Here is a 1153433-nt window from a genome sequence, read left to right as displayed (position 1 = left end):
ATTTTCTCCAAACATTCTTCTGCGAAATTCCGCTAGTATGTACTGCAGCCTCATGAAGACAGAGGGCGCAGCACATAATCTCAAAATGTATATACTATTACTGAGCCCTCCCTCTCTTTGAATCAGTTGATATCCTGTTCCATTTGTCAGAAGGAATGTTACCGGCGAGCAAAGCAAGAACCAGGGAGGAAGCTGCTAGCCACGCCGAGGTGGAGAACCTGTTGGACGCGTCACGACATTACGTAGTAACGCCCACACTCACACGGAAATGGGAGACACTTGTCCATTCACAAAGCATCGCACTTGGACGTGGACTGCATGCAAATGACTAACACGTGAATTTAGTATTTCTGGAAAGAATATCGCTGATACAATCTGGATTCAGACAAAAGCGTCGCTCTTTCTGTAAAGACACGGTCTATAGGCGCCAATTATCTGTGTTAGTGCCATAAGATCTCGTGAACAGGGTAATACAGATTAAAACATTCAGGTTGAGTGTATTGCCATAGTTAGAAAAAAATATTCTTTAAATTTCTGTCAGGACACAAAATTAGCTCCATTCTTGGAGAAAATGTTGTGCATATTTATTGGCAATTATAACATGTCTCTGTTAATATACCGTGCCGGGAGGTGGCATTTTTTCTGTTTTATAATAGCAAATACTGCTTGCTTATACAGAATCGCTTCTAGGCACCCTAGAAATTTAAGACTTGGCAGCAGACATCCTGATACTCCCAAGATCACTACAAAGACAAACACTCAAACTCACCTAGGGAGCCGAGCCAATCATAATCACTGGAGAATGTCGACCGGGTCAGGAATGGAATGAATGAAGCCCCCATCTAGCGGCGAAGATAGGAATTGTGCCGGCTGCCAAAGTATGTCGCACTCCTCTGGGGCAATGATTAATGAATGAGAGGTGCAATGAAATGCTGTTGGAGAGTGTTGCTGGAATGGAATATGACAGGGAAAACCGGAGTATCCGGAGAAGAACCTGTCCTGCCTCCACTTTGTCCAACACAAATCTCACATGGAGTAATCGGAATTTGAACCACAGTATCCAGCGGTGAGAGGCCGGCGCGCTGCCGCCTGAGCCATGGAGGCTGCTTCACTGGAGAATGTCTAATGACAGAAAAATAGGAAAACAAATTAATGTGTTCACAGGAATGATGGGAACCTAACTTCATTAATCTTAATTCTGAATCAGAAATTGATGTTAATGTAGGACCTTCTCTCAGTATAAATTACCTACTGGAAAGTGACATTTTCTAGAATTCAAAATGTTCCCTGCGCAACAGTGTTAATCCGATTCCCTCCAAGTTTTGAACATATGTGCGATCCATATCATCCATTTTTGTACCACCGAGCGAGTTGGCCGTGCGGTTAGGGGAGCGCAGCTGTGAGCTTGCATTCGGGAGATAGCGTGTTCGAACCCCACTGTCGGCAGCCCTGAAGATGGTTTTCCGTAGTTTCCCATTTTTAAACCAGAAAAATGCTAGGGCTGTACCCTAATTAAGGCCACGGACACCGCCTTCTCACTCCTAGCCCTTTTATAGCCCATAGTCATCATAAGACCTATCTGTGTCGGTGCGAAGTAAAGCCAATTGTAAAATATATATATATATACATTATGTAATATGCATTTTAATAATAGTTTATAATTTTCAGAAATATTTTGTGTTAAAAATGAAGGGAGTAAATGTTTGTGGTGCAATACCAAACATTGACAAAATATTAGAAATATAAGGATATCACTGAATCCAAAAATAATACTATGATGTATTCCTTTTATTTTTATACGTAACATATAACTAAGTGTGCACCTAGGGCATTTTGAATTTTGTTTTAATGCCATAATTTCCGAAATATTTGTTCTTTAAAAGCAAAAATGAAAGATTTCTATTGCAACCGTATGAAAAATCTCCTAAAATTTCGTGCCGATAGAACTAAAATTATAGAAAATTCAAACTTCAGTAAAGTCTCCCCTTAATCCTGCTGAACAGACCAAGCATTCATCGTGATTTTGAACCTACCATTCTTCCCCTAAATTCGTACTTGCTATTTCTTCGTTTTTGAAATACCCTTGTGAGTATGGTTGAGTACAATATGATAATTAAAGGAATCAAGAATTGGTGCATTGGTAATGAAACGGTGTATGTCGTAGTAAGTTCGTGTCTTAACCGCATGTTGAGGTCACCACGTGCTAATTTTCCCGTTAATAAAGTTTTGCATCGTCATTTAAGGCATAAATGGGTCACACAATGAATGTATCATTCCACACGCCATCTATGAAGGCGTGGGACCGCTAGCTCTATTCTGATTCAGACAGTTAGAAGGTACTCGTGCCCAAATGACCGACTGAGCTACACTGGGGAAGGAATCGAGAACTACTATGACGAGAATATCTGACGTCAAAATGGTGGAGAAAGGATGGTTTACACATTCCATAACGGCTTCCCGCAATTACCTGAAGAGCTAAGCGGTGAAGAAATGCTGCTAAGAGACCCATTACAATGATGTTAAAGAAATTGCTGCTACACTGTGCGTCAGTCAGTCAGTCAGTCGGTCGGTCTCTTTTAACGGGGATAAGAATGAACTTACGTTTAGATATAGAGACTACTAAACAGAGTGAAAGTCTGGCCCCACGGTGTAGGGGGCAACGCGTCCGCCTGTCACCCGACGGCCCGAACAAATAGGAATTTTAAAAAAATAGAGTGAAGCGCAGATTATTCGCTGAGGCACAAATCTCAAAAGGTTTTCAAATTCAGCGTTAAAATAAGTTTTTAGGCTCGGTTGTGAAATACGGAGGAAACTTTACTCGTACTAATGACACATTTATTAATTTATATATTTTATTTATTTATCAGTTCATTACATACATACATGCATTATCATTATAGACTGTTATGCCTTTCAGCGTTCAGTTCATTAACATAATTAAATTTCTCGGAGAACTTGCTTGGTCGAAAGTTACGCATGGACAGTGTTATCAACAACCGCATAGCTCATACGTGCAGCTTGCCGTGGTCATAGTTACCATAAACGATTGTTAAATAAAACTCCAGAGTTTAAAAAAATAAGGCTATTTATGGGATATTATATGTTTCGTTTACCTATGTGTGTATTTTAAACACCGTTAGGCCAAAGAAGAATAAGAAGAAGAAAATAAACTTTCTTCAGCTTATCCCAGTTATATCTTGTGTCGCTGGAGCTACCTAGGCTCATTTTGGTTTTGGGCGGTGATTTAAGACATGATGCCCTTCCTGACACCCCGTGATTCTTGAGCTGGAAATCTCGACTTAGTGTCGACCTGGATTCGAAACTCAGTGTTCCGGGTGGGAAGCCAGCAGCTGAGACACTGAGCTAATCACGCCCCCCAATAATCATTTTTTCTTTCTTAATCTGTTTACCCTCCAGGGTTAGTTTTCCCTCGGACTCAGCGAGGGATCCCATCTCTACCGCCTCAAGGACAGTGCCTTGGAGCGTGAGACTTTTGGTCGGGGATAAAACTGGGGAGGAGGACCAGTACCTCACCCAGGCGGCCTTACCTGCTATGCTGAACAGGGGCCTTGAAGGGGGATGGGAAGATTGGAAGAGATAGACAAGGAAGAGGCCGTGGCCTTAGAAACCATCCTGACATTTTCGTGGAAGAGAAGTAGGAAACCACTTCGATGACGGTTGAGGTGTGAATCGAAACCCCCTCTTACTCCCTAGGCTGAGGAAACCCCGTTCCAGCCCTCGTACCGCATTTCAAATTTCGTAGCAGAGCCGGGAATCGAACCCGGGCCTCGGAGTGTGGCAGCTAATCACACTAACCACTACACCACGGAGGTGGACCCCAATAATAGTAATTATTATTACGTTGTAAACAGTTATCTAATTTTAATAAAAAAAACAATTACCTCCGAGCTTGATCCCTTGGCATTTATGTAATTATCATCATCATAATTTCCGGCTCCATGGCTAAATGGTTAGCGTGATGAACTTTGGTCACAGGGCTCCCGGGTTCGATTCCCAGCAAGGTCGGGAATTTTAACCATCATTGGTTAATTTCGCTGGCACGGAGGCTGGCTGGGTGTATGTGTCGTCTTCATCATCATTTCATCCTCATCACGAGGCGCAGGTCGCCTACGGGAGTCAGATCAAAAGACCTGCACCTGGCGTCCGAACATGTCATCGGACACACCCAGCACTAAAAGCCATTTTCATCATCATAATAAAAGGAAGCAATGTCTGTACCGCCTGCACATTAAGAGGCTACTAAGAGGGGAGTACTCGCTTTCTTGCCTTGTAAGCCCAAACACATATCCATGATTCTATGTTTTTCCGTGTAGTGGATAAAATGTATGAGCGTGAATCTCTTTTGGTCGGCGCTAGGTATGGATTTCGTTGAGTTTTACGGTCAGATACCAACCCCTATGTATGGGGATGTATGCATTATTGCGTGATTCTGCGGTGGTTGGTATTCTGTAATATGAGACGCAGTCTCCAAGCCATTGAGAATCTCTCCGGCTCGACCGGAATTCGAATCTCGGACAGTCGAAACAGAAGGCCACTACGCTGACCACTCATCCAAGGAACGGAATAAGAGTTGACCAACGAATCTGACAAGGCATAAACGAAAGAAGGCTACCTAAATAAATGAAGAAATGGCTACTCAACTAGATCTGTATGGTCGTCAGTTGTGTCTCTGGGGATTCGAACGTCACATACGCTGTGACGTAAGATCGATAAAATAAATCTTCTCGTCTTGTGCAGCGTGGAGGTTAAGGCTGTACAATCACCTGACCTCAGGTACAGGACAAGTGGATGATGTCATACACAGACCAGATATGATTCAACCTTCAGACCTTACACCATTCGATTCCAGTAGAGTGAAGCATCTTCTAGTCATCCACAGATATTCAAAAGTTTCCATTATGACGATGTTAATCATGCACCACTAATTAAGTTTAAGGTTTTCGGAGACGCTAGTTTCGGTAATTATTTAAACTTCTAGTGATTGTCACTAGATATATGAAGACATAAATGGATATAATTTATTAAAATTGATAGAATATGAATGCTAGTCTATTAAAATCGTATATAATTGCATCTGGTACAAAAGCCACAAATGTAAGTCAGGAATAAATAAATAAATAAAATAAATAATATATAATAGGTACCACTACATCTGTCTGTTAGGTCATTAGCCCAGAGGCTGGTTGGACCCTCAAATAGCACCACCAAAGGTTATGCGGTCATAAGGAAACCCCAAAAACCAATGGCAGCGCCAAAATGAGGCGTACTAGGCAAGATGAGGAGTGAGGTAGTTTGCCATTTCTTTGGTTAATTCATTACTTAATAATTTCTGCTCCCTCTAGCTACTTTTTCCACATAATTTCATGCTTATTGAAACATTTGTCATAGCGTGGGACAGGATTTTGTAGATGATCATCGTAAAGTCTATCTCCTGCAAGGTAAAACGTTTCTGAATCATTGTTTTCACTTCATCACCATACTGAGAGCGCTTGCCACCGAGGAACTTCTTCAGATGCAGAAAGATGTGGTAGTTGCTTGGTGCCGTTCAAATGCAAGCACTCATCTAGTCTCCTGGCTGGCAGCAATTCAACCACCCTGACCTTGTACCTAGTTTTATATAACCCTTCTACAAGTGCGTAAAACTCAACACCGTCTCCATCTACATCAGGTTGAGTTTATCGAGAGTCTACTCTACCATCAGGGTGGGAGGAGAACAAGGGTTGACCAAGGAAGGTCACATATGAGAGACAAAAGTGAGGAGCCTGAAAAATATTTCGCTTTACTATTTGCTTTACGTTACACCGACACACACAAGTCTAATAGCGACAATAGGATAGGAAAGGCTAGGAGTGGGAAGGAAGCGGCCGAGGCCTTAATTAAGGTACAGCCCCAACACTTATCTGGTGTAAAAATTGGAAACCATGGAAAACCATATTCAGGGTTGCCGACAGTGGGGCTCAAACCTAGTATCTACCGAATGCAAGCTCACAGCTGCGCGCCTCTAACCACACAGTCAACTCGCTCGGCCCTGTCAAATATAAGAGGAAGCTAAAAGCACTGAGGTGGCCAACCCACTCTCTTAAGTTGAGAGTTTCCAGAAGTCACCCCTTTTATGGCCTTTTACAACAGATAGAAGGGGCCGATTGCAGAAATGGTATTTAGACGATGTCTACGGTTAAACAATGCCTAAGAATGGCTGCCGCATTGTAGAGACGTTATTTATCACTTAGACACTGTCTAAAACCGACGTTCAACCGGTCATGTTTAAACACTGCCGAAAGCACTGTTTAACCTCAAATGAGAGAAGTGAATCACAATCAGAGGTTATGTACCATGATATATGTAATTTGTATTATCATGTTGAGACGATTCCGGGAAGAAAGCTTAGTCCGACGGCCTCTCTCTGGGTCGCCCGCTGCTAAATCGCAGCAATTCTTTTGAGATGCACGGGGAGATAATCATAAAATGAAGTTTCGCTTTACGAGAGACTTGCTTCTTGAGACTGACAAAGTGACACTCCGGTAACTGTCAACTTGAATACACTTCATAGCAGCCGATACGGTATATTTTATTATGTACATGGGGTAATTTCCATGGAATTATAGGTCACTTCGACTACATACATATCAGAATTACGTGTTCCGATCGTCTGAGGATTGTCACATACATCAACCGGGAGAGATTCACTTATATTTACTGCCAAGTAAACACACATAATAGTGAAAACTAAAACGTAGGTTGTATGGGATTTTTATTTATATAATCATATAAGTTTTCGGCAACTATCAGATAGGAAAAAGGCAAGTGGTGGTGATTATTGTTTAAATATGACTGGGGAAGAAGAGCCGTGGCCATAATAACAGCCGTAATATTTGCCTGGTGTAAAAATAGGGAAACTACGGAAAGCAATCTTCACGGCTGTCGATGATGCGTTTCGAACCTGATCTCCAGAATGCAAGCTTCAACACACTCGGTTACACATTACTATTGCTTCATCTTCCCTTCGTCGAAGCTACCGTAGTTATGAGCAGTTTACACTCACTGTAACAACGCTATAATGAAAGCTCCACTCCCCGTACGGTGGCGTGTCGCTTTAGTGTCGATAATATTATGAGATTTAATTTCCACCGAAAACGAAACTATTTTCTGTGGGCAAGTCATCTCAGCCATATTTGAGTAATGTGTAGGAAGACAAACAGCTGACTGGCGTTCGGCGCTCGCACCGACGAATTTCATTGGTTGCGACAAGCAAAGAGTTTCATGACAGATACTTCTGTCTCCATTTTCAAACCAAAATTGAGACTTTAAGGGATGTCTAGTTAAACATCGACTGAATATTGTTTATGCAATGGAAGATCGTGAACGATTTAGACGGTGTTTAGGTAGACGATGTCTAAGGCTTGAAACTAGTGATCGTTTCTGCAATCAGCCCAAGATGTTTTGGATGGATGTTCTCTGCTGCCAACTAGAGGGAGAGAGCAAGGGGATTTGAACAAGAAAGGTTTCGTAGGAAGAGCCTGACCCAAGTGAAGGATCCAATGCCAGACTGAGTTGGAATTTTGTGATTGTCACACGTCTCATAAGTTGTAAACTTTTGCGGGATATGAGATAAATATACACACAAAATGTTGTTGCATGAAAGATAAAAATGATAGTACGCAACAATGATGCACTTATACAACTTTTTAGTACCGGTATGGAAGAAAACAAAAGAGAACGGCTAGAGTAGGGGAATTCCCCTTTCTCCTCTTAGTTTACTTATTCAATCTCCCAGATGAGCGCGATTACTGTGACACCCAAGGTGTTGCAATCTCCTGCAAATGAGAAAAAGGTTTTAAATGGTTTCTACTCACGTCTCCAGGCAAATCCTTATAAGCCTTTCATGGTACAGTCTGGAGATAAACAGATATTTTTGTCTAATGCATGAATTTTCACGAAATTTTGTGGGAATGTCACCTAAATAAGAGTAAGGATAATACGAAACATTTATTTCATACACAATTAATAGTATTCCAGAAAAGAATGTTCTGAAAATATTTTTGAAGTGTTTAACTCCATTTTTTATGAAATGTGATTGAGATATTAGTGAACATTTGGAATTAGGTAGATAATACTTCTTTTAAAAAAAACGTATATTGATTTTTATGTATATAATGTATATAAGGAGATATATTGTTCTAAAGTTTGTACCGGGCGTGTTGGCCGTGCGGTTAGAGGCACGCGGTTGTGAGCTTGCATCCGGGAGATAGTGGGTTCGAATCCCACTGTCGGCAGCCCTGAAGATGGTTTTCCGTTTTCACACCAGGTAAAGGCTGGGACTGTACCTTAATTAAGGCAACGGCCGCTTCCTTCCAATTCTTAGGTTTTTCCTATCCCATCGTCGCCATAAGGCCTATCTGTGTCGGTGAGACGTAAAGCCAGTAGCAAACACCTAAAGTCTGTGTAATTTTGGTGTTCCAACCCCGGAAGAAAGGTACCCCCTATACAGATGAAAGAAAGGAGTTACACCGGTAGAAAATGCGAGAATACTGGGCAAGGTCAAAGCCAACAGTTGAATAAGCGTGGTCCAAAGTAGGACATTTCGAACCAATAATAATAATAATAATAATAATAATAATAATAATAATAATAATAATAATAATAATAATAATAATACTGGGCAAGGTCAAAGCCAACAGTTGAATAAGCGTGGTCCAAAGTAGGACATTTCGAACCAATAATAATAATAATAATAATAATAATAATAATAATAATAATAATAATACTGGGCAAGGTCAAAGCCAACAGTTGAATAAGCGTGGTCCAAAGTAGGACATTTCGAACCAATAATAATAATAATAATAATATAACGTCTGAGGAGACTCCGTACGTGTAGGCGTTAACACTTGTTGAATTTCACTGCCAATAGAGGGAGTTATTGTTGTTAAAGAACAAGCAGTTTTCTCATTATGCATCAAGAGTGATGAACAAATATTGACTTGTCTCATACCCTAGGCGGTGCAGTCCTGATGACGTACTGACCTTGTCATAATTACCTCACTGCTGACCAGAGTGGGTTACGTAAGAAATCATTCAAGCTGTGGAGAGGAGAATCAGCAGTTTGTAATGTGACCTTGCCAGAGATATTCACGTGAGACTGTAAACACATGATTGATGGATATTTTCAGCACAGTGTTGGCGCGAAGTTCATTATCCGAGAAGCTGAGAAATCTCTCCAAGGTTATATACCTTGTCTTCGCCGTGATAAATGATGGAGGGGCATCGGTTAGGCTGGAACAACGCTCAAGAATGAAACGCGAGGAATAACATTTCTTCAGGATTCCAGGGCAGCGCTTAAAATAATACTATTCCTGCACACCGAGTCCGACTCGTTGGCTGAATGGTCAGCGTACTGGCCTTCGGTTCAGGGGGTCCCGGGTTCGATTCCCGGCCGAATTGGGGATTTTAATCGCTTCTGATTAATTCTTCTGGCTTGGGAACTGGGTATTCGTGTCCGTCCCAACACTCTCCTCTTCATATTCATACAACATACCACACTACCAACCACCATAGAAACACGCAATAATGATTACTCCCTCCATATAGGATTGCGTCACTAGGGCATCCGGACGTAAAACAGGGCCAAATCCACACTTGCGACACACGCACCCGCGACCCCACAGATGTGGGAAAAGCGGTGAGAAAATAAATAAGTTTCCTGCACACCGAGTTAACGCTGGTAGTTAAATAAATTCAATTGAACAGGATATTTCAAGATGGGCTCAACTGATAAATTCTTCAACTTTCACGGTTTTGTTTTGGCTTTTGTTTTGTTTTTTGGCTTTTGTTTTGGTTTAAGGTTTTTACTCTTAATAAGGGTATGGAAAAGCAACCCTAAGATTCTGCTCGCATCACAATGTAAATGGCATATCAAATTCTGGGCGTTTCAAGAAGGGCCCCATTTCAGACGGAGGGCCGTTTACTACATGATTTTGTAACTGAGCTGCTCATGAACTCAACGAACAAGCAGTTTCATTGAAATGAAATGGCGTATGGCTTTTAGTGCTGGGAGTGTCCGAGGACATGTTCGGCTCGCCAGATGCAAGTCTTTTTATTTGACTCCCGTAGGCGCCCTGCGCGTCTTGATGCGGATGAAATGATGATGAGGACAACTCATACACCCATCCCCCCGTGCCAGAGAAATTAACCAATTATGGTTAAAATTCCCGACCCTGCCGGGAATCGAACCCGGGACCCCTGTGACCAAAGGCAAGTACGCTTTAGCCATGGAGGCGGACAACAGTGATTCGTTAATCTCAAAAACTGATTGGCTGATGCAATTTTTTTGCAAAATTCGCTTCATTTGTAAGTACACTGTGCTGTTTGTAACTAGTAGTGTTGTCAAAGTCGACATTGCTAATAAAGATAGAGAAAAAATCGTTCGAAGAAAAGAAGAAACGGTGCACTGTGAAAGAAATATGAGAGGAAACTTTGAAGGACAGAGATCAATGTAAACCATAAAACTACTACGACGTTGAATGACTGAGCATGGAGTTCAGATGCTGAAATAGAATATTCAGCCTCTGTTTATGCAAATCATGTGCCTGTAAAATCTCTCAGACTTCGGGAAGTTCGAAAACACATAGTACTTAAAGGTTGAAAATAAGGAGTTTTACAACTTAAATCTGACAAAACCAACAATAGTAGGTCTGAATATGAATATGAATCGGAGACTTCTTTTTCAACTTAGAAATTCAGTAGAAATTTGCTAAAAGTATACATTTTGCGTTAAGTTTGAAAAATTACAGGATATCCAAATTTTAGATAGTTCAATAGAAGCCCCAATACAGTTTCAATCGGCTGTAAAACATTGCTAATTTTAATAAAGTGATTTATTTGTAATATATATACTCTATCTTGTGCAAGTTCCAAATTTTTTAATTCTCCTATTTGAGGCGAGTGGGGGAGAGGTATTTTCTCATCACCATTATCTAAAATACAATTTTACTCACAATAGCTACGCGCCAAAAGAACGTCATTATACATAACTGTAAAAATTATTCACTACACGAAAAGAAATTGGACCTTACCAGTAAAACACTCAGAGTATACTGCTTCAATGAAATTTCATTAACTGTCAATTAAAATTAAAATTAAATATATTTATAGATAAACTCAATGACTTCAAGACATTGTGGATTACCACAAGGACAAAATTTAAGTACATAAAAAATTAACAAAATTAAATTTGAACATAAATCAAACATAATCTGATGAATAACTCTAACAAATCAACGACTAATGACTGTTAGTAATATTCGAAATTGACAATAATTCCTAGAATACAAGATTGACCTGTGTTGGAAATAATTAATAAGAAAAGTAATAATAATAATTATATTATGGCTTAACATACCACTAAGTACTTTTACGGCTTTCGGAGATGCCGAGGTGCCGGAATTTAGTCCCACGGGAGTCCTTTTACGCGCTAGTAAATCCACCGACACGAGGCTGCCGTATCTGAGCACCTTCAAATACCATCGGACTGAGTCAAGATAGAATCTGCCAAGTTGGGGTCAGAAGGCCAGTGCCTCAACCGAATGAGCCACTCAGCCCGGTGAAAAACTTCATCTATGCGTGATTATAAGCTCATAGGGTTTTTGGTAAAATTGTTGTCTTGAAACGACTAAAATTTACAATCGCAGCCTTCTAGAGACGTAGCTAAATAATCTGCATGCAACCATGTTCCCGGAATAAGGATGTAACCAACAAATGTTTGAAAATGAGGTTTCAATTGAAGTTGGACGTATCATCACTCCTCTATGCTGTGGTGTCATATCTTTCTTACATTTGAACTTCAAGGTGGTTTACAGCCTGCAGAACTTTGTCCGTGGTGTAAGGATCGAAATTCAGTCAAGTGCTTGTGATCTAGTGATTAGAAATTGTATACCACCACCTCCCCTGCCCTGACAGCCAACATTCTGATGATGAAAATATTTTCGGCCAACGGGACTCGAACCGTCTAACCACGGTGTCAGACCGTTTAGACTCCAGCGCCTTAACAATCACGGCTACCAGGCGGGCTAAATTATTTTCTACCTGTATCACTTCCAATTCATATATTATTTTTAAAACCTTAAATTATAACAATAAAATATTATTTTAATACATGAAAAATTGGTTCAAGTAGTGAACACCACGAATTAAGCCCCAAAAATAATTTTCCCCTCTCCTGAAACATGACTGATTTGTTGGCTACATCCTTATTCCGGAGAGTTCTTGAAACAAAACTACCGAGCTCGATAGCTGCAGTCGCGTAAGTGCGGCCAGTATCCAGTATTCGGGAGATAGTGGCTCGAACCCCACTGTCGGCAGCCCTGAAGATGGTTTTCCGTGGATTCCCATTTTCACTCCAGGTAAATGTTGGGGCTGTACCTTAATTGAGGCCACGGGCGCTTCCTTCCCACTGCTAGTCGCAATACGACCTATCTGTGTCGGTGCGACGTAAAGCAACTTGCTTGAAATAAAACTTGTACGTTTAAAAATCATGTAATTTTTGGCAAGTATTCGAATATATATTTAAAAAATAATGCATACAGCCCATGATTAAACGGGAGCTATTATTTAGTCGTGTGATTCAAAGCGTCCGCCTAAGTGGTGTAGTGATTAGTGTGATTAGCTGTCAACTCCGGAGGCCCGGCTTCGATTCCCGGCTCTCCCACGAAATTTGAAATGTGTTACGAGGGCTGAAACGGGGTCCATTCAGCCTCGGGCGGTCAACTGAGTAGACGTGGTTTCGATTTCCACCTCAGCCATCCTGGAAGTGGTTTTCCGTGGTTTCCCACTTCTCCTCCGGACAAATGCCGGGATGGTACCTAACTTCCACTTCCTTCCCTCTTCCTTGTCAATCCCTTCCAATCTCCCCCCCCCCCCCTGCAAGGCCCCTGTTCAGCATAGCAGGTGAGGACACCTGGGCGAGGTACTGGTCATCCTCCCCAGGTGTATCCCCCGACCCAGAGTCTGAACCTCCAGGACACTGCCCTTGAGGCGGTAGAGGTGGGATCCCTCGCCGAGTCTGAGCGAAAAACCGACCCTGGAGGGTAAACAGATAAAGAAGATTTGCTATTTGCTTTACGTCGCACCGACGCAGATGGGTCTTATGGCGACGGTGGGATAGGAAAGGCCTAGGAGTGGGAAGGAAGCGACTGTGGCATTAATTAAGGTACAGCCCCAGCATTAGCCTGGTGTGAAAATGGGTAACCACGGAAAACCATCTTCAGAGCTGCCGACAGTGGGGTTCGAACCCACTATATCCCGATTACTGGATACTGGCCGCACTTAAGCGGCTATCGCTATCGAGCTCGGTAGATAAAGGAAAGGAGAAGAAGAAGAAGAAGAAGAAGAAGAAGACGTGATTCAAAGCACTTACGATTCGTAAAATAATTACCAGGCGAGTTGGCCGTGCGGTTAGTGGCGCGCGGCTGTGAGCTTGCATCCGGGGGATAGAGGGTTCGAATCCCACTGTCGACTGCCCTGAAGATGGTTTTCCGTGGTTTCCCATTTTCACTCCATGTAAATGCTGGGTCTGTACCTTAATTAAAGCCACGGTCGCTTCCTTTCAACTCCTAGGCCTTTCCTATCCCATCGTCTCCAAAAGACCTATCTGCGTCGGTGCGACGTAAAGCCACTAGAAAAAAAATATCTTTAGCCACTTCATTATTCCTCTGTATTGTAATAAAAATCCACAGGCAAGCAACACAATGCTGAAAACATCCTACGGCTATGAGAAACGAATTTTAGGTATATACAATAGAATAAAATATGAGAATATATTCATTATTTATTCCTAAAAATTACATTGCTTTTCTTAATCATCGTTATCCGGTCTATTAGATTATCAGTTTGCCTTTTTCTACCACTAAGAGCGCTAATGTGAGTCAATGCAGAGTTTCACTTAAGCACTATCCGCCTCCATTGTGTAACGGTTAGTGTTATTAGCCGTCGTCCTCGGGGGCCCGGGTTCGATTCCCGGTACTGCCAGAAATTTGAAAATGTCAGGAGGGCCGGTATGTGGTTAAAATGGTACATGCAGCTCCCCTCCAATGGGAGTGTGCCTGAAAAGACCTGCACCTCATGATGAGGACACAAGTTTAGTCCGACTCGTTGGCTGAATGGTCAGCGTACTAGCCTTCGGTTCAGAGGGTCCCGAGTTCGATTCCCGGCCGGGTCGGGGACTTTAATCTTCATTGGATAATTCCAATGTCCCCAACATCCCTGCATCTCACACACCACACATAACACTATCCTCCACCACAATAACATGCAGATGCCGCCCACCCTCATCGGAGGGTCTGCATTATAAGGGCTACACTCGGCTAGAAACAGCCATTTATACCTAGATTTGTTGACGGCTTTTTCAAAAAATATAGAACCTCCTGAGGGTATTGAACCAAGGAACACATTACAGAAATAATTATGTAAACAAGTTAATTTGGCTAGGATTTGAATAAAGAAAAAGGGGTAGAAAAACAAGCCATTTAAGGTTGTTTTTCTGGAACTGCATTTAGGCCGGAAGTGATTTTCGATTTTTTTTTTTCAAATTTGATAGCGGTATCCAAGACTCACAATATGAAACACTCCCTGGCTCTTTAGCCCTTCAAATTTTGGCACAGTTGAGGAGATCGCTTAATTTTACGTTTATTCGTAATAAATGGGAACCCCTACTCTATCTGGTAAGAAGTGTTTTCAACGTTAAAATACCTCTTTAGTCACTTCATTACTTCTCTCCACAGCCTGTTTCCAGTCATTTGACCGGGTCAGGAATGGAATGAATGAAACTCCCATCTAGCGGCGAGGATAGGAATTGTGCCGGCTGCCGAAGCCTGTGATTAATGGAATGATATTGGAGAGTGTTGTTGGAATTAAAGATGACAGGGAAAACCGGAGTACCAGCAGAAAAACCTGTCTCGCCCCCGCTTTGTCCCGCACAAATCTCACATGGAGTGACCTGGATTTGAACCACGGAACCCAGCGGTGAGAGGCCTGTGCGCTCCCACTTGAGCCACGGAAAGAAGAAATTCTTAAGTCGGGCCCTTCTCGATGTCTCCTCTTCAACTGTGTTGACTGAGTTACCTCACTGGAAAGTAGATATAATTTATAAAGTCTACCGGGGACAAATATGGAATTACGACTATGTACTCCTTGTTGGGAGGTGGGAACATTATTTAACTCAATACAAAGAACAAAGTCACGTTTGGCGCTTGAAAATATGGAGAAGACTTTTGATAACGTTCAGATTATGAAGGTCACTGGAATCAATTACAGAGAAGTATAATACAGCAAACTCTTGATTATCCGTTCTAATCACCGGACAAATTCGCACGGATAACTGTAAACACGGATAATACGTTTTTGTGCATTTTAATGCACAACGAAACTTTTAATAATATAAAACATACAATACTGTGTGAAAATGCAATAATGTCAAACAATTAACACATTCAATAATCACTTCTATCAATGAAGTAGGCCAATATAAAAATTACAACGTCCATTGTTGGTAAAACACGTCAGGTAATAATAATTTCGTGTGGCTATTTCTAGCCGAGTGCAGCCCTTGTAAGGCAGACCTTCCGATGACGGTGGGCGACATCTGCCATGTGTAGGTAACTGCGTGTTATTGTGGTGGAGGATAGTGTTATGTGTGGGGTGTGAGTTGCAGGGATGTTGGGAACAGCACAAACACCCAGCCGCTGGAATTAACCAATGAAGGTTAAAATCCCCGACCCGGCCGGGAATCGAACCCGGGACCCTCTGAACCGAAGGCCAGTACGGTGACCACTCAGCCAACGAGTCGGACAACACTTCAGGTACAAAAGGTATATAAAACACCAGTGAATTTATTGAAATGTCGTATGGTTTTTCGTGCCGGGATATCCCAGGACAGGTTCGGCTCGCCAAGGAGCAGATCTTTCTATTTGACACCTGTAGGCGACTTGCGCGTCATGATGAGGATGAAATGATGATGAAGACAGTACATACACCCAGCCCCCGTGCCGTAGGAATTAAGGTTAAAATCTCCGACCCGGCCGGGAATCGAACCCGGGACCCTCGGAACCGAAGGCCAGTACTCTGACCGTTCAGCCAACGACTCGGACAGTGAATTTATTAAGCAGTTACGTATATTAAATGCTCTATTGTAAATCATATTATATAGTTTTATATGGTTCCGCGGTCGTAAAACACAACCAACAAAAATAAATAATAAATACAAATAAACCAAACCAAACCCCATGGTACTACAGCCCTTGAAGGGCCTTGGCCTACCAAGCGACCTCTGCTCAGCCCAAAGGCTTGCAGATTACGAGGTGCCGTGTGGTCAGCACGACGAATCCTCTCGGCCGCTATTCTTCGCTTTCTACTCCGGGGCAGCTATCTCACCGTCAAATAGCTCCTCAATTCAAATAACGTAGGCTGAGTGGACTTTGAACCAGCCCTCAAGTCCAGGTAAAAATCCCTGACCTGGGTGGGAATCGAACCCGGGGCCCCGGGTAAGAGGCAGGCACGCCACCCCTACACCACGGGACTGGCCTAAATAAAAATATAAAATAAAATTAATACAAGCAAAAAATCTACGCACAGCTTTTCATTATATACTTCAAATTACCCTCCTCTTTACACTATTGAACCTTCCCCAACCCGCCGAAACTCCTGGCCAGGATGAAGGCGTGACATTAAAGGTGGTCCGCCCCTCCCCTTCATGAGGGGAATGAAGACAAAAAAAATATCGTTTAACAAAAAACATAATCAGTAATTGTCTTTTGCTTTCGAGATTTATTTAAGTTCGTTCGTATATAAGTACGAATGTTCTGAAGTGCAAGAGCATCACTGTAGTTACAATCTCCCTGTTCAACATAAGTTTTAAAGTTAAAAGCACTCTTTTTTGCTTTCACAGAACACCAACCAAGTACTGCTATGTAGTACATTGTTTCGTGTTTAGTTCTCGACAAAACAAGTAGCCAGCACACTTGCAATCAATCAATCAATCAATCAATCAATCAATCAATCAATCAATCAATCAATCAATCAATCAATCAATCAATCGATGATCTGCATTTAGGGCTATCGCCGAGGTGATAGATTCCCTATCCATTGTTTATCTAGCTTTCTCTTAAAGTGGAAAGATCTTCATTGGGGTAATCACATAAATGGGATAGTAAATAAAGGGTACAGATCTCTGCACATGGTTAATAGGCTGGTTGTACTAAGGATGTAAAAGAGAGGGCATGTAAGTCTCTGGTAAGACCCTAACTAGAGTGTGATTCCAGTTTATGGGACCCTCACCAGGATTACTTGATTCACTAACTGAAAAAATATTCCAAAGAAAGGCAGCTCAATTTGGTCTGGATGATATGCGACAAAAGAGTAGCGTTACAAAAATGTTGCTAAGTTTGGGCTGGGAAGACTTGAGAAAAAGGAGACGAGCTGCTCGACTAAGTGGTACGTTCCTAGCTGTCAGTGGAGAGCTGGCGTGGAATAGCATTAGTAGACGAATAAGTTTGAATGGTGTCTTTAAAAGTAGGAAAGATCACAATATGAAGATAAAGTTGGAATTCAAGAGGACATACTGGGGCAAATATTCATTTATAGGAAGGGGAGTAAGGGATTGGAATAACTTACCAAGGGAGATGTTCAATAAATTTCCAGTTTCTTTGAAATCATTTAAGAAAAGGCTAGCAAAACAACAGATAGGGAATCTGCCACCTGGGCGACTGCCCTAAATGTAGATCAGTAGTGATTTATTTTATTTATTTATTTATTTATTTATTTATTTATTTATTTATTTATTTATTTATTTATTTATTTATTTATTTATTTATTTATTGAAAGTGCACTCGAATTTCAAGCGCGCAGTTCACACGCATTCAAAATGCCGTGACAAAAATAAAGGAAATAAATTAAAAATAATTATACAATAAACGTCGGGGGTGCACAGATAACCCGCAAACCGGATAATCCGCTCGCATATAATTAGGAGTTTGGTGTACATATAATAAGATATCATCTAAAAGTATCAAACAGTAATGGAAGGAATTAGGGGATTTCCAAGAGAAGCAACTACCTCAGACATTTAAGTCGTGGGTGGCGATCATAGCTCCTAGCTGAGTCTGGCATTGGTTCCACTAACACATGCTGTGGACCAGGCAGTATCTTGTCCTTGAACGAGGGAGCAACACTAGGACTTTATTAAGACACTTGTGAGGCAGCTACTTTGTATGACCTGCTGGGGAGCGGGTTCAGCAGTAACACGTGCATTCGACAGGAGCCATTGTAAATGTTTATTTACTACTGAAGGACCCCTTCAAGAAGGAATGACGACCATTTAAGGAAGAAACACAGAGAAGCTAAGAGCACTGCTACCCAATAATAACCCGGGGAGATACACATATCTTTGAGGATGCCGTGCGTAGTGCACGAGCAGCAGCTCTGGGACAGCGTGGGAGATGTTTGACCTCAAATAGTCCCCGCGCCCACCACATAGCTGCTCAATGATTGGGACGAGATGACCAAATGGTACTCATGGGGACAGGATGACAGTGTTCAACCTGTTCGTACTGTATGGAATGACACGACCAGGATGAAATCATCCGGTTGTTAGGTGTTAGTGATGGGATATTCGATTCATTTTAGTGAATCTTCTTCTTCTTCTTTATCTTTTTATCCTCCTGGATAGGTTTTCCCTCGGACTCAGCGAGGGATCCCACCTCTACCACCTCAAGGGCAATGTCCTGGAGCTTCAGACTCTAGGTCGGGGGATACAACTGGAGAGGATGACCAGTACCTCGCCCAGGCGGCTTTACCTGCTATGCTGAACAGGGCCTTGTGGGATTCCCGGCTCTGCCACGAAATTTGAAAAGTGGTAAGAGAGGTGGAACGGGGTCCACTCAGCCTCGGGAGGTCAACTGAGTAGAGGTGGGTTCGATTCCGACCTCAGCCATCCTGGTAGTGGTTTTCCGTGGTTTCCCACTTCTCCTCCAGGCAAATTTCGGGATGGTACCTAACTTAAGGCCACGGCCGCTTCCTTCCCTCTTCCTTGTCTATCGCGTCCAATCTTCCCATCCCCCCGCAAGGCCGCTGCTCAGCATAGCAGGTGAGGCCACCTGGGCGAGGTACTGGTCATCCTCCCCAGTTGTATCCCCAGACCCAGAATCTGAAGCTCAAGGACACTGCCCTTGAGGCGATAGAGGTGGGATCCCTCGCTGAGCAAGAAGGAAAAACCGAATGTGGAGGGTAAACAGATAAAGAAGAAGAAGAAATATTTTATTTAAAGATATCTGATGAAATATACTATACAAAGTTTAACCTTAATTAAGTGTCTATCAAATGGAAATCCTCTGTATTTTTATCTGAAATGCTGTGACTAAGCGTTGCCGTGAATTCCGCTAGATTGGCTCTTGGTGATGAAAGAGTCTATGAATTGTATGGAGGTTCAGATTGGGTAACTGTAAAGCGAATTAGCATCTGGCGGTCGCACAGGATCATACCACCTCATCCAGGGCGCACTACCTCAAGCGTGGGGATCTTATTACATTAACTATTGAGCTTATGGATGCCATGACGAATCCGGTATCAGAATACGTATCTGTAACTTCAAACAATCAACAGGTCTATCGCCACAATTTTATCATTATAGTTTTATCACTTTAATTTTATCGCACTTATGTCCACTTGTTTTTACACTAATTCATCAGAATAGCGCACTGAAATATCTTCAATAATACATTTGACATAGACCGCACAATCAACAGGACGTAACTGATTTTGATGAAGACGGCATTCGCCATATTGTGAGTTGTGACCGACATATTCAGGGTTGTGGCCGCCATATTGGGAGTTGTGGCTGCCATATTGCGAGTTGTGGACGCCATATTGCGAGTTGTGGACGCCATACTGCGAGTTGTGGACGCCATACTGCGAGTTGTGGACGCCATACTGCGAGTTGTGGCCGCCATACTGTGAGTTGTGGACGCCATATTGGGAGTTGTGGCCACCATATTGTGAAATGTGGCCGCCATGTTGAGAGTTGTGGACGCCATACTGCGAGTTGTGGCCGCCATATTGCGAGTTGTGGACGCCATATTGGGAGTTGTGGCCGCTATATTGCGAGTTGTGGACGCCATACTGCGAGTTGTGGCCGCCATACTGTGAGTTGTGGACGCCATATTGGGAGTTGTGGCCACCATATTGTGAAATGTGGCCGCCATGTTGAGAGTTGTGGCCACCATATTGCGAGTTGTGGCCCAAAGAGTTGAAATGAAGAAATAAAACTGTGTTTTTCCGTGCTGAAGGTTTTGTTTTATGTATAGATTATAAATAGCTATGTATTTGACTTTTTGTATCTTTGTACGTTTATTAACATGGCATATAATTTTGTAGTTTTTCACTAAATACAGCGGAACCTCGATATCTCGAATCACCTCGGGAGCTAAATATTATTTCGGGTTATCTAAATTTCAAGATATAGAGAATGCCGTTTTTGAGCATCTATAGCACATAATTGAATCATACGTATCTACGGGCTTATACTGAATACATTGTGTTTACTAGTATTTAAAATTATACAAACTCTATTTTACGGCATAACTTGAATTATAATACTGATTATAGTAACATTTAGAAGAAGAGAGTATACAGTACATACAGTAAGGAAAAAAGGAAAAAAACCTCCGTTAACACCTGTGGAAGAATCCTTTAGTCTCTTCTGTTTGTTATTGTTAACCTTTCTCCCTTCACGTTGAAACTTCTGTCAATACTGCTCAGCCGAGGTTCGTAAATGAAGCTTCTCATCCGCGACTTTGGGAGTTGTTTTCGTACGTGACCGGTAATGAATTCACACCCGAGAAACAGCGAGGTTCACCGATTTTCCGATCACTAGAAGTTTTAGTTTTCAGGCTCTCGTCATATTAGCTCCCAGCATCACTGTAAACCTTTCTTTACTTGTTAACTGTTCCTCACAAAATACAAATGCCTTATTGCAGAGTTAATGTTGCACAAAATTCGAATTAAAGAGTATTTTTTACTTCAAGAGAGGAAATGTTTGCTTCGAGAAATCAAGAACTTCGTGTAACTGAATTTCGGGTAATAGAGAAATAAATAAGTTACACGTGAAATACACGGGAAATTAAAGTTACTTCGAGATACTGAAAATTCGAGTAATAGAGGTTCGAGATATCGAGGCTCGACTGAATTCAAAATAAATAAAGCTAAACAGAACTGATGCGGCTATCAGGAATAGCGAAGAGAGAAGGAATGGGTGGAATACGACTGGGGTGTAAGAAAAAAAGGAATACGGGTAGATTGTCTAGCATTCGCAGGCGATATTGTGATATTGTCGGAATGATTAGAAGAGGCGGTTGAGCAAACCACACAACTACAGAGACATGTGGTTAAAGCAGGTCTACAGATCTAGTATGACAAACATCAAGGCAGCTTCTAGATGGATTACAATAGAAGGAGGGAAAATTCGAAAGCTGGAGAGATATAAATGCCTAGGAGAATGGATAGAAGCTGAGCTGACAGAAATGGGAGCTCGAATAAAGAAACTAACTATGAACGTCTACACTAAGAAGAATATTTCGATTAATGCAAAATTCGGACATTGCCAGACAGTGGAGACTTATACGCAGCAGAAACTCTTAACGTACAGTAGTAAGAACAGGAGTACTTAAGAGATTAGAGATGCTGGAACGAAAGAATCTCAGGAAGATATTGGGACCGCGCAGAACAGAGGGCGGTCAGTTTATAAGACGAGTGAACCAACAACTCTACACCAAGATAGAGAAAATCTCGGTCGTTATACGGAAAAGAAGGAGCGTGTTCTTGGGACATGTCCTGAGAAAGGACCAAGCGAGGTTAACACTGCAGTTTTTATTCTTTTATTTATTCATTCTGAAACCAATACATGTTTGCCAAAAGACACAGAATAGCTCATAAGTTCTTTGAAAAAGTAAGCTCGGTAGATGCAGAGTGGGTCTCGGCCAACAAGTGGCCACGGCTGGACCGTGGTCAAACAACTCTGCACTCTGACCGGCCAACCGAGCAGAGGAGGGGTGGTCACGGCTCTACCGTGGTTCTACGCCTCTGCGTTCGGGAGACGGGAAAAGGCTGGACCTCACGGCTGGCCTCAACCGTCGGCTGTCCTGAGAATGGTTTTCCGTGGTTTTCCATTCTCCTGCACTAAGGCGAATGCCGGGACAGTTCCTAGTAAAGGCCACGGCTGCCAACTCCCTCACCTTCTCCGAGCATCTCCTTCAGCGTAACAAATCTCCCGGCCTGAGAGACGGCGTCACCGTCTAAGAGGCCCGCCTCTCCCTTCAGGGGAGGAATGATAACATTTAAACAAAAGCAATTGAATTGGTCCGCCCCTGTGGTGTAGTGGTTAGTGTGATTAGCTGCCACCCACGGAGGCTCGGGTTCGATTCCCGGCTCTGCCACGAAATTTGGAAAGTGGTACGAGGGCTGGAACGGAGTCCACTCATCCTCGGGAGGTCAACTGAGTAGAGGTGGGTCCAATTCCCACCTCAGCCAGCCTGGAAGTGGTTTTCCGTGGTTTCCGTCTTCTCCTCCAGGCAAATGCCGGGATGGTACCTAACTCAAAGGCCACGGCCGCTTCCTTCCCTATTCCTTGTCTATCCCTTCCAATCTTCCCATCCCCCCACGAGGCCTCAGTTCAGCATAGCAGGTGAGGCTGCCTGGGTGAGGTACTGACCATCCTCCCCAGTTGTATCCACCGACCCAGAGTCTGAAGCTCCAGGACACTGCCCTTGACGCGGTAGAGGTGGGATCTCTCACTGAGTCCGAGGATAAAACCGAGCCTGGAGAGTAAACAGATAAAGTAGAAGAAGCAGCAGCAGCAGCAGCAGAAGAAGAAGTAACTGAATTGCTGGTTTCGTAAAGGAAATATCAATGTACTCAAGAATATGAATATTTTGTATGCTGTCAGGAGGAAATTAAATACTATGTTTTCCATACAAATGGCTCCGCATTATTGCCACTGTCCGACTCGTTGGCTGAATGGTCAGCGTACTGGCCTTCGGTTCAGAGGGTCCCGGGTTCGATTCCCGGTCGGGTCGAGGAGTTTAACCTTCATTGGTTAATTCCAATGGCTCGGGGCTGGGTGTTTGTGCTGTCCCCAACATTCCTGCAACTCACACACCACACATAACACTATCCTCCACCACAATAACACGCAGTTACCTACACATGGCAGATGCCGCCCACCCTCATCGGAGGGCCTGCCTTACAAAGGCTACACTCGGCTAGAAATAGCCACACGAAATAATAATAATAATAATAATAATAATAATAATAATATAAATAATATAAATAATTATAATAATAATAACAATTATAACAATAATAACAATTATTATTATTATTATTATTATTATTATTATTATTATTATTATTATTATTATTATTATTATTATTATTATTATTATTATTATTATTATTGCCACTGAGCATTTTATAAACGTGGTAACAATTTTGTCTTGAATATTTCTGCCCAGTCTGTACGATTGCCGCCATTCGACAAAATTTCTGGGGATAGTCCCACCAAGCAGTTCTCTCCCTCGTATGTTCCTGACGCTGTAGACTCTCTGGAAGTAGAGTACTGTTAGCACATATGTATCGTGTTTTTCTATATCTACGTCATCTGGCTGGGAGAGAAAGTCTTCAAACCTTATCGTATGTATGTATGTTCAGTCCGTCAGCGATTCCGCTGGTGGGATCTTCAACAGCTCTGTCATCAGCTGTCATAGATGGCCTAGGCATCACTGAAGAGGCGTCCTAGGGAAATGAGGAGTGAGGTAGTTTCCCGTTGCTTTCCTCACCGAGCCAGAGTTGCTTTTACATATCAGTTTGCCAAGCCCACTGAAATGCATACACCAACCGAGCCTATGAGCAACATTTTCACACCATTCATAGCAGGGACAGGCTGCATAAGGATTGGCATTACTAGCATCGCTCATACCTCAGTCACCTTCATATTGTCAAAGTCAAGGATAAGACAGAGACAGATCTATGAAAGTAACACAACTGCTCTAGCCTATACCAGAAGACATAGTGCACTCTAAACACTAGGTCCTGCCAGCAAAGGCACAAACCTGATCGTAGGGTTAATGATTTCTGCTTTGTTTTGTCTCCGATTGATGGCAATTACATCAACACGGGGCTTACTTCCACCTGCTGCTACATAGTGGACTTGTTCATGAACCTCAAGCCTTTTTCCTTTGAGACTGAAGTACGCTGGATTCAAGAGGTACAAACGGATCCAGAAGAAATGGGAATATATAGAAAATGGAAATGGCGTATGGCTTTTAGTGCCGGGAGTGTCCTAGGACATATTCGGCTCGCCAGATGCAGGTCTTTTGATTTGACACCCGTAGGTGACCTGCGCGTCGTGATGAGGATGAAATGGTGATGAAGACAACACATACACCCAGCCCCAGTGCCAGCGAAATTAATCAATTAAGGTTAAAATCCCCGACCCTGCCGGGAATCGAACCCGGGACCTCTGTGACCAAAGGCCAGCAAGCTAGCCATTTAGCCATGGAGCCGGATGAGAATATATGAACTACAGGTATGCAAGAGAATGATTTTTAAATTAAGAATTCAGCCTTGCGTAGTTTTTCAGGACAGAACTAGGCCCAGAACAAAATGATCATGGCTGAAAGAGCAAATAAAGTCGCTGAGTACAGTATCAGAATGAAAGAATATCGGACAAGAAGAAAGACCGGTATATGCGAAGCTGATACGAATTAACTTGGTCCTCAAATGGCCAAAACGAAAAGAATAATAATAATTGATAGACAAACCTTAGTCCGACTCGTTGGCTGAATTGTCAGCGTACTGGCCTTCGGTTCAGAGGGTCCGGGGTCGATTCCCGGTCGGGCCGTGGATTTTAACCGCTTCTGATTAATTCTTCTGGCTCGAGGACTGGGTGTATGTGTCCGTACCAACACTCTCATCATATTCAGACAACATACCACACTACCAACCACCACGGAAACACACAATAGTGAAATAGTGATTACATCCCTCCATATAGGGTTGCGTCAGGAAGGGCATCCTGTCGTAAAACAGGCCCAAATCCACGTGTGCGACGCTGTTCGCATCCGCGACCCCACAGGTGTGGGGAAAAGCGTTAGAAAAAGAAGAATAAAGAAAAGAAGATAGACAAAGCTTATACAGTGCCTTAGAGGAGTTTGGGATTGACAAGAACACAGTACAGTGTTCATCATCATCATCATCATCTGTTTACCCTCCAGGTTCGGTTTTTCCCTCGGACTTAGCGAGGGATCCCACCTCTACCGCCTCAAGGGCAGTGTCCTGGAGCTTCAGACTCTTTTTTTTTTTGCTAGGGGCTTTACGTCGCACCGACACAGATAGGTCTTATGACGACTATGGGACAGGAAAGGCCTAGGAGTTGGAAGGAATCGGCCGTGGCCTTAATTAAGGTACAGCCCCAGCATTTGCCTGGTGTGAAAATGGGAAACCACGGAAAACCATATTCAGGGCTGCCGATAGTGGGATTCGAACCTACTACCTCCCGGATGCAAGCTCACAGCCGCACGCCTCTACGCGCACGGCCAACTCGCCCGGTCTTCAGACTCTTGGTCGGGGGATACAACTGGGGAGTATGACCAGTACCTCGCCCAGGCGGCCTCACCTGCTATGCTGAACAGGGGCCTTGTGGAGGGATGGGAAGATTGGAAGGGATAGGCAAGGAAGAGGGAAGGAAGCTGCCGTGGCCTTAAGTTAGGTATCATCCCGGCATTCGGCTGGAGGAGAAGTGGGAAACCACGGAAAAACCACTTCGAGGATGGCTGAGGTGGGAATCGAACCCACCTCTACTCAGTTGACCTCCCGAGGCTGAGTGGACCCCGTTCCAGCCCTCGTACCACTTTTCAAATTTCGTGGCCGAGCCGGGAATCGAACCCGGGCCTCCGGGGGTGGCAGCTAATCACGCTAACCACTACACCACAGAGGCGGACCAGTACAGTGTTACCGACTGGAATTCTTTTCACATTGTAACAAGTCGACACTGAACGAGTCAATGTGCCATGTATTGGGATGAAGACGTTCAGCAGTGAAGGCCACAGGCCAGCTCTAATGTAATTATTGTCGCTAGGACGACGAAGGCAGTGTGCATTCAGCGTGCTGCTTCGCAAGGCCAATGTGGCGTCATCAATACTCAAAGAGATGGGGCACCGTGCTTCCTGCTATTGAAGGAAACAACTTGTTTACACTCGTACTGAGAGTGTAGCGAATAACCTTTTGATATTGCATTTACTTCAGTATAAGAGTACAAACATGTTACAGTCAGAACGCGAAATCCATAAAAACTCAAACTTGCTAGGAAATTCTAGCTCTGATAAAGCTCCGTGCAAAATTCTCGTTTGGACTATTATAATTTCGTTATATGTAGAAGGTACTGCAAATAATTATAGGGGGATTACTTTGTTTCACACACATGGCTAAATGGATAGCGTGCTGGCCTTTGGCCACAGGGGTCCCGGGTTCGATTCCCCGCAGGGTCGGGAATTTTAACCATAATTGGTTAATTTCGCTGACACGGGGGCTGGGTGTATGTGTCGTCTTCATCATCATGTCATCTTCATCACGACGCGCAGGTCGCCTACGGGAGTCAAATCAAAAGATCTGCATCTGGCGAGCCGAACTTGTCCTCGGACACTCCCGGCACTAAAAGCCGTACGCCATTTCAGTAAAAGAATCGTAAAATGGGCGGAGGATTGCTGTATACTCTCGGTGTACCTGTCAGGATGCAGAAAAGGAACAGGAACCATAATTAATGTATTTATAATTAAGACAATAATGTATAAATAGAGAAAATATGATAGCTTATATCGCTCATGGGGTGCAATAGAGTCACAAGTCATAAATCAAGTTCTGAGATAAATGAAAACAAAGTCTCCCTTAGTAGTGAAATACAGAAATACGATAAACTTATGGAATAAAGAGCAACCGATACTAAATGGATCGATAGGAGTTCACTTAATAAATCTGTTACTTAAAAATTGCTTCCTCATTCAACATGTTTAGAGTTGGGTCACTCGTTCTGAATTTTATAGATTAAGTTGGACTATCTTGTTTTTTTTTGTTTTTTTGTTTTTTGCTAGGGGCTTTACGTCGCACCGACACAGATAGGTCTTATAGCGACGATGGGATAGGAAAGGCCTAGGAGTTGGAAGGAAGCGGCCGTGGCCTCAATTAAGGTACAGCCCCAGCATTTTCCTGGTGTGAAAATGGGAAACCACGGAAAACCATCTTCAGGGCTGCCGACAGTGGGATTCGAACCTACTGTCTCCCGGTTGCAAGCTCACAGCCGCGCGCCAACTCGCCCGGTATCTTGGGAATTTAAGGCTTATGATAATGAAAGAAATTTACAGACAATGCAGGTGTGTGCAATAACTCAGATTTCGTATTTTTTGAGTTGTGCCGCTATTGCATCCCATGAACGATATATTACAGCTATAGCCTTACAGAAAGCTTTTGATTCGGTCAGCGAAGCTGGCAAGAATAGGGCCGTCAAATAAAATTATTGATGCTATAGAAGAACTGTATATAGAGGTGAAATGTATGGTTAAAGTAAATGAAGGCTTAACTAACGGTAGGAGAGATACATTCAAACATCGCACTAAAGCTGGGCTGTACAGGGCGACCCGAAAGTCCGTTAATATTTGACGAGGCAATACTTCACCGAATACTGGAGGTAGAGAGGTAATAATTGACACACATGATTGGCATGATTGGCATGACATGGGGCTTTATTGCCTCGTCAAATGTTAACGGACTTTTGGCTCACCCTGTAAGTTATCACCAATTGTGTTCATACTTTTCACTAACGACGTTTGGATAATGAAGGGTAGGAGAATAGGACAAGCCCATGTCTGAGCAATAAAGAAATTCCTGACGACATCCTTCTGCTCTCGCTAACGTCAGTCGGTATGCAAAACAGTATTACGAATACGGCTGAATATTATTGGAAATTTTATTTGAAAATCAACATTAAGAAAACTAAAGTAATGGTTTGTGAAAAAAAACAAGACAGGTGGGTGCTTAGAAGGTTTAGAAGTACACGTAGTAAACAACACATAATACTAGGAAATTAATAAATAAGAGGAGATGGCAACTCTATCTACCACGAAAGGATTATGGCAAATGTTGAATACAGTCTGCACACACTATCTCACCAGAGATGGATCTGGACACATGGGATATAATATGTTTTAATATTATATTGTAATATTTTTTTATTATGAATATCTTAATCATATTATGGGCCCATGACCTAGAAGTTAGTTCACTGAAAGCAATATTAATCATCATAATCATAATTTAACATGTATAAGCAAATATTACAATACATGAATAATATCTTCAGTTTCTGGTTATCGTTGATTGGCGGAGAAGAGTTTCTATTCTACGCTATTCGAGGTTCCAGCCAGTTATATTCGATCTCAGCTGAGACATTTCGTTATGCCCCATTGGCAGATGCAGTGGCAGGCCACCCCTCTCCCATATAAGCTGAGGGCAATACAAGGAACTACGAAGGTAGGGAAGATTTCCGTTCGGGCTTCTCGGAGGGAAGCAGTGGTATTATGTCGTCTTCGGATCGGCTACGCTATAGTAATGCACTCTTACTTACTGAGGGGAGAAGCCCTCCACCCCCTCCCCCTCTGGTGTGTACGTGCGGCGGTTATCTTACCGCGGTACACATCCTTACTCTGGCCGATCTGCTCTGTAGTCTAAAACCTTTGGTCTAAAACTTCCAAGTACCATCTCCCTTATCTCACAAGATGAAGAGCAGTCAGCAGACCTCGTCATCCGTTTTATGAGGGATGGTGGCCTGTTTTATTGTGTATAAAGGTGAGATTTTAATCTGCTTTTAATTATTTTATTTTATTATTAACTACGTTTTATTCTATTGACTCTGTTTTAGTTTATCTGAGTATTTGAATGCGTTATTTTAACTTCTAATTTGAATGATATATAATTATGATTGCACTTCAAGGCAGCATTTTATTTTACCGTAATCAACATTTTCTATCATTTTATCAGAAAATAAGGCATTGCGAATTAGATCCGCCGATTATTTTTAATTCATAATCATTTCATCATCGTTTGTTTTAAATGACCCAGATGTTAGGCCCCTTCAAACAACAAGCATTACCATCTATTGTTTTTTCCAATTTTGTAGTGCCTGAATGGAAAATCCGATCGAAAATTGCTAGGATTCAGATACAGGAGATAACGAGTTGAATGTCGAATGGATAGTACTTCTCTGCTCACCTCCGTATTGCGAAGTTTAGAGCTGTCACCTGGTGTGCTCGATGATCTGGGTTCAATTTTCGGTACGCCAGAGATTTAGCAGGAGGGCTGGTATCTCACATGAGCTCACTTCCATCGGGGATGGGCTTAAGAAGAGACGCACCAAGTCGAGGAAACAAGTTTACTTCCGTTAGTACTTCTCCAGGACTACTTCGGATTTAACCTCGTCCTATCTGATATTTTCTGTGTGGCATTTTGTTTTCTCGGCATTTTGCTCCATCGATATGACTTCATCCTGGAGAAAGGTGAACTCCATACTGAATTTACCTCGCTTGTCTTCAGCTGTGAACCTATTGCTGAGATATTCACCTAGAAGACAATTTGCGAAAATCAACATTGTTTTGGAATGTCCACTGCCTTTCGAAATAATGGCATCTGCAAGTTCTGAGTTAGTAAGAGAAGATGTACGATGTAGCACATTAAGTTCCTCGGGCTGCCCCTAAACCTCGGGGATGTGTTCTATTTGTACGAGGAGTAGGGAATTGAGACGAACACAAACACCCAGACGCGGAGTCAGAGGAATTCACAAGACGCGGGAGGGGATCGAAGCTAGGACCCTCTCAACCGAAGGCTTTTACCCCGACCATTCTAAGGACCCGAACTAAAGAAAATAATGAGCAAATATACCTGACTCCTTAACGAGGCGGACAGATTACACGTGACAAATAGTGTCCTGTATCTTGGTAACAGTGACCTTGGATCCAATTACCATGCCATGGTAACAATTTCGTCGCATGGCAGCACTCACTTGTTTTAACGGTCCATCGGGCATGAACGTTGGAACATGATCCAACCTTTGGCTGCTTTCTCGACATAAATCAATCAACTTTTATGTGCAAGAATAAAAAGTAAAAAAGAAATTGGATTTCAAATTCCAGGTGTGTGTGTGTGTCCACTGCTCATTTTGAAAATAGTCCATGAAGCGATCTCTGCTGTCTTGAATTTTAAACATTTTTTTAGTAATCTGAGTGACGAGATGAGTTCCACTTCCCCTGTCTTGAAAGTTCCGCTCCGCTGGGCACATCGGGAGTTACGTACAGCAAATTGCAGCTTCCTCAAGGGCGACCTCGTACAGTTCTACACCTGCTGGTTTTTTTCATACACGAACCTTATCTTCTTGGCGATATTTCCATAACCTCTCATCCCAGCACTTGTTGGGCATCTCTGTCCATCCCTTAGGGGAGATTTATAGAAGTCACTTCTCACATTTGCTTCGTTTGTCCATCCCCTAAGGTACCCCCTTCAGCCACTGGCTCAAAAACATTTTATAAACGACATTTGTAATTTCGAAGTAATTTGATTGTCTAGAATCATTCCTAATGCTATCAAAAACAATCTAAATGACGAGTCGACACTTGTAGTTCTTTCTTTCTTTCTTTTCTTTCTTTCTTTTGTATTTAGGAGATAGTGGGTTCGAACCCCACTGTCGGCAGCTCTGAAGATGGGTTTTCGTCGTTTGTCATTTGTAACTTAATTAAAGCCACGGACAGTTCCTTTCCACTCCTAGCGCTTTCCCCTCCCATTGTCGCCATAAGACCTATCTGTATCGGTGCGACGTAGAGAACTTGTAAAAAAAAAAAAAAGAACTGTCAAAAGTGTGTGTATTATTGAGACTTTTTTTTTACAATTTTTCTAAGGGGGCTCAATTTTGCTTTTTACAAGTGAGCCCGTATCATATTCGGTATTTCAGTTTGTCGATAGAAATCACAATGGCGCTAAATCTGTAGACAAAACAGTCTGCAACACAAGATCGCAGGTGTTTCTTCTTAGGCCACACAATGGTCGCTCATATTTCACAGGCAGAATGTTCATAAGTGTATAATAGTTTGTTTTTTCCCGAGCCGGCACAACTTTACAATAGACAAGATGGACAAGAAACAACACCAAGGGGGTAATAATTTAACGGTATTATCTACTTAGAGCTACAAAGTAGAACTTCTTCATTACATCCTATAAATTTTGCTTTTTCAACCGGAAGAAATTTGAGCCGGTAAAAAGTATTTGCTTGTTCGACTTTGAGATAGCACCTTGTAGGCTCCGTACGTGTGCGATGCGATATAACCACTCACTTAAGGCAATGCTTTCCAAACTGGATGAGCCCTGAAGGTTTATGGAGTATCGCGAACTGTCTGAGAGATATTTATTTATTTATTTATTTATTTATTTATTTATTTATTTATTTATTTATTTATTTATTTATTTGAAAATACACAGATTTTACACTCAGTTAAGAACCTCCTTAACATTCATCATCAATCTGTATATTTGAAGTTAAAATTTAACAAAATAACAAAATTAAAAATCAACAAAAGCAAAATGAATATTAACATTATGTATGATATCACTTGCAGTTTAAAAGAAATGAAAAATGCACAATAAAGACACACGGTAATACAAGGTAAAAAAAAAACTTAAACACAAATGAGTACACTGGGAAATATGATGAATACCAGAAAGAATTATCAAACAATTACGAATTGCTAAGGCAGGCCTTTAGTTTCGTATTGAATTCGTTATCCGATTCGGTAAATATATATCAACTTTTTTTGTTACAGTGTTATAAAGCGTTGTAATTTGTACGAAAGGTGAATTTGACTGATGCACTTTTTTTTTTTTTTAACCTTTGAACATGAAATAATTGGTGCTTATGTGATCTTATGTGCGGGACATGGAATGAAATGCGGTTTAACAGGTCCAAAGAATAAATACATGTCTATCTCCCCCCCCCCCCTTTTAGTGTTCCACTGGGAACATTGTTTAAAGAGACATCTACACTGGCGGAAAATGAAATCCCAACTCCAGAAAAAGACATCAGTTTAGAGGAATGCAATATATAATTATTTTCAGCAGTTAACCCGTGATGGACGAAGAAAAAAGTGGCTGGCCCCAAATACATATTAGAAGAAAGAAACTGGTGCGTAGAAGTTAGCTTTTATTCGGGAAATTGTGGTTTGGAATCATATCGGCTGCCCTGAGGATGGTTTTCTGCGGTTTCCCCAGTTTCAAACCAGGCACGTGCTCCGCATGTACCTTAATTAATAATAATAATGTTATTTGCTTTACGTCCCACGAACTACTTTTATGGTCTTCGGAGACGCCGAGGTGCCGGAATTTAGTCCCGCAGGAGTTCTTTTACGTGCCAGTAAACCTACCGACACGAGGCTGTCGTATTTGAGCACCTTCAAATACCACCGGACTGAGCCAGGATCGAACCTGCCAAGTTGGGGTTAGAAGGCCATCGCCTTAACCGTCTGAGCCACTCAGCCCGGCTGTACCTTAATTAAGGCTACAGTCCCCTCCTTCCTAATCCTAGCCGTATCCTATACCATCGTCGCCATAAGAATTGTTTGTGTCGGTGCGATGTAAAACCAAGTAGCAAAACGAGAGAAAGAGAAGATTCAATGTACAATTATCTGACATTACTGTGACATAAACTCGAACATTACTTCGCAGGTCTGAACACTTATGACTGGATAAAGATTCAATTGTTTTATTGGAATTTAGTGGGCTTTCCTTGGTAGAAGAAGAATTGGCAGAGTTTAAAAATTATACAAACTTGATGTTAAACATCAGAGAGATAGTCTGAACAAATTTATGATGATGATGATGATGATGATGATGATGATGATGATGATGACGGTGACGGTGACGAACGTTGTTTTAAAGGTACCTTACCTCAAGGCCATTCGCCTTAAAACAAAATCTTGATTTCACTTCAAGAAGAATTTACACATCTTGTGGTTTCGTTGCAGTTTTCGACCAAATATTCACACTAAGTAGGATTTCCTGCGATGACCAATTTCAAAACTCTGAAATATGACAGTTTAAAGATTCAGAATGAAGAAATGCGAGTGAATATATCCCAGATTTGTCCAAGCAGTCCGACTCTGTGGTGCAGGTTTTAGTCTGCTTAAGTGCCAACTCCGCAGGCCCGGGTTCAATTCCCGGCTCTCCCACGAAATTTTAAAAGTGGTACGAGTGCTGGAATGATGGGGTTCAATTCCCTCCTCAGCCATCCTCGATGTGGTTTTCCACTTCTCCTCGAGGCAAATTCCCGGATGGTACCTAACTTAAAGCCACGGCCGCTTCCTTCCCTCTTCCTTGTCTATCCATTCCAATCTTCCCATCCTCCTACAAGGCCCCTGATCAGTATAGCAGATGAGGCAGCCAGGGCGAGGTACTGGTCCTCCGTTCCAGTTGTATCCCCGACCCAAAGTTTCACGCTCCAGGACACTGCCCTTGAGACGGTAGAGGTAGTGCCCCTCACTGAGTCCGAGGGAAAAACCAACCTGGAGAGTAAACAGATTAAGAAAGAAAGAAAGAAAGAAAGAAAAAAGAACTAAATTAAACATTACAATTACGCGTAATCACTATTTACACCCAATCTCTAACTTGTAGTACTTTTTAATTGTATATATTTTTGTCCTAGACGTTAATAGAAGTTACATTTTTAAAGAGCTGTTGCCTTGAGAGGTACCTTATCTTGTATTTTTTTTCTTTCTTTTTTTTTTTTTTTTGCTAGTTGCTTTACGTCGTACCGACACAGATAGGTCTTTTGGCGACGATGGGACAGGGAAGGACTAGGAGTGGGAAGGAAGCGGCCGTGGCCTTAATTAAGGTACAGCCCCAGCATTTGCCTGGTGTGAAAATGGGAAACCACGGAAAATCATTTTCAGGGCTGCCGACAGTGGGGTTCGAACCTATTATCTCCCGATTACTGGATACTGGCCGCAATTAGGCGACTGCAGCTATCGAGCTCGGTTATCTTGTAATTAGCGTACAAGATGTGGAAAATAATATGTCAAGAGAGGGGCAAAATATATTTTTCTTGGTTTATTAGTATAGGCTGGACCCTTCAATTACGTCCTTTTTTCCTCGTAACGGGGAAGCCCCGAGGAGTTCTGGCCGAGCGCCACCTGTATGTCGCTGAACTCTCTGCGAGTTCGTCTTCCTTCTGTTTGTTTACAAGTTACATTAGCACGGGCCTCGGATAATTGGCAAACTAACTTAACATTCTCGGGGCAAAATTTACGGTTCTTCAAGAAAATTATCCTCCTAACTGTTTCAGTTATGTATTTATGGTCACACGTACGCAAAGAAAATAAAAAGGTATATTAAAAGTCGCTTGCTCGTCAAACATGTTGACGATCACTTAAAAATCTAACCGACGGCACACTGAGCAGCAGAAAAGTGTGCTCAGAAGGGATATAGATAGTGTTGAATTTCACTCAGCAGATGATGAAGATGAAGATTTTATAAACGACATTTGTAATTTCGAAGTAATTTGATTGTCTAGAATCATTCCTAACGCTCTCAAAAACAATCTAAATGACGAGTCGACACTTGTAGTTCTTTCTTTCTTTCTTTCTTTCTTTCTTTCTTTCTTTCTTTCTTTCTTTCTTTCTTTTGTATTTAGGAGATAGTGGGTTCGAACCCCACTGTCGGCAGCTCTGAAGATGGTATTCCGCTGTTTCTCCATTTCCTCACCAGGCAAGTGCTGGGACTGTATCTTAATTAGGGCCACAGCCTCTTCCTTCCCAGTCCTAGCCCTTTCCTATCCCATCGTCGCCGTAAGATCTACCCGTGTCAGTGCGATGAAATGAAAACTGAAACAGAAAAAAATTAGAAGAAATTAGATTTATTTTATCAGAAAAGATTAGGACAGTTTGGCCCTGTCTTCTGTCTAAGCAGAAAATTTAATATCGCTACAGTTAACAAATTGAAAGGAAGAAGAATCATGTTACAAATATTAATACGACAGTAACTGCCATCGTACCCGAGTTAATTCGTTAGTAAATAGTTTATTCTTTACCCCACATAGAAACCAGCTACACCAATCTTTAGCTGGTTTTATTCTACGTTTAATTATGTGGAGTAGAAATTTTTATCGTACCTAGTTAAAATTTTAACTCAGGTTGACTAAAAATGTGCCGGTATTTTTTTCCATTTCCAACGGAGCGGTCACTTTTAAATTCATAACATTAAAAGTATGGATACCGAGCTCGATCGCTGCAGTCGCTTAAGTGCGGCCAGTATCCAGTATTCGGGAGATAGTAGGTTCGAACCCCACTGTCGGCAGCCCTGAAAATGGTTTTCCGTGGTTTCCCATTTTCACACCAGGAAAATGCAGGGGCTGTGCCTTGATTAAGGCCACGGCCGCTTCCTTCCCACTCCTAGCCCTTTCCTGTCCCATCGTCGCAGTAAGACCTATCTGTGTCGGTGCGACGTAAAACAACTAGCAAAAAAAAAAAAAAAGTATTGATCTGATTGTTACCAAACTTTAATACGTCTTAAAGTAACTTATTGTTGATCTGAATATAAGATTTTTATTTCACCTGTTGTAAATTTTGGGAAACAACATTTTCTCATTACTGGGTGATTATGTGAGACTTGATTGCCTGATGATTCTGTTTAAAGATCTCACACCACATTACTTCTATTAGGTAAAGTCTAGGGGCTCTTTTACCCCTGAAACAGGAGAATGAGGGAACTGGGGGAGGAAAATGGGAAAGGTCATGTTATTGTTGACGGAATAATGAAAACCAGCAGCCTGTTTCCAGTCATTCGACCGGTTCAGGAATGGAATTAATGAAGCCCCCATCTAGCGGCGAGAATAGGAACTGCCGAAGCCTGTCGCACTCTTTCGGGGCAATGATTAATGACTTACAGATAAAATGAATGGAGAGTGTTGCTGGAATGATAGATGACAGGGAAAGTTGGAGTACCCGGAGAAAAACCTGTCCCGCCTCCACTTTGTCCAGCACAAATCGACGGGGATTTCAATCATGGAACCCAGCGGTGAAAGGCCGTTACACTGCCGCCTGAGCCACGGAGGCTTCTTTAATAATAATAATAATAATAATAATAATAATAATAATAATAATAATAATAATAATAATAATTTCGTGTGGCTATTTTTGGCCGAGTGCAGCCCTTGTAAGGCAGACCCTCCGATGTGGGTGGGCGGCATCTGCCGTGTGTAGGATACTGCGTGTTTCTGTGGTGGACGATAGTGTTATGTGTGGTATGTGAGTTGCAGGGATGTTGGGGACAGCACAAACACCCAACCCCCGGGCCATTGGAATTAACCAATGAAGGTTAAAATCCCCGACCCGACCGGGAATCGAGCCCTGGACCCTCTGAACCGAAGGTCAGTACGCTGACCATTCAGCCAACGAGTCGGAAATAATAATAATAATAATAATAATAATAATAATAATAATAATAATAATAATAATAATATGTACAATCTTCAGACGGTGTCTTCCAAGTTCCTCACAGCGATATTAAGGACCCAGTCACCGAGACTAACTGTACTCGCTGATGGGGAGCAATGAACTCCCAACGGAGCGCGGCCCATCTCACCCAGAGCTCAGACTTCCTTATTACCTCGCGGTCTCGGCGGCTGGAATCACTTTCGTCCAGCTTCGATACACAGTCGTACAGCTACCCTGAGGCAGTGTATGCATGAGAAAAGTGAATTCTACTTTCAACCTGTATCAGTTCACTTTTACCAAAACCAGGTCCTGATTTTATAAGGCTTTATCCGACAACATGGCTGAATGGTCAACCTTCGGTGTTGGAGAGTCCGTGTTCACTTTCCCGCTTTCAATCTTACTGTTAAACCATTAATTCCCTAGGCTCAGGCACTGTCCCTAATATCCCTGCAACTAATGCAATACACACAACACAGGAACACGCACTTCCTTATACACGGCAGACGCTGCCCACACTTCTTGGAAGGTCTGACTTACAAGGGCTAGCAATAGCCACACGGAATTATTATTAGTACGGGTTAGGTGTTCAAGAGTACCGTATAAACTACCTTCTGATTATCGCCTCGCCTCTATCCTTCCGGTTCTTTCTAAGGCTTTGGAACGACTTGTGTACGAACAAGTATTGCAATATGTAAATTACCATTCTCTCCTCGACCAGTAGCGGTGATTGGGGGTTGGGGAGGGGGGGGGGGCGAGGGGACAGTAGCCCTCTCCCCATACATACACTTTGTGGAGAAAACATTAAATTGTTATTCCATTTTATCCGGATGAAACTAGGAATTATTAGAACAAGCAATTTGTACAAGCCCTGTCTTATCAGCTATTTTCTTTAATTATTAACCAAATTATTAGCGGATATACGCAAAAAATATCGTTCGTCGTGACTAACCGATTTGTATACCACCACAGCAAGTAGTTGGACACCTTGCATGTGCTGTGGGAAAGGGTTGCAGGAGTATATTCAAATACAGTAGAGACAATACGCGACACTCAGCGAGATATCGAGGGGCAGCTATTAGAGCTCTCTCTAGCGGGTAGACCTGAGAACTACTGATTCTGTCATAAGAGCACGTGTATTTGTGTGTGAAGTTTTTGGTGTTATTTATGCGTTTTCGGTGAGTTGACATAATTAAATAGTAGCGTGTGTCGTTCCTTGATATCTCCTCTCAACATGAGGGGAAAGGTATGAGCTGTGTTTGGCTGCAGTAACTATGGAGTAGAGAAGAATGCGCGGTCTTTCTTTCGCTACCCTCGTGACAAGAAAATGTAAGTAATATTGTGTTTGCATATATTCTTCCAGTGACAAAGAGATTTTTATAGTACTTCATAATCTTCTGACCTGCTCGACCCATATTTTAACTGGCTTAAAATATAATACGCATATTTTATTCTATAGTGTAGCAGTTAACCTTCAATACCGATGTGTTGTAGATGTGATCTGTGGGTTTTGAAATGTCACAGAAGTGATTTGGATAAGGTGTACAAGAAAGAAGGGACGTTACGCTTATATAAGAATTATAAGATCTGTTCAGATCATTTCCAGGCCAGCGACTTTAGAAATCCTTGACTATACAGCCAACGGTATGTTACATTTTTACTCTAATTGTACGTAAATATTCCTCAAAGCATCACTATCGACAACATTTTCATACTTTTCTTTCTTTTATCCCTCTTCTCAGATTAATGCCGGGATTTATAGATTTTTGTTAGTAGGCTTCATGTTAAGAGGAAAATTGTCCAGCTTTTAAATGTTAATTCATTGCATCATGTGTGTAAGGAATGTGCCGATATTTTTATTGACAAGTGTCTTAATGTGATGATACAATGTTTTTTAAATGAGAAAAAAGACAAATCTAACCGTAAAAGTTCAGGCAGGAATGCTAAAGCAAAAAAAAAGTAATGCATAAATGAAAGATCAAGCCATTTCACAGCAGTCTATTTCACATCTTGTTTATACAGTATGTCTAATTTCAGTCTTTAAATAATAACATTTTAAATAATTCTTCATTCATGTACCGCATGCAGAGTTGCTTTAGCAACTTCGAAGTTAATATCTCAATAATACTTTCTTTCTAGACATAATTTATTTATCCATTTTCGTATATGCATTTCCATTGATATTTGAATTTAGCGCGACTTTTCAGGTCAAGTCACTAGGAGCGCCACCGTCGAATTTTCTCCCATTTTAATAAGGCTAAATCCGCAAGTGTCGCGTATTGTCTCTACTGTATTTGGTATATTTTTGCCAAGGTCATAGAGGCTGCGGTATGATTCACCAGCTTGCCGTGCGTATTCGTCGGTCTGACAGTCTCTTTTAGTGTCTGTTAGTTTCTTAGTGTGTACACAAATACTAAATGATTTTTAATTATATAATCACGCCGGACTTATATTTAATTGTAATACATGTGTAATAATGTTCCTTTGGTGAATTTTGTATTGTATAGTACGGACTCAAAGTCTCAAAAAACTATCATTAGGCTACCGCCAGTGGCGTATGCTGGGATCAAGACGTGGGCTACCACTAGATTTACGTTACTCCTTTTCGATGGTTGGTTTAGTGAACGTCAAGCCTTACGCGTTTTGAGCTGCAGCCAATAGCGAACGGAGAAGCCTGCTGTGTTGTCAAGGCTGCTTCACAAGCTACTGCCCTGGTCTCTGCTACTGTCAATACTCAACACCTGATCAGTGGAGATGGTAGCCTGAGGTGTAGCAAATTAAAGTCCGGCTTTGTGGCTAAATGGATAGAATGTTTGCCTTTGGTTCCATGGCCCCGGTTCAATTTTCAGAATCAACTCACTCATACTGTTAATTCCCATGGCGTGGGGACTGGGTGTTTATGACGTCTTCGCCATTCATATGATCCTCATTAGGTCACCACCAAACCTAAACAGGTGTCATGCACTATTATTATTATTATTATTATTATTATTATTATTATTATTAAATACAAATTTTGAATTTTATAGCATTTACCGGCGGTCGTACCGGTAGTTCAGTGGTTTATTAGGTTTTTCGGGAGATCAGTGGTGGTGTCCGATCCATGATCACGGGTTCGATTCCAACCAACAAAAGAGAACACTAAACCTGAAAGGCTGCATTTCATTTTAGCAAATCTACCTATAACAAGAAAGCTGCCGGGCTGAGTGGCTCAGATGGTTGAGGCGCTGGCTTTCTGACCCCAACTTGGCAGGTTCGATCCTGGCTCAGTCCGGTGGTACTTGAAGGTGCTCAAATACGTCAGCCTCGTGTCGGTAGATTTACTGGCACGTAAAATGAACTCCTGCGGGACTAAATTCCGGCACCTCGGCGTCTCCGAAAACCGTAAAAGAGTAGTTGGTGGAACGTAAAGCAAATCACATTATTATTATTACAAGAAAGCTATATTACTCCTATAAGAGCAACTCTACAGTATCATCCTACAAGGATGTAGAAGTAACCATCCAAACCTCACGGCACTGCAGCCCTTAAAGGGCCTTGGCTTACCAAGCGACCCCAGCTCAGCGCGAAGGCCTGCAGATTACGAGGTGTCATATGGTCAGCACGTCGAATTCTCTCGGCCGTTTTTCTTGGCTCTCTAGACCGGAATGTAGAAGTAAACGGGAGTGAAATACCAGCACTCTGTTATCTATGAACACGAGGTGAGGAAGTATATACGATGAGGAACGCATGGCTGTTAGCAGCGGCGATCTGACGGAGCGAAGCCTGGCACACCTATCCCCGCTCACACCGGACCAATCGGACATACATCAGCAAGCCGCGCGAGTTCGGTCGAGGGGAGAGGGGCGAGACTCTGGGCTGCAAGATCTGTCTCCGAAGCCTTCCTCTCAGAAATACGTGCGACGTCTTTTCCCATTGCTTTGAAGTTTTGTAAATGGAACAATATGTCAAATGCTTACATTATAATATGCTTTAAATTTCCATCGTTCTCATTTGAAGTTTGGGTTTCACTGATAGCCTTGGTAGCCCTCAGTATACGCCAGTGATTACTGCAGTTAAGTTGTTATACTGTCAACATTCACCTCTCTGTCGAAATTCGCTTAGAGATCATTAAAAAATTACCATTTTGTAGTTTTTTGTTAGTTTTGATGTATAACTCTTCTAATTCCCGACCGCCCTTACAGTCCTCGACCCGTTATAGTCAGGCGTTCGGAAGGGGAACAGTACTGCAGCTGTTCCCCCTTAAAGTGACAGAAGACATCAGACTCGCTTTGGTCCAACGTCAAGTGACTGTTCTAACGCTGTTGAATTTCGGTGGTGCTTTTGACACAGTAGACTTACAACAATTAGTTAGGAAACTGGAATCTTACTGGTTCAACTCTTTAACGCTCAAGTTCTTTACATCTTATCTGAATGATCGCTGGCTGTGGTAACAACTATTGATATCATTTCAGAATGGAGACCTAGGAAAGTAGGCACCCCGCAGGGTTCTGTTTTGGGACCACTACTTTTTTCACTGTGCATCGATGACGTCTCGTCTACACTAAAATCATGCAAATACCACTTACATGCAGATGACCTTCCGATATATAACCGTTGTAGGATAAGCGAATCATCAGATGCAGTGCAATTATAGGTTCTAGATAACATTTCATGTTTTTTATGTGGTTCCAAACTTTTTACCGATCCTGTACGTGTGATCAACATTGCTCATTCACCATCTCTGATCATTCCTTACAGTACAACAGTGAGAAACCTCGGCGTGACTATGACTGAAACCCTAATTGGTCGGAACATACCAAAATATATGGCAGAAAGTTTTGCTTCGCTTCATCCATTCAACAGAAACAAACACGTCTTGCCATGAGACACGCGACACAGACTAGTGCAGGCTTGAATTCTTCCTATGGTCGACTACTTTTTTTTCTAGGGGCTTTACGTCGCACCGACACAGATAGGTCTTACGGCGACGATGGGATAGGAAAGGCCTAGGAGTTGGAAGGAAGCGGCCGTGGCCTTAATTAAGGTACACCCCCAGCATTTGCTTGGTGTGAAAATGGGAAACCACGGAAAACCATTTTCAGGGCTGCCGATAATGGGATTCGAACCTACTATCTCCCGGATGCAAGCTCACAGCCGCGCGCCTCTACGGTCGACTACTGTGGCGTATTCCTCGTTGACGCAACTAAGGAACAAACGATGAAATTGCAGCGAGGTTTCAACTGTTGCAGTGTTGCAAAGTCTGGAAATAAAATATCGGTAGATTTTGCGTAAAAATTTCTGGAGTTCTAATGAAAAGTTCGGTAGTTTCTCGAGCACTTAAATGTTATAATATAATTAAATTAAAGAATTCAATAGTCATGTGAAGTTATTATGAGAAACATATACAATTTCACTCCCCCGTACCCTCTGGCCACTCTATGCTTCTTCTTCTTCTTCTTCTTCTTCTTCTTCTTCTTCTTCTTCTTCTTCTTCTTCTTCTTCTTCTACTTCTCCCCACTTTTCCTCTAGATGCCGTTATTCATCAGGTTTAAAAATTGTATACCAATTTTGAAGTTGTAGCAGGATGCAGATTTTGTATTCTATATGCGGATCGGGGACTTCCCCTGGAATGACGCAGTCAAGCGTGAGGTTTGAGTTCAGTGGATATGGAGGAAATTAATGAAAAAGGTGATCATTTCAAAAATGAACTGAGGTTTGCACAAACCATTGCAACGTGTATGTACCAAAGTTTGCGCAAACAGGACGTTGCACAAATTCTTTGTTGCGCAATTTGTTTGATCGTGTATAGGGGCCTTAAGAGGGGAGAGACTACGTAATTCGAGCCTAAAACGAAAGAGGGGAAGTACCTAATAAGTGATGTTATCGATGAAACGTTAAGCAGTCAGACGAGGAAAGAATTTTTCAGCACAAATAAATTAAGTACCATTAATCATTATTATTCATTTCTCTTAAATTTGGATTAGAAGAAATTTCGGGAGATTTTTTGTTCTTTCGGATTTTCTGCTAAGTTGGAAACAACCGCGAGATATCCTGAAATTTCGGCAGTTCTAGCAATACTGAACTGTTGCCTCCGATTCATTTTTATCCCGAGCTATGATGTGCATATAACTCCTTACCATCAAGAACTTCACTGGCTAAAACCTGAAAAAAGACGTAAATATCATATCATCATCATCATCATCATCTGTTTACCCTCCAGGTTCGGTTTTTCCCTCGGACTTAGCGAGGGATCCCACCTCTACCGCCTCAAGGGCAGTGTCCTGGAGCTTCAGACTCTTGGTCGGGGGATACAACTGGGGAGTATGACCAGTACATCGCCCAGGCGGCCTCACCTGCTATGCTGAACAGGGGCCTTGTGGAGGGATGGGAAGATTGGAAGGGAAGAGGGAAGGAAGCGGCCGTGGCCTTAACTTAGGTACCATCCCGGCATTCGCCTGGAGGAGAAGTGGGAAACCACGGAAAACCACTTCCAGGATGGCTGAGGTGGGAATCGAACCCACCTCTACTCAGTTGACCTCCCGAGGCTGAGTGGACCCCATTCCAGCCCTCGTACCACTTTTCAAATTTCGTGGCAGAGCCGGGAATCGAACCCGGGCCTCCGGGGGTGGCAGCTAATCACGCTAACCACTACACCACAGAGGCGGACAAATATCATATACTTGTTTTTAATATATAAACTCCTACATAGCAACTCGCCTCAGTACATTTCCTCTAAATTTCACTTTTCTGCCAGTAGTGTTGCCAGGATGGGGGGTGATAGATCATAATGAGTGTGTGGTGTGCGCATGCGTGAGTGTCTTTATTAGGGCACTGATACAAGTGAATTATGTTGATATTCAGATTGCAGTACATTATAACATCTCACATTAAAATACAGAACGAGAAGAATACGATCAAGGTCAACAGTTTTACAGCGAATGGTAGGTTCAGATTACAATCTAAAATCCAACTTTCGAGGCTTCTTAGAAAATATATTTAAGATTCATGCACTTTTCTCCAGCATTACATTTAAAATGAGGTGCCCTTTCTCAAATCTGCAGCCCTTAAGTTCCACGTTTCAATATCGTAGACGAAGACTGAAAATTCTACACTTTAGGCTTATCTTCAGCTTTACTGAAACGGAAAGATCCTTAGAAATATGAAATATTTGAGTCATTATGTACTTGGACATGTCTCATCTCCACTTACGAGTAGTTTTGGGTACTTATAACAGCACCAAGATGCAACATACCTGAAACAGCTTCCTTTTTCCGAAGACGTTGGGTACATTCAGTTTTCTGACGCTGTTAACTATAATACAATAGTGGCAAGATATAGGCTTTTAGGCTTTTGCCATATCGAGGAAATAAGGTTAAATTCTTTACGTTTCGCAGAGAACTGTGACTGGTGACGAATGAACGTACCATTTCCACTTCTATTATAACGTCTAAATTCAAAGCTCATTGTTTAAGAAGCCTTTCTCGTGGGCAGTCGAAATTTCCTTCTGATGACGCAGAGCCAATTCTCCGCAAAACGTAAAGAATTTCACCTTTTTTCTTGACACGGCATAAGCCCAAAAGCCTATATCATGACTATAAGTACGGACCATGAAAGCATCAATGGCAAAGTAGTGGCAATATTGATAGAACGCATTATTTAATGAACTAACGAGTACAATTGTATTACATTCCTTCAATGAAGTCAGTCGTAAAGTATGTTACCTTTTGCCAAATATCGGGAAGCCGTTGAGGATCGTCGTCAAGGTGTTCTTTATTCATGACAGTTGCGGAGTACATATGCCTCGTCAGGAAATCGGCGGCTTCGTACGGGTTCCTTCAACTTCGGAAACAGGTCGAAGTCACATGGACTCATGTCTGGTAAATACGGAGGATGTTTCATGACCTCCCAATGTCACCGTTACAATAAGAGAGTTGTCATGCAACACGATAGGGCGATCGTCTAGCAATAAAGGTGGACGTTTGCTTCACCAAGCCGGACGCAAATGTCGCTCCAGAAATAGGCAATATTCGTCATTGTTGATGGTTTGTCCCTTAGGCACAGCATGCATAGGAATAACACCCCCGCAGTCGTACGCCACAAACAGCATAAGCATCACCCGACTGGGTTCCTGTCCAAATTTCTGTGGACGTGGCGAACCTGGGTGACGCCATTCATTCGCTTTTGCTTTATTCAGGTTCGTACTCACGTCTCATCAATGGCGACAATACGCTGCAGGAATCAGTCTCCTTCCTTGCGGTACCTGTCCAGGTGGACGCCAGCCAGTGCATACCGGCGCGATTTCCGTACGTCGCTGAGTTGACGTGGAACTCAACTGGGCGCAATTTTCCTCATGTTAAGACATTTCTTCAGTATGTGCCACACCGCTTGATGATTGAGACCAACCTCTACGGATAATTCCCGGAAACGAGACCACTCAAGATGTCAATCTGATCTTGAGGAATGGACGGCCGACGTGTGCGGTGAAAACCCGCAGTCGCCTTCCGATGCGCAAGAAATGCCTTGACCAATCGTGCAACCGTTCTATAAGGTAATGCATTCTCGTCACAGGCTTCACGTAATCCTTGATAACATGCTGATGCATTTTTGCCACAGGGACCTCAATTTTAATCCACGAATGCTGATCACGTTTTGAAAACAGGCTTTAGGACGGCGAATTGTATACTCTTCACTTCAACGCCACACAGCAATAACACTCCTAACTGGATGCCCGTCAAATGCACACTGCACATCGACAACAGCTCATCCCAATCTCCTACGAGTGTCTGGACTACTTTGCGACTACTTTACTTATAACCCTCGTAAATTTTTATCTTTTGCATGTTGATCTTTAAACCCAAATTGATACTCTCATTTCTGACGTGGTTCAGAAGCTTCGTCATTTCTGCTTCATTCACAGCATCAGCCCGATGCACTGGGTGGATAACAAGGCATTAAATATTTTCAACTCATTTTAGACGAATACTTATTTCTAGTACCGACTGACAATTGCCTCTGGCGATGCCGATTAATAATCATACGATAATACGGTGCCAATCACTAACCACGTACGCACTACAATACACACACAGTACTCGCACGATGCCGTGTTCCTCTGTGGGATTCCATGTTGCCCACAGTTCACACCATCTAACCTGTACGTAGAACATTACCGTGTACACATCATTATAAGAAACACGTTGTCAGAGATTGTTCGGCGTCCGTCCGTCGGGTAAATCACTCAACAAATTGCAGCCCATCATTTGCATGCACACGGAGTCTCGCCAAGTTCGCTCAAGGTCTCGTCCGCCAGCTGGGATCCGACCAGGAAACAAGATACACACAACCAGCGTGGCGATGTCAACAATGGGGAATTGCAATAATGTGCAGAATGTGGTTTGACGACACAAGTCTTCCGCGCACATTTATCTGCTGTGAGAAGTTCACAGAATAAAGTGAAGTCCAATTAGTATCATTCTGCAGAGTTGACATTGACACCACATCGCAAGAAAGTTTAGAGACAATCTGTTCAAGAATTAAACGTCAGTAAATAGAATCGATGGATATGGACAAGTGTAATCGCAGTGTCCACCGTCCCTTCTGTTAATTCGTGTAAAATAAGAGGAATAGACTGAGTGCCTCAGACGGCTAAGGCGCTGGCTTTCTGACCCTAAGTCGGCGGGCTCAGTCCGGTGGTACTTGAAGGTGATCAAATATTTCCGTGTATCGGTAGCCTACATTTACCGGCACGTAGTATAACTCATGTGGAATAAAATTCCGGCACTTCGAAGTCTCCGAAAACTGAAAAAGTGGTTCACCATACTACTACTACTACTATAAATGTTTTCATTCCCCACCCTGAAGGGGTGGGGCGGCCCACCTAGAGTGTAAAGCGCTCTCTCTGGCCAAGAGATGCGGGCGGGTTGGGGAGATGTGGTGGAAGAAGGGGGTGAATAAAGGATGTGAAGAAGTAGGAGATTGGAGAGGAATTGTGCTTATGCCTAAGAATTGTACAATCGCTTTATTTAATTCAGAAGTACATGTGAGACAATAGATGAATTACGGAACGGTGTGAGAGAAAAGGTGGAGTGCAAGTGGGAGAGATGAAGTTCAGAACGAAGTGCCGGGTAAAGGTGGAAGGTAAGGAGATGGAGGGTAGCTGTCATATGATTGAGAGAAGCGATGAGAAGAAGGAGGAGTTCAAACGTTGGGAGAGATGGGGGATGAAACAGTTAGAGGAAGGGGAGGACAAACTGGTGGATATAGGTAAACAGGAGGAGGGGCTGGCTGGAGGCGACGAGACGTACGATCAGAGGGTTGGCGACCGGAATGAGAGGGTTCCACTCGATAATGGTGGCCGTGGACAGTGGCACCGGTGGCGATGAGCTGGTTCATCATAATCATCAGTCATGACATGTCGTAATCTCCTAAAGTTTAAAAGATAAGTATGTAATAGTTGTAGACTATGTTGGGCTTATGCCGTGTCAAGAAAACAAGGTAAAATTCTTTACGTTTCGCAGAGAACTTTGCTCCATGTCTTCAGAAGAAAATCTCGACTGTTCCTGAGAAAGACTTCTACAATAATGAGGGTTTGAATTTAAGAATGCTTTACCGTTGCAGCTGTAGTAGTACGCTCTTTCGTCACCAGGTGGCTCGCTGAATGCTGACACAGCGCTCCCAGCGGGAGCTGACGACAACATTAAGCTCCAATTAAGATGTTCTATCACACCGTGTGTGTGAAGAGTAACAGAGTGGATATAGACGAATCAGGGACGAATGTAGTAGAGAAATAAATAGAAACTAATAAAGTAAAAAAGCAACGAAAGACACCAGGATAGAATAGAACAGAACTGAAGAATGGAAAGAAAAGTATGTAATAGTTATTTCCACGTGCTACGGTCTTGGGTAACTCTCTACCAATAAACTCCAGTAGCTCGCCGTAAATCATTGTTCCATCGGTCCGGTGGTCTTCCTCTTTGCCTGTTAGGGGTCTATATTCTCTGGGGTTCCATTCAGAAACAAGTTTTTCCCATCGACAGTCCTTTCTGCTAGCCACATGTTCAGCCCAATGCCATTTCAGCATTGCCACCTTTTGAAAGATGCCGGTGACCCTCTTAACTGAGCGTATGGCATCGGTTCTCTTTCTATCTCTTCGCCAGAAAGACAACATTGAACTTTCCATGCCTCTTTAAGCTACTCCAAGTTTAAAAGTAGAAGTGGGACGTAAAACCAAGAACATGATTATTATTATTATTATTATTATTATTATTATTATTATTATTATTATTATTTAACAAGTAATATATGTTACCTCACTGCCGATGGCTTCTGTTCCCTAGATGATTGGATCAATCCCAGCTGAATTCAGTGACCTTTAAGGGTATTTAAATTTTTAATCTCCGTATCAGTGTCTTCGGGCAAGTTAAGAACTCTTGAGGGTCATAATTCGGACGCCTCGTCCTCACTTAAAATCTATGGCAGGTGAGTGTAAGTTAAACCTTCTTCTTCTTCTTCTTCTTCTTCTTCTTCTACTACTACTACTACTACTACTACTACCACTTTTCCCCCTTACTGTGGTCGCGTCGCGGATGCGATCTGTGTCCCACATGTGGACCCTGTTGTACGGCCGCTAGCCCTATTTATAATAATATCTATTGCGTGTTTCTGTGCTGGTTAGTGCCGTTGTTGTTGTTGTTGTTGTTAATTTTAAAGACAAACGTGTTTTACGAAGTCGAATCGTGCAATACCGTCAGTACTCAGCTGACAGATAAAATCCTCAACGAACTTTTCTTTGTTTTCTTTCTTCTTCTTGCTTGAACCTGAACGGCCTTCTTTTGACTCCGAAGATTTATACCTGTTACTATTTGTATTTCTTTTTACATATTAACAACATGGAAAATGTTGAAACGGGCAGCACTGAACTCTTTATGAAATGCTCACGATTTCAATAGTCACGTAAATCTGAAGGTCCCGCGGTGTCATCAAGCTTCCAAAGGACTCGCTGGGCGCCTCAGCTGTGCAGTGGCCTTGCGGGTACACCTTGACCCACGTCCTTGTCTCGGATGAATGGATGCACTTGGCAAGACTTCAGTGTCGTCTTCATCGCTCAATCAAAATTGGGACAGTTGTCAGCACTGCGCGCTCAGAATACCATAGTGCTCGTATGTATTGCCAGATCCACTGCAACTTCATACTACTACTACTCACATTTGTCAGAAGGAGTTCGCAAGTCGTATTCCTCCAATGAGGACTGGCGACCACGAGACTCTCTGGTGAGCCTACAACTTACTTCTCTCTCCCATCTTTCTTATCATACCTACTTCGTTAAATCTTGTTCTTTTCGGCACTGACGGTGGAATATTGGGGGACGTTTAGAACCAGTGGCGTGCGTTACCCCAGCTGCAAACATGTTCTTTTTTTTTTTTTTTTTTTTTTTTTTTTTACGTGTAAGCAATCGTACTGCCTGCCGTGATTTCTTGATGGATACAGTTGCATCCATCTCTTGGCACAGGCCAGAGTAAAGTGTAGCTTCCACCGAAGTCCCAGTCAACATCCATGGCTGTGACAATATGGAAGTTGCTGGGGTATGGGTAGTGCTGAGTAATGACATTCAGAGCATGACTAGTGCATCTGAGTGTTATGAAAGGTGCTGCTCATAGGGTCAGTCTTGCTGCAATAGTACTTTCTGACCCAGTGAGGAAAGCAATGGCAAACTACCTCACTCCTCATCTTGCCTAGTACGCCTCATTTTGGTGCTGCCATTGGTTTTTTGGGGTTTCCTTATAACTGCATAACTTTTGGTGGTGCTATTTGAGGATCCAACCAGCCTCTGGGCTGATGAACTAACAGACAAGCAATCGTAGCCCCACTTCACTCTCTAAAGTCAACATTACTGTTTTATAATGCAGCATTTTTCGTGTAAAAGTCCACCTGAGAAAGGTCTTTTAAGACTTTTTGAACCACACACCCGCACATATTTCCAAATTGATATTCACAGGAGGAGATTTTAAACAATATACTTACAGTTTCACCCGGTGACGCTTCGTGATAGTACAGTCATAATTTTCACAAAAATACTCTGGTACTAAATATTTGTTTTTAACTTAAAAATCCTAACCTAAAGTGAATCAGCAAAATTTAACTGGTATTTTACCGTCGCCGGATTTCTATAGTTTTGCTCGCTTACTGTGTATACATCCATCAACGACAAACGAGGGAAAATATTCGTCACGACGTATAACACGCGTTATATTCATGAAGAATGGCGCAGACCTCACGACAATTTTACCTATAATCCAAGGGGAACACTTCAAAACTTCACTATATACCACTATCCAAAATTATTTTACTTCGCGCTTAGCTGTGTTCATGCTGGGCAACTTAAATATTTTTCTGCGGCTATCGGAACACATACTCTACAGGTGCCGTCAATGAATTGCTAAGAAAATGTGTACATACCGAAATCCAAAAGTAAAATATATTCTTCTATATTACAACTGATTTCATAAACTGGCTCTATTTTTATTAGCAAGACGATGTGCAAGTGGCTATACTGTTAACATGTTGATATTTTTCTTGTAGTCTCTAGTGTGTGGCACTGAACACTTGGAGTGTCAAGTATTCAAACTAACATCCCTTTTACCTAAGCTAGCTGGCATGCCGCCGTAAATTGCTGTCGGAGAAGGGCCCACAACCCCGCCCCGCTCCCAGGACAAGGAAGCTTCAAGTGCATGCCTAAACCAAACTACTTAAATTTCGCTTGGGTAGCTCCCTTTTATGCCTTTGCTGGCAGGATCTAGTGTTTACAGTGCACTACGTCTTCTGGTATAGGCTAGAGCAATTTTGATACTTTCTTAAATCTGTCTCTGTCTTATCCTTGGCTTTGACAATATGAAAGTGACTGAGGTATGAGCGATGCTAGTAATGCCAATCCTTATGCAGCCAGTCCCTGCTATGAATGGTGTGAAATTGTTGCTCATAGGGTCGGTTCGTGTATGCATTTCAGTGGGCTTGGCAGACTGATATGTAATAGCAACTCTGGCTCGGTGAGGAAAGCAACGGGAAACTACCTCACTCCTCATTTCCCTAGTACGCCTCTTCAGTAATGCCTAGGCCATCTATGACAGCTGATGGCAGAGCTGTTGAGGATCCCACCAGTGGAATCGCTGTCGGACTGACATACATAGCTCCCTTTTGCACCGGCAAGGAAATCCAGCTCGATGGAGAAGCTGAACTGCAGCAGTGTGAGCGGATTGTCGACACAGCTGTACTTGGCTTGGCTTAGATGTTCGCAGGGTAGGTGGAGTTCAGTGCACGCCACTGTTTGGAAATTTTCTAGAGAGCCAAGAGTAACGGCCGAGAGGATTCGTCGTGCTGACTACACGACACTTCGTAATCTACAGGCCTTCGGGCTGAGCAGCGGCCGCTTGGTAGGCCATGGTCCTTCCGGCCTGTTGTGCCATGGGTTTTGGTTTCGTTTTTGAACCTTTGCTAGTCTTTAAGGTTAGCGTCTCTCTCCTTCCCAGAACCTCTGGGCTTCTCTAAAGACTGTAATCCTGGACTGAGGAGTGCGTTCATTCAACCTTAGAACTTCAACTGAGAAGCAGCCTGCTACGAGAGGAAGCGGACACGGTCAAGGAAGACAAGCTCTAGGTTGAGGTTCTCGTTATATGGATGACGTGTGATAGTGATTGTCTTAACAGGAAGTATTATTAACACTCATCAGAGGGTTCAGGCGCTACCCTTTTGACCCCAATTTGGAAGTTCCGATCCTGGCTTAGTCCGGTGTTATTTGAAGTTGCTCAAATACGTCAGCCTCGTGTCGGTAGATTTAATGGCAAGTACAAGAACTCCTGCGGGACTAAATTCAGGCACCTCGGCGTCTCCGAAAGCCGCCGAAGTAGTTAGTGGTACGTTAAAACCATAACATTATTATTTACAATTGGCTTTACATCGCACCGATACAGAAAGGCCTTACGGCGATGATGGGACAGAAAAAAGCTAGGAGTCGGAAGAAGGTGGCCTTGGCCTTAATTAAGGTACAGCCCCAGAACTTGCCTGGTGTGAAAATGGGAAACAACGGGAAGCTATCTTCAGGGCTACCGACAGTGGAGTTCAGACCCACTATCTCCCGAATGCAAACTCACAGATGCGCGCCCCTAACCGTTCGGCCAACTCGCTCGGTAACATTATTATTATTATTATTATTATTATTATTATTATTATTATTATTATTATTATTATTATTAGAAAGGAAGAGTTCCAATCCTTCAAAGCTGGAGATATGCGAGAAAGAAAGGGAAATGCCACGGACACCCTATGCCTGGCAAACCCATTACCAGCGGGATCGGAAGAGAACTACAGCAGCCCAAGAGAGGTCGGTTGGGAAAGATAAAAGCGAGGAGACTATCACAAGTAAGTAGAAGCAATGTCAGACTCGGCTAGAGTCCTCGTGATTGCCAATCCATGCTTCCAAGTTGACAAGTCCTGGGGGAAATGAGCAGTGTATTTTCAAAATATTCCTTTTTTTTTTTTTTTTTTCAGTTCGAGTACATGCATCGAAGTAGTTGATTACTATCGAATGCCATTTGGAATCCAGACCGCATCAAAATGCTTTCGGTGATTCTGGACATTAACCCACACAAACACAGAGAGAAACCTAACGGGGACTTCATTTTAACATGGATATGTTTTTGGGTTGGAGGTCTATCTGGAATTAGTGTGTACAGAAAACAAACACCGCGGTAACCATGGCAACCAATGGTCGTCATTTATTTATACTAATACTTCCTCAGTCACCATCTTTCTCGCGCTATTGCCGTGTTCCACATCACTGCTTTTCATATACAGAGTAGTCCGAAACAACGTGAAGCGAACATATGAGCGCTACAGGGATGGTCCTACTGATACATAAATTGAAAAATATAATTCTATATCTCATTTTACTAGCTGTTGAAGTTAGCCAATCAGATCGGCTTTGTGCGGCACTGCTGCTAAATCTGCACGCGACTCAAGACCGGCTTGAGAGCCATATCGGCATCACTTCAGCTGCTGTCACCACAGCGAACTTGCTGTCAGCTCTCGTGGCCAAGTTCTTTGCTCGATCGGTGTTCACAAGCCGGCATTAGGCTACGTGCAGATTTACCAACACCGCCTCGCAAAACGCATGTGAATTCGTCCGCTAAGCGATCTGATTGGCTAAATTCATGAGCTGATAAAATAACAACTGCGTGAGATACTGAATTATTTCTTGCAAATTATTTATCAGTATGACCAACCCTCTAAAGCTCATATACCCAGCTCACGTTGTTTCCGGACAGCCTGTACAGTAGATAAAAAGGCCGCCGTGTTTTAGACGAGTTCCCTCTGCCTTTGACTGGCGTTTCGTCTAGGTCACACCAAAGCCCCTTACACAAGGTAAGTTCACCGAAGGCAGGATAACTTTTAAACAAGTTTCCTCTGTCTTTGACTGGTGTTTCGTCTAGGTCACAGCGATGCCCCTTACACATGGTAACGTCACCGAAGGCAGGATAACTTTTAAACAAGTTTCCTCTGTCTTTGACTGGCGTTTCGTCTAGGTCACACCAAAGCCCCTTACACATGGTCACGTCACCGAAGGCAAACAGTCTTTGTGATCTACGTGTATTAGGTCAGTAACATAATATTATATACATTGCTATAATAATGGATGCTCATCTCTTCGCAAAAAAATACTTAATTGAACCTCTACAGTCCTGTGATCTAGTACAGACACTCGCTCGACACGGAAAGCATAGAATGGTCTATATGGACTCGCTCCCTCATCTTCGAAGCAGAAAAACACTGTGTCCTCACACCCATTACCTCTATCTATTGTCCTTGTATTCACGTGGAATCTTAGTATGACTCATTCCAAAGTTCTGTGTGTAGACCATCATATTCACAACAGAGTGTGCTTCTCCTCAACATTCCTAGAGGGATGGAAGTAAATGCATGTCAAAAAAATCCTTATAAATTCGTCAACGTTCCATATCATTACCACTTTGTCAGTTCATTTACAAACTTTAACTTCAAATCCTTCTTCATATGTTTCCGTAATGTCTTTTTTTTTTTGCTAGTTGCTTTACGTCGCACCGACACAGATAGGTCTTATGGCGACTATGGGACAGGGAAGGGCTAGGAGTGGAAAGGAAGCGGCAGTGGCCTTAATTAAGGTACAGCCTGGTGTGAAAATGGGAAACCACGGAAAACCATTTTCAGGGCTGCCGACAGTGGGGTTCGAACCTACTATCTCCCGAATACTGGATACTGGCCGCACTGAAGCGACTGCAGCTATCGAGCTCGGTTCCGTAATGTCGAGTGTATGGCATGTGAGTTTCATGTGCCCGAGATGAAACGTAAGGGGTCGCAAGATGACCGTATAGAAATTTGAAGATTATGTACGCATATTATGTACAATTATATAGATCGAGCTTGTTGCTCTGCACGACCATGTTCATTCGCCCTCGTGGCTTCTCAAGCCCCCACAAACACAATGACACAAACAATTCAAGCTATTGCCATCTGTGGCACAAAACTTCTTACACAAATGTTCACGAGTTCTTTCTAGATATTTAACCTGACACTAACAAAGGAAGATTTTACGCAACTTAGCGACTGGAATATAATATGACCGGGAAGACAGCAGCCATAACTACTGTATCTCTACCATTCCTGTGATCGCCTACGGATGGACTTCTTGTCCTATTGATGGTCGTCGTGAGCGGCGCTCATCTTTCGAGCAGCCACGTATAAAGAGCTTTTCTTTTCCACATCGTAATATTGGTTTTGGTAGTGAAGGTTTCTGAAACCGTACAGTGAAATCATGCGGAATATTTCTCATTAATTTTCCCTTTGTGGAGTCATTCCGCGTGTTCATTACGATCCGTTCTCCATGGTGTAAGAGGAGTCCACCCGTCGGCCATGACTTACACAGTATACCACCACTTAGAGCAATATAAAATAATTCATTGACATGTCTGTCTGTAATCCATAGGGTGTAATGGGACTTTGTTTTCACCCTGTAATGCTTCCATTTTCTATACTACAAACGACCAAAGCACAGGCCAACGATGTAGAGCGTTTGATTCCCAGACACCGCGGTTCTACAAAATCAACAAGAGCTCCTTAAGAACATAACATCACTGAGATATCTTAACTCAATATTTATAAATGTTTTTGGCATACGTTATTAAAGTGTGGTAACAATAGCTCTAGTCATTCGTGTCTACATAACCATCTCCCAAAGTTCAGGTTTGTTCCTAAAAGGTTTTTTTTAAAGCGCTCTGTTTTCGTTCGCGACCCCCAAACATGTCTTTAATTCAGTGTAAAAAAATATATTTCCATTTTATTATGATGTAATGTGATATCATGGGGCTCCTGGAGATACCTGGTGCAGATAATTCTAGTTGACGTCCATAGGCGACCTCCGATTCTGGATTTGTGATGATGAAAAGAATAAGCTAGGGAGATGGTAAAACCTGGTGTCGGCACATAGCCTACTCCTGTCGAATAACACCAAGGGGTCTGCTGAAGGCTTAACGTCCCCATCCGACGGACGAATCACCATCAACAGTATCATTTGCCCTCACTTCATTTGCACACTGTGAAGAGGTTTGGAATTAAACCCTAGTGATTACAAATTGTATACCACCATTTCTCCTACCCTGCCAGCCAACATTCTGATGGCGACTTTTTTCCATCAACGGGACTCGAACCAGTTTACTATAGTGTCAAACCATAAAGACACGGCCACCGGACGGGCTTCCACTTGCCCAACATAATTGAAGCTGAATTGTGAAATTTATCTCGTGAGAACAGACCGGCTGGTTCTGCAGATATTCAGCTTCAAACTCGGGTTTACATTCTTTCTGCGCTGACAGTAAGTGCTGAAGAAACAAATGAACCTCGCCATATCTAACTTACCCTGTCACTACCCAGTTTCGTCACTGAGACATTAAGAAGCTCGTTGTTATGTCACCGAGACCTCGTTTGTAAGACACGTCTTGTTATATCCTTGCACAACAGTTAACGTTGTTGTGTTTCAAGGTGAGCGTTTGTTGAACACGTTCAGAATTATATGAAACAGATCGAGTAGGCTGCGTGGAGCTGTAGACTTGCATTCGGAAAATTCTGGGTTCGAACTTCTCTTATCAACCACAGCCATCACAATGATCTGCCACTGTTTCCATTTTTCTTTCTAGATATTTAACCTGACACTAACAAAGGAAGATTTTACGCAACTTAGCGACTGAAATATAATATGACCGGGAAGACAGCAGCCTTAGGTAGGCCTTCATAACTACTGTATCTCTACCACATCATTGCAGTCAGCAGCATTCTTCCCAAGAGTCTGTGGAAAGATGTGGGGTGACATTACATGCCCGTCGTTACTCACCATCCCAATGAGGGTACTTTATTTATTTATTTATTTATTTATTTATTTATTTATTTATTTATTTGTCTGCCTCTCTGGTGTAGTGGTTAGTGTGATTACCTGCCACTCCCGGAGGCCCGGATTCGATTCCCGGCCCTGCCACGAAATTTGAAAAGTGGAACGAGGACTGGAACGGGGTCTACTCGGCCTCGTGAGGTCAACTGATGAGAAGGGGGTTCGATTGCCTCCTCAGCCATCCTCGAAGTGGATTTCCGTGGTTTCCCACTTCTCCTCCAGGCAAATGCCGGGATGATACATAACTTAATGCCACGGCTGCTTCCTTCCCTCTTCCTTGCGTATCCTTTCCAATTTTCCCATCTGCCACAAGGCCCCTGTTCAGCATAGCAGGTGAGGTCGCCTGGGCGAGGTACTGATCCTCCTCCCCAGTTGTACCCCCGACCAAAGGTCTCACTTATAGGACACTGCACTTAAGGCGGTAGAGGTGGGATCCCTCGCTAAGTCCGGGGAGAAAACCCACCTGGACGGCAAATAAAATAAAATAAATAAATGTATGTATTTATTAATTTACAAAGTACAGGATACAGCTACCCTGAGCACTTTGCCCTTGTATTGCCAACAGACAAATTAACAAATATAAACTTTCATTATGAAACATAACAAACATATCAAGATCAGGCCCATATCAAAACCCGTGAGGACACCAAAGTTCATAAACAACTCGTATTAGGTCAAGATGGCAGGAAACCACTTCAAATGAATTTATTTTACGAGCTTATTTACACTCCTCTGGAATGTACTTTTATTAGATGCTATGTTCGTTAGGCCGCATATGTGGCCCTCTCTTACATTTTACACTCTTGTTAAGGGAAGTTGGGAGACGGATGAGAAAGGATCGTTGGAGTAGTGTTGGGAATAACACGGGGAACATGATAAGGATATGCACATAACCACCTTTCCTTTTCTCATCTTCATCTTCTGATTCTAGAAGAAATATGTATCATTGGAAAAATCATAGCAGTCAGACTCCTCCAGGTGTTTCAACTTGTACAGTAATAGCTTTGCATGGAGCAGTTATTGTTTTCATGTGGGCGCCAATATGAACTTTTCCTTCCTCGTAACACAGACTTATATCGAATGTGTCCTCGTATATCTCTGCCATTGGCCCTCCTCGGCACCTGCTACATGCAACAGATCTCAACTGGAGGCATTTACTACTCTCAACTTCGTGTACAAATGACTTGGCAACTTTCAAAGCCAAGGCATCTCAATACCTGTTTCTATGTGTATCTATTTCGTTTGCAAAAATTCAGTTCATTCCCTCATCATTGTCGATTACGATTGTTGCTTTAAGAAGCCTAATATCTAGGTCATTCGCCCTGTTAGTATCGAGTAGAAGCATCGACATTGCTACTTCTTATGAGGAGAAGGAAGCAACAGTAAATATGAACAATTTTGAAAATTATTTTAATTATTACCTACTTTGTTTTTTCACCTCTGTACTTCCTCAATTAATAATTTATCAGAAACGTATCACAGATCATATGTCAGGTATTATTATTTCACTTGTATAAGTCAGTATACATTTATTTTTCTGAATTTCAGTAATAAATTGCTTCAGTATCGAACACATTTGATTCTGCATCCATCCTGTACTAACACAGAGAAACAAATGCAGTTGTACGGCCCTCGGTTCCGGAACGAAAGAAAACAACGCTAGACCAAATATGAACAACGCTGGTACAAAAGAAAACAACGAACAACAATCATCACGAACACGGATGATAACGAAATGATACTGTAGTTTATAACACAACACATGGCTATAAAAACTTGTCACACAACACAATGAACAAATGTGTCCAATAAATACAAATGCACAAGAATAAATGTCACAAAAAATATTACTGGGCTAAAAGTCGCAAATCGTATTAAAAAGTTATAAGTTTATCTTACTCAGGAGATTACACTTAATGTCCACACGTTAATACATTGTTCCACGACAAATGTTAGTGGATTGTGACTGTATAAAAACGTGATCACTTGCTTGGCCTATCAGATGACACACATGGTCATAAATGTCACAAGTGGAATAAATCACCTTCGATATCAAAGTACTGAGAAACACCAAAAACACGCGCTGATAATAATCTAATGATAAAGCTAACTCGAAATACTTTAAAGATCCACCATCCTTTAAGGCGATATTCTGTCCGTAGCATTGTGCCTTCATAGGAGTGGATGGTGTGTCCAGAATCTTTCTCAGATGCTCCGAAATGTATCACGATAGAATCCAAAATCATTCTCGCTAACTTCACATAAATGCTCCAAATATTTGACGACTTAATGGTCAACATTAACTGCATCATAAACGATATAAATCCAATATGGACCAACACATAACGTGGGAACTTTCGTCGCCTATCATCATAAGTACTGCACAAATTCAAAGATTCTCAAGCATTTCATTCATTTAATAAAGTGTTGTTATTATTATTTTTACAATTGCATTACGTCGCACAGACACATCAAGGTCTTATGGCGACGAAGGGGTGGGGAACGGCTGTGGCCCCAAGCATGTGCCTTGTGTCAAGATGGGAAATCACGGAAAACCATCTTCAGGGCTGCCGACAGTGGGGTTCGCTTATTATTCGTCCTGATCTTCTTCTTCTTCCTCTTGGTATCGTTTCGGCCATCTATGAACCACTTTATTTTAGCTGTCCTTTACCTTTGCCTTGTGTTTGGACTTTCACTTTCGTCCAGTATTCCCGCATTCGAATCCTATGCTGTTCCTTCCTCGCTTCAGTCCATGTTTTGCCAATTTTTAGTTTCGGCTTTTCTTGGAAACCACGATGCTCCTGGAGTTTCTTCTTGCACGGAATACGTTTCTGGATATCCTCTTGTGTTATCCCCACTTCTTGCAAGTCTTTCTCTGCCTCGGTGAACTGAACCAGGCCTCCTTGTGTCTTTTGTTTCTTTTGTTGTTTTTGTTGTTGAGAAAGTAATTAAAGATCCTATTGCTTAGCCTTATAGCATTCATACAAGCGATGTGGCTATAGAAGACAATTCTCTTCCTGCGAATGGTGTCTGTGTGATATTTTCTACATGTGTGTAAAATTCATTATTATGTCGTCTTCTAAATTCACCATCCGAGATATCAGACTCTGTCGTGGACTGGAACCTAGGTGTTGTGGGCTCTGTTATATGTACTGATGTACTCCGGTCATTACCGTCATTACCTTACAAGAGGTGTTCGTAATGCCCACCACCTACCATACTGCACGCTTATGCTCGTCGTAAATTGCAGTTACGAGCACCCTCGAATATGCCCTGTGTTGTACGTAATGTCTGAAAGGACCCTACAATTCTGCCAAGAAATGTTGCTTCATCCTCCACAGCAATCACGTACACCAAAAGTTTGGGTAACTCCGCACAAAGAAGTTCGACGGGTTCAGATCAGGTGATATTGGAGGCCAAAAAATTACACATCTACTGACTCACGCTTATATAAACATGTTCCATCCCTATGTGTGAGGAAACTAACCCTTAAATTATGCCATGTATTTTAGAAACACCGTGCACACGGAGAATGTAATAGACTAACTAATCGAACTATGAATACGAAGCTTAGAAAACACATCGATGGAATCTAGTAGAGATTGAGAGTGAAATTTCTAACCTTTACCACTTGACACTTTCATCTACATCGTACGAACAGATATTAAATTATTTGCATAGATAAACAGTTAAGTGTCGATTTAACCTAGTGTGATTTTCCATCCTGAAAACGGCTGGATTGTGGTCCCCGGATTGATAACTGTTAAGACTGGGTAGCCGGCGTGGTTGAAATTCATCTACAACTAAGGAAATCTTGCGCTGAAGTGTAACAGAAATCTCCGTTCATATCCACAGTATAGTTGACTTATCTCTAGATGCCACAATTCTCAAAGTTAACTGAAACTTCTACAATTGCATTTGGGTGATGCAAATGCTGGGGCCGTACCTGAATTAAGGCGACAGTCACTTCCTTCCCACTCCTAGCCATTTCCTGTCTCGTCGTCGCCGTAAGACCTACCTGTGTCGGTGCGACGTAAAGCCAATTGTAGTAAAGTTGTCAAATATTGGCAAAGATTGTTCAGCATTGCTGACGGTTTCGCAAGATTTGAAAAGATTTAGTAAGGTTTGATAAAAGTTTGTTTTAAGTTGGAGGAAAGGCGAACAGGCGAAAGGCGAACGTAAAGCAAGTTGTTATATATAAATAATAAATAAATAAATAAATAAATAAATAAATAAATAAATAAATAAATAAAAAACACACCTTTCCCTTTGCGAAAATCAAATGATCATAAATGTCTCCCGGTCATGGCCTGCTATCAACAGCTGTTAATTTCAGATGGCAGCCAGCCATAAGACATAGCCTGCACGGTTACTAGGTAACATTGTCCGGCCATCCATCCATACCTTACATCACTGCCTGCACGGTTACTAGGTAACATTGTCCGGCCATCCATCCATACCTTACATCACTGCCTGCACGGTTACTATGGTTACACTTCCATCACACACTTTGTCGCATCTCACGTTACACACATTTTCGCATGACCCACAGACATAAGACATAACTTACTTATGTCCAAAACAACTTGTACAACAGAACGACCACGAGATCCCTTGTTAATCAGCACTCGTCGTTATTCACAATACGAACTTTATACTTGATGCTGTCTTTCTCAATAGCAAACTTGAATTGCTTGAAATGAGGGTGAGTTAGGAGATTTGTCGGTTTTATACTATCCCATAGGGAACGTGAGAAATAGTGGTTCAGATCACACTCTAGAAATGTATTTATTATACTAGTTACTTTTTACACACGCCAGTGAATATTTGAAATGTGGTTATCATCCTCTAATAATAGTGACACTGAATGTCAGTATTAAGTATTCCACGAATTTTACTTATATCAACTTCAATTATTATTCTAAACACCCCGACACAAGTATCTCGTTACTCTCAGAGAGTAATTGCTAGTTGTTATATCAGCCCAAACACTGCTCTACTTTTAACCAGGCTTGTATTTATCTAGCGAAATATTGTCCTTGTGATCAGCTGTTAAAATGTACTGTTTATAAGTGGCTTGATACTCGTGCCAAGGTTGCGGCCTTGCATTGAAAAAATGCCATAAAATCTCACGTGACAAGTCGTCACACCTGATGTCGGAAATGGATATCTCAAGTCGGGCGCAAATCGCAGATGGCACACTCTGATACTTCAAAGACCTTCTTGTCCCCAGTATTCACTACTCCGTGCTTCTGTGGTGGTTGGTAGTGTGATATAATGTTCTGTGTGTGAATGAAGAGAACTGTATTAAGATGGGCACAAGAAGAAAGATTAATTATTGTTGTTGTATGGGTAATCAGTCCATAGACTTGTTTGACGCAGCCCTCCATGCCACCCTGTCCTGTGGTAACATTTTCATTTCTACGTAACCACTGCGTCCTATATCTACTCTAATATTCTTGTCATATTCATATCGTAGTCTACCCCCACCGTTTTTACCCCCCTACACTTCCCTCAAAAACCAACTGAGCAAGTCCGGGTGTCTGAAGATGTGTCCTATCATTTTATCTCCACCTGTGATGAAATTTCGACAAACTGTTCTCCTCTCACCAACTCGATTCGTATCTCTTCATTCGTGATTCAGTCTACCCAACTCACCTTCAGCATTCTTCTATAACACCACATTTCAACACCTTCTATTCTCTTTCTTTCTGAGCTAGTTATTGTCCAGGTTTCAGTCCAGTACAACGCCACGCTCCAAACGAAAGTCTTCAAAAATGTCTTTTTAATTCCTATATATCAATGTTCGAAATGAGAAAATTTATATACTTCGGAAAGACCTTCCTTGCTTGTGATAGTCTGCATTTTATGTCCTCCCTACTTCTGCCATTTGCCGGGCTGAGGCGCTGGCCTTCTGAACCCAACTTGAAAAGTTCGATCCTGGCTCAGTCCGGTGATATTTGAAGGTGCTCAAATACATCAGCCTTTGCGGGACTAAACTCCGGCACCTCGGCGTCTCCGAGAAGTAGTTAGTGGGACGTAAAGGCAATGACATTATGATTTCTGCCAACGTTGGTTATTCTGCTACCTAAGTAACAATATTCCTGTAATACTTCATTTCCTTACCTAATATTTCGTGGATCACCCGACTTCGTTGGAGTGCACTCCATTACTTTCATTTTGGATGCATTTATTTTAATCTTGCACTCTTTCTCCACAGCATTCAGAGATCTTCTGCAGACTCAGTGATCCACAGATTGGCTTTACGTCGCATCGACACAGATAGGTCTTATGGGGACAATGGGAGAGCAAAGGGCTAGGAATGGGAAGGAAGCCGCCGTGGCCTTAATTAAGGTACAGCCCCAGCATTTGCCTGATGTGAACATGGGAAACTACGGAAAACCATCTTCAGGGCTGCCGACAGTGGGGTTCGAACACACTATCTGCCGAATACTGAATACTGGCCGCACTTAAGCGACAATCCACAGATTGAACTGTTTCATTTATTGAAAGACATATTTATGACTATTTGATTTTCTTTCAAACAGGAAACCATTTTGTCCTTTCTGATTAGTGCTAAAAGAGGATGGTTGCTCATCTGCATTTCCCTTTAAAATAATAAACACCACTCTCACCGCGGTACGGGCCGTGTAGCTCTAAGCCTCCTTACTAGTTCTATGACTTTTGGAGAGGCTGAGTGTCGCGATTCTCCCCCATAAGAGTTGTTTTACGTATCTCTGATCTGTCGACAGAAGGTAAGACAAACTTCAAATGCCACTGAAGTAAGCCGGCATCGAACCGGCGAACTTGGACTCACTCGGATCTGTATACAGGAGCTGATTACATACAGCAGCATTCACTGCTCCAATGACTCGACAGCATTGCACACAGAGTTCCACAAGTTGCAGCACGATCGACCTTACTGCGTGCTGCAGTGTCATGGCCCCCAGTTCGAGCCCTGAGGGGAGGTCATAACTCCCATTATCATGATGTTTGGAGCACGAGGGATGAGCTGGAGCTCAATGTCCCGACCTTGAGGAGCGCCCATTGACTCAATAACAAGTCTGCTCGATCCTTGACACCTCGTAAACAGGACCTCGCTCTAAGAGCTTGTGAAACTAAAGACAATCTGTCTTTGTCCGCTGTCTTTCACACTGCTCCACATAAGAGTTGAGTCACCAACATCTCTCTGAATACATTAAAATGTTGCTGCTTCATGTTAGTCGCTTGAATATTTTTGTCAACAGCCTCGTTTAGTTATAGGGAAACTCTTCGGAATGGGGAATAGAGTTACTGAATGTAGAGTCTAATGTATGTTGTACATCATCGATTTTTTCCTTCAATTCATTACTTCACACACACACACACACACACACACACACACACACACACACACACACACACACACACACACACACACAAAAGAAAAAACAGTCAAATCTTGTCAAAGATTGTTCAACATTGCTGAAGGTTTGATAAGATTTGAAAAGATTTGGCAACGTATGGGAGTATTTTGTTTTAAGATGGAGGAAACCCAAACAACATTGTGGTTCTTGGACTAGGAGTGGAATATATTAGTAAAAAGAAGAGAAACGCCCAATAAACCATAATTTAGGAGGGGGTAAATATTAATGTGGTTATCTTCAACATCAAAGTATTTACTGCCATAACATAATTTTCAGAGATTATGTTGTACTGAATATTCCTTCTTTCTTTGATTCTTTCTTTCTTTGTTTCTTAATTAGTTTACCCTCCAGGGTTGGTTTTTCCTTCGGACTCCGCGAGGGATCCTACCTCTACCGCCTCAAGGGCAGGAAAACCACTTCAAGGATGGCTGAGGTGGAAATCGAATACACCTCTACTCAGTTAACCTCCCGAGGCTGAGTGGACCCCGTTCCAGCCCTCGTACCACTTTTTAAATTTGGTGGCAAGCCGGGAATCGAATCCAGGCCTCCGGGGTCGCAGCTAATCACACTAACAACTACACCACAGAGGCGGTATATATTAACTGAATGCAAATTATAGCAATGCAACGGAAATTCATATCGTATTACATGAAAACATATTAGCAATTGATCATCGATCGTACAATGCTGATAGTGTTTACTTGTAGGTTACCGTACGGTATTAAACACAGAAAGCTGTCCACCTCCTTGAGAAATTCTCTTGCAATCTCCTCGTACACTGCCCTTTTATTCATTTTATTGCGGTTCTCTACGGAGTCCGCTGAATATTGAAGACGAAGCCATTTTTGTTGTTTTGATTCCGGTACCGACATTCCCAGCATGCTCAGCGGCTTACCGCGTACCGTTAATACTCCATTGGTCAATTCTGTCAAAGACTTGGCAATTCTTTGATCGATTTGAATATGTTCTAATTCACTTTCAAGTCTTTTGAAACCGGGCGAGTTGGTCGTGCGCGTTGAGGCGCGCGGCTGTGAGCTTGCATCCGGGAGATAGTAGGTTCGAATCCCACTATCGGCAGCCCTGAAGATGGTTTTCCGTGGTTTCCCATTTTCACACCAGGCAAATGCTGGGGCTGTACCTTAATTAAGGCCACGGCCGCTTCCTTCCAACTCCTAGGCCTTTCCTGTCCCATCGTCGCCATAAGACGTATCTGTGTCGGAGCGACGTAAAGCCCCTAGCAAAAAAAAAAAGTCTTTTGAAGACTTCTCAAGTGCTGCAAGCGATTTGACAAGGAGTCTTGTGAAGTATTGAAAATTTTTGTGAGGTCTTCCGAAGTCTTGGATTTGATAAACGTTTGATCGTGTACAAGAGGACTTAAATCCAGTCCATAGACTGGTTTGATGAAGCTCACCATGGTAGCCTATCCGATGCAAATTTTGTCGTTTCTGCATCATATATATTATTTCAGCAATATAGATCCCTTTTGCGGCGCTCACAAGTAACCGATCGTGACAAATGAGCATTCAAAAGAAAGAGAATAGACATTAGCAGTGACGAATTGCACTCCCATGCCATAAATATCGATCATTTCTTTAAAAAGTGAGTTTTAAAAACTGTACGAAGTGTGCGATTTGCAAATACTGTTGCTGTACGCGCCAACATTGCTGTCCACTTCACATTTAGGCCGGTTGGTCGCCTGTTTTATGTCATTATAGCATGCTGTAATTATCAGTTAAGAAAAGAATAACAGCCAAACCAAAAATCCTCCGGAACATTCGTCAGTATAATAATGCACTTGCATTTGCTTCCGTTCAAGTAGATACCATAAAAAAATCAATCAATCAATCAATCAATCAATCAATCAATCAATCAATCAATCAATCAATCAATACTGATCTGCATTTAGGGCAGTCGCCCAGGTGGCAGATTCCCTAGCTGTTGCTTTCCTAGCCTTTTCCGAAATGATTTCAAAGAAATTGGAAGTTTATTGAACATCTCCCTTGGTAAGTTATTCCAATCCCTAACTCCCCTTCCTATAAATGAATATTTGCCCCAGTTTGTCCTCTTGAATTCCAACTTTATCTTCATATTGTGATCTTTCCTACTTTTATAGACGCCATTCAAACCTATTCGTCTACTAATGTCATTCCACGCCATCTCTCCGCTGACAGCTCGGGACATACCACTTAGTCGAGCAGCTCTTCTTCTTTCTCTCAATTCTTTCCAACCCAAACATTGCAACATTTTTGTAACGCTACTCTTTTGTCGGAAATCACCCAGAACAAATCGAGCTGCTTTTCTTTGGATTTTTTCCAGTTCTTGAATCAGGTAATCCTGGTGAGGGTCCCATACACTGGAACCATACTCTAGTTGGGGTCTTACCAGAGACTTATATGCACTCTCCTTTACATCCTTACTACAACCCCTAAACACCCTCATAACCATGTGCAGAGATCTGTACCCTTTATTTACAATCCCATTTATGTGATTACATTTATGTGATTACATTAAGTGGTAAGTAAGACCGTCTAATATTGTACTGATCTGTGTATTCCTTAGTTCACCAGGGGGCAACTCCACCACATACTTTATGAACATGCGAGATTTCTCGCACGGGTCTGCTAGTAACTACTGGAATATGCTTGTCATGCCTACTCTTGTTTCCCCGCTATAACTTTAAAGTTTCTTCAGCTTATTCCAGCTATTTCTGGGGGTATTGGCGCCATCCAGCTTCATTTAGTTTTTGGGCGGGAGGTTTAAAGCCGGATGCCCTTCCTCAACAGAGGAGTTAATGAGATGAAATTAATAACGTCGTATGTGATAGTAGGAAAGAATAGGCTGAAACTCGGTACCAGCACATAGCCTACTCCTGCGAATAGCACCAAGGGGTCTGCTCAAGGTTTTACGTCTCCATCGGACAAACGAATCACCGTCAACAGCGTCATATGCCCTCACTCCGTATGAGCACAGCGGAATGTTTTGGAACTGAATCCAGGTTCTTGGGACACAATCTAATTATTACAAATAAATTGTTTACCACCACCTTTCGTACCATTCCGGCCAACATTCTAATGGTGAGAATTTTTCGACGAACGGGACTCGAACAAGCTGACCACGGTGTCGCACCATATAGACTTGACATCTTAAAGATGATGGCGACCAAGTGTGCTACAAAAAGGCTAATAAATTCGGTTCCGTTCGGTAAAACTGTTGAAATGACAACGTAAAGGGTGTTAATATTGCAGAAGTTCGTTTCAGGAGCTAAGTAAAAGGAACCACCAGCAAATGTTGAATTTTTTTTTTCTGATATTGTGTAGTGTCGACATATCTGAAAGCAGTAGATCTAATGTGAGGATGAACATTATAGCTTTCGAAATAAAGAAACGACAGCTAAGATGGTTTAATTGATGCAGCTATTAGGTTTGAACATCACGGAGCCATCCTCAGGAGGCAGTGAAATGAAATTGCGTATGGCTTTTAGTGCCGGGAGTGTCAGAGAACATGTTCGGCTCGCCAGGTGCAGGTGTTTTTATTTGACACCCGTAGGCGACCTGCGCGTCGTGATGAGGATGAAATGATGATGACGACGACACATACACCCAGCCCCTGTGCCAGCGAAATTAACCAATTATGGTTAAAATTCCCGACCCTACCGGGAATCGAACCCGGGACCGCTGTGACCAAAGGCCAGCACGCTAACCTCCTCAGGAGGTGAGTCATTGCGATAGCTTGAGATACGCCTTCTTCGTGAACTTCTAATCACGAGTCAACGCCCGAAACGGAACATTTCATTACTCGTCATGACAGCAGCAATAGCGAGAGATCAAATCTTCCTGAGAGGTGATACATGAGTGGCAGACACAGGATCCTAGTTGAGATCGTGAACGAGCGATTCGGCTTCGTGCTACGAGTCGGGCAGCTGTGAGCTTACAATCAGGAGATGTGGAATCGAGCCTCACAGTTGGCTACTCTGAAGATGGTTTTCAGTGGTTTCTCAGTAAAATGCAGCGCTGTACCATAAAAGCCATAGCCGTAACGCTTCCATTCCTAACCTAGCAGTGATATGCGCATTAACGCGCCGTCTCACTGAATCCTGGTTGCACTGTTTAATGCGAAGGCGGGTTGATGCGTGTATCGCTAACGGAAGACATTTGAACATTTCATTAAAAAAAGAGTTCCATGTGTTATGCTGTTCCTGTGTGTTTTCCATGATTAATATACTATGTAGAGTTGCAGAGAATCAGTTCTAACATGGAAATAAAGCTTTTCCAGATCCATGCTCATATAATACATGTGAGGAAGGTGCCCTCAAAGTTTGGTAGAGCCTTATCGTTACACCTCTATATTGTCTGACATTGCACATTATTCTTTCTTTCTTTCTTTCTTTCTTTCTTTCTTTCTTTCTTAATCCGTTTACCCTCCAGGTTCGGTTTTCCCCTCGGATTCAGTTGAGGGATCCCACCTCTATCGCCTCAAGGGCAGTGTCCTGGAGCGTAAAACTTTTGGGTTTGCGGGATACAACTGGGTAGGAGGACGAGTACCTCGCCCAGGCGGCCTTCTGAGGCATAATTGGCCCCGGTCCAGTCCTCGTACCATTTCCAAACTTCGTGGCAGAGCCGGGAATTGAACCCGGGCCTCCGCGGTGGCAGCTCATCACACTAACCACTACACCACAGAGGCGGATGCGAATTTATTAATAAGAAATAAACACTCGTATCTCTTTCGTTTCCTGAAATTACATAACAAACAAAAAAGTACTACGAAAATATAAACAGTAGTTCCGCAATCCCTTCGTCCCCATTCTACTGTTTAAAAGTGTACCAGAACTTGTGCCTAACTTTCAAAACGAGATACTGTCTGTGTCGATTGTCTGCCAGACTCACATCTACACGATGCGGAAAAACTGATATATTATACTTGTTTTAGATATTCATTTGCCAGAAGGTAACCGTAATTTCATTTCACAGTTTGTAAATATTAAAGTATTCAAAGATTTTAGATCTCTACAGTCGTGAAATTACCAGCGTTACGCCCCAATGTAGAGGTGGGCTCATCAGTTGGATTGCCACACCTTTCAAAGACGCTGCCGGTTAGTGCGCTGTTTGGACACCAGTAACATTGCGCGAGATACGTAACTCCATTTGTGTAAGTGCTTCGAAAGGCCTAATAATATTGAACATCTTCATATAGACAACACATCATGCCGTTAACCACCAAAGAAATACGCAATAGTGATTACATCCATTGACATCGAGGTGGCGTCAGAAGGAAATCCGTCCTAGACATATCTTCTTTCTTTCAAAGGCTAAGAGTGAAATTCACAAGAACTTCCCAACATAATTTTATAGATTTGAATAAATTTAAAAAGGAAAATTAGTGTGAACGTTGTAAGTTATATTATTCAATTTACTGGATCCCTAGTGAAATATCCTGTTTTAATTATTGTTTTAAGTAGTCTATATAGCCTATTAAATCTTTATTAGTAATGTAATATTAGTTATATTATCCTTCGTAGGTTTTTTAATGGGGCTTGTGTGTCACTGGAAGTAACTTCAAAACTATTAGAGATAATGCTTTTACGTCCAAGTAACAATTGTCGTGAACATTGTCGAGACTCATGACCTGTTATGTTCACAATACATGAATGATTTTTTGTTATCAAGGGTACACTTCCCCGGACTAATCTGTCTTCAAGGTTGTATCGTGCTGTCAAGAAACTAACACACTAATCATATTCATCAACCTGAAAAGAACCACGGTTACTGTTATATGTCTCAATATGTTTCTTCCTCTGGTCGAAATCCACCAAATCATTCTCCTCTTATCAAACTAATTCAGTATGTCCTCAGATGTACCCATGTTTAAAGTAGTTCTGCACAAATCACAATTATACCAACTACTGGCCGTTCCTTATCTCACCGAATTAATTCATATTCTACTCAGATTTAGTTAGGTTATTAGGTAGTTCTGCACAAATCACAATTATACGAACTAATGGCTGTAAAAACGGTACAGCGTTTGTTTTGATCTGCATTCCGGGACCCAACGAGTGGGGCAATGTAACCCCAGCGCGACCGGCTGAAAAGTTAGAACACTAATATTCCTAGTGACAAGCTGACGTCACATAACGGAGCTCTCCAGCTGGAATGTGGACGCCCATATTACGGAAATACTGGGTGGCAGCCCACGGGGACCAGCAAGCAGCAGATTGTAGAATCTGCTCAACAAATCATGTAGAAAAAAAGACTCTATTAATGTAACGTGTTTAAACCTACACCAGCCGTGGTCTCCGTTTAGGACTAAAGTTTCCTGTCTTGGTTGAAAAGATTAATGCAACCTCCTTTTGTAAATTGAAATACGGTTTAAATCCATGGTTGTGATCCAGACCTCGCTTTAGAAATCGCATGGGATTCGATTTGCGCGTTTGTCAGCAACCGGGCGGAGAAGGACGCTGGTCTTGTGAGCCCAACTTGGCACTTTCGATCCTGGCTCAATCAATCAATCAATCAATCAATCAATCAATCAATCAATCAATCAATCAATCAATCAATCAATCAATCAATCAATCAATCAATCAATCAATCAATCAATCAATCAATCGTCACTGATATGCATTTAAAGCTGGCGAATTCCCGATCTGTTGTTTACCTAGTTTTTCTTAAATAGTTGCAAAGAATTTGGAAATTTATTGAACATTTCCTTGGTAAAGTATCCCAATCCCTAACTCATCTTCCTATAAACGAATATTTGCCGCAATTTGTCCTCTTGAATTCCAACTTTATCTTGATGTTGTGATCTTTCCTACTTTTTAAAACACCACTCAAACTTATTCCCGGTCTAGAAACCCAAGAATAACGGCCGAGAGGATTCGTCGTGCTGACCACATGACACCTCATCATATGCAGGCCTTCGGGCTGAGAAGCGGTCGCTTCGTAGGCCATGGCCCTTCGAGGCTGTTGCGCCATGTTTTTTTTCTTTTTTACTCAAACTCATTCGTTTACTTATGTCATTCCATGCCATCTGTCCAGGGACAGCTTGGATTATATCACTTACAGTTAGAGATGCTCGATAAATCACAGCCTGTTACTTTGTCACCGATATATCAGATACGCTGTCACGGAAGTATCTGTGTCAAAATATCGTTGAAGTTGTGTACTTACACGACCTCTCCTCTTATATCCTTACTGCATCTCTTACATTTATTTTTACAATTTGCTTTACGTTGCACCGACACACGGCGACAATGCGATAGGAAAGGCCTAGGAGTGGGAAGGAAGCGACCGTGGCGTTAATTAAGGTACACACCCAGCATTTCGTGGCGTGAAAATGGGAAACCACGGAAAACCATCTTCAGGGCTGCCGACAGTGGGATTCGAACCCACTACCTCCCGGATGCAAGCTCACCCTAACCGCACGGACAGCTCGCCCGGTACTGCAACACTTAGAATGCCCTATTAACCATATGAAGAAATCTGTCAATTGTAAACACTCCTCGTGCTTTTTTTTATAAAATTGTTTAAAATTAATCGAATGGCATTGTTCACGTAAAACCATGCTAATAAAATGCACTCTGAAAATACGTGGATTTCTGGGTACTACTGATTAAATATGGTGACACTCCGGGGACAAAAAATCGAAATTCGGGGACGTGTGGCGTGGTGCATGTCTTTCGAGTTGACGCCGTACAGGCAACCTGCACACCTGTGAGAATGGAACCCTACATAAAAGATTTTTGTTTTAATGTTTATTTGGCATTCGGGAAGTAGCCATGCAGTCGCCAGAACATCATGTATAAAATATATATAATTACTAGAGTCTGCATTTCCGTGCACTATCAAAATTTAGTTCAACGTTGTTATATTTTCACTTCTTTTTGAAACACTGTACTACAACTAATTTCTCCACATTTTCTTCATTTAAGTTCATTCGTTTATCTGACAGAACATCCCTGAACACAGAAAATCGTTCTACGTCACAAGGAGTGACAGGTTCATCCTTAAATAAAGTCATTTAGGAAGATGTACATCCGAGGTTATCTCTTTTCAAAAATTAACTTAGAAATTCCTTTCTTAATTCCATTTAGACAGGTCTCTTTGTGACATGACACGAACACTTCACAGAAGTCCAACACTAACTTACAATTTAAAGCGTGTACGCGTACTGCTTTCCAACTCCCTTCTTTTCTCAATTATTTTGGCCTCAGACGTGTGAACAGTGAGAGTTCTGAGTTCGGGGTAGGAAATTCCAGGAAAACAAAACATGATTCAGTGCAAAACCAAGGTTTGTAAGTCGCGATCGCAGTAACGCGACGTCACAATAGTGTGATTCAAGTTTTGATTTCTTCGTCTAATATAGTGAACCCATGACCTTTTGAACCGAAGGGTTTAGTAGACAAAAAAAAAATAATGCAAAATGTAGGTTCAGTTTCTACTTGGACACTTTATTCCTAAGGATTAGAGCGGTCGACGTGGGGTCTTCCTGCTGATGTCAATGTTTAGTCAAGGAACAGATAAGGAAGTGCTTGGCTAACTGGATTATACGACCTCTATGCATCTAACTTTGGTTGTCAAGTAGTAACCAGAAATACATTTTTTTCTCTCAATAATACACAAATAACGTGGACGTAAAGCAAAGTAAAGGTACCTCCGTACAGGCCATGAAGGCCCTTGTAGGGGTGGAAGGTAAAGGCTTCCACTATCCGTAACCTCGGCACTTGGTGGGGTAGAGTGGTTAGTTCTACGCCCGGCCGCCTTTGCACCCAGGAATTAACCTGGTACTCATTTTTGGTGTAGGCTGAGCGAACCTCAGGGCCATACGCACCTCCGGAAGTGGAAATCTCGTTTCTTAAAATTTTCGACTTCCAGACGGGGATTAGAACCCACGTCCTTCCGGGCGAACCGAGCACGCCTTTACCGCCTCGGCCAGGCAGCCCTAATAAGGTGGACGTACAGTCCAAAATTCTGCAAATTCATGTTCAAAAAATGCACCATCATGCAATTTAACATAATATATGCGTCAGAGGAGCCTCCGTTCTTAGACAGCAGCGCGTCGGCCTCTCACCGCTGGACACCGTGGTTGAAATCCCGTTCGCTCCATATGAGACTTGTGCTGGACAAAGCGGAGGCGGGCAGGTTTTTCTCCGGGTACTCCGGTTTTCTCTGTCATCTTTCATTCCAGCAACATTCTCCAATATCATTCCATAGTATTTATCAGTCATTAATAAATCACATTGGGAGTGGCGACCCCATTGTAATAACAGCCTATATATGTTTCATTCCTTACATCCCTGACCCGCCAATGACTGGAAAACAGGTTGTAGATTTTCACTTTCATATGCGTCAGAATCAGAAGAAAAGTCGCATAATGCAATATAAATGTCCAATTATTCGCTATTAAATCCAAAATTTTCGAAATATATACTATGCATGAATTTTCTTCCAAAATGGGCAAAACATGCAAATATGCACGGGGAAAGTACGGTTGTTTGGAATTGATTATTCATAAAACAAATATTTGCAAAGTTTCAGAAGTGTAACCAGCTTATTTAGGAACTGCATGGAATTCCGGACTCTAAAAAAACGCAACAGATCTCAGTACAAAGGAAGCACAAGTCATTTTATTTGCCTCACAGCTCACGAAAAAAAAAAAACCTTCGGCGATAAATGTCTCATTTAGATTTTTAGATCAGTCATATGAAAAAAGTGGGAAAGCGCTAGGTAAATGTTATCAGATCTTCTTGGTAAGCATATTACAGTACCGGTCAAAAGTTTAGGACCACATTAAAAAATCATGAAGTTCCATCTACAACCTAAAATTTTGCTACTAGACCTCTGTATTTTTTTTTCCTGAGCTCTTGCATCTAATATGATATACGTCGCCTGATTTCAGTGATTTACGCCAAGTAGTGTATAAGTTATACATTTTTAACTGTTGGAAGGTCACGTCACAAAGTCAACATTTTTGGAAATATTATGTACTATATACTCTAATCGGCTTCAAGTATCAGCAACAAGATTCGTTTATAGACTTAGCAATAGTTGGGGGTCATTTTAGTATAAAAAAAATTCCGAAAAAATGCGGCACCGACTTTTATGCTTTTATTTTTTGTTTCAAATCAGCTCTAAAATTGTCAGTTTTTCCTTGTTCTTGTCATAGATCTCAGTGTGAGCTATCGTCATCAGAAATGTGTTCTTGGTTGCCATCCACAAAGTGCAAATGGAACTATCAGGCCGGATAAGTTTAATGCCGATAGCTCGTCCTGAGACCTTGAGCTATACATGACAAAGGCAAAGAAAAATCAACCATTTTGGCCCTTGTTCGAAAAAAATTAAACACGCAAGAAGAAAAGGTGCCGCATATTTTTGGAAGTTTTATATTTATAACTAAAATGGCCCCCACCTACCTCTAAGTCTACAAAAACATCTTGGCGGTGATACTTGCAACCAATTAGAGTGTACAGTACATTATATGACCAAAATTTTTGATCGTTTGTTGTGACCGTCCAAGAGTTAAAAATTCATAACTTCCGCATTATTTGGACTAACTCAATGAAATCAGGCGACATATATCCTATTATATGTGAGAGCTCAGAAAGAAAATTACAGATATCTCGTGGCACAATTTTAGGTTCTACATGACATTTCGTGATTTCTTTACGTGGTCCTAAACTTCTGACCGGTATTGTACACAGGTAGGAAAAGGGACATGAATAACGGCCAGTTTCTCTTAAAATACAATTTATGCATATCGATATTTTCTGCAACCGAGAATGATGTTATTAAGATCGCCAATTTCCTCTGGGTCCTTGTCGCACATGGGAGAATCCACTACTCTGATCCGATGAAGACGATTTGGGTAGTAGCCATAACCGAGACGAGTGTGTATTATGGATGTAAGGTTACTAAGACGTAATTTATCAAACCAGGGTCGTGTTGGTATGTGAGGCTGCTCACCAAGAAGTGTATTGTGGTCCTTTAATCTCCTGCGTTTTGTTCCAGTTATTCGACCAATCATTGTGAAGTTTACTACGCAGTTGTGGTATAAAGTCCGTATATGGAGCCGCCATAGCGTTCTAGGTTCCATCTGAGATGCTCTGCTTTGCTAGTTGATCAGCTATCTCGTTATGCTCTTAGGTCCTTTCAGCCAAAGCAACTGTATATTGATGCGGATGATTTTTGCGCTGTATTCCATTTGCAAAATGTCATAATGATAGTAAAATATTTGGCGTAAGACGTTTAGTGCCGGGAGTGTCCGAGAACAAGTTCGGCTCGCCAGATGCAGGCCTTTTGAATTGACACCCGTAGGCGACCTGCGCGTCGTGATGATAATGAAATGATGATGAAGTTGACGATACATAAACCCAGCCCCCTTGCCAGCAAAAGTAACCAATTATGGCTAAAATTCCCTACACTCCCGGGAATCGAACCCGGGATCTCTGTGACCAAAGGCCAGCACGCTAACCATTTAGCCATGGAGCCGGACAGGAACGTATTGATTACTTTTTACGGTCCACTAAGTGTATTGTGGTTGCTGTCAAACATTTTCTTTTACAATTGGCTTTACGTCACGCCGACACAGATAGGTCTTATGGCGACGATGGGATAGGAAAGGGCTAGGAGTGGAAAGGAAGCGGCCGTGGCCTTAATTAAGGTACAGTCCCAGCATTTGCCTGATTAGAAACTGGGAAACCACGGAAAACCATCTTCAGGAGTGCCGACCGTGGGGTTCGAACCCACTATCTCTCGATTACTGGATACTGGCCGCACTTAAGTGACTGCAGCTATCGAGCTCGGTGTGTTGTAAAACACTTTGGGCATATGTAAGAATTAATATTCCTTGTGTATGCTATGAAGGGGCTGCCTGGCCGAGGCGGTAAAGCCGTGCTCGGTTCGCCCGGAAGGACGTGGGTTCGAATCCCCGTCAGGAAGTCGTAAAATTTAAGAAACGAGATTTCCACTTCCGGATGTACATATGGCCCTGGGGTTCACTCAGCCTACACCAAAAATGAGTACCAGGTTAATTCCTGTGGGCAAAGGTGGCCGGGCGTAGAGCTAACCACTCCACCTCATCACGTGCCGAGGTTAACAATGGTGGAAGCCTTTACCTCCCACTCCTCCAAGGGCCTTCATAGCCTCTACGGAGGTGACTTTGCTTTGCTTTGTGTATGCTATGAGAGTGCAAAGATGATTGCAGCACGAACAGCGAGTATTTCTGCTGTAAATATGGACGTCTCCTTGGGAAGCGAAAGCTTTTCAGAAGTTATCAGAACAGGGCAATGCTAAGTACAGTATGTCCAACACTGTCCATAGTTTTTGATCTGTCCGTGTATGAAGAAAATTGGGCCAGATCGATTAAATGAATGCGGTTATGCTATTGTTCCTTTTACTGGAGTGGCGTAGGTAGACTGGGTGAATTGTAGTGATGAAGGCAGCACAAACACCCAGCCCCCGAGCGAAAGGATTAGCCAATGAAAGTTAAAATCCCCGAACCGGCAGGGAATCGAACAAAGGACTCCTAGGACCACAGGCTATGGAGCCGGTGAGGGACGTTTGATGACCTGTAAACAACAGGCATACGAAATGTATATTAGCTATATTATACCTTTATTCAGAGAGAGCAAGTAAAGCTTCCTGACTTGTCAGTCAATGGACTACAGAAACAACTTCGGTTCCAGGAAACTGGACGGCTTGACCTTGACCGCAAACTTGGACCGGGAGGTACTAGCGCGTTCATGATCGGCAGAGGTTTTACTCTTGAAAACATCCGGGAGTTTTTTGATGTGCATTGAATTTAGATGATGATGCAAGATTTATTTATTTATTTATTTATTTATTTATTTATTTATTTATTTATTTATCTATTTATTTATTTATTTCGTTTACCGTCGAGGGTTGATTTTTCCCTTGCACTCAGCGAGGGATCCCATCTCTACCGCCTCAAGGGCAGCGTCCTGGAAAGTGACTTATGGTCGAGGGATACAACTGGGGATGAGGACCAGTACCTCACTCAGGCGTCCTCACCTGCTATGCTGAACAGTGGCCTTGTGGGGGAGATGGGAAGATTGGAAGGGATAGGCAAGGAAGAGGGAAGGAAGCGGCCGTGGCCTTAAGTTAGGTACCATCGCGGCATTAGCCTAGAGGAGAAGTGGGAAACCAAGGAAAACCACTTCGAGGATAGCTCAGGTGGAAATCGACCCCCAACCCTCCCTCTCTCTACTCAGTTGACCGCCCGAGGCTGAGTGGACCCCATTCCAGTCCTCGTACCACTTTTCAAATTTCGTGGCAGAGCTGGGAATCGAACCCGGGCCTCCGGGAGTGGCAGCTTATCACACTAACCACTACACCACACAGGCATCCGCCTCCATAACGTTAGCGCTATTAGCTGGCATCCTCGGAAGCCTAGGTTCGATTCCCTTTACTACTAGAGATTTAAGAAAGGTAGGAGGGCTGGTGTATAGTTAAAATGGTATATGAAACTCATCTGCATTGGGAGTGTAGCTGAAAACAACTGGAACACCTCGATATCAGGACACGAGTTTACTTTTACCACAGAGGCGGACATTTATTTATTTATTTATTTATTTATTTATTTATTTATTTATTTATTTATTTATTTATTTATTTATTTATTTATTTATTTATTTATTTATTTATTTATTCATTCTTCCCGATGAGGCCTGCTAAGGACCACGTACCAATTTCAGTTCAATATTTCATTCCTTTTTGTTTTCTCTTCCGCTCTTTCCAATATTCTTTCATTCTTTCACTGTGCTAATTGTTCTGTCCTCAAATCACTTCGCACCAGGTTTCTTGTTTAATCTTCCTCGGAATCCTAGCATACTTACTATCCTCTTTCTAAAAATCTCTCTGTCCATAGTTCCAGCTAGTTTTTTCCTTTCTGTCCCAAAGGTACTTGAAAATCCTTTTGTTAATCTGAAATCATCCATTCTGTAAATATGTCCAAAAAATTACAATCTCCTTGTTCTTATGGTTTTGGTATGTTTTCTATGTTCCTGTATGTTTCAAAATTAGATCTTAATGTTCATACTTCTGTTGTTTTCACAGGGTCTAAGATTTTTCTCATGATTCTCCTTTCTAGTACCTCAAGTTCATCTAATCTATAGTTTAGTACCAGTCACTTGCATATAGGCATTCCGGGCTCACCACTGTACTGTAGTGCCTTATTTTAAGATTTTTAGATAGACACTTTTTGTTATAAACGTTATTTGTGATACCAAATGCTTTTCCATCTTGTATACCCTTCTACTGAAGATTTGTCTGAACCATTTTCTTGAATTATTTCTCCCAGATATTTGAATTCCGTTACTCTTTCCACTGGACCAATATCTGTTGCCAACAATTTTGGAGCAATTTTGATGTTTGTAATAAATTTTGTTTTTTCCTACGGAGATTCTCAAACCTGTCTTGTTGGCCATTTTTCCTAGAGATTGATTTGTATTGTTGCATTTGTTAGGTTTTCTGACAATATAGCAAAATCGTCTGCAAATGCCAGGCAATTTACTTCAATGCCTTTGTTCTTTCTCTCCAAAGTTACCGGCAAAATGTCAAGTTCTTTAAGCTTTAGATTCCAAATTCTTACAATTTTCTGAAGAATACAGTTGAATAGAAGGGGTGACAAACCGTCATCTTGCCATACCGCTGTATTTATCTTAATAGGCTTTGATATCTCACCCACATCTTTGAAATTGTATCAGTAAGTGTTTCACGTATTAGGTTTGCCAATTTAGTTTTCACTCCAAATTCAGGAATTGATTTATCTATGGTTTCTCTATCAACCGAGTCATGGGCCTATTTAAAATATACAAAAGTCACAACAATGTCCTTTTAATTCAATATCTTATGGCGGAATTATGGATTTTAAGTTAAATATTCGCTCTGAACAAAATCTACCTTTTCGAAATCCAGCTTGATACTCACCCAGTCGATGTCAAATGATGGTTTTACTCTATTCAGCAATATTTTTGAGAATACGTTGTATGCAATTTGCAGAGGAGAGTTGCCTCTATAGTTACCAACCTTTTGTTTGTCCCCTTTTTTATGCTTTGGGTGTATTGGAGCCATTTTCCATTCTTCTGGAATCCTCTATGTTCTGCAAAGACCTTCAAAGATTAACTGCAGCTCTTCAATGATTTTTGATTGAGACCGATTCAAAAGTTCAGCTGTTATAGAGTCTTCTCCACTAGCTTTATTATTATCCAGATTGTTAGTTACTTCTTTAATTTCTTCAGCAGTGGATGGTATATCTTGTTCCAGATTTTCAGTTGTTTGAGAGAATTCCAACTTATAGTCAGGTTAAAAGTTGATCAAAGTGCTTCGCAAGTATATCAAAATTCTCAGCATTGCTTAGGCCAAGTCTACCATTTTCATCTTTGAAGCATATGTTAGACGCTTGATACCCCTTTAACTGACTCTTACAAGTCTGGTAGAAGTTTCGAGAGTTATTTTTAACAAAGCTGCCTTATTTATTTATTTATTTATTTAATTATTTATTTATTTATTTATTTATTTATTTATTTATTTATTTATTTATTTATTTATTTATTTATTTTTCTGGGAAACCAAAATGGCGAGATGCCGAGTTACAGAGTTCGCAGTGAAAAATGTATTAACAATGGAGTATCACAATGCAATCTTAAAAAATAAATGAAAGAACAACGGAAAAAATCAACTGACAAAAGTAGCGGAAGAAAATTATAAACTAACAACAGAACTGTAGGGAAATAGCAATTAACAATAAAAATAATGGTACATATATGAAAAGAACGAGGAAAATAATAATTTCGTATGGCTATTTCTAGCCGAGTGCAGCCCTTGTAAGGCAGACCCTCCGATGAGGGTGGGCGGCATCTGCTATGTGTAGGTAACTGCGTGTTATTGTGGTGGAGGACAGTGTTATGTGTGGTGTGTGAGTTGCAGGGACGTTGGGGACAGCACAAACACCCAGCCCCCGGGCCATTGGAATTAACCAATGAAAGTTAAAATCCCCGACCCGGCCGGGAATCGAACCGGGACCCTCTGAACCGAAGGCCAGTACGCTGACCATTCAGCCAACGAGTCGGACACGAGGAAAATTAAAGGTTGAAAATAAAAGGGGGAGATCGAGCGAGTTGGCCGTGCGGTTTGGGTCACGTAGCTATCAGCTTGTATTCAGGAGACAGTGGGTTCGAACCCCATCGTCGGCAGCCCTGAAGATGGCTTTCCGTGGTAAGAAATATTTTATTGAATCAAAACATATATATGGTCCCTGCAACAAGAGTGTTTATCAAATGGCTATTGGCACCACTGCCCCTCGGCTGTCGGTTAACATTACATTTCCTGAAATAAATTCTTAAAAAGTATTAGGTACATTTATCTGAAGAACCCACACGAGCTAGAGCAATCAAATTCAGTACACCCCCTTTAACTACTTAAAGGCTACAGGGAACAATTAAAAAAAGATATTTCAACTCCCCTAAAGCGTACCATTTACAGAAGGCTGTGGAATCGACTAACTTATTTTCACCGATCTCAGAGATCAAGCACATTATAATAAGTGTCCTGTCTTAGGAGCCGGTTTGCTGTCAGGCGCAGTTTTTATTTGGACAAGGAAGAAGAGCCCACCAGGCACGTCTTATGTCTCGGTTCGCCACACCTGCGAACACAGTTATGAGCAAATTACCCTCTCTGCTTTCTGGGCACCGAGCCCATTAACGCAGACTCAAGAATTTACACGAAAAATGATTAATGTTTTAAAACCTGAATCCCTTTGAAGCAGTAGAAACTCTTCGTCCGTTCGTAAATGCGTTTTGATGAAGATTTTTTTTTTTTTTTTTTTTACAAGTTGCTTTAAGCCGCACCCACACAGACAGGTCTTATGGCAACGATGGAGGAGGAAAGAGCTAGGAGAGGGAAGGAAGCGACCGTGGCCTTAATTAAGGCACAGCCCCAGCATTCGCCTGACGTGAAAATAGGGAACCACGGAAAACCATATTCAGGGTTGCGGACAGTAGGATTCGAACCACTATCTTCCGGGAACTGGTTACTGGCCGCACATAAGCGACTACAGCTATCGAGCTCGGTGTCGAAGAATTTACATTTTCCGTACATAGTATAGAAGTCCTGGCGCAAGATCACAGGATAAGTTTTGCCAATGGGGTTCGGTCTATACTTTTCTCACTTTTTAAGATACATAAATGCATGAGTTACAGTTTAAAAGGAGAACGTCCAAATGTTCAAACAGTTTGAGCGGAATTAAAAACGAGCCGTGGGGTCTCGGAATGCAAACAGCTCTTCTTTTAAAATAAATCCTTCTTATGTATACCATTTCCATTGGTTAATTACATCCAAAGTTAAATAACTCTGTTACTTCTCGACTGTGTTACATTAACGTGCTCCAGGCCCATGTTCTGGATCATCTTGGTTGTCTTCATCTTCTCTGTCCCTCTTCTGGCTTCTTTCTAACTTCCTAGCTTCCTCTGAACTAGCTCCAAAATATTATACCTGACTCACATACGTAGATTGTCTAGCACACCATGCACCAATCATGTTCACATGCGATTCTATACCCAGTTTTCTTAACACTTTAATCCTACCATTGTTCCCCTCAGTGAATGCCAATGCAGCATCACAGACACCTATTAACAACGTCCTTTTCCATACAAACACAGTTTTTGACACCCTACTTCAAATCAGATTATGAAATGACGCGTTTGGATTTTTTTTTAACTTACAAGTTGCTTTACGTCGCACCGACAGAGATAGGTCTTATGGCGACGATGGGATAGGAAAGGGCTGAGAGTGGGAAGGAATCGGCCGTGACCTTAATTAAGGTACAGCCCCAGACCCAGCACATCCTCACCACGGAAAACTATCATCAGAGTTGCCGACGGTGGGGTTCGAACCCACTATCTTCCGAATACTCGATACTGGCCGCATTTAAGCGACTGCAACTATCGAGCTCGAATTGGATTTTGGTTGCTTCCATGCAAGCACTTTCGAAGTATATCTTGTTACTGCAAAGCAAACAAATGAATGCTGCACAGCATCTACCAGGCTGGTCAACACACAAAACACACCTAGAATCTACAAACCTCTGAACTAGCCTAGAAAACTAAAAATATTCCAGTTCTGGGGCAGACGGAACAGACCTAGAACGGAGGTGTAGTTCGCTTATATCCCCCCTGTGGGTGGAAGCGCGGGTTGGCGAGCACGGGGCCCTTAGCTGAGTCCTGGCACTGCTTTCACTTACTTGTGCCAGGCTCCTCACTTTCATCTATCCTACCCGACCACTTCTTTTTTGCTAGTTGCTTTACGTCGCACCGTGACAGATAGGTCTTATGGCGTAGATTGGATAGGAAAGGGCTAGGGCTGGGAAGGAAGCGGCCGTGGCCTTAATTAAGGTACAGCCTCGGCATTTGCCTGGCGTGAAAATGGGAAACCACGGAAAACCATCTTCAGGGGCTGCCGACAGTGGGGTTCGAACACACTTTCTCCCGGATGCAAGTTCACAGCTGCGCGCTCCTAACCGCACGGCCAACTCGCCCGGTCCGACCACCCTTGGTCAACACTTGTTCTTTTCCCTCCCCGACAATATTAGGTTGCGAGGCGTAGGGAGTCTCATTTTCCTGCCCTTCGTGGCCCGTGTCTTCCTTTTGCCGATACGTTCATGTTTTGAAGTGTCAGACCCCTTCAATGTTTTTCCTCTCTGATTAGTGTTAATAGTGGTTGGTTGCCTAGTTGTACTTACTCTTAAAGTAAATAATGTTAATAGTAATGTTATTTGCTTTACGTCCCATTAAATACTTCTACGATTTTCGGAGACGCCGACGTGCCGGAATTTAGGCCCGCACGAGTTCTTTTTACGTGCCAGTAAATCTACCGACACGAGGCTGACGTATTTGAGCACCTTCAAATACCACCGGACTGAGCCAGGATCGAACCTGCCAAGTTGGCGTCAGAAGGCCAGCGCCTCAACCGTCTGAGCCACTCAGCCCGGCGTCTTAAAGAAAAAACAATAATCACCACCACCAGCATCTCTTCTATGTCACGCGTTATTTAAAATGTCCATTAAAAGGCGTTCGGGGTACTATTTCAGCAAAATAAAAGACACATGAAAATTTTAAAAAATGGACTGCCAGCTAACAGAATCATTAAAGATGTAAAAATAGTATATTCAACCCAAACAACCTCCCCTTAAAGTACCGTTGTTATTCCAACTATCGACTTCCAACTAAGCATATCCCATATCGATTAATATCGTACGCAGAATAATCCTCAAGCTTTAGCAATCCAAAATGGCAACTACAGTCAATAGAAATGGTCGCAGTGTTGAATTTTATTTGCCGCCAAAGTGAAGGAAGGTGTATTAAAAATTCTATGCTCAGTTGAGGAACTGGAGAAAAATTGAGTTAATTTCCTCCATTTTAATTTTACTTGATTTGAGGTTAAAATCTCCAAGCCAAAGAGCTGCTCCGGGCATGCTGTCTGTTGAACTAGTCGGGAACACTCATGGTCAATAAAACTTAGACATTTAATTATGGTCGAAAAAAAGTTGTATGTCGCTTGCCTATTATGGTAATTAAGATGCTCGTACCAACATTATGGAAGTCACTTGCACTGTTCCTTAATTAAAGCCATGGTCGCTCCATTCCAACTCCTAGCACTTTCCCACTCCCATCGTCGCCATAAGACCTATCTGAAAACAGATTGAAAGGGGGAAAAACCAACTAAATACTCTCCCAGTTACAGTATATGAAGAACCTTGTTAATTTTTATTTTTCCAGTGAAAATATTTATTTATATTAGCCCCTAAGTACTTGCAGTGATCTCCGTGGGGGTACATTCACTCCATCAACAAGTGAGAGGACTTTTCCTCTGGGTAAAACTTACAACATTACTTTTCACCCCGTTTACAAATATACCATTGTCTGCTGTCCATCTCACATCATTTGGCCCGATGACCTAGATGCTACGTCCCCTTAAATAACAAGCATCATGTCACAACATCGTCGAGGTATTGTTGCAATCTCTTACAATCCTGTAACTTACTTGCTACTCTGTACAACACAACAATTGCTAAAATCCTTACTTTTGACTTCACTTTTTAATCATATCATATGTACATAATAACATAAATATGAAGGTCCAATGTTACTGCCTTGCGGGACCCCCCCCCCCTCCATCCTCTTAATTGTTACAGGACATTATTTTATCGTATTCTATATTTTGGTCAATCATTATCGATACACAACTCGGAATCTGCAGCCACATTCGGAAGTGTACACCAGTCTGGTCTTCCAAGTTGCTCGCATAGCAATGAGTCAGAGAAGAAATAATGTGGAGTGGGCGAGACCTTGTTCCGGGTCTGGAGTGGAAACAGTGACCTGGTAGGAACTACAGCCTGTATCTCGTATCTCTGAAGATGGTTTTCTGTGGTTTCCTATTTTCACGTCAGGCAAATGCTGGGGCTATAACTTAATTAACCCCACCGTCGCTTCCTTCCCATTCCTAGCCTTTTCCTATCCCATCGTTGCCATAAAGCATATTTGTGTCGGTGCGAAGTCAAAGCGAATATATAACTAAACAGTACCAGATCATTCAACGAATAAAAGTCGATTAATAAGAATAGTGTTCAGTTTTACTCCAGAGGTAGGTAAATCTTTCCATACAGGAAACATATCATCCACATACAGTATGTGTACTAAAACTACTAAGTGACGTATGTAATGCAACCTTAGAAATGCCGTCATTTAAGAACGTTGTCAATTTTTTTTTTCTGGTAGCCACGTTTGTGGAGAATATTCCAGTGTTTGGCTCGGTTTACTCTAAGAAATGTCTTCTCGTAATCTACAAAAGATGATGTGGGTTGCTAAATGGTTCTCATGTTGCTTTTCAGTAAGTACAAAATAACACATTTTCCATTGCAAACACTCTAATTTCGCCTATAGGACAGCACCTGTTATACTTTTAAGTCAACAACTCTAAAATTGATTGTAAAAATTAGCTTACAAAATAAGAACAGAAACTTTTAAAAAGACGCTGAGGTGTCCTCATTTTGTTTCACAAGTGTTTTCTATAACACTTTCATGGCCAAGCCCACATTTTGTATCTCTTCCAGACTTCTTTCTTTCTTAATCCGTTTTCCCTCCAGGGTTGGCTTTTCCCTGAGACTCGGCGAGGGATCCCACCTCCACCGCTTCAAGGACTGTGTCCTGGAATGTGAGATTTTGGGTTGGGGATACAGTTGGGGAGGAGGACTAGTACCTCGCCCAGGCGGCCTCACCTGCTATGCTGAACAGGGGCGTTGTGAGTGATGGGAAGATTGGAAGGGATAGACAAGGAAGAGGGAAGGAACCGGCCGTGGTCTTAAATTAGGTAACATTCCAGCATTTGCCTGCATGAGAGGTGGGAAACCACGCACACCACTTTGAGGATGGCTAAGGTGGGAATCGAACCCCCCTCTACTCAGTTGACCTTTCGAGGCTGAGTGAAGCTCGTTTCAGCCCTTGTACAAATTTCGTGGCAGAGCTGGAAATCGAATCCGGGCCTCCGGAGGTGGCAGCTAATCACACTATTCACTACACCACGGAGGTGGACACCGCTACATCTCACTTTCAAACAATATCTCGATCATTCGTTACAAAGCCTTGGTCTAAACTTGAAAAGTTATATTCAAAATGTTAAGATTTAGTCCTAGAAAAATGAAAATCCACAGCCTGTTTCCACTCATTCGACCGGGTCAGGAATGGAATGAATGAAGCCTCCATCTAGCGGCGAGGATAGGAATTGTGCCGGCTGCTGAAAACTGTCGCACTCCTCTGGGGCAATGATTAAAGATTGACAGATAATATGAAATGATATTGGAGAGTGTTGTTGGAATTAAAGTTGGCAGGAAAAACCGGGAGAAAAACCTGTCCCGCCTCCGCTTTGTCCAGCACAAATCTTATATGGAGTGACCGGAATTTGAACCATGAAACCAAGCGGTGAAATGGGCCGGGGCGTTACTGCCTGAGCCACGGAGGCTCTAAGATTGGAGAGCTACCCGAAATTAATTTACATACCTCCAAACACATCACGAGTATCTTCTAAATCATCTATTCCACAATCAGTCACCTACATCGCCTTCCACATGGCCTGTTTCGCCTTCTCTTAGCCTTTTCGCGCCGTCTTTACTCCTACTACAATCATGGATTTATTTTACTTCTCTCCACCGCCTGCTAGTTTCGTAAATGAAAATGGTGAAAATTGCTATCTAGGGAATGAATTTGCCACTATGCAGTTCAACGACCATGCAGCTACAACCAGGCCCGTAAAAATGACGGGCAGTGATCTTTAAATTAAAGTACAGGTAGACGTCGTTATACGCGATAGTTACGTTCCGCGGAATTGCCGCGGATACCGAATTCGCGTAAATCGAGAGTAATTTTATATGTAAAATATAGGGTTAGGTTTCCGTTTACTCACGTATTAAGTTTAAAATGGCAGAGATTTTTAGTATTGTTACAAAAAATAACCATTATCATGTTTATGAAACGCATTTTAATGCAAACTTTATACACTTAAAAGTTTAACACTGAAAAACACAATAATAAACTATACTCTGCATACAAGTTCTTAGTTTTAGTTCGAATAGCAGCTTCAGAGAGAGGCATGTGTTGTTGGTTGTGATGCTGAATCCAAACCATTCTTCCCATCGCTTCCGAGCGAGATCTGGTCACACTTAAGTTAGTAGATGATTGAGCAGTTTTTGGAATTAATTCCGCATTGTCACGAATTGTTCTCACAGTGGACTCACTAAGTCCCGAAGCATGCTAAATGTCAACAATACGCTTACCTTTCTCACAGCGATCAAAAACTTCTTTGTTTTTAAGGAGTACGACTTTGGTACACGATTCTTTCCTTCGACGGACACACTTGGTTTCCTTTTACGCGGCATATTAAGTACGAAACTTGTCAAGTGCAACTTCACAGCTCTACTGACCGGAACTGACGATTCACGTCTCGACAAACACGACAGAAGATGCGCGTAGATATGCGCTTGCCCCGTTCAACCCTGGCGCGCGATGTAGTGTACGTTACAGAGTTCAGCACGCATGTCTGTACCCGCCTTAAGGAACTACAGCTTCCCCATACTGTTGACAGATGACAGCACTAGACTTAAAACCAAAATCGCGTATATGCGAAATCGCGGATAACGAATCCGCGTATAACGGGGTTTACCTGTATAATGAAAATACGATTTCGAAAGGACGGAGCCCGCGAAATCTACGGGACGGTCACTAGTTTGTTAACGTGCCGGGAGCAGACGTCGTTTAGTATGGAAGCCGCTATTATGAGAAGAGAGATTCAAGGGCTAATTAACATTGTCACTGTAGGAGAGAGACGTAGAGTAAAGAATGAGGAGGATTTCAGATAAAAGATTGAAGAGTCAGAGATGTCTTGTGGGTGAGGCCCACGCTGGATATGTAGGTAGGTAGGCAGGGAGGAGGAATGACCGCAAACAGCACTGTAATCACTGTACTGTAGAGCGTTCCCTGAAGAACCGAGCAAGCACCCACCTCTTAGTAATAGAGTACTACCTGCTACCTCTGTAACCCCTTTCTTCCTTTTCTCGGCCTTTCCCTAATTACTTGGGGTTGGTACTAAGGTCGATTACACCTATACTCGCGAGTGATTGAAATAAACAATTTAGTCAGATAAACACCAAATGTGTTTACATTATTTACATGACATTGTATGACATCCGTCTTCAAAAACCCCCTGATCCCCACCGGGTTTGTACCTACGTTCTCGAGGCCCGGCGGTCGACATTTTATCACTAAACCAAACCACATCTTGGCGCAACAGTCCCGAAAGGCCTCGGCCTACTAAGCGACCGCTGCTCGCCCCGAAGGCTTGCAGATTACGAGGTATTGTGTGGTCAGCACAACGAATGTTCTGAGACAATATGCTTGGCTTTCTAGATCGGGGCCGCTATGTCACCGTCAGAGAGCTCTTCAATTTTAATCACATACGTTGAGTGGACTTCGAACGAGCCTTCAGGTAAAAGTACCTGACCTAGAGGTAATAGAAGCCGGGGTCTTCGGGTAAGAGGTAGGCACGCTACCCTATACCGCAGAGCAAGCGCACTATTTAGCACTGATCTACATTAAATAAGAGAGACTGTCCATGTCATCACCCTCTCCGGAACGCGTGGGTTCCGCTATTTATTTATTTATTTATTTATTTATTTATTTATTTATTTATTTATTTATTTATTTATTTCATCATCAATATCTAAAGGCTTTGCCTTTTCACTGCCAACATTGATCTCTTCTCTCTGCGATTATTTTCATCTCTCCATAACCTTGACATTCCATCATCTCAACTACCTCTTCAATGATCTTCCGTTGCTCCCCTCTGTCTTTCTTTCCCATCACCTTGCCTTCGAACAAGTTCTTTATGAAGCCGGAGAATGTGACCAAAAACTTACGCTTTCCTCCTTTTAATGTTGTTATTAAATGTCCCTGGGTGTTTATTTCTCTAACCACTGCTTCATTAGTTTTCTTCTCAATCCAGCCAGTTCTTGTCATCTTCCTCCATAGCCACATTTCCACTGCCTCTAGTCGTTTCACGGTCCTCCTTCAAGTGAGTCCATCCTTCATAGCCATATAGCAGCACACTCCAAATAAATGTTCATTATCTAAGGATTTACTAATTAAGAGCTGCTTCTTCTCCTATAAGGCTTTCTTACGCAGGGAAATTCTTCTTTTTGTTTCCACAGTACATATGTTGTCATCGGTAACAATTGATCCTAAGTAGCAGAACTTGTGCACCTGTTTTATTAAAATATTTCCAATTCTGAGGTGTGCCTCTGACTTTATTTATTTATTTATTTATTTATTTATTTATTTATTTATTTATTTATTTATTTATTTATTTATTTATTTATTTATCTTTCTTCTTTCTTAATCTGTTTGCCGTCCAGGATTGTTTATTTCCTCGGAGTCAGAGAGGGATCCCACTTGTACCGCCTCAAGGGCAGTGTCCTGGAGAGTGAGACATTGGGTAGAGGATGACACTGGGGAGGAGGACCAATATTTCCGTCCCTCACAAGGACCCTGTCTTCAGCATAGCAGGTGAGGCTACCTGGGCGAGGCACTGGTCCTCCTTCCCACTTGTATCACCCGACCCAAAGTATCACGCTCTAGCGCACTTTACTTGAGGCGGTAGAGGTGGGATCCCTCGCTGAGTCCGAGGGAAAAAACAATCCTGGAGGGTAAACGGATTAAGAAAGAAAGAAAGAAAGAAAGAAAGAAAGAAAAAAGGAAGAATACCCAAATAATTGTAAGAAAGATAATTTAATGCATATATCGAACAAATAGATTCTAATAATAATAATAATAATAATAATAATAATAATAATAATAATAATAATAATAATAATGATAATCGTATCGCCTCAGCTACCGTGTGCAGACATTTCAATTTGACGCCATCTGGCTGTCTGCTCGTCAATTTCGACGTTCTGGTTTACTCTAGGCCCACTAGATGGCAGACGATCTTTAACATGCCGACATCGTACGACATGGAGTGTCGAATGGACTTTTCTCCGCCCTTCAAAAATCTGACTACCTCTGCCAGGTTTGAACCCGCTATCTTGGGATCCGGCTTTTCAAGCGATCCGAAAGTAAGGGACGGCGCTATTCTATACGCTAAATATCCTAAATGGTAAACATGGCAAACATTAAACTAGCTAAAAAAAAAACAAGTATGTATTTGCATAGACATGAGTTATGCAAATGAGATGTCCTTAGAGAATATAACGTTATGGACTTCACGTGCCAGTAAATCTACCGACTTGGTGCTGTCGTATTTAAGAACCTCCAATATTCCACCGATATGATGCGGGATCAAGAGCTCTACATTCTGAACCATGCGGGCCGGCCGGCTCTTATCCAACAGACCTCATTCAGGATATAGTTACCCCCAAGGCTGTACAAAAGATATTAGTGCAGAGCCATCACTTTAAGGTCATATTTCCCATTCTAAGACGTTGTACCGATATTACAGTACGTGCCTATGACCTCGCATCGTTCCGGTTCGTATCCTCCTCGCCAAGGAATTAGTTCAGCCACATCGTTTATTACAGTTCCTTCCGTCCCTTCGCGCGCGTGTGCGTGACGTTTCCTGGCCCGTGGATCGGAATTCTCCGTAAACCGAGGGGTGTCAAGATTCTCTAAAAGTCACGATGTCATTAAAAGTAGTAACATGAAATTTAAGCCAAGACACGTACTGGTGGTAGTGGTGTCTGCCCTCCGGAGAGGCCCACTGTCGAACTGCTCGTCTGAGTGTTTAAATAATAATAATAATAATAATAATAATAATAATAATAATAATAATAATAATAATAATAATAATAATAATAATAATAATAATAATATTAATCTGCCTCTGTGGTGTAGTGGTTAGGGTGATTAGCTGCCACCCTCGGAGGCCCGCGTTCGATTTCCGGCACTGTCACGAAATTTGAAATGTGGCACGAGGGCTGGAACGAGGTCCACTCAGCCTCGGAAGGTCAACTGAGCAGAGTTGGGTTCGATTCCCACCTCAGTCATGATTTTCCGTGGTTTCCCACTTCTCCTCCAGGTAAATGCCGGAATGGTACCTAACTTAAGGCCACGGCCGCTTCCTTCCCTCTTCCTTGTCCATCCCTTCCAATCTTCACCCCCCCCCCCCTCCGACAAGGTCCCTGTTCAGTATAGTAGGTGAAGAAACCTGGGTGAGGTACTGGTCCTGCTTCCCAGTTGTAACCCCCACCCCCACCAAGTGTCAGGCTCCAGGACACTGCCCTTGAGGTGGAAGAGCTGGGATCCCTCGCTTGGTCCGAGGAAAAATCAAACCTGGAGGGTAAACGGATTAGGAAAGAAAGAAATAATAATTACGGCTTGGATTTTTTGGGACTAACAGGTCAGAATGTTAACTTACTGAAGTGAGTAACAAGTATAGTCCACCCTCACAACGACTGTGCAATGAGTGTTGCATAAGCATTAGGGGTGCGGTCTACCATAACCCCTAGAATTTATGTTACTCTCGCTACATAACCGAAGAACGGGCTGGAGCACACTTACTAATAACCAAATTAGTCCCCCTAAAAATCCGGGGTCTGGTAATACAGTCATATATTTAAGATGTCTAGAATGTCTTTAATTTTCTCGCAATTCATGAACCCTACCATTCATTGGTGAATGCTCTCATCTTTCTTTATCTAAGAAAAGGCTAGGTAAAGGACTGATAGGGAATGTGTCAACTGGCCGACAATTCTAATTGTAGACCAATGATGATTGATTGATTGATTGATTGATTGATTGATTGATTGATTGATTGATTGATTGATTGATTGATTGATTGATTGATTGATTGATTGATTGATTGATTGATTGATTGATTGATTGATTGATTGATTAATATGGGTCCTTTCGCAGTTACCTGGGGTCGGCAATTTGTATCTATTTATTCTAATTTTACGGCCGATGCCCCTCCTGACGCAACGCTATGTAGAGGGATGTCTTCACTATTGTGTGGTGTGCTTCTGTAGTGTGCTGTGTTGTATGGAAAGGAAGATGTGTACTGTATTAAGACGAACACAAACATCCAGTCTCCGAGCTAACCAGTCGTAAGATCATATAAATTATTTCAGTAGTATGGATCCCTTTTTCGGCGCTCACAAGAAACCGATCGTGACAAATGAGCATTCAAAACAAAGAGAATAGACATTATCAGTAACGAACTGCACTCTCATTTCATAAGTACCGATAATCTCTTTAAAAATGAGTTTAAAAATTTTCGAAGTGTGCGATTTGCAAATACTGTTGTTGTAGGAAAATCGCGCCATCATTGCTGTTCACTTCACATGTTGGCCGCTGGGACGCCTGTTTTATGTCATTATATATAATATGCTGTAATTGTCAGTTAAGAAAATAATGATAATAAAACCAAAAATTACTTCCGGAAAATTCGTCAGTATAATAATGCACCACTACATAATTTATGAACATGCGAGATTTCTCGCACGGGTCCCCTAGTAGTTAAAATTCCTGACCCGGCTGAGAATTGAACCTGGGTCCTCATAACCAAAGGCCACTAAGTTCAGCATTCAGCCAAGGAGCGGGAAGTGCGATATATTTACTATAGACAATGGTTGTTGTTGTTGTCATCGCGATGATCAACAACAATAAGACACCTGTTCCGTCCCAAACCAGTTCCCAGCCAATTAAATCGCACTGCTGTGTTGTCATCAGGAACCTGTCCTCGCAGTGACCTCACGGCCGTGATGACGTGTACGTGTGACGTCATATGATGACCATGTCCTTGTGGCCGCTCTCTCAAGGTCCACCGCGAGTGCATGCATCTCCTGTTGGATGCAGTGTGACCGCCGAACTCTGCTTGATCCTCTCAGCGCTCTGGCCTTAGCTTCAGGTTGTATTCCTGGCCAGGTCTGGGATTTTATCTGCGTACTGTTAATTCCTCTGGCTTGGGGACTAAGCGTTTGTTTTTCTCTACGCATCACACTACCAACCACCACAAAGAGACGCAACAGCGAATACATTCCTCCACATAGGATTGGTGTCAGAAAGGGCACAACACCGAGCGAATGGCGCGCAACTATGAGCATGCATTCGGGAGATAGTGGGTTCGAACCCCACTGGCGGCAGCACTGAAGATGGCTTTCCGTGGTTTCCCATTTTCCCCGCACGTAAATGCTGGGCCTGTACCGTAATCAAGGCCACGGCATCTTAATCCCTATTCCTAGCCCTTTCCTACCCCTTCGTCCAAGACCTTCGATGTCTGAATGCGACGCTAAACCATTAGAAATAATAATAATAATAATAATAATAATAATAATAATAATAATAATAATAATAATAATAGAGGTTTTACGTTTCATTGGTTATTTTTATAGCGGGACGACTAGTTCAGATGGCAGAGCTCCAGCCGTCTGAGCTCAAGTAGGTGGGTTCGACGCCTGAACAGTCCAATTGTATTTGAGCGTGTTTTAAATACTTGAACCTGGCTACTTGGACTTTACCATCCCAGCTTGGAGGAAGTGCAACTGCGATACGAAAACTATTATTATTATTATGATTTAATCCGTGTCCACCTCTGTAGTGTAGCGGTTAGTGTGATTAGCTGCCACCCTCGGAAGGCCACGAAATTTGAAAAGTTTTACGAGTGCTGCAACAGGGCCCCCTCAGACTCGGGATGTCAACTGAGTAGAGGTGGGTTCGATTCCCTCCTCACCCATCCTGGAAGTGGTTTTCCGTGGTTTCGCAATTCTTGTCCAGACAAATGCCGGGATGGTACTTAACGTAAGGCCCGGCCGCTTCCTTCCCTCTTCCTTGTCTATCCAGTCCAATCTTCCCATCCCCCACAAGGCCCATGTTCGGCATAGAAGGTGAGGTCGCCTGGGCGATGCACTGGTCCTCCTCCCCAGTTTTATCCCCGAACCCAAAGTCTCACGCTCCAGGACACTGTCCTTCAGGCGGATAGATGGAATCGCTCGCTGAGTCCGAGGGTAAAACCAACCCTGGAGGGTAAACAGATTAAGAAAGAAAGAAAGAAAGAAAGAAAGAAAGAAAGAAAGAAAGAAAGAAAGGAAAGAAAGGAAGAATTATTTAACCCGTTTACCCTCCAGGGTTGGTTTTCCCCCGAACTCAGCGATGGATCCCATCTCTACCGCCTCAATGACAGTGTCCTGGAGCGTGAGACATTTGGTCGAGGATAAAACTGGGAAGCAGGACCAGTACCTCACCCAGGTGGCCTTAACTGCTAAGCTGAATAGGGGCCTTGTTGGGGATGGGAAGAATGAAAGGGATAGTCGAGGAAGAGGGAAGGAAGCGGTCGTGGCTTTACGTTAGGTACCATTCTGGCATTTCCCTGGGGAAGAAGTGGAAAACCACGGATAATCACTTCGAGGATGGCTGAGGTGAGAATCGAACCCTCTCTTCTCAGCTGACCTTCCGAGTCTGAGTGGACCGCGTTCCAGTCTTCGTACCACTTTTGAAATTTCTGGCAGAGCCGGGAATCGAACCCGAGTCTCCGGGGGTGGCAGCTAATCGCACTAATCACTACACCACTGAGGCGGACTCGATACGAAAAAATAATTGTAATTAATGTCATAACTGTAAAAGTTAAAAAATGTATTTTTTTTTCCTGTTGATTTAACGTCGCGAGAATTCGTATCGGTTTCTAACATCATTGAGATGGAAGATGATTTAATATAGTTCTAGTCGCAGCATTTCCTGGAGTGAGAACAGTACGCCAAGTTTAGGGATTCTGACAATGAGTTTCGAACCCACAAACTTTCAGAAGCATTCTTACTGCTACATGGAATTATTGTAATTTATCACTTACTACAATATGTACATTGTTCATTATGGCATTGAATATAGCATAGCTCCCAGTAACTTTTACACAAGTTGTATCGAAATAAAAAAAGATGGACTTGCTTCACAATGACTGCGAACTCCTGATATTCTCTCGCAAATGCCAAATGCCAGAAGCTATGAGAAGTGTAATTCATTGTGAATACTTGGACAACGAACCCCCTAGTACCGTACTTTTTACTCGTTGTTGACAATACTATCTTACGTAGTTGTGGTGTCCCTTCAAATTGGTGAAAATCAGAGCCTTCTGTGTCTGTTGGTTAGGAAATGGAGAGATTTCTTAAGAACCATGTATTTTTAAACCATAACTCGGTAAACATTAGGGACTTGTTTACCGAGCGAGTGGTTGCGCGGTTTGGGTCATGTAGCAATCAGTTTACATTCGGGAGATACTGGGTTCGAACCCCACTGTCGGCAGCCTTGATTTCCCGTTTTCACACCAGGTCTTTACCTCAATCAAGGCCACGGATGCTCCCTTCCTAGCCGGGCTGAGTGGCTCAGACGGTTGAGACGTTGGCCTTCTGACCCCAACTTGGCAGGTTCGAACCTTGCTCAGTCCGGTGGTATTTGAAGGTGCTCAAATATATCAGCTTCGTGTCAGCAGATTTACTGGCACTTAACAGAACTCCTGCGGGACAAAATCCCGTCACTTCGGCGTCTCCGAAAACCATCAAAAATGTTGTTAGTGCGACGTAAAAACCATTTTTTTATTATTATTATTATTATTATTATTATTATTATTATTATTATTATTATTATTATTATTATTATTATTATTATTATTATTATTATTATTATCCTTTTCTACTCTTTGCCCTTTTCTATCCCATCGAACCCATAAGACCTATCTGTGTCTGTGCCACGTAAAGTAAACTGTAAAAAAAGAAATTAAAAGACTTGTTTGTAGTATACTCATGGCACACCAACATGATCACAAAATTTTAAATTATTTTGTTGGACGAAAGTTCAAAGTACTCTATTTTTCATATTCCGTTCGTTCGTTCGTTCGTTCGTAATCTGTTTACCCTTCAGGTTCGGTATTTCCCTCAGACTCAGCGAGGGATCCCACCTCTACCGCCCCAAGGGCAGTGTCCTGGAGTTTCAAACTCTAGGTCGGTGATACAACTGGGGAGGATGACCAGTACCTCGCCCAGGATGCCTCACCTGCTGTGCTGAACCGGGGCCTTGCGGGGGATGGGAATATTGGAAGGGATAGACAAGGAAGAGGGAAGGAAGCGATCGTGGCCTTAAGTTAGGTACCATCCCGGCATTTGCCTGAAGTAGAAGTGGGAAACCACGGAAAACCACTTCCAGGATGGCTGAGTTTGGAATCGAACCCCCCTCTACTCAGTTGACCTCCCGAGGCTGAGTGGACCCCGTTCCAGCCCTCGTACCACTTTTCGAATTTCGTGGCAGAGCCGAGAATCGAACCCGGGCCTCCGGAGGTGGCAGCTAATCATACTAACCACTACACCACAGAGGCGGACTTTCATATTCCGACACCCCTTAAATATTGAATCGTCTGAGGAACCTCGAAGTTCCCGTGTTTAACACCTGAACGTCAGAGCGAGCCTGCCCTGAAGGCTGGAGAACTCGTGTCATTAAAATTCCCAAACTCTTGATGTTCGGGCAGCTGGGTGATGTCAGTTCATCTTCAGTCGTGACGGGGAGGCGTCGTTAATGGTGCCGGCTAAATCACGACCTCACGAGGATTGTTCAAGGTCGCACGCCACAAAGCCTGCTGATCGGAGCATCCATCGGCGAAATTAGTTGTGATCTTACGCTGGTACACGAGGCAGGTGACTGCAATGACAAAGGGACTCTGAAATTAGCAACTGACTTTATCATAATCAAAAGGCTTTGTCCAGCTCTACAGCCGAGTGCTCAGCGTACTGGCTTTCTATCCTTGGGTTAGATTCCCAGCCGGATCGTGGGATTCTTATCGGTTAATTCTCTTGTAGTCCGCCTCTGTAGTGTAGTGATTAGTGTGATTAGCTGCCACCCCTGGAGACCAGGATTCGATTCGCGGCTCTGTCACAAAATTTGAAGAGGTACGAGAACTGGAACGGGGTCCACTAAGCCTCGGGATGTCAACTGAGTAGATGGTCTCGATTTTCATCTCAGCCATTCTCGAAATGGTTTCCCGTGGTTTCTCACTTCTCCAGGAAAATGCCGGGTTGGCACTTACGAGTAGCTTAAGGCCACGGGCGCTTCCTTCCCTCTTCCCTTCCAATCTTTCCATCTCCCACAAAGCCCCTGTTCAGCGTAGTAGGTGAGGCCGCCTGGGTGAGGTTGAATCCCCCGACCCAAAGTCTCACGCTCCAGGACATTGCACTTGAGGCGGTAGAATTGGGATCCGTCGCCGAGTCTGAGGGAAAAACCAACCCTGCATGGTAAAGAAATTAAGAAAGAAAGACAAAAATTGGTCTTGCCTTCGTCTTTTTACCACAAATATTGCTTTCAGAGACGCCCAGTAGAAATTTATTTATCCTAACGATTTGGCTTAAAAGTCAATTTTCCATTTTCCCCGAAACATTGATCAATTTTCTTCTTTCCGTAATCATCTTCAAAATTTCCTAAGGTCATCGGCCAATTGATTTCTTTGCTCTCCATCTAACTTTTAACATTCTTCTCTTCATCTACATTTTTTCAAAGGCTTCAATCCGTTTAACACCTTGTTTCACTTTCGTACACAAAAACACTCCAATTGAAGGAATAGACAAATGTACTTCTCAAACTTACAGCCGAGCTGAATGGCTCAGAAGGTTAAGGCGCTGGCTTTCTGACCCCAAGTTGGCAGGTTCGAACCTCGCTCAGTCCGGCGGTATTTGAATGTGCGCAAATACGTCAACCTCGTGTCGGTAGATTTCCTGGCACGTTAAAGAACACCTGTGGAACAACATTCCGGCACCTCAGCGTCTCGAAAAACCGTAAACGTAATTATTCGGACGTAAAACGTTATTATCATTATTATTATTATTATTATTATTATTATTACTTCCATTTAGGTTACTGCTAGTCTGTGAGCTCTACACCTCTTTTCATTGGGTTACAGCAATCTTCTGGTGATGTTCAAACCCAATTTCTTTATCTGTGAGAGAAATGTACAATATTCACTAGTGAGACCATTACTGGAGTTTGCCTGCCCTACATCGGGCACTGCCGCCGATTGGCTCCTGAATAAAGTGCAATCCGTTCAAAACCGAACACTTCGCCTTATTACAGGTGCCGATTAGTTCACACGTAATGCCGACATCCACCACGAGTGCCATATTACCACTCTGCGGGAAAGAAGGCGTAACATGGCTGCCAAACTATATGGGAAGTTACCCCAAGCAGGTGACCACCCTAGGGGTATATGATACCCGAATTCTGAAATACAAGAGGCCAAGGGTCATCTTGAACTAGGCAGCCCCTAGCGCTAGGCAACACACTGGCCAGCCATGATTAAAATCAAATACTAACCCGCGACCAAAACCATTCGGTCAGGGGACTGACTAACTGAGACAGGGCATTCAAGAGCGGTAATGGTCGACGAGCCGTAACCTTTAGAGCCAGAGGTTCGGGGAAAAAAAATGTGGGTGTGTATGTGTATGTTGAGGAACTCAACTCAAAGGTTGGTTGGATCGTTAAAAGTTCCATCAACAACTGTAAATGATGACTTAGGCGACATTGAGTAGGTAGTTTCCTGTTGCTTTCCTCACCGAGATAGTTGCTATTTCATACCAGTGTGCCAAGCCTAACTGAAATGCACACTCCAGCTTACTCCATGGGTGACATTATCACACCATTCCTGGCTGTATATGACATTACCTCAGTCACTTTCATATCGTCAAAGCCAAGGATGAGACTGAGACAGATAAATGAAAATAACAAACTTGATCTAGTCCATGCCAGTAGGCATAGCGCACTGTAAACACCAGCAAAGTTTGTTGTTGTTATCTTTTGTTGATGGCAAGTAAATGAGAGTCCCAGGGCGAAAAATGTGCCCTTTTACTCATTTGTTGCCTAGAATACCAGATGAGTCGGGGAAATCTATTTGGTTGAGAGGTGGTAATTGCCCTCCCGTCAGGAAAAACCCGCATCGCTTAATTTTGTTTTAAAATTTAAGGATGAGAAATTCATATTTTGACAATAATTCTTCGGAAAATAATGATTTTTACTGCTCAAATTATGTATTTACTGTAGGAAATATTTTTCGCACTGAACGGCGAGTTTTGAAATAACCTTTCTTCTTTCTTCTCAGGACAGTGTGGATGGGCTGCACATCCCTTCATCGTCATGCAGTGGTTCCTCCTCCTGGGTGCTATGGCGGGACGTCGGCACGCCCTACTGCGAGACGCGGCGCCGTCGAGGACGCCTCTGTTCCGCGTTACTGGCGCTGGCTGTCCTCCTGGTGGTGCTCACAGTTCTGGCCATCGCGTCCCTGGCCGTCTACATGGGAGGTAAGCACAACACACCTTCCTTCAATGTACGGAATGTACGAGGGTGATTCAATAATCTATCACTGTCTAATTGGATGCAACTCCGACATACACATAGAGATGAAGCCCAGTTTTACAGTAAGTTTTATTCGTCGGTCGACTGGTGGGAATGCCTGCTTGCCGTTGACTCATCACTGCCCTCCTCCGTGATACAGCAACAAGTTCGGCAATTCCTTCAGTTTCTGAGTTGTGCTCCGTGCCCAGAACGTTTGTCGATTTGTCGCTCCAGTTGTTCTCAAGTTGTGAAGTGTTAGCTCGGGTTATAGACCTAATTTTCATAATGCCTCTACATGTGCAAACAATACAAGAAAAGGTATTTATGTAAGACAGTTATGTGAAAACAAGAGTCTTGCAGGGAAGCCGCTGGACGATTTATAACACAATTTCCAAATTTACGCCCCCACGTAGAGATACCGTGCGGAAACTCGTAAACAAATTTGAGAGGAACGGGTTCTTCACTCGATATGAAGGAAAGATTAAATAAATGTGTGCTTAATGAGGAGAAAGTAAAATAAATCACAGAAAAGTTCGAACATACGCCTACAAAATCCGTACGATGACTCACCATGGCGATCTACGAAACATATCATGAGAGAAATGGCTTCAATTTCGGAAGACGAACTAATACGTGTGAGTCGGAGTTTCCTGGCACAATGCATGGATGTAACATAGGTGGAGGACATTTCCAACATTTCCTCTCATAAGGTACATGCTTATTTTTAGAAATGTGTTGTTATATCATGTCATTTACGGACAAACTGAGGGAAGTGCTGTGCTTATTCTATGCCGCGGAGCGACGAGTGATGAATTAACGGCAGCTCGGCAGGCAGGCAGGCAGGCAGGCCCACCGGCCGACCGATGAGAGAAACCCACTGTATCTCTTCAAAGGGAGACTGCTAAATTAATGTATAAATGAGAAAAAGTAAAAGTGAATTTTCTTATGGAACTGAAATGGTGTTAGTACATTATTACTCAAACTACTGTGCACTGGCCACTACTGTGCAATGCACCCCACCCCCTCCCACTCTGTGAAAAAATAAATAAATTTTTATTCCATTTTAGCAACCTAAAACTAGGAATTATAAAAAGAAAAGCAGTCTTATGTCTATTAGATAATTCTTTCCTTTAAATATTAAAACAATAATTAGCGGAAACACGCACAAAATGTAATTCGACGCCGTTAGCCGATTCGTACAGCGCCATAGCAAGTAGTGGGGACTCGCGCAGGAGTACGTGGAAGCGCTATTTATTTCTGTTGGCACAAAAACTTAGTTGCGGACTAAATGAGTTTTGTGTGCCGACAAGTCCATGTGCCGCAGCGTGAGTGAGAGGGGAGGAACGTTCGCTTTGCTGGTTGCTACGGAAGTGTTCACATCGGCTCCTGATAATTAAATGCCCTTGTCCGTAATTCTTCTGCTATCAGGAGACCAGCTAGCGACTACATGAGTGTGACAAGGCTTCACATCACTTCCAATAGCTCAGCAGTTGTCAACCCCTCCACTCCCTTCCTTTCCTACTTCCTCCTCCAAACGCGGGACTTCGCACAAGTTTGTGCCACAAGATAGTAATCGCACTTCTAACATGTAATGTGAGGCAGTCTAGCCTAAGCAAGCACCGCGTGCAAACGTGCTGGGTCGAGTGTGCTGGTAGAGCGGGAATGGAGTATGAGTGGTGAGTACAAGATGGAAGACGAGAGTGAAGAGGAACATGATTGGAGTGGAACAATATCGGGTAGTTATCGGAAGGTGGCAGGGGAGAAGGAAGAAGGAAATAACTAAAAGAGAAGGAGGTAAAGTGGAAATAAGATTGAAGGGTGAGCTGATATTGGTAGTAGCGGTGATTATAGTACTGCTAGTTATAGGGGCGTGGAAGTAAACCCCGGCCTGACCACCAGTGGCAACATGAGCTGGGAAGATGTGGAGGTCATAAGAAGGTTGGTAAAGGAGGTTGTGGAAGAAGTATACTAGTTCTTTTTATTTATATTACTAGTTTGGCTTCTAATGTAAAAAAAAACTCTTGTTGCCCATTTGAACAGATTAAAAATATGATTCAGGAAAAAATGAAAGAGTTCGAAAATATGAGGCAATCCAGTGAAAAACAGACGAAATAATGACCAAAGTGGGAAACAACGAGAGAGAAATTGTGTCACTCAAAGATAAAATAAGAAATATGGAAGAAGAGGTGGTGAAGCTGAAGGCATAAATAGAAGATAGTAGCCAGGAACGCAGGAAGAAATGCTTATTTACATATAGAGTACCGAAAGAAAAAGGAGAGGACAAAGTGATGACAATTTACAAAGTTGTGGAAGTCATCCGAAACAGAATGAAAATTAACTTCAGTGAATATGATATATACGATGTGGAAAGGATAGGTAAAGCATGGGGTAACAGGCCGATAAAAGTGAAATTGCTATCCACCCTGATGGGGAAATAGTGATAAGAAACGCGGGTAAACTACAGAGAACAAAAATTTGGATTATGAGAGACATGGAAAGAGAAGGGATTAAGAATATAAAAACCCTTAAGAAATATTTAGTGAGGGCCAGACTTCAAGGATTAAGAGCTCATATTAGGGATCAGGAATTAGTGGTAACCAATGTAGTGTGAGGAAGGGGAGCAGGGATATATTTTTGATGAAGTCATGGACAATAAAGTATGATTTACCCGCTTGCCGAGCGCATTCGTGATTCTGTCTCACACTCGCACTCAGTCAATGTGTCTGTAGATTTTTTTCAATTTTGTTGTCTTCCCCCATAATGTCTTCCAAGCTCCCGGTACTTTGTGTTGTTTATATACTTTGTGCCTCCCTGCCGTTCTAATTCTCAATAGCCGCTGTGGACTAAATCACAAGTGACCAACGACTTTAATAATAATAATAATAATAATGTTATTTGTTTTACGTCCCACTAACTACTTTTCCGGTCTTCGGAGACGCCGAGGTGCCGGAATTTAGTCCCGCAGGAGTTCTGTTTACGTGCCAGTAAATCTACCGACACGAGGCTGTCGTATTTGAGCACCTTCAAATACCACCGGACTGAGCCAGGATCGAACCTGCCAAGTTGGGGTTAGAAGGCCAGCGCCTTAACCGTCTGAGCCACTCAGCCCGGCACCAACGACTTTGAAACGTCACCACAGCATCTCAGTTCTCAAGAGTCACCGTGGACGGATTGTATGTTTATTGTCAGGTCTTGAGACTTGAGATTGGCGCATGTGTGGTGACATCTCGTCAGACGACCACGAGGTTCAGCTGTACTACTTCTTCCCCCTCTTTTTCTCCATCTGGTGGGGTCTACATTGCCCAGCTGAATGCTCTATGTTGAGGGATGTTTCTGTGGTGGCTGATTGTTGTTCTTTGTAAATGAAGAGGTGTGCTTTAAAACAAACATTTCTTTATCGTATGACTTTTACATGCAGAACTACAGTATTGATTAAAACATGATAAAAATTACTGTTTTACAAGAAACAATAACATGTCTATATTCGTAAGTCCAAACATCCAGCGACTGTATCACAGAGGGAGAACAAGGTCTATTGGATCGTCTTCGTAGACCCGCAGGCTGCACTCAAATGTGATATGTTGTATAGACTGGGAGGGAGTACCACAGTTACACTGGTGGGGGTGGGAGTGGGGTGGGGAGGAAATTTGCTCCATCTGAACAAGGACTCTGCGCAGATTCCGGTATTGGTGCGGATCCTATTTAGAGCGGACAATATTCTCCTTGGGAGATGAAATCCCGCAAAAGGGCTGCTTTTGCTGAGCAGGGGTCAAAGCAGATGGCCGCTTTTCGTGGTCCACTCCCCTTTCCATTCATTGGTTCTCAAGTTAGTTCTTGGGTATAAACAACAGGTGGATGGTTGGACTTCAGCTTGACCTTTTGAAGGTCTAGGATGACGCCGTAAAGAGGAAGGTCCGAATTACCCATGATCTTGTCATATCTCCGACAAGAGCGTCTTTCCTCCGCAGGTCCAACTGAGACAATTATCTTGACACTGCCCCAGGTTACTGAAGATCTTTACCTGCTCTCTTCCATTCCTGCTCCATGGCTGAATGTTTAGCGTGCTGGTCTTTGGAAGCAGGGGTCCCGAGTTCGATTCTTGGCAGGGTCGGGAATTTTAACCATCATTGGCTAACTTCGCTGGCACGGGGCTTCGTATTGTGTCTTCATCATCATTTCATCCTCATCATGACGCGCAGGTCGCCTACCAGCGTGAAATCAAAAGACCTGCACCTGGCAAGCCGAACAGGTCCTCGGACACTCCCGCCACTAAAAGCCATACGCCATTTCATTTCATTCCCTCTCTTCCAGGGGCCTTCTTGACCTTTACGGAGATCACATTTTAGTTTGTACCAGTCATTCTAAAACAGCCCGAGGTAAATATATTTTTGTCCGAGAGCCGACATCTCTCTCAGAAATGCGAGACTGCATTAGCAAGCCTCCGTTTCATTATAGTACAGTAAATTACTTAATCCTACCATTCTACAAAGTTATTAGAGCTTCTGAAGTGAATTCCGGACTAGCTCCAGAAACTTTTTGAGCAGGTTCGTTTTCTATACGATCGTTGAAATTACAACCGCAGCTGCTCCATAGCATAATACGGTGAGAAATATAAACGTGTATGTAAATAACAATCCTTCAGATATTAAATGCACGAAATAATAACCTCCAATTGTGCTACAGAAAGCGTGTTTACAACCAAGGGCTTCACTGTAATTAGTATTGATGAAATGATATAATTGTACTCGCCTGTAGCTGGAGCTCGGTTGATCCAATGGTAAGAAATATAATTGTACTTGAACAGCTGCAGACATGCAGAGCTTCGATCAGTTCGACCTCTACTCAACCTCTGAAGTGGATGAATTTTGAAGTTGTCATTCAACAAGTAAAATGCCACCCACCTCTTGCCATTCGTAAATGTGCATTGAGAAGCATTCGTCATTATGGAGACTGCTTATACACTGCCTTGGTTGGCGAGACCTATTGTCTACAGTCCACTATGTCTTCTGGTATGGGCTAGAGCAATTTTGCTACTTTCATTGATGTGTCTCTGTCTTATCCTTGATTGTGCTAAACTGCATTTTATCTCCTCCGTACTTCTGCCACCATTAGTTATTCTACCACCCAAGTAAGAATATTCATCCACTTTCTTTAAGACATCATTTCCTAATCTAATATTTTCTGCATCACCTGATTTCGTTCGGTTACACTCCATTACTTTTGCTGTGGACTTATTTATTTTCATCTTGCACTCCTTACCCAAGACTCTGTCCATACAAATTAGTAATTTCTCCAGATTTTCTGCAGTCCCAGATAAAATTACAGTAACATCTGCAAATTTCAGAGTTTTGATTTCCTCTCCTTAGATTGTGATTTCCTTTCCAAATTCATGTTTGATTTTCTTTACCGCCTGTTCTACATAAACATTCAAAAAGGAGGGGGGGATGGATAATCTGCAGCCTTTCCTCATTCCTTTCTGGATTGCTCCTTCCGTTTCAAAGCCCTCGATTCTGATGGCTGCAGACTGATTTGTATACAGATTGTAGATAATTCTTTTTTATTGGTATCTGTTCCCGTTCACTTTCAGTACCACAAATAGTTTGGTCCTATCAACATTATCGAATATCTTTTCGAGATTTACAAACGCATGTACGTTGGCTTGTCGTTCTATAATAATAATAATAATAATAATAATAATAATAATAATAATAATAATAATAATAATACTAATAATAATAATAATAATAATAATAATAATAATAATAATAATAATAATAATACGGCATCTCTAACACAACGAAAAAACTCACCAGTCTTCACACAAAGGTAATATCAAGACAGATACAGTTTTTCTACAGCCTAAGTACAGCCCAGATATGACATCTTCAGATTACCCCCCTGAAGGACGCACTCTGGTCGCTATTTTGTTGACGACGAAGAGCTACAATTACTGCTCGCGTTGATCGTATCAAATAATATCACGAGGTCCCGATACAGCATTTCTCTCACAGGTGGAGAAAGTACATATAAACTAATGGTGACAATGTAGAATTTTGATGGAATACGCACGAAAGATGCAAGGATATTTCGGGTACATTTCATAAGATATTACAGCTCTTGAGAAGGAAAATAGGAGGCAATACTTCCGTACCACTCCTAGCATTATCCAAAGTGACTAAAGAGATTCCCTCCTAACCAATCGTTCAAGTCTCTAGAACATTGTATTGAAGGTACACTTAAATTTATCAGGCATGTTCCACTATTATTATGAATGAGTATCTTAGCTCTAATTCAATATTGTATCAATAAGATCATAACGTGAAATAATTTAAAGAAAATCACAGCTTATATAGTCGCCACACAAATCCTGCAAGCGATCTTCTATGCGATGACGTCCTTCAGGGATGTGCTTCATGCTAAGCCAGTGTCATGATACTATACTTTACGCAGATGTAATTCTTGATCTTGTTCACCTTGAACTTGGAGTCTAATAATGTCTCCTTTTTTTCTCTCTTCCAGCTTTGCGGATAGACACCAGTAAATGTGAGTATGGAATTATATTTACCTTGGTGTTTGAGAAAAATACTCTAACAACACTAGTTGTTTAAAACACAGAGATTAACCGAATAGTTAACTAACTACCAAACAAGCATGAAATACAGCTTGAATACCAAACAAGCATGCAATACAGCCTGAATACCAAACAAGCATAAAATACAGCTTGTGCAGTAATCAAGTAATCAGATTAACCCATTAACAAATTACCTAACAGCCAGTAAAAAAAGTACGCACGTGTCTTTGTGTTAATCATATCACTAACTAATTGGTACATCATAAGTTAACAAACTAATTAGGAGACTAGTCAATCATTTAGCTAAATGACTAACGGCATCAATATAAATACATTTATAATTTTGTCTTTATTCATCAACATTTTAATGTATACTTCGTTTGCATACCAGATCCATGGCTAAATGGTAACCATACTAACCGTTGGCCCAAGGGGTCACGGGTTAGATTCCCGGCCGGATCGGGGATTTTAACTTTCAGTTTTTAATTCCGATGGCTGCGTGTATGTGCCTTCTTCATAATTAGACTTAATCATAGGTAGGGCTCCAGCCTTAGAGAAGCGCAGGTCGCCTATTAAGGCGTCACCTCGAAATAAGTGCACCAGGTGTTGTTATTATTATTATTTTGCTATTTGCTTTACGTCGCACCGACCCAGATATGTCTTATGGCGACGATGGGATAGGAAAGGCCTAGGAGTTGGAAGGAAGTGGCCGTGGCCTTAATTAAGTTACAGTCCCAGCATTTGCCTGGTGTGAAAACGGGAAACCACGGAAAACCATCTTCAGAGCTGCCGACAGTGGGATTAGAACCCACTATCTCCCGGATGCAAGCTTACTGTTGTGGGTCCCTAACCGCACGGCCAACTCGCCCGGTCAATGAAGGTTAACATCACCGACTCGGCCATGGAGCCGGACCTTTTCTTAGTTAGTATTAGCTGAACGGAAAATCTGTACACAATGAAAGTGGTGTAAAACTCGTATGATTCCCGATCTTTTGTGTTTGGTGAACTTTTTTCGTGCGAGGAATGATAACGGACATATTCCCGATGAAAAAAAATGAAATGGCGTATGGCTTTTAGTGCCGGGAGTGTCCGAAGACAAGTTCGGCTCGCCAGGTGCAGGTCTTTCTATTCGACACCCGTAGGTGTCCTGCGCGTCGTGATGAGGATGAAATGATGATGAAGACAGCACATACACCCAGCCCCCGTGCCATTGGAATTAACCAATTAAGGTTAAAATCCCCGATCCGGCCGGGAATGGAACCCGGGACCCTCTGAACCGAAGGCCAGTACGCTGACCGTTCAGCCAACGAGTATTCCCGATTATTAATGTATATTTTTCACAAACTTCTAATTATCTCCGCAAATGCTGTGTCTACCTAAAAAATAGTATGCAACTGTGGATACACAACATTTTTATTTGCAGCCTTTTATATCCAATGCTCTTTAAGTGAACCAGCTATAATAATGGAAATATACTAACGAATTTAGATTGCTAAACGGCGAGAACCGCTAATATGGAAAAACTGTTCAGTCGTCATAGTAATGAACTAACTGGTGATGGTGGTGGTTGTTGTCGTGATTGTTTTTATAAGCTGCAAAACCATGGACACCAGGTGGTGGTCATAACTTCGTTAAGAGGAAGTACAACTGGGCATCCGTCCTCTATATAACACTGACCATTAACAATGGAAGGGATCGAACATTTCGAGAAATGAAGGTATTGACCAAAGAAAGACCGATGATGATGATGATACTTGCTGTTTTAAGGGGCCTAGCATCGAAGGTCATCGGCCCCCAAAGAAAGACCAGGGCCACGAAGGGCGTGAAAATGGAAAACTCCCTAGGCCTCCATACGTAATACCATCGGGGTCGAAAAAGGACAAGAGTTGACCAAGGGAGGTCGGATAGGATAGGTGAAAGTAAAGAGCCTCGCACGAGTAAGAGGAAGCAATGCAGGACTCAGTTAAGGGCCCCGTGGTCATCAAACCACGCTCCCAAGTTCAGAGCCCTGGGACCCCTTTTAGTCATCTCTTACGACTATGAGATACCGTGGGTATTATTCTACCGCCCTAGGGGACCATTAGGCGAGCATCTGACAGTAAAACGCAGGTATGGCACCTTTCACGATGGGAAAAAATAAAATACAGAAGAATGGTGTTTTCATAATGCTAAGTTAATTCCTCATTAACAATTACGTAGGTGGTGGAGGGTAGCATGGCTTCCTCTTACTCACAGCGCTGGGTTTGATTCCCGGCCAGGCCAAAAAATTTAATTCTGGACTGAGGGCTGGGATAGCGTTCTTTCAGTCACCTTACGAGCTGTGTTATACGAGAGGTAACGTACCCAGTCACGAAAGCTGACCAATATGCCTGAGGGTGTCGTTACGCTGACCATGTGGTACTCCAGTCGTTGCAGGCCATCTGCCTAGGCAGCAGTATTTATCAATTAATATGAGCGTTTTAAAATGATTACGGAATTTTTGTCTTCAGTACTACCTGCTGACCGTGCCTAAAGGAACAAAGAACTTCTGACCAAGTTTGTTCATGTTTAGTTTATCCTTAACCACATGGCTCTTCACGTTTACTCCCAGTATGACGTATTATTTGATGTTTGATCACTTTCGTTCAAGGCTCGGACGAGGGGGACTTACGTAACCTCACGCAGCTAACTTCCGCTGTGAACTGAAGATGAGTCTTATTCACATGTGATCCCTCAATATCACACAGCGGAGCCCTTTGTTCGTGTGCTATCGACCAGGACTGGGGAGCAGATCGGTTTGAACCCATCGTCAGCCAATATTTCTCTACCTTGACACTTCCTCGGCGTCGGAGCTCTTGAAGAGCCTGAATCTTGTGTATCACCGGAGTTTATATCTATCACCGGACTCCTCCAGTTACCTAATCCCAGCTTCCGCAGATCCTCCACCTCATCCTGGGACGACCCATGGAGCGGCTGCCCTCACGTCTTGAGTGGAGTACTTTCTTCGGAATACGATTTTCGTTCAACCTTTGCGCATATGTCCTACCCATTGCAGTCTTCATCTCTTGTCTTGCCAAACTCTGGGCAAGTCACATTAGCTTAGTAACTCTCAATTTTCTGATTAATGAATAGCACTAGCTCACAGATATATTTTTGTAGTGGTTTACCACCGCATACATTGCAGGTTTTCGCGACATAAGGATGGGAAAGGACTAGGATTGGGAAGCTACTGACTGTGGCCTTAATTAAGGTTTGCCTGGTGTGAAAATGGAGCCGGCCTGAGTGGCTCAGACGATTGGCCTTCTGACAACAATTTGGCAGGTTCAATCCTGGCTCAGTCCGGTGGTATTTGAAGGTGCTCAGGTATGTCAGCCTCGTGTCGGTAGATTTACTGGAACGTAAAATAACCCTTGCGGGACTAAATTCCGGCACCTCGGCGTCTCCGAAAACTGTAAAGTAGTTAATGGGACGTAAGGCCAATAAAATTATTATTATTATTATTATGAAAATGGAAATCCACGGAAAATCATCTTCAGGATTACCGAGCGAGTTGGCCGTGCGTTTAGAGGCGCGCAGCTGTCAGCTTGCATTCGAGAGATAGTGGGTTCGAACCCCACTGTCGGCAGCCCTGAAGATGGTTTTCCGTGTTTTCCGATTATCAGACCAGGTAAATGGTGGAGCTGTGAATTAATTAAGGCCACGGCCGCTCCCTTCGCACTCCTAGCCCTTTTCTATCCCATCGTCGCCCTAAGACCTGCCTATGTCCATGCGACGTAAGGAAACTTGTAAGAAACGAAAATCTTCAGGACTACCGACGGTGGGATTCGAATGCAAGCCCACAGCTACGCGACTCTAACCGCATGGTCAACTCGCTCGGTGAAGACATAAAGTGTATGAGATTATTGGAGAAAGGAAAGGTAAATTAGCATTTTACCTGACTGTTGATATTGTCATTATAGCCACGGGACCTCCAATTCTTCGTCGAATCCGAAACACAAGAGCGTGACTTTTCAAATTAAAATACCACATATACTGGCCTGGGTTTAAACCGCGACCACCTTGATGAGAAATAAAGCAAACCAAACCCCATGGCGCAAGGGCCCCGAAGGGCGTTGGCCTACCAAGACACCGATGCTCAGCCTGAAGTCCTGCAGAATACAAGGTGTCGTGTGGTCAGTACGACGAATCCTGTCGGCCGTTATTCTTGCCCTTCTAGACCGCGGCCTCTATCTCACCATCAGTAGCTCCTCAACTGTATCCGCGTTGGCTGAGTGGACCTCGAACCAGCCCTAAGATGCAGGTAAAATTCCCTGACCTGGCCGGAAATAAAACCTGCGATCTCTGCGTAACAGGCACTAAGCCTTGATGAGAAGCCAGTGGTGATATTACTTGCCGAAGGAGGAACACGTGTCACTATGAACAACGCTTCTCTCTTGGGAATACCGTTCTTCAAAATAATAATAATAATAATAATAATAATAATAATAATAATAATAATAATAATAATAATAATAATAATAATAATAATAATAATAATAATAATAATAATAATAATAATAAGGCTGATGTTTCATTGCCTATTGTTACTGGTGAACGAGTGATTATTGTACTGGTTTAATCCAGGTCGAGTTCGGTGGATTATTGAAGACAAAATCCCGAGCACGCCATATCATACTTGTCCGCATGAAATAGAACGCAAATGAATTCATGAGCTGTTCATTTTGCTTAATTCTGTCAACACTCCAATCAGTCTACGTACAGCTTCAATTTCGCTGTTAGCAGCGCTTGCTGTGGTTAACTACAGTGGCGAGAGCGGAATGTGGCAATTAACATACAAGTCGCCCGGTTGCGTCAACTCAGTAGCTTTGTAGTACTGGAGATACTGTTTTGTTTTGTTTTTGTTTTTTTGCTATTTGCTGTACGTCACACCGACACAGATGTCTTATGGCGACGATGGGATAGGAAAGGCCTACGTATGGGAAGAAAGCGGCCGTGGCCTCAATTAACGTACAGCCCCAGCATTTGCCTGGTGTGAAAATGGGAAACCACGGAAAACCATCTTCAGGGCTGCCGACAGTGGGGTTCGAACCCACTATCTCCCGATTACTGGATACTGGCCGCACTTAAGCGACTGCAGCTATCTAGCTCGGTGGAGATACTGTTTTAGGAGGAAGTGCAACTAGGCAACCATCCTCCTTTAATATTAATCAGAGGGTAAAAAGTGAAAGACATCCGACACTTCGAAAAATGAAGGTATCGGCCGAAGAAAGACAAGAGCTATGACAGGCGTGAAAATGAGACAAACCTAATATCGTCGGGGTCGGAAAAGGACAAGAGTTGACCAAGGGAGGTCGGATATGATAGATGTAAGTAAGGAACCTACCACAAGTAAGTAGAAGAAATGTTAGGACTCAGCTACTGGCCCCATGATCACCAGCCGACGCTCCCAAGTTAAGAGCAGCTGGGGCCCCATTTAGTAGCCTCTTACGATAGGCACGTGATACCGTAGATATTATTCTACCGCCCCTACCCCCTGGGATAGAACTGATGAAGAAATAATTTCTCCGGTTACATTGAATGAGTTCTGCCTTTCGACAATTGCATTGAACTTACCCTCGAGATTAGTCAGTTTCCAACAGCGCTCCACAACAAGAAAGTCATAAGTTCGCTTAGCTGAAGAGTGTGACAAAGTTAAGCGTCAAATCATTGCCAGGACCAAGGAGTCCAATAGTCCCGTAGAGAGAGATAACACAACAGTGAAGTGTGAATACATTGTCAGTTAGACACACAATAAGGAAGTTTATTTATTTATTTATTTATTTATTTATTTATTTATTTATTTATTTATTTATTTATTTATTTATTTATTTATTTATTTATTTATTTATTTACTTTGTTGGAAAATTATGATATTAAATATTGTGTAAATAGAACTTCTGTCTTTTTATATCGTGATGTTTAACTCCTAACCTATACTCTTCTTCTTCTTCTTCTTCTTCTTCTTCTTCTTCTTCTTCTTCTTTATCTGGTTACCCTCCAGGGTCGGTTTTTCCCTCGGACTCAGCGGGGGACCTCACTTCTAGCGCCTGAAGGGCAGTGTCCTGAAGCTTCAGACTCTGGGTCGGGGGATACAACTGGGGAGGATGACCAGTACCTCGCCCAGGCGGCCTCACCTGTTATGCTGAACAGGGGCCTCGCGGGGAGATGGGAAGATTGGAAGGGATAGACAAGGGAGAGGGAAGGAAGCGGCCGTGGCCTTAAGTTAGGTACCATCCCGGCATTTGCCTGGAGGAGAAGTGGGAAACCACAGAAAACCACTTCCAGGATGGCTGAGGTGGGAATGGAACCCACCTCTACTCAGTTGACCTCCCGAGGCTGAGTGGACCCCGTTCCAGCCCTCGTACCACTTTGCAAATTTCGTGGCAGAGCCGGGAATCGTACCCGGACCTCCGGGGGTGACAGCTAATCACACTAACCACTACACCACAGAGGTGGACAACCTATACTCTACTCCCTGAATTTCTGTAAAGCTCATGGCGTAAGGACGGATTTACCTCTATTTTATCCCTGCACTATATCAATCATTAAACTCCGGATTTTTTGGACAGTAATAGCTTAGAATGCAAGCTTACTGATGAGAGTAGCAAGTAGGCTATACACAACTGCGTAACGATTATGCGTTGCGATTTGCATAAATAACTTAGTAGGGGTACGGCCCATCAGAATCCTCATAACCAAACTAGTTTGCGTTCTAACCTACTACTGCATAAACGTCCGCGGTCTAATCACCGTGTACTGCCCGAATGATGATAATTGTTTGTCCTACCGCAGCGGACCTGGTGTTCGAGGGTGAGATGCGGGTCTTGTCGGAGGAGCACTTTTCTCCAGCGCTGTGGGACAACTCCAGCACCACCTTCAGAGACCGGGCGCTGCGCTACCAGGATATGGTGAGTACTCATACATGTGATCCAGCTCTGGTCTTCTCCTGCCTGCACTTCTCTAACGCTGTATTGCTCTCACTGTCTTTAGCTGGAGGCAGTCTTCCACATCAGCCAGCTCAGGCCTGCGTTGCGCTATTGTTCTGTAGAACGATTCGAAAACAATGGTAGCAGCCTTCTCGTCTTCTTCAGGCTGCACCTGGACCGCAGGAAGATACCTCGGTGAGTGTTCCTCTACTTCATTATAGATGTAGTCCTAAGTCAATAATAATAATAATAATAATAATAATAATAATAATAATGTCTTCACGTGGAAAAACAAAGTCGGCAGTACTTCTACTGTGGTCCTTCCGAAAGATGTGGTATGAGATAATACAGGTGTGTTGTTGCAATGGTAACACCAACGATATTGTCACTGTGAACGACGTCACGTGGACAAACCACGAACTACTCGACGAACAACACGGAAAGCCATGTAGTTCGGAACGAACTGGTAGATGGAAACACTAACGGACAATAGGAGTAGTGGTGGTTGCAGATTGTTAGACAAGTACTGGTTACGGTTTATATGTACGCTAGACTAGAGTAAACAAGTAATAACTTATACGATTAAAACTTTTAATTGAATTTATTTTATCATCATCATCATCATCATCATCTGTTTACCCTCCAGGTTCAGTTTTTCCCTCGGACTCAGCGAGGGATCCCACCTCTACCGCCTGAAGGGTAGTGTCCTGGAGCTTCAGACTCTTGGTCGGAGGATACAACTGGGGAGAATGACCAGTACCTCGCCCAGGCGGCCTCACTTGCTATGCTGAACAGGGGCCTTGTGGAGGGATGGGAATATTGAAATGGATAGGCAAGGAAGAGGGAAGGAAGCGGCCGTGGCCTTAAGTTAGGTACTATCCCGGCATTCGCCTGGAGGAGAAGTGGGAAACCACGGAAAACCACTTCCAGGATGGCTGAGGTGGGAATCGAACCCACCTCTACTCAGTTGACCTCCCGAGGCTGTGTGGACTCCGTTCCAGCCCTCGTACCACTTTTCAAATTTCGTGGCAGAGCCGGGAATCGAACCCGGGCCTCCGGGGGTGGCAGCTAATCACGCTAACCACTACACCACAGAGGCGGACGAATTTATTTTATATTAGTAATTATTTCACTAAAATGTGGGTATACTTCAGTTAAAATTATTTAAGCCAACAGATGGTCATCAGTCAACAGGAACTTTATTTTGCCTTGGGATAGTTCAGTTGTTAACCTTTTCACTCCCAAGTTTCTTTCAGCCTTATGCATGCTCCATACCAGATTTTTCTGGACGTTTCGACAGTGGTTGTAATAGGCCATGAATACTTTGTATTTACACAGCTACTGAAAAGTCATGGAACGACAATATTAGCAATAGTTTTCTCCCAAAACTTGAAAGAACTTGGCGTGATAAGTGTCGACAGCTTGTTTCACTGAAACTTATCTCCACTATATCAATAAAAGATCAAACTCATCATCATTGCCTAAAATTTCTCAAATATAATCTTTCGTTATGCTTTCTTTACACTCCCGTGCACCCATCTCAGAAGACAGCACACACGGCACATAATTATCATCAAAAAACGGTGAGGCGATTTATGAATCGTCCGTCGTCTGAACAAAGCATGTCAACAGCGTTGGACTGAACTCGGAAGTGAACAAGAGCGCATTGCTTTAAATCGGAATTAACTCGTGTTTGGGACAGCAGGAGAAATGTTGACATCTCGGGCATGGGATGGAAAAGGTTAAAACAAAAAACTGCTCATACAAATAAGGAAAATTTTAGCTAAATATCATATACATTATTTCTGTTTGAAATATATCTTAATCTACGCGAAAACTAACTCAGTGTGTGTGAATGAGGTATCAATCGAAATATTTTTTCACTGCGGTTTGAAGAATTTAGATACTGTCGTGCTCTGATAAACATTTTGGTTTAAAATATTCCCTTTGGGATCATAAATATATCTCTCAATAAATGAAACTCAAACTCTGTTGTATTCGACGTGAATGGGCTGTTAATCAAGAAATTCGTTCCTTTTCCTTGCGCTGGCGTTCTCTCAACGCTGGCAATCGTTCTGCGGCCTTTCATTTCAACACACACTATTTATGCAGTTGAATTTAGTATCACTGAAAGACGAATTACATGTTTACATCCAAGGCTAGAGCCACCCGTATTAAACAATCCACAATGAATATAAGACCTCTTCAGTTAAAGAGCCTTCTATAACCGTTGATCCACCCACAACACCTAGCTGTTCCCTTTTTCAGTCACCTACAGTCGAGGATCTAATTCCGTTTCTCACCATTTAATTCCTAAATATCCACCCCTACAACAGACCCTTAGTTGCCACTCACTTACGAGTGACAGCAAATCAAACATTCAATCTTCACTTTCTAACTACCTATTCCGGCCTAAATTCGCACTTCAACTTTACACCATTAGAAACCCTTGTCTGAACACATTCTCAGTGTCCTCACCTCACCTCACCTCAAGCACCTACTTCATAGAGTCGTATCCTCTCAAGTATTTGTACTCACCGGATGGACTTACATCCTGTTAAACGTAGGCTTGTGAGTGTACCAGGGATATTATGTCACTCTTCACATATCTGCCACCCTGTCTTCAGAAGAGACCACCTTGGCGAAGGAACCGATGGAAACATTTTTAATCAGTAGGCCTACTATCTTCACCTTTAGACCTTCAGACATGATTGAAATATAAAACTCTAATTTATGTTAATACCCCAAGTACTGTCAAACTGCAGAACTTATGTAAATATCAATGCACATGTCAAACAAACAAACAAACAAGCAAAACAAAACAAAACAAAAACTTGTGTAAATAATACTGAAATAAAATACAATTGCAAACCCCATAGCTAAGATGCCAAACCCCCTCCCATCTCCTCCTTCTTCAAATCCTTTACCACCCACCTTCCTCCATCACAACCCCCTCAACCCGCCCGCATCTCTTGGTCAGAGAGAGAGAGAGAGCGTAACTCTCTAGGTGGCCCGCCCCACCCCTTCAGGGTTGGAAATGAACGTCTTTGTCAGTCAGCCTTCTATGTGTGTCTGTCATGGCCATCCGTCAATACTTCACATCACAGCCTGCACGGTTGCTAGGCAACATCACGTCACACGTTTTGTATTGCTAATTTCGTGACGCAAATTTTCAGATGTCCTCCAGCTATAAGGCACACATATGTAAAAAAAAATTGACTAGAAGGAAAGGAGGAAAGAGACCTTCCCGGAAATATGTTCCCTTTTGTTCTACGTCACTTTTCGGGCGTGATATTTACCGAAATGGGCGCGATTTGAGAACTTGCTACGCCCCTTTATGTTCGGCAGTGGATCGGAAAAAACATTTTCCTTTAATCTCCGCTGGACGACCTCGAACAAAAAAAAAAACCCGGTGACGGTTTCGGATTCTGCACACCGAAATACATGGAAGTTTACATCAATTTTTCTCAAATATTCCCGAGAATTTGTAAATTTCGCTACTTCACCTAAAAAAAAAAAAGTGGCTGTGGTTTTCGAGTGGCGACTTTGGTGGCTAATAATGACCAAATTTCTCACCAGATTCCAATGTACTTCGTGTTGCCTCAAAGTCATTTCCTTCATGTAAAATATCTGAACCATCTATACGTCCAACAAGCAAAATTAATCTGAAATCGAGTCAGACGGAAACACTGTGTCATGCCGATTTAAACCTTTTCCAATAAATAAATAAATAAATAAATAAATAAATAAATAAATAAATAAATAAATAAATAAATAAATAAATAAATACAACATACATACATACACAGGGTGAAGCGAAATTCGCGCACTCGGGCGTCGCAGCGCGACTCCTCACATGCCAGCAATAAAAAAATCTCTCTCACAGAAGTTCGTCTTGCGAGTATATCCGGCAGAAAAAGAACGTTGAAGAGTGACAATCTGGCAACACTGTAACCACATGTAGGGTAACTACCTCTGTCAGCACATATTAGTCGTGCTGTACAGTTGATGCAGTGAGTGGTGTTTTGGGTTAGCATGCAGGAGGTCGAGGGGTCGATCCTGGGTTGAGGCATGTTTTTTATTTCGTAAATGTAGTCCAGGTGGTATGGTATTTGGCATCTTAATCGTCAACAGCGATTGCAGCGGGTCCTCTAGATACCATTTGCACTTACAAACTACGATCGTAGAAATGGACGAACATTCGTTTTCATTGGTCGGCTTTGAAAGACGCCCTTTCCACGTCGTGGGCATGAATTTATTCGCACCACTTCATCTACTAGATGCGTTACAAGGTGTTCAGCGTTACTAAATTTTGTAAATGTAGGATACATGTGACCTAAGGAACGGTGTCTTACTGTATTACAGTATGTAATATCCGATGGAAATTAGCAAATATAAAAGCGCCTCAACCCAGGATCGAACCCTCGAACTCCTGCATGCTAACCCAAAACACCATCCACTGCACCAACTGCACAGCACGACTAATATGTGCTGACAGACGTAGTTACCCTACATGTGGTTACAGTGTTGCCAGATTGCCACCCTTCAACGTTCTTTTTCTGCCTGATATACTCGCAAGACGAACTTCTGTGAGAGACATTTTTTTATTGCTGGTATGTGAGGAGTCGCGCTGCGACGCCCGAGTGCGCGAATTTCGCTTCACCCTGTATACATACATACCTAAATAAATAAATAAATAAATAAATAAAAGTTTTAGACGGGTTTGCTAGTAATCTTAATTTCATGTGCGTAGGAGCTGAAGCATTTAAAAAATACATTTACATCAATTTAACAATGACACGGAAGTTTCTTTTTTTCACAATCTGATTTACGTCACACCGACACAGATAGGTCTTATGGCGACGATGGGATAGGAAAGGGCTAGAAGTGAGAAGGAAGCGGCCGTGGCCTTAATTAAGATACAGTCCCAGCATTTGCCTGGTGTGAAAATGGCAAACCACGGAAAACCATCTTCAGGGCTGTCGACTGTGGGGTTCGAAACCACTATCTCCCGAATACTGGATACTGGCCGCACTTAAGCGACTTTAGAATAATTTACTGAGGGAAATGATCAATAAATTTCCAAGTTCCTTGACGTCATTTACGAAAAGACCAGATAAACAACTGATAGGAAATCTTCCACTTGGGCGACAGCGCTAAATGCAGACCAATGATGATTTATTTATTTATTTATTTATTTATTTATTTATTTATTTATTTATTTATTTATTTATTTATTGGGGAAAATGGAAGACTTCTAAGCCTGGAAGTTGAATATATTCGGGGTCACAGGGAACAAGAGATTGGTTAAGGAAGTAGTAAGCTGAAGTAATGTCAGACTCAGTTGGTTCCCCGTGGTCACTGCAGTATCTCACAAGGTGTGAGAAGTAGAAAACGCTCATAGGAAAGGTTATATAGCTCGTAAGATGAATTGACGTCGCATGAAATGGAAAGATAGTTTCAATAATAGTATTAAAACTGTGGCCTGATTATTCAGTTTTGGTCACATGGATACTACAGTAATATGTAACAAATTTCTCCTATAGAAATTATTCTTCTACCGCTTTTCCAACATCTATTGGGTCGCGGGTGGGAACTGTGTCGCACATGTAGATTTGGCCATATTTTACGGTCGGATGCCCTTCCTGACACCAACCTTGTATGGAGGGATGTAATAACTATTGCGTATTTCTGTGGTGATTTGTAGTGTAGTGTGTTGTCTGAATATGAAGATGAAAGTGTTGGGACAAACACAAACACCCAGTCCCCGAGCCAGAAGAATTAATCACACGGGATTAAAATCCCCGACCCGGACGGGAATCGAACCCTGGAACCTCTGAACCGAAGGTCTCGATGCTGACCATTCAGCCAGTGAGTCGGACAAATTTATCCTACAGAAATAAGTTATATTGCGTTAAGTTTGAAATTGCCGATTTCTAGGAGCTCTGCGTTCTATTTTTGAAAAAATGAAATAGCGTATGGCTTTTAGTGCCGGGAGTGACCGAGGACAAGTTCGGCTCGCTAGATGCAAGTCTTTTGATTTGACACCCGTAGGTGACCTGCGCGTCGTGATGCGGATGAAATTATGTTGAAGACGACACGTACACCCAACCCCCGTGCCAGCGAAATTAACCAATTATGGTTAAAATTCCCGACCCTGCCGGGAATCGAACCCGGGACCCCTCTGACCAAAGGCTAGCACGCTAACCATTTAGCCATGGGAGCCGGACGTTGTATCATTGACAATGCGATTTAAGTTCTGAAACTTGATCCTTCCGTAGCCTTTAGGCTAAAATCATCATCTTTTTCTTTTCCTTCTTCTTGGTCATTTTTTAATACCTAGGGCCGGCACTTTTTATGGTTTTATTCCAGTGTGACGGCCGGATGCTCCTCGTGGGGCTGGGGATGTTATCATTATTGCGTGGTTTGTAGTGTGCCGTATTGTATGTAGATGTGTATTAAGGCGAATGCCGCGACATTTCCTTGTACAGGCCAGTGCCGCAACCCTCTCACCATCTCCCTGGCCTGATATGAGGCCCGCCATCCCCTTCAGGGAAAGAATGAAAACACTTGCACAGCAGTCCGGCTCCATGGCTAAATGGTTAGCGTGCTGGCCTTTGGCCACAGGGGTCCCGGGTTCGATTCCCGGCAGGGTCGGGAATTTTAACCATCATTGGTTAATTTCGCTGGCAAGGGGGCTGGGTGTATGTGTTGTCTTCATCATCATTTCATCCTCATCACGACGCGCAGGTTGCCTACGGGCGTCAATTCAAAAGACCTGCACCTGGCGAGCCGAACATGTCCTCGGACACTCCCGGCACTAAAAGCCATACGCCATTTCATTTTTACTTGCGCAGCAGTAGTCGGAAAGTCACAGGAAAGCAGACTAGCTCTACATTGATTGCCAAAACACGAACCCACGCGATATGCCTATCGAGAGTGCAGTCGAGTGATCAGTGTGACCGGAAGCTAAGAGCGAACGACTTTATGTTGTAAGAGCTCCGGCTGCTCTGGATGTCGGTAACACAAACATGTAAATTGCTCTCACTAGGACAAGGTTGAGCTGTACAAACAGACCTCCTATACAAACGAAGGCGAGGCGTTCAAACAAATGGAGCGTCTCTGGAATACAAAGACTCTTTAGCCCCGAGGTCACGACAGCCCATTGTCCAGGCAGGTTACGGGCCAAGGTGTCTCCTCGAGTTGCAGCCACAGTAATGAGAGGCGACATATTACTCGGTTCTTGTTCGAGGACATCGTCATACAGAGGATGTGAATCACGCCAGGTATTCAAAGACTAAGCGAACGCCTCTTAACATGTGGCATTGTATGGAAGTGAACCATGGACGATAACTAGTTCAGAAAGAATAGAAGCTTTTGAAATGTGGTGTTACAGAAGAATGCTGAAGGTGAGATGGATACATCGAATCACAGATGAAGAGATACTAAATCGAATTGGTGAGAGGAAATCGATTTGGCTAAATTTGACGAGAAGAAGAGATAGAATGATAGGACACACCTTAAGACACCCAGGACTTGTTCAGTTGGTTTTTGAAGGATGTGTAGGTGGTAAGAACGGTAGGGGTAGACCAAGGTATGAATATGACAAGCAGATTAAAGCAGATGTAGGATGTAGTAGTTACGCAGAAATGAAAAGGTTAGCACAGGATAGGGTGGCATGGAGAGATGCATCAAACCAGTCTATCGACTGATGACCCAAACAACACATTCCTACACCCTTCAAACATAACAAGTCACTATACAAATATTCGTCATGCGAGATCTTCGTAAATAATCGAACTAGTTCTCCTAAGAAAAATCCAAGAAATGTGTGACAGAAGCAAGAAACATTTGCGTTAATTCGCTCAAAAAATTAACATATGGTATGTGTGAGGTTCATCTGCAACCTTATATACACACACCATGTGACATCGTCCTACACCAAACTCGGCTCGCTCCGTCTACAAGACAGACGTAACCTTCACTGTCTCTCCTAAACCAAAATTTAAATGTAAATTCTACTCCTTATCTTAAAGAACGTTTCTGTAATTCCTGTAATCTCTCATTACACAACGCAAAAACCCACAAGAGCACAGAACATGCATATCCTTACCATACCCAGTGACAAGTCCTCGGCATATGGCAATTCCTTCACAGTTACTGCAATTCGTGAATGGAGCAACCTGCCTCAAGACGTCGGAGGAATATCAGTGTCCTAGAAATGTAAAAGAGCATGCGCAAAATATCTGATGGAAAGACACAAATGGCAAGACTAATCACTTTCCTACTTCCACGTCATCTTTTCTTTTAAGTTATCTTCCTCCCGTCTACTTTATTCTTCCCCTGTACCTTTCTAACCGAGCTCGATAGCTGCAGTCGCTTAAGTGCGGCCAGTATTCAGTAATCGGGAGACAGTGGGTTCGAGCCCCACTGTCGGCAGCCCTGAAGATGCTCTTCCGTGGTTTCCCATTTTTACATCAGGCAAATGCCGGGGCTGTATCTTAATTAAGGCCACGGTTGCTTCCTTCCAATTCCTAGGCCTTTCCTATCCCATCGTCGTGGGAACTTACAGGACAAGAGTTATACTTAACAGATAATTCTATTTTTGTTTTTAAAACTTTATTGTTTATGTATATCATAAAATCTGTACTTGTTTTTGTATTATTGTGCTATTTCCCCTTGACTTTTGTAATGTTAATGTACGAGTAGTTACTGTTAGCTATAGTTCAATAGTTCTACATAGTTCAAGTTTTGGATAGGTTACTTTTCTATTTACTAATATGTAATTAGTTATGAACCTGATTTTGAAACTGGTTAAGTGTAAGACAGGGACAGCTGTCTCTAACTTTGCCAGGATAAATAAACTATATATCTATTGTGTAAGTTCCTCGAAGGTGCACTTTTCTCAAATAATTGAACCTATAGATGTAACGTTCCTTATGAGTAGACCACGGAATTTTAGGCAAACTAGTTTGGCCCGTTCATCCGTTATTTAGCGAAAGTAATATAAATTCTAGGAGATTCTGATGGGCCTACCCCTAATGTTTATGCAACTCTCATTGCACAACCGTTGTACAGTATAGGCTATGCTTGCTCCCCACTTCAGCAAGTTAGCATTCTAATCTACAACTACCTAAAAATTCGGGCTTCTAGTTATGAGTATCCACGGTTTTTTTAATCTAGTTGGGAGGCTAATGATAATTTTACAACAATTACAAATAAGCCTGATAAAGTATTAAATGCGAGGAACATGCAATACTATGTGTTCATTCTACTTTTAGGCGACTACAAATGTCGCACAACATGGATATCAACATCATTCACATCAGTCTGTCATGTGTGGCGAGTCAACCTCGCAAACCTTGCTGGCGGAAGGGTGGTCTATCCATCAGGCGTATTTAGAACTTTCTTATTCTCTGCTTCACAAAGACTATCATTGAATTACTTTTTACTATATTATATTATACACCAGTGCAATGTTTCAATTTAAAAGAGTATCATTCCGTGCTGACGATCACACGTCCGCCATTCTCCACTACATCTTAAGATCACAACATTCTGCAGGGCAAATCGAAGCCGAGACAGATCTTTGCTGGGACCCCGGTTTCTCCTGTAATTTTTCATTATAGGAACATGTTAATTCATTTTTCATCAGCTTATAGATGTCTGTCTCCTTGGCGGAATTACCAGCTTCTCGGTCTTCGGATCGGAGGATCCTGAATTCGATTCTCGTCCGGGTGGCGTATTTTAGCCGCTTCTGGTTAATTCCTCTATAGTACTAGCAATCTCCGAAACACACAATAGTGAATACATCCCTGGACACTGGACAATGGGTTGTCGCCGGGAAGGACAAGTCCATTTATGCCTTAAGCACCACAGCTTTACCACCCGAACCGCTTATTAATATATATATACAGTAAATGGTTTTCAAAATATTTTAAAACAAACTTCGTATTCACTTGAACCTTCCTTCAATGGGTGAGAGTGGTAAATACATCCACGGTACACCCAGCCTGTCGTAATAGGTGACTAAAAGGGGGACTTAAGAGCGTGGGTTATTGACCACGGTTCCCCTAGCTGAGCCTGGCATTTGTTACACTATCTTGTTTCAGGCTCCTCGCTTTCATCTTTCCTACCGACCTCTCTTGGTCAGTTTTTATTCTCTTCCAACCCCCGAAAGTATTAGGCTTGCGAGGTCTAGGGATTCTTTCATTCAAACGCCCTTCATAGCCCTCCTTTTGCCGATACCTCATTTTTCTAAGTGTCCAGCTTTACTTCCTCTTGAAATAATAATTACGACCACCGCTCAATTGATCCAACCATTTTTTATTCATAAAATTGCTAGTAACATCCTGCACAAACATGGGCGGGGGTTGAACCGGAGGTACGTCACGTGGGCATTAGAAACAAGTGACCGGGCGAGTTGACCGTGCGGTTATGGGCGCGCAGCTGTCAGCTTACCTTCGGGAGATAGTGGGTTCGAACCCCACTTGTCAAATGTATTTCCAAAGTTCAATTTAAACTAGGGCTGCCAGATTATAAAGCTTAAAATAAGGGAAATTGCCAGATTTTGAAGTAACTTAATTCCCGGTCTAGACAGCCAGGAAGAACGGCCGAGAGGATCCGTCGTGCTGACATGACACCTCAAAATCTGTAGGCCATCGGACTGAGCAGCGGTCGCTTGGTAGGCCATGGCCATTCGGGGCTGTTGCGCCTTGGGGTTTAGGGGGGGGGGGAGTAATTTAAATAGGTGGAGTTGAATTCTGTAACTTGTTGCTCATTGAAAATTCGACCAATAATATTTAATAAATCAAAGAAAGTTTTTGTGTTACTATGGTCAGTACACTTGATTATATTGAGGAATGTTTTAGTTCGATTCTTGGTGCGTCTTGTTAGGTATTCATCACCAATGCTCTGGTCTAAAAATAGAGATGTACGATAATGAATTCACGAATGTGGGTAATGGTTGTGCTTGTTGAATGAGATAGGATCTGGGATTGTCGATGTACAGGGTGGGCAAAATAAAACTGACCCAGAAAATATTTATAAGACTGACGCGGAAGTGACCCTTGGTAATGCTATTTCTTTACTTCACACCGACACAGATAGATTTTATGGTGACGATGGGATATGAAAGGCCTTGGAGTGGGAAGGAAGCGGCCGTGGCCTTAATTAAGGGGTACAACCCCAGCATTTTCCCGGTGTGAAAATTGGAAACCACGGAAAACCATCTTCAGACTGCCGACAGTGGAATTCGAACCCATTATCTCCCGGATACAAAATCACAGCTGTGCGCCCCTAACCGCACGGCCAACTCGCCCGGTCTTTTTTAATGAACAGGAAAACTGACCATCACAGGAGATGCTGGAAACCGTGATTTCGATGCACCAATCGGTTGCTGTCATATATCTGCGCGTGCGCATCTTCCGAGTACGTCGCTGTGTTATAAGCTCATTACTTACGTGTGAATGAGAGGAACAAAATGGTGTTCACGATGAAACAACGCGTGTTCGTTGTCGAGTGTTATGCGAAGCAAGATTCGTGGAAAACTTGTGCGGAACTGTTTGTGCGTAAAAGTTTAAGAGTGCAAGTATTTTGGCAAAACCTCCAGCAAAGTGTGCAATGCAAAATTTAGTGACAAAATGGCGTGAAATGGGCTCTGTAGCGAATAAAAATCGTAACTGTCCTAAAAGAGTTCGAACATCAGAAAACTTTGCTCGAGAGAAGGAAAACCTGGACGAAATCTATGCAAGTGGGAATTAAGAGATAGTCGTGTGGAGACATTATCAAAAAGGACCTGCAGCTATATCCTTACAAATGTATTGTTGTGCATGCGTTAAAGCGTTCAGACGAACCTTCGCGTGTTGAGTTCTGTCGCTGGTTTCTGAGTGAAGTGGAGTCAGGACTTTTGGATACTGAGGTTTTCATTTCTTCGGATGAGGCAATTTCCAGCAAGTTCTGTGATGATGGGGTAGTAAACACGAATTACATGCATACATACATACATTATCATTATAGACAGTTATGCCTTTCAGCGTTCAGTCTGCAAGCCTCTAAGAATTTACTAAACGTCGCCACAATCCTCGATCTGCAACTAGTGTTGTGGCCTCATTTAGTTCTATACCTCTTATCTGTAAATCGTTAGAAACCGAGTTTAACCATCGTCGTCTTGGTCTGCCTCTACTTCTCTTACCCTCCATAGCAGAGTCCATTATTCTCTAGGTAACCTATCCTCCTCCATTCGCCTCACATGACCCCACCACCGAAGCCGGTTTATGCGAACAGCTTCATCCATCGAGTTCATTCCTAAATTAGCCTTTATCTCCTCATTCCGAGTACCCTCCTGCCATTGTTCCCACCTGTTTGTACCAGCAATCATTCTTGCTACTTTCATGTCTGTTACTTCTAACTTATGAATAAGATATCCTGAGTCCACCCACCTTTCGCTCCCGTAAAGCAAAGTTGGTCTGAAAACAGACCGATGTAAAGATAGTTTCGTCTGGGAGCTGACTTCCTTCTTACAGAATACTGTTGATCGCAACTGCGAGCTCACTGCATTAGCTTTACTACACCTTGATTCAATCTCACTTGCTATATTACCATCCTGGGAGAACACACAACCTAAATACTTGAAATTATCGACCTGTTCTAGCTTTGTATCACCAATCTGACTTACAATTCTGTTGAATTTCTTACCTACTGACATCAATTTAGTCTTCGAGAGACTAATTTTCATACCATACTCATTGCACCTATTTTCAAGTTCCAAGATGTTAGACTGCAGGCTTTCGGCACAATCTGCCATTAAGACTAAGTCGTCAGCACAGGCCAAACTGCTTACTACATTTCCACCTAACTGAATCCCTCCCTGCCATTTTATACCTTTCAGCAGATGATCCATGTAAACTACGAACACCAAAGGTGAAAGATTACATTGTCTAACCCCTGTAAGTACCTTGAACCAAGAACTCATTCTACCATCAATTCTCACTGAAGCCCAATTGTCAACATAAATGCCTTTGATTGATTTTAATGATCTACCTTTAATTCCATAGTCCCCCAGTATAGTGAACATCTTTTCCCTCGCATACCATCCAACTTTTAGAAACCAAAAATAGGAAGATTTTTTAAATTCTTGGATTTCATCACATATAATCCACCACGGTCTAGGTGAAAAAAGGTCAGGATAAAAGGCATCCATATCCTACAGTTGCAATGCGAATTGACCATTAAATTTAAAATCTTAAACTAAGAAAACATAAAAATGGTTACAAGAAAATGTACCTAATCATTCTCATTTATGACACTTACATACGAATAATATTTGTCACACCGACACACACAACAAAATGCATAATACCGTATTTTCTCGCGTAATTAACGCTTTTTTTTGACGAAAAATACAGGCGAAAACTTCGAATGCGTAAATTATTCAAGGAATTCAGATATTTACAAATTATTAACAATTCATTTACATTTTAAAGATAGGCTACATAAAATATGGTCATCGAAGGAAGGACCCTGCTACATTACCCCAAACCGTTCGTATCCAATCTTGTACGAGTGATGTGACCATCCACCCTTTTTCTTGAATACGAACGTGGATCACTCTCGGAAATTTTGCTTTGGGCATTGTTTTTCGTTTTAGAACAATGTAAGTTGTAAGATTTCTGCCATCAGCTGTTACAGCAAGCATTGCAGTACATCGTTGTTTTTTTGCTTACAGTAGCGTGTACGATAACACTATATGTTCCTTTCTTATCGATTGTTCGACTTTGTCGCATATGGAAACTGACTGGCGTCTGACCCACGGTTCCTATACGGGAGATCAAATATTCCTTCACTTTACGCTTCTCAATCACAAAGCGATGAAAATGATTAAAATCATTCGTTATTTTTGGCACAATGTTGTTCTTCGTCAAAGAGAAAGTCCATATCTCTTCATAAAATTAATCAAGCCTCGGCTAACCTTCATATCAGAGACACTGATTCCATGTGCAGCGGCTATTTCTCATTGTTTAAAATACAGTACAGCATTACGTGAGAAACGGCTTATCCAACGTTGCGTAACAAAATCATATAATTAAACAGATCCTCCTCTACATGCGGAAACTTGCCGCTTTTTGGTCCGCGAAATGCTTTGCGAGAGTTGTTGGCCGCTTGAAGTGCACTTCTGTTACCGCGGTAACGCACGTTTCATTTGGACACTGAAGACTTGCTGCCCGCTGCCCTATTCCCGTATGTTTCGGCGTAACTGATCACCGCGAGTTAGGATGATCCCGTATTACTCGAATACTGTGGACTGACAAACAAGTTTGAGATCACAGAATGTCCCGTACCCGAAACACTCGTAAAACTAGTGCAGTGGGATTTCCTAACGACTAATAACAGCACGTTGCCCTGTATTCGGAATGCCCGCTTTCGCAATAGGAAGCCTGCTACTTGAGTAGTTGACATATTTATTTCGAAAAGCATCCGGAGCTGCGTGATGGATGTCCGAAGTTGTGGGTGCGTGAAATAAGTGACCATTTCCTTTTCTCTACTTTGGACCCAAAAATATTGGGATGCGTAAATTGTGAAAGGGCGTTAATTACGTGAGAAAATACGGTAGTTTCCTTTATCAGACGGTAACATGAACGGAAATTTATAGGTATCTCTGAACACTTGGAGATAACGTTTGTTATATTTTTTCGCCATTACGAGAAAAGGAAATACCAGAAACTGTCACCGACACAACACCCTTAAAAACATTCAACTCATTAAAATTATGCACTTAAATACGCTAAACTACCACATACAAAACAATTCAGTATGTCCCATACAGTATTAACATACAACTTTGGCAGGGGGGGAAGGCATAGAGATGCAAGAAAAAACACGTGGCCTACAACTCCGACGAAACTACGCACAGAAACGAAGTTTACAGCGCGCGAACAACACAATAACGAACTCTTTCTTTCGTCTTTCGCCTCTCTTGCTTGCAGGACGATTGCCGCCCCGAATCCCCAGCTGTATTAAGTCCACACGCTGCTGTGGTGAGCGGGAAACACCCACGAAATAAAGCATCAAATAAATACGCTTAAAAATGAGGTTTCGTAAATTAAACAAGCACATAAGAATTTATATTTTATCCTAGGGGAAGAGTATTGGCCGTACTAGAGGTTATATTGGTGAAACATAGGAAGATGTGAAAATAAATCGGAAAATCGGAAGACGAGTTAAAAACCGGAAAGTTTTCGGGTAAATCGGAAGGGTTGGCAGGTATGCCCTCGGTACCCTGTCATATGCTTCTCGAGATCTACGAAACATAAACACAACTGCCTATTCCTCTCGTAGCATTTTTCAATTACCTGGCGCATACTGAAAATCTGATCCTGACAGCCTCTCTGTGGTCTGAAACCACACTGGTTTTCATCTAACTTCCTCTCAACGACTAATCGCACCCTCCCTTCCAAAATGCCAGTGAATACTTTGCCTGGTATACTAATCAATGAGATATCTCGATAGTTGTTGCAATCCTTCCTGTTCCCTTGCTTATAGATAGGTGCAATTACTCCTTTTGTCCAATCTGAAGGTACCTTACCAACACTCCATGCTAATTTTACTACTCTATGAAGCCATTTTATCCCTGCCTTCCCACTATACTTCACCATTTCAGGTCTAATTTCATCTATTCCTGCTGCCTTATGACAATGGAGTTTATTTACCATCCTCTCCACTTCCTCAAGCATAATTTCACCAACATCATTTTCCTCCTCCTCATGAGCTTGGCTGTTTGCAACACCACCAGGATGATTTCCTTTTACATTGAGAAGATGTTCAAAATATTCCCTCCACCTCTCCAGACTTTCCAGGTTATTACCAAAATCTTCCCATGACTTCTTTTTGGATTCAACAACTATTTGTTTCGCTCTGTTTCTTTCATACAGTAAACCTAAAAGTACCGGGCGAGTTGGCCGTGCGGTTAGGGTCGCGCAGCTTTGAGCTTGCATTCGGGAGATAGTGGGTTCGAACCCCACTGTCGGCAGCCCTCAAGATGATTCTTCGTGGTTTCCTATTTTCACACCAGGCAAATGCTGGGGCTGTACCTTAGTTAAGGCCACGGCCGCTTCCTTTCCACTTCTAGGACTTTCCTATCCCATCGTCGCCAATAGACCTATCTGTGTCGGTGCGACGTAAAACAAATAGAAAAAACAAAACAAAAACTTAAAATCTTTAAAGTGCTTATTAAATTATATTGACACAAGTCTTAACTAGGATCAATCCCGCGTCAGTCCTATTGTAAATATTTTCCCGGTCAGTTTTATTTTGCACTCCCGATATTTAGTGCAATAAAAATATAGAAATGCACGATCATTTTAATCATTTCCGAACTCAATAACATGTGTTCGTTTACAACTTGCATATTTTGAATGATTTATGTCTGAAGCATTAATTATGGCATCTAAGGTTTTCCGTGTGCCATTTTTTCTCATTTGAATGTACATTATAGCGTAATTTGCACGTTAGATCATCCACGGTCTCGGCCTTATCCTCACCACGATGGTCCCTCATGTTATTAAATTTTAAGCGTTTCCTACCTCAAATTGTTCAGTGGAGCATCGTCTATGTCCTGTTAAATTTTTGCACGCTCTTACTGAAACACTCTGTATAGTCACATCCTTCCCTTATCAGAGGCATTCAAGTACAAGTGTTTCGTGATTTATGGAAGGGAAACATTTTTTATTCAAATGTGATCGATGTTGCCCGCTTGCTTCGGGTAAAGTCGATCACTGATTAAATTAAACGAAATGTCGACTTTAAAGTGGTGGTGGTGGTGATTATTGTTTTAAGAGGGTCCGAGCTTGATAGCTGCAGTCATGTAAGTGCGGCTAGTATCTAGTATACGCGAGATAGTGTGTTCGAACCCCACTGTTGGCAGCTCTGAATATGGTTTTCCGTTATTTCCCATTTTCACACCAGGAAAATGCTGGGGCTGTACATTAATTAAGGCCACGGCCGCTTCCTTTCCACTCCTAGTCCTTTCCTAGTATATCGTCGCCATAAGACGCATCTGTGTCGGTGCGACGTAAAGAAACTTGTAAAAATTAAAACAAGTTTTAAGAGGAAGTACAACTAGGCAACCTTAATATAACGCTAATCAGAGAGAAAAAATGGAAGGGATCTAACACTTCGAAAAATGAAGGTATTAGTCAAAGAAAGACAAGGGCCACTAAGTACGTGTAAATGCAAGACCCCCTAGGCCTCGATTCCTAATACCGTCGGGGTCGGAAAAGAACAAGAGTCGACCAAGGGAGGTCGAATACGATAGATGAAAGTGAGGAGCCTAGTACAAGTAAGTGGAAGCAATGGTACGACTCAGCTAACGACCACGTGGTCGTCAACCCACGCTCCTAAGTTGAGAGCCCCTGGTGTCCCTTTTAGTCACCTCTTGCAACAGGCAGTGGATACCGTGGGTGTTATTGTACCACAGGGGTATTGACTTTAGAGTGCTGGGAAAGTAAAGCCAACCACCTTCAAACTTTAAAAAAAGTATTTAATGTTAATTGTACGTTTTATTACTATTATATATTTATGATGGTGAAAATGAAATGTCGTATGGCTTTTAGTGCCGGGATATCCCAGGACGGGTTCGGCTCGCCAGATGCAGGTCTTTCTATTTGACTCCCGTAGGCGACCTGCGCGTCGTGATAAGGATGAAATGATGATGAAGACAACACATACACCCAGCCCCCGTGCCATTGGAATTAACCAATTAAGGTTAAAATCCCCGACCCGGCCGGGAATCGAACCCGGGACCCTCTGAACCCAAAGCCAGTACGCTGACCGTTCAGCAACGAGTCGGACTTTATGATGGTGTGAAGGCGCGATACGGGTTCAGCCCACAACAGCAATTCAAGTTGCTGGTTTGATTTAAACATGTTTAAGATGAAACGATTTTTACTTCCCACTAACTACATTTATGGTTTTTGGAGACAAGAGGTGCTGTAATTTTATCTCGCAGGAGTTCGTTTACGTGCCGGTTAATCTATCGACATGGGGCTGACGTATTTGAACACCTTCAAATACCACCGGACTGAGGAAGGATCGAACCTGCCAACTTCGGCTCAGAAAATCACCGCCTTAACCGTCTTTAAAATGCTTCTCTCTCCTCTCTGCCGGCTCAAATAGTCCTTTACGATCTCTCTCTCTCTCTCTCTCTCTCTCTCTCTCTCTCTCTCTCTCTCTCTCTCTCTCTCTCTGAGTCCAACCCTTCGTAAGGGTGTAGTGGCATCACACGACAAGCCTTTTGGTGATCTGCCTCCAGGAGTCCCTGTTTTGAGCATAGTGACTTGCTTGCTGTAAGCTCATCCTGGTCAAGCTCTTGATCTGGTCCATCCATCGTAACGCTGCACGTCCTTCAGGTCTTCGGCCGTCGACTTTTCCCTCTATGATAAGTATTTCCATTGCCTCCTGTCTTCTGGCAATATGACCAAAATATTCGAATTGTTTTTGCTTGATAAGGGTCGACAGTCTTGTTCCGATGCCGATATCTGCAACATCTTTTAATGGAAATCACCATTTCGCACAGCGTATGATGCCTTGGGATAAATTATTTTCTTGTTCTGAGTCAGGAGCAGTTTGCTGGGCATAAACCAAACGGCTGCCCGGTATAGATTCTGTCACTGTCTGTTGTATACGACACGGCATATTGCTGTGACTCTTTCCGAATGCTCATCCTGCCCTCTTGAACAGTTTTCACTGCAAGATTTAGAGGAATCATTCTTTTTCCAAGGAGGTCCCACATTATTTTTGTTATTAAGACTGCATGATCGTCTTTAACCTACAAAAGTACACATTTACTAATACCTAATAACAAATTACGGTTTTCCCTTCCCAATAGTTAGAATTATGATAAAATGTACTTACGTTTTATTTGAGTCTTCTCTTGCTTCAGTCGGCAACATTCGCCTCTCAATCAAGTTTAAGTTTCACTCAATATCCTTTGTTCACTGCTACTATTTTTTATTTATTCATCCTGCGTCAGCATTCATATAATAATAAGAAGAAGAAATTGCGCACAAATGTGCATTACATTTTAGAGTAATCCAATAAGGAAACTGTTCTTTTGCTGCATACACTAAAATGGTATCGTTCATATCGTTTGTTACATAACACGCACACGCACTGCACAGATGGGTCATGAAAACCAGGTCGTACGCACAGTTTGTGATGGAAACCATGTATGGCCAGTCTATTCAGAGCACTCCTCAGTTCGTTGTTCGGCCCAGTCCAGCTTCGATTAATCATTGCGTCCGTCCCGTAGAATTCTGTTGTATGTCCGGCGCTCCCGTCTCGCTCCACCGGCCAGCTGCACGCGCGCCTGTGTATCATTCTGCTAGCTTCGACGCGCAGCCCTCAGTGCGCGTGCCTGACCATCGAGTGTACTATAAATAGGAGCTCCCTGCCTGCTCACTTGCCCACTTCCCCCGGTGTCCAGCTCCAGAATACACCCTACGTCGAGCACGGAGGCTACTCCTCTTGAAAATGTGCTTCGACCAGGTGGACTGAATTTCTGGCAGTACGAGGTTTCACCTCTGGTCACCGCTCCCTTTCCTGTTTCCGCTGCCTATGTTCCGTAATTCTTTTACAAGCCATTTTCATTCCCTAATTTACGCAAGCTCCCTTAGTTTCGCTAGGTGGAATTTCTTCAATCAATTGAACTTGCTTTTTAGGAATTCAGGCACTTCAACAAACAAGGACTCTCAAAGACATTCATGTTAGTGTGCCAGATAGTTCTCGACTATCAACGTGTCAATTCACAAAGACTATCTTTTCAAGATAGAAGTGTATATAAAGACTGTAAACCTGTACATATTGTATAAAGACAGACTTTTCTCAAGATTCAATATTCCTTTTTGCTTCAAAATAAATTTCAGTTATTTGTGTAAAAATCATAAAGTGAAGCAATAAAAGTTGTGTTTTGTAAACTTCAACCTTGGTTACAACACAACTCTATGGCGACGAGGTAAAACAGCAACTCTACAATTCTTCGACCCCAGTTGCCAACTCTATGGCGACGAGGTAAAAAAGCAACAAACTACACGTCATCAGCCCCAATCGCCAACTCTATAGCAACGAGGTAAACACGACACTACAATTCAACGGGCCCAGTTGTCAACTCTACGGCGACGTGCTAAACAACAACGACACTCCAACCAGTTCTGACACACAGCTTACCTTACTCATTCTGGCACGCATCTCGCAATGGCTACTGCGGAACAACTCGCTACGGTCTTCCAAGCATTACAGCAGCAACAACAACAGTTTATGCAACAACAACAGGCAGCATTAATTCAGGCTATTCAAGCTATTTCTGTCTCTACACAGCCATCAGCTATTCCTCCGTTCTCTGCTTTTGATCCGGCTAAGGAAGAATGGTCAGTTTATTTAGCCCGTTTACAACAGCATTTCATCTGCCATTCTGTCACAGATGATCAACGCCGCCGCGCACTATTTCTTAGTTCGGTTGGCAATGCTACGTGTGAATTACTACGTAAATTAAGTCCGGAAGAACACTTATCTGAGGTACCCTTCACACAGCTCTTGGCCCGTCTCACGGAACACTATGCCAAAGCTCCTCACATAGTGGCTGCTCGCTATAAATTTTTTCAGAGCAGAAAGCAACCCCATCAGACACATACTGAATGGATAACTGAATTGCGTGGTCTAGCTAAACCCTGCCAGTTCATCTGCTCCAAGGACGGTTGTGGTTCATCCTACACTGATTCTCTCATTCGGGACATGATAATTTTACATACTCCTGAAGACAAAATACGTTTTGACGCTGTCAAGCAGAGTAACCCTTCTTTAGAAGACGTCCAGCGTATTGCTACGGTTTATGAGCTTACTACCAAGACTGCCGCAGCCATAGCTTCTCCACACGAAGTTGCACAAGTCTCGCCTCAGGCCCGCAAGTCCTCTGCTACAGTGAACCGTACGGATAAGGCGCTCTCCACCAAGCATTCTCGCCAGGTTCCCTCTCGTAATGCTACACGGAAGCCCAATTCTAAAAGCACCTCGAAACTCCTGCCTTCCTGCCGAGGTTGTTTCAAGCATCATGAACGTCGTGACTGTCGTTTCTTCAAAGCTACTTGTGAACGATGTAATAAAGTTGGACACATTAAGACTGTCTGTCAAAGTTCGCTCCGCCCTGCTAAGACTACTGCAGCACGCCGGAAGCATATACAGCCCCGCCAAGACATGGAAGTTGATCAGATCAACCTTATTCTTCCCACAAAGGATTCTCACAAAATCATCATTCCTCTCTCATTCTCTGATCGATCTGTCGATTTTCAATTAGACACTGGATCACCTGTCTCTATTATTAACCTGACTACCTACCACGACTTAGGTTCACCTTCATGCTCTCCAGCTGACATCCAGCTCGTGACATTTAACAAGAAGAAAATTGACATCAAAGGTCAAATCAAGCTTCAGGCTAGTTATAAAGGAATTCAGAAGGCCATTCCTCTTCTCGTAGTTAACAACTACACTGCATCAAACATTATGGGCATGGATCTATTTAACTTATTTGGTTTCCAGATACATGACAACATTAACGTCGTATCTACATTGCATCCTACTTCTGACGTTACCGCTCTCCTAGCGCAGTTTCCTGAAGTCTTCGACTCTCAGCTCGGAACAGCAAAAGACTATACAGCTCACATACAGCTGAAATCCGGAGCTAAGCCTCGCTTCTTCAAAGCACGTCCAGTACCCCTAGCACTTCAAGACCAGGTCACGAAAGAATTAGAAAGATGGATACAAACTGGAATTGTTGTACCAGTTACTTCTAGTCAATGGGCTACTCCACTCGTGGTAATCAAGAAACCTGATGGTAATGTTCGACTTTGTGGCGATTTTCGATCTACAGTCAACGCACAACTCGACACAGATATCTTTCCTATTCCACGTCCAGAAGACTTATTCCGTCGTCTCTCTGGTGGACAATTCTTCTCTCGAGTTGATCTTAAAGAAGCATATCTCCAGCTACTTTTAGACGAAGAATCTAAGAAATTTCTCACACTCAACACTCCTCTCGGACTGCTCCAGCTCCAGCGGCTCCCATTCGGTGTTTCATCCTCAGCGGCTATTTTTCAGCGCTATTTGGCTCAACTCACCGCCTCCATTCCCGGTTGTGCTAACTACCTGGATGATATTCTTGTTACTGGAAAAGATCATCAGGAACATCTAACCAATCTCCGCCTCCTTCTCCAGAAATTGAAAGACAATGGCCTACGAGCGAATCTAGCTAAATGTACCTTCTTTCAGCCTCAAGTTCACTACCTAGGACATATACTTGATAAGAATGGAATTCGTCCTAGTACACAGAATGTCTCAGCGATAGTAAACATGCCAGCACCTCAGAACCTCAAGCAGCTTCAGTCCTTCATAGGCAAAGCGAACTATTATAATAAGTTCATTCCACGCTTCGCTACAGTGGCAGCTCCATTAAACGCTCTACGTAAAAAAGGTGTTAAGTTTCAGTGGACTCCGCAATGCCAACAGGCATGGAAAACAATCAACAACGCCTTAATTCAAGCTATACAACTCACTCATTTTCAGCCTGATAAGATCATCACGCTAGCTACTGACGCTTCAGACTACGGTGTCGGTGCCGTTCTCTCCCAGAAGGATCGTCATGGACAAGAACGCCCCATCGCCTTCGCTTCGAAAACACTTAATGACCATCAACGTCGATACTCACAGATAGAGAAAGAAGCTTTAGCCATCATCTTTGGTATTCGCCGTTTCAATGAATATCTCTATGGCAACCATTTCCTGATCATTACCGATCATAAGCCTCTCGTACACTTATTCCATCCTGGTAATAAGATCCCAGAGAATTCCCTCAGAAAGCTTCAAAGATGGTCCATGTTCCTTTCTGATTATTCCTATCAGATTGTATATCGAGCCACATCCCAGCATTGTAATGCTGATGCCCTCTCCCGCTTACCCGTTGGTCCTGATACTGCCTTCGATTCTCAAGAATCTGAATGTCTTCAGTTGGACATAGAACTTGAAGATACTGTATCCAGTTTTCCTATTGATGCTACCTGCATAGCTAAAGCTACGGATAAGGACAGTACACTTGCTACTGTACGTACTTACATCCGCAACGGTTGGCCTCTTCAGAGCACACTTCCTGCCCACCTGGCACCTTATCATCGTATGCAGCATCGTCTCACGACTCGTGCCGGAGTTGTATTACTAGAAGCAGGCACCATCTTCCGAGTGGTTATCCCACTTAGCCTACAGAAACAAGTTCTCGGATTATTACACCAAAGCCATTGGGGTATCTCCAGAACAAAGCAACTCGCCCGTCAACACTGCTACTGGCCCGGTATTGATGCCGCCATCGAAAAGCTAATACGTCATTGTGAGCAATGTCAAACGAATCAGAACGCCCCGTCTTCTGATCTTGCTTCATGGCCTCCTGCTACTACTCCATGGGAACGAGTTCACATCGATTTCGCAGGTCCTTTCCTCAATTCCATGTGGTTAATAGTCATCGATTCACTGTCAAACTTTCCATATGTCGTGGATATGCATTCGACTACTACAACCGAAGCTACCATTCGTGCTCTCCAGAAAATCTTTACTACAGAAGGTTTACCGCAAGTACTCATTTCGGACAACGGACCTCAATTTACAGCTACTGCTTTTCAGAACTTTTGTACACATAATGGCATTCGTCATATCCTAGCACCACCTTTTCACCCTCAATCTAATGGTGAAGCTGAACGCTTCGTACAAACATTTAAAAGAAGTATGAAGAAAGCTGTCTCTTCAGGCTCAACTAAAGACCAAGCCTTGCTCCAACTCTTAAACAACTACAGAACTCTACCCGGCGCTGATAATATCACTCCTGCACAGAAGCTCCATGGACGACCTCACAGAACTTTACTTTCTCTGTTACAGCCTCTCCCGGCCCAGCATAAGACATCACCAACGAAGTTCTCCCTCAACGACAAGGTCTACACCAGGACATTCAAATCCAACCCACTCTGGATACCTGGAGTCATCTGCAGATCTTTGGGTCATCGTCTATATGAGATACAGACTACGGAGAAACGTATCTGCCGCCATCAAGATCAGATACGTCTGCGCTACCGCCCCTGTCCAGCTATTGATGCTATTGCTAAACCAACTAAATCTATTGCTGAACGCGCTTTAGATCATTTAATAACAATGGGTTCCTTTCAGGACGAGACAGCCACTCCGCCCAGTTCCAGCTCCGGACAATACAACAGAGACATCAGCAGCTCCGCCCCAGCATCGCAGTCGCCGCCAGCGCCGCCGCCGTTTCACGCCGTACCGGCGTATTTAGGAGGGGAGGGTGTTGTATGTCCGGCGCTCCCGTCTCGCTCCACCGGCCAGCTGCACGCGCGCCTGTGTATCATTCTGCTAGCTTCGACGCGCAGCCCTCAGTGCGCGTGCCTGACCATCGAGTGTACTATAAATAGGAGCTCCCTGCCTGCTCACTTGCCCACTTCCCCCGGTGTCCAGCTCCAGAATACACCCTACGTCGAGCACGGAGGCTACTCCTCTTGAAAATGTGCTTCGACCAGGTGGACTGAATTTCTGGCAGTACGAGGTTTCACCTCTGGTCACCGCTCCCTTTCCTGTTTCCGCTGCCTATGTTCCGTAATTCTTTTACAAGCCATTTTCATTCCCTAATTTACGCAAGCTCCCTTAGTTTCGCTAGGTGGAATTTCTTCAATCAATTGAACTTGCTTTTTAGGAATTCAGGCACTTCAACAAACAAGGACTCTCAAAGACATTCATGTTAGTGTGCCAGATAGTTCTCGACTATCAACGTGTCAATTCACAAAGACTATCTTTTCAAGATAGAAGTGTATATAAAGACTGTAAACCTGTACATATTGTATAAAGACAGACTTTTCTCAAGATTCAATATTCCTTTTTGCTTCAAAATGAATTTCAGTTATTTGTGTAAAAATCATAAAGTGAAGCAATAAAAGTTGTGTTTTGTAAACTTCAACCTTGGTTACAACAAATTCCAAGTCAATTTCCGCTCGTTTTCTTAGTCTAATATGAAGTAGTTCTTGTTCTTGTCGTGTGGAGGGTAATTGTAGTCTCATTCTTATATCTTCCATAAGGAAGGTTTCTCTGGCTAGCTCATAAGCAAGTCTTGACTGTGACATTTTGGAAATAACTAAATTCTTTTCAAGAATCTAGCCTTGACATTCTCAATAACTCTAAGGTCAGATAGAGTTAGATGTTCCCAAATTAGCTCCAAACCGTATGTCAGGGCAGGTAGAACCTTTGCATAGAACAGCGTCATGGCTGTATTTAGAGACAGTTTAGTGGGTTCCTTCAAATCATACATCTTTCTTATGGCTGCCAGTGACCTTTCTCTTATATGAATTCTAAAAGAAGTAGAAGAGGGCTGGAGCGTAATTCCCAAGTATTTGAATGAATTCACAACTTCCAGGGCTGTTTCACTGCTTGTTGTCTTGTCATTTGCTGCTATTCTCCCTCCTTTCCGGAAAACCATTTGGACTGTTTTATTTCTGTTGATTATGAGACTGTTCGTGTCGGCACACTCATCGAGTTTATCCATTACAGCTTGTAAGTCATCTCTGTTGTTCGATCCTATTGCTATGTCATCTGCATACTGGTACATCACAACCGATGTTTGTGGATTATATTTGAGATATCTGCTAAGGCTATGTTAAATAGTATCGGACTAAGGGGGTCCCCTTGAAGTACCCCGTTGCTTTGTATAATGGCTGCTGAGGACGCTTTGCCGTCTAGTATCGTGACCCTGTTGTAAGCAAGTATGTTGTTTATGGCTATGGTTAGTGGGTTGTCTGCTCCAATCATCGTCATACTCGTGGAACGACAGCGTGAACGTACAGCGGTTGCTTTTGCCCTGGGCTTCACGTGTACATAACCCGAAATGCCAGACTTGTTTCTGATCTCGAGTGCTTGAAGCTGCGTATTCGGTACAGCACCTGGCGTCTTTGAAAGTGTACCACAGGCAATGGTACGCCGTTGCAGAGCGTGAAGTGAAGCAGGACGACGCACGTTTGAAGAATTTTGTAAAAGATGACAATTAAATTTAAATTAATACTTTTATTCTCGGCTACCCCAAAATGTATTTCAGCTATTGATTTCCGACCTATAGTTATTTAATTTTAAAATATCAGTGTTTGTCTCTATCGTCCCTAGAGTGGTGTTGAATTGTGATTCAACGAGTAGGCTATAATAACAAAATCAAGAATTAGCACCGGAAAAAATCCTAACTTGGATTTTTCAGTTCAACAGTAGTCACTCCTGCGGCTTCTGTGTTTTTGCAAAGCGAGAATTGAAATGGTCTAATCCGATGTTGAAAAGATCTAATTGATCAACGTTGGGTACAACAGCTAATACAGTATGTCATATTATCGCTGTAAGATTGTTGACTTGAGGGTCAGAACCTACGCACTTCACGAACACGAAGAAGACTAGCAGAGCTGTAGTCGGCTGTGAGACTAGACATATTGGTATTCTGTGCTGTAGAGTGGCTAGTATGTCTGCTACAGCTCTCTGGGTGGTGCCAAAGCGAAATAGCGACGACACGTGCCTGCCTCTTACCCGGAGGCCCCGGGTTCGATTCCCGGCCAGGTCAGGGATTTTTACCTGGACCTGAGGGCTGGTTCGAGGTCCACTCAGCCTACGTGATTAGAATTGAGGAGCTATCTGACGGTGAGATAGCGACCCCGGTCTAGAAAACCAAGAATAACGGCCGAGAGGATTCGTCGTGCTAACCACACGACACCTCGTAATCTGCAGGCCTTCGGGCTGAGCGGCGGTCGCTTGGTAGGCCAAGGCCCTTCAAGGGCTGTAGTGCCATGGGACTTAAAGCGCCCTGAGTATAGTTTTGTCCGCTTTAGTGCGTTTGTTTAGATTAGATCGAATAAATTAAAAGCATCAATTACGCTGGCTGTGTGTGCGGCATACAACTGCACAAACGATGCATCATATTTCGAATACCGGTATATCTTGTTTTTTTGTGAAGAACACAGTTTTGGTTATTAGCAGGGTTATGCTGTCTGTGTTTGTAAAAGAATTAAGCAATTGTACAGTACACCTACTTTTCTTGTAGGTTTCCTTTGAAAAATAAGGAACTGACGAAAACAGTAGTCACTTCATCACCTCTGCCAACGATACGGGGTATAACATGAGAATTTTCAGTCCATCACTACCACCGATCGAATTGGCTACGCGGTTCGAGGGCTGTAGCTGTTCACTTGCATTCGCAAGGCCGTGCGGTCAAACCACAGCCGTCTCGATCCTCTTATAGGAGGATCGAGACGGCGGTGGGTCAAACGAATGTTGAAAGCCCCGATAGATGATTATTCGTGGTTTTCCATTTTCCCATCTGGGGGCAATGTTGAGACTGCTGTACCTTTGGGAAGGCCACGGCCACTTCCTTAAGAGTCGAAGTCCTGTCCTATCCGATCATAGTCATAATACGTGTCGGTGCTACATAAAGCAAATAAATCTTCGTTCAAAAACATGGAATCAAATTATTCAGGTAAATATGAGATTTAACATCACTAACACAAGGAGGTATAATATGTCCTATTGTTAAATAATTAATTTAAATGGTGTAGGTATCCTACAACTTGTTGTTCTGATGATGATGATGATTACGGTATTATTATTATTATTATTATTATTATTATTATTATTATTATTATTATTATTATTATTATTATTATTATTATTATTATTATTATTATTCCTGCGTTAGGTCCTACTAGGGACCACGTTCCAATTTCAATTCCTCATCCTTTGTTGTTGTTCCTTCCTTTTCCTCCAGTATTCCTTCATTGTTTCACTGTTTCTTTTTTCTTTCTTCAGACCACTTTGAGCTAGTTTTCGTTGCCTCCCTCTCTTGAAATCCTTCCATCTTTAAAACTTTCTTCCTGAAAATTTATCTTTCCATTACTGCTTCTTCTCTAATGTTGTTTCTTTCCAACTCTTTTCTGATCTTTTGAATCCATGTGGTTGTTGACTTTTTCTTCCAAAGATACCTTAAGATCTTTTTGGTTAGTCTACTATCGTCCATTCTGTAAATATGTCCAAAAAATAGCAGTCTCCTCTTCCGTACTGTCTTATATGTTCTGATAAATTTCGTTATTGCTTCTTAATTTCCAAGATTGTGTAGTTTATAAAGGGAGTAATATTTTTCTTATAATTCTTCTTTCTAGTGGGTACTTCCAATCTTTCAAGTTTATAATTGAGTACCAAGCATTCACTGGCATATAAGCATTCTGGTTTCACAACTGTGTTGTAGTGCTTTATTTTAAGATTTTTAGATAACAATTTTTTGTTGTATGTATTTTATGTTATTCCATATGCTCTTTCCATTTTGTGTATCATTGCCTCTATAGCAGATTTTTCCAAACCATTTTCTTGGATTGCTTCCCCCAAATATTTGAATTGCTTTACCCTTTCGATTGAACCAATATCTGTTCCTAGAAAATTTTGAGCGGTATTATTATTATAATTCAATGAATATAAACAATTTCCACTATGGTACCTGTGTTTTAATGGTAATTTTATTATTATTTATTTTATAATGGGCTATTTCAGTGCATTGTTTTATTACATCAATTCCAGGGGTAAAACTTACGTACCCGGTGTGCAAAAGTGAGGTTAGAGATCCAACATGGCACAACTCGGACGACGTCATGTAACACTCGGCAAGCTTGCCAACTTATGCATTCTTAGTGACAAGACCATTGGGCTGGAGAGATTAGGTCCGGGGAGTGACAGGACCATAGGGCTGAATGGGTTAGGTCTGGGGAGTGACAAAACCATTGGTCTGGATTGGTTAGGTCCGGCTAGTGACTAGACCATTGGGCTGGTGGCAAGCAAAGGGGGTCTGGGTGCATAAGCCCCCCCCCCCCCCCCCCCCCCAAGTTAGAGCCGCGATGCGACCCTTAGTCTTCCATTATCCTACATTTCACTACCATTGGCCAGGATAGATTGGGATACGGTAGGTTAGTGACAAAACAATTGGTCTGGATATGTTAGACAAAAATTACCGTAGGCCTACATGGAGTGACAGAGAAACTGATGGTTCTCTTACTTTTATCGAATATGCCAGCCCTGTACTTGCACACGATGCAAGCTGTATCGAAGATAATACGAAGCTTGGCCAGCAAATAGGAACACAGTACGAACATTGGCTGGCCAATAGGAACACAGCACATGGTTGCATTCAGCTGATTTACACAGTCTCAGTTTTAATTCTTTTATATAAGAAAGAATACTCCTAGGGGCAGGATGGTGGGTTTCTGGCAAGTTCTGGTAAGCATAAAGGAAGGATCTCTCCTTTCTGCTACTTAAGGTATTGTTGCATATCATTTTCATATGATTTTTATCATCCCTAAGTCTGCACACCGGATACAGAAGCAGCACCATTGCAAGATTTCTGTTATATTATATTCATTCTCTTTACTGTAAGTACCGGTACTGTATTGCTATATCCATCTCCTCATCTCCAATTCTTAGATGAACAGTTGGAGAATTTCTACTCATCACTAAGCCAACTGTACTGGTATAAATAATTTCAGGACAACAAATCTGCATTATTAAATCTGAGATATCTATCAGTACCGGTATCACATTCCATACAATTCCAAAAGCCCAGCAAAATGAACATCGTAGCTGATTCAAGCTCTGATCACATGTTGACCTAGTTTTTCATACCTTAATATTAAACTTTGACAACAGGGAACTTTGTGAAGTTGGACTTGAACTTTGCAAGAATAATTGTACTGCATTTGTACTACAGGCTTCATGATTAGTACCAGGTCCACCAGGAGAAAGGTGAAAATGTTGCTTTGCACTGTGTTGTTGTTGTTGATGTTGTTATTGGGGTTGGCATGAAGAAAGAAATGTACCATCGCAATCCTATTATCACATGAAACAGCAGCATCTACTCCAGTTGACAAGAAGGTGATGGTGATGAGAGGATTGAGAAACCCAAATTATATAACTGTCAATCTCACACAGATCAAGAAACAATGCAGTGATGGGCAACTATACAGCATTGGCCACTATCCTGAAGGCAAACAAGGAATGTGTTCTGTGTAGTGACTGTAAAGTGAAGGGTTGTCCTAAGCTGCATTTTTTAAACTTGTGACTGGTAACTAGCCCAGTAGGTTGGGGAATGTTTCCAGAAATATCACACACTGTAGTGAAATATAGACTGTAGAGACCTTAGGTATAAGATTAAGGGAAACATGTTTTCAAAGATTTTAAACCATTTTTAAGAAGATTATTGATTAGTTTAAAATAAGTTTCATGTGTAATGTTGTTTTTCTTTAGTAAGTTGTGAAAAGTGGTTAGAGTGCAAAGGGTTAAAATACCTCTCTAATAATAATGAAATCTGTTTGTTACCAGGACCCTCCTCAATGTTGAGGAAACAGCCAAAGAGATTCTGGTGGAGGAAGTGACATCACTGCGGCCAGTCTCCTTCCGAAACGTGCTGGTAGACAGCGCTAGCATCTTTATTAAGAGTAAGGAACACTCAGCTGAAGATTATCTATTGTGTTGTTGGTGTTGAAGGCATTGTACTCTTCCATCATGAACATCAAAATGATATTTCATTATTAAAGTTCTGTGCCAAGTATCAGCTCAGGACTGGTATCTTTAGAATGTATGAATTTGTGAAGGGCATCTTTCCAGCCAAGTTTTTTTTTTTTTTTTTTTTACAGATTTGCTTCCCTTATTCTTTTTTTGACTCCGACAGTATTAGAGCATTCGTGGCCTAAGGAGTCTTTCATTTTTCATGCCCTTTGTGGCCCTTGTCTTTTTTGAAGAGTCCAACTTCTTCTCTTTCTTCCCTCTGATTAATGTTATTAGAAGATGATTGTCCAGTTGTACTTCCTAGTAAAACAATAATCACCACTACCACACACTCCCAGTGACTGGAAACTTGGACAGTTGCATTTTGGATCGGTGAAAAATCATCTCATATATCTTGGGTGTACTAATAAAAATTATAAGGAATATCTCATCTCGTCTCCCTCATGATGGATATATTATTTTAGCATCTGTCTCATGGCATGCTAGAGTGAAAACTGTAACATTCACTGAAGTCTTATTTACAGTGTTTGTTGTCTTCAGCAAACATGAGGCATCCCATTGCTTATCTGAGCCTTTATATTTTTTCTCAGCTCACTAAGATATCAGACATGCCTCATTTATGTGTTTTAATGTTATGGGTTTTATGTTCTACCAACTACCATACTTTTACATTTCTTGTTGATTCTGAGATGCTGGAAATTTTGTCTTGCAAGAGTTCTTTTATATAAGAGTAAATTTACCAACATGAGCCTAGCATATTTGAGTGCTTTCAAATACCAGTCATGTAAATGTCTCAAGAAGACAATTCTAGGATTACCAGGAAAATGTAGTATCAAATGTACTTCTCAGAATTAAAGAAATGTCTCCATGGGCAAATGGAGAATCCAAACAAAAGTAAAACGTCGTTGCACCTAGAAGAACTGCTGTGTGATAATATTTTGGCTTAGAATTCTGACCAGAAAGGTCCTGACATGTAAGGTTCAGTATTGGATGAACTGTATCAACTACTGTAATTTTCATTCTAGGTGATACATGTGTTGCGGGTCAGTTTTTCTCCCCTTAACATTGTCACACTGGTATTTCAAGGTGCAACGATGATAAGCAGTATAAGCTGATCTAGGATTCCGTAAACTACTTTTATAGGCACAGAAACATTCCGTTTTGGTTTACATGATGCCATATCTATATTGGGTCTGAGCAAAACGAAATGGAGAAAGACAGGCAGCAAGATTCTCACAGGTGGCTACAAATTATATTGATGTGGACTAGAAAAGAAGGTCAAGAATGGTGTGGGATTTTTACTGACAAAATATATGGTTGTCATGCAAGAAGTTTCCTACAAGAACGACAGGATCATAAAATTATTTATACAATTAGAATCAACAAATTATGTGATTGTACAAGTGTACGCCCCACAGACTGGATGGATGCAGTGCTGATAATAAAGAAAAATTTCTTCAACACTTAGGTGATGTAATCAACGAAGAAAACGTTATCATTACTGGAGATTTAAATGCACAAGTTGGAAGTGAGTGAGGATATCATTGGGCCACATTGGTTTGGAAACAGAAATGCAGAAGGTGAACAACTGATTGATCTTTGTAGAAGAAATGGCATGATCATCAAGGATACCTTCTTCAAAAAACAGGAGAGCCACAAAATAACAAGGTATAGCTGAGATGGCAGTCATAAATCTCTGATCGATTGTCATCACAGGCAAAGGTGGAGGGAAATGGTTCACTGATGTCAAGGTCATTCCCAGCAAAAGTATGGACAGCTACCATAGATTGCTGACCATGGACTTGGACCATATGACAAATGAAATACAGAAGACAACAAAGAAAAAACAAAAAATAAAGACATGGAAATTAAAAAAGGCTCAGTTCCAGGAAGAATTTTTTTCTTTTTTTTTGCTAGGGGCTTTACGTCGCACCGACACAGATAGGTCTTATGATGACGATGGGATAGGAAAGGCCTAGGAGTTGGAAGGAAGCGGCCGTGGCCTTAATTAAGGTACAGCCCCAGCATTTGCCTGGTGTGAAAATGGGAAACCACGGAAAACCATCTTCAGGGCTGCCGACAGTGGGATTCGAACCTACTATCTCCCGGATGCAAGCTCACAGCCGCGCGCCTCTACGCGCACGGCCAACTCGCCCGGTCCAGGAAGAATATCAGAATAGAATACAACAAAATGTACCATGGGGAGAAACAATAACAGAAGTGAGGAAAAGTGGAAAATTTCCAAAGATACATTTGTAGGAGAAGCTAAAGAACTCCTGGGTTAACAGGATCGACCAAGAAAGAAAAAGACACCTTGGTGGAATGATAAAGTCAAAACAACCATTAAAGCAAGAAACCAAGCAAAAAAGATGCTAGATAATGAAAAACAAAAAACTATTCAAGATAAATAAGCGAAGTAGTTAATAGCCTACAAGAACTTTATAGAACAAAGAAACTCATAGTTAACAATGTAGTAAGAGAAGAGAAGGAAAAACATGGAATGAGTTTGTGGATAAATCGGAATTAGACAGCAGAGGAAATAGGAAATGATTGTACAGGGTAGTCAAGAACAGAAGGTGTGAAATAGAGGATATAAAGGCAATAGAGGGGGACAACGGAACCTTAGTGCGAGAAGAAGATCAAATCAGAAATGAATTTAGGACCTTTTTTATAATCTCTTAAATGGAATAGCAATCACTACATCAGACAGTGAGGAACCCTGTAGTAGTAACGAGGAAAGTAGAAGCATAGAACCCCCAATTATATGGCTGGAGATAGAAAAGTCCATGAAAAGTATGAGGAAAGGAAAAGCAGTTTGGAGTGGATGAGTTAAGTACAGATATGTTGTAAGCAGCAGGAACTCCAGCAGTCCAGTGGTTATATAGACTCCTTAACACAGTATGGCAAGAAAACTCTATCCCACAAGATTGGAAGAAGGGTATAATCCTACCTCTTTTCAAGAAGGGGAGTGGACGGAAATGCATCAACTACTGTGGAATTACTCTGCTCTCTCATGGTCTAAAACTTCTGGAAAAAATCACAGAGAGTAGATTAAGAGAAATTTTTGAACCTTTATTGAAAGAGGAATAATACAGTTTTTAGGACTGGAAGAACAACTACAGACCTTATCTTTGCTGTCAGGATGTTACTGTCAGGATGTTAGTGGAAAAGCACTGGGAAAAAGGGAAACCACAAAGGCTTATGATACTGTACCAAGGGAGCATATCTGGAAATACCTAAAAGAGCTGAGAGTTTGTGACAGTCTTATTCCAAAACTGAAGATGTTGCGTGATAAAACCAGAAGTTGTGTGCAAGTGGATTGCAGGCTGTCCAAATGGTTTGAAACAAAGGGAGGAGTACAGCAAGGCAGTGCTTTGTCACCCCTCTTATTTATCACTGTGATGGATGCCGTAATAAAGGTTCTAAAAATGAAGGAACAGCAGGACTTGCAAGCTTTCATCTTTGCAGATAACGTGGTGATCTGTGGTGAAACCGAGAATGATGTGGAGAAAAAGCTGCAGAAATGGAGTCAAGAGTTCAAGAGGTATGATTTAAATATCAACAAGGCTAAGACAGTGGTGATGAAGTTACAGAAGGGAGATGGCAAACCACAAATCAGAATAAATGACACCAAACTGAACAGTGTTCCAACGTTTAAATACTTGGGTAGTATAGTATCAAAAGACAGCCTTGCAAAGTATGAGGTGGACAGTCGAATTAGCAAGGCAACTCAGTTTTACCACCAAGTAAGACAACTACTATGGGATAAACAAGTACCATTAGAAGCAAAGATGACATTATATAAATCGTATTATACATCTATCCTCACATATAGCGTGGAAACTAACATGTTTATGAGACAAGGCAACTCAAAACTCCAAGCTGCAGAAATGAAGTTCCTATGCACCATGATATAGAAGACCAGGAAGGACAAGTTCAGAAATGAAAAAGTCTGAGAAGAGGTGAGAATAGGAGACTCCCTACTACAGATGATTCAGAAAGCAAGACTGAAGTGGTTTGGCCACGTAAGAAGGATCAGTGCAAGCAGGACTGCAAGAAGAGAATGTGAAAGAGAAGTAAAAGGAAAGAGACCAGTGGGCAGACCCAGAGGAAAATGGACAGATCTGGTGAAGAAAGATGCCGAGGAGAGATGACAAGATTGGGAGAAGATTATGAGGGAACAGTGGTTCATGGAAAGACAAAGATAGAGGGGGGTCGTACACCACACCCGGGCAACTGGAGATGGTCAACGATGGTGATGATTATAATGCCATTGTAACATTCAATAATGGTAACATAGCAAGATGTTAAAGTTCAAAAGGATGGATCAATGGTATGGTTACAGATACCAATGGATAAAGAATGTGTTGGGGCTCCTTATAAGGCAATTAGGAAGCATGGCAGTGTTAGCAAGACAGAAGAAATATATTCTTCTTCTTCTTCTTCTTCTTCTTCTTCTTCTTCTTCCATATTCAGAATTTTGGAATTACCTTAAATTGTTTACTAAGCATTGTTTTAAGAACAGTATATCTCTGCTGGTTTTGGAAATTTGAATCTTCAAGTTCAAATAGGTATTAGCTTTTTTTATAAGCCTGGTTGGCTTGTCCATTACACAAAGTAAATTTCAAATTTATAGAGCCCATACTGTACTGACAGTGAATTCTTATATTAATTGAAACTTTAAAAGGAGTCCATTTTTAAATACACATTAATATATTGTCATAGGAGAACACAATTACATTCCTAAGAGTACATGTTTCATCCTTATCAATCAATCACTACTGATCTGCTTTTGGGGCAGTCGCCCAGGTGGCAGATTCCCTATCTGTTGTTTTCCTCACCTTTTCTTAAATGATTGCAAAGAAATTGGAAATTTATTGAACATCTCCATTGGTCAATTATTCCAGTCCATAACTCTCCTTCCTATAAATTAATATTTGCCCCAATTTGTCCTCTTGAATTTCAACTTTACCTTCATATTGTGATCTTTCCTACTTTTAAAGACACCACTGAAACTTACTCATCTACTAACGTCATTCCATGCCATCTCTCCACTGACAGCCTGGAACACACCACTTAGTTGAGCAGCTCATCTTCTTTCTCCCAAGTCTTCCCAGCCCAAACTTTGCAACACTTTTGTAACGCTACTCTTTTGTCGGAAATCATCCAGAACATGAATGATAGATCAGAATATAGGTCATCTTCAGCTATATGAAGACTAGGTACACTTTCGAAAAATATTTTAAGATATACTTTAAAATGAATTAAATAAAAACATGTCAATACTAAGTTTAAAGCAGTGTAATTGTACTCCATGTGTTTGACTGGTGCAAGCAACTTTTTGATGCCCCATTTTATCAAGATATTGATGTAGAATATCAATAGAAATGAATTACGAATTTGTCATTAGATTTTATTGTGAATTTATAATAAAACTTTGGGAAGAATGACTTTTAAAGCAGCATAATTGTACTCCACATGTTTGACTGAGCAGCATTTTGATATCCCATTTATCAAGACATTGATGTAGCATACCAATAGAAATGAATTACGAATTTGTCATTAGATTTTAAGACTGTGAACTTACGATAGAACTTTGGGAAGAGTGACTTTTAACAACAGTGAATGTGCTATTTTAATTGTTAGTGATGTGATATAGCAGTTGAGGGTGATCCATGGATCAAAACTAGTCTTGCATGTATATATACATATTTATTTAATATAAATAAATATATTCAATACTATATACAGTATTGATTAGGTAGGAATGTCCAGTTTTATAACTGTAAATTTATATTCCTTCAAAATAAGTCTCTGTAACTCACTCGACATCTTGTGTACCTTTCAGGATTTCTTGATGATGATAGCTTCCAACCCACTGTACATCTGAAGGACCAAGAGGAAAGTGAAGAAACAAATCGGACAGTGGAGTTTCGGAAAGGAGTGTTGCTGAAGGCGCCGTCCAGCACAACAGAGACCAGTCCATTGCCCGAGGTTACAGAGTTGGAGGAGAAGAACATCCCTATGGTAGAAGGGACATACACAGTCACTAAATTGGAGGAGAGCAAGGTGAAGAATCGGACTCCTAGTAGCACGACCGCCGAGCCCCATCTAGTCGCACACAAGACTGAACACAACGTGCTCACCAAGAGGATAGGGGAGCTGTACAGTGAACCACAAACAGCGGTGGGTGAAACAAGTGAGCCAGTCGTACTGAGAACTAGCACGTACAATGACAGGTATGAACATCACGGCACAGCCAATAGAAGTGCCTACTTGGGGAGCATGGGGTTTCCCCACGGGGACTGGAAGCCTGTAGTAGCGTCACCCACAGAGGAACAGACGTGGAGACCTCATGACATGTTCGACAAGGTGACAGCCAGGAGGAGGATAACAGATAACGTAACGTTCTCTACCCTGCCACCATTTGTATCGGAGGAACCGTGGCGTCCCATTATATCAGGGACTGGAGTGGCTGAGGTGGTGCCCCTACCAGATGACAATGAATTCATTTCCAGGTAAGATGTAAATCTCATTCTCAATTTGAAATAATAGCAGTATGATATAGATGTTGATTCCCATAGTGAACCTGAAATATTTGTCCCAAATGAGTAAATAATGTCCAATAACAGACCAACTATATTGGTATATAATAGCAGTAATTGTTAAATTTTTCTGGATAAGAAGGAAAGGTTCTGAATATCATTTTATGATGAAGGGACTGGCCTGCCTGCTGTGTGAGAGGCCCTGGGTATTATACATGGCTTTGTGATGAGTTTAAACCTAATTTGAGGGTCTGGGACAGGGTTCATTCAACCTCGTAAAAATAACTGAAAAGATACAAAGAAAATATCTCAGCAGTTATGCTCACGTAGGGATCCTTGGGACCCTCTCTCCAGTGCAGTGTGTAATATATTCTTTTAAATTAAAATATGAAGTTTCCACCTATTCAGTACTGCACATTGTAATCATATACAGTGTTCTCCCCAAAAATTTTCATAAGCCGGGTGGCAAGAATGAGTTACCAGGTAGAGAATAGTACATAAAAAATGAATATTATAAAACTTCAATTTATTCCCTGCAGGACACTGACAGTACTGTATCAGTACTGAAATGTTTGAGTGTCATGAATAAAACATGACAAGAGTTTTTTGAACTTCTGTAATTCTACTCATCATCATCATCATCATCACCATGTCCCATTATCCACCTGTAGCCAGGTAGGGGTGAATATGGTTCCTCTCCACTTTCTTCGGTCTTTCCATCACTCCTCCTCCAACAACGTGTCGCAGTCCAGGTTTCTTTCTCTAATACTGCGTTAGGTTGTGTCCTTCCATTTCAATCGTGGTCTTCTGCGGCCTCTCCTTCCTTACATTTGCATTCCCATCACCTTTTATGGCATTCTTTCATCACTCATTTGCTTCATGTGCCCAAACCATCTTAGTCGGCTCTTCTCTATTCAATCATTCATTTTTTCCACTACAATTTCTTCCCGGATTTTCTCATTCCTTATTTTGTCTCTTCTAGTCTTCTGTATCATACTCCTGAAGAACTTCATTTCGGCTGCCTGTATTCAACTCTTATCCTTCTTTGTCATTGTCCAAATTTCTGCTCCGTAAGTTGTTATGGGTACATAATACATCTTGTACATAGTTTCCTTTGCTTCCATTGGCACATCTTTGTCCCATAACATGTTTCTTTCACTATGATAGGAACAGTTTCCAGCTTGAATTCACTTACTAATTTCAGCATCCAGTCGAGCGTTCTCCATTAATTCAATCCCCAGGTATTTGAATGTCTCCACTACTTCCAGGGGCTTGTCTGCAAGTCTAATCTGATCTTTCCCTTCTTTCTCCCCTCTAGTTATAACAAGAGTTTTACTCTTTTCTACACTTATTTTCAATCCACATTCTTCAATCTTCCCATTCACCACATCCAGCTGTTCTTGAACCTTCATGTCATCTTCTCCCCAAATCACAACATCATCTGCAAATAACAACATGTTAATTTCTCTTCCTCCATATGCTGCTTTTGCTGTTTTCATGAAGTCATCCATTACTATTGTAAACAGGAATGGTGATAGAACACTTCCCTGTCTCAGCCCACCAGTGATTTTGAACCAGCTCTGTAATTCTACTGCTCAATCATAATCATGTAACACTGGAGTTCACCACTTGTTGCTGTGGAGCGCCTTATGGGTTTCTGACATGCGGAATAGAGCGCTCGCATTCAGTTTCACACTAATCGAGACACCGCTTGCGTACGACACTAAGTGATAATACCAATTTAATGGTCTGTTATTGGACAAAAAATTTTTCCAGCTAACTCATTCTTGGTTGCTTGCGTTTCACCCCTATGTGCTAAGTTGGGCTCATCAGTTGGTACTTAGCACACCCACCAAGACACATGGCTAGTGCATACCGTGAAGGCCACTGCATAGGCTACTTGAAGCCACCAGCAGTGCCAATGCTCTATGAGAGACTTTGTCTCTGGTATTATAAATTTACTCATTCAGAATAAATATTTCATACCGAACTCGATAGCTGCAGTTGCTTAAGTGCAACCAGTATCCAGTATTCGGGAGATAGTAGGTTTGAATCCCACTGTCGGCAGCTCCAAAAATAGTTTTCCATGGTTTCCCATATTCACACCAGGCAAATGCTGTGGCTGTACCTTAATTAAGGCCACGGCCGCTTCCTTCCCACTCCTAGTCCTTCCTGTCCCATCATCGCCATAAGACCTATCTGTGTCGGTGCGACGTAAAGCAACCAGCAAAAAAAAAAAATTCATATTCCCTGTCGGAGTCAACATCTATATCACTAGGTGATAGTCAAGCTAAACATTTAAAGTCTGATGAAACAGGTATAATTATACTGACAATAATTAAGACTTATCATTTAAGAAATAGTTTTACAATATTTACATTTTAATTTGGAACACCCAGTGACTCAAGTATGTTTTAATAGTATGCAAGTAGCACATACCTAGGTTATGTTAGCTGGGCAGTGCGGCCATTAAAATGATCCTAGGGAGAACACTGATGTATATTATTTAATAAACACTATATTTAAAAGTGTACATGTTTCGGCTCAAACCTGGTGTCTCAGGTATGACCCTGAAACAAAACAGCAAAGCATAGAATGGCGTTCTCTGGATCCCCTTGTTGGAAAAAGGTCGGACTCAAAATCGCTTTGAAAGGAAAGAGATTTGACGATATTCCTGACATCCAACGAAACGTGATGAGGCATTTGAACACCATCTCAAAGGAAGCCTTCTTGCAAAGTTTCCAGGACATGTATCGCCGCTCTCAGCAGTGCATAGTTATGGGAGGAGACTATTTCAAAGGACAGTAAGGTCACTGTCATGCATTGCTCATCTATGTTGATAGTACAGCACTAGTCACCGAACTTTATTGTCACAGGTTGTATACAACATGTATTATAGACAGTACAGATAAAATATGATGAAATTACATTAAAATTTACAAAAATTCTTAGCTCTATCCACCAAAATCTTTTTGTTTCAAAAATATGATCTTGATGTAATACTGACGTTATCTTGTATGTAGTCAATATGGGATTGAAAAGATGTCTAAAAATTATTTTTCATAGTGGTAGAAGATATCTGGGACGAGATCCTCATAATTTGTATATAAATAGGCCTTCCAGGCCAATGGTAACCATCTAAGGGCTGCCAACATTCAATCGATCAGTCACTACTGATCTGCATTTAGGGCAGTCACCCATGTGGCAGATTTCCTATCTGTTGTTTTCCTAGGCTTCTCTTAAATGATTTCAAAGAAACTGGAAATTTATTGAACATCCCCCTTGGTAAGTTATTCCAATCCCTAACTCCCCTTCCTATAAATGAATATTTGCCCCAATTTTTCCTCTTGAATTCCAACTTTATCTTCATATTATAATCTTTCCTACTTTTAAAGACGCCACTCAAACTTATTTGTCTACTGATGTCGTTCCACGCAATCTCTCCACTGACAGCTCAGAATATACCACTTATATCAAGAATATTACAGGAATACATATTGAACCAGCTATTGAATACATTCCACAATTTATGTGGTTAGATTTTTCCATAGTACTACAGAGTTCTAAGGTATATGTTTCGCCCTTTGTTTACTGGGCATCATCAGCCTAACTCAACCATATAAATCTTGGAATGTATTGAATAGGTGGTTCAATAAATATTCCTGTAATATTCTTGTTATAAAGACACTTTCAATATGGATCAATTATGAGAATAATAACTTGTAACATACTACTTAGTCGAGCAGCTTGTCTCCTTTCTCCTAAGTCTTCCCAGCCCAAACTTTGCAACATATTTGTAACACTACTCTTTTGATGGAAATCACCCAGAACAAATCGAGCTGTTTTCCTTTAGATTTTTTCCAGTTCTCGAATCAAGTAATGCTGGCGAGGGTCCCATACACTAGAACCATACTCTAGTTGGGGTCTTACCAGAGATTGTCTGGCTCCATGGCTAAATGGTTAGCGTGCTGGCGTTTGGTCACAGGGGTCCCGGGTTCGATTCCCGGCAGGGTCGGGAATTTTAACCATCAGTGGTTAATTTTACTGGCACGGGAGCTGGGTGTATGTGTCGTCTTTATCATCATTTCATCCTCATCATGACGCGCAGGTCGCCTACGGGAGTCAAATCAAAAGATCTGCACCTGGTGTGCCGAAAATGTCCTCGGACACTCCCGGCACTAAAAGCCGTACGCAATTTCATTTTACCAGAGACTTATATGCCTTCTCCTTTACATCCTTAATACAACTCCTAAACACCCTCATAACCATGTGCAGAGATCTGTACCCTTTATTTACAATCATATTTATGTGATTACCCCAATTAGATCTTTCTTTATATTAATGCCTAGGAACCTAGTGGGGTTAAAACCCTTTATCTGCTGAATACAAGCTGTTAGCTTCGTGTCATAAACTATGCTGCCATTTGCTGAGTATATGTGTTCCTTTTCACATTCCTCTCTCTCTGTCTCTCTCTCTCTCTCTCTCTCTCTCTCTCTATATATATATATATATATAGGTCTTGTTTTGATGCTTGTTTGTTCCTTTCCAATACTGTTATATTGAAGTTCCATTATAGGAATTTAATTTTTTATTACAGAAGCCTAGGAGGGCATAAGTAGCAATTGGGAAGACATATTTCCCCCTAGTGCTTCAGTACTGCATTGCACTTATCACAGGTGGCTTGCAGTAATGTCACAACTGTGTACTAACCAGTCAGTTTCTTGGAGAAGTCTGGTTTCCAACTGATGAATGGGGCAAAACATTTGTACTCTTATGACTGAAAATGAATGGAAATCCACAGCCTGTCTCCAGTCATTCAACCAGGTCAGGAATGGAATGACTGAAGCCCCCATCTGGCAGCGAGGATAGGAATTTTGCCGGCTGCCAAAGCCTGTCGTACTCCTCTGGGGCAATGATTAATGACTGACAGATTAAATTAAATGATATTGGAGAATGTTGCTGGAATGAAAGATGACAGTGAAAACCGGAGAATACGTAGGAAAACCTGTCCCACCGCCGCTTTGTGCAGCACAAATCTCACATGGAGTGACCGGGATTTGAACCACGGAACCCAGCGTTGAGAGGCCGGCACGCTGCCACCTAAGCCACGGAGGCTCCACACTCTTATGCCTGACCTACCAAATTTATTCAAAGGTGGTGATTGTCGACAGACAGAAATACAATCAACCCAGTGTGAGGGAGATAGCTGGTTTAGAGGTCATACAGAAATTTGTCTGCTTGGGCTTCACAATTTGTAATAAATGAAAACCTACAACCTGTTTTCCAGTCAGTAAATGGGTCAGGGATAGAATGAATGAAGTGCCCATCTTGCAGCGAGGATAAGAATTGTGCCGGCAACCGAGGCCTGTTGCACTCCTCTGGGGCAATGATTAATGACTGACAGATGAAATGAAATTATATTGGAGAGTGTTGCTGTCCTGCCTCCACTTTGTCCAGCACAAATCTCACACTGAGTGACTGGGATTTGAACCACGGAACCCAGTGGTGAGAGGCCGTCTGAGCCACGGATGCTCTTCACAATGTGTAATATAGGGGGATTATCCAATGAAATCAAGAGAAGAATGACCATGGCAGGGTAACCACCACAAAGCTGAGCATGATATGGAAAGACTGTACAGTTACAAAGAATACAGAATTGCACGTGGCTCATATTCTCCATTGCCACCTATGCCGCTGAGTCCTGGACATACAGGCAAGAAGATAAGAGGAAAATAAAGAGCTTTAAGGTGTGGGTTTACTGACTCATTCTCTGAATTTCTTGGATTGAACACCATACTAATACATCCGTGCTGAAAGAACAAAAGGGCATTCAGACTAGACTTCTCAAGTGGTTCAGCCAGGCTTACCTCTGATATTTCGAACACATCCTCACCATTAGATGGAGGCTTCATTTATTCCATCCCTGACCTGGTTAAATGACTAGAAACAGGCTGTGGATTTTCTTTTTTTTTAATTATTATTATTATTATTAGTTTTCTTCAGAAGAAGAGGCAAGCTTGTGTTGGAGGGGAAAGGTTAAAGGAAAAGACCCTGGGGAAGACATCGTATCAGATTGGTGGATGAGGTGCAGCCCCTGGTGGGGAAATCTATCCACAAAACTATCTTTAAAGCATCAGGCTGCTAGACTTGGGAAAAGCAAATCAGAACTGCAAAAACATGAACATTGCTATGTTCAGTGATTCAGGAAATTGTTTGCTAATGTAGTGTGGTTTGAGAAGGAACTCAAAGGCAAAAGATCAAAAGATCGGCCAAGGAAGAGATGGATCGATCAGATTAAATATGATCTGGCTGGAGGAGGTCTGGATTTGCAGCAGGCAGTAGTGGCGACTAAGGGGGGCGAGGGGGGCAGTTGCCCCCCCCCCCACTTTGTGGAGAAAACATTACATTTTTATTCCATTTTAGCCGGCTGAAACTAGGATTTATTGGAATTATTTTTTAAAAATGTACGAGCCCCGTTATCTTATCAGCTAGCTCTTTAGTATATTTTCTTTAATTATTGGCAGAAATACATACAAAATGTCGTTCATCGCAGCTTACTGATTTGCATAGCACCTCATTAAGTAGTGGAGACGTTGCATGTGCTATGATAAAGGGTAACAGAGGTATGTCTTTTTGCCGAGATCGAGGACACTGAGGTATGATTCACCGACTGTCGCGCGCATTCATCCATCTGGCAGAGTCTTTATTGTCTGTTAGTTTCTTTGTGTGTAGTCAAATACTAAATGATTTTTAATTGTACAATCATGCCGTACTTCTATTTAATTGTAATACCTATGTATATTGTTCCTCTGGTGAAAGTTTTATTCTGCAGTCTAGTTTTGAAACAACATCTCAAAAACTGTTATTACCGCACTTGAATTGGTAAAACCTTTACCTCTCTATGGAAATTCACCCAGAGAGCATAAAAAAAGTACCACTTTGTAGCTTTTCTTCCAGTTTACATGCTTAAACCCCCCCCCCCCCGCCTGCTATATCCCACTAACCCGGGTACTTTCTGTTGTCCGTAATTTTGTTTCGCCCCCGCACTTTTAACTCCCAGTCACCGCTACTGGCGGCAGGTTATGGAAGAAAACATATACATAGGCAGGAATAAGTGGAAATTGCTCATTCACCGCATCTGGCAAACTGGAGATGGTTCATGATGATGATGATGAATGTAGCCATTGTTGCTTCCATTCCATGCTCTAACGTTTGCTCTCTGGTTGGAAGTGGTGAACCCGTGTTTCATCTCCAGTGATGACCCGTTTCAGAAATGTTTCACCTTTGTTAGTAAGACGATCCAGTAGGTGGTGACAGATTCTCACATGATTCTGTTTCTGCTCTTCATTGAGTTGTTTTGGAAGCCATCTCGAACTGACTTTGTGAAAAGTTAGGCCTGTTATGCATGATTTCATATGCAGAACCATGGCTAATGTGCATATGGTTTGCCACATCGTCAACAGTCACTTATCTATTATTCAGCATCATATCATGCACTTGTTCAATATTGGCATCAGTTAAGGCTGCAGATGAATGCCTGGATCTTTCCTCATCCTTCATGCTCGTGCGACCCCTTTTGAACTGTTCAGTCCACTGGTAAACTACTTCACTCTGACAAAACTTTGTTGCCGTACTGTGCTGAAAATATTCTATGAATTTCCACTCCTGGTACACCCTCAAACCACAAAAAACAGTTTACCGAACGCTGTTCTTCCTTGGTGCAAACAGAGAGTGGCGCGACCATCTTTACGTCGCAACAGTGCAATCACTTAAAATCATGGATCAGTATTGGCAAGATGGAGCAACAGAAAGAGGAAACAAAGGAAAACAAGAAAACGCAAAAGGACAAAAACAATCTCCACATCTTCACACTTCTGTCTTCACATAGATGGGCTTACTGAATGATTTGGTCATGTGGTTAGGGGTACACAGCTGTGAGCTTGCATTCAGGAGATAGTGAGTTCAAACCCCACTGTCTGCAGTCCTAAAAATGGATTTCCATAGTTTCCCATTTTCACACCAGGCAAATGCTGGGGCTGACCTTAAATAAGGCCATGGCTGCTTCCTTCTCATTTCTAGCCCTTTCCTATCCATAGAGCCCTGCGCGGATATAAAAAAATGTATCCACATCCGCACTTCCTTCATCTGGCGCGGATATTTGAAATATTTAACTGCAATATATTACGCCCAAGGTATTGAAATGGATAGATCTGTTAACTCAGTACTATAGGTCTTATACCTGACACCAGAAACCCTACAGTCACAAGTTTGTGAGAGATTTTCTCTTGCTATAACTACCGACGTATTGGCCTTTGTTCCTTCCTTCCATTAATTGCAGGCAGGCTTACCACTTTATGGTCTCAAGGCTCTTTTATATCACCATTCTCCCATACCACTGTGAAAGGTCACCTAACCACAAGCAAAAATAAGACTATACCTGCATGAAAATCAATAAGCTTAATTATTTATAAATTATGAGCAAAATTATCCGCACTGCCATACAGTTTGCATCCGCCAAGAGACTAACTTCATGGATATCCGCATCCGTGCAGGGCTCTAACTATCCCATCGTCGTCATAAGGCCTATCTGTGCATGCGACATAAAACAGCTTGTAAAAAAACATAGCTGGGCTGTCTCTTCATCAGTCTCAGTTTTTATCAGTCCCCAGTGAGCTTCTTTATACTTCCCAGCTTCCTCAGGAGGCCAGGTATAAACACTCAATTATTTTAGTGATTGGTCTTGGCAAATGCCAATTGTTCATTACATTAATATTCTATTCTAAACTGGATTGTTTTTGAGGAATTATAACATTATCAGGAATACAGTGCAACTTCCTCTCTCTCTCTCTCTCTCTCTCTGTAAAATGTTATATTTTTAAGGAATGGTCACAGAATATGTGAGGAAATTGTCAGCATTCACTTTTCCAGGCAACACTCCACGAACGCACCACTCTTCAACCGTGAGGATGACGTTGCAGTTTCTGTGGGGAAGGAAGCCTTCAAACCACAGTATCACGAGCGTGTTCCAGCACTGGAAGGACTGGAAGACAAACTCTCTACGATATCACTGCACATCCTTGGCACAGGAACAGCTGTGGACAGCCCAGATATCAGCATCCTGCGCACCAGCTCCAGTGGGGGAATCATCATCAAGAAACACAACCATACCGAGACAACTCCTGTGTACTACACCACGACTCCAACCGTGACGAAGCCAGTAAGCAGCAAACGAAAGGCCACAACACCAAACCCACAAACCACCAATGTCGTACCACAGCTGCCGCTTTTACAGCACTTCCCTCAGTTAGATTCTATATTTACATCACACACTCTAAAGAAAGGAGACATTTCAGAAAAGCATCCTATCAATGGATCAAAGGAATATGGGACACATTCAAACAATATCAAGCAAAATGAAGCAGTGCAGTTGCAGAAATATATTATTGAAAATAATGATAAAGTGGATCAGATTAAGACTGAAAGTATTTCCAGTAATGTAGAAAAGCAAAGCATATCTAAAATTGACACATCGTCTGAGAGAAAACACTCAGTTAATGTGGAAGAAACTGAGATGAATGACAGAGCCACAGTAAGTAGTCAGCCAGCTGCATTAGACAAAGTTACTCTGATATTTAAAGAAAACACTTCATTCACCACACCTCTTACAAAGGCTAAATCTGACCCACCTCCGACACCATTTCCACTGATTACTCTCCTTCCAGTCAAGTCCTATCTGGGAGGCCCTTTGAGACCACGCCCAAAGATACCTCTAGCCAACAACATGAGCAACCAGAGCAGCATCAAACTAGACAACTCTCTGTTAACAGAACAGCCAGTAGCAGCCGAGATATTGGAAGTAGCTGAACAAAATTCTAGTAGCAACAACAGTGAAAGTCAACTCTTGGAGTCTAATGGTGATCATCACCTTGAACCAAACAACTCTTCGTTAAAGAACAAAAATGAGGATACTAGCTCTAGTGTTCTTTCCTCTAACAGTGCCAATAATAACACCAAAAACAGCAGTGATCCAAACAATTCACCCCTGAAAAATGATTATTCCACCAACAGTAGTAATAATTACCAGAATGTACCAAGCAATTTATCCACCACCAGTTACTTCATTCCAAACAACTCTTCAATTAACAACAGCAATCTTCAACTCAAAAACCATAGCTTCTCCCCTGAGAATGATCAGAATCATCATATAATAAGCAATATGTCTTCTCCCAGTGAGGTTCAAGATCATTCAAGATCTGGCAACTCATCTATTATATCAGTACAAGGAACTAATACTGAAGAGTCGGTACAACTTTCACACTCAACAACAATAAGTTCATTGGATTTTCCTGAAAACACTACTTCAAGTTCACTAGAAGATGGAGAACAACTAACATCACCATCTTCACAGACAGAAAACTCGACCACTAACGTAACGTCCTCTGAGCTGAATGATGCTGTATGGCATGCAGTCACAATAGTGAGAAATACTCCAAAAGGCAGCACGTCCAGTTTGTCCATCGAGAATGTTACCAGCACAACAGAAAGTTCAATCGTGTTGAACACAGAAGTGGTCACCTCAACCACAGTGGAAGTTTCGTACAGCAAGAACTTGACTAGCATGTTAGAGGTAATGCCTCCTCCAGAAACAAACACTTCCGAGATTAATATCACCATGAAACCCAGCCATAACATTAAGACTGAAGAAGACAGGAATGCTACTGTCATTGAAGGCACTGAGGATGATCTACCCAGGATACATTTTCAACCTGCTATACCTGTACCACTTTTGACAAAGGTCAAGATAACTCAAAGAAACCAGACAAGTGTGTGGAATCCTGTTGTAAGTCACAGACAACCCAAAATGGGGGCTTCATGGTTACAAGACAATGTAAGGACAGCAGATGCAAAGCTCATCCTTGAGGAGATATTTGAGAATTTGACAACAGGAGCTCCATCAAACCTCTTGGTGTCACCAACAACAGAGATGAATGGACTTATTGCCATAGACACTTCAGTTCAGAGCAGCACAGATGGTGACATGGAAATAAACAGGAACTTCACAACAAGAGCTCCATCAAACCTCTTAACATCAACAATGGAAACTAATAGGCTCATTTCCCACGACACTTCATTGCAGAGCAGCATGGATGGTGCTATGGAAATAAATATGAACTTCACAATATCAAAAGTATCCACAACATACAACATCTCCAAAAAGATAAATGAGTACATTCTGCCTCCTACTTCTGGCACATCCTATTCAAGAGATGCCTCAACAACATTTGTAGACCTTATGACGACAACCGAGTCAGAAGGGGAAAGCTTTCCTGTAGCCACAGATCCTGAAGACATCACCACAACATTATCACCTACTACCTATAAATCTGAGTTCACAGGTAATATGGAGAAATCCTTGACAGGTGGTGATAACGGAACAATGGTTAGAGTGCTCAATGCCATCAGTAAGTTTGCAACAGTACATACGAACTCTCACTCTGCCAGTACAAAACACAGCAAGGATAGCCATCGTAAAGGAAATTCCACGAGTAATGATGACAGTACTAGCAACGAGATAAGAAATACATCTGTTCGAGCAGAAGACAAGGCTCCTGTCAGCATCGCCATGTTCCCACTACTCACCAAGATCTACAATAAGATCCCAGGACACAAGGAGACCAACAAGACGAAGAATGAGGTAACATCTCAAGCGGGGCTGAACACTACAAGTTCAAAAGGTAAGTTGATATCTCATCCACTTCTCCATGACAGTTTCCTCTCACGCAGGGATGTGGAAACTGCCTTTCAAATGTAAACTGATATCATCATTGTCCCTGTGAAAACTGCTCTGTGAAGATTTTGTCAGAGATTGCAGATATATGATTAAGAACAAGAATTCTTTGGTATAACTCGCATGATATTGAACTTTAAATGAGAAAACTTCCCATTCAAAATTCTAAGCTGAAATGTTACAGATAGCGGTTTTCACATGCGCAACTTTATACCGTTTTAATAACATACACTGTTAGGGCCGCAGATTGATTTCTGGTGACATACGGTGTTTACAGTTGTATCTTTTGGTCTGGGCTAGAACAAATTGATTACTTTCATTGATCTGTCAGTCTCGTCTGTGGCTTGACATTCTGAAAGTGACAGGTATAAGAGATGCTAGAAACACCATGTGTACATTTTAGTGGGCTTGGTAGACTCTTATATAACAGCTCTTGGCTGAATGAGGAAAGCTTCTTTTTTTCTCTCTCTCTCTTTTTTAATGTTGTACCAAGTTGGATAGGTCTTAGGACAATGATGGGGTGTGTATAAGGTAGGGCTAGAAATGAGAAGGAAATAATCATGGCCTTAATTAAGATACAGCCTGAGCATTTACCTGTGTGGAAATGGGAAATCATGGAAAACCATCTTCAGGGTTGCCAATGGTGAGGTTCAAACTCATCATCTCCCGAATTAAAGTTCGTGAGACCTGAACCACTCAGCCAACTGACTTGGCAGTGAGGAAAGCAACAGGACACTACCTCCCAGCACATTTCCCTAACACACCTTCAGTGATGCCTAGATTGTCTGACAGCTGACAATATACTCAGCATATATTGTACATTCTTGAAGAAAATGCTTCATGAACACAAGTCATTGAGAAAAGTAGTGAAGTCAGTGAAAGGAGATGTAAATGAATCATTCATATTATTTACACAAAAAATCAACATAGGTAATGAGAGAAGAATGTCTCTTCCTCTGAATGAGTGTGTTCTAGCCTAAAAAAGTTGCTTATCATGGGAGTTGGAAATTCCACACCCAGCATATCTCCATGAGGGCTCGTGATGAAATCTATCTCTCTCTCCACAACCAGTGAACAGCACACGAAGTTATTACAGCTAAGGCTTTTTTCTTCTTGATCTGCCACTTCTGCAGTAACCCCTTGCTTTGCGTAGTCACCAAAAATATAGGTTCCCTATACATCACTTCCACCACTGTCATCTATCGCCGGGCTGAGTGGCTCAGACGGTTGAAGCACTGGCCTTCTGACCCCAACTTGGCAGGTTCGATCCTGGCTCAGTCTGGTGGTATTTGAAGGTGTTCAAATACGTCAGCCTGGTGTTGGTAGATTTATTGGCACATAAAAGAACTCTTGCAGGACTAAATTCCAGCACTTTGGTGTCTCTGAAAACTGTAAACATAGTTAGTGGGACGTAAATCCAATAATTATTATTATTGTCATCTCTGCGCCCATAAGAGAATGAGACAGCCTGGCCATTCTTCTGAGACTGAGTAGCCTCTAGCCTGCAAAACAAAAAATACCTGTGAAATATTTGCTTTCAGTACTTCCCCTTTATAATTGGCATGAATTTTAGATATAGTTCACAAAGCATTCATGAGATGGCAGGAAAGGACGTGATATCTTTTATAGCAACTTCCTTGAAACTCAACAGAGCACATTTCATGTTCTATCCCTGATTGATACGAATCAAAAGCAACATACATTGATCAGTTTTTTAAAGTTCTAATTATGAAACAGAGATTGCAGGAAAGAACAAAACTTGTCCATTCATAAGGTGAAACGAAATCCCGGAAAACAGCAGCGATGCATATGTAATAGGCATTCTAACTTCCGCCTGCACTGGCCGTTCGTGGTACATCGAACCGGCTGAAGTAATACAGTCCATCAGATGTGGTTAATGAGGAGAGGGCCTAGCTGTTTTCATGTTTGTCCTTGTCTCTTCTTTCTATTGCTTCATCCTCCCATGCTAACCAGTCACTGTGTTTATCATATAACCTTTTCCTTTTGGTGTTACTATCTCTCTATATATGACTTGCTTTGTCACATGTTTGTTTCATTCCAACCCTTACTTTACAAAACATTGCATGATGAATTTCCCCCCTGGAGTTCCAATATGAAGTGAAAATTCTTTATTTTCTTCTGTACTTTTTGTCTTTATTACTTTTATTCCTCAAGATAATAGATGTGTTAATCAATCGCTACTGACCTGCATTTGGGGCTGTGACCACGGTGACAGATCCCCTATCAGTTGTTTACCTAGTCTTTTCTTAAATGATTTCAAAGTTGGAAGAATTGTAGTTTTTATTATTATCTAAACATGAGATGTGCTTCTTTCCTTCAGGCTCATTTGTGTTATCTGCAAAACTTTGTAATTATCTTGTTTTAAGGACTTTATACCAACCCCTATAAAATCCATTCACTCAGGGAACTGCTGACTCCAAAGATATAATCAAAAAAATTAAAATTTCACCTTCATATAGAAGGAACATAAAGCAAACATCGACACAAAAACTGAAATACTTGAGGAAACTAATTATTTCTTCAGTAACATAATTCACTGTTGTCCCAGAATGTTCCGGGAACTACTCGTTGCGGTGCGGGAACGGGGAATGTATCTCGGCAATGTCACGCTGTAATCAGCTGGTCAACTGTAATGACGGCGCTGACGAACGAGACTGTTCTTGTGCGGACTACCTGCGAGCTCAGTTCCTAACCCGCAAACTCTGTGATGGTGTGGTGGACTGCTGGGATTACTCCGACGAGAACAACTGCGGTGAGTTTTTATTCAGTAGTGCTAAGCTTAGGACTGGTGGTGGCTGCCTCTATACCTGACACTGTGGATGATTGAGTACAATTTCTAAGAACAAATAAAAAGGAATGATAGTAGTAATAACTGTGTGGCTTCAGCTACTGCGAACAGGCATATTCATTTGATATCATTTAGGCTGCCTGTGTGTTGATTTCAATGCTCTCTTTACTCTACCAGATGACAGAGAAATGTGAACCCTGTTGGACAGCCTATGGCTGTGTTTTAATTCATGTGTGTGCTGACTCCACGGTCTAGGAGTAGCGAGCCTGTCTCTTTCACGGAGGTTCTGACTTTGATTCTCAACCAGGTCAAGGAATTTTATCTAGATCTGAAGGCTTGTTTGGGGTCCTCTCAACCTGCGTGAGAACAACTAAGGAACTATCTGACACTGAAGAGGAAGAAGAAGAAGAAGAAGACAGGGAAACTGTTATTATCCTCAACAAGGTACTGGCATCAACAAGGGCATCCGGCCCTAAAACAGGGTCCAACCTACATTTGTGAATCAGTTCACACCCGCGACCCTATAAGGTGTGGAAAAAATTGTAGAAGATGAAGATTATTATTATTATTATTATTATTATTAAGGTAGTCAAATGCCTCATCTAATTAGTGATGTGCATGAATAGATTAAAGAGATTTCAACTGTCCCTATCTACTACCTAGCGAAACCACTGCCAAAGGAATGGACTTAGGAGAACAAGCAGGGAAAGGAGACCCTGTCGAACTTGACTCAGCAGCTCCATTCTAGAAAGCCAAGAATAACAGCTGAGAAGATGCATTGTGTGACCACATGTCTCCTCATAATCTGCAGACCATCAGGCTGAGCAGTGCTTCGAAGCCATGGTGTTTCTATTGTTTGTTTATGGAACATTAAATGTGTCATCAGAGATCTTTTGCATGCCGACATCATACGACATGGGGTGCTGAATGGACTTTTTTTTTTCCGCCCTTGGAGTATCCTACTACCTCTGTTGGGTTCCAGATGCTGACACTCTCCCACTGATCTACGTTAAGGAACAATAATGTGTAGGACATCGACTCCGTAGCTCAAGAAGGACTAAGAAGAATGAATCAAGGAATATTTGAAAGCAGGAGGACTGCCAGGAACGAGTGAGGGAAGTGAAGTAGACACATCTGTGTTCCTCAGTAGCCATACTTATCTAAAAATCTGTGCGACCCTTAGGGAGAAAAATTAAATACGAGGGTTGGGGCAAAGGTCATGCAACTATTTTTTTCCTGCAGATATGTGAGCGAATCACAAACTGCTATTTGTCGCGTGGAAGCTATGGGGGTATAGTGTGTATTCACAAGAACAGATGGCTCTGTGACTGCTGGTAGTAGCACAGAGAGCACTGTGAATTCAGTTGTGTGACGAGCGTTGTTCAAGATGGAAGTAACGAGCAGTGCACATACATCAAAATAGCCATTCTCCAGGGGAGAAATGCAAGAGAATGTCACTGTCAACTATCAAAGGGTAGAGAAAGGTCCACCTATTCAATACTTAGCTTAATATAGTGTCGTATATAATTAGTACTAGTTTCGACCCTATATGCAACTCCCAGATCGACTCAAGAACATTTGGTTACTATAAGGACATTGACATAGTTCAACAGCAACCACAACAGTTTTAATGTGTCATTTTAGTTTCAATTTTAAATGTTTAGTCCGACTTCATCAATGTTTTAGACTAAGATTTTAAATTAAGATATACCAAATTCTATTCTTTATTATTGGTTGTATGTAAACATATGTTTTCAATTAGATGAAAATGAAATGTCGTATGGCTTTTAGTGCCGGGATATCTCAGGACGGGTTCGGCTTGCCAGGTGCAGGTCTTTCTATTTGACGCTCGTTGGCAGCCTGCGCGTCGTGATGAGGATGAAATGATGATGGAGACAACACATACACCCATCCCCCGTGCCATTGGAATTAACCAATTAAGGTTAAAATCCCCAACCCGGCCGGGAATCGAACCCAGGACCCTCTGAACCGAAGGCCAGTACGCTGACCGTTCAGCCAATGAGTCGAACTTTTCAATTAGATCATGGCTGAAGATGATCCAATGTATGTAGGGTCGAAACTAATACCAGTTATGTAGAACACTATATTAAGCTAATGGTATTGAATAGGTGGACCTTTCTCTACCATTTGATGTCAATACAGACAACAATAAAATTCATTACTTATGAGAAAATGTCACAGTGAATTGGTGGAAGCCCTTGGAAGTAATGTAACTCTCCTACCCACCACACTACTGTACGATGTGGGAAGGCATTATTCGCCAATGTACTGTGACATTCTCTGGCATTTCTCCCTTGGAGATTGGCTTTTTTGATGTACGCACGCTGCTCAACATGGGTTAGGTACTTTCATCTCGCATGATGCTCGCCACATAACTAATTTCACAACGCTCTCTGTGCTGCTACCAGCAATAACAGAGCCATCTCTTGTTGTAAATACACACTATGCCTGCATAACTTCCACGTGACAAATAACAGTTTGTGATCCGCTCACATATGTGCAAGAAAAAAAATAGTTGCAATAACTTTTGCCCTAACCCTTGTACATCACCAAGTGACATGTGTATAACACGTGATATAAGCAGTTTGAGCTTTAGCCATGTCAAGAAAACAAGGTGAATTCTTTACGTTTCACAGAGAACTTTGCTCCGTATCTTCAAGAAAAGTCTTCCTTGTAAACAGTCAAGATTTTCTTCTGAAGATACAGAGCAAAGTTCTCTGCAAAACATGAAGAATTCACCTTGTTTTTTTAACACAACAAAAGCGCAAAAGCTTATGTCATGTCTACAATTACGGGCCGTGAAAGCATCAATCTAAACGGTAGTTAATATTTCATTGAATACACATATTCCTTTGCACAACATCATTTCACAGATCACACATATTTGAAAAGTCTGCCAAATCAAAGAAGAGTTCAGTAACATCATTAAGTTTTCAAAGGAAAAAAAATGTATTAAAAATCAGTAGAAAAGTAATACAGTATCATACTCTTCATGGTGAGTTTGTATGTTACGTCCTTGTTCTAGTAAGTACAGGATTCACCCCCTCTCCCCTTGCCCCACCCCTTCCTTTTCTTTTGAATCTCACAACCATTAGTATGAAGCACACAACAATAGCCCACGCACCACATGCCGCAACGAGAGGTAAGTCTCATATAACCTATGCCATTCGACTAACACGCTCTCTCCTTCAATTCGTTAATTTTATCTAATTTTATCCATCATTTATTCAGGTTAACTTCATGGACACAGCAATGAATTGCGAATTTATACCAGCCACAAATTAAGAATTGTCAGTTTTAATCATATCTTCATGTGCCGTCCTGACAATGTCCAACAGCATTTCAACATGATTTTAACAAGCACTACAGGAACATTTCATTTTATTTACATTGGTTGATGTGGAAACAGCATCTAGCAGTTCTGCATCAGCTGGTGGCTATTTACAGTGGCGTCCAGTGGCTTGCATACTGCTAACACCACTCAAGTAGATTTGGTGATTGATGATCTGACTACAGAATCAACATTTACCTGTTCCCGTTTTGCAATTGAAATTATAATGATTAACAGTGATGGACCTAACAATTTTATGAACATTAATGAAAGAAAGAGTCTGGATGATGAGTATACTCCAGAAACTAAGAATTTAGAGCCTAATTTAATTTTTCAAATTTTACCCACAGTTCATCCCAGATTTTAATGTCAATTGTAATTTTGTACATTTGTTTTTATGTCAATTGTGTGTTTGTACATTTGTTTAGTTATTAGATGTATTACATTCACGCTGAAGATGGCCAGCCAAGGCCAAAACTAGTCCCTAGTTTAGTAATGTAATTCAAAAATATTGCATATTATAGTATTGAAAAAGTGGACCAATACGACATTAATTTAATAATTATTATTGTGAAGTACGGGGTTATTCAAAAAGAAGGAACAGATTTCAAACATTTATTTCTTCCAAACTACAAAAGGTAGAACCACAATTCCAACATTCCTGGACAGACAAAGGTTTAAAATTTGAACAATCCATGTAGAAGCACCGCTGTTGCAAATTGCAATCCCGGCAGCATTGGCGTTGGTGCTTGTTGTACCCGGCCACATTTCACGCGGCGCGCTGGTGCTTGTCAGTTGGAGTGTAAGCAAATGGCGACACAACAGGAAAAAGCATTTTGTGTGCTCCAATTTGCAAAACCAGAATTCATTATTGGAGTTCAACGTGCTTTTCGCCGTTAGTTTAATAAACAACTGCCTCGGCATAAGCAGATTTACCAGTGGCATCGAAAGTTCGTAGAAGATGGCTGCATCTGCAAAGGGAAAAGCACGGGACGTCCACACACATCGAATTAAAATGTCGAGCGTATTCGTGCAGTTTACGAAAAGAGCCCAAAGAAATCCACAACACGAGGAAGCAAGGAATTTAACATTCCTCAACCAACAGTATGGTGAGTTCTAAAACACCCTCTGCACCTGAAGGGGTACAAACTGCCGTTATTGCAGAAATTGCATCCAAATGACTACAACTTTTGCATTAGCAAGTTAAACGATATGGAAGAAGACAGTTTATCTGAACGATTAATTTTTTCAGTGAATGCAATTTTCATCTTTCCAGTAAAGATAATCGTTATAACATTAGAATTTGGGCAAGTGAAAATCCTACGGCAGTTATAGAACATGAAAGAGATTCACCGAAGGTGAACGTCTTCTGTGCCATATCTGTAAAGAATGTGTATGAACTTTCTTCTTCATGGAGAAAACTGTGACAGGACTAACCTATCTAGACATGCTTCAAAACTGATTATTTCCTCAAATGGAAGATGATTCCAATGACTTCATCTTCATGCAAGATGGTGCCCCGCCTCATTTCTCTCAGCACATTCAACATTACCTAAATGACACCATTCCAGGATGCTGGATTAGGAGAAGAGGAGCAGAAGATAACCTTCATTGCCTGTGGCCTCCCAGGTCTCCAGATCTCACTTCTTGTGACTTTTATCTGTGGGGTTATGTAAAAGACCATGTGTTTATCCCCCCAATGCCTGACACTCTTGAACGTTTGCGATATCAAATTGTTGAAGCTGTGAGTTTGATAACTAGAGACCACCTGATTCGTGTGTGGCAAGAAATGAGCCACTATTTTGATATTTGTCGTGTAACACATGGTGCTCATATTGAAACCTTACAAAAGTGAAAATTGAACTCTTTCTCTTTTCAGGAACGTTGGAATTGTGTTTCTATATTTTGTAGTTTGGAAGTAATAAATGTTTGAAATCTAATCCTTCTTTTTTAATAACCCTGTACTTATGTATGGACAAGTTATCTTCCTTAATTATGAAAATCTTACATGTTCTTCCCTCAGGGATTTTTTCTTCTGAAAAATACGGCCACCTGTCTTTCTTGCAGAAGTAATTTTTCTTGAAACTGTCCAACATTCAAGCCATTCATTACCAGAATCGGCTTCCTTTTCACCAAGCATTTCTTCTTTCCTGTTTTCACAATCCTCTTCACTATGTGTATTTTCCATGCTAATTTTCTGTTTTATAGGATCACGAGTAGATTTGACTATTTCCGCTTCCTCAGCCTCCCCTTTTGTTTGTTTCTTTGTACTTAGAAGCATAAAGCAACTATTATTGTACTCCTTTTGAATGGTGATTGCAGTGATTTCATTTAAATTAATTTGAACCTCTTGTGGAACAACTGCTAAGACATGCCTGCTGCAGAACAGATGTAGAACTGATATATTGATACTGGAAGGAATTAGAAGTGAATGAAATGTCCTGTTTCTGGTTGTGTATTAACCTGCAAAGCCTATGAAACAGCAAAGAGGCAGGATACCAAATTCTGAATAATCAAAACTGAAAACTCAATTCATGAACACTGTGCAATCTGCCAGAATATTTATGATACAGTTTTTTATTTTGTATGTTTACATTATTTTTTAAATTTTACTTTACAACTGTTAGGTTTTTTAGTCTGCCAAAACTAATTTTGAGTAATAGGATACTTTTATAGAATACCTGAAAAAGAAACAACTTTATTAAAATAGAATGACATGTTTCGTACTTGAAAGAAGATCATCAGGTTGTGTCAAATCACACCCAAATATTTAGAAATATATAAACATTTATGTTTATTTCTGTTTAAATAGAGAACTCAAATCTGGAACCTATCTTAACTAAGTCCTTTTTTCTCTCCATTCAGACATAGAATTCAATTCATGAACACTGTACAATGTGCCAGAATATTTATAATACCTTTATTTACATGTTAACTTTCTTCAAAGTACTGTAATGTGGCAAGTGAAACTTAACGGTACTGCACTTACCAAAACGTTATACAGCATCATGTGGACAAGACAGTATATCTATCTACTTGAGTGTTGAATGATATTTCAGGGATGACGTCAACTGTTTAAATGGTGAGCCATCTTAATGTTATTTAAATAAAAATAAATAAATAAATAAATAAAAACAAATACATTCAACATGTATAAAATGATATACTCCACCGGTACATTACCGGTGAAAGTGCTGCACATATTTGTTTCAAAATTTGAAACATCTCAACTCATATGTAAAACCTGGCTTTTGCCCTTTGTAAAAAAAATAACTATTTGCTGTCAATAAATTGCATTTTTAAACACTTATCAGAAAAATTACTGTATACCATTGCATACCACCAAAAAAAAAAAAAAAAAAAAAAAAAAAAAAAAAAAAAAAAAAAAAAAAAGCGAGAGATCACTGGTGTTTCCCATGCTAAAACCAATCTCGTGTCTTTCTGTTCCAGAGTGGTGCTCTCCAGGTCAGTTTGTATGCCCCAACTCCCAGGTGTGTGTGGACCAACAGAGGCTGTGCGATGGTGCTCGGGACTGTCCGTATGGTGACGATGAGAAACAGTGCGTGACTGTGTCAGAAACCGAGGCTGGTGCAGGAGACTTCCCGTACCATTCACATGGTGAGCCAAATTAGATAAACTTACAGAGATAAATAAAGATTGATCATTGTTGCATCATTAAAAAACAGTCAATAGATCATATTTTATCAGTAATATACTGGGTGAATCACATCAAACTTGCACCTCAAATATTTCTGTGCTGTGGATGTGCTGTTTTCACATAAATAAAGTATAACCAGTTGCTCATAATTGTAGCCTGTGCAGAATTTAACCCGTACTGAGGCGCGCTTAATTCTGTAACGCTAGTGGTCGCATGTTGGTCGTTTTGTCGCCCTGGGTTCTTGTGTCGAAATTGCTGGCTATATCGTGTATGTGGTTAATAGATCCTTTTAATTCAAAAATGATTTAAAAAATAGAAGTACAAACTGTTTCAAACAATGTCACGACTTTCTCCAAGGATGTTTATCACCCCCTCCTCCTGTGTGGGTAATAAACTGAAACATGTTGGTGATAAAACAACTGTGTGGTAAATTTGTCCAGATTTTCATATTTTCCTTTCCAGCTGTGCAATGAACATTGCAGTCGATATCACGTAATCACATGCAAAAACCGGGGATTATCTATTGTGAACTTTTGTAATAGTGAGAAGTGACAGTACATATGACAAACATTGTTTATACAATGCACAATTTGTGTACTGTATTTTTATTAATTATGATGATTAATAAAGTGTTTATTATTAAAATGAAAATTCCATCAATATATGTTGGATCACTCCCAACATTAGTTTCCTCATAAGAAAATTCACTCTCGGTGTCCATATCATGATCACATTCCTGCAAAATATCTTCTTCTCCTGCCTCATACAAAATATCTTCTTCTCCTGCCTCATAGCCATTAATTTCATCTTTATCAATAATCTCTTGTTAAGGGTTCATAAAATCAAGGAAGTCTGCGAACTATAAAGAATGAATAACTCGGAATTGCTGAATGAAAACACTTCATCACTACAAAAATCTCACCTTCCTTGCAAGACCCGCCACACTGTAAACGACTGACCCTTTGTTTGTCAACACTTCACTCAGGAACAAAGCAACAAATATAAATATTATCAACAATAATTTATATTTTAACAAAGGAACTGAAACTACAACGGGAAACAACACTGTAGGAGACTTTAACCGATGTTATAAGCGGATGAAAGAAAATCAGCGGTAAAGGGACCTACACACAATCAACTGAGGGTTAATAATTATTAGAATGTGTATTATTTTAGAAAGTTACATTTTTCAGTTGAAACAGTGCCTATTGACAATAACAAAATAAAACTACAGTAAATTAGAATGTAAATTTTATTTTTTATTATTTTTTTTAGGATTATTGTACAAGTAGTTTACGAGCTATCATAGTTTGAAAATAGTAAATACAGACTGTTTTGTTCTTTGACTGTACACGAGACATTAATATGGATATAAATTTCTGAGAACGTATCTGTGAAGACCTGAGAGGGAAACCACTACTCATAACTGGTGATATTAATTCCAAATATAGTTTCTGGGGTAGTCCTCTTGAGGATACTCGGGGAAGACTATTTTATGATTTCTGCAGTTCTCATAATTTGACTATCTTAAACAACGGTTGTAAACCAACTTATATACACTGTAATTCTCAGAGCTTTTTCTGCACTTCTTTCATTTATTTATGATTGGAAAGTCAGTGATATACCAGTGTTGTCTGATCATGTTTTAATAATGGTATCTCTAAAACTTACAGCAGAAATACCTACAATACAAGCTAACAATTACATAACTCATACAGTATCTATAAGACAAAGAATTTTAAATGGAATCATTTTCATCTGTTTTCTGAAAGAAATTTGCAGACAGTAATGAGAGACTCTGTAGAACAGCGGACGAATTAGATCAAGCTGTTAACAAATTAAATAATGATATAATTAATCTAGTTGAAACTAATTAACCTAAACTCTCTCAGTAACCTTGTAAAAACTTGATCTTATGAGGAAACATGTTCTTGCCTGTTATAGAAGATATAAATGAAGTCGTTGTACCTCTGCTAAGTCAGAGGTAAGAAGAAATATATTTGATGGCTAAAGGCGAATACAAAAAGAAATTGATGTCAAAAAGGAAACAAGAAAGCTGGAAAGAATTTTGTTCAATTCCAACCAAAGATAACCCCTGGGGACTCATTTATAAGATAACTAGGAGACCAGATAATTTTAATAATAATCTTACTACAATTGAGATGAAAATGGATTCACCACTTAATTTCAAGAGACTGCTGAAGTTTTAATGAACGGATTCTTTGTTGATGAAGTTGATGACCCAGATTTTCAAGAAGCGATTAGGATATTTTCTCAACTTCTGCCCGATACTGTAGATGACTTACCGTTCTCAAACCAGGAGGTTGAACGAATCATCTTTTACAAGATGATAAGGAAGCTCCTGGATGGGATGGCATATCTGCTAATATAATTAAGAACATTTACTTATGCTTTCCACACATGTTTATTGTTCTATTTAACAAATGCCTTGCTCTACATTTCTTTCCTACTTCCTGGAAACTTGCAATAGTTAAAATAATTCCCAAAGATATTTCCTTAGTATTATGTACAGTTAAATCATTCAGACCTATTTGCTTCCTTCCTATACTGGGGAAAATTCTCAAGAAACTGATAATTGACTAATAAGTTAAAAGTAAAGAATGGTTCAACCTTTCAATACTATTAAAATAAGAAATGTAAGTTTACATTCCTATTTAATTAAAATTGGTACCGGTTTTGACCAGTATTTTTGGTCATCATCAGCCGATCACATATGAGTGTAAAACAATGCACAGATAAATAAATTTCGAAGTATAAAGAATTCTGTAGGTTGCTGTTAGTGAACCACTAAAATCTTTAGGGAGTACTGTGTGTTGAAATATAGTCAACCACGAATAAGATGCACAGGTTAAAAATATGAAGTTTAGATGATACTGCCAGATGCAGTTTTTGAAGCACTATAACACAATGTTATGAAAAAAGTCTAAAATCAAATATGTATTTGGCACTGTATAATTTTAAGGATCAGCACTGTGTGTCAATCATGAAATTTTTAATCTATTGACGGGCAGTACTAGTCCCTAAAATTATACAGTGCCTCATAAACTGCAATTGAACTCTTCAAGAATTTGCTCCGTACTACATTTGGATATGTATTTAATTCTGGACTTCTTCCCATACAGTGCTTTCTAATGCTTATGTCTTACTAATGTTCTTGATCCATAACTTCTTCATGATTGACACACAGTGCTGATCCTTAAAATTATACAGTGCCTTATAAGCTGCAACTGATAAATTTGTTTAAATTCTCTTCCTCTGATACCAGCGATATTAAATTTGTGAAACAGTCATTGTTACATCTTCCTGTTGATTTTTTCTGTCTTCTCCTTACCGAGTGAGTTAGCTATGCTGTTAGGGATGTGCAGCTGTGAGCTTGCATTCAGGAGATAGTGGGTTTGAATCCCACTGTCGGCAGCCCTGAACATTGTTTTCTGTGGTTTCCTGTTTTCACACCTGGCAAATGTTGGAGCTGTACCTTAATTAAGGCCATGGCCGCTTCCTTTCCACTCTAACCCCTATCCTATCTGTGTCAGTGCGACGTAAAGCAACTTGCAGATTTTTTTTTTAACTGTCTCCTCCTTGATATCTTTGTATTTTCTTAAATCAATAGATCAAGCCAGTCTTTGGGAACAGAATTACACACTGTCTGTACTTAATTATTCCTGATTTTTCAATCACATTTTCAGAATAGAGAAGAAGGGCTTCTTCACCAAAGTACGACCGTCCCCTTACAATTACACACAAAACAACACAGCATTATAATAATGACACTAGGGTTTCACTGAAAGACTTTCAGATATGAGGTCTTGTTGAGTACATATAGAACATGCCAAACAGGTAATAACTAGAGCAAAAATTGCTAACCTAACACCTGTAGGACCCAAACCTACAGTCTTCAGATTTTGCAACCAATGCTCTACTAATTGAGCTAAGTGGCGTTACCATTTTTGCTCTGTTGACTAGAATCCAAGCTACAGGACTGCCTTCAAACCAATCAATTGTCTAGTGAAAAGGTTTACCTATTCAACACTTTTTTGTATCATACATTTAATTATGTATAATTTTTATGGACTACATGTTTCGTCTTGTACAGAGACATCTTCAGTTCCTTCAGTTCAGTATCATGAGTGCCACACAAGAGGAGACATACGTCATCTTTCAAGAGAAAACAGCAGGGAAACTCTATACACTGGAACAATTCGGCAAATACCAACTCTGTCCTTACAAACAGCGCAAATTGTCATCTGAGAAGAGTTTCCCTTCAACATTTTACTTAATTTTAAGGTAACATATTGACATCCTGGAGCCTCCATGGCTCAGACGGCAGCGCGTCGGCCTCTCACCGCTGGATATCGTGGTTCAAATCCCGGTCACTCCATGTGAGATTTGTGCTGGACAAAGTGGAGACGGGACAGGTTTTTCTCCGGGTACTCCAGTTTTCCCTGTCATCTTTCATTCCAGCAACACTCTCCATTCTCATTTCATAGCATCTATCAGTCATTAATATATAAATCACTTTGGGAGTGGCGACCCCATCGTAACAACAGCCTATATCTGATTCATTCATTACATCCCTGACCTGGAGCAAGGACTGGAAAACAGGTTGTAGGTTTTTCATTTTCATTTTCATTACATCCTAATAATTTCTTGGATTTTAAATCACCATTGTATTTTAACTTCATCTGACTTTAGATTATATCTTTAACCTTTTAACTGGGTATTATTGATGTGCTTGGTGTAACCTGCCCTGTGTATTTTTTGAGCAGATTGTTGTTACATGGCAGGATAGGTAGAAAAGTTAGTAATATCATTAATGTCATTCATCTGTGATACAAAAGGTAAAATAAAGGAGTTTTAATTAATTTAATTAATTTTAATATTACAGAAATGTTTAACCATTTTTATATTAGCTGCAAGGTCATTTACCTGGTTGGAATTTGAGAGTTTAGCCCATATTTTACAGCCAAAAGTTGAAACAAATAAAAGCAAGGGGTATTTATAAATATCATATCAAGCGTATGACATTCTGAACCATTTTTCATTAACTGCAAGGTCATTTGCCTGGTTGAAATTTGAGTGTTTTTTTAATATGTTAGCACCTAAAATTAAAACAAATAAAAGAAAGGAATATTTATGAATTACACATCATGCTAGTGACATTGTGAAAGATTTTAAGTTAACTTCACGGTTAGTTATGTAATTTACCTCACTAGAACTGCAGTGATTTGTCTCAGAGATAATTTTTGAAAAGTAAGAGGTTGCGATACTTTCCCGTTTTGAGAAGTACAGTACATACTGTTTCCTGGCTTATGAACTATCCCCTGCAGCATTAGAAGTCCAATTAGAGTTTTTATCGCAGGTGGATTTGTATCCACCCAATCTCTCGCTCGTGACCATGGTTTGAAGTTCGGATGGGCTTCTAAAACTGTTTAGCAAAAACTGTTCGGCAATAAGTTGAAACATATCATCACCTATTAACTGTTCATAATATTCCAAGAGATTGGATTCATCGTTGAAGTCCACATTTACACCACTAGCACCAGAAAATACGAATTTCTGGCATGAAATACCACGCGGCGGGAAAGGTGAAACATATCTAACACTTTGCCTTCATCCGTTTCATCATATTGTTCACCTTGTTCTTCATTCTCATTCTCTGAACCACTTTCACTATCAGACTCACCTTCATCTGTATCAAACCACTCATCTTTGGATTTCTGAGAATATAAATCGTCACATTCATTCTCAAAGTGTTGAACATTCTAGTCTCCTTCGAGCGTTTCAAACTTATGCTTTGAACTAGATGCTGCCATATTTGGCCTACTGCGGACAAGTAGCACTGCACAGTTGTAAAATAGAAAGAAATAAGCTTCAAAAAGCGTGATATGTGCCATTTGCTCCCATCGTTTGGGACAAACATCAATTAAAACGACAATACATGACACAGCAAAGTAGCTTGTTATACCCAGAAGATATTCGCGGTAAAAGACGAGTATGTATATATTCGTCATGCTCATTACCCTGTAATATTCAGCATACGAATATATACGTCATGCCCAGTTAAGAGGTTAAAGATGGTTTAGTTTCTAAATGTGTGTTTCATATAGATTATAAGTTTTGTGCTCTGAAACTACTGACTAGAGATTTTAACATTAAAAATATATATCTGCAAAAATAATTTTTAATTTTTGTAATTTTATTCTAAGGAGCAGAAGATGTCTAGGAGACAAAACATGTATTCCATAAAAATATTTAATGTATGATACAAAAAAAGTGTTGAATATGTGGACCTTTTCACTCGACAATTCAATATTTTGTCAATATGGATATTGGAATAAGATGAAATTCATCAGTTGTAGGAGCACAACCATTCTCACATTGGATTATAATGTGGTCATGAAAGCTAAATACTGTACTTGTATTCAACTGCAGGGTAGTTTTTAAGTAACTGAGGCTACTCAATAAATTTTTAGCTCTTCCTCATTCCTTTATATATTGATCAAAGAGTACAATTTTTATCATACATCACAAATAATTGCCATAACACAATACAAATTGCTGATGGTAATGTTTCAGGTTTCCTTATGGTGAGGAAGCAAGGTCGGTGGGGAAAGTTGTGTGTCAACAACTTTGAGACAGTTATAGCACGGTCGCACGCCACGTGGGAGATTAGCGACTTGGGACGAGCTGTGTGCAAGGCGATGACTTTCAGGTATTGTATGCATCACCTGATGAGATGTGGTTCGTAGATTTGGTTGTTCCCTTTCCATTGCATACACTCTGGACTGAGTAACTGAGCCAAAAAGCACTGGCCTTCTGAGCTCAAGTTGGCAGCTTCAATCCTGGCTCAGTCCAGTGATATTTGAAGGTGCTGAAACATGTCGGCCTCATGTCAGTATATTTACTGGCACTTAAAAGAATTCCAGCAGGACTTTTTTTCACTAGTGGCTTTACGTCGCACCGACACAGATAGGTCTTATGGGGATGATGGGATAGGAAAGGCCTACGAGTTGGGAGGAAGCAGCCATGGCCTTAATTAAGGTACAGCCCCAGCATTTGTTTAGTGTGGAAAATGGAGAACAACGGAAAACCATCTTCAGGGCTGCCGACAGTGGGATTCAAACCCACTATCTCCCGGATGCAAGTTCACGGTATGTGGCCCTAACCGCATGGCCAACTTGCCCGGTAATTCCAGCAGGACAAAATTCTGGCGCCTTTGTATCTACAAAAACCTTAAAAAGTAGTTGGTGGTATACAAAACCATTATCTATAATTTTCTCCTTTGTTTTGGCCATCTATGGACCACGTTTGACAATATTTGTGGTATTTTTAGCCTTCTTTGCCTTCACTCTTTATTATTATTATTATTATTATTATTATTATTATTATTATATATAGGCTAATAATAATAATAATAATAATAATAATAATAATAATAATAATAATAATAATAATGAACTAACAAAATATTACGGAATATTCTTTATTCAAAGAAACTGTCCACACTTATAGGTGCTAGATATACCTTCCAAATGGGCGTACCTTGGTTTAAAAGTCATCATAATGGAAACTGCACCAAAGAGATCAGGCACAGAATTACAATGGCAAAGAGGGATTGTCACAACTCTTCCATCTCAAAAGGCCCTTTCGATCTCACTGAAGACACAGCTAGCTTGAACACTTATCTTTTTCATTTTTGTCCATATTTGACAAGAAGAAAATAGATGCATCCTAAATGTGGTTTTGGAGAAGATTGTTACAAATTTCATGGACAGAATAAAACTATGTGTCTGTTTTATAGGAACTGCAAGTTGAGAAGAGTCTGTGCAGCATATGTCTGCAATGCAAACTAGAGTTCTTTAGTTACACTGCCCATATAGAAGGAAAAAATATGGAAATATGGAAAAACCACATCCCTGGAAGAGCTTCATTATGATGGAAAGATGTGATCAAAGGTCTACAAAGCCTTGCAGTCAGTTCTGCATAAAGGAAAGCTTGGGAAAGAACAGCATGGAGTTCTTTCACCAAGATTGTTGTGTAGTATCACGAGCCACAGAAATGATAAGAAAGAGACATCATATTCAGTCTAAATCCATGGAAGTTTCCTTGCATCCTCTAGATTTCTGCTTTTGTTACCTAATGACTTTCATTGGCTCTACAGTAACAACATACTATGAATTTAGATCTATAGAATGTACTGGCCATTACATACGGCCACTATTTCAAATTCATTTATCTAAATATGGGTCCTTCTGATGATGATACACTTGCAAGCTGAAATGTAGTGGGACCCTACTGTGTTAAGTCCTGGTGAAGTGTTGAGGTATCGAATAGCACGGCAACATTCCAGTTCGAAATTGAAGATAGTCTTCACTAATTTCACAATCTGTATCTCAGGACACTTTAGATCCAAAACGAAAAACAACATATCTGACAAATAACAATATGTATTAAATGAAAAACTTGGTACAGTGAAAACTCGCTAGTGTGTTCCTCATTAACATGTTTTCCTGCTTAGCACATCATAAATTCGAAGTTCCGATTCTCATCGTATTAAATATATATAAAAATAACTCGCTTATCGCATCACAAATTTTTGCTATTACCGATTAGTACAATCACATTTTTCCTAGTCCTGAAAAGGTTGTCATCCCTCGTGAAAGAAACATGATTTCCAACTCAGGTAATAGCCATTGCCACAGTTGCATGATTATGGGGAAAAGCCTTGAATTCCTGAACTTCACAGGATAAGTTGCACCTCCAGAGAGCAAGTCGTTAGCCTCAGAAATGTTCAGTTTTGCTTGCTGGTTAGCAGCAAGATTGCTGAAAAACAGTGAGCCTGTTTATGCGTGTATTTTGCATTCCATTCAGTAGTTAGAAATTTGTTTTATGTTGGGTGGTACAGTGAAATTTAGCAAATATTTGTTGCATGATACGGTAGCCTATATCTGGATTAGGAACATAATTGTTTGAAACTGACTAGCGTAGTGCATATTTGTCTTGTTATAGCTTAGTTATGGATATGGAAAAAGTTGTGAAATTCCTTACTAATGTACACAAAATTAAAATCCAAATTAAAATTGTTTTTCATTTTCAGAAAGTGGACTGGCGTCCGCATCTTTATGCACACACAGGTTGCGAATGTTGCACTTGCACCTTCGAGTTTTGTCTCGATCACTCAAGATGATCAAAGTTTTGTCGACTTCAAAATGACAATGTAATAGATAAATAATAATACTTATAAATAATAATTCAAAATGACAGCCAAAGTCATTCCATCCGGTCGCACATGTTCAAGCGTAACCTCCAATTCATTGTGTAAGAGTGTGACTAGAAAATAATGCTTAATAACCCACAGCTCCAAAATAAAAGGCTTTTACCAACATTTGTTTTAGAAAAAGTATGATGTGCAATGATACTTCCGATATTTTTATCATCCCTGGTGCGCGTTTTCATATGTGCTGTCTGGTGTTTATTACACCTTTCAGTGCACTTGTTATTTTATAAGCTCCAGCAGAAAAGGTTTTCATATTTGTTCTCTCATGTTTCTTCACACCTTTTAATACTTTCCTCTCATCTTTAGAAATTGCAGATATAATTTTCACTGCACCCGCGGATACACAACGTGAAATGCCATGTCAGAAAAAATTGTATATAGTGTTTTCATATCCCTGTTGGATAGTTTTTATTTGTCCCTGCAGAAACATCTTAACAAGGTTTTATTGTATACAGTTGCAGTAATGGCCACAATAACCTTCTTCAGCTCTTACTTTGTTCTGATCCTCACCTATGGACAAGAAACCTGTACCCTATTATACAAAGACATTTGCAAAATCCAAGCAGCAGGGATGAAAATCATTAGAACTATAAATCAAAGAACCAGGAAAGATACGGTCAGAAATGAAGTGAATAGGAAGGATGCTGGCACAAAAATATCTATTACAGGTTACATAGGAAAGTGCAGACTTCAGTGGTATGGGCATATGATAAGAACAGACACTTCTAGAACAGCAAGGCAATAAATACTTCAATAAAAAGTGAAAGGAAAGAGGCTGGTGGGTTGGCCAAGGAGATAATGAATGGAGACTGTGAGATCAGGGGTCAAGAAATGGGGAGTGAATTGGGATGATAAGGATGAACAGAAACTATATGACAAGACCAAATGGAGAGTGCTTGTGAACCTCACTCAGGAAACTGGAGTTAGTGGATGATGATGATGACACAAAGCTGTGGGGACAAGGTTAGATGGTGGCCAACCTGTATGACCACATCAGACTAAACACGTGGCTGTGTAACTCACTAGATCTAAATCCCCTAAACTACTATGTGTGAGGGATAAATAAAATTCAGGAAACTCAATCGTCAAAAATTACCAGTGTGCCACTCCAGTGCAGCATGGGCTCATCAGTTGGATACCGCACCTTCTCAAGACACTGGCCGGCTAGCGCGCCAGTTGCGACACTACTGCAAGCTATACATGTGATAAGCACTGCTGACGTACTAGAGGAGAATTGCATCTCCACTTGCTATATGCCCTCCAGGGCTAGCATGAGCATCATGCCACACTGGAGCGAAACGCTGGTAATTTTTGATGATTGAGTTTCCTGAATTTTATTTAGCTATCTCAATCGGAAGCCATATTTTTTGGTCATGTATGAGGGATTGTTGAATGGGAGACTAATCAACATTCCTGCATGACTGATTACTTACTGGTGGGTAATGTCCAACATCAGTAAGGACCACAAAACAGTCACTGTGGCTAAATCTGGTAAATCCGTAAATTAAGCATTTGATGGACCATATCGTACCATATACATTTAGCTTTCAATACCTATTATGAGCAAATGCTACACTCTTTGGCTAATCTAATGTTCTTCAACTCATTTTCAGTGACTTTGAACGTGTAGACAGGACAACTGATCCACCTGATGATGGAAGATCTGCTAGCGGTTCCTACTATGAGCTCACATACACAGCGAGTAACACCAATGACACATCACCCAGGTTGGTAAGATTACACGTTTTCAAGTACATTGTTCCACTGTATCTCCAGCTATATACAGTAAAATGTCATTGTAACGAACGCCAGTTTAATGAAATGTTCAGAATAGCAAAATTATTTTTAGACCCATTCCCTTTTCCCTATTTAACGTGTGTTAAAATATTTAATTGTAACTAATTTCAAACTTTCAGTATAACAAATTAAAATGTAGCTTTTTTCTTCAAAATATAATTGAAATTCATCCTCTTTTAATCGTCGGGTATTTCGCACAGCTATTACCAGACGGCACACTCTATACAACATACAGGCAAAACTACCCGATTACAAATCAGGGGAAAGTAAGCAAATGCATCACAATTCTGATGAGCAGGTTGCCTACCCAACGGCACGTGAAGATTATCTTATTCAGTTTTGGTGTACCGGTACTGAATGTCATAAAAGTAAAGCCTCATTAATTCAAAGTCATTGGACACAAAAATTGGACTTCAAATTAACCATCAACTTGTAATTCAGAAATGCCAAACCTTGCCGCATCTCAAAATATTCCAAGACCTGTTACTGCATACAATTAACCTTGATTCACAGTTTAAACCTTTCAAATGTAATGGAAAAAGCTATTTCCAAAAGGTATCCAACAAGGTGCATTTACAGTATTCAGATAATGCACTCGGATAACTCACTGACAAACATAACCTCACGCAACAAAAGAAAACTAAAGCATGATTCAAAGACGAGGAGAAATCTATGCTGGGTCTCATGTGCAAGTGCTTTATTCATTGGATTACTGTATTGTATGCATTTTATATGCCCTGTACTTGCACGGAAAGTGCCTAACACCCTTAAAATATCGTGGCTTATCAAAGTTTCCTATGAAGAGAGGATAAAGTCTTTCGCTTCCGTGTGCATTGCAGAACAGTATAATGACCCCAACCCTTGTATGATTTCTCGGCTGGCACTTCTCTCCTTTAAAATCATAAGTGCATTTGGACTTGGCATTAAAAGAAACAATGCAGCTTCATCGGCGTTGACAATATCGTTCGGTGTGTACAGATTGATCATGCGAGCCACGTTTTATCGCCAACTGTCGGCATCGCCAGTGTTCACGTATTCTGCTTTTCCACACACTGCCTGCTACGTGATATTGTGGCGTTTCTTAAAATGCTCAATACAAAAGAATTACGATTTCACTCAAACCTAGCAAATATGAAGCACACTGTAGACACACCAAAGTGAGTGAAAGTGCAGAAAGCCACCCTGTACGTTCCGGAAGATGCGTTCTATCATGACGTGGATAAATGTTGAATTTAAGTTACTCTGTAAAATACTATTTTCTTTTGAATGTAACGGCAGTTTTGAATTAAAAGTCTGAATTTCATTAATGGACCGACATTGTTCTTTGAGTTACGAATTATCCGTATTTTGAACTAAACAGTTGAAATAACATGCAAAACCATACCTCGTGTTTCTGAGAATGATATCTTCTTCGAATTAGGTGAGATTTTCAAACAACCAATTTTGAATTATCGAGATTCTACTGTATGTAGGATTAATTTCTTATACATAAAAAGGAAATTAAAGCCAATTTTCTATTAATAAAAATACCGGTATTTTCAAATATTGGGGTGCGCGGATTGGACTACACTATTCGCGTTTACAAGATACGGTTCAGCTAGCCATTTTCCATACATGTACGTGATTGATCGAGCTGGATATTGATTTTAAAGTAATCAATACATAAGAAGTAACACTATTGGCTGAGTAGGAACGCCACATTTACAATGAACCAATGAACGTTACGGTTTTACATCTCTACCTTCAGTACTGCATTTTGTTTATTCACGTCTCCTGATGCGTTCATTGTTTAACTTCCGTTTGTGAAGCAATGTGTGTATTAGTGTGCCAGTTAACTCTTTCGCCAATATGGATCAAAAGAAGGGGAAGCAATTTTCTTTAAAAGAAAAATGTGAAATACTTCAGGAAGTGGAGAAAAGAGGAAAAAAAGGAGAAATAAAAGAAGTACAGAATCAGCCCTTCAACACTATCTACTTTTCTAAAACAGAAAAGTAAGATAGATCATAATATTGATGCTGATGCCCTTGGCCCACAGTGAAAGAAGATGAGGATAGCAGACTATGAGGAGGTGGACAAAGCCATTTATACGTGGTTTGTCGAAATGCGGACCAGAAACGTTCCTGTCAATGGCCCACTGTTATGCGAGCGTGCACGATCCTTTGCATGTTTGCTTGGATTTCTGGAATTTATGGGGAGTACTGGTTGTCTTCATAAGTTCCGGGAAAGATACGGCATTTCCCACAAGGTTGTAAATGGTGAAGCAAACAGTGTCGCCAGCGGATATTTATAATGCAGATGAGACTGTATTATTCTACAAGTTAATGCCAAACAAAACCCTTGAATTCAAGGGAAATAAGTGTTTTGGGAGCAAAAGCTCAAAAGAACAGAAAACGGCTCTCTTGTGCACCAAATCCACAGCGACGGATAAACTGAAGCCTCTCATAATTGGGAAGTTTGGGAAGCCAAGCTGCTTCAACGGAGTACAAGATCTGCCCTATGAATATAGGCGCAACAATAAGGCATGGATGACATCAATGATCTTCGAAGAGTGGTTGTTGTGCCTGGAACGTCGGATGAAGGCTGAAAAGAGGAGAATTCTTCTCATCTTAGCCAATTGCTTCTCTCACAATTGTGTACCTCGCCATTTGGAGTATGTGAAAGTTTTATTTTTGCCTCCAAATACTACCTCAGTTTTGCAGCCAATGGATCAGGGGATAATTCACGTGGTGAAGTGGCATTACCGAGCTCGTGTGATCCAGTGTATGCTATGTAACATTGCCTCAGAGAGAGACATTAATGTCAACTTATTGGAAGCAATGCAGATGTTCAGTGCTTCATGAAGATCACTGAAAGAAGAGGTAATCAGGAAAAGCTGGAGTGGGTTATGGAGAAGACAACATCGCAGAAAGTGAAGAGTTGGGTGCAGAAACAGAGGAAAACTGGAAGCATTTGTGTGATAAGTTGGATGTACCAATAAGTGTAAATCTTACCGATTATGTCAACGTGGACTGTGATGTGTTAGTGGAAAAGGAAATCACTGAAGAAGAGATTGTGGCAGATATTATAAGTGATAGGAATCCCTGTGATGATGAGGTGGAGGAGTAAGATGTGCCTCAAAGTGTTCAACAGAGTTGACTCTTGTGCAGGCAACAAACGTGTCACATAGTCTTCAGGATTTTCTTCTGTCACGAAGTGATGTGCCAGAATCTGTGTTAAATTCAAGTGCAGTGGTTGCTGACTACCTTGAATATTCATTTGTGTCTGGGAGTGTTCAGAAGAAAATCACAGACTTTTTCAAAAAATAAAGTCGAGGAGATAATGTACTGGTAGAGGGTAAAATTTGAAATGCTGAAAACTTCTTGCAAGTACCTGTACTTTATATCATTACTGCATGTAAATATATGTATCCTAATCTTCCTCTCATTTAATAAATACAGTATTAAGGTTTTTTTGTGTATAAATTCATGTTGAAATAATGTAGATTCTTCAACAGGTTTAACAATAGGCAAGTTTTTAAGAGTAGACTTATTTCAGTATAACAAAATTTCACTATAACAAATTAATTTCTGAGATCCCCCAAATTTTGTTATACTGGTATTTTACTGTATAGTAAAACTTCATTCACACACTTTTCTAAGGATCTTGCATTGTAGGTGGAAATTGCCTCATAGCATCATATCTCTGGTACAGTATAATGTACATCTATAAGTAGTTAATATGATTTAAAAAGTTATCTAATATCATATACAGTGAAACCTCATTAGAACATTCTTCAATAACACGTTTTCCCACTTAGCACGTCATAAATTTGAAGTCCCAATTCTCACCGTATTAAATCTTTATAAAAATACCTACTTATCGTGTCACAAATTTTTGCTATTACCCCTTATTACAATCACATTTTTCCTAGCATTGAAAATGTTATTTGTCATCCCTTGTGAAACAAACATGATTTCCAGCTTGGGCAAGATCTGTCGCCACAGTTGTGTGATTACGAAAAAAGTGAGCCTATTTGTGCTTGTATTTAGCATTCCATTCAGAAGTTAGAAATTTATTTTGTGTTGAGTGGTACAGTAAAGTTTTTTGTCGCGTGATACAGTAGCCTATATCTGGATTAGGAACATAATCATGTGAAATTGATTAGCACGGTACATATTTGTCTTGTGATAGCCTAGTTATGGATATGGAAAAAAGTCGTAAAATACCTTACTAATGAAAACAAAATTAAAATCTTTCAGAAAGTGGACTGACATCCACATCTTTAAGTGTGCAGAGGTCGTGAATGTTAAACCAAGACCAATTGGACTCGTACCTTCGAGTTTCAACTCGATCATTCAACCTTGTCGAAGTTTTTCAAAATGGCGGTCAAAGTCTTTCCTCCTGATTCCTTCCGGTCGCACACGGTTGAGTGTAACCAGGAAATAATGTTTAATAACCCACTGCTCTGAATTGAAAGGCTTCTACTAATATCTGTTTTAGAAAGAGTGTGATCTGCAATAATACTTGGATATTTTTATTGGCACTGCTGAACATGTTTTTGTGTGTACCGTCTGGTGTTTTGCACAACTTTCAGTGCACTTGTTATTTTATAATCCCCAGAAGAAAAGATTTTCATGTTTGTTCTCTCATGTTTTTCACACCTTTTAATACTTTCCTCTTATCTTGAGAAATGATACATATAGTTTTCACTGTACCCATGGATTCACAACGTAAAATGCCCTCATTTCGGAAACAGTCATATCTAGTGTTTCCGTATACCTGTTAGATAGTTTTTATTCGTATATTCAGTAGTACGTTTTCTCACTTAACACATTCATTTTTCTTGTCCCCTGCAGAAACACCTCAACAAGGTTTTACTGTATTTAAATATTTGCCAGCATTGGTAAAGCTTCTGTGAGCCATCTCTTGCAACCTCCTGCAGTGCGGTTTCTGTCTCATTTGCTATTTTGAAATGATGTCGTACAAAATGCTTTCCTATCCCTAGAAAGAGATAAAAGTTGCAGAAAAAACAAATGGAAGAAAACTGTGCATCTTCAATTTTGTCTAACCTAGCAACTTAAACCTGCTTTACCACATCATCCTTGAGTGGAAACTTGATGATGTAGTCACAGGCAATACAAAAGTAGTTTCTCACTGATGAAAAGAAAAGGGATTTATCTATATCCTGGAGATCATTCACTATGTTCAAAGTATGAATGCCAATAACTAACTCATCATCACTTCTTTGATTTTGAATCAACTTGTACTCAACTTCAAGGAATGAGGAGCTTTTGACAATTTTGGGTTTAACAAACTTGGTGAAGAACTGCTTTAGGAAATCCATTAGAAGTTCTAATAAAAAGTGAACTTGCGGGGAACAAGTCTGAAGGGCAACACTGAATTTGTCAAATACAGGAATAGTCACAAGAAGGAAAATGCAAAAGGCCTTGTTCAAGTTTGAGGACTGGAACAGAAACAATTTTTCCTCACGTATTGTAGCAGAAGTCTTACTTTCTAGGAGGGGTTTGTCACATTTGGAAGAATATGCTATTCTTTTAAGGGCATGTGTAGATGTGTAGTAGCAGAATCAAGAATAATCTTCTTCTGATACTCTTTGGATCCACTTTGTTCTACTCTAAGTATTCTGAAAGATGTCAAGCTTGTGGAAATGTTTTGGGTACATAATATTACTTTCTCTTTGAAGAAAGAAAGAAGCGGATCCCAGTGGTCCAGTAGTCTATCCAAACATCTGCCTAAATATAACCACCTAGTACATACATGCTTCAGAATTTCCTTTGCCTCTTTAATGTGCAAGTTCTGAAATTTCTGAAGGTGTTCTTTTTTATTTTTGACACTCTTCTCTAAGAAATAAAATATATCAACAAGGATCTCATCCACTTTAAGTCGTAAACTTTCAGCAACTTTTTCAGCTGTTAGATTAATCAGGTGGCAAATGCAACCTATGATGGCAATACCTGGTCGAACTTCCTTTAGAACTGCTGAAACCCCATTTTTGTGAAAGCCACACAGTTTTCAATTGGTATGTTATGAGAATTCAGCTGTGATAACATCAGGTTATCTATGTTTTACCCTGCTGAGTCCCCGTCTAAACGGTGGTATGGATTGCATTCTATTCCCACAGAATATCATAGAATGTAACAACAATAGTGTACATCTTGGCATTCGTGTCATTGCTTCCATCCATTGCCAAAGAAAATGGTCTGTTCTGAAGGCACTTAAGAACTTCAGATGATGCATTTTTTTGCCATTGTATTTACAATGCATGTCGTTTTCATGCGACCACAGCTATATTTCTTTGCAACTTCTGATGTGGGAAACATCATCTTAAATAAAGAACCAGCATGATCAGCCGCACTTAAGGGCACATTATGTTCCACCAAAAAGGAAGTAAACAGACACTTGGCCCTAATTACGTCACTGTCAACGTTTCCAGACTTGGCAGAAAAGGTACTGATTTTCTTGTTATCTTCCTTTGATTTAACATAACTTACATGTTTACCGTACTTCACATGATTAATTAAATTGTTTCTTCCACCATGTGCAGTATTAATATCACACCCACATACCATGCAAAAGAAAATTTTTTCTCCCTTTCTTGCATGGAAAATCAAGAGAATATGGTTATTTAAATGTCTGGAAGTACTGCTTCTTGTTGGATTTATTCATGAATCCTACAATAGGAATATAGCATATGAAAATGTCAGTGAACAAATGTCTCAATATCTACTGAAACATCAAAAGGAACCTGGATCGCTGAACATCACATAAAATTATAACAAACACTCAAGACAGTCAAGCCCTTCATTAAAACATGTCAAAGCACACAAAGTCTTAAACCATTAAATAAACACGACGCCAACCTCGTGAACAAAGAATATGCACTTGGTAAAAAACACACACACATGTGGAACGAATGTAGTTAGTCCAAGGAATACAGGAAACTGCGAAGCACAAAATTATAACACAAAAACTCTAACACTTTATTAAAATATGTCATAACCTTAAAAGGCCAAAACATTCGAGGAACGCCGACTTCGTGAACAAAGAACAACACTCACGTGGTCAAAAAATATGGGTTAAATCACAACAAGTGAACGGAGCGGAAAAAAGAATTTGCGGAGCAGAGCCTGTCGACACCTAAGATTCACATGGAAGAACTATTATCCCAGCTTTAAATTCAATTCAAATGATGACACGAACATCACACGGTTAAAAGTACCAATCATATCAAAGAATTAGTTATCGACTATCGTGGACTTGCCTGCGACCCATGCAAACAATCAATTGTACAGAAGTGGAGTGTTTATCAAATGTTCACGTTTCAAATTTTTGCCTGCAAAGTCGTAAAATGACACCATCCATCTGCAAAACCGTAAAATGCTGCAATTTCCACAAATTTTACGGATAAACTGTTAAAGTTGGCAGGTATGCAATAGCTTTTCTTTATGTAGTAGTAGGCCTGTCAAAAAAAAAAAAGGACAGATATGCTGCAAACCAGGATCCCGATACTGGGTGAGTCCTTACCATAGTTGCAGCCACAAGAGAGAACCTAGAAGAGGACTGTCCTTGCAATCATTTCAATTAAATGCTGCAAGACGTGAATGTCCTTGAAATTGAATTAGGTATCAAAGACAGTGGTCAACAAGACTTCCAAAGCTTCCTGAAAAATTTGTGTTGGAAGGTTTTGTGTGAAGAACTACTTGTAACTGAATAGGGTCTCTTGAGACACACCTTCTTTGCCATTTCTAACAAGATGCTAGCAGAACTGGAGAGAAGCTTTGACAAATCTTAAAATGGTTACATCCTGATAGAAAAAAATGTCTAAATATTGTTAAACTGCAACATTTGGTGCAACACTACAACTGTGACTGGATGGTGTTCAAGAAAAAGTCAGATTGATTCCTAAAGTCATAAATCTACTCCTATTTGTGAAGTTTCTTGATGAATATAAGATTGCATTTCATGAGCTTCATGAACTTGCAAAAATAGCCATAGTGAGTACCAGACGTAACCACACCTTCTCATGCATGCATCAAAATATATAACATTCATCTCAGCAACTTGGTTGTTAGTGAAGATACGAAGACACTAATTGCCAAATTCTGAGAATTGGCACATAGCACTACATTATCATATCTACTCCTTCTTTTACATTGTGCTGACACAAACAGATCTTATGGCAACGATGTGACAGGGCAGGGCTAGGAACAGGAATGAAACGTCTGTGGCATTATTGAAGGTACAGCCTCATCATTTGCCTGGTATGAACATAGAAAACCATCTTCAGGGCTCCTGAATTCAAGCTCACAGCTAGGTGATCCAAATTCAGTGGGTAACATGATACCATACCATGCTAACGAACTATTATAAATATATATACAGACTTACGTTAATTTCTATGTATGAATGTATATAGGGTGGTCGGAAATGATGTAAACCCGGTATAAGAGTGCTAGAGGGTTGGTCGTGCTGATAAATAATTTGAAAGAAATAATTCAATATCTTGCACCGTTGTCATTTTATCAGCGGCTGAAGTTAGCGAATCAGATCGCTTGGCAGGCAAATTCAGATGGAACTTTGCTCAGTACTGCTGCTAAATCTGCACGTGACGTAAGACCTGCTTGAGAGCCAAACACACCGTTGCTTTCAGCCGGTGTCACCGTAGTGCACTTGCTTTAGCACGATGCTGTCAGCTCGGAGATCTGTCTTCAAACACCTCTCCTGGCGAAGTTCAGTACTTCGACTGGTGTTCTGATGCTGGTCATAATACACGCACAGGTTCATTAACACTGCCTCAAAAAGCCCATGTGAATTTGTGCATGAAGCAATCTGATTGACTAACTTCAGCAGCTGATAAAATTACAATGGTGCGAGATTTCAAATTATTTCTTTCATACCATTTATCAACACGACCAACCCTCTAACGCTGATATGGTTCGCATTGTTTCCCACCGCTATGTGTATGTATGTATATATGGGTTGTATTGTACGGTATGTTAATTTAAATTAGAAACATAAAATAGTAATATTGAAGTAAATTTTGTTTTACAAATATGACTAATAACACCCTCCATTGTGTACATAGCACCCCATCTGCACCCTCAAATATGAAGTTCTGGCACCACCGCTGTTCCTTCATTGTCTGAATTTCATTGAAGAGTTTAGAAATGCGGCTTACCTTCCCTAATTTTAATTTTACTGGTATCTTTCTTTTTCTAATGAGTGTCAGAATGTACAGCAGTACAATTCAAGTGCGTCTTACTTTTGGCACACAAAGGCTTGTACCAGTGTATGATTGAAAATATTTTAAACAACAAATCAGAAGTAATTGAGAGTGATAATGGAGACAGATTGACTTACGTGGCTCAGACCTGGACAACAAGTAGGGAGGAAAGTAGAATTCAAGCCAGCAAAATGAAATACTTAAGAAATATGATAGGAAAGATAAGGAAAGACAGAGTGAGAAATGAGGATGTTAGAAAGAAAGTCTGAATAGGAAACCTAAATGAGTGAATCAATAGGAATAAACTAAGATGGTATGGACATGTAAAGAGGATGGAGGATAAAAGAATGCCAAAACAGAAGATGGAGATGAAGTTCAAGGCAAAGACAGCAAGGGAAAGACCTAGAACAAGGTGGATCAATTCAATAAAGAGGAATACAAGAAGAAGAACCTGGACTGGGACAAAGTAATGGAAGGAGAGAGGAAGGTGGAGAAATGTGATACATGCCCCGACTTGGCAGGAGCTGGATAAGGGAAAAGGATTATGATGGTGATGAATGGAGATAGTACAAGTAATAATGATTATTTAGGATAACACAAGAGCTCGGTGTTCCTCTGAGACAGTAAAATCACAGTGGATTTCATTATTCACAATAGAACTGTGAGATAGCGTGAAGTGAATGAAATGGATAGCAGTGCAAACAATCAAATTATTAATTCCATTACAGGAAAATGATATTTTGGTAATTTTTCAAAATAAGTTTCAGGACAATTCTTCAGTATTTTGATACTGTACTGGCTGTCTGTTTTCAGTCTTTGCATGGGAAACCAAACACATGCACCTAGAGAATTAAATTTGATTTCTCAGTAAACACAGTTTCAACCTTTAAATACCAGGCAAATTCGGGCTCATTTTGTACATGTGATAGTTAATTTTCAAAGAAGCAAAGTAGCTAAATCGTTTCCATTTGCAGGTCCGGCTTGGCATTTCAGCCCACCACCTGCCCTCGTCGTGAAGTGATCCACGTGAGCTGTCGTGACCTGGAGTGCGGTGTCCGACCTCAGGCTGTAAACCAATGGGCCAGGTACTCATACAAGTTCCTTCACTTGTTTCTTACTCTAATTCACTTTGGCGAGACTGCAACAAACTTATGTAGTGCAGGTCACGTTCTTCCAGGATCGTGGGCGGAGGCAACGCAGGACCCGGCTCGTGGCCATGGCAGGCTGCTCTTTACAAGGAGGGGGAGTTCCAGTGTGGAGCCACTCTCGTCTCCCAGTCCTGGCTTGTGTCTGCTGGCCACTGCTTCTACCAGTGAGTAATATTGATACAGGGTCATCTTTCAGATTGGAGAGTGGTGTTTGTTTTCTGTTTATGAGTCCTGAAGCATCAGTTTACAGTTTTAGAAATCACAAGATTTGTTAACTTCTGGAGGATTATATACAGCTTTAGATATAGAAACAGATGTTCTCTATTTACTTCAGTATTCTATCCTTGCAGACTGAGCATTGTTATTTGATGTACAGTATGTATATACGAGGGTTATTTTTTAAGTAAGGTCAAATTGGCTGTAGGCATGTAAATTTGGCACGCCTACTACTGGCATGCTTTCTGCATTTGCAGTCATGCCGTCACGTTGTGCTATTTATACTGTGAGGTTAAAATGTTTAAGAGAATTAAACGGCCCACTGACTGTGAAATACAGTCTGTAATTCGGTTATTGACAGCAATCATTACAAATTTCATTGTGATCCATATTGACAGTTACCAGTTACAAAATACTTTGATAATTAAGGTCAACCTAATCTATACTTGTAGAACATCCTATTTTGAAAACAATGTGCTTCCTTGGATGCGATGGGCATATTAAAATTCAAAAAAGAACATAGGCCTTAGTTGACTGAATTCTTCAAATAGAAGTGAAAGTCTCAAAATTGAGATGCTGAGAAATGTAGACATTGATAATGATGTGGTAAACATGTTGTTGACTTGATAAAACAGATTCTTGACTTGGATGGTGTATGTTCTTGGAAAACGAACTGGATACCTTCCTTTCTTCTGATGTTCTGTCAATATGGCCCAAATTGTTCAAATGGATGAGTTTTGAAAGCAGATTAACGTCTGAAAGATGTAAAAGATCCTACAGTCTCTCACTTTAGCCTTTTTTTTTTTTTGAAGTTACATGAAGCCATTCTCTAGGAATAATGCCAGAGTTACAAATGGTATTATATAAATCTACAAATATCTTTATTTTACCCTGATCAATGAATTTTAATATTTCAGATGGTAGTGAATCTGGACCTGGAGCTTTGTTGTCTTTTGTTACTAGTCTTACCGATAATTTTATCTGTCAATGCAGTGCACTGGATGACTACTGGGTGGCAAGACTGGGAGCTCTTCGCAGGGGCACCAACTTCCCATCGCCGTACGAACAGCTACGACCTATCCGCAAGATCATCCTACATCCTGGTTACATTGACACAGGTTTCATAAATGACATCTCACTATTACGAATGCACGAGCCCATCGCATTCAGCGACTATGTTCGACCCATCTGCTTGCCCAGAGCAGCTGCAGAGCTGCGCGACAGCAGGCTTTGTACTGTCGTGGGATGGGGACAGCTGTTTGAAGTGGGACGCATCTTCCGTGAGTATTATAGCCAGTTCTGTACTTCGCACACAAAATCATGTGGTAACGACTCAAGCAAACAATTAGTACAGAAATATAAAGCCATACTTCTTACTGTCAGATCTTTGAGCTGTATAGCTTTGTTTCATACACTTCTAACCTAAATCTGCACTTCAGAATTTTAGTAAAGTCATACTACTTCTCCCTCACAATTTCTCAATATTAATCCTGATGTGCCATTCATTCCTTTGTGTAGTGTGTTGCCTTTGGAGGAACTTATATTTATCATGTCCCTATGGACAGTAGTCAGTCAGATGGTTACAGGTCTGCCCCATTCTCTTTTCCCTGTAGCCATGAATAAGCAATTCTTCATATCCGGCTCCATGGCTAAATGGTTGGCAAGTTGGCTTTTGGTCCAAGAGGTCTAGGGTTCAATTCCTGGTGGGGTCAGCGATTTTAACTTTCATTCGTTAATTCCTCTGACTTGGAGCTCGGTGTTTGTGCCGTCTTCAACATTAGAATTCATCTTTGGTTGGGTCGCATCATCACAAATGCTCAGGTCGCCTACAGGATGTCAACTTGAAAGAACTGTACCAGATCTCTCTGGAGGCCAGAGGAAGGTAGCCTGACTGTACTTCCTCTTAAAACAATAATCACCACCACCACCTCTCCGAAGGCCACACACCGTTATTGGCATTTCTTCATGATGTAAATATTACGTCTGCACATCACATGTCCATACCATCTCAATCATATTTCTGATAGTTTACTTTTAGACTACCCCTGATATATCATTTTTCCTCGTGTATTAGATCCATTTTTCCCACTTTTATAGCCATAAATAACAACAACAACAACAACAACAATAATAATAATAATAATAATAATAATAATAATAATAATAATAAAAAGCAACTTGGGAGGAGGAGTCATTGCGACTCTGGCAAATGGGAGTGAAATGCGCCATTGCCAACGTCTGCAACATTAGTATATTGGGTTCAGCAAGAGAATCCAACTAGCCCCTTTCACTCCAACTCCAGCGCATAACCTACAAGAGGTGCCCCTGTTAAATCGAGCAACCTAGTGGAAGGTTGGGTAACCAATCCCAGCGGGAAACTGGGTCAACGAGCCAATCAGTGTTAGGGGCTCCAAGGCTCATAACCTTGGTAGTAAAGAGAAGCTAGAAAACATCTTGAGACAACCTCTAGGGCTAACAACCTTAGTTGCAAGATGGATGGATGCATATGCGTCTAAAACAAATTCAAGTCAAGTAACCATAATGGCAAAACATTTCAAGAAAGCTACCCCAGGGGGTAAGTCTTCGGATAAATCCCTCGTTGTCAAACCCGCGGCGCACAAGTCTCATTCATATTCTGGGGGAGACATGACATCATGCAAGAGTCGAGTCGGAGCATCTCGGTGTATCCCAACCAGTCAGAAACTCAGAACCAAATTGAAAACCTTTCTAGCAACATTCAACATAAATTCCCTTACTCAAATTGGCAAACTGAAAACTCTCACCTAAGTCATACATGAAAATCAGATATCCGTAATTGCCGTACAAAAAATGCGTTACACAGACGAAGAGACTTTTGAATCTGGAGGTTACCATTTCTTCAAGAGCAGAGCACAAGAAAGAGTCCTCAATGGATCTGTGATGCATGAAACCGCGTTTGCTGTGAGAACTAGAATCCTTAAATTGGTTCCAAATTTCGAACCAGTAAATGACAGATCCATATTAATAATCAAATAAGAACAGATCTGATACAGAGGAAGTGGATAACTTCTGGGACTTACTGGATGGAAAGCTCTCCAAAATTCCCAAACACCATGTGAAACTTCTTATGGGAGATTTCAATGCCCAACTTGGCTGAGAACAAAAGTACAAGAAAATCATTGGAAACTATCCTGCCCACAAAGGAACCAATCAAAACGGCAAGAGATTGGTCTCCATTTGGAAAACCATAACTTGCAGATCATGTCAACCCATTTTCACCATCTTCCCAGTAAGCAGACAACTTGGCGTTCTCCTATCCCAACCATTGGAGAGTTCCAAATAGATCACGTTGCAATCTCTAGAAAAAACAGTCCTGAGACTATGAATGTTAAGATTAAAGAGGGCGTAAACGTGGCCTCAGACCAATACATGTCTATAATTAAATTTAAACCGGTCCCTGCAAACTCGGACAAGACCTCCAAAAATATAATTCGCTTTGACAATGATAAACTCCGATAAAAAGTCACGAAGTTCCAGGAAAAGGCTTGACTGATCGACTGTGATTTCAACACCAAAAACTTCATATTGAGGCTGCAAAAGAAGTTGCTGAAATCAAAAGAAGCAAGAAACATGCCTGGTAGAATAATACCGGTGTTTCAGTTCTCAAGGAAAGGCTCGACGCATGAAAACAATATTATTCAACAAAATCGCAAACTGATTGGGAAACCTACAAAGCCCAATGGACCCAGACAGCTAAAGTGATCCAAGCTGAGAAACGTAAATATAAAAAGTTCTTTACTGAGAAGATCGACCAAGACTTTAAGAGAAATGAAACCAAAGAGTACTATAGAACATTCAAAAGGAAACTTACAGGCTATAAACCTCTGTCGCTATGCTGCTTTCAGCAAAAGGACGGTACGTTGGTGACCTCAAACGAAGAAAACTGTACCATCCTCGCTGACTACTATAAGAACCTACTAAATTGCTATCAACCCAAAAATCCCATCAAGACCAATGAACCCATACTTAGATGCCCAGAATCGAGACCACCCAACAAAGACGAAATCAAGCGTCACACTGCCTGACTCAAAAAGAACAAAGTGCCTGGAGAAGACTCTGTCATTGCAGAACTTTGGAAATATTCCCCTGAAGAAGCAGGTGAAATCTTGCAGAAACAAATAGAACAAATTTGGAAAGAAGAAATCCTACCCGAAGACTGGAAAACGGCATTGATCCATCCATCACACACGCACGCACGCGCGCGCGCGCACACACACACACATCATGAAACATGTCAACAACTACAGAGGAAATTCGTACTTTTGTTGTCTCCAAGTTATTAATGCATAGTAGGATTATTTTAGGTACACTGACGAGTAAAACAATCATTATGATTGGATTGTTTTTATCACATTTTAAATCTACTCCAAAACTCACTGGCCTAACTTAAGGGATATTAAATTATCACAGCGTTAATGATTTCACCTACAATATTAATAGAAACACCTGAGAATATTTCTTAACTAAAGTAAACTCGTGTCCTCATCCCGAGGTGGTGCAGCTCTTTTCAGGCATGCCCCCAATGGAGGCGAGTTGCATTTACCATTCTACAGCATACCAACCTTCCTTCCATTCTTAAAACTCTGGTAGTACTAGAAATTGAAATTTGACACCTGAGAAAGGCAGCTGCAGATGCAGACATTCTTAACTGCAAAACACAGACGTACCACACGAGTATGATGCACGTTTGCATTGTGCAGGTTGGACGGACGAAACTATTCACTTAGTTAATGCAAGCTTTAATACGGTAATACAGAAATAGAGTATTCTTTGTGCACCTTGTCTTTATGTGTGAACCTATTGGTCCCTAGCAGCATGTGCAAGATTTTACTAATATTCATGTCTCTAGTTTATAACACTAGACCATTCCACGAGGAGTGAATAAATCCATATCAAAGGTAAGTAGAATATGCACCTTAGAATGTGTAGCTGACAACTCAATGGGAGAGAATAGATGCACCCCTCTTAAAGTAGGGCACAGCTTAGGAAAGAACTACGGGTACTGTATAGGTACTTTTCAGAGAGTTGAGAATGTTACAAATTTTACTCAAAATGACTAAATATGGAAACATTTTCTCAGATAAGAGAACTCTTCAGGATTATTGATTCTATCCAGTGGCGACTCCTGACTTCTGGTTTAGGGAATGTGACCAGGAAAAATAAACTGGAAACGTCAATGCAAACAGACTGTCATTCCAAACACATTTTTCAACAGAAAATGACAAACAAGGCCAACAGAAAAGTTGATTTATGATCTCACATCCACTAATCCAATGGTCTGTTTAATAAATATTTCTGTTGAAATGACGAACACACAACTTAAGTTGTGTAGTTACATTCAGAGTTGGATGCGGTTGACCTTCATTTATAATTCTGCTTTTCCCATAAAAGAAATTATACTAAATGGTTCTCTTAATAATCATTCGATTACACAATGGTTAGAATTCAATTCAGATTACGCGGTAGAAACGCGTGACCCTGGCACTCCTGCTGAACTACTCTCTGATTGGTGTGATGTCATTTCAAAATCACATCATTCCTGCATTTTCTTTGTTTGAAATTTACACTACAAGCACACAAAACTGAACCATTTATATTATTACAACACACATTTGTCATATATCATCGTTTATAGCACAAGAAAAGAACCGCTCACAGCAAGAACTCCAGTATTTCACAAAATAGCAAATAAATCCCGGCCACACACGATAACTTATACAGGATTCCACCTTGCACTGCCCTCTTGACGGATGTGGCTGTTTGTTTCGCATTCCAACCCCACGAAAGAGATCTTTTTTTTTTTTTTGCAATTGCATGTATGGGAAATTCGCCACTGATTCTACCCCAAGAGATATTTTTTGGTCTTGAAACGAGTTGAAATCCTTTCTGAGAAATCCAATACTTGGTTCTTTTAAATGAGGCAATTTAACATTACATTAAAAGATGGGTAACATCCGCAAGATAACTTGATGCGAGGTGGTAACTTATGTAACCTACTTTTATTATGAACCTCACTGTCAGCAGCCCTGAAAATGGTTTTCCGTGGTTTCCCATTTTCACACCAGGCAAATGCTGGGGCTGTACCTTAATTAAGGCCACGGCCGCTTCCTTCCTACTCCTAGCCCTTTCCTGTCCCATCGTCGCCGTAAGATCTATCTGTGTCGGTGCGACGTAAAACAACTAGCAAAAAAAACAACTTTTATTATGAACATTTGAAACAAGCTACTACTGACAATGACCTTCTTATTATGTTGACATTTCAACAACTATGCAGTAGCTAGGCGTTGGTTCTTACTTGCATATCAGTACCAAAGAATATGTTCTTCCAGCAGAAGTGAATTTAATAATGTTTCCATACACCATATGGGGTGTCAATGCCCTTTTTAGGAGATGACAATCTTAAGAGATCCGTGTACACTTGAATTTTGGTCTGAAATATTCTTGAATAGACCAATAGATCTTCTGTCAAATGTGTCTTATGCATAAACATCCTTGCACACCTATCACTAGAGCAGGAATTCAATTCTTTGCCATGGATATACAAGGAAAGTATCTCAGCAGACAGTCTTTAGAAGAGTATGGTTAAATGAAATACTTCTTTTGCTCAATAGTATCTTTCTATACAAATAACTTCACAAAATGTTCAGACCAGTTTTGCTATTTATGTTTGTAATTCATACCATTTGATATTTCAGCCGACACTCTGCAAGAAGTTCAGCTACCAGTCATCTCGACGAACGAATGTCGCAAGCGGACACTGTTCCTACCTCTGTACCGTGTCACAGACAACATGTTCTGTGCTGGCTTCGATCGTGGAGGGCGTGATGCTTGTCTGGGAGATTCAGGGGGGCCTCTGATGTGTCAGGTGAGTCCACAATATAGGAATTCAGGTTGCAGCAACAGTGTACAACTGAAACCATAAGGGTCGAGAATGCTGTGAGAAAAGTTTTAATGAAGAGAATGGTCATACTGCCTTGTCACATCAGCACAAGCCAAGGAGTTATTTCAGGAGTACAATTATATGAAGATGGACCAAATATAAGGTGGCTCAATGATCTAGAGGTAGTGATCCTACCTCTTACCCAGAGACCTCGGTTTCAATTCCTGACCAAGTCAGGGATTTTTACCTGGATATGAGGGCTGGTTTTGAGGTCCATTCAGTGTATGCAAGAACAACTGAGGAGTGATGGTGAGATAGTGGTCTCAATGCAGAAACCAAGAATAATGACAGAGGATTTATCATGCTGACACCGTAATCTGCAGGCCTTCAAGCTGAGCACTTGGTAGGCAAAGACCCGTCTGGGCTGTAGCGCCAGGGGGTATATTAGTTTGTTTTCTTGGATCAAATATGAAAAAGACTTATGAAACTGATGTAGTATGCTTTTAACTCTTGTTAAAACCATAACAGTGCAAAGTTGGTTGTTTCTACAGTCCATTCTTTTATTGTTATTAGTCCAGGGTTAGGATTTTAGGGGTGCACCTTTTCCTTGTAGGGGAAACTTAGAGCTCCCTGAAAGAAACCAATGTGTGGTATGTTGCCACAAATTGAGAATGCAGATATTTTCCTTCCATCACCTTTTTTCCCTTTTCATGACCTTTACCTTTTATCAAAGTACTCTGCCCATAATCACCTTTTCTCCCCCCTCTTGAAATTATTTCTGTCCACAGCACATGTTATAAATTAATTTACTTCCTTATACCCAAACAACATATCTTTAACCCATCGTTAGACGAATACAATCTCCGAGATTGAGGACGGACTTCTCTCATTGCCACGCATGGTTGGTTAATGTCATCTGTCTCTCCCCTCCGATCTGCCTACTGCAGGGTGCATGCGACACGCTAATTGAGTGAGATCTCTCATCAGCGTACAGTGTAGGGTGTACATTGTCATTTAAAATAAATCTAAGAGAATGATTGCGCCCATTCCTGTTTGTGTGTAAAGTGTGCATCAAAGTAGGAGGGGATATATTGAATATCTACTGTAATCAAACCATTGGGCATATTGTTTCCTTTGTTCATGATGATGATGATGCTTGTAGTTTAAAGGGGCCTAACATCGAGGTCATCGGCCCCTAATGGTACGAAATGAGACGAAATGTTATGACAAATTAAAAGTCCAAAATCCTCCACTGATCAGAATTCAAAGCATGAGGACGAAGAATGAATAAATGGATGGATATGAATTTAAAACGATCACTGGAACTGACCCATAGTGCCTCACATGCACAGAAGCTGGCACAAACAATAGTATTACTGACCAAGGGACTGCTTCTATAGCACGATGCTGAATCGATTATGCTTGTAGTCGAAACGGGTCCAAAATCTAGGTCATCGGCCCTTCATAATGGTACTTATCGCTAGGAAAGAAGAACCATGCTATTTGTCATTTGGCGGTACTAATCAAAAGTAGCGTAGACTCGCGGTATTCCACACATTATGGTACTATTCACAGGTAGTGTAATGCGCACATGTAACACAGACCTATGGTGTTTCGCACATTGCGGCGCTATTTACAGGCAACACAAACCTGTGGCGTTCCTCACATAAGTGGACTAACCAGAGGGACCCAAACTATCCTGTGGTATTCCTCACATAGTGGGAACTAAGCATAGGCAAGGCAGAACCATGGTGTCCCTCATTCCATGGTGTTGCTCATATAGGGGTACGAATCACAGGTACTGTAAGACCCACATCCTGATTCACACACTGTCGCTACTGATCACAAACCTATTGCATACCTAACATAGTAGCACTATGCGCAAGTAAATGCGACCCATGGTGTTCCCTGCGTGATGGTACTAATTACAAGTAGTCTCATGGTTCTAATTTGATCATCCCTTGTCGCCCCTTTTAGTCGCCTCTTATGACAGGCAGGGGATACTGATACCAATATAAATGGTCCGTTATTGGACATTATAAATTTTCCAGCTAACTAATTCCTGGTTGCCAGCGTTTCGCCCTCGTGTGCTAGGTTGGGCTCATCAGTTGGTACCTAGCACACCCACCAAGACGCTGGCTAGTGCATACCGTGGAGGTCACTGCATAGAATACTTGAAGCCACCGGCAATGCCAATGCACTATGAGAGACTTTGTCTCGTTAACAAAAATTGATGCCTGCCTGGCCATCAGATGATATAGATATTGATTCCCATAGGGAACCTGAAATATTTGTCCCGAATGAGTAAATTTATAATACCAATATAAATGGTATTCCCATAGGGAACCTGAATCAACATAGCAAATACGGTTCATAAATTTGAATCGCGTGCCTGGAAGTAAAAAGTAACCTAATTTTCTCTAAAAGGAAAATGTTCTCTGTCAATCCGTTACACCATCGTTCTTAACCTTTTCCGGTCCAACGTCGAGCTCACCTCAACATCATGTTTCGTTCTATTTAAGAAATTATTTATTGAAGTTCTTTGACCTGATTGAGGTCGATCGATATCCCTGGAGTTTCTAGAGCAAATTTTTGTGCACAAAAGAAACCATTCTGTTATCTCCACGGATATAATAAGAGATATATGTAGCCGGGTGTCGCCATGGTTACCCGCGGCCTGTCAGCTGGGTTTACAGTGAGTAGTGCTGCACACGTGTTGTACTAGGCATGTTTATCTGTGATAGCGAATTGTCTCAGTTGAATTTGCGATATAAAATCGGCAAATACGAATGAAAAACAAATACGTATGCACGTTTATTTAGACAGCAGTGACAATGATTATTTATTTGAATTAGACGAACAGTTTAGAGAACTGTCAAGTGAAGATGAAGGTGTAGTGAACTCCAGCATTGAAAGTGGAACTTTAGCGACTGGACCTGTGAGTAAAAAGTGCGGAATGATCCCGGACCATCATATGCTGTTTCCGAAGATTGAGAAGAGAAAGTTCCAGTGACTATTACAAAAGCAAGAAGACAGGCTAACGGGCTGGGATGGAGGAGGGAATACGGCACACGGCAATGATGACGCTTTTCAGGTCAGGGTTGATAATTTCAGTAAAAGTGATGCTGAACATACTTCCGCACATACAAATGGGAATGCAAACGGCAATAGTGTTTACCGGAATGTAACATTTCATGATAGTGAGCCACCTATACTAGGTTATTCATCAGGTCAGAAAACTAGAAGACCGCAGGTTCTGCCTAGCTGCATCACTCCACTTCAGTTTATTACATTGTATGTTGTTTTTTACTCCTGCACTGACAGCGAAAATTATTATGGAAACTAATTCCTATGCAATAGAATGTACTGTAATAATAATAATAATAACAATAATAATAATAATAATAATAATATAATTATAATTACTAATAAAAATTCTGAGTTTAATCTGACTTGGTATAAATGTGCAAAATTAATTTGGATCAGACTGTTGGAACATGTGACACAAAATTGGACTGCAAAGGGTTAACATAACACGAAGAGCATCCATGATTTTTTGTCAGCATAGTTCTGATACGCTCTGTATGTGTTCCTCTTCACATCCCCTCTTTATATGGATTGCACAAATGAAAACAGATAGAGCTGGTAACACAGCCAAAAGGTTGGCAGCACTGCATGGTTTTGTGTTTGTAGTAACAGCTTAGACAGCTTAGAGTGGGGTCAGTGTGGTATCCACTAAATAGAGGGAATTTTTTTTTTTTGCTTTACATCGCACCGACACAGATAGGTCTTATGGCGACAATGGGACAGGGAAGGACTAGGAGTGGGAAGGAAGCGGCCGTGGCCTTAATTAAGGTACAGCCCCAGCATTTGCCTGGTGTGAAAATGGGAAACCACAGAAAACCATTTTCAGGGCTGCCGACAGTGGGGTTCGAACCTACTATCTCCCGAATACTGGATACTGGCCGCACTTAAGCAACTGCAGCTATCGAGCTCGGTGAGGGAAAAATTAAAGCAACATTCGTGTTTAACGGTTATGTCCAAACAAATACAGAGTGATACAATTCAATTCTTGTGCAAAGATTGTATGTTGACCAGGAAAACTGTCAAAAGTGTGTTTGTACTCCACAGTAACACATATCAACACCTTACCGATACATCATTTGACAGCACTGTTTTTGCTGGTATCTTATGGATCATCCACTGTACAGCTGCGCAACCTCCTCTAAGTAACACTAATAAGAGAGGAAACACTGAAGGGTTCCAGCACTTTGAAAAATTAAGGTATCAGCCAAAGCAAGACAAGAGCCATGGACATGAAAATGAAAGACTCCCTAGGCCTCCACACCTGATACCATCGGGGTCAGAAAAGGACAAAAGTTGACCAAGTGAGGTCGGATAGGATAGTTGAAAGTGAAGAGCCTGACAAGTAAGTGGAAGCAATGCCAGGACTCAGCAAAGGGTCCTGTTATCGCCAACCCATGCTCCCAAATCAAGAGCTCCTGGGGCCCCTTAGTCACTTCTTTCACCTTGCAACAGTCATGTCTTTGGTCTGCTGAAGAAAGCTCTGAAAAGAATGCAATTCACCACCAGTCAAGCAGTTTGTGATGCTGTGGATGAGTGGTTTAACCAGCAACCTTCTTTGTAGAGGGTATAGAGAAACTTGTTCAGTGTTGGGACAAGTGCCTGAACGGAGGCGACGACTATTTGTAGAATATCTCAAAACTATCATCGGTATGCTTTTGTTTTGGTTGTAGTGTACTCCTTGTATAAATTTAGAAATTTACTATTTCAATTGGACAAGCCTTTTGTATAAGCTTGTGAAAGAACCAATGACCTAGATCTTGGTCCCTTTATACATCAATTATCATTATGAACATCATCCTACCTTCTTCTGTGGATAAGTAGGAAGTGTGTCAGCTTCTGGATCTCTCAGCAGCAAGTTCAGACGCAGCAGAGGTAGTCAGGTATTTGAAGGGTGGAAAGAACTGATACTCCATGTCGCATGATGTCGGGATATAAAACATCTCTGGCAACACATTTTGTGTTTACCCAACAAATTTCATTAAAACTCAGCCACAGATGCCCAAGGGAGGTTTTGTCTACTCTGCCATCTAGAAGGCCTAGAGTAAAGCAGAACATTGAAACTGACATGCAGGCAGTGAAATGGTTTCAAATTAAAATGCCTGCACATGGTAGCTGAGACATTTAAAACAAAAATTTAACATCCTTGTGCCCGACTAAGAAGCGCTGTTGAACTCTTTTAGCTGATGCTTTTGCTTTCTTCTTCTACCAAAATCTCTTCATCCTCTCACTAAGTTTTTTTCTGTGTTCTTCTGTCCAGGTGTTAGTGGTTCTGGTGTTGGTTTTGTCTGGAAATTGGTGTTTATTGATTAATGTTCGGAATTTACATCTATCCTGTATACAGTTGAAACTGGTTAAGACGTCCCTCTCTAGCGTGTTTCCCTGGTTATTACACCATTAATCCGAAGTCACATGACGTGTTCCATTAAATACACGCTAAAGAAACCAGGAGAGCACATTTACGCCACTCTTTAGTACGTCATAAAAGCCACCATAAGAAGTTTAAATTTGTGTTCCCTACCACGTTGCGCACATGACAGACCAGTAACAACTGGCCTGGGTAAGGATTTGGTAGAGAACTTAATTTCACAGCCCCAGAGCACGGTTGCATGTTGGCCTACAGCTGCAGGGAGCGTCCCAAACCAGTCTTTGCGTCTGACATGTTAGTGCTTAATTTTACGTTCGTGAGGCCTCTTTCAGATGGCATGGGTTCAACCCGCGTCTACGCTTATCCGCCAGTCTACCTAGGCCCAAATTAAGAATTGATTGTTCAAATAGAATCTTTCAGATGAGACGGGGAGTAACAGCGCGCGGGAGAAAACATTTGAGGGGGCAGTCCGAAGTGAGTTGCGGTCCCACGCCCACAGTTACTCGTTATTGGACATTAGTTTCTATGCATGTCATCATACACAGCGGATCGACCGTGCTCGCGACATCAGTACTGCGTCCGGCTCCATCGCTGAATGGTTAGCGTGCTGGCCTTTGGTCACAGGGGTCCCAGGTTCGATTCCCGGCAAGGTCGGGAATTTTAACCATAATTGGTTAACTTCGCTGGCACGGGGGCTGGGTGTATGTGTAGTCTTTATCATCATTTCATCCTCATCACGATGCACAGGTCGCCTATGGGCGTCATATCAAAAGACCTGCATCTGGCGAGCCAAACTTGTTCTCAGACACTCCTGGCACTAAAAGCCATACGCCATTTCATTTTATCAGTACTGCGGCCTGTATCAGAACCCGATAGTGTACCTATAGGAAAGTAGAAATGGATTTAGACGATAAACAAAAATAGGCCCGCTCTCACCCATTTGACATATTTATTTCTCATTTCCAATTTCAAAGTTATTCATGTGCTTTCTTCTTTTCCCATGTGATTTACAGCGGATGTTATGGAACCTGAAATAGACATTGAGAACTTAATAACATTAATCTCGGAAATACCAGTGGTCTCGTGTTTGGGAAAGCGTGATATCATTTAGACCCGTTATTGAGAAAGTATCTTCAAAATTGTACCCATCTCCTTCTCTAATGAAATGTGAAGGACACAACATGCTTAAACTATTTTTTATATTTTCTTAAGTGTAGAAGGTAAATGAATATTTTGGTCCATATTTATTACCCACACTGAAAAGTCTGTTCATAAGGATCTACTCGAAAGCGCAGGGAGTTTTGAACCACTTGGCCCACTGTGTGTGCGTAAAAGTCAGTGGGCATACACACAGGCGCCATCTGAAAGAGGCCTGAGTGACTTGTGTAACAACGTACGTAAATTAGGCCTACTGTACTCACGTATATAGCTGACATGTTGGTGCTTAATTTTACGTTCGTACGTGAATTGTTTAACAATGTACTTACGTAACAATGTACTTACGCATAGTGGTTTGCAGGACATTCAGTTATGGAGAAGAAGAAAGCTACACAGTTTATAAATAATGAAAATTTTAAGTTCATTGAGAAAGTGGATACTAAACCTCACACGAAACATGTGGAAATTGCTCAGATGTTGGACTTTCCTGTGACAACTTTAAACATAATTGTAAGCGGCGTGTATAGTTTGCGTTTCTAAGAACGTTTTTCCTTAATGTTTTACTATGTTGGTGTACTTAAAATGTTTTATTTCATTAATTATAAATATAAAGACTTGTTTCTTGGTTTTCATCGTAATTATTTTTATGTTCATACCTAACCTTAAATTTCATTTTTTTAGCACCTTCCCTCTTTATTACGTTATTATTTTCTTTTCTGTCCCCACAAAAACATCGTAACGAGTTTTGGCTGTAATTTCCTTGAGGTCTATTTCAATCTAACCCTGTTGTTGAAAATTCTTTTAGTCATTCCTACCACCCATTAATGCTTCGGGTTTGATTAATATATTATTATTATTAAATTTGTTTAAAATTATTACTTGAATATCAATGAACAAAGTCGTTCTAATCATAATTTTCTTTAACTAGGAGCCTGATGGACGTTGGATGTTATACGGTGTAACCAGCAATGGATACGGGTGTGCACGTGCCAACCGTCCAGGAGTATACACTAAGGTGGCCAACTACATTTCATGGATGGAGACAGCCATGAACCAACCCGAGACTTCATCGTCAGTGCAGGCAAACAAGACGGCATGCAAGGGACATCGCTGTCCTCTTGGAGAGTGTCTTCCGCACAGCAGAGTGTGCAATGGCTTCATGGAGTGCAGCGACGGGAGCGATGAGCGGGGCTGCTGGGAGCCAACGCCTCAGCCACAGCACTAACATTTGGCCAGTACCAATAAATTACTCTTGCAACAGAGAAAATACCTATTCATATTGAACATCACGATGTTGCTCAAGGCATTACATAGACAATAGGGGCTCGGGTAGTGAAATTTGGATGAAAACTGAGGAGTAGTCTTAACCTAAAAGTTTCAAGCTCTCTCTGATTTCCATGTTTCCTTGCGATGAGAGCTTACATGACAGGGGGAAGACTAAATATGTTGCAGTGCTGCAGCTGCACTGTGTAGCATTAATTCTGCAGCTTTTCTTATGTTCATCCTTTCAGTGCTCCCACAGTTTAGTAAGAATGAAATTGGTTTTGTGGCATGCTTTAATTTTGTGGCTATCATTCTTAACCAGAGCTCCCACAGGCTCTTTTGAGATAACTTTTCAATCAGAAACTTCAAAGCCGGTGATGAGAAACCAGTTCCTAATTAGTTTCGAGAGGTGAGGGCTATCTGCAAAGTGGTACCCTTTTTCTGAGATTCAGGGTTCAAAAACCATGTTTTTGTTTCATCAATTTCATAGGGTTTCCACAAACCTTGATTTGCTGCAGCCATGTCACAGACATGCGCTATTACTCTATGCCATATTTCTGAAGGATGTGAAATGAAATTGTCTAGTATGTCCCTTGTCATCTTTTTATCAAAATATAAGAAGAAGGGGCCTATAATTTCTTCCTTCAGGGGATCATATTCAAAAGTACTTTTGATGTGCATTTCGTTAAACTGGAAGACTCGTGGTCTTTATGTGAAACAGCAGCAATCTTCATCATATGCAGAATATCTTCTAGGATTCCACTTCTGCTTTGTATGTCAATTTTTGTCTCGTATAAACATAAATTTTCTTCCTCTAGATATCTTTAAGTAAAAGTCGCTGATATATATCTTCATCAGTTCAATTAATGTGCTTTTGCTAGATTTGAATTTCATTAAAAATTCCTTTCAGACCATTCATCAGTTTTGTGTGATGTTCTGAATAAAATGTTTCAACCTCTTACATTTAATCAACCCCTTACACAAATTACGTATATGATATGATAAGAATCGTAAGGCCTCAGCTATCATGTGCAGACAATTTAATTAGATGCATCTGGCTGCTTGTTCACCAAATCTCTTGTGGCCATCAATGGCTTGGTTTTAATGCATTGTGTCAAATAAACACCAAATGTGTTGCAAGAGATCTTTTACATGCCGTCATCGTACGATGTGGAGTGTCAAACGGACTTTCTTCCGCCCTTCAAAAATCTGACTACCGCAGCCGGGTTTGACCCACTATCTTGGGATCTGGAGGCTGACAGCCTACCACTGATTCATAGAGCAAGTGCTGTTTGATATAAAACTGTTGCATTGTCAACTCTAACTAGATCGTTTCTGTGCCCCTTGATATATTTTTCAAGATAACTGTGCAGATGTTTCTTTAATTGTTGCTATCGTTCCTGATTTATACTACGTGTTAACATTTCCGACTTTGCAGTGTTTGACTGTAGTGTAGATGAAAGATGTCTTAGTTGTGTGCATTGCTTAGAATCTCCTGTAGTTTCCCTTAGTATATCATATGAGGTATTCCCTGAGAACTATCACTCATGTATACGTGCATCAATCAATCAATCAATCAATCAATCAATCAATCAATCAATATTGATCTGCATTTAGGGCAATCACCAAGGTGGCAAATTCTCTATCTGCTGCTTACCTAAACTGTTCTAAAATAATTGGAAAGAATTTGGAAATTTATTGAACATCTCCCTTGGTCAATTATTCCAATTCCTAACTCCTCTTCCTGTAAACAATTATTCCCCTCCAATTTGTCCTCTTGAATTTCAACTTTATCTTCATATTGTGATCTTTCCTACTTTTAAGACCACCACTCAAACTTAGTCCACTAATGCTCTTCCACACCATCTCTTCACTGACAGCTCAGAGCATACCACTTATTTGAGCACCTCGTCTCATTTCCCCCAAGTCTTCCCAGCCCAAACTTTGCAACATTTTCGTAACATTACTGTTTTGTTGGAAATCACCCAGAACAAATAGAGTTCAGTTTCTTTGGATTCTTTCCAGTTCTTGAATCAAGTAATCTTGGTGAGCATCCCATACACTGGAACCATACTGTAGTTACTTACATGCCCTCTCCTTTATATCCTTACTACAACTTCTATATATCCTCATTACCATAGAGATCTGTACCCTTTATTTAAAATCCTGTTTACGTGTTAGCCCAATGAACACCTTTCCTCATATTAACGCCTAGGTACTTACAGTGATTCCCATAAAGAACTTTCACCCCATCAATGCAGTAATTAAAACAGAGGACCTTTTCCTATTAGTGAAACTCATAATCTGACTTTTAACCCAGTTCATCATCACACCGTTGCCCGTTGTCGATTTCGCAACATTGTTGAGGTCTTTTTTGAGTTGCTCACAATGATATAAATGCCTTGCCACCTCTCCATTTATCTTCTGTGAGCCTAATAAAAGTTTATTTTACAATTTATTCGCACCCTGTAGACTACATGGATACACATACAGATTATTCATTTCACGTGTTAATAATGCCTGGATTCTCAGCACAGCTACGGAATTTTTCTCGACGTCCTGTCATTCTACCAAAACTGTATGAAGGTAATTCGATACAAATGAGGAACAGTTCTAAAGCGATGAGGAAGACTTATAATGCTTCAAGTTACAAACAAGTACCAAGTCCCTTCCATCAAAAATACCCCTACATCATCGCCCACACCTCCACCAAATTTCAGACTGGAGACTGTCCAGGTCGGCATGTATCGTAGTTCACCTGCCATTCACCACACTCAAACCCTGTCGTTTGACTACCACATGGTTAGAGTGATTTATTACTCCAAATCACGCGTCTCCAGTCATTCAGAACAATGGTGATGCTCTTTACACTACTAAATGCAGCGCTTAATGTTCGTTGGCAACTGTGTGGTTTATGGGCAAATACCTGAGCCTTCAACCACATTCCTTGTATCTCCCAGTGCACAGTCATGATACCAGCTGCACAATTACCATATTTTGCCGAATCCAAGGTGACCCTGAATGAAAAAAATTAAATCAGGCTTAAAAAGTGTTTTGTAAAATCGTACGAATGCCTTTCTTAACATATTATTAGACTATATATGTCCTCACACCAATGCCGAACATTGGCTTTAGTTATGCCACATTTTGTTTGCGGCTGCACAATTTTTCTTTATTTCCGCGAGTTTAATAAGCATTAACTTAAAATAGGCATCGTAATATCAACAAGAACCCGTTGAAAATTTATCGGCAATACCTGTTCCACTCATCTTTACAATACGATCATCCAATCACAAAAATATTCCTGCTGTCTATAAAACTTAAATTTACTAAGCGTCAGGTACAGTAGACACGTTATAACTTTGCCACTGAGCAGCCGTGGCCTTTCTACGAGTTCGAAGGCTCACAGTTTTGAGGCCATTCTGTGGATTTGAGAAACTTTTTTGTAGAGGCTAATAGATTTTCATTCTCTCTTCACTATTTCCCGAGATCCAGTGACGTTACACAGAGGCACTGTTCAACCGGTCACCGCGGCTAGCGATGTATGATACAGTCATTTATTGTTAACGAATGTTGTGTGCGTGTGTGAAAAGAAACTGCGTGGTTACTGCGGAAGTTGCCGGTGGTGTTCATTACTATCAGGCCGCGAATGCAAGACGGTCCTTGAATTTTCACATGAGATTCTGTGTAAAAAACAGTCGTCTTGTATTCGGAGAAATACAGTAATGGCCCTATAGAATACATGATATCATTCCATTTCACCATACCACTTTCTTCAATGCTCGATGGTCCCTGCCGGTCAACACATGTGGCCTACCTGGCATGACTGGTTGCTTACTAATGTGGTAATCAATAATCATCCCACTCCCTTCCTCCACCCATTCTGCAGGTATCTTGTTGCACTGAACTTCAAGCACTCAGCTGCCTTTTACAGCAACAGTCGCAGTAAAATCTAGGCTCAGCAGTTGACACATTAAAGAACTTTATTGGAAAATCATTCTTCCTCTTGCTTTTAGGTGAACGACTTCTCAGTTTTCCATCCATGAATGTTCAGCAGAAGATTCATATGCCAAAGACAAGACACCTGTTCTCCCCAGTGATTTGTTACTTCGTTGTTGTTATTATTGTTGATCAGACTGAACAGTATTTATGCTGCTCATACACTATCTTCTCCAGAATTTAGTGTATTCAGCAAGAGGACGGTTTTGGTTACAATGAAGATATTAGTCATCTTCAGTCTAGCCAGAATCTTCCACAGTTATCTTCCAAAGATATAACACTCACATTTATTTGCTCACTTTACGAGGGATACAAGGGTGATATTTCTGTATATATGTACATATTGTAATTTATAACAGGTGATAAAATAAATGGTGACATTTTGTATATCTTTTAATAAATATTTAACTTTTTGGAGTGTATATGTTTTTTATCCTTCTAAGGTAATCTCCTACATCCGAGTAAAACCTGAATACTTAAAACCATCAAGGAAAACTGTAATATGAATAATTCCTTCAGCAATGATTTAACAAGAAAGAATTTAGTACAGTGTTTTTACTTTCCATTACTTATATTAACCCTCTCAGTGCCATGCTCTCATACTGAGAATGTGCCAAGAACGCCAGGCTGATTAGTAGCATTTTGCAAGTCCCTATTTAAAGCACCACATAATTTTAAATTTTGAATATTTTGACTTTAAGCTTGAAGGAAATATTGAGGATAGTATGTACTTACTAAAGACAATGATTAAAATACCGTTAAGTTTAAATTGAAAAAAAAGTATCGGAACACTTTCTAAACAAAAAATCAAATTTCAAAAATAGCAATCAAAATAATTCAAAATTAAATTACAGGTAAAATGTGATAATTCCTCTGCAATGCAGCCATGCAAGTGAGTAAACACAGAAAATTTGAAAAGTATCTGTTTGGTAGTTCAGTAGGTAATTACCGTTACGTAAATGCCAATCGTCACACGACCAGAGAAACACATGAAATTCAGAACTCCAATGTGCTTAAATAAACGAACAAATGAGCTGTGTAGGGATAAAATTATAAACTATGTTCTTTACTCTATGTAAACAAAACAAAAGAGATTGCCATCTGCTGTTCATAATTGTGAACCGCGTCTTTTAAAATAAGATACGATTTGAACTCGTGTCCGGTATTACCGAATGCTCGTTTGTGAGATTTAAGAAAGTAAATGTTTGCTTAAATTGTACGTATCCAACTTCTCGCTTTAGTGAAAGAGATGCTTCACACCAAATAATTAATTACTTTGCCAAGAAACAGGTATGTTCTAATTCTAGTTGTTATTGCAATTCACAACGTTTCCTTACAATTTTGTTAATATCTACCAGACGGCACTTATTATGGGAAACACAACTGCGCGTTTTAAAGCCCTTACATTTGTGATAAGTAAGTAATCTCTTTTCTGTATTCCCTCTTAAATTTTGTTCATTTTACATTTTTATTTGAATTCTTACTTGTGTTAATAAATTTATGTTTTTGATCCCATTCTTTTATTTGGGGGTGCGGGTCATAACCTTTTTATTTCCTATCTTTGATGAGGCAGGAGTCCAGCTCCTGGCTGTTTTAGCCTGTTCCGACCAGTCCACAAGGTAAGTATTTGTGTTAGTAGGTGTGTGTGTGCGTGTGTAGTGAGGGGCACATGTTACAAACTCATATGGCACTCAACAGCAACCGAGTGGTAAGTTCCGGTGTTACATGATTATGAAGGACCAGTAGAATACTAGAAGTTCAAAATACTCTGTTATGTTTTGTTTGTGATAATAACACTAAAATAGTTCAATTTTGCAGCTAATGTTTACCTGCCTAATATGATCGTTAATGCCCTATGAAATATTATCACATTCATTTCTTATGTATTATTCCCAACCCGAATATTCACTCCTGCTGCCCGGCTGACGAAAATTTCTCAGAGAACACTGAGATAGATTGACTGATGTCCTCTAATTCTTCATAAAGGTAATTCAGTATTGATTTTTTAAGATCTGTCACCAAAATCAGTCCTCTAAATAAAAGTAGTATTCTAACACAACCAGCTCCATTGGAGGTAGTCATGTTGTTGCGCTTATTTTGACACAGCAGTTGTCTCATCAGACATTTTTAACCTCTAAAACTATATTTTAGCAGTGTTTTATGAGAAACACTTCTCACTTCATGTGTTCAGCTGAGTCCAGCTTACAGTTGTCCTAAGGATCCTGTGTCTGTCCATTCAGCCCTATTCCAGGCAGCTTCTATCAGTTCAGCTATCATGCCAGTATCTCCTTTGATGCCATCAACCAATCAAATCACCATTGATCTGCCTTTAGTGCTGTCATGCAGGAAGCAGATTTCCTATCAGTTGTTTACCTGTATTTTTCTTAAATGAATCATTCCTCTTTTGCCACTCACTACTTCAAGTATCACATCATTTTCCAGTGTGCCATTTCATTGTTCTAGGAATAATTTGGTAGAGTCGATCTGCACACGATTACCAGTAATGAAATTAAATACAACGCATTAAGTTATAAAATGTCAAAGAAATGTGGTATCGCGCAAAGATGAAACGGTCACGATCATGATGGCAGTGCATATGTCAAAATAGAGTTTGAATTGTTAACGCTAACACCATTTAAAAACATTTACAAATGAACAGACACTTCTAGAAAGCAGACGCAATCAATCGAGAAGCAAGCCAAGCCATATAACATTGAGAATTATATAGAAGTAAAGAAAGAAGGACTTAGATACATTTATACCAGAAAACTACGTATAAATGCAACTTTATTAATAAAATATTCGCATCAAATACGTAAGATACAGCAAGAGTTGAATAAGCCAAACGCTAAGAGGAGGGCAAAGACTAAGCCTTGGCTCAGAGAAGAGAAATTTGATCTAACGCAACAGTTATAAAGATCCATTCATTTAGCAACTGTGGTGAATATAAGAAATTAAGGCTATAGTAGTCATTATGGAGGTCTGCCTAGTTTAAGAAGAAAAGCCTATATTAAACTTGACTATTAATGACATACTAACGTTAGAAGGCTTTGATTACGATATAATGTTTCGGCTGATCTCATCTGTATATTTGATTCTTCTAATTCCGCAAGACAAGCCCGCCATGACTCTCTAACGAGAAGACTGGCTAACTGTCCGGGGTCAATCCAACTAAGATGACGATAACAGAGAGCGACATTCCCAGCAACGTCTCGATGGCTATCGGTAAACCATGGAGACTAACCACAGTTGCTGATGGCGAACCAGAAACAACATAATCCAGATGGCTAAAGGAAAAAGATAAGTTTCGCAGAGAATTCAATAAAATTGCTAGATAATATGTATTGTAGATTGCTTGCATTTGATGAATAGGTGATAGGGCGATTGTGTCTTCGAAATGAATCAACTTACATTAGTTTCTTGCGAGTGACCTAACAATTTGTCGATAATATGATGGAAATAGGCATTCTTCATAAGAAATTAGACCATCTTTGGTTAGGGAAAGTGACTTAAATATGTGACCGTGTTATTTCAATGATATCAAAGAATCATATCGGAATATGCCATGATGTATGCGACGTGTATAAGAATAGAATACTGTAGGATTTTAGATGAAAGGTAGGAGATTACTTTAATGTGTGCAGGTTATATGTTGTCATGAATAATTGAAACGAGATTAGATATGGATATGAAGGCAAATGAAACACATGTTGATGTTGTATATGAAGTTTGTAATCCAATCATCATCATCATCATCATCCTAAACTATCTCCAGTTTCCCGGGTGTGGTATATGAGCCTCCTCCATCTCATCCTGTTCTTGTACCATTCTTCCTCCACCAACTTGTCCCAATCATGACCTCTCAGCAGTACATCGCTCTTAACTAAATCTATCCATTTCCTTCGTGGCCTTCCCACGGGTCGTCTTCCTTCTACCTTCCTGTCAAATTCCTTCCTTGCAGTTCTGTTTACTGGCATCCTCTTCATGTTACCAAACCACTTCAGTCTTGATATCTGAATCTTATTGAGGAGAGAATCATCTATTCCTACTTCTCTAATTTTCTCATTCCTAATCTTGTCTTTCCTGGTTTTCTGGATCATAGTGCGTAGGAATTTCATTTCAGCTGCCTGAAGTTTGGAATTATCTCTATTGGTCAGTGTTGTAGTTTCGAGACTGTATGTAAGAATTGGTGTATAATAGGACTTGTACAATGTCATTTTTGTTTTCATGGGTATTTGCTCATCCCACAGCAGGTGTCTTACCTGGTGGTAAAATTGTGTTGCCTTATTGATTCGATTGTTCACCTCATGTTTTGCTAAGTTGTCATTTGATATAACGCTACCAAAGTATTTGAAAACTGGAACGCTGTCCAGTTGGGCTTCATTTAACATGACTATTGGTTCTGCTCCTTCCCCATACACTTTCATCACCACCGTCTTGGTCTTCTTGATGTTTAAACCATATTTCTTAAACTCCTCATTCCAGCTTTGTATTCTCTCTCCCAATTCCTCTTCTGAGTCACTCCAGAGCGCAACATCATCTGCAAATGTGAAGGCTTTGATATCTCCATGTTCTTTCCTTTTAATAAATTTCATTACTACATCCATTACAATAATAAATAGAAGTGGTGACAATGAGCTGCCCTGCTGCACTCCTCTCTTTGTTTCAAACCAGTCCGACAAACCACATCCTACTTGAATACAGCTTCTGTTCCCACTATACAACATTTTCACTTTGTCTATGAGGCTGTCTCGCACTTGAAGTTCTTTCATGCATTGCCAAATTCTTTCCCTTGGTACACTATCGTATGCTTTCTCAATGTCCAAAAATATTAGAAATAAAGGCTTGTTCTTCTCCCAGTATTTTTCCATTAGCATCCTAATTGCAAATATAAGGTCTGTAGTTGACCTTCCTGGTCTGAAACCATACTGCTCTTCTTCCAAAATTGGTTCAACAATATCTCTGATTCTGGTCTCTATTATTTTTTCCAATATTTTCAGGACATGAGACAGTAGTGTGATACCACGGTAATTAGTACATTTTCGTCGGCTTCCTTTCTTGAACAGAGGTACAATGATGCCCATCTTCCAGTCCTCAGGAATAGTATTTTCCTCCCATATCTTGTTGAGCAGTCTGTAGAGCCATTGGATTCCTGGAATTCCCGCTGCTTTCAGCATATCTGCACTTAGTTCATCTATGCCCACTGCCTTTCCTTTCTTCATGCTCTTGAGCGCATTTTCAACCTCAAGCCATGTAATTGGTGATTCAGTTGTGGTTCTTCGACTTGGCTCTCCCCTATCCGTTGTTATGTTTTCTGTATCTCCATTCAGCAGCTTTTCGAAATAGATCTTGAGTTTGTTTAATTTCTCCCTCTTCTTGTGCCAGAGTTCCATCATCACATTCTATTGCTTTTATGGTCTCTTGATCCCTTCGCTTGTTTTTCACTACTCTGTATAGCAATTTCATATTTCCTCTACTGTCCTCTTCCAGTTTGTCTGCAAACTCATTCCATTTCTTCTCTTTTTCTTCCCTTACAATGTTCTTTACAGCAAGTTTCTTGTTCCTGTATACTCCTTGAAGTCTTTGTATTTCTTGTTCATTTCGTTCTTGTCCCTGTTTTTGTTTTTCCTTGTCCAGTGCCTTCTTTATTTGGTTTCTTTCTTTCACCGCTGTTTTCACTCTATCATTCCACCATGGTGTCTCCTTTTTTCTTTTGATAGAACTTGTAACTCCACATAGGATTTTGGCTTCTCCCACAAAGGTGTCTTTGAAGGCCTTCCATTCTTCATTAACGCTGGTTACTTCACACTTCGGCAAACTCTGTTGAATCCTTAGTTTGTATTCTTCCTTTATTTGGACTTCTTGCAACTTCCAAGTTTTAACCCTTGGTTTTTTCGTAATAAGTTTCTGCGTTTCATTTGCCTTATGTTTGAAGTCTACTACCAACAATCTGTGGTCACTGTCCATGCTTTCACTAGGGATGACCTTTACATCTGTGATGTACCTGCCACCATCTTTATTTGTGATTACATAGTCAATCAATGTTCTATACTGGCCATCCCAACTGTACCTTGTTATTCTGTGACTGTCTCTTTTTTTGACGAATGTATTTTTGATTATAAGATCATTTCTTCTGCACAGATCTAATAGTTGTTCTCCTTCTGGATTCCTTTGTCCAATTCCATGTGGACCAATGATGTTCTCGTACCCAAGTCTGTCTACCCCAACTTGCGCATTTAGATCTCCAATAATAACATTTTCCTCATTAACTGTATCTTCCAGGTCTTGCCGAAATTTCTCTTTGTCTTCCTCACTGCAGCCTATCTGTGGGGCATACACTTGTATGATGGTGTACTTAGTGTTCTCCAGTTTCATGAACATTTTAATGATTCTATCACTTTTGCAGATAACTTCAGCTGTAGCATCAGTCCTTTCGTTAACTAAGAATCCAACACCATTTTTTGCTACTTGTAATCCGATGATATATTTAATTAAGAATGAAGTTATTTACACGTTGATATAAGTTATATGAGATGAGTATTTGATATAATTGGAAGAGATATGTTGTAAAATGGGAAGATAGAGATATGAAACGACATTATATGAGAATGATAATGAAAGAACTGAAAGAATATGTTTCTACGATGATATAATGAATGTAAATGAAATATTTGAAAAGAAAGTAAAATAGCAGTAACAATGTTTCTTTGATTGAGAATCCATATCATACAATAATGACAACATGACGTGATATTTATATAATAGCATGGCAGGAATAGATCATCGAAATGAGTCCTAATGAGGAGAATTATTCATTTAAATTATTATTTCAACGTAGTATTCCTACAATAAAGTCACATATTCTGAAATATTAATTATGTCAGGTTTTGATAGTTCTGAGTAGATAATGCTACTTCTTACCAGTAATGTCAATTGAATAAAAGTCACTTGATATCGTTAACCATGATATTCCCTAATATTTAGTTGAGTCGCATAAAGTCATATGTTAAATTTTCAATGTAGTCAAGAATTTGTTTGGTTACTTATGATGTATATTTTATTTAAGTTGGAGACTACGTTGACACATGATGCAATGACAATTAATATTATCTTAAATGAATATTAGCCTATGTTTGCTACGCAGATATGAAACCAATCTTTTTCCTTAAGCTAATTTTTATGAAACGGCGTATATAAATGAAGGAAAGTAACTGACCTAAGAAATAAGAGAAACAATTAGAAGGATCAAGAATATTATAGCCATATGATTAATTGCTTAACTTAACCAAATGTTTAACCACGATAATTTGCAATTATTCCATTGTATTCTTTTATTTAAGAAACGTAATGCGAGAAAGGAACATTAGTTCATTTCAATAAGAAAGTAATGTAACAAGCAACGAATATAACAATGATTGATGAATGAATTTTGGATCTTCAATCCATTTATTTCACATTATTCTATTATCCATCACATTTTGTCAATAAATCATAGTAATCAAAATATATTGAGGCGTTATTCATAGCTTGCTGAAATACTATACAACTTAGAACTAAGATATAGCTTAATCTACTATTTCCGATTTTGAAGTGATACATTAGGTGGAGACGTCAATCAATAGTTATGAAAAATCGACGAGATATTTCATTACGTACCGGCGTCTTCTTGCATTCACGTAAAAATATAACTACGATTATTACCCTGGGATAAGAGCTGGCTGGAGTTTTCTTATGCGCTTGGTGCACCAGGAAGGTACTTCTCGTTATGTACCTCGCTATCCCAAGTTCCCGGGATATTTTTGGCTTGACCCAGTCAATTTTCTTATTACTAATTCTGACTCTCCATGGTATCCTCAGCAGACCTCGTCAACAGCAAACCTCAAAATGCATCGATTACTTTCCTGCCAGCTTTCTTCACGGTCCATGTTTCTCAGTCGTTAGCAGCTTCTTCTTTTTTTTTTTCCTACTTGTTTTACGTCGCACCGACACAGATAGGTCTTACGGCGACGATGGGACAGGAAAGGGCTAGGAGTAGGAAGGAAGCGGCCGTGGCCTTAATTAAGGTACAGCCCCAACATTTGCCTGGTGTGAAAATGGGAAACCACGGAAAACCATTTTCAGGGCTGCCGACAGTGGGGTTCGAACCTACTATCTCCCAAATACTGGATACTGGCCGCACTTAAGCGACTGCAGCTATCAAGCTCGGTAGCAGCTATATAGAGAGGGAAAAATTATATTGACCAGTCTACGTTCGTTTCTTTCACACAAATACCAACAATCATTAGAAACACTGTGACTCAAGGAAATACAGATACATAAACACGGAAAGCTAAAGAAAGCAATACAGAGTCATATTGGAAATTTTCATCACTGCATTTATGGGAACTCAAAGCAATGATTAAGGAAGAAAAAGATCATGGTTAAGGGAGTCAATGACCACATCAGTGCAATTCTTTTAATGACACAACTGGTTTATTTTCAAAAGTTGGGTTAGGCAAGTGGACAGTGCAGTTCATACAATGATGATAATAATTACAACAAAAATAATAATGATAATAATAATATACAGACCGTATGTGCATAAAGAAACTTATACACATCAACACCTGAGCAGAACGTACAAGACAGAGGTTTAATACTTCACGTATAAGAAAATAACTGTATATGTTATTATAGAAATGCATTGTACTCAATCCAATATTGCTACAGATGAAGCTCCCCTTCAATACAAAAATAGGAATTCTTAAAATGAAATGCAGTGTCTGAATGAAAGTTATCAACATACTTTTAGCTTCATTTCTGTCATGTTAGCAATACTGCAGGTCTTGTGCGCTATGACACCTCTCCAGAGTAAATCAACATTTGGACATTCTGAACGGTATCTAATTCATAATAGGAACAACCACTTCATCTGGCTTTCACTGTAGAAACATATATATATATAAGAAACCTTCTATTATTTTCCATCTTCTTAGTTATCATTTACAATAGAGGAAAAAGCTAGGGAAAACACTTATACAAAATGGTTATTATCGTCATCAATATAATACATCTATATACTTGAAGGTGTCGACACAAAGAAAACAGTCAAAGTTTAATGCTGGTTGCTGTGAGAAATACAAAAAGAATTAAACAGCTTTTTGCGCAATGCAGAATTAAGCAACTTAATTCTGGTAAATGCAAAATACAGCAGACCTCTGGCACCACAAGTCCATTCACAACCAAGAGCAATTCCTCTATCTTTGGTAACAATAATGAATACAGAATGTACAAAATTAGAATATACACCAATTTAAATCATTGGATTGACCCAATAAAAGGCTAAGCAAATGATCTTCAAGACTTTTCTTCCAATTTCAGAGCATGAGATACTTTAAAGATTACACAGATTTTTTTCAAAGATGTGAGTAGAATTTTTCAAGTATGGTATTAAAAATGCTTACATTGTTAAAAATCTACTTAAGGCGACACTCCAGAGATAAAAATCGTCATTTTGGTCATTTTGATGAAATTTTTTTTAATGACTGAAATTGAAAGGATTGAATTTATTTTTTCTTGCCACAATGTTATTTCACTGAATTCAAACAATTTATCACTGTAATAATGCTTTGTTTGCCATTTCTAATTTTATATTTAAATCCCATTTTTCTCCCATAATATTCTGCCAAATGTAACAAAATTTGTATGGTATTAAAACGCAAAAGATACACAAACTTTAGTACGATATATCTCCTTATATACATTATGTACACAAAAATAAATATGTAGTGCTTTTAAAAGAAGTTTTATCTACCTAATTACGAATTTACATTAACATGTTAATTAAATTTCATTAAAAAAAAATGGAATTCAAATTTTCATTTATTTTGGAAAAATAAAAGATACGAAAGAAATGTTTGTGATATCTCTACTTTTATGTAAGTGACATTCCCACAAAGTTTCGTGAAAATCCATGCATTAGGTAAAAATATATTTTTATCTTTGGAGTGTCACGTTAAGTTGATTCCAGCCAAATGCTGGGTTGGGTGTTGATATCCCAACTAATCCCACGGTAAAGTTTAGGAATGTGGCACCTGGTGAAAAAAAAAAAAAAAAAAAAAAAAAGCAATTTTATTTTTATAAATTCCAGAAGTTATTTTTATAAAACAATGAACAAACTCATGGCACAACAGCCCACTAAGCCAGAAGCCCGCAGATACTGGTCAGAGTGCGCTATTCTCAGCCGTATTGCTTGATTTTTGCGACCGGGTAGTTATTTTTAATAATAATGTTATTTGTTTTACGTCCCACTAACTACTCTTTTACGGTTTTCGGAGACACCCAGGTGCCGGAATTTAGTCCCGCAGGAGTTCTTTTACATGCCAGTAAATCTACCGACACGAGGCTGACGTATTTGAGCACCTACAAATACCACCGGACTGAGCCAGGATCGAACCTGCCAAGTTGGGGTCAGAAGGCCAGTGCCTTAACCGTCTGAGCCACTCAGCCCGGCGGTAGGTAGTTATTTTTATGAGTAATTTAATTTAAAACACAGATATCATAGAAATGCAATCCTTTCAAAACATCTGGGTTTCAGGAGAAGTAGGTAGAGTCAATACATGATAATATGGAAGATAATTTAGATTAAAGATGCTTTTTGCAATAAATTTTGGACACACAATCTTAACTAAACCGGGAATAATGAGGCAAATAAAGAATTAATACTGTGACTTTCCTTTTCATGTTGGGACCCAGTTCACATCATACAGCGATTTCCTAAGGCAACCCCAATAAATACCAACATAACTATGCTGATTTTGTCCAACAGCTCTGTATGGCAGTACCACACAACATTCCTATAAATGGTGTTGAGGAATCTTCAGGTGTAAGTCTCGATAGTCATTTGCCTAGGCTTGTAAGTCCAGGAGTGTAATCACTTTCCAAGAGAGAAGCACTGTTTGCTCAATTTTCAATTGGACGATGTAATGCAGACTTTTTACACACACACCGCCAAGAAAATTTCTAGTAAAGAACACATCTCAGACTGAATGGCTACAATTCGGAAACTGATGAATTCTTGAAACTAAACAGTGCTCTCTGAGTCGGCAGTAAAAGAAATAGAACATTGAAGACAGATTCAGTGAAATTTGGTAATTACACAATGAATGCTGCATGTTAAATTCTCTTCTTTTCACAATCCACAGTTGAAGACAAATTTCTACTGGTACAACCAAATAGATTTCAGCTGACAAAAAGAGGGTGATATTTTCAGTACTAAAATACAAGAGGTTCAATGACCTTTAGAAGCTTCCCTCACAGCAAAGTGGAGTGAGGTCTACTGCAGTCAACATATCATACACCATGAGCAATGTTCCATTGTTTGAGAACTAAAATGCAATACACTGTTCATGCTTACAACAGCATTAACAGAGCAGTTTGTCCAACACAGAATAATGTAGAGCTTTGGTAAAATGAGCAACTGCTCATAAGAGAAAGAGCCTTGCTTTATAAAAATGATATACAAATCACAGCAGGGCCAAAATGAAGCATTCTGAACACCTGAAATTAAATTACTACTATCATACCAATTCTATTGTTTGTAGGGATCAAAACACATTCATAACAGCTTAAAGGACATCCAAAAAAATTCTACACATAATTCATTTCTTAATATTCATCATTTATTTAAATATATTATTATCTTTCTTTATTTCGAGGGAAGAGACAGGGAAGGGAAAGTTCGTAAGCACAGCAGAAAAGTTTTCAGGACAGCACGCATCAGAATAACACAAGAGAAAACAGGAATGAAATCAATTTCTTTTTAAAACCCAAACAAGGAAATTTAACTTGCAATCTACTGGTGAGGAGAATTAATTGTGATATCTGAAGCTGTTACAGTGGGGCTGGAGTCAAACCTTATCCGACTCGTACTTATAGGTGAAGGCTTCAGATGACTTATTACTCTTGGTCTCCACATCCCCAGTATGGGAGAAATTAGTAGCTTACTCTTTTCCTCAAATGTGGAATAACAGGAGCTCTCATTGATCCAAATAATTCTGACATTATCTTTTTATGCACAATGGCAAATGTTTCATTTAAGGAACTATATTAATTTTTTACTTATATACAATACTCATAACTTATGTATTAATGAACTTAAACATTTTCGGTTTCTGTCAGATCAGTATTGACTACTGATGACTTTACAACCTGTGAAAAGAACGGGGCTAATACGGGTTCACCCATCAATACAGTAGATTTACACTATTAGTATATGGTGATTACTAACTTTCACATTTCATACATTTTGTACGTGTTACCTATCTTATATTCTCTCTTGAGGAAAAATATTAAAATCTTGTTATTCTTAAAGTATTAAATAAGAAGAAAGGTTCCATGTGCCAAGCAAAATACAAGCACTTCTTATTTGCTTTTGGATAAATCTGAATGCATTTTCAATACTTCTAGAATAACACATTCAGTACAGTTCAAGAAATGGAATGTTATGCTCAACAAACTGCACTCTTGTTTCACAGTGTGACAAAATTGTAGTATATTTCCTCAAGAGGGAATATAAGATAGGTTTTAGACAGTGACATGAAACAGATTTGTTGTAAATTTTAATTTTTCTCTCTGGATATTTTATGGTGAGGTCTCATGCATTGTCATTTGAAGCATCTCCTTGGAGATTGACTTTTTTTTCTTTCTATTATCGCTGAAGAAGAGAAATGATCACTTTCTCAAAACATGTACGAGTAGGAAATGTGAACGAAATTAGTAATCACCATATTAATTGTGTAAATCTATTGTATTGACAGGCGCCTCATTAGCTCCCATGTTCGATGCTTGGATGAAAAATTGAACTAATCATTAAAATATATATATATGAAAGAAGGTTTCTTTGCATTATTTACATTTATATTTGCCCAAGTGATTTTAGCACAGGCTGGCACCAGTCAATATTCAGGGAGGGCACAAGGACACTTCTCGACAACATGGACAGCAGTATGAAATGCTGTCCTGCTCACCTCTGCTGTGCTGTGAAAGGACAGAGGACTGGGTTCAGGACCTGAAAGAGTCTTTGAACTACCAAGAGAAGAGAAGTCAGTTTTGAAAAGAATTAATGAAATTTAAGAGAAATAATACTGAAGAATATCCCCAGAGATACATGCATGCCTGCCAGTAGGGAATAAAAACCCAGAGAATGGTCAACGTACAGCCCACAAGTTTAACATAACTCAACAATGGAAATATATCGAATAAAAAAATGTCAAGATTTTGGCAAGTCAGAATGAGGAGAAAAGTTAATAAGGTTATTTTTTTCAAAGCAAAGTTGCTTATAACTGAAATTATTTTCTTGTTAACAATGAACAATAACATACCTTGCTTACCATAAAATTGGTAGTAAAATTGTTAGCATACTTATTATTACATCAGCACTGAAAAATTATTTACCCTTTCTAATATCAATGTTTAAAATTAGAGTTTGTTTCCATAATATGATTCTTTATTTGTTTCTTTTTTGTTGTTGCTGTTGTTATTAAATAAAATTTCACTGCATTTGAAAAATTTCACAGTCAACATTTATCTACTTTATTGCTTGTCCCATCATTAAGTGTACGCTTTCAGATACAACATTTCATCCAATTCCAAAGATAAAGAATTAGTGTGAAGAAAGAAAATGCTCAAGTATCTTGAGAAGAAAAGAGAAATAATAATAATAATAATAATAATAATAATAATAATATTAATTCCACCAATTATTATTATTATTATTATTATTATTATTATTATTATTACTATTATTATTATTATTATTATTATTATTACAAGAAGAAGAAGAAGAAGAAGACAGCTCGTGACCTTCAATTCATAGGGCTCTAGGTTCAATTCCTTGCTGGACAGGGGATTTTAGCTACATCTGGTGGTTCCTCTAGCTCGAGGCTGAATGTGCGAGTTTGTCTCAACACTACAGAACTAACCACAAAACTGGACTTACTCCACATCAGTTCACTTCAAATGGCTCTGCATTCTACACAGTGAGCAGAAAGCAAGAAAGTACCAAACACAATCAGTACTGTATAGCCCACCTACCCGATGGCATAATTATTAAGACATCGAGTCTGCATGGTCTGACACCGTGGTTAGCCGGTTTGAGTCCTATTGGTGGAAAAAAGAATGTCACCATCAGAATGTTGGCTGGCAAGGTAAGAGAGGTGCTGGTATACAATTTCTAACCACTACATTGCATGCCAAGAAACAAAAGCTCTCATCAATGTGTATATGCAGAGAGAGCAATACGACTCTCTTGATGGCGATTCGTCTCTTGGATGGGGACATTATGGCATGAGCAGAACCCTTGGTGTTATTCGAAAGGAGCAGGCTATCAGCCGATACTGGGTTTAACACACACCGTATCTCATCATCACCCCCCCACATGCAGATGTGCACATCAACCACACGTGTCAACTAGCAAGAGGAGCAGAACGTGCCCTGGGCACTTCCAGCAATAAAAGCCATACAATAAACAAATAACTAAATAAGTAAGTAAACACAATTTTGATTGTTAGCAAGAAACCAATCATGGACCCAGGCATGGTATTGGTGGCCCACGAGAGATTGCTAAACTCACTGCTTGCTTCTCTCTCGCTGTGAGGCGATATGGATGCTATAAAAGTTATTTCCCAACCCTTACTTAATGGACTGAGATAAAGCCAAGTGTATGGAAATTTATTTTCTTTAATTTCAACAAACTCCATTAAAAACAGATAAGCAGTTTCTTCATTTGTTCAATTTAAAGAGAACTATCATAACCTCTCAAAATCATGACAAAAGACTGAATGTACAGACATTCAAACCAAATCAAAACCCATGGTGCAATTATTCACAAATGCTACAGACTACCAAGCGACTCCTGCTCAGCCCAGAAGGCCTGCGAATTACGAGGTGTCGTGTGGTCAACACGACGAATCCTCTCGCCCATTATTCTTAGCTTTCTAGACCAGGGCTGCTATCTTGCCATTGCTCTTCAATTGTAATCACATAGGCTGAGTGCACCTTGAACCATCCCTCAGATCCAGACAAAAATCCTTGACCTGGTCAGGAATTGAACATGGGCCTCCACGTAAGAGACAGGCACGCTAACCCTACACGGTGGGGCTGGCTTATACAGACACTACATTCTTATCACATTAGAAAGATAAGGCGAGGTGAAAGTAACACATCATTCTTCAACATATCCACATGTAAACAACACAAGCACCTCCTCTACATTCCATCCTCATCCATTTTTATGAGATAAAATCCAAATTATATCTTCCCAACCAGCAATGCTAAATGTGTTGACAGTGCTGAACAGAATTAAAGGGTTAAATTTCAATGCTGTATCGTGACTAATCTTTCTCATCAAGGCAACACTTTCCATCTTTCATAACAGCAAGTAAAGATGCAGTCAATACGAAGCTTATTCTAGGTCATAAGGTTCCACGAATCTCAAATAATAATGTCATTGTTTTTACGTCCCACTAACTACTCTTGATGGTTTTCGGAGACTCCGAGGTACCGGAATTTTGTCCCACAGGAGTTCTTTTACGTACCAGTAAATCTACCAACACGAGGCTAACATATCTGAACACCTACAAATACCACCGGACTGAGCCAGGATCGAACCGGACAAGTTGGGGTCAAAAGTCCTGCGCCTCAACTGTCCAAGCCACTCAGCCTGGCCCACAAATCTCAACTATGTGCCAAGTAATCTTGCCGTAACAAAAAGATCTGGGTTTGCATCTCAGTACAGTATTTAACCCTCCTCTCTTCATTGCCATCTCTGTTATAATCCTACCACAGTTATATCTAATGACCTAATAACTGGAGAAGAATTCATAAAATTCAGAAATTTTGCATGACTAAACAGATTTGGCCAAGGTAGGATGTACAATCCAAGCAGAAAGCATGTTACACTTGAATGTCAGAAATACAAAACAACTGACAGGATTCATGACTGGTAGATAGATGTTGAGCTGTGGTTAGTTCCTCCCATTTATTTCTAGTCATTTTCTGATCCAATACTACAATCCTTTCCAAAGTCTTGACAATATTGTAAGTTCCACCCCCACCCCATACACTCTTTCTTAGAAGGGATTCTTGATTTTTTTAAAGAGTGACCATTAAGTTATGCCCCTAAAATTTATACAAAAGTCAACAGATGGCAGGCATGCCACAAGACAAGAGTCGAGAAATAGGGAAGAAAATCAAGAAGACGACATGATTATTTATTACATATAAACACAAATCTGATCCTCTTTATGTTCTCGACTTTCATCCAAGCCCAGCCCCAGGTGAAGGGAATGTGAAGGGAGCCTCACTTGCACACAAGGTAAACGTCCGTTCGGATCGGACGCCATGCTTTCGACGGGGCTCGGGCTCTTGAACCTCAGGCATCGGTCTCGCCACCTTTCAGTCGCAATCGAGCAAAGTCCTCGAAAATTATGTCATCGTCCTGGTCCGGACCCAAGATTCCATCCCTGAAAACAGAACCAGTGAAATATTTCAAATTGGTTAATTCAGTTCATTTGTGGGTTTGTGAAATGCTAGGCTTTAGTAGAACAAAATATTGGAAAAATAATGGGAATGCAAATACGACAGGTGTGAAAAATTACAAAATGCATGCTAATGAGCAAAAGGAAATTAAGTATCAACTGCACATTCTGACTTGCAGATGAAAAACAGCATGAAGAATTAATGTGTGAACAAATATTAAGCTTGCAAGGAAAAAAGTTGAATAGTAAAAACATTATCCTATTTTGGAAGTATTATCACACAAGACAACAGGTGTAGCATGGAGATGAAGGGGAGGATAGCCCTGGCCAAACAATCTTTCATCAATAAAAGACATTTGCTGACAAGGAAGTACATGAACTTTCAAGTCAGGAAGTGTTTCACAAAATCTCTTATCTGGGTAGTGTTGGACATTAAGTAAACAAGACAGGAAACAGCTCGAAGCTTTCAAATTATGGATCTTGAGATGAGGGCCGAGGATCAGCTGGACATGCAGGAGATATGATGAAAGTCATCATGATCATGATCATCATCATCACCAGTTAACCGTCCCCACTTCCCCAGGTGCAGTGTATAAGCGCTCGAATAAACTAAAAGCTCCTGAATATTTTTGGGCAATTTGTTTAATCTGATTCTACACACATTAAGCTATGTTACCACATAGTCTCCGTTTTCGTTCAAACACCTATCTTATCATCAGATAAAGTTTCGTAAACCCTCATCACAGAAGTCTGCTACCTGTGATAAAAGCCATGTCTGAACTGTTGTTTTCACTTCCTCACTGGTGTGAAAATGCTTGCCAATGGGGAAATGAAATGAAGTAAGAGATGGTAATAACTAGGCATAAGGTCAGGGCTATACAGCAGGGCTGTGTGGTAGAGGTGATCATATTGCTGCCAGCCAAATAATTCAATATGAGCCTGCCTTTGAGGTTTTGCATTGTCATGAAATGACAACATTTAGGCACATAGAAGGCCACGGCATTTATTCTGGATTGTACAGTGAAGTTTCATCAAGGTTCCACAATACGCAGCTGCAAGGTTTGTTGTCCTTGGCAGGATGAACTCCACTAGCTGAAGAACACGTCTGTCCCAAAACACGATTGCCATAATCTTGCGAGTTAATAAAGTTTGCTTTACTTTCATTTTCGTCAGAAAAGATGTGCATTTCCACATTTTCCCAGACCTTCCTTGAGTAACGCTACCCACTCATAGTGTTGGAGCCGTACACTTCACAGATCTGGCCATGAATCTCTGCCAGTGGCACATTCCTTGGTCAAGAACCAGGTGTATCTTACACCGCGGCCCACTCGATAGTCTTAATGAGTTCCAATGTAAATTACAGAGCAACAAGACAGTATCAACGTGGCAACTAGCATGTGTCTGTGCTCAAGGGATGCTAGGAGTCAATGTACAGACGCAAAAGAAGAAGCATATCGTATTTTAAAAGATATGACAAACCGGTCCTTAATTAAATAATAGCCTTTGTAATAACCAATAGTAAAAGAACCAACAAGTTCATCAGTACAAATATTCTCTGAATATTATTTCTGACTGTGCAAATAAAACTAATTTACCCTCTGAGCTACACTTTCACAGCATTCATAAGAGAGACTGGGTCCATATTACTAGCACTGGCTCATACATGGCCGACTTTACAGAAGGCCACGTTGAGCGAAAATTGGCAACCCCGCAGTGAATGGCTAGTCTGCTCTGTGTATCCCACTGAGTTACATGGGAGATGTGTCTCACGCTCGTGTTCTCATCAAAATACTGTAACTAAATTAAATGATACTGTTGCTTATCTGTGTATAGTGGTTGGTTACAATGCCAAAGACTTGTGTTATGCCAAATTGTAAGTCTAATTATCGTTCATTGATAAAAACTGAAGGATTTGTGACAGTGTTTGGGTTTCCTAAAAATCCACAATTGAAAGCTGTATGGGAATGTGCCATTCCTCAAGCCAATTGGGTACCTACCAAATATTAGTTCGTATGTATTAAACACTTTCTTCCTGAAGACATAAGCTATGTTGAAAAATCCAAGGATGGTGATGGGAACAATCAGGAATTGACACGGAAGAAGCCTGTATTGTTACCTCGTATGGTTCCAAAGGTATTTCCAAACTTACCATCGTACTTCAGTAAGTGTTCCTCCAAGATAAGGAAATCCCCATTGTTAATATTAAGTGGCCTCCTGCCCATATTGTTAAGCATAATAGTCTTCAAATGCCTTTCAAAAATCCCGAAGATAAAAGGTTGGCTTTTCTAAAGGTATTCCTCAGGTGGTTGTCCACATGGAAAAAGAATGACGAAAAGGACCCCTCGAAAAAGAATAGTTTAACCAATGAAACTCACAATGCATTATACGTAACAACCTACATATTATGTGAGATTATTATTTATGCTCTACATACTGTGAACCCCTCTTATGTGCTAACTGGCAAATTTCAGAGTGACCAATCAGAATCCAGATTTGGCCAATACCGCCAATTAACAGGGGGAAACTATAATATATCAGTTACTCAGGTAATGGAGGCCGAATTGAAAATAAGGTTAAAAAGGGTACTTGGCCTTCATTCGGCTAGGTATGGGACAGTTACTTTTTCAAAAGAAATGATAATGCCCTCTTATGATACAAATTCAAGAAAAGTACAAGCAGCCTTTCATCAATTACTGTTGACGATACCTATTACAGTATTTTAGAAGACAAGTATACCGAAAACATACTTTTTGATGAGTCAGGTTTTATTTATGCCTGTGGTTACATTTCGTTCAAGCAATGATCAAAAATAAAATGTGAAGAATGTTTAGCTTTGCTGAGAAATAAATTGCAAATAAATGACAGCTATTTCAATCAAATAAATAGGGGTGGACTTTCAGTTCCTGCAGATTTTATTATATCAGTGTGTAAACATGTTGTTGGAATTACGCAGGCACTAATTTCTGATAAGTTTGAGGAACAATTTTTAAATAAATGTAACAATCAACGCCAAGTAATTCAGCATCTTAGTCTACTTGGCATTTTATCAGATACTGAATTGTCAGAAATTGCCGAGAAAACTTGTGCCTATGGATGTAATGTTATGACAATAGTTACAAGTATTGTCTTAGCAATGAGTAACATTTTGCTAAGTAATTACAGGAAGCTGAGGACTGAACGGGTAACTTCTCATACTAATCACAAAAACTTGCTGTTCTTTGTTAGAGTAGGCCTACCTGTGGTTTTATGTTTCTGTAAAAATGCCCGATAAAAATTGAGTGGAAATTGGTTTTGTTACTCCATGTGCTCGCTCCTCACTATCCTTTCACTTTAATGCTGATAATAAATACTTTATTTCCTTATCTCAATTCCTTTCATAGCGAAGCAAACGCATGCCAAGAGCTGGTGGTGGCCATCCCAGGCTACAGAACTGCGGGGTTGCAAGTTCGAATACCGCGGCATTGTGTAAAGTCATACCACAGTTATTTCACATCATCAAACGAATGTCCAGCTCCATGGCTAAATGGTTAGCATGCTGGCCTTCGGTCCAGGGATCCCGGTTCGATTCCCGGCTGGGTCAGAGATTTTAACTTTCATTGGTCAATTCCAATGGTTTGGGGGCTGGGCATGTGTGCTGTCTTCATCATTAGAATTCATCATAGGCAAGGCCCCACTCTCGCAGACACGCAGGCCGCCTATACGTTGTCAACTCAAAAGACCTGCACCAGGTCTCTGTACAGGCCATACACCTTTCATCATCATCATCATCATCATCATCATCATCATCATCATCATACCAATGATGAGACAGATAGAACAATGAAGAGAAACAAATTACTTCTAGCCCATTCCAGGAGAGACACTGCACTGTAAACACTATCTCAAACACACTGTACTGTAAACACTATACCTCGCACACAGTTCACTGTAAACACTATATCTCAAACACACTGTACTGTAAACACTATACCTCGCACACAGTTCACTGTAAACACTATATCTCACCAGAAATAGACCTGGGCTCCTCCCAAATATATTGTCATAAGATGCTAATAAGTCACTGAAAGCTTCAGATGTTCTCAGCTTCAAATCCACTCTTAAGAAACAGTTCAACATGAATCATTTTAAAGGCACCTAAACATTCACATCCTTCAAATAAATATGGATAAAAAGGGGGGGGGGGGGTGATTAAGAGGGGGATACTGAAAAATTCATCATTGATATTATTATAAATAACTGATTTAATAATAAGATGTTATTGGTTTTAAATCCAAGGTGCCAGAAGTTTGCACCACAGGAGTTCAAATACATGCCAGTAAATCAACTGACATAAGGCTGGCATATATGAATATTGAGCTGGGTTCAAACCTGCCAACTTCAGCTCAGAAGGCCAGTGCTCTACCATCTGGGCTATTCAGCCTGGCATAATCGATTAAACTAATACAAGAAATGTCAAGATGATTATGAAGATGACTTGAGTGTTTAAAATAGCTTCAACTGCTATTACTAGAAGAAAAGATTTACAATAATTGTTTTTTAAATTAAATTCACAATAAATCTATTTCGAGAACACCCCTCATCACAAGTGCAGAATAAGTTACATCATATTCAAAGATACATCAAGTAGCATAATTGGGAATACTTACGCATCTAGCTGGATGAGGTTAGTGTCCACTGCAACTTCTTCTCCACCTTCGCTGGCTGCGTGCGAGGGCGAAGGGCGGGCCGTGGACGGCAGGGGTTCCTCTTCGGGTTTGGGGTGCATTAGGATGAAAGGCAGCTCGGCCACCAGGTCTCTGAGGAAGAATCATATTAGATAAACAAAGCTCATCTATAAATATTCATGCTTGGACTGTTAAGAATCAATCAATCAATCAATCAATCAATCAATGATCTGCATTTAGGACTGTCGCCCGGGTAGCAGATTCCCTGCCAATTTTTTACCTAGCTTTTTCTGAAACATTTTCAAAGAACTTGGAAATTTATCAAACATTTCCTTGATATTTTATTCCAATCCCCTACTCCTCATCCTATAAATGAATATTTGCTGTAATTTGTCCTCTTGAATTCCAACTTTATATTCACACTATGATCTTTCCTACTTTCAAGCTTATTTGTCTACCTACATCATTCCATGCCAACTCTCCACTGACAGCTCGAAACATACCACATAAACGAGCATCTCTTCTCCTTACTCCCACGTTTTCCCAGCCCAGACTTTGCAACGTTTTTGTAACACTACTCCTTTGTCGGAAATCACCCAGAACAAATCTTGTTCCTTTCCTAGGGATTTTTTCCAGTTTTCGTATTAAGTAGTCCTGGTGAGGGTCCCATACACTGGAGCCATACTCTAACTGCGGTCTTACCAGAGACTTATACACCCTCTCCTTTACATCCTTACTGCAACTCCTAAATACTCTCATAAGCATGTAAAGAGATCTGCAACCTTTCTTAATCTCATTAAAGATTTCGCCAATGGACATAATTTCTTATATTAACACCTCGGTACTTACGGTGTTCCCCATGAGGTACTTTCACCCCATCAACACAATAATTAAAACTGAGAGGACTTTTCATCCCATTTACATTCATACCATTATCCGATGTCCATCTCACAACATTGTTTATGCCCCCTGCAGTCAATCACAATCCTGCAACTCGTTTACTATTCTCTACAGTATAACATCATCCGCAAACAGCCTTATCTGTGATTCCAGATCTTAACTCACATCATTTATATAGTTCAACTATAGTTAAATACATGATTTAGTGTTGATCTGCATACTTCCAAACGAGAATCCTCAACAACACTATTGTGTCGACCAATCTGTTTTTAGTTATTAGTAAGCTCACCAATGACAAGTTTGTTGTCTACCTTTTAATAAGGTTTTGCAGTATGTTCAGTTTATTCATATTATTTACTCTGTTGATCACTGACTACAATAACATGCTTCTTAAAATAGCACTTTGAAAGCAAGACTATCACTGAATACATTACATACATTGAACACATATTAACCTAAATTACTACGTTGTTTATAATATTCATTAACAGAGCACAAGCAGCCCGCCTGGTAGCTGTGTTCGTTAAGGCATCAAGTCTATATTGTCTGATACCATGGTTAGCCAGTTTGAGTCCCATTGGTCGAAAAACTTTCCCCTGCAATTGATGAATATCATGTTTGTTCCATACTGACTATAACTAATAAAATAGTTATTTCTTTAAATGGAATATTTTATATTTCAACCATTCAATACTTATGGTAGTATATGTTAATAATAATGTTATTTGTTTTACATCCCACTAACTTCTTTTACGGTTTTTGGAGACGACGAGGTGCCAGAAGTTAGTCCCGTGGGAGTTCTTTTACGTGCCAGTAAATCTACCGACACGAGGCTGACGTACGTATTTGAGCAACTTCAAATACCACCAGACTGAGACAGGATCGAACCTGCCAAGTTGGAGTCAGAAGGCCAGCGCCCCAACCGTCTGAGCCACTCAGCTGGCGGTAGTATATGTTTGAGTCAGTGAGACCTTCTATCACATTCACACATAAAAAAAACTTTTCTCTTTTCTTTCTAGACTTCCGCAATACAAAACACAACGAAAGATTATTCCGTATTCGACACTGCATACAAACTCGTCCTATGCCAAATACTTACAATATACTAGAAATGCTTCTTCAATTTTAAACTACACATTAGTCAACTAGAGTTTTAAAATAAGACTGCAACAAGGAAACTGCACTTTTATTCATACAGAGTGTGTATTAAAAACTACAAGAAGAGGATGATAAACTTCACACCACAGAGAACAACATTCTAATGGAAAGTGCATTTAACATTTAGACACATAACGAGTGGAATCTTAGATCGCCATGCTGTTTTTATTGTATATTATTTTTCATCTTCACATTATTCATCTATATATCTTTGTTTCAATATTTTAGAATATATTTTTGTCCATTTTATATATGAACCAGCTGAAGATGGCTCAAAAGAGCAGAAAACATGTAAAACTGTGAAATAATGTAAATGTCTTTCCATTATTTAATGTCCGACTCGTTGGCTGAATGGTCAGCGTACTGGCCTTTGGTTCAGAGGGTCCCGGGTTCGATTCCCGGCCGGGTCGGGGATTTTAACCTTAATTGGTTAATTCCAATGGCCCGGGGGCTGGGTGTTTGTACTGTCCCCAACATTCCTGCAACTCACACACCACACATAACACTGTCCTCCACCACAATAACACGCAGTTACCTACACATGGCAGATGCTGCCCACCCTCATCGGAGGGTCTGCCTTACAAGGGCTGCACTCGGGTAGAAATAGCCACACAAAATTATTATTATTATTTAATAATGTAAAGTTGTTTTAAAATTGTATTGAATAGGTGGAACATTATGAGAATTCTCTTAGGAGTATTTTATAAATCAATACAGAACTATCATGAAGTTTATTATGTGTAATACTTAATGACTCTACAATTGGAGAACAATTTATGCCAACTGTCCCATAAAAAGAGCACTTACCCTCCTAAAGCTCCAAGACACAGCTTCACCTTCACCTTGTATTGAACTATTATCCCCAAGTTCTCTCTCTGGGAAGGATCCGCAACTCTGAAACATAGAGCCAGAGATTAGAGAGCTCGATGGTACTACCACTCAAGAGAGGACCTTTAGGTTCTACAAGTTGTTTACAATAGTGGTGGAGAGTGGAGATAATGTGGCCCGAAATTAAGGAGTAATTTACTTTCTACATTATTCCAACATGAAAGATACAGGTGTTTGCCTGGAAACTTGTTCCGGCCACTCCACTGTTATCTGCATCAGTCTCCACAGGAGCTGGCACAATTATGATCAAGTGGACTCTTACTTCTAAATTTGCACATTATTCAGTGTATTTCTAGTCTCAAAATCCTTAGTTTAGACATGTCAAGAAAGACAGGAACATGGACAGAACACAAAATTGCATAAACAGAATGATGAGTCAGTCGAGTACCATAAAGAGGAGAACACAAAAGGACTTGGCCAATCCACACATCTTCATACTCTGCAATCTTCAGATTGGTCCTCTCCTCATCAATCTCCTTCTCAGCCCTGAGAATCCTATTTCTGCTTATCCCCATGAATTTTAACTCCAGAGAAATATGAAGGGGTAAGAGAAAAAAAGAAAAATGTGCTACCTCTTAGACTAGGGTGACCAGATTACAAGCATGAAACTATGGGACACTTCGACTGCTACTGATTAGAATTTCTTATCACAAGCCACAGACCTCACAAAGAGTATCATTTATTTATAGAAAACAAGTAACGATTATTATTATTATTATTATTATTATTATTATTATTATTATTATTATTATTATTAAAAATGAAAGCAGTCCAATTCCAGTAAATGAAGTGTTGCAAAAAATAAAACTTTTCCCTTTGCAAAAGACTAATGTCTATCAACAATGAAACTCAAACATTGATAATGAACGATTTACCTGTATCATTTCACAAAGCATCTTTGGCGACCAAGGCCTATAACGACAAAAGTGACGTCACTTCCATACATATTCATGTCAAAATGATGTTTACTATGCAGGATTATGAGCTGCCATTTTTACATATGCCTGCTTTGCTCGTTTGTTACATTTAGTGCCAACCAAAAAAAAAAAAAAAAAACACACACACAATGAGAAATATACGAAGGTAATCCCAAAAATAAGGTCTCTTATATTTTTATAAATACATAGACCTGTCTATTTCTACAATGGTTTACATCATTTTACAGCTTGAATATTTACCTATTTTTCTACATAATCACCATTTTGGTCAATGCATTATTGTAGACGCTGTGACAGTTTTTGTATGCCCATATCATACCAGCTCGCCACCATGCTGCTCAGGAAGTTGTGAGCGGCACTTCAGGAAACCTCAGCAACCAAAGTGCAGAGATCATCCAAGGTGATTCGCCGATCTTCACGCACTATTTGCTCAACCTTCGTGACTCCTCGACAGAAATTGACGTTCTCCTGCTCCTTTGTTCATTCCTCGTGAATTTCAGTCTGACCAGCTGCAAACTCTCTACACCACTTGCGAACATTTTTCACATAAATGCACAACTCACCATACACTTGCATCAATTGGCGATGGATTTCAATAGGTTCAGTACCTTTTGCGCTCAAAAACAGAATAACTGCGTGCACTTCGCACCTGTCGGTAACATCCAACGGGAGCTCCATTCTCAACGGCTGCCAAGCCAAGACCGAGTGCTTCAATGCGGCGTGTTTACGTTTATATGTGAGCATGGGAAACACTCTTCACAATATTGTGACCAACAGCCACACGAACAGAGTTCTGTATTTATAAAAATGTAGGAGACCTTATTTCTGGGATTACCCTCGTACATCACAGCTTTATGATAAAGTTTAAAACACAGTATTTTAAAATATACGAAACAGTTCACAAAAAATGGGACAATATGAGTCCCATACATTTTTTGCTGGGATAACAGGGCACTTTAGAGAAATAAGGGACAATCCCATAAAATAAGTATGTTTGGTCACCCTAATCTGGACAGCCTGCTCTCCAATTTTGACAATCTGATTGTGCTGCTATCTAGCAGGAAAATGAGAATTCTACTGGATGGTTCCTATACACCTACGTTGTCAGGCGACACCGTATGTGTCACGAGAGATTCTGAACATACCAACGGCGACATGTAGTGCAAAGATTTTTTATTACTCTTTAAACAAACTAGTACCTCTGCCATGATTGAACCTGAAAACTTGGGATCATGGTTCAAACACACTACCACTCATCCACTGAGGCAATTATTTTCACATCCTACAAGAGCTACAAAACAGAATCTGCCACAAAAATATCTGTTGCAAAAGATTAGAACTAGTGTGTAACGAAGTTGCTTCAATAGATTTCAGAGAGTTGAAAGATCCAACATCTTTTATAGGGCAACATCATGTCATTTTATTGCTTCAGAGCATGAACCTTGCAAGGGCATGATTAGGGTAGTGGCTTGACTGCTGGCTTCCCATCTGGATGGTCAAGATTCAATTCCCAGTTGATCACAAATTTACCTAACAAAGTGATTTGTTTAATAGTGTATATTTTTACCCCTTGTCTAATAATGTGGGTTTTTTTTTTTTTACAGGTATATTTTGGTGTGATATTTATTTGAACTTCTGTGTTTCCCAGACTGAAGAGCTGTTAAGTTACTTTTAACTGAGTCAATATTAGAAAGTATGGCTTCCTTCTTAACAAAAATAAAAGAAAAATATTCACCTGAAAATCATAAAGTATCAGGAAGGGCATTTGGCTTTAACCCCCGGAAAAATGCAAATTGAGCCAGGAATAAGCAGAAGAAAGTTTACACGATTCAACCTTGCATGTCTATAATTTTTCAAGAAATACATTTCTTTCATGGTTGTGTATGTAGTGGAACAAGTTTTTCAGCAAACACCCCAACTGACTCGTAGGAGTTCAATGAATCACTAAATTCAGAGCAGAACATACACATTTTCCTAACACAGTTCATACAACAATAGAATATTCATCAATTTCCACCACTGGGGATTTAAAATAATTCAGATTTTATAAACATACTTTACCCTGAAGAAAAGCAAATCCAAACCACTTGATGCAAGTCTCATGCAAGACTACAAAGAAAGCTCTATGGAACAAGATTTTCAACAGAGATCAACAAATTCCACAAACCTGAATAATACTTGTCTATGAAATACAGTATATAAAGAAAATTAATGTAATCTCACGTGCACAGCTTGTAAAAACCAATTTCTACCCAATGAGGAAAGTTAGGAAAGATTCCCAAGCAATTTGAAATTTTATATTGCATGTCCAGAACAACCGATGTTCTAGAAACTTGTTTGAGGGTCAGAAGCTGTTCTTTAAAACCCCTCATGATACACAGAAAGATATGAACCTGAAATGGAACAGATAACAGGATAAACACAATGAGAGATCAGCATCAGAAGTGGGAAAGTGAAGATAAACATGAAACCACAAAAGGACAATCTCCACATACTCTTGTGTAAACATACATTGACTCTCGCCAATGTCAGTTCCTCTCAGTTCTCCTCCTCCTGGTCGGGGCATTTATCGCACTTCTCCATCTTCCTCTCTCCTTCCAACATTTTGTGTCAGTGCAGGTTTCTTCTTCTTGCACTCCTCTTTATCGAATCGATCCACCTTGCCCTAGGCCTTACTCTCCTTCCCTCGAACTTCATCTCCATCATCTGTTTTGATATTCTTTCCTCCTCCATCCTCTTTACATGTCCAAATCATCTTAGTTTATTCTTATCAATTCTCTCATTTATATTTTCCATTCCGACATCCTTTCTCACTTCTTTGTTTCTCAATCTGCCTTTCCTATCATACTACTTAGTGACTATGCAGTGCCTCTCTTATTTTTGATCAGTCACAACCAGTGAGAACGGGACCATTAAATTTGAGAAGGTCAGGTCGTTTGAGAGGGCAACTATTTAATAAGTAAGTTTGAAGTTTTCTTCTCACTTATTTTTTTACCTATTAACCCAAGTTTCTTATACAACCTCACTTTTTCCATGAGAGATTTGAACTTCATTGGCGGTGACCACTATGTGTCACATACATTTTACCGAGCATTTGTTTTCTTTTCAAACATAATTTCTCAATTTTTCACTGCCCTCTTGACTATTTGTGATGGTGACTCAATGAAGACAGACTGTCATTTTAAATTTTAGCACAGCGAATTCGTTCTTGTTTTTAACTGTAACACACTGCACATTTAGACTAAGAGGTCCACAACCTCGCCATTATCACTTATTTTTTTATTTCAGTCATGTCTCTGTTGTTTTTCATTCTTTTCTTCATTATGTTTTAAAATATTTTTTTAGCATCAATTATGTAAAAAAAATTACCTTTTCACTGAAGATGGCTCAAACGAGTTGAAACATGTATGACTATTATTACTCCATCTAATGATTGAGATGTGTATGTACTGAATAGGACGACATAATAAATTTTCTTTGTAAAGTTAAAACCATCAATATGGAATGATTCTAATGTATTGTAATGTATTTCTGTGCGACAATGGAATTGTTGAATAACAGTTTATTTTCTTCGGTATTCAGTATTAATTATGCAATAGAACCGGTTTTGCGGTAATGTCGACGAGAGATTGAAAGCGTTTGTAGAGATTGTTTTCGATGGTGATTTTGGCAATACTGACATTTTGAAAAATTAATTCGAGTTTGAGGATAATGATAGCAACAGTGAAAGTTGCTGAAGTGAGCAGAATATTGAAGAAAGTGAGAGTGAAAGTGCCATGCCAGGTTCATCTAAACATGCACAGCCAGTGACACAAAAGAACCACACTGACTGGAAATGAGATAATCCTGACATATATCCATTTTGTGGATATCTGGTGTTTCAGAAATACCTACGAAAAGTTTATAGTCCACCCACCGTCCGAAATTATTATGTTTTTAGAGTACACGGATTCTTTCTTTTCAAAATTATTTCAAATGAGACATTTGTACCACAGCCAGCATTCACTCAAGGAATAAAGAATGGGTAAGTCAAAACCATCAATGGCATGAATGCAAAATTTGAGTGAATTATCTGCATTCGTTTTTATTGTATGCATGTTTATGCGAGACAGGTACGCTCAAACTATGGGCAGGCAAATTAAATCTTATTTCAGAATTAACAATGCAATGAATGGGTTAAGACAGCCCTCAATAAAAGGTGAACCCTGGCCTCCTGACGAAGCTAGGAAGCAGAAACAAGCTCATCAGGGGTCGAGAAGAACCGGGACTGGGGAGGGAAGAGAGCATCTCTGTGAAGACAAGAGTGGAGTTTGACCCTGACCTTGTCTTCTCCACCTGTTGCTCCCTCTTCTGATACCATCATCATGTTTATCCTCCTCTCATGCTCCTAGCTTTCACAGATGACCTATTTGTACCTTTCCATTATTTATAAACATGCTGATGTATCTGAAAATTATCTATCTTGAAAGCAATAAGTGTCCAATAACCAAAGCTGAACGCATTTGATACTTTAAAAAACAAACATTTATAACATCATACTGTAAGCATGCAGTTGGCAGGTACAGGTATTAAGAGACTAAGGGCGCAACAGATTTAGGGAACCAGGCTGAATTTGTACAGAACTAAATGTAATATTCTGATGGGAAATTGTGCAAAAACTGCACCACATACTGAATCATCTTCTATAACCTTGGGCAAGGACTGGTTGTTGCAAACTTCAGAAACAGTAATTATTTGACTAAAATAAAATAATGGGCAATATAACCAAAATTGGTATGCAGAGTATACACCGGTTTACTACAATTTTTAAAAGCAAATCAAAATATCAGCACATCTAAAGCTCAATACATCAGTAAATGACATCTATATTCTTACTTTATACACTATAAAGAAAAAACAAAAAGCTCCAAAACATGATAGAATCAAGCAAAACAAAGCACCAGAGTACATAACACAAGCAACATAAGAATACAGGAAATATGGCATCAGTGAAATCCAGATTATTAAAAAATGAAGTATCACAAAGAAAATGAAATCAAACCATAGGGAAAAAGAAAGTGAATATTCCAAGCAATTCCTTCATCATGATTCAACAGAAGGAAGAAGAGAAAATGTACTGCAAAATATTCCTACATGCATAGGGAAGGCCGAGGGTCTGTATTAGGTGACCAATGAGAAAAACAGAGAATGAATACAAGAAAAACTCACCAGGATTGTTACAACATTCTCTGATTGTCAACTAAATTTCCGCTAACAAAAGTCAGTATTGAGTATGAAAGCCTAGATAGGCTTCAATGGTTTTTTTCTTTTTCTTTTCACAATTTGCTTTACGTCGCACCGACAGAGATAGGTCTTATGGTGACAATGTCACAGGAAAGGGCGAGGAGTGGAAAGGAAGTAACCATGGCCTTAATTAAGGTACAGCCCTAGCATTTGCCATGTGTGAAAACTGGAAGCCACGGAAAATCATCTTCAGGGTTGCTGACAGTAGGATTCAAACCCACTATCTCCTGAATGAAAGCTCACAGCCACGCAATCCTAACTGCACGACCAACTCACTTGGTAGAAGTAGTTTACTGACCATGAGATTTGTACACAACATGTCTTAAATGCAGGTTTACCGGCTGAAGTGGCCGTGCACTGTGATATGGGAGATAGTGGGTTCTAAACTCATTGTCAGCAGCCCTGAAGATGGTTTTCCATGGTTTCCCGTTTTCACACAAGGCAAATGCTGGGGCTGTACGTTAATTAAGGCCATGGACACTTCCTTTCCACTTCTACCCCTTTTCTACGCCATTGTTGCCGTAAGACCACTCTGCGTCGGTGTGACATAAAGCAAATGGTCTGATGTGGTCAGGGATGAGGCGAGATGAAATTACACGGCATGTTTTTATGACTGATGTCCTTCCTGATGCCAACCTCAGCTGAGGAGCTGATGAAGACAAAATGAATGATTGTGAATAAACTTTGGCAAGGAGATGAAAGGAATTGGTGCGGCCTATGAACAGGAACCATCCCAGCATTTACCACGAAGTGAAAACCATTCTCAGGACAGTCGACCACAGGGTTTGAACCCACCTGTCTCCCAAATTCAGAGTTTGGCTCCATAGCTGTAGCGCGTTAAGCCCTTAACTAAGCATTAATTTTCCAAGTGTTTTGTATTTTTTGATTTTTTTACTTCAGATAATTTTTTGTCACTGAGAAAATGTTCAAATATTGTTGATGATTCGGGATTATCTTCAAAGTTAGCATGAATTCCACTAATATAGAAAATTAAAAGTTTTAGTTTAACAGTTCCACCTTTCCAAAACAAAATTTTGCAATGCGGTTTACATTAAAAATGAAATATTTATTTGGTACTAGTTTCGACCTAAGGTTAAGGTCATCATCAGCCAATAACACAAATTGCACAACATATCAAAAGGTCCATAAACAATGTAAATATGCCGTAAAAATATTGTGGTTTGATGCTAAAAGTTAAAAGTCGAAGACGAAAAATCGTCACAATGGTGATAAAAGTTTTAAATTATGCATAAAATGCATTAAAGTAAGGCACTTATTATTTTTAGAATAATGTTAATTTAACAAATCATAAATCGACTTTCATGGTACCTTTCTAAAGCAATTGCCCCTATTTCCACACCCCTCAGCCCCGCCATAAAAACAGCCCCTCCTCACTTCGCCCTCCCTTCCCCGTTCTCTCCTATCTGCCCCACCCCGTTTTTCCCCTCCCTTCCTGATCTTCCCTACTCGTGCTTCCTTCTTATCAGTTATTCAATATGTCCAATACACCACAGCGCAAGGTGAGTCAAATATTATATTTTCATTATATTTTAAAAATATTTTTGTTATTTTTCGCTATTCGACTGGCCCCTTTTTCAACAGCTCTTGTACTAATTTGGCTTTTATTATTATTATTATTATTATTATTATTATTATTATTTACTGGTCCACTTGTTTCCGCATTGAACTGCGAATTTTCACCACCTACTTCATAAAAATAATTTGACCTTCATGCGCAACTTTCGCCTTCAGTTTTTAAGGACATCAAACTAGAAGCTCTTTGAACGGCACCAATGTAACATGTTTCTACATTATTCACTGCATGTGCATAACTTAATTTCTAAATGCCACTGCTGCCATATAATGACTTACAGCTATCAGAACTTTGTAACGAATGATAAGCAAGTTTTAAGAATCTTCAGCATCCAGATTAATCAACTTTAATCATCCTTCAACAGCAGTTAAGTGCTATATTTTAATGCATTTAATGCATAGTTTAAAACTTTTATCACCATTGTGACTATTTTTCAACTTTTAACTTTAGCATCAAACCACAATATTTTTACGGCACATGTACACTGTTTATGGACCTTTTGATATGTTGTGCAATTTGTGTTATTGGCTGATGATGACCTTGACCTTAGGTCGAAACTAGTACCAAATGAATGTTTCATTTGTAATGTAAACAGCATTGCAAAAATTTTGTAGTGGAACTGTTAAACTAAAACTTTTAATTGTCTATGTAATAGCAGTTCAATCAACATAAAATTTATGTCTCTTAATTCCACTAATGCCAGTAAAATTTAATCTGTTGCACGGCCCTCTGTCGTCGTGGAATTCATCACTCAGTTCGGAAGAATAATTGTCACTTTCATCTTAATTTTCATTGGAAAGCAAGAGCATTCGCTCAATATCACTGTTTGCTCAATTGCTTTGTTTACACTTGGGGGTTTTACTGTGGAAGCCATATTGCTACGACTGCTGACCACACGGAAAACGTGTGCACGTTCACATGAATTCTACACGGAATACGATATTTAATGGAAATAAAATTTAGAACTTTGTTGCAAAATAAGGCCAATAGACGTCAGAAGTATCTATGAACTTCTGACGCTTACAAACGGTTCACGCAGCTTGTGAATAATTACCATGACGCTTTTAAGCAGTTGACGCAGGGAAGGGGTTAACATGCATGGCTACTCTGCTCAGTCAACTATGTCTGTGTATCCAACAGGGAACTCTAAAACCTGTCATTCCATGCAAAGACCATGTGCTTGATATCATTCTAGACAAATCATAATGCACCAATCTACAGAATCAAGAGGATGCAGGTTTGAATCCCAACGTCAACCACCTAATCAACTCATCCTTGTTCAGAAATAGGTCACATTATTTGTGGACATACCCTGGAATACGAAAGTAAGATGAAGAGCTAGTGCACCACCACCCCAAACCAAGACAACACATGCAACATAAAAACATTCTGTACATGCAAGCATCAGATGAGCACAACTGCCAATGTAATAACACAAGATAATGCTGTTCTGTCTTACTTCGTTTTCAGGTTCAAGGAAGTCCATAAGTTTGTCCACACTGCACTATCTACACAGTCATTTCTTTCTGAAGTCTTCAATTGTAGGTTCATGGATTTGCAAAGGCCGTACGTTTTGTCAAATAAATGACTATACATCCCCCAACACAGTATTATATACATTGGCAGTGAGAAAAGCTAGCATACGCTGACAAACATGCTCATGACAGTACAATGAGGTTGGTTATACAGGAACCCAGTTGTGTAATATTACCAAAATATGTCATGTCAGAATATAGAGATGAAAAAGTTATAAATGATGACAAATGTTCAGCAATAACGATACAAAGTTCAAGTCTGAAAATAACCAAGTTGAATGTTCAATCTACAGTTTAAAGGAGGAGATGTTCCACCTGATCAACAGAAGAATTTAAAATTCAATTATATTAAAACACTAAATCCAGTTTCAATCCTTACATTGGGTCATCCTCAGCTAGATACATAAATAATTTTTAAGTACTAAAACAGCACTCTTCAAAATGATATGTCAAAAGATTGTATCAGTTGTTGCTGTTTTTATAATGTCCACTTGGTAGTTAAAAATTATTTGAACTTGTTGCGCACCAGATCATTCATGAAGAAACATTATCTGGTGCACATCAAGTGCACACTACGTGTGGAGGGCCTGTCCTTTTTCCCTGGCCTTCCATAGATATTGTAAGGTTTATGGTAAATAAATAATAAATGAAAAAATCCTTTTTAACTACCAAGTGGACATTTTAAGGACAGCAACAACTGTGATACATTATGAAGAGTGCTATTTTAGCTTTTAAAAATTATTCATGTATCTAGCCGAGGCTGACCCAACCTAAGAGTCTAAACATGTTCTAGTATTTTAATATAATTAAACTTTAAATTCTTGTATTAATTAGGTGGAACATCCCCTCCTTTGAATTGTAGACTGAATTAATGAATCATCAATACGGACAACATGAAGTTTATATCGTATGAGACAAGTTAAATGCAACGTATAACCAACGTCATAGACTCTGAAGCACATCCACGCAGCAGGCATCAGCCACACCGAGGAGCCACGGACGAGCAAGGTGTTCTCGGGAAAGCACAGCAAATGGCACTCTCCTTCTCTGTGGTGTATCACGGACAATGCCACAATTGTAATGGAAGCCCATCCAGGGAACAGGAAAATAACTGAAAACCCCTCCAGCGTTCAAAAACGATTGTTTATTTTTAGAAAGAGTTAAATTTGCCATCTTGAAAATTTCAAGGATCTAATAATGAAGAGATTTTGACAGAATGAATGCAATCTGCAGAACAAGATTACAAATACAGTCAACTCTCGATAATTTGTGTTATGTCTTTGTTTTTGTTTATTTAACGAAGGTACAGTTGTCGTTCTCACAGCCGAAAGTTAACTTGTTAATGAAAATATTTAGGTTCTCAATCAGTTTTAAGCGATTCTACACTAAGAACTGGTAAAAATAAATAAAAAATTTGTATAATATTAAAGCAGATCATCATCATACAAGATTTCACAGCCGGTAGTGGTGAACACGACACTGAAGATGAGTGAATACAAGGATGGGACCTCAGAAATTACTAAAGTTGCACACAATTGCAAGAAGAATTTTGCCCTATAAGGAAAACGGTGATGACCTTTCATTTTCAGACTATCTTTCTTCTTTAAAGAAATTTACAATTAAAAATGAGTGAAAATGAACAATCCTCCAAGAAACAAACAAACAAACATGACAGACCTTTTGTGAACTTACATGACCAGTCTTTTGAAAATCTATTTCTTAAACTTTACTGCTGCACTGCGTAATGTAAATGGAACAAACTTTTTTATCTTTACATTTTTCACTTGAGTGTTAGTGTATTTGTTTACTATACTTAGCAGAGTATATTTCAGTGGATTTTAAATTTTTAAACACACATCCACATAATTTGCAACTTTCTATAATTCACAGAAATTCATGCATTAAATATCACAAAGTATTGGGAATTGATGGACCAAGAAATGTAGCAAACAACTAACCACAGAAATTATAGAATGTACTCTCTATAATGGACAACAGATCTTTTAAGACCTAGGGGAAAAAGGAAGCCATAAAATTATGCGAAGATGAGAGAAAGAACTTGCCAAAGAGGAATTGTGTCCAGGAAGCAGTTTGTCAGAGTTTAACTCAGCCAGAGGTTTAGAAAATAATTCAAGTGAGGAAGGAGGAAATAGACATGTACCTGTATACTGACTGGGATAAAATACACCAGGATTTAGACCATTTTATCTAAACTTGAGAAATATTTTAGTGAATAATACTGGGGGACTATGGAATTAAAGGCAGATTATTAAAAGCATTCAAAGGCATTTATGTTGACAATTGGGCTTCAGTGAGAATTGATGGTAGAATGAGTTATTGGTTCAGGGTACTTACAGGGGTTAGACAAGGCTGCAATCTTTCACCTTTGCTGTTCGTAGTTTACATGGATCATCTGCTGAAAGGTATAAAATGGCAGGGAGAGATTCAGTTAGGTGGAAATGTAGTAAGCAGACTGGCCTATGCTGACGACTTGGTCTTAATGGCAGATTGTGCCGAAAGCCTGGAACTTGAAAATAGGTGCAATGAGTATGGTATGAAAATTAACCTCTCGAAGACTAAATTGATGCCAGTAGGTAAGAAATTCAACAGAATTGAATGTCAGATTGGTGATACAAAGCTAGAACAGGTCGATAATTTCAAGTATTTAGGTTGTGTGTTCTCCCAGGATGGTAATATAGTAAGTGAGATTGAATCAAGGTGTCGTAAAGCTAATGCAGTGAGCTCGCAGTTGCGATCAGCAGTATTCTGTAAGAAGGAAGTGAGCTCCCAGACGAAACTATCTTTACATCGGTCTGTTTTCAGACCAACTTTGCTTTATGGGAGCGAAAGCTGGGTGGACTCAGGAAATGTTATTCATAAGTTAGAAGTAACAGACATGAAAGTAGCAAGAATGATTGCTGGTACAAACAGGTGGGAACAGTGGCAGGAGGGTACTCGGAATGAAGAGATAAAGGCTAATTTAGGAATGAACTCGATGGATGAAGCTGTACGCATAAACCGGCTTCTGTGGTGGGGTCATGTGAGGCGAATGGAGGAGGATAGGTTACCTAGGAGAATAATGGACTCTGCTATGGAGGGTAAGAGAAGTAGAGGTAGACCAAGACGACGATGGTTAGACTCGGTTTCTAACGATTTAAAGATAAGAGGTGTAGAACTAAATGAGGCCACAACACTAGTTGCAAATCGAGGATTGTGGCGATGTTTAGTAAATTCACAGAGGCTTGCAGACTGAACGCTGAAAGGCATAACAGTTTATAATGATAATGTATGTATGTATGTATGTATGTATGTATGTATGTATGTATGTATGTATGTATGTATGTATGTATGTATGTATAACTAAAGACTTAATAGGCGAGTGCAATGCATGAACTGACTAGTGTAGCCTTGTGAAATGTTCAGGAAGTGAATGATCAACACAAAAAGGCAGCATATAACTATCTTCATTCCAAAATATTAGTATGGATTATTGAAGAGTTTGCTACACTGAATTAAAAACTATACGGGTTTTTATAAACATGTAGATAAGAACACCAGTCTCTTAGAAATATTTGTTTCCTGTATTTTGACATCTTGTTAGAAAGTACATCATCAAATAGCATTTTCGATCATTTGTAAGATTTAACCCTACAACTGTGGTCGGTTCTCCTGGAAAATAGTGCAGTATTTTATTAAGTGTGAACATCTCTCACAGAGACTGTCGCTAAATTCAAACTCAGTTATGTGGTCAGTCATCAAATGGCACAGATTTCAAATTGTGGAGCTGCAGAGTGTTTCATCTTTCATTCTGAAAGTCTTTCAGGAACAAATGATTCGGGAAGAAGTACTTTCATCACTTCTGAGCACCGAGAAGCAACTTCATTGACAACTCTGAAAATTAATTTTTGAAGATTTAACAGATAGTAGATGACCAAATGTGACTGATTATTGTGTCAAAATGGATAAAAAGGCAAATTGTGTTGACTGTTATGAGAATCTTCACCACAATACAGGAAAAGATAAGAAATAGAGCTAAAAAAATAAGATGAAGACCATGTACTAAATTTGTACCCAAAAATACTGTGTCAAGCTATATATGTTTCCTTTTTATTATTTCTTCGAGATGTAACAAGAAATACTGAAAACTGTTGCATGATTAAGTAGGACAATGGTTCCAACAATCATGTTTTAAAATAATTTATATATTGAAAATATCACTATGTGTGTAGAATGTATTAGTACTGTATTTTCCTTAAACCAAATAATTTTATTTTAATTTTTATATGATTACAAAATTTTTGTTATTTATTTTGCTATATCTATATAGAAGAGACTTTCAGATTTCTATTGATGTATAGTATGAGTATGTTAGGATTAAGTTCTGCATGGACAATATTTTCTGTTATACAGCGTGTTGTGGAAAAATTGTCCGATTGATGACATTTGGCCTCGTATAGGTCTTTCTAGTTGATGCCCATGGGCCTAGGTGTGCGTTAGTGATTGATGATGAAGTAGGGAGAGGATGAAACCTGGTGTCAGCAGACAGCCTACTCATATCGATGAACATGAGAGGGTGTGCTTAAGGCTTTATGTCGCCATCTGACGGATGAATCAACATCCAATAGTATCATATGCCCTCAGTCCACATGGACAATGTGAAGAGGTCTGGAACTGAACCCAGGCTTTTGGCATGTGATATAGTGATTAGAAATTGTGTAACAGTACCTCTCCTACCCTCGCACAGTGGGATATTTGGCCGATTTGATGAATCTTACTGTATAAAGGGCACTAGGAAAGTTTTGCAATACACAAAAGCGGTTGGCTGGACACCCCTGTCATGGTGAGTGATGAAAAATGGGGTGAAAACCGGTCTAGAAGACAGCAAGGTGCGACCTTCACACCAGTTGTTACCAAGCAGTGGGATTGAAAGCAAATGAATATGGCGCAATTATCCGCTACAATTTTGCTCGTGGATTAACTGTTGACCAGTGCCTGGAGGAAATGACTCCTGTGCTGGGGAAAGACTGTCCACATCGGACAACAATTTTCCGCTGGTACAAAGAGTTCCAGAGGGGAAATTTTGGGGTTGAAGACGATCCTCATTCTGGGGGGCCGTCTGAATCAGTCACTGAGGAAAACATTGAAGCTCTGAGGAAAATGTTGCAGCAAGAGAGGTGGTTGATATATCAGCAGGTAGAAGAGATCCTCCTCATCCCTGCACCAGCTATTCATTCAGTTCTACACGACCATCTCCATGTTACAAAGGTTTGTTCCCTTTGGGTGCCCCATTCACTTTCAGAGGAATAAAGGGCACGTCGAGTGAAATGGTGCCGAAAAATGCTACAACAGTTTGAAAATGGGACTTCGAGTAACGTCAATAGCATCGTTACAGGTGACAAAACTTGGCTTTATTATAACAATGTCCTAACAAAATCCCAGAACAAGGTGAGGCTGTTTGAAAATGTTCAGAAACCTATAAATATTCTTGTAAATGTTTACTGTTTTTTGTTGCAGTAACACTAATAGCTTTTCTGTATCTTGTAAAGGTACATAAATGAAATGTAACAAAAATGTAAATGATGTGAACCTTACTCAAATTATGTTCCTTCCACAATTACAATTATTTATGTTGAATGTAAGAGAATGAGTTGTTAGGAAATAATGTTTTAGAACAGGATGGCAGGAGAAGCATGCTTGGTCAAAACACTGGACATCACCCAAAAGGCATTACCCTGGAACCGAGTCCATGCTTAGCATTCTCCTTTCATTAAATCCCTCGGCATCAAGGTACTTTCCTGAAGTTCCCTGGAAGTTGGTGCCATAACGTACGAGCAAGAGGTAAGGAAGCAGCCCTGAGTGACCTGTCCAACTTACAGAGTGCTGGAGGCTAGGTTCGTGTCCTCGTGTTTTAACTGGCCGTCAAGTGCCAGGCCCCACTTGTCCTTGTTATTGGCTAGCAGGGGAGTCATCACGAACACTTTGCTCAATGTGAAGCCAGGTCCGATGGGACATCCCTCTCTGGGTAACAACACACAGAAACACACAGTCAAACACACGCAGCATAAGGAGCCGCAAGGCTGTCGCACAGGGCCTCCAACTAGTACAGTGCTTCAGACAACAACATGTCCTGTATTTCAATCAGTATCAAGCTGGAAAATGGAAAAAATCCAGAAAGGCAAACCATTTTTGAGGCAAAATCAAAACAGAAACACACATCAGATAAAAACTTCACCAGTGCAAGCAGAAGAAGAGGTCAGTATGTTTCCGTGATGTGCTACTCTACCATGTGTGCGTCCGTCATGACATTACCTCAGTAAATTATTTTTCCTTTGTATTTTAATTTTTTCCACCTTGACAATGTTGTTTATAATTTGTCTTGGACAGCTTCTTGTACTTCAGTCATAGTGATATGGTAGTGATTACTCTCCTTGTCTAACACAGTCTCAAAAACTGAGTTATATGCACAGAGATAGGGCATTGAAAAGGAAAACATGGGAAATAAACATGATAGGCAAGTGCAGGAAGAGGCGGCAAGAGAGAGCGAGTGAGGGGACAAGGGCAAACATGAAACAAGAAAGGACAAGGACAACTTCCACATTAATGAACGTAGGTTTCAGTGGCCCATTGTATTAAAATGAAGAAATAAATGTGCTAACTGGATTAAAGCCACTAATATACACTGAACTCTCGATTAACCAGGATAATGTAGGGTTAAGGCTTCCCGGGTAAGTAAAATCGCGGTTAACTCACTAAAAGTTAAAAATAGAACATATGTACTGAAAGTACAGTTAAAATGATAATAAATGAGGTAATAAATGATACTACTGTACTGTTTTTTTATTAACTTATCCAATATGTTGCAGTAAAAGTAGCACTTAGTATAATTAATTAACGGAAAAATAAACAGCACTTTCTGTTGAAACTAATAAGGCAAAGAAAAATATTCAGACTACCTAACTTCAAGGTCGCACCACCCCTGCTACTATTACGACTCGGCAATATTATTCCAACCCTTTGTAATTCTGTATTACTGTAACTCCTAATAATAATAATAATAATAATAATAATAATAATAATATACGTCCCACTAACTACTTTTTTGGGTCTTCGGAGACGCCGAGGTGCCGGAATTTATTCCCGCAGGAGTTCTTTTACGTGCCAGTAAATCTACCGACACAAGGCTGACATATTTGAGCACCTTCAAATACCATTGGACTGAGCCAGGATCGAACCTGCCAAGTTGGGGTCAGTAGGCCAGCACCTCAACCGTCTGAACCACTCAACCCGGTGCACTGTAACTCCTAACACTCGTGCTCTTTTAGTGTTTCTGATATCGCAGTTAAGCCACAACGCGGTTGATCCGATTACCGTAAATCGAGAGCTGAGTGTATATTTAATAAAGTCGAGCTTTCTGCCAAATAGCATTGATCTTCATCGGGGCATCCGACAGTGAGCAGAGACATTCTTTGAAGGAACGTGAAAGTCACAACCGTAGCATCCACGGCCTCCCCACTTACCAGACTCAGGGTTTGTTGCGCTGTGCTGTGGTGCTATATACTCCAGAAATACATGCGCAACACCACCATGACGCAGCGGGACGCACTCAAGAAACTGTCAACAGAGGGCGGTGAATCAGTAACTTCCCTCCCAACCACCACAGCACAGCGCGATGATCCTTGAATCCAGTTAGTGGGGAAGCCGTGGATAGTACGGTCGTGACTTCCACGTTCCTTTGAAGAATTTCCCTGCTCACTGTCAGAGGCATACCTTCACGTGCCCTGATGAAGCCCAATGCAATTTGGCAGAAAGCTCGGCTTCATTAAATATATACAAGTGGCTTTAATCCAGTTAGCACATTCATTTCTTTATTTTAATACAACCTCCACATCTTTATACACTGCCTTCTTCAAATACATAGATGGGCTCAACAATCCCGATGAGCTTGTTCCTGCTTCCCAGCTTCATCAATGGGGGCGGGCATCAACAATCATTGAGGGGCCATCTTAATAGACATTCGGTCTAGACGTGGGAAGTATAGGATAGAAAGAAAGCTGGATAAAAACAGGAAAAGGGAAGAGTCATAAGGTAAACATTGATACAGGTGGTAAAAGACTAACCCAGAAGTAACACAAGTAATGGTTGAGAAGAAACAAAAGTTCAGTAGAAGAACCGGGACTGATAAGGAGAAAACTCATCTATTTGAAGAAGGCAGTGTACGAAGATGTGCACATTGTTTTTGGTCCTTTTGTGTTTTCACGTTTACCCTTTTCTCCTCTTTCTACTGCCCCTTCTTCCCGCGCTGACCCGTCCTCATGTGTATCACGTTGTGTCTTCCGTATGTTCCTATCTCTTTATACAGGGTGGTCAGAAACAATATGAACCGAGCATATGAGCGTTAGAGCGTTGGTCATACTGGTAAATATGAGAGCAAGTCAATAAGTATCTGCAATTTTGCTCTAATTGTCTTCAGGTTTGCTTTACGGCACTGTGTGCTCACCAGCCACTAGATGGTACCGTTGTCTATGTCTCTGGTAGGTTTCAGCATTATCAGATTAGTACAGCGTGCACTGTTGCGATGTCAAGAAGGCCGCGCCACTCTCTGTTTGCACCAAGGAAGAACAGAGTTCTGTAATCTGTTTTTTGTGGTCTGAGGGTGTAACAGGAGCGGAAATAATTGGATCAGTCCCTCGTCTGCTATTCAGGATCATATCATGCACTTGTTCAATATTGGCAGCAGTTACAGCTCCAGATGGATGCCAGGATCTTTCCTCATCCTTCACGCTCATGCGACGCCTTTGGAACTGTTCAATCCACTGGGAAACACTTTGTGTGGTAAAACATTGTCCCCGTATTGTGCAGAAAGTCTTCTATGAATTTCCGCTCCTGGTACACCCTCATACCACAAAAAACGGATTACGGAACGCTCTTCTTCCTTGGTGCATCCAGAGAGTGGCGCATCCATCTTTATGTCCCAACAGTGCAAGCTGTACTGATCTGATAATGCTGAAGCCTACCACAGACGTAGACAACGGTGCCATCTAGCAACTGCTGAGCACACAATGCCATAGAGCCAACCTAAAGACAATTAGAGCAAAATTGCAGGTACTTATTGACTTGCCTATGTAATTTGAAAAAATAACGTCAATATCTCATGCTGTTGTCATTTCATCAGCTGCTGAAGTTAGCCAATCAGATCACTTAGCGGGCAAAATTCAAATAGGCTTTACAAGGCAGTGTTGCTAAATTTCCACGTGGCTTGGTCGGGTTTGAGAGCCTTGTTGAGAAATGAGCATCAAACACTAACACACCGTGAGTTTCAGCCAATGCCACCATAGCGTGCTTGCTATGGGCTGAGACTTGTTCAAGTCCCTCCCCTGGAGAAGTTTATTTCTTCCATTGGTGCTCTCAAGGCAGTCATACACTATGTGCAAATTTTGCAACACCGCCTCTCAAAGTCTATCTGAAGTTGCCCATGAAACGATCTGATTGGCTAACTTCAGCAGGTGATAAAATGACAACGGCGCGAGATATCTAATTACCGGTATTATTTTCCCAATTATTTATCAGTATGACCAACACTCCAACACTCATCTATCCCATTCATGTTGTTTCCAACTATCCTGTATATGACTTGATTTAACACTTGGCAGTGCCTCTTCATGACTTAGTTTTTAAAACTGGATATTGTGTATTTAGCAACATAAATTACTTGGACAAGAGGAGAGCATAAGACACTTTCTAGCTTTAAAGTCATCCTAGACACAGAGCAGATCTAGAATCAAATCAGATATCCTCATGCACTATGACATGTACAAGATGTTTGTTGGTTAAAAGGATTAACCCCCTTCCCTGCAGCAAATGAAATTCAGCCGAAGCACTGCACTAGTACGTTCTCCGCCCGGGTGCCACAGCCGTGCCGGCAACACCGTCGACTCACATGGTGGACGACGCCAGGTTCGTGTCCTCGTGTTTAAGCTGACCGTCGAGAGCGAGACCTCGCTTGTCCTTGTTGTTGGCCAGCAGCGGCCGCACGGAGTACACTTTGGACAGAGTGAAGCCGGGCGCCACGGGACATCCTGCTCTGCAAGGAACACATTTACTCTCCTGGCCATGGAAAACTGTTCACTTTAACTGCAGGAAACATTTTCAGCAACTAGTTGTAGCTTCCCATAGCCAGAAAGAACAAATAAAAATCTCTCCCACCATCAGCCAACTTGGATAAAACCTGTAAAAAAACTTCACAATAACAAGGTACAATAGAATCACTGATGAACGCTGGACATCACTGAAGATCACACCAGGCATTAAAAGACTGCAATATGAGTCAAATTTTAGATTTTCAAGAGAGATCAAACAGAAATTGTATTATAATGTTAAAAAAATATTAACAAATAAATACCAATGTTAAAAATAGACAGACAACATATGAGGAATTGTAAAATTAAAGGGCAACTTAACACAGAGCGATGTGCATCCACAGACTGACCTAGGCCAGGGATGGCGAACCTATGACACGCGAACACGACATCTGCGACACGTCAGGTAACATATTAACATATCTGAATGTTTTTAACATGTAATAAATAGGTCATAAATCTAGCAACATAGAATATTTTAATATTACGCTTTAATACAGAAATATGTTTCAATTAATTATATGGCCATATTTCTTACAATGTGTTAGATTAAAGGAAAAAATACACCTTATTATTAAAATTGACCTGTTTTTAAAAATGTGATTTTCAGTGATGTAAGCAAAATAAAATCATGTAACATTCAGTCTAATGGATTTGTATGCAATGCGAACTAGTACCTAAATGTGAAGTCAGGTGATGGGTTTCATGAAGATTTTAAACGAAAATAATCAATGGCACACTAGACAGTAAAAGTAATAACCAAGATCTTAATTGACACACTGGTTGGTAAAGGTTTGCCATCCCTGATGCCACACCTTAACAATATGATGATTATGATGATGATGATGATGATGATTCTTTGAGTCTTCCTGGGAAAAGGGGTGGGCAGACATGAGATGAGGTTCACATGTGACATGTGACCAAAACCCCAGTTTGTACATTAGTGTGTGCTTCAAGAAGTACCACACACTGTTTGACTATAAGTGATAAGTACTGATAAAGTCTGGGTAAGAAACATTTTCAGCTTCGTAAATGAAATTATTTTCTCCTGTTAAATAATGACAGGGGTGTGAGAAGTCATTTTTGACAAAATAAATCAGAATGGAATTTGAACTGGAGTGGAAATGCCATAATATTAATGAAGAAGAACTTAGCGACATTGATCAGTAGTTGGGATGTGCATCTTCCAGTTCATAGTCACTTCTCGAAGTGCTCTAGTAAAACAGAAATAAAGGAAATATTATGATGAATGTTTGTATTATAGATTTGTGCTTTCAAGTTGTCGACAACCTATAACAGTTAACCTCACTGTTTAGATATTTAGATGTTCCCTTGAACGGATTTACATATAGAGATGGGCCAATGGTAACTGTGCAATCGTGTGATGTGAGAGGTCTCCACTAGGGCTGATCGGTAAAACATACGTTAAGATTTCAGTGAGCCAATATCCATCAGAACTAGCAGCCGGCTGCTGTCTTGCCACGCATAGCTTCTCCGCACGTCCCGTTCCTTACTATCCCCACCCCCACATATGACTCCCTAAAGTTGTGTTATACCACAAGGACAGCAAGATCGTCGGACGTACAGTAGAGTCTCGATTATCCGACTTAAACGCTACCTGGAGTACGTCGGATCACCGAAAATGTCGGATAATACGGAATAACTTTGAAAACGAACTAAGACAAACAGGAAGGCTGTACTGTATTACGTAGTATGTCTTACGGGACTCTATTTATTGACTTGCTAATTCATTTGTACAGTAGATGTAATACTCTTTTCTTACTACGCCTGTAGCCAGGTGCAGACGTCTCGGCTTGGGCTGCAAGAGTTTTGATGTCAGCATCTTGAAATTCAGCCCAGTCTCATCACAATTAAAAATCTGATCACCGGTTAATTCTTCAGCAAGGATTATTTATTGAAATTGTGTTTTAAATTTCACAACCACATCGGATTTAGCTGACAGTTTTTCTTCACAGATATTAAGCTGCCCAATGCCGTACTGTTTTTCCCACCAATCAAGTCACCCAGCACTGGCAGTAAAATTAGGGTCCCTTTATTAAACTCCTTCTGGATATACACCGCCATTTCTTGCAGAATGGGGCTAGATATTGGCAGGCCCTTTTCCTGGTTTTTAGTGAACCAAAGAAATGGTGCTTCACTTACTTTTTCGTACTCACATTTTTCATTGTTTTTCTCTGCTCTGGTAGAGCACCACTTTTCAATTTATTCCCTCGTATGTTTCCAGTCTCCCACTGTAACACGTCCAACGCCATAATCTGCAGCCATTTTTTGGAGAGTTTCCCCTTTATCCAGTTTCCCCTTTATCCAGTCTCTTTAACCCACTCTACTTGTCTTCCACAGAAACAATCACTTTCTTACGTTTACTCGCCATACTCCAGAGGATATGAAAACTATGACATCTGCACCGAACCAATACTAAATTGAACAATCCTACCGCATGACTGCCACAGTCGCACCCTCCACACCCCGCGTCCCAGAATTGCATCCACCTAAAGTTCAAATTAAGCCTACCAGTGTCGGATAACACGGAGTGTCGGATAAGCGAAGGTCGGTTCAGCGAGACTCTACTGTAATTTGGAATATTTGAATACCGTAATAAAGAATGAATGAACAAAAAAAATGATTGCAACAAAACACACAAATTAATACCAAATCAAATGTCGTGATCACCATTACATTCAAACTGGTCAAGAAATGACCTTATCCCAACATTGTTTGACATTAGTTTATGTTTTATGGCATGACAGAGAAAATCTAGCACGAACTGTGAAAAACCAAACGAGAAAAATTGTGCACAACTTATTCAAAACTCCAAACATAATGAGTTTTAAAAAGTTTATACATAAACTTTAAAATAAGTTTGCCAGTTTTAATGTTATACAAACAGCCCCCTTATTTTCAACTTTACTTACAAAGTGCTTAGACACTCCTGTTGCTTCTGAATTCTTGCTAGAACTGATTGCAATGGTATAGTGAGGCCCTCTTCGGCTTCTTTTTCCATGAACTTAGTCACTTTATAAATTATCTCCCTTGCTTGTGCACGCAGCTTCTCGTTTTTTTAACTTTTGAGTTCACAGGAGGCATTTTTTAAAACTAATATTGCAGTCACTAAATCTATACTAAATGACTTTACATCTCACACCGGCTCAATGGCTAAATGGTTAGCGTGCTGGCCTTTGGTCACAGGGGTCCCAGGTTTGATTCCCGGCAGGGTCGGGAATTTTAACCATAATTGGTTAATTTCGCTGACACTGGGGCTGGGTGAACTGTATGTGTCGTCTTCATCCTCATCCCAACGCCCAGGTCGCCTACGAGCGTCAAATCAAAAGAGCTGTATCTGCCGAGCCGAACTTGTTCTCGGACATTCCCGGCACTAAAAGCCATATGCCGTTTCATACTATCGCCTATTGTAACATAAGAGAGAAACGTCATAGTCTTCCAGGTTGGCTATAAATAGCTGTATTTAATATTGTTACATAAATACTGAATACATCCTACCTATTTTCCTTTCGGCTACAAATGAACCTTTATTAATATTATCAGTAAATCAGGATGAACAAATTTCACTTCCACATCTCCACCCTGGAGCTCCCATGGATAAGGGTGTCTGAAGAATTAGTCTAGCAACATTAAATATTACTATACAATACATCTCTTTCTATATTTTCTTATCCAGATTAATGGAAAAGGAAGACTGGTGAAAGAAAATTTTCCGGAGAGTTGGGCCAAAAACAATCCTACATCCCTTTCTCATCATCATCATCCATTCTCTATTCCAGCAGGCCGGATGTGGGAATAAGCAAACCTCCTCCTGAGGCTCGTACTGTTACTATTGAAACCAATTCCTCTTTTTCCTCTTCTGCTTACTTGCTATGCCTAACACAGTCTAAGGTTTATTTTGTCAGCCTTTAGTAGTACCCTGCTTAATTTACAAGACAGCAGATGGGGTAAAAATGGAAATGGCGCATGGCTTTCAGTGCCAGGGGTGTCCGAGGACATGTTTAGCTCGCCAGGTACAGGTCTTTTGATTTGACGGCCACAGGCGACCAGCGCATCATGAGGATGAAATTTCGTTAAAAAGAGGGAAGACACCAGACTTACCACCAACAATACAATGCCTCATCCTGCAACTGCACCAAGCTACAATTATCAGGCATGGTGAAGTCATTTGTTTGTCAACAAGCGCCGGCTCGTTCTCGGATAGTGTTCTACTGTGAGATGAAAACAATAACAGAAGCCAGCACAGTAATCTATCAAGAGACGTACTGAAGTAGAAAAGACTGTAGCGGAGGGACTTGGCTATTCCACATATGTGCAGAAACAGTCTCTTTCTTTGATCAGTTGTCACCCTTGCACATTTACCGTAGCCCATCTCTAACTGCTACACTTCACATGTCCCTTGAAACAATACATCCAGACTATTCTGGTAAGTTAAATGATTAGAAGCCAGAGAAATTAAACAAAGAAGAAAATTATCGAACAAATTGCAGGATCAACACAGCCTACCCAGCCAGGCAGCTGTGCAGTCAAGGTCACTGATGGTAACTAATGCTCTGACTAGTATAAACTAATAAATACCAGAAACTAAATAACTTACAAATTATACAATACTCAATTACAAGAATACTCACTCGCTCTCTACTTCCGCTACTGTACACTTGTACTGGGCTGTTGAGAAGAGGCAGATGTCAGCAAACTGTCGCACTGTAAAACAACAACCAGAATAATAACTTCCGAATACAAACACTGAGCACACTCTAGTATGGGAAAATCAGCATCAAACATTGTACACCTCGTCCAATGATCTGGTCTTTCGTAATAAAATAATTGTCTTATAGTTTAATAAAAATTGGTCCAATATATGTATTACCAGTAAACTTGCATTGTTCTGCTTTGCAACGAGGGAGACAAGCAGAGTTTAGAGCAACTTATAGTGAAAGTTATGAACAATTCTGAAAGCAGAGAAGTGCACCCTTTATTGACACAATGCAGATAAACCTTGGTACATTAACTAACCAAGAAATCTCTCCTTTACTTCTGTCATGCTCGTACTCAGGCCCTCAGAAATTTTCTGCCAATCACTTCTTGTGTCAGGAGTAAATTTAAATTATTAGTCTGGCAACAAGGAAAGAGAGAAACAAAGATGTTAGAAAGGAAGTCAGAATAGAAAACCTAAATGAGAGAACTGATAGGAATAAACTAAGAGAATTTGGACATGTAAAGAGGTTAAGAGGAAAAATGAACACCAAACCAGATGATGGAGATGAAGTTCAAGGGAAAGAGAGCAATGGGGAGAACTAGGACAAGGTGGATCTATTCACTAAAGAGGAATGCAAACAGAAGACTGAAATGGGACAAAATGCATGAGGAGAAATTATGATGATGGTGGTGATGAACCATCTAGCAACAGGCCTGTCTTGCCAGGGTTACCTGCTACAGGATCGGGTAGAACGTACTGCCAGCGACTGAACACTGAGTGTTGGGTGTTGGTAAATAACCTGCCTCTCGATAGGGGCCAGTGTCTATGGGCGGAGGAGCCTCTTTAGTTAGATGCTGATCTTCCAGTGGAAGAAATGCCACTGTAATCCAACAGGCAATGTCTCTGTTCAAACCAAATAAAATAATAAGTGAGTTATTTCACTTTTTCAATACAAATTAAATAGTGTTTATTAATTAAACATTTAATGGGACTAGTTTTGACCTATTTAAAGGTCATCTTAAGCCATATCGCGTGTAGAAAAAAGTATTTGAAACAGTTGTTTTAAAGATGAAGAATTGTTTATAGAATTTCTTGAAAATACATTTGTTGTAAGAAATTAGTTCACTTAGCTGTAGGAATATACAAGAAGAAGTAGTCTTAAATATTCTTTATTGTATTCAAAACGTAGATACAATTCAAAATTCACAGTCTTGATGAGATGTGGAAATGGGCATATATGCATAATGTTGTTGTGGTACAGGAGAAGAAATCATGATATTCGCAGTGATAAGAAGAATATCATGACTTCTACTCCTCTACCACAACAACACTATGCATATATGCCCCCATTTCCACGTCTCATCAAGACTGAATTTTGAATTGTATCTACGTTCTTGAATACTACGAAGAATATTTTAAGACTTCTTCTTCTTCTTGTATATTCCTACAGCTAAGTGAACTAATTTCTTACAACAAATGTGTTTCCAGGAAATTCTATAAACAATTTTTCAGTGTCAAACTTATAGGTTTTAAGACCATCTTTAAAACAACTGTGTTTCAAATACTTTGTTCTACACATGATATGGCTGAAGATGACCATTAAATAGGTCGGAACTAGTCCCATTAAATGTTTAATTAATAAATACAATTTAATTTGCATTGAAAAGGTGGAATAACTCACTTATTATTTTATTTGGTTTAATCAAAATTCAATACGGACCCATAAAATGAAATTCATTTCTCTAAACGTCTCTGTTCTCCACGTTAGAGGAAGCCTCACTGAAATCTGGCAAGTGGGTACAAAGTGCCTTTAGGTGTGGTGAGCAGAATGTAACAACAGCCTATATGAAGCACCAAAATGGATCAGAACAAAGATCTATGGCGTACCACAGAAGCAACATGCTTCACGTGTGTTTCCAGGGAGGTGCAAGAAGTGGATGGAGGTCAATGATCCACAGCCTGACCCAGAAGCTCCCTGGATGAAGATAGGTCAAATTCTACTATACATCCTTTTCTGTATTTTCTTATCCTGCTTCATGGAAAAGTAGAGTTGGTGAATTGTCAGTTTTTGTGATAGCTGGGTCAAAAACTATCCATTTCCATATCCATTTCTCATCAATGCCCACACCAACAATTCTATATGTCCAGCAGGCCAGATATGGGAATGAGCAAACCACCTCTCAAGGCTCGTTCCCTCTCCTTTCCCTCTTCTGCTGATTTGCTATGCTCAACACAGTTGAAGGTTTATTTCATCAGGGTGAACTCCCTTAGCCTTTACTAGTTCCCTATTTCATCTACAAGGCAGCAGATGGGTTATGGAATGCCTCATCCACCAATTGCACCATTCTGAAGGTCTGTTAACAACCAGATCAGTTGGACCAAGGTCGCCATTGGTCGTGGCATGACAGGCAGAGCTAAACCTCCCATTTACTGGGCCCAGGCTGGCACAATCCCATATCCCTTTCTATACATATTTCCTTATCTAGCATAAGGGATGAGTAAGAATGCTAATGAGTCCACTTTTTCTAAGAAACAAACAAAACCTCATGGTGTCACAATACTGATTGCCTGCAGATTACAAGGCGATATGTGGTCAGCACAACAAATGTTCTCAGCCGTTATTCTTGGTTTGCTAAGCTGGGGCCATTATCTTACCCTCAGAGGGCCCCTTATTGTTTTCACATAGGCTGAGTGGACCTCGTACCAGCCCCGAGATGCAGGTAAAAATCCCTGATGTAGTTGGGAATTGAACCGGAGACCTCCAGGAAAGAGGCATGCTCACTATACCTAGACCCCACACTCCTTTCTTCACATCCAGCTAAGGAAAAGGAAGTTTGATAAAACTCTGCTTTTCCCGTAATTTGTCATTTTCAGAAATCTAGGTAGACGGAATGCACTGACCATGCATCAGGTTGTGATCTGCACACCTTCGTCCAGTGGTCACTGTGTAGGTAGGTCAAGGCCCGTTAGGGCTGTAACACCATAGAATTTTGTATGGTTTGGTCTGATTTGGCTTGGCATGACAGGTGAGCAAAACACTTTGGTTTAATGTACGTAATGAAAAATGTTCTCATAATTTCTCAAAGTGTGTTACATACCTGACACTTTGATCTTCTTGACTGTCCTATTTGAATTATTAGCTATGTGAACATTGACTGCTATGTTCTCTCCATGGTGGTATAACTGAAACATAAAAACACATATTTACATTTTATACATAAATTACAAAGTTTCAATATTGTTGACACAAGTGGGTCAGAAATAAAAACAGAAAATTTAATGTATTCAAAAACCTATGAAAGAATCTACCTAATAATTGTTGAGTCTCGAAATACCATTATGTGACAATGTTGAAGGTAAAAATACTGACTCTCAGCACATGGGTCACTTAGAACCAAAATCTGTTGACATAGTTCATGCAGTACAGAACCTTAGATGACAGAACCTCTCTGGTCAGAGTTCTAAGCTGAAATATTATCACATAGTGGTTTTTCTAGGCACAATGATGAAATAACAAATACAATGAGTTACTAGGCTAACATGCTAATAGACTGGCAAACTCTCCAAGATGAATGGATTACGGGGAAAGGTTGATGGAAGAAAAAGTGAAAAGGCATGTACAAGGCAGATTTTCCTGAAAACCAATATCAGCACTATGCTTCAGTCACAATAGCGATGCACTGAAACACAGACAGATATGCCACATTTTTTAATAAAAAGTACCAACTATTAAAAAATTCCTAATGAAAGAGGACCATGATAATTTCAGTTTGTGTTCCCCTTTGTCTCCACATTTTCAACTTTAGCAGTAGAGTGCCTGAGAGGTTTCAGACTACAAATTCTCCTAATCTAACTTTATGATGATGTCACACATAAAAATATTAATTCAGACGAAGAGTTTTTACTTTATAAAACTGCAAAACTATTGCTATGAAGAAAGCCATTTGTTCCACTGCAATCAGATGTAAACCAAGGGCGCTATAAGTAACAAATGATTTTAACAAATCAAAAACCAAGAGAAACTGCAATGCCTGGCTACTGCTACGTAAATATCAAATGCAGGCTGTGTGTACCATCATTTCTCAAAGTGGAAGTCCTTACGGACACAGTAGTTGCATGCAATTCACAAGAAGAAATTAAGAAAATTGTGACGTATAATTTCAAGGTCTGCTTGAACCGAACTTGTCTATAAAAATACTGCATTGGATTGTACTGACTGCTCACAAACTCAATAAACAATAAATTGATGTCAGACTACCTAAAAATGAAATGATTAATCAATTTTTCAAGTTTGAAATATTTGTTTCTGTTTTATGAGCTGGAGCAAGGTGTTGGAAACCGTACAGAGCTGAAGGAAAATTACATTCATACCAATTAGTAGCAGTCAGCAACACTGCAATCCTGCTAATGGTGTGTTTTATATAAGCTTCTAACTTTTACAAAACAAATAATAAACTTTAGACATGTCTTCCAGAAGCCTATTTGCATTTACAGAAATCAATGTTAAACAAAATCACTAATAAAAATGTCCAAGATTTTATATTTCTGAAATTTTATCGAATCTTGCTTTTTTCCACTGCCTCATTTCTTCAATTCTGCTTTCAAATAAGTTACTGTCATCGCACCTGAGTGTATTATTCTCTTATCTTTCACAATATTAGCAGAAGAAAAAATTAAAGACAAATCTGAATTGCAAAACACATACCATCTATTAAGATTACACAGCCTAGCAGGCAAGTCTGATGTAACACATCCTATTATGCAAAAACCTGTAGAGTTTGAGGCAGTCAGATCATGATGATACATTGTGTATTTATACAGCAAAGATAATATGATAGCATGATGTACAAAAAAAAAAACACAAACACAGGTCGGAGCATGCAAAGAACTAAAAGAGTGATAGAGAATGTAACAGCCATGCAGAGAAGAAGAATAAAAGAGAAAGAACTGCCTGCCGGCCTGGTATAATACTGGAAAATGGCTTAACTCAGCATTTAAGATCAGGAACAGCAATGTGGCACACTAACCTATATATTATTTGATTTGTATACAGTGGCATAGCAATATTAAGGGTACAAAACAGGATATGTCACATTTCTCTGTTAATATCAATCATTACTGATCTGCATTTAGGGCAGTTGCCTAGGTGGAAGATTCCCTATCTGTTGTTTTCCTAGCCTTTTCTTAAATGACTGCAAAGAAAATGGAAATTCATTAACAAATATTTACCTCAATTTGTTCTCTTGAATTTAAACTTAATCTTTATGCCTTTCAGGGTTCAGTCTGTAAGCCTCTGTGAATTTAATAAACATCGCCACAATCCCCTATTTACAACTAGTGCTGCGGCTTCATCTTTAAATCGTAAGAAACCGAGTCTAACCATCGTTGTCTTCGTCTTCCTCTATTTCTCTTACCATCCATAACAGAGTCCATTGTTCTCCTAGGTAACCTATCCTCCTCCCTTTGCCTCACATGACCCCAATACCGAAGCCGGTTTATGCGTACAGCTTCATTTATAGAGTTAATTCCTAACTTAGCTTTACCTCCTCATTTCGAGTGCCTACCTGTTTGTACCAGCAATCATTCTCGCTACTTTCATGTCTGTTACTTCTAACTTACGAATAATATCTCCTGAGTCCACCCAGCTTTCGCTCCTGTAAAGCAAAGTTGGTCTTAAAACAGACCGATGTAAAGATAGTTTCGTCCGGGAACTGACTTCCTTCTTACAGAATACTGTTGATCACAACTGTGAGCTCACTGTATCAGCTTTACTACACCTTCATTCAATCTCACTTACTACATTACCATCCTGGGAGAACACACAACCTAAATACTTGAAATTATCTACCTGTTCCAGCTTTATATCACCAATCTACCATTCAGTTTTCTTCGGTTTCTATCTACTTACATCAATTTGGTAAGTCTAATTTTCTTATCATACTCATTGACCTATTTTCAAGTCCCAAGATATTAGACTGCAGGCTTTTGGCACAATCTGCCATTAAGACCAAGCCGTCAGCATAGGCCAGACTGCTTACTACATTTCCACGTAACTGAATCCCCCACTGCCACTTTATATCTTTCAAACAGATGATCCATGTAAACTACGAACAATAAAGGTGAAAGATTACAGCCTTGTCTGACCCCTGTAAGTACCCTGAACCAAGGCTCATTCTACCATCAATTCTTACTGCAGCCCAATTGTCAACATAAATGCCTTTGATTGATTTTAATAACCTACCCTTAATCCCATAGTCCCCCCCCAGTATGGTGAACATCTTTTCCCTCAGTACCCTGTTATGTGCTTTCTCTAGATCTATGAAACAAACACAACTCTCTTGCTGACCCCTGACTGTATGTGATTCAGTACCCTGTCAATGACAGATAGTACAGTTAATCATAATGCAAAGTCAGCACAGTTATTTTCAAAGTTTGGGTCAGGCATAATTCAATATTGTCACTACATTTCCAATCCCTCATTTTCTTCTGATCATTTTTTTATAAAGACTATGTGAAAAGACTGATAATGACACAGAGAGAGGGTGAAATCATGAGTCGGAATGTAGCCCATTCCAGTCAAATAGGACCAAGGGGTCTGCTCAAGGCTTAACATCCCTAGCCGATACACAACACTCCATACGACCAATGCAGATGGGTTTCGAATTAAATCCAGTCTTTTGGCACACAATCTAGTGATTAGAAATAGTATACCACCACCTCTTCTATCCTGCCAGCCAACATTCTGATTGCAAATTACTTTTTCCCCCAACAGGACTCGAACCACCTAACCATGGTATCAGACCATATAGACTTGATACCTTAACAATTTACGCCACAAGCAGTCTACTTGGGTAATGAAAGGAAGACATAGTTGAATGCACGGGAGTGAAATTGAATTCTTGAGGAACAGAACAGGAGCTACAAGAAGAGAAAGAGTGACAAAGCAGAAGTGTGAGAAGTACCAAAAGAGGAACCCTTACAAGAGAGAATATAAGATGGTATGATCATATCAAATGAATGTTTCCAAACAGAAAGTCTGCACATTAAAAAAATGCTCCATTTCCCAATAAATTCCAATATTTTCAAGCCAGTTTTCTGCATTTTCAGGACTGGTCTTACCTCCTTGTCAAGCGAGGCCTCCAGGTGCAGCTTGTTGGGGCTCATCATGAACTCCTTGCTCACTTCGACAGATGGCTGTTCTCCCTGCTTGCTGGGGGCATACATTATCTTACGAATCGCAAGTCGGACAGAGTTCCTGGAAGCGAAACATAATAAAATTTAACATGGTTTCTAAAATTACCCCAACACAGTTATAAACTCTAGTTTCTTTACTTATACATAACTACATTCATCTTCAATACTCTAATTTCTCTGAAGAAAATGTTCATAGCATAACACAAAATTTATTCATGTATAGAAATATGAACAGGAAACCATTCAAAGATAAACACGATTTTGGAAAAAAATAATTACTTGTACAGTGTTCTCTCTAGGGTCTTCCTAACAGGCGCACAACTCACCCGTTTTCAATGAACGCCCGGCTCTCATATCCTAGATACGGGCTACTTACATAATATTTCAAATTGCTTTGCATCGCACTGACACAGATAAGTCTTATGACGACAATAGAATAGGAAAGGGCTAGGAGTGCGAAGGAAGTGGCTGTGGCCTTAACTAAGGTACATCCCCAGCATTTACCTGGTGTGAAAATGGGAAATCATGGAAAACCATCTGAAGGGCTGCTGACAGTGAGGTTCGAACCTACTATCTCCCAAATGCAAGCTCACAGCTGTGCGCTATGAACCACATGGCCAACTTGCTTGATTTATGTAATATTAATACATATTTGAGTCAATGTGTGTTCCAAATTAAAATGTAAAACCTGTAAAACTGTTTACTTAAATGAAAAATCTTCATTATTGTCTGCCTAAATGCACGAGTTACATCGAAGTTGAAATGTTCAGCTTATCCCATAGTGTCGTGCGCGAACAGTGCCTGGATTAGCATGGAATCTCATGTGAGCACTCGATTCTGCAGGATGTAACAAACCTGTCTGGCTCTCCACAGCAACCGAGTGATTATGAACGAGCAGTAGAACACAAAGTGCAAATTAAATTCTAAAATTCCAATAATTTGATTTTTCCAGCAATCCAGCACCCTTCAGGACCCGCTCGATTATTGAGACTGTAGTGTGGTACTTAAACTATTACATAAGATGACCAAAACAAAGTGGCGGGTGAAAGCCATTACAGCCAGTGATTGGCAGCCACATTACATTAGAAGAGCGCTGAAGCTGTGGCCACGTAGGCTGAGTAGGTGATGCAGACAACAGCTGTTACAGTTCTATTGTTCCTCTCCTCCACCTGGGATAGGGGAGAATCAGCTCGTGGCACCCACAAGTGTTCCTTCATACAAGACAGTTAAGAGAAGTGAGGCACTCTAGTACAACAGGGTGGATGAAAAGTCACCTCACAATTCCATCTCTAATTAACAGGCAACAATAGGGGAGAGTGTAACACTTTAACTTCCTTGCTATGGTAAAACACACATCTGTAGGGACATACAAAATTATTTTACATAAACATGAAATATTGATCTCCTTAATTTAACAGCAGCACAACGACAAAAATAACAGCTGTCGAGAAATCTACAAGATGACATAGTCGTCTCGATAATCAAATACTCTGAAGCATAATTTAACTTGCCCTGATGAAGGCCAATGCAATTTGGCTGAAAGCTCGGCTTCATTAAATAAATATAGTGGCTTTAATCCAGTATTCATTTATTTATTTACGTTAATACTATGAGTCACGAAAACCTACGTTCATTACTCTGTCTCGATTCTTCGGCATCATTTATATGGAGTTCATGTCATTTAACATGGTTAATTATAACCTATATTCACTTTTAAGATTAATCTGATTTATCATCTTTCATCAACATTTTTACTGTGTATTATTCTGTGTCATTTGGCAAACCTAGAATGTCCTGGATCAGATTTATTAAATAAATAAATTACAACATTACAATTACTTTGACCACAGTAGATTTACTTCCTATTCCTGACAAGCAACAGAAACTTCTATTTTTTAACATTCTAAATCAGAGGACAATACGACATTCCACAAAACAATCAATGGTCTTTTCTTTGTGCACATGCTGACCTTGTCTCATGACAGAATATAATAAAACAAACATAGTTAAATTTGCACTCCCACAAAATACGTTCTGAGAAAACAAATGTTATCTTTATGTTGTCATCTACAAGTAATTGGAAACATCTTCGTTATGAAAACACCCATTTAGTAATTTAATTCAGGAATGAACATTCTAGTAATTGTTGGGACTACATCATGGTTTCTAACCTTTCCAAGATTCACCATTTTAAATAACATTTTATCCAGTGATAAATTGCGTGAACTTAATTTTCAATAGGACACTTTCAAGATTTGAAATATAAACATTGTATCGTCATTCGCATTTTTTAAATTTTACTCATTTCATTTCATAATGCTATTCAACACTGATAGCCAAAGAAGGTCCAACAAAGACCAAAACATGTATTACAGGGTACTAGATGATAGTGGAAAGTATTGAAAAGTGGATTTTACAAATATAATTTCTAATTACGGAAACTTTTTATTATATTTTAATTGTAAGTCAATACGGAAAGCAATATGAAATGTATTATGAATAAGGAAAATTTACACCGTGATGGTCGCCAGCCAATCTTCTGTGAGGAGACTGCACAAGAACAATAACTAATCAAATACAGTAAAACCTGCAGAACCTTTATGAACCGGAAAACTGTCTATAACAAAAAATTACATTTATGTAAGTTTACCTGTATTAAGCAGAACCTGTCTGATGTGCAAACTGAAGGAAATTTTGCATCGGAAAAAAATATGTAAATTTCCTTCCTAACCCTTTTGAGTACATGTGATTCCAAATAGATTTAAGACGGCGAAAATACTAATTGTTACAACAGACTCTCAAACAGTGTCATTACGGTAATGTCAGTATAGAAGATTACATGGCCATGATCTATAAGTTGAGATAGAGGCGGCATTAGAAAACATTGAAGAGTTCATCACCCATCACCTCCAAGAAAAGGAACAGAAATTCATGGCAAAGAAGATTAGAAAGAAAGCGATGAAGAAGAGGTTTATATAATGTGAAGTCCTACAGACATGCCCTATCAGCCGTAAAGAATATTCAGCATATTTCACCAGCGAAAAAGGACACTTGAATTGTTGGACATTATTCATTGTTCCGGTAGTTTGAGAATCTTGCTACCAGGGATAGTTGTAAATGACGGTAATGTACAGTATTACTATGGGTGTTATTTCTATAAAACATGTCATGTGTATAAATAAGTGTATGTACTGTATTACTCTGCACTGTGAGGAAGTTCTGAGCAAGAACGGATTTGTGTTAGAGCTGATGAACTAGTGTACGTAAGCGTGTGATTAGGATCATTATTGTACCTACTATTGCACAAAATCATATAAATATACTTCTGAATTACCTAACAGAGGTATGCACTTATGATTTTTATGATATTTTTTAACCACCTTTATGAACCAGAACCCTATATACAGCGGATAAAATTCCATTCCCTTAGGTTTCCGCTGAGAACACGATTACGTATAAGGAAAATTTACACCATGATGGTCGCCAGCCAACCTTCTGCGAGGAGACTGCACAAGACCAACAACAACACAAATTGCAGGTGAATTTGCTTCCACTTGCTCTAATCAGTCAGCTTTAACTTGGCTGTCATCAATCAGTTTATAGCTTGAGGTAAGTTCGATTAGCCTCATGTACTTCACAGCTAGAATTATCCTCTTGTTCTCCTCCTCCTCATTTATCCCGCTTAATTACACAGTCTGCTGTTGTACACTTTCTTTTCTACTTGACATGGTCTTGTGCATCTTCAGGAGAAACTTTCGCCACATGCATGTTTTCCCGCAGAGTGTCAGGCCAGCGCTTCTTTGGTTGCCCTCATGGTCTGTGGCCCTCAGGACTTAAGTTTAATGCCCTTATCACAACTGAAGAATCACTTCTGTGTAGCACGTGGCCATACCATCGCAAATGATTCTCTTGCATTTTCTCAGGAATTGGGGCCACACCAAATGCCATCTGAACATCCTCATTTCTGATATGATCCGGTCTAGTGAGTCCCATTGGTGGTGGTGGTGGTGATTATTGTTTTAAGAGGAAGTACAACTGGGCAACCATCCTCTATACAACACTAATCAGAGAGAAAAAATGGAAGGGATCCGAAACTTCGAAAAATGAAGTCATCAGCCAAAGAAAGACATGGGCCACAAAGGGCATGAAAATGAAAGACTCTCTAGCCCTCGCAAACCTAATAGCGTCGGGGTTGGAAAAGAACAAGAGTTGACCAAGTGAGATCAGATAGGATAGATGAAAGTGAGGAGCCTGGCACAAGTAACGGGAATCAATGCCAGGACTCAGCTAAGGGCTCCGTGGTCACCAACCCACTCTCCAAAGTTCAGAGCCCCTGAGGCAGGGTCCCATTAGCCAGCGAAGCATCTTCATCTTCATGACACACAGCTGTTGTTCGCTTCTCCTTGCGACTGGCCAACACTCTGTTTCATACAGTATCACTGGTCTAATGATGGTTCTATAGATTTTGGATTTCAGATGCAATGATACCCTCCGATCAAAAAGGACTCCTGGGACTTAACACCACTTCATCCAGGTGGTGTTGATTATGCTTCGAACATCTGGATGAGTGATCCCAGATAATTAAACTGAGATGTTTGGAGAATCTCAATGCCACCGATGTTAACTGACCCATCACTTTGTACCCCACACTCTAGGTACTCAGTCATTCTGATGTTAAGTCGCAGGCCATATCCGCCCAAGGAGTTTTTCCAACCCTCGACTAGTTGTTGCAAATCTTGGCGGGATTCACAAGCGACCATAACATCATCAGCATAGAGTAGAATCCACGGGTGTGCTGGAATTATCTGATAACCTGTATTATAGTAGTGTGAGTATTAACTCAATAAACTATTTGTGTGTGTCTAAGATTGAGACAGCACTTTGAATATAAAAATAAGATTTTCCATGAATAGCAAAGGAAAAAGGCACATTAAGAATGACCTAACAATGCATCCTGCAATTTCTGACCGACTATCCATTCTCCACAACACTTACCGTTTATGGGGCTTGTCATCTTGTGTCTCCCCCACAAAGGCCTTGAGCTCGTAGTCTACTCCACAAGGTTTACCCGTATCCCCAGGGGCAGGTTGCAAAGTCACAGAAGCTGGACAGTGTGGTGGGAGTTCGAAATAGAATGGGTAAGCATTTGGGCCCAATTTCTTGATCAGACGCTCCTAGACACAGAGAAAAATACCATTAAATTATGAATATGTTGCTTCAACATGGAATCCATTTTATAAATTTTCTTTCTGACTTTTGCTTACTTGCTTAATCACACTCAAGCTCATTTGTCTACTAACGTCATCCACACCATCTCTATACTGACAGCCCAGAACATAATGCTTAGTCGAGCAGCTCTCCTTACTCTCAAATCTTCCCAGTCCAAATATTGTAACTTATTCGTAACACTCTGCAATAGCTAACTCACGAATTTTGTGGGTATTTAGTAGTAAGGATGTAAACGAGAGGGTGTGTAAGTCTCTGGTAAGACCCCAATTAGAGTATGGTTCTAGTGCATGGGACCTTAACCAGAATTACTTGTCCGGCTCCATGGCTAAATGGTTAGCATGCTGGCCTTTGGTCACAGGGGTCCCAGGTTCGATCCCGGCAGAGTCAGGAAATTTAACCATAATTGGTTAATTCCGCTGGCACTGTGGGTGGGTGTATGTGTCATTCATCATAATTTCATCCTCATCACAACGCATAGGTTGCCTACGGGTGTCAAATCAAAGACCTTCACCTGGCGAGCCGAATTTATACTCGGACACTCCCGGCACTAAAAGCCAAACAGCATTTCATTTCACCAAGACTACTCCATATGAGAACTGGAAAAGATCCAAACGGAATAGAAAAAAAAGATCACAGGCTAGAGAGCCTAAGCAGCTGTAACTTTTCATGCACGTACCCTCTAACTTGACAAGTACAGGTGCAAGTGGTGAAGAAAAATTCCTTCAGGATTTCCAACAAGGGGAGTTTTCCAAAAATATCTGAATTTGAAATGCAAGGTCATATACGAGTACTAGGAAATGAAACAGTACCTCTTTTTGAAATACTGTTTATCAGAAATAACTGGCCCCAAGCCCTGGGTTCAATTCATGGCCAGATCAGGAATTTTTACCTGGATCTGATGGTGAGAACAGTTGAAGAGCTAAGTGACTGTAAAATAGCAACATTGGTGTAGAAAGCCAAGAATAACAGTCTAGAAAACCCCTCACGCTGATCTGCAGACCTTCAGACTGAACAGTGGTCGCTTGATAGGCCACGGCCCATTTTTGGAAGCGGGTGGGATGTGTGTATACGAAAATATTTCATCAAAGTTCTGTTTCAGCATTACAATTGCGTAAGTTAATATATTTTGCACTGAGCAAGTGGCTGTGAGGTTTGGGTCACGAAGCTATCAACTTGCATTTGGGAGATGGTGGGTTTGAAACTCACCTGTCAGCAGCCCTGAAGATTGTTTTCTATAGTTTCCCATTTTCACATCATAAAACAATTTGTAAAAAAGAAAAAACATAGAAGAAGATATTCTGTGAAGATTCTTTAAACAAAAACCACCTTTTTGATATCACAAACAACAAAAATTACTGTATCCCTTTTTCTATCGTCATCCAGCAAATACCCATGAGACACATTAAATGGCCAGAAATAAAGCCACTGATTTCTCAGCGGGTATTTTTCGAGCATTATAACTGTTCATAACTAAGACATATTATTCATGTTGAAGTTTCTTATCACTGATGTCTCCATTGGACACTTTTTCTTCTATGCAGTTACTGAGTGAAGTGAACAAGAAGTTAATAGTCTCGAAGTTATGTAACTCTTCTCTATTCATCGCACAGACTCTCTCAATTAAGCTCATTCATGTGTACAACTTTAATATGTTCATTGCTAACTTAGCCTTCTATCTGTTACAATTATTCCCCCACGATCCTTACCCGGTATTAGCACAGCAGTCTCTCTCAGTGCTTTCAAGCCTTATCTCAAGCAAATATGATATCCTCAATCCACTCAGAAGTCTAATGACCAAGCCCTGTACGGATGATTTTCCTGGCAAACTTCACTGTTCATATGGGACAGCACTGATCACAATAGTGAACTAGCAATGGAAATTAAAATAAACTAAAAAGAAAGTGGGTAAATTCAGGTCACGATGCAATAACGATACGACAAAACTTTACGTAAATACATGTCATACACAGGGTGTATCAGAAGTAGAAGCACATCAGTAAACATGGTGCCACAACCAAACTGTTCGTGAGATAATGGACATATGTTGGCGCTCTGCCACTGACATGATTGTTTGTTCACACGGACATGTTACATTCATTTGTAAATGTTTGGTGGCTTCTTTCCATCAGTGTCTCCTACCAGAAAGCCTCACGGAGGCACCAGTGTTGACGTGATTGTAATGACGATCGCTTACCGTTGAACAAGGACATGTCACATGGTACAATTCAATACTGCAATGTACACTCATATCTATTCCAGGAGGTGCTCAAAATGTCAAAATATTGTACCCTGCAATTACATGATTCGAGAACCTGAAAAACCTCCAAAGGAAAGCAGCATGATTTGTTATGGATGATTTGTGAGAAAAAAAGTAGCGCTAGTAAATGTTGCAATCTTTGGGAATAAGGAGACAAGCTGCTTGACTAGGAGGAATGTATTATCACATGTTACGAATCTCATTATAGGTCTGCAGTAAATGTCTAGTATACATTTTTAAAAAAATTTATATTAATAGAATTGAATATAACTTTTTAATTTACATATAAAAGGAATGTTCCGAGCTATCAGTGGAAAGATGGCTTAGAATGACATTAGAAGACGAATAAGGAAAGATCACAGTATGAAAATAAAGTTGGAATTCAAGAGGACAAATTGAAGCAAGTATTTGTTTATACGAAGGGGAATTAGGGGTTGGAATACTTTACCATGGGAAATGTTCAATAAATTTCCAAATTCTTCGAAATTATTTACGAAAAGACTAGATAAACAACTGACAGGAAATATCCCAACTGGACAGTCAGTAACTGAGAGTCTAGTTTCCAGGACTCCACTGCATTATATGTTTCTGTGGTGGCTGGTAGGGTGACAAGTTGTTTGTAAAGAGCAACATAAACACGCAGTCCCTGAGTCAGAAAGCATGAACCAGACATGGATAATTTCCCCTGCATGGGTAGCAATCAAAACCATGATCCTCTCTACTGAAGACTGCTCTGGTGATCATTCATCCAAGGAGCAGCCTGACAAATACATGGAAATTGCATGGTGCAAGATCTAGACTGTATGCCAGATGCTTGTCATATCTCCCAACAAAACCATTTAAGCAAAGCTAGGGTTGTACGCACCTTATGTAGTGTCGCATGGACATAAATGAGAACAATGCCTTTGCTTAACTTTCTTCACCTCCTGTTCTTCACAGCCTTGTGTAATAAGAGTTCCCCTTAATGGTTGTACCCCCCTTCTGTAACACCACTCTTTCACAATTGAAGACAACAATGACCTTCCTTGCTGATAGTGCCACTTTGAATTTCTTCTGCACCAGTGAGGTGTGTATGTCCATTCCATAGATGCCCTCTTAATTTCCTATGTGAAGCAATACACACGTCTCATCGTCCATAATGATGCAGTCTGGAAATTCATTACAGAATAATGATAAAGGAAGTCCAGAGAAGTCTAGCTGCTTCGTGTTTGTGTCAACGACCATGAAAGTCAATGCAAGCATAATTTCTGACAATCCAGCTGGTGTCGTATGACAGCATGCACACTGTCTATTGAAATATCCATCTCCTGAGAAATGTCTCTGATACACACTCTATTACTGCTGCGAGCCACTGTGTTGATTTGCAGGACATTGTCTTCTGTGGTTGAAGTAGATGACCTTTATGTCTGACCAGGTCTATGCAGCCTTGTTTGAACTGTTGGCACCATTTTACAATGGCAGAACTTAATACTGCATTTGGTCCATGCACCACCACAATTTCATGGTGAATCTCAGTGCAACTGTGATGTTGCGCCGACAAAAGGCACACCATTCGACGTACTTCAACTTTGGAGTACACTTCCAGTTGACACGTCATTTCACTTGCGTCCTATGATGAGTAGTAATCACAGAAGTATAGCAGTCAGGTGTAGCATGTACTCTCTTCACCCAATGTTCCAATCTTGTTGGGGAATCCTCTCCAGTTCAGGCGACATGGGTAAGTTATATTTTGAATGCCCCTCATACTTTTGTCAATTGAAAGTGTCTTATTCTTAAGAAAGTAGTAATCTCTTCTATCAAGGTGGTGTTATGGAAACCTAATCAATAGTCAAGTGAATTTCTTTACAATCTGCTTTATGTCACTCTGGCACAGATAGGTCTTACGGCGATGAAATGAAATGGCATACGGCTTTTAGCGCCGGGATGTGTCCGAGGACTTCAGCTCGCCAGGTGCAGATCTTTTGACTTGACACCCATAGGCGACCTGCACGTCGTGATGAAGATGAAATTATTATGAAGACGACACATACACCCAATCCCCGTACCAGGGGAATTAACCAATTATGGTTAAAATTCCCGACCCTTCAGCTCGCCAGGTGCAGGTCTTTCGATTTCACTCCCATAGGTGACCTGTGTGTCATGATTAGGATGAAATGATGATGAAGACGACACATACACCCAGTCCCCGTACCAGGAGAATTAACCAATTATGGTTAAAATTCCCGCTCTTGCCGGGAATCGAACCGGGACCCCTGTGACCTAAGGCCAGCACACTAACCATTTAGCCATGGAGCCGGACTCTTATGGCGATGATGGGATAGGAAAGAATTAGGAGCAGGATGAACGTGACCATGGTCTTAATCAAGGTCCAGCCCCAGCATTTGCCTGGTATGAAAATGGGAAACAACAGAAAATCATCTGCAGGGCTGCCAACAGTGGGGTTCAAACCCACTATCTCCCGAATACAAGATGACAGTTATGTGCCCCAAACCACGCAGCCACTTGCTCGGTCAGTCAATCGATTGAAATATGACAACCTCCTGACGAGATGTGAAACGAGCATGACCAAAAAGAAACATGACAACTGTAGACATGATATGGGATTCTGGGCTTATGCCGTGTCAAGAAAAAGTTTTGCAGAGAACCTCGCTCCGCATATTCAGAACTTCATAATTTTATAATACTCAAATAAATAATTATTTGTTACCCCGTTGAAATATTAATGAATATACTACATTTCTTTTCAAACAACGATGCAATATTTTAAAAATGTACTTTTTGAACTTTCTGAAGATACAGAGCAAAGTTCTCTGCGAAACGTAAAGAGTTTCTCCTTGTTTTCTTGACTCGGCATAAACCCCAAGCCAATACTAAGCCTACAAATACGGGTTGTGAAAGCATCAACGTTAACATGACAACTGTAGTTAAGATTTGAGGTACCTGCAGTCTGGTGAGAGGCCGCTTGTTGCTCTCCTGGGGGAAGATCTGTTCAGCCGCTAGGTACAGGTCCTTGCGGAACGTAAGTCCCAGGACGTCCAAGTCCTCACGGCCGTACCTGAATGCTGCCAGGACATGGCCAAACACCTTCCGGTCCTTCACATAGTCGGGGTCGATCAGCACCACACCATCTACAACATGGTTAACTGCACACATCAGTAAGAAAATGATAGGCATACCTCTACACACTTTGAAATTATTTCATACATTACAGACACTTTTGACAAAATTTTGAGACAATTTTCTTGAAAACTAATGAACACACATTCTGTAAGTTGTTTAATATCTCATTATTTTATAATTGTCAAATGAATAATTATTTGTTCCACCATTGAAATATTAATGAATAAACCAAATTTCTTTTCAAACAACCATCCAATACTAAAAAATGTAAAGTGAGATGTCTTCTTAAAAATATCCTCAAGAATATTTTAAATTTTCACATAATATCAAAATATCAGTGGTAAACTACATCTCTGGCATGAAGCTTCTTAGGTCTTTTTTAAAAAAAAAAAAAAAAAAAAAAAAAAAACCAAGACAGTTGGCTTGGTGATGAGTAGAAACTCTCCAACTGTACATCTAAGAACTGGAAATGAGGAGATGGATATTGTAGACAACTTCTAGTACTTAGGTAGTGTTCTGTCCTCAAACACTACCATACATCAAGAGATTAGCAACAGAATACAGAAAGCTTCCACATTCTATCTCACTGTACGTCAAATACTTTGCGATGAAACATTTCCGTTAATTTCCAAGATCAGCTTGTACGAAATATATCTGGTTCCTATATTGACGTATGGTGTGGAGGCAGCAACATTTACTGGATTCATTTTCAGGCAACAGAAATTAAGTTGTTCTGTTCTTGTCTACCAAAAACAAAAAAAATCAATAAAATAAGGAATGTGAATATCCAACAATAGCTTGGATTGGAAAAAAAAGTTTGCAAAGAGACTGCAATGGCATGGTCATATGAAAAGAGTGGATTCTCAAAGGACTCCTCGAGCATACTTTGACCACAGTGTTCCTGGAAAGAGACCAAGAGGAAGACCTTGTGATGTTTCGGAGGAGGAGATTTTCAAGGACTTTGAAATCAGAGATGTAAAATGGCGTCGCAACATCATCTGTGGATGGACAGGACAACAGGAGGCTCATACACAACTGCACCCGGCTTGTTGGAGCGAAGAATCTATGACGATCATTGGTGGTAAGGATAAAATAATTTATAATGTTTCCAAGGCTGGGTGGCTCAGATCGTGGAATGAGGCCAAGGTGGAGGGTTTGATTTCTGTTCAATCTCGTGGTATCTGCGGGAGCTCAAACAGGCCAGCCTTGTGTTTACTGGCATGTAAGGTAACTACTGTGGGAAGAAATTACTGACACCGAAGTGCTTCCCTTAAATATTGCCAAGATTAGCCAGGATCTAACGGATTATCCTGTTCGTGCAGTAGTGCTTGCACCTTTTCTGTGACATATTTTTATAGTGTGTCATGTCAACAAAGCGAAAATGAGCCGGGATAACGACTGCAAAAAAAATAGCAGCAGTCAGAAGAGTTAACAATGGCGAAATTTTGCGTACTGTGTGTTTGTGTTTCCAATGTTTCAGCTTGAGTCAAAATAAAAAATAAGTTTGAAGAGTGTGTTTCAAATATACCTAAAAAGAAAACAATGAAAGCCTGTGAAAATGAGAATGTAGGCCTAAATGAGCCTGTGCTTTTATTAAAATAATTACTTAACATTGTATTTGTAGTGTATTGATTTACTTTCAGCTAAAGCATCAAAAATCTTTTCTTAGTCTGTAAAAAGATAATTTTAATTGTTGTCCGAAATGTTGGTTACCCGAAAATATCTTCCCACGCCCCACACCACTTTTGCTCTTGTTAACAGAGATTCTACTGTACAAGCAAAATGAAAAAACAATGGTGTCAAGTTTCCTTTCAAATTGATAACGGGCCGGGCTGAGTGGCTCAGACAGTTGAGGCTTGGCCTTCTGACTCCTAATAGGCAGGTTCAATCCTGGTTCAGTCCGGTGGTATTATGAAGGTGCTCAAATATGTCAGCCTAGTATCGGTGGATTTACTGGCAGGTAAAAGAACTCCTGTGGGACTAAATTCCGGCACCTCAGCGTCTCCGAAAACTGTAAAAGTAGTTAGTGGGACGTAAAGCCAATAAGATTATTATTATTATTATTATTAATTGAAAACGATTAGTTCATGTGAATGTAACGAATGTAACGAGCCTTTTCCGAAATGATTTCAAAGAAATTTCCAAAGCAACAGATAGGGAATCTGCCACCTGGGCGACTGCCCTAAATGCAGATCAGTATTGATTGATTGATTGATAGAATTTGGAGTCGTCAAGTGTAGGATTCAATGCAATGAAAGGGGGAAACTGGCTCAGGACCTATCAAACTACCATGAATTAAATTGTAATCATTTCTCTAGAATATGATGAGATGAGACCTCTTTAATATATGTCTCTCAGTCATGGCTGTCCATCAATATTTCACATCATAGCCTGCACAGTTGCTAGGTAACCATAAGACATATTTATTTTTTTCTATCTCTAAAAGTGAACATGGAAGTTTTTACTCTCACCAGTCCATGTTAATACTTACCTATTGGGTCAACATGAGTGATGTGGTCGACAAAATCTCGCTTTCCCAGGTACACTGTGATCTGCAACAGAGACAGACAACATCCATATTAATCACCGACAAGAAGAAATGAACAGTGAAATACAACAATCTGAAAGAAAGAATTATGATCCCTGATGAGATTACCTGTAGGAGACATACAACACTTAACAATATTGGACATTTTCTGACTCACTGGTAGCTGTGGAACAATGACAAAATATGCCACAAAAACCTTCAAACAATTCAAACTAAGTGAAGGTACTGGGAGGGAATACCACTACCAATTATCCAACACTTCCACATCATCATCATCATCATCATCATACACAAATATCAATGATCCTCTGATTCAAGTGAAAATTACTGTTCTTGTAAAATACTTTCCAATTTTACTTGAGACCGATTCTAATTCCTTCTTTTTAATAAATATTTTCAACTTTTAATAAATCTGAATTACCGAGCGAGTTGGTCGTGTGGTTAGGGTCGCGCAGCTGTGAGCTTACATTCAGGAGATAGTGGGTTCAAATCCCACTATCAGCAGCCCTGAAGATCGTTTTCCGTAACTTCCCATTTTAAAAAAAAAAATTCATAAATATTTGTAATTGTTAATCAAATTTTATATTTTATATTTTCATTTTGTTTTTAAATACGTCAACCTCCTGCACTTTATCAACAGCTCTTTTATAATGTAATTGTATGTTTATTGTCAATGGATGCCATACGCTCAACAATACAGTTCCTAATTGCATTGTTTACATATCTTACTTCTCAGCCTTAATCACTTCCTCTTCCATCGTCGCCAAAGGACCTGACGGAGACGAAGCTAAATTTTAAAAATTGTAAAATAAAAAAAAAATAAAAAAAGTGTATCTGTCACTAAGAGTTAAGAGACTTGTTCCGTTTCTCTACGGGGCCGGGTAGGCCTATACGGTGAGATGAATCATCGTAGCGAGGTTTTACGACCAGATGTCCTTCCGGACGTCAAACTCATCGGAGCAGTTAATGAAATGAAATTAATGACATGATATATGATAATAGAAAGGGAGAGGGTGTAACCCGGTGCTGGCACAGAACCTACTCCTGTCGATTAGCACCAAGGGGTATGCTCAAGGCTTAACGTCCCTATCCGACGCACGGTGGGGTTTTTGGCCTATTTAGGTGGCCAAAATTATTTTTTGTTGTTTAACTGAAATTAGATGTTCCCTTCTGTATAATTATTTGAGTTTTAAGTAACTGAGGTCATGTGCAGGTCGGGAAAAAAAAAGGTTTTCACATTTTGATGGACTAACTTATTCATGTTCTATTGCCCCGTTTCTACCATCAAGGTAATTTGCCACAGACTAGTCAGCTGCTCCCAGGCGTGCTCATATGGACATGGTGAGGTCAACTAATAGCTACAAATAATACAAGACGAAGCATATCGTCAGTTTAGAGGAAAACATGTTTATTAAAAAATAAACAAGAAAAATAGCAAACAGCAAAAGTTATCAAAAGTGATAAGAAAATTTACATGACTCAAATCTTTCTCTCAACTTATAGAGTTCATCTTGAGAATCAAAATATATTACATATAAACAAGCGTATACCGACACACATACTTACCATTTCTCGAATTTTAGCACTTTAACACTGGCTTGCGTGCTCGCACCACGCTTCTGGCAGGATTGTTAATTCTTTCGACTGTAGATGAGTATACCCCTTTCCTGCACACTTGACATTGCAGTGAGCGTCCCTAACCAAAGACGTGTTTCAATGCGCATTGGGGAGAAAACAACTTATCTAAATGTACACAAACATCTATGCTGAGTGGGAAACATCCTACTAATATATACATCTCAATCATGAGTGAACTCATGAGCACAACAAAAACACCGTGGATCGAAACCACACCAATAAAATCACATAAATAGCAAATATGCACAATCAAAAAACAAAAACGTGTTGATATATTTTTCAGGCCTTACCAAGGAAAAGCATGCTGCATTTATGCAACTCTCACTCACTCACAATCTCTATGAAAAATATAAGGAAATAAATTTACACTTTGAGCTATCACTTCCTATTCAACGTAAGTTCCTCAAATAGATTACATGACACAAAACCAATCATCCTGTTGAAACTGCGAAATGTACTGTGAGTGTATTTGGTCCCTGCAAGTTACCGAGACTCAATAAAATGAAATATTCTCCGTCCTTCCAAATATGAATGATTAATTAAATGAGCACTTCAATAAGGGCTCAATATATATTATTCATGCCATGGTAAAATCATTTTCATTTAGGCCACGTCCGCTTCCTTCCCTCTTCTATGCCTTTCCCATCCCATCGTCGCCATATCTGTGTCGGTGCGACGTAAAAAAAATTGTAAACAATACTCTATTATTCTTAAAGTATACGAATCACAACACAATGGTATAAACTGCTAGAAATGTACAATTGTCCTTGTTTTGTCCCTCTGAGCGTAATGCCTGCGACATCTGAAGGGTTATGACGACAACCAAGGTTTTCATAAGGAGATACATCCCACTCCTCCTCTTTGAGAATTCATTAGGCTAGGATCTGCAATGATGGACTCATTTGGCGCAAGTGGAAGTGGCATTCCCAATGTCTCTTTCAAAAACGGTTTTGTCCTCTTTCTATTTTTTATACTTTTTACACGTTGCTTTACGTCGCAACGACACATACAGATCGTATGACGACGATGGGACAGGAAAGGGCTAGGAGTGGGAAGGAAGTGGCCGTGGCCTTAATTAAGGTACAGCCCCAGCATTCGCCTCGTGTGAAAATGGGAAACCACGGAAAACTATCTTCAGGGCTGCCGACAGTGGGATTCGAATCCACTATCTCCTGAATACTGGACACTGGCTGCACTTAAGCGACTGCAGCTACCGAGCTCGGTGTTCTCTTTCTAGATAATGGTCTCGTTCCTATCAAAAAAAAAAAAAAAAAAAAAAAAAAGGGAGAATAGGAACATAGAAGAAGTCGATTAAGCACATCCAGGTTACATGATTCTCCGGAGAGCTTCCTTGCATATCGTTGGCGATACAAGCGAATTATTTCGTGTTTCAGCGGCCTCTTAAGAGAGCTGATCTATTGAAAGTAGAGCATTGTTTATCATTGTAGGACAATGAATGAGGATTTTGTGAATTGTAGGTGTCGTCAGATGCCGTGAATATAACTGGACATACAGCTCTGCAGTAGCCATTGCATATTGAATAAATTTATCTATATGAATTTTATGTGTAGCAACTTGATTATTACTTGCAGGATCACTCTGAATCGGTATATGAGATCGAAATTTATTCCTGTTATTTTAATAATAATAATAATAATAATAATAATAATAATAATAATAATAATAATGTTATTTGTTTTACGTCCCACTAACTACTTTTTAAGGTCTTCGGAGACGCCGAGGTGCCGGAATTTAGTCCCGCAGGAGTTCTTTTACGTGCCAGTAAATCTACCGACACGGGGCTGTCGTATTTGAGCACCTTCAAATACCACCGGACTGAGGCAGGATCAAACCTGCCAAGTTGGGGTTAGAAGGCCAGCGCCTTAACCATCTGAGCCACTCAGCCCGGCTCCTGGTATTTTAGCAGGTACTTCAGGGTGCATGAAAAACCATCGACTAGTATTGTCATCATTAGTATTACCAAATCCAGGCTTTGGTACGTCAACTATCAGTCTCAATTTGTTTCTGAAGTCTTCTTGAATTTTTAATTTCCTTGTGTTACAATGACCTTATCACTTTCCAGTTTAAACTGGCATTTCTGAATCGGCGGTTTGTATGACAGACGCAAAAACTTTCAAATAAAAGTATCCTGGCGTGCAGAAGAGAACTCAAACTCTAAGGTTGAGTGATACATTATTTAAGTCTTTAGATGTTGCACCGCATATGTAACATTTCTTTTTTGAAGCTATCTGAGTGGCAGCATTACACACCTTAGCATTAACCATGGTGAATATTATTTCATATTTGACGAAAATATCCCTACCCGCTCACATGACTTTCGTTTCATGTAAAGAACCTATTAAGGGGGTCTATTTCTTCATTTGTAGCGTCTTTGAATATTTTAATAAATCTTATCCTCATTGGTCGACAACAGTGAGGTGAAGGAGGAGTTGGGATTTCCAATATCAGTTTTGTGTTATAAATTAGCTGTAATGTTACAAAAGAAATTTGAAAAATGTTTGCATCTAAATCAAATCACTTTGAAATTTATGTTTATATTGGGCCTGCTGTGATCAATCACACCCCAACTTACATATCAGCACCAAAGCGTTCCTATCTTCCCCACTTAATGGCAGTACAGCTTCTTCCAGATATTTCAGCAATCGTAAAATGGTGCGATGTGTAAACTGATTTCAGCGCAAGTTTCACTTACTTTGTACGATTCTATTCCTGGACAGCATACTCTTTTAGCCTTTTGCAGCAGACTGTAGCAAGAATAGAAGGATTTCTTAGAAATTCTCATTATTTCGTACTGTCTTCTAAAAAATCCTGCCTCAAAAATAAATAAATAAATAAATAAATAAATAAATAAATAAATAAATAAATAAATAAATAAATAAATAAATAAATAAATAAATAAATAAATAAATAAATAAATAAAATAAAATAAATGGAGACAGCTTGCAATGGCGTTAACTGAACTTTTCCTTCTTTCTGTACTTTATGGAAAATTTGTATTCACTGGCCCGTTTTGGGGAAGACGGAATTTCCTTCAATAATTTGGACGCATCTCTTTTTTCTCTACTTCCTAATTTAATCTAAGCAGTATAAAACAGTACTGGCAATTCCATTTCTGTATACTTCCGTAACTGTTCTGTTTTTCTCCGTTTACTTCTGTCACTTAATTCTTCAAATGTTCACGTTGGTCGTCTCGGTCTAGTCACTACATTAGGAAATGAGAGTGTCCATTCGAGCCAAACACTGTGTTTTTTCATAAATCGGTTATCCTTATTGTGTGCTGTGGTCCAGCTTCTTTTCATTTCAACCTGAAACGCGAAACTATTTTTTTATTTCCTTCATTTGTTCAGAGTAGTTTTCACTATATAAGATATAATTTTCCACCAATATCAATTTCCCGTTCAAATCCGGTAAATTTGGTGATGCATAATGTTAAATAAGTACCTTCGAGTCATTAACTTAACGCCCGATGACTCTAAAACAAATCATTTCATGAGACTATATCAATTAAACTCACGGGATAGCACAGCTAATTGTTATGGAGTAGTACAGTAGAAACATCCTACTTTCTGTGAAACTGGAAATAAATGTCGGGAAACCTCGGGAAATATAACCATCAACCTGAAGTTCTTAAACATCTCTTTAAATATTTACGTGAAAACTGTGCATTTTCAAAACAGTGTATTTAATTATAATATTGTAAAGTTTACCTAATTTTTATAAAATTTATTCACACTTACCCCTTTCATCACCCTTCATAATTATTTCGTTCACACTATAGCCAGAAGCAGAAATATTCAATACGAAATGCGGACTCCAGAAGAGCGCTGCAATGAGCTACTGTACGTGCATTTTAACAGATACACTATCTTTGACTGCATGGCCTGTTGACTCATTCTACTGAATCATCACAAACGAATAGGCATGTAATTCCCCGACATTCTAGATTTGCTACGTTGCGTATTTCTTCCATATACAGTAAGATTCGTCAAATCGACTTTTGGCCGCTTAAATACCCCACTGTGTGACGGACCAATAACCGTTAACAACGTCATATGTCCACACTCCACATGATGATGATGATGATGATGATGATGATGATGCTTGTTGTTTAATGGGGCCTAACATCGAGGTCATCGGCCCCTAATAGTACGAATTGAAATGTCAACAAAAAATTCAAAATCATCCACTGACCAAAATAAAAAATGTAATGAATGAATGGATGAACATGAACCCCCCCCCAAAAAAAAAACAGTGGATCTGACTCAAAAAAGATCATAAATAAGAGTATTACTGACCAAGGGACCACTTATAAAGCACAATCCTGAATCGAGGGTGCTTGATATCTAAAGGGGTCCAAAATCCAGGTCTAAGGCCCCTCAGAATGGTACTTATCGCTAGTAAAGTAGAACCATGGCATTTGTCATGTTGGGGTACTAATCAAAAGTAGCGTAGACTCACGGTGTTCCACACAAGATGGTACTACTCACAAGTATTCTACGTCGCACAGGTAACACAGACCTATGGTGTTTCTCACATAATGGCGCCACTCATAGGCAACGCATACCGATGGTGTTCCTCACCTACGTGTTCTAATCACGGACGCCGGTATTCCCGTGGTGTTCCTCATATAGTGGGTACTAATCACAGGCAACGCAGCCCCACAGTGCCGTTCATATAGTGGTACTAATCACAGGCAACTCCCAGACCCGTGGTGTTTCTCACAATGATGCTAATCACGGGTACTGGAAACCCACAGTGAACCACTCTCTGCTACTACTAACCACAAACCTCTGGTGTACCTAATATAGTGGTACTACCCGCAAGTAAAGGCGACCCTTGGTGTTCCACGCGAGATGGTATAATCAAAGGTAGTTTCATGGTTCTAATACTATCTTCCCTGGTCGCCCCTTTTAGTCGCTTCTCACGACAGGCAGGGGGTACCGTGGGTGTATTTTTCGTTTGCATCCCCCACCCACAAGGGGTAAACAGAGAGAAAGAGGAAAAGAAGGGATCAGTCATTTCGAAAAATGAAGTAACGGACGAAGAAAGGCAAGGGCCACGAAGGGCGTGAAAATGAAAGACTCCCTAGGCCTCGAATGCTCTAATACCGTCGGGGGTTGGAAAAGAACAAGAGTTAACCAAGGGAGGTCGGACAGGATAGACGAAAGTGAACAGCCTGGCACAAGTAAGTGCAAATAATGCCAGGACTCAGCTAAGGGCCCCGTGGTCGCCAACCCACACTCCCAAGTTGAGAGCCCCTTGCGCCCGTTTTAGTCGCCTCTTGCGACAGGCAGGAGATACCATGGGTGTATTCTTCATCTGCGTCCCCCGCCCACAGGGGGTATGCTAAGAAAACGAAGACGAAGAAGAAGAAGAAGAAGAAGAAGAAGAGGAGAATTCCCCAAGGCAGTATTATAGGACCTTTATGTTTTCTTATATATACTGAGTGGCCAAAAGTCATGGGAAGACACTGAATGTGATGTTTTAATAACAAGTTGCTCTTCCCCGAGCCTCAAAACGGCACCAATACGGCAAGGCATCGACTCTACAAGTTGTTGGAATCGTTCTGGAGGGATCTGGACCCACGCATCTTGCACTGCTACCCACAATTGGTCTTGTGCAGTTGGTGCGGTGTTCATGGAGCGTACACCAGCATCGACAGCATCCCATAAATGCTAGATGGGATTAAGATCGGGGGATCTGGAGGGCCAGTCCATGGTCGTAATTTCACTGGAGTGCTCCTCCAAGCACCTGCGTGCCACCATAGAGGGGTGACAGGGTGCATTATGCTACTGAAACACGGCATCTCCATCAGGTACTAGAGGGCCAGATATAGATTTCGTATGGAACAAATGATCTACATTATTTAACACAAATATGTACGTAATAAATCAAAAATGAATATCAAGACTCTCCAGCCAGGAAAGCGCTGGAGTTGATGCTTTCATGAACTCCTCCCAAACACCTGTGAATCTACGCTGTGGACACTACCGAATGATGTGGTTCATCGTCTGTTCTTGAGCTCCGCAGTCACAAGCAGGTGAATCTAGCCATCCCAATTTGTGCAGCATTGCTTTGCACCTACCATGACCAGTTCGTACGCGGTTTAGTTGGCACCACGTAGCTCTTGGCAGATCAGTTCCTGGAACATGCTGGGAAGGAACATCTAATTGGATTTGACGAGATGATGAGAAATCTCTCCACCCTTCCTTCCAGACTTTGTTGATGTTGAAAGGCCCTGGTTGCTTAATAATGTTATCCCAAATAGACCTCCTGAATTTCAGACGCATGGTTGGTGGATTACTCAGCACTGAGTGTATCGGAAGGTGTTTACAGTCAGGACAGATGTAAGTTTTCCAAGTTTGGGCAGCAGCTTGTTGTCTTCTCAGTTGTGGAGGAGGCATACTTGCCAGTACGTGTAACCATGGCGCAAGGGTTGATCTTAATGTGCCCGTTACGATCCTTAAGATCTCACTGATCTGAGTATCCACTCTGTGGACATGAGCACTTCTATACCATACCGGTGCACGGTATTCGGAAACAGAGTACACCAGTGCAAGGCTTGCCGTACGAAGAGTACTTGCATCAGCACCCCATGTTGTGCCGGCTAGTTTTCGAATGATGTTATTCCTGGTCGTAAGTTTTCCTGCAGTATTCTCGAGGTGATAGTCAGAGAGCGGTCCAGAGTTACTCCCAGGTATTTGGGGTTAGGATTGTTGCTCACCCTTTTTCCTCAGAATGTAATGTTCAGTTCTTGTTTGGAGATTCTATTGTTAAGGTGAATAGCTGTGATCTCCGTTTTTGACGGGTTTGGGCACAGCCTCCATTGTTTGAAATAGTTTTCTAGTTTTTGTAGATCCTGTGTCAGAATTTCTTCTCGTTCTTCAAGATGGTTAGTTTGAATTGCTATGGCAGAGTCATCAGCATAGCAGAACTTACGGGACATTGTTTCTGGTACATTAGTTGCATATAGGTTGAAGAACAATGGGGCTAAGACAGATCCTTGAGGGAGGCCATTCTTGATGGTGTACGACTTGCTCATTTTGTCACCTGAACACACTCTGAAACAACAATTCCTTAACGTGGAAGATAACAGGGCAGTGAGTCTTCTACACGGTAGTGCTTTTTTTATCTTCAACATTAATCCATCAATCTACACTGTATCACACGCAGTAGTTAAGTCGATGAAAGCCATGGATGTTTTCAATCCTCTTTGGAAACCTGATTCTCTAAAGGATGTTAAAGCTAAGACTTGCTTACAACAGCTTCGTTTTTCCCTGAATCCAGCCTGTTCTGGAGGTATTCTGCTGTCTAATGTGCAGTATATTCTGTTGTAAATTAGGCGTTACAGAATTTTATAACAAACGCTGAGGAGTGAAATTGGACGGTAGCTTGCTGAGTCGTCTGCTGGTTTCCCAGGTTTAAGGATTGCGATGATTTTTGCAATTTTGAACTCTGGTGATGTTTGCCCTTTGGCAAGGATATCTGAGAAGAAATTCCTGAGTCACTTCCTGCCATTACATCCTAGGTGAGTTATAAATTCCGGGAATATACCATCCAGACCAGCTGCTTCTCCAGATTTCAAAGATCGAATTGCTTGATTGAGTTCAGCACTCGTAAAAGGAGAGGAATAAAATGAGTTATCATCCAGCTGATCATTGACTGCTTTAAGACTCTCTTGCACAATTTTGTATTGGCAGGCATATATCGGAACATTTTCTGACCTCTTTTTAATGTGTTGTGCGATGGAAGATGGATTAAGTTCAGTTCTGGAAATCGGCAGTGGTGTTGCTGCTCCAAGTCTTCTAAGAAGTGACCAACCTTTGTGACTGGAGTGAGTAAAATCAAGACCCTGTGTTGTGTTATGCCAGTGCTCCTTTCTTTGGGTGTTCAAGGATTGTAGAACCTGCATGCTCAAAGCAGGATCTCCGTTTTCTTCGTATGCTTTAGTAAGCTCTTCAGTCTCCTCATTCCAGCAAGGAATGCAGTTCCTTCTATACCCATGAGGTATGTTACGTTTTGCTGCTCCAATAATTGTTCCAACAAAGAGTTTATAATTCTCTAGTTTAGGTGGAATCCAGCGAAGATGAGAATCAACCTCATGAGAATACTTCATCCATTGCGCTTTCTTGAAGTTCAATCTGGGTTTCTGTTTTGTTGTAATTAATGGGACTTGTAAACCGATGGTTAAAACAATTGGACGATGCTGGCTGCGTGAAAAACCTGATAGTAAATATCTTGTGTGAGGTAAAGGAATATGGTTAGCATCCATTGTTATTAGGCAGAGATCAGGATTGGCGTCTTTACGCCATCTAGCAGAATGGAAAGGTTTTTTGTCTTTTGCATCGTAGGACAGATGAAGTTGGTTCTGGTCCATCCAATCTGATAGCTGTTCTCCGTTTTCATCATTTTTATCATGACTGTTGAAATCACCAAGGTAAACACCTGGATGACTTATGTTTGGAAGAGGGGGATCTGGCCAGCGTTCCTGTGGTGGTTTGTACACTGCAGATATTGTTGTTCCCATTACGTTGACAGAGATTATTTCAGAATTACTTTGTCGGTAGCAAGAAGTAACACTGTAGTCGGATATGTCCTGGCGAATGTACATGATAGAACCACAAATCTCTGAACCAAGCATGCCTACAATTTTATAACCGGGTATTCTTGCTCTAGAGTCTACCTGTTCGTCTTTTAGATGGGTTTCTTGTAGGGCGATGACATCAATGTTATGTTCTTTAGATAATTTACTCAGGTATTCGCATTTATCTTTGGATATGCCTCCAATGTTCAGTTGTAGAACACGGGCACAAGGTCCAATGCATTTTGAATTCTGTGTAAATTGGTTCTTAAAGGAGCCGTTGGGATAAGTTTGTAGATCATAAAAACCGGGAGAGATACGAGATCTAGTTCGGTTACCGTTTTTGTAGACTTTCTTCCGTCCTGCTCTTGCAGTCCGTTGCCCAGGGTACACCACCTTGGAGGTTGTCTACACGTCGTACCAAAAAACTGCCCTTCTTAAGATGGCTGACAAAATGGGCAGGCTCTGTGACCTAGGCAACCGCGTGAAAAGAGAGTAGAGTGCACATCTTCTTTGTGGTCTCCGTGGTAGTGACGGCAGACGAGTCAAAACAACACCTCCTAGATAATAAGGCCTAACAACAGCGTAGTGACGTCACGCTACGGAGGCGATGGCAATGCAGAGAAACGCGGAACATAGTTAAACACAGACATGAATTTAATATTTTTTGCCAATGGAATAATTTATTTACTAACAAATAGCGTTTCAAATTTGAAGGATATTGAATTATACTGTCGTTATTACCGTATTTTACTGACTCTGCCATTAAAGATAAACAGCAGACAGTTGTAAAACACGACAGCATTTTGCAATGTTAACTCACTTAGGCCGAATTGCTAACATCACAACAGAATGTTACAAACATATTTCAATTTAAATAGGCATTACGTGATCTTAAAAGAAAACTAGCACGTATAATATTAGCATAGGCCTAACATCTAAGCTGATGTAGCATCACTGGCAGTATTTGCACATGAGCCTACAATGTTTCCTCTCTTGAAGTTCATGTATGGTTTAATGAGAATTTCACCTGCTATCGATGTTACTAATTTGTAATTCTCTTCGAAACCTTTATGTATTCCAGAAAGTATGTAAGTTTCTAACCGAATATTGGACTACCATTCGGACTGGAGCCTACTCTTTTAAAAGTATTGACATATTGTGGCAACATTAAATTGCTACGGTCTCATAAATTTGTAAAAATCGCACGGCGCAACAGCCCTGAAGGGCTTGGCCTTGGCCCTGCTCAGCCCGAAGGCCTGCAGATTACGAGGTGTCTTGGGTTCCACAGGACGAATCCTTTCAGCCGTTATTCTTGGCTTTCTAGACCTGGGCCGCTATCTCACCGTCAGATAGCTCGCAAATGTAAACACGCAGGCTGAGCGGACCTCAAATCAGCCCTCAGATCTAGATAAAAATCCCTGACTTGGCCTGGAATAGAATCGGGGCCTCCGGGTAAGAGGCAGGCATTATATCCCTTCACCACGGGGTCGGCCATAAATTTGTAAACATGAGGAGATATCAGACAGAAGGTTGAACAAATAACAAGAAAATCATGCACGTACTCCTTTATGAACTAAGAAATGTTTTAACTGCGACTATTAAATTAACTGTGGGGACATCATCCTCGGTGTTCAATTCACCAACTAGGACTGGAATTAACTTATTTATTGAATCTTTCTACACATTGTTACACTCATTCCTTGTAATGCAGCTATGATGTTTTGTAACTAAAGAATATACCGCATTTGTATTAGTAATTTTGTCCACATATACATTAGAAATATTTTTACTTTAATAAAACCCGTTTAGAACAAAGGCCATGTCTTATAAGATGATAACATATGCCATGCAGTATGGTTGCCTTGATGTATCGACGTACAGAAAAATTACGTTCTCTTCATCACAGTACATCAACCATCAGGTAACGTGTTTATTGTACTTTTCAGCTGTGTTGAAATTCTGTGTATAGATATGTACTATCTTCAATGGCTCTGTTTATTGCTCCTTTCTATTCTACATTTTTGCCTGGTTCTTTTAACTACTCCTCTTCCAAGACCATGATTGTCAGAGACAGCAGTGGCTTATATCTTTTCCAACTGCCCATCATATTTATAGTCACATTCTGGCAGGATCAGTACCAGTTACGTCCCATAAAATATCACCGACTTTGAAATGTCTGTGGCATACCTGTAAAATAATGTATCACCGTGAGCGAAATTCGTGCATTTACAGAGTGAATCGGCCTACACCAGCAGCTCCTGTAGGTGGTATGTTTTAATGCGTATAATAATAATAATAATAATAATAATAATAATAATAATAATAATAATATAATATAATATAATATATATATATATTATTTATTTCTGTTGTAAATATTTGTACATATATGTACCTGTAGTTTCATAATCAAGAGGGTGACTCCTTGCTTAGGCCGAGTCAGCCCATTATGTTACCGGCACAAGCCGAGCCTTCCTAAATTGATACAAATAATAATAATAATAATAATAATAATAATAATAATAATAATAATAATAATAATAATAATAATAATAATAATAATAATAATAATACCGTTGGAATAATGTATCCCATGATTGTGATCTAACATAACCTTATATCATTGAAGAGTAAATATGCCTACATATCACCAGCTGTTGCGTGTAGTTAAATACGTCATAGGCCTATACTCATTATGATTGTGTAAGAATGTAATAATAATAGTTACTCACCATTGAGTTATTAGTAAATCTGTAGTCTTGTCTTGGAATTGCACGTAAACATATCTGCCGCATAACCTCGTCTTTCGTAAACTTAATGCATGCACTTCGTTATCACTGCCGGAATTCTCCTTAAAGTTGAGTACGCAACACATCAGTACCATTACGTACAACGGTATTAACAATTGGCACCATTAAACGAATTAAAACTCTTCTAATTTCAGCGTTACATGGCCAAACTCATTGCTGTGTTATTACTGAAAAGGTTCAAGCTTGCCTCCCGATTTTGACGTCACAGTATATTCCCAGAACAGTTGTGAGGCCTTATATATCTAGGAGGTGTTGGTCAAAATGGGTGCCAGTTAGGGCAAAATGTTTAAAATAGATATAACCAGTTTCCATGTAAGTAGTGATATCTGTGGAACGATTGTAGCAGTGAACAAGATGGCAGATATTTAGGGCACAAAACTGAGAATAAATATGACCCTAAAACACTATTAAATGAACGTGGACTCACTAGATAACACTAACATAAACACAGCACCCAAAATAAAATCACAAATACCCACTGAAAACCACAAACGAAGCGCAATTCTTCTTTACAGATGGATATAAGACTCACTACCACTACACATCTTATTCAATGGTGGCGCTCACATAGTAATATGCCAGGAAGGGATGCAGATAGCCTGAAAGTATGTCCTCATAACGTGCAACTATCAGCGCTCCCTACTGCTGGACAATGGGGCCTAATTTTGACAATGAAAACGCCACCCAGACCAGAACTAAGCCACCTCCCGACTGGAGACAGCCGTGTTGACACGCAGGATCCATAGCTTCATGCGGTATACGCTACATACTCACGCGCCCATCAGCTCGATATAACTGGAACCGGGATTCATCGAACCATACTACACGCCGCCTCTGTTCCATGGTCCATTGCCGATGTTTGCGGGCCCATGCACGTCGCTGTGCTCTCTGTCGTAGTGTCAGCATCAGCAAAAGGACACTAGTTGACTGTCAGCTGGTGAAGCCTAAGCGGTGCAGTTGCCTTGGGTTCCTGACTCCCAACATTCAACTGGGCGGTGATCTGACTTACAGTAACCCGTCGAGCGCCTAGTATGGTTCTGCGGAGGCGACCTGATGTCCAATCGTTAAACACCTGTAGTCTTCCCAAGCGGCGGTTTACGCCGGCGGTAACATTCTATCTGCAATATTGAAGATCGACCCTCGACACTGTTGACCTCGGAAACCCGAATTCGCGTGTAATCTCCGCAATGCTACGACCCTTGCGCCGTGCACCGATGATCATCACACGTTCGAAGTCGGTTAAAACTCGCGACGTGTTGCCATCTTCACGACACTGGTGTCTGTGACAGAATGCTCAGCTACGCCGCAGCTAGCCGTAACGCTCAGGGGTCATACATGGCACATTTTCTGAGGTGGGGACACCCCTTCCCGTGACTTTTGGTCACTCAGTGTAAGTAAAGAAATGTCCTCCTCCGTAGCGTAACGGTTAGTACTACTAGCTGCCAAGGTAGACCGGGTTCGATTCCCGATCCTGCCAAAGATTTAAGAATGGCAGGAGGGCTGGTATATGGTTGAAATGGTACATGTAGCTCACCTCCATTGGAAGTGTGCCTGAAAAGAGCTGCACCACCTCGGGATGAGGGTACGAGTTTACTTTAGTAAAGAATTGGAATCAATATAAGACTTGATACTATGTAGGCTTTTGGGCTTATGCCGTGTCAAGAAAATAAGGTGACATTCTTTACATTTCGCAGAGAACTGTGCTCTGCGTCATCAGAAGAAAATCTCGACTGTCCACGAGAAACGGAAAGTTATTCCAATCCATAATTCCTCTTCCTATAAACGAATATTTGCCCCCATCTGACCTCTTGAATTCCAGCTTTATCTTCATACTGTGATCTTTCCTACTGAAAGACACCATTCGAACTTATTCGTCTACTGATATCATTTCACGGCATCTCTCCACTGACAGCTCGGAACATACCACATAGTCGAGCAGTTCGTCTCCTTTCTCCCAAGTCTTCTCAGCCCAAACTTTGCAAGATTTTTGTAACGCTGCTCTTTTGTCGGAAAACGCCCAGAACAAATCGAGCTGCTTTTCTTTGGATTTTCCCAGTTCTTGAATCAAGTAATCCTGGTGAGGGTCCCTTACACTGGAACCATATACTACTGTAGTTTGGGTCTTACCAGAGACTTACGTGCCCTCTCCTTTACATTTTTACTACAACCACTAAATACCCTCATAACCATCTGCAGAGATATGTACCCTTTATTTACAATCATATTTATGTGATTACTCAATGAAGTTCTTTCCTTATATTAACACCTAGCTACATACAATGATCCCAGAAGTGAACATTCCCGCCATCAACGCAGTAATTAAAACTGAGAGGACTTTTCTTATGTGTGAAAATCACAACTTGACTTTTAAAACCCTGCGTATCGTCAAAACATTGCCTTCTGTCCATCTCAACATTATCGAGGTCATTTTGCAGTTGCTCAAAATCGTGTAACTTATTTATTACTTACTATGTACAGAATAACATCATCTGCAAAAAGCCTTATGTCTGATTCCACTTCTTTACACATATCATTGATATATATATATATACACACACACACACAATAAAACATACAGGTCCAGTAATACTGCCCTGAGGAATTCGTCTCTTAATTATTGCAGGGTCAGATAGAGCTTCGCCTACTCCAATTCTCTGAGTTCTATTTTCTAGAAATATAGCCACCCATTCAGTCACTCTTTCGTCTAGTCCAGCTGCACTCAATTTTGCCAGTAGTCTCCCATGATCTACCCTATCAAATGCCTTAGATAGGTCAATCGCGATCACAGTCTATTTGACCTCCTGAATCCAGGATGTCTGCTATATCTTGCTGGAATCCTACAAGTTGAGCTTCAATGGAGTAACGTTTCCTAAAACCGAACTGCCCTCTATCGAACTAGTTATTAATTTCGCAAACATTTGTAATCAAAACCAAAAAGAATTCTTTCCAAAAATTTACATGCAATGCATGTCAAACTGACTGGCCTGTAATTTTCAGCTTTTGTCTATCACCCTTTTCTTTATACACAGGGGCTACTACAACAATTCTCCATTCATCTGGTATAGCTCCTCCATGCAAACTATAATCAAATAAGTACTTCAGATATGGTACTATAACCCAACCCATTGTCTTTAGTATATCCCCCGCAACCTTATCAATCCCAGCTGCTTTTGTAGTTTTCAACTTTTGTATCTTACTGTAAATGCCATTGTTATCATAGGTAAATTTTAATACTTCTTAGTATTAGTCAGCTCCTCTATCTGGACATTATCCTTGTAACCGACAATCTTTACATACTGCTTACTGAATACTTCTGCCTTTTGTAGATCCTCGCATACACACTCCCCCCGTTCGTTAATGATTCCTGCAATGCCCTTCTTGGAACCTGTTTCTGCCTTAAAGTATTTATACATACCCTTCCAATTTTCACTAAAATTTGTATGACCGCCAATTATGCTTGTCATCATGTTATCCTTAGCTGACTTCTTTGCTAGATTCAATTTCCTAGTAAGTTCCTTCAATTTCTCCTTACTTCCACAGCCGTTTCTAACTATTTCTTCCCATCCTGCACGTCCTTCTTAGTCTCTTTACTTCTCTGTTATAATATAGTGGATCTTTACCATTCCTTACCACCTTTAAAGGTACAAACCTGTTTTCACATTCCTCGATCTGTTTACATTTTCCGTTTTCCACCTATCATATTTACTTTTTTTAAACCGCCTCATGCCATATGGTACTGCATAACAGTTCCTACTTTTAAGACCTTCCTTTCCATCACTTTTATTTTTAACTACGACAAAACAGCTTCGTTATCACTAATACCATCTATTACTTCGGTTTCTCTATAGAGCTACAGTAATCTGGTTTTACTCGCACCACATCCAGAATATTCTTCCCTCTAGTTGGTTCCATCACTTTCGTAATCAACTGCCCTTCCCATATTGACTTACTTGCCATTTGTTGGTCATGCTTCCTGTCGTTCGCATTACCTTCTCATTTGACAGTTGGTAAATTGAGATCACCCGCTATAATCACGTTCCTATCAATATCGTTTCCCACATAGCGGATTATCTCATCAAATAATTCTGAATCTGCGTCAACGCTACTCTTTCCCGATCTGTTCACTCCAAAGACGTCAAGTTGCCTGTTATATTTTAGAGATGAGTCTTACATCTAGAAAATAGTGAAGTGCGACACAAATATTTCTGTTATTTGTTTAAAAATGGAGGTAACAATATGTTTCACTTTAAGTGTTAAAAATAGTCAGATGTTTGATTCATTTTCAAAAAAATAACCTGAAATTATTTCTATATGCTCAATAAATTTATTTTTATAATGAAAATGTATGAAGAACTTAAAAAAAGCAATCAATCCGTATATCTCACCAAAATTTAAATTTCCATTTATGTTTTTCAGTAAATTTGTTAACTATGTTCATACAGAAACCTTTAAAGATGGCACAGATTGTATAGGTTAAATTCAATTATTTATTTTGCAAATGCTTGTTTTTTATAATATTTCTAATTTAGAGTATTGTAGGCTATTTCAAAACCCGTATATGCTGTTTAAATTTGTCAAGTTCACTTTTATTTCGGAGGGGGTTCGAACAAGGCCAACTAGATATACAGGCCATAAGGCTCCCCCTCCACTTCCGGCGCTACGTCACACGAAGAGCCATCCGCTTCATTTTTCGCCAGTGACTTGTAGGCTGATATGAATCTCGCAGCAGTAAGGCTATCAATGGTGTTGAATGACTTAAACGTGTGTGAACATTGTGAATTATGCCCACGTCGTGTTGTGTACCTGGTTGTAGAAGCAACTATAGTTCAGAAGAGCCCAGTATTTCAGTGTTTAAATTTCCTACTGATTTGGTTCGGAAACAAAAGTGGATCTTAGGCATCCATCGAACAGAATTTGTCCCTTCAGCAAGCTCACTTGTGTGCATAAAACACTTCGACGAATGTTTCGTAATTAGGGAGGATTCTGTTAAAAGACCTTATGGGTCTATTTTAACAGTAACATTTTGATCACACAGTTTAAATTATTTAGTGTACTTATAAGAGATAAATTTGAATCGAGGTTTTTGCATGGTGATTTTCAAAGAAACATTCTGATTTTGCTTGTCAACAAAGTTCTGGAAAAAGAAAACGTCATGTTTGAAACATGCAGTGATTGTAGAAGTAGTTTTAAAGATTACGTTGACAAATGTATATACATCTTTTGTAATATATTATTGAATAACTATAGAAAAGTTATCGCAGACAAACTCGTTGCTTTATGTATGTATGTATGTATGTATGTATGTATGTATGTATGTATGTTTAGTCATCAGCCCGAAGGCTGGTTGGATCTTCAACAGTTCCGCCATGAGATGTCATAGATGGCCTAGGCATCACTGAAGAGGCGTACTAGGGAAATGACGAGTGAGGTAGATTCCCGTTGCTTTCCTCACCGAGCCAGAAGTTGCTATTACATATCAGTCTGCCAAGCCCACTGAAATGGATGCACCAACCGACCCTGTGAGCAACAGTTTTACACCATTCATAGCAGGGACTGGCTGCGTAAGGAATGGCATTACTATCATCGCTCATACCTCAGTCACTAGGTCCCGCCAGCAAAGACATAACTCGTTGCTAAGAAGAAGAAATCCTCAAGTAAGGATAGCCATAAATCGGCGAAGAAAAGGAAAATTGATAAACTGAAACCTTAGAATTGTTAAATAAGTTTTAAGTTGAAGCCTAATTTCTAAGAAAGGTTCCAGACTATTGTTGTGAATTGCTATCATGTATTTGCATAGTAACATTAAAACTATTTTTATACGTATTATGGGTTTTAATCTTTTGCATGAAACCGTGTTCCGTTACAAATGACAGATGTCAGCTTAATTTTACGTAAATAAATGTACATAAACTGTTCCGCTAGTTTTCCACCGCATAAAACTGATGTAGTGCACAAGCCTAAATAAAACCACAATTAAAGGCGTGTTCAGTTATATCGTTAAGGTTCAATAAATTAATAATATCATGGAAACAGTGAGAGCGGGCCGTATACTACCATGCTGAACGCCAGCCACTGGCGTGACGTCACGGTCCGAGCCTTGTGGCCTGTCTATCTAGTGCGGCCTTGGTTCGAACCACCTCACCACCCCCGATGGTACGGCCTTCGGAGTCCTCTTTTTCAAAATTTTGTGCGTAGCAACAGCTACTGAAATCTCACGACATTCATTAAGTTCCAACCATTGGATGTGTGTGTGTGTGTGTGTGTGTGTGTGAGTGAGAGAGAGAGAGAGAGAGAGAGATTATTTTACATTTGACTTTACGTCGCACTGACACATATAGGTCTTATGGCGACGATGGGATAGGAAGGGGCTAGGACTGGGAAGGAAGTGGCCATGGCCTTAATTAAGGTACAGCCCCAGCATTTGCCAGGTGTGAAAATGGGAAACCATCTTCAGAGCTGCCGACAGTGGGATTCGAACCCACTGCCTCCCGAATGCAAGCTCACAGCAGCGCGACCCTAACCGCACGGCCAACTCGCCCGGTGACACACACACACACACACACACACACACACACACACACACACAGAGAGAGAGAGAGAGAGAGAGAGAGAGAGAGAGAGAGAGAGAGAGAGAGAGAGAGAGAGAGAGAGACAGAGAGGTATGTGCCAGGCTTAACTGTTAACTCGAAACTCACCTTGCCATTCGGGGAACTCTTCTTGAACACCCTGCAACATAGAAGAGAAAAATGTATTAGCAACTACTCCTTATTCAACACGCACCACACTCGCTCCGTCATTGGCGGTGAGTAGGGGCAATCAGTCAATCAAATAAAACTGAACAACACAGGCTATACCACTCAGTACACTAATTTTCAATACTTCCCGAATAAATCTGAAATTCCACGCACATCCGTATTCTGTTCTTGCTTCGTGCAAGAACTTCGGATATCGTGGTTAACAATGTCGCATACTAAGGGTCTGTTAAGTCTGTCACCTGTATGGCCTGTAACAGTGACTCTGGAAAGGGCTGAAAAGGAAGCGACACAATACGTCCACTGGGCTGTACTCTACTTAGGATGACAGAGAGAGACGTCACTCCATTCGACTCAGAGCTATGTTGGCGGAAAGTTGCCCATACATAGTTCATCATCATCCAGCCAGACGCGCAAGTTACCCATAGGTGTCAACTAGAAAGACCTGCAGGCCCCATCCTGACCAACACGCAGGTCGCCTGTAAGACCTGCACCAGGCCTCTTCGGAGGCCACACACCATTAAAGCTTTGAAGTCACTCTGGGACTCAGTAAAGCCCGTATGTGCTGCTTGGCTGCCTGAGAATGTACGAATCTGTTTGCTTAAGAAAAGCTCTCACGTTCTCATAGGTGCATTGCGAGATTGCATGTATACAGTGGTATATTCTCCGAGGAGAGGCGTGTTCTTTTTGGTCAAACTCCATATACCTCGAACCTGCTCCAACGTGTGCTCTTGATCCGCCTATGAACCCTCAGAATACACAGGCTCTTTCTCCCACTAATTTATTTCTGTTTAACGGATTGCTTTCAGTGCCGGCAGTGTCCGAGGACATGTTCGGCTCATCTGGTGCACCTCTTTGTGTTTGACTCCCTTAGGCGACATGCGCGTGTCTCTCTCTCTCTCTCTCTCTCTCTCTCTATCTATCTATCTCTCTCTCTCTGTGAGAGAGGAGATGATGATGGAGGGAGAGGGTGAAAGCCGGTGTCAGCACATAGCCTACTTCTGTCGAGTAACATCAAGGGCTCTGCTCAAAGCTGTACGTCTCCATCCAACAGACGAATCGCCATCAACAGCGCCATAAGCCCCCACTGCGTTAAGGACGTTAGGGAATGAATCCAGGCTTTTGACACGGAATCTAGTCTTTAGAAATCGTATATCACAACCTCTCCTACCATGCTAGCCAATATTCCGATGATGATTTTTTCCAGCAACAGGATTAGAACCGGCCAACCACGGTTTCGGAACGAAGACTTTTTTTTCTTTTTCTTTTTCTTTTTTTTTTTTTTTTTTTTTTTTTTGCTATTTGCATTACGTCACACCGACACAGATAGGTCTTATGGCGACGGTGGGATATGAAATGGCTAGGAGTGGGAAGGAAGTAGTCGCGGCCTTAAGGTAGCCTACATTCGCCTGGTGTGAAAATGGAAAACGACGCAAAATCACCTTCATGGCTGTCGACAGCGGGGTTCGAACCCACTATCTCCCGAATGTTGAAAACTGGCCGCATTTAAGCGACTGCAGCTATGGAGCTCAGTAACATATACAGTAGACTTGACGCCTTACCGATCACGGTCACGCGGGCTTTTCTTCTAGTAACTTGGGTTAATGATAATCATAAAACTGCTGTCTCTTCCACTTCACATGACATAAATCCGCATTCTCTGTAAAGTAAGGTGCAATCACTAGTCCGCTGTTTCCTGACATTTTACACCATAAATCACTTTTGGTAGTAACTTGAGCACAAGAGGTTTGATAACTGTAGTTTAAAAGGTGCTCGGCTGATAATTACTTAATTACAGACTTCGCACGGAAAACAAGTATCCTTGCAGACGACAGCGCGCTAAGAGAAGGAGACAAGAAAAGATTAAAGCATCACAAGGATTACCACCACAAGTGACTCTCAACTCAAGACGCCAGTGTAAAGCTGAGCTGCTGCTACTGTTCACGTCGTGGTCATCCATACTTGAAAACCAAACCACAGAGAGAGGATTGCCATTTCCACATCCACTGGCTTAAAGATTTCTATGTACGGTTTCAATGACACCTGCCAGATGAATACAAACAAACTCAGTGTCTTAGCTGCAAGCTCCCACCCTCTGACTGAGCTTCAAATACGGTTGATCCTGTGTTCAGATTTTCAGCTCACAAATAATGTAGCGTCCGGAAGGGCATCCGACCTTAAAACCCCGGTCAAAACCAAAATGAGCCTCGGTGGCTCCATCGACCCAAAAATAACTGGAATAAACTGAAAAGTCCATAAGGCAGTAGCAGATGATGCAATTTACGAGTGCATTTCGATGTGCTTTTATTTTTAAAAACAGTTGTCGATCATGGTGCGTGAATCTGTAACATTCCCCCAAAATATCGACCTTCTCATCGACTCCTTGCACCGCCACCGCAAACATCGCCGGCCATCGTTCAGCTGCTCGCTACGTCATCGCAACGTCACCACCACGTCACCTCAAAAGAACCAGTATTTAAATTCTTCTAGTGCCTTCCACGCTCACACTTATAAAATCAGGACACTCAAAAACACATGTTATTCACCCTGTTAAATCACGATTTCTATTCACTCTTTGTGTGATTTCTGTACCTACTACGGATACCTGTAAATCCCAGTCGCTTCCCTAATCCATGGTATTTATTATTTTTTTTCACATCGTTAAGCCCAACTGAGGAGCACGCTTGAACTTATATAGCTGATGATTTTGCCTTCTCTTTCCAAAATCTCTTCATCATCTCACTGAAATTCTTCTTACGTTCTTCTGTCCAGGTTTTATTAGTTCTAGCTTTTGGCTCCACGAAACGATGGTTATTAATCAGTGTTCTGAAAGCAGATAGGTTCTTCACAATTTCCTGGTTGATGCTGATTTCCTGAAGATCTGATTCTATTTCATTTAGCCAGTTGTTCTTGACTTTCAGTGTGAGGGCAAGATTTAAAATTCTTTTGGTCAGTGTGAACATAGAATGTGAACATAGAATTTCAACCTCCTTTTCCTGATAGTGTCTGAGATTTTTGCAGTATGGTAATAAATTTTATAAGATTTCCTTTTCATCCATACTCCCTCTGAGCAGACTGGGCCGAAAATTGTCCGTAACATTTTTTTCTTCCTCTTCCATATCTTTTATGAGCGATTATTATTGATCTATTCGGAACGAATACATTTGGCGCAGATTTAGCAACACCGCCTCGCAAAGCCAATTTGAATTCATCCGCGAAGTGATCTAATTGGCTAATTTCAGCAGCTGATAAAGTGATTACGGCGCGAGATATCGATTTTTCAAATTATTTACCAGTATGACCAACCCTCTAACGCTCACATACCCGGTTCAGGTTGTTTCCGACCACCCTGTACAGAAGGCAGCTCATAATACCTTGGATGGACCATGAGACCAACATCGTAGTCCTGCAGCGGATCGACCACGATAAAGAGATGATGAAAATCTTGAAGAAACGGAAACGAGAATATTTCGGACATGTCATGTACAGTGAGGGGGAATATCAAATATCAGCATGCACGAAAAGATATTCACGGAAGGAGGTCGTGGACACAAAAGTCTGATGTCCTAGCTAAAACACCTGGGTGAATGGTTCCGAAGATCTACGAATAAAACTACAATACTCCTGATGATCGCCAACATCCGGACCGGATAAGGTACGCGAAAAGGAAGAAGAAGGAAGAATTACAATTTTTAGGGTAATTTGTAGCGAATGTTTCCAAACTTATTTTTTTAGGTATCTATATACGGCGCGCAAAATAAAACTGGCGCGGAAAATATTTAATAAGGACACGCGGAAGTGACCCTTGTTAATGACCATCACAAAAGATGCTGGAAGTGACCACCGTTGGCGTCAATACAGAGCTGTGCCCCACACGTAAAAATCACAGGGAGACAGATCAGGCGATCGAGGGGGCCAGTTGATTGCACTGCTTCTGCTGATTGTCCTCTCCTCACCGAACACCTCATGCCACTAACTTTTGGACTGCAGACTTTGCTGCAGCTTTTGCCGAACACTTCCAGTCTTAAACTCTTGCGCAAACAGTTCCGCACAGGTTTTTCACAAATCGTGTTTCACATAACACTCAACGCTGTTTTATCGTGAGCACCGTTTTTTTTTTTTTTTTTTTTTTTTTACACTCAACTGGCCACTAAACACGTCTGCTTCTCTCACTCACTCACACGTAATGACACAGCGACGTACTCGGGAGATGCGCACGCACAGACATGTGACAGCAACCGATTGATGCATCGACACTGTTTTCAGCACTTCCTGTGATGAGCAGTTCTCCTGTTCATTAACAAGGGCCAATTCCGCGTCAGTCTTATGAATATTTTCCAGGTCAATTTTTACTTTGCCCACCCGGTATAACATACAATATTAGTACAGCGTTTAACAGGTAGGCGTGACAGGTCAGTAACACTGTCTGTAGGTTCTCATCAAGGCGAGTGCAGCTCCGGTCTCAATAAATTCCAGAGATCAGCCAAATACGCAATACTAACGCAAAATTGGAATATGGCGCAATTTTAGAATAATTATCAAAACAATACTGATATACTCGAACAACTGTTACTTAAGCAATGTTTATTTAGGACTTTAATGAAATATTATAATTCATTTTTCAATTCACTTAGGTGTAGTACATCGGTAAATCCGCAGCATGGTACAGCTAATTTTGCAATAGACCGTGAAAGCACTGCCAATAAGACTGCAAATAAATAAATAAATAAATAAATAAATAATACTTGAAATTATTAATAAGTATTGTACAAGTACTCACGTGAAGGAACTTGTCTTCCAAACACACTAAACAGAGAAGTAATTACGCTTCTCGATGCTACCATCACTGCATCCAGTGCACAATTTACAACCTTTACCATCAGGGTACATGATGTTTACAGGACGTGACGAACCGATAACACCGTCTCCTCATTCTCGGGTAAAGCCGCAGTAAAGTTACATTTATGCGAAATTAGCGGTATTGTGGACTTAGTCGACCCTCTGCTACGTACCAGGATAGAAACAGAGAACCAAACAAGTGGCTGCGCGGTTCGGGAATATAGTGGTTTCGAACCCCAGTGTTGGCAGTCCTGAACATGCCGGGGATTTATCTTAAATAACGCCAAGGTAGCTTCCTTCCCACTGCTAGCTCTTTCCTAGACCTTATCTGTGTCGGTGCGACGTAAAGCATTGTTTTAAAGTCACATCCGAGTGTTTTGAACTGCAATAAAACTCTAGGTCCTGCAGCTAATAATCAAATTTGCATTACTAAAGCATAGAACAAACTGACGTTCGTCATATCGGACACATCGAATACATTTACAAACGAACAAGCGACAAACATGTAATAGACAATATCAGGAAAACCTAGAGCCATTTGTCAGTATCCCTGAGTCTCTTCGAACAGGAAGGGTTACGAGTCCAGGGTCTTAGCCGTAATTACTGGACGGCGCCGGCTAAAGAAGAGGACAGAGAAGATTTATCAGAGGACAGGGTCCGTGTTATTAGGTCATAAAACACCTACGGCGTCACCATGTACGGTTGACCATCATTCTTTACGGCCCACCCACCACTTCTGTAACACGTCAACATTTCACACTGGAGAGAGAGGATGCTCACGAAAATGTATGCTTACATCAAGATCGGTAATGTTTAACGTGGCTTACATCTTACACAGGCAGCACTCTTAACATTCTTGTAAATCGGCAGGTGGGCTGCACATGTTTCGTTATGTGCTACCATAGCGGACGCTATACCAGTGTGAATAATAATAATAATAATAATAATAATAATAATAATAATAATAATAATAATAATAATACCGGGCGAGTTGGCCGTGCGGTTACGAGTGCGGGGCCGTAAGTTTGCATCCGGGAGATAGTGGGTTCGAACCCCACTGTCGGCAGCCCTGAAGATGGTTTTCTGTGGTTTCCCATTTTCACACCAGGCAAATGCTGGGGATGTATCTTAATTAAGGCCATGGTCGCTTCCTTCCCACTCCTAGGCTTTTCCTATGCCATCGTCGCCATAAGACCTATCTGTGTCGGTGCGACGTAAAGCAAATTGATAATAATAATAATAATAATAATAATAATAATAATAATAATAATAATAACAACAACACGAGTGGTTACGTCCCAATCAATTTCATAGTTCACTAAACACGCACAGTATGCAACGATTTGAAAGATTTCATCTAATACAGACACACAAGGCATCACAAATGTCTTTGTAATTCCAAAATCTAAATTTGCACTGATTAAAAGATATTACTAAACGCCTGTTTGGCAACTGCTATTCGCCTTTTGATCTCTTTGCGACAGTTCCTATCCTCGCCATTAGATGGGGACTTCATTCATTCCATCCCTGACCCCGTTGAAATTGGAAACAGGCTGTGGATTTTCATTTTGATTTCATAATGCTTATCACTTACTTGAAATAAATTATATTGCATGTGTTTATCTTGCGTATCAGCCGGCCACTTAAATAAGCTGTGTCCTCGACATTGCAATGACAGCCATGCTGCATGAAGTGCATACATCCGATCTGTTTGAGTTTACCACACAGAGCTACAAGCAAAGAGCGGTAGGTGAGCAAACTAATACAGTGGCAACACGGCCTACTTGATGAGTCTCTCTAGCTAGAGCGCAGCGAGGGATCCAGTTGGCCGTGGTGGCAAAGAAGCTGGAAGAACGGGATGATTTCGTGTCCGATAGCTGTGTATTTAGTTCCATTCACCGCCTCTAGATGGACATCAGGTCATTCTGTATACTCGTCTGTGAAGAGAAAAATGTGTAGCTTTTGATTCAATGTTAATTTTTAAAAATACTAATGGACCCCTGCTGCTCTGCAGCATTCGTTATGAATAGGTCAGATAACTCATCTTGATATGCCTGTAGTAGTCAATGTTTTGCCTGCATTTTCAATAGTTTTATGAACATTTACTACCGGTGTATAATAACTAATTAATTCGTAATTTACTTTATGACATGTATTTTCATACAATAATAATAATAATAATAATAATAATAATAATAATAATAATAATAATAATAATAATAATACAATATTCTCTGTGCTTCGACCATTCGGCCTATCTGGATCTTACAATTTTCAAACGATCTTGCCCGAGATAGTACAACGTACAATTGGCCGTGGCTCAATACTGGTGCAGGTAAGTAGTAGACACCCACTTTTTCAAGAGTTTGTTCCTGCGCTTTATTAATGGTCATACAGAAGGCTAGTCGACTCGATACCTTCCTATCTGTACGTACGCATACTATTTTCTCTTAGCAGCATGGAAGTTATTAGGAACGTTCTAGCATCTGTTGAGTATATTCAGTAGTTGGGGAAGGTCAGAGAATCAAAGAGTATCTAGTGGAGAATAGTATTCTTCCATCATCAGAGGAAGTGTATACTCTCTGTCTTGAAAGGTAGTAATCAAACATGGCTGCATGCAATCACATTACTAAGGATTATCACGTATGTCAGGACACTAATGGAAGTGTTACTCGCCAACAGCCCGCTAAGTACAGAATGTATTACGGGCTAGTGATGTAATAAAATTGAATGAACTTGAAGACATATCAATATCGATGATTTACCGGCAGATAATTTCGGAGAGAATTAAAAAAAGAATGAAGCAAATCGATGCAGTAGAACGGCTGGACGGACTGCACAAAACTGCTTTAGTAAACTTTTTAATATGTAGATGATTTTTTAATTGCATTTTCATTGGTTTTTACGTTTTCCTGTTGGTACTGCACCAGTGGTCATGTGGACATCACACTACTGTAGAAATCACTCACAGTACAAAGATTATTTACTGACGAGATCAATAAATCATTAGCGCGGTGGAAGCTCAATTACATCACGCTGTAACAAATTACATTTCCTTTTCGAAGTGAAATCACAAACGCTTGTTAACTTATTTTTCGCGGACACAGTAACATGTGACCACCAGACGCTGCTCTATGCCGACGACGTCTAATAAAAATGTTATTTGGTTTACGTCCCACTAACCACTATTACGGTTTTCGGAGACGCCGAGGTGTCGGAATTTGGACCCGCAGGAGTTAGTTTACGAGCCAGTAAATCTACCGACACGAGGCTGACGCATTTGAGGACCTTCAAATACCACCGGAGTGAGCCAGGATCGAACTGCCACGTTGGGGTCAGAACGCCAGCGCCTCAATTGTCTGGGCTACTCAGCCCGGCATGACGACGTCTTCTTGGCAAACCGTACGAGAGAACCTCGGAGGCTTAAACGCGATAGTGGGATGATCGGCCCAATTCGGACTTCGCCTGAATATAATATATTTCTCCTCCGGATCTCAGATCTAAAAGCGTTCTCCTAACAAAATAATGAAGAGTCCAGAACTGCCGATACATGATGATATCGGTGATGCAAATAATAATCGCCTGCGTTCAAGAAAACCACCAACAATATATGCCATGAACTTGAGGAACAGTATCTACAAAACTTCCGTTGAATGGCGGAAGAGACTCGAAGACAAAAACTTCCTCCTATGAGGAAGAGGCCACCACCTGGTTTCAACCTCCCTCGTAGACTATGGTCCACACTGAACAGGATTCGAACCAACCACGGGAACTGTGCAGCCTTCCACTAAAAGTGGAACAGAATTTCAATGACAGAGTACTGCGGTGTTACGCAACAGACGATCCAGCACATCATTGCTGATTGTAACACAAGACAGTACGAGGCTGGGCTTTTTTTCAACATTCGATGGGCTACAAGAACAATATAGGGCCTACATTGATATAACAAATGATTTTATCACTAAAAGTTTAGTAGTTTCATACTTATTTTTCTGCATAATCGCCAAAACGATTTAGGCATTTGTCGTACGTGACACAAGCTTTCCGATGTTTTCTGCAAAGAAGTCTGCCGCCCGTGAGGCAATGTGCGTCTGAACAGCCTCCTGAAGCTCACCGTCTGTACGCCGCTAATGGAGGTTTACGATCAGAGAACTTTTTACAGCAATCCCAGACATTTCGAGGTCTTCTCTGTATACAACAGTGACTCAACACTTAGGATTTTTAAATGCTATTTGTTTGGGGCGTCGACCTAGAAAGATCGTTTGCCCCTACAAAATGCACCATATGTGAGAAACCTGCGTGTATTTTGTAAATGGCGGAAGTGTAAAGTGTTGAATGTGAGGGAAGGAACGTTAAGGACGACAAAAACACTCAGTCCTCAGGCCAGGTATATTAAGCATTTACAATTAAAAACCCTGGCCCGGCCGGGAATCGAACCCGGGGCCGCCGGGTGACAGGTTGCCCCCTACACCGCGGGGCCGGACAACACTAAGGATACTGGAAACTTTGTTCACATTGGGTCCCAACAATGTTGACTGACGATCACAAAACTCAGCGAATGGCGTCAGCCGTAATGTTTTCTCACGCGTTATTTAGTAGGGGGGAAGATTTTATGAAGTCTATCGTTACTGGTGATGAAACTTGGGTTCCGTATGACACTCCAGAAACAAAAAAACAAAACAAAAACAAAAATCCACAGTCTAGGCAGTGGATACATCCTTCTACAAACAAGCCAAAAAATGTTTAAACTGACACCGAAGAACAGGAAAACAATGGCCGCCGTTTTGTGGGACCATAAAGGTGTCTTGTTGGTAGACTTTATGGAGCAGGAGGCTGTCGAGATGCGCATTACCTCACTGGCGGCAAACTTCTTTGCAGAGGTCATCGGAAAGCTGGCATCATAATACGACAAATGCCTACATCGGTTTGACGATTATGTGAAAAAATAAGTATGAAACTGCTAAACGTTTAGTGATAAAATCGTTTTGTTATGCCAATATGTCTTTTTCTTCTAGCCCATCGGATGTTGAAAAAACCGGCCTTCGTATAATGGCAGAGCTTTGCTCTCGCGACCCCAGAAATTATAGAGTACATGCAAAATTTAGATATACGTATATAGAAGTGTAGATCTTACCTAAGTTAGACACTGTATCTCTAGCCATACGCTAAATAAATAAATTCACCTCAATATCAAGAAGACGGAATATATGGAATGTGGATGCCAAACCGACTGAACCATCAGCTTCGGTGGGCAAGATCTGAAGAGAGTGGAACACTTCAAGTACCTCGGCTCCCTGCAGTGACAGCGACAGTGTTCCGGATGAAGTGGCGCCAAGTACCTGGGATCCTGTATGATCGGCGGATGCTCCTGCGTCTGAAGTCGAGGATCTACAGAACTGGAGTGCGTTCAGTCACGATCTATGGATCAGAATGTTAGCCAGCGAACGGCAAAATACGAGCAGGTTCTACACGTGATGGAAATGCGAATGGTCTGGTGGTGTCTTGCACTAACGGTATTTGACCATGCTATGAACAATGATGTTTGACGAAGGATGGGAGTTGCACCAATATGGGGCGAAACTGCCGGAAGCCAGGTTTAGATGGTAAGGACACTTAGTACGCAGCAATAAAGATTAAGTGGCAAGGACTCATGAGCCTTGACCCTAGTGGACGGAGACTGCGTGGTAGTCCCAAAAAGCTATGGACGGATCGTATTTGGGAAGGCATGGAGTATGTGGGCGTCACTCATGAGCATACCTTGGAGAGGACCAAATGGAGATAGACGTGCTCACAAGCGGACCCCGCCACAGTGCGGCAATAACGCTAGGAAGAAGAAGAAGAAGCAGCTTCCACTAAATCTTAACTAACGTACTATGCATGGCTCAGTGGAAGGAAAATATCCTTCCACATGTGAACACTTCCCTTTTTTCCCTTCTCTATGCCTGTTCTCGTCTTGAATTGGCGGGTAATATAAGCGGCTTTTATACAACATATATAACAGCAAAGGGACCGCTTCGGACTGAGTTGACTCCGACTATATTGTAGACTACTTTTGCCCTGCCAGACGCCTGCTATTTTATTGTTACTACTACTACTACTACTACTACTACTACTACTACTACTACTACCACCACCAAACCCAAACTCCATGCCACAATTCCCGAAGGGTCTTGGCCTTCCAAGTGAGCACTGCTCAGCCGGAAGTTCTGCAGATGAGGTGACGTGTGGTCGGCTCATCTTGCCAGTTATTCTTGGCTTTCTAGACAGAGGCCGCTATCTCACGGTCACATAGCTCCCCAACTGTAACAATGTAGGTTGAGTGGACCTCGGAACCATCTCTCAGATCCAGGTAAAAATACCCCAACCTGGCTGGGGATCGAAGCCGGGGCCTCCAGGTAAGAGGCAGGGACGCTACCCCTACACCACGGGGCTCGGTGATGATGGTGATGATGATGATTGTTGTTTAAAGGGGCCTAACATCGAGGTCATCGGCCCCTAATGGTACGTAATGAGACGAAATGGAATGACAAATTAAAAGTCTGAAATCCTCCACTGATCAAAATTCAAAGCGTGAGAACGAAGAATGAATGGATGGACATGAATTTAAAACAATCAGTGGATGCGACCCGCAATGCTTTGCATTCACACAAACTGACGTAAAAGAATAGGATTACTGACCAAGGGACTGCTGCTAGGTATGTGCTAGTTACATAACATTAATACATATTTGAGCCATTGGGTATCCCAAATTAAAATGTAGATAGCGTAAAACTGTTTATTTAAATTACAAATCATTATTGTCAGCACAATCGCATCAATTACATCGGAGTTTACACGTTTGACTTGACTACTGCGTATTGTTGTTCGCGTGCGGTGTATGGATTAGCGTACAATAGCATCCGAGCACTTTGTTTCTTTTGACATCACAAACTCGAATGGCACTCCGCAGCAACCGAGTCGTAAGTTCCGGTGTTACATAATTACGAACAAGCAGTAGAACACTAGAAGTTCATAATATTCTTACGTCTCGTTCGTGATAATATCACTAAAATAGTACATTTTTGCAGTTAATGTTTACATGTCTGGTATTACTGTTAATGCCCCGACGGGAATAAAGTGAAATTTCATCCTAATTTTTACGACGGACCCCCCTCCTCCAGGCTACTTATTCCTGCCACCCGGCTGAGGAAATTTCTGGTGAGAATACTGTGTTGTATGCACTCACACCTACTGTATTTCACAGACAAAGTGTTAGAAATCCCTACTTTAAAGGAATTGTAAAGCTAACTTTAGCAATTAAAACATATTCTACATGAAATGAAATTTGCTAATTATTTTACTATAGTCTGAAAATTAAAGGAGCTGACAATTAAAAAAATAATTACCTAAATATGTACAAAAATGTTATATTCCTCATATATAATGTTACTAAGAATATGTAAAAAAAGTCAAATGAAACACAGGTATAACCATATCAGAACCACAGTTCGCCGACATTTTTCATTTTCAATTGTCTACAAGCAAAGGAATGTAATATGTAATTACATAAGAGTACGGGCCCTACCTATTACCCTTGAAACATGTCAGAAAGCAGCACTCAAGAATGTTTAAAATTGAAGTGTTAACATTACACAGGGTTCCGGGTCGTGACAGTTTCCATTAGGAATGGTGGCTGTACGAACGAATCAATTCAATTCAGTACGCATGTAACCGTAAACAGATCAAATTACAGAGCTATCGTTGAATAAACTTGGAGGTGTGTAGTCTGCTTACAGAAACTTGCGGTCTGGATGGTGAAAGATCAAACGACTTAAAGTGCATGTCTTAATGCACCGTTTTCCGCGAAGTTCGAGTAGATAATCATACCTTCTGAGTGCATTCCTGCGTTCGCCTGATTTTTTCACTTCTTTTCCGCACCAGCACGGAGTACACGCTTTGAAGTTGTCTGCAAGAGAAGTGCGACCGTCAGGTAGGAGCAAACAGGCATCCCGCTAAGTACGGCTGTCGAAAGAGTTGCATACGCAGTTTAAGTCCCGGGGTTGGGCGACACGTGCAGTATTCGATATCTCAAAATACGGGTGTTATACAATGCAGGTATTATTTCCATTTATAGTGCTTTATCAACAGCAGCGAGGGGATCACGTTGGGTGGAAAGCATTACCCACACCGCTCGTTAACAGCTGTTAACGCGACTCTCACATCGCACGCTACACAAGATTAATAATATCGTCTACACAATTCCCTGCCCCGTAAAAACTCTGTTCGTGATTATTTTACTTGTTTTGATCCGTTAAAACACAAATTATTTTAGTATTTAGTGAAAACATATCTGAAATGCCACAGACACAAAAATATAAGCAGTTTTTTTTTTGAGAACCTTTGACGTTCGAATTTCGCCCTCCAGAAAATTCGCGCAGATTGCAGACGAAGGCGCAGTACTAGCATATCTCTTCAGGCCGACTAGGAGGTCCCCGGTCTGACTCACTCATTTCTGGGGAATACCGAAGAGAGTTTCCAGATGGCTGGTAGTCGAAATAAATAAAATAATAAAAAATAAAATAATTAAATAAAAAATAAAATAAATAAATAAAAAATAAATAAAAATAAATACATAAGTAATAAATAAAAAATAAATAAATACATAAATAAATAACAAATAAATAAATAAACTGAAGAGTGTTCACCAAAACAAGTCTTCATTCTTCGACGCACAAGACTCTGCCACAACTATGTGAACACCTTGTAGTTAAAAGAGAATTACAGTGAAGTGGATGTTTAGAGATACCGGGCCAGACGAAAGGAATGGCAAAAGAAAACAATAATTTCAACCACACTTCATCTCACGGGGATTTTATAACTCGCTCACTACATCTTCAAACCTCAACTTGATAAATAATTCTCCCCATTGCAGTCTCAAGTGGGAATATTTCAATGTAAGTGAGCTTACAGGGTCACACAAAATGACGCAGTGTATCTTAACAGACTGGGACACTTCAGACAGACAGGTACTTTCAACAGAGCAAAAACACATAAGGCCTACGACAGTTGTTCTAATAAGGGAACAGATCGATTCGAATGGAACTTGGTAGCATAATAAGTAAAGACATCCGATTATCGCTCCACGCCTGTCGTTACATAGGTTGTACACAGCATCACAAGGTGAATGATTCTGAACAAAGATCTGACAGTTTCCTTCTATATGCTAATAAAATATTACATTAATCACACGCACGTTAATGTTAAAATGACCAAGATTACGTACTGCAGTACATCATATTTTAGCTTCTATTAGAAACGATACAGTAGTATTAAAGATAGTGATGGGAAAAGTATAAGAACAAAGAAACCACTTTTCCCTTCACGAAAATCAAATGATCATAAATAATCTCTTTCGATCATGGCCATCCATCAACGGCTGCTAATTTCAGAAACAGCCTGTACGGTTGCTAGGTAACATTATTTCACCATCCATCCATACTTTGCATCACAGTCTGCACGGTTGCTAGGTAACATTCTCTGACCATCCATCCATACTTTAAATCACAGCCTGCACGGTTGCCAGGCAACATTATCTGACCATCCTCCATACTTTACATCACAGTCTGCACGGTTGCTAGGTAACATTATCTGACCATCCATCCATACTTTACACCACAGCCTGCACGGTTGCCAGGCAACATTATCTGACCATCCTCCATACTTTACATCACATCATGCACGGCTGCTAGGTTACATCTTCGTCGCACTAACTTCCGTAATGCAAATTTTCAGATGACCCCCAGCCATAAGACATATTTGTCAGAAAGTAGCTGCGCTGAATTACAATTACCTGAGAAACATTTGATTCATTTGCAATTACAAATTATTTTTCAAAGATGTAATCAGTAAAATTACAATTATTTTACAGAACACCATTCTCAAGTAAATCACTAAAATTTTCTTTTCGAATGGGGCTGTAATTTTTTTTTAATACTCCGTTCTCATCTCTTAGGAATGTACATATTTGCATCTACTAAAAAGACGTCTCTATAGCGACAACTGACGGGAGACCTGATATTAATTTTTACGAACATCCCCAGTAGTGATGGATATTGTAGGATAAGTTTGATGTCTTTGCAGAGGTAAGAAAGTACCTCATCCGGCATCGGTGAAGCTACTGGTTCTGACGTAGTAGATATGAAAAAGTTGTCTTCATTATCACTTATTTCCGTTTTGTGCCTCCATGCGATGTATATGGGTTACTAGAATGTAACGATTAGGATTTTATTTCAAGAAGTAAATTATTATTTTTGTTATTTAATAAGTTTGCCCTCCACGGTTGATTTTCTCCCGGACTCAGCGAGGGATCTCACCTCTACCGCCTCCTCGAGGGCAGTGTCCTGGAGCGCGAGACATCTGGTCGGGGATACAACTTGGGAGGAGAACTAGTACCTCCCCTGCTAAACTGAACAGGAGCCTTGTGCGGGAAGGGAAGATTGGAAAGGGTAGACAAGGAAGAGGAAAGGAAGCGGCCGTGGCCTTAAGTTAGGTACCATCCCGTCATTTTCCTGGAGGAGAAGTGGGAAACCTGGGAAAAACCACTTCGAGGATGGCTGAAGTGAATCTAACCCGTCCTCTACCCAGCTGACCTCCCGAAGTTGAGTGGACCCCGTTCTAGCTCTCGTACCACTTTTCAAATTTCGTGGCAGACCCGGGAATCGAACCCTGGCGTCCGCGGCTGGCAGTTAATCACACTAACCACTACACCACAGAGGCGGACCAAGAACTGAATTACAAGTAAATATACTAAAAACGTAATCGTTAAGTAATTCGATTTCTCCATTGGGGTAATCACATACAAGGGATTGTAAGTTACAGAGCTCTTCATATGGTTATGAGGATTCTTAAGGGTTGTAGTAAGGATGTAAAGGAGAGGCGTATAAGTCTCTGGGAGGACAACAATAACTGTGTTTCCAGTGTATGGGATCCACACTAGGATTACTTGATAGGTGAACTGGAAAAATCCAAAGAAAAGCAACGCTATTTGTTCTGGGTGATTTCCGACAAAAGAGTAGTGTAACAAAAATGTTGCAAACTTTGGGCTGGGAAGACTTGGGAGTAAGGAGACGAGCTGCTTGAATAAGCAGTATGCTCCGACCTGTCAGTGGAGAGACTGTGTGAAATGACACTGGTCATCGATTGATATTAGAGCAAATAAGTTTTGACTGCTCTATTCTGATGAATTTATATCTGAACAACTGCACGAAGGCGCGATAAAATAAAAGTGATAACAGGAAAGGTATAATAATGTGGCAATACACAGCTGTTGATTGGCTGAAGTTCCTGTTATTCTTATACTGTACTGCTATTGGAGTCATCAGCTAAACAGTCCTTGTTATTGATCACAAAAGTCCACTCCATCTAAACTGAAAACTCGTGTAGTGTTTTAAACCATTCAGGACGATCAGAGGTGTAACTACTCATGAAGAACGCATATGCAATCACCACGGTTCACAAATATAATTGCCCTAAATGACCTCCACTAGTGTGTGCGTCAGCTGCAGAGCTCTCTCGTTTACTGCCAATCGACGCGCGGGAAGGACGCAATCGATTTGACGATTAACTCTATAGGGGAAGACATCCGCCGATGGATTGAACGGATAAAATGTTTATTCAATAAGAGCTGTGATGGAGCAGCAAATATGATCTGACGACTGTGAAAAAGCGCGGAGAAATATTTTTTTAAATACCAGCCGTGTTTTTCAAAGGCAATGTAGAAAATTTTTGCCAGGTTCAAAGAATTGGATTTAAATAGTCGCTTCCTGTTGGCACTTCACAGAACATTGTTCATGAATGGTTGAGTTCCGAAAAAGTGTCATATGTGTGTGCCAAGGCAGCACGTTTAAAAAGCTGCAACATTTTGTTGAATAGAATGTCTTTGATGCCTTTATGGCCTCTCACTCTTACACGGGTGAACACCTAAGGGCTTTCAACAACAAATATTCCATACCACCAATAAATGTTAGTCTGTATTTTAATGTTCCTTGTTAATTTCGTGAAGCGTGATGAGACGGTGTCTACAATTGCCTAAGGAAGCTATTCAAAGTCAGCAAGTCAACGCTATCAGAAAGCGGAATCTGAGCAGGAACTTACCTTGAATACCTATTCTCGTGAGCTCCTGGGGGTACAGCAGATGCTATGAGAGGAAATAAACTATATCAGAGGTTCTCTATCTCGCGGAGGTTTTTTGTGAAATCGACCGTATTACTTACACTGTATTGAAGATATAATAATGGCATTTTAGTTGTAACATGCAAGGCAAAGAAAGCAAAATGCAGGCCACGAGGTCCTTGGAGGGGTGGAGGATAAAGGCTTCCACAGTCCGTAACCCCGCACTTGGTAGGGTAGAGAGGTCAGCTCTACGCCCGGCCGCTTTTGCCAGTAGGAATTAACCTGATCCTCATTTATGATGTAGATTGAGTGAACCTGAGGGTCATGTACACCCCCGGAAGTGGAAATCTCGTTTCTTAACTTTTTTCGACTTCCTGGCCACGAATCGAATCTACATGATTGCGGATGAGCCAAACACGGCTTTACTCTATCGGCCAGTCGGCCCCTTTGATTATAATATACTGGATAGTAAATAATATGCTTAAACCAACATAAAACATGAATACATGCAATAATAATTAAATAGTTATTTAGAATTGCCAAAGCAAGATTTCACTAATTAAAATTAATGCGATAGTTCAAAACTATTTCCTTCGAACTAGTTTTCAAATATCTTGTTCAGTTTTTGTAACAAACACAATAAGACGATCTTCAAGCTTGGTGATAGTGTTGTTTCATTAGGTACCCGGCTGGGTAGTTCAGGTGGTAGAACGCTGGCTTTCTGAGTTAAAATGGCAGGTTCGATCCCGGCTCAGTGCGGTATTTGAAGGTGCTCCGAGAACCGTAAAAGTAGTTAGTGGGACGCGAACCAATAACATTATTACTGTTTCATTAGGTAGACGGCAGTCAACAACAAGCTAGGGCTGGTTTTCACATGTTATAAATCCGTACCTTAATAAGTACCATATTTCCTACAGTTTTCCGAAACCGTTCACGCATGAGAAGTCAACAGGGATGTTCCTCTAATATGCTCTTTTTAGATTTTAAAATCTCAATCCAATGTTGTTCAAGTAATGCTTTGAGAAATGAACAGACTGAACAGCGGCAAACGTGAATATTTCGATAATGCTGAGGCGTGTGGATTAGGCATGCATGAATTAATTCAACTGAAAGACATTTGATTTTCCCAAAGAAAAATAACTTTTCTTTGAGTTTCTTGGCTCAGTTATTTAAGAAAAATCCTACACTATGTTTTATATCGTTGCCTTTCATGAACAGAAATATTTTTGAATGATCGAAATAGGCATCGCAGTTTTTTTTCAAACATTAGCACTGTGTGTCGAAATCATAAAGTCGTAAGTGATTATTAATTTGTTCGCACCTCATCTTTGCTTCCTTTCGCGTCATTTTACTTTTGCGAGTTTACTATTGACTGATACAATTTTTATTATTTAGGCTTTACTGTAGTATACCTATTTATAGACACATTTTAAACGGCCCTTGCAATTACTAATCAAAATTTTTATGTAAGCTTTGTCTTTTTGGCAGCCTCCGAATGGAGGAAGCAGAAATAAATGCATTTCTAAATAAAAATACGTTTTACGGCGTCAATAAGACACGCAGCTTTTATTATTATCAACACATTGTTTACTGGATCACGGGTGGCAAAAGTGACGACGAAAAACGGTACAAAACACCAAAGAAAAAGGCTCAGTACATGACGGTATATCTATCTGATCGGGAGAAAACTAGTTTTTTTATGCTGATAAAGAATTCAGTATTATCCATGGAGGGAACAACAGTTTGCGATATGCATCAACTGTTTATGAAGTATATTTTTCTCAGAAACAGATTTAGTAACTTGCTAAAATGTAAATTTTCACTTATTTCAACATGACTTGTAAAGAACTCTACACGTGTTCTTATTCTGATGTAAAGTTTCAGAATTAGCGCAAATCAAAATGCATGTAAATACACAACATTTTTTTTGTTTTCCTAATAAATAGTCATTACTTTCTCAGTCTCATCCTTGGCTTTGACAATATGAAAGTGACCGAGGTATGAGCGATGCCAGTAATACCATTCCTTATGCAGCCAGTCCCTGTTATGAAAGGTGTGAAAATATCGCTCATAGGGTCGGTTGCTGCATGCATTTCAGTGGACTTGGCAGACTGATGTGCAATAGCAATTTCTGGTTCAGTGAGGAAAGCAACGGGAAACTATCTCACTCATCATTTCCCTAGTATGCCTCTTCAGTCACACCTAGGCTATCTATGACAGCTGTTGGTGGAGCTGTAGAGGATCTTTTTTTTTTTTTTTTTTGGTACTTGCTTTACGTCGCACCGACACAGATAGGTCTTATGGCGACGATGGGATGGGAAAGGCCTAGGAGTTGGAAGGAAGCGGCCGTGGCCTTAATTAAGGTACAGCCCCAGCATTTGCCTGGTGTGAAAATGGGAAACCACGGAAAACCATTTTCAGGGCTGCCGATAGTGGGATTCGAACCTACTATCTCCCGGATGCAAGCTCACAGCCGCGCGCCTCTACACGCACGGCCAACTCGCCCGTCTGTAGAGGATCAAACCAGCCTTCGGGCTGAATACCCAACATACATACATACACTATCAATATATTTAAAAATGGATATCTTCTAGAATAATAGGAAATGTTGATCTCCATCAATGTTCTGATCATTTTGTTTTATTTTTTGTTGCTATTTGCTTTACGTCCCATCTACACAGATAGGTCTTATGGCGACGATGGGACAGGTAAGGCCTAGGAATGGGAAGGAAGCGGCCGTGGCCTTAATTAAGGTACAGCCCCGGTATTTGCCTGGTGTGAAAATGAGGAAACCACGAAAAACCATCTTCAGGGTTGCCGACAGTCGGGGTTCGAATCCACTATCTCCCGGATGCGAGCTCACAGCTGCGCACCCCTAAGCACATGACTAACTCGCCTGGTAATGTTCTGATCACGTGGTTTTGCAAAATATCTTATTTTTTATTTTAAAAGCTGACAACCCTGAAACTGAAGTGGGTATGGCTTTTAGTGCCAGGACATGTGTCCGAGGACATGTTCGGCTCGCCAGGTGTAGGTCTTTTTATTTTACGCCCGTAGAAGACCTGCGCGTTGTGATGAGGATGAAATTATGATGAAGACGGCACATACACCCAGCCCCGTGCCAGCGGAATTAACCAATAATGGTTAAAATTCACGACCCTACCGGGAATCGAACCCTGTGACCAAAGACCAGCACGTTAACCATTTAGTCATGGAGCCGAACCCTGACTCAGTTTCATGCGCACGTGAACTTAGACTTTTCCCTCTACGACATGTACGGCTATCCTGTGGATAGTACCAACCAAAGTTAGTTGAATTCACTGATCTAATTCGTCAATTATCTCCTTCGCAGAGGTGAAGCTCGTGGAAACACAGTTGAGAGAGAGAGCGAGAGGGGGGGGGGGGGCGTGCTGCACACAGAGATGCTCGGGGACACATTTTAATGTGAGGTAGGATCCAGAGAGGATCGATCGCTCATTACACACACACAAAGAGAAGGGGACGACAATTTCTGATCTCCCCAGGGAGCTTGGCTCGCTTATCCTCCAGTAATACACTACTGTACTCGCCCGGAGAATACTACGGTACTTTTCGGCGCCGCTGTAATTTTTCTTAGAGTTCACCAACCGAGGAGAATAAATAGACAGGACGCGCCCACATTTCCTGACGCTCCTTTTCCTAATCGGTCGTCAAGACGCGCAAAACATGACTGAAAGAAATACAAATCATCTCATCACATGAACAGATTTCTTTGTGTTCATCCACGCAAATAGTAAATGTACAAATGTTTCGTTAAGGAACCAGCGAACAGATAAACTACCTTAAATATGAACAGTTACATATCGTGCAAACTAACAAGGGAACACCAGTAAGCAAACTTTCCCGTTAGAATACAACTTTGCAAATATACTATAGTATTTCCTTCTTCCTATGTTATTGACGTTGGCACTTGATGTGAATCTGACCCATTTTTCAGCCGGATGCCCTTCCTGATGCAAACTCTATATGGAGGGATGTAATCACTATTGTGTGTTTCTGTGGTGGTTGGTAGTGTAGTGAGTTGTCTGAATATGAACAGGAGTGTGTTGGACAAACACTAACACCCAGTCCCCGAGCCGAAATCAGACGCGATTAAAATCCCCGACCCAACCGGGAATCGAACCCAGGATCCTCTGAATCGAAGGCTTCAACGCTTACCATTCAGCCAAGGAGTCTGACAGAAATGGAAATTGTCTAATCAAATAAAATTATTACAAAATTTTGGAAAACACTGAAACAAGTACGTCGAAAGGGACTAAAATGATCATGGAATAGGAGAAAATACATGCAAATTTCGAAAGATGGGAAAACTGTTTATCATTGCGTTCCTTAATGGCATGTCTCTCCCTTATTAGAGTGTGTTTGCAGCCTCTGTATTTTCTGCCAACAGAAATCGAATGACCAAGCCCATCTCCCTTGATTCCTCTTGCCATATGCCTTGTCTCTGGAGCTAGATTCTATCGCGCTGGCCAGTATAGCTGTGTATTAAACGAGGTGGGAATACATACTAGTAGATACACGAACTGATGCGAGGTAGACGGCTTTTTATTTTTTTATTGAAGGTGGGGCATTCCGTCTGTATGTAGCATACTGCCAACAATATACACAGAAACACATAGATTACATAAATTAACACATTTAAAATTCTGTTCTGAAGACAACACAGGTCATGTTATACAGAAAATGGAACAGGGTAAGAAGAAACACATTGTGCGCTGAGATGAATTGAAAAATGAAAACCTACAACCTGTTTTCCAGTCATTGACCGGGTCAGGGATGTAATGAATGAATCATATATAGGCTATTAGTACGATGGGGTCGCCACTCCCAAAGTGATTTAGTAATGACTGATAGATGCTATGACATGAGAATGGAGAGTGTTGCTGGAATGAAAGGTGACAGGGAAAACCGGAGTACCCGGAGAAAAACCTGTCCCGCCTCCGTTTTGTCCAGCACAAATCTCACATGGAGTGACCGGGATTTGAACCACGGTATCCAGCGGTGAGAGGCCGATGCGCTGCCTTCACAGCCACGGAGGCTTGTTCTGAGATGCATTATTTAACAAAATATTACGTGAAGATAATGTCACTGCTACGACGTACTTGAAAAAAAAACCCACCCCCTTATGTTAATACAGGAGTCAATACGAGAGAGAGAGATGGCACTGTTAATCACTTTGAGAGTTAAACATTCAGCTGAGCCTCTTGCATAAACATTTTTATATCCTTATATATTCCGAAGCCTTTTCGCAGCCAGGAGGAGACTGTGATCTTACAGTGATTAGCAGCGGGTGTCTGAGACAGATGAGCGTTTGGAGGAAAAGTCGCTGCTGTCTATTGTAGCGTTGACCGACAAAGACATGGTGGTTCGATGTGGCCAGAGATAGACCATCACACGCACAATAAGGTGTATCGATAATAATGTGTAGACTAGATGGCTGTTTGAGCTCCCGTGATTGAATCGCAGGCGTATGATGGAGCGTCGATTCCAGTTCCATTGGAAGAACCACGACTGTATGGATGGGTGATCCTGTATTGTAGAGTAGTAGTAGCCTCGATCGTTCTTGCAAAGTATCCAATCGGATATCCAAGTGTTATACGCGCGGAATTTAATGTTAGGTAACAGATCGGAGAGTTGTAGAAACGTATTGTGGAAATAACTTGTCCGTGCTGGTTCTTTACCAAGCCCATCCACATGGTCGTTACATGTAATACTACGACCTTTGTTTTGGAGAAGTCAAATAACACAATAGTTAATTAATCTAAATACACTGTTCATAAAGTATGTTCTAGATAAAGCTTGCAGGAGAAATATCCTGTATTTGCTGGGCTGCTAAATTTAAACCAATAAAAACTTCCTGTGATTTATTTAACTTGATAACATAAATAGCAGATTGTTATTTAAATTCCCAATGCCAAGCGGCCCAATGAATTTATTTCTCTCTCACGTGAATTTTATTCGTTCTCGATAAATCACAACACGAGTTACTTTTATCCATGCGGAATGATTGCATTTTTATACTCATATAAATTTTCTCTTTCGCATGTGAACCAGGGCGGTTAAAATAAATCGAATCTGGTTAACTAAGTGTCCCCATTTGATAACATTACCCGCCATTGTAGGAGAAACGTTGAGCCATTACTGCCCAGCATGGGCGCCCGCAGGATCTTTTCCAGTTGGGGGGGGGGGGGCATATTAACAATTTTCTTGAATATAAAAACCAATATAACTTCAGCAACATTCAACTGTTTACAGAAATTTCCGGTTATAACAGATGCTAGATGACTGTCAGTAAGTCCTGTATATAAAATAATCTCGTATCCTATTAAACAATTGAACATAAACCTTTTTAGAATTTCAGTGGATGGCAAGCGCCCACCACCCCCGCCCCCACCTACGGAGTGTTCACGGCGGCTCCTGATAATTGAAACTCTATTGCGGGTTAAGATCACGAGTGAAGAGCACAGCAGTATTCACCCCCTACACAGCGTGAGTGAGAGGGCAAGAACGCGCACTTCGCTAGTTGCTACGGAAGGGTTCAAGTCGGCTCTTGGTAATTGTAACTGTATTGTGAGTTAAGATATCACATGAGCAGTACCTAACTAGTTACCCCCTCCACTGCCTTCTCCCCCCCCCCCCACCCATTCAAGCTCATGGCCTCGCGCAGATTTGTGCCATCAGCAAGTATTCAACCTCTACCCATTACTCTGTGTGTCTGTGGTGGTTGGTAGTGTGATGTGTTGTATGTAGATTAGTAGATTAAGATGAACACTAAGACCCAGTCCCCGGCTAGAGGAGTTAACCATAAGCAGTTAAAATTCCCGGAATCGAACCGGCATCCTATGAACTTCAGGTTACTACGCTGATCGTTCAGACAAGGATCCAGAAATACTTGACTTTGCAAGAAATTAACATCAAGGAACAAGACATCCACAACAGAACCATATTCACAAACAAGGCACGAACGTTCGAGGAGGTTCCATAAACCGGAAACAGCCACTAAGAAGAAACAAATTGGACGGATGAAAAGAAAGAAGCTGCAAACAAGATAATAAAGGAATACCTGTGCCAAAGAAAAGTGGATTCATAAAAAGTCATTTACGTGGTACGTAGTTCGCCAAAATCGATCCAGAAAATATAAAAAGAATTGGTCATCTTTTGTACCTGTTCTACTGCATGTAGTTTGTTGTTTTCTGCTTAAAACGCAGTACCAGCTGATAAGGTATTATCAAGGGATCGCTTGAAGAGCGGTTTGCCGGGGTTTTATTACAATTAATCCTCGTACATAAGAGGTCATTTCGACAGTATTCTTGCAATTGTTATCGATCTACTGAAATATATTTTACACAACACAAAACTGAAATGTCCTTTCGATTATTATCTTAATATGCTTAACAGGAACACCCGTCTCTACAAAGTTCGAGTTAGCGATTGGACTTCGAATTTGGTACCTGAACGTTGAAAAGTACTTACAGCATGCTAGAGAGCCAAGCCATCTTCCAGAACCTACCCACCAACCTACCTCACAAGAGAAGCGTATCAAAAAGACACAGTTCGTACATTGTGTTATCCTCCGGGTCCATTCCGACAGCTCACGTGCGCACTAAACTCCGCGAACCGCGGGCCCATTTTACAGGGGCGCTCTGCTTCCGACAGCACCCGAGAGAGGGCACCATTACAATGAGGGCTTATCAGGGGCACACACCTCACAAATCCTGCTATGTCTCGTACGTCAGTCCACCTTATGTAACACACATACACAGGTTATGTAACTACCTGCAAGGTGACTGCATTATGTACATAACACACATAGCGCCCCAGAACGATCGACACTTTTCAATAGACCCGGGGTCAGAAGGTCACGTCAATTGTTCACACGGTAACACAGCACACACTTTCAGGGCGAGAAAGTATTTGTGACCTCTTAGTGACGTTTCTATTATTTATTATTTTATGGTGACAATCAGGCTACAGTGAGAACTGATGACAGAAATTATTCTTGATAAGATATGTCATGTGGACTGCTGCGGAAATGTCGTGGAACAGAGGTGTAAAGTGGAGCCGGGGTAAATTAGCGGAGACGGAAAAACTATAGCGTAAGTTAAAGCACTAAATTTTCAATGTTATTTCTGGGGTTTTTTTTGTTTTTGTTTTTTCGCTATTTACTTTACGTCGCACCGACCCAGGTAGGTCTTATGACGACGATGGGACAGGTGAGGCCTAGGAATTGGAAGGAAGCGGCCGTGGCCTTAATTAAGGTACAGCCCCAGCATTTGCCTGGTGTGAAAATGGGAAACAACGGAAAAGCATCTTCAGGGCTGCCGACAGTGGGATTCGAACCCATTATCTCCCGTATGCGAGTTCATAGCTGCGCGCCCCTAACCACACGGCCAACTCGCTCGGTATTTTATTTCTTTCCCTTTTTAATTTTAAAATTTGAGATTTGGAACAAACAACAACGAATGAGCTCGTCAACCCTGCTAACAACAGCGAACTGTAAGACCAAAAATCAGGTAAAAACTAGAGAACATTATCGACACGATGAGGATGAGCAATATACTCTAAACAGGTACATTGTTTGCTCCACTCATTTACATACTGGAAAACTGAGCTCTAAAAGGTTACTGTAGTCCAGCCTGTAAGAGGCACAAGTTTCTTACATTATGCCTTACAAACTTCAAATACTGTGTTTACAGTCATTTGCGCTCAACAGTTTGTTACAACTCGTCTATAAACAATTACCAAATAAACAGGGGCAATGAGTGCTCATTCTAAATGGCCTTAATGTAAAAATAAAAGGTTTAACACCATCGGCCATTAACAAAAGGCTAGGAGGCGAAAATCTTGCACTCCTTTTAGGAAAAACTCTTTAAAACCTAAAAGGCCTCATGGCCCGAAGTTGCAGAGGCTAAGCCTATACTACAGAGGGGTGACTAAACGAGAAATATTAAATGCCGAAAGTGTGTTAATACTTTAGAGTTTTAGACAATTTTAGTCACCTCATACAGAGGGTGATCACTCTTTGTTCCCTTAATTTACATGTTTCCCAGCAGGGATTTGAACAGTCCTCAGACTTGCCGAAAATCTACATTTAAACTATGACTTTGGAACTTCATATTCAGAAAAGAAGTTTGAAACCTTCCTCTCAAGCTATCTGCCTGGAGCTATCACATGTTAAGAAATATCTGCCATTACCTGAAGTTGTTGAGCCTTCCGAACGCCGGTCTGCAGCACCTCCTTCCGTATAACACGCCGCACTCACTAGACCGGAGCGATGAAGATGGCAATGGCAATACGGCCCTAAAGCGCCCAGCTTTTATAGCATTTCCGAGAGTAAGTTTCCAGCACTCTTTACCCCAATCTGAATTGGCTAGAGAGAATATTCCAAAAATTCCTGACTGGTTAATAGCTAAGAAAGAGGAAAACAGTAGGAGTATTGACAACTTTGATACATGGAAAAAAATCTATAAAAACTTAAAGTTTGCCACCTTCAAAAAATTAAAATTCCCTTAAGGATTAATTGTCCTTAATCTCACCAGAGGGAACACCTAGGCCGATGGTAGAGACATCTAATGGTTAAAGGTCCAAGTATCTTGTATTACATTAGTTCAAGATTCATAGCACAGATGACCTTCTAGAAGATGCGCAGTTCAACGGGACGGAGGTGAACCTCAGTACACGGACAACGGACAGAAGGGATTAAAATGAGGTGTAATGCCAGTTCGATCTCTCCCTGGAGAGAGCCTTAATACATCCCGGAGCAGAAGTGGTGGTGGTGATTATTGTTTTAAAAGGAAGTACAACTAGGCAACCATCCTCTATACAACACTAGTCAAAGAGAAAGGATGGAACGGTTCCGACACTTCATTAAATGAAGATATCGGACAAAGAAAGACAAGGGCCACAAAGGGCATGAAAATGAAAGACTCCCTAGGCCTCGAATGATCTAATACCGTCGGGGTCGGAAAAGAAAAAGAATTCATCAAGGGAGGTCGGATAGGATAGACGAACGTGAAGAGCTTGGCACAAGTAAATGGAAGCAATGCCAGGACTCAGCTAAGGGCCAACCCACGCTCCCAAGTTCGGAGCCCCTGGAGCCACGCTTTGTAGCAGAATATACGACGAGTTCGAAACCTTACCTCGTGTGCTAGGGTTATGTTGAAAGGGGGAGTTGATGAAAATCAATCCGCACAATACACTTCGCACATTGATTGTTGAAAGCCTCCGTAAAGAACAACACTTGGAGGTCTATGAAGAAGTTGGATGTCTTTCCAGAAATGGATCTGCGAGACGAGCTGGTATTGTTGCAAATTATCAGGCAAAGGATACGGGTATGGTGACTGATCTCATAATATTCGAGGAAAATGTACAGCAGCGTCGATTAATTTGCGAGGAGCAGCAGGCCATATATGAACCATACAGTGAGGACCTCTGATTAAAAAATTGAAACGCATTGGACTTACGACTGAGGCGAGAGGGACAATTCCTTTTTTTTTTCTAGTTGCTTTACGTCGTACAGACACAGATAGGTGTTATGGCGACGATGGAATAGGAAAGGCCTAGGAGTTGGAAGGAAGCGGCCGTGGCCTTAATTAAGGTACAGCCCCAGCATTTGGATGGTGTGAAAATGGGAAACCACGGAAAACCATCTTCAGGACTGCCAACAGTGGGATTCGAACCCACTATCTCCCGGATGCAAGGACAATTCCTAAGGAGACGCTGGAAGTCCAGAGGATTTTAAAAAATTCCGGGCATCATCATCATCATCATCAGACCATAGCGGACTCTCTGCTGAAACAGTCGTTGGCGATTATTAGATACCATTTATAGTCCCTGACCTTAAGGAAGAGAAAGGCCGCCTCACTTTCCTGTACGTGAAAATGAATCAAGATGTAGAAAAAGGCCAATGCAGTGAGCTCGGAGTTGCGATCTACGATATTCTGTTAGAAGGAAAACGATTCCCGGACGAAACTATTTTTACTCTGACCTGGCTTAAGACCGACTTCGCTGTACGGGAGTGAAAACTAAATGGGCACATGATTATCTTATTCATAACTTGGAAGTAACACACACGAATACTGATTGCTGATACAAATAAGTGGGAATAATACTCGAAATGAGGAGATAAATATTAAGTTAGGAGTAAAGTTGACGGGGTCGAATGGAGGAAGTTACCTAGGAGAATAATGAATTCGGTCATGGAGGGCAAGAGATGCACAGGGAGACCAACGATGAACAGACGAGTTTTTTTTTTTTGCTAGGGGCTTTACGTCGCACCGACACAGATAGGTCTTATGGCGACGATGGGATAGGAAAGGCCTAGGAGTTGGAAGGAAGCGGCCGTGGCCTTAATTAAGGTACAGCCCCAGCATTTGCCTGGTGTGAAAATGGGAAACCACGGAAAACCATTTTCACGGCTGCCGATAGTGGGATTCGAACCTACTATCTCCCGGATGCAAGCTCACAGCCACGCGCCTCTACACGCACGGCCAACTCACCCGGTGACGAGGTTTTTAATAATGTAAAGATGAGAAGTGTAGAATTAAAAAAGCCACTGTTAGTTGCAAATACAGGATTGTGGAGGCGCATGGTTATTTCACAGAGTCTTGAAGACTGAACGCTAGAAGGTCATAACAGTGTAAATACAACAAAATTACGATAAGTTTACTGAAGTTAAAAAGAAACGTTCCCCTTTATGGAAAGCTAATAATCATGAATAATTATGTCTTTCAATAAATGAAGTTCAATGTTATATAAAGGAGAATTGCAACTGTACGTCGAAGGAAGTTGTAGCAGTATCTTTGGCGATGAAGACCTACAGTAACGACTAATGTGACGTCACTCCGGTCACACATTCTGTCACGTTACGTTACACAAATGTTTGGAGGATCCACGCCATAAGACATAATGTCAAAACATTATTCCTTTCGTTCGGTTCGTTATTAATCTCCGAACATGTGCGGCACGAGGCGCCACATGCTGTTGTTACGCAATCTCGCTTACAAATTCAACTCAAGATCCACAGCCTTCTGTGTAATCACAACAAGAAACTACAGCAGTTCGCAAACTTAGTGTGTTGTAGGCGTTAAAACGAGGGCCCCTGCAAGAGCAATCACGCCACGCAGTCAGACGTACGGGAGTCCATTAGAGAACTGAATTAGCTGCCATGATGCTTCATGTTCTGCGCGCATCACTGAGTAAATAGTACACCATGACGTTCATAACCTCGCAGGGTAAATAGTGTACGGAGAAAGAAAGCCCATCAACAACGCAGTTTCATCTTTAGCTCCAGAGTCTTCCTATCCCAGTTACCAACAGACGTAACTTCAATAATACATACTTCAATGTTTACGCATTCATAGTTCAAAGATGTAACATTCTTGCGTTACATTTTTTTTTCAGTTTTCTTTACGTTGCACCGATACAGATAAGTCTTATGACGACGATGGCATAGGCTGCCGACACTGGGGGTTCGAAATCACTACCTTCCGAATGCAAGCTCACAGCCGCGCGATCCTAACACCATGGCCATTTGCTCGGACATTACAAATTTCAATGTTAATGAGCCTATAATAGCATTTATTGGAATATATGGAACAAGCGAAAACACCTTAATTACCGTTATAGACAAGATGCATACGACCGTTTCTTTTCGACCATAATAAAATATCTCTAAGTTTTGAGTTTAAACTCACACACACACTCACTCACTCACTCACTCACTCACTATTCCATTGCGGGTACATATAAGTTTGTCTGATTTGAAGATAGAAAGTACAAAGACCTAAAAAATGTAGTTACGTCTGCCTGATCCTAAGCAGTCGATTTTTATTATCAATAAATGATACAATACGAGGGGTTCTCAACCTTTTAACATAAAAAGAAACCACCTTTTCCTCTGCGAAAATCAAATGATCATAAATATGTCTCCCAGTCATGGCTATCCATCAACGGCTGCTAATTTCAGATGGCAACCAGCCATAAGGCATAGCCCGCATGGTTGCTAGGGTTAAACTTCCGCCACGCTAACTTCCGTAACGCAAATTTTCAGATGGCGTGATGATATCTAGCAAACGTGTAGGCTGTGATGTGGACTGAGTGACATATTATCAAAGAAGGGCGTTGGAGTACAGATGCTCGATGTGATCTTACAGGCTGTGATGTGAAGTACTGATAAATATATATGTTATTTGCTTTACGTCCCACTAACTACTTTTACGGTCTTCGGAGATGCCGAGGTGCCGGAATTTAGTCCCGCAGGAGTTCTTTTACGTGCCGGTAAATCTACCAACACGAGGCCGTCGTATTTGAGCACCTTCAAATACCACCGGACTGAGCCAGGATCGAACCTGCCAAGTTGGGGTTAGAAGGCCAGCGCCTTAACCATCTGAGCCACTCAGCCCGGCGTGAGGTACTGAAGTATGGCCATGCCAGAGACATAGAGAAGGCTCTTTTATCGAAGAGGCGTCATCTCATCATACTCTACAGAGTGGTGGTTAGAAGGCCAGCGCCTTAACCATCTGAGCCACTCAGCCCGGCGTGAGGTACTGAAGTATGGCCATGACAGAGACATAGAGAAGGCTCTTTTATCGAAGAGGCGTCATCTCATCATACTCTACAGAGTGGTAGTTTCACAGGCCGCGAATCAGTTTTCCCCTTTCGATGCACTGAATCCTACACTTGTCGACTTAATTAATCGTTATTTCATTTTCGCACAGGGAAATATGACACTATTTTTTGCGAGCACTAGCCACCCACATACTACGTATTCGAGCACCATGACATCCAAAAGCGATAACAAATATATTTTGACATAAATATATCTTAATGGCTGTGGGTCATATGAAAAATTATCGGCACAAAATGTGTAATGGAAGTGTAACCCAGCTGTGATGTAAGGACGGACGGCCAAGCTATGTTACCTAGCAACCGCACAGGCTGTGTCTTACGGCTGGGGGTCATCTGAGATTAGCGATACAAAAATGTCTGGCGCCATGTTACCTAGCAACCGTTGATTGCCATGACCGAGAGACATAAAGTATAATCATTCGTTTTCAAACATTTACCAGAAAAACCCTGCCCAGGCCGATGATGCCATGTCAGGCCATTCGAAGTGGGCACACCCCACGCTTGGCCCGTAGTGATCCCTGACTCTCAGGCTGAGATGAGCCGTGCCGTAGCCAGCGAGCCCCGAAGGAGACAGGTAGCGAATGAGGGGGGAAAGGGACGGAGGGCAGTGAAGTGTACAGAGGCACATTGTATAAAACATAGAAACCTTTCAAGAATTAGAAAAATCAGCCTTAGGAAAACCTTCCTTTTTGTGCATTTAGTACAACTGATATTTCTTTGTTTATGCCAACATAGTTACGTTCGAGCACAATGAATGCGTAACCTTGCTTCCAACGCAATATCTGACAAACATGAGCAATTTTACTCAAATTCACGTCCATGATTGAGAATGTGTGTTCACAAAGTTAGGCTATGCAAAGTCAAACATAGTACCGTAATTAATTTGCATGCCAATACGTGGATCCGAGGAAACTCTTCAAGTTCCAAATTCTTATAGAACGAAAAGAGGCCACCTAAAATATTGTAATACCTATATTTAAAAATGGTGTTACATTGTCACTTCTCTTCGAAATTTGACATTAAATGTACATTAAAGGGACGTCATAAAAATGTTTCAGACGATATTTCTTAATCACTGTCGAAGTGTTTTTTTAACGGTTTAAGGGCTTCGCAGTAACTATCAGAAAATTTAATAATGTTATTGGTTTTGCGTCCCACTAACTACTTTTTTCGGTTTTCGGAGACGCCGAGGTACTAGAATTTTGTCCCGCCGGGGTTCTTTTACGTGCCAGTAAATCTACCGATATGAGGCCGACGTATTTGAGCACCTGAAATACCACCGGACTGAGCCAGGATTTAATCTGCCAAGTTGGGGTCAGAAGGCCAGCGCTTTACCGTCTGAACTACTTGACCCTACTACAATCGGAAAAGGCACATGGTTTTAAATATGTAAATTCTTCAAAATATTCCACTGTAATTGTTTATCGAACGTTCCATCTTTAAAGAACACACTGCACGAATCAATACAGTTTTGCCTTGAAAACATTAAATCACTCAAACGGTTTGTAATGTTGGCTGTAAAAGGCAAGGGCAGCAACCAAGCACGTGCTTTCTTTACATCATTACACCCGCAGAGATAGAGAGTTGTTGGAGGTAGGGGAGAGGGGGATATTAGCCCCGGGAGAACACAAACCAGCGTCAGGGCTTCCTAGCCCTCGAACGCTGAGTTGGAATGAATGACATGTGGTATGGTATGATCACAATCTTTCTGAATGTCTTAGACCATTAGAAAACCATTATCAAGCCATGGGAGATAGCTCGCAACAATGGAGGAACACATCAACTTAAAAATCGAAACTATTTAAACAATTTCAGGTACTCCTAAAATCTCATAATACACTGACGTCAATTACGTTGGTTTTACTTTTTTTTTTTTTTTACAACTGGCTTTACGTCGCACCGATACATATAGATCTTACAGCGACAATGGTGTAGGAAAGGGCTAGGAGTTGGATGGAAGCTGCCGTGGCCTTAATTATGGTACAGCCCTGGTATTTCCCTAGTGTGAAAATGGGGAAACTACGAAAAAAAAACATATTCAGGGATGCCAGCAGTGGGATTCGAACAAATTATCTCCCGACTGCAAGCTTACAACTCTGCGCCCCCGACCGCACGACCAACTCACTCGGCACATTGGTTTTAACTTCAAATTTTGCTTGAACAGAAAGAAGAGATTCTGTAAATAAAAATAAAATAAAATAAAAAACAGTACTTATTCTATGTTCAGTTGTTCTTCGCTGAACCAACTACTCCTTTCACGACATTCATGTGAAATAGCTAGAGGACATGTTTATCCTCTAAGGTTCTATATTTAGGCCTATTATTCGTCCCAATTATTTTCTTATTTTATATTCAACCTTTCTTGATCGCAACAATTTCCTTCACCTCTACACTTGTTCGATAACCTAGAATATCTCTTACCTATAAGACAGTTCGGTTAAAGGATCAAGTAATATTCCTGCTCCACAGAACGGAAAAACCTTCACTTTGTATCTGTCATAGGATACCTATGGCATCACTAATATTTCTACGTAAGTACCGTGTACAAAATGCAAAGTTGTTTTTTCCATTATTCGAAATAATTTGGACTGAAAAAGTTCAAGGAGATCCTTATGTTGCTCGAAATATTAAATTATGTACAGGGAGAAGTCCCTTGTAGCTACACGTAAACAGTCCTGCCCATGTGAGCCAGTTAATCGCGAACGTGTTTTGTTCTTGAGGTATTTCATACGTAATAATAATAATAATAATAATAATAATAATAATAATATCATCGTGTGGCTGACGAAGAATACCTATAATAAAAAGTGTCTCTCTCGTAATACTAAGATGAAGCACTACCAGACAGTCATCCGCCCTGAAGCCTTCTATGCTTCAGAATGTTTAACACTCAACAGAAAGGGACTTATGGAAAAACTTGAAATCCGGGAAAGAAAGATAATGAGGAAGATACTGGGGTCAGTCAAGGAAGGTGACAGTTATAGAAGACGGTCTAACCAAGAGCTCTACAAGTACTGTGAAAGAATAACGAATGTAGCAAGGAAGAGACGCCTAGCATTCTATGGGCACATCTATAAGATGCATCCAACCAGGTTGACCAACCGGATTCTCAGCCACTGGCAAAATAGGAAGACCAAGTCACCATGGTTGATGGAAGTGGATAAAGATCTACACGAACTGGGAATAACAGAAGGAAACTTAAAAGGATCGGAAAACACTCAGGAAGATACTTAAACATAAGGAGTTCCAGGACAGACTACCAACGAAGAAGGCTGGCGCCCTTTGACAAAGGAGAGGAAGGAGCAAGACAGTCTGAGGATGCGCAACTACTGGGCAAACATCAAAGCCAATTCCAGAATGTAATGGTTCAATGTCGTGGCCTTTAGCTGGCCTATACGAAACAAGAAGAAGAATATCGTGTGGCCTCCGGCGAGGCCTAGTGCAGGTTTTTTCGAGTTGACACTGTACAGGCGATGTGTACGTCTGTGAGGATGGGTCCCTACCAAAGACGAATTCTAATTATGAAGACGGCATACATACGCAGCTCTCGAGCCGTTGGAATTAACCAATGAAGGTTAAAATCCCCGACCCTGGCGGGGAATCGAACCCAGGACCCCCGGACCAAACGCCAGCACAGTGACCGTCTAGCCGAGGAGCTGGACATTTCATAAGTGAATAAAAAAAGCGTTTTCGCACAGGTAGGTCATTCCAAAAAACAGCCAAACATTTGAGAGAAACACACCGTAGTATTTACAACCTTGTTCGTGTCTTTTATTCCGCAAATGCTATGAGTTTTCTCCTTTCCGAACAGCGCTAAGGAGTATTGGAGATGTATCCATGCAAGTTCCACACGAGCAACCATACTATTCTCTTGAGTAAATCTGATTTTTTAATTAAAACCACACTGAATTCAAACTGGGTATATACCATGTTAAACTGTTCTAAGGACATCAGGAGCATTCGTGCTATTTTACTTGCATGACAAGAGCACCACGATGATCGCAAACATTGGTATGAGAACTTCTCTCCCACATGTCGGTTCTACTTGCTGAGGATCGCTCAGACTGCAGGGGAATTATTTTGGATGAAAGAGACGCCCGTACTTTCATGATACTGATATCCTTTTCCGGCAGGTCTCAATAAAAAATTAACTACTGTACACAAAATATTTTTAAAACAACGTTCTATGACATTACCGAAGTAAGAATTGCATCTCGTTCTTATGGTATTTAATCTGAAGTAATTTATTCTTATCTACAAAGGAATGCGACGGACTGCAGTTCGACGGTAAACTAAGGAGCAAGTTGGAAACTTAATCTCAGTACAACAATAAAAACACAATTCTTAGATTTGCTGGAGATACTGCCATCTCATCTGAGCTTGCAGAAAACAGGGGAAGTTACTGACCAATCTAGACACAGTCTTGGAGAAGAAGATTAAAATAAATAAATCTGAAACAAAACTAACGAAATGAAGACGAATGGAGACACGTGATAAAGGAAATATTAGATTAGAAAATGAATTATTAAAGGCGGTAGATTAAATATAGTTACTGACAGTAGAATAACAAGTGACGGAGGAAGTAAGGATGGTATAAAATGTAGACACGACAAAGTAAGGGACTCTTCATAAATAAAATTAAAAAATAGTTCACCTCAGATATACGTGTAAGTTATTTGAAAGGAACAAACACGTTTCAAACAATCATATTTATAAAGATAGGAACATTAAATATTACAACAAACTGAAAATACTGTGGGGGATAATCAGGGGTCTTTAAAAATACAATCGCTACTCAGACTGGTACCGTTCTTCTATAGATTACATATCAAACCGCTCATTTCTCTTGTCAAAAATGGCAATGCTCCTATGAGACTGCAAATTAACATAAACAAAACCAAAATAATTATTGTTGATAAGAGCCGAGAAATCAGCCAGCACAGACATCTTCAAGGAATTGGAGAAGGTCTCAGAAATTCGATACCTTTCTTCAGGTAGCTGTGCTCCTGAGATTAAGAAAAATAACAGGTATGGCCAAAAATGTAGTGACTAATTTATCCCATTTATGGAAGGATCGCTTTATCTCGTTACCACGGAAAATAAGAGTAGTATCCAGTCTGGAATTTACAGTTTTCCTATATGGAGCTGAAATGTGCACTCTTCGTGCTACAGACATAAAGAAAATCGGTTCTTTTGACATGTGGTGCTGGCAAAGAATGTAACTAGGCCTACTGGGTAGCATTTCGCACGAATGATTCCATTATAAACCTGCTCAACCTCAGAATCAGATCATCATCAATATGTACCCAAAGGGTTTTAAAATTCTTTGGACACACTATGCGACGTGGGAATGACAGCGTAGAAAAGTTGATCATTTCTAGAAATGTTCCCGGTAGGAGAGATTGTTGACGAGTTCCCAGTCGACGGTCGAACATTATCGAGAATATAACAGGGTTGAACATCTTTGGTGCAGCACGTCTGGCCGAGGACCTCAAGAGATGGAGGCAACTGACCAATAGTCTCCTCGGACATCACGATCCTCAGAACTGAGTGAACGATATGAGAGAGAGAGAGATTTCCATTGGTCACGATTTGTACTCACAATCGTAATCGAACACACAGCCCTGACCCATATTGAACTCCTGCTCTCCAATATGGCCTCTCCCAGCGCAACGTCGTTCACACAGCAGTTCACTACACAGTGTGCAGCACTTCCCGTAATCAAGACCGCCGTAACACACTGGCCGATGACTCTGCTCTTTTTACAGGTCACTGGAAGATGTTGATAGTTTCCACTTCCAGATCAATCCGGATGCATTCTACAGTGTTAACCAGCATCCAGCTTCTTACCTTATCGCAAGCCTCAACAATTTGCCAGAGCTATTATTTTACTCCCCGACGACCACATCCACATTGTCACCTCTCGCCGGCATTGTAGCCTTCTGCCAGCCCCTCTGCACTCTTGGCCTTCACTGTCACAATAATCCGAAACAAGTAGAATCTCCACATCTCCGCACACGCATACACTGCTTATCAGTCCCCGTTCTCCTACATCAGTTATTTCTTCTGAGCCCTCTACGAGCCTGGTTCTACTTCCCAGTTTCATAGCCCGGCGTCAAGACTCATTGTAGGGCCACAATGTCAAATCATGAGCCTTGATGACGAAAGTGTAGGATAAGAAGTAAGGAGAATAACCACAAGAAGAGGGAAGAGACACAAGACAAAGACAAATACAGGTGGTTTGAGTTGTTAGCCACGTGTTTGGGTGGTGGGGAACGATGTGAACCGTGTACATGAGCGTTACATAGTTGGTCCTACTGAAAAATAATTCGATTTTTCGCATCGCTGTAATTTTATCAGCTGGTAAAGTTAGCGAATCAGATTGCTTCCCGGGCGAATTCAAATGGGCTTTGCGCAGCAGTGTTGCCAAATCTGCAGGTGGGTTGAGAATCATGCCGAGAAATCAGCATCAAACACAAACACACCGTGGGTTTCAGTCGGTGCCACTGTACCTGGTGAGGCGCGATCCTGTCAGCTTGGAGGTCCGTATTCAAAACCCTCCCATGGCAAAGTTTTTTCTTACATTGGTGCTCTCAAGCCGGTCATATGCCACGAGCAGATTTAGCAACATCGCCAGGCAAAGCGCATTTGAATTCGCCCGAGAAGCAATATGATTCGCTAACTTCAGCAGCTGATAAAATGCCAAAGGCGCGAGATATCGATTTTCTTTTCAAATTATCAGTATGACCAACTCTCTAACGCTCATATACGCGGTTTGTGTTGTTTCCGACCACCCAGTACATTCTTCGCAAGAAGTTATGTCACTGCCTTAGAGTCCAGGCATCTACAGAGAGCAAGTGGCGAGAGAGGTCTGCGTCGACCACGCTCACCTGTTAGAATGCTCTCCATTATAAAGCGAAGCGAAGGAAAAGGGCACTCACTCGGCAACGCTAATTGGAGTACGCTCACACGATCTCGAGGCTTGCGAGCTATTCATCAGCCGGCCCATAACCTCCTTTACCACTGATTTTGGGGCGGGTCAAATTCCTCTGTCTTGCCCAGTAAATCACTGTCGTAATCAGTATTTATTAGCGAACTGCTATCCTACCAAGAGTGGAAACATCACCCCACTCTTAACATGAGCCTGCGGATGAGTAATTCCCTAATCAGTTACTACAGTTTCTTTATACAACAGCAATGGAACAACACTGCACTTTGACCTTTTTTTTTTTCTTTTTAAGATTTAGAAAGGTCTTATAGCGACGATGGAAAAGGACATTGCTAGGGAATGAAGCGACCATGGCATTAAGGTAAAGCCCCCAGCATTTGCCTGGCATGAAAATGGAAAACCACGGTAAACCATCTTCACGGCTGCCGACAGTGGGAGCTCGAACCCCCGCCCCATCTCCCTAACCGCGCAGCGAACTCGCTCGATAATAAGATGGTTACTTCTTGTTCTCACTATTTTCGTCCTGATCCCTTTTAACAGGTCCTGTGATTATTAGAAGGCATTCTTCACAGGGTACATCACAATTCAATACTCCAACTCGTAGGGATGATAAAAGAATGCTTTTGATATGAATATGTCTTACGGATGGGCGTCATCCGAAAATTTGTGTGACGTTTCCGAAAAAAATGTGTGTGACGGAAGTAATGTCACATTAGTTGTTACCGTAGGCCTTGGTCACCAAAGGTGCTGCGGTTATGGATTTGTATAAATAGTGTGTGTTGAATTAGAAAGTGTACCGTCAGTGACATCACATTAGTCATTAACGTAGGCCTTAGTCACAAAGATTCTGCGGTTGTGGATTTCTATGAATAGTGTGTGTTGAAATAGAAAGTGTACCATCCGTGACGTCACAGTGGACTTTACCGTAGGCCTTGGTCGCTAAAGACGCTGCGGCTGTGGATTTCTATAAATAGTGTGTGTTGAAATAGAAAGTGTACCATCAGTGACGTCACAGTGGACTTTACCGTAGGCCTTGGTCGCTAAAGACGCTGCGGCTGTGGATTTCTATAAATAGTGTGTGTTGAAATAGAAAGTGTAACGTGAGCGACATCACATTGGGCTTTTCCGTAGGCCTTGGTCGCTAAAGACGCTGCGGCTACAAGTTAATTTGACGTAGAGTTGCAGTCCTCCTTGATATACCACTGAGTTTAATTTATTAAAATATATATTCATAATCACTAGCTTTCCGTAAAGGGTAACATTTCTTGTTGGTAAAAAAGAAAAAGAAAAAAAAAGATCTGAAACTAATCTGACTGCTAAAATCAGAAAATGCATTGTAAGAGTAAAAATGAATTATGACCCTCATCCTTCAAAGCCATCAATGTTGCACATTCTGTTGAACATACCATAACTTCAGAGTGCAATGTCTGGGTTGTGTTTTCGTTCGTTTAGAGCAGAGTGTGTGACACTCCAACTGAATCTGAGGAAGAGGTCGTCGCTTGGGTGATTCCAGCTGGTAGTCTACAACACATGCCTGCGGTCTGTGAAACAGGACGATGTAGTTTTGAACAGTTTTTGTGAAAGGTTACAACACAATTGGCACGTAGGAATATTTATTCTCAACCTCAAAATGTACTTCGACTAATTATTTCCGAACTATGGTTATTTAATAAAAAAATATATGGTTTTCTCTCTTCTACCATCCCTAGAAGTTCCAGTATTGAATGTTCATGTTTTCGTTTAAGTCGTCATTGTATAGACTGGTTCGATGCCGCTCTCCATACCACCCTATCCTGTGTTAACCTTTTCATTTCTACGTAACTAGTACATCCAACATCTACTTTAAATCTTTTTGTCATATTCATACCCTAGTCTTCCCCTACCGTTCTTACCGCCTACACTACACTAAAAACATTTAAACAAGTCCTTGGTGTTTTAAGATATGTCCTGTCATTCTATCTCTTCTTCTCGTCAAATTTAGACAAATCCATCTCCTCTCACCAATCCGATTCAGTATCTTCATTCGTAATTCGATCTATCCATCTCACCTTCAGAATTCTTCCGTAACACCATATTTCAAAAGCTTCTATTCTTTCTGAGCTAGTTATCGTCTATGTTTCACTTTCAAAGAATGCCACTTTCCACAAAAGTGTTCAGAAACATCTAATTCCTATGTCAATGTTTTAAGTGAGCAAATTGATTTCCTTAAGTAGGGTCTTTCTTGGTTGTACTAGTCTGCATTTCTATGTCCTTACCTCTGCCACTGTTAGTTATTTTACGATCCAATTACAATATTCATCTACTTCCTTTAATACTTCATATCCTAATCTAATATTTCCTGCATCACCTGACTTCGTTCACCTGCACTCCATTACTTTTGTTTTGGACTTACTTATTTTCATCTTGAACTCCTCCCAAGACTCTGTCCATTCCATTCAGAAATTTCTCGAGATCATCTTCTGCAGACTCAGGCAAAATAATATCATCGGCAAATCTCAGGGTTTTGATTTCCTCTCCTTGGATTGTTTCAACGCATAACTCCATTGCCTAAAACTATTTCAGTGCCACAAACACTAGCGATATACCAGATGCAAAGAACGACAAAATACTCTGCTTCTGGTAGCAGATCAAAAGTCACAGGTATTAGGGCTAGTTCTATCATTCTTACATGTAATGTAGTCTACCTAGGTGGCCATCGCCCGTTAAGGCGTCAAATCTGACACCATGGTTAGCTGGTTCGAGTCCCATTGGTCGAAAAAATATTGGCCGGCAACGTAGGAGAGGTGGTGTATAAGACTTGCGTGGATTCAATTCCCAAACTTCTTGCAATGTTCATATTGAGTGAGAACATATAATGCTGTTGATGGTGATTCGTCCGTCGGATTGAGACGTTAAGCCTTAAGCAGACCCCTTGGTGCTATTCGTCAAGACTAGGTTATGTGCCGGCATCGGATTTTACCCTCTCCCTTCCCAGCAGCATATGCCATGTCAGTCACTTCATCTCATTTAATTCATCTGATGAGGCTGACGTAACGAAGGGCATCCGGTCGTAAAACCTCCCTACGAGGATCCATTTCACTTCATACCCGACCCCGTAAGTACACGGACAAGGATTGGACACACATTGTAGTCTAGCAATAACTTGGCCATAAATAAGGTAAGTTGAAGTAGCCAGTAAGTAGTGAAGTGAGGTAGCAGCTCGAATATCCTTTGCTTTTATACTTTCACGTAATAATTTTCCAAGCTCCGTGGAGTAGGAATAATTCGCGTAGGTTCGCTGGTACGAAATTGTAATAATAGGGGGAAGGTACCCTAAAGTAAAACTAAAAATAAAAGCAAACCCACCTCGACACAGCAGGAGTGGCCCCACTATCCGTTTTTTTTTCTTTTCCGAGTGGCTTTATGTCGCACCGACACAAATAGGTCTTATGGCGACGATGGGAGTCCGGCCGCCTTTGCCCGCAGTAATTAACCCCGAACTCAAATTCCTGTGTAAGCTGAGTGAACCTCATGGCCATGTACAGCTATAGAAGTGAAGAAAAAAAATGGCGTATGGCTTTTAGTGCCGGGAGTGTCCGAGGACATGTTCGGCTCGCCAGATGCAGGTCTATCGATTTGACACCTGTAGGCGACCTGCGAGTCGTGATGAGGATGAAATGATGATGAAGATAACATATACACCCAGCCCCCGTGCCAGTGAAATTAACCAATTAAGGTTACAATTCCCGACCCTGTCGGGATTCGAACCCGGGTCCCCTGTGACCAAAGATCAGCACGCTAACCAGTTAGCCATGGAGCCGGACTGTAGAAGTGGAAATCTCGCTTCTTAAATTGTTCGACTTCCTGACTGGGAATCGAACCCAAATCCTTCCGGGTGAACAGAGCTATCAGAAATTAAGCGACCAAACACCTTGTTAGGAGGGAACTCAATTAATAGAACTGTGTGTACGGAGTGTCTACGTCCTGTGAGACGAATGGGTGAGTGTAAGTTACTTACGGACTCCTACGCAAGGGAAGTAGGAGACGATGATCAGAGTTTAAGGTGAGAAGTACATTAGGAGAAAAATAACGTTAGTTTTCACGTGCCACAAAATACTTTTACGGTTTTCAGAGAATAAGAGGTGCCAGAATTTTGTCCCGCAGGCGTTCTTTCACGTGCCAGAGAATGTACTAGCACGAGGCTGGCGTATCTGAGCATCTTCAAGTACCAACGGAGTGAACCACAATCAAACCCGCCAACTAAAGTTCAGAAGGCAGCGCCCCTCTACCGTCGGAGCTACTCAGCCCAGTGTAATAAGCAGAAAAAAAAAACAAAAAAAAAAACAAAAAAAAAAAACAAGGAATTAATTTCGAATAGAGGATAATGAAAACATGAGTTCGTTCATAAAATTTTACACATTAAACGCTCAAAAATATAGCATTATAAAATGAAAATAATTTATTTAACTTTATTATAGCGGGAAATGAATCATTTCAGTGTTAATGAGTGATATGAACAAGTGAAAGTTCAGTCTTGGGTCTCGTGCTTCCAGATCTTTTACCTTGAAATCACGGAGCACATAGGAGGTATTCGGACACTGAGCCTTACCGCGAGTGAGGCAGCATCCCGTTCTGGACAGAGGGAGTGGTTCAGTCCGGGTCGATGCCAGCTGGCGTCTCCATGGCGACGGCGAGGCGCACCCAGACAGAACAGCTGGTGAGCTACGGCCAACACGAGGGTTGCTTACAGAGCTACACGCAATCCAAACAAGGGAAAGAAATAACACTTCAAAGTGCACTGACCGGCAAAATAAGACACAAGCGAAGATTTAAGATTCCACAGCGATCTATCACGTCTCTATCGCAACCATGGGCAATACGTTCCTTTGCGGGATCTGTTTACATTTTCCGTACTTCATTGCCCCAGATATCCAGTTGTGACTTGCGCAGGTACAGCAGAGAGGTGACCTCGTGCTGGTGGTTTCACGAGTAGGCCCTACTCATAGTTTACGAATATGTCCAAATCGAATGTACCATATAAGTTCCATTCATTTATCCATGATTTATGACACGCACGGAAAATTTGTAATATTTGAAGCCATCTCTTTTCAATGTCGACTCAGTTAATTTATAACAGCAATTAAAAAACACACACGGGAAACTCATTTAGAAGGGAGAATTCCATATCACTTTACCTCACTGCGTTCATCAGAAGACTTCCGAATGCCACGCATGTGTTATTGAGAATCGTTTCAAAGAATCCCAAAGTAGGTGTTCAGATATATTAACCCTGGAATAACACCCTGTCAGTTTCATGACACAAGCCACACTCTCGAGTCGCGGTAACACTCAAAATGCATATTTTAATCAACTATTTAAACATTTATGTTGAAACGTTATTTCTCTTTTCATTGCAATATTTCTTTATTTTAATTATGAGTTTAACATTGCTTTTCAGTAATTACAATGCTATTAAAATGGATTACATAATTATCTTACACACTGTACACATGAGGTAAGGTAAGGGTTATTCTGCCAGAAGGCAGGTCCGAACCTCCGCAGAGGTGTTCCTGGGCCGGAGTTTACGTGCGGTAGGGTGGCCAGTTCCTTTCCGCTCCTCCATTCCCTTACCCCACCAACAGCGCGTGGCAACCCATCCAACTCCTGACCATGCCCAATGTTGCTTAACTTCGGAGATCTCACAGGATCCGGTGTTTCAACACGGCTACGGCCGTTGGCACTGTACACATGAAAACAGGTATTTTTTCTTAACAACTTGCTTCACGTCGCACCGACACAGATAGGTCTTATGGCGACGTGGGATAGGCTATCGCTCTTCGGGACTGTTGCGCCATGGGGTTTGGTTTGGTTTGATTTGTACACATGAATAACATCGAAAAATAACATAGCATTGTTTATTGGCTCTTGGATAGTGGTATACCAAATTTACTTCCCTATCTTGTTTGGAAAGAACTCGGAGATGACTTTCGACCAATTTTACCGAATATTATTTTCACGATCATGATCTGTGGATACTCCTTCAAACTCGTCCACGACAGCATCGTCTTCAACTGTTCCACCTTCACCGTCGCTATCAACTCGTAAGCTCACTGCACTACACTTTGATTTCATGTCCTACTTTCTCATTGATTATTTTGGAAATTTCGTCTGCCGAAAGATCTCGGCTTGAAAACACGCCCTTCCATTCTTTCTTTCTGACTAGTATTATTCAGAGGGTGGTTGCCTAGTTGTACTTCCTCTTAAACACCCCCCGCCCCCCGTGGATGGCGCAAGTAGAATAACACCCATGGTATCCTCTGTCTGTCGTAAGAGGGGATTAAAAGGGGGTCCAGGAGTTCTCAACGTGGGAGCGTGGGTTGGCGACCACGGAGCCCTTAGCTGCGTCCTGGCATTGCTTCCAATTACTTGTGCCAGGCTCCTCACTTTCCTCTATCCTATCCGACCTCCCTTGGTGAACTCTTGTTCTTTTCGACCCTGACGGTATTAGGTTACGAGGCTTAGGGAGTCTTTCCATTTCCACGCCGTTCGTAGCCCCTGTCCTTCTTCAGCCGATACCTTCATTAATCGAGTGTCGAATCCTTTCCATTTCTCTCTCTCTCATTAGTGTTAATAGAGGGTGGTTGCCTAGTTGTACTTTTCTTAAAACAATAATCACCATCACCACCACCACCACCACCTACCTCTTAAAACAATCACCACCATCACCACCTATGCGCTGCGGCATGGCCAGTTGCGGTTGCTAGCCTGTGCTCCGTGTTGAGGTAGAACCCGCTGTCCACCACCCTCGAAATGTTTTTCCGTGGTTTTCGCATTGCAACTCCAGACAAATACCGGGATGATAACTTTCTCGAGGCCACGCTCCTTCTCATTCCTATCCCATACAATTACACCTATCACCTCACACAGCGGTGCATGTACAGTAGCTCAGCCCCATGTGACGTACCGGGAAAATCAGCTGCAGAAATGGCGAGCCGCACACTTCCTCGGACACTACCGGCAAGCTGTGCCGGGTACGCTAAAAGAAAAATCTCCAAAGCAGCTTATATTTTCTTCTTCCTAACATCGCCCAAGACTCTGAATTTGTGCGTCCCACGACAACCTCGGCGCTATAAAGCGATACTGTTTAGCATACACATGGCCAATCACTGTTTCTGGGAAGGTGTTTATGTAAAAATATGCGGACACGTCCTCGACTCGACAAACAATTGTCCGTGCGAAAAAATAGAATAAAGGAGAGTGAAGCAGCATGTCTCTGAATTCCGGCAGCGCAAACATCACGTCACTGAACGCGTATTTGAACACGGTGCTTCTTAATTACGAAACAGAGAGACGCGCAGAGCCCAGGATCGGAAGTGAATTATGTAAACACTAACCTTTGCTTTACGTGCTTGCACTGAATGAGGGGTGTGTCCTGTCGTGAAATGAAATGGCGTATGGCTTTTAGTGCCGGGAGATCCCAGGACGGGCTCGGCTCGTCCGGTGCAGGTCTTTTGATTTGACACCCGTAGGCGACCTGCGCGTCGTGATGAGGGTGAAATGATGATGAAGACAGCACATACACCCAGCCCCCGTGCCAGGGGAATTAACCAATGGTAGTTAAAAATTCCCGACCCTGCCGGGAATCGAACCCGGGACCCCTGTGACCAAAGGCCGGAACACTCACAATTTAGCCATGAAGCCGGACTGTCCTGCCGTATTTCAGTGGATCGTCTTATTGAGTTAACCTCTCCCGCGACCTCCCTGGCACAATGGCTGTCCTCCTGTTGCCAATATAGCGGGTTCGATCCCGACCAGACAATGTTATGAAGTGGACAGCAAACGGCACATGGGATGAAAAGCGAAGTTGTAAATTTCACCAAGAGGAAAGGCTCCCTCAGTTTTATTTACTGCGAGGATGCGGTGATAGTACCTAGGTGTTAATATAAGGAATGCTCTTTGAGGGTAAACATATTAACGAGGTTGTTAAGAAAGGTTACACATCTCTGCACGTGGTTATGAGGGTATTTAGGGGTTTTAGTAAGGATGTAAAAGAGAGGGTGCATAAGTTTCTAGTAAGGCCCTGATTAGAGTATGGTTCCAATGTATGGGACGCACACCAGGAGTACTTAATACGAAAACTGGCAGAGATTCAAAGAAAAACAGCACTATTTGTTCTATGTGATTTCCGACAAAATAGTAGTGTTACAAAAATGTTGGAAAGTTTGGGATGGGGGAAGACTTGGGAGTAAGGAGACGAGATTCTGGGCTAAGTGGTATGTTGCGAGCTGTCAGTGGAGTGATGACGTGAAATGGCATTAGTAGACGAATAAGCTTGAGCGGTGCTTTCAAAAGTACGAAAACATTTTTTTTAAATGCTATTTGTTCGGGGCGTCGACCTATAGAGATATTTTGCCCCTACTTGCACCATGTGATATGAACCTGCGTGTAATTGGAATGGAGGAAGTGTAGAGTGTCGAATGTGAGGACGGGAACGTTAAGGACGACACAAACACCCAGTCCCCAGGCCAGGGATATTAATCATTTACAATTTAAAACCCCTAACCCGGCCGGGAATCGAACCCTGGGCCACCGGGTGACAGGCAGACGCGTTGCCCCCTACACCCCGGGGCCGGACAGGAAACATCATACTATGAAGATAAAGTTGGAATTCAGGAGGAAAATTGGGGTAAAAATTTAATTTATGGGACGAGAAGTAAGAGAATGGAATACTCCGGTTTTCCCCGTCATATTTCATTCCAGCAACACTTTCCCACATCATTTTATTTCATCTGGCATTCATTAATCATTGCCCCAGAGGAGTGTGACAGGCTTCGGCAGCCGGCACAATTGTTCCTATTCTCGCCGCTAGATGGGGGCGTCATTCATTCCATTCCTGACGCGGTCAAATGACTGGAAACGGGCTGTGGATTTTCATCTCAACTCTTTCTCTCTTCTGGAAATAATGTACTCAGCTCAGAACTGCATTCAGAAAGACACGATTATAAAGAAAGATAAACAAGTTTCTTTGTTTGATCTGTGGAAGAAAGCCTAGTGTTGTACTGTAGTACTGTATGGAGTAAGTTATTGTGATGGAAATATGTTACAGGAATATCCAGTGTCGTGAAATAGTGAAATATAGTGCTGTCATAATTTCAAAATGATATGTGTATCATACTGTACGTAGTTATGAAGCCCAATAAATAATAATAATAATAATAATAATAATAATAATAATAATAATAATAATGGTGTGTGGCACCCAGTCCCCGTGCCAGGGGAATTAAGCAATTATGGCTGAAATATCCGACCCTGCTGGGAATTGAACCCGGGACCCCTGTAAATAAAGGCCAGCACGCTAACCATTTAGCCACGGAGCCGCACATAAAGCGAAGTTTCTTTCTAGATTATTCAATAATACAAAACAGTCCCCGGTAAAAATAAGATAGGTTGAGTTTAGTTCTGACTGGTCTATGTATGTGTATGTTCAGTCCTCAGCCCGAAGGCTTGCTGGATCCTCAACAGCTCCACCATCAGCTGTCATAGATGGCATAGGCATCACTGAAGAGGCATACTAGGGAAATGAGGAGTGAGGTAGTTTCCTGTTGCTTTACTCACGGAGCCAGAAGTTGCTACTACATATCAGTCTGCCAAGCCCACTGAAATGCATGCACCAACTGACCCTATGAGCAACATTTTCACACCATTCGTAGCAGGGACTGGCTGCATAAGGATTGGCATCACTAACATTGTTCACACCTCAGTCACTTTCATATTGTCAAAGCCAAGGATAAGACAGAGAGGTCAATGAGAGTAACAAAATCGCTCTAGCCCATACCAGAAGACATAGTGCACTGTAAATACTAGGGACTGGTCTACAGTATATCACAATATAGGACAAGCCAGTTTAATTCACGATCCAAAGCAGATATTTTTTTTAAATCAAACAAAAATCAACCAAGAAGGTGACGACATGTTGAGTCAGATCGTAACGGCAGACGATACATGGGTTTCCCAAATCACGCCCGAATCGAAGCAAAAGAGCATGGGATGGAGACACACACATTCACCTGCAAAGGTGAAGGCCAAACAGGCTCTGTCGCAGCGCAAGATCAAAAACTCTTGGTTATCGGAGCAGGCGACAAGTTTCTATGAAGAGGGTATTCAAAACTTAGTTGTAAGGTTTGATAAGTGTTTACACGAATTTGGCAGCTAAGTTGAGAAATAGAATAAAGTATGTAGAATCTGCAAATAAATGTGGTGTCAGAAAATCGTCTTTCGTTGTGTAGTTATTTTCAAACGGCCCTTACTTAAAAAAAAAACACGCCTCGTTTATTATCTGCTTGGTCAGTCTTTCCGGGTTCATTCTGTAGATATGTCCAAAGAAAATGTCTCTCCGCATCTGGATATTTTCCATCTTGAGATACAATTTTTGGTTTCCTTTCTTCCTGTACGATTCGTCTTTTTTTCTTTTGGGCCCCAGTATCTTCCTCAGAATTTTTTTTTTCACTTGTGTCAAACGTCTCGATCAGAAATCTGGAATTCTATACACCATCCATTTCTCTATGGGGAGTTTTTTGTTTTGTTTTGTTTTTTCTTTCTTTACGTCGCACCGACACAGATAGGTCTTATGGCGACGATGGGGCAGGGAAGGGCTAGGAGTTGGAAGGAAGCGGCCGTGGCCTTGAGGTACAGCCCCAGCATTTGCCTGGTGTGAAAATGGGAAACCACGGAAAACCATTTTCAGGGCTGCCGACAGTGGGGTTCGAACCTACGGGGAGCATTTCTCAGTAACGTCCTTATTCTATTCAATACAAAGAAACATCTGTCACTTTCCACAGCATTCACTGGTATAATTATTTCAAACAAAGACACGCATTCGAAGAAAAGTGCACATCATCTTAGTCTCCAAAAAGAACTGTAGCAAATCTACAGCTCCACCTGCAACCCTCACCTGCAACTCGGCATTTCCTGACCATTTACTGAGGGACCGTAATTAGAACTCGTTTTCGGGAAAAGTTGTACTGTAATGATCAAAATTACTCACAGGTTGCAAAGGTACAGTAGGCCTACCGTTAGGCGGACCATACAATATGCAATTTGCAAAGACAATTAAATTAGGCCCGCAGGGGTTCTTAACGTGGGAGCATAGGTTGGCGACAACCGGGACCATAGCTCTGTCCTGGCACTGTTTCTGCTTACTTTGCCAAGATCCTCACTTTCATCTATCCTATCCGACCTCCCTTGGTCAACTTTTGTTTTGTTTTTGCTACCCGAGGGTATTAAGAACATTCAAGGCGTACGGACTCATTTTCACGCCCTTCATGGCCGTTGTCTTTCTTTGGCCGTACCTTACTTTTCAAGTGTCTGACCCCCTTCAATTTTTCCCCTCTCATAACAGTTAATAGAGGATGGTTGCCAAGATTTACTTCACCTTAAAACAATAATCACCACTACCACAATCAATTAGCTGTGTAGCTTTGCTACCTTTCTCGGGCACAGCTGGTTCGTGACCGGGGCTCTGTAATTAAAGCAAGCTTCTTCTCCAATAAACACAGCCAACGGCAATAATGTATCTGCTCTACAGTTGAACCGGAGCTGATACCTATAAGATTTTACGCTCTTTCTTGAGAAGAGGTTTCGCAGATTGGATGCACTAGTCATCCTTTTTGCTATTTGTTTAATGTCGCACCAAAACATCGAAGGTTTTCGGCGAAGCAAGGATGGGAAAGGGCTAAAAATGGGATGACCGAGCTCGATAGCTGCAGTCGCTTAAGTGTGGCCAGTATCCAGTATTCGGGAGATAGTAGGTTCGAACCCCACTATCGGCAGTCCTGAAGATGGTTTTCCGTGGTTTCCCATTTTCACACCAGGCAAATGCTGGGGCTGTACCTTAATTAAGGCCACGGCCGCTTCTTTCCCACTCCTAGGCCTTTCCTATCCCATCGTCGCTATAAGACCTATCTGTGTCAGTGCGACGTAAAGCAACTAGCAAAAAAAAAATTAAAAAATGGGAAGGTAGCGACCGAGGCTTTAATGAAAGTGAAAGCAAAGCAAAGCCATGTCCGTGCAAGCCACAAAGGCCCGTGGAGGGGTGGAAGGTAAACGCTTCCACTATCTGTAACCTCGACACTTGGTGGGGTAGAATGGATACGCTCAGCCACCTTCGAGCGCAAGAATTAACCTGGTACTCATTTCTAGTGTAGGCTGAGTGAACCTCGGGGCCATGAGCACCGCCGGAAGTAAAAATCTCGTTCCTTAAATTTTTCGACTTCCTGACGGTGAATCGAACGCATGTCCTTCCGGGTAAACCGAACACGCCTTTACCGCCTCGGCCAGGCAACCCCTTTATTTAAGGTACAGCCCCAGCACTTGCTTGGCGTGACAACCGAACCACGTAAAACCACCTTCAGGGCTGCCGACGTTGGGATTTGAAACGGAATGCAAGCTCACAGCTACGCGACAATAACCGCACGGCCAACTCGCTCACTACTAGCAATCCTCCTCATGAGATTAAGAGATGTATGATGTATTCAATCAAAATTAACGTATGTATGTATACTGGGAGGGCACGTGACCCCGTGACCTTACGGGCCGGCCGCCACTAGATGACCTCCCGTTCCCATGGTTACGGTTTCAAAACGAGAAGTTAGTCGGATACCTGAAGAGCGAAAAAACCTATTTGGTATTCCACATCGTACGATGTCGGCATGAAAAGGTATCGGGCTCCACACTTGGGTGTCCACTCGACAATATTAACTTTAAAAAAAAGAGAAACCACTTTTCCCTTTGCGAAAATCAAATTATCATAAATATGCTTCTCGGTCATGGCCACCCATTAACGGCTGCTAATTTCCGATCGCAACCTGCCGTAAGACATAGCCTGCACGGTTGCTAGGTAACACTTGTGTCACACTAATTTCCGTAACACAAATTATCAGATGACCCCCAAGCTAAAAGACACCTTTATACCAAAACTGAAAAAATGTCGCCCAATACAGTTCTGTTTCCACTGCCATCTGGTAGAGTAAAACTGAACGTCGAAAGTGGAACGCAGGTCACTTAAATGGCATGAAATTCAAATGCCTGCGCACGTTGGCGGAGGCACACGGTTCCTGGCCGGGAGTGTGTGTTCCGCTTTAGATGCTCCTTCAGAGTGGAATGAAATATTTCAACCGTCATCGCTATTACGGTTATTAATTCAGAATGCCCGGCTCCTTGGGTGAATGGTCAACGTGGTCACCTTCGGTACAGAGGGTCCCGGGTTCGATTCCCGACCGGGTCGGAGATTTTAACCGTAAATGGTTAATTCGCCAGGCTTGGGGACTGCGTATTTCTATTGTCCCCAACATCCCTACAACTCACACACCACATACAACACTATCCAGCACAAGGCAGATGCTACCCGCCCTCGTCGGAGGATCTGCCTTAAAAGGACTGCACCAGGCTAGGAATAACCGAACGAAAGTATTGGTAACATAGATTCAGCAGTCAACGAGATCAATAGACTGTCAGAAGTTGCTGAAAAGGTAGGACTCCAGATTTCTATTCTGAAGACAAAATATATGACAAACATCTGTGATGGACCTGAATGGATGGTCACTAATCTTGGAAAAATCTGTCGAGTCAAGAATTTCAGATATCTAGGTGAAGTCATCCAGCAGAATGGATTAGAAAAGGAAGCAATCAATGTCAGGATGAGGAAGTTAGATCAGACATACCAAATGACAAAGAATATCTATAATAAAAAGTCTGAGTATAGGGGCCAAGTTCCGACACTATAACACAGTTGTAAAACCTGAGGGATAATATGCGTCTGAAACTTTGACCTTAAGTAGCAAAGGTCAAGCTGACCGGCTGGAAAAAAGAGAGCGCAGGATACTAAAAAAAAAAAAAAAATCCTAGGTAATAGATGGGTTGATGAACCATGGCGAATGAGACCAAATGAGGATTTGTACAGCAAGACAGAACCACTCACAGCGTCAATTAAGAAGAGACGGCTATTATTTTACGGTCATCTCTTGAGGATGACTGATGATTGACTAACAAAAAGAATATGGAATTTTATTCAATCTAAGACAACAAGGCCGAGATGGTTCCAGGAATGCGAAAAAAATCTGAGGAAGATTGGTATTTCAGACCAAGAAATTCCTGACAAGAACGCATTCAGAAGGTTGGTGAAAAACTATCAAGGTTTCCAAATGGCATCAACTTCCAGAAGACGGAAAGGACCTTTGTCTTAAGAGCATAAACAGGCACTCGTCGCTGGGCTCAGAAGATACTGGCAGGAAGTCAAAACCGGAACAAGAACAAGACCTAGACACTAAAATGAAGTTGGTTGTTACCACGCAGTCCATAGAGGCTCAACTCGATGTATTAAAAAAAAACAGTATCCCGCAAAATAAACAGTAATGAAACTACAAACATGTTCTGAACATCAAGATACGTCATTAAAATATGCAAAATGACGACAGCGACACGTATCTAAATGTGTCGATACAGCAAGTGTTCGGAATGTGCACCGTCACGTCTCACGCATTGTTAATTACTGCACTACCTGGCGAGCTGACCGTGCGGTTAGAGGCGCGCAGCTCTGAGCTTGCATGCGGGAGATAGTGGGTTCGAACCCCACTGTCCGCAGCCCTGAAGATGGTTTTCCGTGGTTTCCCGTTTTCACACCAGGCAAATGCTGGGGCAGCACTTTAATTAAGGCCACGGCCGATTCCTCCCCATTCCTAGCCCTTTCCTATCCCATCGTCGCCATAAGACATATCTGTGTCGGTACGACGTAAAGCAAGTTGCTTAACTGCTAATAATCAATGATGGGAAAAGTACAAAAGAAAAGTAATTGGGCTCAATTACAGTCACCTGAGAAAAATTACAATTACTTAAAAAAACGCGAGCCTTTAGAGAATCATCGACATTTTTTTCACATGGAGATGGAATTTCACGAAAGATTGCAAAGAAAAATACATTATTCCATTTTGTGTTTTTTTTAGCATAGATACATTAAGTGGCTATCATCACTAAGCGAGACTAATCAGACTTTGCATGTCACTTTTGCATTTCCACCACTTCCAGAATAACTTATTCAAATCAGGGAATTTTCACGTTCTTCGTGGCCCTTGTTTTTCTATGGCCAATACCTTCATTTTTCGAAATGTCGGGCCCCTTCCTTTTTTTCCCCTCTGTTTAGTGTTGAGGATGGTTTACCAGCTGTACTTCCTCTGAAAATTACCATCACCACCACCACCACCACCACCACCACCGGACGTGGACAAAAGATGGACACTGCTTGAGTTACAAGCCGAAACAGGAATCCTTTTCCATGACAACAACAGACCGCATGCAACTTCAGCGCTGGAGGTGGGAAGTATTGGAACAGCCGCCGTATTGACCTGACATGTCTCCGTGCGATTTCGACCCCTTCACCACCACCTATTTATTCCGGCTACATTCTCCACCACGTAACTCCCTTTAGGGGGGGGGCGGTAGAATAACATCCACTGTGTCCCCTGCCTGTCGTAAAATGCGACTGAAAAGGGACCCCAGGGGCTGTTAACTTGGGAGCGTATGTTAGCGAGCACAGGGGCCTTAGCTCATTTCAGATATTGTTTTCACTTGTGCCAGGCTACTCACTTTTATCTATCCTATACATTCTACTTTGGTCAACTCTTGTTCTCTTCCGACCCCGACGATCTTAGGTGCGAGACCCAGGGGCGTCTTTCATTTCCACGTCCTCCGTGGCGCTGGTCTTTCAATAGCCAATAACAAATCTCGTGGCCTGAAGGACGACGTCGCCGTCCAATAGACCCCTTCAGGGGATGGATTAAAATTTTAATAAGTAGTAGTAGTAGTAGTAGTAGTAGTAGTAGTAGTAGTAGACAATCTAGGGGGCTACTCTGAAGGTTTACTGTAAAGATTACTGTACTGGCTGAGAAAAAAACGCTAGCAAATTGATTTAATGGTTGACAGATTCTTGGGTTCATGTCCTACACCTGGTAAACCTACTCGGCATCATATACTCCATAGCACCTTACACTCCATACTCCCATCTACATAGTTCCATTTGTCTGGTAGTTCCCGCATTCATGCGGGAAAAAATAGTTGCCATGAGTGATGCCCCAGCCCTCGAATAAAGTCAATAAATGGTGGTGATGATGATGATGATGATGCTTGTTGTTTAAAGGACCTAACATCTCGGCCCCTAATCGTACGACATGTAGGCTACTGACAATTCAGAAGTCCAAAACTCATCCACTGACCAGAATTCAAAACGTGATGATGACGATGGATGAATATGAATTTAAAAATAATCAGCGGATCTTAAAACAACAGCATTACTGACCAAGGGACTGCTTCCAGAGCACAATCCTGAATCGAGGATGCTTGTTGTCTAAAGGGGTCCAAAATCCACGTCAGTAAAGTAGAACCACGGTATTTCTCATTTGCTAGTTGCTTTACGTCGCACCGACACAGATACGTCTTATGGCGACGGTGGGACAGGAAATGGTTAGGAGTGAGAAGGACGCGGCCGTGGCCTTAATTAAGGTACAGCCCCAGCATTTGCCTGATGTGAAAATGGGAAACCACGGAAAACCACTTTCAGGGCTGCCGACAGTGGGGTTCGAACCTATCTCCCGAATACTGGACACTGGCCGCACTTAAGCGACTGCAGCTATCGAGCTCGGTGGTATTTCTCATGGAGCGGTACTAATCATGAGTAACGTAGACTTAGGTCCTACAGTGTTTTACACACTGTGGTACTAGTCACAGGTAACGCAGACCTATGGTGTTTCTCACATGGTGGCGCCACTCATAGGCAACGCAAACCCAAGGTGTTCCTCACATAGGTGTACTAATCACAGGAACCCGAACTATCCCGTTAGTGTTCCTCACATAGTGGCTACTAATCACAGCCAACCCAGACCCACGGTGTCGCTCATACAGTGCTACTAATCACAGGTAACGCCCAGACCTGTGATGTTTCTCACAATGGTACCAATTACGGGCAACGTAAGCCAGTGGTATTCCGCATATAGTGGCACTAATTACAGGTACTGTAAAACCCATAGCGATTCACCCTCGGTTGCTACTAATCACAAATCTACTGTATACCTAACCTAGCCGTACTACCCGCAAGTAAAGGCGACCCATGGTGTTCCTCGCGTGATGGTACTAATTACAAGTAGTCTCGTGGTTCTAATTCATTAATCCCTTGGTCGCCCCTTTTAGTCGACGCTTACGACAGGCAGGGGATACGGTGGGTGTATTCTTCGTCTGCGTCCTCCACCCACAGGGGGTTCAATTAAAGGGAGAGACAAGACAACATTCAGTACACTGGAGATCTGGAATGTATGGATATGACAACCACAAAGGTCAAGAAGGCTTGTGATGCTCACTGAGTGGAATTGTAACCTCTCCTAAAGTGTCATAAGCTTCATAAATCCATCCTTTTCTAAACCCACTTCATCAAATTGGTACAGTCGCGAGCCAGCTGAGCAGTGAAGCTTAATAACGATGAACAGTGAGATTTGACATTTAGAGCAAGGTAGAGTTCGTGAGAGGTGAACACGGTGGCAACCTCAACATGTTAACTCTCCCGTAACGCTAACTCGTGGACATTCCACTAAATCTCTACATAGGAGTAACTCTAGTAAGTTGAATCCCAACAGGCCGACTACCAACTGAAATTGAAATGTGTTTATTTAAGTTAAATTAAAGTAGAACCAGACATAGTCCACTCTGTAGATCAGTAGATGGCTAAATAGTTAGCGTGCTCGCAATTGGCCACAGGGGTCCCGGGTTCGATTCCCGTCAGGGTCGGGAATTTTAACCATAATTGGTTAATTCCACTGGCACGGGGGATGGGTGTATGTGTCGTCTTCATCATCATTTCATCCTCATGACGACGCGCAGGTCGCCTATGGATGTCAAGCCAAAAGACCTGCATCTGGCGTCTAAAAGCCACACGCCATTTCCTATTTTCAGTGGTAGAGCGCCGGATCCCCAGTACTGTAGGTTCAAACCCGGCAAAAGTAGTCGGATTTCTTGAAGGGCGGAGAAAAGTCCTTGTGACACATTTGGTTTCACCCGTCTGAAACTCAGCCAAAGATCGCCTAACAATACCCAGTTCACTCCGCCATCTTATAAATGAAAATGGAATGTCGAAACTGAAACACAGGCAGCCAAAATACCGCGAACAGTAGCTGAGACTGTAGGTACGCTTAGTATTCAACCCGAAGGCTGCTTTGGTCCTCAACAGCTTCGCCATCAGCTGTCAGAGATAGCACTGGCGTCACTGGAGAGGCCTACAAGGGAAATGAATGAAATCATTTCCCGTTGCTTTCTTCACCGAGGCAGAAACGTGCACCAACCGGCATTACGAGGGACATTTTAACACCATTCGTAACAGAGACTGGCTGCATAAGAAATGGTATTACTAGCATCGTTCATACCTCGGTCACTTTCATATCGTCAAAGCCAAGGATGAGACTGAGATAAGTCAATGAAAGTAATAAAATGTATTCTAGCCATACCAGAAGACATAGGTCTTGCCAGCAAAGGCACAGCTAAAGCCATATTAATATGCAAGCTGCTTAAGCCGCACCGACACAGATAGGTCTTATGGCGACGATGGGATAGGATAGGGCTTACGAGTGCGGTTGTAGCCTTGAGGTACAGCCTCAGCATTTGCCTGATGTGAAATGGGAAACTACAGAAAACCATCTTCAGGGCTGCCGACAGTTGGGTTCGAACCCACTATCTCCCAAATGCAAGCTCACAGACGTGCGCCCCCAACCGCACGGCCAACTCGTCCGGTTTCAGAGATGAAGAAAGGGGCACAAGACATATGGAGGCCACACCCTCGATTGAACGTGTCGATTATTATTATTATTATTATTATTATTATTATTATTATTATTATTATTATTAACAACTTATTATTATAATAATAACAACAACAACCAGAAATCCTTTTAGCTTTTCCTAACTGCCACTCAATTTTTAGTAATTTCAATCAGTAAAAGATAATCTAAATGATAACTTAAAATAGCCAGGTAAAATTCGCGTGTATAGCTGAATTTGTAGTAAGATAGCGGTATATGGAGCAAAGAGAATAGAATAGGAGACATGCCGATCTGAGGTGCATAGGAAGTTCATTGTTTTGTTACAGGTTGTGTGCGTCGAGACTGTACATCGATGAATTCACAGAAAAAATGATGTGCTGTTGTAATTGATCCGACAGTTCGATTTGATAACAATACTGCGCAGCATCGAGGTAATCTAGAGAAGAAAAGTATATGTGAGCCCACAGATCCCTACAGGTTGGGGATATCGCAGATGTATTCTTTCGCTCTCACCACCCACAGAGAAGGGAGCCAAATGTTAGAAACAAGCTGTAAACTCCTGCATAAAGAAGTATCCAATCAATACCGCTAACTGGAAGGTTACACAGCATCCAACCGCCTGGCATGGCGTGTTCATGAAGGCCCTCAATACTTCGAACAGCTAAGATGGAGACTTAAAAAAAAATACACCCCTAGGAATGAGCGGGCAGTCCTAAGGAGAAACAACTCTTAGTACCTTGACCATATGTGCCACCAATGTGGAGGAGTTCTATGATAGAAGTCAAGGTGGAAAATAAGGGGAAAAAATGGGGGGGGGGGGAGAAGGATCATAATGTTAACTACTACAAATTCTGTTGTTATAAAAAGAATGATATACAATGGAAAGTTATTCCGTGTGTAGACTCCTTAAGTGAATATTATCCTATTGGCTACCTACCGGAAACACACCCTCTCCAAGCAGTAGGACAGGAATGGTGTACTTGGAGCGAGGACAAGGGAGGAGGGCTTCAAGTAAGTTATATTTTTGCTGGGTTTCAGATAGAGTTGTCAGAGAGAAACATGAACAAGAGGCTGCATGTGTGAAATTGCCACCACTACGTTGTTTTATTGCTCAAGGACTGGCAGGCATTCTATTATTTCTATATTATGAGTATTATTGCTGATGTTTTTATGAGAATATGCACATTAAAAGCATTAATTCCAATAACACATGTGTGGTGCATGTTCTTCATTATTTTATAATGAAAGAATTCCCCCCCCCCCCCCCACGGTCAAATTTCTTGGGAAGGAACCTTTGAGATAAAATCGTCCATGTAGGGGGACCCACCCCCACCCCCACCCCCCGCGATTTCACACGCTGATAGGACTGTACAGCCATCTCACAGTCCACACTCTAGACTAATGCTACCCGAGGAGGAACAATCACTATCAGGTGAGATAGCCCATGATTGACAGTGCTCGATCTCGATAGCAGAGAACGTAAATAATTTCTCGATAGCAGAGAACGTAAATAATTTCTCGATAGCAGAGAACGTCAATCATTTCAACTTATAATTTCATATTTTAAAGAAAACTAGGATTTACCCGGAGGCTCCACCCCGAATGTACTATGTTGCTCATTAATCTCCCCACGGACGTATTTCGAAAGTGCCGAGGTGAGTGGATCAGACGGTTGAAGAGCTGGCCTTCTGATCCCAATTTGGCATGCTTAAAATTATTGGATAATTGGAGGCAAAGGCGAAAAGGCTACAATCAAAATGAAGAGACTATCCAGCAGGTGAATAAGTTTAAAATATCTTGGAAATATTACAGCGCAAGAAATCCGTTCTCTAACAGATATAAAAGCCCGAACTGACATAGCTACGGAAAGTTTCAACAAGAAGAAAACCCTGTTTTGTGGTGGTATTTGAAGGTGCTCAAATACGTCAGCCTCGTGTCGGTAGATTTACTGGAACGTAAAAGCACTCGTGTGGGACTAAATTCCGGCACCTCGGCGTCACCGAAAACCGTAAAAGTAGTTAGTGGAACGTAAGGCCAATAACATTATTACTTGCAAAGTTTCGAGCTAATGAAATAATGCACATGAAGTTTTGTGGTACTAAAAGGCATGATCAAAAAGTTTCCGTTTGAGGGCGTTTCTGCAGCGGACATGCAAAGTAGTGCGACTCCGATGCGGGGGTCCGGCTCCATGGCTACATGGTTAGCGTGCTGACTTTTGATCACAAGGGTCCCGGGTTCGATTTCCGGCAGGGTCGGGAATTTTAACCATCATTGGTTAATTTCGCTGGCACGGGAGCTGGGTGTATGTGTCGTCTTCACCTGTAAGCAATCATTTGATATTCATGGAAATGAGGTTACTTCTCCAGAGAATAAATCTGTAGATTAGATCATAGATATTCCTTGCTATTTTAACCAAAAAGTGAAATCCGCAACCTGTAAGCAATCACTTGATACTCATTCGTGGAAGTGGCGTTAATTTTCCACAGAATAAATCTGTAGATTACATCATAGATATTCCTTGCTATTTTAACCAAAGAGTAAAATCCGCTACCTGTAAGCAATCACTTGATACTCATTCGTGGAAGTGGCGTTAATTTTCCACAGAATAAATCTGTAGATTACATCATAGATATTCCTTGCTATTTTAACCAAAGAGTAAAATCCGCCACCTATAAGTTATCGTTTGATACTCATTTATGAAATTGAGGTTAATTAGCCACAGAATATATCGCTAGATTGTATCATAGATATTCCTTGTTATATTAACCAAAGCGTACAATCAGCCACCTGTAAACTATCATTCGATACTCATTCATGGAATTGAGGTTAATTATATACAGAGAATAAATAGCTAGATTGTATCAGAAATATTCCTTGCTATTTTAAGTCCCATGCTAGTCCTTTATCCGGTCTATCCATTAAGAGTTTTGGTATCAAAAATTGCGTTAACATATGAAACCTTCTACCCCTATATCACATATTATGACCAGTTTTATGAAATATTTGACAATATAACTACCTCTACGACCCCTCTGAGTGCCTCATGATCCTCGGTAAAAATTTTGGTACTGATCAGTGGAGGCGTGTAGATCGGTATAACGAACAAACAAACATTTTAGAGATCTAGATAGCAGGCTTGAAGTTTTACATGACTCTTAACCCTAACTGGTAGGTCACGATACTGTAGTGGAAAGTGACCTTCCGAAATGGAAGTCTTCCTTATATTGGCTGGCATTCGAATCACAGCCACCGTGGTCCGAAGCTAACAATATAGCCACTTGGCTATCACGTCTTGTAACTTTACCGAGTAGCCTTATTCTGTAATAAATTACACTGAGCCTCTATCTTTTTCTTTAGAAGTAGCAGATGGCTCGCGATGATCCCACAAGAGACTCTTCTTTAATAGAACGTTACAACAGAAAAATAAAGAAAAAAGAGAGATTCGCTATTATCCTTGAGCTTGTTTCACGCACAGTACTCCCGTTAAGTAATAACTACAGCTTTCCTGTCAGCCGAAACAGGGTAAAGTTCTAAATTAATTTGGTCGAGATACAGTTAGACAAGAAAAATGTAATCCAAACTAAAGACGGTAAAGACTTGCACAAGAAAAAGAAAGACACAAACGAGTGCGACACATGAAATACAAAAGTTCTTAGAAGGAACGTATCAAGAGCTCGTACGGAGAAAATTCATTTTAACAGGCACGTAGAAGGATACACAGTAGTAGGGCACTGATACCTGTTTTCCGCAAAGCGCGAAAGTGTTTACCTTTAAGCACAATTGCGAAATGACTGACGAAATTATACAGAAACAGACTTTGATCCAAGGAACCAGACCCTGTAAAGAAACGGGACAGGGGGTGGATATACACGCTTTGATCCAGAACATTTCTGAGCAATGGCTATTCAAGGAAACAGATTGACGAAGTGCTACATCCTAAGCCAAAAGTCAGATTGTCACGTGCTTCTCGTCCTTTGAGTCTGGCCTTGTTGCCATACGTACAATCTGTCACGGATAGGATTGGCAATATTCTCAGAAAGCACAATATCAAGACCATTTTTCAGCCTAATATCATCATAGGCAATTGTTTGCAATCCGTCAAAGATCCTATTGGTTTAAACTGCGCTGGAATATATATGAATCCTTGCTCCTGTGGATCGGGTTATGTTGGCGAAACATGTCGGAAGGTAGCAACAAGGGTTAAAGAACATCGCAGGCACTTACGTCTTTGCCAGCCAGAGAAGTCTGCTGTGGCAGAACATGCCATACATAATGACCATCAAATAATTTTTGATGCAACTTCTGTCATTTGTAAAGAGAAACATTTTAATCCTAGAATCATTCGTGAGGCGATATAAATTGCTAAACGCCCGAATAATTTCAACAAAGGTGACGGCTATATACTGAGTAGATCATGGCTACCCTCCATAGTTAACTTGTCAACATCTTTCTCTGTGATTCTGGAGGCCCGGGAATCAACTACATTTCTAACAGGGTCTCTCTATCTTGAGTCTTGTTACTATGGACTGACAGTTGCCATTTTGCTTTGTTGTTGCTCTGAAGACGATCCTGGTCGCAGGATCGAAACGCGTCAGCTGGTATTTAATATTACACGACCTAATATCCCCAAATAATTATAAGAATCATGAAGATTATTTAGTGTATAATGAAGTCTCTCGTCTGATAAAGCAAATTCCCATCCCACGAGAATTTTCAACATCAGAATACCTTGCACCATACACAGTATTTAGGGATCTGAATGTTAGTTCATGTAGAACATGATGGTTTTGTGTGTGTGTGGGGGGGGGGGGTTACTTCTAGCCAGGTGCAGCCCTTGTAAGGCAGACCCTCCGACGAGGGTTGGGGGCATCTGCCATGCGTAGGTAACTGCGTGTTACTGTGGTGGAGGATAGTGTTATGTGTAGCGTATGAGTTGCAGGGATGTTGGGGACAGCACAAGTACCAGTCCCCGAGCCAAGGGAATTAACCACTTACGGTTAAAATCTCCGACCCGGCCGGGAATTGAACCCGGCATCCCTGTGACCAAAGGCCAGCACGCTAATCATTTAAGCATGGATATATATTGATGTGATTGCCATTATTCTTACCTGAAATCAGAATATAGGCAGGCATTTTGAGAAAGCTGCACTGAAGGCTTTATAGAACCCAGTCAATAATATTTATACTGAGAGGTAATTTTCAACGTAATATAATGTCTGACAGGAGAACAGCTCTGACTCGCAGTAATATGGAACTCGTGGTATCTCTCTATTTTTTACAAAAATATGTCTTATGACCGTGGGTCATCCGAAAACGTGACAAAATGTGTGACGGAAGTGTAACCATAGCAACCGTGCAGCTGGTTCCCTTCTGAAATTAGCAGCCGTTCATGGATGGCCATGACCGAGAGACATATTTATGATCATTTGATTTTCGCAAAGGGACAGATGAGTAAATTATGTACGTAGGCTGGGCCCTGCCTGTTAAAGAGGCAGGATATAATATTTTCAAACATACATACTTTGATATATGTAATATATTTTTTCAGCAGAAGAATAACTCTCGCGTACCTTGTACATAGGCCTGTAAAAAATCAAATATGATGTTTTACTGCAAAAATGCAATCAACTGTCTTCTAGTTTAACTTTTATTGCACCGAGCTAGAAAGCTGCAGTCGCTTAAGTGCGGCCAGTATCCAGTAATCGGGAGATAACCGGGCGAGTTGGCCGTGCGGTTAGGAGCGCGCAGCTGTGAGCTCGCATCCGGGAGATAGTGGGTTCGAATCCCACTGTCGGCAGCCTTGAAGATGGTTTTCCGTGGTTTCCCATTTTCACACCAGGCAAATGCTGGGGCTGTACCTTAATCAAGGCCACGACCGCTTCCTTCCCATTCATAGGCCTTTCCCGTCCCATCGTCGCCATAAGACCTATCTGTGTCGGTGCGACGTAAAGCAAAATAACAAAAAACTCGGGAGATAGTGGGTTCGAGCCCCATTGTCGGCAGCCCTGAAGATGTTTTTCCGTGGTTTCCCATTTTCACACCAGGCAAATGCTGGGGCTGTACCTTAATTAAGGCCACGGCCGCTTCCTTCCAATTCCTAGGCCTTTCCTATCCCATCGTCGTCATAAGACATATGTGCCGGTGCGACGTAAAGCAAAAAAAACAACAAAAACAATCGTTCTTCTGTCACACGGTTCGTCGTCGTCCGTAACATCGGGGAATTCTTCAAGACTCATACTGTTTACACTACCTCCAACCACACGTGCATGCAGCAACAATGGAGCGTATGCTGTCGTAAATGGAAGGGGACGAATGACATGACATCGTCTGAACGCATCACGCGTATGTCCACCGCACCATTGTTCGAGATAAAGGCTCACAACCTCCTCCTGCATGTAGAGTTATGTAATATTAGTACTGTACTTGCCAAGCATGGTGACTCCGCGAGCACCATCATATTTTTGTTTCTTTTTTGTTTATAATTTGTTTTACGTCGCACCGACACAGAGAGGTCTTATGGCGATGAAGCACCATCTTCAAGGCGAACCGAGCAGCAAATATAAACATTACACACTTGCCTGTAAATTCTATCTCATCAAAGATACCTCACACTGTTACAGTATTCTGATTTCATTTCATCGCTGCTGCCCGTCATGACAGATACTTTAGAGTCTATCCCATCGGGAATTACAAGTTGAAGATCAATAGAGAGGCATGCGAAAGTTGTTTAAAGTTAAATGCTGCTTGCTCACAACACGAGAGTACACGGAACACTACTACCGCTCTAATATTCTCGTTGATTTCTTGAGCACTCTTCCATGTTATGTGTCCAGGGCGAGCGTCTTGTTTCGTTTGCTCTCTCGTCGGGAAAGGAATAATATAGTTCTCCTGTTCTCGACACTGTTCTTTTTGGCTCGAAGCTTCTTACTCATTATCCCAAGTTTCCGACCGAGGTGGTAGATACTAGAAAGGAAGGGAATGATCTTGATACTAGACGGCGTCACAGGAAACTGTCTGAACAATGTAACTGAAACCATTTTAACCTGGATATGCTTTTGGGCTGGAGGGGAATGGTGGACGTCTATCTAGTAGTAGAGTCATCAATTTAGCGCGGAAAGAAACCCGTTACCGTGCTAAACAGGCAATGAGTGTTCGTCAAGTGTCTATACAAAGTCTTCGTTATCTTCCTCACGTTATTACCGTGGGCAAGAACACTGCCTTCTATATATACACTGACTGACAGAGCAAATGCAACACCAAGAAGGAGTGGTTCGAAAGGGATGAAAGTTGGGAAAAAAACAGAGAAGGCACGGACGAATAATTGATGTTTATTTCAAACCGATATGCAGGTTACACAATGCGCACGGCATCGACTCAGTAGGATGTAGGACCACCGCGAGCGGCGATGCACGCAGAAACACGTCGAGGTACAGAGTCAATAAGAGTGCGGATGGTGTCCTGAGGAATGGTTCTCCATTCTCTGTCAACCATTTGCCACAGTTGGTCGTCCGTACGAGGCTGGGGCAGAGTTTGCAAACGGCGTCCAATGAGATCCCACACGTGTTCGATTGGTGAGAGATCCGGAGAGTACGCTGGCCACGGAAGCATCTGTACACCTCGTAGAGCCTGTTGGGAGATGCGAGCAGTGTGTGGGCGGGCATTATCCTGCTGAAACAGAGCATTGGGCAGCCCCTGAAGGTACGGGAGTGCCACCGGCCGCAGCACATGCTGCACGTAGCGGTGGGCATTTAACGTGCCTTGAATACGCACTAGAGGTGACGTGGAATCATACGCAATAGCGCCCCAAACCATGATGCCGCGTTGTCTAGCGGTAGGGCGCTCCACAGTTACTGCCGGATTTGACCTTTCTCCACGCCGACGCCACACTCGTCTGCGGTGACTATCACTGACAGAACAGAAGCGTGACTCATCGGAGAACACGACGTTCCGCCATTCCCTCATCCAAGTCGCTCTAGCCCGGCACCATGCCAGGCGTGCACGTCTATGCTGTGGAGTCAATGGTAGTCTTCTGAGCGGACGCCGGCAGTGCAGGCCTCCTTCAACCAATCGACGGGAAATTGTTCTGGTCGATATTGGAACAGCCAGGGTGTCTTGCACATGCTGAAGAATGGCGGTTGACGTGGCGTGCGGGGCTGCCACCGCTTGGCGGCGGATGCGCCGATCCTCGCGTGCTGACGTCACTCGGGCTGCGCCTGGACCCCTCGCACGTGCCACATGTCCCTGCGCCAACCATCTTCGCCACAGGCGCTGCACCGTGGACACATCCCTATGGGTATCGGCTGCGATTTGACGAAGCGACCAACCTGCCCTTCTCAGCCCGATCACCATACCCCTCGTAAAGTCGTCTGTCTGCTGGAAATGCCTCCGTTGACGGCGGCCTGGCATTCTTAGCTATACACGTGTCCTGTGGCACACGACAACACGTTCTACAATGACTGTTGGCTGAGAAATCACGGTACGAAGTGGGCCATTCGCCAACGCCGTGTCCTATTTATCGTTCGCTACGTGCGCAGCACAGCGGCGCATTTCACATCATGAGCATACCTCAGTGACGTCAGTCTACCCTGCAACTGGCATAAAGTTCTGACCACTCCTTCTTGGTGTTGCATTTGCTCTGTCAGTCAGTGTACAAATGGCGCCGTATTTTAAAGGATTTTCTACTGTCTTTGACTGGCGTTTCGTCTAGACAAAAGCAAAGCCCCTTAAACACGGAAACATTACCGAAGGCAGCAGAATTTTTCTCATAATATGTATCTTGCGAATAATTGTGGCCATAAAACTGCGTGCTAAATCAGCGACCATTTTGTTGGACGTAGATCCTGATAGATGTAACCTAGCATGAAAATGTTGAGTGGTGGATCAGCTGCCATATTTTTGAACGTATATCATGATGCTACATATTTCTCTCAATTTACCGAAACTCCTATCTCTTATCTGTGAGTGGAGTGAAAGGGTGCATTATCTATACTCCCTGAATGTAGTATGAGGCTACTTAGAGGGGAACGACCATAGAATCTGTACTCGCCCTCTCGTCTTCTAAACCCAAAACATATCCATGAATTTATTCTTTTCCGTGTAGCGGAGAAATTTGCATATATATTTAATTATTGTTACGAATAAAACACTGTTTTACTGGACAAATTTAATCTAGGATGGCCCAATCAGCACACAGACACACACGCTCTCTCTCTCTCTCTCTCTCTCTCTCTCTCTTTTACTTTACAATGAACTATAGCACTTCACTTTTCAATGGTTATTTACGAAGTGTCTTGTCCACACAGCTGGCTGTTATGTACCTGGAACGGGCGATCCTTCCGTATTCGTGATTGACAGGTCTCACCTCTCATTTTGCTTCGCAAGCACCACTTAACCCATTAGCCCCATGCAGACAGGATCGAACACACGTCTATTGACCATCACAAACGCACGACTGCTGTACACTTGGCTCGATTCCAGACAAGTCTGATAACTCGCACAAACAACTCATGTTACTGCTCCACACACCGAACTACTTATCGCGTATCACTCGACTAGAAAATAACACAGAACTAATACTTATAACTGAACATTCCAACAATACTCCTTGTTTGCAGCGAGCCTACTTGTATATATCTGGTGTTGAAGTTGTAGTATCTTCGAGGTGCGTCCAAAATAGGAACGTTCTAGTTTCGCCTTTTGGAGATATTAAACAAAAAACACAGTAGGAGAGGCCGACACATCCCCTCAGCCCGGCCAGAAGCTCCTTAGCCTGACAGATGTACGAACGCTGCTTCCTTATTATTATTATTATTATTATTATTATTATTATTATTATTATTATTATTATGGTATCATGCCTTTGCTGGCGAGATGTAGTGTTTACAGTGCACTATGTCTGCTGGTATGGGCTATATCAAATTTGTTACTTTCATTGACCTGTCTCAGTCTCATCCTTGGCTTTGACAATATGAAACTGACTGAGGTATGAGTGATGCTAGTAATACCATTGCTTATACAGCCAGTCCCTGTTATGAATGGTGTGAAGATATCGCTCATAGGGTCGGTTGGTGCATGCATTTCAGTGGGCTTGGCAGACTGATATGTAATAGCAGCGGCTGGCTCGGTGAGGAAAGCAACGGGAAACTACCTTACCCCTCATTTCCCTAGTACGCCTCTTCAGTGACGCCTAGGCTATTTATGACAGCTGTTGGCGGAGCTGCAGAGGATCAAACCAGCCTTCGGGCGGAATACCCAACATACATACATTATGGTATCATCGACGATGGAGTACATTACTTTCTGGTGTAACCAACTAGTTCTTGACGATTAGCCTTTAAGAAGGACCTCCCCTCAAAGTAAAAATGCTTAGAAAACAATATTTACTATGAGGACGTCAAACATTCAAAGAAGAGTGGATTCTAGTTCAATTTTCAGAAAAGTTCTTGTTGTATAATGTGTCCCTCTGCAGAGTATATGAACGGGAAGGCCTAAAATCATTATTGAAGACAGGAGACATGGATTAATATACAAAAAATTGGCAGCTGCTACACTGTATCAAGCACAATCCATATCGGTTTCGGATGGCTGGTATGCGAACTGCCACTGAAAACCAATAAATAGTTTAGTTTACCTGTTCTACACCAGAACACGGAACGTTTCAAATACCTTCAGAATATTTTCTGCAAGCTAAATGCAGTATTGAAATACTTGTATCAATACCGTGCATTTATTCAAATACGTGGATGAATGCAACTTCTTGTGACGTTACGAGAACGTATGCAGCAACATAGAAGTTCGACAGGTTTACATTCTGATACCGGAATGAAGTCAATAGATATTCCAAGCCAATGAAAATTACAGCGGTTCTAGTGTCTAAATCAGAAGCCAACCTTCATTTAGAACAAGTTCCATGTTCTATTTCAGATAACGTGATAAAATTTATCATTAGAGAACGAAGTCTGGACATTAAGATATTCCTTGGAGGCGGCTACTGGTTGAAGGAACGCTGGCTGTACGATGAGGTCAGTTGCTTGTTTCAATGACGTACTTTCTGGTTCGTAGGGGATTGTTTGTTATGTAGAGAAATAATGGAAGAAGTGTATAAAGTATGAAGGAGACACACTCACTTAGGGTCAAAACCTGGGTAATGATCCCAGAGCAAAAAAATAGAATGAAAGAATTTCATACAATTATAAAATTAGAAAAGAAAAAGTGAATCGCACAGGGTGGGAGAACAAAATGTTTCTGTATATTAAACAATATGAGGTAAAAGAAAATGAGAGAAAATAAAGTAAACAGTAATTTAACTAATGAAGGGTAGGATACGTGTTGTCCTAGATTTTATATATATATAATACACCGGGCGAATTAACCGTGCGGTTAGGGCCACACAGCTGTGAGCTTGCATCCGGAAGACAGTGGGTTCGAATCCTACTGTCGGCAGCCCTGAAGATAGTTTTCTGTGCTTTCCCATTTTCACACCAGGCAAATGCTGGGGCTGTACCTTAATTAAGGCCACGGCCGCTTCCCTCCAACTCCTAGGCCTTTCCTATCCCATCGTAGCCATAAGACCTATCTGTGTCGTTGCGACGTAAAGCCACTAGGAAAAGGAAAAGAAAGATTATATATAACACTGTTTAACATCTAGGACACAAAGAGAAACGGTGGAAATTTGGAGAATGGGTGGAAAAATTTATTAGGCTTAGTTATAATATAATAGAAAAACTAATTGTAGTAAGGAAAATCAAATATATGCATCATAAAACAATTTCGATTACAATCGATGATTTCTCTCTCTTTGTACCTACATGCAAGGTGAAATAAGCTATAGTTTGATGACATTTAAGTCTGATAATATATTGAATGCGAGAAACATATAATGCCATTCGCTCATTCTTTTAACATAAATATGTCTTATGGCTATGGGTCATTCGAAAATTTGTGTAATGTGACGCGACAAAATTTGTGACGGAAGTGTAACCATAGCAACCGTGAGGCAGTGATGTAAGGTATGGGTGGATGGTCAGACAGTGTTGTTACCTAGCAACCGTACAGACTATATCTTATAGCTGGTGGTCATATAAAATTAGCAGCCGTTGAATAATGGCCTTGACCGGGAGACGTATGTATGATCCTTTGATTTTCGCCCAGGGAAAAGTGGTTTCTTTTACTATTAAGACGTGGTCCGAACACCTCTAGGCAGGTTACTTGAACAACTGTACATTTCCAGTTTCCAACTGCGTACATGTGTTGCAAAATTCAATCAAACTTCTGATGGTGGTCCAGGGAACCTTAACAACAGTATTATGCCATATAACTATGGGCCTAACACTAATACACAATGAATCATTAGCCTGTAAAGGATAAATTATAAATGAGGTACGTGAACGGGTATAATGAAGAGTAAATCGATATTACATCATGTATATCGTTTTAATTTTAACATCGATTTACAAAAATCTGTTATGAACTGCAACTGTATACGTCAAAATGTAAGACACTTCAAGGAAAGGCTCCAATATCTAATGAATATTGTGCAATATCAAGGGAATTTTTAAAGTTAACAGTCCGAGAGAAAGTTTATTTATAAGATGCTTTAAGTCGCACCGACAGAGATACGAGTAGGTCTTACGGGGGCGATAGGAAAGAAAAGGGCAAGGAGTGGGAAGGAAGCGACCGTGGCCTAAATTAAGGTATAGCCCCAGCATTTGCGTGGTGTAAAAATGGGGAAACTACGGAAAACCATTCCAAGGTTGCCGACAATGGGGTTAGAACCCACTATCTCCTGAATGCAAGCTCACAGCTGTTCGCCCCTAACCGCACGGTCAACTCGCTCGGTCCGACACAAACATTAAGGTCCCATAAGCCCTCCAGCAAAAAACACGGATAACATTAAGCGAATTATGGTCCACCCTGTAGTTTTCAGGGGAAACAGTCATTGCGACGAGAGTTTGAGTGTAGACAATTCGATTATCAACCTTCATGTCTGTTACACTCAACCTATCGTGAGGAATAGGAAGGCTATGTTATCTTTTGATTCAGTAAACACTGCTCAAGTATTAGTCTAGCAAACATTCAGGCAATGACCAGATCAATATGTATGTGGTTTATTTATTCACCATTTAACACTGAATATCTGCTTCGATTAATCGGAGACTCAAAGCTACTTTCTGTTTCCTATAACACATACCAATGTTTTAGCATTATACGGCATGGTTAAAACGTTACGAGTGGATCCTATGCATTGTGTTTTTTTTTTTAAACATGAATACGTTTTCGGGCTAGCGGTCCATCTGGAATTAGCTCCATAAATTTCGCGGCTCCATTGTAACCATAGCAACTAGAGTTCGTCTATGTCTATTAGGATGGTAGCGTCATCATCTCACTGAGCGCTTACTTCATTTAAGTAAGAGCTTGAGAAAATCTCTTATCGAGCGAAGCCCGTTCTACTCCTCAGTCCAGAATTCAAAATCCTTGAAATGGCTGGAAAATGAAGCCAAGGTCTTGGAGTAAGAGACAGGCATGCAATCTCTACACCACAGCGCTAATAATAATAATAATAATAATAATAATAATAATAATAATAATAATAATAATAATAATAATAATAATAATAATAATAATAATAATAATAATAATAATAATAATATTTACGAGGTCTAGAATGTCTTTCACTTTCTCACAATTCATGAGACTTACAACCTTTTTGTGCATCCATTTGTGGATGGAGTCTGTACCCCTGCTTGTCGTAAGAGGCTACTAAGAGGGCAACAACCGAAGAATCTGTACTCTCTCTCTCTCTCTCTCTCTCTCTCTCTCTCTCTCTCTCTCTCTCTCTCTCTCTCTCTCGTTTTCTAAACCTAAAAACGTATGCTTTTCAGAGCAGCAGAGAAAATATACGAGAACTTTTTGTCATGCACATGTCTTATGGCTTGGGGGTGTGAGCCTTCCGAAAATGTGAGTAACGCGACAAAATGTGCACCGTCAGTGACGTCGCATTAGTCGTTACCGTACGCCTTGGTCGCCAAAGATCCTGCGGCTGTGGATTTGTATAAATGGTGTATGTTGAAATAGAAAGTATACCTTCATTGACGTCGCATTAGTCGTTACCGTAGGCCTTGGTCGCCAAAGATCCTGCGGCTGTGGATTTGTATAAAGAGTGTGTGTTGAAATAGAAAGTATACCTTCATTGACGTCGCATTAGTCGTTACCGTAGGCCTTGGTCGCCAAAAATGCTACGGCTGTGGATTTGTATAAATGGTAGAAAGTGTACCGTCAGTGACGTCGCATTAGTCGTTACCGTACGCCTTGGTCACCAAAGACCCTGCGGCTGTTGATTTGTAAAACTAGTGTGTGTTCAATCAGTTGAAATACACAGTTTTAAAAAATAGGGGAACATGTTTTGTAACGTCTGGTATGTGAACGTTAATTTGGTAGATGGGGTTCCAATGGTCGTACAGCATACCGTGAGACCTTAGCTACTCAGGGTATGTCAAATCGAAGTTATAGTCCATCTGTAGATGTAGCCATGCATTAAACTGCCAGGTGACCCCTGGAAACAAAGTGAATAGCGGTGCGCCCGTGTTTGTTATCTACGGCCGACTACTGCGCGCTAGCCACGAGGTAGGGAAAAGAGTATCCATCTTCGTTTATAGCTGAGACGGGCAAAGCGTACCCAGCGGCATTCAAAGAGTTCGGCAAACGTTTGATCTCGCTGGCCACTCACTTGCCTAGCAGGGGGTGATTTATGACGGCAGTGGGCTTTAAAACGGAAGTTCGCATTCCCCTTCAGAAATCCTCACAACTCTGTTGCCAATGCACCTCTTGTTAAATAGACGTCAGTCTCTTTTTTCAGCTCAGACAATTCACACTTGCTTTGTTCACTGTTTGAAAGTTTTGGATTATTTCTTTGGTTCGTTAATTAATATTTATGAAGTGTGTTGCTTTTCATTTCACTTCACTTCATGCAGTGGAGACCATGGGAATCACACCTGGAAATTAAACAACGGGGGAGAATGACCAGTACCTCGCCCAGGCGGCCTCACCTGCTATGCTGAACAGGGGCCTTGGTGGGGGATTGGAAGATTGGAAGGGATAGGCAGGGAAGAGGGAAGGAAGCGGCCGTGGCCCTAAGTTAGGTGCCATCCCGGCATTTGCCTGGAGGAGAAGGGGGAAAACACGGAAAACCACTTCCAGGATGGCTAAGGTGGGAATCGAACCCACCTCTACTCAGTTGACCTCCCGAGGTTGAGTGGACCCCGTTCCAGCCCTCGTACCACTTTTCAAATTTCGTGGCAGAGCTGGGAATCGAATGCGGACCTCCGGGTGTGGCAGCTAATCACACTAACCACTACACTACAGTCGCGGATAATTATTATTATTATTATTATTATTATTATTATTATTATTATTATTATCCCAGTCCCTAGTTCGTGATTTTACTTTTCCTTTGCTGGCGAGTTGGCCGTGTGGTTAGGGGCGCGCCGCTGTGAGCTTGCATCGGGGAGATAATGGGTTCAAGTCCCACTGTCGGCAGCTCTGAAGATGGTTCTCCGTGGTTTCCCATTTTCACACCAGGAAAATGCTGGGGAAGTACCTTAATTAAGGCTACGGGCACTTCCCACTCCTAGGCCTTTCCTAGCCCATCGTCGCCATAACACCTATCTGTGATGGTGCGACATAAAACAAATTGTAAATAATTGTTGTACTTTTCCTTTCTTTACTGAAAGCGAGACACTGATATTAGCCTGTTAACCATGAAACAAATTATTCTGCGATATCGGTGTGTGCTGTGGTTCATGATCAAGTTTTTATATTTATATTTTGACTTTAGAATAAATTAAATGTTAACATGTTTAAATAATCGACGCAAAATATGACAACCTTGCTTTTGACAGAGCTCACTTGCCTTTTAAACGACACGCGCATCTTGTGTCCAGAGGAAAGAAACCGACTGCCAACCCTCATTATCACTAGGGCGGGCAGAATGACAACCCTCATTATTACCAGGGTGGGCCAAGTTTTGAGATCAGAGGATACCGCGTGGGTATGCTTTGAGCGTCAGCACTATACCCTAGCATCATCTGGAAAGTCGTTGCATCATCCTCCCCGTGGGGAGTGGGCCACCAGTCCAACAAAGGAATTCTTTGGCCTTGCAATTTGGTTGGATTTATTTCACGAGACCCAGGAGTCAAGAATAAGGTGGTTTGGCTACATCATGAGGAGAGGAAGTGATTATGTTGGAAGATATGCCTGCTCCTGGGAACAGAAGAAGAGGTAGGCCTCGTAGGAGATGGAAGGACTCTGTCATCTGCGATGCCAAAGAACTGGAAACAGAAGAGGACCTAGTATTCAGTAGAAATGAATGGAGGAGACGGATCCGCATTAGCGACACCGCGTGTCAGTGGGATTAATCCTGCTGAAGAAGAGATATTGGTTTTTAAAAAGGCTGTCGAAGTCGGGTAATATTATATCCCACTCACACAATTCGTCGGTTTTCCAATACAAGTCAGTGAATGCTGTGGACGTGATTACTGTTTAAGCTAAACTTGCTTCAAGTGTTGGATTTTCCGGAACAGTATGTTCCGGACTGAAAACATATACCGGGTTTTACTTCACGCAACGGCACGTCAAAAGAAATACTATGCTCTTGTATATGTTGTATGAATTACTCTTCTTCGTCTTCATATTATTATTATTATTATTATTATTATTATTATTATTATTATTATTATTATACCGGCCTTTCCACACTTCTGGAGTCGCAGGTGCAAACTGTGGATTTGACCCTGTTTTACGACCGGATACCCTTCCTGACGCCAACCCTATATGGAGGGACGTAATCACTATTGCGTGTATCTGTGGTGATTGGTAGTGTGGTGAGTTGTCTGAATATGAAGAGTGTGGTGCTGGGACAACCACAAATAGCCAGTCCCCGAGCCAGAAGTATTAATCAAACGCGATTCAAATCCCCACCCGACCGGAAATCGAACCTGGGACCCTCTGAATCGTAGGCCTCAACGCTGACCATTCAGCCAACGAGTCTGACTAGTGTATGAATTACAATGTGTCGACATTTCCTCAGCTGAGAACCATTGTTTTACAGTCGAAGATATAGATTAAGTAAATTAATTTTAGTGATATTTAGGAATGTGACGTTTTACTAATCAGTATATGTGTATTATTTATATCATTCTATAACTGTGTTACATAATATGGTTTGGCTAACATCAGGCTTCAAAGCCTGAGCCCCGCCATAGAAGAAAGGCAATAAACTCCAAAGAGAAGATAAGTGAGGACCAATTTTTAGAACATTTGTTAAGAACAGTAGATGTCTCAGCTTCCTCGAATGTAGCTGAATTCGTTCTCCGTCTCCCATGTTTCGGTTGAGTGTGATCTCTCGCTCATCAATTCATTTTCGAGCGACGATGCACAAAGAAGTCGGCGGACGCAGAGTAGTGTTCGGCCGTACCGGTGGTCACGGTTGGACCATGGTTCTACGCCTCTGCATTTGGGAGACGCACACCAGCCCCACCGTCGGCTGTCCTCAGAATGGTTTCCGTAGTTTTCCATTCTCCTGCACTAAGGCGAATGCCGGAACAGTTCCTGGTACAGCCCACGACAGCCAACCGTTCTCCGAATATCTCCCTCGCCGAAACTATTAATCTCCCTGGCCTCGGAGACGGCGTCACCTTCCAGTAGGCCCGCCATCCCCTTCAGGGACGGTATGAAAATTATTGTAGTAGCACACAAGATACAAGATAGACACTGGCACAGTTAAAGCAAGTGTAACACTTGAAACTCATTTTTTGACCCCTTCGTAAGTCCTATTTTACAGCAAGATTCTAGACGGGGAAAAAAAAGTCGAGTTGCCGGTTTTTCCCTATGCCGTGTCTGGGCGAGTGGATGACGCAATAGCCGCCTGACCCGCACAGTTCGTCCAGTGATGTTGTAATCTCAGCTAGTCGGCGATAAGCTTCCGTACAGCGTGATTACTTCTTATACAGCAGTAAATGATAGCTTTAATGCGTTTTACGGCTTCTGAATTAAGTGTTGAACAGATGTTATGTAATTCAAAGTTCATTGCCATTTCAGTTTCCGCAGTAGAAGTAGAGTCCGATCCCCCTTCACTCTATAGTCAACAGAACGAGAGTTTATTATTATTATTATTATTATTATTATTATTATTATTATTATTATTATTATTATTATTATTTGCATGGCTCGATTTGACTACTTTATATAGTAACCGAATTTTAAGAGGGAGTACAACGCGGAAACTATCTTCCCTTATCACTAATCAGAGGAAAACGGGTAGAGGGATGAATCATCGAAGAACGGAAGTACTGGCAAAATAAAGAAAAGAGCCGCGAAAGGCGCAGAAATAAGACACCTGTGGCCTCGAAAACCTAATGATGTCGGCAGGGAACGAAATTTGACAAAAGAAGAGTAGGACTGAAAAGGTGTGAACTGAGAAGTCTAGCGTAAGTGGAAGCAATACCATCTACGGTATCCCCTGACTGTTGTAAGAGGCAACTAATACGGGACCCATCGGCGCTTAACATGGGAGCGTGAGTTGGCGAACACGGGGCCCTCAGCTCAGTCTTGGCATAGCTTCTAGTTGCTTATTCCAGGATCTTCAGTTGTATCTATCCTACCTCCCCTGGTCATCTCTTATTCTTTTCTGACCGCGACGGTATTAGGTGTATGAATCTTAAGGAGTCTTGCATTTCCCCTCCCTCCGTGGCCCTCGTCTTTCTTTGGCCGATACCTTCATTTTCGATGTGTCCGGCATCTTTCATTTTCTCTCTCATGAGTGTTAATAGAGGATGGTTGTCCAGACAGTTTACTTCCTCTTAAAACAATTATTACCACCACCATACTCAGCTCTCGGTGGGTGCGATCCCACGCTCTCTCTTGAACAGCCCCCTTCCAGTCGCCTCTTATGACAGCAAGGTCGTATTTATGTTATAAACAATGGTGGATACAAGAGTGCGTAACATTTTCTCATTGGCTGAATCGGAAACTCCAATGACGTAGATTGCATCAGTGACACTCCTAGCATTACTGCATTCACAGGTGCATCGGAGGCGTAACAGCCGAGTGGCAATGCCACCAGCTTCTCACTAAGACGGCCGCAGTTCGAATCCTCACCAAACCACGTGGGATTTTTGAAACGAAATCACACGTCACCTTAGTTCGAATTTCAGGTAAATTTTGAAATACCGTCGCTATGATCACACGATATCAACAGTCACGGGAAACTACAAACTTCCTCGCTTGTTTGTCTGTTTATGGTGTCTTTCAATTTCATGACTTTCATGGCCCTTTCTTTTTTTTTCATTTGCTAATAACTTCACTTTATCATGAATATCTTTTTGAGCTGGGGTCTATTTGCGATTAGCGTCATCAATTTCCCTACACCATTGTAACCATGGCAACCACCGTTCATAGGTCAGTAGAGTCGCCCTTCTCACTGTGCGCTTACTTCCTGTAACTAAGAGAAAAGATCGTGTCAAGTGAACCCCGTTCTACGCCTCAGTTCAGAATTACAATCATTGAACTGGCCGCAAAACGAACCCAGGTCCTTGGAATACGAGACAGGGACGATACTTCTGCTCCACAGGGTCGGCTAATAATAATAATAATACGGTCTAGAACAGGGATGGCGAACCTATGCCACGCGTGTCATTAGGTGACACGCGAACACGATTTCGGTGGCACACCGCCTGCACATATTAAATATTTATGTACGTTTTGTGCTATAGACTATACATATCTTGTGCATCGTATAGCCACAGTGTTCTAGGTTTAAGAAATAAATTCCGAAAATCTAAATTCTAGTTCCATTCAAACGTGTATTATGGCAACACTACAACACTGATAGATCCGGAAGTTGCCGACGAGCCATTCACTCACCCACGTCAGTGAATTAGTGAAGTTTGGCTTGCGTGTGGTTGCCAGCATCGCGTAATTATTCTTAAGGAGTAACTGTTTATTGTTGTGAACTTTGTAAGACAAATAGTTGCCAAGAAATTGTCCCAATTTCGAGATTTGGAGAAGCTGTCGCATTTAATTTCAAAACTTCATATTGCAGAAATGAGTTTTTCTTTTCTTTTCTTTTTTGAGCGGTTAGATATTGATAGTTTAGAAATGAAGTTGACTAAATTTTAAGAAAGCATATATGGGTGAAAACGTTCGTACAACTTGATGAAGTATTAGTGAAAATCGAGTGTGCTGTTGATGGTGAATACTCTCTCCATAAACCGGAGAACTTAATACTTGAACAGTGGAACAGCCTCCCACAAAAGTTTTCGGCCATGAAGAAACTTGTTACAGCGCTACTTACTTTGTTTGGGTCATCATACGCCTACAAGCAGCTATTTTCTACAAAAAACGTTGTGAAGACAAGTTATGAACCTAACATAAATGACATAGCTAGTAAGTATTTTTGAGGTATTGGCAAAATACGACCATGAAACATGCAATCACATGTATTTGGTATTTTACAATATAACATATTGTGAAACATAATTTGGAATTAGGGATGGAAGACGGTAGTGGCGGTGCTGAGTGGGGGCGGGGATTGTATCCATTACAAACTAAAATAAGTGGCACAGTAGACAGTTGAGAATAATAATCCAGACCTAAAATGGCACACTAGTTGGAAAGGTTCGCCATCCCTGGTCTAGAATGTCCTCCATAATCTCACAATTCACGAGCCCTACCAGTCTTTTATGGATACACTCATTTTTCTTTACATCCAATGTGCTTTACGTCGCACCGACACGGATAGGTCTTATGGCGGTGATGGGATAGAAAAGGGCTGGTAGTGCCGTGGCCTTAATTCAGGTACAGCCCCAGCATTTGCCTAGTTTGAAAATGGAAACCACGGAAAAGGATCTTCAGGGGTGCCGAACCCACTATCTCCCGGATGCAAGCTCACAGCTGCGCGCCCCTAACACCACGACCAACTCGCCCGGTAGGCCTTAAATAAGGTACAGGCTCAGCATTTGCCTGGTGTGAAACTGAGAAACCACGGAAAACCATCAGGGCTGCCGTCGGTAGGGGTTCGAACCTGCTATCTCCCGAATGCAAGCTGACAGCTACTAAGAGGGAAACAATCAAACAATATGTATTCGCTCTCTCGATTTCTAAGACCAAAAACGAATCAGTGATTCTATGCTTTTGCGCGTAGCGGAGGAAATTTATAGCCTGCGAATTATCTGTTAGTGTTGGATCTCTGTAGCAAAATTGATCATTGTTTTACGGGGATGTAAAATGTAGTGGTGGCCGTTCCAAATGAGGCAGCGAGGACTCATGCCAGGTGTTCACAATTCTGCAGCACCGAAGACGCACAATTGTTTTCTCTTACTAATATATTAGTATTCCCACTGCCAAACCACCGAAGGTGGCGAACTAGCGAATATTCAATTCTGCAGTACGGTCCAGAGTTTACTATTTATGTAAGTCTCGCATCTGAAGCTTGTTTTGTATAGCTAACATATAAAAACAACCATAAAAATGCGATAAATATATTTTACAGGAGAAATTACAACTTGTTTTAGTTCACCTGATTTGCAGTCAATTTGCACATGCATAAGTTTGCAGAGGGACGATATGCCTCACCAGTCCAAGTATTTAGATTCAGAACTAATCTCTGTTACCCATACTTGAGCCTTCTCAGTCTGATGGGGACCAGCCGCCAATCCTATCCTAGGAGAAAGTTTACATTTCCTTTCGTGAACATCTGAAGAAACAGAGTAAGAGATTAAGATCATTAAACAGATTAATAGAGAACACAAGTTGTTCTATATTTATCACCGTCCTCTTTAGGGACGGCTCTACTATACGGTGCCGCTGTGCACACAGTAAACGTTTGCCCATGCATCGGCCATGGACTATGTCCCCTCTGATGTTGATCGACTGCAAACAAAACTCACGTGGGAGGAGGCCCGTAGCATGAGCTGCAATTTTAGCTTATATCAGCCTTCACTGCCGCAAGAAAACTGGAAAACCTTGGCTGAATGAGTCGGTCGACTAATGTCCCAGGTTATTTCGAGTCTGCTGTTTTCTTCGAGACTAACCCAGTAACGCCACGTTTAATAGTAATATATTATACTTCTTTTGTTCCTTTAAACACAAACTCTTAGCCCTGGTATAGGCTCTGATTATTATTATTATTATTATTATTATTATTATTATTATTCCCGGCTGCATGGCCAAGTAGTTAGCGTGCTGGCCTTTGGTCCAGAGGGTCCCAGGTTCGATTCCCGGCCGGGCCAGAGATTTTAACCTTCGTTGGTTAATTCCGATGGCTCGGGGGCTGGATGTGTGTGTGTGTGTGTGTGTGTGTGTGTGTGTGTGTGCCGTCTTCAGCATTTGAATTCATCACAGGTAGCGCTCTATCCTCACAGACGCGCAGGTCGCCTATACGGCGTCAGCTCGAAAGATCTGCACCAGGCCTCTTCGGAGGCCATTATTATTATTATTATTATTATTATTATTATTATTATTTTACAGTTGGCTTGAGGTCTTATGGCGACGATGGGATAGGAAAGGCCACGACCGCTTCCTCACTAGCTCTGCCTCTCTCTGTCGGTGCAACGTAAAAACGAATGGCGAAATAATAATAATAATAATAATAATAATAATAATAATAATAATAAATAGTAGTTAGAATGTGTAATATTTTTAACAAAATTGTTGCATGTGGTCAGAGAATGTATTTTACTATGGCTTTTTGAGGCTCCCTACATCATATGGAAACTAGTTTTCATGCTAAAATAATGAATTATATCATTATTCTGCAATAAGTGTAAATAAGGAATGGGTATAACATTTTGTTTAAAATATTATTTTAGAAAATTGCGTTGCTGTGTCTAATAAAATTAATATTTATACTAACTATGCTGGTGGAAACAATAAACGTACTAAATTCGTTGTATTATTTACAGTGTTGGTTTTTGACGTAAATATAGTATGTCTTATCGCTGGGGGTCATCCGAAAATTTGTGTAACATGACGCAAGTGACGGAAGTGTAACCATAGCAACCGTGCAGGCAGTGATGTCAGGTGCAGGCTTTGTCTTATGGCTGGTTGCCGCCATCTGAAATTGGCAGTCGTTGATGGATGGCCATGACCGAGAGACATATTTATGATCATTTGATTTTCACCACAAAAAAAAAGTTTCTTACATCTACCATCGTTAGTTAATTTACCACCCAATAGCATATATATCTACTTCCTTTAAAACTTAATTTCCTAATCTAATATTTCCTGCATCAGCTGACTTCGTTCGAGTGCAGATTGTCTGGTTATTCCTCTAGCTCGGGGACTGGGGTTTGAGTTCGTCCTACAACGCATCTTCATTTAGATACAACACGCCACACTGCAACTCACCACAGAAACACGCAACTGTGAATACACTGCTCCACACAAGGTTGCCATCAGGAGCGGCATCCCATCGTAAAACTGAGCTGAATCTACAGGAAGTTACGACCCCAGAAAATTGGGAAAAGACCAGGAAGAAGAAGATCATCAGTTCCAAAAGCTGCTTTCTAGTTCCAATAACACATCGCATACACAGAATTTAGGAATAAACTGCATTTTATCAAATGCGTAAATTCTTGCGTAAAATTAATTTCATTTCAAAGCCCGTTTTGTCGATAGTATACTTTTTAAAGATACAGTAAAGTATCCGCTTTTACGATACCAAAATATTATGTTTTTTACGGTGACATTAACAAGTGTCGGGATATGTTTCGTCCTTTATGGAAATCGTCAGCCGAAAATACTTGTAAGACGAGTAAAACAGACAAGGTCACAAATACACATTAAACTACGATTCGAGTTACCGAATACGGCAACTTAAATTACATTATAACATTCGAAGAATGTTCTTAAAATGCTGTTGCTTTTTTGTTCTGTTGAAATGAAGATAAAATTGTTGAACACACGTAATAGTTCCATTAAAAAATCGATGATTGAGCTCTTCTTATGTTGGCGTGATGATGTGTTGTTGATAACTCTTAGTTAAGAGGTTATGAGGCAGGCGGAATTTTGACCGTAAGCGCACACAAGAGGAAAGATTGTCCTACACTCGAATTTTATCATGTATTCGGTAACCCGAATAATATTTTAATGTTTATTTTTGTGACTTTGTCTATTTTACTCGTCTTACAAGTACTGTATTTTCTGCTGATGATGTCCAAAATTAAGGACGAAACATGCCCCGACACTTGTTAATGTCACCTTAATAAAACACATTTTTTAATATTGTAAAGGTGGGAACTTCGACTGTAATTTTTATAAAGTGCGTAAATTTTGTCATTTCTACCGATATCAACACAAGTGTTGAAATAATTGCGCAGAACTACACTCAGAATGGAAGACATTCCCTGATTCGAACTGCTTAAATTCGACTTGAGATTCTTCCCATGGAATGAAGGACGAGCAAAACAAAAGCACTGACAAGTGGTCGGTCACACGAAGAGAGCGAAGACCGTGAGAAAATCACTACAGTCAATAGTAATTGAACCAAAGCCATGTTGGTTATTGTTCCGCCCCCTCCACTGTGAGTAAAGACCGCCAAACAACCTGCACTAATCTTGCGGTTGAAGTCCATTTGTACTCTCACGACAGAAATACAAGCCCTGAGTAAATAATAATGTTAGTAAAATGCTTCTCAATCAGTTCTTCACCCTCAAGCACTGGATGTCTTCAGAACAAAGACTAATCTCTCTCTCTCTCTCTCTCTCTCTCTCTCTCTCTCCGTAAATCCTTAACATCAAAATTCAACGTATAGGTAGGTATACGTAATGTTTGTATGAATTAATTCTTGATATCCGTAGAGATAATCATATAACACCATATGTTATTCAACTTAATGGCTTAAATTGAGGGAAAGACGAATACTGGCAATACAATTATCAACAACAAATAATGTTATAAAAACATACATTTCCCCGTGTACTTATCTGTATTCCACATTCTCTCGCATGGATAACGTTCATGGTCGGTACAAGAGATTCACATGGGTCACAATGCAGACTCGTGTGTTTGTGAATAGAGACTTTCAGTTTTCACCCATCATGTCTATTGTATATTTCATGGATCTTGCTTTTTTATTAAATAAACGGGGTATTTGTAGGGGGAGACTATGGCGGGGTGCGATGCGGGTTTTCCTTGGGGGTCCCTTGGGTTAGCGGTTTCTCCCTGCGCACGGATCATCCCTTATTCCTTTTATTTCCGGTATGTACGACACATAGTCTACATTTAAAATCTGTAATATTCTCAGTTTCACTAGGCCAAAGAGCCACAAGCACGGCTGTCGGCCCGCCTACTACGGATTGTAGAAGGAATGAAATAACTCTTCGTTTCGTTTTGTTTTACACAAAGCAGATGCCCATACGTCGAAATACAATAAATCATTTTCTTCTTGTGCGGTATGCATACGTACAACTACTATAACTTATGGCATCTCAAGTCACTCAATGCCTTAATGTCTGGCTATACCAGGTGTATGCGTAAGTTTTAGGCGGTTTTTGTGGTAAAGAAAACTCGTAATTTTCAAGGGATATTCATTTTTTGTTTATTCAAAATATTGGCCATCGGCTTCTACACACTTCGCCCATCTTTCATATAAGTTATGAATACAATACCAGAAAAATTGCTTGTCTTTTGCGGCAAACAATGCGTCGAGCTATTTTTCAACTTCCTCAAAATTGCTGAAGTGCTGCTCTGCCAGGTGATCGTCACATCGCACCAGGTTGGAGGAGTACGGCGGGTGCGGAAGGATGTCCCATCCAAGCGATTTCAAGGCGTCTTTCACTGGTTTTGTTGTGTGAGACGGCGCATTGTCGTGTAACAAATTCATTTTGCCACTCCTTCTGGCCCATTTCGGTCGTCTTTCGATCAATGCGTGATTTAAATTAATCATTTGTTGGCGATAGCGTTGTCATCCAATAACGCCTGCAATTGCTCGTCTTCGCACTTTTGCGGAATACCAGAGCATGCACTGTCTTTCACACTGAAAACACTATGTTTAAATTGTCAAAACCATGTGTTACATGTTCTAATCGATGGAGCGTGTTCACCGAATGTTTCTACCAGCAAACGACAACTTTCCACAGCCTTTTTCTTTTGATTAAATAAGAAAAGCAATGCGTGCCGCAAATGTTCTTTTTCCAGGCACAGACATCCACATGATCACTCATAAACTGAGTACTGTTCTTTGGCGCCATCTCTTAGTGGAACCGGAAAAGACTTATGCATTCACCTGGTAATCAATCTCGCAGTTTCCAGAAACGTATTTTCAGCTCTGTACTTGATACGCAGATTCCGGAAGATTTTTTCTCGTGTGTTGAAACAGTGGCTTGTCTGTACGTTAGTGTTATATCTTGCACTAATGATTTTATTTGAGTTTTCGTTTGCCTAAACTGTACTTGCATTACATCAATGTTCTTGTTCATTAAAGATTAGATTAGATTTAGCTTTTCTAGCAAGATTACGGCCATTTGGGTCTGTCTTTCCATCTAACCAGATGAGAAAATGCACATATAATAATCAGAAAAAAAGTTTAACTAATAACTTAATGGAATACCAATACAGATAATGATAGTAATGAAGTGATGAAAGATGAGCACGAAGCAGTAAACGTGTACAAAAAAATGTATGCATGCCACAGCACAGAATCCTTTCTACATAGTAGCTACAAATAAATTACTACTTAGAATCGCTACTGCTAACAATTTAGCAAATTCAGCCGTTAGTGAAGAGATATTGCTCGCAATGTTTCCTGAAAAGGGAGGGCTTCTCTGATAGAGATAGGTAGCTTATTCTACACCTGTGTTTTAGAAGTCAAAAAAGAGTTCGTGTATTGTGTTGTACAATGGGATGGTCTTGATAAGAGAGTCTGTGTCTGAGTGCTTTCCTAAATTGTGGTCGGATGACAATCAGTTAGATTGATAATTAATGTAAGGTGGAGAGGGTATAGAGAGAATTCGGTGAAGAAGGCATAGGGCATGAAGGTTACGGCGTTGTTCTAATCGTAACCAGCCAAGATCGTCGTAGGTCGGGGTGACATAGCCGTAGTACCTAAGGTTTTTCAGTAAGAGAGGCAGTCAGATATTGTAAACTACACGACAAAAGTCAAAATGAAGTAACAGAAACACTTACAGACAAGGCGCTGTTCCAACATCCGACAAAAAATTTCCGGAATCTGCGCATCAAGTTGTTGTTGTTGTTATTCGAGTCATCACTCCATAGACTGGTTTGATGCAGCTCTCCATGCCACCCTATCATGTACTAACCTTTTAATTTCTACGTAACTAATGCATCCTACATCTGCTCTAATCTGTTTGTCATATTCGTATCTTGGTCTACCGTTCCTACCACCTACACTTCTCTCAGAAAGTAACTGTACAAGTCCTGGGTGTCTTAAGATGTGCCCTATCATTCTATCTCTTCTTCTGGTCAAATTTAGCCGAATCGATCTCCTCTCACCAATTCCACTCAGTATCTCTTCATTCGTGAATTCTATCTACCCATCTCACCTTCGGTATTCTTCTGTAACACCACATTTCAAAAGCTTCTATTCTCTTTCTTTCTGAGCTAGTTATCATCCATGTTTCACTTACACTAACGAAAGTCTTCAAAATCACCTTTCCAATTCCTATATCAATGTTCGAGGTGAAGAAATTTCTTTTCTAAAGAAGGGCCTTCCTTGCTTGTGGTAGACTGCATTTTATGTTCTCCTTACTTCTACCGTTATCAGTTATTTTACTACGCAAGTAACAAGTCATCCATTTCCTAATATTCGGTCCATTTATCTTCCTCAGAATATGTTATTTCATATTAGATTGTACGGTTTTGTTTGTTATACTCTATTGTATTCTGCTGTATAATGTCAGAACGTAGGGCTCCATAGCCCTGTGTATGTAATCCTGAATCAATCAATCAATCAATCAATCAATCAATCAATCAATCAATCAATCAATCAATCAAATCTCCTCTACTAAATCAATTTAATAATGCCAATATGACATCCAACGTGGTTGGAGACTATGTTCTAACTTATAAGTTAACTAGTCTTTTAAAACACAGGGACTAAGTCTCGATCCTACCATTCCATAAAACTTCATGTACTCACAACAATATAAATAATGCGCATTTAATGATACAACAGCCGCGAATAACTAGTATCTTGCCTTCGAATTTTCGAAAATTTCAATCCTTAATATTCCCAGTTTTTACGCTGAACATATATCTCCAAGGAGCGCAGAACGAATGCGTATTTTTCGTACTGAACGTAAAACGAGAGAATCACTTAACTCCGTGGTATGAACAAGTCGGCTAAAATAACGCCTGGTGCTGTGTACGGCAGAATTAGTCCTACGGTTGACAAACAGTCAAAGAAATCGATGTAGCCTCTTCATTCTTAGGCCATCTGTCCACAACTGCAACAATAGATTCACTATAGCTACCGCATAGACGTACACAGACACCATGAGACTAAATGTTCGACTCAAATCAGTGACTGTGGAACACTTTGAATGTATATTGCTGCTTCATAAATCGCCTCGCAATCGCACGAAAATTGACACTTCCGTATACCATACACACTTTTAGGAAAGAGGAAAAAAAAGCAAAGACAAATGACATGAAGCGATACAGAAATCTTCCTTTACGTTTGCCACACGTTTACTATTGTTCCCAATATAGCTCGCAAAATGGCTGCTAAATTATGTGAAAAATAAGAAAACCGCTTAATTCAATTTTTGTCCGCTCTCGACCGTAGAATGCGCTAGTGCCACTGTCCCATTTTGGCAGACTTGCAGGGGATAGGCTATTAGAGGACTGTAGGTCACGATTCGCATTTTGCGCTGCGCTATGCCGTGCCGCCTCCTAATTCGCCGACGTTGGCAAGCCTTAGGTTATTTATTTTGTGACGTCGAAGCCGCGCCATGCTAGATATCGTAAACATTTGGAAGCTTTACGCCACGAAATAACTGCAAAACAAATTAATAATGTTAAATGAAAATTAAATACTACATACCTGTTACTTTCGTATCTATCTGGTATTTGGCAAACTTTTATGCACTGTTAAACAATATGCACACAAATGGTATACTAACGAACATATTAACTTACAGACAGGGCTGTGTTGAAAATGAATGGCATTAGCTTATTTGAAGACAATGCTTTCTGTTTGTTTTTAAATATCCTACGTTCTACAGCTTGAATTAGTAGTTGTATAATTCGCCAGTCTTTCCACTTAATGCAGGCTGGCCACAGTAAATTGCTTCCTAACCTTAATGTAGCCAAGTGAAAATAAATTCAATTAAGTCTCTCTCTCTCCTGGTTACAGAGCTACCCTAAGAGGATACTCTCCCTTTAAATATTTAAAAAATATATACGTAGCACGGTATATATTACATACAAATAGAGACGAAAGGCTCGAAACTCGCAGCCCACGAACATTTTTGTCTAATTATTTTGTTTGCTCTCTATAATGTTTATTTTTGTTCCACAATTATTACGTTTCAAATTCACTTTCTTTTTTATGGTATATTTCAGGACTATTTATTTTCTTACAAATAAATGTACAGTTTGATATGCACAATGCACAAAACTAAGTAAAATACACAAGCCAATTGACAAACACTACATAAATCTGTGTGTTCATTGTGCCCATGTTCAATACATTATAACTTCTCTGGTCATGAATAACAAAGATTTCGGTAATGACCTGGTAAGGGATGGAAAAAGGAAATGAATGAGAGTTCTGGGTAAATCAGGTGAACTCGCAATAGATCACACGGAATCACTGAACATTCTGAAAATCTTCTCAACGTAAAAAAAAGGGGTTCTTTTTCTGGTGACGCCGCGAACAATCTAGCTCATAAGGAAGAGGACAATGATGCAAGTACGCTTTAGGAAGTGGAAAGGGTGGTAAACTTAACTCCACCGGGAGAGTTGGCCGTGCGGTTAGGGGCGCGCAGCTGTGAGCTTGCATCCGGGAGATAGTGGGTTCGAGCCCCACTGTCGGCAGCCCTCAAGATGGTTTTCCGTAGTTTCCCATTTTCACACTAGGCAAATGCTGAGGCTGTACCTTACTTAAGGCCACGGCCGATTCCTTCCCATTCCTACGCCTTTACTATCCAATCGTCGTCATAAGACATATCTGTGTCGGTTGCGACGTAAATCAAATTGTAAAAACAAAACAAAAAGTTAACTCCATTGTCATAAAGTAGCAGGAATAAATGAAATTAGATCTGAAATCGTGAAATATAGTGGGAAGGCAGGAATGAAATGGCTTGATAGGGTAATATAATAATATTAGCATGGTATGTTATTAAGATACCTTCCGATTGGACAGAAGCAGTAATTTCTCCTATAATAGGTGATTTTACCGATAAGCAAGGGAACGGAAAAGATTGCAACAACTATCTAGATATCACATTGATCGCTATACCAGGCACGATTTTCACTGGCGCAGGGTGCGATCAGTGTTTCAGAGTAAGTTACAAACCGAGCTCGAAAGCTGCATTCGCTTAAGTGCGGCCATCGTCCAGTATTCGGGAGATAATGGGTTCAAACCCCACTGTCGGCAGCTCTGAAGATGGTTTTCCGTCCTTTCCCATTTTCACACCAGGCAAATAGTGGGGCTGTACCTTAAGGCCACTGCCGTTTTCTTCCCGTTCCTAGCACTTTCCAGTCCCATCGTCGCTATAAGACCTATCTGTGTCGGCGCGACGTAAGGTAATTTAAAGTAAAGTAAAAAAGAATAAGTTACATGAAAACTAGTGTGCCTGCAGATCACGAAGGGGCTGTCAATATCAGACTTTCGCTATGCTGCAGAGAACTGAAAAATGCTACGCGAGGATAGAAAGTTGTGTGCATGTTTCGTAAATCTAGAAAAGGCATATGACAGAGTACCGAGGTAAACGGTGTTCGCCCTACTGGGAGATTATAGGATTAAGGGTAGATTATTAAGGCAAGTGGGCTGCGGTAAGAAATGATAATAGAATTTCTTGGTTCAAGGTATTTACAGGGGTTAGACAAGGCTGTAATCTTTTACCTTTGCTGTTCATATCGTAGTTTCCATGGGTCATCTACTGAGAGGTATAAAGTGGCAGGGAGGGATTTGGTTAGGTGAAAATGTAGTAAGCAATTTAGCCCATGCCGACGATTTGGTCTTAATGGCAAATTGTGCTAAAAGCCAGCTGTTAAAGCATTATCACACAGTTCTTGAAGTTGTTTGGCTCGCTGCTGTCCCGCCCACATTGTAGCGACTCCAACAGTATTGTCGCCTTTCACCAACCCCCTCTACAACCTCTGCCTTCTTTGTAATAATAATAATAATAATAATAATAATAATAATAATAATAATGATGTTTTTGCGGCTTTTGTGTTGGTACTCGCCTGCCGCATTTCATTTTGTTACAGTTGGCAATGTGCTGCTGCTTTTTGTTTTATACAGACAGACACTGAATATGGCGACCGGCAGCAGTACACGTGTTTTGGTGTACCTCTGAATTTGTTGTACATATGTGTCAATATGCAGTGTTTATTAATGTGTAATAAATGTTTGTATCACCTTCTGACTGATGTGTTTGTGTCTGCTCGTTTGGGGCAGTCTGGTCCTCTATCTGATTTGTTTCAAAATTGTATTTTTTGCGCCTATGGAACTGAACTTTGTTATGTAACGGCCGATATGTTGTTTCGTCGTTCGCAACTAATAATAATAATAATAATAATAATAATAATAATAATAATAATAATAATAATAATAATAATAATAATAATAATAATTGTCCCTTAAATTACTATTGCTCTCAGGAGACGCTGCAGAGTCCCCGTAGATTGCGGCGATAGAGTACATTCATGGCATCTCCTGCCTGTCGTACGAGAAGACTGAAAGAAGATCTCAGAGGGCTATCAAGTTGAGAGGATTGGCGAGCACGGGACTCTTGGCTGAGTCCGGAGTTGCTTCCATTACCAAGCTGCTCACTTTCCCCTTTCCAATCAAACCACCCTTGGTCAACTCACATTGCCTTTCGACGCCGAAGATATTAGGCTTGCAACGCCTTGAGGAGTTTTTAATTTTCACACCGTTCGTGTCTCTTACCTTTGTTTTGACGGCACCTTCGTTCTTCGAAGTGTCGAACCACTGCTATTTTTCCACTGATTAGTGTTAATAGAGGAGACTGCTCAGTTGTACTCCGTCATAAAACAATAATCCCCACCACCAAACGCTGGAGAAGATTTTTGTTCCAAAAATCAGTTCATTTAGGTGACAATCTACTGACTGAGCTCTCCCAAACTCGAGAACCTAATAATACAAATCAACAGTACAGGAGATTGATCCACTAACCTAGAAAACAATAGCATCTTACTATCTGTGAGAGTTTGAACCAGCGATTTGGGATCCGGAGGAAGACATACAACTAATTCCGCACACAAAACAATAGTCACTTCCAGTTCCACTAGGAGACGAGTATTTGAATATTTTTGCTACTGGTTTACATCGAAGTTTTCCGGCTACGCAACGATGGGTAACGGCTAGGATTGAAAAGTTAGCAACCACGGCCTTAAATAAAGAACAGACCAAGCATATGCTTTGTGTGAAAATAGGAAACCACGGAAAACAATCAATGTTGCAGCGGGTTTCGAACCCACCATCGTCCGAATGCAAAATCACGGCTAGGTAAGCCGAACGACGCAGCCAATTCGCTCAGTAGTAGAGCATGGAGCTGCCTACTTGTTCGCCTACTTGGAAAACAATTCAGTAATATATATCGAAAGAACATATTTCAGAGCACTGTGTTAGTAAGGAGAGAAAACAACTTACAAAATGAAATATGATGATCGAAAGTAGGTTTTAGCCAAGTTAGAATTTTAGAAACCTGATAGTGTTACAAAGATTACGAAATACCAACTCATAATGCCACGTTATGCAGGCGAGTGCGTCATTCTTATCACCAAAACCACATATTAATTATAATGATTGCGATAGTGATAATGACGCAAAAGAAAGTGATAGTGAGGAAAACCACGCGGTTACTGCTGAAGAAATATCTAACACGAGTATTACAAAAGAAAATGCCCCAATAATAATAATAATAATAATAATAATAATAATAATAATAATAATAATAATAATAATAATAATAATAATAATAATATGAAGAAGCAGAAAAAGAACAAATGAAAATCCAGAGCCTATTTCGAGTCATTCGACCGAGTCAGGAATGGAATGGAATGAAGCCCCATCTAGTCGCGAGGATAGGAATCGTGCCGGCTGCCGAAGTCTGTCGCACTCCTCTGGGGCAATGATTAATGACTGACAGATGAAATGAAATGATAGTGGAACGTGTTGCTGTAATCAAAGATGACAGGAAAAACGGGAGTACCCGGAGAAAAACCTGTCCCGCCTCCGCTTTGTCCACCACAAATCTCACATGGAGTGACCGAGATATGAACCACGGAAACAAGTCGTGAGAGGCCAGCGCGCTGCCACCTGAGCCACGGAGGCTAAGAAGAATGTTATGTCAATGAATATTGAATTTTCACGACCGCATTGTAATCGAAACAGACTTTCAACGTATTAGGTCGTGTTACGTACATGTAGTACGTGTTGAAGAGATGTTAAGAACAGAACAAAAATGGCCAGCCGGACACCAGTGGGATCCGAACCCACAACCTCCCGATTTCGCGTCGGTTGCTCTACCAATTGAGCTAAGGTGGCCTAGGCCATCTTTGTTCTGTTTGAAAGGATCAGCAGTGCCAGACCTGTAGCTCGATTCCTGATTCCCGAGGGATCCTTCGCCTACCAAGCGACCGCTGCTCAGCTCAAGTTCAGAAGAGCAGGTGACGACGCACGGTCGGCGCGACGAATCCTCTCGGCCGCTATTTTTTGTTTTCTAGCCCGGGGTAGCCATCTCACCGTTAGGTAGCTTCTCAACAGTAACCACATAGGCTGAGTGGATCTCGACACAGTCCTCACGTACAAGTAAAAATCCCTGACCAGGCCGGGAATCGCACCCGAGCACTTCGGAGAAGAGACAAGTACGCTACTACCACGGGGATGGCAATAATATTATTATTAATAATAATAATAATAATAATAATAATAATAATAATAATAATAATAATAATAATAACAAGGGCTCAGCTACCGGTTGAAGACAATTTGATTTGACGTTACAACATTCAAAGGCTACAAGTTCTGAAGCAACATTCCTCGAAAACAGCCAATTCAATATATCGTCGTTGCGCTTAGAAAAACCGCTACGTAATAATATTTCAGCTTCGAACTCTAACCAGAAAGGTTCTGTCATCTAAAGTTCAGTATTGCATCAACAATTTTCGTTGTGATGCATGTGCTGCGGGTCAGTATTTCTCCCCTCAACATAGTCACTTTTGAGGCGCAACTACTGTACAATGTACAAGTTACGGATTCACTTCAAAAAGCTGATAACCTGCTGTTTACAGAGCATTAGGTAGTTAGTTAAGGAGAGTTACAAGTGTCAAAATTATAAATACTGACCCAACATATTTAGATTTTCATCCTCCGAATTAATGTAGGAGTTTCCTAATTAAATTTGTGCATTATTTCTTACGAAACTCGATTTACAATCGTGGTTTGTTTCCAGTTAATTGAGCTAAAACATTCCGTTTCTGACAAGCTTGTACTGAAAACTCTGTATACAGCCTACGTCCAAAACCAAACAGAAGCTGTGGTATACATTCATTTGCAGAGAAAGCTTCATTATGTGCGTTAGCAGTTTTGCCTAAACAATGCTTTCCAACAGGAACAGCCGCTCATAAACAAGAATGAAAGCACGTGCAGTTCCTAGCAGGTGTACTTTTCTCAGAAGCAATTGAACCTAGAGATATAATGTTAGTTGTGTATATTCACAGGGTTTGTATCTACATGTGAGGCGAATTATACTTAGATGATTACGTAAAATGAAATATTAATTGTAAGGAACATACAATGTCATGCGCTTATTCTTATTTTGAGTGACAAAAAAAAAGACAGGAAGATTTTTTCCTTTGTGAAAATCAAATGAACATAAAATGTCTCCCGGACATAGCCATGCTTTCAACGGCTGCTAATTTCAGATGACAACCAGCCAAGACATAGCCTGCACCGTTGCTAGGTAACAGTACCTTACACCACTACCTGCTCGGTTGCTATGGTTACAAATCCGTCACACATTTTGTCGCGTTACGTTACACAAATTTCCGGATGACACCCAGCCATAAGACATTTATTTCAACAAGAGCACTACTGAATTTGCCTAATTTAACATTACTATGCTGGCAACAGAATCCTGTATAGTTCCACTTTAAAAAATGTAGCGGTGTGCCAGATAATAATTCCACAAAAAACGAGAGCATACTGCTTAATTTTGCAGGAAGAACAGGATTTCTGGTCAGGCGACTACCGAATTATCAACACGAAATCAAACGGAGGAAATGCAGGAGTTGGTTTAATAATGAATAATAGGGCAGCGGGTAAGCTACTACGACCAGCATAGTGAAAGAATTATTGTCAAGATAGACACCAAACCAATGCCCACCACAATAGTGCAGGTCTATATGCCTACTAGTTCAGCGGATGATGAGGAAATCGAAAGAATATATTAAGAGATAGAAGATTTAATACAATATGTAAAAGGTGACGAGAATCTAATTGTGATAGGAGACTGGAATGCAGTGGTAGGCCATGGAGGAGAAGGTAATACAGTAGGAGAATTTGGATTGGGACAAAGGAACGAAAGAGGAAGTCGGCTGGTTGAATTCTGCACTGATCATAATTTAGTCCTTGCCAATACTTGGTTCAAACACCACAAACGACGGCTGTATACGTGGACGAGACCTGGACACACTGGAAGGTATCAAATAGACTTCATTATGATTAGGCAGAGATTCAGAAATCAGGTTTTGGATTGCAAAACTTTCCCAGGAGCAGACGTGGACTCAGACCACAACTTGTTGGTCATGAAATGCCATCCGAAGTTGAAGAAATTGAAGAAAAGAAAGAATGCAAAAAGATGGGATCTAGACAAGTTGAAAGGAAAGAGTGTGAGGGATTGTTTCAAGGAACATGTGGCACAAGGGCTAAATGAAAAGGCTGAAGGAAACACAATAGAGGAAGAGTGGATAGTCATGAAAAATGAAGTCAGTAGGGCTGCTGAAGAGATGTTAGGAAGGAAGAAAAGATAAACTAAGAATCAGTGGATAACTCAGGAGATACTAGAGATACTACAGGCGATTAAAGAATCAAGTGGATAGAAAGTGCAAGGTAGGTAAGGAAGAATGGCTGAAGGAGAAGTGCAAGCATGTCGAAGGTTGTATGGTCCTGGGAAAGGTAGATGCTGCATACAGGAAAATCAAGGAAACCTTTGGAGAAAGGAAATATAGGTGTATGAATATTAAGAGCTCAGATGGAAAGCCACTTCTAGGGAAAGAAGACAAAGCAGAAAGATGGCAAGAACATATCTAACAGTTGTATCAAGGTAAAGATGTAGATAATTTGGTTCTGGAACAAGAAGAGGCTGTTGATGCTGATGAAATGGAAGACCCAATTTTGAGGTCAGAGTTTGACAGAGCTGTGAGAAACCTAAATAGGAACAAGGCACCTGGAATTGATGATATTCCTTCTGAATTACTGACTGCCTTAGGAGAAAGCAGCATGGCAAGGTTATTCCATTTAGTGTGTATGATGTATGAGACAGAAGAAGTCCCATCCGATTTTCGGCAGAATGTTGTTATACCTATTCCCAAGAAAGCCGGTGCTGACAGGTGTGAAAAATACCGCACCATTAGTTTAGTATCTCATGCATGCAAAATTTTAACACGTATTATTTACAGAAGAATGGAAAAACAAGTTGAAGCTGAGTTGGGAGAAGATCAATTCGGCTTCAGAAGAAATGTAGGAACACGTGAAACAATCCTGTCTTTACGTCTGATCTTAGAGGATCGAATAAAGAAGGACAAGCCCACGTACATGGCATTCGTAGATCAAGAAAAGGCATTCGATACTGTTGACTGGACCAAGCTATTTACGATTCTGAAGGTGACTGGGATCAGATACCGAGAACGAAGAATTATCTACAATCTGTATAAAAATCAGTCTGCAGTGATAAGAATCGACGACTTTGAAAAAGAAGCAGCAATCCAGAAATGAGCGAGGCAATGCTGCAGTTTGTCCCCCCTCCTTTTCAATGTTTACATAGAACAAGCAATAAAGGAAATCAAAGAGGAATTTGGAAAAGGAATCACAATCCAAGGAGAGGAAATCGAAACCTTGAGATTTGCCGATGATATTGTTATTTTATCTGAGACTGCAGAAGATCTCGAGAAGCTGCTGAATGGTATGGACAAAGTCTTGGGTAAGGAGTACAAGATGAAAATAAATCCTAAACAAAAGTAATGGAGTGCAGTCGAACGAAGACAGGTGATGCAGGAAATATTAAATTGGGAAATGAAGTCTTAAAGGAAGTAGATGTATATTGTTACTTGGGTAGTAAAATAACTAACGATAGCAGACATGAGGAGGACATAAAATGCAGACTAGCACAAACAAGGAAGAGCTTTCTTAAGAAAAGAAATTTGCTCACTTCAAACATTGATATAGGAATTAGAAAGATATTGTTGAAGACTTTCATGTGGAGCGTGGCATTGTATGGAAGTGAAACATGGACGATAACTAGCTCAGAAAGAAAGAGAATAGAAGCTTTTGAAACGCGGTGTTACAGAAGAATGCTGAAGGTGAGATGGATATATCTAATCACGAATGAAGAGATACTGAATTGAATTGGTGAGAGGAGATCGTTGTAGCTAAATTTGACGAGAAGAAGAGATAGAATGATAGGACACATCTTAAGACACCCAGGACTTGTGCAGTTGGTTTTTGAAGGAAGTGTAGGTGGTAAGAATAGTAGGGGTAGATCAAGGTTTGAATATGACAAGCAGATTAGAGCAGATTTAGGATGCAGTAGTTACGTAGACATGAAAAGGTTAGCACAGGATAGGGTGGCATGGAGACTGCATCAAACCAGTCTATGGACTGATGACTCAAAGAACAACAACAACTGCTTAATGAGCCCCTTTAGGAATATGACGGTAGAATATCAATACTTTAAACGGATTTGGAGATATTTGAGGTAAACCATCTTACCGACTCACTCTGTATTTCCCGGAATATCGCTGAATACCAGTAGTGGCAGCACGGAGCTCTTGCATGATTAATGTCAAAGTGTAACATACGAGATAAGAGCGCTGCGCTCTACACTGGTTTAAACCTCAGGCCATGAAAAGTCGCTCTGGCCGATAACGTGAACGGTGTATTAGACATGCATAATTTAATCGACGAATGCTGGTATCTACCAATATACAACGGCCAATTCATGTACAAAGTACTCAGACCTATCACAGGGCTGAACGAAAAACATCACTCTGTACATTACGGTTTCTTAACCTGGTATTCGCCAGCACCATAACTCTCGTATTGTTCGACGATAAATGCATGTGACGTAACTGTATCTTAAATACATACATTAAAGCACTGTTGTTAATCCAACTAACCGTATCCCATATCCATTAATATAGTACGCGGAACAATCCTATATCCTTGAGAGCAGCAATCATAGCAATCCACAATGAGTTTTGAAAATGACACAGAGTTTGAATCACTAACATCGCCGAAAATTGGGCAAAAGTCAACCAAGATGTATGAAAACTTCTATGCTCAGTTCATGGATTGGAGAAAAAATGAGTTCATCTCCTGTGTTTTAATATGGCTCGGTTTGAGGTTAAAATCTCCAAGCCACAGAGTGGCTCCGTGCAGGTCGTCTGTTGAACTAGTCTAACACTCAAGGTCAATATACAGAGTGACCTAAAAGACCGTCAACATTTGACGAGGCAATATACTTCACGGCATATTGGAGGTAGAGAGGTAAAAATTGTCACACATGATTGGCACGACATGGGGTTTTATTGACACCAACAAGGAGTGCACAAACAGGGCAACAGGTGGCGATGGACAGCAACACGTCAGTGGTGACGCACGAGACCCGTGCAAGGTATAAAAGGAGCTGTCGTGAAAGGGGGCGTGAGATGCGCCTGCAGTCGAGCCATGTTGACATTACGGTCGTAAAAATTCAATATTCATCAAAAATGTTATCCTTCGAACTCTGTCACTGAAATAATAATAATAATAATAATAATAATAATAATAATAATAATAATAATAATAATAATAATAATAATAATAATAATAATAATAATCGTGTGGACTCGGCTATCGTGTGCAGCACTAAGTTGACGCCATCTGGCTGTATGCTCGTCAATTCCGATGTTTCGTTTCACTCTAGGCCCACTAGATGGCAGAGTAAATCGAATCACTCTTGGACGTCTCACACCGAGTTTTAATGAATTTTGTCGCTTAAACTTTGAATGTGTCACCAGAGATCTTTTACCTGCCAACATCGTATGACTTGTGTTAAATGGACTTTATTGCGCCCTTCAAAAGTACGATCACGATTTACTGATTCACATATGTAGCATTGTTTAAATGTAACCACAAGTGACTTCTTCCTGGACATCGCTAAAATTATGAGCAACATAGGTAATAATAACACAAAGAATCCTGAATATACAAGTATGTTGATATTGACACTTAAAATATTTACCAACAGTAGCCTGCTAATGTTGTTGTTTTTTCTTCTTTTTTTTTTTTTACATCGCACTGACACAGGTATGTCTTATGGCGACGATGGGACAGGAAGGGCCTAGGAGTGGGAAGGAAGCGGCCGTGGCCTTGATTAAGGTACAGCCCCGGCATTTGCCTGGTGTAAAAATGAGAAACCATGGAAAACCATCCTCAGGGCTTCCGACAGTGGGGCTCGAACCCACTATCTCCCGAATACTGGATACTGGCCGCACTTAAGCGACTGCAGCTATCGAGCTGGGTCCTACTAATGTATAGCAGGTTATCCATATTCTGTCGAAATAAACATTAATGTAAGTTTGGTACAACTGTAGATCAAATTATTACAAACTGTATTATGTGAAATACAAACAAGGTAGATTAATATGTTTACACAGCTTACCGATGACTATCAAAACAATCAAATCAGGTGGTAGATTCCCTGTCAACTGTTTGCCTAGACATTTCTTAATTTATTTCGCAGAAGTTGGAAATTAAATACTACCTCAGCTACAAGCATAACGTTTTCAACTTCTCCAAGAACGGAACGAAATGCGACAAGAGTTAGCCAACGAAGGTTATCCTTGTTCGATAACGTTCTACGATGGACAAGCATTAGAATCATCGAACATATTTTGAGAGGTGTAAGGGGGAGAAATACATTTGTCAAGTTAGTTGCTAATGTCAGAACAACTTGGCAGAAGACGCATAATAATAATAATAATAATAATAATAATAATAATAATAATAATAATAATAATAATAATAATAATAATAATGTTATTTGTTTTTACGTCCCACTAACTTCTTTTACGGTCTTCGGAGACGCCGAGGTGCCGGAATTTAGTCCCGCGGGAGTTCTTTTACGTGCCAGTAAATCTACCGACACGAGGCTGTCGTATTTGAGCACCTTCAAATACCACAGGACTGAGCCATGATCGAACCTGCCAAGTTGGGGTTAGAAGGCCAGCGCCTTAACCGTCTGAGCCACTCAGCCCGGCAAAGACGAAAAAGAAACGGGTCGAATTTGCTATTTGCTTGAACTCCCATGCAATGCTAATTCAGCTGCATCGAGGTAAAGGGATAACCTACACAGTTACCTGGCATCAGTTCTACAGATACGCATAATGTATGGCCACACTGTCCCTAGACCAGACAATGAAGCGACTACAAGATGACAGTCACTTCAATGGCTCGATCGATATCTCTTATGATTATCCGCGAACATTCTACTCCCCCCCCCGCCACACACACACACACACACACACACACACACACACACACACACACACACACACACACACACACACACACACACACACACACACACACACCGTGCTTTAAAACGTTGGTCCGTATAACTAACATCCTGCTTACAGCATCAGTTATGCGTGAAAAGCTCTTCCAAAGTCTGTTTAAATCAACTAGGGCGATGGATTTTCGTCACCTCTACACGAGAAAATGGTATCACTAGGGCATGGACTTTAATGACCAAATCGACGCCAAAAAAGACCTATATATTGACACAAAGAAACATTTCCCTTTACGAAAAGCTTATGATAACAAATATGTCTCTCAATAAATGAAACTCAATGTTATATTAAAGAGAACTGCAACTCTACGTCAAAGGAACTTATAGCCGCAGAATCTGCGGCTACCAAGGCCTACGGTAACAACTAATGTGACGTCACTGACGATACATTTTCTATTTCAACACACACTATTTATACAAGTCCACAGCCGCAGCATTTTTGGCGACCAAGGCCTTCGATAACGACTAATGTGACGTCACTTCCGCCACACATTTTGTCGCGTTACTTTACAGAAATTTTCGGGTAAAGCACATTCATGTCAAAATGCTTTCGAAATTACTAAAAATTAGTACAAAAAGAGCCACGAAAACACTTCATACCTTGTATCTCTTATACAGGGGCCCCTCATTGCCCGCTACACTAATCTGCTGACACATTTATTTCTTACTCGCCTTTTTTCATCAATCAGCAGTGGCTTCTACATTATTTTTTCGCGATAAGTAAATGCCAGCACTCCGTCGTTTACACTCGTAAACGAAAATATTACACACGAACAGTAAATTCGTTACAAAGCAGTAAGTATAAATAATAAGAAAATGCACTCGATAATGTTCATTTGAGATTGTGAAGGTAATTGGTATCAGATACCGAGAACGAAGGATTATCTACAATCTGTATAAAATTTAGTCTGCAGCGATAAGAATCCAGGGCTATAAAAGACAACCAGCAATCCAGAAAGGAGGGAGGCAAAGCTGCAGTTTGTCACTCTCCTTTTCAATGTTTATATAGAACATGCGGTAAAGCAAATCAAAGAGGAATTTGGAAAGTGAATCACAATCCAAGGAGAGGATATCAAAATTCTGAGAATTGCGATATACTGTTATTTCGTCTAAATCTGCTCTCAAGATCTGGAGAAACTGCTAAAAGCTTTGCACACAGTCTTGGAGAAGGAGTAGGCTACAAGATTACAACAAATAAATAAAAACAAAAGTAATGATGAGCAGTCTAATGAAGTCTGGTGATGCAGGGAATATTAGGGCATATCTCAGATAAACTTCTTGAGGATGAATATAGAATATTTAACATGATGGAGATAAAGTTTCTTCTTCGTTACAATTTCCCTTTAAGAAGACATCGTGTTGTATGGTATGTGACTTTATGTTCGTGATAAAGATAAGTTCGTGATAAGTCTTTGAATAAATATCATATCTCCGCTAGAGCGCGATGAAAACCAATGCAAGGAGCGAGTCACCTTTCGAGAACTCAGGGAACTAGTAGTAAAGTTGAAAATGCTCTCTGCAATAGGGAAGTTCATGATACTTACTCAAAAAAATATCACGAATATAGCTCCCTTTACCCTATCTACAACTACCTCATTAGATCTGCGGTAGAATATCCGACTCAGCATCCCAAGTTCACGGGTTCGATTGAGACAATGCATTTTTGAAGAACGGTCGAAAATCTTAATACGTCCATGCTGTTTTTGGTATAGTGTTGGTGGCGCACTCAGTGTCATCCGACAAAATTAAATTAACTAAATAGAGCTAGTTGAATTCCACTCTCGTTGCTAGATAGCAGCACGATCGGAACGTCGAAACTGGTATTGCAGGCAGGCCGCCTAGACGATACTTCAGTAGGTCTGCAACTGCGTATGATGATTATTATCATCACTTTACTGCAGATGAATATTGCGAATCTGAAACTTCCCATCTTCAACACGAAAGAAACCAGGCTTATGTGATACCGAGCGTATGAAGCGATCGAGGAGAGTGGGGGACCTGCATGAGGCAGGGATATGCTCGATCTGCCGTGAAAATGGATTCTCCAGCCGCCATCCGAGCCTATCATCTGCAGTTCAAGCAATAACTGAAGGTGATGCCGTTACCGTACTCTGCGAGGCACCACCTCAAAAAGAAAACACCTCTCCGATAACTCAATAAACGGTTCCATCACGGAGCGGAACGTCACAGTACCTTAGCTGCCTCGATATGGGAAACAGATTTCTGCAATGCGAACTTCTCCACTCTATGAGGTCTGTATCTTGTGTAAGCGTGAGATCGTGTTTTAATCCCGATCAAGACAGAGGGAATTTGTTAAAGTGGCATCCGTCGAAAACTGACAGTGAGATACAATTCTAGGTAATCGGCGTTTCTGAAAAAAAAAAAAATGTATAGGCCTAGATATTCAGATAGCTCTGGCAATACTGATCAACAACATGTGGAGTGTAAAACAGTTCACCGGACCAAAACACTTTTGGCCAATAGACATCACGAATATTTTAGAAGACAAACTAAGAGCGATTCTGATTTAGGACTACAGCAGATTATGGCAATCATAGTTAAGGAATATCTATGACATCCTAATGTAACTATTCCACTCTCTTTTCATGTAGGCCCAATAAAATTTGTGAAATTATTAGATACGGACCATTTACGGCAGCAATCTCAATCAATCATACAACTCTTACACTACTTGGCTTAGTACAGACGCATGGCGCTTTCAGCTGATCGGATGTGGGGATGAACTGTACAAATATATCGATAGTGCTACTGCAATTTTAAAGTTACATAAAACACGTTATTCAGAAAATTAGGTTTTGATAACACAAACAGAATTTTACGTTCTACAGATCTACTTTCCTAACATGTTTAGTATACGAGTATATCAAAATATTAGGGTTTAATATTTCTGTAACGTTTTGTAACGGAAGTTCAAATACCATGCTCACTGCTCCCAGCTGGTCTTTATTCTATGAACTGCTCTCCTATCCTTGCCATCCAGCATTCAGATTCAGGTTTCTCCTGCTGCTACCTCCTCGCATCAAGTTTTGATGTAACAACGCCTTTCCTGCACAGTGACTGGCAACTGCATTAAATAAGTATACAAATCAGATGTGAAAATATCTGTCCACGTATAGCCAGTGATCTCGTGATTCGATCATTGAAGTCTTGTGCAATTACGCGATATGCGAACTGAAAAAATGCTCCAATAAAAACGAATATTTCTGAGCGGTCATGAGCAGGCCAGAGACTTGAGTTGAATCTATTGTCAAATGTAAAGTACAGTAAGTTATAATAACACAATTTTTTTTTTTTTTACTATTTGCTTTACGTCGCACCGACACAAATAGGTCTTATGGCGACGATGGGATACGAAAGGCCAAGGAATGGGAAGGAAGCGGCCGTGGCCTTAATTAAGATACAGCCCCAGTATTTGCCTGGTATGAAAATGGGAAACCATGCAAAACCATATTCAGGGCTGCCGACATTGGGGGTTCTATCCCACTGACTCCCGGATGCAAGCTCACAGCTGCGTGCCCTAACCGCACGGCCAACTCGCCCGGTAACAAGATTTATTAAACTAATCAATAGAAGTACCTTATCTACTTACTATCTACTTTGGAATTAAAATTTAAAATGATCCCAACTACAGTATTAGGGCCTATTTAAGCTTCCCTGTTAGTGGAAATACAGGTGAGTATCTTTTTTCAAATGAGCTGAGAGCGAGAGTTCGTGGGAGTCTTTTAGTGAGCCATGGCTCTCTATGTCTTGCCCACAGCGGGAGCTCGGCACCCCACCAATGTCCAGTGTTCCAATAGTGAAGCGTGTGTTTCCTCACTGAACCGTGAGTGCGCCACTCAACAATGAATCGAGACACACACACACAGAAGCAAACACTAATCAATAGATCCAAGGCATCGCTGGGGCTGACGCTCATTGCACGCATATCTTCAGTGAGCCGGTAAAGTAAATTAGTGACCTCGCCCGAGGTGGTGCAACTCTTTTTCGGCACACCCACTAATAGAAATGAGCTGCATGTGCCGTTTAAATCTCTGGTAGTACCGGAAATCGAACCCAGGCCCCTAGAACGGCAACTAATAGCATTAAGCGTTACACTAGGGAGATGGGCATTCAAGCCACTGCTATTTATCGTACGTAATGTAGCATACGCAGAAGAAGAAAAACGGATCTTTGCGATTACTCCACTTGCATTATACTTTTACACTTTTTCTTAAGGATAATCAATAACAGTATTACAATAGTGAATACATATACAGGATTTTGTGTGTTTATAGTATCCCAATTCTTTTTGTTTTCTTTCGCTGCACAGCAACATCAGTGTGGCGGGGTACACATTTCGAAATGAAAGAAAGAAAGAAAGAAAGAAAGAAAGAAAGAAAGAAAGAAAGAAAGAAAGAAAGAAAGAAAGAAAGAAGCATGCGACAATGTACCACGCGACCACAGTAATATCTTAGTCACTACTTGCTCATTATTACCACTGTCCGTAAATAGCGTATCCAGGAAAACAAATACCGAGCGAGCTGGCTGGCTGCGTAATATGCTTCGCGTAGTTGTAAGTTTCCATTCGGGAGATGATGGGTTTAAACCACACTACCGGCAGCCCTGAAGATGACTTGCCGAGGTTTCCCATTTTCGCATAGTCACTAGAAATATATTTGAATTCGTGAGACACTAATAAAACATTCAAACATGGGTATGATTTTAGGATGAAGGTCTATGTGGAATAAGAGTCATCAATTTGGTGTGGACAGAAAACCGAAGTCTACGTCTTCTTCCTCACGTTATTATCGTGAGCCTTAAAGTGGATACTAAGTTGAATGATACTATGCGCTGCATAACTGGTACTGTAAAGTCCACACCTCACCATGTGGTGTCTTAGTCAAATCCCACCACTCCACCTGAGGAGAAAGGAAGCTCTGCTGAGAGAAGCAAAGAAGATCTGGTCATCTCCCTCATTACCAGTTCACCAGGATTTCTTTTTCCCATCGCCGAAACGACTTCGATCTAGGAGACCAGCAAGTGTACTGGCCAGCGGACTCTTGAGGGATAATTTTAATCTAAACCAGAGTTGGCGAGATGAGTGGTCAAATTCAACATCTGGAACAAATGCTCATGACCTAACTCGAACTCGGGAAATGAAGGGATTCGACCTCCCATGAACTCTATGGTGTCGCCTCAACAGACTGAGAACTGGGCATGGACGCTGCAATTTCTTACGCCATAAGTGGGGTTGGATGGATTCTCCAATGTGTGAATGCAGTAAAGAGGAACAGACCATGGGCCATGTCATCCTGCGCTGCCCTCTTCATGCCTACTCCGGAAGACCCAGCGACCCGTTTCGTCTTTCAGAAAGTGCTGTAGAGTGGCCGAAAAACCAAGACCTGGACTCATGAATTTGTTGTTATAATCACCATCCGATTAAATAAATAAAATCGTGAGCCAGAACACTGCCTTCTAAATACTGTAGGTACAAACGGCGTCGTGTTTTAAACGATCTTCCTCTGTTTTTTACTGGCTTCTCATCTAGGTCACAGCAAAGCCGGCAGCAACATTTTTCTCATAATACGCATCTTGCAAATGTTCATGGCCATACAATTGTGTGCTAAATCAGCGACCATTTTGTTGGACGTAGATCTTTATAGGTGGGGCTATCTTGTGGTATGGCATGGGAATGTTGTGTGCTGGATCAGCTGCCATATTGTTGGACGTAGATCTGGATAGGTGGGGCTATCTTGTGGTATGGCATGGGAATGTTGTGTGCTGGATCAGCTGCCATATTGTTGGACGCAGATCTTGATAGGTGGGGTACGTTATGATATGACATGGGAATTATGTGTGCCGGATCAGCTGCCATATTGTTGGACGTAGATCTTGATAGGTGGGGCTACGTTATGATATGACATGGGAATGTTGTGCGCTGGATCAACTGCCATTTTGTTGGACGTACAGTGGATGGTGATGCTACATATTTCTTTCGATTTGTCGGAACTGTGGGTGGAATGAAAGGATACATTATCTGTACCCCTGAATGTCGTAAGAGGCTACTAAAGGGAGAACAATAAAATAATTTGTACTCGCTCTCTCGTCGTCTACGCCCAAAAGCATATCCATTATTCAAGGCTTTTCCAAGTAGCGAAGAAATTTACCTATCTATATATTAAAAAACTAAACAGCTTTGTCCGATCCGTCCGACCGTTCTACTGAACCGATCTGCTTCATTCTTGTTTTTATTCTCTCTGGAATTGCCTGCCGGTGACTCATCAGACATTGACAGGTTGCACTATCTCGCGCAAGATCGTTCAAAAATGTTAAAATCCAGCTACGCCCGAATGGTCGACGCGCACTGAATATTGTACGGAAAGAAGTGTAATATAATGACTGTTGTTTAAAGGGGCCTAACAGCTAGGTCATCAGCCCGTAATGGTAGGTGGTGTAATGAAATGCAGATTCAAAATTCAAAATGTATCCACTGACTAGAATCTATGATGACGACGATGATGATGATGATGATGCTTATTGTTTAAAGGGGCCTAACATCGAGGTAATTGGCCCTTAATGGTACGAAATGTTATGACAAATTAAAAGTCCAAAATCCTCCACTGACCAGAATTCAAATCGTGAGGACGAAGAATGAAAGGATGGATGGATATGAATTTAAAAAGATCAGTGGAACCGACCCACAATGCCTCACATGCACAGAAGCGGGCACAAAACAATAGTATTACTGACCAAGGGACTTCTTCTATAGCACGATGCTGAATCGATTATGCTTGTAGTCGAAACAGGTCCAAAATCCTGAACATCGGCTCCTCATAATGGTACTTATCGCTAGGAAAGTAACAATGCTATTTGTCATTTGGCAGTACTAATCAAAAGTAGCGTAGACTCGCACATTATGGTACTACTCACAGGTAATGAAATTCGCACATGTAACACAGACCTATGGTGTTTCGCACACTGCGGCGCTATTTACAGGCAACGCAAACCTATGGCGTTCCACACATCAGTGGACTAACCACAGGGACCCGCACAATCCCGTGGTGTTCCTCACATAGTGGGTACTACGCATAGGCAAGGCAGAACCATGGTGTTGCGCATATAGGGGTACGAATCACAGGTACTGTAGAAGCCGGCAACGAACTCTATTGCTACTAATTACAAACCTATTTGGTATCTAACATAGTGGTACTACGCGCAAGTAAAGGCGACCCATGGTGTTCCCCGAGTGGTGGTACTAATTACAAGTAGTCTCATGGTTCTAATTTGATCATCCCTTCGTCGCCCCTTTTAGTCGCCTCTTACGACAGGCAGGGGATACCGCGGGTGTATTCCACATGGGCGTCCCCCACCCGCAGTGGGTAGTGTGTTTGCTCCGCGAGAGGTATTTTATTTCCCTCAAGTCCGCCGGCAAGCTGGTTATATGGAACGCGCCAGGTGGGAGTATCACCTCTCCCCCTGCTACGCCAGCGTAGTAGGTTTGTGGGACTACAATCTAAAACGAATGGTGATGAGAAAATGACCGTGAAACAAAAACAATCAGTGGATCCATTCACAATGTCTTAATCATTAGGATGATGCTTATTATGTAAAGGGTCCAAAATCCATGTCACCGGCCCTTCATAATGGTACTAATCACTGGTAAAGCAGAAGCATAGTCCTCCTCCTACAGTGGTACTAGTCACAGGTAACGTAGACTCATGGTGTTTCTAGCATGGTGGTACTAATCACAGGTAATGTAGACCCATGGTGTTTCTAGCATGGTGGTACTAATCACAGGTAATGTAGACCCATGGTGTTTCTAGCATGGTGGTACTAGTCACAGGTAACGTAGACTCATGGTGTTTCTAGCATGGTGGTACTAATCACAGGTAATGTAGACCCATGGTACGTCACACACAATGCGACCACTCGCAGTTAACACAAACCCATGGTGTTTCGAAGATACGGGCACAACTCGCAAGCAACGCAGACCCATGGTGGCCCTCACATAGTGGGACTAATCACGGGCGCCGGTATTCCCGTGGTGTTCCTCACTTGGTGGAACTAATCATAGGCCACGTAAGTGTTATAAACTACATTACGAAGGAATCAGTTATTATGTGCCGGTAATAAATGTTAATAAAATTATTAAAAAGTGCTGGCAAAACTACGTGACTACGACAGGCATATCAGGACGAGTTATCTAACTTATGTCCGGCTCCATGGCTAAATGGTTAGCGTGCTGGCCTTTGGCCACAGGGGTCCCGGGTTCGATTCCCGGCAGGGTCGGGAATTTTAACCTTAAGTGGTTAATTTCGCTGGCACGGGGGCTGGGTGTATGTGTCGTCTTCATCATCATTCCATCCTCATCACGACGCGCAGGTCGCCTACGGGAGTCAATTCAAAAGACCTGCACCTGGCGAGCCGAACTTGTCCTCGGACACTCCCGGCACTAAAAAGCCGTACGCCTTTTCCATTTCATCTAACTTATTATAACTAATGCTGCGGAGAAGCACAGATCCACTAGTATATTTTAAAAAAAAGGGTAGAAGTATGTGGGAAGCATTTATGATTTAAGAAACCAAGCATCGCAAGATACTGTTTACAGCACGTCATGTTTTGTAAGTGCTCGTAAGACACACATGCACACGGGAAGACGCACACAATGCATGGCTCTTAGTTTGTATCGCTTTGAAGTTTTTTTTTATTCTCATGTGGCGGAGAACTCATAATATACAGCAACACAATACAAAACAGCTTCAATGCAAAGCCCACACAAACATCATGAGGAAGACGCTACATGCGATAGCGATATTAATACGTTACTCAGCGTCATAAAATGTTTGTTGTGAGAAGACAAGTGATATCAGCAGGTATCAGTAGTAGATAACGACGGCAGTAACAGTATTTTCAGGAACGGTACAAATACATGACGTAGCAAAATAATTCAATTAATTAACGAAATACATCCAGCTGCGTGGCCATGGCTATACAGCCAAGCTCTGCATTGGCGAGGCGAACGAGTTCGAACCCCATCGCCAGTTCCTTTTCATAGGCCACAGCCGATTTCTTCCATGTCCTTACCGTATTTTATTCCAAGTCTGTCATTCCATCTTCATTAGCTCCTCAACCGAGCTTGGCGTCAGGAAGGGTACTCGGCTGTAAAACATGCCATATACATTCATTTCACATCTTCCCCGACTCCGTTTCAAGAAACGGGACTAAGGGGTAGACACACAATTAACTAGCCCAGTAATTAATGCACAGTACAGACAGCACTGCCGCCGCGCTCTATGAGAAGTGAACCTGCCTCTAACAGGAAGGTCGCACGATCGAATCCTGGCTATATCAGGGATTTATTTTACCTGGATCTGAGGGCTGATTTGAGGTCCACTTTGTGATAACAGCCAACGGCCGTAGCCGTGTTGAAACACCGGATCCCGTGAGATCTCCGAAGTTAAGCAACATTGGGCGTGGTCAGGAGTTGGATGGGTTGCCACGCGCTGTTGGTGGGGGGTAAGGGAATGGAGGAGCGGAAAGGAACTGGCCACCCTACCGCACGTAAACTCCGGTTCAGGAACACCTCTGCGGAGGTTCGGACCTGCCTTCGGGCAGAATAACCCTTACCTTACCTTGTGATGACAACTGAGGAGTTATCTGAAGGTGAGGTGACGGCCCTGCTCTAGAAAGCGAAGAATAACGGTCGAAAAGATTCGTCGTCCTGATATGCGTCACCTTGCAATCTACAGACTTCCCGGCTGAGCAGCGGTCGTTTGGTAGGCCAAGGCTCAGAGCTGTAGTGTGATGAGTATTTTGACATAAATATGTATTAATGGCTGGGGATCATGTGACATTAGCCATACAAGACGTGTGACGCGACGTTACCTAGCAACCGTGCTGGCTGTGATTTATTTAGCGTATGGCTGCATCACTAAAAATTAGCATTTACAATTATCTCATAATAAAATTACAGACTCATATCCAGGCCAAGAATGTAGTCTATTAAGCTCTTCACCATAACCAGAAACTGTGCTGGATGGCCAGGGCTACATGGTGAACAGTCTGCTCTTCAGCGCCACAGTCACAACTTGGACAAGTTATTTTCTTCCACTCGTGCAGGAAATAGTCACATCTGCCAGTGTTGGTTCTTATTCGACCAGATCTTGCGTGGCAATTCAGAGTCAGGTGGCTTGGATAATATGCACGGCATCTTAAGTAGTTCTGTCCTGGATGAGATATGAAGTATTGATACAGGATACAGAAGGAGGTCCTTTTTGATAATGCTTCGACACGACGAGGTCTTAACCCCCACTTCTTTTCGGCTAGTAATTGTTTTTATTCGCTACAGAGTCCATTTCACGCCTTTTTACCACTAAGTTTTGCATTGCAGACTTTGCTAGAGTTTTTTTTTTTTTCAAATTGTTTTATGTCGCACCGACACAGATTGGTCTTACGGTGACGATGGGATAGGAAAGGGTTAGGAGTGGGAAGCAATCGGCCGTGACCTTACTTAAGGTACAGCCCCAGAATTTGCCTGGTGTGAAAATGGAAACCACGGAAAACCATCTTCAGGGCTGCCGACAGTGGGGTTCGAACTCACTATTTCCCGAGTACTAAATACTGTCCGCACCTAAACGACTGCAGCTATCGACCTCGGTGCTGAAGGTTTTGCCAAACCACTTCCAGTCTTAAACTATTGCGCAAACAGTTCCGCTCAGGTTTTCCACGAATCGCGCTTCGCAAAACACTCGACAATGAACATGCGCTGTTTTATCGTGAACACTATTTTGTGTTGCATTCAACTGGTCACTAAAACACGTCTGCTCCTCTCATTGTCACACGTAATGACACAGAGACGTACTCGGGAGATGCGCAGACATGTGACAGCAACTGAGTGGTGCATCGAAATCACGGTTTTCAGCATTTCCTGTGATGAGCAGTTCTCCTGCTCAATAACAAGGGTCAATTCCGCGTCAGTCTTATAAATATTTTCCGGGTCAGTTTTATTTTGCCCTCCCCGTAGAAGGCAGGGGTTTTCAATTATTTCTCCCTGGGATCCGGATTGATGGTAATATTGTAATCGTCCAAATACTTGGTTGAGTAAGACCAGTGGAGTGTTCACATACAAACATTTTAGATAAACGAATTTTAAATTCTATGATCATCTGCATGTTTGAAATATTTTTTTACACAGCTTGAAAATTGTCTTCCTATTTGTTGAACTACCATAATTCAACAAACCGCATTTTGCACAAGAAAGTTGCTTCCTGAGTTGTCTGATGTTATGTTATGAGTTTCGTTTCGTTTCCACTTCCGCTTTCTCTCATTACTGGTCATAACTGGAATGTTTACTGTTGAAATGCAGCTTTAAATTAAAGACAACTGTGATTGCATAGTTAACATGTCCATTTTGGGTCTGTACGTTCAGGCGAAACTAAGAATAATTGCAGTTCTCATAGAGGTTTGTAGTTACGATTTTCAGATCCACTTTACGTTGACTGCTGACTACTCACGACAAAAAAATTATTTGAAATAACTGACGACTTACACAAATGTACAAACCACGTCACGTTATTTTTGAATTAGTGTACGGAGCAAGCAACAGCTAACTACTAACAAATACACTGAGGGAAGGGACGCGGCTGCAAAGTAAAGAAAAACTGAAATCTTTGGAGCAAAGGGTAAACCTGTCCACTTTCACACAGTTGAACCTCGATATCTCGTATCACTTAAGGAGAGAAATTTTATTTCGAGTTATCGAAATTTCGAGATATGGGGAATTCCCCTTTTTGAGCAAGTATAGCACAAAATCGAGTTATTTATCTACTGTTATTTCACCATATAAAAACAAACTCGAAGTACTTTATCCTTTTAAATACAGTACAACACTTATTATAGTAACTCGCTGAAAACAGAATACAGTCGACTCTCGATAATTTGAAACTCAAGGGACCAGAGAAAAGGTTCAATCTGCCGAGAGTTCAAAATAATAGGAGTTCAAGTAACCAAGAGGGAGGGAGGGAAAAATTCAAATAAACAAGAGTTTCACTTATACTTACTCATTTCTTTCACAACATTTGTACAATTATGAAATGGTCATACAGAAATGTTCATTTTGAAAAAAAGTCCGTCATTTTCTTTTGAGTGAGCGACTTCCATCTATCATGGTCCAATGAATTTTCGATAGTGGTGAAGAAATCCTCACTTGTGTCCGTTCTGAGGGCGTAGGAGCGTAGGGTAAGTAAGAGCTGTCCTTGCCTCGCTCAATGTGACTCGAATTGGCGGTTGTTCTTTTTCGTTTTCTTCCTCGTCCTCATCCAGAGAGGCTAAATCCAACAGTTCATCATCGGTTAGGGCACCGTGGACACCGATGTCATCGTCAACTTGAACGTAATCCTCAAACGTTAACTCTCCACAGTTAGGTAGAAGTCCCCATCCTGGGTCAAAGTTGGTCAATTTTGGCGGCTCTGATGACTGTTCTACGTTTTCGGTTTGCTTAAACCCGCACTTTTTGAAGCAGTTATAAATGGCGATAGGGTTGACATTTTTCCAGACCTTATCAATCATGATTATAGCGGTCAAAACTGTTATGTTCGCCTTCTCACCTTTTTCGATGCTATCCAGCACAAGAGAAACAATTTCTGTGCGGTAGAGAGTTTTTAAATTTTGAATAATGCCTTGGTCTAATGGTTGCAATCTTGATGTCGTGTTGGGTGGAAAGAAAATCAATTTTACGTGGTCTAATGGTGGTGGGTTATTATGCACGGTGCAGTGGTCCAAAAACAGCAAGATTTTGCGTTTTTTCCTTTTTCATGTCACTGTTAACCGAGGTCAGCCATTCATTAAACAACTCTGTCGTCATCCGTGCTTTTTTGTTTGACCGATAAGCTGTGGGCAACGATTTTATTCCTTTGAAGCAGCGTGGTATGGCAGATTTCCCTACAATGAGTGGTTTCAACTTTTGAGATCCGTCCATGTTACATGCTAGAAGGACAGTTATTCTTTCCTTGCTCAGTTTCCCTCCATGACACTTCTCGTTTTTGAACGTCAGGGTGCGATCAAGAAGACATTTATAAAAAAAGCCCGGTTTCGTCTGTGTTGAATATGTTCCTTGGGTCATAGCCATTCAAAAGTTCATTTAGTTCGTTAATCCATTCGGAACAAATGGAACTATCCACGCTGGCGCTCTCTCCGCAGATCTTTTTAAATGTGATGGCGTGTCGGTTTTTGAAATTTGAAAGCCACCCCTCACTTGCTGCAAATCCTTTAATCCCGAGAGACTGCGCAAAAGACTTGGCTTTTTCCTTCAACTTGTAACCGCCCAGGCGAACGTTTTGTCCTCTACACTGACGAATCCACTTAAGCAAGCACTCTTCAACACGGGGAAATTCACCCTGACGTGACCTTTTTCTACTCGCACTTAAGGCACTTTCGGTGACGCGATTTTTATTTTTCAAAATCATCGACAATGTTGATGGTAAAATACCGAACTGTTTGGCGACATGTTTTTTTAATTGTCCATCCTCCACAGCTTGAATCACACGCTTTTTTTCACTTATGGAAAGACACTTGTTCTTTCTTGAACTCATTGTGATGGTTAAAAATCACACAAATCAAACGTTAACATACTGCACCACACTTTAACGTTTGAAAGAAGACTCACGACTGCAAACTCACTCATACATCTCATTATTGATGTAAACAAACGACAGGTCTGTGCACGATGACAATGCATACTGTAATCACCGACTTCAAATTATGGAGAGTAGGGAAGCCCGACTTCAAATTATAGAATGTCGGCGAGCAAGATGCCATTCCTACAACTTCAAATTACCGAGGGGACCAAATAACATTGGTTTTTTTCAATTTATCGAGTATTTTTCAAGGGACAAGGAGAAAACTTCAAATTATCGAGAGATTCAAATTAACGAGTGTCAAATTATCGAGAGTCGACTGTACATAAAAACTCCGTTAATACCTACTTCCGGTCTAGAAAGCCAAGAATAACGGCCGAGAGGATTCGTCGTGCTGACCACACGACACCTCGTAATCTGCAGGCCTTCGGACTGAGCAGCGGTCATTTGGTAGGCCAAGGCCCTTCAAGGACTGTAGTGCCAAGGGGTTTGGGTTTTTTTTTTGAGTCAGTTTACCGCTTCTGATGCACCAGACTTGTCGACTCCAAATTCCGTACAGATATATCTCGAAAACTACTCATTACATGCGAATACATTAATCGCTATCAATTTGAGTTTCATTTCTTGAAAGACATATTTATGATCAGTTGATTTTTTCGAAAGGGAAATTTGACACCACTTTTTTAATAGACAGTCCTAAAAAAAACACTCTTCCCTTTGTGAGAATCAAATGATCATAAATATGTCTCTGTGTCATGGCCATCCATTAACGTCAACTGCTCTTAGTACGAGATTCCACTGTACACCAGAGGATGGTTGCCTAGTTGTACTTCCTCTTAAAACAATAATCACCACCACCACCACTGTACACCAGAATGTCTACCAACATGAAGCAGAAGACACTCATAAAACAGTATCGATCTAAACCAGGTCCCAAGTTGCGAACTTGGGGTTCACCACCAGACTAACAATCGTAAAGTTTCTGCGAGCTGTTTATCAAGATACGATAGGTAAATTCGGCTGATGCACTCGGGAGGAATGAACTCCGAAGGTCATGAGGAGGTACAAACCTGCCTCAAAGGTCTTTCATTAATGCCGAAAAAGACCAGGTTTTGCGTTCCACACACACTATTTGAGACTTATTAAGGAATTTTCGGCGATTTTCTCTAATGCTATAAAATAAGATTTAAGTATATATCTATCAATTATCTCAAGTGAGTAGGGAGAGTGATAGCCAAGAGGTATCGTCAGTTTCTTGCTAGGCGATCGCGGTTCAAATCCAGGCGGTGCAAGTGGGATTCTTGAAATGAAAACTCTTCCGTGCCTATAATCACAATATGAGCAGTCAGATAAAACTCCAAGACTGAAGCATTATTTTTTTTCACCAGGTCTGAAGTGGGTTCAAAGGTCACAATATGTTCGATGAAGAGGTAGCTTAACGTCCAGCATTCATGTACACTTCGAGCGATGCCACTGGGGCGGTCAGTCAGCCCTTGACCTTATGCTCCAATGGCTATGGGTTCGGTTCCAGCAGTGGTCAGTGGCATTTCACGGAGTTTAAATGTAGCACACACAAAAAGTCTTGCGGGACAAAATTCTGACAAACCGTCGTCTATAAAAATTATTAATAATAACAACTATCCACTTCATACTACCTTAACCAGTACACACAATACCCCGCGATATTTTGAACGGCAACTCAGGATTCCATAAAACAAATCAAAAAACAAAAATATTTTATGGCACATACAGTCCAACGATAACTCTGGTCTGCCAGAACTACTGCTGCCGAAGCAGATGGCCTGCTGATTATGGAGTGTCAGATATTGGATCCGCTCTCTCAGACATAATTTCAGATCAGCTGTCTGCCCTTGAAATAGTGCAGGAATCGAAGTCAGTGCCTCTAAGTAAGGGACGGTCTATGCAGTGTATCTTACAGGGAATATATAAGAGGGTACCCTTGAGTTCATTAATTCCGACAGGGAGAGTAATCCTTTGCTAACGAATACGAAAGCCAGCCCTGAGACAGAGTTATGCGCAAGGAGCCATAAAAACATCCTCTCGCATGAACACACAACTAAATTAAATTGTGAAACGAGGTTTAAAAACTGGCGGAGAAAGTTGGTAGCCATGGTAGAATATGCTTCCCGCGGCTGGTGTGCCCAGGTCGCTCCTGTGACAGGCTGGAATGACGTTTCTCATTTCGTCAGACGGTACTCCTGACGTAAAGAAAATAAGTAATACTTTCCATCTCGATTAGACCAACCTCTGTAATTCATCTCAACGATGAGAGAGGGCGATAATCATAAATATATTAAATGAATATAACGACACCCCAAGAATGATTTTTTTCTGAAACAGATTTTGAACTAAATGTTAAAAACATCGTATGTCAAGCTGCTCAATGATATAGACCTACCACCCTCCAGCGACTAGCTGCGTATATCTGCGTAGGCAGAATTTAGTGAGAAATATTTGTTGGTCATTGATAATGATTAAACATTATCGACTTAGTTGTATGTGATAATGCTTATTGAATAAGAAGAATGATGAAAGATGATATCGTCAAATTACCTGTTGCAGTCACCAATATATATATACATGCATATATAATAACGAGTTTCGTCTGTACATTGCTCAGAATTGTAAAAGAATAGTATTTCTGTATCGGTCATGTCCACAGTAACAAGAAAATGCACATTTTAACACTTTCCGTCATATCTGTCCGTATGTATGTATGTATGTATGTATGTACATCACGAGAAAATGGCTGAAGAGAGTTCAATGAAAATCGGTATGTAAAGTCCAGAGATGAAGCATTACAATCTAGGCTATAAATAATTTTGTTCACGCTGAGTGAAATGGTAGTTTAGACGAAGGCCTAAAATGTAATTCTACCGGGCGAGTTGGCGGTGCAGTTAGGGGCGCGCGGCTATGAGCTTGCATCCGAGAGATAGTGGGTTCGAATCCCACTGTCGGCAGCCCTAAAACTGGTTTCTCGTGGTTTCCCGTGTTCACATCAGGCAAATGCTGGGGCTGTACCTTAATTAAGGCCACGACTCTTCCAACTCCTAGCCCTTTCCTATCCCATCGTCACCATAAGATGTATCTGTGTTGGTGCGACGTAAACCAGCTTCCAAAAAAAAAGGTAGTTCTCAAATATCTATGTTATGAGTGGTTCTATCGATAAATATTACATAAGCAAAGTTATGTAGAATTGAATTTCTGATCGTTTATGTCCTATACTTTTTTTCCGTACCGACTATGATAACAGAAAAAAATGAAATGGCGTATGGCTTTTAGTGCCGGGAGTGTCCGAGGACATGTTCGGCTCGCCAGGTGCAGGTCTTTCGATTTGACACCCGTAGGTGACCTGCGCGTCGTGATGAGGATGAAATGATGATGAAGACGACACATACACCCAGCCCCAGTGCCAGTGAAATTAACCAATGATGGTTAAAATTCCCGACCCTGCCGGGAATCGAACCCGGGACCTCTGTGACCAAAGGCCAGCGCACTAACCATTTAGCCATGGAGCCGGACTATGATAACAGAGATATTCATGAAATTCGATTTTTGATGCTAAGTCCATATCAACGCCGAACCATGAGAAAATGGGTGAATGGAATTTAATGAAACTGGGTATGTTAAGTCAACGAATAAGGTACTGCAGTCTAGTCTATAAATAATTGTATTTCCGCTGGACGAAATTATAGTTTAGGGGAAGGCGCCTAAAATACTCACTTTTAAATATCTATGTTATTCGTCGTTTCGAAAATTAACAGAAGTTCCAGAGAATTCAAATTGAAATCATTGATGTCGGATACAGTTTTACGTATCGACTATGATAATATAATTCATGAATTTATAATTTTGTTGATTACTCCATATCAATGGGAGCCTCCGTGGCTCAGGCGTCAGCGCGCCGGCCTATCAACGCTGGGTTCTGTGGTTCAAATCCCGGTCACTCAATGTGAGATTTGAGCTGGACAAAGCGGAGGCGGGACAGGTTTTTCTCCGAGTACTTCGGTTTTCCCTGTCATATTTCATTCCAGCAACACTCTCCAATTGCCTTTCATTTCATCTTTCGGTCACTTATCATTGCCCCAGAGGAGTGCGACAGGCTTCGGCAGCCGGCACAATTCCTACCCTCGCCGCCAGATGGGGCTTCATTCATTCCATTCCTGACGCGGTCGAATGACTGGAAACAGGCTGCGGATTTTCCATCCATATCAACGCCGAGCATTGCTAACATGGAAATATGGTTTTAATCGTGTTGACTGGCGGTGGTTTTTGCTATGACTGTCTTGAAGTGTAAAATCACGTAGTCATTGGTCCATATCGACAAGGAAAATTGAGAAGATGATTATTATAAAAACTGTAAAGGAACTATCATTTGAAGAATGAGACAAGAGCGAATTATGAAAGAGGGAAGGACTCCTGTTACATTCGAAAGGCTAATATCACAGCGTCGGAAGACGAAATGTGAAGGTCTACAATATCTAAAGCTCATAAAACAGACCAACAATAAGATTACACTGACCATTGTTGTGATGTGATTTGACTCTTCTGCTGCCACTCATCTCCGATAAATGGAATTAGGCCTACTGCCTACAGGGACAGGGACAGGAAGGGCCTAGGAATGGGAAGGAAGCGGCCGTAGCATTAAGGTACAACCCCATCCTTTGTCTGGTGTGAAATTGGGAAACTCCGGAAAACTATCTACAGGGCTGCCGATAGTGGGGCTAGAACCCACCATCTCCCGAATGCAAGCTCACAGCTATGCACCCCTAACCGCACGGCCAAATCATAAAAAAATCATAGCTACTATCTTAAAAGCAGTCCTGATGATTCTATTATTATTATTATTATTATTATTATTATTATTATTATTATTATTATTATTATTATTATTATTATTAAAATCACACAGTCTTATCAGCACACAAGTGCTCAGTTCATAATCGGTTTTCGGACACTAAGGTCCATCATCAGTGATTTTAAAAAAATATTTAAAACATACTAATCCACATGGGTGTGTCGCCAAGATAAAATGGAGCCCAGATGAAATAAACTGTAAAAATAAAAAAGAAACGAATGACAGATTATGTGAAAAATTTTCTTTCCTTATTTTTACAGTCGCAACAGATTCCACGTCAACAGCGGACATCTGCCCTTAATGTTCAATACTCATGCTTCTATGAAAATATTCTCCTCGCTTCCCAGCTTGCCGTTTTATTTGAGACTGGATATGTTATCTCGTGAAAGTTTTATTATTCCACTCACCTTGTGGCCTGCCTTTTACTGCTAGCGTCGTCCATGTCAGGGCTGGCTGGGGGTTGCAGGGGTCCTTGGGGAGCCCGGGGATCTCCCGGGGGAGTGGGATCCCCCTCCAGACCGGCCTGAAACAAAAATAACATTTAAAATCGAGACAGGGAAATTCAGTCTTGGGTACGGTAGGCAAGACTATTGTCATCACACAACGCCAAGAATACTACAGTCTTTAAGTAGAAGCATAACTGTGCAAACAGGCAATTTTATAGAATATGCACACTTGATGAACACACACAAAAATGCAGTGTTATGTCAATTCAATCCACTAAAGAACAGGTGCAATACGTTCCAAAACAAACAACAATTACACTGACTGTAATACTTTAAAAAAATAATGTTATTCAATTTCACTTTGTGATGTTAGATAGATTGGTAGGGAGGTAGGTCTTTATTGGCGTAGTTAAGGTCATTAGGCCTTCTCTTTCGCTAAACGAATGATTACAAATTACAAAAATGCTATCGCAACTAATACTAAATAAAGTTACTCTTAACACATTCAAACTTTGTAGTAACTGAAATAAAATTCCGCCCCAGTGAGACATAGGCCCTATATAGTTACACGATAGTAACATTACGAGCTAGTAAAATAAGAATTGACGAGGCGAGTTGGCCGTGCGGTTAGGAGCGCGCAACTGTGAGCTCGCATCCGGAAGATAGTGCGTTCGAACCCCACTGTCGGCAGCCCTGAAGATGGTTTTCCGTGGTTTCCCATTTTATAATAATAATAATAATAATAATAATAATAATAATAATAATAATAATAATATATGCTTTACGTCCCACTAACTGCTCTTTTAAGGTTTCGGAGACGCCGAGGTGCCGGAATTTAGTCCCGCAGTTCTTTTACGTGCCAGTAAATCTACCGACACGATGCTGACGTATTTGAGCACCTTCAAATACCACCGAACTGAGCCAGGATCGAACCTACCAAGTTGGGGTCAGAAGGCCAGCGCCTCAACCGTCTGAGCCACTCAACCCGGCGGTTTCCCATTTTCACACCAGGCAAATCCTGGGGCTGTACCTTAATTAAGGCCACGGCCGCTTCCTTCCCATTCCTAGGCCCTTCCTGTCCCATCGTCGCCATAAGACCTATCTGTGTCGGTGCGACGTAAAGCCACTAGCAACCTATATAACTTTGCACAAGCTATATAATTATTTTTTTTCCGTCAACGACGGGTACTGCAGCCAGTATTGCAATAACACCAACAATGAGAGACTAGAACTGCACAGTTCCGTCGCATCCTGCTGTACCTCTTAAAGCTCTTTTAAATGACACTGTGGTTGGCATTCCTCTGAAGTCGTCTGGTAAACGGTTTAATTCTCGTGCGGCAGGCGGAAAAAATGAGTTGTTATATGTGTCAGTTCGATGGCGTGGAACGACCAGCAGACTTGACGTTTGAGCCTGTGTATCTCTGTCATGAACATTCGAAAAGTTAATGGAAACGCAAAGAAAAGGAAGATGTAGTAAGAACTCTATTGTTCCGATGAACATGGAGTAGCGACCACTCTAATTCTAGGCAAAATGACAAATGGTCATATTTTCATTCAAATGAACATAAATATTACGTATTTAAAAAAAACATGCCTAAGCGATGTTACCTAGCAACCGCGCAGGCAGTGATGCCAAATATAGATAGATGGCCATGACATACAGATCCATGGCCTGTGCAGCTCTCAAGGTACTGTTGCTAGGTTACATGACAGTATTTCGTTACACAAATTTTCGGATGAACCTACATCTAAGACATCTATGTCAACATTAGAATAGGTTTGTGTCGGACTCATGGCTGCAAGATTCAACTAGAATACGAACCGCGTGACAGGTGCTGCCGAAATAATAATAATAATAATAATAATAATAATAATAATAATAATAATAAAAAGAAATCAACCACCGCCTGCATTCAAGAAGTCAAGAAAGACCTGGAAAGGAACAACATACGAGAAGAAGAATTATTGGAAAGAAAGATTGTTTAGGAAGGAAGTCTTACAAATGGAAGGATTCCAAGGGAGGAAGGAAAATAAAACAGGCACGAAGTGGCCTGAAGACAGGAAAGAGAAGCACAGTGAAACAATGAAAGAATACTGGAAGAAAATGAAAGAACAACTAAAGAGGAAGAATTGAAATTGTAACGTGGTCCTTAGAAGGCTGGAACGCAATAATAATAATAATAATAATAATAATAATAATAATAATAATAATAATAATAATAATAATAATTGTTACGGAGATATCCGTGGTAGGTAGAGGTGAAAGAAGGTGCGGGTGTGAATGGGTTTCAAGCTACGAAATTAACGTGCACTGTAAAATTAATTTAAAATTTAACTAGGTTATATTTTCTTTTCAAAAACAAGAGATAACAATCATAACAGGTACAGAGTAGCAAAAATGTAGGTACAATATTACTGGATTCGGGCTCAGTGCCCTTACTTCATAACTCTTGGGCAATCAGCCCCGCCTTACTCCAAAAAATAGTTTTAGCCAAGGGGCAGAAAACCCCATTCATGCCCAGGAGCACTGGCTCCAAACATTACACATAAAGCCTGCACGAGGCATACAGAAACAAATTTCAAAGAGCGATCCGCTCTCAAAATTGTAAGCCTATCACAAGGCCACACCAAACTCTACCTTCAAGCTGTCCTTCTAAGGACGTATTCACAGGGGTAAAATACCCAACCTACGGAGGTCTATTACATGAAAAGAAGGTTGATTACATGACCTCTAAAATAACAATTTGAGAGGAGGCGATCTTGCACTCCTAATACACTTTGTTTTTAAAACCTAATCTGGCTCTGGGCCGCTAACGCAAGGGCTAATCCCATACTACAGAGGTGACTTAGAGAAGAACACTTTACATTACATAAACGAAGAATAGTTTGAGAAAATAAGTTCACCTCAAAACAAATGTGAGTGGGAGTTCGAGAGGGTTAGCACTCTCTATCCCAATATGTAGCTTTACAAGAAAAAGATGAAAAGAGTAATTACATTTTAGGAAAAGGTTACATGATGGAAATGCTTCGAACCCGCCGCGAGTGTTAAACTGCCGACCTAGCAAGAAAAGAAGTTATTAATAGGCCATTACCTGGTGTTGAACGGCTGAAGAAGAAAGAGGCGCTTCCCGCCTCCTGCTATGTACTTAATACACTGAAAGATGGAACAGAAGTGGCCCGGAGACCCTAAAATCAGCAGTTTATATACTCTCGCGGAAGTTTCTAGGCGTTAGGGGAATGAAAACACCCGCCCACAATGTTTTTATTGGATAGGATCCCACAATCGATTCAAGTTGGGGGAAGATACATCTGATTGGATAGAAATTAATTTAAGAAATTCGGGATTGGCTACATGCAAAACAAGGGGAAAGAGAGGGGTATACAGCCAACTTAAACAATAACAGAAAGAAATTTAGCAAAGAACAAACATTTGAAATAAAAATTTCTTCAACAAAATAGTTCTTTGACTCCGCACTAGGTTGCACTATTGTTGATCTTCAGTAGTGTCCTCTAGAAGAGAAAGTTCACACTTCTTACTTCAAGCGAAACAAAAACACATCAAAAGTGACACAGTTCAAAAACTCAAAATTTTCCACGTGGTGACATCTTCTGAGAAAGTAGAGAATTAATAGAATAGATAAAGTTCAACCTTCCTCCAGAAGAGAAGTTTCAACTGGCGCAACTTTTAAATAAACGGTGTAGAGGTGTACCGCCCGGTACAGACCTCCCCCCCCCAAAAGTTCCTCCAGGGGTGACACATGAAATCAGTTTGAAACAAAGTCCAAGTAATGATGTTGATACGAAGATAGATAGCAGAAGCATTTACAAGATTTCTTAATTCAGTTTCAAAATGTTGTTGTTGCAGGTGAATGAAAGTCTTTATGTTTGTAGAATTTGAATTTCTGAAGATAAACTTTTAATACTTAAAGGTGAAGAAAAATTTTGCAATGTCCACCAAATATTGTTGTTGAATTCCCCAGTGTAGTTATTGCTTATGGTGACTGTCCATGTAGTTGATGTAGATTGAGTCGGATGGCCAGACCGGCCGTTGCGGCTTGCGTCCAACGGAGGCCGCTCGGACCCCTCAAGTACCCTGAGATACCGCTCGCCCGCACTATGAGGGGAGCAGAGGTGTTGAAGTACGCCGCGCCCGCGGTGAACAGATACAGGCTGCGGGCATGTAGCAGGTCGTGCGCCGCACATCAGCCTTGGCCGGGAGGAGAGCTCCGGCTCACCGTGCACATGTCGTCCTCGCTGGAGAGGAGGGGGCCCATCCCCCTCCCCAGTCGCTGCACGGCGCTGCGCGGCTGCGGGGGCGCTGAAACATTAAAGCTAGGCGGCAGAATTGTGTTGGACTATCATCTTCTTTGAGGGTACAGGCTTGTGGAGAGATTGAGGGGCCAGCGGCGTGTAGATATCCATGGCATTTACTATTATGAAGCCACAGTGTAAGGTGGAGCAGGAGACGGGAGCGTGGTAATGGCCGTGGCAAGAACAGGATGGCAGTTTAACGGGTCGGGGCAGGTTTTACACAAGGCTTACATCTAAAACCACAATATTACAGAAGGGGCAGAATGCCTTAAAAGTGAAACTCAAAAAAAATATAACCTTCATATCCTTTCAAAATAATATGAAGCAAGTTAACACAAAATTACACCGGTTTCACCTGGGACAGGTGAACCCTAAATATCCTCTCGGTGGCTGGATTACTTAGCAATAAGGTAACCGGCGTAAGAAAATCGAGAATGATACAAGGCCCATGAAATCTGGGGGCAAGTTTGCCCGCGGGAACAAAATTTTTGACCATAACCTGGTCACCTACCTTCAAAGTGGTGGGTCTCCGTCCACGATCATACCTTTCCCTAACCTTTTCATGAGACACTTTAAGATTGGCTTTAGCCTTCTTCCAAAGATCTTTAATGTTATCCGGATCTATTGTCTCGGGGAGAATGTCATTCAAAGACCAGAGGTTAGAGAGCGGCGAGTTGGGAACAAACTTGAACATCAAAGAAGTTGGAGTAAACTTGTGAGATTCATGAACCGCCGAATTCAAAGCAAAAGCTATCCAATGCAGGGACGTGTCCCACCTGGAAGGATCTTCATGATGATAGGCAATGAGTGCGGACCTGAGATTACGGTTAACCCGTTCAGCCAGAGATGGTTGAGGGTAATAAGCAGAAGTAGTTACATGAGAGATGGACAAGTCAAAACAGAATTTACGAAATAAATTTGATGTGAACGCCTTAGCATTATCAGATACAATATATTGGCACGGACCAAAAGAAGCAAAAATAGAATTTAGGCAAGTAATGGTGGACTGAGCGGTAGCCAGCTTAGTCGGAAATAACCAAGAAAATCTAGTAAAGCCATCTACGCACACAAAGATGAACTTGTTAGCATTACCCTTTGACTGGGGGAAGGGTCCTACATAGTCGATATACAGGCGTTCCATGGGGCGCGACGCTTGATGCGAAGACAAAAGGCCTACCTTGGTGGACATGGTGGGTTTACTAAGCAAACAAGATTTACAAGCTTTAACTAGTTCACGGATTTCACCGTCCATACCTTTCCAAATGAACATTTCACGAATTTTTTCACGGGTTTTAAAGATTCCAAGATGCCCTCCTAATGGGGTCTCATGATAATACTTGAAGATCATAGGCACAAGAACCGCTGGCACGACAACCTTCATCATCTTATCATGCCTCGATGGGCAACATAAAACACCATTCCTCAGAACATAAGGGACGACATGTTCCCCAGAAGAAAGGGTTTCCATTATCGGACCCAGCGTCGGATCTTCACGTTGGTATTTCTCGATATCCCTAAAGAGCATGGGAGCATCTGTTAGGATGGCATTAACCTCAGATAGTATGGACTCGGAAGGTGATGAACTGTCGACCAGTTCATGGGTCTCGACCTCGTTTGAAAACATACGGCTGAGTCCATCAGCCACAACATTTTCGGTACCTCTGATATGCCTGACATCGAATTGGAAGGCGGAAATACGGATGGCCCAACGGGCTATACGACCAGTACGACGCGGCCTACCTAAGACCCAGCTTAAGGCTTGATTATCTGTCTCCAAGTCGAATTTGACATGTTCCAGATAGAGACGGAACTTTTCTAAGGCAAATAAAACTGCCAAACCTTCAAGCTCATATATGGAATACTTGGCTTCTTGAGCCGACAATGTCCTAGACGCATAGGCGATGGGTCGCCTCCCTAGTTCAGTCTCTTGAAGAAGGACTGCAGCTACAGCTGACGACGACGCATCCGTTTGGACGATGAATTTCTTCGAGAAATCAGGCATAGCAAGTACAGGGGCATTACAGAGAGCTAATTTAAGATCTTCGAAAGCGGCTTGTTGAGAAGGTCCCCACTCGAATTTGATGCCTTTCCTACGAAGAAGGTTTAAGGGCGCCGCTCTATTAGCGAAGTTAGGAATAAACTTCCTGAAGAAATTCACCATACCAATGAATCTAGCAATACCTTTGATGTCCTTAGGAGGTTTAAAATCACGGATGGCCTGTGTTCTAGAATGATCGACAGCTACCCCATCGGGTGACACAATATGCCCTAGGAATGACATAGAGGGCTTAGCAAAGGCAACCTTGGACAACTTGACAGTTAACCCAGCCTTACGAAGGCGATTCAGAACTTCTCGCAGATGATCTAGATGTTCTTCAAAAGTCTCGGAAAATACGACGACATCATCCAAGTAGTGATATAAGTACTCAAATTTGATGTCGGAAAAGACCCTATCTAGTAGCCTAGTGAGCACAGCTGCCCCCGTGGGGAGCCCGAAAGGCACGCGGTTGTATTCGTATAAGTTCCAGTCCGTGGCAAACGCTGTAAGATGTTTAGACTCTTCGGCAAGGGGAATTTGATTATAGGCCTGATTCAAGTCCAAGATGGTGAAGAACGTGGCCTTACGAAACCATGAAAAGCAAGAATGAAGGTCGGGAAGGGGCACAGATTGCAACACCACCTTCCGATTGAGAGCCCTGTAATCAATGACAGGCCTGAAGCCTCCTTGGGGTTTCGGGACTAGAAAAATAGGCGAAGAATACGCTGACTTAGAGGGCCTAATAATACCATCCTTCAACATCTGATCGATGATTTCTTTCAGAGCCTTCATTTTAGGTGGAGATAGCCTATACGGTGGAAAACGGACAGGAATCGAATCCGTGACCTCAATTTTGTATTCAATAAGGTCAGTAACACCAAGAGTATCAGAGAACACCTCGGGAAACGACTGACACAGTTTCCGAATACTATCAGCCTGCTCCTCAGGTAGATGTCTAAGGTCTAACAACATCTCATCCTGGGTAGGCGAAATAGATGAACATGATACAGAATTACACTTTAACAAGGGAATTCTACAATTGGACGCAAATTTGAATGTGCACGACCTACTCTGGAGATCGAGCACAAGACCAGTGTGAGAAATGAAGTCCGCTCCCAATATGATGGGGCAAGACAAACGCTTGGCCACAAACAATTTGATCTTCCATGTAAATTTAAAAACCCGAATTTTGACATGTAAGGAACCTAGAATTTCTAATGGAGATGAATTAGCCGAAACATATTTAACAGGAGATGAGTCATAGTCAGGGAGTTTACAAACAGATTTCAATTTAGAATACCAATCAGCCGAAATAATGGAACAAACACTGCCTGAATCTAAGAGAGCTGTTATAGGCTCGTTATTTAACTCAATCTTAAGAAAAGGAACAGGTGCGGGGGTATCCGCCGCAATCCTAAGACACTCTTTAGGGCATTCAAAAGATGAATTTGAAGGCTGGTCGTTCTCTGCATTTACAACCTGTTTACTAGGGGCTAAGTCTCGGGAAGATGGATTAGTCGGCTCAGCCGACGCCACTAGTCACTTTTTATTATTGGCATAGCTGGAATTTGCACCAGAAGTTGAGCAGGAGGGGGTGCTATTTGAGTTTGGGCAATTCTTGGCGATATGTGAGAAGGCCCCACACTTAAAACAGCCTTGTGATGACCCTGCTCCATTCCTTGTCCCACTTGACTTGATCAGAGGACACTTATTCCGCAGATGGTCAGGCGACCCGCACGCATAACATTTACGGGGATTGACTGGTCGGCGAAGTGGAGGCCGAGTGTTACTAAAGGAAGGCGGGGGTTCTTTCGCGACACGCAAAGAATCGGCGTATCTAACTCCTTCCGCTGAGACGGCCAATGCTTCAAGTTCAGAGAAGGTTTGCGGGCACGCCGCGAAACACAAATGTGACCTATAGGATGGTGAAATTCCTTTTACAATAGCCTGTACAATCTGATCTTCAGGAAAATAAAGAGCAAACACCCTAGTATAAAACTTAATGTCTTGTATGAAATCAGCCATATTTTCATCCAATCTCTGTACTCGATAATAGTACTCCTGAATCAGAGATGACCTCGCGCGAGCAGGAATAAAATTTGCAAGCAAGTGTGCGTGAAAATCTTCAATAGATGACTGTTCAGCTATGGCTCTTACTATTTTGTCTGAGAGAATACCTATTGCATAGGGATAGATGATTTGCAAAATCTGACATGGAGAAAGAGAAAAAACAAGGGAATGATCCTGAAATTCAACTAAAAACCTTAAGAAAGAAATAAGTTCACTGGTAGTGTTAACCGAAAACTTCGAGATACCTCTGAGCAACATTGCCAATGGATGAGGCAAGCTGCTAAACCCGGGCGACATAGTAGGTAAAGGTTTCAATGGCAAGGAAGTTAATTCAGCACGTACATTGTTCAACGATGTGCGGCGTTCAGACTCGTTGTCCAATGGGGCAGAGATAGTTTGAGCAGCAACGGTTATCCTATTGCCTTCTCCCTTAGCAGGTTCTTCCTCACTACTTACATTCACAATGGTGGGCTGATCAGATTTGGGAGGAACTTCCCCAGTTAACAATTGAGTGACTTTACTAGACAATTCAGAGATAGTTTCAAGGAGCGTATTAGCTTGCTTCCTCTGAACGTCATTCACCTTCAGAGACAACAGATCATTAACTCTATTTGAAAAGTGATATAATCTGCCTTGCACACGCTTAATTTGGTTAGGAGACGGATCATTTTCATCAAAAAAACTAACTACGGAAGCTAGCCCAGTAATATTCTCCGTGATCGTGGAAAGAGAGTCGTCAATTTCTTTCTCTCCCAAATTGGGGATGGAAATGGGCAAATCAAGGGACTCTCTAAGCTTGTTAGTGTCTATTGCAACCGTGCCTCCAGATTGAACGTTTCTGATAGTTAACTCGTATATCAACTCCTCTTTGCGCAAATAGTTAAGGAGGAGAACATCGCGAGGGCCGGACATGATGACAGAACAATTAAAAAAAAAACTCAAAAAATTCCAGCAACTGAGAAAATTGTTAGAGTTCGAATCAAAGCAATGTTTAGCCGTCAAAAGGGGCTAAATTGAGACCCATTCAACCACGCTCTGCTACCACTTGTTACGGAGATATCCGTGGTAGGTAGAGGTGAAAGAAGGTGCGGGTGTGAATGGGTTTCAAGCTACGAAATTAACGTGCACTGTAAAATTAATTTAAAATTTAACTAGGTTATATTTTCTTTTCAAAAACAAGAGATAACAATCATAACAGGTACAGAGTAGCAAAAATGTAGGTACAATATTACTGGATTCGGGCTCAGTGCCCTTACTTCATAACTCTTGGGCAATCAGCCCCGCCTTACTCCAAAAAATAGTTTTAGCCAAGGGGCAGAAAACCCCATTCATGCCCAGGAGCACTGGCTCCAAACATTACACATAAAGCCTGCACGAGGCATACAGAAACAAATTTCAAAGAGCGATCCGCTCTCAAAATTGTAAGCCTATCACAAGGCCACACCAAACTCTACCTTCAAGCTGTCCTTCTAAGGACGTATTCACAGGGGTAAAATACCCAACCTACGGAGGTCTATTACATGAAAAGAAGGTTGATTACATGACCTCTAAAATAACAATTTGAGAGGAGGCGATCTTGCACTCCTAATACACTTTGTTTTTAAAACCTAATCTGGCTCTGGGCCGCTAACGCAAGGGCTAATCCCATACTACAGAGGTGACTTAGAGAAGAACACTTTACATTACATAAACGAAGAATAGTTTGAGAAAATAAGTTCACCTCAAAACAAATGTGAGTGGGAGTTCGAGAGGGTTAGCACTCTCTATCCCAATATGTAGCTTTACAAGAAAAAGATGAAAAGAGTAATTACATTTTAGGAAAAGGTTACATGATGGAAATGCTTCGAACCCGCCGCGAGTGTTAAACTGCCGACCTAGCAAGAAAAGAAGTTATTAATAGGCCATTACCTGGTGTTGAACGGCTGAAGAAGAAAGAGGCGCTTCCCGCCTCCTGCTATGTACTTAATACACTGAAAGATGGAACAGAAGTGGCCCGGAGACCCTAAAATCAGCAGTTTATATACTCTCGCGGAAGTTTCTAGGCGTTAGGGGAATGAAAACACCCGCCCACAATGTTTTTATTGGATAGGATCCCACAATCGATTCAAGTTGGGGGAAGATACATCTGATTGGATAGAAATTAATTTAAGAAATTCGGGATTGGCTACATGCAAAACAAGGGGAAAGAGAGGGGTATACAGCCAACTTAAACAATAACAGAAAGAAATTTAGCAAAGAACAAACATTTGAAATAAAAATTTCTTCAACAAAATAGTTCTTTGACTCCGCACTAGGTTGCACTATTGTTGATCTTCAGTAGTGTCCTCTAGAAGAGAAAGTTCACACTTCTTACTTCAAGCGAAACAAAAACACATCAAAAGTGACACAGTTCAAAAACTCAAAATTTTCCACGTGGTGACATCTTCTGAGAAAGTAGAGAATTAATAGAATAGATAAAGTTCAACCTTCCTCCAGAAGAGGAGTTTCAACTGGCGCAACTTTTAAATAAACGGTGTAGAGGTGTACCGCCCGGTACAATAATAATAATAATAATAATAATAATAATAATAATAATAATAATAATAATAATAATAATAATAATTGTACCGGGCGGTACACCTCCACGCCGCTAATTCAAACCTTGCGCCAGTTGAAACTCCCCTACTGGAATAAGTCTGAACTTTGTCTTATGTGTTAATTTTCATGTTACCCTGAAGATGTCACTACTTAGAAATTTTGAAGTTTCTGAACTGTGTTGTTTTCGACGTATTTTTGTTTTGCTTGTAGTAAGAAGTGTGAACATTCTCTTCTAGAGGACACTACTGAAGTACTACAACGGTGCACCCTAGTGCGAAGTGAAAGAACTTTTTTTTTTTTTTGGAGAAAATTTAATTTCAAAAGTTTGTTCTTTGCTAAATTTCTTTCAGTCATTGTTTAAGTTGGCAATATTAACCCTTTCTTTCCCCTTGTTTTGAATTTAGCCAATCCCGAATTTCTTTAATTAATTTTCCACCAATAATGTGTTTCTTCTTCATCTTGTGTAGGGGTTCTCTTTATCCACCAATAAAATGATTGTGGGCGGGTGTTTTCCTTCCTGAAACGCCTCGAACTTTCTGCGAGAGTATATAAACTGCTGATTTTAGGGTCTCTGCGCCACTTCAGTAACATCTTTCAGTGTGTAAAGTACATAGCAGGGGGCGGGAAGCGCCTCTTCCTTCGGGCAGCAGTTCAACAACAAGGTAATGGCCGATTAATAACTTCTTTTCTTGCTAGCTCAGCAGTTTAACTCTCGGGGCGGGTCCGAAGCTTTTCCACCATGTAACTTTCCCTAAAATGTAAAGAATCTTTGTATTTATTCTATCTTTTAAGCTTCATATTGGGATAGAGAGTGCTTAACCCTCTCGATCTCCCTCTCATATTGCATTGAGGTGAACTTATTTTCACAACCGTTTCTTCCTTAACGTAATGTAAATTGTTTCCTTCTAAAAGTCACCTCTTTAGTATGGGATTAGCCCTTGCATTAACGGCCTAGTGCCAAGTAGGTTTTAAACAAAGTGTATTAGGAGCGCAAGTTCGCCTCCTCTCAAATTGGTATTTTAGAGGCCATATAATTAAATTTTCTCACTTAATAGGTCTCAGTAGGTTGGGTATCGTTACCCCTGTGTTTATGTCCTTAGAGGACAACTTGAAGGTGGAGTTTGGTGTGGCCTTTGATAGGCTTAACCTTTGAGAGCAGATCGCTCTTTTGAAGTTTGTTTCTGCGCGCCTCGAGGAGGCTTTAGGATGTAATTGGGAGCAAGTGCTCCTGGGCATGATTGGGGTCTTCTGCCCCTTTGTTGAATTCTGTATATCGTAAAGTTGGGCTAATTGCTCAAGAATTGTGTGTCTGGCTCTCGGAGCCCCAAATCCTGTAATTGTACATTCTCGATTAGTGGTTTTGCTACTCTGTACCTGCCATTATTGTTATTTCTTGTTTTTTGCTAAGAAAATATAACCTTGTTAAATTTTAAATTCACTTTAATTTCGTAGCCTGAGACCTGTTCACCCCCCGCACCTTCTTTCACCTCGAACTACCACGGAAAACTCCGTAACAAGTGGTAGCAGAGCGTGGTTGAAAGGGTCTCAATTTAGCCCCTTTTGACGGCTAAACATTGTTTTGATTCGAAGTCTAACAATTTTCTCTGTTGCTGGAAATTTTGATTTTTTTCTTTTTCAAAATTGTTCTGTCATCATGCCCGGCCCTCGCGATGTTCTCCATCTCAACTATTTGAGCAAGGAGGAGTTGATCTATGAATTAACTATTAGAAATGTGCAATCTGGAGGCACGGTTGCAGTAGACACAAACAAGCTTAGAGAGTCCCTTGATTTGCCCATTTCCATCCCCACTTTGGGAGAGAAAGAAATTGACGACTCTCTTTCCACGATCACCGAGAATACTACTGGGCTAGCATCTGTAGTTAGTTTTTTTGACGAAAATGATCCTTCTCCGAATCAAATTAAGCATGTGCAAGCCAGGCTATTTCATTTTTCAAATAGAGTTAACGATCTGTTGTCTCTGAAGTTGAATGACGTTCAGAGGAAGGAAGCTAGTACGTTGCTTGAAAGTATTTCTGAATTATCCAGTAAGGTTACCCAATTGTTAACTGGGGAAGTTCCTCCCAAAATCGATCAACCCACCACGGTGAATGTAGGTAGCGAGGAAGAGCCTCCTAAGGGAGAAGTCAATAGGATAACCGTTGGTGCTCAAACGATCTCTGCCCCATTGGACAACGAGTCTGAACGCCGTGCATCGTTGAATAATGTACGTTCTGAATTAACTTCTTTGCCACTGAAACCTTTACCTACTATGTCACCTGGGTTCAGCAGCTTGCCTCATCCATTGGCAATGTTGCTCAGAGGTATCTCGAAGTTTTCGGTTAACACTACCAGTGAACTTATTTCTTTCTTAAGGTTTTTAGTTGAATTTCAGGATCATTCCCTTGTTTTTTCTCTTTCTCCATGTCAGATTTTGCAAATCATCTATCCCTATGCAATAGGTATTCTCTCAGACAAAATAGTAAGAGCCATAGCTGAACAGTCATCTATTGAAGATTTTCACGCACACTTGCTTGCAAATTTTATTCCTGCTCGCGCGAGGTCATCTCTGATTCAGGAGTACTATTATCGAGTACAGAGATTGGATGAAAATATGGCTGATTTCATACAAGATATTAAGTTTTATACTAGGGTGTTTGCTCTTTATTTTCCTGAAGATCAGATTGTACAGGCTATTGTAAAAGGAATTTCACCATCCTATAGGTCACATTTGTGTTTCGCGGCGTGCCCGCAAACCTTCTCTGAACTTGAAGCATTGGCCGTCTCAGTGGAAGGAGTTAGATACGCCGATTCCTTGCGTGTCGCGAAAGAACCCCCGCCTTCTTTTAGTAATACTCGGCCTCCACCTCGCCGATCAGTCACACCTCGTAAATGTTACGCTTGCGGGTCGCCTGACCATCTTCGGAACAAGTGTCCATTGATCAAATCTAGTAGGGCAAATAATGGAGCTGGCTCATCACAAGGCTGTTTTAAATGTGAGGCTTTCCCACATATCGCCAAGAATTGCCCAAATTCAAATAGCACCCCCTCCTGCTCAACTTCTGGTGCAACTTCCACCAATGTCACTAATAATAAGTGACTAGCGGCTTCGGCTGAGTCGACTAATTCTGCTTCCCAAGGCTCAGCCCCTGGCAAACAGGTCGTAAATTCAGGGAACGTTCAGTCTTCAAATTCATCTTTTGAATGCCCCAAAGAGTGTCTTAGGATTGCGGCAGATACCCCCGCACCTGTTCCTTTTCTTAAAATTGAGTTAAATAATGAGCCTATAACAGCTCTATTAGATTCAGGCAGTGTTTGTTCAATTATTTCGGATCAATGGTATTCAAAATTGAAATCGGTTTGTAAACTACCTGACTATGGTTCATCTCCTGTTCAATATGTTTCGGCTAATTCATCTCCATTAGAAATTCTCGGTTCTGTAAATGTCAAAATTCGTATTTTTAAATTTACATGGAAAATCAAATTGTTTGTGGCTAAGCACTTGTCTTGCCCCATCATATTGGGAGCCGACTTTATTTCTCACACGGGTCTTGTGCTCGATCTTCAGAGTAAGTCGTGCACATTCAAATTTGCTTCCAATTGCAAAATCCCCTTGTTAAAATGTAATTCTGCGTCATGTTCATCTATTTCGCCTACCCAGGATGAGATGTTGTTAGACCTTAGACATCTACCTGAGGAGCAGGCTGATAGTATTCGTAAGTTGTGTCAGTCGTTTCCAGAGGTGTTCTCTGATACTCTTGGTGTTACTGACCTTATCGAATACAAAATTGAGGTCACGGATTCGATTCCTGTCCGTTTTCCACCTTATAGGCTATCTCCACCTAAAATGAAGGCTCTGAAAGAAATCATCGATCAGATGTTGAAGGATGGTATTATTAGGCCCTCTAAGTCGGCGTATTCTTCGCCTATTTTTCTAGTCCCGAAACCCCAAGGGGGCTTCAGGCCTGTCATTGATTATAGGGCTCTCAATCGGAAGGTGGTGTTACAATCTGTGCCCCTTCCCGACCTTCACTCTTGTTTTTCATGGTTCCCTAAGGCCAAGTTCTTCACCATCTTGGATTTGAATCAGGCCTACAATCAAATTCCCCTAGCGGAAGAGTCTAAACATCTTACAGCGTTTGCCACGGATTGGAATTTGTATGAATACAACCGCGTGCCTTTCGTGCTCCCCACGGGAGCAGCTGTATTCACTAGGCTGCTAGATAGGGTCTTCTCCGACATCAAATTTGAGTACTTGTATCACTACTTGGATGATGTCGTATTTTCGGAGACTTTTGAAGAACATCTAGATCATCTGCGAGAAGTTCTTAATCGCCTTCGCAAGGCTGGGTTAACTGTTAAGTTGTCCAAGGTTGCCTTTGCGAAGCCCTCTATGTCATTCCTAGGGCATATTGTGTCACCTGATGGTGTTGCCGTCGATCATTCTAGAACACAGGCCATCCGTGATTTTAAACTTCCCAAGGACATTAAAGGTATCGCCAGGTTCATTGGTATGGTGAATTTCTTCAGGAAGTTTATTCCTAACTTCGCTAATAGAGCGGCGCCCTTAAACCTTCTTCGTAGGAAAGGCATCAAATTCGAGTGGGGACCTTCTCAACAAGCCGCTTTTGAAGATCTTAAATTAGCTCTCTGTAATGCCCCTGTCCTTGCTATGCCTGATTTCTCAAAGAAATTCATCGTCCAAACTGACGCGTCGTCGTCAGCAGTAGCTGCAGTCCTTCTTCAAGAGACTGAACTAGGGAGGCGACCCGTCGCCTATGCATCTAGGACTCTATCGGCTCAAGAAGCCAAGTATTCCATCTATGAGCTCGAAGGTTTGGCAGTCTTATTTGCCTTAGAAAAGTTCCGTCTCTATCTGGAACATGTCAAATTCGACCTGGAGACAGATAATCAAGGCTTAAGCTGGGTCTTATGTAGGCCGCGTCGTACTGGTCGTATAGCCCGTTGGGCCATCCGTATTTCTGCCTTCCAATTCGATGTCAGGCATATCCGAGGTACCGAAAATGTTGTTGCTGATGGACTCAGCCGTATGTTTTCCAACGAGGTCGGGACCCATGATCCGGTCGATAGTTCTTCACCTCCCGAGTCCATGCTATCTGATGTTAATGCCATATTAACAGATGCTCCCATGCTCTTTAGGGATATCGAGAAATACCAACGTGAAGATCCGACGCTGGCTCCGATAATGGAAACCCTTTCTTCTGGGGAACATGTCGTCCCTTATGTTCTGAGGAATGGTGTTTTATGTTGCCCATCAAGGCATGATAAGATGATGAAGGTTGTCGTTCCAGCTGTTCTTGTACCTATGATCTTCAAGTACTATCATGAGACCCCATTGGGGGGCATCTTGGAATCTTTAAAACTCGTGAAAAGATTCGTGAAAGGTTCATCTGGAAGGGTATGGACGGTGAAATCCGTGAACTAGTAAAAGCTTGTAAATCTTGTTTGCTTAGTAAACCAACCATGTCCACCAAGGTAGGCCTTCTGTCTTCGCATCAAGCGTCGCGCCCCATGGAACGCCTGTATATTGATTATGTAGGACCCTTCCCCCAGTCAAAGGGAAATGCCAACAAGTTCATCTCTGTATGCGTAGATGGTTTTACAAGATTTTCCTGGTGATTTCCGACTAAGCTGGCTACCGCTCAGTCCACCATTACTTGCCTAAATTCTATTTTTGCTTCTTTTGGTCCGTGCCAATATATTGTGTCTGATAATGCTAAGGCGTTTACATCAAATCTTTTTCGTAAATTCTGTTTTGACTTGTCCATCTCTCATGTGACGACTTCTGCTTATTACCCTCAACCATCTCTGGCTGAACGGGTTAATCGTAATCTCAGGTCCGCGCTTATTGCCTATCATCATGAAGATCATTCTAGGTGGGACACGTCCTTGCATTGGTTAGCTTTTGCTTTGAATTCGGCGGTCCATGAATCTCACAAGTTTACTCCAGCTTCTTTGATGTTCAAGTTCGTTCCCAACACGCCGCTCTCTAACCTCTGGTCTCTGAGTGACATTCTACCCGAGACAATAGATCCGGATAATATCAAAGATCTTTGGAAGAAAGCTAAAGCCAATCTTAAGGTGTCTCATGAAACGGTTAGGGAAAGATATGATCGTTGACGGAGACCCACCAATTTGAAGGTAGGTGACCAGGTGATGGTCAAGAACTTTGTTCCCGCGGGCAAGCTTGCCCCCAGATTTCATGGGCCGTGTGTCATTCTCGATTTCCTTACGCCGGTTACGTTGTTATTAAGTAATCCAGCCACCGAGAGGATATTTAGGGTTCACCTGTCACAGGTGAAACCGGTGTAATTTCTGTGTTAACTTGCTTCATATTATTTTGAAAGAAATAGGAAGGTTATATTTTTTTTTCTCTGAGAGGTTTCACTTTTAGGCCTTCTGCCCTTGCAATCTGTTTCCTTTAAGCGTAATTATTTTTTGTAAACCTCCCCCGATCAGTTGAACTGCCATCCTGTCCTTGCCACGGCCATTACCTCGCTCCCGTCTCCTGCTCCCCACACACAGTGGCTTATAAAATGCCATGGATATCTGCACGCCACTGGCCCCTCAACCTCTCCACAAAGCCTGTGCCCTCAAAAAAAATGATGATGGTCCAACAAAATTCTGCCGCCTAGCTTTAATGTTTCAGTGCCCCCGCAGCCGCGCGGCGCCGTGCCGCGACTGGGATAGAGGAAGGGCCCCCTCTACTCCAGCGAGGACGACAGGTGCACGGCGAGCCGGAGCCCTCCTCTCGGCCAAGGCTGATGTGCGGCGCACAACCTGTAACTGGCCCGCGACCTGCATGTTCACCGCGGGCGCGGCGTGCTTCAACACCACTGCTCCTCTCATAGTGCGGGCGAGCGGTATCTCAGGGTACTTGAGGGATCCGAGCGGCCGCCTTCGGACACAAGCTGCAACGGCCGGTCTGGCCATCCAACTTAATCAACATCGAAATATTTAATCAACTACATGGACATTTACTATCAGCAATTACTACACTTGGGAATTCAACAGCAATATCTGGTAGACTTAGAAGATTTTTTTTCCTCAACTTCAAAAACTAAAATTTTCCTTCTGAATTCAACTTCTACAAACATAAAGACATTACTTCAACAGTTACTACAAGAATTTTGAAACTGGATCAGAATAAATTTAGAAATTTTTTATAAATACTTCTGCCATTAATCTCCATATCAACATCATAACTTGGACCTTGTTTTTAACGAATCTCATGTGTCACCCCTGGATGGGACTTTTGGGGGGGGAGGTCTGTACCGGGCGGTACACCTCCACGCCGCTAATTCAAACCTTGCGCCAGTTGAAACTCCCCTACTGGAATAAGTCTGAACTTTGTCTTACGTGTTAATTTTCAAGTTACCCTGCAGATGTCACTACTTGGAAATTTTGAAGTTTCTGAACTGTGTTGTTTTCGACGTATTTTTGTTTTGCTTGTAGTAAGAAGTGTGAACATTCTCTTCTAGAGGACACTACTGAAGAACTACAACGGTGCACCCTAGTGCGAAGTGAAAGAACTGTTTTTTTTTTTTTTTTTTTTGGAGAAAATTTAATTTCAAAAGTTTGTTCTTTGCTAAATTTCTTTCAGTCATTGTTTAAGTTGGCAATATTAACCCTTTCTTTCCCCTTGTTTTGAATTTAGCCAATCCCGAATTTCTTTAATTAATTTTCCACCAATAATGTGTTTCTTCTTCATCTTGTGTAGGGGTTTTCTTTATCCACCAATAAAATGATTGTGGGCGGGTGTTTTCCTTCCTGAAACGCCTCGAACTTTCTGCGAGAGTATATAAACTGCTGATTTTAGGGTCTCCATGCCACTTCTGTACCATCTTTCAGTGTGTAAAGTACATAACAGGGGGCGGGAAGCGCCTCTTCCTTCGGGCAGCAGTTCAACAAGAAGGTAATGGCCGATTAATAACTTCTTTTCTTGCTAGCTCAGCAGTTTAACTCTCGGGGCGGGTCCGAAGCTTTTCCACCATGTAACTTTCCCTAAAATGTAAAGAATCTTTGTATTTATTCTATCTTTTAAGCTTCATATTGGGATAGAGAGTGCTTAACCCTCTCGATCTCCCTCTCATATTGCATTGAGGTGAACTTATTTTCACAACCGTTTCTTCCTTAACGTAATGTAAATTGTTTCCTTCTAAAAGTCACCTCTTTAGTATGGGATTAGCCCTTGCATTGACGGCCTAGTGCCAAGTAGGTTTTAAACAAAGTGTATTAGGAGCGCAAGTTCGCCTCCTCTCAAATTGGTATTTTAGAGGCCATGTAATTAAATTTTCTCACTTAATAGGCCTCAGTAGGTTGGGTATCGTTACCCCTGTGTTTATGTCCTTAGAGGACAACTTGAAGGTGGAGTTTGGTGTGGCCTTTGATAGGCTTAACCTTTGAGAGCAGATCGCTCTTTTGAAGTTTGTTTCTGCGCGCCTCGAGGAGGCTTTAGGATGTAATTGGGAGCAAGTGCTCCTGTGCATGATTGGGGTCTTCTGCCCCTTTGTTGAATTCTGTATATCGTAAAGTTGGGCTAATTGCTCAAGAATTGTGTGTCTGGCTCTCGGAGCCCCAAATCCTGTAATTGTACATTCTCGATTAGTGGTTTTGCTACTCTGTACCTGCCATTATTGTTATTTCTTGTTTTTTGCTAAGAAAATATAACCTTGTTAAATTTTAAATTCACTTTAATTTCGTAGCCTGAGACCTGTTCACCTCCCCGCACCTTCTTTCACCTCTAACTACCACGGAAAACTCCGTAACAATAATAATAATAATAATAATAATAATAATAATAATAATAATAATAATGGCGCATGGCCTTCTGAGAGGCCTGAGGTCTTTCGAATTGACACCGTATAGGTGACCTGCGTGTCTGTGAGGAGAGGACCCTACTTATGATGATTTTTTTACAAATTGCTTTACGTCGCACCGACAAAAATAGATCTTATGGCGACGATGGGACAGGAAAGGGCCAAGAGTGGAAAGGAAGCTGCCGTGGCTTTAATTAAGGTACAGCCCCAGCATTTGCCTGGTGTGAAAATGTGAAACCACGGAAAACCATCCTCAGGGTTGCCGACAGTGGGTTTCGAACCCACTATCTCCCGAATACTGGATACTGGCCGCACTGAAGCGACTGCAGCTATCGAGCTCGGTATGATGAATTCTAACGTTGAGGACCGCTTTTCCAGCCAGTCCCCAAGCCAGAAGGGCGGGAGTCGAACACGAGACCGGTTGGATCAAAAGCGAGCACGCAAATCATTTAGACATGAAGCCGGACTCCGTCGAAATAAAGTATCCAGTCATTATGAGCTTGAAATTATATTGCTGATATTTTATTTCTAACATCTATGAGTTATTAATCATTTTCCACCACTGTGCTCGGCTGGGGCGAAGGAACTCACCTGACGACCCTCGACCGCCTTCACTTTGAGACATTCCCGTTAAGTTTTATTGAACTTTTTGGAATTCCAACAAGACGCTATATCCTCTCGAATGAAATTTTTGAAGTCGCGAATTTTCACACTTCTTCGCACCACAATTTGCTCAAATGAGGAGTGTCTGCTCAAAAGGTACTATTTCCACTTCAAAAAAATGAATTAGTATTTCATGCACATGCATTACAGTAGTTGAATATTAACTATCGATTGTCATGAATAATCCAGATCAGAAAGATGTAAGCCCTCGAAAGTTGTCGCAAACCCGATCATGAGTACGGTCCATGCGTCTTATTTTACGGTGGGCTGAGTGGCTCAGACGGTAGTGCGCCGGCAGTCTGATCCCAACTTGGCAGGTTCGATTCTGGTTCAGACCGGTGGTATTGGACGGAGTTCAAATAAGTCAGCCTGGCCTGTAAAACAATTATTGCGGGATTAAATTCCGCCACCTCGGCGTCTCTAAAAACTGTAAAAGTAGCTAGTCGGACGTAAAGCAAGATTATTATTATTATTATTATTATTATTATTATTATTATTATTATTATTATTATTTTCTTGCGCTTTTCCTACAATTTTCGTAAGGTGAAAATAGCACCTTCGGAACAGAAACTCCTCAAATGTTACCATTTAACTTTTCTTCCCATATACTTGTAGAACTCACTGTGACGAATAAACGACATCTTATACGACGTGCTACCACACTGAATTCGACAACTACACTACGAACTGTTAACCGCCCAGCATGGTGATTTCAGTGCCTCAAGATGGCGGCTGTATCGCGCCATCGCCGAGATAACACAGTTGTTACCAGGTACACTGGTGCTTCCCCTTTACAACACTATCATAACGCGTGTTGTCTAGAATCTATTTCGAATTTAACACTTTCATAATTTTGTAACGCGCACCAGCTCAAGTCTGCCTGGCCGAGGCGGTAAAGGCGTCCTCGGTTCACCCGGAAGGACGTCGGTTCGATTCCCCGTCAGGAAGTCGAAAAAATCAAGACACGAGATTTTCACTTCCGGAGATGCACATGGCCCTGAGGTTCACTGAGCCTACACAAAAAATGAGAACCAGGTTAATTCCTAGGAGCAAAGGCAGTCGGACGTACAGCTAACCACTCTACCTCCTCAAGTGCGGAAAACTTTACCTTCCACCCCTCCAAGGCGAACGCAGAAGACTGCTTTTGCTTTGCACCTGCTCAAGTACGGTTCAGAACTACAGACGTACTCTACGTTAACAAATTACAAGGCGGTTTCGATGCGAACTGACTGACACTCCGCCGCTAGCAGTGATTATTGGTTAAAGAGGAAATGCGAAGAGACAGTCATCCCATCTTAGCTGTATTCAAGCCTTTTGATAGAGTAGATCATGGGAGACTTCTGACAAAAGTGAAGGCATTAGACTAGGCTGGACAGAAGAATGACCGAGTGGGTGTCTACATTTCCAGAAAATCTAATTCAGAGAATTAGCGTAAGCAAGCATTATCTGATCCTGCAGGAGTGTAGGTAAAATTTCGAGAATCGAACCTGGATCTTATGAACTCAAGGCCACTACGTGACTACTCAGCCACGAAGACGGCCACGTTCCGGGATTGATTTTATAGTGATTAATAGGAGGTGCGAATAGAAATGATTGACTCAACGGTACGCTTTGAATCTGTAGCATCTCAAACGAATGACGTGAATAATGTGAAAAAGGATATTTATAACCCAACCATCCCTTTCTTCCTTGAGTCATACACACTTCGAAACGTTACTGTAACTGGACTTTTCTTTGACGCGAGGGAAACAATTCTCAAATCATTCGTGACATGGCGACAAAAATATCAACTGCCGAGAAATCTACGAGATAGTCGTCTCAATAATCAAATACTCGGTCTGGATTCTTCCAAATCATTTATATGAACTTCATGTCATTCAATCTGTTTAATTACAACATATATTATTTTTAGTATTAATCTGATCCATCATCTTTCATTTAAAAAATTACTCTGTATTATTAAAGCCTCCGTGGGTCCGGCGGCAGCGCGCCGGCCTGTCACCGGTGGGTTCTATGGTTCAAATCGCGGTCACTCCATGTAAGATTTGTGTTGGACAAAGCGGAGGCAGGACAGGTTTTTCTCCGGTTATTCTGGTTTTCCCTGTCATATTTCATTCCAGCAACACACTCCAATATCATTTCATCTGTCATTCGTTAATCTTTGCCCCAGGGAGTACGACAGGCTTCGGCAGGGGATACAATTCCTATCCTCGCCGCTAGATGGGGGCTCCATTCATTCCATTCCTGACCCGGTTAAATGATTGGAAACGCTGTGGATTTTTTCACTCTGTATTATTCTGTATCATTTTGGCAAACCTACAATGCCCTGGGTCAGATTAAATAAATAAATAAATAAATAAATAAATAAATAAATAAATAAATAAATAAATAAATAAATAAATTCGGAAAGGATTTTTAAGTAGGAATAGATTAGAATGCTAAAGGCTTAAAGCAAATCGGAAGTATCTTCTGGCCCGCTATACAGTTACCTAGGCGAGTTGCATACATTTAGGGACTCTGATAGTTCATGTCCCTAATATGTATGCAAATCTCACTGCAGAACCATTGTGCGGGCTTGATGATACTTGCGACTTGCTCGAATAAGTTTGCATTCTAATCTAAAACTACCTACAAATCCTTTCCCTAGTTACATTTGAACATGTCTATCCCTCTTCTTCAATCATTCAATGTCATTTTTTAATAATAATAATAATAATAATAATAATAATAATAATAATAACAATGGCTTTACGTCCCACTAACTACTTTTACGGTTTCCGGAGACGCCGAGATGCCGGAATTTAGTCCCACAGGAGTTCTTTAACGAGCTCGTAAATGCACCGATATGATGCCGACGTATTTGATCACCTTCAAATACCACTGGACTGAGCCAGGATCGAACCTGCCAACTTGGGGTCAGAAGGCCAGCGCCTCAACCGTCTGAGCCACTCCGCCCGGCTAATGCCAGTTTTCTATCGCTGTTCCCACACCTGTGGGTTTTCGGGTGCGAACTGTGTCGCACATGCGGATTTGGCCCTGTTTTACGGCCGAATGCCCTTCCTGACGCCAACCGTATATGGAGGGATGTAATCACTATTGCGTGTTTCTGAGGTGGTTGGTAGTTTAGTGTGTTGTCTGAATATGAAGAAGAAAGTGTTGGGACAAACACAAACACCCAGTCCCCGGACCAGAAGTAATCACAGGCGATTAAAATCCCCGAATCGAACCCGGGACCCTCTGACCTAAGGCCTCAGCGCTGACCATTCAGCCAATGAGTCTGACTTTTGCATTACAGTAACCTAGGAAAAAAATGCCTATTTACCGAATTTGAAACGGTGCTCAAACGAACACAAAGATGCATTACGTTGAATACTTTACGAACCCAATCGTACTTGATACTTACTTCCAACAGATGTACATCCACACTCCACTCGAAGTCGCTGGTCATGTGATCAACAGAAGACTACACTGAAACGCTCTCTAACAATTCTTGAAGTTTGCAGTGCTATTTCCGTGTGTCACAAGGAACTAGATTACAGCAAACAAGGAAATAAAATATCCTGTGCTTGCAATCTGAGCCCAAATCGGCGGCTAATGCCAAGAATAGATCGCTCAGCGCACACACGTTAAACGGCACTGGTACCTTTGTAAGAGCTTCAGAGGATGTAAAGAGATAACCGCTCTCTAAGTGTGGAAAAGTAGTGAATGTATGTTCAGCACCCGGCATAGCTGAGCATGAAAATCATTTTCTCAGTGGAAGTGATAAACGCACACCTGCAAGAACAGTAACATCTACTAATATATCATGTCAACAGGTGGGTCGATTAGGAATTCTTATCGTCCTATGACAACCACATTGGCATTTAGGATGCCTTCTGGTTAATTTCGACGTTCCGTGTTACTCACAGAGTTTCCCAAACTTTTTGTCTCTGAGGTCACCCGAGCAAAGTGCATACATGTCCAAGGACATAATACTGCATTCAGTAAACAAGAAACCGGATTTAATAATATTACCATGTTTGATAGTAGTATAATTGGACAGTTCGGCCGCCACCTCCACCTCAGGCTCCCAGAGGCCACCTCCACCTCCACCTCAGCCAGAGGCCTCCCAGATGCCACCTCCACCTCCACCTCAGCCAGAGGCCTCCCAGATGCCTCCTCCACCTCCCGCGGGAAATTTGAATTTGTAAACAAAGCCACGTGCTTTTTGACAGCTGTCATCGACAACAACGCATCGCTAACCTCAGTACTGCCATCTTGACGGGCCTAAACCTCAGTAGTGCCAACTTAACCTAACTAGCGCAAGATAAACAAAGCCACGTGCTTTTTGACAGCCACGTGCTTTTTGACAGATTTGTAAACAAAGCCACGTGCTTTTGACAGCTGTCATCGACAACAACGCATCGCTAACCTCAGTACTGCCATCTTGACGGGCCTAAACCGCAGTAGTACCAACTTAACCTAACTAGCGCGAGATAAACAAAGCCACGTGCTTTTTGACAGCCAAGTGCTTTTTTGACAGCTGTCATCCGCCATCTTTAAACTACAGAGCACCGTGCTGCCCTCTTTCGTCACCTGTCATCGGCAGTGCTGCCATCTTGACGGTCCTAAACCTTAGTGCTACCAACTTAACCTCACTAGCTCGAGATAAACAAATCCACGTGCTTTTTGACAGCCACGTGCTTTTTTGATAGCTGTCATCCGCCATCTTTGAGCACAGTGCTGCCCTCTTTAGCTACTTACCTTTGAAATGTGGTGGCGGATAATTTGAAAAATGCTTTTCGACAAGCAGCCATCTTTAATCCAGAGAGAACAGTGCTGCCCTCTATGTGGTGGCGGCAAATTGAAAAATTCCACGTGCTCTTGTTTGAAAACAAACTCACGTGCTTTTTTGACAGCTGTCATCTGCCATCTTTAATCTATAGAGCACAGTGCTGCCCTCTTTAGTTTGAAATGTGGTGGTGGTAAATTCCACGTGCTCTTGTTTGGAAACAAAGCCATGTGCAGCTGTCATCCGCCATCTTTAATCAACAGAGCACTGTGCTACTATCATGCGGGCAATTTCATCACCTGTCATCCGCCATCTTTAATCCACAGAACACCGTGCTGCCCTCTTTATGGCTACTACCTTAAGCACGTAGTAGCGGGCAATTTGAAAAGTTCTGTTAGCTATCATCCGCCATCTTTAATCAAGAGAGCACCGTGCTGCCATCTTTAGCTAGATACCTTTGAAATGTGGTGGCGGCAAATTGAAAAATTCCACGTGCTCTTGTTTGGAAACAAACTCACGTGCTTTTTCGACAGCTACCATCCGCCATCTTTAATCAACAGAGCATAGTGCTGCCCTCTTTAGTTTGAAATGTGATGGCGGCAAATTCCACGTGCTCTTGTTTGGTAAACATAGCTATGTGCTTTTTTCACAGCTGTCATCCGCCATCTTTGAGCACCGTGCTGCCCTCTTTAGATGTAAATTCGTCACCTGTCATCCGCAGTGCTGCCATCTTTAGCTAGATACCTTTGAAAAGTGGTGGCGGATAATTTAAAAAGAAAAATTCTACAGCAGCCCTCTCTCGACGCTAATTGCACAAGATGGCGGCTATACATGACTCCTTAAGGGTGCTTACGCAAGATAGCTGCTATACACAGGTTCTTATGAGACGCCCTTGGGATGCTTGCGCAAGATGGCAGTTATACATGGCTCCTTATGAGATACCCTAGGGATGCTTGCGCAAGATAGCGGCTGCTCTTATGGGACGGCTTAAGGGTCCTTGCACAAGATGGCTTGAGACTCCCTAAGGATGCTTGCGCAAGATGGCGGACACAAGATGGCGGCTATACATAACTCCTTATGAGACGCTTTAAGGGTGCTTGCGCAAGATGGTTGCTACTCTTAGCTTAGAGGCTAACGTGTCGTGATAGTTCGATTCATTAAATTTAGGGCTTAAATGCAAAATGTTAAATATATCGGAAACGGTGCACCGTAGAGCAAAACGGACAAAATTTTTCTGCCTAATACCTAGGTTCGCAGTATGAGGAACAAGAAAATCATAGTCTAATGATGGGATCAACGGTTCGGTTCCTACTTAGGCCCTTTGGCATTTGCTCTGTTTTAGCTTGTATTGAAGCGAGTCTTCGTAACATGATCAGGTCTAGCTATGGTAGAGAGTATAACGTACCGTGCAGGTTCGATTCATTAAATTTGGAGGCTTAAATGCAAAATGTTAAATATCTCGAAAACGATGCATCGTAGAGCAAAACGGACAAAATTTTTCCGCCTAATACGTAGGTTCGTAGTATCAGGAACAAGAAAAAACAGTCTAATAATGAGATCAACGGTTCGATTTCTACTTAAGCCCTTTGCCATTCGCAGCTATCTATTTCTACAAGATGGTGGCTGCTCTTATGAGAAACAAGATGCCTTGAGACGTCCTAGGGATGCTTACGCAAGATGGCAGACACAAAATGGTGACTATACATAGCTCCTTATGAGACGGCCTAGGGGTGCTCGCACAAGATGGCGGCTACTCTTATGAAGAAAGCTAGCTTAGAGGCTACTGCGCAAGATAACAGCTGCTGTTATGCATGTGGTGGAGGGCAATTTGAAATTCTATGTGCTTAATCAACAGAGCACCCTGCTGCCCTCTTTAGCTGAAATGTGGTGGTGGATAATTTGAAAAATTCTTTTGACAGCTATCATCTTTAAACAAAGGCGACTATACATAGGCTGTTAAGGCCTTATCATTCTCCTCCTCCTCCTCCTCCTCCTCCTTCTCTACCTCCTCCTCCGCCTCTAATGTCAAGGCATAGCTTTATATCGAACAAGTTTAAACCTGCATCGCGAAGGCAAGCGTGTGCAGCGATAACATTATTGTGCATGTTTAGACTTTCGAAACATAAGAAGAGTAGAATCAAACGCTGTACTCGATACGACATGTGATCAGAACATTGATTGATGCGTTCAGAAAAACAAAATAAGTGATCAAGACTAGAATCGAACAATGTACTCAATACATCATGTGTTTAGAATATGTCAGGGGATACGCTTGTTCTAAGAAGATCAGATTGAAACATAACAAGACTAGAATAGAACACTGTAATCGATGTTGTTAACTTCAACATGTGATCAGAACATTGATTGATGTGTTCAGAACACAAAATAAGTGATCATGACTAGAATCGAACACTGTACTCGATACAACATGTGATCAGAACATTGATCGATGTGTTCAGAACACGAAATAAGTGATCAAGACTAGAATCGAACACTGTACTCAATACAACATGTGTTTAGAACATGTTAGGGGGTACCCTTGTTCTAAGAAGATCAGAATGAAACATAACAAGACTAGAATCGAACACTGTAATCGATGTTGTTAACCTCAACATATGATCAGAACATTGTTTGATGTGTTCAGAGCAAAAGTACAATTTTGATGATTTGCTTAGTGTAAAATCAAAAACTATGGAAACACACTGTGCACATATCGCGTAGCTAACTCGCTCAGTAAGCAATATTGCAAAACTACAACTTCAATGATTTGCATAGTGTAAAAATCAAAAACACACTGTACCCATACTGCGCAGCTAACTCGCTCGGTAAACGATATAGCCAAAGTATAACTTCAAATTATTTACCTTCCATCATTCGTCTTGTGTGTAAAAATCAGTCGAACAAGTTATCGCATAAACATGGCTGAAAAAAAAATCGTGATAGGGTATGGAACCCAGGGGTTACATCTTATCAGAAGGGCAAAAAGGATGAAAGGACTCTTCCTCCTCCTTACCGCACATTCCTTGAAGGGCTAATTGGCTGAAGGGCTAATGGGCTAAAGGGCTAAAGGGCTAATGGGCTAAAGGGCTAAAGGAGCAACAACCTCGTCGATCGCTATCAGCAAGAACGCTTGTACTTTGTAGAAAATTAATCTTTATTTGTAAATGGTTTCATGTTCAGAACAAGGAATGGAAAATCCCCGAGGTGCGATGAGTTACGTTTTTCGAACTAGTGTTTGGAACACTGAACTTTTCAAGATGATAGCAGAGAGTTTAGCAATGTTCTGTTGTTGGATTTTAAATTCCGCGCTACAACATGCATAAGGTGGTAGCCTTGAGGTTTACCGCCGTAAAGATGGCAAGAGTGAGGTTAACAATGTTCTGTTGTTTGATTTTAAATTCCGCGCTACAACATGCATAAGGTGGCAGCCTTGAGGTTTACCGCCGTAAAGATGGCAAGAGTGAGGTTAACAATGTTCTGCTGTTGGATTTTAAATTCCGCGCTATAACATGCATAAGGTGGCAGCCTTGAGGTTTACCGCCGTAAAGATGGCAGCAGTGAGGTTAGCGACGCTCTATTGTCCTTCAAAGTGAGGTTAGGGTTCGTCAAGAAGACAGCTGTCAAAAAAGCACGTGGCTATGTTTACCAAACAAGAGCACGTGGTCGTGACGTCACGGTCACGTAGTATGTTGCCTCAGCATGTAAAGTTCAATGTCTACACCTACGTAGTTAACACTCTGCTATGTTCACAAGATTTTTTACACATAACTATTCTTTATGCTTTAAGTTCATGCACATAAGCTATGCTAAGATAGCAGTACAAACACATGCGAACTTTGTACATTCTAATGGAATAAGTTTAGTACTGTGTGCATCATGGATACATGATGTGTGCACGCATTTAATCTTGACTATACGTAATGCTGCTGCTTTGTTTACAAGATTTTTATACATTGCTATTCTTTATGCTTTAAGTTCGTGCACGCACAAGCGATACTCGTACGCTCTAGCAGGAGAAGTTTAGTACGATATTCGATACATACATTATCGATAGGTGATGTGTACACGCTTTAGAACATAGCTCATCTTTATGCTTTAAGTTCGTGCACAGGGGTTTGGGATACACAAAAGCGATTGCTACATGCTCTAGCGGAAGAAGTCTAGTACGATAGTCGATGCATGTAAAATCGATAGGTTATGCTAAGATAGCAGCACACTTACATGATTTTAGCACAATCTAGTGGAAAAAGTTTAGTATGATAGTCGTTTCGTGCAAAATCATTAGGTAATGTGTAAACGTTTTGAAACAAGGCTATTCTTTGTACTTTAAGTTCATGTGTATGAGTTATGCTAAGATAGCAGCACAACCTAGCGGAAGAAGTTTTGTACGAGAGTCGATACATGCAAAGTCGATAGGTAATGTGTACACGCTTTGAAACATGGCTATTCTTTGTACCTTAAGTTCATGCGTCTTAGTTATGCTTGCGATAGTCGATGCATGTAAAATCGATAGGTTATGCTAAGATAGCAGCACACTTACACGATTTTAGCACAATCTAGTGGAAGAAGTTTAGTACGAGAGTCGATGCTTGCAAAATCATTAGGTAATGTGTTCACGCTTTGAAACAAGGCTATTCTTTGTGCTTTAAGTTCATGCGTCTTAGTTATGCTAAGATAGCAGCACAATCTACCTGAAGAAGTTTTGCACGAGAGTCGATACATGCAAAATCGATAGTTGATGCGTACACGCTTTAAAACATGACTATTCATTGTACTTTAAGTTCATGGGTATAGGTTATGCTAAGATAGCAGCACAATCTAGCGGAAGAAATTTAGTACGAGATTCGATGAATGCAAAATCAATAAGTAATGTGTACACGCTTTGAAACATGGCTATTCTTCGTACTTTAAGTTCATGTGTATAAGTTATGCTAAGATAGCAGCACAACCTAGCGGAAGAAGTTTAGTACGATATTTGTTGCATGCAAAGTCGATAGGTAATGTGTACACGCTTTGAAACATGGCTATTCTTTGTACCTTAAGGTCATGCGTATAGGTTACGCTAAGATAGCAGCACAATCTAGCGGAAGAAGTTTAGTACGAGAGTCGATGCTTGCAAAATCGATAGGTAATGTGTACACGTTTTGAGACATAGCTCTTCTTTGTTCATTAAGTTCATGCGTCTTAGTTATGCTGAGATAGCAGCACAATCTACCTGCAGAAGTTTAGTACGAGAGTCGATACATGCAAATTCGATAGTTGATGTGTACACGCTTTGAAACATGACTATTCATTATACTTTAAGTTCATGGGTATAGGTTATGCTAAGATAGCAGCACAATCTAGCGGAAGAAATTTAGTACGATATTTGATGCATGCAAAATCAATAAGTAATGTGTACACGCTTCGAAACATGGCTATTCTTTGTACTTTAAGTTCATGTGTATAAGTTATGCTAAGATAGCACAACCTAGCGGAAGAAGTTTAGTACGATATTTGTTGCATGCAAAGTCGATAGGTAATGTGTACACGCTTTGAAACATGGCTATTCTTTGTACCTTAAGGTCACGCGTATAGGTTATGCTAAGATAGCAGCACAATCTAGCGGAAGAAGTTTAGTACGAGAGTCGATGTGTGCAAAATCGATAGGTGATGTGTACACGCTTTGAAACATGGCTATTCATTGTACTTTAATTTTATGGGTATAGGTTATGCTAAGATAGCAGCACGATCTAGCGGATGAAGTTTAGTTCGATGGTCGATGCATGTAAAATCGATAGGTCATGTGTACACACTTTGAAACATAGCAATTCATACTGCTGCTCTGTTCCCAAGACTTTTAAGCATAGCTAACCCTAATACTGCTCTTAACGACGTCGAGCTAAGGATTGATTACGTGACCGTGACGTCACGACCACGTGCTCTTGTTTGGTAAACATAGCCACGTGCTTTTTTGACAGCTGTCTTCTTGACGAACCCTAACCTCACTTTGAAGGACAATAGAGCGTCGCTAACCTCACTGCTGCCATCTTTACGGCGGTAAACCTCAAGGCTGTCACCTTATGCATGTTATAGCGCGGAATTTAAAATCCAACAGCAGAACATTGTTAACCTCACTCTTGCCATCTTTACGGCGGTAAACCTCAAGGCTGCCACCTTATGCATGTTGTAGCGCGGAATTTAAAATCCAACAACAGAACATTGTTAACCTCACTCTTGCCATCTTTACGGCGGTAAACCTCAAGGCTACCACCTTATGCATGTTGTAGCGCGGAATTTAAAATCCAACAACAGAACATTGCTAAACTCTCTGCTATCATCTTGAAAAGTTCAGTGTTCCAAACACTAGTTCGAAAAACGTAACTCATCGCACCTCGGGGATTTTCCATTCCTTGTTCTGAACATGAAACCATTTACAAATAAAGATTAATCTTCTACAAAGTACAAGCGTTCTTGCTGATAGCGATCGACGAGGTTGTTGCTCCTTTAGCCCTTTAGCCCATTAGCCCTTTAGCCCATTAGCCCTTTAGCCCTTTAGCCCATTAGCCCTTCAGCCAATTAGCCCTTCAAGGAATGTGCGGTAAGGAGGAGGAAGAGTCCTTTCATCCTTTTTGCCCTTCTGATAAGATGTAACCCCTGGGTTCCATACCCTATCACGATTTTTTTTCAGCCATGTTTATGCGATAACTTGTTCGACTGATTTTTACACACAAGACGAATGATGGAAGGTAAATAATTTGAAGTTATACTTTGGCTATATCGTTTACCGAGCGAGTTAGCTGCGCAGTATGGGTACAGTGTGTTTTTGATTTTTACACTATGCAAATCATTGAAGTTGTAGTTTTGCAATATTGCTTACTGAGCGAGTTAGCTACGCGATATGTGCACAGTGTGTTTCCATAGTTTTTGATTTTACACTAAGCAAATCATCAAAATTGTACTTTTGCTCTGAACACATCAAACAATGTTCTGATCATATGTTGAGGTTAACAACATCGATTACAGTGTTCGATTCTAGTCTTGTTATGTTTCATTCTGATCTTCTTAGAACAAGGGTACCCCCTAACATGTTCTAAACACATGTTGTATTGAGTACAGTGTTCGATTCTAGTCTTGATCACTTATTTCGTGTTCTGAACACATCGATCAATGTTCTGATCACATGTTGTATCGAGTACAGTGTTCGATTCTAGTCATGATCACTTATTTTGTGTTCTGAACACATCAATCAATGTTCTGATCACATGTTGAAGTTAACAACATCGATTACAGTGTTCTATTCTAGTCTTGTTATGTTTCAATCTGATCTTCTTAGAACAAGCGTATCCCCTGACATATTCTAAACACATGATGTATTGAGTACATTGTTCGATTCTAGTCTTGATCACTTATTTTGTTTTTCTGAACGCATCAATCAATGTTCTGCTCACATGTCGTATCGAGTACAGCGTTTGATTCTACTCTTCTTATGTTTCGAAAGTCTAAACATGCACAATAATGTTATCGCTGCACACGCTTGCCTTCGCGATGCAGGTTTAAACTTGTTCGATATAAAGCTATGCCTTGACATAAGAGGCGGAGGAGGAGGTAGAGAAGGAGGAGGAGGAGGAGGAGGAGAATGATAAGGCCTTAACAGCCTATGTATAGTCGCCTTTGTTTAAAGATGATAGCTGTCAAAAGAATTTTTCAAATTATCCACCACCACATTTCAGCTAAAGAGGGCAGCAGGGTGCTCTGTTGATTAAGCACATAGAATTTCAAATTGCCCTCCACCACATGCATAACAGCAGCTGTTATCTTGCGCAGTAGCCTCTAAGCTAGCTTTCTTCATAAGAGTAGCCGCCATCTTGTGCGAGCACCCCTAGGCCGTCTCATAAGGAGCTATGTATAGTCACCATTTTGTGTCTGCCATCTTGCGTAAGCATCCCTAGGACGTCTCAAGGCATCTTGTTTCTCATAAGAGCAGCCACCATCTTGTAGAAATAGATAGCTGCGAATGGCAAAGGGCTTAAGCAGGAATCGAACCGTTGATCTCATCATTAGACTATGTTTTTTCTTGTTCCTGATACTACGAACCTACGTATCAGGCGGAAAAATTTTGTCCGTTTTGCTCTACGATGCATCGTTTTCGAGATACTTGACATTTTGCATTTAAGCCTCCAAATTTAATGAATCGAACCTGCACGGTACGTTATACTCTCTACCATAGCTAGACCTGATCATGTTACGAAGACTAGCTTCAATACAAGCTAAAACAGAGCAAATGCCAAAGGGCCTAAGTAGGAACCGAACCGTTGATCCCATCATTAGACTATGATTTTCTTGTTCCTCATACTGCGAACCTACGTATTAGGCAGAAAAATTTTGTCCGTTTTGCTCTACGGTGCACCGTTTCCGATATATTTAACATTTTGCATTTAAGCCCTAAATTTAATGAATCGAACTATCACGACACGTTAGCCTCTAAGCTAAGAGTAGCAACCATCTTGCGCAAGCACCCTTAAAGCGTCTCATAAGGAGTTATGTATAGCCGCCATCTTGTGTCCGCCATCTTGCGCAAGCATCCTTAGGGCGTCTCAAGCCATCTTGTGCAAGGACCCTTAAGCCGTCCCATAAGAGCAGCCGCTATCTTGCGCAAGCATCCCTAGGGTATCTCATAAGGAGCCATGTATAACTGCCATCTTGCGCAAGCATCCCAAGGGCGTCTCATAAGAACCTGTGTATAGCAGCTATCTTGCGTAAGCACCCTTAAGGAGTCATGTATAGCCGCCATCTTATGCAATTAGCGTCGAGAGAGGGCTGCTGTAGAATTTTTCTTTTTAAATTATCCGCCACCACTTTTCAAAGGTATCTAGCTAAAGATGGCAGCACTGCGGATGACAGGTGACGAATTTACATCTAAAGAGGGCAGCACGGTGCTCAAAGATGGCGGATGACAGCTGTGAAAAAAGCACATAGCTATGTTTACCAAACAAGAGCACGTGGAATTTGCCGCCATCACATTTCAAACTAAAGAGGGCAGCACTATGCTCTGTTGATTAAAGATGGCGGATGGTAGCTGTCGAAAAAGCACGTGAGTTTGTTTCCAAACAAGAGCACGTGGAATTTTTCAATTTGCCGCCACCACATTTCAAAGGTATCTAGCTAAAGATGGCAGCACGGTGCTCTCTTGATTAAAGATGGCGGATGATAGCTAACAGAACTTTTCAAATTGCCCGCTACTACGTGCTTAAGGTAGTAGCCATAAAGAGGGCAGCACGGTGTTCTGTGGATTAAAGATGGCGGATGACAGGTGATGAAATTGCCCGCATGATAGTAGCACAGTGCTCTGTTGATTAAAGATGGCGGATGACCGCTGCACATGGCTTTGTTTCCAAACAAGAGCACGTGGAATTTACCACCACCACATTTCAAACTAAAGAGGGCAGCACTGTGCTCTATAGATTAAAGATGGCAGATGACAGCTGTCAAAAAAGCACGTGAGTTTGTTTTCAAACAAGAGCACGTGGAATTTTTCAATTTGCCGCCACCACATAGAGGGCAGCACTGTTCTCTCTGGATTAAAGATGGCTGCTTGTCGAAAAGCATTTTTCAAATTATCCGCCACCACATTTCAAAGGTAAGTAGCTAAAGAGGGCAGCACTGTGCTCAAAGATGGCGGATGACAGCTATCAAAAAAGCACGTGGCTGTCAAAAAGCACGTGGATTTGTTTATCTCGAGCTAGTTAGGTTAAGTTGGTAGCACTAAGGTTTAGGACCGTCAAGATGGCAGCACTGCCGATGACAGGTGACGAAAGAGGGCAGCACGGTGCTCTGTAGTTTAAAGATGGCGGATGACAGCTGTCAAAAAAGCACTTGGCTGTCAAAAAGCACGTGGCTTTGTTTATCTCGCGCTAGTTAGGTTAAGTTGGTACTACTGCGGTTTAGGCCCGTCAAGATGGCAGTACTGAGGTTAGCGATGCGTTGTTGTCGATGACAGCTGTCAAAAGCACGTGGCTTTGTTTACAAATCTGTCAAAAAGCACGTGGCTGTCAACAAGCACGTGGCTTTGTTTATCTCGCGCTAGTTAGGTTAAGTTGGCACTACTGAGGTTTAGGCCCGTCAAGATGGCAGTACTGAGGTTAGCGATGCGTTGTTGTCGATGACAGCTGTCAAAAAGCACGTGGCTTTGTTTACAAATTCAAATTTCCCGCGGGAGGTGGAGGAGGCATCTGGGAGGCCTCTGGCTGAGGTGGAGGTGGAGGTGGCATCTGGGAGGCCTCTGGCTGAGGTGGAGGTGGAGGTGGCCTCTGGGAGCCTGAGGTGGAGGTGGCGGCCGAACTGTCCAATTATACTACTTTTGATTTTATTCGTATAATTTAGGGCTAATTTTTACTCTCCTTTAAAGTTTAATGTAACTTAATTTATATAAAGATACTTTATAATTGCACAGAAATTATGACAATGTGACACTTGGCTGAGAATTACAGGTGTGCACTTGGAAACGTACTTGAAAAAGGTCACTTGTTGCGGTGTTGGATCAATGGGACGGATGGTGCTGTCCTGGAGCTAAGAATGCTACTCCATCTCATTCTCCATCCATATCATTCATCAATGTATTTTTCACTTTCTCTCTGCTAAAATACTTCGGCTAGCTGATCTTCCTCAAGGGAGGGCAATTCATGTTCAGTTTCAAAGAAGGGATTTCTGATCCACGAGATTTTCTCAACCAAAGGCGGAAAATATGGTCAGAGTGAGGATACTAGCAATTCCAAGGGTCTCACAATTACATCACTTATACTTCCTCTCTTTCCGCTGCTAACTTGTACGATCTATCAATCAAGTTAAGAGTTACGTCTACTATATGTAAGTTATACAACAATGAAGATATAGTTCCAAAAAATAGTATAATGGTCTATGAATTGTGCGTCACTCTTTAAACACTTACAACTTATATTATTATTATTATTATTATTATTATTATTATTATTATTATTATTATTATTATTATTATTATTATTAACTGGATCCTGGCGTGTTTACCAATAAAATTTGGAGGCCTTGGAATTTTTAAGTTTACAGATACGTACTGTACTTCCATTCCCGCTTTTATTGCTTCCCGAGTATCTGGTTTTATCAAGTCTCTGTTCTGATTACATTGATGAAGTCGACATATGCCATATGACTAATGTAAGATACCACTGGAATGCCATGACCAATAATTTGAGTCCTGATTCACAAACTAATTTTGATATGATAAGCACCTGTCGAATTCTGGACTCTCTGATTCTGTCCTGCCAATCGGAAATTGTTCGAGCACGACATCTCGTTCTTCAGGAAAAGATAAAGATGATGATGATGATGATGCTTATTGTTTTAAGGGGCCTAACATCGAAGGTCATCGGCCCCTAATGGTACGAAAAGGTACGAAATTAAAAGTTCAAAACCATCCTCTGACCAAAATAAAAAATGTCATGAAAAATGAATGGATGGATATGAATTTAAAATATCAGTGGGTCCCACTCAAAAAAACTATCATAATTTATAGCATTACTGACCAAGGGACCACTTCTAAAGCACAACCCTGAATCGAGGATGCTTGATGCCAAAAGGGCTCCAACATCCAGGTCAAAGGCCCCTCAGAATGGTACTTATCGCTAGTAAAGTAGAACCATGGTATTTGTCATTTTGGGGGTACTGATCAAAAGTAGCGAAGACTCACGGTGTTCCACACATGATGGTACTACTCACAAGTATTGTACGCCGTACAGCGCCACTAATAGCCAACGCAAACCGATGGTGTTCCTCACATAGTGGGTACTAATCACAGGCAACGCCCAGACCCGTGTTGTTGCTCACATGGGTAGGACTCACGGGTACTGGAAACCCACAGTGACCCCCTCTCTGCTGCTACTAAGCACAAACCTACTGTGTACCTAACATAGTGGTACTACTCGCAAGTAAAGGCGACTCATGGTTTTCCCCGCGTGATGGTTTTAATCAAAAGTAGTGTCATGGTTCTCATACAATCATCCCTTGGTCGCCCCTTTTAGTCACCTCTCACGACAGGCAGTGGATACCGTGGGTGTATTTTTCGTCTGCGCCCCCACCCACAGGGGGTAGTGTGTTTGGTCCGCGAGAGGTACTTTATTTCCCTCAAGTCCGCCGGCAAGCCGGTTAGGACCGCCCTATCCGCCACCTGGGACGCGCCACGTGGGAGTATCACCTCTCCCCCTGCTACGCCAGCGTAGTAGGTTCGTGGTCTTGAGGAAGAGGAAGCAGGCTCACGGCTTAAGGCTTTTTCATCGGCCAATGTGGACACACTTATGGATAACACGTCGTTTAAAAGGTTATGGCTTGCACCCGGGAGATAGTGGGTTCGAATCCCACTGTCGATAGCTCTGAAGATGGTTTTCCGTGGTTTACCATTTTCATTCCAGGCAAATGCTGGGGATGTACCTTAACTAAGGCCACGGTCGCTTCCTTCCAACTCCTAGGCCTTAGTTATCCTATCGTCGCGATAAGACCTATCTGTGTCGGTGTGACATAAAGCAAAAAAAAAAAAAAAAAAGTTTATGTCTTGGTTGCAAAAGTCGACGTTCATGGCCGTCATGCTTTAAGTTGCCCTAACCGTGCCGGTCGATTTTCAAGAAACTGTTCAATTAATGACATCATAAAGAGAGCTTCTACATCTGTCGGTGTCCTTTCTAGCCGTAGCGCGCCGGCCTCTCACCGCTGGGTTTTGTGGTGCAAAAATCCCGGTCACTCCATGTGAGAAGTGTGCTGGACAGGTTTCTTCTCCGGCTGTCATCTTTAATTCCAGAAATACTCTCCAGTATCATTTCATCTATCAGTCGTTAATCATTGCCCTAGAGGAGTGCGATAAGCTTCGGCAGTCGGCACAATTCCTATCCTCACTGCTAGACGGGGGCTTCATTCATTCCATTCCTAACCCGGTCGAATGACTGGAAACAGGCTGTGGATGGACGGAAGGACGGGACGGGATGGGATGGGGTGTATGGCCCTTCTGTCCTAGAATCGAGTGGCATTAGTCGTACACACGGAAAACGCCCTGATGGTCTGACTTTAATCACAGGCAACGTACACCCATGGTGTTTCTCACAAAGTGGTACTATTCACGGGTAGCGCAGACCCATTCTGAACACAGGGGAACCTACACATTCCAGCGCAGCGTACGGCACCTGGACATTAATCCACGCAGCCGAATGCCGGCCGCCATGCCTCGGTGGAATACACACGATGGTACTAATCACAGACCCGTGGTGTTCCTCACGTAAGGGTACTACTTCTCGGTAACGTGGATCCATGGTGTTCCTCACTTGGTGGTACTAATCGCAAGTAAAGTCGTCTCATGGTGATTCTCACGTAATGTTTTTTTAAATGCTATTTGTTCGGGGCGTCGACCCATGTGGATCTTTTGTCCCTACTGGCACCATATTGTATGAACCTGCGTGTAATTGGAATGGCGGTAGTGTGGAATGTTGTGTGTGAGGAAAGGAAGATTAAGAACGTCACAAACACCCCGTCCCCGGGGCAGGGATATTAATTATTACAATTGTTCCCAGCCGGGAATCGAACCCGGGGGCGCCGGGTGACAGGCGGATGCGTTGCCCCCTACACCGCGGGGCCGGACTCACGTAATGGTACTAATCGCAAGTAGTCTCCCTTGGTCGCCCCTTTTAGTCACTTCTTACGACGGGCAGGGGATACCGTGGGTGTATTCCTCGTCTGCGTCTTCCACCCACAGGGGGTGTATTATCTGTAGCTAGTACGCAGTAAGGATACAGTAGTTATACGTTAATATTGTGTGTACACCTTTTGCTGCCTTGTGATGATCATCATTACTAACATTATCTATACTGAAATTTAATTTAATGCATGATAAAGGATTTAAATCTCAATTACAGCAGCATTCTATGTGCTACAGAGTAAATACACAAATAATTATTACTTCATATTACCTAGACTAACGTAATTACATCTAATCTAAACTAATCTAATCTCTCCTGTTATTATGGGCTTACAAGTGATTGTTCCAATATAGTTTAATATATTGTACATACACTCTTTACGATAATTTTCTGTCAATGCTAGCCGCGAAATCTTTTAAAAATATTGTCATGTTTGTACTGAGATCAAGAGCATTAGTTTTCCGAGATGCACTGTCACAGATGTCTGTAAAGTAGTGAATTTTGACGGGCAGATATATTTCATTTACAAATATTATATTCAATTTTGAATTTAGGAGCGGAACATAGAAATTCAGAAGGGATAGGAACTTAGGATTGTATTCAAGAAAGAGAGTTTGAGCGGAGACTTTACAAAGTCTATCTTTGCTCCAAGTCCATTTCATAGACGCTACTTCCTCCAAAGTAGACTTTGGCTAAAGTAGACCTTATAAAGTCGATATTTTATGAACTGTATTTGAAGTTGGCAATGATACAGTCTGTAATAATAAGAGAAAACAAAATAAGAGCGGCTGCCGTCAAAGCATTTTTAGTTATTTCTGAGCACGCCTAGCGTATCATAATTGAAGAGCCCGGCGCAAGAAACGGACTTTTCGGTCAATTTCGTTTTCCTGCTGTAAGCTATCATATAAAAGCTCTACCTGCCGGTGCAAGAACTGTACTGCTCCACTGATTTGGTGCGTAGTAGGAGTGTAAAAAGAGCTGTCGAGGTTGTTTTAACTGTCTCTGCGGCGCATGAACCCTGACAGCTCCTGGAGTTGTCAGTTTCTTGTAGCGGCTATAGTTCAGTGTTCGACCACTGCGACCGGACCTGCGGTGTAATCGAGGAGGGGAAGTGAGAGAGAGAATATATTTGCCACCAGATCATCGTGTCCGGTACACAATGCGAGTCGCAAGTTCACTGTCCATGACGTGACACGAACAATGTGTTTGGACTACGTAACTCACTTCAACACCTTCTTCAAAACAAAGGTCAGTGCGTGCTCGTAAAGGTGCAATGTTGACAGTGTCAAAATATAGATACGTTGAATACAACAGCAATGGACTGTCATGAAGTGTCAATGCGAGTACCATGGAAAGAGATGTCTTTATTTTGGAGAAAGCAGGACCTACTCTTTCCTTACCAGACGCATAGAGTGTACTACAATGCAGTATCTTAAAAGTCAATGCAAATAAGGCAAAGAATGTTAAAGATATAGCTATATAGCTACAAAATACGTTCCACCTGACTGTTTGTGGTTCTACAACCGGATACTTTCAAGTGGGAGTGATGATGCACCCGATGATGTTTGTGCTGAATGATGAACTTCCTGTGAACCTAATTTCCATGGTGTGCATAAATCTTGTTGCATCGCACAGTAAGTCTGCTGTATAATAAAGGGTTATCCATGGTGTGCATAAATCTTGTTGCATCGCACAGTAAGGCTGATGACACACGGAGCGGTTTTTGCCGACTGTGACGAAACCACTGCCTGCTCGAACTGCATCTAAAATGACTGCTTATAAGCAGTCATCGGGTGCGTATCGAGCAGGCAGTGGACAAAACACATTAGTGAGCGTGACGTTAGGTGAGGAAGCTAGCTAAAATTACCGAAAAATAAAGGATTGTTCTTATTCTTATTCCAGAAGTATACTTGCTCTATATGTCCTTTTACGTGTATATTATTGAATTTCAAAGATACTTCATGATATCTAATACAAGAATACCTACCAATGATGCAATCGCAGCGTAAATTCAGCCACGCCCGACTAGAGCGAAGCATCAAGTCGGCCGTGATTCAGCTGAATGTATTAAATCTATGGCGCTAGAGCGCGCACAAAGTCTTCAAAACGCTCGCTGCACCGCCAGCTACACGACAGGCCGAGTCGGCAAATCTGCCGCCTGTCGGCGAGCACCGTTCTGTCTGTTTCATCCCATCTGATACTATAGAAACATGCGCCGACTCGGCGAAAACCGCTCCGTGTGTCATCAGCCTAAGTATGCTGTATAATAAAGTATTTTACATTGATAACTCATGTAAATAGTACTGGTTATTGCATTCTCCATAGTAAACATAGTTTACCGCGGCATCAAACAAAACAGCACCAGTGGTTGTATGAATAAGCTGAGACGAGTCCAGTTAACACAACCCGCATCACTTCCACTTCAATACTGTATGTGTCCGACTCGTTGGCTGAATGGTCAGCGTACTGGCCTTCGATTCAAAGGGTCCCAGGTTCGATTGCCGGCCGGGTCGGGGATTTTAACCTTCATTGGTTAATTCCAACGGCCCTGGGGCTGGGTGTTTGTGCTGTCCCCAACATCCCTGCAACTCACACACTACACATAACACTACCCTCCACCACAATAACACGCAGTTATCGTCAAAGAGGGGCGTTAGTCAAGGTGATTATGCAGGCTGCGGCGTGAAGTACTGATGGATGACCATGACCGAGACATCGTCAATGGTCAATGTGATCTTGCAGATTATTATCTGACGTATTCATGGATGGCAATGACAGAGACATATTATCAGAAAAGGTGCGTTCGAGTATAGATGTTCTATGTGGTCTTGCAGGTTGTGATGCGACAGCTGTGACTGAGGGCCACATAGAAGGCTCTTTTATCAAAGAGGCAGCACCTCATCATACTCTATAACAGAGACGTGAATTTCTTCATTCGTGGTAGTTTCATAGCCCGTGAGTCAGTTTCCCCCTTTCATTGCACTGAATCCTACACTTGTTTAGTCCAAATTCCACACAGATGTCTCTCAAAAACTATTAATTAGATGCGAACAAATTAACCGTTATCAATTTGAGTTTCATTTCTTGAAAGATGTATTCTTTCTTTCTTAATTCGTTTACAGACCGGGGTTGTCTTTTTCCTCCGACTTCCACCGTCTCAAGGGCTGTGTTCTGGAGCGTGAGACATTGGGATGGGGATACAACTGGTGAGGAGGACCAGTACCTCGCCTAGGCGGCCTCACCTGCTATGCTGAACACGGACCTTGTGGGAGGTGTGGGCAGGTTGGAAGGGATAGACAACGAAGAGGGAAGGAAGCGGCCGTGGCCTTAAGTTAGGTACCATTCCGGCATTTGTCTGGAGGAGAAAACGGAAACCACGGAAAACCACTTCCAGGATGGCTGAGGTGGGAATCGAACCCACCTCTACTCAGTTGACCTCCCGAGGCTGAGTTGACCTCATTCCAGTCCACGTACCACATTTGAAACTTCGTGGCAGTGTCGGAAATCGAACTGGGGAATCCCGGGGTGGAAGCTTATCACACTAACCACTACACCACAGAGGCGGGCTTGAAAGGCATATGTATGATCACTTGAGTTTCCCGAAGGAAAACTGGACACGATTTCATTCAGTACTGTAGTAAACAACATGGGAGTATCACAAATTGTTTCCCTTCTTTTCCTTCTAACGACGTCTCGGTGGTCTAGGGATAGTGAGACTGCCTCCTCCCCGGGAACCCCTGATTCGATTCCCAGCTAGGTCGGCGTTTTAGATCTGGATCTGAGGGCTCATTCGACTTCCACACAGCTTACATGAAAACAATTAAGCAGCTGATTGTCGCTGAGAGACAACGGGTCACATCTAGGAAGCCAATAATAACGATAGAGAGGATTCGTCACGCTGGCCACGCAGGCTTTCTGGATGAGCAGCGGTCGCTTGGTAGGCCAAAGCCCGTCAGGGCTGGAGCGTCATGGGATTTGTTTTGTTTTCTCTTCTAACATGATACTGTATTACGGCGGTAAAAATGAGAGTTGTGTCTTACAAGCACACCGGAGAGCAAATAATTTATATTTGCGAGAGAAGCAGTATTAGGCTTAGAACAAGACTGGTGGATATACGGAGAAGTACTAACGTCGTTTTGTGGGGACTGTAAATCATATTTAATTCATGTTGGAAACAACTTAGAAGGACGACACAAAACACAGTGTATTCATCGCAAAGGACTAATAAAACATTTTCAACGATAAAATGTTAAAATAAAGGCAAATAAGCAAATAAGGATAACTGCAGAAAGAAAGAAAGAAATAATGCGAATTACAAAGAACGTAGCATGAAGAGCAATTAGCAGAATGTGCAGAGCGGCTGACAATCAAACGAGACTTCACTTCGTGGGAGTGCAACATTTCTAGTCCTGGCAACATGGTCGCTGTTACCATAGCAACAACCCCTCTACGTTCGTGTACGAGTATTACTACCTGTTTTGCGGACGAGGTTCTCGTCCCGCGTACTTACTTCCGAAATACATAAATAAATAAATAAACAAGTAAATTAATTAATTAATTCATTCATTCATTCATTCATTCATTAACACACACTTCTGCCCCAAACCACGGGAATTATCTAATGAAGATTAAATCTCAAACCCAGTCGGGAATCAAACCCGGGATGCCAGCATCCAACCGGTTAGTCATGGATGGTAATCTTCTTCTTCTTCTTCTTCTAGCGCTTTTCCCCTCACCTGTGGGGTCGCGGGTGCGAACTGTGTCGCACATGTGGATTTGGCCCCGTTTCACGGCCGGATGCCCTTCCTGAGGCCAACCCTATACGGAGGGATGTAATCACTATTGCGTGTTTCTGTGGTGGTTGGTAGTGTAGTGTGTGAATATGAAGAGAAAAGTATTGGGACAAACACAAATACCCAGTCCCCGGGCCAGAAGAATTAAACCAAGGCGATTAAAATCCCCGACCCAGCCGGGAATTGAACCCGGGACCCTCTGAACCGAAGGCCTCAACGCTGATCATTCAGCCAATGAGTCGGACCAGTCATGGATGGTAATAATCTTAAATAAACAGAGCGATGTTTCTCAACACAACGCTATTAACAACTCTTTATCTTTGAAGGCGATTCCCGTGCAAACAGGAAACAACACTTGACCACTTCCGGATAGGCATTTCTTTCAATGAAGCGTATCGCTGTACATTTCCAAGTTACTCCTGAACGATGTCAGAGAACAGAACAACCTCTCCATCCTCCCACTGTCCGTATGAGCTAGTAGCCGACTTATCTGCTCCTGGTCAGTGAAGTAGCCTTAGTTCAGAGGGTCAGTGGTTCCATTTCCGTTCGCGCCGAGAATTTTAGCAGCGTTTCGTTACTTGATCTGATTCGCGGACGGGATGTTTTTGTCCATCTTCATGCACACTGCTCCGTATACAATACCAACCACCACAGAAACTTGCAATAGTGACCACAGCGTTGCACAAAATCGGGGTATCCATCCGTAAAACAGGGCCTAATCTACAGTACATACAGCGCCGACCCAAAACAACTGAAAAAATGTCATGTAAAAGGACAAAGAATGGTATTTATTCATCCTGCCTTTAGTGCCGGGAGTGTCCCAAGGACATGTTCGGCTCCCCTGTGTAGGTCTATTTATTTGACTCCCATGGACGACTTGCACGTCTGGGTGCGAGGATATTAAGATTATGAGTTAGGAAGAACGTAAAACCCGGTGTATGCACGTAGCCTACTCCTGTCGAATAACAAGCGGTCTACTGAAAGCTTAACGTCTCCATCCGACGGATGAATCACCACCAACAGCGTCGTATGACCTCAGTTCCTGTGAATACTGCGGATAGGTTCGGAATTGAACCCTGACTTTTGTAGAGCACCACCTCTCCTACCCAGCCAGCATTCTGATGATGAAAATATTTTCCACCAACTGGATTCGAAACGGTAATCACGGTGTCTAGTCTTATTAAAGTCTTGACGCCTTAAGGATCATGGTCTCCAGACGGGCTGTAATAATAATAATAATAATAATAATAATAATAATAATAATAATAATAATAATAATAATAATAATAATTGTACCGGGCGGTACACCTCCACGCCGCTAATTTAAAATGTGCGCCAATTGAAACTCCTCTGCTGGAGGAAGTCTGAACTTTATCGACGGTATTAATTTTCAAGTTTCTCGGAAGATGTCACTACGTGGAAAGTTTGGAGTTTTTGAACTGTGCCACTTTTGATGTATTTTTGTTTTACCGGTAGTAAGAAGTGTGAACTTTCTCTTCTAGAGGACACTACTGAAAAACTACAATGGTGCACCCTAGTGCGACGTGAAAGAACTATTTTTTGGAGAAATTTTTATTTCAAAAGTTTGTTTCTTGTTAAATTTCTTTCTGTTATTGTTTAAGTTGGCTGTATACCCCTCTCTTTCCCCTCGTTTTGTATTTAGCCAATCCCGAATTTCTTTTATTAATTTCTGACCAATCGGATGTATCTTCCCCCAACTTGAATATGTTGCTGTATCCTACCCAATAAAGTGTTTGTGGGAGGGTGTTCTCATTCCCCTAACGCCTCGAACTTTCCGCGAGAGTATATAAACTGCTGAGTTTAGGGTCTCCGCGCCACTTCTGTTCCATCTTTTCGTGTGTAAAGTACATAGCAGGGGGCGGGAAGCGCCTCTTTCTTCGGCGGCAGTCAACAACCAGGTAATGGCCGATTAATTACTTCTTTTCTTGCTTGCTCAGCAGTTTAACTCTCGGGGCGGGTCCGAAGTTTTTCCATTATGTAACCTTCCTTAAAATGTAAAGAAACTTGTATCTATTCTATCTTTTAAACTACATATTGGGATAGAGAGTGCTTTACCCTCTCGAGCTCCCACTCATATTGTTTTGAGGTGAACTTATTTTCTCAACCTATTCTTCCTTAACATTATGTAAATTTTGTTTCTTTTCTAAAGTCACCTCCGTAGTATGGGATTACCCCTTGCATCAGTGGCCTAGAGCCAAATTAGGTTTTGAAACAAATACATTAGGAGTGCAGATCGCCTCCTCTCAAATTGTTATTTTAGAGGTCATTGTAATTACCCTTTTTCATTTAATAGACCTCAGTAGGTTGGGTCTGTTACCCCTGTGTCTATGTCCTGAGAGGACAACTTGAAGGTGGAGTTTGGTGTGGCCTTTGAGAGGCTTAAAGTTTGAGAGCGTGTGGCTCTTTCTTGAAAATTAAGTGTTGTATGCCTCGAGGAGGCTTTTCTGTGTAATTTGGAGCAAGTGCTCTTGAACATGAATGGGGTTTTCTGCCCCTCTGGTAAAACTTATTTTGGAGTAAAGTTGGGCTTATTGCCCTATAAGTGTGAATTCGGGGCTCGAAGCCCAAATACTGTAAATACTGTAATTGCACCTTTTGTTGCCTTGCTACTCTGTACCTGCCGTACTTGTTATTTCTTAATTTTGAAAAGAAAATATAACCTTGTTAAATTTTAAATTAATTTTACTTTCGTAGCTTGAGACCTGTTCACCACCCCGCACCTTCTTTCACGCATAACTACCGCAAAAACACGGTAACAATAATAATAATAATAATAATAATAATAAAGAAAAAATCGCAAGACAGATCAAAAGACTTAAAAGCAATAAAGCATCGGGTGAAGATGGAATCATAGCGGAAGTCCTCAAATCAGCAGGCCCAAACACTATAAAAGAAATCACAAAAAATATGGAAGACATTTGCCAAGCAGAAAAATCCTAGACGACTGAAAAAATGCATTAAATCACCCGCTATACAAGAAGGGAGACAGAACAGATGTAAACAACTACAGATGAATCTCACTAGCATCGGTTGCATACAAAATTAATCCCAATGTCTTCTCGATAGAGCGCAACAACAGCTAGAACCACAAATCGCAGAATATCAGGCAGGATTCAGACGAGGCCGATCGTGTGCGGAGCACATCTTGAACCTAAAGCTAATCCTAAGACATCAGAGAATTTGTAGCAAGTCGGCACATTTATTGATTTCAAAAAAGCTTATGATTCAGTTGATCGCAAGTCACTCTTCCAAATATTGAAACAACAGGGTTTAGACATGGAAACACTTCCAATCATAAAACAGACTCTGACAGACACGAAGTCCAAGGTTAAATTCATGGGGAGACCTGAGATCTCTTTGAAATCAAAATAGGAATAAGGCAAGGAGATATGGACTCTTACTTTTATTCTTCAACTGCTTCCTTTAAACAGTGATACAAGAATGGCGCAAACAGAAATTGGTCCTCAAAAGTCACCAACCAATCACATTATTAGGCAGAGGAAAACTAGCGACATATTCCCTAACATTTGCGGACGACCTAGCAATATTAACCCGAGATATTTCAACTGCCAAAAATCAGACTGAACTCCTGAAACAAACTGCGGAAAAAGTCGGCTTTCAGATAACTTTTGAAAAGAGAGAATACGTGACCTGCAGCAAACATGCACCAAAATTCATGGAAACAAAATATGGCAAAATTAAGCAAGTATCACAATTTAAGTACCTTGGTGAAACAATTAAGGAAAATGAATTTGAAACAAAAGCCAATGAAATGATATGCCAAAAGATGGAAACTGCACATCGACTAACCCAAAATATCCGTATATCCAAGCATACACAACTGAGACACTACTATACAGTCATTAAATCAGATTGGTTTTATGGATCAGAGACGCTAATTTTGAACAAGAAAGCAGACACTGAAAACATTGAGAAAAAGGAACGCAGTATCATAAGAAAATTTCTAAGCTCGAAACTCACCAACAGACAATATCAACTTAGAGGCAGACAGGAAATCAAACAATACACAAATATTCACAGTGACATTAGAAAACGCAGGCTCAGATTCTACGGACATATTAAAAGAATGCATCCAGACAGTCTGACCAAACAAATAGTCGAATTCTATGAAAACAGGAGTGAAGCCAAAGAAGACACAATGAACTTGATTGGCAAAATCAAAACCGATTTGCAACAGGCAGGAATTATACCAGCAGAAGTCCAAAACAGGGTAATCTTCAGGTCCAAATTTCACAAATGGCAAGTTGACCAAGAGGAAAGTCCAAAGAAGAAAAAGACTTGAACAACCTGGTCTGAAGACAGAAAGGAAGCACACAGTAAAAGAATGAAAAATACATGGGCACAGAGGGAGGAAATTCACGCCTCTAATTACTTTGCGTAGTCCTAATAGGCTGATTCACATATAATAATAATAATAATAATAATAATAATAATAATAATAATAATAGAGAGAGAGAACAATGCTAAGAAAAATTCTGGGCCCAAATGTTAAAAAATGAGCAAAGGAGACTCAAATTTAATAAAGATTTGTGTCAAAGAACTGAAGGAGTGGTTTAACTGATGAGAAAGAGGTTACAGTTCTATGGACACTTGTTGAGGATGGACATTAACAGACTGACGAAGAGACTATCTGAATTCTTCAGCAAGAGGAAGGCAGAGCTGAAGTGAGAAGTGAGGTTGGACTTTACGAAGATGGGGGTACCGGAAGATTATACGTAGGTCGAGTCGTAAGTCATGATAACCATTTTTTTTTTTTTCGCGAACAAGAGACAACACGGAAAATCCAAGATATGCATGTGGAAACGTACGGTATGTACTTGCGTGGGATGCCACTAGGTGGTGTATGTAAACAACAGTGAGGGTATAAGCAGGCGCCCAAGTTCAGTGTGTGAGTGAGAGCGTCACAAAATGGAGTCAGCAAGCAGGAGCTATGATTGTATATCAAAATAGCAATTCTCCACGGCAGAAATGCACGCCAATGCCATGCAGAGCTGCGGGAAGCATTAGGTGTGTATGTCATGCCCTATAGAACAGTGGCGAGCTGGGTGGAGACGTTCAAACGGGGCAGAGTATCAACTGCCGATTTGCCTCGCCCAGGTCGTCCAATGTCCATGGACAAAGATGTACGGATAATGGTGATCGATCAGTGTTTACATGAGGACAGGCGCTGGACTCGAGCGGATTTGCAAGAACATACAGCAATACCAGCGGCAAAAATACGGCATTTCGCAGAGAGGTGTCACACGTTAGCGATACACATGCAGCGAATGGTATTCAGCGCCTGCCCCACTGCTGGTAACGCACAGTGGAAACCTTCGGTGATTATTTCGAAGGTCTGTAATCAGTGGAGACCTGTCCTTTGTACGTAGTTTTGTGTATTTGCTGACTATGCCATAATAAAACAATGTTTACCAATGGCCTGTGTTCCGTCACTTTCCTACGAGAATCTCCTTAGAGGCAGACAGGAAATCGAACAATACACAAATATTCACAGTGACATTAGAAAACGCAGGCTAAGATTCTACGGACATATTAAAAGAAAGCATCCAGACACGAACTACTTTCGCGGTTTTCGAAGACGCCAATATGCCGGAATTTTGTCCCACAGGAGTTCTTTTACGTGCCAGTAAATCTACCGACAGTAGGCTGACTTATTTGAGCACCTTCAAATACCACCGGACTGAGATAGGATTGAACCTGCCAAGGGGGAGGGGGGGGGGGTGTTAGAAGGCCAGCACCTCACCGTCTGAGCCACTCAGCCCGCCACTCATTGTTTTCTTGAACAACTGTAAATAAAAAAAACTGGAAAACCAACGAAGCAATGGATGAGAGAAATTAAGTTACTTCCCCATGTGTCTAACATTTTCATTACGTTGCAATTACTAGACTTGAGGTTTTAAAGGCACTGATTATTGCTTCCCACATTAATATATATATTAAATATTACCATTCATTGTTCAAATTCGACAAACATTTACAGATTTCCATTATACCCTACAACCGTCTGCAGTGACTAGGAAGATCCTTACAATGTCTATGTTATGTATAGACCCCGAAATTTTAGGCAGTAATAGGTTAGAATGCAAGCCGGCCCCGTGGTGTAGGGGTAGCGTGCCTGCCTCGTACCCGGAAGCCCCACGTTCGATTGCAGGCCAGGTCAGGGATTTTCACCTGGACCTGAAGGCTGGTTCGATGTCTACTCAGCCTAAGTGATTAGAATTGAGGAGCTATTTGACGGTGAGATAGCGGCCCCAGTCTAGAAAGCCAAGAATAACGGCCGAGAGGATTCGTCGTGCTGACCACACGACACATCGTAATCTGCAGGCCTTCGGGCCGAGCAGCTGTCGCTTGGTAGGCCAAGGCCCTTCAAGGGCTGTAGTGCCATGGGGTTTGGTTTGGTTTGGATGCAAACATACTGAAGTAACTAACAAGTATACACAAATGTAAAACTGCCTGCATAACAGTCGTGCTATGCGATTTGCATAAAGGGTAGGGGTACGGCCCATCAGAATCCCCGGAATTTTATGTTACTCCTACACTACGGAATAACGGGCTAGAGGACACTTCCTCATAACCGAAACAAGGTCTATTGTTGCCTCATCACATGCATTCTGTACGGACCTCCACTCACTACTGCAGTCCCATCGCCCTGTACGTAGTACCTGTCGAATGCCCCGCTATCGCGCGTTGTGCCCATGTACTCTAAGTGTCATGCTTTCCAGGACATATGACCATGGTAGCACCGTGCAAAGGCCAGGAAAAACAATAGTTGCTATGACTTATGCCCTCACCCTCGTATGTAAAACCTTTCGCAGAAAATATTCCAGGAACATGTATAGAAGACTTCTGATGAAAAAGTCCACCTTACGTAAACTACTCTACAACAGACAATGGTGCAGGTAGGTACCTTAAGACAGATGAAAGAGTCACAAGATGTGTCCCTTGCAATGTGGCGATACATCACGAGCTGTTTTTTTCTCTTTCCAACACTGAGGAAGAAGATGGGGAAATTTCCACATGAATAGCAAAAATATAAAGAGAGGTAGCACCTGGCCATATAATATATGCAAAAGAAACAAGTAAAACGAACTCTACATTTTTAAATATACATTCCACCAGCGCTTGTCTGTCTCGGGCAGCGACTGTCTAGACATGTAATGGAATTGCTCACAATTTCATTAAAATGAAATGTAAAATTTATGTGAAGTGTTAAACAGGTATACAAACTTGATGTCCCCATAGCCGACAACGGTTGAAATTACAAATTGTAGGTAAATTATTTATCATTAAATGTAAAACCAGCATCGGCCAGGCCTGTGGTGTGGGGGTAACGCGCCTGAATATTACCCAGAGGGCTCATGTTCATTTCTCGCTCAGTCCAGGGATTTTATTCCTGGATTGATTGATAAAGCTGAGTGCACTCAGCCTCGAGGCCAACTGAGAAGATACTGATAAGAGAAGCAGCGAACTCTGTCAAGAAATCCCAGCAATAGACTGAAGATTTCGTCACGCTGACCTAGTAGCGCTCAAGTATCTGAAGGCCATCTCAATACGGACGAGTCGTCTTGGCAGGCAAAGGCCGTAATGGGTTGTTACTTAGTCTATCATTGCCCAGCCTCTCTGAGGCGGTAAACCTGTGCTTTGTTCACCCAGAGTACATGATTTCAATTTTCCTGAAGTGGTGAAATTTAGTAACGGCCGAGGTTCGCGAAGTCAGCAATAAGAACAATTTAAAGTGAACTGCTGGCAGCAAAGGCAGCCGGGCACACAGATAACCACTCTATCCTATTTAATACCGAGGTTACAGAAAAATGAATGCCTCTACCATTCACTCGTTTAACATGGATATGATTTTGGGCTGGTGTCTATCTGGAATTAGTGGCATCAATTTTCCCCACACCACTGTAACCATGCCAACCAGCGTTCGTCATCTATGTATATTAGGTCCGTAGCGTCATAAGTACGTTGCTATAACAACGCAAGCTTCGTGAGAACGAGTAGGCTACCGTTTTCTACCTGTCGTACTTCGTGATGATTTGAACATCGATCTAACGTCAGTACGCGGTCAAGGGTTTCTCTCCTTCATGCGTGATGCGTCCGCCCTGGAATTAAACAAGGACCCAGCCATTTCCCCTACGAGGAGCAGTACATGTGTTCAGTCGCCACGTAAATCACTTAACAACCCAACAGTACGTCTTGTATTTTTCCAATCACCATCGATTATTAAGCATTACTAGAGGCATGATATTTTCGAATTCATTTATGTTCGATTTCGCGAAAAATAACAATTTGTCGCGTTATTTCGCGAAATAAGAGTTGATCCATCGCTTGAATTTCACTGGAATCTATACACTACAGAGTTTGCTAACATAGCTTTGGCAAATCCGTTCGTCCGTCCTACTGGATAGATTCGCTTCATTTTTTGTTTTATTCTCTCCAGAATTACCTGGCGGTGAATGATGAGACTCTGACAGGTCTCTATGTCCAGAAAACTATTATTATTAATAATAAAATCAAATCAAATGATCACTCCAGTAATTGCAGCGGAAGGCTTACTCTAACTTGCAATATATTCTCTACTTAGCAAGTTGCTAATCGACCAACACTTTCATTAATTAATATTCTCATATATGTGATTTTCATCCTTTGTAATGTCATTGCATCCAGCCATATTTGATCACTACCTGTCAAGCCAGAGAGTAAAAACTTCATCTAATCACGGAAGATTATTGTTCCCTGCTAGATACTTTTTGATTCTCTAACCTTTCCCAGTTTCCAAATATATTCAACAGATGGCAGAGCGTTCCTAATAACTTACATGCTGCTAAGAAAAAAAGAGTGTACGTAGACCCCATCATGACATACGCCTTTGACATTATCTAGGAACACCTATCGAAGGATAAGCTAGCTACACTGGAAAGAGTGAAGACCATGTATCTGTAAAAATTTCTCTGCCTGCCAAAAATGCTCCTTCGAGACTAACCTATGAGTTCACAAGACAACCGTTCTTTATAGAAGATCTGCGATGAAAAACATCACTGCCTTCTACGACACGATACCAAGCTTTTTTTTTTTAATGCTAGTTGATTTACGTCGCACCGACACAGATAGGTCTTATGGCGACGATGGGACAGGGAAGGTCTCGGAGTGGGAAGGAAGCGGCCGTGGCCTTAAGGTACGGCCCCAGCATTTGCCTGGTGTGAAAATGAGAAACCACGGAAAACCATCTTCAGGGCTGCCGACAGTGGGGTTCGAACCTACTATCTCCCGAATACTGGATACTGGCCGCACTTAAGCGACTGCAGCTATCGAGCTCGGTATACCAAGCGTTAAATCAAGAACTACAGGACAAAAAAGCGAATATATGGATAGATTTTTACCAAACAGACGGGATGATGACGTCAGAATGGATTAATTCTGAATGCGAACTGCGGCATACCATAACGCGCTTCTTATTAAAAGTTCCTAAAAACCATTCAAAAGGGCGAGCAAACTAATACGACTACGCCAGGCATATCAAGACGAGTTATCTAACCTCTTTATAACGAACGTTGCGGAACAGAACGGATCCACGAGTCTGTTCTAAAATTATTCATAAAAGTATATTTCATAAGATTTGCGAACTATTTACGTGACTGGAAGGCATAAAGCGAAACAATACTGATATTCGTTCATTATTTCTTGAGTATTATATCCCTAATCAAAATTACATACCAAATTACCTTTTCATCCAACAATGCCATACCATGAAGGGTGTTCCTAGACTATTAAAACTAACATGTACTTCTGTCCATTTGAAAAATATTTATTCTGACTTCCATTTCTCCTCACACAGATCATGCTGGAATACAATTTCAAACTCGTTATCTTCCAATAGCCAGCCCCGTGGTGTACGGGTAGTGTGCCTCCCTCTTTCCTGCAGGCCCCGGGTGTGATTTCCGGCAAAGTCAGGGATTTTTCCCCGTATCTGAGGGCTCGTTCGATGTCCACACAGGCTACGTGATCAGAATTGAGGGGCTATCTGATGGCGAGATGGCGACCCCGGTCTAGAAAGCCAAGAATAAGGGCGGAGAGGATTCGCCGTGCTGACCTCACGACACTTCGTAATCTGCAGGCCTTCGGGCTGAGCAGCGGTCGCTTGGTAGGCCAAGGCCCTTCAGGGCTGTAGTGCCATGGGTTTGCGGGTTATTTTTCATGAATTTCACTGCAGTTTCGCAGTTATCGCAAAATAAGTACATTTCGTTTGAAACTGGCGTTATCGCTTTAATTCGCTGTAATTCACGAAATGAAAATCACCATTTTCTTAACCAGAATCATACGATTCGTTGTATCTCAGAATAGCTTCAAATTCTTTTTTGTCGCGTTTATCTTGAATGCGAAAAAATCAGCCTCAAAGTCTGTATGTCAGTACATTCTTCTTCTTTTTCTACTGTGTCACATATATGGGGATTTGTCCATGTTTTGCGGCCGGATGCCCTTCCTGATGCCAACCCTACGTGTAGAGATGTAATCACTATTGCGTGTTTCTGTGGTGGCTGCGAGTGTGGTATGTTGTCTGAATATGAAGACGAAAGTGTTGAGACAAACACAAATTCCCAGTCCCCGGGGTAGAAGCATTAATCAGACGCGATTAAAAACCCAGACCCACCGGGGAATAGAACCCGTGACACTCTGAACCGAAGGCCCCAACGCTGACTATTCAGCCAATGAGTTGGTATGTCTGTACATTAATATGTAAATTTGTTTCAATCCATTCAGTACTGTATTTTTTCTTCGTTAAAATACTTAATTGAACCTCTTCACTGTTGTACTCTATTACAGAAACTACCACACGAACATTTTCTCGCCTACACGCAAAAGTATAGAATTGTGGATATGTACTCGCTCTCTTGTTTTCTAAGACCAAATACATACCCAAGATTCTATATTACCGAGCTCGATAGCTGCAGTGGCTTAAGTGCGGCCAGTATCCAGTATTCGGGAGATAGTAGGTTCGAACACCACTGTCGGCAGCCCTGAAGATGGTTTTCCGTGGTTTCCCATTTTCACACCAGGCAAATGCTGGGGCTATACCTTAATTAAGGCCACGGCCGCTTCCTTCCCACTCCTAGCCCTTTCCTGTCCCATCGTCGCCATAAGACCTATCTGTGTCCGCGCGACGTAAAGCAACCAGCAAAAAAAAAAAAAAATCTATATTTTCCCGTATAGCGGAGAAAGTATACGTTTCCTTCCTCTCCTTTTTTGTTCAATGTTTTACGTCGCACTGAGACAGATAGGTCTTATGGCGGTGATGGTATAAGAAAGGGGTAGAAGTGGGAAGGAAGAGACCATGGACTTAATTGTAGCCCGTCCCAGCATTTGCATGGTATGAAAATTGGAAACCACGGAAAACCATATTCAGGGCTGCCGACAGTAGCTACGTAACCAAATCCAAGCAGCCACTTGCTCGGCATGAGTAAAGTAAACTCGTGTCCTCATCCCGAGCTGGTGCAGCTCTTTTCAGACACACCCCAAATGGAGGTGAGCTGCGTGTAGCATTTGAATCACATACCAGCACTCGTGCCATTCTGAAATTTCTGGCAGTACCGGGAATCGAACCTGGGCCCCCAAGGACGGCAGCTAATAACAATAACCGTTACACTACGGAGGCGGACATCGGTATGAGTGTGAAGTATTGATGGATGGCCATGACGGAGACGTATTATAAGGCCCTGTGGCCGTGAGTCACTTTTCCCATTTCGAAACTGAATCCTTCAATTGTCGACTCCAAATTCCAGACAGACTTCTCTCGAAAACGATTCATTAGATGCAAAAAAATAATCGTTATCTATTTCAGTTTCATTCATTGTACGGGGTATTTGATTTTTCCCAAAGGGTATTTGACGCCATCTTTTCTTAACTGAGGGTGAGATAATTTCAAACGTTTTATATAACCCGTGGTTCGGTTTCATGTGAAATACAAATTCTTTGGCTTTTGCCTCCTACGATTTTCCTCAGAAACTTCCTTTCTTTTCTATTACTTTTGTCCGCAGCTTACAGACATTGATTGCACTATCAACTGCTGCCTTTACATCGATACTCGGTGTCAGAATCTCTGGATAGTACTTCAACTTCTGGGGTCTTTGAATTACTCCAAATGGAATGTTGGAAGATCTGAAAGAAGCTTTTAAGGAGTATGGAATGAGGATTAATAAAGAGTATGGTGATGGGAAGGAGGGGGAAGAGGGCTGCCATCAAGATAGGCCATGAAAGAATTGGACAAGAACCTTGGCAGTTGTAACTTCTTGCCAGGTGAAAATCCGTACCGCTGTCGCTAACAAAGCCTACAACACGAAACAGAGACTCTTGTGTGGGCAGCTGCATAAAGGACTGAGGAAGAGACTTGTCAAGTGCTTTGTCTGGAGTGTGGCACTCGATGGAACAGAGAATCAGAGATGTGGACGTTGAGAAAAGAGTGAAAGGAGACTGGAAGCATTTGATATGTGGGCGGCGGAGAATGGAAAAGATATCAGATGCTCGACAATACAAGGAAAGAAGAGAGTGGAAGTGGTCAGGAGTGCGTGAAGACCTGCCTCAAGGCAAAACAAAAACAACACTTTTCCATTTGTGAAAATCAAATTATCAAACGTGTCTCTTCGTTGTAGGCCCGCCTGGTGGCCATGCTCGTTAAGGCGTGAGGTCTACATGGTCTGACATCGTTCCGGCCTGTTCAAGTCCCGTTGGTCGAAACAAATTCTTTAGCAGAATGTTGACAGGCAGGGTAGGAGAGGTTGTGGTACACAATTTCTAATCACTAGATTGCGTGACAAAAGCCTGGGTTCAATTCCAGACCTTTCCAAAGTGTTCATATGGAGTTCATACGCCGTTAATGGCGATTCGTCCGTCGGATGGAGACGTACAGCCTTGAACAGACCTGCTGGTGCTACTCGACAGGTTTGTGCTATACAGTATGTGGGCATAGGGCTCCATCCTTTCCCTTCCTACTATCATATCAGGATATTTATCTTATTAACTTATCTGATGAGCTTGACGTTAGGAAGGACATCCGGTCGTAAAAACCCGCTACGAAGATTCATCTCACTTCATACCCGATCCCATAGAGAAGCAGCACAAGGGTTGAACATTCACACACATTTCTCTCGGCCATTGCCGTCCATCAACGGCTGCTAATTTCAGATGACCGCCAGCAATAACACAATAGCATGCACGGTTGCTAGGCAACAATGCCCGGCCATCAACCCATACCTTAGGCTACATCACAGCCTGCACTGTTGCTAGGCAACAATGCCCTGCCATCCATCCATACCTTAGGCTACATCATAGCCTGCATGATTGCTAGGTAACATTGTCTGCCCATTCATTCATACCTGACATGACCGAAACATTGAGTTTCATTTACCCCATAACCTCTTTGTAAACCACGTTTTTTTGGTATCATCTTTTGCAGCTAAGATGACAAGGCTACTGGCAGAGCTAACTCTGTAACATGCGACATAGAACTGTATATGCACGGTTCCCAGGTAACGTATGGCCATACATACATACCTAACATCATAGCCTGCATGGTTGCTAGGTAACATTGTCTGGCCATTCATCCATACTTGACATCACAGCCTGCACGGTTGCTATAGACATACTTCCGTCACACTAACTTCCGCAACGCAAATTTTCAGATGACCCGCAATCATAAGACATACTTATGTCAATACTAATGCCACACAACACTGTTGGCTTGATCAGTCACATCAAAGGCACGCCGTTCACACAACGAGCCGAGTTGCGCCATGGACAGGAAGCAGGATGCAGCTCCCTAGTTCCCGTTCACTGAGGGCCTACATTCTCACTTAAAGACGATCTCCACAACGGGAATCGAACCGCTGGGAACACTAACACTCATAGTTCCCGCCAGCCGGGCAATACGAGAGCAAGCTGCCTGAGAAATTCTAATGAACATTAAAAGTACTCACCCCTAATTTCTCGTCATGAAGATGTCGTTTTTAAGTTTGTCTTTCTTTCAAAAAGGTTCTAGTCCAAACACTGTAAGGCCTATGTTCAGTAGCGGTGACAAAGGGGGGCTGACAAACTAGGAATTATACGATTATAATTAAAAAACAATTTGTGCAAATTTTTAATTATTAACAAAATTATTGTCGAAAATACGCACAAAATGCCATTCGTAGTGGCTAACCGATTTATATAGCGCCACAGCAAGTAGTGGACACTTCGCAAATGCTATGAGAAAGAGTATGTATGTATGTTCAGTCCGTCAGCGATGCCGCTGGTGGGATCCTAAACAGCTCTGCCATCAGCTGTCATAGAAGGCCTAGGCATCACTGAAGAGGCGTACTAGAGAAATGAGGGGTGAGGTAGTTTCCCGTTGCTTTCCTCACCGAGCCAGAGTTGCTATTACATATCAGTCTGCCAAGCCCACTGAAATGCATACATCAACCGACCCTATGAGCAACATTTTCACACCATTCATAGCAGGGACTGACTGCATAAGGATTGGCATTACTAGCATCGCTCATACCTCAGTCACTTTCACACTGTCAAAGCCAAGGATAAGACAGAGACATATCTATGAAAGTAACACAATTGCTCTAGCCTATACCAGAAGACATAGTGCACTGTAAACACTAGGTCCATGAGAAAGAGTAACAGGGGTATATTTTTTTGCCAAGGTCGTGGACACACGTATGATTCACCTGCTTGCCGCGTGCATTCGTCTCAAAGAGCATCAAATCTTACCATTTTGTAGCGTTTTTGTTCAGTTTTGATGTGTGTATACCCCCCCCCCCCCCGCCAGCTGTATCCCTCAACCCGGCTATTTTCTCTTGTCTGTACACTTTTTGCCTCCCCACTTCTAATCCCCAATCGCCGCTACTGGCTATGTTTATTTGCATAATCCATTATAAAGAATAATGTTAAAACTAGAGATTAATGAACATTTCAAATACAGTTGTTAACTCGTTGTTTATAGGAACATTAATCCTAATTTAAGTGAAACAAAACACAGTCGTCTAAAAAACACTAAAGGATGCTCATTTTCTTTACTACTACAGAATGGTTGGTAGTATTTTTCTACTAGGTTCCTTGTGCAGCTTTGGACTGTCCCTTATTAAGCATGGCTAATACGTATTCATTTATGTAACATGTTTAGCAAAATGACAGATAGAAAAGTTAACTGCAATATTCAAAACGTGGAGCGCGGACAACACAATGACAAAACATGTAACAGTATTACACTCGAGTCGAAAACATACAAACTGACACTTAATGTACAAATTAGTATTAAGTACACAGAGCATACCATGTGAGATCGTATCACACATACCCAGTGTTTTGCAATGTCTAATGCACTCTGAGTGGCTCTGTGCAAGATGTTGGGCACAGAGGGCACTAGAGCATGTGGCCCGCGGTTTGTATCAGTCCAACACTGCCCGACTCACTGGCTGAATTGTCAGCGTTAAGACCTTCGGTTCAGAGGATCTCTGATAAGATTCCTGGCCGGGTCAGTGATTTTAATCGAGTCTGATTGATTCTTCTGGCTCGGGGACTGGATTTTTTATTTTTGTTCCATCACTTTCTTCTTCATATTCAGACAACACACTGCATTACCAACCACCACAGAAACACGCAATAGTGGTTACATCCCTCCATATAGGGTTAGAGTCAGGAAGGGCATCCGGCAGTAAAGCAGGACCAAATGGACATGTGCGACACAGTTCGCGGCCGCGACCCAAAAAATGTGGGAAAAGCAGTGACAGTAGTAGTAGTAGTAGTAGTAGTAGTAGATGTTTTCACATCAACTTCGCTGTACGGGAGTGAAAGTTGGGTCCAGCTTCACATTGTAGATACATTTAGTTTTACAGAGATAGTTTGAAGCTGAAATTTACCTGCAATTTATCTTTACAAATTAAACTTGTACATTAAGCTGCAGTAAATTTCCCTTGGTTGTCTTATTATCGAATAGAACTCAAAATACCGGTCGTACAGAAGTCGGTAACGGCCACCAGTCTTTATCAGAACAGTAGTAATTTTCCTGATCCTGTCGGTAAATACTGGCCAGTTGGCAATCCTAGACACGTGTGTGTCTGTGTTGAAGACTTAAGTCTCAAAAGTTCTAATGCTCTTGTGCCGGAAGAAAAACTGTGATACATCACTCCAAGCCCCAAAACTTAACAATACTGCCACTGCCGGTGGGGGCATCAAAATAATATCCACAGTACCCCGTCCATGTCGCAACAAGCGAGTAAAAGCAGCCCTAGGGCTCCTAACTTGGGAGGTGGTAGTGGTGGTGAAGGTTTTAAAAGGACATTTTGCCTGGTTTTTTTATATTATTGGCTTTGCGTCGCACTGACACAGATAGGTTTTATGGTGCGATGGGATAGGAAAGGGCTAGGAGTGGGAAGGAAGCGGCCTGGTCTTAACGTACAACCCTAGCATTTGCCTGGTGTGAAAATGGGAAACCACGTAAAACAATCTTCAGGGCTGCCAAGAGCCGAGTTCACACCCACGATCTTCCGAATGCAAGTTCACAGAGCCCCTAACTGCACGACCAAGTCGTTCGGTTTAAGGGGATGTACAACTAAGCAACCATCCTCCATTAACATTAATCAGAGAGAAAAAATGGAAGGGATCCGACACCCCGAAAAGTGAAGGTATCGGCCAAAGAAAGACAAAGGTCACGATGGGCGTGAACATGAAAGACTCCCTAGGCCTCGATACCTAATACCACCTGGGTCGGAAAAGAACAATTGTTGACCATGAAAGGTCGGAGCGTGGGTTGGCGACCACGGGGCAAGTATCTGAGTTCTAGCATTTCTTCCACTTATCTGTGCCGGGTTTCTCACTTTCATCTATCCTATCCGACCTCCCTTGGTCAACTCTTGTTCTTGTATGATCCCGACGATATTACGTTTGCGAACCTAGGGAATCTTTCATTTTCACGTCCTTTGTGCCTTTGTCCTTCTTTAGCCGATATCTCCATTTTTGAAGTGTCGGATTCCTTCCATTTTTCTCTCTGACTGTACTTCCCATTAAAAGAATAATCACCACCACCACTTACCAACAATAACATCGCAGTGACTGAGTACTGCTGCTAGCTGAGTTGTAGCTCATGCACGCTGGATGGCATTATTGCTGCTATTACAACAACAACTGCCTGTAGACACACAACACTCAAGGCACTCCACGATAAACACTGGCCGTAACGACGCCGCGCAGTAAGCGAACTGTAACCATAGCAACGGAATAGCGTGGGACCCAGGAGCGTTCCTGCGGCACCAGGCGAGCACACACAGCAATTGCGGTGTTCCGAAGAATGTCATGTAACTATCAAGTTGGCAAAGTAATTGGTATATGTCACGCTCGACTCCGATTGAGTGGACTAATAGCAGAAAATGCAAAATATTTCATCAGCATGGTACAAGTCACTCATCCCAGAGACTAAAAATACGAAATAACCGATTCACCAAATGTTGTCAAACCATTCTGCGTTATATGAAGCAACTTTTTAAATAATAGTTTTGGTTGGATTTTGTTTGGTTCAAAATACACTGACTGAGCAAATGTCATGGGATAGCGGAGCACTGATGCGCAGGTATGTTGTCTGCGCACCACACTCCCCCTGTGCCAGCGGCAGTTGTATAGGAGACCTTGTGAGCAGTGGCTGTGCAAGTGACAGGTGTAACATGAGCTGACACCGTTCGAACGGGGTATGGTGGTCGGTGCCCGACGGATGGTAAGTGCGATTTCGGAAGTGGTGCGGGAATTCGGCTTCACACGATCAACCGTGTCCAGGGTGTATCGTGAATGATTGAATGCGGGTGTCACCGTCCACAACAGACGAACGACCGGCCGTCCAGCAACCCTCGATGATCGTGACCGGCGACATCTGAGACGGATTGTCGATAGTAACAGACGGGCAACCGTGCAACAAATCACGGCTCAATTCAACACAGGCCGTGCTAGACTCATCTCCCAGTGGTCAATCCGTAGGAACATGGGTTCTATGGGGTATGGGAGCCGGCGCCGCACACGGGTGCCACTGTTAACCCAACGTCATCGGGCACAACGACGCGCATTTGTCGTCAGTCACCAGGGATGGACACTGGAACAATGGCGTAACGTGATATGGTCGGACGACTCACGATTTCAACCGCACCATGCCGATGGGAGGCACCGTGTATGGCGCAGGCCACATGAAGCGATGGATCCCGCCTGCCTCGAAGGTGTGGTCCAGGGCGCTTATGACTCTGTTATGGTCTGCGGTGCATTTTCCTGGTATGGAATGGGCCCCCAGTTGTTCTGGAAGAGACTTTAAATGGTACGCGGTATGTTGAGCTGCTCGGAGACCATCTCCACCCATTTTTGGCCTACCAGCGCCCAGACGGTTCTGCGGTGTTTCAAGATGATAACGTGCCGCTACATCACTCCTACGTCGCCCCGGAACGATTCCAGGAACATGCAGCGGGGGTCCAACGACTGCCATGGCCACCTAGGAGCCCCCTATCGAGCATATCTGGGATGTCCTGGAACGCAAGCTCCGTGCCATGGATACTGCACCCACGAACAGACAAGCATTGGCGGCCGCTCTGATTTGGTGTCAGCTGCGTCCAGAGGACTACCAGGGACTTGTCGACTCACTTCCACGGCATCTCGCTGCAGTTCGCAGGGCCAGAGGAGGCCCCACACGCTATTAGTTGACTATCCCATGACATTCGCTAGGTCAGTGTACACTGTATACCAAAAAAAAAAAAAAAAAGACGCACCAGGAAGGAATTGTCCGATGGGGATAAAAATCGGTGGATATGAGGAACAGGCATAGAAAAACAAAGATCAAAAGTGCAGAACAGCCGAATGTATTACTGCAGAGTTAGAGCGTTACAAAGTGAAGACGTCAATAAGGTGTTGGTCCACCCCTGGCCTGGATGCAAGCTGTCACTCGACGTGGCATAGACTGATAAAGTTCCCGGAAAGTATCCCGCGGAATTTTGTGCCAAATGGTCTCCAACTGTTGGGCTAAATCGGCGACATTCCGGGATGTTCGCAATCGCCTTCCCATGACGTCCCAAATGTGTTTTATGGGAGAAAGATCAGGCGACCGAGGTGGCCAAGGAAGGATAGGGCAAGCTTGAAGACAGTTCATAGCAACATGTGCCGTGTCCGGCCGGGCATTATCCCGTTGGAAAGTAAGGCCTGGATATCGCTGAAGGAACGGTAACAAAACCGGCCGTAGAATGTCATCAACATACCGCTGTGCTGTCAGTGTGCCAGGAATGACTACCAGAGGGGTCCGGCTATCAAACGAGATGGCACCCCAGACCATCACCCTTTGTTGTGGGGCTGTGTGGCGTGCGATAATCAAGGCAGGATCACTAAGCTGGTCTGGATGTCTCCAAACACGTCTGCGGTTGTCGTCAAGGCACCGTTGGAAACGGGACTCATCACTTAAGACTATACTTTCCCAGTCAGCGCAGTTCCACGTTGCTCGAGCGCGGCACCACTATAATCTGGCTTGACGGTGAACAGGCGTGAGTGGTAAGCGGCGTAACGGGCGGCGCGAGCGCAAATTCCTCTCGCTCAGGGGTCTGTTGGTGGACACATGTGTGCGAGTCACACTCTGGATCGTTGATAACGACGACTCCGGTGCTGTGACAGGTGTTCTGACAGTCGCTCTGTCTGTCCGTGCTGTTGTGGCCCTCGGTCGACCACTGCCGTCTTGATGCTGATGCCTGCCGTTGCTGACCCACGCTTGCCAGCATCGTCTGATCGCCGCATCACTTCGATCCAAATGTCCAACGACAGCTCGATTCGACCAACCAGCTTCTTTCAATCCGATCGCACGACCTCTTTCAAAATCTGAGATCTGCTCGTAATGAGCACGAAACCTTCGGCGTGGCATTCTTACAGCCGAAGTTAAGATATCGCAGTCGAATGCAACAGCTACTTTGAGCATACGCTTCAGAATCGCGCATTATATGCACCTGATGCATGCGGAGTTCGGATGCGCGGGAGCTCTCGCTATCGATTCATTGGACATGAAATTTTAATCATTTGCATGTTCGGTCCGAGTGTCTTTGCATACGTAATTTCCTTACAATCGGACCACGCCTTCCCGGTGCGTCGTTTTATTGTTGTTGTTATAGAGTGTATTAATGAAGTACCTGCTTTGGCTCGTGAATGAATGTGGCTTGCCCTATATTGACTAGACATTATTTTCTGACGTGGACCAGTCAAAACCAAAGTGTTGTAAGCCACATTTATGTATTGTGAGGCAATAAGATTGTAAAACTTCTCTTTAACAACGGCAGGTGTGTAAATTCACTACCAATAATTCATTTTCAAGATAATGTCCACGTCGACAATAACAACAGGAAATATATTACACAAAAGATAAAGTGACTTATCTGGTTGAAGCGACTTTTATTAACACTATTCAGAATATCAACAAGATAACAAAAGCGTCCGTGGCTCAGGCGGCAGCGCGTCGGCCTCTCACCGCAGGGTTCTGTGGTTCAAATCCCGGCCACTCCATGTGAGATCTGTGCTGGGCAAAGCGGAGGCGGGAGAGGTTTTTCTCCGGGTACTCCTGTTTTTCCTGTCATGTTTCATTCCAGCAACACTCTCCAGTATCATTTCATTTCATCCGTCGTTCATTAATCTCTTACCCAGAGGAGTGCGACAGGCTTCGGCCGCCGGCACAATTTCTATCCTCGCCGCAAGATGGGGCTTCATTCTTTCTATTCCTGAACCACTGGAATGACTGGAAACAGGCTGTGGATTTTCTTTTCTTTTTTTTTTTCAAAAGGATAACAGTTTGAGGGTCCTATTCACCAGCAGTGGTGTCAACCCTCAGCTCCGAATTTGGACATTGCCATGCTACGCTTTCCCTATCCTGTACGGTGTTGAAGGCTGGATTCTCAGTCCTTTGCTGGAGAGATGGTTTGAAGCTTTTGAAATGTTCTTGTACAGAAGAATACTTCGAATATCTTGAGCAGAAAGGAAGACCATGAGGAAGTCCTCAAGTTGTTAAATAAGAAAACAGAGCTTCTAACATTCGTCAAGGAACGAAAGCTGAAGCACATTATGAGAGGTGAAAGATATCAACTTCCCCAACTCGTCGAGGGGAAAATTGAATGAAAACGATCTGTGAGGAGACAGAAAAATTCCTGGCTTAAAGACCTGCGCCGCTGGTACGACGAACTTCCATTGAAATCTTTCGAGCCACTGATTAACCCCTTCCTCGACTTTGTGAAGAAAACAGTACATTGTAATTCCATTTTAACCGGATGAAACTAGGAATTATAAGAGTTATACAAACAAGCAATTTGTTCAAGCCCTGTTGTCTTATCAGCTAATTATTTCCTTTATTTTCTTCAATTAACAAAATTATTAGCGGAAATATGCAAAAAATATCGTTCGTCGCGGTTAACCGATTCGTATAGCGCCACAGCAGGTATTGGACACTTCGCGTGTGGTGTTAGGAAGGATAGCAGAGGTACAGTTTTTAGCCAAGGACATGGACACTGAGGTATGATTCACCCGCTTGCCGCCCGCATTCGTCAGTCTAGCAGTCTCTTTAGTGTCTGTTAGTTTCTTAGTGTGTAGTCAAATACTAAATGATTTTTAATTGTACAATCACGTCGTACTTATATTTAGCCTAATTGTAATAAAAGTGAAATATTGTTCCTTTGGTGAAAGTTTTATTGTATAGTATTGAATCAAAATCTGAAAAAAACTATTGAAATTAAATGGCGTATGGCTTTTAGTGCCGGAATGTGTCCGAGGACTTCGGTTCGCCAGATGCAGGTCTTTTTTGATTTGACTCCCGTAGGCGACCTGCACGTCGTGATGAGGATGAAATGCTAATGAAGACTACACATACATCCAGCCCCCGTACCAGCGAAATTAACCAATGATGGTTAAAAATCCCGACCCTCCCGGGAATCGAACCCGGGACCCCGTGACCAAAGGCCAGCACGCTAACCATTTAGCCACGGAGCCAGACTCAGAAAACTATTATTGCCGCACTTAAGTTGGCAAACTGCCGACCTTTACCTCTATGCCGAAATTCACTCAGAGCATAAAAAACTTACTATCCTGTAGCTTTTTTAGGTTTTGATGGGTACATAATCCATCTCCCCATCCCCGCTATATCCCACAAACACGGGTACTTGTTGTCTGTACATTCTCCCCCCCCCCCTTCTAATTCGCAATCGCCGGTACTCGTTTTGAGAGTTATCATAATCTATTTGATCGCCAATCTTCGTAAGGAGACCTGAGAACAAAGAACTTATCTGGTTTTTACCGGTGACTTATGTATTCTTGAATAATATGTAAGTAAATTCGTGTATTTCTTCAGTATTATGACGAAGTGACTTTTTTTTTTTTTTTAGTGTCAAAGGATATAGAGCATTGTGGCCTTCTTGCAAATTTTAGAAAAAACGAAAGAATAATTTATCTGATTTTTTCCGGGACGAGTGAATGTGAAACAGTTCCATTCTATTCTGATACAGTGGAACCTCGATATGAGAATTACCTCGGGAGCTAAATTTTATTTCGAGTTATCGAAATTTCCGGATATAGAGCATACCGTTTCTAAGTACGTATAGCACATAATTGAATCATATGTAACTACGGGCTTATACTGAATACATTATTCTTAACAGTATTTAAAAATATACACACAAACTATATTTTAGGGCATCACTTTAATTATAACACTTATTACAGCAACATTTTAGAAGACAGGATACAGTATATACATCAATGAAACAAGAAACATACCTCCGTTAACACCTTTGGAAAAAAATCCGTTAGTCTCTTCTGTTTGTTACTGTTAACCTTTCCTCCCTTCACGTTGAAACTTCTCATCAGTACCACGCAGCCGAGGTTCGTAAATAGAGCTTTTCATCCGCGACTTCCGGGGTTGCTTTCGTACGTGACCGATAATTAATTCATACCCGAGAAACAGAGAGGCTTCGCCGATTTTCCGATCATTAGAAGTTTTAGTTTTTCGGTCCCCGTCATATTAGCTCGTAACATCGCTGTAAGCCTTTTTTTTTTTTACTTGTTAACTGCTCCTCAGAAACTAGAAATGCCGTATCGAGAAATTCGTATAACCGAATTTCGAGTGACAGTAGTAAATACACGTGAAGAATAGAACAAATGGCCGGGAAATTTATGTTACTTCGAGATATTGAAAATTCGAGTAATGGAGGTTCGAGATATCGAGGTTCGACTGTAACTCTTAGAAATTCCTTATGGACGATGAAGACTGATGTTCCCCACCTGCTAAGTCACGCTTATTCGCGAGTTGGGAAGCAAGTGACTGTGGCCTTCATTGAGGTCCAGGTGTCAAAATGGTAAAACACGGAGAACTATATTCAAGGTTGCCGACAATAACGTTCGAGCCTACCAACTCCCAATTGCAAGCTCTCCGTTACATGACCCAAATCCCGAAGCCAACTCGCTCAGTATATAGAACAGTGACAAGAGAGCTAAGTCCGCGGACTGATCATCGACCATGATGACATGTTCGTTTTGGCCGAGAAAACTTTATGAGTTGAGAAATCTCTGCAGGCTTACCAACTGTGTTAATGATTACCGGATTAATTAATACGCGACGGCTGTTCAATAAAGACTGAGGCTAATACTCAAAAGCCTTGAACAAGCAATTGCACTGTGATGATAATAATGACGGCGATGATGAATGCTGTTGTTGTTTAAAGGGGCCTAACAGCTAGGTCATCAGCCCCTAATGGTACGAGATACGTCAATATTTATCCACTGACTACAATCTGAAACGAATGATGAAAAAATGACCATGAATCCATAACAATCAGTGGATCCAATTCACAATTCAATAATAATGTTATTTGCTTACAGTCCAACCAACTACTCTTACGGTTTTCGGAGACGCGGAGGTGCCGGAATTTAGTCTCGCAGTAGTTCCTTTACGCGCCAGTAAATCTACCGACACGAGGCCGACGTATTTGTGTACCTTCAAACACCACCGGACTGAGCCAGGATCCAACCTGCCAAGTTGGGATCAGAAGACCAGCGCCTTGACCGTCTGAGCCACTCAGACCGGAAATTCACAATTACTTATTTTCAGAGATGATGCTTGCCAAAATCCAGATCACCGGTCTCTCATAATAGTAATCACTGGTAAATCAGAACAATGGCGATCCTGCTACAGTGGTACTAATCACAGGTCACGTAGACCCATGATGTCCCTCGAATAGAGGTACTAATCATGGGCGATGTAGACCCACGGTGTATCACATATTACGGTACCACCCAGAGGCAACACAGACCCATGGTGTTCTTCATATAATGGTACTACTCCCATAGCAATCCTCCCCCGATGATACCGATCACAGACGCAGCTGGAGGCGTTAGCGGTACGAGTTCCTCATCAGTAGTGATTATTACTATAAGAGTGAGCACAAAGCAGGCACATGTAGTAGTAATAATAATACCATGATGTTCATCCTGCAATGGTACTAATCACAGATTGTCTCATCCCTTGGTCGCCCCTTTTATTCGCCTCTTACTACACGCAGGAGATACCGTGGGTGTATTCTTCATCTGTGTCCCCCACCCACAGGGGTTGAATTGCACTGCAATCTCGCTGCTGATTCGTAAACGACTAAGTATTCTCGACTGTCACCGGGCGCTACACCTGTCGAAACTAAACCGCTCTCCGTCAGTACCGTCTTGAATATGGCTGTAACTTAATGCGCCTATGGCAGAAATTCGACAGGAACGTTACCTAATCAATTTTGCGTTCTGTTTAATGCTTCAAGAGCTTAAGGTGAGTCTTCAATGTCTCGTGGTGTGTCTTCCCGCCGGCACACAGCTTTTTAAAAATGGAAGAGAAGATAAGAGTACCGAGGTCGATAGCTGCAGTCGTTTAAGTGCGGCCAGTGTCCAGTATTAGGGAGATAGTGGTTTCGAACCCCACTGTCGGCAGCCCTCAATATGGTTTTCCGTGGTTTCCCATTTTCACACCAGGCAAATACTGGGACTGTCTGTACCTTAATTAACGCCACGGCCGCTTCCTTCCCACTCCTAGCCACTTCCTGTCCCATCGTCGCCATAAGACCTATCTGTGTCTGTGCGACGTAAAAAAAAAGAGAGAGTTGTGAGCGACTAGGAGACGTCGGGGGCTATATCACTGCAAACACTGTTTTTAGTGGATGTTGTGGACGCTCTAGAAATGCATGAAATTTAGCCTACTACAACTCGTCTTTGAAAAAAAAAATCACCTCACCGATGGACTTTTTGACCGTACCCTTGAGACGAAAAAAGTATAAAGGGAACTTAAGCTGCTTTAACGAAAATCAAGTGTACACCTCCCCTGTGAACCATGTGACCTTGTCGCGGTCCCAATGAAGCAGATAGCCGAACCGTAGGTGCAACCATATCGGAGAGGTATCTATCGAGAGACCAGACTAACGAGTGGTTCATCGAAAGTGGAGTAGCAGCCTTTCGGAAACTGTAAGGGCAACAGTCTGGATGACTGACCGATATGGCCTTGCTGTGTTGATACTGCTACACGGCTGAAAGCAACGGGAAATCACAGTCGTAACTAACTCTTGAGGACATGCAGCTCTTTCTTTATGAATGATGAACTGATGATGGCTTCCTCCCGAATCAAGTATTCCGGAAGTAAAATAGTCTCACATTTGGTTCTTCCGGTGGGGATGGTCGGGTCGTGGAATGTTAGGAGTTTGGACCGTTGTGGTAGGTTAGAGAATATGAAGAGGGAAATGGATAGACTTAAATTAGATGTAGTTGGCATAAGTGAAGTACGTTGGCAGGAAGAGCAGGACTTTTTGTCAAGTACCGGTAACTATCAGAATTATCAACCCAAAATCAAACATGAGCAATGCAGGAGTTGGTTTAATAATGAATAAGAAACCGTGCAGCGAGTAAGCTACTACGACCAGCATAATGAACGAATTATTGTTAACGAAAATCAAATGTACCTAACACAGCGTAGTAAGTCTGTGCGTTACAGGGTTAAGTATTCAAGCGTGTTGTAAGCTATACGGACATCTGAACGTCTACGCAGCAAAATTGCTGGACATGGATCGCGATCTCAAGACTCTGTCCAGAGTACAATCAAGGACTGGCTTATGTGGGGGTGAGAAGAGTCAGCGAGGGTGACAGCACAAAAGCGGAGCTAAGTGACTGTTTTAAGTGTGAAGGGAGTGACACAGCTCCCTTTTGTTTGGCAGCCTCCCTCACACGACCAAGCGAGTCACTCCTCAGACAACAGCACGCATCATTATACAACTCCTACGGTACACACAAGGGCTTGCGCGGCTTCTTATTCAAAAGGGTATGTTTTTCAACCGCAACGGGATCCCTGAGTGGAATGTAACTTTCACAACAACGATCCGTATTCGAACATCTTAATGAGGCCTCTTTGAACTTCTACACGACAGGATAATTTCTGTAAGAACAAAGGAAGTTCATAAAATAGCGATAACACCAGCCATATTTTACGGTGCAGGTCGGCTTGGAAGGGAGTGAAATGTGGATAAATTACATACTGATGAGATGGGCAAGTACCACATCAGCAGTCCAGCTCCATGGCCTAATACTCAGCACGTTCGCCTTTGTTCAAAGGGGATCCGAGATAGATTCCCAGGCGGATCTGGGAATTTAACTTTAATTGGTTCATTCACCTGACTCGGGGGCTGGGGGTTTGTGATGTGTTCAATTTAGAAATAATCTTAGGTAGGGCCCCATCCTCACCTAGAAAAAGACTTTTACCATCCTCTCCGGAGACCATACGCCATTCTTCTTCTTCTTTTTTACATTGTTATGCCCTACTTTGGAGCCCGACTGAACCAGCTTAGATGATGTGCTGGCCTTCTCCTCCCAAAATCTCTTCAGCCTCTTGCTGAGCTTCTTCCTTCGTTCTTCTGTCCAAGTTACGGGGGCTCTGGTGTTGGGTTTGTCTTCAAACTGGTGATTGTCGATTTTGGTTCTGAATTTACATCTGTCCTGTATAATGCCTTCCGAGATGTTGATTTCCTGGAGATCTGTTTCAATTTCACGAAGCCAGCTGTTCTTTGTTTTATGTGAAAGGGCCAGGTTGAGAATTCTTTTGGTTTGTCTGTTACTGTTCATTCTGATATCCATAAAATTTCAGTCACATTTTCCGAAAAATGTGAGATACTTTTTCAGAATGACATATCTCCTGGGATGATTTTTCCCTCCATATTCAAACTGGGCCAAAAACTGTTCTTAAAATTTTCCTTTCCTGTTTCCCTATGTCTTTGGCTAGAGACCCGCCACCAATCAAACGATTACGGTTTCTGAAGCATATAACGCTTCAGGTTTGATTACTGTATTACAGTGTCTAAGTTTTTACTTTCCGATATATTGATTTTTGTTGTACCTTTTCCAAGTGATCCTGTAAGCTTTCTGTAACTTGGAAATTCTTTCTTTATTTGCTTCGCGGTTTAAACCAGAGGGCTGAATAATTTATCCTAAATATCTGAATTGGTTCATCGGAAAGATTTTGCCGAATTTAGTTATCATAGGTTGCCCACCTAAATAACGTGAAGCTCCTAATTATTATTATTATTATTATTATTATTATTATTATTATTATTATTATTATTATTATTATTATTATTATTATTATTATTACCATCAGCAACATACAATTAATATACAATGTTTGTTTTTTGTACCATTCTACAAAACCTATCCAAATAAACAGGAACATTTTTTTCAAAATTTGCTTTAAGTTGCACCGACACTTACAGGTCTTATGGCGACGATGGGATAGAAAAGGGCTAGGATTGGGAAAGAAGGCGTCGTGACATTAAGGCAAAGCTCCAGAATTTTCCTGGTGTGACTGACAGAGACTACTCCAGCTTGCTGCTATTTGTTAATGAATTTCTGTATCTAGTCCACCTCCTTGGCTGAATGGTCACCTTCTACTGGCCTTCGGTCCAGAAGACCCCCGGTTCGATTCCCGGCTGGGCCGTAGATTTTAAATTCGAATAGATAATTCTTCTGGCTCGGAAGCTGGGCGTTTGCGTTCGTCTGAATGCACTTCTCTGCATGTTGCCGCCAGGAAGGGCACCCGGCCGTAAACCTAGGCCGAATCTATTTCAATTGCCGACACCAATAAACTGGGATAAAGGTCAGTAAGAAGAAGATGCAATATTTTTATATCGGTCTCTGGGCACATACAAGAGGACAATACAGCTTCCGCTTAAGTCTGTACAAATATCGCCCTCATCGGCACGAAGACTGGAGATATGCGTGACACATGCTACTCTACGTTAATTGCTCACTTGTCACTGATATCAGTCGACACGAGTCTTCAATTACGTTGTCTCTTTATCCTCAAAGGCTTTTACTTAGCTCCAAGTTGTGATCTTTGACATAAAACAGATGGCTTGACAAGTTTTACTAAAAACTGATGCTGTATGCCTGTGATTGGAACTGTTGAGGTATGGGTGGTGCTAAGTAATCAGATTCGATTCACGGCTAGTGCGTCTTGAAATGTGCTACTCACAGGGCCAATCGTGATGCAATAGCTCTTCCTACCCAGTGAGGAAAGCAATGGCAAACTACCTCACTCATCATACCTTGTACGCTTCATTCTAGCGCCATCATAGGTTTAATAATGTGGGTACATGAACGAATCGTATACATGAAATTTCATTGTAATTTTTGTCCTAAATGGAAGATAATAATTGCTTTTACGGAAATTAAGAATAAAATTAGTGGTAAATTAATAAATACCATTATTACTAGAGAAATATATACATACATACTTTGCTACATTACGACTATGAATTCTACAACGTCGCAGCGTTTCAGTATGTCTTTTGTTCATGTAACACTTTTGTGCGTGTGAAGTCTTTGCTCACCCAACTTCTTTGAACTTCTTTGCTTTGACCGAGTTCTTGACTGTGCCCGTAACTCATTAATTAATATAATTATTGGTCCAGGGATCATGCCATTTTTCTTTCAACAAAAATCTTTTTTTGTGTTATTTACGGTAGACTTTTCACCTCAATTTTACCGTTTTTAATTGACCGCGCTAGTCATGATCCACAAGGATATTGAGAAATCACAGATATAGCACATCCATCCATCGGTGCTGCCCCTGGACCTCAGGAAGGAAACAAAAGACGGCACGATGAAGCGAAACAGCGCAGAAGGGAGTCGTATCTACAGAGAAACAGTCCCAGTAGTTACGTGTCTATATTTCTCTAGTATTAATGGTATTTATTAATTTACCGCTAATTTTACCCTTGATTTGTGTGAAAGCAATTATTATCGTCCGTGTAGAACAAAAATTGCAATGAAATTGCATCGATACGATTCGTTCACGTCAGTTTCTTCGTCCCACTAACTACTCTTAAGGTTTTCAGAGGCACCAAGTCCCGGACGTTCGTCCCGCAGGAGTTCTTTAACGTACCGGTAAATCTACCGACATGAGGCTGACGTATTGAGCACCTTCAAATTACACCGCCAACGGCCGTAGCCGTGTTGAAACACCGGAGCCCGTGAGATCTCCGAAGTTAAGCAACATTGGGCGTGGTCAAGATTTGGATGGGTTGCCACGCGCTGTTGATGGGGGGGGGTATGGGAACGGAGGAGGTTCGGACCTGCCTTCGGGCAGAATACACCCTTATTTTACCTTAAATTACACCGGACTGAGCCAGGATCGAACCTGCCAACTTGGGTTCAGAAGGCCAGCGGTCTACCCTCCGAGCTACTCAGCCGAGCATCACAGATTTATGTGGTACCAATATAACGAATAACTGTGATAGTAGTCTACATATATCACATCCCCAAATTATATTTATTATTACGGTATTAATTTCTATCATAAGTTACATATAGAAGCTCGGAACGTTTGCCGCGGTGGATGTTGCTTGTTAATATCGTGAGCACTAGATGGGAAATTCAAACATTTTATCGTTCAATTTGCTTTACGTCGCACCGACATAAGAATGTATTATGGTGACAATGGGATGAGAAAGCCCTAGGAGTGCGAAAGAAGCGCCCGTGGCCTTTTTAAGGTACAGTTCCAGCATTTGTCCGGTATGAAAATGGATAACAACGGAAAAACGTCTTAAGGACTGCCGACAGTGAGGTGCGAACCTACCATCTCTCCAATACAAACCCACAGCTCGGCGACCCTAATCGCACGGCTTACTCGCTCGGTAAATCAGAACGTTTAAGAAAAGACAAATAATTATCCACATGGGAACATGGTAATAAGCGCTTGGACTTTTGCCATGTCAGAAAAACAAGGTGAATCTCTTTACGTTTCACGGAGATCCTTGCTCCGCGTCTTCAGGAGATAATCTCGACTGTTCACGAGGAAGACTTCTACAATAAAGAGGGTTTGAATTTAAGAATGTTTTACTGTTAGTCTGTTGTAAGTGGTGTTATATATCTTATATATCTTGTTTTCTGAGATAATGCGAGTTATTGCAGAACTTTTTTTTTTTACATCGAGCTGATATAGACGGCATGTTCTACGTGTTCAAGGATGTGTGTGCTCGAAAACCTATGACCTGTTTGCAAGACATAGATAATCGGCATGAGGTTCCTGAAGGGAAAGTCTATTCTTTAAATAAATCAAATCAGTCAGAACTGAAAAGTACAGTATTCAGTGAAATATTTAAGAATCAGAATACTATGTTGCGATTGTCAAGCTCTGGAACTTGTATTTATACACAAAATAAGTGAAGGGTGTTCTCGATGTATTGATTTGCCGTTGACCACGTTCTCCCTACGTATGGTAAATCATCTTTTGTCGTATATCTCAAGTACTTTTATTACAGATGTAGTTTTTTTTTTGGTTATATATGGAGAATCTTTCAGACTCTTGTCAAGGTGCATAGGGATGATCATATTGACATATATGCGTGTCGATGAACTAGTCTTGCGCAGATTATGATTATTTTGTGCTATATGCTTCATGTCGCACCGACGCAGATCTTAAGGCGACGATGGGTCAGGAAACGCCTAGGAATGGCAAGGAAGCAGCCGTAGCCTTAATTAAGGTACAGCCCCAGCATTTGCCTGCTTTGAAAATGGGAAACCACGGAAAACCATCCTCAGAGCTGCCGACAGTGGGGTTCGAACCCCCTATCTCCCGGATGCGAGCTCACAGCTGCGGGCCCCTAACCGCACGGCCAACTCACCCAATGATTATGAATTTTAAAATAGAGACAGTTTACTGTAATTAGTGTGGAGAAGGCACTGCAGAACCTAGGTGCAGTTCCCACCCTTTTAATCGTTTCCAGGCGGTTACGTACAGCAATAGCGGATGTATCAGAACGTAGCTTAGGTTCACGCCCTGGCAGATAAGAGAAATGTTTATCATTGGGCGCCAGTGTACACCAAAAGGGATCCTTCGAATTTAAATTATTATTATTAATTGCATTTCAAGTCCTGTGAAGTTTTACATAGCACCCGTTTAAGGTGTTAACAGTTAGTTAAGTCACATATCTTTTGGTAGTGCAATCTGAGGATCCAAACAGCCTCCGGGATGAAACTTAGCAGTTCCTCCGAGTTCGAAAAACGTCAGTAGAAAAGACCCTCTCTTGCAGATTGCTGGAAATTAGAACCACAATCAGGTATATCCTGAGTACGGTATATTTTATGCCAGCGGTTGATTTAGAGTTATTATGGTAAGGGCACCATTATAACAAATACATCAACCAACAGGTACCATCTTCTAATTTTCCTTCCAACAAATTTTGAGGGCTGTCCTGGACCTTCCCAATTCAAATCTCTACAAGAGTCCTTTAAATACAGTGAACGACGAACGATACGCTACCAACGCCTCTTATGCAGGCAACCCGTCAAACACAAGAGCTCGGCATGACACTTCTACACAAGGGGACGCCCTGAACTTGAGATGCAACATTCAAGCGAAGAACCCGTTTCAATAATGTGTATACCTGCAAAGGTCTTATTTGTATTATTACAAGATTAGTTGATTGATACTGTGGAGAAAATTATTTCCCAAGCTAAGGGATGTCTTGTGAGATAGAGAGAGAGGCGGTGCTTGTCTGAGTCGACAGTCCACCCTATCCTGAGCTAATATTTTCCTTTCTACGTAACTACTGTATCTTATATCTGCTCTAATCTGCCTGTCATATTCGTACCTTGGTCTACCCCTACCGTTCTTACCGCCTACACGTCCCTCAAAAACCAACTGAACAAGTCCTGGGTGTCTTAGATGTGTCATATCATTCTATCTCTTCTTCTCGTCAAATTAAACCAAATCGATCTCCTCGTACCAGTTCCATTCCGTATCTCTTCATTCGTGATTCGATCTTTCCATTCAGCATCCTTCTGTAACAACACATTTCAAAGGCTACTATACTATTTCTCTTTCTTTCTGAGCTAGTTATCGTCCATGTTTCATTTCTATACAATGCCACGTCCACACGAAAGTCTTCAAAAACATCTTTCTAATACCTATATCAACGTTCGAAGCGAGCGAATTGTTTTCTTAAGAAAGACATTCCTTGGTTGGGCTAGTCCACATTTCATGTTCTTACTTCTGCCATCGTTAAGTTATTTTACTACCCAAGTAACAGTATTAATCTACTTCCTTTAAGACTTAATTTCCTTCTTTTCTCTTTTATGTCCCAACTCGCAAATCCAGAATGAAACTATCCCTTCATATTCCGTATTCTCGCCTCTCTCTTGTTTAAAGAACTTTATCCGCATTCCAACCCTCCTTAACCCTTTATCTTCTGACAGGAAGTTGGACGCTTTTTCTTCGTATGCCTCCTTTATTCGATTATTCCTTAACCTAGCTCCTTTTCCGCACATTCCCTTTTTCTCTTATTGCTGTCCCCTCTCTTGTGCATAATGTAATATTTATTTTTTATTGTACTATACCGTTACTTATGTGTCATCCCTGTATCTTACTGTGCCTAGAAATACGTTTTCTATTCGTTTTATTTTCAGCCTTTAATTTTCCTCGTTCTTTTCATTTGCCTTTGTTTTATTGTTCATTGTTATTTCCCTACAATTACATTGTTATTTTTCATTTCCCTCTGTTACTTTTGTCAGATGATTTTTTTCGCTCTTTCATTTATATTCTTAAGTTTTTATTGTTCTGCTCTATTGTAAATATATTTTTCACTGCGGAACTCTAATTCGGCATCTCGCTGCTTTGGCTTATAAATAAATAAATAAATAAATAAACACTGCGAAAATATGTTTTTACTGTGGGGACCAAAGGGAGCGGCAAACTATGTTACAGGATGCAACTGGTTCAATATACGTGGTCTGCTTGTTGCATGCTATTCTTGAGTTAAGGTACAGTACGATTATGCAAAAGGTAAATGTTTCAGTAAGTATCACTAGAATTCCTCGAATTCACAAATCATTAAGAAAGACACTACTGACTTACACTCGCATATATAATTACGTTTATGGTATATGATTGAAAGAAATAATTACCCACACAAGGCTCACGAGCTTGTTTCAGCTTTCTCGGATGGATACGCTTTGTTTGAGTCGTGGCCGTAGGTAGCGTCGATGGTTAATTCCTCAGGCTCGGGGACTGGGTATTTATGTTCGTCTTAATACACTTCTCTTCGTCTACATACAACGCACTGTACTACCCACAACCACAGAAACACTGAGTAGTTGTTACATCCCTCCACACAGGGTTAGCGCAAGAAAGGGCATCCGACAGTAAAACGGGCCCAAAACTAGTCTAATGTCGACCGCAGTTAATTGAGAAAATGGGCAGAAAGAAGAAAAAATTTATCAAAATACCTATACGAAAATTCAATTCCTTCAACGAGTACCTCGTTACGAATAAAACAGCTTACGTTCGATACCAGTATTTCATCTTCTTCAAAAGCACCCACGGCGGGTATGAGAATATTACGCAGCTTTTTATCACAATGAGGAATGGCATGTAGTTGCCTCAGTCTTCTCAGAGACTCGGGAAGGAGAAATGCGAGGTCAAGCCCCAGGCACAACTGACCAATTTTCAGCAGGTAGGGGGCCAATCAAGGAGAGACGTGCACAAAATTTCACTGATTTTCTAAATTCTCTATAACTTGGACATTATTTGAGTTAGAATCATGAAACTCTGTACAATGATTTAAAATAGCTGTAAATATTAATGAATTAATTTACATTTAAAATTTTCATTTCAAATTTGAATTTTCGTCATATTTACGTACCTTTTTCTGAGGAATCCAGATGTCCTGGACTTTGTAATTTTTGTTAATGCTTTCTAAGATCTTTAATGCCTGCAAGGCGTTTTTAATTTCATGCCTATTTTCGATTTGCTTTAATAAATAAACTTTTCAATTTGTGAACGTCATGAAAAATGCATATATATTAAGGTTGATAAAACCGGGCGAGTTGGCAGTGCGGTTAGGGAAGCGCGGCTGTGAGCTTGCATCCAGGAGATAGTGGGTTCGAACCCCACTGTCGGCAGCCCTGAAGATGGCTTTCAGTGGTTTTCCATTTTCATACCAGGCAAATGCTGGGGTTGTACCTTAATTAAGGCCACGGCCGCTTCCTTCCACCTTCTAGGCCTTTCCTACCCCATCGCCGCCATAAGACCTATCTGTGTCGGTGCGACGTAAAGCCACTAGCAAAATAAAGTCCATAAAATGACATTTTGTAATTTCTTTGCAGGGGAGTGTGTGAATGTGTTTATCCTGCCAGTCTACCAAGTTTCAGATTGATACCTTTAGTAGTTCCAAAGAAAACGGTACCTTTGTCATAGAGAAAAGAAGTCTAGCAAATGACGATTGAATTTCACAACACGAAAGCACGCAATGTATCTCTCAAATCAAAACAAACTTTCTGCGGTGATCGCCATGTTTGACTAACCGGAAACTGCCTGAAAAACAGACGTGAAGCGTTCAGCGAAGATGAAAAAAGGGGGCGTGACACTCAGGTAAGTTCGGCTCGCCAGGTGCAGGTCTTTCGATTTGACTCCCGTAGGCGACCTGCGCGTCGTGATGAGGATGAAATGATGATGAAGACGACACAAACACCTAGCCCCCGAGCCAGCGGAATTAACCATTTATTTTTAAAATTCCCGACCCTGCCGGGAATCGAAGCCGGGACCCCTGTGACCAAAGGCCAGCACGCTGACAATTTAGCCATGGAGTCGGATAAATCCAAAATAATAAGGCAGCAATTTCAAACCAAACCCCATGGCACTACAGCCCTTGAAGGGCCTTGGCCTACCAAGCGACCGCTGCTCAGCCCGAAGGCCTGCAGATTACGAGGTGTCGTGTGGTCAGCACGACGATTCCTCTCGGCCGTTATTCTTGGCTTTCTAGACCGGGGCCGCCATCTCACCGTCAGATAGCTCCTCAATTCTAATCACGTAGGCTGAGTGGACCTCGAACCAGCCCTCAGGTCCAGGTAAAAATCCCTGACCTGGCCGGGAATCGAACCCGGGGCCTCCCGGTAAGAGGCAGGCACGCTACCCCTACACCACGGGGCCGGGGGCAGCAATTTCAGCACACACAAAAATCGTAGTTTTGAAGGATTTCGTGCACGTGTCCCCTTAACGATTTGCGCGAAATAGAGCCGTCGCACTTTTTAAATGTCACAGCTGCGTCTTTCATTAGCAGTACGCTTCTTAGAGAACTGACGTCCCTTTCTGACTCGAGAAGCAATTATGTCGCGCACTCCCGACAGAAGGACGTGATATTTTATTTTCGCATTTTGTGTTTACTTTGTACAAGCTCCGTCTTTGAGTTCCTTCTTTCCGTCCGACAACTGCGATAGTTGACAGCAAAAAGAAGACATGCTAGTTAGTAATTTAAAGGCAGGCGTCTCTTAATACCGATAGCATTTTCTACCCCCTCTACAGCCATTTAACAAAACACACTTGCTGTACCATGGAAGATATTAATTTAATTGCTTTTGAGCATCTCTGGCAATATCGGAGTGTACTTCTAATGTCTGAAAATCCTGTAAAAAAAGTGGAACATAAAAGATTGGAAATAATGTTTTTCAAGTCTGCTCGCTCTTTTGCTGAAACTTTCGTTTCCCTAACTCAATGTTCATCTGGCTTGCAAGCAGTCGAACTTTACCTTTCATTTTGATGTCACAAACAGTAGCACGTCCTATGTTTTACTCAGCACAGCAATGGCTTTCTGAAAATAACTTCGTTTTAACTTGTCTCTAGCGTTACAAGTTTCCTTTTAGACTGCATTTTCTGTGCTTCGAAATCTTAACTAATAATAATAATAATAATAATAATAATAATAATAATAATAATAATAATAATAATAATAATAATAATAATAATACGTACAGCTTAAAATAAATGTGTACTCATTTTAAACACCTACCACAAAAACAGAAAACATGGAGATCGCCTTGTAACATAGTCGGAGAGAAGCAGATTGATCACGTTGCAATTTCAGGGAAATCGTGTAAGGAAATAATGAATGTCGAGGTACAAAAGGGTGCTAATTTTGATTCTGACCATTACCTCACTAGAATTAAGATTCATTTCCTTCAACAAAGGGCAGAACAGCAAACAAAGTTTTCCAAGATATGATATCCAGAAATCACAAATCAATAAAGAAATCCAAGGTAAGTATCAACAAACACTAAAGGTAGATACAGATAATTGGACAGACATAGCAACGAATATTCAGGAAGCAGCTAAAAAGACAATCTTACTGGCTAAACAGAAGAAGAATATTTGGTGGAATGGGGAGTGTGAAGAGGATTTAAACCAGAGATTCGAAGCATGGAAAAGATGGAATTCTTCAAAAACTATCAATAATTCGAAATCTTAACTAATAATAATAATAATAATAATAATAATAATAATAATAATAATAATAATAATAATACGTACAGCTTAAAATAAATAATAATAAGTTGTGTAAGAAAGGAAGCTGTGAAGACATTTAGACATGCCAAGAGAACTTACAATAACCAACACTATCACAGATAGAAAATGATTTTAAGAAGAATATTACGAGGAGTTTCTACTAGATCTTCAAAACCAGACTTTCTGGGTATCAAGCACCAAGTTTGTGCTTTGCAGATGAAAATGGGCAAATAAAACTGAACAATAAAGACAACTGCCAGATTTTGGCACGATATTTCAAAGAGCTTCTAAACAGTAGTGAACCAAAAGAGAGGTTAAAGGTAGAAGAACCCAAAATCAAGGATCCAGATTCTAAACCACGAGATAAGTATGAAATTAAAGAGATTGTCATGTCAATGAAGAATCATAAGGCAGCGGGGGAACATTCAATCGTGGCAGAATCGTTGAAGATGGGGAACGAACAATTATTTGAAGCCTTAGAGAGGTGGTTTCATAGTCGGAAGAGAGAAGCCCACATGAATGGCAGATGGCCTTGATACGTCCGTTACACGAGGAAGGTAACAAGACTGATGTAATTACAGAGGCCCTGCTGTCCCTAGCCTACAAGGTCTTATCCAAAGTCCTGCAGAACAGAAATGAACAACGAATTGACTAAGAAATTGGAGAATATCAGGCCGGTTTCCAAAAAACAAGATCATGTACTGAACAGGAATAAAATGATCCGGAACAAGGATTATGTAGTAGTATTTGTAGATTTTAAGAAGGCCTATAATTCTGTTGACAGGGAAACCTTAATGAGAATCTTGGAAGAATTTGGTGTGGACGACAAATCAAGAAACGTGATTAAACAAACTATCAGCAACACAGTGTCGAAGGTGAAGTGCAGAGGTGAAGATTCAGATTGCTTCGAAATTAAGACAGGAGTTAGACAGGGGATGGGTTATAACCAATGCTCTTCAACTGTGTGTTGGAAAAGGTCATTAGAGAATGGGTAGAACAACTAAGATCCTTAGAGGGAGAGGAAAAACAATTCAGAGTTGGGGACGCAATAAAGGAGTGAACTTCAATTACCTTGTCTTTGCAGATGATCTGCCTATCTCTGCGAATAGTGGCGAATTAGCAAGTAGAAGAATCAGTATTCTTTGTGAAATTGCTATGAAGACGGGCTTGCAGATCTCTTTTGAACACAACAGGAGGGAAGGTAGAAAAATTTAAGAGCTTCAAATATATTTGTGAGGTGATCCAGTCTAATGATTTAGAATAGGAGGCAATCAAGGCAAGAATCAGAAAGATGGAAATAGCATACCAGTTGAATAAAGATGTGTACAACAAGAAATCACTAAGTCTCAAAACGTAACTAAGGCACTATAACACCGTGAACACAGCAGAAGGACTATACGCTGTTGAGACCTGGGATTTAACAAGCAGAAGATTGTTGCAACAACTGGAGAAGAAAGAAAGGAAGATCCTGAGGAAGATTCTGGAACCTATATGTATTAGTGGATAACGAAAATTAAGACCTGAAAAAGAGTTATACAAAGAGACTGAGGGATTTACAGAATCGATGAAGAAGAGACCAATACAATTTCATGGACATGTTCTAGTTATGAATGAAGAAAAGCTGACTCGAAAACTCGTTACACATCTCGAAGGGAAAAAGAGTGCTCCCAGGAAGTTTATGGAGATACTTGCGATATAGAGAGAATGGGCATTAGTCATGAAGATATCCAAAACAGAAACCACTTTCGACAATTAGTTTCAGACTTCACAGGCTTCCGAGAAGAAGAAGAAGAAGAAGAAGAAGAAGAAATGAAATATTCGAAAGTGATTTTTTTCAGAAGAAAGAAGGAAGCAAATAAGACAACGAATGAAGTTATATTGGCAGAAGATCAAAGCCAGAGGAGGGAAAAGATGATCCAGGATACCGAAGTTGTTACTCCGTGTCCATAGTGGTCGAAATCGAACATAATAATAATAATAATAATAATAATAATAATAATAATATATTCAGTCTTACAACCAGCTTGTCCCTTCCCGAGAGAGTTGGTCATGCGGTTAGTATCGCGCAGCTGTGAGCTACCATTCGGGAGATAGTGGGTTCGAACCCCACTGTCGACAGCCTTGAAGATGGTTTCTCCTTCTCATACCAGGCAAATGCTGTGGCTGTAGCTTAAGTAAGGTCACGGCCGCTTCCTTCCCACTCCTCGCCCTTTTCTATGTCATCGTTTCCATGAAACCTATCTGTGCCGTGTGAAGTAAAGCACGTTGTAAGTAAAATATAGTTTGTGGCCACGATGAGTATTCTCTAAATGAATCTATCTTGGGCTGTACTTCTAGCTTCGTCATAATTCATTAGACCAGTATAACTGAAGAACGTCTTCACTGATATTTTTATTGGCCTCCCACGAGGGCGTTCTCCATGTATTTTGCTCTCAAGTATTTCAATTATTAAAGCACCATGTCGCAATCCGTGCCCCAGCCATGTTGATCTTATTTTGTTGATTCTATTGATTAGCTGTCGCTTCTCGTTAACTCGCTCCAGTACGTCCACGTTGAGATATCTGAAGACATTTCTTTTCACTTTCGACTCAGTTAACATATAACTGTGAGGTTCTTCAGTCTGACATTCACAGCGATACTGAGGAAACGAAAAGGCTTCAACTGCTGAGATTGGGACCAGTTATAGATTACTATACCTGCTTTACAAGAAAAATACAACGAATTTCTCACGAACAGGACTTACGTAACTTTTTAAAGAAAAACACGTTTCTAACAGCGAAGTCGTTGTCGCATATTCGCCATGATGACGTATTATCTGCGCACTTTTTAGGGATAGATTTGTGTACGGATTTGAGGAGTAAGGAGGGCGCTCTCCGGTTCCGGTAGTACTGCCAACCGAATGGAAATGAAATCAGAATTGAATCGATAATATGATCGATCGATATGAATTTTCTAAACCTTTGTTATCTTAAGCCAACAACTGTGTCACACATACATTATATAACATTTCTCGATGCGAATCTTATTCCTACAATGAATTCTATAGTTTTGCTGAGTAAATAACAACAGTACTAGTACGTAAAGTGTACGCCAGATGTCGCACAGCGATGCATAAGCGATTCATAGTTTGTGTTTCATGGGTTGCCAGTACGAATCTCGAAGATTGCCGAGGTCGACCGATTCAGCACTAGGGTGTAATATTTTTTTTTTTTTTTTTTTTTTTTTGCTAGTTGCTTTACGTCGCACCGACACGGATACGTCTTACGGCGACGATGGGACAGGGAAGGAAGCGGCCGTGGCCTTAATTAAGGTACAGCCCCAGCATTTGCCTGGTGTGAAAATGGGAAACCACGGAAAACCATTTTCAGGGCTGCCGATAGTGGGGTTCGAACCTACTATCTCCCGAATACTGGATACTGGCCGCACTTAAGCGACTGCAGCTATCGAGCTCGGTAGGGTGTAAATCTATCGCTAAAAAGTGCGTAGATAATACACAGCTAAATCTATTGTCATCATGTCGGACTGCGTACGTCCTGGATTATGTTGCCTTCCAGAGATATATTTGAGATACTTAAACGGGTCCCTGTAGTGGGTTACAAGAGTTACCATCATATACTACTTCAACTATTCAGTGAAAAATGCTATCTTTCAATGAAATGAATGAATCATTTTCTTTTTTCTATTCTGGGTTGACCTCTATCGATAAGCACAAGAGAGCAACTCACTTGTTGGTCATGGTCGTTAACGTGGCAACCTCATGTGGTCTGACACCGTGGTTAGCCGGTTCGAGTCCCGTTCGTTGAAAATATTTTTAGCCGCAGAATGTTGGCCGGCAGGGTAAGGGAGGTGGTGTTAGAGCATTTCTAATCACAAGATTGCGTGCCAAAAGCCTGTATTAAATTCCAAACTTCTTCGCAGTGCTCATTTGAAGGGAGGGCATAAGACGCTCTTGATGGTGATTCGTTTTGGACAGGTGTGCGTAGCTTTCTCAAGATTACGCAGATCCATAGACATACAACTCCGAGCTACAACTGCACTCAATATGGTTTGTAAGGAAATACTACAATACCTGTTTTGATTCCATTCCAATGCCGTGCAAAACCTGGAAACTTTATTCATAAGATATAGATAGACTATTTAGAATTTCCGATTACTTTATAAATATTAATTTCGACTGTCGAAGGCAGGCTTATGTATTAGTAAATTTATGAACTGCATCTGCTATGGACGTTTACTACTACTGCTACTAAAATATTTTCTTCCTCCCCTGAAGGGGGAGGCGGGCCTCTTAGACGGCAACGCCGTCTCTCAGACCGGGAGATTTTTTACTGTGAAGGAGATGCTCGGAGAAGGTGAGGGGTTGACGGCCGTGGCCTATACTAGAAACTGCCCCGGCCTTCGCCTTAGTGCAGGCGAGTGGAAAACCATTCTCAGGACAGCCGACGGTTGGGGCCAGCCGTGAGCTCCAGCCCTGTCCCCTCTCCCGAATGCAGAGGCGTGGAGCCACGGTAAAGTCATGGCCACCCCTCCTCTGCTCGGTTGGCCGGTCAGAGTGCAGAGCTGTTGGACCATGGACCAGCCGCGGTCACTTATGGGCCGAGATCCACTCTGCATCCACCGACCTGGACGTTTATTTTCTCCGTCGCCTACGTGACGAAGCTGCACGAAGACGAAATAAGTGCGAGAGACAGACAAGTATCTCAATTTTTCCCTACAAACGACTAATCATATTTTCAGTTTTGTATGCAAGTTTATTTTTTTAATTTTTAACAATTACTTTACCGTATGGTGTACTTTTCTGTGTCCTGTATCGTGTTAAAACTTTCGTTACAGTTCTATGCAGTGAAATATTATGAGTTGTGAATAACCCACCCCTTATTTCGTAAAATTCGACACCCTATCAAGCTCATATTAGGGCGAGTTTCCGCGACTCTCCTGTACAATCAAAGAAATGGCCGTTAGAATTCAAACTGCGGGCCAGTCAGTGCTGCCAACCGATGTTGTCAAGAGAGTCGTTAAGCGCTAAATGATTAAGTTATCAATGAACAAAATGTTATTCCTATCACTAATAAGCAAACAGGACATCATTTATATCGGCGCTAAGTTATTCATATTTCATGCAAATCGTGTCCTCATCCCGACGTGGTGCAAGTTTTTTTCTAGGCAAATACGCTGAATGGAGGTGAGCTGCCTGAACCATTTTAACCATGCCCTGTCCGACTCGTTAGCTAAATGGTCAGCGTACTGGCCTTCAGTTCAGAGGGTCTCGGGTTCGATTCCCGGCCGGGTCGGAGATTTTAATCGTTTCTGATTAATTCTTCTTGCTCGGGGACTGGGAATATGTGCCCGTCCCAACACTCTCCTCTTCATATTCAGACAACATATCACATAAACACGCAATAGTAATTAGACCCCTCCACATAGGGTTGGCGTTAGGAAGGGCATCCAGCCATAAAACAGGGACAAATCCACATGTGACCCAAAAGTCCGTTAACATATAACGAGATCATTGGAGGTAGAGAGGTAGTAACCGATGTGGCATGCCATGGTGTTTTATTGACACCAACAACGAGTGCACAAACAGGCCAACAGATGGGGCTGGACGGCAACACGTCAGTGACGCCGCATGAGACCCGTGTACGATATAAAAAGAGCTGTCGTGAAGGAGGGCGTCAGATGCTCCTGCAATCGCGGCATGATGACGTTACCAGAAAAGACAATGCTAGTGAAGCTTTATTGTATTTTATTTCTGTGTCAATAAAATCCTATGTCATGCCAGTCATGTGTGTCAATTATTACCTCTATATCTCCAATATTCCGTTAAGTACTGCCTCGTCCAATGTTAACGGACTTTTGGGTCACCCTGTACTACCTTGCATACAAACTCGCTACGGGACGCTTAATACATTAAAAAATGAACAATTGTTTATTTTATGATTTTTCTTGCTGATCAACTGGAGTGAGATTTAAACTTTAAACACTTGAGGTAAAACAAATACTACGTTTACCTCAGAGAAGTTGTGAGCAAGGACATCCCTAAGATGGAAGTGAGGCAGCAACTGCAGTAATCGCACAGCACTGCATACACCGGAACGTAAACATTCAAAACTCTTAACATTTTGACTGATCGAAGTAATTAAAAATATATTTATTTTGACAAACATTTCTTTAATAATTTTTCTGATAACAATGTATTACTTTTGGAATGAATATCCATCACATAAAACAAATATTAAATTGTGCATTTAAGGGTTACATTTCCGGCAGTACCGGGAAAAAACCTAGGCCACTGCGGACGGTAACTAATAGTGCTAACAGTTTCGCTCAGGAGGCGGACCATATTTCATTTAAACAATACCATAGTTTCATTAATTTTGCCAATGAAATATATTAAGTTAACTACAGACGAAGTCGTTAAATTGGCTATATTGGCTACCAACAGTTAACCGTTTCATTTCTGCCGTTATATTTAATATACATTTATGTGTAATAAATTCCAAAACCGGGACACCAGCACGCATGGTAGGCCTACTTAAGAGTAATGAATGTACACTAATAGGGGAAAAATTAGATTGTAAAGTTTATATATAAAATGAGTTCTACTATATTTAACGAAATTCATGCAACTGTATATTTAAATTAAACAATATGTAGATAATGATACCTCATAATGTCACGAATAAAACACTGTCTATTTTATGGATCAGGACGACCCAGTTAGTACACGCACATACAATTTAAGACCATGAATGACCACACTCCACTATGTGCTGTCTATTTACAAAGTATCCGTCTTCCTTACAGCAGGTAGTCTGGATCGCTAGTATTACCTGGAAGACGATAATCCTCACTGACAACCCACCTTACTTTCACTTTAGCTCTAAAGACCAATCACCCCGCGTAGCAGCTGCATGCAGACAGATACGAACACAGAGCATCTGGCCACCACAACACACGAAGACTGTTCCTTGGCTCGACTCCGGAGAAAGTTCAATCACACAGTCAACACGATCAATTCAAGTGGTCGCTCCACACAGTGAACTACTTAATACTGACAACTTAAAAGCAACACCTCAGAAATACTAACGAGCAGGACAATACTTTTCAGAACAACCACTCTACTCACAAAAACAATTCCACACACAAAATCCAAGTCAGGAGACACGCATTACTCCAAGACAGTACACCCAAATACACAGACTCCGGTGGGACACTGACCACAGCCAGCATTACTGCCGTCCTAGTCAAACTACTCAACTGCCTGATAGTGGCCAGCGCCCTCCTATATCATCGCGGAGCGGCTAGAAAGGGAAGTCCCTTGGTTCCCATTCCAGAAGGCTCATGAGGAAACTCCACGAAAGCACAATACAAGGATACGCCGGCCATGCCTTCCAGGCCGGCTTTGAAGGTGTCCGGTCTGACTCACTTATCCCTTTCAGGAAGTAAGTAAAGCAGCTACGGCAGGGCTGGCATGTAACAATACGAAGGATGGGTTCCTTTTCTTAACACTGCTTCCTTTCGCCTTCTTTCCTGGCTGTAAATGTACCAATAAAACGGGAAATCCCGATCTCACTCAGGTTCGATTCCTCTGACTCAGAGAGAGTATATTGTCGTTGCGCCTCGAAATACCGTTATGTGACAATATTGAGGGAAGAAATACTGACCAGCAACACGCGGAACATGTAGAACGAAAATCCTTGATTTCATCCAATACTGAACCTTATATGGCAGAACCTTTCTGGTCAGAGTTGTAAGCTGAAATATTATCACATACGCAACCACGATATTCGACGTTCTTGCACTTGATCTAGCGGCACTTCCTTTTCCTTAAAACAGGCTCAGCAGTTCGTTTACTCTTTGCCATAAGACGCCATCAGCCTCTCTACGATGGCAAGAGCTTCCTGTACGAGATGGTGCTCATCACGTTTTATGACATGACCACACCAGCGGAGCTGATTCTCCTCCATATAGTCGCTGTAGGGTACAACTTTAAAAAATGCTCACATATGCTCATTCCACACTTTGTTATGCAGAGTGACTCATCCGACCATCGCAACATCCGCATCTCCGTGACATGCATTCGCTGGTCATTCTTCTTTTGTCTTGCCCAATATTCGGAGCGGTACATGAAGGCAGGCAGGATGGTGACTTTGTACACTTTGCCCTTCAATTTGCCTGGCATCCGCGTATCACACAGAACACTTAAGTCCAACCAACACTGATGTGGTGCTTGACATCTGTGTCAATATCACCATCAGTTGTGAGGACTGATACTTGAACTTGTCGGTCATGGTCAGCGGTTCTCCAGCAAGGAAGACAGTGCTGTGTGCTGCGCATAGTTGAAGAACATGTGCTCTGTTTTCTTGCGACTTATTCTGAACCAATTTGCCTCCGGCATTGCTCGCCATCGTTCGAAGACAGCCTCTATCTCCGCACATGACTCAACAACCAAAGCAATGTCGTCTTCGTAAAGTATGGTCTATGGCAGTCTGTCATCAACCGCTCCGTCAGGCAGTTGATCTTTCATTTCTGTTTTCCAAAGCAATTTTATTTCGATAACATTTCTTATTTGCAGATTTTACCTCGTTTTCATTGAAAAGATTAATCGACCTACCAGAGTGATCTGGTTGTCTTTCTTCTAAACGCCTACGAAGCTCAGCAGGTTTCAGTGACCGTCAAAATATAGAACACTTAAAATTCCACTCATGGGTTGTTGAATACACTATTTTCTACAGCAGATATTCACCACAGTATTCGCTTGATTTCTTTTTCGCTGAAACACCTCGAGATGCAACTGAACTAGAAGATGCACTTCCCAACAGCTTACCAGTGCCATTCATGTCCTTTAATCTGTATTTTGACGACGACTTTTAAGCCAACGACCATTCAAAATAAAACTCCTACTAAATTATTAGTGACTGCTGGGTTTAAATCTTACGCAGTTACACTGTTCAATAAATCATTAAGACCGGCAAAATTATCAAATAAGTTGTTCCAATAACAATAAAAAGAATTTGTACTTCTAGCAATCCTAAATATTCGTTCGTGGACTTCTACGAAGTGCTTCGGGGACCTTTGGTGGTCTGCGGAGCACACTTTTAGAACTAGGAGATGCAACATGAATGGGATTTAAAATAGAAATTCAAGATGACAGGGAAAACAGGGACACAGGTATACTTTAAAATGAGTTCTGTTCACCTTTATTACACGCTGCCGCAGTTAATTTTATCAGAAGAGAATTCATCCACTATTTCAAGCTCTTTTTAAGGTCGGTTTAAGAAAGTGTATAGAACCTCTGACATTACCCTAGTAAAAGCTCTCATCAAATTCATACAGCATAACAAAGCTTTACCATGTTTACGAGGAACGCACAGTTAAGTGCTGTAGTAAAGGAGCGGATGTATATTTTAATATTTACACTCCTGTTCGTACTTGTTATTGCTCATGAAATGTGTTGATCATATTTAATTTCATCATAAATATATTTCATGTTTGACTCCTACATGGACATCGTTATTCAGAACGAATGGAGAGCGAATCGCGAATGTTTGGTTGTAAGTTCTTCCTCTATTTTTAACAAATGGAATAAAAGTTCCCCAGTAAACAAAATTACTAATTTTCTCAACTATAAGGAAAAGATAAAAATGACGGATATGTAGCATCATTATCTACTGTACGTCCAACAATATGGCAGCTGATCCGGCACACAACATCCCCATGTCATTCACACGACAGCAAACCCCGCTCCCCTCCTCACCTACCAAGATCTACGTCCAACAAAATGGTCATTGATTTAGCACACAATTTTAGAGACAAGATACGTATTATGAGAAATATAGGCCTAACCATAAACAAGGGTAATAAAATGTAATTTCGTTCCTTCTTCATTAATCAGAAATGAAAAGAATTCTTCGAAACTCGCTTCCTTATCCTTTGTATGAATATGACTTACATCCTCCGTGGCTCAGGCGGCAGTGAACCGGCTCCTCACCACTGGGTTCCATGGTTAAAATCCCGATAACTTTATGTGATATTTGTTCAGGACAAAGCAGAGGTGGGGCAGATTTTTCTCCGTGTAACCCTGTTTTCCCTGTCATCTTTCATTCCAACATTTCACTCCATCTGCCAGTCACTAATCATTGCCTCAGAGGAGTACGACATATGTCATCGGACACTCCCGGCACTAAAGACCATGCGCTTGTTCTCTCGTCTTCTAAAAGCCGAGAAACATATCCCTGATTCTACGATTTTCTGTGTTGTGGAGAAATTTACATGTATCTTTTATTGACTTCTATTAGGGCTACATGTTTTATTAAAGGATTGTATACCGCAGTCGGAGCCCGCCTGGTGGCCATGGTCGTTACTGCGCTGAAGTCTAAACGGTCTGACACCGAGGTTAGCCGGTTCGAGTCCCGTTGGTCGAAAACTGACACCGAGATTAGCCGGTTCGAGTCCCGTTGGTTGAAAAACTTTTCACCATCAGAATGTTGGCCGGCAGGGTAGGGGAGGTGGTGGTATACAATTTCTAATAACTAGATTGCGTGCCAAAAGCCTGGATCAAATTCCAAACCTCTCCGCAGTGTTCATATGGAGTGAGGGCATATGACACTGTTGATGGTGATTCGTCCGTCGGATGGAGACGTTAAGCTTTGAGCAGACCCGTTGGTGCTATTCGACAGGAGTAGGCTATGTGCCGGCACCGGGGTTCACCCTCTCCCTACTATCATATATCACGTCATTCATTTCATCTCATTAACTCCTCTGATGAGGTTGACGTCAGGAAGGACATGCGGTCATAAAAACTCGCCACGACAGATTCATCTCACCTCATACTCGACCCCGTAGGGAAACGGGACAATGGTTGGACAAACGAACAACATAGCGCAGTGGGAAGTAACCATGGCAACGCACCTCGAAGTTACTGCTTTCGTCACTCAAATGTCAGACTCCAACTTCCATAGGCCCAAGTACAGCTCGAAATATAATCAGTTTCCTGTCCGACTATTTTCTTCTGGGATTACAGCCACTCGATTCTGAAGTCACAAGTTTATACGACCTCATTCTGTATGCAATTCACCTAGCCCTTGCAAATAAATACGTAATGTTCACGGGAAAAGCACAACGCCCTTCCCGTTGAATACCTGTTGTTGACTCTGCCTTCGCGTGTTCAAGGATTCTTTGTATTGCTCCGAGTTCACAGTCCTGAATGTATATTGTACCCAGCGTTACGCACACGACTCAAAGGGCTTCGTATCCCAGGTTTGGAGAGCAAGTTCTCATTCATAATGGAAACGTAGTAAACAGCGTTGAAATGATAGGAAAATTCATAATGCCACGGAAATGGGAATGTTCAGCCTGAGTTCGCGATACTTTAATGCCCGGGGGTACCAATCCCGGTAAATATCAGGCGTAACGAAACGATGGTAAAACTTAACGTGGTATTCTCATTAACTTGTTGCATCAGTGCTAATCCTTGGTTTCGTAACCGCTGTTTCTTGACGATCGTTTACCTCGCTATTATTTACCTCCGAAGTAATTCAAAGTAGTATTCAGAAGGCAGTGATATTTTCGACAGTCATGTGTCTCTAATTTAACCAGTTTCCAGCTGTTTACATTTTGTCTGGAAACGTGTATTTTTATTTCAAGGACGAATATTATTTTGCACTTCTATAAAAAGTTTTATAGTAACTGTTCTCCTTGTGAGCAACATTGTAGAAATGTTATCATATCATCTATCACAGCCCTTTATTTCTAAGAGAAATGAATGTTATTTCGTTAGGTTGGGTTAGATCCGGCCCCGCGGTGTAGGAGGCGACGCGTTCGCCTGTCATCCGGCGGCCCCGGGTTCGATTCCCGGCCGGGTCAGGGTTTTTTAATTGTGATTATTAATATCCCAGGCCTGGGGACTGGATGTTTGTGACGTCCTAAATCTTCCTTTCCTTACACACAACATTCCAATTACACGCAGGTTCATACAATATGGTGTCAGTAGGCGCAAAAGATCAACATGGTTCGACGCCCCGAACAAATAGCATTTTTTAGTTTAAGTTATCAGTATCAGCCGATATGGAAAAGGAAGGACAAACGAGAACGCCAAACTTTAGTTCAATTTGAAAGTGAAATGGTCACTGACTTAGATTACGTCTCGGCGAAACAGGATTATTTATGTAAGTTGGGAACTCGAGTTGGTCACCTATTAATTGTAACAGGGACGCGTACAGCCCCCCCCCCTCTCTCTCTCTCTCTCTGTTCATCATCGTTAATGACATTTTAAACCCATACCAAATAGGTATCTTATTTCAACAATAGCTAGAAGGGTTTTCCGTTTTATACTGACTGTTCGCACACCGCTGGCTCCACCCACACGCGCGACTCACCTGACCACAGCCGGCCTATACTCTGTCTTAGCTTTTTAAACCTGCACAGGAATTAACACACAGCAAATACTGGAAATGTCATCGTTCTGCAGCTAACCAGGCATTGTATCGATTAGACAAGTTTCTATTTACTGATGACCGAAACCATTTGCAATAAGGCACATGTGCTGCGAGATCAGCTGGTTTTAAATTACGAACACATGTCTGCCTCGCAACCTGAAACTGAAGCACTACAGGTCAGTCATACGACCAGAAGCTCTGAATTCCATGGAGTGTCCTTCATTAAACCGAAGAGGCGTGATGGAGAAACTGGAAGTCGGAGAAAGGAGAATTCTCAGGAAGATCTTAGGTCCAGTAAAGGAAGATGATGAATTCCGTAGACGGCACAATTCCGAGCTCTACGAACATCTAGAGAAGCTCTCTGACTGTGGTGGGGAAAGGAGAGTAGCCTTCTATGGCCATATAGTAAGACTGCCTTCCAAAAGACTGCCCAATTGCCTGTTCATCTTCTGGCTGAACAAGAAGATTCGTACCAATTAGCTGACAGAAACTGAGAAGGACAATGAAGAACTGGGAACATCAGATCTTCAAGACAGACGGTCTGTACGGCATATCCTGAAAGAAGTCCATGAATTCCAGGAAAACCCCCAGAAGAAAGGTACCCCCTGAACAGATGAAAGAAAAGAGTTTCACCGGCGACAATACTGGGCGAATATCAAGTCCCGACAGTTGAACAAGAGTTGTCCAAAGTAGGCCAATTCGAACCAAGAAGAAGAAGAAGACACGTGCATTTGTACGGTTTGAATTTTAATAATTTTGTTGCTGCATGAGCAAAAGTCACTTTAGAGGTGGGTAAGGCGGTAATCTGGCCCTTGTAAGAGACATATGTGTCACGACAAACACCGCTCCAGTTTGCGCGCACGCAGACTATCCCTCTTTCAGTGTTGTCTGTAACTCTAACCGCAGCCACTTGAGCAGACGGCAAGCGTGACGTAAACAAGCGTCGCTAGCAAGGAGTGACGCCCTCCCCTCCTCATCCTGACGGTTCGCGTGGCCCCAGCATCTGCTCGTACACGAGTAGCACGCGACACACGACAGGACTCACCACACCTCGACACGTGATTCTTCCACAAGATCATCATTCAGCGAACCACTGTTGTTGTTTGCGTCATCAGTCCATACACTGGTTTTATGCAGCACTCCACGCCACCCTATCCTGTGCTAATCTTATTTGTACGCAACTACTACATCCAACATCTGCTAGTCATATTCATACCTTAGTCTACCCCTACCATTCTTATTCTACACTTCCCTAAAAAACAAACTGAACAAGTCCTGGATGTCCCAAGATGTGTCCTATCATTCTATCTCTTCTTTTCGTCAAATATAGCCAAATCGATCTCCTCTCACCAGTTCGATTCAGTATCTCTTCATTCGTAATTCGATCTACCCTCTCACCTTCAGCATTCTTCCATAACACCTGATTTCAAACGCTCTTTCTTTCTGAGCTAGTTAATGTCGAAGTTTCAATTCCATACATTGCCACGCTTCAGACGAAAATCTTCAATAACATCTACTTCCTATTTCAATGTTCGAAATGATACTTGGGACAAGAATTTAGACTGCGACCAAATGAGGAATTATACAAAAGGACCGACAAAATCAACGCCCTGTAGAAAGAGAAGACTGCTTCTATGGACACATTAAAAGAATGCCAACAGAGAGAACAGCCAAAAGAAGTCTGTGGAGTACACGGGGAGCAGAAAGACGCAAACTAACTGGCTTAAAGGAGTCAAGGAGGACCTGGAAGAAAAGAACATAACACAGGGGGCAGTATACAACAGACAAGAATACAGAATGGTCATCAACAAAATTAAGGGATTCCACGATCGAATGAGCAGAAAATGTACGGGCAACACCTGGTCGCTAGAACGCAAAGCAGCCCATTCCGAAAGCATGTTCAAAATGAGCACATTTCTTTCCTTAAGTAAGGCCTTTCTTGCTTATGCTAGTCTGCATTTTTATGTCCTTCTTAGTTCTGCCATCATTATTTTTTTTTTCCTATCAAGTAACAATATTCATCTATTTCCTTTAAGACATCACTTCCTAATCGCATATTTTCTGCACCAGCTGACTTCGTTTGACTGCTCTCTATTACTTTTAATTTGGACTTCATCTTGTACTTCTTCCCAAAGACTATGTCCATACAAATCCGCAGTTTCTTCAGATCTTCTGCAGACTCAGATAAAATAACAATATCTTCGGCAAAACTCAGTGTTTTGATTTCCTCTCCTTGGTTCGTGATTCCTTTTTCGAATTCCTCTTTGATTTCATTTACCGTCTGTTCTATGTAAACATTAAAAAGGACGGGAGATAAACTGCAGCCTTGCCTAACACCTTTATGGATTGCTACTTCTTCTTCAAAGCCCCCCCCCCCCATTCTTATCACTGTAGACTGATTCTTATACAGAATGTAGATAGTTCTTCTTCCTGAGTATCTGATCCCAATCATCTTCAGAATCTCAAATAGCATGGTCCACTTCAGGGAACCATAATCTACAGTATTTCATTACCTGTATCGAATAAGTCGGCTGCGGACACGGCGTAAGTTCGCATTCGCTAGATTATTGGATTCGACTCCCTACTGGTTGATGATTCTCCGTGGTTTCCATAGTTCAGTATGCTCTGTCGGGTAGAACATATTAGAGGACTTATTAACACATTCATTCTCCAGCCGAACTCTTGCTGCTTAGAAACAAATCATAGACAATGGGAGATCCTCTCCTACCATATCAGCTATGGTAACAGAAAGAAGAGTCAAAATACGTCGTTTTAATGATTCCTGGTACAGTTTGGATTTCAACTTGTTTGAAACATACATGGACTCGTTTCATGCTCCGCCATTCGAGTCTCTGGTTAAATCATGTGGTAGGTACTTCAACGTCCTGGTACTCAAAACCGAGTCGTCGGCCATCTACCCATCAACAGGATTTAATAAGTCCTGCATACTAGAACTTTATAAATGTTTAACGTGTTCAGGATTAAATGTGACATTACCTGAAGTAACCAAACTCTGTTCTTTCATTTTGATTATTCCTGCTACTAGTGCCTTTGTCGAACGATCTTTCTCGGCAATGAAGCGGATAAAATGTTATTTAAGAAGTACGCAAGCGTAGAAAAAAAGTGATTGAAATTGTATTAATTGAAAAGCTGTAATAAGTATCTGGTATTCCATGATTCTGTTATAGACATGTTTGCCGCCAAAAATTGCCGGACAGAGCTGTGTTACAAGATGTAATATCTGCAGATGTACGGGAAGGATTGATTTGTGTAAGTTTAAAAATGGATGTTTCTATTTGAGCTTTAATACACATACATTGTTTTTTTTTCTTTCATGTCTCTACAAAGTAATGTGCTAACACTTTGATAAGGGCCACGCACCGCCAGTGGGTAGGGGATACCTTAGATGTTATTCTTCCGCCCCCGCCCACATAGATCCAAGCCTACATCTATGACAGTTCGCATCCACTACTCAACCAGCAAGTGGGAAAAAACAGAAGAAAAATGACAAGTACGTTATCTCGTAATTACCTAATGGCAGTCCTATGTCTTACACAGCGACGCCGCTGTTAGTTTCTTTTGTATCTCGGACACCTCTCCCGTGACTTCTCTCGTTCATTTAAGGCCCTCGTAATGAAGTGCCACTTCCTTCAATTAACTCTTAGTGTTAACGGAGCTTTGCGCGACACTGACAACCACAGAGGGGGGGGGGGGAGTTTCTCTTTATGTGTAGTCTGCGAGTCATCTGACGTTCATCCTGGCAACACAGGAATGTACTGGACACAAAACTTAGATAAAACCCATCAAATTTAAATCACAGATGGACTGAAGGTGTTTGTAATTATTGTTTTAAGGGAAAATATATTGAGATAATCGTCGTCTCCGAGCTTCCCGGATGCCTGGCAGAATGCTCAGCCTTTGGTTCAGTGGGACCACGGTTCGAATCCCAGATGCACCAGGGATTTTAGCCGTGTCTGGGTGAAGTGTTCGTCTTACTACAAATCTTCAAGTATATACAACACGCACACCACACTACCGAACACCACTGAAACACGCAGTTTGTCATCGGGAAGGGCATCCTGTAATAAAACTGACCTTAATCCACCCCAATCCCAAGTAATTCGGTAGAGTTCAACAAGGAGAAAAAGGGCCTATGAACTCAACACACAGTAGGAAAAGTATATTTATTTATTTACTCGAGTCAGAAGCATACAATATAATTTTTTTATATTTGGTTTTACACTACAATTTAGTAACAATATAACAGAAGGAATTTTACACATATTTGCCAAAATGGAATTAAATAGTCTTTGCCCAGAAGCGAGCAACTGCGACTGCATTATATTCCTTGTGCCTTGAGCAAATCCTCCTCACTGCAAGAATCAAGGCAACAGGAACAATGGCAGATGCTTGGTAGTCTGCACCTCTCCGCATTCACATAGTGGTGACACATCCATATATATCGCCATTTCACTAAGTTGTCCTTAGACTTTCCAACACCTGTTCTTAACCTGTTCAGTGATCTCCATGTGATCCAGTCCAAGTTGTGTCCGGTTGGTAAGCATTCAGCTGATTTTGTCCATGTTTGAAGATGACTTGTTCTGGCTACCCACAATTTTTCTCTGGCTTTCTTCGGAGATGTATTTAGTGGAGATGTTAACTGTAGGAAGCTCCTCCTAGATTTCAATCTAGGCTTTGGTGGAGTATGTCTGTGTAGTGGATGTAGCTCATTCTCTTCAACTTTTTTTTCTTTCGGCATTTGCGGCAACTTCCCGGCGTATATCAGGAGGAGCAAATCCTGCCATACAATACAGTTTGTCAACTGGAGTTGGCTTCAAACATCCAGTAATTAGTCTCGCAGTTTCAATAAGTGCCACATCTACTTGCTTTGCATGGACGGATTTATACCACACTGGGCAAGCATATTCACCGGCGGAGAAGCAAAGTGCCATGGCAGAAGTACGGACCACCAGAGGTTCAGCACCCCAATTACTACCAACAAGTTTCCGAATGATGATGTTACGGGCTGACACCTTATGTTTGATGTTTAGGCAATGCCGTCGGTAGGTGAGGAACCAATTCGGTGCCTTGCCAAGTCACTTTCAGTTTTCTTCCTGCCTGTCTGTTTCGAAGATGAAAAGCACTGACCTGAGTCTTTTGTGGGTATAAGACTCGAGCGACTGAAGAATGAGGATAGCTAAAGGGCCAGGAAGGAAATGAAAATACAAGGACTGTTTCTTTACTAGTGGCAACACTGTTATAAATACACCAGCAAAGAGGACCAATCTTTCCCGCATATACACACATCAGGGTGATTTCTAACCTACCTCACAGTACAGCACTGATCTTCGTTTAGGACTGTCAACCAGTCAGCAGACTCCCTATCTGTTGTTTACCTAGTATTTTCTTAAATAACTACAAGACCTCTGGTGCTCCACATGTCAGACATCTCGTCTTGATATCCATGTCCTAGTTATATCGCTTTGCCTGCCCTTTAAAATGCTTTTATGGACATTTACTAAGAAGAGCGTTCGCCTTATGAAACGCCGCAGTTCGTAGTCAGAATTCATCCTTTCCGACGTCATCATGCCGTCTGTTTGGTAAAAATGTATCCATATATTTGCTTTTTTTTCCTTGTAGTTCTTGATTGGTATCGTGTCGTAAGTTAGAAGGCAGTGATATTTTAAACGATTATATAGAACGGTCGCCTTGAGAGCTCGTGGGTTAGTCTCGAAGGAGCGTATTGTGCCATGCAGAAAACATGTTAAAGACACATGGCCTTCACTCCTTTTAGTGTACCTAGGTTATCCTGGTTACTTCTCAAAACTCACGACTACAAACTGGTATCTAAAGTAAACATTTTAACGAGTCTCAAAATTCACGACTCCGGACAGCAGGTGCTTGCGATGACCGCAGGAGGGATGAGGTGCGCGTGACTCACGCTACCCCTACGACAGGCAGGGGATACTATGGACGTTATTCTGTCACCCCAACCCACAGGGGAAAAATAATGGCTGGTGAATGAAAGAGACCGAGGTGTATTCTTATTGTTTTTGTTGTTGTTTAAATATTTTGCTTTTGTCTCAAAGCTAATATAATACACTCTTTACCTTTCACATAATAATGACGTGTGGTCTGCGGGGAGGTCTAGTGCAGGTCTTTAGAGATGACGCCGTATAGGTGACCTGCACGTCTGTGAGGATAACGCCGTACCTAAGATGAAGTCTAATGCTGAAGACGACACGGACACCCACTCCCCGAGCCATTGTAATAAACTAATGAAAGTTAAAATCTCTGACCCGACCGGAAATCTAACCCGGGACCCCCTGGACCCCTTGGACCAAAGGATATTATGCTAACAATTTGCATGCAGGCGGACGACATAAAATTAAAGTAGGTATATTGTCCGCTGCTAGTTAAAAGCAACTGTCAGTTGGTGGTATTGGGGCATAGTTCCATTACGCGGCCAGAAGGCGGCATATACTTGAGTAAAGAGTTTTATTTATTTTTTTGCTAGTGCTCTACGTCGCACCGACACAGATAGGTCTTATGGAGACGATGGGATAGGAATGGCCTAAAGAGTTTGAAGGAAGCGGCCGTGGCCTTAATTAAGGTACAGCCCTAGCATTTGCTGGTGTGAAAATGGGAAATCACGGAAAACCATTTTCAGGGCTGCCGACAGTGGGATTCGAACCCACAATCTCACAGCCGCACGGCCAACTCACACGCTGAATTTTATTTAGAGATATTAAAGATCAAGTCAGTTGATTCTCTCATTTAGTTTCAACACGCGGAGATTTATTTGAAAAAAAAAGTGTATTTCTGTTTTTCCTAAGAGTTCATCTATTCGCGTATTTCAATAGATTGTCTACCCGACACACTTTAACTGAAAAAGATGTTCATGACGCATCCGATTATTCTGTGCGATGTAACTGAATGATATTTAAAACTCATTCCATTATTTAAATTGATTATTTATACGATTATTAAATAATCGGATGGAAGTTATTCGATTATTGAAAGTATTCCTTAATCCCATCACTAAAAGCGTGGACATTTATCCATTTAAAGAAGAACTGGCCCTGGTCGTGAGTTTTGAGACTGGTCCAGGTAGAGAAACCTGTTCTTACTAATCCTCTTCCTGGAATTAGTGAGTTTTGAGACTCGTGAGTTTTGAGACGACACGAGTTATCCTTCGATTGGTGTTCCCAGATAATACCCAAGGCGTATGTCATGATGGGGTCTGTCTGTATGTAGACTTTTTCTTAGTTATTAGGAACGCTCTGCCATCTGTTGAACATATTTGGAAGCTGGAAGATGTTAGAGAATCAAAGAGTATCTAACAGGGAATAGTATTTTTCCATGATCAGAGGAAGTGTATACTCTCTGGCTTGACAGTATTCAAACATGGCTGCATGCAACGACATTATTAAGGATCAGAATATTAATGAAAGTGTTCGTCGCTTAGCAACCTGCTAAGTACAGAATGTATTGCGGGTTAGGGTAAGCCTTCGCCTGCAATTATTGAAGTGATCATTTAATGATTTGTTTTTAAAATTACTCGAAGTTGGCTAAACTTAGAGACCTATCAATAGCTCATGATTCACCAGCAGGTCATTCCGGAGAGAATAAAACAAAAATGAAGCAAATCGGCCCAGTAGAACGGACGGACGGATTTGCCAAAACTGTTTTAGTAAATATTTGAATATACAAATTTCAAAGAATTTCGTATATTATTCCAATACCGAGCTCCTTTTCCTCCGCTGGTACTAATGGTGTTCGTGTACGACTGTTATCTTAACGCATACCGTACTACAGGGGCAGTTTTTATATATTTACGTCACACCGTCACAGGTCTTGTTGCAACGATGGGATAGGAAAGGGGAAAGAGCGGGTTGAAAGCGACCGTGACATAAATTAACGTACAGCCTCAGCATTGCCCGGTGAGAAAATGTGAAACCAAGGTAAATCATCTTCAAGTCTGCCGACAGTGAGGTTCGAACCCACTACCTCCCGAATGTGAGCTCGATCAAGCACAGATCGTGAATGCGCAACACTGTTGATCATTTTTGGAACATCACCCAAGACCAGCGTTGCGCAAGATGCGACCTGACTAAAGCTCCTCTGATTTTGATTTGATGCCCAAGATAAGCGAACCCCTGTTCCCGAAGTTCTGCTGGCTATAGATCATTCTATTCCCACCATCCGAAGAATGCGCTACTATAAGGAGACTAAAGCTTCCACACCGCTGGCAAAGGGGCCTAACACAAAGCTGGGGACTACTTTGAGGGATTATACAAGTTTCATACAGAGGGATCTCTTTTGTATCGGTTGTAATTAATAACTGCCACTAATAAAGGAACAGCGCTCGAAAGAGATACCCGAGATCTGATGATGATGATGATTATGATGATGATGATGATGATGCCAACGACGCTGCTTCTGTTTTTAATTCATATTCAAGTAGTCCATCTGATTCTCTTCCGTATTTACTTCCTTACTGCTTCTATCATAAAGACGTGGCGCATATGATCTTTGAGAGAAAGGATACAACGGGAAATGAGTGGCCTTAATCATAGATATAAATGATGAAGAAATAGTGAACGTGTACCAAAAAGGGGTGGGTTACCTGCACATGATGGAAGAATGTTAAGGCTAATGTGGGGCAGTACCAAAAATATATTTACAGAAATTAACAGGTCACTTGTAAAGAAAAGTGAAGCCAATGCCCAAACCTTGAATAAACGCACTTGAGTATAGAGATCCCAGTTGGAATGTCTCGCGACATTGTGAAAACCATTCGATATTCTTTTAAGTTGCTTTACGTCGCACAGAAGGTCTTATGGCGAGAAGATGGGACATGAAAGGGGTGGGAGTGGGAAAGAAGCACCCGTGGCTATAATTACGGTGCTTGGTATGAAAATGGAGAAAATAAAAAAAAACCATCGTCAGGGCTGCAAACAGTTGGGTTCGAACCGACTATCTCCCGAATCCAAGCTCACAGTTGCGCGCCCCCAACAGCAAGGCCACCTTCGGTAAGTGATAACGGACTAGGACTACAAGGTCAATGACGCCTTCTGTAACTGAAATTTCTTCCAGTACTAACTGCAGCGTGATATGCAATTTCAAGGAAAATAACACGAATACCCCATTAAGTAGCTTCCAGACTTTCACTACCTCCTGTAGAACATCGTCTCCAGCTAAAAGGCGTGGTAAGAGCCAACATCTACAGTGATATGTGGGCTTTATGCCGCACTTTAAGTATCAGACAATGCAAATTCAAGCCATATTTTACCACCCCTTCCACTTCTCTTTCTCTCCCTCTCTCTCTCTCGGTTGTGCAAGCTCCGCATTTAAATGCGCGAGACATAAAGATGCACAATTTAAAGAATATGTATTATTCCCAATTATTATTATTATTATTATTATTATTATTATTATTTCTGCAACATGCTTGCGCTCACCTTAGGAAAACAATAACCTGCCACAATGCCCACGTGAAAACTCTGCCGCTATGAAAAGTCGCTAGAGCGTGGGGAGGGAATAACATTCTACTAGCCTCTACAGAAAAGTTTCTCAAATCCGCAAAGCGCCATCAAAATATTATTCACTTACGTACTGCACTCCCGAACCCCAACCACGCAGGAAATGCCATTCGAATTGGAATACAAAGTATGACAGTCGCTCGACCGTTCGAATTCTTCGAAAGGACACGGCGGACGAATCACAACTTGTCCGGTGTACTCGAAGCTTAGGCACGTGCCGTTAACATCTTTGAAGGGTGTTAAAGGGAAAAAAGTGAAGTGTTCCACTACAACTCAAAGGTTGCCAATGGCCATGGCGATTATATTAACAAACAAGTTTTAGAAAGAGATTTCCATACATGCGGTCATGAATAGTGTGTGGGAGAGTAAAATCACTGTTTCGGTCTTCCCACAAACCCCTAATCCACTCAGAGATTTGGAAAAGATACTGACCGTAAAATCCACCCCTGGATAGGTGGACCCTAAATATGAAGTTTGATTAAAATATATCTAGTAGATATGAAGACTGTCATTATTACACGTAAAACGGATAACTAAAAGAAAATTTCGCCAAAATAATGTACGGATACACGGTCGTAACCATTATATATGCACAGATAAACCATCATCAGTTGTTGCAACCAACGTGAACTTTAAAACTTCTCTAGTAGGTGGGGTATTTTTTACTGTACGTCGCACCGACACAGAGAAGTCTTATGGCGACGATGGGGTGGGAAAGGGCTAGGAGTGGAAAGGAAGCGGCCGTGGCCATAATTAAGGTACTGACCCAGCATTTTCCCGGTGTGAAAATAGAAAACCATCTTCACGGCTGCTGACAGTGGGGTTCGAACCCACTATCTCCCGAATGCACGCTCACAGCTGCGCGACCCTAACCGTACGGCCAACTCGATCGGTGGAAAGAAACTGATCTAGGCCGAAGAAACAATTATCTAAACGCTTTTTTTCTGGGGAAATTGTAAATGAAAAGAAGCGCGTTGAAAACCGTGCATGGTACGTGATCAAACCACAGAGCTCCGACATGTAATACAAAAAAAAAAATCCCTTGAGCTAGCACCCCCGAAGGACCTTTGGGCTAAGGTGACGCGTAAGCAGAACGACGAATCCTGTCGCCCGTTATTCTTGGCTTTCTAGATCGGGGCCGTTATCTCACCGTCAAATAGTTCATGAATTTAATCACGCAGGCTAAGTGGATCTCGAACCAGGCCTTAGGTCCAAGTAAAAAAAAATGTTATTAATTCCCTTTGCAAAAATCAAACGATCATAAGTATGTCTTCAATAAAACGGGTGACGCGATGTTACCCAACAACCGTGCAGGCTGCGATGTGAAGTATTGGTGGATGGCCATGACATACAGAACCATGGCCTGTGCAGCTCTCAAGGGTGCTGTTGCTAGGTAACCATACAATGCGTTACATGACACTATTTTATTACACACATTCTTGGATGCCCCCAAGCTCTAGGATTTCCTCCTCCTCAATCCTCTACCCTTGACAGTGCATGGTGGCGTTCATGATTGTTTACAGTCCTGATTTTCTTTCTCCAAGTCTGGCGATCTGTCGCTATTAGCGTTGCCTCGTGGAAAGATTTCCACACCAGAGGTTGCAGCTGGTCCACCCATCTGACTCGATGTCTTCCCCGCCGTCACTTGCCATTAATCTCCATCACAAGCTTCTCCAGAGTGTCTGTTCTTCTGGCGATGTGTCCGAAATACCGAAGGTAATCCTGGCTGATCCGCTCGAGAGTCGAGTCTGGATCTTACAGTACGGATGCATTAGTTCGGTGTTCGGTCCAAGAAATTCGGAGAATACGGCGGCAAACCCACACTTCGAAGCTCTCCATTTTCCCCTTATCTGTCTGTTTGATTGTCCAGGTCTCAGCTGCATAGGTGGCAATAAAGGAATATGAGGGAGTCAAAATCCCTGACCTGGCCGGGAATCGAACCTGGGACATTAGCGTACTCCTACGCCTCTGACATACTATAGCAGAGTAAATGAAAAGAACTCTCATCACGTATTTCTTCAGGCGGGGAGAAGAGGCGATCTGAACTGTGGGAGACATTCCTGAGCAGTGACAACAAGTATTGATAGATCAAGAGCGCCCGTGGGAACAAAGTGTGTTATGATTGTGATGTGATGACATAATCACAGGACAATCAGCAGACACAATGGAGAGTCTCCCCACTGCTCCCCGCCTAGCAACAGCTACTAGTTGGTATCTCCCAGGCACACAGCCACGTTAATTGACTCAGTCGGTCCATACACACAAATGTCGTTATAAACCACAATATTACAGGGGATACGGAAATGAACAGTTCGACGAAACAGCACACAGGTCGTAGTAACAATACTCAGTATCTGTCGATCACAGCAAGTTATAACAAGTTGCTTCACGTTGCACCAACACAGATAGCTCTTATAGGTATGGGCTAGGACTGGGAAGAAAGCGGCCGTGGTCTTAATTAAGGTACAGCCGAAGCATTTGCCTGGTGTGAAAACTGGAAACCGTCTTCAGGACTGCCGACAGTGGGGTTCGAATTCACTATGTCCGAATGCAAGCTCACAGCTGGGCGCCCCTAACTACTTCTCGGCCAACTTGCTGGGTACAAGAAGTTACAGCTAATAATAATAATAATTCTTTCTTCCTTATGCCCGTTTACAGAGCGCGTTGGAACTTGTTACTTTGATGATAGTTTTCCTTTCTTCTTCTCCTCCCAAAATCTCTTCATGAACTCGCTATGCTGTTTCTTGTGTTCTTCCGTCCATTGCTTCCCTGTGGTTCTTTTAGCCCTTTCCGTGAACGTGTGCTTTGCAACCAGATTCCCAAAAGCCTTGCGATCCCTGATGATATCTTCTGTGATATTCATTTCTTTTAAGCCCTGCTTTATTTCCTCTAACCAGCTTATTTTGACATTCTTTGATTTCATTATACCAAGCAGTTTTTTTTTTCGTATCTAATGTCGTCCATTCTACAGATGTGGCCATAGAATTTCAATCGTCTCCTGCGTGCGGTATCGGTGAACTTGTTGACTGCTTTGTACAAATCTACAGTTTTCCTTTTGATCCATATACCATTTATTTTCCTCAGCATTTTTCGTTCTTGTTTTCCAATTTCATCAATTTTAGAATGGCCTCCTAGAGATGTGGTTTCTGAGGCATACACGGCTTCTGGAAGAACAACAGTCTTGTAATGCCGAAGTTTTGCATTTCGTGACATCACTCTTTTATTGTAGTGGTTCCATGTTATTCGGTATGCTTTCAGGAGTTTGGTGGCTCTTTCTAAATTAGATTTCCTGTCCAATCCGGATGGTACGATGATTTCTTCTAGATATTTGAAGGAAGGGACCTGTGTGATTATTCCATAATTTGTCTGTAGTGGGGATCTTTGGATATTCTGGTGTCCATTAACCATGATATGAGTCTTCTCATAGGCCTACGATATTTGGAGGCCTGTCTTTGATGCTATCTCATGTAACTTCTCTATGGCATACCTGGTTTCTTCACTAGTCTTGGTAAAGATAGCTAGATCATCAGCAAAAGCTAGGCACTTCATGTTAATTCATTGTCCCCGAGAACCAATGTTTAAACCTTCGATTTCTTTTCCCCATTCCATGATGACTTTGTCTAAGTTAAAAAGGAATCATCAGGGTCTCCCATATTTCTGTTAAGAGTGTATGAATTCTTCTGATGAGGTCATCTCCTCCTATTTTCAACATCTCTGCAGTTATGCCATCGTTCCCAGGGGCTTTATTATTTTTGAGCGATTGGATTATCTCTTTTATATCTTGAGTTGTTGGGGGCTGTGAATCTGGGTTTGGTGGAGGTTTTTCAAACTGTAGTCTTTCAATTGGTGGATCGCAGTTCAGTAGATTTTGAAAATAGTCAGCCAGTATCTTGCTGTTCTCTTTACTGTTTGTCTCTAGTGATCCGTTAGGTCCTCATGAAATGTCTTGTAGAAACTCCGAGTGTTGTTTTCTGGAAATCCTGTTCTATCTCTGAGAGTCTATTTATCTCGTATGTACGTTTCTCGCGGCGGATTGTTTTTGAGGTCAGTTTTCGAGTCTTAAGGAAATTCTGCCATCTGTCGACTGTTCGGTGTCCATTCCAATGATTCCATGCTTTGATTCTGTCACTGATAGCTTCATCACAGGTTGTGTTCCACCATCTGTGTTTACGTTTCCTGGGTGGCTGTCCGAATTTCATTGCTGATGACTGTAATGTGTTGCCAATGTCTGGCCACACCTTAGGATCTTGATCGTGTATGTCACGTACGAAAACGTCAGCGTTCTTCCTCAGACAGTCCGGATCCACTCTTGGAAATCGGTTGCCTTTTGGTCTGGATATGTTTGGTTGTAACCTAAACTTGATTTGCGTAAGGTAGTGATCCGAATCGACAACTCCCTTCCGTACTTTAACATTCTGAATCCCAAACATCCCACAGCCACGAACATCTCGAGGCACCTCTCGATCTCAACACTCGAGTTGTATTTTCGTGACCTTTCCCAAAAAATCACAACTGGTTGTATTTTCAAATTTTAACCCTAACATGATGGAACGCTACCAATGCAACTACCCTAGACCCCGGACGCAGGTCCGGTTTCTCCCCTATCGTCAGATTCTGGGGGATCGGGAACAACATGCTTCAGAGAAGGATCGGAGCTTCTCAAAATCTCTTCGCTCCAAAAAAAGGAACTTCCTTGGTACTATTAACATCAACACACTGCTGAAAACTGGAAGGCTTAATAATAATAATTATTATTCATTATTATTATTACTAACTTAGTACTAAAACCTGAAGGATTGCACGCTTCAGAGTGCCATATTTTAAATAAAGAAAGGAGAGGTGTAAAAACTCGAGAAACAAAGGAAAATATTCTGAGGAAAATTCTGGGATAGCAAAAGACTACTGACGCGATTTGGAAGAAAAGGAGAAAAAGGAGATTTACGGGTACACTGAAAAGATCACGGACACAATGCAGAAACGAAGGCTGAAATTCTACGGACACCGAGTAAGAATGGATGAGACACGAATGATCAAAACGATCTTCAAACACGTGATGGAGTTCAAGGCATCTCCAAGTGAGTAGAACAGGTCAAGAGGGGTGTGGAAGAAGTTGGAATTACACTACAGATGATCCACAGTAGAAGAGAGTTCTGAAAGTGTCGACAGCCTAAAATCATATGAAGAGAAACTACTAATATGGAGGCCCGAACGGATTATTTCCGAGGAGGAGAGAAAGATGGAAGCGAAAGAATGAAGAAGTTTTGGGAGGAGAGGAGAAGGAAGACCAAGGGGCCGTAAGTTCTGTGCAGTCTATAGTTGGCCAAATTTGGAAACAAAACAAACAAACAAACAAAATCTATATATTAAGGGAAAAATTTAACGATAGATGCAGGAGATACGGAGCATCAGCTGAGACGGGGAGCATATTGCAGATGCATGTAAGGACATAGCAGGTAAAGCATATAGGCGTGATAAAATAATGGTGCACGGCCTTCGAAGAGACCTGGTGCACAGTAGCGGCAATTGGAAATTAAAAGTGCGGGGAGGGGGCAAAAAATATACAGACAACAAAAAGTACCCAGACGATGGAGGGGGAGGGGAGGGGCACAGCGGAGTATATGCACGAAAACTGGAAATAAAGCTACTAAGTGGTAAGTTTTTTGATACTTTCTGGGCTAATATCCACAGAGAGGTAAAGGTTTTACCTAGGGACGGACGGCTGTGAGCTTGCATCCCGGAGATAGTGGGTTCGAATCCCACTGTCGGCAGCCCTGAAGATGGTTTTCCGTGGTTTTCCATGTTAACATCAGGCAAATGCTGGGGCTGTACCTTAATTAAGGCCACGGCCGCTTCCTTCCAACTCCTAGCCCTTTTCTCTCCCATCGTCGTCATAAGACCTATCATGTCGGTGCGACGTAAAGCTACTAATAAAAAAGGTTTTACCAACTTAATTGAGGTTTGAGATTTTGATTCAATACTAGACTATAGAATAACACTTTCACCGAAGGAACAATATACATATGTATTACAATTAAGTACGGCGTGATTATGCAATTAAAAATCATTTAGCATTTGACTACGCACAAAGAAACTAACAGACGGACGAATACGCGCGGCAAGTTTTTCTCCGATAAAGTCTCCACTACCTGCTGTGGAGCTATGCAAATCGGTCAGCCGCGACGAACGATACTTTATGCGTATTTCCGCCAATAATTAAAGAAAATAAAGTAAAAAATTAACTGATAAGACAACAGGGCTTCTACAAATTGCTTTTTTTTTTTAAATAATTCTTATAATTCTTAGTTTCAGCCAGCTAAAATTAAATGTAATGTTTTCTCCACAAACTGGGGAGGGCGACTGCCCCCACTCGCCCCCTCCTAATCGCCGCTACTGCTGGTGCAGATCTTTCGAGTTGACGCCTGATAGGAGACGTATGCGTCGGTGAGAAGAGATGCCTACCTATAATGATTTCTAAAGCTGAAAGACGGCACACAAACCCAGCCTTCCAAAACATCGGATTTATTTATTTATTTATTTATTTATTTATTTATTTGTTTATTTATTTATTTGTTTATTTATTTATTTATAAAGTGGCGAAGTTATGACGATAAGACGAATAAGTCAGATTAGGGGTAACAATATTACAATTAAGATTACTATTGATGAAAAACTATGCGATAAATAGAGAGTGGATAATAATAGAAAGATATGAAATAAATACCGAAATAATATATCTATTAACTAGCTTGAAGGAAAACTTATTCTAATATGAGGTAAAAAGAAATTAATTGAATATTAATATGTTACAAATTGAGTATACTAAAAACCACGTTACTATGTTCTGTTCTAGAAACAGTGCATAGTCTTTAAATGAATGTTAAAATCCTAGGCCCGCCTGGGAATCGAACATGGGACTCGGACCAAAGGACAGCACGCTAACCATTCAGTCATGGAGTCGGACGTCGTCATGATGAGGTAGGGAAAATGGTGCATCAAGAGCTGGGAATCAAGTTGGGACTTATGGATGACAAGATCACATACTATGAGTACTCACCATCTGATGTGCTCGAAAACGAAAGATTCAAGCTGTACCAGAACTGATCTCCGCAGACAGACAGACAGACAGACAGACAGACAGACAGACAGACAGACAGACAGACAGACCCATAAGATCAAACGGGGTGCATACTGACCTTACTGATAAACATCTCAGGAAGATTACGACTGATGCCACGAATGAGAGCTTTGCGTACGGGAAGGCACGCCATATCCTTCTCCTTCCCGGTCTCTCGGCCATTACTTGGCGTCTGAACTTTATCGCTCATGGCCTGCAATAGTGGCACAACTCAAACAATACGAAATCGGAGCTACTGCACACTATTCATTCAGCCATGGAGCCGGACGACGTCCTTGTGATTCGGATTAACGTACAAAAATCTCGAGGTTCCATGGCTATGACCATGATATTAATAGCGACGTAACAGAAGCATTGTTTGGCGGTAGAATTAATTAGACACGACTAAAACCCACAGCGCGTCCGAGTATCGAATCCGGGACCCTCTAAATTCAAATGAAGTCCCTATGGTGAACTTTCAACCAGAGAGCGAGATACAGAAAAGGCATGCAGTGAGTGATGGAAACAGCACAAAATATTAGGAGGTCGGGCAAGACAGAGGACGTTTGTTTCACTTTAATAAGGGGCGAAGAGTCGTAGCGGATAACTTCATCGCACGGATTCTTTCCTTAAATTAATCTTCAATCAGCTATCTCGCCGGGTGACGAGCTCTCCCGCTGCCAGACTTGGGAATTTGTCATCGAGGGTATTCTTAGCGCCTGCAGAGGAAAATTGAGCACGGAGACAGAATAAGGAGCGTCTTCAAGTTTCTCATTATGTTAATGACATCCCACGGTGACGGTGATACTACGCTTCATACATTCCTGAAGCGTAATAATAAACCGTGGGTATACAGCAACTTTACAGCTTGCACAGTACCTAATACAATCCGTAATCCATAGGACGTATTAAAGGGACCGCATACAGACTGACAAAAAGTAGTTCTGTCAACTTGTTTGTCATCACAGAACGATAGTAAATATAAATGAATAAAAATAGTAAATATATTTGGTGACGTATGAACGTACAACTTCCTAGTACTAATACCCAAATTCAAACCGTGATTACTTCATTATTGGAGAAGTCTTTCTCATGAACAGGCGAAACTTTCTTCTGAAAACGCAGAGCAAAGTTCTTTGTGAAACGTAAAGAATTTCACCTAGTTTTCTTGACACACAATAAGCCCAAAAACCCTATATCATGTCTACAATTACGGGCCGTGAAGGAATCAATTCTGTTTTACGCCGCACCGAGACCGATAGGGATAGGAAAGGAAGTGACCGTCGTCTTAAGATACAGCCTCCAGCATTCGCCTGATGTGAAAACTGGAAACCACTGACAACCATCTCCAGGGCTGCCGAGAGTGGGGTTTGAACCCACTATCTCACAGCTACGTGACTACAACCGCACAGCCACTTGTTCGGTCCACCTACAAGTCTAGGAGAAGCTGCTGGAGGCAATGACCATGAGCTCCAGTGTCAGGTTCATAATCCGGGTCTCTTCCCACGACGACCACCTGTAATGGTCAGTTCTCACTGCTATCTTGTTCTGAGGGATTAGTTTTGTTGGACTGTACCCGCAGTTCGCTGGTTACAGTTTCCTTGAATTACCTGGTCGCCTGCTAAAGCGTCAGCCCACATCCACCTAAATCCACAGCCTCCTGTTAATGAAAGCACGAAAAAGAAGTCGTTTGTGGTAAAAGTTGCCATGGACTCGAGCGGCTTTCAAAATAACGAACACCTTCTAGCGGTTTACTGTCGCACAAAATCAACTATGTTTTCGCACCGACCATGGCATATAAAAGGGTTAGGTCTAGGAAGAGAGCTGCTAAGAACTCAAGTCCCAGCATTTGCCTAGTGTAAAAATGGGAACATCGTGGAAAATCTCTTCAGGGCTGTTGACAGCGGGGTTCGAACTCACGTACTCCCAAATGCACGCTTCCAGCTACGTGGTCAACATACTCCGTATAGTATTATTATTATTATTATTATTATTATTATTATTATTATTATTATTATTATTATTATTATTATTATTATTATTATTATTGTACCGGGTGGTACACCTCCACGTCGCTAATTCAAACTTTGCGCCTGGTGAAACTCCCCTACTGGAGGAAGTCTGAACTTTATCTAATGTGTTAATTTTCAAGTTTCTCCGAAGATGTCACTACTTGGAAATTTTGAAGTTTCTGAACTAGGTCGTTTTCGATGTATTTTTGTTTTGCCTGTAGTAAGAAGTGTGAACATTCTCTTCTAGAGGACACTACTGAAAAACTACAATGGTGCACCCTAGTGCGAAGTGAAAGAACTATGTTTTTGGAGAAATTTTGAATTCATAAGTTTGTTCTTTGTTAAATTTCTTTCAGTCATTGTTTAAGTTGGCAATATTAACCCTTTATTTCCCCTTGTTTTGAATTTAGCCGATCCCGAATTTCTCGAATTAATTTTCCACCAATTATGTGTTTCTTCTTCATATTGTGTAGGGGTTTTCTTGGTTATCCAATAAAATGATTGTAGGCGGGTGTTTTCATTCCTGAAACGCCTCGAACTTTCCACGAGAGTATATAAACTGCTGATTTTCGGGTCTCGGTGCCACTTCAGTACCAACTTTCAAAGTGTAAAGTACGTAGCAGGGGGCGGGAAGCGCCTCTTTCTTCGGGCAGCAGTACAACCACAAGGTAATGGCCGTTTAATTACTTCTTTTCTTGCTAGCTCAGCAGTTTAACTCTCGGGGCAGGTCCGAAGCCTTTCACCATGTAACTTTCCTCTAAAATGTAAAGACACTTAGTTTCAATTCTATCTTTTTAAACTAAAAATTTGGGATAGAGAGTGAGTGCTTAACCCTCTCGAGCTCCCACTCACGCTGCTTTGAGGTGAACTTATTTTCTCAACCGTTTCTTCCTGTCTTGCGTAATGTAAATTTGTTTCATTCTAAAGTCACCTCTTTAGTATGGGATTAGCCCTTGCATTAGCGGCCTAGTGCCAGATTAGGTTTTAAACAAAATGTATTAGGAGTGCAGATCGCCTCCTCTTAAATTGGTATTTTAGAGGCCATGTAATTAACCTTTTCTCACTTAATAGGCCTCAGTAGGTTGGGTATTTTACCCCTGTGTTTATGTCCTTAGAGGACAGCTTGAAGGTCGAGTTTGGTGTGGCCTTTGATAGGCTTAAATTTTGAGAGCGAGTGGCTCTTTCTTGAAAATTGAGTGTTGTATGCCTCGAGGAGGCTTTACTGTGTAATTGGGAGCAAATGCTCCTGGGCATGATTGGGGTTTTCTGCCCTTCTGTTGTATCTTGTTTTGGGGTAAGGTTGGCTAATTGCTCAAGAATTGTGAGTTCGGGGCTCGAAGCCCAAATCCTGTAAATACTGTAATTGCACTTTGTTGCCTTGCTACTCTGTACCTGCCATTCTTGTTATCTCTTGATTTTGCAAAGAAAATATAACCTTGTTAAATTTTAAATTAACTTTAATTTGGTAGCCTGAGACCTATTCACCCCCACACCTTCTTTCACCTCTGCTGTTCCACAGATACCTCGGAACAATTATTATTATTATTATTATTATTATTATTATTATTATTATTATTACGTCGCACCAACACACACAGGTCTCATGGCGAAAATAGGATAGGAAAGCGCTAGAAGTGGGAAGGAAGTGACCGCGGCCCCAGCATTTGCCTGGTGTGAAAATAGGAAACCACGGAAAACAACCTACCGAAATTGCGGTTCGAACGCACCGCCTCCCGAATGCAAGCTCATAGCTACGTGACAAAAATCACGCGCCAATTTGCTCCATTATTATTATTATTATTATTATTATTATTATTATTATTATTATTATTATTATTATTATTATTATTATTCAGCTGCCGTGTGCAAGCAATTTGATCTAATGTAATTTAAGCTGCCTGCGTATCTATTTCGACATTCCGTTTGCCACTACGAGATGGCAGGGAAACCGAGCTCTTTTCTGGCTGAACTATTGAAGAGTTTCAACGATTTTTGTAGGGTAGAAACCAAACGTGTCAGCAGAAATGTTCTACATGTCGACATTGAACGATACGGGAATGTAGAATAGATTTCTTTCAACATTTCAAAAATCACGCTACCTCGGCCAGGCTGGAGAACGCTATCTTGAGATCCGGAGGCCGATACTCCACCACTGAATCGACAGCGGTAAAACGTTGCAATTACGGTGGGTGCAATACACACTTTACTGTATACGCGAGAAATGTCAGTCATCCAGTCCGCCCTACGGCTATGTAGGGAGAGGTGCATAACTTGTGGGGCCGCACTCTACTCCTAATGATAGTGTAATAGTATCATGCCGGGCCGCTGTACGGGTTCCAAGATATTCCTTTCAATAACTTCGCATTATAGGCTACTAAAATTAGTGGAATGAAACCGTCGTTGAAGGATCAGTTGTTTTCGATGCCATTGACTTACGTCTCAGAAGTTGTCGACCTTGGTTTCAAGGCAAGGATCAACAGTGTCGCTTTAATGTTTTTGGTGGCAGGAACCAAATACTTATCTTGACAAATTATTATCTATAGACATTGTATGTGTCACCCGGATATTCGTGGCACTTAGAACGTCTTCGACGTTCCACGGTAATTCGAAAAGAAAGAAAATCATCGTACCGAAAACTTGCACTGAACAGAAGTTCTTCAGAATTGCATACAAACTGTCCGGCTGTATGGCTAAATGGTTCGAGTGCTGGCCTTTGGTCCAGAGGGACCCAGATTCGATTCCCGGACGGGAGGGATTTTAAACTTGGGTAGTGCATCTGCCTCGGGGACTCGATGAATGTGCCGTCTCCAATATATATACTTTTACGATTGGCTTTACGTCGCACCGACACAGATAGGTGTTATGTCGACAGTCGGATAAGAAAGGGCTAGGAGTGAGAAGGAAGCGGCCATGGCTTTAAGGTACAATATCACCATTTGCCTGGCGTGAAAATAGGAACCCACGGAAAACCATCTTCAGGGCTACCGACAGTGGGGTTCGAACTCACTATTGGCCAACCTGCGTCCCCCACCCACAGTGGCTCAGCCGATTTTAAATTTCTGAAAATCCACAGCCTGTTCCCAGTCATTTGACCGGGTCAGGAATGTAATGAATGAAGCCCCAATCTAGCGGCGAGGAGAGGAATTGTGCCGGGTGCCGAAGCCTGTCGCACTCCTCTGGGGCAATGACTAATGAATGACAGATGAAATGAAATGATATTGGAGAGTGTTGCTGGAATGAAATATGACAGGGAAAACCGGAGTGCCAGGAGAAAAATCCGTCCCGCCTCCGCTTTGACCGGCACAAACCTCATATGGAGTGACCGGGATTTAAACCACGGAACCCAGCGGAGAGAGTCCGCCACGCTGCCGCCTGAGCCACGAAGGCTCAATGAAGAGATAATCAAATTGCTGAGAGGGGACCAACTGGCTAAATTTGACCAGACCTATTTGTAAAAATGATACACTTATCTCTTAAATTCTCTTTGGTCTCACGTGATAAATTGTAATTTTTCATTTCATTCTGAACTAAAAAAACCAACATACGTTATGTGGACAAGGGAGACGAACATGTGAGAAAACCTGAACCCTGCATACAATACAAAACTTTATCTGTTTTGAGCCACTATAAGTGCACGACTCCTTTTAGTCTAATGTGGCCTGATTTGTCAGAGTCGTGGTGTGCTCTTTCCTATCAATGCTTATTTCACATGTTTTTGTTTCTTTAAACGAGGAAGTCGTCAGTGGGTCTGAACGTGACCTATCAACCTGTCCCCACTTTCTGGTCACGGCATCTCAAAATGGTTCTCCTATTGCTGTACAGAATCAATATTTCTTACTCTCAATGTGCTGAAAGAGGTAGCAGAAGAAACAGGCTTGAGGATATCCTTTGAAAAGACGGAAGTAATATCAAACATCAAAGAAAACACTACTCAACTAAACACCAAATATGGAACAATAAATCGTGAGGATAAGTTAAAATATCTTGGTGAGTTGTTGGAATCAAACGAACTGCATACACAGGCCTTAAAGACCAATGCAAAAAAGAGAGTAGCTTCCCAAACCACCAGGAACATACATAACGAAAGGTGCTTTTCTATAAATACCAGCATTCATCATTACAACACAGTCGTCAAGCCGGTATCTCTATGCGTCAGAATGCCTTATCCTCTCTCAGAAATGTGCGTTCACTAAGACAGAAAGAAAAAAAAGAGAGAAAGATCCTCCGCAGCATACTTGGCTCAAACTACAAAAATGGGATCTACATAAGAAAATCCAGACAAAAATTCTACTGCAAGATAGAGAGAATCACGGACACACTGCGCAAACGCGGGGCTTGCTTCTATGATCACCTACGATGGATGGAAGACTCTTGAGGGACAAAACAATATGTTCACATTTCTGACTAAAAACCAGCTGTGAGCTTGCCCTCGAGAGACAGTGAGTTCGAACCCCACCGCCGGCAGCCCAGAAGATGGGCGTTTCGTGGTTTATCATTTTCACACCAGGCAAATGCTGGGGTCTGAACCTGAATTAAGGCCACGGCTGCTTCCTTCCCACTCCTAGCCCTTTCCTGTCCCATCGTCGCCATAAGACCTATCTGTGTTGGTACTACGTAAAGCAAATTTAAAAAGAAAATGGATGACGATGCTGTTTATATATATGCTAGTACCTTCTCAAGACAAAATAGTTATTCCAGCTCTCCGCCTGCCGGCTGAAGACACAATGGAGGAGTCAAAAATCACAAAAGGTAGTTCAAGTCTGTCACTAATTATACCACGCTTCCTAGATACTCACAAGCATAGAAATAATGAAATTAGAAAATCAGTTTCTGGGTACATGCTGAGAGATGCAGCGAAGGCGGGCTCCATTATACAATAAAGTAGAGACGAAGGCAAACACTACCACTGCAACCTTGTGATCGCTCCATTAGCGCTGTAATTATAACTTGATAAAACTCACCACTCATTACCGTCAAGCGAATCCATTAACATCACGTGAAACCTGCTTCCGTCGCTTCATAGCGTCAAGGCCTCAAATACATTTAAGCAATCTGACATCTCGTGAGCAATAACGAAGACGCTGTGATTTGGGAGAAAATGATCTGAAAACATTAGCCCTGGTTGATACGGTGTTTTTTCTTTTTTTGTTCTAAACTTTCTTAGCGGCAATCACTGTGTGTGTGTGAGTGTGATTAGTCGTGTAACTGCTGTGATTTAGTTCTGCAATACATTTCACCTTACTGTACCGCACCCCATACTTCCAATTAACCTATATTCTAACTTAACACTGAAAAACACTGAAAATTAGACTAAAAATCATCAATGAGCACTTGTAGCATCATTTTCCTTTTACTTTATTCTAAAATTTCATGATTTAAGGACATGACACAATACTGATCAAACAAACAGGAAAATTCCCCGTTCAAATGAAAGCATGGTAAAAAGCGAGTCTGTAGCGTGTGATCCTTCATTTGAACATTGCCGAGATCTCTCATGGGCATTTGTAGTCGTGCACCTCGTAACCTCAACGATTAATTCAGATTTATTTTCTCCACATTGCTCACAAGTAACTTCAAACAGGAATGAAAGGAAAAGGAAACACACATCTCTCGTTTTGTCACGTTCTGGTCTCCTTTTTTCATTCACAATTGATAAGAAAGTTCAATTCATGAAGTCAACTGATAGTTGGATGCATGTTGGCCAAGACAGAAAGCGAAAATTAATTGACAAAAGAAACACTTTCTAAGTGACAAACGGCGTCCTTAATTATGAAACAGGTAGAGTGACCACTAAATAATACTATGCTAAAGAAACGGAAAATTAAAATGAGATACGCCCTTTAGGCTTATGATAGCAGAATTGATACCTACCAATGTTCAGATTGAGAATCAAGAAGTGTCTGCAGAACTGTGTTTGTAGGGAGCCAATATAGGCAGGGTAAAGAAGTATTATACAGCTAGACAAAGGTCATACATTCCGACAGAGAATCACGCAAGTAGTTCCACACAGATGAAAGCAGAGAGAGAGAGCTCTTCAGAGCATTGACAAGGACATTCTGAGGATATAGCACGTAACGTCACGCTGCAATGATATACACGGCTGTTAATTCAACGGCACGCTGGCTTCCTTCACCACAGATGAACAGATGAGTTCTTCTCACAAAGTGTGACGTAGAGACCATTTCCTGCGCCATCACTAGTTTGTATATTTCCACTTTACGATCAGAGGAGTCGTATTTTACATCCCACTCTCGCTTCCTTCAAACATGCATATTCCTACCACTTCCAGGGATGTTTTAACCGGCTTTGGAATATTGTGCGGGACTAGACTAACTCCTACCACTTCCAGGATTTTGTTTTAACCGCCTTTGCAATATTGTGCGGGACTAGACAACTCCTACCATTTCCAGGATTGTTTTAACCGGCTTTGGAATAGTGTGCGGGACTAGACTAACTCCTACCATTTCCAGGATTGTTTTAACCGGCTTTGGAACATTGTGCGGGACTAGACTAACTCCTACCATTTCCAGGATTGTTTTAACCGGCTTTGGAATATTGTGCGGGACTAGACTAACTCCTAGCACTTCCAGGGTTGTTCAATACCCTCAGGCGTTTTAGATTTTTTTTTAAATGTTCAAACCGAATGTAGTTATAAGGGCTTAAGTGAATCTCTGCATTGACTCACATTAGCGCTCGTAGAGGTAGAAAAAGGCAAACTGCTAATCTAATCGACCGGATAATGATGATTAAGAAAAGGACTGTAATATATTCTCATACTTTATTTTATTTACCTGAAATTCGTAGTTCATATCCCCAGGATGTTTTCAACATTGAGTTGTTTGCCTGTAGTGCTAGAACTATGCATTTTTACCTGAATCTGAGGACTGGTTCGAAGTCCACTCAGTCTACGTAATTACTCGAATGTTTTCGGCAAAGCAGGGGTGGGAAAGGGTGAGGAATGGGAAGGTATAGCCCCAGAATTTGCCTAGTATGAAAATGAGAAACCACGGGAAACCGCCTTCAGCGTTGCCGACGGTGAGATTCGAACCCACCGTCTCCCGAATGCAGGCTTAGAGATACGCGACCCCAACCGCACGGCCAACTCGCTCGATTCTACACAGTACAAATATGGTTTGTCGCCCTGACTGGAAATCGTCGAACATGTCGATACTGTCGCTGTACAAACAACTAGAGTTCTGCTCAAGCTTACGCTGTCCTCACGCAGTAGTCAAAAGATACCAGCCAGGGCTGTCCTTCAATTCCTTACATACGTCACGACTTGCCTCACGGTTAAAAGACAGCGTGTATAGTGAGAGAATTCCGGTTTTTCCACACTGTTTCTAGGAACGTAGGGTTCAAGGCTACAACCTTTCACAATTATTCTCCCCCGCTTCCTCATTCATACTAATAATATAATGAATAAGTCGTACACACAAGGACTACACAAAATACTTGGAGACTTTTGTCTTCCCTTGAGTCCACATTTTTCCATATTCTTTCCGTGTAGGCTTCAAATTGTTCAAATTGTTGTAAGTCATTTTCTCCGGTCTGCACCACTGGTTAGTTTGCCTATGGCGAATTTCGGATGAAAAGACGTCCCTGTATTGGATGACTTATTGTGTAATTCCCACGAAATGAAGTGTCTTCTTCTTCTCCCACATCCCAGTGGCGCCGTGGGTAAGAACATTGTAGCACGTTGGATTTAACCCCAATTTTACGGCCGGATGCCCTTCCTGACGCCAACCCTATGTGGAGGGATGTATTCACTATTGCGTGCTGGTTGGTAGAGTTGTGGTGTGTTGTGTGAATGAATATGAAGAGGAATGTGTAGGGACAAACTCAAATAACTTTTTTTTTTTTTAGAATTTGCTTTACGTCGCGCCGGCACAGGTAGGTCTTATGGAGAGGATGAGGCAGGAATTGGCTAGGAGTGGAAAGGATGCGGCCGTGGCCTTAATTAAGATACAGATCTACCATTTGCCTGGTGTGAAAATGGGAAATCATTGAAAACCATCTTTAAGGCTGTCGACAGCAGGGTTTGAACCCACTATCTCCTGGATGCAAGCTCACAGCTGTGTAAATACAAACACCCAGCTCCTGAGTTAGAGGAAAAAATCAAATGCGATTAAAATACCCAACCAGGGGGGAATTGAACCCGGGGGCTTTCTGAACTGAAGGCCGGTACGCCGACCATTCAACCAAGGGGGCGGAACACGTGGACAGTAATTTTACATTATACAATGGGAGAAGATCAATTTGGGTTCAGAAGAAATGTAGGAACACTTGAAGCAATCCTTACTTGGATCGAATTAAGGACGACGAGCCCACGCACATGGCGTTCGTAGATCTAGAAACGGCATTTGATAATGCTGATTGGACCAAGCTATTTGAGATTCTGAAGGTGATCAGGATCAGGTACCGAGAAAGAATAATTATCTGCAATCTATATAAAAATCAGTCTGCAGTGATAAGAATCGAGGACTAGGGAAAAGAAACAGCAATCCACAAAGGGGAGAGGCAAGGTTGCAGTTTGTCCCCCTCCTTTTCAGGCAGTAAAGGAATTCAAAGAATTTTTTGGAAAGGAAATCACAATCCAAGGAGAGGAAATTAAAACCCTTATATTTGCCGATGATACAGTTATTTTAGCTGAGACTGGAGAAGATCTGGAGAAGCTGCTGAATGGTATGGACGAGTCTTCGGTAAGGAGTACAAGATGAAAATAAATTCATCCAAAACAAAAATAATGGAATGCAGTCGTACGAAGTTAGGTGATGGATGAAACATTAGATTAAATGAAGTTTTAAAGGAAGTAGATGAATATTGTTACTTGGGTAGTAAAATGACTAACTATGACAGACGTAAGGAGAACATAAAATGTTGACTAGCACAAGCAAGGAAGAGCTTTCTTAAGAAAATAAATTTGCTCACTTCGAACATTGATATAGGAATTAGAAAAATATTTTGTATGGAAGTGAAACATGGACGATAACTAGTTCAGAAAGAAAGATACTAGAAGCTTTTGAAATGTGGTGTTACAGAAGCATGCTGAGGGTGAGATGGATAGATCGAATCACGAATGAAGAGATACTGAATCGACTTGGTGAGAGGAGATCTTTATAGTTAAATTTGACGAGAAGAAGAGATAGAATGATGGGACACATCTTAAAAAAAACACCAGGACTTGTACACTTGATTTTTAAGGAAAACGTAGGCGGTAAGAGTAGACGAAAGTATGAATATGACAACCAGATTAGAGCGTATGTAGGAAGCAACAGTTATTTAGAAATGAAAATGTTAGCGCAGGATAGGATGGCATGGAGCGCTGCATCAAGCCAGCTTATGGACTGATGACTCAAACAAGAACATTGCAATCGACTGACTGAAAATTGTACATGCCCTTCCGTTATATTATCCTCTGTTTTGAAGAATTTCGCTCTAAGCGATATTTCAATTGCTTCAAGGTGGCGTTTAAATTTAAAATGTTTCCTATGCTAAAGCCCTCATTTCTCTCGGCGCATCAAGGCAATTTTATGACAGGAATATGTTTGTATTGATAGGGTACCTCCAGTAGAACTTTCACAGAAAGTATTTTGTTCTTGTACCATCTGACGAGGACAGCACCATAACATACACTGAATATCACCGCTGGATTTTTAATAAAACTTGGTTAACTCACAGATTGCAGATAATCTTCTAGAATAAAGCAGCATCAGCACTCACCTAGAAACAAAATAAAAGCCCATTAGTAAAATAAACACAGTGGTGCTCTTCAGTCAAGTTTGAATGATATACCCCTAAAGAGAAAAAAAGTCGCAAATGGAATGTGGTGATCAGTAGGGCTCGGAGTTTTAGGCAATAATAGGTTAGAACGCAAACTAATTTGGTTATTAGGAAATGTCGTCCAGCCCGTTGTTCCGAAATGTAGCGAGAGTAGCATAATTCTAGGCGTTCTAATAGGCCGTACCCCTCCCGTTTATGCAAATCTCATAGCAAGACCGTTGTACGGTTGGAGTACACGTGCTACTCGCCTCAGTCCGATTGCATTCTAACCTATTACTGCTTTTAAATCCGGACTCTAGTGATCAGAATAAAGTTGTTGATCCTCATCATGACTTACTAATATGAAAAAGAAGTAAGAAAATTATACTTCACATTCAATCCATTCAATATCCGCGAGAGGCTTCACGAAACAGAGTGAAGAGGACACGTTATCTCTCTTTGGATCCACAAACTACCGCTTTTACACCAGCACCGTAACTATCACCAACCGATAGCATAGTGCGTCCCTTTTTTTTTATCCTTCTGCCTGTGGGCGTCGGGTCTTTTATCACGCCCTTGAACACAGTCCTGTCGCGAGCCAGATGTGGGCGTCCTTTACTCCTGGCACCCTCTAGCCTCGTCTCGAAAACTTCTTCAGTTTCCATTCTTTATTGACACCCACGAGGTGACCATTTAAGTGCGCTATCATCGATCATATCGACTACCAATGTCGCCCCAAGTTCCACCCTTACAAAAATAAACCATACTCTCATTTTTCCTAGTTTTATTTACAACTCAGCTCATATATTTCATTTCCAAGGCTGTAAGGAGAGGAAAACAACACCCTCGAGATTTGCCAATGGTATTTTATCTGAGTCTGCACAATGACTGGAGAAATTGCTGACAGAGTCTTGGGGAAGGAGTACAAGATGAAAATAAATAAGTTCAAAGCAAAAGTAATGGAGTGCAGTCGAACGAAGTCAGGCGATGCAGGAAATATTAGATTAGAAAATGAAGTCTCAAAGGAAGTAGATGAATATTGTTACTTGGGTAGTAAAATAACTAACAATGGCAATATTAAGGAGGACATAAGACGGAGACGAACACAAGCAAGGATGAGCTTTCTTAAGAAAAGAAATTCGCTCGCTTCGAACATTGATATACGAATTACAAAGGTGTTTTCGAAGACTGACGTCTGGAGCGTGGCATTCTATGGAGGTGAAATATGGATGATAACTAGCTCAGAAAAAAGAGAATAGAGGATTTTGAAATGTGGTGTTACAGAATAATGCTTAAGGTGAGATACGTAGATCGAATCACGAATGAAGAGATACTGAATCGAATTGGTGAGAGGAGAACGATTTGGCGAAATTCGGTGAGAAGAAGAGAGAGAATGAATGATAGGACACAAAGAGACCTAGGACTTGTTCAATTAATTTATGAGGGAAGTATAGGCTGTAGGGGTAGATCAAGGTATGAGAAGCAGACCAGAGCAGATGTGGGATGTAGTAGTTACGTAGAAATGATGACCCATCCAGAAATATCAGTCCTATCGATCTCGATGTGCTAGATGGCAGCAGTGTACAAGTACGTCACGAGCTGACTGATAATACTGCCTGCATGAGAAACAGCTGTTACGAGCGCTAGCCCAGGACGTTGTAAGATAGCGCAAGCCTGGAGGGATGTACAAGGTGACCCGAAAGTCCGTGGACATTTGATGAGGCAATACTATTGGAGGTAGAGAGGTAATAACTGACAAACATGATTGGCATGACATGAGGTTTTATTGACACCAAAATAAAGTACACAACAAGACTAACGGATGGCGCTGGACAGCAACACGTCAGTGATGCCGCATGAGAGGTGTCGTGACAGAGATCGTCAGATGCGCCTGCAATCGCTGCATGTTGACGTTACCAGGAAAGGCGGTGTTAGTGAAGCTTTAGTACTTTATTTCGGTGTCAATAAAACCCCATGTCATGCCAAACATGTGTCAATTATTACCTCATCTACCTCCAATATTCCGTGAAGTATTACCTCGTCAAATGTTAACGAACTTTCGGGTCACTCTGTACATTACATGTTCACAACTACGGTATTCCGTGCAATTCATGCATACAGCGTGAAGCCGAGCTCCACCGACACTCTTCAGGAGGTTGTTCAGGGATATCTTCTGAGTACATTGGTTGAGGGACCCGAGGACTACGGTGGATCGTTGTTGCCCCAGTTAGCTTTATACCTGTATTGCACAAAACATAATAAATGTTAGTTCTTGACAAATGCGGGGGTATTACAAGTTGTCCATTTCATGACCGTATCGATGTTTAATCAAGAAGTAAGTATAAATATCCACCTAATCGATACTTTATTAATGCCTCAGGCAAAATTGAATAAAATTAAAACTTACAGGACATGTTTCGACCACTTAGTGGTCCTCTTCAGCTGTATAAATAAAGAACTGAAAAGAAAAACATTGACAATAAGCACAACTAAGTGGTCGAAACATGTCCTGTAAGTTTTAATTTTATTCAATTTTGCCTGAGGCATTAATAAAGTATCGATTAGGTGGATATTTATACTTCTTAAATGCGGGGGTGCCAGAATTTTGTCCTGCAGAGGAAGCCAACGATGCCGTGATCATGGTGGTGAACATTTTGAATAATACCTGTAAGGGAACAGTTCTACACTGGTTACGTAGTGCACAGTACAGCACACTGACATAACACATTGAACACACTGTGACAAAAGTGTACGTGTTTTCTCTGACGATTGTTGCATTACTCAGTGTTTTTTTGTTGTTGTACGTTTGGTTACTGCATATAATAGGCTTCTTCACTGATATGAAGATATTTTCACAGAAACAAAGATGACTGGAGTAACAAACCGAATAAATCGGAATTACATTATTACTCTGTAATGATACACCGGAGACCAATATACCAATATACTCAGAAGGTATCCCTGAGCAACCTCCGAAAGTTTGTCGGTGGAATTCAGCACCAACCTGTATATTATTTCTTATTGGCATAAATAACTAAATATCTTCAACACGGCGTTTGCATAAAATGCGTATATGGAGTAGCAAATTGGTGGAAAGAAAAGAAATGATTACTTAGTAACGAAATAGTGCCTAACGCAACCCAGATAATGAAACTCCGCTGGAGTTTAGAGTAGTTAGGTACGTAGATTATAGTTACGGCATATTAACCTATCATCGTAGTTCTATTAGTCTGCATGTTTTATTGTTTTTCTTTCGAGAGTAAATAATAATATTCATTCCACGAATTGGACATGGTATGGAGGGACTGAGGATGATTAATGTTGTCGCCTCTCTGAGAGGGGACGGTGGTTCATGTTCCCAGGGTATCCGATGAACCTCGACAGCATGACCGAGAAGATTCACTTCTGACAATAAAGGTTCTAACGCACTTTTCAGGCTATTCTTTCTCTGTTCAACTTCTAAATCACACACAAATGTTAAATTTTGACTCATGATATTTTCCGGACAACTTTACCTTTATTTATGTTCTTATTGCATGTTTTTCAATTATGCAATAGAATATTAACTTTTGTTAACTGCATGTATCGAAAATTAAGATTACAATAAGCAACCCCTCTCCCAGGTCTATGGTTTCGGAGATTATGGGAGACGAGTAAAGATGCGTGAAACAACATTCTTTGTAACCACCGTGTACCAGGAAAATGAATAAAAGCTTGCCATAAAGTATGAAGCCCAAAATAAATAAAAAACATTAATTTTTGTAATCATCATCATGAAAAATTTCCATCCCCCTCCCTGAAGGGAAGGAGCGGGCCATCTATAAAGTAATGCCTTCCCTCTGGCCATTATTTTTGTAACATGCTCAACTTTCCTATGAACAATTATGAAGCAGAATAATGTGAAACAGTATCCCGCTTCTATATCGCTTCTTTAAGGAAAGGTCATATTTTTATGAAATCAAAATACAAAATAATTTTGTTTGTTGCCCCCAGTTAGCTTTGTACCTGTATTGTACAAAACATAAATGCTAGTTCTTGACAAAAGCCCGGGTGCCGGAATTACATCACTTCAAGCAACCGTACGTACTGATACTTAAGTACACAAATACAAACACTTAATAACAAATTACTGTGTCAATCCTTATGAAGCAGAAATCACAGCTGCACCGATACAAGGTCTCTATCATTTTATATCACAGCCTATGCAGCAGTGTGCTTCAACTGTCACTTGTAGATCAAAACAGGTAACTACAGCCTGTCGCTGGTAGGCGTACACAGCCCTTAGTCAGCAAAGTGGGGAAGTAAAAGGAGACTGACTTGCGCCCACGTGCACAGGTATTTCTAGCCTGGGATATTGTGCACTAGTATAGTTGAACAGTGCCCATGTAAACAAAATTGATGTCCAACTTAATAATACTATGCGTATTATTTCAGGAACAATCAGGTCTACACCCACCATCTGACTGCCTGCCTGCCCTAAGTCACATATCACCCCCCAATCTTCCAGTAATAATAATAATAATAATAATAATAATAATAATAATAATAATAATAATAATAATAATAATAATAATAATAATAATCATGACTATGTCCCACTAACCACTTTTTCGAATAAAAAACAGTGATTAGGGAATACAATAAGATCCTTTTTTTTTGCTAGGGGCTTTACGTCGCACCGACACAGATAGGTCTTATGGCGACGATGGGATAGGAAAGGCCTAGGAGTTGGAAGGAAGCGGCCGTGGCCTTAATTAAGGTACAGCCCCAGCATTTGCCTGGTGTGAAAATGGGAAACCACGGAAAACCATTTTCAGGGCTGCCGATAGTGGGATTCGAACCTACTATCTCCCGGATGCAAGCTCACAGCCGCGCGCCTCTACACGCACGGCCACAATAAGATCTTAGCAAACTCTGGATTATCACTGGATTCTGATATTCTCGACTTCAGAATCAACAGACTTCGTTCAAGACATTCTCCTCACACATTTGGAAATAATCCCACTAGATTTAACATCGTTGATTCCTGGAGAAGAGAATGGCTTCTAAGTGCTCCAAAAACGTGTCAGCTGTTACCTCTTATCTCTGAGACGGTCTCCGAGTTCGATCTATCTCGCAAGGTATGGACAACACTCAATCGGTTGAAAAAAGGCATGGAAGATAATGGAGACTCACTCTTCAAGTCAGGAGTGCAATCCTCACCTACATGTGACTGCGGCGCACTACGGCGGACAATTCAAACATATTAGGGAAGACTGCAGAAATAGAGCTAACGGAGGAGAGTATGAGGAATTACTTAATGGCAACCCCGAATTCCATCAGATACATCCAAGGACTAGATGTTTGTTTATAATGTAGTGATGAATGTAATCATGTTTCTCAGAATGTATCCAAAAAGCCATACGCTAAATAAATAAATAAATAAATAAATAAATAAATAAATAAATCTAGCACGGGCACTGCGCTTACGGCGAGTAAGGTTTGCTACCCGTGAGTCGTACTCGATTACGGCCTGCGGCGCTCGACTTTCTTACCTTCTATGCAGGTTCCCTTACACTCAGCCTGGGATATTTTGGGCATGTTCGATTCGATTCACGAGGATGACAATGAAAGTATATCTACTAAAGCAAAGTAGAGTCGACCCTCGATATCTCGAATTTTCAGTATCTCGAAGTAAGTTAAATTTCTCGGCTGTTTGTCGGGTATGTATTTCTCTATTACTCGAAGCAAACATTTCCCCTATTGAAGCAAAAAATACTCTAATTCGAATTTTGTACAACATTTACTGTGCAATACGGCAATTGTAGTTTGTCAGAAACAGTTAACAAGTACAGAAAGGGTTACGGTGATGCTGGGAGCTAATATGAAGGGAACCGAAAAACTAAAACTTCTAGTGATAAGAAAATAGAAGCCTCTCTGTTTCTCGGGTGTGAATTAATTACCGGTCAAGTACGAAAGCAACCCCCAAAGTCGCGAATGACCAGCTCCATTTACGAATCTCGGCTGCGTGGTATTGACGAGAAGTTTCAACGTGAGGGGAGGAAAATCCCCCTTTCCGTACACAACTGCCCTTCTCATACCAAGGTGCCCGTTCGCGTGGTCTTCTTGCCACTGAAATTAACATCCAAACTACAGTCCAAAGACCAAGGTATGATTGAAAACTTGAAGCATTTCAATAGGAAGAGGGCTGTTCAGAGAATTCTGAGATGAATTAATGCCTATTGCTCACGGTAAAATGTTTTGTAAAATTTGTTGTACAATTAATTTTATAAAAAATCTGGCGAAAACAAGTTGTGTTGGTCACGGTAAAATTATTTTATAAAATCCGTGGAAGCATCAGGATGGCCATCTATGAATCACTTCTGAACTAAGATGTGTATGTGCTGCCATCAATCGATAAACTTTTAAACCAAGAACAACTTAGTGTGTTTGAGAGTATGGCTCCAACGAACAAAGCAAAACTTACTGCTTTAGCTGCAATTTTTTGTTGTACAGTGGTAAAAAGGAAGAAAAGAAATGTCAGGAAATGCTGGACTCGGAATTGAATCAAAAGAAGAGAAAAAGGTAGAGGATTGCTGTCCTTGGTCGAAAATTAGTTGAGGTTTAAGACCAGCATTCACATAGGAATTGGGCGATTGTGTTTTCTGCCTCTCTTCTTGCATTTCTGTTGTGGTAAAGTGGCGTTTTAACCTAGCACAAACATGGATATTTCTGGTATTCGTCAGTAAAACGCTAACAGCTTCCTTAGTCCACCCGGATCCTGCCATTTTAGAAAGAAGTGTTTGTTTACAATCGAGCTTCACAATCTTCTCACGACGTAGCGCCAGCATCATTGTGATGTCAGCTTCGCTGATTGGTTCCTTTAATAAAATTAATTTTACAGAATAGAACATGTCCTATTTTATGTAAAGTTTTATCAAAGGTTTTATAAAACTTGAATTTGACCGTGAGCAACAGAAATTTTATAAAATTAAATTATTGTACAATAAATTTGACAAAAATTTTTACCGTGAGCAACAGGCATAACGAACATTGGTCTACTGCAGTCGATAACAATGCTAAGTTAAAAGTGGGCTGATGAGAAACAGGAAACAATTGTAGACTGCTTCCCCACAGCAGGATTTTTGAACGCTGATGAAGAAGAATAAGAAGAAGAGTTGGATCTGCCATGTCCCGTGCCGTCAGCAGACCAAGCGTCAAGTGCAGTGGCTATTCTTTGACCCGACATACACAGTCAATCAAATGTAAACGACAGTGTTTTCACAGCAATAAATGTTGTTGAAATGAGTGCGGAAGAAAAGAAGGTTAACAGTGAGAAACAAAAGAGACTAAGGGATTTTTTCCAAGGGTGTTAACGGAGGAATGTTTCTTGATTCACTACTGTACGTACTGTATCCTGTCTTCTAGAAAGTCACTAGAGTAAGGATTATAATTTAGTTAGTGATGGCGTAAAAGAGAGTTAGTGCCGTGCTGAGTGGCTCAGACGGTTAAGGCGCTGGCCTTCTGACCCCAACTTGGCAGGTTCGATCCTGGCTCAGTCCGGTGGTATTTGAAGGTGCTCAACTACGTCAGCCGCGTGTCGGTAGATTTACTGGCACGTAAAAGAACTCCTGCGAGACTAAATTCCGGCACCTCGGCGTCTCCGAAAACCGTAAAAGAGTAGTTAGTGGGACGTAAACCAAATAACATTATTATTATTTTAAAGAGAGTTAGTTTGTATATTTTAAAATACTGTTGAAAATAATGTATTCAGTACAAGTTCGTAGATACATATTATTCAATTAAGTGCTATACAAGCTCAAAAACGTTCTCTATATCTCTAAATTTCGATAACTCGAAATAAAATTTAGCTCCCGAGGTGATTCGAGATATCGACGTGCCACTCGCTGTATTTCACTGTACAGACAAAAATGTGGAAGTTCGAATGAGAGTCTTAGTAATGAAATGGCAAATTCTGAACAACATACAACTTTTCACACTGGGGTTCGAGTATGACTTACTGTAGGATCTGTGGTAATGTGTGTCGCTAATCTCTCATGGCTGATAAAAAATTTGCTTTCCCAAAGCTTACATACAACACATGTCAAAACTGACTGGCTTGTAATTTTCGGCTTCAGATATGGTACCAGTACACAATCCATTGTCACTTCGCCGTACTCTTGCGCTCCACGAATTGTTAGGTGAGGTAAACATGTGAAGCTGCCTCGCTATAAACTGGAACATCCTCGACTATTTGTAAATGTGAGCGGGCTGTCAGGCAGCGTTCGATCATCATTATTCACCATATTTGACAAGCTAACATAGTTCAGTAAAAGTGAGTGGTCGCCGGAAATATCCCTGATGATGACGATGGTGTTAATGAAGAACAACCTACAGTTACTCACAGTGAAAGTGGTACACCTACCTTATGGTATTTCACTGTTGTATTACATTTCTCTTTGGTATGAAATGTGAGTGTATATTGTTGCTCTTAGCTATAGTCGTACTGAACATACGATGCTGAGATAATATAGTTATAGAATAGGTTAATATATAGCTTAAGCATACAAGTGGTAGAAGAAGAAGAAGCACAAATAATAATAATAATAATAACTGAACGATGCAAACGCGCAGAAGGAACTAGGCCAAGAGAAAAATATAGGAACAAGAGAAAACCGAAGGTTAACAATATAAATAAGATATATTTAACAATAAATAAATGAATAACTCAATATTTCTCAACAAGATAGTAAATCGCAGACAAGAGTTTGATAAACAGTGAATTATATAGAGGAAACCTCAGAAGACAAGAAAAATGTGCCACATTTACAATATAGATTATTAGAAATACATTTTAAAAAATCGTATGAATAAGTATTAAGCGCACAGTGAAGATTAATAAAAGTCGAATAAAAAGGAAGCAACCTGAAAAGAGATGCGAAAAGAAGGGAAAGGGGAATGGAAGTAGGGATCGAACTGGGGAAAGGATTCTCTTCGCCGGGTGTAGTTACGCTGCAGGATCTGTTATTATTATTATTATTATTATTATTATTATTATTATTATTATTATTATTATTATTATTATTATTATTATTATTATTACTGTTGCAGAAAGTAGCATTGGTCCTAGAAAGCAGATAATGTGATTTCAAGGTATAACAGTTTTAATAGAAATAATGTCTTGCATATTTAATTTTGATGCCGGAATGAGCTGACGAAAGCAAAGTTCAACTGGGGCAGATGGCCCAATGAAGAATTTAATGTCAAAATAACATTATGATAAGTGGGTCGACGAATGGCATAGGGTCGTCTTTAGTGAAGAATCGCGCTTCTGTCTTGCCCGCAGTGATCGCCGGAATTATGTGCGCCGACGTACCGGGGAGAGGGGCCGCCCAGATCTTAATGTCGAGAGGCACACAGGGCCAACACCAAGCATTATGGTCTGGGGAGCTATTGGCTTTAATGTGAAATCACAATTAGTGAGGGCACTATGACTGCTCGACAGTACGTTGATAGAGTACTCAATCCAGTGGTTGTCCCTATGATGGCGAACATTGCTAATGGGATGTTTCAGCAGGACAATGCCCGGGTTCACACTGCACGCATCTCCAGAGAAGCTTTCCACGACATCACAACCTTAGAATGGCCCGCCAGATCCCCGGACCTCAGTCCTATTGAGCATGTATGGGACATGATGGGTCGACAACTGGCCAACCGTCCTCAGCCACCCACAACTCTGGAACAACTGACCCTTGCAGTGCAGCAAGCATGGGCCACAATTCCTCAGGAAGCGATCCAGGGCCTTATTGATTCCATACCTCGACGAATTCATCAATGTATTGCACCTCGTGGTAGACACATCCTGTATTGATTGTTGTCCAAACTTGCGGTCAGAGGGACCTGAAAGTGTAATCATCGAATCACAACCGAACACTAGTCCTGCATGTTCAATTGCAGCAATGTAGCACCACTCCTCGGTGTTACAATTTCCATTTTCTTCAGTGTAATATATACATTTACAACAAAAAGATATACATTCTTTGGTCAAGTTTTACACCACAATGAAAGTGGTAGTCTGCATGCAGTATGTGCCTATCTTATTCGTACAGGCACCTGAAGTGAACAAAAAATTAAGGGTTCGTGGAACGTGTTGGTATCTAGTAGAATGTCCCCTAGCCTTTATAATTGCCTGACATCGTCACCGCATAGAATACACTAATTTATTGCACAAGTCAGAGCTGATTTTCTGCCATTCCTGAAGAATCACCCTTTCAAGTTCCTCCTTCGTACGCACACGTTGCCCACGGCTATTCCTCTTCAACGTAGCCCAAAGATGTTCGATGGGATTTAAATCCGGAGACTGGGGACGTGTTCTAAACTGCTTAGGAATGTTCCAGATGAACCATGTATTATATTAGCAGTGTGTTTTGGGTCATTATCACGCTGGAACATATAAACAGGTGGCATTCCCATTTTTCGATTAAATGTATGTTACCCACACCTCTGGCTGACATACAGCCCGAAAGCATTACAGACCCACCACCGTATATTATAGTTGGAAGTATATTTGCCACATCACTGTCCGTACCAATTTTTCTGCATATTATGTGGATGCCATCTGAACCGAAAAGGTTTGTCTTATCAGACCAGATAACATCATCCCAGAATTCGTTCCCCTTATTTATATGCTCCTTAGCTAATGTCAGTCTAAGCCGTCTGTTTTTTTCTACTTAGTATCGCCTTTTCCGAGTGATTCTTCCATAGTACCCATGCCGATACAGGATCCGACGGATGGTGGAGTTGCTGATCTTCTTTCCAGTTCGTTCCTCCGTAAGTCGCATCAATAATGGTGCACTTAATTTGGAATCTGACTTTATCAGCCGTTCTTCCCTTTCAGTTAAACACTTTCTCCTGGATTTCCTTGGCGTGTTCTCAATAGTATCTTTGTATTTACATTTATCAACCACATATTGCACCGCAGAATGTGTTCTATCGACCTGCTGCCCAATCTTTCGTAATGAAAATCCTTTAAGTTCCAGTTTAAGTATAGTGTTCTTAAGCTCCGTACTTAACTCTGCACACCTATCTATGCCCACCACACATACACTAGGAAGAAGACTAATGCACTTGACCGGTCGTATGTCGTCATTGAGACTTTTCCAGGCATCACAAACAAACGGTGCGCATCATCCTGTCCATGTGTACGGATACAACTGGTACATCCGTTTGTCGATGCCGGCATATTCATATAAAATCTTCCTGCCTGTATGTAGATTAAGTATGGTTTTGACTAACGAAAAAAACGAAATGGCGTATGGCTTTTAGTGCCGGGAGTGTCCGAGGACAAGTTCGGCTCGCCAGATGCAGTTCATTTGATTTGACTCCCGTAGGCGACCTGCGCCTCGTGATGAGGATGAAATGATGATGAAGACGACACATACACCCAGCCCCCGTGCCAATGAAATTAACCAATTATGGTTAAAATTCCCGACCCTGCCGGGAATCGAACCTGCGACCCCTGTGACCAAAGGCCAGCACGCTAACCATTTAGCCATGGAGCCAGACTTTGACTAACGAATTACCATTGACAAACCATGTTTTTACCCGTAATGTACGTTTTATTTTAGTTTTTCAATCGTTAATGTGAATATATGAGACTTGATAAGAAATTGAAGCCTGTACGAATAACACAGCCACATACTGTATTTCCTGTCGGGGAAGGACATGTGTAGACAGTTAGTACTAATGTGACGTCCACCTGTATTTTTTATCTCCTTAAGCCTATGATGATTTTTGTTGTTTAAAGGGACTTAACAGCTAGGTCATCGGCCCCTAATGGTACGAGATGCAACGGAATGAAACTATAATTAAAACTTCAAAATGTATCAAAAAAGCAAAGACTAATCCGTATAGGCCATGAAAGCCCTTGGAGGAGTGGAAGGTAAAGGCTTCCACCATTGTTAACGTCGGCACGTGATGGGGTAGAGTGGTTAGTTCTATGTCCGGCCGCCTTTGCCCCCAGGAATTAACCTGGTACTCATTTTTGGTGTAGGCTGAGTGAACCTCTGGGCCATATGCACCTCCGGAAGTGGAAATCTCGTTTCTTAAATTTTACGACTTCCTGACGGGGATTCGAACCCACGTCCTTCCGGGCGAACCGAGCACGCCTTTACCGCCTCGGCCAGGCAGCCCCTTCAGAATGTATCCACTGACTAAAATATAAAACGAATGATGATAAAAAAATGTCCATGAATCCTAAACAATCAGTGGATCCAATTCACAATGCCTCGTGTTCTGAGATGATGCCTATTATAAAAAGGGGTTCAAAATCCAGGTCACTGGCTCCCCACAATAGTACTAATCACCTTCTATAGTGGTACTAATCAGAGGCAACGTACACCCATGTTGTTCTTCATATAGTGGTACTACTCATAGGTAACGCAGACCCATTCTGAACACGGGGGAACTGACACATTCCAGCGCAGCGTACGGCACCTATTCTCTCAAGTACATTACGGTAGTCCGCGCAGCCGAGTGCCCACCCTCCCGCCTCGGTGGGATACACACGATGGTACTAACCACAGGCAACGCTCAGACTCGTGATGTTCCTCACATGGTGTTACTCACGTAATGGTACTAATCACAAGTGTAATTTTATCATCCCTTAGTCGCCCCTTTTAATCGCCTCTTACGACAGGCAGGAGATACCGTGGGTGTATTCTTCGTCTGCGTCCCCCACCCACAGGGGGGGGGGTCTTTAAGCCTATCTGGCATAGATCAAACCAATCTTTCATACTAAGAGGGCTCGAACTCATCCCATTCCTTCTGAAGGGCAATTTTGAGGCTATTTTGATCAGATATGGGATGTTTTCAGACGTTTTTAACACACATTTGCAATGACACTGATGTCTCAAGGCAGTGGAGGAGTATCGAATATATGAGGATAATTATAGAGTAACCACATGCGTATCTTATTGGCCTTATGTTTCGAGTCGTTGTCCTGGGAGAACGTGAAACAATCCCGCACGCCTAATTTCTCTGCAATCGGTATTAATTCTTTCCTAAATGTGGCCAAATATGCATCTTGACCCGTAGTACTATCTATGAAATGGAGTTTCCCCCACACCCGAAGTCGCCATAAAACCCCATACCATCAGGACCCCCCTCCCCCCTCCCTGTGTCACACCTTCGGCCTAAGTTATTTTGCCTGCAAGTACCGTGTTTGGTTTACGCCACACAAACACACTGCATTTACTTTGATCGGTAAATATTACTGTTTTCCAGTAGTCAAAACATTTATCAGCGTGATCTGTGGCACACTGCAACCTGAGACGTTTGTTCTTCTTGCTGATATATGGTTTATTGCGCGCTACTCGACCACTCTACGAACGATTCTCCTCGCGGTTTCTGGGCAGGCTGTTCTCCTCAATATGACTTCTGCTTCCTAGGGAAGTTTTGGTGCACTTAACGTGGAATTCTTGTTTTAAAATGTTCTCTGTTTTTACCACCCACTAACTACTATTACAGTTTTCGGAGACGCGGAGGTGTTGAAATTCCCGCAGGAGTTCTTTTACGTGCCAGTAAATCTATTGACACGAGGCGGACTGAGTCTGGATCGAAACTGCCAAGTTAGGGTCAGAAGGCCAGTGCCTCAACCTTATGAGCCACTCAGCCCGGCGATTCTCGTTTATTTTACGTCGAATAATCGCCGTCCCTTTGTTCGCTATTCTACTGTACTGACGAAAGCAACTAACGATATTTTGCACAGTAGAATGACTGCGATTCATAATACTGCTGATCTCAAGGAGAGATATACCCCTTTGGTAATGCAAAATGACCAGCTTTCTCAGCACTACAGGCATCTGAAGTCTTTCACTTTCAATGTTGATCTACGAAGGCTTATTTGAATGCAATGCCTTCATGCAGAGAACGAGGGTACGCATGGTCCAGAATGTGCGACCCAGACATGGTACGCCTGGTAGTCCAATGTGGGTGCATGTATTGGGCAGTGTGCCACTTTTACTGTGCTGTTTAATTCGCAGTTGTTTCAGTATTTCCCATTTTATGCAGATATAATCATAGAATTGACGTGTATACACAGCATGTTTTTATATTAGGTTTTGTAAGTGCTTCCTTTTTCTACCTGCACAGCTGTAGTTGTGGATGAACGGTGTATATGTTCCTAATGCAATGAGCATTTTTGTTTTCATAGTGACAAAAATAAAGTTTACCATTCTACACTACAGTGTACGAATACTTATTTACATGACTGTATATTCCTCACTTTGCCATTCCTGTATTAGCCTATAGGAGTTTTCAAAAATAAATCCAAGAGTTAGGATGAGATCTGTGATGTGACACGTCACTCGCCACAATGAGCTGTGAAAACATACAAAGCACACATTCAGCGATAACAGAAGGTTGACAAATGTCTCACGTTCCCGTAAGCGGAAAGAGAGTGCATTAATCAAACCGATGTGATCGATCCGTGGCGGTGGAAGCGATAGCAGCAGATACAACACATCATCACCTCTCGATGTGATTCTCTTTATCTTCAGTCTGCAAGCCTCCATGCACAAATTACATTATTTCCGAATAAGAAACACGGATTCTAGTCAATAGAAACCACTTTTCTCACCGGCATATTCATATTGAAAATTCATTAGCCTGCGATCACTTTCTGCAAACATGTAGCTTCAATGAAAATATCTATGGTATTAGTAAAAAACCATTTTTATTTATGTATGTATTTGTTCCCTTTGTTGGTTATCCTCTTATTGTAAATATCTGTGGTATTAATTAAGGAACTAATTTATTTATTTATTTATTTAATTAACTGTTCTCTTTGCTGGTTATAAACTTATAGTATCTGTAGTATCATTTAAGGACCTTATTTATTTATTTATTTATTTATTTATTTATTTATTTATTTATTTATTTATTTTATTTATACATTCCCTTTGTTGGTTATCGCTTTATTGTAAATATCTGTAGTATTATTTAGGCAACATATATTTATTTATTTATTTATTTATTCCCTTTGTTGGTTATCCTCTTACTGTAAATATCTGTAGTTTTATTTATTTATGTTACCGTGTTTTTGTGGTAGTTAGAGGTGAAAGAAGGTGCGGGGTGGTGAACAGGTCTCAAGCTACGAAAGTAAAATTAATTTAAAATTTAACAAGGTTATATTTTCTTTTCAAAATTAAGAAATAACAATTACGGCAGGTACAGAGTAGCAAGGCAACAAAAGGTGCAATTACAGTATTTACAGTATTTGGGCTTCGAGCCCCGAATTCACACTTCTAGGGCAATTAGCCCAACTTTACTCCAAAATAAGTTTTACCAGAGGGGCCGAAAACCCCATTCATGTTCAAGAGCACTTGCTCCAAATTACACAGAAAAGCCTCCTCGAGGCATACAACACTTAATTTTCAAGAAAGAGCCACACGCTCTCAAACTTTAAGCCTCTCAAAGGCCACACCAAACTCCACCTTCAAGTTGTCACAGGGGTAACATACCCAACCTACTGAGGTCTATTAAATGAAAAAGGGTAATTACATGACCTCTAAAATTACAATTTGAGAGGAGGCGATCTGCACTCCTAATGTATTTGTTTCAAAACCTAATTTGGCTCTAGGCCACTGATGCAAGGGCTAATCCCATACTACGGAGGTGACTTTAGAAAAGAAACAAATTTACATAATGTTAAGGAAGAATAGGTTGAGAAAATAAGTTCACCTCAAAACAATATGGGTGGGAGCTCGAGAGGGATAAGCACTCTCTATCCCAATATGTAGTTTAAAAGATAGAATAGGTACAAGTTTCTTTACATTTTAAGGAAGGTTACATAATGGAAAAACTTCGGACCCGCCCCGAGAGTTAAACTGCTGAGCAAGCAAGAAAAGAAGTAATTAATCGGCCATTACCTGGTTGTTGACTGCCGCCGAAGAAAGAGGCGCTTCCCGCCCCCTGCTATGTACTTTACACACGAAAAGATGGAACAGAAGTGGCCTGGAGACCCTAAAATCAGCAGTTTATATACTCTCGCGGAAAGTTCTAGGCGTTAGGGGAATGAGAACACCCTCCCACAAAAACTTTATTGGCTAACCAAGGAAACCCCTACACAATATGAAGAAGAAACACATAATTGGTGGAAAATTAATTCAAGAAATTCGGGATTGGCTAAATACAAAACAAGGGGAAAGAAAGGGTTAATATTGCCAACTTAAACAATGACTGAAAGAAATTTAGCAAAGAACAAACTTTTGAAATTAAATTTTCTCCAAAAAAAAGCAGTTCTTTCACTCCGCACTAGGGTGCACTATTGTTGATCTTCAGTAGTGTCCTCTAGAAGAGAAAGTTCACACTTCTTACTACAAGCAAAACAAAAATACGTCGAAAATGACACAGTTCAAAAACTCCAAATTTTCCACGTAGTGACATCTTCTGAGAAAGTAGAAAATTAATCCCGTAGATAAAGTTCAGACTTCCTCCAGCAGAGGAGTTTCAACTGGCGCAAATTTTAAATAAGCGGCATGGAGGTGTACCGCCCGGTACAATTTAATTTATTTATTTATTTATTTATTTATTTATTTATTTATTTATTTATTTATTTATTTATTTATTTATTTATTTATTTATTCCGTTTGTTATCCTCTTCTTGTAAATATGTGTAGTATTATTTAAGGAACTAATCATTTTAAGTTTACTTTCAATATTAAGTAATTATAATGCTCAGCATATTATGTTTACGCTGGTGTATAATTATATGGTTTGGCATACTAGCAGGTTTCATAGCCTGAGCCCCACCATGTATATGCATAAATAAATAAATATATCCTAAAAAGTCATAAATATTTTTCCTCACTTTCGGAAGTTCAACGGAATATCCGAACGCACATCTAACGAAGAGAGTTTTGGTGCACTTGATAAATTTTGTATTTTTTTTTTCCTAGTTGCTTTACGTCGCACCGACAAAGGTAGGTCTTATGGCGACGATGGGACAGGAAAGGCCTGGCCGTGGCCTTAATTAAGGTACAGCCCCGGGTGTGAAAATGGGAAACCACGGAAAACCATTTTCAGGGCTGCCGATAGTGGGATTCGAACCCACTATCTCCCGGATGCGAGCTCACAGCCACGCTCCTAACCACACGGCCAACTCGCCCGGTGTGTTTATATTTAAATCGGAAAATAATTATGTTTATGGTCAATGTTGAAATATTTTGCTGTGCCACGGACGGGTGGAGGGTGAGTAATCGATAAATCCGAGCCTGCTTCCTGAAATATTAATTGGCAATTAACAAACAAAAGCGAATGGCTGATGTATTCACGTGGGCTGCACTCAGGCAGAGTACATTCAGACGTCACTGACGTCTGTGTGTGCAGGCCTCCTTATTAACTCGTCCTCAAGTAGCAGCCAATATCTCCTTACTTCTTGATCTTCAGAACAACAGACTGGAGGTCGGCGAAGCAGTGCAATCAGCCAGGCTCCCGTCTCGTGTATTAGGAATAGTCCATCTGCATTGAAGACAGCGTAAATGCAAGACGTTTCAGACAATTAAAACATACATAACATAATTCTAAGCATTCCAGTGAGTTTCAGAACAGACTGTAGTTATGGGACCTTAATATCAACCAAATCTGCCAGCAAATTTGTCGTAAAGGAAATAATCATATACCGGTATGAGCTAATATTGACCGTTTTAAATCAAACATGTTCATATTATTATTATTAAACTGTTAACTGAAATTATTTATTTATTATGCATTTGTAGGTGGCGAAGTTAGTGCTTTTGGCCTACACTTAAACCATTGTAGTGATACATCATTGGGAGCAGAGCTTTAGGGTATATAAATAGTAAATAATAATCTGCACCATAATACACTTTTGTAACTCAGTGTCATTCACTCATCCAGCCGTACAAATTAACTGCATTCGGCAGGCAGTTTGGGCAAGCAGTCTTAGGTCCGGTTTCATCAACACATGTTAAATATATACTAACAAGTAGTTAGTTAATACGGAGTTAGAAATTTAACATCTTGTTAGGTTTCTTGCGTTTCATCAAACTTTTCTTGTGAAATGTTATCTAATCGACTGTTAACCCTCCCAATATTGCGAACTGGTGCGAATCAAGGAGGCAGTGGTACGAACATGCTGTTTTACAACGCGCTCCGATTCGCTTTTGTTTGAGCACAGCTGTAAAGTATGGCGCGTAAAGTGAAACGGAATCGTAGTTCTAATTTTCCCTCCTTCGAAAAAGAGTTGTTAATTGAATTAGTTAGTAAATATATATGTTATTGAGTGCAAGCGCACAGATGGCTTGACGATAAAAGAAAAGGACGAGACGCGGGAAAAGTCCGCGAGGGTTTCAATGGGGTAAACAGATACTTTTTTTAGCGGGTATCCGCTGTCACCTAACAAAATCACTTCGTCAATTGGCCCACTTCAAACTGTGCTCCGATATGGGAGTTATTAAATATTGTATTGTCGTGTGCAGAACCAGACCACCTAGCAAGTATATCCCTGATTTGGAGGTTAGGCTCGCTAATCACCTGAACATTAACAGAGAAATATCCCTTTTGATTACGATATATTTCGGCCCAATTGCCTCCAGGTGATTGGATTCTTACATGTGTGCAATCTATTGCACGTAGAACAAACACCAGGAAAACGACTTATTTCATAGAAGTCGCGGATAATTTGCTGACGCTCTTCTACTGAAGGGAATGTTATATACCTCCTTCTCATGGATGCTATTGCTGCAGACACTCGACAAAGAACTCTATTAACAGTGGCTTTAGAAATTCCAGCATTGTCTCCGGCCATTATGTGAAAATAACCAGTAGCAAAACTCGTAATATTGTCAGTACCTGCAACATTGGAGAAAGAGGTTTCTCTTCGTACGATATTCTAACCTCACTTGAATTTCGTCAACAACCTTAGCAACGACTGTTTTCGATAACCTGCATCTATGAAGATATTTCGGATCCGTCAAATTTTCAAAGTCATTACGTCGCTGAACTCTCCTTCGATCAGGATTGTTTTGTAAAAGATCTAAATAGAGCAATTCCGCTTCGAAAGCGAGATTCACAGCAGCCATTTTGGAACAGGTTGCTAAATGCTAATGTTAGCCATTTAACATTGGAAATTGCTGAGGTTAACTTTAATACGCAGTTTAACATTTGTTAATGTTAACATTTGTTGATGAAACGCAAATTTTCTTAAATCGTATGTTAATATGATTTAACACCTTGTTAAGCACTAACATGTGTTGATGAAACCGGGCCTTACAGTATATTTAGATAATGAGGTGGTATTTCTACACTGACAGGCAGGGAATTCCAAAGTCTGGAAACCGTCACAACAACAAAATTGTTATGCTCAGAGGATCGGTAAAGAGGAATAGAAAGACAGGAACCAGAGCGGGTGTCACTGTTGTGAAAGGACAATACTTAAGCTGGGATAAAATGTATAGCGGTCTGCCTGCAGAGAGCAGTCGGTATATCTGTATCAGTATGTGATACGTTCGTCATTTATATAAGGTTTCAGTCATACAATAGTGTGAGAGTATGGGGAGACATGTGTATCATAACTCAGACTGTAAATAAATACCGCGGCTGTGAGCTTGCATCTGGGAGATAGTGGGTTCGAATCCCACTGTCGGCAGTACCGAAGATGGTTTTCCATGGTTTCCCATTTTCACACCAGGCAAATGCTGGAGCTGTACCTTAATTAAGGCCACGGTCTCTTCTGTTCCACTCCTAGCTCCTTCCTATCTCATCGTCGCGACGATAGAACAGAAAAATGTTAGGACAGGGAAGGAAGCGGATGTGACGGTAATTATTGTGCAATTCCAGCATTTGTCTGGTGTGAAAACAGGAAATCATGGAAACAATCTTCACGGCGGCCGATGATAGGGTTCAAACCCACTATCTCCCGAACGCAACTTCACACCTCCGCGGTCCAGCGTGTACCACGCAGCCAACTCTCTCGGTCCCCTGAAGAATATGAGTATCGGTTAATTTAGTAGAACGGAATGAAACCCAGGAAGAGATCTCGCTAACCCAATACTGTAGGGGTCGTTAAAGGACATCAAAAGTAGGAGAGTAAGTGGAGACACTTTGACAGATCGGTTGGAGCCCGATATCGGAGAAGGAGAAAATCCATATACACAAAATTAATTTCAGCTGTCTGTGTCAGGGATTTCCCATTTAAAGAAACTGACAAGGGAATGACTGGGAGAGAAAGATAAATGTATTATTAAGCTGAGACTTAGATGGGCAGTTCGGATGAATAACTCGAGAGTGAGGATTTGAAATAATGGGTAGAATGAAGAGAAAAAACAAACCTTCCAGCTCTCTAGTACTGATTAAATCAAGTTAGAATACAGTTGTAGGTCAAAGTTGCGAACAGGGAGCAATTAACGACTTCCATACGCGGTGATTGTAAGAAGGGACATACATGAAGATCCCGCGTATATGCTCCGACAGAGCACAAACATTATTTATTTAAGAAGAGGCAGAGCTGGGGCTGTTGGTACTGTCTTTCACTTAGGGCCGAGCCAAATAAACGTTACGACTTTTATACAGTGTTATTTTAAACATTACGCTAACCAACTACAAATCATGAAATAATGGGTATTTACTAAGGAGTAAATAAAAAATATCTCGATTAATAAAAAAGTATACTTAAGCTAACACTACAGTAACTAGCTTAAAGTAGAACATTCTGCATTAACTAATGACTGAGGCATAGGGAAATGGACTGAATGTTAATATTATTACGAATAAAACAGTGTTTCATTTCCATGGCTAAATGGTTAGCGTCCTGGCCTTTGGTCACAGGGGTCCCGGGTTCGATTCCCGGCAGGGTCTGGAATTTTAACCTTAATTGGTTAATTCCACTGGCACGGGGCTGGGTGTATGTGTCTCTTCATCATAATTTCATCCTCATCACGACGCGCAGGTCGCCTGCAGAAGTCACATTGAAAGACCTGCATCTGGCGAGCCGAACTTGTCCTCGTTCACTCCCGGCACTAAAAGCCATACGCCATATCATTTTCATTGGATTAATTTAATCTAGGGTGAACTAAGCAAAAAAACACACACACACTCTTTACTTGACAATGAATGATAAACGTTCACTAATCAGTGAGTATTTACAACGTCTCTCGTCTTCACAGCTTGCTGGTATTTACCTGGAACGGGCGATCCTTCCCTAATCGACTGTGGCCTATGAACGCCATTTGACTGGAAGTGAAAATGAGAAACCACGGAAAGTCATTCTCAGAACAGCCGACGCAACGGAGGGTTTCCAACCCACTCGCCTCCCAAATACAGAGGTTGGCTCCACAGCTATAATACGCCCGGCGAGTCCACTCGGCAGACAGCTTTAGATGCGTTTAATGTATCTTATTTTTCTACCGCTTTTCCCACACCTGTGGCGCACATCTGGATTTGGCCTTGTTTCACGGCCGGATGCCCTTCCTGACGCCACCCCTATATGGAGGGATGTAATTGCTTATTTCTGTGGTGGTTGGTAGTGTGGTGTGTTGTTTGAATATGAAGAGGAAAGTGTTGGGAAAAACACAAAACACCCAGTCCCCGGGCCAAAAGAATTAATCAAAGGCGATTAAAATCCCCGAACCGGCCGGGAATCGAACCCGGGACCCTCTGGACTGGACGTCTCAACGCTGACCATTCAGCCAATGAGTCTGATAGATGCATTTAATGTATAATATTTTTTATTTCATTCACACATCAATAACTCATAATAGATTCCTTCTTTTTTTAATTTTATTGCTGGTTTAACGTCGCAGATGTTCAGGGACGATGGAGAGGAAAAGACTAGCACAGGAAAGGAAACAGCCGTGGCCTTAATTCAGGTTCAGTGACAGCATTTATCTGGCGTGAAAACGGGAAATCAAGAAAATACAACTTCAGGGCTGTCGATGGTGCAGTTCGAAGTCAATATCTCTCCAATGCAAGCTCGTTTAGGGAAATGATTTTTAGGCACTAATAGTTGAGAATGCAAATGTGTTTGAACAAGGGGCAAGTATTATCTAGCCGCTCTACACTTGTGTAGGCGAGTTGCATACATTTCAGGGGTTCTGCTCATTCATATCACTGCAGAACCGTTGTGCGGGCTGCGCCTTTCCCTAGCTATCACGTAGCCAACTAGCTCGGTCCAGCTATACGAGCTCTGTAAGAAATTCCGGCAGCAGTTTTAAACGTGCCAGGCGAAGATGAGTTTGTTCCACAGCCTCCCAACACTGGCCACGACAGGAGGAAGAAAATAAGAGGAGTTCTTGAGATGAGATGCGGTGTAACGGAACGAACAGGTGTAGCCGGGAACATAGCAGCAGCCAGGTGCCGGCCACAGCAGCACTCATCTGCCACGCGCTCGCAGGCTGTAGGCGTGGTCCTCAATCAATAACACCGACAGCGCCACGCGGGTATCGAACTCGAGCCTCATCCCTCCACACGAGTCTTTCTAGCAGTAACAGAATGTAATGTAGCAGTAAATTATAGTGTCACCGTGTGCTGTGACAGTTTTTAATGGAATATTTGCGAGGTGCGGGTTTCTCTCCTCACTTTGGTGGTTATCCGCAACTGAGGGGGAGGGGGTCCGTTCGTTGTCTTCATTCGTGCATAAGTGGTATTTTTATTATAATTATTACAAATACATAGCAAATGGGAAACATCCCGGTGGCAATAGTCACTAACAGTAGTGTAATAATAAAGTTAACATAATTATCCAACAAACAAACAAACAAACAAACAAACAAGAGTACAACAAGCAATTCCATGGAAAGAAAACATTACAAGAAATACTACTACTTTAACATTCTAAATCCAGCATCATCATATACAAATTCACACACAACTTAAAAGCATTTCCAGTACATACTGAACACTATGAATATGTCCGACTCGTTGGCTGAACGGTCAGCGTACTGGCCTTCGGTTCAGAGGGTCCCGGGTTCGATTCTCGGCCGAGTCGGGGATTTTAACCTTAATTGGTTAATTCCAATGGCACGGGGGCTGGGTGTATGTGTTGTCTTCATCATTTCATCCTCATCACGACGCGCAGGTCACCTACGGGAGTCAAATAGAAAGACCTGCACCTGGCGAGCCGAACCCGTCCTGGGATATCCCGGCACTAAAAGCTATACGACATTTCATTTTACTATGAATATGTTTGGTACGTTTTTAACTAACAGTACTAGTGGCATGTGATTGCGATGGGCGGGTGCTCTCTCCCGTACTTGGTGGTCATCCGTGACTGAAGAGGAGGGGGATTCTGTCCATTGTTTCGTCCGTTCATAATTATCTCGCAGGATTATATAAGATGATGTATCCTGGACTCTATAAGATGGTTAAGGTCTAGGAAATGTCTTAGAAGGCTAGGGTTGTAATAAGGTTGTAACTTTTTTTAATATTGTATATTATCAAAACGAACTTACTACATGTATCATATTATGATTACTAGGGAAAAGATTTTAAGGTGGAAAGTGTGGTCAGAAAAGGGGGAAGAAAAGGTTCTGAAAATAGATATGAAAAGGTGTTGAACTTTCTTTATCCAATTTATAGGATTACACATAACATTTCAATGTTTTTGACAGTCAACCGTAAGATTCACTTCGCTGATGACACATCGAAGTGAAGATATACGAGTAGTCAGTGATAGTATAGTGACATCCTTAAGCGTACCACTACTACAGTCATTTTTAAATAAGGATCGTATACAAAAGGAGCAGTACTTTGAGTTTCTGCTACCGCTTGCGAAAACGTGAACGGAAGTGACATGTTATCTCACCAAAACATACGCATTACCTTGTTCCTGCATACACAAGTCAGACACTTACATTTAGTTTGAAATAAAATTATGGATACTGCGATTTAAATACCGGTCCTTATACCTTTGGCGTCAGGAAGAGCACCCGGCCATAAAACAGGTTCTTGCGATTCAAAATCCTGGTTCTGTTCCCTATTAGATGTTTGAAGTCAGGAAGGGCATCCGGCTTTAGATCCTTGAGTTGTTAGGAAGACCAGCAGAAAAGGGCTAGGAGCGGGAAGGAAGCGGCCAGCCGCCCCCCTAGCACTTGCTATCTTCGGGGCTGTAGGCGGTAGGTGTTCGAACCAGCTATTTCCCGAATACTAGCACGCATTTACTAGTATCTAATATTTGACCAACTATAACGCTGTAAAACTTTGTTCGCTCAGAGATTTAAAAACAGCAATCACGTGGTCTCAGCTAGTGATGGGCAGAATCTAATACTTTCCCGAATCGAGTACTATGCACCCGAAACATTTAAGAAACGAAACTTCCATTCGAAACCAAGTTCTCGAATTCTCAAGTAAATGAAATGTGAGTGAACTCTGGACATCCGGAACAATTCCGTGTCCATAAGCGCTTTAATAAAGGCTACTTGGTGTTATCTAGCCCTGTGTCCGGCTCCATGGCAAAATAGTTAGCGTGCTGGCCTTTGGTCACAGCAGTCCCGGGTTCGATTCCCGGCAGGGTCGGGAATTTTAACCATAATTAGTTAATTCCCCTGGCACAGGGACTGGGTGTATGCGCCATATTCATCATCATCATGACGCGTGGGTCGCCTACGGGTGTCAAATCAAAAGACCAGGCCTCTCCGGAGGCCACACGCCATTATCATCTAGCCCTGTACAGTGAATACATCATTTAACGAACATGCAAGAAATTTTAAACTGCAGCTATTTTATATAAATCTGATGTCACGCCATTCGTTTCTGTCAAAATGCCCAACTCTACTGTCTTAACTAACTTGTAGCTGTCGGCAGCCCTGAAGATGATTTTCCGTGGTTTCCCGTTTCACACCAGGCAATTTCTGGGATTTAGGTACTGTAGCCTGCAACGGGTATTGGAATTTTTCATCATTACTAAGTTCCGGGTCGCTATCAATATGAAAAAACTGTGCCCAGAATCCAATCCACAGGGAGATTTCGCCACAGTATCTAGCCAATTTCAACTTCTACAATCTAAGCCGATGTCTTCCCGAATCACATGACTCGGAAGCAGATCGTGCCACATTTACTTGGGACTTCCTCAGTTCATCAACTTTGCCTTTCAGTGTACAATACTTCTCTTTATACTCATCAACTGTCTCCAACTCTTGTAAGATTTGCTCGTCGGTACACTCGCTTAAATAAAGGAAATCGTGTATATCATTATCGACAGCTACAATATCGTCATACCTGACCTCAAGTACAGAAAATTTAGAGACAACTTCTTCTACAGCGACTTTCTTTCTAATCATTTTTATGACGGCGTTCTAGCCCTTTCCTATCCCATCGTCGCCATAATACCTGTGTGTGTCGGTGCGACGTAAAGCAAATTCTAAAAATATAAAAAACATTTCTCCTTGAAGGATATATTAAAAAGTAAACAATTCATTGTGAGTGGTTTGCATTCTGATAGCCACCTATAACCACCATCACAACTTGATGTTGGTATAAGCTCAATCAATAACATTATATTCGAGAACAACTCTTTCTTCCGTCTGAGAGAAGCATTCGAATACATCTTAAGTATGATGCTATTACACTCTTTACCCCACCCCCGCCTCGAATACCGTCATGAATACAGAGATAGTTCTGAGTTACGTCCAGAGAAGGCGCTACTATCCTCAATGTTCTGGGACACTGAGCAAAAAGAGACCCTATTGTTTAGCCTCTAAACAATGTGGTCTCTCTTTGGGATTATCATTTGTAAATACCTCCAGAATTCAAGATATCTCGAGAACTTTTAAGAATCGAATTCTTAGACATTTTAGTCTCAAATACTCCCATCGCTAGGCTCAGCTAGTATGTGCTAATATTTTTAATTAGACACCACTTAGGCTGCCTAGGGTCAATTTCAACGTTCTGTATTATTCTACTAGATGGGAGAGTAAACAGCAATTCCAATGAGCGTACTATCGTTGAGCTTTAATTAATTTTGTCGGGTAAACACCGAACGTGTCACCAGATATCTCTTGAATGCTGACATCGTATGACGTGAGTGTGGATTGACTATCACCCTTAAAATATCAGACTACCTCTGCCGGGTTTGAACCCTCTATCTTTGGATTCCTCACAGATTAAAATGTTGCTTTAGCAACGCAAAGACAAGGATTAATGTTACATTCTACAATGCATAAAATATAATTAACTATGCAAACTCATTCAGAGCCATCACAATGAATTTCAACACTATGTAGTCATTGGTACATTATTTCATTCAAGTAATTAAATATGCACCTTATCTGTCTTTAAACCTCTGTGCCTGCACACACATATATACATATTTGTAACATATCTAGTGTATAACTTATAGAATATTCAGTAATCATTGTAAATCTAAATCTTATCCTGGTCTGCGTATGGCAATTTCTTTAAATCTATTCTTTATTTTTTCAAATTGTATTATTGCAATTTCAACTATATAATGTTTGTTGCAATTGAAGTACAACTCTGTTACAGGCACGTAATAAATAAATAATTAAATAAATAAATAAATAATTAAATAAATAAATAAATAAATAAATAAATAAAGACAATAAACAATACTTAAATTTATTAACAGAAGTTTCTGGGCTAATAAATATGAAAGATTGTCCCTCAGAATTCATAATACACAAATAATTGTCATAGTCATAATGCTATACGACTTACGTTAAAGTATTTGCCATAGATCAAAGCAAACGTTATCTGCCACACAACCATTAAAATTAAGCAAAGTTGCATTTTAATTTACTCTTGATACAGAGATCGTAGTCATAGAACCACCAGTTTTGCGTGAAATCCGAAGCACCGAGATGTTTTTCATTTTAAAATCCCCATAATTGGTCGAAATTCAAACTGCCGCTGCCATAAGTAGCAAGGAAGGGTAAAATCTGAAGGGAAATAAAACCTTAATGCCCTTTTAGAAAGCTTAGTTTAGAATGTGCAGTTCTGCCTGATTATTGTGCATTAGTTTTGTAAACAATACGATATTAATGCGCAGCGAAATCATGTCAGCATGTCAATAAATCGGTTCATGAAACAGTCTGCGGATGGGGGAGAATCAGGTCAGCCAGAGTGGAGCGCCTCGTAGTCTCGGGAGGACAGATGGCATAATTATCAGGGTTAGAAAATGGTCGGACGGTTTAAGTCTTGACCAACTAAACTGGGTGACTCGTAAGTGTCTGGGGTGATATATAGCGATATATTTTCGCTAATAAGAAAACATTTCTCTGACAGACTGTTTTTACAGCGTTATTTTAAGGGGTGACCTACACCTTTGAAGATAGAAAAAAATGGGGTGTATTAAACATTTTTTTGCGCAGCAATCGAAAAGAATACTAAAATAAAATTTAGTATGACAGACACAATATTTGTTAACAATATGCCTACATATTTAGGAATCATATAAACCTATTCCATTATATCTAATTATTCAAAATGGCGGTGCATCATGGCCACTAGTTTGCCGTTTTTCTGATAATTTCCAAACACAAATAAGTTTCAATGCTTCCTTTTTTATTATGAATAGTAATGTTAGAGCTACAACATTTACTAGAATCAGTGAAATCCATCAAGTATAAATATTTCTTTTCATGAAGTTATTTTCAAGTAGCCAATTTTTTTATTAATTTTCATTTGAAAATATTTTTTTAACTTAACCAATAAAGCTAGCTCAAGAATTCTACTATATCCTTTCTTTCTTTCCCGCGAAATATATTCTATATATATGCTTGCAAAATTTCAGCTTATCATCTCAAAAACTTTCAGCGTCAACAGGAAAGCCGTTCTGAAGAACAAACGAGCAATAAATTTAGAGATAAAGGGCTTGCTTGAGTGACAGAGCTTCACGTTTTGGTCACAACTCCAAAAGTATTGGAGATATTAACTATATTTAAATAATCTACAATTTTTGTTAATTATTGTCCATACAGCCAACGCCGTAGTCGTGCTGAAACATCGGATCCCGTGAGATCTCCGAAGTTAAGCAACATTGGGCGCGGTCAAGATTTGGATGGGTTGCCACGCGCTAATGGTGGAGGGTACGGGAATGGAGGAGCGGAAAGGAACTGGCCACCCTACCGTACGTAAACTCCGGCTCTGGCACATCTCTGCGGAGGTTCGGACCTGCCTTCGGGCAGAATACACCCTTACCTCTTTTTTCTTTTTAGTAGCTTTACGTCACACCGACACAAATAGGTCTTATGGCGACGATGGGATTGAAAAGGCCTAGGAGTTGGAAGGAAGCGGCCGTGGCGTTAAGGTACAGCTTCAGCATTTGCCTGGTGTGAAAATGGGAAACCACGGAAATCCATCTTCAGGGCTGCCGACAGTGGGATTCGAACCCACTAACTCCCGGATGCAAGCTTACAGCCGGTGCCCCTAACCGCACGGCGATCTCGCCGGTACCTTGCCTTTATTGCCCATACATAATAAGTATATATGTTTAAACAATCGTGTTTACTCTCCTATCTATCAGAATGCTAACAGGATATGCTATGAGCTTAGCTGAAAAAAGTTTACCGCTATCTAATCATTGGTAAGATAATTTACAAACAGTTTGAAAAATAACCCAAGAGGATATTGATATTATTGATAATTTATTCGCCGAACAGTTGAGATAAATGAGTTATTGCGAGAGCACGGTTTTTTATGCAGTAATAGATTAGAACGCAAACATACTGAAGCGAGTAAAGAATATAGTCTAGCCCGAACACGGACTAAGGAATGCGTATTGCATAAACCTTAGGGGTACGTCCCAGCAGAACCCGTACAATTTATGTTACTCTCGCTACACTACGGTACAACGGCTAGACGACACTTCCTATTCCAAATTAGTTTGCATTCTAACCTATTACTGCCTAGATTTTCTGGGTCCAGTTATTACATACATAAATCAAGTTTGTTCACAGTTTCTTTCCATAATATAGCAAGCTTACTTGGTGGTCAGGATTGTTAAGGGGTCGAGTCTATACGGTCTGACACCGTGGTTAGCTGGGTCGAGACTCGTTCGTCGAAAAATATGTTCATCAGAATGTTGGCCGGTAGGGTAGGAGAGGTGGTGGTGGTGGTGGTGGTGGTGGTGGTGGTGGTGGTGGTCGTAGACAATTTGCAATCATTACTAGCGTGCCAAAAGTCTGGATTCGGTTCCGAATCTCTCCACAGTGTTCATTTAGAGTGAGGACATAACGCTACTGATGCTGATTCGTCCGTCCGTCCGATGGAGATGTAAAGCCTTCAGCTCTTCGACACCGGGTTTCACCCTCTCCCTTCCTAGTGCCATATAACACATCATTTTCATCTCATTAACTCCTCTGACATAGATAACTCGCTTCAAACGCGGCCCCATAGAGAAACGGGACAAGGGCTGAACATACATACTTTCCATAACATATCCTCAAAATATTAAAAAAAAATTGTATATGCCATTAGAATTGTACGGAATATATTCCAGATATCAATTTTGAAATATGTACGGTATCATCTTAGAATAATATATTTTAAATACGCACCCAATCAATATCTGTCGTAAACATTTTTTCCCCTTCTTTGCCTATTTTTTGCTACGGGATTTTTCGTCGCGCCGACACAGACAGTTCTTATGGCGGCAATGGAATAGGACATCCATCGTGTCGGGAGATTTCCTAGGTAGGCCACGAAACTTCTGAGTCATTGTGAGACTACTCGTGAAAGTATAATTCATGTATCTTCACTCAAATCAGCTGAACACACACTTTTCGAATGTGAGGCGCTGGGTAGAATCAGACTCCACTCTAGGACTACCAGGTGAAGAGAGAGAGAAAATCCAAGAAGACCCAATAAGAACAATATGCAGCTTTGTGAAGACCAGGTATATCTAGGTGGGAACGAAGGAAAAACATGGTAGCAAATGATCTTAGAGGTCGACGCTAATTAGGAACTAATATTTAGAGGCCTCATGAAGAAAAGAAGAAGAAGAAGAAGAAGATCTTCACTCAATATTTCTATTGAAAAAGAAACAAGAGAGCATTACTGAATGACTTAAAGCTAGTTAAACAACTGATAGGGAATCTGCCCCTGCACGACAGCTCTAAATGCAGATCATTGATGGATTTATTGAGTGAATGATTCATTTATTAATTATTCATTTATTTATTTTACAGAGGATAGTTGGATCACAGTTTAGAATAATATATTTGAATTATTAATGAAATATTCGAGCTTCGCATTTCTTACACAGAAGCAGGCCTCGTGATTGAAATCAACGCATGCACAATCCCTGTTCAAGTGACAATACTGCTAAGGCAGGCTGCATTTTTTGGCTACTATTTAGACAACTTTGTAAGTGGTGTGTTTTTGTCGGAAATAATCGCTTCCGATGACAATTTTAAAGTGTACCGCACTTATCTTTTACAGTTAGGGGACTACATTTGATTTTCAATTTACTAGACATCACACATATCACTTGTCAAAGAAACGTGCCAGAAGACTGATGAAATGGTGTTACGACTGCAAGCCTACAAATGAAAGACTGCTGGGGGCAACATGTATGGGTATAATACAGTTTCCTGCATCGTTTCCAATTTGTAAGTTAGTGTGGCGTAAATACAGAAAGTTTGAAAACCACGGGTCAAGACTATTTCAAAAGCATTCTGTGTACAGTTAAACACAGAACTTACTTTGAAGTCGTATTCACAGAAGTTCGAATGTCATTTCGCGGTCTACACGTGATTCCACTGTGTGCAGCATTTTTTGCTGTCTTTTAAAGAACTTAAAAAGGATTTTAGAGTAATTACAATCAGCTACAGAAGGAGGGAGAGATAATTCAGAAAAATCTACACATAATTTGAAATATGGTTTATTTATTCGTATTCTGAAGAAATTACATGCATATATAATTCCGATCACATTTAAATAAAAATACAGTATATTTGAAATATTTTGATTTACCACTGAATTCTTCTAGTATTTTTAATAACTACACCAGAAAATGCATACTTTTAGCAAGTGATATCTTTGTTACAAACTCTCACTCAACAACACTACAGTGCTTAACGGTCTCACAAAGTACGCACGCACCCTTTTGTTGTAGCACACCACTCCAACCGATTTAGAGAAGTATCATGAAAGCAAGAAGTTTAACACAAACCCAGTCCTTTATCATCCTTTCTTTCTTTCAAATAACTGCGACTTTCGATCTACAGCTGGTATAGTAGGTGCTATGAACTCATCAATTCGAAAATGAGTGTAGGTCTCATTCTCAACAAAACAGTAGACAGCAACCCAGGCTGGTAACTAAGAACCATCTTCAAAGGAATACAAGGACAGATTTTGAATGCGTTTTTATAATCATCATCATCCGTTTAAACTACACCAATTTGCTGACGGACTGCACACATTTGAGGATGATCTATAATCCACATTATAGGCAAAGCATTCCTGATGACACTGAAGAAGTTGAAGATCAAGATTCGACTAGCCTTATCGATTAACGCTGAAAACAGAATTAATGAGTAATTGTTCGTGTTTTACGCAACACGTTCGACTCTCGAACATCAGACTTTTGATTTAGGCGACAAGCCATTAAAAACATCAATAAATGAATATGAAAATTTACAACATTTATGAATTAATTATTCGGAATTGTGTTTTATGCTCATTCCAATTTTTATTCAGCCTCCCAGCAATGCTTATTTTATTTTTCCGCGTTGTCACAGTCTTAGGAAGGAAATGCAAATGACCAATCTTAAATTAAATTTAGTTCTACGTTACACATTTTCGATAAATGAACAGAGCGGTTAAGGGTTTCACGTTAAATAATAGCTGTACAATAGTGAATAAATGTACGGATATATGAAATGTTTTCAGAAATACAAAATACAAACTTCAAAACGTACGGTAATTTTAAAGTCAAATAACTTCTTAAGTGAATAGTGTTCCCTGACTTCTTCCAGTGTTCCATAGCAGATTTTAAGAAGAATATTCACATCTACTAGTATATTGATGTGGCATTATATTCAATATCGATGGCATCCTGAACAATTTTCAATTTGATAGCTACAAAATCGCACAGTGCCCTTTTGTTTCAGAAACAGAATGATTAAAGCCGAAGATAATGCTGGCTGAAAACAGCTGCTTCGGCAGTCATTTCAATTTACAGTGTCAAAAATGAACGCTAACAATCATCGAGTTACAAAACAGGGATCAAGAAACGTGTTGTGAAATATTAATACGAGGGTTGGAGCTTTAATAGTGACAATTATTTAATTACTACTAATACGAAAGAGATACATGTTAACAAGTTGCATTGTCCTTCAAAGTAGTCACCAGGATTGTGTACAACCCGTTGTCAGCGATGTGGAAGTGGAAGCATACCTCTTGTGTTGATAGTTCGAATGGAGCGGTCTACTGCCTAAGGAGTCTCTGGAATAGTTCTGAAGCAAATGCGATTGAATGTGCCAGAGGTCGTACAACACGATAGTGTCATCAAGGTCTTCAAGAGGATTTCGGGTAAATCTGCATTGCCTTACAAAAGTGTGGCACAGTGGGTAAAAGCTCTCAACGAGGGACGCCAAAATGCAGAAGACATGCGTCGGCCAGGTCGTCCTAATGTCAGTGAAGAAGAAGAAGAAGTTACACTGGACACTGATCGACGCCATACGATTCGTGAGATGGTCTGAGACACCGGATTAGCGCATACGACTGTGCTCACATTCTGAAGGAACAACTGGGCATAAGAAAAAATCGTTGAAAGCTTTAACCTACCGTGCCACTGTCCTGTAAGGCAATGCAGATTCCCCCCGAGCCTCTTGAAGACCTTGATGACACTGTCGTGCTGTACGACCTCTGGCACATTCAACTGCATTCGCTTCAGAACTGTTCCAGAGATTAGACAGGCAGTATATCGATCCATTCGAACTATCAACACAACAGGCAGTGCTAAAAGGTATCCTACGTCTTCCAACATCGCTGACAACGGGTTGTACACAATGTTGTTCACTACTTTGAAGGGCAGTAAAACTTTGTAACATGTATCCCTTTTGTATCAGTTGTAATTAAATAGTTGTCACTATTAAAATTCCAACGATCGTACGTTACGCGAATTCTTAGCTGGCATTTTTATAGCACTTCCAATCATATAATCAATCCATTAAGCTCTCGGTTTTTTTTTTTTCAAATTCGAAGGCCCCTGACACATCTGTCATTTGCTCCCCCACACATTTCGGGTGGCTCTGCGTGAAAATATCTTCAACTTTAACGCATTATTGAAAATGTAACGTATTCGGGAAACTGGATACGGGCGAACTGAAAATTCATCAAAACGGTCATCCGTAAAATCGGATTTGGGAAAATGAGTGGAAAAAGGTAAACGTGATTCTACTGTGCTCTACAACAGCTAAGTTATAGAACGATCTCTCTCACCTGGGTACTGGAGACGGAGTCTTCTACCACACTGCCCATCTCTTTATTAGGCCTGGGCACCCAGCATCTACACAGTGAAAAGAGGACGGCGTTAGGAAAAGTGTATATCTTAACTGCACAGCTAGAAACATATCGTTAGGAAAAGATAAGGTAAATGAGCAGCAGTCCGCATTTACATATCCCATGTTATTAAAAAAACACATACACACAAAATGCTAACAAGAGAGAAAAGGGTCAGATAAATACATTACAGAAACACATTAACCATAAGGTTTCAAGTTACAACAAGTCACATACTCTACTACAAACATAGCTTAGTACGGTTATTGTTAACTTTGTTAAGAAGTGCACAAAAGTTTAGCAAACTGCACCACCCTCACTGCTGTTTCATGTCGATGGTACTGATGTCCAGAACTGCAAGTCACTGTATACCTGACTAGATGGTGATAAAGCTAATAAAGAAGCTCACAAATTTGGAACACACTATTATGACTGCAATTGTTAACAAAGTTAAGAATCACATAAATTATGGGCGAACAATGTAGCTGTTATTCGAAATCCAAGACGCAACCCGTCAATTATTTGCAGTGCTGCCACCTCTTCAATGTTTCAACTCAACAACCATTAGTCTATTGTCTGACATTCATCTTAACATGCATATGTTTTGGTGCTGGAAGTCTATATACACTGACTGACAGAGCAAATGCAACACCAAGAAGGAGTGGTTCGAAAGGGATGAAAGTTGGGAAAAAACAGAGACGGCACGGGCGAATAATTGATCTTAATTTCAAACCGATATGCAGGTTACACAATGCGCACGGCATCGACTCAGTAGGATGTAGGACCACCGCGAGCGGCGATGCACGCAGAAACACGTCGAGGTACAGAGTCAAGAGTGCGGATGGTGTCCTGAGGGATGGTTCTCCATTCTCTGTCAACCATTTGCCACAGTTGGTCGTCCGTACGAGGCTGGGGCAGAGTTTGCAAACAGCGTCCAATGAGATCCCACACGTGTTCGATTGGTGAGAGATCCGGAGAGTACGCTGGCCACGGAAGCATCTGTACACCTCGTAGAGCCTGTTGGGAGATGCGAGCAGTGTATGGGCGGGCATTATCCTGCTGAAACAGAGCATTGGGCAGCCCCTGAAGGTACGGGAGTGCCACCGGCCGCAGCACATGCTGCACGTAGCGGTGGGCATTTAACGTGCCTTGAATACGCACTAGAGGTGACGTGGAATCATACGCAATAGCGCCCCAAACCATGATGCCGCGTTGTCTAGCGGTAGGGCGCTCCACAGTTACTGCCGGATTTGACCTTTCTCCACGCCGACGCCACACTCGTCTGCGGTGACTATCACTGACAGAACAGAAGCGTGACTCATCGGAGAACACGACGTTCCGCCATTCCCTCATCCAAGTCGCTCTAGCCCGGCACCATGCCAGGCGTGCACGTCTATGCTGTGGAGTCAATGGTAGTCTTCTGAGCGAACGCCGGGAGTGCAGGCCTCCTTCAACCAATCGACGGGAAATTGTTCTGGTCGATATTGGAACAGCCAGGGTGTCTTGCACATGCTGAAGAATGGCGGTTGACGTGGCGTGCGGGGCTGCCACCGCTTGGCGGCGGATGCGCCGATCCTCGCGTGCTGACGTCACTCGGGCTGCGCCTGGACCCCTCGCACGTGCCACATGTCCCTGCGCCAACCATCTTCGCCACAGGCGCTGCACCGTGGACACATCCCTATGGGTATCGGCTGCGATTTGACGAAGCGACCAACCTGCCCTTCTCAGCCCGATCACCATACCCCTCGTAAAGTCGTCTGTCTACTGGAAATGCCTCCGTTGACGGCGGCCTGGCATTCTTAGCTATACACGTGTCCTGTGGCACACGACAACACGTTCTACAATGACTGTCGGCTGAGAAATCACGGTACGAAGTGGGCCATTCGCCAACGCCGTGTCCCATTTATCGTTCGCTACGTGCGCAGCACAGCGGCGCATTTCACATCATGAGCATACCTCAATGACGTCAGTCTACCCTGCAATTGGCATACAGTTCTGACCACTCCTTCTTGGTGTTGCATTTGCTCTGTCAGTCAGTGTATTTCTTCAACATTTTGGCATTCGGTCTGTAAGAGGCTGCCTGGCTAAAGGAGTGCTTAGTTTACTGGGAAGGACGTGGGTTCGATACCCCGTCGAGAAGTGGAACAATTTAAAGAGATTTCCACTTCTGGAGGTGCATATGGTCTGTTCTGAGTTTCTCTGAGCACACACTAAAAGTGAGTTACAGGTTAATTCTTGGGGGCAAAGGCGTCCGAGCGTAGAGCTAACCACTCTACCGCACCAAGTGACGAGGTAACGTATAGTTGAAGACTTATCTTCCACCGCTCCAAGGACCTTTATGGCTTGTACGGAGACGACTTTGTTTTTTGCTCGGTCTGTAAAAGCATGCAGCCAGCTCTGTACATTCATGACAAGAAGCATCATCTTTACGCCGTGGTGCCCATCATGCCATTATGATTAGGACTTGAGTTGGACAAGGACAGTTTAAACAAAGACTAGAGAACATAGGTATCACAATGTTGAATTCGCCTCGCTTAAAAATTTGTCTAGCGACATCGAGTCCCAGCACCACTGTAACCATAGCAACCACTGTTCATCTGGGTCAGTAGCGTCATCTACACGTTGCTATAAGAACGTATTTACATGTTATGACTCGCTCCCTCGTCTTCCACGCTCACAAACATATCCATGCTTCTATGCTTTTCCGTGTAGCGAAGAAAAATGTTCCGAGTGCTTTTCGAAAACAAAACATTTTAAATACGAGATTAGAAGACATCTTAAACATAACATGAAAGTTGTATTACGAGTATTTAATGAAAATCCTTAGCCGGTTTCCAGTCAGTCGACCGGGTCAGGAACGGAAGCCCCCATCTAGCAGCGAGGATACGAACTGTGCCGGCTACCGAAGCCTGTCGCACTGTTCTGGTGCAATGATTGGTGACTGACAGATGAAATGAAATTGGAGTGTGTCGCTGGAATGCAGTGTTGCCAGGTCTCCCGAAATTTCAAGAGATCTCCCAATGTTTTTGCAACACACCAGAAAACCCGAAAAAAACAAAAATCTATTCCAATTACTTAATTTCTCCCCTCTTATTGAACTCAAAACTCACGCCTGACTGCATCATTCGAAGGGAAATCACCAACCCGCGTATAGAATACAAAATCTGCATCCCGCTATGACTTCAAAACTGGCACACAATATCTATGCCTAATGAATAACTAACTACATCTACAGGAAGATTGGAGAGAAAGAGAAGAATATGAAGAATAAGAAGAAGAACAGAGTGGCAAGATAATACGAGTGAGTGAAATTTTATATTTTTCTCGTAACAACTTCAAATAACTATTGCATTTTTTAATTCAGTGCTCGAGAAACTACCGACATTTTCATTCAAACTCCCGAAATGTTTACGTACAATCTACCGATTTTTTAAAAAAATTGTAGACCTGACAAGACATTAGAATGAAAGATGACAGGGAAAACCGGGCACTACGAGTATTTAATGTGCATTCCAACTGCTATGGTTAAGTGGGGTTGGTTATTAAAAACACTACTGAGTTAAAGCAAACATCTCACCTGATGATCATCTGCAGACTTGTCCTGATAGCATGCAGAAAAAAACTTGGCGGCAACGAAATAAAAAGCTTCACAGGGAGGTTGTAATGCGTATAGTTCTGGCAATCTGAAAGTTTACAACATTTATCATTGATTGTCTGGATCCATATACAGTTAGAGAAGCTAGGTTTATAATGCAACACTGACTTACCTCATAGGAGGGTATCGTACAGACAAGCAGCTACATTCATGTTGAAGACATCTTGAGCACTGGTGTACGGTATGTAACACTCGATAAAGCATAAAAAGCCGAAAGGTATGCTTGTCACTATAATGAAAATCCACAGCCTGTTTCCAGTCATTTGACCGGGTCAGGAATGGAATGAATGATGCCCCCATCTAGCGGCGAGGATAGGAATTGTGCCGGCTGCCGATGCCTGCCTCACTCCTCTGGGCCATGCCTGTCACTATAATCCAGGTAAATAAATATAATGGCGTGTGGGCTCCGAAAAGGCCTGGTGGAGGTCTTTCGAGAAGAAGCCGTAATAGGTGATATGTGCGTCTAGTGGATGGAGTCGTAACTATGATGAATTCTAACGCTGAAGACGGCACACATCCCCAGCCGCCCGAGCAATTGGAATTAACCAATGAAGGTTAAAATCCCCGACCCGCCCGGGAATCGAACCCGGGACAGCACGCCAATCATTTAGCCATGGAGACAGACATAATCCAGGTTGTGGTGGTGGTGGTGGTTAATAGTTATATTCGCAGTACAGTCAGAAACTGTTGCCAACTATCAGACGCATGCGCACATTCAAATTCGCGTTCGTAGCAGCGATTATCAGAGTTGCTGACTACTAATGTGTTGTTCGTACAAGGTTTTCAAACTGTTGGAAACTACCAGCAAACCGTTGGAACAGTTTCTGATCCTGGAAGAAAATTCTTTCAGTCAGCGAGTCAGAATATGCGCGCGCATATCCAGCGCCATCTACGATAGTTTCGTAACTGACCTGAGATTTACTTCACGGCCGTGATTAGTTGCTCAAGTAACCTACAAAATAAGTAAAATTTACCAAATATTAAAATGTAACCTCAATTCTGTATTTATGTCTAAGTAGCCTATATATATTTTTCAGACTTTCAATTTTCAATTTTTAAGCTCCGGTCTGCTGAAGGAGTTTGTATGTGCTTCTGACGGGGTTGTACAATGGTTGGGCAGCTTGGATTTAAGTTTACGAACTGTTTTAGAGATTGGTTGATTGTTTAAGGTATTATATTGTTTGATCCATTTTTGAATATTTGTATGTAGGGTTATGTAATAGCCATAAGCTAAATAAATAAATAACTGAGTACAAAACACATTTTAAACTTGAAGTTAATGAATAAAATCCTAATTAATTTCTGAAGCTCACCGAGTACAAAACACGTTGGTTCAAAACAGCTGACCCCTCCAACCAGTTCCGCTCGTAATAGAAATTAACTCGTCACGTTTCAAACGAGTTGCAAACCGCGCATGCGGATATGGACGACAAATCGAACTATCACAGATTCGTTCTGCGAACAAACTTATTGTTTTCAGAGGAAGTACAAATGGGCAACCATCCCGTATACAAGACTAATCAGAGTAAAAATGGAACGGATCAGACACTTCGAAAACTGAAAGTATCGGCCAAAGAAAGACAAGGACCACGAAGGGCCTAGGCCTCAAATGCTCTAATGTCGTCAGGGTCGGAAAAGAACAAGACCTGACCAAGCGAGGTCGGATAGGATAGATTAAAGTGTGTATCATGGCACAAGTGCAAGCAATGCCAGGAACAGCTAAGGGCCCCATGGTCGCAAACCAAAGCTCCCAAGTTAATAGCCCCTCTCGTCCCTTTTAGTCGCCTCTTACGACTGGCAGGGGATAGCGTGGATGTTATTCTACCACCCCCACCCACAGGGGTTCACTATAATCCAAGTAAACATGTTTGCCCACCCCCTCAGTCCAGTGTCTTGATACGGGGTCGGGAATGAGGTCAGGATAATTTATATGGCACGTTTTACGACCGGATGTCCTTCCAGACGCCACGATCAGTTGAGCAGCTAATGAAGATGAAAGGAATGATGGCGAATGAAACTGGATAAGGAGATGGAGGGAATCTGCTGTGGCCTACGAATAGGAACTGTCCCGGCATCTGCCTGGATATAAAAATGAGAAACCACAGAAATCCATTCTCATGACAGTCGACGAAGGCGGCGGGGGTTACAATCCACGCGTCTCCCGAATGCAAAGAATATAAAGACGCAATAACACAGCCTTGCGGGAATTCCCTCTTAATCGTTACAGAATCAGATGATGCTTCACCTACTCTAAATATCTGAGGCCCATTTTCTAGAAATTTAGCCACCTATTCAATCACTATTTTGTCTAGTCCAACAATCCTCATTTTTGTCAATTTGGCAGGTTGCGGCTCAAAGAGTTTAAATGGAAATATAAAATAGTATACTTCCCGGCTGAAATTGCTGTTCATCTATATATATAAAATAAGAGTTTTGTCTGTACATTGCTCAGAATTTGAAAATAATGGTATTTCTGCATCGGTCATGTCCACAGTAACAAGAAAATGAACTTTTTACTTTTCCATAATGTCTGTCTGTCTGTCTGTCTGTCTGTATGTATGTATGTATGTATGTATGTATGTATGTACACGCGTCACGAGAAAACGGTTGAAGAGAATTTAATGAAAATCGGTATGTGAAGTCGGGGGATGAGCCTCTACAATCTAGGCTATAAATCATTTTACTCGCGCTGAGTGAAATGGTAGTTTAGGGGAAGGCCTAAATTTGAATTCTCAACTATTTATGTTATTAGTGGTCTAATGAAAATCGGTATGTGAAGTCGGGGGATGAACCGCTACAATCTAGGCTATAAATTATTTTACTCACGCTGAGTGAAATGGTAGTTTGGGGAAGGCCTAAAATTGAATTCTCAACTATTTATGTTATTAGTGGTCGTATTTTAAAGAAAATGGGTATGCAAAGTTGGAGAATAAATTGCTACAATCTAGGCTGTCAATAATTGTATTAACGCTGAAAAAAATGGTAGTTTAGGGGAAGGCCTAAAATTTAATTCCCAAATATTGTTGTTATTAGTAGTCCTATCTTGATGAAAATCGGTATGCAAAGTCAGGAAATAAGTTGCTATAGTCTAGGCGGTAAATTATTTTATTCACGTTGAGTGAAATGGTACTTTAGGGGAAGGCCTAAAATGTAAGTCTCAAATATTTCTTAGAAGTTTAGTCGATGATGCTAGATAACTAAGGTTATATAGTATTAAATTTCCTGCTATTCATGTTTTATACATTGTTACCGTACTGGCTATGATCACCAAGATATTCATGAATTTGAATTTTTGTTACTAAGTCCATATCAGCGCCGAGTAACGAGAAAATGGGTAAACAGTATTTAATGAAAATCGGTATGTAAAGTCGGAGAATAAGAAACTACAGTTTACGCTATAAAATATTTTACAAATCACAGAGTCGAAAGAAAACTAAATGTGTAGGCCTACAATATAGAAAGCTCATAACACTGATCAACAATAACATTACATTGACCATTGTTTGTCGTGATGTGCTTTGTGTCATCTGTTGCCCTTCATCTCCGGTAGATAGGATTACTGCTGCGTACAGAGTATTTTTATTTGATTTCCGTCGCACCGACATAGATAGGTTTTATGGCGACGATGGGATAGGAAAGGGCTAGGAGTGACTTAGGCCTTAATTAAGGTACAGGCCCAACATTTGACTGGTGTGAAAGTGGGAAACCACGGAATACCATCTTCAGCGCTGCCGACAATGGGGTTCGAATCCACTATCTCTCGGATGCAAGCTCACATATGCGCACCGCTAACAACAAGGTCAACTCGCCCAGTCGGACAGAGTGTAACAGCCTGCCTGAATAATGATGGGAAGTAGCTGGGGAGTTAGATAACTTTCTTCTTTAGCATGCCATTCCCCTGGTTTATAAATTTTCTGATACTACTGGTACGTAACACACTGGATCATCATAGCATTCGGGCTATTCAATCCCTACTCTGAGGCATTGATTGGAATGAACAGTGTGCATATTTAGCGGAATAATGACAGATGAGTGTTCATGGCAATCTGCGGCCTGGTCATCCCAGCTCTGGAACTTTGGACTATTAGATTGGCACCGCAATCTAACCGCAGCACTGTTCGTTAAAAGTGATAAAACGTGCGGCTTTCCATTTGATCGAGTATTTTATATGATAGCATTGCTTTTAATCGCTACATTCATACTTACGTTTTTGTAATGACCTATGTTGATTTCAGTTAGGAAAATCACAAAGTCAGTCTTTCTGAGAATCCCGTAGCGAAGCACGGGTACATCAGCTAGTTTTTATTATAATTACGTTTTAACCCTTTAAACACACTGTGAGGATCGCCCATGACCTTGCCGATCTTAGATCATCTCCGCAAACGCATCAAACGGCACTAGCTCGCTATTATTCACTCTACCACAAGAGTTTGGTTAATTGTTGGAGCTCCAGCAATTGTCGACCATTTTCCTTTACTTACTGTGGGTTAATTGTGTGCATGAGTTACAAACGACTACGAAATGAAGTTTGTATAGCAATACATGCGATGATAAAATTTTCTCTACACATTACATGTCACATTTAATTGAAAAACTGTTTGAAGTAGAATGATTCATTATTTGAACTTAACTTGAAGCACCGAACTGTAGAAATGACGGTCTTTGAGGAGACAAAATTTCAAAAATAATTGATGATAAAGTAAGACATGAAATCAAAGTGCACAGTGAGTTGAGAGATCTTGATTAATACAGTGATTAAATGTAAAGTGATAATGTACAAGATGTTCTGTACCGCTATATTAACGTATGTATCAGAGACTTAGGCACTGACAGCAAGGGATGAGAGTAAAATTCAGGCCAGTGAGATGAAGTTCCTGAGGAGTATGGTAGGGAAAACGAGAAGAGACAGAGTAAAAAATGCTTAGGTCAGAAAAGATTTACGGGTAGAGAAACTCAGAAAAATAAACCGAGATGGTTTGGATATGTTATGAGATGAGGATGGAGGAGGGAAGGATACCAAACAAGTGATGGAGGCTAAGATAGAGCTAAAGATGGCAAGAGTGGTTCAGAGTGAGTATGGATACTCTGTCAAGAAAAGTGTAAGAAAAAGAAGACTGGACTGGAATACAATTACCGAAGAGGAGTGGTGGAAGGAGAGGCAACGGTGCAGAAGTCCCATCGACACCACGACCTGGCAGGAGCTGGACAAGGGGAAATGAAAATGATGATGATGACGGTGATTAAGAACCTGATAGTGATGGTGAAGATGTAAAACTTGATGATGTCGAGGAAGAGTTTTTAGTAGGGTCCACGGATACTGAAAAAGCACATCTCACTGGAAAATAATCTACGGTAAAAATGGTCGCCAGTCACCAACCAATCCCTTCCATTCAAGACACAAGAATAAGAAATTCGTACAGCGCTATCAAGAAGGCAATAAATAAAGGTGCACTATCGTTTTTAAATTGTAATTTGCTTTTACGTCTCATGATGACGATGGGACAGGAAAGGGTTAGAAGTGGGAAGGAAGCTGCCGTGGCCTTAATGTACAGCCCGAGCATTTGTCTGGTGTGAAAGTGGGAAAATCCACGGAAAACAATCTTCAGAGCTGCCAACAGACGGGTTCCAACGAACTATCTCCCAATGCAAGCTGATAGCACGGTGTAATATTCTGTGATGTTATTCATGCGCACAAAACCGTAATTCTGAAATCATTTCGTCAGAAAATAGCTATAGTACGTAAGAGGGTGATTAAAGACCTCCCCGGAATAATAATGTACGACGCGCAGGTCACCTACGGGAGTTAAATCAAAAGATCTGCACCTGTCGAACCGAACATGTCCTCGGACACACCCGGCACTAAAAGCCATACATTTCATTTACTTGGAACACAAATGATAGCAAATATTAGTAGTGTAATAATAAGAATAACAGTAAAATGTCGAGAAAATGATCTTTTTTAAAATTATTTATTACACCTGGTGATGAACCTACAATGATGTTCCATCCTTGCACCACAGTTGATAACGTTCTGTTCGCTGTACACCAGGTTGAAGTTCAAATGTAACATGACACCGCAGCACAGAGGCGTGATGATACACCTTATAACCACTAAAATCCCATTTTTCAAAAAAATGTTCATTACATCCTTATTCCGGGTAATCTTCAATTATGTATCCAATTTTACTAGTATTGTTTTTAATTAATATACATTTTTCCTTCACCTAGAAGCAGCCAGAAGATAAAGAATAATACAGTGAATACTGATTTTAAAACGTAGTTTGTTAGAATTCGAAAAATTAAAAATATTTATGAAATTAGATCTACGTAAGTACTGAACGAATCCACATTCAACAATAAAAAATTATATAATTCTATACTCAAGATCAATAAAAAAGAGAAACAACATAAAATATAAATATGAAAGTTTAAATAAATATTTGACTAAACAGTCCACTTTTAATGGGTCATCGACGACCCCATAGTATAGTTTGCCTCATGAAATTGATACCGTGCTATTCTAAGGTAAATTTTGTACTTAATCGCTAAATAAAACTCCCGCTCCAGATCCTCTTGAGATGAATTCCGGAGCTCTCATTATATTCTCAACATCATTTACATTTTCAGTCGTATTCAACATAATACTGGGTAACTGGTGCAAGCATAAATACATGGCTTTAGGTCATAAAAATCTGGGCCAAGTAAGGGTTATTCTTGAACATCCTTCCTCTTTGTTGTGTGAGAGGGAGAAGGGTGAGAGGGTAGGGAGCGCTGCAGTAATCAAACCGTAGCGGACGCTATCTGACTTAACACGTCAGCAGAGTCTTTGAAGTCCCGTAACGGCCTATTACTATAGAACGAAGTGCGGACGGACGGATAATATCTTGACACAAAGAGTTAATGGCAGGATTCACTTGTCTCCGAGCCATAAAATCTACGACCTCCACGAGTCTAGCGACATGTTTACCTATAAATTCACAATCTCGATTACAGCATAATGGAGTGATAGAGGAGAAAGCAGCACACTTTCATAACTTGCAATAATCGTATAGTGTGTGATATTTAGACAGATTGTTCAAAATTCACTCAGCTTAAGCAGCAGAACAACATACGATGAATGTTCATCGTAACTACATCTCAAGTTGACACTTAGATAGATAATTAACTGGTTTTAATTTCGGGAACATCAACACACTTTAATTTATACGCATGGATTAATTTCTTTCTTTCTTTCTTTCTTTCTTTCTTTCTTTCTTTCTTTCTTTCTTTCTTTCTTTCTTTCTTTCTTTCTTTCGCCTGGTTGAGTGGCTCAGACGATTGCCCTTCTGATCCCAACTTGGCAGGTTTGATCCTGGCGCAGTCCTGTGGTATTTGAAGGTGCTCGAATACGTCAGCCTCGTATCGATGGATTTACTGGCACGTAAAAGAACTTCTGCGGGACAATGTTCCGATACCTCAGTCTCCGAAAAACAAAAATATAGTTAGTAGGACGTTATTTTTTATTTGCGAACTACAATTTCATTTTTTCTTTGAAGTTTCCTCTTCCTTCAGTACTCCTTCATACGGGTGCTAGCTATGTTGTTTCTTCTGTTCATTCGTCCAGGCTCTTCGCGTCTCTGCAGTTCTTTCGACTTGAAACCGTTCCAAATTTTGAATCATGCTTCGAAAGTTTCTTTCTGTCTAACATCTGAACTTCCTGGATGTTGGACTTCCCTAGATGTTTATGAACTTCCTTAATCCAGGCCGTCGTTGTCTTCCTGTTTCGCAAGCAGTCGAATAACGTTTTGGTTAGTCTGGTTTTGTCTATTCTGTACAAATGTCCCAGAAATGATAACCTCGTCTTTTTCATAGCCTCTGAAATTTTCTCCTCAGTTTTGTAGACTCCATAGTTGTTCCGAAGTTTCCAGCAGGTTTCAATCTACATTCGGCCCAAGATTTTGCCTAGTATTCTTCTTTCTAGATCTCCAGCTTCTCCAATTTTTAATTAACCGAGAGGCATTCGCTGACATACAGGCATTGTGTTTTTACCACAGTGCTGTAATGCCTTATTTTGGCCTTCCATGAGATGCATTTTAGATGATTTTAGTCAGTCAAATATTATTATTATTATTATTATTATTATTATTATATTCCTAGTCTTTTTTCAATTATCTGGAGCTAGAATTCCTATAGAATAAATCAAGTTTTACGGCCGGGTGCCCTTCCTGGCGTCAACGTTATACTGAGGGATATATTAAATATTGCGTGTTTCAGTGCTGGTTGGTGGAATGATGTGTCGTATGTAAACGAGGATATGTATTAAAGTGGAATTAACCAGACGCAGCTAAACTCTGGGGACCGACCGGGATTCGAACTCGGGTCTTTACAAACTGACCGCCACTACGCTAACTATTCAGGCAAGATTTGGACTATATTTGTACGCATGGTATGGAGTATGAAGGTGTAATTTTTTTTCTAGTTGCTTTACGTCGCACCGACACAGATAGGTCTTATGGCGACGATGGGAGAGGAAAGGCCTAGGAATGGGAAGGAAGCGGCCGTGGCCTTAATTAAGGTACAGCCCCAGCATTTGCCTGTGTGAAAATGACAAACCACGGGAAACCACCTTCAGGGCTGCCGACAGTGGGGTTCGAACCCACTATCTCCCGGGTGCGAACTCACAGCTGCGCGCTCCTAACCGCGCGGCCAATTCGCCCGGTATGAAGGTATAAGGTCAGGCTTTTGTTCATAGGCGGTATTCAATTTTAAGTGAAGATATAGATTGTGCTCATAGAAATGAATCATTCCTAACTCAATACATTACTCTGAGATTAATGTTATAACCGTTCTCGTTCTAAATAATTCTTGAATTCTCGCCATTCTAATAAAAATAATTATACTGTATTACTAATTAATAATCAAGTGATAAATATCATTAGGGATCCGTATTGAAGATACTATACTGTAGGATGATCATTTGTTAACAATATCACCTATTCAATACACTATAACATTAGAAATTATGGCAATAATGATAAATTCCTAATTGTTAACAATTTTAATGTATTGAATAGGTGATATTATTAATAAACTAATTAGCATCCTACAGTAATTAACAATCACCAATAAATGAGATTTAGAGAGAACAACTTTCGGAAAAAATGCTAGGGAGTTTCAGGGGTTCCAGCAAAATGAGAAGAAGCAAAGGAAATCTATCTGGGCGGAGGAAAGCAGGAAGGAACATAGTGAATGAATAAAGAAATACTCAAAAGACAGGAATGCAAGGAGAAGAAAATCATGAAGTTACTTCACGTGGTCCACAGCTGGCCAAGATAATAATAATAATAATAATAATAATAATAATAATAATAATAATAATAATAATAATAATAATAATAATAATAATAATAACAATATATGTTATACAATATACTTGAACTTTCAATCACTAGATGTCTCTATCATACGTTTTGTTGCCCCCCCTAGCGGTCGAACTCTAACTAATGTATTAAGAAATTTGTATTGTGACCGGTGATAAACCTTAAGTTTGTGAAGATTCAAAAATAAGGTTCCTAGAAGTAAACCATAATTTAATTACATCGATTGCAAATGTTAAAGACATTTAAGCTCTTTAGGCAGTTTTGATATAAAGGCCAAAGGCAAGCATTTATACAAGTGGAGGCAAATGCTTCCCCTAGTGCACCGTCACTGCATTGTCCTACATAAGAGTCTTGCAGAGGTGTCTCAACGGCGCCAGTGTCTTGGAAAGGTGTAGCAATCCAACCGATGAGCCCACTGCTACACTGTGGCGAAATGCTAGTAATTTAACGATTGAAAAAGCCTAAAGAGTTTAAATGTTTTTGTTCATATCGTTTTGTTCTCATGTCAAAGTTGTCAACACTCCTACTGCTTCCTTCTTCCTTTGTTATTAACCAATTAGGAATTTTTGGAATATTTTCTCTAGCCAATTAAAATTGGGGGTGTGCACAGGCATCCAGCCTATTTGTAAAGGGTTCTGGAAACTTCTTCTCGAAATGCTATAAAAGCCGGGCGATTTTAGGCCGTATTGTCATCTTCATCGCTCCAGTTCAGTGAGTGCGGCGTGTTATTCGGAGGCAGGGGCCGCAGGTCGGCGTTCGGAAGGCGCAGCTAAACAAGATAATGGCAGAATTTTCTTAAACATGTAATAGCTCCGGCAGATAACTTGAGGGGAAGGTTTCCAACCTTTTTCATTTTATGTAAAGTTCTAATTTAACTGTTTAAATGTAGAGTTTCGGCAAGTCTGAGGACTCTGTTCAAATTCCGGCTGGGAAACAATGTAAACTAAGGGAACAAAGTGTGATTACCCTCTGTTGATTCCCGTTCAACTTGGTATGGGGTGACTAAAATTTTCTAAATTGTTTAACACATTTTTGGCATTTAATATTTCTCGTTTAGTCTCCCCTCTGTAGAATAGGCTTAGCTTCTGCAACTTCGGGCCATAAGCCCACTTAGGGTTTTAAGAGTTTTTCTAGAAGGAGCGCAAGTGTTTCGCCTCCTAGTCTTTGCTCATGGCCGATCATGTTAAAACCATTCTTTTTTTTATTAAGGCCATTTATAATGGGCACTCATTGCCCCTGTTTAAACTGTAATTGTTTATAGACCTGTGTGTAACGAACTATTGAGCAGAAGGGACTATAAAAACATTATTTGACGTTTATCAGGCATAACTTTGTAAGGAATTTATACCTCTGAGAGGTTGGACTATACTAACTTTTGGAGCTCGGACTCCTAGGCTATGTAAATTAGTGGAGCAAACATGCTCATATAAATAGTGTACCTGTTCGGGGCTACAATGGAAAAATGAAATGCCGTATCGCTTTTAGTGCCGGGAGTGTCCGAAGACATGTTCGGCTCGCCAGATGCAGGTCTTTCGATTTGACTCCCGTAGGCGACCTGCGAGTCGTGATGAGGATGAAATGATGATGAAGACAACACACACACACCCAAGCCCCCGAGCCAGAGAAATTAACCAAAGATCGGTAAAATTCTCGACCCTGCCGGGAATAGAACCCGTGACCCCTGTGACCAAAGGCCAGCACGCTAACCATTTAGACATGGAGGCGGACAGGGGGGGGGGGGGAGAGGGGGTGCCACAATGCTAATCCCCTTGTATATTATCAGTTGATAATTCTCTGTAATTTTGTACCTGATTGTTGACTTTAAGTCATTGTTGTTAACGAAGCTGACGAGCTTATTATATTGTTGTTTTACCTATCAAATTTTAAACTAAAAACAGGAAAGAAATAAAGTTTCAAAAATTAATGCCTTAAATTATGCTCTGGTAATTTCCTTGCTCGCCGGCAGCTTCTTACACCTGTGCGTTCTACGAAATGACCAAAACAACAACAACAACAACAATAATAATAATAATAATAATAATAATAATAATAATAATAATAATAATAATAATAATAATAATAATAATAATAGCCTCAGCTACCGTGTGCAGGCATGCTTCTAAATCTGACATCTGGCTGCCTGGTCGTCAATTTCGACGTATCGTTTTACTCTACGCCTACTAAATGGCAGTGTAAGCCGAATTTCTCTTGGGCGTCCATGGCTCAGCATTTTGTCGGGTAAAACCTGAGATCTCTTGCAAGCCGCCATCGTACGACACGGAGTATCGAATGGAACTTTTTTTTTAACCCTTAAAAATTCTTGACTACCTCAGCCAGGCTGAGCCTGTGATCTTGAGATCTGGAGGCAGACACTCCACCACGGATTCACCGAGAGAACTCTTATATATGAATTAATGACTAATGTATAATAACTGAAACAAAATTATTTCCTCACTCATAATAGGAATTAAACGAATAAACAGCAAACCGAATGACTGTGTTGTTGGTGTTGTTGCTGCTGCTGATGGTCGTGGTAAGATTCTTCGACAAGGAAAAAAAAAAAATTCTGAAAGGACAGCAAGGACCAAAAATAAACAGACTCGGCCGGATATTTCATACTCTGCAGTAGTATACAACAGTGCGTCTCAGGATCGTTTGGCGGTTTGCCTATATCGCCGGGATCGAGACTATTTCATTTACACCATCGTCTACATATTCGGTCATGCAAGACTCTAATTCACGACCTTTAGAGAAAACCCCACCATGCGCAACAGCTCCGAAGGGCCATGGCCTATCAAGCGACCGCTGCGCAACCCGAAGGCCTGAAGATAACTACGCGTCGCGTGGTCAGCACGACGAATCGTCTCGGCCGTTATTCTTGGCATTCTAGACCGGGGCCGCTATCTCACCATCAGTTAGCCCCTCAATTATAATCGTGTAGGCTGAGTAAACCTCGAATCGGCCCTCAGATCCATTTAAAATTCCTGACCTGGCCGGGAATCAAACTCGGGGCCTCCGGGTAAGAGGCAGGCACGCCACACCTACACCGCAGGGCCGGCACCTATACAAAGGTGGTGGTGATTATTGTTTTAAGAGGAAATGAAATGGCGTATGGCTTTTAGTGCCGGGAGTGTCCAAGGACATGTTCGGCTCGCCAGATGCAGGTCTTTCGATTTGACACCCGTAGGTGACCTGCGCGTCGTGATGAGGATGAAATGAAGATGAAGACGACACATACACCCAGCCCTCGAGCCGGCGAAATTAACCAATGATGGTTAAAATTCCCGACCCTACCGGGAATCGAACCCGGGACCCCTCTGACCAAAGGCCAGCACGCTAACCATATAGCCATGGAGCCGGTTTTAAGAGGAAATACTACTAGACAACTATCCTCTATTAATGCTGATCAGACCGGGTTGAGTGGCTCACACTGCTAAGACGCTGGCCTTCTAACCCCAACTTGGCAGGTTCGATTCTAGCTCAGTCTGATGGTATTTGAAGGTGCTCAGCCTTTATCGGTAGATTCAATGGCATGTAAAAGAACTCTTCCGGGACTAAATTCCGGCACCTCGGCGTCTCCAAAAACCGTCAAAAATAGTTAACGGGGCGTTCAAACAATACCATTATTATTTAAAGCTAATCAGAGGGAAAAAATTGAAAGGAGTCCCCCCACTTCGAAAAATGAATATATCGGCCAAAGAAAGACAAGGGCCGCGAAGGGCGTGAAAATGAAGACTCCCTAGACCTCCATACATAACACCGCACGACCTTAACAACCTTTCTCTTTAGCTACCAGTTTCTATTTGTTTTAATGTCTCACCGCCACACAGGCCATTTATCGACGGCGGGCTAGGATTGGGGAGAAAACGACCGTGGCCTGATTTAAGGTAGAACACCAGCATCGCCTGGTGTGAAAACTGGATACCACGGAAAACCATCTTCAGCGCTGCTGACAGTGGGGTTCGAACCCATCGTCTGCCGAATATACGCTCACAGCTACGTCATCCAACTTGCGCGGTTGCTACCACTATGTCGTTAACACAGGTAGTTTCTCGCTGGTATGGGAAAGAATCGTTGCCTTAATTAAGAAAATGTCCAGGAATTACCTCCATATGAAGCCATATGGGCAATTTCTCATTCAGTCGAATAAACGCGAAGTTTAGAGATAATCTTCTTATCTTCCTTTTTGTCATGCATATAGCTTGTAAATTAAAGATGAAGTCTATAATTGTAAGTACAATACTGCTGAAGAATAACCGTAACATTTAAAACGTTCTTCCTATTCTACTAAAAAAAACGCTCACTTCTTTTCCGTTTTAAATTATGTCAGCAGATTGTTTCGGTCAGCGAAATCTGGGCTGTGCTGATAGTCGATTAGGCTATAATGTAATAGTAATTGGCCTAGAACTGAGACAAAAAAAAAAAAAGAAGTAACGTTTGCCTTTCCGAAAAGCTAATGACCACGAATGTGTGTTTCAATAAATGAAACACAATGTTATATCAAGGAAAAGAGAAACTCTACTACCTCAAAGGAACTTAACTTGTAGCCGCAGCATCTTTGCCGACCAAGGCCTTCAGTAACGACTAATGTGACGTCACTTCCGTCACGCATTTCAACGCGTTACGTAACACTAATTTTCGGATGAATCCCAGCCATGGCATATTCATGTCAAAATCAGCCGTGGTCGGCAAGTCTGTCACTAGCATGAACGCAGACTTGTACGTAGTTCTACGTGACTGTTAAAATCAGGATCACGGCTTCGTGACCTTCACGTGAAACTCGGACCTTGGCGACGTGACATTTCCTTTCAAAAATCATACATGCACTGGCTACGGTTTCGACCCACGGATGCCTCTGTGAGAAATCTGTGAGCATGCCACTGAGCTATCACGGCTCGGTTAGGCAGTGTACTAGCTACCCTGAAAAAATCTAAGTTCTGAGCTATCGAAAAGGACTTGTAGACCGCATGCTTGAGGCAGTGACCATCCTATTCTATTTCCTCAAACTAGTCGGAGGCGGGAACCGAACCCGAGCCAACAATGTGGCAGCATCCAACCAGCAGCGCCACACAATGCCACAGTGGTGACAGTCGGGATTAGAGATGACAAATGTAAGTGGATCTCTGCTCTTGACAGCAGGGAAAAAGTGACGAGATAAGATAGGCCTGCTACACAAACACTCAGTATCTTCCATATTCTCCTCTTTCCTGCATCATCTGTTCAGGGCGAGAGGAATTACACAACCTTCTTTTTACAAGCTGCTTTACGTCGCACCTCACAGATAGGTCTTATGGCGATGATGGGATAGGAAAAGGCTAGGAGTGGAAGGAAGAGGCTGTGACTCTAATTAAGGTACAGCCCCAGCATTTGCCTGGTACGATGTATGAAAATAGGAAATCACGGAAAACCATCTTCAGGGCTGCCGACAGTGGGGTTGGAACCCAGTAACTCCCGAATGCAAGCTCACAGTTGCGTGCCCCTAACTGCACGGCCAACTCGCTCAGTACTCAACTCCTCTAACTTGCACCTATTTTATTAAAGACTAGCAAGATACCCGTGCTTCGCTACGGTATTATACTGAAATTTATAATTGAATGCTTATTGGTTTAGATATATAATCCGCCGAAATTCGCGATCTGACTCGTTTTCTGTGAGAATCCACCAAAATTCCCGATCTGACTCGTTTTCTATTAGATTACGGTACGTTTCCTCCCATTTTTCAATCTTCCTTTCCAGGAATCGATTTCGTACTTCCCGGGCTAGGCTCAGGTATTCCTCCCGGTCAGTTGGGTCCGTAAATCTTTGCCATCTTTTCCTATAATCATTTTAATATGTATAAAATCCTTCAGGAGATCCGGCGTGGTGTCATATTGGGTGCTTTGGCGGCACTGAACCCGCGGCCGGACTGCATTCTTAGTCATTACCCGTCCAGGAGTCGTTTCCAGCGCGGTCCGCACATTTGACGACGGTCCGGAACATTATTATTATTATTATTATTATTACTATTATGTGTTGCTGGAATGGCTGATGACAGGGAAAACCGGAGTATCCGGAGAAAAACCTGTCCCGCCTCCGTTTTTTCCAGCACGAATGTCACATGGAGTGACCGGGATTTGAACCACGGAACCCAGCTGTGAGAGGCCGGTGCGCTGCCGCCTGAGCAACGGAGGATACTTATAAATACATTAAGAACAGTAAAATCAATAGGTCTCACCTCCTTCTACACTCCACCGCCGTTAAGTTTATTTACCGCCACACCCCCCCCCCAAAAAAAAAAATTAAAAGAAGGCTTGTTTCTTTATGTTTAAAGGAGATTCCAAACACCAATGTTCACGTCTATTGCCTTCAGTTTTGAGATATAAATATCTCCATAAAAATAATTTACTTTTTCACTTCATTTCACACTACTTCCCCCCCCCCCCCAAGTGAATTTTCCCGCAAAAAAAATTTCTTGTTTCTTTAATAGTAAAAGATCTTCTAAATACCAATTATCACGACTCTAACTTCTTCAGTTTTTGATGTATGTGTCCTCATGAAAGGAATTCAACTCCTTTACACTCCCACCCTCCAAGATGGTTTCCCCACCAAAACGCGTTTTTCTTTGTTTTTAAAGGAGATCGAAATACGAATTTTCACGTCTGTAACAACTTTAGTTTTTATTAGATGTATGCATTCTCATACAATTAAGTCAATTAAATTTTCAATTCTTTCACCCCCCCCCCCCCCCGCCCTTTCATTGGATTTTCCGAGAATAAGTCTTTCTTTACTTTTAAAGCAGATTGCACATATCAAATTTCACGTCTGTAACATCTTCATTTTTGAGATATCAGTAGCCTAATTAAAAGAATTCAACACCATTTTCAGTCACATTTACCCACCCCCCACCACCCAAGTGGTATTTCTGAAAACTAAAAATAAACGATTCGTTATGTTTAATAGAGATAAAAAAAATACCATTTTTCACTTCTGTAACATGTTAAGTTTTTTTATATACTGTAAAAATTCTCATTTTAAAATTTCACCCCTTTTGAGTTCCCCTTAAGTGGAGTTTCCAAAAACAAATCACCTATGTTTCCTTACATTTACAGGAGATTCCAAACACCCACTTTTTACGTCTGTAACATTTTACGTTTCCAAGATATTCTGTAGATATAGTCTTTCAAAAAATTCACCTCAATTTGTCACTACTGTTTAACCGCCATTAATTGGATTTTCCAAAAACTAAAAAATACGTGTTTCTTTATTTTTAAAGGAGGTCCCATATACCAATTTTCAGGTCTGTAATATCTTCAGGTTCTGAAATATAAGTAGCCTCATTAAAGGCATTCAACCCATTATTCACCCTTTTACACCCTTCCTATTGGGATTTTCCGAAAACAAAAGAATACGTGTTTCTTTATTTTTAAAGGAGATTCTAAATACCAATTTTTACATCCATACACTTTAATAGTTTTGAGATATAGATACACTCATTTTAAAAAATCACCCCCTTTTCACCCCCCATTAATTGGATTTTCCAAAAACAAAAAAACACGTGTTTCTTTATTTTTAAAAGAGATCAAAAGTACCAATTTTCAGGTCTGTAATATCTTCAGTTTCTGAGATATAAGTACCGGTGTCCTGATTAAAGGCATTCAACCCATTTTTCCCCATTTTCACCCTTTTTCACCCCTCCTATTGGGATTTTCTGAAAACAAAAAAATACGTGTTTCCTTATTTTTAAAGAAGATTCTAAATACCAATTTTTACATCTGTAAACTTTTAAAGTTTTGAGATATAGATACACTCATTTTAAAATTTCACCCCCCTTTTTACCCCCTTAGCGAAGGAATATCCAAAAATCCTCTCTTAGCGAGCACCTACATCTTAATATGAATATATCCCCAAAATTTCATTTCTTTATGTCCAGTAGTTTTGGCTCGGCGATGATGAATCAGTCAGTCAGTCAGTCAGTCAGTCAGTCAGGACAAGTTATTTTATATATATATAGATAGATGTACTCAGAAATAACATGTCACCTTTAAACTAGCTGCTGTACCATCGTCGATGGATTAGTTTCTGTACAATAATTGCAGAAAACGTACCCTTACAAGTGTTGTAACCGAGCTCGATAGCTGCAGTCGCTTAAGTGCGACCAGTATCCAGTATTCGGGAGATAGTAGGTTCGAACCCCACTGTCGGCAGTCCTGAAAATGGTTTTCCGTAGTTTCCCATTTTCACACCAGGCAAATGCTGGAGCTGTACCTTAATTAAGGCCACGGCCGCTTCCTTCCCACTCCTAGCCCTTTCCTGTTCCATCGTCGCCGTAAGACCTATCTGTGTCGGTGCGACGTAAAACAACTAGCAAAAAAACAAAAAAAACTAGTGTTGTAAGTCTGCACGCTATGTAGACCAATGTACTGTATTATGAGTTTATGACAAATGTCATCCAAAAACGTATGCGGCAAAATGTGTGACGCCATGTTGCCTAACAACAGTACTGTGTGAACTGCACACGATGTTATTGCAAGAATGAAACATGCCATTCAATTATAATTGAGCTGTTTCTTCTTTTCAGGTACAGAGGTTTTATTTTTCAGATAGTTTATAAATTTAATAATTCAAAATTAGTTTTGGCAGGCGAAAGAACCTAACAGTGAAAAAATAAGTAATGCCTGTCACTAGAAAATATGAAACAGCCAGTGTCTACATAGAAGTACTGTAAAGTTCACCATGAAACAAGCTGCCTAAAGAACTGAACATGTCTAACCTCTGCTTTCGGTCTCACGAGAACTTCGTCCATCCTTAATAGGACCCGTAGTGGTAATGATGTCTGAGTTGCAATTCTGTTGAAGCGAGGTAGGATTCAAACACCCAAGTGTGACTCTGGTGACTCCACCCAAATTATCAAACACGTTGTGAAGATGCGTGATAGAAGAGCCTATTCTGGTGACTACACCATGGCGTAACAGCTACGAAAGGCCTTGGCCTGCCAAGCGACCGCTGCTCAGCCCAAAGGCCTACAGATTACAGGGTGACGTGTGGTTAGCACAACGAATCCTCTTGGCCGGTACTCCTGGCTTTCTAAACCGGGGCGTCTACCTAACCTCAGATAGCTCCTCAACTGTAATCACATAGGCTGAGCGGACCTCGAACGAGCCCTCAGATTCATGTAAAAATCCCTAATCTGGCCGGGAATCGAACCCCTATACCACGGGGCCGGTTTATTCTGCTGACCGGCCAGAGGGAAATATAGAGACACTGAACTGGATACAGGCCTAAGACGTTAAAAAATAACTGCGTATAAAGTCTTCCAGTCTGTGCTTTAAGTGTGTTTAAAGAGGAAGAGTAAATATTTCTACAGGCAGTAGTATGAACTATCTGCATATAAACAAGTGCCTATTGTGTGGAGTTACAGATGTTTGTACGGTACGCATTACAACAACCTTGCAAAGTTATTCAAGACACACAAATGGCTTACTGATGTATTTTACTGAAGCAAACCCCTACAAAATGTGCAACAGTTCAACACAAATGACTTAACAGTGCATTTACTGATGCACAAACCTACGTCCACACATGTTTATATTATTCGAAACACTCCAAACTTCTGTCTCACAACATAAATACTACTACTCCTTAAACATCCTATACATATAACTATCATACAATAAATACGAGTAAATAACAAAAGAACCGGCAGACATGATTTTAAAAGAATGTCAGTGGTTTACCGTCGCACTAATAAATCGAAGGGTTTCGGCGATCCAAGGATACCGAAAGACAAGAATTAAAAATGTAACGTCCGTGGTCTTAATACGGTACAGTGCCAGCATTGGCCTGGTATGAAAATGGAAAACCATCTTCAGGACTGCCGACGGTGGGGTTCGAACCCACCATCTTCCGAATGCAATTTCACAGCTATGTGGCCTAAACCACGCAGCCAACTCACTCGGTAAGAGAATCCTACATCCCTCCATAGGCCAACGAATACTGCGGACAAGAAAAGTTTATCGTGGCATCTTAATAAGAGCGAAGCCAAACGAAGAGTTGGAAACAGGCACAAATAACTTCGTGAGGAAAACTTTTGGAACTACTAACCGCAAACACTTCTGGGATCGACTCCACAATTACAGAACTGTCACCAACCGGTGGAGTGGGAACTCCCCGTTTCAGATGCCTTGTACACTCTGTAAGCGATCAATTTCACTTCGTTAAAACTTTACAGGTTTGAGATCGCCCTCCTTAGGAAATTACGCCGACGATACAGCGAGATGCACATCTCTATAAATGTAACTTATGGTTTCCAATGTATGAAAATGATAATTCTGTGAGATTGAAAACCCTTCCCATGGTATATAAAAACCTTAAAGTACGCCGTTTAAATTTTTGCCTGCACAATAATAACGTTATTGTTTCTACGTCCGATAATTGCTTTTACGGTTTACGGAGAATAATAATAATAATAATAATAATAAAAATAATAATAATAATAATAATAATAATAATAACAATAACAATAATAATAATGTTCTTTGGATTATCAGTCGACAGACTTGGCACCATGCAGAACTCCATGCTCCAACCCTATCTTCTGCTAACCTTTTCATTTCTACGTAACTACTAGATCCTACATCTGCTCTATCATATTCATGCCTTGGAGCCTTCGTGGCTTAGGCGGCAGCGCGCCGGCCTGTCAGCAGTGGTCCCGTGGTTCAAATCCCCGCCACTACGTGAGATTTGGGCTGGACAAAGCGGAGGCGGGACAGGTTTTTCTAGGGGAACTCCGGTTTTCGCTCTCATCTTTCATTCCAGGAACACTCTCCATTAACCCGACAGGACTCGCGATGGGTGAAAATTACCCGCAAGCCGTAATCCTTCTTAGTTCTAAATTGTAATTATTGGAAACTCTGTAAATTGTGGTACATTAATGTACTTAATCAACTGCAGTACTTTCGGAATAATTATGGCTATGTGCAACTTGTGATAAGAATGGATATTGAAATGCTCAAGTTCTCATAACGCTTACACATACAATGGCATGAATCAGTTGTTTATATTACATCGTTTATATATTTTCTGTATCGGAAGAGTCACATATGATAAAACACCCACTGGGTATAGAGGGATGAGCAGAGAGAAGATCTGTAGAGGATGTTCAAAGACCAGACTTTATTACACTTCACCCCTGATCCATTACTACCTGTTGCTCGTTCACTTGTTCCACACATTCACCACACGCTGGTTTCACACGTTCCCGGCAAATTCGTTTTTCGTACATTACACAACAGGTTGTGTTTTTTCTGTCCTCTTTACTTCCACGGTCTTCGCATCTCTCTGCTTGACGCTTTCTGAGGACTGTACTTTTCCTTTCCTCAGATTTTCCAGAAAGCCGCTGAACATGACTTCCGGGATTTGCAGGTAGAGTCAGTATTTTACTTCTCGATGCCAAATGTTCCTTTGTGAGATCGAAGGAGAGCATTTCAAATAGGATACAGATGTCAATTTCTAATTCCTATAAAGGAGACAAACATATTACGAACGTGGCTGATCACATTCTTCTCAGTCGTCACCAGCCGCGATGTCGCTCCCTTCCTTGGGAGCAACAGGTTTATAATTTCATTTGCATCATAGAGTGATACAATACTTAGTTCTTTTTCGGGTTGAACCGTGTTGTTGTTTTCTGCATATTCCGTATGCTATAGTTTGCCGACGTTTCGAATACATTAAAGTATTCTTAGTCAAGGGTCAATTACATGTGATTGCTGCCTGGGAGACTGATTACCTCGGATCGAGTAGGGGTATTTCAGTCACCATGACAAAGAATACGGGGCTGCCTGGCCGAGGCGGTAAAGGCGTGCTCGGTTCGCCCGGAAGGATGTGGGTTCGAATCCCCGTCAGGAAGTCGTAAAATTTAAGAAACGAGATTTCCACTTCCGGAGGTGCATATGGCCCTGAGGTTCACTCAGCCTACACCAAAAATGAGTACCAGGGTAACCACTCTAACCACTCTACCCCATCACGTGCCGCGGTTAACAATGGTGGAAGCCTTTACCCTCTACTCCTCCAAGGGCCTTCATGGCCTGTACGGAGGTGACTTTGTCTTTGTTTTTTACAAAGAATACTGCAATGTATTCGAAACGTCGGCAAACTATAGCCTACGGAATGTACAGAAAACAACAAAACAGTTCAACCCGGAAAAAGAACTAAGTAATTCTACATACCGTGGAAGCATCACTTCTAAGATAGAGTGATACACCTTCAATTTCATGAAACTGACGAAAATTTCACGTAAACTTGCCGGAAAAAAAGCACACGTACAATAAAGTACACTTGTTTAATAATAATTACTGCACTATTCGTCCGTAAAAACAAAGTAGTTAAGAATAAACAAGAATGGCATTATAACACGAATGAACGCGCGCTTGGATAATTTTTACCCATACGCGCGTCCTTACGGGTTAAATCAATGCCGCAGAGAAGTGCGACAGGTTTCGGCAGCTAGATGGGGGGTCTTCATTCCATCATATACCTCAATTCGAAAGAACTGCACCAGGCCTCACCGGAGGCCATAATTCTATATTATTATTATTATTATTATTATTATTATTATTATTATTATTATTATTATTATTATTATTACTGACGATGAGGCCTCCTAGGGATCACATATCAATTTCAATTCTTCCTTTCTTGTTGTTTCCTCTTCCGTTCTTTTCAATATTTCTTCATCTATGCACTATGCTTAATTCTTCTCTCCTCAAACCACTTTGGACCGGCTTTCCTTTTCATTCTTTCTTGGAATCCTTCCATACTTAAAAATTTATATTTTTAAAATATTTCTTCTCTTATTTTTTTCTAAATTTTTCTTGACTTCTCGTATCCACCTCTTTGTTGACTTTTTCTCCCAAAGTAAATGAATATCTGTTTTGTCATCATCCATTCTATAGATATGTCCAAACAATAGCAATTTCCTTTTTTTATTGTTTCGGTGATATTTTCTATATTTCCTTATTATTTCTTATTTTTCATTGTTCTGTTGTTTTCATTGGTCCTAATATTTTTCCCGTGATTCTTCGTTATAGTGCTTTCAGTGTATCTAAACTATAGATATATACTTGCGTAAAGACATTCTGGTTTTACCACTGTATTGTAGTGCCCTATCTTAAGCTCTTTTAGATAAGCATTTCTTGTTGTTGCAAATTATTTTTGTTCATTTTTCTATTTTTATCGGAGGTTTGCATTTTAAAATACGTTATACTGGGAAAAGCAATAGTTTTGTACTTCTAACAAGCAAAAAACTGACGCAAGTTAGAAATTCGCATTGTAGTCGAAGTTATAGTTGAAGGAGGCTTAGTATACAGGACGTACATTAGAAATTTCCTGGCACAGGCCACAACAAATGTAGCTTTTTACTTCCACTGAAGTCTCACTCTCACTGATAGTTGTGACAGTATGAAAGCTGCTGAGGTACAGATTAGTGCGCCCGAATGTCATGTAACGTGATACTCATGAGATCTAAGGCAAAACGACGTGTAGACTCTCTCAAACTCATTTACAAGAAATGGGTCCCGCTCAGACAAGACTCGTTCAGATCTTTCTGTTCGAGCAACCTGATGGCATAAATATATCTTACAGCTGGGGGTTCATCCGAAAATTAAAGAAACGTGACGCAGCGAAATGTGTGACGGAAGTGCAACCTAGCAACCGTGTAGGCAGTGATGTAAAGTATGATCGGATGGTCAGACAACGTTACCTAGGAACCGTGCAGGTGGCCATCTGAAATTAGCAACCGTCCGTATATATCAAGCAATAGCCACATTCTTAAGTGAAGCCAATTTAACACTGTGATACGTTTGTTCTTTAGTCTGTAGTTAAACTGTTCCTGTACCGTGGCTTTCTATCACCAATTAGTTACAATGCCATGAAAGGTCCCATGTTGTAAAGATGTTGCTCTTTGGCCTTCCTCTTTTCTAAACGTAAAGAGCTGGCAGCATGGACCTACGGAACAAATGCCAAAATGTTAATTAAAAAAAAATAGCAGCCGTTGATGAATGGCTATGATTGGGAGACGACTATTTCTGACCATTCAATTTTCGCAAAAGAAAAAGTGGTTTCCTTTTATCCTGTAAGCTGACAACCAGTGGCGGCGCGTGACTTTCGTCACTGGGGGTTCAACAGAAGGAAATATCCCCCCCCCCTCAATATCTCCTCTCCCCCCTGTCACCTGTGCCATGACTAAGTTCAGAGAATGGGCATAACGGTGCACATAATGTGCATGCCTAAAATCTTCCCTGATTAGAACTTGCACCCTGAGTGGTGACCACTCATTACATTTGCTCTGCTATTGTCTTAACACCATGACTAGAGGGTAGAGGAAACCCCAGAATCTTTCAACTGGCTTACCGTTGGGAAGAATGATAACAAATTGTGTTGTAGTTGATATATCGGTGGTCTCATCTGCGATTACCGAAATGAAGTGCGCTGTGGTGATTTCTTTTTTTTTTTTCTCACGACAGACTTCATACATGCACGAAAGCAAATCATTCTGAATGTCTTTCGAGGTGCCTTTGAAAACAGTAGCTTTGGACAGATGGTCTCTTAATACAACGTCAATTTCAGAATTAAAATTGACGAGGCCTCAAAATATGCCAGGATTCGATGATTCACTTGTTTCGTCATGCCCGCGCAATGCCATCTCAAACGCGCCACATACTTTACACAGCACATAACGAATTTTCCATACTTGGTCGTTGTCTCTTTCCACAGACTGCCTGTAAGCACAGTCAAATTACTGACGGTTATCGTGTCTTCCCAGGAGATCGAATTGTAACTGGGCAAGCATATGAGATTTAGAACTTCTGTGTTTCATTATTATTATTTTTTGGGCAGATATCCTATATCTACCACTCCGACTTTGGTTCAAGTCCCTTTGCTTTCATCACTCATGAATCATACAAAAGGAAAACAAATCAACATGTTAGTAATTTCGCACCCACAGATCCACTCGATTATTTTATACGGTATAAATCCAATCTGAATTTAGGCACGATTTCATTACTTTTACTTTTAGGATGCCTCGTTATATCAAGATCAGGCATTGGGCGTCCGGCATCCTTAATCTTAATCTTAAGTTTACGCTCAAGAGAGAGATAGAGAGAGAGAGAAGGAAAGGTTGTCTTCTTAAGTATCATATCACTCTTCAAACTCATTATGTAGCTCCTTACCTTTCCCGGGAACAAAAATTATGGACGCAACTACAGTGCACACACACGGAGAAAATATTGTAACTTCTTTATGTCCTAAAAATTAAGTTTCTGAACGGCACAACAATGCAGAAAATCACTCACACGCTTGCACAGCGTACAATAATATTACGAATTATGATAACTATTGCAAACTGTTGTAAACACTAGCATCACACCTGAAAAACAGAGTAAACTTTAGGGATGCATGTTCGCAATGTTGGTAACTTAATTTTAAGAACTCCTGTGGCTAGGCAATTAGCGTTTTCTTTGGTATTGCATTCCCGCTACTCTTTGCCTCGGTGATTTTTAAGTTAATTTTCTCTCCAAAAAGTAATTATTCCAAAGAAGGCAAAATTTGGGAAAATACATCAATTGGAATTTGGCAGTTTAATGTGACTGCTGGCAGTAATGATGCTCTTCAACACTAGCGCTAATTATGTGCACTATTTTCTGCTACGTAGTTGAATTCCTGTAAGGGCAACAGATGGCAGGCACATACCCCAACACAAGGTCAGTCCACCTTGCCCCAACACCCCCGACAACACGACTAGAGAGAGTGGCATATTGCGCATGCGTAAACCAAGGATATCTGTTTCTGCGATATCCTGGTCTTGTCTACGTGCCGGCCGATGTCCCCCCGCACCTCGCCACTCCCTTCGCCCAGGTACGGACGGAGAGAGCGCCTTCGAAGGGGGTTCATTCCAGACAAGTATCCAGCCACGGAACGTGCGCAGCTCACATGAATTGAAAGCCAGTACGAGTATATTACGGATAGATGGGCTAAGCAAGAGCTTCGAGATTGACAAGGGAGTTATGAATATTAAATAGTTGAATAAAATTTGATATAAACTGGAGGTTCATTGCTCCATTGCGCTATACCAGAAACCGCCACTGCTGACAACCAATGCTTTTGTTTTGTTTTTCAGTAATTCATAAACCAATACACACAAATAAATATAGTTCAATATCACTATTTAATTGGTTTTTTGAAGGCGCTCAACTTCACCGAACAAATGTGGTGTCAACCGAACACTCCATGCTGTCTCATCACAATGAGCAGAAAAGAGTCAGAACACACCCAGCAGCTCAGAAACTCCAAGTTCAAGTGACTCACTCATTGGTACACGGTTGCCACTTGCACTTGGTCACAACACATCTCTCTTGTACAGCCACTGCTTAACACTCGTAACACACGCGCGAAGCAGAAACGTGGCAACACATCGCAGTTTGTTCACCCACTGACCCGCACTGTTGACATATCACTCATTTCCACTAGGGTTGGGCAGACAGGAACAGTCAGTTGTTCCGGAACATTAGGAGCTTGAGGTGGAGTGTTTCGGTACAGTGTGCCGCACACGGCACACGGGACTGTAACTGCGGTGTAGAGAGAACTTCGTGAGGCAACATGACATGCTCCGCGTCAGCAGGAATGTGCTGCTGTACCGGACGTGCTGTGTGGGCCAGCATAAAGCTGCAGGAACGTGAAGGAACAGTCGGAACACTGAAATTCGCGCCCAATAATAACATTTAAAGGATGCTTTTAGGTGAAGATTGTTTCGGTCAATATGAAATACACATAACACGGTTACAATGGCAGAACAGATGTTTAAAAGTAACAAATCCAAGGATATTTACACCGGTTGAATGTGTCAGCCTCTATTGTGAGTAACTAGCGCCAGGATAAAACTTCACGGCACGTAAAAAGCAGTCGGAACTCTGAAATAGGCATCCAGAAAACCATGTGTAAATGTTGTTTTTAGGATAAGAATGTTTTCATTCATTCTGAAATACACCTGTCACAATTACCCTGGCAGTAGATGTGTTTACAAATGTCACAATATTATTTTCACCAATTAAAAGTATACTCGCACAGTTGAAGAAACATTCGTCAGTACTCTATTTACGCACACAGTATACAAGCGGAACACGCAAAATAGAAAATAACCCATAGAAGCAAAACACGAAGATAAAAATTAAACACTATATACAAGCGGAACAGGAGATTAAAAATAAAACTATACAAGCAGAACACGAAAATAAAAATAGTGCAATGTTTAAGTTTCAAATGTCTCGCCATTGTGCCGGTCGAAGATCCCTTTGCAGACAAAATAGAACAACATAAATTGCATTTCACTCTGCCCGGTTTTATTCTAGTTAAAATGTCGTAAACAGGACTCTGGTGAGACATTATTCAAAGTTTACCGTCTTTCGTACGGTATATATTACTAGGCTACTATGAAATCACTCTTACAAAGCAGAACACATTAAGTTATCCGCATGTACCGAAGATCAGTTGCCGGTGCAACGGAACTCACAGAACAAAAAGGATACGACGGATCACGGAACACTCCAGCACATGGCGGCACACTGCCAGTATCGACAGTCAGCGAGTGGGCGAAGGGCAGTGCATAGTGGCGCTTCTGACGGGATAGCGAGTCGCTGTCTCGGTGTCGCTTGAGAATGTTTCGGAACAACTGACACTCCATGTTCCGGAACAGCGGAACATAACTGTGTACTTGCACAGTGTGCCGAAACAGGGACATAGTGCCCAACCCTAATTTCCACTTAGCAGCAATGAACCTGGTTCGAGCCTGTTTCAGACTCGTTCATATTTATGAGTCTGTCCTTGTTCGTTCTAGCGGCGGCTCGTTTCTGACCAAAGGGTAGTTGAAATGGAGACGGAATGAGCTCAGAATGGTTCATTATCAGTCGCCACTAGACTACATTTAGGGCCCTTACACACGACCGTTTTTCCGCCGTCGTTGTCAACCGCAAAATGTGGTTCATAAGTGGTCGATTGTCGCCGCTTTGCCGTTACGATATAATGCAATGGGAAGAATACTTACCCTTTCCAGACGAAAGCTTTCTCGACCACACGTGAACCACTGTCGTCAGTTGCAGCCGATCCCGTCCACCGACCACAATCCGACTGCAGCGATTTCCTTTCCACATGAGCGATATGTCAACCACATCGTGACAACAAGTTCCCGCTGGCAGTAATCATGATGTCGATATGACGTTCTTCATCGAACTATCTGTCCTTGAAATAACTGGTAATAGCTCAATGAAATCATTTTTAGACACTCTAAAGAACTGGAAAAACTTATCCGGTTGATTGCAAAGTTCGTGATACAGAGAATGAAACTGCCCAAACTGTAGCCGGACTTCTACAATTGGAACAGACTACATTCTCAGTGTTTATCTCCTTTTCCGGCATCGTCGCATGAACAGAAGTAGTACAGCCTTCTCTTCAGAATTCATACTATGAAAGACCGAAGTTCGAGTTGCCGAACGAAATTACTCCATACGCGGTGAAGCTGGTCGGACATTTTGACGCTGACCTAGCCACAAAAATGTGGTCATAATGAACTAGAGAAGTGGTCGGGCCGGCGACAAAGAAGCATATTTTTGTAGTCGAAAACGGCTAGAAGACGAGAGAGCGAGTACAGATGGTTTGGTCGTTCCCCTCTTATCAGCCTTTTACGACATGCAGGGAGTATATTATTTCACTCAACCCACAGGGGAGACAGAGTTCCGATAAACCGAAAGAAATAATGTATCTTCATGATCTACGTCCAACAATATGGCAGCGGATCCAGCACACAACATTCCCATGCCATGTCACAAGGTAGCCCCACCTATCAAGATCTACGTCCACCGCTGATCCGGCACACAACATTCCCATGCCATATCACAAGATAGCTCCACCTATCAAGATCTACGTCCAACAATATGGCAGCTGATCCAGCACACAACATTCCCACGCCATGTCACAAGGTAGCCCCACCTATCAAGATCTACGTCCAACAATGACACATGATCCAATACACAACATTCTCATGCCGTGTCACAAGACAGCTCCATCTATCACGATCTACGTCCAACAAAATGGTCGCTCATTTAGCGCACAATTTCATGGCCATAAATATTAGTAAGGTACGTATGATGAGAAATATTCGGCTGCCCTCGGTGACGTTACCTGTGTAAGGGGCTTTGCTGTGAACTAGACGGAACGCCAGTCAAAGACAGTGGATACTCGCTTAAAGTAGCCATTTGTAGCTACTGCAGATAGAAGGCTGTGTTTTGGCACATATTAATAACGTCAGGAAGAAGATGAGGAACACTGGTTGGCTGATTACCACGATGTCGCGTGTAAGGGCCGTTGCGGCTATTGCCCACATGACAGATTCTCTATCAGTAGTTTAGCTAGTCTTTCCTTACATGATTTCAAAGAACCAATCCCTAACTCCTCTTCCTATAAACGAGGATTTGCCTCAATCTGCCCTTTGAATTCCAACTTTATCTCCATGGTGTGATCTTTCCTATTTTTAAAAACTCCACTCAACATTGTCTATTAATGTTATTCCAAGTCATGTCTCCACTGACAGCTCGAAATATTCCGCACTACTCGTAAGGCCAGTCCTGCTACAATAGCATTTCCCGCCCAAGTGAGGAAAACGATAGCCAATTATTTTACTCCTCATCCTGTCTGGTATGCCTCAGGTTAGCCTCCCTCGCAAAAAAGATTTTCACGTCGCTACAAGAACGGAGGAACACGTCGTCGAACGGGCAAACGCGGGGACATAAAAGGGAAGATCTTCCAGACATTTAAAAAATAGTCAAGGTCCAATGTTAAAAGTAATAATAATTTCGTGTGGCTAATTCTAGCCGGGTGCAGCCCTTGTAAGGCAGACCCTCCGATGAGGGTGACGGCACCTGCGTGTAACCGCGTGTTATTTTAGTGTTAGGTGTGAGTTGCAGGGATGTTGGGGACAGCACCAACACCCAGCCCCGGAGCCGAGGGAATTAACCATATAAGGTTAAAATTTCCGACCCGACTGGGAATCGAACCCGGGACCCTCTGGACCAAAGGCCAGCACGGTAACAATTTAGCCATGAAGCCGGCCAATGTTAAAAGTAATAATGGGGGAACTTCTGGCTCTCATACGGAAAGCTCTGTCAGTGCTATCTTCTGCAGCATGCTGGAATCAAGGGGTCGTAAATCAGGACGCCCAATGAAGACAACGAATTAAATTGTCAGTGAATGGTTCTAAATCGCAGGACACTCGGCCACCCGCACTGCCTGGCCTACTTCCATCGACTGCGTCAGTGCTACGCCATCCGAACGACCTATGGCAATAAAGCCCTCTCACTTTGGATGAATATCTATTTTAATAGTTATGTCGATAATACTGTCTTACATTCGGTCACAAAAGGCAGTTCGTCGCTCGCGTTAAGTGCAGGCCTTAGTGACGAGAGCACATTAACTCCGAAAACAGCCAGTTTTGTTCTATAACTAATAATAATAATAATAATAATAATAATAATAATAATAATAATAATAAATGTCTACCCCTTAGCCCCGTTTCATGAAACGGGATCGGAAATTATGTGAAATGGCATTTTATGGCATGTTTTAAAGGTCAGACGCCATTCCTGACGCCATCGTCACTTAGAAAATAATGAAGATGAAATGAATGATAGTGAATGAAATTGGGAAAGGAGAGAGAAGGAAACGGCTGTGACATTTCAAAAAGAACTGTCCCAGCATTTGCCTGGAAGTGAAAATGGGAAACCACAGAAAACCATTCTCAGGTTAGCCGATGTTGGGTTTCGAATTCACTCCCCTTCCTCCACAGGCGATGATGGAGAAAATTCAACGCGAGAGGGTGACATGGTTCGAAGATGTGAAAGAATAGGACGTAAGCTATATTGTCAAAAGAGCACTAAGACTTTCAACTACATGGGGTACGAAGAAGAGGAAGGTCCCAACGGATGAGGCAATATCAGCAGTTTTCAGCCCCACTGAAGTAGAAAGACAAGCAGCTGCCAACAAAGAAACGCACCTGCGTTCCGCTGATAAACCTGGATGATCCGCAACTCCACAACCAGGACGTCCTCAGTGAAGTACATCGATAGCAAAGAGAAGAAGACACAGTTCGATTTGTCGGTACTCTTTCTCTCCTGTAGGTGAAGTGAAAAGATTAATTATCTGTATGCTCTGCATGTCGTAAGAGCCTGGTAAGAGGGAGACAACCAAAGAATCTGTACTCGCTCCCTCGTCTTTTAAGCCCAAAAACATATCCTTGATTCGATGCTTTTCCCTGCAGCGGTGAAATTATATATACAGTATTTAAACGGTACAATTCGTGATTGAAAGACAAGCTGTTCTCCTACTATGTTTATTTATCCCTTCCACTATCTGTTGTAGGTTGAGTGAACCTCAGTGCCATATCGTTGCCTACGCGATATACAAGACCGGGACATAGCTATTAATTTGCCGCTGAAAAGACGGCCCGACCGTGTTCGCGGTTTGGCCAATAGATGTCAGGTTTCTATTCTGCTCTTGGCGGACTTTAACACTGTGATGTACAGGTATACCTCGTTATACGCGATAGTTAGGTTCTGCGGAATTGCCGCGCATACCGAATTCGCGTAAATCGAGAGTCATTTTATAAGTAAAATATAGGGTTTACTCATATATTAAGTTTAAAACAGCAGAGATTCTTAGTATTTTTACAAAAAATTACCATTATCATGTTTCTGAAACGCATTTTAATGCAAATTTTATACACTTAAAATGTTTACTCTGAAACACGCAATAATAAACTAATCTCTGATTACCAGCTCTTGACTTTAGCTTGAATAACAGCTCCAGAGAAAAGCACGTGGTGTTATTTGTAATCCTCAATCCAATTCGTTATTTCCATCGCTTCCGAGCGAGATTTGGTCACTCTCGTCACACTTCAGTTAGTAGAAGATGAGCAATTTTTCGAATAGATTCCGCATTGTCACGAATACTTCCACGTACTGTTAACAGATGGCAGCACTAGACTTAAAACCAAAAACGCGTATATACGAAATCGCGGATAACGAATCCGCGTATAACGGGGTTTACCTGTACGTAGTAATTGTGATGGTGCGTTGATTTAGTGCAATTTATTGTGCGTATTGTTTCTGTCGGTGAGTGTCCGTGAGGATGAAAAGCATGGGGCACTGTTGTGTACCTCTATACATTTCGGATACCGCTAAAAAGCAAGAAAATGTGACGTTCCATAATTTTCCTTCGGAGTGCGGATTAAGAGAGAAATGCAAGCAAGCTATTTCGAGGCACGAGTATGTAGCTTGCATTTTAATACATCAGATTTCAGTGTAAGCATATCAATCAAGCGAATTCTCCCCAACGAAGTTTCTTCTGTTTTTATTGTATATCCTGTTCACAACAGAAAAGTGTCAAACGCAGGAAGGCTCCAGTTCCAAGAAATGACGCATTGCCATCAAAATTTAGTAAAATTTCTGATTCAGATAACGATAAACATACCATATCTTCAGCATATAACTGATCTACCTCACCCACAACAAAAAAAAAAGAAGTAGTACCTACAAGTCTCGTGTCTATGTCACCCGAGTATCCATGTTAAATCTAAATATATATCGATGAGATTTCAAATGTCAGATTACGGAAAACAGTCTTTATACTGAAAAGTAGGATACGGTATTGAAATCAGAAAAAAATATTTAAGGTATCTGAACTTGACCAAAAAGTAAACCAAATTGAAAATAATGGTACAAATGATCATTTAGGAGCTTTATTCCTGTTAGAACAAACTGAATCTTACGGGGAGAAAAAGTGAAATACGGAGAAACGGCGCTAAAAATTTGCGTTCTCTGTCATTGGAAAGCACCTACCGGCTACAGATTTGCGATCCTTGCACTGCCTAACTGTACCCCATCAGAAGATGCTGAAAAATTATATACGATTTTCTAATGGCGAAACGGGCATAACAACGCTCTCCAAACAGCGGCTTCAATACGAATGTCGCAACATCAGATGTGTAGAGGAAAAGGTAGGATGGCTTATAATTTATAACATGGTGATTAAACCCAAAGTTATTTATGACCGCAATCTCGATCAGTTTATCGGATACACTGAGAAGGAATTAGAGAAAACTGGAAGAAGTGACAAACTCGCTAATAGGCTCCTCTACTTCTTTCGTGAATTACTTATTTCGTTTAAGTAAAGTGTAAGAAATACGTTGTAGAAAGCAAGTCATATAACTATCTTGGTCTATTTTTTTTATCTCACATCTGTTTGGTGTCATCTGAAATTGCTAGTTTTAATTATTTTTTATAGGTTTTCGTACTGGAACTTGTTGCAATGAGCGGGCGAGACAGCTCAGTAAAGAGAACTCTAGCAGCGCTTGTCGGAAGTATCTCGAGGCCGAGTCTAGTATGCTGTATTTCCCGACCTTAAGTATCCCGTAGGGAACGGTCATATGCACCTCCGGAAGTGGAAATCTCGTTTCTTAAAATTTTCGACTTCCTGACGGGGAATCGAACCCACGTCCTTCCGGTTGAACCCTGCACGCCTTTACCGCCTCGACCTGGCAGCCTCTATTTATCCTTCATTCATGAATTAACTTGAACCAATTTTATTATTGAGGTAGAGTGATAGGAAAGTGTATCTCCAATTTCAGAAGAAATTGGTACATCCTGAGTAAATGTGATGTCGATCACGAGCAACGTGACTGAAAGGATTAATCCGGCCAGGACGAAGTCTTAAGTTTTATAACACTCTTAATCAGTAAATTCCTTTAATTTTAGATAAATTTCCATGACATTTATAATTCAGAAAGGAAACCAATTTTCCCTTTGTGAAAATCAAATGATCATAAATATGTCTCTCGGTCATGGCCATCCTTCAACGGCTGCTAATTTCAGATGACAACCAGCCTGCACGGTTGCTAGGCAACACTGTCTGGCCATCCATACCTTTTATCAATGACTGCACGGTTGCTATGGTTACACTCTCATCACACGTTTTGTCGCGTCACGTTACGCAAATTTTCGGATGACCTCGCAGCCATAAGACATTTATTTCTACAACTGTTTGGATTCTGCAAACATCTTAGTTTTATACAATGTATTAGCTCTCTACTGTTCTATTATGATCTGATTTATTTAACAATAATAAAGCCTGAGTTTTATAGAGACGTTGATGTAGTTTCGAATGTTGACATTTTTGTTCTCAATCATACGTATACAAGGTGCAATCCATGTAACAAACAAGACACTTTTCTTGGACGCTGACGACAAGTATGAACTTTGTAGCCGCCTGACCTGTTCAACAGGTCGTCAGAATATCCAACTTGGAGGAGACATGTCGCCCCCGTGTTCCGCACAAAGGAAGATGTACTGCATAATAAGCAAGCAAGAGATGCGTCTCACTCCAGTAATAATTCATGTGAACCTGACACAAAGGACTGTGTTGAATGTTTCAAACTCCCTCGAAACAAGACAAGAATAGCATCTAACTTTTCACATCTGCGTGTAATAAACAAGCAAATGTACCTCCGATTAGGTTTTGCTATGTAAACTTCTCATAACGTGCTTAGATAAAACTCGGTAACTAAAATAACACAAGGAAATATCAGGAACAAGCTCTGGAACCGGGATCAAGGGGATGTGACATTCTGTTTGAAGCATTAAGTAAGCAATGGCTTTAATTCGAAAGGCTGCCGCCTTCAAGCTGGTAACGATGCAATCCAACCCCACAACGTCCAATAATAATAATAATAATAATAATAATAATAATAATAATAATATACACTAAAGTCAGAAATTACAACACTGTGATTAAACCAAAATGTCTATATGGAAGTGAATGCCTCCGAGTTACTGGAAAGGTTGGTGTGAGAGAAGGTGAGAAATTTTAGAGGTGGTTGTTGATTGATGTTTGTTGTTTAAAGGGGCCTAACATCGAGGTCATCGGCCCCAAATGGTACGAAATGAGACGAAATGGAATGACAACTTAAAAGTCCCAAATCCTCCACTGGCCATAATTCAAAACGTGAGGACGAAGAATGAATGGATGGATGGATATGAATTTAAAACGATTAGTGGATCCGACCCACAGTGCCTCACAAGCACAGAAGCTGGCACAAAACAATAGCAATACTGACCAAGGGACTGCTTCTATAGCGCGATGCTGAATCGATTATGCTTATAGTCGAAACGGGTCCAAAATCCAGGTCATCGGCCCCTCATAATGATATTTATCGCTAGGAAAGTAGAACCATGCTATGGCTAATTAAAAGTAACGGAGACACGCGGTATTCCACACATTATGGTACTATGCACAGGCAGTGTAATGCGCAAATGTAACACAGACCGACGTTGTTTCGCACATTGCGGCGCTATTTACAGGCAACGCAAACCTTCGGCGTTCCTCACGTAAGTGGGCTAACCACAGGGACTCGTACTATCCCGTGGAATTCCTCACATAGTGGGAACTGAACATAGGTAAGGCAGAATCATGGTGTCGCTCATATAGGGGTACGAATCACAGGTACTGTAGGACCCACCTCCTAATTCACACTATGTCGCTACTAATCACAAACCTATTGCGTACCTAACATAGTGGTACTACGCGCAAGTAAATGCGACCCATCGTGTTCCCTGCGTGATGGTAGTAATTACAAGTAGTGTCATGGTACTAACTGAATCATCCCTTGGTCGCCTCTGTTAGTTGCCCCTTACGACAGACAGGGGATACCGTGGATGAATTCTTCGTCTGCCTGCCCCACCCACACGGGGTGCGTGTTTGGTCAGCGAGAGGTATTTTATTTCCCTTCAGTCCGCCGGCAAGCCGGTTAGGACCCCCCTATCCGGCACCTGGGACGCGCCACGTGGGAGTATCACCTCTCCCCCTGCTACGCCAGGAAGTCTGAGAGGAAGATTCTTCGAAAGATAATGGTCCCAAAGACGGTGGCTGAACAATACAGGTTGCGAGGACGAGAGGAACTCTATGAGAAAACCGAACGACTGATGGAATCCATCAAGAAGCGACGACTCGAGTTCTATGACCAGAATGGATGACAAGTGGTTGACTAAGAAAACTTTTACCATCTCGACAGTAGTCCTAACGCATGTGTTCACGGAGGTCAGGAAGGGTCTGGAAAGAAAAAAATGGACTAAATCGTGAAGACATTGTTAATATAACCCAACACCGACACCAGATCAATAACTGTAAGGGATTTCGTGAAGAACAGCAGAACAGAGGGTGGACAGCAGAAAGGAGACATGTTGCAAGAGAGAATGCAACGATACTGGGCTGCAAAGAAAGCTTCTAAAAAACAAAATTAAAAAATAAAATAAACGGTAAAATTTATAGGAGAAACGTTGAAACCTTTCAATATCAACACAGATTTAAGGCAAGACCATGGTTCATCATCCATCCTCTTCAACTGCATCACAGAGAAAACTAAGAACTTGGAAAGAAAAATTAAATGAACACCAAATTTCGCCAATAACTCTGGGAAAAAAGTAACATGTTGAAATAAATGGTATGTCATCATTTCACAGATGGTTTCCCTATACTTTCGTAAAACCTAACAAATGCAATAATACCAATCAATCTTTTGGAAGAATACCCAGGTTTGAGAATCTCGGTAGAGAAAACCAAATGTAATACGACCATAAAAAAATGCCCCAACATTTTTATAAGAATAATATTATTTGTTTTACGCCCCACTAAATATTTTTTACGGTTTTTGGAGACGCCGAGGTGCCGCAATTTTGTCCCGCGGGACAAATCTAGCGACACGATGCTGACGTATTTGAGCACCTTCAAATATCACGGGACAGAGCCAAGATCGAACCTACCAACGTAGGCTCGGAACCGATTAATTGTTGAAAAAGTTTCTGTATTTGAGTAAAATAATTCTCCGGTAACTCTAATTCAGCCCAATTACTTTTATTTTGTACTTTTCCCAACAATGCACTAAATGACCACTGTTAGTTAAGGTGTGTTCTGTCTGTTGTGTTGCCAATCATCTCCGCTATATGGCACTACTACTGCTGCAATTAGAAACGCTAACCCATCAACGACGGGTGAACAGCAGCAAGTTTTCTACATTCGTGCCTCGCCTGTTCGTGATAATAACCTCCCTACAGCCTTGACACCACTGGATCTACAATTAGCTCATTCGGATTGTTGCAAGGTACGTCATCTTAATTACATAACAAGGCAATCCGCTGTTCTGACTCATTCAATGCTACGTGGGATGTGTGTCGAGATGGAACCTCAGCAATGAAAACGAAAGGAATGGAATGGTAAGAAATAGAAATACAGGCGGAGACACGACCAGCATTTAGCCCCCAACGCACGCATTGTTACGTCTCACTTTTTTTGCTAGGGGCTTTACGTCGCACCGACACAGATAAGTCTTATGGCGACGATGGGATAGGAATGGCCTAGGAGTTGGAAGGAAGCGGCCGTGGCCTTAATTAAGGTACAGCCCCAGGCACTGGTGTGAAAATGGGAAACCACGGAAAACCATCTTCAGGGCTGCCGACAGTGGGATTCGAACCCCCTATCTCGCGGATGCAAGCTCACAGCCGCGCGCCTCTACGCGCACGGCCAACTCGCCCGGTGTTACGTCTCATTCGTAGTTTATTTATCTATTATTTAAAAAATACAGAACTGGAAGAATGTGGCTCAATGAAGTAAAAAAGGACTCAGCTTCCGCTGGGATTTCTGATATTGATGTCTCAGACCGCCCTAAATTTTGTAAATTGATAAATTCATGGTCTCCTCCGCCGAACACTGTTAAATCTCGCAAACCTCTTTCACAGGAAAGAAAGGTAAAAGGAACAGCAAGACTCAAGAAGTATTGGGTACGAAAGCGAGTATATAATGCCGATTATTTAAAAAGAGATTTAGTTTTATTTATTTATTTATTTATTTATTTATTTATTTATTTATTTATTTATTTATTTATTTAAGGTTTTGTATATATGCATATATCTTTAATTGGGAAAATAACCTGTTGATGATAAATCAATTCTATTCTATTCCATAAAGAACTAGTCATTAGTGCTTCCTAGTGGGCTTAAATAACAATGGAACCTCGATATCTCGAATATCTCGAATCGAGTTATCGAAATTTTGAGATATAGAGAGTACCGTTTTTTGAGCATGTATAACACATAATTGATTCATATGTATCTACGGGCGTATACTGAATACATTATTAATAATTATTAATTATTAATTTAAATATACAAACTCCGTTTTACATTATCACCCTTATTACCGTACCATTTTAGAAGACAGGATACAGTACATACAGTAGTGAAACAAGAAACATACCTCAGTTAACACCATTTTGTAAAAAAAAAAAAAATCCCTTAGTCTCTTCTCTTTGTTTCTGTTAACCTTTCTCCCCTTCACGTTGAAACTTCTCGTCAATACCACGCAGCCGAGATTTGTAAATGGAGCTTGTCATCCGCGACTTCGAGGGCTGCTTTCGTACGTGACCGGTAATTAATTCACACCCGAGAAACAGCGAGGCTTCACCGATTTTCCGATCATTAGAAATTTTAGTTTTTCAGTTCCAGTCATATTAGCTCCCAGCACCACTGTAACCCTTTTTTTACTTGTTAATTGCTACTCACAAACCACAAATGTCGTATTGTACTGTTAATGTTGCAAACATTTGAGTTACAGAGTATCTTTTGCTTCAAAGGAGGAAGTGTATGTTTCGAGAAATCGTAACATTCGTGTAACCGAATTTCCAGTAATGGAGGTTCGAGACATCGAAGTCGACTGTAGTAATAAATAATATTAGTATAGTCTACAACAAGACAGACTCCAGTTACAGTAGACTCTACCAAGTAATTGATACCATCACTCATCAGTACACAACAAGAAATACACACATTCATTCGTTATTTATTTACCCTTAAACCTTTCCAGTATCTATGGAAGGCCAAGGGAAAAGGACAGGCCTCCTACACAAACATACAAACATTGTAATCCACCTATGACGAATGCTGAAGACGAGAGAGAGAGAGAGACCCACCCCTAAGCCATTAATCGACACAGACTGGACACAGTGACTGTATGGATGGCTCTGTTTCTAGAAAAAAGAACTCAGAGAATTAGAGTAGGTGAAGCTTTATCTATCCCTGTAATAATTAAGAGGGGAATTCCTCATGGTAGTATTATTGGACCTTTCTTATATATATATATATATATATATATATATATATCAATGATCTGTGTAAAGAAGTGGAATCAGAGATAAGGCTTTTTGCAGATGATCTTATTCTGTACAGAGTAATAAATAAGTTACAAGATTGTGAGCAACTGCAAAATGACCTCGATAATGTGTGAGATGGACAGTAGGCAATGGTATGATGATAAACGGGGTTAAAAGTCAGGTTGTGAGTTTCACAAATAGGAAAAGTCTTCTCAGTTTTAATTACTGCGTTGATGGGGTGAAAGTTCCCTTTCGGGATCATTGTAAATACCTAGGTATTAATATAAGGAAAGATCTTCATTGGGGTAATCACATAAATATGATTGTAAATAAAGGATACAGATCTCTGCACATGGTTATAAGGGTGTTTAGGGGTTGTAGTAAGGATGTAAAGCAGAGACCATATTTGTCTCTGGTGAGACCCGAACTACAGTATTGTTCCAGTGTATGGGACCCTCACCAGGATTACTTGATTCAGGAACGGGAAAAAATCTATTTGTTCTGGGCGATTTCCGACAAAAGAGTAGCGTTACAAAAATTTTGCAAAGTTTGGGCTGGGAAGACTTAGGAGAAAGGAGACGAGCTGCTCGACTAAGTGGTATGTTCCGAGCTGTCAGTGGACAGCTGGCGTGGGAGGATATCAGTAGACGAATAAGTTTGAGTGGTGTCTTTAAATGTAGAAAAATCACAATATGAAGATAAAGTTGGAATTCAAGGGGACAAATTGGGGCAAATATTCGTTTATAGGAAGGGGAGTTAGGGATTGGAATAATTTACGAAGGGGGATGTTCAATAATTTTCCAATTTCTTTGCAATCATTTAAGAAAAAGCTACGAAAACAACAGATAGGGAACCTGCCACCTGGGCGACTGCCCTAAATGCAGATCAGTATTGATTGACCGGGGACGACAAACCTTTTCCGAATAACGTGTAAATTAAGGTCTTGTTTATTACTTTCTACTGTCTAGTGTGCCATGTGCGACTCATTGGCTGAATGGTCAGCGTACTACCCTTCGTTTCAGAGGGTACCGGGTTCGATTCCCGGCTGGGTCGCGTATTCCAATCGCCTCCGATTAATTCTTCTAGCCCGGGGACTGGGTGTTTGTGTTCGTCCCAACAATCTCCTCTTCATATTCAGAGAACACACCACACTACACCAACGACCACAGAAACACGCCACGCAATAGTGATTGCATTCCTCCATATAGGGTTGGCGTCAGGAAGGGAATCCAGTCGTAAAACACGGCCAAATCCACAGATGCGACACAGTTGGCACCCGCGACCCCACAGATGTGGGGGAAAAGCTGTAGAAAAAAAAGACTGTCTAGTGTGCCATCGGCTTTTCCTTTAAAATCGTCATGAAACTCCCTCCTTTGACTTCATCTAGGTATTAGATAGCATTTCATATAAATCCATTCAACTGGGTGCTTCATGATTTTATTTTGCAAAGATCACTGAAAATTATATTTAAAAAACAAGTACTTTTTAAGAATTTGATCTCTGTTTTAACCTAATAACATATCTAAAAAATATGGCCATAAAATGTAATTGTGACATACTTCTTTATTAAAGCGTAATGCTAATATATGCTATGTAGTTAGTTTTTCTACCTATTTATTACACGTTAAAAACATTAAAATATGTTAGTATGTTGTGCCTGATCGCGTGTAATCAAAGGTCATTTAGTCATGAAGCCGGACAGTATTTGATGTTTAAACATGACTACATGCAAATATGGAACGTAAACAAGTGTTGGTGTTTTATTATACGATTTCCTACTATTTTTTAGAAGTTTCGCGGTCAGCAGACAGAAATATTACTGGATATTTGGAAGATATTACGAGCTAGAGCCATCAAAAAACGCTATGTAAGTTCCCTAAGATACGTATCATACAGACTATGTTTGTTACGTTCTGTATACAATGCTCGATAAATGTAATCATGCACAAGCTAAGTGATCGCTCAACAGCTGGCAGTAGAAGAAGAAACGCGCGTTAAACTCGTATAAACATCGTTACCGAACCACAGTTCGGCAGGGCGCTGGCGGGCCCCCACATCACATTTGGCGAGAGCAGTTCTTGATGGACGATAACGCGAAGGAGGTCCCTGCCGTCAGCCTTGGCTCTGTGGCCCGATTCCAGCTGTACTGGAGCAGTGACCTCAGGCACTCCAGAAAATTAGGTCTCTTTAATCACGCAACATGAACACTCGCTCCCCACACTACAACTTAATCTTCCAAAAATAGTATTGCTCGTTTCATAAGAACACGACGGATTTCTTCCAGCTAACTTTGGCTGTATTTAGGACAGGGTTGGTCACGATTTAAATCACTGATATAATTATGACAAGCAAAATAAAATAAGAACATCTGTAAAGTATGTAATTTTTCAAAGTATTTCACGTTGGAACTTTAAGAAAGTTTTTTCAAATAATTTGGACAAATACGTTCATTTCATTTCTTCTACAACCTATAACTACGAGCGGTTTTTTTTCTTCAGTTACAGCAGTTGCCAAAAAGCACAGTCCAATAGGATATCGTAAGGAATACATTTCCGGATAACTGACCACTCAATCTCCACCAAAAATTCTTCAACAGGGGAGATCAAGAAACAGCAGATAAACTGCCGTATAGCCTAGAAGATACTCGAAAAAACGAATGGATAAAATATGGTGAATCAATGAACACTCAAGGAGAAAAGCATGATCTCTTTTATGAAGAATGAACGGAACCGGTACCGAGGCTTTGAACACCCCAGCACAACTCCAAAAAAAAAGGTAGCAGCGCACACACTGTCTCAACGTCCAAAGCACCAAGGATACAAGTTACATGTTAAGGGAAAGCTAAAGAAACGCCAGATGTTCATCGAATTCAGAATATTCCTAGTCTTTCACCGTTGAATATGTCGAATGAGGTCTCAAGGATATTACGTAAGCTGGTAAAGCTCCGGGTTTAACGGAATCCATCCAGAATTCCTAATCAATCACAGCATAAACACTCGCCTATTGCTGAGTAGGTTTGCAACCAATATGCTTCATAGTAGTAAGCTGTTCAAGCGCAGATTGCTATTCTGAAACCCGAAAAACCTGTCGTTAAACCTGACACAGACCAACTGAATTAATGAAGTTTTGCTACAAGTTGTTGAAAAGACTTCTCCTCAACGGAATTGCTCTTACTCTACTTCATCCACATCGAACAAGCTGGCTTTAAGCCCCAAAGCAGCTGCACCGACCACATATACAGACACAAGATTCCATGTACGTCTTAAGACATCTGTCGCATTCATTGTTTTAAAGGCTGAATATGATATTGTGTGGAGAAGGGGCTTGTGTATAAAATGTTGCAAATAGTCATAGCCCAACTCATCAACAGCATGTTGAATGGTAGAATATTTAGTGTTATGAGTAATTCAGAGAGTAGAACGAAGAAGTTAATACTGGTCTACCTCAAGGATCCATGTTTGCTCCGCTCTTATTTAGTATGCATATACTGTAGCCGATATGCCAGAAACAAAATGTAGAAAATTTGGTTAGGCAGTTGACTTAATACTAGCTACAAGGAAACACATCTTTGACGCTAGTGAAAAAGAAGTTTGCACCTTCCATTTTAACAGAACACCAGGCTAATACGTGCTTATATGCGTGTTTAGGCAATGCACCGTAAAAAGCACTACAGGTTTCGGAAGTACCTAAGAGTTTCACTTTAGATACAACATTATCCTTCAAGCAACCCCTGACGAGCAGCGTCGCAAAACTGGACCCTCGGAACAACACTCTCCGCAAGCTATGTCGTACAGCATGGGGGTCTAGAGTCACTATCCTTCGATGCTCAGCCACAGGTATAGTCTTTCCTGCTGATGAGTACGATACCCCTGTTTGGTTTAAATAGTCCTCCACATCAAGAAAATTTATGTGTTATGACACCTGGAGGATAATTTAAGGCACATCCCCATCGAACAAGCTGGCTTACGGCCCCAACATAGCTGCACCGAGCAACTACTACCCTTTGCTACATATACAAAAACAAGACTCCAACTAGACCTTCAGACATCCATGGCATGCATTAACCTAAAGGCCGCATATTGCGTGGGGATGGGGCTTGTGTGTAAACTGCTGCGGCGGTCTTTGCAAAAGCATAGCCCACTTCAACAACAGCATGTCTTCCTGTTCGGCGCCACCTTGTTCCTTCACATTTTCGCGATTTCAGGCTCTGGTCAGAAAGTTCCACAAAATATAAAAAATGCAAAAAATTACGAATTTAGAGCGATATCGCTGACCGAAAGTCCAGCAGGCTCAAATCAAGAAACAGACCGCAGAGACTTAACAGCAGAGAGCAATTGGTTACTCGACAGCTGCTCTAAAAATCGTGGCAAGCCTTCTGTCACCGTCAAGGATCCTGGATTCGACCTACCCAAAAGGTCTGTACCCTGGGCTGAATAAAATTCGGACCGGATATGGTGTATGTGCTGATTCGCTCTATAAGTTGACAAGTAGCGATATCCAGAGTGTGACTGTGGTGCTCAAGAGACAAGACGATCTATTCTCTGTCCCCTTATCTATTCCTAGAAACTACAGATATGGCAGGGTTCTTCCCTATAAGTAGCCCTGGTTATAGCTAAAACGAGTATTCTGTGACTTAGCACTATTCATTCCCCTTGCCTTACTGTCGTCGATTGGGTTCGAAGTTGTATTCTTATTCTTCGGAGTTCTGGTTTCATGCATTCAGAATTGAAGACCAACGCTTCGTGGTATTCATTATCTTGAGGAGGATGCCGTCACCCAAATTGAACTCTAGCTGTAATTTTTTTCCTGTATATAGGTTGTATCAAAATTCAATATTTAAACTTCTAGGGGTGATAGAAGAGATAAAAACAGATTTTTCGTTAAATGAACATAGGACTGAAATCAATAGTTCAAGTACATTTTGAGACGAGAACAAATATGGCTTCCGATTGAGATAGCTAAATAAAATTCAGGAAACTCAATCGTCAAATCGTCTTGGGAAGGTGCGGTATCCAACTGAAGAGCCCATGCCGCACTGGGGCGAAACACTGGTAATTTTTGAAGATTGAGTTTCCTGAATTTTTTTCACATTTCGAGATGGATGAAATAACACCATTGCATGTCAATTTAATAGTACGCTTTTACAAAAACTCATTCTTTTGCTGCAATACACATTCTGAAATGACGTGTCGCTGCCTGTCGTATACGTTCACAGACCCCACTATGTCCGGCAGAGAGTACGCAGCTGCACACATCCCAGCAACGAGCTCTTCATCAGATTCAGTTGGGAGTCTGACAGACCCCCTCGCTCTGCTCTAAACGAATGAAGACATGTTACGTGTTGTCAAAACACATTATATCACATTCTGAATGCATAGCATGCTGAACAGAATAATGTAATATCGATAGCTTTGAAGAACGATGTGTGTTTAGTAGTCAGCCCGACAGTTGGTCGGATCCTCAACAGTTCAGTTCTATCATGAATTAGGCGTCAATGAAGAGGCGTACAAGGGAAATGACGAATAAGGTCGTTTCCCCGTTGCTTTTCTAATAATAATGTTATTTGCTTTACGTCCCACTAACTACTCTTTTACGGTTTTCGGAGACACCAAGGTGCCGGAATTTTGTCCCGCAGGAGTTCTTTTACGTGCCAGTAAATCTACCGACACGAGGCTGGCGTATTTGAGCACTTTAAAATACCACCGGACTGAGCCAGGATCGAACCTGCCAAGTTGGGGTCAGAAAGCCAGAGCCTCAACCGTCTAAGCCACTCAGCCCGGCCGTTGCTTTTCTCGCCGAGCCACAAGTTACTATTACCTATCAGTCTGCCAAACCCACTGAAATGTAACCATAAACTGACCCCAAGAACGACATTTTCACACCATGCATAAGAGGAACTGGCTGCATGAGGAATACCATTACTATACCGCAGCCACATTCATATCCTCAAAGTAACAAACTTGTTCTATCCCATACCAGAAGACACAGTGCACTGTTAACACTAGGTATCGCCAGCAAAACATTTGAAAAATGAGTCAATTTGTACCCTTACAGTAGTTTCTGATTTTGTTAACCAGTAATTCCTTTCAGTCTCATGGTTGGAGAGCTGAAGTTTGATAGATCCTCTAGTTCTGACTGTGTACACAATACGTTCAGAATTGAAAGCTGACACTTTCCTGCTGACGTCGACAGGCTTGTATACTAATATACCATAAGGGCTTACCTTGGTAACACTGGAAATGACCACACGGTTCCACTTGACTCAATGGACTACGTAAGGAACTTTGGTATTAATACCAGGTGGTCCATTAGTACCAGCAGGAAACCAAATATAGACAGCCATTCGAACAAAAAACGGCAGAGCAAAAAGTGTTTTATATATTCAAGGGGCAATATTAAGGCGTAATTAGATGAGCCGTGCGGATCATGCTAAACAGTTGCCAAATTCAAAGGCGTAACGAGCTGAGGTTGCGATTCATCGCGAATGTTCTTCTGGTGGTCGAAACTTGAAGTACAAGAATTCTAAACTAGCTTAGATTGTTCAATTTCTCTTTTTCTGTGTATCGCTACTACATGCAGCAGTTAGTAGATCTACAGTTTCTGCTGACCTGGCTGGCATTGCTGATTCGTTTATTAACGAGGATTACATTATTTTGCTGTGTAGCAGTTAATAAGAATTCCGTTTGTAATTTTCAGGAAAATCCAACACATGGTAGGTCTAAGTGCGGTTTCTGATGTAGATTGATCGTATAATTTTTATTCTTATTATTGTTTCCAGTTTCCTTTATTTGTTTTCTCGGAACTAGTGGCAGTCCCGTAGATATTTCCTCTCTCCTGTTTGAATAGTGGTTTATATTTGCTTTCCTGCCAGCGCTAACTGCCACCTGGTATAATACGAATTGAGTGTATATCAGTTTATAGGCATATGTCTGTACTTTTTGGTGTACATTCTTATGTTTAATTTCATGTCATACGCTCAATAATACATTTTTTTCAGGTTCGTAGTCTCTTGTATAAGTAACTCCCCAGATGGTCTCACGAGGCTGACTAAATCCCGATCCAGCCTTCGGGCCAGAATTTAAAATACCTGGGAATCGAACGCGAGACTTGTGAGCAAGAGGAAAACATGCCGTCCGTAAAACACGGGATTGGCTGTCCTATCAGAATTACGTAAATCACGTGCCCGGACAGAAGGAGATTCTCGTTCGACTCCTAAGGGCAGCCACATTTTCAGTTCTCTCATCTTAGATCAACAAGAATGAGCACGCTTTTAATAAGGCTTTGCGCAGTTATTGATTTCTTCCCAATCTGGCAGCTCAACACGTCGCCTACAAAACAAACTTCAGTTTCAGATTTTCTTTGGAAGCGGTTGTAGGGCAGGAGGTCCATAGTTCGAGTCTTGGACGAGAGAAACTGAACTCCACGCCATATTCCCTATAACGAGCAAGCTTCTTCGTGCAGCGGAAGATCGATATTCAATTAGCGGGCGGTAACTGCGCCCAGCACAGGACAGACAAATAGGAGCTCTCCCACGGAGATGGCAAGACACCACCGCCACCACTCAACTCGAGAGAGTAGTCGAGACTCAACACACGGGCTGTCACACCAAACTGACAAGCCAGATAAACTCCCAATCCACAGGGCGGCTAGCATTTCACAATAACTAATAACCGTTAAGCCCGGTTCACACTAGATGTGCCGAGCCGTTCTGAGCAAGACTGATCAAAAATCGCTTATATGTAATTCAATGGAATCGTTCTCACTTCATGTTCCGAGCCGTGCAAGGAAAGATCAACTGATCATCTCATCGGTCTCCATCCGATCTGAGACCGGAACGGCTCGGCTGGGATCGTCAATGATCGTCTAGTGGGAACGCGTGAAGGGCCAAGGGCGAAGAATCAACAGGCTGCCGCTCCTCACTTGTGCGATAACCATGGAATTGAGTGCGCGCGTGAGTATCAAGAACTGTATGATTTATCGCACAAAAAATATAGCGACATGAACCACACGTTGAAGCTGTGGTCCGAAATCTCCGAGAAAGTTGGACAAACTAGTAGAATTTTTATTCATCGTCAACTAACTCCGGAAATAAGGTGAAAAATTCTACTTCTCCTTTTCACTTTGTCAGCATTTGATGCACCCGGAACCTGCAACTGGGCCTATTCTCCTCTTCTTCGTCCAAAATCAGAGCACTTTTAATTAATGATTTGATTGAAAAAGGCATTTTAATTTTTGGCACTGCTGTTTACTAGCGGACCTACTGGGATAGTTCTGTTCGTGAAGTTGATTTGGGCTCGTTATTTCACCCAGAGACCTACTGGGATAGACTGAACAGAACAGGGAGACCGAGCGTGGATCGGCTCGACCGCGGAACGTATAGTGTGAATCGGCCTGGATCGATCCACGCCCGGATCATGACTTGCTCAGAACGGCTCGGCACATCTAGTGTGAACCGGGCTTTACTCTCCTCCAAGACACGACAAAACAGGCATCCCCACAATTCTCTCACTGAGAGCGCGAGGTGAAACTCAGCAGAACAGAGAATTGCCCCCCTCACATACCCCAACGCAATTAGTAGCTTAAGATTTCATCACGAAGACATTCTCACATTTATCATAATCATCAGACCCTAATCAACCCGCTTTTGGAACAAAAGTTCCCCCACTCCCTCACATCATCATCTAGGTTTTTCTGTCTTTGACAGTTCTCATCCACAGTGGTCGTCCAGTTCACCCAGACAGCAGAGGTCGTCGTCTCCACTGTCCATCTCACGGATACCACTCCGTCATTGCCTTCGTCCATTTGCGAAGATCACATCTTACTAAATTGCCCAGCCTAGCCCAGCCCAGTTGTACTTACTGGAGTAAATCCTATGCCTTATGGCAGTGTTATGTAGAAGCGCCCAACACACCTCTTTCTGGCAGACTGCAAGTCAGCTGACATGCTCAGTACAGTATGTCTCAGCACAAACTATGAGAACATCCATGACACAAGTGTTTATTATTTCCCTCTTAGCCCACCTGGTGGCGTTGATCGTCCAGATATCAAGTCTTATGGTCTGATAACGTGGTTAGCTTGGTTATCTGGTTCGACTCCCTCATGACGCTGCTGATGGTGATCCGTCCGTTGGATGGGGATGTTAAGCTTTAAGCAGACGCCTTGGTGTTATTCGACAAGTGTAAGCCATGTGCTGACACCGGATTTCACCCTCCCTACCTCATTACCATCAACACCACCACCACACACCCAGACCATCCATGGGCATCAACTATAAAGACCATCATCATCATCATCATCATCATCATCATCATCATCACTACCCTCTTGATCTAACTAAGCAGTACTCGCCCGGTCAAGAAAATGGACTAAAGTGATGGATAAACAACAAAACAAACACCAGACAAATCCCAGGGATGTACAATAATTAAGATGAAGTTCGCTCCCTTCCTAAGCACTAGAGACTAGACCTTTCCCATCCGAACGTCCCCCTGTGGGTGGCGGCGGAAGCCCAGAAGCTCAGATCTTCAGACAGTGGAGTGGTGAACACAGCCATCTAGCTGAGTCTGATATTTTTTTTACGCTTACCTGTCAACTCTTGTTCTTTTCCGACTCCGATGCTGTCATCTTGCACATGGCATAGCCCAAAATAGGAGCATGTTACTGTGACCGAGAGCCAAATTTCAATTTCAAAACACAAACGCAGTCAGTGGGAATTTATGATGACTTATGAGTACAAGAGAGAGCCATGTCAGTAGATTTACTGGCAAGTTAAGGCAGCTGCTTAGAGGAGAAAAACGCCCCAACTCAATAAATTTAAAGGGTACAGATTTTCCACTTTCCCGTAAGTTTTCCGGGAAAACTGCCACTTTAAGACTTCTTTTAAAAATATCACCCAGCAAGTGCTATCAAATGTTATTAAAATTCTTAAAATAGCCTCGAAGCGTAAACACATGAACCACTTCACTTTTTCGTTTGCGTTAATCAAATTATCACATATCTCTCTCTCGGTCATGGCCATCCATCAACGGTTGCTGATTTCAGATGGCCAGACGGTTGCTGGTGGCCGTGTCTGGCCAGTCATCCATACCTTACATCACTGCCTGCACGGTTGCTATGGTTACACTTCCGTAACGCAAATTTTCAGACGAAACGAAATGGCGTATGGCTTTTAGTGTAGGCAGTGTCCGAAGACAAGTTCGGCTTGCCAGCCGCAGGTCTTTTGAACTGACGCGTGTAGGCGACCTGCGCGTCGTGATGAGGATGAAATGATGATGAAGACGACACATACACCCAGTCCCCGTGCCAGGGGAATTAACGAATTATGGCTTAAATTCCCGACCCTGACGGTAATCGAACCCGGGACCCCTGTGACCAAAGGCCAGCACGCTAACCATTTAGCCATGGAGCCGGACAATTTTCAGATGACCCCCAGCCATGAGACATATTTATGCCAACAAGAAAGAAAAATAAACAATCGAACAAGACTATGTTGGGGCCACGGACGTACGTTTTGATGCAGAATATGTACTATGTGATAGATATTGTGAGATAGTGTCTAGTAAGTATGAGTTGGAGATTTTTATCTGGGTCTGCGATATGAGAAGTAACATGTTAATGTCAATCTTACGAGCGGAGGTTACGACGTTGAATCGTGAGAGCTTCCATCATTTTCCACCACTGGGGCAGTAGATGTGCTCGGCTGGGGCTCCACTTCTGGCGGAACTCGTCTCACGACACTCGGCCACCTTAACTTTGACACGCTCCCGATAGCCTAAGCCTTCTGATGTTCGACATTGGTAATTTCGGACATTTTGAAATTATGACAAACCGCTCTATCATATGGAATTCGCTTTGAGATAAATTGTTTAAGGCTGGAGATCATCTGAAAATTTGCGTGGCGGAAGTTAATGTGACGGAAGTGTAACCTAGCAACCGCGCAGGCGGTGATGTTAAGTACTGTTACCTAGCAACCGTGCAGTGTATGTCATATGACTGGTTGTCATCTGAAATTAGCAGCCGTTGATGGATGGCCATGATCATTTTTGATTTTCTCACAGGGAAATTTGACACCATTTTCTGTAACACACGCTGGCCAATTACGGTTTCAAAACTATTCTACTCAGCCACTAAGAGTCTCTTTAGGAGTGTAATTGAGAGAGTGTTAAACAGAACATAAAATGCCTAAGCTTATTGCCCCAGCTCCGTAATCCAATAGTATTAGAAACAACGGTCATGAATGCAAACAAACGTGATGAAACCTGGCACTAAACTTATGGTCAAGAACACGATCCGGATATTGTGCAATGAGCGATTGTACTCCTACTTATCGCGTAACCCAAACAAGAAGTAATATTTCTTTCGTACCAGGAACTAAGAGTATATGTAATGTTATAACGCAACCTCATAGTACATGTGAGTGATTTAACTTTCAACAGTAAGCAGAGGAATAGGATCATATAAAAACGAAAATACATTTTCTGAAATATGTTGATATAGGCCTATTTATTTCAAACCATCTACAATTTATATAGTCTCTATTTTTTTTAACTTGAAACGTATGTCCTGAAATACAGCTAGGTTTGACTTACGCTTTATACATTGCACGAAACAACCTGGCGACTGAACATAATTTCACAATGTGCCACAACATTTCTTAGAAATTATACATCGTCTAGATGTCAATCCAATATTTAAAAACTATGTTGCTAAGTGGTCTTTCCTAGAGTGTGTGATCTACGAGGAGACGCAGCTTCCAAGAACCTGCTTGGAAAGTGGTGGTGGTGGTGATTGTTTCAGGAGGAGTACAACTGGGCAACCAACCTCTATTAACATCAATCAGAGGGAGACATGCAAGAGGTCAACTGAGCGAGTTGGTTGCACTACTCGGGTTACATAGCTCTGAGCTTGTATTCAGGAGATAGTAGCTCGAGTCCCAAAATCAACAGCTTTGAAACGTGTTTTCCGTGGTTTCCCTATTTTCTCACCAAATACCTTAATTAACGCCACGATCGCTACCTTACCAATCGTAGATCATTTTCCATCCTTGCGTCAGCGAAATGTCTTGTGTATTAAAGCGATCATAAACCAATAGCCAAACCAAACCCCATGCCGTACGAGTCTCCAAAGGCCATGGCCTTTCAAGCGACCGCCGATCATCCCGACGTCCTGCAGATTAAGGGGTGTCGTGCAGTCAGCATGACAAATCCTCTCGGCGTTATTTTGGCTTTCCAGACCGGGGCCGCTACCTCAGTGTCAGATAGTTCCTCAATTGCAATCACATAGGCTGAGTGGACCTCGAACCAACCCTCATATGCAGGCACACCCTGTGGGCGAGGGACGTAGATGAATACACCTACGGTATCCCCTGTTTGTTGTAAGAGGCGACTAAAAGGGGAGACCAATGGATGATGAAATTAGAACCATGAGACTACTTATGATTAGTACCACCATGTGAGGAACACCATGGCTCTACGTTATCTAGGAGTAGTACCCTTATGTGAGAAACACCACGGGTCTGGGCGTTGCCTGTGATTAGTACCACCGTGTGCGTCCCACGTAGGCGGGGGAGTGGGCTCTCGGCTGCGCGGACTGATGTCCATGCGAGAAAAGGTGCCGTACGCTGCGTTGGAATGTGTCTGTTCACCTACGTTCAGAACGGGTCTGCGTTACCTATGAGTAGTACCACCATATGGAGAACACCTCATGTCTACGTTGCCTCTGATTAGCACCACTATGAGGAACACCGCGGGTTTGACTGTTGTCTGAGAGTAGTACCATTATATGAAGAACACCAAGAGTCTACGTTGCCTCTGATTAGTACCACTATGAGGAACACCATTTTATAACAAGCATCGTCTCAAAAAAGAAGGCATTGTGAATTGGATCCACTGTTTTGGATTCGTGGTCATTCTTTCACCATCCGTTTTATATTTTAGTCAGTGGATACATTTTGAAGTTTTAATTATCGTTTCATTTCGTTGCATCTCGTACCATTAGGGGCCGATGACCTAGCTGTTAGGCCCCTTTAAACAACAATCATCATCATAATTATTTCCAGGTTAAAATACCTGACCTGGCCTGGAATCGAACACGGGGCCTCTAAGTAAGAGTGAGGCACGCTACCCCTACACCGCGAAGCCGGCTTAAACCAATAGCAACCCTTCGAAAAATGAAGGTATCGTAAAAACAAAGGGAAGGGTCATAAGCCTCGTAAACATAACGAATGATGAAAGTGAAAAGCCGACCACAAGTGGAAGCAAAGCAGGGCTCAGCTATGGTCCCGTGGTCGCGAACTCACCCATCGTCCCAAGTTGAGAGACCTTGGGGTCTCCTTTTAGTCGCCTCTTGCTCTTGCTACAGGCTTGGAACACTGTGGGTGTATGATACCGCACGCACCCACAGAGGAAGATGAAGCGGAGACGTTCCATGTTTGGGTCATCAGTAGGGGCCGGTACTGCAGGTGCGCTGTCATGGAGGAAGTACGTTTGTCTACCGCGCCCCAGTCCACAGGCCGCTTATTACGGACAGAGTACCAAAAACGACGTAAAATGGAATATACTGTCTTTTTTTCCCTGTTTGATGGTGGTTGTGACTATTGTTTTAAGAGGAAGGATAACTGGGCAAGCATCCTCCATTAACACAAATCAGAGAGGAAAATGGGTAAAAGCCGAAGGTATCGGCAAGAGAAAGAGAAGGGCCACGCAGACTCCCTAGGCCTCGCGAAACTAATACCGTCTGGGTCGGAAGAGAACGAAACTTCCCCAAAGGAGGATAGGTATGAAAGATACCATCGATGTATCCTACCATCACCGCCAACAGGGGCAGTTCATTCTTTTGCTCGTAGAATGAGTTCTGTTATTCACCAGTCGACCACGGTAGAAAACGAAAGGACCAAACCTGGAAAGGCAGCAGACATACGTTAACCTCCCTGGAGTGAAAATGGGGGCCTGTCATCAGCGCTGCTGATGATCCTAGTCTCGAATGTAAGCTTACAGCAACAAGACCCACACCGAGTAGCCAGTTCACTCTGCTTCACCGTAGCATGTTCGTGTCAGACTCTCGTCCTCTCCGTATCGCCACCCCTACAGTATTCCCATGGCGGAGGGAGATTTTGAAAGATCAAGCTAGTGCAGTGTCACGCGAAGCAACTCGCGTACCGTATCAATAACTCAATTACTTTCGGTTCCAACTCGATGGACACGGAAACTCACCATCCCCACAACTAGTCTGGAGCTTTTATTTTTATTATTATTATTATTGTTATTATTATTATTGCTATTTGCTTTACGTCGCACCGACACAGATAGGTCCTATGGCGACGACTGGACAGCAAAGGCCTAGGAATGGGAAGGAAGCGGCCGTGGCCTTAATTAACGTACAGCCCCAGCATTTGCCTGGTGTGAAAATGGGAAACCACGGAAAACCATCTTCAGGGCTGCCGACAGTGGGATTCGAACCCACTATCTCCCGGATGCGAGCTCACAGCTGCACGCCCTAACTGCACGGCCAACTCACCCGGCGGGAGCTTTTATAAGCGTATACGGATATTATATTTCGTAGTAATCAGAACGATGACGAAGTCATGAGTTCGTAATAATATAAGAATGCTATTTGATTTTACGTCCCAACTATTTTTACGGTTTTCGGAGCAGCCTAGGTGCCACAATTTTGTTTCTCAGACCTTTAACGTGCCAGTAAATCTACCGACATGACTGACGTATCTGAGCCCCTTCAAATACGCTACTACTACTACTACTACTACTACTACTACTACTACTACTACTACTACTACTACGAGCCCGAATGTTCAGGAATGTATAGATTAGGACGCAAACTTGCTGAAGCGAGTAACATATATACTCGACCCAGACAACAATTTTGCTATGAAATTTGCATAAACATAAGGGGTTCGGCCTATTAGAACCCCTAGAAGTTACGTTACTCTCGCTGTATTATGGAAGATAATTTTTACTAGCCAAATTGGTTTGCATTCCAACTTGTTACTGCCTGAACCTCCGAGCCCTAATAATAATAATAATAATAATAATAATAATAATAATAATAATAATAATAATAACTGGTTGCAGCAAAATTACAATTAATGCCCAAGCGTGAGAACGTATTACAGTTATATATTACAATAAACAAATACTCTCCTAGTTCGTTTTGGCATCTGTCTCTTGGCACAGGCGAGAGCAAAGTGTAGCTTCCACCGAAGTCTCAGTCTCATCCATGGCTGTGACAATATGGAAGCTGCTTGAGTATGGCTGATGCTGAGCACGAACAGTGGGCCTGATTGTTATGAAAGGTGTTGCTCAAAAGGTCAGTCATGCTGCAATAGCATTTTCTGACCTTGCGAGGAAAGCAATGGCAAACTACCTCACTCCTCATCTTGCCTAGTATGCTTAATTTTGTCGTCGCCGTACGTTTTTGTGGTATCCGCGTAACAGCACAACCGACCTATTTGAGGATCCAAGCAGCCTGTGGGCTGATGACCTAACAGACAGCTCGTTTTGAATAACTCATGAAGAAACTGTCCATAATGCATACAGTGAATCCGGCTTATTGCATAATAGAAAGCTCAAGCCTTCCCGGTATCAATCAGCGAAGTGAAGTTCGTAACTTGCCCGTGGCTTGTACGTCACAAAGGATTTTCCGCTGCCGCTTACAACCACAGTAAAGCAAAGTATCTGAGCTAATTATCTCCTTCCTTTGCCTTTTTTAGTCTCGCGGCGGAAAGACTGCTGGGTACAGGTCCGTAACGATACAAATCTGAGTCGCTAATAGATGATAACTCACATCCTCTCGTCTACCCATCAAACAATTACTGGAGAAGGTAGTGATCCTCGCCTCAAGGTTAACACTCAACTACTTCACCATACAACATGTGACGTGTAATTGTAGGGTTGGCACAGACCCCGATTTGTACAGCAGCCGGCGTGTGTGTGTGTGTGTGTGTGTGTGTGTGTGTGTGTGTGTGTGGCTGTCTCTGTCCAACTTCGGGTGTATAGCATTGATGACGAGGGACACTACTGAATTTTCTACTATCATGGGTATGTTTTTGGACTGGAGGTCTATCCGGAATTAACGTGATCAATTGTTCGACACCATCGTAACCATGGCAACCAGTGTAGGTCAGTAGCGCCATCTTCTCACTGCGCGCTTTCTTCCTGTAACTAAGAGATAGAGAAAATATCGTTTCAAGTGAATCCCGTTCTATTCCTCAGTCCAGAATTAAAATCCTTGAACTGGCCGAAAAACGAACCCAGGGCCTTGGAATAAGAGATATGCACGCTATCTCTACACCACGGAACTGTCTAATAATAATAATAATAATAATAATAATAATAATAATAATAATAATAATAATAATAATAATAATACCCACTAATCGAGCTCGATTTTAACTATTTACCCATGGGTTTAGAGAATCGTTTCCAAGTTATACTAGTCCATTACACACTTTCATCAAGGCGAACCCACGCACTTCAACGTGCGTTACGACACATACTCTCGAGCGCTTGTTCTCCTGCTTCGGTGCCCAAGTTGGAGAAAAGTGTACCAGAATTGTGAACATTTGACATGGGCGAGAGAAGCAGGTCTTTCTTACCTTGAAGAGTAGGAGCTATGTGGATTACGAATTTATTACATCTATGTTGGGTGAGTTATGGGTGTGTCTCTTTTCAGAAATAAAACTGAAAATGAATATTTAAAAACAATATTACAGCTCAGCAGTAACTGTATATTTCTGAGAAGTCGAGCGACTAGAACAGGCTGATTATACTTTATCAATCGTTGGCCTCAAGAGACTAGGAAAATCACCTGCCACGCCCACTGGCATCGTGCATATTAGGAATGAGAAACAAACACCGAGTTGGAAGCTCAGGCGGCAGCGCGTCGGCATCTCACCGCTGTGTTCCGTGGTTCAAATCCCGGTCACTCAATATGAGATTTGTGTTGAACAAAGCGGAGGCGGGACAGATTTTTTTCCGTGTATTCCAATTTTCCCTACCATCTTTCATTCCAACAGCACTCTCCAATATCATTTCAGCTGCCAGTCATTACTCAATGCCCCACAGGAGAGCGACAGGCCTCGGCAGCCGGCACAATCCGTACCCTCACCGTTAGACGGTGTTTCATTTATTTCATTCCTGACCCGGTCGTACGAATGGAAACATGCTGTGGAGTTGCGAAGCTCTCTATGACAGTCCTACTACAGTTACAGACATTAAGGCGCGAAGACTGCGATGAGGTGGACATGTACAAGAGATGCATGAGCATCGTATTACGAAGAAAGTACTTGACTCAAAACAAGACTGTCGCTGCTCCGCTGGCCGTGCCAGACTTAGATGGAAGGATGGATGACGTGGAAGGCGATCTGCGGAAGCAGATAACACGAAACCGGAGGAATCTGGTGGTGAACTCATGTGTTCACAAGGATCACAGCCTCTTCAAGGACTGTAACGCCGAGGAAGTAAAAGTATAATTCATTTCATAATTATGAGTTGGCACAGAAAGGCATTTACCGTGTCAGCCGTAGATGTCAACATTGTTATTTACACGATGCCACAGGCAAAGCACCCTTCCAACATTTAATTAAACAATAAATTAAAACGAATATAAAATGCACGGATGTAGGGAAGTTTAATAAATATTTACTTGGGGTTGATTTGAGACTTGTTAACTGAGCAAAATTAATGGCATAAAATGTTTGGACAAGGAGATGCGCAAAGTGAGTCTGTTTTGTATTGCTGTAGTACTCTGCGCATGCGCATATATGTATACCAACGGTACACAGATAGATCTCGAGTAGGGCTATACCTGACACGCAGGGTTCTGCAATTACTAGTTGTAAGAACACAGTGTCAAACTTCCCTTTAGGGAAATTCAGATGATCATAAACGTGCCTTTCAATAAATGAAACTAAAATGGTTAAAGATTAATTTGTTTGCATCTAATAAATCGTTTCCGAGAGACGTCTACATGGAATTTGGAGTCGACAGGTGAAGGATTCAGAGCACCGAAAGTGGTGAACTGTCTCAGAGCCTATGAAACTACCACGAATGGAATAATCAGTTCTCTCCACTATGATGAGATGAGGGCTTCTTGATAAGAGTCTTATATGTCTCTCAGTCGTGAACATCCATCAATACTTTACATCACAGCTTGCAAGATCACATCGACCGCCTATACCAGAGCCTCTCAAACGCCCAAAATCTCACGCGTGCAGACAGCGGCGCAGAGTTCCTGAGCACAGTGCATCGGTCCCGCTCGGCTCGGCTCGGACCAACGCTTCGTCTCTGGGCTACTCGGCTAAGCTCGGCTTAACTCGGCTCGAATTTGGAGCGCTACGGAGCAAGTGAGGAAGAGGGAGACAGGTGGAGCAATCGAGACAGGCATGGGAAAAGAGAGAGACAGCGCTATTGCTCCAAATTGAGAAGTGGGGGTCTGCACTCTGGTCAACCAAGTGAAGTTGTCTTTTGCACCGTGCACAGTGCATGCATCGGGCGCATGCACCCTGAGAGGCCCTGGTCTATACTCTAGCGTCCCTCTTTGATTATATATCTTTCAGTCATGGCCATCCATCAATAATTTACATCACAGCCTGCAAGATCACATCGACCATCTGTACTCTGAATTATGAGTACAATATTACTAAATGTCAATGTGAAGAAAAAATTCGAAATACCTAATCAAACCTACCATCATACTTTTGACGTAATGAATAATGCACATGCGCATAGAAAATGGAGGCATTTGACAATACACAAGAAAGCAAATCTGAAAAATACTATGATTACAACACAAGAATTACATGCATCGAAGCGTTCCCTGCGACGTGTTCCGTTTCAACTTGTATAGTACACAATAATCTGCTAGCACTAAAACACTCCAAGTGTCTCGGTACATAGTCTGCACATTCTTGTTTCCCAGAAAATATTCTGTGACGTTTTTGAGTGAGATTCATTCTTTTTCTCAACTTCACTAAGCACGTGTTCGAATTATGTATATTTCATTAACCGTTGCATAAAGCCTCCGTGGCTCAGGCGGCAGTGCGCTAGCCTCTCACCGCTGGGTTCCGTGGTTCAAATTCCGGTCAGTCCATGTGAGATTTGTGCTGGACAAAGCTGAGGCGGGACAGATTTTTCTCAGGGTACTCCGGTTTTCCCTGTCATGTTTTATTCCAGCAACACTCCCCAATATAATTTCATTTCATCTGTCAGTCATCAATTATTGCCCTCAGAGTAGTGCAACAGGCTTCTGCAGCCAGCACAGTTCTTATCCTCGCCGCTAGATGGGGGCTTCATTCATTCCATTCCCGACCCAGTTGAACTGGAAACAGGCTGTGCATTTCATTTCATTTGATGATTATGATGATTGTTGCCGTTTAAAGGGGCCTAACGGCTAGGTCATCGGCCCCTAATGGCATGAGATGCAACGAAATGAAAATTAAAACATCAAAATGTATCCAGTGACTAGAATCTAAAACGAATGATCATGAAAATATGATCGTGCAACAAAAACAATCAGTTACCTAAAGGGGTCCAAAATCCAGGTCACCGGCCCGTCACAAAGGTACTAATCACAGGTAACGTGGACTCACTGTTTTTGTCGCATGATGGTACAGGTAATGTAGACCCATGGTATGAAACACACAATGGCACCACTCACAGGTAACAAAAAGCCATGGTGTTTCGCACATAAGGGTAGTACTCACAAGTAACGCAGACCCATGGCGTTCCGTCCATAGTGGGAATAACCACGGGCGCCGGTATTCCCGTGGTCTTCCTCACTTAGCGAAATAAATCACAGGCTACGTATAAGTCATCGTGTTGCTCACATAGTGGTACTAATCATAGGCAATGTAGACCCACGGTGTATCACACATTACGGCCACCACCCACAGGCACTACAGACCCATGGTGTTCTCCATGTAATGGTACTGCTCCCATAGTAATCCTCCCCAGATGATACTAATCACAGACCCAGCTGGAGACCGTAGCGGTTCGCGTTCCGCAGGTAGTGATTATTGCTCTAAAAGGGAACACAATCAGGCACATGTAGAAGTACTAATCGCAAGTAAGCTCGACCCATGGTGTTCATCTCGTAATGGTCGCACTAGTCGCAAGTAAGCTCGACCCATGGTGTTCATCGCGTAATGGTCGCACAAGTCGCAACTAACGTCGAACCATGGTGTTCCGCTCGTAATGGAACTAAGCACAAGTTGTCTCATAGTTCTAATGTCTTCATCCCTTGGTCGCCCCTTACAACAGGCAGGAGTTACAGTGGGTGTGTTCTTCTTCTGCATCCCCCACCTAGAGGGGCTGGTTTCATTTCATTAACGATTGCATCTGAGGGCCAATAAAGACACCTTCCAACTTCATTTCTATCAAATGAGAAATCCCCACCCCCCTCCTCCCTTAAATACCGGGACCTCGTTCTCATTTCTTAACATTTATGTGTGGGGGAGTCAAGATCACTTTTTGCGGAATCAACAAGGAGTTTTTTTTTAAATATATAATTTTCTCCTATTTCATTTGCATTAGAAATAAAAGTACTTTGTGTAACCTCCTCATACAAAATTTCCCAGATTTTTTCTCCAAATTACCGAGCTCGATAGCTGCAGTCGCTTAAGCGCGGCCAGTATCCAGTATTCGGGAGATAGTAGGTTCGAACCCCACTGTCGGTCGCCCTGAAAATGGTTTTCCGTGGTTTCCCATTTTCACACCAGGCAAATGCCGGGGCTGTACCTTAATTAAGGCCACGGCCGCTTCCTTCCCACTCCTAGCCCTTTCCTGTCCCATCGTCGCCGTAAGACCGATCTGTGTCGGTGCGACGTAAAATTAGCAAAAAAAAAAAATTCTCCAAATTAAGGCATGAAAAAGAAAATGCATTTTCGAATTCAGCGGAAGTGCTTTCTAGAACATCCTTTAGTTTCCAGGAAAATAAAACAGTTGTAACGCAGTGTGATCTGAGTAAGTTGGTGAATACGTGACCCTCAGAGATCACCTCAATAACCGGCCTGCGACTTCCCGGAATAGGTGGCGCCAAGCCAGTCAGAAGTACAATAATATGGCAGAGAGTAATCCCATGAAAAGCCAAAAGTAAACGAAGGTGCGTGAGGAAAGCAGACATGACGCAGCGTTTAAAAAGCTGAGTGGCACCTGTCGTTCTTATCTGTGATCGATGACGCGCAGTGAGTCAGTAACTGACGGCTGACCAAAGACACTCTCTCCAGCCAGACTTCTAAATTAGGTGGACAGGAAAAAGAAAAGAAAAACATTTCTACACACAATCACAACTCATTAAGGGAAAATTATATTCTTTCGAACACTTTGCTTTGCGTGGCACCGGCACAGATATGTCTTAGGACGACGATGGGAAAGGAAAGGCCTAGGAGTTGGAAGAAACTGACCGTGACCTTAAGGTACAGCCCCAGCATTTGCCTGGTATGAAGATGGAAAACCATCTTCAGGGTTGCCGACAGTGATGTTTGAACCCAGTGTATCCCAAATGTAAACTAACACACATTACATTATACTAATATCAATAACAGGAGCGGAAGGCGTAACCGAGTACAAGACAACTCCATTCTCCACTTCGATCAGTCTGTGTGACTTTTCTCCTGTATAAATTTACAGATTTCCTCTCGCAGGGTACCTAAGATAAAATTCTAAAAGAAGAGCTCTGAGCCTCAGAGCAGTCGCTGTTCAATGTGGAGGTCGACACCGACCCAACTTGATCTGTGAAAGTACAGGGCTGGAGGAAAGAGGAAGTGAGTAATGTTTGCGACTCTTCATATTAAACTTTTATATCAACCTTAGTTTTTCGTTATCACACTAGAAATTTTGGTTTCGCTTTTAGATCCTGGCTATACTTTAATTCTCCGTGAAGAAATGTACTGATTTCAAAACGAGCTGACATGAGGAGATTCCCTTTCACTTTCCGATCAAGTCAGGGAGTTTTACATGGATCTGGGGGCTCGTTCGAGTTCCACTCAGTCCACATGAGAACAATTGAGGAGCTATCTGATGGTGAGATAGCTGCCCCGGTCTAGAAAGCCAGGAATGCTGACATACAGGGTTCGTTACGCTGACCACGCGTCAGTCCTAATCTACAAGCCTTCGTGGTGAGTAGCGGGTCCGCTGCATCTCATATAGGCTAAGCAGCTCCTCACAGTTCGTCTCACAAGGCTGAGTGAATTCTGTCCATCCCAGAAACATGACAAACAGGTAACATTTCACAGTCTTCATTATCTTAAAGTATCCTTCCAGCCAACCAATAGTTGTGGTAAATACGGTTGGACGCACACCTGTTACAACTAGCTTCGTCCACAACAAGATTACGCTGAGAATATTTTAAACTTAGATTTGTATTATCAATCAATCAATCAATCAATCAATCAATCAATCAATCAATCAATCAATCAATCAATCAATCCATCCATAAACCAATAAATAAATAAATAAATAAATAAATAAATCTATAAATCTCTTTTGCTAGTTGTTCAACGTCACACTAACACATCGAAGGGTTTTAGCGAGGGAAGGATGGGAAAGATTCATGGATATGGAATGCAAAGACAGCCCCAACACGTGCCTGGGGTAAAAAAGGGAAGCCACGGAAAACCAACTTCAAGGCTACCGACGGTGGGATTCGAACCCACTAGCCCACGAGTGGAAGGTCACAGCTGCTCTATCCCAACCATACCACGAACTCATCCGATAATGAATGAATGAATGAATCAATCAATCAATCAATCAATCAATCAATCAATCAATCAAGCAAGCAAGCAATTAATCATAACTGACCTGCATTTAGGGTTATCACCCGCTTGGCACATGCGATATCATTCTTTGCATTTGTCGATTGTATTTTATCTCAAGTTTTTCATGTATCACTGCTTTTGTATATGTTTTTCATCTTTGTGTTATTTTAGCTGATGATGACCTCTAGGCCAGGTCGAAACATGTCCTATGTAGCTTTTCAGACAGACCATTTATTAAATGGCAAACTTGTATTGAACAGGTGGACTTTACACAATTAAATTCTTTTATAAGTTTATCTTAAGATACTTAAAAGTCAATACGGACCCGGAATGAAGTTCATTTCTCGCAGAGTAAATAATTTAGCTAACTTAGCCTCCCTTCTTCCTCATGGTAAATAATTCACCCGACATCAATCAATCAATCAATCAATCAATCAATCAATAACTACTAATCTGCATTTAGGGCAGTCGCCCAGGTGGCAGATTCCTTAGCAACTTATTAAGTTCGAAACAGCATTAGGTGAGTAATTTAACATGCGCTCTTACACCGCTATCACTAATATTTGCAAAATTGATTAATAAATAAATTCATGAACAATCTTTCGCTAAAATCTATATATTTATTTATCTATTTATTGCAACCTGTTTAATGTCGCACTAACACATCGAAGGTTTTCGTCGACGGAAGGATGGGAAAGGGCTAGGATTGGGAAGGAAGCAGCCGTGACCTTAAGTACATCCCTGGTATTTGCCTGGAGTGAAAATGGGAAACCACGGAAAACCAACGTTCAATTCGAACGAGGCAATGGGGATACGTTTGGAAAAAATGCGTATTTCTATTTTTTAGAAGAGTTCATCCATTCCCTTATTTCAATCGATTATCCATCCGACACACTTAAATCAAAAAATTGATTCATCACGCATCGGAATATTGTATGCGATACAACCGCCACATCTCAAGAAATGAAAAACTGAGGATCCAAAAATCCTTGACTCCAGTTCACTCAGAAACCACCGGTAGAACTCAACACGCGAAGGTTCGTCTGGGCGCTTTAAGGCATCAACGACAGCAAATTTGTAAGGGCACGGCTGCATGTTCTTTTTGATAATCTTTCGACACGACGATCTCTTAATTCCCACTTCGTTCCAGGCTTTCATTCACTTGAGCAATGCTTTCTGGTGTTCGAACTCTTTTCCGATAGTTACGATTTTTATTCGCTACAGAGCCCCTTTCTCGCTGGTTTGCCACTAACAAGTTTTGCATTGCAGACTTTTCTGGAGGTTTTGCCAAAACACTTGATGTTTTAAACTGTTGTGCAAACAGTTCCACACAGGCTTCCCCCGAATCGTGCTCCGCTTTACACTCGACAGTGAAACGCGCTGTTTTATCGTGAGCGCCATTGTGTGTTGCATTCAACTGGTCACTAAACACGACTTCTCCTCTCACTCCCAAGTAATGACACAGCGACGTACTCTGGAGGGGCGGCAGATGAGCACGCACAGATATGTGACAGCAACCGACTGGTGCATCGAAATCACGGTTTCCAGCTTTTCCTGTGATGGGCAGTTCTCCTGTCCATTAATAAGTACCTGTCTTGCCAGTTTTATTCTGCCCACCCTGTACAACTGTATTAACACTAATTGAGTGAATGCTTCCGCCCTCTTCTAATGTGACAGTTTGGACAGCGATTGCTAAGTCGTCAGCATAGCAGAATTTCTTGCTGATGGTGTCAGGCATGTCACTGGTGTACAAGTTGAAAAGTAGTGGAGCTAATAGAGACCCTTGAGGTAGTCCATTTTTTACTGTAAAAGACTTGCATGTCTTTTGCCCTATGGTGACCTGCACGTGTAAAACACCAAGTTATCCATGACGTGGAATCCTAGGATTTCACATGAAGAGACACCAGTGGTCTAAACTCAGCCGTTTAATAACACGCCACGCTAGATGTAATTCCATGCTACATAAGTGGAGACTTGGAGATTCCCCTGCCTGTGACCGCGGAGCCCCTTACCAGTCAGTGCAGCACATTACTGAGGTGGTGATGGTGGTGGTGTTTATTGTTTTAAGAGGAAGTACAACTAGGCAACCATCCTCTATGTAACACTAATCAGAGGGAAAATATGGAAGATATCGGCAAAAGGAAGACAAGGGCCACGAAGGGCGTGAAAATGAAAGACTCCCTAGCCCTCGCAAACCTAATAGCGTCGGGGTCGGAAAAGAACAAGAGTTGACCAAGGGAGGTCGAATAGGATAGTTGAAAGTGAGAAGCCTGGCACAAACTCATTACTGAGGAGTGCGCTCTGGGGAAGTATGATGGACCAGCCCGAGATGTCTTCAGTGCTACACCTCCCTTTTTAGAATGGCTACAGCAACTGGACACTGGCTTGTAAAAGTGAACGCTACCAACATTCTTGTCCTTGTATATATTGTAAATTTCCTTTTTATTTTGTATACTTGCCATATGATAAATAAAATAAATACTAATCAGAAGGAAACTGGAAGACGTCCAACATGTCGAAAAATGAGGGTATCGATAAAAGAAAAGGGCCACGAAGGGCGTGAAATGAAAGACTCCCTAGGCTTCGTAAACCTCACTTCGTAGGGGGTCGGAAAGGAACAAGAGTTAGCCAAAGAGGGTCCTACAGGGAAGATGAAAGCGAGGACCCTGGCACAAGAGGAAGGAAAGCCACACTCAACTATGGGAACCGTGGTGGCCAACCCCACCCTCCCAAGATGAGAACCCATGTAGTGATGGGATAATCGAATACAAAATAATCGCTTATTCGATTATTTCATTTTATTCGATTATTGGATTGTATTTCCTTTTCGATTATTCATTCGAACGAATGCGGCAATCTATTATTTTTTCGATTACTTTTTGATTATCCATCCGGAACTCCATTCGAATCAATGAGGCAATGGGGATACGTTTGGAAAAAACGCGCATTTCTATTTTTCATAAGAGTTCATCTATTCCCTTATTTCAATCGATTATCCATCCGACACACTTAAATCGAAAAATTGATTCATGACGCATCGGAATATTCTATGCCATACAACTGAATGATATTTGAAACTGATCTGATTATTTTATTCGATTATTTAAATAATCGGATGTAGGTTATTCGATTACTAAAAGTATTCGATTATCCCACCACTAAACCAATGGTCCTCTTACGACACAAAGCGGATACTGGCGATGTATTCTACTGCCCAACCCACAGCGGGGGATGCTGTGAGGTTCGTCCCAAACAACTGGCACTCTAGTTTTACTTGTGCAAGTCCAGTGACAAAGGGGAACACCATTATAATGGAATTCGCTACCAACAAAGGCTTTCTCTCTCAGACTATATTGTTCTCATGCCTCGCTTGTGCCGACCACAGGGTCGCCAGAACGGAGCATCCGTGGAATGCTTTAACACGTTCGAAACTTAGGATATCACCGGGCGAGTTGGCCGTGCGCGTAGAGGCGCGCGGCTGTGAGCTTGCATCCGGGAGATAGTAGGTTCGAATCCCACTATCGGCAGCCCTGAAAATGGTTTTCCGTGGTTTCCCATTTTCACACCAGGCAAATGCTGGGGCTGTACCTTAATTAAGGCCACGGCCGCTTCCTTCCAACTCCTAGGCCTTTCCTATCCCATCGTCGCCATAAGACCTATCTGTGTCGGCGCGACGTAAAGCCCCTAGCAAAAAAAAAAAAAAAAAAAAAAAAAACTTAGGATACACTGTACAAGAGCAGACGAGGACATTCCAAGTTAACGACACATTCGATGCTGACGCGAATCTTAGACATAGACCACCCAACTGAATTACCGAGCGAGTTGGCGGCGAAGTTCGGGGCGTACAGCTGCGAGCTTGCAATCGGCAGATAGTGGGTTCCAACGCGATAGTTGGCAGCCCTGAAGATGGTTTCCCGTAATTTCCCATTTTCACACCAGGCAAATGCTGGGGCTGTACCGTATCGAGGTTACAGCCGCTTCCTCCCGTATCCAATCGTCACCAGAAGACCAATCTGTGTCTGTGCGACGTAAAGAAAAAAGCACTTCTTATATATAGCGTTGACGTCAGGGAGAGCATTTCACCGTAAAACAGTTGACTGTGCGACAGAGTTCGTTCCAGCGAGCCCACCAGAGTGTTGGAAAAAGCAGCAGAAAAAAAAGAATATTATTGGTTTTCAGTCCGACTAACTGCTGTTACGTCTGCGGGAATGTCGGAAATTGTGTTCGCGGGAGTTCTTTTAAGTGCTGATCTTTGCTGGCAAGACCTAATGTTTACAGTGCACTGTGTCTTTTGGTATCGGCTAGAGCAATTGTGTTAGTTTGATTGACCTGTCTCAGTCTTACCCTTGGCTTTGACAATATGAAAGTGACAGAGATGCTAGTAATCCCATTCATTCTGTAGCCAGTCCCTGCTATGAATGGTGTGAAAATGTTGCTCATAGGGTCGGTCGGTGCATGCATTTCGGTGGGCTTGGCAGACTGATGACTATTAGCAACTTCTGGCTGTAAGGAAAGCAACGGGAAACTACCCCGATCCTCATTTCCCTAGTACGCCTCTTCACTGATACTTAGGCCATCTATGACAGCTAATGTGGAGGTGTTGAACCTTCCAGCTGACGACTGAACATACATATCTACCGACACGAGGTTGGCGTATTTCAGCACCTTCAAATACAACCTATCGAACGCGCCAACTTCGAGTCGAGAGCCTCAGCTCGGTACACGTTACGAAAATCTCAGAGGAAAGAGGTGAATCCCCAGCTGATCGATTTAAGCAATTTCGATAGACCGGTCAACATACAAGAGAGACGCTCAGCTCCTTTGATATTGAAATGGCAGCCTTTGGAGACATCTGTCGGGCAAGGACGCTTTACTATATGAAACCACTTGACAATATCTAGAGTGCACCCTATCAGTCAATGCCAGAAACTGGCTACTTTTAAAAACTTGACTGCGACGATAAAGCTTCCCTTAAAGGTCAAGATTCTGACGAATATCTGAGAATATGACCGCCCTCGGCAGGTACTCGAACGTGTAGCCCCGCTTTCTAAATGGGTCTCCTAACCGGCTCCCTTAGGACGGCCAACACATGGGGAAGGAATTCTCAGCTCTTAAATGGTAAGGAAATATATGTTCCTATAACAATAATACCCCTTCGGCTACCGTGTACAGGGATTTTATTTGATGCTAACTCAGCTGCCTGCGTGTCAATTTCGATGTTCCGTTTTACTCTATCGGATGAAAGAGTAAACCGGATCTCAGTTGGACGATCTATGGCGGAGTATTCATTCATTTTGTCGAGTAAACACCAAATGTGTTACCAGAAATCTTTTACACCCGGACCTCGACCTGTCTCTACAAAAAAAATACATGATACAAATATCTATTAGACTGAATAACAAAGCAATCCTCTTCTAAGCAGCCGGAATTGAACAGTGTTTAAGTGCTAGAACCTTGCGTCAGATTCTACACTACAGAACCGCTCCTTTTGAATTTGATGGTAACTGAGGTGATATTAACCGCATAATATTTCCAAGATCTACGATTTTATTTATTACTTGATTTTTGACGTAAACAAGTCTTACGGCTAGGGTTACGAAAGACAGCGTCACAAAATGCGTGACGAAAGTGTAGCCATAGCAACGGTGCTGGCTATGCCATCTGGAATTAGCAACCGTTGATGGATGGCCATGACCGGCAGACATATTTACGAGCATTTGAAAGTGTTTTCTGTTGTTGTTGTTGTTGTTGTTGTTGTTGTTGTTCTGTCGTATTAGCGAATATTTCGGTTAGTTATTTCCAGTACATTTCAATACATTTCAATATTAGAACACCATACTCTAAAAAAATAAAGTATCTGATACAGACACAGTTGTGGATTTAATTTTTATCTGCTAATATATACTAAATTATACATTTTAAAATAAAATTACATACCAAACTTCAAGAGTAATAACTACACAGATTAATTATGTATAGTCGCTCAAAAAAAGGACTGCTTGGTATTGTATTTTTTCACATTTAATATTTTATCAGAATTAATTATCAAAATATAATTTTCCTCCCATGAAGATGCAAACCTTGTGCATACCAACAATAAAAATTGTACCTATAGATCCAATTGTTTCTGAGAAAAACCTGCTTGTGACATATGCATATTTGGTATTTTATGAAATAGCTGGCACATTCTGTTTCCAAGCCTCCGTGGCTCAGGCGGCATCGCACCTGTCTCTCACCATTGGGTTGCATGGTTCAAATCCCGGCCATTCCATGTGAGATTTGTGTTGGACAAAGCAGAAGCGGGACAGTTTTTTCTCCCGCTACTCCGGTTTTCCCTGCCATCTTTCATTCCAGCAACACTCTCTAATATCACTTCATTTCATCTGTCAGTCATTAATATTATTGCCCCAGAGGAGTGCGACCGGCTTCGGCAGCCGGCACAATTAATATCCTCGCCGCTAAATGGGGTTTTCATTCATTCCATTCGGACCCGAAGAAATGACTGGAAACACGCTGTGAATTTTCATCCTGTTTACAGGTGATTTACTTCCAGAGGTTGCATATAGGTTTATTTGGTAAACTATTTGTGGATTATCTCATTTTCTTCTGAACAGTCTATACAGGATGGTTCGAAACAATGTGAACGGGGTATGTAAGTTCGAGACTTGGCCATACTCATACATATTTTGGAAAAATATAATTCGATATCCCACGCCGCTGCTTCTTTATCAGCTGCTGAAGCTGGCCAATCAGATCGCTTCGTGGGCGAATTCGCATGATGTTTGCGAGACAGAGTTGCCAAATCTGCTCGGAGCTTAACTTCGGCATGGGGGGGGGGGGGAATTTGAACACGGAACTCCACGCTCATAAGATCGCCCTACAGTAAGTACGCTACGGTGACAACCAATGTGTATTTGTGTTTGATGCTGATTTCTCGCTATGGCTCTCAAGCCGGTATTAAGCTCCGTGCAGATTTGGCAACACCGCCTCGTGAAGCCCATTTGAAGCGATTTGGCTGATAAAATGACAAGGGCGCGGGACATCGAATTATTGTTTCTAAATTATTTATCAATGTGTCCGACTCATTGGCTGAATGGTCAGCGTTGAGGGCTTCCGTTCAGAAGGTCCCGGGTTCGATTCCCGGCCGGATCGGGGATTTTAATCGCGTCTGATTATTTCTTCTGGCTCGGGGACTGGGTGTCCCAACACTTTCCTCTTCATATTCAGACAACACACCACACTACCAACCACGACAGAAACATGCAATAGTGATTACATCCTTCCATACAGGGTTGCGTCAGGAAGAGCATCCGGTCGTAAAACATGGCCAAATCCATACAGTATGTTTGCCAATTCGCACCCGCGACCTCACAGATGTGGGAAAAGCGGTAGAAGAAGAAGAAATTAATCAGTATGACCAACCCTCTGATGCTCATATACCCGATTCACGTCGTTTCTGACCACCCTACGATCAGAAGGTATGACTCCTGAGCGCTACCGTGGAGCGGACTTAAGTGCGCACGACAACGATGGAGGATACTGTTAATATTTTAACGTATGTTAAACGCTTATCTTTATAAGCTCTGAATACAATATGTAGCTTATAAAATGTAAACTCGGATTAGGTCGCAAGCAGCAGCGAAGTGCGGCACGTTCCCTTCCACAAATATTTGATGGCTTGTGAGTCGCCACACAGCTGTTTAAAGTTGCAGTGGTACTGTACGTGGCGCATCTTCTCTCCGATAGTTTACCACGGATATCACTTGCTCGTGTGTTTTTGCACTTAGTCTGTTAGCCCAGCTGGACATGGTTCCATTTCCTGCTCGACCATGGAGGATTAAAATCATGCTGAGATCGATCATCAATGATCTGTATTTAGAACTGTCTCTCCGGTGATTTCTAAGAATAATGAAATTTATCGAATATGTCCCTTGATAATAATTTAATGTTTTTATTGCTTTATGTTCCACTAATTACTTGTATGATTTTCGGAGATGCCGAGGTGCCGGAATTTAGACCAGGAGGCGTTGTTTTACGTGCAGTAAATCTACAGACATGATGCTGACGTATTTGAGCACTTTGAAATACCACCGGACTGAGCCAGGATCGAACCTGCCAGGTTGGGGTCAGAAGGCCAGCGCCTCAACCGTCTGAGCCACTCAGCCCGCCATATATTTTACCTTTCTAAATTATTCCGTTCCCTAATTCCTCTTCTTATAGATGAATATTTACCCCAGTTTGTTCTTGAAGTTCTTTCCTGCCTTTGAAAGCTCCACTCAGGCTTGTTCTTCTACTAATGTCATTCCAGGTCATTTCTTCACTGACAGTGCGGAACATACCACTTAGTCGAGCAGTTCGTTTCCTTACTCCGAAATCTCCCAAGTTCAAAGTTCACAACATTTTCGGATCACGATTTTTTTTTTTTTTTTTTTTTTTTTTTTTTTTTTTTTTTTTCTGCCGGAAGTCACCCGAACAAGTGGTGCTGGTTTCCTATGGACCTTTACCACATCTTATATCCTTACTACAGTCCGTAAATACTCTCGCAACCATATGCACACATCAGTTTTACCCATGGATGAAACCCGGTGTATCTAGACTGTAAGAGACAACCGAGAAAAAAGTCACTCTCTCAACCACGCTAGAAGTGGCTTTTCGTATTCCAACCACTCCCTCTGCGGTAGAGTTCGGCATATGGGTCCCAAGATCATGGTTTCATACTTAGCAGAGATAGTCTGATTTCTGAAGGGCAGAAAGAAACAGTTCCCATACACCATGTCGTACGATGTCTGAAAGTCTATTTAGGTGCTACAATGTTCTTTCCCTCCTCTCATATTTGCTGAAGATACTTTCCTGCTGTTTTCCTTTTATTGGTCTCCTTTCAATATTAAACACTGCATAATGTGATTTAAAATCATTTCAAGAATCTACATTTAATATAAGGGGATCTTCCTTTACTAACGTATTATGTGGAAATCTCAGCAAGATGATCTTTCACTTTTCACCAATTTTGCTATCGAACTATCCGTTTTTCTAGCCTAAATATCCCCCAAAAATCTCCAGTTGCATCTTGTTTACAACAAATGGCTTCCTTTTCCTAGGACATTCCATTACGCGAATTTAGTCTTAGGATAATGTTACCTGTCAGCATTGTCAGTGTTGTCTGGCACCGTCCGTGATCACCACTGTCCTTGGTGGGAATAAGCGGGAGACAGGCTTACTTATTTTACATTGCACCGACACAGATAGATCTTACGGCGATCATGGGATAGGAAAAGGCTAGCAGAGGTAAGGAAGCGATCGTAGCCTTAATTACGGTACAGCCCCAGTATTTGCCTGGTGTGAAGATGGGAAACCACAAAAAACCATCTTCAGGGCTGTCGACAATAGGGGTTCGAACCCACTATCTTCCGAATGCAAGCTCACAGCTGCGCGACCCTAACCTCCCAGCAAACTCGCTCAGTACCTCTCCTAACCTCTCTGCCAATATTCTCATGGTGATTCGTTGAGAAGCGCAAGAGAAGTAGGAGGAGACCAAGACGACGACGGTTAGACTTTGTTTCTAATGATTTAAAGATAATAGAACTAAACGAGACCACGAAGGATTGTGGCGGTGTTTAGTAAACGCAGAGAGCCTTGCAGACTGAACTCTGAAAGGCATAACAGTCTAAAATAAAGAATTTTTTGCACGAACGGGTCTCGAACCACAGTGTGAAACTATAAAGACTTTACAGGCGGGCTGTAAGGAGTTCCAATTAATACCAAGGTATGACTCGTCCGATCACAGGCATGTGACTGACGACCTTGTAGTTTCATCTCCAACAATCACGGTCGCAGAGCACCAACAGGCTCAGAAGACGGGTCAAGGAGAACAAGGCAGGCAGCTGCACTCAACAACCTTATTACATCCTCGCGGCCGAAACACAGGTTTGCGTGCCACAAAGGATCTTTCTGGCGCCGGCCGGGATGGATCTTGTTTTAGGTGCCACAGAGAACGCGATCGCCAGCACTGCTCATTAGATGCGAAGACTGGACGAGTGACCAGGGAATTAAAACAACATATACTGCAAGTGCAATAATATATATCCAGAATCAGGGGAGAAAGCCCGGGTAAACCTATTTTAAACTGAGGAAGGAACGCCATAGTGTGATCTACGAGCTGCTTTCCAGTCTCGCGGATGTTCTTGATCATAACGACAGTTGGTTAAAGAGATTATTGAACTGAATAACTTAGCATATCACTAACCACAGAAAAATGAATAGTTTATAATTAATTATACATAATTTAAGTCCTACTACAAACAATTTCCAACCACCACAATTTTTACTGTGCATGTCATTACTTAGAGTACAGTACTTAATACTAAATTACTGCAATTATTGTAACATGACTAGGAAAATATATATTTTAGGTGCGTAATGACTTTTTATTCCATACCGTGACGAAGTTGACTTCTTCCCACACTCAAGCGAATACGGAAAATGACGCTTTACGCTTAATTAATGATGTGTAGCCTTCAAAGAGGCCTGGTACAGGTCTTTCGAGTTGAGCCGTATAGGCGACCTGCGCTCTATGAGGCTGGGGCCCTACCTATGATGAATTCTACAGCCGTAACATTGAAAGATGCGTTCTGACGGTTCTCAGAGGGAAGTCCACTACTGACTGCCTGGATGGGGAGAAAGCAGTAAAGTTACCATGGAAACGTTGACGGACCTACTGCGGTTGTCATAGAGATAAACCTCCTGGCTGGCTCGAATTATTTGCACTTGCCAAACTTCTCACTTCTGAGTTACGTACAACAGAACACAGTGGTCTGAACGAACGAACAAGTGAGCCGAAAGCGAAGGGAAGGAGAAAAGGATGTGGCAACACCGTGCAATGCTCCCCCCTCCAGTCATATCTGTCAAAACGTTTCTTTTAATATTACGGGTATAATGATGAATAACACATACCTAGCCTCCGAGCCACCGGAACTAACCAATGAAGGTTAAAATCCCCGAATCGAGCGGGAATCGAACCCGGAAACCCTGGACCGAAGGCCAGAATGCTAACCATTTACTTAAGAAGCCAGAAACTTTACGCTTTAGTAGTTACTTTCCGTACACTTAATTTTAACAACGCCTCTGACTGTTTGAACCCCGATTCGCTTACCAACATCATCTCTGACAGGTTCCAATTTCCTGTTAGTACTGATTTTCTGAACTTTCCTTCAAGTTTATCACTTGGCCGCTCTATCTTTATCATTTATCGACTGTGTCAATCTCGGCCACCTCGATCATGCATTATTTGTATGGTGACGAGTCTAAAATATTTAATTTAAAATCAGTATATTTTCCATAGTATGCAATAATCGTTATTTATGCAACTGATAAGGAATGCGATGTTTTACGGTGCGAGTGAGGAGTTTCGAAACGAGTAAAGTAAATTTTAGGGTGGCATGGAGAACTGCTTCAAACCAGTATATGGGCTGATGACCCAAATAACAATGAGGTCAACGTACAATACTTTATTACATATTGATGAATAAAACTCCATTTGTTTCATTGCTCTAATTTATTTCAGGATGACCCAATAAATGCACACACACACACACACACACACACAATTCTAATCAGCTATGAATGGCCACACGTACTAATTGCTAATGATTTTCAAGTCCCTCTTCCTTACGGCACAGCAGGCAGTCCAGCCCGATGCTATACCTGCGGACGGTTAAGCCTTACTTTATCTTCCGCAAGTCCAGTCACCTCATCAGCAGTTGTGTGTAGACCACTGGATATGAACACAGGGGTGCGGACCAGTCGACACAAAATGACAGTTCGTTGGTTCGACTCCACAAACAGTCTAGTAATTCACGCAGTCACATGCAGTGAACAACTAAACAGTTCAGCAGTATTCAATAGCAGGACGATACTTACAACAGCGAACATTAACACCGGCCCATTTACCCTCACACTAATGACAGCGGCTTCCTTCGCTGACTCACGAACACACAATACAGTCCTCCGTTCCGTCGTCTCCAGCCCACCCACTCACTGGTCTCTCCGACACCACAACACCAGCTCCTCGTTTTTACCTCGGCGGGACACTAGCAACAGCAACAGCCACAGCCAATAGTTATGTCGCCCTCAGCCCAGCCACCGAACCTCAAGGCATTGACTCCACCACGGAGCCCAACTCTGACTACAGTTCCACCACGGAGCCCAACTCTGACTACAGTTCCACCACGGAGCCCAACTCTGACCTACTGTCCTTGGTTATCCGTATGTGTGACCCTTCTCCGCAGAGACATGTATGGTATGTGGAGTACCGATGATGCATTTGAGACAATGACCGTGGCTAGCCTCCCTTTTTATAGCTCGGAAGACTTGAGCCAGAATTTTCGCGAGGGGGCAAGAGGCAGAACATTCCCGCTGAATCCCCAAGAAACTCACAGGTAAGCCGGCCGACGAGAACAATACACGGAAAGGCCGGCACAATGCCACAAGCCGACTGGGAGATCTCCGGTCGTCTGAGTCTGTAGCCCCTTCCTGGAAATATCGAAAGGGGCGACCACGGGGCTGGCAAGTAACAATACTATGTTGAATTTCTTTTTTCTTTAAATAACAAGTTCAGGGCCCATGGTCCCAACAGTCAATGCCATCCATGAAGTAGATACCATTAAAGAAGATAGACTACCTTGCTCTCTAGTGTAGGAAGGAATGCACTGAAAAGTAATGGGCGTGCAGAGTACAAAATTAACGTGTTATGCATTATAGGATAATACTGTACCAGGTAATGCATCACAACATAATCCCAGTTGCAGCTTTTCAAATGTAATTGAATTGATGTGTGAAGCATTACATTAAATTCAATTATCTGATAATGCCATTCAAAGATAACTGAATGGTTTGTTAATGAAATTACACAATTAGCAAATCATAATCACCCACTAGTAGTTTTCATGTGCCAAAACCTAGAAAATCTGGCTACGTAACATAGCAAATATCATTGAAGTGCGGGATAGAATGTTCCTGAATTGGTAGAATGCGCTAGAACGTTCCAGAAGGTTCTATAAACAAATCTTGCAAAATTGTTGAAAAATCCAGGCTTCAGGGAAGCAACTCAAAGTTGAAAACATCCTACGGATATTAGCTACTAATTTTAGGCTAGTAAACTTTTTTTCTCCTTTATGTCGCACCGAAACAGATAGGTCTTATGGCGACGAGAGAATAGGAAAGGCTTAGGAGTGGAAAGGCAGCGGCCGTGGCCTTAATGAAGGTACAGCCCCAGCATTTGCCTGGAGTGAAAATGGGAAACCACGGAAAACGAACGATCTTCAGGGCTGCCGCCAGTGGTGTTCGAACCCACTATCTCCCGCACGCGAGCTCACAGCTGCGCGCCCCTAACCGCACGGCCAACTCGCCCGGTAATTTGCAATTATTTAAGATGAGACTAGGTAAACAACAGATAGGGAATCTGCCACCTGGGCGACTGCCCTGAATGTAGATCAGTAATGACTGACTTGCAATGTTTCTTTGCTGTTTACCCCCATTCCTCCCAAATAATTCATTAAAATAATATAGTTTTCTTCTGCAAATGTTGAAAATTATTTTTGTTTCTGATTTCTAATGTGTGTCTGTCACGCTTATTACACCCACCTGCGTGGAAATGGAATTCCAAACTGACATCTAGTGGTACGGATTGTCCTGGCGTAAATATTTGGGGATCACGGTAAAACCGTTCGCAGGTAGATAACGACCTAGGTGGTACGGAATGTCCGTGGTACGAAATGTCCGGACACCATTGTCTCCGCAGCAAGTTCTCTCAACACGCCTGCATGCCTATGTATCAAGCTTCTTCTCAGCCAGTCTTCAGCCCATTTCCGCTTTCTGTTGTTTTAACATGTCTTATGGGTAGGGGCCATCTGAAAATCTGCGTCACGAAAGTAGGGGTACAAAATGTGTGTCGCGATGTTACCTAGCAACCGTGCAGGCTGTGATTTGGAGTACTGATGGATGGTCGTGACTGAGACATATTATGAAAAAGGGGCGTCAGAGTACATATGGTCCATGTGATCTTGCAGGCTGTGATGTGAAGTATTGATGGGTGGCCATGACAGAGACATACTATACCCCGATGAGTGCTACGCCCGCCTATAGACGGGCTGACGCGGCCGGTCCACCAGTGCTAAGCCCGTCTATAGGCGGTGCGTGAGAATTATAATTTTTTTGAGTTTCCCGGTTCACTTTCGAGTGCGAATTTGATCTCTGACATATTCTGCCATCTGTTGGGCATTATGTAGAACTAACTGATCAGAGATTATAGCTTCGGGAAGTAACTTACCCAGCTTTTTGTAGACGTCCGTGGAGTTCATCTGTGATGTGTCCGACTCGTTGGCTGAACGGTCAGCGTACTGGCCTTCGGTTCAGAGGGTCCCGGGTTCGATCCCCGGCCGGGTCGGGGATTTTAACCTTAATTGGTTAATTCCAATGGCACGGAGGCTGGGTGTATGTGTTGTCTTCATCATCATTTCATCCTTATCACGACGCGCAGGTCGCCTACGGGTGTCAACTCGAAAGACCTGCACCTGGCGAGCCGAACATGTCTTCGGACACTCCCGGCACTAAAAGCCATACGTCATTTCATCTGTGATGTAAACAAACATGGCGGAACAACAGTCTAGTTTCTCTTGCCGCTATGTTATTTCGGATCACAGAATCTTTCAGTTATTAACTACAGCGGAAAGTGATGATGGAGATAATCATTTTAAGGAATTGTTCGGCGATTTTGAAAGTGAGAGTGATAGAGAGAGTGCCAAAAATATTGTATGTGAGAGAGAAACAGAGCCTCCTTCTAAACTAAAGAAAAACACGGTGAGTACAAAAGGTATTTTATCGCTAATTTTGCGGCGGATGGATTACTTTTCTTCACCAGAGTTTCAAGTAACTGTGACAGGCTCTGAGGGCCAAGTAATGTTTGATAACAACCCGAAAATCATTGATTTTTTTAGAAACTTTTGTGCCAGTGGAGTTGGTGCAGATAGTTGAACAAATCGGCATCACGAACAACCAGTAGAAACATTTAACCATCACCACATTCCAGGTTTGGAAAGTATTTTAAAATATCAGGTTATATACTTCTAAGAAGTTACGTGTATTAGCTGCCTACATATTTTAGGAAATAATATTATTTTGGGCTCTTTACTTTGATAAAGATAATGCACACATGGGCACATAAGTGTAATTTTGTTTTCTCTCAAAATAATATTGAACATAAGTGTAGGATTTTCCATTTGCATTTAGATTTATAAACAACCAACATTTATAAACATTTTAAGCTATCACCCCACTGATAAGTTCAAAATTGAGGCTTCTACAATTTTTTTGCATACGAATGAAAAAACTCAGCACTGAGGTACCAAACAGTCAACTGGTAACTCAGCACTTAAAAGGATACTAGAAGGCTCTTATCAAAGAGGCTTCATCTCCTCATACTCCAGACAACTGATCGTTTCCTTCGTGGTGGTATCATAGGCCCGGAGTGACTTCCCCCCTTTCGATGCACTGAATCCAACACGAGTCGATTCCAGATTCCATACAGACGTCTCTCAAAAACGATTGTTAGATAAAAATATGCCTTTACTGGCAGGACCTAGTGTTTACAGTGCACTACGTCTTCTGGTATAGGCTAGAGCAATTTTGTTACTTTCATTGATCTGTCTCTGTCTTATCCTTGGCTCTGACAATATGAAAGTGACTGAGGTATGAGTGACGCTAGTAATGCCATTCCTTATGCAGCCAGTCCCTGCTATGAATGGTGTGAAAATGTTGCTCATAGGGTCGGTTGATGCATGCATTTCAGTGGGCTTGGCAGACTGATATCTAATAGCAGCGGCTGGCTCGGTGAGGAAAGCAACGGGAAACTACCTCACTCCTCATTTCCATAGTACGCCTCTTCAGTGACGCCTAGGCCATCTATGACAGCTGATGGCGGAGCTGTTGAGGATCCAACCAGCCTTCGGGCTGACGACTGAACATACATAGATAAAAATAAATTAACCGTTTTCACTCCGAGTTTCATTTATTGAAATACATACCGTGAATATGATCAGTTTATTTCCCTACAGTAAAATTTGACACCATTTTTACTTTTTTTTTTTTTTTTGCTAGGGGCCCTATCTGTGTCGCACCGACACAGATAGGTCTTATGGCGACAATGGGATAGGAAAGGCCTAGGAGTTGGAAGGAAGCGGCCATGGCCTTAATTAAGGTACAGCCCTAGTATTTGCCTGGTGTGAAAATTGGAAACCACGGAAAACCATTTTCAGGGCTGCCGATAGTGGGATTCGAACCTACTATTTCCCGGATGCAAGCTCACAGCCGCGCGCCTCAACACGCACGGCCAACTCGCCCGGTATTTTTACTTTTTAAACACACTACTATTGCCGTGGCAATGCAAAGCCATTCCACATCGCGTACTTGCGACATGTCAGGCACTGTACAGAGGCGAATAATCAAGTATATGAACCAGTCACGCAACTGAGAAGAAATAAGTATTGCCCAATAATATTGAGCCGTGTGAGGACCAGTGTGTGTTCACTCAATATACTGACGCAATATTATTGCGCAGTAATATTGACCGTGTTAAAGGGGCCCGTAACACACGACGCACAAGCAACAATCAGCGCTGACACTATTTAACTGAGCACGTCTGAGTTTCCCCATACACCTGTACAGTTTCAGAACCGTATTTGGGATGGGCGAGAGTAACAAATAAAATAAACCACTTTTGTCTTTTTTTAAATTTGATTCATCATACATATGTCTTACATATCTCTCAGTCATGGCCATCCACCAACGGCTGCTAATATGAGATGACCACCAGCCATAAGACACAGCCAGTACGGTTGCTAGGTTACACTTCCGTTACGCATCTTGTGACGTAACGCAAATTGTCAGATGACGCCTCCACGAAACAATTTCTAAACAACACCCACGATGCGAGATAACTTTATCAGCAGCAGCGCCATTTTGAGGTACTAAAATAGCCATGCCGCGTGGCCAACAATTAGTGTAGCTCTGGAGTCCGGCGTGGAAGCACGTCGTGTGAGGTGGTGTTTTATTCGTCACAGTGAGTTCTACGAGTATAAGCGGAAAACGTATTAAGACAGTGAATATTTAAAAAAATGATGGTGCGAAGTGACAAACATTTCATTCTTTCGCAAAATATCTCGACATATGGCCAATAAATTCTTTCAAAATTAATGAGAATGCATTGCAGAAGATAGACAGGCATGTGATAATTTCAAAAATTCTAAAATCATCAACGCCGAGCGTATTTTTATTTCGTGTGGCTATTTCTAGCCGAGTGCAGCCCTTGTAAGGCAGACCCTCCGATGAGGGTGGGCGGCATCTGCCATGTGTAGGTAACTGCGTATTAATGTGGTGGAGGATAGTGTTATGTGTGGTGTGTGAGTTGCAGGGATGTTGGGGACAGCACAAACACCCAGCCCCCGGGCCATTAGAATTAACCAATGAAGGTTAAAATCCCCGACCTAGCCAGGAATCGAACCCGGGACCCTCTGAACCGAAGGCCAGTACGCTGACCATTCAGCCAACGAGTCGGACAACGCCGAGCGTGAAAAGGCTTATCGCGAGCGTCTCAAAGTCAAGGCGGCTCAGCGTCGTGACTCGTGAAGCGAGTTCCGCGCAACAGGAGCCCCAGGCAAGCACATTTACTGTTCCAGTGGCGGATTTTTTTTTCTTTTTTCCACGTAGCACTAACACACTGAAGGTTTTCGGCGACGCAAGGATGGGAAAGGGCTGGGCTGGGAAGGTAGCGGCCGTGGCCTTAATTAAGGTACAATGAGAAGAAATAAGTACTGCCAAATAACACTGAGCCATCTGGGGACTGAGTTTTCAAGCGACCCTAACCGCATGGCTCTTTCAGTGCGGACTAGGTGGTACGAGGGCGAATCAAAAAGTAAGTTACACTAGCTCGCCGCAAGAGCACGCTGTGTGTCATGATCGTGGCCAATGCGTAGGAAGCTACAGTAACTGCTAACAGGTCCGATAGGAAGGCTGGTGTGGTATCCCGTCATGCTGTGTGTGCGAGCGGGCTAGGCTCAATGGCGCGTCAGCTGGATGTTCACTCCAAATTGGAAGTGCGTGCTACGATCAGATTTCTATGGGCTGCACAGCTCAATTGCATCGACATTCATCGTAAAATCACTGCTGTATATGGTGAGCGTGCAATTTCTCGCTCAGATATTGTAAAGTGGTGTAAGCAATTTGACGCCGGACGCACGGATCTCACAGCCGAATATCGCGAAGGCAAGCCCGCAACGTCCAGTACCGTTGCAAATGTTGACCGAGTGGATGGCAGTGTGCTCACCACTGTTCACCAGCACCTTGGATTTCGTAAATTGTGTCAAATAATGGGTGCCACGTTTGCTCACCGATGTTCACAAGGGACAACGTTTCCAATCATCATGGTGGACGACGATTCCGAAACGATGAGGAGGTGAAAGTAGCTGTCTCCAGGTGGTTACATAGCGCTGGAGGTGATTTCTACGCATCCAGAACCGAAAAGTTTGATGACCGTTCTGAGAAATGTTTACATTCTCTTGCGGACTATGTGGAAAAGTGGACTTATATATTGTCATAGCCGTGTTGCTTATATGTAAGTGGTTTCATAAATGGCCGTAACTTGGAAGTGTAATTTACTTTTTGACTCGCCCTCGTATATCAAGACAATACACGCCGCGCGTATTCTACGTGAACACTTGCGGCTGTGACTTTGGTACAGACCCACTGGATGGGTGACCAAGCGCCCCCATAATTTGTCATAATCAATTAACTAGAAAACACACAAGCCACACACAACTGACACACACATTACAGGCCGACAGAGGAGCGCAGAATAGCGCACCGGTACCGGCACTTCACAAACCACCTGAGATAGGTGAAACATACGGATAACCAGGGGCATGTGGCTTGTGGCGATAAAGACCAAATTCATTGCAATTTGTAAAAAATATGGACCTTTATGTGGGGTGGCTAAATATTTAGCCACCAACCTATAAGGGGTTAAGTAGGAACAACTAAGTTGTGTAAGGTTCAGTAACAGCCGTCAAAGCACGGAGGCAGCCAAATAAAACCGATTAAACATTATTTATCAATAATCTTGAATAATTCAACTCTTTACGGTATATAATTTGGCACATATTATCTACCTTCTAATTAAATTTATGTTCCCTATTCGTTTTACATTTTATTTGAGGGGGCCCGATTTTTTTTATTTTGGAAGTCTACATTCGTTATGCCCCTGCTACTTACCAAAGGAAACAGTGAGTCATTTCTACCACTGCGTGCTTAATACGGACGGACACAGTAAGATCATCATCTACCAACACTACAGTATTGCATAGCATACACTTACTCACAGCCGTCATTCGAATAGAAGATGTACTCACCTGCAAATAGAAAAGAAATAATTGTTAGAACACATGCTTGGTAAACAGGTACAGACACTTGCAACATGCAATTGTAACAACGTGCCAATTTTATGTAAGTTATTAATATGAATAACGCGTATAATATTTCAGGGCTTATAGTATTTCATATCGTTCATTAATACGTACCATATGATTAATGTTTACATAATTTTCTTTAACTATCAACTTGTTCGTGCTGTTTACATCTTACAGTACATACGGGAAGGGAATCACAATCCAAGGAGAGGAAATCAAACCTCTGAGATTTTCCGATGATATCGTTATTTTATCTGAGTAAATAGAAGATCTAGAGATTTTGCTGAATGGTACAGACACAGTCTTGAAGAAGAAGTACAAGATGAAAACAATCAAATCTAAAACAAAAGTAATTGACTGCATTCGAACGAAGTCAGGCGATGGATGGAAATAATTGATTAGAAAACTAAGCCTTAAAGGAAGTAGATGGATATTGCTACTTGGGTAGTAAATTAACTAGCGATGGCAGAAGTAAGAAGGGCATAAAATGCAGTATAGCACAAGCAGGAGAGCCTTTCTTAAGAAAAGAAATCTGATCACTTCGAACATTGATACAGGAATTAGAAAGATAGTTTTGAACACTTTCATCTGGAGCGTGGCGTTGTATGGAAATGAAACACGGACGATAACTAGCTCATACAGGAAGAGAATAGAATAACTTGAAATGTGGTGTTACAAAAGAATGCTGAAGGTGAGGTGGATAAAGAGATCACGAATGAAGATATACCGAATCGAACTGGAGAAAGGAGAATGATTTGGCTAAATTTGACCAGAAATATGTAGAATGACAGGACGCATTTTAAGACACCCAGGACTTCAGTTAGTTTTTGAGGGAAGTGTAGAGGGCAAGAATGGTAGGGGTAGACCAAGGGTTGAATACGAAAAACAGATTAGAGTAGCTGTAGGATTTACTAGTTACGTAGAAATGAAAAGGATAGCACAGAATAGAGAGCCACATCAAACCAGTCTATGGACTGATGACACAAACAACAGTACATGCCGAAAGATGTTAACTACAAAACCCACAACTTTGCGATTTCGCGTCGGATGGTCTACCGATTGAGCTCATGGTGGCCTAGGTCATCTCTGTTCTGTTGGAAAGTATCTGAGTTTCACGTCTGACGCTACTTCCAGCACAACTGGGGAGTGCAAGCTTGTCGCCCGCTGTCGACCAATTGTTCGCGCTGTACTTGAAATACTCAATACTACCTACCAAGTTGAAAGGTATGTACGTAAATGCCCCAGAGAATTTATTTCAAGATTTTGGCCCCTCTCTGAACTATAACGACTGTATTATTATTATTATTATTATTATTATTATTATTATTATTATTATTATTGAGTTTCCGTGGATCAGAAAGAGGTGAAAGAAGGTGCTGGGTGGAATGGGTCTATCTACGATATGAAAATTTAATTAAAACTTTAAAATCAAGGTTATATTTCTTTTTAACCCTCAAGCACACGCGCCAAATTTAGGACGCAGACACACGCGTGGGGGTGCTTTCCACCCCGCATATAATTGTATTGTAAAATATGAATTACTGTATTATTTGGAGATTTTAAGATAGATTATATAAGAATGACTCTGTCTGCAGGGATCCAGCCAGAAAGATATAAGAGCGGGGAGAGCACAGGAGAGTTATTTGTACATTTCACTAGGAAATAAAATGACCTGGGGTGGATTCCACCCCATACGCGTGTGTTTGAGGGTTAAATCACAAACTTAACTATCTTTTGACTTGGTGAAATAACAAGGTTACACGTACAAATAGCGATCTTGAAACAAGAATTGGAAAACCCAAGATTAGGGAATTTAACAGTTTTGGGCTTCAAGCCCCTAATTTCCAACTTTACAATACCACCAATTAGAGTTTACGTGGACAAGGAGAAATCTCCCAAAACAAGAGCATTTTGCTCCAACCGATACAATTAATGGCCTTCCAGAGGCACCCCTCAATATTATAGTAAATTAGCAATTACAAGAAACAGCTTACATGCTCCCCAACTTTAACCAAGGAGACTGCGCTCCTAATTTCTTACAGCCCGCTCAAGGCAACATTACACCAAAAATCTTACGTATGTCTGGACTCTCTAGGCCCAACCTACCATTTTACAATTTTGTACATAGGAGTCAGTAGTACCCAAACTACTGGGCCTTCGTGGAAGAGAAAAATAGGTTAGATTACTGGCTCAAACACAAAATGAATGGAGGCGTACACTTGAGCTCCTAGAAAATTAAATATAAACCCTAACTGGGCTCCCCGCCCGATGAAGCAGTGGCTAATCCCAAGCTACTAAGGTGACTAGAATGAAGGTTAATTTAATGCATTACAGGAAAGAAAAACCGTTACAAAATCGTAGTCACCTCAAACCAAGTTGAAGGGGAACTCGAGAGGGCAACGCACTCTCTCTCCCTGATTTACAGTTTAAGACTTTATGAAATTTTACATTAGCCGAAAGGAAATTTACGTTTTAGAAAAGGGTGGTTACATAGTTAGAAATTCGAACCTTCCCCTCGCGTAAGTACGGAGGCGCCCCACCTCCTGTCTTAACACACACACACTCAGAAATTCGGTGATCAAAAGACAGAGTAGCCGGAAAGGCCGCAGCTTATATACGCGAGGGGACGGTTCGAGAGGGTTCTCGACTAAATCCGAACACACCCTCTAGATTTTTATTGGCAAATTCAAAAGGTACAAGAAATGTGTGATTGGTTGAAAAATAATTACAGAAAATTCCTTATTGGCCAGATTCAAAAACTGGCGGAATGAGAAAGAAGTATTGCACACTTTGAAATAATAAAATAAAGGAAAGTTAATTTAGTTGAGAAAACATAATAACCCAAAACTTCCTTAATTCATTAATTCTTTTACCTTGCACCAGAGTGCATTACCTCAGTTTTTTTATAATGACATCTATGGAGAAAAGTCTAAACTTCTTGACGCAAACCAAAACAAAACAAATAAGTCAATAGGCAACTTCAAAATAACACATTACTCAATAATTCACTGGTGACATCTTCAGGTCAATGTCCCAACTTCATGCCGTAGGTGTTTCACGTTTTGCTAGCGAGATAGCGTTCCTAAAGGCGCTTCTTTTAAATGAGCGGAGTTGAGGTGTACCTCCCGGCACAATTATTATTATAATAATAATTATTATTATTATTACAACATTTTCGTTAAGATTAGAGGCCAGTATCATGGGCAATGTACTAAAAATTCGTGCCAACAAATAGTTTGAAAACAAATCGTAACAGCTGGTCCATTTCTCCACTAGACTGAGAAAATTCTGCTCGTGGTGCCTCCACAACGTTTTAAATGTGTCAAATAAAAGTCGGCATTATTTTTGATATTTATTTGTCTTGTCTGTATTTGCATCGTGCTAGGTACCACGTGCAAATGCTTTTGTTGCTGTAGCTTTTGCATAATATGAAAAATGTAAGATCAGAAATATAAAATGGGGCAATGCTTCATTCAGTTTGAGAGATTTTTCTCGGCTGTGAACATGATGTGGACTGTTAAACGATCAAAACTGTATGTTAATACAGTCAAATTTATGTTTATTATCACCACAAACTTTCCAAAGCTTGCTTCAAAACGGAAAAGATTACAGAAGATTCATTCTTAAGAAATTTATGTAAAAAAAGTGTGATTTTGCCAGGATAATTTCTTCCAATCCTGTAGGGAAATTTAAGTTAGTATAGTAATAATGAGAGCCGGGACATTTTGGCAGTAACAGATCAGAATACAATCTAATTTGGCTAGGAGGAAGTGTCGACTAGTCCGCGGTTCCCGTATGTAGCGAAAGTAACATTATTTCTACGTCTTACCCCCAATGTTTATGCAAATTTCATACAGTAGCAGGACTGTGTTGTGCGGGCTGGAGTACATTTGTTACTCGGCAAGATTCATTCTAACTTGTTACCGCCTAAACCTCCGGACACTAGTAATGCAATATAATACTTCATTTTATTTTCACGCGATTAGGACAGTTACATCTCGGCAGATAAGATCACATTCTCGATGTAGCCCGCCTTCAGTTATATACACTTGCTCTAGAAGTGTGACAACTTCTCTACGCCCTCCTAGAACCACTTTCTCGGAGTATGTCACAACCAGTTCCGGAGAGCTGTTTGCAATTCTTCATGGTCAGCCATATGAAGTCCGCGCAAAGATTTCCTTAAAGCCCCGAGCAGGTGATAAGGGCCGAAGTCAGGAAATACGGTGGGTATGGCAGTACTTAGAAACGCATAATCAGCGATAGCGGTAGTTAGTGTTTGCTTGCTGAGAGCACAGTACGGAATTTTTTCAGGGAAGAGGATGGGGCTCCCTTTATGCTTCCCTTCGGTTCCTTGTAATATGGCCAAGTCCCATCGCCGGAGACCAGTATGAAGATGAAGCCCGTCCTCTCACCTAATGGCAGCCGTTATTGAAATGCGCTGTAGTTAAATATTACGCTCCTCCGTAGTGTGGGTACACTTGTTGGTACTTCCTCTCAGCGAGTTATGCCAAGCCTAATGGTGGTTTACAGAAAGTTCGAAAGTGTACATCCACACAAAGCTCCCCTCGTAAAGGTGCGCGCACACTTGTATCACATCACCGAATCTCTATCAAGAATTGATACGCGACAAGGCTGTCCGATCTGTATCACGTGTCTGTAACATCTATGCGTATCTGTTAGTTCCATCCATCGCCCTTGAATCATCAGTTGAGTGTTGGCACCGAGCTACAGAAGTTGGCTGCTGCTAGCTCTTTAAGAGCCGCAATAAGATACACTTATTTCTTTTTTGCACAGTTCGATAGGGCTCCCAATGTCTTTTGGTGGTTTTCTCCCATGCGTCATTCTTTTTCATCTAATTACAATGCTGCGGATTCTTTTGAGTCCCACAAAACGAACTTTTGTTGATAAATTATCAACTGTTGAATTTTTTCTACGAACCACTCCGAATCCATTTTTCTTCAAAAAACAAAGGTTGATGCAAAACTAAATGAAGTCGGAAGGACGGTGAACAAGGTACGGGCGAAGGGAAGAGTGACGGAGGGTCTGAGCATGCGCAGCAAGGAGGCGATGGTGCGGAGTGCTGAATGGGGAAACGCTCCCTCCACACTGTCCGTACCTGTATCACGTATCTTCCTCTGATGCGACGGCAAAAGACCGACTCTCGATGGGAACATCCCTGATCCGACCTTTGTATCATATCTGATTCACGATCTTGATACAGAACTCTTTTTTTTTTTTTTTTTTTCAACTTGCTTTACGTCGCACCGAGACAGATAGGTCTCTTATGCCGACGATTGGACAGGAAAGGGCTAAGAGTAGGAAGAAAGAAGCCATGGCCTTAATTAAGGTACAGTCTCAGCATTTGCCTGGTGTGAAAACTACCAAAAACCATCTCCAGGGCTACCGACAGTGCGGTTCGAACCCATTATCTCCCGGATTATGGATTCTGGTCGCACTTAAGCGACTGCAGCTATCGAGCTCGGTCACCAACTCTGTTTTCACAAGGCCGATCATGATACAAATACGGTGATCTGATACAAGTGTGGACGCACTTCAATAGTCAGTAGCAGTATCAGCTAAAGAAAAAAGTTTCCCGTTACGAAAATCAAATCAAATTATCATAAATATGTCTTCCGGTCATGGCCATACATTAACGGCTGCTAATTTCAGACGGGCAACCAGCCGTAAGACATAGCCTGTACGGTTGATAGGTAACAATACCTTACATCACTACCTGCACGCTTGCTATGGTTACACTTCCCTCACACATTTTGTCGCGTTACGTTACGCAAATTTTCGGATGACCCCCAGCCATGAGACATATTTATGTCAAAACATCAATAATAATAATAATAATAATAATAATAATAATAATAATAATAATAATAATAATAATAATAATAATAATAACAATAATAATAATAATAGTCTAATAATAATAATAATAATAGAGAAAACAACAATAAAAAGATTAACAGAACGCACCGACAATGTAGCGATCCGACTGTGGGGCTAACAAGTGTTTACGGATTTCAGGCAAACGATCTGGTAACATGCAATATGACATCCATTAATCTTTTAATCTGTAAAGAAATAAACCTTGAAGAGCTTTTAGAGATCACAAACGATGGATCTTTTGATACTGACCGTCACTTTTTACTTTTTACGTCACTTCTCCTGCACTCCACTTGACAAGCATATTGCGTGAACCAAGTGAAAAATATGAGATTCCTCCTCAAGCTGATGCCATGGTCGATATTCGTCAGGTTATCTCCTACATGGTAACAAGTCAAAGCAAGTCTGCGCTGGACAGCACAATGACTATTATCGACTTCGCGTGTCATTAGAGGAACACCGTTGTAAAAACAAGACGTTCTTTCAAGTAGTTATTAAATATTAATGAGTTAAGGTGCCGTGCTATGTGATAGTGAACTAGAATGTGTAATTAGCGCTTAAAAGCAAGGCATATACTTTATGAAAGGATTATAAAATATGACATACGTAAGATGGTGGAGATTATTTTAAGAAGTACAGCATGACAAACATTCTTAATTCTAATTAGAGGATGACAATGAAGAGGATAGATTCTCGATGAGAAGGAAAGGGCAGAAGAAAGAAGCGGGCTTGAAGGGTATGAAAATAAAAGAATCACTAGGCTTCGTAAACCCAATACTCTAAAAGAACAAGAGATGCCAACTGAGATCAGTTGAGATGAAAGTGGGGAGCCTGGCACAAGTATGTCAAGCTCAGCACATCTGGATTCGAATTCACTTGCTATGTTATCATCCGAGAAGAATACACATTGTAAGCATTTGCAATTATGTACAGAGTGGGAAAAATAAAACTAGCCTGGAAAATATTCATTAGACTGACGCGGAATTGGCCCTTGTTAATGAACAGGAGATGCTGGAAACCGTGATTTCGATGCACTAATCGGTTGCTGTCACATATCTGCGCGTGCGCATCTCCCGAGTACGTTGCTGCGTCATTACGTGTGAGTGAGTGAGAGGAACAGACGTGTTTAGTGACCAGTTGAATGCAACACAAAATGGTGCTCACGATAAAACAGCGCGTGTTCATTGCCGAGTGTGGTGAGAAGCACGATTCGTGGAAAACCTGTGCGGAACTGTTTGAGCAAGAGTTAAAAACTGGAAGAGTTTCGGCAAAACCTCCAGCAAAGTCTGCAATGCAAAACTTAATGCCAAAATGGCGTGAAACGAACCATGTAGCGAATAAACAATCCTAACTATCCGAACACCAGAAAACATTGCTTGAATGAAGGAAAGCCTGAACGAAGTACGGCGAAATCTCAATGCCGTTTATCTATGGAATTAACGAGATCGTTGGGACGAGACATTGTCAAAAAGGACCTGCATCTGTATCCGTACAAATTTATTCTTGTGCATGAGGTTTTTTTCTTTACGTCGCACCGACACAGATATGTCTTATGGCGACAATGGGATAGGAAAGGCCTAGGAATTGAAGGGAAGCGGCCCTGGCCTTAATTAAGGTACAGCCCCGGCATTTGCCTGGTGTGAAAATGGGAAACCACGGAAAACAATCTTCAGGGCTGCCGACAGTGGGGCTCGAACCCACTATCTCCCGATTACTGGATACTGGCCGCACTTAAGCGACTACAACTATCGAGCTCGGTGTGCATGCGTTAAAGCGTCCAGTTCACGTGTTGAGCTCTGCCGGTGGTTTCTGAGTGAAGTGGAGCCACGACTTTTGAATCCTCAGTTGTTTTCATTTCTTCAAATAAGGCCATTTCCAGTATCTTCTGTGATGTTCATTAGCAAGGGTCAATCCCTCGTCAGTCCTACAGTAAATATTTTCTCGGGCCAGTTTAATTTTTGTCCATGCGGTACTTCCTCTTACGTTCTGGCAAGAAAAGAAAACGCATCACTCAGGAGTGATTTTTTGTATGTAAGTTAATTCCTATTGCCAAAAGTGTACTTTGATAGAGGTTTTATCTGGTCGTATCAATCAATCAATACTGATCTGCATTTAGGGCAGTCGCCCAGGTGGCAGATTCCCTATCTGTTGCTTTCCTAGCCTTTTCCGAAATGATTTCAAAGAAATTGGAAATTTATTGAACATCTCCCTTGGTAAGTTATTCCAATCCCTAACTCCCCTTCCTATAAATGAATATTTGCCCCAGTTTGTCCTCTTGAATTCCAACTTTATCTTCATATTGTGATCTTTCCTACTTTTATAAACGCCATTCAAACCTATTCGTCTACTAATGTCATTCCACGCCATCTCTCCGCTGACAGCTCGGAACATACCTCTCAGTCGAGCAGCTCTTCTTCTTTCTCTCAATTCTTCCCAACCCAAACATTGCAACATTTTTGTAACGCTACTCTTTTGTCGGAAATCACTCAGAACAAATCGAGCTGCTTTTCTTTGGATTTTTTCCAGTTCTTGAATCAGGTAATCCTGGTGAGGGTCCCATACACTGGAACCATACTCTAGTTGGGGTCTTACCAGAGACTTATATGCACTCTCCTTTACATTTACTACAACCCCTAAACACCCTCATAACCATGTGCAGAGATCGGTACCCTTTATTTACAATCCCATTTATGTGATTACCCCAGTGAAGATCTTTCCTTATATTAACACCTAGATACTTACAATGATCCCCAAAAGGAACTTTCACCCCATCAACGCAGTAATTAAAACTGAGAGGACTTTTCCTATTTGTGAAACTCACAACCTGACTTTTAGCCCCGTTTATCAACATACCATTGCCTGCTGTCCATCTCACAACATTTTCGAGGTCACGTTGCAGTTGCTCACAATCTTGTAACATATTGTAGCCATGCAAGTAGTCATATCTTTGTTCATGTTCATATTTACATTGACGAATTTACCGTATTTTTACCTTGTTTAATTGTATCCAATGAAAACTGCTCTTCCAGCAATGTTTTGTTTGAGGAAACATGTAAGGTTAACTTTCCATATGTTACAAATAAGACTTCAAGGAGCAGCAATACAGTGTTGCCAAGTTTCATTCTCACGACCATGCCTCACTCCATAGGAACACTGCCGAGAAGTTTGGAATTGAACCCAGGCTTTAGCCGTCCAATCCAGTGATTAGAAATGTATACCACCATCCTGCCGGTGAACATTCTGATGGTGATTTTTTGTTTTTCACCAACGGAACTCGAAACGGCTAAGCATAGTGACAAGGGGAGTTTTTTTTTAAATGTGCTTTACGTCCCACTGACACTGATAGGTCTTATGGCGACGATAGGATAGGAAAGAACTAGGAGTTGGAAGGAAGCGACCGTGGCCTTAATGAATGGGTACAGCCCCAGCCAGCATTTGCTTGGTGTGAAAATGAGATACCACGGAAAACCATCTTCACGGCTGCAGACAGTGGGGTTCGAACCCACTATCTCCCGAATGGAAGCTCAGTCGCTCGGTAGCACAGTGTCAGACTTGACGATCATAGCAACATAGCAACCAGGTGGGCACTGCTGCGGCTTTACCCCAGTCAAGGCCACAGTCACTTCCTTCCCAGTCTGAACTCTGTCCTATTCAATCACCTGAGTCGATACGACGTAAAATTCAGTGGAAAAATATAAAAATGTGTCAAATGTCTTTTTGGGAAAATCAAATTATCATAAACATCTTTCAACAATTGAAACTCAAACTGATAACGATTGATTTATTTGCATTTAACGAATCGTTTTCGGGAAACATCTGTATGGAATTTGGAGCCGACACTTGTAGGATTCAAAGGATCGAAAGGGGGAAAATATTGACTCAGGGCCAATGAAACTACCACTAATGGAATAATCAGCTCTCTAGAGTATGATGAGATGAGGCCTCTTTAATAAAAGAGCCTTCTGTAGGTTCTTAGTCATGGCCATCCATCAAGACTTCACATCACAGCCTGCTCGGTTGCTAAGTAACATCGCGTCACACACTTCGTATCGCTTATTTCAGATGAACTCCAGCCATGAGACATATTCATGTCAAAATAAAATGTTACCGTTTCTTTCAATCGATTCTCTTGATTTCTTCCCAACCAACATCAATCACTTCAGTCTTTTTTTTTTTTTTTTGCTTTACGTCGCACCGACACAGATAGGTCTTATGGCGACGATGGGATAGGAAAGGCCTAGGAATTGGAAGGACGCGGCCGTGGCCTTAATTAAGGTACAGCCCCGGCATTTACCTGGTGTGAAAATGGGAAACCACGGAAAACCATCTTCAGGGCTGCCGACAGTGGGGCTCAAACCCACGATCTCCCGATTACTGGATACTGGCCGCACTGCAGTTATCGAGCTCGGTCACTTCAGTCTTAGAAACGCTAACATTCATATTCAAACTCGCTGCATTTCTATTCATGCTCCAAGATATTACATTCCATCTTTCCATTAATGTAAATTCCTCGGGGAAAAAAATGAAATTGCAGCCGGGCTGTGTGCCTTAGGTGGTTGAGGCACTGGCCTTCTGGCCCCAACTTTTCGATCCTGGCTCAGTCGAGTGGTATTCGAAGGTGCTCAAATACGTCAGCCTCGTGTCACTAGATTTACTGGCACGTAAAAGAACACCTGCGGGACTAAATTCCGGCACCTCGGCGTCTTCGAAAACCGTAGTCAGTGGGACGTAAAGCAAACAACATTATTAATAAAAGTGCAATATATTTCCACCTAAATGAGTTCTGTCCGACATCTATCTTCAAATGTACCTGACCTGACAAATTTTCTTTAAAAATCTTTCGAAAATAATATTAATACGGTGGTATAAATTTGGTATTTTACAGCCTATGTCTCATTAAACTTCCGAATCTGCGCTATTTCAGAACTCTCGGGAAGATATCCAGAAGAAAAGGATGAATTACGGGAACCCTGGCATTAATTTACACCCACTGATGCCAAACACGAATCAACGTGTTAGGAAAGAACTTGCTTCGCATAATTTAAAACGGAAAACTGTTGATTAAGTAGAACGTCAGTTGGTTTCCGTAATTTAATCGTGCTGAGGAGCACGTAAGCATGGCTTGACATTGCGCTGTCTTGATTAAGAACGAGACTTGCCTTTAATTACTGAGAAACAGCACAGACATGTTGGATTCTTCCACTGCATATCAAAATACTCATTAGAATCTTAATCGTGCATACACAAACAGGGTTGGCTCCACGGAATTAAGATTAAATACATTTTCGTTTTAGTAATCTTGAAAAAAAAAAAAAAAAACAACAGGCTTTGCTGAGAGGAACTTCCATGTAGATATTTTTATAACCTGACATCAAACGAACGTTGGGTAGAGGAACACGTAAAGCCTCTCAGCAAATCATCTCAAATATTTCCTAATAATAGCAGTCACAAGACAAAAATAGGTCAAGGGACTATGAAATAGCGCCAAAAATACACGGACGAGGAAGAGTAGTCGATATCGTAGCACCACTCGACGGAGGAATGTTTTTAAACTAATAAAAATGACGATCAATGCTCTTGAGAATGAAGCTGTTTCTGGCCACATACCGACAGGCTTGACGGACGGGGATGGTCTTAAGTACGTAGAAAATTACTCTCACTTCCTCTTTACCTGCTAAAAATAACACTCGCTAATGCAATATTACGGCTTTCGGATAATATACAAGGTACCTTCTTGTAATAGAGAAATGTTTTGGGGCTGAGGGTCTATAGGAATTAGTGCCATCCATTTCCCGACAGAAGCCTCCGTGGGTCAGCGGCAGCGCGCCGGCCTCTCACCACTGGGTTCCGTGGTTCAAATCGCGGTCACTCCATGTGAGATTTGTGCTGGACAAAGCGGAGGCGAGACAGGTTTTTCTCCGGGTACTCCGGTTTTCCCCGTCATATTTCATTCCAGCAACACTATCACTTCATTCCATCTATAATCCAGTAATCATTGCCCCAAGGGAGTGAGACAGGCTTCGGCAGCCAGCACAGTTCCTATTCTGGCCGCTAGATGGGGGCTTCATTCATTCCATCCCTGACCCGGTCGAATGACTGGAAACAGGCTGTGGATTTTCGTATGGAACGAAGACACACACACACACACACACACACACACACACACACACACACACACACACACACACAAAGAAATGCATATTCCAATTATAGAAACCAAAACAAGCTGACCGTCACAATATTAACATATAATCTCATTCCTAGGACCATAAATAATGTACTACTATTTACAACTCAACGGTCCATCGTACGCCTACTTAGCTACACTGACCGCCGAGAGCTACAAACAGGCTCGAAACTACAGCATTAAGAGATCAGATCTGGAGGATGTCCTTGTTATCGCATATTCGTTGACTATTGGGTTCTCAGAACTAGCTAATTCCTTCAAAAGCCTTGATCATTGTTGTGAGTGGCAGCAAGGGATGGTTATTATTAAAACAGGTTAGAGAACCCACAGTCTTTCAGAAATAACTATCGTATTCCTATTGATGAAAGAAGCTCTGCACTACGACGGCCCTCCGTAATACACATAATACTGTGTTGTGTGCTGTAGCTTTATAAATATGGAAAATTACTCTTCAGCAACTGAAGTAAGAAGCAGTCAGGGCCCCTCACAGCCATGGGCCCCCGCCTCTCGGGGTCAGCGGGGTCCTTATCGCTGCCACTGATTATGAGCGGTTAGTGTGTTGGTCATACTGATAAATTTATACATTTTTTTAATAACTGGATAACTAACGCCGTTGTCATGTCATCAGCTAGTGACGTTAGCCAATCAGATCGCTACGCGGGGGAATTCAAATGAGTGTGCGACGTGGTATCGCTAAGTCTGTACGTAGCCTAAGGCCCTTATTACACAGGGCAGTCAGGTCGCGCAGCCACTCATCGGGCATGGACTGTTATGGATGTTATTACACGAGGGCAGCCAGTCGCGCGACCACACTTTGTTGACCTTGAGGTTTCTCTACCCGGCAACCAATCCGGCGACCACAGGTGGTGTCCGGGCGTTGAAATATATGGGGCTTATTACACAAGGGAGTCAGAGACCGGCAGCCAAAGTTTAGTTACGTATAGCCACGTGCTACTGTGCACTGTTTTCTTGACGGCAAGTGTTGTCGTCTGCACAACGCTCATCAAAAAGAGTACAGTACAACCCTTTAGATTGTCTTAAAGATAGAATAGGATGCACATGCATCTTTATTTTCCTTCTCCGCCTCTTCTTCATCAATAGTACAAGGATAAGCATATAGCCTACTCATCACTCATCTCAACTATAATCTATCAGCTTCATTGTCCGTATTGATGAATTAAGAATGCAAGTATGAAGAATGAAATTTCCACTTAATCAATACTTTATTAGGTTTCAATGTAGATAACTTTAAACATTTTGTAATAAAGTATTGATTAGGTGGAAATCTCATTCTTCATACTTGCATTCATCTCAACTAGTCAATTAATAAAGTAACTTAATAATCGAACTCACGAACACGCGTGTCTTCATCACTGGTCAAACAGACACGGAGCAACATGGAACTGACTGACTGCTCCACCAGTCGCTCGGCTCAAGACAGGTTGGGCAGTTTATTGACTTGTGGATGGATTATTACTATATGTTGTGACTTGTGAATCCATTCATTGAGTCTTATTTGGAGAATACGTTTGTGGAACGTAATTTCTTCATGTGGAGCACGTGTTAATCGGTAGATGTATCGTTGAGTAATAATAATGTCGTGACTCATGAACCATTAAGGCGAATGCTTGTATTTGACCTGTTCTATGTGCATTCTTGTAGTCGACAATTTCTTCAGGCATGAACCGCCGATTTTACCATGGACAACGTTGTTAATTTCATTTCTTTGTTAAGTGATTACCTAGACTTCATCACATTTCAGAGAGACGTAAAATAATGTTTTTCTTTGCCCGATACCGTCATCGAGAGATTTCCAATATTTAGGAGTAAAAATCAGAAATTAATATTCAAAGGCTAGAATTCGCTGTAAATAGTGTAAATAATTCTCGTGTGCCCTAGTGTAAATGCTATGTGTGTGAATGGTATTATTTTAGTGTATTGTAATATATTTCTTTGACCATGATTGTGGCCAGACCACGTGTTCGCTACGTTGAATCTTGATTATCAGCGTCGTTCTTTTTGATGGCATAAAATTTTTGAATTTAAACCTCTAAGGAATTTTATTGGTTATTTAAGTAGAACAACGTTTAGAGTATCACACGGTAATGAATAAGGGAGGATCATTTCCGTGGACTCGGTTCACCATTTAAATTTGTAAAGCCGATAATGTTAAAAATTTAGCAGAAAGTGTCACATATTAAAAAGTAACTTTTCATTTGTCAGATAAAATATTAAAAAGCAACTTTTTTTGTTTGTCAGACGAAATATTAGAGAAAGGTAGAGGAAAATAATCATTGTACAAGCATAATAGTGCAAAGGAATTTAAGTCCAAGTGAGACACATTTTTGAATAATATTTTGATAACATGTTGATTTAATTAATTTTCAATTTAATTGAAATGACACTTTATTCAGCATCCTAAGGAAGGAATAATTTAGTTAAACAAATACTTAGATGAATGAATATTGTTATTTAACGATCAAGAGAAAGGAAATCAGATTAATTTCATTTTTATTTAATTTGTAAAAATTAATTAATTATTGAAAGGATGTCACCTACAAAATAATTTCCATTTTGTTATAATTTCGTTAAGCCAGAAGTAGGCTAATCCAGGTGTATATTTTTACAGAAAAATGTCAACCAACATTATGGGAGGCTTAGTGCAGACAAAAAAGAACTGGCAGAGAAGAGTAAATTTTATTTTATCAAGATTATTAGTCAAATTTTGTTAAATGTGTTAGTTCACAATACATGTCAAAACCTGTTGTTTTATATTTGTGTGTTATTGTCGCTAGTCTTTGTATCTTTCCCTGCCTTCAAAATTAAGTAAAGCCAGAAAACGAACGATCCACCCTCGGGACTCTCGTTCTCCGGCTAAGAAGGGGGCAGTACCACTTTTCAAATTTAGTGGCAGAGCCGGGAATCGAACTCGGGCCTCCGGGGGTGGCAGCTAACCACACTAACCACTACACCACGGGGGCGGACAAGCCCAAAATCATATCAATAACTGTCTGCTCCTTCGTGTAAAAGAGAAACTTACGTTAGCAAGTGTTTAGATCTTTAATGCTGAAAACATTTCTTAGCACGCAAAGTAGGCGTCCCCATACTACGAAAAACGTAAAATTAAGCAACTGTGTCGAAATTTCAAACGCTAAAGGGCCCTATCAACCTTAGAAAGACAAATTTCAAAAATCACTTTCGGCCTAAATGCAGTTCCAGAAAAACTGCCTAAAATCGCTTGTTTTTTTGCTTAACGTCGCACCGACACAGATAGGTCTTATGGCGACGATGGGACAGGAAACGCCTAAGAATGGGAAGGAAGTGGCCTTGGCGTTAATTAAGGTACAGTTGCCTGGTGTGAAATTTGGAAACCACGGAAAACCATCTTCAGGCTGCCCACAGAGGTTTGAACCCACTATCTCCCGGATGCGAACTCACAGCTTCGCGCCCCTAACCGCACGGCCAACTCGCCCGGTAAGCTTGTTTCTTTACTCGTTTTCCTTTTTTTATTCAAATCCTAGCCAAATTAACTTATTTACATAATTCTTTCTGCAATGTGTTCTTTGGTTCAATAACCTCAGGCGATTTTTTATTTTTTTAATTCAACGCCGAATGTAGTTATAAGGGCTTAAGTGAAACTCTGCATAGACTCACATTAGCGCTCGTAGTGGTGCTTAAGTGTAATAATAATAATAATCGCACGGCCTCAGCTACCTTGTGCAGACATTTCAATTTGACGCCATCTGGCTGTCTGCTCGTCGATGTCGGCGTTTCGTTTTACTCTAGACCCACTACATGCAGACCGAGTAAACTGAAACTCTCCTGGGCGTCTCTGGCTGAGATTTAATTAATTTTGTCGGGTAAACACCAAATGTGTCATCAGAGATCTTTTACACGTCTACATCATACAACATGGAGTGTCGAATGGGCTTTTATCCGCCCTTCAAAAACCCGACTACCTCTGCCGGGTTTGAACCCGCTATCTTGGGATCCGGAGAGCGACACTCTACCACTGATCCACACAGGCACGTGCTGAGGTGAAACAATGCATGGATTCACATTAGCTCTCGTAGTGGCACAAAACGGCAAAGTGCTAATCTAACCGACCGGATAACAATGATTACGAAAACGATTGTAAATTTTAGGAATAAATAAAGGATATATTCTCATACTTCATTATATTTTATTGGATTTACCTAGAATTCTTAACTCATATCCCTAAGATATTTTCAACATTGAGTTGCTTGTCTGAAGGGCTAGAATTGTGAATTTTTTTTCTTTTTCTACCGGTGCTTGCCTTTGCTACTGGCGAAGTTAGGACTAATGGCCTTCTTACACTTAATTACATTACAGTAAAAAAGAAACCAATTTTTTCCTTTGCGAAAATCCAATCATAAATATATCTCCCGGTCATGGCCATCCATCAACGGCTGCTAATTTCAGATGGCGACCAGCCATAAGACATAGCTTGCACGGTTGCTAGGTAACCTTGTCTGGCCATCCATCCATACCTTCCATCACTGTCAGTACGGTTGCTAGGTTACAGTTTCGTGACACATTTCGTTATGGCACGTTACACAAATTTTCGGATGACCCCCAGCCATAAGACATATTTAGCCTATGTAAAAAAAAAAAAAAAAAAACCCTGAAAACTTTAAGTATGAAAAATTAGGGTGGAAACGGGTCCCATTGGGTTTTCCTGACAACTTCGTCCGGCACAAGTCTGACTTAAGGTGAAATGAAAGGCACGTTAGATTGCCAGTTCAGGATGTGGCTATTGCTACCCTGGTGCAGCCGTTGTAAGACAGACCCTCCGATGAGGGTGAGCGCTATAAGCTGTGTAGGGAGGGGGGAGGGGGGGGGGACAACGACTGCGAGTTTTTGCGGTGAAAGTTTTTTTTTTTTTTTTTTTTTTTTTGAGAGCGACTACATGAGAGTCCCGGGACGAAAAGTATGTCCCTCTACTCATCTGTTTCCGCGACATAGCCGATGAGTCGGAAAATCTCCATCACGTGAACTGGCGGGGAGAAAGCGATCTGTCATGGAGAAGGAAGTGTTTCTCCACGTCAGGAAAGAAAGCCCCTCTTCGCTGCTCCGTAAACAAATCTAGTAAATGCATCGGAGTAAAATTTGGAGAGAAGAAGAATTTGAGGGGGCAGAGATCTTCCTTCTTAATAAACAGGTCCCTTCAGGTGGGGGATTAATTTTGAATTTACATAGGTTTAATTACTATGTGTCAGATAAGCCGAAAATGGAGGGGGGCTTAACCACTTAAAACCGAGCTCGATAGCTGCAGTCGCTTAAGTGCGGCCAGTATCCAGTATTCGGGAGATAGTAGGTTCGAACCCCACTGTCGGCAGCCCTGAAAATGGTTTTCCGTGGTTTCCTATTTTCACACCAGGCAAATGCTGGGGCTGTACCTTAATTAAGGCCACGGCCGCTTCCTTCCCACTCCTAGCCCTTTCCTGTCCCATCGTCGCCGTAAGACCTATCTGTGTCGGTGCGACGTAAAACAACTAGCAAAAAAAAAATTACCACTTAAAACCGGTCGCAAGTGAGCCAAGGGCTGCGATCTTTGAAACGGGTGTTCGGCTTCTTGGTCCTTACGACCTGCTTCAAGAGTAGGATGCCCGGGTCGGTATAATGATTCAGCAGGATTCTAGTCTTAGCCATCTTCACTATATTATTTATATGAGATCTAATAAGCGGAATCCTAAGTTCAATTCGTACCTTTTTGTTAGATCTCAGAATAGGAACATTTGTCATCCGGCGGAGGCTTTTGTTTTGAAAACGTTCAAGGGTTTGCATGTGGGATTTCGAAATATTGCACCAAGCCTCAGAGACGTACAATAGGATGGGCCTGACACATGCTGGATATATGTTTCTCTTTATAGTCTTAGAGAGGTGCCTATTACATAGCAGAGGTCTCAGGGCTGCCACCCGAGCAGCGGCGCGCTGTAAGGCCAGTCCTATATTCAGTTTCCACGTTAAACCACGATCCATTGTCAGACCTAAATATTTAATTGTATTAGACCAAGACAGTGGGACATTATTAACAATCAGATGGACTGTGGTGCATGAGTTAAGGGATGTTGGAGACAGCACAAAGAACCAGTCTCCGAACCAAGAGAATTAACCATTTACGATTAAAATTTCTCACCCAACCAGGAATCGAACCGAAGGGCCTCTGAATTGAATGCCACTACGCTGGCCATTCAGCCAAGCAGCCGGACTAGGATGATTCTTTTCTTTAATTTCATTTTAAGTGTTTCACGTCGCACCGACACAGATAGGACTTATGGCGACGATGGGACAGGAAAGAGCTAGGATAGGGAAAAAAGCGTCCGTAGCCTGAATTAAGGTACAGCCCCAGCATTTGCCTGATGTGAAAATGGGAAAAGATGGAAAAACCATCTTCAGCGCTGCCGACAGTGGGGTTTGACCTCACTATCAGCCGGATATAAGCTCACAGTTGCGCACCGCTAACAGCACGGCCAACTCGTTCGGTACTGGCATGAAATGAAAGGCACGACATAATTTTATTTACAAGTCGCGGATGATAACTACATAGAAAGAGGAATGTGATCGTAGTGAGGAAACTGTAATTTCAAATAAATAAATAAATAAATAAATAAATAAATAAATAAATAAATAAATAAATAAATAAATAAATAAATAAATAAATACCGTAAATAGAAAATACGTAAATTTGACGATATCGTGCTATTATGAGAGGATATCGAATCGGCTAACACACAACTTAACACGTTGGAATAAATAGCAGGAACCAAGCGAGTGACTCCGCGTTTTGGGTCACGTAGATGTCAGCTTACATTCTGCATACAGTGAATTCGAACCCCACTGTCGACAGCCCTGAAGATGGTGTTTCGTGATTTACCATTTTCACATCAAGCTAAGGCACGGTTGCTTCCTTACCACTCCTAGTCCTTTCCTAACGTCGTCATAAGACCAATCCGGGTCGGTGAAACGTAAAACATTGTAATAATAATAATAATAAATAATAAATAATAATAATAATAATAATAATAATATCATCGTAGGGGCTGCCTAGCCTAGGCGGTAAAAGCGTGCGCGGCGAGTTCGATTCTCAGTCAAGAAGTCGAAATATTTAAGAAGAAGAAGAAGAAGAAGAAGATGATGATGATGATGATGATGATGACGACGACGATGATGCTTGTTGTTTAAAGAGGCCTAACACCTAGGTCATCGGCCCCTAATGGTACGAAATGAGACGAAATGGAGTGACAAATTAAAAGTCCAAAATCCTCCACTGACCAGAATTCAAAACTTGTGGAAGAAAAATGAATTGATGTATATGAATTTAAAGCAATCAGTGGATCCAACCCGCAATGTCTCGCATTCAAGTATTACTGACCAAGCGACTGCGTCTATAGCATAGTACTGAATCGATGGTGCTTTTAGTCTAAATCCAAGTCATCGGCCCCTCATAATAGTACTTATCGCTAGGAAAGTAGAACAATGGTACTTGTCATGTTGCGGTACTAATCAAAAGTAACGCAGACTCGCGGTATTCCACACATTATGGTACTACTCACAGGTAATGAAATTCGTACATGTAACACAGACCTATGGTGTTTCGCACACTGCGGCGCTATTTACAGGTAACGCAAACCTATACTGGCAACGCAAACCTATGGCGTTCCTCACATAGTGGGTACTAAGCATAGGCAAGGCAGAACCATGATGTAGCTAATCCCATGGTGTTGCGCATATAGGGGTACGAATGACAGGCACTGTAGAAGCCGGCAACGTACTCTATTGCCACTAATCACAAACCTATTTGGTACCTAACATAGTGGTACTACGCGCAAGTAAAAGCGACCCAGAGTGTTCCCCGCGTGGTGGTAAATATCACAAGTAGTTTCATGGTTCTAATTTGATCATACCTTGGTCGCCCCTTTTTAGTCGCCTCTTGCGACAGGCAGGGGATACCGCGGACGAATTCGTCTGCGTCCCCCACCCACAGGGGGTTGTGTGTTTGGTCCGCGAGAGGTATATTATTTCCCTCAAGTCCGCCGGGAAGCCGGTTAGGACCGCCCTATCCGCCAACTGCGACGCGCCACGTACAGTATCACCTCTCCGCCTGCTACGCCAGCGTAGTAGGTTCGTGGGAAAAAATTAAGAAAGGAGATCTCCACTTCCGAAAGTGCATATTGTTGAAGCGCGTGCAATAACAATGCTCTCCCTATCCATTATTTTCCTGAATTCAGGTCACGCTTCTCAGCCACGTATTAATTCGATGTCTATCGGAACTATTTTCGTTGTGTTCATTTTCCTATGGTTATGTGTAGAGCTCGGAAGTTCGGCAAAAGTCCTTTTTTTGTGTCTATTTTTGCTTCAGTACCCTATTTTATAATTTAATTAGCTTTTTTGCATTTTTTAAGTTGATTGGATATTTTCTGCTGTTATTTACTGTATGTTTTAAAATTAATCACGAAAAAGAAAAAACTATGTAATTCCACTGTACTTTATTAATAATAAAGAAATAATTTAGAGATAAAAAACGACATTTACACAAACAATATTTTCATATTACACAAATCTCTACTGAAAACTCCACAAGCCAAATGGCCGAGAGGTTTGCCTTGCTACGTAAAATTTAGTGCTGGTGGTGATTATTGTTTTAAGCGGAGAAACAACTTGGTAACCATCCTCTACTAACACTAATCAGAAGGAAAATGAAGAGGTCCGGTACTTCGAAAAATGAAGGTATCGGCAAAAGAACGAGAAGGCCGACGAAGATCGTGAACATGAAAGGCTCCCTAGGCCTCGCAAATATAATACCTTTGGGGTCTGAAAAGAACAAGAATTGACCACGGGAGATCAGACAGCAAACGCAAGAGAAAGAGGAACCTGACACACGTGGAAGAAACGCCAGACTCAGCTAGGGGAACCGTGGTCGCCAACCCACACTCCCACGTTGAGAGGCCCTGGTCCCACTTATAGTCGCCTCTTACAACAGGTAGGGGATACCGTTGACATTTTGTCATCGCCACCCACAGAAGGATGTAAGTACTAAAATATGATGCAGATGTGTGTTACGTAGCTTACATTAGAGCATCTTTATTATTTTAGTGCCCATTTTAGCAAATCTGAATGCCTGAACTTCCGGGCTCTAGTTATGTGTACAGGAAAAATGAACCTTACCGTGCCGTACTGTAGGATTATATGCTTGCATGATGTACTTACCCACTTCTACAGTATAAATCAATGGGACGAAGAGAAATTCCAAAATAAGAAGAGGAATTAGGCAAGGATGTCCACTCTCTCCTTCTCTCTTTAATATGTTCATCGAAGAAGCCCCCACAGTAATGAAGGAGAAAACAGCTAAGATCACAATTAATGGTAAACAAGTACATTCTGTAAGATTTGCTGATAATATTGCCATATTAGCAGAAACAGGCAAAAGTATGTACAGAATGTCCAACATACTAGCAGAAACTTTAGGCAAATGGAACCTCAAAATTAATGCAAGGAAAACAAAAACCATGACAATATGTAAACCCAACAAAACATCTATAACACACATCAAATTTGGCCCTGATAAAATTGAACAAGTGAAACAGTTTTGCTACCTAGGAACCCTAATCACGAGTGATAAACGGAGCATATCAGAAGTCACGAAAAGGGTAGCAGTGGCAAAGAGAGTCTTCCAGGGGGGGGGGGGGGGGGACATCTGCCGGTCAACAAACATATAGATATTCAAAGCCGGAAGGCCTTTGCAAAAAGCTTTGCATGGAGCGTACTTCGGCGCGATTGGGAAAGCTGCACATTAGGAGAGCAGGAAAAGAAAAGACTAGAGGCAACTGAAATGTGGATCTGGAGAAGAATGCAGAGGACAAGTTGGACTGAAATGAAAAGCAATACCGAAGTCCTCAGAGAGACAGGAATCTGGTAACTGAAATTGGAAAACGGAAAATAAAATTCATTGGTCACAGTCTCTGCATGAGGAGCTCCTTTGTAACATCACTGAAGGAAGAAATGCCGGGAAAAGAGGAAGAGGACGACCCAAAGTGTCTTATTTCAAGAACCTGCTTCTGAGGGTGAACTGTATGACTTCCACCGAGTTGAAAAGACTGACTCAAGACTGGCTGCGGCGACAAGGCTTAGCCTTTAGAATATGATGATGATAGTATAATGTATTTAAGATTCACAACGAACGTTGTTCTGATGTGACCGGGAGGCGTGACCAGTTTTAAGGAGAATAATGGATAGTGAAGAGCATCGAGAGAAACGAGATTTTTCTACGACAGCGACGATATGTCCCAGAGGTTCACTCTGCCTACACCACAAATGGGAAGAAAAAGGCGACCGAACACAGATCTAACCATTCTACCCCACCAAGTGCCGAGGTTACGGATAGCGTAGGACTTCACCTTCCACTTCCAAGGGCCTTCATGGCCTGTATGGAGACACTTTGCTCTACTACTACTGCAATTACCTTTCCTGCATGGAGCTGATCAATTTCTTTATAAAACACTGCTATTAAAGGCGACGTCCTTATGTTAAATCTTAAAAGGATTCAGGGGCTGAAAAACCAACCCGTAAAAGCTGCAAAGTACCACATCACATTCACTCATTAACTTTAATAACGAAGGCGAGATAAGTAACGGCTCTTCGTTGATAACTAACTAGTGGATCTCCCACACTAAAACTAAACAAACTGGAGCTCGTCGGAACTCTGCGTGAAAGATGCAGCTCGTTATTCACAGCTTAAAGCACCGTACTTTATACACAAACTGGTTGTCGGCGCTTGCAATGCACAGGTCAACTTCCAGGATAACGTCATTAATCGAATACACAGCGGATTACTGCAGCCAACGAGTTTAACCGGAACCAGCCATCATTCGCTGGTAGTTAGCAGTCCCTATTACAGTCACAGTTTAAAGTTCAAAACTAGCCACATGATTTTAAAAAAGAGCAACAAGAATTATGGTTTTTATCTTCACCAATTGTAAAACAATTAAAAAAGAAATGGAATGATGTAATAAAGGACTTATTTAACACTTGGTATTTAAATTAAGTTCTGGACTTACAGGATAACTTACTGTAGGTAAAAAACGCATGCCCGAGGATAAATGTGGATAGCTTGTACACTTTTAAATGTATTTAACTGAAAATTTTAATGCATATTTTCAGAACTATGCCTGATATCGAGGTGCATTTTTATGCCATAACTTTGAAGAGTTAAAAATAAAAATGGGTTACATGTTCAAAATGTTATGGTACATTTCCTTTAGAACAACGTGGTATTTTTTTTATTTCCGTCACATATTTAGATAGCTTCAACTTAAAATCCTATGAAACAGAATTTTGATATCTTTTAAAATACCGGTACTTAATTTTAAAATGGCATTTTATTTTTTAAATTCGACTTTAAAATGTCCATGTCTTGATGTCTACATTATATCATTAATTGAAAATCTGTTGCACAGAATACTGCACATTACCACTCTCAATAAAACTGCCAAATTTTACTGCTCTACACGCAGTAGGTTTTGAGAAAGTGTACCCTTAATATGAAAAAAGTTATGACTAGGCAAAGGATTTTCCAGGCTCTATTAAGAGTGCAAACGAATTTAACCAAGGCGGAAGTGTCTTCTAGCCCGCACAACGGTTCTGCAGTGAGATTTGCATAAATATTAGGGATCAGAACCATCAGAACACCTAAAAGTTATGCAACTCACCTACATGACTGTAAAGCGGCCAGATAATACTTGCGCCTTGTTCAAATACGTTTGCCTAAACTTCCTTTCCCTGGTATGAGAAATTTGGTTTAAAGTTTTCACTATATGCACAGTAATGACAATGCCAAACCTTTAATTAAAATAAACAAATGTCACAGACTGTGAGCCATAACTGGCATATGCACAAGTGTTATGAATTGTTGCATTAAGTATTTCGATGTCTTAGTCTGAAAGCAATATTATAAGTTGTCTTGTGGTTAATGTGTGGTAAAATATCCTCAGACATTTATTATTTTGTGGATGCACCGTTATTAAAAGTTAGTGAGAATTCTATTCACTGTATTTACACGCTGAATCGGATTCATCTTAATTCGTTTAAACACTCTACCAGTAATTTTCCCCATATTTATATTTAAAAAACTGCAGAACTCAGTTACTACTGAAATATACATATATATTCGCACAGTACAATCGTTCGACTTTTGAATAGTAGAAGGGCCGGCAGTAACATACCCCGCTGAGCGACCACCGTCTGCTCGGGTTTCTGGCGTTCCCTGCACTTTCTTACACATGCAGCTCCACTGACAATAGTGTTCCTGAATTTCTTGAACCACTGTATCAGTTTCAACACGATTCCTCAAGTTCGGCCATTGTAAAGCAATGTTAGTCGCATTATCCACTACAATTTATTAACACGCACACGACATATAGACCGAAACTTCTGATTAAAGATCGCTATTCGTCCTAGAAAATAGGTATTTTAACAAACGAATACCATTTATTGCATTTAAATCACACAACGCGTGTAATCAAAGCGCCTTCCCCAAGCTGATCGTGCACTCCAGATTTTATTCCAGTTATCTTCCAACCCACCTCTCACATTCGGCATAGTGACAGATATGCTGTACACGTTGATACCTAAATGAACGAAATCCATCAGTAACTTAAGTACCACGTTAAAATACGTAACAAACCTCGAACCTATAGACACTTCACAGGCTGTAAAGGAAAAGTCATACTGAAAACGTTTGCTACAATATGGTACAGCTGGCAGCGTTCTGTTATTGTCTAGAAGGACATAAGTCAATTTTTTAAGTTTTGCTTTACGTCGCACGCCTGACGAGTTTCTGTAAACGGCAAGGTGATTAACCAGTTCGTGAGCTTGTGAAATACTCCACTACTCTGACCTTCGTGCAGGTGTGTTATGTTTGTCACAACAGGTCGCGTGCCCTTGCGACTGGATTGATTCACAGCATATAGAAACAAGTTACTGTACTGCGGGGTGTGTTGTTACCTGTTGTATTATTACCTTACACAAAAATATTGAGTTTTACAATATACCAATCGCACTACCTACAGTTTTCTTCTTCTACCACTTTTCCAATACACGGTGATGTCGCAGTTACGAATTGTGTCCCATATCAGGATTTGACCCTATTTTACGGCTGGATGCCCTGTCCAACGCCAACCCTGTGGAGGGATTATTCACTATTGCGTTCTTCTGCTGTGGTTGGTAGTGTGGTGTGTTGTATGAATGTAAAGAAAACCAAGCATCTTTCCCTGAATCTGAGGAATTAACCAGACGCGATTAAAATTCCCGACCCGTCCGGGAATCAAACCCGGGGCCGTCTGGATCGAAAGCCTCAACGCTGGCCATTCAGCCAAGGATAAACTATAAATGGTTAACCCGTATGATCGCGATTCGACATTCCCTACAACCCAGAACACTGTACCTCGCAAATACATTTAGCCCGTCTTTATGAAGCCCAGGATAAAATAAAAATGGTTAACCTGTATGATCGCGATTCGACATTCCCTACAACCCAGAACAGTATACTTCGCAAATAGATTTGGCCCGCCTTTATGAAGCCACAGAATCCTCCAACAGTGGCGATTACCCAATTAAATTATGAGTGTTACGGAGATTTGGTGGTGGACAGAGGTGAAAGAAGGTGCGGGCATGAATGGGTCTATCTACTGCAATCAAAAGATTAATTAAAAGCTTTAAAATCAGAGTTATATTTATTTTCTATTGTTTTTAAGCTAAATTTCAACAAAACACGTCGCTCAGCGACAGAACAAGATTCCAGGTACAATAGTTTAAATATGCAGTAGGAGAAATCAGAAAATCAACAAAATTGCCCATTAACAATACGAGCGTAATGCTCCCAATCTTGGAAACGTTACTTGAGCACTATGGCTCCATCTACTCAATAGTCAAGGAGACAGGTCTCCCTATTTCATTTACAAAGTATACTAACACCTCTACAAAAATAGGAAGAGAGCCTATGGTCTACGGATTTAACTAGGAGACTGCGCTCCAAGCCTTATACACTTACTGCCTTATCACGGCAAACTTTAACCATCAGAGCATCTTTGCTCACTAAAATTTAGACTTTCCAGGTCTCTCGAGGCACAACTTACATTTTACAATTCAAAAATAACTGACTGTCTTAAACACTCAACAGTAACCACTTAACATACATGATTGAATTTTACAGGAGTATCGAATACTCATTCTACCGGGCCTTTGTGGGAAAACAAACGTAGGTTAAAGTTACTGGCCCAAAAATCAAAATGATGCGGAGGCTGACTCTAGTTGGGCTCAACGCTCGACGTTGCAGAGGCTAATCCTATAGGTACTACTGAGGTGACTAGATGGAGAAAATTTAAGTTACAGGCTGAAAACGGTTACACAATCATGGTCACCTCAAAGTCAAGTTGATAGGGAACTCGAGAGGGTGTCACACTCTCTATTCCCGAATTTAAGCTAAGTGCTTTTCGGCTTGTTTGAAATTTACAGTAGAAATTTACATTTCAGAAGATGGGAATTTAAAGGTTACATTATTAAATATAGGACACCTTCCCCTCGAGCTAGCTTTCAGAGGCTATCACATAGATAATAATTGGCTGCCATTACCTTAATCTGCAGTAAAGCTCGATGAAGGGCGAGACGCCCCCACCTCCTCTTAGCACACACTCAGTAAACTGGACGATCAATAAGACAATGTGGCTCGAAAAGGTACCAGCTTGTATACCCGAGAGGAAGGTTCTAGAGAGATCTGGGCTAAGGCCCGACACATCCCCAATTTTTATTGGATAATCAAATAACTAGAAGATGAACATTATTGGTGGAAAAGTACACATACAAAATTTCCTATTGGTCAATTTTGAAGTTGGCGGAAAGAGACCGAAGTGTACACACAAAAAAGAGACAAATCAACGCAGTTTAGGAAACCTTAAAATAACAAATTACTTTGTAGTCTTAATTGATCCTCTTCACACTAGAGGGTGTTTATTTTGGAGGGGGGGGGGGGGTAGAGACATCTGTGAAGAAAAGTTCAAAACTTCTTGCACAAGATCACGGCCGCCTTGACAAGTTGTTGCAAGTTTATATTGAAGATTGCATTCTTCAATGCGCTTCATTTGAATGAACGGGGCGGGTGTACCTCGCGGTACAATGAGCATTGATTTGTTCACTGCTTTCATTCTGGATAATTTAACGTCTGTTCGAGAACCGAGCTTCAATTTTCTCTGGTAGCACGGAACTGCACGAACGAGGCATTAAACGAATTCCTCGGCTTCTCACCTCTACTAATGTCTCTTCACACAGAAACCTTTCATCATCCTACATTCTTTGCATTATTTGAGTCATAGAGCGAGGCACAATTTGTATAAATACCTCTACCTACTTATTCACCATACAACCATGCCATATGACTTAAAACAGAAAGCATTCCTCATCTAGATACCATTCCATCTGCTAATAAAATAGTGTGATTCATTTCATAAGTCTGTAGGTGACCAGCCGCAAGCCGGTGTACAACACTGAACATTCTGCACGTGTTTTATCCGTGAAAATATATTTCAGAATTACAATCTCAATAGCAGTACAGAAACAATAATCAAAATTAATCATACAGCAAAACTGGTTTATACATGATTTGAAAATCCACAGTCTAGTTTCCAGTCATTCATCCGGGTCAGGAATGGAAAGAATGAAGCCCCCATCTAGCGGCGAGGACAGGAATTGTGCCGGCAGCCGAAGCCTGTCACACTCATCCGGGGCGATAAATAATGAATGACAGATAAAATGAAATGATATTCGAGAGTGTTGCTGGAATGAAATATGACAGGGAAAACCGAAGTACCCGGAGAAAAACCTGTCCCGCCTCCGCATTGTCCAGCACAAATCTCACATGGAATGACCGGGATTTGAACCACGGAACCCAGTGGATTTTGTATGTCAAATTGTAGAAACAGATTTGATAAACTTCACAAAAGATGTCTTATCAGGCTTCGGAATATAAACGCAATGTTATTGGCTTTACGTCGCACTAAATACTTTTACGGTTTTCGGAGACGCCGAGGTGCTGGAATTTAGTCCCGCAGGAGTTTTTACGTGTCAGTAAATCTAACGACACAAGGCTGACTTATTTGAGCACCTTGAAATACCATCGGACTTAGCCAGGATCGCACCTGCCAAGTGGGGTCATAAGGCTAGCGCCTCGACCGTCTGAGCCACTCAGCCCGGCAATATAATAAACGGATCCATACCATTCCCAGCGATCAACGTACGACAACTCACGGTATCTGAGATGCTCTTCTGTGGTAAGATGAAACGCTTCCAGAACTGTGCCCGTGGCATTACCTGTTCTAAAATGTTCTTTAAAAAGATTGTAACTGACCTACCTACTGCATAGCACTATTTTATAATTTGCACTAGGTTAAAATATGTATAACCTTCTATAAATAAATCTCCCAAGATTTAGTTGTCCTCTAACGATTCCCCGAAACAAAGAAAGTTATGAAATACTGGTTTAGGACGTACCAGTGGGTGGACTATTATCCTGTGAAACTAAAGACGTAGGTTTTACATTGAACTACTTTGATGAAGACAACGGGAGCTCTAGAGCTCTAGACTGGAATCCATTAACTGCTCCCCGAATGACGCACATTAACTATACAACACTTTGCTTGTTTTCAGGACGGCCGGTAGCTTGCCACGCGCCATGCTTCCGCCGGAAGTCAACCTGAGCAAGCAGCCTAACAACTCTCCTTCCTTCCGGTGCAGTGCGAGCAATATGGTTCCGAACAACACACAGTGTTCTCTTGCCACAGGTAGGACTGCTCCACAAAATAAGTGGAAACATGCCAAATTGCCTGAGCGATTACTGGTAATTTATACTGTACTTATGTCGGCTACAGTAGATTCAATGGAATCATGGAGGGGAAACAACAAATAGCAGGGGAAAAACGCAACCTTGAGCAAAGGACACAGTCCTCAAACATTTTATATTATACCAACTGTTGTATTCGTCGCTGATAGGACAATCACTTACCATGGCATGATTACATTTTTGCCGAGTCTTCATGTTCGTGAGATTCTGAGGCACGTGGAGATGTTTCTCTACCTGTCGGCGACTTGTCGTGACGTACTCGCTTCCCGACTCTATAGGTCCTCTGCAGTTTCGCATCTTTTGACATAAACATGTCTAAGAGCTAGGGTCATCCGTTAATTTGTGTAACGAAATAGTGCCATGTAAGAAAATGTGTAACGGAAGTGTTGCCCAGCAACAGTACCTTGAGAGCTGTACAGTCCATGGATCTGTATGTCATGGCCACCCATAAATACAGTAATTCACATCACAGAAATACTTATTTGCTTTCTCGTTAGCTACAGTTAAATTTTCGTCATATCTTAACGAATTAGGATATTTGATGTGATTTAAAACGTATTTTACTTTCCGTATTTGACCATATTTCCGGCTTTAGTGCATGTCTTTACATATTTGAGGAAAACTCACATTTACATAATTTATAGTTTTATTTTAAATAAAACTGAAAATCCACAGCCTGTTTCCAGTCATTCGACCGGGCCTAGAATGGAATGAATGAAGCCCCCATCTAGCGGCGAGGATAGGAATTGTGCCGGCGGCCGAAGTCTGTCGCACATCTCTGGAGCAATGATTAATGACTGACAGATGAAATGAAATGATACTGGAGAGTGTTGCTGGAATGAAAGACGACAAGGAAAATTGGAGTACCCGGAGAAAAACCTGTCCCACCTACGCCTTGTCCAGCACAAATCCCACATGGAGATATGAACCACGGAACCCAGCGGTGACAGGCCAGCGGGCTGCCATCTGAGCCACGGAGGATCTGTTCCAAATTTAGTGGTTTCAATGTTATTTTTCCGGGAAATTTTTTAAAATTATTTTACTAGCATCAATAATTCAGAGCTGGATTCTGGTACAGTATTTCTATGAAATGTGGAAAGAAAATTGTGCTCTATAAACCCTTTTTTTCTTTTCATTTTTTTTTGCTTCCTTTGGCCTTGTCTCTCAACCCGCTGTGTTGTTTGAGTCATCAGTCCATAGACTGGTTTGATGCAGCTCTCCATGCCACCCTATCCTGTGCTAACCTTTTCATTTCTACGTAACTATTGCATCCTACATCTGCTCTAATCTGTTTGTCATATTCATACCTTGGTCTACCCCTACCGTTCTTGCCACCTACACTTCCTTCAAAAACCAACTGAACAAGTCCTGGGTGTCTTAAGATGTGTCCTATCATTCTATCTCTTCTTCTCGTCAAATTTAGCCAAATCGATCTCCTCTCACCAATTCGATTCAGTATCTCTTCATTCGTGATTCGATCTATCCATCTCACCTTCAGCATTCTTCTGTAACACCACATTTCAAAAGCTTCTATTCTCTTTCTTTCTGAGCTAGTTATTGTCCATGTTTCACTTCCATACAATGCCACGCTCCACACGAAAGTCTTCAAAAACATCTTTCTAATTCCGATATCAATGTTTGAAGTGAGCAAATTTCTTTTCTTAAGAAAGCTCTTCCTTGCTTGTGCTAGTCTGCATTTTATGTCCTCCTTACTTCTGCCATCGTTGGTTATTTTACTACCCAAGTAACAATATTCATCTACTTCCTTTAAGACTTCGTTTCCTAATCTAATATTTCCTACATCACCTGCCTTCGTTCGACTGCACTCCATTACTTTTGTTTTGGACTTATTTATTTTCATCTTGTACTCCTTACCTAAGACTTCATCCATACCATTCAGCAACTTCTCGAGATCTTCTGCAGTCTCAGATAAAATAACAATATCATCCGCAAATCTCAAGGTTTTGATTTCCTCTCCTTGGACTGTGATTCCATTTCCAAATTTCTCTTTGATTCCTTTACTGCCTGTTCTATGTAAACACTGAAAAGGAGAGGGGACAAACTGCAGCCTTGCCTCACTCCTTTCTGGATTGCTGCTTCTTTTTCAAAGCCCTCGATTCTTATCACTGCAGACTGATTTTTATACAGACTGTAGATAATTCTTCGTTCCCGGTATCTGATCCCTATCATCTTCAGAATCATAAATAGCCTGGTCCAATCAACATTATCGAATGCCTTTTCTAGATCTACGAATGCCATGTACGTCGGCTTGTCCTTCTTGATTCGATCCTCTAAGATCAGACGTAAAGTCAGGATTGCTTCACGTGTTCCTACATTTCTTCTGAAGCCAAATTGATCTTCCCCCAACTCAGCTTCAACTTGTTTTTCCGTTCTTCTGTAAATAATACGTGTTAAAAATTTGCAGGCATGAGATACTAAACTAATAGTGCGGTAGTTTTCACACCTGTCAGCACCGGCTTTCTTGGGAATAGGTATAACAACATTCTGCCGAAAATCGGATGGGACTTCTCCTGTCTCATACATCTTGCACACTAAATGAAATAACCTTACCATGCTGGCTTCTCCTAAGGCAGTCAGTAATTCAGAGGGAATATCATCAATTCCAGGTGCCTTGTTCCTATTTAGGTCACTCACAGCTCTGTCAAACTCTGACCTCAAAATTGGGTCTCCCATTTCATCAGCATCAACAGCCCCTTCATGTTCCAGAACGAAATTATCTACATCGTTACCTTGATACAACTGTTGGATATGCTCCTGCCATCTTTCTGCTTTGTCTTCTTTCCCTACAAGTGGCTTTCCATCTGAGCTCTTAACATCCATACACCTAGATTTCCTTTCTCCAAAGTTTTCCTTGATTTTCCTGTATGCAGCATCTACCTTTCCCAGGACCATACAGCCTTCGACATCCTTGCACTTCTCCTTCAGCCATTCTTCCTTAGCTACCTTGCACTTTCTATCCACTTCATTCTTTAATCGCTTGTATTCTTTTCTGCCCTCTTCATTTCTAGCATTCTTGTATTTTCGTCGTTCATCAATCAGGTCTAGTATCTCCTGAGTTATCCACTGATTCTTAGTTGATCTTTTCTTCCTTCCTAACATTTCTTCAGCAGCCCTACTGACTTCATTTTTCATGACTCTCCACTCTTCCTCTACTGTGTTTCCTTCGGCCTTTTCATTTAGTCCTTGTGCAACATGTTCCTTGAAACAATCCATCACACTCTTTTCTTTCAACTTGTCTAGATCCCATCTTTTTGCATTCTTTCCTTTCTTCAATTTCTTCAACTTCAGATGGCATGTCATGACCAACAAGTTGTGGTCAGAGTCCACGTCTGCTCCTGGGAAAGTTTTGCAATCCAACACCTGGTTTCTGAATCTCTGCCTAATCATAATGAAGTCTATTTGATACCTTCCAGTGTCTCCAGGTCTCGTCCACGTATACAGCCGTCGTTTGTGGTGTTTGAACCAAGTATTGGCGAGGACTAAATTATGGTCAGTGCAGAATTCAACCAGCCGACTTCCTCTTTCGTTCCTTTGTCCCAATCCAAATTCTCAAAGCGCCGGCCTCTCACCGCTGGGTTCCGTGATTCAAATCTCGGTCACTCCATGTGAGATTTGTGCTGGACAAAGCGGAGGCGGGGCAGGTTTTTCTCCAGGTACTCCGGTTTTCCCTGTCATATTTCATTTCAGCAACACTCTCCAATATCATTTCAGTTTATCCGTCAGTCATAAATCAGCCGTGCGGTTAGGGGCGCAGCAAATGCTGGGGCTGTACCTTAATTAAGGCCACGGCCGCTTCCTTCACATTCCTAGCCCTTTCCTATCCCATCGTCGCCATAAGACCTATCTGTGTCGATGCGACGTAAAACAAATAGCAAAAAAAAAAGTCATTAATCATTGCCCCAGAGGAGCGCGACAGACTTCGGCAGCCGGCACACTTCCTATCCTCGCTACAAGATAGGGCTTCATTCATTCCATCCCTGACCCGGTTGAATGACTGGAAATAGCCTGTGGATTTTTTTATAATTCTTTACATTATTTTTCACTTGTTTTATAAAAAAAGTCCATATTTCGCTCCATATTTTGAATATTTTTAGGCCATATGTATATACATATTTAGACATTTTTATTACAAAGAAATCCTATCCCTGCTTAGGATATCTCTGAAATCTACATCACTTTGTCGAAGGCTTCTTTCGCAGTTTTTACGAGCAATTCGAGCCGATATGCTCGGGGAGCAACTTATATTACGGTATTCCCATCCTCCCCAAATAGTGTTTAAACCTTGATCAGTAGCCTTCAACTTGGTCGGTGTAGGAGCAGTAATCGGCTCGATGAAATTTCTGCTGTGGTGTACGGTTTTCTGTGCATGGGGAACCCCACCACCAAAGTAGAAAAGTTTTGTATAGTATCGCCGTACGTCGGACGTAAGTAGACCATAACAGTTTGAAGTAAAAATAAGAGTAACTGGACAAAGATATTCAGACTTCCCAGACATTCCAGTACACAAAAGACGACATGTTAAAGGGCAGTGTCAAGATATTCATTGACTTCGCAGACAATACACCACATTCGTTTGTGTCGCCCTGGACCTCAACAGGCAACAAAAGACGACACGTTAAAACGCATTACCAGTGAAAAAAGCCGTGTGTGCAGCGAAATAGTCATGGTTTGTCGGAGTCATCAGTCCATGGACTGGTTTGGTGCAGCTTCCATGTCACCCTATTCTATGCTAACATTTTCATGTCTACGTAACTAACATCCTACATCTGCTCTAACCTGCTTGTCATATTCATACCTTGGTCTGCCCCTACTGTTCTTACCTCCTACACTTCCCTCAAAAACCAACTGAACAAATCTTAGGTGTATTAAGATGTTTCCTATCATACTAACTCTTCTCGTCAAATTTAGCCAAATCGATCTCCTCTCACTAATTCGATTGACATTTCAAAACTGTCTATTCTCTCTCTTTATGAGCTAGTTGTCGTCCACGTTTCACTTTTCTTAAGAAAGGCCTTCCTTACTTGTGCTAGTCCGGAATTTATATCCTTCATTAACTTCCTTTAAAACTTCGTTTCCTAATTTAATATTTCCTGCATCACCTGGCTTCGTTCGACTGCACTTTATTACTTTTGTTTTGGGCTTATTTATTTTCATCCTGTACTCCTTCTCCAAAGACTATCCACACCATTCAGCAATTTCTCCAGATATGCAGTCTCAGATAAAAACAATATCATCGGCAAATATCAAGGTTTTTGATTTCCTCTTCTTGGATTGCGATTCCCTTTCCAATTCCTTATCTGACTTCTTCTATCGCGTTTTCTATATATATTTACGTTTTATACTAACAGCTCCCAAAATTTACTCTATTTAGCTCAAAACAATTATCACGATCTACTCGTATTTAAGAAACAGATAAGCATGATATTTTACAAACACTTATGTATGCTGTAACCGCAAGAGAAATCGTGACAGATTTGGCGGGAATGAATCAAATTGCCACTCGCTTGGTTCCTTATTGGCTGTTAGGTGAAACAGTTGCCAGTGCTGCTAGTTTCATAATAGTCACTTCGTAGTTACAAGGCTACTGCGTATTTACTGAAATAAGTATTTAAAAAACCCGCAATTATCGTACTTGTAAAAGGAAGCTCACTATATTGTGAGAGGAAAGCAACGGGAAACTACCTCACTCCTCATTTCCCTAGTACGCCTCTTCAGTGACACCTAGGCCATCTATGACAGCTAATGGTGAAACTGTTGAGGATCCAACCAGCCTTCAGGCTGAATACCCAACATACAAAATACTATATTGTGAGAAAATGTAATCAGGGGAGAATAAGGTATGTAGAGAGAATGCCTAATACTCGGACTGTTACGAGAACACTTTCTGAAAGGCTTCACGTGGAGGGGGGAAGAAGAAGAAGAAAATTGTATTGACGACGTGGAAGACGACTTCCAAGAAAAATACGGACTCGAACAATTTCTCCGCTATACAGAAAAGCATAGAATCATAGATATGACGTCCGGCTCCATGGCTAAATGGTTAGCGTGCAGACCTTTGGACCAGGGGTCCCGGGTTCGATTCCCGGCAGGGTCGGGAATTTAACCATCATTGGTTAATTTCGCTGGCACGGGGGCTGGGTGAATGTGCCGTCTTCATCATACTTTCAACATCACGACGCGGAGGTCGCCTACAGGTGTCAAATCAAAAGACCTGCACCTGGCGAGTCGAAGTCCTCGGACACCTCCCGGCACTAAAAGCCATACGCCATTTCATTTTCATGGATATGATTGTCGGCTTAGAAGCGAGTACAGATTCTTTGGCTGCCCCCCTCTTAGTAGACTCATACTACATACAGGTGGTACAGATAATTCGTCCTTTTACTCCACCAATAGTGGACACGAAGAGTTTCGATAAATCAAAAGAAAAATGAGTATCCACAAAAGATGAAGTGTGAGAAAATGAAAGACATTCTACACCTCGTGAATATAATACTAATGTAATCATCATCATCATCATCATCATCATCTTATTCCACAGCCCTGGTTCCTTTTCAGGCCAGTTCATAGACTTCAATTCCGGACTGAAGAGAAGAACGGGGTTCAGTTGATACGAGTTTTCCTCAAGCTCTTGGTTACAGGAAGGAAGCGCACAGTGAGAAGATGGCGCTACTGACCTAGTATACATAGAGGAACACTGGTTGCCATGGTTACAATGGTCTCGGGAAACTGATGACTAATTCCAGATACAGCTCCTTTAACGTAGACTTACGTTCCTCGACAACGGGTACATGGGAAGAAACATTTTAAGACGCTTTCAGTGTTTGGGAAGAACGCGTATATCGCCGAGAATATTTAATTTACGATTATGTTTAATGTCTCAATTAACAGATAAGAGAGGAGGCTACCCGTTGCAAAAACAAAATTCAGAATCTTAAAAGTAGTTTTCGTGAAATAGCGCTTCAAATTAAAGCAAAATTTGTGCTTGTTATAAGATGACGCTATGTTGACTCGCGCGCTCAGTTGGAGGTTAGCTGCTGTTGTGAATACACCATAGTCAGTTTCTAATAAATAAGTCTACGAAACACTCCAAATCCTGGGGCCGTTACAATGTGACAGCCTACCGCCAACTTGTTCTTTAATAAGGTATTCGACGCTGGAGAAGAACAGAACAGACATGTATGGAGACAGGTGACTAAGGGGGTCAAGTTTCTACATGGGTCTGTGGCGACAACTAAGCAAGTAGTCTAATCTTACTGTAGGTATTTGTTCGGTGAGAAAATTGGAAACCATGGAAAACTATCCTCAGGGCTGCCGAAGGTAGAGTTCGAATCTACCATCTCCCGGATGCAAGCTTACAACAACACGACCTCTACCGTGCACCCAACTCGCTCAACCTCTGTATCCTTTGTGAGTCTCCCATTATATCCACTCAACCCACGTTTTCTCCACATCACAGCTTTAACACTCTAAATGACACGGAACACCTCTTCTTCGAGATAGACATGCGGTATCAGGTGTGAGCAACCCAGATTGTACACAATAGCCAGGTCATCCGTAACGTAGCAACCACACTCTTCCGTCCTTTCTTCTGGCTCACCGATTGTGTCCGGAATGGACTGCCTACACATTCACAACCTACCTCACCACTGCCGCGCTCGTGGTCACATATTTTAAGGGAACCACTCAAACTTTAACATTATATTCAAGATAATTTCCTCAAGAACATTTCAACTAGGTTTCCTCGAAATTTGGCGCAATATTAGAAGATTTGTTTTAAATATTTCTTTTCTGGTGCCATCTGAAGCCATTTCTTTTCAGGTTTGACTCAGTTAATTATAACTGTTAAGAGTGTTTAACCTGCCAAAATTAATGTATTAATAATAATTTAGAAATTACCTCGAAAAGAAAACATATAAGAATTATACCTGAAAAAGAAATAACTTAATAAAAAGTAGAATGGTACGCTTCGTTCGTGAAAGAATATCAGATTCTTTCACATCACACTCGAAAATATTTTAAAATGTTTAGACATGTTTAAATTCTGTTCAAATCCTTGAATACTTCAAATTTGGAACTTAAGTCCTCCAACAGTGCTTCCTTACTCCTGGGCTAGTCTCTAGACTGATGACCAACATGACCAATAAAAACCACGCAGTGTTCACAAAAGCAAGGAATGTGTTTAATTGAAATTTTACGAAAAGGGACTAAGTTAAGAACATAACATATCAGAAAACCGAGTCCTAGCAATCACCATACACTTGGTTTTTGAAGCATTGTTCTTCATAGCATCTCTCTCCATAACGGTAATGATCGAATACGGTTAGAGAGAGAACTGATTTTTAAATTTTTTATTGAAATTACTGATGATTTACATACCACTGAGGCTGAAAATCCTCTTTGTGTAGCGTCTTCGTATAATAGAGTACAGGTTTATGAACACACTAAGTACATTTTTATAATATTAAATTATTAAATTTAACATTTATATAAGAAGTAACAAAGTATATCATTAAGCCTATTATTTTAGACTACAAGAATCTAAAGAATACAAAGCTAAAACACAGAAACAATTTTCTTAGAAATATATTTTTGGTTGTTAGACACAGGAATACCTGATCTCAGCCCCTTGCGTACGCTTCCAGGAAGATAGAAGTTAAGGGCTGTTTTAGTTGGGTACCTTTAGTTTTATTTGCAAAACGATGAAGATTAAAGACGTTAAAGATATGGGATGCAGTGCAAACAAAGGATTTGTTAAATTAAGTGGTGCGATGAAGGGGAATTTGAAGGGTAGTTTTTGTAAACCTATTATCTCTATTATGTACCGACTCCATAGGTTTAAATACGTTATAAAAGTAGGATGGGGTCTTCAGTTTGAGAATTTTGTGCGAAGCAACAGCTACTGACATTCCCCGTCGTTCATGGAGTTTCAACCATGCCATCTGTACGTAATAGGGTGTTGTGCGTTCACCACGCCTGACATTTGTCATGTAACGAACACAAGTCAATTATTGGGAATATAAGACTTAGAACAAGTAGTATTCGCATGAAAGGTGGTGTACAAGACACGTTACGTTTCAAAATATGCATGGATGACAACTTTTTTGATCACATTTGACGTATGATCAGACCAGGATTAGGGTTCTGTCGAAAGTTAGTCCTAGATTGTCAACGGTGTCACTATAATGGATATCTGTATTATTGCTGGGAGGGATTTGAGAACAACAGTTTTCAAAAAAAAAAAAAAAAAAAAAGAGAGAGAGAGAGCGCGCGCTATCTCTATGCGGTCGGGTATGTAGTTAAATGAATTCCTGACGTCAACCTCGTCGGAGGAGTTAAGAGATTAAATGAATGACGAGATATATGTTAGTAAGAAGACAGAGGGTGAAACACGATGTCGGTACATAGCCTACTCCTGTCGAATAGCACCAAGAGTTCTGTTCAAGGCTTAACGTCTCCATCCGACGGTCGGGCGAATTACAATCAACAAGGTCACATGCCCCCCATAGAGAACAGTGCAGAGAGGTTTGGAGCTGAACATTGACTTTCATCACGCAATCTACCCTGCCAACCAACATTCTGATGGTGATGTTTTTTTTCGATCAACGGGTCTCGAACCGGTTAACCAGGGTGTCAGACCATACAGATTTGACGCCTTAACGATCACAGCTACCAAGCGGGCATAGTTCAATGAAGACAGCTGGATCGGAAACGTGTCAAAATATCCCCGGTTCATATCGAGAACTGTCTTATCAAAAGCCCATACGCAGCCATTAGGAAACAGCAAAACACTATTGTGGTGCCGTAAAGAGGCATACAAGGCACGACAAAGAGTGATATAGTTTGCCATTGCTTTCCTCACTGGACAAGATAGTGCTATTGCAGTGCGATTGAACAATTCATAACTATCACACGCACTGGTTGTGCTCCGAATGTCATCACTCAACACCATGCTGCCACTCATACATGAGACCAAGAGTTCAGTCAAAGCTACAGTCCGCTCTTGCCTGTGCCAAGAGAGAGATGAAAAATAACATTGAATCCATCAAGAAATGGCTATCGAAATAATCACTGCAGGAAATTCAATATCAAAGCTATAGGTCAATGTTGTTTTCAATGGGGAGTATTCAGAATAGCTGCGTTTAACACAGACCAAAATGAATCAACCAACAGGGTGGTAAATTAAGGACTTTAATAATGCCCTCCCTGTGTATTCTGCGACAAGAGTTTGATGCATAATCAACTAGCCATATTCTACATGACTAACCTCAACAATGGTGGACGCACACGCAATTAGCGGTGCTTTGGAAAGCAGAATTCAACAGCGTCAAAATATGACCTGATCAATTCATAAACACTAGGTAAACAGATTGTCAGCATAATGCAAACACGTACTCGTTGTCCTGTGAAAGCCATGGTATGAAACAACCTGAACTTTTTAAAACAATTATGACGGCAATTAGATAACACAATGACATCTGAATCGGGCACTGTTCCCAGGCTTCACAGTTTGTATTTGACAGGTTTACGAGGGAGGTACATGATTATATTCTTTTTTTAAGATCAAGCCTGCCAGGTTAAATTGGACTTTCTTTGTTTTGGATGCGAAGGCCTTACAAGTGTATTAGCTCTATAAGCTCAATCGGCAGACTAATCATTTCTGTTAGATGGATCGAGATATTGTTTTGGTATAAGCAGACCGATACTGTTTTAACTACATATATTATTGTAACTATATTAAGCATAACAACTTGAGACCCATGAAGGGCGGTAGGACTATGAAGGTCATAAAGATGCCACACCACAACAACATTAGATAATTGCCAGCCACCTCAATTTTAGTACCATATACGAACTTTTTACACGACATTGGACAAAACCTGAATTATATTATGTTTGAACTTTTAGTGTTGTTACTGTATTGTTTGTTTTTATCCAGTTTTTGTTAGGACATAAAAGTTTTAAATAAGGTCTTCTACATGCATGTGATTTTAATCTGTAAGCTGAAGAAGAGAATTTTAATTCTCGAAACATGTACTAATATATATTTATGTATTTGATGGTTTAGTATAGGCCAACATACTAGATTGAATTTATTGACAAGGCTGGACTTTAAATAATAACAGTAATTAAGTCAATACGGACCATTGGTGGCCATCATGGTCAAGCTAACAGATACCCTATCCTGTGCTAACCTCTTCATATCAACGTAAACTACTACATCCTCCATCTGCTCTAATCTGTATGTCATATCCAAGCCTTGGTCTACCCGTATCATTTTCACAAACTACACCTCCCTCAAAACATAACTGAACAAGTCCAGGGTGTCTTAAGATGTGGCCTATCATTCTACTCCTTCTTTTGGTCAAATTTCGACAAATCATTCTCTCGTCATCAATTCGATTCATTCCTGATTAGATTCACTTATCACTCCTTCAGCATCCTTCTGTAACAACATTTCAAAAGCTTCTTCTCTTTCTTCCTGAACTAGTTACTGTCCGTGTTTCGCTACCATACAAATACCACGCACCAGACGAAAGACTTCAAAAACATCTTTATAATCCCTATATCAATATTCGTAGTGAGCATTCTTTTTTAAGAAAGACCTTCCTTGCTTGCGCTCGTCTCGACTTTATGTCGTCCTTACTTCAGCCATCATTAATTATTTTACTACCCAAGTAACAATATTCATATACTTCCTTTAAGAGTTAATTTCCTAATCTAATATTTCCTGTTATCACCGCACATCGTTTGACTGCACTCCATTACTTTTGTTTTAGAGTTATTTACATATGCCTTTGCTGGCGAGATGTACTTACAGTGCACTATGTCTTCTGGTAAGGGCTAGAATAAATTTGTTACTTTCACTGATCTGCCTCAGTCTCATCCTTGTCTTTGACAACGTGAAAGTGACCGAGGTATGAGTGGTACCAGTAACGCCACGTAGCAGTTCCTGTTATGAATGGTGTGAAAATATCGCTCACATGGTCGGTTGGTACATGCATTTCAGTGGACTTGGCAGACTGATATGTAATAGCGACTCCTGACTCAGTGAGGAAAGCAATGGGAAACCTTGCTGTTGGCGGAGCTATGGAGGTTCAAACCAGCCTTCGGGCTGAATACCCAAAATACACATTTTACTCCTCAAAGACTGTGTCTACAACATTCAGCATATTTTTCAGATCTTCAGCCGGCTCAGATAATAATAATAATAACAATAATAATAATAATAATAATAATAATAATAATAATAATTTAAGACTAATCATATACAAAAGCACTTAAAACATGCGACAATTCCTTACTACGCACACTGTATCCTCCCCTCCCTGACAATAACATGAAAGTGACAAAACTCCCTGAAAAACTACATATTTCAAATTTTTTAGAACATTGGAGTTACAACTGCGAGCGCGTGGAACATAGCGAATTGAAACACGTCACACGGAAATGAATGTATAGACATTAGTATTCGCCGCGGAGACAGCAATGTCTTCCGTTGAAGCACACACACCCCAACTTATGTAATCGGCAGCTCACCGCCCAGTCTCTTTCTCAACACAAAAAGAAGGTAAAATACGTATAAAGAATGCCGCCCACTTTTCACGAAGGAGTTACAAATAACACTTGAGAAACAACTTGAAAATATACTAGAAACTACTGTGCTCTTCATTCTTAGCAGCCTGAGGGATGGTTTACTCAACGCGGACACATCCAATTACCAGCATTCAGCTGCCTTCCAAGAAACACAGATAAGATGTGCCTTTTCGGCCTCATTTATCCAAGAACTATTCTTCAAGATGTGGGCCTTATTTCATAAAACTCGACAGGTGAAACAAATCCGACAATTATGTCACATCTGACAAATTTATGACAATTTTCTGTTCCATAAATGTTACAAAAGTCTTTAACGTGACAGGCAAAATTATGTAACTTGTCAAACTTATTGACTTGTTTCATAAACGCGACAATTTTATGTTAGATCTAAAGTTCAGTGGAGTGCCCTCTAAATGGCTCTCAAAAGCGATATCGATCACTGATGCACAAACGATCGACTGTTATTATGAAGCTGTAAAATCCAAGACTGAAATTTAACCTGTATTTTATTGCTACCCGCTCAGGGAGAATGACAATTTTCACAAGATTGCAGTATCAAACAGCCAATGCAAAGGAAACAAAATTTGCTCTAGAGACATGAATAAGTAACTTATTTGTATTTGTGACTCCAAAAGCTGTCCAATAGAATTTATAATGTATTATAGGTTCTGGAGGCTTGCATGTACTGTGCAAAGCACATCCCGGGAGGGAGCGTCTGCCTGGTTATCCGCGGAGGCGATGGGGCACCACGAGAGGGTTACCTCCCTCCGTCCTATAAGCTTTATTAGAGATATGTACAAAGCCAATACAAAGTTAGTAGAATGGAGAACAGCCCCGCGACCCGACTGAAAAGTGTATCGGGCAACGGAGCTGTGTACACAGTAAGACAGATGCGGAGAATCTTGGAAAAAGTGCAGGGGGGCCCAGGATAGCTAATACGAAAGGTGAAGTTTAGGTTAATCCGTTTTCTCATTTCAGTTTCTTCATTACCTCACCGCTGCTGTTACTAGAGTTCATTATCCACAAGAGATGTTAAATTACAAAACATTTACGAAAACAAACCCCCAAGTTACATACTTGCTACACGTGAAAGATTACATATCACCTCCACAGTGACAACTTCCACAAATTTGTAAATATATAAAAAAACTAATGACATAACTGTTTCACAACCATACGTAGCCTACAATTTAACAAATTTGTCAGTTTTTTACTAGCCAGTTCAAAATTCGAATGAAACAGAGCTTTGTAAAATTGTCGTAAAAATCTACAAACTTGTCATAACAATTTTATAAACTTGATAGTTTTTATGAAACACGCCGAGTTTCATAGCTGCAGTCGCTTAAGTGCGGCCAGTATCCAGTATTCGGGAGATAGTAGGTTCGAACCCTACTGTCGGCAGCCCTGAAAATGATTTTCCGTGGTTTCCCATTTTCACACCAGGCAAATGCTGGAGCTGTACCTTAATTAAGGCCACGGCCGCTTCCTTCCCACTCCTAGTCCTTTCCTGTCCCATCGTCGCCATAAGACCTATCTGTGTCGGTAACGGACCCAGTCACTGAAAAAAAGAGAAAGGAGATTCTTTGGGAAAAACTTAGGTCCAAGAAAGTCACTAAATTAACAACCATTGTTGCGATTGAGACCTAATCGAGAACTTTAGGAAAAAGTTGTGAAGATTACGACTACTATAAGGAAAAGACGACTACCATTTTGTGGATGCATTAAGATGATGAATCCAAAGACTGAGACACTGGATACTTAGTCTACGAGAACAATAGAAGGCACAACCTTTATCGCTTAAGGAACTTCACAAGGACTTGGAAAAGGCGGGGATACAGGAGGGAGATATACAGGAAAGAACAACCTGTAGAAGGAAAATTGCGGGAATGAGAGATGCACCGGAGAAACTCAAGTCACGTAACATCTCGGTTGAAGAGCGACAAAAGAGAAGTGAAAGACTTACGAACATGTGGAAGGAGTGCAAAGAAGAGGAAGTAAGTTTGAGAGATAGAAGATATATTGGATTATGTAAACGTAGTCCATAGATGACCGTAACGAATGAAGTATAATAATAATAATAATAATAATAATAATAATAATAATAATAATAATAATAATAATAATAATAATAATAATAATAATAATAATAATAATAATAATCTCCATTACAGACTTTTGCATTTCAGCAGCGTTCATTCTGCAAGCCTTTGTAAAATTAATGAACGCCTCTACAATCCTCTATTTGCAACTAGTTCTGATACTCGTTTAGTTTTATACCTCTTATCTTTAAATCCATCGTCGTCTTGGTCCCCCTCTCCTTCTCCTACTCTCCATGAATTAATCCATTGTTATTCTCCTAGTTAATCTATCTTCCACCATTCGTCTCACATGACCTCACCACCGAAGCCGGTTTATGCGTACAGCTTTATCAAAAGAGTCTATTCCTAATTTAGACCCTCGTTCCGAATACACTCCTGCCATTGTTCCCACATGTTTGTACCAGCGATCATTTTCGCTACTTTCATGCTTGGCGCTTCTGCCTTATGAATAGGGCATCCTGAGTCCACCCGTGCAGCAAAGTTGGTCTGAAAACAGACCAGTGTAAGGATAGTCTCGTCCGGGAGCTGACTTATGCTTATAAACATAGCACACGGTGGCGATGCCTAATATTCTATTTTTCTTGAATCACCTGATTTCATTCGACTACAATGCAATGCATTGCTTTTGTTATGGATTTATTTATTTCCATCTTGCACTCCTTTTCCAATACTGTGTCCATATCATTCAACACTTTCTCCGGGCAAACACCGATAAAGTAACAATATCGGCAACTCTCATAGTTTTGATATCCTCTCCTTGGTTAGCGATTCCCTTCCCAAATTCCTCTTCGTTTTTCTTTACCGTAAAGATAAATGAACTGATGACTCATTCTTCAGAAACACCAATGATGCAGGCTGTGTTTGTGCTGCAATAGCACACAGCATATTTTCATTCGTTTAGAGCAAAGTGAGAGCGTATGAGAGGAGCTCGTTCTGGTGTTAGCAGCTATGTACTCTTTACAGGACATGCCTCGGGTCTCAGAACTTGTGCACCAAGCAATGGCACGCCGTTTCAGATCGTATATTGAAGTAGGACACACTTTTGAACAGTTTTTCTAAAATATAACAGTTAAATTGGCATGATATAGTCTTATTCTCGACCACTTCAACTTCAACTATAGAATTCGGAATTATAGTTTTAAATAAATGTATTTTTTCTTGTCTGTCATCCCTAGAAATTTAAGTAGCCTACTGAATTTTGATGTCTGTAGATACGATAGTATGGCATAAAACGAGTAGAGAAATAGAGTGAATTTTACATTTATTCACCATCGAGCAGGGCCCTATTTCCTGAAAGTTACAAATTTATAGGTGACAGGAAATTGTCGGACAGGTTTACATATTGACATTTTCGTGTTTCATATATACACTGACTGACAGTGACAATGCAACACCAAGGAGGAGTGGTTCGAAAGGGATGAAAGTTGGGGAAAAAACAGAGGCGGCACGGATGAATAATTGATGTTTATTTCAAACCGATATGCAGGTTACACAATGCGCACGGCATCGACTCAGTAGGATGTAGGACCACCGCGAGCGGCGATGCACGCAGAAACACGTCGAGGTACAGAGTCAATAAGAGTGCGGATGGTGTCCTGAGGGATGGTTCTCCATTCTCTGTCAACCATTTGCCACAGTTGGTCGTCCGTACGAGGCTGGGGCAGAGTTTGCAAACGGCGTCCAATGAGATCCCACACGTGTTCGATTGGTGAGAGATCCGGAGAGTACGCTGGCCACGGAAGCATCTGTACACCTCGTAGAGCCTGTTGGGAGATGCGAGCAGTGTGTGGGCGGGCATTATCCTGCTGAAACAGAGCATTGGGCAGCCCCTGAAGGTACGGAAGTGCCACCGGCCGCAGCACATGCTGCACGTAGCGGTGGGCATTTAACGTGCCTTGAATACGCACTAGAGGTGACGTGGAATCATACGCAATAGCGCCCCAAACCATGATGCCGCGTTGTCTAGCGGTAGGGCGCTCCACAGTTACTGCCGGATTTGACCTTTCTCCACGCCGACGCCACACTCGTCTGCGGTGACTATCACTGACAGAACAGAAGCGTGACTCATCGGAGAACACGACGTTCCGCCATTCCCTCATCCAAGTCGCTCTAGCCCGGCACCATGCCAGGCGTGCACGTCTATGCTGTGGAGTCAATGGTAGTCTTCTGAGCGGACGCCGGGAGTGCAGGCCTCCTTCAACCAATCGACGGGAAATTGTTCTGGTCGATATTGGAACAGCCAGGGTGTCTTGCACATGCTGAAGAATGGCGGTTGACGTGGCGTGCGGTGCTGCCACCGCTTGGCGGCGGATGCGCCGATCCTCGCGTGCTGACGTCACTCGGGCTGCGCCTGGACCCCTCGCACGTGCCACATGTCCCTGCGCCAACCATCTTCGCCACAGGCGCTGCACCGTGGACACATCCCTATGGGTATCGGCTGCGATTTGACGAAGCGACCAACCTGCCCTTCTCAGCCCGATCACCATACCCCTCGTAAAGTCGTCTGTCTGCTGGAAATGCCTCCGTTGACGGCGGCCTGGCATTCTTAGCTATACACGTGTCCTGTGGCACACGACAACACGTTCTACAATGACTGTCGACTGAGAAATCACGGTACGAAGTGGGCCATTCGCCAACGCCGTGTCCCATTTTTCGTTCGCTACGTGCGCAGCACAGTGGCGCATTTCACATCATGAGCATACCTCAGTGACGTCAGTCTACCCTGCAATTGGCATAAAGTTCTGACCACTCCTTCTTGGTGCTGCATTTGCTCTGTCAGTCAGTGTATATATATTTGCTAGTTGCTTTACGTCGCACCGACACAGATAGGTCTTATGGTGACGATGGGATAGAAAAGCCCTAGGAGTTGGAAGGAAGCGGCCGTGGCCTTAAGGTACAGCCCCAGCATTTGCCTGGTGTGAAAATGGGAAACCACGGAAAACCATCTTCAGGGTTGCCGGCAGTGGGATTGGAACCCACTATCTCCCGGATGTAAGCTCACAGCTGCGCGCTCCTAACCGCACGGCCAACTCGCCCGGTATTGTTATTATTATGTTGGTGATGCATACGATCTCAAAAAGGCTGACAAATCCTGCTCTAAAGCATCGGAGTCGGAAGAGAGGATCAAGGTCTGCCAGTAAGTGAAGGAGTAACCCCGGACCCAATCGCTAACCACATAACAGCAATATAAAACATGGAAGTTAGATTCTCGACAGTTCAGCTAAAAGAGGAACTGTTGTTCTTTAAGCAGATATTTCGCTAAAATACACAATGACATAAGAGGCCTGTACTGAATGGAGTTACTGGTTGACTGACGTCACGTATAATCAAACCGGTCGTTAACGACGACAGACACGAAACATACGCCAAGCATGTTGCACAACGGACTGGCACTGACGGCGACAAGCTGTTAACAGATTCCGTCTCCCATATTGAAAGCATACAAATCTACCACTTAAAAGGGATTAAAATAGTGTATCCGAGAACGTAATAAATATCCACAACCAGGGTTGCCACCCGTTCCGAATATGGACAAAATTTCCCTCGTCCCAGATGAAAATCTTTCAGAAAGTAGGATGTCCCAAATTTGGATTATTGTCCGTTTATTAATTTTAATTGTATACCAAATAATCGATGCTAGTAGATTTAACGAGGTTCATCGGCGCAAAAAAAAAAAAGATTGTACCGGCAACACTGCTCACGTTCTACAAATGTTACTTTTTTAGCGGTTGGTACACGTGCCATGTCAACAGGCCGCTACTGTCTTCAGACCATTCATGACTGCTGAATATTAAATTAATACATTTGCGAGTGTGCGTGGTATTAGTTTCATTGCAAATATTATCAAAAAATATTTTTTTCCACACAAGGACGACTTGCAGATGAGCAGAGTGTTGATTGCGAAGTAGAGCGCATAAATATTCCAAACAAAAAGACAAAACGACTAAGTTTTGTGAAACTTTGGTCTCTGGTCAGTGACTCCAAACGGAAAAAAACATAGTTAAATGAGAGAGAAGATATTTCATCCATGAGACTAGGTACCTTCTAACTCGTAACAATTGTACCGTAATAATATACAATATCATTTTTGGTCATATGAGGATATTTATACCATTAACAGTTAAAAGATCAATATTTGTGCCTCAAATGTATTGTTTGTTCTATTATCTCGCGATACAACGTATCTGAAAACAGAATTTAGTGTAGGGGCCTATAATATAATGATTTCTGATTCCAATCCCGAACTTTCATGGTTAAAATGCGGCAACCCTGTTCACAACCCATGAGTTGCATATACAGTATAACATGAAGTATTATTTCGTGTCAGAGCGTTGGTACAATACGAACAGTATAAATATATATAAATAAAAATTATATAAACATAACGCATACGTTCCATTACACAAAATACACGGCACTTACAATGAGTCCATCCAATAATCAGCGACAGAAATTCTCTTTTTGGTCTCTTAAACGAGGTCTCGCAAGTGTACATGCAAGCACAGAAATGGTGTCCCGACGTAAACAATCAACACTGCCTCACTCCAGTACAGAAAAGGAGGAGAGGGAGTGAAGGGGTAGTGTCGAGGGCCACTCCAGTACCGAAAAGGAGGGGAGGGAGTGAACTGGTAGTGCTGAAGGCACAGTGTGTGTATTGCTATACATCCGCCACTGTGCCCATTTCGATCACAACAGTCTTGTAGCGGGGTGTCTACCTCCAGCAATGCGGTAAGCGTGGAGGTGGGGGTATACCATGCTTTGTTTATATCGGGACACCATTTCTGTGCTCGCGTGTACACTGGACAGGGCTTATCTGACAGCTATACAGGTGTGGGGTAGTTTGTTTCTCCCCACATTCACAAAGTTCTGTCTGTTTTCTTAAATATCCCCACTTCTTGAGCTTGTCTCTATATCTTCCAGTAACAATCCTCAAACAATTAAGTGACCTCCAAGTAGCCCAGCTAAGCTGAGGAGGTGGAGATTCATGAGGTACCACCTATTCCAAAAGGTGCTGTATTCTACCTCGCCACAGGTCTCGACGCGCTATTTCTGGTGATTTATTTAAAGTGGTGGAGACGTTGAGGAAGTTCAAGTGGTAGACCGTAGGCACCCCTCTGTGAATAGGGGATATACATGATGATTATTATTATTATTATTATTATTATTATTATTATTATTTACAAGTTGGTTTACGTCGCACCTACACAGGCAGGTCTTATGGTGACAATGGGAAACCATTTTCATGGCTGCCGACAACGGGGTTCGAACCCACTATCTCCCGAATGCAAGCTCACAGCTGCGCACCCCTAAAGGCACGGCCAATTCGCTCGGTAAATGTATACGCTGATGAGTTATCCAATTAGAGATAGTTGACGTTTTGGCGAATTGGTGTTGTGGTTGGCCCAGTGAATATAATAGTACGGCGTTGCACGTGACTGCGATATGGTCAGACCTCGTACTGGTCGTATGAATAACAGGGGAATAAAGGATGGGCAAAACACAAGACTAAGTCCAATTGATCGCACTCAGATTGTATATGTCAGACGCATGGTCCATTCCATCTCCAAAGTCGTGCAGGCAGTGCGATTTCCGCAGGTCAACACGTCAAGAATGCACTGCGGGTACGTAGATTAGGGAAAAACCACTAGCGCTAGGTTTAACTGTCGTAGTGTACAACATATTGATGACAAGAGGTCGCCATCCACTAACTCGGATGGTAAGATCCGAGAGACAGGCCACAGTGCGACAGATCCCTCGCGAATTTAATGCTGGACAACAACGAAGTGTGACCAGCCATGTCATCCAGAGCAATCTGCTCACAGCAGGATACAGGAGTCACCATCCCACAGGGGTACCTCTGCTCCCCACGCGTCAGAAGACACAGTGACTGACATGGGCAAAGAAACATCGTCTTTAGACTAGCGGGGCTGGGCAACGGTCATGGATCAGTACAGTTCCCTAAAGGCGAGTCCAAACTTGTGTATCCCCGTATCGCATCTCCGTTGCGAATGAGTGTGGACGATACCCCGCACAGCGCAAGCTCACAGCTACAAGACACGAACCGCGCAGCCAACTCGCTTGGTATGATGTGTTATGAACAGTTCGGTACCTTGTGTCTGACTGAAGTAAATCAAGATGAGTCCAGTAACAAAATGATGCATTCCATTTACGAGAATGAGTTCTGTCTGACCAAGAAAATCTTGAGCTTAACAAAACTGGTAATTCGTTTCTTATTTCCTGGTCAATTACCAAGCCATCGTGCCTTAACGTTTCACAAAATAACTCTGTACTGACTTAAAATCACAGTAACTGTAGGGTATGTGCTACAGCGTAAGTGAAAGGGAAGGAATGTTCACTTCGCTAGTTGCTACGGAAGTGTTCATGTCGGTTCCTGGTTAATGAATACTAGTGATGGACAAAAAATAACAACGGTTATTTTGGAACTGCTTCGGAATCGGAACTGATCTTTAAATGAACAGTACGCCGGAACATATTGTTCCGAAAGAACAGTGTTCCGTGTCGCCTGCACTCAGGTGGATTGGTCCACAACAGCGACTCCAACGATCTTAATTCGTCTAGGTAAAATGGAATGGCGTGTGGCTTTTAGTGCCGGGAGTGTCCGAGGACATATTCGGCTCACCAGGTGCAGGTCTTTTGATTTACACCCGTAGGCGACCTGCGCGTCGTGATGAGGATGAAATGATGATGAAGACAACACACACCCCCAGCCCCCGTGCCAGCGAAATTAACCAATGATGGTTAAAATTACTGACTCTGCCGGGAAACGAACCCGGGACCCCTGTGACCAAAGGCCAGCACGCTAACCACTTAGGCATGGAGCCGAGCAATGGTCTAGGTATGTAAGAACCGCGCATGTTCCCCTGGTTGGCTGATTGTTCCGACTCCGGTCGAACGTGAGTGCTAGTTCTCTACACTGGTTTCGATGTCCTTTGATATTAGCCATAGGCTTTAATGAACAGCAGGAGAGCATCACGCGTAGGGGAAGATAACCTACGAAATATGAAATTGTAAGAGGCGCACATCTTAGTCAGCATGTTGACAGACAGCGAATACGCAGTAAGTATGCGTGAAACTGACTTTCTAATCTTTGTTCGTATGAATTCTCGCTGCGTTAAACCACGTGCATCGTCAAAGCATTCTTTTATCGCGATTTACGGCTGTTTGTATTGTGCTATCCACTGTAATTTGTTCATAAGAAGTGTCAGAATACATACTGGTATATAAAAACATGGCAATGTCAATATACCCAATGTAAGTGAACTAGGCCTACATGTTTCATATTTTGCTGGTACCTGCCTTCTTTTGCCAGATAAAAACCTTATTCAATTTATAATTGTTAGGTTCTTCTGTCTGTAAAAACTAATTTATTATTACGTAAAATTTAAAAATGCCTGAAAATAATAACAACAGAACAAACCTGAAAATTAATTTAATTCAATTAAGGTGTTTCTTTTTCAGATTTCATTAATATCCAATTTGTTGTGTTAAAACCATGTTTTAGCGTTTTCTAGAGACATTAAAATTAAATCATGAAACTAGCAGTGAAGAAACCTCGTTCGAATGAGCATTTTCGTTGATTCCCCACTGCCTAAACCTTTGACTGTTATTTTGTAACTGTTATTCGGAACATAGTATTTTTTTCGGAATAGGAACAACCGGAACTGTTCCAGAAAAAGAACAACTTCGTCCATCTCTAACTAATGCCCTCATCGTTGCTTCTCCTTCTGCTGTCAGCAGGCCAACTGGCGACTAGAGATAGGACAGATGAGACGCAACAGGTGTTTTGAAAAAGTTCCGCAATCGAAGCAGTTTCGAAATGGAACTGTAGCACAAAATACTCTTACCATCACTGTGTTGCAGCTAGGTTAAGGCAAACGTTTCCAAGAATGGTTAATTCCCGAAAGTGTCCAACTGCTAACACGCTTTTGGTCACATGCGAGGCCAATGAGACAGCCCTGAAAGCTGTCAGCGCTATATGACTGAACAGCAATGCTACAAACGCGCCGAAGAGAGCGATTTAAAAGGCGCACAGGACTAAACACCACGAATTTTAAATAAAGCTAATATAACAATGATTGTTTAACACAATTATATTGGTTAAATTAATAGAAATTACAACAGAATTGATAGTCCTAAACTACTTGAACACTAGCATCAAGAAATTACTGTTTAACCCCTATTACTAGGAAGTTATTTGATAAGAATTCTCCACTGTTTAAAATGTGTTTGCCGTATAATTAGCTTGTAAATAAGCCCAGCCATACTGATCTTGAGTTTTCTGTTAATTATAATGTTTACATTTCATTTCTAAAGGAATTATTGTATGAACGTTGTCACTAAAGCCAGAACTTTTATTTACATGCACATAAACATAATGTAAAGCAAACTGCAAAAATGTCCATTACTAGAGTCAATCTGTATATAAGACTGTATGTGCTGTTGATACTGATCGCGTACGGAGCAGGTGGCCGCGTGGTTTGAGTCACGTAGTTATCAGCTTGCATTCGGTTTTCCGCGGTTTCCCATTTTCACACCAGGCAAATGATGGGGATGTGCCTTAATTAAGGCCACGGCCGCTTCCCTCCCATACCTAGTCCTTTCCTATACCATCGTCGCCGTAAGACGTATCTGTGTCGGTGCGACGTAAAGCAAATTAAAAAAAAGAAATTGATCGTACACTTCTTTTCTTATCAAACATAGATATTTCTTGCTTTACTTTCCCTGTTTTTTTTTTTTATGTAAATTGCTTTTCTATTAACTAGTGTCAATTTAATACTAGAGTTACTTCTTTTGTGCTGCAGGTACTAATTTTTAATTTCGATTACACAACCTGTGAAGAGAGATCAAAGAAAATGGACATGCCGTATAAACTGAACTCAACACCGTTACAACAAACGATCGATATCGTTCCAAGCGAAAATCAGGCAATGCACAGCTGTAATAAAACAAGAAATATCATATGGATCACAATGTTTATATAGTACTGGGGGAGAAAGGAACATACTTCCGTAATATATAGACGGGTACAGATACAATTAAAAGAAGAAGACTGCAATGTTATTGTCACCTTCACAGAATGAACAAGAACAAGCTAACTATATCCCCAAATTAAAACACGCCACCGGATAGCTGGAAAAGATACGATGGGGTCTAAAAACACTGAAGATCGCAGATAACATCACAATTAACAGGGTGGCCCTCCGGCGGCAGATGACTTCTGTGGATTTTTCGCTTTTGCAAATTCGATGCTAACCTCACAGAATGTTATCGGAGGAACAGGGGCACGCGATCGGGTGGCGTATGAAGAAGTTGGTGAAAGAAAATAAAAATACTGTACGATAGTCTTAGGTTCTGAGCGGTCTATAATTTTCCATATTTTTTAATTTAAAAAATCTTAATCTTTGAAGTTTATGCATTTCTCGTTTTATTTTTATTTATTGTACTTCGAATTTGAAGAAATAATGCACTGCAAATTCCGTTTGCCACTTTTCATCTAAATGATTTTGTGTACTTTTTATTTTTGAATATTACGTTCTACCTAACAAGATAGAAGTCTTAATAATTGGGCTATAGCACTGTCATCGTGCGTTGTTAAAGCTTTCGAGCGTCTCGTAAAACTACGACTAGAATGGTGGTTAGAGCATATTATAACTAACAACCGATAAGTTTTCAATATTCCTTTCGAAAGGAATGTGTTTATGAGCAGCATTCATGTGTCTTTACATAAACCGGTATCAAGCAGAAAAAGCCACATTCCACTGTAAGCAATCACCAGTATAACCTCACTATTTACCTCATCGTATAAAATCATTAATGCGTGAATTTAGGCGAGGTATAAAACACACGTAATCATGTTAAATTATTTCTGGCGCTCAAAGCATCACTTCACAGGCAAACTACTTTTTATTATATAATTATATTTTATACTATTTGCTTTACGTCGCACCGACACAGAGAGGTCTTCTGGAGACGATGAGATAGAAAACGGTTACGAGTTTGAAGGAAGCGGTCATGACCTTAATTAAGGTACAGCCCAATCCAGCATTTGCCAGGTGTGAAAATGGGAAAACCACACAAATAATTAAAAATCAGGTTATAAATGGATTATTACACGCTTCGTTTGAGTTGCTGCTGCTTTAACTCGTGCTACACAGTAATCTTCAAGTTAATTTGTACACTTTTAACAAGTATCGTACAATAAACTGGATGGGAACATGCGCTGGTTTCTTTAATAGAACGCACACTGTACCGCAAAATCATAGCATAATATAGCATGGCTAAGCAAAAGCACGAGAACAACCATGTTGGCCAGAGAGAGAGGGGCAAACAAGCTATTCGAAACAGTTATTTTGAAACTGTATCGAGCTCGGAACAAGAGCGGTTAAAATTGTTACACGTAAATAGCAGTTTAGGCTACCTCTAATGGCGACTACGTTAGTGCGACAAGGCTTCATTCAGCTTCCAGGTAGGAAAGGGAGTAGTTACTCACTCCATTACCTTTCTTACCCCAATTTCCCCTCCAACATCGTAGCTTCACGCAAGTCTGTGCCATCAGATAGTAATCGCAGTACACTCAGGGCAATTTCAAGGTAATTAATAGCGAATCCGACCGATACACCACTGTTAGCAAACCCCACCCCTGCCCCAAAAGCGTTCTTATTTTAAAATTAGACAAGTCAAACAAGTTTTCATGCTCGAGATGGACAAGTTAAAATTACCCTACTATACTACAAAACTGATGCAAAAATGGAATGAGGAAAGAAGTGGGACTTTTTTTAGGTTTAATTTTGCTGATTATAGTTTCCAAACCGCGGTTAAACAAACAGTGCGATTGAAGTTCATTTTATTCCGGTTCTAAGCTACAAGATATTCACTTTGAGAGAATCAATATTTATGAGATTTGATGCCTCATGAATTTTTGACCAACACATTGTCAATCTTGTTTATATGCAGTAGTTTTGTGGACCAATGCGGATATAATGCAAATCAATACTGCAAAATACACCAACAGTTGTAAATTTCTATTTCGATGGCCACCCAGTATTATACCGTACATACATGAACAGAAAAGTTTCAAATTATCGAACTTTTTACTTTTTCCTAAGGCCAGAGAGTGATGATTATGCAACAACTGTACTATATTATTTAGTCACAACACATTAGTCACCATATTTCCTGAAAGTCTAAGCTGAGAACAAACAGCTGACTACAGCAAGAACCTCCACGCCCCTCTACGTCGTACAGTTCAAACAATTCTCAATAGTCACACTGTGCACTGCATTACTGAAGCTAAAGACAGAGTGAATTCAACTAGTATGAGGCATTTCATTAACACACATCTCGTACAACATTAAACTAATAAGCAGTTATATTAATAATAATAATAATAATAATAATAATAATAATAATAATAATAATAATCGCGTATCCTCATACCGAGGTAGTGCAGCTCTTTTCAGGCACACCTCCAATGGCAATGAAGATGAGCTGCTTGTGCCATTTTACCCACATACCAGTGGTCCGCCATTCTTAAATCTCTGGCAGTACTGGGAATTGAACCCGGGCATTAGAGGACGGCAGCTAATAATGCAAACCGTTGCGTTACAGAGGCGTACATCGTCGGTACTGACCACAGTAATTTAATTAAATAAGCAGTTAAACACAGTGCAAGAACATAGACAGTCATAATTATACAGTCCACAGTGAGTTTGCAAGCTACTACAATTCACTTCATACAGATTGTACAGCCATTACGAAATGCATTGCAACGTCATGCAATGACCTCCTCCATGCAACCTAACTTATACTAGCGAAGCTGCTTGTCTCCCCTAGCACTAGGGGCGTGACTTTTTTTTCGTATTAATATTTGCTCGATTTCGCGAAAAGAAAACAAATTTTCGCGTTATTTTACGACCCATCACTTGAATTTTGCTGTTATAATTTTCTAAATTATTCATTAAACGCCTCGTTCATGCGATTTTGAATTATTTATGTGAAGGATAGATATACTGTATAAAGAGAAACAATACTGATAATCACCGACACAGACAGGTTTTATGGCGACAACTGGATAGGAAAGGCCTAGCAGTGGGAATGAAGCGGCCCTGGCCTCAATTAAGGTCAGCTCAAGCATTTGCCACGTATGAAAATGAGATAGCACGGAAAACCATCTTCAGGGCTGCCGAAAGTGGGGTTCGACCCCACTATCTCCCGCACGCAAGCTCACAGCTGCACGCCCCTAACCGCAGGGCCAACTCGCCCGGTCGTTGCGTAATCTCGATTAGGACTATAATACAGCCCTAATCAAGATTACATACCAAATTACCCTTTCAGCCTACACGGTCATACCATTAAGGGATTTCCTACAATATTAATATGAACAGGTACTTCTGTCGAATTGAGAAATCCTTATTCAGACTTCTGTTTTGCTTCACACACGTGATATTGGAATACAATTTTAAGCTCGTTATTTTCCATGAATTTTACTGCATTTTCGCATTTTTCGCAAAGTAATGAAATTTCCCTTTAAACTGGCCTTGTAGCTTTAATTCTCTGCAATCTATCTTCCCATTTTCTTAACTAGAATCATATGGTTCGTTAAGATCTCAAAATCGCTTGAAAATATTTTTTGTCGCGTTTGTTAATTCACACAGGTTCGCAGAATAGGGGTTGTATGAATTGCGTTTTAAAATTATTCCTATAATTCCTAGTTTCAGCCGGCTAAAATAGAATAAAAATGTAATTGCGCTACTGCACATAGTCTACTCCTATCAAAGGGCCTGCTCAAGGCTTAACGTTGCCATCTTGGGGACGAGTCCCCATCAACCTCACTGTGCGTCAAACCTCTCCCCCTTTCAATACGGGGTCGAGTATGAAGCGAGATGAATCTTCGCAGCGATTTTTTACGACTGGATGCCCTTCGTTACGTCAACCTCACCAGACGAGTTGAGATGAAACTATGATGACAGGAAGGGAGAGGATGAAACCTGATGCCGGGACACAGCCTACCCCCGTCGAATAGCACCAAGGGGTATGCTCAAGAGTTAAAGTCTCCATCCGACGGACGAATCATCAACAGCGTCATATGCCCTCACTCAATACGAACACTGCGGAGAGGCTTTTGGCACCCAATCTCGTGATTATAAACTGCATACCACCACCTTTTCTACACTGCCGGCCAACATTCCCATGATTTTTTGCAACCAACGGGACTCGAACCGGCTAACCACACTGTCAGACTATACAGACCTCACACGATCAAGGCCACCAGGCGGGCTTCACCACCAACCTCATTATTATTACTGAACATCAGGAGACATGGTAGTGAAACACACATTTCTCTTGTATGTTGATTTAGCCGTGGCTGTACTTCAATCACTATTTCCAGAACGGGGTGTAAATGAATTACGAAGCTTTGCGCTAACCTGTCCGTAGCAAGGGAGTTCAGTGCACTTCGTCACCTTACTGACGCGAGTGTATGGTTTATTTCTTCCGGTTGGCACAACGTAAACACCAGCGGCCTGAATGTAAACCATAAGAGCTTGAACAAACGTAGAGTTGCCCTCTAACGCCCGCTGCTTTCTGCCTCAGTTGGAACCGTGCCATCTGACTCGTGCACTAAATAGTAACACCACAGCAAACCCAATGTCACCACTCGGAATGTAATTACAATTCTACGTCGCTATGACACACGCCACATTCCCACCATCTAATCAACGAAGCAGGCAGGACGCTATCCCGTCTAGCTTGAGTCCTTTCCGGGTGTAGTGTAGTTCATTGGTCAAAGCGAAAACACGAGCCGTGTAATTAATTAATTAATCATAGTATTGTTACGAATAAAACACTGTATGACTGATCGATCTTATTCTGTAGAGAATGATCCAATTATAACACACAGTTATATTTAAGAGTGAATGACAACAGTTCCCTAATTAGTGGTTATTTAAAAGTCTGTCCTCCTCACAGAAGGTAATCCGGCTCGGTGGTATTACCTGGGACGGGCAATAACCCTGATAAATTTTATTAATTACTTAGTACAAATAAAATATATCACTTTTCCATTTGCGAAAATAAAATGATCATAAATATGCCTCTCGGTCATGGCCATCCATTAACGGTTGCTAATTTCAGATGACCGCCAGCCATAAGACAGCCTACACGGTTGCTAGGTAATGTTGTCTGGCCATCCATCCGTACCTTAGATGACAACCTGCACGGTTGCTAGGTAACAATGTCTGGCCATCCATCCATAGCTTACATCTCAGCCTGCCGGGTTGCTAGATAACATTGTATGGCCATTCATCCGTACCTTACATGACAGCATGCACGGTTGCTAGGTAACACTGGCCATCCATCCATAGCTTACATCTCAGCCTGCACGGTTGCTAGGTAACATTGTATGGCCATCCATCCGTACCTTACATGACAGCATGCACGGTTGCTAGGTAACACTGGCCATCCATCCATAGCTTACATCTCAGCCTGCACGGTTGCTAGGTAACATTGTATGGCCATCCATCCATAGCTTACATCTCAGCTTGCACGGTCACTAGGGCTACACTTCCGTCGCAGATTCTGTAACTAATTTGCGTAACGCAAATTTTCAGATGACCCCCAGCCATAAGACATATTTATGTCTGAAAACGTAGAAGCAAAGGCGTTTATGTAGACAATCGAGCCACAGTGAGAAATAATTATAGAATAAGATCTTCGGTGATCATAGTACTGTTACAAATAAAACACTGTATGACTGATCGATGTAACTCAATACAGAATGATCCAATTAAAACACACACAGTTATATTTGAGAATGAATGACAACAGTTCCCTAATCAGTGGTTATTTAAAGTCTCTGTCCTCCTCACAATAGGTAGTCCGGCTCGGTGGCATTACCTGGGACGGGCAACAGTCCCGATTAACAGGCCTAACTTTCACTTGGCTCTGCACGCTCACGCACTCCATTCAGCAGCTTCACGCACACAGGTTCGAACTCATAGTCTGTTAGCAATCACGACGCACGATGACTGTTCCTTGGCTCTACTCCAGATGGGTCTGGTAAGTCACACAATCCATACAGTAAACTACTCAACACTGACAGCTAAACAGCAGTCAGCAACAATCAACAATAGAGTGAATAACTGCTTTACGTCCCACTAACTACGTTTAAGGTTTTCGGATTTTCGGAGACGCTGAGACGCCGGAATTTAGTCCCGCAGGAGTTCTTTTACCTGCCAGTAAATCCACCGACAAGAGTCTGACGTATATAAGCACTTTCAAATACCGCCGGATTGAGCCAGGATCGAACCTGCCAAGTCGGGGCCAGAAGGTCAGCGCTCTACCCTCTGAGCCACTCAGCGCGGCTTAATCATTGAATGATAAGAGGTGAGGGCACAGAGATAGTTGCAAATAGAGGATGGTGGATGGGCTTAGTTAATTCACATAGGATCGCAGAACAAGCGCAGATAAAAAGAATCTATGAAATGAAATGAAATGTCGTATGGCTTTTAGTGCCGGGATATCCCAGGACGGGTTCGGCTCGCAAGGTGCAGGTCTTTCTATTTGACTGCCGTAGGCGACCTGCGCGTCGTGATGAGGATGAAATGATGATGAAGACAACACATACACCCAGCCCCCGTGCCAATGGAATTAACCAATTCAGGTTAAAATCCCCGACCCGGCCGGGAATCGAAACCGGGACCCTCTGAACCGAAGGCCAGTACGCTGACCGTTCAGCCAATGAGTCGGACAAGATAATCTATAATGAACGTATATATAAAATACGATAATGATTATGATAATCATTACCATTGCACAACGCAGAAGTAGTCGCAGACAGCAAGTTAACGCCACACAATCTCAGAGTTCCAGCTCCAGTGATGACCTTATCTACTCCGCATTACAGAGTAAACAAGAACGCAATGGAAACAGAAGGCTCTGCTTGGGTGACAGCCGAATGAGATGGACCATTCACTGGGTCTGTCAATAATAGGCTTTGCACGCCTCACCTACACACCTAAAATATACACAGAGACAATCAGCAATCGCAGAATTTTACGTGGCTATTATAGACATAGGCCTCGGCACCTACAGTTTTACATAGTATTAGAATCAGAACGTGTTGGGTTATTTCGAAAATCTCAATTCAATTATTCAATTTACCAGGATTCTTTTTTTTTTCTTAACGTAGCATCGACACAGATAGGTCTCATGGCGACGATGGGACAGGAAAGGGCTGGGAGTAGGAAGGAAGCTGCCATGACCTTAATTAAAGTACAGCCCCAGCATTTGTCTGGTGAGAAAATGGGAAACCACGGAAAATCATCTTCAGGGCTGCAGGCAGTGGGGTTCGAACCTACTATCTCCCGAATACTGGGTACTGGCCGCACTTAAGCGAGTGCAGTTATCGAGCGACACCCACTATCCAGAAACCGAAGGCTTGAAACATTTTCCCATTCAATATCACGTTAATGTCACAAGATAATAATAATAATAATAATAATAATAATAATAATAATAATAATAATAATAATAATAATAATAATAATAAATAAACCAAGCCCTGTGGTGCAACAGCCCCGAAGGGCCTTGGCCTACTAAGCGACCGCTGCTCAACCCGAAGGCCTGCAGATTACGAGGTGTCGTGTGGTCAGCACGACGAATCCTCTCAGCCGTTATTCTTTGTTTTCTAGACCGAAGCCGCTACTTCGCCGTCAGAAAGCTCCTCAATTGTAATCACGTAGGCTGAGTGGCCTCTGTCTAGTTCACAGATCCAGGTAAAAATCCCTGACCTGGCCGAGAATCGAACCCGAGGCCTCCGGTATGATGATGATGATAATAATAATAATAATAATAATAATAATAATAATAATAATAATAATAATAATTTTGTCGGATGACGCCGACAAGAAGTCACTCCTATAGTGCCACCGATTTCATTCAAACTTCGGGAGTTTCATAAATGTCAAAATTAAAAATAAATAAAACCATCCTTTTTTTTCTTGTTCTAATGGCGTTAGACCTCGGAAGAAGATGCGGCCAGCATTTACAAAGTGAACATACATTTATGGTACATACATTTCGTGGTTGTAAAAACAAAGTCATTTCTTATAAATTAATACTACAGTCTGGCAAATTACAGCACATAATTGTGGAGTTATGTTTGAAAACAGGATACTAACTGAAGTTGGTAGTGGGGTATTTAACTTCACCAAAGAAGAGTATAGATGGTTCTGTTCTTGGGAGTACTTCTTACAGGACAGTATGATGTGGTTCAAGTCGACTATTTCTCCAGGATCTTCTGGGCAGTGAGGGTTGTCGAAGACCTTGATCCTGTGTAGATGACTCGGATAGTATCCATGACTCAGACGCATTCTTATTAAAGATGAAACGTGTCTGCGAGTTTGTTTCAATTTCTTGAATCAGATATGCATTGGTATGGTGGGCAGAATTTTAGCTTAGTGCTTTCCTCTTGCAAGCTGTGACATTTCCCAGTACTCATGCCATGTAGACCTGGTTTTGATTATGGGCAAGAAAACAGAATATGGTAACTGTTTGTAAAGGCCGAGTTCACAAGATATGGCTTCTTTCAGTAGCTGGTCTCCTATCTCGTTCATCGTTATACCAGCGTGGCCTTTAATCCATAGGAGATGTACTTCCTGAGCTGCTTTCTGGGCGGTATAGAACATACTTGTCCGAGAACTTGTGTCACTGGCGAGGAAATGGCACTTTACATTTCACACCCTGCATATCGCTTGGCAATGCGCGTATGTAACCCTGTAGCACCGTGGAACAGTGATCTGCGTCCATGGCCTCCTTGTTTCCATCTCTTTGCAGACTTATTGTTAGGAAATGCGGCCATTAAATACAAACTGTATGATAACAAAACTTTTATTATCCTCCGAGGTTAGCTCCTGGTTGTAAAACGTAAACAATTCCACTATCTTTTGTCATAACTGCAGCAGCGGTTATTAAAAAATAACAGGAAAAAGGAAGATTTGTCAAGCCACGAGTGGCTAGACGGTACGATAGAAAAAGGAATTTATGTTACAGCTTATCAGCGCCGCGGCGTGGCAATTCCCTGGGTGTTGCTTGTTCGAAACTGGTTTAGTCCAGAAGAGGATAAAATTCTTTCGAGCGTACCACTAGTTAGGGAGGAAATCTTTTCTCCCCTCAAATACAATATCCAATGTATAGAATTATACGAAGAATAATCGAAATATAAGAATAATAAATGGAAACGGACTTCTAGGCATTAATACAGCAAGTTAATTAATAATTAATGTTATTTGCTTTACATCCCATTAACTACTGTTATGCTTTTCGGAGACGCCGAGGTGCCAGAATTTAGTCCCGCAGGAGTACTTTTACGAGCAAATAAATCTACAGACACGAGGCTGACGTATTTTTGCACCTTCAAATACCACCGGACTGAGCCAGGATCAAACATGCCCAAGTTGGGGTCAAAAGGCACAGTAAGTTACAATGCAAACATATTTGTACAAGGAGCAAGTGATCATCTAGCCTCTCTACAGTTACGAAGGTGACTTGGATAAGTTTAAGGGGTTCTGATAGTTCAGATCGCTAATATTTATGCAAATCTCACTGCAGAACCGTCGTGCGGGCTAGAAGGTACTTGCGCCTTGGTTTAAAACGTTTGCATTCTAACCTATTTGTGTAAAAATCCTTTCCTAATAATAAATGCTGTCTACCTGAAAGCCTGCCACTGTCCGACTCAGATAGTAGGCACGTGGTTTGTCAACCCAAACAGATAGCCGTCGGGGATACCCTGTTCACGACAGGCACGGATATATCCTACTGCTCCCACACACAGCGGGGAACTACCGCGGTAATTGCCCAAAGCATATTACAAATACAGTCATGACGAAGAAGCAAAAACATTACCATAAAACTGGCTCTCTACTGCCATCACGGAACTTAATACCTTACAGGGCGCATGGATCTACCGTCAGTAAAGACTACGTGCAAAAGAGTTACCTGGAACGCGTTTCTCTTTTTTACTACAATAAAGTCCCTTAAAGTCGACCTACCTCTTGATCACCTTCTACTTCTTCTACCCTCCACGGCCGAGTACATTATTCTCCTACGTAACCATCTTCCTCCACTCGCCCCACACGAACCCACTACCGAAGTCGGTTCATACGTACGGTCTCATTCATCGAGTGAGGCGTTATCTAATCCTGTAATGATTAAGAAAGGGGTCCCGCAGGGCACTATTATTGGACCTTCATATTTTCTTACATACATAAATGATATGAGTAAAGAAGTGGAATTCCAGATAAGGCAATTTTCAGATGATGTTATACAGCATAGAGTAGTAAATGAGTTGCAGGATTGTGAGCGACTGCAGAGGGACTTTAAAATGTAGTGAGATGGACAGCAGGCAATGAATACAAATGGGACGAAAAGTAAAGTTGTAAGATCCATCAAGAGGAAAAGTCCTCTCAGTTTTAATTATTGTGTTGGTGGGGTGAAAGTACCTCATAGATAGGGAACAATGTAAGTACCTATACTAGACTTAACTAAAGTTGGCGTCTGACAGGTACGGTTGGAGGGAGGAGCACTGCACGTGCCATTTCACGATGTTGCCACATTCCAGCATTCCTTTCTACATGCTCTTACCCCTCGCTTCCGGCTCACTTGTTTCCTCCTTCAATCTGACCACTGTGATCTCTTGTAGACTACCTGGCCAGGCGGTGTCGTCCCATTTGCGATCACTCTTAAACAAACAATCAGGTCTTATCAGTGACAGTGACAGGTTTGGCAACTTCCAGCAAGACGAGCCTCCCAGAAGTTTTATCTCCATGACAACCGCAGTCGCCCCACCCTCGTTTCCATGGCAACCACACAGCCACTCCCTTTATCCCGCCTCGGCAGCAAGTAAACGGACCTCCCTCTACGAAATGTCACAAACCATCTCTTATTATTAGCAGTATAACTGTTAATATAAGAAATGATCTTCATTGGGGTAATTATATTAACGCGGTAGTAAAGAAAGGTTCACATGGTTATGAGAGTATTTACGGGGTTGCAGTAAGGAGGTAAAGGTGAGGGCGTATAAGTCTCTGGTAAGACCGCAGTTAGAGTATGACTCTAGTGTATGGGACCCTCACCAGGACTACTTGATATGAGAATTAGAGAAAATCCAAAGGAAAGTAGCACAATTTGTTCTAGGCGATTTCCGAAAAAGGATTGTGTTAGCGAAATATTGCAAACTTTGGGCTGGGAAGACTTTGAAGTAAGGAGACGAGGTGCTCGACTATGTGTTATGTTTCGAGTTGTCAGCGGTGAATTGGCGTGAAATAGAAGAATAAGCTTGAGTGGAGCTTTTAAAAGTAGGAAAGAACATAATATGAAGATAAAGCTGGAATTCAAGAGGACAGATTGGGGGGCAAATATTAATTTATAGAACGAGGAGTAAGTAATTGGAATAAATCATCAAGGGAAATGTTCGATAATTTTCCAAGTTCGTTGAAAATATTTAAATAATATCTAGGTAAATTATAAATAAATATGAGATAAAGAACGGATAGGGAATCTGCCGCCTGGGCGACCGCCCTAAATGGAGGTCAATGATGACTGATTGATTGATTTGTAGATATTACTAATGAGCTTTATCTCCTCGTTTTGAGTGCCCTTCTGCCAGTGTTCCCACTTGTTCGCTACTTTCATGTCCATTGCTTCCAACTTACGAATAAGTTATTAGTCGATCCGGTTTTCACTCACGTACAGCTAACTCTGTCTGAAATCAGACAGATTCCTCCCCAAAGATATCGTGCTAGATAGGGCTGCTCTAGTAAATATGACCAATTATTTTGTGGAACCAACAACATTTACCTATTAACATAAACTTTTCGAACGTACAGTCAGGATTAATATTCGTGAGGTTATACCAATATTGCAGTGCACTTTCAAAATGGCCGAAAACCGTAGTAGGAATACATACCCGAAATACATAACGCCGAGAAACGTGTTTCTTCTGCAGTCTCCTCATGAACAAGATGATACAGTACACACAAAACCGTCGAGACTGATCAAAACCACCTGCCAATCACCATTACCAAGCAGTACTGGAGCACGAACAGAAACATGGGCAGGATGTAGGAGGAAACAGGAAATAGACTACTGGTGGTGGTCAAATGAATGAAAGGCGGAAGGTGAACATGGAGGCCACATCGCAATCTGAGTGCAGCATCACACAACGGCCAATATCCGGAGGGCAATAAACAAACAGTCTAATAAAGCGCCCGCCACAGAATGAAACCCGAGCAACATTGAAAGCTGTTCTACTCTGTTTTGTGGCGTTGTTAGATCACAATGTTTTGTCTAGTGAAGTATGCCCTGAAGGAACTTTCCCCCAAGGCTGTGAAGAATAAGCTGGATCGTGAGAGAACTTTGTGCGGAAACTCAATGGTTAGGTTCTGCGTCACGGCGAAATTGGGCGTCCTCCTGTCTAATAACATCAAGGCTTAACGTCTCCATTCGACGGACCAATTCCTCACTCCATATAGACACTGCGGAGAGATTTGGAATTGAATCCAAGTTTTTGGCACGCCATCTTGTGATTATAAATTACATACCTCCACCTCTCATACTGCCGGTCAACATTCTGATGGTGATTCCTTTTTCGACCAACGAGACTCGAAACGGTAAACCACGGTGTAATACCATATAGACCTGGCGCCTTATCGATCATGGCCGCCAGGCGGGATTCATAACATACGTTAGAAAACCGTAAAGACTACAGAAAATCCGCAGTAATTGGCATCTCTGTTAATGTGAGCGGAGTTAACATTTAAGTTGCATGTTTATTTAAACTTCTCATCAGGCAAATATTTTGGATTTGAAGCAGCACGGTAACACTTTGTTGACTTACGATTATTTTTATACACTTCAATTTAGATGTATGTTTCAGCCACATATTCCAGTTGACATAAATATGTCTTATGGCGGAGGGTCATCTGAAAAGTTGCGTCACGAAATTCAGGAAATCCACAGCCTGTTATTCAACCGGGTCAGGAATGGAATGAATAATGAAGCCCTCATCTGGCGGCGAGAATAAGAATTGCGCCGGCTGCAGAATCCTGTCGCACTTCTCTGGGAAAATGTTTAATGACTGAGAGATGAAATGAAACGATATTGGCGAGAGTTGCTGTAATGAAAGATGACAAGGAAAACCGGAGTACCCGGAGAAAACCTGTCCGGCCTCTGCTTTGTCCAGCACAAATCTCACATGGAGTGACCGGGATTTGAACCACAGAATCCAGTGGTGAGAGGCCGGCGTGCTGCGGTCTGAGCCGCGGAGGCTCTGGGTCACGAAATTACCGACAAAAAATGTGTGACGCTATGTTACGTAGCAACCGCGTTATGTGAAGTGTTAATGGACGGCCATGACAGAGATAAACAGAAGGCTCTGTGCCTAATCTTTGTGAAATGATACAAATAAATGAATCTTTATAATGTTGAGTTTCATTTCTTGAAAGACATATTCATGATCATTTGATTTTTCCAAAGAAAAATTGGACATTTTTGTTGTTGTTAAAATTGGACTCTATTGTGAATTAAGAAATCCTCTGATTTATTCTGCATTATTTGTTACGAAGGAAGCCATATTTTCCAGCGTCGAGTTAATTTCTATAACTAGAGCTTAGATATTTAGGCATTAATAGGTCAGAATGCAAACTTACTGAAGAAAGTACCACGTATATACTAGCCCGGACAATAGCTCTGTTATGAGGTTTACCTACACATTAGGGGACCGTCTTCTTAGAACCCCTGAAAGTTATGTTGCTCTCCGTTACACTACAGATGAGCGGGCTAGACTACTCCTCCTACAGGGCAAATTAGTTTGCATTCTTATCTATTACTGCCTAAACATCAGGCTATATAACACGCCTGTAAAAGCACACACTATTAAACAAAGAATGGCATGTTTCATTCTACAAGGACATCCTCACATACTATCATATTACTTTAAAACATGCGTACATATGTACAATATTGTTTTCGCTGCGTAAAACTTGCTAATTAATTAAGCAGTGATTGAAAGCGACGGACTAGGAGTCAACAGTAGCTTAAACAGAACAGCTCCCATCCCCTAGTTCCGGATAGCCTGAAATTGGGGAGAGAGCACAATGTTGCGAGGTCTACAAATAAAACATCGGTAGATTGCACATAAAAAAGTTTAAATTTCGGTAGTTTCTCAAGCCCTGAAATGTTATAACTACATTAAAGAATGCAATAGTCACGTGAAGTTGTTATGAGAAAAATATACATTTTCACTCACCCGTACTCTCTGGCTACTCTATTCTCCTTCTTCTCTTTCTCCACACTTTTCCTGTAGATATAGTTATTCATCAGGCATGGAAATTGTGTACCAATTTTGAAGTTGTAGCAGGATGCGAATTTTACATTCTATATGCGTGCCGGGGATTTCCCTTCGAATGATGCAGTCAAGTGTGAGTTTTGAAATCAATAAGAGGGGAGAGATTACGTAATTCGAGGCTAAAACGATTGCTGGGAAGTACCTAACGAGTGATGTTCTCAATAAAACGTCACGCAGCGAGGCTTGGAAAGGCCTTTTTCGGCAAAAATATATTATGCTATCGGGCGAGTTGGCCGTGCTATTAGGGAGCGCGCAGCTGTGAGCTTGCATCCGGGAGATAGTGGGTTCGAACCCCACTGTCAGCAGCCCTGAAAATGGTTTTGCGTGGTTTACAATTTTCACACCAGGCAAATGTACCAGGCTGTACCTTTTAATTAGGGACACGGCCACTCCCTTCCCATTCCTAGGCCTTTCCTATCCCATCGTCGCCGTAAGACCTCTCTGTGTCCGTGCGACGTAAAGCAAATAGCATATTTATAATGTACCAGTAATTATTATTATTATTATTATTATTATTATTATTATTATTATTATTATTATTATTATTATTATTATTATTATTATTCATTTTCCTTAACTTCGGATTACAAGAAATTTGGGGAGATTTGTTTTTCGGGTTTTCTGGTGTGCTGCAAAAGAGCGGGATATTTCTTCATTATTATTATTATTATTATTATTATTTTTGCAATTCGATACATGCATTACATTATCCTCTTACAATTATTTGACTATTACTACACTAAATATAATTTATTTTGTCTTAGACGTTAACAATGTTATATAGTCCACAACAGGGATGCCAAACCTCTTCCGACTAGAGTGTCAATTAAGGTATTATTTATTGCTTTCTACGGGCTAGTGTGCCACCGATTATTTTCCTTTAAAATCAAATCTCATTTGACTTCATTTAGGTATTAAATTGCACTGCATAAAAATCCATTCGGTTGAAAGTTTCATGATATTATTTTGCAAACATCGCTGAACACCACATTTTAATTCAGCCAACGGCCATTAATTATAAAATGTATACTTCACAATTAGGCACTACAAAGTTAAGTCAAGGATTTCTTTTCTTGCGTTTTTCCCCACATGGTACCGATCACATATCTCCCCACAAAGAGAACATATACATCCTTCAGTCTGTGTACGAAAATAAAAATAAAATAAAAACAAGTACATTTTTAGAATAAGATATATTTTTCTTTAACCTAATAATATTTGTAAAAAATATGGCTATAGATTTAATTGTGACATGCTTCTTTATTAAAGCGTAATGGTGGGTTGGTCGATTTTCCACCTATTTGTTACAAGTTAAAAACATTAAAATATGTTAGTATGTTGTGCGGCGTGTCATAGGTAGAGCCCTGCAAGGATATCCGCTAAGTTAGTGTCTTGGCGGATGCAACTGTATGACAGTGGGGATAATTTTGCTGATAATTTCTAAATAATAAAGTTTACTGATTTTCACACAGGTATACTCTTATTTTTCCTTGTGGTTGGGCGACCCTTGACAGTGGTATGGGAGAATGGTGATATATAAAGAGCCTAACTGGCTCGTGCCCGCAATTAATGGAAGGAAGGAAGGAAGGAAGGAAGGAAGGAAGGAAGGAAGATATGTCGATAGTTGTCGTAAGATGAAATGCCTCATAAACCTGTGACTGTATGCGTTCTGGTGCCAGGTGTTAGGCCTATTGTGTTATGTTAACAGATCTATCAGTTTCAATATTGAAATATACTGTAGTTAAATATTTGCAACATCCGCGGATAACCATCTGCGAATGCGGATGAAGGAAGTTTGTTGCGGAGCGGATGCGGATAATATTTCGTCTATCCGCGCAAGGCTGTAGTCATAGGTTCGCCATCCCTGCTCTAGGACAACATATACTGTATCTTCCCCTTCCTTAGCTTATTTAGCGTTTACTTGTGTGTCACAAGTCTTATAGAGTTATTCTACCATTACAACATACATTATGACTGAACTGAATGAGTGAATGACTGCATGAATTGTTAAATGGATGATTTCATGGTTGAATTGTGGTCGTGCATGAATTAATGAAGGAAGGAAGGAAGGAAGGAAGGAAGGAAGGAAGGAAGGAAGGAAGGAAGGAAGGAAGGAAGGAAGGAAGGAAGGACGGAAGGAAGGAAGGAAGGAAGGAAGGAAGGAAGGAAGGAAGGAAAATACGCCGGTAGTTTTCGCAAGAGGAAATCCCTCATAAACCTGTGACTGTAGGCGTTCTGGTGCCAGGTGTTAGGCCTACTCTTCTCACCCGGTCACGGATAGCCACCAACAGGGGAGAGAGCATTTATTCACGAGTGATTGACCTGGTGAGAAAATGAGCTGAAAGACTGAAATGAACATTCCATACTGAATGAAACACTGTCTGCCTAAATGAATGAATGAGTTAGCAACTTAGATAAGTACAGAAACTTCTATATAAGTTAATAAGGTGACGGTAGAATACTACTACAATAATTCTTTGTTCATAATATCACCAACTCTCAATCATTCTTGTAGAACGAAACATGTCATTCTTTATTTTATAGCGTGTATTTTTACAGGTACGTTATAGTGTTATCTACAAACTGAAAAGCTTTAAAGTCACATATTCTGCAGTATTCCAAAATAAAAGTGTTTCTAAATATATATATTTGAAGTAAAGTTCTTGGTCGGGGTGGTTGTATGAGTTTTGCAGAGCTTTCAAAGAGGGCGCCAGCTGTAAAAGTTTTTGCGAATCACTGCTTCAGAACCTATATCGAAAGTCGGAAAAGGAGCTCACACGCCTGACAAGTTGGAGCCCAATCTAGGTCATTCAATTTCCGCACGGATGCTATATTCCAGGGGGAAAAAAGTCCCTCGCGTCGCCATGAAAGGAAATGCGTGGTCAAGAGGCTGATGGGGAGTGAAAAGGTCAGAGATGAAACAGGAGATCACACCGTATACCGTAGGTGTGACACGCTCCTACCTGCACTCCCCTCCTCTAGCCGCCACGCATCAACGCCCTCGATAGCTTCTCAGGGCAGTAACTAGGACAGCAAGATCAAATGACCCATTTCTAAATTTAATATAAACCAGCTGACCAGCCGCACATAAACTGGAGTCTATCACTTTCTTCCAAATTATCTGGGGTCGGTACCGACGTGAATTTCGCTCAAATTTGCGCCGGATGTCCTTTCTGACGTCAAATCTAGACCCTGTGAACAATTTTTTTTTACTTCACAATTTTCTTTACATTGCAGCGACATAGATAAGTCTTGCGATAGGACAGAAATTGGCTAGGAGTGAGAAAGAAGTGGCCACAGCCAGGTGGGAATATCTTAAACCACGGAAAACCATCTTCAGGGCTGCCGACAGTGGGGTTCGAACCCACTATCTCCCGAATGCAGGCTCAAAGTAGCGCGACCCTAACCGCACGGCCAACTCGCACGGTCTATTTGATGTAGGTGAAGCTTTATGTGATCCTGTAATCAGTAAGACGAGAATTCCTCACGGCAGTATTATTGGAAATTTATGTATTCTTACAGCCTACAATATATATATGTAAAGAAATGGAATCAGAGATGAGACTTTTTCCGGATGATGTTATACTGTATACAAAATTGTAAGCAACTGCAAAAAGACTGCGACAATGTTGTGAGATGGCCAGTAGGCAATGGTAGGATTATCCGTTTATAAGTCAGGTTGCGAATTTCACAAACAGGAAAACTCTCCTCAGTTTTAATTACTGCGTTAATGTGGTGAAAGTTCCTTATGGGGATCACTGTAAGTACCTAGCTGTTAATATAAGGAAAGATCTTCATTGGGGTAATCACATACCACCGAGCTCGATAGCTGCAGTCGCTTAAGTGCGGCCAGTATCCAGTAATCGGGAGATTGTGGGTTCGAGCCCCACTGTCGGCAGCCCTGAAGATGGTTTTCCGTGGTTTCCCATTTTCACACCAGGCAAATGCCGGGGCTGTACCTTAATTAAGGCCACGGCCGCTTCCTTCCACTTCCTAGGCCTTTCCCATCCTATCGTCGCTATAAGACCTATCTGTGTCGGTGCGACGTAAAGCAAATAGCAAAAAAATATTTAAAAAATCACATACCAGATTTATGCATAAGTTTCTGCCGGTTTTTTGTGGTAAAGAAAACACGTAATTTTCAAGGAAAATTCATATTTTGTTTATTCAAAATATTGGCCAACGGCTTCTACACACTTCGCCGACCTTTCAGGTAAGTTATGAATACCATGCCAGAAAAACTGCTTATCTTTGGCGGCAAACAATTCGTCGAGCCATTTTCCAACTTCCTCGAAATTGCTGAAGTGCTCCTCTGAGAGCGCGTGCCCCATTGATGCGAAGAGGTGATAGATGGCGCCAGGTCGGGACAGCACGGCAGGTGCGGAAGGATGTCCCATCCAGGCGATTTCAAGGTGTTTTTCACTGTTTTTTCTGTGTGAGACGGCGCATTGCCGTGTAACAAAATCACTTTGCCATGTCTTCTGGACTATTCCGGTCATCTTTCGATGAATGCGTGAATTAAATTAATCACTCGTTGGCGATAGCGTTGTGCTTTAACGGTTTCGCCAGGCTTCAAGAGTTCATAGTGCACACCAAGGTCTTCTCCCCGAAGCGACTTGGCCTAGGTCTTGAAGGACCGGCTTCGCCAGGTGACAGCCACGATTTTCTCCGCTTCGGGTTTTCTAAATAAATTCATTTTTCGTCACCCGTCACGATTCGGTACACAATGATTTTCTTTCGTGACGTTGAAGCAGCATTTCGATTTTCCATTTGCCGTTAGTTCAAATCGGTGGGACCCGTTTACCGAGTTTATTGATCTTCCCCACTGCTCGAAAACGTCTGTTGACTGTTTCTCGTTACACAATGATTAAATAAGAAAAGCAACGCATGCCGCAAATGTTCCTTATCAGGCACAAACGTCGATATGATCACTGAACGATACAACAAAGACTAGTGTTTGTCGGACTCAACTTGTGTATGTTGGTACGTTAATGTCAGACGAACAAACTGACGTATGTGTCCAATTCATACGCTGCGTACTGTTCGCTGGCACAATCTCTTAGTGAAACCCGAAAAGGCTTATACATACACGGGACTGTAAATAAACGATCCAGATCTCTGCACATACCAATGACGGTATTTAGGGGTTGTAGGAAGGATGTAAAGGAGAGGGCGCTTAAGTCTATGGTAAGACTTCAACAAGAATACGGTTCCAGTATACGGCACCCTCACCAGGATTACTTGATTCGAGAAGTGGAAAAATTCCAAAGAAAAGCAGCTCGATTTGTTCTGGGTGATTTCCGACAAAAGAGTAGCGTTATAAAAACGTTGTTTTTGGACTGGGAAGACTTGGGAGAAAGGAGACGAGCTGCTCGACTAAGTGGTATGTTCCAAACTGTCAGTAGAGAGATGGCGTAGGATTACATTAGTAGACGAATACGATTGAGCGGTGTTTTTAAAAGTAGGAAATAGCACAATATGAAGGTACAGTTGGAATTGAAGAGGACAAATTGGGTAAAATTTTCTTTTATAGGAAGGGGTGTTAGGGATTGTAATAATTTACCCAGGGAGATGTTCAATAAATTTCAAAATTTTTTGCAAACATTTAAGAAAAGACTAGGAAAACAACACGTAGGGAATCTGCCAACTGGGTGACTGCCCTAAATGCAGATCAGTGGCGGTTGATTGATTGGTGTCTCTTTATTAAATCGCTCCTCGCACTGTTCTTCAACGTGAAGCGAACTCGGCCCATTCTGACGCCCCATCATATGACCGGAAATAATGTTCCACGATAAAAACAACATGTCAAACTATTATATACATTACATAAATATTTCGTTGCAATGGAAACTAGGACAGCAGGTGAGCAATAATTTCAGTGTCGTTTGTTTTGTCCCAAACGTACATAAATATAAGTTTTAAAGTACAGTTTCACAAGGAAAACAGAGAACACACGAATAATATTGTCATCTACGGCCGGACTCCTGAGCACGATACACGTTCGGGATGAACGAGGACGTGTGGAAGTCCTATCAAATAGAGATGTGTATTAAGATGAACAGAGCTCGAGCTACGGGAACTGACCAGACGCGCCTAAAATCCTCGGCCAGGCCGAGAATCGAATGCGTGGCCCTCTGAACCGAAGACCAGTACGCCACCCATTTAGGCAAGTATCCGATCTCTGAAATGAACGTGTAAACAATACTAATCCAAAAACTGCAAACACATGAACTTTCTGTTTCACAGAACGTAACTCTTACGACGATATTGATATTACGTAAAACTTCACAATGAAGCCATGGAGCATGCGCTAGAATTCCAAGTACCCTGTTACGTACAGCTTTAAAGTGTCCAGTGGATCAATGCCGCGTGGAACTCTGATATCGAAGATTGGATAAAAAATTGTTACTCGAGTTTTCGCCGCTTTCCTGAATCGGTGGGGGCTTCTCGTGGACTAGCATTTTCTCTCAATACAATTATTCTCCTTATTCTTATTATAACTGTCGTGAACGGAGTCTAACGCCATACTCGAGGAAACCTTTAGGACGACTGCAAGTAATTAAAAAGACAGCTTAAGACTGAGTGCCATTACTATCTGATGATTTAAAAAACCCTCAGTTGCACAGCAAATGAGTTGTATATACAAGCAAGTCCATGCGCTGTAGCGTGAGTGAGAGGAGACGAACGTTCACTTCTCTAGTTGCTACCGCAGTGTTCACGACACGTGTATTGAGAGTTAAGTTCTCAAGTGAGCAGCACAGCAGTAGTTACCCACTCCACAGCGTGAGTGAGAGGAGAGGAGCGTTCACTTCGGTGGTTGCTACGAAAGTGTTCACATCGGCTCCTGGTAATTGTAACTGTATTGCGGGTTAAGATCTCAAGTGAGCAGCACAGCAGTAGTTACCCCCTTCACTACCTTCCTTCATCTCCAAGATCGTGGCATCGCGCAGTATTGTGCCATCAGATAATAATCGCACTATACGACGGATGTAATAATAATGAACAATAATGTTATTGGCTTTACGTCCCACTATCTGCTTTTACGGTTTTCGGAGACGCCGTAGTACCGGAATTTAGTCCCACAGGAATTTTTTTACGTGCCGGTAAATCTACCGACAAGACGCTGATGTTTTTGAGGACATCCAAATACTACGGCACATTCAAATACTACGGGACTGAGCCAGAATCGAAACTGCCAAGTTGGGGTCAGAAGGAAACCTTCGAAGAATAAGAAAAACAAGGAAGAGGCAAAGATGGACGTGAAAATGAAAGTCTTCGACAGCCGTGAGGGTAGAAAGTCAAGAAAACTGAACTGAGGAAGGATGGATTAGGAAAATGAATGCCTGGCACCAGCAAGTGGAAACACCGCCAGACTCAACTAAGATCCCCGCGGTTGCTAACTCACTCTTCCAGGATGACAGCCCATGGCGGTTTCTCTTAAGATAGGTAGGTGTTTACCATGGATTTATTCCACCACCCCCACTCAGAGGGGAAAGAATTATTTAATACATAAATAATAATTATCGATCAATATCTGTCGACTGCAAGAGGCTACAATAAAATTATCAACAGGGAAATAAGCAGCATAGTAGGGATTCGTTCTCTGTAACTATTGATTTGCGGTCATCCCTCTCCGGGTCTTTCAATATTCAACGTTCAAACACAATCCACACACGACGGCAATTGTATAGTAATTATATTTCGATTATATTAAAAAACAGTTTATGATACGCAGTTGGGTGCATCCATACGGAACCGACTGTCCCTTCCAGGCTATCGAACTCCGCATTCAAAATCCCGCTAGACCTATATAATATGAGGAACATCTATTCTTTTATTGCGTTATGAAACACTCTGCGTCATAGTGACTTCTTTTACAGCATCTTTGAACTCGAATTTATTAGTAACAATTTGCCATCAACACCAGTGAGAAAGGACGGTCTTTTTTTGTTTTTTTACGTCGCACCGACACAGATAGGTCTTATGGCGACGATGGGATAGGAAAGGCCTAGGAAGTGGAAGGAAGCAGCCGTGGCCTTCATTAAGGTACAGCCCCGGCATTTGCCTGGTGTGAAAATGGGAAACCACGGAAAACCATCTTCAGGGCTGCCGACAGTGGTGTTCGAACCTACTATCTCCCGTATACAAGGACGTATTTAGAGTGGGAAGGCAAGGTCCAGGGGGTCTAGATAACTTCCGAAATTTTGCCTGCCTTGTATAATGAGCAGTTTATTTAGGGACATCACATCACGAATTGATATAACGATGTGTAATATGTATTATTATTTATTAATTTTTAACAACTTCGCTCAGTTTATAGAGCAATTTAGAAATGTACAGTAGTTTAAACTTATATAGAACTCTGCGATGTCCTGGACACGAGCTGGGAAACATATCATGGGGGTAGGTGGTAACGCAGGTCAGTACGAAGAAGGTTGTAAGGTAAAGATAACACACTATATTTATACATTTAGTGGTGGTAGAGAAGCAGCTCAAAGCCTTCGTGGCTTAGGCGGCAGCGCGCCGCCCTCACACCGCTGTGTTCCGTGGTTCAAATCCTGGTCACTCCATGTGAGATTTGTGCTGGGCAAAGCGGAGAGAAGCGACAAGTTTTTCTCGGGGTAGTCCGGGTACTCTTTCATTCCAGCAACACACTCCAATATCATTTCATTCCATATATCAGTCATTAATCATTGCCCCAGAGAAGAGCGACAGGCTTCGGCAGCCGGCACATTTCCTATCCTTGCCGCTATATGGGGGCTTCATTCCATTCCTGACCCCGTTGAATGACTGGAAAGAAGCTGTGGGTCTTCACTTATTTTCGTTTTCTTCACAGAAGCAACTCGATGTTGCGCTTCCAACGCAACAACGGATGAACATAATATAGTTATTCCCTTATGCAAGTTCATGACTGATAATGTGTGTTCCTAAAGGTGTGTAGAGATATCTATATACCCCTTTAAAAAAATAGTCAAAATAGCGAGTTCCTGTTCGTCCAGCCGATCTACTGTACCCGATTTGCTTCATTTTTGTTTTATTCCCTCCGGAATTACTGAACCTGCTGGTAAATCAGTCATTTTTTTACAACTTGCTTTACGTCCGACAGAGATAGGTCTCATGGCAACGATGGGACACGAAAGGGCTAGGAGTGGGAAGGAAGCGGCCGTGGCCTTAGTTATGGTGAAAATAGGGAACCACGGAAAACCAGGCTAGGAGTGGGAAGGAAGCGACCGTGGCCTTAGTTAAGGCGAAAATGGGGAACCACGGAAAACCATCATCAGGGCTGCCACGGTGGGGTTCGAACCCACTATCTCCCGAATACTGGCCGCACTTAAGCGACTGCAGCTACAAAGCTCGGTGGATCATGAGGCACTGATACGTCTCTAAGGTCAGTCAACTTTCGGTAATTCTAAAATAAAACAACTAAATGAGCACTCCAATACTGTATTTGCACGCGTAGGCTTGCCCCAGCCCGCAATACATTCCGTACGTAGCGGGTTGCACACAGATAAGGAGCAATATACACTGACTGACAGAGCAAATGCAACACCAAGAAGGAGTGGTCAGAACTTTATGCCAATTGCAGGGTAGACTGACGTCACTGAGGTATGCTCATGATGTGAAATGCGCCGCTGTGCTGCGCACGTAGCGAACGATAAATGGGACACGGCGTTGGCGAATGGCCCACTTCGTACCGTGATTTCTCAGTCGACAGTCATTGTAGAACGTGTTGTCGTGTGCCACAGGACACGTGTATAGCTCAGAATGCCAGGCCGCCGTCAACGGAGGCATTTTCAGCAGACAGACGACTTTACGAGGGGTATGGTGATCGGGCTGAGAAGGGCAGGTTGGTCGCTTCGTCAAATCGCAGCCGATACCCATAGGGATGTGTCCACGGTGCAGCGCCTGTGGCGAAGATGGTTGGCGCAGGGACATGTGGCACGTGCGAGGGGTCCAGGCGCAGCCCGAGTGACGTCAGCACGCGAGGATCGGCGCATCCGCCGCCAAGCGGTGGCAGCCCCGCACGCCACGTCAACCGCCATTCTTCAGCATGTGCAAGACATCCTGGCTGTTCCAATATCGACCAGAACAATTTCCCGTCGATTGGTTGAAGGAGGCCTGCACTCCCGGCGTGCGCTCAGAAGACTACCATTGACTCCACAGCATAGACGTGCACGCCTGGCATGGTGCCGGGCTAGAGCGACTTGGATGAGGGAATGGCGGAACGTCGTGTTCTCCGATGAGTCACGCTTCTGTTCTGTCAGTGATAGTCACCGCAGACGAGTGTGGCGTCGGCGTGGAGAAAGGTCAAATCCGGCAGTAACTGTGGAGCGCCCTACCGCTAGACAACGCGGCATCATGGTTTGGGGCGCTATTGCGTATGATTCCACGTCACCTCTAGTGCGTATTCAAGGCACGTTAAATGCCCACCGCTACGTGCAGCATGAGCTGCGGCCGGTGGCACTCCCGTACCTTCAGGGGCTGCCCAATGCTCTGTTTCAGCAGGATAATGCCCGCCCACACACTGCTCGCATCTCCCAACAGGCTCTACGAGGTGTACAGATACTTCCGTGGCCAGCGTACTCTCCGGATCTCTCACCAATCGAACACGTGTGGGATCTCATTGGACGCCGTTTGCAAACTTTGCCCCAGCCTCGTACGGACGACCAACTGTGGCAAATGGTTGACAGAGAATGGAGAACCATCCCTCAGGACACCATCCGCACTCTTATTGACTCTGTACCTTGACGTGTTTCCGCGTGCATCGCCGCTCGCGGTGGTCTTACATCCTACTGAGTCGATGCCGTGCGCATTGTGTAACCTGCATATCGGTTTGAAATAAACATCAATTATTCTTCCGTGCCGACTCTGTTTTTCCCCAACTTTCATCCCTTTCGAACCACTCCTCCTTGGTGTTGCATTTGCTCTGTCAGTCAGTGTATTTACGGAAAGATATCAGCGAATCTAAACAATTCAAAGTAATTGCTGACTATACGCAAAACTGTAATTTTAACAAAACTTCGTACATATCTGACTTAAAATTATGTGGAGAGAAATACTGGGGGAGAGGAGGTAAGGCACCCATAGCACCCATAACACCCCTAGGGGTCGGGGGAGGGAGCGACATGTAAAAATAATCGAAAATGACCTGCATTAGTGCTGAATCCATAGTTTTCAGGGTCGTTGAAATGGAATAGTGACATTCCGAATGACATTTAAGTCTATGTGCAGCCACCATCGGCAAGATGGGGGTAAGGTTGATTTTTGTGTGTGTCCAAAATAACCGAGATTATCGATGTATGTATGTATGTATGTATGTATGTATGTTCCAGCATAGCTGTCAAATGAACTTTGAACACACATGACTGGAGAAAAATACTGTGTGGGACAAGATATCCCTCCCACCCCTACAGTTGGGGATTGGAAGGAAGTGACAAGTAAAAAAAAATCGAAAACGGCCAATATTAGTGTCAAATTCATAATTTTCGAAGTCGCTGAGATGGATAGTAACACTCCGGATGACTTTTAAGTCTCGGACGGTTTGGGGGCGGTATGTGGTATGATGTGTGAAAAGGGGTGAAAGAAGGAAATGTATAAAATGACCTAGATTAGAGCTCAATCCACAGTTTTCTCATTAGCTACGCTGACTGGTGACAGTACCAATGACAATCCTGTACATGATATCCGCAGCGCGACATGTAAATACATATAGTTATCACTTATTTTTATCATTTATTTGAAGCAGGGCCTCTCAAACGCCCAAAATCTCACGCGTGCAAATCGAGGCGCAAGAGCTCCGTGCACTGTGCATCGGTTCCACTCAGCTCGGCTCGCACCAACGCTTCATCTCTGGGCTACTCGGCTAAGCTTGGCTCGGATTTCGAGCGCTACGGAGCAAGTGAGGAAGAGGGATACGGGGGTGGGGGCGAGTGAGACAGGCGTGGGGAAAGAGAGAGGCCGCGCTACTGCTCCAATTCGAGGAGTCGGGCTCTGCACTCTGGGCAACCAAGTGAAGTCGTCTTTTGCACCGTGCACAGTGCATGCACCAGGCGTATGCACCCTGAAAGGCCCTGATTTGAAGGGATCAACTACTTTCCAGACACTATCGGCTGCAACAAGGACTAAGTCCCATGCGAAACAAAATAATATAAAAATAACACTTTTAATTAAATACAGAAGAATAAATCTAAACGTACAAAGTAGTTCGTAAAAATGAATCAAAGTCACAATAAAGAAATATACAAATATTCACTTGACACATAATTAACAGATACCACAAATCCTAAAATTAAACATTCAAAAAAGTTCGCGGCCAGAGCATGGAATAATTTCTTATCAAGTTATCTGACCTATTTATAACGACTGGTGCGGAGCAGCACACGTCTAACTAATTTGCACAACAATCTGTGGACACGCAGAAGCTTTTTTTGTTCCAAGTCGTTATGAATTGCAAGGAGGCTTTTCTTTCAAAACTGTGTTACAATGAAGTCTTATCAGTTCTCTTTCAAACGTGACTGAAACCTGCTCAAAATTTACAGAAGAGGGCGTCACAAAAAGATCATATTCGTATATTTTCTCCTCTACACGGAAAAGCATAGAATACTGGATACGCTTTGTTTGTGCATGCAAGACGAGAGAGCGAATTCACATCCACAATCCTATGCTCAAAGTTAAGAATACACTGGGTTTAACTCGGCTGACGGATCATCACAAACATGTCCTCCTTCCGCTTCATCCAGTAACTTACTGCATCGGATTGGGAACTGATTCAGGGCGTAAAGCTAGGGCCTGCAAGGTCTAAAATGCAGGGGCCCCGCACACTCCTCGCAAATAAATAAAAATAATATACCCTAGCCTAATGACACTCTGCGCGGAAATGGTCTGGGCGGTTGTGTAGAATCAGTCGAAATAGTTTGCACGTAGAACAATTGCCACTTGGTTCTATTCTAACAGAAGTTTATTGTGCTGAGTGTAACACAGCGCAGTTGTGAAAAAATACTTGCCGTCAACTCTCTCGCAACTCCGTGACAAGACTCCACAGAAAACACTGCACCAAATTATTTTAAAATAATTACAGCAATGAAAATTTATACCAAAATATCAGATTTTAGTTAGGAAATGATACATTCCTGATGTGTAGTGCACTTGAGATAGTATTATGCTCAAATTTTGCGGATCATTTAACTTTTGTCACACATTTATTCGGCAACAATGTATAATGACAATCAGAAATCGTAGTAACAATCAGTCAGTTCAGTTTCGAACGAGCTCTCTTTGTGTGAAGTTAACAATAGGCTTTTTGTCATGCAGTTTGATATTTTTCAAATTTCTATTTGAACAGTTTTTGATTTAATTTTGTTCGTATATGTTTGTGTTTTAATCGAATATATCATTATAATCGAGACAAAGTCTAGTTCTGTGGTTACTGAAAAACGAAACCAATTTAAGTATGAACGTCTAAGTGGTTCATGGTTGGCAGTTCAGCAGCTTAGCTGTTAAAACCACCTATTAACATTAATAATCTTACAATAACGAATAATCCCTTTGTCCATATAACTTTACAATATACTGCATTACTTCTACCTGCTGTCATTGAATTTATATTAAGCTATGCATAGGTTTTACATTTTATTTGAGGGGGCGCGAATTTTTATTTTGGCAGGCGGGCCCCTAGCACATTCGTTACACCCCTTTATAAACTTGTCTCCTACTTCGGCGCGAGTAAGGTTTTGAACGTGGTGAACAAACCTTCGGTCATACGGATACGCATAACCTTCATCGTCATGTAGAGGATATCCTCTGACTTCACTCCGCGTCTGTTTCCCTTGCAGTCATCACAAACGAGTGCGACGAGCTCGTTCTTGGATGTACGTGGTTCACCAAGGTAGATGCTTGGGAGCGTCGGCGTGTTCGTCGTACAACAAACTGTTCGCTTTCTGGTGAGAGATCTAAATACTTTTCCTCCGTTCACATTAGTATGTGTTCCTTAGCGAGAAGCCATTCTTGTAGGAATTCGTTATCATCTGGAACCGAACTAAGAGTTTGCATTCTTACAGCAACGCAGATATAGATATTGATCTAGTATGCACATACATGAACACTCTGGTTGCCATAGTTACAAAGGTGTCGGTGAATTGATGACTAATTCAAGATGGACCCCCATCCTAAAAACACATCCATCCATAGCTACGACTGTAAAAAATGTAGAGATTTCTTTTAGTGTGAAGAACACCTTGCCGGCGCGATAGAGAGCTACCCGCAGCGAAAATTAAGGTCGCTTGGGTGACGCATGCACTTGAAGCTTCCTCGAGGCGGAGTTGTAGCCCTCCCCCAACAGCAAGTTCCACAATTCAAGATCTTAAGGATTTAAATTGAAATAAACATGTTTGTTTATATATTTCTGAGTGTGATTTTGATAGAATCTGATGATATTATTTCAAGAGCGAAACGTGTCATTCCATTTTAATTAAGATGTTCGTTTTTCCAGATCTAATTATATTTTTATTTTTCAGGTAATTTATAAATGTATTCAAAATTAGTTTCGGCAAACTGAAGAACCTAATAGTTATAAAAATAAAAAATTAAATGTAGAGGTGTTCGTAAGTTTTGCATTTGCCATACCAGACAAAAATGCTCCTGCTGAACAAATCTTCTCAACTGCAAACTCTCTCCGGACTGATAACAAGAACATTTTTATAACATGAACAATACAAGGAGTTTTTGTCAAAACTCATTTTCAGCATCTTAGTGGAAGAAAAATTCGTAATCCGTTGTTAAGTAATCCCAATATTTTTTTTTGCTAGGGGCTTTACGTCGCACCGACACAGATAGGTCTTATGGCGACGATGGGATAGGAAAGGCCTAGGAGTGGGAAGGAAGCGGCCGTGGCCTTAATTAAGGTATAGCCCCAGCATTTGCCTGGTGTGAAAATGGGAAACCACGGAAAACCACTTTCAGGGCTGCCGACAGTAGGGTTCGAACCAATATCTCCCGGATGCAAGCTCACAGCCGCGCGCCCCTAATCACACGACCAACTCGCCCGGTCTCTCTTGACAAAAAATCCACATAGCTCTCTTTAAATATTCAATGTTTATTATTCTGAAGCCAGCAGCTCACATTCTCTACAATGTTAAAATCTTCGTGTGTGTATTTGATTGCAGTGGCGTGCACTGAACACCATCTACCCAACAACTTTGTATTAACATTTTCTAATTATTCCTTAGAACGTTTTTTATTATGTTTAAAAATTGCGAACATCTAAGCCAAGCCAAGTACAGCTGTCTCGACAATCCGCTCGTACTATCGCAGTTCAGCTTCTCCAGCGAGCTGGGTTTCCTTGCCGGCGCGATAGAGAGCTACCCGCAGCGAAAATTAAGGTCGCTTGGGTGACGCATGCACTTGAAGCTTCCGCGAGGCGGAGTTGTAGCCCTCCCCCAACAGCAATTTTCGGCGACAGGCCAGCTAGCTTAGGTAAGGAGTGTTAGTTTTGATACTTGATACTCGCAGCGCCAACATCTTACCAGTATAGCCACTTGCGCATCGTCTTGCTAATAAAAATAGAGCCAGTATATGAAATCAATTGTAATATAGAAGAATATATTTTATTCCTGGGTTCATTGACGGCACGTGTAGAGTATGTGTCCCGATAGCCACAGGTCGCCCAGCATGAACACAGGGTTAAGCGCGAATGGTTGTCTGTGATGGTGGTATATAATGAATTTTTGTAGAGTTCCTCTTGGATTATAGGTGAAGGTTTCGCTACTTCTGCGGCATTCTTCATGAATATAATGTGTAATGAAATGGCGTATGGCTTTTAGTGCCGGGAGTGTCCGAGGACATGTTCGGCTCGCCAAGTGCAGGTCTTTTGATTTGTCACCCGTAGGCAACATGCGCGTCGTGATGAAGATGAAATGATGATGAAGAAGACACATACACCCAGCCCCGTGAACGCGAAATTAACCAATGATGGTTAAAATTCCGACGCTGTGGGGAATCGAACCCGGACCCCTGTGACCAAAGGCCAGCACGCTAACCATTTAACCCTGGAGCCGGACACAACATAATGTGTGTTATACGCCGTGACAAATATTTCCCCTCCTTTATCGTCGAAGCACGTGCAGTCAGTATGCGAGTGAAACTATAAAACTTCAACGACGGTAAAATACCAGTTAAATTTTGCTGATTATTTAGATTAGACTTTTTAAGTAAAAAACAAATATTCCCAGTGTATTGTTGTGAAAACCGTGGCTGTACTATCACGAAGAGTCACCGGATGAAACTGGAAGTACATTGTTTAAAATATTCTATAGATTAAGTTATTATGGTGTCGTCAATGCCGTGAATATCAATTTGGGAGTATTTGCAAGCGTGTGGCTGAAAATATTCTTGAAAGATCTTTCTCAGGTAGACCTTTCCACGAAAAATGCAGCCTTATAAAATCGAAATGTTGACTTTAGAGACTGTAGTGGGGCTACGACTGTTTATATTTAAAAAAAATTTTTGCTGCTGGGTAATGAATATGTTCACCGCACGCCACTGTTCGATTGTAATCAACAGATATTACAAATTGTAGACAGTTAAATACTGCTGTTCAGTTCATAACCCTTTGTAGGTAATACAGGTGTCCTGTTCTGTCCCGTTTATTTATTTTGTTAAGAATAAAGCCATATTTTCAAGTGTCGATTTAGATAATCCAACTTAAAACCTTTTAGTCTGTCCAACACGCAAGTTCAAAACATAATACAAAGTGTGAAAATTATTACAGTCAATGCTAGTTTCGATTACTTCCGTTATCACATTACTTTTTACTCCCTGCCCATAGACATGGCAGTAAAAATCGTTGTTCTGTAGTGGAACTCCTTCATGAGTCACTTTTTGTCTGTTTAAATTGAAGAACTTAAGTTATATTTTATTTAAATTACATCATTGATGACATTGTAGATAATGTCCACTCTTATATCAATATTTAAATTCACTGTTGATGACTTTTAAACTCGCTTTCCAGTGTAAGTAGATAAAATGGAATCGCATAAACTGGTCTACGATATTTTATTTTACTTGAGCATTGATATAATTCACTGCGGTTTGTGCTACTTAGTGCATTATTCAAACTCTTGGAAAGTGATATTAAAGGAGTACCATCTAACGAAATAGAAGATACAATCTCAACGTAATATTTAAAAATTATGAGTAAAATCGTGTTTCTAAAACCTTATTTAGTTGAATTTTAGTATTTAACTGAAAGGCAGGAAGTTCTATCCTCTCTAAAGAACCAGAGAAAAAAGTAAATGCCATTTGGTCCTTGTTTCAGTGACGGTGAAATTCTGACATTCACCTCCCCGTGGTAGAGAGGGGGCAACGACTGCATATAAAAATAACGTTTTATATGCAGGCGGCTAACGAATGAAGGGACCGATTATCTCCCGGTATAAGGAGATCCCCTACACCAAGTGCCAACAGTCTCTTTGAGAGTGGATGAGCGGGTATGGGTAAGAGCACTCTATTGTCCTGGGGACAAGAAATTGTTCCCAAAGGCGGAGGAACCAGTTTGGTCAACGGCAATAGGATGCAGAAGGCAACGGGAAACCACTGCATTAAAGATCCTGAGAGATATTCCAATAAATCCACATGGCATGGCTGCAACGTCAAGATCGAAGCTGACCGTGTGGATCGTCTACCTCCGTTTGGAGACGACGGCTTAAGCAGAAGAAGAAGAAGAAGGAGGAAGTTCTATGGTACGAATTGGAAGGACGACAAAGTACGAAAACTAAAACTAAGGCTCTTTTACTATGTAATATTTCCTTTCAGTCTGATCATTTTCACACCTATGTATATAACATACTACTAAAGAATGGCATGTTTCGTTCTGCAAGAACATCTCGGATTCTATCAAAACACTTAAAACTCTATATATGTACATCATTTACGTTGTGTAAACTAGTCAATGGTTATGAATTGTTCAATGTATTAGTCCTCTACTGACACTTTAGCACCCGTAAATTATGGAAATTCGTCCGTACGTATCAGTCCAAACACAGTTAATGGATAACAGCATCTAAGATAAGTACAGAAAAATGTCCATAATTTAGTGAACAGACAGTAAAGGACGAATTCTAATATATTCACCATTTCTGCATAACATCACAAACTCATAATCAATGACTACTTTATGCAACGTAAATAAAATTCTACACATATGCGCATGATTCAAAGTTACCTGACCACGCAGCTGTGAGCTTGCATCCGGGAAGTAGTGTGTTCGAACCCCACGGTCGGCAGCTCTGAAAATGGTTTTCCGTAATTTCCCCATTTTCACACCAGGCAAATGCTGGGGCTGTACCTTAATTAAGACCACGGCCGGTTTCTTCCCATTCTTTGACCTTCCCTATCCCATCGTCGCCGTAAGACCTACCTTTGTCGGTGCGGCGTAGACCTAAAGCAAATTGTCAAAAAAATAAAGTCATCTGGTAAAATCTGAGAATGTTCTTGGAGAACGAAACAAGTCGTTCTTTGTTTAATAACGTGCATTTGACAGGAAAATGTCTCATGGCTGCGGGTCATCCTGAAATGTGCGTGACGGAAGCGACGCCACATTAGTCATTACCGTAGGCCTTGGTCGCCAACAATGCTGTATGAAAATGTGCAAATAAATAGTTCGTTACCATTATTTGAGTTTCATGTAATGAAAGACGTATTCATGACCATTAGCTTTTCGCAAAGGGAAATGTTTCTTTTTACAGGTATGCTATAGTGTAATATATTTTGAACTAGTGTGTTTAAGTTACCGTTTGTCAAAATGTATCGAAATATCCTGATTTTTTTTTGTTTGATAAATCTTGTCACCCTAGAGTAATGTAAGATCCAAGAGAATTGATAAAATATTTTTCAACAATAAAATGTTTCAAAGAAGATTTAAAGACATGCTAAGACACTAGCTCCGCTTCATCCATCACCAGTGTTCCTTGAATGTCTCGCAATTAGCATGTTACTGCTGTACATTACCCACACGGTCGACCTAGTTTGGAGCACAATTTTATTGACTCTTCTAATGAAATGCTATACGTGACGCAAATCATTCCTCGGAAATATTGGTCTCTTGAACAGAGACCCAAAGTTACAAGGTTACATACAGAGGTCATCTCAATTTTCCAATTCTCAATCACGTAATATTTTCAGAACGTCGACGTAACAATATATTATGATGCAGATAGAATAGTTACGATCGACGGCAATTTGTAAGGGAAAAGTCAGTTCTCTGACAAAACTTTTATATAATTAGACTGACTTTACTCTGCGAGAGTAAAAGATGGACGGACGGGTGGATGGATGGACTGGAAGAAAATGAGTGGAGCACTGTGTGATAAGGTCAGTTGCTAGTTGCTTTACGTCGCACCGACACAGATAGGTCTTATGGCGACGATGGGACAGGAAAGGGCTAGGAGTGGGAAGGAAGCGGCCGTGGCCTTAATTAAGGTACAGCCCCAGCATTTGCCTGGTGTGAAAATGGGAAACCACGGAAAACCATTTTCAGGGCTGCCGACAGTGGGGTTCGTAACTACTATCTCCCGAATACTGGATACTGGCCACGGTCAGTTGCAGGATGAAAGAAAAGCTCTACAAATCTGTGGTACGACCTGCAAAGCTTTGTAATGCAGAAACTAGTAATGATGTTTTTATGCCCCACTAACTACTGTTCCGGTTTTGGGAGACGCCGAGGAGCCGGAATGTAGTCCCGCGGGAGTTTTTTAAGTGCAGGTAAATGTACCCACATGAGGCCGACGTATTTGAGCACCTTCAAATACCACCGAACTGAGCCACGATCGAACCTGCCAACTTGGGGTCAAAAGGCCAGCGCCTCAACCGTCTGAGCCACTCAACTCGGCTGCAGAAACCTAGCCGATCACAAATGGCCAAGAGAGAAAGAGTAAAAAAAAGTAAACTCGTGTCCTCATCCCGAGGTGATGCAGCTCTTTTCAGGCACACCTCCAATGGAGGTAAGCTGCATGTACCATTCCAACCACATACCAGCCCTCCTGCCATTCTTGAATTTCTGGCAGTACCGAGAATCGAACCCGGGCCTCCGAGGACGGCAGCTAATAACATTAACCGTTACGCTACAGAGGCGGACCGAGAGAAAGAGTGAAGTAGCAGAAATAAGAATGCTATATAAAAGCAGTAGCAATCCAGAAAGGAGTGAGGCAATGCTGCAGTTTGTCCCCTCTCCTTTTCAGAGTGTACGTAGAATAGACGATAAAGGAAATCAAAGAGGAATTTGGAAAAGGTATCGCAATCCAAGGAGACGAAATAAAAACTCTTGATATTATCCGGTTATTTTGTTATTTTATCAGAATGTGCAGAAGATCTGTGGGAATTGCTGAATGGTACGGACACGGTCTTGGAGAAGTACAAAATGAAAATAAATAAATCCAAAATAAAAGTAACGGACTGCAGTCGAGTGATGTCTGGTGATAAAGGAAATATTAGATTAAGGAATGATAGTCAATTATGAAGAGGTGTGTATGTACTTATGTATGTAAAACTATCTGAACACGTGCTGTTTTACTACAGCCAACGGCCGTAGCCGTGTTGAAACACCGGATGGCGTGAGATCTCCGAAGTTAAGCAACATTGGGCGTGGTCAAGATTTGGATGGGTTGCCACGCACTGTTGGTGCAGAAGGGGGGGGGGGTGAGGGAATGGGGGATCGGAAAGAAACTGGCCACCCTACCGTACGTAAACTCCGGCTCAGCACACCTCTGCGAAGGTTCGGACCTGCCATCGGGCAGAATACACCCTTACCCTTACCTTGTTTTACTACAGACACAATTGAAGGCCTCCCCGGAATCAGAATGTCACCAACAAATCATTAAGTTTTCAGGAGAAAGGAAAATTATTTTTGGGGTCTATTTCATGGTATACACTACTTGAACCAATTGCGTATGCAAGTGTACAAATGAGTTCAACTGTAAAAAAATAAAATAAAAAATGTTTTATTTGTATAACTTAATGTTTTAAAAATAATGGAAGAATAGGAAGGGATATAAATGAAAATAATCTGCAAGCATGGTTTACGATTGTATATAACAGAAAAGAAATCCTGTTCATGCACTTGGAACACAAATGAAACAAACAATAATTATTAGTGTAATAATAAAAGTAACAACAGTTAAGAATAAAGCTTTCAAGAATATATTCCAAAACACAGATGTGATTTCGCCTATGGCCTTTATTTAAATGATCTGCTACACGTGGTGATGAATCAACGCAAGCACTCGACTGATGTTCCATCCTTACACTACAGACAAAGTTCTGCTGGCTGTAAACCAGCCTGAAGTTCAAATGTAAGAAAGATATAAGATGATACCACAGCATATAGGCGTGATTATACATACTGAAATTTCATTCTTCAAAAAATGTTGTTAGTTACATTCTTATAACGGACAGGTCTTCAAATTCCTCATGATACTAAAATTTAAAAATATCTATTCTCAATTCTCGAGAACATTGGCTGAGAAATCGAATTATTTCACGTTTCCTTCTATGATCAGACCAATTTTTTTTTCAGCGGGAGATCAGAAGTAGTTCTTATTCTAGCATGAATCAATAGTTGTATAATAATGTTACTGGCTTTACCTCCCACTAACTACTTTTACGGTTTTTGGAGACTTCGAGGTGCCGGAATTTAGTCCCGCAGGAGTTCTTTTACGTGCCAGTAAATATACCGACACGAGGTTGACGTATTTGAGCACCTTCAAATACCACCGCACTGAGCCAGGATCGAACCCGCCAAGTTGGAGTCAGAAGGCCAGCACCTCAACTGTCTGAGCCACTAAAGCCCGGCCAGTATAATAAATTAGTTCGGCTTAGAATTAGGAAGGGTGCTTTTGGACCTGAAAGAGAGATACTGCCCCACATTTCCTCGAATGAACCGTGTAAAATCCTCATTGAGGATGGTCACTGTCTGCAATAGCCTCTGTGGATCAGTGGTAGAGTGTCGGCTTCCGGATCCCAAGATAGCGGGTTCAAACCCGGCAGAGGTAGTCGGATTTTTGAAGGGCGGAAAAAAGTCCATTCGACATTCCATGTCATACGATGTCGGCATGTAAAATATCTCTGGTGACACATTAGGTGTTTACCCGACAAAATTCATTAAATCTCAGCCATAGACGCCCAAGAGAGTTCCGGTTTACTCGGTCTGCCATCTAGTGGGCCTAGAGTAAAACGGAACGTCGAAATTGACGAGCAGACAGCCAGATGGCGTCAAATTGAAATGTCTGCACACGGTAGCTGAGGCCATACGATTATCATTACTATTATTATTATTATTATTATTATTATTATTATTATTATTATTATTATTATTGTCTGCAATTGGATTTGAAATCGATCATTTGAAAGCCGTTGTGGTTCCCTACTTGAAATTCCACTAAATCGAATTAATTCCTACAATTATTATTTTCTCGTTACTGCATCGAGACTGGAATACACTCCCAAAGGACATTCGGCACTTTACTTCCTCTCATACATTTCAAATCTGCCTGCAGAAAGCTTTTTCCGGGAACATATAACTGAGTTGTGTGAGTCAGCGTGCGTGCGTTTTGTGAACGAGTTTTCTTTGAACTATATGTAGTAGGCTTACCTCAGTCATTATCATCACTATTATTACTTCCTCTTTTTATTCTTATGAATATTATCGCTCCCATTGCCTAATTAATTCGTTACCTGATCTTAGCGTATATGTCCCTAGGATTTAGTTTTTGCAGAATTGCCACGGCTTACTTTTTTTGTGTATGTATTTTTAAATTTTATTACTGAAAGTGTCTAAGAGTAAGAGAGAGAGAGCCGTGAGATGTAACTTCGCCACAAATGTGAATCGAAATGAAATGAAATAAATAAATAAATAAATAAATAAATAAATAAATAAATAAATAAATAAATAAATTCGAAAGGTACAGCTTTCTATTTCCGTCCCATATTATTTAAAGAACACAATCACGAAGATGCTAAATAATAATAATAATAATAATAATAATAATAATAATAATAATAATAATAATAATAATAATAATAATAATAATTTAGTCCAAACCAGGGAAAAGGAATTAATATCGGGAAGCTGGTTAAAGATAAAATTCAAATTCATATAAAGTAACTGATCTTTGCAGATGATCTGGTAATTATATAGAACAATAGGCAAGAAGCAGTTCAGTCCTGGAAGAACTTCATGCAATTGCATCTGAAAATGGACTCCAAAACTCATATGAGAAAAACCCGATGCACGGAGGGATGTCCTCGAAAGTTAGACTGACAACCTCTTGTAACTCACTTTGGCAAAATCCCTCAAGTAAATAATTTCAAATACTTAAGGGAAATCATCCAACAATCCAGATTAAATCGTAATGCAAACAGAGAGAGAATTTCTAAATTACAAAAAGCCTATCGAATCACATGGAACAGGTGCAAGAAAAAATCAACATCTCGGAACGCTAAATTAAAACACTAACACAGTAATAAATAAGCCTGAAGCATTGTACGCATCAGAAACCTTGATCGGTGGAGAACTAAAACATTAGAAAAACAAGAAAGAAGAATCCTCGGGAAAATCTTCGGCCATTATGCATAGAAATGTGGATAACAAGGATGTCTCCTCAATTATACCAGGATTCTGAAAAAATATCAGTTACTATTAGAAAAATACAACTGAAATTTTATGGCCATATTCGAAGAATGGACAATAAAAGACTTCCTAAGAAAGTATTTAATTATGGTTCATCACTAATAGTCAAGAATAACTGGATAATTGAAACTGAAAAAGACCTTCAATAAATCACCATAACAGGTGAAATTATAAGAGACAGGCCTAGCTTTGGAACGTGTGAACAAACCTCATTTTGCTAAAAACTTTACTTGACCACCACTAAATGAACGGAAAAAAAAAGCGAGTGGATGAAGGGATTTCGTGAAGAGACGCAAGCAAATTTATCTGCTAAATAAGTTCCCTTCGAAGACTTTCGACATACATGGCTACTGTTTATTCCGGAACGAAAGAGCAGGAAAGAGGGGAGGAGGTGTGGCAGCGATAGTCAAAACCAGTTTAAAGCCTAGGATAATTGCATATTCAGAAAACTAATACAACCGACGACCCGAGTTCCTGCTCTTGGAAATAATCGTAGCCCATCAAAACTGTGCTGTCTGTGTGGTGTACAGGCCACCTGCAATTGGACATTTGGAGGACGTAGAGGAGGCATTGTTACGCGTACTCCCGCAATATGAACATGTAACTGTCATGGGCGACTTTAACACAGGCACCGGAAACAACAATGCCGAATGTCGGCAGCTCATACACATGACTACGTCTTGCGATATGAGCATTTTGCAAACACTACCTATTCACCACACCGCCACGTCACACACGACAATCGACTTAATGATTGTCAAGAATACAGACAAAGTACGACACGGACAGACATCTGTACCAGGAATTTCAGTCCATGACCTAATATACATGTCATACTCTTTAAAGACCCGAAAGGTAAAACCAAGGACTATTACATTCAGAGATCTCTCTAAAATTGACTACAGTATGTTTACTGAAGACGTACTAGATGTTCCATGGCACCATATGCTGACATTTTGACGACATTGACATTAAAGTAAACGTATTCAACCAATATCTGACAGAGCTCTATGATCGACACGCCCCGCCGAAAACAGTATGGGTAACACGAGCCCCAGCACCGTGGGGAAACCTGGAGCTAAAGGAGTTAATGGCAAGACGAGATGCCGCACACAGAAAGTTTAAGCGACAACCGACATCAGACAATTTTGACGCATTTAAACGGCTACTAAATAAAACATCGCAGACAGTACACAACGCTAGAATTAGACATGCACATGCCCTCTTAAAACAATATACTAGACCTGGTACGGCTTGAAAAGAACTAAGACACATGGGAATAGGTCAACAAAGAGACAATCATCCTATTGGCATATCCCTGGACTCCCTCAATACATATTTTACCACTCCCGGACATACCAGTGACAGAGAAAGGAAACAAAACACTATACAGCAATTACAACTCCCCTGCACCTGACAGAGAAAAATTCTACTTTTCACGTGTGACACTCGCAAGTTAAACAAGCCATAAATAGAATAAAATAGAAGTCCAAAGGGATAGACAACATAGAACTTATTAAGACAATTATTGACATAAGTTGAGCTACTATAACTCACATATTTAACCATTCACTAATTACTGGCGCGTATCCCTCCTTATGAAAATCTGTCGTTGTCGTCCCGCTCACTAAAATATCACAGCCTGAAGACGTAACCGACTATAGACCTGTGAGCATATTATCGGTCCTTTCAAAGCCCTAGAATTCATTGTACACCAACAAGTCTCCACATACTTGCAATCACACGATATTCTTGAAGAATACCCGTCTGGTTTTCGACGTAACCACAGCATTAGTACTGCACTACCTAAGGTTACAGACGACATTCGCACTGCGATGGACAAAAGACAAGTTACCATCCTAGCTCTTCTTGACTTCTCTGAAGCTTTTGATTCAGTTGACATAGACATACTACTTTCCGAACTATTTAAAATCCAGTTCTCGACAAACAGTCTTCAGTGGATGAATTCATACCTCCGCGGCCGTCTGCAGTGTGTAAGAAACAACAATAATGAATATTCATCCTGGCGATCCGTAGAGGTTGGTATTCCACAGGGGTCTGTCCTAGGGCCGCTTCTATTTTCTATCTATATCAATGATATGACGCCGTCAGTAAACAGCTGCATACACCATATGTACGCTGACGATATACAGTTTTACTTGCACTGTGAACCGGAAAAACCAACCGATGAAATTAAAAATTGCAATAGAAACTTACAAGAAATCTGTAACTGGACTGACATGCATGGACTTAGATTAAATAACATAAAATCTCAAGCTATAATAATTTCACATCCTCGGCTTTGTTCAAAAACAATAAGCAACTTCACTTTACCAAAACTCTACCTACAAAATTCACCCATTGAATTCAATGAATCTGTCAAAGATCTCTGTGTTATGAGAGACGAACATCTTTCTTGGAAGCAGCAGGTTACCAACATCTCCTGGAAAGTATTTGCGACACTTAACTCACGTAGAAGATTCCGCAACATATTTCCTCGAGTATTAAAAGAACGCCTCATTTGCACTCTGGTATTACCTCATTTCGACTACTGTGACGCCGTGTACAACGACCTGACTGCTACTCTTAACGACAATCTACAACGCGCGCAAAACGCCTATGTTCGCTATATATGTGACCTACGTCACTCTGGCCATGCTTCACCTGGCTACGATGAACTCGGTTGGCTAAAACTCAAACAGCGCCGTAATTTTCATGCTTTATGCCTTCTTCATCGAATACTCTCCTCGTGCTCGCCTCCCTACTTGTACAGTCAATTTTACCACCTCTCATCCAATCATAGTTTCGGAATACGGTCAAAATCTGATACACTTTATTCTATTCCCCCTCGCCGCATCACACGATACACAAAGTAATTTGTTATTTCTTCGGCACGACAATGGAATACACTACCCGTCTCTGTCAGAGGAGCCTCACCTGCTAGTTTTACGCAACTTAGTCACCGATACCTACTAAGTAATAGATGAAGTCCTAAATTGTTATTCGTATGTTATGTAGATTTAGCCATTCTCAAACTATACACTTTATATAATCTCACTGTTAATATCAAGGTTAATAGAAATTAGGTAATCATGTCAGAATTGTGTAAATAATAATAATAATAATAATAATAATAATAATAATAATAATAATAATAATAATAATAATAATAATAACTCACCTTCCGCAAGTTGATATCCTCATCAGCGACACGGTGGTGAAACTCTGTTACAAGACTGTTGTGATGAAGCACGCTAAAATATCTCCTCCCGAGCTGAGATTGAAAATTTGGCCTGAAAAGTCTCAGCAACTTAGGCAGACAAAAACACTAGGCAAAATCAGGTGACTCCCGCAAATAACACGTAAAACCGAATTCAATGAACAAAGATGGCGTGGAATGCACAGGGTGCGAGGGTTTGGTGTTCAACGAAATCTACCCAATATTGCTGGAGCCGTGTACGACACGCGAGAAGGAACTGGGGAGGAAAAATATACAGAACTCAAGTTGCAATGCGGTGGCGGGAATTCTTTTGTTCTTTCCTTGACGTCATTATGACGTCGTGATCCATTGTTGTTCTCCCTCCTGTATTTCTCCCGCGAAACTTGACGTTAATGCTGTGATGAGTCAGTGAATGAGGAAAGATACTACAAGAGTGGGAAATATTACGACATTCAACAACACCTCGGGAAATTACATGCATATGTCCCTTTACGATCACTCGTAAGGAAAACAAGATTTACATGGTATGCTCACTGGCCACAGTCCTATAAATTTAAGTCATCACTAGTTAAAGCAAGAAACGAAATGACAATAAACAGTCCCAGAACAAAATGAAGAGAGCTATAAAATCACATCACGCTTGGAAGAAGCACCGACTAATATTTTTTTTGCTAGGGGCTTTACGTCGCACCGACACAGATAGGTCTTATGGCGACGATGGAATAGGAAAGGCCTAGGAGTTGGAAGGAAGCGGCCGTGGCCTTAATTAAGGTACAGCCCCAGCATTTGCCTGGTGTGAAAATAGGAAACCACGGAAAACCATCTTCAGGGCTGCCGATATTGGGATTCGAACCTACTATCTCCCGGATGCAAGCTCACAGCCGCGCGCCTCTACGCGCACGGCCAACTCGCCCGGTAAGACTAATATTTTAATCGTAGTCTAATTAGACAACAGTGAAGAATACTGCTTCTAAACAACGCTCTGTACATTTTTCACTCTGGTGGAGTGTCGGCCTCCGGGTCCTGTGGGTGGGCGAGGTAGAATAACACCCACGGTATCCCCCGTCTGTCGTAAGAGACAACTAAAAGGGATCCGAGGGGCTCTGAACTTTGGAAAGTGGGCTGAAGACCAAGGGGCCCTTAGCTGAGTTCTGGCATTGCTTCCACTTGCCCGCGCCAGGCTCCTCACTTAATCTACTGTATTCTATCCGACCTTTCATTGCCAACTCTTGTTCTTTTCCGACTCTGACGCTATTAGGCTGCGAGGCCTAAAGAGTCCTTCATTTTCAAATCCTTCGTGATCCTTGTCTTTCTTTCACCAATATTCTTCGAAGTGTCGGATCCCTTCCATTTTTCTCTCTCTAATTAGTGTTATATAGAAGATCGTTGCCTAGTTGTACTTCCTCTTAAAAACAATAATTACCACCACCACCTTAAACCCGACAGAGGCACTCAGATTTTTTGAACGGCGAACAAAAGTTAATTCGACACTCCATGTCGTACGATCAATCAATGAATCAATAAATCCCCATTGATCTTCATTTAGAGCAGTCATCCATATCAGTTTTTTTACGCAGTCCTTCCTTAAATAATTTTAAAGAATTTGGAAATTTATTGAACATCTCTCTTCGTAAATTATTACAATCCCTACTAGTTCCTCTTCGTATAAACGAATATTTGGCCCAATTTGTTCTCATGAATTCCAACTTTATCTTCATGCTGTGATCTTTCCTAATTTTAAAAATTCCAGTCAAGCTTATTCGCCTACTAATGTCATACCGCGCTATATCTCCACTCACAGCTCGAAACATACTGCTTAATCGAGGAGCTCGTCTCCTTTCTCCCAAGTCTTCTCAGCCTATACTTTGCAACATTTTTTTGTAACGCTACTCTTTTGTCAGAAATCTACCAGAACAAATAGAGCTGCATATTTTTTCCAGATGGTAAGTCGTAAGTGTACCAAGTTTGGTTGAAATTTTTTCCGTGGTTAAGGAGCAGATATAGAATTTACGTACATATATACATCCATTTATATATATATAGTCGATAGATAGACAAATAGATGGTTGATTACGTAGTAATGGGGCTGAGTTCTCTTGAAGCCCCGTCCGACATTTCCTGGAAGGCTGGCGGGCTACCTGCCGGCCTACAGACGTGCGACAACTTGGACTTCGTCAGGTGTCTGCGTGAATTTTTCCGGAAGGCGAAAACAGAACACTCGTAGTCTGGCCGCACCCGAAGATAATAGAACTTCATAACCAGGTATATAAAAGCAAGCTCGCCTTAAACAGTAAGTTGTTGGTGTTGAGTTGTGTGTATTTTGTCGAAGATGTGTGTTGAGAAGTTCACTGTGTGGAGCAGTCAAGTGAGTTGAGTGTACGGATTTATCGGCCTTGTCTGGAATAGAGACAAGTGTACAGCAGTCGTGCGTTGTGATAGCGAACAGACGTGTGTTCAAACCCGACTACATGGAACTGAAAGTAGAAAGCTCTCCGTCAAGATACAGAGAATCGCCCGTTCCAGATAAAGACTGCCAGCCGAAGACCTGCTGCGAGGACAAGAGACATTTGTAAATAGCCAGTAGTTATTGAAGTGTTGTCATTCATTGTCGACTATAATGTGTGTGTGTGTGTGTGTGTGTGTGTGTGTGTGTGTGTGTGTGTGTGTGTGTGTGTGTGTGTGTGTGTGTGTGTGTGTGTGTGTGTGTGTGTGTGTGTACTCTAATTAGGTCGTCCTCGATTAAACAGAGGGGTACCTGGCCGTGGCGATACAGTCGTGCTCGGTTCACCCGGAAAGACGTTGGTTCGATTCCCTGTCAGGAAGTCGAAAACTTATGAAACGAGATTTCCACTTCAGGACGTGCACACGGTCTTGAGGTTCACTCAGACTACACCAAAAATGAGTACCAGGTTAATTCATGGGGGCAAAGGCGGCCGGGCATAGAGGTTACGGATAGTAGAAGCCTTTACCATCCAGCCCTGCTAGGGCCTTCATGACTTGTACGCAAAAATCTTAAATTTTTCGATTAAACAGGTGCAGTAAAAAGGCCAGTAGTTTATTCGCAACAATATAATTTGAGATAGTTATTCTTCTCACCAGGTTACAGAGGTCAACATGTTATTAAATGTAATCAAATGATCAGAAATACCAGTATGTCTTTCAATAAAATTGTGTGACGCTATGTTACCTAGCAACCGTGCAGGCTGTGATGTGAAGTACTGATGGATGGCCATGATATACAGCTCTCAAAGTATTCAATTAATGAATGCTAGGGGCTTTACGTCGCACCAACACAGATACGCCTTATGGCGACGATGGGATAGGAAAGGCTTAGGAGTTGGAAGGAAGCGGCCGTGGCCTTAATTAAGGTACAACCCCAGCATTTGCCTGGTGTGAAAATGGGAAACCACGGAAAACCATTTTCAGGGCTGCCGGTAGTGGGATTCGAACCTACTATCTCCCGGATGCAAGCTCACAGCCGCGCGCCTCTACGCGCACGGCCAACTCGCCCGGTCTCAAAGTATTGTTGCTAGGTAAGATCGCGTCACACATTTTGTTCCATGCCACTATTTCGTTACACAAATTTTCGGATGACCCCAGTTCAAGTCAAAAAATTACGTTAAAAATGCTATTTTGACCCATTAAGTTGCACCTATTCGTTCAAGGCAAAATTAAAATTAGCGTTTTCTATCACAACAATTTTAAGGGCATAATCAACAACTATTCCTTTACTGGGAATATTTCATACTTTAAAAAACAGTAAATCTGTACCCTACAATATATACATATATATTATACATTATATTAAACAGTAGCGACTATACTTGCGTAGGTTCCCACAACAAAATATTACCTTCCTATATTCTTATAGCATTGCGCTCTGAGAGTCTGGATACTAATGACAACAGCAGTTTAAAAAGCACAGCTGAATCACATTTACATGCACAATGGGACGTATATCGCACTGGGCTGGACTGGACTGGACGACTTCCTCCTCCACCAACTTTTAATGAGCTCATTACGGAGGGCAATTACCTGCTTGGAATTGTTCTGCTCAGAGCGGGCGAAATAAACGGGGTAATGCCTGCTGACTAAATAGCAATTATGTCCGCCACCCAGGACGATGACATCTTGATCGGTAATGACGGCCACTAAGACGGTGTTCCGAGGAATTGATCACATTCCACCCAGGAAAAAAAAAAAAAAAAAACTATTGACTTTTCACTGCAAGCACAGTAAGAACCACGAGGAGTATGCACAGTTTGCCACATATTCGAAGACTCTATGGTATGAACGACTCGACTTCTAAATTGACAATTCGCAAACCTTATGGCCAACGCCTTACCTATGTAGTCATAATACTGAAAGATGCGTTCTGACAGTTCTTAGAGGAAGGTCCGTGTACTGCCTGTCTGGGTGGGGAGAAAGGAGTAGGAGGTATGGTTGCCATGGGAACGAAGGTCGACCCACTGCGGTTGCTATGGAGATAAGTCTCCCGGCCGACTCGTGTTGCTTGGAGTTACCAAACCTCGCACTTCTGACTTGTGTACAACAGAACAACACAGCGGTCCGAACGAACGAACAGATGAGGCGGAAGCGAAGGGAAGGAGAAAGGAATGTAGGAATGTGGCAGCACCGTCCAATGGCACGTGCAATGCTCCTCTCTCCAGCCGTATCTGTCAAAACGCTTCTTTTAATATTACGGGTAAAACAAGCGAGCGCTCTATTGTTACGAGCTACTGCAATACGATCGCGGCCCACAACCTTCGTAAAAAGAAATATGCATTCATTCACTCATTCGATCATTCCGGCGGACAAGGACCTTAGAGATCATGCGTCGTCACAATTTGCCACCAGAACTTCCGGTTTAGCGCTGCTTGTTTGTATGCAATCGTGGACTCCGAACTGTTATAGATCCATCCTCCCATCGTTTCACGGGTCTGCCTATTCGTAGTCTTCCCTCGGGTTTCTCCACCATAACCGCGCTACGTATCCTGCCCATTTCAGTCTCCTTATCTTCATTTTTTGTACCACACTGGGCTGGTTCATGAATTTGTACAGCTGCTTATTCTTCCTATGCCTCCAGCCATTTTAATCATGCACAGGTTCGAAGACCATTCTCATGATTTTTCGCTCAAAGATCATAAATCTTCCTTCACCACTTTTTGTTGTGCTCAATGATTCTGTCTTGTAGCACAACACTAGAACTAAGACGGCGTTATATACTTTGCGCGTAGTCAACCGTGCTTGTTGTGACATGATTTCCATGAGGCCATAGTCTGTCTTAGATTCATTAACAATATGTTTACATTTTCAGATTATTACGGCTGTTAAACCAGGTTCCTAGGTATTTGAAGTTTTCTACTTTGGCAAGATTCCAGTCCCCATTTGGAGAGACCCATTCTGCACGGCTATTATGGACAGTTCTATCACTACCGTCTTCTTTGCATTTGTCGTTAGCCCGAATTTGCCAGCCTCTCGGGCTAGATCTGACGCAGTTCCTATACAATCTCCTCTTCTCTTCCAACTAGGAAAATGCTATACTCAGCAAAGCTAAAAAATTACGATCACACGTTGAAAACACTAAAAACTGAAATACACTGCATGCACTTACTAACATCTCTCTCTAAAACGAGGAAAGTAAATTATTAATCACAGAGAATGAGGAAGTAAATGACTCATCGCTAATGGCTAGCACAAGAAGAAGATTAGCCTAGAAAGGGAACATTCCACTAATGTCAGTCAATGAAACCCTCTAATGATATATCACTGTCACTATCACCAGCTTCCACATAAATGTCTAAATTTTCAACTACAACTCTCTCCCGTGACTCATGTATCACTCTTTGGTGGTGCGCAAATTTCCTCCAGTCATCTGTCTAACATTCGCCAAAGTTTCGGTTTAGTTCGGAAACCGTGAAACGCTGAGTTTTTACAGGGACATAACCCTTAATCTCCTCCTGTTGCCATTCTTGATGCATGCAGTATTTTTGTATCCGTCTCTTGGCACAAGCCAGAGCAAAGTGTAGCTTCTACTGAAGTCCCAGTCTCACCCATGGCTGTGACAATGTGGAAGCTGGCGAGGTATGGGTGGTGCTGAGTAATGATATTAGCACAAATAGTGTCTTGAGTGTTATGAGTCGTGCTGCAGTGGCACATTCTGGTCAAGCGAGGAAAGCAATCGCAAACTACCTCACTCCTCATCTTGCCTAGTACGCCTCATTTAGGCTCTGCCATTGGTTTTTACAGGTTTCCAATAAATGCATAGCCTTTGGTGGTGCTGTTTGAGGATCCAACCAGCCTCTGAGCTGATAACCTAACAGACAGACAGAACCCTTAATCTGAGATCCTATCTGTTGCATTTAAGTGGCAATAACAGAGTGAAAGTCTTAATTATTTTGTGTCCATGACATCTTGCAATTTCGTCCGCAACATGCACCGGCCACTGTAATTTATTTTCCTTCACGAGCTGCAAACTTTCCTCATTCATGACCAGAGAGAGACAAAAACTGGAAATATAACATGTTAAAATAGAAGAAAATAGAAAATAGAAGAAAATGCAGAAGATCGCGAACTGTACCGAATACCATACAGGCTGTAAGATATGGTTTAACCACGTGGAGAATGTGAACAAGAGTGTTGGTAATCCGGTTTCGAGATCGCGCTCTATCGATATAAATCGATCTGATTGACAGCTTAGGACTGGTTAGATGTTTGTTTGCGTACACAACCAATAGACAGCGCCAAACCGATTTTAGTATAAAATCCATTAAGACTTGCATATGAAAGGAAACTCCACTAACTACAGATACAGTAAAAATACCTACTTCTTGGATCAGTGGTAGAGTGTCGGCCTCTGGATCCCAAGATAGCGGGTTCAAACCCGGCAGAGGTAGTCGGATTTTTGAAGGGCGGAAAAAAGTCCATTCGACACTCCATGTCGTACGATGTCGGCATGTAAAAGATCTCTGGTGACACATTTGGTGTTTACCCGACAACATTCATTAAATCTCAGACGGAACGTCGAAATTGACGAGCAGACAGCCAGATGGCGTCAAATTGAAATGTCTGCACACGGTAGCTGAGGCCATACGATTAGTATTATTATTCCTACACGAAAGAACAGTAATTTGGAATGGTTAGGCTTCACCCCTCTAATACTATGGTGTCTATGTCCGCCTCCGAGCCCTCAACTTTATTAAGGTTTCTTTAGGAAATATAACTCTGTTTAGTTCGAATTATTTAACATGGTCTCTCAGCCGACAGAAACCTAAACGGTCCGAATCAGTGGTCCGTGGTTTTCCATTCTCCTGCACTAAGACGAATGCCGGAAAGTACCTCTGATAGACCACGGCCGCCAATCCTCTCACCTTCACCACAACAAATCTCCTGGCCTGAGAGACGGCGTCACCATCTAGGAGGCCCGCCTCCCCCTTCAGGGGAGGAATGAAAACATTTTGTGGTAGTAGTAGTAGAAGTAGTAGTAGTAGTAGTAGTAGAAGACTGGTCAGGGTCTTCATCTTTGAGCACTCGCGGTTCCGGGTTTCGATTGCTGATCGGGTCGTAGGAATTTAACTTGTTAGCGACGTAATTTAACATTCTTTTTTTTTCTCTTTGTCGCAAGTGGATCTTTTCCGTCTTCAGTTCGCTGCGGTTATATATTCGTAATCTATGTCCTTTTAACAGAACTGATAGGGTATTTTCGGGGCTTTTTCAACTTTTTTCGTGTACCACTGGTGTAATAGGAAAGCCGTGCAGGTGGTACACGCGTTATCTGCCCTTTTCTTTCATCATGACTATCTCGGAAGATAGTCCAGTTCTCTTACAAATCATTAACACAGTTGATACGATTGCAGAGATTTTTTACACTCCTAAAGTTTTACCGTCATTATTGACAGTTTCGGGAGTTATTTCTCGTCGTTGTACATCCCATATTATTGTCATTGCCACGATCCAGTGTTCTCCCTAGGACCTATTTAATGGGCGCACCACCCTGTCGTTTTTACAAACAGTTCGGCTAACGAAGCCTAAATTAGTGCTGGTTACACAATATTAACACATGTATGAGTCATTGGGTGGTACAAATTAAAATGTGAATACTGTAAAACTGTTCATTCAAATGATAAATCTTCATTACTGCCAGCATAATTGCATCAATTATATCTGAGTTTAAAGGTTTAGCTTGACTATCATATAGCATCGGGTGCGAGCGACGTCTGGATTAGCATGGAATCGCATGTGAGCACTTGATTCTGCATGACTTTACAAACCCGTATGGCACTCCACAGCAACCGAGTGGTAAGCCCCGGTGTTACACGATTATGAACGAGCTGTAGAACACAAAATACTCTGGTATGTCTTGCTCGTGATAACACTAAAATAGTTCAATTTTGTAGTTAATATTTACCTGTCTGATATATTTAATGCTCTGAGGGAAATAAACTGAATTTTATCATATTATCACATTCCTCGCCCGACTAATCAGTGTTACCAACTGGCTGACGAAAATTTGTGGGGAAAATACTGCAAGCGACCTATAGTCAACCGTGACTCCTTCTGGAGCTATGACAAGAATTCCGCGCCAAATCTTCCGGGAAGGCAGAGAGATACGAATCGGTAATTTATCACCTGAGGTATAAGACGGCCTCCATGTACCAGTGGTCGCGAACGTGTTCATCGCGAACAGTGAACTCCCTTGCCTCAGAGACCATATGTCTGTGATATTGCAAACATACCTGCAACTCTCACAATACTATCCACCACACTAGCACAGGGTTTCATATACACGGCAGATGACACCCAGGGTCTGCCTTACAAGGACTACTACTACTAATTTTTCTTCTCCTTCTGTCTCCCGGGCGTCCGAGATCAATATGGGAGAGTGCTCTTAGACCTTCAGTAGCACGATATAGTTCGTTCTTCAATGTTTTTTACAGCCGTCAAATCTTGAATATTATTAAGGCATGATGTTCGCATTCTCATAAGCACCCTTCAATTTCGCCTTTCAGAATTAGTTGTACAATTGCGTATTTTTAAAATGCTCTAAAAGTGCAATTATTTTTCTGCATTAGACGGTGGTCAGCAATTCTCTTTTGCAGTTTATTCTGTGGTTGCAGGTCCGGCTCCATGGCTAAGTAGTTAGCGTGCTGGCCTTCGGTTACAGGGGCCCCGGGTTCAAATCCCGACAGGGTCGGGAATTTTAACAATAATTGGTTAATTCCCCTGGGACGGAGACTGGGTGAATATACCGTCTTCATCATCAATTCATCCTAATCACGACGTGCATCAAATCGAAAGACCTGCACTAGGCCTCCCCGGAGGCCACACGCCATTATTATTTATTAGCTGCATGTTCAAGCCATAAGACTGAGCATTCTCTTACAAAGCCATAGTTTTGAAGCTTCAAGTCGTTCGATGGTGGCCTCTTTTAATGTCCAAACTTTCGACACCATAGAGCCGAGTAGACCAGATGTAACATTTTACCTCACCATTCGCGGTCGAACTTTTACATTTCGGTGGGTTTAGAGTAGGCTGGACAGCTCTGCACTCCGACCGATAAACCGAGCAAAGGACGTGTGTCCACGACTCTACACCTCCGCAGTTGGGAGACGGAGAGGAGCTAGTCTTCACTGTCGGCTGCCTTGAGAATAATTTTATTTTCTGTGGTGTTCTACTTTCCTATCTGCCTCTGTGGATCAGTGGTAGAGGGTCGACCTCAGGATCCCACGATAGCGGGTTCGAACCCAGCAGAGGTAGTCGGATTTTTGAAGAGCGGAAAAAAGTCCATTCGACACTCCATGTCGTACGATGCCGACATGTAAAAGATCTCTGGTGACGCATTTGGAGTTTACCCGACAAAATTAATTAGATCTCAGCCACAGACGCCCCCAAGAGAGTTTCGCTTTACTCTGTCTGCCACCTAGTGTGCCTAGAGTAAAACAGAACGTCGAAATTGACGAGCAGACAGCCAGATGGCGTCAAATTGAAATGTCTGCACACGGTAGCCGAGGCCATATTATTATTATTATTATTATTATTATTATTATTATTATTATTATTATTATTATTATTATTATTATTATTGTCCGCCTCTGTGGTGTAGTGGTTAGCGTGATTAGCTGCCACCCCCGGAGGCCCGGGTTCGATTCCCGGCTCTGCCACGAAATTTGAAAAGTAGTACGAGGGCTGGAACGGGGTCCACTCAGCCTCGGGAGGTCAACTGAGCAGAGGTGGGTTCGATTCCCACCTCAGCCATCCTGGAAGTGGTTTTCCGTGGTTTCCCACTTCTCCTCCAGGCGAATGCCGGGATGGTACCTAACATAAGGCCACGGCCGCTTCCTTCCCTCTTCCTTGCCTATCCCTTCCAATCTTCCCATCCCTCCACAAGGTCCCTGTTCAGCATAGCAGGTGAGGCCGCCTGGGCGAGGTACTGGTCATTCTCCCCAGTTGTATCCCGACAAAGAGTCTGAAGCTCCAGGACACTGCCCTTGAGGCGGTAGAGGTGGGATCCCTCGCTGTGTCCGAGGGAAAAAGCCGACCCTGGAGGGTAAGCAGATGATGATGATTATTATTATTATTATTATTATTATTATTATATTTTCCTGCACTAAGGCGAATACCGGGACAGTTCCTACTATAGCCCACTCCGCCAACCCCGTCGCCTTCTTCACTACACATCCCCACCGATAAAAATGTTAATATTTATTTTTGTTTATTACAAGTTGTTCTACGTCGCACCGCTACGGATAGATCTTATGGCGACGATAATAATAATATAGTTTTACGACCCACTGACTATTCCTGACGGTTTTCGGAGACGCCAAGGTGCCGGAATTTTGTTCTGCAGGAGCTCATTTACGTTCCAGTAAATCTAACGACACGGGGCTGAGTGTTTGAGCACTTTCAAATACTACCGGACTGAACCAGTATCGATCCTGCCAAGTTGGGATCACAAGGCCAGCGCCTCAACCGTCTGAGCCATTCAACCCGGCGATACAAATCTCCTGGCCTGAGAGACTGTCACCTTCTAAGGGGCCCACCCTACCCCTCCATGGCATGGAATGCAAACAATTTTAGTGGTTACAACATTCTACAGGGATTTGAATGTTATCTAGCCACATGGAATTGAATATTAATTGAGGAAAACTGAACTAGTGATTAAAAAGCTTGCTACCGAGCGCGGTAGCTGCAGTCGCTTAAGTGCGGCCAGTATCCAGTATTCGGGAGATAGTGCGTTCGAATTTCACTGTCGGCAGACCTGAAGATGGTTTTCCGTGGTTTCCGATTTTCACACTAGGCAAATGCAGGAGTTGTACCTTAATTAAGACCACGGTCGCTTCCTTGCCACTCCTAGCCATTTCGTATCTCATCGTCGCCGTAAGACCTATTTGCATCGGTGTATCGGTGCGACGTAAAAAATGGATTGATTTCAATAGATGGCATACGGAACGCTCCGTCCCCAGGTTGGAGTTTGAATATTATTATATTAAATGAAGGAGCGCTATGAATATGTATTTGTGGCCGTAGCAAAATACAAATCGCAGAATACACACTATGAAAACAAAGTGAGATACACCACCTATCTCCAATATTGTATGCAATAGAGAAACGCTTCACAATGCGATTTGCAGAATATTCTCTACGTCTGAAATGGAGGTAATGAAAATATATGCACAATAAAAACAAATCGGAGCCGTAACATGATCCCGACTAAACTGGTGTGACGACGCAAGCAGAATATTATCGCTGGACAAACAGATGATTACCATATCCAACACAACGTACCCGGAGGTGTAGTTAGAGATGGCCCAGTCTTCACAATGGCGATATGTATTATTACCAAAGTGAATGCATACTGAATTAACCCATTAAAAGTTCAAATTAATTTTACTACACAAGATGTTATGAATCCCAGTCGGAAATCACGTATGTAACCTAAAATATCTCCTGAGCAAGCAGATTCTGTTCAACGAAAGGTACCTGATCTAATTCTAAACTTAGTATAGAGCTCTTGAATTCTCCATCCGCCGGGGCTGAGTGGCTCAGACGGTTGAGCCACACATCTTCTGACCCCAATTTGGCAGATTCGATCCTGGCTCAGTCCGGTGGTATTTGAAAGCGCTTAAATACGTCAGCCTCGTGTCGGTAGATTTACTGGCACGCAAAAGAACTCCTGCGGTACTAAATCCCAGCACATCGGCGTCTTCAAAACCCGTAAAAGTAGTTAGTGGGACGTAAAGCCAATAACATTAGTTCTGTATCCCTGAACTTTTCGACTGCGCAAACGCTTTTTGACAGTATTGCACGGGATCACCTGTGGCAGATTCTCGTGAAAATCTGTGTTGCAAAGCATCTGATTTCCATCCTGAAAGGACTGCATGACAGACAGGCTGCTGCTCGCGTGGATGTCACCTCAGAAGCTTGCAGAGTATTCTAAGGAGTGAGGCAAGGCTGTATCTTGTCGCCTCAGCTGTTCAACATCTACGTCGAGTACATAATCAAACAATTATCAACATGAGTTTTGGTGATGATACTGTTCTTCCTGCCATAGGATATTGGCGATCAATGTAACTTAGTACCGTAACTGGTAATTAATCGAGGAAATTATGTTAATTTGCAAGGGCGCGTGAAAGGATTTAAACTTGGTAACTTCGTCTACTTGGAATCGTTCAGCAGCGCTTGAGGCAGTTCGGAGATGATTATTATTATTATTATTATTATTATTATTATTATTATTATTATTATTATTATTATTGAGCGGTTCTGAAAGAGCCGTTATTTCCAAAATTTGAGACAATGTGTCGTTCAACTGTATAACCATATGTCGTTGTTGCTCGCTTAGCACCACCCCGGGGACACGTGCAGGGCAATCAATAGGTAGAATCCTGCGGACGTGAGCAACGGTGTCGCCTCAACAGACCGAGAATTGGGCATGGACGCTGCAATTTCTTACGCCATAAGTGGGGTTGGATGGATTTTCCAATGTATGAATGCAGTGAAGAGGAGCAGATCATGGACCATGTCATCCTGCGCTGCCCTCTTCATGCCTACTCCGGAAGCCCCAGCAATATGTTTCATCCTTCAGAAAGTGCTGTAGTGGGGCTGAAACGCTTGGAAATGGACTTATGAATTTGTATGTATAATCAGTTAATCACCATACGATTAAATAAATAACATTATTATTATTATTATTATTATTATTATTATTATTATTATTATTATTATTATATTATTATAATATTATTATTATTATTATTATTATTATTATTATTATTATTATTATTTTAAAAAGAAATATAACTAGGTTTCCCTTGGAAAACTCGCCGTCTATAATAGAGATATCTCAAGTAACGCATTTTTTTTTTTTTTTTACAAGTTACGTAGCACCGACACAGATAGGTTTTATGGCGACGATGGGATAGGAAAGGGCTAAGAGTGGGAAGGAAGCGCCCATGGCGTTAATTAAGGTACAGCCCCACCATTTGCTTAGTGTGAAAATGGGAAACAACGGAAAACGATCTTCAGGGCTGCCAACAGCGGGGCTCAAACCCACTATCTTCCGAATACTGGATACTGGCCGCACTTAAGCGACTGCAGCTATCGATCTCGGTAAGTGTCTGCTCTGCAGAGGCTCTTCTTCCCCAGTCTTCTCGACTGTGCGAGATATATGACTATCAACGCAAATGATAACAAGCGTATCGACGCCTTTCAAATGTGGTGGCGGTGGAGGTTGCTACGAAAACACGCACCAATATTTCAATCTTAGAACTCAAAACTTCCAAAGGCTTCTACTCGGGTTTTCGAGCAAATAGCACAGGTATTTGGCCATGCCATTAGACGAGATTGAGAGAACATTGAAGTTATTACTGTGCAGGTCAACACCGATGGCAACAGAATGCGTGCAAGAACAACTCGATGACAGACAGACCAAAGGAAGATGATCACCTTCAGTGGATGGCGCTGTTACATCGAGAACATTATACCTGCAGGGGGGTAATAAGGCAACGAATAGGATGAAGATTTCTGATCTTCAGATAAACAAATATGTGCTGGCAACAAATACACAAATATATACTTTATTGTTAAGAAATATTCCTAGTTCAGTTGACATCCTTGTAATATGACACTTACATGTACATTAATTTATTTATTTACACTCATGTTCATAAAAAACAGAACACCTTGAAAGACTAGAGATAGGAAGTTCATATTCACAGGACATGTTCATTAGTATGTTCTGCTGAAACGATTAGCATTTCAGTCACCTAGGTTCAGTATGTGTCCTGCTGCCTAGTAGGCACTTGGTCCTCCATGAGCACTGATAACTTATTCCATGCGTGATGGCATCGATGCATATAAGCCGCGAACCGTCTTTTTTCTGCACTTTTACCATGTGTTTTTACGTCATACCGACACAGATAGGTCTTATGGTGACGATGGGATGGGAAAGGCCTAGGAGTGTGAAGAAAGCGGCCGTAGAAGCCCCAGCATTTGTCTGGTGTGAAAATAGGAAACCACAGAAACCCATCTTGTGGTCTGCCGACAGTGGGATTTACTATTTCCCGATGCAAGATCACAGCTGCGCGCCCCTAACCGCACGGCCAACTCATCCAGTTTTCTGCACTTAAGACGGCACCTGACATCTCTATTTTCACCAATTAGCGATGTAAGGGTAACTTATTTGAACAGAATAATATGCAACACTGCTTCCAACGCAATATCGGAGAAACGTGGCCAAATTTTACTCTTATTCATGACTGAGAATATGACGCGTTCGCAAAAGTATGTAGAGCCAAACATAGAGATTAATTTACACGCCAATGTGTGAATATGCGGAAATACTGTTTGTTCTAACATTTTTATGAAACGCAAGGGGACCGCCTGAAATACTTTATGACAATGGATGATACATTGAAACTTGAAATGTAACTGGGGCCCGCTCAAAATTTACAAAAAAGAGCACCATAAAAATAAATGTTTAATTCAGGCGACATTTCTGCATATTTTTTTTTTGTTTGCTATTTGCTTTACGTCGCACTGACACAGACAGGTCTTATGGCGACGTGCAATATTTTAAAACCAATGCCTGGTTGTTTAAGGATTTTACACATTAACTATCAGTGCTACAATCGGGGAATACATGTGGTCTTAAAGATGAGAATTCCTCAAAATCTGTCTCCTGTACTTGCTTTTCAAACACTGAAAGTTCCATGTTAAAAGCACGAATTCTGTCCCACATAGCACCGATCAACACATTTCAGCCTTGCAAAGAAACATCCAACTCACTCGAATAATTTGTAGTATCACCTTAAAACGTAAGGTCAGCAACCCAGCTGGTGAGGGTGTCTTACATCACCACAACGACAGAGAAGTGAAGTCCAGCCTAAGGCAAACACAGGGCTACATCAGGGCTCCCTAGCCTTCAAACGCTGAATTGGAATGGCCTGCTCTAACCGTGAACATGTCAGGCATGAAGTCCGCACAACACATAGCATACATTGTGAATACTGCCTACAGCATAGAACGTTCTACAGTAGTTGGTTAACTGAGCATTCCACTGAACCACAGGAACATGACTTTCCATTTCAAAAATCTCACATCCATAGACCAGAATATAAATGGTAGCTGCCTTAGGGCCGGTATTATAATGAAGATTTAAACTGAAGATTGAGTTAAACTGTAACTTAAGTTTAAAGCAATGTTGAGTCTTATAATGGCCGGCCTAAATTAAACTAAGGCGAAGAAGGAAATATACGATCTTGGTAGCAGTGACTTGCGAGAAAAGATGACAATCGATAATGTTTTGCAGTGACTTGCAAGAAAAGATGACTCTCGATAATGTTTTGTTTACTTCTTGTAGGGAAAATGGAGGATAAAAACAAACGTTGTTCTATTTACTTGTAAGGAAATAGAATTGCTTGTGCAATTAGAAGTATATATATATAGTGCGTGAAACAGTGGCCTTATGAATCCATTTGAAATCTCCCATTGTAATAAAAATACTACCGGAGGCATAAAACCGCAATGCTATTAGTAGCTGACTGAGGGGTTCTACAGCATGATGTCTGAAATAGAAGGAAGTTACTTGATTTTCTAACAAGGGGGCATTCCCTACTCGTCACCACCGATTTCGTTCAAATTTATAAGACGCGCAGTGTTTGGCTAGAAATTAAAGTACCCAAAGTGGGAACTCTAGATGGCCAAGCGTATAGAAAATAAAAATAAAAATATTCACGCGGCTCTCGCACCGTATAAGCCAGTTACGTTAGTGCTCACGCCGAACAGTTGTTGGCGTAGCGGTAAGAGCTCGGACTGGTAATTCGATGGTCGTGGGTTCGACTACTCGTGTGGAGACTCTTTCCTTCTCATCTTTTATATTATTCATTTTCCAATTAAGCAAAGAGGTGAATAATTCATTCTATTTATTTATACATACGCAAAAGGCATTGAAAAGGTAAAAAATTGAGATTTCATTGTCAGACTTTTTTCTACCTGCGCCAAGAATCTATTGTTTGTGTACAGCCGCCAGGAGCAACCTTCACCTGTCAGGTGGAAACGAATCCTACAGCGAAACGACTATTCACGTTTACGGCACATTCCCCAAGGAGGGGGGAGAGCCAATAAAGGAGAAAAAAGAAGAATTTCTGTTTGAACACGTCAGGAAAGTTTGCAACTCCAAATTTTCTAAAATTGTGCGCTCATTGAAAAAATGACGTCCTATATGTCTTTTGCATATAAATAAATAAATAAATAAATAAATAAATAAATAAATAAATAAATAAATAAATAAATACAATAAATTAAAATAAATGAATAATACAAAAATTGAGAAAAAATTCTCCACACGGGGAGTCGAACCCAGGACTATCGAATTACTAGTCCAAGTTCTTACCGCTTCGCCAACTACCGCTCGGTGTGCGCGCTAACGTAAGTGGCTTTATACGGTGCGAGAGCCGCGTCAACATTTACATTTTTATTTTTATTTTGTATACGCTTGGCCATCTGGAGTTCCCACTTTGGGTACTTTCATTTCTAGCCAAGACCTGCATGTTCTATAAATTTGAGCGAAATCAGTGGTGACGAGTAGGGAATGCCTCCGTGTAAGATTTACATTTTTGACATTCAAACAGTTCAAAAAGTCATTTTTACATTCTTACCTTTCGTTGCATGTTTTATTCTAGCACCAATTTGCTGAAATAGGGTTATGACAGTCTGTTTTGTAAGTCTAAACCTATTTAAAAACTCTGTTTCATTCCATATATGAACGTGACGTACCCTTTCTCGAAAAACTCGTGGTCGTTCAATAATTTGCACCACTTCATCATCGTTTAGTATTTCTTCAAACACCTCAAAAATAACTTCGAAATCCATTCGTTCTGCCATGTTGTAAGGTTAAGTATTCTTAAACTTCAGTTTAAACGGTAGATGACTGCCAGTAAAATTAATCTCTAGTTAAACTTAAGATTAAGTTTTATAATACGCGACTAACAGATAAACCGAAGTTTAAACTGAAACAACAGTTTAAACCTTAATTATGATACCGGCCCTTAGGCACGTATTCACCAACGCGAGTGAAAGCTTTTATCTTGGTTTAAAGCTAAGAAGACAGAAGAGACAACCCTTAACTTTGTTAATTAATTGTTTTTATTTTTACGTCTCACTGACTACTTTTACGGTTTTCGGAGACGCCGAGGTGCCGGAATTTTATTTTGCAGGAGTTCTTTTACGTGCCGGTAAATCTATGGACACGAGGCTGACGTCTGAGCACCTTGAAATACCACATGACTGAGCAAGGATCGAACCTGTGAAGTTGGGGTCAGAGTCAACCGTCTGACCCACTCAGCCCGGCAGCTAAATGTGTATTCACTTTAATAAAATTGTCCAGTCGTTCTACGAGCTGCCATCTTGAAAGACTTATCTTAGATTTTCTATTTTACCGGCCAAACTTTCTCCGGTAAAATGTTAAACAGAGATAATACCCACTGCCCCATATATAATGTTGACGGTGAATACAAATGTAACTGTTATCACAGGTTTCTAAGCTTTAAACCAAGATAAAAGCGTTTACTCGGGTCGGTAAATACGGGCGTTAGTGAGAAAGCCAGTAACAATGCCACTCGGCTATCAAGCTCCCCCGGAAAATGAAGGGAGGTGGTACAGCATGTATTGTATCTCGAACAACTCACCCATTCTTAGTCTCAAGAAAAACGCCGAGACTGCGTGGATCAACTTATCTCCTTTACAGAGTGTAAACAGCCAGACTTCCTTGTTACGAGCTATCGATCCCTGCTCTATCGACGTCTCTACCTGGGCTCCCCACCATCCCTTCCTTTTCACATCACATATTTACATTGTTACCGTTAAGAAAGCTATCCTTTTACGGCCATTTCAAACTCCCACAGGCCTGAGAATTTGACGTTTATGTAATTGGAGCATTAAAATGCCGGGATGCCAATAAAACTCTGACGGACGAGAGGAAAGCAATGACATAAATATCTCGTCGTTAACTGATAAGTACAGCTAGAAATTGTTGATCATCATCATCATCATCCACTAAAGGCAATGCCTTGTCGCTGTAGCCACATCTGGCGATCTGCTATATGAACCACACGCCAGTTCACCGACGGAGTTCCTGAAGTATGACATCCTTGACCGTCCCCTGGGTCTCTTTCCCAGTACTTCACCTTCAACGGTGGTATGCAAAAGAGTCATGTCCCAGTACGTATCCAAGGAACTTTGTTTTCCTCTTCTTTTTCAAACTTAATAAACATCGACCCTCGTACGTTCTTTAAAACAAGGTAAATTGTTATTTTATCCATCCAACTTGTTTTTGTAATTCTTCTCCAAAACCACACTTCAGCAGCCTCAAGTTTTCTTTCTTCCCGTTTCCCTTATGTCCAGGTTCCACATAGATACAGCGGCACACTCGAAACAACGGTCTTGAAAAATGGTTTTCTGGTCTCCAAACCGAGATGGTTGTTTAGCAATAAGTTTCTTATTTTGGGAGGCTTGTTTTGCTACCACTATCTTTTTTTTTTGAAAGGGATCTGTTATCAGAGGTAACTACCCAAATAGGAGAATTCTGTAACGTACCGGGCGAGTTGACCGTGCGGTCATGGGCACGCGGCTGTGACCTTGCCTCCTGGAGATAGTGGGTTCGAATTACTGGAAACAAAATATGCAACACTTGTGTCTACTGACGCTGAACACTCCTTTTCTGTGTATAAGTATTTACTTGGTGACCGGGGATGCAACCTCACCGAAAACAACATTGAAATGTTATCTGTTTGACAGTTTTCTGGGCATTTGATTTCAATAATATTGTGTTGGGACTTGTTTTCGGCAGATTTTTAATACATGATAACATGAGTGAATATTGTGTCCTTTTATATGATGCAAAACTGGTTTTAATGCTATTGGCTTTACGTCCCACTAATTTTACGGTTTTCGGAGAAAAATGGTTTTGGTGATGTTTGTATGAATATTTATATTTAAAGTTCGCACATTTTTGCACCTTTTTCGACGATATTAAAGCACCTTTCTTGCACCTTTTAAACGAAAATTTTGCACCTAAAATTCCTAGCAGTACTAATAAGACATTATCCATATGGAGAACTCGCTGGAATTACTACCTCCAATAATTTACACTGGGTTCTTTCAGTGTTTGCCCCGTATTCCAAGTCTTTTATCACCTGTGTTCAGCTTAATATTTTTGTTCCCTCCCTTTTCCCGTCTTTATATGTCTTTCTTCTTACCCTACACTTCTCAAATCGAGACTGAAGACCTGTCAAGATGGCTCCTCAATTAGCGTAGAAACCCGCTGGGAAGGAAAAACGAGTTCGTCAAGGGCTGAGAAGAAATGGATGTAGAACTGGGACTGATGAGGACAGCGCCAAAATTTCTGAAGATGGCTTCTATTTCTTTCATAAGAAAATTTGTGTAATGCAACGGTTTATGTAACAAAAGCCGTGACGCCACGTTGCCTAGCAACAGTACTTTGAGAGATGCATAGGTCGTGGACATCCATAACTACTTCACATTACAACTTGCACGGTTGCTAGGTAACATCGGGTCACACACAACTTTCTTTCTTTCTTTCTTTCTTTCTTTCAGTATTGGATTTACGTAGCAACGACTCAAGACAAGTCTTATGGGATAGGACAGGGCTTGGACCAACAGAATTAGGTACAGCCTTAATTAGGTACATCTGCCTCGTGTGAAAATGGGAAACCTCGGAGAACCATATTCAGGGCTAAGGACAGTGGAGTTCGAATCCACCATATGTCAGCTACACAGCTCGAACTGTGCATCCTATTCATTGAATATGAAGATGGTACTGTATAAAGATGTCGAGATTGTCCTTGCCTCCTCCTTTTTGGCTCCCTCTTTCGATGCTCACCTGTCACTGTGTTTATCCTATTACGAGTTCCTATTCCTGGCACCATCTTTCTATACAGGGAGTTTCAAAAACACATGGCAGGGTTAGATTTCTCAAATGCAGTAGAGACAAAAGGCTTACACAAACATGAACTACGAATGAAGCACGAAACACTGCAATGATCACGAATAATGTTATTGAATTTACGCCTCACTAACTACTTTCACGGCTTTCGGAGACGTCGAGATGCCGAAATTTCGTACCGCAAGAGTTATTTTACGTGCCAGTAAATCTGCCGACACGAGGCTGACGTATTTGAGCACCTTCAAATCCCACCAGACTGAGGCAGGATCGAACCTGCCACGTTGGGGTCAGAAAGCCAGCGCCTCAACCGTCTGAGCCACTCAGCCAAGCAAAAGTAAATATGTACAATTTAATTAAATTTTGATCTATATTATTTTCTACCTGACTCGACTGATAGCACAATTCTCGGTTAAACGACACTCGTTTATAACGACACAATTTAACAGATCCTTCCGATGTTGTTATACCCAAGTTCTACTGTATTTGTAGCCAGCCCCATGAGCTAGGCAATCTAGGACTAGCGTGTCTGCCGCTCACCAGAAGGCTCCAGGTTCGATTTCGGCCAGTTCAGGGATTGTTAACTGGACATGAGGGTTGGTTTGTGGTCCACTCTCAGCCAATGTGATTACAACTGACCAACTATCTGACTGTGAGATAGCGGCACCGGTTCAAAGAGCCAAGGAAGGATTCGTCGTGCTGACCATGCACCTCCTCATATTTTGCAGGCCTTCGTACGAGCAGCGGTCGATTGGTAGGCCAAGCTCGTCGGATTGTAGTGCCATAGGGTTTGTTTGGATAATAATAATAATAATAATATTGTAGTGTCTGTTCGCTAGTTAGGGTCGCTTATCGTTGTAATTTCTCCTAAGGTTTGCACTAAACAATCAAATTTTTCGGTTGCCCCTACAGTGGACTGCTCTTCTCGTGTAAATGTTATCCATATGCGGTTCCCGTACTGCGAATAACTGACAAAGGGACAAGAAGAGGTTACTAGTTGAGGCGGTAACTGTTTTAAGGGAGCTACAACGAAATAACAATCCCCTCGTGTAAGCCTAGAGAAGTGGAAGGAATTCTGACGCATCATGACTACACCTCGATTTTTAGGTGCTAAAAATATTATTTTACGAGCCTAAAATAGGCTCGGATATTAAAATAGCATTTCCACTTTGCTAAATTGATAACACCTTGGGGCGAAATAAAGAACTAATTTCACTCACCTCTTTGCTACAAACGTCACATAATATAATTTTATCATCCAGTGTGAAGAGAGGAAACTCCTGTAACATTTTAATTATTAAAGACGACTTAGAAACTGCCTTTCTTATTTGCACACGTGACACAGACTACGGCCGTGTACTGCGGGAGGTTCTCACACACTTCCAGGGTGTATGGTTTACACCTTACAGCTTCTCGGTTTTAAAATTTTGTTTGAGAAGTACTTCAAGAATATACTGTTTAAGATATTGAAAATGAATCGGCAAAATATTTTAGTTTCTCGGAATAAATTAAAAACATTTTGATCGATTTAGGGATTAGATAGAGAGAGATTTAGTAAAGAAATAAATCCTGTGAGGGTGACCATTCATATCCCGAATACAGTCATTTAACAATTTCAATAGAGTTTAAAACATCAAAAAGTGAAGATTTAATTGTTAATATTATCTTATTTTTTTGCTAGTTGTTTTACGTCGCACCGACACAGATAGGTCTTACGGCGAAGATGGGACAGGAAAGGACTAGGAGTGGGAAGGAAGCGGCCGTGGCCTTAATTACGGTAAGTAATTTGCCTGGTGTGAAAATGGGAAACCACGGAAAACCGTTTTCAGGGCTGCCGACAGTGGGGTTCGAACCTACTATCTCCCGAATACTGGATAATGACCGCACTTAAGCGACTGCAGCTATCGAGCTCGGTATATCTTATTTTTTCCAGGGGTGTGTGGGGGAGGAATATTAATCACGTTCTCATGTATAGATGGAAATGAATGATTTGTAGAGTGTCCCTCAGTCCCTCTATTACTATTTTTTTTCTAATTCGCACAATGGAACTTTCAAATTTTGTAGTAAGGTCGATGTCTGACTAGAGAGGGTGCCAGTTGCTCCGAATAGCAGGCCTATGACAATCCACCGATCGAAAGGTATTTTATACTTTGCTGACAGGTAAGACAAGCACGGAACATAAGTATCTTGCTTTTCTAGGTCCGCGTCCCGAGCCCGATTTCAGTCTCTTTCAAAGCGAATGGTGGGATCTAAGACCATTGCTTTACTGTCTTTTCTGTTGACGGCTATAATGTCATCCTTCCGATTAGAGTCATCGGTAGAGATGCAATGAACCTCCTCGTGCACCTCTCATCCACGCTGCCTCAAGACTTTAGCAATCTTAAACGCGATGGTTGCGCATAAGAGGAATGTAGGCAAATATAGGTTTTAACATCAATTCAGGCATTTTTAGGCAATACAGGACCACCGACTGCAACTCTCTAAATACGTACATGAAACGTTAATACATCATTTTAAGTTCTCCCTTAATGGAAATAGATTTTTGCCTAAAATCCGAGCTCTAATCAGGACAATTGAGTAACTCTCCGATTTCCATTTCAGTAAAGCTTACTTCTGACAATTTACCTCCTACGTATGAATTAAGTCAAGCGAGTAAACCGGAAGAGGCAGTACGATACGCTCCCACGCTGCTGTCGTCTTTAGAAACACAGTGCTGTTATTTGAGAGCTTTATGATGTAAATTCACGACCTATGCTCAGACTCGCAATTCGGTCGTCGAGCTTGCCCCATTGTTACGACCCGCCAGCCGTGAAACGTCCTTGCCCTACCGTGACGAAAACCACGCACAGCACGGCTTGTGCTTTATAGACATCCACTAGCAATAATTATAAAGACATTTCGACACCGCTCTGTCACGTACAGTGAGACGATTAGCTGCGCCAGTAAAACTTGAACATACAGAATAATATTTAAGGCGGCGAGACACAAAATTTAACCTTATCCAAAAATGTTACAATATGAGATGGAGCTGATTTTCAATTAAGTTTGTACACAAAAACCTCGTTTATCCGGATTAAGTGGGACCAGAACTGATCCGGATTATCGAAAATCTGGATAATCCGGAAAACTAAAAAACAAATACAATATATGTTATACAACATATCAGCATAAGTTGTACAGTAATACCTTTTTTTTCAACTGCACAAAAAGTATAAGAACACTTTTCTTACATTTACGACTCTGTTTTATGCACTAAAATAAGGTGTGAGCTTTTTCTGTTTCACATTTTTATAGCGTTTGCGCGCAGCATGATCACGAAGACGTTTTACTAACAACAGTTCTGCCGTTGTGGTTTCAGTCTGAGATTCTAAACAGGCCACCAGTTTGTCCAGCTGCATTGTTGCGTCACCATGAGTCATTGTTTCTTCTGATGGAGCGCCGGTTTCATTACCTGGCGGGGAACAAGAGGCAATAATTTATTCATCTGTCATTATGCCGTAGCCTGTATTACAATCATTTTTCAACCAGTCATTTACGTCGTTCACATCTACGTCCGAGCATCCGGGAATGTGTGCACATGTGTCAAGAAACTCCGAAGAGTCCACGGTTTCCCATTCTCAATTCCAGGCGAAAGCCGGGACGCTACCTTTGATAGACCGCGGCCAACTTACTTCCAATTCCTGTCCTTAACTATTCTTGGCGGAAAAGACTTTCGAGAAGAATCAAGCCCGTAAAAGAAACATACATACATACATACATACATACATACATACATACATACATACATACATTATCATTATAGACTGTTATGCCTTTCAGCGTTCAGTCTGCAAGCCTCTGTGAATTTACTAAACGTCGCCACAATCCTCGATTTGCAACTAGTATTGTGGCCTCATTTAGTTCTATACCTCTTATCTTTAAATCGTTAGAAACAGAGTCTAACCATCGTCGTCTTGGTCTACCTCTACTTCTCTTACCCTCCATAGCAGAGTCCATTATTCTCCTAGGTAACCTATCCCCCACCATTGGCCTCACATGACCCCACCACCGAAGCCGGTTTATGCGTACAGCTTCATCCATCGAGTTCATTCCTAAATTAGCCTTTATCTCCTCATTCCGAGTACCCTCCTGTCATTGTTCCCACCTGTTTGTACCAGCAATCATTCTCGCTACTTTCATGTCTGTTACTTCTAACTTATGAATAAGATATCCTGAGTCCACCCAGCTTTCGCTCCCGTAAAGCAAAGTTGGTCTGAAAACAGACCGATGTGGCTGTACAAATAAAAATAAATGTTTATTATCTTCGATCCGGATAACCCGGAGATCCGGATTAATCTGGGCCGGATAAACGAGGTTCTTGTGTACGTCTTCCTCCATTTTCAATTACTCGTAGATACATTCCAAACCTTGTCATTAGCTTTAAAATAACTCTTGAAAACTGAAGACTCATCCAGTCATATATTAGCAAAACTAACCTAAGTTAGAGATTGCCAAACGCTGTTAAGAATATTTGAATTACTAGCTGTAGTACCCGGCGTTGCCCGGATGGTTTCTGAATGTTTACCTTTAAGATTTGTATTACCAGTTATGTGCGAAGTGAATTTTTATAGAATTCCTTTTCGACTTGCAGACTGATATGTTACGATCAGTTATGTAATTTTAGAATCATTTAGATGTGTTTGATCTCAAGTTTTTGATTATTTAATTTTCGAGTAAAACTTTGTCCTTATGGAAGCTCGAATCGACTGGGAAGTATTTGATTCTGTCAAAAATTAATAAGTGATAACTATATGTATTTAGCCGTCCCACGATGGACAGGACGTACAGGATTTCAACTCTCAATTAGACTGTCCCCCTCTCGCCCCCCACCCCTAAGAGATAAAAAATCTGGATGTCACCATTCAGCTCAGTGACCCCAAAACTGCAGATTCGACACTATTTTCGATTATTTTTATATTTCACTCCCCCCCCTCACGCCCACGCCAAAGGGGGCTGAACATTAACTTTAAAAAATTCGAAGTGTCACTACTCATTTCAGCGACCACGAAAACGATGGATTCGATACTATTCTAATTATTTTTATACCTTACCCCCGTCGCCCCCTGCTCGTAAGGGTGCTAGGGGTGTCTTACTCCCACGCGGTTTGTCTCCTGATACTAAAGTGTACCAAATTTGGTTGAGATCGCTCCAGTGCTTTAGGATGAGATGTAATACATAAAAACAATGACATTTATATATAATTTTTATACTTCACCTCCTTTCCATCTCCGCCCAAAGGAGTCCTATGAGTGTCGTACACACCAGTATATTTTTTCCAGATAGTAAGTCATATGTGTAGCAATTTTGGTTGGCACTTATGCCCAAACTTACATGCATAATCTCGCTGCTGTAAAATCCTCGAGCTGACGTTGCCATGGTTACTGCCGTTCGTTTCTTAATCCGATTGCTAGAGCAGGTTCCAATATTTGCATAACGGTTGATTTTAGAGCCTTAAAACATGATTTTCGGGCCCGTAGGACTTGCCGAGTTTTGTTCTTTGCGTCAAGGGGCTGAAAATGACCTGTGTCTCATCCTTGCACGACAAATTCGATTTCGCCTATATTAGCCTATTCTTTTTATATCCCCCCCCCCCCGTCGCCTGCCGCCCTCGAATTGTTTTGAAAATAAAATACAGCCCATGTTACTCACCGGCAATGTAGCTTTCTATAGGTGAAGTAATTTTTTAAATCGGTTCAGTAGTTTTTGAGTCTATCCGTTACAAACAAATTTACAAACTTTTCCTCTTTATAATATTAGTATAGATGAATTTCAACTAACGACAGTTAACGTACTAACGATACATCCTCAAGAGTGTGTCCACAAGTGATAATCAGTGTCTGCCACAAATCCCCTAGATCTTCGTGTTGCCTCATTCTCGATTCCGTCCATTAATTTACTTATTTATTTAACCCTAGTGTGCTCATGAGCTCCTTTGTTTCATTCGTGGTATAATTCTGTGTGAAGTGACGCGATTTGTAAAATATATTCTGCAGTTGGCGACGTGGTCAACAGAGCCCAAACCGAGCGAGTAGGCCGTGAGCTTAGGGGCGCGCAGCTCTGATCTTGCATTCGGGAAGTAGTGGGTTCGAACCCCACTGTCGGCAGTCCTGAAGATGCTTTTCCGCGGTTTCCCATTTTCACACCAGTTATATGCTGGGGCTGTACCTTAATTAATGCCACGGCCGCCTTCCTTCCAACTCCTAGCCATTTCATCTCCCATCGTCTCCATAAAACCTATGTGTTGGAGCGACATAAAGCCATTTTGACGCTTCCTTTTTCTTTCAATTTGCTTCACGTTGCATCGACACACAGAGGTCTTATGGCGACGATGGAATAGCCAAAGGTCTAAGAGTGGGAAAGAAGCGGCCCAACATTTGCCTGGTGACAGAAAATGACCCTTATTCTTACCGATTCTTACAGATTACTAGAGGCATGATTTACACACATTAATTTATGTATGATTTTGCAAAAAGGAACCATTTTCGCGTTATTTCGCGAAACAGGTCTTCCCCATCGCTTGAATTTTGCTTTAATTATTTTCCAAAATTATTCACAAACAGTTTTATTCGTGTGATTTGTGAATTATTTATGTGGAAGATAGATATGTAAAGCGATAATAACACCAACAACAATAATAATAATAGTGGTATTGTTTTTACGTCCCAACAACTTCTTACCGGTTTCTGGAGATGCCGACGTGCCGGAATTTTGCCCCGTAGGAGTTTTTTTACGTGCCAGTAAGTCTACCGACACGAGGTTGTCGTATATGAGCCAGGATCGAACCTGCCAAGTTGGGGTCAGAAGGCCAGCGCCTCAACCGTCTGACCCACTCAGTCCGGCATCATAAATGAAAACAATATTTATAATCATTAATTATTCCTTATGTAATCTTGATTAGGACTATAATAGAGCCCCAATCAAGATTACAAAACATATTACCTTTTCACCAATGCACCCAAATTGCCTTACGTTTCCAAGGGTATATGGCTATGCCATTAAGGAATTACCTAGAAAATTATAACGAACATGTATTTCTGTCAAGTTGAGAAATCTTTAATCTGTCTTTCGTATCTCTTCACACACGTGATATAATACAATTTCAAGCTTGTTATTTTTTATGAATTTCGCTGCAGTTTCGTACAAATCGCAAAATAAGTAAATTTTGCTTTGAACTAGCCTTATCGCTTTAATTCGCTGTAATTCGCAAGAACGAAATCACTGTTTTCTTAACTAGAATCATGTGATTCGTAAAGATATCTCAAAATCGCTTTAAAGTATGTTTTGTAGCGCTTATCGTTAATGCGAAAAGGTCATGCCTCTACCCAATATCCACCACACTGGTTTAAATATCACTTGGGGAGAACTGAGCGTACTAAAAGGCAGGTGGTTGGAAGGGCCTTGGAAAAACATAGTACTGAACTACGTAGCCGGCGCAGAAGATTGACTTTCTTTAGAATTCCTCTTGTTTCAGATAGGAGGAACATATTCCAAGCATCATCTCTTCGACCACCGGCTATCCACTAACCTAACCCCATGGCACTACAGCTCTAAAGGGCCTTGGCCTACCAAGCGACCGCTGCTCAGCTCGAAGGCTTGCAGAATATGAGGTGTCGTGTGGTCAGCACGACGAATCCTCTCGGCGTTATTGTTAGCTTTCTAGACCGGGGCCGCTATCTCAACGTCAGATAGCTCCCCAATTCTAAACACGTAGGCTGAGTAGACCTCGAACTAGCCCTCAGATCCAGGTAAAAATTCCTGACCTGGCCGGGAATCGAACGCGGATCCCCCGGGCATGAGGCAGGTACGCTACCCCTATACCAAGGGGCCGGCACCGGCTATCCACAGTTATGAATATCCCTGAGTTTCGAGAATGTATGAAATTAAATATTTCTTTGCTGACCAACCATTGTGTGGCTCAGTGCATACACATCAGGAGGAAACAACTATTGTAACGTCATCTACAAGAAAATAATACAATCATGAAGTGGAAATTGCTCCCGTGCGAAGCCAGGGCCGGTCGCTTGTAATGTTATGCGTATCCTACTGCAAGTACCTATGTTGGATTTCCAGCGATAATTTACAACACAATATTCTTTAGGACTAGCTGATTTTTGCGAAGAATGATGCCTTAAATGCACTTGGTAATGAACACTACTAAAACTAAGTCAACAAACCCTCGTTAGGAACACCATTACTTACCGAGTTTGTGGTCACCGATGTCACGTAGAGAAGTATCACGCCCTCACCGGCTCACGACTCTGGAACAAATGGTTGTTTCATTACACGACAGATCCATACAATACTTTTTTGTAAGCTTTGACATCAAGAATGTACAGAACTCTAAACAAATTATTTAAATGTAGGACCATATACTTCAAGAATATTATTCCGCGTTCTTCAAAAAGTCAATAATAATAATAATAATAATAATAATAATAATAATAATAATAATAATAATAATAATAATAATAATAATAAGCCTCAGAAACCATATCCCTTGGAGGTCACCCTAAAATTATAGAAATTGAAAAGCAAGAAATGAAAATTCTCCGGAAATGTATGGTCTCACTACAGAAAATTGAGTGTGGATTAAAAGGAGAATGGCGGACGTCTACTCATTAACTGACACGTTCACTGAGACGCAAGCGACGCCTGAAATTCTATAGCCAGATCTATAGAATGGACAGAACTCACCAAAAGATTATTTAAAGTAATCAACACAAAGAAGTCAAACTAAACTGGCTAAGGCGGACCTCCAAGAAATTAATAACACGGACATCACAGAAGATCGTGCAGCCTTTAGTACAATTCGTGGAGGAACCTAAAAAGAAAAATGGTAGGAAGTGGTCCACTGAACGAAGATGCAATACAGTGCATTCATTGTTGGGAGGATAAGAAGGCGAAAACCATGAGGTCATCGAACAAGTTCAAACGCGCTCTTTCAAATGGGTAGAACGAAGAAAGAAGAATCGCATGAGTTCAGCTACGGTGTGCAGACATTTTAATGTGATGGCATCTGGCTGTCTGCTCGTCAATTTCGACGCTCCGTTTTACTCTAGCCCTACTAGATGGCAGAATAAACCGAATCTCAATGTTATGTTGTCGGGTAAACACCAAATGTGCCACCAAAGATATTTTACATGCCGACATCGTACGACATGAAGTGTCGCACCCGGACTTTCTTTCAGCCCTTCAAAGATGCAGTAGGCTACCACTGTCGGGTATGAACCCGACATCTTGAGATACAGAGGCCTACACTTTACCACCGATCCACTACTAGAAGATGGGTGCTCAGTTGTACTTCCCCTTAAAGCAATAACCATCACCACTATCAACAGGTACCAAATTGTGTAGCCTACTGTATTTAATAACCTAGTTTATGCAGGACTACATCTGAAGTTTCATCAATAATGTACTGTATTCTCCTTCTTCAACACCGCCTTTTCACCACACCCTAGTGGGGTCGCAGGAGCGAACTGCGAGGCAAATAGTGGCAAGATCCAGTTTTACGACCGGATGCGCTTCCCGATCCCAACCCTTATGTGAGTTATGTACAGGATGACCCTCAAGTCCGTTAACATTTGACGAGGCTATACTTCACGGAATACTGGAGGTAGAAAGGTAATAACTGACACACATGATTGGCATAACATGGAATTTTATTGACACCAAAATAAACAAAGCTTCACGAACAGTGTATTTTCTGGTAACGTCAACATGCCGCGATTGCAGGCGCATCTGACGTCCTCTCTCAAGAGAGCTCCTTTTATACAGTACACGGGTTTCATGCTGCATCAATGACTTGTTGCTGTCCAGCGCCATATGTTGGTCATTTTATGCACTGTATTTTGGTTTCAATAAAACCCCATGTCATGCCATTCATGCGTGTCAATTATTACCTATGTGCCTCCCATATTTCGTGAAGTATTGCCTCGTCAAATGTTAACGAACTTCCGGGTTACCCTGTATTTACTACTGCCCGTTTGTGTGGTGGTTGAGTGTGTGGTAAGTTTTGTGTATGTATATGAAGAGAAATGCCCCGAGACAAACGAAAACAAGGAGACCCCCACTCACAGGAAATAATCAGATTCGAAAAAAAACTGAACTAGCTGGGAATTGAAGCGAGGACCTCTCAAGAGATCATTCCGTCGATGGGTCGGACAATGTACTCAGGAAAATGGATCCCCATTCTTGCTACTTGCACTGACAATGTTCGTTTCGGTAAAGTTAGGTGATATTTGTAAATAAGTACTCACGCTGGCTGGCTGCGCTTAGCGATCAATTTAACACGAACTGCGCCACACAAGTGAATACCAGGAAGACCCAAGTACGCTACCAGCTGACCAGCGGGACGGAAACTGCGTGTTATGTTCTGATGAAGTCGATTGGGAGACAGAACCTTGAGCACTGACATCAAGCTATATAAAGTATGCTGACGTTACGGACACGAGTTCTGAGAGTGAATTCCCGAATTCAAGTGAGGTCATATAAATCCTGGAAAGTCAGAGGCAGACTTCAGACCAATAACGAAGTTGTCTACTTTAGACCACACAAATTGCAATGTAACTTGTTAGGACGACCAAGTAAGACATAATCAACTTAGTGTCTGTCGAACACTACCTGTAACGCCTGCCCCGCAGTGTAGGGGTAGCGTGCTTGCCTCTTACGCCGAGGCCCCGGGTTCAATTCCCAGCCAGGACAGTGTTTTGCTTTTTTTTAAATCAGAATCTCACGACTGGTTCGAGCTCCACTCATCCTACGAGATTACAACTGAGTAGCTATTTGACAGTAAGATATTGGCCCCGGTCTGGAAAGCCAAAAATAACGACCGAGAGAATTATTGTACTGCCGACCACACGACACCTCTTACCCCTGTGGGTTGGGGGAGTGGAACAACACCCACGGTACCCCTGCAAAGTGGCAGCTAAAAGAGCTCTTAACTTCGGAGCGTGGGTCGGCGACCACGGCGACCTTAACCGAGTTCTGGCATTATTTCCACTTGTGCCAAGCTTCTTTCATCCATCCTATCCGACCTCACTTGATGAAATCTTGTTCTTTTCCGCCCCCGACGGTATTACGTTTACGTATCGAGCCCTAGGGAGTCTCATTTTCACACTCTTCGTGAATCGTGATCCTTGTCTTTCTTTGGCCGGTACCTTTATTTTTCGAAGTGTCTGACCTCTTCCACATTTTCCCCTCTGATCAGTATTAATAGTGGATGGTTGCCTAGTTGTACTTCCTCTTAAAACAATAATCACCCCGCCCCCCCCTGAAACCTCGTAATTTGCAGGCCATCAGGTCGAGCAGTGATCGCCTGGTTGGCCATGGCGCTTTGGAGCAGTGTTGCCAACTTAGCGGATTTCCCGCTAAATTTGGCGGAATTAGAAGACTGTCGGAGGAAAAATATATCATTTAGCGGACAGCGGAATTTTTGGCGGAAATCTAGATTTGTTATAGCGGAATTTAGTGTTTTATCCATTTTACGTTTTTTTTAAAAAAAATTGTATTCCAGTCTGTGTCCAAGCTGTTCCGTATTTCTTATCAGGAGCTAGTAGTCACATGAGGAAAATGTTATTTGTATTTGATGTTATGGGATCATGGTATCATAAATTTGTAATGCGATTTATGCTATGAAGGAAGGCCGTTTAATGAACTGGCCTGTTTTGTCTGTGGCCCTTGAGGGAGGGGATTCACCTAGTTTGCACCCGGCACTAAAACGCCTACAAGTTTTAGCTCGCCGGCTCGCAGGCAAGGGGTTAATCCCAGTGAAACTCACAGATCAGGTGAGTGCAGACATTTACTTTTTATTATTATTATTATTATTATTATTATTATTATTATTATTATTATTATTATTATTATTATTATTGCACATTAATTGATCGGATTTCTTTCCGGAATTTTAGCGGATTTTTAGTAGTATTTAGCGGATCTTGAAAATATAAGTTGGCAACACTGCTTTGGCATGTTTCGTTCTTGAAATAATATAATCAGATTCTATGAAATCACACTTATTTTTAAACGGACTAAAATTGTTTAGCAATGTGGAAACACTGCTATAGCAACGAGACAGAACGCACAACTGGACACTTAAATTCTAACTTTCAAGTATTAAAGTGTATAATCAGAATTTAAGCAAATATTTCGACATTTCTAAACAATTCTCCTCAATCCATTAAAAATGTTATTTTCTTTGTTTAATAGTGGTTTCAAGATATGTTACAGGTGTTATAACTGAGGCGTTCAGAAGCCAAGCCGACTAACTCCAAAATTTTGACAAGTGCAAGTAATAACGTGGTTGGGTAGCATCACTGAATATTTGTCAGTGGCCAAAGCAACTAACTGCACAGTTAAATGTTTCGCCGTCAGAATGCGGTACCTGCTCTGGCAACGGAACATTTTACCAGTGGTTTCAGTGGCCAAAGTGATTAACTCCACAGCGTTTTCTTTTATTGAAAAAAGAGGAAAAACTTTTAGCCACATCTATTCTCCAAGGGATTGGTAGGATATCATTCTTGGCTGCAGGAAAACAAACAAATATATCCTCAAAGAAATGAACCATGAGACCTTATATTCAACGGAAAACTTAGAAAAGTGTATCACAAACAGGAAACAAAGTGTCGAAGGTAAACCAGTTAACTGGCTGACAATGAGATGGATCAGGATACAGAAGGCTGAACAATTCACTATCAACTTTAAAACTACTTTCTTCACAGAAGTGCCTTTTGGAAAAAAATAATATCCAGAAGAAAAATGCAAACCTTGAAAGCCTAGCTAATGTTCCATAATATATTCTTTATAGCACATCCAGACCGATCTCCATGGCAAAAAAAGTTTGTAATGGACCTCTTGAAGTTTATACCTCCTATTCATCACCACTACTATAAAAACTTGAAGACTGCAAGAGATGAACTGTCAGTGATGACTCCTGCATCTATTTGTATTTTAGGCACTTTTTAAGTGTATTTTAAATACTACTTAATGGCTTACAATAATACTACCGCATTGTTCATGTAAAAGGGTTTTGTTTGTGCATATTTGTTCAATAAAATGACTTGTATACAAACCACTCAGAATACTGTGTCAAAACTTTCAGTTGGCAATGTGACTAACTCCATAGAAAGTGGCTTCTTTGGGTGGGAAAGAGACATTCAAATGTTTTTATATACTTATAAAGTGCTGAATACATAACCTTAATTGTAAGAATATAAATGAGTGTATTGTAAATATGCTGAAAAATAAATTGAGTTTTTTACAGATCAATAACTTCAACTGTTTGTACTGAACATTTGTATTTGATGGAGTTAGTCGGCTTGGCTTCTGAATGCCTCAACTAATGTTCGACAAACTGAAAAGCTTTAAAGTTACCTTAACTGAGTTGAGACGGAAAAGTACGGCTTCCTTCTAAACACATCATCAGCTTAATGATAAACATTCTGTCCTAAAATAACATTTACGCACGGTACTTAAAAAAAAAAAAAACTTTTCCCTTTGCGAAAATCAAATGATCATAAATACGTCTCCTGGTCATGGCCATCCATCAACGGCTGCTAATTTCAGACGGCTACCAGCCATAAGACACAACCTGCACGGTCGCCAGGTAACACTGTCTGACCACCCATCCATACCTTACATCACTGCCCGCACGGTTACACTAGGATGATTCCAGAAGACACCAGAATATCGCTGCGCGCCTGCCGTTGTTGCACAGGCCGCCCACAGCCATGATAAAATGAGGGAGTCTAAGCAGAAGTCCTGATGTTTCCTAATTTGTGCTAATAAAAGTATGATATTAATAGCAGCACGTTTATACTTAGATGGCAGAGATTCCATAGCACATAATATTTCAACTTTCATTGAGAGAGAGTTAAACATAAGCAGGACGAAAACAGAGTAAAACTGACCCTGCCTAGGAAGTGGGCCCCTAATTCGGAAAACTCAACTTTCTATTTGCTCTGCGCTGATTCGGAATTAAATTTTGAATAATTATAAAAATGTTTGTTGATAATTTTATATTGATTTGAAGTTTATTACAAAACTGATAGTCAAGGAAAATGGCTTTAAAGTTAAGCTATAATAATCATTAAATATCTTACAAAATATTAGGAGATTTTTGTCGTAGTTTTCAGTACATTCAATTGGAGCTACAAAATTTATACAAAACGCATTGAGGCGCTGGCCTCCTGACTCCAACTTGGCAGGTTCGATCCTGACTCAGTCCGGTGATAATTGAAGGTGCTCAAATATGTCAACTTCGTGTCGGTAGATTTAATGGCACGTAAGAGAACTCCTGCGAGACTAAATTCCGGCACCTCTGCATCTCCGAAAACCGTAAAAGTAGTTAGTGGGACGTAAAGCAAATAACATTAATCAATTAATAATAACATTCATTCATACACCTTCATTATAGACTATTATGCCTTTCAGCGAGCGATCAGTCTGCAAGACTGTGAATTTAATTAGTTCTATGGCCTCGTTTAGTTCTATACCTCTTATCTTTATATCATCAGAAACTGAGTGCAACAATCGCGTCCTGGTCTCCATCTACTTCTCCTCGCCCTACTATAGAAATAAGAATTCACATTTGGCGGCCCTTTTCCTAGATCGGGTAAAAAAAAAGTCGACGATGGCAAAGAAAGCCCGCAACAGATTGGTGAGGACATCAAGAAAGTGAGCCACTTAAATATACGTAGGGTCGGTCTTGAAAGAAACATGAATTGTGGAACAAACTCTGTAGCAGAATTCAGGCAAGCTGGACTAACTGGAGGGAAACAACAGGAGTACCGGTTAGTCTGTAATAGAAGGGTGCCAGCCAGGCTTAAAGGAGAAGTTTACACAACAGTGGTGACGTCAGCAATGATGTATGGCATCGAGACCTTGCCTTTGAACAAAGGACAAATCAACAGAATGAGAATATCAGAAATGAAGATGCTGAGATGGAAGTGTCGAGTAACTAGATCGGACCGAGTGTGAAATGAACACAATAGGAGAACGAAAGTTGCAAAAATAGCGGGGAAAATTCTAGAGGCACGATTGCGATGGTCTGGCCATGCCACGAGAAGAGAGGAGGATTAGTGAGGAAGACGGAGAAAAGGGATTGAGAGGCTAAACTGAAACGAGGGAGACCCTTCAGAATTGAAGGGTAGATCATAGAAGATTGACTAAATTGAGAGCTATGGGACTAGACGAAAAACTGACTGAGCGGGTGGCTAAATTTCTAGAGAACTAAGACAATTAGAGTAGCTGAAGCAGTATCTGATCCAGTAATGATCAAGAGTAGGGTCACGCAAGGCAGTGTTATTGGACCTCTGATGTTTCCGACCAGCCTGTATAAAAATTATTTGAGTTTAGTCCTGGAATCACAGATAGTGTTTTTGCAGATTATGTTACACTGTATAGAGTAATAAATAAGTTATAAGATTGTGAGCGACTGCGAAAAGACCTTGACAATGTTGTGAGATGGAAAGCAGCCAATGGTATGATGGTAAACGGGGTGAAAAATCAGGTTATAATTTTCAACAAGAGGTAAAGTCCTCTAGGTTTTCGGTTTTAATTACTGTGTTGATGGGGTGACAGTAACTTACAGGGATCACTGTAACTACTTAGGTAACATAAGGGAAGATCTTGTAAGAGATTGTAAATAAATATTATACATCTCTTCATATGGTTGAGGGTATTTCGGAGTTGTAATACGAATGTAAAGGAGAGGGCGCATTTACTCGTAAGACAATTGGTTTTAGTGTATGGGACCCCTCGCCAGAATTACTTGTTTCGAGAAATAGAGAGGATACAAAGGAACGCTGCACGATTTATTTCCGACAAAAGAGTAGTGTTATGAAAATATTGCGAAAAGTTTCGGGCTGGTAAGACATGGGAGTAATGAGGCAAACAGCTCGACTATGAATAAGCGGAATGTTCCCAGCTGTTAGTGGAGAGATGGCTTGAAATTACGTTAGTAGTTAAATAAGCTTGACTGGAGCTTTTAAAGGTAGGAAGAGAAATGGAGGATGCTCTCAATAAGGAAAGAAAAAGCTGGAAGAGGAAGAAGATGATGATAGCTTCCATTACAAACGATAGGTTCATAGAAGTTTTGAAACCTTAATATATTTTGATATACTGTAAGGGTTGTGATAGCCTCATTTTCGGTGCAATGTGCTTTATGTAACACTACAACCATCGGTATATTAACATAAATATGGCTTAAAACTAGGGGACATCCGAAAATTTGTGATGCGATGTTGCCTAGCAACAGTATCTTGAGAGCTGCACAGGCCATGAATCTGTATGTCATGGCCATCCAAGACTACTCACATCGCAGCTTGCACGGTTGCTAAGTAACAAGACGATGCACATTCTATTGAAAGACATTTACGATCATTGACTTTCCCAAAGGGAATATTTTTCAACCGTGCATAAGATTATTCTACTGTACATCAGCTACCACCACCACCTGCTTCGAATCGTCCAACTACTTTCAGCAATTAATTGTAAGTTTATAACACTACTGTTTAGTTAACACCAAAAGGATTGTTACCAATAAATCTCGGATATGTTGATGAATCATTCATCAAAGTTTTGATTGAAGTCTATCAGGTCCAAAACCCAAACAGTTCGCTTGTAGAAGGAATTAAAGTAAGCTTGAATTTAGCCACAAAGAGTTACATAACGATGATGCAAGCGAAACCTTCAAGGAAGTTAGAAAATTGGGTTTTACAAGGCCATATACCAGTAAATGAAGAAACTAAAATATTGCTTATACGGAAATATTTCTCACCGACGTGCAGATTCCTCCTTACAATGCTCCGGCGAAAATTTCAACCGTATAACTCATTCCCACTCAGCCTTCACTTCCTCACTGCCATTCTTCCCACCTGTTAGTGCCGGCGATAATCCTCGTTACTTTCATGTCAGACTTCCGGCTTATGAATAAGAGCCCAACACGCTAGGCAAGATATGTTAACCACGCGGTGAACGTACAGAGCAGAGTTGGGAAACAGGTTTCGAAATCGCGCTCTACGGGTATAAATCGATATGAATGGCAGCTTGTGATTGGATGGTTGTCTGTGTTTCTGTGCACAACCAGTAGACAGGAAAAGAATTGGAGAGTTTCTATCCACTGCGTAAACAAAAGTTAGACATGCACTTGAAATTTAACTGAATTTTAATTCACATCTCCAAGTAAACTGTAAGAAATGTACGAATTGGGAAGAACACAAATGGACATCCATCCATCCATCCATCCATCCATCCATCCATCCATCTACCCACCCACCCACCCGTCCGTCCGTCCGTCCGTCCATCCATCAACATTGATCTGCTTTTAGAATAGTCACCCAGGTGGCGGATCCCCTATCCTTCGTTTTTCTTGCCTTTTCTTAAATGATTGCAAAGAATTTGGAAATTTACTGAACATCTCCCTTGGTAAAGTATTCCAACCCTAACTCCCCTAAGCTATAACCGAATATTTGCACCAATTTGTCCTCCTGAATTCCAACTTTATCTTCATATTGTGATCGTTCGTACTTCTAAAACACTACTCAAACTAATTGTCAGTGAACAGGAAAAAAATCTGGTCAAACTCGCATGGACTAATATTACTGTGGACGAATTTTACATAGACTAAAAGAAGGTACAGACATAATATCGGTAGCCGTAAAAAGTGGTCGAAGAGTCAGTGACCGAAAAACTAGTGGAGAAGACGACTTGGAGCCACCCCAGCTGACTCTGAACGTAAAAAGAGTGTTAGGGAGTTGGTTCCTATCCTCATTTTGATCCACTTAATCAGGATCAGTTATCAATGGGTGGTATTTCCTGCACCTTGCATACCTTGTTATTTAATAAATAAATAAATAAATAAATAAATAAATAAATAAATAAATAAATAAATAAATAAATAAATAAATAAATAAATAAATAAATAAATAAATAAATAATACATAAATAAATAAATAAATAAATAAATAAATAAATAAATAAATAAATAAAGGGCTACCGGGCCGAGGCAGTAAAGGCGTGCTCGGTTCGCCCGGAAGGACGTGAATTCGAATCCCCGTCAGGAAGTCGTAAAATTTAAGAAACGAGATTTCCACTTCCAGATGTGCACATGGCCCTGAGGTTCACTCAGACTACAGCAAAAATGAGTACCAGGTTAATTCCTGGGGGCAAAGGCGGTCGGGCGTAGAGCTAACCACTCTACCCCATCAAGTGCCAAGGTTACAGATAATGGAAGCTTTACCTTCCACCCCTCCAAGGGCCTTCGTGGTCTGTACGGAGACGACAAAATAAATAAATAAATAAATAAATAAATAAATAAATAAATAAATAAATACATAAATAAATAAATAAATCAATAAATAAATCACCAATGTTCTAGATTTAGGGCCGTTACCCATGTGGCATATTCGGTATCAGTTGTTTATCTAGTCTCTTTTTTTTTTTTTTTTTTCACGGCAGTTCCTCTTCCTCTCCTCTGCCCATACATTCTTGGATTTTTCGGTTTGCTTTTCCTGGAGCCCCTTGAATTTATCATTCGTTTTCGGTGGAGCAAGAATAGGAAAGATCTAGGAATGGGAAGGTAGAGGCCGTGGCCTTAATTAAGGCACAGCCCTAACATCTGCCAGATGTGTAAATGGAAAACAAGGGCTGCTGACAGTGGGATTCGAACCCACCATCTTCCGAATGCAAGCTCATAGCTACGCGATCCTAACAACACGGCCAACTCACCCGGTATGTTGATAATGATGATGCTTGTTTAAAGGGGCCTAACATCTAGGTCATCGGCCCCTAATGGTACGAAATGAGACGAAATGTAATGACAATTTAAAAGTTCAAAATCCACTGACCAAAATTCAAAACCTGATGGTGAAGAATGAATGGATGAATATGAATTTAAAATAATCAGCGGATCCAACTCGCAATACTGAAAATTAAAAATAATTCCAAAATTAATCCACCGACCAGAATTAAAAAAAGAGACGACGAGCAATGACTATGAACTTAAAAACAAACAGTGGATTCGACCTACAATGCCCCACCTTCGCAGAAACTATCTTAAAACGTACTGACCAAGGGGTTGCTTCCAAAGCACAATCCTGAATCTATGATTTGTCTAAAGGGGTCCAAAATCCAGGTCAACGGCCTCTCATAATGGTACTTATCGCTAGGAAAGTAAGAATCATGGTATTTGTCATGTAGCGGTACTAATTATGAGTAACGTAGCCACTCACGGGCAAAGCGAACCCATGGTGTTGCTCACATAGGTGTACTAATCTAAGGGACTTGTACTATCCCGTGGTGTTCCTCTCATAGTGGGTACTAATCATAGGCAACACCCAGACCCGTTGTGTTTCTCACAATTGTACTAATCACAGGCAACGTAAGCACGGGGTGTTCCGCATATGGTGGTACTAATCACGGGTACTGTAAAACCCAAACTGACTCACCCCCTGTTGCTACGAATCACAAACCTATTGTGTACCTTACATAATGATACTACTGGCAATTACAGGCAACCCATGGTGTTCCTCGCGAGATGGTACTAGTTACAAATACTCGTCATGATTCTCATTCAATCATCCCTTGGTCGCCCCTTTCAGTCGCCTCTTACGACAGAAAGAGGATAGCGTGGGTGTATTCTTCGTCCTTGTCCCCCATCCACAGGTAGTGCAAAGCCTAGGAAAACAACTTCAAGAGTGCCAGGCAGTCGTGGTTTTTAAGGGGGGAAATTTGTAGGATTTGAACCTATGTGTTTACAAGTTACACTGGCTGAGTAGCTTAGTTAGTGGAGACGCACTCAGTCCATCTTGAAGGCTGCAAGATCACATCCTGGCTCAGTCAGTTAGTACTCAAGAATGATTAAATGCCAAAGATCAGTTTCAGAAAATTAACGAAATGTTAAGAGAGTTTTTTTTAATATCTGTTCACCAGTATCTGTTAAAAAAAAAGAATAATAAATATAGCGCAGAAAATCGGCCTCGGAATATCCTTCAAAGAAAGAGAAATCATGTTAACTGACCCATTACTCTTAAACAAAAACACAACAAAAGAACAAGACATCAAAATCGTTAACAAATTTACATATTAGGAGAAATAATAACACATAACCACAACGAAAAGCCGACATGGCGTAACAGAATAAATAAACTAGCTCAAGCACAATATACAACCAAGAATACACACAATAAAAAAGGCCTGAAAAGACACAAAATTAAAACACTATAAAACAGTCACAACTAGAAGCAGGCTAACATATGCAAGTGAAACCATTTTCAAAACAAATAACACTGCAGAAATAGACAGAATACTGAAGACTGAAAGAATAATAATCAGAACGTGCATACATATAACCTACCAAGAAACAAGGCACGGGAGACTAGCTTCTAATGAAACAGTCTACAAGGAAATTGAACTGGTAATGAGTACAATGAGGAAGAAACGAATATCATTCTTTGGACATTCATTCAGGACACCAGAAAACAGGATCAGAAGAATTACAAAAAAATATATGGAACAGAAAGAGCAACATTAGTTGGATTACAGAAATAAAAAAAAAGGTATGAGGGAACCACAAATTAAAATTTTAAAAAGCAAAACAGACATAATCAAGAAAGTCACACACCGGGTGAGTTGGCCGTACGGTTAGGAGCGCGCAGTTGTGAGCTTGAATCCGGGAGATAGTGGGTTCGAACCCCACTGTCGGCAGCTCTGAAGATGGTTTTCCGTGGTTTCCCATTTTCACACCAGACAAATGCTGGAGATGTACCTTAATTAAGGCCACAGCCGATTCCTTCCAACTCTTAGCCCTTTCCTATCTCATCGTCGCCATAAGACCTATCAGTGTCGGTGCGACGTAAAGCCACTAGAAAAAAAAGAAACTCACAAAGAAACCAAGATCAACAGACGGAAAATGGGACGTGTGATTCCAGACAAAGAAAGAAAGAAAGAAAGAAAGAAAGAAAGATCCGAAAGAATTAAGAAGTACTGGGCTGACAGGAAACTGAAGAATCCCTTTTATAAAATTGACAAAAGTAGCTCAATGAAGGTCTTAAAACGTAAATAATAAGTATAATAATCGTATGATCTCAGCTAGTGCGTTCTTCTTCTTCTTCTTCTTCTTCTTCTTCTTCTTCTTCTTCTTCTTCCTCCTTTAGCCTCCAGGGTCAGTTTTCCCCTCTGACTCCGCGAGGGATTCCCCCTCTACCACATTAGGGGCAGTGTCCTGGAGCTTCAGACTCTGGGACGTGGAATACAACTGAGGAGTATGACTAGTACCTCGCCCAGGCGGCCTCACCTGCTATGCTGAACAGAGACCTTGTGAGGGAATGGGAAGTTTGGAAGGGATAGACAAGAAAGAGGGAAGGAAGCGGCCGTGACCGTAAGTTAGGTAACATCCCAGCATTTACCTGGAGGAGAAGTAGGAAACCACGGAAAACCACTTCCAGGATGGCTGAGGAGGGAATCGAAACCCCCTCTACTCAGTTGACCTCTCGAGGCTCAGTGGACCCCGTTGCAGGCCTCGTACCACTTTTCAGATTTCGTGGCAGAGCCGGGAATCGAACCCGGCCCTAAACACACTAACCACTACACCACAGAGGCTGCTGCGTACATGGATTTTAATCTGACCCATCTACACCGCCTGCGCGTCAATGTTGACGTTCCATTTTTCTCGACCAGATGGCAGAGAAAACTGGATCTCTCTAGGGCGTCCATGACTGAGATTATAAAAATGTTGTCGAATAAACCAAAATGTGTCACCAGAGATCTCTTACACGTCAACACCGTACAAGCTGGAGTGTCGATTGGAGTTAATGTCGCCCTTAAAAAATCCAACCGCCTCTACTGGATTTGGACCTACGATTTTGTGATCCGGATGCCGACACTGCCAGTGATCCATAGAGATAGCTACAATAATGTTATTCGTTTTGCGTCCTACTAACTATTTTTTCGTTTTTCGGAGACGCCAAGATGTCGGAATTTTGTCCCGCAAGAGTTCTAATTAATAATAATGTTATTTGCTTTACGTCCCACTAACTACTCTTTTACGGTTTTCGGAGACGCCGAGGTGCCGGAATTTAGTCCCGCAGGAGTTCTTTTTACGTGCCAGTAAATCTACCGACACGAGGCTGACGTATTTGAGCACCTTCAAATACCACCGGATTGAGCCAGGTCGAATCTGCGAAGTTGGGGTCAGAAGGCCAGCGCCTTAACCGCAAGAGTTCTAAAACTTGACAGTAAATCTACCTACACGAGGTTGACATATCAGAGTTAAAATATGAAGACTTTGGAGGGATATTCAACCCCTCATAATCATACATGGATAGAATGCACACGAGCTACGGTGATCGCATCTTGGCCTTCATGGCAGGTAACAACAGTAACCCACCTGCTCAGAGTCTCAAACTATATTACTAGGCACGGCCACAATGCCATGCAAAACTTCATCAAAATTTCAATTACAGACGCACACAGAACAACAACAACAACTCAGGTCCTAACTAAACTTCACAATCCTACAATGCTGACACACACAAAATAAAGCGACCCGCCCGCAGAATACGACACCGGCAGGTATCACACAAAGTGAGTTGAATCACGACAGTGAAAAAAAAGTACTTCGGTTTCAGTTTCTTTTCGCAAAACTTTGTAATCTTACACAACGGTATTTATTTGTTTAGTAGTAGTAGGACGATAGTTTTTTTGTTATGTGTTTATTTATTTTATATCCAGCGGGGTCGATGGACGTGGCATGTAGAGACTGAGGTTGACTGCTGTGGTGATCCTCCCGAGGGAGTGTCACGTTTCCGGAGTATCTGATGGACCTCATAGCATGCCCTAAGAGTCTCATGTTGTTGTTTTTCTTTGTTCCTTTTTACTGTTTTTGTAAGCTGCTTTTTATTGTGAACATGTATTTGGGACTGAACGCATGTTATGTTCAAGAATAAATACAATACAATACAATATTTATTTATTTATTTATTTCCTAGTAGATACCCGGCCATGAACCTCCTAAAAGAAAGGTACTTCATAAAACATGGCGGCGTGCTCCCATCCTCCTATATACAGCATTTCATATCGGACTATCATGATACAGCGCAAGTCGCTGTCGCCTAGCGACAATCTGTAGATCAAGGTCAATCGAATCTTCGTGCAGCTTTGTAATTAAATTAATTAGATAAAATTACTCATCATAAACATTACCTATCGGATTTCGTTCAAACTACTTCCTAAGACTTCTCAGAAGTAATAAGAACAAATTGTGAAATTTACAGCGAAATCGGTCAAGTAGTTTTTGAGTGCACTCGAGACAAACAATCGAACAAACATAGTTTCACTTTTATATAAACAGAAGGTTAGTATGACAAAATCATCTCAACGTATAGAACATTGTATACGCCACTTCCCCGTTTTCTCTGTTCTATGTCAACTGCTTTTCTAACTGGTGTCAATATAAGAAGAGTTAATTTTTCCGTACTATATAGGCGAGTTAATTCTTTCATGCTGCAGGTACTAATTCTTAATTTCTTCGAAGTTTTTTGGTTTTTCACCTTCATTATTAATATTTATACATTAAGAATTTTAGGCGATACGTTTAATTCGAACCTGAAAAAGTATTAATGTACTGTAAATTCAGATTGCTGCTTTTCTTCTTAATATGTTTTCGTATTCTCTTAATTTTTAGATATTAAGTTCTTCCTAAACGTGCTTTTTTTAAATAATTAATGTACAGTGAAGAGCCTCCGTGGCTCAGGTGGCAGCGCGCCGCCCTCTTATCGCTTGGTTCCGTGGTTCAAATCCTGGTCACTCCATGTGAGATTTGTGCTGGACAAAGCGGACAAAGCGGACAAAGCGGGTACTCCGGTTTTCCTTGTCATCTTTCATTCCAGCAACCCCCTCCGATATCATTTCATCTGTCAGGCATGAAACATTGCCCCAGAGGAGTGCGACAGGCTTCGGCAGCCGGCACAATTCCTATCCTCGCCACTAGATGCAGTGGGGGGAGGGGGGAGGGACGGCGGCTTGCTTCCTTCATTTTATTCCTGACTTGGTCGAATGAAACGAACAAAACATGAAAATGCCAATGCATGGAACAAACATGGACGATTTACGTCGCGATGAATCAAAATTATCATATCACAAATATACTCAAGAAACATACGATCAACACATCTTTTAAAACCAAACAAACAAATTCCAAACCATTTTTAATACCGGTACCAACACAATGAAGGGGCTGCCTGGCCGAAGCGGTAAAGGCGTGCTCAGTTCGCCCGGAAGGACGTGGGTTCGAATCCCCGTCACGAAGTCGTAAAATTTAAGAAACGAGATTTCCACTTCCAGAGGTGCATATGGCCCTGAGGTTCACTCAGCCTACACCAAAAACGAGTACCAGGTTAATTCCTGGGGGCAAAGGCGGCCGGGCGTAGAGCTAACCACTCTACCCCATCACGTGCCGCGGTTAACAATGGTGGAAGCCTTTACCTTCCACTCCTCCAAGGGCCTTCATGGCCTGTACGGAGGTGACTTTGCTTTGCTTTGCTTTGCTTTGCTTTGGTGGTGGTGGTGGTGATGATAATGTTTGTTGTTTATAGGGGCCTAACACCTAGGCCATCGGCGCCTAATGGTATGAAATGAGACTAAATGTAATGGCAGTTTAAAAGTCCAAAATTCATCCACTGACCAGAATTCAAAAAGTGATGGTGAAAACTATGAACTTAAAACAATCAGTGTATCCGACCCGCAATGCCGCACATCCCCAGAAACTACCTTAAAACAATAATATAACTGACCAAGGGACCGCTTCCAAAGCACAGTCCTGAATCGAAGATGCTTGTTGTTGTCTAAAGGGGTCGAAAATCCAGGTCAATGGCCCCTCATAATGATATGTATCGCTAGTAAAGTAAAACCATGGTATTTCTCATGCAGCAGTACTAATCAAAAGTAGCGTAGACTCATGGTGTTCCACACATTATGGTACTACTCTCAAGTTTTGTACGTCGCACAGGTAACACAGACCTGTGGTGTTTCTCACATAATGGTGCCACTCATAGGCAACACAAAGCCATAGTATTCCTCACCTAGGTGTACTAATCACAGAGATCCGAACGATCCCGTGGTGTTCCTCACATAGTGGGCACTAAACACAGGCAATGCCCAGATCCGTGGTGTTTCTCACATAATGGTACTAATCACAGGCAAGGTAAGCCCGAGATGGTACTAATCACAGGTACTGTAAACCCACAGTGAACCACTCTCTGGTGCTAACTGTACCGGGCGGTACACCTCCACGCCGCTTATTTAAAATGTGCGCCAATTGAAACTCCTCTGCTGGAGGAAGTCTGAACTTTATTGACGGTATTAATTTTCAAGTTTCTCAGAAGATGTCACTACCTGGAAATTTTAGAGTTTTTGAACTGTGTCATTTTCGACGTATTTTTGTTTTGCTTGTAGTAAGAAGTGTGAACTTTCTCTTCTAGAGGACACTACTGAAGATCAACAATAGTGCACCCTAGTGCGGAGTGAAAGAACTGTTTTTTTGGAGAAATTTTTATTTCAAAAGTTTGTTTCTTGTTAAATTTCCTTCTGTTATTGTTTAAGTTGGCTGTATACCCCTCTCTTTCTCCTTGTTTTGTATTCAACCAATCCCGAATTTCTTTTATTAATTTCTGACCAATCCGAGGTATCTTCCCCCAACTTGAATATGTTGCTGTATCCTACCCAATAAAGTGTTTGTGGGAGGGTGTTTTCATTCCCCTAACGCCTCGAACCTTCCACGAGAGGATATAAACTGCTGATTTTAGGGTCTCCGGGCCACTTCTGTTCCATCTTTCAGTGTGTAAAGTACATAGCAGGGGGCGGGTAGCGCCTCTTTCTCCGGCAGCGGTCATCAACCAGGTAATGGCCGATTAATTACTTCTTTCTAGCTTGCTTAGCAGTTTAACTCTCGGGGCGGGTCCGAAGTTTTTCCATTATGTAACCTTCCTTAAAAATGTAAAGAAACTGGTATCTGTTCTATCTTTTAAATTACGTATTGGGATAGAGAGTGCTTAACCCTCTCGAGCTCCCACTCATATTGTTTTGAGGTGAACTTATTTTCTCAACCTATTCTTCCTTAACATTATGTAAATTTGTTTCTTTTCTAAAGTCACCTCCGTAGTATGGGATTAGCCCTTGCATCAGTGGCCTAGAGCCAAATTAGGTTTTAAAAACAAAGTGTATTAGGAGTGCAGATCGCCTCCTCTCAAATTGTTATTTTGGAGGTCATGTAATTACCCCTTTTCATTTAATAGACCTCAGTAGGTTGGGTATTTTACCCCTGTGTCTATGTCCAGTGAGGACAACTTGAATGTGGAGTTTGGTGTGGCCTTTGAGAGGCTTAGAGTTGAGAGCGAGTGGCTCTTTTTTTTTGAAAATTGAGTGTTGTATGCCCCGTGGAGGCTTTTCAGTGTAATTTGGAGCAAGTGCTCCTGGGCATGAATGGGGTTTTCTGCCCCTCTGTTAATACTTATTTTGAAGTAAGGTTGGGCTGATTGCCCAGGCATTGTGAAGTCAGGGCTCGAAGCCCAAATTCTGTAAATATTGTAACTACCCTTTTGACTTGCTACTCTGTACCTGCCATGTTTGTTATTTCTTCATTTTAAAAAGAAAATATAACCTTGTTAAATTTTACATTAACTCTGATTCCGTAGTTTGAGACCCGTTCACGCCCACACCTTCTTTCACCTCTACCTACCGCTAAAACACGGTAACACTAACAATCACAAACCTATTTGTGTACCTAATATAGTGGCAGTACTCGCAAGTAAAGGCGACCCATGGTGTTTCCTGCGTGATGGTACTAATCACAAGCAGTTTCATGGTCCTAATTCAATCATCCCTTGGTCACCCCTTCTAGTCGCCTCTTACGACAGGTTGGGTGTATTGTTCGTCCGCGTCCCCCACACACAAGGGGTAATTATTATTAAATTCGTTTAATGTAAAATAAGTAAATTCGCCATAGTATGAAATAAATATTGTACGCGCCAGCCACTAAAGTGATAACTTCACGTTACTCGTTTCAAAATTCCGTGAACTTAAACATCTCACTCGCAACGTACAAAAACCCCTTTCGTAGCTGTGGTGATTAAGTGAAGCAATGTACTGACTCGCATTAGCGCTCGTTGTGGTGCTTAAGCGAAACAATGCACTGACTCGCATTAGCGCTCGTTGTGGTGCTTAAGTGAAACAATCCACTGACTCGCATTACCGCTCGTTGTGGTGCTTAAGTGAAACAATGCACTGACTCGCATTAGCGCTTGTTGTGGTGCTTAAGTGAAACAATGCACTGACTCGCACTAGCGTTCGTAGTCATAGAAAAAGCCAAAATGCTAATCAAATCGACCGGATGGATAACGATGATTAAGAAAAGGATTGTAATTTTTAGGAATAAATAATATATTCTCATACTTTATAATATTTCATTTACCTACAATTCGTAGCTCATATTCCTAGCATGTTTTCAACATTGAGTTGCTTGCCTGAAGAGCTAGAACTGTGGAATTTTTTGTGTTGTTGTTGTTGTTGTTGTTGTCGTTGTTGTTAAGAAGTGCGTAAACAGGATGCTTTTAGCTCTAATCAACGAGCTAGAGGTAGTTCGTTGGCTTTAATAGTTTTCGTTCCATTGTCTTTTTAATGTACCAGAGTGATACCGTGCACATTCTGCTTGTAACACTGGTTCCGTTATATTTCACATCAGATCTGAAGTCAATTCGAAGCAAATCTAGTCCCTGTCTCCACTACAAAGACTTTTAAATAATTCCACGCCTCACTTTTGAAAGGAGAAAGGAAGTGACAATAACAGAACGTCGTTCTATTATCACCCTCACAGGAAATGATGTAACCTTCAAAGTATTTGAGTTTAAAACAGGAATAACTGGTCAAAAGCAAAAATAGAAAGTGTTTGCAGAGGCCACAATAATTTTAACAAAAACGATGGCGGTACCTTCTACAGATAAAACAGAGTATTTCCCATTCAATGCATAGTTACGAGCGTTTTGGAGTTGGAGACATTATCCAGCAAGTTGGTAACGAAGTACGGTTAATAATAATAATAATAATAATAATAATAATAATAATAATAATAATAATAATAATAATAATAATAATCATCATCATCATCATCATAATCATATGGCCTTAGCTACCGTGTGCAGACATTTCAATTTGACGCCATCTGGCTGTCTGCTCGTCAATTTCGACGTTCTGTTTTACTCTAGGCCCACTAGGTGGCAGACAGAGTAAAGCGAAACTGTCTTGGGCGTCTGTGGCTGAGATTTAATTAATTTTGTCGGGTAAACTCCAAATGTGTCACCAGGGATGTATAACATGCCGACATCGTACGACATGGAGTGTCTAAATTACTTTCTTCCGCCCTTCAAACATCCGACTATCTCTGCCGGGTTCGAGCCCGGGATCCGGAGGCCGACACTATCACTCATCCGCAGAGGAATGCCGGGGATGTAATTAAATTAAGTCTTCGGTAGCTATCTTTCCCATTCAGGCATCGCCGATAGATGAACAGGTTATCTCCAGTTTGTGACAAAGAAGAATGTTTTCTTCCTGGCAATTTACCAACTACCTGCGGTCAGCACTATATGTGGATTAAGCCCAGTTTTACGGCCGTATGGATTTCCTGACGCCAATCCTATGAGAAGGATTGTTTTCAGTATTGGGAATCGCGGTGATGTGACGTGTTGTATATAAATGAAGATGTGATTTGAGAACAGTACACCCAGGATTTGACGAAGTTATAATCCACGGTCCGGTCAGAATGGAACGCGGGGAGTCCACTGCGTTGATCATTCAGTCAAGTAGCAAGGATTCTTCTGCTTCTTCTCCTTCTTATTTTTCTTCTTCTCATGCCCTATCCGGTTCGGATGTTCGCGATCATCAGGCCTATTGTCATTTCGTTTACAGATGTTACGAACAGCTCGACAGATGACAGTTCAAACCATTCACGGAGGTTCTCCAGACAGGAAATCCGAGGATGTGCAGGACCTCTCTTTATCCAATGTTGCTTTACATCGCACCGACACAGCCAGGTCTTAGGGTGACGATGGGATAGGAAAGGGCTAGGAGCGGGAAGGAGGCGACCTTGGCCTTAACGTACAGCTCCAGCATTTACCTGGTGTGAAACCACAGAAAACCATTCTCAGGGCTACCGACAGTGGGGTTCGAACCCACTATCCCACGAATGCAACTCACTCGGTGGACCTCTTTTCGCGAATATCTTGCCTTGCACGATGAGTTAAGAGTATTCGATATTGCTCCTCCTTGCGCATGACGTACCCGATATATTCTGATTTCAGTTTCCTGACGATTATCATCAGCTCGTTATCGTGGGCGCACTGCTGCAGGACTACGATGTTGATCGCGTGGTTCATCCGAGATATTCTGAGCAGATTTCTATAGATCCATATTTCGAAAACACTTGATGAAGCGCAGTTTGATCGATAGGCGCAGATCTTGGAGCGGAGCACATCACGGGTCTCATTTCAACGAATTTCAATCTGGCAATTTCAATTCGGGCTTTGATTACTGCATCGGAGTCCCACTGTGCACCGAGACTGTTTGATAGGTGGACACATTTGTCAACTTTACGACAGACAATTTTTTTAATTTTATGAAAATACATTTTCTCAAGGAAAATAGAGATGTTTCTAGCTATGTTGATAGCAGGGAAGTGATTTCGGAAGCAAAGTTGTTTCCAACGAACGCTGACAGGATGATGGCGGTTATTTTAAGGGAAAAAAAAAAACAACGTGATATCTACGATGCACGACTTGAAAGATGACAGGTACGTCACCAAAATCCTGGCCCTAGTTTCAGTGTCCTTACTATATGTTCCGATAGGTATTGACCGTTTAAGCATTCTGGAGCAATAAATATGGTGCTGGTTCCATTGATCACTCGCGGTTGAAAAAACAAACAATGACGTGAAACAATACCTCAAGTAGCAGAAAGTAGAGATCCTTCCTTTATGGTTGCCAGGGCCTCACCAATGCTCCTCTGGAAGCATTCTTACTTATATGGAAGAATTCAAACTGGGACACTGTAAATCTGAGTACGGTCCCCCTGTGGGTGGGGGCAGTAGAATAACACCCACGGTATCCCCTGTCTGTCGTAAGAGGCGATTAAAAGGGGCCCCAGGGGCTCTCAACTTGGGAGCGTGCGTTGCCGAGCACGGGGCCCTGAACTGAGTCCTGGCATTTCTTCTACTTGTGCCACGCTCCTCACTTTCAACTATCCTATTCGACCACCCTTGCTCAACTCTCGTTCTTTTCCGCCCACGACGGTATTCGGTTTCCGAGGCCTAGGTAATCTTTCATTTTCACGCCCTTCGTGGCCCTTGTCTTTCTTTGGCCGATACCTTCATTATTCAAAGTGTCGGATCCCTTTCATTTTATCTCTCTGATTAGTGTTATGTTGAGGCCGAGCTGTACTTCCCCTTAAAACAGTAACACAACCACCACAACCACAACTGACTTGTGACTAAGGTGACCACTTTGATACAAATATGTCATAAGACTGGGGGCCATCTGAAAATGTGTGTCATGGAAGTTAGCAACTGGGATGGATGGATGGATGGATGGATGGATGGATGGATGGATGGATGGATGGATGGATGGATGGATGGATGGGATGGGATGGGATGGGATGGGATGGGATGGGATGGGATGGGATGGGATGGGATGGGATGGGATGGGATGGGATGGACGATGTAACGTATGGATGGATAGACAATGTTGCCTACCAACGGCGCAGACTGATGTAAGGTATGGATGGATGGATGGACAGACGGTGTTACCTAGCAACCGTGCAGACTGCGATCTAAGGTATGGATGGATGGTCAGACAATGTCACCTCTCAAGCGTGTAGGCTATGTCTTATTTGTAGTGGACATCTGAAATTAGCAGTCGTTGGTGGACAGCCATGATCGGGAGACATATTTATGACCATTTGATTTTCGCAAAGGGAAAAGTATTTTTTGTAACGTAAAAAAGCTAAATAATGATATGCGTAAATAAGTCACGTACTTCAACGGTGTTCGTGCAATAAACCAAGTTTAAAGGATTTATTACCTGCATCGTACGTTTATGGAATATGTAATTATGCATTTACTTGAATTCTGTATCTAGAATCACTCCACAACGGATATTCTCTACGACCACGTGCGTCATGGACAGATTCGACTGTACTTTAATTGGACGATACTTGCAGCTATGACCCCTAAAGAAACAAAAGTGCGAGTTACTATTGCAGAAGCCTCCCGGTGATCCATTGAGCGAATGATAAATGAGAAGCTGGAGGCCGACCTGATCTTTGTAAACTCAATCCGCGCGTTTCCTCCTGCACATTTTAATTACAGGCTCATTTCCGCCACGACTCAGTAATTGCGAGACATTAATAAGCCGACCGACCGCAGTAGGAACTGGGACATTCGCGCATGCGTACTGCACTGCCTCGTGTTTAGCCTTCTCCATGAGTTAGGTTTTGTGTTACATCCCTCCGTTGTTGTGAAGTTAAACCCACAACATTCGTAATCAAACGTGTAATTATGTAGTTCTGTCTTTCTCTTCTCCTAAGAGTAACACATAGCAACAAGAACGAGCGCAATTCTCCTCTTCTTATGCGCAGCATGCGAACCTATGGCGAATACGCAGACAGAATACACATTCAGAAAGAAGAGATTAGTTCGTGTTCTTGCATTCGTTCAATTATATTTTAAGGCGGAAATTAATCTGTATATATTATTTTTATTACCATACTTGCAGACATATTTTTATTTCATTGGCTATTTGTATATTTACTAGACTTTGATACACTCTGTTAACATTGTAATATTTTTAATGCCGAAAGGCAAGAAATAAAACAAGAACAACTACCACCTCTACCACTACTACTACTTTCTTAAACTCTGTATTAAATTTTACTCAACAAATGTCAACAACTGTTATTAATTTAACACTTTGCTCTCTGTTTCAGGAACACATTTCCACTATTGGTTACGACACAATTAAAGACAAATTAATACGTTTCCGTGAGATTTCTGAGCGCGGCTGGCAGTCAGAGTTTCTTTTTCTTTACATAAAGCGCTTAGAGCGGTAGGGAAGAATTGTATTTTGTCACACATGGTTGACATTATTGTAGGTTATGGTTAGCGGACACTGCTAAGACGTAAACATGTGCACAAGGAGGCAACAGAAGCGTTATGATAATGAGCACGAGACAAATATTATAGATTTAATTTAAAGTATGCGAGTGTGCTTGAAAAATAAAAGAAGGGACTGTTATATCACAACATTCACTGTATTTTTATATGAGTGCAATCTGAGATTACTACAACAGCATAATAATAATAATAATAATAATAATAATAATAATAATAATAATAATAATAATAATAATAATAATAATAATAATAATAATTTCGTATGGCTATTTCTAGCCGAGTGCAGCCCTTGTAAGGTAGACCCTCCGATGAGGGTGGGCGTCACCTGCCTTGTGTAGGTAACTGCGTGTTGTTGTGGTGGAGGATAGTGTTATTATTATTATTATAGTGTTATGTGTGGTGTGTGAGTTGCAGGGATGTTGGGGACAGCACAAACACCCAGCCCCCGTGCTGTTGGAGTTAACCAATGAAGGTTAAAATCCCCGACCTGGCCGGGAATCGAACCCGGGACCCTCTGAACCGAAGGCCAGTACGCTGACCATTCAGCCAACGAATCGGACAGCAGAAAAAATGTGATAAATGTTAGAAGGGGTGGTAGGAACTATGCCGGCTGCCGAAGCCTGTCGCACTCTTCTGGGTCAATGATTAAGTGACTGACAGATTAAATGAAATAATTTTGGAGAGTGTTGCTGAAATGAAAGATGACAGGGTAAAGCGGAGCACCCGGAGAAAAACCCGTCCCGCCTCTACTTTGACCAGCACATATCTCACATAGAGTGACCGCGATTTAAACCACGGAACCCAGCCGCGAAAGGCCGGCGCACTGCCACCTGAGCCACCGACGCTCCAACGGGTAGACATACAGTACACACTTCTTTTTTAAATGGCGTCACATTTCCTTTTTGGAAAATCAAATGAACATAAGCAAGTCTTTCAATAAATGAAACTCAAATTTATAACGATTAATTTATTTGCATCTAACGAATCGTTTTAGAGAGACATCTGAACGGAATTTGCAATCGCCAAGTGTAGAATTCAGGATATCTAAAAGGGGAAACTGTCCCATGGCCTATGAAACTACCATGAATGAAATCATCCGTTCTCTAGAGTACGACGAGACGATGCCTCTTTGATAAAAGAGCCTTCTATACGTCTCTCAATCACGGCCATCCATCAATATTCACATCACAGAGAGCACGGTTGCTAGGTAACTCGGCGTCACAAATTTGTATTACTAATTTCGTGACGCAAATTATCAGATGACCTCCAGGCATAAAAACATATTTATTTCAAAAGCAATTAGTGCACTGAATATTACATTACAGTATCTTATTGTGCTCAGATCTCTGATGGAACAGAGCGTGCAAGCTCTACATATTCCGGTATGCGCTACATCAAGTTTGTTACTTTCATAGAACTATTTCAGTCTCATATTTGGCTTTGACAATGTCCAAGTCACTAAGGTATGAACGATGCTAATAATGCCGATGGAGGAATTCTATTCATGCAAAGCAAGAGGATGTCTCTATTAATAAGCTGGTACGCATCATTAAAGGATGAATTAAAACCAACCCCCCATTGAGAAACGATGCCCTTTGATAGGAATAGCATCTCCACCTGCAATAAGAAGACGACGTAGCCGAAGCCGGAACGCCTGAAACAGACATCTGACTCGCGCCGTCCCCTGTCCGGAGACTAGATGCAACCAACCCGACTAAGGCCAAGGAAACTTGATCCAGCCAACAACCACTGACTGTTTCGCCTGGAAATAGTCGACTGGAACTGTGGAGACAAGTTCTACATCCGATGATAATACAGGGAGGAATCTGCTGCTGGTTTCTAACTACTCCTTGTTACCTGGCAATATCTCAACCGACTGCGCACAGGGGTATCCATGTTTAAAACGAACCTTAAGTGGCACTACTTGGAAGAAGACCGACTTTGTAGATCAGTCCAAGATGGACATCTTATCTGTAGAAAAATGAGTGCAGAGTTGCCTTTCAGGCAACGAGAAAGCACTATATTTTGCATAATATTGGAAGGACACAGGTTAATCGTGATGCCGGACACAGATTTGCAGCCAGACCCGGTGGTGAATGATGTAAACATGAAACTCACACAGAACAGGTTGCTGGGTGCATGTAAGAGGGCTTTGCAAAAAGATACGTAATAACACCTTCCAACTTGGGAAGGAAAGCAACGGGGAAACTACCTCACTCACTTTCCTCGTACAGCTCTTCAGTGACGATTACGCTATCTATGGCACCTGACGAACTAACATTCGAGCTGAAGACTAGACACGCATACGTTATTATTATTATTATTATTATTATTATTATTATTATTATTATTATTAAAGAGACATACCAATCTGTATAAAGTCAGGTGAGACCTTGTGTGCAATATACTAGAATTTTAAAAGATCAGTTTGACAATGATCACAGTTTAATGGATAAGATAAACAGAACATTGTCGAGTATCGAATAAAAACTAAATATGATGACACTGATATTTTAAAAAACAAAATTTTTGAACAAGAGTATTATTATTAATAGCAAACGATTTCATACGCTTCAGACTTACTTTGGGACTGAATGAAGGTGTTTATAGAGAACCAACGCGGACATTAAATAGTTTAAGAATCAAGATTTTTTTTTTTTTTTTTTTGTTATTTAGCTTTACGACGCACCGACACAGATAGATCTTACGGCGACGATAGGATAGAAAAGGCCTAGGAATGGGAAGGAAGCGGCCGTGGCCTTAATTAAGGTACAGCCCCAGTATTTGCCTGGTGTGAAAATGGGAAACTACGGAAAACCAACTTCAGGGCTGCCGACAGTGGGATTCGAACCCACTATCTCCCGCACGGCCAATTCGCCCGGTAGTACTCTATTTTGGTTTGTACAATATGTACACCAGTGATGTGTCCTTTTCTTGTTACGTATTCGTGGTTAATGTTCTCAAATATAGTTTTGTTTTTTGTGTACTTATTTTGTCACTTTCTCTATCTTTGAATGATTGGATAGATTACTTTCTTCTCTCATTTATTAGTTAAATAGTATTTTCAATAAATATGTTCACTGTAGGAGAGTTGGGGCATAAGTCGTGGCAACCATGATGATGATGATGATGATGATAATGATAATGATAATGATTGTTGTTTAAATGAGCCTAACATTCAGGTCATCGGCCACTAACGGTACGAGATGAACCGAAATGGAATTATAACTAAAATTTAAAATTTACCCACTCAATGTTCTCCCCAGAAATTGTCTTCAGTTGGGTGGCAGGAATAAGTAGCCGTGCGGGGTAAACTACGTAAAATTTTCAGTGTATTGCCTCTGGGCATTAACTTTAATATCAAGCAGGTAAACATTAACTGTTATCGCGAACGAACGAGACATAACAGAGTATTTTGTGTTCTACAGCTCGTACATAATCATGTAACACTGGAGCTGTGGAGCATCATATTGGTTTGTGACGTCATGCTCACATGAGATTCCACGCTACTCCAGACATCGCTCGGGAACGACACTGCGGGACAGTCAAGCTAAAACGGGTGCAATTATGCTGACAATAATGAAGACTTATCATTTAAATAGACAGTTTTACAGTATTTACGTTTTAATTTAGAACACTCATTAACTCAAACATGCATTAATACTATGTATCTGCACATATTTAGGTTATGTTAGCTGGCCGGTCTGTAAAAATCGCAGGGAGGTGCGCCCATTAAAAAGGTCCGGAAGAACACTGCGCACTGACAATAAATTAAAAGATGATGAAGAAAATGATTATGAACATAAAATAATCAGTAGATCTAAATCGCAATGCCTTATTTTCTTATAAAATGATTTAAAATGAGATTAAAATGCATTAATATGGAATAAGGCACTGCCTTTGAAATGAAATCATATATTTCATTCAAATCTGAAGTTTTTTTTTTTTGCTAGGGGCTTTACGTCGCACCGACACAGATAGGTCTTATGGCGACGATGGGACAGGAAGGGGCTAGGAATGTGAAGGAAGCGGCCGTGGCCTTAATTAAGGTACAGCCCCAGCATTTGCCTGGTGATCTGAAGTTTTAGAAAACACATTAAAAATACACAAAGACATACTAAAACAGAGTCAATACGATAAAAACTTAGTTAACAATAAAATAAGAATTTAAAAAATAGAGAATTAAATTTTAAAAGCGATAAAACAATCCACTCTCCCTTATAAAACGGTCTGCCGACAGTTCGTCATCTCAGAGAATGAGGGAGATGGTATTCGGAAGTTTTGGACTCCGGCGCAGAACAGCCAGGTCCACGCACTCCGTTAGAATGTGTATTACGATCAGATGACAGTTGCAAGTACATAAAGGGCGGCTTCTCCCTTCAGTAAGTACGAGTACGCTGCTCTACCGTCGCTGATCCGAAGACGACATAATACCATAGCTTCTCTCAGAGAAACCCGAAGGGGAATCTTCCTTACCTTCGAAATTCCTTTAATTGTTCTCAGCTTATTTGAAATAGGAGTGGCCTGCCAGCTGAGAACGAATATCACTGGCTGGGACCTCATAAGACAACGGGGGCAATGTGACCGACAGCAACTATTTTTGTCCTCACATTTCCATGGTGATATCGTACAGTGGGCATATGCTCTGAGCGATGGAACTGCATTAGTGAGTCATGCTCCGTGCACAATGGACGAGACGAATTAATTTTGGGCCAGGGTGTATGAACCAAAGCTCAAACGCCTGTCTGCAGAATGGCGACAGACACGATCACGGTGAAGACGTAAGTTCCAGCAAAACCCTTCCTCCCTGAAGCTAATGGTCAGAGGCGTGATTGCGTGTCACTTGGTTGGCACAACGGTGTCAGGAACGTCGTACAGAACCTTCCTGCCGAGACAGTTATGTCATGCCATTAGGGAGAAGCGCCACGATCTTCTCGACAATATCATTCTTCTCCATGATAACGCCAGACTACAGGCAGGAGAAGCTTTACCGAGGAAACTTCAGCGCTAGGGGGGGGGTTCAATACTGGAACATCCGCCATACTCGCCAGACCTGTCCCAGTGTAATTTTGACCTCATCCCCAAAGCGAAAGAACCACTGCATGTGAGACTGTTGGCAACGTTGTGTGGACAATCCAGAGGACTACTCGGGCGGTTTACCATAAAGGTTACTGTGGCACAAGGATTGCACAGACGAAAGTTTCCTCGATTTATATTCTACACCTGGTAAATCTACTCTGTATTATTCATATATTCTACAGCACCCTATGCTCCCCACTCTCATTCGTATATTTCCATTTGTTTGGTAGATCACGCATTCGCGCGGAAAAGAATATTCGCACGACTTATGCCCCAACCCCCGTACTGGGGTCTAAAATAATTGTAAAACAAAGAAAAAAAATATTAGTTCTTCACCAACATCAAAGAAGCTATAGAGAGATACTACCAGACAGGGGAAAAATCAAGAGGAATGAGATATTTAAGTATCTCGGCGAATGGATTGAATCCAACTTTTCAGAGTCAACAAGTTGGAATTGGCCTATCGACTGGTCGTGGTGGTGGTGATTATTGTTTTAGGAGGAAGTGCAGCTGGGCAACCATCCTCTATAAAACACTAATCAGAAAGAAAAAATGGAAGATATCCGACACTTCGCAAAATGAAGCCAACGGTCAATAGAAAGAAAAGGGCCACAAAGGGCGTGAAAATGAAAGAATCCCTAGCCCTCGGAAACCTAATAGCGTCGGGGACGGAAAAGAACAAGAGTTGACCAAGGAAGGTCGGATATGATGGATGAAAGTGAGAAGCCTGGCAAAAGCAAGTGGAAGCAATGCTACAACTCAGCTAAGGGCCCCGTGGTCGCCAACCTGCGCTCCAAAGTTCAGATCCCCTGGGCCCCCTTTTAGTCGCCTCTTACAACAAGCAGGGGATGCCGTGGGTGTTGTTCTACCGCCCCCACCCACAGGAAGGAGGCCTATCGACTGTCAAAGAACACTCACAACAACAAAAACCTATCACGCAACCTGAAACTGAAGCATACACGTCAGTCATACGACCAGAACCTCTGTATGCCATGGAGTGTCCTTCATTAAACCGAAGAGGTGTGGTGGAGAAACTGGAAGTCGGAGAGAGGAGAATTCTCAGGAAGATCTTAGGTCCGGTAAAGGAAGATGAAGACGGCACAAGTCCGAGCTTCTACGAACATATGGAGAGGCTCTCTGATTGTGCTGGGAAATGGAGAGTAGCTTCCTATGGCCGTATGGGTAAGACTGCCTTCCAAAAGACTGATCAATCGCCGGTTCATCTTGCGGCAGAACAAGAAGACCCGTACCACTTGGCTGACAGAAACTGACAAGGACGTTGAAGAACTGGGAATATCAGCTATTCAAGATAGACGGTCTGTACGACATACCCTGAAGGAAGTCCATGGATTTCAGGAAAAAACCCAGAATAAAGGTACCCCTAAGACAGATGAAAGAAAGGAGTTACACCGGAAGAAAATGCGAGAATACTGGGCAAAGATAAAAACCCAACAGTTGCACAAGCGTGGTCCAAAGTAGGGCCATTCGAAGCAAGAAGAAGAATAGGAGGATGGTAATAGAGCAAGTTGCAATATAAAACTACCTTTGCAAGTAGACAGTTTCTACAACAGGCGACAACTTTCAGGTAAGGTAAGGGTGTATTCTGCCGGAAGGCAAGTCCAAACCTCCGCAGAGGTGTGCCTGAGCCAGAGTTTACGTACGGTAGAGTGGCCAGTTCCTTTCCGCTCCTACATTCCCTTAACCCGCCAACAGCGCGTAGCAACCCATCCAAATCTTGACCACGCCCAATGTTGTTCAACTTCGGAGATCTCACGGGATCCGGTGTTTCAACACGGCTACGGTAAGAATCCTTTTCTTAAATAAATACTTTTTTCAAATAGGGGTGTCAGTTTGAAAAGTTAAACGATACTAAAACAAGGAAGATTTTAGAACGTTATAAAATACAAGCCGTTTACAGTCCAACCTCCCAATTCCTTCTTCTGCATTGCCACACTGCACTATGACCGGCACCGGTCTTAATACGTTGTTCACCGACTTGCACTGTTTACCGATTGAATGGGATGTTTGAGTACGTAAGGTCATGGCTGGCTAGTGTGTGGCCTGGCGCTAGGCGCTCGTTTAAGTGTACAATGACCCTTGTCCTGTTGTATTTGATGCCTTGGGTCTCGAAGTTTCCTAAATGGTTGAAGAGCGGGCTGCCTACATCGGGCAACTTTTTACAATCACTTGACAGACACATTCCTCCGTCTCTCCCGTACGGTGGTAATACGACATCCGTCATGGGCATCGCCATTATGTATGTACCGATCAGCCCCTGTGTGCTCGGTTCTTATACATTACCGCGTGACGATCCAGATCTACGCCGGACTCGTAACATCAGTGTGTGTCCAACCCTTGTCTCGTTCCTCTACGGAGACGGGTATGAAGCGAGATGAATCTTCGTAGCACCACCGAAAGCCCTTCCTGGCGTCAACCTCATCAGAGTAGTTAATACGATGAAATAAATGACATGATATATGATATAGGAAGAGAGAGGGTGAAGCCCGATGCCGGCACATAGCCTACTCCTGATGAGTAGCACCGGAGAGTATGCTCAAGGTCCCTCTGTGGTTAGGGGCGGTAAAATAACGCCCACAGTATCCCCTACTTGTAATAGGTGACTAACTTATGAATAATACTGTGATGTATTAACAAATTCTTTTGCGTGACAGTGCAGTGCTTAGCTTCCTATGTATTAAGTACATATTTTTTGGCGTTTATGGTAAAAAAGTAAAGATACGGTTAACTTCTGATTCCAAATATAAAGCAGGTCCTTCGATACCCAAAAAAATAAAACTTTCCATTAAAACACCGAGAAGGAAACAAAAATATAGGCAGTGTAGGAAATGGCTGCGTCCTGATCCACCATGTGAAGAAACGGCAAATTGTACCTGTTGCATTTTCTCATTTGATACTATTGCTACTTGCTGTTACTGCACGCATTCTATTGAATTTTAGTGCGTACAGTTTTACGATAAAGAATACGGTTTATCTTGAATTTCTGAACAGTTTTTCAATTTTCGGAGGTTGGCAACGCAGGTTCTACGTCAAAGGTTTGGAAACCACTGCGCTATGGTAAATAATGATTATGATGCTTCTTGTTTAAATGGGCCTAACATCGAGGTCATCGGCCCCTAATGGTACGAAATGAAATAACAAAAAATTCAAATTCATCCATTGACCAAAATAAAATAAAAACTGGCATGAAGAATGAATGGATGGACATGAACCCTAAAAAAAACAGTGGATCAGACTCAAAAAAGAAGGTAGTAAATTAGAGTATTACTGACCAAGGGACTATTTATAAAGCACAATGATGTTTGATGTCTGAAGGGGTGCTAAATTCACGTCTAAGGCCCAAGAGAATGGTACATGTCGCCAGTAAAGTAGAACCATGGTATTTGTCATTTTGGGGTACTGATCAAAAGTAGCGAAGACTCACGGTGGTCCACACAAGATGGTACTACTCACAAGTATTGCAATTCGTACAGGGAACGCAGACCTATGGTGTTTCTCACACAATGGCGCCACTCATAGCCAACGCAAACCGGTAAGGTTCCTCACCTAGGTGTACTAGTCACGGGCGCCGGTATTCCCGTGGTGTTCCTCACATAGTGGGTACCAATCACAGGCAACGCTGACCCACGGTGCCGCTCATATAGCGGTACAACTCACAGGCTACGCCCAGACCCGCGGTGTTGCTCACATGGGTAGAACGCACGGGTACTGGAATCCACCAGGCCAGGCTTTTTACTGCAACTAATCACAAACATGTTTCGTACCAATTTAGTGATACTACTCGCAAGTACATGCAACCCATGGTGTTCCCCGCATGATGGTACGAATCAAGAGTAGTTTCATGGTTCTAATTTAATCATCCCTTGGTCGCCCCTTGTAGTCGCCTCTTACGACAGGCAGGGGATACCGCGGGTGTATTCTACATGTGCGTCCCCCACCCGCAGGGGGTAGTGTGTTTGGTCCGCGAGAGGTATTTTATTTCCCTCAAGTCCGCCGGCAAGCCGGTTAGAACCCCCCTATCCGCCACCTGGGACGCGCCGCGTGGGAGTATCACCTCTCCCCCTGCTACGCCTGCGAAGCAGGTTCGTGGCTATGGTAAATAATAATTAATATAAACATCATATAGAGTCGGGCATTGCTATCTAACATAATGATTGTTAGATACTCTACTATTCACTGGTAATCAATGTTTTATGTCTCCTTTCCAAAACCTTGCAAACTGTGCTGTCAATAGACCGCAAAGACAGACGCCAGCCTCCAGAAATGACATCAGCCGTATGGATATACAGAGAATAGATCTGCAGATGACAAGCCTTTGTTGGCTTGTGCCACACAGTTCTATTGATGAAACACGCCTGAAACACTCCGTTCTCTCTTTTTTTATTTTTTTGTGAAAGGTTCACTTCGATTTAAAATTCTCTTTAAAAACGCGCGTTAGAATGTAAAAAAAAAAAGATATAAAACGCAACAGCAAGTGCAGCAAAGAGCACTTTGAAAATGACAAGAGTAATTTTGTCCAGACCGCGTATGGCCCGACAAAAAGATGGTATACTACCTAACAACTGAACAAAGACCAGGCATGTGTTAGTTTTATACATAGGAGACTTGTTAAAAAAAATTATACCGCTGATTGTTCGTAGATTACTGAATTTTCATCACACACTTATTGGCAATAAAGTTTTAAAACAGCCGGGCTGAGGGCTTAGACGGTTGGGACGCTGACCTTTTGACCCCAACTTGACAGGTCCGATCCCGGCTCAGTCCGGTGGTATTTGAAGATGTTCAAATATGTCAGCCTCGTGTCGGTAGACTTACTGACACGTAAAAGAACGTAAAAAAAGGACCACGGGAAGTAACTCTGTGCATTCATCTTAATCCTTCTTTTCTTGACTTCCAATAGTTCATCCTTTCACTTAGCTGTTTCCTCCTCTCTTTTGTCCAGATATTATTATTACCTTTCCTCTTTTCCTTCTCCTGGAAATCCTTAAAATTTTGTATCAATCTTCTGAAAGTTGTTCTGTCTTGTATTATATCGTCTGTTATTCCAATCTGTGTCATTTTTTTACTCCTTGTAAACATGGTTAAACACTCGTTTTGTCAATCTGCTGTTATCCATCCTCATTATGTGACCAAAAAATGTAACTCTCATCTTTCTGATTGTGTCTAACAGCCTTTCGTTTTCTTCATAGATCTTTATTCCTCCTATGTCTAAACTCTCCTTCCTTTGTTTTCAATGGTCCCCAAATTTTCCTCAACATTTTCCTTTCTTTTTCTCTATCTCTTCTATTTCACTAGTTTTCATAGAGAACATGCATTCTGTGGCATACAGACTCTCTGGTTTGATTACTGTGTTGTAGTGTTTGATTTTAGTTTTCCTTGAGAGATTCTTCTTATGTAGGTACATTTAGTGAGTTGGTATGCTAGTTCCAGTTTGCTTCCCTATAGAGTCCATTAACCTGTATTATTTCACCTAGGTATTTAAATGTATTAACCTGTGTTGTAATTTACTGATTCGACATCATACTATTTGCGATGTATTGACTGTTATGACGGAAGAAACGTTTACATGAAATTGATGACATTTAAATTGTTCTCAGCTCTCTCGCATCTGAGTGGAGTTGATGGGGTGATAGTTCCACATGCCGATCACTGTAAGTACCTAGATGTTAATATAAGTAAAAAACACATGAACGGGACTGTAAATAAAGATTACCGTACAAATCTCTTTACATGGTTATGAGGATATTTGGGTGTTGTAAGGATGTAAAGGATAGGGAATATAACTCTCTGGTCACCCCGACAATTAGTACCAATGTAAGGAACCCACATCAGGATAACTTGATTCGAGAACTGGAAAAAAACTAAATAAAAACAGTTATATTTGTTCTGAGTGATTTCCGACGAAAGAGTAGCGTTACGAAGATGTTGCAAAGTATGGACTGAGAAGACCTTGGAGAAAGGAGACTAGCTACTCGACTAAAGGGTATGGTCCAAGTTGTCAGTGGAGAGATAGCGAATAAGATTTAGTGGTGTTTTTAAAAGTAGCAAAGATCACAATATGAAGATGAAGTTGGCATTCAAGAGGACAAATTGCGGCAAATTTTCATTTACAGGCAGGAGAGTTAGGGTTCGGAATAATTTACCAAGGGAGATGTTCCATGTATTTCCAGATTCTTTGAATTTATTTATGAAGACGCTAGGAAAAATACAACAGATAAGGAACCTGTCACCTGGGCGTCTGCCCTAAATGCAGATCAATGGTGATTGATTAATTGGCTGACTGAAGTATTGATTAAGATTTGGGAAGTTCGAGACTTTGGCGTCAGAGTGAAGCACTGTGTGCTCCTAGAGATAAGGGATGAATTTGGTTTACTACAGAGTTTGTTCTTGTCACAGTGAAACAACACCGCGCCTACGTTAACCTAAAATTGCACAAAAAATGTAGGTGCGAGTTTAATCAAAATCCATCCACCAGTTTTTGAGATTAGCCCGGGCAACAATACAAAATCTCGTTATAATAGCAGTATAGATGTGCTAAGCGTCAGTCAGTCAGTCAGTCAGTCAGTCAGTCAGTCAGTCAGTCAGTCAGTCAGTCAGTCAGTCAGTCAGTCAGTCAGAACACAGACGGAAGATAACTGAACACAGAGTAAGACTCGTAGACGCATCAGGGAACATTACGAGCACTTGATGGAGTTTGATAGTTTTATTATGTGTCTCCACGAGGCCACGCGGTCGTATTGTGCAACTGCTAGGCGTGGGGAACGTTTAAATGTCACAGTGGCCCGATATTCGAACGAATGTGTACTTGTGTACACGCAGTTGGAGAAGAAAGATCACACTCAGTCAGTATCACGGAACAGTACGACACGTACTTCACAACCCTTTTGTTGTTGAGTAAAACATAGTGTTGAACACAAAACGGCTTTATTTATAGATATTTTTTCGAGAGTTGGGAGTATGACGTTGGCGCTGGTGTTGCAAAAAAAAAAAAAAAAGTGTTGTCATGGTAACGTAGGCAACGTCGACATGTTTATAGGGCTAACCCGAGTGTTTATTTCTCACTAGCATGTACCCGCGACTTCGCCCGCGTTTAAAAATAATTTAACTACTAGACGCTTTAAAACCATTATTTACCGAGATCGATAGCTGCAGTCACTTAAGTGCGGCCAGTGTCCAGTATTCGGGAGATAGTGGGTTCGAACCCCACTGTCGGCAACACTGAAGATGTATGGAGTGTTTGCCTTTCCAACTACTGGAACAATCCACGTTCCGGTGCCACGAGAGAAGCACCGTTCCCGAAGATAGAGTCCTACAACTTAAAGCGATTGTCCTTGGGCCTTCCTGATGCACATAGCAAAACTCAAACGAACGGGGAACTGCAGACGTAAAAATGGAAACGTATATGCGAAGGAATTATTTGAATCCAAGGAATTAATACTACTTCGCCCACGGCATGTACAGCCATGATTGTGATTTCAAAATTTAACCGAATGAAATAAATATCGGATAAATATGAAATAAGTAAATAATTAAAACGATTAAAAATTAAATAATTAATGAAAGCAGGTCCTCACTTGTATAAAGATTCATATAAGAATACCCCTATGTTCAACATTTCAGATCTCTTGGTGCCATAGATTTGTCTCGGCATCGCACACATATATACAAACACTTCCGGATATTACGGACCGAATATAGTTTCTCGTGTCGGGGACCGAAAATGGCTTCCTAAGCCATGAACTTAAAATGGCTCCTTGACTTGTATTACCTATCTTACGTATGTTACCTAGCGACAGTGAATCTACGCATTTAATCCTGGTGACAGCACGTTGGATTGTCATACCCCAACACACGTTTTCCGCCCGTTTTTCGTTCATAACTCACCAACGAATGCGAAAATTAAAAATCCGGCTTCGAGGTTCATTTGGACCCCTTCCATCAGATAGCCATTTCTCTCCCAAAAATTCTGTTTTGAACTCTTTTTGTGTTATATTATTTTCTCACTGTGTGTGTACAGTATTTGTATTGTTAGCGTTTTTATGCTCGACGATGCCGAAATATAAATATTGTATGCCAGAAAACTGAATCTTAATGAGGCTCATTATAGTTCAAGTTTCATTATGATGCAGGCTTTCCACCAATCAGAGTTCAGATTTTCATTATGATACAACTCTTTGACAATTAGGTAAGGATAGCATCGCACCTGCGCTTAACGCACTAGCTTCGCACTTGTTTCCAAAATCAAACATGTAGGACACACACATTAACATCAATGCGCCTTCTATTTCCAATATTACACAACCACACGGTACATTCCTGCTAATTCACGTTACCAACTGTACAACAGACAATGTGTATTTGAAATAAAGCTAGGTTATGATGACTGTCTATCAAAGCTTTGAAAAGATATGACATTGTCACGGAAAATCAATAACCCAGTGCATGCGCTCTGTTCAGTAAACTCAATTGTCAAGCGACATCTCGACAGAAATTTACGAATATTTAAAAAATAGAGTTATAATTATCGTCGAGCATAAACAGTCGTACAGAAATTATAAAACTCGCTTCGCTCGTTGTATAAACACAGTCGTGTCTTAATTATTGCCATTATGGGCGAGTTGCATAATGTACTATTATTTAATTCCACATGTGCAGTTATTCATTTTATTATTCATAATTAACTTACCGTTAGTAAGTTTGTTCATAGATATTAGATGAAAGATGCTTTTAGGTTAGTTTAGTTGCAGTTGGCGGTAATTGTCACCGAGTTACGAACTGGTTATTTGGGTTGTTTTTAATTTGCTTTATGGTTTCCAACATTTTGTTAAGCGTCAAATATTCCCGTCGTGATTTTATGATTTACATCTAAGTAACCTGTTGATCTCAGGTAGCTTTTGAGAAAAGGCAATGTGAAATATTTCAACTTATTACAGATTTTACTCTCGCTTTAATCTTAAGTGTTTTATGTCATGTTATCGTGTGCGCTCTGTCATTATGAAAATACAACACGTTAGAAAATAAATCATGACTTTCAAAACAACGAGAGTCCGTGAGAGGGGCGTGACACTGTCAAATCTTGGCAACATTACTTGGTGGTGTTTGTTTACTTTCTGTAGTTCAGCGTTTTGCCACTCAAATGTCAGAGTCAAAATGTGAAGAAAAAAAAAAACGTATACCATCGTTGCGCCTAGAAAAAGAACCTCTATGCGTTTATTTTTGAACTTAGAACTCTGAACAGAAAGCTTCTGTGATCTAAGATTCAGTACTGCATGATCTATACCACTGCCTTCGTGATATACACGCCGTACTGTAGCTCGGATGACGTCATGTAAAGAGGCGAACAGTTTCCTCCGTCCGACCCGCGCAATGCAAGTACATGATAAGTCTGTGCCTTGTAGTTAAGAAATATTCCCAAATGTTGTATTAATAGAACAGATGAGATCATTAACACCTGTATTCGTTTGATATTTCGTCAGTTACGTCTATGCAATGTTAGGAGAAATAGACTTCAAATGTGATTAAAGTGGTCAAATCATGAGGACTGCATTACTCGTCCATGTACCTAACAAATCATAATTATTGTGCATTAATAAAAATAGGAGACAACGAACGTACACAAACAAGAAATAAGGCTTTGCCACAATACCTCTAAATGATCATAAATACAGTGCAGGTTTCATGGTTTCCTTTCTTCGAACTCCTGGCACTATGTTTCAACGAATTAAGTTGCATTACTTGTAATACCTTAACATTGTCTGCCAGCAACAGCTTAATTTAAATTGTTTAAAGTGTATGTACAACACTGCCAAATTCATTTAATAGACGGTTGAGTTTTATAAACTGCATGTAGTTCTACATTTTGGACTGGATCCCGCTTTTAATGCACGTTCTCAATATTACCTAACACAAATGTAGGCTCACTTGGTTACTGATCATCTATGTTACTTTTAGGATTGTACTTTATCAACAATAAAACGCACTGCCATATATCTACAGAACAAAAATAAAGTCAAAAATAGAACTCACCCTCAGCTCGGAAAAATGAATAAAACATACTCCTGTATACTTCATAATAGTTTTTCGGTTAGGATTTTCGTCTTCCCTTTTTTTTTTTTTTTTCCTAGTTGCTTTACGTCGCACCGACACAGATAGGTCTTATGGCGACGACGATGGGACAGGAAAGGGCTAGGAGTGGGAAGGAAGCGGCCGTGGCCTTAATTAAAGTACAGCCCCAGCATTTACCTGGTGTGAAAATGGGAAACCACGTAAAACCATTTTCAGGGCTGCCGACAGTGGGGTTCGAACCTACTATCTCCCGAATACTGGATACTGGCCGCATTTCGTCTTCCTTAAGTTTCTTCTACCCTCATTCGAATGAAATGAATGGTTCACAGTGTGCATAGTCACTTGTATAGTTGGATATTCGTCGTGATTTGCACAACTTTCTGGCATTGTGGCAATTTATTTAAATTACTAACTTTATATTTCCACAAACATGTGCTATACGGTATCGATTCAATGAACAAATTCCACGAGAAGCATTACGTTCCTAGATTTACATTACTCACCACATGAAAATAACATACCTAACCTAAACTATGAGCTCTCATCGTGTATCTCCCCAGCGAGAGCTGTTTATGCGATTGCTGATGTAATAACTTTAGAGAAGAATTATTATGCCATATACTTAACAATAAAGGTCTGTCTTTCAACAGTCATAATTATCCAAAGAACGCTCTCAATTACTATGTATTATATTCACAGATACAACACATAACATTCGTTTAGCCGCCCTAATCGATCAGCTGGCGCGCTTCCTACAGTACGGCCTGTACATTACGAAGGCAATGCCTATATCAACGAAATTTCGTTCCAAGTGATACATGTGTTGCGGGTCAGTATTTCTTCAGTCAACATTGTGACAGCGGTATTTCGAGGCGCTACGACGATATACACTAATATATAATTAACAGCGTGAGTTCCAGTTTTTCCGCTAGATGATGTATAAGTACAACTTGTAGTCCTTGATATCCTCCCAACCCTGGCCGATTTCCAATGGAATGACCAGCTGCATCAGGCGGCTCCTACTGATTCTGATTCACGAACAGTCTGTCATTACACGGTTGTCTAGTCCCTGAAGAATACCCTCGACTAGGGCTCTCTTTATCTAGGCTATGCGTCGGCCTGTACAAGAGCTACATTTCCTGCGCGAAGTCTTGATTGTTTATTATCAGGACATCCGACCACGTGGTAGTTCCGAAGTTGAAGAAGGTGCACCCTTTTCCACCTTAGGCATAAGTCGTATAAATTTTCAACTTGATGCGAAATTGTTTCGTCGTTTCTGGTTTTTGTCCATGTGAAATTGGTGTGAGCCTTTTCCCACTGAGGAAGTGGGCTGGCGATCAGGCGTCGAAGTTGTCATTATGCTACGCAATACGTCGTGCTGTTTTGAGGCCTTCTTCAAAGACCTCTGAGCAAACACAGGACTTGATAAATTTAGTGCTACGGTGGTTGGGAATTTTAAGAGTAGTTTTGTAAACCTCTGTTATGAACTTACTCCATAGGTTGAAATCACGATAACGGTAGAACAGAGAATTCGTTGTTGAGATCTCCCGACGTTCGTGAATTTTCAACCTATACAACTAAGTAATAGGGCGTTGTGTGTTCATCACGCCTGGCATTCATAACGTAACAAAATATATGCTTTCACCCTCAGTAATTTGATGTTCAAAGTTTCAGAAAAATCATTATATACAACTGAACCACAGTCAAAGATCGGAAATATCAGGCTTTGAACAAGTGGCTTTCTCATGTAGGGTAGCGTACATGAAACGCTGCATTTCTGAATATGCGCGGAAAGCAACTTTTCTGATGGCGTATGATCAGTCTAGGGTAGGCGGAAATCTCCATCCTCATAGTCAGTCTCACTAATGTGTGCTCTCAGAACAAGTTTCCACTGACGAAGGAAGTGAAGCTCCGTCGCCAAGTGTAAACACTCTAAGCAACAATTGAATTTGGTGTGCACAGACTTGTTGGAAACACAATTATCAGCCATTTGCCTCCAGTTAACTACATCAACTACCACCAGCAGCGCTCTTCCGCCCTGATGTCTGCCTTTTAGCATTTTACCGTACCAACCCCTCACCATGTAATCGAATTTCAAATGAATTTTACATTTTTGTTCGTTTGTTTACCGGATGGTCCCATGAAGGTAGGGGTCGCCTTTCGCATACCCTTCTACATTTCACTTCAGTATATTAGGCATGGAATCACACAGCAACGTTTAGAGAAGGCCTGGGCGGACTTCAGCAGAAACACTGACAGGATTTAATAATTCCCTGCAAATATCTTGCACAGCAACTTTTAAACTCGAATTTTCGGGAAAATAATTGCAAGGTACACGCGAGAAAATGCGGTACTGAGAAAAGTTATTTGCTCCTACTTTAAAATCTTGCTCTTCAACGTTACGATGATATTCAATAAATAAAGGCCCCTCTGGGCAAAATAATAGTGCTGTGTTGTAAAGACTTTGGCCTCTTCATGCGGAGAGAATGGTTGCGCAGTTGTATTTCCTCTTAAGACAATAATCATCACAACCACCACCACTCTTCCCTGTAGCCTGATAGTTAACATTCACTGGATCCGTCTTGCGATTTAAGTTTTAATACACCACTATACCTTTCTGCGGTAAAGAATGACACAATGATCAAGTGAATCCTGGAAAGCAAAGGACCACTAACTCCAGTACACCAAATTTTTAGGAGAGACAAAAAACTATTTTATGGTCATGTCTTCCATTAAATAATCTTGATTTTTTAAACTGCAGGACTACCATAATATAAACAAATATCAAAATAACGATACGTGGATAGGATTTCAATTAACATGTGGCTGTAATTAGGCGGTTTCTGGTTTCCACAGAGTGTTAACACATTGCAAGAATCAGAACACCCTTTGTAGCCGCGTACTTCACTGTACATATACGTTACTTGTTTATTGTCTGATAGTTGGTGTATACCAAAGTTATCCACTCACATCTGGCTGAGGTAGAATTCATCACAAACGGTTGTGATGGGAACAGGAAGATTTCGCTGGAAGTCGAAAGTTATAGTTTCTGTGCCATTCGCATCTTCTGTTAGTGCTGCGATAGTGCGATAGTGGTAGAATATTTATGGAAACGAGAAACTCGCGAATTCCATGAAATAAATTGGTTTGTGAAATAATAAACAGCTTGTAGCGGACTAGTTACCTTCAGATTTGAGTGTTTTATGTCATATATGAATAGTAGGCTTGGAATACTTTTCCATCATAACACCGAAAATTAGAAAAGGTGGAGTTAGATGGTTTTTGATTTCCATTATTCAATCGTGTCGTCTCAGAACTCACGAGTCTTAAAACACGCGAGTATCAAAATTCACGTATTCCAAGAAGATTAGTTTCATTACTTGGGCCAGTTCTTCTTTGAATGGATAAATGCCCACTATACCCACATGCCGACTGTAAAAATTTAAAAATGTAATCGGAGTTGTGTGAAAAGGTTCATTGTTAGCGCCAGTCGGAACTGCGTGCCCTCTTGTAACTGGCAATTCTCTCATCAAAAGGTGGGCCTGTCTTGTAGCTTCGCACAAAGTATATGCGACAAGAGGTTGAGAAACACACGGACATCATCAGGTACACACTGGTGAGCTGTTTCACTTACAACGTTAGTGTCACTTGCAATTATAACTTTACCAGCACGCGCGGATGACAGTGTTTTGTGGCGAAACCACCACTGTTTCACCCGACTTGTTTTCTCTCTGCTTATAAAACCTATAACCGCTGTACATTGAATTTAGTCTACCCTTTTGTGAAGTATTGAATTCCACGTTGTGAACTGCTCGATGATACCAAGCAGAATAACTGAATAAACATTAGTGTTATACTTGGAGAATTTTGTCTGTAGTAGGGTGAGAATTCCTGTTAATATATGGGATATCCCATTCTAAATGTGGGTGGACAAGCACGGGTTGAAGGGCAGCGTCAGTCACCGCACACCTCATCCTTCCTGTGGTCATCGCAGGCACCTGCTGTCCAGAGTCGTGAATTTTGAGACTCGTTAGAATATTGATTTGGCCGCTAGTTTGTCTCGTGAGTTTTGAGACGTAACCGATTCAATTATATGAACTTAAGAAGGCAACGATAACAAAATAAATAGCGAGGACACAAAACCTGTTTACTTTTTCTACTTATAAGCTGAACTTCCACTACATCATCTTGCTAACTCGCTTCATGTCCAACCAGACAGCAGGTAAAAGGATGAAGAGTGATCAAATTGCCTTCCGGTGTAAGATGATATCGGTAGGTGTCATTGGAAACTTGTTTCGTGCGATAGCAAGAGCTATGCGATAGCGAGAGGTAACATGACATCGCTCAAAGAGAAGAGATGATTTCCCTTCTCCTCCAGAGCTAAACATCATTTTAAAACAATCCTACAAGAGGACACCAATCTTGTAACTGCATAGAACTCCTTACTTCAAGAACTTCACTGACAAAAGACGTAAACACAACATGCTTGTATTAATACACAAACTCGAACATACCAACCCACCTTAGTAAATTTCTAAATTTCACTTTCTCTTCTTTCGTAACTGTAACACTCGCGCTGGCACTACCCTAGCTATTCCTCTTCACCATTCGTCTACGTATAACAATTCTTTTTACTGTGACCGGTTCTATTCTTTCGAATTCCTTAGCAGCGAGTGTCGGGACAATGATTCATAAACTAACTTCAATGATCTTACCAAGATTATCTGTTCAAAGCTATCGACTGACGTGTGAACTGTACAGCTGAGTATATGAATACCGAAGGACTGAGTGTTTCTCTTGTATATACAGACGTCGTTTATAACTGTGTAATGTACGCATTTTGTTTGTGTGTGTGTGAGCAATATTATCTCATACTGTTTAATGTACAGTATACTATATATATATTAAACTGTAAAGTGTATGTTTCACAAGACTCAAGCTCTTAAACCAGAGGGAGTTAAAAGGTGCGGTTTGTACCAATATCTTCCAAATCTTCTCAATAGTACGGTACAGGAAAAACCTCGCATTTCTTGAAAAGTCAACGGAAATATATTTATTTTGTATAATCCATTTAATTACAAAGCCGCACCAAGATTTGGATCGACCTTGATGGATAGACTGTCACTAAGCGACAGCAACTTACTATGTATCATCATAGTCCGGTAAGAAATGCTGTATATAGAAGGATGGGAACACGCCGCCATGTTTTATGAAGTACATTTCTTGCTAGGAGGTTCATGACCGTAGCTGTATATAGGAGGATAGGAACACACCGCCATGTTTTATGAAGTACCTTTGTTAGTAGGAGGTTCATGTAACGAGACAACTCATCGCCTGTTATTTGGAAACAGCAATCCAACATGCCGTGTTCGAGATGTACTTTAATGTAAATAGACATAGGAATCTAAAAATAGAATATATTTACAGTAATTATTTCTTTCTTTCTTTTGTAAGTGAAACTACAAGTAAATGTAATAAGTAAAATGTAAATAACAAAATAACCAAAACTGAAGAAAAATGTTAATAAAATTGCATAAAGTAGAATTAATTAAAAACACCTTTTATTTATTAAGGCGTAACTTAGCAGCGCACGCCGGGTATCGACTAGTTTAAATTATTTTTTACAGGAGTGAGTGTGACTTAGTAAAGTGCAATTTTGATAGATTATACGAGATGGTCGGAAACAACGTGAACTGGGCATATTAGCGTAAGAGAGTTGGTCACATTGATAAATAATTTTGGAAAAAATTCGATATCTTGCGACCTTGTCATCTTATCAGCTACTGAACCTAGCCATCAGGTCACTGCGGGCGAATTCAAATGGGCTTTGTGAGCCGGTGTTGCAAAATCTGAAGGCGACTCGGAAGACTGGTCTGAGAGCACCAATCGAAGAAAAAGCTTCGCCCAGGGAGGGATTGAAACACGGACCTCCGAGCTGACAGGCAAGTGCGCTACGGTGACACTGGCTGAAACCCACTGCCTGCTTGTGTTTGATGCTGATTTCTCGGCATGGCTCTCAAGCCTGTCTTAAGTCACGAACAGATTTGGCAACATCGCCTCGCAAAGTTCACTTGAATTCGCCCGCAGTGACCTGACTGGCTAACTTCAGCAGCTGATAAAATAAGGGCGCGAAATACAGATTTTTTTCTTCAAATTATTCATTAAGTACCAACAATCCTCTAACGCACATACACCCTGTTTATGTTTCCGACCATCCTGTAGGTTAATGTACCAGCAGATAAGTGCTGTAAATTTGTAAGAAAGGACCAACCAACCAACCAACCAACCAACCAACCAACCAACCAACCAACCAACCAACCAAATAAATAAATAAATAAATAAATAAATAAATAAATAAATAAATAAATAAATAAATAAATAAATAAATAAATAAATAAATAAATAAATAAATAAATAAATAAATAAATAAATAAATAAATAAATAAATAAATAAATAAATAAATAAATAAATAAATAAATAAATAAATAAATAAATAAATAAATAAATAAATAAATAAATACTTTCTCCTTGTCAGATAGTTCAACCGTCAATCTTCATAACACTTAGGTCAATAAAAACCAACAAACAGCGTATTTCAAAACGCCGAGTGTACTCCAGCGACTTGTCTTCGGTCCAAAGGGCCCCGGGTACGATTTCTGGTGGGCTCAGGGATTTCATCGGTATATGATTAATTTCTTTGATTCGGAGACTACGTTTTTGCGTTCGTCTTAATACACGTTTCTTCTTTTACATACAACACATCAGACTACCAACCACCACAGAAACAACAGTGGTCCATCCCACTATACAGAATGTAGAAGTAAGGTAAGGAAGGACACATTCCGTACACATAGAAGAATTTTTTTTAATAAGGACATGTGGCCGGAAACTATTTCCACCTCAGAACTCATTGTCTACATCAATCAATCAATCAATCAATCAATCAATCAATCAATCAATCAATCAATCAATCATCCCTAATCTTTTCTCAAATGATTTCAAAAAACTTGGAAATTTATCGGACATTTCCCTTGATAAATTATTTCCATCCCCAATTGCTCTTCCTGTAAATAATTATTTGTCCCAATCAGATCTCTTGAATTTCAATTTTATTTTCATATTATAATTCCTAAAAGCTCCACTCAAACTTATTCGTCATCCCACGCCATCTCTCCACTGACAATTCGGAACATACCATTTAGTGGAGCAGCTCATCTCCTTAACCCCACGTCTTCCCAGCCCAAAGTTTGCATCATTGTTCGTAATGTTGCGATTTTATCGGAAATAGCCCAGAACAAATCGTGCTGCTTTCCTCTGGATCTTTTCTAATTCTCCTATCAAGTAATCCTGGTGCGGGTTCCATACACTGGAACCATACTCTCCTTTACATCCTTAAATACCGGGCGAGTTGGCCATGCGCGTAGAGGCGCGCGGCTGTGAGCTTGCATCCGGGAGATAGTAGGTTCGAATCCCACTATCGGCAGCCCTGAAGATGGTTTTCCGTGGTTTCCCATTTTCCCACCAGGCAAATGTTGGGGCTGTACCTTAATTAAGGCCACGGCCGCTTCCTTCCAACTCCCAGGCCTTTCCTATCCCATCGTCGCCATAAGACCTATCTGTGTCGGTGCGACGTAAAGCCCCTAGCAAAAAAAAAATCCTTAAATCCCCTCATAACTATCTGAAGAGATTTGTAACCTTTATTTACGATCTCGTTAATCAATTAGGATATTTCCTTATATAAACACCCAAAAATGACTTCTAACATGGAAATACAGCTTTTCCGGACCCATGTCCGTAGAACATAGTTTATTCTTCTCCGTGAGAGAAATGTGCGCTGAAAGTTAGGCCGTACATTATTGTTCCATCATGTATAGTACTGGCGTCATGAAGCGCACGTGAGCGTAAAACTGATTCTATTCATATCAAGCCCTGGCACCAATAAACTGGGGAAAAAACCAAGAGCAGGAAGAGGAGGAGGAAGAAGAAGCAGAAGAAGTTTTTTTGCTATTTGCTTTACGTCGCACCGACAAAGATAGGTCTTATGGCGACGACGGAACAGGAAAGGCTTAGGAATGGGAAGGAAGCGGCCGTTGCCTTAATTAAGGTACAGCCCAAGCATTTGCCTGGTGTGAAAATGGGAAACGACGGAAAACCATCTTCAGGGATGCCGACAGTGGGGTTCGACTCCACTATCTCCCGGAGGCGAGCTCACAGCTGCGCGCCCTTAACCGCACGACCAACTCGCTCGGTAAGCAGAAGAATACGCAAAGAAGGCCATCAAGAGAACCTTTACCGAGCTCGATAGTTGCAGTCGCTTAAGAGTGGCCAGTATCCAGTATTCGGACCCCACTGTCGGCAGCCCTGAAGATTGTTTTCCGTCGTTTCCCATTTTCCCACCAGGCAAATGTTGTGGCTGTACCTTAATTAAGGCCACGGCCGCTTCCTTCCAACTCCTAGCCCTTTCCTGCCCCATCGTCACCGTAAGACCTGTGTTGGTGCGACGTAAAGCAACTTGTAAAAAAAAAAAAAAAAAGAGAATCTTTGGTCGTGAAACAACAGCAGGTGAACACTCCCAATCCATTTAAAACCCCCATCGTTTCTCCAATTGGTAAAAACAACATTCCGAGGCTTTTTTAATTACTCGTAATTAACGTAAGCGCAATTATTGATTTGATGTGCGAATAACAAGTAAGAATATACATAAATTCGAGTCCAAAGTGATAAACTAACCTAAACATAACGGAGTTATCTATAAATAAAAGTACGAATTTCTATTTACATCCTACTGAAACTTAGAATACAAGAAAAACCACAGTTCCTGCCGTACATGCAGCCACTTGCAGGAGCGATTACCTTGATGGGTACGAAGTACAGCTATGTTTTGTTTTCTGTAGCTCGCCGTACCACACAACTCTGCGTTGGCTGAAACGTGCCAATTCCTTAAGTTCCTTACTTCCGTCCTTGGTTTGTTTTAAGGACTTCCAGATAACTCATTTCTCCGCATAACCAGGAGTTAGGGATTCGAATTCCAAACAGCTTGACGGATGGAAGTTTCCTTTCTTTCTCCTTGGCGATTCTGGCTATTTTGCTGCTTCATCTCAGTTGCACTTCTTAGAAGCCTTTCAACATTCTCGAAAATTCTGCAAGACCAGTCATTCCCAAACTGTGGTCAGCAGACCCCTGGGGGCCCACGTCGATAATTCAAGGGATCCGCAATAATGACACTTTCATATTGTCATCCCTGGCTTTAAAAATACGAAAGTGACTGAAGTATTAGTATAATGTGGGTAAATATGCAACACGGCGTACACTGACCTCCCTTGAGGAAGATCAAATAGTCGAAGTATCTTGTGAATCTCATGTGAAGACCCTGTATCACAACTTCACGTCTCTGATCGAATTTTGGATCCATGACATCCCCCATACCCTAAAATTTCTAGAAAGAAAATACCGCGGTTAATGCCCTTCATGACAACATACCTGTGTGAGTGCACATTTTCTGCTATCACGCCAATGAACACGAAGCAAAGAAACAGAACCAATGCAGAGGCTGATCTTCGATTCGAGTGACTACGCCTGTAAAACGCTTGGTCTTCGGAAGACAGCACCGTGCGTCCAATTGATCCAACAAGTGCCAAGTGAATTTTCTCAAGTATCCAGATCCATATTGTTTGTAATTGTTAGCCAAGTCACACTATTTGATGATGATGATGATAATGATGATGATGATGATGATGATGATGATGCTTGTTGTTTAAAGGGGCGTAACATCTAAGTCATCGGCCCCTAATAGTACGAAATGAGACGAAATGCAATGACAAGTGAAAAGTCCAAATGTTATCCACCGACCAGAATTCAAAACGTGATGATGAAGAATTAATGGATGAATATGAATTTAAAACAATCAGTAGATCCGATCCGCGATTTCTCACCATCCCAGAAACTATATTAATGACCACAGGACTGCTTCCAAAGCACAATCCTGAATCGATGATGCTTGCTGTCTAAAGGGGTTCAAAATCCAGCTCATCGGCTCCTCATAATGGCACTTAACGGTAATAAAGTAGAACCATGGTATTTCTAAAGTTGCGGTACTAATCAAAAGTACCGTAAACTCACGGTGTTCCAAACATTATGGTACTACTCACAAGTATTGTACGTCGCACAGGTAACGCAGACCTATGGTATTTCTCACACAATGGCGCCACCTGTAGGCAACGCAAACACATGGTGCACCTCACATAGGTGTACTAATCACAGGGGCTCGTACTATCCCGTGGTGTTCCTCACACAGTGGGCACAAATCACAAGCAACGCAGACCAACGGTGTCTCTCATATAGTGATACTAATCACAGGTACTGGAAACCCACAGTGAACCGCTCTCTGCTGCTACTAACCAGAAACCTATTGTGTACATAACATAGTGGTACTACACACAAGTAAAGGCGACCCATGGTGTTCCCCGCGTGATGGTACTAATCACAAGTAGTTACATGGTTCTAATTCATACATCCCTTAGTCGCCCTTTTTAGTCTCTTACGACAGACAGGGGCGTATTCTTCGTCTGCGCCCCCACCCACAGGGGGTAGCCACATTGTTTCATAATTTATATGCATATATATAAATTATCTTTATGTAAATTAAGTTAAATCCAATTAAATATTAGCCCTAAATTATACGAATACAATCACACACGGAAACATTAAGAAATTCTGGTTTTTGTGCTGAATTCAGTATTATGGTCCGTGGCTAGGGGGTCCTTGGACATGTTAAGGGACCTCAGACACAAAACGTTTGGGAAAGTCTGTGCTAGACTATAGATTCGGCGTCCGTTGGGTAGCGGTAATACACTGGCTGCTCCTTCCACCTAAGAATTAGGCCTACTAAAAGAAAATTATTATCGGCAGCAAAGCTGATTGTTCAGAATTCCTTATTTACCACTAGCATAATAGAGATTTCAATTTTACATTTCGAAGTGTACTAATGTAGAGTTATTCAGGTAAGATCTAATAACTTCTGTTTGTAAATTATGTCAGGGATGATTCCATCTTGCTGGTTATGTGGTTCATTTAGGCACAATTCTTATCTTCTCTCTTTCTTTCTTTCTTTCTTTCTTTCTTTCTTTCTTTCTTTCTTTGTCCCACTTCAGCTGATTGCTCAAATTCACGTGAACTACGTAAGATTAAACAACTCGTTTGTATATTCTGTTCCTTTTGGTATGTTTTTCTCCCCTTTGATTATTTTGTAAATTTGTGTCAAGAAGTTGTTTCAATGGACAACTGAATACCTGCCGGCAAAAACGTAGTACCCCTCAAAATGCAAATTTTTCAGGAGAGAAGAAAAACAAATAAACACGCGAATTGTTTGTGAATGTTTATTCTGCCATTGACAATTAGTTTAAATGAGTTCACTAGTTATTAATGCATAATAATTTTGACAAAATGCGACTTTAAAATCAAGATATAAGAGATTACCGTTGGACGTCCGTGCAAAAAGGTTGTAACCGTAACGGAAGTAGCACAGTTTTGCGGGTTACAACGTTTATTTTTATATTTTTAATATTATTTATTGGTTTCTATTCTGTATAAAAATAATGAAACATAAACCACGCTTCTAATTTTCAGTACCCACTGTTACTACTACTACTACTACTAATAATAATAATAATAATAATAATATTAATAATATTTGCTTTACGTCCCACTAACTACTACTTTAAGGTCTTCGGAGACGCCGAGGTGTCGGAATTTAGTCCCGCAGGAGTTCTTTTACGTGCCAGTAAATCTACCGACACGAGGCTGACGTATTTTTGAGCACCTTCAAATACCACCGGACTGAGCCAGGATCGAACCTGCCAAGTTGGGGTCAAAAGGCCAGCGCCTCAACCGTCTGAGCCACTCGGACCGGCGTACCCATTGTTAGAGCTTCCCACTGTTTAACAGAATTCACTGAACATCAGCAATATTGTTGCGAGAATGTTTTGCAATGATGAATAAACATTACATTGTCACTTCACTTTGTCTTTAGGTTCTCATAAAAACCTCCATATTTTTCACGAATGTATCGACACATGTCTAGCAGATTAGCTTTCTTTTCCGCAGATACAGGCAATACCTCGTTTAATGAAAACAATGAGCAATCTGTAAAGAGAGCAAGACATATTTATAAGCATATACAGTATATATAATACAGTATATACGTATATAATACAGTCGAGAAGCCTCTGTGGCTCAGACGGCAGCGCGTCGCCCTCTCACGGCTGGATACCGTGGTTCAAATCCTGGTCATTCCATGTGAGATTTGTGCTGGACAAAGCGTAGGCGGGACAGGTTTTTCTCCGGGTACTCCAGTTTTCCCTGTCATCTTTCATTCCAGCAACACTCTCCATTCTCATTTCATAGCATTTATCAGTCATTAATAAATCACTTTGGGAGTGGCGACCCCATCGTACTAACAGCCTATATATGATCCATTCATTACATCCCTGACCCGGTCAACGACTGGAAAACAGGTTGTAGGTTTTCATTTTTATAATACAATCGAGAATAAAAACTCCTGATTACGGATTAAAATATAAGACATATGAATCTCCCATTAAACACGTTGACTTTCTTACATTGGCTTATAACGTTTGTGGCCCCGCCTATTCAGCAAGGATTTTACCAGGCACTGATTTGTTATTGTGGGCCAAATATGGTTGCCCCGAATTCCGCTTGTATTTCTTTCCATTTCCCTTCCATTTACTTTATTTAATTTTGCGTTTTCGCCCCCTATTTATATCGTTGCACACACTCGGACTTAGCGACACACAACTTTCCTCCTCCATTGATACAACGTTTCTGCACCCGCACGACCCGTGGCGAAATTCAAACAAAAGAAAAAAGGCGCTTAACGTACATGTTTGCCAACATAACTTCCTACAAGCCTCACTCTGACCGCATACATCGTTTATGCACGGAAACCCAGCATTCTCGAAAAGTGAGGGTTACAACGTTTTTGCCGGCAAGTATTCAATTATGCCTGTGTATTTTCACATTATAAATAAACATATTAAAACTTTTCTTTCTACCAACAGTATATATGTTATGCATACTAAAAAATGAAAATAACAATTATAATTCATCAAGAAAATTGAAGTTTACTGGAATATGCCTGTGAGTATGCCGCATATCTCATCTCACCATAGAAGTCACAAATATATAATCATACCAATAATGGAACAATAAAATGATTACTAATAATACTACTGCTTTTACGCCCCACTAAGTACTTTCACGGTTTCCGAAGAAGCCGAGGCGCAGTAATTTTGTCCCGCAGGAGTTAATTTACGTGCCGATAAATCTACAGACACGGGGCTGGCGTATTTGAGCACCTTCAAATACAACCGGACTGAGCCACGATCGAACCTGCCAACTCGAGCTCAGAAAGTCAGCGCCTTAACTGTCTAAGCCATTCAGCCCGGTTTTAATAAAATGAAAATAGCGCTACATTAACTCAAGATACAATAGGCATTACTACAGCACTAGAGCCCTAAGGTGGGTGAAATATCATATTCATAACTATTAGGTGCGGAACACGCTCGTTCAAGATCCTCGGCCAGATGAACTAGAATTAAAACTTCTGGTACCTACGTAACCTTTTGACATAAATGTCTTATTGTTCGGGGTCATCCAAAAATGTGTGTAACGTGACGCGACAAAATGTGTGACGGAAGTGTAACCATAGCAACCGTACAGGCAGTGATGTAAGGTATGGATGGATGGTGAGACAATGTTGCCTAGCAACCGTGCAAGCTGGTTGCCAACTGAAATCAGCAGCCGTTGATGGATGGCCATGACCGGGAGACACATTTATATTTCATTTTCGCAAAGGAAAAAAGGGGTTTCTTTTTTTTAATCCATGGTAGTGGTGCGTCGGCTTTGATCTCAATGTTTACGTTCAATAGTACGGAAATCGAAGGAACAGAAAGCGATTAAAAATCTTGTCCTTGCAAAATATGGAAAGTTCAGGTAGAATGTGTGCAGGAGAAGGGATCTGAATGATAAGATATATCCTGTTTACATTACCGAATGCCCAGTTACAGAGGACGTTCGTGAGTAATCCACTGATAACACGAAACCAGCTCAGTCCGGTGGTATTTCAAGTGCTCAAATACTCGGCCTCGCGTCTGCTACTAAAGCTCTCTGCAAATCCGTCCCATTCTGCCCGCTTCATCCGCTACGGGCTTTTCATTCCACCCTGTTGTGAAGCATGGGCTGTCCTCGTCCAGGGTTGTTAATAATAATAATAATAATAATAATAATAATAATAATAATAATAATAATAATAATAATTGTACCGGGCGGTACACCTCCACTCCGCTAATTTAAAATGTGCGCCAGTTGAAACTCCTCTGCTGGAGGAAGTCTGAACTTTATCTACGCTATTAATTCTCTACTTTCTCAGAAGATGTCACCACGTGGAAAAACTTTGAGTTTTTGAACGGTGTCATTTGTGATGTGTTTTTGTTTCGCTTGAAGTAAGAAGTGTGAACTTTCCCTTCTAGAGGACACTACTGAAGATCAACAATAGTGCAACCTAGTGCGAAGTCAAAGAACTATTTTGTTGGAGAAATTTTTATTTCAAATGTTTGTTTCTTGTTAAATTTCTTTCTGTTATTGTTTAAGTTGGCTGTATACCCCTCTTTTCCCCCTTGTTTTAGATTTATCCAATCCCGAATTTCTTTTAGTAATTTCCGACCAATCCGATGTATCTTCCCCCAACTTGGATATGTTTCTGTACCCTAGCCAATAAAGTAATTGTGGGAGGGTGTTTTCATTCCCCTAACGCCTAGAACCTTCTGCGAGAGTATTTAAACTGCTGATTTTAGGGTCTCCGGGCCACTTCTGTTCCATCTTTCAGTGTATAAAGTACATAGCAGGAGGCGGGAAGCGCCTCTTTCCTCGGCAGCGGTCATCAATAAGGTAATGGCCGATTAATAAATTCTTTCTTTGCTAGCTCAGCAGTTTAACTCTCGGGGCGGGTGCGAAGCGTTTCTCCATGTAACCTTTTCCTAAAATGTAACGATCTTTTCTTCTATTCTCTTTTAAGCTGCATATTGGGATAGAGAGTGCTAACCCTCTCGAGCTCCCACTCACATTGTCTTGAGGTGAACTTATTTTCTCAACCTATTCTTCGTTAAGGTAAAACAAATTGCTCTTTTCTAAAGTCACCTCGGTAGTATGGGATTAGCCCTTGCATTAGTGGCCTAGAGCCAGATTAGGGTTTTAAAAACAAGTGTATTAGGAGTGCAAGATCGCCTCCTCTCAAATTGTTATTTTAGAGGTCATGTAATCGCCCATTTTTATTTAATAGACCTCAGTAGGTTGGGTATTTTACCCCTGTGTCTTTGTCCAGTGAGGACAACTTGAAGGTGGAGTTTGGTGTGGCCTGGGAGAGGCTTAAATTTTGAGAGCGAGTGGCTCTTTTGAAAATTGAGTGTTGTATGCCTCGTGGAGGCTTTTCTGTGTAATTTGGAGCAAGGGCTCCTAGGTATGAATGGGGTTTTCTGCCCCTCTGTTAAAACTCGTGTTTGGGGTAAAACTGAGCTGATTGCCCAAGCAGTGTAAAATCAGGGCGCGAAGCCCAATTCCTGTAAATATTGTAACTACCCTTTTTGATTTGCTACTTTGTACCTGCCATGCTTGTTATTTCTTTGTTTTTGAAAATAAAATATAACCTTGTTAAATTTTAAATTAATTTTGCTTTCGTAGCTGGAGACCTATTCACACCCGCACCTTCTTTCACCTCTACCTACCACGGAAAACTCCGTAACAAGAATAATAATAATAATAATAATAATAATAATAATAATAATAATAATAATGTTATTAGCTTTACGTCCCACTAACTACTTTTTAAGGTCTTCGGAGACGCCGAGGTGTCGGAATTTAGTCCCGCAGGAGTTCTCTTAGGTGCCAGTAAATCTACCGACACGAGGCTGACGTATTTGAACACTTTCAAATACCACCAGACTGAGCCAGGATCGAACCTGCCAACGTCCAGGGGTTGTCGGCTATCACCACTACATAAATCTGCTATTACTCAAACTATTCTACTACTTCCTATGAGTTGATTGAACAAATATAATAAAATCGGTTATTTGCTTGCTATAAGGAGTAGAATAATAACGGAAAACGGAAAAGCATAAAACAATGGATATGTTCTTGGGCTTATAACGAGAAAGCGAGGACAGATTCTTCGGTTTTTCCACTCTCCTCTTGGTAGCCTCAATGGAGAGGAAGCTAGTGCTATCCTCTGGTAACAGGTCCATGATCTTATTTTTTGATGGAGTTCAGGGGCTCATTTTTTGGAACAAGAATTGTACTGCCTGATCACACAACCAGCCAGATAACAAGTATAGAAAGTCTCAAATTAAACTAAGACCGATTTTCTGCACACCAATAGCGAGAGTTATGACTGTTATCATGACCATTAAGATGAAACCTTACATACGAAAATACGGTGTGGCAATGGTAACTTGCCGGACTGAGTGGCTCAGACTGTTGAGGCGCTGTCCTTCTGACCCCAACTTGGCAGGTTCTATCCTGGCTCAGTCCGGTGGTATTTGAAAGTGCTCAAATACGTCAGCCTCGTGTCGGTAGATTTACTGGCACGTAAGAGAACTCCTGCGGGACTAAATTCCGGCATCTCGGCGTCTCCAAAAACCGTAAAAATAGTTAGTGGGACGTAAAGCAAATAACATTATTATTATTATTATTAGGTCTATTATTATTATTATTATTATTATTCATTCCATTTTTTCCCTTATGGACAGTGTTTGAACTATAATATCTCGTGATGACACAATTTTCACTTCTTTCTGGCTGTGCTCCTGTTTCCTTTGTTCTGTCCACAATGTTCCTGTCTTCTTGTTCTTCTCATTTACTATAAATTTTGTATTCCTAATTTTGTTTCTGAATTATTTTCTGTCTCCTATCATTTGCCTGGTGATCCCCATTATTATTATTATTATTATTATTATTATTATTATTATTATTATTATTATTATTATTATTATTATTATTATTATTATAACAACAGTCTCACCACGACAACAGCTGAGATTCAGAATGGCGACTGACGCTTGTCAGATCGAACATGTGCAGGCTGCTTGAAAGGTCAAGAACTATTGACCCGCCTCCCATACTGCAGCTTACGTACGGGAGAGTAAAGACGCCGCTTCGGCGGTCTTAATTTATATGAGAGACTCTGTATTTGTGGCGTATGTCAGGAAACACAGGAAATGTGGTTATCGGTGGAGGTGATGGTAACTACCACGCCAGGGATGGGAGGTCCAGAGAGATTCCCAAACGAGAGGCAGGCCACGCATCAAATGGGAAGACAACATAGAGTCTAGCCTGGAATCAAAAGGAGTGAGTGAAACAGTGGCCCGATCACAGACTTAAGACAGCAAAACATAGAGATTCTCCCTGTCAAGCCTCGACAGGAATTGGTACAAGAGTACGTAATTAAGTATAAGTAAGTAAGCGACTTAAACGCACTCTACAGAGTGATGGCAGTAGTGCCAGACCTGTAGCTTAGATCCTTTCCAACAGAACGAAGATGGTCTAGGCTACCATAGCTCAATTGGTAGAGCAACCGACGCGAAACTGGGAGGTTGTGGGTTCGGATCCCACTGGTGTCCGTTTGGTCATTTTTGTTCTGTACTTAACAACATCTCTTCAACACGTACTAAATGTACGAAACAGGACCTAATAGGTTGAAAGTCGGTTTCGATAAGTATTTATGAAAGATAGAAACGCCTCGCGCTGAGTATAGATGGGGGAGCGCTGTGCTGACACGGTGTTGTGAAGAAAGAATATATAATAATCGAGTCACTGGAAATCCAAACAGCGTAGTGATACGCATGGGTTGAATGCACTACCTTGTGCAACAGGTGAGCTGGTCCGAATGATGAAGTTGAGGCTAGTGGAGAGAAACACAAGCAAAACACGATGTTACTTGTACAAGTGCAATTCACAGTTCGCGAGTTATATTACTGCACTTCATGCAATTAAAATTCAGTCGTTCAGCATATTATACACTCCATCATAATTTCAAATTTTGAATCAGAGAACTCCGGTCGTTTCCATAGCAACGATGCAGTATTGAACAAGCAGAGGAAAACAGCCGCGCCTACAGCTCGTACTTTTGTGTTGACGCCCTCATCATTATCGGTGGAGGCTGTTAAACCTGTAACTGAATATGACTGTCAAATCCTAGCAACAATTTAGTTTTCTAGCCTTTTCCGAATTACTTGGGGTCACTGAATTTGGACCTTAAGAAGAGGTTAGTGAAGTGTTTTGTATGGAGCGTTGCTCTTAATGGGTCTGAGACTTGGACTTTGAGAAAGTGGGAAGAAAGAATATTGATCTTTTGAAATATGGGTATGGAGAAAAATGGAGATCAACTGGCAAGACAAATTAAAGAATGAAATAGTATAGGAAAGATTAGGTGAAGAAAGGACGATAATACTGGAAACCATTCAAAAGAGAAAGAAGAATTGGTGAAGTCACTGTTTACGAAGGAAATGTATATTAATATAGGCAGTGGAAGGAAACGTTGCAGGAAGAAGGATGAGAGGAAGAAAGAGGTGTCTTTTTCTATTTTTCTATTTGCTTTACGTCACACCGACACAGATAGGTCTTATGGCGACGATGGGACAGGAAAGGCCTAGGAATAGGAAGGGAGCGGCCGTGGCCTTAATTAAGATACAGCCCCATCATTTGCCTGGTGTGAAAATGGGAAACCACGGAAAACCATCTTCAGGGCTGCCAACAGTGGGGTTCAAACCCACTATCTCCCGGATGCAAGCTCACAGCTGCGCGCCCTTAACTGCACGGCCAACTCGCCCGGTGAAAGAGGCATCAGATGACGGACAATGCGAAAATTGTAGAGATGGGAATTATAGGCACGAATAGGTTAGAATGCAAATGTATTTGAACAAGGCGCAAGTGTATGTTATCCGCATGACGGTTCTGCGGTGAGATTTGCATAAATATTATCGATCTGAATTATCAGAACCCCTAAAATTTATGCAACTCCCCGACATATCTGTAGAGCGGCTAGATTTCACTTGCGCCTTGTTCAAATACGTTTGCATTCTAACCTATTCGTGCCTATAATTCCCATCTCTATGAGAGATATTGGAAGGCAAAAAGGATGGCAGAAGACGGGCAAACTCGAAAAATGCAAACGAAAACCTGCCGTGAGGCCGAGAACCGATGATAATGGGGTCAATGTTACAGTGTTCACGTGAAAGACGCATTATTCCTCTCTGCTGTTTTATAGTGACAACATTGTTTTCTAATTCAATTAAATAGACAACTGAAATCAGGTAGATAAGACAATAAGGTAGCCATAGTTCCGTAGTTCGATACTGGGTTAGGGGACACACCGTACTATCCTCAGAGTAGTAGTAGTAGGATGATGATGATGATGATGATGATGATGATGATGATGATGATTGAAAGGGCCTAACATCTAGGTCATCGGCACGAAATGTAATAACAATTTAAAATTCTAAAGTTTATCCACTGACCAGAATTCAAAACTTCATGAAGATGAATGAATGGATGAATATGAATTTAAAATACGCAGCGGATCCAACTCACAATATTCAAAGTTGAAAAAAAAATCCAAAATCAATCCACTGACTAGAATTCAAAAAAGACGACAATGAACAAGGAGAATAAACTTCAAACAAGTAGTGGATCCGAACCGCAATGTCCCACCTTCCCAGAAGGAAGCGTTTACCAGTGGATTGCATGGTTCAAAAGAGGTCCAACGAGCGTGAAGGATGAGGAAAGATCCGGGCGTCCATCTGCAGCCGTAACTGATGTGCGTGATATGATCCTGAATAACAGACGAGTGACTTGATGACGTGGCAAACCATGTGCACATTACCATAGTTCCGCATATGAAATCATGCCTAACAGGCTTAACCGTGCGGTCAGGGGCACGCGGCTGTGAGCTTGCATCCGGGAGATAGTTGGTTCGAATCCCACTGTCGGCAGCCCTGAAGATGGTTTTCCATTTTCACTCAGGGCAAAAGCTAGGGATGTACCTTAATTAAGGCCACGGCCGCTTCCTCCCAACTCCTAAGCCTTTCCTATCCCAACGTCGCCATAAGACCTATCTGTGTCGGTGCGACGTAAAGCCACTAAAAAAAGAGGCTTAACTTTCACAAAGTCTGTTCGAAATGGGTTCCAAAACAACTCAATGAAGAGCAGAAGAGCAATCGTGCGAGAATCTGTCAGCACCTACTGGACCGTCATGCTAACGAAGGTGAAATGTTTTTGAAACGGATCATCACTGGAGATGAAACATGGGTTCACCACTTCGAACCAGAGAGCAAACGTCAGAGCATGGAATGGAAGCATCCGCTGTGGCAAAACATTGTCCCCGTATTGTGCTGACAGTCTTCTATGAATTTACGCTCCTGGTACACCTTCAGACCATAAAAAACGGATTACGGAACACTGTTCTTCCCTGGTGCAAACAGAGAGTGGCACAGCCATCTTTACGTCGCAACAGCGCAAGCTGTACTCAAGAATCATATAAGAGAAATAGATCCGTCACTCCTGTATAATAAAGTTGGCTGAGAAAACAGGTCATGGAAGCTACCACTTTCTCTCTGCCAACATAAGGAAATAAATCCCACGATAGTACCTCGTAGTAAATACGATGATGATAGTTGTTACTTTGTTAAAATTTTAATTGTGATAGAGATAATGATTGTATTTCGGTAGGAAATTTGCATCTAAAGCTTCTCTCGTGTCTTTTACTTGAAAAGTAAATTGCAATTACCGCATTTGTATGTTGGCAATACTGTTGTAACGCTAGCTTGTATCGTTGTTTCACCGTTCGCATTTTAATGTAAATTTACATCTATTAAGTGATAAATGCAACACTGATTACTGAAAATGCTAACGCAATTCATATAAAACCCCAAAACGCCCATACTTGCCTAAATCACGATCTAACATAACCTCATTCTTTCGTTGAACCCGTCCCACGACTTTTATGTATGTGAATGGAAAACACGAGAAGGAAAGGATGAAAGTAAAACGCAGCATAATGCACACAGTTTATATTTTGAATTTATTTATTCCAAACAGCAGGTAAGAAGCACAATCACACAGACGTTTACTCGCAACAGCTAGGTAGTTCAATGTGAAGTACGTTCATGATCATAATAGTATTTCTTCACACTAAGAACGCGCATAATTATAATTTCACACCATACTCTCAAAAAACTGGATCAAAAATCTCGTTCAATGCGAAAGAATCTCAACAAATTTTCGTCTAACAAGCACTATTACATACCGTACGACCAAGGTCCCTTAGCGCGCAACGATAACGGTGTTGTGTTTTGAATTTGCTGTACCACGCAACTGAATGTGTAATGCCAACCTCTGCCTTCTAAATTAACCCTCTAAAAGAGAATTTTAGATTTCATTAGTTGGCGGAGATCGATTGGCCCATCTCAGAACTGCTTCGGACGCTCCCTATTAAGTGTCACCCCCCCTGGCTGTACTGATCTGATCTGATAACGCTGAAACCTACCAAAGACGTAGACAACGGTGCCATTCAGCGGCTAGTGAGCACACAACGCCATAGAGCCAACCTAAAGACAATTAGAGAAAAAATTGCAGATACTTATTGACTTGCCCTCGTATAATTTATCAACTTATCACTGTTCATTCGATAACTGTCAGATGATAATTCCTATTTTTTTAAAGGCGAACGGCAAAATCACGGCGAAACACCGGGAAAAACTCAATATCTTCAAAATTCGGCAACATCTGTCCGTAGTAAGCACGCGGATGGCTAGTCAACGTGCAGTCTGCTAGGGGAACGGTGGAAAGAACAACAACAACAACAACAAATAATAATAATAATAATAATAATAATAATAATAATAATAATAATAATAATAATAATACGGTACGAAGGAGACGATTGAAATTCTATCGCCACATCTGTAGAATGGACGACACTATATATGCAAAAAAAAAAAAAAAACCCTGCTTGGTATAATTAATTCAAAATAGGACAAAATAAGCTAGTTTGAGGAAATGAAGCAGGACTTAAAAGAAATGAACATCACAGAAGATATCAGGGATCGCAAGGCTTTTGGGAATCTGGTTGCAAAGCACATTCATGGAAAAGGCTAAAAGAACCACAGGGAAACAATGGACGGAAGAACGCAAGAAACAGCATAGCGAGTTCATGAAGAGATTTTGGGAAGAGAAGAAGAAGAAAGGAAAACCATCATCAAGCTAGCAAGTTCCAACGCGCTCTGTAAACGGGCATAACGAATAAAGAAGTAGAATAATAATAATAATAATAATAACAATAATAATAATAATATTATAATCGTATGGCCTCAGCTACCGTGTGCAGACATTTCAATCTGACGCCATCTGGTTGTCTGATCATCAATTTCGACGTTCCGTTTTGCTCTAGGCCCACTAGATGGCAGATATAGTAAACCGAAACTCTCTTGGACGTCTATGGGCTGAGATTTAATTCATTTTGTCAGTTAAACACCAAATGTGTCACCAGAGAACTTTTACATGCCGACATTGTACGACATGGAGTACCGAATGAATTTTTTATTCCGCCCTTAAAAAATCCCGACTACCTCTGCCGGGTTTGAACCCGCAATCTTGGGATCCGGAGGCAGACACTCTACCACTGATCCGCAGAGGCAGCTAAGGAAGAAATGATACTACCATCAGAGAATTGCGGTTGAAAGTGTTCGATTCGAGTTCCCGGCGATAGCTGGGGGCCGCTAACTGGGCTACCAAAGTCCAGGTTTGGTTAAGGTTCTAGCTTTGTTCTTTTCACCAACAAAGGAGGCTGATTATGTACTTCTATTCTAGATAAATAACTTACATATAGCTGGCCGTGCATCTTCAGTAATGTAACGTGAAAACTCACCTAGAAAAGAAAACAGAAAAATAATATTAGGACAATTGCAAACCGAAATGAGTAAACTGTGATCAACATACTTTCAGGTTTCAAACCTATAATTAGCAAATGGGCGAACTTGTGACTTTTTACACAACTAATAAACTAAACAATAAAGGCGCGGCTGTGCCAAGGCCGTATCGTCAGCAAGGCACTGGTTGCCATGGTTATAATGGTGTCGGGGAAATTGCTGACGTAATTCCAGATAGACCACAGCTCAAAAACATATCCATATCAGAATGATACGGAATCAATCTAACCTTACAAATATTTATTTTGAAAATCAGTAATTAACTACCCTTAATCCTTAAATATCGAGTTTTATTACTACCCTGTAAGCTTCACTTATAATACAGCATGAAGGGGCGCTAAAATGGGCTCTGTTCACGGCGCCAAGCACCCTACATCCATGCTTGATCTTACCCTCCACTTGGCACAATAAGATAAATCAGACTTAGCCCCTGAGGGAAATAGTACAGAACTGCTCGTCGGGACAGAGATACGCCAATGATTTCACCCTGCGATCGTAAACTTAACCGCTGAGGAAAATGAGAGTAGAGAACTGCTCGTCAGGCCAGAGATACGCCAATGAATTCGCCTTGCCATCTTGGACTTAACCCGTAAGGAAAATGCGAGTATAGAACTGCTTGTCAGAACAGAGATACGCCAATGATTTCGCCCTGCCATCTTAAACAACCCCTGAGGAAAATGAGCGTACAGAACTGCTTGTCAGGCCAGAGGTACGCTAATGCTTTGGCTCTGCTATCTTAAACTTGGCAACTGAGGAAAGTGAGAATACGCAGGGTGTATACCGTGATAATGTTAGAAACGTTCAGGGATGATGGAGGACGGAAAATGGATGGATTTGAGATAAGGAACCATATTCCGGAAACGATCGTGTCAAAAGTTAAGCAAAATTCTACTCTTCTGCTCGTCGGGTTTGTCTCCCCTATTGTACTCTTTTTGCTAGTGGCTTTACGTCGCACCGACACAGATCGGTCTTATGGCGACAATGGGATAGGAAAGGAGTGGGAAAGAAGCGGCCGTGGCCTTAAGGTACAGCCCCAGCATTTGCCTCGTGTGAAAATGGGAAACCACAGAAAACCATCGTCAGGGCTGCCGACAGTGTGCTTCGAACCCACTATCTCCCGGATGCAAGCTCGCAGCTGCGCGCTCCTACCGCACAGCCAACTCGCCCGGTTATTGTACACTTAGCACATGTAGCGTACTGTACAGTCGGAGGAATAACACCAATTTTTGCTCTCAACTTTTCCCTGCCGGCCGCAGTGCTGTAGTGGATCCGGCGTTGGTCTACTAATCCCAAGTTAACGGGTTCGAACCCAACTGAGGGTCTTTAAAGATGACACCACCATGCCATTGACTTCCGGCATGTTAAAGAACTACTGTGGGACTAAATTCAGACACTCCGGCGTCTGTTAAGAGCGGACGGACGTTAAACAACTTGGATTATTAATAACTTTTGACTCGAACCTTTCCGAACTACGGTTCCTTACCTCAAATTGTCCGGCTCCATGGCTAAATGGGTAGCGTGCTGGCCTTTGGTCACAAGGGTCCCGGGTTCGATTCCCGGCGGGGTCGGAAATTTTAACCATAATTCGTTAATTTCGCTGACCCGGGGACTGGGTGTATGTGTCGTCTTCATCATTTCATCCTCATCATTACGCGCAGGTCGCCTACCGGCGTCAAATCGAAAGACCTGCATCTGGCGAGCCGAACTTGTCCTCGGACACTGCCGGCACTAAAAGCCATACGCCATTTCATTTCATCTCAAATTGATCCATTTGCCGTCCACCATCATCTCTGAAAGTTTGTAACAGCAACACTGATACACCCTATAGAACTTGCTGTCGCGACAATGATACGCCAATGATTTCGCCCTGCCATTTTGGACTTAATCCAGTGTTCTCCCCAGAAATTTTCGTCAGTCGGATGGCAGGAATGAGTAGCCGGGAAGGGAATACTATGTAAAAAAATTAAGAAGATTAAACTTCAGTTTATTCCCTTTAGGGCATTAACGATGATAATAATAATAATAATAATAATAATAATAATAATAATAATAATAATAATAATAATAATAATAATAATATGGCTTTAGCTACCCTGTAAAAACATCTTAATTTGACGCCATCTGGCTGCTTGCTCGTCAATTTCGACGTTCCGTTTTACACTAGACCTACTAGATGGCAGAAAAAATCGAATCTGTCTTGGGCGTGTATGACTGAGTTTTCGTGAATTTTGTCGGGTAAACACTAAATATGTCACTAGATATATTTTACAGGCCGACATCGTACGACATGTAGCGTCGCCCTTCAAATATCCGACGACCTCTGCCGAGTTTGAACCCGCTATCTCTATCAATGATCCACAGAGGGCATTAACAGTAATACCGGACAGATACACTATTTTAGTGTTATTACGACGAACAATATGATCTAGTGTTCTACTGCTTGTTCATAATCAAACACCAGGGCTTACCATACGGGTTTGTGACGTCATGAGGAATCGAGTGCTCTCGTGTGATTCCACGCTAATCGAGATACCGCTCGCGCGCGACACTACGTTATAGTCAACCTAAACATTTCAACTCCGATGTAATTGATGCAAATATGTTGACGATAATGATTTATTATTGAAATATACGTTTTACAGTATTTACATGTTAATTGGAGCACGCAATGACTCAAATATGTATTAATATTACGTAACTAGCACGCATCTAGGTTATGTTAGCCGGGCGGTCTGTAAAAACAGCAGGGCGGTGCGCCCATTAAAAAGGTCCTAGGGAGAACACTGCTTAATCCATAAGAAAAATGACAGTGTAGAACTGCTTGTCACGACAGAGATACGCCTATCATTTTGCAGTAGTTGCTCGTACCGACCAGATCCCTCTACTGATGAATATTGATGTCCCCAGGATTAATTAACGCAGATGAGCTTAAAGCTCCACAACACACTCGTGTGTTAATTACAGCTTCCCAACATCGTCCACACCAGACAATGTCGCCACGTTTACTATCCTCACTGAGTACTGGATTGTTATCATTCTTTAACGAAACAACCGGCTTGAGAAACGCAGGCCCGTACCGTAATGGAAAAGTGTCTGAAAAGTTAAAAGAAATGTTTCAAAAGAATGTTATGTGCCAAATTCAATAAAAATAACTGAATACTTTCACGACCTACCATTTCTTTCAACTGTAATGTCAACAGAAACATCGAATAACAAACGAAGCAAAATTTTAATTATACCCATTTAAAACTTTTTCGCTTGCGGGTTCCTTATTGATGGACCATATTATAAGTTTGTATATTGATCGGTATATACTATTTAGCATGTGTATTCTTCCAGGATGGTAGTACAGTAAGTGAGATCGAATCAAGGTGAAGCAAAGCTAATGCACTGAGTTAGCAATTGTGATCAACAGTATTCTATAAGAAATACGTCAGCTCCCGGACGAAACCATCTTTACTCCGATCTGTTTTCAGGTGAATTTACTATACGAGAGTGAAAGTTGGGTGGAATCAGGGTATCTTATTCGTAAGTTAGAAGTAACGGCCATTATAGTATTGAGAATTATTGCTGGTAAAATGGGTGGGGGCAATGGCAGGAGGAGATAAAGGCTAAGTTAGGAATGAACTCGATGGATGAAGTACGCATAAACCGGCTTCTGTGGTTGGGTCATAGGAATGGAGGAAGATAGGTACCTAGGAGAATAAAGGACTCTTATGGAAGGTAAGAGGACTAGGAGGAGACAAACGACCATGGATAGAGTAAGTTTCTGACGATTTTTTTTAAAGAGGCCTAAGAGCTGGTTACAAATATAGGATTGTGGCGGCGTGAGATTCGGACCAGAAGGGCGACATAAAAACTCATCACCGTCACCTCCAATGACGCCCTCGATAGGCAGAAGTGGCGAATAGCTTATACAAAATGGACCCTGTGACTAGGCGGGACAAACGCGAAGAAGAACGAGGAGGTGAAGATGACCGCAAACTTCTTTACATTACAGTTGAAATGCATTCTCTGCCATATGAAACTGGCATTGAATTGCTAATCTCTGATCGTCTAAATCAGTGGTTTAAGGGCTATTTTCCATTTCAGAATCACTGGCGGTCTAGTCATAGACATACAGACCAACTAAGATACCTGAAAAAAGAGAACAACAGAGGCCAATACCATAAGACTGACATGGATTACACATTTCAATATTAAAACGCGTTAACAGCTGGATTTTTAATTTCTCAAACATTTGTTTTTTCAGCAATCAGTCTGTTAGGAGAAAGCACAAGAAGAAAGCAACGAAGAAGTAGTAAGGGTCCACGCATCTACAACATAATAAAGAGTCTAGAACACCCGTTTGAATTTGGAGATGATGGATTGATCATTATTTAGTACGTAAGTTCAATGACCTGTTTGTTCATAGTTTCTAAGATAATACTGGTACAACAGCACTTAAAGATTGTGATCAAGAACACAATCTTTGAACAAGTAAAGCCGTTTAACTACTTGGATTGTGAAATAGCACAGATGGTGAAACAAGAAGAAATTCCAGGCAATGAGTGTCACAGGATGACTTGACTTATTTCTTGTTGCTCCCTCTGGAGCATAGGGCGTTGGCAAAATTTCTCCACACCGTACGGTTCCTGGCCATTCTCTTCACTTCGCTCCAGGTCTTGTCATCCTCTGCGATTTCCTTTTCGATCGTCCTCTTCCAGGTCGTCTTTGGCCGACCTCGCTTTCTGGTGCCTTGAGGGTTCTAGTCCAGCGCCGCCCTCTCACCAGCTCCATCCGGCTTCCTTAATGTGTGTCCGATCCGGCGCCATTTCCTCTCCTTGATCTGGATGTCAATCGGCTGCTGATTGGTCAAGGTCCAAAGATCTTCATTAGAGATTATATCCGGCCACCTCACATTTATTATGCGACGCAGACGTCTATTAATGAACACCTATAGCTGATCATTGATCTGTTTTGTAACTTTCCATGTTTCACAGCCGTATAGAAGAATCGACTTTGCGTTGCTGTTGAAGAAGCGAAGCTTAGTCTTCCTGGAGAAGTTTCTATTCTTCCACACGGGATAGAGCTGAGCAAACGCACCATTTGCCTTCCGGATACGGCTTCGAACATCTTCCTCTGCTCCCCATCTGTTGTAACTATACTTCCAAGGTAGAGGAAGGACTCAAATCGCTCAATTTCCTTTCCATTTTCTGTCAAGCTGGTCATGACATCCGAATTAATCATCATATCTGTATTCTTGTTTGTGTTGATCATGAGACCTGCACATTCCGCTTCCTTCTGCAACCTACTCAGTTTATCTTCTATGTCCCGGTATCGCTGCGCCATAAGGCAAATGTCTGCGAAGTCAAGATCTTCAAGTCTGTCTCTCATTCCCTATTGAACACCCCTCTTCCGTCCTCCTATTACCTTCTTCATCAGATCATCACACTGTCTAGGACCAGCAGGAACAGAGTGGGAGAAAGAACACACCCCTGTCTCACTCCAGACTTGACGTTTATCTTTTCTGTTAGTTTCCTTTCATGAAGAACCTGACGCTCATATCCCTCGTACATCTCTTTCATGATCTTGATAATCTTTGATGGAATTCTGTATTGCTTGAGGGTCTTCCCCATGATTCTTTGATTTACAGAATCAAAGGCTTTCTCGAAGTCCACGAATGCGAGGTAGAGGATGTTCCGCCATTCCACACTCTGTTCTATGATGATTCGCAGTGTAATGATGAGATCCACACACCTGCGATATTGTCGAAATCCCGCCTGTTCCTTTCGAATCCTTCTTTCTACCGAATCCTTTATGCGATTCAGGATGACTCGTGACAGCACTCTGCTTGGAATGGAGAACAAGGTGATACCCCTCCAGTTGTTGCAGTGTCTCAGGATGAAGACATTAAAAAAGAAGAGGAAAGAAGAAAAAACTTTTCTCTTTGCGAAAAGCTAATGATCATAATATGCCTTTCAATAAATGAAACTCAATGTTAGGCCTATATCAAGAACTGCAACTCTACGTCAAAGTAACTTAAATTATAGCAGCAGCATCTTTGGCGACCAAGGCCTACGATAACGACTAATGTGACGGCACTTCCATTACACATTTGTCGCATTACGTTACACAAAATTTTGAATGATCCCCAGCCATAACAAATCCATGTCAAAACGTTCGGACGGAAACCCACAAAAGATCTTAGGAAGTGGCAGCTATACAAGCCTTGCTTATGGAAATAAAACTTGGGAGACAACAAAGCGGGAGGAAATATGAATTGAAGCAACAGAAATTACTTTTTTTTGAGAGCTGTTAACGGTTGCTCTCTCTTTGACAGGATCCCAAGTGAGAATATTATTGTAGAGAGTATCTACGAGTATCAGGGATCGGAAAAATTCGACCCTGACATAAACAGAAATTGAACACACAGAGAGAATGGAACCAGACTGCTCCAAAAAACAAACGTGCTCTTCTGGTATAACATGGAGCAATGTAGAAATCTCCATACACAATGGCTAAATACGATGACGGAACAGGTTGAATGACCTAATTCATGCAAGAAAATGAAGACAACAGGAACAACCAGGTTGTATGAATGTGACTGCGTTGCACGAAACTGCTGATTCCTCTTCATATTAACACTGAATATTCTGACAGTCTATTTATAATACAATGTATTTTATTGAGCGAGCTATTTATAAAAAATGCTGCTTCCATGTGGCTGACATGCAGAATACCACACACAGCTTGCCCTGCCCCGAACAGCGGATGTCCGCATTACGTTAAAATGCAGGCAATCACGCGAAATAAATTCAACGGCGTCGTACTCCTGAAAGTGCATGCTCGTTCTTTGCGGAAGACGGTAATGTTGACATAAATGACTTATGGCTGAGGATCACGGAATCAGCGACAGAAATTGTGTATAGCAACTGTGTAGGCTGTGAAGAGAAGTACTGAGGGATGGCCATGACAGAGCCATACTATCAAAAAGGGGGCCTTACAGCATAGATACTCCATGTGATCTTACAGGCAGTGATGTGACCTAGTGGTGAATGGCCATGGCAGACATATTACCAAAGAGGGCGTTAGAGTACAGATGGTCGATATGATTTTGCAGGCAGTGACGTGAAATATTGATGGATAGCCATATGGATAGACATATAAAAGGCTCTTTTATCAAAGGGACTCATCTCATCACACTTTAGATAACTGATTATTTCATTCGTGGTAGTTTCATAGGCCCTAATTCAGATTCCCCCTTTCGTTTCACTGAATCCTACACTCGCATAAGGACCATGAACGAAATAAACGTGTCAGCCAGCCAGACAAATCAGCAATAGTTAAACATGCCCTATCGTCGGGTCATGATGTCCTGCTCCAAGATGTTCGAGCTCTTACCCACACTAAACAATACAGGTCTAAGAGTATACGGGAAGCCGTGGAAATACGTAGACATTTTAACAATTTCAACAGGGACACTGGCTATCAAGTAATACGCGATTGTCAGCCATTAAGGATTTACGTAGGGAGATCACTTCCCTGTCCTTTCACTATTGTCATTTCATTTCCGTGTTTTTCAAAGCCGTACATTCCTCATCACCAGATGTTCCATTCCAAGCTTGTATTAATGTCATACTTTTATACTATGTACACCTGTTATGCACCCCCCCCCCCCCCTTCCACACCAATTGTATTTCTAGATGATGTCAACTGCCACTTGTCGACTCCAAAATCCATAGAGATACCTGCCGAAACAGTAGCGGCGATTAGCGGGGGGCGGCGGCCAGTGGGGGCCGACACTGGACACTGAGGTTGATTTACCCGCTTGCAGAGCATTCGTCAGTCCGGCAATCTATTTAGTATCTGTTAGTTCCTTAGTGTATAGTCAAATGATCTGTAATTGTATCATCACGCCGTACTTCTGTTCAATTGTAATACATGTGTAATATTGCTCCTTCGGTGGAAGTGTTATTGTATAGTATTGAATCAAAATCTCAAAAAAAAAAAAAACCTATTATTGTCGCACTTAAGTTGGTAAACTGTCGACCTTTACCTGTATGTCGAAATTCGCTCAAAGAGCATAAAAAGACTACCATTTACCAGCCGTATTTTTTCCTTCCCAGTTTACACACACACACACACACACACACACACACACACACACACACACACACACACACACACACACACACACACACACACACACACACACACACACACACACACACACACACACACACACACACCCTCCCGCCATATCCAAACCCAGGTACATTTTGTTGTCTGCATATCTTTTTGTACCCCACCCCCACTTCTACTTCCCAACCGCCGCTATTGTCCCGAAAATGATTCGTTACATGCAAGTAAGTGAATATTTATAATCTGAGTTTCATTTATTGAAAGGCATATTTATAGTAATTTATTTTCCAAAAGGGAAATCTGACACCATTGTTTTCTTGTTGTGCTATCGTTTTTGTGTATATATAACTTAGCCCAATTTCCCACGTTTTTGTACGGTAAAACAATCCTTCCTGATACCTGAACCAACACGCCTCAGCGACTCCGCTTACTGACAGATGACTTCCGTCCCCACCAAACACCTACTTTTACGGTATTCGGAAATGCCAAGGTGGCGGAATTTTGTCCCGCAAGCGTTCAATTACGTGTCGGTAAATCTGAGGCTAACTTATTTGAGCACCATCACTTCAAATATCACTAGACTGAGTCGAGATCGAACTCGCGCTCTACCGGCTGAGCCACTCACTGCAATTATTATTATTATTATTATTATTATTATTATTATTATTATTATTATTATTATTATTTTGCTAGTTGCTTTACGTCGCACCGACACAGATAGGTCTTATGGCGACGATGGGATAGGAAAGGCCTAGGAGTTGGAAGGAAGCGGCCGTGGCCTTATTTAAGGTACAGAACCAGCATTTGCCTGGTGTGAAAATGGGAAACCACGGAAAACCATCTTCAGGGCTGCCGACAGTGGGGCTCGAACCCACGATCTCCCGGATGCAAGCTCACAGCCGCACGGCCAACTCGCCCGGTGTTATTATTATTATTATTATTATTATTATTATTATTATTATTATTATTATTATTATTATTCAATTGCGATTGCAAGGGCTTTATAACAAATCCTCCGATCAGATCCGAAACGTCCGAAAGACAACCCAATAAGGTTGACTGGGAAAGGAAAGCAACATATGAACCAACCATCCCATTCTAGCAACAACAGCAGTTGGATGATCGAGCGAGTTGGGCGTGCGGTTAGGGTCACGAAGCTGTGAGCTTGCATTCGGGGGATAGTGGGTTCCAACCGCACTGTAGACATCCCTGAAGATGGTTTCGCCAGTTTCACACCAGAAAAATGCTGGGGCTGTGCCTTATTTAAGGCCACGGCCACTTCCTTCCCACTCCTAGCCCTTTCCTATCTCATGGTCGCCATAAGACCTGTCTATGTTGGTGCAACGTAAATCAAAATTGTAAAAAACCAGTTGGATGATATCTAAGTTATCGGGTTAATGGTTGGCGCTAGAGGTAACATTCCTTTTTCATCAAGTTCTATAAATCAATTAACCTCGATCAGGCATTAATATGTTACAGCGACTGGCTTGAAACATTCATCCTGAAAAACCGCATCTCCCAAACGTTTTAATGAAACCACATAAATATACTAACAAACAATTATGTAATGAACTCCTCACAATTACTTTTAACATTATTCTCTCTCTATGCCTTCTCACGACTGCAAGTTGACAGCTGCGTGACCCAAACCGCACGGCTGACTCGCTCGGTCTGTTTCACTGTATACTTCGTCCTCAGGAGCAATCTCCAGTTGGGGAAAGTCGAAATAAATAAATAAATAAATAAATAAATAAATAAATAAATAAATAAATAAATAAATAAATAAATAAATAAATAAATAAATAAATACTCTTAAGACATAATAAGAGAGCACTATCGCGGGGAGCTAAGATCCAACACAACCGGACAGTTGTAAGACCAACGTTTTATAGGCTTAAGAATCGATGAACTTGAGAAATATAACCTCAAAACCAGAAGTGAAGAAACAAGAACGAAGGATAGGGAGAAAGATCTTGGGACCCATTAAAAAGGAAGGAACATGGAAGCTCAGAAAAAAAATCAAGGAAGTGCATAACAAGGTGAGCAAAGTAAGAGACGTCGTCAGGAAAAGGAGGCTGACTTCCTGATAGGCTGACGAAACAGATCCTAACAAGTTTGGAATCTCAAAGGCAAACCTACATGGCACCAAGCAGTGGGTGGCGATTTGAGACTGAGCGGGATAACTAAATGTCCTAGGTAGACACATCTACAAAGAAACAAAAACAAAAAAATATCCAGACTGGAAGGTACCTGAAAATGAGGTCAAACCAGCGACAGGACTTCCCTGTTCAGAGGACAGAAGAAATGCTCATATTAAGATGATGAATGACATGTGGGCAAGGATACGTCAACATGGTTAGAAACATAAATAAATGTGGTCCAGTGAGGGCGAGGTCGTAACGATGTTAAAAATAAAAGAAATAAAAATAAATAAATCTTTCTTTTCATACCACACTTCCCTCCATCTTATGGAAAGCACACCTTTCTATGCCCTGATTTAACAATATCCTTCCTGATGCCAACTCTATACCGGCGCACGCCTCATCTACCACCACTTCTATCTGCACTAATACGTGTGTCTGTGGTTGTATCAAGACGAATTAACCATACACACTTAAATATTAGGCTCAGCCGGGAATCAAACCGTAAAACAGTACGCACGCCATTCTGCAAAGAACACTGATCGTATACTGTATAGGCTATTATGCTAACTTGTATCTAATTAAATATATAATCATAGATGATCTGGTTGGTGACACACATTAACATATTATAAAGTGTAATTATTATTATTATTATTATTATTATTATTATTATTATTATTATTATTATTATTATTATTATTATTATTATTATTATTCAGCACTTGTCACCGGTCCACTCCAACAGCTGGCACGGCACAGGAAGCCCCGCCGTGGGACTCTACAGGTAGATAGTTCCCACGACACCCTCTGTTACCCTCTTCACACATTGGTCTGGCGGGGAGAAGGAGCGGCAGCCTGGACCTTCCGCATCATGCGGGCAATTGGTAGCGGCTCGAACATGCACGATGATGCTTGACAATATCTCAGTCATGTCAGCGACATCAAGGACTTCACAGATTTATTCTTCCCCACATCATTTTTTAAAAATGTAATGCAGCTTGAAAAAGAGTTTACTTTTCAGTACGAAGAGAATGAATGATTAAACATGCCGACTCTACATAAATTATTTGGACAGTAAATGATTGAAGTATTTCACTCAGAAGCGTTTCTGTGATCAGAGATTCTTCAGTGGGGCAATACAATCTACATCAACTGCTCGAAAAGAGCAAACAGCGAGTATACCAGAATACTCAAGATGAAGAATAGTGATAAGCAAAGCTGAAGGACATCCTAGGTTTCGTTAGCACCAATATCTATCAATCAATCAATCAGTCAATCAAAACTGATCTCTGCCATCTAGTAGGCCTAGAGTAAACCTAATCTCTCTTGGGCATCTATGGCCGAGGTTCAATGAATTTTGTCAAGTAAACACCAACTGTGTCACCAGACATCTTTTACATGCCCGACATCGTATGACAGAATATCGAACGGACTTCTTTTTTTCCGCCCTTCAAAAATAAATCAGACTACTTCTGCCGGGTTTGAAGCCGCTATCTTGGAATCCGGAGACGACACTACCACTGATCTACAGGGCAGCTTATTTTTGTACCTGAAAACTTATGATGATTATTATTTCAGGACTATTTTACACTACAACTTATGACAATGATTGCTGTTTTAAGGGGCTATCTCTAAGAGAGATGTGGTTTGAGTAGTGCCGATACCGGTGTTCCTTTGCGCTCCTCTGTCGGCGTGGGTGAGATTGTGTGTTTAGGTCATTTTAAAATAGTTTTAGGAAATTTTACTAGTTTTTGAATGTGTTTTAATGGTGTGGTTTGTTGTTCGAAATTAACTGATGGTTGCTCTCGATCGTACTGTCCATTGACCAGATCGGCACAGCAATCAATACGACTCTGGTCGCCCATCCAGGTACTGACCACGCTCAATGTTGCTTTTGTGATTGCAGAGGGACTGTACAGATTCGTACAAGCAGTGACTTGTTTTATACGAGTATAAATGATTGAATTTACATGTGTTACTAGTGTGCAGGTGTTCGAATTTTGAAAAAGCAGCGATTTATATCAGCATTTAGCGGTGCACCTCGCCTCGGTTCCGAGGACCAGTGCTTCATCTGGTATGTTATTGGTCTTGATGTACTTGTGGGATGGCAGTTGGAGAAGACTTGAGGTGATAAGGCTTGGAGGAAGTGAGACTTCTCCTGGTGGGTCTTGGCGGAGGGCTGCTTACTGCTGATATGGTTTTCCAGGGTCTCGGCTACTCGATCCACCGAGGGGGCCCTGGATTTAGTCGGTTTTGGCTGTTTAGGAGACTGGGGATGAGAAAGAGTAAATTACTGGTTTCTTGGTTGGTGGAGGTAGGTAGGAGGGGTGGAGATGGGGTGTTTTGGTTGGTGTTTGGTCTTGTGTGCATATTTACAGTGTTTCATTTTCATTGTCTTGAAGTACGGACAGCCAGGAAACGAGACACCGTGACTACCTTGACAGGCAGGTCCCGAGGCACCTTGCTTTCAGTGTACGAACATATAAGTTAATGGCCACAGTTGAAGAGATTTCTTGGCACTTTAACTACAATTTGCTAGTCAAAGTTCGGACTTCTGATCAAAATCAAACAGTGAACACTTGACAAATTCTGGTGCGAAAAAGTGCAAACATTTCTTCTGCTCGCAAAATGCCACTACGTATGGCTTCAAAATTATGGAAAACTCATTCGAGTACAAAGAGCGGCCTGTAATAATTCCAAAAAGTCCAATGTCGAAAGGCCTATCAGGAACGTTTAGAACTGAAGGTGGCCGAGCGTCGGGAGGGGGGTTCCATACACCTGGAGCCTCAGCCCAGGCCTACGTTAAACCACAACAAAGTAAGCAAAAATGCCTTATTACTTCATTATTGATAAAAATACTAAATTGCCAACAAAATGAGATAAAAAATCCACAGTTCTGGCCCTTCAGACGAGCAACTCAATGTTGAAAACATCCTAGGGATACGAGCTACGAATTTTAGGTAAACAAAGTATAATAAAGTATGAGAATATATTATTTATTTCTTCTTGTTTTCTTTATCTAGTGGTCTTCCCACATTTGTGGGGTCACGGGTGCTAACTGTGTCGCACAAGTGGACTTTGCCCAGTTTCACAGCTGGATGCCCTTCCTGACGCTAACCCTATGTGAAGGAATGTAATCACTATTGCGTGTTTCTGTGGTGGTTGGTGGTGTGATGTGTTGCGTGAATATGGATAGGAGAGTGTTGGGACAAACACAAACACCCAGTTCCCGAGCCAGAAGAATTGATCAAAGGCGATTAAAATCCCCGACCCAGCCGGATCCCGGGATCTTCTGAACCGAAGACCTCAACGCTGACCATTCAGCCAAGGAGTCGGACATGAGAATATGTTGTTGTTGTTTGAGTCATCAGTCCATAGACTGGTTTGATGCAGCTCTCCATGCCACCCTATCCTGTGCTAACCTTTTCATTTCTACGTAACTATTGCATCCTACATCTGCTCTAATCTGCTTGTCATATTCATACCTTGGTCTACCCCTACCGTTCTTACCACCTACACTTCCTTCAAAAACCAACTGAACAAGTCCTGGGTGTCTTAAGATGTGTCCTATCATTCTATCTCTTCTTCTCGTCAAATTTAGCCAAATCGATCTGTCACCAATTCGATTCAGTATCTCTTCATTCGTGATTCGATCTATCCATCTCACCTTCAGCATTCTTCTGACCGAGCTCGATAGCTGCAGTCGCTTAAGTGCGGCCAATATCCAGTATTCGGGAGATAGTAGGTTCGAACCCCACTGTCGGCAGCCCTGAAAATGGTTTTCCGTGGTTTCCCATTTTCACACCAGGCAAATGCTGGGGCTGTACCTTAATTAAGGCCACGGCCGCTTCCTTCCCACTCCTAGCCCTTCCCTATCCCATCGTCGCCATAAGACCTATCTGTGTCGGTGCGACGTAAAGCAACTAGGAAAAAAAAAGCATTCTGTAACACCACATTTCAAAAGCTTCTATTCTCTTTCTTTCTGAGCTAGTTATCGTCCATGTTTCACTTCCATACAATGTAACACTCCACACGAAAGTCTTCAAAAACATCTTTCTAATTCCTATATCAATGTTTAAAGTGAGCAAATTTCTTTTCTTAAGAAAGCTCTTCCTTGCTTGTGCTAGTCTGCATTTTATGTCCTCCTTACTTCTGCCATCGTTAGTTATTTTACTACCCAAGTAACAATATTCATCTACTTCCTTTAAGCCTTCATTTCCTAATCTAATATTTCCTGCATCACCTGCCTTTGTTCGACTGCACTCCATTACCTTTGTTTTGGACTTGTTTATTTTCATCTTGTACTCCTTACCCAAGACTTCCTCCATACCATTCAGCAACTTCTCGAGATCTTCTGCAGTCTCAGATAAAATAACAATATCATCGGCAAATCTCAAGGTTTTGATTTCCTCTCCTTGGACTGTGATTCCCTTTCCAAATTTCTCTTTGATTTCCTTCACTGCCTGTTCTGTGTAAACATTGAAAAGGAGAGGGGACAAACTGCAGCCTTGCCTCACTCCTTTCTGGATTGCTGCTTCGTTTTGAAAGCCCTCGATTTTTATCAATGCAGACTGATTTTTATACAGATTGTAGATAATTCTTCGTTCTCGGTATCTGATCCCCATCATCTTCAGAATCGTAAATAGCTTGGTCCAATCAACAGTATCGAATGCCTTTTCTAGATCTACGAATGCCATGTACGTGGGCTTGTCCTTCTTGATTCGATCCTCTAAGATCAGACGTAAAGTCAGGATTGCTTCACCTGTTCCTACATTTCTTCTGAAGCCAAATTGATCTTCTCCCAACTCAGCTTCAACTTGTTTTTCCATTCTTCTGTAAATAATACGTGTTAAAATTTTGCAGGCATGACATACTAAACTAATGGTGCGGTAGTTTTCACACCTGTCAGCACCGGCTTTCTTGGGAATAGGTTTAACAACATTCTGCCGAAAATCGGATGGGACTCCTCCTGTCTCATACATCTTGCACACTAAATGAAATAACCTTGCCATGCTGGTTTCTCCTAAGGCAGTCAGTAATTCAGAGGGAATGTCATCAATTCCAGGTGCCTTGTTCCTATTGAGGTCACTCACAGCTCTGTCAAACTCTGACCTCAAAATTGGGTCTCCCATTTCATCAGCATCAACAGCCTCTTCATGTTCCAGAACCAAATCATCTACATCTTTACCTTCATACAACTGCTGGATATGCTCCTGCCATCTTTCTGCTTTGTCTTCTTTCCCTAGAAGTGGCTTTCCATCTGAGCTCTTAATATTCATACACCTAGATTTCCTTTCTCCAAAGGTTTCCTTGATTTTCCTGTATACAGCATCTACCTTTCCCAGGACCATACAGCCTTCGACATCCTTGCATTTCTCCTTCAGCCATTCTTACTTAGCTGCCATGCACTTTCTATCCACTTCATTCTTTAATCGCCTGTATTCTTTTCTGCCCTCTTCAATCCTAGCATTCTTGTATTTTCGTCGTTCATCAATCAGGTCTAGTATCTCCTGAGTTATCCATTGATTCTTAGTTGATCTTTTCTTCCTTCCTAACATTTCTTCAGCAGCCGTACTAACTTCATTTTTTATGTCTCTCCACTCTTCCTCTATAGTGTTTCCTTCAGCCTTTTCATTTGGTCCTTGTGCAACATGTTCTTTGAAGCAATCCCTCACACTCTTTTCTTTCAATTTGTCTAGATCCCATCTTTTTTCATTATTTCCTTTCTTCAATTTCTTCAACTTCAGATGGCATTTCATGACCAACAAGTTGTGGTCAGAGTCCACATCTGCTCTTGGGAAAGTTTTGCAATCCAACACCTGGTTTCTGAATCTCTGCCTAATCATAATGAAGTCTATTTGATACCTTCCAGTGTCTCCAGGTCTCGTCCACGTATACAGCCGTCGTTTGTGGTGTTTGAACCAAGTATTGGCAAGCACTAAATTATGATCAGAGCAGAATTCAACCAGCCGACTTCCTCTTTCGTTCCTTTGTCCCAATCCAAATTCTCCTACCGTACTACCTTCTCTTCCTTGGCCTACTACAGCATTCCAGTCTCCCATCACAATTAGATTCTCGTCACCTTTTACATATTGTATTAAATCTTCTATCTCTTCATATATTCTTTCGATTTCTTCATCATCCGCTGAACTAGTAGGCATATAGACCTGCACTATTGTGGTGGGCATTGGTTTGGTGTCTATCTTGATGACAATAATTCTTTCACTATGCTGGTCGTAATAGCTTACTCGCTGCCCTATTTTGTTATTCATTATTAAACCAACTCCTGCATTTCCCCTGTTTGATTTTGTGTTGATAATTCGGTAGTCGACTGACCAAAAATCTTGTTCTTCCTGCCAACGTACTTCACATATACCAACTACATCTAACTTTAGCCTATCCATCTCCCTTTTCAGATTCTCTAACCTACCACAACGATTCAAACTTCTAACATTCCACACTCCGACTCGCAGAATGTCAGTATCCATCTTCCTGATGATCGCCCCCTCTCGTGTAGTCCCCACCCGGAGATCCAAATGGGGGACTAGTTTACCTCCGGAATATTTTACCCGGGAGGAAGCCATCATCAGTACATCATTCATACAGAGAGAGCTGCATGTCCTCGGGAGCTAGTTACGGCTGTAGTTTCCCGTTGCTTTCAGCCGTGTAGCAGTATCAACACAGCTAAGCCACGCTGAGTATTATTACAAGGCCGTATCAGACAATCATCTAGACTGCCGCCCTTGCAACTACCGAAAGGCTGCTACCCCCCTTTCGATGAACCATTCATTAGTCTGGTCTCTCAACAGATACCCATCCGATATGGTTGCACCTGCGGCTCGGCTATCTGCATCATTGGGACACGCAAGCCTCCCCACCGCGGCAAGGTCACATGGTTCGCAGAGGAGGCATGAGAATATATTCTTTATTAATTCCTAAAAACTATTATCAGTATTCAGTCGATGAGATTAGCAATTTGCCTTTTTCTATCACTACGAGCACCAACGTGAGGCAAGGCATTGTTTCACTTAACTACCATTTCTTTTTCTACCGTCTTTTTCCCTTCGTTGATGTGAACTACGTCGCACGTGTGGATCTGACCCCTCTTTCTGTGGTGGTTGGTAGTGTTATGTGTTGTCTGAATATGAAGAGGATAGTGTTGTGACATGCACAAAACACCCAGTCTACAAGGCAGAAGAATTAATCAGAAGCTATTAAAATCCCCGACCCAGCCGGGAATCGAACCCGGGACCCTCTGAACCGAAGGGCAGTACGCTGATCATTCAGTCAACAAATCGGGCTCACTTAAGCACCACTACGAGCGCTAATGTGAATCAATGCAGTTTCACTTAAGCACCACTACGAGCGTTAATGTGAATCAATGCAGTTTCACTTAAGCACCACTACGAGCGTTAATGTGAATCAATGCAGTTTCACTTAAGCCCTTATAACTACATTCGGCGTGGACACTTTTCAAAAAATAAAAAAATAAAAAACGCTGAGGATATCGAACCAAGGAACACATTACAGAAATAATTATGTAAATAAGTTCATTTGGCTAGGATTTGAATTCTTTTTTAACGAGTAAGGAAACAAACGATTTTAGGCTGGGTTTTTTTTCGGAACTGCATTTAGGCAGGAATTGATTTTCGAAATGTTTTTTCTTAGTCTGATAGAACTATCCAAGACTCACAATCCGAAACATGTTCGGGTCCTTTAACCCTTCAAATTTCGGCACAATTGAGGAAATCGCTAATTTAACGTTTTTCGTAGTATGGGGATCCCTACTTTGTCTGCCAAGACGTTCCGAACATTAAAACAATTCTGCAGGACCAAAATGGAGTGCGCAGCGATCAAAGAAGTATAGATTTAACATTTGGTAGAAATATTAATTCAATCGCCAAACCTTGTGCCTCGGAGGTACCATATAATTACTCTGTATTTAATAAAGATTTGCAGAAATACGTAAAGAAAATAAATAAATAAATAAATAAATTTATAAATAAATAAATAAATAAATAAATAAATAAATAAATAAATAAATAAATAAATAAATAAATAAATAAATAAATTCAAGATGAAGAATAACAGAAATGATTATCGAAACCGACTTTCAACCTATTAGGTCGTGTTACGTACATTTAGTACGTATTGAAGAGATGTTAAGTACAGAACAAAAATGGCCAACCAGACACCAGTGGGGGGGGGGGGGGTTCCGAACCCACTGGTGTCTGGTTGGCCATTTTTGTTCTGTACTTAACATCTCTTCAATACGTACTAAATGTACGTAACACGACCTAATAGGTTGAAAGTCGGTTTCGATTACAATGCGGTCGTGAAAATTCAATATTCATAGAAATGATTATATATATATAATTTTAGACTTTTTCACGACTTTAAAATTAAAGTGGGCAAGAAATATATTTTAATACGAAATATCATAGAGCAGGACTGTGTAATAAGTGCACGAGTCCTCTCAGTTGTAGTGAAAAGAAGTGTGTAGCCGTCTTCAAACAATACCGAGTAATCATTACCGTGCAGCACAAAACTGTTCCAAAGGAGGCTGTTCCACTTCCACCCTTAAATGTCATCGGTCTGGATCGAACCCACACTCTTGGGATTTGAAGGTCAGCACTTAAAAATGCAATACCAATGAAGTGAGCAACGAAGCTTCTCTCTGCTTTCGACGAAATATCGTTATAAGTAGATGAATGACGCAGTCGTCATAAATAACCAATATAAATAACATTTCATGAGAAGTAAGTGATGACCACAACTTCAATACAAGCATCATGCCGCAGAAAATAATCGATTATATTAAATATTCCCGCAAGCCGTACAATACATGCCGATGCAGCCCTTGTGATTGCGAGCTTACCATCTTTACATAAAACGGACATTTCTTTTTTTCTACCATTTGCTTAACGTCGCACCGACACAGATACGAAAATGGGAAACTACGGAAAACCATCCTCAGGGCATCCTCATCACGACGCGCAGGTCAAATCAAAAGACGTGCACCTGGCGAGCCGAACATTTCCTCGGACACTCCCGGCACTAAAAGCCATACACCATTTCATTTTACTGCAATGTAAAGCATCATTTTGATACCTAAGCAGATGGCTCTAGATTGTATAAACCTGGCGACCTGGCCGTGCGGTTAGGGGCGCGCAGCTGTGAGCTTGCATCCGGGAGACAGTGGGTTCGAACCCCACTGTCGGCAGCCCTGAAAATGGTTTTCCACGGTTTCCAATTTTCACACCAGGCGAATGCTGGGGCTGTACCTTAATAAAGCCACGGCCGCTTTCTCCCCAATCCTAGGCCTTTCCCATCCCACCGTCACCGTAAGACCTGTGTCGGTGCGACGTAAAATAAATTGTAAAAATAAAATAAAAAAGAAACATTTCAGAGTCCATGTTTTAGCGCCGTACAGAAGCAATGAATACACAGCATCTCTTATTTTAAGGGATTGTCCCTTATGTCTCTAAAGTGTCCCATAGTCCCAGCAAAAAATATACTGGCCGCATATTGTCCCGTTTTCGTGAACTGCTCCGTAGGTATATTTTAAAATACAGTGTTTAAACTTTATTTATCACAAAGCTCTGGTGTACATTTCTCATTGTGTAAAGTAATTACAGTTGGTATGGTTGGAACTAAATGTAATAAGCCAGTGAGACAGACGTATATAAAATGTAAAAATGGCAACTTATATTCCTGCTTAGTGATTTTTTGTTGTTGCATTAATTGATGTTTTTGTTATGTATTGGAAATGGTCCGCTTCTATTAATAATAATAATAATAATAATAATAATAATAATAATAATAATAATAATAATAATAATAATAATAATAATAATAATAATAATGTCCGCCTCTGTGGTGTAGTGGTTAGCGTGATTAGCTGCCACCCCCGGGGGTCCGGGTTCGATTCCCGGCTCTGCCACGAAATTTGAAAAGTGGTACGAGGGCTGGAACGGGGTCCACTCAGCCTCGGGAGGTCAACTGAGTAGAGGTGGGTTCGATTCCTACCTCAGCCATCCTCGAAGTGGTTTTCCGTGGTTTCCCACTTCACCTCCAGGCGAATGCCGGGATGGTACCTAACTTATGGCCACGGCCGCTTCCTTCCCTCTTCCTTGTCTATCCCTTCCAATCTTCCCATCCCCCTCCAAGGCCCCTGTTCACCATAGCAGGTGAGGCCGCCTGGGCGAGGTACTGGTCATACTCCCCAGTTGTAACCCCCGACCAAGTGTCTGAATCTCCAGGAGGCGGTAGAGGTGGGATCCCTCGCTGAGTCCGATGGAAAAGCCGAACTTGGAGGGTAAACAGATTATGATGATGATGATGATGATGATGATGATAATAATAATAATAATAATAATAATAATAATAATAATAATAATAATAATAATAATATAAATTACTGGTTTTCTAAAAACAAATGATAATCTTTGTGAGATATGTGGCTTGTGTTAAGAAATTCTAATCTTAAACAGGACCTAATAATCAATGGCAGCCGAAGTGTCCCATATTTTCATGTTTGTAATCAGGTCACTCTAATCTACACAGATGGTTTTAAGATGTGCAAGGAAAAATGATCGCTGGTTCCTGGGGTGTACTTTTGTGGTTTTAAAGAGTTTTAAAGAGTAACATCGAGACTGATGCTGAAAAGTCCAATATTTCAAGCAGAACTCTGCTCTATACAATGGACAAAAAGTCACAATTTATTGCAATGCACGTATATTGGGCGATTCTCGATTCTCGGGCTGCTTTGAATGCAATTCAAGACAAGTATAATTTACACCCCGCTGCTGTTAATATAAGATCACATGCGTTAGTCCACAACAATCATATCCGCATTAAATGGGTACGAGGTTATGACGTCGCAGAAGGGAACGAGAGAGCTGATGTACTTGCTACACAAGCTGCAACATCCCCCAATTCCCCGTTATTACACACTGTATAACAAATAACCTATGTCATTTGTCAAAAAGGAACTGAAAAGGTACACAAAGAATATATGGCATAATCTACGGATAACTAGCTCAAGAGATCAGCTAACAATGAATTTATACTTTTCAAAGATCCAAAATAGATTGAATAGTACATTACTAACACATCATCTACCTTAATACAGTTTGTCAGGACATGGATTTCTGGGTCATAATTTGTGAGGTTTAGACTAAATAAACAGAAGCCCTAAAATTATTGTAGCTGTGAAATACTACAAACTGTTTATAACCTTTTATTTGACTACCCAATTTTTGAAAGTAGTTATGAATTAGTAATTCACTTAAATATCTATGATATACAATATCAAGCCTTTTAATATTGCCAACCCAAAAATAAATGAACATCATTCAGTTACAAAAACCTAGAAATACAACACTTCTTTAAATTATAACTTCTTACACCTCGCACCAGGGTGCATGATCATAGTTTTTAGTAGTGTCATCTGTGGAAGAATGTCCAAACTTCTCGATGAATGGGAAACAAAACAAGGATAAATCACTCAGTTTAGGCAACTGAATATGAATGCGTGGCGTTGGGGTGTACCTCCCGGTACACTAGGTAGGTACCATCCCAGCATTTGCCTGGAGGAGAAGTGGGGAAACCACTTCGAGGATGGGTGAGGGGGGCATCGAAACCCCCCCCCCTTACTCAATTCACCTTCCGAGGCTGAGTGGATCCCGTTCCAGCCCTCGTACCACTTTTCAAATTTGGTGGCAGAGCCGGGAATCGAACCCGGGCCTCCGGCGGTGGAGCCTAATCACGCTGACCACATTTTATTTCGTACTATGGTGATTTTACTTTTTTAAATTAAATTAATTATAATTAATTATCTTTCACCACGACGCAAATCGTCCACATTTGTTCCATGCATTGGCGTTTTCTTCTTTGGTTGTTCGTGTCTTGATATGAAAGGTATAAGACGTGTGTACGTAGGGTTATGTGCTAATAAACCAATAATTAATGTTATTTGAAGTAGCGAACAGTCCACTGAGCTACCAGAGTCGTAAACATGGTAATCCGATCCCGGATTAATGAAGGTAATACGAACTTAATGATATCCCGTGATATATGCGATAGTTGGAAATAGATTAACCTACACGTTAGTATTGTGTTGGCAGTAGATTACGTACTGGAGCTGGGAATGCAGAGACGCATTTTTGTGTGTGTGTGTGTGGATGGGTATGGATTCACAGTGCTGCAAACAGGCGAAGAAACAGTTCAACAAGGTTAAATTTGGTGTTCGCTGATTCATGATGTCTGAACTATGCGTGTTTTCATTATTGCGAAATGGAGTTCAACCAATCAGGGACTATTTCTAACGAAAGACGGCTGAAAGTAATTACAGTACGGTAACGTGTTATTTCCCGGCGGCAATTACGTCATAGTATGAAATAATGAAATATAATGATCCGTACGGCACAGGAAAAAAATCGATGCGGCAGGGCTGAGTGGCTCAGACGGTCGAGGCGCTCGCCTTCTGATCCCAACTTGGCAGGTTCGATCCTGGCTCAGTCCAGTGGTATTTAAAGGTGCTGAAATACGTCAGCCTCGTGTCCGCAGATTTGCTGGCACGTAAAAGAACTCCTTCGGGACTAAATTCCGGTACCTCGGCGTCTCCGAAAACCATAAAAGTAGTTAGTGGGACGTAAAGCAAATAACATTATTATTATTATTATTATTATTATTATTATTATTATTATTATTATTATTATTATTATTACTAAAAATCAATGAAAAATAAAATACCATACCTAGCCGGGAAATAAAACCGTGACTCCTTAGACTTTTTTTCTATTTGCTTTACGTCGCACCGACACAGATAGGTCTTATGGGGACGGTGGGAGAGGAAAGGCCTAGGAGTGGGAAGGAATCGGCCGTGGCCTTAATTAAGGTGTGAAAATGGGAAATCACAGAAAATCATCTTCAGGGCTGCCGACAGTGGGATTCGAACGCACTATCTCCCGAGTGCAACCTCACAGCTGCGCGTCCCTAACCGCATGGCCAACTCGCCCGGTCCTTGGACCAAAGGCCAACATACTAACCAGTTAGTCACGGAGGCGAAGAGACCTGAAATCTTGAAAAAAGGGAATGGGAGAACTATTACTATAAACGTCCCTATGTGAGAATTTGTAGCTAGCTACATTCAATCCTCATTTCATTCCAACGATCTGCAGAAAAAACAAAAAAAAACAAAAACTAATGAGAAGTTCTAAAGCCGTCTACCAACCAATACTAGGATGACTTTTACTCTTGTTAGAAAAGACCAGCAGAATTAAATGGAGTCTCGCGGGAAAAGTTAGCGTCTTAAATTCTTAAAAGTTCGGAAGATTACACAAAAGAAGAGAAGACTGAAGAAAAAGAGAAGTAAATCGTGTTTCAGAAAGTTCTTACTGGCAGAGAGATTACTTATTTTAGAGAAAACTCTAAAAACGTTCTCATTAACCACCAACACAAGTTCCTTGCACTAGTAATTAACAGACCTTTATACTCGCAGAGCCCACCTGGTTGCCGTCTGTATGGTCTGACATCGTGGTTAACCGGTTCGAGTACCGTTGGTGAAAAAAATCACCATCAAAATACTGGCCGGCAGGGTAGGATAGGAGTTGGTATACAATTGCTAATCACTAGATTGCGTGCCAAAAGCCAGGATTACATTCTAAATCCCCCGCTTCATATGGAGCACCGCCGCCTCCATCCTCCTATACGCCTGTTGTATGCGAGGCTTTTTGCGAATAGGCTGCGACAAAAATTCTCCGCTAGATAGCAGCCATAGACGCACAAATTTCTTAACGCATTATTATGAAGACAGCCTACATACAAAACACTATGCAGTATAGTCATATGTTCACTGAAGCGCGTAAATTTCATCAGTAATATTAATTATTGATAATATTACCTGTATGGAGTCGTAGTTGACTTCTTCATGTCACAATTTAAAGATTTTCCCGAACGAAGGCTTGGAGTGATACACCGGGTGGCTAACATTTTGTGTTCTTGCTAACGTAATAACATTTACCCGAGGTCTTACGAACTTTGTTAGGATAATATCACTAACAGTTTGCTGACACTCTTCGACCTCACACTGTAACAGAACACATTCTGAAAGGGAAGACGTAGTAAATCCTCGTATTACGCTAGTAAGTTTGAAGGACTTCCGACAGTTGTTTTGGGTATCGAAGTCCTCTGTCCTGATGCATAACCAGTTCCATTTAGTGGTGTCGAAGCTCTAGGCAGTGAGATGTTACCGGCGCAAATGTCACACAGTCCATTCTCTCTTCAACAACACGAGCCAAGTGCCCGGAAATTAGGACTTGATTTTCTGTTTCTAGATTGATGGGGGCAATGTAATTTTGATATTTGAGGTTGTCCAAAATGTCTCAACATGAAAACGTTTGTTTTGTGATTGTCCGCCACAATTCTTATCACAAGGAATCCACTATCCTCCATTGCTTTAATCAAATAGGTTGTAACTTTACTATTAATAATAATAAAAAATATCATAAATAAAATTACACAAAACTTAATAAAATAAATGAAGTAAATTAAATTAATAAAAATAATTAATCGAAATATCCGTAGTATGGGCGCCAGAGTTTACCAGAATGGATCCCTCGAATTTAAATAGAGCATGATAATTCTTTATCTCCCAGGAAGTGTACATAATTCTGCGTAGTGGTACTTCTGCTTCAGGCCTTACCTAACCTTCTGAAAACGACTAAATAGGTACGAACTGCACCTAGGTTCATCAATAACTCCACTGATTCGAAAACAACTAAAATGCCGTATATTCTCAATAAAATCCGTGCATGAGCACTGGAAGACTCCATATTTACAACAGCAATGCAAACAGTGGGAAAACGAAAGCGAGGACTAAGCTACTATTTGCAGTTAGTCCGTTAACAATCCACATATATGCAGATAAGTACTAACACTTGTTTTAACGATACATTCGCTTGAGCAACACACGCGCGTCGTTCTAAAACGTAAATTCTGGAAAGTCTGAGATATATCACCTCACAGCTTTCAGCAACATATAATATCAAACCGCCACAAGTGATACAATACCAAGTGCCTAAGCACTCCACAGATGTAGGTCAGTCACGTTTCACAAACGTTTGAAGTCCAATCCAGTATAGTGCAGCAGTGTCACTCCATTACCGTATTAGAAGTTGTCAGTGTACCATTCTCTCCTCGCCGCATCATCACATGCCTAAATAGACATCAGCTTTCCCCTTCCTCTCACATGATCCGTCTAGACTGATCATGGGCAGCCAATCATGAGTAGATCATCATGTCAAGACCACGCCCCAAATTTCTTCCTGGCCCCAAGACAATAACACCATCAACGGACTCGGAAGTTTGCGACTACATTAACAAGTCCACATACACGAGTGATGATGCTTGTTGTTTTAAGGGGCCTAACATCTAGGTCATCGGCCCCTGATGGTACGAATGAGACGAAATGCAATGAAAAAATAAAATCCAAAATCCTCCACTGACCAGAATTCAAAGCGTGAGGACGAAAAATGAACGGATGGATATGAAATTAAAACAATTAGTGGAGTCGACCCGCAATGCCTCAGTCTCAGAAACTGACGCAAAACAATAGTAATACTGACCAAGGGACTGCTTCTATAGCTCAATACTGAATCGGTGATGCTTGCAAGCTAAGGGGGTCCAAAATATAGGTTATCGGCCTCTCATAATGGTACTTATCGCTTGGAAAGTAGAACTATGGTATTTTTCGCACATAGCGGCGCCATTTACAGGCAACGCAAACCTATGGTTTTCATCACATAAGTGTACTAACCACAGGGACTCGTACTATCCCGTGGTGTTCCTTATATAGTGGGTACTAATCATAGGCAAGCCAGAACCCTGGTGTCACTCATATAGTGCTACTAATCACAGGTACCGTAAAAGCCTGACCGCGCGGTGCTCCTGCGTACTACTAATCACAAACCTATTTGATACCTAACATAGTGGTACTACGCGCAAGTAATAGCGATCCATGGTGTTCCCCGCGTGGTGGTACTAATCACAAGTAGTTTCATGGTTATAATTTGATCATCCCTTGGTCGCCCCTTTTAGTCGCCTCTTACAACAGGCAGAGGATACCGTGGGTGTATTCTCTGACTGCGTCCCCCACCCACATGGGGTATACACATGAGTCGAACTCCCTGAGTTCAAAATAGCAATGTTTTCCCATCAGTTTGTATACAAAAGAAATTACTCACATCATATATGGAGACCTTCCAGCATAAGATGTTAAGAATAAAATATACAAATGAAAAAATGATAATAATGATTATAAATCGAATGCTGCCAATAAAATCTCTCACTTCTAAATAAAGTGTCATGGTGTGATATATGTACTATTACAAGGTTATAAAGATTCACCGGTCAGATGGCGACGTTACGGCTTGAGCAGACTCCTTTTGTTGATAGGAGTAGGCTATCTACTGGAGTTTTATAGCATCGGAAACTTAGGAAGTACCCCTCCCTATATTGAATATATCCTTTTCAAGATTGAACAAATGTAAGGATAATACCAGATAAGTAAAATGGTATTGTGTATCCATACTGCGGTGTATTTAGTAACCTAGTTCATGTAGGATTACATCCTAAGTTTCATGAATTTACGTGATTGATTGTCCATTACTGCTACTTGCATTGAGATGTTTACGGTTTGGTTTGGTCATGATTGGCGATTTTATGTATAACTATTCAAATTGGCAACGATGATGGGACTAACTTCGTAGATCTGCCACTTCACTTTTTTTTTTTTTACAAGTTGGTTTATGTCGCACCGACATAGATAGGTGTTATGACGACGATGGGATAGGAAAGGCCTAGGAGTGGGAAGGAAGAGGCCGTGCCCTTAATTAAGGTACAGCCTCAGCATTTGCCTGGTGTGAAAATGGGAAACCACGGAAAACCATCTTTAGTACTGCCGATAGTGGGATTCGAACCACTGTCTCCCAGATAGTTCACAGCTGCGCGCCTCTAACCGCACGGCCAACTCGCTCGCTGCGAAATTACTAACTGGTTTGATAGAAGGCAGTTCGAGTTTTATTCCAGTGCTAAATTCCCGCAGATATAGCAAATATTGTAGACTCAGGAGAGGTAAAATGGGCAGTATTGCTATTAACTTCTCCAAAGCTTCTGATACAGTAGATCATGGCAGACTACTGATCAATATTAAGACTACTGGACTAGACAGAGTGGTTGAATGGGTGGCTGAAGTTGTAGAAAATAGAACTCAGAGAATTAGAGTAGGTGAAGCGTGATCTGACCCTGTACTGATTAAGAGGGAAAGTGGGAGTCGCGCAGGGGAGTATTATTGGACCTTTGTGTTTTCTCATATATACGAGGGCTGTACATAAAGTACTGGTAATAATGAGAGAACACAATATTTAATGAAATAACAAAAGTCACCAATAATATGCCTATTACAAAATGGGGGAAGAAATTGGGTGTACCACATTCAGCGAGTTCTACAATTTGAAAGGACGGAGAGAACACCTCATTTATTAGCCAAGAGCGTGTGCGACATTACTGATCCATTTACATTCTTCAATCACTACTGATCTGCATATAGGGCAGTCGCCCAGGTGGCAGATTCCCTATCTGTTGTTTTCCTAGCCTTTTCTTAAAAGATTGCAAAGAAATTGGGAATTCATTGAACATCCCAATTCGTCCTCTTGAATTCCAACTTTATCTTCATATTGTGATCTTTCCTACTCTTAAAGACGCCACTCAAACTTAATCGTCTACCGATGTCATTCTACGCCATCTCTCCAATGACAGCTTGGAACATACCACTTAGTCAAGCAGCTCGTGTCCTTTCTCCCAAGTCTTTCCAGCCCAAACTTTGCGACATTTTTGTAACGCTACTCTTTTGTCGGAAATCACCCAGAACAAATCGAGCTGCTTTTCTTTGAATTTTTTTCAGTTCTTGAATCAAGTAATCCTAGTGAGGGTCCCACACACTGGAACCATACTCTAGTTGGGGTCTTACCAGAGTCTTATATGCCCTCTCCTTTACATCCTTACTACAACCCCTAAATACCCTTATAACCGTGTGCAGAGATCTGTACCCTATATTTACAATCCTATTTATGGGATTACTCCAATGCAGATCTTTCCTTATATTAACACCTAGGTACTTACAATGATCACCAAAAGGAACTTTCACCCCATCAACGCAGTAATTAAAACTGAGAGGACTTTTCCTATATATGAAACTCACAACCTGAATTTTAACCCATCTCACTAATTTATCGAGGTCATGTTGCAGTTGCTCACAATCATTTATTACTCTGTACAAAATAACATCATTTGCAAAAAAGCCTTACCTCTGATTCCACTTCTTTACTCATATCATATATAAGAAAACATAAAGGTCCAATAATACTGCCATGCGGAATTCCCCTCTTAATTATTACAAGGTCAGATAAAGCTTCGCCTACTCTAATATTCTATGATCTATTTTTTTGAAATATAGCAACCCATTCAGTCACTCTTTTGTCTAGTCCAATTGCACTCATTTTTGCCGGTAGTCTCCCATGATCTACCCTATCAAATGCTTGAGACGGGTCAAACGCGATACAGCACATTTGACCTCCTGAATACAGGATATCTGCTATATCTTGCTGAAATCCTAGAAGATGAGTTTCACTGGAATAACCTTTCCTAAAACCGAACTGTCTTCTATCGAACCAGTTATTAATTTCACAAACATGTCCAACATAATCAGAAAGAATGCCTTCCCAAAGCTTACATGCAAGGCATGTCAAACTGACTGGCCTGTAATTTTCAGCTTTATGTCTATCATCCTTTCCTTTATACACAGGGGCTACTATAGCAACTCTCCATTCATTTGGTATAGCCTCTTCAACCAAATAATAATCAAATAAGTACTTCAGATATGGTATTCCAGCCACTTTTTTTAGTTTTCAACTTTTGTATCTTATTGTAAATGTCATTGCTATCATGCGTAAATTTTTATACTTCTTTAGCATTAGTCATGCATTAACTTTAACGCCGTGCTTAGATAAGAAGCAATTATTTCTTATTTTTCTTCAGCGTTTGTCCCTCCCGGTGGCGGGGTCCACCGCACCGCACGGATTCGTTGTCTCCATTTAGTTCTGTCCTGGGCCACGTCAGGGTGGGCTCTGATGCTGTTCAGATCTTTGTAAAGGGTATCGGCCCATCGCTGTTTAGGTCGTCCTTTTGGTCTCCTGCCGGCGACTACTAACATGGAACCCGGTATCAGGATAGTATAGGCCCCTGTCATTAGTACATGTCCAAACCATTGTAGACGAGTCTCATGCATTTTGTCTTGAATAGCGGCAACACCAAACCACTCCCTGATGCATTCATTGGAGATGTGATCCAGGTTAATGACGCCAGCTGTCCACCTTTAATGCCTTAGACCGAGTACAGATCAGATTCTCAAAATTGGATCAGTAAAAAGTGTTTGGGTATCAAGCTGTCATCGATAGATAATGATCTGTTTTGTACAAATATGCGTATTGAGTCTCTTAGAATTAGGCGCAGGTGTGTTAATGCACATTTCAAATATAAATGTATCGACGATTTCCTTCGTTGCCCTAATTTACTACACTTGCTACCAAATCATATTTTTTCTCGTAACACCTTTCACTTATCCAGGTGCAGAACTGTATCACACAGGAACTGGCTATCAATCTATATAAATAAAGTTGTAGGGGGTCCGCTGTCTGTAATTTCGTTGGTTTTGCCATTTTTTCAGATACTTATCCGTTTTAGGTCAACTCAAGACCGAATCATGGTTTTTATTTTTCGTATTTGTTTGTCTGGTCCACCATCACGGCAAACGTCATATTTAGTGTATATTCATCCCGGGGAAGGTTTTGATATGCATATCATTTTAAAATCTTTGAAAAGACGGGGAGTTTATAGGAATAGCAGAACGGAATTTCCTCTATTTTCTCTTATACTACTGAGTTTCTGTAAACTCAGTGTACTATATAAAACTGTCTCTTCATTATTTACCTTACCCTTCAAATGACGGAGAAAATGACTATTTTCTGCGGGTATCATGCTCTGTATTGAGTGACCGACAGACCGACAACGAAACTACAGGTTACCATGGCAATGTCTCTGACTGGTTGCCAGGAGGGAAGTAACGTATTGCCATTTTCGTCATCATTCCTGTAAATTCGTGGTTGTTCCTTGGGTAGAAAGCAAGAGAAGGCGTCAAACGGCCATTCTGCGGGATACTGGCACTCGGTTTATGCAGGCCCTAAGATCCTTTAATGAAATTAGCAGGATGGTGGACGTATTCCACTTGTCAGCCTCATAAAGGGTTCCTTGTATCCTGTTCTGCGTATACGGCAACTGAAAATTATATGTCCTTTTATATATCGGTCATTTCAAATGTTTAAACACTTTTCTGTTTTCATGTTCTTTTCTTCCGTATGTGTTTTGTAAACATGTATATATTGCTTAGTGGTGGTAGTAGTAGTAGTAGTAGTAGTAGTAGTAGTAAGTGCTGTTAATATTGTTTTTATTTGAATTTATTATGTCATCTGTTGATGATAAATGAGAAAATCAAATCAAACCCCAGCATCTTAGTCTTCATCATGGCAAGTCGACGCTCTGTCTCAGTCGGAATCGGCTAACATTCGCAACCATACAGTGCAACAAGTCGGATGGCAGTACAATAGATCTTTGATTTGAGATTATCTTTCATCCTCCGGTCGTAAGTGACCCCGGTTGTTCGCCATTGCATTAATATCTAAAAACCATTTATTTATTTCGTCAGTATCCGAGCACATACTTGACTCGCCTGCTGCATGACTTTCTATTTGATGCTCATGGTGACTTGTGCGTATGCGATAGGGAGTGGAAGAAACGCTGTGTCGACACATAGCCTACTCCTGTTTTGGGACCTTTCCTGCTTTTGGTCTACTGTATATTAATGACCTAGCATGCAATGTTCCATGCACATCAGTTCTACATTGACTTAGCAAATGTCATGGAATAGTCACCTAATAGCGTGCGGGGCCTCCTCTGGCCCTGCGAACTGCAGTGAGACGCCGTGGAAGTGAGTCGACAAGTCCCTGGTAGTCCTCTGGACGCAGCTGACACCAAATCGTTTGCAGAGCGCCCGCTAATGCTGGTCTGTTCGTGGGTGCAGGATCCATGGCACGGAACCTGCGTTCCAGGACATCCCAGATATGCTTGATGGGGTTCATATCGGGGCTCTGGGTGGCCATGACAGTCGTTGGACCTCCGCTGCATGTTCCTGGAACGATTTCCAGGCGACGTGGGAGGGATGTGGCGGCGCGTTGTCATCTTGAAACACCGCAGAACCGTCTGGGCGCTGGAAGGCCAAAAATGGGTGGACATGGTCTCCGAGCAACTCAACATACCGCGTATCATTCAAAGTCTCTTCCAGAATAATTAGGGAGCCCATTCCATGCCAGAAAAATGCACCCCAGACCATAACAGAGACACCAGCGCCCTGGACCACACCTTCGAGGCAGGCGGGATCCATCGCTTCATGTGGTCTGCGCCACACACGGTGCCTCCCATCGGCACGGTGCAGTTGAAATCGTGATTCGTCCGATCATATCACGCTACGCCATTGTTCCAGTGTCCATCCCTGGTGACTGGCAACAAATGCGCGTCGTTGTGCCCGATGACGTTGGGTTAACAGTGGCACCTGTGTGCGGCGTCGGCTCCCATACCCCATAGAACCCATGTTCCTACGGATTGTCCACTAGGAGACGTGTCTAGCACGCCCTGTGTTGAATTGAGCCGTGATTTGTTCACGGTTGCCTGTTTGTCACTATTGACAATCCGTCTCAGATGTCGCCGGTCACAGTCATCGAGGGTGGTTAGACGGCCAGTCGTTCGTCTGTTGTGGACGGTGACACCCACATTCAACCATTCACGATACACCCTGGACATGATTGATCGTGTGAAGCCGAATTCCCGCACCACTTCCGAAATCGCACTTCCCATCCGTCGGGCACTGACCACCATATCCCGTTCGAACGGTGTCAGCTCACGAGGACGTACCATGTTACACCTGTCACATGCACAGCCACTGCTCACAAGGTCTCCTATACAACTGCCGCTGGCACAGGGGGCGTGTGGTGCGCAGACAACACACCTGCGCATCAGTGCTCCGCTATCCCATGACATTTGCTCAGTCAGTGCATATGCTGATGATACAACTTTCCTAAATAGTAGTGTTGATATCACAACACTACAAAACCAAGTCAATGCATCTGTTAAAATTGCTGAAAACTGGTTTCATCACAATAAATTAACTATTAATGTCACTAAAACAGAAAATATCCTAGTTACCTTGGATCACACTGTAAATAATGGCTGCCGTAATTCTGTTAAATTAATAGGCCTACATGTAGATACAAAACTTACCTGGGAAATACATACATCAGAACTGGTATCTGTTGCGGAAACTGAAAACCTGCATCAGTCGGGATATGCTACTTGCATCCTATCATGCTTTCTTTCACCCTCACATACGGCATGGGATCAGGTTATGGGGCAATTGTCCTACATCAAATAAAGTATTTATTTGGCAGAAAAAGGCAGTCCGTCTAATTGCTGGATTAGAATTTAGAGACTCCTGTAAAACTTCCTTTGTGAGCCTAAATATTATGACAGTTCCCTGTTTATATATTCTTACAAATATTATGCATGTGAAAGAGAATCTTTCCTAATGTAAAGAAAGATCTACAGTTCACATGCACGACACAAGAATGATCTGGATACTCCTTACTCCAGGCTTAGTAAAAGCACAGACAGACACTGCTATCAACAGCTTAAGATGTTCAATAAACTTCCACTACCTATCGAACATTAGACAATAGTGCATTTAACAGGGCACCGTCACAATTTTTAAGGAAAAAAGCATTTTATAGTGTAGAAGAGTATCTAGAATGTGGTATTTCAAAAACTGACCTGATACAGGTAGCTAAAATAATTTTTCTAATGACTCAGGCATTATGGCTAAGATATTGTCTATAGATTATTTTTATTAATACTGACAATACCTAGTGTACATTTTCTGTACTTTATGGTGGAAGCAGTAAAATATCTAAAAAATCTAAAATAACACCAAGGGGTCTGCTCAATGCTTAACGTCCCCATTCGATGAAGAAATCAAAATGAACAGTGCCATATGCCCTCACAGCGCATGAACAATGCAGAGAGGTTTGGGAATGAATCCAGTCTTTTGACATGCAATCTAGTGATAAGAAATTGTATGCCAGCACCCTCGGAAGAGTACGTGTATGCGCTATACGGCTATTGATAACTCTGATCTCTTTTGATCAAGTACATGTCCACGAATAAACGTGTTCTACCTTAACAATGAAGAAAAGGTAGGCTTCACCAAACAGTTAATTAAGGAGGTTCTCACTTTTTGTTGTTACTGTACTAGCCGGTCCCCTCTCTCGTTATAATACAGAAGAAGATGGCTTGATATAGCACGTCAGTGCGAAAACTAACATCACCGTTTATATTACTTACTAGCAAATGTACCCGTGCTTCGCTACGGTATTCTACATTGTATACGGATATCGACGTAAATACTGTGCGTGCAGCAAATGAGATTGTTTTAAAATTGCATGTCTCTTAGCCTTATCCGAGAAATAGCATGGGGAGGTCCACATACGTTGTTTCCAATGTAAAGTGAGGGTTGCGGAGTTGTGATGATAACGCCAGGCTCACTTGCCTACTGCCATTCACAATCGAGTTGGCAAGTTTACATTATAATTGCAGGCCCCAATGCCTACTGAGCGGTCACAATCGATTTGGGGAGTTTTAGTTACAATGGCAGACCCATTTCCTACTTTCAGACAGGTTACAGTTGAGGAGTTTTTATTATAATACCAGGCAACTTCCCTACCACCAGTCAAAATTGAGTTGTGCAGTTATCATTATAATGACAGTCCCTTTTTACTGCTGCTAGCCAGCTTACTGCCAGTCACACAGAATTAGTGAGTTTCCATGAAAATAGCAGGCCACAATGCCTAATGCTAGTCAAATTTTAGATTGGAACATTTGTTTATAATGGCGGGCACCCTGGCCTAGAGCCAAACACAATAGAGTAGGGGACTTTCGAACAAAACTGCATGATCCCTTGCCTTCTGCAAGACAAATCGAAAAGTGAATTATTCATTAAAATGGTAGGCCCTCCTTACTAATGCCAGTTACACAGGAGTTGGAGAAGGACCCCATTCCTACTGCCAGCAGTCAAAGTCGGTGTAGGGAGTACTGATTACAATAGCAGACACATCCTTTCTCGATCTCTACAAATCGACATCAATGAATATATATACAGATGGGCATACGAAAGTATATGAATGTTTACAATATTGCAGACCTTCATTTACAGATTAACTGCTGCTAAACGGTACGTCATATCGACAAAGGATTGTACCGTAAGGCGCAGTATTTAGCGATCTAAATGGCTGGTCCTATGATATTTTCTCGCATCTAATCTATTCATGGGTCAGATTGAATCAAAAACGTTGAATAGGTTGAAATTTGTGTAAGAATATCTTACATTTCCATTACTTTTCGGATAATTATGTGGCATAGCATTTGGCTCACATATGGGTACTGGGTGGGAAAATGTTCGTGTAGAGTTTGATCATACTATCTTTCCTGTAAGTGATTGAAATTATGCACATGAGAAGAAAAGGTTTAGAAATTAATTTCCATTAAGGCAGGTAGATTTCCATAAAGTTTGGTTGTGTGTATTTAGAGGGAGTGCAAAATCACGGTTTCGGTTTCGTATAAACCCCCAATTAGTTCAGGGATTTAGAAACAATATTTGCCCTAAAACCTCCCCAAAGGACAGGTGGATTCTAAATATGAAGTTTGGTGGAAATATATCCAGTAGTTTTCAAGTTAGAGAAAGACAAACAGACCAACAAACAAAGAAACAAACAAACAAACTAACTAACTAACAGACACCAAGGAAACCTACCCCTGGACAGATGGATGCTATATATAAAATTTGGTTCAAATATCTTGTTAGTTTTCAAGTTGTAAGAAGTACGCTTTACACGCACCCGCTGGGATTTGTACCGAAAAACGGTCCGTTAATGATATATCCCTTACTAAATCCTGTTATCGAAATGATGCACATGAGAAAAAAAGGTTTAGAAATTCATTTTCATTAAGGCAGGTTGATTTCCATTAAGTTCGGTTGTGTATACTTTGAGGGAGTGCAAAATCACGGTTTCGTTTCGTAAAAATCCCCACTCAGTTCAGGGATTTAGAAACGATATTTGAGCTAAAACCTACCCAAGGAGAGGTGGATTCTAAATATGAAGTTTGGTGGAAACATATCCAGTAGTTTTCAAGTTATAGAAGGACAGACAAACAGACAAACAGACAAACAGACACCAAAGATAAAAATGATGCAGATGGTCATTATTACACCTGAAACGGATAACTGTACGGAAATTTCGCCAAAATCAATGTACAGACACACGGTCGTTACGCTTTTATTTTTTGCGCTAAAACCTACCCAAGGACAGGTGGATTCTAAATATGAAGTTTGGTGGAAATATATCCAGTAGTTTTCAAGTTATAGAAACAGACAAACAGACAAACAAACAGACAAACGGACACCAAAGCTAAAAATGATGCAGATGGTCATAATTACAGGTGAAACGGATAACTGTACGGAAATTTCGCCAAAATAATCAATGTACAGACACACGGTCGTTACGATTTATTTTATATAGATGACGGATAAGCATGAGCACGTTGAAAAGTGCAGACTTCCACTTCGAGATTCATATCTCCTAAACGGTTTATGATATTAAGAAACGGTTTGCGCCATCAGACGCCTCATTTATCGCTCTACATGTTTGTTTCTAAACCATTTCCTCGTATCTCCCATATTAAGGGGGTAAATTGAGATCAAATTTTGAATAGGGTGAAATTTGGGTGCATTTTTAACATTTTACATTACTTTTTGCCTACTTATGTATAAGCTAGAATCATGAAATTTCGTACACATATGTCCCTTAATCGTGCCAATGCGCGCACACAACGTGATGATCCTATCATTCTTATAAGTGTGTCAAACAATGAAATATACTTGTAAAAATCACCAAATTTACGAACAATCCAGCAATACGGCCAAATTTAACGTATAAGGGAGAGAGCTACGACAAAATGTCACAGGACCAAAGTTGTAGATCACTCCGAATTGAAGAGACATTTTGCCATCCGTTTTGTGATACGACTTACCGTTTAGCCAAAAAATAGCTCAAAAGGAATGTCTGCACAGTCATTAAAATTGCCTCCATATTTCGATATCTTTGGGGGGTAAAAAGTGAAAAATTTGAACATCTTGGAATTTTCCCGTCGGTTAGGGACCAAAAGCTATAATTTCACTAAATTTCAAATGTCTACTTCGTCTGGCAGGTTGTGCCGCCATTTTGATTTGGGGGGATAGGGGATAAAAATGAGGAAATTCTCGAAAATTTTTAAGCCCACGAAACCTATAGGTTATCGTTTTGGATATACTATACGACTGTGTTCTTATGCTGAGCCCAAACTTTGAGCCCCCCAGCGTGCCCCCGTCAGGGAATTTTGAGAATTTCCGATTTTTCTAGGGATCCTGGGGTCATCAGTTTCCTCCGTACAAAGTTTCAAATTTCTGAGATTTCTGGAAGTGCCTCATTAATTCACGTCTTTTTTCATTTTTAAATATTTAATATATACATCGCTCCAGCCCGACTTGGTTTTATATATATAGATGACGGATAAGCATGAGCACGTTGAAAAGTGCAGACTTCCACTTCGAGATTCATATCTCCTAAACGGTTTATGATATTAAGAAACGGTGTGCGCCATCAGACGCCTCATTTATCGCTCTACATATTTGTTTCTAAACCATTTCCTCGTATCTCCCATATTAAGGGGGTAAATTGAGATCAAATTTTGAATAGGGTGAAATTTGGGTGCATTTTTATCATTTTACATTACTTTTTGCCTACTTATGTATAAGCTAGAATCATGAAATTTGGTACACACATGTCCCTTAATCGTGCCAATGTGCGCACACAACGTGATGATCCTATCATTCTTATAAGTGTGTCAAACAATGAAATATACTTGTAAAAATCACCAAATTTACGAACAATCCAGAAATACGGCCAAATTTAACGTATAAGGGAGAGAGATACGACAAAAGGTCACAGGACCAAAGTTGTAGATCACTCCGAATTGAGGGGACATTGTGCCATCCGTTTTGTGATACGACTTACCGTTTAGCCAAAAAATAGCTCAAAAGGAATGTCTGCACAGTCATTAAAATTGCCTATATATTTCGATATCTTAGGGGAGTAAAAAGTGAAAAATTTGAACATCTTGGAATTTTCCCGTCGGTTAGGGACTAAAAGCTATAATTTCACCAAATTTCAATTGTCTACTTCGTCTGGCAGGTTGTGCCGCCATTTTGATTTGGGGGGATAGGGGATAAAAATGAGGAAATTCTCGAAAATTTTTAAGCCCACGAAACCTATAGGTTATCGTTTTGGATATACTATACGACTGTGTTCTTATGCTGAGCCCAAAATTTGAGCCCCCCCCAGCGTGCCCCCTTCAGGGAATTTTGAGAATTTCCGATTTTTCTAGGGATCCTGGGGTCATCAGTTTCCTCCGTACCAAGTTTCAAATTTCTGAGATTTATGGAAGTGCCTCATTAATTCACGTCTTTTTTCATTTTTAAATATTTATATATACATCGCTCCAGCCCGACTTGCTTTTATATATATAGATGACAGATAAGCATGAGCACGTTGAAAAGTGCAGACTTCCACTTCGAGATTCATATCTCCTAAACGGTTTATGATATTAAGAAACGGTTTGCGCCATCCGACGCCTCATTTATCGCTCTACATGTTTGTTTCTAAACCATTTAATCGTATCTCCTATATTAAGGGGGTAAATTGAGATCAAATTTTGAATAGGGTGAAATTTGGGTGCATTTTTAACATTTTACATTACTTTTTGCCTACTTATGTATAAGCTAGAATCATGAAATTTGATACACATATGTCCCTTAATCGTGCCAATGCGCGCACACAACGTGATGATCCTATCATTCTTATAAGTGTGTCAAACAATGAAATATACTTGTAAAAATCACCAAATTTACGAACAATCCAGAAATACGGCCAAATTTAACGTATTAGGGAGAGAGATACGACAAAATGTCACAGGACCAAGGTTGTAGATCACTCCGAATTGAAGAGACATTGTGCCATCCGTTTTGTGATACGACTTACCGTTTAGCCAAAAAATAGCTCAAAAGGAATGTCTGCACAGTCATTAAAATTGCCTCCATATTTCGATATCTTTGGGGGGTAAAAAGTGAAAAATTTGAACATCTTGGAATTTTCCCATCGGTTAGGGACCAAAAGCTATAATTTCACCAAATTTCAATTGTCTACTTCGTCTGGCAGGTTGTGCCGCCATTTTGAATTGGGGGGATAGGGGATAAAAATGAGGAAATTCTCGAAAATTTTTAAGTCCACGAAACCTATAGGTTATCGTTTTGGATATACTATACGACTGTGTTCTTATGCTGAACCCAAAATTTGAGCCCCCACAGCGTGCCCCCTTCAGGGAATTTTGAGAATTTCCGATTTTTCTAGGGATCCTGGGGTCATCAGTTTCCTCCGTACAAAGTTTCAAATTTCTGAGATTTCTGGAAGTGCCTCATTAATTCACTTCTTTTTTCATTTTTAAATATTTAATATATACATCGCTCCAGCCCGACTTGGTTTTATATATATAGATGACGGATAAGCATGAGCACGTTGAAAAGTGCAGACTTCCACTTCGAGATTCATATCTCCTAAACGGTTTATGATATTAAGAAACGGTGTGCGCCATCAGACGCCTCATTTATCGCTCTACATATTTGTTTCTAAACCATTTCCTCGTATCTCCCATATTAAGGGTGTAAATTGAGATCAAATTTTGAATAGGGTGAAATTTGGGTGCATTTTTATCATTTTACATTACTTTTTGCCTACTTATGTATAAGCTAGAATCATGAAATTTGGTACACACATGTCCCTTAATCGTACCAATGTGCGCACACAACGTGATGATCCTATCATTCTTATAAGTGTGTCAAACAATGAAATATACTTGTAAAAATCACCAAATTTACGAACAATCCAGAAATACGGCCAAATTTAACGTATAAGGGAGAGAGATACGACAAAATGTCACAGGACCAAAGTTGTAGATCACTCCGAATTGAAGGGACATTGTGCCATCCGTTTTGTGATACGACTTACCGTTTAACCAAAAAATAGCTCAAAAGGAATGTCTGCACATTCATTAAAATTGCCTCCATATTTCGATATCTTTGGGGGGTAAAAAGTGAAAAATTTGAACATCTTGGAATTTTCCCGTCGGTTAGGGACCAAAATCTATAATTTCACCAAATTTCAATTGTCTACTTCGTCTGGCAGGTTGTGCCGCCTTTTTGATTTGGGGGGATAGGGGATAAAAATGAGGAAATTCTCGAAAATTTTTAAGCCCACGAAACCTATAGGTTATCGTTTTGGATATACTATACGACTGTGTTCTTATGCTGAGCCCAAAATTTGAGCCCCCCCAGCGTGCCCCCTTCAGGGAATTTTGAGAATTTCCGATTTTTCTAGGGATCCTGGGGTCATCAGTTTCCTCCGTACCAAGTTTCAAATTTCTGAGATTTATGGAAGTGCCTCATTAATTCACGTCTTTTTTCATTTTTAAATATTTATATATACATCGCTCCAGCCCGACTTGCTTTTATATATATAGATGACAGATAAGCATGAGCACGTTGAAAAGTGCAGACTTCCACTTTGAGATTCATATCTCCTAAACGGTTTATGATATTAAGAAACGGTTTGCGCCATCAGACGTCTCATTTATCGCTCTACATATTTGTTTGTAAACCATTTCCTCGTATCTCCCATATTAAGGGGGTAAATTGAAATCAAATTTTGAATAGGGTGAAATTTGGGTGCATTTTTAACATTTTACATTACTTTTTGCCTACTTATGTATAAGCTAGAATCATGAAATTTGGTACACACATGTCCCTTAATCGTGCCAATGTGCGCACACAACGTGATGATCCTATCATTCTTATAAGTGTGTCAAACAATGAAATATACTTGTAAAAATCACCAAATTTACGAACAATCCAGAAATACGGCCAAATTTAACGTATAAGAGAGAGAGATACGACAAAATGTCACAGGACCAAAGTTGTAGATCACTCCGAATTGAAGAGACATTTTGCCATCCGTTTTGTGATACGACTTACCGTTTAGCCAAAAAATAGCTCAAAAGGAATGTCTGCACAGTCATTAAAATTGCCTATATATTTCGATATCTTTGGGGGGTAAAAAGTGAAAAATTTGAACATCTTGGAATTTTCCCGTCGGTTAGGGACCAAAATCTATAATTTCACCAAATTTCAATTGTCTACTTCGTCTGACAGGTTGTGCCGCCATTTTGATTTGGGGGGATAGGGGATAAAAATGAGGAAATTCTCGAAAATTTTTAAGCCCACGAAACCTATAGGTTATCGTTTTGGATATACTATACGACTGTGTTCTTATGCTGAGCCCAAAATTTGAGCCCCCCCAGCGTGCCCCCTTCAGGGAATTTTGAGAATTTCCGATTTTTCTAGGGATCCTGGGGTCATCAGTTTCCTCCGTACCAAGTTTCAAATTTCTGAGATTTATGGAAGTGCCTCATTAATTCACGTCTTTTTTCATTTTTAAATATTTATATATACATCGCTCCAGCCCGACTTGCTTTTATATATATAGATGACAGATAAGCATGAGCACGTTGAAAAGTGCAGACTTCCACTTCGAGATTCATATCTCCTAAACGGTTTGTGATATTAAGAAACGGTTTGCGCCATCCGACGCCTCATTTATCGCTCTACATGTTTGTTTCTAAACCATTTAATCGTATCTCCCATATTAAGGGGGTAAATTGATATCAAATTTTGAATAGGGTGAAATTTGGGTGCATTTTTAACATTTTACATTACTTTTTGCCTACTTATGTATAAGCTGGAATCATGAAATTTGGTACACACATGTCCCTTAATCGTGCCAATGTGCGCACACAACGTGATGATCCTATCATTCTTATAAGTGTGTCAAACAATGAAATATACTTGTAAAAATCACCAAATTTACGAACAATCCAGAAATACGGCCAAATTTAACGTATAAGGGAGAGAGATACGACAAAATGTCACAGGACCAAAGTTGTAGATCACTCCGAATTGAAGGGACATTGTGCCATCCGTTTTGTGATACGACTTACCGTTTAGCCAAAAAATAGCTCAAAAGGAATGTCTGCACATTCATTAAAATTGCCTCCATATTTCGATATCTTTGGGGGGTAAAAAGTGAAAAATTTGAACATCTTGGAATTTTTCCGTCGGTTAGGGACCAAAATCTATAATTTCACCAAATTTCAATTGTCTACTTCGTCTGGCAGGTTGTGCCGCCATTTTGATTTGGGGGGATAGGGGATAAAAATGAGGAAATTCTCGAAAATTTTTAAGCCCACGAAACCTATAGGTTATCGTTTTGGATATACTATACGACTGTGTTCTTATGCTGAGCCCAAAATTTGAGCCCCCCCCAGCGTGCCCCCTTCAGGGAATTTTGAGAATTTCCGATTTTTCTAGGGATCCTGGGGTCATCAGTTTCCTCCGTACCAAGTTTCAAATTTCTGAGATTTATGGAAGTGCCTCATTAATTCACGTCTTTTTTCATTTTTAAATATTTATATATACATCGCTCCAGCCCGACTTGCTTTTATATATATAGATGACAGATAAGCATGAGCACGTTGAAAAGTGCAGACTTCCACTTCGAGATTCATATCTCCTAAACGGTTTATGATATTAAGAAACGGTTTGCGCCATCCGACGCCTCATTTATCGCTCTACATGTTTGTTTCTAAACCATTTAATCGTATCTCCTATATTAAGGGGGTAAATTGAGATCAAATTTTGAATAGGGTGAAATTTGGGTGCATTTTTAACATTTTACATTACTTTTTGCCTACTTATGTATAAGCTAGAATCATGAAATTTGATACACATATGTCCCTTAATCGTGCCAATGCGCGCACACAACGTGATGATCCTATCATTCTTATAAGTGTGTCAAACAATGAAATATACTTGTAAAAATCACCAAATTTACGAACAATCCAGAAATACGGCCAAATTTAACGTATAAGGGAGAGAGATACGACAAAATGTCACAGGACCAAAGTTGTAGATCACTCCGAATTGAAGGGACATTGTGCCATCCGTTTTGTGATACGACTTACCGTTTAGCCAAAAAGTAGCTCAAAAGGAATGTCTGCACATTCATTAAAATTGCCTCCATATTTCGATATCTTTGGGGGGTAAAAAGTGAAAAATTTGAACATCTTGGAATTTTTCCGTCGGTTAGGGACCAAAATCTATAATTTCACCAAATTTCAATTGTCTACTTCGTCTGGCGGGTTGTGCCGCCTTTTTGATTTGGGGGGATAGGGGATAAAAATGAGGAAATTCTCGAAAATTTTTAAGCCCACGAAACCTATAGGTTATCGTTTTGGATATACTATACGACTGTGTTCTTATGCTGAGCCCAAAATTTGAGCCCCCCCAGCGTGCCCCCTTCAGGGAATTTTGAGAATTTCCGATTTTTCTAGGGATCCTGGGGTCATCAGTTTCCTCCGTACCAAGTTTCAAATTTCTGAGATTTATGGAAGTGCCTCATTAATTCACGTCTTTTTTCATTTTTAAATATTTATATATACATCGCTCCAGCCCGACTTGCTTTTATATATATAGATGACAGATAAGCATGAGCACGTTGAAAAGTGCAGACTTCCACTTCGAGATTCATATCTCCTAAACGGTTTATGATATTAAGAAACGGTTTGCGCCATCCGACGCCTCATTTATCGCTCTACATGTTTGTTTCTAAACCATTTAATCGTATCTTCCATATTAAGGGGGTAAATTGATATCAAATTTTGAATAGGGTGAAATTTGGGTGCATTTTTAACATTTTACATTACTTTTTGCCTACTTATGTATAAGCTAGAATCATGAAATTTGGTACACACATGTCCCTTAATCGTGCCAATGTGCGCACACAACGTGATGATCCTATCATTCTTATAAGTGTGTCAAACAATGAAATATACTTGTAAAAATCACCAAATTTACGAACAATCCAGAAATACGGCCAAATTTAACGTATAAGGGAGAGAGATACGACAAAATGTCACAGGACCAAAGTTGTAGATCACTCCGAATTGAAGGGACATTGTGCCATCCGTTTTGTGATACGACTTACCGTTTAGCCAAAAAATAGCTCAAAAGGAATGTCTGCACATTCATTAAAATTGCCTCCATATTTCGATATCTTTGGGGGGTAAAAAGTGAAAAATTTGAACATCTTGGAATTTTTCCGTCGGTTAGGGACCAAAATCTATAATTTCACCAAATTTCAATTGTCTACTTCGTCTGGCAGGTTGTGCCGCCTTTTTGATTTGGGGGGATAGGGGATAAAATTGAGGAAATTCTCGAAAATTTTTAAGCCCACGAAACCTATAGGTTATCGTTTTGGATATACTATACGACTGTGTTCTTATGCTGAGCCCAAAATTTGAGCCCCCCCAGCGTGCCCCCTTCAGGGAATTTTGAGAATTTCCGATTTTTCTAGGGATCCTGGGGTCATCAGTTTCCTCCGTACCAAGTTTCAAATTTCTGAGATTTATGGAAGTGCCTCATTAATTCACGTCTTTTTTCATTTTTAAATATTTATATATACATCGCTCCAGCCCGACTTGCTTTTATATATATAGATGACAGATAAGCATGAGCACGTTGAAAAGTGCAGACTTCCACTTTGAGATTCATATCTCCTAAACGGTTTATGATATTAAGAAACGGTTTGCGCCATCAGACGCCCCATTTATCGCTCTACATGTTTGTTTCTAAACCATTTCCTCGTATCTCCCATATTAAGGGGGTAAATTGAGATCAAATTTTGAATAGGGTGAAATTTGGGTGCATTTTTAACATTTTACATTACTTTATGCCTACTTATGTATAAGCTAGAATCATGAAATTTGGTACACACATGTCCCTTAATCGTGCCAATGTGCGCACACAACGTGATGATCCTATCATTCTTATAAGTGTGTCAAACAATGAAATATACTTGTAAAAATCACCAAATTTACGAACAATCCAGAAATACGGCCAAATTTAACGTATAAGGGAGAGAGATACGACAAAATGTCACAGGACCAAAGTTGTAGATCACTCCGAATTGAAGGGACATTGTGCCATCCGTTTTGTGATACGACTTACCGTTTAGCCAAAAAGTAGCTCAGAAGGAATGTCTGCACATTCATTAAAATTGCCTCCATATTTCGATATCTTTGGGGGGTAAAAAGTGAAAAATTTGAACATCTTGGAATTTTTCCGTCGGTTAGGGACCAAAATCTATAATTTCACCAAATTTCAATTGTCTACTTCGTCTGGCGGGTTGTGCCGCCTTTTTGATTTGGGGGGATAGGGGATAAAAATGAGGAAATTCTCGAAAATTTTTAAGCCCACGAAACCTATAGGTTATCGTTTTGGATATACTATACGACTGTGTTCTTATGCTGAGCCCAAAATTTGAGCCCCCCCAGCGTGCCCCCTTCAGGGAATTTTGAGAATTTCCGATTTTTCTAGGGATCCTGGGGTCATCAGTTTCCTCCGTACAAAGTTTCAAATTTCTGAGATTTCTGGAAGTGCCTCATTAATTCACGTCTTTTTTCATTTTTAAATATTTATATATACATCGCTCCAGCCCGACTTGCTTTTATATATATAGATGACGGATAAGCATGAGCACGTTGAAAAGTGCAGACTTCCACTTCGAGATTCATATCTCCTAAACGGTTTATGATATTAAGAAACGGTTTGCGCCATCAGACGTCTCATTTATCGCTCTACATATTTGTTTGTAAACCATTTCCTCGTATCTCCCATATTAAGGGGGTAAATTGAAATCAAATTTTGAATAGGGTGAAATTTGGGTGCATTTTTAACATTTTACATTACTTTTTGCCTACTTATGTATAAGCTAGAATCATGAAATTTGGTACACACATGTCCCTTAATCGTGCCAATGTGCGCACACAACGTGATGATCCTATCATTCTTATAAGTGTGTCAAACAATGAAATATACTTGTAAAAATCACCAAATTTACGAACAATCCAGAAATACGGCCAAATTTAACGTATAAGAGAGAGAGATACGACAAAATGTCACAGGACCAAAGTTGTAGATCACTCCGAATTGAAGAGACATTTTGCCATCCGTTTTGTGATACGACTTACCGTTTAGCCAAAAAATAGCTCAAAAGGAATGTCTGCACATTCATTAAAATTGCCTCCATATTTCGATATCTTTGGGGGGTAAAAAGTGAAAAATTTGAACATCTTGGAATTTTTCCGTCGGTTAGGGACCAAAATCTATAATTTCACCAAATTTCAATTGTCTACTTCGTCTGGCGGGTTGTGCCGCCTTTTTGATTTGGGGGGATAGGGGATAAAAATGAGGAAATTCTCGAAAATTTTTAAGCCCACGAAACCTATAGGTTATCGTTTTGGATATACTATACGACTGTGTTCTTATGCTGAGCCCAAAATTTGAGCCCCCCCAGCGTGCCCCCTTCAGGGAATTTTGAGAATTTCCGATTTTTCTAGGGATCCTGGGGTCATCAGTTTCCTCCGTACCAAGTTTCAAATTTCTGAGATTTATGGAAGTGCCTCATTAATTCACGTCTTTTTTCATTTTTAAATATTTATATATACATCGCTCCAGCCCGACTTGCTTTTATATATATAGATGACAGATAAGCATGAGCACGTTGAAAAGTGCAGACTTCCACTTCGAGATTCATATCTCCTAAACGGTTTATGATATTAAGAAACGGTTTGCGCCATCCGACGCCTCATTTATCGCTCTACATGTTTGTTTCTAAACCATTTAATCGTATCTTCCATATTAAGGGGGTAAATTGATATCAAATTTTGAATAGGGTGAAATTTGGGTGCATTTTTAACATTTTACATTACTTTTTGCCTACTTATGTATAAGCTAGAATCATGAAATTTGGTACACACATGTCCCTTAATCGTGCCAATGTGCGCACACAACGTGATGATCCTATCATTCTTATAAGTGTGTCAAACAATGAAATATACTTGTAAAAATCACCAAATTTACGAACAATCCAGAAATACGGCCAAATTTAACGTATAAGGGAGAGAGATACGACAAAATGTCACAGGACCAAAGTTGTAGATCACTCCGAATTGAAGGGACATTGTGCCATCCGTTTTGTGATACGACTTACCGTTTAGCCAAAAAATAGCTCAAAAGGAATGTCTGCACATTCATTAAAATTGCCTCCATATTTCGATATCTTTGGGGGGTAAAAAGTGAAAAATTTGAACATCTTGGAATTTTTCCGTCGGTTAGGGACCAAAATCTATAATTTCACCAAATTTCAATTGTCTACTTCGTCTGGCAGGTTGTGCCGCCTTTTTGATTTGGGGGGATAGGGGATAAAATTGAGGAAATTCTCGAAAATTTTTAAGCCCACGAAACCTATAGGTTATCGTTTTGGATATACTATACGACTGTGTTCTTATGCTGAGCCCAAAATTTGAGCCCCCCCAGCGTGCCCCCTTCAGGGAATTTTGAGAATTTCCGATTTTTCTAGGGATCCTGGGGTCATCAGTTTCCTCCGTACCAAGTTTCAAATTTCTGAGATTTATGGAAGTGCCTCATTAATTCACGTCTTTTTTCATTTTTAAATATTTATATATACATCGCTCCAGCCCGACTTGCTTTTATATATATAGATGACAGATAAGCATGAGCACGTTGAAAAGTGCAGACTTCCACTTTGAGATTCATATCTCCTAAACGGTTTATGATATTAAGAAACGGTTTGCGCCATCAGACGCCCCATTTATCGCTCTACATGTTTGTTTCTAAACCATTTCCTCGTATCTCCCATATTAAGGGGGTAAATTGAGATCAAATTTTGAATAGGGTGAAATTTGGGTGCATTTTTAACATTTTACATTACTTTATGCCTACTTATGTATAAGCTAGAATCATGAAATTTGGTACACACATGTCCCTTAATCGTGCCAATGTGCGCACACAACGTGATGATCCTATCATTCTTATAAGTGTGTCAAACAATGAAATATACTTGTAAAAATCACCAAATTTACGAACAATCCAGAAATACGGCCAAATTTAACGTATAAGGGAGAGAGATACGACAAAATGTCACAGGACCAAAGTTGTAGATCACTCCGAATTGAAGGGACATTGTGCCATCCGTTTTGTGATACGACTTACCGTTTAGCCAAAAAGTAGCTCAGAAGGAATGTCTGCACATTCATTAAAATTGCCTCCATATTTCGATATCTTTGGGGGGTAAAAAGTGAAAAATTTGAACATCTTGGAATTTTTCCGTCGGTTAGGGACCAAAATCTATAATTTCACCAAATTTCAATTGTCTACTTCGTCTGGCGGGTTGTGCCGCCTTTTTGATTTGGGGGGATAGGGGATAAAAATGAGGAAATTCTCGAAAATTTTTAAGCCCACGAAACCTATAGGTTATCGTTTTGGATATACTATACGACTGTGTTCTTATGCTGAGCCCAAAATTTGAGCCCCCCCAGCGTGCCCCCTTCAGGGAATTTTGAGAATTTCCGATTTTTCTAGGGATCCTGGGGTCATCAGTTTCCTCCGTACAAAGTTTCAAATTTCTGAGATTTATGGAAGTGCCTCATTAATTCACGTCTTTTTTCATTTTTAAATATTTATATATACATCGCTCCAGCCCGACTTGCTTTTATATATATAGATGACGGATAAGCATGAGCACGTTGAAAAGTGCAGACTTCCACTTCGAGATTCATATCTCCTAAACGGTTTATGATATTAAGAAACGGTTTGCGCCATCAGACGTCTCATTTATCGCTCTACATATTTGTTGGTAAACCATTTCCTCGTATCTCCCATATTAAGGGGGTAAATTGAAATCAAATTTTGAATAGGGTGAAATTTGGGTGCATTTTTAACATTTTACATTACTTTTTGCCTACTTATGTATAAGCTAGAATCATGAAATTTGGTACACACATGTCCCTTAATCGTGCCAATGTGCGCACACAACGTGATGATCCTATCATTCTTATAAGTGTGTCAAACAATGAAATATACTTGTAAAAATCACCAAATTTACGAACAATCCAGAAATACGGCCAAATTTAACGTATAAGAGAGAGAGATACGACAAAATGTCACAGGACCAAAGTTGTAGATCACTCCGAATTGAAGAGACATTTTGCCATCCGTTTTGTGATACGACTTACCGTTTAGCCAAAAAATAGCTCAAAAGGAATGTCTGCACAGTCATTAAAATTGCCTATATATTTCGATATCTTTGGGGGGTAAAAAGTGAAAAATTTGAACATCTTGGAATTTTCCCGTCGGTTAGGGACCAAAAGCTATAATTTCACCAAATTTCAATTGTCTACTTCGTCTGGCAGGTTGTGCCGCCATTTTGATTTGGGGGGATAGGGGATAAAAATGAGGAAATTCTCGAAAATTTTTAAGCCCACGAAACCTATAGGTTATCGTTTTGGATATACTATACGACTGTGTTCTTATGCTGAGCCCAAAATTTGAGCCCCCCCAGCGTGCCCCCTTCAGGGAATTTTGAGAATTTCCGATTTTTCTAGGGATCCTGGGGTCATCAGTTTCCTCCGTACCAAGTTTCAAATTTCTGAGATTTATGGAAGTGCCTCATTAATTCACGTCTTTTTTCATTTTTAAATATTTATATATACATCGCTCCAGCCCGACTTGCTTTTATATATATAGATGACAGATAAGCATGAGCACGTTGAAAAGTGCAGACTTCCACTTTGAGATTCATATCTCCTAAACGGTTTATGATATTAAGAAACGGTTTGCGCCATCAGACGCCCCATTTATCGCTCTACATGTTTGTTTCTAAACCATTTCCTCGTATCTCCCATATTAAGGGGGTAAATTGAGATCAAATTTTGAATAGGGTGAAATTTGGGTGCATTTTTAACATTTTACATTACTTTATGCCTACTTATGTATAAGCTAGAATCATGAAATTTGGTACACACATGTCCCTTAATCGTGCCAATGTGCGCACACAACGTGATGATCCTATCATTCTTATAAGTGTGTCAAACAATGAAATATACTTGTAAAAATCACCAAATTTACGAACAATCCAGAAATACGGCCAAATTTAACGTATAAGGGAGAGAGATACGACAAAATGTCACAGGACCAAAGTTGTAGATCACTCCGAATTGAAGGGACATTGTGCCATCCGTTTTGTGATACGACTTACCGTTTAGCCAAAAAGTAGCTCAGAAGGAATGTCTGCACATTCATTAAAATTGCCTCCATATTTCGATATCTTTGGGGGGTAAAAAGTGAAAAATTTGAACATCTTGGAATTTTTCCGTCGGTTAGGGACCAAAATCTATAATTTCACCAAATTTCAATTGTCTACTTCGTCTGGCGGGTTGTGCCGCCTTTTTGATTTGGGGGGATAGGGGATAAAAATGAGGAAATTCTCGAAAATTTTTAAGCCCACGAAACCTATAGGTTATCGTTTTGGATATACTATACGACTGTGTTCTTATGCTGAGCCCAAAATTTGAGCCCCCCCAGCGTGCCCCCTTCAGGGAATTTTGAGAATTTCCGATTTTTCTAGGGATCCTGGGGTCATCAGTTTCCTCCGTACAAAGTTTCAAATTTCTGAGATTTCTGGAAGTGCCTCATTAATTCACGTCTTTTTTCATTTTTAAATATTTATATATACATCGCTCCAGCCCGACTTGCTTTTATATATATAGATGACGGATAAGCATGAGCACGTTGAAAAGTGCAGACTTCCACTTCGAGATTCATATCTCCTAAACGGTTTATGATATTAAGAAACGGTTTGCGCCATCAGACGTCTCATTTATCGCTCTACATATTTGTTTGTAAACCATTTCCTCGTATCTCCCATATTAAGGGGGTAAATTGAAATCAAATTTTGAATAGGGTGAAATTTGGGTGCATTTTTAACATTTTACATTACTTTTTGCCTACTTATGTATAAGCTAGAATCATGAAATTTGGTACACACATGTCCCTTAATCGTGCCAATGTGCGCACACAACGTGATGATCCTATCATTCTCATAAGTGTGTCAAACAATGAAATATACTTGTAAAAATCACCAAATTTACGAACAATCCAGAAATACGGCCAAATTTAACGTATAAGGGAGAGAGATACGACAAAATGTCACAGGACCAAAGTTGTAGATCACTCCGAATTGAAGGGACATTGTGCCATCCGTTTTGTGATACGACTTACCGTTTAGCCAAAAAGTAGCTCAAAAGGAATGTCTGCACATTCATTAAAATTGCCTCCATATTTCGATATCTTTGGGGGGTAAAAAGTGAAAAATTTGAACATCTTGGAATTTTTCCGTCGGTTAGGGACCAAAATCTATAATTTCACCAAATTTCAATTGTCTACTTCGTCTGGCGGGTTGTGCCGCCTTTTTGATTTGGGGGGATAGGGGATAAAAATGAGGAAATTCTCGAAAATTTTTAAGCCCACGAAACCTATAGGTTATCGTTTTGGATATACTATACGACTGTGTTCTTATGCTGAGCCCAAAATTTGAGCCCCCCCAGCGTGCCCCCTTCAGGGAATTTTGAGAATTTCCGATTTTTCTAGGGATCCTGGGGTCATCAGTTTCCTCCGTACAAAGTTTCAAATTTCTGAGATTTCTGGAAGTGCCTCATTAATTCACGTCTTTTTTCATTTTTAAATATTTATATATACATCGCTCCAGCCCGACTTGCTTTTATATATATAGATGACGGATAAGCATGAGCACGTTGAAAAGTGCAGACTTCCACTTCGAGATTCATATCTCCTAAACGGTTTATGATATTAAGAAACGGTTTGCGCCATCAGACGTCTCATTTATCGCTCTACATATTTGTTTGTAAACCATTTCCTCGTATCTCCCATATTAAGGGGGTAAATTGAAATCAAATTTTGAATAGGGTGAAATTTGGGTGCATTTTTAACATTTTACATTACTTTTTGCCTACTTATGTATAAGCTAGAATCATGAAATTTGGTACACACATGTCCCTTAATCGTGCCAATGTGCGCACACAACGTGATGATCCTATCATTCTTATAAGTGTGTCAAACAATGAAATATACTTGTAAAAATCACCAAATTTACGAACAATCCAGAAATACGGCCAAATTTAACGTATAAGAGAGAGAGATACGACAAAATGTCACAGGACCAAAGTTGTAGATCACTCCGAATTGAAGAGACATTTTGCCATCCGTTTTGTGATACGACTTACCGTTTAGCCAAAAAATAGCTCAAAAGGAATGTCTGCACAGTCATTAAAATTGCCTATATATTTCGATATCTTTGGGGGGTAAAAAGTGAAAAATTTGAACATCTTGGAATTTTCCCGTCGGTTAGGGACCAAAAGCTATAATTTCACCAAATTTCAATTGTCTACTTCGTCTGGCAGGTTGTGCCGCCATTTTGATTTGGGGGGATAGGGGATAAAAATGAGGAAATTCTCGAAAATTTTTAAGCCCACGAAACCTATAGGTTATCGTTTTGGATATACTATACGACTGTGTTCTTATGCTGAGCCCAAAATTTGAGCCCCCCCAGCGTGCCCCCTTCAGGGAATTTTGAGAATTTCCGATTTTTCTAGGGATCCTGGGGTCATCAGTTTCCTCCGTACCAAGTTTCAAATTTCTGAGATTTATGGAAGTGCCTCATTAATTCACGTCTTTTTTCATTTTTAAATATTTATATATACATCGCTCCAGCCCGACTTGCTTTTATATATATAGATGACAGATAAGCATGAGCACGTTGAAAAGTGCAGACTTCCACTTCGAGATTCATATCTCCTAAACGGTTTATGATATTAAGAAACGGTTTGCGCCATCCGACGCCTCATTTATCGCTCTACATGTTTGTTTCTAAACCATTTAATCGTATCTCCCATATTAAGGGGGTAAATTGATATCAAATTTTGAATAGGGTGAAATTTGGGTGCATTTTTAACATTTTACATTACTTTTTGCCTACTTATGTATAAGCTGGAATCATGAAATTTGGTACACACATGTCCCTTAATCGTGCCAATGTGCGCACACAACGTGATGATCCTATCATTCTTATAAGTGTGTCAAACAATGAAATATACTTGTAAAAATCACCAAATTTACGAACAATCCAGAAATACGGCCAAATTTAACGTATAAGGGAGAGAGATACGACAAAATGTCACAGGACCAAAGTTGTAGATCACTCCGAATTGAAGGGACATTGTGCCATCCGTTTTGTGATACGACTTACCGTTTAACCAAAAAATAGCTCAAAAGGAATGTCTGCACATTCATTAAAATTGCCTCCATATTTCGATATCTTTGGGGGGTAAAAAGTGAAAAATTTGAACATCTTGGAATTTTCCCGTCGGTTAGGGACCAAAATCTATAATTTCACCAAATTTCAATTGTCTACTTCGTCTGGCAGGTTGTGCCGCCTTTTTGATTTGGGGGGATAGGGGATAAAAATGAGGAAATTCTCGAAAATTTTTAAGCCCACGAAACCTATAGGTTATCGTTTTGGATATACTATACGACTGTGTTCTTATGCTGAGCCCAAAATTTGAGCCCCCCCAGCGTGCCCCCTTCAGGGAATTTTGAGAATTTCCGATTTTTCTAGGGATCCTGGGGTCATCAGTTTCCTCCGTACCAAGTTTCAAATTTCTGAGATTTATGGAAGTGCCTCATTAATTCACGTCTTTTTTCATTTTTAAATATTTATATATACATCGCTCCAGCCCGACTTGCTTTTATATATATAGATGACAGATAAGCATGAGCACGTTGAAAAGTGCAGACTTCCACTTTGAGATTCATATCTCCTAAACGGTTTATGATATTAAGAAACGGTTTGCGCCATCAGACGTCTCATTTATCGCTCTACATATTTGTTTGTAAACCATTTCCTCGTATCTCCCATATTAAGGGGGTAAATTGAAATCAAATTTTGAATAGGGTGAAATTTGGGTGCATTTTTAACATTTTACATTACTTTTTGCCTACTTATGTATAAGCTAGAATCATGAAATTTGGTACACACATGTCCCTTAATCGTGCCAATGTGCGCACACAACGTGATGATCCTATCATTCTTATAAGTGTGTCAAACAATGAAATATACTTGTAAAAATCACCAAATTTACGAACAATCCAGAAATACGGCCAAATTTAACGTATAAGAGAGAGAGATACGACAAAATGTCACAGGACCAAAGTTGTAGATCACTCCGAATTGAAGAGACATTTTGCCATCCGTTTTGTGATACGACTTACCGTTTAGCCAAAAAATAGCTCAAAAGGAATGTCTGCACAGTCATTAAAATTGCCTATATATTTCGATATCTTTGGGGGGTAAAAAGTGAAAAATTTGAACATCTTGGAATTTTCCCGTCGGTTAGGGACCAAAAGCTATAATTTCACCAAATTTCAATTGTCTACTTCGTCTGACAGGTTGTGCCGCCATTTTGATTTGGGGGGATAGGGGATAAAAATGAGGAAATTCTCGAAAATTTTTAAGCCCACGAAACCTATAGGTTATCGTTTTGGATATACTATACGACTGTGTTCTTATGCTGAGCCCAAAATTTGAGCCCCCCCAGCGTGCCCCCTTCAGGGAATTTTGAGAATTTCCGATTTTTCTAGGGATCCTGGGGTCATCAGTTTCCTCCGTACCAAGTTTCAAATTTCTGAGATTTATGGAAGTGCCTCATTAATTCACGTCTTTTTTCATTTTTAAATATTTATATATACATCGCTCCAGCCCGACTTGCTTTTATATATATAGATGACAGATAAGCATGAGCACGTTGAAAAGTGCAGACTTCCACTTCGAGATTCATATCTCCTAAACGGTTTGTGATATTAAGAAACGGTTTGCGCCATCCGACGCCTCATTTATCGCTCTACATGTTTGTTTCTAAACCATTTAATCGTATCTCCCATATTAAGGGGGTAAATTGATATCAAATTTTGAATAGGGTGAAATTTGGGTGCATTTTTAACATTTTACATTACTGTTTGCCTACTTATGTATAAGCTGGAATCATGAAATTTGGTACACACATGTCCCTTAATCGTGCCAATGTGCGCACACAACGTGATGATCCTATCATTCTTATAAGTGTGTCAAACAATGAAATATACTTGTAAAAATCACCAAATTTACGAACAATCCAGAAATACGGCCAAATTTAACGTATAAGGGAGAGAGATACGACAAAATGTCACAGGACCAAAGTTGTAGATCACTCCGAATTGAAGGGACATTGTGCCATCCGTTTTGTGATACGACTTACCGTTTAGCCAAAAAATAGCTCAAAAGGAATGTCTGCACATTCATTAAAATTGCCTCCATATTTCGATATCTTTGGGGGGTAAAAAGTGAAAAATTTGAACATCTTGGAATTTTTCCGTCGGTTAGGGACCAAAATCTATAATTTCACCAAATTTCAATTGTCTACTTCGTCTGGCAGGTTGTGCCGCCATTTTGATTTGGGGGGATAGGGGATAAAAATGAGGAAATTCTCGAAAATTTTTAAGCCCACGAAACCTATAGGTTATCGTTTTGGATATACTATACGACTGTGTTCTTATGCTGAGCCCAAAATTTGAGCCCCCCCCAGCGTGCCCCCTTCAGGGAATTTTGAGAATTTCCGATTTTTCTAGGGATCCTGGGGTCATCAGTTTCCTCCGTACCAAGTTTCAAATTTCTGAGATTTATGGAAGTGCCTCATTAATTCACGTCTTTTTTCATTTTTAAATATTTATATATACATCGCTCCAGCCCGACTTGCTTTTATATATATAGATAGATGACAGATAAGCATGAGCACGTTGAAAAGTGCAGACTTCCACTTCGAGATTCATATCTCCTAAACGGTTTATGATATTAAGAAACGGTTTGCGCCATCCGACGCCTCATTTATCGCTCTACATGTTTGTTTCTAAACCATTTAATCGTATCTCCTATATTAAGGGGGTAAATTGAGATCAAATTTTGAATAGGGTGAAATTTGGGTGCATTTTTAACATTTTACATTACTTTTTGCCTACTTATGTATAAGCTAGAATCATGAAATTTGATACACATATGTCCCTTAATCGTGCCAATGCGCGCACACAACGTGATGATCCTATCATTCTTATAAGTGTGTCAAACAATGAAATATACTTGTAAAAATCACCAAATTTACGAACAATCCAGAAATACGGCCAAATTTAACGTATAAGGGAGAGAGATACGACAAAATGTCACAGGACCAAAGTTGTAGATCACTCCGAATTGAAGGGACATTGTGCCATCCGTTTTGTGATACGACTTACCGTTTAGCCAAAAAGTAGCTCAAAAGGAATGTCTGCACATTCATTAAAATTGCCTCCATATTTCGATATCTTTGGGGGGTAAAAAGTGAAAAATTTGAACATCTTGGAATTTTTCCGTCGGTTAGGGACCAAAATCTATAATTTCACCAAATTTCAATTGTCTACTTCGTCTGGCGGGTTGTGCCGCCTTTTTGATTTGGGGGGATAGGGGATAAAAATGAGGAAATTCTCGAAAATTTTTAAGCCCACGAAACCTATAGGTTATCGTTTTGGATATACTATACGACTGTGTTCTTATGCTGAGCCCAAAATTTGAGCCCCCCCAGCGTGCCCCCTTCAGGGAATTTTGAGAATTTCCGATTTTTCTAGGGATCCTGGGGTCATCAGTTTCCTCCGTACCAAGTTTCAAATTTCTGAGATTTATGGAAGTGCCTCATTAATTCACGTCTTTTTTCATTTTTAAATATTTATATATACATCGCTCCAGCCCGACTTGCTTTTATATATATAGATGACAGATAAGCATGAGCACGTTGAAAAGTGCAGACTTCCACTTCGAGATTCATATCTCCTAAACGGTTTATGATATTAAGAAACGGTTTGCGCCATCCGACGCCTCATTTATCGCTCTACATGTTTGTTTCTAAACCATTTAATCGTATCTTCCATATTAAGGGGGTAAATTGATATCAAATTTTGAATAGGGTGAAATTTGGGTGCATTTTTAACATTTTACATTACTTTTTGCCTACTTATGTATAAGCTAGAATCATGAAATTTGGTACACACATGTCCCTTAATCGTGCCAATGTGCGCACACAACGTGATGATCCTATCATTCTTATAAGTGTGTCAAACAATGAAATATACTTGTAAAAATCACCAAATTTACGAACAATCCAGAAATACGGCCAAATTTAACGTATAAGGGAGAGAGATACGACAAAATGTCACAGGACCAAAGTTGTAGATCACTCCGAATTGAAGGGACATTGTGCCATCCGTTTTGTGATACGACTTACCGTTTAGCCAAAAAATAGCTCAAAAGGAATGTCTGCACATTCATTAAAATTGCCTCCATATTTCGATATCTTTGGGGGGTAAAAAGTGAAAAATTTGAACATCTTGGAATTTTTCCGTCGGTTAGGGACCAAAATCTATAATTTCACCAAATTTCAATTGTCTACTTCGTCTGGCAGGTTGTGCCGCCTTTTTGATTTGGGGGGATAGGGGATAAAATTGAGGAAATTCTCGAAAATTTTTAAGCCCACGAAACCTATAGGTTATCGTTTTGGATATACTATACGACTGTGTTCTTATGCTGAGCCCAAAATTTGAGCCCCCCCAGCGTGCCCCCTTCAGGGAATTTTGAGAATTTCCGATTTTTCTAGGGATCCTGGGGTCATCAGTTTCCTCCGTACCAAGTTTCAAATTTCTGAGATTTATGGAAGTGCCTCATTAATTCACGTCTTTTTTCATTTTTAAATATTTATATATACATCGCTCCAGCCCGACTTGCTTTTATATATATAGATGACAGATAAGCATGAGCACGTTGAAAAGTGCAGACTTCCACTTCGAGATTCATATCTCCTAAACGGTTTATGATATTAAGAAACGGTTTGCGCCATCCGACGCCTCATTTATCGCTCTACATGTTTGTTTCTAAACCATTTAATCGTATCTTCCATATTAAGGGGGTAAATTGATATCAAATTTTGAATAGGGTGAAATTTGGGTGCATTTTTAACATTTTACATTACTTTTTGCCTACTTATGTATAAGCTAGAATCATGAAATTTGGTACACACATGTCCCTTAATCGTGCCAATGTGCGCACACAACGTGATGATCCTATCATTCTTATAAGTGTGTCAAACAATGAAATATACTTGTAAAAATCACCAAATTTACGAACAATCCAGAAATACGGCCAAATTTAACGTATAAGGGAGAGAGATACGACAAAATGTCACAGGACCAAAGTTGTAGATCACTCCGAATTGAAGGGACATTGTGCCATCCGTTTTGTGATACGACTTACCGTTTAGCCAAAAAATAGCTCAAAAGGAATGTCTGCACATTCATTAAAATTGCCTCCATATTTCGATATCTTTGGGGGGTAAAAAGTGAAAAATTTGAACATCTTGGAATTTTTCCGTCGGTTAGGGACCAAAATCTATAATTTCACCAAATTTCAATTGTCTACTTCGTCTGGCAGGTTGTGCCGCCTTTTTGATTTGGGGGGATAGGGGATAAAATTGAGGAAATTCTCGAAAATTTTTAAGCCCACGAAACCTATAGGTTATCGTTTTGGATATACTATACGACTGTGTTCTTATGCTGAGCCCAAAATTTGAGCCCCCCCAGCGTGCCCCCTTCAGGGAATTTTGAGAATTTCCGATTTTTCTAGGGATCCTGGGGTCATCAGTTTCCTCCGTACCAAGTTTCAAATTTCTGAGATTTATGGAAGTGCCTCATTAATTCACGTCTTTTTTCATTTTTAAATATTTATATATACATCGCTCCAGCCCGACTTGCTTTTATATATATAGATGACAGATAAGCATGAGCACGTTGAAAAGTGCAGACTTCCACTTTGAGATTCATATCTCCTAAACGGTTTATGATATTAAGAAACGGTTTGCGCCATCAGACGCCCCATTTATCGCTCTACATGTTTGTTTCTAAACCATTTCCTCGTATCTCCCATATTAAGGGGGTAAATTGAGATCAAATTTTGAATAGGGTGAAATTTGGGTGCATTTTTAACATTTTACATTACTTTATGCCTACTTATGTATAAGCTAGAATCATGAAATTTGGTACACACATGTCCCTTAATCGTGCCAATGTGCGCACACAACGTGATGATCCTATCATTCTTATAAGTGTGTCAAACAATGAAATATACTTGTAAAAATCACCAAATTTACGAACAATCCAGAAATACGGCCAAATTTAACGTATAAGGGAGAGAGATACGACAAAATGTCACAGGACCAAAGTTGTAGATCACTCCGAATTGAAGGGACATTGTGCCATCCGTTTTGTGATACGACTTACCGTTTAGCCAAAAAGTAGCTCAGAAGGAATGTCTGCACATTCATTAAAATTGCCTCCATATTTCGATATCTTTGGGGGGTAAAAAGTGAAAAATTTGAACATCTTGGAATTTTTCCGTCGGTTAGGGACCAAAATCTATAATTTCACCAAATTTCAATTGTCTACTTCGTCTGGCGGGTTGTGCCGCCTTTTTGATTTGGGGGGATAGGGGATAAAAATGAGGAAATTCTCGAAAATTTTTAAGCCCACGAAACCTATAGGTTATCGTTTTGGATATACTATACGACTGTGTTCTTATGCTGAGCCCAAAATTTGAGCCCCCCCAGCGTGCCCCCTTCAGGGAATTTTGAGAATTTCCGATTTTTCTAGGGATCCTGGGGTCATCAGTTTCCTCCGTACAAAGTTTCAAATTTCTGAGATTTCTGGAAGTGCCTCATTAATTCACGTCTTTTTTCATTTTTAAATATTTATATATACATCGCTCCAGCCCGACTTGCTTTTATATATATAGATGACGGATAAGCATGAGCACGTTGAAAAGTGCAGACTTCCACTTCGAGATTCATATCTCCTAAACGGTTTATGATATTAAGAAACGGTTTGCGCCATCAGACGTCTCATTTATCGCTCTACATATTTGTTGGTAAACCATTTCCTCGTATCTCCCATATTAAGGGGGTAAATTGAAATCAAATTTTGAATAGGGTGAAATTTGGGTGCATTTTTAACATTTTACATTACTTTTTGCCTACTTATGTATAAGCTAGAATCATGAAATTTGGTACACACATGTCCCTTAATCGTGCCAATGTGCGCACACAACGTGATGATCCTATCATTCTTATAAGTGTGTCAAACAATGAAATATACTTGTAAAAATCACCAAATTTACGAACAATCCAGAAATACGGCCAAATTTAACGTATAAGGGAGAGAGATACGACAAAATGTCACAGGACCAAAGTTGTAGATCACTCCGAATTGAAGGGACATTGTGCCATCCGTTTTGTGATACGACTTACCGTTTAGCCAAAAAGTAGCTCAAAAGGAATGTCTGCACATTCATTAAAATTGCCTCCATATTTCGATATCTTTGGGGGGTAAAAAGTGAAAAATTTGAACATCTTGGAATTTTTCCGTCGGTTAGGGACCAAAATCTATAATTTCACCAAATTTCAATTGTCTACTTCGTCTGGCGGGTTGTGCCGCCTTTTTGATTTGGGGGGATAGGGGATAAAAATGAGGAAATTCTCGAAAATTTTTAAGCCCACGAAACCTATAGGTTATCGTTTTGGATATACTATACGACTGTGTTCTTATGCTGAGCCCAAAATTTGAGCCCCCCCAGCGTGCCCCCTTCAGGGAATTTTGAGAATTTCCGATTTTTCTAGGGATCCTGGGGTCATCAGTTTCCTCCGTACAAAGTTTCAAATTTCTGAGATTTCTGGAAGTGCCTCATTAATTCACGTCTTTTTTCATTTTTAAATATTTATATATACATCGCTCCAGCCCGACTTGCTTTTATATATATAGATGACGGATAATCATGAGCACGTTGAAAAGTGCAGACTTCCACTTCGAGATTCATATCTCCTAAACGGTTTATGATATTAAGAAACGGTTTGCGCCATCAGACGTCTCATTTATCGCTCTACATATTTGTTTGTAAACCATTTCCTCGTATCTCCCATATTAAGGGGGTAAATTGAAATCAAATTTTGAATAGGGTGAAATTTGGGTGCATTTTTAACATTTTACATTACTTTTTGCCTACTTATGTATAAGCTAGAATCATGAAATTTGGTACACACATGTCCCTTAATCGTGCCAATGTGCGCACACAACGTGATGATCCTATCATTCTTATAAGTGTGTCAAACAATGAAATATACTTGTAAAAATCACCAAATTTACGAACAATCCAGAAATACGGCCAAATTTAACGTATAAGAGAGAGAGATACGACAAAATGTCACAGGACCAAAGTTGTAGATCACTCCGAATTGAAGAGACATTTTGCCATCCGTTTTGTGATACGACTTACCGTTTAGCCAAAAAATAGCTCAAAAGGAATGTCTGCACAGTCATTAAAATTGCCTATATATTTCGATATCTTTGGGGGGTAAAAAGTGAAAAATTTGAACATCTTGGAATTTTCCCGTCGGTTAGGGACCAAAAGCTATAATTTCACCAAATTTCAATTGTCTACTTCGTCTGGCAGGTTGTGCCGCCATTTTGATTTGGGGGGATAGGGGATAAAAATGAGGAAATTCTCGAAAATTTTTAAGCCCACGAAACCTATAGGTTATCGTTTTGGATATACTATACGACTGTGTTCTTATGCTGAGCCCAAAATTTGAGCCCCCCCAGCGTGCCCCCTTCAGGGAATTTTGAGAATTTCCGATTTTTCTAGGGATCCTGGGGTCATCAGTTTCCTCCGTACCAAGTTTCAAATTTCTGAGATTTATGGAAGTGCCTCATTAATTCACGTCTTTTTTCATTTTTAAATATTTATATATACATCGCTCCAGCCCGACTTGCTTTTATATATATAGATGACAGATAAGCATGAGCACGTTGAAAAGTGCAGACTTCCACTTTGAGATTCATATCTCCTAAACGGTTTATGATATTAAGAAACGGTTTGCGCCATCAGACGCCCCATTTATCGCTCTACATGTTTGTTTCTAAACCATTTCCTCGTATCTCCCATATTAAGGGGGTAAATTGAGATCAAATTTTGAATAGGGTGAAATTTGGGTGCATTTTTAACATTTTACATTACTTTATGCCTACTTATGTATAAGCTAGAATCATGAAATTTGGTACACACATGTCCCTTAATCGTGCCAATGTGCGCACACAACGTGATGATCCTATCATTCTTATAAGTGTGTCAAACAATGAAATATACTTGTAAAAATCACCAAATTTACGAACAATCCAGAAATACGGCCAAATTTAACGTATAAGGGAGAGAGATACGACAAAATGTCACAGGACCAAAGTTGTAGATCACTCCGAATTGAAGGGACATTGTGCCATCCGTTTTGTGATACGACTTACCGTTTAGCCAAAAAGTAGCTCAGAAGGAATGTCTGCACATTCATTAAAATTGCCTCCATATTTCGATATCTTTGGGGGGTAAAAAGTGAAAAATTTGAACATCTTGGAATTTTTCCGTCGGTTAGGGACCAAAATCTATAATTTCACCAAATTTCAATTGTCTACTTCGTCTGGCGGGTTGTGCCGCCTTTTTGATTTGGGGGGATAGGGGATAAAAATGAGGAAATTCTCGAAAATTTTTAAGCCCACGAAACCTATAGGTTATCGTTTTGGATATACTATACGACTGTGTTCTTATGCTGAGCCCAAAATTTGAGCCCCCCCAGCGTGCCCCCTTCAGGGAATTTTGAGAATTTCCGATTTTTCTAGGGATCCTGGGGTCATCAGTTTCCTCCGTACAAAGTTTCAAATTTCTGAGATTTCTGGAAGTGCCTCATTAATTCACGTCTTTTTTCATTTTTAAATATTTATATATACATCGCTCCAGCCCGACTTGCTTTTATATATATAGATGACGGATAAGCATGAGCACGTTGAAAAGTGCAGACTTCCACTTCGAGATTCATATCTCCTAAACGGTTTATGATATTAAGAAACGGTTTGCGCCATCAGACGTCTCATTTATCGCTCTACATATTTGTTTGTAAACCATTTCCTCGTATCTCCCATATTAAGGGGGTAAATTGAAATCAAATTTTGAATAGGGTGAAATTTGGGTGCATTTTTAACATTTTACATTACTTTTTGCCTACTTATGTATAAGCTAGAATCATGAAATTTGGTACACACATGTCCCTTAATCGTGCCAATGTGCGCACACAACGTGATGATCCTATCATTCTCATAAGTGTGTCAAACAATGAAATATACTTGTAAAAATCACCAAATTTACGAACAATCCAGAAATACGGCCAAATTTAACGTATAAGGGAGAGAGATACGACAAAATGTCACAGGACCAAAGTTGTAGATCACTCCGAATTGAAGGGACATTGTGCCATCCGTTTTGTGATACGACTTACCGTTTAGCCAAAAAGTAGCTCAAAAGGAATGTCTGCACATTCATTAAAATTGCCTCCATATTTCGATATCTTTGGGGGGTAAAAAGTGAAAAATTTGAACATCTTGGAATTTTTCCGTCGGTTAGGGACCAAAATCTATAATTTCACCAAATTTCAATTGTCTACTTCGTCTGGCGGGTTGTGCCGCCTTTTTGATTTGGGGGGATAGGGGATAAAAATGAGGAAATTCTCGAAAATTTTTAAGCCCACGAAACCTATAGGTTATCGTTTTGGATATACTATACGACTGTGTTCTTATGCTGAGCCCAAAATTTGAGCCCCCCCAGCGTGCCCCCTTCAGGGAATTTTGAGAATTTCCGATTTTTCTAGGGATCCTGGGGTCATCAGTTTCCTCCGTACAAAGTTTCAAATTTCTGAGATTTCTGGAAGTGCCTCATTAATTCACGTCTTTTTTCATTTTTAAATATTTATATATACATCGCTCCAGCCCGACTTGCTTTTATATATATAGATGACGGATAAGCATGAGCACGTTGAAAAGTGCAGACTTCCACTTCGAGATTCATATCTCCTAAACGGTTTATGATATTAAGAAACGGTTTGCGCCATCAGACGTCTCATTTATCGCTCTACATATTTGTTTGTAAACCATTTCCTCGTATCTCCCATATTAAGGGGGTAAATTGAAATCAAATTTTGAATAGGGTGAAATTTGGGTGCATTTTTAACATTTTACATTACTTTTTGCCTACTTATGTATAAGCTAGAATCATGAAATTTGGTACACACATGTCCCTTAATCGTGCCAATGTGCGCACACAACGTGATGATCCTATCATTCTTATAAGTGTGTCAAACAATGAAATATACTTGTAAAAATCACCAAATTTACGAACAATCCAGAAATACGGCCAAATTTAACGTATAAGAGAGAGAGATACGACAAAATGTCACAGGACCAAAGTTGTAGATCACTCCGAATTGAAGAGACATTTTGCCATCCGTTTTGTGATACGACTTACCGTTTAGCCAAAAAATAGCTCAAAAGGAATGTCTGCACAGTCATTAAAATTGCCTCCATATTTCGATATCTTTGGGGGGTAAAAAGTGAAAAATTTGAACATCTTGGAATTTTTCCGTCGGTTAGGGACCAAAATCTATAATTTCACCAAATTTCAATTGTCTACTTCGTCTGGCGGGTTGTGCCGCCTTTTTGATTTGGGGGGATAGGGGATAAAAATGAGGAAATTCTCGAAAATTTTTAAGCCCACGAAACCTATAGGTTATCGTTTTGGATATACTATACGACTGTGTTCTTATGCTGAGCCCAAAATTTGAGCCCCCCCAGCGTGCCCCCTTCAGGGAATTTTGAGAATTTCCGATTTTTCTAGGGATCCTGGGGTCATCAGTTTCCTCCGTACAAAGTTTCAAATTTCTGAGATTTCTGGAAGTGCCTCATTAATTCACGTCTTTTTTCATTTTTAAATATTTATATATACATCGCTCCAGCCCGACTTGCTTTTATATATATAGATGACGGATAAGCATGAGCACGTTGAAAAGTGCAGACTTCCACTTCGAGATTCATATCTCCTAAACGGTTTATGATATTAAGAAACGGTTTGCGCCATCAGACGTCTCATTTATCGCTCTACATATTTGTTTGTAAACCATTTCCTCGTATCTCCCATATTAAGGGGGTAAATTGAAATCAAATTTTGAATAGGGTGAAATTTGGGTGCATTTTTAACATTTTACATTACTTTTTGCCTACTTATGTATAAGCTAGAATCATGAAATTTGGTACACACATGTCCCTTAATCGTGCCAATGTGCGCACACAACGTGATGATCCTATCATTCTTATAAGTGTGTCAAACAATGAAATATACTTGTAAAAATCACCAAATTTACGAACAATCCAGAAATACGGCCAAATTTAACGTATAAGAGAGAGAGATACGACAAAATGTCACAGGACCAAAGTTGTAGATCACTCCGAATTGAAGAGACATTTTGCCATCCGTTTTGTGATACGACTTACCGTTTAGCCAAAAAATAGCTCAAAAGGAATGTCTGCACAGTCATTAAAATTGCCTATATATTTCGATATCTTTGGGGGGTAAAAAGTGAAAAATTTGAACATCTTGGAATTTTCCCGTCGGTTAGGGACCAAAAGCTATAATTTCACCAAATTTCAATTGTCTACTTCGTCTGGCAGGTTGTGCCGCCATTTTGATTTGGGGGGATAGGGGATAAAAATGAGGAAATTCTCGAAAATTTTTAAGCCCACGAAACCTATAGGTTATCGTTTTGGATATACTATACGACTGTGTTCTTATGCTGAGCCCAAAATTTGAGCCCCCCCAGCGTGCCCCCTTCAGGGAATTTTGAGAATTTCCGATTTTTCTAGGGATCCTGGGGTCATCAGTTTCCTCCGTACCAAGTTTCAAATTTCTGAGATTTATGGAAGTGCCTCATTAATTCACGTCTTTTTTCATTTTTAAATATTTATATATACATCGCTCCAGCCCGACTTGCTTTTATATATATAGATGACAGATAAGCATGAGCACGTTGAAAAGTGCAGACTTCCACTTCGAGATTCATATCTCCTAAACGGTTTATGATATTAAGAAACGGTTTGCGCCATCCGACGCCTCATTTATCGCTCTACATGTTTGTTTCTAAACCATTTAATCGTATCTCCCATATTAAGGGGGTAAATTGATATCAAATTTTGAATAGGGTGAAATTTGGGTGCATTTTTAACATTTTACATTACTTTTTGCCTACTTATGTATAAGCTGGAATCATGAAATTTGGTACACACATGTCCCTTAATCGTGCCAATGTGCGCACACAACGTGATGATCCTATCATTCTTATAAGTGTGTCAAACAATGAAATATACTTGTAAAAATCACCAAATTTACGAACAATCCAGAAATACGGCCAAATTTAACGTATAAGGGAGAGAGATACGACAAAATGTCACAGGACCAAAGTTGTAGATCACTCCGAATTGAAGGGACATTGTGCCATCCGTTTTGTGATACGACTTACCGTTTAGCCAAAAAATAGCTCAAAAGGAATGTCTGCACATTCATTAAAATTGCCTCCATATTTCGATATCTTTGGGGGGTAAAAAGTGAAAAATTTGAACATCTTGGAATTTTTCCGTCGGTTAGGGACCAAAATCTATAATTTCACCAAATTTCAATTGTCTACTTCGTCTGGCAGGTTGTGCCGCCTTTTTGATTTGGGGGGATAGGGGATAAAAATGAGGAAATTCTCGAAAATTTTTAAGCCCACGAAACCTATAGGTTATCGTTTTGGATATACTATACGACTGTGTTCTTATGCTGAGCCCAAAATTTGAGCCCCCCCAGCGTGCCCCCTTCAGGGAATTTTGAGAATTTCCGATTTTTCTAGGGATCCTGGGGTCATCAGTTTCCTCCGTACAAAGTTTCAAATTTCTGAGATTTCTGGAAGTGCCTCATTAATTCACGTCTTTTTTCATTTTTAAATATTTATATATACATCGCTCCAGCCCGACTTGCTTTTATATATATAGACAATAAATTTCCGGCAGGGAAGGGAAGAGGAGGGTCTGTTAGAAGCTAGCTTATGGCGCAGTGCTGTTCACAACTGGTAACCATAGCAACAAAGAGCAGAGTAGTGTGGTCGTCTGCTTGACAGCGTTCTCCATTTCTCTTGGGACCAGTCCGAGATAAATTCCACTATTCACGATCACAAACAGAGGCACAGGCGCGTTCAAGGGAGATATGAGAGGTCGGCGCAGTGCTTCCCCATCTTTTTTGTTTCCGAGAACCACAGACATATTTAACTGAAGAGTTTGGACCTCTGGCTGTCTGGCACATTTTTAAAATTTGGGGCAAAATAGTGCTGTACAGTAGACTAGCATAATCGCAAGTGGTATATTTAATCAAAAAATTAGAACAGTATTTAATAATCTATACAGGAAAGCATTCACTTTACAATGTACGAACACTTTTTTCTTTACAAGTTGCTTTAGAAGAATTTGCTTTACGTCGCACCGACACAAAGAGGTCTAATGGCGACGGTGGGATAGGAAAGGGCTAGGGGTGGAAAGGAAGCGGTCGTGGGCTTAATTAAGGTACAGCCCCAGCATTTTCCTGGTATGAAAATGGGAAACCACGGAAAACAATTTTCACGGCTGCCGACAGTGGGGCTCGAACCCACTATCTTCCGGATGCAAGCTCACAGCTGCGCGCCCCTAACCGCACGGCCAACTCACCCAGTGCAGATAAGTCTTATGACGATGATGGGATAGGAAAGGGATAGGAGTGGGAAGGAAGCATCCGTGGCCTTAATTAAGGTACAAACCCAGTATTTGCCTGGTATGAAAATGGGAAACCACGCAAAACAATTTTCAGGGCTGCCGACAGTGGGGTTGGAACCCACTATCTCCTGAATACTGGATACTGGCCGCACTTAAGCGACTGCAGCTACCGCGCTCGGTACAAAAACTTAACATAAGCAATAACTTATTGTTTATATAAATATGTTTTATAGCAGGGGTTACGTGAAAACTTGCATAACCACGGCCGCTTCCTTCCCACTCCTAGCCCTTCCTTATCCCATCGTCGCCATAAGACCTATCTGTGTCGGTGCGACGTAAAGCAAAAAAAAAAAAAAAAAAAAGCATCAGGAAATTCGCGATATAAAATATGTGACGTGAATGCTGCTCCAGAAGAGAGCACTCACCAGCTTATGAGGCTCAATGAAGAGCGAACCAAAAAACTACAATCATAGGAGACACAGGCGATTGTGTTTTCTAGACATTTCGCGCTCGTTTGACAGGGTATGGCACCAAGGCCTTCTCTACAAGCTCAAACTTCTTGGTTTTCCAGTTACCTAGCAGACTGGCAATTCCAGGTAGAGGTCAACAACACCCTGCCGAATCCCAGCCCCATTAGTGCTGAGGTCGTTCAGGGTGGAGTTATCTCTCCTGTACTATTCAATTTATACTGCCCGGCATACCCCGCCTTCCGCGCGGGAGAATCTATATGAATGCAAGTAACACTGCCATACCCTCTCTCTCTTGGCAACCAGCCAGTGTACAAAATTATCTCCAGGAAACCCACTCCACATTCGAACCATGGCTTCGTCAGTGGAGAATCACAATTAATGTCAACAAGATTAGTGCTACACTCTCTTCTAAACGCACCAGAACTGAACCCCAATCACTGGCCTTTTTCGTTGAAGTGTTACCCCGAAAGAGGATTGACATTCAAAGTTCACGTAACCCGTATTTCGGCTCAGGTCATCAGGCGCCTTTCAGAAAGCACTCCCCTTATAGAAGACGAAGGCTCCTGGTGTACAAGTCCTCTATTCGCCGAATCCTCGAGTATGCCAGTTTCCATCTGCGGGATCGCAGCCATACACACTTAGACCGAGTCCAGCGTGTTCAGATTCGCGCACCCTGCATGACATCCGGTGCGCAATGGTTCGAACGGAATCGAGACGTTCACAACGACCTCCACATCGAGGAAATTTATACCAGAATGCAGAAGACTACCCGGAAATTCTAGGCCCAAACCCCTACTAAATTAATCAGCTCACAGGGAGCTGCAAATCACATTCTGACCAGCTCGATTCCGTTCCACAAAGTATCACCACTTTCACCACATCTATGCAGCCTAGTTAATATTGTGGCCAAAAGTCATAGGAAGGCACTGAATGTGATGTTAATTACGAGTTGCTCCTCCGTGAGCCCCCAAAACGGCAGCAATACGGCGAGGCATCGACTCCACGAGGTGTTGGAATCGTTTTGGCAGGATCTGGACCCAAACATCTTGCACTGCTATCCACAATGATCTTGTGTAGTTGGTGCGGGGTTCATGGAGCGTACATCAGCTCGGTAGCATCCCATAAATGCTCGATTGGATTAAGATCGGGGGATATGGAGGGCCAATCCATAGTGGTATCTTCACCAGAGTGCCTCTCCAACAACCTGAGTGCCACCACAGATCGGTGACATGGCACCTCCAGGGTACTCTAAGGCCAGAAAGGGATGCAGATGGTCTCAAAGAATGTCCACATAACGTGCACCTGTCAATGCTCCCTGCAGCCGGACAATGGGACCTAACTGCGACCATGAGAATGCTGTCCAGACAAGAACTGATCCACCTCCCGCATGGACACAACCTCGTTGACAACAAGGATCCATAGCTTCATGGGGCATAAGCCACACTCTCACGCGCCCATCAGGTCGATACAACTGGAACTGGGATTCATCGGACCATACCACACGCCGCCACTGTTCAATGGTGCACTGCCGATGTTTGCGGGCCCTTGCACTTCGTTGAGCTCTGTGTCGAGTTTCAGCAAAGGGACACGAGTTGGCTGTCGGCCGGTGAAGCTTATGCGGTGCAGCTGCCTTCTTACAGTCCAGGTAGAAATGGGTTCCTGACTCCCAACATTCAACTGGGCGGTGATCTGACTCACAGTAGCCCGTCGAGCACCTAGTATGCTTCTGCGGAGACGACGTGATGTCCGTTCGTTAAACATGTGTGGTCTTCCCGTGCGCCGGTCTACGCGGGTCTCTGCGATATTGAAGATCCACCCTCAACACTGTTGACCTCGGAAACCCGAATTCGCGTTTAATCTACGCAATGCTATGACCCATGAGCCGATGATCATCAAACGTTCAAAGCTGATTAACTCGCGACGAGTTGTCATCTTCACAAGTGTGTCTGTGACAGACTGCTAAGCTACGCCGCAGCTAGCCGCAACGCTCAGGGGTCATACACGGCACATTTTCTAATGGGACACCCCTTCCCGTGTATGTTGGAAAATACACTCAGCCCCACCACCCCCACCCCAACAAACCCTGCTCATAATATCGAGACGCATGGTTTCTCTATACCTAACAGCCGTGCAAGCTGTGAAGTATTGATGGATGGCCACAGATTTATGATGACTTTACACGTCCAGCTGCCCTTATCATACTGATATTTGAGTGAATCTTTTCTTTCGCTAGCTGCTTTACGTCGCACCGACACAGATAGGTCTTATGGCGACGACGGGATAGGAAAGGCCTAGGAGTTGGAAGGAAACGGCCGTGGACTTAATTAAGGTAGAGCCTCAGCATTTGCCTGGTGTGAAAATGGGAAACCACGGAAAACCATATTCACTGCTGCCGACAGTAGGATTCGAACCCACTATCTCCCGGATGCAAGCTCACAGCCGCGTGCCCCTGACCGCACGGCCAACTCGCCCGGTGAGTGAATCTTTACTGCTGCACGGTAATATTATTCGTCCGCTGAGAATGACACAACCTAGAGTTCAACACAATAGTTGAGGGTCGTCGTACGTTCTCCTTGTTAATGCCTGAGTGTTCTATGGACGAGGGACTAGGGTAGTGAGCATTACGTAATGAGGAACTTCTCGGAGAGGCGCCATCAACCTGCGAGCAACAGGGGGAAGGAAATATGGTCAACTGTCTCAATAAAAAAAGTGCTTCATATATATTTACCTTTTATTTTTATCTCATTACAGCAGGAAGTATACAATCTGTTCTTTACCCATGTCAAAACAATGAGAGAGATGAAAAACTTTTCTCTTTTGTTATCGTGGAAGCTATTTCTTTTCGGTTTCTACTTAGGTAACCTGTAAAGGTGCGTTCACGCCAAGATGCTTTCGTTAACTTGTTAATAAATACTGTTATAAACAATGTTCACGAACATTTTTGGAATGTAATAAACAAAATAACGTTTCATTAACTTTTCGAGGATGAAGATAAAATATCTTTAACTTTTGTGAATGGAAATTTTCTTTAACTTTTCGTGTTTAGTTAACATTTCGGTTCGCACATGCGCAAGGATGCAATAGGGATGTATCACGCAAAACTTGTCCGCTAGGCAGCGTAATGGTAATACCCGGTATGCGCTTTCCGCTGCTCTATTGTTTTACATGAGACTTATATGGAGTATTCCTACGTTTGTGATAATCGAAACGAAACTTTTGCTTTAAATGCATGAAAATGGAGTTACCATATTCTGCTAATGTTTTTAACAAGACGGGAGATGGTATAGGTGCAATGACGATCGACAAGCGCATACCGGGGACTACTCGTGAGACATATAACGGTAGTGTTTCAGTACATCCCTATTAGAGCACGCAAATCCATAGCGCGGAATACGAAGATTTCTTAATCCTTCTAAATTTGACTATCAAATCGCAAGCGGAGTTCTAATATACCGTATTTTTAATTCTGTACGATGTTCTTTTAGTTGTGTTCTAAAGTAGCTTCATTTCCAGCTTCGCTCCTCGCTGAATAACCTAACCTTCCCTAATCACTTGCAAAATATTATCCTAACTAGGTTGAATGAATATTTTCTTTATTTCGTATCTTTACCAATTCCTTGAGATTGTTGTTTAAAACTTCAAACACCTTAGGCTCAATAACTGAAATTGATTGTTGCTAGTTGCTAGTAATCTTAAAGAATAAAGTTATACCTATAAAAAGAAATAGCCTGTCATTAGTGGAGCCGGCTTTCCGATTATTTGTTTCATTTCTTGCAATTTCAGGCCCAATTACTGTCAACAAGAAAGGAAAATCATTCAGGGGCATTCTCAAGAAAATTTTGAAAACCTGTTGCATCATGAATTAAAAGTTCTGACATAAGCCTTTCCGATATTTTTCTTTTCCATACTTTGCGTACTCGCTAAAATAATGGAAGCTGCAGCTGTAAGTATTTTCTCCTTCCTGACCCTATCCAGTGTAACATTACAAACAGCTATTTTGGTGTGGACACTATGATGAAGTTTGTCAACGAAAGTTTATTAATATTTTGAGAAATGTTACATTGATACTTTCACGGCGCGTCTTCATAAGAAAATATCGACTGTTCACGAGGAAGACTTCTACAATAATGAAGATTTGAATTTAAGACTATTTTACCGTTGGAGAGTTGTAGTGGTACGCTCAGGTGGTTCGTTGTATGGTGGCAAAACACTACAAACTTTCATTTTCTTCTGAAGACGCGGAGCAAAGTTATCTGCGAAACGTAAAGAATTTCACCTTATTTTCTTGACACTGCATAAGCTCAAACGCCCGTATCATGTCTACATTTTGAGAAATGTTTTAATGAACATTGTTTATTAAATCTGTTGTGGACTAACCATAACTACTGCATTAGGTTCTGCAGTCTGACGAAACTAATTCAGGATTTAGAAATTACCTGTAAAAGAAAACTTTTAATAACATTTAATACCCGAGTTTGCCGTTGAAGCGCTGCAGGCAGTATGTGGCGTTCATCGGAAACACTGAAGACTTTTCGTGTATGTATTATGTATCAGTTGGTCTTCGGTGTTAAATGTTTTGCTAGTGGTTTAACGTCGTAGTAACACATCGCAGACAGGTTTTAGGCGACGCAGGGAGAGGAAAGCGCTAGGATTGGGAAGATAATGGCCGTAGCCTTAATTAAAGGTAGAGTCTCAGCATTTGCATAAAGCTTCCGATTCATGACATTGCACATTTGACAATAAACCGACTTCGTTCGCGAAATCAACCCCTACGACTAGCCCAACTGCTTGCTGACGGTAACTTCAACATTGATGCTAAGTGGCATGACTTCTGGACTGAGTGTGCTCCATCTCGACCCCATATAGAAACCCAAGTAAAACGGGGCCAGGAGCCCTCACATCGCCAAGGACAATAAAAGCTTTAATCTAAATCAATTTCCCTACGAAACCAACAGAGTAATGTTTCTAAATAGGGGTTTAACCCCTCACTCTTTATATCGATTAGATTTTCGTGATGCAAAGAAATAAAAATTGAGAACCAGTGCATTATAAGGTGGACTGTTGCAAGAAGACAATTTCAAAGGAACTTGTACGCGACTTGTACGGGACCCTCACCAGGATTACTTGATACAGGAACTGAAAAAAATCCAAAGAAAAGCAGGTCGATTTGTTCTGGGCGATTTCCGACAAAAGAGTAGCGTTACAAAAATGTTGTAAAGTTTGGGCTGAGAAGACTTGGGAGAAAGGAGACGAACTGCTCCACTAAGTGGTATTTTCCGAGCTGTCAGTGGAGAGATGGCGTGGGAGGACATCAGTAGACGAATAAGTCTGAGTGGTGTCTTTAAAAGTAGGAAAGATCACAATATGAAGATAAAGTTGAAATTCAAGAGGACGAATTCGGGCAAATATTCGTTTATAGGAAGGGGAGTTTTGGATTGGAATAACTTACCAAGGGAGATGTTCAATAAATTTCCAATTTCTTTGCAATCATTTAAGAAAAGGTAAGGAAAACAACAGATAGGGAATCTACCACCTGGGCGACTGCCCTAAATGCAGATCAGTAGTGATTGATTGATTGATCTACAATCGTGTCCCCCTGTAGGAGGAGACGACAGAGTGCACCCATAGTATCCCCTGCCTATTGTAAAAGGCGACTGAAAAGGGACCCAGGGGCTTTCCGTCTTGAAATTCGTGGGTTGGCGACTACGTGTCCATTGACTGACTCTGACATTGCTTACACTTGTGCGAGACTTCTCGCTTTCAACGACCCCCCTTTGGTCAGCTCTTGTTTTTTTTTTTCGATTCCGACGGTATTAGGTAGTGATGGGATAATCGAATACAAAACATCCGCTTATTCGATTATACAGGATGAACCGAAATTCGTGCACTCGGGCGTCGCAGCGCGACTCCTCACGTGTCAGCAATAAAAAAATGTCTATCACAAAAGTTCGTCCTGCGAGTATATCCGGCAGAAAAAGGACGTTGAAGAGTGGCAATCTGGCAACACTGTAAACACATGTAGGGCAAATACCTCTATCAGCACTTATTAGTCGTGCTGTACAGTTGGTGCAGTGGATAGAGTTTTGGGTTAACATGCAGGAGGTCGAGGGGTCGATCCTGCGTTGAGGCGTATGTTTTTTTATTTCGTAAATGTAGTCCAGAGGTGGTATGGTATCTGGCATCTTAATCGTCAACAGCGAATAAATTCACGCCCACGACATGGAAAGGGCGTCTTTGAAAGCTGACCAATGAAAACGATTGTTCGTCCATTTCTAGGTTCGTAGTATATAAGTGCAAATGGTTTCTAGAGGACCCGCTGCAATCGCTGTTGACGATTAAGATGCCAAATACCATACCACCTGGACTACATTTACAAAAAAAAAAAAACATACGCCTCAACGCAGGATCGACCCCTCAAACTCCTGCATGCTAACCCCAAACTCTATCCACTGCACCAACTGTACAGCACGACTAATATGTGCTGACAGAGGTAGTTACCCTACATGTGGTTACAGTGGTGCCAGATTGCCACTCTTCAACGTCCTTTTTCTGCCTGATATACTCGCAGGACGAACTTTTGTGAGAGACATTGTTTTATTGCTGGCATGTGAGGAGCCGCGCTGCGACGCCCGAGTGCGCGAATTTCGGTTCACACTGTATTTCCCATTCGATTATTTCTCGATTATTCATTCGAACGAATAAGGCAATCGAATAGTGAATATTTTTTCCATCCGATTATTTTTTCGATAATTAATTCTTAACTCCAATGAATGAGGCAATCGAATGGCGAGTATTTCTTCCATTCGATTATTTTTCGATAATTTTTTTATTATCATCTGAAACTCCATTAGAATCTATGAGGCTATCGAGTAGCGAATTTTTCCATTCGATTATTTTTCCGATTATTCATTCGGAACTGCATTCGAATGAATGAGGCAATTGAATAGTGAGAGCTTTCGAAATAATCGTATGAAAAGTGATGTTATTAAAACAGTTAATTCACTCATTTAGTTTCAACATTTGGAGATACGTTTGGAAAAAGGCGTAGGCCTATTTCTATTTTTCATAAGAGTTCATCTATTCGCTTATTTCAATCGATCATCCATCCGACACACTTAAACCGAGAAATTGATTCCTGACGCATCCGAATATTCCATGCGATACAACTGAATGATATTTGAAACTCATTCGATTATTTAAATAATCCGATGGAGGTTATTCGATTATCCCATCACTAGTATTACGTTTGCGAATCTTTCATTTTCACGACGTTCGTGCCCCCTCTCTTTCTTCGTTGATAACTTCATACTTCGTAGTGTAAGACCTCTTCCATTTTCTCTCCGATTATTCTTATTAGAGAACGGTAGCCCAGTTGTACTCCCTCTTAATTTTACGATCGTGTGTCTTGAAATCGAAGAATGTGGCATGGGCCTGAAAGCCAAGAAACTGAGTAGGTACAATACAAGTTAGTTCCCTTAAGGGCTCGGGAGCCCTAAAGCGTGATATGACTAGAGTTTCACTCTCACGGGAAAGGGAGAACTCATTGTGCTCTCTTCTCCACCCCGTCTGTCGAGAGGGGAGAGACAGCCGGGCCGACATTGTGTTTGTCAACGCCATTATATCGCTCATATTGCACTGCATTTTAACCTTTCATCACGAACAATGTAGCATGATACCTATTAAGGAGAAAAATAAACTTTATTAATCGCTCATTCTTTAACCGTCAATCATAGGGTTATCTGTCCGACTCGTTGGCTGCACGGTCAGCGCACAGGCTTTCTGCTCAGAGGGTCCCGCGTTCGATTCCCGGTCGGGTATTTTAACCTTAATTGGTTAATTCCAATGGCACGGGGGCTGGTGTATGTGTTGTCTTCATCATCATTTCATCCTGATCACGACACGCAGGTCGCCTACTGGAGTCAAATAGAAAGACCTGCACCTGGCGAGCCGAACCCGTCCTGGGATATCCCGACACTAAAAGCCATACGACATTTCATAGGGTTATCTGTGCAGACGTGCCAACTTTCAAAAGTAAAAAAATCGGGTGATTTTTGGCGGCATATCCTAATATGTTACGTACGACACATCACTGATGAAGTAACTTTGAAGGATATTTATCACATACTACTCAATTCTGTAATTTCTATTATTAATTAATTAATGTATAAATACTGAAATATTGCATGCATTTAAGCTTTAGAACACACGACTCTTCATTGAATCTGCCTTATGCCTCTTCATAAATTTCTGAACTAGACTTATGCTCACAGCACTGGCCTTGTTGAACGGGTTTTAAGTTTTCTTTTCAAAATTCTTTATCGGGAAGCTTTGATCTAAATAGAGTTTTTGTCCTTGTAAATATGCTTAAAAAATAGTTTCACAGTCGTCATTGCTATGTGGAAATTATAAAATAAAAAGCATTACGTTAAAGATTCTGTCATATTTAAGAATACTGCCAGCTAATGGCATCTGTCTTGCCAATGCCTACTAAACATCAATTCTCTCCGGTTACTTAAAGAACAAGGGAAAGCCTGAGATTTTAAAAAAAATACAGCAATACTAAATCTGTTCTCAAAATCGGGAGATAAGTCTGCGATCAGGAAAGAGGGGCGAAGGACCAAAAATAGGGAGTCTCGCGCACGTCTCACGTCTGTATGGAATTTGGAGTCGACAAGTGTACGATTCAGTGGATCGAAAGGGGGAAGACTGACTCAGGGCCTATGAGACTACCACGAACGAAATAATCACTTCTCTAGTGTATGATGAGATGAGGCCTCTTTGATAAACGAGCCTTCTGTATGTCTCTCAATCATGGCCATCCATCAACACTTCACGTCACAGCCTGCAAGATCACATCGATCACCTGTACTCTAACGCCCCACCGTATGTCTCAGTCATGGCCATCCAGCAATACTTCATATCACAGCCTGCAAGATCACATACTCATACAACATAGGGCAATTTACGCGTAAGTGTGAATAGAGAACTGACCTGTTTCGCTGGCTAGAGACAAAGCAACACGATGAGCATTATCCTCCAACACAGTAATAGTGTACTTAGACCATTCTTCTTGGTTGATTATACTACACCTCACAAAGTCCATCCATCCTAATCCTGTTCCCTCACGTTCTCACTTCCCCGACATCTGTCTTTCCAGTGCTTGTCTTGGCAGTCTTTCTTCTTTCACCCGCTTGAAATGTCTAAACCATTTCAATCTGTTCTGTTCCAGTTTGTTGTTAGTTAGTGCACATTTAGCTCTTTTCCTATTTCTTTATTTCTCACTCTCTATCCTTGTCTTCCGTACCATACTACTCAGGAGTTTCATTTCAGCTGCCCGTACTCTACTCCCACCTCACAGAGTCACTGTGCAGGTTTCTGCTGCATATGCCATTACAGGTAAATGATACCCCTTGTGCATTACTTCAATATTATTATTATTATTATTAATATTATTATTATTATTATTATTATTATTATTAAAAAATAAATATTCTACCGCTGTTCTTCAGGCATTTCTAAAGCCCGGGCAGCCCCCCTTGCTCAGTTTGGATCTGGCCTGGTGCCCTACCGGAGGCCCCGCGATTTTTTCACGTTAAAATCTCAACCTTCTGCTACAGGTAGGCCTACTCGAAGCTCGGTCGTCCAGATGGGAAGCCAGCTACAAAGCCACTGCACTATGGAGCCTCCAATTAAATTATTATTAATAATTAGATGTTTAGGTTCTAACACAAGGTCTCGTGAGCCGGTATTTTTGTGTGCAAAATACCAGTAATACGAAGTATAAAAGTGGGCGCAAGGAATATGTAGTTCCAGAAAGGGGGGAGAGGCGCAACACAATAAGTTTACGGATCGCTATTTTACAGTGGTGCCAAATTGAACATTTTATGGTGAGGGTGGGCGAGACAAACCCAGAACCCACCCATTTTCTTAGGCTTGGTTTTCAGTCTCAAACGGAGGGTCTTTGCCGTCATCCCCATTATCTTGTCAATAGGAAACACCCGAAGTGTGGTAGTGGTGGTGATTACCGTTTTAAGAGGAAGTAGGCCTACAACTGGCAACCATCCTGTATTAACACTAATCAGAAAGAAAAAATGAAGATATCGGTAAAAGAAAGTGAAGCTCCACAAAGAGTATGAAAATGAGACTTTCTTGGCCTCGCAAACCTAAAACAATCAGGGTCAGAAGAGACCAAGAGTTGAACAAGGGAGGTCAGATAGTAGGCTACAGGTGAAAGTTAGGGACTGTCAAAAGTGGAATCAATGTTAGATTCAGTTAGGGGGCCCGCGGTCGCCACTCAGGCTTTCAGGTAGAGGTCTCCTGGGGAGAATATTCATCCTCCTGTTGCTAGGGTCTGCAGAATAAAATTGTCAAGTTGGGAAAATCAAATGGCGATAAATATGTCATACTAGCAAATGTACCCGTGCTTCGCTACGGTATTCTACATTGTATACGGATTTCTTCGTAAATTACTCTAAAGGAAGTGAGTAACACTATATTAAATTGCATGCCTCTTAGCACTATCCAACAAACAAAGCAGGGAGGACAGAATACATTGTTTCCGATGTAAGGTAGGTATTGGGGAAGTTTTGATGATAATGGCAGGCCACATTTCCTACTGCCAATCATAATTGAGTTCCGGAGTTTCTACTATAACGGCAGGTTCACTTGGCAACTGCCATTCACAATAGAGAATTTTCATTATAAGACAAGCCATTTTTGTAATGCAGGTCACAATCGAGTTCGAAAGACTTGATTATAATCGAGAATTGCAGCGGTATCTAACGTTTTAACAATCGTATCAACAATAGAATGGCGATTGTGTTATCTGTTTTGTAATACGACTTACCGTTTAGCCACCAATTGGAAATTTAACTCAAAGAAAAGAGTGTCCATGTATCGGGGATTAGCACCCGCATACATGCGGAGAAATTAAGGAAGAAAATGATACAGTTAGGAAAGTTAAAATTAATAGAAAATAGGATTATAACTGAGGACAACCGGATAGGACAAATATTTGAATACCAAATGGATGTACTGGAAAATCAAATGTCCCTCAATAAAGTGTGATGGTATGAGTTACGGATATAAGAAAGCGGTAACAGAGGAGAAATTTAGGCGCAGTGATTCTTAGGTAAACATGATTTATGGTGTTAATACTTAAGCTATTCGAGGATGGTTATAACCTCCAACGATATTCCGCCAATATCACGCAGAATGGTCGATTGACGTCTCTCTACCCAAGGAACAACCACGAGTTTACAGGGATGATGCGAAAATGGCAATACACCATCTCCCTGCTGGCAAGCAGTCGGAGACGTAGCCATGGTAATCTATAGCTATAGGTTCGTTGTCGGTCTGTCGGTTACTCAATGCAGAGCATGATACCCGCAGAAAATAGTAATTTCTCCGTCATTTGAAGAGTAAGCTAAATTATGAACATAACAAACGTTGTTTATAATGAAGAGGCGCTTCACATACAGTCCACGGATTTTACAGAGAATCAATAGTATAAGAGTGTAAGAAAACTGTTCTGGTTTAATCTCCCGTTTGTTCAAAGATTTGAAAATCATATGCATATCAACATGCCTTTGCTGGCGGGACCTAGTGTTTACAGTGCACTATGTCTTCTGGTCTGGGCTAGAGCAATTTTGTTACTTTCATTGATCTGTCTCAGCTTTATCCTTGGCTTTGACAAAATGAAAGTGACTGAGGTATGAGTGATGCTAGTAATGCCATTCCTTCTGCAGCCAGTCCCTGCTATGAATGGTGTGAAATTATTGCTCATAGGGTTGGTTGGTCATGCATTTCAGTGGGCTTGGCAGATTGATATGTAATGGCAACTTCTGGCTCGGTGAGGAAAGCAACGGGAAACTACCTCACTCCTCATTTCCCTAGTACGCCTCTTCAGTGATGCCTAGGCCATCTATGACAGCTGATGGCAGAGCTGTTGAGGATCCAACCAGCCTTCGGGCTGAGGACTAAACATACATGCATATCAACACCTTCCCCGGGATGAGTATACTGTAAATGTGACATTTGGACGAGATCTATTAAGCCGTTTCGCTGTGATGGTGGAACAAACAAACAGGCAGACACGAAAAATAAAAACCACCGATTCGGTCTTGAATCGACCTAAAACGGATAAGTATCTGCAAAATTGGCAAAACAAACGAAATTACAGGCAGCGGATCCATCCGTCCGTCCATCCATCCATCCATCCATCCATCCATCCATCCATCCATCCATCCATCCATCCATCCATCCATCCATCCATCCATCTTTTATATCACAGCCTGCACGGTTCCTACGGTTCCTAGGTTACACTTTCGTCACACATTTAGCTACATACAGTATTTCCGTTACACAAATGTTCGGATGACCCCCATTTCTAAGGTACATTGTGTCTGCGAAAACTGCGGTGATGATATTTTGGGGGAAATACTTACCCGCAGCACGATATTATGAAGAGGGAGAGTTCCTTGCCAATCTTCGCACAATACTGAACCTTACCGGCCACGAGGCTCTTAGCTGGGTCCAGACATTGGTTCCACTTAAATGTACCAGGTTTCTCACTTTCACCTCTCCTATCAGACCTCCGTTGCTCAACTCGTTCTTTTCACACCCCGACGATACTGAGTTTCGAGGTTTACGAAGTCTTTCATTTTAACGCCTTTCGTAGCCCTTATCTTCCTTTTGCCGATACCTTCATTCTTCAAAGTGTCGGACCTCTTCCATTTTTCTTCTGATTGGTGTTGGTGTGTTGGGGTTGGTGTTTTCCAGTTATACTTTCTCTTAAATCACCGCTGCCAAGCAATAATCACTTTTCAGTTTGTGAAAGCACTTAGGGCCTACTTGATATTATTTTTGCATTCTGACATGTGAGCAAGAATTAGTACCTCAGCGGTTCTCAATCTTTTGACAACTGTGAAGAATGGAAGGGTATGTATAGGTATTTTAAGGCAGAAACAGGTTCCAAGAAGGACATTCCAGGAATAATTAATGAACAAGGGGAGTGTGTATGTGAGGATCTTCAAAAGGCAGAAGTATTCAGTCAGCAGTATGTAAAGATTGTTGGTTACAAGGATAATGTCGAGATAGAGGAAGAGACTAGGGCCAAAGAAGTAATAAAATTTACATATGATAACAATGACATTTACAATAAGATACAAAAGTTGAAAACTAGAAAAGCGGCTGGAATTGATCAGATTTCTGGGGATATAGTAAAGACAATGGGTTGGAATATAGTACCATATCTGAAGTACTTATTTGATTATTGTTTGGTCGAAGGAGCTATACCAGATGAATGGAGAGTTGCTATAGTAGCCCCTGTGTATAAAGGCAAGGGTGATAGACATAAAGCTGAAAATTACAGGCCAGTAAGTTTGACATGCATTGTATGTAAGCTTTGGGAAGGCATTCTTTCTGATTATATTAGACATGTTTGTGAAATTAATAACTGGTTCGATAGAAGGCAATTCGGTTTTAGGAAAGGTTATTCCACTGAAGCTCAACTTAAAGGATTCCAGCGAGATATAGCAGATATCTTGGATTCTGGAGGTCAGATGGACTGTATCGCGATTGACATGTCTAAAGCATTTGATAAGGTGGATCATGGGAGACCACTGGCAAAAATGAGTGCAATTGGACTAGACAAAAGAGTGACTGAATGGGTTGCTATATTTCTAGAAAATAGATCTCAGAGAGTTAGAGTAGGTGAAGCTTTGTCTGACCCTGTAATAGTTGAGAGGGGTGTTCCTCAGGGCAGTGTTATCGGACCTTTATGTTTTCTTATATATATAAATGATATGAGTAAAGGAGTGGAATCGGAGGTAAGGCTTTTTGCGGATGATGTTATTCTCTATAGAGTGATAAATAAGTTACAAGATTGTGAGCAACTGCAACGTGACCTCGAAAATGTTGTGAGATGGACAGAAGGCAATGGTTGATAAACGGGGTTAAAAGTCAGGTTGTGAGTTTCACAAATAGGAAAAGTCCTCTCAGTTTTAATTACTGCGTTGATGGGGTGAAAGTTCCTTTTGGGGATCATTGTAAGTATCTAGGTGTTAATATAAGGAAAGATCTTCACTGGGGTAATCACATAAATGGGACTGTAAATAAAGGGTACCGATCTCTGCACATGGTTATGAGGGTGTTTAGGGGTTGTAGTAAGGATGTAAAGGAGAGTGCATATAAGTCTCTGGTAAGACCCCAACTAGAGTATGGTTCCAGTGTATGGGACCCTCACCAGGATTACCTGATTCAAGAACTGGAAAAAATCCAAAGAAAAGCAGCTCGATTTGTTCTGGGTGATTTCCGACAAAAGAGTAGCGTTACAAAAATGTTGCAATGTTTGGGTTGGGAAAAATTGAGAGAAAGAAGAAGAGCTGCTCGACTAAGTGGTATGTTCCGAGCTGTCAGCGGAGAGATGGCGTGGAATGACATTAGTAGACGAATAGGTTTGAATGGCGTTTATAAAAGTAGGAAAGATCACAATATGAAGATAAAGTTGGAATTCAAGAGGACAAACTGGGGCAAATATTCATTTATAGGAAGGGGAGTTAGGGATTGGAATAATTTACCAAGGGAGATGTTCAATAAATTTCCTATTTCTTTGAAATCATTTCGGAAAAGGCTAGGAAAGCAACAGATAGGGAATCTGCCACCTGGGCGATTGCCCTAAATGCAGATCAGTATTGATTGATTGATTGCTGATCAAATTGGAGCAAATATTCATTTATAAGTCGAGGAATAAGAGAGTGGAATAATTTATTAACGGAAATGTTCGATAAATTTCCAAGTTCTTTGAAAATATGTAAAAAAAAAAGACTAGGTAAACAACTGATGCGTAAACTGCTACCTGGGGGACAGTCCTAAATGACTGACTGATATAACGGCATCGCCCTCATGGCAGTTACGATTGTATAAGTCGGGTAGACTAATTATAGGTTCATTTTTCTTTTACATTTTTTGTGCCGACATGGGCAGGTCTCGGGGGATACGACAGTGAAGGAACCGACCGTGGCCTTAACTAACGTACAGTACCAGCATTTGCCTGGAGCGAAAACGGGAAAACCACGGAAAACCATCTTCAGGGCTGCCGACAGTGGAGTTCGAACTATCTCCAAAATACTTATTTTTTATTTTATTTTTACAAATTGCTTTACGTCGTACCAACACAGAAAGGTCTTACAGCGACGATGGGATAGGAAAGGGCTAGGAATGGGAAGGAAGCGACCGTGGCCTTAACTATAATATAGCCCCAGCATTTGCCTGGTGTGGAAATGGGAAGTCACGGAAAACCATCTTCAGGGCTGCCGTCAGTAGGGTTCGAAACCACTATCTCCCGAATGCAAGCTGATAGCTACGCGACCCAAACATCGTAGTCAACTCTTTTGGTATTCTAGTATTTATTTTTGGATACGTTACTACTACTACTACTACTACTACTACTACTACTACTAATTATTATTATTATTATTATTATTATTATTATTATTATTATTATTATTATCCACCTCTGTGGTGTAGTGGTTGGTGTGATTAGCTGCCACCCCCGGAGGCCCTGGTTCGATTCCCAGCTCTGTCACGAAATTTGGAAAGTGTTACGAGGGCTGGAACGGAGTCCACTCTGCCTCGGGAGGTCAACTGAATAGAGGGGGGTTCGAATCCCACCTCAGCTATCCTGGAAGTGGTTTTCCGTGGTTTCCCACTTCTCCAAGCGAGTGCCGGGATGGCACCTAACTTAAGGCCACGGCCGCTTCCTTCCCTCTTCTTTACTTATCCCTCCCAATCTTCCCATCCCCCACAAGGCCCCCTGTTCAGCATAGCAGGTGAGGCCGCCTGGGCGAGGTACTGCTCCTTCTCCCGACCAAATGTCTCACGGTCCAGGACACTACCCTTGAGGCGGCAGACGTGGGATCCCTCCCTGAATCCGGCGGAAAAACCAATCCTGGAGGGTAAACGGACAATTACGTTGATTTTACGTCCCGCTAACTACTTTTACGGTCCTCGGAGACGCCGAGGTGCCAGAATTCTGTCCCGCAAGAGTTTTTTACGTGCCAGGAAATCTACCGACACGAGGCTGATGTCTCTGAGCACCTTTAAATACCACCAGACAGAGCCAGGATCGAACCTGCCAAGTTGGGGTCAGAAGGTCAGTGCCTCAACCGTCTGAGCCATTTAGCTCGGCTTTAGGTACGAGTATGAAGTTCAGTAACAACCGGCTCTAGGAGTAACACCTTCCGTAGCATCCTACAACGCATGCCTCACCAGTTACCATACTGCCACAGCCTAAAATGGTACCGGGACTTCGGTGGAAACTAAATTTTTCTTTGGTCTGCACAAAGAGACAGGTGCAAGAATACTGCATTCGTCAAGAAATGGCAACAAGCGCCATAAATGTAAAAGTGATTTAATGTATAGGGAAAAGAAAGAAGGAAAATCTCTAACATGTGAACATCACTGATAAATCACATTCTTGCCTGCCTTCAGTCAATTTACTGAAACTCGCGAGGTGATGCAGCTTTTCTCAGACACACCCCGAATGGACGTGAGCTGCACGAACCTTTTAAAACACAAACCATCCATCCTGCCATTCTTAAATCTCTGACAACACCAGGAATCGAACATGCATGTTAAGTTCACAGCTGTGTAGCTTTTACAATTCCCCGCTGTACATTTTGTCCATTGTTGGCAGCCGGAACATACGGGAAGTTGATGGTGTAAGAAATCACATTCTCCCTCATCATCATCATCATCATCATCTTAATTTCCCCTTATCCAGCTCCTGCCGGGTCGGGGTAATTATGGCACTTCTCCATCTTCCTCTTTCCACGATCTTGTCCCAGTCTAAATTTCGTCTTCTTATGCCGCTCTTCACTGATTTAATCCATCTTGTTCTAGGTCATCCCCTTGCTCTCCTACCCTCGCACTTTGCCACCAACATCTGTCTTGGAATTATATTCTCCTCCATCCTCTTTACATGTCCAAACCAATTTAGTTTATTTTTTTTCAACTCTCTCATTCAGCTTTTCTATCCCAACTTCCTTCCTAACATCTTCATTTCTCCCTCTGTCTTTCCTATCATACTTCTTAGGAATCTAGTCTCACTGGCTTGAATTCCACTCTCTTGCCTACTAGTCTTCCGCTGCATAAATCAGTATGGGTACATAATCTCTTTACCTTTCCTTGGTAATTCTTTGCTCCATACAAGTTTTCTTACACTTTGGTAGAATGCATTACTCTGCTCTCTCTCTCTCTCTATATATATATATATATATATACAGTATAAACCTATTCTATTCGTACGGGCTGTTTGCTTTAGTACCTCAATGCACTGCCAGAAAATAATAAACTGAAAAGGATTTTATTCACTGAACACATATTCAACAAAGCCTTCAGAAAACATACCACTTACTATATCTGTTTGCAACCATGTTAACAAAACATAAAGCTTCTAATAAAGAAAAGCGCGCCCATAATCTTGTATCTTTCCTATTCGTACAAATTGAACACTTAAACAAAAAATAAAGGGTTCCTGGAACATGTTAGTATCTGGTGGAATGTCTCCTAGGCTTTATAACTGTCCGATATCGTCGCCGCATAGAATACACTAATTTACTGCAGAAGTCAGAGCTGATTTTCTGCCATTCCTGAAGAATCACACTTTTGAGTTCCTCCTTCGTACGCACACGTTGTCTACGGATATTCCTCTTTAACGTACCCAAAGATCTTCGTTGGGATTTAAATCCGGAGACTGGAGATTTGTTCTAAGCTGCTTAGGAAAGTTGCAGATCAACCATGTCTTATGTCAGCAGTGTGTTTTGGGTCATTATCATGCTGGAACATGTAAACAGGTGGCATCCCCATTTTTTAGGCACTCTGCTTCACGTTTGCCCACAGGATTGCATTATAGCCCTCCTTGCTCATTCTGTCAATGAAACATATGTTACCCACACCTCTGGCTAACATACAGCCTCAAATCATTACAGACCCACCACCGTATTTTACAGTTGGGAGTGTATTTGCTAAATCATTGTCCGTACCAATTTTTTCCATATTCTGCGGATACCATCTGACCCGAAAAGGTTTATTTGTCTCATCAGACCAGATAACGTCATTCCAGAATTCGTTCTCCTTATTTATATGCTCCTTAGCGAATGTCAGTCTAAGCCGTCTGTTTTTTTCTACTTACGTATGGCCTTTTCCGAGGGATTCTTCCGTAGTACCCATGCCGATACAGGATCCGACGGATTGCGGAGTTGCTGATCTTCTTTTCAGGTCGTTCCTCCGTGAGTTGCACTGGTGCACTTAATTTGGAATCTGACTTTAGCAGCCGAACAAAAAAAATGTTCTTTCCTTTCAGTCAAACACTTTCCCTGGGTTTCCTTGGAGTGTTCTTAATAGTTTCCTTTCTATTTAAAATTATCACCCACATATTGCACCGTAGAATGTGTTCTATTGACCATCTGTCCAATTTTTCGTAATGAAAATCTTGGAAGTGGCAGAATATGTATAGTGTTCTTAAGCTCCGTACTTAACTCTGCACTCCTACGCATGTCCACCACAGATACACCAGGAAGGAGACGTAACAAGCTGACTAGTCGTATGCCGTCACAGACTTTTCCGAGCATCGCAAATAAACAGTGCGCATCATCCTGTCCATGTGTACGGATACAACTGGTACACCCGTTTGTCGATTCCGGCACATTCATATAAAATCTTCCTGCCTGTACGTGGATTAAGTATGGTTTTGACTAACGAACTATCATTGACAAATCATGTTTTTACTCACAATGAACGTTTTATTTCAGTTTTTCAATCGTTAATGTGGATATATGCGACTTGATAAGAAATTGAAGCCTGTACGAATAACAGAGCCACATACTGTATAAGCAGGGTTATTCACCTAAGATGTTACACGGAAATAACTTCTAAACCATTAAAGACATCGGCATTCTGTTTTCATATTCGTAAAATGGTACCCATGGTCTTGTAAAATAACGTGCTACTTATTCTCATAAGGTGATTAATAACCGAGATATTGATACTAACTCCATATTCTTAAATGGAACGGCAGGAATGTATACAGCTAGCCTAAAAGTTCAAATATCTAAGTATTTTCAAAATCGGACATTTACTTTTTGAGATATCAATAAGAGCGCATTTGGGCTTTTGCCTGCCGCGTCAGACAGCGTCTGTCGGCCAAGGACGTATTGGTACGCAAGCTGTTTCCTGGCATTGATTCCAGCCATAGAACGGATACCAGGCACGTACTGCTGTAAACTATCGTACACATAATGTGATGTACCGTGACATACCTTGGGTGTGTAACGTTATTGTATGACGCGAACAAACAACGCGGAAGGGAGATTATTCGGACATTATTAATTTTCTTTTCTAGAAGGAGCTCTTCTGGTGTCCTGTATTATGTTTATTTCTCAATTCATATATTAGTATGCATTGCACACTCAAACCAGTGACAATTATAGCTTTCGTTATGTTCCTTTGAAATCAAAGTAATTATTTCATTCCCTTTAAAAACATCACACCTCCCTGTCCTGTCATGAGTTCGTCCGTCATACACACTTTGCAAACCCATCACATGTGTACGATATGCTTACATTCTTGGTATCCATTCTGTGGCTGGAATCACACCCAAGAACCCGCTTGCGCGTCAATACGTCATTGCCCGACTTCACGCTGTCTGATGCATCATGGAAAATAGCGCACTCGTTCTTATTGATAACTCAAAAACTGTCCGATTTTGAAAATACTTACATATTTGAACTTGTACACAGTTGAACTTCTAGACCAGCTGTATGAATTTGTGCCGTTCCATTTAAAAATATGGAGTTAGTATCAATATCTCGGTTATTAATCACCCCATGAGAATAAGTAGCACGTTATTTTACAAGCTACTGGGTACCATTTATGAATATGAAAACAGAATGCCGATATCTTTAATGGTTTAGAAGTTATTTCCGTGTAACATCTTAGGTGAATAACCCTATATAAATGGCAATGCGGAAGAAGTTGGAATTACACTGCAGATGATCCGCAATCGAAGAGAGTTCAGAAGAAGAGTCGACAGTCTAAAATCATTTGAAGAGAAACCACTAAAACGGAGGCCCGAACGGATCATTTCCGAAGAGGAGAGAAAGACGAGAAGCGAAAGAATGAAGAGATTTTGGGAACTGAAGAGTAGAGAGGCCAGCCTTAAGTTCTATGCGGTCCATAGATGGCCAAATTCGGAAAGAACCCCCCGCCCCAATTGTACTACAGCCCTTGAGGGGGCTTGGCCTACCAAGCGACCGCTGCTCAGCCCCAAGGCCTGCAGATTACGAGGTGTCGTGTGGTCAGCACGACGAATCCTCTCGGCCGTTATTCTTGGCGTTCTAGACCGGGGCTGCCATCACACGTCAGATAGCTCCTCGATTCCAATCACGTAGGATGAGTGGACCTCGAACCAGCCCTCGGGTCCAGGTAAAAAATCCCTGACCTGGCCGGGAATCGAAGCCGGGGCCTCCGCACACCACGAGGCCGGCTAAATAAAAAGAGGCAATTGATGTTTTTTTAGTTCTTCACAAACACACAATTATTTCACTTGGTGAGAAAAATACAACATGTTTCCTATAAAAATCTTACATTTTAACAAAGAACCGTTTTTGTTATTTTAGGAACTCGCAGAATGTTTTCTATTCAGTTTCACTGTGTATGTTGGGTATTCAGCCCGAAGGCTGGTTTGATCCTCTGCAGCTCCGCCAACAGCTGTCATAAATAGCCTAGGCGTCACTGAAGAGGCGTACTAGGGAAATGAGGAGTGAGGTAGTTCCCCGTTGCTTTCCTCACCGAGCCAGCCGCTGCTATTGCATATCAGTCTGCCAAGCCCACCGAAATGCATGCACCAACCGACCCTATGAGCGATATCTTCACACCATTCATAACAGGGACTGGCTGTATAAGCAATGGTATTACTAGCATCACTCGTACCTCAGTCACTTTCATATTGTCAAAGCCAACGATGAGACTGAGACAGGTCAATGAAAGTAACAAATTTGATATAGCCCATACCAGAAGACATAGTGCATTGTAAACACTACATCTCGCCAGCAAAGACAGTTTCACTACCCTAATGTAAAGGGTAGATCTTCAAAAGTCAGTCAGCAGTATGTAAAGATTGTTGGTTACAAGGATAATGTCCAGATAGAGGAGGAGACTAATGCTAAAGAAGTATTAAAATTTACATGTGGTAACAATGACATTTACAATACAAAAGTTGAAAACTAGAAAAGCAGCTGGAATTGATAAGATTTCTGGGGATATACTAAAGACAATGGGTTGGGATATGGTACCATATCTGAAGTACTTATTTGATTATTGTTTGGTCGAAGGAGCTATACCGGATGAATGGAAAGTTGCTATAGTAGCCCCTGTGTATAAAGGAAAGGGTAATAGACATACTGGCCTGTAATTTTCAGCTTTAAGTTTGACATGCATTGTATGTAAGCTTTTTGGGAAGGCATTCTTTCTGATTATATTAGACATGTTTGCAAAATTAGTAACTGGTTCGATAGAAGGCAGTTCGGTTTTAGGAAAGGTTATTCCAGTGAAGCTCAACTTGTAAGATTCCAGCAAGTTATAGCAGATATCTTGGCTTCAGGAGGTCAAATGGACTGTATCGCGATTGACCTATCTAAAGCATTTGATAGGGTGGATCATGGGAGACTACTGGCAAAAATGAGTGCAACTGGACTAGACAAAAGAGTGACTGAATGGGTTGCTATATTTCTAGAACATAAATCTCAGAGAATTAGAGTAGGCGAAGCTTTATCTGACCCTGTAATAATTAAGAGGGGACTTCCTCAGGGCAGCATTATTGGACCTTTATGTTTTCTAAAATATATAAATGATATGAGTAAAGGAGTGGAATCAGAGATAAGGCTTTTTGCAGATGATGTTATTCTGTATAGAGTAATAAATAAGTTACAACATTGTGAGCAACTGCAACGTGACCTCGAAGATATTGTGAGATGGACAGCAGGCAATGGTATGTTGATAAACGGGGTTAAAAGTCAGGTTGTGAGTTTCACAAATAGGAAAAGTCCTCTGAGTTTTGATTATTGCGTTGATGGGGTGAACGTTCCTTTTGGGGATCATTGTAAGTATCTAGGTGTTAATATAAGGAAAGAACTTCATTGGGGTAATCACATAAATGGGATTGTAAATAAAGGGTACAGATCTATGCACATGGTTATGAGGGTGTTTAGGGGTTGTAGTAAAGATCTAAAGGAGAGGGCATATAAGTCTCTGGTAAGACCCCAACTGGAGTATGGTTCCAGTGTATGGGACTCTCACCAGGATTACCTGATTCCAGAACTGGAAAAAATCCAAAGAAAAGTAGCCCAATTTGTTCTGGGTGATTTCCGACAAAAGAGTAGCGTTACAAAAATGTTGCAAAGTTTGGGCTGGGAAGACTTGGGAGAAAGGAGACGAGCTGCTCGATTAAGTGGTATGTTCCGAGCTGTCAGTGGAGAGATGACGTGGGAGGACATCAGTAGACGAATAAGTTTGGATGGTGTCTTTAAAAGTAGGAAAGATCACAATATGAAGATATAAAGTTGGAATTCAAAAGGACGAATTCGGGCAAATATTCGTTTATAGGAAGGGGAGCTAGGCAGTGGAATTACTTATCAAGGGAGATGTTCAATAAATTTCCAATTTCTTTGCAATCATTTAAGAAAAGGCTAGGAAAACAACAGATAGGGAATCTGCCACTTGGGCGACTGCCCTAAATGCATATCAGTAGTGATTGATTGACCGACTGAACATTTGCCGCAATATGTCCTCTTGAACGGGCGAGTTGGTCGTGCGGTTGGGGTTCGAACCCCACTGTCGGCAGCCCTGAAAATAGTTCTCCGTGGTTTCCTATTTTCACACCAGGCAGATGCTGGGGCTGTATCTTAATCGAGGCAATGGCCGCCTTTCCTATTCCACCGTCGCCGTAAGACCTATCTGTGTCGGTGCGACGTAAAGCCAATTGAAAACAAAAGTGTGTCCTCTTGAAAACAAACTTTATTTTTTTGTAGTTTTAAAAACTCCACTCAAGATCATTCGGCTGCTAATGTCATTTCAATCCATCTCTTCACTGGCAGCTGGAAACATTCCACTTGGTCCACCAGCTCGTCTCCTTACTCCCAAGTCTTCCCAGCCGAAACTTAGCAACATTTTTGTAACAATTACTCTTTTGTCGGAAATCACCCAGAACAAATCGTGCTGGTTTCCTTTGAATCCCCATGAATTACTGTCATTCCATCAATACAGCAATTAAAACTGAGAGGACTTCTCTTTGTGAAACTTACAACCTTCTGTATACAATTGTGAAGTCACTGAACGAAGAATGGATGCACCTGGGAAGAATTGCAAAATTAAGCAACATTATTAAAGGAATGAGCGGGAAAAAAATTGATGGAAGAAAAAGAAAATGACAGGTGCTAGTTAGAAACGGAAATGTGCTCAAGGCAACCTAGACAATATAACTTTGTTGAAAGCAAGAGCAATTAGTTACGTAGATTATAGTTAGAGCATATAATTTCATCACAGTCCTCTTTTAATTACTTTGCACGTTCCTTGACAGTTGAATACTAATATTCACTCGAGGTGATGGACGTAGTATGTATGGACGGACTGAGGAACCCTATTATAGTGACCTTCACCTTAGGGAGTCACGTTTCCGGAGTATCCGAGGGACGGACCTCTATAGCATGTCAAAGAAGTTTATTTCTTTATAAAAGTGCCCGTAACTTCCAGGCTATTCCTTCTCTGTTCAATTTCTAATCAGTCAGAAGTTTTAAATTTTTGCTATTACCCTAAAGCTGTTTTCCTGACATTTTATTCTTTATCCTTCCACAGTATATTTTTAACTATGCTTCATGGTATAAAATTACTGTTAAAACTGCATGTATCAAAATAAAAGTACAATAAACAAACTCTCCCCCTAATCTATACTTTCTGGTATTATGGGACATGGTACTATCTGTTAAAAAAATAGCCTTTATATTCTCATTCCAAGTACCTTCCTGATATTGTTCCCACACTTTTGTACCAACAACCATTTTCTCTAATTTCATATAGACCTTTAACTTCTAACTTGTGAACAAGATGCCGTGAATCCACCCAGCTGTCACTTCCGTGAAGCAAAATCGGTCTGTTCTGGTGTAAAGATAGATGATCCAGTTTCATTTAATATAGATCTACCATCATCCTGGGAGAAGGCACGTCCTAAATACAGTACTTGAAATAATATCCAGTTGTGCATTCCCAATCTGGCATGTAATCCTCTTAAGTTTCTTCCCCACTGACATAACATTAAACACACAGGCTTATCTTCTCGCTCTAGGAGATGAGGATGATTTTAACAGATTAGCGCCGCAGGTTATCGAGTTTTCCACCACAATGTTCAGAGGTATATGTGCCATCTACCCAAACTACTAGTCGAGGTCATACAAGTCATGGACATAAACCTCCACGCCCCCTCAGTCAACGCCGGTGAATGATAACCGCAGCTCTTTTAAATCTACTTTATCAAAACAGAAGCCATATACCGGTACTGACTTATTCCATTTCAATAGGAAATTATGCATACGACTGGGATTAACAAAATATACTGTATTATCCCATTGTCGGCGCAGGACTGCTAAGGTAAACAACACCCGACGTAATTAAATTTTTTAAACAATAATTGGCTTAACGTCGCAGCAACACAGATAGGTCTTGTGGCGACGATGGGAAAGGAGTTGGAAGGAAGAGGTCGTGGTTTTAAAGGTACAGCCCCAGCATTTGCCTAGTGTGAAAATGGGAAACCACGCGTGATTTAATACTTGAACAGATTTAGGCAAACGCCTATGAATGGACAAGATCAACTGCCGTTATTATCATAAAGGTGATAAAGGATACCTGGACTTTCACAGAAAGCCTCCAAAAGGCACATGCACCAAAAATACAGATGCATAAAAATATTAATTTAAATGGTGTCTTCTAAGCAGAAATTCCAAAATGAAATGAATATTCACAAAGAGAGTAAGCATCTTCTGAAAATCAACGAGCAAATGTTTATGTGACGCGAATTCTTCAAGACTAGGGAGGTAAATTTGGGGGTGTGGAATTACGTATTCTACCTACAAGGCGTTATCAATACAACCAATCCGGTACAATCCATCGTTTGATAAGGAAACCAGGAAGGTCTTACGGCAGAGAGAAGTGATTTGGTGGTAAATTTTTCTAATCCAAAACTGCTCACTTTTAGATTCATTGAAGGAGTCAAGATAGGGCTAATTGGAAGAATAATACTTCTTGTCGAGTACTCTCACTAGAATCATAACGTTTTCACGACAATACTGAATATTGGTAGTTTAGAAGTAGTAGGAAATATCCAAATTACCTTAACATGGGGTAAGTTGCTGTATGACTATTTGCTTGCACTTCAAATTTTTACTGACCTTGGGGTAAATGGGCGGCGATAACCGCTGTACGCTGTACCCAGGGCCGTATATTTTTACGCTGCTGTAATTTCTCTATATTTCAATAAAATGATCTACAAGAAAGTAAAGAACTTGTTTTGAAGTTTTTTTTAATCAAACTATATCATGGTAGTAGACAGTGCAAAAAAAAGTGTCAAGTGGCACAAAGTTCAACATGCCTTAGTTCCTTCGGTCATCAGATATAAAGTGTCGTTCACGTTATAAATAACACAGGTAAGCAAGTATTAGCGACATCAAATACATTTCTGCTTAAATTGCCACCGTACTGAAACATGTAGCGTAGTGACATAATTTTCACAACAAAATAGCTACTGAATTAAAATTTTCAAACATAGTTTTATACCACCACGTTACTCCAGATCTCAATTACCCCCACTCTACCTTAGATCTGTAGAAATGATCTTAGAGGATCGAATCAAGAAGGACAAGCCCACGTACATGGCATTCGTAGATCTAGAAAAGGCATTCGATAATGTTGATTGGACCAAGCTATTTATGATTCTGAAGATGATAGGGATCAGATACCGAGAACGAAGAATTATCTACAATCTGTATAAAAATCAGTCTGCAGTGATAAGAATCGAGGGCTTTGAAAAAGAAGCAGCAATCCAGAAAGGAGTGAGGCAAGGCTGCAGTTTGTCCCCTCTCCTTTTCAATGTTTACATAGAACAGGCAGTAAAGGAAATCAAAGAGAAATTTGGAAAGGGAATCACAGTCCAAGGAGAAGAAATCAAAACCTTGAGATTTGCCGATGATATTGTTATTTTATCTGAGACTGCAGAAGATCTCGAGAAGTTGCTGAATGGTATGGATGAAGTCTTGGGTAAGGAGTACAAGATGAAAATAAATAAGTCCAAAACAAAAGTAATGGAGTGCAGTCGAACGAAGGCAGGTGATGCAGGAAATATTAGATTAGGAAATGAAGGCTTAAAGGAAGTACTTGGGTAGTAAAATAACTAACGATGGCAGAAGTAAGGAGGACATAACATGCAGACTAGCACAAGCAAGGAAGAGCTTTCTTAAGAAAAGAAATCTGCTTACTTCAAACATTGATATCGGAATTAGAAAGATGTTTTTGAAGACTTTCGTGTGGAGCGTGGCATTGTATGGAAGTGAAACATGGACGATAACTGGCTCAGAAAGAAAGAGAATAGAAGCTTTTGAAATGTGGTGTTACAGAAGAATGTTGAAGGTGAGATGGATAGATCGAATCACGAATGAAGAGATACTGAATCGAATTGGTGAGAGGAGATCAATTTGGCTAAATTTGACGGGAAGAAGAGTTAGAATGATAGGACACATCTTAAGACACCCAGGACTTGTTCAGTTGGTTTTTGAAGGAAGTGTAGGGGGTAAGAACGGTAGGGGTAGACCAAGGTATGAATATGACGAGCAGATTAGAGCAGATGTAGGATGCAATAGTTACGGTACGTAGAAATGAAAAGGTTAGCACAGGATAGGGTGGCATGGAGGGCTGCATCAAACCAGTCTATGGACTGATGACTCAAACAACAACAAATAGGAAAAACCTTACAGTAACTTAGTGTTTTTGCCTTACATTCGTTCATAACATCAAATATGATATACCCTGTCAAAATATCACGAGTTTGATATATGACTGGGTTACGCCTTCTTTTAATAAATAATGAATTACTGGAAACGTCTCATTTATAATGAGATAAACTTGACAGAACAGAAATTCTTAATTAAAGGTAGAGAAAATTAAAAAAAAAAGATAAACACACAGATTACAATTAGCCTACAGCCTGAAAACGTGCGTGTTTTGCATGTTTTCGCGATCACCACGGCAGATTCCACCTATACAGATTATAAGGTCAAATACAACACGTCCTCAACAACACAGTACACAAAATCAGCACTGGGCTTTTATTTACAAAATTTATAGTCCTGTTAAAACGTTGCTTCACTCACCTCAGTATGTCAAGAAGATGAAGTTCTTTAAATCCCGCACTAAGAGGAACACACGCCAATTTGTTAATCAGTAAGCAAGATACTAACTGCCGATAATTTCCTATTACACTTCAACAAAACGACGATTAAAGATAAAAACAAGACAAAACATCACACTACCGTCCCATCAACTCACAGCTCGCACACCCAGAATGCATGCACAAATTGACTGTGACATCATATCCTGTCTCCCTTCCACTGTGCGCTTGACTGTAAGCAAACCTTCGCTCCATCTGGACAGGAGAATGTGAACTAGGTAGTGTCGGAGTATGGAACTGTTGTGGACGGAAAATTGTAAATGTTACCAGGAGAATATGGAGTAAATCGTGGTAAAGGAGGAAAGATGAGATTATCCTTATTCTGTAGTGACCTTCCATGAGAGGTATTAATTATATCGTCATTTTACTGATCAACAAATTTGAAATAAATACCGGTATCTGGTTATCCCTCGTGATCCTGGGATATTCTTAGTTCACGTAACTGATCTGAGATGTCACTAGTGGCTGAGTAGAGTAGGATTCGACTTGACAGCGGCTAATTTACACTAACCTTGCAGCTTTACATTCAAGAGGCAGTGGGACTGGCCCTCGCTGTCGGCTGTCCTGAGAATGGTTTTCTATTCTCCTGCATCAAGACGAATGCTAAGACAGTTCCTGTTATAGGCCATGGCCGCACGCACCCACCATACCTTCTCCGGAAATCTTCCTGGCTAGCTTTAACACTCCCTCTCTCCACTAATGTACAGCTACCTAAATCCAATTGGCAAAGGACTTGGGATTTTTCAGACGTGTTTTAAAACTGCAGCAGGCAGGGAGAATTGACTACCGCCTTTTAAGAGGAAGTACAACCAAATACAGTAGAGACAATACGCGACACTTACGGATTTAGCCTTGTTAAAATGGGAGACAATTCGACGGTGGCGCTCCTAGTGACTTGACCTGAAAAGTCGCGCTAAATTCAAATATCAATGGAAATGTATACTGTATTTGGAAATGGATAAATAAATTACGTCTAGAAAGAAAGTATTATTGAGATGTTAACTTCGAAGTTGCTAAAGCAATTCTGGATAAATGAATGAAGAACTATTTAAAAGGTTATTATTTAAAGACTGAAATTAGACATATAAACAAGATGTGAAATGAACTACTGTGGAATGGCTTGATCTTTAATTTATGCATTTTTTTTTTTTTTTTTTTTTTGCTTTAGCATTCCTCCCTGAACTTTTACGGTTAGATTTGTAATTTTTCTAATTTAAAAAACATTGTATCATCACATTAAGACACTTGTCAATAAAAATATCGACACATTCCTTACACACATGATGCAATGAATTAACATTTAAAAGCTGGACAATTTTCCTCTTAACATGAAGCCTACTAACAGAAATCTATAAAATCCCGGCATTAATCTGAGAAGAGGAATAAAAGAAAGAAAAGTATGAAAATGTTGTCGATAGTGATGCTTTGAGGAATATTTATGTACAATTAGAGTAAAAATGTAACATACCCTTGGCTGTATAGTCGAGGATTTCTGAAGTCGCTGGCCTGGAAATGATCTGAACAGATCGTATAATTCTTATATAAGCGTAACGTCCCTTCTTTCTTGTACACCTTATACAAATCACTTCTGTGACATTTCAAAACCCACAGATCACATCTACAACAACACATCGGTATTGAAGGTTAACTGCTGCACTATACAATAAAATATGCATATTATATTTTAAGCCAGTTAAAATATGGGTCGAGCAGGTCAGAAGATTATGAAGTACTATAAAAATCTCTTTGTCACTGAAAGATTATATATGCAAACACAATATTACTTACATTTTCTTGTCACGAGGGAGGTGAAAGAAAGACCACGCATTCTTCTCTACTTCGTAGTTACTGCAGCCAAACACAGCACATACCTTTCTCCTCATGTTGAGAGGAGATATCAAGGAATGACACACGCTACTATTTAATTATGTCGACTCACTGAAAAAGCATAAATAACACCAAAAACTTCACACACAAATACACGTGCTCTTATGACAGAATCAGTAGTTCTCAGGTCTACCCGCTAGAGAGATCTCTAATAGCTGTCCCTCGATATCTTGCTGAGTGTCGTGTATTGTTTCTACTGTATTTGGTACAACTAGGCAACCATCCTCTATTAACACTAATCAGAGAGGGAGAGAAAATGGAAGGAACCTGACACTTCGATAAATGAAGGTATCAGTCAAAGAAGACAAGGGCCACAAAGGGCGAGAAAATGAATATCCTAGACCACCATACGTAATACCGTCGGAGTCAGAAAAGAACAAGAGTTGACCAAGGGAGGTCAGATAGAATGGATGAAAGTGGGGAGCATTCTTACTGATTATATTGAACATGTTTGCTAAATTGTTTGTTTAACATCACACTGACACATCAAAGGTTTGATAGAAGGGAGTTTGGGTTTAGGAAAGGTTATTCATCATCATTATAAATGTTTACATTTCCTGCCTTGAGGGGGAAAGGAAGGGAAGGTTAGGGCCTATTCGAGTGAGGCTCAACGTGTAGAGCTCAACAACTCCAAGTGAATCCTTGCAAGAAATGTAAATAACTCCCTCCTGCTCTTCTATCCTTAGTCATGCATGACCAATAGATTTCTAATCTAGGGTGACCAGATTACAAGCATAACAATACAGGACGCTTCAACTGCTGTTTATTATGTTCTATTCAAGATTAGAATTTCTTAACTTGAGCCACAGACCTCACAAACAGTACCATTTATTTATAGAAAACCAGTATTTACTGGGCCCAGGAGATGACCTGGGAGAGTCACTAATTCAACCTTGTGACCCTGGCTAACAAATGGGGGTGAGATGCGAATATAAGAACTCAACATGAGAGTTCTCTTAAACTCTCTCACCCTAATTCTCCACAATTCTACCTACACGTGTTGCCCCTGTTAAGTTGAGTAACCCAGTGGAAGGTTGGGTATGAATCCCAGTGGGAATCTGGGTCAACGAGCCGACAGGATGTGGAGGACAGTGGAAGACAACGAGAAATCACCACTGGCATTCTGCCCAAGATGTTCATGATATGGACCTCTTTGTAAATGATTCCGGAGGTAAAAATTCCCCTCATTCGGGTCTCTGGGAGGGATATACAACAAGGTTTTTAAAGTATGGAAGGAAGAAGAAAAAATAATTATTGCGGATAGGGACATGGAATGTTCTAACACTTTTACAGGAAGGAAAATTAGAAAACGCTAAATACGAGATGAAGAGAAATAATTCTGATGTACTTGGAATGTGTGAAGTGAGATGGGGTGGATGTGGAGAACTTGAAAGCGGTGACTCTCAAATGTACTATTCGGGTGTAGATAAAAATAGACTGTATGGACTTGGAATATTGATTGGAAAACGACTGAAGAAAAAAGTTATGAAGGTTGAGTATATCAATGGAAGGATTATGATGATAAGACTGAAAGGGAAAAGAAACGACTTAGTGATCACATGCCGACCTGTAATCATTCTGATGAAGAGGTAGAAGAATGTTATGAGAAGATAGGTTAACTCATTTAGAAAGAGGAAAGGAATGCATGTATTGTTGTAATGGGTGATTGGAATGCGGTTGTTGGTGAATGATCAGATGGTAAGACCACTGGTAAATTTGGATTGGGAGGCAGAAATGAGAGAGGAGAAAGGTTGACTGAATTCTGTAATGAAAATTGCATGGTGGTTGGAAACATGTTGTTTGACAACCACAAAAGAAGAAGGTATACTTGGATATCTTGATTAGATGACAAGAAATATCAAATTGATTTCCACATATAATGATACAACAATGGTACGGAAACTGCCTAAAGAATGCTAAATGTTACCCAGAAGTAGACATTTAATCTGACCATATATTAGTGGTAGCAGAGGTACTAATTAAATTGAAAATAACATGGAAAGTAAAGAAGAGAGAAGAAATATTGAGAAACTGAAAGACAAAGACAAGTGCAAAGAGCTAGAGGATGAGTATCGTGACAATAATACACTAGGAAATGAAACAGAAAACGTATAAAGGAGATGGAAAACTTCTAAAAATGGGATAAAAGAAGCAGCTAAGAAAACACTTGGAGTCAAGGAGAGGAAAAGGACAAAGAAAAAATGGATAATATCAGAAATGATAAGCAAAATGGAGGAACGCAGGAAATGGAAAACAGTAAATACAGAAGAAGGAAAGCGTAATTACAGGAAGTTACATAATGAATTAAGAAGAGAAACAGAAAAAGCAAAGAAGAAATGGTTGTCAGAAAAGTGTGATGAGATAGAGCAACTGGAGAAAGAAGGGAAATATGACTTGATGTACAAAGAAGCAAAAATTTACTACCGTATTCAAAGAAAAGAGGAGTATCATCAGCATTAAGGAAATAGAGGCTACAGACGGCACGATGATATGTGAACCCCAAGAAATAATGAAAAGATGGGAAGAATATATAGAATGGCTATATGATCAGGACAACCGACCAGGTCAAGAAGAACTTGAGTTAGAGGAGGAAGCTATGGTTAGAGGGGATGATAAAGGGGAAGCCATACTGAGAAGAGAGACTGAAGCATCACTGAACGAGAAGAAAAATAAAAAGGCAATGGGAATAGATGAGATTCCTGTTGAGATGTTAAAAGCGTTAAATAACGAAGAAAGAAAGGAGTTAATGAACATAGGTTTTCGTAGCTCATAGTATTAACATAAATAAAGAAATGATTACTGGATTAAAGCCACTATGTTTATTTAATGAAGCCGAGCTTTCAGCAAAATTGCATTGGCCTTCATCAGATATACATGACAGGTAAATGGCTAAAGGACTTTAGTGAAATCATCTTAATTTCTATGAAAAAGAAAAAGAACAGCAAAAATGTGAAGAACATCGGACATTGAGTCTAATTTCACATGCAGTCAAAGTCTTACTGTGGAGAAGGCTTTTGACTGTGTCAGATGGGACAAATTGATAACAATCCTAAAGAAACATGGAGTTGACTGGAGGGATAGAAGGCTAATAAAGAGAGTGAGAATAGGAGATGAGCTGAGTGAAGAAATTGAATTAGGAAGAGGTGTAAGACAGGGCTGCCTCTTTATCACCAACACTGTTCAACATCTATCTCGAAGAAATAATCAATGAAAGTTTTAATGGAAAAAGTGGAGTTTGTGTTGGAGGTAGGAGAGGAGTGTATAAGATTTGCAGATGATATGGTTGTGATGGGAGAAAGCAAACATGAAATGATACAAATGTTAGATGAACTCAACATGAAGAATATGGAATGAGAATTAAGAAGATGAAGAAGATAAAGATGATGATGATGATGATGATGATGATGATGATGATGATGATGATGATGACCAAAAGTATGATAACTGGAGGAAGAGGTAGAAGTTGTCATATTAGTATAGGGGGAGAAGAATTAGAGCAAGTCAGTAACTTTAAGTGTTTGGGAAGTATGATCAGAGATGATATGTATTGGACGACAGAAATTAAGAAAAGAATTGCCATGGCAAAAGAAGGCTTTAAGAGAAAATCGAAATGACTTTGTGGGCCACTAAACAAAAATTTGAGGAAAAGACTTGCTAAGTGTTATACATGGAGCATAGGACTGTATGGTGCAGAGACTTGGACATTGCAAAAGAAGATTGGCAGCACTAGAGATGTGGCTAAGGAGGAAAATAGAACAAGTGAAATGGGAAGAATGGGTAAGGAATGAGGAAGTATTATGAAGAGTAAGAGAAGAACAAATTATGTTGCAAATCAGTAGAAGGAGAAAAATGAACTGGATCGTACTTGGTTTGAGGAGAGACTGTGTAGTGAAAGAAGAAATAGAAGGAATGATGAAAGGCAAACGAGGAAGAGGAAGGAAAAGATATCAAATGTTGGACGATATCAAAGGAAAGAAATATTCGGACATAAAAAACTTGGTGCAGGACAGGCAAAAGTGGAATAGGTTCATCCCGACCTGCCATAAGGCAGAATACATGGATGATGATGAGTACTTATCTTCTTATTTTATTTTTTGTGAATTGACCCCTTAGGATCATGCTACAATTTCTTTTTTTTTTTTTTTTTTTTTTTTTTTTTTTTTTTTTTTTTTTTTTTTTCATCTGAAGTTTCCTCTTCCTCCACTACACCTTCATATGGGCGCTATGCTGTTTTTTCTGTTCATCCGTCCAGGCTCTTCCCATCTTTGCAGTTCTTTAGACTTGAAACCTTTCCAAATTTTGAATCATGGTCCAAAATGTTTTCTTGTCTAACATCTTAACTTCCTGGATGTTGGACTTCTCTAGACCTTTACAAACTTCCTTAATCCATGACAGGTATTATTATTATTATTATTATTATTATTATTATTATTATTATTATTATTATTATTATTATTATTATTAATGGAAGCAGTGCAATTACAGTACATAGCAAAAACATCAATTGTTGGAAAAAACATGTTCACTGGGTGTAGGATTATAGGTTGCAATTTTTACACTTTATCTTACATCTATCTGACTTGTTTGTTATATGTAGTGCCAACCAAACAATCTTTAATTACTTTATACAATGATAAATGCACGTATGTTTAGTCCTCAGCCCAAAGGCTGGTTGGATCCTCAATAGCTCCACCCTTCAGCTGTCATAGATGGCCTAGGCATCACTGAAGAGGCATACTAGGGAAAAGAGGAGCATCACTCATACCTCAGTCACTTTCATTTTGTCAAAGCCAAGGATAAGACTGAGACAAGTCAATGAAAGTAACAAAATTGCTCTAGCCTACACCAGAAGACATAGTGCACTGTAAACACTAGGTCCCACCAGCAAAGGCACCAATGATAAATATACATTAAAAAGCCTCCGTGGCTCAGGCGGCGGCCTCTCACCGCTGGGTTCCGTGGTTCCAATCCCGGTCACTCCATGCGAGATTTGCGCTGGACAAAGCGGAGGTGGGACAGGTTTTTCTCTGGATACTCTGGTTTTCCATGTAATCTTTCATTCCAGAACACTCTCCAATATCATTTCACCTGTCATTCATTAATCATTGCTCCAGAGGTGTGTGACAGGCTTTGGCAGCCGGCACAATTCCTATCTTCGCTGCTAGATGGGGGCTTCATCCATTCCATTCCTGACCCGGTCAAATGACTGGAAACAGGCTGTGGATGTTCATTTTCAAATATACATTAGAGCTTGTGACAAATAAAGTTTGAACATGGTATTTTAAAATATACCAGACGGTTCACGAAATATGTGACAATATGTATCCCATATGTCTTTTGCTGGTACAACGGGACACTTTAGAAAAATAATGGACAATACCATAAAATAAGGGATGTCTGGTCACTCTATTCTATCTGTACAGGGGAGTGTCCTGTACAAGCCAATCCAAATGAAGATTGCTCTATGTTGCCGAATAGTGACCACAGGTCAGTTCTTGCCTAGTCCTCAAGAGAGATCCCGTTAAGCCAGCATTGAAGTACTTCAGCTCCGTGCTTTATTTGTCACTATGCATGGCTTGGCAACACTGAGTCCTAAATAGACAGTGCTGACAACTACCATACATTGAGTGTTACACTGCATCGAGTGCGAGAATTTGCTGACATCTTTGTTGAAAAATGATATTCTGTCCTAAAGAAAGTATGTTATCTCCATGTGTCAAGTAATGACCAGTGCTAAAGCAGCATTGTTAATAATGAAGGGAGAGGGAGCGATAGCAACAGCGCGTTCATTGTCTGCTCTCTCTGTCACACCAGCTGACAGAACTAGTTCTTATATTGCTTGGCTTCCAGGGTCTTACTTCATCTTGTCATGCTGTAGGATTCCAGCAAGATGTACGGTACCAGTATTTTAGATTCAGGTGGTCAACTGAGCAGAGTATCTGCGGCTAACAGTCCCACCGTTGGTTGTCCTGAGAATGGTTTTCCGTTGTTTTTCATTCTCCTCACTAATGCAACAGGACAGTTCCTTTCATAAGCCACGGCCACTCCCCTTTCACCTTCTATGCACCTCAAATCACCGCTCTCATGCCTGAGAGAGGGCATTACCCTCTGGGAGACCCGCCATGCCCCATCAGCATTCCAAATGAAAACGTTTTAGTAGTAGTCAGGGGGTTCAATGGACTGTACTGTATCACTATTGACCTTTCCAAAGCTTTTATTATTATTAAGAAGAAATTTGCACAATGTGCATAAGGTGGTAAATAATTTTTACACTAGTCTCTGATCCAGAACTCAATTATGGACACTTGTCTTTTTCCACACATTATGACGTGGTAACAATATCACAATGTTTGTTGCACAGTTCGCAGATGCACCATTCATCTGGGTCATGGCATGTCTTGTTGCTGCTGCATCTGAGAAGTGAAACCCATGCACTGCTAATCTTGTCATCACATGTTGATGATCGTAATCTGCTTGTCTCCATGTCTGTGTCAGCACTGTGTCTGTGGAATAGAATTCACTCCATATTTCTCCCTCTATTTTTTTTTTTTGTACAAAGATTTTGAATTGCTTAAGAGCCTATGTGGCTCAGGCGGCTGTGCGCCGGCCTCTCAGCACTGGGTTCCGTGGCTCAAATCCCGGTCACTCCACATGAATTTGTGCTGGACAAAGCAGAAGCAGGACAGGTTTTTGTCTGGGTACTCTGGTTTTCTCTGACATATTTCATTCCAGCAACATTCTCCAATATCATTTCGTTTCATCTGTCATTCATTAATCATTGCCCCAGAGGAGTGCGACACGTTTCGGCAGCCGGCACAATTCCTATCCTCGTCGCTAGATAAGGGCTTCATTCATTCCATTCCTGACCCAGTCAAATGACTGGAAACAGGTTGTGGATTTTCATTTTCATCTTGAATTGCTTCTTTGAAGGTGACTGTAGTTTCTAGGGGCAGTTGTACATGTAGCTCTTCCAGGTAAAATAATTCTTTTGTGAATTCACATACGAGGCGGGAGCATGTACGTAGGTCGAGTCATGGCAACTATTTATTTTTTCTCGCGAACAGGACACAACGTGGAAAAATCTAAGATATGCATTTGGAAACGTACGGTATGTACTTACGTATGATGCCACTAGATGGTGTATGTAAACAACAGTGTGGGTCTAAGCATGCCGTCAAGTTCAGTGTGTGAGTGAGAGCATCACAAAATGGAAGTCAGCAAGCAGGAGCAACGATTGTATATTAAAATAGCAGTCCTCCACAGCAGAAATGTACGCCAATGCCATGCAGAGCTGCGGGAAGCATTAGGTGTGCATGCCATGCCTATAGAACAGTGGCAAGGTGGGTGGAGATGTTCAAATGGGTTAGAGTATCAACTGACAATTTGCCTCACCCAGGCCGTCCGGTGTCCATGGACAAAGATGTATGGAAAATGGTGATTGATCAGTGTTTACATGAGGACAGAAGCTGGATTCTAGTGGAATTGCAAGAACATACAGCAATATCAGCGGCAACAATACGGCGAATTTTACACAAGGACCTACAGATGCGTAAACTTTGTGCAAAGTGGGTGCCACGTCACTTAACTGAGGTACAGAAGTGGACTCGTTACGAAACGTGTTGCATCAATCTGGAGAGGTTTCAACAAGGACAAGCCATGTTGAATTCCATTATTACAATCGATAAAACATGGGCACGTGCTTATGAACCTGAACTGAAGAGACAGTCAAGTGAAAGGCGTCATCAGGGGTCACCGCAGAGACACAAGGTTCAACAAAATCAGTCACGCAATAAGGTTATGATAATCCTGGCATACAATGTTCAGGGTGTTCTTGTGTGTCATCCAGTGCATGGGGGGCATACTGTCAATGCAGTTTATTACAATTCCTTTTTGTTGTACCAATTGCGCCATACAGTGCAAACCAAGCGTCCAGATCTTTTGGACAACGCCATAATCCTACACGATAACACAACAGCTCACACAGCAGCCATCGTTCAACGTCGCTTACAACGGTGGGGATGGGAGATTCTTCCACACCTGCCTTATTCGCCTGATCTGAGCCCATGTGACTATGATCTAATCCAAAAAGTCAAGAAGTCATTATGTGGACAATGGTTTGCTAACAAAGAGGACCTCGTAACAGCATTTTGGAGAGAGGTATCACATGTTAGCGATACACATGCAGCGAATGGTATTCAGCGCCTGCCCCACCACTGGCAACGCACAGTGGAAACCTTGGGTGATTATTTCGAAGGTCCGTAACCAGTGGAGACCTGTCGTTTGTACATAGTCTTGTATATTTGCTGCCTATACCACAATAAAACAATGTTTACCAATGGTCTGTGTTCTGTCACTTTCCTATGAGAATCTCCTGGTCAGAAATTGTCTTCAGGCACTATGCATAAGTACAAGCCCTATATTTCCAAATGCATATCTTAGATTTTCCGTGTTGTCTCCTGTTCACGAGAAAAAAAATAGTTGCCATGACTTATGACTCGACCCTCGTATATTTTGATAGTCTTAAAGCCTTTTGAAGGTATGTTGACTTTACTTTATTCATGGTCAAGAGATCCCTTTTTGTCAGGTGAGTCCAGGCGACATCCAGTAGTGGTGAATGGGAATTAGAAGAAGAGGGGGAGGGGGATCAAAAATATGTACAGACAACAAAAAGTACTTGGGTTTGTGGGATATAGCAGGGAGGGGGGAGGAGGGGAGAGGGGGAGGAGATTATATACCTCCAAAGTGAATAAAAAGCTACAAAGTGGTAAGTTTTTTTTATGCTCTCTGAGCAAATTTCGATAGAGAGGTAAAGGTTGACAGTTTACCAACTTAAGTGTAGAAATTATAGTTTTTTGAGATTTTGATTCAATATTATACAATGAAACTTTCACCAAAGGAACACTATTACACATGTTTTACAATTAAATAGAAGTACAGTGTGATAATGCAATTAAAAATCATTTAGTATATGACTACACACTAAGAAACTAATAGACACTAAAGAGACTGCCAGATGGACGAATGCATGCAGCAAGCAGCTCAATCAAACCTCAGTGTCCATAACCGTGGCAAAATAATATATCACTGTTACCCTTCCTCACAGCACATGCTAAGTCTCGACTACTTGCTGTGGTACTATACAAATCGGTTAGCCGTGATGAATTACATTTTGTTCGTATTTCTGCAAATAATTTTGTTAATTAATGAAAATGACGGAAAGAATTAGCTGATAAGACAACAGTGCTTGTACAAATTGTTTTTTTTTTTTTTTTTTTTTTTAAAGTCCCATAATTTCTAGTTTCAGCCAGCTAAAATTGAATAAAAATGTAATGTCCCCCCACCAATCACTGCTTCTGATGACATCTAACCCATGTGTGATGATTGGTGTTATCTTTGCTTTTAGCAGTTTCAATGCTGTGTCCAGTGAAAGGCTGTGTAGGTGCCTGATATCATTCATTGCTATGATCGCCGCAGTCATTCTGTGTTTTATGTGCCTGAAGAGTGTTATGCTGTGCGTTTGAAAAGTGGTTCCTAGATAAATGAAATGGTTCACCTCTTGTAACCTCTTGTTGTTGATGAGAAAGTCACGCCATCCTTTCCTGAATTTATGTGAAGGGCATCCTGTTAGGAGGTTACAGGAGTTTTGAAGAGCTGTTCTTGTGATCTTGAGACCATTGAAATGTCATCTGCATATGTGTACAATCTTACATGTTCAGTCATCGCATGGCATCCATTACTAACATATTAAACAATAAGGGGCTCATTAGGTTCCCCTGTAGAATCCCATTTGTTTGTGCTTTGGACTGTGATCTTTCCAGCTGATTGTCTATTTGGATATAGTCACAGGCAAGGATCTTATTTATTATTTTTGTGTGATAACGTTCTTTCCTTAAAAGTCCTACCAATTTGATTATGAAATCTGTCAGTTTATGAGATGAAATGCTTTACTAAAATCTGTAAAGACTGCGTTGAGCTTTCCTTGCTGATATCTAAGCGCTTCTTGTATCTCATTCTTGAGACATGTCACGGCATGTCTGGTCATCATCCTTTCTGAAATCCGAATTGCTCTTCAGGCAATTTTTCATCTAATAGCTCTGTTAACTGGTTGGTAATGACCCTCATGAATATCTTAAAAGGTGTATAATCCTACATTCCAATGTTATGCCCCTGTACTAATTTGGGTCCACCATGTCCTCTTTTCCTTTGTACAGACTTTAGCCTATTGAATTCTTCCATCGGATGGTTGAATGTACATGGCATTGGTTCATAAGATAGGTCCATGTTTCCTTTAATAGTAGGGCTGTCCTCTGGAGATTTTGTCTTGCCCTCAGGCTTTACCTTTCTTGGATTGTTTGATTACTTTCTTTATTTCATTTGTAGTGAAAGGGATGATATCTGTGATATTACTGCTTGATTCTGTTATTGGATCTGGTCTGGTTTCCTTGTACTGTAATATGGAAATGATTCTTTCAAGTCTCCAGTGATATTTACATTGGGAATATTGGCTGTCTCAGTTGTAAGGATTTAAACGGTCTCATTCAGCTGCTTCTATACATTTGCTTTCTTCCAGAGTGGTAAAGGTTTTCCTTGGGTTCTTCAGTATCTTATTATATTCTTTCCTGATCACAATATTGTCTATTACTTCCTGTTTTTTGTGGAACATGTTTACCATGGTATCAATCATACTTGAACCATTCAGGCTGTAGTAGGTCTTTATCATTGGTTCATTGAGTAGTGTGAGCCCTTCTCTTGTTAGATAGTCAGTAACCAAGGTGGATTTCTGATTTGGCTTGTCCAGTCTACAGTTTAGATCTCCTGCTATTGGTCATCTTATTCTTGATAAGATATTTGAAGAGATGCCTATTTCATCTGTTATATCTTTAGCACTATGTTCAAGTTGGAAGTATGACATTGCATTCTCTTATTCTTATTGTTGGCACATTTTCAGTTCTGTACACTTCAGAGAAAGGTGACAGTTCTGGTTTAAACAGATATGTTATTCCCCCTTTTGGCCTTTCTGGTGAGCCTTGTGGTGCTAGTGCATGTACTGCACAGTGATTAGGCGCATCCCATAAGTAAGAAAAGTCTCCAGTACGATCACAATGTCATGTCCGATGAATATATCATTCTTTAACATATGTACTTGCATTACGAGACCTTCTACATTCCAAATCAGACATTTAAATTCTGTTTCATTCTTCCTGTGTTGTGTTATGTTGTCCTGCTCTTAGCAGAGAGGTGTTATGTTTGTTCTTTCTATAGACTATATGATTAAATAGACTGTAACTGAAGAGTGTGATCTTTTGTTGTATATAACTGAACAGAAAGAAGGTAAAGACTAACAAGGAACAACAATCTATATCAAACTACAAAGAATATACATAAAATTTCTAAAAGGTTACTCATTACTCTCTGGTGTCACGTCACAAACATTTAACAAAGATGATACAGCTCCATCTGGTGGCCGCTACACACACCCTCCCCAGTGATAACATCCATTAACTTCCAACATAGCGAGGAATCAACAGGCCCAACCAATTCCATGAAGAGCTTCAGAGAGGTGGCTAGTGAAGGAAAACAGCATTGGCAGGAAATCCAACCAGCAGCACAATCCAAAGCAAAGGTACACCCCAATAGGGGAATGGAATCGTCCATACGGGAAAACATACCCGATCACAGAGACAGAGCAGATCCAAAACGGAAGGATCACGAAATACTACCCGATATGCATACTATTGGTCGACAAGGTACAGACAGCGATGAAGAGCACCATCAGTGGAGAATAGTAGAGAAGAAGAAATACAAGAAATCACAATTTATCATTGGAAATAGGATACCTGAAAACAATCAACTAAGAGCAGGAGATAAATTAGCTTGGTTATATGTCGGCCGAATACACAAAATGGTCGAAGATGCAGTTCTTATAGCATACTTAAAAGATAATGGTATTGACGGGAAAATTGAGTGTGCTCAGCTAAAAGCAGTCGGTAACAATAAGTCATTCAGAGTAGGAATACCGTTCGAACTGAGAGAGTTAGTAGAACAACCACACTTCTGGCTGAAAGGTGTGTTTGTAAAGCAATTTCTTTTTTGAAGACACCAAAGAGAAGGCCTACGGCTATAGGCAGGAAACAAGTAACACACTGAAAATGATGACATGGAACACTGAAGGTGCAGTAAATGCATTCAATATGTTACCAAAGCGGACTTTGATTTGATCATTCTAACAGAAACATTTCTAACTAGAGAGTGGAATATTTCTACTTTTTATACGATGCATGTTTTTGCCACTCAAGAACAAACAGGTAGACCAGTGGGAGGAATATCATGCCTTCTCAAACCCAAAATGGCACCCTTTAAATTGCTGTACAAAGTACCGGAGATGATAATAGTCAAAACAAAACTATGCACAGTGATAGGCGTATACTTCACACCACGATACAAGGCAGAAGACACCGTGGATATTATTAGTGCTGGGCTTGATAGAATACAGCCACAGGATCTAGTAATACTCACAGGAGACCTGAATTGCAGGATAGATATTCGCAACTCTAAAACAGAGGTACTTCTGGAATATCTCAAGACAGAAGGGTTAAGCCTGATTAACGAACCAAGTGAAAAGACATATGTATGCCATAATGGAAGTAGCACTATAGATTTGTTATTCTCCAATTTGAAGGACATTGAAATGATTTCCCAGACAGTTCTACGCATAGTAACCAGGAAGCAATTACCAGTGACAACAACACTGATGCTACGAGATAGAACCAGAGTCGTCACTAAAACTATGGAAATATCAAGGAAAATCAACATGCGTGTAATATCAGTCTAATGCACTAATAGATACGGTGTCGCTACAAGATGGTGATATTGATAGTGCAGTATCAAAACTGCAAAACATTATCCTAAATTCCACTATAACTGAGAGAAGAGCAAAACCATGGTTCAACAGGTCCTGTTACCAGGCTAGATATTTATTTATTCATATCAGAAGCAATACGTCATATAAATTATTAATTAAGAATGAGAAATAATTAGATAGGCCTAACTGGTGAAAACATACTAGAGGTACATTCAAGTAACAAGATATGAAACAATCAAACTCCTCCATATTGCTGTAGACACGCTAGAAGAAGAAGAAGCACTAATAATGTACGCCTGGAAAAGAAGGGAATGCAAAAAGCTAATAAGTGAAACTAAAGCGAAATACTATGAAGAAACAGCACTAAGACAGATAGAAGAGGCAGAAAACAATCCTTACAAGGTTATCAAGCCAAAACGACCAACATTTCTTCAGAATATTCCCAAGAGTACGTGGACGGTTCATTATACACAGGTTTTGATATTTAAGGACACGAGACCATGCATAACCGATAGCAACGAAAATGACGGACCAATAGATATGTTCAGCGCATAGGAGATACAGGAAGTACTCTTAAATTTGAAAAATAACAAAGCTCGTGGACCAGACATGATTTATAATTAACATTTGATGAGTTTGGCTCCCGTTCTTATCGAACCCCTTACCAGCCTATTCAACAAATGTGTTAAACAGGGAAGAATATCAGATCGACGGCGGACTTCAACGATAAAGACCCTTTATAAGCAGAAGGGAGACTTAAGCGACCCTAATTCATATCGAGGAGTAGCACTAGAATGCACATTATTGAAGATATTGACCAAACTGTTAACACAAAGGCTGAATGCTTTACTAGACCAGTATCTCCTAGAAGAGCAATTTGGATTTAGGAAAAACCGGTCCACAATACAGGCTATAGAATGCCTTCAGAATGATATTCATGAAGCCTTTAGATTCACAAAGGGGAAGCTACATGTTATATTCATGGATTATTCAAAAGCCTTCGACACAATTAGTCGAACACAAGTCATATCAAAGATTGAGGATCTCATAGGAAAAAAGTAACCCCATATTGCAACTAGTAAAAAACATCCTAGCAAAGAATTAGGTGCAAATAGACGATTCGATCACAATATCCGATCCAATAGTCCAGACTTTAGGTGTACTACAGGGTGATCCTTTAAGCCCTCTCTTTTTCAACGTCACAACATGTGATGTCATACAGGCAACGAAGACAGAAGGCACAAACATTTTTATGTATGCAGATGACATGGTTTTAATGTCCAGATCAATACCTGCTCTGCAGTAGGCATTTGATCGGCTCGTAGAGTAGGCTAAAAAAAAATTGATCTTCATCTAAACAGAAGTAAAACCATGCCTATGACCTTTAGGGAAGGAGGCAGACCTGCAGCAAGTGATGTGATATATTTGGATGGAAAACCACTAACCAGTGTGAATAAATTTAAATACCTCGGAATAACACTGAAAATACAAGGAACCAATTTCACAGTGCATATCAAACAAAGATTAACAGCAGCAGTGATAGCTATCAATGACATCAAATATTTATATAAATTATCTCTTCAGACAGCATTCAAGTTATTCAGAGTGAAAATAGCACCTGCAATAACCTATGGCATCTCCAGTATCTGGCAGCACCTGTCAGTAAGAAACTTAAAGGATGTGGAGAAGATAAAAGCAACATTTTTAAAGAGAGCCCTATGTTTGTCGAAATTCACCTCTGCGGGACTGGTGCATGAGCTAACTAGGGAAATGATGTTTTGGAAGAAATACGGGACAAATTCTCTCTCCCATCAACTCCAGCATACCAAAATTTATTTTGTGAACATCAGAGAAAGAAATCGGAAATCTGGCTGGACTTCTACAGTTCGGATGCGATGATGAATGACAAATGGAAGGAAGCCAACTAAGAGTTATGGCACGTAACAACAAGGCTAGCTGTGCATGGCTTTCACTTCAAACTATGCGCCACGACAAAGTATCACTCTCCTAATGAGGGATGCATGTGTGCTTTGTGCAGGAGGCAGTGTGATCGCTATCATGTACTAAGGTGTGCTTCTTCTTCACAGTACCATATCAGGTCCCCCTGATGTTGGCAATCACTGTGGCGAATGCAGTACAATCACTTGCTAGGTAGAAAAGTCTTTCAACACTGTGTATTCCAGTCCATTCTTTGATGTTTCCAAGCCATGGTGTTGCCTCCTCCCGACACCTCTTCGACCCTGTATTTTGCCTGTACAATCCGCTGTAAACGGTCATTTCTAAGGATGTGGCCAAGGTAAGAGATTTTCCGGTGTTTTATTGTTTGAACTAGTTCCCGACTTGCTCTTGCCCTTCTGAGTACTTCTTGGTTCGTTAGTCGTGCAACCCATGAAATCCTGTGCATCCTACGGTGGATCCATATTTCAAAGGCTTCCAAGCGTTTCACTGATATGTTCTTGAGAATCCATGTTTCCACACCATATAGCAAGGCTGACCATATATAGCACTTGACCATCCTCTGTCTAAGTTTTAAATTTAAGTAATCATTGCAAAAGAAAGATTTCATTTTTGTAAATATTCTTCGTGCTATTGCTATCCTCTGCTTCACTTCTTTCTCAGGATCAAGTCGTTCAGTGACAATGGCACCCAGATATTTAAAAGTGGTTACTCTCTCAATCTGTCGGTTGTTTAGTTGTAAGATTGCCTCAGCATTGGCACATCTGCTGAAGATCATGAACTTGGTCTTGTTTTACACTTATTTTTAGTCCCATGTCCTCACTTACTGCACTAATATTATTGAGCAGGAGTTGGAGACCTTCAAAATTGTCACACAAGATGACTGTATGATATGCATATCTTACTATATGTTATTAATTATGCCACCATTTATTTTTATTCCATATTGTTGATTTTCTAAAGCTGTTTTGAAAATTTTATCCGAGTTAAAGTTGAATAACTATGGAGATAAAACACAGCCTTGTCTAACTCCTCTTTGAATGTGCAGAAAGGAAAATTCCTCTAATTAAGTTCTGCATTGAATGATTTTGTTTATTCTTTGTATATGGCAATTAGCTGCAATAAATATATTATTAACTTCCTGGGAAAAGTAACTTTTTGACCAGATCTTGTGGTTGGAACTGGTAGTTCAGAGGGTATGCTTTGTGTTGATGTGTGTTGGTTGGTGGCTGATGGTAGTAGCAAAGATTGATGAATGGTGGAATGAACTCTCTGTTTTCTAGAGGAGCTGATGGAGTTCCTTCAGCAGAAAAGCAGGTTTTAAGTGGTAGATGCTAATTGTTTGTTTTCCTATAGTTGTTTCCACTTGAAAATGTTTGTTGGTATGAGTCAGAACTAGGTAAGATCCATCATAGTTAGGCTGTAGAGGTGTTGTTCTGGCGTCGTGCCTTATGAAGACGTATTTACTGGTCATAAGAGCTGGATGAACAAATATATTGTTTGTTATGATGTTCAGTTGGAATTGGTTTAAGTGTTCTCATCTGTTCTTTTAGTTTAAAAACAAAGGATGGAACATCAGTGATTAGTTTTTATTCATTGAAGACATCTGCAGGTAGTTTAATGGTTGACCCATATGTCATTTCTGCTGGTGTGCTGTTGACCTCTGGCATGATGTAAGAGTGGAGACCCATTAAGAGTAATGGTAGCTTGAGGACCCAATCATCTGAGAGCTATGCTTTCAAAGCTGACTTCATTTGACGGTACCATCTTTTGATTTTTCCGTTTGCTGCTAGATGATACGCTGTAGTCTTGATATGGGTAATACCTAGAGTAGTGTTCAGGCTCTTGAAAAGCTGACATTAAAGAGCCTCCTGCAGTCGGTGGTGATGATCTCTGGTACATCAAAATGAGATATCCATGTTTTCCACTGTGATGTCTACCAATGGAACAGCCTCTGGCCATCTTGAGAAACGGTCAATTATCGTTAGGAGATATCAATATTCCTGGTAGGGTGATAATGGTCCATTGGTATGCTTCCAGACTTTACATCTCTGACAGGGAATGCAAGTTGATGCCCTATACTTGGCATCTTTCTTCAGTGATGGCCGTATGTATCGTTCTCGTAGTAGTTTTATTGTACCTTTAATGCCCAGATTAAACAGGTTGTGTACTGAGTCAAAAATCACTCGCTGGTACTGTGAAGGTATATATGGTTGAAGAATGCCACAAGATATGTCACAGGTAAGTTTTGTTCCATTCGGTAGTGTTATCTGTTGAAAAACTAATGAAGAAGATTCATTCTGTTGTGGTAGTTCATCATCAGTTGCTTGAGCTTCTGCTACCTCTTCCATTGCGACATACAGTTGTATTCTAATTGAAGAAATACATGACCAAGAATCTACTGCCATATTCTGCTTGCCGTTGGTGTATTGTATATCAGTGGTGAACTGTCCTATGTAGCTGATGTAGCATACTTGTCTTGGAGAAGCCTTTCCCAATTGTTGCCTGAATGCAAACGTAATGGTTTTTGATCCGTAATAATAATAATTTTGTGTGGCTATTTCTAGCTGAGTGCAGCCCTTGTAAGGCAGACCCTCCGATGAGGGTGGGCGGCATCTGCCAAGTGTAGGTAACTGCGTGTTATTGCGGTGGAGGATAGTGTTATGTGTAGTGTGTGAGTTGCAGAGATGTTGGGGCCAGCACAGACACCCAGCCCCTGGGCCACTGGAATTAACCAATGAAGGTTAAAATCCCCGACCCGGCCGGGAATCGAACCCGGGACCCTCTGAACCGAAGGCCAGTAAGCTGACCATTCAGCTAACGAGTCGTACTTTTGATCAGTATAAATAGGATATTCTCGTCCTTTCAATGTGTACTGAAAATGCTTGACGGCAGAATATGCTATGAGTAGCTCTCTATCTTAAGTCGAGTAGTTCTGCTGTGCTTTATCATGTTTCTTTGAGAAGAACGCTAAGGGTTGGAGTATATTGTTCTTAATTTGATGAAGCACAGCTCCTATTGCAAAATCCGAAATGTCAACCATTAGGACAAGAGGTAATTCTGTTGATGGATGAGCTAAAAGTGATGCTTTGGCTAGACTACTTTTAAAATATTGAAAGCTTCGCAAAGATTTTCTGTCCAGTCTATTTCCCTTTTGTCATTCTTTTGACACTTCAGTCACTCCAAACTGGTGTTTGCTGATGTTAATATTAATGTAACAATTGTTAAGTTGTCATAATATTAGCCAAAGGTGTTTTTGTGTTCTTCTTCATTTTCTGATATCACCAGGATATCATCAATGTAACAGTAAAAAGAAGTAAAATTCCCTAAGAATCAAGTCCACATATTGTTGAAAGGTCTGGGCAGCATTTCTAAGGCCGAATGGAAGCCAAAGAAACTCGTATAGTCCGAATGGCATGACAACAGCTGTTTTTGGAGTGTCGTCCAGATGGATCTGGATATGGTGGTAGGCTCTAATCAAGTCTATTTTGGAGAATTTTTGTTTTACAAGTTATAAACCTCATTATTGATCCATACTGAAAATGGTTATAGTTCAAAAACAATGAAGGTATTTATAAAACCACCTATTCAATACTTTACATCCACTTACAAGAGGTTACATAAATATATTAATATACTTAATATTTTCAGGACATGTTTCTCCCCTAATTTAGGGCATCTTCAGCCTAAAATACGTTAAAAAGTTTCACATAATATAAAAAGAGAAGCTAAAAGATTAGCTTTGTAGCCTAATTACTAAAAATTGGTACACTTAATGTGAATAAGACATTGATACATTAATAAAACATGTTATTGGAGCATTGTCTATGGTAATTTTAAAACGAATGAGTCCGAGATTAAAACTTCTTTTTGTGAAAATTATGTGGTTCTAATAAAATCAGTTCAAATAAAAATTGGCTGTTATTTCACCTAATGTGATACTGCATGTATTGCCAACAAAATAAAGGCGTTAACACAAGCACACAAAATTATGTCTCATAGCTCATGGGAGGCTACTGGCAAAAATGGACTAGACAAAAGAGTGACTGCTGGACTGAGTGGCTCAGTACGTTTGAGGCGCTGGCCTTCTGACCCCAACTTGGCAGGTTCGATCCTGGCTCAGTCCAGTGGTGCTCAAATACGACAGTCTCATGTTGGTAGATTGACTAGCACATAAAAGAACTCCTGCGGGGAAAAAATTCTAGCACCTCTGTGTCTCCGAAAAAAGTAAAAGAGTAGTTAGTGGGATGTAAAGTCAATAACGTTATTAATAGAGTGACTGAATGGGTGGCTATATTTCTAGAAAATAGATATCAGAGAATTAGAGTAGACAAAGCTTTATCTGACCCTATAATAATTAAGGGGGAATCCCTCAAGGCAGTGTTATTAGAACGTTATGTATTCTTATATATATAAATGATATGAGTTAAGAAGTGGAATCAGAGATAAGGCTTTTTGCAGATGATGTTATTCTGTATAGAGTAATAAATAAGTTACAAGATTGTGTGCAAATGCAAAATGACCTCGATGATGTTGTGAGATGGACATCAGACAGTGGTATGGTGATAAACGGGGTTTGAAGTCAGGTTGTGAGTCTCACAAATAGGAAAAGTCCACTCAGTTTTAATCACTGCATTGATGGGGTGAAAGTTCCTTATGGGGATCACTGTAAGTACCTAGGTGTTAATATAAGGGAAGAAATTCCTTGGGGTAATCACATAAATGGAATTGTAAATAAAGGGTACAGATCTCTGCACATGGTTATGAGGGTGTTTAGGGGTTATAGTAAGGAAGTAAAGGAGAGGGCATATAAGTCTCTGGTAAAACCCCAAATAGAGTATCGTTCCAGTGTATGGGACCCTCACCAGGATTACTTGATTCAAGAACTGGAAAAAAATCCAAAGAAAAGCAGCTCGATTTGTTCTGTGTGATTTCCAACAAAAGAGTAGCGTTACACAAATGATGCAAAGTTTGGGCTGGGAAGACTTGGGAGAAAGGAGACGAGCGGCTCGACTAAGTAGTATCTTCCAAGCTGTCAGTGGAGAGATGGCGTGGAATGACAGTAGACGAATAAGTTTGAGTGGGATCTTTAAAAGTAGGAAAGACCGTAATACGAAGATAAAGTTGGAATTCAAGGTATAAATTGGGGCAAATATTCGTTAATAGGAAGGGGAGTTTTGGATTGGAATAACTTACCAAGGGTGATGTTCAATAAATTTCCAATTTCTTTGAAATCATTCAAGAAGAGGCTAAGAAAACAACCTGTAGGGAATCTGCCACCCGGGCGACTGCCCTAAATGCAGATCAGTAGTGACTGATTAATTAGAACTTATGATGGTGGAGATTGAGTAGTACACTTACCAGACTAATGCCACTTTCTCATGCGACTGCACAGGAACTAATGAGTGGAACATGGGTCTGGGATTAGTACCATTGTGTGCATTCCACTGAAGCAGGGGAGCAGGCGCACAGCATCACAGACTGGTGTCCATGCAAAAGGAGCTGCTGTGTACCGCTCTGGATTGTGTTGGTTCCTCTGTGTACAAAATGGGTCTGCGTTACCTATGAGTAGTACCACTATATGAGTTGGACCTTCGATCTGCGTAGCCTGTGATTGGTACCACTACAGGGTCTCTCTTATAAACCTAGACCGAGTGCACGGTGTTTGTATTCTGCACTACAGCAGCTGCCTCAGCCCAAATTACATCGTGCGCGGCCACCCTGCTTAAAGTGTATGTACAATCTTATATGAAATCTTACCTTATAAAAGATGCTGGAAGTGTCATCTTTCATAAACACTGTTAGGATTTTCTGCACATCAATAGCAAGAGTTATGACTGTTCACTTGACCATTAAGATGAAACTAGGACTCATCCGAAAAGAATAAACGATCATTGAATGATGCAAGAAAGCATTCACAATATCTCACTCTTGTGGCTGGATCAGCAGGTTTTAAATCTGTACGGTTTGATATGCAACAGCTTTCAAGTTCCGTGTGCAGAAGAAACTAAAACCACTACTTGTTGTGCTAATTTTTTGAGTGATTTATTCGGTGACCGTTCAAGATTCGCACCAATATCATCTAGCTTTTCCTCTGTTAAAACTGTTCATGTGCGTGATGTTTCTTTTATTGAGCACTGATCCAGTAGATTCAAATTTATTTACAATTACATGAATTTGTGCTCATGAAGGTAGCACTAAACCAAGAAATATCTAAAGAAATGCATCGCATCCCCATCGAGCCGACTCGTACTTAAAATAACTTTTTTACTTTACAAAGGCAAAATTAAGAGTATCCTCCTAATTCAATTCATCATATAATTCCATCATTAGATGGAGTAATCAAATTCAAACAGATTTCGACTCGATTGAGCCATCTTTAGTGAAAACAGGTGGGCAGGTGTGTGTGTGTGTGTGTGTGTGTGTGTGAAGTAATTTACATAATACAAGCTACAAATGTGCCAAAAAACATAATGAAAGAACAAATGAAAAAACAAAAGAGAGACATGACTGAAAAAAACAGCACAGATACAATATTTATATCATCATATGGAGCAATAAACAACTCGCTGTGATAAAATTCAGTGAAAACAGGGGTTGATACAAAACATAATTGTATCTAAAAACTGTGTTAACCTAAGAAGAAAAGAAATTAAACAAATGATACAGATGGAAATGAACAAGAAGTGCACATAGCGAGGTTGCGGACCTCTTAGTCTACAAAATTTTGGTTTTATAACAATTCAAAACAGGATGAAATCACTGTGTCGAAAATTCAGGCCAAAAGTCTGCCTTTAACACCATCATATTGAATTGCTGGAGGGGAGTGGGAGTGAAAAAGTTTGAGAAACCAAGGCTGAGATAACGTGCAGGTGAAATGCACGCGACAAGTGATGGAAAAACGCCGATGAAATTTAAAACTTTAGAACAGCAGTATTCTGGTTGGTTTGCCTTATTTTAAAAGGTTGGGAGGACCGTGACAAAAATTGAGAAGTCGACTTACAGTTTACCATGCATCTTCTAGAACACATAATAACACCACTGACATTCTAATTTACTCCAGTTTGATTTTGTTAAGGCCATTTCCATTTGAAATGGAAATGTTCTAAAATAATTATTAAAATCTGTGTTCAGGCTACAATTATGAGCCCTTTGTTACACTTAATTTCTGTAAAAACAGCACATCAATAGCACCTTCCATTTCTGAAATATTTGGGATGCAAGTTCTAGGTGGTTCACCTTGTATATATCAGATTTACCTTCCACAAAGTCTATGCAGTTTGAGTACATCAATGACTGGGCAATTGCTACCAGAGATTCATGTTTCGAAAGGACAGAAGATGCACTGACAAAATGGCTGCGCTGAATCATGTCTCTTTTGATGGGTGTAACATTTATCTTTCAACGAACATCTGAGAAAGACTGCTGTCAAATTCAAGACATGGAATAACATTCTCTGGAAGTTGTGCAGTACTATTTGGAGTTCCAGTGGCTTGTTCTCCGCTGTTCAGCTGACACCTTAGCATATTCTATTGCTGAGCTCAGTGCCCTAGTTTGGATAAACAGTCCTCATAGATGTGCAGCTTAATAAGACCATATTCCTGATCTTGGGAACAATTCGGTCCTTTGCAGCTCAATAGCTCCCAGTACCATGTCATATTCCTCCACCTACCTATGCAGATGCAACGCACTGCAGAGAGAATTCACAAAGATTGTAAATAACCACAAGTTACCCATTCATGAAGACAATGGTCATCTTCACATCAGTAGGCTAGTGATGGGACATTCGATTCATTTTACTGAATCGATTCATTTGATTCCGTTCACGTTACTGAATCAATACAGTGATCCGATTCATGGCTCATTGGTCAACGCTCCTACTGCATCTGTGTAGTATGTGCTGGTAAGACAGCAGCAACAGCATTCAGTGCTCGCAGCTGCCATCTGGTCTTCATACTATGAACTCCTTTCTTAGAAACAATGCTAGTTACTCTAATACATTGAAGGTTTCCGGCGACGCAGGGTGGGAAAGGTTAGGATTAGGAAGGTAGCAGCCATGACCTGAATTAAGGTACAGTCCCAGCATTTCCTGGTGTGAAAATGGGGAAACTACGGAAAAACCATCTTAACGGCTGCCGACGGTGGAATTCGAACCCACCATCCCCCGAATGCAAGCACATAGCCACTCGATATTAACCGTACGACAACTCGCTCAGTCATTTTTTATAAAAAAGTATTTTTCTATCAGCTGAGGATTTTTTTAATAGTCATATTTTGTATAGGCTACCCGAGATGTACAGTAGCCCGCTGGTTTTCTGATTCAACATACTGTTATTGCTTCTGTCCACATATGATTGAAGTCTTGTGCAACGATGTGACATATGAACTAAGAGAATACTGAGCCGTTCTTCCCAATATAAAACAGGTACTTTTGAGTGGTCATGAGCATGACTCATAGTCATAGGGCAGGCTAGAGTCGAGTTTAATTGTCAAATGTCAACTAAGTTATAATACTAAGATTCATCAAACTAATAAATAGTATAACCTTATAGCCTACCTACTTACTAGCTACTTCAGAATTATGTTGTGACTACCTTTTTAACACTGCAAATAAATCCATCTATTATTTTGTTACGGTGTAACGCAATTTATCCTACCCTGTGAACCTATTTTGAACTGGCAATATCGCCGTAGAAAATCTTAATCTTTCTATATGTCTGGGCGGACGGATTCCCTCGTACTACTACGTGCTTTGGTGATACTCATCGAACTTATTTATAATTCTTATTGTGGACTGATGGCAACGTCCTTGGATTATCGCATTTCTGAATTGTACGGACTGTTTCATTTCTTTTACAATAAGTGCTGCAATCTTCTGCCAGACACCCACAATGAGTTTCCCCTCCCCTAGCGCTCTTCTCCTATCAGAGCGCGGCTACTTCCTCATGGAGCAAACCTCGCCATTTTGTCCCCGACAGTACGCGTTGAGAAGTCATGGCGTGCGGTTGTGTTTATTGGATCCTTAAGATGTTGGGGTCGTGTTGGTGTGAAGACCCCGGCTGAGAGTCTTGAGATGTGGGTTTTAAACCCAAATTACTTTGTTTCCTGCATCGTCCTATTATGATACTTTTCAACTAATTCTGACCAGGGGAAAGCAAACTCATCAGGAAGCATCTGTAAGTATGTGAGGAACTAGCTCATCATGCCTGCGCGTCAGCTTCACCCAAGTAAGTGGCTTCATCATTTGGCAAGTTATATCCTGTGAATATGAAACGGCAAGGAAATTCGTGTGATTCGTGTATTGAAAATTAACTCCTTCAAGGTGGAATTTCGTGAAAATAATTTTTTTGGAAATTACTAAAAGGACGCACGTGTGCTTTATTCTAATAATTTTTCAAAATTATTGGTATGTAGAGACTACGTAAATAAGGAAATCCTTTTAAAATTAACTATCATTTTCACCCGTTAATGATTTTCATTGATCATGTAAATTCAATATGTGTCGGGCACTTAATGCCCTTTATACTGCGTGAGGTTCCGCAGAAGTATATAATTCTGGTTTCCTTGGTTTAAAAAAAAAAGGAAAAACCTTGCTTCTTTTTTCTGGTATTTTAAACTTTGGTGTTTCCTGATTTAATTTTGGTTCTGGCCTTTGTTGTGCTTGTACTATGTTTGGTTTGGCGGGCGGATGTTTTTTGTTGCTATGGTAACGATTTGTTTTCGGGAGATGGTGGTGATTGTTGCTTGTTGGTTTTGCGTGTTTTATTGTGGAGCCTGAGTTTGCTTAAGAATTTCCGCTTTCGGTGGAAGATTTATTTGCTCCTCACTTGATCTCTTACGGTTTTCTTCCTTTTCCCCTTGTTTACTGTGTGTGTTTTCCGTGCGCTAATCTTATTTGACCCCTCGTAGTTTATTAATTGGGCTAGAGTTCTATGCTCCTGCGAAGCCTCCTCTTATTAAGAAGGTGCAATGAAACTCGTTAATTGAGTGGCTTTCCCTAGGTTTAATACGTTAGTTTTAATTTCATTTTAGTAAGTCTAACAAACGGGCCCCGTTTTAACCTTCTGTGAACAATTTAAGTTTTAATTCAAATCATTTTCTGTTATTATGGTAATATTACCAAGGTGTACTATTTCTAGTGATGGATTTAGTGCCTTTAATTAGTACAACCTTCTGTTTTAAGCTAATGATTTCCATCAGTATCATTTTCTGAAGAGGACTACGTTTTTCAGTTTCATCTGTGTATTTTCTATTATTCACTAATTGTTTTTTGAACTACTTAAAATATTTTTATTCCCTCAGATAGGACGATGTTTTTTTGGGTTTCCTGTTAAGTTTTCATTCTTTAATTAAAAGTTTATTTGATTGAAACCAGTGTCTCCTTTTATTATCTGTGTGGTTCAGCGCCGAAACAAGGAATTTCTATCCATTTCCTCTGGGTGTTTTATTTGGGCCTTGCTGGGTAAGTAACTGTTGGATGTTATTTTCCTATTCTTGTGACTGATTTCCTTAATTAGTTTAATAATCCTTGTTTATTTAACACCGGTTTATAGGTAGTACCGGCCGGTGCATGTTTGCTAATCACTAGTGTAGTGACTTACTGCGCTGGTGGTTTAGTAAAGTGGTAGCAGAAAGCTCTGGTTGTCTTTTTTCTTGAGGGCGCTGCTAACCATTGTCATTCTTTCCCCTTTTTTCCCCTGGGTAATTGTACTTGTGATGGCGTTGAAGCGCTGGATTATGAAGGATGACTGTGTATGGTAATTATATGCATAATTGTGAAAAGAAATGCATTCATCTTGTTTAAACGTATTACCTTTTGTTTCATGTGATTATCTTCATGGAGTTCTGTGTCTTTCGCCTTCGTGGTGTTTTGGTGTGTTTCGGGTCAAGTGTATGCGGTTGGTAGCCCTGTTACCAGTTGTTTACTCTCGCTGTATGCTGCTTCCTCATTTCCTGCTTCTCAGGTGACCTGTAACTTTTCCTCTCTTGTTTCTTCATAAATTGGTGAGTACGGCATTATTGATTTAATTTGGAATTTGGTGTATTATTGTAAACCTTGAAACTGTTGCTAGTATTTATATTTGGACACAAATCGATTGAGCTTGGGCTTTGAGCATGCTTCGGTTTGCAGTGTGCTCTCCGTGATTCGTGTGACATATCTGTTTTGATATTTTAAAAACTACGTGTGTGTTCTCTATACTACTTCGGGGTGCATTAACTGTAATTTCTACCTGGTAAGCTCGTGTGATTTTATTCTCCGTGTGAAGTGCAGTTGGTTTTGGTTTAAAGTATAATGTAATAGTTCGTGATCTGGGAACACTTTATTGAATTATTGGTCCTGGTCTTGTTTTGATTCCCAGATTTAATATGGTGATTATTATTATTATTACTGTTTCCTGGCCTGTGTATTTGTCAAGGTGTGTACCTACATTTTTTATGAGAAACTACTGTTTCTTAATGTGTTCTACTGTGCTAGTACTGGCGTGTGAACGGAAATTTTACTTAACCTAGATTTAGGCCTAAGCATCGTGTGTCATTCATTTGTGCCACTGGTATTGTACCATCATATATTGGAAATTATCTTCTCCTAGCATCGTTATTACCTGGTGCCACGTATTTTAATTGTTTCTGGTGTAGTGTAATTTCCCTGGTGGTCGTGTTTTCGGTGGCCTTGTGCATATTTATGTATAATATCGACCTTTGACTTGCTCGTACGGTTTCCATGCTAGGTCTGATTTTTCTAAATTAAGTGAAACCTAACCGGTGGTGAATTATTTATGCTGGTTTTGAATTTAATACGCTCTATTGAGTATCAGTAACCTTGGCCCGGCAACCTTATTTAACCATTATTATTACATGCAGTGTCTTGTGGCCAGTTACGTCATTTACTGGCGTGATAGCTTGGCAAACCTGTAATGCCCTTATTAACCTGCGTAGCATCTATTTTGATTAATTATGGCCTGTCGATGTGATGGCTCTGCTTTTGTTGCGTGTTTGCTGATCTGTGCTAGCTGTGGGGTCGGTGTTTGCAATATTGCATGAATGAAGTATTTCATTTTTACCCTGTCTCACGGTTGGTTTGGATTGGTGAACTGCTGGGCAGAGGTTTGAGTCATTCACCCACCTCGTCCTTTATATTATGTGTTATGGGGAAGGCATTGGTTACGGTCGTATACGGTTAACTTGTGAACCTTTTACCTGCGATGTATGTGATAATGTACTGTTGCAAACTACCTTTAGCCTAATTGATATCGTTCTTATGCTCGCCTTGCTTTCTTTGAAAATTTATTGTGATCTACGGTTGAAAATTGTTTAACTAACCTTCTATTTGATATGAGCTGGCATGTATTAGTAACTTTGAATTATAGTTATTTCTGAGTTGCTTGTTTTCCGTTTTGGGCTACTTGAGGTTCAGTCATGCCTTCTAGTAGTGTCATCTTAACTTGATTTTGAAATTATATCTCCTGTATGATTTATTCTGTGATCTGGGGCTGTCGTTGGTGATGTGTTCGTGTGCCTGCTGGGCAATTGCTGGCTTATGCTGAGTGTGGGACTGGTGTTCGCTTATGGCGTGAATATGTACTATTCTTACCCTGTCTCACTGTTGGTGTGGGGTGGTGAGTTGGTCAGGGGTCACTCGTGTTATTTCACCAAGAATTCTGTTTAAATGGGGTTATTGTGTATACATTCGTTATGGTTGAATTCTGTCAGGTCGTAACTGTGTGGATGTCTTGTGGACCCTGTGTCTGGACCTATTTAGGTCTTTACTAGTTCATCCGTGCTGGTTATTGGTTGCTGGTAGTCTTCTGTTTCTAACGGATACCGTGCTCTCTTATTAATTTAACCTGTTCCATTGTTGTAGTGTGGTCACTTAGTGTGTGGCTTTCCTCAAGTTTCTGGCTCATACAGTTTGGTCTTGTTTTAGTTAACTTGTGATTTCTGGAATGGTTGTCCTGTTAACCTCCTTGCGGTTAGGTCTGGTTCATGTGTGGATATTCTTAGGTGGTTAGTGGTTTCCTGTGTAGTTTGTGGTACTCTGCCTTGGTCATTGTGTTCATGGAATTCCTATGTTGTGAAAATTTATAATCTATTCTTATTTAATTGTATTCCATTTTTGTGTTGTGGATTCCATCGGCCTCCCTACCATTTCTACTGTGTTGGATTGCTGTTGAGCTAATGTGGTCTGTAGCCTGAGGATGGAAAAGCCTCTTAACCTAATAGGATTGGGTGCAGATCAGTGTTGGGTGATGATATTGGTACCAAGTATTTGTTGTTTGGGGTTTATATTTTGGGGTGGGCATGATAGTTTCGCAGCATGTCGTTGAGGGCTGTAAGTGTCCCTTTTCCCTATCGGGGTCTGGCGCATGCATGTTGGAGCTAGTCATGGTTATTTTATGGTTTCTGTGTTGTCTTGTTGGCTCATTATGACATGTCAGGTATGGACTGGTTATTGGTCTTATTGTACCTTGTGTCTTCGTAGATTTGGAAATACCCTTCGGTGTGGGTCTATGGCTCTGATGGAATGATTTTAACTTGTGTCATGTAACATATTGGTTTTGTGTGTCCTGGTTTCTTCACTTTTGATCTCACTGCGTTACCTGTTGACCCGACGTTATTTTGTGTTCTATTGCTACTTCTTGTTAAAGCTCAGTTAATGTTCACCTGTCACTCTTTGACATATTTTCTCTTCAGTGGATCTAATTTGTCTTTTGACAAGGTTGTTTGGTCATCTTACCGTTCTATGGGATTATTAATCTGGTATGGGACGGATTGTTAGTTCCTGGGCGGTACCGAAGTCGCCCAACTGTTAGATTATGGGGTCTATGTGTTGAGTTCCTTTATTCTTCATTATCATTGAGCATTTGCTAACGTCCTGCCATCTTTTCTGCCATGTATATTTTATTTTACCTTGTTTCCTGGTTGTATGGAAGGGTACCTGCTTAGCGGTGATGCGGCAGTATGAATCTGCGGATGTCATATATTATTAGGCCGGCTAGTTCCGAGGTCTTGCAAAAGACAACCGGTAGTTTAGGTTGCGTAGGTCATTGCTCTAAATTCCTGGTGGTCACTTGGTTTGAGGTGAATTTCATCACCTTTTCTTACTTAATCAGGTGTCCTGTGTGAAAATATGTTGTTGTGAATTCAATGAAGTTTGAGGATATGTGACTTCGGATTGGTTTTCCCTCCTGAATTTCTTTCATCCATTTTCTATTCCGTTATTCCTTGGTGTTATCGAAGGAACCATTATGTGTTTGTTATTTTCCATCCTAATATTATTTTGGGCTTGGTATTGTTGTTGCTTGTTCGGTTGTTGATGACAAACATTTAGCGCACCTCACCATCTTATAGTATCAGAAGTCTCCTTCCGTACTGCCAACGTTATCTTGTCTCGAAGATTTTTCCTCTAACCCTAAGATATTTTAATTTTCTTAAACTTGCAACAGGTGTCTGGTATTGTTGAAATGAAGTTATGTTTCCTCTCAGTTCTCTTATTCAATCAAGGTAATGTGTTGTGATTGGGAATGTTGAACCTGAAATTGGTGCAAATTTTACTTGATGCCTGTGATAGTCGTGAGAAATTTTAAAATGCATTAATTGCTCATCGAGCGGTAGTATTGAGGTGGTTTTGTTCTAATAATCTGAAATTAAGTGTACCTTCGGAATGTCCGGTCCTGTAAAGTGTTATGGTTAGGAATTTGTACCTCTGAAAACGGGGGTTATTTTATGTTCACTGTGATGTGGTTGGTCGTGACCTGGTTTGGTAAGTACACGCGATGTATGCCTTAACTGTGTGTGTTACCTAGTGTAGTGTTCTGTGGTGGTACTGTTATTTAACTTGGCGTTGTGGATTTTTGATATTGTGATGATGTTAACTGGTAACGGATTTCCGCCGTGTGGTGAATCGGAAATTGATTATTGCTCTGCTTATTGAAATTGGTGTCGAAATTACTATCTTCTAAAACTCGGACGTGTGCACTTAAAGTGTTGTTCTTTCTGTATGGGTGGTATTTGTCAAATTGCTCATGTTTGTGCGGTTTACTCTTGTACTACTCCGTAGGCAAACCTATGCTCTTATGTGGTATGCTCTGGCCCTGACTCAGTCGATTGTAGTTGAGATTTTAAATTTAATTGACTGTTGGATCTTAGTATCCGTCGGGACGTAGTCACCAATTTAACCCATCCTTTCTCTGTTTTCCTTCTTTGCCCTTGTGCGGTTATGGCAAATTTTAATTTTGTTTATGAAACGAGAGGCTGCATTTCTTGATAATCTAGAGAATATTTATTTCCTAACCTGTAATGAAGTACTCAATCTTAATTTTCTGTAAACGGGTGAATTGTAATATGTAACTGGTTTTACTGGAAGCGCACGGCCTAAAGAGTGTAAATTCAGCTAAAGCTAGCTGTTTTAGACGTTAGATAAATGGAACCCTGTTTGAGGGAAGCGTGATCTCTTTACTAAACTCTTGCCACCACCAACTTGAACTGAAGTGAGGATTGTGATATTAAAATGACTCAAGGTCGGTGTGTTATTGTTATACATACATGAAGTCAGTTGTGGTCTCTATCTAATGTGGACACGATTGGAAATTTAGCTTACTTCTTGACCACTAAACTGAGCTGGAAGCTATATCAGTGAATACACTAAGCTTCGGGGGGAGAGGGCTGTTACGGTGTAACGCAATTTATCCTACCCTGTGAACCTATTTTGAACTGGCAATATCGCCGTAGAAAATCTTAATCTTTCTATATGTCTGGGCGGACGGATTCCCTCGTACTACTACGTGCTTTGGTGATACTCATCGAACTTATTTATAATTCTTATTGTGGACTGATGGCAACGTCCTTGGATTATCGCATTTCTGAATTGTACGGACTGTTTCATTTCTCTTACAATAAGTGCTGCAATCTTCTGCCAGACACCCACAATGAGTTTCTCCTCCCCTAGCGCTCTTCTCCTATCAGAGCGCGGCTACTTCCTCATGGAGCAAACCTCGCCATTTTGTCCCCGACAGTACGCGTTGAGAAGTCATGGCGTGCGGTTGTGTTTATTGGATCCTTAAGATGTTGGGGTCGTGTTGGTGTGAAGACCCCGGCTGAGAGTCTTGAGATGTGGGTTTTAAACCCAAATTACTTTGTTTCCTGCATCGTCCTATTATGATACTTTTCAACTAATTCTGACCAGGGGAAAGCAAACTCATCAGGAAGCATCTGTAAGTATGTGAGGAACTAGCTCATCATGCCTGCGCGTCAGCTTCACCCAAGTAAGTGGCTTCATCATTTGGCAAGTTATATCCTGTGAATATGAAACGGCAAGGAAATTCGTGTGATTCGTGTATTGAAAATTAACTCCTTCAAGGTGGAATTTCGTGAAAATAATTTTTTTGGAAATTACTAAAAGGACGCACGTGTGCTTTATTCTAATAATTTTTCAAAATTATTGGTATGTAGAGACTACGTAAATAAGGAAATCCTTTTAAAATTAACTATCATTTTCACCCGTTAATGATTTTCATTGATCATGTAAATTCAATATGTGTCGGGCACTTAATGCCCTTTATACTGCGTGAGGTTCCGCAGAAGTATATAATTCTGGTTTCCTTGGTTTAAAAAAAAAAGGAAAAACCTTGCTTCTTTTTTCTGGTATTTTAAACTTTGGTGTTTCCTGATTTAATTTTGGTTCTGGCCTTTGTTGTGCTTGTACTATGTTTGGTTTGGCGGGCGGATGTTTTTTGTTGCTATGGTAACGATTTGTTTTCGGGAGATGGTGGTGATTGTTGCTTGTTGGTTTTGCGTGTTTTATTGTGGAGCCTGAGTTTGCTTAAGAATTTCCGCTTTCGGTGGAAGATTTATTTGCTCCTCACTTGATCTCTTACGGTTTTCTTCCTTTTCCCCTTGTTTACTGTGTGTGTTTTCCGTGCGCTAATCTTATTTGACCCCTCGTAGTTTATTAATTGGGCTAGAGTTCTATGCTCCTGCGAAGCCTCCTCTTATTAAGAAGGTGCAATGAAACTCGTTAATTGAGTGGCTTTCCCTAGGTTTAATACGTTAGTTTTAATTTCATTTTAGTAAGTCTAACAAACGGGCCCCGTTTTAACCTTCTGTGAACAATTTAAGTTTTAATTCAAATCATTTTCTGTTATTATGGTAATATTACCAAGGTGTACTATTTCTAGTGATGGATTTAGTGCCTTTAATTAGTACAACCTTCTGTTTTAAGCTAATGATTTCCATCAGTATCATTTTCTGAAGAGGACTACGTTTTTCAGTTTCATCTGTGTATTTTCTATTATTCACTAATTGTTTTTTGAACTACTTAAAATATTTTTATTCCCTCAGATAGGACGATGTTTTTTTGGGTTTCCTGTTAAGTTTTCATTCTTTAATTAAAAGTTTATTTGATTGAAACCAGTGTCTCCTTTTATTATCTGTGTGGTTCAGCGCCGAAACAAGGAATTTCTATCCATTTCCTCTGGGTGTTTTATTTGGGCCTTGCTGGGTAAGTAACTGTTGGATGTTATTTTCCTATTCTTGTGACTGATTTCCTTAATTAGTTTAATAATCCTTGTTTATTTAACACCGGTTTATAGGTAGTACCGGCCGGTGCATGTTTGCTAATCACTAGTGTAGTGACTTACTGCGCTGGTGGTTTAATTTAAACCTCCCTGTAAGAAGAGGACAGTGAATGCAAATGGGTATTATTTTCAAATGAGCTGAGCTCGAGAGTCCATTATAGTATACGATTCCTTCAGTGTAGCATGGCTCACTGTATGTCTCGCTGCAGTGAGCCGATAAGGAGATGTGTGTATCTTGTGTCTAACTGAGCCGCGCTCGTTCACAATTCTTTCGATGTGCCATGGCTCACTGTATGTCTTGCTGCAGCGGAAGCTCGGCTCTCCGCGTGTCCAGTGAGCCGATAAGGAGCCGTGTGTATCATGTGTCTCACTGAGCCGCGCTCGTTCACGATTCTTTCGATGTGCCATGATTCACTGTCTCGCTGCAGTGGAAGCTCGGCTCTCCGCGTGTCCAGTGAGCCGATAAGGAGCCGTGTGTATCATGTGTCTCACTAAGCCGCGCTCGTTCACGATTCTTTCGATGTGCCATGATTCACTGTCTCGCTGCAGCGGAAGCTCGGCTCCCCATCAACGTCCAGTGAGTGCGCCACTCAGCACTGTCCGCTGGGAGTAAGCTGAATTGTGTGCCGTGAGCTCGCCGTTCCTGTGAATCGATTCACTCGGACGGTTGAATGAATCGATACACTGCTTCGAATCATACATTCAGTAGCCAACACTACAGTAGGCACAAAACATCCATCCATCTATATGCACAGCAGAGAATCTAGAGGCAACCAACTTCAACATTCTTGAGACAATGTCATATGAACGGAGACAGTTTGTACCCCAAGGATGTTGTGGAATGCTGTGCATCAGAGAAGGGCCACCTGGATTTGATCTGCCTCAAGGTATGTGGAGAAAATTAAACTGGGTCTGGAAGAATCATGGTGTATGCAGGGTTCTTCTTTACAGATTGAAGAAAAAACCTCTCTGCTGCAACTCCGGTACTGACAGGCAAATCATTCAAAATTGTTCTACAAGATCCTACAGTGGTGATGTAAGACATTTGTATGCAGGGACACCACAGTCAATTTAGTTCATCATTAATCTAACTGTAGATTTCAAATTGTAAATATTTCATTGTACATAGTACATGATCTTGAAAATGATCTTATGCTGCACATGAAATAAGGGCATCTCACCTCTTGTATGCCTTCTCACGATACCCAGCACATTGGCACATAACAATGGACTCACAAAGTATATATTTTTACAAATTGCTTTACATCGCACCAACAAAGATAGGTCTTATGGCGATAATGGGACAGGAAAGGGCTAGGAGTGGGAAGGAAGTGGCTGTGACCTTATTTAAGGTACGGCCCCCGGCATTTGCCTGGTGTGAAAACGGAAAACCATTTTCGTGGCTGCCGACAGTGGGATTTGAACCCACTATCTCCTGGATGTGAGCTCACAACTGCGTGCCCCTAACCACATGGCCAGCTCGGCCGGTCGGTCTGCCACTGCTAAGCAGAGTCTTGGAGGGGCGTGCCAATCCAACTGATGAGCCCGAATGGCACGTCTGGGCAAAACTCTGCACACAGCCTAACCACCCAAAAGCTGGTTCTATTCCTGTGATCATAAGATCTGCGGCCGTGAAAGCCATTTTTAGTATTTTAATAAATCATCTGTCTCCTCTTTCTTTTTTGTACATTGATTTGGAGTAAATACTAAAATATCTTTGAAATGTCCCAGTACGTTTCCTTTTTTAGCTAAGGATCATTTCAGCCTTTCCTCTGAAGCAGTGGTGCTTTCTCAGATGCTGCTACTAAAGCTCTGTTTCACCTGTTTACAAAGTATTTTAGTATGCTAATTTTATAATTTTTAACTTCCAGTGAATACATTGTGTACTTAGAGATTCTGTGGTGTATTTGGAATACCTGCCTTCTGACATTGTGAGAGATTTGCTCTAGGTGGAAAATGGGTGGGTTGAAAGTGCTGGCTGAAGCTCTAGCCCTGAGTATGAGAGATAGCTTCTTTCTTACATAATGTGAGTCCATCGTTATGCCCCGATGTGTTGGGCGACTCGAGAAGGCATACAAGAGGTGAGATTCCCTTATTTCATGTATAGCATAAGGTCGCTTTCGAGATTATTTTTCATATTATGTACAATGAAATATTTACAGTTTGAAATCTACAGTAGACTAATGATATACTGAATTGACTGTGTTATCCCTCGGTACAAATCTCTTACATCACCACTGCAGGATTTCAGAGGACAATTTTGAATGATATGTCTCACTGTTTGCCTGTCAGCATGATGTCTTAGATTAGGAAGAGGAACATAAGCATGAATGAGACTTGTATTTGAGGGTAGCATGAAGCTCTCACCCAGAATTTAGTACCTAGCCCAACACTCTTGTAGTCTCTTACGTATGGTCGAGAAGTAACGGCACTCAGGTACTGTAATAAAGATCCTTTTCTGCCTTGCTACTACTACTACTACTACTACTAAAATGTTTACATTCCTCCCCTGAAGGGGCAGGCGAGCCTCTTAGATGGTAACGCGAGCTCTCAGACCGGGAGATTTGTTATGGTGAAGGAGATGCGCGGAGAAGGTGAGGGGGTTGGTGGCCGTGGCCTGTACTAAGAACTGTCCCAGCATTCACCTTAGTGCAAGAGAATGGAAAACCACGGAAAACGATTCTCAGGACAGCCAATGGTGGAGACCAGCTCTTTCCCATCTTCCGAATACAGAGGTGTGGAGCCATGGTCACCCGCCCACTGCTCGGTTGACCGGTCAGATTGCAGAGCTGTTGGACCATGGACCAGTCGTGACCACCTGAAGGCCGAGACCCACTCTGCATCTACCAGTGTTGCTGCCTTACTACTAAAACGTTTACATTCCCCTCTTGAGGGGGGAGGCGGACCTTGTAGACGGTAATGCCATCCCTCAGGCTGGGAGATTTGTTACGGTGAAGTAGATGCATGGAGGAGGTGAGGGGGTTGGCGGCCGTGGCCTATACTAGGAACTGTCTCAGCATTCGCCTTAGTGCAGGAGAATGGGAAACCACAGGAAACCATTCTCAGGACAGCCGACGATTGGGGTCAGCCGTGAGGTCCAGCCCTGTCCCGTCTCCAGAATGCAAAGGCGTAGAGCCATGGTAGTGCCGTGGCCACCCCTCTGCTTGGTTGGCTAGTCAGAGTGCAGAGCTGTTGGACTGCGGACCAGCCATGGCCACTTGGTGGCAGAGACCCACTCTGCATCTACTGACGTTGCTGCCTTGCTGTTCACTTGTCTTTTGCTATTTCCTACTGTAGTTTGTTCGTGGGTGTTTATGAAAGGAATTGTAACTGTATTCAGTTACTGCACTTTGTGTGTGCTTAATTCAGAGTGTTATATAATTCTGGCAATAAGTTACTGCTGAATTAATCTCATTCTGTGTTTCTTGAAATTTAGTTTATTTTCAGTGGCAACTTAAAAGTAATATTGAAAATAATGATATAGTATGCAGTGTACTACAGAGACCATTTTCATGGCGGAGTGAGCAGAACAGAAGGGAGTATTATTGGTGGAAAAGCCGATGCCTGCTCTTAAAATATTGGCAAAGTAGAAAGAATAGGTGCAAAATGCTACCTCAGACATTTTGGAAGTGAACTGTACAGCGAATATCAGTGGCAGCGTGTCAACTTTTATTTGGAAAAACTGTGCTATTGTCCCAGTTTGAATAAAAAAATCTGTTTGGAACGTACAAGTATTAACAAACGGCTTGATATCAATCTATCATTGCGTATATTCCGATTCTGCAGAACATCTAAATTCTCAAATCAAAATACAATTGCAGTACAATGTAAACGTCAGATTGAATAGGTTGTCTTGCATGTTGTAAGTAATGCAGTATTATTTTTGGACAGACAAGAACTAGCTTTTCTCAGGCATGATTAAACTCTATCTAATAACGGAAATTTTAAAGAATTTTTGTTCCTTCTAATTTCAATGACTTCATTAAACACCCAAAACCAACATATTACAATCAATTTCTGAGGATTTTTCAAAGCAAATTCCAGCTTGTAACTCACGTACTGTTCATCTTCTGTCCACATTCATGCACTGGGTAATTACTGCACAACACTTCAGTCTAGTTACAATTTACAAACTTCATCATATAGATCCGTACTGTTAAAATTAAAATTAAACTCACTCCCCAGAGGAGACAACAAAAGCAAGCCCTTAAAACTAAAAGAAAAATAGATCCTACCCAGCTAATCAACAACAAAAATTACCAGAAAGCAACTGAAAAAATAAAAATCACAGACAAACTTGAAGACTTAGTACACAACCTTAAACAAATTGCAGAAGACCTAGCTCCAATTAAACCACGTAAAAAACACCAATGGTGGAACAGTGAATGTGATGAAACAGTGGAGAAAAGACATCAGGCATGGCTATTACATCAGTCCCAAAAGACAGAAATATCCTATCAAAAGCTAGTAAAACAGAGAAAAGAAACTACTCAAGTCTTAAGAAGAATAAAAAGACAACATCATAAGGACACCCTGCAGTTAATTGAAGAACAGTTCAGTAAAACTAAATCAAGGGACTACTACAAAACCTTCAGAAAGCAGCTCCAAAAATATGAACCCCCGACCCTAATGATGAAGGATGAAGATGGTAAGCTGGCCCATAACAATAAAGACAATGCAGAAATTCTGGCTAAACATTTCAACAAGCTTTTAAATTGTGAGGAACCTACAGAACTCCTTCATTTGGACACCAACACCCCGATAAAAACATCACCAGAAAACATCAATCCCCCCACAATAAAGGAAGTCTACCAAGCTCTGAATAAATTAAAAAACTACAAAGCGCCAGGAGAAGATCAGACCTTTGCGAAAATCTGGAAATATGCAGGAACCTCAGCAAAAGTTGCCCTCCATCAACAACTTGTCTCTATCTGGATTAAAGAAGAACTACCAGAACACTGGACAACAGCCCTCATTCATCCTCTGCACAAAAAAGGGGACAAAACCGACCCTAATAACTACAGGGGAATCTCTCTCCTAGACATAACATACAAAATATTTTCAATAATCATCCTTAATAGGATAAGTTTACAACTTGAGAAAGAACTAGGAGAATATCAAGGAGGTTTCAGACCCTGGAGGAGCTGTCCTGATCAGATCATGAGTCTTAAGTTGATAATGGACTATAACAGGAGAAGAAACAGAGATATGGTGATAACATTTGTAGATTTCAAGAAAGCTTATGATTGCATCCATAGAGAATCTCTGTTTAAAATTTTAAGACACCTTGGACTACACCCCAAATTAATAAACATGATAAAATTGACTCTCACCAATACCAAGTCAAAAGTGAAGTTTAGGGGTGAAACATCAGAGACATTTGAAATTAAAACTGGACTACGGCAGGGAGATGGGCTCTCACCACTATTATTTAACTGTGCTCTAGAAATGGTAATGAGGGAATGGTTTAGAAAATGTCCCCCCAAAATAAAGATTGGCCGAAAAATCAAAACAAATTGCCTGGGTTTTGCTGACGATTTAGCATTACTAGCAGTGGACATAAAAGAAGCAAAAACCCAGATATCAGAACTTCAAAACATTGCAAATAAAATTGGCCTCAAAATATCATTTGAAAAAACAGAAATTATGCCCCAAAAACCAACACAGCTAAAAGAAGTCACCATAAATGGTAATAAAATCAAAATAGTAACTCAGTTTAAATATCTTGGAGAAGTAATAACACATAACTTAAATGAAAAAATCTCAATCCAAGTAAGAACAAATAGATTAGCTAAAGCACAAAAATTAACATGGGATATCTACAAAAAGAAATGTCTATCAATAAATACAAAAATAAAACACTACAACACAGTTATAAAACCAGAAGCTACATATGCAGCAGAAACACTTTTTTACCTGAATAAACAATCAAAGACTGACAGACTTCAGAAAATTGAAAGGAGGATTGGAAGAACCTGTATCAACAAAAAATATCAGAAAGATGGACAGTGGCGGTTAATACCTAACAAAGTCGTGTACAAAGAGCTAGAACCCATTACAGATACTATGCGTAAGAGGAGACTGGGATTCTTTGGACATATCATGAGGATGCAGGACTCGAGACTTCTGAAACAACTAGTACAACACAATCTCTTATCAAAAAATACCACAACAGGATGTAAATGGATCAGAGAAGTAAGAGAGGATCTGAAGGAAATAGGCCTTACAACAGAAGACACCAAAAATAAGATAAAATTGAATACAAAACTCAAGAATACAAACCTCCGCTTTACCCTTACACAAAACAAACCAACAACACGCACATTTTCAACTGAGGAAAGGGCACGAAGATCAGAGCGTCTGAAGAAGTACTGGGAGGACCGCAAAGCCCGAACAATCCCTTCAAAGAGACCTGAACGACGGACTGACTAAAGTGATCCTATGTGGTCATAAAAGAAGAAGAAGAAGAAGATCCGTACTGATACAGTTTAAATTAAGAACTAGTGTTAGGTTTAATGGGCCACCCAGTCAATACATTTCACTTTATAAGGGAAAACTATTTAATATTAAAATATATTAAACAAGTATGTTTCTGTTCTTGCCTCATCATATCCATTTTGCATGGAGCCTGACTCACTACTGGAGTCCCATTGCAGTATCTGGGGTACCTGTCCAACATACCACCCTCTTGTGCTGTGTCCATGTATTATGAGTGTCATGCTTTCCAGGACATACGACCCTTGCATGGTAGCATCCAACCCTTGTATTTTGAATTTTTCTTTCAACAAATTGAGCCTGTCATGGAGGCAAAGAGTACTATTACAAGAAATAACTACAGTAAATTTAATTCAGCAGTCGCAGAATGGAGAAGCTTGGGCAATTCAGACAGTCAGCGATAATGCACAGGAGTGGTATCTCATTATTCTGATAGGACCCCTCAGTACAGTCTTTGCAATGTCAATCATGAAGGCCTTCAACAGTCCAAAATGTTTGCAAAAGTTTTCAAGGAATTGAGAGATGGTCCCTCTGGCACCAACCTGATGAATCTGTCTCACTCGGTGCTTTGATCCCATTTGCCACCTCATACCTTTGTGAAAGTCTGTCTTCTGCAATAGCTGTACTGAAGTCGAAGTACAGAACTGTATGCAGCGTCAGAAAAGAAGCATGTGCTGCAATATGTAAAACAACATCAAAATTCCATAAAGTAATTCAATCAAGTTAAATAGGGTCATCTTTCTTATGAGGATGGTGAAATTGAATATTCCATGGGTTTGTAATAATAAAACACTCTTTGTTAAACAATTTGGTAATTCTTTATAACAGACAACAGGTTCTTACTGAGTAGGTGACATGATTAATGATGTGTTGAAGAACTATGAAAATGAAGATCAATGCATTTATAAATAAAAATATGCTGTAGGATATATATATCCATTTGCTGAATTGAATCACTCTTACAAGTTCATTTCCCTACGTAGGGTAGTAACATACCCAAAAATAAATACAGGACTCTAAATATATCTGATTTATAGGAATGCAACTTTTGCAAGGGCACTACCGGTGTCAACAGTTCAGCAAGCATAGCATTACGCTGATATATGAAGCAGTACCTTGTGCTATATAACGCACAACCTATCTATGTAGATACAGTATTTCCATTTGGATGAGTGCGTTTTCCTTTCAGACTTACCTATTAACCACCATCTAGCTCTGCATCATTTCTGCTTCTATATACAAATGGTTCTCTCTTTATTTGTAACTAGATTTAATTGCTGCTTTTGTGTGTGTGCATTTTCATTAAACCATCCCTTTCTTATTAATCCAATTACATTGTTATTTTCTATTCATATTTACCCATCCTTCAAACTCATTGCCAAGAAAGCATTAGACTTCTGTTCAAATAATGAAATGAACTACTTGTTCATAGTTCAACAATAGAGCAGAAGTAAAATTTACATCAAATCATTTGACATTGCTAGAAGAGTCATGGTTTACTTAGAACTTGTTTCTCCTTCCGAGATTGTAAAGAGGCTGAGAAGAAATGGATGTAGAATTAGAATTTATGAAAAGAGAGCTCAACTTTTGAAGATGGAGAGATAGTCCCTGTCCTTTCGAGTTCTCACATTTGTCCATCCATCCGTTGTTATTGCTCCCTCTTTCTATCTGCCTTTGTGTTTATCTTATCATGTGTTCTGATCTTTCTGTATTGGACTTGATTTGTCCCTTGTTTGTTCTTTTCTATTATATATATCGACTTGTTAGGATTCTTTTCACCTTCTGTGTTTGTCCCAGGTTATTAGTCTTTTAACATCTGCATTTATCCTTATCTTTTTGTCTGCTCCCTTTACCTGTGTCTAGTTTTCTTCTTGTCCTACACTTCCCACACATAGACTTAAGATCTTTCAAGATCGCCCCTCAATGAGTGTTGAGTCCCTCCCACCTGATCTAGCTTGGAAGCTTGAAACGAGTTTGTCGCGGCCTGAGAAGAAATGGAATTAAAAACAGAGTTTGATGAGGAGAGAGGATGGTTAATCACAAAGTTTACACAAGGAGTAATTTTAATACCACCTATTCAATACAATTTATTCCACTATTGTGTGGTCAAATACACATAGAAATTACCAGAATTTTAAAGGTACATGTTTTAAGATTGAACGAAGCTGATGATGCCCAATAAAACATGTACCTTTCAAATTCTGGTAATTTCTATGTGTATTTGACCACACAATAGTCTGAATAAATTAACAAAACAAAAAAAAACACGCCAGGAGAAGATCAGACATTTGCGGAAATCTGGAAATATGCAGGAACATCAGCAAAAGCTGCCCTCCATCAGCAACTTGTCTCTATCTGGATTAAAGAAGAACTACCAGAACACTGGACAACAGCCCTCATTCACACACTGCACTAAAAAGGAGACAAAACCGACCCTAATAACTACAGGGGAATCTTTCTCCTAGACATAATATACAAAATCTTTTCAATAATCATCCTTAATAGGATAAGTTTACAACTTAAGAAAGAACTAGGAGAATATCAAGGAGGTTTCAGACCCTGGAGGAGTTGTCCTGATCAGATCATGAGTCTTAATTGGATAACGGACTATAACAGGAGAAGAAACAGAGATATGGTGATAACATTTGTAGATTTCAAGAAAGCTTATGATTGCATCCATAGAGAATCTCTGTTTACAATTTTAAGACACTTGGACTACACCCCAAATTAATAAACATGATAAAATTGACTCTCACCAACACCAAATCAAAAGTGAAGTTTAGGGGTGAAACATCAGAGACATTCAAAATTAAAACTGGATTATGGCAGGGAGATGGGCTCTCACCACTATTATTTAACTGTGCTCTAGAAGTGGTAATGAGGGAATGGTTTAGAAAATGTCCCCCTAAAATAAAGATTGGCCAAAAAGTCAAAACAAATTGCCTGGGTTTTGTTGACGATTTAGCATTACTAGCAGTGGACACAAAAGAAGCAAAAACCCAGATATCAGAACTTCAAAACATTGCAAATAAAACTGGCCTCAAAACATAATTTGAAAAAACAGAAATTATGCCCCAAAAACCAACACAACTAAGAGAAGTTACCATAAATGGTAATAAAATCAAAATAGTAACTCAATTTAAATATCTTTAATAACACATAACCTAAATGAAAAAATCTCAATCCAAACAAGAACAAATAGATTAGCTGAAGCACAAAAATTAACATGGGATATCTACAAAAAGAAATGTCTATCAATAAATACAAAAATTAAACACTACAACACAGTTATAAAACTGGAAGCTACATATGCAGCAGAAACACTTTTTTACCTGAATAAACAATCAAAGACTGACAGACTTCAGAAAATTGAAAGGAGGATTGGAAAAACCTGCATCAACAAAAAATACCAGAAAGATGGACAGTGGCAGTTAATACCTAACAAAGTCGTGTACAAAGAGCTAGAACCCATTACAGATACTATGTGTAAGAGGAGACAGATTCTTTGGACATATCATGAGGATGCAGGATTCAAGACTTCTGAACAACTAGTACAACACAATCTCTTATCAAAAAATACCACAACAGGATGTAAATGGATCAGAGAAGTAAGAGAGGATCTGAAGGAAATAGGCCTTACAACAGAAGACACCACAAATAAGATAAAACTGAATACAAAGCTCAAGAATACAAACCTCCGCTTTACCCTTACACAAAACAAACCAACAACACACATATTTTCAACTGAGGAAAGAGCACCAAGATCGGAGCATCTGAAGAAGTACTGGGAGGACCGCAAAGCCCGAACAATCCCTTCAAAGAGACCTGAACGACGGACTGACTAAAGTGATCCTATGTGGTCATAAAAGAAGAATAAATTGTATTGAATAGGTGGTATTAAAATTACTCCTTGTGTAAACTTTGTGATTAGCTATTTTCAATACGGAATAATGACGAGAATAATGGTTTGTAAAGAGAGGATGGTTACCAAGTTGTATTTTCTTTTAAAACAACAATCACCACCATTATCATTAATGAGAGAGCTTATCTGTTCAAAGACGTGGAGATTGTCCTTTTGTTTATTTTTGTAACTGCTTGTCTCTTGATCCCTCTTCCAATGCTGACCTGTCATTGCGTTTATCCTATTGTGTATTCCTTCCTTTCTACTGTATCTGCAACTTTACTTGTTATGTTTATCCTGTTATGTCGTGCAGCCTCAACTCAAGGAAGAGCAGGCAGAGGGCGAGGAGCTAGCAAGCAGGCATTGAAACAGTTGTTTATTAGACTGCGGCAGCAGCAGACATGTAATTATCATGTCTGTTTGTGTATTATAATATGAAAGAATGCAAAGGTATTCTAAAATATATTACTTCACTATATTCAGTTTTATTTTTCCCCGAATGTTAAGAACACAAGATAGGTAGTGATGCAATTTATGTTGTATCTTAAAAATAATTTTCCATATATGTTACAGGTCACATTATCCTTATAAAATATAAATATTTCATGTGTTCCAAATTGTTCACGATACTTCTAGTTGTATGTGTGTTGAAACAAGAGAATTCTGGAACATTGAGATATTCTGGAAATCTTGAGGTAATAAACTTCTAGATATGTTGGTTCTGTTTCAAGAGAATTCTAGAACATGGACTTACCAAGGACTTCGGGATGTTAACTATAGAATCTTCCAGGTATCTTGTGCTACTACAGTGCGAGAAACCAGAATCATCTAGAATTGTAACCAGGATGTATTTCGATGTTGGTGTAAGTACTGACGTGTAATGCAGTGAGAAGAGTTTAGTATTGATACCAGTCGGCAGATCAATTGAGATTTACTGTGTATTTTGTATGTAAACGTGTGTGGTGAGAAAATATACAAGAAATCAGTAATACTAATGGTTTTATTTTGCTAAATTGTTGCATCTACGTTAGTAGCTAGTATAATTGTAAGGAATAAGAGTTGGGTAGTTATAAAATTCATTAAGAGGTAAGGATGTTGAATTGTTAATGATGAAATCATTTTTAACGTTTTAAGAAAAATTGTTGAATAAGGTTTAAATACAATTGATATAGTAGCTGTATTTCTCCGTAACTGCTGTAACATCAAAAAGCTGGAGCTCTTTCATTATCAGCAAAAACTACGCTCCAGCATAAATAACAAGTGGGAGAACTACGTCTCCAATGTTGAAGTTCTCGATAAAGTATGCGTTAAGAGTGTAGAAGCATTGGTCATTGGCCATTGTCTTAGGTGGGCAGGGTATGTGTGCCATTTGAATGACACCAGACTACCAAGCCAGATCCTCTATGGTGAACTTGGCTCTTGTTTGAGACCACGGGGTACCCCCTTGAGATGCTTCAAAGACCAACTGAAACAAACCTTAAAGATGATTGAAATAAAACCAAAAATCTGAAAAACACTTGCCGAGGGCCATTTACTTTGGCAGCAAACTGACTGTACCTCTGTTCAACACTTCAAACAAGAATGCCGCAGACATGAAGAAATTCAGGAATGCAAACTTTGCCAAACTCAGCCAAAATATTCCCTATCCCTGAGCTGCACAGTGTGTGGATGTATTTTCTACACTAGAATTGGCCTGTGCAGTCACTGGAAGTTTAAACACAAACTGCTGTGAACTGAAGTAAGCCGTTAGCCAGGAAAACTGTACTCGGAAACAAAAACTGCTGACGAATAGCTGTTACAAAAAAAATTGATTTGTTTGATACTGAAAATATTTCATTTGCAATCTATCGATTTGATATGCCTGCGTTCATTTCAAAACTTCCCATCTTGAATAAATTTAATGGTTCTTATTGAGGAAGAACAAGTCAATTTAGTTTTCAAGTGGGAGGGGATGTCAGAACCTGTGCCGATTGAATTCTATGTAGCACCCCTAAATTGACATGTTTTGTTCTCAATAAGAACTAAAAAAGTAAAATAAGAACAATTGAATTTATTGAAGGTGGGAATTTTGAAGTGAACGCATGGTATATTAAATATTAACATTAGTGTAAATTTAAATAGTTCACATATTAACAACAATGATCATAAATGCAACAGGCTGGCACTGGTAATGTTATCAGCAGCACTTCACCTGCTGCAGAATATCGACCGGCAAGGCACTCTGTTATGATGTCATAGGGCATTGAGCTGTGGCTGCACGTATTACGAGTTCTTTTCCATGGTCTTATCTCTCTCTTTATATGATGTGATTAGACAGTTGTTTGTTCCTTTTATTATTTATGGTTATGAAAATACATACAAGATACATCTGGAAAAAATTAAACATCCTGAAGGTGGCAAAGCCAACCAGAGTTGGATATACTAGACTTCACTGTTATGGATATAGTACTGAAAAAACAATAGGCGGCATCAAAATTGGCAAACCTCCAGGATTTGATGGGATACATCCTAAATTCCTTGTTAACTGGGATAAAAACACCGTACACATCAGTGGCTATCAAATTTTGCCACTAACGTTCGGACAGGTAAACTAGCTGAAAATGAAGATTTTTACTATGTTGAAGCCAGGGAAGCCTAACGACAAACGCAAGAGCCAAACAGACCTATTGCACTGCCGAGCGTGTGCTATAAGCTCATTGAAAAACTCAACTGGAACAGAATTGTTTTGCAAGTGCTCGATGTAATTTTTGTTGAACTAGCAGATCACAACGAAGTTGTACCAATCAAGTAATCATTACAAATGTAGGGGCAGGATTTCAGCAACGCTTTAAAATGTATGTAGCTTTCACAGACCTCAAGGCATTTTTATGACACTTCTGCGGAGGGAGGGTGCAATCTAAACTACTGCAACTGATACCATGCAAAACGTTAGCTCATCTTGTAAATAAAATGCTGAGTAACAGAATGTTTTAAGTCATTGTGGGTAAAAAAAAAAATCAGTAGTCCCATGAAACTAAATAATGGACTTCCTCAAGGCTCAGTAATTGTCCCACTCCTGTTCAGCTAATATATATATATATATATATATATACACACACACACATACTGTAGCAGATTTACCACACCTACTTCATACTAATTCTTACATATGGTTTAGATGCATGTGCCATATTCTACTAAAGAATGGCTGTATGAGAATTCAGGCAACAGAAATTAGATTCATTACAGCTAAGAATCAAATTAGTCAAAAGGACAAAATCAGGAATGAAGTAAATAGGAAGGTACCTGGTACTGACATCCTTACTACACAGAAGCACAGACCAGTGGTATGATAATGAACTGCAAAAAGCTTGCCAGAAATTGCTCTTTTTCCTTGGACAGGAAGGTTAAAGTAAGGAGAAGGCCAAGGAAATGCTGGACAGAGACAGTAAAATAAGATGTGGAGGAGAGAAGTCTCAGATGGGAACATGTCCTGGAACAGAAGATGTATGAAGATAGGAGATGGAGAGTGCTTGTACCCCCACACCCAGTTAACTAAGAGTTGAAAACTGATGATGAAAATCTCAAAAATTTGGGTAGTGATAACAGGGCAATTGCTACTCAAGACATGTGTTTTGAGAGGACAGGAGAGAGGCTGAAAAATGACCTTAACAGCCAAGGAATGTATTTCCAGCAATGCATCCTACATTCCTGCACGAGTAAATTTGCAGAATTTCATTAACACAATGGCTATAAGGGACCTTGTTGTTTACTTCAATAATGCTTTCCTGCAACAAAACAGATACCCCGAATATTTGGGTGCAACTCTTAAGACACGGCACCACTTTGGCTTCAAGCTACTATTCTTGGGTGGTCATCTGTTGGTTTAGTTTATTCTGATGTGAATACTTACCCTCAGTTTGGATAAACGGTCTTTATGTGAAGATATATTATGTTGAGCTTCACAACACCTCATGTATGATTACAAAAACAATCAGGTCAACTCAACAGTTTCCATTACTAAGCCATATTCCTCCACCACACCTACGGAGATGCAACTCTGATGCAGGAATACTTAAGGATCGTAACTAACCACCAATTTCCCTGTTCGTACACATATCGATCACTTACATATTGATAGGCTTCGATCAAGACATCTGCCTATCTGTATGGCAGATAATAATCTTGTAGCAAACAGTTTCGATGTCCGCAAATAATGATCACATGAATGGAGACAGTTTGCATCCCCAGAGAGTTCTGCAATGCAATCCATCACAGAAAAAGTGCCTGGCTTCTATCGGCATCTAGAAAGATACGATCTAAATTAAACCAATTTCTCACAGGTTATGTGGAGATCTCCTGCAGAAATGGAAGACAAAGACCATCGCCAGGTGGCGACTGCATTGCTGAGAAGTAAACAATACAACCTATCATTCAAGCTGCCCTACGAATTCCTACAGGTGCTCCGAGAAAGACCTATAGTTCAGAACGCACAGTAAAATGGTTATATATGTAATTTAAATTGATATTATTTCTATGTAAAAGCCATGCAGTAAATAAATTTATTTATATTGACCTAATGGGATACTTTAAGCTGGCCCCCTGGTGTAGAGGTAGCATGCCTGTCTCTTACCCGAAGGCTTCAGGTTCGATTCTCGGCCAGGTCAGAGATTTTTACTTGGATCTGAGGGCTGGTTCGATGTCCACTCAACCTACGTGATTACAACTGAGGAGCTATCTGACAGTGAGATACGGCCCTGGTCTAGAAAGCCAAGAGTAACGGCTGCGAGGATTCGTCGTGCTGACCACATGACATCTCAGCCTTCGGGCAGAGCAGAGGTAGCTTGGTAGGCCATGGTCCTTCAAGGCTGTCGTGCCATGGGGTTTGGTTTGGTTTTTTAATGGGATAATTTTCTCCTCCTGTGTTTATCCAGCTTTCTTCTTATCCTCTGCTTTCTGCATCAAGACTGAAGATTTGCCATAATGGCCCCTCAACAAATGTTGATATCCACCCCCTGCTGAAAGCAGAAACAAGCTCAAGTGCTGAGAAGAAATGGAACTAAAGAGGAGAGAGGCAAACTGAAGATGGCAGTGTATGAAAATATGGGGATTGTCCTCTGTTTTCTATTGCTACTTCTTTCCACACTGACCTGTCATTGTGTTTAGCCTATTACAAAGTTTCATTTTCCATGTTCCTATCTCTTATATGATTTACTCAGGCTCACAATCAGAAGGATGTGAATTTAACTGCAACAGACTTGCAGCTTATTGGCTCATGTTTGAGTGCGTATGGTACATACCAAAAGAGAATACAAGTAAGAACCTAACCCAGAACTTTCCGATTTTGCATTGGATACTCTCTCAGTTGAGCTACAGGGCCCTCTGTCATTCTTGTTCTGTTGGCAGGGAAATTCATTTTTCTAATTAATATCAACTGTAAATATACTATTCAGGAAGCTGAATTTAATAATTATCTACACTAATTTTCACCTCTCCTGGTACCAACCAATTTCTACAACAGGGCTCTATGATAAATATTGGTGACTACAGTATTAAAAAAAAAAAAAACGCAGTTGTACTGAAATGAACTGACCAGGTGGTACATCCCAATTTATTTTCTTTTTTGTTTCACTAGAGAGAAGAGATGATTCACAATAATTGGGACAAGGTTAAGGCAAACTGCTGAGTATCTGTACAAAAAATGTTGCATAGATTTAGAAAATAAATAAATAAATAATTATAAAATACTCAACCAGTAACCATAACAAAAGCACTTTAAAGTGAAATATAATTCAATCATATTTACCTTTTACAATTAATATTATTACATACAACACTTACTTTTTAAAGTTTTGTAGCGAGTTACAGAACATTACGGCACTTTGTTTTCGAACCAGCAAATATGTTTCATCAGACTCACGTTGACTTACGTGCAAGTATTTCATCATTTGTAATATTTATTACAAACAGAACTCCTACTATTTACTTGCAAATTTCTTTTGAACTGCATTCACCTCTACGAGTAGTAGCAACAACGAAATTCACCCTGATAACGGAATAAATATGTATTTATAACTATATAAATTAGCCAACCACTTTAATCATAGAAAACCCTTCATTATATGTTATAAATATTATTATTGGGCCCATTTTAGCTCAAATATACTTTCTTCACTTACTTTCATTTTATATAACAAAATGCTTTTAAAATACATATAATTACTTCTATGTTCTGAAAAGCACATGAACAATAACTTTACAGATATAATATTGCATACTACTGCAAACGCCTTGCATATAATAAACAAAGAGACATATTAGCTGCATCATTTTCTTTACAACGATGATACAACATGAAGACTTACAATTTAGTTTATATTCATCTAGTATAATTTTAAATTTTCTGAACAGCATGTTAAGTTATTTTCACTGCATGACAGCAGTCTCATGTTAAATCACAATATGATGCAACTAAGACATTCACAGTTTTGGTGCATTTGAAACAGGTCTATTTACTTCTCAGAGCAGAGACAAGAAGCCTGACTACTTGAACATAGGACTTGCAAAAACAGACAAGAATATGCTGCCATAAAGGAAAATACACCTTTGTGGTCAAGAACACCAATTCTTCCAACAAGCTACTTACTGGATTACAGTATTACTTGAAGCCTTTCAGAAGTTATGCAATAAAATACAGAAAGCTACATGAACAAATAGAGAACATTGTACTCATCTTTCTGCTCGACAATAATGAAAGTTTGATAAGGAAACAAAACATCTTGCTTTTTTTTTTATTTATTTTTTTTATTTACAGAGTGTAACACCAACATCTACTTTACCCTTCACATTTACCGGGAAATCTGAAGACACTAACCCCGAATCAACATTACCACCAAGTGAAGCAAATCCTACTGCAATCACCACCGCTTGTAAATATCTTCTGTGTAAACTGACCAAACAACTGTTCCAGAGTCCTAAGAAAAGTCTTTGGGACCCCTAATTGTCCTGGTGTTAAGGTATTTCCCCAAATTATTTCATTTTAACATTACCAACAGTGGAAGAACTTACGAGCTTTAGAAAAATATGTATTTTCACAAGACAACAGGGCATCACAAGGGTTTTTCACCCAGCAGTAGTGCAATGAGGTAGAAATTAATTTGGTATCTGCCAACAGTCAATCACAAGTTTATGTCCAATACACTTTTTACCATTGTCTTCTATCTTAACCTTTCCCAAGCAGAACATGGATGTATCCGGAGTTGATCTTTCATCCACGAGCGGATATATGCAGATAAATCTCTTATTCAGAACTAGTGCCGATTTCCACTGTAATAATTGATGTTAGGCTCAGAAGACGGCAACACCATGCAAATACAGGTTTGATAGTTAATTCGTCATTGCTAGAGACCTATGTCTCAAATATTATTACGGAACCAAAATGAGAATAGTTACGGAACCAAAATGAGAATAGTTACTTGTAACTTGTAAATTGCTAAGAGACCTCCGAGACTTCGCGAATACCAGCAGACAGCTGTTATTTCAGGTTCAAGCGCTTGATATTTTGTAGTTGGTGGGGGTGAGTGTGTATTTGCAGTGTATTTGGTGATGTTTGCATAATGTCGTGGAAAAGTCTATGGACTTATGAGGAAATAGTACTTGCTTTGGATGTGAGTGATGATCATATTTCCGATTTTAGAATTCTGATAGCGATAGTGAAATAAGTTGAAGTGACAGGTGAGAGACAGTGTAAGCAAAAACAGCTCAAGTGCCAGAGTGGTGTCACAGCAGCAGTGATTCAGGGTGACGAGATGAGTCTGACAGGGATCCAGGGCCTAGTCATAGAGTTCCATTGTAAGGTGTAAATCCAGGTCCAGTTCTTCCTTCTAGTTTTGATGACTATTCTTCAATGACGAATCGGTAACTGGGATTTGTGAAGAACCTGCCTCTACGGCAACATTAAAAAAAAAATTCTTTCCCCCCACCCGGAAGTCAAGACTGCTGAATGGAAACATTCCTCTAAACCCAAGACATAAAGGCACTGCTAGGAGGGAGAAAGATTCCAGGGCTGTGCAAGAAAATTATATACTTTTTTTACAAAACCTGCAGCCAGAAGTGTACCACACTTCTTAACATGTGTAAAAAGACAAAATTATGCAAGTTTAGTAGAAACATTGTAGTGTATATATGTAAAGTGCAGTGACTTGTGCGATTAATGCACTAAATGTATTATATCATAGCAAAATTCAACTTTACAACCAACAGATGCTGTTCAACCTTTCAGTATAAACAGGTAAGTATGAAAAATATAATCTACATATTTTAAAATTTTGAAAAAGTATTCTGCTGAGAGCCACAAAAATATTTACTTGGGAAGGGTTAATGCAAATTAATAAAATTCAGACACTATAGGAAAAATCTTTAAAAAGAGAAAAATGTAATGTGTACAGGACAGTGGAGCAAGATTAAGATCTTGCTAATTTCTGACTGTTTTCCATCATTAATATCTTGAATTCCTACTGTATAACATTGAATACAGATAGCTAAAATGACCAATTTCTTTAATTAAGGCAATAAAACTACTGAATTTTCTGGCAATATTTCACAAACAAATTCACACATTATTTCTATGGGGATAATCTTTTGCTGCCACTTGTGATTGAAGCTGTTAGACTGTGCAAATTTTTACCAAAACAAATACATTCAAAGTGAAGGTTAGCCCCACCACTCAGAGATGTGCCTGCTTTACTAGTCAAAATTACAATATATTTCAGCATAAAGCTGGATATCAAAGCAGTTCTTATAATGAATAATCTGGGAAAAATCTCTTATATTGTTGCATTATAAAATACATTCTTTTTTATTTTAAATTTCTGATACCCCTCTTTAGCTCATGAACGGTAACTTGTTTGGTTCAGTGCATGTTACACTCTGTTTATACAGTAGTTTAAACAATGAAGCATGGAAATTCCACAGCTTAGAATCTAATCTTGACTTGCACTGAGGCAAGATTCTTCTTTAACTTCTGCTACCTTCTTTTAACTGAGAAGTATAAAAAGCCATTCATACACACATTTACAAAATGGTACAATCATACGATAAAGGACTGCAAATTAGAATATTACTTTTAGCAAGAAAAATTAAAATTTCTATATAAAACCTGCTTGATGGAGTAATACTGCATAGCAGGTACATTAAGAAAAAATAAAAATCTGTGCATTTGAAGATGTATTCAAAGACAGTCTCAGCAACAATCTCCTTAATAGAACAAGTGCTCAAGCTTGTGATGTATGCAAGTCAAATAGCTATTAAATAACTAGTTAAGATGAAGAAGAGTACTCTGTAAATCTGAACTTCAAGAAAACAATCTACACATCGGACAGGACCACATTTAAACAGGAACATCATCTTGGTTGCACCAAAGATCGTTTACTGGGAAGTTGTTAACACGAGACTATATGAAGTCCTACATTCAAGTTGACAAGTTGATATGAGCAGTTAGTTTACAAGTAGCAGGGAATTGTGAAATGCTGGAACAACCAAAGTGTTGTCTGATAAAAAGTGTAGCAACCTTCTCTAACATGGTGGAACAAGCGGAGACACAGTGAGACTTCATTTTTAATGCGATTTCTCTCCGTCCATGATGTGATATAGAACTCGACACAAATTCTTTCTTCACCAATACGATGCTTTGCCTCATTTCTTCTAACACATACAGCCTCCTTCCGAATCTTGCTGGTCGTTTTGCTGCGGGGTCTGCGTCTGTAAATCGACAGCTAAAACGTTTTGGTTAAGGGAAAATACATCTTGGCAGCTTGTTAGATATGTGTTGTTCAATCACATAACTCAATAACTCTACAAAATGGAGAAGGAAATTAAAACAAGTAACTCTCTTGGTGTGAGAACAGAGTGGTTTTGAAACAAATTTTACAGAAATTAGTTTTTGTAAAGTAAATGTAATAGATGAATAAATCTGTGCATTATTTCTAGTTTCGGTTTGTAGGAAATATTTGTAATTTTAGAATAAAACAGGGGGAAAATATATTACTCAATGACCACTCGGACAAGAATTTTCAGAGAATGCTGCGTATCTCCATGAAAATGCAGGAATATTAATTAGTGTGCTTCAAGAAATCGTTAATGTGAGTTTGCTTCAAACCGACCCAGCTATTCATCTGTAAAAGTCTTGACATCAGCTATTTCCTTGCTCTGATGTTTGAAGACCCTATGAAGACAGAAATAAATTGTTAGAAAGGCATAATACAAGAGATACGGGCATCAATATAGTAAACATTGGTGCATTAATTTCCTTTCCTTAATTTCCAAGAAGTCAAACAATATTGTAACTGATGTCTTGATAAATTGTGTAAATATTTGCATTTCTAAACAGCAAAGCTTTACAGTGATAGTCTTTAACAGTTCATGACTTTGGTCTGTACATCTACTCATGATCCCTGAACCTGATATTTACTGTTATTCTCGTTATACCAATTTCTACATTGTTTTGTGAGAGAAGAAAGAAAACAAAACAAAAAAACTTCCTTTGTGGTATTCATAACCTATTGACTTCTTGGATACCGGCATTCCTAAGAAAACTGTTGCCTAGTATGAATCTGTGGTAGATCTTGTCAAGGGAGAAATAATGTCCAGAAGTTCAGTATAAAACCATCAACTTGTGTGTGCACATTTTACATTTTAATTTACATCATTCACAAGGCTTTCTTTTTCTACCATCATGTTCAGTTTTGTATAAAACGATTTTATAGTCTGTTTGTTGACAAATTCTATGTAAAAGAACTATAACAGTAATTTATTCCTTCACAGTACAAGTTACATATTTTTATGGAGATAATGTTAACAATACATAGTGAAGCAATTTCATCTTCCTGACTTTAATGAGACGATGACTATAGGTTAGGCCCCTTTAAACAAAATCACCATCCTCTGTCTTTAACAGCATTTACGTACAAAAGTGACAATGTCAGAATATGAGGTATGAAAAGAAAAAAAAAAGAAAATTAGAAACACAGAGACAGGCTTTTTAATACAGAATTTATAACAAATCAAGTGGTCTTCACTAAACTTGGCGGAGTACTTGTTGCAACATTTTGGGCACCCCTTTGAAATGCCAAAAATGTCTTTCGCATTTTCACGCCTCGTCTTGAGAGCATGTTTCAAATTTTTCTTAATTTGATAGTATAATGGAGGCACATACATGAAAAAAAAAACTTTTTTTACAGCACATCATTTCAAACACTTTTTTGGAAACAGAACTTTCCCTAAAGATGTGAAGGTTTACCATGTCAAAAGCTCCCAGCTCACAGATATATTCATATCCCTGTTAATCTTCAACAATGAGTACATCACCACACTCACCTTAGTCTGCCATAGTGCAGTAACTGTCGACAAATGCACCATACACTCCATTGCAGGGAGAGCAGCCATAAGGGTTGGCCCATTCCCTCTCTTCAACACAGTACTATTTTTGTTGCAATGGTATTTACGAGATGACAGCTGTTAACTCATTTGACTGCCCATCACAATCTCTGATGATTGGCAAAAGGGAATTGTAACGCTCATTATCAAGAAAGAGGAATCATAATTACAATTAATGTTACCAAAATTCTAGAAGGAATACTAGACAAAAGACATTCTAGAAGGAATACTAGACAAAAGAATTAGGAAAAAAGTGGATAGTCAACATCAAGAAGAATAGCTTGGCTTCAGAAGTGGAAGATCAATAAGGTGGCCAATTTTTCTTACGAGAAAAGATCTGGAAAAAGATTTGGGAGTTTGCAATGGGTATCGAAACAACATGGTAAAGATTCAGAAAAGGCACTGGAAAAGAAACAAGAAACTGAAGATTGCTGCTGCTGCTGGGTCAAGAAGCAAATGAGCACAACAGGATGATTGAAACTGAAACTAGATTAAGATAGCAGAAGAGTAGGGTCATCTTTATTCTTTATTATTATAGTGGGATGATATATCGAGGGGCACAAAAGCAGCACCTGGAGATAGAAGATTAACACATATGCTGACGGCATTGTGATTTTACGTAAGAGTTGTCCACGAAGAGTTTGTATGGTGAAAAATTATGTTATATAATGAGAAATATGTGCAAATTAAATGACAGAATGCCAAAATATCTTATTGGAAAGAAGAGACAGAACCTGAGGGACCCAACCGAGACAACTTTCAAAATAATCCACTCGTCATGGCTAGCCTTCCAAGTTCATATGGCTCGCTGATTAAGGTATATATGCTGCATACTGTATTCAATAGAGGTCTAGCACTAGGGTAATCCCTAGAAAGACGGATTAGTAACTGCGACACAAATTACAAATGCTCATTACTCTTCCTACAGGAGATTAAACCTGACTTAAAAGTTACAAAAGAGAGAAAATGGGATAAGGTATGTTATATAATTTCTTCATTTATAGACCGTGGAACTACTATATTTAGCTTGCAATTATTTAATGTTTAATCCACTCCATGGATGAATGGTTAGCATACTGCCCTTTTATCAAAGGGATCCCAAGTTTGATTCCTGGCTGGGTCAGGGATTTTAACTATCATGACTTACTTCCTCTGCTTCAGGAGCTAGGTGTTTGTGCACTCTACAGCATTAGAACTTAGTAACAGTAAATTTGTAACACACCTTTGGTATACTTTCATTCTTTAAATGAAACCATTTACTTTAAATCTAAATATAGTATAAATCCTTAAACCTTTGAATGAGAAAGGGGTAAAAGAAAGGAAAATATCGTAATTTTATACTAGCCCGAAAGTAAGTTATGCAATATTTAACAGAGTTTCCAGATTATCAGGACTCTACTTTATTTCATAAATTGTATTAAACTTAAAATCTTTTTCATATTCTTATGTCAAAAGAAATTATGGATAAAAGATACAGTCTGATTAAGGAAAGCAAGAGACAATGGGACCAGACTGGAACATGATGTGGGAATGTTAAAACGAGAAGAAATTTGCTCAGGTCTGTCTACATCCAGGTAAGGGTTCATGATTATTATTTTCTGCCTGTTATATTTGACATCTCGTTTATGAAAAGGAACAGTCACAATTTTGTATAATCACAATATTGTCACGCGTGTTCTGAGCTAAAAAAAATTTGCATCTCTTACTATACTCGCTACCATATAAGCCCTGTCCAAGTGATTTTTATTGTTGCTTCATCTAAGGGACTTTATATACCAAAGTCAACAGATCTCTATTTTGTGGTGTGAAATACAATGTGTGGAAACCTTTGGCCTTATAGCGTCTGCATCAGTGTGTGCTCTTGTAACCAACTGCTGTTGATGAGAAAGGGTTGAAAGAAAGGAAAATATCATATAATGTTATACCAGCCCTAAAATAACTTATGCAATATTTAAAGATTATGGTACTATATTAACTTGTGAGTAATGTACAGGACAGTTCCCTAAAAAAAAAAAAAGTCTTTCAAGGTTGTTAGTCAGCTACAATGCATTTTGCTGTACAATGAGCTACAGAGACTGTATTCGCTCATGCTCCAACCTACAAGTTCCATAAATGGACAGAATTAGTTAGTTGTAAAATGAGAAGTTTAAAAATATATATATATGAAGTTACTTCAAAATATGACTAAATTGTGCAATTAATTTTCATTTAAAATATTAATCTCATTTTGCCTTTCAGCCTCATTATAGGTAAAGCAACAGTTTTGGACATAAAAATCTGTCTATATTTGATGAGTGACTATCTTATGAGTGTTTGTAAGTAGATGTTTCACTGTATATATAGAGAGAGAGACTATTCAGTGTGTTTTAAGATCACTTATGCTCCAACCAACAATTATAACAGAAAAGAGTAGTGGTAAAATGTGAAATTTAAAAATTATCCAGACAAAAGTTACTTTAAAATATGACCAAACTGGGCAATTAATTTTCATTTAAAATATTAATGTCACTTTGCCTTTCAGCCTCATCATAGGCAAAGCGAAAGACTATATTGCAACGATGAGGACTTAAGAAGCCGATCCCACACAGGTGGGATAAAGCAAGAAAAACAAGAATGAGTAGGCCTACTTATGAGACAAGTGTGAGGAATATATACTGTGAAGTATCTCAACCACCTGGGCAACAGCTCTACATTGCAGATGAGTGGTAAATGAACCTCACAGAAACATGAAAGCTCTCAATGTTCTGAGAGGTGAGGAATACTACTGAAAACAAATATCGACATATACACAAACCTTTGGTATCGTAAGTTTATTCTCCAACCACTTGTATTCAGTCAATACACAAAACCAGGTTAATGTTTACATTGGTTTATTACTGGCTCATCCATCATTTCAAGTAAAATATACTGTACACTGACAGGCAAAATCACTTGAATTTTCAAAGGAAAAAGAATGAATTGTGAAACATTTGTTTTATTATTTACAATGATTATTTTAATGAACAAATTATCTAAGTAATTAAGGGTAGCAATAGCAGTAACACCACATTTCAAAAGCTTCTATTCTCTTTCTTTCTGAGCTAGTTATTGTCCACGTTTCACTTCCATACAATGCCACGCCCCACACGAAAGTCTTCAAAAACATCTTTCTGTGAGCAAATATATTTTCTTAAGAGATGCTTGTAGAGATAACATTACTCAAATAATTGTTTCATGAAAATAATCAATGTATACCAATAAAACAAATGTTCCACAATTTAACATGCTTTTTCCTTTGAAAATTCAACTCATCCTATAATTTTGCCTGTCAGTGTAGTTTAACTATACTATGACATTTCACATATGCATTTCAAAAATTTACACAATTAAATATTTCTTTGAAAGCCAATTTTTGTGGATTGAGTATACATAATTTTTTTTTTTTGCTAGTTGCTTTACGTCGCACCGACACAGATAGGTCTTATGGCGACGATGGGATAGGAAAGGCCTAGGAATGGGAAGGAAGCGGCCTTAATTAAGGTACAGCCCCAGCATTTGCCTGGTGTGAAAATGGGAAACCACGGAAAACCATCTTCAGGGCTGCCGACAGTGGGACTCGAACTCACTATCTCCCGGATGAAAGCTCACAGCCGCGTGCCCCTGACCGCACGGCCAACTCGCCTGGTATACATAAAATTATGAGAATATTTGGGACATTAGGGTAAGATGCAACAAGGCTTGAATTTCTTCACACATTGTTGTTTGAGTCATCAGTCCATAGACTGGTTTGATGCAGCACACCATGCCACCCTATCATGTGCTAACCTTTTCATTTCTACGTAACTATTGCATCCTACATCTGCTCTAATCTGCCTGTCATATTCATACCTTGGTCTACCCCTACCGTTCTTACCCCCTACACTTCCTTCAAAAACCAACTGAACAAGTCCTGGGTGTCTTAAGATGTGTCCTATCATTCTAACTCTTCTTCTCGTCAAATTTAGCCAAATCGATCTCCTCTCGCCAATTTGATTCAGTATCTCTTCATTCGTGATCCGATCTATCCATCTCACCTTCAGCATTCTTCTGTAACACCACATTTCAAAAGCTTCTATTCTCTTTCTATCTGAGCTAGTTATTGTCCATGTTTCACTTCCATACAATGCCACGCCCCACACGAAAGTCTTCAAAAACATCTTTCTGTGAGCAAATATCTTTTCTTAAGAAAGCTCTTCCTTGCTTGTGCTAATCTGCATTTTATGTCCTCCTTACTTCTGCCATCATTAGTTATTTTACTACTCAAGTAACAACATTCATTTACTTCCTTTAAGACTTCATTTCCTAATTTAATATTTCCCGCATCACCTGCCTTCGTTCGACTGCACTCCATTACTTTTGTTTTGGACTTATTTAATTTCATCTTGTACTCCTTACCCAAGACTTCGTCCATACCATTCAGCAGCTTCAAGATCTTCTGCAGTCTCAGATAAAATATCATCGGCAAAAGTCGAGGTTTTGATTTCCTCTCCTTGGACTGCGATTCCCTTTCCAAATTTTTCTTTGATTTCCTTTACTGCCTGTTCTATGTAAACATTGAAAAGGAGGGGGGACAAACTGCAGCCTTGCCTCACTCCTTTCTAGATTGCGGCTTCTTTTTCAAAGCCCTCGATTCTTATTACGCAGACTGATTTTTATACAGATTGTAGATAATTCTTCGTTCTCGGTATCTGATCCCAATCACCTTCAGAATCTTAAATAGCTTGGTCCAATCAACATTATCGAATGCCTTTTCTAGATCTACAAATGCCATGTTCGTGGGCTTAAAAAAAGTGCACAATACATTTAATGTATTTGCAGTTAGTATTTTGAGAAACTACACAGCAAAATTGGAATGTTTTCACCATTAGAAAGCATATCTTGACCCAGTGAAAAATGTACGCTGAACAGATTTTCACAGTTGATGCCTTAAACGAAACCCCAGGGTCAGAAAGAAATGCCTGATGTCACATACATTAAAATTGGTGAATTCGATCAACTGTCTTAACTGACCATATTTTTATGGAACCGACCGAGTAAGTTAGCTAAGAGCTTTTGGTCACGTAGCTGTCAGTTTATGTTTGGGAGATAGTGGGTTTGAACCTCACAGCCAGCAGCCCTGAAGATGGTTTTCTGTGGTTTCCCATTTTCACACCAGGCAAATGCTCGGGCTATATCTTAAGATCAAGGTTGGTTTCCTCTCAGTCCTAGCCATTTCCTATCCCAGGAACACCACAAGATCTGCCCGTCTTGGTGTGCAATATAAAACAAATAGAAACAAAAATAGAACTGGCAAATTCCCACTTGCTTGCATACATAATCTGACCACCGTGTTTCAACCACAGTTAAGTAATATTTTATGCACTTTTCCCCTATGTTAATACTTTACAGTACTTTTCAAAATGCTTTTTAGCATACTGTACAGAAATCATAGTTTATGAAGAAGGGCTGGAAAAGATTCTTAAATGCTACTGAGAAGAAAGGAAAACACAGTGATGACAATGGCAAAATCCCAGCAACAGAAGAAGAAATAGAGAATCTGGTTCCAACACACAGTCAAGCCCTAAAATTTGTCAACCAATCTATATATATAATTTAAAAATAATGGTATTTCTGTATCGGTCATGTCCACAGTAACAAGGAAATGCACTTTTTACTTTTCTGTAATTTCTGTCTATCTGTATGTATGTATGTATGTATGTATGTACGCGCATCACGAGAAAACGGCTGAAGAGAATGAAAATCGGGGTATGAGTCGCTACAATCTAGGCTGTAAATAATTTTATTCATGCTGAGTGAAATGGTAGTTTAGGGGAAGGCCTAAAATTTAATTCCCAAATATTTATGTTAGTGGTCCTATCGATAAATACTATATAACTAAAATAATATAGAATTAAATAACCGATCATTTATGTCTTAAACATTTTTACCGTACCGGCTATGATAACAGAGATATTAATAAATTTGAATTTTTGTTGCCGAGTCCATATCAACGCCAAGCCACGAGAAAATGGGTAAACAGAATTTTAAAAAAAAACCACTGTATATAGAGTCGGGGATTAAGAAACTACAGTCTAAGCTATAAACAATTTTGTTCACCCTAGATAAAATGATAGTTTAGGGGAAAGCGCCTAAAAGTTAATTTTTAAATACCTATGTTACTGGTCCTGTCGACAAGTACTACATAACAAAAGTTATAGGAAATACAATCTCCGGCCATTTATGTTTTATTCAGTTTTACCATACCAATTGTGATAAAAGTCAGTCGGAAGAAAACTAAATGTGAAAGCCTACAATATCGAAAACTCAAAACTGATTCTTTGTCTCTTATGCTGCCACTCATCTCCGATAGATGGGATTACTGCTGCATACCGAGTATAACAGCCTGCCTAAATATTGGCAGGAAATAGCTGGGGAGTTAGATAACTTTCTTCTTAAGCATGCCATTCCTCTGGTTCATACATTTTCTGATACTGCTGATACGTAACACACTGGCTCATCATAGTATTCCAGCTATTCGATCCCTGCTCCGATGTGCTGATTGGAATGAGCAGTGTGAACATTTATGGCAGAGGCTCACTTATGACCTGGTCTAGAATTACAATTTTGGCCTATTCCAAATTATAGCACTACAATTCACTAAACTCAAAATTCAACCCCAAAAAGAGCTGTTTCTTAAGAAAAGCTGCTTCTTCACTTTTATTAAATTTTGCATTCATTTTATTCCAAATTAGCAGCGAAGAGGGGGTTTCTCCTCTGGCTTGGAAGAAAAATTTGCCTCCAAGTCAGATAGTTTTTCCCCCGCCAGTGTAATGAATTTAGATTTTCCGACTCATCAAGTGCTCCTATTAAACAGATGAGTGAAAGGGCACAGATTTTGCACTGGGACTCTATTCACCCCCACCCCGAAATTAAAAAGTGTTCAAGGTTGTCTGCGGTGGAACTTTGGACTGTTAAGATCAGCAGCGCTGTACTGTAATCTATTAGCTTTATAGTCCGTATTGATAGTTCAAGCACACAAGTATGAAGGATGAGTTCTCCACCTAATGAATACTTTATTTTACATAGTGTCAATATTATTTACATAAAAGGACAGTACCAGTTTCGACCTGTAAATAGGTTGTCTTCATGTTGAAGAACCTGCTTAATAGCGACTGTACAGAATAAATACCACTAAAATAAAAAAAAGAATACCATTAAAATAAACATGAATGCCACTATTCTAAAAAATACTTAAGGTTAAGATATATACATATGGTACAGTTTTGGGGGGTTAGAGGGCTTTTTCCCTGGCCTCATTATTTCTACACATTTCAAAAATTATATTTGCTGAGGTTGAAAGACTGAGAATGAGCTATGTATCTGTAAACAGGTTACTAAACCTCTTATTCTAATGAACATGATGTCCCCACATGTGGCCCAACAATGCACTTTGAATCATCTCATAAAACCTTTGGACATAGTGTTGGCATTTAACATTAGATATTCGAACTTGACACCAGAATGTCAGTGATTCTTGATAAACTCTTAGAATTGTATCCAATTTCAACCTCGGCAAATATAATTTTTGAAATATGTAGAAATCATGGGGCCAGGGAAAAAGCCCTCTAACACCCAAAACTGTACCATATGTATATATCTTAACCTTAAGTATTTTTTAGAATACCAGTAGTGGCATTCAGGTTTATTTTAATGGCATTCTTGTTTAATTTTAATTTTAGTAGTATTTATTCTGTACAGTCGCTATTAAGCAGGTTCTTCAACAGCTGAAGATGATCTATTTACAGGTCAAAACCGGTACTGTCCTTTTATGTAAATAATATTGACACTATGTAAAATAAAGTATTGGTTAGGTGGAGAACTCGTCCTTCATACTTGTGAGCGTAGTACTGTTCATTAAAAGTGAGAAAATGTGTAGTTTTTCATTTGATCGAGTATTTCTTATCATAGCATTGCTTTTAATCGCGACATTCCTACTGGCATCAATTGTAATTACCTATGTTGATTTCAGTTGGGAAAACCAGTAAGACAGTCTTTCTGAGGATGTTAAAAGGCAGGTAGAGAGCGAGTGTCGGCCATTATAATGAAAACTCGCCAACTTGACTGTGAATGATGGTAGGTAAAAGAGCCTGCCATTACAATGAAAATTCCCTAACCCAGTCTTCATAGAAGAAAAGACATTTGGTGACTTCCTCATCGTGCTTCTATGGTAACATTAAGAGCTATGCAATTTAATACAATCTTGCTCACAACGTGTACACTACTTAACCTAGAACTCTGTATACTATGTAGAATTCTGTAGCAAAGCACGGGTACATCAGCTACTTAATTATATATCGCAATGCCAATTATTCATATGCTATGAGAGAACTGTTTCAATTATACAGACATACAAATGAAGATTCTAAACTGACTATAAAACAAATGTGAAAGTTTTTTTTTTCTTCCCCAAAGTAAGTAGTATACACCAACAATATCTCAAATGTAATAATTTTCAATAATGAAGTACTGCATGCCTATTGCATTTTTCAATTTACAGTAATACTGTAATAATAATAATAATAATAATAATAATAATAATATTGATATTAATAAGTATACTAGAAGTCAAGTGGTGGCAGAAGATTATGGAAGAGACTTGTTTATTCCCACATCGAGCCTGCTGGAGTGGAAAAATCGGTGGTGGTGACGAATTAGCATTTGAAATGAATTCTTATTCCTATTTTATGTCTGAAGTTCTATTCATTAGGCAGACCTGCATAAGTAACATTTTTACAAGTTACTAGAATAACGTTTTAACATGAGCACCTCTATAATTAACCAGATTGGCTTGCACAGATTTTGGAAACTTCAATAGTAACATCCTTTCTATCCAGATAAATTTCACAGAATGGTTTCAGGTAATTTGTGTCTACTTGGAATGGGAATTGGGATGGAGGAGATAATTCTACCCACCTGAGAGAAATGTTCACAGCCTTAAGGTGAGGGGGACATGCCTGATAAGCACCTACAGGCAGAAGCAAGTCTTTACAAGCCAACAGGAGGCAGAACATACTACAAGCAGGATCATGCAAATGAGTATACAACTTTACATAAAGTTTATTAAAAACATTCAGGAAATTACATTAGCAAGTATGAACAAGCCATAATTCTATTATAATTTCCTTATGAATCTCACTTCAAGAGAATTTTCAAGGCAAGCTATAAAGAAGGAAAGGGAAAAGCAGATTATCAATCTAGAAACAAGCGAAGCAACCACTTTTACTTCCCATGTATATACAGTAAGTTACCTCCTTATTACTATTCAGATTCAAAGTGGCTACAATTGGCTATTTAAGAGATATGGCCAAACTAAGCTTGAGAATTCTCTTGAATTACATTTTTATGTATATCAATCACAAGTATAATAATTTATTTCAAATTTATTGCTATATGATAACAGTCTGATGCCCTCACACATTAAAGTTACTACAATACTGCACAGTAACATAGTTACTGGATCTAGCAATTTACAGCAATTACACGAAGGAATTAAGACAAATGTTTATCCCAGATTACCTCCTACAGTACGTGACAACTCAATTACAAGGAAGAGGGCCAATGCTTAGATGAGTTTACAAGCAGATGTGATACGCATCCTGTGTTACCTTTTGCACATCCTATGACTGCAAATACAGTGTAGCACACAACAATATTTAAAAAAATTTTAAACCAAAGGATGAATAGGAGTTAGGTTACATGAAATACACCAAGAGGACATACAACAAGGGCTACGACTTAACACTCCACACTAATTCATAGTGGAATGGCAATGTTTAGCTTGCAATTATTTAAACCACTTCTCTTTTCCAGCTTATTGACGTCTACAATTTGTAAACAGACCAATATATAGCATTTGTACACATCAAGGCATTTAGTTTTATCGAGTGATTAGACGCAATGTTCACTTCATTAGTCAGAATGGATTATTTAGGTTAATAATTTTTGTTTCAGCTGGAAGTTTTCTCCTCACTATTAATGTGTTCACACTGAAAAACATGGATTTAACTCAATCAGATGACAGTAACATGGCAAGGAGATGGAAAGACAAGAATGAAGTAGGTATCAAAATAACGAGGCAACTGTTTGAAGCTTTGTATTAGGAGAAGATTGTATTTAAAACATTTGTAAAAATATCTCACACTTGTAAATGGTCAATAATAAGTACTTGTGTCCCATTACTTGGCAATGGTCTTCTTGCCCAAGGAAATCAGGCTTTATTATTAACTTGCTTACTGACTCAAAAACCTAAAGGGGTATTTGGATATGCCAGAGAATCTCTCAAACATGTTCAAATGCCAGCCAACTGTGCTGAAACTCAATCTTATAATCTTTGACACAGGAAGGGGAGCAGTTAACCAGTAGCATCACTCAGTTGCAACCTAACTGTTGAAGAGTATGTTTATTTTCCTATGGTTATATTCCACCAATGTAAGGCCACCCACCCACCCACAATGTCTTTGCCCAGTAGCAAGATAGCAAAATTGTATTTAAAACGTTTGTAAAAATATCTTGCAGCACTTGTAAATAGTCAATAATAATAATAATAATAATAATAATAATAATAATAATAATAATAATAATAATAATAATAATAATAATAATAAAGTGACCTTTTACAAATTAGGCGCAGCAAAGTATCTCATTCCAAAGGTAGCTGATGTTGGTCACTGAAGGAATATCTATCCATTGCCACCGAGCATCCTGACATTAATATTTCTTTATGCTTTCTTTTGCAAGCAGTTTAAAACTTTATTACTCAAAATTAGTTTTGAAAATTAAAGAACCTAACCATTATAAACTAAGTCGAAACTGAAAAGAAATGGCTTCAGATAATCCAAAAATTTTGTCAGATTAGGCATTTCACCTTAAGTCACTGCAGAGTTGTGAGCACTATCAGCATTTGTCTGGAGGTACTGCTGAACACACGAACCAAAGGCACAATATTTTCTGACTTATCTTAATAGAAGGAAGGTAGCACTAAAAGGGTGAACTGGTGAAAACATGAAGTTGTCACAGTAACAAAGTGCAAAGATAAGCTTACACTACATCAACTACAACTATTTCATCTCTTCTTACGTAAAATACTCCTAACACTGAAAAGTGGCATGCATGCATAATGTATGTTCAAAAATATATGTTTGTCAATAACCAAATTAGTTGACTTACCACCAGTCAATGTTTCAACTCTTAATAGATCTTCCTCAAGTCTTTAACATATTAGCGATCTGAACTATCAGAACCCCGAACAGTTATGTAACTCACTGCTATAACAGAGTGGCTAGCTTACACTTGCACCTTGCTCAAACACGTTTTCATTCTAACTTATTCGTGCCTATAATTCCCATCTCTAATTATTGGTTACGAAAGTGGATAAAATATTAACGGGAATTCGAATGTACTGCTCGCGGGGCTTTGCCAGGATGTTGGTGGGGGTGTCTGGAGAAGGGATTTGCACGCGGGAACGACGGTGGAGAGTTGGCCCACTTCAGTATGCCACGAGTGAGCAAGAGATGCACACGTCTGTTGTGCAACGCATCATTATCATTCCCGCAAAAGAGGACACCAAACATTCAGAAATTTTGAGATGGCTCTGCACACAGTTTGCGGAAGAAACACTTTCCAAGACTCGAGTGTATGAGTGGGCTAAAAAATTTGTGGCAGGAAGAGAAGCTGTGGAAAATGAACCTCATGAAAGCAGATTACAGGCAAGCATCACTGCAGACAACATTGTTGCCACTCGTGACATTATGGTGAAGATCAGCAAATAAAAATTACGCAAATAGTTTTAGCTATAAGAATGAGTTCCTGCGTCGCTCCGAGGAGAAAGGAGAGGATTTCTTTCGTCGTATTGTGACTTATGATGAAACTTGGGTGCATCATTACACCCCGGAGTCAAAGCAAGTAAGCAAGCATGGAGTAGCAGTGAAGAGACGAAGCAGATCCAGTCAAGGACAAAACAAACATGCCCATCTGCTGGAAAGTTGCTGAAGTCTGTTGATTGTAAAAAATTCTCAAATAAATAGAGCCCTAATTAATGCAGAAGAAATTATTTGAAGGAGGACAATGAATAAAGTATGTGTTTTATATATTTCACCATTGTCGTAAGTAATGTTTAGCCTGTAAGGTGCGTTCCTTGTCTCCTCAACCCGGAACAAAATACTTCACACCAGGAAGTTTGTCAGAGACTCCTGCGTCGCTCCGAGGAGATCATCTCTCTCCAGGAAGAACAATACACATTTGCATGACAAAATAATGAACTCAAAAGAGGCTAAAAGGAAGGGCAATACATCTTCGGACCCCATCTTTAGAATGTAGTTCAGTAAAAGCGTCTACATAATGTTAGCTGTTATGCTACTTTTGGTGGACTCTGCACACTGTTTAAGTGCCCTTTTGATTGAAACAAGGAATGTAATTTATTTTACTATGTATCCATATTCCTAATAAACCATGAGAGAGGTAAAAATGTTAAAATACAGAGGGCTCTCATCTGTTGTGCTGATAGGGTCAGCATGGGTATTTACTTTTGGTCATTACAGCCATTTAAAACTGATCTGCCAACTCAATCGAGTACTGGGCATTGTTTAGCCTTATTGGCAGATATTATTTCTCTTGTTCACACACAAGTACACAAGTATGTTCGTCACAGTGTTATTGTTTGGCACGAGAACTCAGGCCACATGCAATACTTATAGTTAGTTTACTTTCACTGTCTTGCAATATGGGGTTTATCAAGTCTGTGCTAGAATCCGTGCAGTAAGCTATAATCATTTAACTATCCTCAATTATCTGGGTGTGGTGTAAGAGAAAACACTCTCTCTCCCCCCCCCCCCCCCCTCTCACTTTCTCTCTAGGTGAATTTCTTCTTTTAGAACATGGCACCATTTCATGCCCGTTCCTTCCAGTTCTGCTTTATTTGCGAGATTCATCCTTTCCTCGATTGGCCTCAAGTCTTTTGCTTAGTAAATCTTTGTCAAACCATTCTTCTGGAACTCTACGCCAGGTCCATTCTCTGTGTGTGTCCAAACCATTTCAAGCTTGATATGGCTGTTTTCACAGAGGTTGTTCCACCTGAATCTTGTGCAGTTAGTACTGGAGTTCTATTTGTAATTATCTAACAACCCACTGTTACCGGCCTGGTTGGACCAGCAAAAGTTCTTCTAAATACCAATGGTGCAGGCCCAACTGGACTTCCATGGCAACCAACATGATGCATCAATGATGACCATAAAAGTACTGGATAACAAAACATCAACACATTTGAGAATTGCACTATGAAGCAGTCCTGACTGCTGGCACTTGTTGGGTTAATAAGTAAATATCAATTCAGAATTCAGGATATTTGTTTGAATAATTTGATATCAACACTAAAATTGTATACATCACCTTAATGTAACACTGCACATTTTTAACTGACATCATATTCATAATGTCAAGTAAATCGCCAACGTGTTGAGATTTTGTCCAAAAGGATGCCTTTAAACGCCACAACCTTCAGTTGGGATCAAACTCAATAGCTTGGAAACAGAAGGGCAATTACAGCCAAAGTTGGTAATGTTTAACACTGTATTCAAGCTCACAACCATCGTAATAGCAAAGAAGAGACAGTCTTCACATCGTCAGAACTTCAATATGGAATACCTTAGTAAGGGTTGAAACATGTATGGGACTTAAATAATGGCATTTTTAGTCTTGACTGGCAGTTTTATGATAAATTTGTTTAGTGCACATCCAACATTGGAATGCTAACTGAAATATCTAAAATATAACTATGAAGTACAACAACATTTTTTAGCCTTACAAAGGACAATTTCATTATGTGAAGGTCACACCAAAACACATGAGCAATCACCGTTTTTTTCAAGAAAAGGTGCTACATGAGCACATTCTTTCCCTTTGGCACAATTCCTGTTGCTTTGCCAGGCATTTCAACAAGAATATCTCAGATTAAGGTTTATTTAACAATGCCTAGCTGTATTCCATTATGCTACAATTCTGTACTTGAAGCTTCAATGTAGGAATATTACATAATTGCAATATAAAAGTCAAACATGATCTTGTATATATAAATAAATAAATAAATAAATAAAAAATCCAGTAACAACAAGAATATTTATTAAAATATTTTTTCCTCTTTTAGCTGACGTTGCTTATAGAAGTTCCTATTTAATGTTTGAAAGAAATCATTTTTATCTCCCATGACAGGTCAAAATGAATCTCAAAAATGTAATGAAAGACTTCACAATGAAAGACGCTTGTTTTGCTAGTAACTTATTCTCCCGTAATTTCTTAACATTCCAGGTAATAATTACCAGGCGAGCAGAAAATGAGCTGCCCATGAGCAGTGCGTCCATTCCACCTGGTATGTCAGAGAAGGCCACAACCAACAAGCAAGCAATCCTAAACTTCGTATCAGTCAGAACTAAACACCGGCTGAAATCACATGTGTAGTCAAATTCTAAGAGAGATATGGCTATTAATAGGTCTGAATACTATATTTCAAAAGGAGTGTTTATGATTTTTCTGAGTGTAGAGAATCGACTCATGCTGTCAGGAGATTTCCTTGATGATTAAGCTCCAAATCTTAGAGCAATTCACAGATTACTTGATAAAATTTGAGAAACAGGGAGTGTTTGAAATAAGAAGCAAAGATGACATCACATGGGGCTCTCAGACGTTCTTCTCCATGTCTTATCTTTGGAGTTCGATGATAGACTAAGTGTACAGAAAATTCACACACCTTAGAGAAACTGAAGACTATCATCCATCAAGAAATGAATTCAATTTTCTTAAAGAAATTAAGAAGAGAGATGGATAATTTCACTAGCCGATATTTGAAAAATGAAGGCAAGCATTTCCAAGATCTCCTTCTGTGACATGGTTGAGTACATATTTTTTTTTTGTAATATTATTAGCCAGTGTTCTAAGCATGCTCTAAGTAGTAGTTTGGTAAAGCACGGATTTGCGCTGCTGTCCAGTCATGGCTAAAGACTACTACTCTGCCCATGCATCCCACTGTCATGTGCATGGGAAGCTCATAATCTGCTCATCCTGTATTATGTATCCTGTATTATTATTATTATTATTATTATTATTATTATTATTATTATTATTATTAATAATAATAATAATAATAATAATAATAATAATAATAATAATAATAATAATAATAATAATAATAAGTTTCTGTAGTCTATATGAAAGTCTACACATTAACAATATTTTTAGGAATTATGGTTTAAAACATGAATGGTTCTATTGGTCTCACCAAACCTTCAGTCATCTATAGTCATTTTTGCACACCATACACAAAAGTCCCCCTGCAGGTGTACTGTTGTTGTTGTTGTTGTTTGAGTCATCAGTCCATAGACTGGTTTGATGCAGCTCTCCATGCCACCCTATCCTATGCTCATGAATTCTGGGACAGACCTTTGTGAACATACTGAACTCTGGTCAAAGAACACAGCATCAACCAGAGTTCATGTGATTGGCTACAAGCAGCATGCCAATATGGACGTATATTAAGACTTATTTGAAATTATGCACTCAGTTAAATGAATCAAGCAAGTGCACATACAATTCCATCTTTGCTATGAAATAGTGATCTATGGCAACACACAAAATGAGAGATCAGAAATGGAAAGCAACATCTCACATTTGGCCTCATACGTCTATGAATGTTAAGTAACATTCAGGCTGGGACCTGGAAGGTCCACTAATAGGAAACCTAATAGAAGAATCTTTCAACCAATGCAGATTTGGTTTGCCCAATATCAATGGTTAGTATATATGTAAAAATTGTCCTCAGGACAAACAACATTCCATTTTTCAAATACTAGTAACCATCATAATAATGACAACTAAAATCATATACATTAAACTAAAATAGTCTAAGATAAAGTTCTAATACTAGTTGAATTTACCAATGATTACAATTTGTCTTGGTTATCCCACCCCTCCAGGAACTACATCTGCTACCCTGTACCACTCAAACCAGATATCCTTCTTTCCCTTGAAAACTACGTGGCTTCCAATCGCTCCTAATTTTTAAAAACTGATTATGAATAAACCTCCAACATTTGCTACACAATTCTGTATGCAGTAAATGTTCATATGAGGTTGTACTTTCTTTCTATAGTATTTTTTGCAACTCTGGTAGCTCTACAAACGTGATGTTACTTTCCATTTTTCACATGTCACATTTCAGAGAGAAGGGGATAGTAGGTGAAGAGGATGGTTTGTAGAGTGAGGTCTCTAAGAAAATGGGAGTAACTATCTAACACAAGGCACTTGCTTTCTATGATCTAATTACTACTTAACTTGATTTAATAATCATTATGAAGACTATACCACCATGTATACTTCTGAAAAACAAGTTATACCACTAGGAACATAGAAGGTAAGTAGTATTTTGTTAAATAAATTTTAAACAACCATTGCTCCAAATGAAGTATATTAGTTCAGTCAGTACAGAGGCGGATCAAATATAAACAGGAATTTTCACCTAGCAACTGAAGGACCAAAGGAGACCTGTTTGTGGCCTTGAGAAAAGAGGAGTGAAACAGATTCCTCTGAGGCTTTCTTCTCATCAGTAGCAAACTGAGTGAGTAGATCCATTCATTGTGCAATGCAGCATCATAAAGTTTCTAAAGAAAGCATCAAGCTGTCTGAGAAGGCAGCAGGCACATTTCAGGGAACAAACCTTGTTTGATTGGTATAAAAATGTTTTCAGGACAGGAAGCAGTGGAAAACAAAACCAATGGTGGCCCCATACATGCGTCGCAGAGCAAAATGCACGTGCTGTTTGAAGCAGATTGTCACATAATGGTTTCCAAAATATCAGCAGTAGGAATAAATTACAGGAGTGCCCAGTCTGTTATCAATGATGACCTTGACAACTGGAAAGTGTCTACCAGGTTCGGTCATTGTCTCCATACCGAGCATCAACAAAAAAGTGCTCATCTGGAAATTTGCCAGAAGAGCCTGACTAGCTACGAGAAGGAGGAGAGGTATTAAAAAAAAAAAATCAGTATCATCACCTGAAATGAAACTTGTGTCCATCACTACAGTCCTGAATCGTAATAAGCAAGTATGGAGAGATGAAAGAGATGGGAAACTGCAGAGGAAAAGGTGAAAAGGTGTTTCTCAGATGGAAAGGTTCCTACAGCTACTTTTGGATTCCAGAGGCATTTTAATTTCCTCCATGAATGAAGAACAGTGAATAGCACCTATTACTGCCATATCTTGGATGATGCAAAGCTGCCTATTGCAACAAATTATGTTAGCAATCAATAACCAATCCAAGATGTCACTGTCCTCCATGATAACAAATCCCATACTCCTGCTTTAATGCATGATAAGCTTAAAACAAATTCACTGAACACTAGCCTAGATTTATTGCCCTGCCTTTATAGTTTGTTTAGACTACTGAAAGAGATGATGGGGGAACAGCAATTCGATGATAATGCAGGAGTATAGGAGTTCAAGTCCAACTGGCTTAACCTTGTCCTTTCTTCAAGGATGGAGTTTTTTTTTTTTTTAAACTGCCAATTTGATGGGAAATGTGTGTTTCTAAATTACATGCTGCTTTTGCACTTCTTGACAATCCCTGAAATGTAAAATTAAAATTCGGGTTTATATTTGATCCACCTCATATATTTATAAGGAATGCACCTGTTTCTAATGGGGTATCTCTCTCTCTACTAACCCCTTCACTTCTGATCCTTAACAGAACAAAACAGTACTGAAAAAAATCCACCGAAAATGCATAAAGAAAGTCGAATGCGAAGAAAACAGTCTTCTGCTGTAACTAGTAAACTACAGATCATTCACACACACATTGCAGTTCATGAACTGAGAGTTGTCCCAACCTTCACTTTTAACATGCACAACCACCCTCTTGACTTTTCACTTCATTTGGTGTATCCTTTAAGATAACCTCTTGCACTAAAGAAAACAATTAAGGAAAATAACATCAAAATAATGGAAAAAAACAAGGATGAAAATAAATCAACAATAACAACCAATCAAATAATGGAACAAATAAACTAAGAGTACAATACAAAGATAGAATCATAAGAGGAATTCTTATGAGTACACACAACGAGGTGTTACCCAGAATTTCTGAGAATTTGAATATCCCGCATGAAAAAGCAACAGTACCAAGTTCTGATGCTAGGTGCCTCTTGGTGTACGTTTCAACCATCAGTCTGCCACCTGCATCCTCGTAAGTGCATGTGTTTCCAAGTTTGGCACTTTTCTTTACATTCTTGAGCTTCAGAGAGTTTGAAATGGCTGACTTTAAGGAGCAACAAGTATGCATTACATTTTGTTCAGGCCCAATAAAAGTGCAGATGAAATCCATCGAATACTAAAGGAGGCTTTTGTTGGCCAAGTTTTAAGCTAAGCAAGATTTGAGTGGTTTCAGCATTTCAAAGAAGGCCAGAATCTGTAGATGACAAATATTCAGGTTGGATGTCAAGCAAAACTCCCAAAATGATCGCAAAGATTTACTGAGACAACTGAGGGAAGATGTGAGGTGCACACAGTTTGATATAGAGAAAAGCGGGGACTGCTTACTGCATTATGACAATGTGTCCGCAAACACCTCGCTTATTGTGAGAGACTTCCTGACAAAAAGAAAACACCATGACAACCATTCCGCATCCCCTCTACTCATCTAATCTCCCCCATCCTGCTTCTACCTTGTCTCTAAAATGAAATTCCGGTTTAAAGGGTGGCGTTTTGACTACAGTGAAGAAATTCAAGCAGAACCGCAAGAGGTGCTGGACATGCTGAAAACCAGAATACTTCTGTAAGCGCTTCCAAAATTGGAAAATAAAAATTGCTGGAATTGTTCCATTCAAGTCCACGACACTAGTTTGAAGGTGATAGACATTAGGCATTAACATAAATATTCACGTTTCTACGAGCAAATTCTCGGAAATTGTGGGTAGTACCTCAAAAGTTTGAACTTCACTATTTACTGTCAGGGACTGCAGCTCTGATTAGCAGGAACAACTGTAAGTGAGGAATGGGAACGAAAAGGTTGACTTCCGAGTGGATGAATCATCACCACTACCATGTTTATAATCTTGTCTCAATGTGTCAACTCCACAAACCTACTGTTTACATTTAACATTACACAGATTTACTACAGCAGAGGAGTTAAGTTACTTGCTTCAGAGGTGAAGATCATTAAGTGGGTACATTTTTGTGTCTACTGTAATTACTACGTTTATAGACATAAGCTTTTGGGCTTTTGCCATGTCAAAACAAGGTGAAATTATTTACGTTTCACAGAGAACTTTAGTCCGTGTCTCAGAAGAAAATCTCAGCTGTTCATGAGGAAGACTTCTCCAAAAATAAAGGTTTGGATCTAAGAATGCTACCGTTGGTCAATAGTAAGTGGTACTCTCATTCGTCACTAGATGGCTCATTGTACACTGGCCTTCCAAGTGGGAGCTGACAATACCATCAAAGCTCCAATTAAGATGTTTCTTGTTACACCGTATGTGCGTTACGAAGTAACAGGAAGATCAGACGAATGTGATAATGAAATAAATAGGGAAAAAAAAAAATTAAAATAAAGTGCAACGAAAGACTCAGGATAGATGAATAGAGCTGAAGAATGGAAAGCTGATTCTGAACTACCCATTCTCTCAGCTGATAAAGGTAATGAGACGTGGTGATGGACACTGACAAGTATAAGAACAAGATCTCAACTATGTTGTCAGAGCCTGTTTACAGATTGATCTCACGTGACCCTACTTCTTGTGTGCCCAACGCCACTCTGAAGCTCTTAAGGTAATCCTAAATTTTGAAAGAGGAGGCTAAGTATCTGACTCCGGGGGATGCAGTGCCACCAAGATTATATGGACTTCCTAAAATCCATTAAGAAAACGTTCCCCTCGGACTAATAGTTAGTGTGATAGGTTCTCCTATGTATGCTCTGGCTAAATACCTAAGAAAATTGCTTCAACCACATATAGGGTGTACTGAATAATATGTTAGGGACTCTATACTTCGTCAGTAACCCTTCAACCCAATGAACTTCAGGTGTGTTTTGATGTGGAGTTCTTATTCACTAAAGTGCCGACTGACTCGGTCATGTCTTTCACTGAGCATCTGTTCCCTGAGAACATTACTAAGCTATTTCACCACTGTATGATTTTCAGCTATTTCTTGTGGAATGGGCAATTTTATGAACAGACGGATGATGTACCTATGGGAAGTCCACTTTCACCAGTAGTGGTTAATTTCTTTATGGAGCATTTTGAGGAGGAGGCTACTGCTTCGGTGGCCATCAAACATGATTTGGTGGAGATATATTGATGATACATTATTGTAGTCTGGACAGAAGGTCGTGAGAAACTTCTATTTCTAAACCACCTAAATCAGCAGCATCCTTCAATTAAATTTACTATTGAGATGGAGTCAAGACGGAATGTCTTAATTCCTTGGGTGTTCTAGTAAACGGAAGAAACCAGACGGCTCCTTAGGGCATACTGTCTTATCGTAAGCCTGCCCTAAAATCCATAAATCGCTATATCCATGCAGATTTTCACAATCATCCAGCACAAAAAAAAGGGCATTCTCACAACACTCACCACTAGGGCAACACGAATTTGTGAGCCATCAAAGAATTTCACCTGGGTTTCTTGACATGGCAAAATCCCAAAAGCTTATCATCATGTCTACAATTACGGCCGTGAAAGCATCAATCTAGACTATACTGATGTTCGTGTTGTGAAGTATGCGATGATGATGAGGATGAAACCCAGAGTTGGTGTAAAGCCCACTTTTGTCACGTAACATCAAGGGGTGAACTCAAGGCTTAACATCCATATTCAATGGACAAATTGCCATCAACAGTGTGATTTATCCTCGCTCCATATGAGCACTATAGGGTGGTTTGAACTGAAACCAGGTTGTTGGCATGCAATGTAGTGATCAGGAACAGTATACCACCTGATGACCAACATTCTAAACATGTAATTTCTTTCTACCACCAGGACTCGAAATGGCTATCCACCATAAAGGTGGCCTTGACGACCATGGCCAGCTTTTGGCATACTGTTTCCATTTATGTTCTATTGGAATTTCATTTTAAGTAGGGCCCAATCTTCACAGACATAGCAGCCTTTCTGGAGACCATGCACCCATTACTATTTATGTATGATCTGAAGTTACCACTGTTCTTGTTTCAGTCAACAGTACAAACACTGGTTTGCTGTAACTCTCTCATCACCCAAATCTGTGTTAACGTCATCTCTACATGACTATTGCAAGTTATGATTGATTGATTGATTGATTGATTGATGATCACTGACAAACGCTGAATATCAATAAATCAAAATGGATAAGGAAAATATAGAAAGGACGTGCGACTTACCTAGTGTGCCCTGTGGTGTAAAATCTTGGGAGTCTCTCGGTGTAGAAAGGGAGCCTATCGACGACCATAACAGTTAAACACTCGTCAAGTGGAGCACTGAGGCAATGAGTAAGCAGTTACCAGGTTGTTCCCTTGCTGTTCTATGGTTTGTCATTTAGGTGGACAGTGTTGTGGAAGAGAGTCCTAATCTGAAGGCTTCCTTTGATGAGTGTTTAATGGTACTTTACATCATCAAGAGACTAAATACCTCAGTCCATCATCATGCAGCATCAGCTATTCACAAGTCCATAGTGGTCACTGGCCTCAACATTAGATAGAATTAGATTCTCCCACCTTAGCCAATTCATTCCACATTTACCTTGAATCACCAACCTCTTCCGCTTCCATAACACATCCATCCCTCCCGCATGCTCGTCATTCATATAACAAAGGTCACTTTTTGTAAATGATGACGATGTAATGCTGAAATTATCTCTTCTAGAGTTGTTCTACTATTTCATACAAACCTATATCATGTCCTCTCCTCATCTCGTTTCATTTTTTGCTTTTATTATACCTCTGACAACACTAAAAGTAACCTTTATGTTTTCAGTGTGTCAAATGCAAGATACAAATTCATAAAACACTGGCACATACCTACAGGGAAAAAGTCTGTTAACTCAGAGGGTGGAATTTATTATATTAAATCCCATAACAGGTTGCCTGGGAGTGGATTTTTAATATATTAAATGGTCAGAGATACAGTGTCACCGGTAGACATAGTAATAAAAAACTCAACAGATGGCAGTGAATGACACTTATAGGTCTGGCTGAAAGGAGAATCCTCTAACATAGTTGCGTTTTCTCCATTAACTTCTTACAAGCTGTGAGAGGCTATCGTGTTCGGTCAAGCATGCATCGCAAGTTTTGAGACCGGCTTTTTGCGATTTATATAGCTATTTTGTGACATGGTTAGTAACAGCAGAGTCAGTGAGCAATAGATTCCTTCAGTTTTGGACTTGTGTAGATGAAAGTGAACTTTCATTTGAAGAGTCAAAAGACGGAAACTCAAGTGCCCCGGAGAATAAAACACTAGACGAAAGGATTTTCATGAGTAACTTGGACCCACGACTTTCGAGTACCATTCCTATATATAATATTAATCAAGGACCTATTTTACATTTTGACATGGCGACCAAGCCTACAGAGTACATTTCACTGTTTTTTAATACCGAAATTTTGACATAATTCACTAGGAAACAGTAATTCAGGGAAACGAATGGAAACAACAGGCAACACCTCCAACCAGAACATGCAGAATCAAAGACTGGTCATCTCCAATACTATCTGACATACGGACATTGATGGGGATAACTTATTTGTAGAATGGCTTATGCCCTTTTTGCGCTAATCCTTTGGATCTCTGCACTGGAGTACATTCAATATTCAAGGTAATTAATATTACGTTCATACTCACGTTTATAGCTAGTGTTTGAAAATTCTGGATGAGTTTTAATTTGCCATATTTCTGGTCTGCGTATAGACAAAATGCTTCTCCTCATGTAGGGTTAATAATAGAATGACAAATTTCGTTCTATACCAACATTCTCCGATTCTTTCAAATCACTTATTTATATGTACAATATTGCTTACATAGTGAAAATTTGTCATTGGAAATAGTGAAAAAGTAATCTGAATATTAGAATTATATATCCAACCTCTTTTAACATTCAGATGGCTTTTGCATCTTCATAATATCACCCATTCATAATCAGAGACAAGTTTACACAACATAAACAACCTTGTACATATGTACACATGTAAATAAGTGATTTGAAAGAAATCAAGGATGTTCTTATAGAACAAAATATGCCAATCTATACTCCATACACTCTTTTTTCCAGGTATGTATTGGTGTTTTATAAATTTCTATCCGACAGACTAAAAACTTAAAAGATATGGCTTCCGTCTTAACAGATCACTTAAAGCAAGATATGATCTCATTAGCTTCAAATTTAGCAGTCATAGTAACTATGCACAGCTAGTCACAGGCACTGCAGCCACTGATGAATGATTCATATCAGGATCTGGATAATGGTAGTGCTCATTAACTTACTACAAGAATATCGTTGTTGCCGGGACAAAACCTCCTATGTGATATATACTCACCTGCAGCACATACATCATGAAGAGCGAGAATGCCTTGAAAATATTCACACAATATTGCACCTTAGATGACAGAACCTTACCGGCCAAAGAACTAGGCTAAAATATTTCACATAGGAGGTTTTGCCCCGGCGCGACGATATCTTGGAAAGGCCTCCTTCAGTGTGTCACAACACGCCACTTTCAATTTGTCAATTAACACCACATGAGGCCTTTTAAAATGTAACGAAACTTTGAAAGCAAATCTTTAGCAGCTAACCTGCAACACTGTTAGCTTTCCTTCCTTCAAACTACTTCCTAACTATATCTATACAACACTCCTCACGCTGTGGCATTTGTACTTTACAGAAGTAATCCTGGTAAGCAATTTGGGTAACTGTGCGCCATTCTGCCTGTTATTTCAGTTTGATCTTTTCAATTGACTGAAACTGGCCTTTCAGCATGAATTTCAGCTTGAGTAATAGAAGCAAGTCTGCTGGGGCTAGGTCTGGTAACTAAGGTAGATGGGATAGCACAGTTGTCAGGGTTTATAAAAAAATTAATAAATCAACAGTGATGTGTGTGCTGGCGTGTTGCTGCAGTGAAGGCTCCAAGAGTTGTTTCTCCATAAGAATTATTTTCTTCTCCCAACAATTTCTCTTAAATAATATAAGACTTGGAGATAATAGAGGCAGTTCATCATTTTACTGCCAAGAAGGAGTTCATGGTGCACTACACCGGTGATGCCAAAGAAGATCGTTGACACTTTCAGGTTTGACCTGACTTGGCAAGCTTTCTCTGGTCTTCCACACCATTGAGTACCTCCACAAAAGTTTTAGCCAGTTTGAAGCAGAAGCGAATATTGATGAAGTTCTCGTAACATTCAGACATATTGGCAATCGCAACACACACTCCGTACACTCAAACCAACAGCTGCTAAGCAATAAATAACATTGTTCCAGAAATGCACAATAAATGGCTGGATATTTAAGAAGGATAACACCAGAAACCACTAAGACTAGGCATTTGGGTAGCATGTTCAAAGTTTGGTTAGTTTTTGAACAGGTCTTGGATATGAGAAAACAAATCAATGTAATGTCCCCTCCCCTGAAACTGCTGTTATTAGAGTCCGAGTTCACAGACTCTCATACAGTTCACCTGTTCCCAAACTTGACTGTCCCTCTATCATAATCCTTGGAAACGTGTTCTAGTCTGGCTTGAGCAACCGAGGAGTGAAGTCGCGTGGTGCAGTGCGTGCCACGAACATGGTCGGTATTGAGCAGTACCGGGCCGTGATTGGGAAATGACAGATAAAGCAGAGGAAGGAGACCAAGAATGGATGGGTGTTAAGAAAAGAAGGAGTAAAAATGGGTGAAGCAGTGCTGGTAGCGACAGTGATAGCGGTGCTGCTGGTTATTGGTGGGGGTAGAATTAAACCCAGGCCCAAATACCAGCAGAAAATTCAGCATGGAGGACTTGGCAGCACTTAAGGTGGTAGTGGGCGAAGTAATACAGGAAAATTGTCATTGGGATAAGGTACAGGAAATAAAGGACATGATGGAAGAGCAGAGAAAGGAGATAGGGAACATGAAGAAATGGCTAGAAATGAAGACAGAGGAAATGAACAGGAGAGTGGGCAACAATGAGAAGGAAATAGAATTATTAAGAGGGAAAGTGAAACATATGAGAGAGGTGATGATGAGAGAAGCGGAGGGGTAGAGGCAGGAGAGAATGAAGAAAGCCATATTTATATATGGTGTGGAAGAAGGTGAGAGGGAAGGCAAGATTGATTTGATATCCAAAGTGGTAGAGGTCATACGGGATAGGATGAAGATAAACTTCAGTGAAGTGGACATAGATGATGTGGAGAGAGTGAGAAAAACTTAAGGACGGAGGCCAATTAGGGTAAAAATTTTCTCAACCCTAATGGCAGAAATTGTAATAAGAAATGGTAACAATTTACAGGGACAGAAAGTAGGGGTGAAAAGAGACATGGGAAAGGAAGGAAGTGAAATTATGAAGATTATGAACAGACACTTGTGGAGAGCGAGGCAACAGGGACTAAAGGCCCGAATAAGAGGTCAGAGGTTGGTAGTGACAAACGGAAGATGGGTTAGGGAGCACTCAGTTGCAAAGCTGAAGGAGATGGACGAACGCATCAGTTTCGAGGGAGGAGAGATAACAGGGCAAGATGGAAAGAAGGAAGAAGTAACGAGGGGTGGAGATGAAGGAGAGGAGACCAATTCAGGTGAGAATGGACAATGCGGTGTGGATACAGAAGTTCAGAACAGTGAAGGGGTGAGTGAGGGTGAGCAGCAAGAAACGGCAAGAGCAGAGTGCACTGGTTTAGTGAGCAAGAAAGGACATGAGAAGAGTGATTGACAGGAAGGTAAAGCTGTTATGAGCAAAGGAAGAAGTAGGAGTTTAAAAGATCTCTGGGTTAAAGTATGTAAAGGGATGAAGGATACGGAGGACATGGAACGGAATAGGTTAGTAAAAAAAGTAGGAATGGAGATAGGGGATGAGGGGGCGAGAACTACAAGGAGTAAGATTAGGGGAGGAAACTTAGAAGGGAGGGAGGGAAAGTTATAACTATATTGGAAAATAGGATGTGTGAATATTGAGGGACTAATAAGCAAATTAGGAAATAAGAAAGTTTGGGAGTAATAGAAAGTTTCGATGTTGTGGCACTCTTGGAGACGTGGTTGGAAACAGAGAAGGAGATCTCATGGAAAGGGTTTGTGATTAAATATAAATATAGAAGAAAGGAGAGGACTAAGGGACGTGCCCCAGGAGGTATGGTAGTACTAATTATGGAAGAAATTAGGGAATAAATTAGAGAACTGGTGGAGGATATAGAGACAGATATGAATGAAACCATATGGTTGAGATTGAATATGGGATGGGTAGAGGGGAGGGTGAAGAAAATAAATCTAGCGTTCGTATATTGCCATCCTAGTAGTTCAGCATATGCAAACAAGTATTTTTTTGAAGAGTTATTGGTGGATATTAGTATGATAAGACAGAAGTTTACAGGAGAAGGGGACATGTAGTTATTCGAAGATTGGAATGCGAGAATAGGGGAACAGAGCCCAGTATATAGTAGGGAAAATGGAAGGTGTATGTTGAAAAGCAGAAGTAGTGAGGATAAAAGTATAAACAGTTATGGGGAGAAGCTCCTAGAGATGTGCGCTGCAGAAAATTTGTATATTCTGAATGGCTGGATGGAGGGTGACAGGGCGAGGAAATTGACATGTTACAGAGAAGGGAGGTAGTGTGATATATATGGAGGATATTGTAAGGATGGAAGTAGGTGACTGGATTGAATCACACCATTTCCCAATGTGGGTTATATTGAAAACGGGGGAAGAGATGCATATAAGGAAGGAAGTTGAGATGAAGGATAAATTAGGGAGTGGATATACCAAGTACAAATGGTCAGAGAAAGTGGGACACGATTGGGATAGGGTAGCAAAAGAGAAATTACAATTTCTGAAATATGGTTGGGAGGGTGCATTAGGAGAATAAAATTGATAAAGCCTTGGAATTGCTGCTACATCCAATGAAGATGATAGCACAGAAGGTAGAATGTAGAAGGAAGAAAAAGAAAGAGGGTGAAGAATGGTTTAATAGAGAGTGTGAAGGAATGCGGAGGAGGGTGCTGGGTGCGTTAGAAGAGTATAGAAAGGTGGGAGTGCAGAAAGGGAGGTTTTCTATAAATTGAAGGAGGAGTATAAAAAGAAAATTTGTGAGGTAAAATAGGCGTGGTTAGAGGAACAAACTGAAGCCATAAATAAAGATTGTAAGACTAACAGTACTGAAAAAATTTGGGAAAGGATTAATAGAATAATTAAGGGTGGAAGGAGTATGAAGAGAATGATCATTGAGGAAGTTCAGTGGGTGAGGTATTTTGGAGAATTACTTGGGGGTAAGGGGGATGAATGGTGGAGGGAGACGGGGGAAGAAGTAATTTGGAGGAATAGAAGAGTGGCAAATTATGAATTGGACAAGGAAATTACAAGGGAAGAAATCTCTAGTGATAAGAAGAATCAGGGGCAAATCGGCCGGGGGATGTAATGGAATCAATAAGAAGTATTGGAAAGAAATTAGCAAAAATGTGACAATGATGGAGGGCATAGTTAAACTATTCAATAAGATCTATGATGGGGGGGGGGGGGGAAGTACCCGAAGGAATGGGAAATAGGAATTGTATGTCCAATACATAAGGGAAAGGGTAGTAAGAATAGTTTGAACAATTATAGAGGAATATCTCAGACTCCTTAAGTAAAATTTACACGGGGTGTTGGTGAACAGGTTAAGTGAATGGGCCGAAAGAAATGAAATATTGACAGATTACCAAGGAGTATTTAGAAAAAAGAAAAGAACAGTGGATAATATAATGATAGTAAGGACAGAGAAGTATAAGAGCCTGTAAGAAATAAGGTGTATGTGGCAGCAATCAATTTTGAAAAAGCGTTTGATAACGTGAATAGAGAGGCTCTATTGGAATAATTGGGTAGGTTGGGGGTTTCAGAAAAGATGATGAGGGCAGTGGAGGGAATATATAGGGTGGTCAGGTTTTGTGTAAAATTGGGAGATGATAGATTGAGCAGACCCTTAGAGTCTAAGGTGGGCTTGAAGCAATGGCACAAATTATCATCAATATTGTTTATTTTATTTATCAACGATATCTTGGATGGGCATGGGGATAAAAACTGGGCCGTGCCGGTAATTAATGGGTTGGAGGTACTGGGACTGATTTTTGCTGACGATGTAATATTAATGACTAACTGCAGGAGGGATGCAGAAATCTTTAAATGCAGTGTCTGTTTTCGTGAAGAAATGGGACCTGAGAATTAATGGGAATAAATCTAAAATGCTAGTAGCCCAGGTAAACAAAGGAAGAGGGGAGGACGGGAAATTGGTCCTGCAGGGAGAAAGGTTGGAAAAAGTAAGGAAGTTGGAATATTTAGGAGTCATTATTAACAGTAAAGGAATGATCAGATTAGTAGGGCGAAAAGCAAGAGGTTTGGCAGCCCTAGCCTCAGTCAAAAACTTGTTAAATATCCGGGTATCAATTATAAAACCTTGGGGTTAGTGTTAAGATCGGTGATTTTCGGTAGGGTATTGTATGGCACGGAAGTATGGAGGCTGGATGAGGAAAGAGGTGAATTAAGAAGAATTATAAGTAACTTCGGTAAGATGGTGATGGGGATGCCGCTGTACACAGCTAATGCAGGGGCAGAACTAATGTGTGGGGAGGATTTGGAATCTGAGTGTGTGAAAAGAATAGTTAGATATTGGATGAATTTAAAAAGACAGGAAGGGGAGAGGGTATTACAGGCCGCGTATGAACAACAATGAAAGAGCATGTATAAGGGCGGATGGCTAGAAAAAATTAAGGGATATTTGGAGATGATAGGTTTGGGGTACATGTGGGAAGAGGTGTGGACGAAGACAGAAGATAGAGGGATGAAGGTACTGACAAGGAGGATTAAAGATATGCATAGGCAGAAATTATTGGCTGAAAGTAGAGTAAGAAGTTCTCTTACAAGGGAACATCGACAATGGTCAAGTCGCCGATCGCGATGAAACTTAAAAAACACGTTGAGGTACACGTAAAAACGATGTCGGCATCAATTTTGGGTGCCAACATTCATTAGGGCGTTAACTACGGGGCCTAAAAGTTGAGACATTTCAAATTCCGCGCGATCAGCGATGAATACCTGCTGGCCAATGCTAAGCCAGCACACTGCGTGCTTGGAGACACGCCTCTGCACCTCCTCCCCTCCCGCTTCAATTGGTTCACAGCCGCACGTTTACCTTCTCCCCGAGCTTGCCGGCTGCTTAGCTGTTCAACAGGACCGGCTCTATACTTTGCTTCTTTTCGTACTATAATTATTGAAATCCTTTAAATAACGTTCTGTTTCACACATAATGGTAATAAATAACCCACACTAATATACCCGTATTTTATTCAAATGTTATATTTTCATTCCTGCTAATTCCGGTGAGTTGTCACATTCGTGGGTACAACTATGAGTTAAGTACCACCGGGCGGGGTCAAACGTGGGATGGGGTACTGCGTCCTACCTACGCTTAAATTATTATTTACTTCTAAAACGCCTTAAAGCTGTCGGTAGTGTCCTTTAGATTTGACATACATATGGAATGATTAAATTAAATCGCCCACCACTAAATAAATCTCCCACCTTTAAACAACGTTAAATACCTTTTTATGTAAAGAAATTATGTGCCCGGGTAGAGGATCTCATTGAATGTAATGAGATTCGATACCTCGGGATATCAAAACCTGGTTATAGGTTTTTATGTCCCCCCACCCATTTTGTGTACGCTATCAGTTGTGTCATAACGAAACGACCTCGCGGACAACAACAATCATAAACTCCGAGTTTGAAACTACTGGTATTTTCCGTATTGCGTACTCTGGTATAAGGAATAGGCCTATAGGTAGAATGTTTTTATTTGTGCTTGTAGGGAACGATTTATTTATGTTTTGCAGTGGCAGGCACAACACATTTCAATTGCAGCAATGGTTGTCGAATATAAATAAATTTAATGCATAGGCAACTTTGATATGAGTATGACATTGAATGTAGTAAAGTTTGACGTAATAAGAAAAGCCTTGAAAAAGTAAAAAAAGATGTGCATTTATATATGCAGTAGATATACAGTAATCACAGGTAGGCCTGTAGTCTTACTGTACCGGTACTTTTGCGTTATAGCTGACGAAGGTCTATGTATTCAACAAGTACCGATATTAAAGTATCACACTACAGTCTTCTGGGAATAATGGCAGTTATATACGCAAAAAGTTAAATGGCTATTGTACGAACTGGTAGAACAACAAACAATTACAAGGCAACACAATAAATGACTCCGTATACGTTACATCGGGCAAACTCCCTGCCAGTAACTGGTAGTAAACAAAAGCAATCTTTGGTCTATTCGAAACATTAAAAAAGTGAAAAGAAAACCGAAACAAAACACAATTAACAACAGGCACCATACCTTTTTTTTTGCTAATTGCTTTACGTCGCACCGACACAGATAGGTTTTATGGCGATGATGGGATAGGAATGGCCTAGGAGTCTGAAGGAAGCGACAGTGGCCTTAATTAAGGTACAACCCCAGCATTTGCCTGGTGTGAAAATGGGAAACCACGCAAAACCATATTGAGGGCTGCCGACAGTGGGATTCGAACCCATAATCTCCCGGATGCAAGCTCACAGTCGTGCGCCTCTAACCGCACGGCCAACTCGCCAGGTGCAAACGTTTTCATAAACATTTCATAAAACGTAAACTGACTAATACAATGTGGAAATTACAAAGGAGAGATATGAGGAAGGCTGATAGAGTACCCAAAGTGTAGCACCGGTTCTCTTCGACAGCTAAGAAAATGGGCTGGCGAGGGGTGAAGGGAAACGTGCGGTGGCGAACCAATTGGAGCGTGGAGGGGAGGAGTTGCAGAGGCGTGTCTCCAAGCACGCAGTGTGCAGGCTTAGCACTGGCCAGCAGGTATTCATCGCTGATCGCGCGGAGTTTGAAATGTCGTAACTTTTAGGCCCCGCAGTTAACGCCCTAATGAATGTTGGCGCCCAAAATTGATGCCGACATTTTTACGTGTACCTCAATGTGTTTTCCAAGTTTCATCGCGATCGGCGATATAACCATTGCTGATGTTTCAAGAAGTAACGGGGATAAATATTAGAAACGTTGAAATGTTAAACAGGAGAGGGTTGGTTTGTTGGCTATTGGGGCTTCATAAAAAATAAGGGATGGTTAAAAGGTAGAGAGAAGTCTGTATGTATACTTTGTGGGGCAGAGAACAATGATTTTCACTTATTAGGGAATTGTGAAGAAATAAGTAAGATCAGAAATAGCCTATTGAGTGCCAAACGTAGGGAATAGGGGTCGAGCAGAGTATTATAAGGTGGATTATTAAGGAATGGGAAGACGGAGGAGAATTGAACAGGTATTTATGAGCGGTTAAAAATGCATGTATGAGAAAAATGGAAGAAAGAGATTCATAGGGCAATGGTGGTGAGTATAGCTTGGAGGAAATAAGGAGATATGTGTTTGGGAATGGGGACGGGTGTTTATAATGTTTATGGGGGTCTTGTTTAACAGTATTCAGTGGTTGAGTTTGTTAGGCAAGTTCAGCAGTAAGCGAAGTGCTGGTGACATAGTGAAGAATGTAGAATTCGTGCCGGAGGTGAAGTAAGACCGAGTGACAGCGATGTGCATTCAGATTGCGAAGTAATTGAGTAAAAGATATGGTATGTGCGAAATGTAGAGGCCTTACCTTTTGCGAGATTGCATGAAAGTATGTGATTGTTGTCATTTGGTGTACTTTAAATCTAGGGTAAGCCAGTTAAGAAACAAGGAATGCAAAGTAAGCAACTGTGTATACAAGGACTTGAGCTGAATCTGTTGTAATGTAATGTCACGGTTTTCTTCTTTTGCAGAACTATGTGTTGCGACAGTCATGTGGTAAATGCAAGGTCAGGGTAGGGCCAGATTAGTTGTTTTGTAGGTAGATTTTTCAATATTATTATTATTATTATTATTATTATTATTATGGGTAGTTGGTTGTATACATTAGGGCAGGTGCTTTTTTCTCACTATTCACGCATAGGAGCTGGTAAGGAATGATGGGCAAGGGAGTGCACGACATACTCGTAAGAAAACGGGGTGGGACGGGCCCACTCCAAATAAGTAAAAGAAGAGAGAAATGTGAGAGGCGGGATATGGGAGGAGAGCGGCTCCAGTTTCACGTGGCCGGCCGCAATGGAATGGTGAGAGAAATGCATTGTCATCTGGTAGAATTGTTGGGGGTCTTCCTTAGGGCCCCACAGATAGGGCCGGTCGTGTCATCATCGGGAGGGCGGCCTTCTTCTCCACAGGGGTGAACACGGCCGGACAGTAGCAGTAGACACCAATATTATTTCTTGCTTTATTTTATTATCCTTTATTGTTCATTATATTTTGTGTCTTAATATTAAGTGGAGACGATGGGCGTGGCATGAGGGACTGAGGATGACTGCCGTGGTGACTCTACCATGGGAGTGTCATGTTTACAGAGTATCCAATGAACCTCATGGCATGCCCAGGGAATCTGGTATTTCTTTTCTTTTGATGTGAGCTGTCCATGTGAACACGTATCGGGGCAAATTCGCCTGTTATGTTCAATAAATATTAATATCCTTGGAAATGTGGTAAAACATCTCAGACGAACATAGGAAAGAAGTCTGCCTAATGTTTACAGTGATCAGATGGAGGAAGAGATAGTGAGGATTTTGAGGGGCAGGAAAATCTATGTATTTAACACATTCTGGTCTACATGCAAGCAGCAACAGAATGATTATGATGACGACGACGATAATGTTATTGGTTTTATGTCCCATTAACTACTTTTACTGTTTTCAGAAATGCTGGTGTGCTGGAATTCTGTCCCGAAAAGTTGTTTAACGTGCCAGTAAATCTACCATCATGAGGCTGACATATCTGAACGCCTCCAAATGCCACTGGACTGAGCCAGGATTGAACCCACCAACTTCAGCTCAGAAGGCCAACACTCTACCGCCTGAGCTATCCAGCCAGGTGTTACATAAGATTTCATAAAGCTAAGTAGGAGTATATACAGTATCTCACTAGATGGCAGTACAATTGCCCAAGTCAATGATCAGTGATTTGTCATTAAAAATAACATGTTCTGTCCTACTAAACTAACAAAGTACTGAAATGTGCCTTTAATAACAAAGATACTTACAAAAAAAATACAAAATTTGAAAACTAGAAAAGTAGCTAGAAATGATAAGATTTCGGAAAAATACGAATGGCAACGGGTTGGAATATAGTGCCATATCCGAAATACTTATGTAATTACTGTTTGTATGAAGGAGCTATACCAAGTGAATTGAGAGTCACTATAGTAGCCCTGGCCGGGCTGAGTACCTCGGATGGTAGAGTGCTGGCCTTCTGAGCCCAACTTGGCAGGTTCAATCCTTGCTCAACCTTGTGTCGGTAGATTTATTGGCACATTTAAAAAGAAAAAAATCCTGCAGGACACAATTCCAGTACCTTGACATCTTCGTAAAAGGGACGAAAACCAATAACAATAATATATATAATTATAATTATTATTATATGCCTTTGCTGGCGAGATGTAGTGTTTACAGCGCACTATGTCTTCTGGTATGGGCTAGAATAAATTTGTTGCTTTCATTGACTTGTCTCAGTCTCATCCTTGGCTTTGACAAAATGAAAGTGACTGAGGTATGAGTGATGCTAGTAATACCATTCCTTATTCAGCCAGTCCCTGCTATGAATAGTATGAAAATATCACTCATAGGGTCAGTTGGTGCATGCATTTCAGTGGGCTTGGCAGACTAATATGTAATAGCAACTTCTGGCTCGGTGAGGAAAGCAAAGGGAAACTACCTCACTCCTCATTTCCCTAGTACGCCTCTTCTGTGACACCTAGGCTAATTATGACAGCTGTCGGCAGAGCTGTGGAGGATCAAACCAGCCTTCGGGCTGAAAACCCAACATACATACATTATTATAATATCATCATCATCATCATCAAAGCAATACCTTCGTATAAAGGAAAAAGTGATAAAGTGGATAATTATAGACGACAGTCAACTTGACGTGTGTTGCATGTAAGCTCTGGGAAAGAATCTTTATGATTTATGTTAGACACGTTTGTGAAATTAAACTGGTTTGATAGAAGGCAAGTCAGGTACAGGGAAAATCATTCCAGTGAGGCTCAACTTGTAGGATTCCATAAAGATATACAAAAGTTTTAGATTCAGGAAGTCGAATGGACTGTGCCGCTATTGACCTATCCAAGACTTTAGATAGGGTAGATCGTGGGAGACTACTACAAAAAATGAGGGCTATTGGACTAGGCAAAAGAGTGGTTGAATGGGTGGCTAAATTTCTAGAAAATGGAATTTTAAGAATAATGTAATGGTTATAGCGTCCGCCATGCCAACTTGCTACGGGCCGAGCTCGTCACCCATCGCCCCAACCCCCTTACGCTCAACTGCGCCAATCGCGAGCAACACTTAAGTGCTGGGCTGGCCCTTCTCTCTTCTATCCGTGGTCGCGCTGCATGGAATGACGGAAATTACTCGACTATTAATCTAGAGTGTTCCATCTCGCGAGGTTCCTGGATCCATTGGGCATCCGGACTCTTCTAGAAAGGCCAGCGCAGGTATATAAGAAGGGAACGACCTGCCTGCAGTCAGTGAGAGCGAGATTGAGTTCGCTGGTGTGAGTTAGCGAAGAGCGCAGTCAGTGATAGCCTGGGCTGAAATGTCAGCCTGATGGAGTATCTGCCTGTTGAAGCTGAGGACTCGTTCCCATTTCCCTGACGTCGTGTGTGAGAGTCTCTTGGAGCTGGCTGCTGGAGAAGAACCTTGGGTGTTCTGAGCAGCGCGATGGGAAACACTGGGTGCCGACGTGTGCAGACTGCGAACGGGGTTCGACGGATTGAGTGAACAGCGGATATTATCCCGACCTGCGAGACTGACGTGTAGACTGTGACAGCGCTAACGAGTGTTACTGAGTGGCTGAGAGAGTGTAGTGAAATAATCGATGACTGCGTGTGCGTCATTCTAGATGGAACATGAGAAACCAAGAGAGAGAGCGCGAACCGTGTAAGTGTACTTGTGTAACTTGTAAGCTCAGCTATCATGTGTGAGTGTGTGAATCTGTAATTGTAGTGCTTAGTTAATAAATCTTAGAAATAGGACGCTACCAGGTTCTGTACTCATTTATTTATTTATTTAACTATCCCACCAACACGTTACAACTGGCGTCAGAAGTGGGATGGACAGGTGTGATAAACTAGTGGATAAACTCTTACGTAAAAACTAGTGTCAGAATCGAGTACCTGGTAGCGTATTTTGTAGTTGACAGAAATTTCTACTAGTGAAATGAATTCCAAACAGCTCCAGATTTTTCTAAGCAAGTTTAGTAAACCTGAAAATAAAATCTTATCTAGCTATGGCGAATTCGTTAGTGAACTGAGGTCTGAACGGAGTTCTAACACGGACCAACTGAAATCAGATTTAAGTGAACGGAAGAGTGAGCAGGTAAAGTCGGAAAATGAAGTTCGCTCTCTCGAAAAAGAGGTCGACAATGACGATGTGCAGGATGAGAACAAACCGGACAAGAAGCGGTCCGAAGAGATGCTCGCGGGTGTGGAGTCCGGAGTTCGAGGCCCAGCGGTGGAAGTGAGCGCCCTGCATGCAGAAACAATGGCTGTGGAGACTTGAACGAATCCTGCTAGCAGCAACGGCGCCTCCACCATCGTGAAGTTGGAAACCCTTAAGGACGACTGGATTACTCCTAAGAGAACATGCCGGACTCAGTTCGAGACCGGATCGACGTCCAAGAAGAGTGTCGAATACCTGATCGCCGGACTATGTGTACACAAGAGGATAGTTCAACGCAGCCTCCAGCCAAGTTCGACCTACGAGGAGGATGTGGGAGTGCTCGACGCACGCTGCAGTGTCCACCAACCGAGAGCCACCTACCGAGTTGAGTCACAGGAGAGGACTCAGCGCACAGATATAACGCCACGGATAATCGACGCCGAGATCGACCGACTAGGCGACGTGATTGTGGAAGAGTTATTGTAAGGTGACACCACAAGCTCGAGGCGGCTGATGCCTGTGATAAACTATATGGCGCTAAGATCTGTCCAGGGAGGGCGATCGGCAAAAAACAGAACTGAAGAGGCTCTGACAATGGCCCACGTGACAGAGGCAGCGATTGCAGCGGCACGGCTGGAGGGACCCCTACTAGGAGATGGAGCAGCAATGGAAGACGAACCGATGACCAACGAACGAGGATGCCACCTGACCAGGACACTTTTCAGCACAAAGCTGCATGCCGGTACGAACATCAAATTTCGCACCCGAGAAGAAAAGGAAATTCAGCAGGGCTAAATGTGGGGTGAGCAAACCAGTCCCGGGCATCGCACCTGAGGACTACGAAGGCGCTCAAGCCCTGAAAGTAGACGCGGGTGTGGACGAAAGGAAAACCATCGAAGTTCCAGCTGCCACTCGAGGACTTGCTGATCGTTATCAACGGGGACGAGGACACCGTCGGCCGGACCCAGCGGATCCCCCATGGGAAGGTGGTGGCCAACCGAACAAACCGTCTTGCAGAGTATCGTGCAGCAGCTCGGGACGAGAAGCCTTAAGGAGGGGGCAATGTAACGGTTATAGCGTCCGCCATGCCAACTTGCTACGGGCCGAGCTCGTCACCCATCACCCCACCCCCCTTACGCTCGAACGCGCCAATCGCGAGCAACACTTAAGCGCTGGGCCGGCCCTTCTCTCTTCTAACCATGGTAGCGCCGCATGGGACGACGGAAATTACTCGACTATTAATCTGGAGTGTTCCATCTCGCGAGGTTCCTGGATCCATCGAGCATCCGGACGATTCCAGAAGGGCCAGCACAGGTATATAAGAGAGGAACGACCTGCCTGCAGTCAGTGAGAGTTAGACTGGGTTAGTTAGTGAGTGAGCGAGCGAGAGCGAGATTGAGATTACATAAAATCAGCTTCATGGTCCGTATCGCACTTCAATAGATTCACAATTAAGTATTTATTTATTTTCCACCTAGTCGATACAATGATTGCTTAAGGCAATTTTTAATGTCAAAAGTGGTACATGTTTCGTATATTATCAACATCTTCAGCCACATAACACTGTTTAGATGAAAAATATATAAATTGACAAAGTAATGCTTTAGAGGAAGAGTCCTTAAAATTAACATAAGATTGACGTGTTATGTGGCTGAAGATGTTAATATACGAAACATGTACCACTTTTGACCATTAAAAATTGCCTTAAGCAATCACTGTATCGACTAGGTGGAAAATAAATAAATACTTAATTGTGAAGCGAGTTTGAGTTCACTGGTGTGAGTTAGCGAAGAGCGCAGTCAGTGATAGCCTGGGCTGAGATGTCAGCCTGATGGAGTATCTGCCTGTTGAAGCCGAGGACTCGTTCCTGTTTCTCTGACGTCGTGTGCGAGAGTCTCTTGGAGCTGGCCGCTGGAGAAGAACCTTGGGTGTTCTGAGCAGCGCGAAGGGAAACACTGGGTGCCGACGTGTGCAGACTGCGAACGGGGTTCGACGGATTGAGTGAACAGCGGATATTATCCCGACCTGCGAGACTGACGTGTAGACTGTGACAGCGCTAACGAGTGTGACTGAGTGGCTGAGAGAGTGTAGTGTAAATAATCGATGACTGTGTGTGTGTCATTGTAGATGGAACATGAGAAACCAAGAGAGAGAGAGCGAACCGTGTAAGTGTACTTGTGTAACTTGTAAGCTCGGCTATCGTGCGTGTGTGTATGTGTATCTGTAATTGTAGTGGTTAGTTAATAAATTTTAGAAACAGGACGCCACAGGTTCTGTACTCATTTATTTATCTACCCTGCCAACACGTTACAATAACGTTAAGTGAAGTGCTGATAATGATTAAGAGGGGAATTCCATAGGGCAGTATTATTGGACCTGTATGTTTTTTATATATGATACGGGTAAAGAAATGGAATCGCATACAGTGTTCTCTCCAGAAATTTTCCTCCACCAGGTGACAGGAATGAGTAACCGGATGGGAAATACGAAGAAAATGAATAAAATAAAATTTCATTGTATTCCCCTCAGAGCATTAACAATAAGACAGGTCAACTAACTGCAAAATTGAACTATTTTAGTCTTATTTTCACGAAAAGAGCATAAGAGTATTTTGAACTTCTAGTGTTCTACTGCGCATTCATTATCATGTAACACTGAAGCTTACCACGCTGTTGCTGTGGAGTGCCATATGGGTTTATACGTCGTGGGGAATCGAGCTCACGTCATTCCACGCTAATTTAGACATCGCTCGTGCACATTACGCGATAGTCAAGCTAAACATTTAAACTCCGATGTAACTGACGAAATTATGCTGACAATAATGAAGATTTATCAGTTAAATAAACAATTTTACAACATTTGCATTTTAATTTGGAGCACCCAGTGACTAAAATATGTATTAATATTATGTAACTACCACGTATCTAGGTTATGCTATCCGGGTGGTCTGTAAAACCAGCAGGGCGGTGCGCCCATTAAAAAGGTCTTAGGAATAACACTGACATATATGGCTTTCTGTGGATTATGTTACATTGCGTAGAGTAATAAATAATTTACAGAATTGTGAGTGACTGAAAAATGACCGACAATGTTGTGAGCTGCACAGCAGACAATAGTATGATGGTAAACAAGATATAAAGTCAGGTTTCATCAACAGGAAAGGCTCTCTCAGTTTTAATGACTGTTGGAGTGACTGTACTTCATGTAAGTACCTAGCTTTTAATTTAAGGAAAAATCTTTACTCGGGTAATCATATTAACAGGACTGTAAATAATGGTTTCACAGATCATATAGTTATGAAGATATTTAGGGGTTGTAATAAGGCCATGAACGAGAAGGTGTGTAAGTCAATGGTACGACCCCAAATAGAGTATGGTTCCAATGTATGGGACTCTTAATCAGAATTACTATATTTGACAAGATCCAAAAGAAAGCAGCACAATTCTTTTTTGGGTGATTTTCAACAAAAGAGTAGTGTTATGAACATTTTGCAAACCTTGAGCTGGGAAGACTTAGGAGTAAGGAGATCACCTCTTTGACTAAGTGGTATGTTCCAAGCTGTTAGTGGAGATATAGCATGGAATGACATTACTAGAAAAATAAGCTTGATGGAGGTTTTAAAGAATACAAAAGATCATAATATAAAGATAAAATTGGAATTCAGGAGGTCGAATTAGGGTAAATGTTCATTTTTACGAAGGGGAATTAAGGATTGGAATAATTTACCAAGGGAAATGTTCGATAAATTTCAAAGTTCCTTGAAGTCATTTAACAAAGATTACGTAAACAATTGATAAGGAATCTGCCACCTGGGCAACAACCCTAAATACAAATCAGCAGTGAGCGACGAAACTGAAATAAGCTTTTTGCAACAAAAATATTTACAATACCCAATGGTTGACTTTCTTGTTTTAATGCAAACGGGTTCATTATTTTTAAAATGAGAAAATAACCAGTGCAAGCTGTGTTTTTTATGTACTAAATTAATGTAAAAAGTCAATCCAATGTAATGCAAAAACCAGCTTGCAAATAATTATGCCTGCAAAGAAAAATATATTTGAAAAACTTTCAAAACCCTCAGGCCAGTTATTGGAATGGATTTCAGAGCCTGGACTGGAATGTGTTAAACACTGAATGAAATTGGAAGACCAAAGGATTATACAGCAAAAGCTACAAATTTCCTGTAACCATAATAATTTGCAAATATAGCAATATAAGACTCGTATTTTTGAACCACACTATATGGATACCTACCAACCTTAGTCGACCTAAGGAATTTCCATTCCCTTCACCACTAGTCCGTAGTTATTTCAAGCATAAAAGCCAAGCAACTGGACATGCAACACACTAACTGCCATAAGCAGGGATTTACACAAATACGTAGGGTAGGCCTAAACAAATTAATAATTTTTTTGTCTCAAAGTGCATTAACAACCCCACAAAACAAAGATGTACCTTCTTGGGTACAATTTAAAAAAAAATTGTAAACATCTCCATCACTTAATATTGAACTTCAGCTTCATAAAACTTTTATAAAACAATCTTTACTTAAAGTCCTTTGGATACACATAGTTTGACTGGAATAATGTAAGGATTAATGAGTTCAATATTCAATTCAACAGTATAAAAGTACTGTATACCAAACAGATGAAGTACAGTTCAACAGCAAAACCTGTACAATAAGAATTGAACATGGACTTACGATAGTGGTATCAAAAATACATAACTATAAAGACTCGTTTATAAATCACAATGAGAGATACTCATCTCTCTCTCAAACAATGCAGGATTGTGGTAAATGACAGCCTGAGAAACAGGTGTGTGCCCCTAGACACTATAACAAACTTCATTTCATGCATACCTGGGAGTTGGGGGGGAGGAGAAGGAATTGCCTGAATATACTGTATGTCTATGGGTAAAATAAAAAAAGCAAATCCCATTAGTACGCTGGAAATGAAACAATTCACATTTTAAATGAAGAAATGCTTTACAACAATCAAAGATCTTTGTACACTTCTACACTTCCGAAGATATCATAAAGAAATCATATGTACAGCAGCTGCTATAATACTGTTAGCTAACCTTAACCCACTGCTCCGCCCGTATTGATCAGGTTTTGCAAATCCAAACAACTGTGTTCTTTTGAGTTTCACACAAAATCACCAGTGGAACACAAAGGTACACTGGTTTCAGTTACTACAGTGAAATGGATTTGAATAAACCTTGGGTAAATCTTTACTCTCAGAGGTTAGATGAAAACTTCCAGGAGGTAATACATTCAGCGTTGACTATGTTTTTATATGAGTTTGTCATTGAATGACAAATCATTATGTATTTCCAAAAATATAGAAGAAGTTTGAATGGTATTATTTGTAATATTAGCTTTTGTTCACATCTCTATTTCTATAGAAATAATTATTCTGCCTTTATTACTGTTTAGAAAAGAGATTAACATATTAATCTGGTTAACATGAGCAAAGATTTGGAAAAATGTAGCTATTTAGTTGAGGGCTTCTTTGTACAACTGTTGTCTCATGGAGTTTTTGTAAAACCTTCTATACTTGACTCTTACACGTACAGTCCGAGCATAAATCGAGAATGTGTTTGTGTGCCATTCGATTCAGTGATGTTGAGCATAGATGGCAAGCACCTAATCACGCTGATCACCACTCATGTGGTGGCTATATAAATCAAGTTAATAGTCAACATCTGTGGGTACAATGCTCTTTTAGCTCTGTTTTACATCGCATTGACACAGACAGTTCTTATGGCGACGATGGGCTAGGATTGGGAAGGAAGTGACCATGGCCATAGTTAAGATGGTGCAGTCCTAGTATATGACAGGTGTAAAAATGGGAAACACCAGAAAACCATCTCAGGGCTGCTGATAGTGGGGTTTGAACCCACTATCTCCCGAATGTAAGCTCACAGGCATGTGACCCAAGCTGAGAGGTCACCTTGCTTGGTGTGGGTACAAATGTTAAGTAGGAAAATGACTACGTAGCAGCTACTCCAAGTTTTGGCACAGTGAGAGACTGAGTTACCAATTACTAACAGCAGTGTAGCCAAAGTGCACAAAGTGAGAAGATACAAACCAACACCAGCATTTAGAAAGGATACTGTCTTCAGGAGGCTTGTTCTCTGTCGAGTCCATACCAGGAAGGGCAGCTGCCACACGCCGGAACAACTACAACAGAATAAACAAATTCAACAATCGTGGACAATACTGTGCTTATACACATACAGAAGAGGAAAAGAACATTCACACCATAAATTAATTCCCTGATAAAGTTGCTCTAGGCAGGAACAGCTACAGGGTGAAGCAAACCTAATGCACCAGGAGAATCATGGGCCAGGAGCTGGGGATCTCCAGGCCAGGTACACCAGGTTCGATGATGATGATGATGCTTGTTGTTTTAAGGGGCCTAACATCGCAGGTCATCAGCCCCACAGCAGGTTCCCTGCCCACTCGCTGCCAGCCAGTTGAGAGCTTGTATCTGAACAGGTAACACTTATTACAGTGCGATACACAAGATGAGAAATGTTTCTCTTTGACACGTATATTTCAAAGAAAAAGTCATATTAAAAGAATTAAAAAATGCAGACACTATCTGGAGGCTGCTTGGTCATTGGAAAGTATGAGAGGTTGGTGCATGATTAGTTTAAGGAGGATACTCTGTCCTGTATCCTTTTACAACAGTGAATTCAGAGTGCTATGTGAATGACATTTTGCAGCCATTTACAGAAATGCTAACAGAAGAAATTTCAGCAGGATAGCGCAACAGCTTACATGTTATTTCATTCAATGGAAGTATTTCACAATTTTTGATGAATGAGTAATTAGGTGCAGAGTTTTCCCTTTCCCCTATTTGCTAGATTTAACTACTTGTGATATCTTTGGGGTACTCTCAAAGAGGAAGTGTACAGGAACAACTCTCACACTCTTTAGGGTCTTGAATAAGATATCCGAAGTTAAATAAGCAGTATAAGCCAAGCTGAACTGTGAATTTTCCAGACCTTTGTGTGCCGCAGTGGCGTTTGCTTCATATGAAAGATTAACATTTTTCAACATCTAAGAAAAAACTTTTAATACCAATATTACTTCAGCACGTCACGATACAGCTCCCTCAATGAGGCCAAGTATGCTGTCGGTCAAACAGGACCTACCCCAGCCTGTGAATTCCCCAGTGTGTTAGATCGGTGTCTCCCTGTACAATTAAATGCATATTTGGAGTATGAAGCACATGCATGCACAGGCAAACACAGAACTGCTTAAGCAAGATCCTTATCCATGAGACTAGACAAAATCCTCAATCTCATACTGAAGTGTAATTTAATTCTATAGTTTATTTATTTATTTATTTATTTATTTATTTAGACTTTCCCCAACTGGAGATTGCCCCTGAGGGAGAAAAAAAGGAAAAAAGAAAAAGATGAATATTAAAAGTAAGCGTGAGTTGATTACATAATGGTTGGTAAGTACATTTGACTTTGTTCTAAGTCCTCTTTCATTCTAAGGAAGTGAGGCATCTAGAATCAAAACCGGCCAAGTCACAAAATTTACGAAAATGAGTTACGGTTATCAATTTGAAGTAGAAGTACAGCACTATCAGGTGAAACAAGAATATGCTTTAAAATCGTCCATGTCTTCATGTTACAGACCACTGAATTCTCGGCCGTGCAACAGAATCGGTCAAGTCATGCAGCCAGTGAATTCAAAACCGGCCAAGTCAAGGAACGAGCGACAATCTTTATGATGCAGCATTATTGTCTGGAATCTTGTGTTGTTACATTAAGCAACAATGTGATAATACCAGTAGGCAAAATTGTTCCTTGTAAAGTATATTCTTTGAAGTCATTATATTTTGTTTTTTGTTCGTTTGCAACACTGATTTACGTATTCGCGGGCTTCTTACCGTCATTGGCGCCAAAGCAATCCTATTTCCGGTGTGCTTGTATTTTATCATTATTGTGCACTGTAACGTGGATATTGTTCCGAGTGGAGAACTGAAAGATTTACTTTCATACCTTTTGAAATTGTACAGAATTGCAACAAAAACGGCCAAGTCAAAATTTAAATTAACAAAAAAGATGGGTTAATTATGAGTTAGATTTCTCAAAACAGCGGAACTTAAATATTAAACCATGAAGGATATAACTGTGAAAAAAAATCTTTTCTGACCATCATTGCTTTGTCTCTACAGGTTTTTCGTCCATATTGAAAAATATGCCTTGAGTGACTTGGCCGGTTTTGATACTAGACGCCTCAAGTAATTTCCATGTTTTTGGAGCACAAGTTTTAAGTATTTATAATTTTTATGATGGAAGATACAGAGTTGTTAAGTTTATTTCAATAGGTCAACCATGAAGTCCCATCACCAGGTGCGTTTTTTATACTGATCTGTCTCTGGCTGTTCAGCGAAAATTTTGAGACCACTCAAGTGTTCATGACAAACATACTTGAGTAGACACGTTACAAGAAGAACCATTTGCTACAAAACCTTAGCAATACCCAGGTTTGTAAATGACTGCAGTACTATTTTTCTGTGAAGTATTAGGAAGTTATCCTGGCCAGGGCTCTTAACACATTGGTGACCGGCCCCGAGAATTCTCGTAGTTTCTCGGCCGACCGTACGTGACGGGCTATGAGAATTTTCGTTTTTATGGAGCTCGTGTTTCCTTTGATCGCTGCTACAATATGGTGGCAAAATTATAGGTTTTAAATGGTGTAATTATGGAATAAATAGTATAAGGCAACTATTGCTCCATCATCTTTTCTTTAAACCTTGCAGCTTCAGTGCAGCTGTCAACATGGTGCAGCACATGCAGTTGCTAACAGATATGGATATTTGAGATGAATTATGTGCAGACCGGTTACCAGATGTTCCCACGGTTATCATATCTACCTAGAGACAGTGAATTAGATATTTCTAATTATGTGAGTGATTCTGACAGTGCTTTTGGTCCTTCTATGTCAAATTGTGGACGACAATCTCATGTGTTGGAATACAGCAGAGACTCAGATGCACAAGTCGAGTATAGATAGCACTTTTAGTATGTAGTAGATATAGATACAGTCAGCAGCTCCTCAAAAGATAATTCAGTTCGTAATTTAAAACTTTGAGGTCGATATCTAGAATAGTTTTTGCGTTACGTGAGTTTGAATGCAGCAGCGTAAATTTTTTCTTGCAGGCTTCAACTATCCAGTGAACAAGGAGTAGTAGACTCTGTTCGGACCAGGTCACCGATGTGTTAACATACAAGAAACACTGCATCAACACTGGGAAGAAGGTCTCAGCCCGCAAAAACATCCTTTGGAAGGTGAGCTCAAGTAAAAGGGGTGCACATTCAACTATGCTGAGCATGTCTGCTTTTGCTCTCAGTTTCCCAGAAACAGAGCATCCAGCCCAGCCTGGTTCAGCTCAGACCGCACAAAGAAGTTCGATAGTTTTTTTTTTTAAAGCTGTTTTATGTTGCACCAACTCAGATAGGTCTTATGGCGACGATAGGACAGGAAAATGTTAGGAGTGGGAAGGAAGTGGCTGTGGCATTAATAAGGTACAGCCTCAGCATTTGCCTGGTGTGAAAATGGGAAACGACGGAAAACCATCTTCAGGGCTGCTGACAGTGGGGTTCGACCCACTATCTCCCGAATACTAGATACTGGCCACACTTAAGTGACTGCAGCTATCGAGCTCGGTGATAAAGAGTTTCAATGAAACCCGCGGAGTGGTTGGAGTTACAGGCTGCCTGAAAGAAAACTGCAAAACTTCACTACCTGACTGGTATCACTCCACCTAATATGAGGTGGGTGGTTGCTGCAAGGTAAGAGAGAATGAACGTGGACTACAATAGGACACACCCATTGTCTGGACATCAATCTTCAACTAAAAGACTGAAGTTGAAGAAGAATTTCCACAATATCTTCACTGCCCTGAATCATCGACCAACAACAGTTCTTCAGGAACTGTGGCGAGCCAAAACACAACATCTATTCAAGTGAATGGTGCCCTCTGAACCTCCACCTTGTAGGCATCAGCTGGATTGAGCAACATTGAGATTGCTGAACTGCTTGAGGGATGGTATTGGATGATTCGGGGACAATCACTTGAAGTGGAGGTATTTGGGAGTGAAGTCCGAACACTGTGACTGCGAGGAAATGCGGTAGAGTGTCGGCCTCCGGATCCCAAGATAGCGGGTTCAAACCCGGCAGAGGTAGTCGGATTTTTGAAGGGCGGAAAAAAGTCCATTCGACACTCCATGTCGTACGATGTCGGCATGTAAAAGATCTCTGGTGACACATTTGGTGTTTACCCGACAAAATTCATTAAATCTCAGCCATAGACCCCCATAAGAGTTTCGGTTTACTCGGTCTGCCATCTAGTGGGGGCCTAGAGTAAAACGGAACGTCAAAATTGACGAGCAGACAGCCAGATGGCGTCAAATTGAAATGTCTGCACACGGTAGCTGAGGTCATACGATTATTATTATTATTATTATTAATAATGCAAACAATCCAACGTACGTATAACTGTATATACTTCCACACCTCACTCAAGCCAGGGAAAAGAGAATTGATATTGTTCGTTTTTAGGCACAGACAATGAAAACAATGTGTTATGAGTCGTCAATGCTCCAACACAAAATAATAAAGGAGTCACATCATTTCTTCACTTGCAGCAACTACATAGAATTATACTGATCATGTATATGGCTTGGAATAGCATTGAAAGATGGTCCCTGAACCAAGCAGTGTTAAGCAAACAGGGAACTGCAAATCAAGTAGGGATGACACAAAAATGTTAGTGCTCAACTGTAGAAGCATTGTAAACAAAGGAATCAAATTAAGTAATTTAATAGATATATACTTACCAGATATTGTAATAGGAGTTGAATCATGGCTGAGAAATGATATAATGGATGCAGAAATATTCTCACGGAACTGGAGTGTGTATCGTAGAGATAGGAATGGTAGGAGGAGGAGTATTCATTCTGGTGAAAGAGGAATTTGTAAGCAACGACAAAGTTAAGGATGAAAAACATTAAATTCTGGGTGTAAGGCTCATCTCTAAAGATAATAGGCAACTTGATATCTTTGGAGTGTACAGACCGGGAAAGGGCAGCGCTGACGCTGATTCAGAATTATTTGATAAGATAATCAGCTATGCTGGAAATGATATGGAAAGGAATGCGATAGTAGCAGGCGATCTCAATTTACCAAATGTCAATTGGGAAGGTAATGCGAATGACAGGAAGCATGAACAACAAACTGCAAGTAAGTTAATATGGGGAGGATACCTGATTCAGAAAGGGATGGAACCAACTAGAGGGAAGAATATTTTGGATGTGGTGCTGATAAAACCAGATGAGCTCTATAGAGAAACCAAAGTAATAGATGGTATTAGTGATCACAAAGCTGTTTTTGTTGTAATTAAAAATAAATGTGAAAGAAAGGAAGGTATTAAAATTAGGACTATTAGGCAGTACCATATGGCTGATAAAACAGGCATGAGGGAGTTTAAAAAAAGTAACTATGATTGCTGGAAAATGGTAAATAAAAATGTAAACAGACTCTGGGATGGGTTTAAAGCAATTGTTGAGAAATGTGAAAATAGGTTTGTACCTTTAAAGGTGGTAAGGAATGGTAAATATCCACTATATTATAACAGAGAAGTAAAGAGACTAAGAAGGCGGTGCAGGTTGGAACGAAATAGAGTCAGAAATGGTTATGGAAGTAAGGAGATATTGAAGGAACTTACTAGGAAATTGAATCTAGCAAAGAAGTCAGCTAAGAATAACATGATGGCAAGCATAAATGGTGGTGATACAAATTTTAGTGAAAAATGGAAGAGTATGTATAGGTACTTTAAGGCAGAAACAGGTTCAAAGAAGGACATTCCAGGAATCATTAATGAACAACGGGAGTGTGTATGCGAGGATCTTCAAAAGGCAGAAGTATTCAGTCAGCAGTATGTAAAGATTGTTGGTTACAAGGATAATGTCCAGATAGGGGAGGTGAATAATATTAAAGAATTTACCTATGACAACAATGACATTTACAGTAAGGTACAAAAGTTGAAAACTAGAAAAGCAGCTGGAATTGATAAGATTTCTGGGGATATACTAAAGGCAATGGGTTGGGATATAGTACCATATCTGAAATACTTATTTGATTATTGTTTGGTTGAAGGAGCTATACCAAATGAATGGACAGTTGCTATAGTAGTCCCTGTGTATAAAGGAAAAGGTGACAGACATAAAGCTGAAAATTACAGGCCAGTCAGTTTGACATGCATTGCATGTAAGCTTTGGGAAAGCATTCTTTCTGATTATATTAGATATGTTTGCAAAATTAATAACTGGTTTGACAGAATGCAGTTTAGGTTTAAGAAAGGTTATTCCACTGAAGCTCAGCTTGAAGGATTTCAGCAAGATATAGCAGATATCCTGGATTCAGGAGGCTAAATTGACTGCATTGCGATTGACTTATCTAAGGCATTTGATAGCGTAGATCATGGAAGACTACTGGGAAAATTGAGTGCTATTGGACTAGAAAAGAGAGTGACTGAATGGGTGGCTACATTTCTAGAATATAGAACAAAAAATTAAGAGTAGGCGAAGCTTAATCTGACCCTGTAATAATTAAAGAGGGGAATTCCTCAAGGCAGTATTATTGGACCTTTATGTTTTCTTATATATCAATGATATGTATAAAGAAGTGGAATCAGAGATAAGGCTGTTTGCAGATGATATTTTGTACAGAGTAATTAATACACTGAAGAAAATGGAAATTGCAACACCCAGAAGGAGTGGTGCTACATTGCTGCAACTGAACATACAGGATGAGTGTTCGGTTGTGATTCGATGATTACACTGTCAGGTCCATCTGACCACAAGTTTGGACAACAATCAATACAGGATGTGCCCACCACGAGCTGCAATACACTGATGAATTCGTCGAGGCATGGAGTCAATAAGACCCTGGATCGCTTCCTGAGGAATTGTGGCCCATGCTTGCTGCACTGCACGGGTCAGTTGTTCCAGAGTTGTGGGTGGCTGAGGATGGTTGGCCAGTTGTCGACCCATCATGTCCCACACATGCTCAATAGGACTGAGGTCCAGGGATCTGGCAGGCCATTCTAAGGTTGTGATGTCGTTGAGAGCTTCTCTGGAGATGTGTGCAGTGTGAACCCGGGCACTGTCCTGCTGAAACATCCCATTAGCAATGTTCACCGTCATAGGGACAACCACTGGATTGAGTACCCTATCAACGTACTGTCGAGCAGTCATAGTGCCCTCAACAAGCACTAACTGTGTTTTCACATTAAAGCCAATAGCTCCCCAGACCATTTTGCTTGGTGTTGGCCCTGTGTGCCTCTCGACAATAAGATCTGGGCGGCTCCTCTCCCCGGTACGTCGGCGCACATGATTCCGGCGATCACTGTGGGCAAGACAGAAGCGCGATTCATCACTAAAGACGAGCCTATGCCATTCGTCGACCCACGTAGATCTTTCTCGACACCAGGCCAGCCTTACAAGTCGTTGTAGTGGGGTCAATGGAACACCTTCTGCAGGGACACGGGCTCGTAAGCCAGCTGCACGCAGGAGATTACCAACTGTTTGTTGTGTTACGTGGGGTGCCACAGCTGCTCGAATTTGCGCTGCTGTTGCACAGGGTTCCATCCGGGCCATCCAAATGATGCGGCGATCCTCTCCCACAGTTGTCTGTTGAGCTGGGCCTGTGCCACGTCTACGAGTGTGGGTACCTTCATTTGACTACTGCTGCCATACACGTACTGTAGATGCCTGTCGGCCAACACGTGCAGCGACAGTCCTTAGTGATAATCCAGCCTCACACAGCCCAATTATCCAAGCCCTCTCAAACGGCGACAGTTGTTGACAGCGTGCTCTTCTCTGTCATCAAGGCATGTTTGATGGGGAACACTTCACTGCACAGACTGCAAGTCAACTACGCTACACCAGAGTCCGTATACAGGAGTTGATTCCTCCGCGACCAATCACGTCGGGAGACCTGTAGCAACAATCCAATGGGTCTGAAACTTTGATCATTTACATACCTACATGGCATCGTTCCATATCTTAAAAATCAACACGAACGACCAATGCCTTCATGGTGTTGCAATTTCCATTTTCTTAAGTGTAAGTTACAAGATTGTGAGCGGCTGCAGGGTGACCTCGATAGTGTTGTGAGATGGACGGTGGGCAATGGTATGATGATAAATGATGGGATTAAAAGTCAGGTTGTGTGTTTCACAAATAGGAAAAGTCCTCTCAGTTTTCATTACTGTGTTGATGGGGTGAAAGTTTATCTTGGGGATCATTGTAAGTACCTAGGTGTTAATATAAGAAAAGACCTTCATTCAGGTAATCACATAAATATGATTGTTAATAAAGGGTACAGATCTCTGCACATGGTTATGAGGGTATTTAGGGGTTGTACCTCTCTTGGCACAGGCCAGAGTAAAGTGTAGCTTTCACCGAAGTCCCAGTCTCATCCATGGCTGTGACAATATGGAAGCTGCTGGGGTATGGGTGGTGCTGAGTAATGGCATTCAGAGCACGACTAGTGCATCTGAGTGCTGTGAAAGGTGTTGCTCATAGGGTCAGTTGTGCTGCAATAGCACTTTCTGACCCAGCGAGGAAAGCAATGGCAAACTACCTCACTCCTCGTCTTGCCTAGTACGCCTCATTTTGATGCTGCCATTGGTTTTTGCGGTTTCCTTATAACCGCATAACCTTTGGTGGTGCTATTTGAGGATCCAACCAGCCTCTGGGCTGATGACCTAACAGACAGACAGTAAGGATGTAAAGGAGGGGGCATATAAGTCTCTGGTAAGACCCCAACTAGAGTATGCTTCCAGTTTCCTTACCAGGATTACTGGATTCAAGAACTGGAAAAAATCCAAAGAAAAGCAGCTAGATTTGTTCTGGGCGATTTCCGGCAAGAGAGTAGCGTTACACAAATGTTGCAAAGTTTGGGCTGGGAAGACTTGGGAGAAAAGAGGCGAGCTGCTCGACTAAGTGGTGTGTAAAGTCAAATAAATATGAAAGTGGTGTGTTCCGAGCTGTCAGCGGAGAGATGGCGTGGAATGACATTAGTAGACAAATAAGTTTGAATGGAGTCTTTAAAGGTAGGAAAGATCACAATATGAAGATAAAGTTGGAATTCAAGAGGACAAATTGGGGTAAATATTCATTTATAGGAAGGGGAGTTAGGGATTGGAATAACTTACCAAGGGAGATGTTCAATAAATTTCCAATGTCATTGAAACAATTTAAGAAAAGGCTAGGAAAACAACAGATAGGGAATCTGCCACCTGGGCAACTGCCCTAAATGCAGATCAGTAGGGATTGATTGAAAAAACAACACAATAACGGCCTGGGGGGACTGGATCAGTTGGCTAGTTCAAGTCACCACTGGACGTAAATTTGGTGAATGTCAATGATCTTAAATGATCTGGCAGCTGACACGGACCTGGTATAAATAGACCGAGTTGTCTTTGTTGTTTACATGGTCGGAGTTTATTCCGACTAATTGTGGCATCAGCCTGTCCTTGGTTATTTACAACGGATGATAGGGGATGATCTGCGTCACGGTTTTGGGGTGGTCAGTGGTATGTGATTAGAAGAATTGAAAAATGTGGATGAACGTTGCGTACAAAGGAAATTTTATACCCATGAATGGATTCTCAGGCATTAATGCCTTGGCATGTTGTCCAACTTTTAGCAAGAGTGTGAGAATGAAGAGACATACTGTATACAAACCAAAACCACAAGTTAGAAATCTGTTGGCAATTTCAAACCACGGCAACTTCAACACATAAATGTAATCTGGGGATGTTCTTGTAATTGTCCTTTCCTGAATTCTTCCAACCTCCTGCTTGAATGTACTGTGTATGTTATTCTTTCTCAAAAATACGTCAAGCCTGAGTCCTGGCATACTGAGATTTTGAATAACTCTTAAAACCACTGAATTCCTGGTGTTTCTGTCTTTCAATAACATTAATATGAAATTAAAATCACCTTTGTAAAGAACTAATAGAAACTAAAAATGCTTGAAGTACAATAAAATTAAAAAACAAGGTTCCTAGGAAGAAACCATACTTTAATTTCATCAACTGCTCTTTAGGCCTTTTTCAATCATGACATTACCAGCATTTCACACCAGGGTAGCAGTGGGCTCATCAGTTCGAATGCTACACCTTTCCAAGACTCTGGCAGCTGGTGCACCGTTGAGACACCAATGCAAGCCTCTTACGTAAGACAATGCAGTGACGGTGCACTAGGGGAAAGCATGTGCCTCCACTTGTATAAATGCCTGCCTTTGGCCTTTATATTATTAATACTGTTTTCCTGTGAAATATTGTGATATATTTCATCAAGCCACTTGTTTGCAACCTAAATGAACAGGTTATGATGATTTTATGTTTCATTAACGTATTTTCCTAGAGATTTTCCATGACAAATGTTGAAAGTGAGCATGTACGGGTAGGGTAAAAGTTTGGGTTTTAAGTTCATATTATTGAGAATTTAGTAAGTGTTAGTACACAAGTGTTGAAATAGCACAATAAAAATTACAAAATACATGATTTAAAACATTACTGAGGAACAGTTTGGTCTCAATTTACAATGCACACTGTTTCAAGACAACAGGTATTACTTGTTATAAATAAAATACCAAACTTTAAGCAAGTATGGTCACACTGCAAATAACAAAAATGCATAACTACGAACAGAACTTCAGAACAGTTCAATCTCCATTTTGAGGCTGCACTCTCTTTCATAATGCAGTCTATTTTAAAGTGAGATAGAGCCTCAAAGCGAAGAACGCAGCAGCCAACATCACATATTTTGCAATGTTTCCTGGTGCTTTACCACATTGTGCGCACCTCACTTCTTTTTTTGAGGTATTGGGATACCCCATCGAAGTGCACTTCTGGCAACACTTGTGAGGATACTATCGTACGCAGTCTTCTTGCATGTAAGTTGCCCATTATCGGATACCTTGAAGACGTACACTGTACTGGACTAGCTACTTCATTACTAACACACCTCACTTCATTTTCACTCTATACTGTACACCATTCTGCACAGGGATTGTACCATTTTCAGTTAACTTTTTTACAAACTAGTTCACCAGCCCAAAGCCATTGCCAGAGACTACATTCCCACACGACCCATCACCATCAAAGCATTTTCTCGTGGATATATGTATATACATTAGCATCTAGGATATCTTCTGATTCCTCCAGGATACTAATGATCTCCTTGACAGTCAATCTGAGATGAATAAACAAAAACTCTATATCAGTAGAGAGGTAATTCAGTTTGCACCCATTGTCGACATATGTTGACATGGAACTTTTGTACTCTGCTAGAGAAAAACCACCATCAATATGCCACAAACAAATTTAAAATCCGTTAAAACCACATTTCATTATTACATTTAACACAACAATACTAATAAAAGTACCAATATAATAAGAAAACAATATTCACCGTGACGGAAGCATTATCTCGACTGTATACGGAATGATATTTCATACACAGCTACTCTATGAGACGCAAAACTGAGTGTACCTTGTTTTCGTGTTGTGTAGTAAGTGCCAAACAATGAACAGTAAACAAACAAAATATTCTTCCTGTTTACCAATATAAGATCAACAATATTCAGATATTCATGTCGACAAATATCGACAGTGGGCACTTATGGGTTAAGGTAATCACAGAAAACACCTGAACATTTTGTTCTGCTACTCGTGTTCTATCACCACCCACCCCCACAGTGGTGTATGGGTAGCATGCCTGCTTCTTACCTGGAGGCCCCGAGTTTGAATCCTTGCCAGGCCAGGGATTTTAACCTGGATCTGAGGGCTCGTTCGAGATCCACTCAGCCTACATGACTAGCTATCTGACTGTGAGATAGCAGCCCCAGTCTAGAAAGTCAGGAATAATGGCAGAGAAGATTTGTCGTGCCGACCACACGACATCTTGTAATCTGCAGGCCTTTGGGCTGAGCAACAGTTGCTTGGTAGTCCTTCGGTGCTGTTGCGCCATGGAGTATTCGTGTTCTATCACATACAACTAAACTGCATTTATTCAAATATCTTTCAGCAGCTGCACTGTTGGTGGGACCCCAAATTCATTGCAGAGCTATTTGAACAACTCTGGGTATTTCAGCTTAACAGCCAACAGCTTATACAAGCAGTTCTAAGGTGCACAACTCCTTGGTTTTAGTTTCCAGGGAGAAAAGTAAGAGAAACATGAGTAAAGTTTTATTTGGAAAAAACTGCTGGTTTTGAATTTATACTGCATTTTATTTATGCATTTCAAGTAACTTTTACATTTTACTGAGTTTTCAGAACACATTACGTCGTAAATTTCAAGTCGCGACGCCCATCGTATTAAATCTGTATAAAAAATACCTCACTTTACACGGCACGATTTTTCGCCTATACCGCTTAGTACGATCGTATATTCCCCAAACATGAAAGATTTCCAACAGAGATAAGAGCCCTCACCACGGGTCAGTCGGAGAAAGTTGCGCGATAAGGGGAAATGACCCTGAATTCTCGAACACTGAGTATATTGTGCCTTCAAGGGACAAGCTGTTAACTTACGTAAAGTTGAGTTTTGTGTCACTGATTGGCAGCAAAGCCTTTACACTAGAACAAGACAGGACAGTGCTAAGTTAAAGCACAGTAATAGATTCCATTGCAGCTATGAGCGCTGAATTCAGTTTTCACACATTTTTTCCAAAGCTGTTCTGTTGACATACATGGCTTATGACTGGGAGTCACCCAAAATTATGCGTCATGGAAATTACCGCCACAAAATGTGTAACGGAAGTGTAACTCTAGCAACCATGCAGCCGTTGGTGGATGGTCATTACCGAGAGATATCTATGATCATTTGATTTTGTCAAAGGGAAAAGTGGTTTATGTTTTGTTCTATAGAATGGTCTTTGTTGTACGCGAGATTGTTGAATAACCCAGTGAGCTTGAGTGTGCTTGTAGCCTATTTCGCATTCAAACAGAAGTTAGAAATTTATTTATTCAAAATCATTCTTTCCAACTTTGGAAACTTTCCTTCACGCACTTATTTTATTTTCTTTCTTTCCCATTTCTATTTTGTTTATACGCATTTTCAATTTTATCTTGGTTGCCTACAATAGATGATATAGATATTGATTCCTATAGGGAATCTGAAATATTTGTCCCGAATGAGTAAGTAACGGACCATTTATATTGCCTATACTAGTGTTCAAAGTAGGTGCTAGTTTTAACGTTCATGCCAACTCTACGGGCTTACAATGTGGATTCCTATCTACTTCTTGCAGGATTTTAATTTTTTTTTAAATTAGCGAGTTCTTTCACGACTCTTTTCTTATCCATACCTAGGCTATCGCAAGACAGATACTGTACGTACCATGCTACTGAACTTCTCACTGTTATCCTTTTAGTCCGTAAGTACGCTGTCACGCAACAAATAATCACTTCACTTCCCTTTACCACTCAACACAATAAATTGAAGGTAATGCCAATAACTGTTCTTGTGATAAGACGATTTAAATCAGTGCGGTACGACTGAAGTTAAAATAAGTCTATAGTGCAGCAATAGCCGATCTTCGACATGTCATTTGTGGGTGCTGTTAAGTAATAAGGCTTCCATATACTGTAGGCCTATCCCATTAAAATGTTATGTAAAGATGCAGGCAATGGTAATGCGGTGTACGATTCATACAAAAATAAAAACTGCTAGTTTGACAGTTGGCACGTTTTTATTATTCACCAGCGAGTCTGTCCGAACCAATGCCGAATACTGCCAAAGGCGCTCAATCGCGCATGGTGAGTATAACCTTGCGAGAAATTCATGCTTGAACAAAGTGACCAGAAAACAGTGTTTAATTACCCACTGGTCAGAAACCAAACGCTTCAACTAACAATTAATTTACAACTGTTTTGGGAAGAAAGTGATCTGTTATAATATGTAGGTACTGTAGCTACTTCTATGAGCCCAAGGGCAAAAGAATGCCATCTGTTTTTCCGTGTTTATCACATCTTTTAATAGTTTCTTGTTAATTTAACAGGCTCCAGTAGAGAATTATTGATATTTGTTCTCTCGACTTTTTTTTAAAAACATTTTTTAGTGCTCTCCTTTATCTCCTGAAACACTACACACACAATGTAAAATGTACTAATGTGTAAAGTGATACCGTCTCCCTCTTGGATAGTTTTTAATGGGATATTCAATAGTATGTATTCCCGCTTAACACGATTTTTTTTTTGTCGTTCCCGGCAGAAACGTACTAAACAAGGTTTCACTGTATTGCTATGGTGAAAAGTCACACTACCCCTATAGGTGAGTTAACAGATATGGCAGATGAAATTTTTGATGCTGGATGTTCTACTTCTGAAGCAGAGCATTAATGGTTTATTAAAGCATGTGTTTGAAGTATATATTGTAATATTGGTATCAGCAGCATAACAACATGTGATCTGTATTCAGCATTCCAGCCTACTACAAACTGCTAATACGGTGCTTTGAAGTGAGTGTACACATGCTACATATGTCAATAAAAGTATGTGTGCTTACTCACTAGCAGTATGATCAGACAAATCATATAATAGAATACTGAGCAATTAAGATTAATGTGCTGACAGGGTGCATAGTATACATCACATATAAGCAATGTCCTTTATTTGTTATGATTATTAGTGTACCGGGCGGTACACCTCCACACCGTTTATTTAAAAGTTGCGCCAGTTGAAACTCCTCTTCTGGAGGAAGTCTGAACTTTATCTACGGTCTTAATTTCCAAATTTCTCAGAAGATGTCACTACCTGGAAATTTTTGAGTTTGTGAACTGTGTCATTTTCGACGTACTTTTGTCTTGCTTGTATTAAGAAGTGTGAACTTTCTCTTCTAGAGGACACTACTGAAGATCAACAATAGTGCACCCTAGTGCGGAGTCAAAGAACTATTTTGGTGGAGAAAATTTAATTTCAGGAGTTTGTTCTTTGTTAAATTTCTTTCTGTCATTGTTTAAGTTGGCAATATTTACCCCTTTCTTCCCCTTGTTTTGAATGTATCCAATCACGAATTTTTTCAATTAATTTCTGACCAATCTGGTGTATCTTTCCCCAACTTGAATCTGTTGCGGGGTCCTACCCAATAAAATCTTTGTGGGAGGGTGTTTTCTTTCCCCTAACGCCTAGAACTTTCTGCGAGAGGATTTAAACTGCTGATTTTAGGGTCTCCGGGCCACTTCTGTTCCATCTTTCAGTGTATTAAGTACATAGCAGGAGGCGGGAAGCGCCTCCTTCCTCGGCAGCGGTCAACAATAAGGTAATGGCCGATTAATAAATTTTTTTCTTTGCCAGCTCAGCAGTTTAACTTTCGGGGCAGGTTCTAAGCGTTCCCCTATGTAACCTTTTCCTACAATGTAACTTCTCTTTTCTTCTATTCTCTTGTAAAGCGACATACTGGGATAGAGAGTGTTAACCCTCTCGAGCTCCCACTCACATTGTTTGAGGTGAACTTATTTTTCGCAACCTATTCTTCAGTAATGTAAGTTAGTAGTTTCTTAAGTCACCTCTGTAGTATGGGATTAGCCCTTGCATCAGTGGCCTTAGAGCCAAAATAGGTCTTAAAGACAAAGTGTATTAGGAGTGCAAGTTCGCCTCCTCTCAAATTGTGATTTTAGAGGTCATGTATTAACTTTCTTGTCATTTAACAGACCTCAGTAGATTGGGTATTTTGCTCCTGTGTATATGTCCTTTGAGGACGGCTTAAAGGTGGAGTTCGGAGTGGCCTATGATAGGCTTGTATTTTAAGGGGAAGTTGCCCTTTTTGAAAATTGTGTTTCTGCCTCAAGGAGGCTTTTGGATGTAATTGGAAGCCGGTGTTTCTGGCATGTTTGGGGGTTTTCGGCCCCTTTGTTGTATGGTGTTCATTGTAAGGTTGGGCTCATGGCTCAAGAATTATGTTTCTGACTTTTTGAAGCCCCAAATGGGGTACCCATGTAAATGTAATTGTCAATCGTGTTTCGGCTACTAAGTACCTGTTCGATTTGTTGTTACCTAATTTTGAAAAGAAAATATAACCTTGTTAAATTTTAAAATTAATTTCCGTTTAGTAGCTTGAGACCCCTTCACCACCCAGCACCTTCTTTCATGCATAACTACCACCAAAACACGGTAACAATTAGAATATGCTTTTCTAATCACTGAAAAATAGAAAATTCTGCATCTATATTTTAAATTTAATTAACATGTTACTTAATAAACAACATAAAGCACAGGTATGCAGAGGTATAATGGTGGTGAGTTAGTATTGAACAAACAGAGGAAAAGCAAAACAGTCAGTGTCTACAGACAGGCAGATACGAGGACAACACAGATGTACTATCTTTGCAAGTTTTCTTGATCCTTTGGTTCTCAGAGTTCAGTAAACTTCATAATCAGAGTTTATAACTTCAGTCACTAAAGCAACCACAGCAGTACAAGATAGGTTACCACAAGCATATAAGTGATCTATATCTCATTTCACTCATATCCTTAGCTTTATTATGACTTCAGTAAACAAATAAATTTGAGTGGTGTTTTTAAAAATGGGAAAGATCACAATTTAAGATAAAGTTGGAATTCAAGAGGACAAATTATGGCAAATATTTGCATATACGAAAAGAAGTTAGGGATTGGAATAATTTACCCCACGGAGATGTTAGGTAAATTCCTTAATTCTCTGAAATTATTTACCTGTGAAATAATGGCAAATCTTTGCTTATAGAAAAAGAAGTTAGGGATAGGAATAATTTACCCCAGGAGATGTTTGGTAAATTCCCAAATTCTTTGAAATTATTTTCCTGGACGACTACCCTAAATGCAGATCAATGGTGACTGACTGATGTTCATTGCCCTCCAAAGTAGCCCAGTTTTACAGATAGAATTTTAAAAATGCTAGAAAGATAGCCTAAAGAAATGAAGAGTTCTTCAAAGAATAAATTTGTTTTTGTAAGCAAATGAAATCAGTTTCATTTCCTCCAAACAAAACGTCCAAGAGCTTTCTAAACAAGCCAACAAATCCTGCTTCTCTTAAACTATTCTTGTCTAATTTCAGTTCATAATATAAATCTACTTCTCTGAAAATCTAATGACTTAGTATGAATATACAAACTTCAATCCCTTAAAAATGCTAATTTTAGGCCAGCAAAATTCAATATAGACCGACTACCACGAAGCATAGTTAACACATTCTGAAATATGATTTCATAATAAGGAAAACATCTTAAACAGAAATGAATAAATGCTGTAACATTGAGGTTACAATCAAACGAGGAGAAAACCAAAACAAAGAATCACGTGTTTAAAATTATCACAGAAGGCTAAAGAAAGAAGTACATGTTTTTAAACAGCAATATTGTTATATACTGTAATACAAAATATCACAGTGTGGACATATTTAAATAACCGTATTTTCTCACGCATTAGACCCCCTTTTTGTTCACTTCTATAACCACAGAAAGTAGGGGGAGCAATATGTGATAGCCTCCAATCAGTGAACACATTACTTCTGGCTATAAAGAAATCTCAACTGTACAAGTATGTATTATACACTATTCTTGAAAAAAATTATGATAGTATTCTGAGTCTTACAGGTTACCTTCGTTGGAAAGTAGTTTTTCAAAATTTTAAAAAGTAAAGAACACAATGACTTTTATGCCTACATATACTGTAAATATACTCTATCAGCTTTATTTTTCTTATATCATGAGATTCATTTAATCTCATTAACTTCTGTGATAAGGTTAACGACAGGAAGGGCATCATCATCATCATCATCATCATCATCATCATCATCATCATCATCATCATCATCAGGATTTTCTTCCAGCACCCCGGGTAAAAACTTTGTTGAACGATATGCCTCCACTGAATTCTGTCCTGGTATAGTTTTTCCCTCTCCACTGCATCCCATGTTACTGCTCTCCTCTTGATATCTTCATTAATGTGGTTTGTCCACCACTTTCTAGGCTGTCCAACAGGTCTTCTTCCAGGCACCCCCATCTCCAGATACTGGTGTGCAGTTCGAGTTGGGTGCATTCGCTTCACGACCTAACCACTTCAATCTCACAGCACTCATCCTTTTCTCCTTGCTCGAGTTCACCGTTCACCTGCATGTCTCTCCTTACATATTTGTTCTTGACTCTGTCTCTCCTGGTTTTCTTGTAGAGCTGACCTAAGGAACTTCATTTCACATGCTTGCTTTTTTTTTTTTTTTCCTATTGGCTTTACGTCGCACCGACACAGATAGGTCTTATGATGATGGGACAGGAAAGGGCTAGGACTGGGAAGGAAGCGGCCGTGGCCTTAATTAAGGTACAGCCCCAGCATTTGCCTGGTGTGAAAATGGGAAGCCACGGAAAACCATCCATCTTCAGGGCTGCAGACAGTGGGGTTCAAACCCACTATCTCCCGAATACTGGATACTGGCTGCACATAAGCGAATGCAGCTATCGAGCTCGGTGAGATAGGTTTTATACATTGTCTGTTTAGCTCTTGGAGGGACTCCCTTGTCCCAGACTAGGTTTCGTACTTGGTGTAAGAAGCTGGATCCTTTTGCTAATCTGTTTTTAATACTTCTAGTTTAGCATTTCCATCACATGATATGACACTACCCAGATAAACTTTTCACACTTTCAACCTTCTCTCCCCCAAGTACGATGTTCCAAGGTATGGGCATCCTACTCATCTGCATTGCCAGTGACTTGCTCTTACTCACAGTCAACTTGAGTTCTTTTAATTTTTTATTCCAGTAATCCAGTCTCCTCTAAACTTCCATTTCAGTCTCTCCCCAAATGACAATGTCATCAGCAAAAACAAAAGCACTGAGATCTTCATTTTTTACTTCTTTGATTTCTTTCATAACTGTGTACATAAGCGTAATGAAGAGTAGTGGGAAAGCAAACTGCCTTGCTGAACACCTCGCTTTGTCTTTAACCATTTTGATCTTCCACTTCCTGCGTGTTCGCTGCTCTCACAACCTTCATAAAGTATCTGAACTTTTAAAATTAAAAAAATCAGGAACATTATGTTTCCTCAAGTATTCCCACATTTTATACCTTGGTACACTGTCATTTGCCTTTTCCAAATCCATGAACACTACTATCAAGTCCTTTCCATTCTCCCAATCTTTCTCCATTAACTGACTGAGGGAAAAAATGAGGTCTATCGTTCCTATATTACTTCTGAATCCATGCTGCTGTTCTTCAAATTGGGGTTCTAGGATTTTCCTCACTCTCTTTTCTATGATCATCTCCATTATTTTAGGCAATGTGATAGTAGTGTGATTCCTCGGTAGTTGGCGGACTTATTTTTCCTTCCTTTCCTGAACAATGGTATTATAATTCCCTTTTTCCATTCATCCGGTACTCTATTATCGTTCCCAGTATCCGATGTAATCATTGTATTCCATGAATTCCAGTTGCCTTAATCATATCCGCTGTCAGCTCATCTACTCCTGCCGCCTTCCCAATTTTCGTCTGTTTTAGGGCATTTTCAGATTGAGCCCAAGAAATTGGATATTGTTCTTCCTCTACTTCAATGACTTCAGTGTCTTGTTCATTTTCACCTTTCAGTAAGCTTTCAAAGAAATTCTTCATCTCTTCCCTGATGCCTTCTATGTCCCTGATAATATCCCCATCTTCTGTTTCAATTGCTTTTATATTTTCTCTATCAGACCTCTTACTTTTCAACAACCCATATAACAGTTTTTGACTCCCTTTGCTATCTTTATTTTCTGGGTGAATATTTTCCAACTCTTCTCCGTTTCTTCTTTCGTTACTCTCTTTGCATGTAATATCTTCTGTTGGTATTCCTGCTCCAGTGTTTTCACCTTGTGTTCATCTTTTAGTACCAGCCATTGGTTCTGATTTCTCTTCTCAACCTCCATGTTCTTCTCTGCTGTATTAAGTTCTTTAATTGTACCTTTTACTCTATCATTCCACCAAGTGGTTTATTTCTCTTTTACCTTACCTTTTGTTTTGCTGCATATTTGCACAGCACTACTGACTATTGATGTTGTAAATAGATTCCATTCTTCATCCACACTACCAGTCTCAGTTCTTGGCAATTTTTGTGCTATTAGATTTTGGAAACATTTTTTCTTCTTTCAACTTCATTCCTTAATTTTTGGCATTCTTTGAATAGCAGTCACACTTTTAATCTTATAATTCAGATCCGCCCCTAGTAACCTGTGGTCACCATCTGGACACTCCTTTTTTTTTCCTTTACGTCACACCGACACAGATAGGTCTTGTAGTGACGATGGGATAGGAAAGGCCTAGGAGTGGGAAGGAAGCGGCCGTGGCCTTAAGGTACAGCCCCAGCATTTGCCTGTTGTGAAAATGGGAAACCACGGAAAACCATCTTCAGGGCTGCCGCCAGTGGGGGTCAAACCCACTATCTCCCGGATGCAAGCTCACAGCTGCGCACCCCTAACTGCACGGCCAACTAGCCCGATCAGACACTCACTTGGTATAACTTTTGTGTTCCTCACTTTTTCTGCAATTAATTTGTCTGTTAAGACACAGTCTATAACTGTCCTAGATTTGCCATCCCAGCCATCTCTCGTAATCTTATGACTATCCCATTTTTTGGGAAGTACTCTTTACTAAAAGATTATTCTTTATGGACAGATTTAGAATTTCTTCACCCTCAGCATTTGTTTTCCCATATCCAAAAGGTCCCATCACTTCCTCATATCCATTTCTATCAATACCAATCTGAGCATTCAAATCCCCAATTATCACTACATTATCTCCTCTTACTTGGTCCTCCATTTCAAGGAATTTCTCTTTTTCATCCTCACTGCACCCTTGCTGAGGCACGTACACTTGGAGTATAGTGAAGCTATTCTGATCAATGTTCACTCTGGCTTTAATTATCCCTTCACTTATAAAAGCTTTCATCTGTAACAGGGTCAATGTCTTTGTGAAACACAAAGCCCACTCCATTATTTCCTTTTTATGTGACCATGCCAGTATAATTTATACCCATCTCTCAGCAATTTTCAGTTCTTTCCCCTCCATTTGGTCTCACTCATTCCAAGGATATGGATGGATCTTCCTCCTTTCCATCATGTCTACAACCTCTTCACTCTTTCCTTCACATTTCCCATGCTCAACTTTTCTTTTTGTTGGGTTCTAGTTTTTTTTTTTTTTTTGTTTCGTTCCTTGGATTATCTTCAGGCTGTAAAACGCTATCATTTTGTTCTAGGGGTACAAGAAGTCTTGTCTACATTAGGCATTTTAGGTATTTTCAATCCGAGGCTCGTTCCTGCATTGAAAGCAATAACACCTATTACTCTTCTGCTGGCCTGCTAAGCCTAATGCATCTGAGGATTTTCTTTCAGAGTTTACTCCCTTAGCCTTTGAAGATCCTTCTTCGCCACAAGGCAGTGGTTTCCTCTTCTAATTATCCCCGGTGAGGATGGGTTGCCTCATCTGCCAATCATCTCTGCCATTCCGAAGGTCTCCTACTCTGCCACAGATGCCGTTAAGGTCTTCAGCCGTAACCCTGGGCATGGGTTCCACGTTATACCCCGTGGGACTGGGTCCCTGCCTGAACTTGGCCATCCTTTCACACTGGCCTACTAATGTGGAGTATGCCCACCCCGGCAGCATGGATGCGCCAGACAAGAATTACTCAAGGGCAATAGGTCGTTAAAACCGCTACGAAGATTTATCACACTTCACACCAGAGCCTGTACAAAAACAGTGTAAGGGTTGGATATAGATTTATTTATCGTACTATACAATACTAATACAAAAGAACCAAAAATAACTTAATGCCAGTAATTTGTCTGTCAGTTGAGCAGTAGGCCTATTGTACAGTAAACCTAATCACTGCTTTCATTTGAATTATTGTTATCTGTGCCATTAACTTCCTTGCTACCAGTGTTGTTACCATTCCAAATGACGTCATCTGCACTGCCATTGAGAGCATTCAAGACCACAGTCTTTTTCAAACTTTTTACAATAATTTCAGTCCCAATTTAGAGGCGAAATGGAGAGAATTTATTCACTATCCTTAGCAGTCAAAATTTTTCTTGTGCAGTCCTGGAGTAGTCCTGCAAAGAGTTCACCAAAACAAATGCAGAGTTCCCTATCATCAGATCACAATCATCCTTTTGATATGCTGGATACATACTAGATACACACTATAAGCAATAAATATGTAGTTAGAAAGTTTGCCCCTTTCTTACTTATATTTCTTCTCCGTGTGGTATTTCTTGAAGCAAATTCCAGGATGAAGTCCAGGTTTCTTGGTGCAGGTGTTGCAAAAATACACCATTTCTCTTCTTCTGCCCTTTTTCTGCCTGTTGCTGCACACTGCACAATCTTTGCAATTCTTCTTGGCGTTGCCATGGCAGATCTAATCGCACAGCCAACTGGCAACAGATAACCAGGTAACAGTATGTAATGATACATAAAGATTTATGTTTGTAAATTTTAAGGGAACGATTTCATCTTGCTGGATATTTGGAAGTTCATGTACGCACTCTTCTTATTTTTTTATTATACCTTTCTCTCTTTTTCTTTCTTTCTTTTAGTTAATTTACTTAATTCAAATTTGTTTGCATAAATTGCACAGTGTAAACACTTTATGCATCATTTCTATAAGTTGTACTTTTCATACTGTATTTACTCACATAATTTTCCTGCTTTTATAGCAATGTTAACCTCATGAGATGATGGGAGGGAATATGCACATTTGATTCAAAGTCTCAAATACCAATGGAATTCCACCACATTTTTGGTATTGTCCTTTGACAATCACTGGCATACAGATATTCTCCTCCTAAGAGAAAGGTTGTTCCTCTTCATGAATCTACACAGACACTCTCTGCTTACTTTTCTTGCTATTGCTTTTCTCTACAATCTCCAACACCTGTAACTGTAGCAGTTTATGTGAAGCTGAACAGTTATCGTTCCTCAATCCAGTCACATATTTTAACAAACATATTTCAATTTCTGGATACTGGCCTAACTTTAGTCCCTAAAACAAGGGTATCTTCTTGGAACGCTGCAACTCTTTTCTTTGTTTATGCCAGTAGTATATGTGTGATGGCTCTCTACAGAAGTTAAGCGCTACACCACGATTGCTGTTATTTTTTTGCCAAACACAACTATGCATAGTAATTCCCAATTGTATTATCTGCTAACAACCGTTCACTTACGTACGTAAAAATAATCGGTGCAGTTAGAGACCAAGTGTGTGTCTATCACATGGTTGCTACAAGCTTATTAGGGAAGCGTGCATAGACCAACACTATGTGTAGCTTGCCGAACGGTCTTGTTATTGCAATATTGCTTGTGCTTCTCAGTTGCCACATACAAACTGATGACCAGCTGTTGCAAAACTGGTCTATGGCTAGACATACATTGTTAAACATAACTTTTTTTATGGAAATTTCATTCCATTCCATTCACCTGCATTGTAAATTTGAGGACAGTTTTGCACTTTGACATTGAGTGAAATCTTCTGTAATATCTAATCATGCCATATTTCATTCTATTAACCCTAACTAGAAATCAAATGAAGTAACATAGTAATCTATGTGTTTCAGCTGGCTTTATAGTAGGGTCTTGGTGTAGACTGTCAAACATTTTTGGAAGAAATTAAATGTTTTGAAAAGTCGTGACAGAATTAAGCATAACATCAAAAGCTATTTTTTCGTTACTGATCATCAGATGACACTGTAAACAGAAGCAACAGCACAAGTTGTGGATACATTCAATAAGACTGACCTGGTCGCTCATGTAGCCACTAAAAGTTGTGTCCTTTACAGGAAGTTTATGGGTCGATGATCCATTCACCTGCATTGTAAATTTGAGGACAGTTTTGCACTTTGTCATTGCGTGAAAACTTCCTTAACATCTAATCAAGTCATATTTCATACCACTATGTCCATAATTCTTCCATTATTCAATGGCTGAATCACCACCACCACCACCACCACCACCACCACCACCAATACCATCTAGTGATCCTTCCAGTGGACCAGGTAGGATTTGAGTAGATGATATTTCTCCATCGAACACCATCACTATAGACTTCCTCTCCTTTAATATCTTGTAACATCATTCCTCTTGTTAGACCATCTTTAATTTGGTTTGGCCACTTTCTTCTGGGACGTCCAACGGGTCTCTTTCCAGGAACCTTCCTTCCCAAGTACTGTCTGGGATTGTCTCCAGCATCCTTTGTTCATGGCCAAACCATTTCAGTCTGACAATGTGCAGTCTTTCTTCCATTGTTACGGTCACCTGCACATCCCTCCTAATACAGCTGTTTCTGATTCTGTGTAACAATCTCAAAAATTTCATTTCACATGTCTGTGATTTGCTGATCTCTCTCTTCAACAAGACAACTCTTGTAAGGTATAGGGCCTACGTTTAAAAATGCCATCTAGTGTAGCCTTATTGTTTTCAGAAAACAGCATATTTCACAAATAAATAAATAGAAAACGTACAGATGGAAAATTTTTACATTACCATGCCAAAAAAATTGCACAATACAGTAGAACCCCGCTTAACCGAATTTCAGTTAACCGAAACTTGGCTTAACCAAAATGCTCTGGCAAAATTGTATTTTAATATTTTGTTTTTACCCCCTTTTCTAGCCATCGATATTAGTAATTCTCCTGCTTTAAGTGCTGAGAGCTACTAGGCAAACCCTATTTTATAACAAAAATCTTCCGGGCTATTATGCCGCGGTACACTCCTCTCGATTCTCCCAGACGTTTCGACTACTGCTGCGGTAGTCATCTTCTGTGGCGTCGTGTAGATACACTCTCCTGTATCCCGCTGGCGACTGCGAAAGTTGTTTGGGAAGTAGCTGTATTTATATGCAAGTGTGCATCCTCCAATTGGTTCGCGTCGTGCAATCCGACATCTGATTGACTATCTGAAAGCATGACCTCCGATGGGGTCGCGCCGAGCAGCCTGGTGTTTGGTTGGCTCTCTGACCACACGACCTGTGATTTTTTCGCGCCGTTCAGTATGTCACCAGGTTAAATATACGAGGGCATGAATTCTGACTGGGTCGCTCCAAGCAGTCTGTCGTCTGATTGGATCTCGGAGTGCACGACCTCCGATTGGGTCGTGCCGAGCAATGGATCCTCTGATTGGTCGACTGTAATGTCCCTGATCTTAGTAAACTTCGGCCGTGCGTTATATAAAGGGGTGTACCAGGCCTTGCCGAGTTTCAGTCCTTCCTCCTTTCTATTAAAGCTATCTGGATGTTTATGTATTTTGATTGCTTTCCTGTAGAGACAGGTGTGAAAGTGGGATGTTGTGGCCAGTATGTCAGAATCCTCGTAACGGATCTCATGCTTTCCGTCAACTGCACGTGCAGTTATGGAGCTGTTTATATTGGCACGACTGGCAGAAGTGTAAATACTCGCCTGACGGAGCACAAAAGGAACTGTCGCTTGAGGCAATACGACAAATCAGCAGTAGCGGAGCATGTACTGCTTGACGGAAAGCACAATTCAAAAAACCAAACTGTACAAGTTGAGGAATGATGTGGTTAGGAAGGAAGCTGGGATTGAGACATCACTGTCAGATCAGATCAGCATGTCCAGACTGAGGTGGCATGTAATGAGGATGGAGCAAACAAGGACAGCATATGTTAACTTGGAGCGACATGTGGCACAGAAACTGATGCCAAGAATCCAATGGATGAACATCGTAAAGATGGGCACCGCAGATCGGGAAAGGACACTGGAGGACGTCATTAACAACAAAACGTATCTCAACAAGACAGAATGGAAAAGGCTTGCCAACAGTACCCGGGGAACTGGAACTGTAAAATAATGATGATTAACTAAATGTTCCGTTTCACTGGTCAGAACGTTCGGAAACTTGTTAATGAAAAATTTAAGGTTAGAAAATTATGAGAATCCTTACTCACAATTTGCAACTTCTGCATTAATTAAAACATCTCTGAATAGAAATTTGTGTACCACATAGTAACATGATGAAGAGAAACACTTTCTAACAGACTCTAAGAATATGCACTCTTCCTCAGACTTCAAAGTGTTCACCACAACAAAGAGTTCCCTATCATCAGATCACAATCATACTTTTGATTTGCTGAAGTATGATAATTACATCAAGGAGAGAGGAAGAGCTTTTTTTTTTTTTTTGCTATTTGCTTCACGTCGCACCGACACAGATAGGTCTTATGGCGACGAGGAAGAGCTTTTAATAGCGCGTGGTTTCACAAATCTTGCCATCACAGTCTTCCATAATTCCTCCAAAATTGACCTCAATAAGTGGATGTGCGGCATACTTGACAGAAGCTATGAAGGATTCTGAAATATATCCATAAAACTTGAGAGAGAAAGGAAAAACGATTTATGCAAATATGATGAAAGGAGCATGAACAGTTGTTTTTCACATGACAAAGCATGGTTCTTAGTGTCCTCAGTAGTTTCTTTCTCTTTTTTTTTTTTTTTTTTTTTTTTTTTTTTTTTTTTTTTTTTTTTTTTTTTGAGTGAAACTGATAACTGGGTTTTCCTCTTAACTGAGGAGTGTGGTGAAATGTTCAGTGGCGGCTCGTGAAAAAATCAGCCTACGTGCTACAGTAAAACCACTGAATAAGCTTTCTTTAAGTCTGCATATTGCCATGATGACCAACATACTTCAAACCTGTTAATAATAATAATAATAATAATAATAATAATAATAATAATAATAATAATATAATAAAGCTTTTCTCACAATTTATAACTCAGAACAAACAAGAACAAAATTACATTGTAATGCAGGAAAACATTTAGGGCCAGTCAAAGATTCTTTGACTCACCAACGAATTCCTTATTTTTGATTCCAAAAGGAAGATGGATATTTTAATAAGCATTGGTTGGTTTCCTTAATAACAACATTATCATTGCGATAGATTGCCTCCACTTACGCTTTACTTTCGAGACTGACGTTGCTTTCAATCCCAGGCGATACTAATCTCTAGTGGCAGAATCGCTAACCACTTACCACGTTCAACATCAGGGTAGCAGGAAACATCGTGCAGTTCTACCCCCCTTGCGGGAGAAAAAGTAACTATTGACGGGATCAGTGAAAGTTGAGCCCGGTTTATGGTATAGTCCACCGGCTACGGGGTGTGTTGCAAGCTTGGCTGCGCCTGCGTATTGCTTCCTTCAGGCTACAGGCCAGAGCTCATTTCAGATGAGCACGGACTAAGTTTCCCGGGAGAAGAGAGCTAGGTGTTCAACAGATCTTGTCCTGATTTTCACCAAACAAAATTCATACCGTACTCAAAACAAAGAAAAGGCACCAGGATAATTGTACTGTACATAAATAATTCCGTACAGTTCCAAGCTACGTGCTGGAGCCCGGTAGCACGTATTGACCGGCCGCCACTGGAAATGTTATGACAATGCTTCACCTTTCAGTCCGGCTCCATGGCTAAATGGTTAGCATGCTGGCCTTTGGTCACAGGGGTCCTGGGTTCGATTCCCGGCAGGGTCGGGAATTTTAACCATCGTTGGTTAATTTCGCTGGCACGGGGGCTGGGTATGTGTGTCGTCTTCATCATCATTTCATCCTCCTCGCAACATGCAGGTCGCCTATGGGAGTCAAATCAAAAGACCTGCACGTGGCGAGCCAAACATGTCCTCTGACACTCCCGGCACTAAAAGTCATACGCCATGTCATTTTTCACCTTTTCAGACAAGACACATCTACACTTAAACTGTGCTTAGGAATTTTGTAAGTCTTCCTAGTTCCTTTCTGAGAATCCTTACTCACAATTTCGCTCCTGAATAAAGTAACCAAATGGTCCCACTGCAGCAAAATCCTATCTAAACACCTTCTTAGTGATAACCATCGAGCAGGCACATGCTTCAGAATTTTCCTAATCTCTGTGTTGTGTAAAATCTGGAATTCACTGAACTTTTCTTTCCTCTTTGCACTCCTTTCCAGATAATACAATACAGGGTTTCCATAAAAGAACTCCAGGGTTTTGAGGCAAAATATTGTAATGAAGTAAAAAACTTATATTAATGTTTAATACATGGTTGGAAAGGCTGCATTTTAAAGATTTTTTAACAATTTAGTAAAGTTCAATGTGAGCCCCTTTAGTGGCACGGCACACATCATAACGGTATTCCACCTCTTCCCATGTCCTAGCCAGCATGTCTGGCGGGACGGTTGCCACACAATTGATTATTCGTTCCCTGAGATGGCCAACATCACGAATTTTCTCCGCATACACCAGATTCTTGATATGCCCCCAGAAGAAAAAGTCCAACGGAGTCATATCAGGGCTCCTTGGAGGCCATGGAATAGGTCCTTCCCTTCCAATCCATCTGTTGCCGAGTCGAGCGTCAAGTGCCTCACGCACACGCAAACTGAAGTGTGGAGGTGCTCCATCTTGTTGGAAGTAGACTAAACCTTTCTCCGCCTCAATGTCATCTGAGGAAAAACATATTCCTCTAACATGTCACAATAGACATCACCATTGATATTTCTTTCAACAAAAATGAAGGGACCTATTACTCTATCATGCGTAAGACCACACCAAACATTCACTTTTGGCGTGTCACGTTCATACTCTACAAACTCATGGGGCGGCTCTGATCCCCAAATACTGCAATTACGTCTGTTTACAGACCCATTCACATGAAAAGTCGCTTCATCACTAAAAATAACATTTAAAAAAAAATTGTTATTTTCATCGATTTCGTTTAGCATAGAAACAGAAAAGTCAAATCTCTTAATCTTGTCTGTCGGTTTAATGTGGTGTAACAGGTGAAGTTTGTAAGCAGTTAAACGAAGTCTTATGAACTACCTTATGAACTGTTGATCTTGGTAACCCCAACTCCAGACTGCGTCTTGTCAATGATTTCTTAGGGCTTCGAGGGCATGAAGCTCGGATTCTGTCCACATTCTCGTGCGGCCTACTGCGCTGCCAACTGTTGATGAAGACATTCCCAATGGGTACGAGTAAAACTTGATGAGCTACTCGTTTTAGAGAAATTAACTACATTTTGCTATCTTCTACAGTTATTAAGACATGAATTTTTAAAACCCCCGAGTTCTTTTATGGAAACCCTGTATATCAATTATACTTTCATCTATATTTACGGGCAAGCACGCCACACCATTCTTTAATCCTACCAAGAGCTAGGGAGTTTTTTAATGTAATGTGGAATTTCTGGAAAGTTGAGAGCAAAAGATTGGCAATGTTAGCTCCAGTAGCATCCCCTTCTGAATTAGCCACAAAGAGTAGACAACTCTTAATTTTATTGAGTTCAGGCCTAAAAAATGTTACAACAATATGATATATTTTCAGGTCTCTTTCATTGCTTCCATCAGTAGCAACAGAAAATGCTTTCAGCTGCATATGTGATACAATTTTCACCCTTTCTTCCATGCACATTTCTGTAATGATAGCTGCTGTTTTCGTTATAGCACACCCATATCGTTTAGGGATCTCTGAATCAGGAAACATTTTGCGAAACAAAGGTCCTGCATGGTCGGCACAATTTACAGGCAGGTTATGTTCTACGATAAATGACATAAATGAAGTCTCTGCATTCGTCACAGAATTTACATCTTGGTTTTAACATGAAAAGTTCAGTTTCTGGTTCCTTTCTACACACTGGACACTCTCCTTATGTTTTTTCGTTTGCATATGTTTGACCATATCGCACTTCCCGCCATGCACAACTGAAAAATCACACTTACATATAGTACAGAATGTGAACGCTGGTCCCTTCCTGGATTCATTGAAACATGGAAACTCTTCCTGATAAGCGCTTTTAAACATTGCATCATATTTATTTTTTGACACTTTGGCCAAAACAAATATTAGGACATAGCACTTATGCAGGTGCTGCCCCCGGTAGACGTCTATGGCGCGCTGCTTCTGAGGTTAGGTTGCTTGCGACTTCCACTTCCTATTATTGAGTTATCTGAGTTTGACTGTATTATAGACAAAAGAGGAGTACATGACTGGCCACCGTGCCCTGTATTGCCAACTGGTTGTCATTATTAGAACTACTATCCATCAGCCATATATCGATGGAAGGAAACGCGCGGGAGTTTAAAATAATACCAAAATTACTGAAACTGCTCTGAAAATCGGGAGATCGGTCCCGGCAATTGGGAGAAACTATGAAAAATCGTGAGTCTCCCGCTTAAATTGGGAAAGTTGGCCCGTCTGGATATGTAGTCAACCCATGATAACCTCATGTGCTTCTACCGATTTCTACTTTTTGCTAACATCCTCTACAACACACATTCTTGGAGAATCTACCAAGATCTATAAATTATGAATCAAGTGTACCACTCTCAGGATAGGATTTAGTAACACAGCAAAACATGGCACACTCAAAGAGAATTACCTTATTCCCATGGTTAGTAGATCACTCAACACAAACTGATATAATATGAGAGAATACAACCTCATGTACCTGCTTAACATTGTAGCCCGCTTTCGCACTGGTCTCGATGAACATGACGTTCAGCTCCTTGGCTTTGCGTTCTCCTTCCTCGGTCGACACCTGCCTCTTATCCGACAAGTCTGTTTTGTTACCAACAAGCATGATGATCACGTCGCTGCCACGTTCTGTCCGAACATCATCGATCCACTTAGATGTTTGATGGAATGAGTTGGCATCTGTTGAAAAACAAGCACATGCATCTAGTAGGATGATCAAATAATAATAATAATAATAATAATAATAATAATAATAATAATCATCGTCTGGCCAAGCTACAGAGCTGTAGGCTTCCTGAAGTGGAATTTTACAAGACAGATACCGTGTATGAGTTGATTTAATTTTGTCGGGTGACAGCAAGAATACCACCAACAACGATACTGAGTGCTAAGATTTTTGTTTGCCCTTCAAATATACACTACCTCAGTCAGCACTGAATCTGCAAACTTACGATTCTGAAACTGCAATTGATGAATATCATGTTTATTCCGTATTGACTTTAATTAATAAAATAATTATTCCTTTAAATGGAATGTTTTACTTCACCATTCACTACTTACAGATAAAAATACATGTTTCAGTCTGTGAGACCTCCTTCAGCTAATCTCTACTAATATATAGAGACTGTGTTTGTGGGTATGTAACGGGTAATCTCAAACTACCAGACCAATTTTGAAATTTCTTTCACTGTTTGAAAGCTAATATTCTGGGTAACAGGCTATGTAATATCCTGGAATATCAAAGTGTTCCCACAAGAACTGTGATTTAGGGAAAAAATTACAGCAATAATAAATATCAAAGTTTGTTTATTTGCCTGTCTGCTTTTTACGCATAAAAACTACTTGACTGATTGAGCTCAAATTTGGCAAGCTTACAGCTGATACCTTTGGTTAACACATAGGTGACTTAGGCCTTCTATACACAGAGCTACTCATTAGAAACGTGACTGGTTTTCTAATCGGGGTTGCAAACTGGTTAGTAACTGAATAGTGACTCGGCTCCACACAAGAAGCTGCTGTACGGAGACGGATTCTTCCTAATTAGCCATTTGTAAAGTTTGGTGCGGGCTCGCTAGATCTCTTCTCAACTTTTTGGAAGGTCAACCACTGACTCAAGTGACGAAGACATTATATATATATATTTTTTTTTTTGCTAGGGGCTTTACGTCACACCGACACAGATAGGTCTTATGGCGACGATGGGATAGGAAAGGCCTAGGAGTTGGAAGGAAGCGGCCGTGGCCTTAATTAAGGTACAGCCCCAGCATTTGCCTGGTGTGAAAATGGGAAACCACGGAAAACCATCTTCAGGGCTGCCGATAGTGGGATTCGAACCTACTATCTCCCGGATGCAAGCTCACAGCCACGCGCCTCTATGCGCACGGCCAACTCGCCCGGTGAAGACATTATTGTGTTTTATTATTTCAGGAGAAAAAAATAGAAGAAGGTATTGGGTTCACCCATAGCTTTAAAAGAAGAACATCCACTGCAGATTATTCACAGCAGCAAAGGAGCTCGAACAAACGGATGCTAAATTTATTTCTTTTTATCGTATGACCAAACACAGTTATATGGACTTGGTACGCCTTATTGCGCCTGCCATTCGACAGCAAAATACAAATATGAGGGAATGTGTGAGTGCTGAGGAAAGAGTGCTAACAACTCTCAGAACTGGTAAGAAAATTGAACTTAAAAATTAAAAGCTTACAAAATAATTCCAAAAGAAAACAATTTTAACAAAATGCATGTTGCATGATATTTCTAATAACATTTCACTTTTGCTCAGTACGAAGGTTCATAGGTATCGGTAAGTGCTTTGCCAACTGCTTCATAATATCCTGTTGAATCCTGTGTTGGTTCGGTCGCACTCGGTTCACAATGAAAACTGTGAGAGGTTAGGCTGAGAGGTTGATGTATGGACGAAAGGTCACTAGAAGAAGGGGAGAAAGATGGAAGTGAAGTTGTGCATGCTGGGTTACTAGAGAGGTGGGGAGGTGGCAACAGTACCTCGTCAATAGTTTCAAGACATTTTCTTTTAAATTGTCTCACCTGAATATTAGTCATTGACTCGAGATCTGGCAGTATACTTAGTACAAACATTTTCAGGGCCTTGCTCCTTGGATTGTTACTTGTTTTCCCCTGTGTAGACGAAGAAAATTTCGCTTTTTTGACTTGGAAATACTCAATGAATCTGTTATCAACTGCATCGTTTCGTACAACACGCTTCTTTACGTGCTTTGATGGTGGCTCTGTGTGTCGTTCACTTGACCTTCCAGGTTGTTGAGGTTTCACAGGGGGTGGAGTTGGGAAGAAGCAGCAGCAGTGGTGGTTGTGAAGGCTCAAATGACCCTGCAGATACAGAGTTTATTTCAGTGACACTGTCCTCGTCACTATCATCAAAATCTAAACATCTTTCCTTCTGGGGTACTCAGGCAAGTTCCCCGAAGACTTACACAATGCCTTGATAAATGGAAGAGTGAACTGCATCACTACTGCCAAATAGTATGGTTTCCTATTTTTGGATCTAGAATCGCTCACACCAGATTTCATGTGACATACGAAGACAGTCCGCATATTTTTCCATTTTTCCTTACATTCAGGCACTAAAACAAAAATTATTCCCCCAAAATTAAAATAAGGTATCCTAGGTGTACTTGAATGAAGAAATACATATAATTATAATTTATGTAAAATAAGTAAAGATGAGTAGTATTAGGATTCCATAGCTTTCGTTTATTTATTTTCAGGTATTTAGCAACTGGAGAAACGTTTGTGTCTCTTTCACTATACTTCTGCATAGGAGAGAGAACAGTTGGGTGCATTGTAGTAGAGACTAGCAATCATGTGGAACAATTTGGATGAAGAACACTTGAGTGTGCCGAATCATCAACAATGCAAAAATTTGCTCAACAATTTCAGTCATTGTGGAATCTTACAAACTGCATAGGAGCACTCGACGGAAAACACGTTAGAATTGAGATATTCCCCAATACAGGTTCCAGAAATTTAAATTACAAATCATACAACTCGATTATACTACTGGCTTCCTGCGATGCCGATGGTTTATTCACGACTATTAAAACCAGACTTGCCGGAAGAAACAGTGATGGAGGCATGTTTCGTGTTTCCGCAATGATTTAATTTGTTTATTTATCATCAGAGTTATTAATTCTCCAATTACAGATGATATAATACATTCAAATAATAACAATATTAACAGCACTTACTACTACTACTACTACTATCTATAACTAAGCAATATATAACAAACATATTTACAAAACACATAAGGAAGAAATGAAAACAAAAGTGTTCATACATTTGATATGACCGAAGGAAGTATAACTTCCAGTTGCCAAATGCACAGAACAAGATACAAGGAGCACACTGTCTATGAAGCATCCATAAGATGTCCGCGAATTTCACTAGCTGACGAGTAAAATATATCCACCATCCCACTAATTTCGCTCAGGGATCTTGGGGCTTGCATAAACCAAGAGTTCCTGTATGATTCCGTTCTGCACCTGGGTAAGTAAAAGGTAACAGCCTGTCAGGTGTTGCGGGAAGGAACATGAATTGGTAGCAACTGGAGTAAATTGGGACAGTCAAGGAAATTACTGATCCTACAACTCTGCAGCAGACGAAGCATTCCCATTATCACGTTTCCTGATGAGGACCTATCCAAAAGGTGTTAGATATTTTGAAAAGAATCTTCAATTACAGATTAGTCCGAGGAAGGAAACTACTGAGTGTGCTTTTGGAATGGCAGCTGAGAAGCGTGCAGTTTTAAATGGCCCTCTATGCTGCCGAGATCCGGAGAAGGTAAATGACATAATTAAAGCTGTTTGTGTTCTCCAACATTACGTCCGTAAACGTGAAGGGCTTGAGTACATACCAAGGAATTCAGAAGGCAGTGAAACATCCAGTGATCAATATCCTGTAATACCAGCACAAAATTTATCCATAAACGATAAGTCAGCAGCTAACGCACTAAGAAATTATTTAGCTCACTATTTTTTAACTCCAGATGCATTCTTATCTTCGCAATGGAAAAAAATGTGTTTCTGAACTTTGACTTTTGCCTATTTGTGTGATATTGGTAGATTGTTTGATCTTTGATAGAGATATGCTATTTCCATTTTACCCTTTCCTGGAATGCATTTCTGGTAGGCCTGTACGAGCATCCACTCCCCAAGGTATTAAAACTTTGATCACATGTTCATTGTTTCATGTTGTTCATCATTAGTGCCGTATTTTACAGTGTGCTTTATCAAGAATATGCCAGAACATAATCTTCAAAAAAGGAGGGCAAAAATTTGTAATATCTATAAATGGACATAATTTTCCTAATTAATGATGAACATATTACATCTACAGCAGATTTTCAATAAATTTTAAGGAAGACTTATGCGGAGTATTGTATCAAAACTTTGCTGAGTTCAACTTTGCATTATATAGTTACAAAAATTACGAACTACTTAGTGACAGTATTCTGTGTTGTGTCTTTTCTATCCTGTATCATTACTTCATTTATAATTATTTTATTTTTATTATATGGACTATCAGCGTTATCTCCTATCCGAAGACTGATGTATGTCACTTTATTACTGACATTAAAATACTGATATAAAACCATTGTTGTCACTTTACTGGCATTACCTATTGATTAAATAATAAACCTACTTAAGTGTCATTCCAACTTGTTCTGCAACTTCACTCCATCCTTTCTCTGGAATGTCCTTTCTTGTGTGTTAATTCAGTGTATAATTGTACAGTACGGGGTGTTTTTAAATTTCCCCCACTAACTTTATGTTGAAAACTTGTTCGCTCGCCATCGTAAAAAGGCACTTGATCACTGGGAACTGAGAAACTAAACTTGCTGGTGACTGGCTCCGCGAGTCACCTGGAACTGATCACAAACTAGTTACTAACAGATTACTAACTGGTAGCGCAGTGTGTCGCTTTCTATTCAAATACACAGGGAGTGACTCCCAAGTAATCGGCGGGAAACTTGAGTTACCAATCAATTACTAATGAGTAGCTCCGTGTTGGATGGCCTTACTATCATGTCATCTTTTAAGGGGGCTATATAGTGAATGAAAATGTGAACCAAGTCAGAAGAAAACATACATTTGGGACCCTTAAATATTGAATATGCTGCCTAAATGGTTATTCCTAATGAACAATGGAGCGCACCAAGTGTACCTGAAATTCAATTTCCTAGAAATAAATTTATCTGGATTTTCTTCATATCTCTAATAGGTTTTGAGGAAAAGCTACTTTGCTGCATTTTGGGGTGGTGGTGGTGATTATTGTTTTAAGACGAAGTACAAGTAGGCAACTATCCTCTACATAACACTAATCAGAGATAAAAAATGGAAGAGATCCATCAATTCAAAAAATGAAGGTATCGGCTGAAGATAGACAAGGACCACGAAGGGTGTGAAAATGAGACTCCCTAGGCCTCAAGTGCTCTAATACCGTTGGAGTCGGAAAAGAACAGGGGTTGACCAAGAGAGCTCAGATAGGATAGATGAAAGTCAAGAGCCTGACATAAGTGGAAGCAATACCACGACTCAGTTATAAGCCCTGTGGTTGCCAGCCCACTCTCTCAAGTTGAGAATTCCTGGGGCCCCTTTTATTCGCCTCTTACGACAGGCTGGGGATACCGTGGGCGTTATTCTAGCGCCCCCCACCCACCCACCCAAAGGGGGATGCTGTATTTTGATGCATGCTTTATCCTGGGTCTCTGTCTTTGTTTCTTTCACGTAAAAACTACTTGACGGATTGTCCTCAAATTTGGCAAGCAAGCAACTGAATCCTTTGGTTAACATTTAAGCTACTTAGTATTACAGTTTATCTTAAGGAGGCAATGCAGGGAAATAAAATATAAAGTAAGTCATAGGAAAATGTACAGCTGGGGCCCTTAGAGTCGATACACTAAAGGCTTGTATGTTCAGTCCGTCAGCGATTCCGCTGGTGGGATACTCAACAGCTCTGCCATCAGCTGTCATAGATGGCCTAGGCATCACTGAAGAGGCGTACTAGGGAAATGAGGATTGAGGTAGTTTCCCGTTGCTTTCATCACTGAGCCAGAGTTGCTATTACATATCAGTCTGCCAAGCCCACTGAAATGCATGCACCAACCGACCCTATGAGCAACATTTTCACACCATTCATAGCAGGGACTGGCTGCATAAGGATTGGCATTACTAGCATCGCTCATACCTCAGTCACTTTCATATTGTCAAAGCCAAGGATAAGACAGAGACAGATCTATGAAAGTAACAAAATTGCTCTAGCCTATACCAGAAGACATAGTGCACTGTAAACACTAGGTTCTGCCAGCAAAGCCTAAAGGCTTAGTCCTATTAAATAGTGGAGTCACCGAGTATACTTATAATTCTACAGTATTTGCTAGAAAAAAGTTTCTAAGCATTTCCTTCGTAACTCTAACAATATTCCAGAAAAAGATGCTTCTCTGTGTTTTACTATCACATTCCTCTTCAGTGGGCCATGTGGCAAAAGAAATTTGAAGCACGTCAGGAAAACCTATGCCTGGGATACTTAAAAGTGAATAGGCTGCCTGAATGGTTATTCCTATTTTCTTTTATTTTTTTATTTTTTGCTAGGGGCTTTACGTCGCGCCGACACAGATAGGTCTTATGGCGACGATGGGATAGGAAAGACCTAGGAGTTGGAAGGAAGCCGCCGTGGCCTTAATTAAGGTACAGCCCCAGCATTTGCCTGGTGTTATTCCTATTAAACACTGGAGCAGAGCAGTGTACTTAAAATTCGATTTGCCAGAAAAAGGTTTATGCAAATTTTCTTTGTATAGATATTGGACATTTAGAAAAGAGGATGAAAGAAGACTGGAAGTATGTGAGATGTGGATGTGGAGAATGGAAAGTATACAATGTACAGAAAAAGTAAAGAATGTAGGAGTCTTGAGAAGAGTTGGGGAAGAGAGAAAATTATTAAAAGTAATCAAGAAGAGAAAGCACAGTTGGATTGGTCATTGGATGACGAGAGATTGCTTGCTTGTAGATGCTATAGATGGAACGATAAATAGAAAAAGACAAAGAGGACGGAGAAGATATCAGATGCTGGACAGTATCAGGATAGAATACAAGTATGAGGAAAGAAAGAGGCTGGCAAGAGACAGGATGCGTGGAGAGCTGCCATGTGAAGACCTACCATATGGCAGAACACTGATGATTATGAATAATAATATGTACACTAAAGAGAGACTGTGTATTTATTTATATGTAAGAGGTAATCTCAGATACTACCTCGCCCTGTGGGTAGAGGCAGTAGAATAACACCCATGGTATACCCTGCCTGTTGTAAGAGGCGACCAAGAGGGGCTCCAGGGGCTCTGAACTTGGGAGCGTGGGTTGGCCATCACGGGGCCCTTAGCTGAACCCTGTCATTGCTCCCCCTCTTTTTCATACATCCTATCTGATCTCCCTAGGTAAACTCTTATTCTTTTCTGACCAACGGTACTAGAGCACTCAAGGCGTAGGCAGTTTTTCATTTTCACGCCCTTCGTGGCCCTCTTCTTTCTTTGGCTGATACCTTCATTTTTTGAAGCGCTGGAACCCTTCCATTTTCCCCCCCTCTGATTAGTGTTATATGTAAGATGGTTGCCTACTAGTACCTCTTAAAACAATAATCACCACCACCACCACCACCACCTCAGACACTACCAGACTGATTTTGAAATTTCTTTACCCATTTGAAGGATAATATCATTCCGGGTAACATGGGCTATGAATCATCCTGGAATATCAAAGAGTTCCTGCAAGAACCGTGATTTAAGGGGGAAAATGCCAGCAATAATAAATCTCAAAGTTTGTATGTTTGCCTGTTTGTCTGTTTTCACATAAAAACTACTAGATGGATGGAGTTCAAATTTGGCAAGGTTATAGCTGATACCTTTGGTTAACACACAGGCTATTTACTATCAAGCTACCTTTTAAGGGGGCTATGTAACGAAAGAAAATGTGAAGCAATTTAAATGAAGACATATGTTTGGGACCCTTAAAGCTGAATATGTTGCCTAAACAGTTAGTCCTACTGAGCAGTGGAGCTATTTGCTTTACGTCGCACCGACACAGATAGGTCTTATGGCAACGATGGGACAGCAAAGGCCTAGGAATGTGAGGGAAGTGGCCGTGGCCTTAATTAAGGTACAGCCCCAGCATTTTCCTGGTGTGAAAATGGGAACTACGGAAAACCATCTTTAGGGCTGCTAACAGTGGGGTTCGATCCCACTATCTCCCAAATGCGAGCTCACAGCTGCGTGCTCATAACCGCACAACCAACTCGCCCGGTAAGCAATGGAGCACACAGGATGTATCTGAAATTTGATTTGCCAGAAAAATGTATATGAATTTTTGTTTGAACCTCTAATAATTTCCTAGAAAATAATGTTTTTGTTTTGGCACATACTTTTGAGTATTAGAGTGTGATATCCTTACTTTGAACAAATAAAATAAAATACAAAATGACAAACTGTACCATTTAATTCTAAAACTGCTACACACATCCATGTGTGATTCATGGCGTCCACTTACCCTCTCGCCTTTTCTTTACTTTTCACAGTAAGCAAGTACAAACCATATACAAATTACTCCGTTTCAATTTGGAGTACACTAGCACTGCGTGAGTATCTTATTTTGAACACCACAGATTGGCAAGGAACTTGGAATAGATTAAACAAATGACAAAATAAAAACAGAAACACCCTCGGTCAGCTATCAGAGCATGGAGGTTTACTGCAAGATAGTGCACTAATATAACAAACATAGTTTTAACTCTTGCTCAGTCAGTCTTAGTCTTGAGTCTTAACATTCTCCAGGTTTTGACAAATTTTAACGACATGTCTTGGAAACACGCTGTTCTCTGGAAATCATTTTGCACGAGAGAGAGAGAGATTATTTATATATATACACACACATACACACCAAAAATAAAATATTAGCATCATAAATAATGTTTTCTTTGAATTTTTACTTGTGCACACACATATTTTTTTTAAAAATGCTTTTTTGCGTTAATATTGCTGTCATGTTGGTTTTCTGTCCACTGGCAGATCCTTTAAGAGCTTGGAAAAATGACAATCAGTTTTCCTGAGGATGTGAAAAGGCAGAAGAGCGAGTGCCTGCCATTCTAATGAAAACTGCCCAACTAGATTGCGACTGACAGTAGGCAAGAGGGTCTGAACTCTATAGCTGATATTAACATTATATCCTAAACTTCTGCTGATTCAATGCGTAAGTGGCCAATCAGCCAAACTGTTGAGCTCATTCTTACACCAGCATGCAAGCTGTAGGGTTATATTTTGGTCTCACTGCATTAGTGACATTTTTGCCGTCGCATCACTTTTCAAGGATTTTCAGGGTTGAACTAGTGTAATGGTTAGAGCGTCCGCCACTCCAATGTGTGACTTTGGGCAGAAGTTTAGCCAGTGTTTTTCCGGCCCCACAGTGTAAGGGTGACGTGCCTGCCTCTTACCCGGAGGCCCCAGGTTCAATTCCTGGCCAGGTCAGGGATTTTTACCTAGATCTAAGGGCTGGTTCAAGGTCCACTCAGCCTACGTGATTACAATTGAGGAGCTATCTGATTGTAAGATGGCGGCTCCGTTCTAGAAAACGGAGAATAATGACAGAGAATTCGTTGTACTGACCACATGACATCTCATAATCTGCAGGTCTTTGGGCTGAGCAGCGGTCTCTTGGTAGGCCAAGGCCCTTCGGGGCTGCTGTGCCATGGGGTTTGGATTTTGGGGCTGTGTTTGTAGCAGTGACGTCAAAAATATAGCTTGCCCACTCCCGCCACCTGCACCACCCATGGACAAGCAAGGCCGGGCCCTCATTATTCACTCCATGTGACTTTGCGAGGCCCAAATAGAAATAATGAAAATGACCAACCTGGAGCCTTCTACTTCAAGAAGCTTCTAAATGTATCCAGCTTCCGGACGGTTCTGGAACAACTGGTCTCCTTATATACAGGCAGACGATCAAGCGCGACACAGTTCAGTGGTGGACTCACCCAGACAGCGATACTGAGCAAAGAGTGCAGTCAGTGAGGGAGTGCTGCGAGGTGTGAACAGCTGAATACTGGATCAGGATGCTCCAGTATCGATAAAGCACTGCATCAGGACGATGGATTGATAGCAGTACGGAAGAGCGATGAGGGATGATGGAAGAAGACTGCCATGCCTGTGTGACTGCACGCGTGCAAACGTATGTGTGCGGCTACTAAAAGTTGTTTTGTGAATGTGAAATGCCCTAGGGGTCGAGTGACAATTTTAGGAGTGTGTGTAGTGTAGTTGTATAGACTAAGTGTGAGTGAATTCGTGTGACTGAACTGAACACAGAGTAGAGGGAGAGCAAACTGTGTAATTGTGTGCTGTGTGTGTGTAATTAGGCATAACAGATTACTAACAAATCTTAAAGAGTACAAGCTACCAGCTGTGTTTTTATTTGTAGCTTGTACTCTAAGATTTGTTAGTTATCTGTTATGCCTAATTACACACATCTCCTGTCTTATTTCATATTTTCCTATCCTTTGTAGGGTGCTGGCCCGGTGGTGTAAGGATAGTGAGCTTGCCTCCTACATAGAGGCTCTAGGTTTTATTCTGGCCAGATCAGGGATTTTTACCTGGATCTGAGGGCTGGTTCGAGATCCACTCAACATATGTGATTACAACTGAGAAATTATCTGATAGTGAGATAACGGACCCAGTCCAGAAAGCCAAGAATAACAGCAAGAGGATTAGTTGTACCAACTACACAACTGCTCATAATCTGCAGACCTTCAGGCTGAGCAGCAGTCGCTTGACAGGCCAAGGCCCTTCAGGACTGTTGCACCATGGGATTTGGTTTTTTGTAAGTAAAGGAAGAGAAGTACTTGAGTCAATTACCTTGCAAATATCAAGGCAGTACACGGGGATAATCCAGAACTTCTCAATAAAATGACAAACTGTCCAATCACGGGCACTGATTTTTTGTTTTGTTTTACAATTTGCGATGGGATATGAAAGGGCTAGAACCAGGAAGGAAGTGACCATGCCCTTAATTAAGGTACAGCTCCAGCATTTGCCTGGTGTGAAAATGGGAAACCATGTAAAACAATCTTCAGGGCTGTCGACTGTAGGGTTCGAACCCACTATCTCCCGAATGCAAGCTGACAGCTACATAACCCGAACTGCTCAGCCACTGTAAGTAGGGTTGCGTGTCCAGAAGGAGAGAAAGAAATTGTGATGCTAAAGTTTTATTTTTTCTGACCTCTCCAGTTCAAGCACCCAAAAACAATATTCTTGTCCAGAGCAACTTAGTTATCTATATGGACCAACATCTGTACTTTTTCATAATTCAAATCAAAACATGAACAAGAGTTTAAGATGTCTGCAATCATTTCCAACACAGTCTTTCCATTTTCACTACAAATGCCTGTGCACAACGATGGAACTTGCATTACTTTGTCTGAATTGCAAAAAAGTAAGTTTCGACAGTTCTGGCAGCCTTGAAGCTCTATCTCGTGCAAAGATCATAAAGTATTCAATCAGATCAACACACAGAACTATTTATACTCCGCACGGTTTTACTTCTAAATTGAAGTTTCGCAAAACAAATGAGCACCGCCTTACCTCTTGCCAGTGCGCTACTGGCACGCGAGAACAGCTGATGCAATACGACCACAGCTAACAGCCCTCGTAAAATTTAATACCATACTCAGAAAAGCTAATGAATCAGGACTGGATACAAATTCACAAAAACTATACACACTAACAAACATCCAACACTTAAAAAGAATACATTAAGAATAAAAGAGAATGAGGAAATAACACATCACTCACTGGCAATGGCTGGCTCAGGAAAGGTTTTATGGCATAAAAAAGGAACACACTACTGATCTCAGAATCACTTTCTTCCCAATTGTCTTTCCTGAACTATACTGAGACATGCTAAACATGCACAAACTAAGTACCATACACTAACCACTGCGCAGATGTAAATAAAACTACAACTATTTTTATACACTGAACCACTAAACCTGTATTGTACTAATGCTCTGCTAAACTGTAAACTATGTTATACTGTACTATATTAGAGAGATAAAGACTAATATGAAAAACTCCAATTACTGAAGATAAATAAAGGTCACGAACCGTATCGAATACCACACACGCTGAGCGAGATAGGTTAACGACATGGTGAATGTAAATATTAAGAGTTGGCTACTGGGTTTCGAGATCGCACTCTTGTCGATATAAGTCGATGTGAATGGCAGCACATAACCACCAGACAGAGCCAAAATCGGCCGAAGCGTCAATTCAGAAGTAAAGCAGTGCAGAGTATTAGTATACCAGAATAAGAGAAGATACTCACTGGTTATATCGTAGACCACAACAGCTACAGTTGAATCACGTATATACGATGGGATGAGGCTCCTGAATCGCTCCTGCCCCGCTGTGTCCCACAGTTGTAGCCGCACCTAAGGACATTATTTACATTTGTAATTATTCTTTCTAAGTTATAAAAAATGGCTTCAGACAAGAAAAAGGATGTAGGATAATTCTTTGAGAGTGAATGGATACTGTCAATGTTACAATTAAAAAGCATACTGTCTCAGACTTCTTGTGGTATAAGGTGAAAGCTGATTTAGAATGACTAGTACACAGTCAGTGCCTGAGGGCCTTGTAGAATATCATTATGCTATCTGATTAGTTCTTTGTTAAACAATAACTCACTAGAGTTAATTTACTACAGATCAGTTCAAATTCTAGCATCATGTATTATACTGTTATCATTGTAAAAGAAGTGTTTTGATGTAAGTGAGATGGCTGTACAATTACCCTAAGTGGGTATTTGCAAAAAGAGAAAAGACTATAAATATGAACAAATAAAATGACAATTCTGAAGAGAGAGAGTAGTATATTGAACATGAAGGTATGATTTACCCAGATTTCTCAGATTCCTAGCCAGGAAATATTTTATCAGAGGCAATTCACAACCCAGGAAAATGATAATAATAATAATAATAATAATAATAATAATAATAATAATAATAATAATAATAATAATAATAATAATACCCATGTGGGGATTTACCTGTTACCTCCATCGGGCGCGTCCCATTGGAATTGGGGAAGCTCGCTGCCTCTGCCGCCAGCAGAGTCAGAGGGTAGTAGGGAAATAAAATACCACCGCGAAAAAAAAACCTGGTCTCTTGCCAGGGTTACGGCGAAGACTGGTAAATGACCAGAAGCCAGAAAACATCTTGAGGCAACCTCTAGGGCTAACAACCCTAGTTGTAAAAGGATGGGTACCCATCCAAAGCAAAGTCAAGTCAAAAAGCATGATGGCACAACATTTCAAGAAACATACCCCAGGGGGGTAAATCTTCGGATAAATCCCTCGTCGTGAACACCACGGCGCACGAGTCTCGTTCGGATTCTGGGGGAGACTCGACATCATGCAAGAGACAAGTCGGAGCATCTCGGTGTACCCCGAAGAGTCAAAAACTCAGGCCAAAATCTAAAACCTTTCTAGCAACTTTCAACATAAATTCACTTACACAAACTGGCAAGCTGAAAACCCTCACCAAAGCTCTTCACGAAAATCAGATATCCATAACGGCCCTACAGGAAACAAGGTACCCAGATGAAGAGATTTTCGAATCCGAAGGCAACCGATTTTTCAAGAGCAAAGCGCAAAGAGGAATCCTCAATGGAGCTGTGATGCTTGGAACCGTGTTTGCTGTTAGAACCAAGATCCTTAAATCGGTTGCAAATTTTGAACCAGTGAATGACAGATTGTCTATACTCACAATTAAATGCGCGAACAAAACCCACGCCCTAATTAACGCACATGCTCCTACAAACGATAAGTACAAGTCTGATCCAGACGAAGTTGATAATTTCTGGGACCTACTGGATGAAAAATTAAACAAAATCCCCAAACACCATGTCAAGCTTCTTTTGGGTGACTTCAATGCCCAACTAGGTTGTGAACAGAAGTACAAGAAAGTTATAGGAAATTACCCTGCTCACAAAAGAACCAATCCCAACGGCAAAAGACTGGTGTCCATTTGGGAAAATCACAACCTGCAGGTCATGTCGACCCACTTTCGCCATCTACCGAGAAAACAAATGACCTGACGTTCTCCTGTCCAAGCTCTTGGAGAGTTCCAAATTGATCATGTTGCAATCTCCAGCAGAAGCAGCCCTGAGATTATGAACGTCAAGGTTAAGAAAGGCATCAATATGGCCTCAGATCATTATATGTCTCTTATCAAATTCAAACCAATTCCCGTAAACACAAGGAAGACAACCGAACAGATCACACGCTTCGACAATGATAAACTTCGGCAAAGGGTCGAGGAGTTCCAGGAGAAGGCTAGACCAAATGAATGACTTTAACAACGCCAAAAGTCTCCTTGTTGAGGCCGCCAAAGACGTTGCAGAAATCAACAGAAGCAAAAAGCATGCCTGGTGGAATAGTATCTGCGAATCAGTCCTCCAAGAAAGACTCAATGCGTGGAAACAGTACTACTCTACAAAATCAGAAAATGATTGGGAAACCTACAAAACCCAACGTGCCCAAGCAGCTAGGGTGTTCAGAACTGAGAAACGTAAATACTAAAAATCTCTCATTGAAAAGATAGAACAAAACTTTAGGAAGAATGAAAGCAGAGAGTACTACAGAGCCTTCAAACGCAAACTCACTGGCTATAAACCACCATCTCTATGCTTTGAGCAAAAGGACGGCACACTGGTGACTTCAAATGAAGAAAATTGCAGCATTCTGGCAGATTACTTCAAGAATTTACTTAATTGCTCTAAACCACAAAGTGCCATTGAGACCAAGGAACCCTTACTCAGGTACCCCGATTCCAGACCACCCAACAGAGATGAAATCATGTGCCACATTGGCCGTCTCAAAAATAACAAAGCGCTGGGGGAAGACTCAGTAGTAGCAGAACTATGGAAATATGCCCTAGAGGAATCACTTGATATCTTGCAAAAGCAAATAGAAGAAATTTGGAACAAGGAGACCCTACCCGAAGATTGGAAAATAGCTTTGATCCAACCATTACACAAAAAAGGCAGCATGAAGAACATCAACAACTACAGAGGAATATCTTTGCTACCCGTGACTTACAAAATTCTATCACTTGCCATCCTGGAGCGTTTGGAAGCACAAGTCGAACATCAAATAGGTTAATACCAAGGAGGGTTCAGAAAAGGTCGCTCAACAGCTGAACAGATCCAGAATCTCAAAACGATCATCAGATATTGTACACTAAGGTCCAAGCAGTATGTGTCTGTCTTTGTGGACTTTAAGAAAACGTACGACTCCATTGACCGGGAAGTCCTGCTAAACATCTTAAATGAATCTGGAGTTGATTTGAAACTGCTGGCATTAATTAGAGCCACCCTGACCGATACAAAATCCAAGGTGAAGTTCCACGGATGTCTCTCGCATTCCTTTAACATCAAAACAGGAGTCCGACAAGGTGATAGGCTATCCCCGATACTCTTTAACTGTGTTCTTGAAAAGATCAGAACCTGTGAGATTACAGGAAACCAACTACAGTCCATTGAGAATAGGAACCAAATCCAAGGGGATCACAACAGACTGCTTAGCATTTGCCGATGATATTGCTGTTCTCTCAAAGACATAGAAACCACTAGAGCTCAAGTTGAAATTTTAAAGGAAATTGCCGAACAAACTGGTTTGCAGATATCGTTTGAGAAAACAGAAGTAATGACTAACATCAAAGAGGCTCCACCAAAACTCCATACAAAATACGGGGACATCACCCGAGTAGACAAATTCAAATACCTGGGTGAGATCATCATGAAAAATGGACTGGACAAAGAAGCACTTCAGGAGCGAGTACGCAAACTGGAAATAGCCTACCAAACATCCCGCACAATCTACAACAAAAAATGCCTTTTCCAAAACACCAAGATACGTCACTATGAAACAGTTCTGAAGCCAGTAGTTCTATATGCAGCCGAAACCCTGTCTCTAAATGCCAACAAAGGACTCCTTGAAGAACTGGAGAAAAGAGAACGCAAAATTGTGAGAGGAATCTTGGGATCAAAGTACAGAAATGGAATCCATCAAAAGAAATCCAACAAGGAAGTCTACAGCAAAATAGAGAAAATTACCGACACAATCAGAAAAAGACTGGCACGATTTTACGGTCATCTGAAAAGAATGGACAGAAGAAAGTTAACTAAGGAAATCTTTAACTTTTTTGATTCAAACCCCAAAACCCCAATTCCCTGGTTTAGAAATACCAAAGAAGACCTGCAAATGCTACATATCTCAGCTGAAGACGCCCTAACAGAGATCTCTTCCGCAAGAAAATATTGACGAATGGGCTAAACCGAGACGAGCAACCGAAGAGAAGACACGGTGCCCCTTGGACAGAGGAGCGTAAGCAGGCCCACTCACAAAGAATGAGGGAAATTTGGGCTCTAAAGAAGACCAAGTACAGTGTCAAATGCAACAAGACTTAACGTGGTGCTTGATAGCCCCAGTGAATTATATAATAATAATAATAATAATAATAATAATAATAATAATAATAATAATAATAATAATAATAATAATAATAATAATAATAATAATAATAATAAAGCATTACAGCCTTTATGAACCTTAGTTTACCAAGGAACTGTTGCACAGCCCAAAGGCCTGCAGATTACGCAGTGACCACGGTGTAGAGTAACAAATCCTCTTAGCTGTTATTCTCGGCTATCAAGAATGGGGCCATGCTCCGACTGTCAGACAGCTCCTCAACTCTTCTTGTGAAGGCAGAACCGATTTCGAACTACCCCTCGGACTACGTAAGAATGATACCCGACCTGGCTGGGAATTGAAACTGGGGTCTCTCGGTAGGAGGCAGGCCGCTTAACTTGTAGGGCAAACTTTTAAATTAAAAGAGACCTCAAAAAGTATGTCCTACATATGTTAATTTTATGCAAAATATTCCTTGCCAAATAGCAAGGCTGCTTCTTACACTATGAACTGCTGGTAATATTGCCAATGCCTTTTTATTGTGTGATTTTTGCTTGTCCGTAGGCTTTGTGCATCAGGCGGTTGATGATTATCATGATGTAAAGGTTATGAACACAAACCATATGAAGGTCCGTAGCAATCCAAGACTGTGACAATTATAGCCCCGGGCCCCTGCCTTCAATGACACTCCGGAAGCATAACACAGCATCGTAAAGGATCAAGTTGAATCTGTGGAGGCACTAGCTTTTTGTAACTGAAGTCAGTTGTGAGACTTATATTGGTGAATTCAGGCAGTTAATGTCTGGCCCTGGAGCCCCTGCATAATTTCACTGAGAATGTTGAAACCATGCTACCTGCATACCTTCCTCACTACCTTGTTGGTGATTAACAAAACATCTCTTCATTAAAACATATAATAGTAACAAAAAAAGTGTTATTTTGAAGATCCCATAAGATGATGCTTTTGAAGTCCAAAGTTGGTAACCCTGGCCCCGGTGTAATCTTGACCAGTACCAGAACAGTAATTTAAAATTTAAGTCAATGTTCTGGGGCCCCAACAGAAACAGGGGAGGGAGAGGACTAATAAGTAAGCATCTGTGGCCTAACTTAAGGTCCAGCTCTGATATTTCTTGTTTGCACACAAAATGTGGAAACTAAATTATTAGCCTGGATTTACCAGCATTCATTTCATTGAAGGAAAGAATGGTTGTAAAGAACAAAACTACAACATTTAAATTATTTTTCCAGTTGGAAAATCTTAACTTTAACACATATAAATAAGTGTTTCATATTTAAAGTACATACTTACCGTTCTATCTTCAAGGTACATCGTCTTCGATAAGAAGTCTATACCTATAGTTGCCTATAAAAAAAAAAAGAGAAAAAGAAATACAATTACACATTTCATCATGTTACAAGCAATATGTAAGGCAAGACACACAAGCATGTATTATTCCAGAGAGACAATAAATGGAGAATCTTGAGCTAAACTGAACCACGTGAGATTTTTCTAAATGTGGAGTTAATGACACTTAGCACACTCCTTATGCCAGAGAGAACCATACAGAATTTGTACTGTAACTTCTGGTAAAGATGTTCTGATGTGGCATAAGATTCACATTCCAGAGAGGCTGTGTACAAATTATGTTACTGTATGAAATACTGATGTTAAGGACCATCTACAGTCACGCAATGGATGCACACAGTGAGTTAAGTTGTAGGAATGAGCCAAAGTTATTTTCCACCTTTAAAAAATTTGACTAATTCTGTCAGGTTAGCTCTCTCTGCGAATCAGTGGTACACTGCTGGCCTCCAGATTCCAAGATCGTGGGTTCAGGCCTGACAGAGGTATAGGGATTTTTGGTTTTACACCCTACTAACTATTTTTATGTTTTCTAGGAAGCGGGTCTTCTGAAGGACAGACAAAAAAGTCAATTTGACACTCCTGGTCATACAATGTCCGCATGTAAAAGATCTCTTATGATACATTTGGAGCTCACCTGATAAAATGTATTATAACAGCCACAGATCACCCTGTGATCTGTTCCCTTGCCATCTGGTAGAGTAAAACGGACTGTCTATATTTTTCTAACTAGTTAACAGCTTAGCACAGACCGTAGATGGGTTAGGCCAGAATAGGACTGGGAAGGAAGCGACCATGGCCTTAATTTAGGTACAATCCCAGCATTTGATTGGCGTGAAAAAACGGAAACCACGGAAAACCCGAACTACGTAGTCAACTCAGCCGGTGAACGTCGAAACTGATACGCAGGCAGGCTAGACGACGTCAAGTCATAATGCCTACACACAGTAGCTATGGCCACCATATTATTATTATTATTATTATTATTATTATTATTATTATTATTATTATTATTATTATGTCCGGCTCCATGGCTAAATGATTAGCATGTTGGCCTTTGGTCGAGAGTTCGATTCCCGGCCGGATCAGGGTTTCTAACCTTCATTAGTTAATTCTAATGGTCTGGAGGCTGGGTGTGTTTGCCGTCTTCATCATTAGAATTGACCGACTCGTTGGCTGAATGGTCAGCCTACTAGCCTTCGGTCCAGAGGGTCCCGGGTTCGATTCCCGACCGGGCCGGGGATTTTAACCTTAATTGGTTAATTCCAGTGGCCTGGGGGCTGTGTGTGCTGTCCCCAACATCCCTGCAACTCACACACAACACTATCCTCCACCACAACAACACGCAGTTACCTACACATGGCAGATGCCGCCCACCCTCATCGGAGGGTCTGCCTTACAAGGGCTGCACTCGGCTAGAAATAGCCACACGAAATAATAATAATAATAATAATAATAATAATAATAATAATAATAATAATAATACATCACAGGTAGGGCTCACAGACACGCAGGTCCCCTATACGGCGTCAACTCGAAAGACTTGTACCGGGCCTCTTCGAAGGCCACGAGCCATTACAGAGCAAGGTGCTTTTTCAAATTTAAGATTAAGACCCCACATGGTGCGATACAGAAAATTCAGTCATATATATTGCTAGTGATTTAACGTCACACTAACACATCGGAGGTTTTCGGCGGCGGAAGGACGTAAAGATAGCGGCCATGGCCTTAATTACGGCACAGCCCCAGCAATTGCCTGGTATGAAAACTGGAAACCACAAAAAACCATATTCAGGGCTGGCGACGGAGGGGTTCGAGCCCACCATTTCTAGGATGCAAGCTCACAGCTACGCGACCCTAACCGCACGGCCAACTCACTCGATACCATAAAATTTATAGAAAGCCCTTCTTCCCATAGTGTAAAGTACTTTTCAATCTCTTACACATAGGTGTCGGGCTCGATTCCCGGCTCGTCTAAGGATTATTTTCTTACGTCGCACCAACACAAGTGGATCTTATAGCGATAATGGGACAGGGCAGGTGTAGGATTGGAAAGGAAGCGACCGTGACCTTAACTAAGTTACAGCTAAATATGTGCCTGGTGACAACATGGGAAACCATGGAAAACAATCTTCAGGGCTGCCGAGAATGGGGTTCGAACACACTATCTCCCGAAAGCAAACTCTCAGCTACGCGATCAGATCCGCTCAGGCGAGAGTGACAAGAGACGTTCCTAAAGTTTCGCCCCCAAGATGGTTCTGCACTCTGAACAGAAATATCCACCTAACATGCGTTCACAAGTAGGTAATTGACTGGCTGCGTGGTGTAGTCACATGAGGCGTTCTCCTTGTATGTTCAAAGCTGAAGGTTCGAATTCCGGTCCACTCGGTTGGCTTTTAAGGATACTGTACTTACATATGAATATTGTAGAGCCGAGTCCGATTTACTAGGTCCACTATTCAGAGCAAAACTCACAACAAATGAAGGGACATTAAAATTAAATTACGAAGCATATATATTCATACATTCTGGGCTCGTAAGTTACTGCATGACTGACCGCTAGACACGGTGACAATGTCTGAGATACTCCAGTTGAGCAGTCTCTTGACCAAGGGCCCGAGCGCATGCAGCAGACAGCCAGCCTGCCGCCGGCCCGTTCGCTCCCAGCTCGGAACGCCTCAGCGCACCGGGAAAAAGTCAATACTCTATGGCCCGGACTGAAAACATCACGAGACTACTATAAACTTGCATCAATAAAGTAGTGACCCGGTAGCTGAAAATAAATTTCTACTCTTTGGATCATGCTGCTTCTGGTATGTGACATACATGGTGGTGTACAAAACCACGCAATGTTTTGCGACTTCTACAAAATATATCAACTTCAGAAAATGTATCTTAGGTGAATTACAAGGGAATATTTATGAGATAATTAATTCGTACTCACAAGGGAAGTCTGTGCTAACATAACATGAGAACTGTGCATACTATAAACGAATTTACTATTTTCTAAACAAAGGCGTAACAACGGCGCATTAAAATTATCATTGGGATTACAGTGATTTAAAAACAGCAAGTCGTGACCTGGAAAAATCAACTTTGTAACAGATTATAGATGATTTTAAAAATCCAGTATAACACCAAAATAAAGAATACAAATTGGCAACCAATTGGCTTGTACGTCGCACCGATACAGATAGGTCTTATGGTAATGATGGGACAGGAAAGGGCTAAGAGTGGAAAGGAAGCGACCGTGGCCTTCAGGTGCAACCCCAGCATTTGCCAGGTGTGAAAATGGGAAACTACGGGAAACTATCTTCAGGGCTGCCGACAGTGGGGTTCGAACCCCACTATCTCCCAAATGCAAACTCACAGCTGTGCACCCTTACACAAATAAAGAATACAATCGATACATGTAAAATAACACGATATGAAGTGTTTTGACATGCGCTGACAATTTTGTTTGAAGTTTCAAGACCATAAAGTTTTAAAATCACCGGAAGAGAGACAAAGTCTTCCAACGTTGAGAGATTCGAAGTTTATTTTCCACCTAAGAAAATTATTTCTGGATTCCGCCGATTTTTTCAAGCATCTTTCAATTCGAAGAAGGTATTACACGAACAATGCAAATACCTATACAAAAACATTAACTAGCAAACTTATCCGGGGGTATTATGCTCTCAACAAAACTCATCCCCAACACACTCAATTTTGCCAATTAAGGCTTTCACGGCTGGTTCTATCGCTATGACTCTCAAATTTTATTTCTATATTCCTTCGCTATTTTGATACAGCTAAATCTGGAAATACACTGTTTCCATAGAGCAAAACCTTCATTATAGACAAAACGTGTCTTCCACCCTTCTTCGTTGAGGGACCAATGATTCATTTATCATTTCCAAATTACTTTCATAAGCGTCTGCATGTGGGCGGGTTATCCAAGTTCAATAATCTTCCTCCACAAAAAGGACTTCACATATTTTCAAAGGTACGTTCATTTCAAAGCTATGTGCATAAGGATGCAACGCTAACACTAGCAAACAGCTGTAGCAATATTCATCTGTTCATAGAGCGGTTATTGGAATCCCTTGTCTACTCCAGCAGGCCAGGTGTGCGAATGAGCAAGCCTCTTCTATAAACTTGTGCCTTTTGACCATTATCCTCTCCCATTTTGGACTCTTAATCTTTACGAGGTCTTCATACAGCCATCTCTAGGTCTGCCTCGCGGTCTTTATCCAGAGATCTCTCTTTCATACATGTTTCAAAGTAAGCCTTGAGTGTTCTGATAGGTTCCATTCTCATAATGTGGCCAAACCATTTCAGTCGTGATTCTTCTAGAATATCAAGTACACACTGTTTTAGCCCTAACTGGAGGCGAACTGATTCGTTTCTGATTTTATCCCTTCTGGTTTTCTGTGTGCTTGACACAAGGAACAATTTCTGCTCCTTGTAGTTAAAGGTTGTCCCTGCTGGTCAGTGTTGCAGCTTCCAGTCCATAGTTTTGGTTTGGCTGTTCACCTCGTATATCATATCCACAAACACTAATGCATTTGTATTTTTATCTTCCTACTTGTCTATCTTTATGACTTCATCTAAATTGCTTATTAACTAACTTACCTGCAGCGCTGTACTTCTCGTTCTCACTCCAACCATCCAAACCTAGCAGCTTGTACTTAGATACGGCTCTTAGTGTCTTGATGTTTTACTCGTGTAACTTCTTGACACCCACTTCTTAAGTCCCAAAGGGATGTGATAATGCTTTATCTATAATAAGAGACTACCACTATAAGCTTACTCCTCTCCCAGCTTTTCTCGAACAGCATCCTAGAAGCAAAGATGAGGTCAATAGCGGATCGATGAGGTCTAAATCCGTTTTGTTCCTCTTCTTGATTAGGTTCGACGATCATAATCTTTTCTTATGGTGCAGATTCATAGATCCTCAGACCATGGAAAATGAAGAGTTATCTTTTTCTGTATAATTTCAAGAGTTCGTCCAATCCCGCTCAATTGTTAGAGACTTTAAGAGACGCTTGCGTGTCGGAATTTTGTCCCGCAGGTGCTGTATTTAATGTGCTGGAAGCATATGACAGGGACCTGTCGCATTTGAACACCCTCAAAATCCCACTGACCTCAGCACGGATCAAATCCGCTAACTTGGGAACAGGACTGCACTACTGAGGTCAGCTTAGATGTTACTTCAAACTGTCAGGAATTTTGACATCCGTTTTCTGGGCAAGGGAAAAATAAAAATCAGGTCACATACTCTTGATCGTATATTTAGTAAGAGACAGAGAGATAGTGGAAACGTACAATTCTACTGCATCCCTGATGACCTATACAGGTTGGTGGACTGTAGCAATCTAAATTGATATGATGTGCCAAATCATATGTAGTAGCAGTAGTATATTTGTTTAACGTGCCTTCAATTGCTTGATTTCCAATGACGTCGAGGTGACCGAAATTTTGACATTTACGAGCTGATTAACGCACTGGAAGCTAAGAACACCCTCCGATGCCACTGACCTTAGCCAAGATCGAATTGGGAATATAAGGAAAGCGACTAACCTACTGCGCCTCTGAGGATAGCGAAATGCTTTAATATGTTCCGAAGTGCAATCATACGAGTTGAAATTCTTATATTTAACTGATAATATTCGTGTAGGTTACTTATCTGCCAACCACGCAACTTCCAACACTCATCTTTCAGTCATTCATTCTTATATTTCATCAGCATTTCCCATGACCCCGGATTTGAACACTGTTGGTAACAATAATGAACTGGTCAAGAACTTACCTGTGATCAATTTTTCGGTCACGTTTCGTCTCTTACCTCAGCCAGTACATCAATTAGCGTATCAGTTCAGTTGTACGTCTTAGAGATGAGATAGTGTCTTCTCTTTAGAGGTAAATTTCCTTTGCCTCATTCCACATTTTCTTTAATTGCCCTGGTGTTCCACCTCGCGGAGTAGAGCGTTCTGCGCCACAAGCTTGAAATGCTTATTTAACATAAAAACGTGTAATCTCCTGGCAAACCGTTCCAGTTACCAAGAAAATGCATATGGACATTTCTTAATCCTGTATCTTTCTTGATAAGACTGAGTTTACCCGTTATTTTGTTTTTGCTTATCACAAAGTGTGCGTCAAAATACAACAAAAGAAATAACGCATTTTCTCCCCCGAATACTGTACTAGCATCAGGAAGAAAATGCTTCTTTTTTTTTTTCTTAAGAAAACTGAAGAATTCTAAGCAGGCTGCATGATGAAGTGGGCCCCGTTCTTTCTTAGGACTAAGTGTTCAGGGAGCGTATTCACTTTTAAAGGTCCTGGTCGCATATCTTTTTCTGAATTAAACATTTTAAAACCCATCAGCTCTCAGACAAGCTAAGATCATTGCATATAGCCTATAATAATCATGAAGAAACACACTTTCTAATAGTGAAATAGTAAAATCGGTTCAGTAGTTTCCAAGCCTCCACGAACAAACTCGCCAACTTTCTCTCTTTATAATATTAGTACAGATGAGATACTTATTTCAACTACATTTCGTCTTCCTTTGTATATTTTTATATGCAGCCACTTTTCATCTATAGTGATTATCTCGTCCTCTTCTGTAAGCTCTTGTTTTCCTCAATTCCTTTTTTTTTCCAACTAAGGTATCTACTTACCATCTCAGCCTTTATTGCATCATTAACTGAAGTCGGATTTTTTTTTTGCTAGTGGCTTTACGTCGCACCGACACAGATAGGTATTATGACGACGATAGGATAGGAAAGGCCTAGGAATTGTAAGGAAGCGGCTGTGGCCTTAATTAAGGTACAGCCCCAGCATTTGCCTGGTGTGAAAATGGGAAACCACAGAAAACCATCTTCAGGGCTGCCGACAGTGGGTTTCGAACCCACTATCTTCGGGATGCAAGCTCACAGCCACGCGCCTCTAACCCCACGGCCAACTCGCCCGGTGAAGTCTGAATTACATAACCATATTGTGATCCGAGTTTACCAAACAGATGAAACAGTACATAACGCGACACGTTTTATTTGCAGTCGTTGATCGGAAGGCAGTAACTAGTCCAGCACATAAACTCGATCATTACGTACATGAGTAACAAGCAGGGTGGCGCCCTTTAGCCTGGGGTTGGGAGACCACGTCATGAATATCATGTGGGAAAGGGGAGACGGACTGCGTGTTTATCTCAGGTAAGTATGTCGACAAGGAGAAGGGATGGGGAATACGAAAACGACCATTTATAGCCCTCCTAACACACCATCCTGAGGCCATTCTCTTTCGCTCTCATGTTATCAAAATTTGACAAATTCTTCCTAAACTATCAACCACACTGCAAAATGATTGTCTAGCGCTGGAGACCGTGGCGTATGAAGACGACCAGCTTATGCAGAAAAGATGACTGTGGTTTATGTAGTTTCAACTTTCTCCGTTAATTCACGATATACGGAAAATTCACTTTCATCAGTGCTCTGAAGACATATCTCCTATTAATGAGCCCAATTAATGACTCGTTATAAAATACAGGGTTCATGCGGTTGTCGCGAAGATCTGCACACGACAAAAACGAAGATATATGGCACAATGTACTGTGTTACGAACTACATAAAGCAGCTGTACCATTTCAAATTCTTACGGTGTGTTTTCATCCAGGGTGGTAGTATAAATCGAATACATGCGAAGTACAGATAACGCATTATTGGAATCCACAGCGCTCTATAAAAAGTGAGGTCGAAATTACAGGCATGAAAGATAGAGGTAATGGATAAGACTGCAATGGAAATGATTGGTGTGCCCACTAGGTGCGAACAGGAGCGGTTTTTATTTCTTACTCGTTATTCGTCGTTGACCGCCTATGGCTATTTCTTGACGGAAGCAGTATATTTTGTATCTGTCATGTGGCACAGACTACAGCAACATGTGGCTTTTATTGAATTCTGAGTTTATGATTGTGACAATCTAGAAGGTACTGCGATAAGAATGGTGTCACTCCTCGCCTTGCGTAGTACACCGCATTACAGCACCATTATAGGTTTTTGTGTTTTCCTCACAACTGTTATTTGGGGGGTGAACCAGCTCTGGACTGATAACAGACATTCGTCACTGAAGACTATAATTATGTTGACGGTCGGTACCTTTCTACGATGCTCTCTGCTGAAATCACTGCAAACGAAGGCGATTACGTTCTAGGCATTTGGAAATGCTTCTGGTAGAGATAACGTACGGTAGTGAAGCACCCCCAGGTCTATGAATAGTGGACAAGAAACCCTTGGACCTGTTCAAGTCCAAAATTTCTCCCTCCTGGTGGTCTGTCGCGGTCGTCCAGAATAGGTCCGCCGTTTATGGTACCTGTCAGCTAGTCCCAGCACGAGCTCACTTGTGAATTCCGAACAACCCTACCTTTTACAGCTCGATTATGCAGCCTCTCAAAATCCGTCAGCTGTTCGAACCGATATCCTATAGAGATTATCTACGATTGCCAGTCGTTCATGGATCATGTCTGGGCAGCAGGCCTACTATACGAAATATAAAATGAAGTCTGTTAGTGCAGGCTAATCTCGAGAACCACCAAGCAGATTTCGATGAGGTTTTCACGGTTGCATACAACATTTATCGGGTAATGTTTAGGTGTATGAAACAACCTGTGCCAAAAGGGAGCCGAGCCATTACAATTTTAGTACAGGAAGTGAAGAAAAAACGGCCACCCGAGGGCTTTCTTGGCTTACGCAGGCTAAGCTGTCATCGAAAGACCCCAAGTATACCTGATATAAATTACTGAACATAGAAAGCTCTACAAAAAGTGCGCAACGGTACATACCAACCAGTAAAATGTACCTCTTAATAAGCGTATTTCTGCCATAATTTCTACCGGTAGTAAAAAAAAAAAAGACAAAATTAGAAACTGTATTTGAGATTAATTACCTAATCCTTATCAAAATACATTGTTTCTTTACCTCCATCTTATTTACATGAAAACCTTAATTGAATACAATTTGCATCCATTGTTTAAGAGTTATCGTCGTTTTAGTGAAAGCCCACGAATAGCTTCAATATCCCACGAAGAGAAAGGAGCAAGCTAACAAGCAGGCGGCCGGAAGGGCCTTGGAAAGACGTCACACAGAACTACATACAAAAGGGAAAACTAATGTCTACAAGGAAATCTTATAACGTATACCATAAATTCAAAATTGCACCAGGGCGGGTCGCTAGTGAAAGATACAAAGGCGACTGAAGCTCACGCGATGGGCGCGCGCGCGTGTGTGTGTGTGTGTGTGTGTGTGTGTGCGTGCGCGAGTGCGATCGCACAACATTTAATCGTTTGTGAATTTTGCATGTAGCTACTTCATATTTACTCAAGGTAACCGAAGGTTTTTTATAGAATATGCCCCCATCCGTACGTATGTACTGCAACTGAACGGTGTACTGTGATGAGAAATATTAGGAGCGATTGTGGAAAAGGAAACAGTTGACCTTTCAAAAAAGTCCCCCTCCAAACAATTCATTTCAAAGGTATACCCCCCCCCCCCCCGCCCTTCCAAACTAGTCACGACTAGATGATTCAAAAAATGAAGAATCTTTAAAAATCCAGCCTATTTCCAGTTACAAGTTACACACATAAACTTAAAAAAACTTTAGAATAGGAGTGGGCAAGTAGACGACCTACAATTAAAAACCTATACTGTACAGTGCAGTATACTGTAGTAGTATTTATCATTGGCAAGCATGCCAATTGTAGACCATGATTCCCTGATTACGTACATAACTAAACATTTTTTACTCACTACAAACAGAAAAAAAGATATGATTGTTTTACGGGGCCAAGCATCTACGTCATCGACTCAAAGACAAAATTCATTGCACTTCCCGCTGTATCCTTAAGTTGTCTGTAGCTTGAAATCTGGTTGGCGAATAAATCAAGTTGACTTAAATGCTCACCAATTAAAACAGCTGGATGCTTAGATTTAATGGATTGAGTACGATGACGTACACGAACATCTTTCTTCCGGTCCTTTTTCCCAATTTATTGGGGTTGGTGTTAGATTTGGTCCAGTTTCAACCCTACGTGGAGGGATGTATTCACTACTGCGGGTTACTGTGGTGGTTGGTATGGTGGTGTACTCTATGTAGATGAAGATAAGTGTATAAAGACGAACACAAATACCCCGTCTCCAAGCTAGAGGAATTAAACAATTCGCAGTTAAAATCTCCAGCCCGTTCGGGAATCGAGACCTAAATTAAATACAACTGTGGTCACAGTATTTGATAATATTCACACACACAAAAAAAAAACTAAGTTTAATCTCTTATCAAACAAATAAACTAAACATTCTGCCCATCGTTAGCAGATTCACAGTAACAGCTATGAGATGATACAAAATGCGTGAAGGTGCTCTATGAGCATGAGCTTTAACAAGCACTGCTAATCTACTTCTCTGACTTGTGGGGCGAGGGTTGATGCAAGAATTGATAAATACAAATTTTAAAAATTGCCACTAACTGCAAACAGTTACAGAACTGAAGTTCGTTTGCTCCAGTTTACTAAAAACAATTTCAGCAGAAAGACTGCGAAGAATGTAGTGTCTACAGTATACCCGATACCGGGCAGCTTAGTCGGCCTTGGCCTGTTTTGATTACTTTTACACAGGGCAACAACACGTCAAAAAGGCCCTGTTTATAACAAGGCACTGCATGTGGTATTTGTCGCTGGAAGTGCTATCCTACAAAATAATATAACGGCACTATAGCTAAGAGCATGACATTCGTGGGAGAGTGTTCCATACCACAGCCTACGAGCAACCAACACAGTGGCCTCACCTTCCTACACTTGAAAGTTGAAACTGGTCGCCATAAAGCTTTGGCTCTAACTACAAAGTCAATTGGAACAGAAACAATCCACTAATGTCAAGAGGGAAATAAGGGCACTGGAATGCAAACATCCACCTTATGCAATAATAATAATAATAATAATAATAATAATAATAATAATAATAATAATAATTCGGAGCAATACACCCACACCGAAAAGATAACAAGCGTAATCCGCAAAAAAAAGATAACGTTTAACGCTCCCCTCTTCAGATTGCCAGCTAAGAATCTGTAAACGTTTGTTATCCTACTTCAGAAGTCTCAAAACGATTCCTCCTTAGTTGGTGGAGATTGATAAGGATCTTTTCAAGTATGGAATATCAGAAACAGACATTCAACTCCGAGCACCACTTAAACACAAACTTACGACACAAGAAGAAGTCCCAACTCGTCTGAAGCATGTCCATTCTGATGGATGGAAGAAAGGATGACAACCTGGTGGACCCGCAAGAAGACAAATGAGATCTCGCGATCAATAATAATAATAATAATAATAATAATAATAATAATAATAATAATAATAATAATAATAATCGTATGCCCTCAGCTACTCTGCACAGGCATTTTCATTTGACACCATCTGGCTGCTGGATCGTCAATTTCGACGCTCCGTTTTACTCTAGGCCTAATAATGGCAGAATAAACCGAATTTCTGTTGGGCATCTATGGCCGAGTTTTTAATGAATTTTGTCAGGTAAACACCTGTCACGACCGCGTGTCGCGACGCGCCCCTTTCATGTCTCAGTGCCGAGCGAACGGAATCGAACGAGTCTCGAATCCGCGACCTCCGAGACTAAGGATATTTAGTAATGTAAGGTTAATATGATCATGTAACAGTGGCAAGGAGTTACAGTGTTTTAAATATTAAATAATAATTTTATTAAGCGGAAGAGAGTTATAGGTATTCAAAGCATAAGACTTCATACAAGTTTTACTTGAAGCAAGCTGGTGTAAACAGTGTGTAACGTTGTGCAATAGTCAGCTATACGGCGTCAGTGTAAATCAGAGAACGTAAAAGAAGTTCTGTAAATGTTTCGAGAAGCAAATCGAAGCAAATATCGCGTAGATTGTTGACACAACTAGAAGCGAATTTGTTCGAGTGAATTCTATGACATTCCCCTTCGGTTAGTGGGAGAAACTCGTGAACCAAGCAGACTTAACGTCTTATTCTATGGGAGTAGAGAGGGAAATATTCGAGAAGCATCGAAACGTAAGATATAGGGAATGATACTTCGGAGATCGGGGAGAATCTGACTGACCATCGTTGTAGCAACGTGTGTGTGCGGCTAAGCACCACAAGGACCAAGGCGAAAGTTTTCATTCCCCTTCCTGAAGGGAAGGGGCGGGCCACCTAGAAGGTTACGCGAACCTTTCCTTGAGCCCGATTTTTACGGGGTGAAGAGTAAGGAGGGAGCGCTGCCGGTTCCGGTTATACTGCCAACTGGATGGAAATGAAATCTGAATTGAATCGATAATATGATCGATCGATCGATATGAATTTTCTAAACATTTATTATCTTACGTCAACAACTGTGTCACGCATACATTATTTTACATTATATAACATTTCTCGATGCGAATCTTGTTACTAGCATGAATTATATAGTTTGGCTTTGCTGTGTAAACAACAACAGTACTAATTCGTAAAGTGTACGCTAGATGTCACACAGCGATGAATAAGCGATTTGCAGTTTGTGTTTCAAAGGTTGCCAATATGCATTTCGAAGACAACCGAGGTCTATCGAGTCAGCACTAGAGAGCTCAGGGCTCAAGAAAGGGTTCGCGTATAGTAGCTTCATACAAGTATTGTGTATGGTTGTAAGACAGAATAGTACAGAACTTGTAGGTTATGTACGTAGCAGTGAGCCGCAAGATCAGTTGAATGTGGCTAGCAAACCGTCTAGAAACTGTAACGAGTTCCGCGAGGCAGTGAGGGAAACACTGTGTGCAGCATAATTAGCAGGTTGCTAATGTAAAGACTTGAGCTGAAATATCAAAAACATCGAACTGCTTGACAGGAAGGCCGAGTGTCATAGCGAGCCTTTCCTATCAGTAAACCTAACCTAGCGGTCAGAACTGTTTGGGAGAAAGAATAATCTGGTCAAGGACGGAGTTTGAGGGTGTTGTATTCGATTCCTGGAGCTACACGTCCGCGTGAGCCAAACATCCCATCATTCAACGCGACTACGGAATCGTGGGTGCAGAGAAGAATTCAAGAGACAAGACGACGCTGAAGACTGAATAAATCTTCAAGCCAAAAGCTAAGTAACTATCAAGCTTGTATGGTACGATCTTGTACTAGGGAATGCAATGTAACTGGTTATTCAAAGACTCGAGAATGGACTATCTAACCAAGAGTTAAAAGTGTATTTGTACAAAGGGTTTTATGTTTCTTAATTGTGTATATGTATATATGTAATGCAAGTCTTTCTATTCAACACAGGTGAAGGGAAGAGTGAGAGTGCGGAAAGGTAATCTCGTTATTTTAAGATCAAGCTCCCGAAAATCCGAACCCATAATCCTCAGCCTGCCGAGTCCTTGGGATCACGATACACCAAATGTGTCCCCACAGATCTTTTACGTGCTTTACGTCGCACTGACATACGTAGGTCTTGCGGCGACGATGGGATAGGAAAAGGGTAGGAGTGGAAAGAAAGCGATCGTGGCCTTAAGTTACAGCACCGGCATTTGCCTGGTGTACAATGGGAAATTACGGAAAACCATCTTCATAGCTGCCGACAGTGAGGTTCAAACCCACTAACTCGCGAATGCAAGCTAATAGCTACGCGATCCAAAGCACGCAGCCACTAGCTCGGTAGATTGTTAATTTTAACAGTGAGGATATAATAGGAAGCCCTCTTATAGTGGTATTAATCGCAGGTGTCGCCCAGACCCAGGGTGATCGTTACAGAAAGGTACTACTCAGTGGTAACGCAGAAGCGTGGTGTTCCTCACATAGTGGTACTACTCACAGGTAACGCAGACGCATGGTGTTCCTCACATAGTGGTACTAGTCACAGGTAACGCAGACGCATGGTGTTCCTCACATAGTGGTACTAGTCACAGGTGGCGCCCAAGCCCGTGGTGTTCCTCATATAGTGGTGTTAATCACAGGTAATGTAGATCTATGGTGTTCCTACACGAATGATACTAATCACAGACCCATGATGGTGTTCCATACATAGTGGTTCTAATCGCAAGTAACGTCGACCCATTGTGTTCCTCACGTAATGGTACTAATCACAGGTAATCCCATGGGTCAAAGTCCATCATCCCTTGGTCGCCCCTTTTACTAGCTTCTTACGATAGGCAGGGGGAGGGTACCGTGGGTGTATTCTTTATCTGCGTCCCCCATCCACAGAGGGTTGAGCTAGCTCAAATAATACGATCAGAAACTCGACCTTGTAGACGGAAGGGCGAGTGTTACCTTCTACTCATTTTCTGAGGGGAGGTAACTAGTTATGTTGCTAGAACGCAAGAGGGGAAGAGAGTTTGAAAGTGGAGAAGGAGGGGGGGGGGGGCGGCGAGGCTGTTAAGGGCCTTATTACACAGGGCAGCCAGGTCGCGCAAAGGACGAGCTCACAGTCGTAGTGAAAGGACGTACGTGCCTCTCGCTGCGCTTTCTCTCTCCTTGCCAGGCGCACAGTACTTTTCAAGTGCTAACCAGGCAGCTGTACTTATCAGTACGACTTCGAAAGAGCTTTGTCTGAGCTGAGCACTTCTAAGTGCTTGCTTTTCTCTTTCAGGAGGACCAGGATGGAGAAGCCGACCCTACCAGCGAGACTGGTAGACCACGACTACGAGGCAGCCTTCGAGAAGCTACAAGACGCGCTCTATACGGTGGATGTCCCCTGTTATGAACGCCCGGGGCTGATGGTGTTCAACCGGTGGGGGGAAGACAACCACCAGGGGACGCTCAGATTATTCGACCACCTCAATGCGACCGCGGAGTCCATCGGGGAGCCACTCCTGCCGATCATCGGCCATATGGTCCCTGAGTGGGCGATCATCATTCGCCCTAACGACGCAGCCAGCTTCAAGGTGTACGAGGAGAGCGCGTCCCAGCAGTTCCAGGTTGCCCGGCTACCAGGACTCAGGGAGCACCAGGACGTCTCAAGCTACCAGGAGGCAGCCACGCAGACGGAGCCAGGGACCAAGGACGACGGCGTCGCTCCCGAGCGCCGCGACGGCGCGACCCCGGTTGGAAAGCTGTACTCTACGAAGTACACGCAGACCAACAAGGCAGGCAACCAGGATCGTCGACCACCTACCAAGGCGAAGTGGTCGCAGACGCAGGCCTACCAGGAAGGGCCTGTTACCCGGGCGCAAACCAGGAAAGCGCCCGCGATGGTGGACAGCAGCACAGCAGTGGAGAAGGACGCCCCCTGGCGTTCTGAGGCTGTTGCACAGGCCCAGCCTGCCAGCAAGTCCGTCGAGCTGCAGACCTCGATGTGCGCCCCACAGGACCGGGAACGCAGTCGAGAGCTAGCACCGACCGACGCCGCCGCCAGCCAGGAGAAGGAAGAAGACGGCGACGCAGCGGATCCACCAGCTACCCCGGGGTCACCAGGACGAGGCCTCTTCCCCTGCCGAGAAGAAACCCCCGGGAAGAAGACGACGCCAGACCAGGATGCAGAAGGCGACGCCGGCAATCAGGAGAGGGCCGCCCAGCCGCAACCTAAGACTGCTCCCAGGACAGCAGTCAACCAAGGAGCCAATCAGGAGAGGACCTCAGCGGGTAGCGGCAGTCAGGTAAGAGTAAAACGTCCCCCTCAGCAGCTCTTGCAGTGTTTTCGCGCTGTCTGTTGTGGGCTCGAGGTGAGGTGCAACCGCTGTGGTGGTGATCACTACACGGCCTGCGCAGCACTTAGGGAGGCGCAAGTGTGCGCCAACTGCTCGGGGGGCCACCCGGCCTCCCATCGCAGTTGCCCTGTCTACCGGGCCATGGCGCGGGCAGAGAGGAAGGAGGCCCGGCGTCATGACCCACCCCCTTCCAGGAGGCCCCCGGCCTCGGCCTCATTTTCCGGGATCGGAGACTGGGTACGAGGTACCCCAAGGAGGTGGAGCCGTGCGGCAGGCCCTAGTGGTACTCTACGCATGGCTCCGCAGCCGGCAAGGACCACGCTAGTCACAGCAGTGCCCAGACGGACTGATCCCCAGGCGACGGAATGGCGAGGAATGGGTTTATGTTTTCCTAACTAACACAACCTCTGGTCTTTTTCCAGCCCACATCCTTGCATGTGCTATCCAAAAGATGTCAGGTTTTACATGTAGGCTCTTTCTTCTTTCTGCCTATGTGGTTTTTCCCTGACCCTTCAATACCATACTTCAACACCATATACCTAACACAATCTCGCCTGGTAGCGTGTCTGACATGGAAACAGGCAGATACTCCTTGTATCACTTCCTACTCTACCCAGCTATCTCTTTTCTTCTTAGAAATTAATAGCATTTCGGAGGCCATGCAGATTGAGTCGATGGCCACGGCGGGGGAGCGGGCTACGGGGGCCCCCCGTAAAAAAAAAAAAAAAGGTCGCGCAGCCACTCACCGGGCATGGGCTGTTATGGATGTTATTACACGAGGACAGCCAGTCGCGCGACCACACTTTGTTGACCTTGAGGCTTCTGTACCCGGCAACCAATCTGGCGACCACAGGTGGTGGCCGGGTGTTGAAGTATATGGGGCTTATTACATAAGGCAGCTAGAGACTGGCAGCCACAGTTTAGTTACGTATAGCCACGTGCTACTGTGTACTGTTTTCTTGTCGGCAAGTGGAAGTGCGCTATGGATAAAATAAGTGCTACTAGAAGTGCAGAGAAAAGAGAAAAGAAGGAACAGGAACAACTTTTGAAAGAGTGTCAAACGTTCATAGACTCAAAAGTGAACAATGAAGATTTCATCTGTGAAATAGAAAGACTCCCTCCGATTCGGAACAGTACAGCAATAAGCACGTAAAATTAAATGCTTGCAACGAAATTATGTGTATATTCATACCAGACTTCGAAGAACGGCCTTTAGTTGAGAAGAACCACCTCCGTAACTATCCCTTGCAAATAAGTTTCATTTTTTTTTTTTTACTTATTTTACTCTGTATTACACTTTATTTAAGAAATAATGTCGCGTTAAAAAAAATAAGGATATTAAGAAGCATTGCTTAGGCCTACTATAATTGTGAGATACCGTAACAAATTAGTGGGCTTTAATAGTTGCAATTACAGGCAAACATAAAAGAACAACGAGCTGGCTGATAATCTAAACTTTATTTATTGTAAATGTCTACATTTTTCTAGCGTCTAGTCAATTAATAAACTAAATTAATAATCGAACTCACGAACACTCGTGTCTTCATCACTGGTCAAACAGACACGGAGCAACATGGAACTGTCTGGCTGCTCCACGAGTCGCTCGGCTCAAGACAGGTAAGGCTGTTCAAAACGTTCTCATTTTCTTAAATTCGCTGTGAAAGACAGACGGACATAGCGATTTTATATAACAGAAGACAGGAAGCCACAACTGGTTTATATGAATATAAGCTGGATATTTGAAGTTGAACCTCGTTTAAACAAATTGAACAGGTTTAAACCAAATAATTTGTTTTGCTATTATTTAAAAAAACTGGCTACGAGACATCTGATTATCATCCCACCTACAAATCGTACGCTCTACTACCCAAAGTTGTAGATGCCAGGTAACTATCACACAGGAGATGTTTCCAGGGTCTGTACCTCTTTCATAACGTAATAAATATCAGAAGTGACGATAAAATTAGAGAAATAATTAACATCTACGTCCCTAATGTAACTCCCACTAGATTCCGGAAACATAAATGCACACATTAAAAAAAAGCAATTTGTACAGGCCCTGTTGTCTTATCAGCTAATTCTTACCTTTATTTTCCTTAATCATGAACAAAATTTTTACCGGAAATACGCACAACCGGCTAACCGATTTGTACAGCGCTACAACAAGTAGTGCAGACTTTGACGAAGGGGAGGAGGGGTGTATATATATATATATATATATATATATATATATATATATTTTTTCTGATGTCATGGACACAGGTACGATTCACCCGCTTGCCGCGCGCATTCGTCAGTCTGGCAGTCTCTTTATTGTCAGTTGTTTAGAGTGTAGTCAAATACTAAATTATTTTAACTGTATAAACACGCCGTATTTCTTTTTAATTGTAATAGATGTGAAATATTGTTCCTTTGGTGAAAGTTTTATTGTACAGTACCGGTACTGAATCAAAATCTCAAAAAACTATTATGACCGCACTTAAGTTGGTAAACTCTCAATCTTTACCTCTCTGTCGAAATTCACTTAAAAAAGCATTAAAAACTTACCATTTTGTAGCCTTTATATCAGTTTTGGTGTAGATGAGCCCCCCACCCCCGCGCAAGCGCTGTATCCCACAAACCAGAGTGCTGCTTTGTTGTTTGTATATTTTTGCCCCCGCACTTTTAATTCCCAATCGCCGCTACTGCAGATATTTGCAGCATGTATGAAAGCCAGTTTGCAACACGCTGTGAGAGTGTTAAACGGACTGCCTTGTAGGTAACTGTCTTCAACTAATACTGACATTAGGTACACTGCAGTTAGCCAGCTCGATACCCGCTGGAGGAAGAAATTTTCACCATGAGAATGCTGGCGGGCAGGGTAGAAGAAGTGGTGGCATACAATTTCCAGATTTGAGTGCCAAAAGCCTGGATTCAATTTAAATAAATAAATAAATAAATAAATAAATAAATAAATAAATAAATAAATAAATAAATAAATAAATAAATAAATAAATAAATAAATAAATAAATAAATAAATAAATAAACAAACAAAGAAATAAAGAAATGTTCCATTTACTGTACTACTTGTTATTAGTATTCAAATAGTAGTGAGCATAACTGGGGAAACCTGTAATATTCACACAATGCCTAAATAAAAATAAATTCTTAGTGAGACAACGGATACTTAACATACCTTCTTAAATTTCTCCTGCAGTTTGTCATAAGGCTTCCATGACTGCCGTACGATCTGATTAGGACTAGACTAAACGAGTAATTGGATGCATCACTATTTCTGGTCATCACGTTCTATAGCTTCGATCGCAGAGCGCTTGCCTAGAATAGCAAGTTAATTTCAATCCCTCAAATGGCTTACTGGACAGGAAACCCTTTGTCTCGGAGTTAATATGGAATGCACATGGTCTATTCTACAGCGATACCGCAGTTAATCTTAAGTTTAGCGTGAAATTGTTGTAGGTTCCACAGCTGCCTCGCTGGGATCACGAAGTATCCCACTCACGATCGCAAGCTGGATACCGGTAGAGATGGCTGGTTTTCGAAAGTCAGTTACGTCCAATAATTTTCGATTTGCTGCTAGATAGCTGCTCTATCGGTAGGTCAAAACTGATTCGCCAGCAGCACAAATGGCACCACATCAGACAGACTACAACGGTACACGAGACCAAAGATTATCACTACAATGTCTCGAGTTCGTATTCCAGTAACAATTCCTTCACCACCCAGTCCCTCCAGACTCTTCGTTTTAAGCAACATTCGATTATACACTAGTGCCCAAAAGTTAGTCATAATCACTAAACGAGGCCATACCGCCTGATAGGAATGTCAGACGGATTGCTGAACAAACGGAAGCTGACACACACCATATGTCACACAACTTGTAAAAAGAAAGCAAAAAACAGTGTCAGAAAGGTTCTGATAGCTAAGGTACACCTTTGACAACAACTAACAAAATTTTGGCAACGTCTTCCACAACAAAATATGCTGTTAATAGGGTGTGTGGTTACCCCTAACGGCCACACATGCTTCGCAGCGACGTGGCATGCTCTCTATCAGATGGTCCAAGAGTTCTTGTGGCAGTCGATCCCATTCCTCCGAAAGGGCAATGCGAAGGTTTGGAGGGTCCTTGGTGGAGGCTGACGGGATGCAATTCGCCTCCCTAATGCATCCCAGACATGTTCGATAGGATTCAGATCCGCAGACCTCGCTGGCCAGTCCATGCGATGAATGTCTTCCCCAGTCAGAAATTCATCCACCAGAGCAGCGCGGTGCGGTCGGGCATTATCGTCCATTAAGAGGAAATCTGGGCCAACCACACCACTGAAGAGTCGAGCATGTGTTCCTCGGACCACCCATGAAGATGTGCAGGTCCGTACGGCCATTCAACATGATGCTGCCCCACACCATGACGCCACCACCACCATACTGGTCCCGTTCCACGATGTTCCTGTGGTTGTATCGGCTACCCGGTTCTCTCCAGATTAATGTGCGACGGGAAGCGTTCTGCAAACTGAAGCGGTATTCATCTGTGAAGAGCACATGTCTCCATTCATTCATGGTCCAGTTTCGATGTTGACGGCTCCACAGTAAACGGGCCCGTCTCAGTGCTGGAGCGAGCGGAACGCACACCGCTGGACGTCGGGCCAACAGCCCTGCTGTTCTGAGCCTCCGGTACACAGTTTGCCGGGAAACGACAACCTCTGAGACGGTTGCAAGCTCCGCCGACAACTGTCTTGCAGGTGCACTCCGATTTCGTCGGGCAGTTAAGACCAGATATCAGTCCTCCTGTGGGGTGGTTACCCTTGGTCGACCTGGTACTGGACTATGACTAACATCTCCAGTTCGCCATAAGACCTATCTGTGTCAGAGCGACGTAAAACAAATTGCCCAAAAACGAAACCATCTCCTGTGACTCGAAATAGTCTCCAAAGCCTGGAGATGACACTTTATGGCACATTCAAGGACACGGCGACTTCGGTTTGTGTCTAGCCTGCTTCCAGGCGGCCGAGTATTTTACCCTGCAAAACGGGGTCTAAATGCCGCCGTTGTGACATTATGTCGTCACGTTCACCACGAGGCTACACTCCGCACACTATAACAGGGCAAACACGACTGAGGGTATATGGGGCGCAGGCACTAGCTGTGTTTACCTTGCGGTTACGCCACTAGTCAAAGCAGGGAATACACCTTCGCTATACAGAGCGAACACGTAAGGTTGGTAGGAGCATATGTCGTGCGATTTGCGGTCTATTTCCTATTGCCCTGCTTACTCTTAACTTATGCTGAATTTTTGGACACTAGTGTATTAATTGACAATCAAAATAACGTTAAGAACACCTAACATAGTATCCAGGAAGAAGATGACACTTCCAGAGTATTTTCTTAAATTGCAAGATTACATCTCTTTCGCTTAATTGCAAATCGAAATCCGCCCCGACTTTCACGTTCTGCATAGACTGACACTAACATATTTCTGACATTTTCCTCTTCCCACATGTGCTCATCACTAGATGATAAAATCATTGCCAGACTATCTAGGAACTATGACATTTACGTGCAGATAAAAACAGTATCGTTAAGAGAAAACGTTTCCCTTCATCTAAATATTTGTAAATCATTTCTACCTGGAGGCTGTCTGTATCCATACGTGTGGCAAATCTAAGGATGACCAAAATGTGAAGGAAATATGCTACTACATAAAATTATCGTGGATCAATTCTCCAGTCACATGAAGTTGATATATTTGCCTACCTTTCTTACCCTTATAGTCTTCCTGGTCTTTACAGCAATTTTCTTGGGGTCGGCTCGTGTGTGAATACGGCCCAGTTTTACAGCAGAATGCCCTACCTGACCCCAACACTCTGTAGAGGGGTGTAATTACTACTGCATGTTTCAATGGTGGTTTGTAGTGGTGCGTTGTGTGTAGATGACGATATGTGTATTGAGAGAACACAAATACCCAGTTCCCGAGCAAGAGGAATTAACCATAAGTAGTTAAAATTTCCGGCCTGGTCGGGAATTGAACACGGGGCCCTCTGAACCAAAGACCAGAATGCTGACCATTCACCAAAGAACCGGACACCTCTAAGCTTCTCTATCATATATAAATATCAGAGACTTCAGAAAACCCTCACTTTCTGCATCTTAGGTCTAAAAACCATAGAGTTAGTAAATAATACACTAAAGGTAGCAGCGGCGCCACCGTCCGAGAGAAAATTTCTGCAGAGAGCGGAGTATGTTGAAATCGCAGCTTGTTTTTTTTTTTTTTTTTTTTTTTTTTTTGCAAAAACCTAGCACCGCTGTACTCGTCAATGTAAATAAGGGACTTTTAAAACTGTGTGGATATTGAAATGGTTTAAAAGTCTTACACGTAAACATTTTCAGATACTATAGTATACTTCGTGGTGTTCCGCATGTAGTGGTACTAATCACAGGTACTGTAAAACCCATCCTGATTCACACACTGTTGCTACTAATCACAAACCTATTGTGTACCTAACATTGTGGTACTACTCGCAAGTATAGGCGACCCATGGTGTTCCCCGCGTGATGGTACTAGTTACAAGTAGTATCATGGTCCTAATTCGATCATCCCTTGGTCGCCCCTTTTAGTCGCCTCTTACGACAGGCAGGGGATACCGTGGGTGTATTCTTCGTCTGCGACCCCCACCCATAAGGGGTGTGTGTTTTTTCCACGAGACCTACTTTATTTCGCTCAAGTCCGCCGGCAAGCCTGTTAGGACCCCGCTATCCGCCACCTGGGGACGCGCCACTTGGGAGTATCACCTCTCCTCCTGCTACGCCAGCATAGTAGGTTCGTGGGGCCATACAAGTAATATTTTCGTTTTGCTTTCCGGAAGGTCCACGTAGATGCAAGACGAAAACACAACACAAGGATAGTCCGGCACATACCCTCGGGCCGGCTGGAAGGTCTCCGGAAATACGTAATAGGACTTCCAGAGGACTGGCCGTCGCATGGGCACGTAACAATACTAAAGAATATCAATCTGGGAGTTAGAACACTAGGCCGAAATGCATTGATAAAAAGAAAGTCTCTGTGCGGACTAATCTCGCGAACCTCCGAACGGATTTTGTTGGGGTTTTCATCGCTGTATAGAACATCCATGGTGGTTGTGGTTTTAGTTTTGGGAAGAAGCACAAATAGGCAATCGTAATCTATTAACACTGATCGGAAGGTGGTGACCATGGTGTTCCCCGCGTGATGGTACTAATCACAAGTAGTTTCATGGTTCTGAGTCAATCATCCCTTGGTCACCCCTTTTAGTCTCCTCTTACGACAGGCAGGGGATACCGTGCGTGTATTCTTCGTCTGTGATCCCACCCACAGGGGGTAGTGATCATAAGGAAAACGGAAGAGGTCCGAATATTCGAAGAATGAAGGTATCTGCAAAAGGCGAAGGACCACGAAGGATGTAAAATGAAAGACTCTCTAGGCCTCGCAAGTCTAATATTGTCTCGGTCGAAAAAGAAGATTGACCAAGGGAGTTCAGATTTTTAAAATGAAGGCAAGGAGCCCGACAAGTAAGTGGAAGAAACACCAGATTCAACTAGAGGACCCATGGTCGCCAATTGATGCTCCCCAGATGAAAGCTCCTGGGTCTCCTTTTAGTCTCCTCTTACGACAGGCAGGGGATACCGTGGATGTATTTAACCGTTCCCACCCACAGAAGGGTGGAAGAATTTGTTGACATAAGATGATCTAAAAAAGAAAATAGTCCGCGATGGTACATACCAGTTTGTGAAAGGTAGCCCTCACTAAGAGTTTTATACTCGTATTATCGTTTGCAGTTTAACAAATCTTACAATTAGAAACTGCATTTTGAGATTAATGACTCAATCCTTATCAAAATCATTTGTTTATTAACCCAAATTTTATTCATATAAAATATCGGTAACTTATAATTTGCGCCAATGGTTAAGTTATCGTCGTCTTACCGACGGCGCATTAATAGTTTAAAAATCGCATGGGGAGAAATGAGTGAGCTAACAGTCACAGTTGCATGGGTCTTGCAAAAATAAAATAAAAATAGTATATTATATAACATCGTCTACAAGGAAATCTTATAAGGTTAAGGCTCTCACCATAAATTCGAAACTGATCCCAGGCGAGTCACAACGAAAAGAGAAGTAGAAGGAAGAAATATACAGATTCATAGCGGTAGAAACTGTGTTACAGTGGGGACGCAAATTAAATACCTCTGAGTCATAGAAAATATTTCATGGTCGGTCGAAATGGAACATTTAGAGGAAAGTTAGTAGACCTGATATGTCTAAAGTAGCCTTAGCATACTTCATACGAGTTTCAAAACCACTACATCTAGAAGATGTTGGAAGGCTAATGTTGTGAATAAATGTTCGTAGCTCACAATATTACACTATTCATTATCCTCGAGAGCTTGACACATGGTGTATTGAGCTGAGGGATAGAGCGTTAGTTGCGACTGAAATGCATACCCCTTCAAGTCAGAATATGTACAAATTAGTTTCGTATAATAATGTGTAAAAAGGATTATATTTTTCCCGCTCTTATTAATGATCACCACAAACATATGTAATAGTGAATAAATCCTTTAATATAGCTTTTGGGCCAGGAAGGGAATCCGGCCGTAAAACGGGCTTAATTCACATCCAATATAGTACAATCCACAAATATTTGGGAAAAGGTAAGAAAGACTGCCATGCTATATTTATTCAAACAAATTCATGTTAATAACGAAATTCGTTACAGCAACTAGGAGAATGCAGAAGACGAGAGAACTGTTGCCAGTACCGAACTAGAGCAGCCTCTGCAAAAGTACTGTACTAATCACACATTTTCTCGCGAATGGCTCGGACATTACTGATTAGTTAAGTGGCCGTGTGCGTTATTGGTGTTTGCGCGAGACCAAGTGTATAGAAGTGTATAACAGAATATTTTTGTTACTTAAAAAAAATCTTGTAAAGTGTAGTTTAACGTTGTGTAGTGCAGTGCAGTGCAGTGTGGGGTAGCCAATGTTTTCGCAAAAGTCTGTAGCACTATACTCACGTGGCTAGGCTGTGCATTGTAAAGTATGTTAAGCATCAAACTCTCGAGACAGAACAGGGTGCATGCGCTCAATAGCGAAAAAAACACGGCAAGAAAAAGTTCAGCTAAGAAATTCTTACTTACACAATTATTTTGTGTATTATTCATATGGCTACTTGTATTCTCATCAGCGTCATATGTACTGCCATCTCGAATAAAGCGAGTGTTCATTGTGGGAATTAAGTGGACAGCAGAATTCCAGGAATATTCCTGACTAGAAATGGAAGAAAAAAATCACTAACAGTGATTTCTCACCGGTGACTAGAAAATCACGATCACTCCAGTGATACTGTTGTTCATTACCTGGTGAAACCGTGATCGAGAGGTGACTGACTCACTGCATCATGAAACAATTCTCCGTCACTATTCAGCATTTTCTGATTGTGCTCTCTTCTACCAGTTGTTTAATAATAACTGAATTCAGGTTAAAATTCTAAATGAATACTACTACTACTTACTGCTGTAGTTAAACCATACCAATGGTGAAATGTATAAAGAGTGAGATGATCATTAAGGTCTAGTATTATTCTTTTCAACCGCTTTTTATCAATTACTTTTATTAGATAAGCTGCTAAATAAAAGTTCGATTTATTTTACGTAAAATATTGCAAAAATCCGCAAACACTCGTATTCTCAATGGGTAAGTTTTACTACGGTATAATATAGTTTACTGTATATGGTCAGCTTTCAACTACAACAAATATTTTCTAAATTTATAAATGAAGGGTCATCCCACTCTGGAAAAATTATTTCCTGGCCACTTTTATTGCACCTACAATCTTATCCCTTCGTTATTATGAAGACACCCACACATCCATTGATCTTAAATTCACTAGAACTTCAAAACACCTGATTACTACACAAGAGGTAACAGAATCTGCACAGTGAGAAATCACTGTCGATGTCAGTGGTAACTGGAAAACTCCTTTAGTCACTTGATCACCGACTAACATTACAGTGATTGAAAACGACTCTCCCTGCTTCACCAGTGAACGAAACATCACGCTTTAGCCCATCTCTACTATTGACATGCTGAATGAACTGAGAACGTATCAATAGCATGCATAATGGGACATTCTAAAACAATTTTCGATTATGAACAGTGGTGAGCCATTAAGCTAAACCAATTACATTCAACATTATTTTTACCGAGTCACGGAAACTCGTATGGCTTAAAGTATTGCGCATTGCTGGTGAATAATGTTTAAAGGAGAAGTACAATGAAATAACCATTCTCTTTTAACTATCCTAGGTTTTGAGCTATTTCTCAAATACTGCTCCGCCGCTGCATGCCAAGTAAGTAACATAACACGTAGTATCATGTACAACCTGACTATTCGTAAACTTAAATCCTGAGCTTCGTTAGCTCTTGATGTCTACACAGACACTTTCATTGTACCTATTCTCGACTTGGTATACCTAATCCAGATAAGAACGAAGTATGATAGAAACATTTTAAAGGTCCAGACATTATGTACAAAAACCTCTCCTCTATATCACTTATCAGTAATTGCACTTGTTTGATTAGTGAATAGGCTCTAGTTTGCTAAAACGAACGTATGGTCGGAGATACAATTTTCTGAAGTACCTTTTACACCTCTTTAATGACGAATATGGTTTCAAATGAATCTGAAACAGCTGAACAATTGCTGACGATATCGGGTCACTGACTCGCGGTTATATGCCACTCTTCAATCCCAAGGACCTGGGGTTTAAGTCTCTATTTTCGTATGAAATTTGCAGTGATCAAATTGGAAAAGGTACACACGTGTGTGTCTGCGAGATTAATTTCAGTAATCTTTCTTAAGTATTTGTGTTTGTTATCCAACCGGAGTAGAAGGCAATGGAAGATGTGAAACTGAAAGATTGTCTAAGCTTCAGAAACATAATACTGTTAAAGATAATTGTTTTAAGCGGAAGTATAACTGCACAACCATCCTCTTATTAAACTAATGTTTAAAAAAATGCATGAATGATTTTAAAAGCTTAAATGGACACTTCACTAGTAAAAAGGGGACTTAAGTTCCCTAAGTGACAGACCACTTGAAATTTATATTTACCCGAGTAGTCCACTTTCACACAAAACGAATGGCGCGATCAACAGCATTTTCATCATCGGCTAGTATGAATTCCGAGTGTTTCCAACAGGTCGAGGTTTCGTCTTCAGCCAGAGAGATCCAGGGGCTCTATGAGGAAGTGGGTCACAGTGAAATCGGCATCACTGTGAACACACTAAGCGTAGATCTACGGCGTTTGCTCAACCTGCACAAACCTACGAACTCTTTCCATGAAGGCTGGGAGAGGACCGCCAAACCGCAGCTGTCTTAATTTCCGTAAGTTTGTCTGGAGTTTGGATAGCTAGCTACTATGACTCTCCAGACGGTGCGGCGTAGAAGACTACAAAATAATAACCCTAGCAGGCACATTCATGGAAGTAACACAGCTTATTTTGCAGCCTGATCTGCTAGCTGGTTTCCAGTCATTCCTACGTAGCTAGTCAGGGTCGGAAGAGAACAAGAGTTGACCAATAACAGGAGTGAATAGCCTGGCATAAACACATGCCAAATTCAGATACGCTCCCAAGCTAAAATTCCCTGAAGCTTCATCATTTAGTCGCTTATAACGACAGGCGTGAGAAAACGTAGACGCATTCTATCTCTCCCACCCCCACCCACTGTGAAATACTGGTGACAAATACAGTATACTATAAAATAGAGAGGGATATGGTGTGTCAAGGTCACGAATATTGATTTATACATAATCATGTGAGAAATGCTTGTTCGGCGGTCGTGAAGTTCAACAAAGCTACAGCCAAGAGGTGGGCGATTACCAAGTTGTTGATAATTCCAGTAACAGGCGCTGATGAAAGAAAGATTACATTTGATGTTTTCTGGCTTTTACCTCCCGCTAACTACGAGTACTTTCACGGAGAAGAGCCGGAATTTTGTCCCACGAGTTTTTACGTGGCGGCAAATCTACGAACACAAGACTGGCGTCTTTGAACACTTAAAATATAATCGAAATGAGCCGGGATTTAACCCACCAGCTTGAGTTCAGATCAGCGCTCTACCGTCTGAGCTACTCAGCCTGGAAAAGAACACATTTATGGTAAAAAAAAAAAAAACATACGCGAGAAACAATACAAACTTGGGGGAAATACAGGTTTGATAAAGAAGTCAGCCTTAATTGAGCGATATTTCTTTTTTTTTTTTTTTTGCTAGTGGCTTTACGTCGCACCGACACAGATAAGTCTTATGGCGACGATGGGATAGGAAAAGGCTAGGAGTGGGAAGGAAGCGGCCGTGGCCTTAAGGTACAGGCCCAGCATTTGCCTGGTGTGAAAATGGGAAAACACGTAAAACCATCTTCAGGGCTGCCGACAGTGGGATTCGAACCCACTATCTCCCGGATGCAAGCTCACACCTGCGCGCCCCTACCCGCACGGCCAACTCGCCCGGTAATTGAGCGATCAAAACTATACACATTTCTATATTCAATAGATACTGTTGTCGGCATAAAATATAAGTCATTAATGTGACGGATATGACTGTTTCACGGGACAAAAGGATGGTACTATCAGATTGTCTTGTCACTTTATCCACACCCTGGTGGGGTCGCGAACGCGAACTGTGTCATACACGTGGGTTTGGCCCGTTTTTCGGCAGACTAAACTTACTGACATCAAACATACTGTACGTGGAGGGATTCACTATTGTGTGTTTCTGTGGTGGATCATGTAGGTGTTAATATAAGGAAAAAATCTTCATTGGGGTAATCATATAGATGGAATTGTAAATAAGAGTTACAGATTTCTTCATATGGTTATGAGGGCATTTAGGGATTGTAAGGATGTAAAGGAGAGGGCATATACATCTCTTGTAAGAAACTAACCAATGGTTCCAGTATATGGGACCATCACCAGGATTACTTTATACAAGAACTGGAAAAAAAAAAAAAAATCCAAAGGAAATCAGCACGATATGCTCTGGGTGATTTCTGACAAAATAGTAGTGTTACGAAAATGTTGCAAACTTTGGGATGAGAAGACTCGGAAGTAAGGAGACGAGTCGCTCCATTACGCGAATTCCATGGCTTGGAATTACGTTAGTATATGAATAAACTTGAGTGGAGTTTTCAGAGTAGAAAAGATAATACAATGAAAATAAAGTTGGAATTCAAGAGGTCAAATTGGACCAAATATTCGTTTATAGGTATTAGGGAATAAAATACTTTATAAAGGGAAATGTTTAATAAATTTCCAACTTCTTTGAAATTATTTAAGAACAGACTAGGTAAACAACTGTTAGGGTCTGCCACCTGGGCGACTCGTTGGCTGAATGGTAAGCGTACTGGCCTTCGGTTCAGAGGCTCGGGGATTTTAACCTTCACTGGTTCATTCCAATGGCTCGGGGGCAGGGTGTTTGTGCTGCCCTCAACATCCCTGCAACTCACACACCACACGTAACACTATCCTCAACCACAATAACACGCAGTTACCAGCACATGGCAGATGCCGCCCACCCTCATCGGAGGGTCTGCCTTACAAGTGCTGCACCCGACTAGAATTTTTTTTTTTTTTTTTTTTTTTTTTTGCTATTTGCTTTACGTCGCACCGACACAGGTAGGTCTTATGGCGACGATGGGACAGGAAAGGGTTAAGAGTGGGAAGGACCGGCCGTGGCCTTAAATTAAGGTACAGCCCCAGCATTTGCCTGGTGTAAAAATGGGAAACGACGGAAAACCATTTTCAGGGCTGCCGACAGTGGGGTTCGAACCTACTATCTCCCGAATACTGGATACTGGCCGCACTTAAGCGACTGCAGGTATCGAGCTCGGTCCGGCTAGAAATAGCCACACGAAATCATAAATTATTACCTGGGCGACAGCCCCAAATGCAGATCAAAGGTGACTGATTACGACTGATTGGTTTGATGGTGTGGTGTGCGTGTATCTACGTACGTATGTATGACGATAAGTGTACTGGGTCAAACAGCCAGTTCCCGAGTTAGAGGAATTAACCAGACGCGGTTAAATTCCCCGAACCGGACGGAAATCAGACCCGATACCCTCTGAGCCGAAGGCATCGACGTTGACCATTCAGCCAAAGAGTCGGACTTCAGTGTGTCTTAAAATATGAAAAGAAAAAAGTGCCAAAATGAAGTTAAATTGATAAATTTGGGACTGAGGAAAAAATGACATTTTAACGTTGCTATAGAAGAAAAACACGTCAAACCAGATTGTACCACTTTGCCTGAGCAATATCACCTCACTCTCCATATAACAGCGAATAATGAGATCAACACTACTCGTTATCGACTGAGATCCAGCAGGTGTTAGTCTTAGATGAGCCAGGTTAACACTATCAGGAAGTGGGCCACGATGAAATCTGCTCCGCATGCACATCCTGGGGATTGGAGAGTTGTTCTCTCGCAGGGTGTATAGAATGTTCCATGATCCATTCTGAATTAGCGGAAAAGTAGAACAATCAATCACTACTGATCTGCATTTAGGGCAGTCACCCAGGTGGCAGATTCCCTATCTGTTGTTTTCCTAGCCTTTTCTTAAATGATTGCAAAGAACCTGGAAATTTATTGAACATCTCCCTTGGTAAGTTATTCCAATCCCTAACTCCCCTTCCTATAAACGAATATTTGCCCCAATTTGTCCCCTTGAATTCCAACTTTATCTTCATATTGTGATCTTTCCTACTTTTAAAGACACCATCCAAACTTATTCGTCTACTGATGTCCTCCCACGCCATCTCTCCACTGACAGCTCGGAACATACCACTTAGTCGAGCAGCTCGTCTCCTTTCTACCAAGTCTGCCCAGCCCAAACTTTGCAACATTTTTGTAACGCTACTCTTTTGTCGGAAATCACCCAGAACAAATCGAGCTGCTTTTCTTTGGACTTTTCCAGTTCCTGAATCAAGTAATTGTGGTAAGGGTCCCATACACTGGAACCATACTCAAGTTGAGGTCTCACCAGAGACAAATATGCTCTCTCCTTTACATCCTTACTACAACCCCTAAATACTCTCATAACCATGGGCAGAGATCTGTACCCTTTATTTACAATCATATTTATGTGATTACCCCAATGAAGATCTTTCCTTATATTTATACCTAGGTATTTACAATGATCCCCACAGGGAACTTTCACCCCATCAACGCAGTAATTAAAACAGAGGACTTTTCCTATCTGTGAAACTCACAACCTGACTTTTATCCCCCATTTATCATCATACCATTGCCTACTGTCCATCTCACAACATTATCGAGGTCATTTTGCAGTTGCTCACAATCTTGTAACTTATTTATTACTCTGTACAGAATAACATCATCTGCGAAAAGCCTTATCTCTGATTCCACTTCTTTACACATATCGATATATATATATATATATAAGAAAACATAAAGGTCCAATAATACTGCCTTGAGGAACTCCCCTCTTAATTTTTACAGGGACAGATAAAGCTTTACCTACTCTAATTCTCTGAGTTCTATTTTCTAGAAACAGAGCCACCCATTCAGTCACTCTTTTGTCAAGTCCAATTGCACTCATTTTTGCCAGTAGTTCCCCATGATCTACCCTATCAAATGCCTTAGATAAGTCAATCGCAATACAGTCCAACTGACCTCCTGAATCCAGGATATCTGCTATATCTTGCTGGAATCCTACAAGTTGGGCTTCAGTGGAATAACATTTCCTAAACCCAAACTGCCTTCTGTCAAACCAATTATTAATTTTGCAAACATGTCTTATATAATCAGAAAGAATGCTTTCCCAAAGCTTACATACAATGCATGTCAAACTGACTGGCCTGTAATTTTCAGCTTTATGCCTATCACCCTTTCCTTTATATACAGGGGCTACTATAGCAACTCTCCATTCATTTGGTAAAGTTCCTTCATGCAAACAAAAATCAAACAAGTACTTCAGATATGGTACTATATCCCAACCCATTGTCTTTAGTATATCCCCCGGAACCTTATCAATTCCAGCAGCTTTTCTATTTTTCAACTTTTGTATCTTACTGTAAATGTCATTGCTGTCATAGGTATATTTTAATACTTCTTTAGTATTAGTCACCTCCTCTATCTGGACATTATCCTTGTAACCAACAATCTTTACATACTGCTGACTGAATACTTCTGCCCTTAAAGGTCATCGCATACACACTCCCCTTGTTCATTAATTATTCCTGGAATGTCATTCTTGGAATCTGTTTCTACCTTAAAGTACCTATACATACTCTTCCATTTTTCACTAAAATTAGTGTGGCCACCAATTATGCTTGCCATCATGTTATCCTTAGCTGACTTCTTTGCTAAATTCAATTTCCTAGTAAGTTCCTTCAATTTCTCCTTACTTCCACAGCCATTTCTAACTCTATTTCTTTCCAACCTGCACCTCCTTCTTAGTCCCTTTACTTCCCTGTTATAATATAGTGGATCTTTACCACCCTCCCTCTTTGAAGATCAGGAAAATGATCGCCACACCAAAGCTATCTTTTTAATTACCCTCAACTTGTTGGGAGGTTCGGTAATATAACCACTCCAACTCCCAAATCACCGGAACTGCTCGAGCGCAAATATCCCTAGAACGCACATCTACAAGTTCAGGTGGCGGTGATATAGTCTGTTTCGGAGCTAAGCCTACTAATTCGCTTCCCATTACCTCACAGGAATTATTTTGCACAGAACTACAGCGAAGTTGACCCCAAAATACAGCTAGATCATAGAGCCCCTGCACCAGCATACCTTCCAGAAAACAAATCAATGGACTGCAATCAGCTTAAAGAAAAGTGGTTTACATTACAGAAAACTTGCATGTACTGCGCATACCATCGCGCTGAGCATGTTAGTACAATGACTTCGCCACTGGCTTCTCATCACGCCGACCGCGGTTCGTATCCCTGTGAATACACGAAATTTACAGAGTGGATTAGGTAAATCTCGGCCTTCCGCAATCCAAGATTTAAAGTCACAAAAGTCTGTCAGCCTTTATAGCTTTATAGTATTCAATGCAGCTAGTTTCGCGTTCAATTACAAATTTTCGCCAATTCTGTCAAAAGATAACCTCACGATCCGAGCTACCAATGAGGGCGAGAATGTCAATTCTATGAGATTTTCGACAGCCAGTGATTGTTATGTTCAAGAATTATTTTGTACGAAACTACAAGAAATGACCGCCTGAGGTGTCTAATGACTGGGTAAATTATACCGTAACAAAACTCTTAAAATCAGTTTTCATTTATTTGAAGTGATAATTATAGCTGAGCACTTCCACACTGATCACAGTAAAGAATAACTCTCATACACATTTCTGGTAGACACAAAGATCCACAAGAAATAGGTAGATATAACGTCAAACTGATAAATAGAAATACATAGATACTTAAAAGGTACCAAACATGAGGTTATGCAATAGACCTATATCAACTGAGTCAAAACTATCAAGTTAATCTTTGATAGTAAAGATTGTCTAGTTTTATTTTTTCCTTTTTATTTTACTGTATATACGTTACCGCATACTTGAACACCAGTTGCTAACAATCCATACCGGCGTTGAAGCAGAAAACTAAGGGCTTGTTGCAAACAGAGAAGTCTCGAGGAGCTTTCTTTGATCGAAACAGGGTCGTAGAATGAAAATTGAAAAAAGTTATTAAATATATCTATGTAGTTTGGAATGAAAACAACTTGTTTTACATTCAGATTTGGAACAATTTACAAGCACATGAATAGAAATCCGAATTTATTTAAAAATATAGATTTAAGCAGATCCTGTCCAAAGGGCTCGAAGTTCTGAAGCCAGGAAACCGGTTCCTTTCCTCTCCCTCGGCAGTTTGCATTGCAATACTACCGAAAAAATAAACAGTTGTGAAATTTAACCAAATCTCATACACAGAATTAGCAATTATAAATTTCCATTTTTTGATGTTTGTAAATTCTATTGAAATTGTAACCTGATTGTATTTCGAATCCAGATGGTCATACTAATTAGAGGGCGGACGATTTAATTATTTCCTTTAAGTTAATAGGCCCTGCGTATCTCTGAGGCGAGAACACTGATAATCACTTACGGACTTTGATTTATCAAAACTTAAAATTGTCTGTGACAAGATTATGAAACGCTTGTCACGCTCTGGTCAGGAGGAAGTTTCCCGTCACTAAAGAAAAAGAAAGGCAAACTCCTTTAAAGTCATACTTCTGCAAAGAAATGAGAAGTCACGATAATGTAGTAGGTTTCATATGAAAGTAAAATTAACAAACCTGGTATGTGTTGTCGAAGCTATCGTACATAAACCTCGTGATAAGCGACGTCTTCCCAACTGAAACAGACAAACCGCATTAGGCATTAATGCACATGGAAGTAACAACTTACATAGGTGTAATTCAGTTACATGTTACATCTCAACTATTTTGAAGGGGAAAAAATTAAAATTGTAAATAGGCTATCAGATTCGTGATTTTAGTGCCGAAGCATGCATTTGTTACTAGCGGTACCCGTGCGCTTTGCTGCACCTGTGGCATTCAGTTTTAAGTACATAAATATACTGTATTCTCCGAACAGAGTGAACCGTGTTACTTAATAACATTAATAAACAGGCGAACCAGGGTCAACGCTTTCCGCACATTAATGGGCCAAAATAAATTCAGTACAATATGTGTGTACAATATTTATTTCCTATACATGTAATTAACATTAGTGTTTGTATTAATGTAAGTGTCAATACACGTATTTTTTCACACACACCTGCTTTTCAATGTACTTAACTCTGAGAAAGGAATTTCCCCATAGGGTATTCCGTATGCTTATATATATTTTGTTCCTGACCCCAATTTCGAATTCTGCAGCTCACCTCCCTCGGAGAAATTGGGACGTTGCAGCTTTTCTATATATCTTGAGGGTAGCTAGTTTTAAGTTTCCAGGATGCGTCTCATACATTCATGCCTATTTTCATTTTTTATAGTTGCCTTAATACATCGCTTCATTTCGACTTTCATTTTGATACTAAAAAGCGATATATTAAGGAAATATCCAGCACCTTCTTGCGTGATTTGACGTCAATAATTAATTTGGACTTCCAGGAAAGTGTTAAGCCCTCGGAAACTATAGCTCATCGCTTTGGTGGAAAAAAAAAAAATGCTTATGCTTGCATACATATGCTACCTTGGAGAGTTCTGGGGGATACTGGATTTTTCTAGGAATCAGGTTCTCTAGTATAGAGTTTTAAGTTTCTAACATGCCTGTATGTTACTTATTAATTTGTGTCCATTTTTAAGTTTATATCTACCTTTATACATTGCTACACTTCGACTTCCATACATTAATATACGAAGTCTCTTCAAAAAATGAAGTATGGACCAATCCATACAACGCTCCAAAGCTGTTTCCGCTTCCATCCTGGTACGCAATATGGAGGAATATGGACGGTTCCACCTGCAATTCCAGTCTAACCTCAACAACCGACAGAAATCATGGTCCTTTTCAAGTGAATTTTAGTTTAGAGAATAAATAGGACAAAGTCTGCCGGGGCTCGGCCAGGTTAATAGGGTGGATGTGGAATCACAGATTTCTTCAAATACATAAATCAACAGCGATGCGTGAGCTGACGCATTGTCATGGAGGAGGTTCCAGAAGTTGTTTTCTCTTCAAGCACGGCCTTTTTCTCCTGGCATTTTCTTTCAAACATCAAGACTTCGAGATAATACCAGCGCTTCACTGTTTGACCGTCAGATAGGAACTGACTGCTGATGTCAAAAAAAAGACCGTCAACGATACTTTCACGTTCGACCTGACTTGCCGTGCTTTCTTCGGTGTCGGCGAAATTCCTTCCCACACTACTGCGTGTTTCCGTTAACGTTTTCTCCATTTCGAAGCAGAAGCGATAAATGCGGTAACCTATAATGCCCGAAGCCCATAAAACTGATCAACATGACACTGTTTGAGATGTGCGCGCTCTCCTTTCCACCTATCCTATATCACAGCTCTCGTGATGCGCGCTACGAGAGCCCTGGTATTGTCGTGCATGAGTACGAATTCAGGGCCAACACCGTATGCAGCAACCAACACATGCTGTAGCAGTATCTGCTCGAGGTACCCCGCAGCGGTAAGATTACCACGGACGACGACAAGATACCTACGGCCATCAATACTAATGCCAACCCACACCATCACAGAACAATGTCCGAATCGGTCGCCTTCCTGGACAACATCTGGCATGTACTGCTCACCACGGGGTCTGCATACACGTTGATGTCCATCACGCTGTGTCGGGGGAAATCTGGACACGTCTGTGATCAACACAGTTCTCAATGGCGATGTTGCCAGTTGACGTGGGTACAGGCAAACAGAAGGCGAGCTGCGCGATGTTGTTGCGTTAAACGGGGCACTCGAACAGGACGTCTGGGTCGTAAGGACACTTCTCTTAACGTGTTCCTTACTGTCTGGTCAGACATCGTGACTCCAGTGACCCTCCTGAGGTCTTGTTGCAGTTGCTGAACGACGCGCCAACGCACAGATGGTCAGATATAGGTCATCCTGTGGGGTTGTCATGCGTCCACGACCTTGTCCAACCCTCCTTGTGAACTGGCCTGTCTCACTGTAGCGATTCCATAAGCGGTGAATAACTGATGGAGATACACTGAGATCTACAGGAACACGGATCAAAGTGACGGTCCTTGCGAACTGAACCTAGTTAAGATGTCTCATGGGATGTGTTGGTTGGGGTACAACGTGCTCAAATAACCACCATAGTCTTGTACCTCACGACACACAGACGCACCGCTATTCACTTTGTTTTGAGGGGTCACCTGACAGTTTAATGCGTGGCTACGCCTACAGATGGAGTACAACTTCGATTTGACATACTCTGAGTAGCTAAGGTCTCAAGGTATGCTGTACAACCATTGGAACCCCGTCTACTATATTAACGTTCACATACCAGACGTTAGAAAACATGTTCCCCTAATTTTTTTGAACTGTGTATGTACAGTAGTATGTAAACCCATATTAAGCACATTTAGTAAACAACTGCGAAATTTCTGAAGTCTAAATACCATGAAATATACATTAGAAAGATAGTAATTATTTATATCGCGTAATACAGCACAGTAGAAATTTCCTAAATAATAGAAAAAGCTCGTCAGCCTTTGTAATTATTCCTGTTCAGTACGTATTGTCATGTATTGTAAGAGAAGACGTGCCATTATAGCGCAGCAAACATCAATCCGACTTTTCATATAACGATGTGCCCAACGGCAGCTAATATACATGAGCAACACGTGTTGAACAATGCTACTCCTCCGAGTTCTTTGATTGCCAATAAACTGCGCAACGATAGCTAAACTTAAGTATTGAGCCTCATCACCATCTATGTATGCATGAAAACTCTCACCTACTTATTTTCTACAACCCTCTGTGGGTGGCGGCGGTAGAATAACACTCAAGGTATCCACTACCTGTCGTAAGAGGCGACTAAAAGGGTGACCAGGGGCTCTAAACTTGGGAGCGGCGGTTGTCATCCACGGTTCCCCCACCTGAGTCTGGCACTGTTTCCACTTGTGCCATGCTCTTCGCTTTCATCATTCCTATCCGACCTTCCTTTTCCGACCCCGACGGTATCAGCTTTAAGAGGCTTAGGGAGTCTTTCATTTTCACGCCCTTCGTGGTGCTAGTATTTCAATCAATCAATCAACCACCCACCCTGATCTGCATTTAGGGCAGTCATCCAGGTGGCAGATTTGCTAACTATTGTTTAGCTTGTCTTTTCTTAATTAACTGCAAAGAATTTGGAAATTTATTGAACATCTCCCTTAGTAAACTATACCAATTCCTAACACCTCTTTCTACAAACGAATATTTACTCCAATTTGTCCTCTTGAATTCCGAATTTATATTTCATATTGCGATCTTTCCAACTCTAAAAAACACAACTCAAACCTATTCGTCTACTAATGTCATTTCACGCCATCTCTCCATTGACAGCTCAGAACATACCACTGAGTGGAGCAGCTCGTCTCCTTTCTCTCAAGTCTTCCCAGCCCAAACTTTGCAACATTTCCGTAACGCTACTCTTTTGTTGGAAATCACCCAGAATAAATAGAGTTCCATTTCTTTGTTTTTTTTTTTTTTCCCCAGTTCTTGAATCAAGTAATCCTGGCGAGGGTCCCATACAATGGAACCATACTCTAGTTGGGGGTCTTATACAGCCTTACTACAACCCCTAAATACCTTCATAACCATGTGCAGAGTCTGTACCCTTTATTTAAAATCCCATTTATGTGAACACCCCAATGAAAATCTTCCCATATATTAACACCTAGGTACTTACAGTATTCCCAAAAAGAACTTTCACTCCATCAACGCAGTAATTAAAACTGAGAGGAATTTTCCTATTAGTGAAACTCTCAACCTGACTTAACTTCGTTTATCATCCTACCATAGCCTGCCTTCCATCTCACAACATTGTCAAAGGCTTCATGGCTTGGGAATAATATTGTCTGCTGTCTGTGGGTAACTATCAACAATCCGATGTGGTTCAGTATCCTCTTCCATGGATTGTACTAATTACTGAAACTTATCACTCTCATGTAAGGTATTATCTTCCTGGATCTTTTGAAACAGAGACAGAGACCAAAATCCTAACCACACTTTGAGAGCTCCATCTTTAATTCCACTTTAGGCAATTTGAAAGTTATCTCGATATTAGCCAATATCATTCCTTCTAACACATCAACTTCTCTTATGGATGAGGTAATTGCATCACTACTTGAAATAACTTCATTTCTTCTGATAATAACCTCAAAATCGGCATAGTACTTCTTGGTATTGTGTCTCTGCTGATATAATTTGGCCATCTCAACCTCTGTCTAATAAATGATCTATTATTTTTACATCCCACACGTCTTTGCCATTAAAGCTTCTAACCTAGAAACATTCGCCTTAAGTAAGTTACGGTTCTCAGGTTATTTCTGTTGCCAGATCCAACTATATGCCATTTCATTATTTGCAGCACATTACCGAACAGGCGTTCGAACTTGGTTAAGTGGTTCCACTTTCTGTCTTTTATGAATACTTCACTTTCAACACCGCACTCCCCTTTCCTTCCCTCCTTGGACAGGACAGCTGGATTAAAATACACACGTATTCTATCACGTTGGTGGTCACCAGTTGTTAAAAAAAATAGAAGTCGTAGGATTAATTATCTGACTCCATTTCATTTTATTTATCAATAAGAACTTTAATCATTAGAGTACATCTTATTTCACATATCTGATACGAATACAAAAGAAAAACAACGATATTTCAAAGAATACCTGAACCAAAGTCATGTCACTCAAATTCAACCAGTTAAGTTAATCTAAAGAGGCTTCGTGAAATATAATACAATCAAAGGATAAAAAACAAAACTAATAGCTCCGTTTTCGAATGACCAGTATTGCAGCTTCCTCTGTGGATCCGTGGTAGAGTGTGTGCCTCGGGATCCCCAGATTGCGGGTTCGAAGCCCGACAGAGGAAGCGTAATTTTTGAAGGGCATAAAACACCATTCAACACTCCACGCCGTTTGATATCGGCATGTAAATTATTATTGGTAACCGATGTGGTAGTCACCCAACAAAATTCATTAAAATTTAGCCGCAGACGTTCGAAAGAGATTCGGTTTACCATGCCATCTAGTAGGCTTAGAGTGAAACGGATTGTCGAAATTGACGAGCGGACAGCCAGATGGCGTCAAGTGAAAATGCCTGCACATATTTGTATCGATTTAAAATTGAAGCGAGTCCTTTATGTACAAGTGGAATAGAGGATCAAACAGTTGATCATGTATTATTATTATTATGGAAAAACGAAAAGAAAAGACAATTATTAAAGAATCGAATGGCAAATACGTACGGAAAGTGGACATTTGTCGAAGTTAAATTAATGACCTTTTTTTAGGAAAGGATTTGTTGTTTACTTAAATTCGATTGATTTAGACGGTAGCAGATCAGATTATTAAATGTTAGTGTATGCAAATAATAGATTAAGACAGTTTAAAGAGTAATATAGCAGAATTTGTAATGTTGATTAAAATAGAATTAATTATGCATGACAATTATGGAATTAATAAATCGCCATAGAGTAATAATTATAATTATGTAAGTTTATCTATGCAAGCAGTATTTTGAAGTTTCATACAGAGCACGTAGCATCACTTCTGATGTAACTTAACATTCTGTGAACTAATAAATTTAAAAAAAAAACTATTATTCTCGAATAATGGATGGTGTTGCACGAGGATATATCACATTTTCTTCCTTAGTTTTGGTATTCTTTTCCTTTTCGTTTTTAAAAGGTATTTGTTTAAATGTTTTACGTAATTCATTGTCAATAGTAAATGTACTAGCATTTGTACCCGTTCTTCGCACGGGAATTTGCAGTGGATTACATGTTTCCTTCAGAAATTTATACGAAGTATCATGGCTCTATTCACACGTTTAATGCGACATGTTAAAAAATGATATTTTCGTACGAAAGCGCGTGGCAGTAACATGAAATATGACGAATCTCAACAAAGTAGAGACAATGGTCGATTTCCGAATTTACTGTACGGCACTGTTCTGAACCGAAGTTGTGCGAAATTCTCCATGGTTCTCCGGTTGCACATTGTATCTGACCACTGCGTGGCGCTCTGACACTGATGATACCTCCCTTAATATCTGTCCTAACGAAAAGAGTAAAATGGCTCTTTAGTTTTTCCCGTTTCCCACCTTGACATGACATGCACGACATGTCCCACGGAATTTGGGCTAAAAAATTTCAATTTTTCGTAATCATCTGCGTCATGATCCGTCGAATGAAAAATACGTACATGGCATAAAGGAACGGAAACAACGTTTGTTGTATACAGTCTTTTGATAAACCTAATGTTAAAGAAAATATTTTCTATTAATATGAACTCCATGTGATGTGACTGCCATGACATCATATGCACCTGATAACACAATCCATTTCTTTGGCCGATAGCTTCATTTTTCGAAGTGTCGGGGCCCTGCCATTCTTTTCCCCTCTGTTTAGTCTTAATAGAGGATGGTTTCCCAGTTGAACTTCCTCTTAAAACAATAATCACATTTGACGTTTTTAACTCGAACTCATCGCTGAGGGATTGAGTTCAGTCTGTATTTACGGAGCGCTTTAAGAGAGACTTCAAATTTCTATAGAACTTTTTCCCGCCTTGTCAATACTTTACATATTTTATTATACCTGATTACCGTACATGTTTCGAGAGCTAACTACTCTCTTCTTCAGCGGTGCCAAAACATCAGTAATCTTTGGACTTTGTACATTGGTACAAATATACTTATCAATAGAACAATTATATATAGATCTTGAAATTGTTAAAATATTTCTCTGTGTTTCAACTTTTACTTACTTACTATGGCATTTATTACAGACATTAAAATATAAATTTTCAAATCATAAATGAATAAAATCTCTAATTTACGTCCTTATTTACATCTAAAAAAAGAAATAAAATGTTTCTTTGTATCTAAATTTACATTTACTTTGTCATAATAAAACGCTTGAAATCGAATCATTTTCGATTCGTAAATAAATAAATAAATAAATAAATAAATAAATAAATAAAACCTATTACGTTAGTCACTATGTTGAACTTCAATTTTTTTTTGCTCTCTTCTTGAAAATTTCTCCTTTCTTAAGTCCTAAAAAAGAAAAACATTATATTTATATTTTTAATCCGTAACTCCATTACCTTATTTATTCCAATAATTGTCCCTTAACTTACTGCTATATTTCTGAGAACTCTCATATAAATCGGAATTTCCTCTTTTTAATCCCGTCCGACCATGCTAGTCATTTTAACCGTCCAATTCCTTTAAAATAAACAACCAACAAACCAACTTTAGAGACATTTTAAGGAAAAAGACTACAACTCAGATGACTGGGGAATTTATTTTTACTTCAGTTTCAACTAAATTTATCCACAAGGTCACTGACAGCAAGCGAGGACATATTGTTTGGTTCAGACCAGTGTTATGCCATTTGAAATATAGCAATAAGTTAAGGGACAGTTATTGGAATAAATAAGGTAATGGAATTACAGATTAGAAATTTAAATACGTTTTTCTCTCTTAGGACTTAAGAAAGGAGAAATTTTCAAGAGAGAAAAAAATATTTTGAATTCAACATCGTGACTAACTCAATAGGTGTTTTTTTAATCTTTTTTATTTACGAATCGAAAATTGTTCTATTTCAAGTGTTTTATTAAATGACAAAGTAAATGTAAATTTAGACACAAAGAAACATTTTATTTCTTTTTTAGATGTAAATAAGGACGTAAGTTCCAAGAGCAGAGCAGATTTAAAAAGCATACAGTGACTAATTTAATAGATTTTATTCATTTATAATTTGAACATTTCTATTTTAAAGTCTCTAATAAAAAGTTGAAACACAAAGAAATATTTTAACAATTTCAAGATTTATATATAATTGTTCTGTTGATAAGTATATTTGTACCAATGTACCAGGTCCAAAGATGTTTTGGCACCGCTGAAGAAGAGAGTAGTTAGCTCTCGAAACATGTACGGTAATTAGTAATTAGATATAATAAAATATGTAAAGTATTGACAAGGCGGGAAAGAGTTCTATAGAAATTATCAATACGGACAGGATTAACCAACATGGTGAAAATAATCAAGAGACTTCTCATTCTCTATGGTGGAAGGGCTGTTATTAAAGTACTGTGCATCAGTACATTTAAGTGTTTAGTAGGTAAAGTGCATGAATGAAGAAAAAAGTTTTTGTTTGCAGCAATGTCTACTGGTTTAACAGTTTACCTTCATATGATTCTCTCCTCTCTTCTTTCTTTTTTGTCTCTTGCTGTTCTAAGCAGCGCAGTCGATCTTTGAGGCTGATAACTCTGCCCTTTTGTCCGTTAACACAACGATAAGTCTCAAGAAATCGTTGCCCCGCTCCCAAGTCAGCGGATTAGACTATAAGCTGAATTGTAAGGGTACTTAAATGAGACAATTAAGTTGATTTCTACTACGTTAAAGAACTGCGCGACAAAATTCCGACACCTGGGATGTATTAAGATCATGAGCAATTAGAAAGCATGTTTAACAAATTGATATTAATTTATGTCAGTTACTGTAAATATTTAGTGTCTAACAAGCTGTCACACCCATTCTTCTTGGCCTTTTTCCCTATTTCTTAGGGCAGGTGGTCTGTACGGATTCGGCCCATTTTTACGGCCGAATGCTCTCGTTGACGTCAACCCTATGTATAGGCTGTATTCACTATTGCGTGTTTTTGGGGTGGTTGGTAATACTGTATGTAGATGAGATGTGTACTGAGACGAACACATACCCAGACCCCGAGCCAGAGCAATTAACCATACTTAAAATTCGCCGGTTCAGACAAGGAGCTGAACTCTGAAAAACAGAACTATGTAAGAATATTTTGGCCTGTAAATCCTTACAGACCGTCGATGAAACTACGAACTCACTACGTTAGTTTTTCTACACCACCAATATTCTTCCACTGGGATATATACTCGTTGCACTTCTCAATTTCCAAGATATATCAGAATGAAACTTGTGTTTGCCAAAACTGTCACCAGTAAAGGCTAAATTCCTTACAAAATTTGCTCAACCAAATAACATATTTGCATTTTTCTTCTGGTAAATGATGATCCAAACTATTTAAAAAATCACAGTCTCAAATGACCCCTGTTAATTACCTTTAACAAAGAAACAACACACAATCATCTATTCACATTCTGCCAGTCGAGGGAAGAAGAACCTATCTCTGGTACCATGATTCCTCGGAACAGTCAAACATATTTGCTCTTAATATTTAAACACAAGCTTTCTCTAGAATTGCATAATATAATATCTCCTTCTTCCAGGCCTTTTCTCAATTACCCCCAGTCGGAACTTTGTAAGAGTGTAGCCAAGTTTTACAGCCGGGTGCATTTTCTGATGCCAATCGTATGTGGAAGGATCTATTCACTACTAGTATGCAAGACTTTTCGAATTTAAATTGAAATTTACATATTTAAAAAAGTTACGCTTTCCACCTTATATATAAATTGTACACAAGTATAACAAATATTACGAAATGCCCATTATATATATATCTCAAACAGAGACGTCCGACGGAACTTGCGAAAGACCACATGGATCCAGAAGATCTATTTCCATCCATATCAGACTTCACAAACCTTTTCTTGGAATAAAACACGTTGTTCCTGAAGTTGAGTCTATGAGAATTTCTGCATGAACCACATTTTTCTCGAGCTTTAACTCAGTCAATCTCGCTCCGTGACATATGTCAGCATCAATATTTAGATTGTAAAGAAGAATACTACTTCATAAACATCACATTCTGCGGAATTAATTCTAATTTATAGTCGTACGCTCCCCTCCCTCGCAAAGAAGAATGAGCGCATGGTATTGCGTACTCCTCGCATTTAATATTTTATCAGACTTAATTTAATTATTATCAGAATATAATAACGGTGTCCACTCAGCCTCGGGAGGTCAACTGAGTAGAGGGGGCTCGATTCCCACCTCAACCATTCTCGAAATGGTTTTCCGTGGTTTGCCACTTTTCCTGTAGGCAAATGCCGGGATGGTACCGAACTTAAGGCCAAGGCCGCTTCCTTCCCTCTTCCTTGTCTATCCCTTGCAATCTTCCCATCCCCACAAGGCCCCTGTTCAGCATAACAGGTGAGGCCGCCTGGGCGAGGTCCTCCTCTCCAGTTGTATCCCGACCCAAAGTCTCCGGCTCCAGGATAATGCCGTTGAGGCGGTAGATGTGGGATCCCTCGCTGAGTCCGATGGGAAAACCAATCCTGGAGGGTAAACGGATTAAGATCAGAATATAATTCACACCTCACGTAGACACGAACTCTGTGGATACCGACAAGTAACATGATTATGCATATGTTCAATTGTTTCTGAGAAAAGTGCACCTTCGATGGACTTACACAATACCATGCGCTCATTCTTGTTTGGGCGACTGCACGTTGTCAACTTTCATATATTTCAGAAGTTGTTGGTTAATGACGTCAATTCTTCTGCTATTTTCGGGGAAAAAAAAAAAAAAAACGGAATTCTCATTACGATGATTAAGTTCTGTTGCATATACTATCCTATACCACACGCAATCACGAAGAAATCCTAGAGCAGAAGTAAATTTTAAAAAAAAAATCTACCTTGGTCAGCACTTTTTTCTTTTACTAATGCATTCCTTATTTTATTTTTTCAATACTTTATTTGTTGTGGTCTCTCGTTTTAGATCATTTGCAAATATTTTAAATTATTATTCGTCCTTGTGGCCACCGTAAGCGTAGTGCTCGTGCTAGAAATACTTGTGCATCCGGGCGCAAGTCTCTTCCCCTCAGTAAATTCAAACAATAAAATGCTGGACAAAATAAAGAAAAATATCAAGACAATAGACATGTAAGTATATCATTGTTCAGAAAGACTATGGAAGAAAATGTCACAACAGTATTGCAGTGGTTATACTGTGACAATCTTCACATCGCTTTCCGAGGATGAATCTTCCATAGCTCACAAGGCGAGGCTACAGATATGGGGGTCACCGATTTCGTTCAAACTTAGGGAGGTGGATCTATGATCTATGTCAAAAATAAACAGATGTGTGAGGCTTGGCGCCACCGGTCCTTATTTAACGAGAAAATAGCCTTTTAAATTGAAAAGCCTGCAAACCTGGGGCCTGTTCCAGGAACGAACTTTGCAACTTTTCACTTTGCATTTTTCAGTTCAGATTTTGTTCCACCATCACTTTTCAGATTTAGCTTGCAAAGAGAAAAGTGAAAAGTTTGGAATCTTTTCACTTTTCAAGCCTGTTATGTTCCTCCATTGGTACAGAAATGCAAAGTGCAAAGAAACGAAGTGAAAAGTTTTCATAAATCTTGCAAAGAGATGATTCACTTTTCATCTCTTAATTAACAAGTATACACATTAGTTTCTCGACGTAGAACTTGGTTTAGTGATATAAACAACTTACGACGAGAGCTTTTGTTAGCATCAAGGGAGGACAGTGATGAAGAATCCAATAAGAGAACGTACAAGACGAGATTAATTTTCAGAACCTCACTTCGACGGACTTTCGCGAGTGATTTCGTATTATCCCAACACAGGCTGACTATATTCTTGAAATGATCGGTCATTTATTGAAACATGCAACAAAAAGAAGTCAATTCCTTTCCGAAAAAGAACAAATTATTGTATGTTTACATTAGTTAGTAAACTGTGCCCAGCTGCACGGTGTAGCACTAATGCATCGGAAATCAAAATCAATTATTTGTAGAACTGTTACCAAAGTCGTAGATATTATAGTAAATGTAATATTTCCTAACAGTACGTTGGCCTGATAATTCACATATTATTGCGACGAGATTTCTAATGAAGGGTGAATTTCCTTCTGTGTGTGGATGTGTTGACGGTACTCTCGTTAACATTGATGTGTCATCATTTGAGAGGTTATCTTGAAAGTTGTCAAAAAGGATGTCACGTTTCTCCCTGACAACTTCCAGCACAGACAGCTTCTTGTAATACTAACCTTTCTTTCCCATGATAAAAACTTAAACGGTACCACAATTATACCGTCAAGTTCGCCGCGAAAAGTAAAGCATTAAAATCAGAGTATTAGAGGCCTATACAGTTTGCTCGTGGAATAAACTCGATCGGATCACTCATTCGCAAAGACTTTTCACTTTGCAAGAATTGAAAAGTGAAAAGTTGAAAAGATCGTTCGTGGAACAGGCCCCTGTTGGCAATCTGCGTGCGAGTATCTGTATAGTAGCACCGCTGTGTTAGTGGTGAGCGTCCTAACTTCCATGTTCCAGAGCAAAATTTTTATTTCTTCCTTTTCTTTTATTTGCTTTTGTCTTTGTTCGTATGGACCAACAAATACGCAGATTAAGTATGCGCTTTATCACAGGCTCGTTTACCATAGTCCAGTCTTGCCACTCACGGCTTCAGACATGTTTTTTAAATGTAACAACCGTTTTAGTTATAAGAGACGGAGACAGGTATGAAATTAATTTTTTTTAAATCAGTAAAAGTAAAAAAAAAAACTAAAAAAAAAAACAGCCGTTATATAAATTGTTTCTAAGAAAGTTTTATTTACAATGTTAATTGTACAAGCTTACCATACCCTTTCTTGGCAATTTCATGCACCACTCATTTGTTGTAGAAAAAAATCAGTGCGCGTTATGATCTTCAAACAAATACAATATGAATTAGACACTTACTAGAAAGTAGACACACTTTTATTTTGTAAGTATTGGTTGTACCAGCCGTTGACGGGGCATTCCTTTAACATGCGCAAGGTTACATTTAGTTTTTGTACCCCTCAAGTTGTTCCTGAGATTCTGAGGCCCGTAAGTGGACATGCTGCTGTGAGCGGCTTGCCATGACGTACTCCCTTCCTGGCTTTCTATGACCCTTCGCAGTTTTATCTATTTTTCTTTTTTGCATTGTTGAGGGCATAAAATCCAAGTATCCGGTTAATACTAAAAAGTAGACTACAGACAGGAATATAAAACCTTTAAACCAAGTTGCCTGACAGTTCTGACGATGATGCTTGTTGTTGTTTAAAGGGGCCTAACATCGAGGTCATCGGCCCCTAATGGTACGAAATGAGACGAAATGGAATGACAAATTAAAAGTCCAAAATTCTCCACTGACCAGAATTCAAAACGCGAGGACGAAGAATGAATGGATGGATATGAATTTAAAACAATAAGTGGATGCGACCCACAATGGCTTACATTCAGAGAAACTGACGTAAAACCATTAGATTAATGACCAAGGGACTGCTGCTATAGCATAACACTGAATCGATGATGCTTGCACTCTAAAGGGGGTTAAAAATCCAAGTTATCGGCCCCCCATGACGGTACTTATCGCCAGGAAAATAGAACCATGGTATTTGTCATGTTGCGGTACTAATCAAAAGTAGCAGAGACTCGCGGTATTCTACACATTATGGTACTACTCACAGGTTATGAAATTCGACATATAATATAGACCTATGGTTTTTCTCACATTCGGCGCCATTTACAGGCAACGCAAACCTATGGTGTTCATCACATAAGAGTACTAACCGCAGGGACCTGCACTATCCCGTGGTGTTCCTCATATAGTGGGTACTAATCATAGGCAAGGCAGAAACGATGGTAGCTATCATCCCAGGGTCCTGCCCATATGGTGGTGGTACTAATCACAGGTACTGCAAAAGCCGACCGCACGGTGCTTCTGTGTGCTACTAATCACAAACCTATTTGGTACCCAACATAGTGGTACTACGCGCAAGTAAAAGCGACCCATGATGTTCCCCGCGTGGTGGTACTAATCACAAGTAGTTTCATGGTTCTAATTTCATCATCGCTTGGTCGCCCCTTAGGATAGGCAGAGGATAGCGTGGGTGAATTCTTCGCCTGCGTCCCCCACCCACACGGGGTTGTGTGTTTGGTTCGCGAGAGGTATTTTATTTCCCTAAGTCCCCTCACTCGGCTTGTACTTCCCCATATTGCTAACTCAGGGCTGTGCACTCCTATCGATGACAGGCTCCAGTTACATGTACGTTTATTGTACGGAGTACCCTTGTTACAACTCCGTAATGTACACCCCACCAGGCTTACTCTGGCAACGTCCTGGGCTAGCGCTCATAACAATTGTTTCTCACACCCGCAGAACTGTCAGGCTACGAACCTGCTACGCTGGCGTAGCAGGGGGATAGATGATACTCCCACGTGGCACGTCCCAGGTGGCGGATCCCGACCGGCTTGCCGGCGGACTTTTTTTTTTTTTTTTTTTTTTTTTTTTTGCTAGGGGCTTTACGTCGCACCGACACAGATAGTAAGACTGTCTCTTGGTATGGGCTAATTCAAGTTCTTTCATTTTTCAGTCACAGTGGCACACACGGCTTCGACAATATGAAAGTGACTGGTAGGCCTATAAGCAGAGGCAAGATTTTTTCATATTAACGACAAATCATCATCATCATCATCATCATCATCATCATCATAGGTTATTATGCCATCCGGCAGGTCCAATCATGGCTGTGACCTCCATATCTCTCGATCTTGTGCCCTTTTCTTAACTTCCGCATAATCTTCCTTTCTTTTTCTAATGCTGTCTAATAACTGATATCGTCTTCTTCCTCTACGAGTAGTGACTGATTAACGATAAACGCGACCAAAACTAATTTGTAGCGATTCTGAGAGATCTTAACGAATCATATGATTCTAGTTAAGAAAATGGCGATTTTAAACAATGAGACCAGCCGAAAGCGAAATTTACATATTACACATTATTTACTAACTTGCAGCAAAATTCATGGAAAATAACGAGCTTGGAATTGATTTCCAATATCACGCGTGTGAAGAGAAATGGAAGACAGAATAAGGATTTCTCAATTCGACAGAAGTACCTGTTCATTTTAATATTGTAGGGAATCCCTTACTTGTATGGCCTTGTAGGGTGAAAGGGTAATTTGTTATATAACCTTGATTAGGACTATATTATATCAACATTGTTTCTTTTTATATATCTTTCACCTAAATAATTCATAAATCGCATGAACGAGACTTTTAATGGATAATGTTAGACAATTTTAGAAATTCAAGCGATAAGTCAAGAGCTATTTTGCAAATTAACGCGAAAAATTTATCTTTCTCGAAATCGAACAAATTAATGCGAAAAAATCCATCCTTTAGAAATGAGTAATGCCAATAATGCCACACACACAGCTAGTTCCTGCTATGAATGGTGTGGAAGTGTCGGTGTGTACATTTCAGTGAGCTTGGTACCGCCTGGTGGCCACTGTCGTTCAGGCGTCGTGCCCATATTGTCCGACACCATCGAGAATTTTAAACATCGTTGGTTAATTCCGCCGGCACGGCGCCTGGGTGTATGTGTCGTCGTCTTCATCATCATTTCATCCTCATCACGACGTGCAGGTCGCCTACGGCAGTCAAATCAAAAGACCTGCTCCTGGCGAGCCGAACATGTCCTCGGACACTCCCAGAACTAAGTCATACACTAACTAAATGAGCGATCTTGTTAAACTGATTTAGCAACACTTCCTCACTGCTCATTTCCCTAGAGAACCTCTTCAGTGACGCCTAGGCAGCTGATTGAGGAGCTGTTGAGGATCCAACCAGCCTCCGGAGTGAGGACTCAACAAATATACATACACAATATACGTATGTGTATACCTGTTTAACGTATAGAAAGAGGAGAATTAAGAGACTACTAGATTAAAGTATTACAGAATATACAATATTAGTTCTTTGTTCTACATTATTCAACGAACCAGTGCACATTTACTATTTAAGTCTATGTGTACATTAACGAAATTTAATCAAAAATTAGTATCTGGAAGAAATAAAATAGTATCCCCTAAGTAGATAGAATACTAGGTGGCAAAAACAACCCGGAGCATGTGGTTCATTTCAAGTATTTAGGATATGTATATTTCAAGCATAGAAGTTACTGAGAAAGATCAATATGTGCCGTGGCAAGGCTAAGAAATAAGAGTTAAGTTGCCAAGGAACATGTTGGATGAAACTCCATGCATCAGCCACATTCAGTGACAGGGTCATTTGCAGTAGGAAAAGGGAAAGGAAGTTAGCTAGCTGAGTAATAGACTCATTTGTGGAGGGCAACAGTAAGAGGAGTGAAGTAGGCAGATGAGACCACAATGCTAAAAGCATATACAGGGATTATGGACGCTTGCAGAGTGAAAGGATTAATCAGAATGTATGGAGATTAATACAATTTTAAAAAAGTTATCCCTCCTTTGCATCGACTAAGCTCCTTATTATTACTCAATGCGTAAATTTCTTTAAGGGCACCAAGACGTACAGGTTCATAACTGTTCAAAGACTATCAAACTTTGCTCATCTTTTAACATTAGCGTTCATTTTCAGAACACAAACGGAAATGTCAAAATAGGGGTAAAAAACAAAGTGATAACAGTCCTCCAGGGTGGATATTTATCACAGTTGGAGGAGCTTCAGTATGGTGTATGTCCTCCACGAGCATTTATCACAGCTTGGCACCTATGTGGCATGCTCCGTAAAAGTCGACGGAGGTCACGTTGCGGGATCAGGTCCCATTCTTCAATGAGAGCCTGTTCGAGGTCTTGGAGAGTCTGTGGTGGAACAGGACGCCCACGAACACTTCTGTCAAGCATATCCCACACATGCTCGATGGGATTAAGGTCGGGACTCACTGCTGGCCATTCCATCTCTTGAATGTCCAGTTCTCACAAGACAGCTACATGAGCCCTGGCATTGTCGTGCGTGAGTACGAATTCAGGGCCAACACCGTATGCAGCAACCAACACATGCTGTAGCAGTATCTGCTCGATGTACCCCGCAGCGGTAAAATTACCACGGACGACGACAAGATCCCTACGGCCATCAATACTGATGCCACCCCACATCATCACTGAACATTGCCCGAATCGGTCGCTTTCCTGGACAACATTTGGCATGTACTGCTCACCACGGCGTTTGCATACACGTTGATGTCCATCACGCTGTGTCAGGGGAAATCTGGACTCGTCTGTGAACAACACAGTTCTCAATGGTGATGTTGCCAGTTGACGTGGGTACAGGCAAACAGAAGGCGAGCTGCGCGATGTTGTTGCGTTAAACGGGGCACTCAAACAGAACGTCTGGGTCGTAAGGACACTTCTCTTAACGTGTTCCTTACTGTCTGATCAGACACCGTGACTCCAGTGACCCTCCTGAGGTCTTGTTGCAATTGCTGAACGACGCGCCAACGCACAGATGGTCAGATATCGGTCATCCTGCGGAAGGGCGCCCATACCCGGGGGCAAGGTGGGGCCTCGCCCCCCCCCCTAGCTCTCAGGGAAAGGTAAAAGTCTAGTCTAGTCAGGTGTTTTCCTTTCAAGAAAATGATTTAAAAGTCAGTATTAAGTTGAAGCGGTAGTACCGTTCCCCACCAACAGGCAAAGAACACCGTGGGTTGTTCTACCACAGAATACAAGTCGGCATTTATCTTTCAAAATATTAAAAATACTACGTACCCCCAGGTCTGCCCCTCCCCCCCCCCCCCCAACAAACTGTCATATGGGCGCTGATGTCCTGTGGGGTTGTCATGCGTCCACTGCCTTGTCCAACCCTCCTTGTGAACTGGCCTGTTTCAATGCAGCGATTCCACAAGCTTTGAATAACTGACGAAGAGAGATTGAGATCCACAGCAACAAGACGAGAAGTCCGAAGTCCTGGATCAAAGTGACGGCCCGAGCAACTTGAACCTCGTTAAGATGTTATAGATAGATGTTAAGATAGGATGTGCTGATTTACATACAACGTGCTCAAATGACCGCAGTAGTCTGTGTACCTCACAACGAGACACGGACGCACCGCTATTCACTTTGTTTTGAGGGGTCACCTGACATTTTAATGCATGGCTACGCCTACAGATGGAGTATAACTTCGATTTGACATACCCTGAGTAGCTAAGGTCTTAAGGTATGCTGTACGACCATTGGAACCCCGTCTACCATATTAACGTTCACATACCAGACGTTAAAAAACATGTTCCCCTAATTTTTTTGAACTGTGTATTAACCACCCATCTCTCTTAGCTCAACACCAGCAATGTGATAACAATCCACATTTAAAAACCCATATTTCTGCCACAATTTTAGGTAAAATTTTTACAGAACATATTTTGTATACCTTACTTTCAAAGTTGATCATTGGATCAAGTATCACCGAAGCTCTTCTAGTACATCTATTGCCAGAAAGGCAGTGTACTTTCTCATATATTTGAGATCTTGCAGGGCAGATGCCAGAGTTTGGGACTGTATGATGGTTTTAAGTAGTTCTCCTTTAAGAAGTCCAGCACATGATCAAGAGTTTGGTTTCATTCTTCCTACAGTCAGAATGATGGCAGCAGTTAATGCTGGAACATACTCCAGGGACTGCTCATACCACAGAGATATTACACAGTTTAAGTGCATCTGATCCCTCTGAACATGAGTCAAAACATCATAATCACCACTTACAAAGTTTAAACTGAACAGAGAAATATTTTAAGGAGGCCAAGCACGTGACCAAGGGTTTCATTCTCACTACAGTCAGAATGCATTTTGCAAGCTGCTTTATGTCGCACCGACACAGACAGGTCGTATGGCGACGATGGGATAGGAAAGTGCTAGGAGTGGGAAGGAAGCGTCCGTGGCCTTAATTAAGATAGTCCCAGCATTTTCCTGGTGTGAAAATGGGAAACCACGGAAAACCATCTTCAGGACTGCCGACAGTGGGGTTCGAACCCACTATCTCCCGATTACTGGATACTGGCTGCACTCAAGCGACTGGAGCTATCGAGCTCGGTACAGTCAGATTGATGGCAGCCATTTCTGCTAGGGCCTCTGCCAGGGGCTGCTTGTACAACTGCAGTACCACATGACATTTGAGCGTGCCAGGTATCTCTGACTATGAAAGCCTGAAAATTATAGTTTAATACAACTGATCTGTGAAAGCTATTAGGGAGTAATATACTCATAATCAACTATACAGAGCAGCACAGTATTAGTGTACTTTATTTATGAACCCATTGTGTACAATCAGTACATTCCAAACTCTTTATTATGAATGTAAAATATTTTTGTCATTACATTTTTCTACAGGGTCCGATACTCAGCACAATCAAGTGTTGCGGAGAGTTTATGTGATGGTACAGACTTTCAGCGATGCTGGGCAAGGGAACATGTATCATTCTGAGATAGGCAACACCAGTATAGAAAAGACCTGTCTCACCTTATACGTCAAATTTGTTTTGGAATGTCTGCAAACATGGGATTAAAAAACTTTACGAATCTTTGTGTGGAGATATAAGACCTTTATTTATCTGCACTACAAATACATGGTATAATGACATTCACAACAGCTGTTCAAACTGGCGTCCCGCAGTTTCAATGCAGGTTGATGCCACAGATAAGTTCCGGAGTATCTGGCTGAACAAGTCTGGCGTCATTCTAATAAAGTCACAGACAGCGAGGATTCATGCAAGGAGTTTTTCTTCCGTTTCCGTCTCTACAAGAGTCTCACATACAAGATTCATCACATGACCCCACAAGAAGAAATAAAATAAGTTCAGATCAGTTGAGCTGGCCACACAATAGGCTCTCATCTTCCTATTCACTATTCTGGGAACATGTGATTAAGGTGCTCAAGAGCAGCATATGAAAAGTGAGCTGAGACTTCATGTTCAACCCACATGCTTTGAAGCGTTTCCAGACTGGGGTTACTTATCTCATATTTTTACAAGTTTCCTTCACCATTCCTGAGGGCCTGATTCATCGTTACCATAGAAACACCCGACATAATCCATTAGCAAAACGAAATAAGTAAAACTTGTGATTTTTCTGTTTCTCATTGAATTTTATTCCCGAGTCTATAGTTAATTATCAGGTGTTGAAATGAAACCAGCCATGGTTCTCTGCAAGGTACAAAAAATTACCCTAGAAATATCACTACTACTTTGCTACATGATTATGATTTTGGGACATTAAAAAAAGGGAGGTCAAATTTACACCCCTTTTCAATGTATATAACTAATAGCTAGTAGTAAAAAGAATGTAACAGTGAAATTTATATGGGGTCATTAAATGCTAGACTTTATTAACCAGTGGCCCAACCATTTTCTCTAGAAAATATGCAGTCTCAATATAGACTGTAAAGGAGTAGCATGCTAGGAAAGTTTTCTTTGTACCCAGTAGTATGAAAGAAATGAGGTATCTTGAAAATGGAGATGTAACTCTTCCATGTATAGATGGGCTGGTTAGATATCTCTTTCATATAAGACAATGTGAGGCAATTCTTTTGAAAGCTGAGCTTTGATCTTTACCCAATATTGTCACATTTTCTCCCGGTATCTTCTTCAGAAGTTTTGCTGAAAACTATGGACTTTCCCCAGGATCTCTCTCATACCCTGTCTGTTTTGTAAGGCTATCAACCCCATTTCTTTTATGTTCTTCACAGTCACCATCAGCCAGGTAGTACGGACTTTTGTGATTCACCAGAAGGTGAATGGATGGTTGGTCAGTCTGCCTGGAAACAGACACTCTGTCTGGGAGTAGAGTTCTGAATTTTGATGTCTCTGGTCTTCCCCATCTTCCAGTACCGGGCTTAAGATCTTCAGAATTCTCTCTCTCTGTTTTCTAGTTTTTCAATAAAGCCTTTCCGTTTAGTGATAGATGCTCCAAGGTATACAGGGCTTCTAGGTGGATAACTGTAGCATAGTTTTTCAGCTTCAAATTGCACGCTTGTTGTGTGTGTTTTGAGTCTGTTGATAGCCCAATTCCAGCTAGTTAACTCTAGTGGTGAGGCCTGCTTTCCTAGAGAAGTTGGGTTCAATCCAGTCGCTCCATTCGCTTGATTTTACTATGTTCTGGTGACATCTCCTTATGAACCTCTTTGATGTTGGTTAAGTACTTAGTTTTCTACAGTGATGCTTGGAGTCTCACTTTGGCCACATGTCTTCTGAAACAACTGACCTGGATTGCAACTATTTCCAGAGACTCAATGATCAGCGCCACGTCACCAGCAAAGGCCGAACAATCTACTGCCAGCTGCCCCCTCTTGTGACTCAGGTTGACCACACTCTGGACATCCAAGCTGACCAGTTCCTTGTGCTATTCTCACAACTTTTTCAAGTTTAAGAGGAGCAGGGGAAGTCTGTCACTGTTTTTTATCTCTTAAGGTTACCCAAGATCTCACCTCTGAATTTAACCTTGGAGTTTGTGACAGTCAGGGTTTGTAAAATGAGTGTTTAGCTTTTTCTTTTGTTGTCTAGTCATAGCTCAAAAGTTTTACCAAGGTTTTGTCTGTCCATGGAGTCGTAGGCCTCCCTAAAATCAACAAATACCGGGCGAGTTGGCCGTGCGGTTAGGGCCGTGCAGCTGTGAGCTTGCATCCGGGAGATAGCGAGTTCGAACTCCACTGTCAGCAGCCCTGAAGATGGTTTTCCCGTGGTTTCCCATTTTCACACCAGGCAAATGCTGGGGCTGTAACTTAAGGCTATGGCCGCTTCCTTCCCACTCCTAGGCCTTTCCTCTCCCACCATTTCCATAAGACCTATCTGTGTTGGTATGACGTAAAGCCAATTGTAAAAATATATATATATTTTTTTTTAAATCAACAAAGGTGACTACCACCTCACAGTTACTAATCTTAGAGTAGGCTAGCAATTGATTTGAGGTTGAGGATTTGCTCAGCATAGGATCGGCGCTTTCTGAAGCCTCCCTGGTATTCCCTCAGCTGACTGTCCAGTTGATACTCTGTCCTTGTTAAACAAGACCTTGTACCTTACTGGGAGGAGAGATCCCTCGGTAGTTGCTCACGACTTATAAATCTCTTTCTGTAAACGGAGTGGACAGAGCCTGGGGTCCAGTCAGAGGGCAACGTCTCAGTCTCGCAGAATTTGTCCATTTTTCCAGGTCCCAGCTACTGTTCTGGTTGAATGAGGCATACACAATGACTAAAGTTAGTTCACTTGAAAGAAAGAGAGTGAGAGAGAGAGAGAGGATAGATACTAAACTGCTGGGAGAGGCCAAATCTAGTATTTTGTGGCTGGCTATAAATTCCATACCGATGGGGTATGTCCTACAGTACCCTTTGGCCCACTTTTCCTTTAAGGTTTTTGTAATCCGTGCAGCAATTATTAATTGTTGAAACCAGTAGCAAAGTCATCTCCATACAGGCCATGAAGGTCCTTGGAGGGATGGAAGGTAGGCTTCCACTATCCGTAACCTCGGCACTTGATGGAGTAGAGTGGTTAGCTCTACACTCAGCCGACTTTGCCCCCAGGAAATAACCTGGTACTCATTTTTGGTGTAGGCTGAGTGAACCTCATGGTACGTGCACCTCCAGAAGGGGAAATATAGTTTCTTCAATTTTATGACTCCCTGACAGGGACTCGAACTCATGTCCTTCTGGGTGAACCAAGCACGCCTTTACCGCCTCGGCCAGGCAGCCCCTGTTGAAACCAGTAAGTCAGAAATATTAAATATTGCTTTATTCCTGGTACTGCCAGATACTTAAGATTGTCAGAGGCCTGATATGTGGTTAAATAGGTTCACCTCCATTCAGGGTGTGCCTGAAAAGAGCTGCTATCACAGGATGAGAACACAAATTTACTTACTAATGGAGGTGATTAGTTCTTTTTATTGTAAAGTACTCAAATTTGACATACTCCATTTGATTTCAACAACTGATTTCTTTTACACTTTGCTTCACGTCACAATGACACAGATAAGTCTTATGGCGAAAATGGGGTAGGAAAAGGGCTAGGAGTTGGAAGAAGGAACCATGGCCTTAATTAAGGTACAGCCCCAGCGTTTGCCTGATGTGAAAACGGGAAACCATGGAAAACCATCTTCAGTGGGGTTCGAACCCACTATCTCCCAAACGCAAGCTCACATCTGTGTATCCCAAACCGCACAGCTAAGTCGCTCGATCAGTAACAGATGATTCATTATGAAGATTACTAACAATCTTGACTTGATAGATCCTCAAGAATTTCTCTCTTTTCTACAATGCTTTTCCATTTTCCCCTTCTCGCTTCAAGCAATTGCAACAGCCAAGTATTTAGCTTTTTGTAACTTCTCACTTGGTTTTCATTTGTGTTTCTAACACAAATCTGAAACTGGAACAGGTTGCACTGTGATAGGTGAAAAATGAGAAGGGAAGGAATTCATAATTTCATCCTTGAACATTCAGTGGTTTCCCCACTTCATCTCTAGGAAAATGCTGGTAAGGTAACATGAGTAGAGTGATTCCTTTGAATTCCCAAACCCAAACAATTTAAAAAAGAGGAAAAAAAAAAAAAAAAAAAAAAAGAGCCAGAAAGGCCAAATTTCTTATAGAGGCACAGGAGACCATACAACTCTATTCTGTGTGCACAGCAGCCAGCAATAGCAAATAATTCAACTTCCTTGAGGTGCAACGATCTTGGGTAGACTCCTGCAGTCAAGGAAACTATACTGAAGCCTATCAAGCAGAGCCTTTTCCGATTAGAAGCAGTTAAAAAGGGCAACCATCTAATGTTCGGAGAGGTCTAATAAAAACCTGATAGTAGGGGCAATCCCACTAATATAAAACTAGAAGACCCGTGCTGCTCCACAGCATTCCTTATAAATAGGCCAAATTACGTGTCTTGATATGAAATCGCTCCATCCGTTCCCCGGGTACATTTTTGAATGTTTAATTTTAGGATTTATATTACCTGCCAATTATGTGTCAAGTGAATTTTTGTAGATTTCTTTGCGACGTTGATTGATATTTTACAAACTATTTGCACTTATTGCTCTGTGTTTAATTTAAAGTGTCAGTTTTAGATTATTTTGTTTTGTGGAAGTTTGTCCTTGATGTAGCATTTACTGTCTGGTAAGTAGAAGATCCTTTCAGACAAATAATAAAAATAAGTAATTATATGGTATGTATTTATGTGTCGCGCTGTAGATATGATGTACACGATTCCAACCGTCATTGGGACTGTTACCAATTATCCTAGTGAACCCAAGAACTGTGGATTTAACACTAATCTCAGTCATTTTAGACTTTTAACTCTTCTGACCCCCATGCTGATGGAAGTTAAACTTGGACTTTACAGCATACAGTGTGTCACAATTCATCTCAGCGACCCCGAAAAGTATGGATTCGATACTAATATTGGTTGTTTTAAACTTTATTTTTCATATCACTCTCTCCCAACCTCTAACCGTAGCAGTGGTAGGGATGTCTTACCCCACAGTATTTTTCTCCAGACAGCAAGTCATTTGTGTACCAAGTCTGGTTGAGAGCTATGCTGAAACATACACACACATCCATAATCTGGGTCATTTGTGACATTTTCTTTATCATCCCCTTTTCACGCCTAATGCCAATGGAGACTTAAACGGCATCCGGAGTGCCACTATTAATCTCAACGAGTCAAAAACTACGGATTCAACACTAATATAGGCTATTTTTTATTATTTCTACTTGTCAGCCCCTCTCCCCTTTCCTAGGGGTGCTAGGAGTGTCTTACTCCCACAGTATTTTTGTGCAGATATGTGTACCAAGTTTGGTTGAAACTGCAGGTTTGTCTATAGACACCTCTTATTTTTAATTGTTTAGCTTCACCGATATCTTTACGTAAATATATTTCTCCTTAACTGCGTGCAACCCGTAAGTACAGTCATTTAGTGATTTGATTTTGGGATTCCTCAAAGATGACTGAACTTAGAGACCTATCAATGCCTGATGATTCACCAACAGGCAATTCTGGAGAACATAGAAAAGAATGAAGCAAATCTGTCCGGTAGAACAGCCGGCCGGATTGGACAAACCTGTTCTTAATAACGTTTCTCAATATATGGACAAAATGAAATGAACACAAATTGAAAGCCTCAGAAAATGCTAGGACATCCCTCATTGGCTACAAGCAGTTGTCTGGATTCTGTAAAGTAAGTGGCCAGTATTGAACCTCACTGTACTTGTTCTGGTGAAGTCTCCTCGTAGATGGTTGGCAACCATCATCATCATCATCATCATCATCATCATCATCATCATCATCATCTGCAGGTTCCAGCTGTTGGCCAGGTCTGCTTCATCATGGAGTAAGTTATAATATTGTGTGTTTCCCATGTCTTGGAACCATCATCAGAAGTTCTGCATCCAGGAAAATTATCTCTCTTCACATCCACATTTCCCTTCCATGATCAGTTATATCAAATAGGTGCCGGCGCCGTGGTGTAGGGGTAGCGTGCCTACCTCTTACCCGGAGGCTCTGGGTTCAATTCCCGGCCAGGCCAGGGATTTTTACCTGGACCTGAGGGCTGGTACGAAGTCCACTCAGCCTACGTGATTCGAATTGAGGAGCTATCTGACAGTGAGATAGCGGCCGCAGTCCAGAAAGCCAAGAATAACGGCCGAGAGGATGTGTCGTGCTGACCATATGACACCTTGTAATCTGCAGGCCTTCAGGCTGAGCAGTGGTCGCTTGGTAGGCCAAGGCCCTTCAATGGCTGTATTGCCATGGGGTTCGGTTTGGAAATAAATAAATTAGCCGTGTGAATCCCCTAAGGGCTATGGCCTCCTGCAATGCAGGGACAGTGCTCAGTTTAACTCACCAGGTGAGCAGGTCCTGAGGAGCATTATTATATTGGTTAGTCTAACCAGTTATGATGTACCAAATCTTCGTAGTCATTATCATAATCATTCTCCAACTCCAGTTTCCCGGTATACACAACTTCTTCCTATCTTCATATATTTTTGTTTCATGGACATCTTCCCACGTCAATCCCCCAACATTTCCTTTGCCTTCTCCTTTCAATTTGAAGCCGAAGTACTTCCGGGTTATCACAATGTGAATACCAAAGAAGCCTATGCTTCTTCATATCCCTGGCAATAAGAGCCTTGATGCCAGTTTCTTTTCTACGTCCCTTCTAGCCTTTAGATGTATCAAGTAGCACCTTCACATTGATGGATACGACCAAATAACTGGTCTAAATGAAGATATAGTCATTCTACGACTAAGTGAGATCAAGAGGAAGGGTAGAGGAAACATTAGCCATATGGCCTCAGCTACCATGCACAGGCATTTTAATTTGACATCATCTAAGCATGTCGCTTCCAAAGTTCTGTTTAACAATGCTCTACTAGATGGTAGAAAAACGGATCCCTGTTGGGTGATCTACGCCGGAAATTTTAATCAATTTATTCAGATAAACAGCAAATGGGTCACCAGAGAGCTTTTACATGCCAAAAGCGAACGATATTTAGTGTCGAATGGACGTTTTTCTGCCCTGCAAAAATCTGACTACCTCTGTCGGGTTAGAACGTGTGGTCTTGGAATTTTGAGACTGACACTCTACCACTCCTCAACAGAAAGAGCTATTAAAGGATATGAACTGTTAACAGCGGACCAAAAGCTAGAAATTGAGTAGGAATGATCTAAAGGAAGGATATACACGAGTATACGGAAACGGGATAGTATGTAAATCATTTTGACAATAAAGCTGAAGAAAGGAATATGGGATGTGTGTAGCAGTTCCTCCCCAAAAAGGTTGAGAAATGCACATATGAATTCAGAGAAAGGACAAAAAATTAGGAAAAGAGATCTTAGTATCTGATCAGTGATCTCCCCAGAAATTTTAGTCAGCCAGGTGGCAGAAATGAATAGCTGGGCAGGGAATATGTAAAAAATGAATATCATAAAATTTCAATTTATTCCCCTCAGGGCATTAACAATAATATATGAATTATATCAAATACTGGACTTGCATCAACAACACCGAACAACTCTTCAATTTAGATAACAAAGGGGTGCCTTTCTCCAGGGTGATCGCCAATGTCTGGGGGACCGGATATGGCACTTGGAGAAGTGTTCTACTGCTCTTTCATAATCATGTACCGGTAACTTGCTGTGCAGTGCCATACGGGTTTGTAATGTCATGTGAAATAGAGTGCACATGAGATTCCACACAAATCTATACATTGCTTGCGCACGACACTACGCGACAGTCAAACTAAACCTTTAAACTCCCATGTAATTTATACAGTTATGCTGACAATGATGAAGATTTATCATTTAAATAAACAGTTTTACAGTATTTACGTCTTAATTTGGAGCACCCAATGACTCAAATATGTATTAACAGTATGTAACTAGCATATATCTAGGTTATGTTAGTCGGGCGGTCTGTAAAAACGGCAGGATGGTGTGCCCATTAAAAAAGGTCCTAGGGAGAATATTGCTGACGGATAAGGTAGAATGCTAAGAACCAACAAATCTTATAAACATATTTAAGGAAATACTTAGAGGTGATTACACAGAAGTGAAATTAGAACATGACGTAAGGACTGCAAGAGAAAGAGAAAGGATAATAAACAGTGGACTAATATGAACAGAATAGGTAACCTATGTTAAAGTGGAATGAAGGAATTTTAGATAGTTCATTTCCTGACAATGCAGAAAAAGATTCAGTATGATGATAAAATGATAGTAAAATGTTATGGAAAAGAATAGAAAACAGATAAAGTAGGAAGAGATATTATAGAAGCAAGAAGAACATGCAAAATACATAATTGATAGTTACAGAACCAGGAAAGATTCCTTTTGAAAAAACCTTAAAATGCTCAAACAATATTATCTCTCACAACATTCACTCAGAAAAATTAAAGTAATATACAGAAAAATACATTAATTTATTAGCATGGACCATCTGATATTCTAAGAGGAGTTATTGTTGTTACAATTATTATTAGGCCTAATTATTCTTTTAAAAAATAGCACTCAACACAGTTCAAAGCATTTCTTGCCAAGAGAATTTTTTTTTTTGGCTAGGGGCTTTACGTCGCACCGACACAGATGGGTCTTACGGCGATGATGGGATTGGAAAGGCCTAGGAGTTGGAAGGAAGCGGCCGTGGCCTTAAGGTACAGCCCCAGCATTTGTCTGGTGTCAAAATGGGAAACCACGGAAAACCATCTTCAGGGCTGCCGACAGCAAGAGAAAATAACTAGACCTACTGGCTTACTCTGTGAATCCAGGAAGGATATGCTTGGCAAACATACATTTTCATTTGTTCTTTTAAAAAATATTAGCTTATTTCCCACCTGAAAACTTCGTCGATTTAAAATGAAAATACATTTTTGGTATGGGTACAAGGTCTGGAAAACAGAAAAAAAAAAAACTTTCTGCCATACATATTCTGGAAAGTTACCAGAATAATTTTGCTGGTTAGGTGTTTATTGAGCAAGTTTTCCTATTGGGCCTATTTGATAAAAGCAAAATATTTAAAATGGCTTATTCTTTGGGGAGTGAATACCAAATAATGACGACAAATTATACTGCTGACCAATTTTAATGTAAGTGGAGTACTTTTAATGAAAGGGATTATTCAGATGTTTCATTTAATCTGTTTCTAGCTGGTCATTTATCAACATTACACACATGTGTAACACTTTAAATCACTTATCTTCCTTTCAGAGGCACAGACATCAAAACTCTACACAGCAAGTTTTGGTCCTACTTTTGCACTGAAAAATTCAAGGACTGGTACATTCAGAATGCTGCGGGATGACACGACAAAAATACATTTTAGAGCAGCACCGCATGATTTGGGAAAGGGATAATTGACATTACCACGTGAAATTATGAATGTATTTTGCTACCTTCTAGTCTAGTTCCTGCATGATAAAATTCTAGGAGGATGGGTGCCAATGAGGCGACATGCAGCAATTGACTGTCACTTGCCTGGAGCTACTCGTCTCGACTAAAGGAGAAAGAACTTGAAACTTTACATAAGTGACTGTCTAACCCTGCTTATGCTGAGCAAAACTTCACAAATTTGAATGCTTGGCACATATGTTCTGTTAACAGACTAATAATCTGTCATTCATGAGAAATTAACAGGTCAGTGGTAATAAATTAATACACCCCCCCAAATATGCAATTCCCGAAACCATCATAAAAAGCTCTTCAAAGTGGCATCCACTGTCCAGGAGTTGGATACAATACACTAATCCCCGCTGGATAGCAGAGTAGTCAACGATGAGTCTTGTGTGTCATCTTTAGTGAGAAACTCCATATACTGTCAAGTATGAGTGTGTGTAAGAACAATCTGCTAACTTGTATTTTTGTAGATTCTGTGGCATTGTGTGAAACTAACTACTAGGATCAAAGATCGGGTAAACTTACAACAGCATTGTATCTGCTTTTGCCTAAGTAAACATGGGATAAAGGCTATTACTCAACTGGGGATAGTTACAAGGGAAATGAGGAGAGTACTGGTAGAATAGAGCAGAGGAACTACGAACAAAAAACAACAAGAACAGTCAGTACAGTAGAGTGGATAGTAGCTGATACAGTCACTAGTGACATGAGGCAAAGTAACTATACTAACCGACACCCACCGTCAAAATTTCCACATGCAGCCGCACTCTACCCGTGCAAATCCACTCTGTTCAGTAGAATGAGGGCATTGGAATCATGCTGTGTCAGAGCATTACCTCTTTGTTCCAAGTGTAAAAACTGAAATTAAAGGAAGATGAAACTTACAACTTGCGGCAAATTTATTGTAATCTCGAGTTTCTCCCCCAGTATTATTGAATCCCAAATCAACATGTTCTCTCTCTTGTTCTTGGCATTCACCATGTTCAGAAGTTCTCTAGGGCCATCTCTTAGCAGGAGAGCTGACCCTCCACATTTATTCCTTTTTTTAAACTACTCTCTTGCCCACTCATTTTATTGTCTGTTTAACTTATCAATAGTGTTAAGTGACATCTTGAACATGTGTATTTGAAAATACAGCAGCACAATTTTGAACGATCATTCCTTGAATCCATTTTCACCAAACATTACAGAATACTAGCAACTGTATTGTGTATAAGCGGTCTCCAAGTTGTCACGGCAGGGTGCACTCTGCTTGCTAATTTATGCTATCAGCAACTATACTCATATAAACAGAATGCCATGTTTCCCTGTTCTACCATGGAGTAGACTTAATCATCTGATAGGAAAAAAATTGTTACAAATCTTCTGAAAGATTTGAAACATTATGCTTTGTTGCTCTTACCTCTACATTTAAGTTATCCAGGGTACTGGATACAGTAAGACAATCACTCAAAAATAAATTACAAATAATAATAATAATAATAATAATAATAATAATAATAATAATACTCAAGAAGGAAAGATAGATGGTAGGTAGGTAGGTAGGTAGGTAGGTAGGTAGGTATGATAAACTTAGTTCAGAATGACAAGGACTATCATTTCATTACTAATGCAGTCACAATGACAGTGCTACTGCTTTAAAGTAATACTGGTATTCCAAACTTAATCTACCAAGTAACAAAGCTCAAGGTACCTCTATTTTATAAATTGGTAAAAATCTCCAGTTTACAACACAGACTGCAAAAGATTAATTATGATTTGAACATAACCTGACATAAAAAGCAATCACTAAAATACGATTTAACTTACACAAAACAGTGAAATAACCTGTTTCCAGATTAATGTATTAAATCGTCAGCAATAACCTAATGCGCCTTCATCTAACAGATCTACTAGAATTACACAGGTTACAATGGTGAGAAAAATAATATTCATATGTCACGTTGACATATCACTTACCGGTAAGAGATGAGTCAATTTAAGTGAAAAGTATTCAATGTTACGACAAAACGTATATCAGAGAGCATACAATTCAGCATTAAGCATATTATTCATATCTATACAAATGAATGAAATTACGCCACTGCGAACTCCCACTACATTGATCTACGACCTACCACGGAAGACGTCATCCTAGAATATACACTATTTGCATCAGCATTTTGGATAAAGCACCAGAAAATGCAAACTAATTGGGAAGTAAGGTATTTCATTTCGGACAGAACAATCTTGCACGCTTTGAAAGAAAAAATAGTTGTTGCAGCAGAAGAAATAGGTCAATTTGTCAATGGACTTACCACTTTGTTCACCTAGGAAAACCAATTTGAATTTCCTCAAAGGATTGCCAAAATCTCCAGAAGACGACATCCTGGCGTTAAAAAAATATTTCCTTGAACTAAATTTATAGTCCTTACGAAAAAGATATCACAGAAGTCATTAAATTAACTAAACTGACAGCCACTCCTATTTATCACTGATCCGCCACGTTACGACGATTCGCGACGTGACGTCATGTACGGTAGTAACGTTTGTTACCGCCAGATGTCACAGAATGTGCCGAACTGCGTTCTATTAGAGTAAAGAACGACCTCCCGGATCGTAAGATCAGTAAATAAGTCAAAGAGAGCATAATACTTAAAAAGTTACGATCGTGCGAACTGAGCGTTATGGAAAGAATAGCAAATATAAGTGTAAAATGTCAGAAGGGATAAAGCTTGTGTAAAAATATATATTTTCGAGTGCTACATAGAGTTGTGAACAATTTGCGCCCTTCGGATAATCAATGAAAATGAATCCCAATTACTTGCACAAGTAATTGAATTATTAAATATGGATATATTGTGTTAATAAAGATAACGCAGTTATACATTTACAAACAAGAAAAATAAAGCAAATTAAGCACAATAAAATGGTAAGAACTTTACAGAAGAGTAGGGTATGTGTGTACGTAGACATGCAGTCAATTGACCTCAGAAATGCCTTGAAAGTCAACAAATGTGACTCCCCCACCTTACACACTCTTATGCACTTTGTATGTATGTTCAGTCCGTCAGCGCTAACACTGGTGGGATCCTCAACAGCTCTGCCATCAGCTGTCATAGATGGCCTAGGCATCACTGAAGAGGCGTACTAGGGAAATGAGGAGCGAGGTAGTTTCCCGTTGCTTTCCTCACTGAGCCAGAAGTTGCTATTACATATCAGTCTCCCAAGCCCACTGAAATGCATACACCAACCGACCCTATGAGCAACATTTTCACACCATTCATAGCAGGGACTGGCTGCATAAGGATTGGCATTACTAGCATCACTCATACCTCAGTCACTTTCATATAGTCAAAGCGAAGGATAAGACAGAGACAGATCTATGAAAGTAACAAAATTGCTCTATCCTATACCAGAAGACATAGTGCACTGTAAACACTAGGTCCTGCCAGTAAAGGCATGCATGCACTTTATTAAAATATATTTGTCACACATTAAAAAACTTAGAACGTACAATGCATTAGCACGTGCACCTGCAGGACTTTTTTCGTTAGTGAGAGGGAGAGCGCACAGTAATACTTTTCCAAATCAACGTTCGTGCTGTAGAGATCAATTTCTTCCATTTCATTACCTACTTGTTGCTAGATGATGATGAGAACACCACCCCGATTTTTAATTTAATTTCTTACGTGCTTTGTTATATGCATGGGCATAATTTGAGCATTTTGTTTCGGGTGGTAGTGATTACAGTGGGGGGAGGTGGGGGGTCCGTAGGCCCCTTTTGAGAGCAATTTGCGACCACAAAACTATTACTAATATTATCTATCTTTCCTTAATATTCTATGTTAGTAACTTTAATTTAATAACCAAACCTCTGTAAAGCAAAGAAGATTCAGACATAATTAAAAAGTAGACCTATTGAAATGTGTTTGGGTTGGTGGATGCAGAGCGGGTCTTGGCCCACAAGTGGCCATGGTTGGTCTCTGGTCCAATAGCTCTGCTCTCCGACCGGCCAACCGAGCAGAGGAGGGGTGGCCACGGTTCTACCATGGCTTTACGCCTCTGCATTCGAGAGACGTGAAAGGGATGGTCCTCACGGCTGGCCCCAAACGTCGACTCTCCTGAGAATTATTTTCCGTGGTTTTCCATTCTCCTGCGCTAAGGCGAATGCTGGGACAGTTCCTAGTATAGGCCATGGCTGTCAGTCTCCTCAACTTCTCTGAGCATCTCCTACATCGTAAAAAATCTCCCGGCCTGAGAGACGGCGTTACTATCCAAGAGACCTGCCTCCCCCTTCGTTATATGCATGGGCGTAATTTGAGCATTTGGTTTTGGGTGCAGTGATTATAGAGGGGGGGGGAGGGGTAGTATTAGTCATCATCATCATCATCATCATCATCATCATCATTTCTCCGCTCCAGCAAGCTGGGTGCTATTGTGTATGAGCCTCCTCCAGTTTGTTCTATCCATCCACAGAAGCTCCTCATATATGCGACACCAGTTCACATCTCTAATTTCAAGGTCCTTCATTATCTGTTTTTCCCAAACATCACGAGGTCTTGGTCTCTTCCCAGGAACATTGTGGTCAAAGTATGTTCGAGGAGTCCTGTGAGGGTTCATTCTTTTCATGTGACCATACCATTGCAATCTCTTCACTTCTAGAATCTCCAGCAAGCTTCTTTCCAATCCAAGCTGTTGTCGGATATCCACATTCCTTATTTTATCCATTTTTGTTTTTTTTAGACAAGAACAGAGGAACTTTATTTCTGCTGCCTGAAGACGACTCTTTGTTAGTCCAGTAAGTGTTGCTGCTTCCAAGCCACACGTCAATATAGGTACTAGATATATTTCGTACAAGCTGATCTTGGAAACTAACGGAAATGTTTCATCCCAAAGTATTTGACGTACAGCGTGATAGAATTTGGAAGCTTTCTGTATTCTGTTACTAATCTCTTGATGTATGGTATTGTCTGATGACAGAACACTACCTAAATACTGGAAGTTGTCTACAATATCCATCTCCTGATCTCCAATTCTTAGATGAACAGTTGGAGAGTTTCTACACAACACCAAGCCAACTGTCTTTGTTTTGCTGATTTTGAGACCTAAGGTTGTAAAAGCTTCATGCCATAGATCTTGTCTAGTTTGTACTTCCGCTTCTGTCTCACCCCATACCATTACATCATCAGCAAAAACCAGGGCATTAGTTATTGGATCCTTTCTCTTAACCGCTTTTAAAACTTCATCCATTATGATTATGAAGAGAAGTGGTGAAAGACAACCTTGCTGGACTCCACTCTTCGTTCCAAACCAACTTGACCTTCCATCCTGGACCTGGACACAACACTTGGTTTCATCATATAATCGTTGTACTCGTGCTATGATGTCATCAGGCACTTTCTTATGTCTCAAACATTCCCATATATGCCTGCGTGGTACATGGTCATATATTTTCTCGATGTCCAGAAAAGCAGTTATAAGTGTTTTACATTTCTCCCAATACTTCTCATAGAGCATTCTGGTGGCAAAAATTAGGTCTATAGTTGATCTATGAGGTCTAAATCCATGTTGTTCCCCCTCAAGTGTAGGTTCAACATATTTTCTAATCCTGGGGGTAGTATTAGTAGTAAATGTATTTGTTACTTGGCCTGTTTTTATCTGTAAAGTGAATAATCAAGCAGGCAACATGAAAAAAAAATCTGCATTTTACAGAGTCTGATCAAATTGTATTTTTAAACAAAAAGAAGTTGTATCTTTTGATTTGAATTAAAGTAATTCATTACTTTTTTAAAGGCAACATCAGTACTTCTTTTGATAACCAAAATCCAAAGTGGATAACCTCTCCTGGGAAATCGTGTTCCTGCATTATGTTTTTAAATGCCGCAGGCATGAAAAGTGCATATCACAGGTTGCTTAATTCATTGGAACTGTAAAAATCATATGGAAAATTTCAAAAATGGGACTGTCGCACTTTTCCAATACTTATCTACAAAAAAGTGCAGCTCTTTCTTAGATATATTTCATTTTTATTCTTTCATATTGTAAAACAAAACACTACACTCATACAGAAAGAGTTTTTTTGTCCAATGCATAAAATTTACGAAATATTTTACTCTGGCCACGTCTACTTCTCTTCCATTTAGAGCTTCAGTTAAATGGTTAGGACATCAAAGTTAATTTTTTTGAAGCCTGGTCTCTCTCTCTCTCTCTCTCTCTCTCTCTCTTTCTCTCTTGCTTAAGCATGTCAATAATGGGAATCAGCATTGTAGCTTTTTAGTAACCGTTGCACTGTCTCAAATAGATCTTTATTCCCACTGCCAATTTTCACAAATTGTTGCCTTTTCTTGGCAACTCTGTTGCACTAAATCCACATTTCTCTGTTACCTCAGTGCACTGATTGAACAATATTGACTAAAAAATTCTTCAGTTCTAAAAGATGTAAAACATCAAGTGTCCTGTTGTTCACTGATTTTTCAACTTCATAGGTCAAACTGCTAGGTTGTAGGGTCTTTCGTAACAATGAGTCACATTGTGTTAGAACTCCTCTGAGTAAAAACAAATCAAATAAAAAGTTGAAATCCTCCATCCGTTTTAGCGGAGCACTGGCTTGTCTACGGCTGGCAGAGTCAGTCTGTGAATTTTCTTGTAAAGCCAACAGAGTGGCTTCAGATTTATTTAACAAATATTATATATCTATTTATTTACAAGTAAATAGTGTTAGTCAAACATGAAAAACGTTTTTACATAAAGATAAAATGTTGTAATAAACATTAAGCAAACTGGCACAAATTAAACGTAGTAAAATAAATAAGAGTAGAGAATTCTACCTGCAGTACTTGTTGGATGGATTGAGTAGCCCAGTCCGGTCCCAAGCCTGGGGAAAGGAGGAAGGTTGGCTCAGTGCTGTAAAATGACAGCCAAAGAACATCTTGGGGAAACTTCTAAGGCCCAATACCTTAGTTGTAAGTTTCTCACAACTTAATTAATCACCAACTCATAAATCATTATCACCTCACTGGATCACATCCAGAGTTGTAACTCGGGTCCTAGTCCCACCACAGGTGATACTTCGACAATCAACTATGGAAAGTCTTCAAAGGAATATTCCATCTGAACCAAATGGTCAGAGAAGGCAGTACTCGGATACAGTGGGCTGTCACCTTGAAAATCCAGTGCAGTCAGAGGCATTGAAATACCCACATACATACAAGACAACTGAACCTAAGTCAAAGTTTAAACCAAACCATATGTCATATTTTGCAACACACAATGTAAATTCCCTTCTACAAATTGGCAAATTAAAAGTGATAACTGACATAATGGGCCAGCACAAGATTCTCATTATGGGATTACAGGAAATTAGAAACATTGATCAGGATGTACTGGAATCTCAAGGGTACAGACTCTACAAAGGTATACCAGAAAAGAGAGTGACAAAAAATATTCCCCAGTTTGGAACAGGCTTTTTGGTTAGCCTTAAAATAATAAACTCTATACAAAAGTTTAAATCTCACTCCTCAAGGATCTCTACACTTATGATAAAGACAGCTAATAAAATTTATACCATAACTAATGACCATGCTCCTACCAATGATAAGAATAACTCTTTAAAAGACCCTGTAGAGACAGAAATCTATTACTCGAGGATATCGTAAATAAAATTTCTAAAAACCATGTTAAAATATTAATTGGGAATTTTAATGCCCAACTAGGCCTGCTCATAAAAATACAAACAAAAATGGTCAAAAACTCATTGATCTTTGCAGGAATCATGGGCTAATATCAAAATCTACAAAATTGTAAGAGAAACCCACAAAAACTCAAAACATGGAAACATTCCGATTACACTAAAGGTGAATGGCAATTAGATCATATATTTATGGATAAATATCACACACACACACACACACACACACACACACACACACACACACACACACACACACACACACACACACACACACACACACATGCACACGCACACACACACACACACACCGCCACAATCCTCTATTTGCAACTAGTGCTGTGGCCTCATTTACAGCTTCATCCATCAAGTT

General features: G+C 41.0%; 2 protein-coding genes across 11 annotated transcripts; both read right to left on the bottom strand.

Annotated features, from left to right (window-relative positions):
* Positions 1-224994: 224994 nt before the first annotated feature.
* krz (beta-arrestin protein kurtz) lies at positions 224995-936163 on the bottom strand. Of its 7 annotated transcripts, none has more exons than XM_067152141.2 (15): positions 936006-936163; positions 778363-778421; positions 571018-571084; positions 416055-416170; positions 299609-299639; positions 279804-279864; positions 277133-277335; positions 271702-271880; positions 266632-266767; positions 262611-262695; positions 259445-259517; positions 254594-254737; positions 235226-235312; positions 232343-232492; positions 224995-227681 (listed from the first exon to the last, which is right to left on the bottom strand). In XM_067152141.2, exons 3-15 carry the CDS (start codon positions 571054-571056, stop codon positions 227591-227593), a joined length of 1395 nt encoding a protein of 464 aa, XP_067008242.1. In that variant the 5' UTR covers positions 571057-571084; positions 778363-778421; positions 936006-936163; the 3' UTR covers positions 224995-227590. The 7 variants fall into 7 exon arrangements, with proteins under 7 accessions (XP_067008242.1, XP_067008243.1, XP_067008245.1 ...); XM_067152142.2 differs by lacking the exon at positions 254594-254737 and adding an exon at positions 250531-250674; XM_067152144.2 differs by having other exon boundaries at positions 277133-277320.
* A 52026-nt stretch (positions 936164-988189) lies between these two features.
* On the bottom strand, positions 988190-1147907 carry LOC136878990 (ras-related protein Rab6). 4 transcript variants are annotated; one of them, XM_067152655.2, is made up of 7 exons: positions 1147689-1147907; positions 1116414-1116472; positions 1082333-1082386; positions 1076878-1076983; positions 1064445-1064659; positions 1034052-1034118; positions 988190-990508 (listed from the first exon to the last, which is right to left on the bottom strand). In XM_067152655.2, exons 1-7 carry the CDS (start codon positions 1147756-1147758, stop codon positions 990438-990440), a joined length of 642 nt encoding a protein of 213 aa, XP_067008756.1. In that variant the 5' UTR covers positions 1147759-1147907; the 3' UTR covers positions 988190-990437. The 4 variants fall into 4 exon arrangements, with proteins under 4 accessions (XP_067008756.1, XP_067008758.1, XP_067008757.1 ...); XM_067152657.2 differs by having other exon boundaries at positions 1064454-1064659; XM_067152656.2 differs by lacking the exon at positions 988190-990508 and adding an exon at positions 1001259-1010168.
* Positions 1147908-1153433: the final 5526 nt, after the last annotated feature.

This window comes from Anabrus simplex, chromosome 8 (genome assembly GCF_040414725.1).
Source record: "Anabrus simplex isolate iqAnaSimp1 chromosome 8, ASM4041472v1, whole genome shotgun sequence".
Lineage (NCBI taxonomy): Eukaryota > Metazoa > Arthropoda > Insecta > Orthoptera > Tettigoniidae > Anabrus > Anabrus simplex.
Note: the sequence above shows the minus strand (reverse complement) of the source record. Positions and strands in the feature narration are given on the sequence as shown.

Excerpts from the sequence above, each read along its gene's own strand:
- krz (XM_067152141.2), bottom strand. The coding sequence starts at position 571,056 with ATGGGCAGTGTGGTAGAAGACTCCGTCTCCAGTACCCAG. Across the intron at positions 299,640-416,054 it reads AGTAAAAGGCAGGCCACAAG|GGTGTTCAAGAAGAGTTCCC; the intron begins GTGAGTGGAATA and ends TCTATGTTGCAG. Across the intron at positions 271,881-277,132 it reads GGCCTCTCACCAGACTGCAG|GAGCGTCTGATCAAGAAATT; the intron begins GTACCTCAAATC and ends CTCTGTGTCTAG.
- LOC136878990 (XM_067152655.2), bottom strand. The coding sequence starts at position 1,147,758 with ATGTCGTCTTCTGGAGATTTTGGCAATCCTTTGAGGAAATTCAAATTG. Across the intron at positions 1,082,387-1,116,413 it reads GCTTCGACAACACATACCAG|GCAACTATAGGTATAGACTT; the intron begins GTTTGTTAATTT and ends TTTTTTTTATAG. Across the intron at positions 990,509-1,034,051 it reads GAACAAGCCTCCTGAAGACA|CTGTCGATTTACAGACGCAG; the intron begins GTATCCTTTCTA and ends AAAACGTTTTAG.